At 43.6% G+C, this 1040096-nt stretch overlaps 7 protein-coding genes across 13 annotated transcripts; 6 read left to right on the top strand and 1 right to left on the bottom strand.

Moving 5' to 3' along the window:
* The first annotated feature begins 84784 nt into the window (after positions 1-84784).
* LOC129699847 (AT-rich interactive domain-containing protein 1B-like) lies at positions 84785-85813 on the top strand. The gene has a single exon (XM_055639981.1). The coding sequence runs from the start codon at positions 85130-85132 to the stop codon at positions 85811-85813; it is 684 nt and encodes a 227-aa protein (XP_055495956.1). The 5' UTR covers positions 84785-85129.
* LOC129699889 (AT-rich interactive domain-containing protein 1B-like) lies at positions 85622-86283 on the top strand (the record flags this gene model as incomplete). The annotated part of the gene is made up of 1 exon (XM_055640027.1): positions 85622-86283. A coding segment is annotated over exon 1 (417 nt), but the record flags the coding sequence as incomplete, so codon positions are not given.
* Positions 86096-543840, top strand: arid1b (AT rich interactive domain 1B (SWI1-like)). The gene is given in 21 exon segments (XM_055639980.1): positions 86096-86621; positions 121668-121868; positions 196688-196825; positions 217842-217952; positions 349268-349508; positions 367945-368034; positions 378933-379112; positions 403637-403976; positions 458182-458327; positions 488917-489029; positions 493316-493522; positions 494601-494717; positions 494719-494806; positions 502556-502688; positions 506547-506719; positions 510273-510423; positions 513186-513305; positions 513954-514050; positions 517209-517998; positions 534912-535042; positions 539241-543840. Coding segments are annotated over 21 exon segments (5517 nt in total). The 5' UTR covers positions 86096-86408; the 3' UTR covers positions 540978-543840.
* Positions 543841-602894: 59054 nt separating this feature from the next.
* tmem242 (transmembrane protein 242) lies at positions 602895-620741 on the bottom strand. Of its 4 annotated transcripts, none has more exons than XM_055639979.1 (5): positions 620597-620741; positions 619265-619375; positions 617120-617220; positions 611025-611162; positions 602895-603168 (listed from the first exon to the last, which is right to left on the bottom strand). In XM_055639979.1, exons 1-5 carry the CDS (start codon positions 620724-620726, stop codon positions 603058-603060), a joined length of 591 nt encoding a protein of 196 aa, XP_055495954.1. In that variant the 5' UTR covers positions 620727-620741; the 3' UTR covers positions 602895-603057. The 4 variants fall into 4 exon arrangements, with proteins under 4 accessions (XP_055495954.1, XP_055495952.1, XP_055495953.1 ...); XM_055639977.1 differs by having other exon boundaries at positions 619265-619397; positions 620597-620740; XM_055639978.1 differs by lacking the exon at positions 620597-620741 and adding an exon at positions 620366-620585.
* Positions 620742-621055: 314 nt separating this feature from the next.
* Positions 621056-726384, top strand: LOC129699844 (palmitoyltransferase ZDHHC14-like). 3 transcript variants are annotated; one of them, XM_055639975.1, is made up of 9 exons: positions 621056-622372; positions 659666-659826; positions 674334-674495; positions 688642-688779; positions 694837-694885; positions 699717-699819; positions 700851-700960; positions 701843-701945; positions 710053-710109. In XM_055639975.1, exons 1-9 carry the CDS (start codon positions 622146-622148, stop codon positions 710092-710094), a joined length of 1095 nt encoding a protein of 364 aa, XP_055495950.1. In that variant the 5' UTR covers positions 621056-622145; the 3' UTR covers positions 710095-710109. The 3 variants fall into 3 exon arrangements, with proteins under 3 accessions (XP_055495950.1, XP_055495949.1, XP_055495948.1); XM_055639973.1 differs by lacking the exon at positions 710053-710109 and adding an exon at positions 725225-726384 and having other exon boundaries at positions 621058-622372; XM_055639974.1 differs by lacking the exons at positions 674334-674495; positions 710053-710109 and adding an exon at positions 725225-726384 and having other exon boundaries at positions 621057-622372.
* A 15055-nt stretch (positions 726385-741439) lies between these two features.
* Positions 741440-840088, top strand: snx9b (sorting nexin 9b). Of its 2 annotated transcripts, XM_055639970.1 has the most exons (18): positions 741440-741644; positions 765857-765943; positions 776908-776982; positions 778753-778911; positions 782055-782259; positions 790838-790982; positions 791312-791396; positions 803353-803478; positions 809083-809200; positions 810484-810614; positions 818217-818320; positions 818555-818658; positions 819630-819707; positions 822942-823018; positions 824415-824504; positions 832000-832114; positions 834404-834495; positions 838253-840088. In XM_055639970.1, the coding sequence occupies exons 1-18, from the start codon at positions 741633-741635 to the stop codon at positions 838301-838303; spliced, it is 1854 nt and encodes a 617-aa protein (XP_055495945.1). In that variant the 5' UTR covers positions 741440-741632; the 3' UTR covers positions 838304-840088. The 2 variants fall into 2 exon arrangements, with proteins under 2 accessions (XP_055495945.1, XP_055495946.1); XM_055639971.1 differs by lacking the exon at positions 741440-741644 and having other exon boundaries at positions 776915-776982.
* A 24122-nt stretch (positions 840089-864210) lies between these two features.
* Positions 864211-992393, top strand: LOC129699841 (synaptojanin-2-like). The gene is made up of 27 exons (XM_055639968.1): positions 864211-864653; positions 870550-870633; positions 888752-889019; positions 894312-894537; positions 896766-896849; positions 900084-900145; positions 911330-911426; positions 913295-913467; positions 922393-922474; positions 924912-925064; positions 930230-930386; positions 930484-930666; positions 940027-940111; positions 942189-942329; positions 946389-946581; positions 950458-950616; positions 951461-951620; positions 961322-961433; positions 967591-967809; positions 968649-968727; positions 971600-971768; positions 976434-976565; positions 976657-976779; positions 977790-977905; positions 984082-984190; positions 984287-984450; positions 986957-992393. Exons 1-27 carry the CDS (start codon positions 864530-864532, stop codon positions 987497-987499), a joined length of 4197 nt encoding a protein of 1398 aa, XP_055495943.1. The 5' UTR covers positions 864211-864529; the 3' UTR covers positions 987500-992393.
* The last annotated feature ends 47703 nt before the right edge of the window (positions 992394-1040096 follow it).

Here is a 1040096-nt window from a genome sequence, read left to right as displayed (position 1 = left end):
CATTCACTTACCTGCCATGTGCGCTTTGTCTTGGTCATAGTCATACAACGTGGAAACAGGCCCTTCGGCCCAACTTGTCCATGCTGACCAAGATACCCAATCTTAGTTAGTCCCATTAGCCTGCGTTAATCTTGACAAAGATCTTCTCCAGCCTCAGGCGTGGTTCCTGAAGACTGGAGAGTAGCCAATGTCTGAAGAAGGGTCTCGACCCGAAACATCGCATGACAAAGCTGGCCCTATCTAATTAGCCAATTCCCTTCCAAATGAGAGTAAATTTAATCCCAAAGGATCCTCTCCAATAGTTTCCCAATTGCTGATGTGGGGATCACCATCCTATCATTTCCTGGACCGTCTCTGCTTCCATTCTTAAACAAAGGAACAACATTGGTTATAGACACAAAATGCTGGAGTAACTCAGCAAGACAAGCGGCATCTCTGCAAAGAGGATTCTTTGCGATTAAATTTACTCTCATTTGGAAGGAGATTGGCTAATTAGACAGGGTCAGCGTTGTCATGGCGTGGTCATGTCTTAAGAACTTAATTTTTTAGTTCTTGAGGATGCAATGCAGGTGATCGATGAGAGTGGGTATACCCTGTAGTTAAGGCAGAGATAAATAGATTTGTGATTAGTACGGTGCCAGAGGTTATGGGGAATGGGGTAAGGAGAGAGAGATAGATCAGCCATGATTCAATGGCAGAGTAGACGATGGGCCGAATGGCCTAATTGTACTCCAGTCACTTATGATCTTATGTAGAAGGTACAAAATGCTGGAGTAAATCAGCGGGTGAGGCAGCATCTCTGGAGAGGTCGAATGGGCAACGTTTTGAGTCGAGACCCTTCTTCAGACTGATGTCAGGGGAGTGGGCGGGACAGAGATAGAATGTAGTCGGAGACAGTAAGACTAGTGGGAGAACTGGTATGGGGAAGGGATGGCGAGAGAGGGAAAGCAAGGGCTATCTGAAGTTAGAAAAGTCAATGTTCATACCGCTGGGGTGTAAACTACCCAAGCAAAATATGAGGTGCTGTTCCTCCAATTTGAGCTGGGCCTCACTCTGACAATGGAGGAGGCCCAGGACAGAAATGTCAGATTGTGAATGGGAGGGGGAGTTAAAGTGCCGAGCTACCGGGAGATCAGGCCGGTTAAGGCGGACTGAGCGGAGGTGTTCGGCGAATCGATCGCCAAGCCTGCGCTTGGTCTCACCGATGTAGAGATGTCTAGGCATGAGTATAAAGAGTCATACAGTTACGTTGCAGCTTTATACAAGTTTGGCTGGGCTGCATATGGAATATTGTGTGTAGTGGTTGACCTATTACAAGAAAGGCTTGCAGGCTTTGGAGAGGCTGCAAAAGAGATTTACCAGACTCTGCTGGGATTAGACGTATAAGGAGAGATTGGAGAATGAAATTGTTTTCCATGGAGCTTCAGAGATCTGATAGATGTATATAAAATGCTGGGACCATTGTGTCTGAAGAAGGGTCCCGACCCGAAACGTCACCCATTCCTTCTCTCCAGAGATACTGCCTGTCCCGCTGAGTTACTCCAACATTTTGTGTCTAACTTTGGTTTAAACCAGCATCTGCAGTTCCTTCCTACACCGTGTATAAAATGATGACAGGTGGTGCATAGGGTCTGACCTTTTTCTACGGTTAAAATGCCAAAGGCTATAGGTGACGCAGAGCTGGAGTTGATGCCTCACAGCGCCGGAGACCTGGGTTCGATTCCGACTACGGGTGCTGTCTGTATGGAGTTTGCACGTTCTCCCCGTGACCTGCGTGGGTTTTCTCTGAGATCTTCGGTTTCCTCCCACACTCCAAAGACGAACAGGTTTGTAGGTTGATTGGCTTGGTATAAATGTAAATGGTCCCTAGTGGGTGTAGGATAGTGTCAGTGTGCGGGGATCGCTGGTCGGTGTGGACTCGGTGGGCCGAAGGGCCTGTTTCCGTGCTGCATCTCTAAATTAAACAAAACTTAAAAAAAACTAAAGGGCATAGAAAGTGGTGGGTGCCTGGAATTCACTGCCAGGGATGGTGGTGAAGGCATATACAATAGTGGTATTTAAGAGGCTTTTAGATAGGTACATGGATATCAATAGAGGGATATGGATCACGTGCAGGCAGATAAGATTAGCTTAATTTAGCCTGATGTTCAGCATGTACATTTTGGGCCTAAGGACCTGTTCCCGTGCTGTACTGTTCTATGTTCTATCTGTGTCCATGTCGAAATGTCTTTTAAATATTGTTATTGTACTTGCCTCAACTACTTCCTGGGCAGCTTGCTCCATATACCCACCACCCAGGCTCATGTTCCGCCCAACCTCCCTTCCGTTGACTCCATTTATACCTCCAATCAAGGACGTGTCGCACCCTGGTCACTGTAGATTAACCCTTATTAATTCATGCCAGTTATAACCTTCACCACACATATGTGCATGCCACCCTTTACATGATATTACAGTACTACACAAAGACTCTCTCTGTCTCTCTCTCGCTCGGGCACACTAGTCAGTAAAGCCAGACGCAAGCAGCTGGCTGTTGAAATGTTCCTGTGTATTTAATGGAATTAAGTTGGATTGCACCATGAGTGTGTTTTTCTTATTGGGCCACGAATGAACATGGTGTCAGAAGTGGGATTTGAACCCACGCCTCCAAAGGGGGGGGAATTGAAACCAGTTGGTATGGTTACACTGCAATACATCTAGCGTCTCAAGTTTACAACTTGGAAATTTTTTATCGTAAAAGGGGAAGTGCCGCTCCTTCTGGGCAATGATGCCGTAATATGAACCTAGTTTTCTTCGGCAAAACTGTGTATCGTGTGTCGACCTCTCAAAGTCCTACCCAACAACTACTCGAACAATACAAAGACCTTTTTGACAATCAGCCGGGCAAGCTTCCCACAGAATTCACCAGTGTAACCGACAAGGAAGTTATACCTGTTGTTTGTTCTCCTCACCGAATCCCGCACGCAATGAAGGACCATGTCAAAGCTGAGTTAGACAGAATGGAATCACTGGGTGTGATAGCCCCTGTCAACGACCCCTCCTCCTGGGTCTCCACCATGGTTGCAGCAGTCAAGAAGAACAAAGACGAAATAAGGATCTGCATCAACCCTAAGGATTTAAAGACTGCCATCAAACGACCACACCATCCGATTTTTATCAGCGGAAGGTGGAAGAAGCCGCTGCCAACCTGGGTAAAGTCACAGTTTTTTCTGTCCTAGATGCAAAGAACTCATTTTGGCAAAAGCCACTAGACCATGCATCCTCCATGTTAACCACATTCGCGATGCCCTTCGGACGCTACCGATTTTTACGAATGCCATTTGGCATCAATTCAGCCAGTGAGGTTTTCCAGCGTACTGTGGAACAACTCTTCGATAGCTATCCATGTTACATAATTGTAGACGACATCCTGGTCACAGGGCACAATGCACAAGAACATGAATCAAACCTGAAGCTGCTCCTGGATCATGCCAGGGAGGTAAATCTCAAACTCAACCCTCTCAAATGCAGGTTTCAGGTTGACAAAGTGACTTATGTGGGCCACGTGTTCACCAACAATGGACTTAAGCCGGACTCGTTTAAAACCATTGCCATCAACGAAATGCCAGCACCTACGGATGTGACTGCTCTACGATTCTTAGGCAAGGCAAACTACCTTGGAAAATTCATCCCAAACTTCAGCGACCCATCAGCCCCGCTGCAACAACTGACTCACAAGGATACACACTGGTCCTGGCACCAACACCAGCAGAGGGCATTTGAAACCCTCAAACAACTAATGTCTTGCGGTTCACCCCACGCATACTTTGATGCCAAATTACCCATCACCCTTACCTGTGATGCCTCCCAGTATGGACTGGGCGCTGCTTGCCTACAAGACGACGGAAAGGGTCACAGACCAGTTGCCTATGCCTCCCGTACCATGACAGACACTGAACAGCGCTACGCTCAAATCGAAAAGGAGCTACTCGCAGTAACCTTTGTCTGCAAGAAATTCAACGACTTTATCTTTGGCAACCCGGTCACAGTCGAAAGCGATCACCAGCCCCTGGTCAGTATCCTCAGTAAACTGATCCACATGGCACTAGCTCATTTACAATGCATGATTATGGAACTACAGAGATATGGCATCAGACTAAAGGGCCGGTCCCACCAGCATGCGACTCCAAGCGGCAAGCGCGACCTAACGTGGTCGCTTGAGCTGTATGGCCTCGCGGGGCCGGTCCCACTTCGATCGCCGGAGCCGTATGGAGTTGTGCGGAGCTGGTCCCGACATCGCACGGGGCTCCAAAAAACTGCCCGTGTTCAACAATTCTGCGTGCAAACGCCTGCCGGCCTGCAGCCGCCTCGACGCCGTACGCACCGCCTCGACGGGCATACGCAGCGTCTCGATGCCATACGTCACGCACGAACTCCCCGCGGACTTCGCTCGAACTTCACGTCACTCACTCGACCTCCGCGCGGCCACCGCTTCCGGTTTGGTCGCGCTCGCCGCATGCAGGTCGCATGCTCATGTGACAGGCCCTTAACGTGGTGAGGGCATGCATTTAGCTGACACTCTCTCACGGGCACCTCGCCCAACCTGCGAAAAACACCTGTCTGCTGATGAGCATGAGGGGAACACGGTTCTGATGGTCTCCTGCCTCCCATCCGCGGGCTTAGACATCCTAGTGTCACAAACAGCTGCAGACGAAACACTACAATCGCTGGCCGCTGTCATCCGCCACGGCTGGCCAGACAAACAGGACCACCTGCCACAAGCTGTCCGCCCATTTTTCCTGTCCGTAACGAACTGGTCATTCAGGACGGCATGATAATGAAAGGACACAAGGCGGTCATCCCGACATCTCTTCACAGCAAGTACTTCCACATCGTCCATGGGGGCCATCCTGCTGCAGAAATAACCCTTCAACATGCGAAAGGAATGCTGTTCTGGCCAGACATGGCTAACTACATTCTAGAGAAGGTTGCTGCCTGCCCGATCTGTAACAGCTTGACCCCGCACCAACAGAAACAACCACTCCTCCCGCACCCCACTCCGGACTTACCCTGGTCCACAATAGCAGCCGACATCTTTGAGTGGCACGGCCAACAATTCCTGGTTTTAGTTGATTCCTACTCAGGATGGTTTGAAATCGACCTGCGCAGTAGCCCGACCTCAGCCATGGTCATTCAAAAACGGACTCGCCACTTCTCTCTCCACGGAGCCCCCCAAAGGCTATTCTCAGACAAAGGGCCTCAGTTCTCCAGTCAGCGCTTCAGGCATTTCGCGAACAACTGGGACTTTCACCACATTACCAGTAGCCCCGAGTACCCGCAGTCCAACGGCCTGGCTGAACGTGCGGTAAAAAGCGCAAAAGAACTAATGGAACGCTCACACAGGGCCGGCTCTGATGTTTATCTCGACTTACTCAACCTTCGGTACATCGTCCGCAACCCTCTTCTGGTATCTGCAGCCGAACGGCTCATGTCACGGCGAACCCGCTCCACTCTGCCTATGGCCAAGCAACTACTAGAGCCACAAGTTCGTGCGCCGTCAGTTATCCAATCCCAGCTCCAACGACGGCGCAACATACAAAGAAAATATTACAATAAAACCAGCTCTCCGCTTCAACCGCTCAACAAGGGACAGGTCGTCCGTTTCCAGTCACTCTGAGGTTACGACCGCCTCGGAGTCATTCTGGGGTCCACGGCGGAACCACGCTCGTACTTGGGTCAGTATTGACAACGGCATTTATCGTCAAACCCACCAACACCTCATTCCGGTTAATGAACCAGCACCTCCACGTCCTTACCCAGACCAGCCTACCGGTCTTCCCTCACGCTCTGCGAATGCTGCTCCAGCGATTCCTCTGCCGGTGCCAGTGCCATCCCTGCCTTTCCCGGTGCCCCAATCTCCACCGATGTCTTCTCCTCCGCATTCACCCGATAAGGGACTTGCTTCCCCAGCGAAGGATGAGGTGTCTGCTGGAGATTATTATCGTACACGTGCAGGTCGTGTCTGCAATTTACTGGCTATACCTGAACCGTGCATGACCCATTTAGTTGTATGTGCTCTCATATGCAGTAAAATAATAAATGCCGCACCTTATACTGGTGTTTGATATTTGCTCCACTAACCACTATGGTTTGTAGCTAATTACAAAATTAAATTACTAGATTAAACATCTATCCATTTCTTAAGAATAGATTAACATTTTTAAATGGCCTAAGTGTCCAAATAACATTCACACAAGAATTCAGAATATAACATAATTTTTAAATCTCATTGTCATGGGTTTATAGGCCAAATGGAAGGAATTTAATGTTTAATACCTGTAAATTAATGGCCATTTAAATCAACTTGCCTGTGGGATTTTCTGGAACAGGACCATTTGGAACGTTTAGGGTGCAGTGAATTTAGTCCCCCATATCGGCAGCAAATACACTGCCGGTTCTTCGGGAGTGAAATCACAGTTTCGCAACTTAAAATGTGAATTAAATACATCTTATGAAACACTTTTATACATAAAAATAAACGACTTTCTTTTACCTGGTCCTCCATAAAATCCGTCCCCGTTGTCGGCATTGACGGCTTCAGAAGTTGATTTTAAAATCATTCCAGCGATTAACTTGTCGGGTGAATTTTTTTTTAAAACACACAGAACGGCCGTAGGAACGATTCTTTAGCAGCATCTTGCACTCCAACAAATATAATTCAGGACCAGGTCGGGAAAAAAACCCGTTTTAACTCCGCTCCCCCCCCCCCCCCCCCCCCCCCCCCTCAAACGCGCCAAAATCGCGCACACGGCCAGTGGCAGAATTGCAGCGCCACTGAAGGTAAGTTTTGTAACATACCTACTGTAACAATCGAAGGTAGACAAAATTGCTGGAGAAACGCAGCGGGTGAGGCAGCATCAATGGAGTGAAGGAATGGGTGGCGTTTGGGGTCGAGACACGTCACCGAAACAGCTTTTATTTCACCATTTTTTGCCTATTTCCTTTTAAGTCTGTGCAAATGTCTGAAGGGCCTGTCCCACTTATGCATCCTTGGCTCGCAAATTACGCAACCTCGTGGTCGCTTGAGGCATACGGGCACCGTATGGCCGTGCGGGGCCGGTCCCACTTAGAAGCGCGGAGGGGTATGGAGTTGTGCGGGGCCAGTCCAGACATCGCGTGGGGCTCCGAAATTCTTGCAGTGAACAAAATCTTCGCGCGCCAACGGCCTGTTGCGGAACTGACGGCCAAAGTGGGACAGGCCCAAGACCCTGGCGCGACGCAAAATCTCACCTCCAACAGCAGCAGAAGCAGGCAAACGATCGCCGAACTCAGCCTGGGGCTCACGGCCGTTGCAGTCCGGATCCGCCCCCACTACTTCTCCCAGAGCGGGGCCAAGAAAATTGAAGATAGACACAAAATGCAAGAGTAACTCAGCGGGACCGGCAGAATCTCTGGAGAGAAGCAATTAGTGACGTTTCGGGTCAAGACCCTTCTTTTCAGACTGAAGAAGAGTCTCGACACGAAACGTCACCCATTGCTTCTCTCCAGAGATGCTGCCGGCCCCGCTGAGTTACTCCAGCTTTGTGTCCATCTTCAAATGACGTCACGCGCTCCAGACGGCTGTGCGTACGCATGTAATCGCGCCCGACCTTCGCTCGACCGTCTCGGCTCAACGCGATTACGAGGTCGCGTAATTTGCGTACCAAGGACACGTAAGTGAGACAGGCCCTTTAGTAAACCCTTTCTATTTTTTTTTTGTTTTATGTGAAAGTGGTATCTAATTTTAAATCTTTATACAAATAACACTTTGTATGTACACATTTAGCTGTGACTTTACTGTGAGATTCCTGTGAGGATTTTGGCGCTTATTTCAACCGGCGAAATTGGTCCTGAATCTCACTGCAGTTCCTCCAGTTCTCAGGCATAAGTTCACATGCTCTGTGATACACTGCCAGCATTTGTCTCCAGACCTTTCTTCTGATCTGGCTGCCTGACTGAAAACATGTTCCTTCCACAGCGTGACTCAGGCCACATGAGCAGTTATGATATGGTCACGTAAATAGTACTCTCAAACTTGACACCGAGCCAATAGTTCAGTTTAGTTTAGAGATACAGCACGGAAGCCGACCCTTCAGCCCACCGAGTCCATGCTGACCAGCAACCCCCCTACACTAACACTATCCTAAACACTAAGGACAATTTACAATTATACCAAGCCAATTAACCTATTAAGGTTCATTAATCATTAACAATGAAGGGGGAGCTCATTTAAACATACAGAATAGTGAAAGGCTCGGATAGAGTGGATGTGGAGAGGATGTTTCCACCAGTGGAAGAGTCTGGAACTAGAGGTCATAGCCTCAGAATTAAAGGACGTTCTTTTAGGAAGGAGATGAAAAGGAATTTCTTTAGTCAGAGGGTGGTGAATCTGTGGAATTCTTTGCCACTGAAGACTCTAGAGGCCGTGCCAGTGGATATTGTTGAGGCAGAGATAGATAGATTCTTGATTAGTGCGGGTGTCAGGGATGATGGGGAGAAGGCAGGAGAATGGGGTTGGGAAAGAGAGATAAATCAGCCATGATTGGATGGTAGAGTAGACTTGATGGGCCGAATGGCTTAATTCTACTCCTATTCCTGAGGAATATAACCTACAAAACATGTACGTCTTTGGAGTGTATGGGAGGAAACCGGAGATCCCAGAGAAAACCCACGCAGGTCATGGGGAGAATTATGAACTCCGTACAGACAATACCCGTAGTCAGGATTGAACCCAGGTGTCTGGCACTGTAAGCGCTGTAAGGCAGCAACTCTGCCACTGCGCCACTGCGCTTCCGCTGACTTCTACGCTGAAATTTTGTGAAATCATCCTACCACAACCAGAGAGCAGCGCTGAACTACTATCTACCATATTGATGACCCTCGGATTATCCTTGATCGGACTTTGCTGACTTTACCTGGCGCTAAACGTTATTCCCTTATCATGTATCTATACACTGTGAATGGCTCAATTGTAATCGTGTATTGTCTTTCTGCTGACTGGATAGCACGCAACAAAAGCTTCTCACTAAACTAAACTGAAACTGAAACAAGAGATGGAATGATGAAGCTTTTATCATTTATTTGGGTATTTCAATTAGCTGTGTTGTAATATTGGAGGTTTATTTTGGGTTTATAATAATCGGTTAAAAAAAAGAAAAAAAAAAGATTTATCAAAATGTATAAAAAATAATATCCTTTTAAATGCAGTGCATTCGAAGTGCCTGTGTTTGTTTTCTTCAAAATAAATGTAAAGAGTCAGACTTTAAAAAAAATAATAAATAAATAAAAATAATGATCAGATTGCTTAGCTTCTTAGATGTAAGGTTGCAAAGCATTAAGATGTAGGCACTAGGAACTACAAATACTGGTTTACAAGGAAAGACACAGTCTATTAAAATATGTAATAGACAAGGGGCAAGTTTTTATCACGGAAGATGAGACGAGCTGCCAGAGGAGGTAATCGAGGCAGGTAGTATAACAACAATTAAAAGACAGAATGGGTAGAAAGCAACTGCAGATGCTGGTTTAAATTGAAGATAGACACAGAATGCTGGAGTAACTCAGCTGGACAGGCAGCATCTCTGGAAAGTATTCCTTCTCTCCAGAGATACTGCCTGTCCCGCTGGGTTACTCCAGCATTTTTCGTCTATCTAACATTTACAAGACATTTGGAGTGATACATGGATATGAGAGAAGGTTTCAAGAGATACGTGGCAGATGGGACTAGCATTGATGGGTCATCTTGGTTAGCATGGGCATGTTGGGTCAAAGGTCAAGTTTCTCCGCTGTGTGAATCTATGATTCTATAACTGGCAAGCACTCAAAAAATTAAGGAAATATTAGCTTTCATCCAAAAGGTTTGCCATGCAAAGGATCAATGCAGACAGATGTGAAGTCAAGGTACAGATTAAGCACCTACAGCTCCAGAGACCCGGGTTCGATCCTGACTATGGGTGCTGTCTGCACAGAGTTTGCACGTTCTCCCCCTGACCTGTGTAGGTTTTCTCTGAGATATTCGGTGTCCTTCCACACTTAATGATTTGGACGAGGGAATTGAATGCAATATATCCAAGTTTGTGGATGACACGAAGCTGGGGGGCAGTGTTAGCTGTGAGGAGGATGCTAGGAGGCTGCAAGGTGACTTGGATAGGCTGGGTGAGTGGGCACATGCATGGCAGATGCAGTATAATGTGGATAAATGTGAGGTTATCCACTTTGGTGGCAAGAACAGGAAAGTAGATTATTATCTGAATGGTGGCCGATTAGGAAAAGGGGAGATGCAACGAGACCTGGGTGTCATGGTACACCAGTCACTGAAAGTAGGCATGCAGGTGCAGCAGGCAGTAAAGAAAGCGAATGGTATGTTAGTATTCATAGCAAAAGGATTTGAGTATAGGAGCAGGGAGGTTCTACTGCAGTTGTACAGGGCCTTGGTGAGACCACACCTGGAGTATTGCGTACAGTTTTGGTCTCCTAATAGAAACATAGAAACATAGAAAATAGGTGCAGGAGTAGGCCATTCAGCCCTTCGAGCCTGCACTGCCATTCGAGATGATCATGGCTGATCATCCAACTAAGTATCCCATCCCTGCCTTCTCTCCATAACCCCTGATCCCTTTAGCCACAAGGGCCACATCTAACTCCCTCTTAAATATAGCCAATAAACTGGCCTCAACTACCTTCTGTGGCAGATAATTCCACAGATTCACCACTCACTGTGTAAAAAATGATTTTCTCATCTCAGTCCTAAAAGACTTCCCTTTTATCCTTAAACTGTGACCCCTAGTTCTGGACTTCCCCAAAATTGGGAATAATCTTCCTGCATCTAGCCTGTCCAACCCCTTAAGAATTTTGTAAGTTTCTATAAGACCCCCCCTCAATCTTCTAAATTCTAGCGTGTACAAGCCGAGTCTATCCAGTCTTTCTTCATATGAAAGTTCTGCCATCCCAGGAATCAGTCTGGTGAACCTTCTCTGTACTCCGTCTATGGCAAGAATATCTTTCCTCAGATTAGGAGACCAAAACTGTACACAATACTCCAGGTGTGGTCTCACCAATACCCTGTACAACTGCAGTAGAACCTCCCTGCTCTTATACTCAAATGTCTAATCTTAGATGTGGCATCTTGTGGCTAAAGTGTTCAGGGGGTATGGAGAGAAGGCAGGTACAGGATACTGAGTTGGATGATCAGCCATTATCATATTGAATGGCGGTGCAGGCTCGAAGGGCTGAATGGCCTACTCCTGCACCTATTTTCTATGTTTCTAATTTCTATGTTAATTGGCTTGGTATAAGTGTAAATTGTCCCTAGTGTGTGTAGGATAGTGTTAATATGCGGGGATTGCTGGTCGGTGCGGACTCAGTGTGCCGAAGGTCCTGTTTCTGCGCTGTATCTCTAAACTAAACTAAATCAACTATGATTGTATTCAATCTTTCCCCTCTCACCTTGAACCTACAGTATGTCCTCTGGTTCTCGATTCCCCTGATCTCGGTAAAGACTCTCTTCTTTCATCCTAGCTATCGAACTCATGGTTTTATACACCTCTTTAAGATCAACCCTCATCCAACTGTGCTCCAAGGAATAGAGTCCTATGGTCCAATCTGTGGTTGATGCAAGCTAATTCTGTCAACATGCAAGATGCCCAGATAGATGTACCTTCAGCGTGTCCATCCATTGCTGTGTAACCAGGCCTTGCTCTTTGAGGTGGCTTGTTCATTAAACTGCTAACCTGCCAGAGCTGAACACACTATGCTTTCTATCACAGAGCTTTCCCTATAGAGTCATAGAGTGATACAGTATGGAAACAGCCCCTTCGACCCAACTTGTCCACACCAGCCAACATGTCCCAACTACACTAGTCCCACCTGCCAGCATTTGGCCCATATCCCTTCAAACATGTCTATCCATCCAGTTCTCCTATCCCTGTACCTATCTAACTGTTTCTCAACCGTTGGGCTACTCGCTGCCTCAACTACCCCCTATGGCAGCTCGTTCCATACACCCACCACCCTTTGTGTCAAAACGTTGTCCCTCAGATTCCTATTAAATCTTCTCCTCGGATCCATGATTCACCCACTCTGGGCAAGAGACCCAGTCTATTCCTCTCATGGTTTTATAGTCCTCTATAAGATCACCCCTCATCCTCCTGTGCTCCAAGGAAGAGTCCTTGGCGTGTCCATGTGATCTTCATTCTCCAGGGCTCACCAGACCTCAACGTTCCCAAGTTGGTTGTAACTCTATGTGATGATGTGAGAGGGAAATATAAGCAATCCCACCTCCACTCAGACCTTAATAAATAGAAATCACTTCAGAAAGGCATTTTCCAGAACGATGGCCAGAACAATGCTCCACTTCCAATGACAATTATTATCTTTTCCCCTTGGACCTGAAAGGTGAAACAAAAGAACATAGAAAAATACTTTGAGACAGCCCTGGATGGTAAACAACGCTATAACATTGTCTTGAGGTGCCATTATTGAACTGAAGGCAGTCCAGCCATACATTCAGTGACCTAGGTTCAACCCTGACCTCCTGTCTTGTCTACGATCATGTGAGTGTCCTGTTACCGTGCTGTATCTGGAAGCTAAACAAACTAAACTAATATGCAAGACTTTCAGGACAGTACATGTGCAGTACTGTGCAGCTTAGCCTTGGAATCAGTTCAACATTGCACTGACATACAGATAGATTTCTGTGTTTGGTTGACTGCAGATATTTGGAATTCTCTACCTCTGAGTCCTGTGGATGTTTCTTCGATCTGTATATTTAATGGCATAACAAGTTTGAAAGACTCTTTCAGGTGCTCCAGTTTCCTTGCACAATTCAGATTCAGATTCAGATTCAGATTCAAACTTTTATTGTCATTGTGCAGTGTACAGCACAGAGACAACAAAATTCCTCACAAACAGCTGAACACAATCAAACCTATGCGATATGGTTCAATGAAAGGTAAATCCTTGCACATTTCAAAGAAGGATGCCAGGTCGGTTGTCTGCTTTATTTGCCACCAGTGCATTTGAGTAGAAGGAGAATCAAGGGTCCGTTAATGGGCATGTGAGAGGCAGCAGGTTTGCAGGGAAATAAATGGAAGATGAGGACTGATAGGAATGGTCTGAAAACTGACAAGGTGTAGGAGTAGATTTAGGCCATTCAGACCATCAAGTCTACTCCGCTGTTTAAGAGGGAACTGCAGATGCTGGAGAATCGAAGGGTACACAAAAAAGCTGGAGAAACTCAGCGGGTGCAGCAGCATCTATGGAGCGAAGGAAATAGGGAACGTTTCGGGCCGAAACCCAAAGGGTTTCGGCCCGAAACGTTGCCTATTTCCTTCACTCCATAGATGCTGCTGCACCCGCTGAGTTTCTCCAGCTTTTTTGTGTAAGTCTACTCCGCTATTCAATTAAGGCTTATCTATCTCTCCCTCCTAACCCCATTCGCCTGCCTTCTCCCCATAACCTCTGACACCCATACTAATCAAGAATCTATCTATCTATCTCTGCCTTAACAAAATCTATTCATCTCTGCCTTAAAAATATCCACTGACAGCCTCTACAGCCTTCTTTGGCAGAATTCCACAGATTCAGCACCCTCTGGCTAAAGAATGTTCTCCTCATCTCCTTCCTAAAAGAACATCCTTTAATTCTGAGGCTATGACCTCAAGTCCTAGACTCTCCACATCCACTCTATCCAAGCTTTTCACTATTCGGTCCGTTTCAATGAGGCCCCCCCCCTCATTCTTCTAAACTCCAGCGAGTACAGGCCCAGTGCCCTCAAACGCTCATCAAAAGTTAGCCCACTCATTCCTGGGACCCTCTCCAGAGGCAGCACATCCTTCCTCAGATATGGTGCCCAAAATTGCTAGCAATATTCCAAACGGGGCATGACCAATGCCTTATAGAGCCTTTGATGAGCCAAATGGCCTCTTCCGTGTTGTGAGGAACTGGGACAAATGAGGAGCCCTGCAGTCTTTAAAACATGTTATGCCATTACATATATAGATCAAACAAACATCTACAGGACTCAGAGGTAGAGTCTTCCAAATATCTGCAGTCAACTAAATACTGAAATCTATCTTTTTGTCAGTGCAATGTTGAACTGATTCTAAGACTAAACTGCACAGTACTCCACATGTGTTGTATTGAAAGTCATGCATAATAGTTTAGTTTGTTTAGTTTTGATACAGTGCGGGAACAGGCCCTTCAGCCCACTGAGTCCGCGCAAACCAGGATCCCCACACACCAATAATACCCTACGGACTACGGACACTAGGGACACTTGACACTTATACCAAGCCAATTTACCTACAAACCTGTACGTCTTTGCAGTGTGGGAGGAAACCGCAGATCTCAGAGAAAAACCACACGGTCACGGGGAGAACGTACAGACTCCGTGCAGACAGCACCCGTAGTCTGGAACGAACCCGGGTCTCCGGTGCTGCAAGCTCTGTAAGGCAGCAACTCTACTGCTGCGCCTCCGTGACTGCCCTTATCTGACACAATGTCCTGATTTTTGTTGTACAAACCACTTGTGATTAAAGCCAGTAAATAATTTGTCTTTCTAATCCAGGTAAAATAAATCAACGACATTCCCCTTATTGACAGTGTCTGTTGCATCCTAAGAAAATTCCGATCAGGTTTGTCAAATCAATTTAGTATTCATGAATCCAAACTGCCTCAACCTATTTATGTGCAAGCCTTCCCCCAATTAGTGAACATTACTTAATGAATCTTCAGTACAATGAAAGGTTTTATTTAATTTAATTTGTCACTTAATAAAGGTTTTATATGCTTCAGGGTAGGGAATACAATTGCTAACTATCTATCAAAGTCAAACCCATGAAAACCAATAATGTTTAAAAGGCTTTGATCAAGGTAATGGAACTGAATATGTGAAACAAACAAGATATTTAAAATTGGGGTGGGGGTGGGGTGATTACTCTTCCATTTGGCAGGCATCGCCATTGGATGGATGATTTGTAAGTAGCACTTGGGTGTTTCAGTTGATCAAAATATGTATGGTTTGTGTTTAGGAAGGAACTGCAGATGCTGGTGTAAACCAAAGATATGCCCCTGTCCCACTTAGGAAACCCGAATGGAAACCTCTGGAGACTTTGTGCCCCACCCAAGGTTTCCGTGCGGTTCCCGGAGGTTTTTGTCAGTCTCCCTACGTGCTTCCACTACCTGCAACCTCCGGCAACCACCTGCAACCTCCGGGAACTGCACGGAAACCTTGGGCAAAGTCTCCAGAGGTTTCCGTTCAGGTTTCCTAAGAGGGACAGGGGCATAACTCAGCGGGACAGGTAGCATCTCTGGAGAAAAGGAATAGGTGAGGTTTCGGGCTGAGACCCTTCTTCAGACTGAGAGTCAGGGGAAAGGGAAACGAGAGATACAGACGGTGATGTAGAGAGATGGAGATGAAATGAATAAAAGATATGTTTGTGTTTGATTTATTATATCCTTACTGGAAGGAGATTGATGAGCTTATTACTTCTCTTTTCACCATACATTGCAACTGATAACCTTGTCAAATATTAAGAGTTTACTGGACCTCCCACTATATAAGTTAATTTTCTTAATGTCTTGTTATATCTTGAGCAAACTTGTCAAACACGATTTACCTTTCATTGAACCACACTGACCAGGTTTGATTGTGTTCCGCTATTCCCTTATGTCATCATCTTTATTCCGTTATCATTAATAATGGATTCCAGTGTTGGCGGAATGGATGTCAGAATTGTCTCCAACTGATCTTTTCTTATATCCCCAGTATGTTTTTTTGAACAGTAGTTTCAAATTCAGTTAGTTAGTTGGTTTAATTTATTGTCACGCGTACCGAGGTACAGTGAAAAGCTTTTGTTGTGTGCTATCCAGTCAGTGGAGAGGCAATACATGATTACAATTGAGCCATTCACAGTGCATAGACACACGATAAGGGAATAACGTTTAGTGCAAGGTAAAGCAAGCAAAGTCCGATCAAGGATAGTCCGATGGTCGCCGATGCGGTGCTCTTGCGTATGCTGCAGCGTACATGAAGACCAACTGCTACCAACTGCGGGTGAAGAAAAATGTCGCCATGCTGATCAATACAATGAACTCTTGAATCCCTTGAGAGAACTGAAAGACGGGTGGCTTGGAGAATAGAAAGGACTAAACTGCTGGCCTCCCACATCCATCGTCGAGCTGTCAAATCCTCTTGGCAGTTATGATGAGGCTAACTAGCCAGCTAACTGAAGTCTTACCTGCTTAGCAACTCCAATGATGGCAAGGCCTATAGCTATGTGGATACCAGATGGTTGAAAGAAGTCTTCTTTCATCCCAACTCTGATGAATCGGCAATGTGTTTTTTCGTACTGATTTTTTTCTTCCCTTCCCAATATCGCATTTCCATTGCTTTATGCTTCACATACTCGCACAGGTTGTCTAAGTCTTCCTTCGAAAGAAAGCCCTGTCAATCTTCTCACATTTCGGTCGGTCTTGATATTGCTGCTAAAACGCTTTTTAGCTGCAGCATTCTTCAGTTTTAGTTTCAATTCTTCTTCCTTGCCTTCCAACATTTCAACTTTGTCGGTCAGTTTGTTTAGGTCCTGTTTTATTGGTTGCATCCTGTGCAATTACAGTTCTCATGGCAGCTTCATTTGTACACATAAGCATGCGCTACAGCAATAGCTCGTGAACACTTGTTGTCTGGTCCATCATCAGCATGTTGGTCAACATTGGTTTGCGTTGCTGTCGCTGACTTTCTCTTTTTATTTGAAGGTTTTCCATCTCTGCGAGGGAGTGCCCGTGGGGGCATTGGGAGGTTGATACCAAATAAGATTCAGGACCGGGTCTGGATTGAGCCTGCCTTCCACAAAGGAGCAGTGCTCCTTAAATTATGTCAGTGTCATTCACCCTTGTGTCTTTATCACAAAATGTAATTCACCCTCAACTCCATTTTCTTATGTTTTTCAGTAATTTTTGTCTAACTCTCCCTTGTGCATTGTGTACAGTTTTGGTCTCCTAATTTGAGGAAGGACATCTTTGAGATTGAAGCAGTGCAGCGTAGGTTCACCAGATTGATCCCTGGGATGGCGGGACTGTCATATGAGGAAAGATTGAAAAGACTAGGCTTGTATTCACTGGAGTTTTGAAGGATGAGGGGAGATCTTATAGAAACATATAAAGTTATAAAAGGACTGGACAAGCTAGATGCAGGAAAAATGGTCCCAATGTTGGGCGAGTCCAGAACCAGGGGCCACAGTCTTAGAATAAAGGGGAGGCCATTTAAGCATTTAAGAGGTGAGAAAAAACGTTTTCATCCAGAGAGTTGTGAATTTATGGAATTCCCTGCCACAGAGGGTAGTGGAGGCCAAATTACTGGGTGGATTTAAGAGAGAGTTAGATAGAGTGGAATAAAGGGATATGGGGAGAAGGCAGGCACGGGTTATTGATAGTGGATGAACAGCCATGATCACAATGAATGGCGGTGCTGGCTCAAAGGGCCGAATGGCCTCCTTCTGCACCTATTGTCTATGTTTCCATGTATATATGATTTATGTTGACATATGAGCAAAAAACGTAAATTAACTGATTTCTTAAGTGTTTATTTTATTCAACTTTTCGAACATCCTAAAAATATGTAAAGAAAACTGGGAGTGAAACAAAAGAATTACCACTGGAATTGGAAATCATTCTATTAGAATGATAAAAAACCATTCCAACGTCTAAACACTGGGCTTCAGCCCCATCCTACCCTTTCGGGCTATGATTACTGTTGGTTTTTTTCTTGGAAAACTACCTCAAAAACCCCTGGTCTTCCCTAAAAGGCTATATTACAGTAAATTTGGGAACTATCCTGCTACTTTGAAATTAGAAAACCATAGAGAGAAAAAAACATGTCAAATGTCGCTCCACTGCCATTAAAACCGATAACTTACTAACCATTTTAATGGCAATGCCTTTTTTAAGTATAGAACAAAATATATAAATAAAGTCATTCACCCATCATTCACCCCAAAATAATCTAATTCGCCCGTGGGTGAACCATTCACCAGTTTAAGAAGCACCGGCTTGGAACGCACCCGGCTGTTGCCTTTAGGGTCAGGCTGCCAAATCTTGCCTTTCTCGTCCTTTTGGTTGGCCAGGTTGGACCAACGCAAACGGGCTGCTTCATCCCTCTTCTCTGTCGGAAATGGATAGAGTTTGAACTTCCCATTGCAAATGTACAGCTGTGGCTGTCACACACATTCTGCATCCGCTTATTCAGGTAATATGTGGTGTTCCCACGGCCCATTGATAAAAATACATCTCTTGATGCTCCTGAACACATCATCAGTGATGTAACCTGGGGTCATTGGGTGTTTCGGGTCTTTCAACATCAGACACCCTCACCCAGGCGACCCAGCCGTGGTTGATCAGACCACGACTTGTGTTCAGGTGGCATTCGCTCCTCCCCATGGACCTTCTCTCCTGATCCAGAGCCATCTCGAGGCCTTCTCCGCTGCCTCTGTGGTGTTCTTGATGGCCCTTCTCCTCGCCACTCCGTTGATGCCCAGTGCACTCAAGGCTTTGTAGAGCGATTGCCCTGCAAAACCTCTGCAGCCAACCTCGATGGGCATACACCTTGCCTTCCAGCCCTGCTTGCGGCAGTCTATGACCAGCTCTTCATACTTGGCCATCTTCCTCTCGTGGGCCTCCTCCAGACGGTCCTCCCACGGCACTGTCAGTTCCAACAAGACAATGTTTTTGGTCGCCTCTGAGACCAGGAGGGTGTCTGGCCTCAGGGTGGTTGTGGCAATGTGCTGTGGGAACAAAATTGCACGGTGGCGCAGCGGTAGTCCCGGGTTCGATCCCGACTACGGGTGCTGTCTGTACGGAGTTTATATTATACGTTCTCCAAGATCTTTAGTTTCCTCCCACACTCCAAAGACGTACATGTTTGTAGGTTAATTGGCTTGGTGTAAATGTAAATTGTCTCCAGTGTGTGTAGGATAGTGTTAATGTGAGCGGATCTCTGGTCAGGGTGGACTCGGTGGGCCGAAGGGCCTGTTTCCATGCTGTACCTCTAAAACTAAAACAAAACTAATACTAAATCACAACATGTTAGCATGCAGGTCCAATACAGAATCCAACAGCATTTGGCCTTCATTAAAAAGCGGTTGTGAGATTAAGAATTAGACACTAAAAGCTGGAGTAACTCAACGGGTCAGACAGCATCTCTGGAGAAAAGGAATAGGTGATTTTTTGTATTCTTCAGGCCTTCGTCCGCAGTTCCTTCCTACAGGTTTTGCTATTGTTGTATAGGGCGCTGGTGAGGCCACATTTGGAATATAGTGCACGGTTTTGGCCCCTTTACCTAAAAAAGAATATAATAGCATTGGCGACATTCCAAAGGAGATCCACCATGTTAATTCTTGGGATGAGAAGTTTGTTCTATCAAGAGAGGCTGAGAAACTTGGGTCAGTATTCCTTGTATTTGAGAAATAGCCTTAGTTTAGTTTAGTTTAGATTGGTTTATTGTCAAGTATACCGTGGTACAGTGAAAAGCTTTTGTTGCATGCTATCCAGTCAGCGGAAAGGCAATACATGATTACTCGACATATAAGATCACACTGGGGTTTGACAGGGCAGAGATGTTTCATGAACAGGGGAACATAATGGCAAAATAAGTGGTCCGTCATTTAGAAACGAGATGCGTAGAAATTTCTCCTGGAGTGGCATAAATCTCCTGAATTCTCTGCGGCTGAGGGGGATTGGACAGGAGATTGTTAGATATATTTAAGTGGAGATAATTATACCTTTAGAAGATGGAGGAATTGATGGTGCTCTGGGATATGGCATGTAATAAGAGTGGAGCCTACCATAGATCAGACATAGCAACATAAAAACATAGAAAATATGTGCCGGAGTAGGCCATTCGGCCCCTCGAGCAAGGTGATCAATATGATCATGGCTGATCATCCAGAATCAGTACCCCGTTCCTGCTTTCTCCCCATATCCCTTGATTTCGTTAGCCACTTTAAGGACCTGCAGATGCTGGTTTACAAAAAAACATACAATGTGCTGGAGTAACTTAGGCAGCATCTCTGGAGAATATAAATGGGTGACGTTTCGGGTTTGAACCCTTCTTCAAACTAATTGTGGTGGGGGGGGGGAGAGGAAGAAAGAAACTGTAGGGGAGGAGGTGTAACACAAAGCCTGGGTGATGGAGGGGTTAGAGGTAGTTGTTTAGACAAAGGGCAAAGATGAAAAGACAAAAGGCGTGAGACAAAAGACTTGAAGAGTTGCGAATTGTGAAGCTAGAGGAGTGTGGGTGGCAACCGAAGATCTTGGAGAAGACCCACGCGATCACGGGGAGAACGTGCAAACTCCGTCCAGACAGCACCCATTGTCGGGATCGAACCCGGGTCTCCAGCACTGTACAGCAACAACTCTACCACTGCGCCACCGTGCCGCTCGTTATGTAACAAAGGCTCATGAAGTATTTGCAAAGGATATAGTGCTTAAACTTTCTAAATCATTAATTAAACCTCAGTTGCAGTACTCTGGACCATTTCTCAGCACCAACTTCCAGGAAAAATGTAAAAGCTTGAAACAGAAGATAGTTAACCCAAGTATGAGGAGGGGATAAAAGGCCTGAACTGTTCTATTTGCAACAGTGAAGGTTGAGGTGACCTTGTAGAGATTTGCAAAATGATGAGAGCTTTTGATGGAGTATGTAAAAGGACAAATCCTTCCCTTTGGTAAGCGAGCCAAGAAATCTGCAGCCAATGGCCACAGATATATATATTTTTTGGCATTTGTTGTCGGGAGAGATGCGAAGAATTTATTTCATGCTGAAAGTTCTTTGGGATCTCGGCCATTTAAACTGAGAACAGTTGTGGAAGGCCGTTGGGATTGTAAGATTAGGGCGGGCAAGAGATAAAGCAGGTAGATGTGAGTTCAGAGAAAGGGCCAAGAGGATTCATGGCTGGAGTTTGGTTAGCTGAACCAATATGTTGGAGGGTAAACAATAGTGAGGGCTACTAATTAGTAAATAGGGATGTGACAGGGACGCTGGTCAGTGGGGTATGGCTGCCCTGCCTGCAGCTGGCTGGCCTTTCACTTTTTTTAATTTTTAGTACGTTAAAAAAGTTTGGAGGTCTATTCTTGTGGGGGGGGTGTGGGGGGGGGGGGGGGGGGGGGGGGGGGAAAGGGGGAAACTGTATTTCTCAGTCCCTACCTGGTCGGAGAGGCAGCTTTCCTCCGAGCAGCATCTTCGCCCCTGTCCTCCCGGTCTACCATCGGGTCTGGAGTGGCGTTTCCTGAGGGGACCGGCCAGAACCACGGCTTCGGCGGCGGCACAGCGCTAGAGCGCTATCGCGGAGCGGGCGATGCCTTGTCCGGGTCGCCGCGCTGGAACTCCGGTGTGCTGAGTCCGCCGATTGAACATCGCGGAGCTGCGGGTCTGTGGAGCGCCCAGCCGCGGCGCTGACTTTAACATCGCGAGCCTGGGATCTTTCGCTGAGATCACCAGTGGTGGAGCTCCGTCCAGCGCGGCCTGTCGGCTTCGGAAGCCGCGGTCTCCAGTAAGGAAGCGGCCGTTCCAGGCATCCCAAGCCGCTGAGAGGGTTCTCCCGACGCCGGAGCACCATCGCCCGGCGAGAAGGGCCTGAAACATAGAAACATAGAAACATAGAAATTCGGTGCAGTAGTAGGCCATTCGGCCCTTCGAGCCTGCACCGCCATTCAATTTGATCATGGCTGATCATCCAACTCAGTATCCCGTACCTGCCTTCTATCCATGCCCTCTGATCCCCTTAGCCACAAGGGCCACATCTAACTCCCTCTTAAATATAGCCAATGAACTGGCCTCAACTACTCTCTGTGGCAGAGAGTTCCAGAGATTCACCACTCTCTGTGTGAAAATAGTTCTTCTCATCTCGGTTTTAAAGGATTTCTCCCTTATCCTTAAGCTGTGACCCCTTGTCCTGGACTTCCCCAACATCGGGAACAATCTTCCTGCATCTAGCCTGTCCAACCCCTTAAGAATTTTGTAAGTTTCTATAAGATCCCCTCTCAATCTCCTAAATTCTAGAGAGTATAAACCAAGTCTATCCAGTCTTTCTTCATAAGACAGTCCTGACATCCCAGAAATCAGTCTGGTGAACCTTCTCTGCACTCCCTCTATGGCAATAATGTCCTTCCTCAGATTTGGAGACCAAACCTGTACACAATACTCCAGGTGTGGTCTCACCAAGACCCTGTATAACTGCAGTAGAACCTCCCTGCTCCTATACTCAAATCCTTTTGCTATGAAAGCTAACATACCATTCACTTTCTTCACTGCCTGCTGCACCTGCATGCCTACTTTCAATGACTGGTGTACCATGACACCCAGGTCTCGCTGCATCTCCCCTTTTCCTAATCGAAACATCGGGCCCCACCCATAGTCGGGCGATTGCGGAGGCCTCAATAGGCCCGACTATGGGTGGACAAGGGGATGGGGGCTGGACTTTGTGCCTTCCCTCACAGTGGGAACCATTGTGGGGGGATGTTTTTATGTTTTATGTTGAATTCTTCTTTAATGTTGTGTTGTATTCTTATTAATGTGCTGCAATGGCAACTTGAATTTCACTACACCAATTGGTGTATGTGACAATAAATGAACCTTTGAACCTTTGAATTGTGCTAATGTAGGGACAGAAAACCACAGGCAAAGCCTGATAGGAATTTCATTGATTATAATGGTGTGTATCCATCATTGTAACAGAAATTTGGATCTACTGTTAATGAATTTAGACGTGGTTAATCATTTTATTCTGTTTGTCAACTAATTAAGTCTTTCAGAGTTATAGTCTGTAATTAAGATCTTGTTTTATTGGTTGTCAAGACTGTGCAAAACCTCGTTTTACCGTTAGTCAAGTTTCTGTAATTAAGACCTTGATTTACTGTTAATCAGGTTTTGTCATTTTGGCATCTGAGAATATAGAAAATGTACCAAAGTCCCACTTGATGGATCAGCTTTGGCTGGTCTCCCGGTGGGCACCAGTTTCAATAAAATTACCCATTATTTCAAACACCAACTCCGTGTGGCCTTTCCATTTAGCTCCTCCACGATGGAATGACGGTATGTTGCAAAAGTAACCAATTGATAGTCTAAGTAGTGCAAGCAAACTCTTGAACTCTTTGTGTTTTTCTGCTGCAGGTGAAGGCAGATGGAAAGTCAGATGTCGGAGACCAATGTCTAATTGCTGTTCATTTAATGAGGGAATCCAGGCTCCAGGAAGACTGGCAATATGATGAGATGTTGAAGGCAATAAGAGCAAAGCTACATGAGCTGAAAACCAGGATTGGAAAGCATCTTTGGGAAAGTGGGTGGAGAAGAGGTTCAGGGAGAAGGAATGTGTAGGAAGGAACTACAGATGCTGGTTAAAACCTTAAACCCCTGTCCCACGGTACGAGTTCATTCCAAGAGCTCTCCCGAGTTTGCCCTGATTCGAACTCGGAGATTTACAGTAATGGCCGCTCGTTGGTACTCGGGGCTCTCGTGGACATTTTTCAACATGTTGAAAAATCTTCACGAGTCTTCCCGTGCTTACCTGCGGGTTTGAGTCGAGATCCCGAGTACCTGCCGTTAGCGTACGAGCTGCTAAGAGACGTGATATAAATCCGATTGTCCCCAGTGTATGTTCAGTCTCTGTGATTACAATGAGTTTGATTGTTTTTAAACTCGGGAGAGCTCTTGAAATGAACTTGTACTGTGGGACAGGGCTATAAGATAGACACAAGAAGCTGTAGTAACACAGCGGGCCAGGCAGCATCTCTCTAGAGAAGGAATGGGTGGCGTTTCGAGTCTAGACCCTTCTTCAGAGTCAGATCCCTGTTTCAGTTCTGGCAGCAACCTACTTTTAGATTTGACTGCTGTCTTCCCCGGTCAGATGAGCAAGACTCCTAATGTGATGCAGTTTTGTGCTTCATTAATAAGCTGAAAAAATTATCTTCAACAAGAGTTGCTGCCTTACACCGGTGGAGACCCAGGTTCGATCCTGACTACGGGTGCTGTCTGTACGGAGTTGGTACGTTCTCCCCTTGACCGGGTGGGCTTTCTCCGAGATCTTCGGTTTCCTCCCACACTCCAAAGACGTACAGGTTTGTAGGTTAATTGGCTTGATATAAATGTAAATTGTCCCTAGTGTGTATTGGGTAGTGTTAATGTATGGGGATTGTTGGTCGGTATGGATTTGGTGGGCCGAAGGGCCTGTTTCCGCATTATATCTCCAAACTACACTAAACTAAACTAAACATCTCAAACTATACAGTGGGAAATATGTAGAGAAGCCTGTTCTTCAGCTTGATCATATTTATTGTCCTTCCATGATGAAAGACAGCAGGACTTGTCTGTAATATTGTGACCTACCAGGCCATCTGCCTTTAGTTTAGTTTAGTTTAGTTTAGTTTAGTTTAGTTTAGTTTAGTTTAGTTTAGTTTAGTTTAGTTCAGAGATACAGCCCGGAAACAAGCTCTTCTTCGGAGAAACCCCACGCGGTCACGGGGAGAACGTACAAACTCCGTACAGACAGCACCCGTAGTCAGGATCGAACCCGGATCTCTGGTGCTGTAATGCAGCAACTCTACACTCTGTGTGCATACAAATTAAATTGGTATCATGGTTGTCACGGACATCATATGGTGAAGGGTCTGTTCCTGTGCCTTATGCCCCTGTCCCACTTAGGAAACCTGAACAGAAACCTCTGGAGACTTTGTGCCCCACCCAAGGTTTCCGTCTGGTTCCCGGAGGTTGCAGGTGGCTGCTGGAGGTTGCAGGTAGTGGAAGCAGGTAGGGAGACTGACAAAAACCTCCTGGGCGCAAAGTCTCCAGAGGTTTCCGTTCAGGTTTCCTAAGTGGGACAGGGGCATTACTTTCCATGTTTTATAATATCATATCTAATATACTTTAGATATTTTGACACTGGTCATTCTGCTCTGTTGAAGACCATTACAAACTTGACCAAACTTAGCTGTGATGTCTAAGAGTCGGAAGAGGAGTCTCGATCTGAAACGTCACCCATTCCTTCTCTCCAGAGATGCTGCCTGACCCGCAGACTTACTCCAGCTTTTTGTGTCTATGTTGGGTGTGACGTCACCTAAGATTGATCAGCCAGTCTGACATGTGAAGAGAAAGGCATGAGGTGTTTTTTCCACTGACAATGGAACTGTACTTAAGAGCGATTAGTTCATGTCTAAGAAGAGGAGAGCATGTTTTCAAGTCAGAGCGGCACGGTGGCACAGCAGAGCAGCTACTGCCTTACAGTGCCAGAGACCCGGGTTTGATCCCGACTCTGGCGCTGAAAGCACTGTGAGGCAGCAACTCTACCACTGTGCCATCTGTGCTGTTTTGATACTTATTAAACCTGGCAACAATCCTTTTGTATTCTGGGAAAATCCTTTTAATTCACTCTCCAATTCTGAAGGGAAATCCTAATAGTTCACTGGTTGATTTAACACATAATGTTTGTCAAGCTCCCTTTAAATTTGTGACCTCTTTCCCACACCAAACACACCTGGACTGTATTTCCTGCACTCCCTCATGCACCCTGCTTGCCAAGTTTGAACTCACTGGGATCCCCTTTCCCATATGCGTATTGGGTTCGCTGGAACATGTATTACATTCCCACACTGTGCCATGTTTGAAATGTGAATTTAAAGTGTTTTTGTTGCTTTCATTAGAATAAGATTGAATAACCTGGATGATCTTCCAGCCCAGCAAAGTTCTGAGCATGTGGGATTTTCAGTGATTTGCTGCACGTTGATGATATACTGCACTAGTACAACTTTCCTGATCAAAAACAGAACTGCCGTCAACTCGCCCAGGATAAAACACTCACACACACTCACCAGCTAGAGTCTGATCACCTCTACCTCCTTGGAGACTTTTGGTTTATTTTAGTTTTATGCCCCCAGTCCCACTTAGGCGATTTTTTCGGCGGCTAGGCCATCGCCACATGGTCGTGGGGTGACGCCCATATGGTCGTGAGTAGTCTCCTCAAGTTGCGGAAGGAGTCGTAACGTTTTTCTGGTCGCCGCTGGATTTTGAAATGTTCAAAACTTTTTGGCGACTGTGGGCTTGACGTAGCTTATCTTCTCCTGTCGTAGGTGCTGTCGCCGGTTGTCACCAGGATGACGTGGGTTGTCGCCAGGTGACGTTGGTTGTCGCTGGGTGCTGACCAGTGAATTTCATTGGCGACTACCTACATCAGCCCACGTGAACCGGCGACAGGTACCGGCGACTGAATTGTCTTCAGTTGTCTTCAATTGCCACTGTATGCCATTGTCACTTGCGGGCGGAGCACCAAGGCAAATTCCTTGTATGTGAATACTTGGCCAATAAATATTCATTCATTCATTCATTCATTCAGTTGTCGCTGACAGGGTCGTTGCTTGTCGTTGCTCGTCACTGGGGTGGACGTAGGTTGACTTCGGTTGTCGTAGGTTGTCATGTGTGGTCGTAGGTTGTCATAGGTGTGGTCGTAGGTGGACGTCCTAAGTCGCGATGATTAGGTCGCCGGTTGTCGGTGGTAGCTTGACGTTGACGAGGTGGTAGGTCATCATAGACATTGTTGTAGGGGGGATCTAGTCGCCGCCAGTCGCAGAAAAAATCGCCTAAGTGGGATAGGCCGATAGGTTTGGAGGTACAGCGCTGAAACAGCCCCTTCGACCCACCGAGTCCACGCCGACCAGCGATCCCCACACATTAACACCACCCTATACACACTGGAGACAACTTACAATTATACCAAGCCAATTAACCTACAAACCCATACATCTTTGGTATGTGGGAGGAAACCGAATATGTCGGAGAAAACCTACACGGGTCACAGGGAGAACGTACAAACTCCACGCAGACAGCACCTATAGTCGGGATCGAACCCGGGTCTCTGGCACTGTGAGGCAGCATCTCTAGCGCTACGCCACCGTGCCACTCTTTTGAACTATCTTTAATTGTACTTTACCTGACTTTATCTTGCACTAATTGATATACCCTTAATCTTTTATCTGTACTCCGTGGATGGCCCCATAGCAGAAGCGCCCACATCGCGGGGCTGGAGACTGGAAGTATCCCGAGCTAATTCTGCTACCACCATCATCTACCGTGACAAGTGATGGCTTCCACTGATTGTCGCCGGAACCCTGCGTCTTTTCATTTTTTTTTTTTGTTTTGTTTATTTTATTAGAAGTTAATACCACACAAAACAGTACAGTGGAACCTAATTTTAGGTGCCAACTATGTAATACCGTAATCCATTCTATGTACAACCTCTAGTTTTATGTTATGAGAAGGAAGTAAGCAAGACAAGAAAAAGAAAACAATAGAAAGAGGAAAAAGTGGAAAAATAGATGGTAGAGAACAGAAAAACGTGAAGTGTGTATATAAAAAATAAAAAAGGAAGAGAGAAAGTGGAAAGTAGAAATAGAAGAGAAGGCCCCTTAAAAGAGAAATTTTCAAATCTGTATTCGGAGATGTAGATCTATCCGCGTCATGAACTGAAATCAGCAATCTTTACTGTACCGCTGCATCACATGATTCCAAAAAGTCGATGAAAGGAGACCAACTCCTTAAGAATTGGTCATATTTATCTATTAGTCGGAGTCTCATTTCTTCAAGGCGTGCTATGTCCATCATATTCCTAATCCACATTTTAACAGTTGGTGTGGTTGTATTTTTCCAAAATTTAAGTATCAATTTCTTTCCAATTATTAACCCATAATTAAAAAAAACATTTTGATCTTTATTTAAATTGGTATCTTCTCCTATTATTCCAAATATAATCCATTCCGTTTTGGGTTCTATTCTTGACTTGAAAAGCTTTGTAAATATATCAAATATATCACTCCAAAATTTATTCATGTTGACATCGCTTATGAATGTTGACATCGCTGTCATCGTCCATCCTTTTCAGGACGGACGATGACAGCGATGTCAACATTTGAAACATGGAGATGGACAGGAAAGAAGACTCTGCTTCATTGTATTCACATATAATCTTTTCTTCGACTGGATAGCACACAATAAACGCTTTGAACCGTACCTCGGTACACGGGACTTAAACTAAATGAAACTAAACTTGGCTGGTGCAGAGTTACAGGATAATAGTAAAGGCGACCAAACAGAAGAAAGTCACGTGGCCTGATTTTATTGAAGGGCATATTTTGCTTTTAAGTATTCATCCAATTCACATTTGAAGGTCATGATTAAAACTACAGTATTTCTATAAAATTATCCAGCAGTGCATTCCAGAGCCAACCAGCCTGTGTGTTAAAAGGATTTACCTCTTGGAGCATTTGGTTATTCACCTTCATTCTAGTTTTTGTGCCTTTGCCAATGAGAACAGTTTCTTTCTTTCTACCCTATCTCAACCCTTTATCATTCTTAAGTTTATGATGTTGCATCTGTCAAGAACAATCCCAGTTTGTGCTGTCTATCCACAGAACTAAAGTTCACCAGCCTCCCTTCCATTGACTCCATTTCTACCTCACGCTGCCTCGGCAAGGCCAGCAGCATAATCAAGGACGAGTCGCACCCTGGCCACTCCCCTCTCCCATCGGGCAAAAGGTATAGAAGTGTGAAACCACACACCTCCAGATTCAGGGACAGTTTCTTCCCAGCTGTTATCAGGCAACTGAATCATCCGACCACAACCAGAGAGCAGTGCTGAGCTACTATCTACCTCATTGGTGACCCTCGAACTATCCTTGATCAGACTTTGCTGGCTTTACCTTGCACTAAACGTTATTCCCTTATAATGTTTCTACAGTATATGCTGTAAATGGCTCAATTGTAATCATGTATTGTCTTTCTGCTGACTGGATAGCACGCAACAAAAGCTTTTCACTGTACCTCGGTACATGTGACATTGAACTTAACTGAACTCATCCACGGCATTATATCACTGTACAAATAATTGATAATCCACTCTCTTGTTTAAAAATCCAGTTTGTTCGCTAGCTAGTTAATCGCATAATGTTCCCCGCCCTTCCTTTAAACTCACAGCGATCCTGTTGTCACACCCGCAACATATTTGGTCCGCAGTTCCTGCACTCTATCATGTATTTACCGGGACCCTGGTTGCCTTGCTCCCTGTGAACTCACTGGGGAGTTATTTTACACACTCCTTCAATGGGTTCGCTGATCACTGTATTAATACATTGTTGATTAACCATATAACCATATAACCATATAACAATTACAGCACGGAAACAGGCCATCTCGACCCTTCTAGTCCATGCCGAATACATATTCTCCCATAGTCCCATACACCTGCGTTCAGACCATAACCCTCCATTCCTTTCTTGTCCATATAACTATCCAATTTATTTTTAAATGATAAAAATAAACCTGCCTCCACCACTTCCACTGGAAGCTCATTCCACACAGCCACCACTCTCTGAGTAAAGAAGATCCCCCTCATGTTACCCCTAAACTTCTGTCCCTTAATTCTCAAGTCATGTCCCCTTGTTTGCATCTTCCCTCCTCTCAGTGGGAAAAGCTTATCCACGTCAACTCTGTCTATCCCTCTCATCATTTTAAAGACCTCTATCAAGTCCCCCCTTAACCTTCTGCGCTCCAAAGAATAAAGCCCTAACTTGTTCAACCTTTCTCTGTAACTTAGTTGCTGAAACCCAGGCAACATTCTAGTAAATCTCTGTACTCTCTCTATTTTGTTGACATCCTTCCTATAATTAGGCGACCAAAATTGTACCCCATACTCCAGAATTGGCCTCACCAATGCCTTGTACAATTTTAACATTACATCCCAACTTCTATACTCAATGCTCTGATTTATAAAGGCCAGCACACCAAAAGCTTTCTTTACCACCCTATCTACATGAGATTCCACTTTCAGGGAACTGTGCACAGTTATTCCCATATCCCTCTGTTCACCTGCATTCTTCAATTCTCTACCATTTACCATGTAGGTCCTATTTTGATTTGTCCTGCCAAGGTGTAGCACCTCACACTTATCAGCATTAAACTCCATCTGCCATCTTTCAGTCCACTCTTCCAACTGGCATAAATCTCTCTGTAGACTTTGAAAATCTACTTCATTATCCACAACCCCACCTATCTTAGTATCATCTGCATACTTACTAATCCAATTTACCACACCATCATCCAGATCAGTGATGTACATGACAAACCACAGTGGACCCAACACAGATCCCTGTGGCACCCCACTCATCACTGGCCTCCAACCTGACAAACAACCATCCACCATTACTCTCTGGCATCTCCCATTCAGCCACTGTTGAATCCATCTTGCTACTCCACCATTAATACCCAACCATTGAACTTTCTTAACCAACCTTCCATGAGGAACCTTGTCAAAGGCCTTACTGAAGTCCATATATACAACATCCACTGCTTTACCCTCATCAATTTCCCGAGTAACCTCTTCAAAAAATTCAAGAAGATTAGTCAAACATGACCTTCCAGGAACAAATCCATGTTGACTGTTCCTAATCAGACCCTGTTTATCCAGATGCTTATATATATTATCTCTAAGTATCCTTTCCATTAATTTGCCCACCACTGACGTCAAACTAACTCACTCTGAGAGCTGCATGTGAACAAGGACTTGCATTTCACTTTGCTGTATGTGGCAATAGATTCACCTGTATTTGTAATAAATATCTTCTGTACCTTTTCTAAATCTTTCTCAACTTTCCGGGGATATGGTGCCCAGAATTGGAGACATTACTGGAGTTATACTTGAACCTGTGTTTTATAAAAGCTTATCATGAAACCTTGTGCTCATCCTTTTCGTTTTTAATTTATAAAGTCCCAAGATCTTGTGAGTTTTTCTTTTACTCCCTCCTCAACCTGTCATGAAGTCATAGAATCATACAGTGTGGAAACAAGGCCTTCGGCCCAACTTGCCCACACCGACATGTCCCAGTGCACTAGTCCCACCTGCCGGCGTTTGCCCCATATCTCTCCATACCTGTCCTATCCATGTACCTGACTGTTTCTTAAATGTTGGGATAGTTCCTGCCTCTACTACCTCCTCTGGCAGCATGTTCCATACACCCACCACCCTTTGTGTGAAAAAGTTACCCTTCAGGTTCCCATTAAATCTTTTCCCCTTCAGCTTGAACCAATGTCCTCTGGTCCTCGATTCCCCTACTCTGTGCATCTACCTGTTCTATTCCACCCATGATTTTATACACCTTTATAAGATCACCCCTCATCCTCCTGCGCTCCAAGGAATAGAGTCCCAGCCTTCCTAACCTTTCCCTATAGCTCAGACCCTCTAATCCTGGCAACATCCTTGCAAATCTTCTCTGTACCCTTTCCAGCTTGACAACATCTTTTCTATAACATGGTGCCCAGAACTGAACATAATGCTCTAAATGCGGCCTCACCAACATCTTATACAACTGCAACATGACCTCGCAACTTCTAAACTCAATACTCTGACTGATGAAGGCCAGTGTGGCCTGCCACATTCAGCAATTTGTCCACATGTTCCCCCAAATCTCCCTTAAGAAATGTGCCATCTAGTTAGTATAGTCTGTCTCTGGTCAGTAGAAATACAATGCTTCACATTTTTCTGCACTAACTGTGATCTAGCTATTTCACTAGCCTATAAGTCTCCATGAATTTTAGCACCGAGCACCTCACATGTGCCGATGCTTCTAAGTTTTGTGACATTTCCAGTTTTCAAAATTGTGCCTGGTGCAAGTTAGTTATATATACATTAAGAAATGTAAGGGTGAACACCATTTTCCTTTTCAGGTCTAAAATAAACAACTGTTTACCACCATGGCCCGAGGAGCTCGTGCAGACGGGCATTCTAACAACATATAGGTAGATGAGGAACCGGTGATGCGTTGGGCAGTTTTCACCGCCCTCTGCAGTGCTTTCCGGTCGGAGGCAGAGCAGTTGCATACCATACTGTGATACATGGTGTGGTTGTCTAACCTAACAGACTGGGGTCTGTTGGTTAGAAAGTCCAGTATCCAGTTGCAGAGGGAGGGGTCGATGCCCAGGTCGATGAGTTTGGTGAACATTTTGAGGGGATGCAGTTCAACGCTTCCAAATGTGAAACCATGCGTGTCACCAGAAAGAGGAATCCAGGCGTCACATCCTACAACATACTTGGTGCCACCCTTGAAGAATCCAAACAAACCAAGTATCTTGGCATCAAATTGCAGAATGATCTGCGTTGGAATGGTCAGACTCATCATGCAACGGTGAAAGTAACAGGTGTCCTAAACTTCCTGAGGCGCAACTTTCATCATTGTTCAGCTTCTGTCAAGGAGAAACTATACTTCACCCTCGATAGACCTCATTTGGACTACGCAGTTGCAGCATGGGACCCATACACAAATAAAAACATTTCTTCCATCGAACGTGTCCAAAGACAGGCAGCTCGATTTGTTACTAACACCTATGAGAGAGAAGCGAGGGTAACCAAACTTCTGATTTCTCTGGGGTGGAACCCTCTCCAAGACAGACAGACGTGAAGCTCACCGTTTGACCCGTTTTTACAAAATGTTAAATGGTCAGCTCGACATAGACTACAAGACCTACACCAACCCCAAACCAATTAGGAGCAGACGAGGGCATTCGATCCAATTTGTGATCCCAGCTACAAAGACAGATGTGTACAGCAATTTGTTCTTCCCCGCACAATTAAAGCATGGAATAATCTCCACCCAACTGTAGTTACCCAACCAGATGCAACTAAATTTAAAGTAGCACTTTCTTCCCAATAACCCTTTCTGGCTTAAGCCCTCCCTTCACCACCTCCAGTTTAAATTCCATTTGGAATATTTTGGAGGACCAAGAAACCAAGAACCAAGAGGACTGACACACCAAGGCAGTGTAAGGAATGGAAAATGAAATTTATTAAGGCGCTGGTAAGGCCGCATTTGGAGTATTGTGAGCAGTTTTGGGCACCATATCTGGGGAAGAATGGGCTGGTGTTAGAGAGGGTCCGGGGGAGGTTTACGAGAAAGATCCCGGGAATGAGTGGGTTAGCATATGAGGTGCGTTTGACAGCACTGGACCTCTACTCCCTGGAGTTTCAAAGGATGAAAGTGCGACTTCATTGAAACTTACCAAATAGTGAAAGGCCTGGATAGAGTGGATGTGGAATAGTCTAGGGCCAGAGGTTACAGTCTCAGAATTACAGGAAGGAGGTGAGGAGGAATTGTTTTGGTCAGAGGGTGGTGAATCTGTGGAATTAATTGCCAGAGAATTCTGTTGAGGGCAAGTCAATGGATATTTTTAAGGCAGAGATAGACAAAGTAGATCTTTAATTAGTATGGGTGTCAGGGGTCATGGTGAGAAGGCAGGAGAATGGGGTTAGGAGAGAAAGATAGATGAGAAGGCAGCTATGATTGAATGGCGGAGTAGACTTGATGGGCCGAATGGCCTAATTCTGCTCCTATCATATGAATTTATGAACTTATGAACTTATTTTGATAATAACTGAAAGCTGGCATGGTCATCGTGAGCCGAGAGCTTGTTTCTATGCTGTATCACACCATGACTATTCATTTCTTTCTCCCATCACTAAGCTAATTATCCTTCAGTGCTTCTCCTGCCTGTTTTATTCCATGTGCTTCATTCATGAGGATGCCTATTATTCAGCAGCTTATCAAGTCTGTATATACATCATCCCCGTTTGTCTTGTTGACCCACTGTGTTATGTTACTTACTCTCTCTCCTCCTCCCCCCCCCCCCTTTCCCCTTCCCCCCCCCCCCCCTCCCTCCCCCCCCCCCCCTCCCCCCCCCCCCCTCCCCCCCCCCCCCCCCCCCACCCCCCCCCCCCCCCCCCCCCCCCCCCCCCCCCCCCCCCCCCCTCACCCCCTCCCTCCCCCCCCCCCCCCCCCCCCCCCCCCCCCCCCCCCCCCCCCCTCCCCTCCCCCCCCCCCCCCTCCCCCCCCCCCCCCCCCCCCCCCTCCCCCCACAACCACGCGTTGAGGGGACGGGACCCAACGGGTCCCCTTTGGTCTAGTGTTACTTAAATACAGTTTGGCTTCAACCTATCCATGCTAGCTTTCCATAACCATTCACACTTCTCCAGATGATTGCTAATACTCTCCACGGCTGTTCCTCAAAATTCACTAATCACAGTTGCTGCGTTTAGGCCTTTTGAACATGAGCACAACCATTGCAATTCTCCAGTACTCTCAGATGTTTGGAACAACATGGCCAATACCTCCCAAACCTTCCGCTCTTACATCCCTCGATATGCTCTTACATCGACTCTTTAGCCTGTCTGGGCCAGGTAATTTATCTATAACCAGTGCTTGTATCCTTTCTAGTAGGTAGGCAAATATGCTGGAGAAACTCAGTGGGTGAGGCAGCGTCTATGGAGCGAAGGAATAGGCGACGTTTCGGGTTGAGACCGTTCTCGGGTCTCGATTTGAAACGTCACCTATTTCTTCGCTCCATAGATGCTGTCTCACCCGCTGAGTTTTTCCAGCATTTTTGTCTACCTTCGATTTTTCCAGCATCTGCTGTTCTTTCTTAAACGTATCCTTTCTATTACCTCAGCTATTCATTTTTAGCCCATCCAGAATCACTTTGATCTTCCCTTGGTAAATACTGATGTAAATACCAAGTGTTATACAGAGTACTATGTTTACATATTCTGTTGTGCTGTTGTAAGTAAGAATTCCATTGATCTGTTTTGGGACTCTTAACTCCTGAATAAATTACACTTCAGGTGTATTTGAAGCATTAACTGGCTGTTGTGCATCTTGTTAACACCAAATTGGAAGTCACAAAATAATTCATCAAATTGGACTATCCTTTCTCGAAGAAATGGTCATCACGGTGTTGCTCTCCTCTAATGGTTACAAAGCTCAACCTAGCTGCTTGCTGGGCTCGGAAAGGACCAAAAGGAAGTGAGTTTGTGTCTGTTACACATTAAGCTGGAGTAACTCAGAGGGACAGGCAGCAGCATCTCTGGAGATGAGGAATGGGTGACGTTTCAGGTCGAGGCCCTTCTTCAGAGCATTTATGCTTGCACAGGTCTGGAAACAGCAGAGTGACAAATGGGTTGGGAGGGAGAAAATGGGGACAATGTGGAGTCTTTTAAGTTCCAGGGAACCATCATCTCCAAAGACCTTAAATGGTGGGCCACCATCGATTCTACCGTCAAAAAGGCACAACAGAGGATGTACTTGCTACGGCAACTGAGGAAGCACAATCTGCCACAGGCAATGATGGTCCAATTCTACATAGCCATCGTAGAGTCTGTCCTCACCTTCTCCATCATGGTCTGGTTTGGCTCTTTAATGCAACAGTGCTCACTATTTTCACTGTGATTTTTATTGTTGGTTAAATATGTACGTTTACAACCTTATTTATCGTGGGGTAATCATGTAAGATGCAACCTTTTTGTCCAGATACTGTAACTAATATTGAAGTGAACTAATAACTGAGGAAGGGTCTCGCCCCGAAACGTCACCTATTTCTTTTCTCCACGGATGCTGCTTGGCCCACTGAGTTTAAACCAGCATCTGCAGTTCCTTGTAACTAATACAACCTATATGTATTGATGATATCATCATGTGCAGTGAAATGCAAAATAGTACACTTGCATTCAAATTAATTGCCCAATTGCCGCACTCACACACACTGACTCACACATCATATATATGACAGTAAACTTTCTTGAATCTATTCACACGGCTGAGCACGGCCTCTCCACTGTGGGGCTTCCGCAGTCAGCGGCACTTCCGCAACCTCTTCACTTACCGGAAATTATGCAATCAGCGCGACCTCGTACCTAATAAAGCATTTTATTCGTTCCAAACACAGTTGGACCTAATAAAGCATGTATTCCTTCCAAACACAGTCGGATCTAATAAAGCATTTATTCCTTCCAAACACAGTCGGACCTAATAAATCATTTATTCCTTCCAAATACAATCGGACCTAATAAAGCATTGCAGTTTCAAGCACAGGTAGGGCAGCAGGCCAAACAACTCATGGCATTGTCGTTAAGGGCTAACAAGTCATTTATTGCAAGTACATTGCAAACTCACAGTTCAGTTGATTCACAGCTTAGAATGACAGTCGTGGCCTCACCCTCACGATCTTGCAGAGTGACTGACTCACATCCAGGCATCCGGGGTTTTATAGTCTTGCCTCCCCGGAAGGGCAGTTATCTTCATCGCGGTGATTGACAGGCGAAAGGACCAATCAGCTGATCTCAAGGTTTTTTAAACACTCATAACTTTTTTATTTTTAATCGATGGGAAAAATCCTCGGGGCTGGCTCAGCGGAGCAGGACTGTGAGTAAGATGGACAAAAAACACAGTGATACAGGGTAGCGGTTTTTCTAAAATCAATATACAGCACAGACAGGAAGCGGTCAAGATGAGACTTTTAATTATATAGATACCAGGTCTTCGCATAACCTCTGACATTCCAGAGAAAACAATCCAAGTCCGTCCAACCTCTCCCTGTAGCTAATATCCCACAGTGAAGGCATCATTCTGGTAAACCTTCTCTGCACCATTTCTAAAGCCCCCACATCCCGTAAAGGGACAACCAGAACAGCACACAATATTACAACTGCGGCCTAACCAAAGTCCTATAAAGCTGCATCATGACTTCCTGACTCTTATACACAATGCCCCGACCTTTGAAAGCAAGCATACCATATGCCTTTCTCTACTTGTGTTGCCACCTTCAAGTAGTTATGGACTTGGACCCCACAATCCGTCTGTACGTCCCTTACATTTGACCTCCCAAGGTACAGCACCTCACACTTGCTCAGATTTAACATCAATCTGTCATTTCTCTGCCCATTTCTATAGCTGATCGATACCCTGCTGTACACTTTGGCAACTTTCCTCACAGCCCACGACTCCAGCAATCTTGGTGTCATCTGCAGATTTACTAACCAACCCATCTACGTTAACGTCCAAGTCAAAAGAATGGGGCAAAGGGGGCGAGAAATAGATCAGCCATGATTGTATCAAGTAGACTTGATCGACCGAATGGCCTAACTGCTCCTATCACCTAAGACGTTATGAACTCATTTATATATATATATATATATATCACAAACAACGGTGGTCCCAGCACAGATACCAGCGGAATCATCAAGTCATCCATCCTTGCTACATTTCATTAAGCATTCAAGTTCAGTAGATTTTGTACACCAAAATGCAAGTCATTGATATCCGTTTTGTTTTTTTAATTGCCCTTAGTCCTGACTTATTGGAACTCCACTATAACTTCCCTTCAGCCTGAAAAACTCACCGCTTTTCCCCACTGTTACTCAGTCAATTTTCCATCCTAAAGATATGTGACCAGGCGCCATATGAAATGCTGGCGCATTGTCCTGAATATTGTCCTTCCACCACAACCCTCTGTCTTCTATCTGTAATCCTGATCCCAATCCATACAACCAAGTCACTATTAATTCCATGCACCTCAATCTTTTGGGTCAGCCTATCATGGGAGACATATCAAATGCCTTGCTAAAATCCACGTAGACAACATCCACCGCCCTACCCTCATCAATCACCTTCGTCAACTGCTCAAAAAACTCAACCAAGTTAGTAAGACACAAAGGTAGACACAAGATGTTGGAGTAACTCAGCGGGACAGGCAGCATCTCTGGAGAGAAGGAATGGGTGACGTTTCAGGTTGAGACCCTTCTTCAGACTTTAGTAAGTTAGTAAGACACAAACTGTTTTGCATCTCGACTACATCCCCCGACCCAACATAAATTCCGTCCTTTGTCTTTCAGCAGTCCTACCTTCTCTCCCTGGTTATCCTCTTGTTTTTAATCTAGGTATAAAATACTTTGGGATTAATTTGACTCGCAAAAGCCATTTCATGGCCCCTTTTGGTCTTTCGAATCGCCTGCTTGAGTAATTCCCCCCTTTCTTTATATTCCTCAAAAGCCCTATCTCTTTCCAGCCACTTAAACCTTGCCCGCACTTCCTTTTCCTTTTTGACCAAATTTGCAGCCTCTTTCGTCATCCCTTAACTCGCCATTCTTATCCTTCCTCCTTACCTCCATGCCAGTTCTGAACATAAATCATTTGGCCTTTAAACAACTCCCACATGTCAGATGTGGACTAACCCAATTAAGGGCGGCACGGTGAGGCAGCGGTAGAGGTGCTGCCTTACAGCACTTGCAACGCCGGAGACCCGGGTTTGATCCCGACTACGGGTGCTGTCTGTATGGTGTTTGTACCTTCTCCCCGTGACCATGTGGGTTTTCTCTGAGATCTTCGGTTTCCTCCCACATTCCAAAGACGTACAGGTTTGTAGGTTAATTGGCTTGGTATAAGTGTAAATTGTCCCTAGTGTGTGTAGGATAGTGTTAATGTGCGGGGACCGCTAGTCGGTGTGGACTCGATGGGCCGAAGGGCATGTTTCCGCGCTGTATCTGTAACTAAACTAAGCTAAATAATTCCACCGGCTTACTCTCCCAAACCCCTACCTAATAACACTGCAATTTGCCTTAACTCCAATTTAGCGTCTTTCTGTAGGGCCTAGTGTTCTCCCGATACAAAGCAATCTTAAAACATATAGATAGCCACAAAAGGGTCTATCCTTTTAGAAAGGTCTCAACCCGAAACGTCACCCATTCCTTCTCTCCAGTGATGCTGCCTTTCTCACGGAGTTGCTCAGCATTTTGTGTCTATCTTTGGTTTAAACCAGCATCTGCAGTTCCTTCGTACACATTAAAACTTATAGATATGTGAATAGATATTTAATTTGGTCCCGGACTATATCCACCTCTCCAATTATTACTTATGAACTATTTTTAAGCCCTAAGATCATAAGAGTGACTAATGACCTTTTCGAACAATAAGTCAGTACACTCCCAGAAGGAGTACAGGAAGGTGAGAACATTATCAGGAAATAATAGCTAGAAAATTATGTTTTGTAATACCACCACCAGAGGGACAGGATTACTGCACCTTTCTCGTTGATCTGTTGCATTCTGAAAGTAACCACAACATTTTTCACATCAATTTATTCAATAAGTTTAAAAAAAAGTGATTCTAGTTATTTTCAGAGACAGATTTTAATTTTCATTTTGCTATATTCTGAACACATATTGTCCAATTAAAAAATATTCCAAAATAAAGAAACCATTTGATCCCTGATTTGAAAATAATGCAGCGTCACAAAGTGGATTTGTACCACAACATGAAGTACACGGCTCAAAAGACTTGACAGAAGATTTTGTGCATGAAAAAATGTTGTCTGAAGATGCAGCATAAATCAGCAAATGCTTATTTTAATGCAATTTCTCTCAGATGACAAAAGGCCTGGAGAGGAAAGAGTTCATGTGAGAGGAACGATACGATACAATAAAATGTTATTCATCCCCGGAGGGTAACTGGTCCACCGACAGTCACGACACACAAGGTACACGAAAACTTGAAATTAAAAGTGAAAACAAAAAGAAAAGGACAAGCGAGCGTTGTCTGGCTGCCGTGTGCACAGCGCCTTCACTGGAACGAATAAACAAAACAAACAAACACAGACTTATCACCTGGACAGAGGATTTTACGACTAGAGAGCCCTCCCGCCCCCACCAGGTCCCCCTTTGTTCCCCCCCTGTTCTTTAAGGCTGGTCCCCCCCCTCCACCCTGAGCCCCATTGTCTTCCCCTCCTCCCTCACGCTCATCAATCGCGAGGCCCCACCGCCACCGAGGCTCCCTTTGCCGCTGAGGCCCACGTTGTTGCCACGGCACCCGCTGCCACGCCAAGGCTCCCACTGCCATCACCGCTGAGGCTCCTTCGGCCCAGACACGTCTCGCCGCCCGGCTTCATCACGGTCCCCTGGGAGGCCTGTGGGGATAGTCGGGCCTACTGGGGCACATTCTGGTCTTCGGCCGTTGTTCTGGTCGGCGGTGCGGTTGTTCGGCTGGTGGATCGAGCACGCACTGCTCCCCTGGACACTCCCGCCGCGCTCGCGGCTCACCGAGACAATCCCGCCGTGCTCGCGGCTCCTTGGGACACACTAAGAGAACTGCAGATGCTGGTTTAAACCAAAGATAAACACAAAAAGCTGAAGTAACTCAGCGGGTCAGGCAGCATCTCTGGAGAGAAGAAGTAAGTAATGTCTCGGGTCGAGACCCATCTCCGGGTTGAGTTCAGTTCCGTTTATTGCCACGTGTACAGAGGTACAATGAAAAGCTTTTGTTGCGTGCTATCCAGCCAGCAGTGTGACAATCGAGCCATTTACAGAGTATAGATACAAGGGTTCAAGGTCAGTTTATTGTCACACGTGCCAATTAAGGTACAGTGAAATTTGAGTTACCATACAGCCATACTAAGTGAACAGCAACAAGAAACACAACCACATAAAAGTTAACATAAACATCCACCGCAGTGGATTCCACATTCCTCACTGTGATGGAAGGCAATAAAGTTCAACCTTCTTCCTCTTTGTTCTCCCACAATCGGGGCAGTCAAACCCCCGCCAGCCGACGATCGAAGCCCCCGTCTGGGTGATCGACACTCCCGCGTCGGGGCGGTTGAAACTCTCTCTGCGGCATGGTGCTGCTGAGTGGGCCTCTTCTAACCAGAGACCGCGGGCTTCATGATGTTAAAGGCCCCGCGGTTGAAGCCTCGGTCCCCGGCAAAGGGATCGCAAGCTCCGCGATGTTAAAATTCCGCAGACTCCTGCAGCTTGTAGCGCCAGGAGTGTGTGTGTGTGCGTGTGCGTGTGTGTGTGTGTGTGTGTGTGTGTGTGTGTGTGTGTGTGTGTGTGTGTGTGTGTGTGTGTGTGTGTGTGTGTGTGTGTGTGTGTGTGTGTGTGTGTGCGTGCGCGTGTGTGTGTGTGTGTGTGTGTGCGTGCGTGCGTGCGTGCGTGCGTGTGTGTGTGTGTGTGTGTGTGTGTGTGTGTGTGTGTGTGTGTGTGTGTGTGTGTGTGTGTGTGTGTGTGTGTGTGTGTGTGTGCGTGCGTGCGTGCGTGTGTGCGTGTGTGTGTGTGTGTGTCAAACGTGTGGACAGACGGACGAAAGCAAAGATCCTAGAGTGGCATAGGTGATATTTCGGGTTGACTGGTCTTCTTCAGACTGACAGTCAAGGGAAAGGGAAATGGGATATATAGGCATATCTTCCATTATTTGTCCTTGGGACCATCTATATCTCCTGTTCCTCTTCCCGTGACTCAGTCTGAAGAAGGGTCTCGACCCGAAATGTCACACACACACACGGTCTCCAGGAAAGGCCGCCAACTCCACGATGTTAGGCCGTGTGGGGGCAGAGATTTGATACGGAAAATAAGGGAATAATGTTTAGCGCGAGGCAAAGCCAGTAAAGTCAAATAAAAGAGGACCATCAGTGAGGTAGGTGACAGTGCAGCACTGCTCTCCGGTTGTGGTAGGATGATTCTGTTGCCCGATAACAGTGGGATAAAACGTGCGTCAAGAGTCAAGAGTGTGTAATGTGTCATTGTGACCGTGTGAGGTGTGTGTGAAATGCCGTGTGTGTGCCTGTTACACACAAATAGACCCCAGTGTAGCTGTGATGGAAGGCCAAAAAAACTTATGTCCACTGCACTCTGTGTGTCAGAGTGTCAAAGTGTGGTGATGGCGTGTCCCACGGTGTGCCACGCCGGGGTGGTGTGTGTCGCAACCGGGCTTGGTGTTGGACCCCCGGTGTGCGGACGAAAAGTCCCAAAGCCATTCCTAGAGTGGCAATGGTGTCAGGTCCCGCTCCAGGACTGGTCTTCTTCAGACTGACAGTCAAGGGAAAGGGAAATGGGATATATAGGCATATCTTCCATTCATTTGTCCTTGGGACCATCTATATCTCCTGTTCCTCTTCCCGTGACTCAGTCTGAAGAAGGGTCTCGACCCGAAATGTCACACACACACACACACGGTCTCCAGGAAAGGCCGCCAACTCCACGATGTTAGGCCGTGTGGGGGCAGAGATATGATACGGAAAATAAAGGAATAATGTTTAGCGCGAGGCAAAGCCAGTAAAGTCAAATAAAAGAGGATCATCAGTGAGGTAGGTGACAGTGCAGCACTGCTCTCCGGTTGTGGTAGGATGATTCTGTTGCCCGATAACAGCTGGGATAAAACTGTCCCTGAATCTGGGAAGATAGCACAGACCTTTGCTACTTTTCTCACACTCAGTCTTGAGCAGTGAGTTCTGCATGGAACCAATCCCTTCTAACATGCATGAGAGTCTGATACTGACATTGGTCCAACTGTATGTGCACTCCAGTGGGCTTGTGAAGGATAATCAGAGATAAAGATCAATGAAATGTAGAGGATAAAATGGCAGGAACCAGGAAAAGAAGAGAAACATGGTGAGACCTGAACACCAGAACACCTCTGAACACCTCCGTTCTGCCCGCCTAAACCTACCTGATCTTCCGGTTGCAAACGACTCTTCCCCTCCCGTTCCCACACTGACCTTTCTGTCCTGGGCCTCCTCCGCTGTCAGAGTGAGGCCCAGTACAAATTGGAGGAGCAGCACCTCATATTTTGCTTGGGTAGCTCACATCCCAGCAGTATGAACATTGATTTCTTCAAGTAAAACTTGCACCCCCTCTCTCTCCGTCCCTCCCCCACCCAAGTCATTGTTCTAGCTTCAAAGTCGTCTTGTTGAGTCTCATTGCCTGTAACTCATTTTCACCCAGCACACAGTTAACAATGGTTTGTTTCCTTTATCATCGTTACTTTTTTGCATAGCTTTCATTCATTGTTCTATTATTTAGGACTGAGATAAGGAAAAACGTTTTCACCCAAAGAGTTGTGAATCTGTGGAATTCTCTGCCACAGAAGGCAGTGCAGGCCAATTCACTGGATGTTTTCAAGAGAGAGTTAGATCTAGCTCTTAGGGTTAAGGGAATCAAGGGATATCGGGGTAAAAGCAGGAATGGGTTACTGAAATTTGGATGATCAGACATGATCATATTAAATGGAGGTGCTGGCTCAAAGGGCCGAATGGCCTATTTTCTATTTTTCTATGTTTGTAATGAAATAGCCATGAGAAATTAGAGATCACAGGTTTTCCCACTGATTCCTGGGACAGCAAGACAAAACAAAACCCAGAAGAGAGTACAGCACATTGAACTTGAAGATGATCCACTTGAAGAGAAACATGCAGCTTGGACTAGAAGAGGAGCTAAATTGCTAGAAGTAAGATCTCCCTGAATGAAAAGAAGGCAGTTGTCTTACAAATGCATGCAAAGGTTGCAGACTAAAGGGCCAGTCCCACTTTCACCACCTAGTTCACGACCTTTTCTACTCGTGGACATTTTTCATCAGGCTAGAAAAACGCCCCGACCTACTTGATGCCACGAGTACCTACGACAAGCATCACGGCCTGCTACGACCTACCTACGACCTCCTACGACCTCGTGACGGCCATGCTGCGAGTATGAGTCAAGGGCAAACTTGGCAGAGGTCGTGAATTAGATCGTGAAAGTGGGACAGGCCCTTAAGCAGATGCAGAAAATATTTAGCTATATATATCTGAAGGATGTACTGAAACCATGTTACAATGAATGGAAATAAGATAGCCACAAAAGTGGGTTTGTAATATGAGTTGCCAATATTAACCGGGAACATACCTTCGATTAAAATCACGAGATTATCGAGAATGTTCTTCAACAATTATGAAGTTCCAGTGTTAATTATTCTGGTGTCCAGTGACAAGTATTGATCATATGCCCGTTTCACTGCTGGTTAGCAAATGAAGCAAATATTAGATTCCGATAGCAGTGCGATACTAGGGCAGAAGGTATCGATTGCGGAGATGTTAGCACAAGGTCGTGAAACAAACCTGTAAAGTGAGGCAAGAGGCTGGTCTGAAAATTAGACCAGGGTGGTCTGTCCCAGAATAGAGGACAGTCTGTGATGAACAGTCCAAGTGCAAGACAGAAGTTTGTGTCCCAGCCAGCAAATTAGAAGATGTTGTGATCTCTTTAGATGGTGTGTGGGAAGTGGTTCACCAGGATTTCAAGATGTGCCTGCGCCAATATGAGAATCCACAGGTGACGGCGCGGTGGCGCAGAGATAGAGTTGCTGCCTTACAGCACCAGAGACCCGGGTTCGATCCTGACTACGGGTGCTTGTCTGTACAGAGTTTGTACGTTCTCCCCGTCACCTGCGTGGGTTTTCTCCAAGATCTTCGGTTTCCTCTCACTGTCCAAAGACGGACAGGTTTGTAGGTTAATTGGCTTGGTATCATTGCAAATTGTCCCTAGTGTGTAGGATAGAAACATAGAAACATAGAAACATAGAAAATAGGTGCAGGAGGAGGCCATTCGGCCCTTCGAGCCAGCATCCGCCATTCATTGTGATCATGGCTGATCGTCCCCTATCAATAACCTGTGCCTGCCTTCTCCCCGTATCCCTTGATTCCACTAGCCCCTAGAGCTCTATCTAACTCTCTCTTAAATCCCTCCAGTGATTTTCCCTCCACTGCCCTCTGTGGCAGGGAATTCCATAAATTCACAACCCTCTGGGTGAAATTTTTTTTTCTCACCTCAGTCTTAAATGACCTCCCCTTTATTCTAAGACTGTGGCCCCTGGTTCTGGACTCGCCCAACATTGGGAACATTTTTCCTGCATCTAGCTTGTCCAGTCCTTTTATAATTTTATATGTTTCTATAAGACCCCCCTCATCCTTCTAAACTCCAGTGAATACAAGCCTAGGATACTATGATAGTGTTAGTGTGGACTTGGTGTGTCGAAGGGCCTGTTTCTCTGAACTAAACTAAACTACAGGTGAAGTAAAATACTTGGGTGACGTTTCAGGACGAGACCCTTCTTCAGACCCGACCCGAAACGTCACTCATTCCTTCTCTCCACAGATGCTGCCTGTCCCGCTGAGTTACTCCAGCTTTTTGTGTCTATCTTCGGATTAAACCAGCATCTGCAGTTCCTTCTTACACAAGAATATACAAGGTATTTGTTGTCATGGTCATCGAGACAACAAACTACCCTTCAACCCATTGTGTCATAGAGTCGTAGAGCGATAGAAACATAGAAACATAGAAATTAGGTGCAGGAGTAGGCCATTCGGCCCTTCGAGCCTGCACCGCCATTCAATATGATCATGGCTGATCATCCAACTCAGTATCCCGTACCTGCCTTCTCTCCATACCCCCTGATCCCCTTAGCCACAAGGGCCACATCTAACTCCCTCTTAAATATAGCCAATGAACTGGCCTCAACTACCCTCTGTGGCAGAGAGTTCCAGAGATTCACCACTCTCTGTGTGAAAAAAGTTCTCCTCATCTCAGTTTTAAAGGATTTCCCCCTTATCCTTAAGCTGTGACCCCTTGTCCTGGACTTCCCCAACATCGGGAACAATCTTCCTGCATCTAGCCTGTCCAACCCCTTAAGAATTTTGTAAGTTTCTATAAGATCCCCTCTCAATCTCCTAAATTCTAGAGAGTATAAACCAAGTCTATCCAGTTTTTCTTCATAAGACAGTCCTGACATCCCAGGAATCAGTCTGGTGAACCTCTCTGCACTCCCTCTATGGCAATAATGTCCTTCCTCAGATTTGGAGACCAAAACTGCACGCAATACTCCAGGTGTGGTCTCACCAAGACCCTGTACAACTGCAGTAGAACCTCCCTGCTCCTATACTCAAATCCTCTTGCTATGAAAGCCAACATACCATTCGCTTTCTTTACTGCCTGCTGCACCTACAGTGATACAGTGTGGAAACAGGCCCAACTTGCCCACACCAACCAACATGTCCCATCTACACTAGTCCCACATGCCTGTGTTTGGCTCATATCCCTCTAAACTTGTCCTATCCATGTACCTGTCTAAATGTTTCTTAAACATTGCAATACGACCACCTCCTCTGGCAGCTCGTTCCGTACACCCAACACCCTCAGGTTCCTATTAAATCTTTCCCACCTCCCTTTCAACCTATGTCCTCTGGTTTTCGATTCCCCTACTCTTGGCAAAATACTTTTTGCGTCTTCCTAATATATTCCACTCATGATTGCGTACACCTCTTTGTGTACAAATCTTTGCCAACTATCAAACCACCCATTTAATTTAATCCTTGACGAGAATTGATGGTTTTGTGGGAACTGATGGCTTTGTGGCCAAGTTTGCGGATGATACGAAGATAGGTAGCGTTGAGAAGGCAGGGAGGCTGAGAAGTGGCAAATGGAATACAGCGCAGCAAAATGTACTGTCATGCTGTCTTGGTAGAAGGAATACAGGTGAGGTTTCAGAAATCGTGGGCGCAAAGGCACTTGGCAGTGCTAGCGCAGGATTCCCAAAAGGTTAATTTGCAGGTTGAGTGTTAGGTGGTAAGGGAGGCAAATGCAATGTTGGCATTGGTTTCAAGGCGATCAGAATATAAATGCAAAGATGTAATGACAAGGCATTATCATAACATTATATCATAAGTGATAGGAACAGAATTAGGCCATTCCTCCCATTGAGTCGACTCTGCCATTCAATCAGTCCTGATCTATCTCTCCCTCCTAACCCTATTCTCCTGTCTTCTCCCCATAACCCCTGACACCCGTACTAATCAAGATTCTATACTGTATATCTCTGCCTTAAATATATCCACTGACTTGGCCCCCACAGCCTTCTGTGGCAAATAATTCCACACATTCACCACCCTCTGGCTAAAGAAATTCTTCCTCATCTCCTTCGTAAAAGAACATCCTTTAATTCTGAGGCTGTGACCTCGATTCCGAGGCTCTCCCACTAGTGGAAACATCCTCTCCACATCCACTCTATCCAAGCCTTTCACTATTCTGTGAGGTTCCAATCAGATACTGGTGAGGCCACATTTGGAAAACTGTGAACTTAATCTCCGTGGATTGTCACCTTGTCGTGGTTGAGAAGCTTGTGTGGACCTGAGATCCTGAGAGCGATGCCGTCTGGAGCTATGCTCCTGGTAGGGCCACCCATGGCGATAAGGTCGAGGGGGGGGGTCTCTGATAAAAGAGCAATCCAACCAAGACCTCAACGGTGGAACAGGCGGAGGACGATGGCTGACCTTAGTGGAGCATCACCACGGCTGGGAAGGCGGATGAAGACTGCAGCAGAAAAGGGTCTCCGTTCGTCTTGGACTTCATGCCACTGGACCCCGACCCAGATCTGTCAAGGACTGTGTGGTGGCTGTCTGTGCACCAGTCTCCCCGCGTTAAACAAAGTCACGCACAGGCGTCCTCCATATAGGGAATAGCACCCTGGAATCACCCATGGTCAGCCTTATAAGAAGACTTATAAAATCTCAAGAGATTTTCCTTTATATTATCTCCCAAGTTCTCATCAGATTCTACTATTCACCCACATAGTGTTCAATTAAACTACCAACACACACACACACATCCACAGCTTTTTTGATCTGAAACCAGAGCAGGAAGAAATTCATGCCGTCACGGGGAGAAAATGAAAACTCCACCAAAATTGAACCTTGGTCTCTGATGTTGTGATACAGAGGCTTTATTCACAGCACCATTCCAGTTTCAGTTCCAGTTTAGTTTTATGTCATTGCACCAAGGTACGGTGAACAGCTTTTGTTGCATGCTGTTCAGTCAGCAGAAAGACAAGACATGATTACAATCGGGCCATTTGCAGTGTATAGATAAGGGCCGGTCCCACTTTCACGAGGGAATGCTCTAATTTTCCCCTTGATTCAAACTTGCAGAATGTTCGTAACGAGTCCGTAGGAGTCCGTAGATATATCGTAGCGGCTCGTTATGCCAGCCATAGGTACTCGTGGCAACAGGCAAGTCGGGACGTTTTTTCCAGCACGATAAAAAATGCCCACGAGTAAAAAAATGGTCGGGATGAAAGAAATTGCAACTTTTTACTCGTAAGGGGGGGCATCGAAATTGTCGTGGGAACTCGTAGACATAATCGTAGGAGTTTGTGAACATCGTCGTGGAAGGTCACAGGAGTTCGTAGATTACCACAAACTTGATTTTTTTTTTTTAAGGTCCTTTAAACTCGGCAGAGGTTTTGAATTAAGTCGTGGAAGTGTGACAGGCCCTGTATACGATAACGCATTGTGTATGAAGGAACTGCAGATGCTGGTTTAAACCAAAGATAGACACAAAATGCTGGAGTAACTCAGCGGGACAGGCAGCATCTCTGGAGAGAAGGAATGGGTGACGTTTCTGGTCGAGACCCTTCTTGTTGTTAAATGGATGAATTCAACTAAGATTTAGTTGGATGTTTTAAGACAGACCTACTTGGCAATGCACAGACAAGTCGGAAAACTTTGAAGACCCAGTTGGGGAAGTCAATTCCTGCTCGTGAATTTACTGCTCGTGTATCTGCCCAATACAGCAATGTCAGGATATGACAAGAGAATCTGAAAATAATCTTGGCAAAATTAAAGCCTGAGAGACAATCTGGATAGAGTCAGAGTGGATGATTGAGTAGTTTCAAAAGGAACAGCAGGAACAGCAGGGAAGGTAAAAGCCCAGTGTCTACATAAGTCATAGTGGGAAGACAGGCTTCCAAGATGGCCCCCAACCCAGGTGACTAATTGCGTGCTAGCCACAGAAGCCAGAGATCTACAAACTCATATTACAATCGCTCCACACTCTTAAATCTCTATTCTGACAGGAACATTTCTTACTTTATTTATACACTGTAAATGGCTCGATTGTAATCATGTATTGTCTTTCTGCTGACTGGATAGCACGCAACAAAAACTTTTCACTGTAACTAATAAACTAATACTGAACTGATACCAGATGGTGTAAATGGAGAATTTAAAGAAGCTACAAAGTAGAAATCAGAGTGAGTGAAGTAATGCGGTGTCCATCAAAATGCTAAGAATAATGCATAGCTGTAACTTTTAGTTTAGTTTTAGTTTTGTTTGGAGATACAGTGCAGAAACAGGCCCTCGGCCCACCGAGTCCACACCGACCATTGGCCCTCGCACACTAACACTATCTACGGCAATTTTTTATATTTATACCAAGCCAATTAACCTACAAACCTGCACGTCTTTGGAGTGTGGGAGAAAGCCGAAGATCTAAGGGAAAACCCACGCAGGTCACGGGGAGAACGTACAAACTCCAAATAGACAAGCACCCGTAGTCAGGATCGAACCCGGGTCTCTGGCGCTGTAAGGAACTACTATCTATTCATTTGGGTTATCTGCGTCTTAGTTTTAGAGTTACAGCATGGAAACAGGCCCTTCGGCCCACCGAGACCACCCGTTGACACTAGTTTGCTGTTATTCCTCTTTTGAATCCACTCTCTGCATGCTAGGGACCATTTAACGTACAAACCGGCACATCTTTAAGTAGCAATGTTACAAAATGTTGAGATTTAAAAAATCAAGTCTGCAATTTATCCCATCAGATAAAGCATAAAAATAAGTTTAATTTGACACCTAATTCACTTTCATATCTCAAGTAATAAAAAGGTTATGGCCATTTTCATACTCGGAAATTAGCATCTTGTTCCCTATTGATTTTCTATGGACATAACAAAAATGCTGTGATCATGGACAGTCAAAAGCCCATAACCTTCTTAAAAATTAAGAGAACTGAATGAAATTTTCAGTTATCATAGATTGAACCATTCTGAAACAAATATAAAATAATCTTACTTGGATGGCCTGAAATTAAAGCATATAATTAGTTAGTTACCCAATTGTAGCTAATTTCAAACTTCAATTACTAGGTCTAAACATCCATCCATTTCTTAATAAATGATTAACATTTTTAAATAGCCTAAGTGTCCAAATAATATTCACAAATAATTCACAATAAAACATGATTTTTAAATCTCATTTACATTAATTTATAGGCCAAATGGAAGGAATTTAGTGTTCAATTGCTGTAAATTAAAGTCCATTTTAAATCGGCTTTCTAGTGGGTTCCTGTGAACGCGCTGGTTTAGAACGTTCACATTGCGCTGGATTTGTGCCTCAAATGCCCAGAAATATACTGCGGGATATAAAGAGCCCAAAATGAGCTACTCGCTATAGAAAACTTTGTATAAAGGTGTCTTAAGAAGCCCCTTTTAATGTAAAAATAAGGTACATACCTTTAATTGTTTGCTTTATAAAACCCTGGGGCTGCGAGAGGTTGCGGGTTGAGAGAGTGATTTTTAAACTACTATAACTATTATACAAGGCCATAAAAACTAATAATACCTTTTGCGACAGGGTCGTTCAGCGATTTTTCGTTAATGATTTACTAGGCTGAACATTTTCGATTGCAACCGCTTAGTAAAAATCGCGTTTTAAACCCGCCCCCTCTAAACAGCACAAAATCACACACAAGGGCTGGGGCAGATTCTCAATGACGATTCAGGTAGGTTTTGTAACATACCTACTTTAAGATGTGGAAGGAAACCCACGTGGTTGCACACACAGTACCCGAGGTCAAATCGAATACAGATCTCTGGAGCTAGGAGGCAGCAGCTCTGCCGCTGTGCCACTGTACAGTCCCGCTCCTGTTAGGTTTAATGTGAATACTTTATGTTGAGTATGTAATACAAGCATCTATAATTATGCATTGTTATAGAGACAATAATGTGAAGGTAACAAGCACAAAACAGGATGAGAGATCAGGTGTGTATGAAGATCTCCTGGAGAAATTATCACTGGAGTCTTCTTCTTCTTGCATATGGCATGCACAGCCTAAAGTTGTTGGACAACTTGTTCTATTTGATCTTATTTGATTGTGCACACCAGGTTGATTGCATTCGTCTAAACAGGGCGGACCACGTGAAGGTTGCAATCTCCCACCCCATCACTGGAGTTATTAGATATCTGAGGGAAATCAAGAACAGAGCACAAGCAAAGTTTTGTAGCTGAGAAGACTCAGAACTGAGTGAGTTTATGTGACATTAAATTCATAATTGTGTAAATATGGCTCCATTTAGTTTTATTGCAATAAAAGGTCATTGATGTTAACTCATAGATAGACACAAAAAGCTGGAGTAACAGCGGGACAGGCAGCCTCAGAGAAGGAATGGGTGATGTCTCGGGTCGAGACCTTTCTTCAGACTCATGATATCAAGTAAGTAAGTAAGTAAGTTTATTGGCCAAGTATTCACATACAAGGAATTTGCCTTGGTGCTCCGCCCACAAGTAACAACATGACATACAGTGACAGTTACGAATGACTCAGAAAACACTAAACATTCATAATAATAAAACATTAATGATAAAACACCATTGATCAAGCATGTGAACCAACAAAATACCAGATCAAAGGGAGGCTACAGATTTTTGGCTGTTGAGTAGAGCAACTACTCGTGGATAAAAACTGTTTTTATGTCTGGCTGTGGCAGCTTTGACAGTCCGGGGTCGCCTTCCAGAGGGAAGTGATTCAAAGAGTTTGTGGCCAGGGTGAGAGGGGTCAGAGATGATCTTGCCCGCCCGCTTCCTGGCCCTTGCAGTGTACAGTTCATCAACGGAGGGAAGGTTGCAGCCAATAACCTTCTCAGCTGATCGGACGATTCGCTGCAGCCTCCAGATGTCGTGCTTGGTGGCTGAGCCAAACCAGACCATGATGGAGAAGGTGAGAACAGACTCTACAATGGCCGTGTAGAATTGGACCATCATTGCCTGTGGCAAATTGTGCTTCCTCAGCTGCCCTAGTCACGTCATGGTTGATCATTTGTGTGGGCTTGCCACACTTTTTAAGGAGAGGCAATTTAGTGTTATTCAATGTGATTCTATTTGTTTAACAGAAAATATACAACGTGGTGTCACTTTTGAAGCACTGTTGTACCAGCAACAGCAGTTGGTCAGGAGTTGACTGTGTAAAGAAGGTTTCAATAGTGGCTCTAGTTCTGTTATTTGTTTACGAATGCAGGAATTCCTGCATCGTTTCGTTTAGTTGAGAGATACAGTGCAGAAACAGGCTTTCGGCCCACCGAGTCCACACTGACCAGCAATCCCCGCACATTAACACTATCCGACACTAGGGACAATTTTTACATGTATATACCTAGCCAATTAACCTACAAACCTGTACGTCTTTGAAGTGTGGGAGGAAGCTGGTCTCAGAGAAAACCCACACGGTTACGGAGAGAACGTACAAACTCTATGCAAACAGTACCCGTAGTCAGGATCGAACCAAGGTCTCTGCCGCATTAAGCACTGTAAGGCAGCAACTCTCCCGCTGCGCATCCTGTGGGTTCACAGAAATCGTTTTTAGTCTTCAAATCCCTTAAAATCTTATAATTCTTTTGAAAACAAAATATTCTGTCTTGATTATACATTTTTCTAAATATTGTAAAGTGTAAAATGTATCATTTGGGATAGTGATGGGCTGAGCATTTCTGGAAATCATGACAGATCCTAACTTGTTTTATTTGATGAAATGAGTGCTGCCAAAGACTATGATCTCAGAAGACAAAAGACACAAAGCGCTGGAGTAACTCAGCGGGACAGGCGGCATCTCTGGATAGAAGGAATATGTGACATTTCGGATCGAGTCCCTTCTTCAGACCCGAAACGTCACCCATTCCTTCTTTCCAGAGGTGCTGCCTGAGTTTCTCCAGCATTTTGTGCCTATCTTTGGTGTAAACCAACATCTGCAGTTCCTTTCTACACATCTCAAAAGACAAAACTGACTCCACATTTCTCTAAAAGACTGAGGCTGTAGCTTTCATGATCCTCACAGATAAGAGGTTAGAGAAAATGGGAGTCTTTTGGCATGTTTAAAATATTCATATTTTGGGGATATTTCACATTTAAGTGCATCATGCACTTTTTGTTACCTAAGGCAGGTTGGCTAGTGCTACTCAGGTGGGCTTAAACTAGATTGGCAAGGGGATGGGATCCATTGCAGGCCTCAGGCAGGTGAGAGGCTGGAAGGTGATGAAAGAAAGTGCAGTGGACAGGACAGGACAGGCAGGAGCACGGTCGGGAGCTGGTGGGTTGAAATGTATTTATTTTAATTCGAGAGACCTGATGGACAAAGCAGATGAACTGAGGGTGTGGCTACATACGTGTGATTGGGACGTTGAGTTTATTTTAGTTTAGAGATACAGCACGGACACAGGCCCTTCGGCCCACCGAGTCCGCAACTTCCAGCGATCCCCGCACATTAATCCCACACTAGGGACAATTTTTTAAGTTTATACCAAGCCAATTAACCTACAAACCTGGATGTCTTTGGAGTGTGGGAGGAAAGTGAGTTGCAATAGTCCAGTCGGGAGGAGATGAAGATCTCGGAGAAACCCCACGCAGTCACGGGGAGAACGTACAAACTCCGCACAGATAAGCACACGTGGTCAGGATCGAACGCGGGTTTCTGGCGCTGAAAACATAGAAACACAGAAATAGGTGCAGGAGTAGGCCATTCGGCCCTTCAAGCCTGCACCGCCATTCAATATGATCATAGCTGATCATCCAACTCAGTATCCCGTACCTGCCTTCGCTCCATACCCCCTGATCCCTTTAGCCACAAGGGCCACATCTAACTCCCTCTTAAATATAGCCAGTGAACTGGCCTCAACTACCTTCTGTGGCAGAGAATTCCAGAGATTCACCACTCTCTGTGTGAAAAATGTTTTCCTCATCTCGGTCCTAAAAGATTTCCCCTTAATCCTTAAACTGTGACCCCTTGTTCTGGACTTCCCCAACATCGGGAACAATCTTCCTGCATCTAGCCTGTCCAACCGCTTAAGAACGATGTAAGGCAGTAACTTTACCGCTGCCCCAGCGTGGCACCCTGAGGAAAAAGAAAAGGACAGGACTGGCAGCTTAATCTTCCAGGCTACAAGTGCTACAGGCGAGTAGAGATGGGGGTAAAAGAGGAGCAGGTGTTGCTTTATTGATTACGAAAAATGTTACGGCAGTAGTCGGAGTAGTCGGAGATGATATTACTGTTCACCCAGTGTGACTATATGGATGGAGATGAGAAAAGAGGGATGATGGTCTTTTTGGAAATTTGCTGCAGGCTCCCAAACAGTAAACAGGAATTAGAAGAACAAATATGCCAGGAGATTGCAGGCAGCTGCAAGGCAAATAGGATTTTCAGAGCAGAGGATTTTAATTGTTCCAATTTAGACTGAGACTGTCATAGTGCCCAGAGATTAGATGGGGTGGAATTTGTCAAATGCGTCTAATTCCCTAACTTGAGGAAGGACATTCTTGCTATTGGGGGAGTGCAGCGTAGGTTTACAAGGTTAATTCCCGGGATGGCGGGACTGTCATATGCTGAGAGAATGGAGCGGTTGGGCTCATACACTCTGGAGTTTAGAAGGATGAGAGGGAATCTTATTGAAACATATAAGATTATCAAGGGTTTGGACACGCTAGAGGCAGGAAACTGATGATGGGGGAGTCTAGAACTAGGGGGCCACAGTTTAAGAATAAGAGGTAAGCCATTTAGAACGGAGATGAGGAAACACTTTTTCACACAGAGAGTTGTGAGTCTGTGGAGTGGAGACCGGTTCTCTGGATACTTTCAAGACAGAGATAGGTAGAGCTCTTATGGATAGCGGAGTCAGGGGATAAGGGGAGAAGGCAGGAACGGGGTACTGATTGGGGATGATCAGCCATGATCACAGTGAATGGCGGTGCTGGCTCAAAGGGCCGAATGGCCTCCTCCTGCACCTATTGTCTATTAATAGTCTATTGTCTTCTGGGAGGTTTCGTATGGCAATATGTTTCTTCAGCCCCAATAAGGGAGAGGGCAAAACTTGATCTACTTTTAAAAAATAGGGTGCATATGACCAAAGTGACTGTGGGTAAACCTTTGGGGACCAGTGACTACAGTTCTAATAACTGTACAATGGTTATGGATGAAGACAGGCCAGTCCCACAAGTTACCTTTCTGAATTGGGGCAAGGCCAACTTTGATGGAATTAGACAGGGACTTGCTATTCCATTCATGATCGCGTACACCTCTTTGAGTACGAATCTTTGCCAAATATCAAACCACCCATTTAATTTAATCCTTGACGAGAATTGATGGTTTTGTGGGAACTGATGGCTATGTGGCCAGGTTTGCGGATGATACGAAGATAGGTAGCGCTGAGAAGGCAGGGAGGCTGAGAAGGACTTGGGCAGGTTGGGGGAATGAGCAAAGAAGTGGCAAATGGAATACAGTGCAGCAAAATGTACTGTCATGCTGTCTTGGTAGAAGGAATACAGGTGAGGTTTCAGAAATCGTAGGCACAAAGCACTTGGCAGTGCTAGTGCAGGATTCCCAAAAGGTTAATTTGCAGGTTGAGTGTTAAGTGGTAAGGAAGACAAATGCAATGTTGGCATTGATTTCAAGGAGATCAGAATATAAACGCAAAAATGTAATGACAAGGCATTATCATAAGATTATAAGATCATAAGTGATAGGAACAGAATTAGGCCATTCGGCCCATTGAGTCTACCCCGCCATTAAACATGGCTGATCTATCTCTCCCCCCTAACCCCATTCTCCTGCCTTCTCCCCTGACACCCGTACTAATCAAGAATCTATCTATCTCTGCCTTAAATATATCCACTGACTTATCCACGGCCTTCTGTGGCAAATAATTCTACAGATTCACCACCCTCTAGCTAAAGAAATTCTTCCTCATCGCCTTCGTAAAAGAACATCCTTTAATTCTGAGGCTATGTCCTCTAGCCCTAGACTCTCCCACTAGTGGAAACATCCTCAACACATCCACTCTATCCAAGACAGGGACTTGCTAAAGTAGATTGGAGCAGGTTGGCTGCAGGCAAAGGAACATCTAGCAAGTTGGGTGCTTTCAAAAATATGATGACGTGTTCAGGACATCCATATTCTGGTTAGGGTGATGGGTAAGGCAGGCTGGTGTAAGGCAGCTGGGATGAGAAGAGAAATTGAGTCTCTGGTCAGTAAAAAGAAGGAGGCATGGGACAGGTGTAGGCAGCTAGGTTCAAGTGTTTCCTTGGAAGAGTTTTGGGAACTGAGGGTGCAAAAAGAAGACAGGTGATAGCTCTAGTGGATAATATTAAGGAAAGCCCTAAGAGACTTTATTAGTACATTAAGTAAAAGAGGGTAACTAGATAGAGAATAGGGCCCCTCAGAAACCTAAGAGGTCACGTCAATTACTATTTCTCCTCTGTTTTTACCATGGTGAAGGACATGAAGACAGGGGAACTTGAGACAGTTAATGGAGATGTCTTGAGGACAGTCGGTATATTGGTCAAGGTGGTGTTGGACAGCCTAAAACCCCTGTCCCACGGTATGAGTTCATTCCAAGAGCTCTCCCGAGTTTGCCCTGATTCGAACTCGGAGATTTACGGTAATGGCCACTCGTCGGTACTCGGGACTCTCGTGGACATTTTTCAACATGTTGAAAAATCGTCACGAGTCTTCCCGTGCTTACCTGCCGTTAGCGAGTCTTCCCGAGTACCTGCCGTTAGCGCTAAGAGACGTCCCCGAGGTCCGACGTACCCGCTACGTTCATTCTCCGTGCTTTCCACGCATTTGATTTTTTTTAAACTCGGGAGAGCTCTTGGAATGAACTCGTACTGTGGGACAGGGCTATAAAGCATACAAAGAGAGATAAATCTCCTGGCCCTGGTCAGATATATCCCAGGCCACTGAGGGAGGTTGCAAAGGAAATTGCAAGAGCCCTGGCTGAGATCAACATTTGACATACTGTAGGTGAAGTGTCAGAAAAATGAAAGATGGCTAATGTTGTGCCTCTATTTAAAAAAGGGCTACAGGGAAAGGCCAGTGAGCCTAACACCCATGGTCGGCAAATTACTGAAGAGGATTCTGTGGAATGAGATATTTTTGCATTGGGGTGGGCAGGGGCTGCTTTGTATGTGGGAGATTGTGTCCTATGAATCTTATAGAAGTGTAGAAGATGATGAGGGGATAGATTGGGGTGAATGAACAGGGTTTTTTGCCCAGAGTTGGGGAATCATGAAGACATCGATCTAAGGAGAGAGGAGAAAGATTTGATGGGAATCTGAGGGACACGTTTTTCACACAAGGGGTAGTGGGTATACGGAATGAGCTGCCAGAGGTGATAGTTGATAGCAGGTACTTTAATGACTTTTAACCATATAACCATATAACCATATACAATTACAGCACGGAAACAGGCCATCTCGACCCTTCTAGTCCATGCCGAACACATATTCTCCCCTAGTCCCATACACCTGCGTTCAGACCATAACCCTCCATTCCTTTCCCGTCCATATAACTATCCAATTTATTTTTAAATGATAAAAACGAACCTGCCTCCACCACCTTCACTGGAAGCTCATTCCACACAGCCACCACTCTCTGAGTAAAGAAGTTCCCCCTCATGTTACCCCTAAACTTCTGTCCCTTAATTCTCAAGTCATATCCCCTTGTTTGAATCTTCCCTACTCTCAGTGGGAAAAGCTTATCCACGTCAACTCTGTCTATCCCTCTCATCATTTTAAAGACCTCTATCAAGTCCCCCCTTAACCTTCTGCGCTCCAAAGAATAAAGCCCTAACTTGTTCAACCTTTCTCTGTAACTTAGTTGCTGAAACCCAGGCAATATTCTAGTAAATCTCCTCTGTACTCTCTCTATTTTGTTGACATCCTTCCTATAATTAGGCGACCAAAATTGTACACCATACTCCAAAATTGGCCTCACCAATGCCTTGTACAATTTTAACATTACATCCCAACTTCTATACTCAATGCTCTGAATTATAAAGGCCAGCACACCAAAAGCTTTCTTTACCACCCTATCTACATGAGATTCCACTTTCAGGGAACTGTGCACAGTTATTCCCAGATCCCTCTGTTCACCTGCATTCTTCAATTCCCTACCATTTACCATGTACGTCCTATTTTGATTTGTCCTGCCAAGATGTAGCACCTCACACTTATCAGCATTAAACTCCATCTGCCATCTTGCAGCCCACTCTTCCAACTGGCATAAATCTCTCTGTAGACTTTGAAAATCTACTTCATTATCCACAACCCCACCTGTCTTAGTATCATCTGCATACTTACTAATCCAATTTACCACACCATCATCCAGATCATTGATGTACATGACAAACAACAGTGGACCCAACACAGATCCCTGTGGCACTAGTCACTGGCCTCCAACCTGACAAACAACCATCCACCATTACTCTCTGGCATCTCCCATTCAGCCACTGTTGAATCCATCTTGCTACTACACCATTAATACCCAACCATTGAACCTTCTTAACCAACCTTCCGTGAGGAGCCTTGTCAAAGGCCTTACTCAAGTCCATATATACAACATCCACTGCTTTACCCCCATCAATTTCCCGAGTAACCTCTTCAAAAAATTCAAGAAGATTAGTCAAACATGACCTTCCAGGAAAAATCCATGTTGACTGTTCCTAATGAGACCCTGTTTATCCAGATGCTTATATATATTATCTCTAAGTATCCTTTCCATTAATTTGCGAGGGAGGGGGTTGTGGGGATGAGGGGGGCTGTGGTGGAGGGATAGGGGGTGGGGGAGGGGGAACCTTCAAAATCTTCATACCTTTTGTACAATTTCACCGATCGGAACAAAGCATATTTGATTTGCAGCAGAGGAGAATGCTGAGTAAGGTGGCGAAAAATTGTAGCGCTATGGGAGATCGTTTTTGCGCAAATGTAATTACAATGCAGACAGGAAGTGGTCAAGATGAGAGTTTTAGTAATATAGACTAGACTAAGTGGGACCCGTTGGGTCCCAGCATCACACGGGCGGACTGGTCACCAACGCTATATTCCACCTCTCCACCAATTCCAATATTGCTCGCCAGTGGGGGGGGGGGGGGGGGGGGGCTGTCTGTTGTGCTAGTATGGGTGTTGCGGGCCGAAGGTACTGGTTTCCACAGGGCTAGTATAGACATTGTGGGCCGAATGGATTCTTGGGCTGGCATCCAACTGTTGCAACGATTTTAAAAGCCAAGCCAAGGCGAACATTTGGGCTGTGGCCACCTGACAACCAAAATTCATTTTGTGAACACAAACGTATTAAAAAGGCGAGGCAAATAATTGGGCTGCAGCCACTTTAGAGCCACATCAAGGGGACTCACCGTGGAGTAGACGTGCGTTCAGTGTTATTCACAGCTCAGAGAGCCGTGACCCTCTCGCTTCCTGGGTCTGGCAGTGACTGAGTGAGGCACTACACTTCCGGGTTTTATAGTCCCTCCCCTTGCCGCCAGCGGGGGCAGCAGAGAGAATGGGGAATTTAAAAAAAACATTAATATCTCTCTGATTTTTCATCGATGGGAAAAATCCTCTGGTCCCGGAAGGCGCAGGGGAGCTCTGAGCGAGGTGGCCAAAAATTACAGCCGTTGGTGGCGGCGTTCTCTTGGAAATCGCAGCACAGTGGCCCAAAAGCGGTCAAGATGTGACTTTTACTAATATAGATAGATAGATGGATAGATTGGCCAAATGTGGGAAGGTGGTATTAGCAACTAAGAATATCCATCTGGGGCTTCGTAGTTGACATAGAACAGTTGAGCTGAAGGACCTGTTTCTGTGCATTTTTTCATTTTTTAGCTTTAGAGATACAGCACGGAAAAAGTCCCTTCTGGGTCCGCACCGACCAGCGATCCCCGCACATTAACACTACCCTACACCCACTAGGGACAATGTTTGCATTTACGAAGTCAATTAACCTACAAACCTGTACGTCTTTGGAATTTGGGAGGAAACCAAAGATCTCAGAGAAAACCCACGCAGGTCACGGGGAGAAGATACAAACTCCGTACAGACAGCACCCGTAATCGGGATCGAACCCGGGTGTCCGGCACTGCATTCGCTGTAAGGCAGCAACTCTACCGCTGCGCCACCATAACCGCCCCAAGACTCTATGGCGTCCATGAATGCTCAACGGATACGGATGGGATCATATATCGAGTGGAGTAGGAAATTCTCAAGTTTGATCCCTGATGATGACATGGTTGAACTCAAAAAGAAAAATGGTTAGGGTCTTGTGCCTGTAAAAAACACGCTCTTTCTCCTTCCACCATTGTATTGAAATCTGTCAGAAAAATTAACGTTTACTTTTGATGGTGGAAAACAGGATAAGATTTATTTGCAATACCAAGGTAGAAGCAGGAGAAACAGTCATATGTTTCCATGCATAACTGCAATCTTGTAATAAATTCCAACTTCCAAAGTGTAAAGATGAAAAGATGCTCATCAAAGAACATGGTATCTGAAATCTAATATTAAAAAGATTTAACAGGAATCTGAGGGGTAACTTGTTCACACAAAGGGTGGTGGATGTTAGTAACAAGCTTCTTCTTCATATCGAGTCCACATACAAGGTTAGTTGCTCAGCCAGAGCTGAACACTCTTCTCAGCATCTGCTCAACGCTGTCTGCCTTGCGCTTCTCGTGCTTCTTGTGCGTGGTGGTGGAACGATTTGTGGAAACAGGGCCGCGATGTGAACACTCTTTCCTTGACCCCAGGAACAAGCTGCCAGATGAGGTAGTTGAGGCAGGGACTATCCCAATGTTTAAGGAACAGTTAGACAGGTACATGGATAGGACAGGTCTGGAGTGTTACGGGCCAAATGTGGGCAGGTGGGACTAGTATAGCTGGGACATTGTTGGCTGGTGTGGGCAAGTTGGGCCGAGGGGCCTGTTTCCATGCTGTATCACTCTATGACTCTAAAAATATTTTCACAAAAGGCTACAATCTTTTATACTTCTATTTTGTTTTTCAAACCGGAGTTACTAAGAACACATATGGTTATCGATTAAATTAAATTATGAAAGGGGTCAGATTTTACAAGAATCACGTGGGCTCTTTGAATTTAAAGGTAACATTTCTTCCTAAAGTCATCATTCTTCATTCTATTGATTGCAAGCTAATCTTCTCAACCATGTGGAGTTGTGAAGTGTAATTGAAATGAGAAAAATAGGAGGATTCCATGGCTTACTTCTTTGGTCTTCCTCCTGTGTAAAACTTACAGACTTTATTATAAAATTTTGGTGAATGTACAGAAAAGATTTGGACTCTTGTAAGTAGGTTTAATTCAATGTGTTTCTATTATTAAAGTGACACGTATTTCAAGTTTGATAAAATCTTATTGATTTTGCTCAGATTATCTGATTTCATAATATGCATTTTCTCTACAATACCATTCATGGACTAAAACATTTTATATTTGCAGGATCATGTAATAATTTTCTGCCTGAAGGTTACATTACCTTTTTTCAATATGCCCAAATATTTCTATCCAAAATCTCCAGTAAAACGGTAAGATACATTTAATTTAAAAATAGTAATACGAAAATAATATATTTTGTGTCAGGGGTTATGGGGAGAAAGCAGGAGAATGGGGTGAAGAGGGAAAGATAGATCAGATACTCAAAATGCTTGAGTAACTCAGCGGGACAGGCAGCGTCTCTGGATAGAAGGAATGGGTGACGTTTCGGGTTGAGACCCTTCTTTAGATCAGCCATGATTGAATGGAGCAGTAGGCTTGATGGGCTGATGGAAGAATAGCCTAATTCTTCACCTATCAATTAAGAATGTATGAGCTTATATTTTCACCCAGTAGTAAAAATGATATCCCTTCACTTGCTCTCATATGATTCATCATGAATAATAATTTTCTATTAAATAATTGGAGTCGTCTTAATGTTCCAAACCCTCCCATTTATAAAGGCATTGATGAAGTGACATGTCTGTCACTCAAAAACAACACCGATTTATAATTAATTGTTGATTTTCTTTCATGTGATGTCAAAATGTTCATAGTATTTTGTTTGGAAAAGAAGAATGTTACAAGAGCAACTGCTGTTATACAAGATCCTAAAGGGTACGGTAGCATTGTGGTTTAAGTTACTGGACCTTTCGTCCAGAAGCATCAGTATTGCATTCCACCATGGCAAATGGGGAAATTACAATTTCAAATTGAATAAACTTGAAGTCAAAAAAGCTAATCTCTAAAAGGTAACCATTAAACCGCTGAATTGTTGTAAAAAGGCATCTTAAGTTCTCCATGTTCTTCAGGAAATGAAATCAAAAAGAGTTGGTTTGTCAAGGAAGACTCTCTCTAACTTCCACAGTAGAGAGCATGCTGAGCGGTTGCATCGTGGCTTGGTTCGGCAACTTGAGCGCCCTGGAGAGGAAAAGGCTACAAAAAGTAGTAAACACTGCCCAGTCCATCATCAGCTCTGACCTCCCTACCATCGAGGGGATCTATCGCAGTCACTGCCTCAAAAAGGCTGGCAGCATCATCTAGGACCCACACCAAACTGGCCACACACTCATCTCCCCGCTACCTTCAGGTAGAAAGTACAGGAGCCTGAAGACTGCAACATCCAGGTTCAGGAATAGCTACTTCCCCACAGCCATCAGGCTATTGAACTCAACTCAAACAAAACTCTGAACATTAACAGCCCATTATCTGTTTATTTGTACTTTATCTGTTTTATTTATTAATGTGTATATATTTATATAATGGTATATGGACACACTGATCTGTTCTGCATTCATGCCTACTATATTCTGTTGTGCTGAAGCAAAGCAAGAATTTCATTGTCCTATCTGGGACACATGACAATAAACTATCTTGAATCTCGAATCTCTCCTCATCTGGTCTGATCTATATGTGACTCCAGGCTCATCTTAACTGCTTGAGTTGAGTGCTCAGTTCAGAGATAAATAGGCTGTTATCAGGCAACTGAATCATCCTCCCACAACCAGAGAGCAGTGCTGAACTACTATGTACCTCTTTCGTAACTTTCGGACTATCCTTGATCGGACTTTGCTGGCTTTACCTTGCACTAAACATTATTCCCTTATTATGTATCTATACACTGTAAATGGCTCGATTGTAATCATGTATTGTCTTTCTGCTGACTGGATAGCATATGACGGAAACTTTTCACTGTACCTCAGTACATGTGACAATAAACTAAACTAAAGGGAAGGACAATTAATGCTGATATTGTCGATGACATCCACATCTTACTAACCAATTTTTTTAATTTACGAGAAGAGAGGTAATAGAATAATTAAAACAGAAATCGGTGAGGAAAGGTTTACTTCAAATGATTATGAACAAGACATTAATATAAAGAACAGACACATTAGTTATCTTGTGTCTGACCAATAGTTCCATGTAAATTGTGTACGTATGCACCAGGTAGTCTATGGCATCTTAACTGAACTGACTAATTTCTTCCACCTCTTAAGTATTAACTAGCTACTAGACCAAGTGGGACCCGTTGGGTCCCTGTAACAGGGAGAACTGGTGCCCCAACGCAACTCGTTCCCCATCGCAATATTCCACCACTCACCCATTCCCCCAACGCAACTCGTTCCCCCATCGTAATATTCCACCACTCACCCAAAGCTCCCACAGGAGGCATGGTCCCCCAACGCAACCCTTTCCCCCAATGCAATATTCCACCACTCACCCATTCCCCCAATGCAACCCATTCCCCCAACACAATATTCCAGTGGGGTGACAGCATAAGCATGCACACGATGACCCAGAGAAAATGGCGGACTGCGGGGGTGATGCGCCGTTGTGTATGGCCGCTCCTCCTGCAGTCCGTCCTTTCACCCTTATTTATTTTTATTTTTAGTCCTGTTGGAGGTCTTCTTTTATGTGGTGGGTGGGGGAGGGGAAGGGGGAAACTATTTTAACCCCAGTTCTACCTGGTCGGAGATGCGGTTTTTCTCCGAACCGCATCTTCGTCCTCTCTGTGCGGCCTAGTCGAACTGGAGCAGCGCTGAGCGGCGTTTCCTGCGGGGACTGCAGCTTCGACGGCGGTGTAGATGCTGGGACACCTACAAGGAGCGGGCGATGCCTTGCCGGGTCGCCTTGCGGTAAGCTCCGGGGCACTGTTACCGCCGACAGCACCGCAGAGCCTGGGATCCGAGATCGCCATTGTCGGGGGTTCGGCCGGCGCGGCCTGTGAACTTTGGTCGTTGCAGTCTTCGCGTCGGGAAGCGGCCGCTTCAGTCCGAGCCGCTGATGGATGTTCACCGACGCCGATGGTCCAGCTTCGCGGCAAGAGGGCCTGAAGACACCGGGCTGGCTGAGGAGGCCAGATGTAGGCCCCGACCTCGGGTGGACTATGAGGGGGAGAACTGGTTATTTTTGGTGCCTTCCCTCTCAGTGAATTCTGCTGTGGGGGGACGTTTCATGTTGATTTCTATAGTGTACTGTTTCTGTGTCTTTTTTCTTATTCTCTTTTTTCTCTTTTTTTGATTTGTATGGATTTATTGCATTGATCTGTTCAATTAATTTAATCAATCTCTGTAAAGCACTTTGGTTCAAATACTGGTTTTGTTGAAAAGTGCTATATAAATAAATATTATTATTATTATTATTATTATTATAAAATAACATGTTCCATGCTCAGAGAGACATAATATGCTGTGCCAATGTCAATAGAGGTCAAAGACAGACACAAAATGCTGGAGTAACTCAGCGGGTCAGGCAGCATCTCTGGAGAGAAGGAATGGGTGACGTTTCAGGTCGAGACCTTTCTTCAGACTTAGAGTCAGGGGAGAGGGAAACAAGAGATATAGAAGGTGACGTAGAGAGATATAAAACAATTGAATGAAAGATATGCAAAAAAGTTACGATGATAAAGGAAACAGGACATTGTCAGCTGCGTGTTAGGTGAGAATGAGTTAAAGACAATGAGTTACAGACACCGCGCATCAATACGTCCTCACGCCGCTTACCTGCCGCATCACGCCGCAACATTTTCGGCGACCTGATACGCCAGTCAATTATGCCAGCAGTCGCCGAAAGAATCGCCAAGTGGGACAGGCCCTTGAGTGTTCCTGGTCTTGATGTACCGAGGGATAACTCCATAGTCCCCTGAGAGTGGCAACACAAGAAGTTAGACTGGTGAAGAAGGCATTTGATACGTGTAGGAAGAAACTGCAGATGCTGGTTAACACCGAAGATAGACACAAAAAGCTAGAGTAACTCAGCGGGTCAGACAGCATCTCTGGAGAAAAGGAAAAGGTGATGTTTAGGGTCGAGACCCTTCTTCAGATATGTTCGCCTTTATTGGTCGGAGCATTGAGTATAAGTCGGGAAGTCATGTTGCGATTTATAGGACTTTGGTTAAGCTGCACTGAAGTATTGTCCACTCCAGTACAAGAAGGATATGGAGGCATTGATTGGAGAGGTTGCAGAAGAGGTTTACCAAGAATGCTTCCTGGATTAGACATCAATAGCTATAAGGAGACGTTGGACAAGCTTGGATTGCTTTCTCCGATGAGTCGGAGGCTGAGGGGATAGCTGATAGAAGAAGGAAAATTATGAGAGACATTGATAACCTTTCATAATGTTTTTCTCAAATATCAAAGAGGCCATAGCCTTTAAGGTAAAAGTGGCAAAATTTAAATGAGACTAGATCACACGGGAGGCCTGGTCCCCCAATGCAAGCCGTTCGCCTTATTCCAGCACTCACCCATAGCCGACAGCTGCGCAGGGGCTGATCATTTTGCCTTATTCAGGTTCCCTCATTTTTAAACTTAAAAAACAAATACATTTGCACTTGCTAGGGCGAGCAGAACTCAGTGTACTTGGTTAACAACAATGCTGTGAGCAGGGCTAAGTACAGGGATAAAGCAATTATTTTTTTCCAAGTTTCAGCACAGTTGTGAACATTTTCATAAATAACTCGGGAAATAATGCATCAAATTTTCAGATGAGGCAATTTCTGACCACGGCATAAAGGGCCTATCCAACTTTCCCAAGTTACTCATGAACTTTCCCGAGTTTTCCCCTTAATTCAAACTCGGAGAATGTCTGTAGCGAGTCCGTAGCGAGTCCGTAGGAGGCCGTAGGAGTCCGTAGATATATCGTAGCGGCTCGTTATGCCAGCTGTAGGTGCTCGGGGCATCAGGTAAGTCGCGACGATATTTCCAGCATGTTAAAAAAGTCCACGAGTTAAAAGATAGTCGGGAGGCGGAGTTCGCAGATCACAAAAATCTTGATTTTTTTTAAGGTCCTTTCAACTCGGCAGAGGACTCAGGAAAGTGGGACAGGCCCTTCAATCTCTATCGGAATATGTAAAAATTTCACAGATAGCGCGTCATGTTTTTGAGGAGATGTGAATCACAGACAAACAAGACACACACACACAAATAAATACATCCACATCCAAGATCAGAGTTTTATAAGTATATAGGTAGATGTGCAGGGCATGTTTTTTTCACATAGAGGCAGTGGGTGCCTGGAATGGGCTGCCAAGGATTGTGGTGGAGGCAGATACGATATTGGCATTAATGAGGCTTTTAGGTAGGCACATGCATGTGCAGAGAGTAGAGGGATAAGGATCACATACAGGCAGAGGAGATTAGTTCAACTAGGCATTATGTTCAGCATGAACATTGTAGGTTAAAGGACATGTTCCCGCACTGTACAGGAATGATATGGAGGCATAGGAGAAGGTCCATCAGTGTCATCTGTGTATGCATCAGGAAATGCAAGGTGAAAAAAAGTACACTTTGCATTTATTAATGAACATAGAAACATAGAAAATAGGCGCAGGAGTAGGTCATTCAGCCCTTCAAGCCAGCACCGCCATTCAATATGATCATGGCAGATCCCCCAGAATCAGTACCCTGTTCCTGCTTTCTCCCATATCCCTTGATTCTGTTAGCCCTAAGAGCTAAATCTCTCTCTTGAATTCACATCCAGTGAATTGCCCACCTCCCCCACACACATACCCCCTCCCCCACACACATCCCCCCCCCCCCCCCCACCCCCCCCACACACACCCCTCCCCACACTCTCCGCCCCCACCAGCCACCGACAGGCCCCACCTGAAGTCGTCCCCCTCCCCTGGCTGTAGGAAGGTTCCCGCCTGAAGCCGTCCCCGAACTCTGGTTACAGAACGCTCCCGCCGTTGCTTTAGGGGAACAGGTGAGTGGTGGAATATTGCATTGGGGAAGGGGTTGCGTTGGGGGACCAGGCCTCCCGTGTGACTGGGACCCAACGGGTCCCACTTAGTCTAGTACAAATCTATAAACCTGGGTATAAAGCAGACAGATGGGTCCAATTTAGTCTGTTCTTAGCATTGCTACAACCATCATTTACCACTGTCTAGTCTTCTTCTTATCGAGTCCACACACAAGATTAGAAGTTGTCTCGGTAACAGCATACAATGGTGTCTGTCTTGCCCTTCTTGTGCATGGTGGTGGAAACAGGGCCGCAACGTGAACGCTCTTTGCTTGACCCCAGTCTTGTTAGTTAAGAACAGCCAAGTTTATTTGCCAAAAGATCCAAGGCTAAGTAAATATCAAAATATATTTCAGTGGCAATTCATATCTACAAAACGGAGAACTTTACAATTTGGTAGCTTCTTTAGATAGTAAGCAATTAGATTAGTACAGATTGCATGCCACACGCAGCAGTATCTGCAAACAGAGAGCCTTTCAAGTAAAGGTATTGACCAGTAACCAGCGCATTCACATATGAATTGCTTGTTCAATGATAAGTGAAGACACTTATTGACTCATCTTTGACGCTTCACACAAAAAATATTCACCATTGATGCTTCAGACATCACAAAAATGCACAACAGAGGATGTACTTCCTACGGCAGCTGAGGAAGCACAATCTGCCACAGGCAATGATGGTCCAATTCTATACGGCCATCGTAGAGTCTGTCCTCACCTTCTCCATCATGTCTGGTTTGGCTCAGCCACCAAGCACGACATCTGGAGGCTGCAGCGAAGCGGCCGATCAGCTGAGAAGGTTATTGGCTGCAACCTTCCCTCCATTGATGAACTGTACACTGCAAGGGCCAGGAAGCGAGCGGGCAAGATCATCTCTGACCCCTCTCACCCTGGCCACAAACTATTTGAATCACTTCCCTATGGAAGGCGACTCCGGACTGTCAAAGCTGCCACAGCCAGACATTAAAACAACTTTCTTTCACGAGTAGTAGCTCTAGTCAATAACCAAAATTATGCAGGGGTAGTGTGGTGGGGGGTGGGGGTGGTGTAGGGGGGGAGGGGTGGAGTGGGGGGAAGGGGTAGTGTGTGGGGGTGGGGGGGGGGTGCTATGGGGGGTGTGGGGGTAGGGGTGGTATGGGAGGATGGTGTGGGAGTAGGCATGGTGTGTGGGGGGGGGAGGGGGTGGTAGGGGGGTGGGGTGTGGGGGAGGGGTGGTGTGGGTGGGGGGGGGGGGGGGGGGGGGGGGTGGGGGGGGGGGGGGGTGGTGTGTGGGGGGGAGGGGGTGGGTGTGGGGCGAGGGGTGGTGTGGGGGGGGAGGGCTGGTATAGGGGGGGGTGGGGGTGGTGTGGAGGGAAGGGGGTGGTGTGGGGGGGATGGGATAGGGTGGGGTGGGGGGAAGAGGCGAGTAATGGGGGAGGGGTAAAGGGGATCTGTGGGTGTGTGGGGGAGGGGTGTGTGTGGGGAGGAAGGGGAGGGGCTAACGAGGAAGCGGCTTCCCCCGACTCCACACAGCAGCTTTCCTAACTCCGCTCTTCAAAATCAGAATCAGAATCACACTTTATTCGCCAAGTATGTTGTCCAACATACGAGGCATTTCATTGGCCAGGTCAGTCATACAATTAAAAGTAACAGATCACTTCAAAAACACATTTTAACATGAACATGCACGACATGACTCCTCCACATTCCTCACTGTGGAAGGCGAAATAAAGTTCAAGTCCTTCAAGTTCTTCCTCGGTCGTGGGCCTCGAGCCCCCGTTGACGGGATGAACTCCCGTAGCCGATGGCGTTCAGGCCCTCTGCGTTGAGGCGATCTGCTCCTGCATCCGGGGGGGGGGGAATGTCAGCTCCCCCGCGCTGGACGATTGAACCTCGCGCCGGAGCTGGTCGAACCTTCCGCGACATTGAGCTCCCGACTCGGCCTCACCCGAGACTGCGAGCCCTTGATGTTGATCCCGCAGGGGCCACGATGAAAGCGATCCCAGGCAAGGGATCAGCTCCGATGTTAAGTCCGCGCCCCGCGAAAGGGTTCAAGGTCAGTCCGAGGAGGCTTGCAGCTCCATCCATGGAAGGCTGCAGAGCCCGGACAATGTGATCCGAAAATTGATCACATCTTCGGGAAGGTAAGAACCTGAAAAAAAGTTACCTATCCCCCCCCCCTCCAATCCCCCTCCCCCCCCCCTCCCCGGCCCCCCAACCCCCCTCAGCCCCGCCTCCGGGGTTTTATTCTCCAGCGGGTGCAGGAAGGAGTGTTACCTTCATGGTGACTGACAGACGAGAAGACCAATCTGCAACTGGATATTGGACTTTCTAACCAACAGACCCCAGTCTGTTAGGTTAGACAAGCACACCTCTTCAACCCTCACCCTGAACACCGGCGTTCCACAGGGCTGTGTGCTGAGCCCCCTCCTCTACTCCCTCTTCACCTACGACTGCACACCTGTACATGGTACTAACACCATCATCAAGTATGCAGATGATACAACGGTGATTGGCCTCATCAGCAACAACGATGAGTCGGCCTATAGGGAGGAGGTCCAGCTCCTAGCAGCATGGTGCACTGACAACAACCTGGCCCTTAACTCAAAGAAGACCAAGGAGCTCATTGTGGACTACAGATGGTCTAGGGGTGGCACGCACACCCCCATCCATATTTACGAGACCGAGGTGGAACATGTCTCCAGCTTCAGGTTTCTGGGGGTCAACATCTCTGATGATCTCTCTTGGACCCACAATACCTCAACTCTGGTCAAGAAGGCTCACCAGCGTCTCTTCTTCCTGAGGAGACTAAAGAAGGTCCATCTGTCTCCTCAGATCCTGGTGAACTTCTACCGCTGCACCATCGAGAGCATCCTTACCAACTGTATCACAGTATGGTATGGCAACTGCTCTGTCTCCAACCGGAAAGCACTACAGAGGGTGGTGAAAATTGCCCAACGCATCACCGGTTCCTCACTCCCCTCCATTGAGTCTGTCCAAAGCAAGCGTTGTCTGCAAAGGGTGCTCAGCATTGTCAAGGACTGCTCTCACCCCAACCATGGACTGTTTACCCTCCTACCAGCAGGGTGGCGCTACAGGTCTCTCCGTTGCCGGACCAGGAGGTCCAGGACCAGCTTCTTCCCTGCGGTTGTTACATTACTTAACTCTGCACCTCGGTGATTGCCAGTCGCACCCCCCCCCCCCCCCCCCCCCCGCCCCCCCCGGACACTCCTTCCCCCAGATAAATAGCACTACTACGACTGTATGTATGTATATATATTTATTGCTCATTATTCTATGTTCGCTCTTCTGGGAGAGATGCTAACTGCATTTTGTTGTCTCTGTACTGTACACTGCACAATGACAATAAAGTTTGAATCCGAATCTGAATCTGAATCTGCTGATCTCACGTTTTTTTAAATCTTCATAACTTGTCTCATATTTCACCGATCGGAACAAAACCTGGTGTCTTGGATTAGAGGAGAATGGTGAGTAAGGTGGCAAAAAAAACTAGCAATATAGGGTAGCATTTTCGCGCAAATTTAATTACAATGCAGACCGGAAGTGGTCAAGAATGAATAGATAGATAGATAGATAGATAGATAGATAGATAGATAGATAGATAGATAGATAGATAGATAGATAGATAGATAGATAGATAGATAGATAAAAAGATAGATAGATAGATAGATAGATAGATAGATAGATAGATAGATAGATAGATAATATTATTTGCTATATTCTGGCTCAGTAAACTTCATCTTCTCTATCCGTATTGCCTTTTTAGTTACCTTCTGTTGGTTTTTAAAAGCTTCTTCCTTCTCTAGCTTCCCACTAATCTTTGCAACATTATATGCCTTCTCTTTTATTTTTATGTTGGCTTTCACTTCTCTTGTCAACCATGGCCACCGCATTCTCCCCTTAGAATCTTTCTTCCTCTTTGGGATGAAAAGATCCTGCATCTTCCAAATTATTCATAGAAACCTCTGCCATGAGTTTCCTGCTACGATCCTTTGCAACCAACTGTAACCAGCTCCCCCCTCATGCCTCTGTAGTCACCTTTGCTCTACAGTAATACCGACACATCCAATTACATCTTCTCCTTCTCAAACTGCAGGTTGGATTTTATCATATTATGCTCACCACCTCCTTGGAGCTCATTTACCTTAAGCTTTCCAATCAAATCTGTGTCGTTACATAGTACCAAATCCAGAATTTCCATTTTGCTCATCTACAATCTGCTCAAAGAAGCTATCGCATAGGCACTCTATAAGTCCTTTCTCTTGGGATTTAGCACCAACCAGATTTTCCAAGTCAACCTGTATATGGTAATCCTGTATAATTGCCTTTCGTACATGCCAATAGTATCTCCTGATGTAATTTGAACCTTACTTCTTGGCTACTGTTCGGAGGCCTATACATATCCCCCATCAGAGTATTTTTACCCTTGCAGTTTCTTAGCTGTACCCACAAGGATTTTGCATCTTCTAATCCTATGTCACCCCTTGTTAAGGGCTGAACTTCATTCCTTGCCATCAGAGCTACCCCACCCCCTTTGCCCACCCGTCTGTGTTTTAAATAGGGCGTGTAACCTTGGATACTCAGCTCCCAGCACTGATCCTCTTTCAGCTACATCTCTGTGGTGGCCACAACATTGTATTTACCAATTTCTAAGTGCGCTATTTTAGAAGGATGAGGGGATATCTTATAGAAACACATAAAATTATAAAAGGACTGGACAAGCTAGATGCAGGAAAAATGTTCCCAATGTTGGGCGAGTCCAGAACCAGGGGTCATGGTCTTAAAATAAAGGGGAGGTCATTTAAGACGGAGGTGAGAAAAAACTTTTTCACCCAGAGTTGTGAATTTATGGAATTCCCTGCCACAGAGGGCAGTGGAGACCAAGTCACGATGGATTCAAGAGGGAGTTAGATAGAGCTCTAGGGGCTAGTGGAGTCAAGGGATATGGGGAGAAGGCAGGCACGGGTTATTGATAGGGGACGATCAGCCATGATCACAATGAATGACGGTGCTGGTCAAAGGGCCGAATGGCCTCCTCCTGCACCTATTTTCTATGTTTCTATGCTCTTAGCCCATCCACTTTGTTCCGTATACTGCGTGCATTCAAATAAACTGTAACACCTTTACGTTCAGTATTCACCACCCCTCTTTACACATTGGTCTCAATTTTGCCTGATGTAGACTCTTATACTTTCTAAAACTTCCTGTCCTATTACCTCTGGAGATTCTTCCATGCAACTGTAGAGACCATGTTATTGTACGGGCATGCGGTATGGACACTCACTCGGGCGCTGTCCAAGTCTCTTGATGGTACCTATACCCGAATGCTCAGAAAAGTTCAAAATGTCAGTAGGAGGGACCGCATCACCAACGCCCAGCTCTACGGGGAGATTCCACCTCTGACCGAGAAGATCAGGTGGAGAAGGATGAGGGTCACTGGTCACTGGCACCGCCACCCAGAAATGCCCGCAAACAAGGTTGTGCTGTGGGAACACACCCATGGAAGACGTCACCTGGGACGGCCAATCAAGACAAAGCTGAAGGCGTTGATGGAAGACGTAGAAACATAGAAAATAGGAGCAGGAGGCCATTCGGCCCTTCGAGCCAGCACTGCCATTCATTGTGATCATGGCTGATTGTCCCCAATCAATAACCCGTGCCTGCCTTCTCCCCATATCCCTTGATTCCACTAACCCCTAGAGCTCTAACTCTCTCTTAAATCCATCCAGTGACTTGGCCTCCACTGCCCTCTGTGGCAGGGATTCCACAAATTCACAACTCTCTGGGTGAAAAAGTATTTTCTCACCTCAGTCTTAAATGGCCTCCCCTTTATTCTAAGACTGTGGCCCCTGGTTCTGGACTCGCCCAACATTGGGAACATTTTTCCTGCATCTAGCTTGTCCAGTCCTTTTATAATTTTTTATGTTTCTATAAGATATCCCTCTCATCCTTCTAAACTCCAGTGAATGAAGACGCACGTGTAGAGACAAAAGAGGAGCTTGCCAGCTGCATGGAGGACAGCGATGTGTGATGCGTCCGTCAGCGTGCCCTTCGGAAAACAGCAACACTGCGTTGCTAATTTTTTCAACAATTTAATTTAAAAAAATAACAATAAACTTTTGGAGACTTCAGTATCTTCTCAGATTCAGATTCAGATTCAGATTCAATTTTAATTGTCATTGTCAGTGTACAGTACAGAGACAACGAAATGTATTTAGCATCTCCCTGGAAGAGCGACATAGCAAACGATTTGAATAAATAATAATAAGTGTCCGATTTGAATGGGGGGGGGGGGGGGGGGGGGGGGTGGTGTGATGGCAGTCACCGAGGTACGTTGTTGAGTAGAGTGACAGCCGCCGGAAAGAAGCTGTTCCTCGACCTGCTGGTTCGGCAACGGAGAGACCTGTAGCGCCTCCCGGATGGTAGGAGGGTAAACAGTCCATGGTCGGTGTGAGAGCAGTCCTTGGCGATGCTGAGCGCAGATGCAGACTCAATGGAGGGGAGCGAGGAACCGGTGATGCGTTGGGCAATTTTCACCACCCTCTGCAATGCCTTCCGGTCGGAGACAGAGCAGTTGCCATACCATGCTGTGATGCAGTTGGTAAGGATACTCTCGATGGTGCAGCGGTAGAAGTTCACCAGGATCTGAGGAGACAGATGGACCTTCTTCAGTCTCCTCAGGAAGAAGAGACGCTGATGAGCCTTCTTTCTCCTGCAACTTCCCTTCAACTTGATTCATACATTTCCAATTTGTTGACCACACCCACCCAATATTTGGTTATTTAAAGCCCTGGTTATGTGGTTTGCCAGGACCCTGGTCCCAGCTGGGTTCAAGTGGAGTCTGTTCCTTCTGAACAGCTCCTCCTTCGCCAAATTCACATCCACTTCCACACATTCAACTCTTTAATCTTCTCAATCCTCTGCCAATTTGTTCATGGCTAAGTTTAACAATCCAGAGATTAGTACCTTTTTGGTTCTGCTTATCAATTTTGTCCCTCGTTGCTTAAATTCCCTAAACACAACCACTTTCCTTGTTCCACCTACGTCACTGGTACCCACGTGGACAGTGACCGGATCTTTCCCTCCCACTCCAAATTCCTCTGCAGCTCAGCCGAGATGTCCCGAGCCAAGTTAATCTTACTCAAGTGGGTAGGAACGATAGTAGACAATAACGGGACAAAGACTGAATCTGGTGACCAAATTTGAAGTGTTTGTGTGGACCGAATCTAAGCGAGTGTGACAAAGAAATAGAACCTTCTTTGAGTTTGAATCCAAAACCAAACACTCAAAAGGTTGAATCAGCACCAAATCTTGGAAGATCTGACTCAGAAAAAGTTAGTAAATGAAGTTGGTCATTCTTCCTTAGATATGTATATTTCACTCAAAAGAAAGGGAGAGCAGTTTGCAAGGAAATCCTACTTTCTCTGTATCTGTGTTTATACCCTGATCCTACTGGATTACAGAACCATGTGGTGCTCCTGCTGCTCAATAGTGTAAGAGTTCACAGATATTCACTTTGCCTCAAGAGCTTAGAGATCTAACTTGCACATGGTGTTTTATTGTTAAGATTGCACACAAACTATATTTTGTGTATATTTGCTGCATCTCAATGTATTTATGAAGTCATAACACAATAATGCCAAAAGGATTAAAATTATCAGTAGGTTCATATCCTTCCAGAATCAGATTAGTTTATTTTCATATATGCCAGGGTACAATGAAAATCTTTGTTCACATGCAGCACAATGACACAGCGGTAGTGTTGCTGCCTTGCAGCGCCAAAGACCCGCTTACGATACTGTCTACGGGTGCTGTCTGTATGAAGTTTGCACGTACTCTCTGTCACTGTGTGGGTTATCTAATGAGATCTTCGGTTTCCTCCCACACTCCAAAGACGTACAGGTTTGTAGGCTAATAGGCTTGGTATAAATGTAAATTGTCCCTAGTGTGTGCATAGGATAGTATTAATGTGTGGGGGTGGCTGGTCGGAACGGACATGGTAGGCCGAAGGGCCTGTTTCAATGCTGTGTCATTAAACATGAAGCTCACATGGTGAATAATATTCATACAGTAGTGATAAATACAATAGTAAATACACCAACAAGAGCTGAACGGTTCTTTGGTGTAGTATTAAAGTATAATAATGGAATAACCAAACTAAGTAGAGCGTGTGGCATTATCACCAGGAATGGTATCAGGAGTGGAATAGCAGAGGGGAAGAGGCTGTTCTTAAGTCTGGACATTCGAGCTTTCAAACTCCTGTATCCTCTCCCAGAAGTTAGAAGAAAGAGAAGGGAATGGTCAGAGTGAAAGGCATCCTTGACAGTACCCGGTGGGGGAGCTGCAAGCCGGTCACCCTGCCAGCAGCGTGTCAGTTCTTTCTACTTTTTTTGTTTTTTTAGTATGTCCTAATGTGGGTTTTTAGTGTTTCTCTGTGTGTTTTGTGTGGGGGGAGGTGTGGGGGGGGGGGGGGGGGGGTAAGGGGGAAACCATTTCAGTCGCCTCCTCCATGGAGAGGCGACTTTTATCATGTTGCCTCCCCCGTGGCCTAACAGCAAGGATTGGGCGGTCTTTCCTGGAGACGTGCCCGGGGCTTCAGCGGCGGGCACAGCACGGACGCTCGGCGTGGAGCGGGAGGGGAGCGTTCCGTTCACTGACCCGCGGCAGCCTGAAGCCGCGGTCTGCAGAGCTCCAGCTGGCTGGGATCCCTCGTGGGTGACCCGGGGGAATAAGAGCTCCAATTGCCAGCCCGCGGTCTACTTCTACCGTGGGCGCGGCGGGGACTTACCATCAGGAGCGGGGTCCCTCGCCGGGGACCCCCAGAGGGGAGTTTCGACCATCCTGCAGTCTGCGGTGCTTCTGGATGCGGGGCAAACTTTAAATCTCCGACCGCTGGCCTGCGCCCTACACCGACCTGAAGCCGCGGTCTCCGGTGGGGAAGAACCGATTCTGGCATTACCTGGACTTTTACCTTGTCCTTTTACCATCTGGACGCCCGCAGCGACGACTGCGGAGGGTTGAGGTCCCGACCACGGGGGAAAATGGAGGAGGACTGGCCAAATTTTGTGCCTTCCACCACAGTGGTGGATGTTTGTGTTAAATCTTTAGTATATTGTGTGTTCTTTATCATTGTACCGCTGCTGGCAAATTCATTTCACTTGCACTTTATGTGCAATGTGACAAATAAAACCGTATTGTATTGTATTGTATTATACTGCCAGACTTTCTTATGCAACACACTGTGAAGATGGACTGGATGTAAGGAAGTGACAAGCCCATGATGGACTGCACTCTCAGCAGATTCAGACATTCAAGAGCAGAGCAGTTGCCATAGCAGGCTGAGATGAATTCTTTCAGAAAACATCCTGTACAGCTTCTGAAGAGAATTGGAATTGATATTAGTTTATTATTGGCACATGTTCCAAGAGACAATGACAAGCTTAGTTTGCATGCTATCAGGTCAAATCACACTGTACATGAGTACAGTCAAACCATACACACATTCAAAAGGGGGGTGCAAGGAGAAAAATCCCAGACGCAGAATATAAAGTTACAGTATAGCAGGACAGTGACAGGAAAAAGTCCACGGTCTGCCATGAGGTGGGTTGGAAGATCGGGAAAACACCCGAGAATATGGGGCAGTCTGTTCAGTAGTCTGGAAGAAGCATTTCCTGAATCCGGTGGTACATTTTTTCAAGCTTCTCTATTATTTTTATTTTTTTTTTATTATTATGAAACTACTTTTATTCAAAAAATAAAAATAAACATAGAGTATTAACACAATCAAAGACTGCCTATGTTGACAGTCTACAAACAAACGACCATCAAATTAATATAACGTCAACTTTATCAACAAAACACTCGACCTCCAACGGCGACCAGCATTCACGGAGGCCTCCAAAGTCCCCACGGACACCGCGTGTTCCCTCTCCAGGGACAGGCGGGCACGGACGTAGACCCGGAAAAAGCTCAAGCAATTTAAACAAAATTATCAAATTAAAATATTAACATTTTTATCTATAATATATTCACCCTCCTGTGGTGACCAGCGTTTACAGAAGGCCTCCCCAGTCCCCATGGACACCTCGTGTTCCCTTTCTAGGGACACGCGAGCTCGGACGTAACCCCGGAAAAGGGGCAGGCAGGCGATCGCTGTGCGGCCATCGACTGCCCGCTGCCTGGACCCGCGAATGGCCATCTTGGCCAGGCCCAGGAGCAGACCGACAGGGAGATCCCCTCCTCCCTCCCATCCATCCCCCCTCTGTACTGGGTGCCCATAAATTAAAGCTTCTCTATGGGAATGGGAAAAAGATACTTATCTGGCAGGGCAGGGGAGAGACCATGATCAAAAACGCGATTCTCCCAGGACGAGGTTTATCTCATTGCTCTCGGGTTTAGTTTAGTTTAGTTTAGTTTAGTTTAGTTTAGTTTAGTTTAGTTTAGTTTAGAGAAACAGTGCGGAAACAGGCCCTTCAGCCCACCAAGTTCGCGTTGACCAGCGATCCACGCACGCTAACACTATCCTACACACACTAGGGACAATTTACACTTACACCAAGCCAATTAACCTCCAAACCTGTACGTCTTTGGAGTGTGGGAGAGGAACCCGGAGCACCCGGAGAAAACCCACAAACTCCACACAGACAGCACCCGTGGTTAGGATCGAACCCGGGTCTATGGCGCTGTGAGGCAGCAACTTTACCGCAAAGTCCCCAAATGTGGAATACTTGACTGCAATATTTGTGGCAGTGGCACAGCGGTGGAGCTGCTGCCTTACAGCGCCAGAGACCCGGGTTTGATCATGACTACGGGTGCTGTCTGTACGCAGTTTGTACGTTCTCCCCGTAACTACGGGTGCTGTATGTAAGGAATGTGTACATTCTCCACCTGACTACGGGTGCTGTATGTATGGAATTTGTACTCCTCCAGTAACCGCATGGGTTTTCTCCAGCAGCTTCGGTTTCCTCCCACATTCCAAAGACATGCAGGTTTGCAGGTTAATTGGCTTCTGTAAATTGTCCCTAGCGTGTGCGATAGAGCTAGTGCACCGGCGATCGTTGGTCGGTACGGATTCGGTGGACCGAAGGGCCTGTTTCAACACTCTATCTCTAAAACTAAAACAAAAAAGCCAATGACCAGAGATCCTCATGGATATTCTGAATCTTCTCAAGAAATTAAATATGCTCATGCGCTTTCTTGATCACTGCATCAGAAACATAGAAATTAGGTGCAGGAGTAGGCTATTCGGCTCTTCGAGCCTGCACCGCCATTCGATATGATCATGGCTGATCATCCAACTCAGTATCCCATCCCTTCTCTCCATACCTCCTGATCCCTTTAGCCACAAGGGCCACATCTAACTCCCTCTTAAATATAGCCGATGGACTGGCCTCAACTACCTTCTGTGTGAAGTGTGAAGGGACCAGGTTAAGTTGCTGGTGATAGACACAGTGCTGCGGTCATTCAGCGGGTCAGGCAGCATCTCTGGAGAAAAAGGAAGGGTGGAGTTTCGGGTCGGGACCCTTCTTCAGACTGAAATGGAGAAGTAACATATGGATGCTGTTGCAAATAAAAATATCACATTTACTCTTGTCTTGACTCTAGAAGCTGTTGACTATCTCTACAGCAGCTCTGATGACGACGTGCTTGGGTTCACTCCCTCACTTCCTTAGGTGAACAACCAACTCTTTTGGCTTTTCAATAATAAGGGGTAGGTTATTATCCTGACACCATGAAGCTAGGTTCCCCATCTCTTTCCTCTTTTGTCTGATCATTGATGTAGATCTGGCCAATAAACAGTGGTATCCTTGGCAAACCTAAAGATGGAGTTGATGTTGTATTTGGCCTCAGGCATGAGCATATGAGGAGTAGAACAAGGGGCTAAGCACACTACCCTGAAGAACACCAGTGTCGAGGATGAAGGTGGAGAAACTTCAATGCAAACCAACGGATGTTTGCTGCTCAAGATGTCCATAAGCCAATTGCAGCTGGAGGCGACAAATCCCAGATCAAAAAGTGTAGGAATGAGCTTACTTGGTACTATGGTGTTGAATGTTGAACCATCAAAAGCAGACTATTATCTAAATGGTGGCCGACTAGGAAAAGGGGAGATGCAGCGAGACCTGGGTGTCATGGTACACCAGTCATTTAAAGTAGGCATGCAGGTGCAGCAGGCAGTGAAGAAAGCGAATGGTATGTTAGCTTTCATAGCAAAAGGATTTGAGTATAGGAGCAGGGAGGTTCTACTGCAGTTGTACAGGGTCTTGGTGAGACCACACCTGGAGTATTGCGTACAGTTTTGGTCTTCAAATCTGAGGAAGGACATTATTGCCATAGAGGGAGTGCAGAGAAGGTTCACCAGACTGATTCCTGGGATGTCAGGACTGTCTTATGAAGAAAGACTGGATACTTGGTTTATACTCTCTAGAATTTAGGAGATTGAGAGAGGATCTTATAGAAACTTACAAAATTCTTAAGGGGTTGGACAGGCTAGATGCAGGAAGATTGCTCCCGATGTTGGGGAAGTCCAGGACAAGGGGTCACAGCTTAAGGATAAGGGGGAAATCCTTTAAAACCGAGATGAGAAGAACTTTTTTCACACAGAGAGTGGTGAATCTCTGGAACTCTCTGCCACAGAGGGTAGTCAAGGCCAGTTCATTGGCTATATTTAAGTGGGAGTTAGATGTGGCCCTTGTGGCTAAGGGGATCAGAGGGTATGGAGAGAAGGCTAGTACGGGATACTGAGTTGGATGATCAGCCATGATCATATTGAATGGCGGTGCAGGCTCGAAGGGCCGAATGGCCTACTCCTGCACCTAATTTCTATGTTTCTATGTTTCTATCGTCAATGTGTAACAGTGACCACTGTTACTGTTACTAGTGAGACCACACTTGGGGTATTGTGTGCAGTTTTGGTCACCAAATTTGAGGAAGGACATTCTTGCTATTGAGGGAGTGCAGCGTAGGTTCACCAGGTTAATTCCCGGGATGGCGGGAGTCATATGCTGAGAGAATGGAGTGGCTGGGCTTGTATACTCTGGAATTTAGAAGCATGAGAAGGGATCTTATTGAAACATTTAAGATTATTAAGTGATTGGACATGCTAGAGGCACAAAACATATTCCCTATGTTGTTGGAGTCCTGAACCAGGGCCACAGTTTAAGAATAAGGGATAGGCCATTTAGAACGGAGATGAGGAGAAACCTTTTTACCCAGAGAGTTGTGAATCTGTGGGATTCTCTGCCTCAGACGGCAGTGGAGGCCAATTGACTGGATGCTTTCAAGAAAGAGTTAGATAAAGATAGCGGAGTAACGGGATATGGTGAGAAGGCAGGAATGGGGTATTGAATGTGGATGATCAGCCATGATCATAGTGAATGGTGGTGTTGGCTCGAAGGGCCAAATGGCCTACTCCTGTAGCTCTTGTCTATTGATGTATTGTGAAGGAGAGGGACTGAATGTAGTGCAAAAGATATTATGTCCTCTGTTGGCATATTCTTCCTATATGCAAGTTGTAAGGACTCTAGATACTCCAGAAAACTGGGACAGATGTGGGCCATAACCAGTTTTTAAAAGCACTTCATCATAATTTATCTTGGGAGATACTGTGCGGTAGTCATTGAGGCAGGCCTTTTTTTGGCAGAGGGAGGAGAGGGGGACGAGAATGATGAAGGTTTGCTTGAAGCAGAGGGGGAATAGAAGACCGTTGAAGTGAGATATCGGGACAGTTGATTGGAGTATGATTTTAAAAAACATGAGTCCCCCTCCCGATTTCTGTAACCTCTTTGAAGACTTTAAGTTGTCGAAAAGTTCTGTGGTCGTCCAAAATACTTTGCCATGTAACACTGCCCCGCAAGTGTTGCTTATGGTCCACTATCAACACAGGAGCACCACAAGGCTGTGTGCTGAGCCCCCTGCTCTACTCATTCCATAACCATGATGGTGTAGTCATATACAGTTCCAATGTCATTTTCAATTTGCCAACTATACTATCATTGTTGGAAAAATAATGCGAATGACAAGTCAGTGTTGGAGGGAGAGTGAAAATCTGACGCTAGTTCCACTTAGGTAGACAAAAATGCTGGAGAAAGTCAGCTGGTGAGGCAGCATCAATGGAGCGGAAATAGGCGACGTTTTGGGTCGAGACCCTTCTTCAGACTGATGTGAGGGTGGGGAGGGGGGGGCGGGAAGAGGAAAAGAAGAGGTGGAGCCAGTGGGCTGAGGGAGAGCTGAGAAGGGGAGGAGAACCTACTTAGGGACTACCTGAAATTAGAGGTCAATGTTCATACCGCTGGGGTGCAAACTGCCCAAGCGAAATATGAGGTGCTGCTCCTCCAATTTACGATGGGCCTCACTCTGGCCATGGAGGAGGCCCAGGACAAAAAGGGTGGATTCGGAATGGGAGGGGGAGTTGAAGTGCTGAGCCACCGGGAGATCAGGTTGGTTATTGTGAACCGAGCGGAGGTGTTGGGCCAAGCGATTGCCAAGCCTTCACTTGGTGTCACCGATGTAGATCAGCTGACATCTAGAGCTGCGATAGATGAGGTTGGAGGAGGTGCAGGTGAACCTCTGCCGCACCTGTAAAGACTGCTTGGGTCCTTGAATGGAGTCAAGGGGGGAGGTAAAGCGACAAGTGTAGCATTTCTTGCGGTTGCAAGGGAAAGTGCCCGGAGAGGGGGTGGTATGGGTGGGAAGGGATGAATTGACCAGGAAGCTCCGGAGGGAGCGGTCTCTGCGGAAAGCAGACAGGGAAGGAGACGGGAAGATGTGGCGTGGTGGGAACATGTTGGAGGTGGTGAAAATGTTGGAGGAATATTTGTTGTATGTGACGGCTGGTAGGGTGGAAGGAGAGGACATGGGGGACTTGGCCCTTGTTGCAAGTGGGGGGATGGGGAGTGAGAGCTGAGTCACGGGGTATAGAAGAGACCCTGGTGAGTGCCTCATCAATAGTAGGAGGGGAACCTCCCGTTCCCTGAAGAATGTGGACATCTCCGAAACCCTGGTGTGGAACAGCTGATCCTGGGTTGACTTCTAAGAGCTAGTTCCACTTACCCATGTGTGGACTATGTCCCACTAAACCTCGCCGACACTGACCACACCAATAAAGGGATTTATAGGAGGCATTGCCTCAAAAACACAACCAATATCAAAGACCCACACCATCCTAACCTGCTCTCATTTCACTACTATCATTGGTCTCCAAACTGTGACCACAGGGTTCAAGTATAGCTTTGTCTTAACAACTATCAGGCTCTTGAACACTACACAACACTAAACTCAAAGACTATGGGTTTTTTTTAGACTGGTATTGTAGCTATTAGTTTATTATTATATTTTATTATGTATAATCTGTGTGTATTGCCTTTACAGGCCTGATATGCTATAGTAAGTAAGAATTGCATTGTTCTGTTGTCGGTACTTATGATAATTAAGCACTCTTGAGTATTGACTATTTATGTTTCTAAGTTTTAGAATTCCATCTGTAAATATTGATCTTCTACCCATCTGTAAATCTTTAAAACCTATTTATTTGACCAAATTTGCTGCCCGCTATCCCCTTTATCAAATTCTGGTGGCAACACTGTGTGAAACCCCTTAGGATATTTCACCATGTTAAAGATAGTGCAGAAATGTTGTAAACAACAGGTTTCAGATATGTGATACAAATTTATGAATGTGATATCTAGTTATATCGAGTTTTGTTTTCTATAAAATATGCATTGCTTTATTTTTCTTTTGCACGGTTTTTGCAGTATGGTGCAAATAATGTGTTGTAAAAATTATTATTTTCCAAATTTACATCAATTTATAAAATCTGCGAATACATTTGAGTATTTGGAAAGTCAACAAATTGAATTTCTCGTATGTAGCACATGACTCATTGCACTTCGTTTTAGCATATGCTTAACAAAAGGCATTTTTGTATACATAATTTAATAACAATTCGACTTCCAAGACCTTCATCAACAGACTTCCTTTAAGTACAGACGTTTTCTCAAACTGTATCTCTTTAATTGTCTGTCGGAGAGGGGCTGTAGATGTTGATGCCAGGTTACTATTGTAAATAATGTATGATTAAAAATGGTAGAAGCTTCAAATTGCATTGAAATTGCTGCTTTTTAAAACATGCTATTTAAGAAAAATACATTCTTTTAAGCATGTCTTTTAAGCTCTCTTTAAAAGAACGTACTGCCATAGCAATCAGTTTTACTTCCGCGCTACAACATGAAGTCCACAACAAACCATAATGTGGATGTTTGAAGGAATTAGTTTCCTCCCTCCGAAAAAATACAGCTCGTCTAGTTATTTATTCATTTCAGTTGAAATTAGGTTTCAAAATTGCATAGCCTATCGTCTTATTTTAAATGTTGTAATATAAAAGTGTTCTGGGCGTCACGAGCACATTGATTAGCAATGAAATGTCTTTCCTTTGCTCCCTTGCCTCTTTTGATCGAATATCAGATCAACCAGGATTTGCAACTAACCTTCCGGCACAACTGAACCGAACTGACGCTGGGAGACATAAAGATCAAGAAGACTTTATTTCACACAAAATGTCGCTGAATCACTACTATAAACTTCAAATTTATTTCCAATGAGGGTTTATTTTGCAAACGTCGAAATTATTTGATTGCAAATTGAGCAAGGGAGAACAAAAGGGACATATCTTTTACCCCAGGCTGACGTCAGTTTGATTTTACTGACAACTATTGATGCGTCTGAAGCAATTGCAAGCAACTCCCTTTCATTAGGTAAATGAAAAAGACTATTAGGATCTGACTGAAAACTTCTGAAATTGCTTACAGTGTCAGCGTCAACTAATTGGAAATAAACAGCGTAAAACATTTTTGGATTAAAAAGAACGATTTTTCAAATTTGTTTTCAATGTAAAAAGACCTCCAGAGGGAGTGTAGAGGAACAGCAAATAGGCACTGAGCAGAGCAGAGAATGCTTCAACCTAGGAATGTTGTTCATTACACTGAAGGAAAGGACACATTAGAGAAAATAGTCCCTGCTATTTTTGCAGGATTTTTCTTAATCCTCTTTCTCAGTCCTGAGTTGCCACATCAGTCTGGGATGGGTGGTTTTAGGATGAATATTTTTTTGCTTGCAGAGTTTTGATTTGGACGTTGGCTGATGTGTAAAAGTTAATAGCGTAAGGATCTTGTGATCCTGTGATTATGTCTACCTCTGAGGCTAGAGAGAAATAGATTGAACCCGGGGCAGGGAGAGAGCAAAGAACTGGAGTGGAGCGTTCTGGCACACGCAATGTAAAAGGAAAGGTTGAAAACAAAATAACGAAAGAAATACACACAAATTTAGTGTTTCTAAACAAGATTTTAATAACAACGTGTGCAACAAGTATTGGAATTAATAGAAATGTATCTGATATTAAATACTGATAAGGGGTAAGCAGATAATTCAATTTTACTATAGAATAATGTACGTTAATCATTAAACTGATGTTTTTGAATTTGGAAACCAAGTTTAAAGTTAAGGTTAATCATGCACGTTTGACTTGATTGTTGGCCGAAGCTATTGACTTGGACGCATTCGGTGTTGAAATTTTTTTTCACAAACAATAAATTGAAAAAATATATAAATATATATAATGGGAGGAATTAGAAACAAAATTGAACGAAAAATAATTGATATGGTTATTCCAGACAATGGAACAAATATTTTTCAAAAATATGAAAAATGCAATCTGTAATTGAGAATTATATATAAAGACGGTCTGTACTAATTTAACAGTAGAATTTTAATGTTGCATGATTTAGTTGAAATAGGAATTAACATTCTGGTGAGTTAATGAAAGTTGGAATGATGTTTTTAAAGGTTAATAAGTTTAAATTGCACATTGTATGGTGAACGAGGGAAGTGCGCTCCAGCCCGTGTTTTCGAGTTGATGTGCAATAATAAGACGAATGGATAATAGTTGTTGGGAGTCCTCATGCCATGCTGGGCCAGAGGCTCAGCTAGACATGTATTTACCCATATCCGGGTTAGAGAGGAAAGGAAAGTTTGATTTTTAAAACAGATTTGGAGAAAGTTTGCTATCTGTTTAACCAAAAAGAGGAAGAGGAAAACAGAATGTAATATATTATAATAATCACCCATGCAACAAAAGAGAGCTTGAGCCTCCCCCTCCCTCCTCCCCTCCTTAACTCTTGTTTTCAATCTGGAGGAGGACGAGTTTTTCCCCCCTTTTTAATAATATTTAATGATCGGGTGTAAAAGGAAGGGAAGAAGCAGACGTGTCTGTGTGTGTCTCTCCTTCCTCTCTCCGCCTAATTTTCTCTCTCTCACACAGAGATGATCATGGCCGCTCAAGTAGCAGCAGCTCCGGCCAACAGTAACGGCGGCGGCGGTAGCAGCAGCAGCAACAACAGCAGCCCAGGCAGCCGCGACCCCGACACCATCAACAACAGCAAGCCGGCGGCTCCCACTCCTACTCCGGCTACGGGAGGAGATCCCAGCGGCGGCGGCGGTGGCTTGAACCTCAACAGCGTTGATCATCATCACCATCCCCGTCACCATCACCACCACCACCACCACCACCTTCACCATCTTCACCACCACCCCCTCCAGCAGCAGCAGCAGCAGCAGCACCACGGCGAGCTCAACATGGCCAACTCCTCGGGCCCGGCGAGCAGCAACAACGGTGGTGGTGGTGGTGGTGGCGCAGCTGGGGGCTCGGGGTCCAACCCCAACCCCAACGCGAACCCCGTCCCCGTCCCCGTCCCCGAGCCGGCGCACAAAGAGCCCGCCTCGGCCTCGCCTTCCTCGGCATCCACCGCCTCCTCCTCCTCCTCCTCCTCCTCCTCCTCCTCGGCCGCCAGCGAGGCGGGGATAATCCCCAATCACAAAGTGAAGGCGAGCGGCGCCGAGTTGCTGCTCGCCCCCCATCACCAAGGAGAAGCGGCGGCGGCGGCGGCGGCGCGGACACTCAACATGGAGGCGGCGGCGGCGGCGGCGGCAAAGACAACAGCCTCTTAGCTGCCGACAGTCAGGGCAACGGCGGCAGCAAGGCCGACGACCAGCTGCTTAAAATGGGCGACCAGAGGTACGAGCACCCGGCGGCGGCAGCGGCGGCGGCGGGACCCAACAACCAGGCGGGCGTCGCCGATTACAATTACTACCGAGCGGGGCCGGCGACGGCGGCAGGAGCAGGCCCCGGGCCCGGCCCTTACTTCGATCAACATGGCGGACAACAAAGCCCCGGGCTCGGCGTTCACCCTTCCACTAACCTGGAGCTGAGCGCCAGCCCGCTGCACAACTCACACGACGGCTATTCCAACAACTACAATCACTACTCGGGCTACAGGCCACCCTACGGCAGCCCCGGCTACGGCATGATCAGCTCGCCCAGGGCGAACAGTATGGGCGGCGGTGGTGGCGGGCACCACCATCATCATCACTCCGGCAAACAGCAGCCGCCGCCGCAGCACAGCAGCAGCAGCAGCAACAACAGCCGCAGCAGCAGCAGCAGCAACAGCCGCCCTTGGCCGGGGCCTTCCAGCGCTACTCGGGCCAGAGCCAGCACTCCGGAGCCACGCCAACCCTCAACCAGCTCCTCACCTCCCCCAGCCCCATGAGGGGATACGGCTTCTCGGACTACAGCAACCCCGGCGCCTCGCAGGCCTCTCTCAAAGGGAGCGACATGGGCTCTCAGTACGGAGTAGGCAGCAGCCAAGCCTGGGGTGGTGGTGGTGGTGGTGGTGGTGGCGGAGCGACAACTGGACAAGCCCGCAGCCATCCGGCTATGAGCCCCGGTAGCACGGCTCAGGCTCTGGGCAGGACGCAGGTAAACGTGGCCCTGGTGTGAGTGTGAATGTCGGTGTTGATAGAGGACATGGGAAGAGCTGCTAGTTAGGGACAAGGGCCTCCCGCTCTCCGCCGGGGAGTTATATCCACCCTGCCCCACGTTTTAATGCAACCGTATCGGTGCATCCTCCTTATTCTCGCCCCTCATTCCCCATCCAATGCTAATTGTGAGCTGGCGGAGTGCATTCCCGTCGTTACATCTACTTAAAATAAACCATTTAATTTTTCTCTTATTATTTCAAACAGCTGTCTTTTTTTTGTTGTTGACCCCACCCTTTTCTCTGTGTGTCTGTGTGCGGTATTTTTGCCCTCCAGACTGCTCAGGTTGATTCTGGTTCGTGCTGTGTGAAAACTGGCAGCTTCATTCAGTTTTCGCACTCGAGTCTCTTCACAACTTATTTTGCAAGGTTTGCAATTTGAATTGTGGAGGTAAAAGGCCTGGAATCGAGTCTCCAGACAGCTGCCTCTGAGTTGACATCTAATCTGATTGGCTCTCACACTCACCACTGGGCATTTATCAGTGCTGATGTAAATACAAGTTGTTCAGTGCTACAATCACAAATCCACAGCAAGCACCTTCCCCCATTGCAAATTCACCAGCGATCCACACACCACTTGGATATTTGAAGACACGATTAAAAAAAAACCCTCCTACATTTCTGATGTATATTTTAAAGAAATGGTACTATGTTTCAGTGATAACAGTAAACCTTGTTCTTAAATTTAAATAGCTGTGATCAGAAATTGTAATTACCAGAACAAAAAATAATTTGTTTAAAATAAAGCTGTTGAAAAAATATTTATAACTTCCCGCAATAAACAACAGCTTGTGCAAATTTAGTAAAATCAAGTGTTAATTATAAACATTAGTAATTTTATGTAACAGCCATAGATTGTTCCGTATGTTTCAAAGCCTGTTCTTCATAATCGGATATTAGTGGTTATTAGGCTTATTTTACCTAGATTTGAGTAAATTAGAACAGTATGAACATATACATGGATTTGTTTATTTAATACAAATACAGATATTTTGTACCAGTTCCATCCAAATATAATATAAATATTGCCAAATGTGGGTTGCATGTTGACATTTATCTATTGCAGGTATGTTTATAAATTTAGTTTTTTTAATTACAAATCTATCACAGCAGTGTCGAGTGCAATTAGTTTTCATTTGTTTTGTATTTTCTTCGATATTTTCGAACTACCCGTTCTCTCAATTGTGCTGATTGAAACCAAACAGACATGAGTGTCAAAATTAATTCCTGCTGCATATTGTTCAGAATAGTTTGTAACGTGTGTGCCATATGTGAGTTCAAGCTACAATGAAAAGAAGCTGAAGAACATTGAGCATTCAGTAGTTTGTGATGACTTCCTCAATAATTGATAGACTTGCAAACATCTGTGAATTTTAGGGTTTTTTTAAGTATAATGTTTGAGGCAGGTATTAAAGAATTCTATTGCCTGTAGTACCATTCCCAACATGGGTCCTTCTTCCTAGGTGAGAGGAGACAAATGGATTAAAAAACATTTTTAAGTTCATATTTGCTCTCCAAAAATGTTTTACCAGTGTTCAACATTAGGCATTCAATCAAGTAGTTTTGTGGTTGGCAGAATTCTTGTAGTGGAGTGATGTACCTGTATGTGAAAGATGAGTTTTAAAACTTCAAACATTTTTCTCCAAATGTTAATCATTTATCCACATGCTCCTGGGATCTTGCTAAAATGTAATTCCAATTTATTTATTTTTGCATGGGAGAGGGGATTTTATTCACAAATCAAATAGGTGATGCTAAATCGTGCTTTCTGCTGTGAATCACTTAATCAAGTATGGCAAGAGAACATTTAAAAGTACAGCACCTTAATGGTGATTTTTTTTAAATCTAGCGAACTAGGTAGCAAGGGAGAATCTATTTACAGCATGTGTTGGGAGTTGGGTATTTCTAATCAATTACATAACAAAGGTTGCAAGTTTGTTGCTTTTCAGTTTGTTTAGAGACAACTGGAATAACATGTCCCTAGTTCAGGGGCTCTGTAATTTCAGACAAAAAATGTGTCATTATCACAAACCCAATTGAAACTGACATTTCAAAGTATTGAAAGAAATTGTTGTCATAACTGGAATCTGAAATAACATTACATTTTGGTGTGCATTTAAGGGGGAATATTTTAACAATATTGGCTTGCCTCATGAATTAATATTAGGTATAATATCTGGGAAATTGATATCAATTGTAAATTTCTCACCTGAATTGGATAAGATATCAAATTTAGTTTCTGGAATATAACAATTAGATGCAATTCTTGTCATATTCTGCTGTCTCTTGTGACAACACACAAACATTTTTGAAGGCCTGTCTTTTTTCTTCTTTTTGTTCTATCAATTTTTATATCCTGAAACAGATTTGGGGAAAACTGGATATCTTTGTAGTCTTCTTCCATAGCTGGCCACTAGGAGGTGTATGAGAAAGGCATAGGATGACTGACCTTTTGGATATGCTGTTAAGATTCTAGTCTTTATGCCCATGTAGGTATAATTAAGATTGTGTGTGTGCGTGGCGAGGATTTTTGGGGGACAAGAAGCATCATTCGTGGTACATAATTTTATGATGTTCTTGGATTTCCAATAGGCTGAGCCGTTGTGGCCTACAACACGATATCTACATTTAAGAGGTGCAAGAGGACGTCTGTTTTTTCCCCGCACATTTTATAAGAGCAGGAAATATTCAGCAGGTCAGTTAGCAATTATGGGGTAAGAAACGGTCAATGTTTCAGGGCGACTGATGATTAAATGCGTTTTAAGCTACTGAGAAAGGGGGAAGGTCAGAAAGCTGAAGGTGGTAAAAAGTAGAGCTCTCACTGAGACACAAGGAACTGCAGTTGGCGGAATCTTCTAAAATTCTTCATACCCAACTTGGGTAGCATACTATCCAACAGTATGAATAATGAATTCTTGAATTTTAAGTAATTTCCCCCAACCCTTTTCACATTCCTGTGTGCTCCCCTCCCCCTCCCCCTCCCTCGAGTGCTCTGACTTCTCCCACGTGTCCCCTTTCACCTATATCCATTGCTCTGGCTTTCCATTTCACTCCTCTTCCCTCTATCTGATACACTTTTGTTCCCTTTTCCCCACTAAGCTTTGTCACTTACTACACCCATCTGCCATTCAAGTCCTCTGTCCACCTATCACTCTAGGCTTTGTGCCACCGCTACCCCGTCGTTTCCGGCTTTCTCCCCCACACTACAATCAATCTGAAGAAGAGTCCCGACTCTCGGTCAATGCTGCCTGACTCGCAGGGTTCTTCCACCACTCTGTGAAGAGTTGTTATGTTGCTGTTAACATACATGTGACAATAAACTGACCTTGAAGCCTTGAACTCAGTAGCTGGGCGAGGATGAGGATGAGGCTGTTGCATCTGAAACCTCATTCAGGATCAGAAGGGATAAGACAAGGAAGCGATAGGGCCTGATGTAAACTAAGGAGAAGGAAGATTGAGATCGGTTTTAAGATTTAAGAATTATGTTTGTGATCATTGACACCTGAAATAAAGAGAAAAAATATTTTGGAAAATTTCCATTGGTGATGTGCAGCTTTGGTTGGGGCACTCTTGAAGGCATTTCGGGCTTTTGCAGATGGTGTGGTCAAATCTACTCAAGTGACATTATCGTTGCAAGTCCTGTGTTTCAAGATCGAACTTCACACCCAGGCTCTGTCACTAAAGAATGGAGAATATAGAACCTAGATTACTTTATCATAAGAGCAGCCCTATCGGATCAATGTGCCCTTGTTCTTTCTATTGCTTAATGAGCTGTCTGAGATGGTGATCAGAGAGAAAATGTCCCTTTAGTTTAGCAAGGAAAATGGTTAGGTTTCAAATGATCATTATCTGCTAAACTTTAAGCATTTGGAAGTAATCAAAAGATTACATCCCAGCTGGTCATGAGACAATAATTTTTGGGTGCTGTCACTGCCCTAAGCTCATTTTATCATACTAGCTGTCAATTTAATGGTGGAGGGGAAAAAAGAATCTTGCACTAATTCTTGTCACAAGACAAGGTTCTGGAATATCTTTCAATTTACTGAGGTGGCACTGTGATATAAACGGGTTCTTGGTAGGTTGTCTAGCTGGTGGAGGTGGGTTGATTAGCTCATGGAGGTGGGTTGGTTAGCTCGTGTTCATTGAGACAAAACAAAACTGCACCTGTTTCCTTGTATGCAGAGCAAGGGTTAAAAGGTAGCTTTAAATATAGAACACTGTATCATTCATTTTATCCTTCTGGAATTCTTGTTTAAAAAAAATGATCTTGTGCAAGTTTGGGAAGGCTTAAAGAACACCAATAAGTTGTGAGAACAGTAAGCATGAACTGATCGACATGCGTTTTAATTTAATGATCTGGTTCGAAGCGATGTTACTGTTTTCCTATTCCCCAAAAGATCTGTTGGAGGAAAACGCCAATGTTTTAATATTTTATTCCTTTTTAATAGGTCTGGTTGCTTTTGCTATGTGGATGTTGTAACACAGGGCAACTGCTTTCTGAAAGCTAGTGGGTATTTCTGCCCCTTGTTTCTCCTTGACCAAAGTAAAATACTTTTAAGAGAGTATTCCATTCTCATATTAACATGTCTTAACTTCTCACGGCTGTATAGATTATTTTTGGTGTGGGAAATAATCCTCACCTGATGGCCCATTTGACAATATAATTCCACTTTGGGATTTTATTTGTTTTGATCAAGATTATCGACACAAGATTCTGTGGCCTGTTGATTTTTGCAAAATTGAGCTTTGTCAGATTTGGTCAGTACTGTCGACACCATTTGCTTCAACTGGTGGTGTGCTAATGGACATGTCTGAATTGTATTCGGATATCTCTTCTAGGTGAGGTAATAATAGATATAAATTAGGGCGATTATGAAGCTATGGTGAACTGAATGTATTAAATTAAATGATGAACTTGAATATATTAAATGTGAGGACAGTTATTTGTATGAGAATAGTTGTTTGTAAGGGAATGTAACTTGTCTTTTAAAACCATGGAAACAAACTAAAATGTTCTTGGTCAGATACCTCATTAATGAAATCATTAACTTATAAATGGTTGGCTTTTATGGCGAAAGCAGTGTTTGTATTACTGTGCCAATACGATTATTTAATTCCCAAAAATATTTCTGGTCGGTAGATGGTTATGAAATAGGACATTGCCACCAGCCTCTAAAGTGACTTTGATTTCATAAAGATGAAAAATGTGAGAAGTGTTGCTGATTCTGATTGGTTCGACTCATTTGTTTTCCTCACCCACTGTGTGGAAATAAAACACAGCTAAAATAAATAAGGATAAAACATTTGCCTGGGAAGAATATTTCACCGAACATTTGCTGTTCATATTGACCTTTTAGTCTATTGGAAGAAAAGGGCATTTTTAACATGTGTATCCATCCCTAAATGATGAGCCAGTGTCTTAAATCACTGTAGTCAGTGATTTAAGGATACTCCTGTGCTATGTTTAGGTAATACTATGGGTAAGGGATTCCAGAATTTTGATTGAGTGATATGAGGAACACTAATCCATTTTTAAGTCATTATGGTAGATAATTTGGTTGGGCATTGGGTTAGCTCTTTCATGCACCTGCTACCTGTTCATTCTAGCCTCTTAAGTGATTGCAGATTTGGGTAAAACCATCATAAAAACCTTGACGTGCTGCTGCAATATATATTGTTGATGGTACATTATATTAACTATAATTGCAGCTGCTGGATGCAATTTGTTTTATGGTGATGGATGAGGTGGTGTTCAAGAGGGTACTTTGTCCTGAGTTGCCTTGAGTTTATTAAGCAAATGGAATTGCATTTAATTGGGCGAGTGGAGAGAATTGTGACCTTCTTGGTAGAAAGCTTTGGGGGAGGCTTTGCTGGCCGTTATACTCTGACAAGAACTTGTTCCTGCAAAACAGTGAACCCTCATTTTAACGGACCCCTTTCTAACTGATTTCAATTATAGTGGACGGACCTGCCGACCCACCCCCGCTCGCACCACCAAACCAGCCCGGGTGCTGAAGCTACCACCAGCTTGCAAGGGGCACCAGCGAGTCCTTTATGGTCTGGTTGATGTGGCTGTTACTGCAGATCACCTTGTAGCCTCTGGTGGCAGCACTTTCTTCAGGGCAACGACAGGATGTGCTCAGTCGCCGTTTCTTGGTGTTGGCCATCGCTTTGTGCACTCGGCCTCTCCAGCTGCCCCCCACCCCTCCTCCACTGCCTCCTTCTTCCCTGCAGTTGCCAACGTACTCCACCTTGGAAGCGGGGAGTGGACAAAGCAGGAAGAAGGGGTAGCTGGTGAGAGGTGAGGCAGCTTCTATGACCAAGTGCGTCCTGAAGAAAGCACTGACGGCTAGGATTACAGTGTGAGCTGCAACAACAGCCATGACAACTGGTGAAGAAGGGCTTGTTGGTGCAGACCTGCGACATTGGCGCCTAGCTTTAAGGTGAAAACAACTTAGATTGGTTAGTGTTGCAGTCTCTCACTTAGGTTTTTCCAGAACAACTATGCCTCATAACACCAGGGCCAGGATGGTATCTGTGTCCATAACCTTTTGCTTCATCCGGTATGCTCAGCACCATCTTCGTAACATGGAAAAGGTTGGCTGAAGACTGGCCAAGCAACTTCCATTATTCGTGCATGTGTTAGAGCTTCAACAGCTTCTCATTTCCTTTTCGGATACTCTTATGAATTGATCACCGACATACTGTCACGGGCAGGTGCAAATTAGCCTCTTGCTGCTCTCTTAAATGCTGTGATGAAAATGAAGGATATGGTGCTGATTTTTTTCCCCTTTGTGTTGATTCCTACATCAACTGCCTTGGGTTAAATCTGGATACTATTGTAAATTTGGCCGATTTAGTCAGTGCTATGGTTTCATTCTTAACGATTGACAGAGAAGTCCCCCACTCAGTATATTATGTGCCTTTATTGGTCTTTCTTCTTCTGTTTGTTCTTCAGCATGAGGGAATACTAACTCGTCATTTAGGGGCACAGCAAGAGGTTAATCTGCATGTTTAATCTACTGCCATAAGGCTTCATTGTACAAACTGAGGATTCCTATATCTTCCTTGTCATATTTGTCGCAATGCTGTACTCCTGAGCGTGGGATACAAGATGAAAATGCTTTGATTGGCTTGACCAGGTGCTTAATTAGCCTTATTTAATTAGCCTTAATTTGCCTTAATTAAAGGCAAATCTTAATTTGGGCAGGTATATGCGTGTAGGAAAAGTTTAGAGGGATATGGTCAATCACAGGCAGGTGAGACAGACTGGTGTAGATGGGGTATCAGATTTCCTTCTGCAATGGATATAGGTGAACAGACATGTTTTGGTTTTAAATCCATCTGATAGTTTTACGATCACTCTTTTATTCCGCTAATGAAATAGTGATCGTAAAATATCATCTATATCAACAATTTGGATGGGGATATTTATCATCTACATAAATGATTTGGATGGGAAAGTAAAAGGCATGTTTAGTAAGTTTGCAGATGACACTAAAATAGGTGACAGTCAAGATTGTTATTGACAATGACAGCGGAATCTTGATCAGCCAGGCAAGTGGGTCGAGCAATGGTGAATGGAGTTTAATTTGGGGAAGTGGGAGTGTTGCATTTTGTGAAGTCGAACTAGGGCAGGATATGCAAAGCAGTGACTCTGGGAGTCTTATAAACCAGAGGGATCTAGGAGTATATAGTTTCCTAAAAGTGAGTTTGCAGGTACATGGGGTGTTGAAGACGGCATTTGGCATGTTGCCATTCATCAGTCAGAGAAGGTGGGATGTTATGTTACAGTTGTACATGAGAAAGGTGAGGCCACACTTGGTCACCCTGATATTGGAAAGATGCCATTACACTGGAAAGGTTGCAAAGAAGATTTACGAGGATGTTGCCAGGACTCGAGGGTCTGAGTTAGATGGGTCCTTGCAGTTCAGGAGGCTGAGGGGTGATTTTATAATGGTGTATAAAAACCCTGAGGGGAATTGAAAGGGTGAAATCAGTCATTTTCCCAGTGTAGGGTAATCAAGAACTAGAGGGCATAGGTTGAAGGTGATAGGGGGAAGACTTAATATGTACCGGATGGACAACGTTTTCCATACAGAATATGTGGGTTTATAGAGCAATCTGTCTGATAAAGTAGTTGAGTAACTCAGTGGGTCAGACAGCATATCTGGAGAACATGGACTGGTGATGTCTTGGGTCAGAACCCACCAGAGTTCAACGATGCTGTTGTTTAACCCGCTGAGTTACTCAGAACTTTGTGTCTTTGTCTTTAAATCCGTATCTGCAGTTCCTTGTATGTCCTAAAATTTGGAAACACATTTTGCCAGGTACATGGATAGGAAACGTTTAGTGGGGAAGGGGCTAAATGCGGGCAAATGGGACCAGTTGAGATGTGCCATCTTGGTTGGCATGGTCGTGGTTTTCTGTGACTTGCTGTTGAGCATGGTTAGGAGTGTGTAGTTTTAGAGTCGAAGAGTGATCGAATGGAAATAGGCCCTTCAGCCCAACTTGTCCACACCGGCCAACGTGTTCCAGCTGCACTAGTCCCACCTGCCCACATTTGGTCCATAATTTCCAAATTATTTCCAAGTATTTCCAAATCAATGGTTCAAGTCACTAGAATACATACGCTGAAAATAATTCTGTTCATGGACGTAGATATAACGTAAGTGGTCGAGGTCTAGGAACTCAAGCAGTATTCCTTTTCACCATTCTTTATAGCAGCCATCTATGTTTGTTCTGCTTATATTACTTTGCTTTGCTGATTGATTTTAATTGAGATTAATTCTTGTTTATGACTTTGCACATAAAATGTAGTGAGTAAATCAATAGGGATCTTTAATCCATTTCACATTTTTTTTGCCTGCAAAAAATTCAAATACCTTGCTTATTTGTGAATTGTTGACTGTGCTAAATTGGTCAATTATTAGACTGGATTTTTCAGGCGGAACTGGCAATTTCTCACTTTTGTTGCCTGCCACTAAGCTCAGGGTCCACTTGAACATACTCAAAATCCTGACCTACTGAGACCACTTTTTACTGCCTTTTCCAGATAGTGCACTGATATTGGACAATTTCCTTAACTTTGCTTTTTGCCAGTGTGTGTGTATATATATACAGGGCCATGACGTGACGCTCTTTCCTTGGCCCCCATTTGCAGCTGTACTCCACATTCTAGTAAGAGATCTAAGTGTTGGGCAAGATTTTGAGTTAATTTAAATGTTCAAGATTTGTTTTGTTTTTTCTAAGTGTGCCATCTTGGTTGCCACCTTCTGAAGCAACTTGTTTTTATATGGTTTGACACAGTTGACAAAGCCAGAATATCTTGGTCTACTATCAGTATATTTTCTTGTGGGAAAGAATCTCTTTATCCCTTCTTCACTTGCCCTGCCACCACCTTGCAGAGCCATGTTACACAAGAACTGGGTTGCTATTTTTGCAGGAAGTTAATGGTGATTCTGCAAAGGTAAAATCCTTTTGGCCACACAGATGAGCAGTAAATGCTGACAGAGTTATGAGCCACCATGTTTTGAGGGTGTGCCATTGTGATTAATGCCAATGGAATAATATTTTAATGGCATGTTTCGAAAGGGAATTATATTGATGCTGTTTAATTTTCACTTTATACATTTAGAATGTGCAGATTGGAGCTTAAAATATAAATGTATCAGATGCAGGTTGAAAATATTTTGTCTTGTTTTCAGGGACCTAAATTTCTGGCATTTCCTTTCTTCTTATTTTAGCTCTCTAATTGCCATTTTTACTTTATAAATTTAGAATGTGCAGATTGTGGCTTAAAAATACAATTGTATCAGATACAGATGAAAAATATTTTTATCTTGTGTTTACTGGGACCTAAATTTTTGGCATCTCCTTGTCTTTAATATTAGCTCTCTCTAATTGAAGATACTAAATCTTCCTTTGGTGCCAGCAGGTGATGTTGCCTATTTATTATGTGACCTTAGTGGGCACTAATGGGCTATTCTGTCACAAAAACAGCATTATAGACGGAATTAATTAATGATGATCAAGTACGATTGGATCCCATTTGATCTTTTTTTTTAAAGTTTGGGAGGGGGGTGTAGATTGGGCAAAATCTTCCCGTTAAGTTAATAGAATGGAGATTTTCAACTTAAGTTGCAAATACTTGATACTTCAGATCAGTCTGAAGAAGGGTCTCAACCTGCTACGTCACCTATTCCTTCTCTTCAGCGATGCTGCCTGTCCTGCTGGTTTACTCCAGCATTTTGTGTCTATCTTTAATACTTGAGCTAAGTTTTATTTCATAGCAATTGACTGCATTGACAACTGTTTTAGTGAGTGCCAATTAGATCTGACTGACATTATTGACATGAACTGGATTTAATATTAATTGAATTATGATTTTTTTTTTTGGTATGTTGGTAACAGCTTGGATCCACTTGTTATGGATAATTGCAGTTAATACAAAGGATATGTTTTTTGAAATTGTTATTTAAAGTACTGTAATTTTTCATATACCATGTAGAGATGTAGAAAACCTCAATATATTTATTGCACACAGTATTATGGCTATTACACCTTTCTATGCATATATAAAAGGTGTAGTGGAGCAGGCTGTTCTATATGGATTTCAAAACATTGTGTAGGTGGCAACAAGCAAGGTGGCAGAAAAGTAAAAAGACTTACACATGAATATTTCATTCATCCAATTGTCCAAAGAGCTTTGTATCCATTAAGTGTTGTTTGTGTTTTAATATTTGTGATGTGGGAACTTTTCGATTTTTTTTGTGTGATGTTCATCTGAAAAAATGGTATGTTTGACAAAGGAGCAATGGACAAAGGGGACCTTAATGGTCCTGTGTAATTTTTATGGTCAGTTCTCAAGAATGGGGCTTGAAACCAAGATTACTTAAACCCTTGTCCCACGGTACGAGTTCATTCCAAGAGTTCTCCCGAGTTTGCCCTGATTCGAACTCGGAGATTTACGTTAATGGCCACTCGTCGGTACTCGGGGCTCTCGTGGACATTTTTAATCATGTTGAAAAATCTTCACGAGTCTTCTCGTGTTTACCTGCCGTTAGCGAGTCTTCCCAAGTACCTGTCGTTAGCGCTAGGAGAGGTCCCCGAGCTCCGACGTACCCGCTACGTTCATTCTCCGTGCTTACCACGAGTTTGATTTTTTTTTTTAACTCGGGAGAGCTCTTGGAATGAACTTGTACCATGGGACAGGGCTTTAAGGGAGTCATGACCAACACCATAGTGTTTCTGGTGATATTTCCATGGTTCTCTCTCTCTCCACTCTCACTCCCACCACTGCTATCAAGCCACATTGCAGTCAACAAAATTGATGTTAATGATTATTATTATGGAGGTAGCTTATTTTAATATCTCATTTTCCAGTGTGGTACATTAAAGTGGTGCAGTTGGCTTTGTGAATGCAAGTAATTTTCATGTTCTGTTGTCAGTTAACTGGAGGTGTGTTTGGAATAACTGAGTAAGTTGATGTTTATTTTTAGTTGTGTTAAAATAGAATATATCAAGGAACTTTATTTGATAATTAATGCAGAGAGCATGTGAGGTTCATTTGTCTTTTGGATTCAAACCATTCACTTGATATTCTGCACTTTGGTGTTGATTTCTGGGTCGCAAATTGAGTATTGGCTCGTTTTTAAACTTGGAGATGTTTGAAATGTGTCAAATGCTACGGATGCAAGTCATATCTTGAGTTATTAATCATCAGTGCTTGTAATGATAATATGGTAATGATAGATGTTAAAAATAATATTTTAAAGAAAAAGGGGCATGGAATCTGATGTTTTATTTTAAAGTGGATGATTACATCATGTTTTGCCAGGAATTAACTTTCTTATTACATTTTGCACTGGTTGGGGCAAGGTGTGTGTGTGTGTGTGCGTGACTGATTTCAAAAAAATGAAATTTGCAGATGATTAAAGTATTGTGATTAATATTTTCCTTTGTGGAATTATCAAAAAGCTTAAGGCCCATTTATTAACTCAAGATATGTAAATTTGACTGGGAAATTTTTTATTCCTTCTGAATTATATTGCTTTATGTATGAAGTTATTGTCCAAAATAATGTCTTAAATATAACTACATTTGGTGTGTTTGCAAACAGATAAATCCCAAGCAAACTTCTCATAATGTGGTCTGTGTCGTTGATTATCTGGCTCCAGTTTTTGTAATTGAGACTTTTGGTGTGTTCCTGTTTCATTTGATTCTATTCAAAGTGATTAAATCAAAGAAACTCTCATTTAACAGAAGACACATCTGTATATTTAGCTTAAATGAATATAGTTCAAAAAGTTGATTATTTTATTTTTTGAAGTTCTGTCATCTTTTACTAGAAATAGAGGCATTTAGTAGCTTACTATTATATCCCAATGTAGTGCAATCAAAGGAGGGAGAAGTGACAGCAATGGCATTTCTGTACTTTGGAGATCTCTGATATGACAGACTTTTTCTCAAATTTTAAATTTGCGTTGGGTAAGATGTCCCAAATATTTTGTGCAGCTTTCTCACTTATTCAAGTTTCAATGTTGTGTACATATCATCACCTGTTTAGAACTTGTCAGAGTTCCGCTAGGAGATGGTACAAAAAACACATTTTAATAAGATGCAGGAGTTAATTTTTATTTACTGTGTGAAGCAGAAATAGTTTGTCTTGTGTTTCAGCGAGCATGCAGGATCAGTTTTGTTTTTGTTTATTATATTATTTAAATTGCCAGAATGTAATTTGGATGAAGGAAGATGAGAAGTGCTCCTGAAGTTTGAATTGTAACCCTGTTCTCGGCTTTTAATTTTCCAAAATGGGTGTTTGTGTTTGGTTAAAATATTCTGGTTGCATCAACCGTTGTTTTAAACTTTGCGTAAAACAAATTGAAAATGCATTTAGATCAATAGACCAAATATCTTGAGGTAAATATAGCTGAAGTTTTAAGTGTTTTGAAAGTTGTTGCTATGTGGATTTTGAGATGCATCTCAAACGTGGATTAATAGCCCAGCATGTCTCTGTATTGGTACAGGAACAGTTGAAAATGCAATAACTCCTGATATAATTTTTAATCTTTACCTTATTAATGGATGCTGTTTTAAAAAAAAAAGGTTTGTAATATATTCATGCCTTTTTTAGATTCTCTAATGTGTACCATTGTAATGTAATATTTGTATGATGCATCGGTGATTAATTTTGTAGAATTGAGGTGTGCATTGTAAATTTAATTTGTTGCTAAGGTGTTTCAGAATCAATATAAATGGCAGAATTTACGTATAGTGTGATGGGAATGAATCTGGTACCACTGTGTGGTGTCTGGAAGCCATAACATTTAATGCCGGATTTTTTAACAATGATTTCAGATGGTATGTGATCATTGGCAGAATATTGCACCTTGTGTGTAAACAGCAATGTGAACTGCCTCACGTAGTGTTTTTTTCTCTCTCTACTTTATAAAGTAGAACAGAATTATTAAACTGACATAGCTGTATTAACTTTCATTTCCAAGGTGATAATTTAGAAAGTGTATGATGACATCTGTGAAGCAGTCCCGTTCTGATCAATGAACCCCACCTTCTGTATTGTCTTTATAAAGTGCAAGGTGATTTAGCAATATTTAAACCAAAATATTTATTATCATTGTGATGTATGATGTATTCGCATTTGAACTTGTATCCATGTTGCCATTTTTAATGTAAGTGATGACCAGAATCTAAAACAAATAATATTTGTATTCTTGCAAAAGTGCCCATTTTGGGGATAGTCTAGGTCTTAAATTATATTAACAGAACCACACTGGGGTGGATTTTTGCATTAAATGAACAGGCAATGAATACTATGTTCAACCAATTGTCAATCAGATCTCACTAGATTTAGAATTTTTTTTTCCAAGATAACGTCTTTTTGTATTTGCAGGATTTGTCAGTTTAATGAAAACTTGTATCTGTCAATAATTGTCTCTATAATTGTTAGTAATTTGGTCTGTGCATTTGCTCAGAAAGGGCACAGTTGTGTACTAGGTGAACAATAAGAAACATGGGTTGTGAGATTATTCCTGATTTGAATCTCGTGGTCAGCTGTGTTGCTGCATTTTTTTTTGTTGTTGCCAGAAGCTATCTATTGCTTTTCAGCAGTCTCTCATTGGGCACTAATCCAAGATGTTTAAGACAACCCCCTATGTGAGCTGTTCCAAATTTAACCTCTTTCACTGAAGTGCCATGACCTTCACATATGTAGATTAGCCATGTGCTCTTTGAATTGAAACTTGCCTCGGGAAGAAAAGGCTTTTTACTTGTGAGAATTGACAGGCATTCATCTCTGACCTGGGAGAAAGTGAAGAAAAGGAGATTAGGACTGACTGGAAAGTGGAATTGAGTGAGCAGATTCACTGGCACCACCTTATTTTAACCCTAGACGTTCCTTAGTTTGCATTAAAAAACCATCCTAGTTTATTTTTGAATCCTTCGGGTAAAGCAGGGGTAAATTAATTAAATGCCATTTCTGGTTGCATAAAGCATAATGTTTCCTCCACTCCAAAACATTGTTAATATGCTGGTACTGTGCCATGAATCTGGTACCTTATGGCAGTGCTTGGTCATTATTCTTGAGTTAGTGAGTCTTTTGACTACCAAACAAAGTGTACCCGCTGGGATACCAGTTCATGCTTTTTACTACATGCATGTGATTTGATACTGATTAGGAACTTGGCTCACTTTGCACTTGGAACCCCCTGGTTGAGACACTATAAGTGTGGTGTTCAAATTGGTTGATTTTGCAAAGTAAGGAAATCCTGTTGGCATTCCCCGAATTATATGACGTTGTTAGATATGTTACAGTGTTATGTGATTTTCGTATTAGGAAAAAAAATTTAGAAAGATATATTGAAATGTCTTTTCATTGTCCATTTGTAACATTTGCTGGACAGCCTCTTTCAAGTTCATTGGACATCCTATTTAAAAATCATTGATCTATAAGTTATGATTTATTAAATCATTTCAACCATCCTTTATGCTAAAATTTTAAATTGGGATTTTTTTTTGGTGCAAATTTTCTAAATGCACAATCAGGGTACGGGAGATGAGAATCACAGGGCATCAGCTTAAGGTGAGGGGGAAAAGATTTAACAGGAACCTGAGAGGCAACCTTTTTACACCAAAGGTGGTAGGTATAAGGTGGTACGTAGACGTTTGGTTTGATTTTGGCTTTTGAATGCTAAGGTAGAAGTAAATTAAGGAAATTAAAATACATATTCTGAGTGCTGCAGTAAAATAATGTTGGGATACTCATTAATGGCTCAAGTTTTGTTTTTTTTGTTGAACAATTGTGTCACAGGAAGGCTCAAAGTTCTGAGACTAATTTATTTGAATTAATAGACTTTTTTGTGGCATCTACAAATTTGGAAATATTTTCAGTTTAGTAACAGAGTTTTTAAGGATATTCAATATTAGTTCATGTTATGTGTAGTTCTGCAACACCAGTCCAAGTTGGAAATCTATATTAAGTAAACCAGTAGCCCATGAACAGCCTCCTGGGGACCTCTGCTGAACACATCATTCTGAGAAACAATCTTTTACTATTACGTGTTACACAGCCAACTTCCTATCCATGCGGCTGCAGCCATCATTCATTTCATGGAGTTCAATTGTGATGACAGGTTATTTGTATGCTACCTCATCTATTGCCTTTTGGAAGTCTATTTATACAACAGTTTCCTTATTAACCCCGACTGATTCTACTGCATCGAGACTGATTAGTTGGGTAAGACCTGTAAGAAATTCATATACTTCAACGAGATAGATTCTCATTTTAAACTCGGACTGTCTAATCTTTCGTGACATACCCTCCATGCCAGGAATCAATCTGGTGAACCTTTGCACATCCTCTATCGTGTTTAAATCTTTCCACAGGTGGGTAAAATGGATCTTCATGTTTGATCTTCATAATATTTGGAGCATTAAATCTGTACTCTTGCATTCATGCTTTTGCAAAAAGAGGCCATCAGATCAGTCTGCAGAATGGTCCCAATCTGAAGCGTTGACAATCCATTCCCTCCACAGATGCTGACCGACCCGCTGAGTTCCTCCCGCACTTTATTTTTTGCTCAAGATTCCAGAATGTGCATAACACTGCTAGTTGCTATTATACCTGCCTATTGAGTTACAGTGATTGGAGTACAAGGATAACTAGATTCTTCAAGAAACTGATATATTTCCATATAACCATATAACAATTACAGCATGGAAACAGGCCATCTCGACCTTTCTAGTCCGTGCCGAACACATAATCTCCCCTAGTCCCATATACCTGTGCTCAGACCATAACCCTCCATTCCCTTCCCATCCATATAACTATCCAATTTATTTTTAAATGATAAAAACGAACCTGCCTCCACCACCTTCACTGGAAGCTCATTCCACACAGCTACCACTCTCTGAGTAAAGAAGTTCCCCCTCATGTTACCCCTAAACGTCTGTCCCTTAATTCTCAAGTCATGTCCCCTTGTTTGAATCTTCCCTACTCTCAGTGGGAAAAGCTTATCCACGTCAACTCTGTCTATCCCTCTCATCATTTTAAACACCTCTATCAAGTCCCCCCTTAACCTTCTGCGCTCCAAAGAATAAAACCCTAACTTGTTCAACCTTTCTCTGTAACTTAGTTGCTGAAACCCAGGCAACATTCTAGTAAATTTCCTCTGTACTCTCTCTATTTTGTTGACATCCTTCCTATAATTAGGCGACCAAAATTGTACACCATACTCCAAAATTGGCCTCACCAATGCCTTGTACAATTTTAACATTACATTCCAACTTCTATACTCATTTCAATCTTATTATTTGGAGAAAACAATATTCCACCTCTTCATTTTTCTATCAAGATGATGACCTTGGATTTTCCCCACAGACACACGAAACTGCACAAGAAACTTGATGGCAGAATCTTGAGTAAACAAAACACGCTGCTGGTGCAACTCGGCAGATCAGCCGGCATTGGTGGAGGGGATGGATAGACAGTGCTTCAAGTCTGGATCCTTCTTCAGACTAGAACTGAAATGTCGTATATCCATTTCCACCACGGATGCTGCCTGACCCACTTATTCTTCCATTACTTTTTTGGGAACATTTCTCCCTTCAGCAAGACCCATCCCATCTGAACCAGATATTCAAACATTTTGCGTGCAAATGTATTTTCCAATGTCACCTTTATTCATTTCTTACCCAAACCGCAATCAAATAACGTTATTCTTTTCCTCGAAGAAGAATGCACTATGGAACACAAGCACTATATTAATTGTCTCATCCAAGATAGAAACAAAATGCTGGACTGAAAGTTTATAGAAGGGTCTCAACCCGAAATGTCACCCATTCCTTCTCTCCAGAGATGCTGCCTGTCCTGCTGTGTTCCTCCAGCATTTCATGCCTTTCTTTGGTGTAAGCCAGCATCTGCAGTTCCTTCCTACACATATTGTCTCATCCATATCATTGTCCTCCATGAGTAAATTTTCTTTTTATCTTTCATCCCACTTCTCTCTTCTATTTATACGCACACAGAATATTAAAAAATGTATACATTTGCCCCTCTTATTTTTGTGTCTCTAATCAGCCCAATTCTTGCATGCATTAATAAAGTGCTGCGCATCTGGCACTCTTTATTTTTTTTATGTTACTCTCCAGTATGTTTGCTCATCCATAAAAGTCTGACTTTAATTTCCCAACCATTCTCCTCTACATGAATGAATGGCCATCCATTTAACATGGGTGGAGCTGAGAAATAAAAAGGGGATGATCACCTTATAGTGCATGCACAAGAGCACACATAGTCAATGTGAATTAGAAGAACAAATGTGTTGTGAGATTCCAGGTAACTGCAGGACTAATAGAGTTGTCATTGTAGGGGATTTTAACTTTCCCAATATAGACTAGGACTGCCAAAAGTGTCAAGGGCTTTTAATGGGTGGAATTTGTGAAAATGTATTCAAGAACATCTCCTGAGGCAATATGTAGTGTGCCCTCCAAGGGAGAGGGCACCCTTGAGAAATTGGGGCGGACAAGTGATTGTGCTGTCGGGTGAGATTTTTGGGACTAGTGACCACATTCTATTCGCTTTAAAATAGTTATGGATAAGGACAGGGTGGGCCCACAAGTTAAAGTTCTAATTTGGGGCACTGCCAATTTTGATGACATGAGACAGTTAATGGGAGATCTCTTGAGGACAGTCCATATTATGGTTGAGGAGGGACTGAATGTCCCAGGGCATGCTGGAGGTTGATAAATTGACTTGGCCAGATTGGATATATTTGAAAACGCTGTGGAAAGCTGGAGAATAAATTGTGGATAGGAAGTGAACTGCAGATGCTGGTTTAAACCGAAGATAGACACAAAATGCTGGAGTAACTCAGTGGGACAGGCAGCATCTCTGGAGAGAAGGAATGGGTGATGTTTTGGATTGAGACCCTTCTTCAAATTGTGGGAGGCTGGCAGAGATATATGAATTATAGTTAGACACGGGCGAGGTGCCGGATAATTGGAGGGTGGCTAACGTGCCTCTATTTAAGAGGGACTGCAAGGACAGGCCTGGAAACCCTTGCTTGCGAATTTGATTGGAATTCTTTGAAGTAGTAACCAAAAGGTTGACGAGGGCGAAGCCATAAACAGTGTCTATGCAGTCTTCAGCAAAGCCTTCAAGGTTCCATATGGTAGGCTGCTCTGGAACGTTACAATGCATGGGATGCAGGGAGATCCAGCTAACTGGATACAGAATTGACATCCTGGAAGAAAGCAGGGGGTGGTCGTGGATGGTTGCCCTTCGGTCTGATGGCATGTGACTAGTGATGTGCCTCGGGGGTCGGTGATGGGTCCATTGTTGTTAGTAGTTTACACCAACGGTGATTTGGATGAGAATGTACGAGACCTGATTAGTAATTTTGCAGATGACACTAAAGTAGGTGGTATTGATATCGAAGATGGCTGTCAATAATTACAGCAGAATCTAGATCGGGTGGGCAAGAGGAATGGTTAATGGAGTTTAATGCAAATATGTGCGAAGTGTTACATTTAGGGAAGTCAAACCAGGACCTTCACAGGGACATAGTTTCCTGAAAGTGGTGTCACAAATAGATAGGGTGGTAATAAAGGCTTTTGGTAACTTGGCTGTCATCATATAGGGCATTGAATATAGAAGTTATATTACAGTTGTACAAGACGTTGATAGGGCCATATTTGGAGTACTGTGTTCAGTTTTGGTTATCATACTAATGGAAGAATGTAATTAATCGAGAAAGAGTGCAGTGAAGATTTGCAAGGATGTTGCCAGGATAAGAGGGGCTGAGCTATAGGGTGAGCTTGGACTTTATTCCTTGGATTGCTGGAGGCTGAGGGATGCTCTTATGGAGGTGTATAAAATTATGAGGGGAACAGATTGGTTGTATGCCCAGTCTTTTACTTGGGGTAAGGGAATCAAAAACCAGAGCATATAGGTTTAAAGTGAAGGAGTAAGATTTAATGGGAATCTGAGCAGCAACTTTTTCCAATTCAGGTGGTGTGTAGAAGGAACAAGCTGCCGGAGGAAGTAATTGAGGCAGGTACTATAGCATTTAAAATACATTTGGACAGGTATACGGATAGGGAAGATGGAGAGGAATATACGCCATACGTGGGCAACTGTGACTAACTTTGGGGCATCTTGGCATAGATGAGGGGCAGAAGGGCTTGTTTCCATGCTTTATAACTAACTTTTAAAGACTTCCCATTGTTACATTATATTTTTGCCACAAGCTTTGATTTTGAATTATTTGTGCCAGAACACTTCATAAAGTGAGTTTATTCTTCTCCAATTAGCTCTCTTTAATTTGGAGTTGTCTCTATACTTTCTCACAGCTGTTGTGATCTTTGTGATATAACTGTTTCCTGTATGTTTTTCCACTGATATAAAACAACCTAGCTAATTTTCAGTTTTATGGCAGTGATTCCATCTGTATGAGCACTTCAACAGCTATGGAGCAAAGGAAATAGGCAACGTTTCGGGTCCAAATCCTTCTTTAGGCTAATGTGAGGGTGGGGTGGACTGGAAGAAGAAAGGATTTACATTGGCCCTCACTCTGGCCCGGTGGCTCAACACTTCAACTCCCCCTCCCATTCCGAATCCGACCTTTCTCTCCTGGGCCTCCTCCATGACTAGAGTGAGGACCACCGTAAATTGGAGGAGCAGCACGTCATATTTTGCTTGGGCAGTTTGCACCCTAGCGGTATGAACATTGACTTCTCTAATTTCAGGTAGTCCCTACTTCTCCTCCCCTTCCCAGCTCTCCCTCAGCCCACATGTAAAACTTGAGACTGAGCATGGTATTGATTGATACGCAACAAGTCTCATTTAATATTTGACCATGTGCTATTTTTAACCATTAAAAACAAGGCTAGGCCTTGTTTCAGTTCAGTGTAAAACCGTATGTTTCAGAAAGTATTTAGCCAGTGACCCGTCTGTCTCCATCTCCCCTCCCCCGCCCACTAATTACAGTGTGGCATTTAAGAATTATAGAATAGAATAGTTTCATTTGTCATTTACCGGTTGCAAGCATGGAGGTATGGCTTGAATTCCTATTCTGCTTCGATAAGATAACATCCAGCTTTAGAAATAAACTTATTTATAGTAGAATACTAAGGCACAAACATGGCCATTTGATTCATTCTGCTATAACATTTCACAAAGGCGTCAAATTAGTTGTTCTCTGTTCTTTTTAACTACCCTGAATTTGTTTTCCAGCTCAATTTTGGTATATCCAATCCCCTGTCATCATCTTTTCAGGCCATGCTTTCCAGGATACAATTTACTTGTAATTTTAAACTTTCTCTCATATGTCCTCTTTTAACAAATGCTGATAATTACATAATGGACTTGACGAACCCTTTTACCTAATTTTCGCCAGGGTTCATTAGTTGCTGACTTTAGAATTAAAAGTCCAGCCCACTTTACCTTTTTTCTTGTGGACATCCCTGTGTTTAGATCACTTAACCTACACCAGAAGAAAGACAAAACTTAGTACTGTATCTTTAATAATGCATGGCTTTGCAAAGCCGTTGGGGGAGATGTTTTTTCCGTGTGGAATCTCTGTGTGATTTATACATAAAAGAGGACCATTTGTCCTTGGTTTGCACTGGCTCTGTGTTAGAGTATGCAGCTGGGCTATTCCCTTTTGCTTCCCCCCCCATAACACTGCAAATTTCCATCTCTCTTCACTCATTCCACCACTAGTTGTATCTCCTTGTAATCCTTTTGAAGCATAGCTGACTGCTTTGACATTTGTTATCTGCAAATTTCATTTGCATTATTTGCTATTGATAATTCATCCAACTGTTTACAGAACAGGTGAAAGCAAAGTAATTTAGTACAAGATAATTTTTACAAACGTTACTGTGCCTTTTCATTAGTCATGCTATGAAATGGCCTACAGAATTTTCAGAATCTTTTCATGAAATGAAATAATAAAATTAGAAAGGCTATTTTTCACCAATTTTTATATTGGTGAAAAAAGATCAAGGTCAAGCAAAGAATATTTTTCTTGAAATATAATATATGCCACGATCTAGTCTACACAAGGCCAGACATTGCGCATTGGCCTACAATATCTGTGCTGATCATGATGCCAAATTAAACTAATCCCTTCTGCCTTTTTGTGATCCGTACCACTTCATTCCTTGTGTATGCACCAATCTGAAAGCCTCAATTTATCAATACTACTTCCACCATTATCTGTGGCAGCAAGTTCTGAGCACTACCACTCTCTGTGTATATAAACAAAACAATCCCTGGACATCTCCCTTTAAACTTACCCCCTCACCTTAAAACTATGTTCCCTAGTATTTGATTCAGATGCCTTGGGATATTAGTACGCATTGCACAAATTTCACTATCCTTCATGCCCTTCCTAAATACTGATTCAAAATATTTGTTTAGTACCATGATACATTCTCTGACACCAAGCATAAATTTCCTTCTTCCTTTTAATGTATGCATAAAATGCAATGCAAATCCCTTTAATCCTACATGCCATGTTTATTTCATGGGCCCCTTTGACCTTCCTAAGTCCCTGTTTGAATTCTTGACCTGCTTTCTTTATATTCATCAAAAGCCCTGCCTGATTTCATTTTCCTAAACCTGACATATGCTTCCTTTTCCTTTTGACCAAATTGACGGCTCTCTTTGTCTCTTCCTGGAACATGCCAGTCCTGAACGCTGATCAGCTGGTCTTTAAACACCTCCCATATATTAGATGCCCAATAACTGCTGCTCCCAATTTACTCTCCCTAGCTCCTACCTAATAATGTTACAATTTGCCCTCCCCAATTTTGTACTTTCCCTCGAGGTCCAGATTTATTCTTATTCATAACTATCTTTAAACAAGTGGTCCTATTCCCAAAATGTTCAATCACTGAAATGCCAGTGACCTGGCCCATGTGTCCCTCCTCTCATTGGACTCTCCACATACTATTTCAAGAAACCTTTTTGGATATACCTAACAAATTCTACCTCATCTAAGCCTCTTATACTAAGGAAGTTCCAATCAATATTGGGGAAGTTAAAGCCACCCAATACGATAACTCTGATGCATTAACATTTTTCCATACTCTGTCTACATATCTGTTCATCTATCTTCCGCTGGCTATTCATAAGCTTAGTGTATAATCCTATCAGAATAATTGCACCGTATTTCTGAACACTACCCATATTACCGCTGTGGATAAAATCTCCAATGTTCCTCTCTGAATGTAGCTGTAGCATTCTCCCAGGTTAGTGATGCCCACTGTACCTCTTACTCTCTCGATCGCATCTGAAACGTCAAAACCCTGGAACATTGAGCCACCAGTCATGTTCCCTCTCACAACCAGGTCTCTGTCATGATCACACAATCATAGTGCCATGCACTGATCCTGGTTCTAAAGTTATTTGCTTTGCCCATAATACTCCTTGTATTGAAATAAACTCATTTCAGCCCATCAGTCTCAACATTTTCATTAACCTGTCGCAGCTCGTCCTTCCTTTTGAGTGTTACTTACTTATAACTTCTATCTTTCAGTTCAGTCCTTCCACTTGTGATAATGTTGCTCTGGTTTCTGTGATTCTTGACACTGGTTTAAACCCTCATGAGCAGCACTAGTGAAGCTCCCTGTGAGGATATTGTTTTTTCCCTCCAGTTCGGGTGCAACTTGTCTTTCTTGTGCCGGTCCAACATGCCATGGAAGAGAGCCCAATGATTTGTATATCAAAAATTCTTCCTCCTGCACCAGTTCCTTAGCCACATATTGAAAAACATTATTTTTATATTTCTTGCCTCAGTAGTTTGTGGCGCAGGTAGTAATTGTTGTACAGGTATTACAATTCCGGAGGTCCTGTTTTTTTTACCCGACTTCCTAAATTTGCGTTGTAGGGCCTCCTTTCCCTCCGAAATGAAATACTTGGAGTTAAATTAAGTTGGTGCTAAAGAATTGCAGCCACTGGTTGTTGGTCACTTTTCTGCATACAGGATTTAATTTTCTAATGCTGAAATACTTTTAATATAGTTTAGTATTTCTATTTTTTTTTGTCTAAAGAAGGATTCTGATCCGGGATGTTACCTATCCATATTCTCCAGAATGCTACCTGACCCGTTGAGTTACTCCAGCACTCTTTTTTTTTTTGTAAACCAGCTTCTGCAGTTGCTTGTTGCTATATTTCCTAAGAATATTTGTACTTAATTCAATAAAATACACAATATAATGAGTAGACATTTGTTCCTTCTGTCATTCAACAAGATCATGGCAAATTTTAGAGTCTTACAGTACAGAAACGGGCCTTTGGCCTAACTTGCCCATGCTGACCAAGATGCCCCATCTATACTAGTTCCACTTGCCTACGTTTGTTTTATATCCCACCAAACCTTTCCTATTCATGTATCTGTCCAAATGTCTTTTAAATATTATGGTACTTCCTCAACTACCTCCTCTTGTAGCTCGCTCCACATGCTACCCACCCGCCTTGTCGATAAAGCTGCCCTCTGGTTTCTACTAAATCTTCCCCCATTCGACTTAAATCTATGTCCTCTGGTTCATGATTCTCATCCTCTTGGTAAAATACTATGTTCACCCTATCTATTTCCTTCATGAACTCGTATATCTCTCTACGGTTTCCCTCCGCCTCTTGCACTCCAAGGAATACAATCCTAGTCTGCCCAACCTCTCCCTATATCGCGCCTCCCTCAACTTTATTTTGCACCCATTCTCCATATCCTTTGATTTCAGTAATAACCAGGTCTATGAGTTTTGTTTATGAATGCAATCAATGATTTCTCTGGAGTCCTTTTTTAAATTCTCTGCATTACTCATAAATGGTCTACCCGTTGTTTTTTGACTTTGAACCCCATTTCCTGATGCAATGGATACAGTGTGCTCTGTCTACCCTGTTGAGCCTTCTAAGAACTTGTGCATTCAATGTTTCATATTGCTAGAGAATAGAGGTCTGACCTGCATTGCCTCTCCTGATACAACACATCTTCCATCAGAAGAACCTGTCTGTGCATGAGGATCTTTGTGTACTCTCTCGGTAGCAAGTATATCCTCTTTTAGTCAATATTGTACGTGATGCTCCAGGTCAGGCCCTATTTAGTTATACTATAATATCTTTCTTCTTGTGCTCTGATTTTCTCCACGAAAGCCTCTTTGCAGAGAGGTGCAAGGAGCTGGAAATGCTGGTTTACAAAAAAGGACTGGAAGTGTTGGAGTAATTCGATGGGTCAGGTAGCATTTCTGGAGACTGTGGATAGGTGACATTTCTGGTTGGGACCCTTCTTCTGAGTAGACTGTCTCTTTACATCTTCACCACTAATTCTTCAATTGTTTCATGGCGATAACAAACGTGAAAACGTTCTCATTGGAATCCTCGGCCAGATAGTTTAACAAATCTGCTAGAGTGAGTTTGGTCAACAGACTGACTCCTCCCAAAGAGAATCAGTGAACAAAGATGAGTTTTTACGGCAGGCTGACACCACTTTGGTTGTCATTATTAATGCTTTTTAAAAAAAAAATTATTAAACTTCATGGGTGCTAAGATTAGGAAAATAGTTGTTGGCCCCTTTGACCATAATGCTTAGCATTGATTTCTGGAGGTACGTCAGTAAAGATAAATGCTTGAAATTTATTGTGGTATAAATCTGAGAGCAAGTATGTCTGCGCGTGATCTGTTAAATGAGGAAGTTCAGCCATTCCTGTAAGTAATACTCTTCATCTCCACAGGGTGTGCTGTTAGAGGTTTTGCAAATAAAATTCATATTTTTCTCACTATAAAAAGCAAACTCTTGAATAGGCTGTGTTGCATTTTGATGGATTTTTAAATCACAATCAGCTGCTGAGCAATTTGTCTCTGAGGGGAATAAATCATGGAAAATAATTTATTTCCTTCCATGACTGAATTCCACCGATTTTTGAATTGATTTCTCCGAGTCCACCTTTACCCCATACAGTCACTTCATCTTTTTGTGTGATGGTTTAGAGATTCCCTGTGATGTATTATTTCCTTTTTTGTCTGATGTCTAGGAATTCAGTCCGTTTTCCTGTATGTGGTTTGTGTACTGCTTGTGGGTTTTATTACTCCTAAATATCACCATCCTTGAACGTTAATTTTAAATTAGATCGTCAAATAGGCGCAGTAGTTAAGTCCAGCTTCTTTCATTTAAGGCAGCTGGCAAAGGTGAAGCCCATTCTTGAACGACAGCATTTTGAAACAGTAATCCATGGCTTCATTACGTCTCGGCTGGATTACTGTAACGCACTTTATTTTGGAGTTAGCCAATCTTCCCTTGCACGTCTCCAGTTGGTTCAGAATGCTGCTGCTCGCCTTTTAACTGGAACACGTAAGAGGGAGCACATAACGCCTATTCTGGCCTCCCTCCACTGGCTGCCTGTGTACTTTAGAGTTCATTTTAAGATTCTTTTATTTATTTTTAAATCTTTAAATGGTCTCGCCCCACCTTTAAATGGTCTCGCCCCATCTCTGAGCTGCTTCATCCCTACGCTCCAGCTCGGTGCCTCAGACCAGCTGATCAGCTGCTCCTGGAGGTACCGAGGTCTAAGCGGAAGCTCAGAGAGGATAGAGCTGTGGTTCCCAACGTGGGGCATACGCCCCACAGGGGGGCAATTTGATTTTTAAGGGGGGCAATTGAGCGCGACTGAGGAGGTCTGGGGCCAAATTTTCGATTTTTATTTTTTGGGATTTTCCATCAGGTAAACATATGTAGTTTATGTTTCAGATGTTATTTTGAGTATATAATTTTTTTGGGGTAAAAAAGGTCTTTATTGTGTAGTTATTTTTTGAAGCTTGTTTAAACCAAGGTATTGGCGTTTTAAGCTTCTTCAGCTGAAACGGAGTTCACTTTTTAAATGATAATTATATATCACCACATGTGGGGGGGCATCAGGATTTTAGAGGTGATTAGGTGGGGCATGGCCAAAAAAAGGTTGGGGACCACTGGGATAGAGCCTTCTCTGTTGCTGCTCCGACATTATGGAACACTCTACCTTTGCACATTAGACAGGCCCCCTCACTGTCCATTTTCAAAACTAGTCTTAAAACCCTTTTCTATTCCTTGGCTTTCGCCCCTGCATGAGACTTTGCTCTTGTTTTAGTATTTCTATTATTGTTTTTTATTTTTTTCCTGTCTTTTAATGTTTTTATTGTTTTGTTTTATGTTTATGATTAGTCATGTACAACACTTTGTTGCAACAGTGGTTGTTTTTAAAGTGCTCTATAAATAAAGTTCAGTTCAGTTAAATTGAGCTTTTGAATTTTTGTGAAAAATTCAATTACCTTAAATGTCCATCACACACACACACACACACACACACACACACACACACACACACACACACACACACACACACACACACACACACACACACACACACACACACACACACACACACACACACACACACACACACACACACACACACACACAACAAAGCAATGTTTTAACTTTTAATTGTTTAACCGTTTTTGCTTCCAGCAGCTCCCAGGTGTTAGTGAATGTTTGTACATGTAGAATATATTCCCACACATTTACAAAAAACAATTACTCCCGTAACAGCTGGTTGAAATGAGGGCTGTACCTCTTTCAGTATCTAAGATGTTTTGAGTGCATCTGGCTGTGCTTGCTGAAATAGCTACTTTGTCGAGTTGGAGGTTTTAGTGAAATGCTGCACTTGGGATCTTATTGCGAGATAGAACATTGCCAAGAGGAGAGCAGCTATTGATTTTAGAGCAGTGGAAGATCTGTCTGAATATTTGTGTGTGAAGCTGTCTGCTGCAAAAACAAACAGCTTAATGATAAATGAAGTTTATTTTTGTATTTTTAAGATGAGACATTTGAAACAGGGTTGTATGTGCTTCAGATGCAATTGAAATTGTTCCCTAAATTGTCAATTATTTATGTTTTTCAAATATGATGCACAGGCCAATTACCCATGTTAAGTTGCAAATCTTTTGCATTCTGCAAAATCCAACAATTAATGCAAAACAAAATTTACTTGTGTTTTGCTTATAGCCTGATCACATTCAGGTTTTAAGTAAGGAAAGACTGGCTGCTTTTGAATGATTACATTTCACATGTATCTAGAAATGTTTGTGACAGATTGGTATTTGCGAACCCTTTTTAATTGGGACATCTTTATACTGAGTAATTGATTAGAACTGGTTTCCTTTTTAGAGATACTTTTTGTTTGATGACGAGGCACTCAAGACAGTGAATTTGTCTCTGGAATTTTGTTTGATTTCAGTAATTGAACTCATGACTGCTGTAAGAATGCATTTTCCTTTTATTGTAAATTAACGATCCTCTGAAAAGTTCTGACTGGACAGAAGTTTAATTCTATGTTTGTTGGCAACCTTCAGATCTTGCAACCAAATAGCTACATTGTGTGTGTGTGTAGGAAGCAACTGCAGATGTGGGTTTACACTAAAGATAGACACAAAATGCTGGGAGTAACTCAGTTGGACAGGCTGCATCTCTGGAGAGAAGGGGTGATTGAGTTGTGATGGTGGATTTTTAATCCAGGCAATTCACAGATTATGCTGGAGTAACTCAGCGGGACAGGCAGCATCTCTGGAGAGAAGGAATGGGTGACGTTTCGGATCGAGACCCTTCTTCAGTCTGAAGAAAGGTCTCCAGAGATGCTGCCTGTCCGCCTGAGTTACTCCAGCATTTTGTGTTTAACTTTGAGGTCAATTTGGACCCATATATTCTGATATGTAGTCTGAAGAAGAGTCTCGACCCGAAACATCACCCATTCCTTCTCTCCAGAGATGCCTACATCCTTTACTTGAATTACTCCAGCATTTAATGTCTATCTTTGATTTAAACCAGCATCTGCAGTTCCTTTCCACTCGTATATTCTGCTGCAGGCTGAGCAAGAAATGCTTGTTGCAGTGTGTTCATGGTTTGGAAGAGGGTGGGCAGTGTTATTATTAATTAATACATTCTGTTTTGGTGTGATGCTTGGGTGGGGCACTAGGGCTTTTTAAATTATTTCTTTATTACGGGCCAGAGGGCATTGGTAATGCTCAGCTGATTTGGCAAAGCTGATTAGACCTGTGTCTATCCATTCAAATGAAACTTTATTTTCTGCTTTGCCTTAATTTAAAACCTAGTGTGTAAGAATTGTGATCTATTACGATATTAGCGAGCACATGAATGAATGATGACTTTTATGGAATTAAGTTGAAAGTTTCAGTCAACTAATATAATTTGACTTGGTTTGAGAACAAAATTGCATTTGTTAATGGTGGAAAAGTAGATGCATTGTTTATGCCTAAAAAGACTTGCAGAATTGATAGTCGTCCTGTAAAGGAATCTTGTTAAAGCTGATAACGGCTTGGTTGTACTGACTCTGTCCATCAGTGCCAGATAATTTTCTGCTAAATAGACCCACAGGGTTGGTTTTAACATTATCTAATAGCTTTTCCAACAGAAAGTCTGGTTGTTGAGACAAGATAATCAATATAGTGCTGTTTGTTAAAACTTGTACATTAAAGGTAATCAATGATCAATAATCATTTAAATAAGAACATTGCTTTACACAATTGGGACAGTTCTGGGTGGTGGAACGTTGGCTTATAACTGAATTTTCTGAGAGAATAATTGATTTGTAAGGTGAATTCAAAGGCTTGAGGATGAACCTACTGCTGAAATATGCCGATGCTGAAATCTTGAGCAAAACACCAAGTGCTGGAGGAACTCTGGGTCAGTATCTGTCAAGGGAAATGGACATTACATGTCAAGGTTCCTAAAGACTGAAGAAGAGTGCTGGCCTGAAAAGTAACCTGCTCATTTCCCTCCACGGGTGTTGCTTGACCCGCTGAGTTTCTCCAGCACTTTCCACAAATTAACATTAATTCAGCACTGCACCAAGTGCAAGTAAAGTGCAAGGCTGTGCCTTACCTATTTAACTACAAACCTTTCCTATCCCATTCCTGCTCAAAGCTTTTAAATGTCTTTATTATGCCCCCTTCAATCACTTCCTATAGCAGTTTTTTCCACATATGCATCACCCTCTGTGAAATAGTTGCTCCTCAGATCCCTTAAATTTTCCACTCCACCATAAACTTTTGCCTTCATGTTTAAAACTCCCTTTCCTTGGTAAAAAGGCCGTGGCTATTCTCCCTATCCATGATTTAATAAACCTCTAAGATCACCCCTCTGACTCCTGTGCTCTAAGAAAGAAAGTCCTAGCCTATCCATCCTCTCCTTATAAGGCAAATCCTCCAGTCTCGATAAAATCCTCGTCAATCCTTTTGGCAGCCTTTCCAGTTTAATGACATCCTTTCTATAGCAGGATGACCAGTAATGTAACACGACTCCAAAAGTGGCCTAGTACAACATTTTGGTGAAATATCCTATTCCAGAAAGTTTTGTTTAAGTACTTTGCAAGCAAAATTGTTCACGATATGAATGAGGTTGCACAACTGACTTTTTCTCGCATTGATTTTGCATATATTCCTTTATTTCCACAGTATTCTGTGAGCAGAGATTTCCCCCTGGGGTGAAATTAGACTTTTAGTGACATTGGTGTTTAATCTGCAATGAGCTTCAGCCAGAAGTCGAAGGCATCAGGGAGACCATCCATCTTGTACAATATCCTACCCTGCCCTTGCCGCCATTCCTCTGAGCTTTTTAACTGGAATGTTTATTATCGTGCCTGGCCTCTCATTTTCTGTCCTTGGTAGACTTGGGCATTCAAAGCTTTGATGATCTCGTGTCTGAACTTGCGTCAGTCACCACCCTGATCTTGTTATCAAAATCTTCTGTAGATTTGTCTAATTTTTATTTTTATAATTCCCCCCCCATCCTTCACTTCTGCACATATCACCAATTCTGGCCTCCCTACACTGGCTCCCGGTGCACTTTCGAGTTCATTTTAAGATACTGTTATTTGTTTTTAAATCTCTGAATGGGCTCGCCCCGCCTTACCTCTCTGAGCTGCTCCACCTATACGCTCCTGCCCGGTCCCTCAGGTCAGCTGGTCAGCTGCTCCTGGAGGTACCGAGGTCTAATCGGAAGCTCAGAGGGGATAGAGCCTTCTCTGTTGCTGCTCCGGCACTCTGGAACACCCTGCCGTTGCACATCAGACAGGCCCCCTCACTGTCCATCTTCAAATCCAGTGTTAAATCACATTTGTACTCCCTGGCTTTTGACCATGCCTGAGACTTTGCTTCTGTTTTTATTGTTTTTGATGTTTCTTTATTTTACATATCTTTTCCTACTTTTTCTTTTGATTGTTATTATTGGTGTGTATTAACTTTTTTGTCAATGATTAGTGATGTACAGCACTTTGTTGCAACTATGATTGTTTTTAAAGTGCTCTATAAATAAAATTATTATTATTATTATTATCCTTTAAAACTTCCCAAATATTTATTTTTTTACTGTTTCTAGACTTTTGAGCATTTGCTTTGTTAATCCATCCAGCATTACAGGTACTCCGTTCTGAAATAACGATATCTACTTTCCTAAAGTAACCATTCCCTCTTAGATATTCCTGAAACCTTTGGATTTTTCTTATCAACTGTAATGTCTCCTTGTGGCCACATGTCAGTGTTGGTTTGTCCAAGCTCCTGTCAATGACCTTCGGCTGTTCCAAGAAGTTAAAAGCCCCACAGAAACATTGCAAATTTTGCTTTATAATTGAAACCATTTTTTTGTTTTCTTGAGCATTGGCGTACTTTTTCCCCTTTTCTGGTGCATTTTCTGGTCCCTTTAACTTCAGGCGCATCTTAATATGAAGTAGGTGACGTGCCGAATTTAGGGATGCTGATTACTGGACTTGCCATTGGAGTCACCAGCTACAAAGATTAGAAATAGAACACCGAGGAGCTAATGGGCCATTCTTTGGAAAGTGAACCAAAATGTCACACACGTTACCAAATGGCATCACAAACTATAATACATTAAAAAAATGATTCATAAGAGATTCATCTTATTCATTGCTATTTTCCTACCTACAGAACTATAATGCATGTCTGCTAAAGATATGAACATTCTAGCTTCTTGAAAGATTTTAAGATAAAACTGAGTTATGAACAAAATGCTCCTGTGTGAGGCCACACACGTGACCAGTCATATTTGACCTCTGACCCCAAACAAACATTGTCAGTGTAACATAAATATTTCACTTGATAAACTTCAGAAAAAAAATATGGATCATATATATAGTGCAAAACAATATACAGGTAATGCTTTCAGAATTAGAAGAGATATATTCCACAATATTTCATATTTTTGGCCGCACACGTGGCCAAGAATGGGCCTAATGATGGTGAAGCTGATAATTGCAAGATTTGAATATTTTAAATAATCCTGAGATACACACTTAAGGCCTTGCCTTAACAAAAGGCATTGTCTTAATCTCTCTCCACCAACACCGCCTTTGCTTCAAAACTGGCTAAGTTCGCAGTTCCATTTGACCTTTTCCAAGAGTATTTACAATAGTTTAACTGGATATATTTTGCTGCTGTAATGCTGTTCTAAATAATCTAAGGTTTAACATTGAAGAATTAGGTGATAGCATATGCTAGGAACAATCGGTGAAGACGAGGATGCATCTGAGTGATCTTGGAAACCCAATATGCCAAATAGATGATATTGTGTAGGAAAGAACAGCAGATGCTGGATTAAATCGAAGATAGACACAAAACGCTGGAGTAACTCAGCGGGACCAGCAGCATCTCTGGAGAGAAGGAATGGGTGACACAAATTGCAGGCAGCACCTCTGGAGAGAAGGAGTGGGCACACAAATAATACAATAAATAATAGATAATATTGCTTAGTGTTTGCATTTTTGGTTTATGTTAAATTGCAAAGTATTGCCGGAAAGTTAGGATTGTAATTACGCAGCAGAAATGTTCAAGGTGGGTTTTGATCCTTAGTTTTAGTTTTCTTTAGCTTAGAGATACAGCATGGAAACAGACCCACTGAATCCATGCCGACTATTGGTTCCATTCTATCCCACTTTGGCACCCTACACACACTAGGGGCAATTTACAGAACCTAATTAACCCACTCGTCTTTGGGATGTGGGAGGAAACCGGAGCACCCGGAGAAAACTCACACGGTCACAGGGAGAACGTGCAAACTCTGTGCGGACAGTATGCGAGGCTAGGATTGTATCCGGGTCTCTGGTGCTGTGAGGCACCACCAGTACTGCTGCACCACAGAGCCGCCCATAGTCCCAACTACTGCAGATATGTGAGCACTACCACTGCTCAAGGGACTAAAAGATTATTTTATGTATTTATTCTAAAGCTGTTTTTTTTGCATGATGGATCAGGTTGATAATCTAGTGGCCTTTGCTTGGTTAGATCTGGTGCAGTTTCAGCATTTGCATTCATTTTGGGTAGATTATCATTTAAAAATGTCTTTAATAGAAATATAAAATTGTAAAAAATTTACAGCGTTTGAAGGTAGCCTGGTACATTTCATGGCAGCCATAAATGAAACTGCAATTGTGGGCTGTATCAGTGAGGGGAGGGAAGCTGAATATAGAGGTGTAGTCAATGACTTTGTTGAGTGATGTGGGCTGAATCACCTGCAGCTCAACAATGACAAGACTAAGTAGCTAGTGGTGGACTTTAGGAGGAGAGGAACACCCCTTTCCCCTGTCTCCATCAAGGTGTGGATGTACAGTTACCAAGGAGTACAAGTACCTTGTAGTTTACCTGGACAGTAAACTGGACTGGTCCAGGAACGCTGAGGCCCTGTATAAGAAAGGACAAGAGCCGGCTGTACTTTTTGAGTAGGCTCCGCTCCGTCAACATCTACAGTAAGATGTTGCAGATGTTCTATCAATCAGTGGAGGCCAGTGCCATCTTCTTCACTGTCGTGTACTGGGGCAGCAGGGCAAAGGCCGCGGACGGCAACAGGATCAACAAACTCATCAGGAAGGCTGGCTCCATCCTGGGGGCGGAGTTGGAGTTGGATTCATGGCAGATGGTCTTGGAGGGGAGGATGCTCCTCATACTGTGAAGCATCCTGGCCAATACAGCTCACCCCCTCCATGACACACTGGTCAACCTGAGGGGCACCTTCAGCAACAGACTGGTTCCACCAAGATGCAGCACAGAACGCCACAGGAGATCTTTTTTCCCCTGTGGCTATCAAACTGTACAACTCCTCCCCCTTCTGTCATGGGGTAGACAGACTCCTCTTCTGAACCACCCCCCCCACAAACATCTTTGCACATCCCCAATCCTGAACTTTCCACATCACTTTAATTTCAGGTTTCAGATACCTTCTTGTGTTTTATGACTGTTGACAGACCAATTTCCCTCCTGGGATAAATAAAGTTCTATCGTATTGCATCCTGTGCAGTTGGAATTTTCCTCTTCATGATAATCCTCAACACCCTCTGAAAACTGCATCCGCTTACTGACATCAATTCCTAGCATCTTATTTCAATGAACATCAAAGACTAACCTAGCTCTGCAGATGAATTTAGCTTGACCTTCTGTATCGTGTGTTTTGAAATGACCTTCTGTATCATTTAACACCATGCTACACAACGTATGGTCCATTTGGCTACACTTGGCCTACTGGCTGGCTGTGTCTGACTCTCTCTTGCAGCATTAACTGGCAGAGATTTTCTTCTGTCTGGTTCACTGACGCTCATCATTCTGGATGGTGATAGTGCCCATGCGAATGGTATGTTAACTTTCATTAACTGGCAGAGATTTTCTTCTGTCTGGTTCACTGACGCTCATCATTCTGGGTGGTGATAATATGCCCATTAGTTGAATCTTTTGATGGATGTTCTTGGGAGAGTACATTTTCAACTGTAAGGTCCCGTCAGGAGGAGGCTTCTCAAGCTTGGGGCAATAGTTTCAAGTGCACGGCCACCTTAAGTTCCACAGAGTTGATTTGTATGATCCAAAGCTGAGCTTTGCATCATACAAATATGAACACTTGCACCTGATGAGAGTGGGTGCTTTTGAAATGAGCACAATATCTAAACCAAATAGATTTCCTGCCTGTTGCCTTGTGTTTTGGCCTATATTCTAGCACAATATCTAAACCAAATAGATTTCCTGCCTGTTGCCTTGTGTTTTGGCCTATATTCTAGTATGGTTAAAAAATATTTGTTTACTATCATAAAACTGCCTTATTTATACCTCCTTGGTGTTTATGTTGCCTGACCTGCGAGTTGAAAATGAAGCATGATTGCCATTTATTGGTTAAATTCATTTTTTTTGTGGGAAGTGAGATAAAGTAAGATAAAGTACTCCAGACATGTGCACATACTGTTGCCTTTGAGATGAGGGGATTGAAATGTATTCTCAGTAGATGACACAAGATTTTTTGTTAATTAACATATTCTGAGGGGTTTCCTGAGGGGGTTTTAGTTTTGACCATATTGGAAGGATAGTAATTACCTATTTATGTTGAAGCTTAATATTGATCAGTTTTCCGTTCTTCTTCATCTAGGGGAATCCAGTTGATCAGATGGGCATGAAGAGACCCCAGCTGTATGGGATGAATAACAATCCTTATTCACAGCAGCAACAGCAGCAGAGTGGCTCTTATCCTGCCCAACCATATGGACCACCCACTCCGCAGCGCTATCCAATGACCATGCAGAGCAGGAATCAAAGTAACATGGGAGGAATGCAATATCCACAGCAACAGGTAAACATTGTTAAAGATGAAACTATTTATAACTAACCTAAAGCCCAGTAACTCTTGTATTTTGTTTTTGGACAGTTTGAAATTAATTTTCTTTTGATCAATGACTTTGTGGGTGCAACATTGCTCAGTTATAAACTGAACTGATGGAATTGAAATTCCCTACACTGTGCAGAATAATCAATGTTTGATGACGATGTTTGCATATAGACTATGGACCAGGAGAGTAACCACTGCCTTGAAACTGTGATCCTACTTCTGCAATGACTTTGTATCAGGAGAAATAATTAAATTCTTGCACTTTTGAGTTTCCGACACTGCAAAACTTCCCAATCATCAAAGTATTTTGAAGTGCAGCTATTGAAGGAATGATGGCATCCAAATCAAGTACAACTAGCTCCCATAAATAGCAGCTATTTCCTTTCACCAGAGAGGTGGCATGGGAGCGCAGCAGTAGAGTTGCTGCCTTAGTGCGTCAGAAACCCGGGTTCGATCCTGGCTATGGGCGCTGACAGTACAGAGTTTGTACTTTCTCCACATGACCTGCATGGGCTTTCTCTGAGACCTTTGGTTTCCTCCCACACTCTAAAGACGAACAGGTTTGTAGGTTAATTAGCTTGGTATGAATATAAAAATTGTCCTTGGTGTAGGATAGTATTAATGAGCGGGGGTCGATGCGGACTCGGTGGGTCGAAGGTCCTGTTTCCGCGCGGTATCTATCTGTATCTGTAAACTAAATGAAACTAAAACTGAAGAAGCGTCTCGATCTGAAACGTCACCCATTCCCCTTCTCTCCAGAGATGCTGCCTGTCCCGCTGAGTTACTACAGCATTTTGTGTCTAAAATTGAATGAGTCTCTCTTTAACATTTCAGCAGAGTCTTGTGCTTCTGTAGTTGTGTTAAGCTCCTCAAATGTTTGTCTCTGGCATGAGACTTGAACGTGGCACTTTTTTTTAACTTGGACAAGTGTGCAACCAGCTGAACCACAGCTGACAATCGGACTCAAAGCATGTCTCTTACTGACTGACGCAAGTCTGACTCTTAAATAGGGAACTCTGCAGTTGTAAGTACCTAGTCTGGAAATAATTCAAAACTGAAAGGGAATCGAAGCATGCTATTTAATAATACATATGGAGAAATGCATGCGACTGCTACATTACTGACAGTTGGGTAATGGGAGTTTGCCCTTCACAACTCACTACCCAAAACTTGACGATGGGGAATTAATATTTTCTCTTGGAATTTGTTGATGGGGTGGGGAAGCGTGAATAAATACATAATTAATTAATTTTTCAACTTTTCTTGGTGCATGTGCAAATGGTAAATGGTGTAGCGTTGCATTATAGAAAATCGGGACGAGGATTATTTGAAGAAACAATCTCTCCCCGCCCCCTCTCCCCTCCCAATCCTATAACTCGAGTGTGCCTGTATAAATAATCAGAATGAAATGCCTCTTTGCATGAACGTGAAGTTAAAATCAGAGTATATTGTCTTCTTTATCATCTTGCTTTAATCAAGCGGTTAAATATTTGAAACCTCTTTAATTGGGCTATCAAACTGTAACAGAATCCAAATTAAGTAATTAGTTGACAGTCCAACATTGCACATTTGGTGGCACAATTCAACCTGTATCTAATCTATGAATAATTTAAATAAAGTGCATGAGGGATGGAGCTGCATTCTTATCCGTGGTTGTGTTGAGTTCCCTGATGACAATTGGAACAGTGGAGGTTATGGTACAGTTTCCCTCGGCCTTTAAGTTAACTGAACAGAGAAGGAAGTACTCCCGGGTATCCCTCTATTCTATTCTCCGCACTTCCATGTAACTATCTGAAAGCTACTTAAAAGCCACTATCTTATCTGCAACCACCACCATCCCTGGCTATGTGGTCCAGGCCCTCACTACTCTGCCCCTCTCGAATTAGTGTTCTAATGTTGGATATTTCCACCCTGGGGAGAAAAGGTTCTGGTGGTCTACTTTATCTATGTCTCTCATCATTTTATATACTTGTATCAAGTTTCCCACCAACCTCGATTCCAGAGAAAACAATCCAAGTCTATCCAACTTCTCACTGTAGCTGAAACCCTCTAATCCATGTAGCATTCTGGTGAACCTCCTCTGCACCCTCTCTAAAGCCTCCACATCTTTCCTGGAATGGGCCGACCAGAACTGCATGCAATACTCCACATGCAGTCTAACTAAAGTCCTATGCAGCTCCATCATGACTTCCTGACTCTTATATCAATGCCCCAGCAATGAAGGCAAGTATACAATACGCCTTCTTTACCATCCCATCTATTTGTGCTGCCACTAAGCTATGAACTTGGACTCCAAGATCCTGCTGCACATCAATGCTGTTAAGGGTCTTCTCATTAACTGTATACTCTCCCCTTACATTCAACCTCCCAAAGTGCAATATCACACACTTGCTTGCGTTAAACTCCATCTGCCATTTCCCTCCCTGTATCTGCAGCTGATCTATATCCTGTTATCACTTCTGACAGCCTCCTCCGCTGTGTACAACTCCAATTTTGGTCTCGTCAGCAAACTTACTTGCCAACCCATCTTCATTTACATCTAGGTCATTTATATATTTCACAAACAGCAGAGGCCCCAGCACAGATCCCTGCAGATCTCCACTGGTGCCAAACATCCAGCCAGAATATCTACCTTCCATCGCAACCCTCTGTCTTTGAATAAGCCAGTTCTGAATCCATACGACCAAGTCAGCATGAATCCTGTCTAGCTTGATTTAGTCTAGTGATACAGCGCAGAAACAGGCCCTTCGACCCACCGAGTCCGCACCGACCAGCAATCCCGCACATTAACACTATCGCGCACACACGCACTAGGAACAATTTGCATTTATACCAAGCCAACTAACCTACAAACCTGTGTTTAAGAAGGAACTGCAGATGCTGGAGAATCGAAGGTACACAAAAAAGCTGGAGAAACTCAGTGGGTGCAGCAGCATCTATGGAGCGAAGGAAATAGGCAACGTTTCGGGCCGAAACGTTGCCTATTTCCTTCGCTCCATAGATGCTGCTGCACCCGCTGAGTTTCTCCAGCTTTTTTGTTAACCTACAAACCTCTTTGGAGTGTGGGAGGAAACTGGAGCACCCAGAGAAAACCCACGCAGGTCACGGGGAGAAGGTACAAACTCTGTGCAGATAACACCCGTAGTCGGGATCGACCCCGGATCTCCGGCGCTGGAAGCGCTCTAAGGCAGTGACTCTACCGCTGCGCCACCGTGCCGCCCTGATGATCTTCTGGACCAGCCTACCATGATGGACCTCGTCAAAAGCCTTACTAAAATCCATGTATACACCATCCACCACCCTACCTTCATCATTCTCCTTCTTCACCTCAGAAAAAAACTCAATCAAGTTAGTGAGACATGACTTGCCGTGTACAAGGCTATGCTGTCCATCTCTAATTAGCCCATTCTCTTCCAAATGCGTGTAAATCATATTTCATAGAATTCTCCTCAATAGTTTCTCTACCCTGAGGTTAAATGGCATATAGTTCCGTGGATTCTCTCGACTTCCCTCCTTAAACAAAGGAACAACATTGACCACACTCCAGTCCTCTTTGAGCAACCACTCATCATTTTTATCTGATACCATTGTGTCTCCTACAGTCACCTTATAAAATGACACAACATATTAACTAGAACATTCCTGTTTAAATTCAGCTACGTGTTTCTTTCGCCTACATATCCATAATGAAGCCTCAACAGAGAACAGTTGATGGTTATTAAATAATCAAAGGGCAATATAATATGCTGCCAGATATTGCCCTGTGATGTGCTACAAGTTGCAACTAAATCTCAATGTTTGCATTGCTACTGTATCAAATATATTGATTGCAAAGATGATCAGGAATATTTTTATGGGTGTTATTTATGAATCAAATGTCAAATTATGATATTCACTTTTATAGCACGTTGTATTCTTCGATTGCTTTAACTATCTATTTTGTTGTTATGAGGTTGACTGATTTCAAGGTTTTTCCATTATAATTCAGAATTAGGAGAATTATAGCTACTTTGTTAAATTAATTGAATTTGTTTGACTGCTGCACAAGTGTATTGTGGGACATCTTTCCGTGTCTCTAATAAATGTTACTATATATTATACAATTTTTAAATGCTATCTCAACTAAAAGGGATGGCAGATTGACTTGTCGAAATAAAAACCCAAGTGTGTTGAACATGTTATGATTAGTTGGAATGAAACAAAGTACAGTAGCTGACAACACTGATTCCCTAGTAAAGTATGATATTTATTCTGGAGGAATTTTACTGTGTTGATTTTGCATTTTAAGAAGGTGTTACTTGTTTCAGATTTTTAAAATTCCTTTGTCAATTTAAAGTATTGATTTTATACTTACATGTTTACTGTTTAGGAATGTGAGATTTAAATCTTCATCAATCTTGGTTAACTTGGCTAATTTTCTCAATCTATTTGGCAATTTATTATATTAAGATGTTGGCAAATGAACTTGATAAGTTGGTCAGTGGTGGTATTTTGTTGGCATTTTGATTTTCAGAATGATTTTGAGTTCTTAAGTTGGCACAGTAATGGTAGGACAAATAATTGCAGGACTAATACAACTCTTTCTACAATGCCATGATGATTGGATATGTCAACTAAAGGAATCATTGTTATTAAAATATGATGGTGTTGTTGGTCTGCTAATTATTTTAAAAATGCTGTGCAAAAGACTGTCTCAGTTGCTGTGTCCCACAAGTAAGTATTCTGTTCATGTATTGCCTGTGTGTGAGAAATAGCAACATTCAGTAAATGTAATCTGCTTCAAGGGTTAAACTTCAAATCAATAGTATAATTATCACGTATTAGTCATAAGTAACAAATTTATGAATGGAATAGAAAATACATGTATATATTTTTCAAATATTGAATACTGTAATGGGTATTGGTTTTCCGATTTGGGCCCAGTAATTTACTAGATATTTGTTTATTTGAGGCACAAATTGAGTTGCATAGAAACCTAGCAAAATAGGTGCGGGAGTAGGCCATTCGGCCCTTCAAGCCAGCACCGCCATTCAATATGACTAGGGCTGATTATCCAAAATCAGTTCTCTGTTCCTGCTTTTTCCCCTTATCCCTTGATTCCTTTAACCCTAAGAGCTAAATCTAACTGTCAATTGAAAGCATCCAGTGAATTGGCCTCCACTGCCGTCTGTGGCAGATTAACATACATGGATGAAATGGTAATTCTATTTCAACTTCTAGAGGTTAAAAAAACGATGTTCATGCCAGTGATTTTACTGATGAATGAAGGCGAGTTAGCTTGATATATAACATAGCTTCAGCTTGATACGGGGTGTGAGATGAAATGACTGTTCCAAATAAATTGTGCCAACTGTACAAATCAGATAGTGACATTTAAGAGATTTTTGGATAGGCACATGGAAATGCAGGGAATGGACGGATATGGATCATGTGCAAACTAATAAGTATTGTCTTTGTATCATGTTCGGCACAGTCATTGAGGGCCAAAGAGCCTGTTCTTGTGCTGTACTGTTCTGTTCTATGATGTCAATAGATTGGAAAGAGGAAGGAAACCCATTCTTTCTCGAAATGCAATAGGCCATTCTGCCCATGGAGTCGATGTTGGCTCCAAGCAAAACCGTCCCATTCCCCTTCCCATAAACAATCTTTCTCTTATGCCCATGGTCCCCTTTGGCTCTTTTGCCATATTAACTATATTACAGGGTAACTTGCACTAACTAGTTACCAGCGCATGTTTGAGATGTAGAAAGAAAGTGGTGCACGGCTCACAACCCCACACTGGTCTGGGGAGAATGTGGTTAGGATGTGTGCCACTAAGGAAGTTCACTAACATAAAGTTCATAAATGTTGTGGCAAACTAAATTAATGTTCTTCCATTAACATTATTAATTATATTAAGTTAAACTGTTCTGTGAATCCATCAGATTGAAAATTCACCAAATGCATTCCTTTTTAATTTTCAACCGCACACTGCTTCTGCCCCAGGTTTTCTTTGTCTTGTTTAGTTTCATTCTTTTGTACATGCAAGTCTGAAAGACGGTATAGCTAATTCAACACTTCACGTCCAAATTTAATTTAATTGCAGCTGTCATCTGCCATTGTTTTTATTTTATGTACCATGTTCATGACTACCAGTCAGATATATTTTTTTCTTGAAATGAATGGTATCGCTTCCATGTTGAAGAATAATCTTCTTGCATATAACGTGCACAGCCTAACGTTGTAGGTCAACTTGTTCTATTTGATCTTGTTTGTGCACGTCGGGCTGATTGCATTAGTCGAAACAGGGTGGACCACATGAAGGTTGCAATCCCCCACCCCTGAGGAATAATATTCTGTGCTGAATAAAGTAAAAGATATGTTACAGCACAGGAAGTGCTCAGCTCCTAAAGTCTGAACTTGCGATGGAGTTGTGAATAGGAAAATGGTAGGGTTAGATGGTGACAAAGGAGATGGCTTCTAGTCAGACTCCAAGTTCAAATAATGACCAATTTATTTAAACTTTTTTTGTTTTGAACCAATTGGTCCAAATCTTATTAGCCCAAGTATTTGCGCATGCAGGCAATGATGAGATTTCCTTTTTAAAGCAAGCTATAAACTTTAATTCAACAAACGCCAGTCACATTCAGTAGCTATTATCTGAATATGAAATACTCATTTACTTGACCGTACTGGCTATGAAGGAAGTTCCTTGGTTTTAGATATTCAGTCCTAAGTTTTGCCCTGCTTGATCTTTTTTAGGTTGGTTAGAAATACTCAATCACATAATCAACAGGGAAAATGGGGTGGGGGCAGGATATGCAAGGAGCAGTCAGAATTTCCTGGAACTGGTATGAAAAGGCACTTAGACCCAAAGGGGGCAATTATGGCAAGATATGCAAGGAGCTGTCTTCAGAATTTCCTGGAAACTGGTATCGAAGGTTAAAGAAAACTTAGAAACCCAGCGGGTGGGAGCAATTATGGGCAAGCACGTTTGAGAAACCCTTTCCAGTCAGTGGTTTGTAACGTTGCCTATGCTCCATAGAGCTGCTGACCCGCTGGAGCTTTTCTGTGTAACCTATTGGTTTTCTGTTGTTGGGTACAACCAGTGTTTCAATACTGCCTTGAGGATGCTGATTCAGGGCCCAAGCTACCATGCTCTGCCGATATTTATCCAATGGTGAGAGGAAATACTGCGGTGTGTAACCAGAAGCAAATCATTGAGTATTTGATAAGGATTCTGATATTGATATTCTTTTATAGACATAAAATTCTGGAGTAACTCAGTGGGACAGGCTGCATCTCTGGAGGGAAGGAACGGGTGACGTTTCGGGTCGAGATCCTTCTTCCGACTGATGCCTGAAACGTCACCCGTTCCTTCTCTCCAGAGATGTTGCCTGTCCCGATGAGTTACTCTGGCATGTTGTGTCTATCTTTGATTTAAACCAGCATCTGCAGTTCCTTCCTACACATTGATATTCTTTTGTTTTGTATGTTCCATAATGTACTACCTGGTAGTTGGAATGTTAGAATCATCGAGTCATTGTCATACAGCACAGATATGGGTCCTTTGGCCCACCATATCTATGCTAAACATTCTTATCCAACTGCACTAATACCATTTACCTGTAGTAGGTAGTTATATGGATGGGATGGGAATGGAGGGTTATGGTCTGAGCGCAGGTGTATGGGACTAGGGGAGATTATGTGTTCGGCACGGACTAGAAGGGTCGAGATGGCCTGTTTCCGTGCTGTAATTGTTATATGTTATATGGTTATATAGGTCCGTCTCCTTTTAGTTTACTTTACATTTAGTTTAGAGATACAGCGTGGAAACAGGCCCTTCGGCCCACCGAGTCCGCACCGACCAGCGATCCCCGCATATTAACACTATCCTACACACACTAGGGACAATTTGTATTTGTGCAAAGCCAATCAACCTACAAACCTGTACGTCTTTGGAGGAAACCGAATATGTAGGAGAAAACCCACGCGGTCAAGGGGAGAACGTACAAACTACATACAGACAGCACCCGTAGTTGGGATCGAACCCAGGTCTCTGGCGCTGAAAGCGTTGTAAGGCAGCAACTCTACCTCTGCGCCACCTTACTGCTTATTTAAAAAAAAAACAAACAAAAAAACACCAGAAGAACTCAGCTGGTCAAACAGTGTCTGTGGAGGCAAAAAGTGTAAATCAACATTTTTCCTGTTGAGATCCTGCATCGGCTCTGAGAGGGACCAGAAAAGATTGCCAGTATACAGCAGTATGTGGAGGGGGTGAGTGTGTGTGGGATATAGCGAGGTAGGTGATGTGTTGTACCAGTGTGGGCAGATAGGGAATGATGTATTCACGTGAGGGTGTAGCGCAGTACTCACGTGAGGGTGGCTGGGACGGTGTTCTGGCGGTGGTGGCCTGAGTCCGGGGTTCGGCCGTGGGCCAGCGGCTGCGTCTGCAGGACTGGTGGGCGGCAGCTTCAACCACCCTGGGCCGCGGTGTTTGAGCCGCGGGACTGTTCTTAACATCGCCCGGGGGGGGGATCGCCCCAGCGCAGAGGGAGAAGAGGAGGGAAGAGACTGCAGACCTAAGACTTTTGCCTCCATCACAGTGAGGAGATGCTGGGTGGACTCACTGTGGTGGATGTTAATGTGTGTTTATTGTTGTTTTATTGTATGGTATTATATGTATGACTGCTGCAATTTCGTTCAGACTTCGGTCTGAATGACAATAAAAGGCTATCTATCTATCTATCTATCTATCTATCTATCTATCTATCTGGGGAAGGTAGGATGATATAGAACATGCCATCTCTTTTTGCCTCTTATCCTTATAATGCCTTCCTTATTAAGTGTCTGTCTGAATGTTTCTTAAGTGCGGAAATTGTACCCAACTCCTCCACCTCTTCTGGCAACCGGTTTGATATCAGCTACTTGATACATATTTTGGTTTGTTATTGACACGTACCGAGGTACAATGTAAGGCCTTTGTTTGTGTGCCGGCCTATTAAATCACATCCTATTATATATGTGTACAATCAAGCCGCACACAAGTGCAACAGGTTGTGCAATAAGAAAACTACCAGAGGGCAGAATATAGTCTTGCAACGTTCGAGCATTGTAGTAATAGGAAAAAGTCCAATGCCTGCACTGAGATAGGATGGAAGATCAGAAATACATCTATGGGTAGTCTGAAAATACCAGGGAAGAAGCTGTCACTGAATCTGGTGGTACATGCTTTTGAGCTTGTGTATCTTCTGCCCGATGAGAGATAGAAGACGAGGGGATGTACCAAGTGGCTGCTTTCTTGATGCAGCATGAAGTCAAATCAAGAGTGTTTTATTGTCATATGTCCCGGACGGGACAATGAAATTCTTACTTGCTGCAGCACAACAGAATATGTGAATATGTTAATATGTAAACATTGTAAAAAACAGGGGGGAAAAAAGAAAAAGTTCAATAAACAACAAATATAGTGCAAATAGTAATATAGTATTTTGCAGTTCAGAGCTTATTCGATGTTGTGTTTAATAGCCTGATGGCTGTGGGAGAGAAGCTGTTCCTGAACCTGGATGTTACAATTTTCAGGCTTCTGCACCTTCTTCCTGATGCCAATGGTGAAATGAGTGTGTGACCAGGGTGGTGTGGGTCCTTGATGATTTTGGCTGCCTTTTTGAGGCAGCGACTACGATAGATCCCTTCGATGGTGGGGAGGTCAAAGCCGGTGATGGACTGGGCAGTGGCCACAAATTTTTGTAGTCTTTTTTTTGCTCCTGGATGTTCAAGTTGCCGAACCAGGCCACGATGCAACCGGTCAGAATGCTCTCTACCGTGCACCTGTAGAAGTTTAAGAGAATCCTCTTCGACATGCCGAATCTCCGTAATCTTCTCAGGAAGTAGAGTCACTGATGTGCCTTCTTTACAATTGCTTTGGTGTGCTGAGTCTAGGAAAGATCTTCTGATATATGCACGCCCAGGAATTTTAAGTTATTGACCCTTTCCAACATCGTCCCGTTGACATAAACAGAATTGTGTGTCCTCATCCTTCCCCTAACAAAGTCCACAATCAGTTCCTTGGTCTTATTGATGTTAAGAGCCAGGTTGTTGAAGTTAATGATGGGGTGTCTGGTCTGTGTGATAGGTTGGGCTCTATTGACAATTCGCTACAATTTCTTGTGGTATTAAGCGGAACTGTTCCCAAAACAAGTTGTGAAGCAATCCAATGGTATGCTTTGTATGGCGTATCTACAGAGGTTGGTGAGAGTCGTTGGAGACCTGCCAAACCTTTTTAGTTTCCAGAGGAGGCAGAGCTGTTGGTCTGGTTTTTTGGGCGTAGCTCTGATTTAGTTAGTCCGTGACAGGTTGGTGATATTTAAACCCAGGAACTTGAAGCTCTTGATGATTTACACTGTGGCACTGTTGATGCTGAGTGGGGCATTTTGGGAATTATGATGTACCATGCTTTGTGAAGTTGATAATTAGCTCCTTCATCTTGCTGACATTGATGGTGAGCTTGTGGTTGTGATGCCATGTTACTAAGCCCTCTATCTTCCTCCTGTACTACATCTTATCATTGTTCATGATCCAGTCCACTTCAGGGGTGTCACCTGCAAACCTGTGGATGGAATTCGAGTAGTATTTGGCCGTGCAGTCGTGAGTGTACAGTGACTACATTGAGGGGCTGAGAATGCAATCTTGTGGGGCATTGATGTTGAGAATCATTGTGGAGGAGGAATTGCTGCCTATCTTTGCTGATTGTGTCTGAGTATGAAGTCTAGGATTCAGTTGCAAAGAGGTGTGGTGACACCCAGGTCCAGGAGTTTGGAGGGAATGTTGGATGGGATTATGGTGTTGAAGATGGAGCTACAGTCAATAAATAGGTGAGTGCAGGACCAGGGAGATGGTGTCTACCATGGACCTGTTGTTCAAGGCTATCAGGGAGGCTAGAGTTAATGAGCGCCATGACTAGTCTCAAGTCCATTCATGATGGTGGGTGTCAGTGCCACTGGGTGGGCATCATTAAAACTACTGGTGTCATGGTGGCACAGCGGTAGAGCAAATGCAGCACTGGAGTCCTGGGTTCGATCCCTACTACGTATGCTCTCTGTACGGAATTTGTACGTTCTCCCCATGAACTGCGTGGGTTTTCTCCGAGATCTTCAGTTTCCTCCCGCACTCCAAAGACAAACGGTTTTGTAGGTTAATTGGCTTGGTAATTTTTTTTAAAGTGTAGGATAGTGTTAATGAGCGGGGATCGCTGCTCGGCGCGGACTCGTTTGGCCGAAGGGCTTGTTTCCGTGCTGTATTTCGAAACTAAACTACTTCTACTTTTATTTAACCTATGCCCTCTTGTTGCTGAAGCCCCTGTCATCAAAACACTACTCAGATTGCATAGCGTATCTATGCCACTTATAATTTTATACATCATCCGAAGTCACCATTCAGCTTCCTTTTTTCCAGAGGTAACAAACTCGGACAGTCCAAGCTCTCCCCGTAACCAAATGTGTGTAATTCCGATGAAATTGGGACATTAGAGACTGCAAATGCTGTAATCTGGAGCAAAAACTGCTGGAGGATGTCGGTGGGCCTGGCAACATGTGTGGAGGCAATGGGGTAGGGATGAGAGCCTGCTTCGGGGTCTTGACCCAAAACATTGCCTCTCCGTTTGCCTCCGCAGATGCTGTCTGACCCGTGCAATTTTTCTCGCAATTTGTTTTTAATATTCTGGTTCTTAATAATCTCCTCGGCACTCTCTCCAACGTGACCACACCCGTCCTCTAGTTTGTAAATTGACAGCAAATGTACCCCTTTGACTTCTCTGCAGTTGCTGTGTTGTGCTTGTACTGGATAATGCATTTTCGATTGCGGAAACAGACAATTACTTAAAAGGCAAAAAAAAAGCTGTCTTGCAAAAAAAATGTCCAGGTGAAAGAGAAACTATTTCTATGTAACTCCTCACATTAATCAGACACCATTGTCTCTGAAGGATACAGTCTGTTTTGCCACAGGTAGCCAGTGAAATATGTAAGTACTGCAGTATCATTACTTGTGAAATGATACTCTACTAAACAATGTAACATACACTTTTGATTTTTGCTTGTGTATCAATAAAAATATACTTAAGGCTATTTAAAAAAAGCTAAAATAAGAAAATCCTGCAGGGAAAAATAAGTTATTGCGTGTCTGAGACTCTTGTCCTTAACCCCCCTTTTCCCCATATATAATGCAGTTTTCTACAACACAAGGTTTCGTAGGAACACAATTCCGCGTTTATAGCTGAGCTACCTATATTGGGAAGAATATGGTTAGAATATTCTCCGAAGAAAGGCCTGGAGCCGAAACGACGCACCTCCTCTCTAGAGATGCTGCCTGTCCCGCTGAGTTACTCCAGTATTTTGTGTCTATCTTTGGTTTAAACCAGCATCTGCAGTTCATACCTGTTTTGGGAATTGTGATCTGGTATATGCTTTTGGGTACGAGAGTATTGATGTTGTGGAGGTCTGTTTAGTGCTGGAATCCTTTTGCCTTGGGGTTAATGGGTCATCATCAAACACACAGAGCTTGCACATCTCTCCAATTAGAGTGATTTAAAAGGGGAAAATTAGGAAAAAGATATTCCGACCCTAAATGTGGAATTGAAAAACACCGGCTAAGTTTAAATCTGGTGTCTAATAGACTGTACTGCTTTCAGTCCTGTCCGTATCTGCTGAAACTCGTTCTGTGAAATGTAGCTTGCGGCAAGACACAATTCTATGATCACAAAACTATTCGAGTAGTTGTGGATAAGAAAAAGCAAAAATTAATTTCAATAAGGACAGTTAGTTTCAGGTAGGTGGAAGGGCAGATAAACAGGTAAGAACCAATGGGAAAGTATTTCCAGGGAATTGTCGAGGTGAAAACATTTCAGTTGATCCTGACTACAGGTGCTGTCTGTATGGAGTTTGTATGTGACCACATGGATTTTCTGCGGGTACTCCGGTTTCCTCCCACACTCCAAAGACGTACAAGGTTTGTAAGTTAATTGGCTTTGGTAAAATTGTAAATTGTCTCCAGTGTGTAGGATAGTGCTGGTGTACGGGGTGATCGCTGGTTGGCGTGAAATCGGTGGGACGAAGGGCGTATTTCCGCTGCTGTAAGTCTAAAGGGTAAAGAACGAAGGGTAGCCTAAACGATTACTTCCAACATCTGGATGTCATTGTGTACTACTAGATTCTGCAGCATTTTGGTTTTGTAATTCAAACTAAATAGTTGCCTCAAGTGCTAAATATAGGAAGGTACCTGGGAAAATTGCAAAAAATATTTCCAGGGAATAAGGTTGTGGGCAAAGTGATGTTCAGCACTTTTTTGAAAGGAAGTTGTAAGGAATAGTATGAGTTAAAAAAAAAAAAAAAAATGAATACAACATGAAACACCCAAAATCAGAAGATGGACAAAAGAGAACAGCATGAACCCCAAAGATGATGAGACAAAAATGTGAAATTTAGCGTGAATTCTGGCACAGAGATAAGAAGAAAAGTAGAAGTTGGTAAGACTGACAAAGGATTGCAAAAATAATGTATATATGTATCCATGGTCAGCAGTTGTTTAACATTTGGATGGTCAACAGCAGTATGAGTTGTTTTAGTTTAGTTCAGACATACAGTGGGGAAACAGGCCCTTCGGCCCATCGAGTACACTAGTTCTATCCTACACGCGAGGGACAATTTGCAGAAGTCAATTAATCAACAAACCTGCATATCTGTAATGTGGCAGGAAACTGGAGCACCTGGAGAAAACACACGTCACACTCCATACAGACATACAGACAGCCTCTGTGGTCAGGATGACCTGGGATTCTAAAAGGCAGCAACTCGATCACTGCGCCACTGTGAACTTGAATACGTAAATGAATACAAGAAAATAGCAGACGTATTGAATAAATTATTTGTGTCAGTCGTTTACTGTAGAGCAAAAATCTTGGATGGAATTTACCAAAATTAACGCGGTAATAATAATGAAACAAATAATGGTGGCAATAAGTGACAAATTCACAAGACTAATTGTTTGCTTGCTAAGATTTTGAAATAGATGAGAATGAAGAATCGGTATTCCAAAGTTCCAATTCTGGCAGTGGTGTTTTCGACTTGTCAATTATACTTTATTCTTTTTATGTTATGAAAGGACAAGCCGGGAATTATTGGCAGGTCATTTCCTAACTACAGATAGTAAACCACCAGAATCTGTAAATGATTGATTTGACTGCCCATCTTTAATTTTCAGTCGATTGGAAATGGTCAGTCTACCCATTTTAAAATTGGTCAAAGGTAAGAAACTGAAAGAATAAAAAAACAACGCTATTTATTTATTTATTTAATTCTTTATTTCAAACAGAATAGAAGAATAAAAAGCAAGTGTGAAACGGCATACAAAAAACAAAACAAGAATATTTATAAAGTGTCATAAACAATATCTGTAAATAAATGAAATCTTATGTCCGAAAAGGAGCAGGACGAAGCCAAAGCTTGTAATTCCCACCCCTTATTCAACAGCTCATATTTCTCTTATACAAATTTTGCAGCTATATGTACACCATATGTACACCATATGTACACCAGCAGTACACCAGCAGCTATATGTACACCATATGTCAGCTATATGTACATCAAATTATTTACATTTATACAAATATTTACAAAGCCATACAAAAAAAGAGAGAAAAAAAAAAAATGAAAAACCCCTCATATACTATATATGTCATATATACAACCCATCACCTTATAATCACCCTTCCCAATACAATCAGTATTACAAATATCCCACTCAAAATCACCTATCCTCATCCCAATATCCTTTTAAAAAAGTGTTTTTGTACATCTTTTTAAACTGAATTATGTTTGTGCTAAGTTTATCTCCTGTTCCAGACCATTCCACAAATTCACCCCACAGATTGCTATACACATACTTTTAAGAATTGTTCTGACATTGAGTTTTTTTTTAAATTATGTTCCCCTCTCAAATTATACCCACCCTGTCTTTCCATGTTTAGTTAAGGTTGGAAAAAATTTGTGAAGACCATTCTTTTTGGGGGCATTGCTGCTTATTATAAATGCACATCACTAAGTTAACAGAATAACTTGTTTCTGTATTGTTACTTGCATATGTCTCACTACTATTAATTAGCAAGTCTTGAAAAATGGATATTTAAGTGAGAGCTTTGGAAAATGCCAGTGAAACGCTTTTCAAAGAAACAAAAGGGTAAGTTTTATTTTGTTTAGGAAAAATATAAAATCAAATGAAGTACAATGAAATTAGACTTGCACGACCATGCTTATTGTGGGTTTAGTTTCTTGGTCTGTGAATGGATTATTGGTAAACTTTGGCAGCAGTAGGCTTGGACTCTAGATAATATCCCGCCTTCCACAGATTCTGAGCTCCTGGGTTTTGTGGGTGGCCAGCTACAGGTGACTCCATGTCTCGTGGCCAGTCAGCTTGAGGATGTTGATGGTTAGATGCTCATGTTTAAAGCCAGTACAGCATGTGTGCATGGGTGACAAAGCATAGCCAACAGGGAACAGGTGTGGGTGTAACCAAGTCTAAATATTACCAGAAACTGTTCATCTGTTAACTTGACAGCACTTTTTTTTAATCGAGCATTCCATTTGGTGTTACGGTGCTAGAATTACCTTCATATTTAAATATCTTAAAGATGTAGTGAAGAGTTGATTGGAACATGAATTTTTTATGAGATTATTCCGTGTAAATAGCATTTCCCGCGGAGAGGCCCAGTCTCTGATGTTTAACAGGATCGGAGGAGCAGCTTTGTTAGGTTGCTGCCTCTTTCTTATCCACTTTATTGTAGTGTTGACTCCTTTCCTTTTCAGAATCCGTAACTCTCTGTGGCAGTGGCACAATAGTAGGTGATGGAAGATAGACACAATGCTGGAATAACAGCGGGATGGGCAGCATCTCTGGAGAGAAGGAATGGGTGACTTCTCGGGTTGAGACACTTCATCAGACCCAAAGTCGTGACCTGAAACGTCACCCATTCCTTCTCTCCAAAGATACTGCCAGTCCCACTGAGTTACTCCAGCATTTTGTGTCTCTCTTCGGTTTAAACCAGCATCTGCAGTTCCTCCGTACACAGTAGGTATTTGAAGTCTAGGCAAGATAGCATCACGATTACAAATGAAATCACTATCCGCACCTAATATCTGTAAAGAGATAGTTGAATTTATTTTTTATTATGGATTATATTGGTAATTCGCTCACTGGAAAATTAAAAACTTGCGTGTAGACTGCTATGGATTAAAAACTGAGTCAGCATAGGTTTCTTAAGCATATTATTTTTCATGAATTTGAGGTGTTTGTGGTATAACTGAGTCCGGAATGAAAATGGTGCAGTTGATATTCGTATAGGGCCATGGTAAGGAAATATGTTCCTTAGTTACTCTATATCGGTGCACTGAAGTGCTTGCAGTACTGTTTGACTGTAATTACCAATTGGTTAACTGAAATAATAAATTGCATGGTTTAAATGGAAATGTTAGTAATATTTTTGTACTCCATTCAGTTTTAGTTTGTCATGTGTACTGAGGTACAGTGAAAAGCTTTTGTTGCGTGCTATCCAGTCAGCAGAACGACAATGCATGATTACAATCGAGCCATTCACAGTGTATAGATGCATGATAAGGGAATAACGTTTAGTGCAAGATACAGCCAGTAAAGTCTGATCAAAGATAGTCTGAGGATCACCCACAAATATGGTTTTCACATCATTAAATGTATGTCCTTGCATTTTGCTAGCCAGTTCGTATTGTCAAAATGGACTCTGTCTCATGCCAATCATATCTTCTTGCTAATTTCTTAAAACCTGTCTGGGTGTGTGGTTTCTTAAAGAAAGCACCCATCTTAGTATTTATGGTTTACTTGAACATTATTTGCTCTCTGTAAAGGACCTGTCCCACTATACGAGTTTACCCCCAAAAAAATCAAACTCGTGGTAAGTACGTGGAATTTACGCCGAAGCTTGGGACGTCTCTTAGCGGCTCGTAACGCTAACGGCAGGTACTCGGGAAACGAGTACGGTAAGTACGAGTACGAGACGGTAAGCTCGTGAAGATTTTTCAACATGTTGAAAATGTCCACGATAGCCCCGAGTACCTAAGAGCGGCTATTACCGTAATTCTCCGAGTTCGAATCAGGGGCAACTCGGGAGAACTCTTGAATTACCTCGTACAGTGGGACAGGCCCTTTACTTGGTTCAGAGCAGTAAGGATTTTTAAGCACAAGTTTTGTAGATATGAAGGAAGCTCTAGTTGGACGACATAGAAGTATCAACAATGAAACATTTTTTAAATGTTGCTGAACTGGGTGCCAACAGCCACAGGAATGGTGGTGAATTGAGCAGAACGATTTAGTGGTCAATCAAAGAAGGAAAACCTATGGCAAGCAAGTGTGCTTTGGAATTGTTGACTTTAGAGCTAATAGTTGTGGATTAATGTTTCACCACCAGATAGTTCAAAAGCTCTTTGATTTTTTTTTTTTAAGTTTGCTTTGTATGTTAATGCCTGCCGTGGTCTGTATCATGAATTTAAAGTACACTAAGGGAAGTAATGTTTAAAGTTGGCCCATAGTCGACCTAAGCACTTAGACTTTAAACGATTTTTACCTTTGGCAAATTTAATTTTTAAACAAAACAGTGCTGTAAAAACACTTCAGAGATTAAACAACATTGAATAAACATTTGAGATCAAAATCTTTCATTCACTGAAAGTTTTAAACTTTGCTTATGCTCATGGTACAATACTGTGGTAAACCGTGAGGATGATACAGAAAGAGGAGGTAACAATGAATACCAAAATTAATTTCAGCAAAAGGGGTGAGAAACAAGGGGAAAAATAAAAACTGAGCTAAACTTTAGGCAGCATCTCAGGAGGACGTGGATAGATGTGACGTTTCCTGTTGGGACTCTCTTGACCTCAAACATCACCTAACAATATGCAACCATTTGATCATGGTTGATCTATTTTCCCCTCTCAAACGCATTCTCCTGCCATCTCCCTGTATCCTTTGACCACCCAAGAACCTATCAATCTCCACTTTAAGAACACCCAAGGTCTTGTCCACCACAGTGGCAACGGAAAGTCCCATCTTGGGAGCAGATACGGTGGAGACAGAGGATCTGAGAGTCGGGGATAGCATCTGGGTGGGTGCGAGGAAGTGTAGTGCAGATAACTCTGGGAGTCAGAGGGTTTGTAGTAAATGTCAGTGATTGAGACTGCGAGATCAAGAAAAGGGAGAGAAGTGTCAGTTGATCCAGGTGTATTCATCGAAACATAGAAAAATAGGTGCAGGAGTAGGCCCTTTGAGCCAGCACCGACATGGCTGATCATCCAAAATCAGTACCCTGTTCCTGCTTTTTCCCCCATATCTCTTGATTCCTTTAGCCCTAAGAGCTGAATCTAATGCCCCTGTCCCACTTAGGAAACCTGAACGGAAACCTCTGGAGACTTTGCGCCCCACCCAAGGTTTCCATGCGGGGCTGGGGAATGCTAAGTTCGGAGGCTGTGGAGGGCAGATTGACAGTGACTATGAAATTGGAGAAATTCTGGAGGATGATGGCTTGGTGTTTGTCGGTGAGGGCTATGGTCAAGGGGTGGTTTATGAGGTGTCCAAGAGCTGGCGCCTGGCCTCGGCATGGTAGAAGTTAACCCGCCAGGCTACAATAACACCTCCCTTTCTCAGCAGATTTCATGACAATGTTGCAAAGTGAAAGGAGGGCTCGGTGTCTAGAGGTGGGTGAGATTGTAGTGGGTATGGGGAGTAGAGTAGTCCAGACCGCAGTTCGTTGTTATTATATTTCTCCTGCTTCTCGTATTCTGTTATAACAGAGAAAGAGGCCACCAATCCATGAAGTCTCTGCCTGTACTCACTGCAGTCCCACGAATCACATTTCCCCACACTCCCTGCAACCTATTCTCTCTCACATGCCCTTCAACTCCATCTGGATTCTCCTGTCACCCACCTAAATCTAGGGGTGGTTTAGACCAGCCAATTAAGTTATCAAACCATGCAGTCACAGAGAGTGTACAAGCTCCACACACAGCATTGGAGGTCGGTATTGAACATGGGTTACGCGTTGTGAAACATCCTGGTTTTGGGGGGACTGCACCGCTCCTATGTGGCCGCATTTCAGTTATGACCACTGCATCCAGATCCTCTTTTTAAATGTGTGTTTAGTTTACTTCTGTATTTTGAAAGCTCTAGATCTCTGTTACAGTAGCTCCAATTATTTTTTTGCTTAACTCTGTGATTCTCGTTTTCAGCATGCGACCAATAACTTTGAAGAAAGAACATAACTGACTTATACTTAATTTTTATTTAATGTGATATTACCGAGACGGTGATGTAGCAGTAGAGTTGCAGCCTTACAGCTCCAGAGACCTGGGTTCGATCCTGACCACGGCCGCTTGTCTGTACTGAGATTGTATGTCCTCCCGGTGACCTGTGTCTGTTTTTCTCCAGTTTCATCCCACACTCCAAAGACGTACAGGTTTGTAGGATAGTGGAAGCGTGCGGGGATCGCTGGTGGGCGCAGACTCGGTGGGACAACGGACTTATTTCCGTGCTGTATCTCCAAACTACTGAATACATTACATCAAACTAGGGCATCCATCTCGTGCTCCCTTTTTAAAAAAAAATTGTACATTTCTTATCTTATTTTCAAATTGATTATCCTATGCTAAATGGAAGGAAGAGATCCAGCTCTGCATGTATTACAACCACTTAAACAATTGCTTGGGCACTCAATTTGAATCGTGTTATCAGGTCGCTATCCTTGATTGGACTTAGCTGGCTTTACCTTGCACTAAACGTTATTATGTATCTTGTATCTACACACTAAATGGATCGATTGTAATCATGTATTGTCTTTGCTGTTTGGTTAGCACGCAACAAAAGCATTACACGTGACGATAAACTAAACTGAAGTACTGTAAGGAAGAAAATTAAGATGGACACAAAAAGCTGGTGCAACTCGGTGGATCAGGCAGGATCTCTGGAGAGAAGGAATGTGTGACGTTTCGGGTCGAGACCCTTCTTCAGTCCATAGAAGGGTCTCGACACGAAACATCACCCATTCCGTCTCTCCAGAGATGCTGCCTGTCCCGCTGAGATTCCAGCTTTTTGTGTCTATTTTTGGTTTAAACCAGCATCTGCAGTGCCTTCCAACACAACTAAGAAAATGAGATGTGCTTGGGCATCAGTTGATCAACGGGAGTAGGTTACCACCTCGTTTTCAGAACGGCTTACACTGAAAATTATTGCCTTTTATGTTATGTCACAAACATGTGCGATGTACTTCGTGTGTGTATGTACGTAGCTGCTCATGTTTTTAACAGGGGTAAACCTATTAAAATGAATCCATCCGAGCCAAGAATATGTTACATGTGCGTGAACACCGAGGACCTTTTGGTGTGTCGTGAAGTAAAAGTGAAGTAAATCTATTCTCATTTAGATTTAATGTATGGCCAGCCCAGGAAGAAAAATTGTGGAAAGCCTATTTGCTATATATGTGCAGTTCCTTCCGACATATTCTTGAACATAATTTAATGTTCTATATGCATTGTGGAAAAGGTGTTTTTTGTTCTGATATATGGCAAGAAACTTGCGATCCAAATAAAACAAGAAAGCATCTTGCTGTGACTGAGTCGGTACATTTCAAAGAGAAATAGAATAAGTAATGTGTTCATTGCGGTGAACCAGAACAACTTCAGATTAGCAGCAGACCTTGGGAATGGTGATCACAACCTTGTGGAAAGAATAAACTGAAGATGTGGCGCAGTTGGTAGAGCCACTGCCTCACAGCGCCAGGAACCCAAGTTGAATGCTGACCTCGGGTGCTGTCCGTGTGGATTTCGCATGTTCTCTGTGTGTGACTTCGTGAGTTTCCTCCAGTTTCCTTCCGTATCCCAAAAATTTGTAGGTTAATTATCGTGGTATAATATAGTTCTAGTGTGAACGGGTTATTGCCGTTGATTTGGTGTTCATTCTGTATCTTTAAACTAACTAAAACATAAGGGAGTAGCTAGGAACTATTGCTATATTGCAACTGTTTAAGAAAATGGAACATTAACCAAGGTAAAACATTTGAACACAAAGAAATCCTAGTTTGAGAAATCACCTCATGACTCTAAGGAGAGAGGGGTACAAACTTGGAAAGCTGCCCAACTGATTAGTCAGACAACACACTCCAGTGATATAGTAAAGATGATACCGCTCACGAAAATTGTCAGATGCCTCCATCACAGTTTGAGTACATCATGTTCCATTGGCAATGAAAACCCACCAGAGGTGGCAGTATATGGGAATGCAAGCATAAGGCTGTGTCTCAGTGTCTTCAACGTTGATGTCATCCTATCTTGATTCCGTTGATATGAGCCATGCATGTGAAGGGAGTTCTTCCCATTAGCATCCACATTTGCCAGCAATGGTAATTATATTGTTCCCCAAATCATACAAACTGTAGTGACCCTTGCAGCACTCCCTGGTCCTTTGCCTCTATTCAAAGAACAACCCCACCCTTTAACTCCTCCGTCAAGCCAAATGTTAATCCAATTGGCTCGCTCCCCTTGGATTCCATGTGGTCTTCCAGCCTAGTCTACCATCCAGGACCTTGTCAAAGTCCATATAGATAATGTCCCCTGCCTTGCCCTCATCAACCCACTTGGTGACCTTTTTGGGGAAAAAAACCCTGTCAAAAATGAGACATTTCCTTTGCTCAGCCGTGCTAACAATCCTTAATTAGTCTGTGCCTATCTAAATGCTGGTAGATCCTGTTCCTACAAATCTTTCCAAAAACCTTCCCACCACTGATGTTGGGCTCACTGGCCTGTAGTTCCCTGGCTTGTACGTGTTGCTCTTCTTAAATAATACAATATTGGCCACATTCCAGTCTGGTGGAAATTTAGTGCAGCTAAAGAACATGCAAATATCTGCAGGGACTGCCACAATTTCCTTCCTAGCTTCCTACTAGATCCGAGGATGTACTTGATCAGACCCTGTGGATTTATCTGCATTAATGCGCTTTAAAACCACTAATATCTCTGCTTTGGTCATTCTTATCTAAAACATCATAATTTCTATAACTCAATTCCTTAGCTTCCATGATCTCAGTAAAATCCAGCTGAGAAGGAATCATTTATTATCGCCCCTATCTCCTGTGGTTCTACACATGCATGGGGAGGCAGATTTACTCTGGAAAATTAACCTACAAACCTGGATGTCTTTGAGATGTGGGAGGAAACCAAAGCCGTTAGAGAAAGCCAACACTGTCACAGAGAGAATGTGAAACTCCACGAAACTGCACCACTGGGGACCTCTTTCCCCAGATATTTTGTTTTGTTTTTATGGCACCTGGAGAATCTCTGGAGATTTCCCTTTAGCAACTCCATGTCATGTTCTCTTTTTCCTTTCCTGATTGCCTCCTGAAGCGTACTCGTACACTTATACTCGTGGGTGGATTCCATTGATCCCGACTGCCTAAATATGACATATTCCTCCTTTTTACTGATCAGAGCCTCAACATCTATCGTTTTCTAGGCTTCCCTACACTTGCCAGCCTTGCCCTTCACCCGTCAGCCATGCTGCCCCTGCAATCCTGCCTAATAACTCCAAATTGGGCTTGAACGTGTGAGCCAGTCCTATCCTTCTCACTAACTACTACTTTAAAACAAATAGAATTATGGTCACTAGTTCCAATGTGCTCCCATATTGACTTTTCAGTCACTTGCCCTACCTTGTTCTCTATGAGGAGGTCTTGGGTTGCGCCCCGTACAGTGGGATCCTGTATGTATTGATTAAGGAAGCTTACTTGGACATATTTAACAAATTCCATCCTGTCCAAGTCCTTTACGCAATGTGTGATCCGGTCAATAAGTTTAACGTTTAAAATCTCCCACTAATACTACACTAGAGAACAATAGGGAAAATAAAGAAAATGCAAAGAAAGAAATAACTGAGCAGAGAAAATTTGCAAGAAATGTCAGAAAACAAAATTGTGATTTTTTAAAAATAAGAATAAAAAATATACACCATGAGAGAATGAACTTAAAAACAATAATGATGAACTTGCTACCCACATTAGAATAATATAATCGAGATCTAAATACCATAGATGCAGGCATATTCAAGAAAACTGAACAGATGTCCAAGCACGAATTTGTGTATTTGGAAGTTCACAGATCTGCCGGGAGTGCCATTAAAAAGTTAATATTGGCCTAATGTTACAAAGGATGGGAGAAAATCTAAGAACAGTAGAACAAACAGTCAAACCCTAATTATAGTAAAGATATGGGAATCTATATCAATGAAAGTAACACAATATAAAGAAAGCATGGAGTTTGAGAAACTAGATTATACTTCACAAGTATACTTAACATCAGCCTGAAGAAGGGTTTCGGCCTGAAACGTTGCCTATTTCCTTCGCTCCATAGATGCTGCCTCACCCGCTGAGTTTCTCCAGCATTTTTGTCTACCTTATACTTAACAAGGCTTTCTTTGACAGAATATAGAAAGAGGGAATGGATGAGAACAGAGGTGCAGGAAGTAGACGAATTTTGGTCAAGAGCCATGTCCAGTACAGTAAAGAGTGTAGATCCAAAATGCTTGAGTATCTCAGCAGGGCAGGCAGCATCTCTGGATAGAAGGAATGTCTTGACCGGAAACATCACCCATTCCTTCCATCCAGACATGCTGTCTGTTCCGCTGAGTTACTCCTGCATTTTGTGTGTATCTTCGGTGTAAACCAGCATCTGCAGTTCTTTCCTACACATTTTCAGAGGTATTTCGCAAACTAAGCAAATGTGACAGAGGTGGAGGAATTGGGAGATTGTAATGCGGTCCTTACAGGAGGCAGGGTGGGAGCAAGTATTGTCAAGATGATTGTGGAATTTGGGTTCTTAATGGAGGTTTATGGCTGGCCTGTCCCCTATAGGGCCACGTGGAGTCTAACAAATGACTGAACGGTAACAAAATTGTTGAAAAAGCAAAACTAGAGAGTTGTGATAGGTAATTAGATAGGTGTTAGGTTGAGAACAACATTTCACAATGTTCAGTGATAGGTTATTCACAGTCTGCTTACTTTTAACTTGGGAACATTTGACTTGTTCTCAATTATACCAATACACGTATTCAGACTTCTGCTGAAAAGAAAAAAAGCTAAAAGAAATCAACTGTAGAGAACTGAACAGTAACATGCTGAAGAAAATTGTGCTAATTGTAATGCCCCTGTCCCACTTAGGAAACCTCTGGAGACCTTGCGTCCCACCCAAGGTTTCCGTGAGGTTCCCGGAGGTTTTTGTCACTCACCCTAATGGTCGAAAGTGGTTTCCGCGGAGTCGAGCTTCTTCTATGCTCCGGCGATTATTTCAAAAAATTCAAAACCGGCCTCGACTAAAAATAGTTTGCCGTTTTTAAAAATCGGTAATTTTTTTAGTCGAAGCAGGTTGAGATGCTAGTTGAAGGTGGTTGCCGGAGGTTGCAGGTAGTGGAAGGTAAGACTTTTTTTCACCCAGTTTTATTCCACCAGGGAGGTCTTACCTTCCACTACCTGCAACCTCCGGTAACCACCTTCAACTAACATCGCAACCGGCTTCGACTAAAAAATTACCGATTTTTTAAAACGGCAACCTATTTTTAGTCGAGGCCTGTTTTTTGAAATAATCGCCGGAACATTGAAGAAGCGGAAACCACTTTCGACCATTAGGGAGAGTGACAAAAACCTCTGGGACCCTCACGGAAACCTTGGGTGGGGCGCAAGTTCTCCAGAGGTTTCCGTTCAGGTTTCCAAAGGGGGACGGGCATAATTGATGCACTTTGGTAGAACCGAGGAAAACATCTACATTTTGTTTTAAAAATGTCATGGGTTAGAGATACCTGAAGAAATCAGTATAGTGGGCTAGTAGAGAAATTAAAAATGCCAATAGAATGTTGAGATATCAAATTTGAACTGTTTGAGCCAGATTACAACAGGGTTTAGTTCCTGAGAATTGTTCGCAGGCTGAAAATGAACAAAAAGAGTGGGAGATGGTCACGGAAACAACTGTGATGGGAGGGTAAAAGTTGAGGGAAGAGTACCTGCCATCCAGCCTCAATGACTCTGAGTGAATAAATAAACCCACTCGGCATTCACAGCTCTGCTTGGCTGCACACAGCTGGCAATGGTTGCAGTGGGTGGGGTCGGGACAGGGCAGTGAGTAGGCAGAGGGGTTTTGGGAGAGACGTATATAGAATTGCTATGTTCCCACCAGGCGGGAGGTGCCTGCATCTCTGCAACAGGCAGCAAATGCGCTCCTATCCATCCTGCCAGCCTCCCATACACATGTTATGGGGTGTCCACAGGTTGGGTGTTTGCATCCTGGGAAGCACCTATTTAAAGTGAAAAGATCCTGCGCAAGGGGCATTGAACATATTAATACTAGTGCTAATATCCATAGTTAAAAGGACATAAAAGCATCAGGACATTATCATATAGATACCAAGGCCTTAAAGGGTAGCACTAGAGGCCCTGCTGGTCTTCCAGCCTCTTAAAATGAATTAAATTAAGTGGTCGAATTATTCTGAGCCACCAGGGAAACTATGGTTGGAATTTAATTATAAAATCTTTAATAGCAATAACTCGGGTGTCAAATTGTAAAATACAATAAGTTCCAGATTCTTTTTACCCTCCGTGTGGAAAGATTTGACTTCATATATCCTCTGTCAAGGCAAATGTTCTATCCCTTATTCTATGTTCTATCCCTATCCTTGTAAATAGACACAAAATGCTGGAGTAACTCGGGATAGTGTAGGAGGGAACTGCAGATGCTGGTTTATACTGTATTTATCCTTGTAAAATTGTTCTGCATTTCTGTACCCTCTCCAGTGCAAATGCAGACTATAAGTTCTCAGCATTCTAGTGCACTAAGTTCAGGTCAAAGTCCAATGCCATCAGTGGGGTAGAGGTGAATCCGATAGTACCTTCGTTTATGAAAGGACCATTCAGAAGCCTGATAGCAGAGGGGAAGAAGATGTTCCTGACTTTCCCTGCAGGCTAATCGGCAGGAAGAATCATCCACTTCTCTTCATTCTGGCTGGGTCACTAGGCTTTCATGTTTAGTTTATTATTGCCACGCGTACCAAACTGTACGCAGTGCACAGGCTTGCTTGTCTTTGCTTGTTTGAAGGCGGACAGAGCGACTGTTAAAGGAGGTACACAAAAAAGCTGGAGAAACTCAGCGGGTGCAGCAGCATCTATGGAGCGAAGGAAATGGGCAACGTTTCGGGCCGAAACCCTTGGTTTCGGGCCAAAACGTTGCCTATTTCCTTCGCTCCATAGATGCTGCTGCACCCGCTGAGTTTCTCCAGCTTTTTTGTGTACCTTCGATTCTCCAGCATCTGCAGTTCCTTCTTAAAGACTGTTAAAGGAGACTTGATAGTTTGGGCGACAGACAAGGGATTCTGTGGCTGCAAACAAGACTGCAGGATCGTGTGTTGCCTGCGCCCATGATGTTTCAGAACGATTCTAGAACTTTTTCAAGGGGGAGGGTGATCAGCTAGGTGTCATTGTGCACTTTGGCAATCATGACTGTGAGGAAGGATGTCGAAGTATACAACGGGATATAGATCAACTATGGACATGGGTGTTGAAATGGAAGATGAGTTTAATCTGAGCAAATGGGGTTCAGCGAGTTTTGTGATAGAACATGGAAACAGGCCCCTCATCGTACCGAGCCATGCCAACCAGCGATCACCTGTTCACACTAGTTCTATGTTATCCCACTTTCTCATCTACTTCCACACATATTAGGAGCCTTTATTTTTCAGAGGGCTACAAGAGGGTTTTAACCTACAAACCTGCATGCCTTTGGGATATGGGAGGAAACCAAAGCACTTGTAGGAAACCCACACGAACACAGGGCTAACATGCAAACTCCACACAGACAGCACCCGAGGTCAGGATTGAACGTAGTTCCCTGGTGCTGTACAGCAGCCGCTCCACCAGTTGTGCGTCTGTGCTTGCACTTTGGGAGGTTGAATGTAAAGGGAAAGTATAGAGTTAACAGCACTGATGTATAGACGGATGTTGGGATCCAAGTCCATAGCTGGCTGAAAGTGAGAAAACAAGTAGATAGAATTATAAAGAAGGTATGGTATGCTTACCTTCATTGGTTGTGTCGTGACGAGTCAGGAGGTCATGTTGCACCATAATAAAGCTTTGTTTCGTTCGCATTTGGATTATTGTGTGTAACTCTGGTCGTCCCTTTACAGGAACAATGTAGAGGCTTTGGAGAGGGTACAGAAGAGGTTTACCAGAATGCTGCCTGGATTAGAAGGCATCAGCTATAAGTAGAGGTTGGACAAACTTAGATTGTTTTCTCTGTAATGTCAGAGGTTGAGGGGAGACCTGATAGAAGTATTTAAAATGATGAGAGGCATAGATAGGGTTGACAGTCAGAACATATTTTGCAGGGTGGAAATGTCAAAGACTGAGTGCATAGCTTTACAGTGAGACAAAGTTTAATGGAAGTGTACAGGGTATGTTTTTTACAGAGAGGAAGATGTGGGTGCCTCTCTAACACCACTTCTGTAGCCAGGGAGGATTGACAAATGCAGATCAGAGCTTTTGCAGTTTCAACCTTTGGTGATGTTATAGGCTGGGGGCCGAGGAGATTTTTCGTTCAAGTTCGTGATCCAACTCACTGAATTACCTGAATTTTTAACATATTGTGTAAACATATTATATAAATCATACCTGAAACTCAAAAACTAAACCTGCATGTTTTTTAAAAATATGAGAAAAATCTCAAATTTTCCGAGTAGTAATTGCCCGATCAATGCACGTTTGACATTGGTCAATTTGCGTTTGACCTCAATCCCGCGCTTTGTTTTATGGTCGTTAGGCAGCGAGGACCCTGGGATCATAGCTGCCTCCTAATTACATCAAAACAATAACAAGGTTTCGAAGGAATAAAGGTAATGCTCTCCTTGCTGATCGTTTTGTTTTTCAATCGATTAATCTTTATAAAGTTATGTGAACTGTCAAATTAAAATGATAACTAACAAATGTAGAGGCAAGGTTTGGATTAGGGTCAGTAAGTCTGTCGGTCAGTCTGTGAATCGGGCAGTCAGCCATTCAGTGGGTCAGTCGGGCTTGTCGGTAGGCCGTTGGATGCTGTGGAGGATCGGTCGGCGTGTTGGGTCGTCGGGCCTCTTGTGGGTGGTGAGAGTTGGGCTGGGCCTCCGGTGGGGTGGTGAGAGCAGTAGTTCGTGCCGGGCTTCCGGTGGGTGGTGAGAGTTGGGCTGGGCCTCCGGTGGGTGGTGAGAGTGTTCGGACGGCCGGTGGGTGCTGCGAGTGGTCGGCCGGGCTGTCAGTAGTCTGGTGTTGCAGCGAGTGGGCGGACTGACGCAGCCGGCCCTATCGGGGTGCTGAAGGCGGCCCGGGCGGCTTGCAGGGCAGTGCTGCTCCCCACCATCATCACCATGATGATCCAGAAGGGCGTACTGACCGAGGTGGACACGCTGCGGGACCATACGTATGGAGCCCGCAGCCAGTCCCAAAGCGGCTCCAGCTGTGGGCAGCTCTCGAAGAGGGGCAAGTTAGGGTTAGTGATTTTCCTGTCAGTGGAAGATGCCTTAGCCTTCCCCCAGACTGGCACTGCCCCAGTCCCACTATGGCCGTGACCCCCACTACACACTGGCAGTCAGTGAGGTTCAGCAAACGGGGGAACCCACAGGAAAAGCCCTTGTACATTAATTAGGCTGGTTCAGGAGCTGGACCTCTGTGGCAGTCTCATTCAAAAAATACACTCACAATTATATCTATATAATTAAAAGTGTCATCTTGACCACTTCCTGTTTGCACTGTGCTTTGATTTTAGAAAAAACGCTACCACATGGCTGTAATTTTTTTTGGCCATCTTACTCAGAGTCCTCTTCCGCTGCGCAGGATTTTTCCCACGATGAAAAATAAAAGACATTAGTGTTTAAAAAATCTTTCACTCTCCTGTCAATCACCGCCATGAAGGCCACGCCCCTTCCTGTGGGAGGGGGAGGGACTATAAAACCCAGAAGTGTGGGCGTGGCTCAGTCTGTCTGCCAGATGGCGAGGGAGAGGTCACGACACTCTGTCTGAGCTGGAAAACTACAGAACACTGTGGGTATGCAATGTACTTGAATAAATGATTTGTTAGCCCTTAATGAAAATGAAATTAGTTGTTTCGCCTGCCCTGTGCTTGAAACTGCAATGGAAATGGAAATGAAGTGAAAATGCAATTAGCTGTTTGGCTTGAGCCTGCCCTGTGCTTGAAAGTGCAATGCATTTGGAAATGGAATGAAATGAGTTGTTTGGCCTGCCTGAAACCACTAATTTCGGCCCACAAGGCCCCTTTTTAGCATAAAATGCCCGTATTAGCCCAGGAGGAGCATTTTGGCCCAAAAGGCCCGTGCCAGGCCAGGAAAAGTCTAGAAAAAGTGCCTTTCACTGAGATTTCACATTTATTTTTTATTTTAAGAGCCCCTTCGGCCCATCAGGCCTGTACTAGCCCATGAGTCCCTTCGGCCCATCAGTAAGTATTCCCCCTGCAAGTATTAAACCTCACCCCAATATTTTTCTCCCTTCCTTCATTTGCTCCCAACGGGTCCCACTTAGTCTAGTTCATTGTTATTTTTATATAATATAATTATACATAATTATATATGATTACAATCATATTCACAAGATAGATATAGGCTCACCATGGTGTAATATGGGCATTGGACACAAGACGGCGCTTACTTTTTCGATCTCATTTTCTAATTAGTTAATTAATTAATGTACAACCTTTGGCACTGACGAGTTATGACTTCCTTCTCAATACTATTTTATCTAAATCTGTGCGAAATTTCATGTAGTTCCGAGACATGGGTCACGAAAGTTGATTTCTAGACGCATTTTTGATGCTTGGCCCACAGCCTATTAACAGCGCAGGACAGTTTTGTTCCAGATTTGGTCATTTACCTACTTAAAAATAATGCCTGTGATTGGATGTTGTTGTAGTGAAAGCCTTCAGGTAATCTTCTAGTACAGAATTTGCTATTGAAAAGCACTTACAAGCAATATTTTGGATTTTTCCAGCCATAGATGCTGCCTCACCCGTTTCTCCAGCATTTTTGTCTGTCAGCAATATTTTGGAAAGCAGTTGTCCCAGTGAATGCTGCATAAGTTTAGAGAGACTTTTCAGTCGCAATCTAGCTTGGTATTGATTTGTTGGTTATTAAAATTGTTTGTGTTCAGGGTAATATAATTACTGATAATTCATGCATATTCCATATGTAACAGCCTCAAGTACTTATTAATGTTACTGAAATTAATCCATTTTATAATGAAGTGGCTAGAGGTGAAATTAATAAGCTTTTTAATTATAAACACTGCAATGTGTTGGTTAACTCTTCAAAATTGCAGATTAAACTTTTCAGTAATGATACCAATTAAATTAAAAATAATGTGAGGACCCAAATGGAATGGAAATTATGTCTGCTAATTAAATTTCCTGGAGGATGACTAGTTCCATAAGATTTCTTTTGTTGCTTGCTCCTTTCTCGTGTGTTTGTCAGACTTGGGTGAAAGGCTTTCTTATGCACCAGTATAATTTAAAAAAGAATTGAGTGACTTGTGCCTGACCGGAAAACCCTGTGCCAGTCAGTAGCTGCTAATTCCTTCACCAATGAGAGAAAACTCAAGGTAGAATTTTTGTTCCAATAATGAGTTGTATTGTAGTTATCGAATTTGGTTGTAACCTTGCAGTAGTGGGGTTTTTTTGGAAGGCATTGCTAAAAGTACTGTGATTATTTATGCATGTCCAATTGCTTTAAATTATGTTTTGTTAAATAATGCTATGTACTTTGTCCTGGATAAGTTTCTAACCCTGTCAAAATGATTATTGCTGATATAAAACCATTGACTTTAAGATCTCCCAGTATTGATATGTTGAATCAGATGTTAATGGATGTTAGTGTTAACTTTCAATGGTTTTCTGAAAGAATTGTGATTTTTATTTTATCCTGAGTAGATCTGATGTGCTTCAATTCCATGTACATCAATATGTTCAAGTCCCGCCGTGCAATGCTACATTTTTATATGGGGTAAGACAGATTACAATATGATTAGGCAGGATCTAGGGTGAGTAAATTGGGAGCAATTGTTATTGGTAAGCCCACTCAGGCGCTGTGCCCGAGCTAGGCTGCGGCCGACGTGGACCCTTTAACCTGTTCAAAGTCAAATTTATTCTTCACATGCACCATCCAACACAAACATCCACTACAGCATTCTTCGCTGTGGTGGAAGGCAACACAGTTCAGTCAGTCCTCCTCCCTTGTTCATCCGTGGTCGGGGCCATGAACCCTCCGTATTCGCCGCTAAGGATGGCCGGATGTACAGGCCCTCTCATCGGAATGATTGAAACTCCGACGTCGGGGCGGTCGAACACACTCCGCAGCTTGGAGTGCCACTTTCCTACCCGAGACCGCAGCTTCAGGATGTTATAGGCCGCAGACTGGCGGTCGGAGCTCTTCGCCGGCGATCCCTGGCAACTGATCCCAGACTCTGGATGGCAAGTCCATGTCCCGCCCACGGCTAGAAGCTCCGCAGACCACAGCCCAATGAAGGCAAAGTCACCAGGCCAGCAATCGGAGCACTCCTCTCTGGCGACCCCCGGCAATGGTTTGCCCCTGCTCCGCGATGGAAAAGTCCACACTGCACCCACTGCTGAAGCTCTGGACCCGACTCCGGGAAAGGCCGCTCCAAGCCTAGGCTGCGGGAGGGGAAGCGGAGAAGCGACATGGAAAAAGTTGCCTCCCTGTCGAGGAAGTGACTGAAAAAATGTTTCACCCCCCACCTCCACCAGCCCCCACACAAGACATACCCAGAGCCAAAAACACAAATACTCAGACATACCAAAAAAAAGTCAAAATAATGAACACCCATCCCCGAGTATACTCGACTCGGTGAAAAACAAACGGCAGTGAACAGGTTAGTATTTCCCTTATCTTGTGTTGTCTAGAACGAAGGTCTCAGTCTCATTCTACGTGATTGATTATTTCGGACATAGATGAGGAGAAACCTCTTCACTTTCAGCGATTCTTTGAATATTTTTCAGGCAGTAGTTAGCACATTCATGATAAACAAGGGGTGAAATGATAGACCAAGCTAGATAGTAAAGTATAATTAGATTCACACTAACCATGCTTTTATCAAACAGCAAAGCAAGCTACAGTGGTCTTCCCCTAATTAATATGTGCGCATGTAGCAAGCCTTAAGAATTCTTAACCAATGGCAGATTTTTGGAACTTGAAGGAGTCCATGGAGCTGGTGCAATAGAGTTACATTGAAGTAAAATATCAGCTATCATCATGTCAAAGAGCAGGGAGCAGCAAACGTCATTCCACCTTGCTTTTGTTTTATCTCACCAAAGTTTTTGACACAGTATGACAGATCTAGCCGAAATGTTGGAGAAGATTGGCTCACCCCCTCCTCAAAACTGCTTGTTCCTTTCATCACAACTGATGCATCTTGACTGTGCATGATATGGTCTTGTTATCCCATGGAACTAGTAGTTCTCACGCAGACTCATCCATTCAGAAGCTAAGATGCCACATGCCTAAGCTTTCATTGAGCAAAGAGGGCTTCAGGATCACATCCTCCCCAGGGACATAATGTATGATAAGGTGGCCTCAGCTAAAAGATTAAGTGGGTGCACAGCATTCCACTTCTGTGTTGTAAGTGCAGAGAATATGAAAGCTTTCGACAGCTATTCAGAGTAGTGGGGAACTGGCTGCTTCATGGAAACAGAACGTGACATTGACTGTGTATTTGGACATGTCACCGCAATGTTTAGTGGTTTATTCTCCACAGTGAGGAACAGTTCCTTAAGCTTGCACCTCATTTACAGTGCATTCAGAAAGTATTCAGACCCCTTCACCTTTTCCACATTTTGTTACGTTACAGCCTTATTTGAAAATGGATTACATTCATTTTTTTTTTATCATCAATCTACACACAATACCCTGGAATGAAGAAGCGAAAACAGGTGTTTAGAAATTTTAGTAAAGTAATTAAACCCGATCGAACATCTGTAGAGAGACCTGAAAATGGCTGTGCATCGACGCTCCCCATCCAACCTGTGATCAGAGCTTGTGAGGATCTGCAGAGAAGAATAGGGGAAATTACCCAAATACAGGTATGCCAAGCTTGTAGCGTCATACCCAAGAAGACTCGAGGCTGTAATCGCTGCCAAAGGTGCCTCAACAAAGTACTGAGTAAAGGGTCTGAATACTTGTGTAAATATGATATTTCAGTTATTTATTTATTTTTTTAATTTCTAAACATCTGTTTTTAGCTTTTTTTATTATGTGTAGACTGATGATTAAAAAAAATGAATTTAATCCATTTTAGAATAAGGCTGTAACAATGTGGAAAAAGTGAAGGGGTCTGAATGCACTTTCTGAATGCACTGTATATGATTAGTGAATTAAATTTTTGGTTGTGACATATATGCAAGCTGTCTTTATAGAATAGACTCTTTAGACATCAATGGAAAAACAGTACCTGTGAAATCTCGTCTAATTCCAAATGCGTACGCAGATGAAAGATGCCAAAAACATAAATATATATAAACAGTTCTTAATAGTTTGAAACTTACATGTACACCCCTTTCTATGGCTTAGGAGTAACATTTAAGGCTAATTTTCAAAATCACGTGAAAGCAACTAAAGAGGTGGTCTGGTAGGTACTTCAATAAATTTTAGGAAACCAACTGGAATTTAATTTTTACGACTGGAAATGTGTCTTTAAAGGCTTAAATATTTGTGACCATTGAGTTAATCATACAGAGACATACACAGTAAGAAGCCCTGTCCCACGGTACGAGTTCATTCCAAGAGCTCTCCCGAGTTTGCCCTGATTCGAACTCGGAGATTTACGGTAATGGCCACTCGTTGGTACTCGGGGCTCTCGTGGACATTTTTCAACATGTTGAAAAATCTTCACGAGTCTTCCCGTGCTTACCTGCCATTAGCGAGTCTTTCCGAGTACCTGCCGTTAGCGTTACGAGCCGCTAAGAGACGTCCCCGAGCTCCGACGTACCCGCTACGTTCATTCCAATGATAGACATGCCACCACTCTGTTTGTGTGTGTGTGTGTGCATATCTATCCATGCACTGTATACTTGTATTTATATTTATGTATTTTAAATATGTATGTTATATTTTATACTTTGGCAATATAACGATGTATTTCATTATGCCGATAAAGTTTTTTAAATTGAAAATTGAATAGAGAGAGAGAGAGAGAAAGAGAGGTTATGTCAGGCATTGATAATGTAAAGAGCAGGAAAACTGTAAAGTCCACTTCAGGAGCAGCATCTCCTCCCAACAACTATCAGGCTATTAAACAACTAAGCTCCGAAAAACACACTTGTGGGCAGTTTTTGTCTTTACACTATTATTGTTTGATTTTTTTTTTGCAATTTATGATGTTTCGGGACATATGGCTATAAAACACTCTTGATTCTCTCTTGACTCTTAGGATAAGATTTACTCCCATTTGGAAGAGAATGCGCTAATTAAGGACAGTCAGCATGGCTTTGTACACGGCAGGTTGTGCCCTGCTAACTTGATTAAGTTTTTTTGAGGTGACGACGCACGTGATTGATGAGGGTAGGGCAGTGGATGTTGTCAATGTGGATATTAGTAAGGCACTTAATGAAGGTTTCCATGGTAGGCTGATCCGGAAAATTAAGATGCATGGGATTAACAGTGACTTGGTCATATAAATTCAGAACTGGCATACTGACAGAAGACAGGTAGAAGGACATTATTCAAGCTATAGGTCAATGACGCAGGGATCTCTGCTGGGACTTCTATTCTTTGTGAGATATATAAATGACTTGGACGTAAAGGTGCAGATAGGTCAGTAAGTAGTTTTGCACATGACACCAAGTTTGCTGGGGTCGTGGACTTTGGGGAAGGCTGCTAAAGTATACAGCGGGATCTAGATCAGCTACAGAAATGGGCAGAGAAATAGCAGATGGGGTTTAATCCAAGCAAGTGTGAGGTTTTGCACTTTAAGAGGTCACATGCAAAGGGAAAATATATAATTAACTAGACCAAAGGGGGTCCCGTCACCTCAACACGGGGTTTGGGGGGGGGGGGGGGCCTTCGGCGATGCGCGCGCACACACACACACACACACACACACACACACACACACCCCCCCACACGTGACACACACACACACACACACACACACACACACACACACACACACACTAACCACTCCACACACACACTAACCCCCCCCCCCCCCCCGTGATATATATTTATATTATTCATTTCGCTCCTTTTAACCCATCCCCCGCCCTATCCACTCATAACCCCCAACTGCGCAGGGATGGAGAGGGAGGGGATAGAGAGGGAGAGGTGTAGAGATTGAGGGGTGGGGGCATCACAGGGGAGGGCTGGTTCCCGAAAGCAATACTCCATCACTCACCCATGGGGCCACATAACTCGCAGCGCGGGGCTGCGCGTTTAAAATTCTGTGCAGCTAGCAGCGAAGAGCAAAGGCATTGTGACATCATCCAGCTCACTTCAGCACATTAGATTTTAACAAGTCAGATTGGAGAACAATTTTAGTAAAAAAAAAACGGGAAATAATTAATCAAATTTACAGTCGAGGGGCTTTTTCAAATCATGAGGTAAATCTCTACCGGAATATGTAAAGATTTCACCGTTACCGCGTCGGGTTTTCGAGGAGATGTGAATCAAAGAAAAAGTTCAAAAAAAGCAAACATCCCCACAAGTAAACATCCAAGATCAGAGTTCCATATTATACTAGACCAAGTGGGACCCATGGGAGGGCGGGTCCCCCAACGCAATATTCCATCTCTCCACCAATTCCAATATTGATGGCCAGTGGGAGGGGGGGGGGGGGGGGGGGGGGGGGGGGGGGGGGGGGGTGGCACTCGTATGGGTGTTGTAGGCTGAAGGGACTGGTTTCCAGAGGGCTTGTATGGACATTGTGGGCCGAATGGATTCTTGGGCTGGCAGCTCACTCACTCAAGCCTGGTGTGCTGGCAGCTCACTCACTCACGGCTGGCAGTTACTTCGGCTATTCCTTGAAATTCCATTTCAAGCAGAGTGCAGGCCACCAAATTCAAATGAAGTTTCCTACCATTTCAAGCAGGAAGCAAGGCCACCAAATTCAAATGCAGTTTCCTACCATTTCAAGCAGGAAGCAAGGCCACCAAATTCAAAAGCAGTTTAATTCCATTTGAAGCAGGGAGCAAGGCCACCAAATTCAAAAGCAGTTTCCTACCATTTCAAGCAGGGTGCAAGGCCACCAAGGTGACCTCTCCCTCCCCCATCTTGCAGAGACTGAGCCACGCCCACACTTCTGGGTTTTATAGTCCCTCCCCCCTCCCACTGGAAGGAGCGTGGCCTTAATGGCGGTGATTGACAGGAGAGAGAACCTCAACATTTTTAAACACTAACTAGACTGTTGGGTCTGTTCCCGCAACGGCCTATGCATACGCCTTCGAGACGCTGCGTACCCCCTAAATGCGCCCGCGGGCCGACAGGCCGTTGACGCGGGGAGGGGGGGTGGGGTGGTCGGGAGGGAAGTCGGTCTACCCCACGACAGAAGAGGAGGAACCAGTCCGTTGCTGAAGGTGCTCCTCAGGTTGACCAGTGTGTCATGGAGGGGGTGAGCTGTATTGTCCAGGATGCTCCGCAGTTTGTAGAGCATCCTCCCCTCCAAGACCAGCTCCCATGAATCCAACTCCGGCCCCAGGACGGAGCATGCTTCCTGATGAGTTTGTTGATCCTATTAGCATCCGCAACCTTCGCCCTGCTGCCCTAGCACACGGCAGCGAAGAAGATGGCACTGGCCACCACTGATTGGTAGAACATCTGCAGCATCTTACTGCAGACGTTGAAGGAGCGGAGCCTTCTCAAAAGGTACAGGCGGCTCTGCCCCTTCTTGTACGGGGCCTCAGCGTTCCTGGACCAGTCCAGTTTACTGTCCATGTAAACTCCAAGGTATTTGTACTCCACACCATTGATGGAGACGGGTGTTCCTCTCCTCCTAAAGTCCACCACTAACTCCTTAGTCTTGCCAGTGTTCATGCTCGTGAAAGGTGGATTGTCTTCCTGATGTGGGGAAAGATGTCTTAGTGTGGCCTCATGTTTCTTTGAAATAAATATAAATGATTTGATTTTCAGTGGCTAGAGCAATAGGGGGCTTAAATACGGACTTGCCTCTTTGAACAAATGCAAGTATTATGTACAACCTTTCTTAATGGGTTTAACAGTCCATATGATGTTTAGATGTTAGGTGCTGTTTCTTTTCAACGGTTTTGCTCGGTGAGGGCATGTGGATGGTCACCAAGAACCTTCTCCATTGCCTTCTCACCCACCCCCACCCCCATTTGATACTAGTTGCAGTTCCATTCCATTATTTTGTGGGTTTTACGTGGTGAATACATGAGCATTGGGAATTCATTGGAATGAGAATATTATCAGTTGGGAATTCGTATTGATGTTTTTATTTTTGTCTGTAAATTTCATTTCTGTGACTAGGTTTACGATATGAGAAAATTGATGTTTAATACAAACCTAAATGAGAGGATTTTCAACTGTGCGATAGATGTACAAATTTCACATTTGTGATAACATGGTTATTGATGTTATGATTTTGGTTGACTGGTTATATTCTGCTCTACTCTATCATGGCTCCCATTTTCATGCTGATTGCTTTTACCCTGATTCCATTGTCCGTGCGTTACAAAAATCGGATGAACATTCTTGCAGTTTGTGAATAGACTTTAGGATGTTGCAGGCAGATGGGACCATACTGTTCAGCTGTTAAAATAAAGCTACTTGTTGCAAAAAAAATTGATTGTGTGTTTTGCACTTTTAACTTGTTGTAATTGGATCCTGTGTATGAAAATTGCTCTTTTCAAACTGCAAGGATGAATTTGTTCCTGTAGTGAATTTTACTGAAGATTTGCTGTATCTTGGTGTTTTTGATGTTTACAGTTCTACATATTATTGAGACAATTGGACAGGTATTTTTGATGTTTATTGTAACTCAAATTTAATACATTTCTGAGTTCACACTGAAGGCTACAACCATGATGAAGAATTCCATGATTAAGAATGTCTGAAGAAGGGTCTCAACCCGAAACGTTGCCTATTTCCTTCGCTCCATAGATGCTGCCTCACCCGCTGAGTTTCTCCAGCATTTTTGTCTACCTAAAGAATTCCAAAGTTCTCTTGCCTGCCCGGCACCAGCCTTAAGGACATGCCCTTCCTAGATTGAATAAGCCAATGATAATCGTGAGCTAGTTTGAAACCAATGACAAAAGTAGAATTAGAAACCATGTTGTCATTATGATAGCTGAATGGCAATGATGAAATAAAATTGAGGAAGAAGTAGGTAGACACAAAATGTTGGAGCAACTCAGCGGGCGAGGCAGTATCTATGGAGAGAAGGAATTGGCGACGTTTCGGGTCGAGAAGTAGGCCATCTCTGGATAATGGCAGTGGATGGGTAAAATCCATGGGTGTGAATGACCTGTGAGCTCATCCTCCCATACCCTCAGAAAGCACCCTAAAGTTGCATGGACAGCTCAGGAAGGGGGACATGGCAACTTCGGCGCACAGAAGCAGAGGCACGGCTGTAAGAGGCGACGGACAACATGGTTACAGTACGTGGTGGTGGTGGAGGGGCTCGTGTATGCCTTTCATCAGTCGGGTGAGCAGGCAAATCGGCACAGCCTGCAGTAGCTGCATGAAGCGGCAGTAAAGGGTGCTGACAGCAGTGTGCCGGGCCAGGTTGACCCTACTTTATTGATCCAGTGCCACCAGGACATTGGGCCATAAAGTGAGAGAAAACAAAATTGCATAGAGAACCAGAGGACATGGGTTTAAGATGAGGGGGGAAAGATGTAATAGGAACCTGAGCGGTAATTATTTTTGCGCAAAGGGTGGTAGGTGTATGGAACGAGCTGCCGGAGGAGGTCGTTGAGGCAGGTACATGTTTGGAACAGATTTAGAGTGATATGGGCCAAATGCTGGCAGGTGGGACTAGTGTAGGTGGGACATGTTGGCCGGTGTGGGAAAGTCGGTCCAAAGAGTGTCTCCACACTGTGAGACTATATCCTTATGGGCCTGTCCCACTTAGACTGTCAAGTTGCCGGCAGTCGCCTGAAAAACGGGCAACTGGAAAGGCGACTGTCAGAGTGGAACACGCACACGCATACGCACACACAAACACATCGCTTTCTTCACCAGCCCATTATGCAGGCGGGGCCCAGGGCAAGCCGGGGGAGCGCTGTCTAAAAAATTCACACGGTGCAAAGCCAAGGTGAAACAGACACACACTGCGATGAACAGGAAGGCTGACGCTGTAAAAAGGCAGCTAATGCACAGTGTACGGTAAGTCCTTTAAAAGAGGGGGGGAGAAGGAGTGGAGACAACTTTTAAGAAGTCGGAGATACACGGCTGTGAAGCTCGGCGGACATTTAACATTACTGGTTGGTTATCCTTAGTTCTGAAAACTACTGATTAAGTTATTTTTCCCAATGAGCCAATGAAATTCACCGGTCAGCACCGGCTCCAACCTACGAGAACCTCCGAGAACCTTCGACCTCCTGGCGACCCACCTACGGCACGAGAATTCTCGCTACTCTCCATGGCGGCTTCATTCTAGTCGCCGCTAATTTTCGAACGTGTTGAAAAATTCACGGCGACCATAATGAGGCCGCGACTAGTTCCCAGAATGCGGGGACTCCTCACGACCATGAAGGCGATTCCCCGGCAACCACCCGCGAACATGTGGCGACCGCATAGTCTTCTGCAGTCGCCTAAACGTTGCCTATGTGGGACAGGCCCATTAGGCAAAGATCAGACTTCTTGAAGACTTGAACTTTGAAAGTTCCAAGATGGCGCTGGAAAATGGTGTCTCTTTGCTTGTTGTCCCAGAAGAGGATCCACTTGCAATCGTTTCACCCTTTTACTTGTGTAGGATTGCACTCATCAATAGTATGTTTTGACTGGATAGCCTGCAGAACAAGCTTTTCACTGTATCTCAATACATGTGACCATAATAAACTAAACTAAACGTTTGGAAGGAATAGTGGGATACGGGCTAAATGCGGGCAGGTGGGACTCGTGTAGATGGGGCGTCTTGGTCGGCATGCATAAGTAAGTCATTTCTAATTTGTATGACTATAAACTGATAAAGAGTAATATAAAGGAAGTAGCAAAGAATGATAGTTGCTCTGAACATCAGAAAGCAAAGTTACTAAGGATGAAAACGAGAGATAATGCCAAGAAAGCTCTAGTGGGAGCAGTTTATAGTCTCTGAACTGTACTCTTCAAGTATTTGAGAAATTAAAGGAGCTTGTATTAAAGGTATTGCTATAATTATGAGGTGCTTTAATCATCTTATAGGTAGGACAAATCAAATTAACAAAAATAATTTGAAGAATGAGTTCACAGAATACATTCGAGACAATTTCCTGGAACAGTACACGAGGGAAACAGCGAGGGGCCAGACTATTTTAGTCATAATGGTATGAAGATTGAAATCTTCAATTTTAGGTAACTAACCTATACCCCCCATTTCTCCTCTCCTCTCTTCCCTCTGCTAGACCTGGATTTGCATACTTTTACCCCCCTCTACTTACGTCCATTATTCACTTGCTAGGCAATATCTTCCAGCTTTCTCCACCTTTCAGTTAAAGGCGGCATGGTGGCGCAGCAGTAGCGTTGCTGCCGTACAGCGCTTGCAGCGCCGGAGATCCAGGTTCGATCCCGACTACGGGTGCTGTCTGTTCGGAGTTTTTACGTTCTCCTCGTGACCGCGTGGGTTTTCGCCGTGACCTTTGGTTTTCTCCCACACTCCAAAGACGTCTAGGTTTGTAGGTTAATTGGCTTTGGTTTGTATACTTGGTATAAGTGTAAACTGTCCCTAGTGTGTGTAGGCTTATGTTACGAAACTAAACTATACTAAATGGCTTGGCGATTGCTTCGCCGAACACCTCCGCTCAGTTCGCAATAACCAACCTGATCTCCCGGTGGCTCAGCACCTCAACTCCCCCTCCCATTCCGAATCCAACCTCTCTGTCCTGGGCCTCCTCCATGGCCAGATTGAGGACCACCGTAAATTGGAGAAGCAGCACCTCATATTTCGCTTGGGCAGTTTGAACATTAACTTCTCTAATTTCAGGTAGTCCTTACTTTCTCCTCCCCTTCTCAGCTCTCCCCCAGCCCACTGGCTCCATCTCTTCCTTTCTTCCTTTCTTCTTAATAAATAATAAATTATCTCATAACAAGAGATACCCTTGAACTATGTTTTGACTGTAGTTTTATTATTTTTAGCTGTGTATATGTGAGGTGGGGGGGGGGACCGTTAATCTTTTCCCTGTTCGGGGACCCGACTTTTTCCCTGTCGGATCTCCGATGTCGTTGGGCCTAACATCGTGGAGCCGGCGGCGGCCTCCGGCCGGGACCAACCTGAAAGCTCCAGTCACGGAACCTGCGGATTCGCCATCGCGGAGCTGGCTGACTCGGAGCGTGGAGAGATGTGGTGGCGTGCGACTGCCACCCCGACTTCGGAGCTTCGGAGGCTCCGGCCGCAGGTCCCTGGTGGGAGACCGCTTTTCGGAGCTCCCACAACAGCAACTTCTCCCGCCGGAATCATGGGGTTAAATGACTTGGAATGGAACCTAACATCGCCCAGCGCGCTTTTAACGGCCGCGGGACTTACCCTCGCCTGCCGGGGGCTTTAACCGTGAGCCCCAGCCGCCTCGACGCTGCTGTTGGACTGCTGGACTGCGGGAGAAGAACAAAGGGAAGAGTTAAAACTTTTGCCTTCCATCACTGTGAGGAGGTGTTGGAGATTCACTGTGATGGATGTTTTGTGTAAACTGTGTTAAGTGTGGGTCTTGGTTTTCTTTGTAATGTTAGACTGTAGAAAATGCAATTTCGTTCAAACCAAGCTGTTTGATTAACAATAAAAGGCATTCTATTCTATTCATTCTATTCTTCTTCTATGTCCATTATATAGAATTTTGGATCGAACTGGGTGAGAGACTGAAATTTTAACATGAACCTAGTTACCTAAGGATGACTAGCAAGTTGGCTCAGGTAAATCTGGAAATTACATGGCAGACAAACCGTTCCAAAAGAGATTTTTAATAGGTAAAGAGTAAACATTTCATTGATCGTCAAAATGTACACAAGAACTGATGATTCATCAAAGGATGGATTAAAAGAAGGGCTGTACAAAATTACCAAGAGGAGTAGTGTGACTTACAGTTGGAATTTTTACAAATCAATAATAGATTATTTTTAATAATGTCAGAGAATGAGAATAGAATGAGAAAACCACAAAGAATTTTTATGTTTATAAAAGGAAAGATCGTTTAAGTAAAAACAGGCCCCAAGGAAGCAGATGGAAGAAATTGTAATGGGATTGAGAAAATGGGGGAGACTTTAATCAAATGTTGTATCTGTCATTACTGTAAAAAAAACATATGACGTATTGGAAACATTAGGTCAACATGACCGAACATTAGGTTAACTTGAGGTATTATCCATGAAGCAAAGGTACTGGGACTGAAAGCAGACACCATCATTCTGCTAGAAGGGTTTCGGCCCGAAACGTTGCCTATTTCCAGACTAGACTGAAGAAGGGTCTCAACCCGAAACGTCACCCATTCCTTCTCTCCAGAAATGCTGCCTGCCCTGCTGAGTTATTCCAGCATTTTGTGTCTACCTTCGATTTAAACCAGCACCTGCAATTCTCTCCTAAGCAGTTTAACATAGCAGTGGAGAATAGATGAATACAGATATCTATCTATATGTAGAATCGCATCGTGTCTGCAGATACGAGTGTAGATGCAATGAATTTTGAAAAGTGTGGCAAGATTGGATTTTTGGGAAATGGTGGAGGTAGTGATACAGGAATGGGAATGGGAATTGTTGCAGAGAAAGCTCTGCCTGTAATTGGAACTATATTGATAGAACCAAGTGAATGTAGTTCCAGTGAGCTGGATAATAGAAGTGTTGGCGGTGGATGGCATGATCAATTTAGATGAAGGTTGAGATCTTCCAGGGCCATCTTCTTCGCTGTCGCGTGCTGGGGCAGCAGGGCGATGACTGCGGACGCCAACAGAATCAACAAGCTCATCAGGAAGGCTGGCTCCGTCCTGGGGGCAGAGTTGGATTCACTGGAGATGGTCTTGGATGGGAGGATGCTCCTCAAACTGCGGAGCACCTTGGACAATACAGCTCACCCCCTCCATGACACACTGGTCAACCTGAGGAGTACCTTCAGCAACAGACTGGTTCTACCAAGTTGCAGCACAGAACGCCACAGGAGATCCTTTTTCCCTGTGGCTATCAAACTGTACAACTCCTCCCCCTTCTGTCATGGGGTAGACTGACTCCCCCCCCTCCCCAATAATTGCACATCCCTAATCCTGGGCTTTCCGCTCGTCACTTCATGTCTTGTTGTGTTTTATGACTGTTGGCAGACATTGAAGGTATGAGAAGGGAATTGGCTAGGATAGACTGGCAAATTATACTTAAAGGCTTGACGATGGAGATGCAATGGTAAAGGTTTAAAGACCGCATTGATGAGCTCCAAAAATTGTTCATCCCTGTCTGGAGAAAAAATGAAACGGGGAAGGCAGCTCAACCGTAGTTAATGAGGGAAATCAAGGATAGTGTTAAATCCAAGGTCAAGGCATATAAATTGGCCAGAGGAAGCAGCAAACCGGAGGACTGGGAGAAATTTAGAACTCAGCAAAGGGATTAATTAAGAGGGGGGAAAGAGCATGAAAGAAAGCTTGCGGGGAATATAAAAACTGACTTTAAAAGCCTCTTTAGATATGTAAAAAGGTAAAGATTAGTGCAAACATAGGTAGCTCTCTTACAATCAGAGACCGGTGAATTTATAGTGGGAAACAACGAAATGGCAGAACAGTTAAACAAGTACTTTGGTTCTGTCTTCACTAAGGAAGACACAAACAATCTCCCAGAAATACTAGGGGACCGAGGATCTAGTGGGAGGGAGTAACTGAAGGGAATCCACATCAGTCCACATCAGTCAGGAAATGGTAGGTGGGCAAAAATGCTGGAGAAACTCAGCGGGTGAGGCAGCATCTATGGAGCGAAGGAAATGGGCAACGTTTCGGGCCGAAACCCTTCTTCAGACACCCTTCTTCAGACCCCTTTCTTCAGGAAATGGTGTTAGGTAATGTTATTGGGGGTAGGGTATTGACATGGATAGAGAACTGGCAGGCAAACTGGAAGCAAAGAGTAGGAATTAACTGGTCCTTTTCAAAATGGCAGGCAGTGACTAGTGGGGTGCCGCAAGGCTTGATGTAGGGACCCCAGTTATTTACTGTATATATTAACGATTTAGACAAGGGAATTAAATGTAACATCTCCAAGTTTGCGGATGACACAAAGCAGGATGGCATTGTGAGCTGCAATGAGGATGCTATGAGGCTGCAAGGTAACTTGGATAAGTTGGGTGAGTGGACAGATGCAGTATAATGTGGATAAATGTGAGGCTATCCACTTTGGTAGCAAGAACAGGAAGGCAGATTATTATCTGAATAGTGTTAGATTAGGAAATGAGGAGGTGCAATGAGACCTTGGTGTGTTTGTACACCAGTCACTGAAAGTAAGCATGCAGGTACAGCAGGCAGTGAAGAAAGTTATTGGCATGTTGGCATTCATTGCGAGAAGATTTGAGCTTAAGAGCAAGAAGGTCCTACTGCAGTTGTACAGGGCACTGGTGAGACCGCACCTGGAGCATTGTGTGCCGTTTTGGTCTCCTAATTTGAGGAAGGACATTCGTGCTATTGAGGGAGTGCAGCGCAGAGTAGGTTCACCAGGTTAATTCCTGGGATGGCAGGACTGACATGTGATGAAAGAATGAGTTGACTGGGCTTGTATTCACTGGAATTTAGAAGGATGAGAGGGGATCTTAGAGAAACATATCAAATTCTTAAAAGATTGGACAGGGTGGATGCAGGGAAAATGTTCAAGATGTTGGGGGAGTCCAGAACCACGGGTAACAGTTTAAGAATAAGGAGTAGGCCATTTAATAAAGAGATGAGAAAAAACTTCTTCACCCAGAGAATTGTGAATCTGGAATTCTCTGCCACAGAAGGCAGTTGAGGCCAATTCACTGGATGTTTTCAAGAGTTAGATTTAGCTCTTGGGACTAAAGGAATTGATATGGGGAAAAAGCAGGAACAGGGTACTGATTTTGGATGATCAACCATGATCATATTGAATGGTGCTGGCTCGAAGGGCCAAATGGCCTACTCCTGCATCTATTTTTCTATGTTTCTAGGCCAATTTCCCTCCTACGATGAATAAAGTTGTATTGTATTGTTTCGTAGATAATGCTTCTGTTGCAATGGAGTGGTTTGAAAAAATATATTTTGCAGCTAACAACTTATTAAAGGACTTGCAGAGGAAGGCAGAGTGACAGACAGGCGAGGATTATTAGGAGAATAGAGATGAAAAGAAGGAAAGATTTTAAAAAATCTGCTTGAATGTAAAAAAAGATGCCCTAAATGTAAGCAGTTAAGGAATAGAAGAGGAAATGGCAAAACTGTCAACCGTTTATCATGAAAATGTCCTGTTACTTCTAAAGTCATCAAAGAGACCAGTTCATACTTTCCATATCTTTACTTCCATGGTAAAGAAAGGTTTGGCACAGAATGATGGCGGTCACAGCGGCGCGGCGGTAGAGTTACTGCCTTACAGCGAATGCAGCGCTGGGCTCGATCCCGACTATGGGTGCTGTCTGTACGGAGTTTGTACGTTCTCCCCGTGACTTGCGTAGGTTTTCTCCAAGATCTTTGGTTTCCTCCCACACTGCAAAGGCGTGTAGGTTTGTAGTTTAATTGGCTTGGTAAATGTAAAAATTGTCCCTAGTGGGTGTAGGATTGTGTCAGTGTGCGGGGATTGCTGGTCGGCGAGGACCTGGTGGGCTGAAGGGCCTGTTTACATGCTGTATCTCTAAACAAAGAACGGTAATGATACAAGTAGGTTTTGAGGATTCAGATAAACAATAAAGAAAGACCAGATCAAAGTTGCAAAGAAACAAAGTTTATTAAAGCATAGTGAAATACAGTGTAGATTGGTAGATTAAATAAATCACATCCCATGCTCTTCTGCTTGTCGTGTCTTTACTAATAGGAGCGGCGGCTGGTAGTATTGAGTCTCACGCCTTTCTTCTCATGTTCATGCGCAGCCTAAAGTTGTAGGACAACTTGGTCTATTTGATCTTATTTGATTGTGCACGCCGGGTTGATTGCATTCGTCGAAACAGGGCGGACCACGTGAAGGTTGCAATCTTCCGCCCCCTCATGTTCATAAGTGATAGGAGCAGAATTAGGCCATTCCGCTCCCTCCTAACCCCATTCTCCTGCCTTCTCCCCATAACCCCGTACAAATTGAGAGTCTATCTATCTCTGCCTTAAACATATCCATTGACTTGCCCTCCACAGCTTTTCTCCACCTCAGTCTCCTTAACAGCTCATTAGAGAACTCGAGTGTCCTGACACTATTCTGGATGAAGTTGAAGTGAAGTCCAGTGAGCTCACAGCGTGCACCCATATATTTAATAGGATGGAGCTTCTTCCCTAATCTGACAATTGTCAAGTATGTTTTAAAATTTGGTACACTTTTGGTGATGGGAACAGGGATTAGTTATATCAGGATTGAGCTCATGTCAGATGTCTCTGGGAAGGATAGTTTGTCTTGCCTTACTACTACATGTCCTTGAGTCTACATGGCTTGATGCCCCGTGATTTACTCGTTCTTTCAGTTGGAACCCAACTATTTGCTGATGCACCTAATTGTGTTTAAGAGTGAGTCTGCTCACTTGACAAAGAGACTGTTAGCATACACTTCCATTTTTGCTGAAAAGCCATATTTAACCCTTGAGACCAGGATCCCGAAGCAAATTAAGTTCTATGTTGTTTTCCAGTTGGAATTGAAATTAATCAATATTGTAAATAGTGAGTCATAGTAGAATTGCAGGTGTATGTATTTCAGCTCATTTTTAAGCACTCTTTGTGAAGAGAGTATTTTAAAAATCAAACACGTAATTAACATTTTGTATTATATTGTGTAAACCCACATCAATGGAATGCTCTGATTTGATTCCAAAGACTAAATATCACAATGTTAGAAACCTAAAATTAAAAAAGTGAAAATGCTCATCAGGTTAGAATAGGGGGAGAAATCGAGCTTGTGCTTCATTTTCCTGAAATATTAGCTCACCTTCTCCCTTTACAATTGCTGTCAGACTTGTGGAAACTTTGAAGTGTTTTCTATTTAACATCCTTGCTTTTATTTACTGTGTTTTCTGCAGACATTTCATTTTTCATTCTTCTGTGTCACCCAGTCATTTATCGGACAAAGCTAATATAGTATCAAACCAGTCAAAAATTTAGGAACTAAGTAATAGGCATCTGTGTAAAGACCATTTTTGTTATGTCAATTTGACGCTATAACTTGAGTAGTTTATTAAATTTTCATTTGTTGCTGAAATCTATACTGTTAAACTAAATTCACTAAATTGGGACAGCTAGGTGCTGAAGTATCTGTGGCTGAGCCTTTTGGAACCAGCGACTACTGTTCTATTAGCTTTAACATAGCTATAGATAATAACAATACGGGCCCACGAGTTAAAATTCTGAGTTAGGGCGAGGCCACGTTTGATGGTATTAGACAAGAACTTGCTCAAGATGATTGAAGTAGGTTTGCGGACAAAGGAACATCTGGAAAGTGGGATGCTTTCAAAAGGGTGATGGCAAGAGTTCAGGGCATGCCTGGTCCTGTTAGAGTGAAGTGGCAGTAAGGAATTGAGGCTGTGGTCAGTAAAAGGAGGGAGGCATGGGACAAGTATAGGCAACTGGAATAAAGTGTATTCCTGGAGGAGTTTTCGGAACGGAGGAGCATACTTAAGGAATACTGGAGGGCAAAAATGGGGCAGGAGATAGCTCTGGCAGATAATATTAGGAACAATCCAAAGAGATTTTATGTCGATTAAGGGGAAGAGGGTAACGAGAGGGAGAGAATGGGGCTCTCCAGAAACCAAACCAAAACTAAATCTACAGTGCCGGGTCAGATATAGAATAGATACTTTGAGAGGCTGGTGAAGAAACACATCTGCACCTTCCTCCCTCGGAACATGGACCCGTTGCAGTTCGCATACCGCCCGAACAGGTCCACGGACGATGCGGTCTCCCAGGTCTTGCACACCGCTCTCTCCCATCTGGACAGCCAGAAGGGGGGCTACGTGAGGATGCTGTTCATAGACTACAGTTCAGCCTTCAACACGATAGTCCCCACCAGACTGGATGGGAAGCTAATGGAATTAGGGCTCAACACCTCCCTGTGTGCCTGGGTCCTGGACTTTCTCACCGCCAGGCCCCAGGTAGTCAAGATGGGAGGAAATACATCGAAGTCCCTCACCCTGTGCACAGGATCGCCCCAGGGTTGCGTCCTCAGGCCCCTATTGTACTCCCTGTACACACATGACTGTGTGGCTAGGTTCAGCTCCAACTCAATAATTAAGTTTGCTGATGACACTGTGGTGGTGGGCCTGATCTCAGACAACGACGAGAAGGCCTACCGGGAGGAGGTGGCTGATCTAGCACTCTGGCGCCAGGATAACAGCCTCCTCTTGAACATCAAAAAAACGAAGGAGCTGATCATGGACTTTAGGAGGGTACATCATCCGAGGACGTACACTCCATTGAGGATAAATGGGGATCCTGTGGATAGGGTGAACTGTTTTAAATATCTGGGAGTCCACATCTCCGAGGGTATGACATGGGCATCACACGCCTCAGCACTCGTGAGTAAGGCAAGGCAGCGCCTTTACCACCTCAGGCAATTGAGGAAATTCAGAGTGTCTCTGAGGATCCTCCAGTGCTTCTACGCAGTGACGGTGGAAAGCTCTTGTCCGGGAATATTACCATCTGGTTTGGGAATTGCTCTGCCAAGGACAAGAAGGCTCTGCAGAGAGTAGTGCGTTCGGCCGAACGTACTATGGGAACTTCACTCACCCCCCTGCAGGAACTATACATCAGGAGGTGCAACTCCAGAGCCAACAATATCATGAGAGACCCCTGCAACGGACTGTTCCAGCTGCTACGGTCAGGCAAACGCCTCCGTTGCCATGCGGTGAGAATGGAGAGGTTGAGAAGGAGTTTCTTCCCAGAGGCCATTCGGACTGAAAACGCCTTTCTCACCAGGGACTAACTCTACTGAACGTTTTTCCTTCCATTAAATATTATGTAAAAGAATATGTGTGTTCTGATTGTGTTTATAGTTTGTTTGGTTGTTTGTCTTTTTGCACAAAAGTCAGCGAGCATTGCCACTTTCATTTCACTGCACATCTCGTATGTGTATGTGACAAATACACTTGACTTGATAGGATGAATGCAATTTTACCCAGAGTAGCGGAACCAAAAACAAGGGGACATAGGTTTAAGGTGAGAGGGGAAAGATTTAATAGGAACCCAAGGGGCAGCTTGTTCACATAAAGGGTGGTGGATGTATGGAACAAGCTGCCAGAGGAGGTAGATGAGGCAAGTACTGTAACCACATTTAAAAGACACTTGGAAAGGTACATGGATCAGAAGGTTTAGGGTGATATGAGCCAAACCTAGGCAGGTGGGGCATGGGCAAGTTGGGCTAAAGGGCCTGTTCCATTCTGTTTGCCTCTAAATTATGAAGTCCAGTTAAATATAGTTACAGTGAGTTCAGAAAGTATTCAGGCGCCTTCACTGTTTCCACATTTTGTTACGTTACACCCTTATTCTAAAATGGATTAAATTCTTGTTTTTTTTTATCATCAATCTACACACAATACCCCATAATCAATCGAAAACAGGTGTTTAGAAATTTTTGCAAAGGAATTCAAAAGAAATAACTGAAATATCACATTTACATAAGTAGTCAGACCCTTTACTCAGTACTTTGTTGAGGCACCTTTGGCAGTGATTACAGCCTCAAGTCTTCTTGGGTATGACGCTACAAGCTTGGCACACCTGTATTTGGGTAATTTCCCCCATTCTTCTCTGCAGATCCTCTCAAGCTCTGTCAGGTTGGATGGGGAGCGTCGATGCACAGCTATTTTCAGGTCCCTCCAGGATTCAAGTCCGGGTTTTGCTGGACCAATGAAGGACATTCACAGACTTGTCACGAAGCCACTCCTGCGTTGTCTTGGCTGTGTGCTTAGGATAATTGTACAGTTGGAAGGTGAACCTCCGCCCCAGTCTGAGATCCTGAACGCTCTGGAGTAGGTTTTCATCAAGAATCTCTCTGTACTTTGCTCCGTTCATCTTTCCCTCGATCCTGACTAGTCTCCCAGTTCCTGCCGCTGAAAAACATCCCCACAGCATGATGCTGCCACCACCATGCTTCACCGTAGGTATGGTATTGGCCAGGTGATGAGCGGTGCCTGGTTTCCTCCAGATGTGACGCTTGGCATTCAGGCCAAAGAGTTCAATCTTGGTTTCATCAGACCAGAGAATCTTGTTTATCATGCCTTTTGGCAAACTCCAAGCGGGCTGTCATGTGCCTTTTACTGAGTAGTGGCTTCCGGCTAGTCACTCAACCATAAAGACCTGATTGGTGGAGTGCTGCAGATATAGTTGTCCTCTGGGAAGGTTCTCCCATCTCCACAGAGAAGCTCAGGAGCTCTGTCAGAGTGATCATCGGGTTCTTGGTCACCTCCCTTACCAAGGCACTTCTCCCCCGATTGCTCAGTTTGGCCAGGCGGCCAGCTCTATGAAGAGTCCTGGTGGTTCCAAAGTTCTTCCATTTAAGAATGACGGAGGCCACTGTGCTCTTCGGGACCTGCAATGCTGCAGAAATTGTTTTATACCCTTCCCCAGATCTGTGTCTCGACACAATCCTGTCTCGGAGATCTACGGACAATTCCTTCGTCTTCATGGCTTGGTTTTTCCTCTGACATGCACTGTCAACTGTAGGACCTTATATAGACAAGTGTGTGCCTTTCCAAATCATGTCCAATCGATTTAATTTACCACTGGTGGACTCCAATCAAGTTGAAGAAACATCTCAAGGATAATCCATGGAAACTGGATGAACCGAAGTTCAATTTTGAGTGTCATAGTAAAGGGTCTGAATACTTATGAAAATGTGATATTTAATTTTAATTACTTTACATAAATTTCTATACACCTGTTTTTGCTTCTTCGTTCTGGGGTATTGTGTGTAGTTTGATGATTAAAAATATAAATTTAATCAATTTTAAAATAAGGCTGTAAGGTAACAAAATGTGGAAAAGGTGAAGGAAGGGGTCTGAATACTTTCTGAATGTACTGTATGTATTATCTTGCACCCCTATTTTTTTTTTTTGACAAAAACAAGTAAATAAAATGCTACAGCCTCCGGTGGAGCCTAGATGAGCTTTTTGAGTGAAGTGTCAGAGATTATGGAAATAGAACACTGGTATGAGAACATATTCCTCTAAATGTACAACAAAGTGGTGCACAGCTGTGTTTGCAGTTCCATGGAGCTGCTTGGCTGAGCTGTGCCATCGTAGTCAAATCTGTTTGTGCCAATCAGTGGACTGTAAAAAAGGAACATTCTCTTTTGTAAATGGATGTGCAACCATTGTAGACATTCATTTTCCCCTCTGCACCCTGTAAAACAACTTTTTGACTTTTGGAATTAAACCTACACAACACTTTATAGTTTGTCAATCCGAGAATGAATTTGATCTTCTCTAATGTTTTGAATTTGTTTATTTCCGTACTTTCAAAGTGAACGTAAGATACATTTAATAATAATAATAATGATAAATTTTATTTATGGGCGCCTTTCAAGAGTCTCAAGGACACCTTACAAAAATTTAGCAAGTAGAGGAAAAACATGTAAGGGGAATGAAATAAATAGTAGAGACATGACTAGTGCACAAATTAAAGACAGAATTCAATTCAAAACACAATATGAGGTAATTTTGCACAGATGAAAAGGGAGGGGGACGTGGGGCTAAGGATAGGCAGAGGTGAAGAGATGGGTCTTGAGGCGGGACTGGAAGATGGTGAGAGACACGGAATTGCGGATCAGTTGGAGGAGGGACTTCCAGAGCCTGGGAGCTGCCCTGGAGAAGGCTCTGTCCCCAAAACTGCGGAGGTTGGACTTGTGGATGGAGAGGAGGTCGGCAAATAAAAGTGCTGGAGCAATCAAAAGGGTCAGACAGCATCTCCGGAAACCGTGGACAGGTGGCGTCTCGGGTCGGGAACCTTCTCTGAGGAAGGGTCCCAAACCCGAGACATCACCGTGGGCAGTCACGGTGGCGCAGCGGTAGAGTTGCTGCCTTACAGCGCCGGAGACCCGGGTTCGATCCCGATTACGGATGCTGGCTGTACGGAGTTTGTACGTTCTCCCCGTGACCTGTATGGGTTTTTTCCGAGATCTTCTGTTTCCTCCCGCATTCCAAAGATGTACAGGTTTGTGGGTTAATTGGTTTAGTAAATGTAAAAATTGTCCCTAGTAGGTGCAGGATAGTGTTAATGCGCGGGAATCGCTGGTTCGGCGTGGGCCGAAGGGCCTGTTTCCATGCTTTATCTCTAAACTAAGCTAAACTAACCCTGTCCATGTTCTTCAGAGATGTTTCCTAACGTACTGAATCACTCCAGCACTTTGTCATATGATACATTTAATGGATTTGCTTTAAGGTGCTTGATTATGATGTTTGGGAACCATTTTTTCAAATGAATATCTTCTTCTTGCGTATGGTGTGCACAGCCTAAATATCTTCTTCTTGCGTATGGCGTGCACAGCCTAAAGTAGTGTGACAACTTGTTCTATTTGAACTTATTTGATTGTGCACGCCTGGTTGATTGCATTCGTTGAAACAGGGCGGACCATGTGAAGGTTGCAATATCCCACCCCAAATGAATATCTGAAGGCGCAAGACGCCTTTCCCCTCTGTTTTTCAAGCTACGAGAATTGTTTTGCTCCAGTACTATACTTGGCAAGCATGAAACCTGAATTTGGAACAAGATGAGTTTTGTTATTTAATCCAATTATAAAGATATTTCTCACAGGAAAGAAGCACCCCTCAATTTTTCCGAGTAACAATATGACAGATCACCTTACCACTGATCCATTTGGTGATTTGATCAAAATCTACTTAAGAGCTTTGTCTTTGAATGGAGAAAACTTGAGGTCTCCATGCGACTTTTAGTTCTTTCATTTTCAAATGCAGGAGAATTCCTTTGGAAATTATAACATTAAACCTTGGCGTGTACTTCGAGAACCGCTTGCACTACAAGCATTTTTATTATGTACACCGACCAATGTTTGATGCCAAATGCAACCAGTTTATTTTACTGAACAACACCTGGGTTTCCACAATGACTGCAATTTTAATCAAGCTGCTAGAAATGGATTCTTCTCCCTTTTGTTGAGAAAAATCTTTTATTCGAGAAGATGGAAACATTTACTGAACAATGGCACACTATTTGCTAAACCAGGTGTGCAAGAATTCCTTGAAAAACTGCAATATATCCATTGAAACATAGACTGGCCCATGAACTCTCAGAATGCAGTATGAGCATTTGGGGTGGCATTGAGATCATTGTGTCTATACTGAGCCAAGTGTAAATTGATCTTAATTGGAGGAGATGGATAAATATTCTGGCAGAAAAGAGAGTGGGGGAAAATGGTATTGAGATAGGATCAACCATGACTGTGGTGGCTCACTTCTGCCTCTATTTTCTAAGAGCCCGAGGAATTGCCTAAAGGGCCTGTCCTACTTTGGCGATGTTTTTAGGCGACTGCCAGCGACTAGGTGGCCGCCGCGGTGATGCCTGTACGGTAGTGAGTAGTCTCCTCAGTCGTAGTATGTTTCTGATCGCCACTAGATTTTGAAATGTTGACGATCGTGGGGTTGTTGTAGCTTGTCTTCTCCTGACATCGGTGCTGTTGTAGGTTGTCGTCAAGAGAAGACAAGTAGCGACTTTGGAAAAACACGTGATCAGGTAAAAATAAAGTGCGTGGACTTCCTGAAATTTTTGTTAAGAGACATTGAGCATTGTAAAATGTCTCCAAGGTGAGGAAGAGACAGCCCAGTGTCAAGGCCACCCACCAGGCAGGTGGAGACTGAGGAGACCTCCTCTTGGGCTTCTTCACTATTCTTCTTGTCCTTCTGTCTTGCAGATCTTTAAGCAAGCAGCATAGCTTCTTCTTATAATAAGAGCAATGCCCTCTGATGTTGCTCCATGGTAGATATGATGCAGAATGATTCAAAAACACCGCACACTAATAGAAAAACCGGCTTAATAGAAAAACTAGGGTAATGACGTCACGTGTCTTCAGTTGTCCTCAGTTGTCGCCGACAGGGTCGTAGCTTGTTGCGAGTGGACGTCGGTTATCATAGGTGTTGTTGTAGATGGACGTCCTAATCTTGAAGATTGGGTCGCCGGTTGTCAGTAGCTTGCCGTAGCTTGATGTCGATTATGCGGTAGGTTGTTGTAGCTTGTCGTAGACATTGTCATAGGGGGGGTCCAGTCGCCTGTTTTTCCGTGACCTGCTACGACTATGACAGTCGCCAGAAAAATTGCGAAGTGGGACAGGCCCTTAAGTGTAACAGAGGAGTCATAAAGGGCCTGTCCCACTTGGGTGACCTAATTGGCGAGTTTGCCCTTGACTCGTACTCGCAGCATGGTCATCATGAGGTCGTTGGAGGTCTTCGTAACTCTCCTTCATGCTCATGAGTGGTCTCCGCGCACTCGAGGCCACAGCTGGGTCGCGACGTTTTTTTCGATATAAAAAATGCCTGCGAGTAAAAAAAGGTCGCCATGGGAAAAATCGCTACTTTTTTTACTCGTAGGCTTAGTCGTAGTAGGTCGGCATGTTAGTCGTAGATAGTCTTCATCATAGTCGAAAGGAGGTCGTCTTCACTCCCCACTATTCGGTGTCCAACTTCCCCGAAGTTAGTCGAAGCTAGTCTTCAATATAGTCGAAGGAGGTCTTTAACATGACATTTTTTTAAACTCTTCTCTACCTCTTCGCCAAAGTGGGACAGGCCCTTAATGACATCAACTCTGATTTCAGTTCTCTTGTTCCTTGTCTCAGCAACTACCTACCTACTCAGTGTATCGGTGTTCAAACCGAATGGCTTTTAAGGAGGGAAGAAATAATCTAATTTCTGAGCTTTGTATCAAATCTGGCAGTTTGTTCCTTCTAGAATGCAGTGTGTACAGGGAAAAAAAATCATGGAAGTCCACTTGATTGAGAAAAGTCAGGGGCTATGATTACAGTCTCATCTGAAGAGACTCAAGAGTCTTTTACAAAACGGAACAATGACATTTTAACTTCCGGCAGCACAACAGATATGTAAACGCAGTACTCTAAACGTAACTATAAACAACAACAAAAGTTCAGTTTACGCGCGCACACACGCACACACACGCAATAATAGTGCAACACCCCTAAGACTATGCAGTTTGGAGTTTGTAGTGTTTAATAACCTGATGGTTGTAGGGAAGAAGCTGTTCCTGAACCTGGACGTTACAGTTTTCGGGCTCCTACACTTTCTTCCCGATTGCAGGGGTAAAAATGAGAGTGTAGACAGGGTGGTGTGGGTCTCTAGTGATGCTGGCTGCCATTTTGAGGCAGCGACTCCTGTAGATCCCTTCGATGGTGGGAAGGTCAGTACCTGTGATGGACTGGGCAGTGTTTTGTCAAATTTTGCAATCTCTACGTCCCTGAGTTTGAGCTGCCGAACCAGGCCGTGATGCAACGGGTCAATATGTTCTCTACTGTACACCTGTAGATGAAGATGCAGAGGAATGCGGGGAGACCCAGTTCCCTGAGCTTGGTAACCAGTTTGGAGGGGACAATTGTGTTGAACACTGAGCCGCCTGAAGTATGTGTTTTCAGTGTCCCAAGTGGTCCAATGGGTAGCCGGTGAGATTGTATCCTCTGTATACCTGTTGTTGTGGTGGGAACATTGCAGTGGGCCTAGGTTCTTGTTGAGGAAGGAGTTGATATTTGCCATAACCAACCTCTAAAAACATTTCATCTACATAGACGTCAGTGCCACCGCTTGGTAGTCATTGAGGCACGTCACCTTCTTAGGCACTGGCATTGTTGATGCCTTCTTAAAGCAGGTGGGAACCTCAGACCTCAGTAATGAGAGGTTGAAGATGAACGCAAAAACCCTAATCAGTCGGTCTGCACATGTTTTAAGAATATGGCTGGGTACACCATCAGGTCCAGATGTTTTCCAAAGGATGAGGCTCCTGTTGGATCTTCTGACGTAATCCTCTGGGACTGAAATTGTATTAACATAGAGGGGCTGTGGGAGCATGATAAGGCACATCAGTGTTCTCTCCATCAAAGAGTGCGTAAGATGCTAGGAATGATGCTTTGCTTGAGCTTGAGCTGCTCCCTGGTTTCGTCTTGTAGGAAGTGATGGCGTGCAAGCCCAGCCACAGCCGACGAACATCTGCTTCATCCTCCAGTTCAGAACAATAGTCTCTTTTAACCATTTTGATGGCTGTATCAAGGTCATATCGTGACTTGTCACGGCTGTGTCGGCAGACTTGAATGCCCAAGATCTGGTCCTCAGAACAATGCAGACTTCCTGGTTAATCCAAGGCTTCTGGTTGGGGAACACTCAGATGGTTTTCAAGAGAGAGTTTAGTTCGTAGGGCTAAAGGAATCATGGGATATGGGGAAAAATTAGGGACGGGGAACTGATTTTAGATGATCAGCAATGATCATATTGAATGGCGGTGCTGGCTCGAAGGGCCAAATGGCCTATTCCTGCACCTATTTTTCTATGTTTCTATGTTTTCGTGGGAACGTACTCCTCCACACGTTTCTTTGTGGCAAGTAACAACTGTGGGGCATTAATTCTGGTGTGTTGCTGAGTCCTTGAACATTGCCCAGTCTGCAGCCACCAAGCAATCCCAGAGTTGCTCCTCTTTGACCAGCTTTGTGCAGCACTCACTGCTGGAGTTTCGATCTTCAGTTGCAGCCTATACGCTGGAAGAAGGAGCACAGTTGAGTACTCGGACTTCCCAAAGAGAGGGCGAGGGATGGATCGATAGGCAGCTCTGATTCTAGTATCGCAGAGGTCGTCGGTGTTTAATTCTCTGGTGCTGCAGGAAATGTACTAGTTGTAGTTAGGGAGTAATTTCTTCAGGCTGGCTTTGTCGAAGTCTCCGGCTATGATGGGAAAGGTGTCAGGGTATTCCATCCGGTGTTTGTTGATCACGGCGTGCAACGTCTCCAATGCCACATGAATGTCTGCCTGGGGTGGGATGTAGACTGCGGTCCTGATGAAAGAGGTGAATTGCCTCGGTAGGTAAAAGGGATGACATTTCACTACCAGCAGTGGAGAGCAGGAGGTGGACAGCAGTACTACATCTCGCTCATTTTCCGATGCCTCAGTTCTGTCCATGCGATGGATGGAGAAAACTTTGGGCTAGATGGTTGCATCTGGGGAGCTGCGGCCAAGCCATGTCTCTCCCCTTGATAAAGCAGCTCCACTTTATATTCTGTTCAAGAAGGAACTGCAGATGCTGGAAGATCGAAGGTACACAAAAATGCTGGAGAAACTCAGCGGGTGCAGCAGCATCTATGGAGCGAAGGAAATAGGCAACGTTTCGGGCCGAAACCCTTCTTCAGATTTTCTAGTGACCAAAACGTTGGCCAGTAGATTGGTAAGGGGGGGGGAGGGAGGGAAGGGGGGGGGGGGGGGGGGGGGGGGGGGGGGGGGGGGGGGAAGGAGGGGAAGGTAAGCCCTCTATGCTCCAGTCTTACTCGCCGTCCTACCATTTATAATTGTGTTTAAATATTAATAACCCAAGCTGTTTGTGATATTTGGTGGTGAATGAGAAAATAGAATGAAACACTGAAAAATAATGTAAGGGATAATGAATGTAGTTTAAATAGAAGGCAAAGTATCTGTAATAGACCACTGAACATATTAACTGTATGTGAACACTTTGCAAAGTAGATTTAGTAAAAAATAATAGTTATTCATCTGACGCCTTTCCTTCAGCCAGTCAATGTCAAGAAGCCTTAAGTTTAAAGAATAAGTAGTCTTTAATGTTTTAATGCGACCAATCAATTTTGTTTGTTGTAATAAACGCTTTCTTGGTTCCTCTTGGTTTGTTAGAGAGTGATCCTATTTTAGATATCCAAAACATTGTGGCATTTATAAAAAGAATGAGTAAAACCAGAGGTGTCTTGCCCATTTTGAATTATACCTGTTCAATATTTTATGAATGACATCCTTTCAAATCATGATGGATTAGAAATCTTTTGCTGAATTGTTTTCTTTCACAATGAAATATGAACAGATTATTCACATTGATTATGCAAACCTTGGAGGGTTAATAATTTGGCATTGTTTTGTGTCGTGTCCTACGATTACTTTTGTATCGAGGAGTATGAAAATATGTCAAAATACAATTTATGGAGAATTTTTCAAGCACTGAAAAATGTAGAAAATAAATTTAGTAACAGTGAGGTTAAGAAATAACGGAGAATATGCCTTGAATGGCACTAAATGCTCACTCTTCACGGAAATGGATATTTAAAAATTACTAAATATCCTGAAGGTACATAGAATGTTAAATATAAATGCATGATTTAATATAATCGATGTATATAAATACACTGGTTCATGAATAAGTAGGGAATTCCAATTTACCTTGCCATCATACCTTTTGATACAAACCTTGTTTGAATCTTAAGCTTTTGCTGCTTGTACATAATTCAGTTATAGGCAAACAAACACTTTCCCCAAATAAATGCAGAAAAAACCCTGCATAACCTCTACTTCTTTGGTATATATTTCCAGGGCCCTTCTCCATGACAACTCTTTGAAACTGAAGTGTCCTCTTTCATCCTCGGTTGAGCTGTGGAACTTTTCCACAGCTGGCCAGAATACTGGCTTCCATTGCCATAACACATCCAAATTGGAGCTTTCATTTATCTTGTACTTTGAGATTTTGCTATCTACCAAGAGTCGACTATTTTGCTAGAATATTTATTTATTTATTTATTTATTTTTTAAAATATTTTATTTTATTAGAAGTAAGTACAGTCATATGGCACCAAAGTGCCTAATATATATTTTCATAATACTTTTATGTACAACTTTTTTTTTTTTGTTACATTGAAAAAAGATGAGAATAAGAAAAAGAAGTTAGATAGTAAAGGATAGAAAGATGTGAAATATATAGTGTGTGAAGAAAGAGAACGAGTAAATGAAGAAAGTTGAGAGAGAAAATAGTGAAAAGAAAAGATCATTATTTATAATCTTGACCAGTCCTGAAACAGTTATTTTTTACAATTGTGTTGCACCATATGATTCCAAAAAAACGACGAATGGAGACCAACTCGTTATGAATTGGTCTGATTTATCCATTAGGAGGAATCGCATTTCCTCAAGATGAGCGGTGTCCAACATACTTGCAATCCAAAATATTTAATTTTTCTGACTGGCATTGCCACATTTAATTATTTATCACTATTCCTTTATGGCCTGTCCCACTTAGGCGACTGCAGGAGACTATGAGGTCGCCACATGGTTGCCACACGTTCGCGGGTGGTTGCCGGGTAGTCGCCTTCATGGTCGTGAGGAGTCCCCGCATTCTGGGAACTAGTCGCGGCCTCATTCTGGTTGCCGCAAATTTTTCAACATGTTGAAAAATTAGCAGGGACCAGAATGAAGCCGCCATGGAGAGTAGCGAGAATTCTCCTGCCGTAGGTGCAATGGTAGTGGGTTGCCAGGAGGTCGAAGGTTGTCATAGGTTCTCGTAGGTTGTAGCCGGTGCTGACCGGTGAATTTCATTAGCTCATTGGGAAAAAAAAGTAAGCAGTAGTTTTCAGAACCAAGGATAACTGTTGTGTATCTCTGGCTTCTACAAAGTTGTCTCCACTCCTTCTCTTCCCCCCCTCCCCCCACCACTTCTCCCCATTCTCCCCTCCTCTTTTAAAGGACGTACATGACCCTTCCCGTACACTGTGCTTTCACCGTCTTAATTACAATGCCAACCTTCCTGTTCATCGCGGTGTGTGTCTGTATCACATTGGCTTTGCAGTGTGTGTGTGTGTGTGTGTGTGCGCGCGCGCGCGTGTGTGTGCGCCGTTGCAGTTGGCGTTTCTTTAGGGGACTGCCGTCGACTTGACAGTCGCCTGAAGAATCGCCCATTACTCCTTCCTGTGTTCTGTTTTGGAAGTGTTTGCATTGTTTTCTACACTGAGTACATCCACCTGCATCTACGTTTCAAACAGTTATTTGTCTCACTACAACCCAAACTGCCCCTATAATATTGTTGCTTCTTTTTATGGTGCTTGGTGTCAGCTATGCCTCAACAGTCATCTACACATATTAATATTGTTTTACTTGTAAGTCCATATCATTAATGTAAGTTGTGAACACCAATTGCAGCAGTGAGACTTACGGAACTTCGCATCCTACCGTGTTGTACTCTTTATAACGTCCTCTACACTTCCCTTGGAAACTGGACCAATGTTCTTTCCATAAACCTGCATAGTGTCACATCAAAGTCTTTAAAAACTGAAGATATCTGCTCTGTTAACCGTGTCTACTTTGAAATGGTAAAACTTATGGGCCTGTCCCACTGTACGAGTTCATTCAAGAGCTCTCCCGAGTTTAAAACAAAATCAAACTCGTGGAAGCACGTAGAATGTACGTCGGAGCTCGGGGACGTCTCTTAGCGGCTCGTAACGCTAACGGCAGGTACTCGGGAAATGCGGTAAGCTCAGGAAGACTCGTGAAGATTTTTCAACATGTTGAAAGATCTCCGAGTACCTCCGAGTACCTCCGCGTGGCCATTACCGTAAATCTCCGAGTTCAAATCAGGGCAAACTCAGGAGAACTCTTGAATGAACTTGTACAGTGGGACAGGGCCATTACAACCCAGCAGTATGAATGAAAGATCCTATAGTTATGTAGTTATAGGATCTTTGGTATGAATATTGATTTCTCTAACTTCAAGTAACTTAACTTAAGTGATTTATCTAACTTCAAGTAACCCTTGCATCCCCTCTCTCTCCATTCTTCCCCCACCCAAGTCATTGTACCAGCTACAGTCAACTTGTTGCGTCTCATTGTCTGTAACTTGTTTTCACCCAGCCCACAGCTAACAATGGCCTGTTTCCTTTATCTTCACCACTTTTTTACATATCCTTCATTCATTTGTTCTATATCTCTCATTTCCCTTTCCCCTAACACTCAGTCTGAAGAAGGGTTTGACCCGAAAGTTAACCTATTCCTTTTTCTCCAGAGATGCTGTCCGACCCGCTGAGTTACTCCAGCTTTTTGTGTCTATAAAAATACCTGTCTGTTTAAGAAGCACCAGTTGAGCCAGAAACATAATTAACTTTTTTTAATCCCCTGTATCAAGTCGGTGAATTCTTACTTAATCTCACAGAATTTTTTTTTTTTTAAGTTTCAATCTCTGGAGTGGTGATTTAGTAGATTTAACATTATATTTTCTATCACTGATAAGGTGATCTAACTATAATTCCCATATTTTGTTCCAACTTCCTCTTTTGTGTTTGCGAATAGCGTTATCTGAGCACCTGTGGCACAGATCTCGTTATGGTAGTGTTTCTCTTATTTCTCTTCCCTGCTTGGCATCTGAACATAGGAAACTTTGGCAGTTTGTCAATTATCTTTCTCTTGCCCGTTTGTGTTAGGTTTAGGGTTATGTTTTAATCTTTTTTTTTAAAATATGTTTATTATTTAATGTTTTTATAATTTCCCTGTCGTTACTAATCAACTCTATATATTTCTTGACAATTTGGTTTTGTCTTTTTTCTTTGCCTTGTAGCAGCAGCAAACGTGGTGAATAAACAGTTGCTTTATTCAGGTGTTATATGTAAGTTTGGTCCACTAACATAATTGTCATTGCTGCTGTAGCTGAGTGAGGGTGTTGTCTCGAGCTCAGCTACCTGTTGACTGGGGTGATCTCAAGGTGAGATATGCCTATGTAGCAGGACACTCCCCTCAGCCCCTGACATCACGTGACGGCCTTCGTGGCTACTGACGAGGGTTCGACCATAAGTGGTCTGACGCCACAGCATTCCTTATATTTTTATATCTTCTTTCATGCTGTCTTTTTGGTTTAGCTTTTCATTTTGAATTTTTTTATTTAAATGCAACCACAATCCTTCCAGTAATAGTTTGCAGCTTTTTTTGCTTATAACGGAATATATTTTATTGAATTCCATTCCTCATCCATTAAAAGAAATCCCATGATTCAGTTTACATTCTGTAGTTCATCCCTAATTTTTTTTCTTAATTTGCTCTTCACTTCAATCATTATTTTCTGTAAATCAGTCTGGATCTTAACCATGTTTTTTGTTGTGCTCATAACGTCTAAACTGACTACTTAAACTGTCATATTTATTTATAAGTTCGCTGCATCCCATGTTTTGTGTGTAAATTGTAGCCAAACTCACTGGAAACCAAACAAAGAAGAATTACCATGACCCAGCATAATCAGATGGCTTAGTAATGTAAGTTTCTAAAAATTGTTTTCAAACCTATTCCTTGCTGTATTCAAGAAGTCAGGTCAAGTTTATTCATCATATACACATATGAGATGTGCAGTGAAATGAAAGTGGCAATGCTCGCTGACTTTGTGCAAAAAGACAAACAAACAAACAGCCAAACAAACTATAAACACAATCATAAACACACACATATTCTTTTACATTTTAAATATTGGTAGGAAAAACGTTCAGTAAAGTTAGTTCCTGGTGAGATAGGAGTTTACAGTCCGAATGGCCTCTGGGAAGAAACTCCTTCTCAACCTCTCCGTTCTCACAGCATGGCAACGAAGGCGTTTGCCTGACCGTAGCAGCTGGAACAGTCCGCTGCATGGGTGGAAGGGGTCTCCCATGATTTTATTGGTCTGGAGTTGCACCTCCTGATGTATAGTTCCTGCAGGGGGGCGAGTGAAGTTCCCGTAGTGCGTTCGGCCGAACGCACTACTCTCTGCAGAGCCTTCTTGTCCTGGGCAGAGCAATTCCCAAACCAGATGGTAATATTTCCGGACAAGATGCTTTCCACAGCCGCTGAGTAGAAGAATGGTAACTTGCTCCACTTTCATCAGGACATTTACAAATAGGATAGTTGAAAATTAAAAAACATATTTGAAACATTTGTTTCTCACCAATGTCCACTGTGATTTTAAATGACAGAAAATCAATTTAAACGTTATACTTTTATTTTCCCTGTTTGTATTTGGATAAAGTAATCGGTAAATTGAAATTTCAAAAGTTTTTGTACAAGTGTTGCCATCTGGTCTGGGCTTCCTCAAAGGCATTTAAATACAGTGCATTCGGAAAGTATTCAGACCCCTTCACTTTTTCCACATTTTGTTACATTACAGCCTTATTCTAAAATGGATTAAAAAAAATTATATCATCAATCTACACATAATACCCCATAATGAAGAAGCGAAAACAGATGTTTAGAAATTTTTATAAAATAATTAAAAAGAAATAACTGAAATATCACATTTCCATAAGTATTCAGACCCTTTACTATGACACTCAAAATTGAGCTTAGGTTCATCCTGTTTCCATTGATTATCCTTGATGTTTCTACAACGATTGGAGTCCACCAGTGGTAAATTAAATTGATTGGACATGATTTGGAAATGCACACACCTGTCTATATAAGGTCCCACAGTTGAAAGTGCTTGTCAGTGCAAAAACCAAGCCATTGCAGGTCCCGAAGAGCATAGTGGCCTCTGCATTCTTAAATGAAAGAACATTGGAACCACCAGGACTCTTCATAGAGCTGGCCGCCTGGCCAAACTGAGCAATTGGGGAAGAACCCGATGGTCACTCTGACAGAGCTCCAGAGTTCCTCTGTGGAGATGGGAGAAGCTTCCAGAAGGACAACTATATCTGCAGCAATCCACCAATCAGGCCTTTATGGTAGAGTGGCCAAACGGAAGGCACTCCTCAGTAAAAGGCACATGGCAGCCCCCTTGGAGTTTGCCAAAAGGCATGAGAAACAAGATTCTCTGGTCTGGTGAAACCAAGATTGAACTCTTTGGCCTGGATGCCAAGTGTTACGTCTGGAGGAAACCAGGCACCGCTCATCACCTGGCCAATACCATACCTACGGTGAAGCATGGTGGTGGCAGCATCATGCTGTGGGTATGTTTTTAAGCAGCAGCAGGAACTGGGAGACTAGTCAGGATCGAGGGAACGATGAACAGAGCAAAGTACAGAGGGATCCTTGATGAAACCCTGCTCTAGAGCTTTCTGGACCTCAGACTGGGGCGGTGGTTCACCTTCCAACAGGACAACGACCCTAAGCACACAGCCAAGACAACGCAGGAGTGGCTTTGTGACAAGCCTGTGAATGTCCTTGAGTGGCCAAGCCAGAGTCCGGACTTGAATCCGAACAAACATCTCTGGAGGGATCTGAAAATAGCTTCACTTTGACGCTCCCCATCAAACCTGACAGAGCTTGAGAGGATCTGCAGAGAATAGAGAATGGGAGAAATTACCCAAATACAGATGTGCCAAGCTTGTAGCGTCATACCCAAGAAGACTTGAGACTGTAATCACTGCCAAAGGTGCCTCAACAAAATACTTAGTAAAGGCTCTGAATACTTATGTAAATGTGATATTTCAGTTATTTCTTTTTTATTACTTTGCAAAAATTTCTAAACACCTGTTGTCGCTTTTTTAATTATGGGGTATTGTGTGTAGATAGATGATTTAAAAAGAATGAATTTAATCCATTTTAGAATAAGGCTGTAACGTAACAAGATGTGGAAAAAGTGAAGGGTCTGAATACTTTCTGAATGCACTATCAAAGCTTGAATCACCTAAATTCTCAGTTGTGATTCATTCAGTCAGGGTACAATGTGAAAAGACATTCTTTGGTCTGCCTGAAACTGGTTGACATCCCTGCAGAGTGAGATGTCCGTCAGGGAATGTTGCCGACTAGCCCATCCCAGACTGCAGGAGCACGTGCTGAGGGACGCACTGAAACTTGGTGCAACCAACGCCAAGGCTCTGTGGGTGAGGACCACAGTCGAGGGTCCTTCTGCTGTTGGACATTTGGGGGGGGAGGTTGTGGTGGAGAAGCCCCTCAAACGAGGGAAGGGATAACATCCCAGGGGACCATATGAGGCGCAAGGGTGCAAGGTATACTGGTGTTTCTGTGAGCACTACCAAATACAACGCTAATGAATGGACATAGCCACCGAGAATGGCAGAAGAATTTTTGCACAGTTCTTGTTTGTATAGATTTTTTATTTTGAATAAAGTTTCATTTTTAAAAAAACAAAACATCTTTGTGTTCTTTAAACCCAAAAAAGATCACGAGTGCAAAAGATCATACTGTCTCTTGGTATTGCATTTACATTGTGTTTAAAATTTGGTGCTGGTTCCACTGTTTTTTGGAATTAGACTCTACTAACAGAAATGACCACCACAAAGTGAAATCTCCAGGCATGGCTGAAGGATGTTTGGTGACTGAAACGCTTTGTGTTTCAATTTCCCACTGCAAAACTAATTGACATGTGATAAGAGATTGCATGAAATGCAGTATAAAACTTCCCAAGGGGAGAGAAAACTGAATTTGTTTTCCAGTAAATTGAAACGCATTGTAGTGTTTAACCATTCTGTATAAGTAAAAACCTGGCAGAAACAATGTGCTTCCATTGTAGAGGGATGTTTGAGACATTGCAGTTGTGCTGACAGCTTTTCCACCTGGTGCATGGGACAGGCGTGGTTCAATACCATTAACCAAGTTGCAATAATGAATCTATGTCCAACAGCAGTAACCATACTAATACATCCCATACCTTTTAATGTTTCAGGAACTATTACAGGTAATGGAAATAATTTATTTTTGCCGAATTTGTTTGTTCCTTATAGGTCCTGCTTATTTTGACTTTTCTGTGGAGACTGCTTTTAATTACTTCCTCTTTGTAAATTTAAGGTTTATGAAATTTAGTTTTAAGTGGAAATGCTAAAAATTGGATTTTTTTTTTTGCCTCTCGATCATGGTTTCATGTGTTAGTGAAGTCCTGATTACAATTCAGTGCCTATTAAAATACCACTGAAATTAATGTTGAATTGAGATCACGTGAACTTGCTGGACTATCTTACTAGTTAGTAACCTCCTCGATAGTTAGACTATCTAGTGTGTTCCAACCTTCCATTTATATATATTTTTTAAATCCTCCCAAAAATGTTAACAGAATTGCCTTTATTTTGTGTTGTTAATTATCTTACGCCTGTTGAACCTACATATGAGAGTGGATTCAGTAAAGATGAATCAGTTCCAATGTGTACTAATAAAACATAAATGGAAATTAGCTTGATTTATTCATTCATCCGTCAGGGGCCATGAGGAAAGGAAAGATGGCCAGGTTTGTGCACCATTAGCTCAGATATGGTAGCTGCCAATCCCTATTATCATTTATAGATGACATCTCGCAGCTGTGCTCTCTGGAGGTCGCACCAGGAATGCCGTACTGTAATTTGTGAAGATGTTGTGAAATCACTGAAGCGTAGCATACATGTTGAAAATGTTTGGATCTTCATGAATTCCTTATAATTGCATGTACACACGCATGCCATTTGAGTCGGGAGTTTGAATCCTGAAGGCTTGCGCGCAAATATGTCAGATATTCTCAATGCATTACCTGAGGGAGTGCAGTACTGTTATGATGCTAAACCAAGTCATAAATTATCTGCCATATCTCTCAAGAACTGCATTTAATTGGCTCCAACACTTCACAATGTGTTGAGAGTTGTTAAAGATATTAGACAAATGCAAGATCTGCCTTTTAATAAATCAATCTGCTGAATTCCTCTTGAGGTGCAATACTTTAGTGCATTAAAAGGAAACTGGTATGAGTGATCGTATGTACATAGTCACGTTGCGTGCAGTTTATATAGTTGTATTCAATCATAGTATAATATTTTGTTCTGATTAGCATTGCTTCGCCAGGGAAGGATCTTTGCAAGGTTGTAAAGATATTCCCTCCATGTGGTTAAAATATAAAGGTTTTGTTAATAAATGCTGGAGACTCTGTACTTATTCTGACGTTCAAAGACTGAGGTATTTTTTTCCTACATTAATCTTCAAGTGATCACACAGAGAATACAAAATGTGTAGCAAGGAACTGCAGATGCTGCTTTACACTGAAAATAGACACTAAATGCTGGAGTAACTCAGCAGGACAGACAGCATCTCTGGAGAGAAGGAATGGGTGATATTTGGGTCGAGGCCCTTCTTCGGACCGATCTGAAGAAGGGTCTCGACACGAAATGTCACCCATTCCTTCTATCCAGAGATGCTGTCTGTCCCGCTGAGTTACTCCAGCATTTTGTGTCTGTCCACACCGATAATACAGTTGTTTATGTTGTTAGTTTATTTTTGTACATTACTGTTGTAAATTGTTATCATATTTTTGCCAAGATTTTTTTTAAATTGTGCATTCTGTCCACTTTGCTTATATGCCTGGGTTGGAGAGTATTAGGATAAGGAGAAGTTGGACAAATGTGGATTGTTTTCTCAGGAGTGTCGGTCGCTGACGGGGAGGCCTGAATGAATATATCAAAGTTGATAAGCACTAATAGGGTAGATAGTCAGAACCTTTTTCCCCCGGGCGAAAATGTCAAAGACCAGAGGGTATAAACTATAAGATGAGAGGGACAAAGTTTAAATGAGATGTGAGGGACACATCTTTTACACAGCGAGTGGTGGATACCTGGAACGCGCAGCTAGGGGTGATGACACAATAGAGGCATTAGGAGACTTTTAGATAGGCACACAGACCTGCAGGGAATGGAGCGATACGGATCACGTTCAGGCAGAGATTGGTTTAACTCGTGTTTAGCATGGACATTGTGGGCCGAAAGGCCTGTTCCTGTGCTGTACCACCCTATGTTCTATGATTTTCGGCTTGCATTAAGAAATATTAATTCTGACATGAAGTGTTAAATACTTATGGCGGCACGGTGACGTAGCGGTGGAGCTATTGCTTTACAATGCCAGAGATCGGGTTTGATCCAGATTACAGGTGCTGTCTGTATGGAGTTTGTACATTCTCCCCGTGACCTGCGTGGGTTTTCTCTGGGTGCCCTGTCCGGTTTCCCCCCACGCTCCAAAGACGTACAGGTTTGTAGGTAAATTGGCTTGGTAAATGTAAAATTGTCCCTACTGTGTAGTAGTATAAACTATAAGATAGGATAGTGTTAGTGCTGGTAGCTGGTCGTTGAGGACTGTGGGCCGAAGGGCCTGTTTCCATGCCGTATCTCTAAACTAAGCTAAACTTGGGATGATGCAACGAGTATTGCCAGCAGACTGGCTGCGGGGTGTGTTCTATTATATTTTTCAACAGCAATGTGTTTTATGACTTTCACACCTGACTGGTGACATTCTGAAAGAGAGGGCTGGCTGCTTTAGTTTTCTTTTACTCTTCTGGTCAGCTCCATTGTGCTTGCGTTAAGACAGGCACTTAAGCATTTATGGAGTTCTTCACGGTGTAGAAATGCCAGCATTGTACAAGGACCCTCGTTAATGTGTGCAGGTTGACCTTCATCTTTTGTGCTTGTGTTCAACAACTGGTTGTCAAAAGTAAACACGATAAGACAAACTAGAGCACTTTGCAAGACTGAAAGAAGAGTGGCTCGGCAGGCATCTGGGTTAATGAGATTTGACTATAAATGATGTGTTTCAAAGCTACCATAGCAGCCAGTAAAGGATGCTTCTATTTTGGGTGCTGCTCATTACTCATTCACATAACATTCACTATGTAAACCCTGTGGCAACAAAGCCTTTTTAACAAAATAATTCAACAGCTTGAAGTTTCAAATGTCTTTTGGCTGCATATTGTTTACAACCAGAATAACAAGAATATAAAAGCACAAAATAGGCATGGAGTGATTTGATGGCAACAAAGCATTGCAAGTTAAATAATGATCAGATAGACACAAAATGATGGCGGAACTCAGCGGGACTGATCCATTCCTTCTCTCTAGAGATGCTGCCTGTCCCACTGAGTTACTCCTGCATTTTGTCTCTATCTTCGGTTTAAACTAGCATCTGCAGTTCCTTCCTACACAAATAATGATCAGCTTATTCACCTAAATTACGTACCATTTTGGTGACTGCCTCATTTATAAAGATGATTTACTTTATGATAATGCTACTTTAGAATGCTTTGGTCCATGAGTTGCTTCTATTAGTGCAAGTTGTTTAAATTAAATCTTAAGTGTGCTGCACTATAAATGAAAAGCTGGTGTATGGATATTTTTTGGAATGGTTTTTAAAGTAAGAGGGATGGTGACAAGCACAGCTGTGTTTAATAAGATTAGTTGTGAAGGAAGGAACTGCAGATACTGGTTGAAACTGAAGATCGCCACAAAAAGCTGCAGGAATTCAGTGGGTCAGACAGCATCTCTGGAGAAAAGAAATGGGTGATGTTTTGGGTCGAGACCCGATTATTATGTTTGGTAGTATTTGATGTTAATTTTTCAAAACACTGCTTGTGATTTCTCCAGCTTCAGGTTTGTTCACTCTTTAAATAATACTGCAGCCATGAAATTGTAAAAGGTAATACAGCACATCATTAGGTTCCAAAGCTAGAGTTTTTTAAATTGTAGAATGCATATGCAGTAAATGTTACATGTGTGTAATGCCCAGGAAGGACACTTTGAAATTAAAACTCCCAGAAAAGATGTGACTGATACACTGGTGTAACATAAACTTCATAATCTGGTATACGCTTGAAGGTTGGAATTTGGGATAACATAATTGATTGGCCTTTTGCTATATTGAATAGAAATAGGATCCAGAAAAAAATGTTTAACCCTTCTGTGAATCCTCAAGAATACTTGATTTAGATAATTTTGCAGGGATAGGTTTTTGGAGTTAAATATAACAGATTTTGTTCCTCTGGTTTTGGTGTTGCATTGTTTAAATTTTTTTTTCTGTGTCTTCTATAAATAACATGCTCACTGGTATGCTCCTGTAGTGATGAATTTAAACATCGTGAGGAAAAGTAATGTTTACATTAGAAAATATTTTCATTTACAAAGAGTTCAATATTTTTTGTAATTTGCTCTTCAATATTTGATGTAGGCAACATGGTTGAACTTTTGCAACCGAGGAATATTGTTAACTGTCTTGGAAACTTGCTAGCATCTAGCTCTCTCGATTAGAAAATGGCGTGTAGTTGAAGAAAACAATTTGCACCAAATATTGGGTTAATATCATGGGATGGTTACATTTTTTAAAATTTGTTGTAGGGCTTTAATCACATTTGTTGTTCTCGTGCTTCTAAAACATGAACTGAAAGTTCTTTCAAGAATTGGACTGAAGTGTAGTATTAATTTTATTTCTGTAGATAATAGCATATTTTAATCGTATTAACACAGAAATACACACCTGCAGATACTTAATGCCATCAAGAATTAATTAAAGACAAAGTCGAGACAAAGCACAGGCACAGTAATTGTTTTGTTGACAACCTACACTCAGCCCACCTCAAACTACATTACCTCCTGTTTGCTAAACATTTTAACTTCCCCTGCCATTCCCACACTGACCTTTCTGTCCTGGGCCTCCTCCACTGTCAAGAGTGAGGCCCATCTCAAATTGGACGAACAACTCCTTATATTTCGTTTGGGCAACTCACAACCCTGCGGTATGAATTTTGATTTCTCTAACTTCAAGTAGCCCTTGCTTTCCCTCTCTCTCCATCTCTTCCCCCCCCACCCTAGTTGTCCGACCAGTCTGACTGTCGTCCTAATTACATTTTATCTTTGTATGCTTTGTTGTCACCTTCCCCAAACTAACAATGGTCTTTTCTAAATTTTCCTTAACTTTGTCCCCTTTGATGTCTTGTTTTCACAACTTACCCTTACATATCTCTTTGTCTCCCTCTCCCCCGACTCAGTCTGAAGAAGGATCGCGACCCGAAATGTCACCCATTCCTTTTCTCCAGAGATGCTGCCTGTACCGATGAGTTACTCCAGCATTTTGTGTCTATCTTCCTAAAATGTCATGATGTGTTTATTGCAGGACACAAGAGGAAAAAATGTTGTATCTACTTGTTGATATAACTGCATGCTTACAATTTAGTCCAAGAACAAGGTATTTTCAGTTAAATGTGTGCATGAGTAAAATTTCTAAAGAGGGGCAAAACATTGTGTATGTGGGGAGGGATGGAACTTAAAAAAAAAGTTCAGAAGTATATTTTAACTGGCATAATTGCAAGTCATACGAAATGAATTCACACATTTCCAATTTGTCCTTTCATGATATCAGCATCATGTCCCTGTAATCCTTATAGTGTTACTAAAATAAGAAGGAAAGTGGATCACAATGTTGATCATTAAAATAAATATTAACTCTACTGTGGCACGGTGACGCAGTGGTAGAGTTGCGCTTTACAGCGCCAAAGATCCGGGTTTGATCCTGACTATGGGTGCTGTCTGTACGGAGTTTGTACAGACTCCTCGTGACCGCGTGGCTTTTCTCTGGGTGCTCGGGTTTCCTCCCACACCCCAAAAACATACAGTGAGGACTCGGTGGGATGAAGGGCCTGTTTCCGTGCTGTACCTCTAAACTAAACTAAATTCAATATTATTTTATCTAACATACTTTTGTATAAAGTTGCGCTCTGGATCTAACTGAGAATACTGGAAGTCAAATTCCAGGCAACAGGAAAGTTACCAGCAATCGACAATTTTGAAATATTTGAAATAAAACAAACAATTCTAGAAGTACTCAACAATCACCTGCAATATTAAAGCGAAAACCAAAATTGGTCGTTCAAATTATTGGTCAATGTTTGTAACATTTTCTGTTTATATGTGGAAAATCTACCTCATCAAATAATTTGAATAAGTCCTCATTTTTTATATTTTGTGGCTTGCAATATTTTTCTATTTTGAAGGTGCTACATAAATAGATTTGCTGTTTTCTCATTGAATATATTTCAGAACACAGAATTTTTCACTTTGTAAGCAACTTGTATTTTAGGTAACGGGGTTCATACAATATAAACTCCCCAATTTGAGCTGGAACAAACTATTATTTACTAAAAAGTTGCTCTAAAGCAGTTCGGGTATTAATAAAATGGTACAGCAATCAAGTAAGCATAATGATTCTAAATTTCTGAAAACCTGTTAACCTTCTTAACTCGGTTTTGTATTGAGCTTCTCAAATGGTGTGAATATCCTTATGGAAGCCAGCTGTGATTTAATTGATGAGGCCTCAAGCAAAGCAAGGCCTCACTGACAGTCAATCTCACCAAAATGCTTTGATAGATAGTGAAGCTGTACCCTTGGCTGAACTGAAGGGAAATGAATGCAGTCGCAGAATAGAGGTGCGGGTTTAGCAGGCAGATTTCCAGTATAAACTCCAGGGAAACTGCAAGAATTTGAATCACCCCTTGGCTCTGTGAGATGCAGGCAAATGTCATTAACAATTAGCTTAAATCTTTCAGTAAAATTAAATGAAAAATATTTATTTTGGTTCAGGCAATAAATGACAAAACTAGAGTTTTAAACTGAAATCTACATAGACAAACCAGTCTAAAACACTAGTTTAATTGTACAATGGCACATATATGAGGAAATATTCTCAAACGTTACATTCCAGTGGAAAAAACCAAAAGCTCCATAGTAGAAGGGATCCATCTTTGGCTGTCCAAAGAGGTTACGTATAACATGAAAAGAAGAGGCTTATAATGTTGTGATACTGTTCATTAAGCCGTAGTATTTCAGGAATTTTGATATTGGGAAAATAATGGACGACTTGAGTACATTGGCAGAGTTTTTAAAATATGTAAAAAGTGCACATTGTCAGATTTTATTAAAGGCCATTTTTAAACATTTTGGTTTCACCATGTAGAAATTACAGCTGTGTTTATACATAGTCCCCCCCCCCCCCCCCCCCATTTCAGGGCACCATAACGTTTGGGACACATGGCTTCACAGGTGTTTGTAATTGCTCAGGTGTGTTTAATTGCCTCCTTAATGCAGGTATAAGAGAGCTCTCAGCACCTAGTCTTTCCTCCAGTCTTTCCATCACCTTTGGAAACTTATTGCTGTTTATCAACATGAAGACCAAAGTTGGGCCAATGAAAGTCAAAGAAGCCATTATGAGACTGAGAGACAAGAATAAAACTGTTGGACATCAGCCAAACCTTAGGCTTACCAAAATCAACTGTTTGGAACATCATCAAGAAGAAAGGGAACACTGGTGAGCTTACTAATTGCAAAGGGACTGGCAGGCCAAGGAAGATCTCCACAGCTGATGACAGAAGAATTCTCTCTATAATAAAGAATAATCCCCAAATACCTGTCTGACAAATCAGAAACACTCTTCTGGAGTTGGGTGTAGATTTGTCAATGACCACTGTCCACAGAAGACTTCATGAACAGAAATACAGAGGCTACACTGCAAGATGCAAACCACTGGTTAGCTGCAAAAATAGGATGGCCAGGTTACAGTTTACCAAGAAGTACTTAAAAGAACAACTACAGTTCTGGAAAAAGGTCTTGTGGACAGATAAGACGAAGATTGACGTATCAGAGTGATGGCAAGAGCAAAGTATGGAGGCGAGGAGGAACTGCCCAAGATCCAAAGCATACCACCTCATCTGTGAAACACGGTGGTGGGGATGTTATGGCCTGGGCATGTATGGCTGCTGAAGGTACTGGCTCACTTATCTTCATTGTTGATACAACTGCTGATGGTAGTAGCATAATGAATTCTGAAGTATGTAGACACATCCTATCTGCTCAAGTTCAAACAAATGCCTCAAACCTCATTGGCCGGCAGTTCATTCTACAACAAGACAATGATCCCAAACATACTGCTAAAGCAACAAAGGAGTTTTTCAAAGCTAAAAAAGTTAAATTCTTGAGTGGCCAAGTTAATGACCTGATCTGAACCCAATTGAGCATGCCTTTTATATGCATTGGCTAAAGATGACTGCAATCCAGGCCTGGCAGAGCATCACCAGAGAAGACACCCAGCAACTGGTGATGTCCATGAATCGCAGACTTCAAGCAGTCGTTGTATGCAAAGGATATGCAACAAAATACTAAACATGACTACTTTCATTTACATGACATTGCTGTGTCCCAAACATTATGATGCCCTGAATGGGGGTGGGGGGCGACCATTTCAGCGACTGCCGGACCAGTCCAAGGTCGCCAAAAATTTCCAACATGTTGAAAATTTAGTGGCGACCAGAAAGATGCAACAACTCTTTGGGTGACTAGGAGACCTCACGATCATACAGGCGACTCCCTGTCGACATGCCCCCTGGTGACACCCCGCGACTTGTAGCCTGTCTGGTCGTGAGAGGTCTCCCAGTCACCCAAAGAGTCGTAGCAACTTTCTGGTCGCCACTGAATTTTCAACATGTTGAAAATTTTTGGCGACCTTGGACGGGTCCGGCAGTCGCTGAAATGGTCGCGAAAGTGGGACAGGCCCTTTAGAGTACAAGAAAAAGTATGATTTATAGAAATAGGTAAAACAAATGAATTTGCAGTTTGATGATAATAACAACAGTATGTTATGATGAAAGTGCTTTATATGAAGCTCATACATGAGATCTGTCTGGGTAATTTCATCTCTCTCATGAAACTCTATTTTGGCTTTCCTTTGGTAGATGCCCCCACATTATAGTCAGCAGAGCATGAGTGGTTACTGTCAGCAGGGCCAGCAACCGTACTACAATCAACAACAGCAACAACAGCAACAGTCATCATACATGCAGCAGGCACAACAGAGGTACCAAGCCCAGCAGGTAGGTATATCTATTTAATTGATGCAATTAGATTCCAGATAATCCAACAGCTTGGACGACACATTTTAACAGAAATAAAAAAGATGCATTGTTTACTTTTGACCTAATGCTGGCAGCATTGATATCTAGACTGAATCTCAGACTAATTTGTCTAATTGAAAATGGTGTTTAGATGCGTGACGGGTTATTTTTATAACAAGTCTGTCGTTCTTGGTTTTCTACTCTTAATATATTTCAAACCAGTTACATCTGATTCCCAGTTGTTTAATGGTGATCAAGTGGTTGGATAAATGCATGCTATGTGATCATAAACATTGAAGTACATCAGCAAATGCAGCTACTCCATCTGTCCCCTTGTTTGGCTGTTTACTTACTTGTAAAGATGAAACAAAACTAAGCTTTAGACTTAACAATTAGATGATTTTGGCAAAATCATATTTGACGCTCACGTTTCATTTGTGTCTGTCTTACTTTTCATTAGGTCAAGTAATAATATTTGAGAATTGTAAGGCTGAATTTAAAAGCTGATGTCCATTGCTTTATTATTCTCTTGAAAAAAAAGTTATTTCTGATTTTGAGAGAAGGTAGTTTGACATTTTTGTTTTTGTTTTATATGCTTCATTTTTTCGAGAATGGTTACTCCAACAGTTTTTTTTCTTTCTTTCTTTGTTACTTTTTATTATAATATAATGTATAGTAGAATTGGAATTAAAAAGAACCTCATCATGAAAAGTGAATCCTTTAGCCGTATATTGAAAGTCTGTTGGTGATGCTTCCCGAGAATTGAAATTTAAAATTGATGAATTTTATGAGGGAGTGATTGTTCTGAATGTAGAAACAAGGAATTGCATGATTTACAAAGTAAAGACACAAAGTGCTAGAGTAACTCAGCAAGCCAGGCAGCATCCCTGGAGAACGTGGATAGGTGACGTTTCGGGTCGGAACCCTTCTTTAGACAGATCTGGTGGGGAGAGGGAAGAAAACTGGAAGGGCAGGACAGGCATGACCTACTGAATTACTCCAGCACTTTGTGTAAGTGATTATGCTGACTTGTTAGTCTTAAGTTGGATTGGTACGTGAGCAAATATGTACAAAATAATAATTTTACAAATATCTTGACTCAAAGAAAGCTAGTTGGTATTTCATTCCATTCATCGACACTTCCAGTATAATAGGAAAAGATGAAAAGGAGAAAAATACTCATGATCTTTATGAGTTAGATTCACTTCTGTGCAGTCTTTTGGAATTTATGTTGTGAGTTTCACTGGACATAAAAGGGTGAGGCAACATCTCAGCTGCTGGAGTGTATCTTCAGGAACAATATACCCAGAATATTGTTGTCTGCAGCCACTTATGGCAAGTATATTTGGAGAAAATGACCACAGAAATATGCTCAAAGCCAAATGGTAGGTGGACAGAGGAAACCATTTAAATTTGTTATCAATTGAATAATTGTAAAGTTGTAACTGAATCTTGGGAATCCCTGTCTCACGGCCACATAAAAGTAAAGAAAGAGCATTTGGAATGAAGCAAAAAGTGTGGAAGGAGGAAGGATTCTCTTTCAAGCTACTCACCTCCCCGCACATCAGGCATCTCGTGCCCTATCTGGAGAAGAGCATACTCTTCCTACATTTGTCTCATGAGAACCCAGAGAACTGTAGTGGAAGTGAATCATCGATCTTTTGAGCTATCTAGAAAGAAAGTGACAACCCATTTTGGTATTGAGCCCAAAACATTCTGTTCGAAGGTTAGAAAGATTGGATGCCGACGGTTGTATTATTTTTTTCAATTGTGGTTATTTTACAATAACTTTGTCTATAAATCTCCAATGATTTAAATCAGCCCTCTGCTACATATGATTACCTCCTAAACCTGGGGTGGAAGAGCAACATACTGGCTTTACATTGATACTCTGGATCTTTTGCAGCTTTTTTTTCGTAGAAGGCTTGGGTTTACTCAGATAGAAAAAGGTCATGATTTCAGAGTCTCCTTTTTCAGAATGTCTCATTGGTAAACAACATTCAGTGAGAAGGAAATAATTTTTAGCAAATTGTATTTTGATTATTTTGTGAAATACGATTGAAGCATCCAGTTTGAAAATAAATTTCCAGTGACTTTATTAAATAATTGCATTGTCAATGTCACCATTAAGAAGGTACTAGGAGGGACTTCCTCATGTGGAGGTGAAGAAGTGTGTACTATTCCAGGAAGCTCCAATGAAAGATTAGTGATGTCTCAAATAATTACCTAGTATTTGACTTAGTGGTGGTGATTTTCATGTGTTGCTTAGACAGTGCATTCCAGATGATGGAGATTGTTTTTGGGAAATGTGGTCCAAGAAGCAGCTTGAATAGTAAGTCGAAAACCAAGACTAGGAGTTAAAGGCAGTTACACGTGCTAGTTAAAGTTAGCAAGTGGAATAACATCTGGGATTAATGTTTGGAACTTGCTGTTCATCATGATGGACTCCGGATTGGAAGCATTAAGGGGCATTAAAATTTACAGGTGATGCCATATGTTTAATTATGATGAACGTGATGTGTGAAGTGGAGAATATTGCTGAAAAGTCCATGAGCTCTCCAGAAAATAAAATTTTAAGTGGAGACGAGGAGGAATACAAGATTACACAAATTATCAAAAGTGGGGACACAGTTTCATGGGTCATGAGAAAGCCGAATTTGAGTTTTTTTTTAAATGGCAATAGAATTTTGATTGGATTATTTTAAAGTAACAGACAAAATCCTGAGGTCTATATTTTAGAAGGGATGTAGAGATCTTTGTTGCAGTGCAAGCAAAATAAGAAGTGGATGGTTATTATTAGATTAACAAGGGCATGGATTTAAAGGGGACCTGAAGGGCAACTTTTTCACTCAGTAGGTGCTGGGTATATGGAGCGAGCTGCGATAGAAAGCGGTTGAGGCGGGTACAATTACAACATTTAAAAGCCATTTAATAATAATGGTTTAGAGGGATATGGACCAAATGGGTCTAGCTCAGGGAGATAGCTGGTCAGCTCGGCAAATTGGGCCCAAGGATTTGTATATCTATGATTTTAAGAAAATATTTTCTTAAGAGAATCAAACATTCCGTAGGAAAAGACACAAAATGCTGGATTAACTCAGCGGGTCAGGAAGCATTTCTGGAGAATATTAATAGGTGACATTTTGGGTCGAGGGTCTCTCAATAGGCAGAGATAGATAGATTTGGGTGTCAGAGGTTATCGGGAGAAGGCAGGGGAATGGGATTAGGAAGGAGTGATAGGTCAGCCATGATTGAATGGTGGAGTAGACTCGATGGGCCAAATGGCCTAATTCTACTATTACTTAGGATCATATCATCTTACAATCCATGTTCTGAGATGCTGTCTGAGCCGCTGAGTTACTCCAGCACTTTTTGCCGATTTTTCTAAACCAGCGTCTGCAGTTCCTTGTTTCAAAAATTTCACAGGCTTTGGTAGTCTCAACTTGTTGGTAGTCATTCTTCACGATTGGCCTGTGATAGTGTCAACAGACTATTTGACTGCATTTCAGCTGAGAATTCTGACATAAGCAGGGCAATTTCTGCCAGCTTCATCCTGACTCCGATTAATGTGATAACAGCTTCCTTTCACTTTGCAAATACCAACCAATGCTGTATGGATAGTAGATTAATCCAAGGATATTTCTTGTGTGTTTAACTCTGTGCCACATCGGACAGTGCAATATTTTTACATCTGTTGTCTGAGTGTCGGCTTGTACTCGCTAGAATTTAGAAGATTGAGGGGGGATCTTAATAATAATAATAACTTTATTTATAAAGCGCTTTTAGACAACATCAGTTACCACAAAGTGCTGTACATAGGAAGTCAACAAAAAGTTATTACAAACTACTAAAACCATTAAGACGACAGGACTATAAAAACAGTAAAAATTAAAAGACATTAAAAGCACTAAAACACGTACAATGTCTCAGCCAGTGTCGAAAGCCAGTGAATAAAAGTGAGTTTTTAGGGAGGATTTAAAGATGGACAGTGAAGGGGCCTGTCTGATCTGCAGCGGCAAGGTGTTCCAGAGTGCCGGGGCAGCAACAGAAAAGGCTCTATCCCCTCTGAGCTTCCGCTTAGACCTTGGTACCTCAAGGAGCAGCTGATCCGCTGACCTGAGGCACCGGGTAGGAGCATATAGGTGGAGCAGCTCAGAGAGGTAAGGCGGGGCGAGGCCATTCAGTGATTTAAAAACAAATAAAATAATTTTAAAATGAACTCGAAAGTGCACTGGGAGCCAGTGAAGGGAGGCCAAAATTGGCGTAATGTGCTCCCTCTTTTGAGTTCCGGTTAAAAGGCGAGCGACAGCATTTTGGACCAACTGGAGACGAGCCAACAAAGCTCGTGAGACTCCAGAGTAGAGCGCGTTACAGTAATCCAGCCGAGATGAAATAAAGGCATGGATTACTGTTTCAAAATGCTGCCGTTCGAGAATGGGCTTCACCTTTGCCAGCTTCCTTAGGTGAAAGAAGCTGGACTTATCCACTGCGCCTATTTGTTTATCTAATTTAAAATCACCGTCCATCAAAAAACCCAGGTTTAAAACTGTTGGCTTTACGAACACTGCAAGTGGACCCAAGTCAACAGTGGTAGGTTCACGGCAGCCATTAGGGCCGAACAAAATCACTTCTGTCTTTTTTTCGTTAAGTCCCAGAAAGTTTAAGGCCATCCAGGAGTTAATGTCCTCAAGACAAGACAGAAGTGATTTTAGGGAATAATTATCTTCTTTCCTGAGTGGCATCTTATAGAAACTTACAAAATTCTTAGGGGGTTGGACAGGCTAGATGCAGGAAGATTGTTCCTGATGTTGGGGAAGTCCAGGACAAGGGGTCACAGTTTAAGGATAAAGGGGAAATCCTTTAGGACCGAGATGAGAAAAACATTTTTCACGCAGAGTGGTGATTTCTCTGCCACAGAAGGTAGTTGAGGCCAGTTCATTGGCTATATTTAAGAGGGAGTTAGATGTGACCCTTGTGGCAAAAGTGATCAGGAGGTATGGAGAGAAGGCAGGTACAGGATACGGAGTTGGATGATCAGCCATGATCATATTGAATGGCGTTGCAGTCTCGAAGGGCCGATTGGCCTATTCCTGCACCTATTTTCTATGTCCTATTCTATGCTACTTTCTCTGTTTTTTGGAATGCTTCAACTATTTTATGCATTCGTAATCAAAAAAAATGTTAAAAAATGTAAAAACCGTTTTCAGGAGGTTACTAATTGAAGGGTTGATATCACTCGTTGCTTTAATCGTTGTTAATTGGTATCTTTTACGTTGGGCGTAGGGAAAGGATCCTCCCCCAGTGATTGTCATTCTCTGCACCTTTCCCTTTATTTGGTCTGTAATTGAAGATCTCTTTACTTTGAGCTGGTCAGGAGCAGTTTTGTGAATAGAACACTTCCAGTTTTATTTTGTACATTTGTACTATCAGGGCTCGAAATTAACGGTTGCCCGGGTGCCAATGACCACTCAAACTGCCGCCGGGCAACCTAAATGCGAGTCATTTTGCCCGGCTTGGCAACTTGGTTTATACCGAAGATAGACACAAAAAACTGGAGTAACTCCGCGGGTCCGGCAGCATCTCTGGAGAAAAGGAACGTGCCGTTTTGTGTCGGTGACGGTTGTGGGAAAGATGCTAAGTGTGGCGTGACAGAGGGTCGGAGCGAATGTCGGGTGGCGGCGGCGACAACTCCATCTCCTCCTCCCGCACCCCGCCCCGCCCGGCCTGTTAGCGGTAGCTGCTGCCACTCCGCCAACGGTGCTTTCAAAACAGACCCTTGGAGGAGGGAGGTGTCGGTCAGAAGCGGAACTAGAGTAGGGAATAGGGGGGGGTGGGATGGGGGGGGGGGGTGGGGTGTATTTGGAGGAGGGAGACGAGCCAAAGCACTCTCGACAGATCTGCACCGCAGCCAGGACCGATCCCTGGTCTCCGGCGCTGCAATCGGTGCCGAACCGCGACTGGACCATCCCCGTTCGCACCCGAGAGCTTCCACACGCCCGGGGATGGCCAGAGGCGCCGGGAGTCAGACGGGCGCGGTGCCCCCAGCCAGCGCAGAGAAGCAGCGTTAAACCCAGCTCTGCCTGTCCCGCCAGGTTAACCAGCAGCCATGTCTGGATTGAGACGGGGCTGTAGGCGAGACAGGCAGTTGGACTGCATTTAGCACTGGATTGAGCTGAAATTACCGTTCACAGAAGCCTCCGAAGCCTCGAGCGTGTGTGTGAGTGTGTGCATGCGCACGCGGCCGCTAAGATAATCTGTCCGCGGTCCCCTCTATATTTTGGTTGCGATTTATGTGCCTGACAGGTGTTGTCCGAGGAGCGCTGGCCTTCGTTCCCACCTCCTCTGCCCCTTCCTCGCTCTCTCGCTCTCTCCTCCACTCCCCTTATCCTGAGACCCCTCCTCCTCTCCATCCCGCACTGATCCCCATTTCTGTCTCTATTCAGTCCTCACTGACATCCCCACTCCCCCCACCCACCCCCCCCCCCAATCTATTCATCCTGCACTGATCCCCTAGCCACCTCGCATTGATTCTCCTGCCACTCCCCATCAATCCTACACTGGTCCCCCAATTCATCCTGTACTGCCCCCTGCCCATCCATCCTGCACTGCTCACCCTTCATCCTGCACTGCTCCCCCCATCCATCCTGCACAGACCCCCCCCCCCCCCCCATTCAACCTCACTGGCATCCCCCTCATAATTTTACCTACTCCAACCAACACTCACTAATTCCCCTGCCTCAATCCATCCAATCCACACCGATTCATACATCCCTCCCCCCCTCCCCACCCCATTGTTCTGGAAATGTCTTCAGAGCTAACATCGACCATTTTTGATAACGGAATGCAATCAAATATGTTTTAATTCCCAATGTTATTATTTGTTTTAATCCATAAAGATGGATTAATTACATTTTGAACACGTGAAACATTAAAACCGCAGTGTTCAATTGTCACTGACACGTTATTACAGAATTCATTTTAATGGCAAATCAATGCTGTTAATATGGAGTATCAGTACTGTAGTTATTTAATGAGCAACATTCACAACTATACGTTGGATTTATCCAGGTTTTACTTCTACAGTCAGTCGTATACATCACAAATTTGGTCAGGAGATATTTCAGTTGAAATTTTAACGTTAATTCTGAAGTGGGAATGATGGAAAAAGTGTTTATCAACAATTTTTTTATTTAAATGGTGCTTACAAACTGGGTATCTTCATTGCCACATACATCTAATCTGAATGTCTAGTAATGTGGCGTCTTGACACCTTTAAATATATTACCAAACATTTGCTGCATTTATGTCCTTTGGCCTTCTCTTGTTAGTTAGTGTAATGTTTAACCTGTCAGATGGGTATAGTCAGTTTTGGCAACTATTATCATAAAATGCCTTTAGAAAATTCCTTGCAACCTGTATATTTTGTTGTGGATAAATTATGTGGGAAGCGAGAGTGTTTCTGTACCAATAGCAATAACGACCCATGCTATGGCCATGTCATGATAATGTTCGGTCCTTCACAGAAAACATGCTTGTAGTGTGCATGGTTAAGCATATATGTTATCAAGGTCCAGGATTTATTGACACAGGTTGATCATACGCTGAATAATCCAACCACATTTTTGTTTGGAAGTGGAAACAAATAATAAAAGGTGCATTGATTGCAATGTGTAAAAAGAGTTGTGATACCGTATTATAATGTTGCTGCATGTCATTGTGGTATATATCATGTCTTGATTGGTGAATATGTTAGTTTGTGACTTTATTTGAAGCAGAAATAATTTGTGAATGCATAATTCCGACTGGTAACTACGCACTTCGTCCGAGCACGCATCATGCAAGCCATCTTAAATTACCACCTAAAATGTCATTTGGCAACCTAAAAAGCTGCCAGGGTTGCCCGGCTGGCAACAGGAAAGTTAAGCGAAAGCCCTGACTATCCGTGTGAAAACTCATAACCATGTTATATCCTCACTGTGACCACTATTTTCCTCATTTTTGTAATGATTACATGACTGTTTCCAATGTATTAGCACTTTCCCAGTTATCTTTTCCTACGTTCACCATAGTGTCCAGCAAAAGCTTCAGAAGATGCAGGAGCTGTGGCTCGGTAATAAGGCAGATCAAACCGAGAACAATGCTGTTAGCAAAAAGAAGCAGATCTTGGAGATACTCTTAAGAATGTCAATGCTACTGTAAAATCCGTATGTGGTCCTCAGCCATCTGGTGGTTCACCTCAATGAAGTGCGCATAGACTGCCACTCATCACCAAACAAAATCAGATCTTCGAGTGATGTGCTGAGCATTTTTTCTTTGTCCTAAATCGGCAATCTACAATTGGTGATTAAGCCGTACATCACATGTCACAACTTCCACTTGCTTTTGCTGAACTCCCAGCCTGGCGGAAGTTCAAAAGACATTGCTACAATTATTACGTGGAAAAGCTTCAGTAGCAGATGTTATACCAGCAGAATTCTTCAAAGAAGGGGGCCCATTGTTTATTGTGAAACTGATAGAGCACCTTCAGGTGTTTTGGACAAAGACAAAATATCCCAGTATGCGTCGAACACCCATCTATCTGTATAAGCACAAAGGGGATCATCAAGTCTATAATCATCACAGAGTGATCTCTTTCCTCTTCAATGCTTGCAAAATTGTCATTAGAGTCCTGTTCAACAAACTGGGCCGCAGGATGGCGCAGCTGTAGAGTTGCTGCCTTACAGCGCTTGACGTGCCGGAGACCCGGGTTTGATCCTGACCACGGGTGCTGTCTGTACGGAGTTTGTACGTTCTCCCCGCGACCGCGTGGGTTTTCGCAGAGATCTTCGGTTTCCTCCCACACTCCAAAGACGTACAGTATGTCAGTAAATTGGCTTGGTAAATGTAAAAGTTGTCCCCAGTGCGCGTAGGATAGTGTTAATGTGCGGGGATCGCTGGTCGGCGCGGACACGGTAGGCCGAAAGGCCTGTTTCCACGCTGTATCTCTAAAACGTAAACTAAACTAAAACTGATCACTTGCCGAGAGCAAGAAAGTCAATGTGTTTTTGTGAAGGACATAGAACAACAGAAGTGATCTTCCCCAGCAGAACAACTTTAAGCGAGAGTGACAAGAACAAAACTGCTGCTTGTTCACATCTCTGTTTATCTCACTGAAGCTTTTAACACAGTCAAGAGGTGATATGGAAGATCACGTCAAAGTACGTTGCCTCAAAAGGTTTATCACAATTGTCTGACAATTCTAAAATGATTTGATGGCCAGAATATTGGACGACAGAGTTATTTAGATCAATTCCTACGCACCAATGGTGTGAAACAAGGCTGTGTGCTTGCCCCGCACTGTTTAGTACAGTATTCTCTGCAATGCTAACTGATGCCTATCCTGATAAAGAATATGGAATTAACCTTAGATAGAGGGCTGATAGTGCTCCATTTAACCAAGGGGAATTTTCAGCCTAAGCATGAGAAGTCACCTTAAGAGATTTTATTTTTGCTAATGACGGGGCATTCAATGCAATCTCAGAATCTAATTAATATACAGGAAGGTGTAGAAATGTTTTTGTCGGTGATACGATAACTTTGTCCTCAGAATTAGCACAAGGAAATTATGCACCAATCTCCACCAAACATACTACATACGGGAGGGTTTCGGCCGAAACGTTGCCTATTTCCTGCATTCCATGGATGCTGCCGCACCCGCTGAGTTTCTCCAGCACTTTTGTCTACCTTCGCTTTTCCAGCATCTGCAGTTCCTTCTTGAACAAATATCCTTGTGAATGGTCGGAGGCTTTTACAGTGAGCAGTTTTACTGGCCCTGGAGGCACTCTCTCAAGATCAGTCAACATTGATGACAAATCAACAACAGAAGTTAGATTTGATTTTGGAAAACTGAGAAGTAAAGTGCGGAATTGGACGAAACATCAATCAAAAGATCAAGGTGTAGGAAGGAACTGCTGATGCTAGTTTAAACCAAAGATAGACACAAAATGCTGGAGTAACTCAGCAGGTCAGGCAGCATCTCTGGAGAGAAGGAATGGGTGACGTTTCAGGTTGAGACCCTTCTGACTAGTCAGGGGAAAGGGAAACAAGAGATATATCGACCCGAAACGTCACCCATTCCTTCTCTCTAAGGGGAAACTGTATCATGCTGTTGTCATACCCACCCAACTCTGCTTGCAAGCCATGCCAGACAGCTTAGACACGTCTACATAACCTTCCTGTGCAGCATGCTTCACATCAAGTAGCAAGGGGAAAAAAAAAACAGATTCACAAATTTTGTCCTTGGCAATCCTCCCCAGCAGCTACACATTGTTGAAAGAATCACACACCAGGTGGGCAGGACATGTCAGAAGAATGCTGATAACAGAATATCATAACAGCTACTTACAGGAGAACGTCCCCGAAGAATTTCAACATTGCCATATGCCAACAATTGGCAACAACAAGCATTGGATCATCCTGTTTGGCATACCTGCATAAAATGTGATGCCTGTTCATATGAAGAATGGAAGAAAAAAAAGAGGAAACAAAGTAGCAATGTTACAAAATTATGAGATTTTAAAAATCAAGTCTGTAATTTATCCCATCAGATAAAGCATAAAAAGAAGTTTAATTTGACACCTAATTCACTTTCATATCTTCAGTATTAAAAAAAGTTATGGCCATTTTCATACTCGGAAATTAGCATCTTGCTTTTCCATTGACTTAACACAAAAGCTGCGAGTCAAAACTTTCTTAAAAATTAAGAGAACTGAAAGAAATTTTCAGTTATTATAGATCGAAGCATTCTGAAACAAATATGAAACAATCTGACTTGGATGACTTGAAATTAAAGCATATCATTAGTTTTCAAGAAGGAACTGCAGATGCTGGAAGATCGAAGGTACACAAAAATGCTGGAGAAACTCAGCGGGTGCAGCAGCATCTATGGAGCGAGGACTTCTTCAAAGTAGGCATACCTTGAGGAGATATTGCAGTGGAGTAGACAAAGTGTTCAAGAAGGAACTGCAGATTCTGGAAGATCGAAGGCACACAAAAATGCTGGAGAAACTCAGCGGGTGCAGCAGCATCTATGGAGCGATAACGTCTTCAAAGTAGGCATACCTTGAGGAGATATCGCAGTATCTAAAATTCAATTACTAGATCTAAACATCTATCAATTTCTTAAGAAAAGATTAACATTTTTAAATAGCCTAAGTGTCCAAATAACATTCACACAAGAATTCACAATATAACATAATTTTTAAATCTCATTGTCATGGATTTATAGAGAACTGCAGGTGAGCTTGGATCACCTGATTCCTGTGACTGCCCACAGCATTGTGGAAGAATGAAACCTGCTGAAGGTCAGATGCTGGCATTGATTCAGGGCCCATTCCATAACTCACTGAGCGCTGAACGATTGTGTATACTTTGTATCTGGCTCCTCCATTTTCTTCCAGCCATAACTGGTCTATTGAGCATGAGTTTTTAGTTTTAGTTTAGTGGTACAGTGTCGAAACGGGCCCTTCAGTCCACCGTGTCCGCGCCTACCAGCAATCCACGCACATTAACACTATCCTACACACGCTACGGACAATTTACATTTATACCAAGCCAATTAACCTGCAAACCTGCGCGTCTTTGGAATGTGGGAGGAAACCAAAGAGCTTGGAGAAAACCCACGCAGGTCACGGGGAGAACGTACAAACTCCGTACAGACGGCACCCGTAGTCAGGATCGAACCTGGGTCTCTGGCGCTGCAAGGCAGCAACTCTACCGCTGTGCTGCCCTTTGAATAAGATTGATAACCTCCATCGGAAAGGTTCTTTTTCCCTTTATTTTAATTTGCAGTCTATTTATGTTCTAATTAATTAATTCACATTAGTTAGATATTTTATTAGATTTATTACTTCAGATTTTTATTTTTCAATCATTCAAATTGATTTTGGCAACTTTTAAACTAGCCTAGATGGTGAAAGTCATGAAGCTGGTCCAATATATAGTTCTGTCTGAAGAAGGGTCTCGACTTGAAACGTCACCCATTCCTTTTCTCCAGAGATGCTGCCTCACCCGCTGAGTTTCTCCAGCATTTTGTGTCTACCTTCGATTTAAACCAGCATCTGTAGTACTTTCTTACCAATAAATAGTTGTTTGGTCTCAGTATTTATCAGGAAAATAAAAATTGCAGAGTATCAGACTCAGAAATGGAAGAAAATGCACGTTTGAGATTGGTGAGCGAAATATTTGGTTAACTAATCAATTGATGGCCTAAACGGAGAGAATAATAACCCACTAGTCTGGATCATTTGTATCAGTGCAGTTAAAAGCTTCTAGTTCTTCAGAGTAAATATCACCAGCAACTTGTCGTGGTTCAGCCACATCGAAGCAGTGGCCAAGAAAGTACACCAATGCCTCTACTTCCTTAGAAGGCTGAGGAAGTTTGACATGACCCCAACAACGCTCACCAACTTCTACAGGTGTGCCGTAGAAAGCATTTTATCGAGATGCATCACGGCATGTTTTGGGAACTGCTCCATCCAAAACCGCAAGAAATTGCAGAGAGTTGTGGACGTAGCCCAGACCATCATGCAAACCACCCTACCTTCAATTAAACGCATCTATACTTTCCACTGTGTTGGCAAGGCTACCGGCATAGCCAAGGACCAGTCTCCCCCGGGTCACTCCATTTCCCCCCCTCTCCTATCAGCAAAGGGGTACAGAAGTTTGAAAATGCATAATTCAAGATTCTTCAGTTTCTTCCCAGATGTTATTTGGCAACTAAACCATCCTCTCACCATCTGGAGAATGGTCCTGACCATCTATCTCATTGGAGACCTTCAAACTATCTTTAATAATACTTTATTGGACCTTATCTTGCACTAAATGTTATACCCTTTATCCTGTATCTATACAGTGTAAGACGGCTTAATTGTAGATCTGTATAGTCTATTTGCCGACTGGAAACCATGCAACAAAAACCTTTCACTGTACCTCAGACCCGTGACAATAATATACTAAACCAAGCAAAAAATGAAGTTAGGCAAGAGATAGTTAATGTTACTGTTACATATAATCGCAGGAAGCCGAGCGTGTGGGTAGCAAACATGATTTCTCTTTGGCCCTTGAATTAAAAGAAGAGGTGAAAAAACTTCAGGGCACTTGTCAACCAGTGGTAAAAAAGATTATAAAATCTTTCTCAGAGATGTTATCGGAAACGTTCTGGCCTGAAAATACACCAAATTGTTTCAAAAGGCGCATGATGTCAAACGAGGCAGTAATGCTATTCATTCATGTTTAAAAGCCCATGAAATTGATGAGGATAATTAAAACAACAGACATAGTTTTGATTTTCAGAAGGTGCCAATGTAGACTTGACCAGGGTCAGATTTAGGGTTCAGGGGACTAACAGTAGAATGGATCACAAGCTGGCTACAAAACAGAAGATAATAAGGGTACACTGGTTTCTCATTTAGTGGTCAGAATGCATTCTCAGAAATCAAGAGCACCAACGGAGACATGACTCAAATTCATCATTATTATCATTAGATATATGTGACCACAACTGTATAAGATTGTTTTGAATAGGGAGAAGACGGGACCTTGCAGGAAGGTGCTAAATTGGAGTAATGCAAACTACATAGTTATTCAGCAGGAGCTCGGGAGGGTGGGCGTTAGTCCACATCTGACGTGTGGGAGTTGTTTAAAGGCCGGTTGATCTATGTTCAGAACCAACATGTTCCTGTAAGGAGGAGGGATAATGATGGCAAATAAGGGAAAATTAGATAACCAATTGTCAAAAATGTTGTCAAATTGGTTAAAAAGAAAAAAAGATGCACATGCAAGGTTTAAGAGGCTGGAATTAGACTTTGTGACCTTTTGAGAAATATAAAGAAAGGGGGAAAGAACTCAAGCGGGCGATTAGGAGGGCCCAAAGGGGCCATGATATGGCTTTGGTGAGTAGGATTAAAGAAAATCCCAATGCTTTTTATATCTAGATTAAAAACAAAAGAATAACAGGGCAGAAGCTGGGACTGCTTGAGGATAAAGGAGGGAATTTGTACTTGGAGGTCTGGTGATGGAGGCAAGGTACTAAATGAGTACTTTGCATCTGTTTTCCCCAAGGCGATGGATATGTGTGGAAGGGTCTTGATCCGAAACATCACTCATTCCTTCTCTCGAGAAATGCTGCCTGTCCCGCTGAGTTACTCCGGCTTTTTGTGTCTATTTTCAGTTTAAACCAGCATCTGCAGTTCTTTCTTACACACTAATATCCAAAGGCAGTTTGAGATTAAGAAGGAGGAGGTGTTGAGGCTCTTGATGTGCATTAAGGTGAATACATTTCTAGCAGCACGATTGCGCTGCGGTAGAGTTACTGCCTTACTGTGCCAGGGACCCGGGTTCGATCCTGACTATTGCTACTATCTGTATGGAGTTTGTACATTTTTCTTGTGACTGTGTGAGTTCCTCTGGGTGCTCTGGTTTCCTCCCACATTCCAAAGACATGCAGGTTTGTAGGTTAATTGGCTTCTGTAAAATATGTCCCTCGTGTGTAGGATAGAACTAGTGTACGGGTGATTGCTGGTCGGCACAGATCTGGTGGGCCGAAGGGCCTGTTTCCACACTGTATCCTCTGAAACTAAAACCAAATCCCCAGCTTCTGATGATATCCCAGGTTATTGAGAGAGGTGATAGAGGAGACTGCAGGGCCTTGACCCGGATCTTTGTGACTGAAGATTAGCTTATGTTGTCCTTTTATTTATGAAGGGAAGAAGAGTGAATCCAGGGTATTATAGGCATGTAAACCTCATGTCAGTGGCAGGCAAACTATTGGAGAGGATTCTTTGGGATAAGATTTACTCCCATTGGAAGGGAATGGGATAGTGAAGGAGAGTCAGCATGGTTTTGTACATGGCAGGTTGTGTCTTACTAATTTGATCGAGTTATTTGAGGAGGTGATGAAGGTGATCATTGAGGTTCAGCATTGGATATTGGCTGCATAGATTTTAGTAGATTAAGATGCTGCAGATTAATAGCCAGGAAACTGTCATACTGATGGAAGACAGGATTGTAGTGAAATTACATTATTCAGGCTGAAGGTCTGTGACCAGTGGAATTCCACAGGGATCTGTGCTGGGACCACTGCTGTTTGTGATGCATATAAATAACTTGCAAGTCAATATAGACACATTGGTTAGTAAATTGGCAGATGACTCCAAGATTGCTGGAGTCACAGACTGTGAGAAAAGCAGTCAAAGTATACGGCAGGATATAGATCAGCTGCAGAAATGGGCGGGGAAATGGCAGATGTTTAATCCAAGCAAGGGAGGTAAAATGTAACGGAAAAGTATACAATCAAAGGCATAGAAAATAGGTGCAGGAGTAGGCCATTCGGCCCTTCGAGCCTGCACCGTCATTCAATATGATCATGGCTGATCATCCAACTCGGTATCCTGTACCTGCCTTCTCTCCATACCCCCTGATCCCTTTAGCCACAAGGGCCACATCTAACTCCTTCTTAAATATAGCCAATGAACTGGCCTCAACTACCTTCTGTGGCAGAGAATTCCAGAGATTCACCACTCTCCGTGTGAAAAAAGGTTTTCTCATCTCGGTCCTAAAAGATTTCCCCCTTATCCCTAAACTGTGACCCCTTGTTCTGGACAATGACCCGTAACAGCATTGATGTTTGGAGGGTTCTTGGTATCCAAGACTATATCTCACTGAAAGTGGCAACACTAGTAGAGAGAGTGGCATGCTTGCTTTCATAGGTTGAGGCATTGAGTAAAAGAGTTGGACTTTGGATAGGCTGCCTTTGGAGTGTTGTGTGCAGTTCTGGTTGTCCCATTGCAGCAAGGATGTGAAGACTTTGGAAAGGCTGCAGCGGAGGTTTACCAGAATGATGCCTGGATTAGGGGGTCTTGCCTACAGGGAAAGTTTGGGCAGACTTGGATTACTTTCTCTGGACTGCCAGAGATTTGGCGTGACCTGATAGAAGTATATATAGTTATGCCAGGCATAATAGGGTAGACAGTCAGAATCATTTTCCCAGGATGAGTGAAAAAAAACTAAGCGCATAGCTTCAAGGTGATATGGTCAACGTGTAAAGGAGATGGGCAGGACCAGTTTTTACACAGGGTGGCGAGTGACTGGAACCAGATATGTCAAGAGTCAAACGTGTCTTATTGTCACCTATCCTGAAAATGACCAATGGAATTTATATTGATATAAAACAATAGAAAGGAACTGCAGATGCAGGTTTACACTGAAGATAAAGACACAAAATGCTGGTGTAACTCAGCGGGACAGACAGTATCTCTGGAGGGAAGGAATGGGGAATGGGAATATATTCCTTTTATTCAGAGATACTGCCTGTCCCGCTGAGTTCAGCATTTTGTGTCTAGTGAATATATGTGTGTGTATACATGTAGGTCTATGTATGGATGTATGTGTCTATATATGCATATTTGTGTGTATGTACATATACATACGCGCGCACACGCATACATATATATATATTTATATGTACAGGGCGCACACACACACACACACACACACACACGCACACACACACACATATTTATATGTACAGGCGCAGGCACACACACACACTGGAGAAGTTGCCTGTAAGTGCCATCATTGGTGCTGGCCAGGGTGAGCGGTGCAGCTGATCAGCGTTGGGCACAGGACTCGGGACTGCATCTTGGTTGCATGATAAGTGGGCACCATTGCTGTGGACTGGCAGCACCTGCTCCATGTGTTCACAGTCTACTTGAATCGAAGTTACTATCTCATCACCGCCTGTCGGATCTATTGCAGCTTGCTGCTTTCTTCTCTCTTTGTTTGGTTGCAAAACCTGCCCCAGCTTGGGAGAAAAGCTCAATAATCAATGATCGACATTGGCCTGAGGAGAATTGTGCAGTCAAACAAAAACGAGAGGGAAACAACATCTGCCATCCCATCCAACAGGTGGTTGTGAGAGAAACCAGAGGATCCAGCAGTTTGTTAACACATGGAGTTGGTGCTCAAGAACCCAGCAATGGCCTGCATTCACCATGATGACCACACACTGAGCAGAACATTGCATTGCTGAACTACAACTTTGCTCTCTGCAAACTTTCCCTGCTGTTTCTCAAGGGCCGCAGGGCAGTTCAGTGCCAGGCGAATGTCAGTGGGTGGCAGTGGTTTGTACCAAATACCCAGCATGCGGTCTGAGCTCTGTCGTTTTTGAAATCTCATGTGGGCCTGAGGTTTGTACCTGTGAATGTTCGGACTGGAGGACAAAAAGAACTATAATGAGTGCGTTGTTGGAATATGTGGCAAAAAGGTTCTTTTTCAGCCTCCACAAAACTTGGCTTTAGTACGGGAAGTACAATATCAATATTTATCGAATCAAATCGCAATATGTGGTTAGTACTTAAGATATCAAGCAAAACGTATTCATGAAGTCTCAGACTGAGCATTATTAAAAAATTAAGTTGACTGGATAAATATGTGGCGGTGCATAAAAAGAATAACAGATTAAAGTGTGAAATGAATGAATCATATTGGGGCTACTTCCCATCTGGATGATGTCCATTCTATCAAAGCATTAAGTAAAACAGAGAATGCTGGAAAAATGTACTAAGAACAGCATTTTATCATAATTGACGCAAAATATTTACTGTTTCACTGTCCACAGATGCTGCCTGATCATCTGAGTGTTTACATTGTTTACTGATTTTATTTCAGCATTCGTTTGTATTAGAATCAAAAGTAGAATTTTTAGATGAATGGATCAGTTCAGTTTAGTTTATTTTCACGTGTACCTTACTGTGAAAAGGTTTTGTTGCGTGCTATCTAGTCAGCAGAAAGACAATACATGATTACAATCGAGCCTTTTACAGTGTATACAGTGCCCTCCATAATGTTTGGGACAAAGACCCATCATTTATTTATTTGCCTCTGTACTCCATAATTTGCACATTGTCAGATTTTATTTAAGGCCATTTTTATACATTTTGGTTTCACCATGTAGAAATTACAGCTGTGTTTATACATAACCCCCCCATTTCAGGGCACCATAATGTTTGGGACACATGGCTTCACAGGCATTTGTAATTGCTCAGGTTTGTTTAATTGCTTCCTTAATGCAGGAAAAGAGAGCTCTCAGCACCTAGTCTTTCCACTAGTCTTTCCATTAGCTTTGGACACTTTTATTGCTATTTATCAACATGAGTACGACATTATGCCAATGAAAGTCAAAGAATCCATTACGAGAATAAAGAATATTATTCATTATGCCATGATGAGAAACAAGAATAAAACTGTTAGACATCAGCCAAACTTTAGGCTTACCAAAATCAACTGTTTGGAACATCATTAAGAAGAATTGGTGAGCTTACTAATCGCAAAGGGACTGGCAGGCCAAGGAAGATCTCCACAGCTGATGATAGAAGAATTCTCTCTATAAAAAAGAAAAAGCCCCCAACCCCTGTCCAACAGATCAGAAACACTCTTCAGGAGTCAGGTGTGGATTTGTCAATGACCACTGTCGGCAGAAGACTTCATGAACAGAAATACAGAGGCTACACTGCAAAATGCAAATCACCGGTTAGCCGCAAAAATAGGATGGCCAGGTTACAGTTTGCCAATAAGTACATAAAACAGCAACCACAGTTCTGGAAAAAGGTCTTGTGGACAGATGAGACGAAGATTAACTTATATCAGAGTGATGGCAAGAGCAAAGTATGGAGGAGAGAAGGAACTGCCCACGATCCAAAGCATACCACCTCATCTGTGAAACACGGTGGTGGGGGTGTTATGGCCTGGGCATGTATGGCTGCTGAAAGTACTGGCTCACTTATCTTCATTGATGATACAACTGCTGATGGTAGTAGCATAATGAATTCTGAAGTGTATCGACATATCCTATCTGCTCAAGTTCAAACAAATGCCTCAAAATTCATTGCCAGGCGGTTCGTTCTACAACGACAATGAATCCAAACATACTGCAAAAGCAACAAAGGTGTTTTCCAAAGCTAAAAAATGGTCAATTCCTGAGTGGCCAAGTCAATCACCCGATCTGAATCCAATTGAGCATGCCTTTTATATGCCGAAGGGAAAACTGAAGGGGACTGGCCCCCAAAACAAGCATAAGCTAAAGATGGCTGCAATACAGGTCTGGCAGAGCATCACCAGAGAAGACACCCAGCAACTGGTGATGTCCATGAATCGCAGGCTTCAAGCAGTCATTGCATGCAAAGGATATGCAACAAAATACTAAACATGACTACTTTCATTTACATGATATTGCTTTGCCCCAAACATGGTGCCCTGAAATGGGGGGACTATGTATAAACACAGCTGTAGTTTCTACATGGTGAAACCAAAATGTATAAAAATGGCCTTTATTAAAATCTGACAATGTGCACTTTAACCACATGTGATTTTTTTTCTATTACAAATCTCAAATTGTGTACAGAGGCAAATAAATAAATGATGGGTCTTTGTCCCAAACATTATGGAGAGCACTGTAAATACATGATATGGGAATAACATTTAGTGCAAGGTAAAGCCAGCAAAGTCTAATCAAGGATAGTCCGAGGGTCGCCAAAAAGGTAGATCGAAGTTCAGCACTGCTGAATGGTTAATGTGTGATATTAGCAATGTGGCTGTACTTTAAATGACATTTAGCAGGCTCTGTATTCAAAAGTTCCAGTGCAGTCCACCTGCTTTTAGCCAGAGCTTTGTACAAGGTCAATAGCATAAATCATGATCTGGGTGGGAAATTAATAGTGTTGAACGCTCAAACTGAAGTGAGAAAAAAAGGAATTCATGCATTGCAGTTGCATATCACTGCTGGATGAAATACTTAAAAATGGGGCCATGCCTTGCTTTTTCATTACGTCTAACTCTTTTACCATGCATCTGGGTTGACACTAAGCCAGGCACTGGATCTCTGCTGCATGAGGTTTAAAAAAATAACTATTTGAATTTCAATCTCAGTACATGAAGTTGGAGGTGGTATCAGGCTTCTAATAATGAGATTCACATTTCTACATTTCGAATCAATCAGACAGAGTACATTTAAAACTCAGATGTCTTATTGATACACATAATATATTCTTGAATGTTAATATTTTTCTATTTCTATTTTTTGTACATTCTCCCCCTACTCTATTTTTTCTTCAATTTCATTGTTTACCATTATTTTCTGTCTTCTCATCGTTTCTTTCTTTGATGGGCTAAAGAGGTAAATGCATCTGCTTTTTCATTCTGAAGATATTCAGAATGGGTGAGGGTGGGGGGGGGGGGGGGGGGGGGGGGGGGGGGGGGGGGAAAGGAAAGAAAGTCCCATTTGCAGGATCCAGGGTGACATCCAGTAAGTTTGAATGAAATGTTAATTTTTTTGTGACGAAGAAAATACCATTCGATTTTACCATAAGTGGGAAAATGCGATTGTAATACAGAAGGTTTGCAAATTGGACAATTTTCCATTCAATTTTGTTTGTGTCCACATGTATTTGTAAAGCGTAATGACTTATTTTGGAATATATTTATGAGGACCTTCCAATATACTTTCCAACTGGGAACACGAGGAGGAAAAAGTTGTGAATGATTTACTTTGTTACTGTTATGTGTGTACATTGTTCTTTTGTCCCATGTCACATGTGTAAATGTCAGTCCCAACAGAGTAAAACACAAATGAGATGCAAAGTCAATGCTTGCTCATTTTGTTTGCCCATTGTAAAGCTGTCTAACTTTGGTTCCCAATCTAGTGGAGTGAGGAACTTTCAAAAGAAACGTCAGACATTTGTTGGTTTAAACATCACTGTTAATCCCTTGCAACCTGCTGGGCTGTGCAGCGGGAGGTTATTGTGTTGCGGAAACTGTGTCTCGCAGTGGAAGATAATCACTTTTGTGACCTTCGAGTTGGATTGTTTCCCTCTGCTGGTTATCTCATCACACTGCTAGTCCAATAACTTCTCATGACTGGTGTTTATGGACAGTGCTTAATAAATTAGTTTTATTTTCACAGGATATAACTCAGGAAGGCTACGGAACCCGGACTGCGCCACCATTGACATCTAGCAAGCCAAACCATGAAGATTTGAACTTGTTACAGCAAGAGAGACCATCAAGTTTACCTGTAAGTGACTCATAATAATGCTTTTAAATTAGTTGAGCTCGCTGTTTAAAGAATACGTGATATTCTTTATTACACAGAATATAAAAGAAGCCATGGTATTATTTCATGGAGTGTGCAGGCAGCCTCTGCATTACATCCATACGGGTTATGGAATTTCTCCCGTGGAGAATTAGAAATCACAACTTTTTTTAATTTGAGATATAGAGTAAAATTTGCTCTCAAGGAATTTGTGTGGAAAAAGATAAATAAATCAACATTTTTTATGTTTTTTGATGCATGGGTGGATGATACCACTTCTCGTTAAGGAAACTTGTGAGTTGTTGTTGTTGTCTAGGCCCCTGCAGAGAAGCTCATCTTAATTCTGAGAACAATAATGCATGAGCAGATTATTTTGCAACACCTACCTTCCAGCTCTTTTCTCGCAGGGCGACAATTTTTTTTGCCTCCGTCAGTTTTATAGCCCATGTGTCCAAATGAATCCGGATGTTAAACTTTGTTGCGTGTAAATAAAATAAAATTCTGCTCTGTCAACTTTTGGCCTGGTACCATAAATCATTTTCTTCTGTTTACAACCCTTCGTGCCACAGGAAAGTATTTTTTCGTATCTGCCCTAACAAAACCCCCAATGATGTTGAACGTATTTGCAAACCTGTTAAATGGATCTGTTTAAGAACTATGTAGCCTTTGTGTGAATAAGTGGAAAAGATCAAAATGATGATGAGAAAGTTACTTAGTCATTGAGCGCTGTGTGTAATTGAGATAATTATTCTTCAATTGTGGTGTCTTTATATTACATTTCTGCTTCCATTAATTTTGCAAATGGATGTCAAGTGTACCATTATGGTTACATACTATCATGTGGGTGAGCCTTTTGCCCCAGAAGCTACAATACCTATTCAAATATTGGACTCGTCACACAATTTCAGGGGAGTGACCTTAATATGATCCTCTTGATTGAAGTAAACCTTTTTCCATTTAGGTATGTTTCATTTTGAAATTGGTTTCGAGATTTTATTTCCACACACGAATGAAGGCAGGTGGACATTGAATACACCGGATTCTTACATATGGTTTAAATAAAGACATAAATATATAGATTTTTTTATAGTCTGGTTCAGACATCACCCAAAGTTAAGAGTTGTTATACCTGGACAGAGAGCAGTATGCTGGGCTTTTCAAGGAGGCATCGAGAATTGCTTCCTACGTTCATCTGGTAGACCTTGCCATGACAGTATAGAGCTTGTTTCAAAAATCAAGCGTGGAGCATATAATTAATGTGGTCTGCCTATCGGAGGTGACTGAGTGAAGTAGAAGCTTGATGTTAACCTTGATTTTAAAGTTGTTGGCCTCGGAGAAAGCACTGGTGTTGATTTTCTTATCCTGCTGGTAGTTTTTGAGGAATTTGTGGAGGCATTGTTTGTGGTGGTTCGTCAGTGATTTGAGGTGCCTGTTGTAGCTACTCCAAGTCTTAAGTCTATAAATAGGCAATCAAGAATTACTGCTTTCTGCACCATGCTTTTATCTTTGGACATTTTTTTTTCTTGGATGGCCATAGGTTGTGTGGGCATGTTGGAGTTGGGACTACCGCTAAAGTGATAGCTCCATCGGGGATCATGACATTAGGGGCACCCTGTAAATATTTTGAGGTAAAAAGGGCACAATATTTATGCAAGAATAAATTTAGCATTAAAAAACACTAGTAACTTACATTTTATTCTGAGTTCACTCGTGTGTCAAATGACGTGTAGCTCGCTGTTGGCTTCTGCCGTCGTCCAACATGTTGACAGAATTGGTCGCCTGACGCGTCACAGAGTGCATCGTGTTGTCGTTTCCGGGGATCGCCATGAGGAGACTTCTGACGTGATCCCCTTATTCTGAGTGATAGCCAGAAATTGAAATGACTTGAATAACTGCGAAGATGGACACAAAATGCTGGAGAAACTCAACGGGACAGGCAGCGTCTCTGGATAGGAACGGGTGCCGTTTTGGGTCGAGACCCTTCTTCAGACCGAGTCAGGAGAGAGGGAGATACAGAGAATCTTAACCTCCTTTCAGAGATTTCTATCTGTACAATAGTTAACAAGGATATATTTGCCTATTTAGCGGAACTCATTCTACTTTATCTGCAAAATGAAGGGGAATGAACTCAAAACTAATAGTGAGTGAGTTTTAAATCCCTAGAATTGATAGGACCAGATATTAGACAGATTAAACAGATTTCTCTCAGATATATTGGGGTACCTTATGTGAGGAATGTGAGGTTTAATTTTTAGTTTAGAGATACAGCCGGAAACAGGCCCTTCGGCCCACCGAGTCCGCATCAACCTGCGATCCCCGCACATTAACACTACCCTACACACACTAGGGACAAGACATTTATACCAAGCCAATTAACTTACAAACCTGTACATCTTTGGAGTGTGGGAGACAAACGAAGATCTCGGAGAAAACCCCTGCGGTCATGGGGCGAACGTATAAATTCTGTACAGGCAGCCCCCTTAGTTGCGATTGAATCCCGGTCTCTGGCATTGTAGGCGCTGTAAGGCAGCAACTCTACCGCTGTGCCTCCGAGCTGCCCTTGATGAATTGAATTTTGGGTTGGAAGCCCGCTGTTTTACATCGGTGAATTGGGGGTAAAACACTTTTGTTTCAAATTGCTGAACGATAGGCCAATATATGATCAATGCAGAAAAGATTGAACGTTAATAATAATGGTGTACTCAAAATTAGGTGACAATGAGACATAGATAGAACAGTATATGGATACAAAGTGCGCTATAGTTAGCAACGGAGGAGGGAAATGCAGAAAATCCGAGGGCAGGTTTTGTAACTCCAGTGTATAGGCAGGGATGTTGATGTTGAAGGGAGAGAGAATAAAGGAAGAGCTCTAGAAACCTCTGGAGGAAGAGTAGGCCATCAGCCCATTTGAAATTGCTCTAACATCCATCAGGATTCTGGCTGTTTTTTCACTTTGCGTCTATGTTCCTCCATTATTGCCCTGACCTGCCATTTTCTTGGTATCCAGAAAACTGGTGACTCTGTTTTGAATGCAAACAAAACTGAACCTCATCAGCCTCTGGGTGGAGAATTCCAAGATTGTCACCCTCTGTGATCAAATTTCCACTTTATTTTCATTTTATGCTTTCTGTTCATAAATAGTAATCAAATTACCCTCAATTCCATGTGATAAAAACCAACCTCCTACCTGTAACCTTATTTAAAGCCTTCCAAGGCTTAGGAAGTTCGGTATGTCTCCTACTACTCTCACCAACTTCTACAGACGCACCATAGAAAGCATTTTATCGGGATGCATCACAGCTTGTTTGGGAAAAGCTCCATCCAAGACCGCAAGAAATTGCAGCGAATTGTGGACGCAGCCCAGATCGTCACACAAACCAACCTCCCTTCCATTGACTCCATTTATACCTCACGCTGCCTCGGCAAGGCCAGCAGCATAATCAAGGACGAGTCGCACCCTGGCCACTCCCTCTTCTCTCCTCCCCTCTCCCATCCATCAGGCAAGAGTTATAGAAGTGTGAAAACGCACACCTCCAGATTCAGGGACAGTTTCTTCCCAGCTGTTATCAGGCAACTGAAATTTTCTACCACAACCAGAGAGCAATGCTGAACTACTATCTACTTCACTAGCTTTACCTTGCATTACACGTTATTCCCTTATCATGTGTCCATACACTGTAAATGGCTCGATTGTAATGTATTGTCTTTCTGCTGACACGCAACAAAAGCTTTTCACTGTACCTCAGTACACGTGACAATAAACTAAACAAAACTAATCTAAATCACATTCTCAAAGAATTCCATTTGATTGGTCAAGCATGATTTCCATTTCATAAATCCTTGTTAATTGTACTCTGTTCATTGTGCTGTAGCATTTAGTAGAACTGCCTCACAATCCCAGCAAACTAGGTTTGATCTTGACATTGCGTGCTATCTGTGTGCAGTTTTCACATTCTCCTTTTGACCGTGTGGTTTTTCCCAGGTGCTTCAGTTTCCCGCAAATCCTAAATAGTCGTTAGTAGGTTAATTAGCTGCCGTAAATTCCCCAAATGTGGGCAGATGACTGGAGAATCTGGAACATGGGAGCTGGGTTGAAGTGCACGGAGATAACATGGAGAATGGGACGAATGGCATTGCTCTAATGGGAGCTAGCATAGACTGAACATTGGCTGAACAGCCTCTTTTTGTGTTGTCATTTAATAATATCAGGGTGTTTGATATTACAAGGGGAGTCAGCTATTTTTGTGGTTGCGTTGAGCTGCCTTTGCTCGAGATGTATTATGATTGAAAGGATAGCCTCTCATGTTACTGTTTATTACTGCCCATCCTCCATAATCACTATCCCCATAAATGGTGAAAAGCTAGTAACAGTGCAGACCAAAATGGATCGATGAATACAAAGTTGTTGGTGATATTGACTTCTAGGAATTTGAAGTTTTCAACCACCTCTACTTCACCACCGATATATATATATAGAAAAGGTGAAGCCAGTGGAACGGAAGGCTTTAAATAAGGTTACAGACAGGAGGTTGGACTATTTAATGTTCTCTTTTTAAATGTTTTGATATACAGTGTCAAGGAATTCTAGCTGCAAATTGGCTTGTATCAGGTATCACAAAAGAGATTTCAGGTGCAGGATAAAAGACCAGCAAACGTTTGTTAATTGTCCCCATGATGCCTTCATGTATCAAATGGTTTTGGTGGCATTTTTGCTTTTGTCACTGGGAAAATGTTTTAATTTGGTGATTCTTTCATGAGATAGATATTTCTGATTTTTTTTTTTTCAGCAATTAACTTTTTGGAAGAGGAGGAAACATTTCTAAGCAAGTATTCTAAAACATTAATATGAAAATAATACCCTACAGTAGTTAGATATTAGTAGCTTATGGCTGGTATGTAGACATTTTGAAAAGGGGCGTTTTAGTGGATTAAGCTCAGTTATTATAACCGTCTGGAAAAGCTACAAGTAAGTTTAGTGAATATTTTGAAAATGAATGTCCCCAAGTTTAATTGGCTCAATTTGTCAGGAAAGAGAAAATATTAACCCGTTTTAAGCCAATAGCCTTGTCTGATAGTGGTGTGGATTACAAAATGGAGCCCACAGAGGAGCAATTTGCACTCTTTGCCAAAGATCTTCACTATTTAGTCACACTGATAAATGAAATATGAGAGTGTTGCTGTATCTAGCCGAATGACATAACACTTCAAGGAGCAGGGAGAAATTTAGGATGAGAAAAATAGGTGGAATGGGAGGTTTTTATCAAAACCAACTTTCTCATGTATAGAGCATTTTTTAAGAACAAAAAAAAAACCATACTAAGTGAAAAGATGTGAATAATATATTGTTGACAATTCAGTACGCCATTTACAGCTTGTAACATTAGATACTGTTTTATAGCGTCATTAAGTCCAATTGCTCCTTTTCTGGCAGTAATTCCTACATTTACTCTCAGTTGAGCTTTCAAATTAACCACTGTGTATGCGTGTGGTACACCAGCTGCACAGTGGCTCAGAGGAAAGCGCTCCAGAGGGCCATTGACAACGCCCAGAGGATTGTCGGCTGCCCTCTCCTTACCTTGGAGGACCTACACAGTTCCCGCTGCACCAAAAAAACCCAGAATATAATAAAGGACATCTCCCACCCCGGATACTCCCTGTTTGAACTGTTGCCGTCAGGCAGACGGTACAGATCCACAAGGACAAGGACAAATAGACTACAAAACAGTTTTTACCCCACTGCTATAAAAGCACTAAATGTGGCCGCCAAGGAACGCAGGGGCGATACAGACTAAGGGACTGTGGTAACGGTGAAATCGACAGAAGGATGGAGGGTTGGGTGTGTATGCGTGCTTTGTCTGTGATTTTTATTTATTTGCTTATCTTTATTATTTTACCGTGGATGTTTCGTTAGCTTTAGAAATGTTTGAATGCTGCACTGACTGGCTGACATTTTAAATTTCGTTGTACATGGCCCATGTTACAATGACAATAAAGAAAGTATTCTATTCTAATTCTATTCTAATGGGTATCTCGTAATGGATGGCTCAGACAGCACATCTACACGGCATGAGGGCGGCATGGTGGTGTAGCGGCAGGGTTATTTGCCTTACAGTGCTTACAGCAGCACCAGAGACCTGGATTAGATCCCAACTACAGGTGGTATCCGTACGGAGTTTGTACATTCTCCCCGTGACCGCATGGGTTTCCTCCCACACTCCAGGTTTAAAGGCGAATCGGCTTGGTATAAGTGTAAATTGTCCCTAGTGTGTGTAGGGTAGTGTTAATGTGTGGGGATCGCTGGTCGGTGTGGACCCGGTGGGCCAAAGGGCCTGTTTCCGTGCTGTCTCTCGAAACTAAACTACACAAATGGCAGTCAGTGTTGCTGACTATGCTACAGTTGATTCCTGATGACTTGCAATGTTAGAACCTTAAACTAGAAATATTACTTGGGCAATAAAGATACATCTATAAAGCTGCAAGTTTGCATCAAAACTCATTGAATTTATTCAAGACTATTTAATGGAATAAAGATTAAATGTTATGGATGATAATGCATGATTTGTATTGAATGTTATTTTTTTTAAAACCCTCACAAATATTAAATAATACATTTAGATAAAAATGTAGTCGGGTGTTTAGGGTCTCACAACATCAGACACCCTCGCCCCGGCGACCCAGCCGGGGTTGATCAGGCCCCGACTTGCGTCCCAGCAGCAAACGCCCACGGATCAGCCATCTTAATCCAAAGCCACCTAGTGGCTTTCCCTGCGGGTTCACTTGTGGATTGAATGTCCCTCTTCTTTGCCAGCCCCGTAATGCCCAACTGGTTGAGGACTTTGCAGAGTGAGCGCCCTGCAAAGCCTCTACAGCCCACCTCCATGGGCTCATAGTATGTCTGCCAGTCGCTGTCCTGGCACATCTCCACCAGTTCCTGGTACTTTGCGCGTTTTCTCTCGTTAGCCTCTTCAATACGCTCTTCCCAGAATGATTAGCTGTTTTGTCACTTCGGAAATGATGATCATGTCTGGCTGGAGTGATGTTGCTGTGATGTGCTGTGGAAATTTCAGCTGTTTACCCAGATCGACGTGCAGCTGCCAGCCAGTGACTGTGTAGAGGAGGCCCGTCCTTGTTTTAGGCTGTGGTCGAGGCTTTTCTCCAGCTTTGACAAAAGTGTTTGATTTCTTTGGTGCGTGGTGGTGTTTGCTGTTACCGATGGCAGTGGCTATGCTCTCAGCAACCACCTTGAGCACCTGGTCATGGCGCCACCAATAGCGACCTTCCCCAAGGGGCTTTGGGCAGCTGCTGAGGAGATGTTCTAATGATCCTCTTCCAGAGCAAAGTGGGCAGGAAGGTGTCACGCTCTTGCCCCAGACGTGGAGGTTTGCTGGGCTTGGTAGGGCATCGTAGTCTGCTTGGACAAGGAAGGAACCGGACACGCTGGAAGTCTGCCTGCATGATGTTTGACCAGGTAATCCTGCGCTGTCGTATGCTCTCCCACCTTGTCCACGCTCCCTGCTGCCTGAGCCCCACTGTCCTGCTCACACGCTCTTCCTCCATACCTGCTTGGACCTCTTCCTGGATTAGATGGTGTCTCTCCTTGCCCTGGGCCTTAGGGAAGTATCCCAAACCCGCTCTGCCAGTTGCCATGACTCCCACCAATGCCTTTTGCCTTAGGCGTGACTCTGCCACCTCCACTGCTTTCTCTGCCCTCCATTTCCTCCCTGTGCTCACCTCGATTTGCTCAAAAACCCCATCATAAATCTCACATTGAATTGCTAAAAAAAAAAATCATAAATTTACAGATTTCATCTGGTCTTGACAAAATTAGATATTTTGAAGTTGCAAATATTACAAGGTGAGAGATGCTTTTTCCACACCTGATTAGTCGTCCTTTTGTAGAGAACTGACTTATGAAGAAAGGTAAGGGGAAAAATAACTTGTCAGTTTAGAAAAGTGACAATGAATTGGCTGGGAGAAAAATGATAGGGAAAAGAAAGATCTGGAAATAAACCAGCAGATTAGGACAAGGAGTCGTCTATTCCAACCAGTAAATCTGATCCAAATTGTCGCACTAATTAAATAAATAAAATTAATTATAGGTTAGACTAGTGTAAGTGAAAACCCCAGAAACATCTGAAAATCTATCGGGTGCCTGAGAGGGAAGGGATTGTGCGGTGTTCTGAGCTGGATAAATTAATGTCAAATAAAGTTCCGTCTATTTCTTTCTGTGTTCAATGGGATAAATAAGACCATAACAACAATGGGATGTTCATGCACATGCATAATGCTAATTAATGCACATTTAAACACAAAGCCAGTTATAACACAAAATGCAGCTTCTATTAATTTTCCCCCGAGTTTGGTCTTAAACCTGATTTCAGAACGTGGTACGACATCAAAATTAATTTATTTTGCATTCCTCAGTCAAACATGGAAGAGATTTGAAAGAATAATGGCAATCCATATTAAACTAGTATTTTACTGAGGATGTAGTTGTGTTTTTAATTTGGTGTAACTGGGTGATTTCTTTTGATCCTAGCTGGTACCTCGCTAGATTTATGTTGAATGGAAGGCTTTAATGTATATGACTACACGCCTACAACTCTTTATTCAGGTTAACTGTCTTTAACTGTCAATATTCCTGCAGCTTAGCAATATTACAGGGACCTGTTGCTGAATAGACATTTTCCCAATTTCCCATGAAGACGACTGTCACTTTGTCAACAGATTGTCTTCCCACTTTGTCTTCCCACTTGTCTTTTTCTGTGAGAGAGTTTAGGACCTGAGGACACAACCTCAGAATAAAATGACGCCTTTAGAATGGAGATGAGGAGGGATTTCTTTAGCCAGAAGGTGGCTAATTTGTGGAATTCTTAAGGTCATAAGTGATAGGAGCAGAATTAAGTCATTAGGCCAATCAAGTCTACTCCGTCATTCAATGATGGCTGATCTATCTCTCCATCCTAACCCCATTCTCCTGCCTTCTCCCCATTACCCCTGACACCCCTGTCAATTCATTGCCACAGATGGCCAAGTTATTGGGCATTTTTAGAGCATGGATTGATAGGTTCTAGTATGGGTGTCAAAGGTTATTGGGAGAAGGCAGGAGAATGGGGTTGAGAGTGAAAAATAGATCAGGCATGGCGGAGCAGACTCGATGGCTGAATGACCTAATTCTGCTCCTATGTCTTATGGATATTTGGTCTTCATTCTCTCAGACCTTCTGCCTCGGTGCTATACACCAGTGGTTGCAAGAGTTGGGAGAAGTACAATATAAACCAGATTACAAAAAAGGGCTATGGAGGACCAAGATAGATAATAAATGCTGCAGTCTGCATTGGCACTTTAAGATGATAGTTCAATAATCTTGGAGCCTCATATCAAGTTTAATCTATGAATAGTATGAGATATTTATGTATCAATTTTGTTCATATTCTGAAAAATAAATTGGTTTTTAAATGCACGCTGCAGTAATCTATGTCCAATATGTTTATATGGATTATCTACCAAACTTTTGTATGTATTTTAAATTTATAAATACAAGTTTGTTAATTAGTTTTTGATTCTATTTTTAAATTCCTAGTGACAAATCATTTGGAAGAAAAAAGAATGTCAAAATACCTCAATATATTGAAATAAATGTAGAGTTTATAGGTGTACCAATGGTACTAATACTTTATTGATGAAGAGTTCAACAGGCTTAAATAGTTAGGATATAACAAAACTAATATATGCTTGAATTGAGTAGTAGTTCATTTTGAGTCTTTTTTAAATGTTATTGATCAAGGTTACACTCCTGTCTATGTGATATGTTGTTATGATACTAACAAAAGTACTAACAGGAGATGTAGAACCATTTATGTCACTGCTTGCCTTTGAAATGGTTTGGAAAACCGGTTTTAATTGTTTGGTGTTCCAGTATTTATTCATTTTCCAACTTTTAATTTCATGTCACTATTGAGTTTGGGCTGGTCTGAACTATTGGGTGTTGTGGGTACTTCACGTCTACATCTCAGCTCTACACAAGCTATGGTTTGCATTATGTAAAATGACCACACTCATTGGAATGGTGTTGCTGATACATGTTTAGTTCAGAGATACAGCGCGGGTACAGGCCTTTCAGTCTGCGCCAATCAGCGATCCCCGCACATTAACACTATCCTACACCCACTGGGGACAATGTTACATTTACCAAGCCAATTAACCTACAAACCTGTACGTCTTTGGAGTGTGGGAGGAAACCGAAGATCTCAGAGAAAACCCACAAGCAGGTCACAGGGAGTACGTACCAACTCCGTATAGACAAGCACCCTTAGTCAGGATCGAATCCAGGTGTCCGGCGCTGCATTCGCTGTAAGGCAGCAACTCTACCGCTGCGCCACCGTGAAAGATAATTGCAGACGAGTGGTTCACTTAATTTAACTTTATCTTTATTTTTCATTAACTTCGAGCTCTTTAAGTTTTTTTTTTACAAGTATTATTTTTAATAGAGGTTTTTATTTGAGTTAACTTGAACTGTTGTTGAATGTCTCTGATTATCAAAAATATGACTACATATTTTATAGGCCTTTGAGCTTTGAAAAGGCCATCGGGGCATTATGGGGGGGAACGCTTCAAGGTGTGCTGCCTGAAGGGTGACACTCGCAAGCTCCTCTAATGTCACCGAGGGCTGCAGCACAAGGCCTTCAGCTTTAATCACAAAAGCAAGACTACAAAAAGTAAGTGCCAATGCCGGTTTGTGCATGGATGAAAGTGTGGACCAGAGCAATGACTTAAGTGTGTTTCTCTGTAATTGCAATGAAATCAGATGGACAAAGTAGAATTAGAAGAATTAAAATTAGAATTTCCTTTATTGTCATGGCAGATGGAAGATAGACACAAAGCACAGTATCTCTGGAGAGAAGGAATGGGTGATGTTTGGGTCGAGGCCCTTCTGAAGAAGGGACTCAACCCGAAATGTCACCCATTCCTTCTCTCCAGCGATGCTGCCTGTCTTGCAAAGTTACTCCAGCATTTTGTTTCTATCTTCGGTTTAAACCAGTATATGCAGTTCCTTCCCACGCATAATGGCAGGTGGCACTTAATCCTGTTAAGTGCAGGGTGATATAGTTTGGGAAAACTAATAAAGGCAGGGCATGCCCAATGGAAGGGTGTATAGAGTGTGCAATGAGGTCCCTTGGGCGTATTAAGGAACAGAGGAATCAAGGTGTACAAATCCAAGGTATTGGGAGACACAAAAAGCTGGAGTAACTCAACGGGACAGGCAGCATCTCTGGAGAGAAGGAATGGGTGACGTTTTGAGTCGAGACCATTTTTCAGACCAAAATATTGGTATTGTTTTAGCATTGTTGTGTGTACTGAAATACAATAAAAAGCGTTTTTTGCATGCTATCCATTCAAATCAAATCAAACTGTACATAAGTAAAATGAAGCAATGCCAAGAGAAAAATACTAGAGTGCTAAAATATCAGAGTGCAGAATATAGTCTTACAGCATTGGGGCATTAAAGTTCCAAGTGACTGGTTACCCCATCAGCGCCTACCCACCCCCGCACATAAAACATTCTTCTCCCCTCTGTGATAATTCCTTTCTGTGAAGAGCCTTCAATCATTTGAAAAATGCAAGTTGTTTTTCTGTTTCTTAACAAATTTGTGACTTCATCATTTTCAAAATGTAACTGCACCCGCTATTTGTGTCTATCTTCGGTTTAAACCAGCATCTGCAGTTACATCCTGCCTATTTACATAACTTATTTTAGAGTTGTACTCGATTTAGTTTTAGTGTAGTTTAGAGATACAGCGCGGAAACAGGCCCTTTGGCTCACCGAGCAGCAATACCAACACATTAACACAAGCCTACACACACTAAGGACAATTTACACTTATACCAGGTATACAAACCCAAGCCAATTAACCTACAAACCTGCGCCACCCGTGCTACTGGGAAATCATTCCATTTAGCACCCATTTGTCATTTAGATGAAGAGAGAAAATGATGCTTTATGGCAGGTCAATGTTTTGCTGATTGTTTCAAAGTGATGCAGGTCAATGTTTTGCTGATTGTTTCTATTTCACTCGTGCTTTAGTGAAGAAACTAAGTTAGAAGTGGAGATGTTTTCTGTATTTCTCAACCATGCTGTTCACTGGAGTTGCACCATCTAGTGGATCTGTCAGAAACTGGTGAAATGTATTCACAGTTGTGACATGCATATCCAAGTGATGCTACTCTGGGCAATATTTAAATATTAATCCAAAGTTGTTTGAAATGCTTCCAAGTAAATTGTTTGCCAAAATAACACATCAAATGCGATTTTTTTTAAATGATTAAATATGCAGTATAGTTTCTCAATCATTTCTATTAATTCAGTATTTTAAAACACTGAAAGTAGCTTACACAGTCCAACAAGTATTAACCTTTTCCTTCACATCTAGATCTTCTAAAGCATGTTGTTGTAGCAAATACAACTGAATGGAGCATTCAATAATGCTTACAGTATGTTTATGTACCCAAAGGCTAAGCACAGTTTTGTGGCTATGTACAAAGGTTACCATCAGGATGAGAGTCACATTGAGTATACTTTTCCCTCTTTCCCTAGAGATTTGTACATTGCATTTACAAACCATTTTCATTCTCCATTTAAAATAGAAGGTTGCTTTGGTGTCTGTAGCCGAGCAGGATTGCCTCATCAGCCACACCATACCGTGCCATTCTGCACCAATAGCACCTCAGACCAAATTATTCCTGCAATTGAGAGGAAGCACTTTCATCATGTTTCTATTTTTTTGCTCCCCAATTAACGTGCCACTTCAGTTTCCATATTTCTCCTGCAGATAATGCAAGTCTACCAATATTTTCCTAATCTCTGTTTGGAACTAGCCTTAAAACTGGTTTGGGTCCTGCTCCTGATCTCAAAGAATATTATCTTCACTCCACCTCATTTGATGCCTATTTTCTGTCTGTGTCTGTCCTTTTACTGGTAACCAGCTGTGCAGTTCAGGACCATACTTCCTCCTAACAGGCTATTTGATTAAGTTGCATTTCCACAGACCACTGCTGTTGAGGAAGGGAAGATGACATACTAGTAAGCGCTGCTAACATAGCCATCACTCGAGTCTTTTTATGTAATCCTAATTAAATCTGCGTAGCATCCCTATTCAATGATGTCTGGTTGTTGTGGTTTCCAGAATCAGGAATTGGAATTTTATTGATATTAGTTAAACACTTTACTTCTCAGCTCCTTTCAGCTCCAATGGGGAGATTTGCAGCGGTTTCTTTGATTAAAAAATTGCAATTTGTACTCTTCTCGGTCCTGGACTCTACATTTTGTTTTGTCCCCTCTCTTGAAAATACTGACTCTAGAGGTTTAGATTCATTTTGGTACCTGACCAAAATGGATCATCAAATCTTAGTAGTCCAAGAAATTGAACCTATATCCTTTTGAATAACTTAGTTAAATGACAACACAAAAATGCCATCTGTGGTTCTATATCTATCTGCTAGCTAGTTTTGCAACTAGTTTTAATCGAAAATATAAATTTTAAAAATGATTTCCAAGAGTTTACAGATTCTCCATACAGATTATTGGCTGAGTGTACCATTTGTTCATGGAGTCATAGACTGATACCGCATGGAAATGGGCCTTTCGACCCAACTTGCCCACACCAGCAACATGTCCCAGCTGCACTATTCCCACCTGCCTGCATTTGGTCCAAGACCCTCCAAACCTGTCCTGTGTGTCTAACTGTTTCTTAAACGATTGGTGCGATTCAAAGCAATATAAAAGTTCCAATATTAGTGAGATAGCCACTCATTTGGACAGCTAATGTAGGGATCAAGGCCAGTAACCAAACTGGATTGACATATTTTGTGGATCGTGTAGCCTTAAACCGTGGTCATATGAATAGAGCAACAATTGCATATCAACTGAACCAGAGCTTATTTATGAGACTCTGACCATTTATTTTTGTGACAATGCACCACTTCAGAGGAATTAGTTAATGTCTGTATGCTTAAAAATGATTAAATAGTCCATAGTTGCTTCTGTTAGAAAATCTGTGGTAAGCGTTAAAGGATATGTCTCAATTGGGCGTCACGCAGATGGGGCACAAAGATTTTGTACATCCCAAAATCCTGGTGACCGCACATCATTGCCTACGTCACCACCAACCATACGCGGGTAGTGCGCACCACGTGCGTGGCACGACTCGTGCGTTGTGACGCCTAAATGATGTCACGTAAATTACACGCAAGTGACGCCCAAGTGGGACAGGCTCTTAAGACTATAAATGATTATGTTTATAAGACTGCTCTGCTTTTTAAGAGAACACTTAAGGGCCTGTCCCACTCGGTGATTGTTTTGGCGACCGCTGGCATCATTGACTGACATATCAGGTCACCGAAAAATTTGTGGCGTGATGACGTATTGACGCACGGTGTTTTTTCAAGTGCCGCTACATTTTTTTTGTCGTCACCGCTGGATTTTGAAATGTTCAAAATCTTTTGGCGACCCTGATATGACGCCGGCAATCGCCGAAAAAATTGCCAAGTGGGACAGGCCCTTTACCTTTTGATTACATGGATATTTTTAGTTCAGATTAGAAAATAATAATTTATCGTTTAGTTTAGAGATACTGCGCGGAACCAGGCCCTTCGACCAACCGAGTCCGCACCAGAAATCCCGCACGCTAACACTATCCTACGCACACCAGGGACAATTTACAATTATACCAAGCCAAGTAACCTACAAACCTCTATGTTTTTTGAAGTGTGGGAGGAAACCGAAGATCTTAGAGAAAACCCATGCGGTCAAGGGAAGAATGTACAAACTCAGTACAGAGTGTACCCGTTGTCAGGATCGAACCCCGGTCTTTGGCGGTGTACGCTGTAAGGCAGCAACTGTACTGCTGCACAACGGTGCTGCCCCATTCATAGTTTCTGAATAGTCTTGCGTTACAAGTGAGCAAATGAGAATGTACTTGATTTTCTTCCTTAGAGTGTGACTATCAATGTGCTATATGGTTAAAGCTTTATTTGCTATGTAGGAAATTGCACAGAGTTGTAATGCAAATATTTAAAAAATATTTTAACCTTTGAATTCTGCTTACTGTAGCATTGAATAGAAAATTACCCCAATTCTTTGTGCGATGTTATTCATGCTGTGAGTAAATTCAATTTTAGCTTCAAATTGTTATACTTTTGGTGGTTTTCACATTTAAACAGATTGCATTGTGTTTGAACTTTGCTATAGAGTGTATAAATGTAATAACAGTAACTATATTGATGCATGCTTCTTTCTATAGAGTTGTTTCTTCAGGCAGTCATTTGAAGCACAAGCTGCAGTTGAAATTCCAATATAAGCATTGCCCAATGTTTTTTTGTTATGAGGTGCTTTTTTGAATTGTATTTACTGAACTGGAGGGCAGCCACATCCTAGCAGGGAAGATTGCTAGTGCTACTCATGAGGGTTTAAATATGAATGGCTGGGAGGTGGAGGCCAGAGCAGCAGGTCATGGATGGACTGATGAGAAAGTGGAGGTTGTGTTAAGTAAGTCTCAATGGAGGCAGGGTCATGAAAATGGGGCTAATGAAGAGCGGAAGTATGTTTGCTTCAATGCATGAAATATTGTGGGTAATAATCTTATAATCTTATTTATATAGCACATTTTCAGTCAACTTGCATTGACCCCAAAGTGCTTCACATAATTACATTACATTACTCACAGGCAAAGGTGGGTGAAGTGTCTTGCCCCAAGGACACAACGACAGTATGCACTCCAAGCGGGATTTGAACCGGCTACCTTCCGGTCGCCTGCCGAACTCTTAGCCCATTGTGCTATCTGTCGTAAAGCTGATGAACTTAGAGCCTGGATCAGTGCTTGAAATGATGACAAGGTGACCATTGCGGAAACTTGGCTGCAAGAGGGGCACGACTGGCAGCTCAACGTGCCTGGGTTTTGATGTATCGGACGAGACAGAGAGGTGGTTAACAGAGAAGGAGTAGCAGCTTTGTTGACCAGGATGAATGTCATGGCAGTACTCAGAGAGGACATACTGGAGGGTACATAGAGTCATATCGAGCAAAATCCCAAGGTTTTCGATAAGTACATTAAAAATAAGACAGTGACTAGGGAGAAGGTAGGACTGTTCAAAAATAATCATGGAATCTATGCTTGGAGTGTGAGGATGTAGGTGAGGTACTAAATGAGTAATTTGCATTTACAAGAAGGACTTGGAGGACAGCAAGGTCCGTATGGAGAACACTAATATGCTAGGGCAGTTTGAGATCGAGGAGGAGGTGGTGCTGAGGCTCTTGAAGAGCATTAAGGTGGATAAATCCCCAGGGCTGATGGGATCTATCCCCGGTTACTGAGGATTGGTAAGAGAGGAGATTGCAGGGACCTTGATGAGGATCTTTGTTTCTTCTCTAGACAAGAAAGGAAATTGAGTGAATCCAGGGAACTATAGGCCAGTGAGCCTCACGTCAATGTTAAGGAACCTGTTTGAGAGAACCCTTCAAGATAGGATTTATTCCCATTTGAAAGCGAATGGGCTAGTTTGGGATAGCCAGGACGGCTTTGTATGCTCAAACAAATCGAGCAGGTTTTGTCTCACTGACGTGATTGAATTTTTAACAAAGGCGATTCATGAAAATAGGGCATTGGATGTCGTATGCATGGATTTTAGTGAGGCTTTTGATAAAGTCCCTGATGGTCGGCTGGTCCAGAAGATTAGGATGTACAGAACGCACAGTGATTTGGTCTTATGGATTTGAAACTGCTTTATTCATAGAACACGGAGGTTGTGGTGGAAGGTAAATATTCTTGCTGGAGGTTTGTGACCAGTGGAGTTCCGCGGGCATCTGTGCTGGGACCTCTGCTGTTTGCGATACATATATATATATATATAGATAATCTTGGCGTAAATATAGATGGGTTGGTGAGTAAGTTTGCTGATGACACCAAGATTGGAGGAGTTGCAGACAGTGAGGAAGGCTGTCAGAAGATACAGCTGGATATGTATCACATGCAGAAATGGGTGGAGAAATGGCAGATGGAGTTTAACCTGAGCTAGTGTGAGGTTGCACTTTGGGAGGTTGAATGTAAGGAGAGAGTACACAGTTAATGGCAGGACCCTTAACAGCATTGATGTGCAGAGGGATCTTGGAGTCCAAGTTCATAGCTCACTAAGGGTGGCAGCATAGATATGATGGTACAGAAGGCATATGGTATGCCTGCTTTCATTGCTAGGAGCATTGAATACATGAGTTAGAAAGCCATGATGCAGCTCCATAAGATTTTGGCTTGGCCGGATTTTAAGTATTGTGTGCGCTTCTGGACACCCCATTACAGGAAAGATGTGGAGGCTTTGGAGAGGCTGCAGAGGGGGTTTACCATGATGCTGCCTGGATTACAGAGTTTCAGTTACAGGGAGAGGTTGGATAGACATAGATTGTTTTCTCTGGAACGTTGGAGGTTGAGAGGAGACTTGATGGGAAACAATAGGGCATAAATATATAACATTATGAGAGGCACAGATCGGGGAGACAGTCAGAACTTTTTTTCCCAGGGTGGAAATGTTCGACACCAGAGGGCATTGCTGTAAATTGAAAAGGGGGGATGTTTAATGGAGATGGTCGGGGCAAATCTCTTACACGGATGGCATTTTGAGCGTGGAACACATTGTCAGGGATAATGGTGGAGGCAGAAACATACGATAGTGGCATTTAAGATGCTGGAGGCTCAGGGAATAGTGGGATATGGATCATATGCAGGCAGATGAGATCAGTTCATCTAGGCATCATGTTCAGTACAAACATTGTAGGCCAAAGGGTCTTTGCCGGTGCTGTACTGTTCTAAGTTCCGTGTCCTACGTACTCCAATGCATTGTGATTACCCTGTAAATACTGGGTGTCTGTGACAATAGTAGAAAGTGAAGTTTAACAGGTCCTTTGGCCCACCGAGTCCTCGCTGACCAGCGAATACCGTACACTAGCACTATCCTACATACTAGGGACAATTTACACTTTTTACTAAAACCTATTAACCTACAAAACTGTATGTCTTTGGAAAGTGGGATGAAACTGGAGCACCTCAGATAAAACCCACGCAGTCACAGGGAGAACGCACAAACTCCGTACAGACAGCACCCGTAGTCAGAATCCGGGTCTCTGATGATGAAAGGCAGCAACTCTACCACTGCTTTTGATGGATCTTTTATCAGAGGTATTAAAAACATAGAAGCATAGAAAATGGGTGCAGGAGGAGGCCATTTGGCCCTTCGAGCCAGCACCGTCATTCATTGTGATCGTGGCTGATCATCCACAATCAGTAACCTGTGCCTGCCTTCTCCCCATATCGCTTGATTCTGCTAGCCCCTAGAGCTCTCTCTTTCAAATTCATCCAATGAATTGGCCTCTACTGCCTTCTGTGGCAGAGAATTCCACAAATTTACAACTCTCTGGGTAAAAAATATTTTTCTCGTCTCTGTTTAAAAATAGCCTCCCCTTTATTCTTAGACTGTAGCCCCTGGTTCTGGACCCCCCCCCCCCCCAACATTGGGAACATTTTTCCTGCATCTAGCTTGTCCTGTTCTTTTATAATTTTATACGTTTCTATAAGATTGCCTCTCATCCTAAATTCCAGTGAATTTCCAGCCCATTCTTTCCAATCTTTCCGCATGTGACAGTCCCGCCATCCAGGGGATTAACTTGGTGAACCTACTCAATAGCAAGGGTGTCCTTCCTCAAATTAGGAGACCAAAACTGCACACAATACTCCAGATGTGGTCTCACCAGTGCCCTGTAACTACAGTTTTATTAACACAGTGTCATTTCCCACGGATGCTATTTGACCTGGTGAGCGTTTGCAGCAATTTGTGTTTTTATTTCAGACCTCCAGCTGACAAGATTTGGGAAACCTTAGAAGTGTGGCCTCTTAAGCTAGAGAAAAGAGGCATCTGTAAGAGGCATCTAACCAGATGGTTCTGATCTTACTCAGAACATATGTCACCTGCACTTGATGTAGGTGAGGGTAGCTAAACAAGCTAAAGTCTTCACAGTCACGATTTACATCTTTACGCCCTTGAAACATTTGGATTCTCATATGCGACTGATGCTTCCCACTCCCTTGAAGTTACCAGAATGTAGATGCAGAAGGCGTTTTGTGTTTCTTAGACTCCAGAGTCCATCCATAAACAGAAGACATCAAGTGGGATTTGAGAGCTAAGTCCCACCAATGGAAAGTAACAAAACACCAGGATGCATCTTAGTTTAGTTTAGAGACACAGCATAGAATTAGGACCTTGAGCTCACTGAGTACGCTCCGACCAGTCATCGCCCATACACTAGTTCTATCCAACACACTAGGGACAATTCACAGAAGCCATTTAACCTACAAACCTGCACATCTTGGGAATGTGGAAGGAACGCGTAGCACCTGGAAAAAACTCACGATCACAGGGAGAACGTACAAACTCTGGACTGATAGCATCTGTAGTCAGGATTAAACCCGGGTCTTTGGCGCTGTAAGGCAGCAAATCTATTTGTGGAAATACCCTGCCATTTGTGGAATTCCCTGCCACAGAGGGCAGTGGAGGCCAAGTCACGGGATGGATTTAAGAGAGAGTTAGCTAGAGCTCTAGGGGCTAGTGGAATCCAGGGATATGGGGAGAAGGTGGGCACTGGTTATTGATTGGGGATGATCACAATGAATGGCGGTGCTGGCTCGAAGGGCCAAATGGCCTCTTCCTGCACCTATTTTTTATGTTTCTATGTCTATCCCTGAGAGAGCCCAGAATCAGAGGGCACAACCTCAGAATAAAAGGACGTACCTTTAGGATGGAGATGAGGAAGGATTTGATTAGCCAGGCGGTGGTGAATCTGGAATTCAGATGGCTGTGGAGGCATAGGCACTGGGTATATTTAAAGCGGAGATTAATAGATTCTTGATCAGAAAGGGCGTCAAAGGTTACAGGGAGAAGGCAGAAGAGAGGGGAAAATAGATCAGCCATGATCGAATGGCGAAATTGACGCGATGGGCCAAATAACCTAATTCTGCTCCTATGTCGTATGGTCTTATGGAAACTAAGATGGAATCAGGAATGGGTTTTGACTATAAATATTTTAAGCAAATTAACAGGAATGAAGAAAATTACAACTGCTACTGCAGCCCAATCAATTTGTTCAATGGCGTGCTTTTTGACTCCACAAGTGGTGGGGATGATGATGTGTTTCCAAGACTAAGTGTCTCCTGTTAAGGGGCTGTCTCACTGCGGTGACCTAATTGGTGAAATTAGAAGAGTTTAGGAGAGTTTGAAAAAAATGGCATGTTGAAGACCTCCTTCGACTGTGTTGAAGACTAGCTTCGGGAAAATTGGACACCGAATAGTGGAGAGTGAAGACAATCTCCTTCGATCTCCTTTCGACTATATTGAAGACTATCTACGACAACCTTCGACTACCCTCGATTACCTACGAATAACATGCCGACCTACTTCGACTAAACCTACGAGTGAAAATGTATCTATTTTTTCCATGGCGACCTTTCTTAACTCGTGGGCATTTTTTAACATGTTGGAAAAAAAATTCAACGTGTTGTAAAATACGCCGCGACCTAGCTGAGGATTACTCTCGAGCATGAAGGAGAGTTACAAAGACCTCTTAGGACCTCATGTCGACCATGCTGCAAGTATGAGTCGAGGGCAAACTCGTCTGAACTCGAGGATTAGGTTGCCGCAGAATTTACAGTTCGTTCATAATATGTCCAAAATCTAGTTTGTGGTAATCGGCATTGTGGAAGGCACAGGTTAATCTTGAACAATAAGCATGGATTTGTGAAGGGGAGGTTATGTCTGATTGGCATATGATGAAGAATGTACACATTTTAACCAGGTGTTTCTTATATTCTGGATAGAGTGGACGTGGAGAGGATATTTCCACTAGTGGGAGAGTTAGGAACCAGAAGTCATAGCCTCAGAATTAAAGGACGTTCCTTGAGCAAGGAGATGAGGTGGAATTTCTTTAATCAGAGGGTGGTGAATCTGTGGAATTCATAGTCACAGACGGCTGTGGAGACCGGGTCAATGGATATTTTTAAGGCACTGATAGATTCTGGATTAGTACGGGTGTCAGAGGTCATGGGAAGAAGGCAGGAAAATGGGGTTAAGAGGGAAAGATAGATCAGCCATGATTTAAATGATTTAATGGTGGAGTAGACTTGATGGGCCAAATGATTTAATTCTGCTCCTATTAATTATGAATTTATGAATTTACACGTGGTAAATTAATCAAGGATGTCAAAGTCCACAAGATCCTATATTGCCCAGTGGCAGAAAGCCCAATATAGTTGTCAATGCATATTTGGTTTATTGAGGGCTGAATGCAATGGGGCTAAATATTTATTTTTTGTGGTAGGGCACAATTGAGAAAATTGATTCCAAAATTGTTGGTCTTGTAAACTATAATAAAGTTCTAAAGATCAGGACGATATCAATAGAACAGATAAATGGTGCATAAACAACAAGTGGTGTTCAATTCAGAGAAAAATGCGATATTGCTTCTGAAACGGGCAAAACAAAACAGGAAAATACGCAATACATGGTGGGGTGTTGTAAAGAGTGGAAGGCCACTGGAAGCACAAGATTGCCTCTATGGACTGAATGCTGGTGTTTATAAAGTGACCACCTAATCTGTGTTTGGTGACTCCAATGTCGAAGAGACCACGTTGTGAAAAGTTAGATAGAACTCTTAAAGACAGCGGTCAGGGGATATGGTGAACAGGGTACTGAATGTGGATAATCAGCCATGATCACAGTGAATGGTGGTGCTGGCTCGAAGGGACAAATGGCCTACTCCTGCACCTAATGTCTATTGTCTAGTGTTTAAATGCAATATACTGAATTGGAAGTGTACAGGTCAATTGTTGTTTTACTGGGAAAGACCGTTTAAATCCCTGCATGGTGGGAAGGTAAGACGTGAAAGGCCAAATGTTGCATTACCTGCGTCAACCTGCAAAAGTGATATCAATTGATGGGAGATAAAAAGTAGGCCAGGGAATTAAAAGGAACTTGTGTGAGAAGGAACTGCAGGTGCTGGTTTAAACTGAAGAAAGACACAAAAAGCTGGAGTAACTTGAATTAAATTAGTTTCATTGGTGAGAGTTAAATGATTAATGAAATATTTGACAACAAAAGAGCACCTGGGCTCTAGTATTGGCTCAAGATTCCTTAATTTGGATTCTGATTGTTTATAATGTGGAGAATTTCTTCAAAAGAACGCTGGAATATCACGTTCAGTTAAAAATGCATGATGTCAATTTACCATGTGTCGAAGAGTCTGTCTGCTGAGCAGTGGAAATCCTGCTTACACCAATAATATGCACAGATATTGGCATTATCTTTAACTATGGGTGAAGTTCCAGAAGCCTGTAGGATGGCTGTAGTTGTACTATTATTTAAGAAGGGTAGTAATGACTAGGCAGGGATCTACAGGCTGTTTAAGAAGGAACTGCAGATGCTGGAAAATCGAAGGTACACAAAAATGCTGGAGAAACACAGCGGGTGCAACAGCATCTATGGAGCGAAGGAAATAGGCAACGTTTCGGGCCGAAACCCTTCTTCAGACTGAAGAAGGGTTTCAGCCCGAAACGGTACATATTGTGTCTCGCAAATCTATTGGATTTTTTTGATGAGGCTACTAAGGATTGATGAGGGCAGGGCAATGGACATTGACTATATGGACTTTAAGCAAGGCTTTTGACAAGGTGCCGCACAGTAGTTGATGCATACCACTTGATGAGATTCCACAATGTAGGCTGCTCTGGAAGGTTAGATCACATGGGATCCAGAGAGAGCTAGCCAAGCTGTAGGGAGTGTTGTAGAGCAGAGGGATCCAGGAGTGCAGGTGTATAGTTCCTTGAAAGCGGCATCACAGGTAAGTAGGATGATCAAATAGTCTTTCGGCACATTCGACTTCATCAGTCAGAGTATTGAGTATAGAAGTTAGGAGGTATATTACAGTTGCATTGGTGAGGCCACATTTGGAATATTGCGTTCAGATCTGATTACCCTGTTAAGTTGAAAAGAGTGCAGAGAAGATTTAAGAGGGTGGTGTCAGGACTCGAGGGCCTGAGGTCAAGAGAGAAGTTGAGCAGGCTAGGACTTTATTCCTTGGAGTGCAGGAGGATGAAGGGTGATTTTACATAGGTATATAAGATCATGAAAGTAATAGATAGGATAAATGCACAGTCTTTTACCATTGGTGGGGGAATTAAGAACCAGAGGACATAGGTTTAAAGTGGCGGGAAAGATTTAATGGGAAGTTGAGGGACAACTTGTTTACGCAAAGGATGGTGGAAATATGGAAAGAACTGCTCGAGGAAGTAGTTTAAGCAGGTACTATCGCAACATTTAAAAGACATTTGGAAGGAACATGGATAAGATAGGTTTAGAACAATATGGGCTAAACACAGGTAGGGGGAACTAGTGTAGATGGGGCTTGTTGGTCATTGTGGGCAAGTTGTGCCTTTATTCCATGCAGTGTGATTCTCTGACTCTTATGTTTACAATAGAATCTAAATCAGTTGGTAAGGTGGGCCAAAGATTAGCAAATGGAATTTAACTCTGACAAGTTTGAGGTGTTGCATAGTGGTATGTCAAACCAGAGCAGGACCTACACAGCAATTTGCAGAACCCTGTTGTGGAACAGGGAGATCTGGAGGTACAGGTACATGACTCCAGGTATCCAGAACAAGGGGTCACAGTTTAAGGATAATGGGGAAATCTTTTAGGACCGAGATGAGAAAACCATTTTTCACACAGAGAGTGGTGAATCTCTGGAATTCTCTGCTACAGAAGGTAGTTGAGGCCAGTTCATTGGCTATATTTAAGAGGGAGTTAGATGTGGCCCTTGTGGCTAAAGGGATCAGGGGGTATGGAGAGATGGCAGGTACAGGATACTGAGTTAGATGATCATATTGAATGGCGGTGCAGGCCCGAAGGGCTAAATGGCCTACTCCTGCACCTATTTTCTATGTTTCTATGATTCCCTAAAGGTTCATGGGCTCCATGTGACGGCGTGGGGTTTCGGTATCCTCCCACATTCCAAAGATGAGCAGGCTTGTACATTAATTGGCTTCTGTACATTAATCCTGGTGTGTAGGATAGAACTAGTCCTAGTAATCGCTGGTGGGCGAGAACCCGATGGGCCAATTGGGGCAGTGTCTCTAATCCAAACTAATTGTGATGAAGCTGTACACAGCTTAATGAGACTACACGGAGTACTGGTTCTGGTCTTCTAGAAAGGATGTCATTAAATGGGATCACATCACAGAGAACCGCTTCTTTAGTGTTTATGATACATGACATTCCACTGAAGGTTTTTCGTAAAGAACAAAAATGATCTGGATTATTTATTCTGTTTGGCATAGTCCCCCTGTGACTGATCATGTAGCAGAGAGAAAGGTGTATACAAACTCCTGTGCGAACCCACCCAAATTGCATCAAAATAAGACCAGGACAAAAAATACCTCTTAGTGAAAATCTAATTTTGAAGTACTTTGCAGAGGTGAATTATCACAGACGCCTCCCATCCTCTGGAATTGGTCAGATAATCAAGCCTCCAAATATTTATTTTGCATGGATGGTACTACAGAAACTACAGAACCCTAAGCACACTGAAATTAATTAGTTGAATTTCAATTTTCATAATATGATTGATTTATCTCAAATAATGAGAGGTTTTTATTAATAGGTTGCTCACACAATTAAGACTTTACATGCAGCTTTGTCTAACATGCACTCTGGTGCGAAACAGGTAGCATCTTGGTGTTATGAGCATTCCATTGCGATTCAATTCTTTTTAAGGGCATGGATACGCACTGTAGCAAAAATGAAAGGTCTGACTACTGTGATTTTGTAATATGTTATTTTTGGCAGAGGCCTATAATCACATTTGATCCAATCCTGTTCCGTATTACATCAAAATCAAGGTATCAGCAAGCATGTACCATGGAAAGCTGCCTTCAATTGATCTCATAAGTACTCCTTTAGAAAGACTGTTATTCAACCCTTGAATCATAATGAAAAAAATTGGTGTCGTGAAGTTTCCATCACCTGCTGGACACAGCATGAGAAATCTATCAAGCAGTTTAGTAAAGTGTGAAATATGTGTGTTTATGGTTTGAAAGACTGCTTAAACACATTTTGCATGTCTCCTGTCCACTCTACATTATCCTATCCAATCCTACCTTGGTGCATTCCATCCTGTGACAAAAATAGAGAGGTTGGGGGGAAATGGTCAGTGCAATTGTTACTGCAAAATCAGGTTTTAGTTTTGAACACAGTCAGCGATTTGTGCTTCAGTCACCTTATTTAATTTTAAACACCGTAATATAGAAGCACGTATGACATATTCCGTGGAGTATTGCTTGTTTGATCTTCTTTACAATAATGTGTCGTCTACACTTGCTTAAGTGTGCAGTTTTTCTCACTTATCCATATGCAACAAAAGAATATATCTATTGCTCAAGTTTATTTAATTCTGCAGCCCCAAATTATTTCCATTGAGGAAAAATTGGCCTAAATTCTGCTGACTGTTAAGCAGTGGTTCCTTTGGAAGGGCTTAAAAGCTTCTGCTTTACTTCCTGAATTATCATATTTTCAGTGCTTCAGTTATGAATGTGTAAGTACTAAATAGAGCCATTCGACTCAATTATTATAGGTTAATTCCAATCAAAATGGCATTTGCTCTCAGAATGTGGGCAATTTACTAATTATGCTTCTGCCATCAAGAGGCAGGATATTTTGAATAACAGTGAATGTGATTTGAAGATGGACATAAATATATGATTCCCAAAAATTAACTAATCTATTTTACTGCTGTGGTAAAATGCCTGCTTTTGTTTCAGTCACCAATAGGACTCCAAAACTCAGTTTCCATACTTCTAAACATGAATGAATCAAAATGATATCTGTGCAAGTAGAATCTGTCCGATCAGTATACAGACAACACGATCCACTAAATTAGTGTGAAAAGTAACCTGTGGTTCAGTAATAGAAGAAAGAGAAGAAAGTGCAACACTTATGTCGTAGAGTAGAGACTGATGCCAATCCCATTCCTTCCTCATACGTACATTTCTTGAATTCTGAGAGATGATTTTTATGGTAAAGGTATGAACTTCCATTCGAGAAGCAGGTAAAAATGTATGCCCTTGCATCTGACCTAATCTTAATTTCTAATCCTTTCATTGTTAATTTGGATGCTCAACTTTCCTTTCACGGAACAAAATTTATTGGAGACCTGTTTGAATTTTGTATTGAACATACTCTATGTATGAGCAATGTCACAAGAAATTTAAGTGCAATGTTAAGTAATTTTACAATGCATATTATGCCGTTTCTCTAGAACAAAGCCTATTTCAGCTTTCTGGTTCTTTTACTATCCTCAAGCTTTTTCCCTTGTTCATTCGACAAAATGATGACATGTTTGTTTTTTGTTGCTTCCCTGTCTAAATATCTTTATCAATCTATCAGTTTACCTTTAACTTCCTATTTTCATGATGGACCCAATCTAAAGTCCCCATCTTGACTCTTCACATCTTCAAAAGATCCTAGTGACATCGGCCATGCCTTTTCAAATCGATTGCCCCAAGTAGTTGACTATGGTAGCATTGGTATGCCATAGTGTTAGTGGTGCCATGTCTTTTAGAAGAGACAATAAACTAGGGTTCAATCTGTTTGTTCAATTGCACATTTTTTTTAAATCCATGATACAATTATAAAGAAGAAAATAACCAAGTTGCTGTCTGTGGAGGCTTAATGTGTAGAAATTGACTTCATTTCCTACATTGGAACACTTCAAACGTCCATCCTTGGCAATATAAGGTTTTGGGGCATCTTGAAAGGGATGAGAAAAATGATGTATGAATAACAGTAGGCAGACAAATATATAGGTAGGTAGACAAATAGTAGGTAGACAAATGAATAACAGTAATTTATTTTATTTTGCCAAACATCCTATCACATCTGAAGTCTTCAAAAGTGTATTCTTCAAGAGTCAAGAGTGTTTTATTGTCATATGTCCCGGACGGGACAATGAAATTCTTACTTGATGCGGCACAACAGAATATGTGAATATGTAAACAATGTGTATAACGGGGGGGTAAAAAAGTTAAATAAATAACAAATATAGTGCAAATAATAATCATAGCTTATTTGTTGTGTTTAATAGCCTGATGGCTGTGGGGAAGAAGCTGTTCCTGAACCTAGACGTTACAGTCTTCAGGCTCCTGTACCTTCTACCTGATGGCAATGGTGAGATAAGTGTGTGACCAGTATGGTGTGGGTCCTTGATGATTTTGGCTGCATTTTTGAGGCAGCGACTACGATAGATCCCTTCGACAGTGGGGAGGTCAAAGCCAGTGATGGACTGGGCAGTGGTCACAACTTTCTGTAGTCTATTTCACTCCTGGACATACAAGTTGCCGAACCAGGCCACGATGCAACCGGTCAGAATGTTCTCTACCGTGCACCTGTAGAAGTTTAGGAGAATCCTCTTCGACATGCCGAATCTCCATAATCTTCTCAGGAAATAGAGTCACTGATGTGCCTTCTTTACAATTGCATCGGTGTGCTGGGTCCAGGAAAGATCTTCTGATATATGCACGCCCAGGAATTTGAAGTTATTGACCCTTTCCAACATCGTCCCGTTGATATAAACAGGATTGTGGGTCCTCATCCTTCTCCTACCCAAGTTCACAATCAGTTCCTTGGTCTTACTGATGTTGAGAGCCAGGTTGTTGTGCTGGCACCATTTGGTCAGTCGGTCGATCTCACTTCTATATTCTGACTCGGCCCCATCTATGATTCGTCCAACCACAGTGGTGGAATCGGCAAACTTGATGATGGAGTTTGCACTATGACTGCCTATGCAGTCATGGGTATAGAGTGAGTAATGCAGGGGGCTGAGCACGTAGCCTTGAGGTGCTCCTGTACTAATTGTTATTGAGGATCTTCCTATCCCTTTCACCACTGGCCTTACAGACTCAGCAATGAATGGTGTGAGAATGGTTACTCTGATCCATGGTTCTGTGCATTTAGAAGTAATGAGCCTGTCCCACAGGCAATTTATTGGGGCGACTACAGGCGACTGCCGCAGAATTTTTAACATGTTGAAAATTTTTCAGCGACAGTGGCGATAGTTATTGGAATTTAATGGAATTCACCTACAACACCTTGGTGTTGTCATAGGTTGTCACCAGGTGTTGTAGGTGAATTCCATTAAAACTAGTCCCTGGCAGTCGCCTGAATGGGACGGGTCCTTTAGGAGTTTGTCATTCTTAGCCATCGTGATAACGATTGCCATCATTGATTTAACAGAAACTTGAGTTATTAGCGTGATGACTAACACTTGCTAACACCACGCTGCTGGGCTAAACCAACCCCTTATCTGAAATGTAGTGGCCATGCTGTTGTCTACCTCATCACCAAATCTTACCTCAACTTATTGGTATCAGTATTGATTTATTAATGTCCCATGTGCAAGATGCCTTGAAAAACTTTGCGTGCCGTTCAATCAAACCATTCTGTATATGAGCACATCCGAGCCATACACAAGTACAACAGGTTGTACAACAAGATAAGTATCAGGGTGGTGAATATATTGTTACAGTGTTATAGCATTATAGCTGCAGAGAAGGTGCAGATGAAAAAGTGCAAGGGCCGCAGTACGGTAGGGAGATTGGGACTACCCCCTTAGTTTAAGAGAGGGCACTCAGTGAGTGGTCTGATAACAGTTCAGTAGTCTAACAACAATCTATTAGTTGAAGAAATGTAGATATACCTACAATTTAATTGAATGAAGCATAATGACATTCTCTATTCCCATGTTATGTTACTCTTGTGCTTTCTCCGAGAATGGTTATGTGTTCTATCGCATTACCTTAAAATTACCATTCTCCAGTTCTCACCAGGTCCTTAACCCAAGCATTTTGCCAAGATGCCTTCACTTAATTCCCAACTATTATTTCTGAACAGACTGCTTTCTCAACCAGGTTGATTGCATCCTCCATTTCAGCTGATCTTTACCAATCAGCTGATGCCACAAAGGTATAAAACTTGGTGATTAGTTGCTGGCTGGATTAATGAGTGCATTCCTGGTGCCCGCACTGCAGGAAGGATATGATTGTTGAGAGGATGCAGAGGAGATTTACCAGGATGTTGCCTGGGATGCAGTTGAATTTATGAGTGTGAGGCGAGAGACAGGATAGACTGTTAGATTTCCCTGGAGGAGATGAATTTGGGAAGGACTTGATAGGGGTAGTCAAAATTATGAGAGGCATTGATAAGCTGGATAATGAAAACGTTTCTCCAGAGCGTGCACTCGACTAAATGTTGGAGCTTCATAATGAAATCTAAAACTGAATCGACCAGTCATGCAGAACTTAGTGGGGAAACCCAGTCTTGTTCTTATACAACATTCATCTGGAGGATCATAGAATAACATTTCTCCAGACTGATTTTTAATTCCGATACCTTTTTAGACCAGACATCAGATACTTTAAAGTTTAAATTCAAGATTATATCCAAAATTATGGAATTTTGCATTTGTTATTTATTTTGCCTTTTAGTCTTAAAATGTTAAATTCTACCTGCAAGCTCATAAGACAAAAACTGATAAGATTTCACTGTCGTACTTAAAAAATCATGCAGCAAAACTTGTAGCAGGTTGAAGTTTTCAGAGTGAGCTTGATTTACTTCAACGTTCGAAATCAATGAATAAAATCTGGAACCACTGCTGAAAAGAAAATGTAATAAGTTGGTGGCTTTTAAATTTGGGTCATAAAGGTGAACAAAATGCGAAAACTCAACATATACCTTCAACAACTGAAAAGTTTGATTAATTTTATAGCTGCAGCTGTTTGCAGGTTTAAAAATAAAGTTTAGTGGATGTTGACGGTAAATTTTTATCCAGCTCTGATTTTTCTCGACCCGAAACGTCACCCATTTCTTCTCTCCAATGATGCTGTCTGTCCTGCTGAGTTACTCCAGCATTTTGTGTCTATCTTCAGATTTTTACCTGCTAGGTTTGCTCAGAGTTTTTAGATGGAAGTTTACTCTGACCTTGTGGAAGAAACAGCTAACAAAATAATCAGCCTTCCAAAATGTATTTTAATTTTCTTCTTATGTTTTACTGCTTATGTTGGCACTATGGTCTGTAGTCCATAATACACATATACAATAAACTGCTTGCCAGATTCCATTATGCTATTGAAGTTTGTAGGAAGGAACTGCAGATGCTGGTTTAAACCGAAGAAAGACAACATGCTGGAGTAACTCAGCGGAACAGGCAGCATCTCTGGAGAGAAGGAATGCGTGACGTTTTGGGTCGAGAAAAATCACAGATGGATATGAAATACCCATGGATATTGGAAATCAACGTAATGCTTTAGACTGAAGAAGTGGCTCGACCCAAAACGTCACCCATTCCTTCTCTCCAGAGATACTGCCTGTCCCGCTGAGTAACTCCAGCATTTTGTGTGTATCTTTGCTATTGAAGGCTCACACACAAGTCTCTTTTCTAGACTCCCATCTTCAACTCTAGGCCACTCCAAAAAGATGTTTGTGTCCACTCTTTGCGCACTGTAAATATTCTCCAATGAAGTAAGTTTTGGGTCAATTTTAATATCAGTTCTGATACCATTGATCAATAGATCCTCAGTATAATTTGACCAGATTTAATTCAACTTATGACAACATTGAAAATATCTTGTCAAGCGGTTGTCACCATCCGTAACCATTTTTTAAATTCTTCATTCAATTTCATGGAACTCGATATACTGCTCTAATTCTCCAGCATCGTTTTAATAGTGCGATTTTTCACGCCCACCTCTGCACTTATACACATAAACAAACTGCCTCACTTTCAGTGCTGCCAAAACTATAGCCCCTTTCTTTTTACCACTGTGAACCTCTGACACACACTTCTATACGTTAAGACTTAGGAATTAAATAACCCGTGCTTGTATTTGCATAAACTTCATACTTCTCTAATCCATTAGTTCCATTGTTTCAGCGACTAATAAATTGATCCATATTTCTGCAATTTGCTCCGGACTGTAATCCTGAGAATATTTTTCACCCCACTGAAAATGATACTAATTTCTCCCGGGTCTACCATAGATTGGGATCTTTGAGCATTTAAAATATTTTCTCCAATGATTTTCCTATCGCCAACGTTAAGTTAGAATGTGGAACATAGAACAGGCCCTTGGGCCCACAATACCAGGTACCTCTACATTGTGTGATTTTTCTGATTCATTCTGCAATTGTCAAAGTGTATAACCTGTTGCTTGCCCTGTACTCAGCTTTGGTATTTACTGTCATGGCATCAATAAGCGGAGTAACTACAAATAGCTAATGGTTTTCCTTTATTTAAGTAGGGAAGTAAAGAGAATCCAGAGAATTATAGGCCGGGAGCATCTCATCAGTGGTAGGGAAGCTATTGGAGAGGATTCGTCAGTATAGGATTAACTCCTACAGCTGCTCCTCGACCTACGATGGGGTTCCGTTCCAATAAACCCATCGTAAATCGAAAATATCGTAAACCGGAAACACAGTTCATACAATTTGATCATGTGACCGGCCGTGACGTGTGGCTCGCTGCCATTACCGAGCGTTTGCACCATTGTAAAGTCGAGATATCGTAAGTCGAAGCATCGTAAATCGGGGAGCAACTGTATTTGGAAGAGAATGGGTTAGTTAAGGACAGTCAGCATGGCTTTGAATATAGCAGGGGGTGTCTTACTAACTTGTTTGAGTTTCTTGAGCTGGTGACGAAGGTGATCGATGAAGGTCTGGCAGTGTAGGTTGTCTACAAGGAATTTAGTAAGGCTTTTGATAAAGATTCCCCATGGTAGGCAAATCCAGATGACTGAGATGCATGGGATTAACAGTGACTTGTTCCATATGGATTCAGAACTGGCTTATTGATAGAAGCCAGTGGGGTTGGGTAGAATACAATATTCCGTATAAAGGTCTGTGACCACTGGAACCTCTGTTGTTTGTGATGTATATAAATGAACATAAACATAGACAGGTTGGTTAGTAAATTTGCAGATGACACCGAGATTGCTGGGGTCTGGATTGAGGAAGGCTGTCAATGTATTCAGCAGGACAAAGTTCAGCTGCAGAAATGGCGGAGTAATGGCAGGTGGAATTTAATTCGAGCAAGTGTGATGTATGCACTTTGGGAGGTCAAATGTAAAGGGAAAATATACAATAAATGGCATGACCCTTAACAGCATTGATGTACACAGGGACCTCAGTGTCCAAGTCCATAACTCCCTTAAAAATGGCAACACAAGTGGATAGAGTGGTAAAGAAGGCATATTGTATGTTTGCTTTCATACAGTAGGTCACAGCAATGAGTATACGAGTCAGGAAGTCATGATGCAGCTGTACAGGACTGTGGTTAGACCACATTTGGGGTATTGCATGCAGTTCTGGTTGTCCCATTATAGAAGAACTAGACTAAGTGGGACCCGTTGGGTCCCAGGTTCACACGGGAGGGCTGGTCCCCCAACGCAATATTCCACCTCTCCACCAATTCCAATATTGATGGCCAGTGGGGGGGGGGGGGGGTCATCTCGGTGTAAACAGCTTCTGTAGTTCTTCACTAAACTAAATGTTTAGGCATCATTCTGGTAAAGCTCCTTTGCACCCTTTCCAAAGCTTCCACATCTATATAACTAAAAGTCTCATCTTGACCACTTCCTGTCTGTGTCATCTGCAAATTTACTAACCAACCTGTCTATGTTTATGTTCATGCCTTCAATAGCAATCATTTCAGGTGAGCTCAAGCAAAGCAAAGGCAAAGCAAAAGCAAACGTACAGGGCAGGTGGGGCCAGCCAACCATACAATCCATTTGCTTTCATTTCAGGTGAGCTCAAGCAAAGCGAAAGCACAGGGCAGGCGAGGCCAACCAACAATACAATCCATTTGCTTTAATTTCAGGTGAGGTCAAGCAAAGCAAAGGCAAAGCAAAAGCACAGGGCAGGCCAAACAACTCATTTAATTTCATTTCCATTTCAATTTCAAGCACAGGGCAGGCCAAACAACACATTTCATTTCATTAAGGGCTAATCATCATTCATTGCAAGCACATTGCTGGCTAACAAATCATTTATTGCAAAAACATTAAGGGTTAACAAATCATCATTCATTGCAAGCACATTGCTGGCTAACAAATCATTTATTGCAAGCACATTAAGGGTTAATCACATAAAGCACATAACCACATAAAGCACATAACCACATGAAATGAAATGATTGAAATGAAATGATTCAATTAATTGTCATTGTCAGTGTACAGTACAGAGACAACGAAATGCATTTTTAGCATCTCCCTTGAAAGGGAGACACAGGGCGTCGCGGTGTGCCCGCGCCTGCCGCCGTAATTACCACATAAAGGGTAGACTCGCAGTTCAGTAGACGCAGAATCACAGTTGTGGCCTCTCACTCGCGATCTTCCAGAGTGACTGACTCGCGTCCCGGCATCTGAGGTTTTATAGTCCTGCCCCCCCCCTCGCCAGAAGGGGCGTAACCTTCATAATGGTGATTGACATGCGAGAGGACCAATCAGGTGATCACAAGATTTTTTAAACATTCATAACTTTTTTATTTTTCATCGATCGGGAAAAATCCTTGGAGCTGCCTCAGCGAAGGATAACTGAGTAAGATGGACAAAAATCATAGTGATGTATGGTAGCGTTTTTTCTAAAATCAATATACAGCGCAGACAGGAAGTGGTCAAGATGAGACTTTTAGTTATATAGATGTGGAAGCTTTGGAAAGGGTGCAAAGGAGCTTTACCAGAATGATGCCTAGATACATTTAGTTTAGTGAAGAACTACAGAAGCTGTTTACACCGAAGACAGACACAAAATGGCTGCAGTATCTCAGCAGGGCAAGCAACATTTCTGGAGAGAAGGAATGGGTGATGTTACGGGTTGAGAGTCTTCAGAAGAAGAAGGGTTTCGCCCTGAAACATCACCCTTTCCTTCTCTCCAGAGATGCTGCCTGTCCCGCTGAGTTACTCCAGCATTTTGTGTATCTTTAGTTTAGTTTATTATTGTCACGTGCACTGCAGTACAGTAAAACGCTTTTGTTGTTTGTCATCCAGTCAAGCTGTCCACAGTGCATAGATACAGGATAAAGGGAATAATGTTCAGTGCAAGATAATGTCCACTAAAGTCTGATTAAAGATAGTCCAAATGTCTCTAATGAGATAGATGATAGGTCAGGACTGCTCTGCAGTTGGTGACAGGATGGTTTAGTTACCTTAGAACAGCTGGGGGAAAATGTCCTTGAATCTGGAGGTATGCATTTTCACATTTCTGTGCCTCTTTCCCGGTACAGAGAGGAGAAGAGGGAGTGACCCGGTTGAGACTCAACTTTGATTATGCTGCTGGCCTTGCCAGGGCAGCGTGAAGTGTAGATGGCGTCAGTGGAAGGGAGGTTGGTATGTGTGATGGTCTGGGCTACAGCCACAACTTCCTGCAATTTCTTGGATGGAGCTGTTCTCAAATCATGCTATGATGCATCCCGAAAATATGCTTTCAATGGCGTAGCTATAGAAGGTGGTGAGAATTGCCGGGGACATGCCGAACTTCCTAAGCCTTCTGAGGAAGTAGAGGAGTTGGTGTGCTTTCTTGACCATTGCTTCGGTATGACTGATCCAAGACAAGTTGCTGGTGATATGTATTTGATAAAGAACTTGAAGCTTTCAACCCATCTCTACTTTGGTGCCATTAATGTACCGCTGTCTGTGTGTGACTTCCTCTAGTTGATCACAATCTCCTTTGTCTTGCTGACATTGCAGGAAAGATTGTCTTGGCACCTGGTTGATACCCAGCCCACTACGGTGGTATTGTCTGCAAACTTGTAAATTGCTACAAATTCTGGATGCTCACTCTCCCCCTTGGGAATGTTGAGCAAACGCTCGGAGACATCGTGAATATGTGCTACAGGATCTGAAGAAGGGTCTTTACCCTGAAACGTCACCAATTCCTTCTCTCCAGAGATGTTGTTGCCCGTCCCGCTGAGTAAAGGCCCCTGTCCCACTTTCCCGAGTTACTCACAAACTCTCCCAAGTTTTCCCCTTGATTGGAACTCGGTGAATTATGGTAATAGCCGTTTGTAAGTATTTGGGGCTATTTTTTTTAAACTCATGGACATTTTTCAACATGTTGAAAAAACATCCCGACTTACCTGATGCCCCGAGTTCCTACGGCTGGCATTACGAGCCGCTGCGAAACATCCAGGGATTCCTACGAGCTCGCTACCGACATTACCCGACATTCGATATTTAAGAGGGAGTTAGATGTGGCCCTTGTGGCTAAAGGGATCAGGGGGTATGGAAAGAAGGCAGGTACAGGATACTGAGTTGGACGATCAGCCATGATCATATTGAATGGCGGTGCAGGCTCGAAGGGCCGAATGGCCTACTCCTGCACCTATTTTCTATTTCTATGTATCTATTCCCCGAGTTTGAATCAAGGGGAAAACTCGGAAGAGTTCGTGAGTAACTCGGGAAAGTGGGACAGGGCCTTTACTCCAGCATTTTGTGTCTATCTTTGACTTAAAAGTATTCCACAGGTTTAGAAGGACACTCCATCCAGATTTTCATCACATACAGTATTCTGCCAACTAAGCCTGGAGTTTCACAGACTTTAATAGTATTGGAAATGTTTTTGCTGTTTCAGCTGAAGGGGGAAATTGAAATTTATTAACACTTAAGAAGTGAGTGCAAGGTTGCAGGAAAAGCAAATGTAAGGCTATCGTTTACATAAGGGATGCAATGTTTGGTGGTTATGCTGGTGCAACTGTTGGCATTCAGCGTCATTACCTTGTAGCCAAAAACGTTGGGATTTTTTTGCATTTGTAGTTTTAACAGTTTGCAATGATTAAGTGCTGCCTCACATGTTGCTGTATTTATAGTTTTCCCAACTGCAATCGAAACAAATTGCTTGAAAAACATGAATTTAAACTGTTTACAAACAAATCCCTCTTGTGCCATAGTAAGTCAATTAAAAAAAAAACTGAAAACCTTGTGGTTTATCGCAAAGGTTTGAGAGAGATTTTAATGGCATATTAAGCCATTTTATCTGATAAAAGATTTTAAAATATTTTGTACAATTACACAAACAATATTTCTGCTCAATCTTATGTAAGGGACTTCATGTCCAGAGTGGCTTCATTCATGTGACTTCATTCCCCCAAAGCTAAATGTCTGGGCACTCTAACTTGAAGAGAGTTTGTACATCTACCCTCATCCTCATGCAACTCATCCTTTGTTCTACTCAAACTGCTTCTCAATCTGATCAACTTAAAGTATCGGTCGGTGGGGGTGCTGCGACACAGCTGCCCCGCCAGCAGCGTGTTAGTCATTTCTACTTTTTTTTGTTTTTATTAGTATGTCTAAATGTGTGTGTTTTAATGTCTCTTGGTGTGTCTTGTGTGGTGTGTGATGTGTGGGGGGGGGGGGGTAAGGGGGAAACCACTTTCAGTCGCCTCCTCCACGGAGAGGCGACTTTTTCCATGTTGCCTCCCTCGCGGCCTAACACCAAGGCCTTTCCCGGAGACGGGCTCGGAACTTTAGCAGCGGGCGCAGCGTGGACATTTTTCCGATCACTGGCCCGCAGACTGTTCAATCTGAAGCCGCGAACTGCAGTGCTTCTAGCTGCAGTCGCGACTTCCGGAGTCTGGGATCCCTCGTTGGGGACCCCCGGAAAAGAAGAGCTCCGGCCCGCGGCCTACAACACTTTGAAGCTGCGGACTGAGCGCTTCTAGCCGCGGGCGCGGCGGGGACTGACTTACTTACCATCTGGAGCGGGATCCCTCGCCGGGAATCCCTGGAGAAGAGCTCCGACCGCTGGCCTGCGGCCTATGTCCTGAAGCCGCGGTCTCTGGTAACGAAGCATCGATTCGGGACTTACCTTGGCCGCCCGCAGACTGCGGAGTTTATGGCCCCGACCACAGGGGAAAATGGAGGAGAACTGACTTTACTTTGTGCCTTCCACCACAGTGAAGAATGCTGTTGTGAATGGTTTGTGTTCAATTTTTATTGTGTATTGTGTGTTCTTTTTAATTGTACCGCTGCTGGTTCATTTCACTGCACTTTATTGTGTATATGATGAATAAATCTGATTGATTGATTGATAAAAACGACTTTATTTCTCCTCATCTTTTCACTCATTCACATTCATCAAAACTTTTCGGACATTTTGCACTGCCTTCTGTGAAAGCTCCGTGCATAGACTAGCTGGTACATCTTTACTTTCAAAAGTGACCTCTCTTCAAAATAACTTTATTTGTTTTTACTTTTTGATCAATTGCAGTCATGAATTTGTGGTAGTGGCTAAGCAATTGGTCACAGACGACCTTAACCGCGACCTTGGCCTTTAACTGTGACCCTTTTCCCAGAGGGTATTAGCAGTGTGTCCACAGCACCAAACCCTGCAACTTGGGATGATTTGCTCTGGAGGACTAAAGGGCCTGTCCCACTTTGCGATTTTTTTTTTCGGCGACAATAAATCAAAGGACCAATAAATGTTTAAGAAATAAATTGTTTATTTAACTGGGCATCCATCTCAGGACAGCATACGTCAACGTGTGACAGGGCGCATAAGACACCCAGATGTCGCCTGAAGATGTTGAACATTCCAAAATCCAGGGGCGGCAGGGAGACGCCACGCGTCACTACATGTGTCACCCCACGTCACGCCCCGACCACGCCGCAACAACCTCTCTTCAGGCTGTCGCCGAAAATGTCGACCAAGTGGGACCGGCCCTTAACATGTTTGGGGAGACCAAAATGCATCTTTCACTCAGTAAGTAATCTTCCAGCAACAGTTGGGTCCTAAGAAATAGCTCATGGAACACAGGGTCCCACATTACACAAAGAAAAACTCTTATGAGGACAACAGAATCATAGAGCATGAAATGGGTCTTTCGCCTCAGCTCGTTATGTGCTGCCCAAGATGCCCCATCTGAGCCATTTGCTTGTATTTGGCCCATATCCCTCTCAACATTTCCCAACCAAGTACCTGTCCAAATGTCTTTAAAATGCAATCTTACAAGATCAACTTGTCATAAACACACTCCAGATGCAGATGGATAATAGCTTCATTTCCACAGCAGTTCCCTCATTATAAGGTGAGATCTTCTCGCCAGCAATCAAGCAAAGTACCTGGCTGAATATTTATATCAAGCGATATTCTGCCAAATGATTTTGAAAGTCTGCTCAAGGAACCATCCAAAAGGATACACTAACTCCTTTTCATGTAGGACCTGTTTTTTAGGAGAGTTTGAGGATCTACACTATAACTCGCCGTATGTTTTTATGCACAGACGTTCTGCAAAGAACAGGTAGTAAGGCTGAAAGGAAGATGCCAGGGCTAGATCCATTCCTTGAACACTGAAAACAGAGGGAGCTTCAGCATTTGTACATTCCTGCGCAGTGTGAACATTGATGGAGCCAGGCTTAGAAGTACAGGCCCTGCCCGGGTTAGAAATACCTGACCTATGGACACCAGTGAGCCACAACAAGCGATGAGCAGACTCACCCACTCACTGGAGCTCGTCTTCCTGTGCTTCCTACTTTACTGCCACAGCCATCTACTTGCTCTACTGCCACAGCCGTCACTGTGAACCTCTTCCACACACTTTTTGATCATTTCTGACATGAAAAATTCAGGTCACAAACATTTCCCAGGACAAACCGTTTCATAACCTAGGGCTTACCTGTAGCCACCAGAATGAGGGGCCTTGTTGTTGCAAATGTTCCCTCCTGAAGATTTGTGTATCATCTTTCTGCAAATAGGATTTATTTTTGATCTGCAAATGAAATAGGAGAAGACTTGATTGATTTCTGCAGTACAAGAGTAGGCCTATGGGGCCCCAGCTGCATTAGTTTCAGCAATGCTTAGAGCACCTCCTTCCTGCCTGTAGGTTTGCTTCCCAAATTAGAAGTGAGTGCCACTTCCATCTGACCAGTTTCTGATTCATTTTGGCGATGCATTCCACCCAATGCTTGGTACATGTCCACAGCCCCTCTGTACCTTGGATCCAGTCCATTCAGCTAACCAGACCGCTTGGTGAATGAAACAGAATTGGTCAGATTAATTACCAACGAACATGACCTCAACTTTGAGTTGCTCAGCCTGATGTCTGGCTAGTTGCATCTGGCCATATTAGGACAGATGCTCATCGATCTGCAAGCTGATCCCAGGCAGAACATAGAAGAAGGGTCTCGACCCAGTACGTCACCTATTCCTTTTCTCCAGCCATGCTGTCTGACCCACTGAGTTACTTCAGCTTTTGTGTCTTATCTTTGGTTTAAACCAACATCTGCAGTTCCTTCCAACACAGAACATTTCACTGTTGTCCATGTACAGGGAGGCTTTGACATGAGTGCTTCAGCTACTTGGGATTGTGGCTTTCCCTTTCACTCGCATCCTTCCCAAACGATTCTTCAAAAGTCCCTGATAATGCACAGAATCTGAGACAGAGAGGAATGGGTAAACTTGCCTAACTCCAGATTCAATCATGGTGCTTTCTGTTTCCAACTGATGAATTTGGGTTGCACTACAGGCTTCAATATAGAGCTTTTGTATCCAAGTGTAGATTCTATCCGAAGAGTCACAAAAAGCTGGAGTAACTCAGCAGGTCAGGCAGCATCTCTGGAGAAAACGAATAGGTGATGTTTCGGGCCGAGACCCTTCTTCAGACTGGATTCTTGATTCTATCCCCCGTGCCACATTCTGGAGAGCATATCCATCAAGAAAGTGCAATAGTTTGTAGAAGGCCTTCACTTGATCAAAGCTGATTAAACAAGTGTGCACTTCCCCCACCTACACTGCCTGTGGATGGTTTAGATTAGTTTAGAGATACAGCGTGGAAACAGGCCTTATGGCCTACCGTGTCCACGCCGACCAGCGATCCCGGCACACTTACACTATCCTACACACACTAGAGGCAATTTACAATTTTACCAAGCTAATGAGTGTATAAACCTGTACATTTTTTGAGCGTGGGAGGAAACCGGAGCACCCGGAGAAACCCCACGCAGGTCCCAGGGTGAACGTACAAAGTCCATACAGACAGCACGCATATAGTCAGGATCGAACCCGGGTCTCTGGCGCTGTAAGGCAGCAACTCTACCGCTGCACCACTGTGCCGCCCCGGTAATAATATCTGTGAGTATCGTAAGGCTGTTTGTTTTTCTTCCTGCGGGAGATGGCCCAGATCTGATCCCTCCAGCAGGTTTGACACAATTGGCAATACTCATAGACATGATCTTACAATTCACATTAAGCAAAGAAACGCATGATCAATTACTGATCTTCTGCTTTTGCAGGTACATAGATACATAGTCAATAGGTACACAAAAAAGCTGGAGAAACTCAGCGGGTGCAGCAGCATCTATGGAGCGAAGGAAATAGGCAACGTTTCGGGCCGAAACCCTTCTTCAGACTGAAGAAGGGTTTCGGCCTGAAACGTTGCCTATTTCCTTCGCTCCATAGATGCTGCTGCACCCGCTGAGTTTCTCCAGCATTTTTGTGTATCCCCGGAGTAACTCACTGCCCCTAACCCCTATTCCAGCCATCGGCAGCTCTCAGCCGGATGGTGAAATCTTGCTCCCGGACAGGTGCAGTTTGCTAAGTCATTTGTGGTTTGAATCAAGTGGGTTTTGAAGAGCTGAAGGAGGGAAAAGACCCTTTTGGACACTGACCACAAAGCGGGCTGGAAAGACATGGACTGTGGACTTTTGTCCGTTGGCAAATTGCATTGCTTTATGAGACTTGTAAAGTGTTGATGCTTCTAAAATGCTGTTTGAGTTGCAAGTGAAGCTGGAGAGCGAGTGTTCCTGCCGTTAAATGAGGGCAGGGTTCTGTTAACGTGCTTTGTACGCCTGCATTTAACTCTGCTCTTGGCCAGGTGCAGTGAGTTAGCTGGGAGAGAGTTCCTGGTTCCTGGAGAGTTCCTTGGCAGGACAAATCAAAATAGGACGTACATGGTAAATGGTAGCAAATTGAGGAATGCAGTTGAACACAGGGATCTAGGAATAACTGTGCATAGTTCCCTGAAGGTGGAATCTCATGTAGATAGGGTGGTAAAGAAAGCTTTTGGTGTGCTGGCCTTTATAAATCAGAGCATTGAGTATAGAAGTTGGGATGTAATGTTAAAATTGTACAAGGCATTGGTGAGGCCAAATCTGGAGTATGGTGTACAATTCTGGTCGCCAAATTATAGGAAAGATGTCAACAAAATAGAGAGAGTACAGAGGAGATTTACTAGAATGTTGCCTAGGTTTCAGCACCTAAGTTACAGAGAAAGGTTGAACAAGATAGGTCTTTAATCTTTGGAGCGCAGAAGGTTAAGGGGGGGACTTGATAGAGGTCTTTAAAATGATGAGAGGGATAGACAGAGTTGATGTGTATAATCTTTTCCCACTGAGAGGAGGGAAGATTCAAACAAGGGGACAAGATTTCAGAATTAAGGGACAAAAGTTTAGGGGCATGAGGGGGAACTTCTTTACTCAGAGAGTGGTAGCTGTGTGGAATGAGCTTCCAGTGGAAGTGGTGAAGGCAGGTTCGTTTTTATCATTTAAAAATAAATTGGATAGGTATATGGACGGGAAAGGAATGGAGGGTTATGGTCTGAGTGCAGGTAGATGGGACTAGGTGAGAGTAAGTGTTCGGCACGGACTAGAAGGGCCGAGATGGCCTGTTTCAGTGCTGTAATTGTTATATGGTTATTATATGGTTATATCTTCAGCTCCCAAGCTCAAATATTTTTAACCCAAAAGAGTTTTTAAAAGTTTTGTCTTTAAAATCTTATTCAAAAGATCAGAAGTGATAGGAGCAGAATTAGGCCATTCGGCCCATCAAGTCTACTTTGCCATTCAATCCTGGCTGATCTATCTCTCTCTACTCACCCCATTCTCCCGCCTTCTCCCCATAACCCCTGACACTATTTCCATTTCCACTATTATTGAATATGACTCCAACTATGTGTGGTGGTGCTATGCAACGTATACCAGTTCTGTTTGCTTCACGACCTTCAGAATATTTATTTCCCTTTCCCGTAACTCTCAGTCTGAAGAAGGGTCTCGACCCGAAACATCACCTATTCCTTTTCTCCAGAGATGCTGTCGGACCCGCTGAGTTCCAACTTTCCGTGTCTATCTTCAGAATACACACACGTGTATTGTGGGGCAGGTGGGAAAGCACAATCCAACTGAAAGGTGCCTTTCATGCCACGTGGCCAGAGCCATCATTTTCAACACTGCCGATGGATTGAACCCCAGTACAAATTTGCGCTTAGTGATTGTATTGCAAAGGTCTATCCACAGCTCGATGCTGAATTGTTTTTAACACATTGTAATCGTAAAATCTATTGTACAGATAAAATAATGGTTTATTAGTAGTGGCAGAGTTGGTGCTTTACAGCGCTTATACAGCACCAGAGACCCGGCAGCCATTCTGACTGTCTGTACGGAGTTTGTACGTTCTCCCCATGACTGTGTGCATTTTCTACGAGATCTTTGGTTTCCTTCCACGCTCCAAAGACGTACAGGTTTGTAGGTTAATTGGCTTGGTATAAATGTAAATTGCCCCTAGTGTGTGTAGGATAGTGTTAATGTGCGCGGATCGCTGGTTGGTGCGGACTCGGTGGGCCGAAGGGCCTGTTTCCGCACTGTATCACTAAACTAAGACAGAGATTCATTGAAGGGCTGGAAATGGAGTAGGAATAAACAATTTATGAAATAGGTGGCAGGCTTCCAGAGGGATCAACGATGAGCCCTCAACTAATAATGATCAACTTATTAATGATCAACTATTAATGATTATGCTAATGATTTCAAGGGAGTAAACCTAATGTAGCATAAATATGTCTGTGGATAATGGAAAGTGAGGTGGGAACATAATCTGTGAGGATGGAGCAAGGAGATGCAGAGAGATGAAATAAAAATGACATTGGGTGACGACATCAGGGTGAAGAATATGAATTGAGAAATGATGAAAGGTTCTCATGTTAAGCTTCAATAATTCTGACCTTAAAGATACTTGCGCAAGGATAAATAAAGATTATTTTAGTAGTGTTAGAAATAATCTTGGGGAAGAGATTTTCTTTAACTTTTAGATGATGTGAAGAAATTGACATTAATTTTTGTAAAGTTTTAGGAAGACAGGAAGTTTATTATTGTAATAAAAATGGAAAGCGCTGGAAACACTCAGCAGTTTAGGCAAAGTATATAGATCGAGGTAGCCTGCGAAAGGTTCCGAGCATTGTCAGTTTTGATTACAGTTTTCCAGCATTTGCATTTTTTTATTTTTCTATGAGAGCAGATTTTCATTTCTAACTATTCAAGTTATTCAAGAAGATACTTGGTAAATGAATGTTTCCAATGTCCAATCGGCATTGTTGGATCAAGGATTACAGAGGACAATTGTGATACATGGTATTTCATTCCTGCCACAACCAAAAAGTGAGTAAGAAGGAACTGCAGATGCTGGTTTAAACCGAAGGTAGACGCAAAAAGCTGGAGTAACTCAGCGGAACAGGCAGCATCTCTGGAGAGAAGGAATGGGTGACGTTTCGGGTCGACCCGAAACGTCACCCATTCCTTCTGTCCGGAGATGCTGCCTGTCCCGCTGAGTTACAACTAAAAGTGAGTTTAGTTCAGTTTAGAGATACAGGGTAGAAACAGGCCCGTTAGCCCACAGGGTCCGCACCAACCAGCGATCCCCCGCACATTAACACTATCCTCCATACACTAGGGACAATTTACATTTATACCAACTCAATTAACCTACAAATTTGTACGTCTTTGGAATGTGGGAAGAAACTGACGATCTTGGAGAAACCCCATGGGGAGCACGTACAAACTCCGTACAGACAGCACCTGTAGTCAGGATGAAAACCCCGTTCCTGGCGCGGTAAGGCAGCAACTCTACCGCTGCGACACCGTGCATACTTCTGTCTATTCATCTGTCATCTTCGGCTGTTGTCCAGTGCTAGACAACCTATATAAAATAGTGGAACCTGGAATATAAATTCAGCTGCAATTAGGCTGCTAATTTGGAATTATAATAGTGTTGTGTCCACCTTTAACCCAAATCTCAATTACTTTCCCTGAGAGCAGAAACTTGTGTGAAATAGAATGATCTCTCTGCACTGCTATGAATATTTGATTAATAATGTTCGCATTCCATCAAAATTAAATGTTCATTGGAAATTATACGAATCAGTAATGGTTCCCTTGAAAGTTCCGTGGCCAATTGCACTGCCCAGCAGCATCCCATGTCTTGTGGACCAATTTATGTTGGGTGATGTTGATCGTTGCAAACAAGAATGCTGTTGTCCCAGGGACAGAAGAAAAATCATTAATGATTTTGCAATCTGTTGATATCTAGTGAACATCTTAGTCATTTTGGAAGCTATGCATTTACCCAGGGTTTATCATCACCATATTTACGTTGATGTGAATTGTCCACATTTGATGTGAACTGTCCATTAGATGTGAATACAATTTATAAAAGTAACAGCAAAGCTGCTTACACTTTTTTTCAGCACAGTACACTTTAGTGGAGATCGGGAGACCTTGCTGACGTACCTTCATTTCTTAGGCCAATTGCAAGTAATGGTATGCGTAATTAAAATGAGCAACATATTAAAAAAATGTTTAAAAAAATAACTAATTAAATGGATAATTGAGTAAGTTTAACAGAAAATTTAGGAGCGCTTTTTGGAACAAGATAATTTAATGTAAATTGACGTGTTCTTCTCCCATAATACGAGGTCTCAATGGTAGTAATGCATGTGGTCCAGTGCATTGGTGCCAATGTTTCAACTCAAAATGCAAATAAATGTAAAAAAATTAAGAAGTTTGGGTAGTCTCCTTTGACTACAGAGTAACACAAATGTTTTGTTCAATGTTTAATTGAAACATAATTCCCTCCACTAGATTTGCTGAACTGAATTGAGTGTGTCTCATGTAGTTGCCTCATGTGAACTTCTGTTTACTGAGAACAGTTATTCACTTAGATTACTCCTGAATAGTTTATTGTTCATCTCTGATGGAAAGTAAGCAGTCTAGTAATGTGGTGTATATCAGCTGGTTACATATTCTCATGGGGGTTGAGAGTCAAAAATAGCACAGTATGTTTACATAAAAACTCCAATTATAGCCAGCAGGTATGAGAAATCAGATCTAACCTAGTGGAGGTTCACCACTGATTTACCAGAACGCTTTAGTTTAGTTTAGTATATTGTCACGCATTCTGAAGTGAAAAGCTTTTGTTGCGTGCTAACCAGTCAGCGGAAAGACAATACATATTTAGAATCAAACCATTTAGAGAGTATTGTATTGTATTGTATTTTAATGACCACACAGCCAGGCTGGTGGAATTTTGGGTTGTCAGCAGCGATACAATAATAAAGAACACACAACCACAATAAAAAATGTAACACAAACATCCACCACAGCATTCATCACTGTGGTGGAAGGCACAGAAATTTGGCCAGTCCTCCTCCATTTCCCCCCCGTGGACAGGACCAGAGTCCAGAGTCAGTCCAGGATCGGCTCTTCCTCACCGGAGACCGCGGCTTTAAGTTGTTGTAGGCCGCAGGCCGGCGGTCGAGATTTAAAGTCTCCGCCGCAGCCAGAAGCACCGTAGACTGCAGGGCCGGCGGTCGAAGCTCCCCTCCAGGGGTGATGGTAAGTCCACGCCGGCCCCGCGGTAGAAGTTGGCCGCGGGCCGGCAGTGATGGCTTCTTCTTCCCCCGGGTCCCCCACGAGGGGGACGCCGCACCAGCTGGAACTCTGCAGACCGCAACTTCAGGCTGCGACTTCAGGCTGCCGGCTGCCCCGGGCCAGCGAAACGGAACGCTCCTCTTCAGTGAGGGCTCACCCGCTCCACGCCGAGAGTCCACGCTGCGCCTGCCGCTGAAGCCCCGGGCGCGTCTCCGGGAGAGGCCGCGCTGATCCTTGATGTTAGGCCACGGGGGAGGCGACCTGGAAAAAAGTCACCTCTCCATGGAGGAGGCGACCAAAACGGTTTCCCCCTTACCCCCCCCCCACACAAAACACACAAAGAAACACAAAATACATACTTTAAAACATACTACAAAATAAGAAAAAGTTGGAAAAAAAACTGACGCGCTGCTGACATGGCTGCTGCCAGAGCAGCGCCCTCCCGTCACAGATACATAATAAAGGAATAACGTTCAGTGCAAGGTAAAGCTATCAAAGTCCGATCAAGGATGGTCCAAGGATCACCAGTGAGGTAGATAGTAGTTCAGCACTGCTCTCTGGTTGTGGTTGGATGATTCAGTTGCCTGTTAACAGCTGGGAAGAAACTGTCCCCGAATCTGGAGGTGTGCGTTTTCACACTTCTATACCTTTTGCCTGATGGGAGAGGGGAGAAGAGGGAGTGGCCAGGGTGAGACTCGTCCTTGATTATGCTGCTGGCCTTGCCGAGGCAGCGTGAGGTGTAAGTTGGGTCAAAGGAAGGGAGGTTGGTTTGTGTGATGGTCTGGGCTGCCTCCACAACTCGCTACAATGTCTTGCAGTCGTGGATTCCACCGCCTTGCCAGATTACCTGTTTGCTGGACCAACAGAGCTTATGTAATAACAATCCAACAATATACCTCTGACCCAATAATTATACCCTTCCTGTGTCTCCAAAGCAGGACTGCCAGAAACTTAAATAATACAAATATCAAACGTAAATTAAATTTACAGCGAAGATTGTATTTCTCACATGGGCAACGAGTTGTCCTCAGATGTTCCAATGAGGGTTGAATCGGTGACTGCCCACGGGATTGAGGCACCATTTTACCGGCAGGACTATGGGGCAGACTCTCACTGACCCACGTTTTGCCAGAATCTGCAAAAAATGCGGTAGGGTGGATGTCATCGCTGTCTAACGTGGCCCTTCAAGAGTATTCGAACGGTACTGTGATGGTCCCCTAGGCCACCATCTTCCCAATTACTATCTCGTGAGCTCTGCCAGAGATATTGTTTATGGACTCGAAGTTGGGAGCCACTTTAGTTTTTGTCCATCCACGGATGCATAACTTGCTGTCAGCAAACAGAAACAGCAATATCAACAAATTGCATTTACGTAAATGACACCTACTTGTGGTGTCGGGCAAACAGTGAATGATATCATTCGGCAAGGGGAGAAAGTAGCTAAGAAAAATAATGTTCCCGATGTTGGGGGAGTGCAGAACCAGGGGCCACAGGGCAGGCCATTTAGAACGGAGATGAGGGAAAACTTTTTCTCACAGAGAGTTGTGAGTCTGTGGAATTCTCTGCCTCAGAAGGCAATGGAGGCTGATTCTCTGGATACTTTCAAGAGAGAGTTAGATAGGGTTCTTAAGGATAGCAGAGTCAAGGGATATAGGGAGGAGGCAGGAACGGGGTACTGATTGTGGATGATCAGCCATGATCACAGTGAATATCGGTGCTGGTTCGAAGGGCCAAATGGCCTACGCCTATTGTCTATTGTCTATTGACTGCCCAAAGCCAGTATTAACAAATGGTTCTGTGCTGAGTCAACTATGTAGTGACAGATTTTTATATCGTTCAAGGAATCTTTCCTCTAGCCACTATGATTGAAGACAGGGGTTAGGAGATTATTGAAACCATTTCACGAGCTCTCCACGAGACATTCACTGCCCTCGAAAGATAAATCTTCAAAATACAGTCTCTTAATTAATAGTTTCTTTATTGTCGTAGTAAAAAACAGTGAGATATTCATCCAAACTTCTTCTTGTTTAAGTACATTTTGATCCGACTCGTGGTCAAGCTTGTGCATGATCAAAAGCTGTGACCTCTCCCCCATGCTTCTTCAAACTAAACTAAAAATACTCGGGAGTCTGCGCCAGAATCCCAACCGCAAACACGCCTCCGACTACGTAATAAATCCCACCCACATAATTACAGGCAGATAACATTTAAAGGTAACTGGTTATAGTTATAACATACTGAGTTAAGCTAAATAGCTACTACAAACTATGAAATACTATAATGGCCTTGAAGGTGAAAAATCAGTTGGTTAATGTATGTCTTGATCTAGTATGTAAGAGTGAAGAAGGGTCTTGACCCGAAATGTCTCCTATTCCTTCTCTCCAGAGCCGCTGCCTGTCCTGCTAAGTTACTCCAGCATTTTGTGTCCACCTTCAGTTTAGAACTAATAACAGCTTTGAAGCTATCAGTGATGCTAAAGCTAACCTGGGAAGATTGAATTATGAAGGTAAAGATTCTGGGTGTATGTTGTCTCTTTCATTCCACCTTTAGTGTTAATTTGAGACTAGTGGTGAAGAACATCCAATGTTTGTGGAACAGCATGACAGCTAGAAGTTTATCTTGAAGGAAGGAGTCGGTGAATTAAAGATCCAGCATGTTCAGAATCTTTTTAATGCATTGCTATGCAGTCTTTGTCCTGAAAGTCATACCTACGATGCAAGTAGATTTCAGGTATGGTACATTAAATCACAAGTGTATGTTGTGCAGATTTGAGATTTGTTTTCCCTAACAGATATATATTTCCAAATTTAACAATTTGCTTAGGGAGATTTCTTTGTGGAGAAATGGGAAAATGAGTTAAATACTACTCATGCCTGACTGTTGTTGGCTGCTGTTATGAATAAGGCATGAAAGCCTTGGAAAAAACAGATTGAGGGGGCGGTACAGGTCTCTGCTACTGATAACAGCGGCATGAGAAGTTAAGGGCCTGTCCCACTTGCCGATTTTTTTCAGCGACTGCCGGCATCATTGACTGATGTATCAGGTCACCGAAAAAGTCGTGGCGTGGCGTGACGTGACGTGATGACGTAAGACATGGCGTGATGACGTATTGACGCACGGTGTTTCCTCAAGTGTCGCAACATTTTTTTTGTCGCCGCTGGATTTTGAAATGTTCAAAATCTTTTGGTGACCCTGATATGACGCCGGCAGTCGCCGAATAAAATCGCCAGTGGGACAGGCCCTTTATGGTCTTTTCACTGCTAATACCACCAATTCCTAATCAGCGTTTAATTTTACATTGACCACTGAATATTTAGCATGTTCTTTCATTTTTACCAGCAGTTCGGTTTTTACAATATGTTGCCAATGATGAAACCTCTATTGGAACTAGCCAATGCTATCCGTCACGCAGTATCACTAAAATAAATTATTATGTGTTTCTCTCATTCTTCTTTGTGAGATTTTGATGTATTCCGTTTGCCTACATTGGTCATCAGGTTGGGGGGAGTTCCCCCCCGCCACGGGTACCATGTAATCGCGTGCTACCTGCTCCATGGTCGGATAGTCGGCAACTCAACCGTCTCCCCCACCTGGTTTGCTAGGAGAGGAGGGGGCTGTGGACCCCGAGCAGGACCAAAAACAAGACCTGTCAAAGGGCAGGTGAGCTCCTACCGAGCCAACGGCCATCCACACCTCAGTAGAAGTTGCGATCTCTGTCGTACATAGCATTGTAAGGCATAAGGTACATTAGAACAGTGAATGTACCACAAATACTTAATTGGCTGTAAAGCACTTAAGGATGATGTCTATTCTTTTTTATTTTCCATTTCGTTTTGCTTCGTAAATGAAGCAATGAAGCCTTAAACTTGTAGATAAGGTATCCTGGCCATATTCAGCATTTGTACTTCTGGTTTGCCAGCAATGGAGTGGTTGTGAGCTGCCTCCTTAAACCACTGCAGTCCTTTTCCTGCAGAAGATCTCTCCGTGCTATTAGTTCAGAAGTTCCAAAATTGAGATTGTCATAGAGTGGGACATTGTGTTGATGAATTTCCAAGTGCACATGGCATCAATTGGAGAGAAGCCTACAGCTAATAACATTCCCAATCAGTCTGAGGAAGGGTCTCGACCCGAAATGTCACCCATTCCTTCTCTCCAGAGATGCTGCTTGAGTTACTCCAACATTTTATGTCAGCAGCTGAATTGATAATAAGGGGAGAAAACATTTACTTGCCCAAGACAATATTAAATATCAACTGGTCTTTGGGAATGCAGAACCATCATTTTAAAGCTCACAAATGTTTAACTGCATGAAATGAACTCAAGTTCAGTTGTCTGCTTTTGCTGGTGTGTTATCTTTTATTTATTTATGTTGTCTGCGCACCTCTTTTGTCACTTTATGGTGTAAAGAGCAGCAATTAGTACCAAAGCTTTGCCTATTCGGTTGGCACATTTGAGCTGAGGTTCTCCATCTGTCAGGCATGTGTCTTGTAAAAGGTTGTAACAGCTGGCCATGTTTCTCTACTAATCCATTCATATCATCTATGTTTCAGAAATGTAGTACTTCTTGGTCTGTAGGTGATTGGGAAAAAGAAGTATCCTGCCAGTGGTGAAAGATGTTTTGTGAAAACATAAAGAATGACTACTTGTGTGTTTTGTTTGTCTTTGAAAACCGGTATTTGGAAATTTTACAATTCTATCTTATTGCAATATGGTCCTTTCTGTTTCAATCTATCCCACGAGAAGTCACATGGGACTGCAGAATATAGGAGAGAGCTGACCGTCTGTTGTAAACAAATCTGCTACAGGGCTGTCAGTCCAGTCAAAGTGGAGAGTTTCAAAGGAGGGACTAATGCAATATTTCTAGTACAATTGAATTGGAATGCAGTGCCCTCCATAATGTTTGGGACAAAGACCCATCATTTATTTATTTGCCTCTGTACTCCACAATTTGAGATTTGTAATAGAAAAAAAAATCACATGTGGTTAAAGTGCACATTGTCAGATGTTAATAAAGGCCATTTTTATACATTTTAGTTTCGAAATACAGAGCAGAAACAGGCCCTTCTGTCCACGCCGACCAGCGATCCCTGCACATTAACACTATCCTACACCCACTAGGGACAATTGTTTTTACATTTACCAAGCCGATTAACCTACAAACCTGTACGTTTCACCATGAAGAAATGTTTATACTGTGTTTATACATAGTCTGTGTTTATACATAGTCCCCCCATTTCAGGGCACCATAATGTTTGGGACACATGGCTTCACAGGTGTTTGTAATTGCTCAGGTGTGTTTAATTGCCTCCTTAATGCCGGTATAAGAGAGCTCTCAGCACCTAGTCTTTCCTCCAGTCTTTCCATCACCTTTGGGAATTTGTATTGCTGTTTAGCAACATGAGGACCAAAGTTGTGCCAATGAAAGTCAAAGAAGCCATTATGAGACTGAGAAACAAGAATAAAACTGTTAGAGACATCAGCCAAACCTTAGGCTTACCAAAATCAACTGTTTGGAACATCATTAAGAAGAAAGAGAGCACTGGTGAGCTTACTAATCGCAAAGGGACTGGCAGGCCAAGGAAGATCTCCACAGCTGATGACAGAAGAATTCTCTCTATAATAAAGAAAAATCCCCAAACACCTGTCTGACAGATCAGAAACACTCTTCAGGAGTCAGGTGTGGATTTGTCAATGACCACTGTCCGCAGAAGACTTCATGAACAGAAATACAGAGGCTACACTGCAAGATGCAAACCACTGGTTAGCTGCAAAAATAGGATGGCCAGGTTACAGTTTGCCAAGAAGTACTTAAAAGAGCAACCACAGTTCTGGAAAAAGGTCTTGTGGACAGATGAGACGAAGATTAACTTATATCAGAGTGATGGCAAGAGCAAAGTATGGAGGAGAGAAGGAACTGCCCAAGATCCAAAGCATACCACGTCATCTGTGAAACACGGTGGTGGGGGTGTTATGGCCTGGGCATGTATGGCTGCTGAAGGTACTGGCTCACTTATCTTCATTGATGATACAACTGCTGATGGTAGTAGCATAATGAATTCTGAAGTGTATAGACACATCCTATCTGCTCAAGTTCAAACAAATGCCTAAAAACTTATTGGCCGGCAGTTCGTTCTACAGCAAGATAATGATCCCAAACATACTGCCAAAGCAACAAAGGATTTTTTCAACGTTAAAAAAGTGGTCAATTCTTGAGTGGCCAAGTCAATCACCCGATCTGAACCCAATTGAGCATGCCTTTTATATGCTGAAGAGAAAACTGAAGAGGACTAGCCCCCAAAACAAGCATAAGCTAAAGATGGCTGCAATACAGACCTGGCAGAGCATCACCAGAGAAGACACCCAGCAACTGGTGATGTCCATGAATCGCAGGCTTCAAGCAGTCATTGCATGCAATGGATATGCAACAATATACTAATATACGGAGTTTGTATGTTCTCCCTGTGACATGCGTGGGTTTTCACCCAGATCTTCGGTTACCTCCCACTCTCCAAAGACGTACAGGTTTTTAGGTTAATTGGCTTGGTAAATGCAAAAAAAATTGTCCCTAGTGTGTTAGGATAGTGTTAATGTGCAGGGATTGCTGGCCGGCGTGGACAGAAGGGCCTGTTTCCGCTCTGTATCTCAAAACTAAAATGTATAAAAATGGCCTTTATTAAAATCTGACAATGTGCACTTTAACCACATGTGATTTTTATCTATTACAAATCTCAAATTGTGGAATGCAGAGGCAAATAAATCAATGATAGGTCTTTGTCCCAAACATTATGGAGGGCACACAAAAATGCTGGAGAAACTCAGCGGGTTCTTCCCCCCCCGCCCCCCCTCCCCCCATCAGTCTGAAGAAGGGTTTCGCCCGAAACGTCACCTATTTCCTTCACTCCATAAATGCCGCTGCACCCGCTGAGTTTCTCCAGCATTTTTGTGTACCTTCGATTTTACAGCATCTGCAGTTCCTTCTTGAACATTATGGAGGGCACTGTAGATTATGCTTATACTATGTCACCTTCAGCTGCCTTCCACGTTTTTGTTTGTGATTATCTACAGTAAAATACCCAATTGAAAGGTGAATGAAGGACATAGCACATACAAGCTTGGAAATGTCTGGTTGTAATAGTCACAGAAAGGTAACTCTAGTTGGTGTAACCTGCTGACTTTTTTAAGGAGAAAAAGTAATAAGTATCAATATACACCCTCCCAGTTTTGTTTTTACAGTGTTTACTCTGCACTACTAAAAGGAATGAATGAGAAGCTTGCCCTTTCAAATCTGGAGCTTGCATTGAATGGGAGAGAACAGTGATGTGGCATTTCCACAAGGGATGCAGTCAATAGAATGGATTGGGTGTGGTATAGGTTTTTATTGAGGTGAAACTATGCTCGGGTTTCCACACAAACTACCTGAGCATGAAGCTTCATGCACAACCGCCCGTGAATCATTGCGACCACGCTGCGTTATCGATGGTAATCGATCGGTGACAGGAACAGGGCACTCTCCAGCATCACTTAGATGTGGGACTGCTCGGAAATCAGCCTTCCTTCAATCGACTGATTTCATTCTCTTTGTCTTGCTTCTTAATTGTCTCCAATTGATTGCTTTGATCTGCCCTTGATGCACAAGATCTTTACGCAACAGTCAATTGAAACTATATAGGTGTGTCCTAATGGACTGGATTTAGTCTCATTTATACTGAAGTTAAGGTTATTGCAGCAGAAGCAGAGTACATCATGGAACGCATATTTGCCAGCCTCTGCAAGCACTCATGATTAACACCAAATTTACGTTACCATGGGTGCCTGTGCATCTGAGATTCAGCTAAGAACACTACTGCATGAATACATTTTGTGGAGCTTGACTTTCCAAGCTGGGGTCCTGAACACATTTGTGGGTGCAGTTTAATTTGGCTGGACGCACTTTTCAAATTATCTAAATTATTGGGGTATCTTGGTTAAAAAACACAAAGATTTATGGTCTGTGGGATTATTTTCTTCAAATGTTTTCTACTGCTTTATTAACTGTAATTGTCCTAATACCCAGCCATATTGTTTCTTAACAGCCAAATAATTTTACACAAGTGAAGGATCACAAATAACTCCTTTTGTCTGCTCCAGCCAAATTGGGTTTTGACAATTCTTCAGTATTTTGTGTAAAGTGCATATTTAGTCATGAAGTACTACATAGGACTAGCATGCATAGTTCCATTCTTCACTATAGTTATGACGATCACTTTGCAAGTTATGACAATCCCATATGCACTGCCCCTACAAAGTATGTAATGCATGACACTATTAGTATAGTCCTAATGCAATTCATGTAGACACAAAGAAAGGTAATACCAGTCTAAAGGAGAAGGTACATGTCAAGCCAAACGGTAGGTCATAGGGTGGCACAGTGGCACAACGGTAGAGTTGCTGCCTTACAGCACCAGAGACCCGCATTCGATCCAGGCTACAGGTGCAGTCTGTACAGAGTTTGTACATTTTCCCTGTGACCGCTTGCGGTTTTTCCGGATGCTCCGGTATCCTCCCACACTCCTAAGATGTGCGGGTTTGTAAGTTGATTGGCTTCTGTAAATGATCTCTGGTGTGTAAGATAGTGCGAGTACACAGGTGATCGATCGCTGGTCGGCGTGGACTCGCTGGGCCAAAGAGCCTGTTACCACGCTGTATCTCTAAACTGAACTAAACTGTACTTTAAGGTGTGTAGGAAAGAACTGCAGATGCCGGTTTAAATCGAAGACAGACACAAAATGCTGGAGTAACTCAGCAGGACGGGCAGCATCTCTGGAGAGAAGGAATGGGTTATGTATCGGTCTGGACCCGAAACATCACCCATTCCTTCTCCAGAAATGCTGCCTGTCTCGCTGAGTTACTCCAGCGTTTTGTGTCTGTGCTTTAAGGTGTATCTTCAAAAAGAAGGAAAAGTAGGGAAGTTAGAGTTAAGCAGTTTTAAGATCTAGCGACTGCCGATAAATAGAGTTAAGGAGAGAAGGACAATATGCCTAGATCAGTGGAAGGATTATAAATGTAGAGTAATTTAAATTACATGTTTAAAATATTAGGTATTCATCTAACAAGAGACATTTATGTCAATAAGACGTAAAGTGGTGGAGAAATGGGACATTGTCGAATGGAATATTGACATGATTGTCCTGGAGAAATGTATTGAAGATGGAAAACTACCAGCTAGGAAGGCAGCAAATGGAATTTGAAGACCTCAAAAGCATGAATATTCGTGTTTTCTGCAGAGGTAGTGTTAAAGGTGGAGGGGTTAGAACTCAAAAATATTTCCCTTTTTGTCATGACAAAGGAGGCCATTCAGCAGGCTGTCAGCATTCACATTGATCACATTTCTCTGTAATTTTTTATTCTCATGCTCATTAGCTCCACCCTGACTTCCCACTCACCCTGTTTACAGCCCAACTGAGCACCTGGAGATAACCCACGTGAGATGATGCAGACTCTACATAAACAATACCCGAGATTATGGTTGGAGAAAAATGTTGGATGTAATGTATTTGGAAAAGGCTCTGATGGTGCATTGGAGTCAGTGATATATTGTAGCATTGTTGTTGACCTCTGCAGGGTGGAAGCGCACAACGGTATGGAGAGTGATTCATATTGTCTAGAATCACACGATGAGTTTTGATTGTGAGGATATGATGATTGTTAGAGGGTCCTGGTATTCCAGATATTTGGTGTTAAGGCTCATCCTTTTGTTGATGCCAGTGAATAAGTCACAGAAGACTTGGATCTCCAGACTGGCAAATCTCATCTGCTTAAGTGAATTGATAACTGAGGTTGTGGTAATCCCGCTATAGAGTGGGAATGCTGAAGGTTGAACCCTTTCCAGTCTGAACTGTAGAATAACTTTTCTTCAGGAAACTGGTTGGAGCTAAGGCGCTGTGTTGAAGCAGGAACGATTGACCAGACGTTTGGTGAGATGAAACAGCCCTGTTTGACCCGAGTGTGCACAGGGATCGGTACCAATTAGGAATTTTTGGAAGTGATTATGGGTATTCATAAACACAATTTCTTAATGCCAAAAGAGCGAAAATCAAAATAATAATAATAATAAATACTTTATTGATCCTCTCAGGGAAATTCAGATGTCCAGAAGCCCCCAACCAACAAACCCACACATTCAGAACGAAATAAGACATAAAATACATAAAATACAATGTGGACAATACCAGAGAGCAATAAATACTTAAAAAGACCAATAATCAACAATTTTTTTAAAAAATTTAAAAATGCAAAAAGCATCCACCTACAGCCTAGTGGTCCATATTATAAAATCTAATGGCTAAAGGGGTGAAGGATCTCCTGAACCGCTCCGTTCTACAGCGCGGGGAGAGGAGCCGGTGGTTGTTCCGAGTGCTCTTTTGACTCTCCAGATATTGAGGAGGGCTACTGCAAATAACAAGAGGACACTAATAAAGTTACAGAATGGACAAATAATTGGCAGATGATTCAATGGTACTTGATTGTATCATGATCTATACCTCATGTACAATACCTCATGTATTGAACAGATGAGTTTCAATGCAAACAATTGCAAGATAGTTAAAAAGATTTAGTATAGGAAGGAACTGCAGATGCTGGTTTAAACCGAAGATAGACACAAAAAGCTGGAGTAACTCAGCGGGTCAGACAGCATCTCTGGAGAAAAGTGATAGGTGACGTTTCAGGTCGAGACCTTTCTTCAGACTGAAGTGAGCCAGTCTGAAGAAGGGTCTCGACCCCAAACGTCGCCTATTCCTTTTCTCCAGAGATGCTGTCCGACCCGCTGAGTTACTCCAGCTTATTGTGTCTATAAAGAATTTGCAACGCCTTTCACTGGCAGGAAGTATTGATATCCCTCTATTTGCTGCAGTCAGACGTGTCTCTCTTGAGGAAAGTTATGCTTACCATGCCTGTGACATCCCCAAGCTTGTTCTATTAATGGATTGAAGAAGATGAGCTTGTGAACCAGAGTCACACATTCTTCTTGGTCATGTTTTGCAATTCAGGTAGATTACGTGTGCCAGAGGCTTAAGGGCCTGTCCCACTTACGCAACCTTACAGGCGACTGTCGGCACCCGTCATAGGTTGCCGAAATTTTCAACATGTTTCAAATTCAGCAGCGACCAGAAAGACGCTACGACTCCGTGGAGACCTCTCACGACCATAGGAGACCTTTCACGACCATACAGGCGACCCCTGGCGACATGTTGTGGATGACCTCTCACAACCATACAGGCAGTATGGTCGTTAGAGGTCTCCAAAGAGTCATAGCGTCTTTCTGGTCGGCGCTGAATTTTCAACATGTTGAAAATAGCGGCGACCTGTGACATGTGCCGGCAGTCGCCTGTAAAGGTCGCGTCAGTGTGACAGGCCCTTTAGCAGATTTGTTTATTTGTACAAACTATTTGCCATGCTGCATCTGCTATATAGGACTACATAGTATGTAACAGACCATTTAGTTCAATCATCCCATGCTGAGATGCTCAGAACCCTTTAAGCTTTCCTACCCTACATCCATCAGTGTAGTTCTCTCCAGTACTCTTGCACCGTGCCACTTTTAAATCCATCTACACTATTTGCTTCAACCATTCCCTATACTAGCCAACTATTGGATTTCCTTTTCAATCAGCTGCTGCTGAGCTTGTGTAGATGTGGAAGACACCAAAATTGGAGGTGCTATGGACAGTGCAGATGGTTATGTACAATTACATGGGATCCTGATCAACTGTGCCAATTGGCCGAGTGCCACTCATTAAACATCAAGCAGATTCGTCACCAATGGCCTATCATCACGGCCACCCTTGGCTCACTCCTTCAGAGATATTCCATCTTCTCCCGATAACCCCCCTCCCCCCCTAACACACTATCTACCCTCTCACAGGTCAGAGTTCATTCCCCACCTTGGTCACATCTCACATTCATACTTGCCAGAAGGACTCTCTAGACTTTAGCTTTAGCCTGTATAGATACAGAGCAGAAACTGGCCTCTCGGGCCCACTGAGTCCGCATCAACCAGCGATCATTCCGGACACTAGCACTATCCTACACACTAGGGACAATTTTACAATTTATACCTAAGCCAATTGACCTACAAACCTGTAGAGAAAACCCATGCCGTCGCAGTAAGAACGTACAAACTCCATATAGGCAGCATCCGTAGTCAGGATTGAACCCGGGTCTCTGGTGCCCTAAACTCTACCAGTGCGCCACCGTGTGACTGTTACATTTAGATTTCTGTACTGCTTCCTTACCAATCATACCTTTCCAGAGGTTTGTGGCCTTTCCGAATCTGGCACTGAAATTGTAAATGAGGATCAGTTTGTCTCCCACTAGACCAGAGATTGCTCAAGGTGAGGTTGAGAGGTTCCTTCCATAATTGTGTGTCTAAGTGTGTAAGATCTTTGCTGATTGCAATTTTGTTATCTATTTTTGATGGCGAAAACCAATGGTCTTGTGTAAGAAGGAACTGCAGATGCTGGCTTACATTGAAGATAGACACAAAATGCTGGAGTAACTCAGAGGGGTGGGCAGCATCTCTGGATAGAAGGAATGGGTGACGTTTCGGGTCGAGACCCTTCTTCAGACCATTGGTCTTGTTCTCATCGTTGACCTGCTTTCATTTGGTGTATCTCACTCACGGAGGTGAAATTAATATTGAAGCATTTGCTTTGGTGTACTGTGATAATAATCTTCATGCTGGTATTGTCCAAGAGAATTCTGGTGTCCAGGTCCCAAGCTTCAGCTGCCAGCAAGTATCACCCCCAACATTTATTACCACAATCTACACACTCATGTCTATCCAGTTTATTTATTTTCTGTTTTCGTTTTAAAAAGCATTAAATATTTAATTATAGAATATTGGTGTAACAGGGGAAGGGAGGTTAATTATCAGTTTATGAATTCATAACAAATGCTTTTTATATAAAGGAAACATATGCTAACTATTGCCAAATCTTTGTTTCAGAGAGAAAACAAATGATATATCTATTTCTGCATCGTAAGGTAGTAAATGGACACCTATTGTTAACTCTACAGCCAGATTTGTTTCTTGGGTAAGGGTAGGTTGGTCACAAACTCCATAATACTTGTTTTATGATTTTAAATTACCCATGTAATATTTCTGTTGATTCAATCATTTTGGTGCACAACAATAAAAAAACAAACAGATTTTAGTTTAGTAACTTCTGCAAAGTCTTTGTCGGGCTTTACATTTACACTTCCTCAAAACCTGCAGAGCTGAACGTTATATTGTGTGTATGTTTTCTTTGGTTGTATGAGGCAAGAATAATCCATTATAAAATGAAATGTAGCATAGATTGCAGCGGGGTATGAGTTACACAATTTCTCAAAAGGGAATCGGATTTATATTTGAAAAATAATTTGTAGAACCATGCGGAAACTGGGTTAAATGGGTTGTTCTTTCAAAGAGCTGAGTGGCCTCTGATACATGATTCTGTGATGTAGAGATATATATTGTTTCTATCAACCATAGTAATTTTGCTAACTGCACATTTGCTCAGCAAATGAATGACTTTCAACTTCATTTCTGCATAGGATAAATCTTTGAATTGGTCTGCACAGTAAATAATGATCATTTTGTTGCTGACCAACTAGTGCTTTAACCAGTGGAAGCAATACGATCAATGCTGATCTTTGTAAACCATAGTGAACCATGGAAACAGCCCAAAGGGCGGCACGGTGGCACAGCGGTAGAATTGCTCTTACAGCGCTATCAGCGCCAGAGATGCGGGTTTAATCCGACTAAGGAAGCTTTTTGTACCTTCTCCCCGTGACTGCGTGGGTTTTCTCTGAGATCTTCGGTTTCCTCCCACACTCCAAAGAGATACAGGTTTGTAGGTTAATTGGCTTGGTATAAATGTAAATTGTCCTTAGTGTATGTAGGATAGTGTTAATGTGCAGGGATCGCTGGTCGATGTGGACTCGGTGGGCCGAAGGGCCTGTTTCCTCGCTGTATCTCTAAACTAAGATGCTAAACTGATCTAAACCATGTTTTACAAAGTCGTGCAAGTGGGATCTTGTTACAGAAAACATTTGTAAGTGTACATTGTGACCTTTTCATCATCAATAAAATGAAATGTATGTTTCAAAACGTAATTGTATTTCAGTGAGCTAAAGCTTTAAACTTCCACAATCCTATGAACAATATCTTAAAATATACTTTAAAAAAAATAAGTATTGCAGTACATGAAAAGATGAATAAATTTGTGTTCAGATTTTTGCTTTGTTTCATAAACGATTTGACCATTGAACTACAAAATCTAATGAAACACCTAACATTTAAAATATTACGCATCAAACTTCATTGTAAAATCTCTGGGTTGAAAAGTTATGAATTTAAAATGCAACCTGCATTCATTCATTCATTTAACACTGCAAGTTTATTCCCTGCACAGTGGGCCATGTAAACCTAGGAAGAATTGTTCTGTCTGTTCTCAATTATCTTATTTCAGTTAAAGTCACAAGTGTTACAATTTGACTCAGAACCCTGGAGTTAGGAAGAGGAAAATCAGTTCTAGCATCCAAGTTGTGATTAGTATCCAGCAGTCAGTGGAGTTGTACACATGTGGATGCTGATTTAAGAATATGATTAGATTTGGGTGTACGGCTGAACTCACTCAGTACATTCAATAGCCACTTGAGTAGGGTATTTCCTGATCAAATTCAAAGCATGGAGTCTTTTTTCAGGAAAGGAAGAAAACGAAAGTGAAACGTTGACATTTTATTTTAGTTTAAACCTTTTTTTTTAAATATGAAAACATCTTATTTTTAAAGGAAATATTTACACTATGAAATATCATTCCTGTTTGCACAGCTCTGGGGCTTTGTTAACAAAATCCTCATTGTTTCTGAAGGAGCAGCTCCCAAACTGGTTGGCCCTGAATGGTGTTTTCTGCCTTGTTCTGTTTAGCAACGTCTAAATAGTTTGAGATAAATGAATAGAATCTCTCGTACAGGCTAATTATTGGAGAATCATCTCTTTGTCCTATCTCCATCTTCTCACCACTCTCTATCCGTATCACCTTCCCCTCCCCACCCTTTTAAAATGTTTCTGGTAAACTGAAAAAAAAAAGTGATTTTTTTTGCCCTTCAAGATAATTGAGTACCAAGTTATAACTGCTATTGTCACCCTCAAAAGGACAGCTGACAAAACCACTGAGACATCTACAGGTACAATTTGTTTAAACAGGCGAAAGCAAATCCAAAATTGCTACTGTTAGTACCAGTGTTTAGATACCAGTGGGAAGCTCTGTGGGAAACAGTTGCAGAGTATCTGGGTGAAAATGAAGTCTGTTCTGAATTATCTCATTTTGGTTGAAGTAGACGCTTTGACGAATAGTTTTCAAATATCACTATACAGGGCTTCCACAAGTTGCAACAAGGGTTCAGTGCCTGAGAACTGTTTGTAACCTAAACAGATTGTATGGCAACAGTGTGACCTCTGAGCAATATATTTATATGAAAACATGGGCCAACGTAGTTAAACCAGGACGTTTAACTCAACCATTCAAATCTTGCTGTGATCCGAGTTGCCCCGTGGCAGAAACTGTCTTGCCACCTGCGGCAAATCCATCGCACCGGTTTCCTGAACGCTTTTAGTTTTTTCTTTTTTTAGCAATACTGCGTAGAAACAGGCCCGTCCGCCCACCGTGTCCGCACCGACCAACCACCCCCGCACATTAACACTATCCTACACACACATTTATACCAAGCCAATTAACCTGCAAACCCGTAGGTCTTTAGAGTGTGGGAGGAAACGGAAGATCTCGGAGAAAACCCACGCGGGTCATGGGGAGAACAAACAAACTCCGCACAGATAGAACCCTTAGTCATGATCGAACCTGGGTCTCTGGCGCTGTAAAGCAGCAACTTTACCACTGCGCCACCATGTTCTCCTTGTTAACCATATAACCATATAACAATTACAGCACGGAAACAGGCCATCTCGGCCCTACAAGTCCGTGCCGAACACCTTTTTTCCCTTAGTCCCACCTGCCTGCACTCATACCATAACCCTCCATTCCCTTCTCATCCATATGCCTACCCAATTTATTTTTAAATGATACCATCGAACCTGCCTCCACCACTTCCACTGGAAGCCCATTCCACACCGCTACCACTCTCTGAGTAAAGAAGTTCCCCCTCATGTTACCCCTAAACTTCTGTCCCTTAATTCTGAAGTCATGTCCTCTTGTTTGAATCTTCCCTATTCTCAAAGGGAAAAACTGATCCACATCAACTCTGTCTATCCCTCTCATCATTTTAAAGACCTCTATCAAGTCACCCCTTGTTCATATAAGTCGGGCGTTTGTAACCTGGGAAGGATCTGAATCCTTTTATCTTTGTTATTTATATTCATTATCTAGAACATGTGATGTTGGCAACCTTGAATCTATTATCTGAGAATACTTTGGTGCAGCCTGCATAAAAAATGTAAAAACTCACCTTTTTGCATTTTGTGTTTACTGAGGAAAGCCTAAATTATAGAACATCTACAAAATATTAACACATGAGACAGAGTTTAGCAGTATTTGCTAAACCTGATAAAGTCATCATGGATGTGGACACTCAACTAAGTGTAAGGGAAGTGTGTTGTGGTGTGGACTGAGTGTACACGTTAGCTGCTATCATGGGAATATAGGTTAGTCTGGTGAAGGAGAGGAGGAAACCCAATGTAAATTTGAGGTATACCTTCCGGCTCAGTTCTAATTCCCAGTAACTCTGTAAACAGAAGTGCTGCTTGGTTTAATGCTTAACAGGCTCTAGTAATAACAATGGAATTGGACTGCAATTTTAAAGCATACCAATGCTCCTTCATGTGAGAATCCTGCTCTTAGGTGCAAGTTAATATTTCATGGGAATTGGAAAGGGTAATTGACTTGCCGTTTTGCAAATGCACCCCTTTCATCAACCTTCAAGCCCTGACCTAATCTGAGGGAGGCCATTAAAATGGCGGTGCTATAGTTGGTTCCAGCATTTCTAGATTAGGACGGGGGTCATTTGTAGGGTTTTACTAACAGTGTTTCCCTACAGCCCTGACATATGCATGACATTGAGATCCATTTAAGGCAGGGGTCGGCAACCTACGGCCCCCGGGCCTGTAACCCAAAATCATTTGGCCCGCACCTTCTGTGAACACGTTTAAGAAAGAACTGCAGATGCTGGAAAAATCGAAGGTAGACAAAAATGCTGGAGAAACTCAGCGGGCGAAACATGCAAGGATTGCATGAGGCTGCCTCACCCGCTGAGTTTCTCCAGCATTTTTGTTCACCTTCTGTGAACACGTGATTTGATGCCTGCCATCCGGAGTGGGATCCATGTGTACACGTGATAGATGTGGCCCGCCATCCGCTCACAGACATGCACCCCGGCCCCTATGCAGAACAAGGTTTCCCACCCCTGATTTAAGGGATGAACCTGGGTCTAGCTACGATGTCCTCAAGGCAAATAGTTAGCTAGGCTATTTGGAGAGAAAATAGTCCTGAGGTTATGGTAAAGGAGGATATTTGATGTTCGGGTAGACACAATATGCTGGAGTAATTCAGTGGGACAGGCAGCATCTCTGGAGAGAAGGAATGGGCGACGTTTCGGGTCGAGACCCTTCTTCAGACTGATGTCAGGGGAGTGGGTGGGAGATAGAATGTAGTCAGAGACAACAAAGCTAATGGGAGAACTGGGAAGGGGGATGGGATGGGATGGAGAGAGAGGGAAAGCGAAGGTTATTTAAAGTTAGAGAAGTCAATGTTCATACCGCTGGGGTGTAAGCTACCCAAGCAAAATATGAAGTTCTGTTCTTCCAATTTGCGCTTGGCCTCACTCTGACAACGGAGTAGGCCCAGGACAGAAAGGTTGGTATGAGAATGGGAGTGGGAGTTAAAGTGTTAAGCAACCGGGAGATCGCGTAGGCCTAGGCAGCAAACATCCGAACACCTCTGCTCAGTCCAACTAGGCCGACGTGATCTCCCTGTTGCTAAACACTTCTCTCCAGAGATGCTGCCTGTCCTGCCGAGTTACTCCAGCAATTTGTGTCTATCTTTGGTGTAAACCAGCATCTGCAGTTCCTTCTTATACCAAATAAAACTGCTCAAATTAAAGAAATCAATGTACCTTAGGAGTATTTAATCTGGAGGGAGCATATGGCAACAAAGGATTGTATTCTCAGATGGTGTCACTTACATTCACTACAGATAATTGATCTAACATAAAAGGAGAATTTGCTTGAAGTACCGTCCATTAAATGGATAAACTGCCAAAAATGTCTTTGCACTGAGTGTGTTGTTTTGAAGAGAGTTATTGAAAGCATACTGGTTTTTCATCATGTCTCTTTAGGGCGGTGCAGCAGTAGAGTTGTTGCCTTGCAGCGCCAGAGAACAGGGTTCAATACTTACTATGTGTGCTGCCTGCACGGAGTTTGTGCGTTCTCCCTGTGACCGCATGGGTTTTCTCCGGGTGCTCCGGGAACCCCCCCCATATTCCAAAGACGTGCAGGTTAATTGGCTTCTGTAAAAATTGTATCAAGGAAAGAATTAGTGTACGGGCAATCATTGGTTGGCACGGACTCGGTAGGCTGAAGGACCTGTTTCCACGCTGTATCTCTAAAACTAAGATTAAAAACTTATGATGAAGTAGCTGAATAGAGTGCTCATCCATTTTTTTTCCTTCTCGATCAGCTCAAATCATTTACTAATACAATTGCCTTTGCACAGATTCTGTTTCAAACAGGGAAGAAATCCAGGGTACTTTCCCCTATTTTTATGATGTCCCATAGTTTCGACTTATCATGATTCTCAACAAACACAATTATAAATACCAACTGATAAATATTACCTTTCTATTGAATGAGAAACCAGACATTTTTTTCTGAATAATTACAACCACGAACCATAAGGAGAAAAGGATTTTTTAAAGTCATTCTAGTAGAATTCTGTTTCAAACTATTAATCTTCATTAAAATGTTTAATAAATTAACTGGCTGAGTTTTACAAAGCTAGGAAAGAATTGCTATTGTCAAGGTTCTGATGTTTTGGAATAATTTAAAGATTCAATGAAAATAACGTATCTGAAGATGGGTTCCGATCCGAAACATCACCTATGCGTTTTCTCCAGAGATGCTGTCTGACCCACTTCGTTACTCCAGCACTTTTGTGTCTATCTTTAAATTCATACGGCATCTTTACTACATTAACGACATTTCATGGCAGTAGTCAGATAAAGAGTACCTTTGCTTTCCCTCTCTCTCCATCCCCTCCCCCTTCCCAGTTCTCCCACCAGTTTTACTGTCTCCATTCTATCTCTGTACTCCACAAAGATTATATTAAAGGAGAAGGTACTTTTTTATGGTATGAGGCAAACATTTATTGTCCATTTCTAATTGCATGAGAAAGCAATGGTGAGCCAGCCTTTTCGATCCACTGCATTTCGTCCATCACTTTAAAGAGGTGGTCGCAGTAGTTCTGGGTTGGGAATTCCTGAAATTAGACCCAGAAAACAATGATGAAGATAGTTCCCAGTTAGGATCATGTGTTCTTTGAGAAGAAGCTGTGGATGGAGGTCTTCCTGTACACATGCTGCCCTTGACCTCCTCCAATGCAAGTTGAGGATTTGTGAGTTGATGTTTGAGGCAGAATAATGCCAAAGGTACTCTAAAGCTAGGATGCAAGCGGACAATAGAGATAGGGGTTGGATTGTAAAGGAGGGAATTACAGGATATCGTGGGAGTGAGAAGGGAGGGGGGGCAGCCCTGAATAGTAGGCCAAAGCACTGGACTTAGAGCTTCAGATGCTGGTTATATTTGTAAGCTCCATTTGTAACTTTGCAAGCGCCCTTTATGGGCAACTATTTGCATACCTTGGGCATGCAAGCAAAGAGTTCCACTGTGACTTTGTCACATGTGAAAATAAAATATTTGTTCATTCAAACACAGAAGGACACAAAATACTGGAGTAACTCAGCAGTTCAGGCAGCATCTCTGGAGACCATGGATAAGTGACTGGACTGGACGAGATGGATGAATGGAGCATTTGGGGGTTGGAGCTGGTGAATATTAGAGATGTATAAAACTGCAGGGGAATTTGAATGGAAAACATATAATTGAAGATGCAATGAGGAGTGCAATGCAGTGCAGGACATCAAGGGCAAGCCTGACAAACGAAGAAGATTAGTATATAGGCAAAAAAGTTGTTGCAAGGTAGAAGTTTACAGAAGAATGTGGAAGACATGAATGATCAGCAGAGTTTAGGAATTAACAAACCCGGAGATGACACCAGGAGAGAAGTAGTTACAACATCTGAGATAGACAATATTTCAAAAGTGAAATTTAAAGGATGTGAATTTCAAATTTCTATTTAGTATTAAAAATGGCATTGAGCTGCAAACAATCCACTTTAGCATGTGACTATAGCAGGAAAGAAGACAAAGTCAATTTAAAATTATCCTCAGCAGATATTTGGTGAGCATATTTGTAAAATCCGTGAACTAACAGTTGACTTGGCAGAATAGAAATAATGTTGTAATTTTAATTTTTAGTGCCCATCTTTTCCAGAAGACAAAACAATTGAAGTATAATAGTAAGATTAAACGAGAACTTACCAGTTTGAAGTTTGATCTGTATTTTATGAGGAGTTACGATGAGGGATTACGTGAAGAGCCCGCATACGTGAAGAGCTCAGCACGCATGCGCGGCATACTTCAAAGCAGCGGTGTGGAATCACAGATAGACACAGTTATTGAACTAAACATAGTAAAGAAAAGGAGACATCAGTTTATCAGTTTGACCCACATTGTTGAGGGTGGGAGCGGAGGGCACGTAATCCCTCATCGTAACTTCTCATAAAATACAGATCAAACTTCAAATTGGTAAATTCTCGTTTAATCTTACTATTTTACTTTGGAGTCACGTGAGTGACTACGTGAAGACTTCAAAGCTCTGTGATTTCAAACCGTGTAACAGGTCTTACTTCACGCACTGCCGAAGTCCTTGAGGGAGGAAGTGTGTTATCGTAATCAACCAATGAATCTGTTTGTAGAAAAACACAATGGTATTTTTTTAGCAATAACAACAAATAAATTAAATTGCTCCCCTGGGCTTAAATTAAATATTTGCAGTCTGTAAAATCTTTTCTGCAAATATAACAGGTTTTGCCAACGGCTTATTATAACATTTCTGAACGGTTCTTTCCCCCGACCATCCTGCTGTAGCCAGGATGTGGTCTATAGGCACGTCCATTCTTTTAGCCGTCGACGTGGATGCTGCCCTGGTGGAATGAGATTTGTACATGTTAGTGTTTATCCCAGCAGCTTTTAGCACCTGCTTGAGCCATCTCGCAATGGTTTGGCTCGTCACCCGACCATAAGGTTTTTTATGACTGACGCACAAGGCTTTTCATCTCCCTCGAATATTTTGGTTGTGTCTATGTAGGATAGTAGGTGGGTCATGGCACATAACCGTGTTTCTGGCGGGTAAGCCCGGAATTCCATGATTGGATTAGGTGTTCCTGGTCTGCTCTGTTTGATCAGTCCCTGAATAACGACAGAGATCTGGTCTGGAGCTGTGAGGATGCTGTCCAGTCGCAATAGGTGTAGTGACTGGACCCTCTGTGCAGATACTAGTGCCATCAACATGAGTGTTTTGAGCATAGATTGTTCCAGGTTGAGGGATCTGGCTGGTGGCCATCCACTGAGGTATGTCAGGACCACACTGACATCCCATATATGGGTGTACCTGGGTCTAGGGGGTTAGAGTTGTAAATACCCTTCATTAGTTTGACCACCAGCGGGTGGGACCCCATGGCCTGTTGTCCTGGAGCTGGTTTTAAATAGACAGGCAGGGCACTTCTAGCTGTGTTGATGGCTCTGTAGCTGAGTCCTTCATCGTGGTGAAGGTTCGCCAGGAATTCCAGTACGTTGGTAACTGTAGCGGTTGAGTAGGTGGTCCCTGTATCCAAGCAGTATTTCTCCCATTTTTTGATGCTGGACAAGTGCTGTTTTCTTGTGGATGTTCGGAGGGATGATGACATGGTGTCGACGGTTTGTTATGATAATCCCAGTCCCAGAAGTGGTTTGTGCAGAATCTGCAACCCAGGAGTTTGATTTTTTCATGGCACAGGTGGCTTGTGCCCGACACTGGGTGTTAATAACTCTGGGTCACTGGGGAATACCATCGGAGTTTCAACAACCATGTCATGGAGTATTGGGAACCATGGCCAGTCGGGTACTATCAAAATACCTGAAGCAGAGTCCATTTGTATTGTGTGTAGTACCCGACTGATGAGGCAGAAGGGAGGAAATGCATAGAAGAAGAATTTCCCCAATCCAGCACAAACGCATCTACCGCTGCTGCCTCAGGGTCTGGTTCCCAAGCGACATACATAGGTACCTGGTGATTTAGCCGTGATGCAAATAAATCGATATCTGGCGTGCCATATTGCTTGATAACTTTTGCAAATTTTTGGGGGTTTAACATCCATTCGATGTTGTCATTAAATTTACGTGACCTGGTGTCTGCCACTGTATTTAGCTTACCTGGCAGGTAAGTTGCTGATAGCCAAATATGTCTTTCAACACACCATTGCCAAATTGTGTTGACCAACTTGTCGCATGGTACCGATTTTATGCCGCCCATATGGTTAATGTAGGCCACCACCGTAGTATTATCTATTTGTAACCGTTCATGCAAGTGATGCACATTTGTGCATATGCTTTTAAACCATAAAAGTCACCCAACATCGCTAGATAATTAATGCCCAGTGTAAGTGGTAACGATGACTCTGGGTTAGTCCATCTACTACTTGTGCTGGATATAGAGTTAGTTGCTCCCCAGCCTTGAGCACTGGCATCTGTTTGGATAACTAACGTAGGGTTAGTGATGATAATAGGGCTGAAACTATGCCTAACGTTTTTTGCCCACCACTGTAGTTCTGATATTGCTTCAGTGGGTAACTTTATGACACGATCATAATGGCCTGTATGTCGTTTTGGTGCCTGTACATAGAAACATAGAAACATAGAAATTAGGTGCAGGAGTAGGCCATTCGGCCCTTCGAGCCTGCACCGCCATTCAATATGATCATGGCTGATCATCCAACTCAGTATCCCGTACCTGCCTTCTCTCCTTCCCCCATGATCCCCTTAGCCACAAGGGCCACATCTAACTCCCTCTTAAATATAGCCAATGAACTGGCCTTGACTACCCTCTGTGGCAGAGAGTTCCAGAGATTCACCACTCTCTGTGTGAAAAAAGTTCTTCTCATCTCGGTTTTAAAGGATTTCCCCCTTATCCTTAAGCTGTGACCCCTTGTCCTGGACTTCCCCAACATCGGGAGCAATCTTCCTGCATCTAGCCTGTCCAACCCCTTAAGAATTTTGTAAGTTTCTATAAGATCCCCTCTCAATCTCCTAACTTCTAGAGAGTATAAACCAAGTCTATCCAGTCTTTCTTCATAAGACAGTCCTGACATCCTAGGAATCAGTACCTTTGCTCTTTGTAAGTTTTGACAGTGCAAAGGTCCGAATTGTGTAGCCGGAAATGCTGCTACCATTTTCCCAATTACTCTGTTACTTGTCGAATAGTTGGTAGTTCGTTGACCATTAAATTGTTGCATGATTGTGCTAATTCAACTGTTTTGTCTTTTGGCAATGTTACAGTCACGTAGACTGAATTAATTGTGAAGCCCAAGTAGTCCATGATTGTGGATGGCTTCAACTTAGATTTATCTGGATGTAAGACAATCCCAGGGTTTCGAATAACTGTTTGGTAGCTGATACAGCTAATATAGTCAATTCCATGGTCTTGCCTATTATTTAAGATATCATCAAGATATGCCATGACAATATGTTTTTGTCTTCTGAATATTGCCAGAGCTGGTTTTAGTATCTTGGTGAATAATCTTGGGCTGATGTGAATCCATTGGGTAATGCTTTAAACTGCCATAGCTGCCCCATCCAGGTAAATTTCAGGTATCTGCGATGATCCTTGTGAATGGGTACCGAACAGTAAGCATCTTTAAGATCAATGCTTGCCATGAAGTATCCTTTGGAAATTAGTTGTTTGGCAGTAACAACCGTTTCCATTTTGAAATGTATATACTTAACAAACATATTTAGTGAAGTTAAGCCAATGATGATGCGACATCCACCATCTTTTTTGGGTTTAGTGACGAATATTTGATATGAATTCCAAGGGTTCATGTTTTCCCATGATACCATTTGTAATTAGTCTCACCAGTTCAGCTTGTCCCTCTCATTTCTTTAACGGAGAGGGAAAATACCCTCTGAGGTGAATGTTGAACTGGTGGCAATTTTTCTAGTATGAATTATATTTTGTATCTACTAATGCCATTGAGTATATACTGATCACTTGTGATAGACTCCCGTGCTTCTTAAAACAGGTGTAATCTCCCCCCTGTTAGTATTAAGCCCCTATTTTCTATATGCTGGTAGGAACCAGACCCACCTACCTCCATGGTTATGGGTATTGTTCTGTTTCCTGCCGGCCCAACGAGTCTTGCACGTTGTCTGACGTGGCGGTGATGTTGGGGGGTGGCGCATTTTCCATGGGGTCCGCTCTGGGCCCTGGTCTAAAGAAGACTTCCGGGGGTAGAATGCGGACCCCGAGCTTTACACCAGTCCCATATGGTAGACGTCGACTGGTGGACGCGATGGGGTGCTGACGCTTAAGAATTATTGTTTTTGGTTTGCTCGTCCCGGGGCCTGCCCTCATGAGACCGAAAGTTTTTTAAAGCCTCTTCCATATCCTTCATATGCTTTGTGAGGTTTTTGCCAAAGAACAGTGGGTCTGGCTCAGTGGCTGGGGTTTTGCACAACCCCGCAAATTTAGGATTTTATGGCAGGTTTTATGATTTGTTTACGAAGGTTGTGGTCATTTCTGTATTTGTCCACGGAACGAGCAAACGATGTGATGGCTGACGTCAGGAGCCTGAGGATCCGCTGCAGTTTTCTAAAGCCTTATTGACCACCTCTCCTGTAGGGGCCTGCTGGAGAGGTGGTTAATGCTGGCCGCTGGTTTGGCCTTTAACGGCCTCCTGCACGTGGGGCTGCCACGTAGCGGTCCACCACACCCAGCAGCTCTTCCTGTTCCTGCACCCCTTGCATACTCCCGAGATCTTCAGCCAGCGTCCCCTCTTCTTGACCAGCCCAGTCCTGGTCACCAAAGCTACCCTCGGGTAAGGAGGAAGCAATGGGCAGTGCACAAGGCACTGTGGAGGGAGTGCCTGAACTCCCCCTGCGAGAGCGCCCCTCACGATGCGCGTCTCGCTGGAGCACCTGCTCCAGGAGCCGCTCCATGCGGCTCAGGCGGCTGTCTCTCCCCCCATGCGGGTGGAGAGACGTCCCCGTCCGACAAGTCGGAAGCCACCGGCCGGACGCCTCTTCAGTGGCTTTACTTCCAGCCCGCTGCTCAGGCGCTAGCGGGCTGGGCTCGGCACGGTGTCGGGGATGGCGGAGCGCCCGGTAAGCGGTCTTACCGCCTTGTTGCTGCCCCCCCCCCCCCCCCCCCCCCCAGATGGAACGCTCCTCCGTGGAGTCGAGCGGGGGACAGGTTTGTCCAAGAGCCTTGAAAGCAGAAGGCTCCCTGTGAAAGAAAACCGACCTCAGAGAAAACCTTACCTGACGGTCCGTTCTTTCACCTGTAGCAGGAGCCCCTGACTCCCGATGCGGCCGCTGTTGCACTGCTGAACGCAATGCCGCGCATGCGTGCTGAGCGGGCTCTTCGCGTAGTCACACACGTGACTCTGAAGTAAAATATATTTGATCTGGTGAATTAGTAGTCCCACTCGTCCACCTAAACTGCAGCGAGGACAGGCTCTGTGATGTCAAACGCTCATTATTTGTTAACCCAATCACCCGGGATCATTCTCATCTGGACCATCTCCAAGGCCAGCACACCCCTCCTCAGATATTGGGCCTAAAACTGCTCACAATACCAAGTGATGCCTGACCAATGTCTTATAAAGCCTAAGCATTACATGCCTGCTTTTATATTCTTGTCCTCCCAAAATGAATGATAACATTGCATTTGCTTATCTTATTAGGGATTTAACCTGCAAATTAACCTCTTAACCTGCATTCCCTCGTACCTTTGCACTTCTGAATTCTCTCCCCATTTAAAAATAGTCTATGCCTTTATTCTTACTATCAAAGTGCATGAGGGCACACTTTGCTACGCTGTATTCCATCTGCTTCTTCTATACTACCTGCAACTCCACCTATCTTCAAATCATCTGCAAACTTGGTCCCAAAGGCATCAATTCCTGCAGCCCACTCGTTAATGTACAAAATGAAAAATAGCGGTCCCAACGCCAACCCTTGTGGAACACTAGTCACCTGCAGCCAACCTGAAAGAGCCCCGTTTATTCCCACTCTATGCCTTCCGCCATCCAGCTAATCTTCTATCCATGCTAGTATCTTCCCTCTCATACCACGGCCTCTCATCTTGGTTAGCAGCCTCATGTGTGGCACTCTTATCAACGGCCTTCTGAAAATCCATGTACACAACATCCTCTTACTCTCCATGTCTATCCCGCTATTTACTTCCTCAAAGAATTCCAACAGATTTGTCAGGCAAGATCTCTCCTTCACAAAATCGGGCTGACTTTGTCTATTTTCTAAGTACTTGGAAACCTCATCCTTAATAATGGACTCTAAGATCTTATCAACCACTGATGTCAAGCTAACCAGCCTGTAGTTTGACCTCTTTTGCCTTGCTCTCTTCTTGTGGAACCACCCCCCGACTCCAGTGATTCTTGAAAGATCACTACTGATGCTGCCTCAATCTCTAAAGTTGCCTCTTTCAGAACCCTGGGGTGCGGTCCAGGTGACCTATCCACCTTCAGCCCTTTCAGTTTCCCAAGCACCTTCTCCTTAGTAATAGCCACTCCACTAACTTCCACCCCCTGACTCTCTTGAATTTCAGGCACGTTGCTGGTGTCTTCCACTGTGTAGACTGATGCAAAAAATGTATTCAATTCATTCGTCATGTCTTTTATTCCACATTATTACTCCAGCGACATTTTCCAGCAGTCCAATGTCCACTCTTTGCCTTTTCCCTCTTTTACTCTTTACATTTCTGAATAATTTTTTGGTTTCCTTTTTTTAATTGGCTTTTTTTTTTTTAAATTACCTTCATATTTTATCTTTTCTCCCCTATTCCCTTTTTAGTTGCCTTCTGGTGGCTTTGAAAAGCTTCCCATTTCTCTAGCTTCCTGCTAATCTTTGCAATATTATAGGTCTTCTCCAGCACCATCACCAACTTCATCCACTCCAATGCCCTACCCGACCGAGCCTCCAACCTCATCGTTCCCCAGCCCCGCACAGCCCGATTTTACCTTCTCCCTAAAATCCACAAACCAGATTGTCCCGGAAGACCCATTGTCTCCGCCTGTTCGTGCCCCACCGAACTCATTTCCAAATACCTTGACTCCATCCTATCACCCTTGGTTAAATCCCTCCCTACCTATGTCCAAGACACCTCAGACACTCTCCGTCGTCTCCGCGCATTCAATTCTCTAGGCCCTCACCCCCTCATCTTCACCATGGACGTCCAATCACTATACACCTCCATCCCCCACCACGATGGTCTCACAGCCCTCCGGTTCTTCCTCGACCAGAGAAGCAACCCATACCCAGCCACTGACACTCTCCTCCGCCTAGCGGAGCTGGTCCTTACCCTCAATAACTTCGAGTTCGACTCCTCCCACTTCCTCCAAATACAAGGCGTAGCTATGGGCACACGCATGGGCCCCAGCTATGCCTGCCTATTTGTAGGTTACGTCGAACAATCCTTGTTCAATACATACCAGGGCCCCATCCCCAACCTCTACCTCCGCTACATCGACGACTGCTTTGGTGCCACCTCCTGCACCCGCACACAACTGACTGACTTCATCCACTTCACCACTAATTTCCACCCGGCACTGAAATACACCTGGACCATCTCCGACACTTCCCTACCATTCCTTGACCTCACTATCTCCATTGCAGGTGATAGACTTCTAACCGACATACACTATAAACCCACTGACTCCCATGGCTATCTGGACTACACTTCTTCCCACCCTGCTTCCTGTAAGGACTCCATCCCCTACTCCCAATTCCTCCGTCTACGCCGTATCTGCTCCACGGATGAGGCGTTCCACACCAGGACATCTGAAATGTCCTCACTATTCAGGGAACGGGGGTTCCCCTCCTCCACCATAAATGAGGCTCGCACCAGGGTCTCTTCCATACCCCGCAACACTGCTCTCTCTCCCCATCCCCGCACTCGCAACAAGGGCCGAGTCCCCCTAGTCCTCACCTTTCACCCCACCAGCCATCACATACAAAAAATAATCCTCCGTCAGTTTCGCCACCTCCAACGTGACCCCACTACTGGCCACATCTTCCCATCTCCCCCCATATCTGCCTTCCGCAAAGACCGCCCCCTCCATAACTCCCTTGTCAATTCTTCCCTTCCCTCTCGGTCCACCCCCTCCCCGGGCACTTTCCCTTGCGGCCGCAGCAGATGCAACACTTGTCCCTTTACCTCCCCCCTCAACTCCTTTCAGGGACCCAAGCAATCGTTCCAGGTGCGACAGAGGTTTACCTGCATCTCTTCCAAACCTCATCTATTGCGTCCGCTGCTCTAGATGTCAGCAGATCTATATCGGTGAGACCAAGCGGAGGTTGGGCGATCGTTTCGCCGAACACCTCCGCTCGGTCCGCAATAACCAAGCTGACCTCCCGGTGGCTCAGCACTTCAACTCCCCCTCCCACTCCATCTCCGACCTCTCTGTCCTGGGTCTCCTCCATGGCCACAGCGAGCAGCACCGGAAATTGGAGGAACAGCACCTCATATTCCGTTTGGGGAGTCTGCATCCCGGGGGCATGAACATCGACTTCTCCCAATTCTGTTAGTCCTTGCTGTCTCCTCCCCTTCCTCAGCTCCCCTGCTGTCTCCTCCCACCCTCCAGCCTTCGGGCTACTCCTCCTTTTCCCTTTCTTGTCCCCACCCACCCCCACCCCTGATCAGTCTGAAGAAGGGTTTTCGGCCCGAAACGTTGCCTATTTCCTTCGCTCCATAGATGCTGCTGCTGCACCCGCTGAGTTTCTCCAGCTTTTTCTGTGTAACCTTATAGGTCTTCTCGTTTACTCTATGCTGTCTTTTGCAGCCATGATCGTCTCTTTATCCCTTTAGAATCTTTCTTGATGAAAAGATGTTACATCTTTCGAATTACTCCCAGAAACTCCCGCCATTGCTTCCGCACAGTCTTTCCTGACAGGGCCCCTTTCCAATCAACTTTAGCCAGCTACTCCCTCATGCCTCTGTAGTTACCTTTACTCAATAGTAATACTGATCCATCTCATTTAATCTTCTCCCTTTTAAACTGTAGGCCGAATTTTATCATATTATGGTCACTACCTTCTTGAGGTTCCTTCAGCTCCCTAATCAAATCCGGTTTGTTACGAAACGCCAAATCCAGAGTTGCCTTTTCCCTCTTAGGCCTGACCACAATCTGCTCTAAGAACACATCTTGTAGGCACTCTACACATTCCTCCTCTTGTGATCCAGTACCAACTTGATTTTCCCAGCCTAGCTGCATATTGAAATCCCCCATGACCACTGCAATGTTGCCTTTCTAACATGCCGATGGTAACCTGATGCAATTGGTATGCCACATATTGGCTACTGATCAGAGGGTTGTATCTAACTCAGGGTCATTTTGGAAGAGATCTCTTTCTGTGGATTGCAGTATATGCCAAGTCATAAAATACTACAGCAGGGAAACAGGCCATTTGGCCCAACCTGCACACAACAACTAATGAGTACACTTCTGGATTAACCCCATCGTCCAACACTTGCCCATAACCTCTACGCCAAAGCAATTCAATGTTTATGCTGGACAGTTCTAAAATACTGTCGGCAAACTAGTTTAACTACTCTCTCAGGCACTGCATTCCAGGTGGTCACCTCTCTCTGGGTGAAAAAGATCTACATATCACATCTGAAACTCTTCCCCTTGACCCTAAACCAATGTGGGGAAGTGTTTCCTGCAGTCTACCCCTCATAATTGTATAAGCCACAATCATGTTCCCCAGCCTCTCCTCATAAAGGAAAATATCCATCCATCCCAGGCAACATCCTGGTGAATCTTCTCTGCCATCTCTCACACCCTTCCTGCACCTTGGTGATGGGAACTGCACACAGCACTCCAACAGAGGTCTGACCAAGGTGCATTATTGCTTTTGTGAAAGATGAAATTCAGTTATATTGATATGCAGCTCTTGCAGTCAATATTTCTCTATTTCTGAAAGCTTTCGTTTCTGTAGAAATTCCAGGTGTTAATTTTTAGTGAGACATTATCAGTGTAACGATGACCTGTGATTTTGTTTTTCCTTTATGGAAATAGCTTGACATGAATCTTAGATTTGTTTTTGAAAGCTGTTTATTGTGCCAGAGTTTGAATTTTCACATTTTTAAATGAAAACTTCAATTCTGATTTATAGAACTCTAATATAATATATAATTCACTTCTTTTGCAGACTTGATTTTGTTGCACATGTCTACTTTTTAAATGTGAATCGACAAGGATAAGGATAAAACATGTTTGCATGCATTCTATTTTACAGCTTTGATTAGTTATGCAATTTCAGCCACTCATTTTTTTTCTCTCTCTCTCTCCTTCTCCCCCCCCCCCCCCCCCCCCCCCCAAAAAAAAAAAAACTTCTCCCACGAACTGGATGTCTGTTCATACTTAATCATTCATTGAGATGACAGGCTGTTTATTAAAATCCTACTCACTTATAATGCCCGAAAAAAGGAATGAAGACAGCACTAACTAATTGCATACTTTATTACTAGACTGTGTTTTCCTAGGGTTAAAAAATTAAAAACATTTAAGTTACCCAGGAGTGAATCTGCCAAAGGTAAAATGAGCAAAGCGCGTGGATATAAAGAAGAGAAACTCAATTGAGAATTCAAAGCATGAGATGATTAAAAGGTCTTGTGAGGCATACATGGCCGGCACTATTTTCAAACCCAGGACTGCCTGTAATAAATAATCCTTTCCGTCATTACCTTATTTTAAAAGGAAAGCAGTAACAGAGGTACAAATTGAGGAAAATGTAAGAAATTATGCCCTCGAACATTAATTTTATCTTCCCTGTTGATTGATTATATTTTGACGATTTTTCTTATAGATATTCCCTCCCCCGCACATAACACTGACACGGAGAAATTCTCCCAGCCCGAATTGAAAATCTGCCTTGTTTCCTCAGAAACCGCAGCTGCTGCTGGTGGAAAACACGTCAGACTGGCCCTCTAACACGCACAGATGTGCCTTTGTAAATCCAGAGAAATGCGGAGATGGATTGCGTGCTGAGGGCAAATATCCTCCCTCAGAGGAAGGAGTCAATGCTAATGGCAGGGTTGCCTTTTTTTCCCCTCTCTCAAACACATTTGTTTTTCTGTTCCTAATTCTCAGCACATATTATGCCAAAGTTTTCAGCAAATGAATATGGAGAAAGGCACAGCCATTTATAGTGACTTTTAGTTTTAGCTGAGGTCTGAATCATTATTTATCAGGTTCAGCAGCCATTGTTCCCTTGAATGTCCTTGTGTTTATATTTTAAAAAAATGATTCCCAGACTGCCCCTCCAGACTATTTTGTAAAAAAAGCAATCTGCCCTTTTTCTTTGGTTGCTGCTCTAGTGTTGAGTTCCTCATTCTTGCTCTGTGCCCTCTTACCCCTCCTTGACATTCTGCTGGAGGTAGATTTATTAGTATCTGCTGACGTGCTGTACTTTGAATAATATCTCATTTAATTTACTTTTAGGAGAGGAGTGTTGTTTTATCAAGCCATCTCCTGCCAGATCACTTTTTTTTTCTCTCTCTCTCTCTCTCCCTTCCAAGCCAGAGGAGTTGCTGCTAGTTCTATGTAATTAAAATGAGTACATGATGGTGTTTGAGAGGAAGAGGAAAAAAACACAAAGCTAAGAGGGTTGAAGCTCTGCTGAACCAGACAAAAACAGGGCTGGTTGTGCAAGTGTGGAGGAGGGGTGAGTGTGCTTTCATTGGCGGAGCTCTGGGCTCGGAGCAGCTGTGGGAGCAGTGGTATACAGCAGTTACTGCTAAAGCACTTTAGTTCCATTTGTTTAATAGTTGCGAGTTGGAGCCAAATGCATGTTCATCAGCCATGACTGGCGGGAAAACTGAGTCAGGGCATATTTTTTTTAAAGGTGGGGGGAGGAAGCAAGGGCAGGCTGAGCCTGTGGACATTTCAATCTTAAAAGAACAGTACTGACCTTGAAGTCACTGTGTTCCCTTTTGTTCCTACATGCAGAGGCGATTTAGAAACTTAAAAAAACACCCAGCACAGCAACTTCTTAACCCTTTGCTGGCTATTTTTTCTTGTTTTTTTTAAACCGCTCTTAAAACGTACAAGGCAATGCAGAAAAAATTTAAATAGGGTGTGCGCGAATATTATGCTGAATGTCATATTATATTTGACATTTATAAATAAACGCGAGGATCATTCATAAAATGTTATTATTTCTTGATTTGTAGGGGGTGTTAATGGTTATGGGGAGATGGCAGGAAAATGGGATTGAGTGGGAAAGATAGTTCAGCCATGATTGAATGGCGGACTACACTTGATGGGCTGAATGGCCTGATTCAGCACTTGTGACATTCTCAACTATTTGTTGAGATTTTTAAACATCTGTATGGATAAAGTGAGCGTTGCTTCTGCCCTTTCCTAATAATAATACTCTGTTTAGTTAAGATTATTGTCATGTGCACCGAGGTACAGTGAAAAGCTTTTTTGTTGCGTGTTATCCAGTCAGCAGAAAGACAACACATGATTACAATCGAGCCATTTACAGTATCAATACATGATAAGGGAATAACTTTTAGTGCAAGCGAATAAAAATACTACTGTAGATGCTGGAATATGGAGCATAAAGCAAATTGCTGAGGAACGCAGTGGATCGAGCAACATCAGTGTGGAGAAAGGAATTGTCAATGTTTTAGTTTGGAACTCTGCGTGATATAGAAAAAGATGCTAAAATATAATTATTGGGATAGAGGGACTTCTGTACCATGGTTAACAATTCTGAGTTGACCTCCCAGAGACAGATTTCAAGCACAAGTGGGTGTATAATCCATGAGAACAAGCAATTGGTCTCAGGATAAGAGTCCAATAACCAGGACAGGAAATGGCCTGGCTTGACTCCAACTTGTTTACAATGCATTATTGACATTAACAAAGCTAATTAAACTTTGAGGGATTGACTTTTTGAAATCCTGCTCGTGCTATGGAGAGTCCTTTGTTTTACACATTAGCAAAAGAAAGCATTTTCACCGGATCGCTCTCTGCCTCTATAATTCCTCTAATCTCTGCCCAATTAATAATTCATGCAGCAGACCATTCTTTAAGTATGAATTTAAGTATGGAGATCATGGGATCTGTGCCTTGACCTCATTGTAGAGAGGTTCCTGGCCAAATCTCCTCTCTAAATACTGAGGCCAACTGCATTGTTTTGACTGTTGCCATTTTCAGTTTACTCACCAGAGGTAGGACATTGAACTGGTTTTTGCAGTTTGCATTAAATGAGGAGCAGATAAACATCTTTAAACATTGCCCAATGAGGCCTACATTTTGTGTACAGTGGAAATAGTTGATATCTACCCTGTATGTTCTCCTTAATCTCTTGAAAATGTAAATCTTTGCTGTCGATAGTCAACATTCCTGGGAATATAATAACAAATGTATAATAGTTCCTTGTAATTTGGCCCTAGGAGTCTGGTATAAATCTATGTTGGATTCCTTCCTCAGGTGCGGTGCCCAGAACCTCTTGTAATACGTCAGGTGTGGTGAATAGCTGCAGCACGATATTTAACTGTGTGTTCTCCAGTCCTTGGGATATAAATGCTTGCTTTCCATTACTGTTCAGGGTTGTTTTCTCTGCAATTATATGTTTGTGATTTTGCATTTCCATCTACAATGACACTTTAAGGCCTGTCCCACTTGGGCTATTTTTAGGTGACTGTCATAGTCGTAGCAGGTCGCCGAAAAACCGGCAACTGGACCCCCCCTTTGACATAAAATTTGAAATAGAATCATTACTTTAACAAGAAAAAAACCCCAAAGTCAGCACCGGCGACAACCTACGTCACCTGGCGACAACTACGACAGTACCTAAGTCAGGAGAAGTCATGCTACGCTCATTGGCGTCAGCCCACTGTCGCCGACTGTCTCCAAAAATCTTACAACATGTTTAAAATCCAGCGGCGATCAGAAAGACGCTACGACTCTTTGGGTGACTGAGGAGACGACTCACGACCAGACAGGCGACACCCCGGCGACTATGTGGTGACAGCCTAGTCATCTGTAGTCAACTAAAAAAATCACCTAAGTGGGACAGGGGTACATTTCTTTCATTGATACATTTCGATGAAATCCGCTCCCACTTTGCAAACAGTTCGCAGGCAGGATGAATAAATCCTGACTAAGATCTATACAATTTACAACTAATCATATTCTGTCTGTCTACATATTTCCATCATCACTGTGCTGCATTTCCAACTGCTTGGCCAAATTTGGAAGCAAGTCAGTAATTTCCCTTCATTACTATGAGTTTCCTCTTTAGTAACATCCTCTTATGAGAGAGTGCCTTTCACACCACTATAACCAATACACTCTGTTATCCTTCTCTTCAAAACAATTTTGTCCATCCGTACCTGTCACAGTCTACTCGTTTTTTAAATCAAAGCAGGATTCATCTGTTCAACCGCATTCTCTGGTACGGACTTGGATAATAATGAACTCAAACTAGATATTAAAGCTAACTGGTCTATATTTCCCTGGTCTGCATCTCCTTTCTTCAAGTAAAATGTGGCACCCACATTTGCCAATTAAAAAGAGTGGTTCCCAATTCAAAAAATCATTGGGCATCTACAATAATTTCACCTGCTTCCTTTAAAACTCTGTAATGAAATCCATCAGGAAGTAGGGTCCTGTCATCCTTTAATGCATTATTTTATTCACAAGTGTTATTCTGGTAAATTGGAAATTTTAATCTGTAATTTTCGCTGATATTTTGTTCATTTCCTTGGGATGCCGCATTCTATCCTTTCCACCATTACATATGTTGGTGCACATTTTCATTTAATATTCCCTTATTATTAATGGAATCATTATTAATTATTTTTAATAAGCTCACATGGCTCTCTTTTACTCAATCTTTTTATTTGTTTTTATTTTAATATCCGACCTAAATTTATGTAACGTGTTATTTTCTATAGGCTTTACTTTTCTGTCACCTTTTTATTCTTTGTCACTTTGTCATCACCACTTGTTTCTGCCTTTATTATATGTTTTTCTTTTAGTTTAAATTTCTTCCAAGGAATGGTCACCATGCATGGCTCTAACACGGCATTAAGGACATATTTACTCAAATCTAGGATCTTTGCAGCAGGTTCATAATTTTCCCCATTGGCCACTTCATTGAATTTCATTGTATTATCTATATTACTAAAACTCTGATCTTGACCGCTTTTGGCCCACTGTGCTGTGATTTCCGACAGAACGCTGCCACGTACGGCCGTCATTTTTGGCCACCTCGCTCAGAGCCCCCCTCCACCTTACGGGGGATTTTTCCCATCGATGCCAAATCAGAGAGATATTAATGTTTTAAAAATATTCACCATTCTCTCTGCTGCCCCTGCTGGAGGGAGGGGGAGGAACTATAAAACCAGGAAGTGGTGTGCCTCATTCAGTCTCTGCAAGATGGATGAAGCCAAGGGTCACGTCTCTCTGAGCTCTGAATAACACTGAACAAATGTCTACACAACTGTGAGTCCCCTTAATGTGGTTTGAAAATGAAAATATGGTTTGTTTGAAGTAAAAAGGCACTGCCTGCAAATGGTTGTTTGGGTGCTTTGGCTTGAAGTTGGCACTACTTACTGCAAATGTGGCTTGGGTGCTTTGGCTTTAATTTGAAAGGCGCTACTTACTGCAAATGGTGGCTTGGGTGCTTTGGCTTGAAGCTGAAAGGCACTACTTACTGCAAATGGTGGTTTGGGTGCTTTGGCTTGAAGCTGAAAGGCACTACTTACTGCAAATTGTGGTTTGGGTGCTTTGGCTTGAAGTTGAAAGGCACTACTTACTGCAAATGGTGGCATGGGTGCTTTGGCTTGATTGAAAGGCACTACTCACTGCAAATGGTGGCTTGGGTGCTTTGGCTTTAAGTTGAAAGGCAGTACTTACTGCAAATGGCGGCTTGGGTGGTTTGGCTTGAAGTTGAAAGGCACTACTTACTGCAAATGGCGGCTTGGGTGCTTTGGCTTGAAGTTAAAAGGCACTACTGCAAATGCACTTCCTGTTTGCACTGTATATTGATTTAAGATAAAATGCTACCACTTACGGCTGTGATTTTTGGACATCTTACTCAGTCCCCCCTCCGCTGAGCAGGTGCAGAGAATTCTTTCCATCAATGAAAAATAAAAGTGTTATTAGTGTTTAAAAAATGATGAGAATCTCTCTCCTGTCAATCACACCCTGAAAACCACACCTTTTCCGGTGGGAGGGGGAGGAGTTATAAAACCCGGAAGTGTGGGTGTGGCTCAGTCTCTGCATGATGGGGGAGGGAGAGGTCACGACTGTTTGAGCTGTGAATCAACTGAACACACTGAATGTCTACTGAACTGTGAGTTTGATGTTTTGTGTGGTTTTGTGGTGGTTTCACCCTGCCTGAAATGGTATGAAGGTGCATTTGAATTTGGTGGTCTTGCACCCTGCTTGAAGTGGAATGAAACTGCACTTAAATTTGGTGGCCTTGCACCCTGCTGAAAGTGGTATGAAACTGCACTTGAATTTGGTGGCCTTGCACCCTGCTTGAAGTGGTAGGAATCTGCACTTGAATTTGGTGGCCTTGCACCCTGCTGAAAGTGGTAAGAAACTGCACTTGAATTTGGTGGCCTTACACCCTGCTTGAAAAGGAATTTCAAGGAATAGTCATGAGTCAACTGCCAGCCCACCAGCCGTGAGTGAGCTGCCAGCAGATCAGGCTTGAGGGACTGAGCTGCCACCCCAAGAACCCATACCAGCACTCCAGATAGCCCCCCCACTGGCCACCAATATTGGAATTGGTGGAGAGGTGGAATATTGCGTCGGGGGACCAGCCCTGCCGTGTGAACATGGGACCCAACGGGTCCCACTTAGTCTAGTGACTACATATAAATATTCAAACACTATTAAGCTGTAAGCTCAGTCTGGTTGAATGGTAAATTAAAAGTGGCCTATCCAGTTGTTTTTTTTGACATATTGTTAAGGGCAGCATGCACTCCAGAAATATACAGTGCCCTCCATAATGTTTGGGACAAAGACCCTTCATTTATTTATTTATTTGCCTCTGTACTTCACAATTTGAGTTTTGTAATATAAAAACACAGCTGTAATTTCTACATGGTGAAATCAAAATGTTTAAAAATGGCCTTTAATAAAATCTAACAATGTGCACTTTAACCACATGTGATTTTTTTCTATTTCAAATCTCAAATTGTGGAGTACAGAGGCAAATAAATAAATGATTGGTCTTTGACCCAAACATTATGGAGGGCACTGTACTTGTTTATCCAAACCTATATGTGATTTTAAAAATCCATCAGCATATCATTCCAACTATGCCATAGTATTGTGCAATTTCTGCTGTTAAGCATTTTTCTATTTCACTGCTTTCATCATGGGATTCATCATCTTAATTGTTTTAATTATTCCTACCAAGATGCCTCCATTTATCTCCTGTTATTAGCCTCTTGCCATTGAAGTGACTGTATTCTTAATTATTAAGGCTGCTGCTCCTTCTCTACTGTTTTTCAATTGACCTGACCAACGCTGAATTTGTACATCCAATTTGTTGAAGGGTCTCGACCTGAAACGTCACTTATTCCTTTTCTCCAGAGATGCAGTCTGACCCGCTCGGTTACTTAAGCTTTTTGTGTCTATTTTCGTAGTCCAAATGGAATTCAGGCCAGTAATTGGTAATGGGGCATTGTTGCCATGTATCTATACTAGAGAGATCAGGCTGGAAAAATATCTAGGGATTTCATTAAGAATTGCTGAAAAGTTGGCTGCTCAATAGTGATTGTCCGTTGTTCCAGATTAGTACATGCTCCTAATCTCGTAAATGTTCACAGTTGAGGCTTTTGTCATGAATGATAATTTAGGTGGGAAAATTAAGGGTAACCACAACTCAAGAAATCATTCACAAACATACGTTGTGAGGAAAGTTAGAAAAAAAGTTCGGCAGCATTTGAAAAGTCAATGTTCTATGTCTGTTTCTGGGAAATAACAGCATAATTGACCCTGTACTCATTCCTGCTACGATCATTGACTATGTTCTGTTCTCGCAAATGCAAAAGAACCTGAATGTACAAACTGCCAATCCAGTCTGAAGTCATTGTAAGTTGGTGCATTCTTATTAATTTACAGATAAGTGTGCAAAGTGAGAAATTCATTTTCAGAGTGAGTGCAGATGCTGGAATCTGGAGCACAAAGAAACTGCTGGAGGTTTAGAGTCTTCTTTGAATAACATTTATTTAGGCTCAGAATTGTCCGGTGGGAGAGGATTTCAAGGTCTAGGGTGGGCGGTGAGATGAAGGAGCAATGCTTTTTAACAGCAATGTGTATTGGCATCAGCCTTGACCTGCAAAAGAAACCATCTCACCACACACTCTTTGGCACCGATCACTTAGTTTCTGCTCTGCCTGATTTTTGGGTGGTAAGAGAACATGAACGTGTGATTAAAGACGGCAAAGACTGTTCTTTGATATTAACGGCCCTTTACCATGTGTTAGACACAAGAGGAGGTTATCCAGACTGATTCCTGGCATGTCAGGACTTTCATATGAAGACTGGATAGACTTGGCTTGTACTCGCTAGAATTTAGAAGATTGAGGGGGGATCTTATAGAAACTTACAAAATTCTTAAGGGGTTGGACAGGTTAGATGCAGGAAGATTGTTCCCGATGTTGGAGAAATCCAGAACAAGGGGGTCACAGTTTAAGGATAAGGGGGAAATCTTTTAGGACCGAGATGAGAAAAACATTTTTCACGCAGAGAGTGGTGAATCTCTGGAATTCTCTGCCACAGAAGGTAGTTGAGGCCAGTTCATTAGCTATATTTAAGATGGAGTTAGAAAAACAGGGGGTTTTTCACGCAGATGGCGGTGAGGCTCGAAGGGCCGAATGGCCTACTCCTGCAATTTTCTCTGCCACAGTAAAGTGGGAGTATCTTTGAGGCCAGTTGATTAGCTAGACCCTTTTAAGACTGGAGTTAGATGTGGCCCTTGTGGAGACAGGGAGATCAGGGTGAGGACATCAAAGGGGGTGGAGATCAAGGCATGTAGAACAGATCATTGAGCTTGGATGATCAGCCATAAAATGATCATATTGAATGGCGGTGAGAAAGTCTCGAGAGAGAGCCGCAAGGGTTAAGTTAGAGAAGTCCTACTAGCCTGGGACGTAAACCTAATTTCTATGCTGTTCTCCAACTTGCACTGGGCCTACTCTGACAGTAGAGGAAAGAAACGCTGTTTTTATGGGAGAGGAAGTTAAAAGTTTTTGAATGGCTGTGGCAGCTATTGACAGAATTTCCTTGGAGTCACGTGACAACATTCAGTAGAGGATGAAGTGATTAATCAAAAGATTAATAATAAAACATTATTAATTAAACATGTGAATTAAATAAAAATACCAAAGCAAAAGAAGGAGGGGTTAATGAGTAGATGATCTTACCCGCTCATTTCCTGGCCCTTGCAGTGTACAGTTCGTCAATGGAGGGAAGGTTGCTACCAATAACCTCCTCAGCTGATCGGGCGATTCGCTGCAGCCTCCGGATGTTAAAGTGTTTGGCAACCAGGAGATCAGGTAGGTTTAGGAAGACACAGTTCTTTACTATGTGTGTATGTTTTGCTAATATATTTTGAAGGCCCTTCCATAAGTTTATTTGTTTGGTTTTGATGTTTTATTTCTGCTCCCATGTCTCTGCCACTTGAGGTCCTCAGTGAGCTATGTAAATTGGAGTTCTCTTACACACTGGAAACTATCAAATCATACTTTGGACAAGGAGACTCCATTCAAAGGTGCATTTCCGTGCAGTACAGTTCTAAACCTAGCAAAAGGGCACTGGAAAAGCTGAGAAAATACTGAGTGTAAACTGGCAATAATAGCTTATAATTTCCATTGTGGCATGTTTAGTTTAGTTCTGAGATACTGCGCGGAAACAGGCCCTTCGGCCCACCGAGTCCGCGCCGACCAGCGATCCCCGTACATTAACACTATTCCACATTCACTAGGGACAATTTACACTTATCCCAAGCCAATTAACCTACAAACCTGTACGTCTTTGTAGTGTGGGAGCAAACCAAAGATCTCGGAGAAAACCCACGCAGGTCAAGGGGAGAACGTACAAACTCCGTACAGACAGCACCCGTAGTCAGGATCGAACCAGGGTCTCGGGCTCTCCAAGCGTTGTAAGGCAGCAACTCTACCGCTGCGCCACCTGGCCGTCCACATAAAACATAAAGTGCTGGAATAACTCAGCAGTCAGGCAGCATCTGTGGAGGTGATGGGTGCCATGTGACATGTTGACGATGCTAATTTAAAATTTCCAAAGTCTCCAGAGGTTTCCGATCAGGTTTCCTAATTGGGACAGGGGCATTAGAATAAAGGGGAAGCCATTTAAGACTGAGGTGAGAAAAAACTTTTTCACCCAGAGAGTTGGGAATTTGTGGAATTCCCTGCCACACAGGGCAGTGGAGGCCAAATCACTGGATGGATTTAAGAGAGAGTTAAAGCTCTCGGGGCTAGTGGAATCAAGGAATAAGGGGAGAAGGCAAGCACAGGTTATTGATTAGGGACAATCAGCCATGATTGCAATGAATGGCGGTGCTGGCTCGAAGGGCCGAATGGCCTCCTCCTGCACCTATTTTCTACGTTTCTATGTTTCTAAGTCAAATGAGATAATTTCGATATGGTTGTTCTAGTTTATTAAGCTCAAAATGTTCCAAATCACTAATATGAATTGAATTTGACGTACGCTGGTCTTTAGTTTCTCTCATGGTTTGATTTCTGGATATTGATGATGTTGCAAGAATTGTAGGTGGAGGCTGCCTGCTGCTTCATGGGGCTGAAGGAAAGCCAGACGGCTAGTTATTCTTTGTTGCCGTTGCATATTTCGCAATGGAGCAACAGCAGCAGTCTATTTTCCAGCTTCTCATGACCTGGAAGGAGCATGAGAAGGAAAAGCATAAGAATCGAAAATGGGAACAACATGTTGAATGGAGAGGTATTTGATACGAAATAGGCCTTGTGGAATAAATGGAAAATTTCAATTAAATGTTTTTTAATTTATTCATGTACATGTAGTTACGGGATGGTTGTTCTTCACTGGTTGTGTGAGGTGAGGTTACTCCAAGGGTTTCTGCTTTAAATATTTGTTCACACAAATATTTGAATGTAATCATTTCATAAAGAAAGGGCAAAAAAAAAAAAAAATGAAAGCTGGAATGATATTTGGATACAGATGCTGGAATCTGGGACAATAAAAAATCTGCTGGAGGAACTCTGTAGGTCACGCAGAGTCTCAACCCAAAACATCCGTTTCCCTCCACAGATGCTGCCTGACCACTGAGTTCCTCCCGCACTTTGCTGTTGACAAAGGTACTAGGATGATTAGTTGGAATGCAGCAAAAATAAGAGAGATGACACTTCACATCGGGAACCTTCTTAAGACTAATCCAGTTGGGGCGAGAAAGCTGGAAAAGAGTGGTGGGGGTTGGAAAAGAGTGGCAAGTGAATACATTAGTTTCCCTTTCCCCTGACTCTCAGTCTGATGAAGTGTCTCGATCCGAAACGTCTCACCCATTCCTTCTCTCCAGAGATGCTGCCCGTCCCGCTGAGTTACTCCAGCATTTTGTATCTGTCTTTGGCGTAAACCAGCATCTGCGGATCCTTCCCACACAAGTGACAAGTAGAGACAGGTGGGGGAGGCGTTTTTTTGGCAGCTCTCTGGCGTAAGTAACAAAGGCTGGGGATGAAAAGGGGACACAAGGATGGCGGTCAGATGATGAAAGAAGAGGAAGAGTGACATTTAAAGCCAGAAGGAGGGTTATGGGTGGAAAGGAGGGGGAATAAAATGGAAACATGGCACTCGGGAATGGGAGATGAGATTACAGAGGTGAAGAAAGGAGTAGGGTGACTGGTTGGGAGAAATGGGCATGCAGGGGGGGGGGGGGGGGGGGGGGGGTAGGGGTGGGGTGTAGGTGGGTATTACTTGACATTGGAAAATTTAATGTTCATGCTAATAGGTTATAATAAGCTACACAAGCGGAATATAATGTGCTGTTCTTCCAGTTTGTGTGTGTGGCTTCAGTCTGGCAATGGTGGAGACCAAGTGTACAAAGGTTGGCATGGTAATGAGAAGGGTAGTTAAAATAGTTAGCAACCTGGAGCTCCGGCAGGCTTTGGTGAACAGAGCACAAGAGTTTGGCAAAACAGTTGCCTCGTCTAGACGTGGTCTCACCCTTGTAAAGAGGGCCACGTTGGGAACACTGAATGCACCAGACTGGAAGGTTTGCTAGAGTCCCTGGATGGAAATGAGAGAAGAGGTGAAGGGGACAGGTGCTCCATCTCCTGCAGTTGATGGGGAGACTGTGTGGGGAGGAGGTGGGATAAGAGCGTGCGGGCCGAGGAGCTGTGGAGAAAGTGGTCTCGGAAAAAGTGGGAAGGGAAATGTGATTGGAGGTGAAATCATGTTGAATGTGGCAGCAATGTTGGAGAATGGGGGGGGGGGGGGGGGGGGGGAGAGCAGAACTGCGGGAAACAGGAAACGTGTGTGAGGACTGCACAACAGCATGGGCAAAATCACGTTCACTGAAGAAGGAACAAAGAACAGAACAACACATAAACAGGCCATAAACAATGTCCGAGCAGAACATGGTCCATGGCCCACAATGTGTGTGCTGAACATTTAACATGGTTCCGCATGAGAAGGTCAGATCGCATGGGATCTAAGGAGAGAAAGCTGAGTGGATAGAAAATTGGCTTCATTGAAGGAAGCAGAGGGTGAGGGTGGAATTGTGTTTTTCAGACTGGAGGCCTGTGCCTAGTGGTGTGCATCAGGGTTCGGTGCTGGGCCCATTGCTGTTTGTCATCTGTAACAAGTTTAGCAAATTTGCAGATGACACTAAAGTAGGTGGTTTGTGGATAATGAAGATAGTTGCCAAAAATTGCAGCAGGCTTTTGATTGTTTGGGCAGGTGGGCTGAGGAATGGCTGATGGAGTTTAATACATAGAAATGTGAGGTGTTGTATTTTGGGAAGTCCAATAAGGGCAGGACCTACACTATGAATGGTAGGGCTCTGGGGAGTGTTGTACAGCTAAGGGATCTCGGAGTACAGGTACATAATCCATTGAAAGTGGCATCACAGGTAGATAGAGTGGTCAAATAGACTTTTGGTACATTAGCCTTCATCAGTCAGAGTCTTGAGCTTAGACGTTTGGAGGTCAAGTTACTGTTGTATAAGACATTAGGTGAGGCAACATTTAGAGTTTTGTTTCATTTTGTCACCATGTTATAAGAAAGCTATTCTCAATCTAGAAACGGGGCAGAGAAGATTTGCGAGGATTTTGCCAGGACTCAAGGGTCTAAAGGGAGCGGTTGAGCAGGCCAGGGCCCTATTCCATGGAGCGCAAGAGGATGAGGGGTGATCTTATAGAAGTGTACAAAATGATGACGAATAGATCGGTTAAACGCGCAGGGTCTTTTTCCCGGAGTAGGGGAATCGAGAACCAGAGGGCATAGGTTTGAGGTGAGGGAAAGAGTTAATAGAAACCTGAGGGGGTGGGTAGATGGAATGAGCTCAGTGGAGGTAGTTGAGGCAGGTATTATCATAACATTTAAGCAACATTTAGACAGGTACATGGATAGGATAGGCTTAGAGGATTAAGGGCCAAGTGCAGGACTAGTGTAGATGGGGCATGTTAGTCAGCATGGGCAAGTTGGGCCAAAGTGCCTGTTTCCATGCTGTATGACTCTATCTATGGCTCTATGATGCCAAGACTAACTCTTAGTGAATCAACTGGGCCTGTGATGAATTGACTGGGCTTATATTCACTGGAATTTTGAAAGATGAGAGGGGATCTTAGAGAAACATATAAAATTCTTAGGGGATTGACAGGCTAGATGCAGGAAAAATGCTCCCGATATTGGGGGAGTCCAGAGCCAGGGGTCACAGTTTAAGAATATAGGGCTAGGCCATTTAGGACTGAGATGAGGAAAAGGTTTTTCACGCAGAGACTTGTGAATCTGTGGAATTCTCTGCTGCAAAAGGCAGTGCTGGCTCGAAGGGTCGAATGGCCTATTCCTGCACCTATTTTCTATGTTTCCATTTGCCTGCACATAATCCCTCTCCCTCAATTGCCTGTATATCCACGTGCCTGGGGAAGGGAAATTACTTTTAGCACAACTGATAATCTTTCATAAATGTGTTCTTAATTTATCAGTTATCATGCAAGGTCTAGATTAGATATAACTGCTTATATTTCTTATATTGCATTGAAAAATAATTGATCATCACAAATTAAATAAACTTTGGTGATCTCCAGAAACATGCAGTTTTGGAAAAAACATGTTCAGAAATTCAGATCAATGGAAGTTGTGATGTGGTTGCTTTTGAAGAGAAAGGCCTGGTGAGCTCTGCAGTGTCCTCGTATGGTGTTGGTGGAGTATTGCACCATCTAGTGACTACAACAGTCTAACAGGCTTGTGTTTTCTAAACCTATGAACCAAAGATCTTATAGCAGAGCTCTGCTATAGGATCTTTGCTATGAACCATCAGCTTCCTTCCTTTCCTATCACTCCGAACCAGGCACCAATATTACAAATGTCATTGAACAAAGTTATACAAGTATAATGTTACTTCTTTACCTTTTAATTTCTGTGCTCTGGACATAAACACCTTTTTTGTAAAGCTGTTAATCTGTCCCATTAATTTCTGTGAGTTTTGTGTTTCAATACCCAAATTTCTTTGCTGGACACGGACCATCCTATTGCCTAAAGTGAGCAGGGAACTTTTTTTTTTGGTAAAATCCCACCCTACTTTATGGTTCATGCCTGAACAGAGATTCTCCTTAAAATCTACCCTTCACAACTTGAGACAAGTCTTGAAAATGTTCTTCAAATTTGACATTGCATTGAGAGGATTCCTATAAAGCATCATATAGCAAGGAAGCACGCCCTTAGGCCCAATTCGTCTATGTCGACAAGATGCCCCATCACTCAATATTGCCTAAATTTAACCAATATCCCTCTAAACCTTTCCTATCCATGTACCTGTCCAAGTGTCTTTTCAATTATGTTATAGCACCTGCCTCAACTACCTCCTCTGGCTGCTCGTGCCACATACCCACCACATTCTGAGTAAAATGTTTGCCCTCAGGTTAAGGTCGCCAACTTTCTCACTTCAAAATAAGGGACAAAGGGTCAAAATACGGGACAAATTGCCGACGGCTATTCGTTGACCGACTGGGCCGTGGCTGGGTGAATGATGAGTTGGCCGGGTGCTGGACTGCACACAAAGCCCAGCCGGCGGGCCAGCTGAGGTGTTTTGTCCCGCCCGATGTCACGCACAAAGTCCCGCACCCCATCCAACTCATGAACCGATGATCGGCCATGAGAAGGAGGGGTGATGATGTTGGCAGTGAGCGAAGGTCCGAAGGTCGGACATCTGGCCTGGCTGCCGACCGACGAGGCCAGAGGTGAGGCGTTGCTGCTGCTGCTGCACTCCATGGGCTGCACCACGTCGGGACGGGTGAGGCGGGGCCGGACGTGACGCTCCGACCCGACAGTCCCCTCGACCCGAGTAGTAGCAGTCAAGTACAGGACAAGGGCGGTCCCGTACGGGACAAACCAATTTAGCCCAATATACAGGATGTCCTGGCAAATATAGGACAGTTGGCAACCCTACCTCAGGTACATGTTAAATCTTGCACCTCTCACCTGAAACCTATGTTCTCTGGTTTTTGTATCTCCTACCCTGAGTAAAATCATGCATTCACCTCATGATTTTATACTCCTCTAAAGGATCTCCGCTGAGGTTCTTGTACTCCAAGGAAGAAAGTTGTCCTAGCCTGCCCATCATTTTACTATAACACAACCCCACAAGTCCTGGCAACATTCTCATGAATCTTCTCTGCCCCCTTTCAGCTTAATTACATTCTTAAGGGGTTGGACAGGCTAGATGCTGGAAGATTGTTCCCGATGTTGGGGAAGTCCAGGACAAGGGGTCACAGCTTAAGGATAAGGGGTAAATCCTTTAAAACCGAGGTGAGAAAAACTTTTTTCACACAGAGAGTGGTGAATCTGTGGAACTCTCTGCCACAGAGGGTAGTTGAGGCCAGTTCATTGGCTATATTTAAGAGGGAGTTAGATGTGGCCCTTGTGGCTAAAGGGATCTGAAGGTATGGAGAGAAGGCAGGTACGGGATACTGAGTTGGATGATCAGCCATGATCATATTGAATGGCGGTGCAGGCTCGAAGTGCTGAATGGCCTACTCCTGCACCTAATTTCTATGTTTCTATGTTTACATCCTTCCTATATCAGGGTGGCCAAAACTAAATGCAGTTGTCCAAGTGTCGCCTCACCAGCATCTTGCACAGCTATAGCATAATGTCCCGACTTCCATACTCAAAACCCTGATTGATGAAGGACAATGTACCAAAAGCCTTTCTTGACCACCCCTATCTACCTGTGATGCCACTTTCAGTGGACTATGTACCTCTACTCCTGGACACCTCAGCTCGAGGACCCTCCTTGGGGACCTACCATTCACCGTGAAGGTCCCGCTCTGGTTGAACTTCACAAAATGCAAACACTTCACACTTATCTGCATTAAACTCCATCAACCATTCCTCAGCCCACTTGCCCGATCCCGCTGTGTTTTTTGACAACCATCTTCAGTCTTTTAGTATAATCTGCAAACTTACCAACCATACCTTGTACATTCTTTTCCAAATTGTTGATATAAACCACAAACAGTATGGGGCACCAATCCCTGGGGCATACCACTCACCACAGGCCTCTGTCCTTCCGCTCCACCTCCCCCTTCCCAGCTCTCCCACATAGCCTACTATCTCCGCCTCTTACTCATCAGTCTGAAGAAGGGTCTCGACCCGAAACGTTGCCTACTCCTTTTCCCCATAGAAGCTGCCTCACCCGTTGAGTTTCTCCAGCATTTTTTGTCTACTTTCAATTTTCCCAGCATCTGCAGTTCCTTCTTAAAAATTCCACCACCATCATTTGTTTCCTTCCATGAAGCCAATTCTGTCCCCAGTTACCTAGCCCTCCCTGGATCCCATCCGATCTAACCGTCCGGAGCAGCCTACCATGCGGAACCTTATCAAAGGCCTTGTTAAAGTCCTTCTAGATAATGTCCGCAGCCTTGCCTTTGTCAATCCTTTTGGCTACTTCTTCAAAAGAACTCACATTTGTAAGACATGATCCTCCACATAAAACCAAGCTGACTATCCCTAATCAGGCCCTGTTTATCCAGATGTGTGTATATCTTATCCCTCAGACTCCTCTCCAGTACCTTACCTGTCACAGATGTTAAAGGCCTTGCCACTTACGCGACCGTTACAGGCGATTGCCGGCACCCGTCATAGGTCACCAAAATTTTCAACATGCTGAAAATTCAGTGGCAAGCAGAAAGACACTACGACTCTTTGGAGACCTCTCAGATTCAGATTCAGATTCAGATTCAATTTTAATTGTCATTGTCAGTGTACAGTACAGAGACAACGAAATGCATTTAGCATCTCCTTTGAAGAGCGACATAGCAAACGATTTTGAATTAAAAAAATAAATAATAAGTGTCCGTGGGGGGGGTGATTGGCAGTCACCGAGGTACGTTGTTTAGTAGATTGACAGCGGCCGGAAAGAAGCTGTTCCTCGACCTGCTGGTTCGGCAACGGAGAGACCTGTAGCGCCTCCCGGATGGTAGGAGCGTAAACAGTCCATGACGTTGGGGTGAGAGCAGTCCTTGGCGATGCTGAGCGCCCTCCGCAGACAGCACGACCATTGGAGACCGCTCACGACCATACAGGCTGTAATGGTCGTGAGAAGTGTTCAAGAAGGAACTCTGAAGAAGGGTTTTGGCCAGAAACGTTGCCTATTTCCATCGCTCCATATATGCTGCCGCACCCAGCTGAGTTTCTCCAGCAATTTTGTCCACCTATGGTCATGAGAAGTCTCCTATGCACATGTCGCCAGGGGTCGCCTGTATGGTCGTGAGAGGTGTCCAAAGAGTCGTCGCATCTTTCTGGTCACCGTTGAATTTTCAACATGTTGAACATTTCGGCGACCTATTACGGGTGCCGGCAGTCGCCTGTAAAGGTCACATAAGTGGGACAGGCCCTTTAGACTCACTGTGTTCATCCTCAGGTGCAGACATTGGACTGACAACTGCCTGCCTGCCCTTCTTTTGAGGTTATGTTTGTGCCAAAGCATCCCTGGAGTGGCAGATTTGGACCAGCGGCACCTCAGGGAATGGATTGCAGTCCGATCAAACAGAACAGTGTTGTAGTGTGAATATTTTTGTCGGTGATGTTTAAATTAAAGTAAACATTTTGTACTTTGCCTGCATTATTTTATCATTGCAATACTTGAGAATTGTAATGTTAGAAATGCTTTCACATAGTGCATGCTGCAGTACCAGTTGAATGTAAATGAAACATCAAAGTTAATTCTGTTAGACTTTTGTCCTTGTTACATTTGTCTCAGTCTGTGCCATATTGCAGTGAAATCAGTCACAAAAAGGTCTCTGTAAATGGCTTTCTTTTTGTAAATGCTGAACTTCAGGATAGTGGAACCATTCTTGTGGAAGAAATGCTTTTCCCTGATGAGGTGTTAATTGCCCTTATAACAGCCCTGTCCTTGAGCTGTGTTAGCTCCTTTGCATGAGAAAAACAGCTTGGTTTTGCCACAATCAGAATGTAATGAATGAGCATGGTGAGGGGGGAGGACTGCAGTTGTGTTAGTGTTTCAAGTGCTGATTCTTACAAAGCTTTTTTTCATTTCAGCTTTTGAAGGTGTGTTTGCAAGCTTGGCTTGATAAGTGTTTGAAAACGCTGCGTTTCCCTCTTAATGTTACATTATCTCAGAATAGCTAATGATGGTAGGGGGTCATAGCTAGCAAATTATTTTGCATAATCTTTATATTGTGTTGGCAGTGAAGCTGGAAGCCATGCAGAATAGGGTAGACTGATGAATATTTGCATATTGCAGTGGAGTGCAGTGGGATGCAGCAGTCAGTCTCTCTTTTACATGTGCTTTGTTCCTCCCTGATGCATATTCACTAGTAATTTGCATTGGGAACATAAGGGTTAAAATTAAAGTGTAGAATTTGTGTCCGACTTCAAAAAAAAAAACTCCAGATTCCAGGAGTCTTTAAAGAAAAGCAGAAAACATTGAATATATACAGGTCGGGCAACAATTGTTAGGGAGAAAAAGAGTTAATGTTTCAGGTTGGTTACATTTGAATTGCGGTTGATTAGTCTGCTTCCACAGGTGCTGCCTGGCTAACTTTAGTTTAGTTTAGCGATACAGTGCGGAAACAGGCCTTTCGGCCCACAGAATCCGCACGACCAGCGATCCCCGCACATTAACACTGCCTTACACACGTTAGGGACAATTTTACATTCATACCAAACTTGCAAACGTGTACGTCTTTGGAGTGTGGGAGAAAACCAAAGATCTCAGAGAAAACCCACACAGGATATGGGGGGGAACGTACAAACTCCGTACAGACAGCACCTGTAATCAGGATTGAACCCGGTTCTCTGGCGCTGTAAGGCAGTAGCTCTACCGCCTTTATGCCGTGACTTTATTCATTTGAGCCTGTAACATAGTAATTACAGTTCACTTAGGTTGCCAGAAATTTCATGCACAAGCAGCACCCATCATTTGATTGATCCATCCATTTATGAAAACAGGATAAAGTCATGATTAGATATGAACTACACCTCCATTATCATCCCAAATTTGTGTGCATTTTTTTCTCTCACTGTGCAGTGATCATCAAAGGCTCCCTTGTAGACCTCTATCCCTTTTTTGTAGTCTTTGGGATTTGTGCAAAAATGGCGAAATGTGAAATACAATGAATCTTCCAGTTAAAACCTGAGCAACTGAGCCTTGCATCGTGGACTGTTCTGTCAATGCACAACGTTAGCATGTAGTTAATTACTGATAAATAGTAAACATCATTGGAGCAAGGTCAAAGTGGAGAGGCTATTTGACATTTTGAAACGTGACTGCTTGTGGGCATTCAACGTGTTTTCTCAAGTGCAGCATACATTCAAACACTCAAACTCTTTAGAATGGCTCCATACACCAAAAAGTCTCCAACATGTATCGTAAATGTTCACTAAATTAACTTGATTTTTGGCAGACTTTGGTGTACGTCCAAAGATCTTTGAAACTGACAGCAGAGGTGGAGATATAATCTGGTGGGGAAGGCATCTAGCCAAGGCAGGCTTAATGCCCCATCTTCATGTTGTATGACTCTCGAAAACAGCCGTGGATGTATGATGAACCTTTCACGAACAAAAGATGTTCTAAAGCATTTTCCAAACAATGCATGAAGATAGACACAAAAAGCTCGAGTAACTCAGTGGGTTAGACAGCATCTCTGGAGAAAAGGTGACGTTTCGGGTCGAGACAATAGATAATAGGTGCAGCAGTAGGCCATTCGGCCCTTCGAGCCAGCACCGCCATTCAATGTGATCACGGCTGATCATCCCCAATCAGTACCCCGTTCCTGCCTTCACCCCATATCCCCTGACTCCGCTATCTTTAAGAGCCCTTTCTAGCTCTCTCGTAAAAGCATCCAGAGAACCGGCCTCCACCGTCCTCTGAAGCAGAGAATTCCACAGACCTTTCACAATGCATTTTGTGTGCTTTGCCCATAATGTCATGTAGTCAATAGAAGTCAACAGCCCATCCATTGAAGTTCAATACTATATTTTTGTCTGAAAGCACATTTACTCAGTCTTCTAATTTTTATTTAACATTAAGATATGTATAAATATATATATATTACTCCCATAATGGAGAATCTTTCTTGTAGAAATGCTCTAACAAATGGAAGCTGTCCGGCATGAATGCAGGAAGTGGAATTTAACATACATATTCTGTTGTGCTGCCGCAAGCAAGAATTTTATTGTAAGTAGCTAAAAATGCTGTTGAAACTCAGCGGGTGAGGCAGCATCTATGGAGCGAATGAAATAGGCAATGTTTTGGGTCGAAACCCTTCTTTAGACCAAAGATCCTATAGCAAGCAAGATCCTGCTAAAACCAATGGGCTGATGTGTAGTATGCTACGGAACTGAACATCAGCCTTTTCTTCAGCTATTTCAGTAAACCTGACCCGATTGTAAATCCCTCTTGCAGTATAATCAGCGTTGTGGGGGAACAATTTGTGTGTGTGTGTGTGATATAGTGTTAGACCCATTATTCATCATTCTGTTCATTCATAATTCTGCTATTTTTTGTTAATGATTAATATGTCAATAAATTATAATTCTGTTAATTTTCTTTTTAAATTTTTTTTTTTAATTTTCTATTTTTAAAGTTAAAAAAAATATATATATTTTTAAATGGCTCGTGTGCTGTGTTTGAGGATGTTTGTATTAAACTTGCACTGTAATTCATTTGATCACACTGTTCACAATTGCGGTATTTGGCAAAATAATAACAACATGGAGATTCCAGTTGCTATAGGATCTTTGGATGGGAGCGCGGAGACGGAAGCCGGTTACAGAAATGGGGCCGAAGTACGTCTTTTTCGTCGAGTGGGCTATCTTGCTCACTATAGGATCTTTGCTTCAGACTGATGTGAGGGTGGGGGGGTGGGGGGCGGGAGGAAGAAAGGAAGAGGTGGAGCCAGTGGGCTGAGGGAGAGCTGAGTAGAGGAGGAGAAAGGAGGGACTCGCTGAGAAAGGAGGGACTCGCTGAGAAAGGAGGGACTAGCTGAGAATTTCATTGTCCTATCTGGGACATATATCAATAAAACAATCTTGACTCTTGAATGGATGAACGCCATTTTGGGTGGGCACCTTTAATTGTTAGCAGTTTTTCTTCTTCTGTTACTTACTGTACTGAACAGCCTGAGAATTACAATACAAACCTCCCCATGCCTGTTTTCCAGTTTAATTCATGCACAGCCAATTTAAGAAAAGGAAATAATAGTAATTTATTTTTTGGTTATCAAGGTCAAAGCTTGTGGCATGTGCATTATTTTAATTTTCTTTCTATGAATTATGATCTTCCTACCAAATTAAAAGCATTCTTCTTGTGCTAATGCAGCATCTTTAAAATTTGAACATACTATAAGATCCTGTATTATTTTAACTTACAAAAAACCTTCTTGTTACTCAGTCTATAGCTCACCATGTGTTGGGCTAAATGGCCTGTATCCATGTGTAGGAAAGAACTGCAGATGCTGGCTTAAATCGAAGGTGGACACAAAATGCAGGAGTAACTCAGCGGGTCAGGCAACATCTCTGGAGAGAAGAAATTGGTGATGTTTCGGGTCGAGACCCTCTTCAGATTGATGTCAGCGGAGGGGGCGGGACAGAGATAGATTGTAGTCGGAGACTGTAAGACTAGTGGGAGAACTGGGAAGGGGGAGGGGATAGCAAAGGAAAGCAAGGGCTATTTGAAGTTAGAGAAGTCAATGTTCATACCTCCGGGGTGCAAACTACCCAAGCTAAATATGAGGTGCTGTTCCTCCAATTTGTGCTGGGCCTCACTCTGAAAATTGGAGGAGGCCCAGGACAGAAAGGTCAGATTGGGAATGAGAGGGGGAATTGAAGTGCTGTGCAACCGGGAGATCAGGTAGGGTAAGGCAGACTGAGCGGAGGTGTTCAGCGAAACAATCGCCGAGACTGCGCTTGGTCTCACCGATGTAGAGAAGTTGACACCTGGAACAGCGGATACAGTAGATGAGGTTGGAGGAGGTGCAGGTGAACCTCTGCCTCACCTGGAAAGACTGCTTGGGTCCTTAGATGGAGTCGAGGGGGGGAGGTAAAGGGACAGGTGTTGCATCTCCTGCGCTTGCAGGAAAAAGTACCTGGGGAGGGGGTGGTTTGGGTGGGAAGGGATGAGTTGACCAGGGAGTTGCGGAGGGAACGGTATCTGTGGAAAGCAGAAAGGGGTGGAGATGGGAAGATGTGGCCAGTAGTGAGATCCCGTTGGAGGTGGCGAAAATGTTGGAGGATTATATGCTGTATGCGACGGCTGATGGGGTGGAAGGTGAGGACAAGGGGCCTCCGTCCTTGTTACGAATGGGAGGAGGGGGGGTAAGAGCAGATCTGCGGGATACGAGAGACCCTAGTGAGAGCCTCATCTATAATGGAAGAGGGGAACCCCCGTTTCCTAAAGAATGAGGACATCTCTGATGCCCAGGTATGGAACGCCTCATCCTGGGTACAGATGCGGCATAGACGGAGGAATTGGGAGTAGGGGATAGAGTCTTTTAGGGGATATCCGCTGTTCCAGGTGTCAACTTCTCTACATTGGCGAGACCAAGCGCATGTTCGGCGATCGTTTCACTGAACACCTCCGCTCATTCGGTCTTAACCTACTTGATCTCCCGGTGGCTCAGCACTTTAACTCCCCCTCCCATTCCTAATCTGACCTTTCACTCCTCCATTGTCAGCGTGAGGCCCAGCCCAAATTGGAGGAACAGCACCTCATATTTCGTAGTTTACACCCCAGCGGTATGAACATTGACTTCTATAACCAGATAGCCCTTGCTTTCCCTCTCTCTCTATCTATCCCCTCCCCCTTCCCAGTTCTCCCACCAGTCTTACTGTCTCCGACTACATTCTATCTTTGTTCCGTCCCCTCCCCTGACATTGAATGGCGGTGCTGGCTCGAAGGGCCGAATGGCCTACTCCTGCATCTATTGTTTATTGACATCAGTCTGAAGAAGGATCTCAACCCGAAACGTCACCAATTCCTTCTCTCCAGAGATGTTGCCTGACCCGCTGAGTTACTCCAGCATTTTGTGTCTACCTGGCCTGTATCCACGATGTATGGCTTTAGAAAACAGACTTGGAGTTATCATGCATCTTTCACAAACTACGGGTGTTCTAAAGCGCTTTCCAAACATTGCCTTTTGTGTGCATTGTCCACAAAGTAATGTAGTTGAAGAAACCATCCATTGAAATCCAATACTATTTTTTAATCTGAGGGCATATTTATTAGGTCTTTTATTTTTATGCAGAAGTATGAAATTGCACAGAAATCAGGTGGTTTTAGTTAAATGATATCCTTTTAACCAAATCAAATACTGGAATTAATTTCAGTTATCCAAGAGAATGAAGGCTAATTTATTTTGAACACGTGAATATAGAGCTGTGGAAAATTAGAAGTTGTTGGAGGTCTGCTTTTTTCTCTTTTTCTTTCCCCATGTGAGTAGACTATCACTTTGTGTCAGCAGTTTGTGTGCTGCATCTTTAATGAAGGCAGTCGTTCAGCTTGGCACAATCTTATTACGTTAACAGAATTTCGATTACATGAGATTTTCCTCGGGAGAAGGAACAGAAGCACAATATTAACCTCGAGCTTTTTCGGCTTGATCGAAGTACTGTCTTCTCTCGTCTCTTTGCTCCTCACTTTAAAACAAAATCAACGCGCACATTTTTTAAAATATCACCAAAATAAACACACTAAAGTCGGGTGCTGGCTGCTCACTCCAAATCATGGGCTTGTCTGCTCTGCTACTCAGCTTTTATTGTACAAGAAGGTTTGTGATTAGTGCAGCTTTTGTCCAATTATGCTGTGATTATTCCACTGCACTGTAATTGATTGGGGAGATATGCTAATGCCTTTCATTTGGAGTGATAAACCACGAGTGGAGGATGCAATGCATTATTTAGCTAGCTGTGTGATAGATGAGAGATGCTCAGAGTGCTTTAATTGCTGAGAAGAGGTTAAGTCGAGGGAAGGGATGAATTAAAACTGATCTTTTTAACAGACCTACAAACAAAAAACTTTCCATAATCTGCTTAAAAAAAAAGAATTGTAAATGAAAGCACCCTAAGTGAATGCACCCCAAAGATAGACACAAAAAGCTGGTGTAACTCAACGGGTCAGGCAGCATCTCTGGAGAAATGGAAAAGGTGGCGTTTCAGGTCGAGACCCTTCTTTAGACAGTCAGGGGAAAGGAAAACGAGAGATATAGACAGTGATGTAGAGAGAGATATAGAACAAATTAATGAAAGATGTGCAAAAAAGTAACGAAGATAAAGGAAGCAGGCCGTTGATAGCTGTTTGTTAGGTAAGAACGAGTATAGACCTCAAAATGGTTGGTCAAATATGAAACTGTAGTGTTAACCTCTATGTTTTCCGCATAGAATCAGAGAGCTATCCAACACAGAAACAGGCTCTTCGGACCATTTTGTCCCCTCTTCCAAAGTTGGCTGCATTTGCCATCATTGCCCTCTGAAACCTTCCTACGCATTTATCTGTCCAAATGTCATTTAAAGGTCATGATTGTGGCTTCTTCTGTAACTTTCAATGTCAGCTCATTCCAGATATGGACTAGTCCCTGAATGAAAAAAAGTTGCTCCCGAGATCCCTCTGAAATCTCCCCCCTTTCACCTTAAGCCTAAGCCCTCTTGTTGTAGAATCCTCTATCCTGGCAAAAAAAGACAGCATTTACTTTCTCCATGCCCCTCATGATAATGTATTTTGATATGTGGGATCTGGTGATAATGCTGGATTTAATTAGCCAAGCCTCATTGTGTGGAAGGTGATGATAATGTCCTTTCGCTGGGACTTCCACTGTGTCGTGGGGTCGAACAATCCATTATTTAGACCAAGGGACAATGAGGAATGATGAGATCATTCTATATATATGTTCACGGTCAGAAGTGTTACTTGAACACCAACTCTGAAGTTGCAGTGTATTTGTACACCTGCTGTTGTGGGTTTGAGGGTGCTGACTTAGAAACCAATACAATCTGCTGAAGTGCATTTCATCAATGCTGCCAACTGAAGAGATGTGCCAGTGTTTCAGCATTGCACTCAGGCCCCCTTTCAACCCAGCGTATAGTGTTCATATTGTGGTCAACTCTACCTTGGAACAAACAACAGATTGGGTAACACGTTACAGAGCAACCCTCTTCCATCTGCAAAGGTAACCCTGACATTGCCATCACATTCATTCTCAATTCGTCTATCATTCTGACCTAGTGTGTGACTTATACCCCTGTCCCACTTAGGCGATTTTTTAGGCGACTACAGGCGACTAGGCTGTCTCTACATGGTCGCCGGGGTGTCGCCTGTATGATCGTGAGTAGTCTCCTTAGTCGCCCAAGGAATCACAGCGTTTTTCTGGTTGACCCTAGACTTTGAAATATTCAAAACTTTTCAGCGACTGTTGGCTTGACGCCAATGAGCGTAGCTTGACTTCTCCTGATGTAGGTGCTGTTGTAGGTTGTCGCCAGGTGCTGACTTCGGTGAATCCCATTGGCGACTACCTACATCAACCGGCGACAGGTACCGGCGACTGAATTGTCTTACCTTGCCATAGCTTGTCGCGGGTGGACGTAGGCAGTCGTAGGTGTGGTCGTAGGTGGACGTCCTAATGGGCTGTCGGTAGCTTGCCGTAGCTTGACGTCGACTAGGTGGTAGGTTGTTGTAGACATTGTCGTACGGGAGTCCAGTCGCCAGTTTTTCGACGACCTGCTACGATTATGACAGTGGCTGAAAAAATCGCCTAAGTGGGACAGGGGCATTACTGAACTTGTTCCATGGACCCCCAACGTAAATTTGAGGACCACCACGTCATCTGCCATCTACATGAAACATAGAACACTGGAACAAGAAACAGGCCCTTCGGCCCAAGTGCCGAACATGTTGTAATGGTAGACATTTTTTTTGCTCAAACAGGTTGCATTTTACCATCTTATATTTTCATATCTATAATTGCTGAATCTAAATTACCCCAGCTGGCTGGAGGAATTCAAACTTATGTCTCTGGCTCCGTGTTCAAACATCTAATTTCTAGACCAATAACGTAACCACTGCTGTACCACACCTTTGTGTGAACTTGAAGACATCAAACATTGTGTTATATCACCCTCTTGCCTGTTAACCTTCCTGAGTCAAAAATACCATTACTTTGAAATTCTAATTTCCTTTTCAAATCCCTTCTTGTTTCTCCTTAGTTCTCTGATCTCCAACACCCCCCCCCCCCAAATTTAATCTGCATTTCTTCACTTTTAGCCTTTTGCTCAGCTCTAATTTTGATCTCTGTGCAAGGGCGGATCTGCTTTAAAATGTCATAGAAATGTCCAATCTGAACCTTTCTGAATTAATAAATGATGGAATAACAAGCAGGTCAAGCAGCATATCTGGAGAACATCGTTGAGGACGGAGTTTGTACGTTCTCCCCGTGACCTGCGTGGGTTTTAGCCGGGATCTCCGGCTTCCTCCCACACTCCAAAGGCGTACAGGTTTGTAGGCTAATTGGCTTGGTATAATTGTAAATTGTCTCTAGTGTGTAGGATAGCGTTAGTATGCTGGGATCGCTGGTCGGCACAGACTTGGTGGGCCAAAGGGCCTGTTTCCACATTGTATCCCTAAACTAAAAAGGTGACGTATCGGGTCTAGACCATTCTTCTATTTGGATGATTATTGTTAGGCATTTGCAACATTCTCAGTTAATTCTTTTAAAGCTTGTGATGCAATCTAATGGATCCTGTAAATTTGTTTCCTGTTAAGTTTTTTCAACATTGTAATTTTGCTCAAGTTAATGTTTTCTGGCATCTGTTCGTAATCCTGTATTTGTTTCTACTATGGTCCAGATTGCTTTCTTCCTTTATAAAAATAGGTGATCCAATGTTCAAGGCTTTCTTATTTTAAAATGTGATTGGTAGTCGTATTGAAGGCCCAGACAGCTCCTGGCCACCCAAATATAATTGTAAGCATTTCTGTCTTGATTTTCGTCTCCCTTGCAGACATGTAGTGAGAATATATATACTTTCTGTAGAAGACATAATATCCAGCTGAATAAATAGGTGGTACATGGAAATTATAATGCATTCTTTTATGTTAGTCTTCGAAGAAGAAATGAACATGATACATACAAGCTCCTTTCTCAACATTTTCAAATAGCTTTTCACTGTTTTAACCACACACTAACTGCAAAGTTGCTATGCCAGGCTCGTGATGTTAATTGTGGATGATAGAAATGTGTGAAGAGAGTTTGTGAAATCAAAATACTTCAGATGTTGGAAAAATCCAAACTGAAAACAGAAAATATTGGAAAGTTTGGGCAGCCTCTGTGGAAAGCGAAAAAATTGTTCATTCAGGGGTTTCGAGCTTTTTTGATATCAATTCAAGTTCTTTGGTGTACCCCAGACGTCTTTAATGGCCACATGCATTTAGAAACCGTTTTTAAAACATGTTAGAAATCTTTTGCTTCCTTTGTCATGCAATGTCAGTTGTATAAAATATTAAAGAATTGTTCACTTGTGTGTAGCTTTTGTAGTTCATACACAGTGCACTTTTGAACAGCAGATTAATTGTCCGACCTTCATTTCCTTGCAAATGGTAATCAATTAATTGTTCTCATAAATAAGCAGTTGTAACACCTCATTATTCACCAACTTCAAGAGACTAGTCGATGAAAGGGTTTTAAAATGTATTTTCAGTCCTGAACAACATTAGAAGTTTCTTCCAGATCTGCACAATGCACAATGTCTGTCTTAATGCTTCTTGTGCGTGGTGGTGGAAAGATTGGTGGAAACAGGACGTGAACGCTCTTTCCTTGACCCCAGTTTAGAGATACAGCGTGGAAACAGGCCCTTCGGCCCACCGAGTCTGTGCCGACCAGCGATCACCTCCTACATTAAAGGTAGACAAAATTGCTGGAGAAACTCAGCGGGTGAGGCAGCATCTATTCGGAGGGAGGAGGAGAACTTCTTCAAAGTAGGCATACCTTGAGGAGATTTCACAGTGGAGTAGACAAAATGTTTAATTGTATAGATGCGGCCTCACTTGCTGAGTTTCTCCAGCATTTTTATCTAGCTTCGACTTTTGCAGCATCTGCAGCAACACCCCATACATTAACACTGTCCTACACACTAAGGACAATTTGCAATCTTTACCAAAGCCAATTACAAACCTGTACGTCTCTGGAGAGTGGGAGGAAACCAGAGCATCCAGAGAAAGCCCACGCAGTCACAGGGAGAACATACACACTCCGTACGGTGTTGCACTCCGGGAAATCGAATGTAACGGGAAAGTATACAATTAAAAGCAAGACTCTTTTAACAGCATCGATGTACAGAGGTGGTCGTGGGGTCCATGTCCTTAACTCGCTGAAAGTGGCAATACAAGTAGATAGAGTGGTAACCAAGGTATATGGTATGTTTGCCTTCATTGCTCGGGCATTGAGTGTAAAGGGCCTGTCCCACTTGCATGAGATTGCATGCGTCTGGCGCGACCAAACATGGTCGCTTGAGGCGTATGGGCTGCGCGGGGCCGGTCCCACTTCGAAGAGCGGAGGCGTATGGAGTTGTGCGGGGCTGGTCCCGACATCGCGTGGGGCTCCGAAAATCCTGCATTGGCCAAATATTTTGCGCTCCAACGGCCTGTCGGCCCGCAGGCACATTGAGGGCCTACGCAGTGTCTTGATGGCGTACGCAGCGTCTTGACGTCGTACGCAACGCCTTGATGGCGTACGCCTAGCGCATGGCGTTGCACGATGACGTCACCGCCCGATGCCGTGCGACGCCCAAATTCAGTCGGCCCGCCTCCTGCCCAGCTGATTGGTAAGTATGACGCAAATTACATCATGCGCAAACTTAGCGTGTATTTAGCACGTACTTAGCATGAACTTAGCGCAAATTCCGCTTCCGATTGGTCGTGCCAAACGCATGCAATCGCATGCAAGTGGGACAGGCCCTTAAGAATCAGGAAGACAATGCGCACTCAGGCCACATTTTGAGTATTGTGTGTAGTTCTGTTGGCGCCAATACAGAACGGCGTGGAGGCTTTGGAAAGGGTGCAGATGAGATTTATCAGAATACTGCCTGGATTCAGGGGTATTAGCTATAAGGAGAGGTTGGACGAACTTGGATTGTTTTTCTCAGCAACGACAAGCATTGAGGGGAGATCTGATAGACAGATTTATAAGCCCATGAAAGGCAGAGATAGGATAGACAGTCTGAACTTTTTACCCAGGATAGAAATATCAATTATTAGAGGACATAGCTTTAAGGTGAGAGGGGCAAAGTTTAAAGGAGATGTGCAGAGCATATTTTTTATACAGAGGGTGCTGGGCGCCAGGAATGCAGTGTTTATGTTTTCATAAACATAAAGACATTGTGCCAGTTGGTGATGGTGTAGGTAGATACAATAGTGGCATCTAATAGACTTTTGGATAGGTACATGGACAAGCAGGGAATAGAGGGATATGGATTATGTGCACGCAGCTCAGAGTTGATCTTGGCACCATGTTTAGCACAGTCAATGTGGGCCGAAGGGCCTGTGCTTATAATGTTCAATGTTGGTTTGAGCGTTGAGGCAGTAGCTCTACCTGCTGCACTACTGTGGCATCTGACATATTAGATGCTTTCTAAGTGATGAGTTCCTTCATTTAAACTTTTAATGACAATTGAGCAAAACACAAAGTGATGGAGTAACTCAGCAGGTTTGGCAGCATTTGTGGAGGGAATGGAAGTGTATAGTGGGACAGGCCCTTTATTTTACCTTTACCTTTACTTTTTGTTACTTTTTACTTTCATGTAAGTCCTTTTCTGATTTGGATAATGTTTAGTTTAGAGATACAGCGCAGAAACAAACCCCTAAGCCCACCCAGTCCGGATCGACCAGCGATCCCCGCACATTAACCCTGTGCTACACACACTGGGGACAATTTACATTTACACCAAGCCAATTAACCTATAAACTTCTTTGGCGTGTGGGAGGAAAGCGAAGATCTCGGAGAAAACCCAGGCAGGTCATGGGGAGAACGTACAAACTCTGTACAGACAGCACCATAGTCAGGATCGAACCCGGGTCTATGCCGTTGTATCGGTTTCGATATCTGTATCGATCCCGTGCCAAGGATATTAATTTAATTTGGCATCATGTTTGCACAGGCATTGTAGGCCAAATAACCTGTTCCAGTGCTGATACTGTTCTACGTTCCTCCAATGTTTCCAGCTGTTTCCAGCTGGTACAATAATTTAAAAGAATAATTTAAATATTTTTTTTTAAATTGACTTTTAAGCATAACTTTTTAATCAATAGGAAAATCTTAATATGATACAGTTCCTCTCCCCACCCTGACTCATTGAAGATTTCTATTTTCAATTAAATAACATATTGAGGATTTTGGTGCTTTAGCACCTGTCTAGATTAGTAGAACTTTTATGATTTATTTTTGCAATGAGATCTGTATATACTGCATGAACTTCCACACTTTCATCAATTTGGTATTATAGAGAGCTGGAGATTAACATATATTATACCATGAAATGCACCAGTGTGATCCAGAGGAAACTCTGAAGAAAGGTCTCGACCCGAAACTTCACCGATGCTGCCACCAGCATTTTGTGTCCCTTTGATCCAGAGTAATGTCCAGAACTTTGAAGCAGAGTAAATTAAAAATTGCATTTCTGTCAGTGATCAAACAAGGCACGAAGACATCGGAAACAGTATTGATTCATTTGGGTGAAAGTTGCTCTCATTTCTATAAGAAAATAATGTTTTGGGATATAAACTATTTGAGAAATTATGTATGCAGGTCTTGGCAATTTGGGTGGAACCTTTGACTAAGGGAAAGACACAAACTACCGGAGTAACTCAGCGGGTCGCGCTGTTTCGGTTCACTACTTAATAAACAGACAACTCACAAAAACGTTAGGTAGACCAACTCAATCTTTACTGATCATCTGCCGGCAAGTGACGGGGATGCACCAGTCAAGTAAGCAACACAGACACTTGACTTGCATGATGTTTTATACTATGTGTTTGTCACTTAGTCACATTCCAAAGATGTTAGTGTTTAAGAGGGAACTGCAGATGCTGGAGAATCGAAGGTTACACAGAAAAGCTGGAGAAACTCAGCGGGTGCAGCAGCATCTATGGAGTGAAGGAAATAGGCAACGTTTCGGGCCGAAACCCTTCTTCAGACTGATCAGGGGTGGGGGGGTGGGTGGGGACAAGAAAGGGAAAAGGAGGAGTAGCCGGAAGGCTGGAGGGTGGGAGGAGACAGCAGGGGAGCTGAGGAAGGGGAGGAGACAGCAAGGACTAACAGAATTGGGAGAAGTCGATGTTCATGCCCCCGGGGTGCAGACTCCCCAAACGGAATATGAGGTGCTGTTCCTCCAATTTCCGGTGCTGCTTGCTGTGGCCATGGAGGAGACCCAGGACAGAGAGGTCGGAGGCGGAGTGGGAGGGGGAGTTGAAGTGCTGAGCCACCGGGAGGTCAGCTAGGTTATTTCGGACCGAGCGGAGGTGTTCGGCGAAACGATCGCCCAACCTCCGCTTGGTCTCACCGATATAGATCTGCTGACATCTAGAGCAGCGGACGCAATAGATGAGGTTGGAAGAGATGCAGGTAAACCTCTGTCGCACCTGGAACGATTGCTTGGGTCCCTGAACGGAGTTGAGGGGGGAGGTAAAGGGACAAGTGTTGCATCTCCTGCGGCCGCAAGGGAAAGTGCCCGGGGAGGGGGTGGACCGAGAGGGAAGGGAAGAATTGACAAGGGAGTTATGGAGGGAGCGGTCTTTGCGGAAGGCAGATATGGGGGGAGATGGGAAGATGTGGTAGTAGTGGGACAGGCCACGTTGGAGGTTTACGAAACTGACGGAGGATTATTTTTGTATGTGACGGCTGGTGGGGTGAAAGGTGAGGACTAGGGGGACTCAGCCCTTGTTGCGAGTGCGGGGATGGGGAGAGAGAGCAGTGTTGCGGGGTATGGAAGAGACCCTGGTGCGAGCCTCATTTATGGTGGAGGAGGGGAACCCCCGTTCCCTGAATAGTGAGGACATTTCAGATGTCCTGGTGTGGAACGCCTCATCCGTGGAGCAGATGCGGCGTAGACGGAGGAATTGGGAGTAGGGGATGGAGTCCTTACAGGAAGCAGGGTGGGAAGAAGTGTAGTCCAGATAGCCATGGGAGTCAGTGGGTTTATAGTGTATGTCGGTTAGAAGTCTATCACCTGCAATGGAGATAGTGAGGTCAAGGAATGGTAGGGAAGTGTCGGAAATGGTCCAGGTGTATTTCAGTGCCGGGTGGAAATTAGTGGTGAAGTGGATGAAGTCAGTCAGTTGTGTGCGGGTGCAGGAGGTGGCACCAAAGCAGTCGTCGATGTAGCGGAGGTAGAGGTCGGGGATGGGGCCCTGGTATGTATTGACTTTTGCTCGACGTAACCTACAAATAGGCAGGCAAGCTGGGGCCCATTCGTGTGCCCATAGCTACGCCTTGTATTTGGAGGAAGTGGGAGGAGTTAAACATAAAGTTGTTGAGGGTGAGGATGAACTCCGCTAGGCGGAGGAGGGTGACAGTGGCTGGGTATAGGTTGCTCCTCTGGTCGAGGAAGAACCGGAGAGCTTTGAAGCCATCCTGGTGGGGGATGGAGGTGTATAGTGACTGGACATCCATGGTGAAGATGAGGGGGTGAGGGCCTAGAGAATTGAATGCGTCTCGACCCGAAACGGAGAGTGTCTGAGGTGCATTTTGGACATAGGTAGGGAGGGATTTAACCAACTTTGATAGGATGGAGTCAAGGTATTTGGAAATGAGTTCGGTGGGGCACGAACAGGCGGAGACAATGGGTCTCCCGGGACAATCAGGTTTGTGGATTTTAGGGAGAAGGTAAAATCGGGCTGTGCGGGGCTGGGGAACGATGAGGTTGGAGGCTCGGTCGGGCAGGGCATTGGAGTGGATGAAGTTGGTGATGGTGCTGGAGATGGTGGCCATCTACTTCTCCCAATTCTGTTAGTCCTTGCTGTCTCCTCCCCTTCCTCAGCTCCCCTGCTGTCTCCTCCCACCCTCCAGCCTTCCGGCTACTCCTCCTTTTCCCTTTCTTGTCCCCACCCACCCCTGATCAGTCTGAAGAAGGGTTTCGGCCCGAAACGTGTGCCACTTCAATGAACAAAGAATTGCATGATATTTTATACTGTGTGTTTGTCACTTAGTCACATAACCAAAGATGTTAGTCATGGTCAGAGATACAGTCAATACACATCACCACAGGATGTGTCTGAGCTGGTCTCTTGTCAATTAGCAGTCACATTTCAAAGGCATCTTATCAGTTGGTACTTTCAAGACAAGGCATCGGTCATTGTCTCATTATACATATAAACACAGAAAATAGGTGCAGGAGGAGGCCATTCGGCCCTTTGAGCCAGCACCGCCATTCATTGTGATCATGGCTGATCGTCCCAAATCAATAACCCGTGCCTGCCTTCTCCCCATATCCCTTGATTCCACTAGCCCCTCGAGCTCTATCTAACTCTCTCTTAGACATCTGCACTTCTCTCTCTCATCAATTGGTAGACCCATTTCAAAGGCATCGGTCATTGTCTCAATTCACAGCAACCTGAGGCAAACCCGGGGGCTTATCAATCCACTGAAAAAGGCCTGCTTGAGACAAAATATAGGCTACAACCTAGTCCAGAATTTCATTACATATCTTTTGTATATTTACAAGCATTCAATCTTTTCAACCCAACATCCCTGGAGAGCGTGGATGAACCTGAGACAGAATCCTTCCTCCGAGTGTTAGTCAATGGTTTCAATAGTTCACATCATACGTGGATCAGATGTAGGCAGATTGATTTTCAGTGATGAGTTAAATATCTCCATTGTTCTTGTAATTTATGGCAATTAAGATGGTACAATGTGAGGTGTTTAATTTTGTCCCATCAGTTCCCATTTCAGACAATTATCAATCAAAAAGATTTGTGTCATGCCAGTACCTGAATTATTCTTACAAAGTTACCCAATATTATTTTGACTTATGTATACATGTTCTTGTTATTTTGAAACAGCTTTGTTGCACTTTCTCTGTTTGTCGTTCGTGTCTAACATTTAAAATACATTTGAATGAATTGCTGTTCCTTTCCCACCAATTGCCTATCCCTCTAGTCCTTGTGTTGGTTTAAAGCACATAAAAGATAAACATTTGTAGAGTAGAGAACTCCTCTCCAATTGCAAGATTCATTCATATCACAGTTGAACATTTACATCAGTCCTACATAGATGAACCGAAAGAACTCCAAATGAACTCCACAAGCAAGGAAATATGTGATGAAGTAAAGGTGTTTTTGCCTTTATACAGACAAAAGTGTAGATCGATTTGCAGCACTCAAAGCAGTACAAACTGTAATTAGATTAATGACAAATTAGATAATGATGACTGGTGATGTTATAGCAAGTAGGGTATATGTAAAACTCACTGCTGCTCTTATAATCATGGGATGGTTTAATTTCACCTGAGAGCGGGCAGCACGGTGGCGCAGCAGTAGAGTTGCTGCCTTACAGCGCCAGAGACCCGGGTTCAATCGTGACTATGGGTGCTTGTCTGTATGGAGTTTGTACGTTCTCCCCGTGACCTGCGTGGGTTTTCTTCGAGATCTTTGGTTTTCTCCCACACTCCAAAGACGTACAGGTTTGTAGGTTAATTGGCTTGGTACAAATGTAAATTGTCCCTAGTGTGTGTAGGGTAGTGTTAATATGTGGGGATCGCTGGTCCGTGTGGACTCGGTGGGCCGAAGGGCCTGTTTCCACCCTGTATCTCTAAACTAAAGCTAAAAATCAAAAGGTAAATCCTTGTGTGAAATCCAAAAGGCAATAATCATTCAATACTGCACAAAAATGTCAGCTTGGATTATACGATCAGATTAAACTTTCCAGTTTGAACATTCACCCCTTCACCATCAGTATAGGGGGCCCCAGTATGCCCAATCCACAAATGTCAATGTATTCAGGTGTCAGTGATAGCAACTCCCAAACCCATCACCTCTGCCATCTAGTAAGGCAACGGCAGCTCTTCTTGGTGTCTCCCTGTCCTCTTTCAGAAGTGGATCACAACTCTGGAACTTCCTAATCAATTGCACCTCAGGTTTCAGTGTTTCAGAGTGGCAGTTTATCACCATTTTCTCAAGGGCATTTATGGTTGTTTTTAACAGTGACATTAAAGTCGAATGATTTAACTAAAACAAAACAAGTCACCAATTGACAAATACCGGGTGCTATCGTTGCTCTGGGTGTAGCTGCAGCTTCAGCACAGTTGTGTGTGCAGTGCACGCAGTTATTTGACTTCTTGTCTCTTGGATTCCCCTCATTATACTTCACACTTGAAACATGAACAAGGACGAGTTGCACCCTGGCCACTCCCTCTTCTCCCCTCACCCATCAGGCAAAAGGTGAAAACGCACACTTCCAGATTCAGGGACAGTTTCTTCCCAGCTGTTATGAGGCAACTGAACCATCCTACCACAACCAGAGAGCTGTCATGAACTACCATCTAACTCATTGGTGACCCTGGGACCAGACGTTGCTGGCTTTACCTTGCATTAAATGTTATTCCCTTATCATGTATCTATACATTGTAAATGGCTCAATTGTAATCTTGTATTGCAAGGGTTCCCAACCTGGGGTACATTTCGTCTACACACACTTGGCAATAAACTAAACTAAACTGAACAACCTATAAATTCTTGTGTGGCCTCACTATTCATCCTTTTATGAGGATCATTAAGATCAACCTTTTAGTCCTAAGATTAATACAGGGTTGTGCTGTCCAGAGTTCCCACACAACAGAAGATGCTTGCAGAGTTTGGTAGTTCTTTAGGAATAGACAGTCTGGCAAACCATATTAAATCTTGTTTTGCCATTTTTATATTAGCAAATTTAGTCCAAACCTATCTCCGGTTAATAATGTAGGAAGGAACTGCAGATGCTGGTTTAAACTGAAGATAGACACAAACAGCTGTGAGTCAGACAGCAAGCATATCTGGAGAAAAGGAATAGGGTCTCGACCCGAAACGTTATCTATTCCTTATCTTCAGAGATGCTGTCTGATCTGCTGAGTTGCTCCAGCTTTTGTGTCTATCATCAGGTTAATAATATTTGTTTTAAATGTTTTACTGTAGACAGAGTTTTAAATGCTATTTCCAGTTTTTTTAAAAAGGACAATGCTACTGGTGTGGACGGCAGGTCTCTAAATTGGATTTGCAAAAAGGACATCAACACATTAACTGCAATGTATTGTTCATGGGTTTGATGTGACAGAATTCCAGCTTGTGTCACGAACTATCGCCTCCAGCCCCACAGCAGTCGAAAAAGCCACCCGGCCGGTGTTTAAACATTTGCTTGTATGTCTGGACCGTACATAGGCCGGGCATTCATAAGCTGGGGACGATCTGTATTCTTTCCTATGTTACTTTTCTGTAGTTTAGTTTATAGATACAACACGGAAATAGGACCTTCGGCCACCCGAGTCCGCATCGACCAGCGATCCCCGCACGCTAACACTATCCTACACACTCTAGGGACAATTTATATTATATCAAGCCAATTAACTTACAAACCTTTACGTCTTTGGAGTACGGGAGGAAACCGAAGGTCTTGGAGAAAAGCCACGCAGGTCACGGGGAGAATGTACATACTGCATACAGACAGCACCCGTAGCCAGGATCGAACCGGCATCTCTGGCGCAGGAAGGCAGCAACTCTACCGCTACGCCACCATGCCACCCTAACTATTAAGGTTTTTTTCTTTTAAAGGCAATATTTATGTAAGTAGCAACAGCCACAGAAGGGGAATCATTTCCAGCATTTGTGTTTTTGTGATTACAGCCTTTGGGACATTGCCAGCCTGAACGGACATTACCTATTGTCATGGTTTGGTCTACGTACATTAGTAATACTAATCTGGCACTTCTATCTTCAAATCCAGTTAACATTTTCATGTCTTCTGTTGTTCATTGTTTATTTTCATGCTGTCAGATCATAGTTGTTGGAAAGTTTGAAATGTATGACATTTTATTATTCATGTTTCCGGCTCTGCTTATGGTTTTATCAATACATAAGAAAGCAATAGGGCTGCAAATCACTTGAAATTCAAAAAGTAGGATATTTATTCTTGCCGAATACTAAGGAAATCATGTCACTACTAGTTTGCTTTGTAATTCAATCACCACTGTACATGAACCAGGTGCAGAAACCTGTACACCAGAGGAACAAAGTCCATGAAGAATGAAATAAGCTTTCATGTCACTTTGTTAAGAGAAATGTGCTTTACATTTTGCAGTTTTTGAAGCATAAACATTCAGACGTTAGTGGTTATCAGCACATCACTGGACAAAGGGGTGAAATATAAGGTGGATCTTGTACTCCTTATTTCATTAAATGATTTGCATGTTCTATATTTTTATCATTTTGCTTTTCAAAGGAGGCTAATAGATAGATATGCCATTTATTGTCATTATACATGTACAGTGTGATTTTTTAGTCGACTGCCGGCGAACACAACTTTGAAATTCACCGAAGTCAGCACCAGCGACAACCTACGTCACCTGGCGACACCCTACGACAGGTCAGCAACCTACGGCCCCCGGAATCATCCGGCCCGCAGGCAGATTTTTCCCCCCTAATCATCCGGCCCGCAGGCAGATTTCCCCCCACCCCCCGTAATCATCCGGCCCGCCGAACGCGGCCAAGCTCTGGCTGTACCGTATCCTGCGCAAAGCTGCCGGCACGGCCACGCACCTTCTGCGAACACGTTTAAGAAATAACTGCAGATGCTGGAAAAATCGACGGTAGACAAAAATGCTGGAGAAACTCAGCGGGCGAAACATGCAAGGATTGCATGAGGCTGCCTCACCCGCTGAGTTTCTCCAGCATTTTTGTCTACCTTCTGTGAACACGTGATTTGATGCCTGCCATCCGGGGTGGGATGGGGGTGGGATCCATGTGTACACGTGATAGATGTGGCCCGCCATCCGCTCACAGACATGCGTCCCGGCCCCTATGCAGAACAAGGTTGCCCACCCCTGCCCTAGGACATCCTGGCGACAACCAACGACAGCTCATTTGGCATCAAACCCAAGGTCGCCACTGTTGACGAAAAATTTGCAACATGTTGAAAACCAGAAAGATGCTACGACTCTTTGGGCGACTGAGGAGGCTACTCACGACCATACAGACGACACCCCAGCGACCACCAGTGTCGCCTAAAAAGCCGCCTCAGTGGGACAGGCCCATTACTGTCATTTCAGTTGTGATCTACTTTGCTAGATTATACAATGCAATAATGGTAAGAATTTATCCCAATTTTACATTTGTTCTTTCAATAGAGTATAACTACGTGTGACTAGTTAATGCTTTGGAATTTGAATCAAACCTAGTGAACAAACAATGGCATCATTTAATTTGCTGGATCTGAAGGAAACCCGCAGTATATAGGGAGAGGATAACATTGAACTAATGTATTGGATGAGTGCTTGATCATCAACCTGGGCCCACTGGGTCAAAGGGCCTCTTTCCAGGCTGTATCTTTCAATCAATTAATTTGACTTTTGGCTGACACTGAGTCTTTGCCTCTTCAGTTCAGTTTAGTTTATTGTCACGTGTACCGAGGTGCAGTTAGAAAGCTTTTGTTGCGTGCTCTCCAGTCAGCAGAAAGACAATACATGATTATAATCGAGCCATTTACAGTGTACAGATACATGATAAGGGAATAACGTTTAGTGCAAGGTGAAGCCAGCAAAGTCTGATCAGGGATAGTCCGAGGGTCACCAATGAGGTAGATAGTAGTTCAACACTGCTCTCTGGTTGTGGTAGGATGGTTCAGTTGCCTGATAACAGCTGGGAAGATACTGTCCCTAATTCTGGAGGTGTGCGTTTTCACACTTCTATACCTTTTGCCAGTTGGGAGAGGGGAGAAGAGGGAGTGTCCCGGGTGCGACTCGTCCTTGATTATGCTTCCATCCTTGCCGAGGTATAAATGGAGTCAATTGCCTGCCTACGTATAACACTATATTAAATACTTTATTTTCTACAAAGGTCTGGGGATGTAACGATCAAATTGGAGGTTCACTTCGGGTATTCTCTTCAAGGTCCACCTTTGAGAACCTTTGAGAACAAATACAGCAATAGCTTTGTCTGAGAAGTCTCAAAGGTTGAGAATTGTCAAATCTGCTTGAGATAGTTAAAGTGGAGCTTTTTCACAAGCACTATAGCAAACACGACATCTTTAGTTCTATGTGAATAGAATTGAATGGACATGTCTTGTTTCCTTTCCAGCATGTTCATGGCTGGATAGAGGTAATTTATATGCAATGTAACAGAACTCGGGTTCTGAGTTGAATTGAGATCTAAATGGGAGACCAGATGTTGATGTCATGTTACCCTGTGGCAATGTATTTATCCTGAAGGCGAGTGGCACAGGGAAACTCTACTCTATCTTTGTACACGTTGGTAGTTACAGACCAGTGTCCAGCTGCAGAGACAAGCTGTTCTTGCACTGAGACACAGTGCTGAATGCTAAACTGTAAATAAAAGTATGCTGGCAGATTAAACAATTAAGCCCAGGAACGACTTATTTTCATATCAGCAAAGCACTCTTTGGATGGTTCTTCATTTTTTAATTTATTTTTAGTTTAAAATAATTTATATTATTTTTCTGTTATTGTATGGCTGACCCCTGCATTATTGGAGGGTAGGGGAGTTAAGTATCATAGAAAATGTTTCATGATTTCATGTAACACAAAGCCATGTTATCTGTGCAAGTGTCAAGAAATGTGTGTTGAAAATCTTGTGCTGATTTACTTTATTCATCTTTATCTATCTACCTATTTATCAAAGTGATTTTTTTTTTCATATCTAAAATTGATGGGTAGTTGTTTGTGAATATTGTACAGGTGAATTTCCATAACTCGAACTGCCATAATGAGGTGGTTGACTTGTACATGTGGTTACTGAGTACACAACCTCGATTTGGCTAATTAAGTCGGCACTTGAAACCGCTATTCGATTTTCATTCATCATTGGTAATCTTGTGGACATGTATTAGATTACTGAAGAAATGATGTGGTGCATAAGTAGGAGAGGAAGTGGAAGTAAAATTGAATTGGCATTGTTATCCTATTATTGTCACGTGTACTGAGATACGCTGAACAACTCTGTTTGCTCTGCTATCCAGTCAGATTATACGATACACAAGTACAATCAAGTCATTGCACATGTACATCAGGTAGTGCAAAGAGAAAAGTACTAGTGTGCAGAATACAGTGTTATAGCATTACAGTTAAAATATACAGAGAAAAAAGTGCAAGGGTTACTATGAGGTAGGTGGGGAGGTCGGAACTACACCATAGCTTATGGGAGGACCATTCAGTCGTCTAATAACAGTGCGTAAAGGCTGTTCCAGAATCTTGTTGTCGTTTCAAGCTTTTGGTTCTTCTCTGGGGAGAAGAATGGATGTAAATGGGGGTGCAAAGAACGGTGTAAAAGGTCCTTGATTATGTTGGCTTCTTTTCCGAGGCATTGGGAGTTGTAGATGGAGTTGATTGGGGGAGGATGGTGAGGGGGGGGGGGGGGAGGAGGGGCTAGATTATGTGATGGGCTGGGCTTCATCCACAATTGAGCCTTTTTTTTCCATCGAGGGCTGAGTTCTCACCAAACCAAGTAATGATGCATCTCATTAGGATGCTCTCTACGATGCATCTGTAAAAATTGGTAAATGTCTTTGGGGACATGCCAAACTGTTATGATTGGAGTTGAGCAGGTTAGTTCAAGAACCTGATAGTTGTAGGAAAGTGGCTGTTTATTTACTACGGATTTTTTTTTTCTTTGTTTGTTAATTATATAATCTATTGAGAACTGTATTTACAAACCTGTGGTGCTGCTGGAAGTAAGAATTTCATTGCTCTGTTTCAGTACATATGACAATAAAACACTCTTGACTCTGTCCCTGAACCTTGTGTTGTGCTGCCTCGGGCTTCTTTACCCTTGTGCCTGATGGTAGCAGCAAGAAGAGGACATGGCCCCGATTACACCATTTTGAGGCAGTACTTCATGTCGATGCTTTAGATGGAGGTGCGGGCTAAGCTTAAGTTGGACCAGGCTCAGTCCACTATTCTCTGCCACTTCTTGCATTCCTTTGCATTGGAATTACTGAAAAAAAAGGCTCAATTGTGGATGTAGCCTCGACATAACCAGTCAGGATAGGTGGTAGACAAAAATGCTGGAGAAACTCAGCGGGTGAGGCAGCATCTATTGAGCGAAGGAATAGGTGACGTCGGCAATCGGTTATGTGAAGAAGGGTCTCGACCCGAAACGTCATCCATTCTTTCTCTCCAGAGATGCTGCCTGTTCCACTGAGTTACTCCAGCATTTTGTGCCTATAATAGGTTACGTGTCCTGCCAGAGAAGCATTGTCTAGAACTGAATACAGTTCTGCAGATGGATAATAACCAGAGCGTTTTGCATAGTCATCACCCCTAGCAGGAACATGTAAGAAAATTCCCTGGATGAAGATTAAAAAGCAGTTATAGTAAAGTGTAGATATTAGAATAACACAAAATGAAAAACATATCCCACGTGTATCACTGTGTTTAAAATTCAAACAACTATAATGGCATTTAAAAATGCGATCCACAATTGTTGACTTTATGTATGTAATCAAATTGTGGAGATAGTCGATACTGAAACGGAGGCTCAATTAAAAAAATTGCAGCATGAACATCTAATAATGTGAATTTCATTATGTCTGTGTGTGAGGGTTAACAATGGCTAATGAAAATTAAGAAGCATTAAACTATTAAGTCTACAATTTTATAGTTTATCTCTTTCACCCGTCTTAAATAATTGAGTAGCATTGGGCATTTACTTATCCAAAGGAAGATCAAATGTGCTTTTGAATTCATAACAGTACAATTTATTTCCTGTATGAGGTACTGGTATTCGACTGATTTAAATCCCATGCTCTTCATGTTAAAAATCAGTAAGTTCCTGCACTAGATGTGCTTTATATTTTGCATATATTTCTGATAATTTAACCTATAACCAAACTGATAAAAATATCTGTAGAAAGCAACTGCTGCTGGTTGACACAAAAAGCTGGAGTAACTCAGTGGGTTAGACCGCATCTCTGGAGAGAAGGTGGCGTTTCGGGTCGAGACCTTTCACAATGCATTTTGTGTCCATTGCCCATAATGCCATGTAGTCGATAGAAGTCAACAGCCCATCCATTGAAGTTCAATTAGCAATGTTACAACATTTTGAGATTTAAAAAATCAAGTCTGCAATTTATCCCATCAGATAAAGCACAAAAATAAGTTTAATTTGACACCTAATTCACTTTCATATCTTCAGTATTAAAAAAGTTATGGCCATTTTCATACTCGGAAATTAGCATCTTGTTCCCTATTGATTTTCCATTGACTTAACACAAAAGCTGTGATCGAGGACAGTGAAATGGCCATAACTTTCTTAAAAATTAAGAGAACTGAAAGAAATTTTCAGTTATTGTAGTTTGAAGCATTCTGAAACAAATATGAAACAATCTTATTTGGATGACCTGAAATTAAAGCATAAAGCATATAATTAGTTAGTTACCCAATTGTAGCTAATTTCAAACTTCAATTACTAGATCTAAATATCTATCCATTTCTTAAGAAAAGATTAACATTTTTAAATAGCCTGTGTCCAAATAACATTCACAAAGAATTCACAATTAAACATGATTTTTAAATCTCATTTACATTAATTTATAGGCCAAATGGAAGGAATTTAGTGTTCAATTGTTGTAAATTAATGGCCATTTAAATCAGCTTTTGAGTAGGATCCTGTGGAACTCTGTGGAACGCGCTGGTTGAAAACGTTTCCATTGCGGTGAATTTGTACCCCAAATGCCCAGAAAAATACTGCGGGATTTTAATGGGGCTACTCGCAACATAAAACTTTGTATAAAGGGATCTTAAGAAGCCCTTTTTAATGTAAAAATAAACAACCTACCTTCCGTTGTCCCCTGTATGAGATCCGACCCGTTGTCGGCGGTTGCGGGTTTAGAGGATAATTTTTAACCTACTATAACAATTAAATTAACCAATTAAATTTAAAAATAGCTCCAGCGAAAGAATCTCCCAACGATTTTTCGTCAGCAACTAAGTAGGCTGAACAAGCTCGATTTGAATAGCCTAGGGAAAATCGCGTTTTAAACCCGCCCCCCTCTCAACGGCGCCAAAATCACGCACACGGGCTTGGACAAATCTGCAGCGACGCTTAAGGTAGGTTTTGCAACATACCTAGTTCAATACTATCTTTTTGTCTGAAAGCACATTTACTCGGTCTTCTAATTTTTATTTAACATTAAATAGGTATATATTTATTACACCTATAATGGAGAATCTTTCTTGTAGAAACGCTCTAATAAATGGAAGCTGTCCGGCATGAGTGCAGGAAGTGGAATTTAAAATGTTCTGATTGAAGTTTTTGTTCTTTAAATTATAATAATGTGAAGCCTGTTAGTTAATGAATTGTTGGGCAAAACACAAAACACTGGAGGATTTCAGCGGGTCAGGCAGCTTCTATAGAGAGAATGAATGGACAGCACTTTGGGTGGGGACCTTTAATTGTTAGCGTTTTTTCTTCTTCTGTCATTTACTGGACACCCTTTGAATTACAATACAAACCTCCCCATGCCTGTTTTCCAGTCGGACAGCATCTCTGGAGAAAAGGAATAGTTGAAGTTTCGGGTTGAGACCCTTCTTCAGACTGAGAGACAGGGGAAAGGGAAATGAGAGACATAGACGATGATGTAGAGAGATATGGAACAAATGAATGAAAAGAAAGTAACGATGATAAAGGAAACAGGCCATTGGTAGCTGTGTGCTGGGTGAGAACGAGTTACAGACAATGAGACTCAACAAGATGACTTTGAAGCTGATACGACTTGGATGGGAGAGGGATGGAGAGAGATGGGATGCAAGGGTTAATTAAAGTTAGAGAAATCAATAATTATACCACTGGGTTGTAATCTGGCCAAGCGAAATATGAGATGCTGTTCCTAATAAATATGTTTTAATGAAGCATACAATTTCCTAACTTATCTTTGTGTTACCTCACGTACCTTTTCTGTCTGGTTTACTTTTTATAATGTTAGAGACATTGAATCAGCAAAGGTGATTCAATATTGGAATGAAACCATCAGAATATACAATCCATATTGTAACTCATATTGGCATTATATCAATGCAGTAATTGTGTTAACAAATAATGACTGAGATTGCATAATGGATGTGCAATATTTGAAAAAGTTTGTTGGATGTGTTCATATTTTATATGTGTTCACTAGTACCTTAAGGTCACCACAAAAATCAAGAACTTTTATTTATTCATAAGGTGTTTCATTATTTTATCAGAATGTCACAAAACCACACTTTAGACCTTAGAGATGCAGGGTTGAAACAGGCCCTTCAGCCCATCAAGTCCACGCTATTCAACATTCACCCCACACAGTAACACTATCCTACACACTAGGGACAATTTACAGTTTTACCAAAGCCAATTAACCTACTAACCCGCACGGCTTTGGAGTGTGGGAGGAAACTGGGGAGTACCCGGTGAAAAACCACGTGGTCACAGGGAGAACGTACAAACTCTGTACAGACAGCAGTCTGTCAGGATCGAAAAGCCAGGTCTCTGGCGCTGTAAGGCAGCAACTCTACCACTGCGCCAATGTCCACACACTGCACAACAACTCTCGAATAAGCTCTCTCGATTTTAATATAAATTCAGATAGATAACGCACTAATCATAGGAGAATGGAAAATGTTTACAGATGTCTTATCAACAGTAGCATCTAATTTTGGTCAGATAATCATAACGAATGGAACACTGGGATGTGGCGCATGTTTGAGTGGGATATCTGAGCTGTTAGTTGTTGTAGAACTTGGGATTATCTTTCTCTGAACTCCAGAAAGCTTTTTGACGGTAAAGGTAAAATGCATGATAGTTTGTGTATGCCTTCAAAGATAAACCAGGAACATGAGCTCCACCTGAATACTTAGATTTAAATACTGTTCAAAGGATGGTGCTTGGGTGGAAAAGCATAAGATGTGAATGATTTAAGGGCTATCCATTTATTCAGGTCAGGGTGGCACTGTGGCGCAGCGGTAGAATTGCTGCCTTACAGCGTCGGAGACCCGGGTTCGATCCCAACTACAGGTGCTTGTCTGTAGAGAATTTGTATTTTCTACCTGTGACCACGTTGCTTTTCTCCCACACTCCAAAGACGTACAGATTTGTAGGTTAATTGACATGGTATAAATGTAAATTGTCCCGCGTGTGTGTGGGATTGTGTTAATCGTAGTATGTTTTGCAACATACAAAGAATTTGATTTGCCGTACAGTCATACCAATAATGCAACAAGGCACACAACTACGTAAACATTTAACATAAACATCCATCACAGCGGCTCCTCCACATTCCTCACTGTGATGGAAGGCAATAAAGTCTTGTCTTCTTTCCTCCTCTTCTCCCGCAGTCAGGGGAGTTGAACCATCCGCAGTCAGGACGATTGAAGCTCCCGCAGCCGACGAGAAGCCCCCACGTCGGGGCGATCGAAGCTCCCTGTGCTTGGAGCTTCCGAAGTCAGTTGCTAACCAGGGACTGCCAGCTCCACGGTGTTAAGTCCGCAAGCTCCCACAGTTGGAGCTCCCAAGGTCCCAGCTCCACGATGTTAGGCCGCAGTGGGGACGGAGATCCGACACGTAAAACGTAGCATCTCCGTCGAGGAAAGAGATTAAAAAAAGTTTCCCCACCCCCCCACAAAAAAAAACGAAAGATAAACTAAAACATATATTTTACAACAAACTAAAAACACAAAGAAGGAAAAAGATGAGACCAGGGACCGCGAGTTCCACGTTGTACGCCGCCCACTGATAATGTGCGGGGGCTGCTGTTCAGTGTGGATTCAGTGGACCGAGGGACCTATTTCTCTAAACTAAAAAAACAAAAAAAAATGCCTCCAGCTCAATTACTTTCTGAGGCATTGTCAAAGAATTTGCACATTAGGTTCCCACCAAGATTGGATGATGCATATTCACTGTTGCTTGAAGACAAATATTGGCTGGGGTACTGCAAATGCAACCTACTGTGTTTTAATGGTTTTTGTTCTATCGATTTGAAAAAGGAGGCATCCTTTACAATCCTGGCTAATCTTACTGTTGGAAAATCTGACGTTTGATGATCATTGTTTAAAAAAAATACTCTCAATCAAATCCAGAATTTCACAGATATGTGAGTTTTTTGCAATCATTAAGCTGTAGTAATGAATGATTATTCCGAACCCCTTTGCGAGTAAATTTCTCTTTCTGTAAAGATCTGCTTCCTCAACTTACAAGTGATCTACTTATACATTCAACCTTAATATTTGTTTGATATATGTGGCTAATCTCAAACCACTTAATGTTCCTGCTGAAGAGTAGTAAATGTATTTATTTTTTATATTTTTATTTTATTTTTTTTAATTTATTTTATTAGAAGTAGACATAAATGTAGTCATATTTAGGGAAATCAACATTACTAAACATAAGATAGACACAAAATGCTGGAGTTACTCAGCGGGACAGGCAGCATCTCTGGAGAGAAGGAATGGGTGACGTTTCGGGTCGAAACCCTTCTTCAGACCAACTAAACATAAATCTTGACTGCCAGCTGCTGATTCCATGTAGAATCTATTCCATGCTGCACAGCACGACGGAGAGATTCTAGATCTCCATAAGGTCTCTATGTTGGCCGTTCAACTCATTGCGCATTTGTTTAAGTCAAATTTTTCCCTGTCATGAGGAGATGCAACTGCTCGACACACCCACATCAATTCCTGGTAAAAAGCGACATTGTGATGGACATTGAAATCCTCACTGAAGGTGCTTTCTGGGGCTTCTCTACCCTATAAGCTCATTTATTCATCAAGTAGGAATTACTCATACATCAGTTGAAGAAGCCAATGGCTGATAATCACTTGTGACCTGATGCCAGGACGTATAGCATCTCATGTCAATGTTGCAGAGTCTTTGGATCACTCCATCCTGTTGGACCTGTTCTGCCCATTGAATGAATTGTTCCCGGGATACTGACTAAGGAGCGTGAGTTATGAGCTGGAAGCTGTGATTGAAAATGATGATGTCAGATTGATGCTTGGCTAGCCCATGGGTCAGTGCTCCCAGTTTTGGCATATTCCTTACATTGATGTCATTAAGGACGATTCATGGGATGACAGAGCTGCATTTGTCTTTGTCATATTCATTGCTAAGGTTGGTGCTGGGTGATTCCCTGGTTTTGTTATTATTGCTTTTTACAGTGACGTTGAAGCAAAACATAGGTCCGACCAGATTACCTTTCCTAAAGGAGATTGATGAACCAGCTCAGAGTTCCAATCGATTAGGGAGTCACCATCACCAAAACAGAATTCATTTATTTAATTGAGTGAATGTATTTAATTTACTGATTTTAAATTCCCCAGCCGCCATTGTGGGATTTGTACTTGTCTTTATGGATTATTGGTCCAACCACCTACATTTTGAATGCATAATTCTCCTGTACTTTTAAAGATTAGGGTGGCACAGTAGAGCTACTGCCTTACAGAGCCAGAGATCCGGGTTTGATCCCGACTACAGATGCTTGTCTGTATGGAGTTTTTACGTTCCCTCCGTGACCTGCGTGGGTTTTCTCCGAGATCTTTTGTTACCTCCCACGCTGCAAAGACGTACAGGTTTTGTAGGTTAATTGGCTTGGAATAAATGTAAAACTATTCCTGGTGTGTGTAGGATAGTGTTAGTGTGTGGGATCATTGGTCGGTGCGGACTCGGTGGGCTGAAGAACCTGTTTCTGCTCGGTATCTCTAAATAGAAACATAAACATTCTATAAAGAATAATATGAATACCATACTTTGGATGCGCTTATTCTTGATATGGTGGTAAATATGCCATCTTATTTGTACATCACAAATGAATGAAAAGCAGATAAGGGACCATCTAAATTCTTTACTTGCGAACAAAGAAAAAAATGCATTGCCATTTTTCAAATGGTGCTACGTAATCTTTTAGATCCAGCAGTTCAATGTCTTGTCCAAAATGAAATAACTCCAACATCGTTTGTTGTTCTCTTGAACTGAAGTGTTCGCCTAGTATGTACTACAGGTAATTCTGTAATAGCATGTGTTTCCGTAACATGAATTGGTTATAATATGAGTGATGAATTATTTGCATTCGATTTGTTCCAGGCCGGTTTGTTTACAGTGCGATTTTGATCAGAAACTAGAGAACCAATTAGAGTTACTTTGAGATCGAAAAGCACAAAAAAAAGCTCTTGTATTTAGACAGTATGGGTAGAAAAACCTGTTTCCATGTAACCTCCCTGCAGTAATCAGACATCTTAAGAACACAGCTGCAACTTTAACTGCAGATTTGTCATTGAAATTGACAAGCAGTCATGTCATAAACAGGCCCTTCGGCCCAACCTGCCCACACTGACCAACAATGTCCCAGCTACACTAGTCCCACTTGCCTGCACTTGGCCCATATCCCTTTAAACCTGTCCTATCCATGTACCTGTCTAACTGTTTCTTAAACGATGGGATAGTCCCAGACTCAACTACCTCCTTTAGCAGCTTGTTCCATACACCCACCACCATTTGTGTGAAAAAGTTACCCCTCAGATTCCTATTAAATATTTCCCCCTTCACCTCTGGTCCTTGATTCCCCTACTCTGGGTAAAAGATTCTATTCATCTACCCGATCTATTCTTCTCATGATTTTGATTATAAGATTGCCCCTCCTCCTCCTGCGCTCCAAGGAATAGAGACCCAGCCTACTCAACCTCTCCCTGTCGCTCACACCCTCTAGTCCTGGCAACATCTTCATAAATCTTTTCTGAACCCTTTCAAGCTTGACAGTGTCTTTCCTATAATATGATGCCCAGAACTAAACACAATACTCTAAATGCGGCCTCACCAACTTCTTATACAACTGCAACATGGCCTCCCAACTTCTAAACTCAATACTCTGACTGATGAAGGCCAGTGTGCCAAAAGCCGTTATCACCACCTTATCTACCTGCGACTCGACCTTCAAAGAACACTTGTACTCCTAGATCCCTCTGATCTACAACACTCCCCAGAGGCCTACCATTCCTACCCATGTTAGACTTCCCAAAATGCAACACCTCACACTTCTCTGTATTAAACTCCATCAACCATTCCTCAGCCCACCTGGCCAATCGATCCAGATCCTGCTGCAATCTTTCATAACCATCTTCATTACCTGCAAAACTACTCACTTTTGTATCATCAGCAAACTTGCTAATCTTGCCCTGTATGTTCTCATCCAAATCATTGATGTAGATGACAAACAGTAACGGGCCCAGCACCGAATCCTGAGGCACACCACTAGTCACAGACCTCCAGTACGAGAAGCAACCTTCCACCATCACCCTCTGCTTCCTTCCATGAAGCCAATGTGCTGTCCATTCAGCTATCTCTCCTTGGATCCCATGCGATCTAACCTTCCAGAGCAGCCTACCATGTGGCACCTTATCGAATGCCTTACTGAAATCCATGTACACAACTTGTCTATTGACATTTGTGCAACAATACCTTATTAAATAATGTAACATGCAGCCTTTTTTAGTATTTTTAGATTGCAGGAACATAAATAAACTTATTGCTATTGAAAAAAACGTTTTTTTTTAATCATGCATAAAAATAATCTTGTAATTGCGATTCTGAAACACTGAGCCCGAACCCCCTTTCCCCATTGACATATTTATAACATGATTTTTTTACAACACACGGTTTCTTAGGAACATAACTATTGTGTTATAGAGGCATTTAAGAGGTTTTTAGATAGGCACATAAATATGTCGGAAATTGTGGAGGTTGGGGTGGGGATATGGATCATGTACAGGCACAGAAGATTAGTTTTACTTGGCAACATGTTGGGCAGGGACATTGTGGGCCAAAGGGCCTGTTACTATAATGTGTTGCTGTTTGTTCTGTCTGTGTTAACCTTTACAATTAATTTATTCTTTGTCACGATTGACATTTGGAGCTTTGCAAACATGACTTGTTTTATACACTCTGCTGTAAAATTCACTTTATTTGTAGTCCAAAGATCGGTGTGGATTTGGTGGATACAGAAAGTGATAAACTGGAAGTGTTATATTTTGTCGGTAGCTTTTTCAATTCAACTATTCTGCCAGTATTCTGGTGATAAATATTTCAATCCACCTTGCTGTTGACAGGAATTTAGCTTGGATCTAAAAATCTTGGAGGTAGTTCAAGGAATTTGGAGAAATAAAAGTAGTTAGGCAATGAATCTCAATAGAAAGCTTTTTCACGATTTAAGAGCCTTGTACATCCCACTAATGATGTTTACAATGTGCCAAGTCAGAGGTGACAAGGAACAAGTAAAGCTTTCTGCAGTTGAACCTGTCCGTGCTTACTTAGTTTAATGTGGTTCAGAACATGCTTGGAGGAAGAACAAGGGACAGGTTCTATGAGAACCTTACTTGTGTTTGAAATACATGACATTTGAGGAAATCCCAGAAAAGCAAGCACTAAGGAAATTCCGATGACCTGTAATTCTTCCCTTCCCACATGAAGTATTATTTACTAGCCTGACTTGATCAAAAATGACTTGAATCCGAACAGAATCACCAAATTTATGAGTATTTTGCAAGCTACATGAGTGGTAGTAATGTTTGCTTAACATTAGTAGGATTAGGTAGATCCTGTTCCATTTCCAGAAGAACCACAAATATATTCATTACAACTAGTGCAACTCAGCGGCACGGTGGTGTAGCAGTAGAGCTACTGCCTTACAGCGCCAAAGACCCAGGTTCGATCCTGACTACGGGTGTTTGTCTGTATAGAGTGTGTACCTTCTCCACGTGACCTGCGTGGGTTTTCTCAGAGGTCTTTGGTTACACCTAAACTCCAAAGACGTACAGGTTTGTAGGCTGATTGGCTTGGTATAAAGGTATCTTGGTAGAAATAGAAACATGAGAGCTTGTAAAGGCCTTTTTTTTAAATACTTACCTTGCAAGTGAATTATTGCAACAAGGAAACTGCTGGAAACCCACAGTGGGGCATTTGTGGAGTACAATGCTACATAATCCACGAGCAGACCATTAGGTAACCTTCTCCATGACCTGACCCATTGAGTTTTTCTACCATTTTCTGCTTTTCAGATTTTCAGCACCAGGAATACTTTTAATATGTCCTACATGTTTGATACAATTCAGAAGGCTGGGAGATATCTAATGCGGCAATTGTTGATCTTCCTTTTAAAAACTCTTTTTACAAGGCATGTTGAAACATAAGACTTTTCCCTGGTGCTCATTGCTTTCAAGTGCAGAGTACAACATATCAATGCATTCTCTATTCTCTACACATCAGGAGCTGGTGTAAAATGTAAAAATTGTTCTTAGTGTGTAGGGATAGTGTTAATGTGCGGGGATTGTTGGTTGGTGTGGACTTGATGGGCTGAAGGGCCTGTTTCTGTGCTGAATCTCTAATCTAAACCAAACTAAACAATCCTCTTCCAGTGTATTTGCCTAATGTCTTGATTTCAGGTCCATAGTTCACTCTTTTCTGAACTAGTGAGGTTACATTTACGATCTTGCAATCTGTAGGTGCCATTCTTTATTTAATCTATTGGAAGATGAGAACTGGTGCATCCGCTGTCTCGACAAGCCCTGTGTTTAAGTCATCAAGTCCTGGGGCTTTAATGGCTTTAAATCCCATTAAATTCTCCAATACTGATTTTGTACAAATGCTCCCTTATTTTGAGCTCTTCATTCAATTTAGACCGGTAGTTCTCTAAATTTGTGTGGTTTCCTGCATTGACTGTGAAGACTAACAAAATATTGGTTTAATTTTTCTACCATTTCCTTATTCCCCAAATTACAATTAAAACACAAAGTGCTTTTGGCCATAACTCCAGGATAAGCGCTCAACTAAGAAAAACCAAGCCCAAAGCCAAAGTATTATCGAACTAAATTCACCAACTTACAATGAATGTGCAATTCATATGAAATGAATCCATATGCAAAAAAACCTCAGCTACCTACATATTAATTCTCTTTAAAAAAAAAGACAACTCCTGTAGATGCAAGTATATCATTGGTATTTTGTTGCATTAGGCACACGACACCTCAGGGAGGCTCAACAGTTGGTTCTGGCATCCCAGAACAACTTGCCCTCAATACCTGCTCTCACCACCTATGCTACCAGTATCTACTCAATAAAGGAAGCTGCAGCCACTTAGCTCACTCTAACATATGCTAAACACCTGCATCCTATTTTCCACTAATCCTAGCCCATTATTAAGCTTGTAACACCACAAATATCCCTTGCATAAGACCGGGCAACACTTGCACAGACTACAATTACAAAGAAATACACATACTCTTTGCCCCCCAACGGACAGCATTTCTTTTCTCCACCAAATCCACCTACTGCCTTGCTCTGCTGCTCTGCTGCTTACAGCCAATAAAATTCTTTCTATTTTGCTTTGCAACCTCTTCATCTTCTTGCATATAACGTGCACAGCCTAAAGTTGTAGATCAACTTGTTCTATTTGATCTTGTTTGTGCACATCGGTTTGATTGCATTAGTCGAAACAGGGGGGACCTTGTGAAGGTTGCAATCTCCCTCCCTGCTCTACAACTGAAGTGATTTGTCCCTGAATGATTCTGTGAAATGCCTTCTGCCCTCAAAAGTCCTGGAGAGATATAGTACGGGATCAGGCCTTTCAGCAAACAGGGTCCATGCTGATCATCAATTTTCCATTTTTATTCTCCCCGTTCTTCATCAACACTCCCCGATTCTACTCTTCGTCTAAATGTGAAGTGTAACTAACAATAGCCAATCAGTCTCCCAGCCTACACAGCTTTGGGATGAGGGAGAAAAATTGAGTTGCAGGAGATACAGAGAGAACACACAGACTCTGCAACAGGGTCAGAATTGAACCCAGGACTCTGGCGTTGCAGCTGGAGTGGAGTATTGTGGAGTAGATTTACCAGTTTAGTTCATGAGTTCTTTGCTTCTGTACTCAATGCTTGATTTATATGCCTCTCCGTTTCCTTCTCCTATTGCCTCTTCTTGGCCTCTCTCCAAAATGCAACACCTTGCATTTTTCTGCATTGTTTTATTTGCCAAATGCCCAGCATATCCTCTTGATTTGTTATTATTCTGTTCACAATACTTATAATTATAATACTTTATAATTATGCCATATACAGCCAAGTCATTACTATTTTGTGAAGAAAAGTAGTCCTGTAACTGATCCGAGGGAAATCACCACTCTGCTTAAGTCCCCTTCGTTCTGTAGAACAATGATTCACAGATATTGTTTCCTGTCATTTAGCTAATTTTCCATTCCGAACTGCCTTTAATTCCATGTGTTTCGGTTTTGATGGCAATCTTACGACCAAATGTTAGAAAAGCATTTACGTACAGCACAGTGGCGGAGCGCCAGAGCTGCTGCCTCACAGCGCCAGAGACGTGGGTTTGATCCTGACCACGGGTGCTGCCTGTACGGAGTTTGTATTTTCTCCCTGTGACCGCATGGGTTTCCACCGGGCACACCCACCTCCTCCCACATTCCAAAGCCGTACAGGTTTGTAGGTTCATTGACTTCTGTAAATTGCCCGTAGTATGTAGGATGCGAGAGGGGGGGATAGCATTGAACTAGTGTACGGAAGATCAATGGTCAGCGTGTTCAATATGGTTTCACCCCAGCATCGCTATTGTTTGACCTGGAAAGTAATTCTTGGAGAAGCCAGCAACAAGTATTATAATCATATTTAAGAAGGAACTGCAGATGCTGGAAAATCACAGGGATACAAAAATGCTGGAGAAACTCAGCGGGTGAGGCAGCATCTATGGAGCGAAGGAAATAGGCAACGTTTCGGCACGAAACGTTGCCTATTTCCTTTGCTCCATAGATGCTGCCTCACCCACTGAGTTTCTCCAGCATTTTTGTCTACCTAGTATTCTAATCATTATTGTTACTGAGAAACAGTCAATACAGTGATCAGTAATTCAATGAAAAATCTTAAAAGGTTGTTTCTATAGGACCTATTATTGGATAATTGAAGCATGGTTTTATTATAATATGGATAAACACCAATTTGGTGTTATGATTGTGTTTATAATTTGTTTGGTGTTTTGTTGTTTTGCGAGCATTGCCACTTTCATTTCACTGCACATCTCGTATGTGTATGTGACAAATAAACTTGACTTGACTTGACTTGACTTGTGACTTTATTTTTTCTTTTTTGCTAGGATTTGTCTGGATCCATTGATGACCTACCAACGGGGACGGAAGGAACTTTAAGTTCTGGCGTGAGTGCTTCAGGATCCTCCAGTGGCCAAGGAGAACAGAGTAATCCTGCTCAGTCTCCCTTCTCGCCCCATGCCTCCCCTCACCTCTCTGGCATACGGGGGCCCTCTCCCTCTCCCGTTGGCTCCCCTGTTGGAAGTAACCAGTCCAGGTCTGGGACCTTGTCCCCAGCAGGTGTACCAGGTAAACTAACCTTTGCTCTATTCTAGTATTGTAGAATGTTATGATATGATACGGTACAACTTTATTCATCCCAGGAGGGAAATTGGTCCGCCAACAGTCATTCAGATTCAGATTCAGATTCAATTTAATTGTCATTGTCAGTGTACAGTACAGAGACAACGAAATGCATTTAGCATCTCCCTTGAAGAGCGACATAGCAAACGATTTGAATTAAAAAAAATAATAAAACACAAGGTACATAAAAAATAATAAAACACAAGGTACATGAAACATGAAATTAAAGTGACGAGTGGAAAGGATTGTGAGATGTGCAAATATTGTGGGGGGGGGAGATAGTCTGTCGGTATAAAAGCAAACGTTCCATCGATTACCATCTCATCCTCTCATGCTGCGATATTTAACCGTGTGTGTTTTAGGATGTCCTTTCTCTGCAAAGTATTACTATTCACAGTTGATGTTATTTCTAAAATGTATTCATTCAAACTTTAATGCCTTTCTGCTGCTCTTTATTGTGAGTATCTGGCTCTGAGAAGAGCATCATTCATTTAATACCCAAACAAAAAAACAAAAACGTGGGTTTTAGAGGTAGGTAGGAGTCGTGAAGAGAATTTTAATAAAATCAAAAAAAAGCTGCATGTGTTGCCAATGCAACATTATATCTATTTCATTTGTAAAATATTACAGACTTTATTTGATATTTATTATAATATTCCGTGGCGTCAGGTACAAAGCTGGGTGGGCATTGACCACACCGACACTCGCAGTCGGGTGAACTCATGTGATTTATTCAATTTTCTGGCATCACGGGAATTATTCAGCTCTGCCATCACAGGTGGTAGAGGTGGTGGCTGTCTAGGGCTTCTATACCATCAGGCCAGTCTTAACCACACAGTGGTTCTGGTGGTCTCAGGTTTGTCCCAGTGGCTCAGTCTTCCTCAAACCCGCAACAAGGGAACACAACTAGCAGGGAGGTGCTGCACTTTAATCTCCCTTTCTTCTTCCTCTCCCCTCTGGCTAGACCAGGGGTGGGGAACCTTTCCATGGTGGAAGGCCGCATTAAGTTAGCTGTAATCTAACAAGGCCGCATCCAAGAAACTTCAATTAGATACACTTCAAAATGTACATTATTTTGTTAAAATAGCCCTCATGACTTACTAATGTTTTAATCGTGGCCGTTAGTCGGGGAGGATTATTTTGTTGACTCTTCTTTTGCTCTTTGGTATTTTAAATACGTTCATTTTAAGATTAAAATAAAATAATAAAAGATGAACAAAAACATATTAATAATAATAAAAAGATTTGTTCGACAAGTCTGAAGAAGGGTTTTTCGGCCCGAAAACGTTGTCTCTGGAACTCTCTGCCACAGAGGGTAGTTGAGGCCAGTTCATTGGCTATATTTAAGAGGGAGTTAGATGTGGCCCTTGTGGCTAAGGGGATCAGGGGGTATGGAGAGAAGGCAGGTACGGGATACTGAGTTGGATGATCAGCCATGATCATATTGAATGGCGGTGCAGGCTCGAAGGGCCGAATGGCCTACTCCTGCACCTAATTTCTATGTTTCTATGTTGTCAATTTCCTTCGCTCCATAGATGCTGCTGCACCCACTGAGTTTCTCCAGCACTTTTGTCTACCTTTGTTCTACAAAATTTGGATTAATTCAAAAGGCCGCACTAAATGGCTTAGACGGGTGCAGGTTCCCCACCCCTGGGCTAGACTGTCTGGGTTTTATAGGGAATAGACTGACAGTGGTGAAGTGGCCAACCAATCTCAACCATGGACTCGGGTATTTGCAATGCTGCTGCGGATTGCACTCTTCTGATCACAGCAACATCCCAAGGAAATTCTCACAGATTTTCTCTATCCCTCAGTGAGCTTTTAATTTTAGATGAAACAAATAATTTATAACCCTTATGTATAATGCTTTACCTGATGTTCCAGCAAGTCCTGAAATAGAAATGAGATCCATTTGTTAAACTCCACAATCAAATCAAAGACTTTATTATAGGAACATGTATGCAGTTGTGTTATGTTTCTCTATGAGAAATGTGGAACATTCAGTTTTGGTGATAACCCGGCCTACTCCCTCATCTTTTTGTCTGGTACATTCTGGCTGTTATCTCCTGCTCTCGCACAGAACTTGAAAGTTAGTTCACCTTGGTTGCCAATGTTTACCCGGCTTTTTCTTTCATCTAGTTTATCTCTGATTCTTTCCTTCTCGTTTGTGACTTCTCCACTATGTTTTATGTAAGTGGCGAGTATAGAGTCTTCACCACCATCCCACGGACTCCCTCAACTATCGTGGTCCAACACAGACTCAGTAGTTTTAGTTTTTAGCTAGGCAGTGTGGAAACAGGCCCTTCAGCCCACCGAGTCCACGATGACTGACAATCTACCGAACCACATCCTACACACACGGGGCAATTTGCAGAAGTTAATTAACCTACATACCTGCACGTCTTTGGAATGCGTGAGGAAACCAGAGCACCTGGAGAAAACCACAAAGTTACAGGAGGAACGTACAAACTCCATGCAGACAGCACCTGTGATCAAGATTGAACCTGGGTCTCCAAGGCAGCAGCAACTCTCCTGCTGCATCAAACATTGTTTTTTTTTTAAACACTTACTTAAAATCTGAACAAACTAGAACGAATAAAATTGCTATAACATACAATTAATATAATGAAGTGACCTAAAATATACAATATAGTTCTACTCCATTATGGCCTTCCTATTCTGTACAGTTGAGGTCCTAACTACACACACTCAGACACCTCTCTCTGACTCTATACAGTCAATGCATTCTGTCCTCATTTCCCAAAGTTTGTCCTAGTTTCCTTATTTTATGATCCAAGAAATCCACAAGTGACAGTTTGATTGACCAAATTTCTCTTTTTTTTCTATTTTTCTTTCATGTTAAACACTTTAAAACAGCACATCAGAGCCGTTTTGTATTTCTGTCATGGCCTAGAACTTTGTTAACATGACCTCATAGCAGAAGAAGAGCGCTAGTGTTTATAAAAACTATACTTGAAGATTTCCTTTCAACTTACAGTTTGCCTTCTTTCTTGGCACTTTACAACCTCAGAACTTCTCAGAAATTATTAACTTCTACATAAATACATTCCTTTAACTGACCATCTCGTGTCTGCTATTTATGTTCTATTTGAGACTTACCCATTGGCGGAAACATCTTAATACATCTTAATGTCAAGTCTTTTTAGGACTGTTTATGTTTGAGTAAGATCACCCTTGTTCTTCTAAACTCCAAAGAGTACAGATCAAACTTTTATTTAAGGGCCTGTCCCACTTTCATGACCTAATTCACGACTCTGCTGAGTTTGCCCATTTCTCATACTTACAGCATGGACATCACAAGGTCATAGGTGGTCGTAGGTAGGTTGTGATGCTAGTCGTAGGTACTCGTGGCATCAAGTAGGTCGGGGCGATTTTTCAACATGATGAAAAATGTCCACGAGTAAGAAAGGTTGTGAAAGTGGGACAGGCACTTTAGCCTTTCTTGATAGGAAAGTCCTTGCATATTTGGAATGAATTCATTCCTCAATTGGCCCCAATGGTAGCATATCAGCCCTTAAATAAGAAAATCAAAATTGTATGTGGTATTCCAGATGAGGCCTAATAAACACCACCATATATAATTGTAGACATACATTGTGGTGTAAGGTAGGTGTTCTGGCTGGTGGTCTTTGATCAGTGGAGTTCCACAGGGATCTGTGCTTGGACCTGCTGTTTGTGATATGTCTAATTGTCCCGGATGTAAATGTAGATGCATTGATGAGTGAAGGGCCTGTCCCACTTGGGCGTAATTTGCGCGTCACGACGCACAACGCGCGCATCGTGACACGTGCGTAGTGACACGCCATCTCATGACGCGCAAATGACGCCCAAGTGGGCCAGGCCCTTAAGTTTTCTGACAACACCAACATTGGAGGAGTTGCAGACAGTGTGGAAGGCTGTCAGAAGATACAGTGGGATATAGATCGGCTGCAGAGATGGGTGGAGAGATGGCAGATGGAGTTTAACTCGAGCAAGCGTGAGGTGTTGCACGTTGGGAGGTTGAATGTCAGGGGAAAGTATACAGTTAATGGCAAGACCCTTAACGGTATGTGATGTGCCGGGGATCTTCATAGCTTACTGAAGGCAGTAGCACGTAGATAGTGGTAAAGAAGAGGTATGACATGCTTGTTTTCATTGCTAGGGGCATTGAATATAAGAGTCAGGAAGTCATGATGTAGATCCATAGGACTTTGGTTAGGCCACATTTGGAGTATTGTGTGCTGTTCTGGTCACCTCATTACAGGAAAGATATGGAAGCTTTGGAGAGGGTGCAGAGGAGGTTTACCAGAATGCTGCCTGAATACAGGGTTTCCACTACAATAATAAGTTGGATAGACTTTGATTGTTTTCTGTGAACCATCCGAGGTTGAAGGGTGACTTGATTTCAGTATACCAAATGATGAGAGGCATAGATACGGTAGACAGCATGAACATGTCCAACACTAGAAGGCACAGGTATTAGGTGAGAGGGGGGAAAATGTTTAATACAGTGAGTAGTGGGGACCTGGAATGCATTGCCATGGGTGATGGTGGAGGCAGATATGATAGTACTGTTTAAGAGGCTTTTAGATAGTCACATGGACATGGAATAGACGGATATGGACCATCTGCAGGTAGATGAGATCAGATTAGCTTGGAATCATGTTCGGCACAACATTTTACCTGTGCTGATTTGTTCTATGTTCTCTATTTCTAAGTTCTACCTAAAGAAACATCTGAGGACCAGAGGCATAACTTAGCCCATGCTCAGATAAAGAGCTTTAAATTTGGACTTTTTACAACTTTGAATGATCTTGGCTTTACTTTCTATCGCACAATTTAGTTTATATCTTCTACCCTATTCTCTGCCATCATTTGCAACTGCTGCCTCATTTAATGTTTTTTATTAAACTTCTTTTCAATAGAAGCCTTCTCTTCTCCCCTGTCCTGTTATATAAATGATGAGGATGGTCTCATTTGAAGCCCGTATCAATACAACAATTCTCTTTACCAATAACTAATTCTAAAATATATTTTTTCATGGATATGTTGTCACATATAGCTCTTGTACATACCATTTGATGAGCCAATCTTTAAGCAGTTTTAAAAACCATTTATCCTCTGACAGTTTGAAAACTACTTTGATATTCAGAGATTATCAGTATCTTGTGGTTCTGTTTTTCACTTTTGCCTCAAGCTGTTCTGCAAAACCCTCATCCTACTCCTACTCACATCATTAGTGTTCACAGGGAGAATGACAAGTAGATCTTTCCTTACTTGTCCCTTGTAGAAATTTGCTAACAAATTAGATTGGACAGTTATATCTCAACACCAATCTCTTGGCCCAGTTCCATTCCTCTGCTCTTCCTGAATAACCCATTCCAACCTAAACCCATCTCAGATATCCATTTTATTTAATTGTGTAATATCATCGCTAATCAATGCAATGAATCTCCTCTTTATACTTCTCCATTATTCTTTGATGCTTCCTAACCAGGTATATTAACAACCTGTGCTTGTCTGAACCATGTTTTTGTCAATACGTTGCATCCCGCATGGCAATTTGTTGGCAGTTTTATGTGGCACGTACCAACATGCATTCATTTAATGTTTAAGAAGGAACTGCAGATACTGGAAAATCGAAGGTAGACAAAAATGCTGGAGAAACTCAGCGGGTGCAGCAGCAGCTATGGAGCGAAGGAAATAGGCAACGTTTCGGTACGAAACGTTGCCTATTTCCTTCGCTCCATAGATGCTGCTGCACCCGCTGAGTTTCTCCAGCATTTTTGTCTATCTTGCATTCATTTAATGTCTTCTGCAAAGATTATTTTATCAAATTTACGCTGATTTTAACATATTTATTTGAATTCTCTCATTGCTGCTCCATTCAGATGTTTTCTAGTTTCCCTTTCATTACTATAAAAATTTAATCCCTACTTACTAACCTCGCAGCAAGATCATTCAGAGTCACAGTTGTGTTTGGGTGCAGTGTGTTCATCCTGTGCAGTGCCCTTTTCCCCAGAACAGTCTGTAACCCTTCTACACAAAAATGCTGGAGAAACTCAGCGGGTGCAGCAGCATCTATGGAGCGAAGGAAATAGGCAACGTTTCGGGCCAAAACCCTTCTTCAGACCATCAGTCTGAACCCGCTGAGTTTCTCCAGCATTTTTGTGTACCTTCAATCTTCCAACATCTGCAGTTCCTTCTTGAACACTGTAACCCTTCTACACCTGACTAGCAAGTGGCAAAGGAAATGGTTGAGTTTATTACCACTTTTAATGTTTGGCTTAACGCTTGAAGTTAAGCAGGTGGAACTCCATGCTTTTACCTTCTATGGCATTGTTTCTATTGAATTGAATATGTTATTGTCACATGGGACAAGTCACAGTGAAATTTGTTGCTTGCATGATCAAGGTATGCAATAATCGCCATATTAAGGGCGCTGACATTGTTACAAAGTACACCCGCGCAAGGTCCACCCATGTTCTTTCTCCGTCCCCCCCCCACCCCCATCACGGTGGTTCCCCAACGCCAGGCCTTCCTTTGTTCCCCTCACCGCGATCCCCCCCCATGCCTGGTCCTCCTTTGTTCCCAGTGGCGCGTTCTCCAACTCCAACGTGGCCCGGCCTCGACCACCGGCGCCCTCATCAACAGCCGCACTGACCTCCATCATGGGCGCAGGGTACCCTTCTGACACCTCTGCAGCAGAATCCCCTACATCTGAACCAGGCTTGTGGCAGAATATTCAGGAGACTAGTTGCAGTTACAGAAGTATACATCCTTGTCAATAGTTATGTGGTCACCTTTGTTGCAGTCATTCAGCTTGTTGTCTGAGTGTGGAGTTTGATTCCTCCTGGACTCACCCATGTGGTTGAGAGCCTACCCTGTTTTCAAAATTGAATATATCTAGGTCTTCCTTATGATTTGTCTGGTATTCACTTATATGATCACCAGTTGTTTTTTCTATTGCAGTGGGTGACTGTCCCTGACGATATACTTTAGAAAACTTTAACCCCAGAGGGCGATTCAGTCTATTTCTCCAATCCTGAAATTTGTTGCTTAAGCTCGAGCATTTAGCAACATTCCCACACATGCCCAGGCTATTTAGGACAGGTGAACTTTTCTGGAGTTCCCACTTAAAGTAGGAGACTCTTGAAACAGCTGTGATATTCAGTCCATTGACTTTCATATGGCTGAAATGCTGACTATTAAAAAGAATTGAGGCAGAATCCTAAAAATGTTTATCCCAAACAATTGAAAAAAATAGGGTGGCGCAGTGGTGGTGGTGGTGTTGCCTTACAGCACCAGACATCCAGGTTGGATCCTGACTACAGCTGGTGTCTGCAGGGAGTTTGTATGTTCTCCCTGTACTGCATGTGTTTTCTCCGGGTGCTCCAGTTCCCTCACACACTCCAAAGATGTACAGGTTTGTAGGTTCATTGGCTTGGTTAAAAAAAAAGTGAATTGTCCCTAGAGTGGAGGATAACGCTAGTGTGTACGGGGATCGCTGGTCGACACGGACTCGGTGGGCTGAATGGCCCGTTTCCACGTCGTATCTCTAAACTGTCTCTAAATTAAGTTGTTAAACTCTTCAGAGCCTGTTCGCTGAAACTGAATACTTGCTAACTAAAATTATAAAATTGTAAAAATGTTAACTATCAGAGCACTAGAAGTCTGTCCATTAATCTAAAGCTGTGAAGACTGTCAGTGGTGAATGAGCTGCAAGGGGGAAGAGATTTGATTTTCATCCTGTTTAATCTCAACTGCATCTTTAAAGGTCGAGGAATCCTCATAATCATAGCGTGTGGTTTACAACCTGCAGCTTATTTAGTCTGGAAGCTGCGGAAATGTACATTCCTTTGACGGGCTTTGTTACAAACACTAAATAGACAACATTGAAATGTTGTATTTAAGTTTGCACAAACTTAATATTTTAGTGAAGCTTCTGACTGCACATGGTAGTGAGAGCATCAGATTTGCCTTTTGCAGACGATGGGTTGGGTTGCGGCAATGTAGGGGTTGGGCTGTTTGTTCCATTACCATAATTGTCCAATTATCACAGTGGATTGATTAGGTTTTGAGCTTCTCCCAGTGCTGTTGAACCTAGGTTAGTCTGACTTGACGAAACAGGCAGATACAGTATGTTCTGAATTGATGCCATATTGCACAGTGGTAGAGCCACATAGTATGGGGGCGAGTCACATCCATCAGATTCTACTCTGACAATGGTAGAGATTAGTCGACAGACTGGGGAAAAAGGTTTGAAGATGTGGTGAAAGCTTCCTTGAAGAAGAGCAACTACCCCTGTGACTCCTGGAACCCTTGGCCCATGAACATGCAAAGATATTCGGAACAGTACTGAGAATCTTGAGGGCCTCGGGAGCATCCAGTGTAAGCTGTAAAATACACGTGTGCCTGTCCCGTCAGCTACCTTTGGCCCCTTCTGGGGAAGAGTCTGTGGTTCCACATGCAGTGCCCTCCATAATGTTTGGGACAAAGACTCATCATTTATTTATTTGCCTCTGTACTCCACAATTTGAGATTTGTAATAGAAAAAAATCACATGTGGTTAAAGTGCACATGGTCAGAATTTAATAAAGGCCATTTTTATACATTTTGGTTTCACCATGTAGAAATTACAGCAGTGTTTATACATAGTCCAGACACACAAAGATTCCATCAGCCAGTCGCCATGAAGTTGGGATAATATCCGACCAGTTGCTGGTTGGCGGACAAAGATAGGAATGATCCTTGGGCTGAGTAATGAACAACGAGCCTAAAGTTCCTAAAGTTGTTGAATTCAATATTAAGTCCAGAAGGCTGCAATGCGCCCAGACAGAATATGAGGTGCTGCTTCTCAAACATGCGCAGGGCTTCACCGCAGGAGTGTGCAGGAGAACAAAGACTAATACAATATCTTCAAGGCCAGCAGCATAATCAAGGACGAGTCGCACCCTGGCCACTTCCTCTTCCCCCTCCCTCATCAGGCAAAAGGTATAAAAGTGTGAAAACGCACACCTCCAGATTCAGGGACAGTTTCTTCCAAGCTGTTATCAGGCATCTGAATCATCCTACCACAACCAGAGAGCAGTGCTGAACCTCATTGGTGACCCTTGGATTATCCTTGATCGGACTTTGCTGGCTTTACCTTGCACTAAACGTTATTCCCTTATCATGCACTGTAAATGGGTCGATTGTAATCATGTTTTAGTCTTGCTGCTGACTGGATAGCACACAACAGCAGCTTTTCACTGTACCTCGGTACACGTGGCAATAAGCTAACCTGTAACACTAATTGAAAGATCTCAGCGGGTGTGGGATGATGAGTGGTAGGGAACGGGAAAGTCAGGCTCATTCCCGTGGACTGAACCAGGAAGTGTCACCCACTCTGCGTTTTATTTCCTACATTGTAGCAGAGATTCGCGGTGCTGGGTTTCTCTCTCTCTGTGTGTATCGGCTCTCCCACTGAGATAGACATTCAGTGTGTACATGAGTGGAGACCTGGCCCGTGCACAAAGGGCATGTGTTATAAATGTTTAACATGGCTTTATTTTGCAACTTTATTTTAACGGACCCCTTTTTAATGTATGTCTGATACAGCAGACGGACCAGCCGACGCCGCCCCGGCCCACATAGCCTCCCCAGTCCCGGCTTGCGACACCACCCCTGGCTCGCAAGGTGCACCAGCGAGCCCTTCTTCACCCACCGCACGGTCCAGTTGACGTGGCTGTTGTTGCGGCTCACGTCGTAGCCCCTGGGGACGGCGCTTTCTTCAGGCCTCCCTCCGCCACACTTGGTGGCAATGTGGATCCCTCCCCTCCCACCAGCTCCTGCCACCGCAAACCTCCTCCTCCTCCTTTTGCTGTCGCTTTGACCACTCCGATCCTCCCTCCACCTCTGCCTCCTCCTCCCCACGCTATGTCCACTCCGCGCCTCTTCCTCTCCTCCACCACCACTTTGTTTCAATTACATACTGCGATAATACCTTATTCGGTTATAGCTGTAATGCAGCAATAATGGACACCATCCCTCCCCCCCACACCCCCCCAAGGTCCGTTATAACGAGGGTTTACTGTACCTCTAATTATAAAGCCGTCCATCCATAAGCCTTTTATATAACGTACTCTTGAATTTTCACCATCAAAGAGTTGTGAATGTTCTTTCCTCCTCCATCTCTTGAAATTTTTACCATAAATATATTTATATCATTTCCTTCCTACTTTCCTTCAAAATTAATTAAGTTTCAATCATTAAATTTGATATAACATGAGCCTGCTTCATTAGTTCGCATGGTACAACCCTCCCTGCTGTTTGCTCTGTTCCTGAGTTTCATGCCTGTTTGGGTCAATTGCCAACAATGAAGTTAATAGTGCAGATTTACAATCGATCATTCAAATGTGAAAATGTCTGCTTCTTTTAGAAATATTGTTGGAGGTGTTGGATTTTTACAGCTTTTTTATATTGGATTTACAGCATTCACTGCAGTTTGCTTCAGGATGAGTAAACTAATAGTCATATAGTAAGAATACAGGCCCATCTCGGCCTGTCCAATTTGCCTGCGTTTGGCCCATATTATTCTAAACCTTTCGTATCCATGTTCCTGCTCAAATATATTTTAAAACTTTAATACAGTGTCCTCCACAATGTTTGGGACAAAGACCCATCATTTATTTATTTGCCTCTGACCTCCACAATTTGAGATTTGTAAGAGAGAAAAATCACATGTAGTTAAAGTGATTTTAATAAAGGCTATCTTTATACATTTTGGTTTCACCTTGTAGAAATTACAGCTGTGTTTATACATAGTCCCCCCCATTTCAGGGCACCATAATGTTTGGGACACAGGGCTTCACAGGGGTTTGTAATTGCTCAGGTGTGTTTAATTGCCTCCTTAATGCAGGTATAAGAGAACTCTCAGCACCTAGTCTTTCCTCCAGGCTTTCAATCACCTTTGGAAACTTTTATTGCTGTTTATCAACATGAGGACCAAAGTTGTGCCAATGAAAGTCAAAGAAGCCATTATGAGACTGAGAAACAAGAATAAAACTGTTAGAGACATCAGCCAAACCTTCAGTTTAACAAAATCAACTGTTTGGAACATCATTAAGAAGAAAGAGAGCACTGGTGAGCTTACTAATCGCAAAGGGACTGGCAGGCCAAGGAAGATCTCCACAGCTGATGACAGAAGAATTCTCTCTATAATAAAGAACGGAATGGATTATATTTGGAATAATAGGAGAAGATACCAATTTAAATAAAGATCAAAATGTTTTTTTTAATTATGGGTTAATAATTGGAAAGAAATTGATACTTAAATTTTGGAAAAATGCAACCACACCAACTGTTAAAATGTGGATTAGGAATATGATGGACATAGCACGCCTTGAAGAAATGAGACTCCGACTAATAGATAAATATGACCAATTCTTAAGGAGTTGGTCTCCTTTCATCGACTTTTTGGAATCATGTGATGCAGCGGTACCGTAAGGATTGCTGATTTCAGTTCATGACGCGGATAGAGCTACATCTCCGAATACAGATTTGAAAAATTCTCTTTTAAGGGGCCTTCTCTTCTATTTCTACTTTCCACTTTCTCTCTTCCTTTTTTTATTTTTTATATACACACTTCACGTTTTTCTACTCTCTACCATCTAGTTTTCCACTTTTTCCCCTTTCTATTGTTTTCTTTTTCTTGTCCTGCTTACTTACTTCTTATAACATAAAACTAGAGGTTGTACATAGAATGGATTACGGTATTACATAGTTGGCACCTAAAATTAGGTACCACTGTACTGTTTTGTGCTGTATTAACTTCTAATAAAATAAACAAAAAAAAAATAATAATAAATAAATAAATAAAGAACAATCCCCAAACACCTGTCCGACAGATCAGAAACACTCTTCTGGACTCAGGTGTGGATTTGTCAATGACCACTGTCCACAGAAGACTTCATGAACAGAAATACAAAGGCTACACTGCAAGATGCAAACCACTGGTTAGCTGCAAAAATAGGTTGGCCAGGTTACAGTTTACCAAGAAGCACTTTAAAGAGCAACCACAATTCTGGAAAAATGTCTTGTGGACAGATGAGACGAAGATTGACTTGTATCAGAGTGATGGCAAGAGCAAAGTATAGAGGAGAGAAGGAACTGCCCAAGATCCAAAGCATACCACCTCATCTGTGAAACACGGTGGTGGGGGTGTTATGGCCTGGGCATGTACGGCTGCTGAAGGTACTGGCGCACTTATCTTCATTGATGATACAACTGCTGATGGTACTAGCATAATGAATTCTGAACTGTATAGACACATCCTATCTGCTCAAGTTCAAACAAATGTTTCAAAACTCATTGGCCGGCAGTTCATTCTACAGCAAGACAATGATCCCAAACATGATGCTGCTGCACCCGCTGAGTTTCTCCAGCTTTTTTGTGTACCAATGATCCCAAACATACTGCTAAAACAATGGTTCTGAACTTAAAGAAAGGTAACTTTGAGGGTATGAGACGTGAATTGGCCAAGATTGACTGGCAATTAATTCTAAAAGGGTTGACGGTGGATATGCAATGGAAGACATTTAAAGACTGCATGGATGAACTACAAAAATTGTTCATCCCAGTTTGGCAAAAGAATAAATCGGGGAAGGTAGTACATCCATGGATAACAAGGGAAATCAGGGATAGTATCAAATCGAAGGATGATGCGTACAAATTAGCCAGAAAAAGCAGCATACCGGAGGACTGGGAGAAATTCAAAGACCAGCAGAGGAGGACAAAGGGCTTAATTAGGAAAGGAAAAATAGATTATGAAAGAAAACTGGCAGGGAACATAAAAACTGACTGCAAAAGTTTTTATAGATATGTGAAAAGAAAGAGATTAGTTAAAACAAATGTAGGTCCCTTGCAGTCAGAAACAGGTGAGTTGATCATGGGGAACAAGGATATGGCGGACCAATTGAATAACTACTTTGGTTCCGTCTTCACTAAGGAAGACATAAATAATTTGCCGGAAATAGCAGGGGACCGCGGGTCAAAGGAGTTGGAGGAATTGAGTGAAATCCAGGTTAGCCGGGAAGTGGTGTTGGGTAAATTGAATGGATTAAAGGCCGATAAATCCCCAGGGCCAGATAGGCTGCATCCCAGAGTACTTAAGGAAGTAGCTCCAGAAATAGTGGATGCATTAGTAATAATCTTTCGAAACTCTTTAGATTCTGGAGTAGTTCCTGAAGATTGGCGGGTAGCAAACGTAACCCCACTTTTTAAGAAGGGAGGGAGAGAGAAAATGGGGAATTACAGACCAGTTAGTCTAACATCGGTAGTGGGGAAACTGCTAGAGTCAGTTATTAAAGATGGGATAGCAGCACATTTGGAAAGTGGTGAAATCATTGGACAAAGTCAGCATGGATTTACGAAAGGTAAATCATGTCTGACGAATCTTATAGAATTTTTCGAGGATGTAACTAGTAGCGTGGATAGGGGAGAACCAGTGGATGTGGTGTATCTGGACTTCCAGAAGGCTTTCGACAAGGTCCCACATAAGAGATTAGTATACAAACTTAAAGCACAAGGCATTGGGGGTTCAGTATTGATGTGGATAGAGAACTGGCTGGCAAACAATGGCAGGCAGTGACTAGTGGGGTACCCCAAGGCTCAGTACTGGGACCCCAGCTATTTACAATATATATTAATGATCTGGATGAGGGAATTGAAGGCAATATCTCCAAGTTTGCGGATGACACTAAGCTGGGGGGCAGTGTTAGCTGTGAGGAGGATACTAGGAGACTGCAGGGTGACTTGGATAGGCTGGGTGAGTGGGCAAATGTTTGGCAGATGCAGTATAATGTGTATAAATGTGAGGTTATCCATTTTGGTGGCAAAAACAGGAAAGCAGACTATTATCTAAATGGTGGCCGATTGGGAAAGGGGGAGATGCAGCGAGACCTGGGTGTCATGGTACACCAGTCATTGAAGGTAGGCATGCAGGTGCAGCAGGCAGTAAAGAAAGCGAATGGTATGTTAGCTTTCATTGCAAAAGGATTTGAGTATAGGAGCAGAGAGGTTCTACTGCAGTTGTACAGGGTCTTGGTGAGACCACACCTGGAGTATTGCGTACAGTTTTGGTCTCCAAATCTGAGGAAGGACATTATTGCCATAGAGGGAGTGCAGAGACGGTTCACCAGACTGATTCCTGGGATGTCAGGACTGTCTTATGAAGAAAGACTGGATAGACTTGGTTTATACTCTCTAGAATTTAGAAGATTGAGAGGGGATCTTATAGAAACTTACAAAATTCTTAAGGGGTTGGACAGGCTAGATGCAGGAAGATTGTTCCCGATGTTAGGGAAGTCCAGGACAAGGGGTCACAGCTTAAGGATAAAGGGGAAATCCTTTAAAAACCGAGATGAGAAGAACTTTTTTCACGCAGAGAGCGGTGAATCTCTGGAACTCTCTGCCACAGAGGGTAGTTGAGGCCAGTTCATTGGCTATATTTAAGAGGGAGTTAGATGTGGCCCTTGTGGCTAAGGGGATCAGGGGGTATGGAGAGAAGGCAGGTACGGGATACTGAGTTGGATGATCAGCCATGATCATGTTGAATGGCGGTGCAGGCTCGAAGGGCCGAATGGCCTACTCCTGCACCTAATTTCTATGTTTCTATGTTTCTAAAGCAACAAAGGAGTTTTTCAAACTTTACAAAGTGATCAATTCTTGAGTGGCCAAGCCAATCACCTGATCAGAGCGATTGAGCATGCCTTTTGTATGCTGAAGGGAAAGCTGAAGGGGACTAGCCCCCAAAACAAGCAAAAGCTAAAGATGGCTGCAATACAGGCCTGGCAGAGCATCACCAGAGAAGACACCCAGCAACTGGTGATGTCCATGAATCGCAGACTTCAAGCAGTCTTTGCATGCAAAGGATATGCAACAAAATACTAAACACAACTACTTTCATTTACATGACATTGCTGTGTGCCAAACATTATGGTGCCCTGAAATGGGGGGCTATGTATAAACACTGCTGTAATTTCTACATGGTGTAACCAAAATGTATAATATTTTATTATTAAAATCTGACAATGTGCACTTTACCCACATGTGATTTTTTTTTTCTATTACAAATCTCAAATTGTGGAGTACAGAAGCAAATAAATAAATGACGGGTCTTTGTCCCAAACATTATGGAGGGCAGTGCGATTGGGCAATATCTGAACTGTTGAACTGAATACCAGTGCTAAATGTCACAGTATGTTTCATGAGTATTGAGAATAGTGAGATCATGAAGAAATGTATCCTGGTAGTTGTCTGTACCTTGGCCACATCACTTGGATGTACCTTTTGTGGCTGACTTTATTAATGTTTAACAACAATGTAACAACTTTGTCATGCAGGAATGTAGATTATTTTTAATAATTTAGGGCAGGGGTCGGCAACCTACAGCGGCCCGTAACCCAAAATCATCCAACCCGCAGGTGGATTTTTTCCCCGTAATCATCCAGCCCGCCGAGCGCCGAGCTCTGGCTGTACCACATCCTCCACAAAGCTTCCGGCACGGCCACGCACCTTCTGTGAACACGTTTAAGAAAGAACTGCAGATGCTGGAAAAATCGAAGGTAGACAAGAATGCTGGAGAAACTCAGCGGGTGAGACATGCAAGGATTGCATGAGGCTGCCTCACCCGCTGAGTTTCTCCAGCATTTTTGTCTACCTTCTGTGAACATGTGATTTGATGCCTGCCATCCGGGGCGGGATCCATGTGTACACGTGATAGATGTGGCCCACCATCCGCTCACAGACATGCGTCCCGGTCCCTATGCAGAACAAGGTTGCCCACCCCTGATTTAGGGACTACTGCATCACATATCCATTGAAGTCTGTAGCATGTGGACTGTTAGTCTTGTTGGAAACCAGGAGGCAAAAGACCTCTACGAGGCAATTATGGGAACCACAAGAGACGGTTGTTCTCCTGAACCCATTTCCCTCATCCTCCCTTCAGCAATGTGGCATCATGAAGGGGCAATGTTAGACCACTTGAGATGTTTTCAGTCTTTTTCAGTGGACGAATTTGATAAATTCACTGCTTTAACTTGTTGAGTTTCAGGTGTTTCGAGAGGTGGGAATTAATTCATTACAAGTGGCATGATTTTGCAGGCAGTCATTTATTTTAAGCATGCGCGAAGAATGATATCATTCTGTGGCTCATCTCACAAACCAGACGACATCAGGGATTAACTAAAATGCCAGGTTGATGGTAATCACTCCCATAAAAAGTTTTCATTTCAACTTTTCACTAATTCTTTATTACCCAGTTGTCGCTGTGTGAGGGAGCAGAGCAAAGAAGGGTAGCTTATTATTTTGTTTAAGAAGGAACTGCAGATGCTGGAAAATCGAAGGTAGACAAAATTGCTGCAGAAACTCAGCGGGTGCAGCAGCATCTATGGAGCGAAGGAAATAGGCAAAGTTTCAGGCCGAAACCCTTCTTCAGACTGATGTGTGGGGGGGGGGGGGGGGGGGGGGGGGAGAGAAGTAAGGAAGAGGAGGAGCTAGAGGGCTGAGGGAGAGCTGAGAAGGGGAGGAGATAATAAGGGCTACCGGAAATTGGAGAAGTCAATGTTCATGCTACTGGGGTATAAACTGCCCAAGTGAAATATGAGTTGCTGCTCCTCCAATTTCCAGTGGTGCTCACTTTGGCCATGGAGGAGGCCCAGGACAGAAAGGTCAGATTCGGAAAGGGAGGGGGAGTTGAAGTGCTGAGCCACCGGGAGATCAGGTAGGTTATTGCGGACCGAGCGGAGGTGTTCGGCGAAACGATCGCCAAGCCTACGCTTGGTCTCACCGATGTAGATCAGCTGACACCTAGAGCAGCGGATGCAATAGATGAGGTTGGAGGAGATACAGGTGAACCTCTGTCGCACCTGGAACGACTGCTTGGGTCCTTGAATGGAGTCGAGGGGGGAGGTAAAGCGACAAGTGTAGCATTTCTTGCGGCTGCAAGGGAATGTGCCCGGGGAGGGGGTGGTATGGGTGGGAAGGGAAGAATTTACCAGGGAGTTACGGAGGGAGCGGTCTTTGCAGAAAGCAGACAGGCAGATGGGAAGATGTGACGAGTGGTGGGGTCACGTTGGAGGTGGAGAAAATGACGGAGGACTATTGTTCTATGTGACGGCTAGTGGGGTGAAAGGTGAGGACTAGGACTAATTGTTTAACATTTAATCCGTGCTAAGTAAAAATGAACATGGTAGTACCCTCAACCGCTATATGGCATGCTGCTGTTTTGTACCTGGATTTGAATATAAGAATGGTGATTTTCCAGAGAATATAGTAAATATTTATGACAAAAATGTTTTCACATCATATGTCTACCACTTTCATCTGTTTCACCTTCCACCCATCTTAAATTGCAGTTAACATGTAAAGTACCTTCTCTACAATACCATGTAGTTGTTTGGTCCTCATTTTGTGTTGAGTTGTTTGATTTCTGATGCTAACACCTAAATAACGGTGGATCTGTTTTTAATCACACAAATTTTCAAAAAAATGGTGATGTCTGTTCAAATTGTCTGTTCCAGTGTGGTTTGGGAGCAAAAAAAATATTTCTTCCATCACGGAAATCAAAGAAAGAGAACTGCAGTAGGCTGCTCTATAATGAGGCATTATCTTGAGGAATCTTGAACCAGTAGCTTGTAGATTTACTTAAGTCTTTCTGTTAATATAAATATCTGGGAGTGCACCTTGATAACAAACTGGACTGGTCAGTCAATACCGATGCCCTCTACAAAAAAGGACAGAGCAGTCTCTTTTTCCTCAGAAGGCTCAGATCCTTCAATGTGTGTAATGAAATGCTGTACTTGTTTTACCATACAGTTGTTGCAAGTGTCATCTTCTACGCTGTTGTCTGCTGGGGTAACAACATCACTGCTAAAAACAGCAAGAAGCCTGACAAGCTGGTGAAAAGGGCTAGCTCAGTGCTGGGGGAGGGGGAGAGTGGAGTCTGTGGTGGCTGTGCTTGAGACGTGTATGAGGAGCAAGGTACAGGTCATCCTCAACAACTCCGGGCATCCCCTCCATGAAATTCTGGAGGGTCAGAGGAGCAGACGGAACAACAACCGGCTCCTCTCCCTGTGCTGTAGAACAGAACTGTCAGGAGATCCTTCACCCATTAGATTTTATAATCCTCACCGCTAGGATGTATGTGGATGCTTTGCACTTAATAGTTATTTATTGGGTTCTTTTTAAGTATTTATTGCTTTTATGTATTGTCCGTATTTTATGTATTGTCTGCTTTACGTTCTGACTGTGTTGGCTACTGGACATCTGAATTTCCCTGAGGGGATTAATAAAGTATTTATCTATCTATCTTCCTAAACTGAAATGCTGCTCCACAACGTAGGAAATCAGATGCCTGCTCAACCTTCCAATAGTCAACCCGACGCAAGCTCACATCCGGCCATGAACCAGTCTCCAATGTTGCAGGATAGAGGTTTGTTACTTCAATTACTTTCATTCTGAATGAGAGTTTCTCTTTTTGAACCAAAGTTGATAAATTAAGCAACATTAATGCATGTGCTTTAATTTAGTGTTGGGCATAACTTGATTTATAACTTGGAAACTTATAACAAGAAACTGAAGATGCTGGAATCTGGAGCAAAACACACAAGTGCTGGAGGAACTCAGTGGGTCGGGCAGCATCTGGGGAAGGAATAGACAGACAACATTTTGGCTTGGATTTGTATGGGGTTGTGTTGATTCCAACATATCATTCTCTTGACATTTCCTGGTGATCACACTTGCAGTCACATCTTCCTGTCCCCACCCCTTTCTGGTTTCCATAGAGACCACTCCCTCCACAGATTCTTAGGTCATCATCCCTACCCACCCAACCTGCCCCCCTCCCCAGGTACCTTCTCCTGCAGCCGCAGGAGATGGAACAATTGGCGTGCACCTCTTCCAGCCTCTTGACAGCATTTGGGTAGCGTACAACTCAACAGGATGAACTGTGAGATCTCCAAATTCAAGTCATTCCTTCCACTACCCCTCTTCCCCTATTTCTCCCCCCCCCCCCCTCCCACTCCATGTTCCCATTTCTCACTCCCAGCTACCCTGCTCCTTTCCCCTCCTTCGTACACCCTTATCCCAGTCTGAGTCCCCCATGTCCCTTTTATTCTCCTTGTTCCCCTATCCTCTTCCACACACCCGCTCCCTCTGGCCTTACATTTGACTCCTCTCCTTCTCTGACATCCTATATCTCCTTCATCACTTCCTCAACTTGTCTGCCGATCAATCCTGTATCCACCTATCACTTACCACGGATTATCCTGCTCCCACGTCTTTTTCCTAGCTTCCTTACTCCTCCTCCAGTCAGTCTGAAGAAGGGTTCAGGTCCGAAACGCCATTATTCCCTCCCCAGATGCTGCCTGGCTGGCTGACTTCCTCCAGCACAGGTGATTTGATTTGCAACCTATTTTCTGAAACACAATCATTTGACAAATGAGCACTTTGCAAAAATTGTATTTGTCAACAAGTTTCACTAAATTCCAAATAAATTGGAGAAACTGACTTGTCTTTGTTGATTGCACCTAATATGAAATGATGATGTAAAATAGAAATTTGATTTGGAGTCTGAAATTGAAATTCTTGGAACAAAGTAATCATCATTTTATCTGTGCGGGCACTGCTACTACACAGTAATAATTTCCTGTGAGAAGTAGTGAAATGTAATATTGCCAAGATGAGAAGATTTGCTTTCCAAATCCTCTTCCTAAATCACATTATTTTTCTATCATGCTGGTGTATATGTCTGAATATTTGTGAGGTTGAATGTAACATTTTACATCTAATGAAAAGTTATACATTGTTCAGACCATGTGCTATTGATGATTCAAATACTTTACATCTGTTTTGCTATCTGTAATTTAAACTTGGGCCTGGTTGCACTATTGACAACTTTATTCAGCAGTTGTGCCTGAAGTAAAATTCAGAGGCTTGTCACCCTGTCATGTTCTATTTTTAGACCTCAGAATTGTAAGCATAATTAGTCTGGCCAAAATGTATAAATTTGTAGAATGTTATATCAGAGAGGCCAATGAGCTTATCACCCCATTTTAGATTTAGTTTTACAGAAACAGGTCCTTCGGCCCACCGAGTCTGCGTTGACCAGCGATCCTCACACATTAACATTATCCTACACACATTAGGGGCAATTTACATTTATACCAAGTCAATTAACCTTCAAACCTGTACATCTTTGGAATGTGGGAGGAGACCAAAGATCTCAGGGAAAACCCACGCAGGTCACGGGAGAACGTACAAACTCTGTACAGACAGCACCCGTAGTTGGGATGGAACCCGGGTGCTGCAAGTGCTGTAAGGCAGCAGCTCGACCGCTGCGCCACAGACAACGAGAGTCTATGCTCACACACACATGCACGCACACACGCGCCAGGATAATGCTAGATCATCAGCGTCCCCATCTCAAACCCTGTATAGATAGATTAGATAGATAGATAAATTTTTACTTTATTAATCCCCTTATTCAGGGGAAATTCAGATGTCCTTGCAGCACACTGTGAGATTCTGCATCCAGAACTTCCAAACAGCCATTTTACAGAATAGAAAGTTGAGGTTGGAGATTCACCTCCTGAAGTTTTTTTATTTTTTATAGTGTTTATATGTATTTAGAATTAGAAATAAAACAACCAAAGGTGGTGCAAATCTTAAAACAAATGTATCAACACACTTAGGTATGAATAAGAGTATTCAAGTTTTTTTTTTTAAATCACTCAATATTTTAACAAATGCCCAATATTCATCCCAAGACTCACCATTTAAATGAATGGGGTCTCCAGTTGTACACCAGGTGTGATCTGGCAGAGGATCAGAGAGGCAGATTCCAAAGTGTAACACTGGGCGATCTTGGCCTCAATGCTCCCACAGGGAGTCTGGTGATGAGGCAGAGTGACTTTCACAGCACAGCATTGACTTTAAGCTCAAGTTTGGATTTAAGTTTGGATTTAATTACGATGGAATGGCTGAATGGCAACATTTTATTTTTGAACTATTGGCCACAGCCAATGTGATTTCCATCCATGAACATTTGGCATAATTCAATTTATTGTCGTTATGTATACAAGTACCGTGAAGTACAAGTACATTGAAAATCTTGCCTGCTACCTCATAGGCACATAGACTCACGACAACGCACAATATATCAATTATACATAAAATTACACAAGTCTATGCAAAAACAAGATATTAGTATAAAACACAAATAAAAAACAACACGGGCGCCCACGGTGGCGCAGCGGCAGAGTTGCTGCCTTGCAGCGCCAGAAACCCATGTACTATCCTGACTGCGGGTGCTGTCTGTATGGAGTTTGTACGTTCTCCCCATGATCTGCATGGGTTTTCTGTGAGAACTTCGGTTTCCTCCCACTCTCCAACCAAGTACAGGTTTGATGGTTAATTGGCTTGGTATAAAAAAAAGTTTAAATTGTCCCGAGTGTGGTATAGTGTTAATGCGCGGGGATCGCTGGTTGGTGCAGACTCGGTAGGCCGAAGGGCCTGTTTCCATGCTGTATCTCTAAACTAAACTCATTTAATCTTTCAAAAGTTTTGACACTTTCTGTGCAATATATGGTAATATTATTTATTCGCACTAAGGAAGTGCTGTCATTGAGGGACTAGAAAAGGCTTTCAGAAATGTTAAACAAAATGTGAGGATAATGTGTTTAAAAAAGTTTTACTGACTACCTTAATTGGGGGTTTGGGTGGTAACATCAACTTTGTATTGATATTTTAAATTTCCTTTCTGTGAACGTTATAGCATTGTAGTATTCAAGAGTTATCAAAAAGGGAGTAAATATTCTGCTCCTAACAACTAGATTGTGAGGAGATGCAATGATGCAGCTGGCATGTGTGTGACAGGAGGAACTATGTAGATCCAATGATTGAAGGTTAATAATACCAAGTAACAGCATCTCCCACGCGTCAGGACTGTCTTATGAAGAAAGACTGGATAGACTTGGTTTATACTCTCTAGAATTTAGAAGATTGAGAGGGGATCTTATAGAAACTTACAAAATTCTTAAGGGGTTGGACAGGCTAGATGCTGAGGAAGATTGTTCCCGATGTTAGGGAAGTCCAGGACAAGGGGTCACAGCTTAAGGATAAATGGGGAAATCCTTTAAAACCGAGATGAGAAGAACTTTTTTCACACAGAGAGTGGTGAATCTCTGGAACTCTCTGCCACAGAGGGTAGTTGAGGCCAGTTCATTGGCGGCTATATTTAAGAGGGGAGTTAGATGTGGTCCTTGTGGCTAAGGGGATCAGGGGGTATGGAGAGAAGGCAGGTACGGGATACTGAGTTGGATGATCAGCCATGATCATATTGAATGGCGGTGCAGGCTCGAAGGGCCGAATGGCCTACTCCTGCACCTAATTTCTATGTTTCTATGTTTCTATCTCAACAAAATTTACCTCCTGCAGAAAAGATGAAAATTATGTTTGAACTTCTAGCATTTCTAAATTTTATTTCTTGGAGAGCTACCGTATTTTATGACATTCCGATATCATTTATCACTTTTGGTTAAAAGAAGCAGATAATGGTGAGAATGCACCATTTATTGCTATTGTTTGTTTTTCTTATCGGAGTTTTATTTGTCTCCTCTTAATTTATTTCTTTTCCGGACACATTTGCTTGAGCAGTACTATCAATATGACTGAGGTGCCATCTTCCAGCTCTCATTGGCTCACATTTTCTTCTCCTTAGACTTTTGCCCTTCCTGAAACCTAGAAGCACAGATTAATTTTTCTCTTAAATTGGATCAAATAGTACAGCATTGATTGGAGATTATATCCCCGACCTTGCTAATTTCACATCTTAGGAGACAACGTCACCAAGTATTAGGAGAGTTTACTGTATTTTATCTAAGAAAGATGTGTTTCTTGTTAGATTTTTATGGCTATACTGATTGGTACAAATGGTCTTCTTATTTGAAACAACAAAAGCATGCAGATTTTTTAATGTGACTGCCCTAATGTTTACTTCCTTCATTAACAAATCCCTATTTTTAGTTTAGTTTAGTTTAGTTTTGTTTCGAGATACAGCGCAGAAACAGGCCCTTCAGCGAGTCCACACCGACCAGCGATCCCTGCACACTAGCACTATCCTACACACGTGAGGGACAATTTACAATTTCACCTAAGCCAATTAACCAACAAACCTGTACATCTTTGGAGTGTGAGAGAAAACCAGATATCTCAAAGAAAACGCACGGGAGAACGTATAAACTCCATAGTCAGGATCGAACCCGGGTCGCTGGCGCTGCACCACAGCAACTCTACCGCTGTGCCACCGTGCCACATATTCTCTCATATGGCTTGGTTTTGTTGCTCTCACTAGTAGACCCAAAAGTAAACGTTGCCTGTTCCTTTTTCAGTTATTAACCTGCATATAGAATAAAATTATAGCTTGCTCCTTTAAACATCTTTTTGAGTGAGGAAAAACATGTAGGAAATGCAAATCCCATTACAGGAGGATATGTTGATTTATGTTTATTCACAGTGCTTTTGATTTCAGCCTTTTCCAATCCCATTTTTACATACATAGATACATAGATAATAGGTGCAGGAGTAGGCCATTCGAGCAAGCACTGCCATTCAATGTGATCATTGCTGATCATTCACAATCAGTACCCTGTTCCTGCCTACTTCCCATACCCCTTGATTCCATTAGCCCTAAGAGCTCTATCCAACTCTCTTATGAATGCATCCAGTGAATCTACCTCCTGCGGCAGAGAATTCCACAAATTCACAACACTCTGTGTGAAATAGTTTTTCCTCATCTCAGTTCTAAATGGCCTACCCCTTATTCTTAAAATGTGGCCCCTGGTTCTGGACGCCCCCAACATCGGGAACATGTTTCCTGCATCTAGCGTGTCCAATCCCTTAATAATTTTATATGGTTCTATAAGATCCCTCTCATCCTAAATTCGAGTGAATACAAGCCCAGTTGCTCCATTCTTTCATCATATGACAGTCCTGCCATCCCGGGAATTAACCTCGTGAACCTACGCTGCACTCCCTCATTAGCAAGAATGTCCTTCCTCAAATTAGGAGACCAAAACTGCACACAATACTCTAAGTGTGGTCTCACTAGGGCCCTGCACAACTGCAGAAGGACCTCTTTTCTCCTATACTCGACTCATTTTGTTATGAAGGCCAACATGCCATTAGCTTTCTTCACTGCCTGCTGTACTTGCATGCTTACTTTCAATGACTGATGTGCTAGGACACCCAGGTCTCGTTGTACTTCCCCTTTCGGAGAACATTTGCCAATGTTACTTTTAATTCCATCATCTAAATCATTAATATATATTGTAAATAGCTGCGGTCCCAGCACTGAGGTACCCCACTAGTCACTGCCTGCCATTCTGAAAAGGACCCTTTAATCCCTACTCTTTGTTTACTGTCTGCCAACTTATTTTCTATCCATGTCAATACCCTACCTCCAATACATGAGCTCTAATTTTGCCCACTATTCTCCTATGTGGGACCTTATCAAAGGCTTTCTGAAAGTCCAGGTACACTAGATCCACTGGCTCTCCCTTGTCCATTTTACTTGTTACAGCCTCAAAAAATTCCAGAAGGTTAATCAAGCAAGATGTTCCCTTCTTTAATCCATGCTGACTTGGGCTGATCCTGTTACTGCTATCCAACCAAATGCACTGCTATGACAACTTTAATAATCAACTCCAGCATTTCCCCCAGCTCTGATGCCAAGCCAACCGGTCTATAATTCCCTGCTTTCTCTCTCCCTTTTTTCTTGAAAAGTGGGATGACATTAGCTACCCTCCAATCCACAGGAATTGATCCAGAATCTATAGACATTGGAAAATAATCACCAATGCGTCCATGATTTTTAGAGCCACCTCCTTGTGTACCCTGGGATGCAGACCATCAGGCTCTGGGGATTTATCAGCCTTCAGTCCCATCAGTCTACCCAACACCATTTCCTGACTATTGTGATTTCCTTCAGTTCCTCCGTCACCCTAGGTCCTCTGTCCCTAGTACATCTGGGAGATGGTTTGTGTCTTCCTTAGTGAAGACAGAACCAAAATACCTGTTCAACTCGTCTGCCATTTCCTTGTTCCCCATAATAAATTCACCTGTTTCTGTCTTCAGACGACCCACATTTGTCTTAACTATTTTTTCCTCTTCACATACCTAAAGAAGATTTTACTATCCTCCTTTATTTTCTTGGCTTGCTTACCTTCATACTTCATCTTTTCTCCCCGTATTGCCTTTTTAGTTACCTTCTGGTGATCTTTAAAAGTTTCCCAAATCCTCTGGCTTCCCGCTCATCTTTGCTATGTTATAAGTCTTCTCTTTCATTTCTATACTGTCCTTGACTTCCCTTGTCAGCCACGGTTGCCTCTTACTCCCCTTAGAATCTTCCTTCCTTCCTTCCTTCCTTCCTAAGTACTGCCTAACTAGGTGTAAATCGCTGTTCTGTCGATGAAGGCTCTGGCGACGCACTAGTGTGCTGTTCACACTGCTTACCAGTTGTATAATTATCCTTTCGAAACCTTTATCAAGTAAAAGCCAACATCTGTCCCCAAGCAGCAGACCAAGCGTAGACTAGGCGATCGCTTTGCTGAAAACTTTCGCTCAGTCCGACTTGGCCGACACGATCTCCCGGTTGCCAAACACTTTAACTCCCCTTCCCATTCCTATACTCACATTTTTGTCCTGGACCTCCTTCACTGTGAAAGTGAGGCCAAAAGCACCTCATATTTCGCTTGGGCAGCTTACAACCCAGCGGTATGAATTTAGATTTCTCTAATTTAAAGTAACCTTGCATCTCCTCTCTCTTATTCTCTCTCCCACCCTAGTCATGCACTAGTTTCACTGTCCTGTTGAATTGCATTATCTGTATAACTTGCTATCACCTAGCCCACAGCCAACAATGAACCATTGTGGGCACCACCTTTCCTTGATAATTGTTACTTTTTACATATCTTTTTCATTTGTTCTATATCCATCTATATTATCACCATTTATATCTCTCGTTTCCCTGTCCCCTCACTTTCAGTCTGAAGAAGGGCCTCGACCCGAAACGTCACCTATTCATTTCCTCCAGAGATGCTGCCTGACCCGCTGAGTTACTCCAGTTTTTTTTGTGTCTCTCTTTGATTTATAACTGTGTGTGTGTGTGTGTGTGTGTGTGTGTGTGTGTGTGTGTGTTTTTCTGTTGGAAACTTGCTTGTTGTCTTTTTAGATTGGATCAAATTAGTTTATAATCATTTACACCAGGGAGCAAAGAAATTCTGTGACGCTCATATACAGAATACGTGCTAATGATAGATACAGCTATAAATACAACAAAAAATGAAATAACAGAATTATGCAAACATTGGAGTGTAGACGGAGGTAGTGCAAACAAACCAAAATGCAATAAAGAAATATACAGATTAGGTGGAGTTAATCGTGAGAGTATTTGAAAGGTCCCCAAGAATGGAGTGTGAAAGAGTTGAACACTCAAAGCTGGAGTAACTCAGCGGGTCACACAGTATCTCTGGAGAAAAGGAATAGGTGACATTTCAGGGTTGAGACCCTTCTTCAGACTGGTTCAGGAATATGATCATAAGATCATACGTAATAGGAGTAGAATTAGGCCTTCTCCCCATAACGTCCGACACCCGTACTAATCAAGAATCTATCAATCTCTGCCTTGAATATACCCACTGACTATGATAGCCATGGGGTGAAGCTGTTCTTCAGTCTGTTTGTCTAGGGTTTGGAGTTGTGGCATCTTCTCCCAGAAGGTAGAAGAGGGAAAGGAAAATGGTCTGGATGGCAAGCATCTTTGACCATATATCCAGCCTCGCTGGTGCCACACACCTTGAAGGCAGATTGGATGGAAGTGACAAGCCTGTGATGGACTTGGCTGTGTCCGCCATTCTCTGCAGGTGCAGGTAGCCATGAGCAGAGCAATTTCTAAACCAGGCTGAGATACATCCTTTCGTTGATCTGTAGAAGAGTGAGAGAATCCTCTGGAAATGTTGAATCTACTCGGACACCGAAGGAAGCCAATACGCTGATGCACTTTCTTGATCACCGCAGCAGTCTGAAGAGATTAGGTTAGGTTGCTAGTAACATGGCGAGCAAGGAACCTGCAGAGCTCGACCATCTCCACTGCTACTATGTTAATGAAGGCATGGTTATGGTCACATCACCTCCTCCACCCTTCCCTCTTCCTAGGGTCAACAACCAACTCTCTTGTCTAGCTGATGTTAAGGGCTAGTTTATTATCCTGACACCATGATACAACAATTCTCGATCTCCTTCCTGTCCTTAGCCTCATCAGGCCCTTCCTTTGAAGAAGGGTCCCTACCGAAGCATCTTAGGGGACAGGGAAAGTGATGGACAGTGGTCTGTAGAAAGGAGAGGTTGAAGATGTTGGTGAAAGGCGTTGCCAGTGATTAACACATCATCTCAGAGCCCATCCAGAGACTCCAAGTGCATTCTGAGAGTCCATTCTTATGAAAGCAGATCTAACTTCTGCCAAAACGAGATATGGGGTAGAGCCAGCGATGGATGGGTGGACACGCCTAGGTGGAACTTAGTGAGCCTGTTCAAAACAGCCTTCGAGCTCATTTGACAGAGATGTGTCATTTCCAGAGATGGTCCCTGATTTTGGCGGGCAGCCCGCGATGGTATTCAGGCACTGTCAATGTTGCCTGGACCCACTTGATTGAAGTGAGTCTCTAGCCTGTTTTGGAATTTGCTCTTGACATGCCTGAGAGCCAGGTGGCGATCATACTTGGCCACCCTTCAGAGTACTGGATCATCCTGCTTGACAGAATCAGATCTGGATTTTAACAGAGAGTGAATCGGCTTGTTCAAGGTTTCTGTTTAGGATCGAGCCTCATTGGCTTTGTCGGCACACAGTTGTAAGTGCATTTGTGGATGAAACACTGGCAACTGAAGTATAACCTTTTAGGCTGGATGAAGAGATCTTCAATATGTTCCAGTCCATCAACGCAAAGCAGTCCTTGAATTTTAACAAGGCCAACCTCAGCCGAGAGCATCCAAAATACAGTCATCATGTTACCTCCCCCACCAGAGGGGAGAGAACACTCGATCATTGTTATACTACAATTAAGAACACATATTGCTCTGTTCCCCCTGCAACTCTGGGACTCTCAGATCATTGTTTGGTTCATCTAATTCCGACCTGCAGGCAGAAACTAAAATCTGCTAAGCCTGTGGTCAGAACAACAGGCAGTGGCTCTAATCAACAGCCAAAAGTCTGTAGCCTCCTTTTGCTCTGGTATTTTATTTTATTCGTCACATGTTTAAATTATTATGTTTTATTTTGAATTGTCTACTGTATATCGTGTTGTTATCCTTTGGAGCAAATCACCGGCAAATTCCTTGTATGTGTACATACTTGGCTAATAAAATGTATTCAATTCAATTCAATTCAATTAAACTGGCCGAAACAGGTTCGAGATGGTTGTAAGAGGTGCACTTGATGGTGGTTTTGCAGTGGTCTGGAGTGGTAACACTCAGTACGGGGCAGGAGACTTGCTGAATGAAAAAATCTTTACATTACCATCCTCAAAGTGTATTTGCACCATTTAAATCCTATTTAGCCACGATAAGGCATCCTACATTGCTTCAAACAAATATTTGATGGAGAAAGGCGAAGTGGACAAATCTAAATTATAAGTTTGCTCTATTGCTGTTGTGCAGATAAATTATTAAAGGACTTAAGAGTTAAAATCAATAGAAGCATTGTGGCTTCAGAAGATATATGTCAGCGTGAATGATGCTTGGACTCAAACATGAAAGGAACTACTCCTCGCCTCTGTTATCATTCACTTATGCATTATCTGAGTTTTCTCAAGAACTGTTTTCACATTTCAAAAAATACATTCATAAGGCATGACCTACTGCACATATAAATACTTTCATTTTGTTATTGTGCAAGTCTAGCAGCTGTGGACCTTGTCCACTCTAAATCATTTCGCTTCAGAGCACAATGACAATACAGGTTCATCATGATTTTCATTCACAAATCTCGTTTGTAGTATTATCGTCATTGCTCCATGCCTATAAATCAATGAAGCTTCACCAATATGATTATAAGTTGAAATGATAAAAAAGGAGAAGGAATAGCACTAAATGAAATTTAGCTGCTCAGAATTTGGTGCGTTAATTTTCAAGAAGAGCAAAATATCGCTTGGTTTTGTTAGCTTGTGAGCCCTGTAATTTAGGTTTATAATTATGTTAGAATTAGGTTCACTTCTTTTCACCTCTGTGTTTCTTATGCATGCATGCCTACATCGCTTAATTTTCTCTTTCTCTCTGTAGGTTTCATGCCAAGTGTCCAGAGAAATGCACAAGTCTCTCAATACGGATCCCAGCAAACAGGTGCTCCCATGTCACCACATCCATCACCTGTTGGACAGATGCACAGTGCCATGGGGCCTTATCAGCAGCCCAATTCCAGCAGCCCTTATGGTCCCCAAAGCGCCCAATTTGGGCCTCAAGGTAAGAAAACGTATACTAAGATCGGTTAAGTTCAGCAGAGGCTGTTTTAAAATGCCTAGTTATTATTGAAGACAAGAATAGAATATTTAGATGAGAAGCAATCTTGAAAATCAGCAATGAAGCACTTCCTTTCAAAAGAAATGAACAAGGGCACTTTGCTTTCATTGCAAATACAAAAACAGGGATGTAATGCTGAGGCCGCATTTGGAGTATTGTGAGCAATTGTGGGCACCACATCTGAGGAAGGATGTGCTGGCTCCAGACGGTCCAGAGGAGGTTTGCAAGGATGATCCCTGGAATGATTAGGTTAACATTTGATAAGCATTTGACGGCAATGGCCCTGTACTCACTGGAGTTTAGAAAGATGAGGGGGGGGCCTCATTGAAACTTACCGAATAGTGAAAGGCTTGGATAGAGTGGATGTGGAGAGGATGTTTCAACGAGTGGGAGAATCTAGGACTAGAGGTCATAGCCTCAGAAGGAGCCTAGGAAGGAGATGAGGAGGAATTTCTTTAGTCAGATGGTGGTGAATCTATGGAATTCATTGCCACAGAAGGCTGTGGAGGCCAAGTCAATTGACATTTTTTAAGGCAGAGATAGATAGATAGATTTTTGATTAGTACGGCTATCAAGGGTTATGGGGAGAAGGCAGAATAATGGGATTAGGAGGGATAGATAGATCAGCCATGATTGAATGGTGGAGTGAACTTAATGGGCCGAATGGCCTAATTATGCTCCTATCACTTATGACCTTATGACCTTTTACTGTAAAGTATTTCACACAGACCTTTTGGTGATTATAATTGGGAATGCCAACAGTTTTTGTTTGGAATTGTTTGTCTCAGCAAGCAATATGAAATTCGCTTGTGCCTTAACTGAATATAATTTGTCTGCCCATTTGGACAAAACAAGCAAGCATGGCACATCCTTGTTTCTACTTGTATCAAGCATGATCTGCTTTGTAGATTACCAGCTTGATTCCATAACTCCTGAACATTTCACTTTGATAGGCAACCCAATTTTAAATAAATTTATCATTGACTTCATCTAGAATTATCACAAAGAACTATTACCTTGAGTACTGTGGAGCCCTTATGCACATGTTGTCTATTTACAGGTTCCAGTGATTTTAAATGCAAATAAGCGTTTTTGGTTCAACATTTGGAAGCCTAATATCCAAGTATTGACATCTTTCCTATATAACATTAAATCTTTAGTAGGCATGCACTTGGTTAAAACATGCTAGGATTTCTCTCTCATTCAGTTCTTAGAATCTCTTAAATTATTTATATACAGGTAGCGTAATATAATGGAGCAGCACTTTCAGCTCTGTGCCCTTTTTATGGAACCGCTTCTGAATAGTGGTTGGAACTATTGTATCCCTCACATCAACAGATCAGCACAGTTACAAGGTAGACGCAACAAGTTGGAGTAACTCAGCGGGACAGGCAGCATCTCTGGAGAGAAGGAATGGGTGGCGTTTCAGGTCAAGACCCTTCTTCAGACAGGTACCAGAGGATCTTGACCCGAAACGTCACCCATTCCTTCTCTCCAAAATCTATAGCCTCCTTTTGCTCTGGTATTTCATTTAATTCACATGCTTAATCAATAATGTTTTATTATTCATGTTTAATGTATCATTCTTAACTGCCACTGTACGTCATGTTGTCACTTGCGGGCGGAGCACCAAGGCAAATTCCTTGTATGTGAATAAACTTATTCATTCATTCAGAGATGCTGCCTGTCCCACTGAGTTTCTCCAGCTTTTTGTGTCTATCTTTGGTTTAAACCAGCATCTGCAGTTCCTTCTTACACAGCACAGCTAGAAGTTACACGAGGTGTACACAGAGAGGGGAGCTTATTCAGGCATTTCCCAGCAGGAGATGGCAGTATAGTAAATGTAAACATGTATGGGCCGATTGCCTGTTTGTCTTTATTGGAAACAGTACATTGTTATGCTTTGGGAGGCACAATGACATGTTGGAAACAGAATCAATAATAACATTGAACAGTAGTGGAACAAATTGAATAGTTCATGAATAGTTATTTCAAAGAGCTGGCATACGCACACCCGGCCAAATGACCACATTGCGTGCAGCATGATTCTATGAAAGATAGATTCAAATAAGCCACAGGTGAAAACTGGTAAAAACTGAGCAGCAATTTTTCAGAAGATAACAATTGCAACAATGTTGAATGTTGTTATTTGATATATATATATATATATATATATATATATATATATATATATATATATATGAATTGTGATAGTATAGTGCAACCTGAACTCCCATAACTAAATCGAGCCACAGATATTGTTGAAAATTGATTTATTATAGAGAATTTCTGGGTATATATTAAATCAGAAGGTTTTATTTATGCTTGTCATAGTGACATGGAGATTCTTCTTCTTTTCAACTTCTCCTCTGCCCCGCTGGCAATCCTGTTGATATTGGCACCATCCTCCCATTGAAGATTCAAGATTTTCTCAACCAGAATTTTTTTTTTTTTTTTTTTTTGCAGAAAATTATAGATTTCTTTGAAGCAAAATGAAGCTGCCATTTAATTTGAGTTTTGCCTTTGGTGGTTTTTGATTGAAAATAACACATCAAAAGTCCTTATAATATGCACAGGCGGCATGAACCAATATAAATATAAAGGTCAATTGAGGCAAGTTAGTGTGCAACCTAGAACTCCAAATGGACAAAGTTCTCCCAGGAACTTCTTCTTTTCATCCAGGAGCTCAAAAAGTCTGTGGTGTCGCCATTGGTTTCGCATGAAAACCAAAATATAGCCTTCGAGGAACTTTTAGACACGATGATATACCAGCTGATCACACCAGAGGAGGTCTTTCCACCTCCCTGGGAGACAAAGCTGGATTATATTGAGAGTTTTGATTGAGAGTATTGCTTTAAGAAGACCTCTTGTTGTCACTCTACTTTGTTTCAATGGTTTTGTATTTACTGGGCCAGCATGATAACCTTTCTACCTTGTTTGCAGGATTTACCTGTAATGCTACGTATACTAAAACCACTTTGTTTCAAAGGCTACCCTTCCGAATCTTTTTACATTGCACAGGTCAGGACCCTTGGTCGTGTGATTCCATGTTGATCAGCAGTGCGTTCTAATACATGCCATGCCTGCTCTTTCCCGATAATATGTTCTAAATTCTGTTACATTCAACATTACTGTACTTTGACTACAGAGACCTCTCATTTATAGCTTCCCTGAACAATATCCATTTCAAAGTTGGAGTTTGCCATTTTTCTCCCTAATCTTTGCAGGTCTTAACATCCAATATGTAATTAACTGATTATTCCTTAAACAAATAGTTTGTCAACCATTGGGATGGATTTAGGAATTAATCAAGCAATTTGTGGTAGCGGACATTATAGGGGATCTTTCAGAATGCACACAATTAGATACATTCGAACAAAAAAGAAAGACTCTGGGGGGGGGAGGCTCCCCGCCATGGTTAATGAAATAGCAACAGATATTGAAGATAAAGACATGTCATTCTGCAAGTATAAAGTGGCTGGTCTGAAGATGAACAAAATATACAATAATAAAAAGTGACTAACAGAATAGTGAAAAAATACAAGAGAAAGCTAGGCAGCAATGTACCAAAGGATAGAGTGAATTTGATTGCAAGATATTTTAGAAGGGAGTTAACAGAAATTGGGGAAATTAATGGTGGAAAAGTGGGGGTGGCTTGGATTTTGTATCTGTCTTCACGAGAGAAGATTCAAATAATGTCCCAGAAATATCTGTAAACCAACAATTAGAAGTGAGGAAGGAAGTCAGGAAACTCACAATATGTCGGAAGGTGGTACTACACAGGATGATGGAGCTGTGAGCTGGCAAAACTTCAGGTCCTGATGGACTTCATCCTTTGCCTTTGCCTAGTGACATACTTGTATTTTTTACATTTTTGTGAAGTCCCTCGATTCGAGAAGGATTCCATTCATTTTGAAAATAGCAAATATAGCTCACCATAAAGAAAGGGGGTCAAAAAAGCAGGAAATTAAAGGCTCGTTGATAGAGCGGGACAGTTGTGGAAAAATCAAGGTGTTAAGGCAAATTTAACATGGTTTTATGCTTGACCAATTTATTGGAGTTTGATAAAGTAAAGTGCTAATTTGCTACTTGGGAACCGGAGAATGTAATTGAATTTCTTAGATGAGATGAAAGGTTATTATAACAAACGAAAGCTAATGGCATAGGTGGCAACATACTGGTGGTGATTGAAGATGAGTTGACTGCAGGGAGCAAAGAGTCAGCAATAATAGATCTGTTTTCAGGCTGGAAAGGTGGAATTACTGTGCTGCAGAAATTGGGGCTGCAGCACTACCTTCACACATATCTTGGATGAAGGCGCCAGATGCATGGTTGCTGAATTTGTTGATGAGACAAAGATAGCTGAGAAGACATGTTGTGCAAAAGACACAAAGGGACATTAAATGGGCAAACATGTGGTAAATGGAAATTTACGGGGGGAACTGTGAAACTGATGAGGAAAATAAAAAACCATATTATCCAAATTTTGATAGATTGGAAAGGTTTAAGATGCAGAAGATCCTGGCATACCGTTCACGAGAGTCTAGTTATTATGCAGTACAACAGGGCGGTACAATAAGTCAGGGCGGCACAGTGCCACAGCTGGTAGTACCGCTGCCTCACGATCCTGACCTCTGGTGCTGTCTGTGTGGAGTTTGCACCTTCTCCCTGTGACCACATGGGTATCCTCAGGGTGCTCCAGTCCTCTCCTACATCCCAAAGACGTGCAGGCTTGAAGGTTAAATGGCCTCTGTAAAATTACTCCACGTGTGATGGGAATTGATCTGAAAGTGGGATAACGTAGAACAGATGATCGATGGTCACCGTGGATGCGGTGGGCCGAAAGGTTGTTTCTCTAAAACTAAAAAACTAAAACAAGCAAATTCAGACTGATAGCCAAATGTCATAAACTCACTGCTGGAGGGATTGAATACAAAGGTGGGAACAGACTTCAGTGATGTCAGACTTTGGTGAGATCATCAGGAGTACTGTTTAGCATTGGTCTTTGATTTAAGGAAGGAAGTTAAAACATTGTAAGCTGCTCAGAGAAGGTTTACAAGACTAGTAGAAGGAACTAGCAGGTTGTGTTATGAGAACATCTGGGCAGACCAGGCTTGTCTCTGCTGGAAGGTAGACAAAATGCTGGAGAAACTCAGCGGGTGCGGCAGCATCTATGGAGGGAAGGAAATAGGCAACATTTCGGGCCAAAACCCTTCTTCAGACTGATCAGTTTAAATGTGTTTCTATCCCACGTATTGTGCTTGTTCATCTCAGCTGTGCGTGGCCTTTTGCTCATGTTATTCTGAGAAAAGTCTTTCACTTGTGGACAACCACCCCAGGCCCCTGCCAGATACAGTAAACGGAAAGCTCCTTCCGTCAACAGACGCATCAGGGAACAGAAATGTTCATAATAATGAAAATCCCTCTGTTGCTAAGAAATGTTGCAGGGAAAAAAGGATGACAAGCAAACAGCAAGAGGTTAGATAGGAAAGAAAAGAAAAGGGATTTGTCAAAACACATGAGGCAAGTACAACAGGGGGGAAATTACTGAGTCCAAGTTTCCCAATTCTTAGACAACAGACAATAGGTGCAGGACTAGGCCATTCGGCCCTTCAAGCCAGCACCACCATTCACTGTGATTATGGCTGATCATCCACAATCAGTGCCCCGTTCCTGCCTTCTCCCCATATCCCTTGATCCCTTGACTCTGCTATCTTTAAGAACTCTATCTAACTCTCTCTTGAAAGCATCCAGAGAATTGGCCTCCACTGCCCTCTGAGGCAGTGAATTCCACAGATTCACAACTCTCTGGGTGAAAAAGTTTTTCCTCATCTCCGTTCTAAATGGCCTCTCCCATATTCTTAAACTGAGGCCCCTGGTTCTGGACTCACCCAACATCGGGAACATGTTTCCTGCCTCTAGCATGTCCAAACCCTTAATAATTTGATACGTTTTCCTCCCATCCTTCTAAATTCCAGTGTATACAAGCCCAGTCGCTCCATTCTTTCAACATATGACAGTCCCGCCATCCCGGGAATTAACCTCGTGAACCTACGCTGCACTCCCTCAATAGCAAGAATTGGCCTCCTGCTACTTCTTACCCATTGAACATGGCATGAGGAGAGTGGGAGGAACTTATTAACAGACATGGCAGCTGAGTTGTGAAGGAGACAATGGCATGGTTCCTGTGTTTACTGTGGATTCTCCTGGAGCAGGTTGTGCCATGACAGTTAAAAGAAATGGCAGCATCCATGGAGCGGAAGGAAAGGAAAGGGGCACTGTCGGTCTGGAAGTAACAAAGATCGTCGACGAGACTGTTGGAGGTAAGAATCTGGAAGAGAAAGTACAAAATAGGAGAGTTTGATAGTTGGTAAGTCTAATACACAGCAAAACAAGAATATAAAGAACAAAAGGGAAAATGCAGTAATAATTGACATTAAATAATTAACTGGGCAGTCACGATGGCGCAGCGGTAGAGTTGCTGCCTTACAGCGAATGCAGCGCCGGAGACCCGGGTTCAATCCCGATTACGGGTGCTGTCTGTACGGAGTTTGTACGTTCTCCCCGTGACCTGTGTGGGTTTTCTCCGAGATCTTCGGTTTCCTCCACATTCCAAAGACGTACAGTTAACGTAGGTTAATTGGCTTGGTAAACTTTTTTTTTTTTAATTGTCCCTAATGGGTGTCAGGATAGTGTTAATGTGTGGAGATCGCTGGTCGGCATGGGCCGAAGGGCCTGTTTCCGTGCTGAAACTCTAAATTAAATCTAATAAACTAAAACAGCACATTATAGCCACATGGAAAAGGGGCCAAATTAAAAGATGTTAAACATCTGAGCATAACTAAGTTACAGCAATGCAGCCAGTGTATATTTTTGCTGATAGTAGATTACCATGGCACACAATTCACCATTTTCAGTTAGATTCCCAGCAGTCGGGTCTGTGACCAATTATGAAAAATGTCTGCCTACTGCTGACAAATGCATAAAATAATCCATGAATTGGTTTGAGGAACATTGTTCCAGATTATTTTTTTTTCGATTAAAAATAATAATGGTGGAATATGCGAGCAGGTGAACTTTTATTGCTTGGGTCCAACCAAAAAAATGTTCAAAGGACTCTTCAGATGATTTAATAATTCAGTTTGTTGCACTAAATTTGAATTTTGTTTTGTTATCCCTGTTGCTGCAAACAAGTTATTATGTGATTCCATTTACAAACACAAAACCTTTCATTAAATGCAAGTGGATTATAATTAGATAGCAAAATTAAATTCTCTGGCAATGTATCTAAATGTTGGCAAGAGCTTCATAATTGTAGATTTTACAGCTTGCAGCTGTGTTTGATTGACTGCTGTTATATTGCATCCAAGTTAATGCAGATTCTTGCCACCAAATTTGTTCCCAGTTCATTTAGTGTGTTAAATGGCTAAGGACAAGGTAGAGATTGCCCACTCAATTTATACATCTGTTTTAAGCAGAATGGAGTCCCACTGTAAGCTGTCCCAAGAGTTTATCATATTTAGTTTAGTTTGGAGATACAGCACGGAAACAGGCTCGGTGAAGATCTCGGAGAAATCCACGCAGGTCACAGAGAGAACGTACAAATTCCGTATAAACTAGTACCCATAGTCAGGATTGAATCCGGGTCCCTGGCGCTGTAATGCTCCTGTCTCACTTTGGAAACCTGAACGGAAACCTCTGGAGACTTTGCAACCCATCCAAGGTTTCCGTGCGGTTCCCGGAGGTTTTTGTCAGTCTCCCTACCTGCTTCCACTACCTGCAACCTCCAGCAACCACCTGCAACCTCCGGGAACCGCATGGAAACCTTGGGTGGGGCGCAAAGTCTCCAGAGGTTTCCTAAGTGGGACAGGGCATAAGGCAGCAGCTTCACCACTACGCCACCGTGACGTCCAAATTTATGGAGGCCCAAATATGCAAGAACTTTCATAGAAACATAGAAAACAGGTGCAGGAGGAGGCCCTTCGAGCCAGCACCGCCATTCATTGTAACCATGGCTGATCGTCCCCAATCAATAACCCGTGCCTGCCTTCTCCCCATATCCCTTGATTCCACTAGCCCCTAGAGCTCTGTCTAACTCTCTTTTAAAACCATCCAGTGATTTGGCCTCCACTGCCCTCTGTGGCAGGGAATTCCACAAAATCACAATTCTCTGGGTGAAGAAGATTTTTCTCACCTCAGTCTTAAATGACCTTCCCTTTATTCTAAAACTGTGCCCCCTGGTTCTAGACTCGCCCAACATTGGGAACATTTTTCCTGCATCTACCTTATCCAGCCCTTTTATAAGTTTCTATAAGATCTCCCCCTCATCCTTCTAAACTCCAGTGAGTACAAGCCTAGTCTTTTCAACCTTTCCTCATATGACAGTCCCGCCATCCCAGGGATCAAATCTCAAATTGAGGGCATCAGATCTTGGTAAAGAACTCAGATTTACCCTGTCCTGTCTAGCTTTAAAGTCTATTCATAAAGTGAGGCAAGTAAGTTCATCACACAATGCAAGTATTACTAGTTTGCCTGTAGTTCCCAAATTATTCATAAGGTTGTGTTAAAACTTGAGCGTATTGCAATATGGGGATTGCTGATCGGCGCGGACTTGGTGGGTCCAAGTACCTGTATCTGCGCTATAGAACAAAGCTAATCTAAGATAAACGTATTGTAATCATGTGCAACAACATGAAAGGATAACACACTTATTTTGTTTGGTTTAAATATTACATTTCTGATTTCCACTTTTTGAGCACAATAAAGGATTCCATGACAGATTTTTAATGAAAAAGCCTATAACTGCTTCTGAAACTAACTTTCATATTTACAACCCAGTTCCAAACAACCTCTCTGAACTGCATGGAGGCAGGAACTTTCCAATGCAAATTATTTATCGATTGCCAAGACAAATTGATGCATCTGTTCATTTGCAATATTTAAGTAAATAACATAAAAATTGATATTTACATTTTCACGACTTTCCATAGCCTACCTCAATAAAAATGAGTATTGTGGGAAAAAAAGCTGTTCAGCATTAGATTTTTGTTAAATCTTTACTAATAATCTAAAAAGTCTCACGTATCGCTTGGACTGTGGGAGGATTGATTATCCGTATGCAGTGAGTCTGATGTTTATTAGCCTTAGTTAGAAGGGACTTAGTATACTTTCAGCAGCTTGCAGCCATCCCATTAACAAAGCATTGGAATTTGCAAATAGAATGCAAATACCGCCATCCCTGGGATTTGGGATATAGCGTATCCATTCTTTTACACATCCACAGAGTATGCTCCACTACACACTCGCCGTTTAGTGGCTCACGTAATGGCTTGTGGGAAAAACCATTTGGTAGCACAAATTTAATTTAGTTTAGTTAACTTTAGAGATGCAGCACGGAAACAGGCCCTTCGCCCACTGAGTCCGCATCGACCAGCGATCCCCGTGCATCAACACTACCCCACACACACGAGGGACAATTTACATTTATACCAAGCCAATTAACCTACAAACCTGTACGCCTTTGGAGTGCGGAAGGAAACCGAAGATCCCTAAGAAAACCCACGCAGGTCACGGGGAGAACATACAAACTCTGAACAGCCAAGCACCTGTAGCCAGGATCAAACCCTTGTCTCTGCCACTGAAAGGCAGTAGCTCTACCGCTATGCCATCGTGCTGCCCTGGAATTCACACTAAAACAGTGCAAAGCAAAGGTATAGGGTAGAAAAAGATTAATTCTAATCCCTTCAGCCTTAGTTTGGCAGAAGACCGAATGCCAATTTAAGGGCCTGTCCCACTGTACGAGGTAATTCAAGAGTTCTCCCGGGTTTTCCCCTGATTTGAACTTGGAGAATGTCCGTAGCGGATCCGTAGGAGTTCGTGGTGTCCCGTAGCGGCTTGTAATGCTAACGGTAGGTACTCGGGACATCCGGTAAACTCGTGACGTTTGTTCAACACTGAAAAATGTCCACAAGTAAAAAAAATACTTGTGATGAAAAAAATTGTTACTTTTTACTCGTACGAGCCGCTACGAGACATCCATGAACTCCTACAGGCCCGCTACGGACATTCTCCGAGTTCAAATCAGGGGAAAACTCGGGAGAACTCGTGAATTACCTCGTACAGTGGGACAGGCCCTGAACAAAGCCACAGCATGTCTGGAACCATTTTTAAAAACTACACACGGGTGCTAAAAGTGGAGAACACGTTGCTGCAGTCTGAGTTAAGATGCTGAGAATCTGAATCGGATACTATCTGTATCCCTTAAATATGACAGAACATAAACATGTGTGTGTAAAAAAAACCCAGCCGCCTGTAATCGTACAGCTGGAATCACTCCCCTGCCTTAACATTGCCAAGTAATCTTGTTTATGATGAGTCATGTTCAATTGCAGGTAGATTCTTCCAAATTTATTTTTGTGTAAGATCATCTTCACTAAAGAAGTGTGACCAGTCCGTCAGGAAGAAAGTGATTATTGGCTGAGTCCATCCAAACTGGGATGGTCAGGCATCTAGTTAGTTGATTCAATGTAATCACTTAACCATCTGTGGCCCATCAGGATGAATGCCAACAAATTACAAAGGGATTAAAGCAACATGCAAGTACCATTAGATGCTTTCTGTGAGGACTTGCATTTGCCTAGTTTTGAGTGTTATCAACAGTAATGCAATTATATAGACAATAAGTGCAGGAGTAGGCCGTTCGGCCCTTCGAGCCAGCACCGCCATTCAATGTGATCATGGCTGATCATCCACAAAAACATCTGCTTTTTCCCCATATCCACTGATTCCACTATACAATACAATTAAGAGCCCTATCCAGCTCTCTCTTGAGATTACTTTATACTATTTCCAGTTTAAATGATGTGCATGCTTTTGAGTTATAAAAGTTCAAGGAACTACTAACACTTAGCTACTTATCAGTTTCAGGCCGAAAGGGACTTTGCCATCAAAAAACGTTCTAATCTGTCAGCAACTGAAAAATAATGCATATTCTCTATCACAAGAAGAATCATGAGAGAAAGAGATCGGGTAGATGCACAGAGTCCCTTGCCCAGAGTAGGGGAATCGAGGACCAGAGGACATAGGTTCTGGGTGAAGGGGAAAAGATTTAATAGGAATCTGAGGGGTAACTTCTTCACATAAAGGGTGGTGGGTGGATGGAACAAGCTGCCAGAGGAGGTAGTTGAGGCTGGGACTATCCCAACGTTTAAGAAACAGTTAGACAGGTACATGGATAGGACAGGTTTCGAGCTATATGGATCAAGCGCAGGCAGGTGGGAATAGTATAACTGGGACATCTTGGCCGGTGTGGGCAAGTAGGGCCGAAGGGCCTGTTTCCACACTGTATAATGCTATGATTCTTATGACTCACCTGCAGAAGTGGGTCTTAATTCTGAGGGTGGATGGATAAAATTCAATCAAGAAATTTGTACAATCACAGATTCTTTAACCGTGTGTTTTTAACATGTTATTTCTTACTTTTATTATAAATTCTGTGACTTCATTTGTAAATATCAATAGCTACAGTTTTTAATACTCGTTAGGGCAGGCAGCATCTGTGGGGAGAAATGATCTTTGATTAGGTTTTAGAACTGGGAAAACATGTTTGAAGTTACTAAACAGGGGGGAAAAATAGAGAGAATAAATAGGGCAGAGAGCAGTTGACACATTTGCTTATCGTGGTGTTAATCATTGCAGATCGGTCTGGGTGGGTGTAAAAGATGAATGAGGACAACGGGAGAAAAGAGAAAATCGCATGCTGGAATAAAGATGTAGAATACAGCAGTGACTAGAAATCTGAACCATGTTGGAAATACTGAGCAGATCAAGCAGCCTTTATGTAGGAAGAAAACCAGATAAGGTCTTTAAGGTAACCATAAATTCAAACTAGCCAGAAGTGACACAGACAGGGGAAGCTAGTTATGTGGAATTGTTGTGTAGGAACGAACTGCAGATGCTGGTTTAAACCGAAAATATACACAATAAGCTGGAGTAACTCAGCGGGTCAGACAGCATCTCTGGAGAAAATGAACAGGTGACGTTTCGGGTTGAAACGTCACCTATTCCTTTTCTCCAGAGATGCTGTCTGACTCGCTGAGTTACTCCAGCATTTTGTGTGTATCTTCATGTGAAATTGTTGATTGGATTATCATTGTCCCCAGGCAGAATATTAGGTGCTGTACCGCAAGGCTCGGCGCTGCGACCACAGCTAGTTACAATATACATTCATGATCTAGATGAAGGGATTAAAAGTAACATTAGCAAATTGGCAGATGACACAAAGCTGAGTGGCAGTGTGAACTGTGACGAGGATGCTATGAAGATGCAGGGTGACTTGGACAGGTTGGGTGAGTGGTCAGATGCATGGCAGATACAGTTTAATGTGGATAAATGTGAGGTTATCCACTTTGGTGGCAAAAACAGGAAGGCAGATTATTATCTAAATGGTGTCAAGTTGGGAAAAGGGGAAGTACAATGGGATCTGGGGGTCCTTGTTCATCAGTCACTGAAGGTAAGCAGTTTAAGCAGGAACTGCAGATGCTGGAAAATCGAAGGTAGATAAAAGTGCTGGAGAAACTCAGTGTGTGCAGCAGCATCTATGGAGCGAAGGAAATAGGCAACGTTTCGGGCCGAAACCCTTCTTCAGACTGAAGGTCTTCACACTGAAGGTGAGCATGCAGGTACCGCAGGCAGTGAAGAAAGCGAATGGCATGTTGGCCTTCATAACAAGAGCAGTTGACTACAGGAGCAAGGAGGTCCTTCTGCAGTTGTACAGGGCCCTAGTGAGACCACACATGGAGTATTGTGTGCAGTTTTGGTCTCCAAATTTGAGGAAAGACATTCTTGCTATAGAGGGAGTGCAGCGTAGGTTCACAAGGTTAATTCCCAGGATGGTGGGACTGTCATATGCTGGGAGAATGGAGCGGATGGGCTTGTACACTCTGGAATTTAGAACGCTGAGAGGGGATCTTATTGAAACGCAAGATTATTAAGGGTTTGGACACGCTAGAGGCAGAAAACATGTTCCCGATGTTGGGGGAGTCCAGAACCAGGGGCCACTGTTTAAGAATAAAGGGTAAGTGGAGAATGGAGCTGAGGAAAAACTTTTTCACACAGAGAGTTGTGAGTCTGTAGAATTCTCTGCCTCAGAAGGCGGTGGAGGCCAGTTCTCTAGATGCTTTCAAGAGAGAGTTAGATAGAGCTCTTTAAAGATAGCGGAGTCAGTGGATATGGGGAGAAGGCAGGAACGGGGTACTGATTGGGGATGATCACCCATGATCACATTGAATGGCGGTGCTGGCTTGAAGGGCCGAATGGCCTACTCCTGCACCTATTGTCTATTGACTGTATCTGGGGAAGTGAAGCAGACCAAACATAGGTCAGAGTGGATGGAGAATTAAAGTGACATCAGCTGGAGGCTCAAAGTAGCCATTGCGATCTGCAATGCGTAATCTTCAAAGTGGATGTCCACTACATTTCCACGTATGCAACGATCTACCTTCATCAATCTCCTTCGTCACCTCCGTCAAAAAATACAAGCTCGACGTCTTCCAATATATCCTTAATACTCTTCCAAATGGGAGTAAATCCTATCTCGAATTATTCTCACCGCCAATTCCCTAACACTGACGTGAGGCTCACCGGCCTTAGTTCCCTGGATTCTCACTACTTTGTTTTGTTAAACAAAGGAACAACATTGGCCAGTCGTCCAGGACTGAAAATCATTTTGTTTTAGTTTAGAGGCACAGTGCAGAAACAGGCCCACCGAGTCCACACCGACCAGCGATTCCTGTACAATAACACTATCCTACACACTAGGGACAATTTATAATTTTTATCAAAGCCAATTAACCTGCAAACGTGTACGTCTTTGGAGTGTGGGAGGAAACCGGAGCATCCAGGGAAACCCACACGGAGACAGGGAGAACATACAAACTACGCACAGACAGCACCTGTAGTAAGAATCGAACGCGGGTCTCTGAGGTACGGCAGTAGCTCTACCGCTGTGCCGACCTGGGATAGATCCTATCAGGCCTTGAAGACTTATCTATCTTAAATGTTCTTCAGGAGCCTCAGCACCACCTTCTTCTCGATCTCAAACTGCCCTAGCATATTTATATGCTCCATAATGATCTTGCTGTCCTCCAAGTCCTTCTCGTCAGTGAATACAAATGTAAAGTACTTGCTTATTACCTCACCTACATCCTCCCGACTCCAAGCATAGATTCACTCCTTCATCTTTGAGTGGCCCTCCCTTCTCCCTGGTCACTCTTTATTTTTAAAATACATATAAAAAGCCTTGGGATTTTCCTTAATCCGACTCACCAGTGACATTTCATGACCCATTTTGTTCCTTTATTTGCCCGCTTGAGTTCTTTCCTACTCGCTTTATATTCCTCATAATGCCACCTTCTGATGCCACCTTCTTAAACCTGACATGCAGTGCCCTCCATAATGTTTGGGACAAAGAACCATCATTTATTTATTTGTCTCTTGTACTCCACAATTTGAGATTTGTAATCGAAAACAAATCACATGTGGTTAAAGTGCACATTGTCAGATTTTATTAAAGGCCATTTTTATACATTTTGCTTTCACCATGTAGAAATTACAGCTGTGTTTATACATAGTCCCCCCCATTTCAGGGCACCATAATGTTTGGGACACATGGCTTCACAAGTGTTTGTAATTGCTCAGGTGTATTTAATTACCTCCTTAATGCAGGTATAAGAGAGCTCTCAGCACCTAGTCTTTCCTCCAGTCTTTCCATCACCTTTGGAAACTTTTATTGCTGTTTATCAACATGAGGACCAAAGTTGCGCCAATGAAAGTCAAAGAAGCCATTATGAGACTGAGAAACAAGAATAAAACTGTTAGAGACATCAGCCAAGCCTTCACCTTAACAAAATCAACTGTTTGAGCTTAATAATCTGGAAGAAAGGATTAGGTGACGTTTCAGGTTGAGAGTCACAGGAGAGGGAAAGGAGATATCTGAAAAGGTACAAAGAACAGATGAATGAAAGATATGCAAAAAGCAATGATGATCAAGGAAAGGTGGCCCACAATGGTTCATTGTTGGCTGTGGGGACGGTGATAACGAGTGATATAAACATGGGCATGAACATGGAACACTATTCAGTCTTGGTCACTCAACTATAGGATGGATGTCATTGAACTTGAAAGAGTGCAGAGTGGATTTACAAGGATGCTGCCAAGACTTGAGCGGCTGAGCTATGGGGAGAGGTTGGGCAGGCTCGAACTTTATTCCTTGGAGCGCAAGAGGCTGAGGGGTAATCTCATGGAGGTCTATAAAATAATGAGGGGAATGTACAACGTACATGCACAGATTTCTTCTACCCAGGGAAGGGGGGGTCAAAAACAAGAGGACATATCTTTAATATGAACGGGACTAGATTCAAGCGTATTTTATTGCCATGTGTCCCAGATAGAACAATGACATTCTTACTTGGAACAGCACAAAGAATATGTAAACATAGTACTTTGTAAACAGTAAATAAGTAAAAAAGGTTCAGTGTGTGTGTGTATATATATGTACACACACACAGTGGCGGATTGGGTCTAAAAATATTGGTTGCCAGGAGACAAAGGGGGCCCACTTCATCAGGGGCCCACTTCATCAGGGGCCCATTTGCCATCGGGCAAGCTGACACCCTGGCCAGTCCGCCACTGTACACACACATACAAACACACATACATGCACATAAACAAACAATAATAGAGCAAAACGACAAAACCAATGCCCCCAATGCCATCAGTCTGAAGAAGGGTTTCGGCCTGAAACGTCGCCTATTTCCTTCGCTCCATAGATGCTGCTGCACCCGCTGAGTTTCTCCAGCATTTTTGTGTACCCCCAAGTCTATGTAGTTCAGAGCTTATTTGGAGGTTGTAGTGTTTAATAGCCCAATGGCTGTAGGGTAGAAGCTATTCCTGAACCTGGACATTACAGTTTTTAGGCTGATACCTTCAGGCAGGGGTGAAATTGTGTGGCCAGGGTGGTGTGGGTCTCTGATGATGCTGGCTGCTATTTTGAGGCAGCGACTCCGGTAAATTCCTTCGATGGTGGGGAGATCGGAACCCGTGATGGACTGGGCAGTGTTCACCACGTTTTGCAGTCTTCATCGTTCCTGGGCGTTCATGTTGCCGAACCAGGCCGTGATGTAACCAGTCAATATGCTCTCTACTGAACACCTGTAGAAGTTCAAGAGAATCCTCTCTGACATACCCAAACTCCGCAATCTTCTCAGGAAGTAGAGGCATTGATGGGCTTTCTTTATAATAATGTGCTGGGTCCAGGAAAGATCTCCAGAGATATGCACGCCCATGAATTTGAGGCTTTTGACTCTCCATCGTTGTCCCAAAGATATAAGCAGATTTATGGGTCCTCATCCTTCCAAAGCCCACAATCAGTTCCCACCAGATTTTTAACACCAAAACACAATTGAACAGGAACATGGATAGGAAAGGTTTAGAGCAGGGGTGGGGAACCTTTTCATGTTGGAATGCCGCATTAAGTTAGCTGTAATATTATAAGGCCGCATAGAAAAAACTTCAATTAGATATACTTCAAAATGTCCATTGCTTTGTACAAATCTAACTACTATGTATTAACTTCAAGAAAATGAAAAAAAATAGTTAATTCTAAAGTTAACTAACTTTTCAATGACTTTGTTGTGACTGCTTTCTAGAGTCTAGAGTCGCATTAGAACTAAATCATGAGTTTAGCAGGTGTTAAAATAGCCCTCATGACTTACTAACGTTTTAATTGTGGCCGTCAATCAGTGAGGATTATTTTGTTGAATCTTCTTTTACTCTTTGATATTTAAAATATCTTCATTTTAAGATTAAAATAAAAAATAGTAAAAGTCGAATAGAAAATTAATAAAAGTAAAAGGATTTGTTCTACAACATTTGGATTCATTCAAAAGGCCGCACTTAATGGCATAGAGGGCCGCAGGTTCCCCACCCCTGGTTTAGAGGGATATGGGTTAAATACAGACATATTAATTTAGCTTGAAGTGGGCATCTTGGTTGTAAAATGTCAATACCAACACAATTCACCTTTGCCATCCTTGCCACACTCACAATTGTATCTGGAAAAAAGGTGAGGGAGAGGACTAAAACAAGGACCCTTCAACATATCAAATACAATGGGCCCCTGCCAAAAATAACTTACTTACATCCTTTACTAAACACTATACCAAAAAGTTGCAAGGATGTAACATGAAACTAAATTTAAAATAAAATTAGAAGAACCTCCCATTCTGAGTATTGGTACACAATTCATTGTGTAAAGAAAGACATTCATGTACTGGCAACAGTTCAGTGAAGGTTTTCTGGCCAAATTCCTGGAATGGATGGATTCTTTTTCTAAGATAAGGCTGTGTCTGCAGAATAAATCATAATAATAATAATCATAGGTAGACAAAAATGCTGGAGAAACTCAGCGGGTGAGGCGGCATCTATTGTGCGAAAAAATGGGTGATGTTTCGGGTCGAGGCGCTTCTTCAGACCCGAAACGTCACCTATTCCTTCGCTCCATAGATGCTGCCTCACCCGCTGAGTTTCTCCAGCATTTTTGTCTACCTTCGATTTTTCCAGCATCTGCAGTTCCTTCTTAAACGTTATAATAATAAACATAATAATAATCATAATCATAACTTTATTAGCCAAGTATGTTTTGCAACATACGAGGAATTAGTAAAATGGGACATTTAAAAAATAGTGAAATGGGACTTGATTCAAAGTTCAGATTCTGAGGGTCGTGACAACATGGACGTGAAGAGGTTACTTCTTCTTATGGGAGAATCTGAATCTGGTACTGCTAACTTCTTTCATTTCCTTCAGTTCTCACCAAGGCTGCTCATTCATGCTGGGATGTTTTTCCTTAGATGACACAAGGCATTCATGCTGATCTTTTTATTACCATCTAAATCCACGGAAACCATCAACTCGGAAGCCATATGTTGTCCACCAATATTCATGTATACATTTCCTTACTAATTCCTGACCTTTGACCCAGCTAAGCTCACATAGTCAAAACGTGCCCTTGTGGTCCATGTAACTTAGCATCATAGATGGAAGAAATCTCACTTTAAAGACAAGATGATGTCAAACTCATCAAACGTCACAACAAGGGCCACCACAAGATAGACTGGAAGGTCAAAATACTTCATTTTGGTAGATGTCAGAGCCACTGGCAGTTGTCACTGAGAAATGTTGCCTTGTTTTTCTTTGGCACAGGGACCACGGTGGGCCTTTCAAAGCCGGCAGAAACCTCAAATACTCCCACCTGCTGGTCTGCGCAGGTACTGAGGACACAGCCGCGTCTCTACCCAGGGCAGGTTGTGGGTTCACTCTTAGGAAGGCCAATCACTGTGGGTACGGGTGCACCCGAGGCTGTCCGGGCGGATAACATTATTCCACCAATCTTCTATTCAAAATGACCATTAAGCTCATCAGGGAGGGTTGTATTGTTGCAGCAAATCTGCCCAACTTTGTTTTAGTTAGTTTTTACTCAATTTTAGTTTATTGTTTATGGTCACGTGTACCGAGGTACAGTGAAAAGCTTTTGTTGAGCAGAAAGACAATACATGATTACCATCAAACTACAGTGTATAGATACACGATAAGGGAATACCGTTCAGTGCAAGGTAAAGCCAGCAAAGTCCGATCAAGGACCGTCCGAAGGTCACCAATGAGGTAGATAGTAGTTCAGCACTGCTCTCTGGTCGTAGTAGGATGATTCAGTTGCCTGATAACAGCTGGGAAGAAGCTGTCCCCGAATCTGGTGCTGTGCGTTTTCACACTTCTATACATTTTGCCTGATGGGAGAGGGGAGAAGAGGGAGTGGCCAGGGTGCGACTCGTCCCAGATTACGCTGCTGGCCTTGTCGAGGCAGCGTGAGGTTTAAAGGGAGTCAATGGGAGGGAGATTGGTTTGTGTGATGGTCTGGACTATGTCCACAATTCACTGCAATTTCCTGCATTGCAGTACGTTGCAATTTTGTAGCCTGCTGCAGCATGCAAGTTTTGCCACTACCTGAGTGGTTGGTTTGGGATTGTAGTGTGGTCTGGTTTTGTCTCTTGGCCTCTGATAGCTTTGTGATGGTTGTATCCAGGTTTCTTGCACAGGTTGGAATTATCCAACTTGACTGCCTCAGACTTGGTCTTCACTGGAGTAAGAACCTTACCATTCATTCACGGTTTCCGGGTTGGGGAACACCTAGATTCACTTCTTGGGCAGATGTTGAAGAAGAGCAAAGAAAAAGTTATCTATAACATTTCAGTGGATTAATGCTGTGCGATGCAGCACCAAATACATGTTGGGAAGTTCTAACCAAATTGTGCTTTGCCTGATCTTGCAGTGGTGTAAGTGTGCTATAGTTACTCTCAATGCTTCAACACTGAATCAGGAAAAAATGGGATTAATATTGTTTTGAATGGCACTGTTAATCACTGAATGCTCAACTAATATTCGATCCTATGTAGCTGATATTTGACATATTTTCTGTGTCTAACCCTGTGCATCTATACCAACCATCTCACTTTGGTAGAAAAGAAGGGAACAGTTCCAGTTGGGACATACAACATAGAAGAGTACACCGAAATGCACAAGAATGAGCTCTCCAGCCCGAACACAATGCCAAGTTAAACTAATCCCCTCTGTCTGCGCTTGATCCATATCCCTCCTTTCCCTGCATATCCAAGAACGGAACTCACTATCAAAACATGGAGGGGACGGGGGGACACAATTTTTTGGCGGCCGCGCGCGCATGCTCACACACACACACACACACACACACACACACGCGCGCGCGGCTTCGGAGGCTCAATCCAGCGCTAAATGCAGCTCAACTGCCTGTCTCACCAGATTAACTACAGCCCTGTCTGGACTGACGGGACCCCAGCGCTGCTTCTCCGCGCTGGCCATATTTCCCGCAAGCTCAGGCAGCTTAACCTGGCGGGGATGTCGCCCACCTCTCAAAACATGGGGGGGGGGGGGGAACATGTCCCCCCGGGTTTTCCGTCCCTGCGCATATCCATGTGCCTACCTCAAAGCCTCTATAATGGTACTGTTCTATCTGCCACCACCACCACCAACTCACCAGCTCATTCCAGGCATCCACTACTCTCTGTGTACAAAACTTGCCCGAGCATCTCATTTAAGTAAGTAACTAAGTAAGTTTATTGGCCAAGTATTCACATACAAGGAATTTGCCTTGGTGCTCCGCCCACAAATAACAACATGACATACAGTGACAGTTACGAATCTCAGAAAACACTAAACATTAATAATAATAAAACATTAATGATAAAACACCATTGATCAAGCATGTGAACCAACAAAATACCAGATCAAAGGGAGGCTACAGATTTTTGGCTGTTGAGTAGAGCAACTACTCGTGAATAAAAACTGTTTTTATGTCTGGCTGTGTCAGCTTTGACAGTCCGGAGTCGCCTTCCAGAGGGAAGTGATTCAAAGAGTTTGTGGCCGGGGTGAGAAGGGTCATAGATGATCTTGCCAGCTCGCTTCCTGGCCCTTGTAGTGTACAGTTCATCAATGGAGGGAAGGTTACAGCTGATCGGACGATTCGCTGCAGCCTCCAGGTGTCGTGCTTGGTGGCTGAGCCAAACCAGACCATGATGGAGAAGGTGGGAACAGACTCTACGATGGCCGTGTAGAATTGGACCATCATTGCCTGTGGCAGATTGTGCTTCCTCAGCTGCCGTAGGAAGTACATCCTCTGTTGGGCCTTTTTGACTGTGGAGTCGATGGTGGCCCCCCACTTAAGGTCCTTGGAGATGATGGTTCACCTTTTCCCCTCTCATGTAAAGGCTCCTGTACTCTTTGGCATTTCCACTTTGTGGGGAGGGGGAGGGTCTGACTATCCACTCTATCTGTGCATCTCATAATTTTAATATGTATCTATCAGGTCTCAGCCTCTGATATTCCAGAGAAAAAAATCCAAACCTGTATAACTTCTCCCTGTAGCCAATACTCCCTAATCCAGGCATCATTCGGGTAAACCTCCTCTGTCCCCTTCTAAAGCCTCCACACCCTTCCTGTAACGGACAACCAGAGCTGTACACAATACTCCTAATTCAGCCTAATCGAAATCCTATAAACCTGGAAGAATGGTCAGGATAAGGATCCATGCAAGATAGGAACATAATTGGTTTATATAGCTCTTGAAGTCTGCGCCACAATCATTACAATCATGGCTGAATGTCTCTTCTATATTCTCCCCGTACTCTTTCATGCTTTTAGTGTTCACAAATCTATTTACCAACTCTAAAGGAAATACAATTTAGAACTTTATATGGATTTTTGTAATTCTGACGGAAGGGATAAATATGATGACGTGTACATAAGCCTGTAGTTGTAATAACTAAAATGAGACCAGTGATTTAATACCACAATTTTAATTACTCCCTTTAAAAACGGGCAATGATGAGATTAATTATTTCCTGTAGTTTCTTGAACATTTTTTATGTTGAGCTACATCTGCCACATATTTGCTCAATATTTGTACTGAATATCCTACAGTTTTGCATATTCAGCCAACATTCTCAACTTAGAATCAATATTACAATTCTGGATATATATTTAATAAATAATAAAAGCACTCCAAGATGAAAGATGTGACTATACAACCATGCGTCCACAACCTTGTTATAATTGCGCACACAGACCCCCTTCTGGATTTTTTCTAAAACTACAAGTGAACTAAGTCATATTTCATTTATCCACCCTGTATCTCCTACAAATAATTTGCTACTGTTGGTCAGTAGAATAAACTTATGAAAGCTAGAATACACTGCACCGAGTAATTAATGTTTCTCTAATGCTGAATGAAGATTTTTAAATAAAGATTTTTTAAGATGGTCAACATTGGGAGACGTTACCCAGAGCGCAAGAAATATTTTATGTTAGCTTCAGAACCAAATCCACAATGCCTCAGTGGAGGTTTGAGATCCTATTTGATCTTGGGATGCGTAGGATGCATTTGTACACTGCCCCCTGCACCTTTCTCTTTGACATAATGGCCATTTCCTTCCACTTTCACATCTTTCACCGTCTCCAAATCTATGTCATCTCTGGATAGCTTTTCTTCTATCCAGTCTTTTTTTCATTGCTATTTTGCACAATTTGCATTTTGCCTAAAAGCAGTCAAACCCTCCCTTCAGATCTCCTCATCCCATATTTAAATTCCTTGCCTTAATTATCCTGCCTCTGTAAAGGGCCTGTCCCACTTGGCTATTTTTTTCGGCGACTGCCGGCATCATTGACTGACGTATCAGGTCACTGTAAAATTTGCGGCGAGACTTGGCGTGATGGCGCACGGTGTTTTTTCAAGTGTCGCAACTTTTTTTTGCCGCCGCTGGATTTTGAAACGTTCAAATTCTTTTGGCGACCCTGATGTGACGCCGGCAGTCGCAGAAAAAATCGCCAAGTGGGACAGGCCCTTAAACATTTGAACCCGAAAAGTTTATACAAGAAACTTCGGTTTTTCTGATTTTGGCCTGTTGTACTTTGTGCCACCAACCATTGGCAGCCATGTGAGAGTTGCAGACTCTGGAAAATTTCCCCTCAATTAATTTACTTCTGCAAATTATTTTACTTGTAAACTCTTCTTCAAACCCATTTCTATACTCAATTTCTTGTCGCTCTTCCTTTTGAACAAATGTCTTTTTATTTTATCCATTTACACCTTTACAAAATAGTTTACAAGGTTTTGCTACCTTAAAATTTTGTGATGGAAATTATCATCTTGGTTGAAAAGAAATACCTATGGCAATAATATACTTCAGTATCCCACTGATTTGTTATCTCAAATTATTTCATTTATTTTTTTATAGAATGGGGCTTAAACCGGCAACCATATGATTTGGCCAAGAGTGCTTCCTACTGCATTTTTAAAGTTATTTCTTTGTCTTGTATATTCATTTTCAGACATATGTGTAGATCCATGGTAATTTTTATTTGTGCATAGCATTGAATTGATTATGTGGCATTGGTGGGGAATGGTGATATTGTTCTCTGAATGTTCCCTTTTATATCCTAAAATATTGTACTGGCAATTACCAAAACTTGACAGAACTTGTAAATATTCATGATTTAATCCACATTTCACTTGAGATGTTGAATGGTTTGTCTCAATTGTATCGTCAAGGCAATCTTATGCTGAAAGATTTAAGGGAAAGAAGCAATTAATGGAAATGGTCTCTGACGTGTAATAGAAAATAACAGAATCAATTTGAAATGTTCCACCAGGCATAATTAATATTTTTATTTATTATTAACAGAGATAAATTCAGTGGTGAACCAATGCTAGAGGCAGGAGGCATTTTGTGTATACGTTCATCATTTTGAAGATGAATATGCAGCTATTTTGATAAACTTGCTCACTGCCTTTGCAAGATAAGCTATCTTGCGCCTAACCAGAGTCGATTGATTAAATCATTAAAGAATTTAGCAACATACCTGCTAATTCTCCATCACAGCTTCCCCTTTTCCTTAGCTTTTCAAATGAACCACAATGATGAAGCTGGGTGCATGTTTGAGCTCATATAGGTTAATGGTTTAGTTCATGTCTTAACAACTATTTAGGTTTAATTTCAATGATTTTTCCATCAATTAAACAGGTATAATTGCATCCAATAATATCCATAACACGCCAAATGAGCAAATATTTCTATAAAGTGTTTTCATTGAATATTGTTTAAAACAGATTGTTTGTTGCCTGATGTTGCACAAATTTTGACACCAATTCAATCCACAATGTTTTTGATTTTCAGATTGGATATTAACATTAAGGAAGAGATAGTTTATGCCACACTTGATTATGGAACAAAATAAAGACGTTTTCTAGTATCTGCATTGTACCATAGAACATAAAAATACTTCCATAGTCATGACAGGATTTGATGATCCAAATAGATGTTTTTTTGGTTGTGTGATTAGATACACAGATTTAAATTAACAAATTAGATGATAAGACTTGTGCAAACTTGGCACATTGTGCATGGGTAACTTGCTATTTTGGTTCAATTTACAGATATTAAATTGACATCAGCACAAGAAGGATTTTGGAGATTTGTAATTTAATGTTATAAATGTTTTCCTGAAGTAATCTAATTAATTAATAGCTAAAATATTCACTTGAAACCTTTAAGCTGTTACATAGACTGCAACTTTAAAACTATAATCTTCTTTGTATTATTTCACGACAAAGTTTAACTATTAAAGGGTTCATGTAACTTCCCTGTTGCGATTGCACATCATATAATAGTTGTTAGTTAAATTTTAACTTCATTTGGAAGATTATACAGGATTCATAACTATTTCAAATCGTGAGAAATGGCCACATCTCATTTTTTGACCACAGACATTTCATAGCAGGCTGGCACGAGACCAACTTCTTCCAATTTTTTGTTTTGCTTTAGGTAATTATCCCAGACCGCCTAATTATGGTGGAGTACCGAACACCAACTACAGTGGTCCAGGTCCAGGCTTGACTAACAACATGAGTATGAATATGAACAACCAGATGCATGGTCAGGGCCCAGCTCCACCTTGCAGTAACATGACAGTGGGCAGGATGTCATCATCGGGGATGTCGAACTGGCCTTACTCTGGCAACACGAGTAATATGACCCCAAACTCTCCAGGCATGTCACAGCAGGTTGGCGTGGGGATGGGACCTCCAATGGCAGCTGTAAATCGCAAGGCACAGGAGGCTGCTGCTGCTGTGATGCAGGCTGCAGCAAACTCTGCTCAAAACAGGTATGCAAAAAAACAAAAACAGATCTCAAAAGGCTGGATGCAGTATCTGTAAACTTTTATATGACATTTCCAATGTAGAATACTTTAATTGAGGCCTTCAAGTGAATTTTGTCTCTGATTGGCAGACATCAATGGTATTCTTCTTAAGTAATAAATATCTGGCTGATTTCAATTGGGCATAATTAAATTTGGATATTTCCAACTGGTATTGTGCACAACTGGTATTGTTCACAGGCGTTAATCAGCTTTAATTGAGAATGAATGACAATATATTTGTTGGATATTAAATGTGGTTCATAAGGCATTTGGATGACAATCTCCTATTCTAATATATATAGGTTGGCTAGGTGTGCACTTAGTAAGTTATTCCCCCTTTTGAGTGACCCCACAACTGCATTCCTATCACAAAAAAAGGAGGTGAGGAAGATGATTGATGAAGGTCGGGCAGAGGATGGTGTCGACACGGATTTCAGTAAGGCATTTGATAAAGGCCCTCATGGTGGGCTGCTCGTGAAGATTAAGATGCGTGGAATCCATGGTGACTTGGCAGTTTGGATTCAGAACTACAGCGAGATAAGTTACAGATAAGGGGGGAGAAATGGCAGATGGAGCTTAATTAAGTGTGAGGTGATGCGTTTTGGGAGCTTGAATGTACGGGGAAAGTATACAGTTAATGAGAATATCCTTAAATGCATTAGAACATAGAAACATAGAAAATTGGTGCAGGAGTAGGCCATTCGGCCCTTCGAGCCTGCACTGCCATTCAATATGATCATAGCTGATCATCCAACTCTGTATCCTGTACCTGCCTTCTCTCCACACCCCCTGATCCCTTTAGCCATAAGGGCCACATCTAACTCCCTCTTAAATATAGCCAATGAACTGGCCTCAACTACCTTCTGTGGCAGAGAATTCCAGAGATTCACCACTCTATGTGTAAAACATGATTTTCCCCATCTCAGTCCTAAAAGACTTCCCCCTTATCCTTAAACTGTGACCCCTAGTTCTGGACTTCCCCAACATTGGGAATAATCTTCGTGCATCTAGCCTGTCCAACCCCTTAAGGATTTTGTAAGTTTCTATAAGATCCCCCCTCAATCTTGTACATTGATGTACAAAACAATGTTGAGTCCAAGTCCATTGCTTCCTGAAAGTAACAAGGCAAGTGGATGGAGTAATAATAAAAGGCATATGGTATGCTTGCCTTCATTAGTCAAGGCATTGATATAAGAGTAAGGAGCTGTAAAAACACTTTGGTTTGGTCACATTTGGAGTATTGTGTGCAGTTGTGATCACACAGGAAGGATGAGGTTGCTTTGGCAAGTAAGGTGAAAGTAAATCCAAAGGGTTTCTACAGCTATATTAATAACAAAAGGATAACGAGGGATATAATTGGTCCATTGGAGAGACAATGGACAGCCATCTGCAGAGCCAAAAGAGATGGGGGAGATATTGAACAATTTCTTTTCTTCGGTATTCACCAAGGAGCAGGATATTGAATTATGTGAGGTAAGGGAAACTAGTAGAGTAGCTATGGATACTATGAGTTTCAAAGTAAAAGAAGTACTGACACTTTTGAAAAATATAAAAGTGGCTAAGTCTCCAGGTCCTGACAGGATATTCCCTAGGACATTGAGGGAAGTTAGTGTAGAAATAGTCGGGGCTATGACAGAAATATTTCAAATGTCATTAGAAACGGGAATAGTCCCCGAGGATTGGCGTACTGCGCATGTTGTTCCATTGTTTAAAAAGGGTTCTAAGAGTAAACCTAGCAATTATAGGCCTGTTAGTTTGACTTCAGTGGTGGGCAAATTAATGGAAAAGATACTTAGAGATAATATATATAAGCATCTGGATAAACAGGGTCTGATTAGGAACAGTCAGCATGGATTTGTGCCTGGAAGGTCATGTTTGACTAATCTTCTTGAATTTTTTGAAGAGGTTACTAGGGAAATTGATGAGGGTAAAGCAGTGGATGTTGTCTATATGGACTTTAGTAAGGCCTTTGACAAGGTTCCTCATGGAAGGTTGGTTAAGAAGGTTCAACTGTTGGGTATAAATGCAGGAGTAGCAAGATGGATTCAACAGTGGCTGAATGGGAGAAGCCAGAGGGTAATGGTGGATGGTTGTTTGTCGGGTTGGAGGCAGGTGACTAGTGGGGTGCCTCAGGGATCGGTGTTGGGTCCTTTGTTGTTTGTCATGTACATCAATGATCTGGATGAAGGTGTGGTAAATTGGATTTGTAAGTATGCAGATGATACCAAGATAGGGGGTGTTGTGGATAATGAAGAGGATTTCCAAAGTCTACAGAGTGATTTAGACCATTTGGAAGAATGGGCTGACAGATGGCAGATGGAGTTTAATGCTGATAGATGTGAGGTGCTACACCTTGGCAGGACAAATCAAAATAGGACGTACATGGTAAATGGTAGGGAATTGAAGAATACAGTTGAACAGAGGGATCTGGGAATAACCGTGCATAGTTCCTTGAAGGTGGAATCTCATATAGATAGGGTGGTAAAGAAAGCTTTTGGTATGCCAGCCTTTATAAATCAGAGCATTGAGTATAGAAGCTGGGATGTAATGTTAAAATTGTACAAGGCATTGGTGAGGCCAAATCTGGAGTATGGTGTACAATTTTGGTCGCCCAATTATAGGAAGGATGTCAACAAAATAGAGAGAGTACAGAGGAGATTTACTAGAATGTTGCCTGGGTTTAAACAACTAAGTTACAGAGAAAGGTTGAATAAGTTAGGTCTTTATTCTCTGGAGCGCAGAAGGTTAAGGGGGGGCTTGATAGAGGTCTTTAAAATGATGAGAGGGATAGACAGAGTTGATGTGGATCAGCTTTTCCCTTTGAGAATAGGGAAGATTCAAACAAGAGGACATGTCTTCAGAATTAAGGGACAGAAGTTTAGGGGTAACATGAGGGGGAACTTCTTTACTCAGAGAGTGGTAGCGGTGTGGAATGAGCTTCCAGTGGAAGTGGTGGAGGCAGGTCCGTTGGTATAATTGAAAAATAAATTGGATTGGCATATGGATGAGAAGGGAATGGAGGGTTATGGTATGAGTGCAGGCAGGTGGGACTAAGGGGAAAAAAGTTGTTCGGCACGGACTTGTAGGGCCGAGATGGCCTGTTTCCGTGCTGTAATGGTTATATGGTTATATGATGTGGAGGCTTTGGAGAGGGTTTACCAGAATGCTACCTGGATTAGAGGGTATTAGCTATAAGAAGGCGTTGGGCACACTTTCACTGTCTTCTCTGGAGCATCGGAGGCTTACTGGAGATCTGTTCAATGTATATAAAATTACGAAAGGCTTGGATATGTTAGGCAGCCAGAATTATTTTCCCAGGGTGGAAAATGTCAAAGGCTAGAGGGCACAGCTTTCAGAAGGTTTAAAGCAGATGTGTGGGGCAAGTTTTTGACATCATAGAGAATGGTGGTGCTTGGAATGCCCATTGCAGAGTGGTGATGGGGGCAGATGCAATGTTGGAGTTCACAAAGCTTTTAGATAGTCACATGGATATGCAGGGAATGAAGGAATATGGATCACATGTGGCAGTGGGGATTAACCTGGCATCATGGTTTGACACAGACATTGTGGGCCAAAAGGCTGCATCCTTTTAAGAACATAGATTTCTTTTGACAGGCAACTAAAAAGTGAAGATTAGCGTAGACTAAAAATATAAAACCAAGGACACAATTTCCCCCTTCCTCTGTGTGCCTTAAACTACTGAGGTTGATAGACATTTGAAAGAAAGTTGCAATGACCTGAAGATTTAGAATATGCCCATCAACAATAACTACAATAGTGAATCTTTGATTTACGTTGGATTCCCCCAAAACTGTGTGTCAGATTCTGTTGTCCTGTTCCACACAAATGGTCAGGCATCTTTCCAACATTATTTTTGGAGCAAATACAAAAATACATTTTTGAATCTGTACCATTGTAAATCATTCCTCTGATCTTAAAATATACTGACCATAGTCACAACATTTAATTATCTTCAGTATAATGAAACGGTCCAGCTCTTGAAGAGATATTGTCATTTACTGAGCAGATATTACACATGTGCATAAATATGTTTGTCTGTGTCGCTATGTTTGCAGGCAGCTGCATGACAGAATAACCTCAGCATTTCTCAGCATTTATTGTTGACCGCTGATGTTCCCAGCCTGGTAACTAAAATGAATAAATTTGTACAGGACATTTCTGATCAGCACTTTTTTGCAAGAAGCTGTTGATGGTATAAGTAAGTAACAAACATTAGATTTGCAGTGCACTGTGTCTGATGAGAAGCATTGCTGTAACCACAAAACTCCAGGAAATTCATATTTTCATATCACTGTTCTTTCCAAAAAAATTCACTTCACTTTCACCTATTGTTAACAAAGAAAATACAACATTGCCAGGAGAATTTACATTTAATTAATATATTTTAAATGGTTCCAGCTATCTATTTCTAGACAGTACTTTTTTTTTTAATGTACTTTTTAAAAAAATAACTTAAATGTGATAATTTATGAATAAAATCCAATTCTGAGGACTTTAGAATATACTTAGTTGCAAGAATGCGCTGTGTTCAGTTCGCGTTCTTTTCAAAGAAATGAATGGCTTCATATCAGATGAGATTAGCGAACAAACTGCCATTCATATGTGCTGGATTACATTCTCCATTCATCAGTTTTTCTTCCTGCTGTGGGATGAACGTGAGTTCGAAGCAAAGCATTCTCTTGTACATCTAGGAGCCAACATTTGGGCTGCAGATCTCAAAATGTGCTCCCCGTCGCAACAAGCAAGGAGTATCTTCGGAGTAAGTTATGGAGAACCTTTATTTAACTTGCGTTGGAATGCATGAGATCAGGTCATCTGTACGAGAATGGGAAAGCTAGCTGAAGCACAGGATCTTAAATTACAGGTAAATTGCCAAGAATTCCTTCTTGCCCACAAAATCTTTGGGAACTCACCAATCTCAGATACACATTTTGGTACATATGCTGTTGTATCGGTATTCTGTTGATTTAGCATCATTTTTGCCAGCTTTCTAGCTTCTAGACAATCCTTTGTTGAATGATTAAGTTAGAGGCTTAACAGATATACATGACGTTAGCTCACATTGGCTGTTTCTTGACAGGGCAGCATGAGTATCTGGTTTTACCTTTCACAGTTAGTGTTCTGCCACTATGTATGTGGCCAAATCTAAGCTTTGAATATTTGAATTGATACATTAATGATGTAATTGGAGTTACTTTGTGGTTATGGTATTGTGTTATATAGAATTCGTTTCTCTTGTTTTATTTATATTTCCTTTCCTTCCAGAGCAATCATTTTATGTCAATCTTCACTCAATGGTTCTATACCAATGGAATGAAAAGTGGATATTTGCTGTTTGAAACAAATGTTTTGTTTTAAAGTTTGGTGGTGATTGTTCAATAGCGAGATTTAAGATCATTTTACTTGGCAATATTCAAGTGTTGTTACCAGTCAAGCATTTAAATTTTAATGTATTTGGGGCTATACAGCTCTTGAATGCAGCTCCAATTCTGCCAGAATATGTTGCTATATATTACAGTTACATTCAATGATTACAATTTTGTGTGAAAAGTAAAATGTACAACTTGTGCAACATTTTGCAACATTGGCAATGTTGGCAGTCAGCAAATCAAACATTTAACCAATGTACACAACATAAGTAACGCACATTTAATAGAAATGGTATGTCCTAACATTCATTTAGGAACTATCCTGTTGGTTTGCCCAGAGTGTGTTTTCTTTGAACATCTGTTGCATCTATATCACTAATTCACACGCAACACAAAGATTGTATTTCAAACAATTAACAGTGCAATTTATATTGGCGAGGAGCTGAGTGCTAAGAATACAGGATACGGGGTAAATTGCCAAGAATTCCTTCTTGCCCACAAAATCTTTGGGAACTCAACAATCTCAGATACAAATTTTGGTACATTTGCCATTGTATCGGTATTCTGTTGATTTTGCATCATTTTCACCAGCTAAATGTGTTTCAGCCTCATTTGTAACTTGCGTATAGCCAAGTTCTCATTCGCTATTGTCTTTGCTGTTTTGCGGATGCGGAATGTGTCATTTTGAAACCCTGTGTTATTGTCTAGTCCCATTGTCTTTTTGGATCATCTTTTGTGTGTAACGGTGTTATGATTCCCTTTCAGCTGCACAAGCACATACATTCCCAGTTGGAGTTAACATTTACATTCACAGACACATGTAAACATTATACCATTGCAGGGTGGCAACAACCCTGGTGCCACACTACACCGCTGCAAGCCTTTAAAGATTTATTTTAGCTCTTCATTATTCACATTTTCTTTGCTTATTTATCTTCAAATATTCAATCTGTCTGTTCTTTTCTATCTGAAATAATTGCAGAGTTGCAGTGTCCCTCAGAAATGTTAAGCATTTTGTGTAATCTTTCAATTGGAATATAGAATATGGTTACATTACAGTTTGAGTGGATTGTTAAAAGGTGCACATGAAAGTCTTGTTATCTATCGGAAGAAATTCTTGGCTATTACAGTTTAGTGAGAAAAGCTGTTTAAATTAATTCTGTGTTTCTGCTTTGGTTACTGGCAAGTTAAAGCTGTTATTTACCACTGTTTAAAATGGCATCTAGACAAACCAATACCCATTGCTATACATGTCTCGGATTTACTTTTATTGTGGGCTATATTCTAAATGGTTTTGTGAATCTATTTTAAAGTTTGAGTATTGGATTATTTTGGATTATATAGACATGTGATACATTATTGACAGTATCTTTTTACTAGAAATTGTAATCCATAAATTTAATTATTTTAAAGTTTGGCACATTTTAAATTGACTGTTTGATATTATAATATACCCGAAAACTCGCATCCGTTTTGTAAATTAAATTTACCCCAGAACACAGTAAGCAGCCTATTACTTAGTTTAGTTTAGAGATATAGCGCAGAAACAGGCCCTTCAGCCCACCGAGTCTGCACCGACCAGCGATCTCCATATAGTAACTCTATCCTACACACACTAGGGATAATTTACATTTATACCAAGCCATTTAACCCTCAAACCTGCACGTCTTTTGAGTGTGTGAGGAAACTGACGATCTCAAAGAAAACCCACGCAGGTCACGGGGAGAACGTACAAACTCCATACAGACAAGTACCCATAGTCAGGCTCGAACCCGGGTCTCTGGCGCTGTAAGGCAGTAGTTCTACCGCTATGCCACCGTGTCGCCCGTACTCGTATCAGGCAGTGTACCATGACTGCCATAGTCCTTGGAGTATATGGTTAGTGAAAGGGATCGTACTTAGTTTGTTTGTTCATGTATGAGTGTGTTCTTTATTTTACTGCTATTCACTCCTTCCCTGGCTGTCCTGATTTTTTCTTGTCTACATTGTTCAATTTAGCATTTTTCCTAAATAGGATCTAACCTGGGGGGAATGATGAGACAATAGAGAGATATTCACCAAACCCCAGACTATCATTTTTCAATGGAGACATGGCACCCCAGATGGTGGAATCTGGAATTACAAACAAATTCTTGGAGGAACTCAGTGGTTTATTGAATCATTTGCTGAAAGAATAATATGGCAGGAAGCAGACCCTTTGTCCTCTCTTAACCATGCTGACTAAGTTGTCCATCTGAGATAGTCCCATTTGCCTGTAACAGGCCCATATCCCTTTACATCTTACCTGCCCAAATGTATTTTAAATCTTATGTTTATTCCTGCCCTAACTACTTTCTCTGGCAGCTCATTCCATTTACGCACTGCCCTTGGTGTGAAGAAATTCTCCTTGTGTCCCTTTTAATTCTTTCCCCTTTCACCTTAAACTTCGGCCCTCTAGTTTTTGTTTCCACTTGCCTGGAAAAAAAGAGTATGTGCACTCACAGCTATGCCCCTTGTCGTTTTTTATACTACTCTAAAGGTCACGCCTCAGTCCCCTACTCTCCAAGGAATAACGCCCAAGCAAGCCGAACCTCTCCCTATCACCCAGGCACGCGATTCCTGGCGACATTCTTCTCAACCTTCTCTGGACTCTTTCAGTCTTAATGATATTTTTCCCAAAGCAGGGTAACCTAATCTGTTCATAATACTCCCGTGTGGCATCATCAATGTCTCGAACAACTGTAACAAAATGTCCCACCTCCTGTACTCATTACCTTGATGAAGACCAGAATGCCAAAAGCCTTCTTCACCACACAACCTTCCTGCAACCCCACTTTCAAGGAACTATGTACGTACGCCCAGATACTTCTATTCTACACCCCCCCCCAGTGCCTTACTGTTCACCCTGACGTTCCTACGCTGGCTTGATACCCAAATTGCAACACCTCACATTTAACTAAATTGAATGCCATTAGCCATTCCTTACCTAGCTGCTCATGATCCCGCTGCAATGTGTGACAACCTTCTTCACCGTCCACAATACCTCCGATTTTAGTATCATGTGCAAACTATTTTAGTATCATCTGCAGGCCATGCTTTGCAATTTATCATCCAAACCATCCAACTAAATGAACAACAAGGGAGCCAGCACAGATCCCTGTGGCCACACCCCGCAATAAACTACTGACATTTCAAGTCCAAACCCTGCACCAGGACTGAGAATAGAGAGGGAAGATCGGCAGTATAAAGAGGAGAGGTGGGGTGGTGAGACCCGGGCCAATGGGTGATTGGTGGATCAAGAAAGGTTGAAGGACCACAGACAGGTGGAGCCAGGTTGGGGAGGGGGGAATGGTTGAAGTTGGGATCTTTTCTCAATGTTTGCTCATGCATTTCACAACTGGAGTTACCGAGCAGCCATAGTAGGAATACCGAGTAGTAGCTGAGTAGGAATAGGCCAAGCCGGTCAATTTTCATTCATACTATTCCAACCTGTTGCCATCACTAATAAGAGATCTGGTCAGGGCATTATGTGAGCTGGGCAGTTCAGCACCGCACTACATTGTCCATTATGTTAGGAGAAATGTTTTTTGATGAAAGTAGAATATTGCATGGTTGTGACTGTACCAGCAATATGATTGAATATGATGCATCATGTGCTTATCCCGCAAAGTAAAATACACAAGACTAATGCGTTTTATATTTCAAATAAAACAACCTTGAGCTTGTATAACACCTAAATGAAACGTGTATAACCATCAGATGTTTGGAATCAACTATCACGCACACTGTAAAGGGAAGTTTGTAGCAGTGTATGTTCATAACTTTCAATGGTCCATTCTTTCAGATTAAAATTACTTGAAAAACATTTGAAATCTGAAATGTATAGTAACCCAATAAAGACAGGGTCCTACTGTGATATTTAAGCCATTCAAGACATAATATCACAGAATTGCTTCCTAATCTGTATTAAATTAGCTGGCCTTAACTAGACCTATAGGCATGACAATGTAATGGATTTCTGTTTCCAATAGCTAAATGTTCAGTGATTCCTGGTGTGACCTGCTTGTGTCGGCATCTGGTGAAGACAGAAAAAGGCTCTGCTATGACTCCATCTTTGATCGCATAGTCTATCGCAAACTAATCTCTGCATTGAATTCTTATTGAATAGTCAACAGGTCAAGTTATGAGCCAGTTTAACCAGTCCAGGGACCTGAACTCAACAACAGTTAAGTAAGTAAGTAAGTAAGTAAGTTTAATGGCCAAGTATTCACATACAAGGAATTTGCCTTGGTGCTCCGCCCACAAGTAACAACATGACATACAGTGACAGTTATGAGTGACTCAGAAAACAATAAACATTAATAATAATAAAATATTAATGATAAAACACCATTGATCAAGCATGTGAACCAACAAATACCAGATCAAAGGGAGGCTATAGATTAACTCAACAAACAGCTTGTTGAAAATAGGGATAAAAGAACCTGTTTTAATTTAAACATACGCTTTTTTAGGTCTGACCTGTTTTCAGTATTAGTTTTGCAATGAATTGAAAGATTTGAGAATCCAATACTTCAACCTTAAAAACTTGTTATTTAAAATTAAGATAAGATCATTGGATATAACAAAAACTGATCTAAATTGAAAAGCCCAACTTGCTTTAACTGATCATTAAATATTCAAATTGCAGTTTAATTCTTCAGGATCGATGGGTGATAAGTAGATATTACATGCATTTTAACAACTAAATGCAGAACTGACACAGAATGAAAACAAAGGAGCTATTTCTTTCCCAATTTAGGCCACCGTACATTAGGTCGCCTGGTTATCCCAGTCAGACTGGGCCTGGTGGACGTCCTGTGTTTCCACCACAACATCCCAACTATGGCAACACTCAGGCTCCCTTGATGTACCAGCCTGACCAGTACGGGTAGGTGGCCGTTATATGAATGGATTTGCTGTGGGACTATAGTGTTTCCCAGCAGGACTTTTAACCCGACTGCAACAAAAGAGCATTGTTCTTTGTGGTTTCCTATTTTGATTCTGTTTGGTTATGTTTTGTACTAACCAGAGCTATGAGAGAATGACAGACAAAAATGCATGCCTCACACCTGCATGACATTTGGCATGGCTGAACTCTTCCTGCCTAATGGGGAAGTTGTAAACCGCAGTGCAGAGCTATTACATGACAAAGATTGGGGACTACAGTGCATTGAGAAATGTTCAAGGCCTTCTCACTGCACAGTTATTTCAAAGGCCCATTTGAAGAGCAGAACATTCAAAAGGTAGAAAAAAAATTCTATTTGACTCTCAAACTTCTCTTAACTTTCTGATACCTTGGAAATTGGGGTGAACTTTAGCTGAACAGCTGTAGTCTTTACTGTGTGCAATATTACATAGGCAGGAATCCTCAGGTACATTATTGGAAGATCTTTGCATCACGTTGTGACAAACTTCATTTTAAAGAGTAATCCTCCATATCATTGCTTTCGTTACTGAAAGAAGTTGGGAGAATGTTGTTGCTTGTTTTTCCTCTTTTAAACAGTTTTGTGGGCTGCTTAGCTCCTGTACTAGAGTACAGACATATTAGCATCCAGCTTCAGCCAGTATCACTCTGAACTGGTTGCTGAATAGGCTGAAGGTGCATCACAAAACGTCTTATTCTTCCTGAGCTTTATTCAGGACTTCCCCCAAAATAGACAGAGACATGACTGGGCGGTGTATGTCACCTGGTATCCCCTGAATTTGGCCAGAGAGTGAAATGCTTCAACGGTTTTTTTTTCTTTGCATTTAAAAAAAAGATAAATTTTGTTTAAAATAGCAGGTGCTGACACAATAACAGGAAGTGACACTTTGGTCCGAGAGAGCTGTTAGTTAACTCAGCGTATCTTAATAACTGTTGCATCTATTTGTATATACTGTAATCTCCCCATCAGTCTCCCACAACCACTCTCCTCTGTTACATTGCCAATAGGGACATTGACACGCATTATTAAAATGTAAACAGAATCTTAGTTTATGAAATCCATCCTCATATTCTTTGCATTTTTTCAACAATCAAGAAAACTTCATAAGATGCCCTTTGGAAAAAATGTTGAATATTTTGCAGCATTATAATATTCTTCTACGATTTGTTAACCATATAAAAATACCCATGGAGTGGATTTGCTTGTTTAGAGTCTTGCGAGTGCTGAGACCAAGACTAAAATCAAAGCTATGTGTAATATGTGTTTAAGAACCTCATTATTAAATACCTTATATTGATGCACTAAAACAGCTGAAATCTCTAAGGCTTATTGTGTTGTAAAGGCTGAGTACTGCTACTTATTTTGTGGGTTTATAGTAAGTAAATATCTGTCGGAGGGCACACCTTTATGTTGGTTTGTTTCACCTGTGATCCCAGACACCAGTCCCATGCACTATTTATGGTTTAAAAAATAATAGTCAGGTTCATAAAAAAGCAAAAATTATTCTGCAATCTCCCTGCTACTTCCATTAAATGTATGCAATACACAGAAGAGTTACCATTGAAATCTCCTCTTGATGTATGTTTTGGCAAGAGATAACGGTTTCTGTGATAAATATTTAGATTCTTTGAAGGTGTACCCATTAACTCTGACAGTTGTTGAATGAAAAATTGAAATGAATTGAAGTATTACAATATCATGCGGAAAGAAACGACTCCTATACCTGGATAGAGTGGATGTGGAGAGGATCTTTCCACTAGTGGGTGAGTCTAGGACCAGAGGCCATGGTCTCAGAATAAAAGGACGTTCCTTTAGGATGGAGATGAGGAGGAATTTCTTTAGGTTGAGGGTGGTGAATCTGTGGAGGCCAAGTCAATAGATATTTTGAAGGCAGAGATAGATGGATTCTTGACTAGTGAGGGTGTCGGGGGTTTAAGGGGAGAAGACAGGAGAATGGGGTTAGGAGAGAGAGATTGATCAGCCATGGCTGAATGGAGCAGTAGATGTGATGGGCCGAAAGGCCTAATTCTGCTCCTATCACTTATGAACATTATGTGTTGTATTATGTATAAAATAGCAACCACAGAGCCTGGAAAATATATGTTAGTTTGTTTTTGAAAAAAGACTAGTTACTATTGAGGGTGAACCATTCATCAAAATATGCTACAGCTGCTGTGTTATCTCCTCAAATAAAATGCTGTTGAATATATATTTAGATTTACAAATTTGCCACAAACTGAGAGCCATATTTTAAATTGTAAACACTAATAGCAGAGCTATCTATAACAAGATTGTATGGTTGACCCAGGCTGGGATTGAGCCTCTGGCCGTAGAACAATACAGCGCAGGAACAAGCCCTTTGACTCACAATATCTGTGCCAAACACGATGCCAAAACCACCTGTTATCTGCCTGCACATAATCCAGATCCCTCCATTCCCTGCATATCCATGTGCCGATCAAAAAGTATTTTTCATGCCACTATCATATCTGGCTTCATCCCCTCCCCGCTCCACCCCAGCAATACATTCCAGGCACTCATCACCTTCTGTGTATAAAGAAAAACTTGCCCGCACATGTCCTTTAAACTTTACCACTTGCACCTTAAAGCTGTGCCCTTTAGTATTTGATATTTTCATCCTGGGAAAAACATCATGACTGTCCATCCTCTGTGCCTTCCCATCATTTTATGTACTTCTATCAAGCCTTCCTGCAACCTCCGGCATCTCAGAGAAAACAATCCAAGTCTGTCCAAGCTCTCGCATTTAGCTAATACCACCTAATCCAGGCACCATTCTGGTAAAACCACTACACCCCTTCCCAAAGCTTCCACATCCTGTAATGAGGTGACCAGAGTTGCATGCAATACTCCAAATGCATCCTAACCGATGTCCGATACAGCTGCATCATGACTTCCTGACTCTTATACTCCCAACCAGTTAATGCAAACATGCCATATGCCTTCTCCACCACTCTAATCTACTTGAGTTGCCACTTTTAGAGCGTTATGGACTTGGATCCCAAAATCCCTCTGTACATCAATGGTGTTAGGAGTTTGGCTATAGGGAGAGATTGAGTAGACTGGGACTCTATTCCTTGGAGCGCAGGAGGATGAGGGGTGGTCTTATAGAGGTGTATAAAATCATGAGAGGAATAGATCGGGTAAATGCACAGAGCCTCTTGCTCAGAGTAGGTGAATCGGGGACCAGAGGACAGGTTTAAGGTGAAAGGGAAAAGATTTAATGGGAATCTGAGTGGTATCTTTTTCACACAAAAAGTGGTGGGTGTATGGAACAAGCTGCCAGAGGAGGTAGTTGAGGCTGGGACTATCCCAACGTTTAAGAAACAGTTAGACAGGTACATGGATAGGACAGGTTTGGAGGAATATGGGCCAAATGCGGGAAGGTGGGACGAGCGTAGCTGGAACATGTTGGTGTGTGCAAGTTGAGCCGAAGGGCCTGTTTCCACGCTGTATTACTCTACGACTCTAAGTTCATCCTGGCGTCCTGTCCAATATATTTCCCTAATTCTAAAAATATATTATCTGGTCATCGTAATTTCATTTTGGACGTGGAGGTCAGCATCTAAAGCACTTTATTGGCTCTAAAGCACCTTGGGATGGTGAAAGTCCAGATATAACTGCAAGTTTCATTCTAAGTATAATCTACATTTGGAATACCATCTGGTGGTAAAACATGCGAGTATTTAAGAAATAGTTGTGTGCTGTTCTGCACAAAAGTTCTGTACTTTTGTTTGCTTCATCAAGATACTTATCTTGCAGTTTAGTGATCTTAATCTTAAATCTACTGTTAACCCCCCATATAACCATATAACGATATAACAATTACAGCACAGAAACAGGCCATCTCGACCCTTCTAGTCCGTGCCGAACACATATTCTCCCCTAGTCTCATATACCTGCGCTCAGACCATAACCTTCCATTCCCTTCCCGTCCATATAACTATCCAATTTATTTTTAAATGATAAAAACGAACCTGCCTCCACCACCTTCACTGGAAGCTGATTCCACACAGCCACCACTCTCTGAGTAAAGAAGTTCCCCCTCATGTTACCCCTAAACTTCAGTCCCTTAATTCTCAAGACATGTCCCCTTGTTTGAATCTTCCCTACTCTCAGTGGGAAAAGCTTTTCCACGTCAACTCTGTCTATCCCTCTCATCATTTTAAAAACCTCTATCAAGTCCCCCCTTAACCTTCTGCGCTCCAAAGAATAAAGCCCTAACTTGTTCAACCTTTCTCTGTAACTTAGTTGCTGAAACCCAGGCAACATTCTAGTAAATCTCTTCTGTACTCTCTCTATTTTGTTGACATCATTCCTATAATTAGGTGACCAAAATTGTACACCATACTCCAAAATTGGCCTCACCAATGCCTTGTACAATTTTAACATTACATCCCAACTTCTATACTCTATGCTCTGATTTATAAAGGCCAGCACGCCAAAAGCTTTCTTTACCACCCTATCTACATGAGATTCCACTTTCAGGGAACTGTGCACAGTTATTCCCAGATCCCTCTGTTCATCTACATTCTTCAATTCCCTACCATTTACCATGTACGTCCTATTTTGATTTGTCCTGCCAAGATGTAGCACCTCACACTTATCAGCATTAAACTCCATCTGCCATCTTTCAGCCCACTCTTCCAACTGGCATAAATCTCTCTGTAGACTTTGAAACTACTTCATTACCCACAACCCCACCTATCTTAGTATCATCTGCATATTTACTAATCCAATTTACCACACCTTCATCCAGATCATTGATGTACATGACAAACAACAGTGGACCCAACACAGATCCCTGTGGCACCCCACTCGTCACTGGCCTCCAACCTGACAAACAACCATCCACCATTACTCTCTGGCATCTCCCATTCAGCCACTGTTGAATCCATCTTGCTACTCCACCATTAATACCCAACCATTGAACCTTCTTAACCAACCTTCCATGAGGAACCTTGTCAAAGGCCTTGCTGAAGTCCATATACACAACATCCACTGCTTTACCCTCATCAATTTCCCGAGTAACATCTTCAAAAAATTCAAGAAGATTAGTCAAACATGACCTTCCAGGCACAAATCCATGTTGACTGTTCCTAATCAGACCCTGTTTATCCAGATGCTTATATATATTATCTCTAAGTATTCTTTCCATTAATTTGCCCACCACTGACGTCAAACTAACAGGTCTATAATTGCTAGGTTTACTCTTAGACCCCTTTTTAAACAATGGAACAACATGCGCAGTACGCCAATCCCCCAGCACTATTCCCGTTTCTAATGACACTTGAAATATTTCTGCCATAGCCCCTGCTATTTCTACACTAACTTCCATCAATGTCCTAGGGAATATCCTGTCCGGACCTGGAGACTTATCCACTTTTATATTTCTCAAAAGTGTCAGTACTTCCTCTTCTTTGAATCTCATAGTTTCCATAGCTACTCTACTTGTTTCCCTTACCTCACATAATTCAATATCCTTCTCCTTGGTGAATACCGAAGAAAAGAAACTGTTCGACATTGTTCAACCGTTTGACATTGCTGAATATTTTTGTAATGCTTTGTACTGGACAAGGCCAGTTTATTTGATGACAAGACTCTAATGTCAGGAAAGGAAGTACATGTCATGGCTGAGACGGTAGTAGTCTCACCACTTGAGTGAGGTTATGGGTTTGAGTAGCATTTTCAAAGTTTAAAATGTAAGCTGGGTGGGATGTATGGGAAGCACAGTGGTGCAGTCGGTGGAGCCGCAGCTTCACAGCGCTCGCCTTTGGGATATTGAAGAAAACCCAGATGAAACCCACACGGTCCACATGGAGTTCGCACGTTTTCCCTGCGGATGGATCCCCATGGATTTTCTCAGGGTGCTCCGGTTTCCTCCCAAGTCTCAAAGACGTGCGGGCTTGTAGGTTAAATTGGCCTCTGTAAATAGCCCCCAAGTGTGAAGGGAATGGCTGGTGAGGTAGTGGGATAACATAAATCTGGTGTTAAAAGGAGATCGCTGGTCAGTGTGGACCCAGTGGGCTGGAGGGTCTGTTTCCATGTTGTATCTCTAAACAAAACTAAACTATGCCCAGACTTTGCTGCAGTACTGAAGAAGTGCCATCTTCTGGATATATTAATTCAAAGCCCCTTCTGCTTTCTGGGTGAACATTAAGATTGCATTTGAAAGAGCTGTTGAATACCTATCTAGTCATTATCATTTGATTATCATTTTTTTTCTTTTTGGGAGCTTAAATATGTATAAAATGGCTGTTCTATTCCCAGTACTCCAACAACGGCTACACTTGAAAACTACATCATTGTTTTTTTAATCTTTTGACATGTCTGGGAGGAAATGTGAAGGCCACAAATAAGATTCCGATTCCGATTCAAATTTATTGTCCTTGTGCCGTGTACAAGTACAGAGACAATGAAATGCATTTAGCATCGCACCCAGAAGTGTGAACACAGTATAATGGAACAGTAATATATATATGTATATACAGTAGCAGTTGTGGTTGGAGTGAGAGCAGTCCTTGACGATGCTTCACAGACCTTGCTTGCTCTGGACAGACTCAATGGAGGGGAGCGAGGAACCGGTGATGCGTTGGGCAGTTTTCATCACCCTCTGCAGTGCTTTCCGATCGGAGACAGAGTAGTTGCCATACCATACTGTGATACAGTTGGTAAGGATGCTCTCGATGGCGCAGCGGTAAAAGTTCACCAGAATCTGAGGAGACAGATGGACCCTGCTTTAGTCTCCTCAGGAAGAAGAGACGTTGGTGAGCCTTCTTGATCAGCGTTGAGGTATTGTGGGTCCAAGAGAGGTCATCAGAGATGTTGACCCCCAGAAACCTGAAACTGGAAACACGTTCCACCTCCGTCCCGTTGATATGGATGGGGGTGTGCGTGCCACACCTCGACCTTCTGTAGTCCACAATGAGCTCCATGGTCTTCTTGGAGTTAAGGGCCAGGTTGTTGTCAGCACACCATGCTGCTAGGAGCTGGACCTCTTCCTTATAGGCCTTTGTTGCTGATGAGGCCAATCACCGTTGTACCATCTACATACTTGATGATGGTGTTAGTACCATGTACAGGTGTGTAGTCGTAGGTGAAGAGGGAGTAGAGGAGGGGGCTCAGCACACAGCCCTGTGGAACGCCGGTGTTCAGGGTGAGGGTTGAAGAGGTGTGCTTGCCTAACCTAACAGACTGGGGTCTGTTGGTTAGAAAGTCCAGTATCCAGTTGCAGAGGGAGGGGTCGATGCCCAGGTCAATGAGTTTGGTGATCAGTTTGGAGGGGATAATGGTGTTAAATGCTGAGCTAAAGTCGATGAACAGCATACTCACATAGGTGGCTCTGTTGTTGAGGTGGGAGAGGGCGGAGTGAAGTGACGTTGAGATGGCATCCTCCGTACTCCTGTTCTGGCGGTAGGCGAACTGATGGGGGTCCAGTGTGGGGGGTAGGCAGCTTTTGAGGTGTGCCAGGACCAGCCTCTCGAATCACTTAGTGATGATGGGGGTAAGTGTAACTGGGCGGAAGTCATTAAGGCTCACCGCAGTGGAGTGTTTTGGCACCGGCACGATGGAGGTGGTTTTAAGGCACTGGGGACAGCTGCTTGGGCAAGTGACAGGTTGAAGATGTCTTCCTTTCAAACTATTTCAGAGATATAGGGCTGAATTGTAATCTTTCTCTAGGGGGGCACAGTCTTTGAATAAAGGGGAGGCCATTTAAGACTGAGGTGAGAAAAAACTTTTTCACCCAGAGAATTGTGAATTTGTGGAATTCCCTGCCACAGAGGGCAGTGGAGGCCAAATCATAGGATGGATTTAAGAGATAGTTAGATAGAGCTCTAGGGGCTAGTGGAGTAAAGGGATATGGGGAGAAGGCAGACATGGGTTCAATCAATAACGATCAGCCATGATCACACTGAATGGCGGTGCTGGCTCGAAGGGCCGAATGGCCTCCTCCTGCACCTATTTTCTATAATTCTATGTTTCTATGACCCAATTGTTGCATTTATCTGTTGTTTCTGGATTTCCTGACCATTTAGCTAGAGTGTGTACACTGGTGACATGTGAGATTAATTTGAGCTCCAATATTCATTGTGGCATACATTTGCACAATTGTTTAATTCTGGCGAAGTATTAACACCAGCCATGAGGCAAGGTTCTCATGTATTTAGAGCTCACTTGTCTTATACAGGATCATAATAATACCGAAGATAGTCACAAAAAACTGGAGTAACTCAGCAGGTCAGACAACGTCTCTGGAGAAAAGGAATAGGCGATGTTTCGGGTCGAGACCCTTCTTCAGACCGAACCAGGGTCTCAACCCGAAACGTCACCTATTCCTTTTCTCCAGAGACGCTCTGGCCCGCTGAATTACTCCAGTTTTTTGCGTCCTTCTTCGGTTTATATGAGTATAGAAGCTGGGATGTAATGTTAAAATTGTACAAGGCATTGGTGAGACCAAATCTGGAGTATGGTGTACAATTTTGGTCGCCCAATTATAGGAAGGATGTCAACAAAATAGAGAGAGTACAGAGGAGATTTACTAGAATGTTGCCTGGGTTTCAACAACTAAGTTACAGAGATAGGTTGAATAAGTTAGGTCTTTATTCTCTGGAGCGCAGAAGGTTAAGGGGGGACTTGATAGAGGTCTTTAAAATGATGAGAGGGATAGACAGAGTTGATGTGGACAAGCTTTTCCCTTTGAGAATAGGGAAGATTCAAACAAGAGGACATGACTTCAGAATTAAGGGACAGAAGTTTAGGGGTAACATGAGGGGGAACTTCTTTACTCAGAGAGTGGTAGCGGTGTGGAATGAGCTTCCAGTGGAAGTGGTGGCGGCAGGTTCGTTGGTATCATTTAAAAATAAATTGGATAGGCATATGGATGAGAAGGGAATGGAGGGTTATGGTACGAGTGCAGGCAGGTGGGACTAAGGGAAAAAAGTTGTTCGGCACGGACTTGTAGGGCCGAGATGGCCTGTTTCCGTGCTGCAATTGTTATATGGTTATATGGTTAAACCTGCATATGAAGTTCCTTCCTCCACAACAGAATAACACCAGTGAGAGGAAGAAGAAGCCTTGTTGGAGGGGGCCAGAGTAATGAGTGGCAGAAATAGGAGTCGCTGCTTCTGAATTCACTGCCTCAAGTAAATTAATGACCTCAGTGCATTAGGAATGAGGAAGAAAATGTCGTATTTGCCAATGCCCAACCCCTTGAAGGTACTATTTTGATCCTACTCCAGCAAACGGTTCTATGCACCAATTAACATTCTGATAACCAGATCTGTCGCTCTATCTAAACAGCTCCTCACATCCCCGTCTCTCCAGCCATTACTAATATTTGGTCTCATATTCATGGAAGTGCATTGTATTCTACCATCAATAAATGCCCAGCATCCATTTGTTCAGTATGTGCCATTATTCTCACTCATAGGCGTCCTCTTTCCTTCCTGACAGAAGGGAGCTCAGATCGCCAAGGTAAAACAAACATCCAGAAGTAGCTGGGTAGACAGAAATGCTGGAGAAACTCAGCGGGTGCAGCAGCATCTATGGAACGAAGGAAATAGGCAACGTTTCGGGACGAAACATTGCCTATTTCCTTCGCTCCATAGATGCTGCTGCACCCGCTGAGTTTCTCCAGCATTTTTGTCTTCCTTCGATTTTCCAGCATCTGCAGTTCCTTCTTAAACATCCAGACGTAGCCTTTCACTCACCTAGCAATTAACAGTTGAAGCCCAGAGAACAATTGGTTTGCATGGCTACCTGGTGACAGAATTCATCAGTCACAATTCACCCAACACTTAGTAAACTGGAAATGGTTAGCAGCAAAGTGATAATGTGAATAATGATAGCTTTAAGTAATCTCGCCGTGGCACCTTAATCTCCCACAGAGCCTTCACAGATTAAGTGTAAGAATTGAACTGCCACCTATCTTCCTACCGCAAGGGAAGTGGTTACTTATTCTGAGAGGGCACATTTGCAAGACTCGTGTCTACCGCGTATTCGCCTCTGAAACTGATACTTCACTCATTCTAGGAAGAAAGGCAGTTGAGTTTTCAGCAGGTGCTTCGCGCATCACAAGTAAGTGGAGAAAGCAGGAGATTGGAAGCACATGATAAAATAGGGTGATGTCAGCATGGTTTTGTGAAGGGGAGTTCTTGCCTGACAAAGCTGTTGCCGTTTTTTTGAGGAGGTAACAAGCAGGACAGACTAAAAGGAAAGTCAGTGGATGTTGTTTACTTTGAATTTTCGGAATGCATTTGATAAGGTGCCACACGTGAAGCTGCTGAACAAAATAAGTGTTAGAGATGAGGTACAAGTATGGGTAGAAGATTGACTGATGAGCAAAGACTGGCAATAAAGGGAATATTTTCTGGTTGGCTGCCGGTGACTAGTGGTGTTCTGCAGGGGTTGATGTTGGGAAAGCTACTTTTCAAGTTGTATGTTAAGGGCCTGCCCCACTTGGGCGTCATTTGTGTGTCATGCTGATGGCGCGCGAAGATTTTGTACATCTCAAAATCCTGCCTACATCACCACGCACCATGCGTGTGTTGTGCGCATCATGTGCACGTTACGACTCGTGCATCGTGATGCGTAAATGATATTGCGTAAATGACGTGCAAATGACGCCCAAGTGGGACAGGCCCTTCAATAAATTGGATGAGGTAATCAATGCCAAAGAGGAGAAATCTTTTGAGTCAGATGGTGGTGAATTTGTGGAATTCATTGCCATAGACGGCTACAGAGGCCAAGTCATTTGGGTATTTTTTAAGGCAGAGATTGATGGATTATTGATTAGTAATAGTGTCAAAGGTTGCAGAGAGAAGGCAGGAGAACAGGGTTGAGAAGGAAATATTGATCGGCCATGATTGAATGGCGGAGTGGACTTGATGGGCTGAATGGTCTGATTCTGCTCCTGTGTCTTATGGTCTTATATGGATATCAGTCCATTGGACACGTGGAAGCTCTACATACCAGATACATATTGTGCAAATTGAGCTATTGATGAATTAAATCCAAATTTTGGACATGTTCGTACCACAAAGTACATTAGGGTTTTTTTATTCAAATTAAGAGCAGTTCGAGGCCAGGGATATTTGATAGGATGTTTTCAGGACAGGGGTTTCTAAGTGTGGCTTAGAGGCTTCCTTACACATGAAGGGAGTTGTGTGGTTGCAGTATTTACTTCCAGATTTGCCTATCACATCTCCATTCCCTTGTAAAGCCGCTGATCTAAACACGCTAGCAAGTTTGAAAAGCAAGGGAAACCTGAATTAATGTTTAAAACTTGAGGGGTGGCCCAGTTGGTAGAGCTGCTGCCTCATCGTGTGAGAGACCTGGGTTCAATCCCGATCTCGGTGCTGTCGACACAACCTCTCCCGATAGCTCAGGCCCTTGAGACCCGGCAACATCCTCGTAAATCTTCTCTGCACCATATCCAGTTTAGCAACATCTTTCCTATAACAGGGTGACCAAAACTGATCACAATACTCCCAAGAATTCTGATGAGGGGTCTCGACCCAAAACTCCACCCATTGCTTCTCTGACTGTCCAGCTGAGTTGCTCCAGCTTTTGGTGTCTATCGTTGGTTTAAACCAGCATTTGCACTTGCTTCCTGCACAATACTCCAAATGTGGCCTCATCAGCGTCCTGTACAATTGTGACATAACATCCCCAACTTCTATACTCAATAACCCAACTGATGAAGGCCAATGTGCCAAAAGCCTTCATGAACACCCTACCTACCTGTGACGCCTCTTTCAAGGAACTTACACTGCCCTCCATAATGTTTGGGACAAAGACCCATCATTTATTTATTTGCCTCTGTACTCCACAATTTGAGATTTGTAATATAAAAAAATCACATGTGGTTAAAGTGCACATTGTCAGATTTTAATAAAGGCCATTTTTATACATTTTGGTTTCACCATGTAGCAATTACAGCAGTGTTTATACATAGTCCCCCCATTTCAGGGCACCATAATGTTTGGGGGACAGCAATGTCATGTAAATGAAAGTAGTCATGTTTACTATTTTGTTGCATATCCTTTGTATGCAATGACTGCTTGAAGTCTGAGATTCATGGACATCACCAGTTGCTGGGTGTCTTCTCTGGTGATGCTCTGCCAGGCCTGTATTGCAGCCATCTTTAGCTTATGCTTGTTTTGGGGGCTAGTCCTCTTCAGTTTTCTCTTCAGTATATAAAAGGCATGCTCAATTGGGTTCAGATCGGGTGATTGACTTGGCCACTCAAGAATTGACCATTTTTTTAGCTTTGAAAAACTCCTTTGTTGCTTTAACAGTATGTTTGGGATCATTGTCTTGCTGTAGAATGAACCGCCTGCCAATGTGTTTTGAGGCATTTATTTGAACTTGAGCTGAACTTGTCTATATACTATGTACTTCAGAATTCATTATGCTGCTACCATCAGCAGTGAAGATAAGTGCGCCAGTACCTTCAGCAACCATACTTGCCCAGGCCATAACACCCCCACCACCGTGTTTCACAGATGAGGTGGTATGCTTTGGATCTTGGGCAGTTCCTCCTCTCCTCCATACTTTGCTCTTCCCACCACTCTGATATAAGTTAATCTTCGTCTCATCTGTCCACAAGACCTTTTTCCAGAACTATGGTTGATATTTTAAGCACTTCGTGGCAAACTGTAACCTGGCCAACCTATTTTTGCAGCTAACCAGTGATTTGCATCTTGCAGTGTAGCCTCTGTATTTCTGTTCATGAAGTCTTCTGCGGACAGTGGTCATTGACAAATCCACACCTGACTCCTGAAGAGTGTTTCTGATTTGTCGGACAGGTGTTTGGGGATTTTTCTTTATTATAGAGAGAATTCTTCTGTCATCAGCTGTGGAGATCTTCCTTGGCCTGCCAGTCCCTTTGCGATTAGTAAGCTCACCAGTGCTCTCTTTCCTCTTAATGATGTTCCAAACAGTTGATTTTGGTAAGCCTAAGGTTTGGCTGATGTCTCTAACAGTTGTATTCTTGTTTCTCAGTCTCATAATGGCTTCTTTGACTTTCATTGGCACAACTTTGGACCTTATGTTGATAAACAGCAATAAAAGTTTCAAAGGTGATGGAAAGACTGGAGGAAAGACTAGGTGCTGAGAGTTCTCTTATACCTGCATTAAGGAGGCATTTAAACACACCTGAGCAATTACAAACACCTGTGAAGCCATGTGTCCCAAACATTATGGTGCCCTGAAATGGGGGGGGGATCTGTGTATAAACACAGCTGTAATTTCTACATGGTGAAACCAAAATGTATAAAAATGGCCTTTAATAAAATCTGACATTATGCACTTTAACCACATGTGATATTTTTTAATACAAATCTCAAATTGTGGAGTAGAGAGGCAAATAAATAAATAAATGATGGGTCTTTGTCCCAAACATTATGGAGGGCACTGTATGCACCTGTGCTCCTAGATCCCTCTGTTACACAACACTCCCCACAGCCCTGCCATTTACTATGAAGATCCAGCCCAACACTTGACTTGACTTCCCAAGATGCAACCCCTTGGATTTATTTGCTTCAAAATCTATTAACCATTCCTCAGCCCACTTGCCCAGCTGATCAAGATCCTGCCGTAACCCTTGACAGCCATCTTCACTTAACACAATACCACCCATTTTAGTGTCATCTACAAACTAACCAATCCTGCCTTGTACACTCCCATCCAAATCGTTAACATATATCACAAGCAGTAATTGGCCCAGCATTGATCATTGAGGCACAACACTAGTCACAGGCCTCCAGTCTGATAAACAACCTTCCGCCATCATCCTCTGCTTCCTTCCGTGAATCCAATTTTCCATCCAGTTGGCTTGCTCTCCCTTGAACCCGTGCATCGTAACTTGACTGCGCGGAACCTCATCAGATGCCATATAGACAACGTCTACGGCTCTGTCCTCATCAACCTTTTTGGTTTCTTCTTCAAAAACCCAATGAGATTCGTGAGACGCAGTCTCCCACGTTGACTCTCCCTAATCAGCCCCTGTCTATCTAAATGCAGATATATGGTATGGTATCCCTCAGAATACTCTCCAGTAACTTACTAACTACAGATGTTAAGCTCACTGGTCTATTCACCAAGCTTTTCCTTGCAGCCCTTCTTAAATGGATGCACAACATTAGCCACCCACCAGTCTTCTGGCACCTCACCCATATTTAATGATGCTTCATATATCTCAGCCAGAGTGCCTGCAGTCTCGTCTCTAGCTTCCCACAGTGTCCTTGGATAGATCAGGCACCGGAGATTTGTCTACTTTTATACACCTGAGGACGTTCAGCACCTCCTCATCAGTTGTACTGACTGCCCTGAAGACACTTCCATTGACAGTCCCAAGTTCCCCAGTCTTCGTGCCTTATAAAAACAACGGGGAAATACCTGTTGAGGACTTTGGTTGTTTGTCTCTTGTATTTTCACACAGAGGTGGCGACCGCTTTGGTTTCTGAGGGGCCCTATTCTCCCCGTTACCCTCTAGTTGCCAAGGCTATCTCATGCCCCCTTTTCGTCCTCTTGATGTCCTTCGTAAGTAAGCTCCTCAGTTCCTGAAACTCTTCTAGGGAAACACTTGATCCCAGCTGCCTATACCTATCGCATTCCTCCTTTTTCCTGACCACCGCTTCAATTTCCCTCATCATCCTACTTTCCTCGCACTGACCTACCTTGCCCTTCACTCTGGGGCAGTACAACAGGAACATGCATGTCCTGAATTCTAGTCATCACATTTTTAAAAACATCCCATTTCCCTACGTTCCTTTGCCTGCAAACAACCCACTCCAATCAACCTGAGTGAGTTCCTGTCTAATACGGCGACCATCGATCATTCTATTAACATGGATCTATGTTACCCCTCTTTCGCATCCCACACACTAGGGACAATTTACAGAAGCCAATTAGCCTACAGTGCAGAGGAGATTTACTAGAATGTTGCCTGGGTTTCAAAACTAAGTTACAGAGATAGGTTGAATAAGTTAGGTCTTTATTCTCTGGAGCGCAGAAGGTTAAGGGGGGACTTGATAGAGGTCTTTAAAATGATGAGAGGGATAGACAGAGTGGATGTGGACAAGCTTTTCCCTTTGAGAATAGGGAAGATTCAAACAAGAGGACATGACTTCAGAATTAAGGGACAGAAGTTTAGGGGTAATATGAGGGGGAACTTCTTTACTCAGAGAGTGGTAGCGGTGTGGAATGAGCTTCCAGTGGAAGTGGTGGAGGCAGGTTCATTGGTATCATTTAAAAATAAATTGGATAGGCAGGATTTGAGTGGGTAGGAAGGGTTATGGTACGATGCAGGGTTTACTAAGGGGAAAAAAGATAGACGGCAAATGCCGAGAGTTGTTTCCGTGCTGTAATTGGCAGCATAGGTTATGGGTGAAGTTTCAGGTCCGAAACTTCACGAGTTCCTTCTCTTCAGAGATGCTGCCTGTCCCGCTGAGTTACTCCAGCAATTTGTATCTATATCAGGATTTGAATGTGCCGTCTTGTGATCATTGAATGTGCCCTAAATGCCCCATCCAGGGGATACATACGGTATTATTCACAATCTATTCTGATGCACAATCTTTAAGTGACACTGCGGGTTAAGGGCTCCTCTCTGACATCGTGATTAGTTATTGCACAGACTCTGTCATTGTGAAGATCTCTAGTATGTTAATTTATCATACTTCTCCGAATGGGTTTGGAAACATGTTCCTTTCATTCATAATTTTGAAGTTGTTTCAAAGTAAACAAGAGTGAGATGGTGGGAATGCAGCTGCTGGTTGGGTAATTGCTCATAAAAATGCAAGATAACATTATCAGCCAAATTGCTTTCTTTAATGATATACAAATCTGTAATTCAATTCTGTTTAGTAATTTTATTGTGATTTACATATTATCACAATTTACATGCAAATCATTATCCCATTGAAATGTCTGTTGTTTAATATTTGGGCCATGCCAGGTTTCAAGGTCTATTGGATAAATAATAGTATAATTCAGTTTTGAAGGACAACTGCAGTAAATATGGCACACTGAGCATAAGCTTGATAGCAAAGAGTCAATTAGGTGGACAATGCAAAGGGAATTTATGTTGCATTGTTACTCTGTTGATTTGTTTTTCCTTGTGAAGGTAAAGTGCCTGTCCCACTTTCAAGACTTAATTCAAAACCTCTGCTGAGTTTAAAGGACCTAAAAAAAATTTCAAGATTGTGGTAATCTACAAACTCCTACAACCTTCCACGACGATGTTCACAAACTCCTACGAGTACGTCTGCGAATTCCCACGACTGTTTCGATGCCCTCTTTACGAGTAAAAAGTTGCAATTTCTTTCATCCCGACTATTTTTTTTACTCGTGACATTTTTTTTTCGGGCTGGAAAAAAACGTCCCGACTTGCCTGATGCCACGAGAACCTACGGCTGGCATAACGAGCATCTACGATATATCTACGGGCATCTACGGACTCATTACGAACATTCTGCGAGTTTAAATCAAGGGGAAAACGCGGGAGAATTCGTGAATAACACGTGGAAGTGGGACAGGCCCTTAAAGCATTTTTTTAGTGAGGAATTTCACATTTTGTCAAGGAACTGTGGACCTGCACACCCAGATCACATATTGCTAATGACCAGGCTTTTCCCTGTTGCCTTTCTTGAAAAGGGTGACTTGTATCCAGCAAAGATGTAACAATCTCAGCCAACCCTGGTCATCTCTTCCTTTAACTCCTGCAGCCGCCCAGGATAAATTGTCTCCAACCCTTTAAGCCTGCCAAGACATCAAGTACCATCTCTTTATTTATGGAGACCTGCTGAGACGTTTACTTACCCGTTCACTGAATTTTCCAACTGTAAAGTGCGATTCCTATGTGAATATCAAAAAAAAAGTATTCAATTAGGACCTCAGCCACAGCTTCAGCAATTGTTCCTGGTGTCCTAACGGTCCCCACTTTTTCTCCGGTTATTCATTTTTTGCCCTTAGTATACTCAGAGAAGGACTTCAGATTTATCCTGTTTGCCAGTGATTTTGCATAATGCTCTAGACTTGCCTAATTTTCTTTTGAAGCACTCCATATACCTTCAACAGGTCTCCCTGCCATAAGTTCTCTCTGCCTGCCATAAGCTTCCATTTTTCACTTTTTCCAACCTCAATATTTTGCTTGGGCAGCTTACACCCCAGCGGTACCAATATTGAATTCTCTAACTTCAAATAACCCTTGTTTTCCCTCTCTCTCCATCCATCCCTCATCCTAGTTCTCTGACCAGTCTAACTGTCCTCCTGATTAAATTTTATCTCTCTATACTTCGTTGTCACCTTCCCCTAGCTAACAATGATCTGTTCTACATTTACCTTGAACCCCATCCCCTTTGATGTCTCGTTTTCACACCTTACCCTTCCATATCTCCGTGTTTCCCTCTCCCCTGACTCTCAGTCTGAGGAAGGGTCTCGACCTGAAATGTCACCCATTCCTTCTATCCAGAGATGCTGCCTGAGTTACTCCAGCTTTTTGTGTCTACCCTCAATATCCAGAGTTCTCTAAATTGTTTCCCCTGCTCTCTATCCTTACTTGATGTTGACCTTGAGCTCTTGTTATTTCTCCTCCGGATGCTTTCCACTATGCTGACGTTGATTTATCTGCACATGGGTGCTCCCAATTTGCTACCTTTCTTGTGTTAATGTTATTGGCATTGCACAATTCAAGACTGTAATTACTGGCCTATTCCTATCTTTTTCCATAATCACCTTAAATAAGTGGAATTTCTGGTCACCGTCACCCAAATGTTTCCCAATTGATTCTCCCTCCACTTGACCAGGTACATTCCCCAAGACAAGGTCAAGTCATGCTGCTTCCTCTTGCGGTCTAACAACATATTGTGTCAACAACATATTTTGTCAACAACATATTTTTCACACAGAGAGTGGTGAATCTCTGGAACTCTCTGCCACAGAGGGTAGTTGAGGCCAGTTCATTGGCTATATTTAAGAGGGAGTTAGATGTGGCCCTTGTGGCTAAGGGGATCAGGGGGTATGGAGAGAAGGCAGGTACGGGATACTGAGTTGGATGATCAGCATGATCATATTGAATCATGCAGGCTCGAAGGGCCTAATGCCTACTCCTGCACTATTTTCTTGTTTCTATGTCAAAATGTTCCTCTGGATACTCCTCAAAAAGTTGTTTCCTGCTAAGCCTTTAACGTTAAGGCGATCCAGTTAGCATTTGGGGAAATTGAATTCCCCCGGTTGGGGCCTATCTTTATTAGTGCATCGCCTCATATGTGTCTGAATTAGACGTCATCTGCCATTTTCACCTCATTTCATCTCTCGTCAGTCTAAAACTCTTTGCACATTCAAAACAACCGCCCTTCCACATTCTCACCAATCGCGAGAAAGTCAACAGTTTAAATTGTCATGGGTACCAACAGTGGAATAATGAAATGTTTACTTGCAGCAGAATAACAGGCCTGTCAGCATAATATACACATTATATATAATAAACAAAACGTTAAAGGGGCTGTCCCACTTGGGCAACCTAATCCACGAGTTCTGGCGAGTTTGCCCTCGACACAAACTCACAGCATGGTCGACATGGTCGTAGGAGGGCTTCGTAATTCTCCTTCATGCTCGAGAGTGGTCTCCGCGTACTTGAGGCCTCGGCTAGATCGTGCCGTTTTTTTCAATATGTTAAAAAATGCCCGTAAAAAAAGGTCGCCATGGAAAAAATCAATACTTTTTTTACTCGTAGGCTTAGTCGTAGTAGGTCATAGTAGGTTGGCATGTTAGTCGTGGGTAGTCGAAGATAGTCTTCATCATAGTCAAAGGGAGGTCGACGGAGATCGAAGTAGGTCGTCTTCACTCTCCACTATAAAGTGTCCAATTTTCCCGAAGTTAGTCGAAGCTAGTCTTCAACATGGTCGAAGGAGGTCTTCAACATGTCATTTTTTCAAACTCTTCCAAACTCGGCAATTAAGTCGCCCAAGTGGAACAGGTACTTAAGGCAATCCAGTTATTGGGGAAATTGGAATCCCTCAGTAGGGTCACCCCATTTTTACTGTAGCTCCGAGATAACTTCCCACTTATCCGTTCCTCTATCTCCTGATGACAGTTGGGAGGTCTATAATATATCACCTGCAAAGTGATGACACCTTCTTTTACTAGTCTCAATCCATATGGTCTCATTTGTGGACTCTTCCAAGGTACCCTAAATGTTCAGTCTGAAGAAGGGTTTTGGCCCGAAATGTTGCCTATTTCCTTCGCTCCATAGATGCTGCTGCACCTGCTGAGTTTCTCCAGCATTTTTGTTTACCTACCCTAAATGCAATCTTTGACTACGGTTAATGTAATCTTTGACCTTAATGGTTCCTATTCTTTTACTCTCCCCTCAGTTTCACCTGAAATGTCTTTATCCTAGTTCATCAAATTGCCCATCTTGCCCATCCTTGATCCGTGCCTTAGTGATAGCAATAATATAGAACTCCGTAATAATATATGCTTCGAGTGAATCTATTTTACTAGTTATATTCCTCATATTAAAATGGATCCCTTGATGTTTAGTTACTGTTCTGCCATCACGAATTGCTAAAGGGCCTGTCCCACTTTCACAACCTAATTCACGACCTCTGCCGAGTTTGCCCTTGGCTCATGCTCGCAGCATGGTCGTCACGAGGTCGTAGGTAGGTCATAGCAGGTTGTGATGCTAGTCGTATGTACTCGTGGCATCAAGTAGGTCGGGGCGTTTTTTCAACATGATGAAAAATGCCCATGAGTAAAAAAGGTCATGAAAGTGGGACAGGCCCTTAACCTTTTCTCCTCTCAGTGCTTGTTCCTTCCATCTGATCTTTGTACCCTGAAGCACTTTCAGTACCTTTCTAACACCCTCAATCTGCCCATTATTCATGGATTTTGTAGTAGTGATAAATCATTTGATAATAGAGGACTTTGCTCAGGCCTCATCCAAAGCTTCTTCGGTCATTTCATCCTCTTACTTTAGAGGCGTAATATGAATATTAGGGCCTCTGCACTGTAAGAGCTCCAGTGACAAAGTACTCTGATAACAGATCAATTATTGCATTTCCTGCGCCCGTGAGATTCCGCTACTTGTGAATTAATAAATTGACTCGGACATTGGCAGAGTAACAAAATTAATTTGACATTCATGCCACTTGTTCTCTTTTTCCAATATAATTTGGGATACATCTATCTTGTTCTCATGAAGCGACCTCAGCAGTCAGAGGTTAATGAAGAAAATAAAGTGGTTTTATTTATGTCCTTTTAGGGGAATTTTCAGTGGAATTCTCGTAGTCTTTTGAAGTTGTCCAAGATCACAGATTGTGTTCAGTGGATGAAAGTGTTGTATTAAAGCTGCATACTTATATATAATTCATACTCCAGTGGGATAATGCGAGCCAAGCACTTTTCTGCCCTCTTATAAAGATGTAATGATGGGCTGAAGACTGCTAAGAATGTTAAAACAAATGCATGCATTTCCTTTAAATGTCAAAGGAGAAAAGAATCAGTTTATGATTACAACTATATCTGGCTCTAAACACAATGAAGTTCTATTTTAACATATTGAACTTCAGCTAAATATTGAAAAAATAATGTTTTGTAACAAATAATATTTGAATTCAAAGTTTATTGTTATTGCATTCTCATCAAACAACATCTAAGTTATTTTATGACAGTCATTTAAAATCATGATAGTCATTTGACAAAATATATTGTGGAGTTTAACTGTATATTTACCTCAGAGACCAGTCTTCACCTTAAGGGCCTGTCCCACTGTACGAGGTAATTCAAGAGTTCTCCCGAGTTTTCCACTGATTCGAACTCGGAGAATGTCCGTAGCGGGTCCGTAGGAGTTCGTGGATGTCCCATAGCGGCTCGTAATGCTAAAACGGTAGGTGCTCGGGACATCCCGTAAACTCGTGACGTTTTTTCAACACTGAAAAATGTCCACGAGTAAAAAAATACTCGTGATGAAATAAATTGTTACTTTTTACTCGTACAAGCCGCCACGGACATTCTCCGTGTTCAGTTTGGGAACAGCTCCGTCCAAGATCACAAGAAATTGCAAAGAGTTGTGGACACAGCCCAGTCCATCACACAAAATCACCCTCCCTTCCATCAACTCCATCTACACTTCATATTCAAGGACCAGTCTCACCCCAGTCCCTCCCTCTTCTCCCCTCTCCTATCAGGCAAGAGGTAAAGAAGTTTGAAAAAGCACACCTCCACATTCAGGTACAATGTCTTTCCAGCTGTTATCCGGCAACTGAAGCGTCCTCTCACCAACTAGAGAGCGATCCTGATCTCCCATCTACCTCATTGTAGACCTCTGAATTATATCTATAATTGGACCTTACTGGACTTATCTTGCACTAAACGTTAGACCCTTAATCCTGTATCTGTACACTGTGGACGGCTTGATTATAATCATGTAAAGTCTTTTTGCTGAGCAGATAGCATACAACAAAAAAGCTTTTCACTGTACCTCAGTACATGTGACAATCATGAACTAAACTAAACTGCACACAGTACTCCAAATGCAGCCTAACCAAAGTTTTATAAAGCTGCAACATGACTCCATGACTCTTATACTCAATGCTCCGACTGATGAAGGCAGGCGTACCTTAGACCTTCTTTACCACTCTACTTGTGATGCCACTTTCAGGGAGCTATGGGCTTGGACCCCACGACCCCTCTTTATATCAATGCTGTTAAAGGTCTTGCCAATAAATAATGTATACTTTTCCCTCAGATCCAACCTCCCAAAGTGTAACGCATCACACTTGTTCAGATTAAAGTAAAGGGCCTGTCCCACCAGCATGCAATTGCATGCGTCTAGCGCGACCAAACGTGGTCGCTTGAGGCGTACGGCCGCACGGGGCCGGTCCCACTTCGAACCGCGGAGGCGTATGGAGTTGTGCGGGGCTGGTCCCGATATCGCGCGGGCTCCAAAAATCCCGCACTGTCCGAAAATTCCCCGCGCCAAAGGCCCGCACGCGCATTGAGGGCATACGCAGCGTCTTGATGTTGTAGGCAGCGTCTGACGGCGTACGCCTAACGCGTGGCGTTGCGCGATGATGTCGCCGCCCGGCGTGCCGTTATGTGATGACGTCACCACCCGATGCCGTGCGACGCCCAAATTCAGTAGTCCCGCCTCCTGCCCAGCTGATTGGTAATTACGTCACATGCGAACTTAGCCCATACTTTGCGCGTGTTTAGCGCGTACTTACCGCGAACGTAGCGCAAACTCCTCTTCCGTTTGGTCGTGCCAAACGCAAGCAGTCGCATGCTGGTGGGACAGGCCCTTAAATCTGCCATATCTATAACGGATCTAGGTCCCACTGTACCTTCTAACAGCTTTTCCACCGGTCTGCAACTCCACCAATTTTAAATAACAAAGTTGTAGGAAAGAACTGCTGATGCTGATCAAAGATAGACACAACATGCTGGAGTAACTCAGCGGGACAGGCAGCATCTCTGGCAAGAAGGAATGGGTGACATTTCGGGTTGAGACCCTTCTTCAGACTGATGTCAGGGGAGTTAGATAACAGAGGTTCCAGCACAGATGCTTGCGAAACACCACTCGTCACATATCTCCTGCCAGAATATAACATTTTAAGGTCAAGGTTTCAAAGTCAGTTTATTGTCACATGAATACAATGAAATTCGATTTTCAAAAACTACCTCTGTTTTCAATGGGGCAAGCCAGTTCTGAATGTAAACATCCAAATCACCGCAGGTCCCATGCATCTTAATCTTCAGGATCAGCCTACAATGAGGGATTTTATCAAATGCCTTACTAAAATTCACTGTTCTATCTTCATCAATCACCTTTGCCACCTAACTAATGAGAGGAATATAGACCAAATGTGGGCAAGTGTGACTGGACTAGATGGGACATCTTGGTCAGCATTGGCTAGTTGGACCAAACAGCCTGGTTCCAGGCTCTTTCGTACTTTCCCTCCAAAGTCCAGACTTAACCATATTCATAACTATCTTAAAACTTATGGAGTTCTGACCATTGATCCCAAAATGGCCTTCCACACCCAGATATGTCAGGCATCTTGGAAAAGTTCACCACATCCGATCCTTCCATTGTCTTTACGTTGGCTCTTGCTCCTTGGAGATCCACAAATGAATAAACAGAAATGTTCGTCAATTAGATATTTGGCAGTCGTGAGACATGGTCTTCAGTCTCCACCACAAACTCTGTTTCATAGAACATCGAACATTACAATGCAGGAACAGGGCCGTTTGGCCCACAATGTTTGCGTTGAACATGATGTCAGGTTAAATTGATCGCATCTGCCTGCACATGATCCATATTCCACTATTCACCGCATTTCCATGTGCCTATCGTAAAACGCCTCCTAAACACCACTATCGTATCTTCCTGGCAATTTGTTCTAAGCTCCTATTACTTTCTGTGTACAAAAACCTGCCCCGTACATCTCCATTAAACTTCCCCCTCCTCACCTTTGTAGCTATTCCCTCTGTAGTGATAGACATTTGGGGGAAAGGTTCTGACTATCCACCTTATCTAGGCCTTGCAAAATTTTATAGACTTCTGTCAATGGTTCCCAAAACTTCCGACATTCCAGAGAACGCAATCCAAGTATATTCAGCCTCTCCCTGTACCTGAAGCCCTCTAATCCAGGCAACATTCTGGTAAACCTCCTCTGTGCCATATCTTTGCTGTAATGAGGAGACCAGAAGTTCATGCAGTACTCCAAATGCGGCCTAACCAAAGGCCTTCATCAGGACTTCCTGACTCTGAAACTCAATGCTCTAAGCAATGAATGCAAGCATACCTTACCCATTCTTTACCACCCTATCTACTTGTGCTGCAACCTTCAAAGAGCTAAAAATGTGGACTCCAAAATCCATCTGCACATCAATGCAGTTAATGGTCTAGCCATTAACTGTATCTTTCCCCTTACGTTCAATGTCCCACAGTGAACACCTCATACTTGCTTGGATTAAACTCCATCTGTCATTTCTCTGCCCATTTCTGCAGCTGATGTATATCCCACTGCACCCTCTGAATTTCCTTTTCTCAGATTCCATTCCTCTCCCGTGTATTTGACCAACCATTTAGACACAAAATACATGGTTTGGTTTTCGGATTTTGTTTGATAATAGACACAAAATGCTGGAGTAACTCAGTGGGCCAGGCAGCATCTCTGGATAGAAGGAATGGGTGATGTTTCGGATTGAGACCTTTCAGACTGTGAAGGATCTTGGATCATTACAATATATTAGAGGTGTTGTATCAATGCAGGTTCTGTGGTCACATCATCCATTTAGCATATATTTAGCATGAATGAATGGGTGAATAAGTTTATTGACCAAGTATTCACATACAAGGAATTTGCCTTGGTGCTTCGCCCGCAAGTGACAACATGACATACAGTGACAGTTAGGAATGACACATAAAACATTAATAATAAAACATTATCGATTACACATGTGAATTACATAAAATACCAGAGCAAATATCGCACTGGGATCGCATGGCCAGCTTTGCTTGTAACATGTCTGAAGAAGGGTTTCGGCCCGAAACGTTACCTATTTCCTTCGCTACATAGATGCTGCTGCACCCGCTGAGTTTCTCCAGCTTTTTTGTGTACCTTTGCTTGTAACATGCTGACCTTGAAATGTTGATTTCTCACCGCATTAACAATGACCGCCCTATAGATGCATTTTGTTTTGGAGGATGTTCCGTTACTATTGAATATGTATGAATTTGTCTGCCAGTGTTTGAATGCAAAGTCCTTGGAACTATTTTTGCCTAAACTTGATGTTTGAAGTCCCTGTCCCTGAGGCCGCTCGTGTGGTGGGATTCCTCCAAACCCTTGCCGTTGTGCCAGTGAGAAACACACACAAGCACCAGAAAAACAGAGGCCAGTTCATCTATAACTGGAAGTTTCCTGACCAGTGGTGCAAGTACCAACCAAGTAATAATTAAGAGAACATATAACATATAACATAGAACAGCACAGGAACAGGCCATTTGGCTCACAGTGCCAGTGTGAATTATGATGCTAAGATTAACTAATCTCATGGTGGTAGCTCCACACACTAGTAGGTGTGCGAGAATGCTATATGCCTTGCAAGTGGCTTGGACCATTGAAGGATATCCCCCCCCCCCCCCCCCCCCCCCCCCTACAGATTAGTCTCCTTTCTCTGGCTAAAGGCTGAGTAAAGGACCCTGGCCAGAGGAGAGTGGTGTTGGAGCTGTGCCTGAATTAGTTCAGTTTAGTTTATTATTGTCACGTGTACCGAGGTACAGTGAAAAGCTTTTGTTGCGTGCTATCCAGTCAAAGGAAGGACAATACGTGGTTACAATCAAGCAGTCCGCAGTGCACAGATAAAGAGTACAGCATTTAGTGCAAGATAAAGTCCAATTAAAGATTGTTCACAGATCACGAATGAAGTAGATGGGTGTCCAGGACTGGAGCCAAGCTGGTGAGAGGATGGCTGTTGCCCTCTAACAGCAGGAAAAACTGTGTCCGAATCTGTTTGAAACGGCCACTACTGCTTTTCGGAGTAATACAGAAAACTTCTGAATAGCCCAATTTTTACAATTATAATAAAGAATTTGAAGTTTGCAGGCAGTAATTTCTCAATCTTACCTGAGTTGCATTGTTCTGAGATTAATCCTCACTAAAATAACTTTGCAGTAACGTTGAGGTATAATTATGTTTGCAAATACAATAGACAATAGGCTCAACAATCCCATGATGTCTATTTTGTGGTTTGTAAAATGGTTGAACAACTTATTTCATTACTTAGTTTTCTGTCCCTAATGGGCCTGTCCCACTTAGGCGACTTTTCCGGCGACTGTCATAGTCGTAGCAGGCCGTGAAAAACCTACGACAATGTCTACAACAACCTTTCGGGTCCAGACCCTACTTCAGACAGCTCTTGACCTGAAACGTCACCCATTCCTTCTCTCCAGAGATGCTGCTTGTCCTGCTGAGTTACTCCAGCATTTTGTGTCTATCTTAAGTGTAAACCAGCATCTGCAGTTCCTTCCTACAACATATTAAAGTACATTGATGGAATAATGGAAGGAGGTAGAGTGGCAGCATCTCTGGGAATGGGGTGTGATTGGTTCAGCAGTCATTTAGCAGCGGGGAAGAAACTGTTCTTAAGTCTGGACGTCAACGCTTTCAAGCTCCTGCACTTTCTCACAGAAAGTAGAAGAAAGGAAAGGGAATGCCCAGGTTTGCAGGCATCTCGGACGATACTTCCAGCCTTCCTGATGCAACACGTCATGAAGATGGACACAAAACCTACCACCTAGTCGACATGAAGCTACGGCAAGCTACCGACAACCGGCGACCCATTCGGCCATCCACCTACGACAACCTACGTCCACTCGCGAAAAAGCTATGACTAGGTAACACAATTCAGTCGCCGGTACCTGTCGCCAGTTGACGTAGGTAGTTGCCAATGGAATTCACCGCTCAGCACCCGTCATCCTGGCGACAACCTATTACAGCGCCTAGGTCAGGAGAGAACAAGCTACGATCATTGGCGTCACGTTTTGAACATTTCTAGACGACTAGAAAAACATTACGACTCTTTGGGCGACTTGAGCAGACTACTCACGACCATACAGGCGTCACCCCGCGACCACGTGGCGACAGCCTAGTCGCCTGTAGTCACCAAATAAATCGCCTAAGTGGGACAGGGGCATAAGAATTTTTCATTTGATTGTCTGTTCATTTTCCACAAAGACATCATGTTACACAATGCCAAGACTTCCCTCATGGTGAAACCTTGTAGCAGCTGCCTTTGGAAGAGAAGAAATCCACGTCCCTGAGATCATACCGTCTTGTTCGCTACTGCTGCACTGTTACTATTCTGCCCACATACCTTGGCCCTTGTAGTTTATAATTGATCAATGTTCTGTGTTGCTGCTAGAAGTGGAACTTGGAGCTGAGTTGCAGTCAGCCCACATTTCTCTCCTTATCTCATTGTTACAATTCTGAACTGGATTGGTAGGAGGAGAGAACATGATGTAATAAAACATTCATTTAATATTTAACATTACTGGCTCATTTTTTTAATCCTGTTTTAAACGTTGTTGTCAGCAATTACTGACCTTGCAGTCATTGTCACCATTGTAATTCATGGAATCGTAGAACGTTGTGGCACACAAGGACACTGTTCAGTCCTTTATATTCATGCCATGCTGGAATGCACTGGAGATGAGTACTAATTTTCAGCATTTAGTCCATAAATTTGAAGGCTACGTTTCTACTTCCACCAATCTTTCAGGCAATGAGTTTTCCAGACACACAGCATTCCTGATTGAAACAGTTTTCTTCTCGAGTCATCCCTTACCATTCTGGAGACACGAGGAACTGCAGATGCTGGAAAACGGAAAGTGCTGGAGTAACATTGAGGATAGAATTCTTTCCATAGTGGATTTTTGGAAGTTCAGTTTAGAGATACAGCATGGAAACGGGCCCTTCAGCCCACCGATTCTACACCAACTATCAATCACTCATTCACACTAGTTTTATGTTATCCGACTCTCTCATCCACTCCCTACACATTAGCGACATCTTTTTCAGAGGCCGATTAACCTATCAACCCTCATGTTGGCTGAAACCAGAGCACCTGGAGGAAACCCATGTGGACATCTGGATTACATAAACTTCTCACAGACAGCACCGGAGATCAGGATCAAACCCAGGTCTCTGGTGCTGTGATGCAGCAGGTCTACCAGCTGTGCCACCGTGCTGTTCGAGTGAATTCTTATGGACATGCCAAATCTTCTCAGGTCCTTAAGAGAGTAAATACGATGATGTATTTTGTTAATCACCATGTGAAGGTGTAAAGGGAGCAGGTCAAGTTGCTGGTATATGAACACCTGAGGACTTCCAGCTGTGTCAATGAGAGCAGAGTCATTCTGGCAAAAAACAGGAAAGCAGACTATTATCTAAATGGTGGCCGATTGGGAAAGGGGGAGATGCAGCGAGACCTGGGTGTCATGGTACACCAGTCATTGAAGGTAGGCATGCAGGTGCAGCAGGCAGTAAAGAAAGCGAATGGTATGTTAGCTTTCATTGCAAAAGGATTTTGAGTATAGGAGCAGAGAGGTTCTACTGCAGTTGTACAGGGTCTTGGTGAGACCACACCTGGAGTATTGCGTACAGTTTTGGTCTCCAAATCTGAGGAAGGACATTATTGCCATAGAGGGAGTGCAGAGACGGTTCACCAGACTGATTCCTGGGATGTCAGGACTGGTTTATGAAGAAAGACTGGATAGACTTGGTTTATACTCTCTAGAATTTAGAAGATTGTGAGGGGATCTTATAGAAACTTACAAAATTCTTAAGGGGTTGGACAGGCTAGATGCAGGAAGATTGTTCCCGATGTTAGGGAAGTCCAGGACAAGGGGTCACAGCTTCAGGATAAGGGGGAAATCCTTTAAAACCGAGATGAGAAGAACTTTTTTCACGCAGAGAGTGGTGAATCTCTGGAACTCTCTGCCACAGAGGGTAGTTGAGGCCACTTCATTGGCTATATTTAAGAGGGAGTTAGATGTGGCCCTTGTGGCTAAGGGGATCAGGGGGTATGGAGAGAAGGCAGGTACGGGATACTGAGTTGGATGTTCAGCCATGATCATATTGAATGGCGGTGCAGGCTCGAAGGGCCGAATGGCCTACTCCTGCACCTAATTTCTATGTTTCTATTCCCCCTCTCCTTTAGGACAACAACCAACTCGTGTTTCGCTGGTGTGAAGGACTAGATTATTAACACTAGATTCTCAATCTCCTTCCTGTACTTGATGTTATTGCTGTTGTAGATCTGGCAGACACCGTGGTTTCTGAAGCCAGTTGCAGATGGAGACCCCAAGACCAATATCCAACACATATAGGGATGATTTTATTCAGTGTTACAGTGTTAAGGCTGAGCTGTAGTCGATGAATAGCATCCTGACATATGTATTCGTATTGTCGAGGCGATCCAGAACTGAATGTATGCAAGAGAGATGACATCCTCTGTAGATCTCTTTTTCCAGTCTGCAAACTGCAGGGGGTCCCGCTGTCTGGAAGACCGTCATAAATCTGGTTGGTTACCAGTCTTTCAAAGCACTTGATTATGGTTGATGTTAGAGCTACTGGGACAGGTCACTGTATTTTCAGTGGGGACTGGAATGATGGTGTTTTTCTTGAAGCAGATGAGGACAACAGATAGTTGAAGTGAGACGTTGATAGGGTAAGTGAGGACTGGCCAGTTTAATGGTGTACAATTGCAGAACCCGACTTAATCTGAGCTGGTCACTTTCCAAGAGTTTACACACTCGTAAAACAGATCTGACATCTGCCACCGAGATGCATGTATAAGTCATTGGGGAGTCGCCTAGATGAATCTACAAATTAAACACTATTTACCACCTTTGTGCCCAACTGATATAGTTTTGTAGCCGTGAATTTTTTTTCTGCACACACTGGATTTATGGCTAGTCAATTAGTCATCTAATGATAAGATAATGTGTGGGAAGGAACTGCAGATGCTGGTTTACACCGAGGATAGACACAAAATGCTGGAGTAATTCAGCAGGACAGGCAGCATCTCTGGAATGGTGACGTTTTTCGGGACAAGACAGTTCTGAAGAAGGGTCTCGACCTGAAACGTCACCGTTCCTTCAATTCAAATGCTGCATGTCCTGCTAAGTTACTCCAGCATTTTGTGTCTATCTTTGACGATGAGATAAACTGCATTTGATAGGTGTTTCATGGATAATCAGAACCTTTCCACTGGTATTGTTGAATCACCTGATGGTAAGTGGAGATGTTCCCACTCTCAACAGACCAGAGTCATCTATGTGTATTTAAGTGTGTATGCAAAGAAATATCCAAATGCTCCATTTTCCAGAAGCTTCAAAGATACAAGGAGTTGTCAATTTATAATAATAGGCCTTTTACAAATGCTTCTTATTGAACGTACATAGGAAAACCTGAGCGATTCCATTTGTTCCTCATTCCATATTTCATGTAGCAATTTGCTTTTGTTAAATCAAGAAAGCATTTATTGTTAATGATTTTTTGGAAACATAGAACATAGAAACAGAGGTGCAGGAGTTGGCCATTCGGCCCTTCGAGCCTGCACCGCCATTCTATATGATCATGGCTGATCATCCAACTAAGTATCCTGTACCTGCCTTCTCTCCATACCTTTTTAATACCTTGATGCACACATTTAACAAGACTAGGTGCAAAATGCCTAACACGGGCCTTTCGGCAGATAAAATGTGTGGGTAGGAATCTGATTTACACCAAAGTTCGACACAAAATGACCATCAACATTAGTGACCTCAATTATGCTTGCCCTGTAAGATGATGAGCATTGATTAGCAGGGGGTGCTAGGGGGATAAGGCAGGAGAATGCGATTAAGAAGAGATAGACAAAAATGCTGGAGAAACTCAGCGGGTGAGACAGCATCTATGGAGCGAAGGAATAGGTGACGTTTCGGGTCGAGACCCGAAACGTCACCTATTCCTTCGCTCCATAGATGCTGCCTCACCTGCTGAGATTCTCCAGCATTTTTGTCTACCTTCGATTTTTTCAGCATCTGCAGTTCTTTCTTGAACAAGAAGAAGAGATACATCAGCCATGATTCCAAGGTGGAGTAGACTTGATGGGCTGAATGGCCTAATTTTGCTTCTATAACGTATGAGCTCATGAAAATTCTGGAGTAACGCAGCGAGTCAGGCAGCATCACTGGGCAAAAGGTATAGGTAACATTTTGGATCGAGACCTTTCTTCCGACTGAAGTCTTCAGAAAGGTCTTGACCCGAAACGTTACCTATTCCTTTTTACAGAGATGCTGCCTGACCCGCTTGGTTACTCCAGCATTTTGTGTCTATTCTCGGCAGATACAGAGCATAAGGGGCTTAAGACTTAAGTCTTAAGACTTGTGAGGTATCATTGAGTTGAATGTTGAACAATGTCAGAGTTGGAAAGTTTGCTTTTCAGCATTGAAAATAGTTTGTTTTAAAGAGTGATAAGTAAAAATAATATACTTTGGGGGGGGGTGAGAATTGCAAAAGGCACGCATTTGACACAGATTTGTAAAATTACTACAGAACAGATAGAGACCATTTGGCCCTTCAGTCCAAACCTGCTCCAATCCAGCCAGTGTCAGTTGTTGTACCTTGGAGTTCTTTCCTGCAAAATGTGTTTTCTTGTGCCTATTCAATGTCCTTTTGAAATCTCTGATTCACTATTCATACAAGTATAAAAATCCAGATAATACCAGTCCTTTGCAAAATAAGTCTCCCTGTAATCCCTCTCCCCCCCCCCCACCCATATCTTTTGCCGATCACATAAAACCTTTTACATTTACAGAAACTGTAGATGCTGGAATCTTGAGCAAAATAAAAGCCAAACTGCTAGAGGAACTCAGTTGGTCAGGCAGCATCAATGGAGAGAAATTGACAGACGATGTTTTGGGTCGGGACCCTTCTTCAGACTGAATCTTTGCTCTCTCTCATAATTGAAATCTCTGTTCATGGCAACTTGGGTAACTTATCTAAACTCACCATAGTCTTGTACATCTCTAGTAAATGACAACACAATAATATTGAGTGCTGTTTTCTTTCAAGTATATGATGATTAGCTTTATCTAAACATTTCCAATCAAGTACATGATTAGGGTGTGTTTTCATCTTTAGTCTTTTTCAGAGATAAATCATTGAACTTTAAGTTTCTTATTTTCTGATTGTAACCTGCCAAACCAAGACATAGACTTACATTCAAAAATACATCTTGATTTAAGGTGTAGCATAAAGGTGACAATTATTTTTGGTAGTTCAGTTTTGTAATCTTGTTCATCTTATCCTAAAAGTGCAGCATTTGTCGACAAGTCCTGTTGAGACAAAACCCAAATTATTGTAGAAATGTGGTTTTGTTTGCAAATGATAATTGAACACAGTAGTCACCCTGATATTTGGGTGTATTGATATCATAGAAGCAGATATGAAAAATGGATAACATTTTTCATAACATTTTTCTGAAAAATTGTTGTATAAGCTTAGCTCTATGAATCAAAAACATGTTGCTTCCTCAAGATTCAATGGTTTCTCTTGAGACTCACTAAACAAATAAAGGAGTGACCTACGCATCAATCTGTTAGTGAGGAAGTAAACCAAAGCTCACCAGGTTAATCGCTGGAATGGCGAGACTGAAGTGAATAGAGAGATTAGGTTGACTGGATTTGTGTTCATTGAAGTTTCGGAGAATGAGATGGAATCAGATTGAAACTCATGAAATTCTGACAGTGCTAGCCTGACTGGATACATGAGGGATGTTTCTCATGGCTGGGTTGTCTAGAATGAGGAGTCACAGTCTCAGGAAATTAAGTATTTAGATCTGAGATGAGAACAACATTCCTTCACTCTGATGGTGATGAACCTATGTAATTTACCACCGCAGGTGGCTGGAAGCCAAGTTACTGAGTATTTTTAAGCAGATTGATCCATTTCTAGATTCAAAGGCATAAAGGGGTCTGGAACAATAGCAATTATATCCTTTTGAGGTGGATGAGCGGCAAGATTATATAAAATGGTGGAGCAAGCATGAAGGACTGAATGGTTTGCTCCATGTTTTTCCATGTTTCTTTGAGCTGAGTTATACAATCAAAAAAGTGAAGCAACTGTTATTGCCATCTTGTGTTTCTTACTGCCTCTCATATCACAAAAACATATTAACAATGTGCGTTGTGAAAAATCTCAGAAATATTCGCTGATGGACTTTTCGAATGACAAATGACCATTACTGCAAATCACCTTTTGAAAAATGGACTGCCATAGAATGCTTCCTCCCGATTTGTGGGGATCATCGGAAGTTTTTATTCACAGTATTAGCAAGTGGTGAAATCAATTGGTTATGAATTAAGTAAGTAAGCCAATGAAAACAGAATTATAGGTTTAAAAAATTAAATGTACTATCTTGTCACAAATGGTTGTGAAGTATCTAACCCTCTCCCATCGCCATTACTAGTGAAATGCAGCCAGAATGATAATGCATTAAATGATGTTCTTCACAGTTTTTAACTGTATCATTTATGTATGATCTAAAATAAAATTCATACCTTCTGTAGACTGTTGGGATACGAACTCACGAAAAAATGTTAACCGAGTTAATAATAGACTTGTTTTCCTTCTTTTAAGTATCCTTAAGACGGCATCTGTGATGATGCATTTGTCTGCAAAAGAAATAGATTTATAAATGACCTAATGATATATAGATAGAGTGTAAGGTACAGAAGTAGGAATAGGCCATTGGGACAACACCATTGCTCTGCAAATATGTGATATTTTACCTTAATGTAACTTTCCTCTATTAATTCCACGTCCCTTAAGTCCCTTAAGAGCCAAAAATCTCTCAATTCCTGTCATTTAGTAACTGAGTTGCCTTGCATGGAAATTTTTAAAGTTTCAGTGCCCACTGGTTGAAGGAATTTCTTCTCTTCTCGGCTTTGAACCTTGCTTTTGAGACTCCGACTGCTCTTCTCGAAATCCCAGCTCATTGTAACATTATCCCTGACCTTATGAGCCAGCATTTTTCCTTATTATATACCATCTACCATGTCCTTGCTCATTCACTTGGCCTGTTTATATCTTCTCAAAGTCCCTCTGAATCCTCCTCACAAACCACACTGCTACACACTATTTTACTACCAGCAAACTTTGACATGTCACACTTTGTCCCCTCATCCAAATCATCCACACAGATTGTGAACAGATGGGGCCCGCCACCAATATCACCAGCACCATTCACAACTGAAAATAACTTGTTTATTCCTGCTCTATATTCTGCCCTTGAACCAATCCTTAATCCATGCCATTATAGAAACATAGAAAATAGGTGCAGGAGGAGGCCATTCGGCCCTTCGAGCCAGCACCGCCATTCATTGTGATCATGGCTGATCGTCCCCAATCATTTAACCCGTGCCTGCCTTCTCCCCATATCCCTTGAGTCCACTAGCCCCTAGAGCTCTATCTAACTCTCTCTTAAATCCATCCAGTGACTTGGCCTACACTGCCCTCTGTGGCAGGGAATTCCACAAATTCAAAACTCTCTGGGTTAAAATGTTTTTCCTCCCGAGAAATGTCTTAAATGGCCTCCCCTTTATTATTCCCCTTTATTATATAAAGCCAGTATGTGGGTTTTACCTTTATTTAATAATCTCGTGTGATAATCAAAGGCTTAAAAGGTCAATAACTTTCATTCCACTGTTTCCCTCCTATGTACCCTTCTGATTAACACCTTAGTTAGAGTGAAAAACAAGGCAGGTGGGCATAAGGAAGCTTGAATAACGAGAGAAATTGATGCTCTGGCCAATAATAAGCAGAGAAGGTTATTGGCTACAACCTTCCCTCCATTGATGAACTGTACACTGCAAGGGCCAGGGAGCGAGCGGGCAAGATCATCTCTGACCCCTCTCACCCTGGCCACAAACTCTTCTAATCACTTCCCTCTGGAAGGCGACTCCGGACTGTCAAAGCTGCCACAGCCAGACATAAAAACAGTTTTTATCCACCAGTAGTTGCTCTACTCAACAGCCAAAAATCTGTAGCCTCCCTTTGATCTGGTATTTTGTTGGTTCACATGCTTGATCAATAGTGTTTTATCATTAATGTTTTATTATTATTAATGTTTAGTGTTTTCTGAGTCGTTCGTAACTGTCACTGCATGTCATGTTGTTACTAGTGGGTGGAGCACCAAGGCAAATTCCTTGTATGTGAATACTTGGCCAATAAACTTACTTACTTACTTACTTACTGATAAGAAGGAGACATGGAGCTTGTATTGGCAACTGTAATCAAGTGTATCCCCAGAGGAGCAGGCTAAAAACGGGAAATCAGGAGGAGAAAAAGGGAGCAGGGGATAGATCAGGCATACAGCATTAAGGATAATCCCAAGAAATGTTGTAATGTACTCAGGGTAAAAGGGTAACCAGAGAGAGAATAGGTCACCTCAGGACTCAAAGCGGTCAACTCTGTGTGAAGCCACAGGAGATGGGCGAAGTCCTCAATAAGTATTTCTCCTCTGTTTTTACCATGGGGAAAGACACAAGGATCAGGGAACTTGGGGCAGTCAATAGAAGTGTCTTGATGGTCTCAATGTACGGTCGAGGATGTGCTGAAGGTCCTGACGTGTATGAAGGTAGTCAAATCTCCCGGGCCTGATCAGATATATCCGAGGACACTGGGAAGCTAGAGATGAAAATGCAGATGCTCTGGCTGAGATTTACGAGTCGCCATTAAATACAGGTGAGATGCCGGAAGACTGGAGGGCAGCAAATATTGTGCCTCTATTTAACAAAGGCTGCAGGGAAAAGTCTGGGAACTACAGGCCAACGAGCCCAATATCTGTGGTTGGAAAGTTATTGGTATTCTGAGGGATATGATATACTGGCATTTAGATGGACAAGGGCTGATTCGGGATAGTCAATATGGCTATGTATGTGGATGATCGGGTCTCATGAATCTGATTGAGTTTTTTGAAGATGCGACCAAAAAGGTTGATGAGGGCAGAGCTGTAGACATTGTCTACATGGATTTCAGCAAGGCATTTGACAGGGTTCTGCATGGTATGCTGCTCTGAAAGGTTAAATCGCAAGGGATGCATGGAGAGCTATCAGAATGGATAAACAATTGGCTTCATGGAAGAAAGCAGAGGGTGATGGTGGAAAGTTGTTTTTCGGACTGGAGGCTGTGACTAGTGGTGTGCCTCGGGGTTCGGTGCTGGGCCCATTGCTGTTTGTCATCTACATCAATGATTTGGATGAGAACGTACATGGCATGATTAGTAAGTTTGCATATGACCTTCAAGTGGTTGGTATTGTTGATAGTGAAGATGGTTGTCAGTAGGATCTTGATCAGTTGGGCAGGTAGCCTGAGGAATGGTTGATGGAGTTTAATACAGAGAAGTGTGATGTGTTTGGGAAGTCTAACCGGGGCAGGACCTACTGTTGCATCCATGGAAGACTGACCTTACAGTCTCCACAAGAGGGCTCTGCCCCTATAAGTATGTTTTCTCGGAATCAGTCATGCAGCCATCCTGGCTTGAACAAACCCACTTACTGACACGGTATAACATGAGTCGATATTGAGTTATTAGCCATCAAACACAACATCTGGCGACGAGCCGTCAAACACATCTTTAACTCTCGCTGCCCCATCGCCCGTTCTTGGAAAGTCCAGGAGAGCCTCCTGTACCATGGACACGATGGATCGAAAGTTTCACCATATACGTGATCGCAAGTGGCCTGGACGGCGAGGCAATATCGGACTCTCACCGCCGAGCGATCCTGCTGCATTGCCTCGGAACGGAGGGACAACGGATCTTCATGCAGTTTGACAGTGCTGCAACAAGTCAGTACAGTGATGCTGTTACTGCACTTGGCAAATATTTGGCAGGTTTTCGTCAATGTTCACGGGGACATGGCGAACCAGTGAAGCACTTTGTTTCTTCATTGATAGAACTAACTGCAAAGTGCACTTTTGGAGCACTGACTCATGTGTTGGTGAGAGGCCAGCTGATAGAAAAGTCATGTATCCCACGTATCAGAGAGCGCCTTCTAATGGAGGATGATGATCGGACGTCGCGATACAACCACCAATCAAACGGCGGGGTTGAACGATTCAATCGCGTGATCAAAGAAAGCGTAAAAGCGAGCATGTCGGAGCGGAAAACATTTGAACAGTCAATCCATGTCCTCCTCCGTTCCTACAGATCCACACCACACACGCTGACTGGGAAAACGGCAGCAGAGCTGATGGTAGGGCGAAACCTGCAAACAAAACTGAATGGTTTTCAACCACCATCGCACCCAAATCCAGACACAAAAGCGAGAGTGGTAATGATAGCACCCAGACAAGTGAAAGGGAAAGCGTACTGTGATGCCAAACGCAGAGTACGAGCGCGCGGTTCAAGGTCGATGAGTGGGTACGAATCAGCCATCCAAACAGACAGCATAAGCTTGCAGGCACACTCTCAAAGCCGATACAGATCAAACGGAGACTCGGCAAGAACGCGTACCTCCTCCAAGATGACACCAGATGGAACGCGAGGCGTCTCATCGCAAGCAGACAGGGACAGGGGGAAGACGAACCGGATGCTTTTCCTTTCCCAATATTCAGTCAAGACCGATCGCGGTTAGCATGCAGCAGAGCAGCCCAATCCCGCTCAGCACTCTCAGCGACAGAAGTGGAGACCTCAGTGCCTGCAAGATTTTCAGCTGTGAAACCATAAACCGTTTTGAGCAGGTAGACAAAAGTGCCTGGAGAAACAACAGCATCTATGGAGCGAAGGAAATAGGCAATGTTTCGAGCCTATTTCCTTCGCTCCATAGATGCTGCTGCAGTCGCTGAGTTTCTCCAGCACTTTTGTCTACCTCCGATTTTCCTTCTTGAACGGTATATTCACTGAGCAGTTATTTTTTGGACTTCCGTTTATTAATAGAGGACAGGAAATTTGAAAGGGCTTTGGGCTGATTTCATATGGACTTATATTTAATTTGATAACTGGACTTAAATGAACGCCTTCATTTACAAAGAGAGGAAAATATGTTGTGTCTATGTAAGACTGTCCTTACAGTCACCACAAGAGGGCTCCACCCCTATATGTATGTTTTCCCGGAATCAGTCACGCAGCCATCTTGACTTGAACAAACCCACTTACTGACACGGTACAACATGAGTCGATATTGAGTTATTAGCCATCAAACACAACATCTACACAATGAATAGCAGGGCTCTGGTTGTCGAGCAGAGAGATCTAGGAGTGTCGGTACATAGTTCCTTGAAAGCGGCTTCACTGGTCGATTGGGTAGTCAAGATCCTATAGCAAGCAAGATAGTGCACTCCTGCGAAAACCAATGGGCAACGCAACGGAGTGGAACGTCAGCCATTTCGACGGCCATTTCAGTAGACCCGACTTTGTATATCCGTCTCTCAGTGTAATCAGCATTGCGGGGGGAAAGTTTGTGTATGTGATATAGTGTTAGATTCATGATTCATATTTCTGTTACTTTTTGTGATTAATATGTTAATGAATTATAATTCTGTTAATTTTCTTTTTTAATGTTTTGAATTCAAAGCTCCGGGATTGGGATCGGACTGTGCAAGGGTGGAGGGGGCACTGAAGGCAAAGAGGCTGTGCCCGCACAACAGTGTAAAAGGGGAGACCTTTCCAATCCATGCTTCCTTCTTTCTGTCTCCGCTGTGCCTTTTCAAAATTAGTTGTTTATTTTTTCCGCAAAAAGAGCAGACCGGAGTTTGGGAGCCGGGCAGCGAGCTTGATGGGGGAAGAAACCGAAGGGCCGCCTGTTCTCAGCTTCGGATCCCATGCCCCACCCTCTTTCCCCCCGTCAGTGAGTCTCTTTAACGGGGCAGAGAGAAAATGAGGGGAAGATTTTTACCAAAGATCTTTGATTTTTACGAGGATGTTTCCGTAAACGCCTTCCGTCTCCGCACTAGTACCTTTGCTCCGCTATGGCGGACAAAGATGGTGGAGACGGAAGCCGGTTACGGAAATTACCCATGACCGTACTACGTCTTTTTCGTCGAGTGCACTATCTTCCTTGCTATAGGATCTTTGGTCAAGAAGGCTTTCAGCATATTGTTCTTCATCAGTCAGTGTATTGAATACAGATGAAGTGCGGTCATGTTACAGTTGTATAAGACATTGATGAGGCCACATTCGGAGTGTTCAGTTTTGGTCACCCTGTTATAAGAAAGATGTTGTTAAGCTGAAAAGGGTGCAGGGAAGATTTAGGAGGATCTTGCCTGTACTCGAGGGCCTGAATTATAGAGAGAGGTTGGGCAGGCTAGGACATTATTCCTTGGAGTGCAGGAGGTCGAGGAGTGATCTTATAGAGGTGTATAAGATCATAATAGAAAGGGTAAATGCATAGTATTTAACCCAGAGTACCTAAAAAACCAGAAGACACAAGTTTAAGTTTGGTTTTGTTTATTGTCACGTGTACTGAGGTACCGTGAAAAGATTTAAGGTTTAAGGTGAGGGGGAAAGTTTAAATCGGAACCTGAGGGGCAACTTTTTTACACATAGGGTGGTGGGTATATGGAGCGAGCTGCTGGAGGAGGTAATTGAAGCAGGTACTATCACAATGTTTAAAAAACATTTGGACAGGTATATGGATAGGATTGGTTTAGAGGGGTATGGGCCAAACGCAGGCAGGTGGGATTAGGGTATATGGGCCACATTGGTCGGCATGGGCAAGTTTGGCCGAAGGGCCTGTTTCTTCACAGTATAACAGTACGACTCAAGATAACTCTTAATCGATTTATCAAACTTGATTTCTTATTCATCAATCCACATGGACTTTGTTCTAAGTGGCCTGTAGCAGTTTCTTAATAATACATTTGAGCACTTTCCCTATTACTGATGTCAGACTAAAGTGCCTGTCCCACTTGGCTGTCATTTGCACGCCGTTTATACGACCTGGTAGCGTGTGGGTAGCGTGGGACGGGCACATGGAGTGGCGTGGAGGAGTGTGGATTTGCGCACGGTATCGCTCAGCGCACCAGGATTTCGTGCTGCACAAAATCTTCACGCTCCACCGGCCTGTCGCGAAAATGATGGTTAAGTGGGACAAGGTGACGTATCAGGTCGAGACCCTTCTTCAGACTGAAACATCATCCATTCCTCTCTAGAGATGTTGCCTGTCCCGCTGAGTTACTCCTGCATTTTGTGTCTATCTTCAATTTGAACCAGCATCTGCAGTTCCTTCCCACAGATTAGTTTGGTCTGCAGCTTGCTACTTTTCATTCACCTCTTTTTTTGAATAGGCGCTTTACATCTGCAGTTTTTCCAATTGCTAGCACCACTCAAGAAACTGGAACATCTTAGAAAATCACCATAAATATCATGAACCGGGTATTCAAATGACGTCACGCGCTCCAGACGGCTATGCGGACACATGATGACGCACGCAACACTCGCGCGACAGTCACTACCGGCCTGTCACGTAAATGACGGCCAAGTGGGACAGGCCCTTATCAAGTCTTGTTCCTGGTTTCCTCTCCCTATTGTCTTAAATACTGGTATTCACCGCCTTACCTCTCATCTGTCAGAACAGGTCTGGTACATTCAACATTTTGCAAGATGATAACTGGTGCATCCTTGCCAACTCTTTCAAGATTCTAAAGATGTATCAGCTCTCAGTTGCCGTCTTCAAATGGACACATCTTCTGGCATTTCTGTGCAGCGTCTGAAGTGTGTCACATGTATTCCATTGTTGCATTTGCTAGGATGTGAGTTTCCATATTCTGATTCCCCAAACAGAAAGCTCCTTGTCTCAGGCTGGACATTTTTCTCCCCAGAAAAAAAAGGCATAAAGGATCTGAGAAGGTGTCAAAAGTCTGCAAATTTCATGTGGATTATTAGATGAAGCTTTGAGTTGCATTCACGTCATTTTTCTGGTCCCTATGCCAGCTTGTGTCAATTTGTATCAAGCTAATTTAATGTTTTCAGTCAAAATCCACGTACTTCTTCAGAATATCTTCCACTTTTGACAGAACCTGACCCAGATGATGTAAATGACATATTTTGTAGGGATTACCTAAATGTGATGAAGAGTTTTGTGTCACAGGCCAAAAATAACATTTGGGAATGATGAATGATAATTTACTTTGTCAAGGGGGAATGTCTTGGAATTATTTCTTTATGTTCACCTCTTTGAAAATATTTCACCCGGGGAATACAATTTTGGACAAACAATATTTTAAAATTATTGAACCGACCTACCTATATTTAGCAATTTTCGTTTGAAAGTGAAATATTATCAATGGTAAACTTTCATATTGTGATTCCCCCGGGTTAAAGAACTGGAAGTGAGTGAAGATACGTACTATGTGATTTACTGCATCTTAGGAATATTGAGTGGTTCACAATTCCCAATATGAAAGAAAGAAAAAATTGATTGTGTAGCAACCCCAGATGTCTCACACCAGTGGAAAGCCTTGTAAACAGCTAGTATAACTTGCCTGTTGATTCTCGTTACTTTTTTTTAACAACCGTTCAGTTTCTTTGATGGAAATAAGAAAAAAGTACTGAAATGATATTGAAAGAAAGCTCCGATGTTGGAGCAGAAATTAGTGATGATAATTTTACTACTTTCATTCATGAACTGTCATTCCAAAAAGACAGAGATCTTAATGTGTTTTAGGTGAGTTGGAAGAGGACACACTCGAATAATGTGGACAATCACCATCTTCCTGGTGTTTCTTCTGTTCCATGCTGAATGGCTGGTGAAATGCACTCTGATCTCTCCGCATCTGCCTTCACCCCAGGCTCCAGTCTGTATGGAGCACTGCTTCACTGTTTACCATTTCCCAAATGTTTTAGTTTAGCACACAAGAAAATAAGTTTTATCCCATGAGACGGACTCAAATTTGTAGATAGAAATAGCTGATTAATCTCAGTAATTCTTATGACACACAGCTTCCAGTGATAGAAGAAGAACTATCTTGGCCTCTTTCCGTTTGATGATTCTGACTGCTCTGTAGGAAGATAGATACAAAAAGCAGGAGTAACTCAGCGGGCTCTGGAGAAAAGGAATAGGTGACATTCCGGGTCGAGACCCCTCTTCAGACATGCTGTCTGACCCGCTGAGTTACTGCAGCTTTTTGCGCCTATCTTTAGTTTAAACCAGCACCTGCAGTTCCTTCCTATACATTATGTCTGCTATGTAGGAAGAATCGGTAAAAGTTAATTCATTGATTTAAAATCTGTGCCAAGAGCAGAATGTCTCAACTGTAATTGGCAGTTTATCTCTCCAATTGCTATTCTTTATTTGTGGCTTGAACAGATTTCAGGTTGTTTTTGCAAGGAATTGGTGCTAAACTTGATCCTGGTCTTGGGACCGTTTTTCATTTGCGACCCTTTGCACACAGTTTTCAGGGGGGTCTTTGAGTGGGGGGGGGGGTCCCTGCTGATTCTGCTTCTTTCAGAATTCAGGTATATTGAGGTCAATTGCAGAGTTCCATCTGTTGTACTAATGGAATACTGTACATGCGTAATTTCATCACGATTCGCTTAGTTTAGAGATACAGTATGGAAACGGGCCCTCCGGCCCACCGAGTCCACACTGACTAACAGTCACCCGCACGCTCGTTCCATCATTCACACTAGAGGCAATTTACAGAACCTGCAGGTCTTTGGAATGTGGGAGTAAACCGGAACACCCGGAAAAAAATCCACCTGGTCACAGGGAGAACTTACAAACTCTGTAAAGACAGCACCCGTGGTCAGGATCGCACCCGGGTCTCTGGCACAGTAATGCAGCAACTCTACTGTTGCGCCACTGTGCCGCTGATACTAATAAAGATGAGGTCTCTCTGGGATCTGTGACATCGGACATTGCCAGTTGGCCCACTTTAGCAAGGTATATAATTGAACAACATTTGCAACATTTACACAAAGAGTGGTGAATCTGTGGAATTCTCTGCCACAGAAGGTAGTTGAGGCCAGTTCATTGGCTATATTTAAGAGGGAGTTAGATGTGGCCCTTGTGGCTAAGGGGATCAGGGGGTATGGAGAGCAGGCAGGGACGGGATACTGAGTTGGGTAATCAGCCATGATCATATCGAATGGTGGTGCAGGCTCGAAGGGCCGAATGGCCTACTCCTGCACCTATTTTCTATGTTTCTATGTAATATTTAAGAAATGTCGTGTTGGAACAGCAGCATTCACAGTGCTTGAGAATTGTTATATCTTCAGTATAGGGTTGGAATGGACATGTTAAATGTTACTTGAAATTTATGATGTAGTCGCTTTTGCTGCTCCGTCTGCAGAAATGTGCAGAACATGAAAGTGACAGCACTTATACATTAGTAACAGCATGAGCGTTAGGCAGCAACAACCAGTGACTTACAAGAAACAGAAATTAGAATAACTCTGCTATCTTGAAATTTCAGCAGGACAGGGTTAAATACACCTCTGTTTCTTCTGACGATTTAGCAACAAACTCCTCTTGATTCTGACCATTAAAGTGGAGAGGTTTCTTCATATCCTTTAGGGATTCCAGCAAAATGTGTTGATTATAATTTTCTAAAGGGTTATTGTATATTTTAAAATCACAAATAAAGCTTGTAGAAACATAGAAAATAGGTGCAGGAGTAGGCCATTCGGCCCTTCGTGCCTGCACCGCCATTCAATATGATCATGGCTGATCATCCAACTCAGTATCCTGTACCTGCCTTCTCTCCATACCCCCATGCCATCCATATTAGCCAATGCTATTTTATTGATTTCAATAAAATCACTAGAATTGGTGACATTTAGGTTATCAGTTTTCTATGTTCCTGAAAGTATTTTCACATGAATAACTATGATATATAAACAAACATTAAAATTCAATATATTAGGACAACGATAGAAAATCAAACACATTGAGTTTGCAATGGTTCTGGTAATTCTGTGGTATAAATGTTCCTGAAAATTGGCAGTGGTGTGTGACAGCTTAATGGGCATCAGTTTGTTTTAACTAATGCCGTTCCAGCGTTGTGCTTGCTGTTGCTTAACATTTGACATGTTTTCATCCTCTCTCCTTTTCCTTGCCCTTTTGTTTGGTGCCCCACACTGTTGCTTTCAATCCAGCATCTGTCTCCAGACCTGGAGTCTTCTCCCCTCCGTTACTGATCACAGAGCATGCTGCTGCTGTCAGACTCCACTCTTTGTCTCTTGTTTTACACTTGTGGTACATCTGTGTCAGGTTTATGCAAACAGCCATGTATACTGTCTTTTGTTTTTCTTCAGGCAAACGGGATACACTGGCATGAACCAAAGCGGAATGATGGGCTCTAGCTCTCCCTACAGCCAGCCGATGAACAACACCTCTTTAATAATGAATTCGCAGACCACTACTTACAACATGGCATCTAATATGGTGAACAGCTCCTCAGGTAAACCACTTTTAAAATCGAAAAAGCCCTTTTGAGAAGTTGGGGGAGAGATTTGGTCTCTGCTATATTTGTTTGTAAAAGTTCTAAAAACTGTTTGTACTGACGAAATCCAATTACCATCAAGTAAGTAAGTCATTTTTTTGGCCAAGTATTCACATACAAGGAATTTGTCTTGGTGCTCCGTCCACAATTAACAAGATCAATCCAGTGAGAATTACGAATGACTCAGAATGACTCAGTAACTAAATCAGAATGACTCAGTAACTGGTGACTGCCAATCACCCCCCCCCCCCCCCCGGACACTTATTATTTTTTTTATTCAAATCGTTTGCTATGTCGCTCTTCGAGGGAGATGCTAAATGCATTTCGTTGTCTCTGTACTGTACACTGACAATGACAATTAAAATTGAATCTGAATCTGAAATCGAGCATCCAATATATGCAACAGAAGAAAAAAAATCTCCCGTTATTTAATTGAAGTGTAACTAATTAGATGATTGAGTGACTTTGGAGAAGACTGGCAAATCAACTGCAAATTCAAGTTTTTCCTGCAAATTAAAGATAAATATAAAATGATATGCAGAATCTGGTCATTGGTAAATTTGCCATCTTATACAAACTATGTTGACATATCATGAAAATGATAAATTGCCTCAGTTTTTGTCTGCAGCTTTATAAACCACTTTCTTTAATTTTGTGCGTGGAGTATAAATATGTAGATAGCGGGCCTCTGGCACCTTGCCCAAAGGTCAGATTTCATGTAAATGATGGCTGTAAATGTTGGCGTACCATTTTACTGCAGCTAAGGCCGTCTCAAGCACCAGCAGTCTTTATTACGTTGTCGTATGGGCATAAAACCTGGTGAACTATATTTTTCACCATCTCTAGCTTGGGGCGTACAGATCAATCGTGGGATTTTTGCAACTCCATATGTTTCAGCAGAATTAGGTATCCTTGCATTGGTCCCTCAAACTTCTGAACCTGCCTTTTTTAAAATAAAATACTGCAGTTGAGACCTCAGCTACACGAATTTCCAATAGTTCTGCACCTCAAAAACGTCATAGAAGGAGCTCAGGATATGTGCTTCATTTCTTAAGCCAACGGGGTGGCACGATGGCGCAGCGGTAGAGTTGCTGTCTTACAGCGCCAGAGACCAGGGTTCGATCCTGACTACGGGTGCTGTCTGTACGTTCTCCCTGTGACTGCGTGGGTTTTCTCTGAGAACTTCGATTTCCTCCCACACTTCAAAGACGTACAGGTTTGTAGGTTAATTGGTTTGGTATGAATGTAAAAATTGTCTCTAGTGTAAGATAGTGTTAATGTGCGGGAATCGCTGGTGGGTGCGGACTCGATGGGCTGAAGGGCCTGTTCCGTGCCGTATCTATGTTTCTATATAGGGTTCTATGTTTCTATATAGGGGACGATCAGCCATGATCACAATGAATGGCGGTACTGGCTCGAAGGGCTGAATGGCCTCCTCCTGCACCTATTTTCTATCTCTAAACTAAACTAAACTATAACTTTTAATACGTGCGTTGGTTCTTTGGTTAATGATGAGATAGGCCTGATAATAACAACATCTTCTATCTAGGTTTGCTTGTTTATTTGACCAGGCAACAGATTTTATTAAATCACAGTGGAGTGCTACAGACATATCTGGTTTAAAACATCTAGAATAGTATTGATGTTGCCTTCTGAACCAAGAACCAGTATCTTGGGGCATCTTGATCAGCATGGATGAGCTGGATTGAAGGGCCTGTTTATGTGCTCTATGACTCTATGACCAGTTAAACTGTACCGAGGCAATATGACATTTGTCATTATCAATATGCGAAGCATCACCACACCAGTAAGGTAGCCCCCCCCCCCCCCCAAATAAATTCTGAAGTTGATATCATATCATTCTCTCAATAATGTCAGAGTTCTGAATATTCTCATGCCAAACACGATATGAATTGTTTTAAGCAATGGCAGATTATCTACTGGTCCCAACTAAAAACATCAAGCCTTTGGACAATGACATTCCTGCTGAGACTCCAAAGATTAGCTGTGAAGAGCTTTGATCGTGAACCCATACCCTCCTCATCCCCATGTGGGAATGGAAAGCCACTCTGTAATCATAACAGTGTTCAAGAAAGGAGACGCCAATAAATATAAAGGAGCCTCCCTGGATCCTGCTACAAGGAATATAATTACTGCCAGAGTTCTCCTCAACCACCACCTCCCAGCCGCTCCCTCAATCACTGTATGAATGCTACAGCATGGAAACAGGTCCAGCAGCCCAACTCAGCCCTGTCGACCGAGGTGCCTTCCTGAGCAAAACTTGTTTGCCTGAATTTGGACCGTTTTTCCAATCCAGAAATCTATCTAAAGGTCTTTTAAACATCCTCTGTAAGTTTGTTCTACACACCCACCACCCTCTGTTTAAAATAATACTTGCCCCTTTAAATCTTTTCCCTCTCTCTTTTAATCTTTGCTCTCTAATTTTAGATTCCCTTAGCCTGGGGAAAACACTGATCATCCTTCTTATCTATGCTCTTCATGATTTGATAAACTTCTCTAATGTAATTTCTCAACCTCGTTCATTCCAGGGGAAAAAACAGGCCTATCTATTCTCTCCTTGTAACCCATGTCCCTCAGTCCCCAGCAACATCCTAATGAATGTTTTCTGCACCTTCTCTAGCTTAATTACATCCTTCTTATAGTCCCGTGACCAGAACTCATAATCATAATTTATTAGCCAAGTGTGTTTTGCAACATACAAGGAATTTGAATTGCCACACAGTCATACTAATAAAAAGCAACAGAACACACAAAATACATTTTAACATAAACATCCACCACCGTGACTCCTCCACATTCCCCACAGCGATGGAAGTCGAAAAAAAGTTCAACCACACACAATATTCCAAGTGCCGTCTCACTAATATCTCGTACAGCTGTATTAGGACGTCCCAACTCTTGTACTAAATGCCGTGTCTGATTAAGGCAATTGTGCCATTCATCACCTTGTCACCACTTTTGTCGAACTAGATACAGTTAGGAAAGATGGCACTCAACCCAGGCGACTCTGTTTGTGTGTTAGTCACAGAGGTGGATCTGCAATCACTCATTACAATCGCTCCACAATTTTAAATTTCTACACTGTAAATGGCTCAATTGTAATCATGTATTGTGTTCCCGCCGACTAGTTAGCACGCAACAAAAGCTTTTCACTGTACCTCGGTACATATGACAATAAACAAAACTAAACTCCACTTATACGCCAAAGACTCTCTATTCTGCAGTACCTCCCCTGGGCTCCCACATTACCGGTGTGTTTAGTTTAGTTTAGAGATAAAGCGCGGAAACGAGTCCGCGCCGACCAGCGATCCCCGCACATTCACGGTGATGGTGGCGCAGCGGTAGAATTGCTGCCTGACAGCGAATGTAGCGCCGGAGACCCGGGATCGATTTGGTTGCTGACTGTATGTACGTTCTCCCCGTGACCTGCGTGGGTTTTCTCCGAGACCTTCGGTTTCCTCCCACACTCCAAAGACGTACAGGTTTGTAGGTTCATTTGCTTGGTATAAATGTAAAAATTGTCTCTAGTGGGTGTAGGATAGTGTTAATGTGCGGGGATCCTGGTCGGCGCGGACCCACTGGGCTGATCGGCCTGTTTCCGCGCTGTATCGCTAAACTAACCTAAAATTAACACTGTCTTACACTTATGCCAAGCCAACTAACCTACAAACCTGTACGTCTTTGGAGTGTGGAAGGAAACCAAGGATCTTGGAGAAAACTCACGCAGGTCACGGGGAGAACGTACAAACTCCGTACAAACAGCACCCGTAGTCGGGTTTGGACCCGGGTCTCTGGGGCTGTGAGCGCTGTAAGGCAGCAACTCTACTGCTGTGCCACCGTGCTGCCCTAATAAAAGAAGAACAGCCTGTGTGTGTTCTCCTTGGTTTAACTTCCCGAGATGCATCATTTTGCACTTACATTCCTTCTGGCATTCCTTTGCCCATTTTCCCAGTTGATCTAGATCATTCAACCTGCTTCACTGTCCACACTACCATTGGGAGGCACTGAGTCCAACCACCAAGTGGACATAAAAGCCCAGTGTGAATGGCAGAAGGTATGCATCACATCACATCACACCCACTGGCCCATGCCACAGTAACTGGAGATTACAAGTAACAAGCTTGTGTTAGCAGAGATGGGGACCATACTGTAAAGTAGAAGTCCTGAGGATAGTCTAACATATGCCAATGCACTCCTCAGGGACATTAATGTGAGACACATCCACAATCAAGCAACGTGTTATAAAACAAAATGCCCTTTCAGGGAGGAGGTATGAGAACTGTGTAGGAAGGAACTGCAGATGCTGGTTTACTCAGGGGGTCAGGCAGCATCTCAGTGGATCAAGAAATAGGTGACGTTTCGGGTCGAAACCCATCTTCAGACTGGAGAAGGGTCACGACCCAAAACGTCACCATAGTTTAGTTTAGTTTAGAGATACAGTGCGGAAACGGGCCCTTCGGTCCACCGAGTCCGCACCGACCACGAACACTACGATATACACACTAGGGACGATTTTGCATTGATACCAAGCCATAAGAAAGTGTTACAATCTTTAAATGCCCACGTTTATTCCAAGGTGTAGTTGTGTACCAAAGTATACTGCATAATTCAGTCGACTCAGCTTTGGACTTCTCACACATGTAAATTTAAAATAGTTGCATTTTAAATTTATAACTTACTTTCACTTTTGATATCAAGATGAAAATAGAGTTCGAGGTCTATTTTTATGCCTCCTTAATTATGTAATAAAGAAACAAAATTTTACATGGAATGAAAATCTATTGAGATGAGGACTGTTGTGTTATTATTTTGTGTAATTGCGATTCACAAAGTATTTAAATAATAAATAAATGAAGGATAGCACATTTCAAAGCCTTGCTGAACGCACTTAGCCAGTGTTAACGTGTTCAGATATTGCTTATCACAGTAGTCCCTTCACGTATGAACTTGAGGGATTCAGTTTCCAAGGAGAATCATTAGCTTCCTCAGAGTGCATCATCAATCCATTGCTACAGCTTGTCATGTATCAAAGTGCTCTGCCTGGATTTAACTTTCTGCATTGTCTATAAATGATTATTAACCATGTTAGGATCATATCTACAAGGTATTTTATGAGGAACACTTAGTATGTGGTGACGCAGCAGTAGAGTTGCTGCCTTACAGCGCAAGAAGCCCGGGCTCGATCCAGACTACGGGTGCTGTCTGTATGGAGATTGTCCATTCTCCCTGTGACTTGTGGGTTTTATCTGGGTGTTCCGGTTTCCTCACACACTCCAAAGACGTGCAGGTTCGTAGGTTAATTGGTTTTAGTAAAATTGTAAATAGTCCCATGCGTGTGTAGGATAGTGTTAGTGTGCGGGGATTGTTGGTCGATTCAGACTCGGTAGGCCTAAGGGCCTGTTTCCGCGCTGTATTTCTAAACTAAACTCAACTAAATGTAAGAATACCAAACATCATCTTTGGACATCTTCTTAACCCAGGCAAGAACTGAGGTACAGAACAAATTCATAATGGATGAGATTCTAATGACTGGTCACGTTACTGATGCTTGATCACAAAGTTATTTTTTGGCTTAGAATAGATGCAAATTTTCAATAAATGATTCACCCTGTTATTTCCCAGGCATAAAGGCAATATGGGAAATTCAAATGTTCAACCGTGGGTAAATGTGAGGCTATCCAACAGAGGGGAAAAGAGGTGTTGTATTATAGGAAGCCTTTATGTATAAAGATATTTAGATGTTTGTGTTTATTAGCCACAAGACGCAAACTCACAAGTGCTGCAGATCAGAGAGCAAATGGTATTTTGGATTTCACCCCAAGACAATGTGCGGATGAGAAAGTTTGCCACTGTACGATTATACAATGTCTTGCAGAGACTATATCTGGAGTACCGTGTGCCTATTCACTTCAGGGACTAAACAGGTAGTAAACAAATGGCAACATTGCCAATAATGTGTACATCTCATCAATAAAAAACTTAAAATGCTGCCCTAATGAGCTCGTGCAGCAGTGCCCTGGGGCTAAAATGATTGATGATTTAATTGATTGATTGATTAATTAATTAATTGATGAATAAAGCCCATGTCCCACTGTACGAGGTAATTCACGAGTTCTCCCGAGTTTCCCCTGATTCGAACTCAGAGAATTATGGTAATAGCCGCTCGTAGGTATTCAGAGCTCTCATGGACATTTTTCAACATGTTGATAAATCTTCACGAGTCTTCACAAGCTTACCGCGTTTCCCGAGTACCTGCCGTTAGCGTTACGAGCCGCTAAGAGACGTCCCGAGCTCCGACGTACCCACTACGTACATTCTACGTGCTTACCACGAGTTTGATTTTTTTTTTTACTCGGGAGAGCTCTTGAATTACCTCGTACAGTGGGACAGGCCCAAGTATGTACACATACAAGGAATTTGCCTTGGTGCTCCGTTCGGAGGTAACAATATGACATACAGTAATAATTAAGAATGACACATAAAACATTAAACATTAAGAATAAAACATTACAGTTTAAACATGTAAATGATTTAAAATACTAGAGCAAAAGGAGGCTACAGAATTTTGGTTATTGAGTAGAGCTGCTACTCGTGGATAAAAGCTGTTTTTATGTCTGGCTGTGGCGGCTTTGACAGTCCGGAGTCGCCTTCCAGAGGGAAGTGATTCAAAGAGTTTGTGGCCAGGGTGAGAGGGGTCAGAGATGATCTTACCCGCTCGCTTCCTGGCCCTTGCAGTGTACAGTTCATCAATGGAGGGAAGGTTGCAGCCAATAACCTTCTCAGCTGATCGAATGATGCGCTGCAGCCTCCAGATTTCGTGCTTGGAGCCAAACCAGACCATGATGGAGAACAAGATACAAGATAGATTTATTCATCACATGTGCCAGATAGCACAGTGAAATGAAATTCCCATACAGCCATACAATAAAAAAAGGGGCACAACATACTATAGAGTTTGACATAAAACATCCCCACACAGCAGAATCAAAGTTTCCCACTGTGTGGGAAGGCACCAAAGTCAGTCTCTTCCTCCACTGTTCCCCGTGGTCAGGGCCTCCCCGTGCCCTCCGCAGTTGCAGCTACGGGCGGCCCGATGTTCAGGACCGCTCACCAGGGTGTTGTAAGTCCGACGTCGGGGCTGTGGGACGTCCTCAGCGGCGTGGACACCAGAGTCGGCCCCAGAGAAGGTGAGGACAGTATAGAATTGGACCATCATTGCCTGTGGCAGATTGTGTCCAATAACCACAATGATTCAAGCCAATGTGGAAGTTTACGCTTTGATTTTATTTATCAGATCTCATTCACGGCACCACAATTAAATGCATTTTTACTGTTATAAGTAAGAGAGTCATTCAGCACAATAAAAGGCCCTTCAGGCCACTGAGTCTGCACTGGCCATGAAGTTACCATCCACATTAATCCTGCAGAGGTATAATTTTATTCTCCCACATTCCCATTAATGACCCCAGACTCTGCCACTCAACCACACACCAGGGACCATGTCAGTGTCAGGGTGGAGATTATGGGAAATTGGGAGACTAAAATGGGATCGGTCATAGCAGGATTGGTCTTTGGGGTGTGGGAGGAAACCAGTGCACCCAGAGGATAACCACATGGTCACAGAGAGAATACAATAACTGAGAGAAACTCAATACAGGCATTGTTGGAGGTCAGAATTAAATCCTGCTTGCTGGAGCTGTGAAGTAGCAGCTCTACTAGCTGCCTTACTGCGCTGTCTTCAGTCACTCAGAGGCAGTAACTGATCCTCACCCTTGATATTCAGCACCTCTGTCCAGACTTAAGGGCCTGTCCCACTTTCACGAGGTAATTCACAAATTCTCCCGAGTTTCCCCCTTGATTCAAACTCGCAGAATGTTCGTAACGAGTTCGCAGGAGGTTGTAGGAGTCCGTAGATATATCGTAGCGGCTCGTAATGCCAGCTGTAGGTATTCGTGGTATCAGGCAAGTCGGGACGTTTTTTCCAGCCCGATAAAAAATGTCAACGTAAAAAAATGGTCAGGATGAAAGAAATTGCAACTTTTTACTCGTAAGGAGGGCATCAAAATAGTCGTGGGAATTCGTAGACATACTGGTAGGAGTTTGTAGATTACCACAATCTTGATATGTTTTAGGTCCTTTAAACTCGGCAGAGGTTTTGAATTAAGTCATGAAAGTGGGACAGGCCCTTAAGCCAAAGGCTGCATGAGGTCTTTTAAGATAATTTCAGACTATACTTTATTTGAGAAATAAATATATCCAATACATGATCCGTATAAGACTCCATCCAACATTCTCGGAGGCTATACATATAATGACAGATTTTCATATTGTTTCAAGGATTCCTCCTTTTAGTCACTATGATTGAAGACAGGGGTTGAGGAGATTAATTGAAACGCACTCACGAGCTCTGCACGAGACATTCAATACCTGCAAAGATAAATCTTCCAAACACAGTCTCTTGATTAATAGTTTCTTTATTTTGTAGTAGTAAAAACAGTAAGATATTCTACCAAACTTCTTCTTGTTTAAGTACATTTTGATCTTACTTGTGGTCACACTCTTGTATGGTTGAAAGCTGTGACCTCTCCCCCCATGCTTCTTCAAACTAAACTAAAACTACTAGCGAGTCCGCGTGAGAATCCTAGCCGCAAACACGCCTCAGACTACGTGTAAATCCCACTCACATAATTACAGGCAGATAAAATTTAACGGTAACTGGGTATAGTTATAACATACTGAGTTCAACTAAATGGCTACTACAATGCATACATCCAATACTGTGTACAACAATTACACAAATGTATCCCTCAATCTTGCCACTCATGTGGCCCACTGGCATGGAATCCCTTCCCTTATTTTTGAGGGGGGGGGTCTCTACCACACCCTGCTCCCCCCCATGTCCAGCAGCGGAAGGACCCGAGACTGTGGTCCTCCCCCACCGAGCCTTGGCGTTGGCTGCACCGAGCTTCAGTGCGTCCGCCAGCACGTACTCCTGCAGTCTGCAGCGGGCCAGTCGGCAACATTCCCCGACGGTCATCTCGCTCCGCTGGGTGGTCAACAAAGCTCAGGAAGACCAAGGAGCGTCTTTCACCCAGTTGACGACCTTCCACCAGCACTCGATGTCAGTCTCTGAATGTGTCCCTGGGAACAGTCCGTAAATCACAGAGTCCTCTGTGACGGAGCTGTTCGGAAAACACCGTGATAGGGACCCTTGCAGACCTCACCAGACTGAAACATTGTGGCGGTATGGAATCCGAGTTTCAGTGTTACATGACAACACCTTCTGTGACAACGTCACCACTTCTCCGTTGAAGTCTGAGGGCGATTTTAATTGGGAATTTAAACTTCAGTGTGACAAGCCTATCTGAAAGGTTGTAAATTGTTTGGATATGTTCGAGAAACTTCACGGACGGCACATCCTAGAACCAACAAAGGGGTCAGCTTGTTCTAGATTTAGTGATGAGAATTGAGGCGTGTATTTTTAACATCCCATTGGTGTGTACACGCTTATCTAATAGCTGTTTTATTATGAGCAACGCAAAATGGGGAAATGCCAACTGAGATTCGACCTCTAGGTTAGGCTGACTCCACTTAAAACACTAGCAAATCGACTAATCAACTGGAATTTAGGATCACTGGACTGTTTTGTGTCCTGCCCAGTTATAAGTAAGGAATGACAGGGGAGGTAAAGAATCACATAAAATCAAAAGACAAAACTTGCATCAGTCCAAGTGACTTACAGATCAAATACAAACTACAACAAACTATGACTTAAAGGATGATAAGAGCTCCAGACAGGGAATATGGAAATAAACATTTTTTTATGATGGTATACGGCCAAAGGAATATGATCAAGAGCAGTATCGTATATTATTTAATAAACTGAATAGCCTGCTAAATTACTTCAGAGGGCTTTAGAGAGTCAACTGCAAAGTTGTAGAACTGGAATTATTTCCAGTCATTTGGTTTGTTGACACCGAGCATTCATCACGTACCAGCGGGTGAATAATCTGCTTTTAGAAATCAGTCTAGTTTTGAGATATATACGCGGAAACAGGCCACCGAGTCCGCACCGACCAGCGATCCCCGCACACTAAAGGGCCTGTCCCACTTACCCGAGTTACTCACGAACTCTCCCGAGTTTTCCCCTTGATTCGAAAATACGGTAATAGCCGTTCGTAGGTACTCGGGGCTATTTTTTTAACTCGTGTACAGTTTTCAATGTGTTGAAAAAGCGGCTGGTATTACGAGCCGCTACGAAACATCTACGGACTCCTTACGGCCACCTACCGACATTAACCGACATTCCCCTAGTTCAAATCCAGGGGGAAACTCGGGACAGTTGGTGAGTAACTCGGGTTAGTGGGACAGGGCCTTAACACTATCCTACACACACTAGGGACAATTTACATTTATACCAAGCCAATTTACCTACATAACTGGACGTCTTTGGAATGTGCGAGGAAACTGAATATCTCAAAGAAAACCCACGCAGGTTACGGGGAGAACATACAACCTCCGTACATGCAGCACCTGTAGTTGTGATCAAACCTGTGTCTCCGGCACTACAAGCGTGGCAGGCAGCAACTGCCACTGCTCCACTGTGCCGCCCAAACTCCCAGTTGAGTTGGGAATATTGGCCTGGATGCCAAGACTTTCCTGTTCCTCTTAGATGATTTCTGCACGTCACACAGTATCTTAGTAATTAAGTGGTAAAGATGCTGTGACATTCGTTTGAAATCAGAAACAGCATTCATTGTAATGCAGTACAGGTGCACAACCTTTTATCCGAAAGCCTTGGGACCAGACACTTGTCGGATTTCGGACATTTTCGGATTTCAGAATGGAAGATTTTTAGCGTAGATTAGGTAGGTAGCGCGGGCTACTTGAAAAGTCTGGAGCAGCTGCCTCCTCCCCGGAGACCGGGAGAATCATTGCATAAATGTTAGTCAGTTAGTTTGGAGGGATTTTATGTGGTGGTGGTGGAGTCGGGGTGAAGGGGGAAACTTTAATTCTTAGTCCCCTACCTACCTGGTCGGCGACTCCCAACCTCGCGGAGCTGGGGGCTCTGTCCGACCGCGGGCGGCGCCGGTTGTAGCTCCGACCCCGGCAACTCTACCCCTGGCTGCGAGGCGCTCCAAATCCAGCGCCGCCCGCGGTCGGACGCCCCAGCTCCGCGAATGTCGGGAGTCGGCGGCGTCGCAGCGCTGTGGCCGCCGACACACAACATCGCGGAGCGTCGCTGGATTTGGAGCCGCGGAGCTGGGGGCTCCGTCCGGCCGCGGGCGGCGCCGGTTGGAGCTCCAACCCCGGCAACTCTACCCCTGGCTGCGCGGCTCCAAATCCAGCGACGCTCCGCGAACGTTGTGTGTCGGCGGCCACAGCGCTCCGGAGCTTGCCGCACGGCGACCCGGTAAGGCATTGACCGCACCCAGCGCTGCGCTCTGCCGACTCCCAACATTCGCGGAGCTGGGGCGTCCGGCCGCGGGCCGCGCTGGATTTGGAGCGCCTCGCAGCCAGGGGTAGAGTTGCCGGGGTCGGAGCTACAACTGGCGCCGCCCGCAGCCCCACCGGCCTCAGCGCTGCGGAGCTTACTGCACGACGACCCGGTAAGGCATTGACCGCTCCCCGCCTCTCCAACCAGGTAGGGGACTAAGAATTAAAGTTTACCCCTTCACCCCCCTTCACATAAAAGCCCTCCAAACTAACTGACTAACATTTAAGCAATGATTTACAGATGTTTAAGCGTCTCCCGGTCTCCAGGGAGGAGACAGCCGCTACAGTAGTACAGACCTGGGTTGACCGTGGGTCGTTTTGGGTCAAGTTTGGCGCCAAACTCGAGCTTTGGTGCGCAGACGACATCTGGAAAAAATGGCCGGTTTTCGGAGTTTTTCGGTTTCTGGAACTCCGGATAAAAGGTTGTGCACCTGTAGTTCCTTGCTGATTCACCGCAGCATCAGTCTAACGTACACACCAATTCCATATTTTGCTCCTCAAACTTCTAGTTTGTTGATTCACTGATCAACAAGTGAGCTGAGTCAACATTAAATAATTTAGTATGTGGGAAGGAACTGCAGATGCTGGCGCCAACTGAAGATAGACACAAAAAGCTTGAGTAACTCAGCGGGACAGACAGCTTCTCTGGAGAGAAAGACTAGCCGACGTTTCGGGTCAAGACCCTTCTTCGGACCCATGTAGATAAAAGATAATTTAGAATCACATTTATTTTAATTTTCTAGTTTCATTACATTGAAAGCGAGATCAGATTTCTGGTTAGTGTACGGTTTCTAATTTGATCCCATGCCACCTCAGTCAGCTATGGCAAAGCTAAAACAATTCCAGACTGTTTCTTCCTGGTCACACTGTGACTTTTTAAAAGATTAGCACAAGCTTCTCCAGCGGCTGCTGCTGTACGTTGAGATTTGTACGAGAGTTCCTTGGTGTCATGTGCGGCTGAGTTGCACTGTTGGTGGTGAGGGGATGAGTTTTGTTGCTTCAAATATGACACGAATGTAGTGAATCAACGGTCCTGACAAGGGTATTGTTGCAGTTGATTATCTCGCCCAGCAGTCGTTACAGTTGAACCCAACATGTGAGGTAAGCTAACGGCCGGGCAGATTGTGGGGAGAGTAGGAAGCTTGTCGAGGTGACAAAATTACCACTCACTTGTATCGTACAGGAAATGCTATGCAGCAGGCTGCCGATCACTCAGCCCTTGGTTGGTAGTTCCGTTAAAGTCAACTGAAAATAGCCCTCCCTGACAACCGTCCAGAGTTTGGCAGGGACTTTCAATTTATGAGTTTGGCGCTTAAACAGTAACATGCCCGTGACTTTTTCTCCAAGACAGTTGAGAGCATCTTCCAAATCTAATGGACTCAGGCTACACTAGAAATGTATGATGGTACACTAGAAACCTACTCATTGAATATTCTTCTCAACTTATTTTCATTGTAAGGTTCAATGCATTTCACAAAATCTTCCAAAGATTTTTGGACTGGATCTGTTTGTTGGTAATTACAGGTTTTTAAATAGTGACAAAGCTTATGTTTCAGTACTTGTGCCAGAAAAAAGGATGGTATTCTGGTTCATTGAGGGAAAAAGGTAACCGTACGGAAAAAAAGTGGACATTTATGCAGTGACACTTGTATATAGGCTGATCTTGTTTGAATTATTTTATGAATTATTGCATTGGAATAAACAAACAGTTTACCTCTGAAGAAGGGTCCATGTTCCCCAGAGATGCTGCCTGACCCACCGAGTTACTACAGCACATTGTGTCTGTTTTTTAATGAACAGTTAATAATGTTATTTCACAGTAGACTTGATCAAGCCTGAGGGCAAACCTGAGTGATGGATTTCCTGACAGTTGTCAGAAAATTGAAAGCTTAAATCTTAAAAAGTTGAATAATGTGCCACTCTATCTGAAGAAGGGTCTCGACCCGAAACGTCACCCATTCCTTCTCTCCAGAGATGCTGCCTGTCCCGCTGAGTTACTCATCATCCCAATAGCTTCAAAAAACTTGTTTAGTACCAAGTTATCAAATTTTAAATGTACCATTTGCAATTAGTCTTTTCATTGGGGGAAAATAAGTGTTCGGCACGGACTTGAAGGGCCAAGATGGCCTGTTCTCCGTGCTGTAATTGTTATATGGTTATATATGGTTATATGGTTATTGAGAAACTCTGAAACAAGTATGAAATTAGTTCAGGATTCAGCTATATGTCATGTTCATCATTTATTTGTGAAATGGATATAATTTGTTTCCAATAACCTATTTGCAGATGGCTATGCTTCATCATTAACGGTCGATAGACCATGAGTGATAGATTTTGTGCATGTGAAAAGGGATTGTTAATTGAGGAGAAGGTAACACTTTGATATATTCTCTTTCTGTAGCAAAGGTGAGGTAAGTTGCTGGTAGCTATTAAAGTCAGCATTTTTTGGCTGAGAGTTTCAGATCATTGGGAATTAAGGGAGGATTTTGACTTTGAGTAACAGCATTTAGTCCCCCCTCATTCACCCACTCCCTATTCACTCTCTTCCAGGTGTGGAATTCCTGGTTTCCAATTCATGTACCCAAGTGAACTACTAAAGCTTATCCAATCAAAGAGAGCAAGAACTGAACAGTTGTCAATTCTGACATTTAAATTGATGTGCCTGTTGAGAATCAAAGTCATTGAATCTATGTTTTCTCCCAGTTGACCAGCATGATTTAGCTGCACAAAATGTGTAAGAAGGAACTGCAGACGCTGGTTTAAACCGAAGATAAACACAAAAAGCTGGAGTAACTCAGCAGGTCAGACAGCATCTCCGGAGAAAAGGAATATTAGAATTAGAATTAGAATTACCTTTATTGTCATTACGGTCTGAACGAAATTTCGTGCCTGCAGTCATACATACAATAATACAATAATAAACAACAATAAACACAAATTAACATCCACCACAGTGAGTCCTCCAAGCACCTCCTCACTGTGGTGGAGGCAAAAATCTTAGGGCTGCAGTCTCTTCCCTCCTCTTCTCCCTCTGCGCTGAGGCGATTCCCCACCGGGCGATGGTACAAACAGTCCCGCGGCTCACCGAACCCCGCGAACGGGCCGGCTCAAACACCGCGGCCCGGGGTGGTCGAAGCTGCCGCCCTCCAGTCCAGCGGACGCAGCCGCCGGCCCGCGGCTCAACCCCGGACTCAGGTCACCGCCGCCAGAACGCCGTCCCAGCCACCGGAGCACCGTTCCAGCCCCGAGCCGGATCGCCCTCACGTGAGTGCCGTTCCTCCCTCGAGCTGGGCCGCTCCGACGGGAGCGCCGTTCCTCCCTCGAGCTGGGCCGCTCCGACGGGAGCGCCACAGCCCCTCACGGGAGAGTCTCAGCCCCGCGCCAGGCCGCCCTCACGGGAGCGTCACAGCCCCTCACGGGAGTGCCGTTCCAGCCCCGAGCTGGGCCGCCCTCACAGGAGCGAGCCCAGGGTGAGTCCTGACTGGCAGCCTCCGGAGTCTCGAGGTCGCCAGCTCCGCCATTAGGCCTCAGCGCAGACGGAGGCAGAGAAGGGGGATACGACAAAAAAGTCGCATTCCCCCGAAGGGAGAGACAGCAAGCCCTGTTTCACCCCCCCCCCCCCCACATAAACACAACCTAAAAACCAAAAACTTAACTAGACAAAACGAAAAAGAACCACAAAAAAGTAAAAACAAACGGACTGCCGGCGATCCACTGCTGCCAGGACAGCGCCACCACTTCCAGCTTTCATATGTGACGTTTCGGGTCGAGGCCCTTCTTCAGATCTGAAGAAGGGCCTCGACCCAAAATGTCACCTATTCCTTTTCTCCAGAGTTGCGGTCTGATCCACTGAGTTACTCCTGCTTTTTGTGTTTATCTCTGGTCTAGCTTCACGTTTAGAAGAACTGTTTGTCCTTTTACTGATTCTTTATTAATTTGCAAATTCTTCCATCCCGGAGAATATTCCATCCCTGAAGGGTATTTGAGCTTCACAGTTTCCTCTTGAGAGCAGTATATAATACTGTCAGAGTCGCTTTCATTTGTGCAAACAAAATTGGCAGTCAGTGAGAATACACACTCATGCGTACACTGGCTCAAACCCACCTGTCTTTGTAGAGGAATGTGTAAAACGTCACAATATTTTTCTAAGATAATTTTTCATTTATATCCTTGATTTTACCAATGCACGTGGAGATGTGTTTTTAATAGTGGATTTCATAGGCTGCGTTTAAATTAGCATAGTTTTTAAAGGGAGAAGGCATTAAGAAACGGCAGCAGCATTTTGTCAGCATAACATATGGAAGAGAAGATGGTTACCCAATACCATGTGCAAGTCTTTAATAGTGATCTAGTTTTGAGTTGGATGACTTCAAAATCGTGCATATTGATTAAGAGGTTTAAGTTGAACCATTGTCCTCAACAGATGTGCATGGATGTGATCTGGCCCATCAGAAAGATTAACATAAATGTGTGTTGTGTTTTTTGTCTCATTGCTGTTTCTGCTTTATTGTTCCTGTGGGAGGCCTTGCTAGTGGCAATACGGAGGCCACATTCTAATTTCCTGCACGGATACAGAATACTTTAGGGAATACTGGATATCGTGTCAGAATTCTGAGCTGAATTTTCATTTGCTTCAAACATAAACAGCCGCTCTTGCTGCATTTATTATTAATTAAGCATGTTTTATTGTCATATGTCCCAAAAAGGAACAATGAAATCCTTAAGGGCCTGTCCCACTTACCTGTCCTTGGCACTCAAATTACGCGACCTCGTGGTTGCGTTGAGGCGCACGGGCATCGTGTGGCCGCGCGGGGCCGGTCCCACTGAGAAGCGCGGAGGGGTATGTTGTTGTGCGCGACATCGCGTGGGGCTCCGAAATTTTTGTAGTGAACAAAATCTTCGCGCGCCAACGGCCTGTCGCGTAACTGACGGCCAAAGTGGGACAGGCCCAAGACCCTGGCGCGACGCAACGTCTCACCTCCAACAGCAGCAGAAGCAGGCAAACGATCGCCGAACTCGGCCTGGGGCTCACGGCCGTTGCGGTCCGGATCCGCCCCCACTTCTACTCCCAGAGCGGGGCCAATAAAATTGAAGATAGACACAATATGCAGGAGTAACTCAGCGGGACCGGCAGCATCACTGGAGAGAAGCAATGGGTGACTTTTCCGGTCAAACCCCTTCTTTTCAGACTGAAGAAGAGTCTTGACCCGAAACATCACCCATTCCTTCTCTCCAAAGATGCTGCCGGTCCCGCTGAGTTACTCCTGCATTTTGTGTCCATCTTCAAATGACGTCACGTGCTCCAGACGGCTGTGCGTACGCATGTAATCGCGCCCGACCTTCGCAGGACCATCGCGGCTCAAAGCGACCACGAGGTCGAGTAATTTGCGTGCCAAGGACACGTAAATGGGACAGGCCCTTGCAGCGGCACAACAGAATATGGAAACATAGTACCCTGTAAAACCTATACTAAACAACAACAAGAATATTCAGTGTGTGTGTGTGTGTATATATATATATATATATATATGTATATATAGATATAGATATTGTGGTATTTATATATATCGATATATATATATTCCAAAGATAGACACAAAAAGCTGGAGTCGCTCAATATGCTTGACTATTAATAAGGGCAGCAAGAGACCCTTCCTTCAAGATTTCAGATAGTTTATTGTCATGTGTCCCAGATAGGACCATGAAATTCTTGCTTTGGTTCAGCACAACAGAATATAGTAGGCATGAATGCAGAACTGATCAGTGTGTCCATATACCATTATATAAATATACACACACATGAATAAATAAACAGATAAAGTGCAAATAAACAGATAATGGTCTATTAATGTTCAGAGTTTTGTTTGAGTTGAGTTCAATAGCCTGATGGCTGTGGGGAAGCGGCTATTTCTGAACCTGGACGTTGCAGTCTTCAGGCTCCTGTACCTTCTACCTGAAGGTAGCGGGGAGATGAGTGTGTGGCCAGGATGGTGTGGGTCCTTGATGATGCTGCCAGCCTTTTTGAGGTAGTGACTGCGATAGATCCCCTCGATGGTAGGGACATCAGAGCCGATGATGGACTGGGCAGTGTTTACTACTTTTTGGAGTCTTTTCCGCTCCTGGGCGCTCAAGCTGCCGAACCAAGCCACGATACAACCGGTCAGCATGCTCTCTACTGTGCACCTGTAGAAGTTCGAGAGAGTCCTCCTTGACATACCGACACTCCGTAAACTTCTCAGGAAGTAGAGGCGCTGATGTGCTTTCTTTATAATTGCATCAGTGTTCTCGGACCAGGAGAGATCTTCAGAGATGTGCACCCCCCCGGAATTTGAAGCTCTTGTCCCTTTCCACCAACTTCAGACGCGACCCAGACTCGTCCGACTCGACCCACCAGCGATGCTGTCTGACCCACGGAGTTACTCCAGCTTTTTGTGTTTATCTTTGGTTTAAACCAGCATCTGCAGTTCCTTCCTAAACATATATATTTACATATATGTGTGTGTGTGTGTGTATCTGAATATGTGTCAAACAAACAAACAAACAATGATGCAGTAAAGTCTAAAGTAATGTCCCCAAATCGGTGTAGTTCGAAGCCTATTTTGGAGGCTGTGGTGTTTCATAACCTGAAGATTGTCGGGAAGTAGCTGCTCCTGAACCTGGATATTACAGTTTTCAGGCTCCTATATCTTCTTCCCAATAACAGGAGTGAAATGAAAGGGTAATGTGGAATTACAATATTTAAAGTAATCTTGGAACGGGAAATCAAACTTCCCACCGCTTGGTTTGCTTGGATTACGAATTTGCAGCGGATGCCAATCATCTGGGCCCTCAGTCGAGCAGTTTGTTTTAAATGCACATTTAGTATTGTGTGTTCCTTGAATTAATCATGCATTGGACTAGGTAGGCGCAAAATGCTGGAGTAACTCAGCGGGACAGGCATTCCTTCTCTGGAGAGAAGGAATGGGCGATGTTTCGGGTCGAGAACGTCACTCATTCCTTCTCTCCAAAGATGCTGCCCGTCCCGCTGAGTTACTCCAGCATTTTGTATCTACCTTCGATTTAAACCAGCATCTGCAGTTCTTTCGTACAGTTGAATTGGACTATATGTTGTCAGAGTTCAATGAATGAAAGCAGTTATGAACTAGGTTGGCATAGCCACAATGTACAAGCACATGAATTCCTGGCAGAGATACTAGATTAACATGGAGTATCTACACCATTTTGGATATCTGAAACATAAGAGTGGAATGATGCATTGATTGTACTTAAGTATTTATTTGATCAAGGAGTTGTGCAGCATCTGCAAATTATTTAATTGGGGTTAGGGTTAATTATCAAACAATTTACCAAGAAGTGACCTGACCTGAGAGGCTCTGAATCTAGGATCACGTATCAGTACTGTTACAACTTGATGTATCTGATCATTTGCTGAAATTGAACCATGTACATTTAAACGAGACACCAGGAAAGTGCCTACTGAAATCTCATATTATAGCCTTTCTTGAAAATTAGCAGTTAAATCACCTTTCTAACGTTGTTTGCCATGCCATTGCATCAGTTGCAACATAATGTTTTTCATAAGATCTGCAATAGAAATGGATAGATTATATGCACTAAAATGGATAAAATCTTGAATAAATTGAATTGAATTGAATAAATGTTATTAGCCAAGTCTGTATACATACAAGGAATTTGCCTTGGTGCTCTGCCCGCAAGTAACAACACAATATACAGTGGACAATTACAAATAAAACACTATAATTTAAACGTGAACTACTCTCATCAAACGTTGGCCTAAAGAAATATTCTGGCACAGGTGATGTTATGGCTAGACTTCCACTTAGATCTTTGTATGATTGTTTAAATTTCAACTGTGCATATATCCCAATGTTAATCTTATCATAATTCTTAAAAGAAAGTGAATAAAGCACTGCGTGCTGTCAGAATTCACATCCTTCATCAAAACGAACAATGTGTCTTGTCTGAAGAAGGGTTTCGGCCCGAAACGTTGCCTATTTCCTTCGCTCCATAGATGCTGCTGCACCCGCTGAGTTTCTCCAGCTTTTTTGTGTACCTTCGATTCTCCAGCATCTGCAGTTCCTTCTTAAACAATGTGCCTTGTCATCTGTTGAGTCTCATTGTCTATACTCGTTCTCACCTGGGCCTCAGATAACACAGCCGGTTTCCTTTATCATCATTAATTTTTTGCATATCTTTCAATCATTTGTTCTATATCTCTCGACATCACCGTCTATATCTCTCGTTTCCCTTTCCCCTGACTCTCAGTCTGAAGAAGGGTCTCGACCAGAAATGTCACCTGTTCCTTTTCTCCAGAGATGCTGTTGAGCTAATTCAGCTTTTTGTATCTTTACTAGCATCTGCATTTTCTTCCTGCACAATGCTTCTTTAAAATCTTGTTTTATCTGGCATCAGCCTGAAATAACAATATATGTTTTATACCCATTTAAAACTGAATGGTGTTTCCAGTGCAAGAATATTTCAGTTCAGTTTGAATTGATTAGCACAGACCTAGTTTAATTTGCAGAGCAGGATCTCACTGTATCTTGGGAATTCATGTTAAAGGCTTGGACACGCTAGAGGCAGGAAACATGTTGGGGGAGTCCAGAACCAGGGGCCACAGTTTAAGAATAAGGAGTATGCCATTTAGAACGGAGACGAGGAAACACTTTTTCTCACAGAGAGTTATGAGTCTGTGGAATTCTCTGCCTCAGAGGGCAGTGGAGGCAGGTTCTCTGGATGCTTTCAAGAGAGCTAGATAGGACTCTTAAAGATAGCGGAGTCAGGGGATATGGGGAGAAAGCAGGAACGGGGTACTGATTGGGGATGATCAGCCATGATCACATTGAATGGCGGTGCTGGCTCGAAGGGCCGAATGGCCTCCTCCTGCACCTATTGTCTATTGTCTATATATTTGAATCCCTGTATTTATTTCTAGAGGTAACATTTATTTATTGTAATGCAGCTGAGGAAATTGGTGAATCCTGGCATTTATGCACTCGGGTTAGGTGATGAGCAAGCATTGCTTGCTGCCAGAATCCATAAGGAAGAGAAATTAAAAGGAATGCACAATCCATTCACAGATTAGCTGCCATGAAATGGCTCCTACATATTTTATGTAATAATTAATTGTGATTGCAGCAGCCAGCGAGCAACGTTCTGGGAAATGTGTTGGCAAACTAAGTGGTATTAATTTGCCAAAACTGTGAATACCCCTACTGGTAAGGGAGATTGTGCCAACAAGCATTCACGCTTGCTGTCGTAGTTTACATCAGGCATTGTGTGTACAGCACACAGGTTGCTTTCAACTGGAAGTGAAATACTTTGTGTACTTTCTCTTTATCAAAACACTTCATTAAACCTATCAATTTGCCTTTATTCAAGGCACTTAAAAGCACAAACCTTTGAACATTCTTGGTTAGTGCAGGTGTCAGGGGTTATGGGGAGAAGGCAGGAGAAAGGGGTTAGGAGGGAGAGATTGACCACCCATGATTGAATGGTGGAGTAGACTTGATGGGCCGAATGGCCTAATTCTTCTCCTATCACTTGTGATCTTACCAAGCTTAACAGTTTGTCGAAATAACGATTGCGTTTTTTCAAGTATTATTTCCCAAATACTTTATTCTCCCATTTACCTGTCATGATTGCTAAGTCTCAGTCCGTAAGGGGATCCTTGCTGATGTAAATCATTCGGTTGTGAATGAGTTTTTTTACATGATATGTTACTGTGCCCAAGATTAAATGGTTCTACTTCCTGCCAGTTACACAATGCACTGAACCACAGTGCCACCTCTAGACAAGCTTATACATGGGCACTTTTAAAATCCTCCTTTTAGAAGACCACCAGGAGATGGCTGCCCTGCCAGCAGTCAGTTCGTTTTTTCTTTCTTTTTGTTATTTTTTAGTGCGTTAAAATGCTTGTTTTAATGTACTTCGGTATGTTTTATGTGGGGGAGGGGGCAGGGGATCGGGGGAAACTTTTTTTCAAGTTCCTACCTTCCCGGAGATATGATCAATTTTCGGATCACATTCCCCGGTCTCTGCGGCCTACCATCGATGGAGTTGGAGGCCTCCTCAAACTGCCTTGAGCCCCACCGCGGGGCGCGGACTTAACATCGGAGCGGATCCCTTGCCTGGGATCGCTCCCACCGTGATCACCGTGGACTTACCATCAAGGGCTCGCAGTCTCGGGAGAGGCTAGTCGGGAGCTCCAACACCCGCGGAAGGTTCGTCCAGCCCCGACGAGAGGTTCGATTGCCCAGCATGGGGGAGCTGACATCCCCCTGGTGCAGGAGCTCAACGCCTCGACGTGGAGGGCCCGAACGCCACCGGCTATGGGAGTCAAGACCGTCCCGTCAACGGAGGGCTCGAGGCCCCCGACCGAGGAAGAACAAAAGGAAGGACTTGAACTTTATTCCGCCTTCCATCACAGTGAGGAATGTGTAGGAGTATGACTGACCTGGCCAGTGAAATTCCTCGTATGTTGCAAAACATACTTGGCGAATAAATTCTGATTCTGATTTTAAACAAATGTTTAAACCTTATTCCGTACACCAAGGTTTATCCTGTCCAACAATATAATGTTGTGCAAAACTCCTAAAGGAGAAGCTTAGTTCGAAGCAAATTTGAAATGTCCTCCACAGTCGAATGGACTTTCATTTAATAGGTTTCCTATGAATTGCACTCTGATTGCTTCAAGCTTTCTTGTTTTTTATGTCGCTGTTCTGTACAGAAGCTTATTGTCTTTCATCCAAGAACATGATTTGACTTGGATGGGCTGCCATGTTTACTACTGGTGTCAGCTATTCAAGAATTAATCAAGCACAATAGCAAAAAACTGAACATGGGAGTTAACCTCATAGATGCTCTAAACAGCAACCATGTGTAGTGCTTATACCCAATCTCATCACCATCAAAACGTCAGGAAATTTACACAACTTTTTAAATAAATGGAATGAGCGGTTTAACATATGATGAGCGTTTGTCGGCACTGGGCCTGTACTCGCTGGAGTTTAGAAGGATGAGGGGGGACCTCATTGAAACATACAGCATAATGAAAGGCTTGGATAGAGTGGATATGGAAAAGGTGTTTCCACTGGTGAAAGAGTCTAGGATTAGAGGTCATAACCTCAGAATTAAAGGACGTTCCTTTGGGAAGGAGATGAGGAGAAATTGCTTCAGTCTGAAGGTGGTGAATCTGTGGAATTCATTGCTACAGGAGGCTGTGGAGGCCAAGTCAGTGGATATTTTTAAGGCAGAGATAGATAGATGATTGATTAGTACGGGTCTCGGGGGTTATGGGGGGAAGGCAGGAGAATTGGTTTGAGAGGGAAGATAGATCAGCCATTATTGAATGGCGGAGTAGACTTGATGGGCCAAATGGCCTAATTCTGCTCCTGTCACTTTTGAACTATCTATCTTCTATCTATCATTATATCGTCCGTCCGGCTGCCTTTCTGCCTTTTGATTCGTTGACGGCTGCTCCTTCCTATCAGCCTCCAACACACTTCGAAACAAAGTTGCAAGACAGGAACACTCTGAACTTTTCACTGCTGCAGCAGGCAGGGTAGGTGCAATTGGAATTTTTTTTTAATCCACTGCTGAGGGAGGCAGGGGAGTGCTGGAATCTTACATTTGGGACGGCTTCAGTTCCGTTGGAGGAGACGGGTGCATGGTGGAATATTGGGTTGGGGGATCACATCATTGGGGGAGTCTGCACTTGGTCTAGTAGTTAATATATAAAGTCTCTCGTGCCCATCCGACCCGCTGCCGTCCGGCTGCCTTTCTTCGTTTTGATTCGTTGACGGCTGTTCCATCCTATCAGCTGTCACACACTTCAAAACATAGTTGCAAGATAGGAACACTCTGAACCTTTCACTGCTGCAGCAGGCAGGGAAGGTGCAATTGGATTTTTTTTTAATCCACTGCTGAGGGAGGCAGGGGAGTGCTGGAATCTTACATTTGGGAACGGCTTCAGTTCCATTGGAGGAGACGGGTGCATGGTGGAATATTGGGTTGGGGGATCACATCATTGGGGGAGCAGACCCAACGGGTCTGCACTTGGTCTAGTTGTATAAAAGTCTGTGGCTGCCGCCTGCCGTCCGGCTGCCTTTCTTCCTTTTGATTCGTTTCCATCGTGTGATGTCACAATGCCCAATACTCGCAGATATCCAATCACAATGCCCAATGCTCGCAGATGTCCAATTGGAATGGATCCATTTACATGGACGGCTGCCGGCAGCCTTTCTTCCTTTGATTCCCTGCAACTCCAAAACCAGACGCAGAATCACCGACATCTTTTCCATAAACTGGCTTCTCACCCATAGAATCAGCACCAGCCCCGGCCCCTGGTGAACGTTCCATCGTGTGATGTCACAATGCCCAATGCTCAAAGACATTGTTGCCATAGAGGGAGTACAGAGAAGGTTCACCAGACTGATTCCTGGGATGTCAGGACTTTCATATGAAGAAAGACTGGATGGACTCGGCTTGTACTCGCTAGAATTTAGAAGATTGAGCGGGGATCTTATAGAAACTTACAAAATTCTTAAAGGGTTGGGCAGGCTAGATGTAGGAAGATTGTTCCAGATGTTGGGGAAGTCCAGGACAAGGGGTCACAGCTTAAGGATAAGGGGGAAATCCTTTAAAACCGAGATGAGAAGAACTTTTTTCACACAGAGAGTGGTGAATCTCTGGAATTCTCTGGCACAGAGGGTAGTTGAGGCCAGTTCATTGGCTATATTTAAGAGGGAGTTAGATGTGGCCCTTGTGGCTAAAGGGATAAGAGGGTATGGAGAGAAGGCAGGTACGGGATACTGAGTTGGATGATCAGCCATGATCATATTGAATGGTGGTGCAGGCTCAAAGGGCCGAATGGCCTACTCCTGCACTTAATTTCTATGTTTCTATATGTTTCCCTCTCCTCACCCCCCTCCCCTCTCCCACCCATCCCCTCTCTCCCCCACCCCCCCTTCCCTCTCTCCCCCCACCCCCTTCCCTCTCTCCCCCCAGCCCCCCCCCTTCCCCTCTGTCCCACTTCCACCACCCCCCCCTACCCCTCCCTCCCCACTCTTCCACTTCTCTCCCCTTACCCCACCCCTCTCCTCCCCCACCCCTCTCTCTTCCCCTCCCTTCCCCTCTCTCCCCCACCCCTTCCTCCTACCCCTCTGTTCCTCTTCCACCACTCCCCCGTCCTTCTTCCACCACTTCTGCTACCCGTCCCTCCCTCCCCACTCTTCCACTTCTCTCCCCCTTCTCTCCTCCCCCTCTCCCCCTCTCCTCACCCCTCTCCCATCCCCTCTCTCCCCCCCCCCCTTCCCCCTCTACCCTACCCACTTCCCTCTCTCCCCCCGCCCCTTCCCCCTATCCCTCTGTCCCTCTTTCCATCACTCCCCCTACCCCTCCTCCTCCTCCCCTCCCCCCTACCCCTCCCTCCTCCTCCCCCACTCTTCCCACTCTCTCCTCCCTTCTCCCCTCCCCTCTCCTCCCCACCTTTCCCCTCTCCCTCCCCCCCCCCTCCCCCCCCCCCCCCCCCACATCTCTCTCCCCATCCCCCTCTCTCACCCCCTACCCCGCTCTCCTTTCTCTCCAAAATCGGTCCCGTTTCCTCCTTCTCCTCTCCCTTCCCTCCCCTCTTCTCTCCCCCCCCCCTCCCCCCACCTGTGTGTTTGGGGGGCAGTTAAGGTTAGTGTGAAGCCGCAGCCCCCCCCCCCGCCAACGCCGTTGGGGAAACAGACCCAACGGGTCTGCACTTGGTCTAGTGAACTTATAAAAGTAATTAAGGTGGTTTTCATTTTGAATCATGCACTAAAAATCTTGGTTTGTGAAACAGCTGTCGACAGAGTTTGCAGCTATTGAATAAAATAATGGTTGTCAGAGCAAAGCAGAAACAATCTCCATAGTAATTATGTAGCGGCAACACAAATGGCTGCCATGAGGTGAGAGACAATCTGGGTGAGGGGGAACACCTGTCTGCTGGTGCCTAAGCATTCCCCACAAGTGTGTGAACAGATTGAGTTCTGTTTCATGAGTGCCCCATGAAATTACGAAGCATGGATCATCTTGGCAAATATCAGCATGTATTCATGCATTAAGTTGAGTAACAGGCTTTTAATATAATGTTTTTAATAAATGCGAAAAGCGATGTTGCACATTGGATGATATTATTAGCCCCGAAAATGTGAAAATCAACTCAAGAATGATCTCCCAAGCATTCACAAAGAAAGCTCACCAAGAAGTTTGAGGAGATTTAGCATGTTGCCAAACACTTCTACAAGTCTGCAGTAAACAGCTGTGTAAGAAGGAACTGCAGATGCTGGTTTACACCGAGGATAGACACAAAATGCTGGAGTAACTCAGAGGGGCAGACAGCATCTCTGGAGAGAAGGAATGGGTGACGTTTCGGGTCGAGACCTTTCTTCAGTCTGAGAAGGGTCTCAACCCGAAACGTCACCCATTCCTTCTCTCCAGAGATGCTGCCCGTCCCGCTGAGTTACTCCAGCATTTTGTGTCTGTCCACAGTAGAGAGCTTATTGACTGGTTGCATTATGGCCTGGTTCAGAAATTTGAAGGAGATGGCAGAAAGTGGTGTACATTGCACAGTCCATCACGGTTACTGACTTCCCAACTATCTAAGTGATCTACAGCAGCGCTGCCACGAAAAGGGAAGCTATTATCATCAAAATTCTAAACCACATTCCCGCTGCTATCAAGGTGGTGGTACAGGAGACTGAGAACTGTAACCTGCAAGTTCAACCATCAGGCTCCTAAACTACCCTGCAGATCCTAATCATAACCCTACCTCAGCATCCAGTCTTTGCACAAATGTAGTTCTTCCATGTACTTTGTTTTTTTTTTGTGCATTGTCGTGGTCCGCGCACAAGATTAGAAGTTGTTCAGCCAGAGCAGAACACACTTCTCGGCATCTCAGTAGTGAGTAGTAGTCAGATTTATTCGTCACGTTCACAATAAAGTGCAGTGAAATGAATTTGCCAGCAGGGGTACAATAGAAAAGAACACACAATACAAATTTAACACAAACATCCGCCACAGCATTCATCTGTGGTGGAAGGCACAAAGTTTAGTCAGTGCATACAATGGTGTCTGTCTCTGTCGCTTCTTGTGCGTGGAGGTGAAAGATTGGTGGAAACAGGGCCGCGACGTGAACGCTCTTTCCTTGACCACATTAAAATAACTGATAATTGTACATTTTTTTTGTTCTTGCGTCTAAAGTGGAACTAAGAATTGAATTCTTCCAGAGGATATCCAGGGCATATGACAAATAAACTCAATTGAATCTAACGTGGGGAAAAAAATAATTTTATGACTAACTTACCCATAAAAATATGTGCTAAGTGGACTCAATTTAATTAACGTTTGTTTTAAACCAACTGCTGAGACACCATACCTGAAGAGCTGGTGAAGAATAATTCCACAAATAATCTTAAAGTGGATATGCATGCAGGTAGCTTTTCTATTACGTGTGTGTCTATGACACAAATTGGATACAACGCGAGTGATAAATTGGGGAACTCTCGGGCTGAATTTGTTACAATGCAATTTCATTTGGGAATTATAGAACCACTTAAAAGTTACTATGGAAATTGACAACCAGAAAACAGAGCCATCTTCGACTTCAGCTACATAGAAGATAAGAACCAGTTCCATCTAATTTCCCTGTAGTAGACACCATTGTCTCTGCTGCTTCATTGACACAGATGCTGCTACCTGTACAGCAAAGTGGCCAATGAAATTAACAAGCAATCGCTTCCAGTCTGAAGAGGGGTTCGACCCGAAACGTCACCCATTCCTTCTTTCCAGAGATGCTGCCTGAGTTATTCCAGCATTTTGCGTCTATCTTCGGTGTAAACCAGCATCTGCCGTTCCTTCCTACCCAAGCACTCGCTTCTATTAGCTCATGGAACTATACTATATTATACAATATAACATAATGTCCTTATAGCCCTGTCCCACGGTCCGAGTTCATTCCAAGAGCACTCCCGAGTTTAAAAAAAAATCAAACTCGTGGTAAGCACGGAGAATGAACATAGCGGGTACGTCTCTTAGCGCTAACGGCAGGTACTCGAGAAGACTCGCTAACGGCAGGTAAGCACGGGAAGACTCGTGAAGATTTTTCAACATGTTGAAAAATGTCCACGAGAGCCCCGAGTACCGACTAGTGGCCATTACCGTAAATCTCCGAGTTCGAATCAGGGCAAACTCGGGAGAGGTCTTGGAATGAACTCGTACCGTGGGACAGGGCTTTTAGTAATTTGAGCTTGCAGTAACTAAACTAAACTTATTGCCATCGAAAATACTTTTAATTTGGAATATCCTGCAAGAAAAAAAACGTTGTCATTGCAAGACTGCAATTCTCTCGGCCCTAACCTTTTTTCCTCCCTTGACACAAGATGATTTTTTATAACACAGGCACAACTATCACATTATAATAAAACCACTTGCATGTATTTAGTAATGATGAACCTGCAGTATTATGGGCATGATGCTGGAGTGTGGGACTAAACAAGTTGTCAACATAACACAAAAGGCCTGTTGACTGGCTACATGCTGTAAGATTTTGCGTTTCAGTAATTCTGTACACAAGATGTGTAATTAATCCTTCCCAAATGTGGACTTGGCTGAATGATCTTCTGAACTCTGAAAGAGCTGGGTGCCTTGCTGAATTTTGATTGGAAGCACTTAGTCAAAGCATAGTCATGAGACTCTGTATAGTTAAATAACATGTTATCATCTTCTGGTCTCTTTGAATTTACACAGTGGAATATTTGAGTAATGAAAGCTGATTTGTCAGAGTTAATTTGTTGTATATCCTGCCATGTGTATTGAAGAAGTTAAATGTTTTTGTAAGTTAAATGAAAATTAAGCTATTAACCAGATTTATATGTATTGGTCTGGATTAATACCCACCGGCATAAAAAATGTTTTTTAAAACACATAGTCCATGGGACATGTGAAAATAAACTAGACTGTAAACTCTATTTATGCACCATCGTAATAACTGCTGGATCAGGATTGCAGTTTGTCATACAATAGTATGAGAACAATAGACAATAGGTGCAGGAGTAGGCCATTCGGCCCTTCGAGCCAGCACCACCATTCACTGTGATCATGGCTGATCATCCATAATCAGTACCCGTTCCTGCCTTCTCCCCATATCCCTTGACTACGCGATCTTTAAGAGCTCTATCCACCTCTCTCTTGAAATCATCCAGAGAATTTACCTCCACTGCCTTCTGAGGAGAGAATTCCACAGATTCACAATTCTCTGGGTGAAAAAGTTTTTCCTCACCTCCGTTCTAAATGGCCAACCCCTTATTCTTAAACTGTGGCCCGTGGTTCTGGACTCCCCCAACATCGGGAACATGTTTCCTGCCTGTAGCGTGTCCAATCCCTTAATAATCATATGTTTCAATAAGATGCCTCTCATCCTAAATTCCAGTGTATACAAGCCTAGTCACTCCATTCTTTCAGCATATGACAGTCCCTCCATCCCGGGAATTAATCTCGTGAACCTACGCTGCACTCCCTCAATAGCAAAAATGTCCTTCTTCAAATTTGGAGACCAAAACTGCACACAATACTTCAGGTGTGGTCTCACCAGGGACCTGTACAACTTCAGAATGACCTATTTGCTCCAATACTTAACTCCTCTTGTTATGAAGGCCAACATGCCATTAGCTTTCTTCACTGCCAGCATGCTTACTTTCAGTGACTAATGAACAAGGACCCCCCAGATCTCGTTGTACTTCCCTTTTTCCTATCTTGACACCATTTAGATAATTATCTGCCTTCCTGTTCTTGCCACCACCTGTCCACTCGCCCAACCTGTCCAAGTCACCCTGCATCCTTGTAGCATCCTCCTCACAGTTCACACTGCCACCCAGCTTTGTGTCATCTGCAAAAATGCTAATGTTACATTTAATCCCTTCATCCAAATCATTAATATATATTGTAAATAGGTGCGGTCCCACCACTGAGCCTTGCGGTACGCCACTAGTCACTGCCTGCCATTCTGAAAGGGACCCGTTAATCCCAACTCTTCTTTCCTGTCTGCCAACCAATTTTCTACCCCCAATACCATGTGCTCTAATTTTGCCCAATAATCTCCTATGTGGGACCTTATCAAACCTTTCTGAAAGTCCAGGTACACTACATCCACTGGCTCTCCCTTGTCCATTTTCCTAGTTACATCCTCAAAATATTCCAGAAGATTAGTCAAGCATGCTCTGCCCTTCGTAAATCCATGCTGACTCAGACCGATCCTGTTACTGCTATCCAAATGTGGCACTATTTCACCTTTTATAATTGACTCCAGCATCTTCCCCACCACTGATGTCAGGCTAACTGGTCTATAATTCCCTGTTTTCTCTCTCCCTCCTTTCTTAAAAAGTGGGATAACATTAGCCGCCCTCCAATCCACGGGAACTGATCCTGAATAGTCTGAAAATATGAATCATAGTTTGTTTACTTTATATAACTACCAGAAGGAAGTTCAATTTTTATTTAAGTCCAACAACCAGCATGGGGGTGCTAGTGGAAAGATTACATCAGTATGTTTAGACTGTTTGTAAGAAAATGGCAAATATCTAGAATTTCAGTAACAATATTTTTAATATATTGGCATTTTTAAAATAAATTTAAATCAACCTCTCAATAATTTTATTTTGGTTGTTTTGGTCCTATTAAATTGTGAGGGAAGACTAAACATGAAAAAACTAATTGTTTAGGAAAACAGCTATAATGTACATATGGATTTTCAAAATGAGTGACTCGTCTTAAATAGGATTTCAAGATGAGAAGTTTGATCACAAAACAATAAGACCTCTCTGCCACCTTTGTTACTTTCCCATGTATATTTCCATGCTTTACTACACTCTAAAAGGCTTATGTTGATATATGTGAAATGGAACTATGGTTTATTAGTTCCCAGCATTAAGGCTGAATGAAAGTTAGATATTAATTTAAATTGCCCAAATTCTGTTTTTGCCAATAGTTTCAATGAATCTCGGAGCAGACATGATGACTCAGGGCGATTCCAAACTGCAGGTACTTCAGAAAATGGATATCAAAGAAGAAGGCTTCCCTATAACCGAGACCAAGTCTAAGGTATTTCTTTAGCGCGGCTGGTGATGGTTTAGCCGGACAAGTCTACTACATTCCAATATTTGGTTTTCAGCCGGTCTTTTCTATTTTCTGCATATCCTCTTGTGTGTGTTCTCCCCTCATCCTGTGAAGGTGAGAAAGTTACTAGTTCTAAAGTCACTAAAGGTAGTGGCAAATCTGGCATAGGGGGGTAAAGCGAATCTTACCTGTTTTTATGAACTCCAGCTGTTTCTCCTCCAGTTATGGCTTTCTGTGCAGGCGCAGCAGCAGCAGAGACACACTTAATAGTTTGCTTTCCCGCCTTTTTTTAAATAAAAGTGGGTAAACATCTGCCTTGGTGAGGATATCTCTTGTGCTAAGCATCTCATATCAGCTACTCTCTGAATGTGCAACATCTACCACCTCTGGAGAAAAAGGGTGGGTGATGTTTTGGGTTGGCTCCTTTCTTCAGAAGAAGGGTCCCGACTCAAAATGTCACCCATCCTTTTTCTCCAGGGATGCTGCTTGACCCGCTGAGTTACCCCAGCACTTTTTTTGTCTTTCTTTGTTATAAACCAGCAGCTGCAGTTCCTTGTTTCCACATCCATCTCTTCCTTTCTCTGTGTTTATTGCACTTCCACGTTTTGCAACATTCGCAATGATATTTTACTGTGGGAAATGGTATCACAGTCAGTAATTTTATCAAAACTAACCAAAGTCCCGATAACACCAGTGTCATCCTCCCTTTATCAAGGATAATCGTTTACCACGACCCAAATAATTGTTAGCCCATTTTCATAATTTAAAGCCCCTGTCCCACTTATGTGTCCTTGGCACGCTAATTACACGACCTCTTCGCCGCCTTGAGGTGCGACGGTCCAGCGAGAGTTGCGCGTGCCATCATGCGCCCGCACAAACATCTGCAGCGCATGATGTCATTTGAAGATGGACCTAAAATGCAGGAGTAACTCAGCGGTCCAGAGATGCTGGTGGTCCCGCGAAGTTACTCCAGCATTTTGTGTCTATCCCCAATTGTCTTGGCCCCGCTCTGGGAGTAGGAGCGGGGGCGGATCCGGATCTGAAATGGCCGTGAGCCCCAGGCCGAGCTCGGCGATCGTTTGCCTGCTTCTGCTGCTGATGGAGGTGAGACATTGCACCACGCCAGGGTCTTGGGCCTGTCCCACTTTGGCCGTCAGTTACGTGACAGGCCGGTGGCACGCGACGATTTTGTGCAGGACGAAGTCCGCACTCCTCCACGTCACTCCACACTCCTCCACACCACTCCATGCGCCCGTCCCCGCGCTACCCACACGCTAGCAGATCGCGCAAGTGGCGCACGAAAGACAGCCAAGTGGGACAGGCCGTTAAAACAAAGTGCTGAGGAAGTCAATGGGTCAGGCAGGTTCAACATGACTTTACTGATGAATTATGTAAGGCCTCTCTCAAGGCCTGTAAATTCTCCCTGTTACAGTAGCCAGAACTGACAGCTGAGGCCACGCAGCCCAAGAATTCTGCAGAGCCCTGAACAGTTATAATATTCCTTTCACCTCTTTTATCTGTCAGCCTGCTGAAGGCAAAGGCCAACATTCCTTTCGACCCTAAAGTAATTTTCTACCAACCCAGCAAGGTTTTATGGTGTCAGTACTTGGGGCACCTAAATCTCTCTGTTCAATCATGTCTATTGCTCTTACAGTTTAGGAACAAATCTGATCCATCTTTCTTCAGTCCCAAAGTTAAATGGTACAGATTTGCCCACCTATTCAACATCTCCCATCTGTTACAATTGTCTGCTCCCTTCTGAATTATCGATTTCACTTGGCCTTCATTAGAAATACTGGATACATGGTTCTTCCTTTCTTCACTCAGATCATTAATGAAATACAGTAACCCCTCATTATAATGGACCGGGGGAGAATGGTGTCCGTCAATGCTGATTGTCCGCTATAACCGAGTAAGGCATTTGCTTCAACCACCAGTGTTCACTCTGTGAAACGACGAGTTGATTTCAAATACCAAGTTCTTTTTAACAGCTAAAAATGTATTTCTATTACTGCAACCTAAAATACTAAAAGCTGTTTAATAGAGTTAAGTGTCGATCAAAGCGATTGTTAGTTTCAATGCCTTGGTAATTTCAATGCCTTGGTAATTTCAATGCCTTGGTAATTTCAATGCCTTGCCAATTTCAATGCCTTGCCAATTTTAATGCCTTGCCAATTTCAGTAGCCTCCACAGTGTAAATAGCAGTCTGTGTTTTAAAGAGACAATCCACTATAACTAAAATCCATAATAAAGAGGTTTGTAATAACGAGTTTACTGTATAATGAAAGGTGAAATCCCAAGAGAGGTACCTGGAAGATGTCATTCTTTATATTCTTTCTTTATATTCTAACATGTTGAATGTGTACATTTTGTTCTGTCTCCTGTTTCTCAATTGTTGCCCCCATTCCACTTTTGTTAACAGCCTCATTTGTGGAATCTTATTGAATGCCTTTGGCTGTCCCTAGCGTATTATTTTTTCCTTAGAGGTCCAGTGGGCCATTAGGTACAGCTACTTTTCAGTCTGATACTAAATTATACCAATCTTCGGCAGTATTTTGTGTACCACAATTGGACAAGGCCATTTCACAAGTTGGTGCTGCACACAATGTTACCCTCTGAAAAATGTGTGGTGACGTGATTTAATCTTCCCCACAGGGTCTTCTACAAACCTGATTGTTCCTCTCATTTCGGCTCACCTAGAGAGCCTCATTTATAGAACAACTCCCTGATGAGGTACAACCAGTAAAGTTGAATTTGTGGAGGAGTTGGTGGTTCCAGGAATGAAAGATTTAGTTCAGCTTCAAAGACCTCAGTATTACATTATCACAGTTTGAAAACATTTAAAATGGATCACAACAGTTATTATATACATCTTTAAAGTGCAGAGATTGTGCTGATTAATAAGTTATTCATGATATGTTTATGATTAATATAATATGATTATGTTATTATATTGTGTTTTCATAACAATGGTTTTAATTTTAGGTATTTAAAATGTGTGATATATTCTGTGGACAATAATAGTGATATCCCAAAAATACACAACTGCCATTAATCTATAGTTTGATTCTTGGATAGTTATAAAATTAATGTTTTTAGTGGTGCAGCTCACCGCAAAACAGTAAAAATGGTTTAAACATCATTATTATGTCACACTTCAATATATATCCTGAGCAGGTAACAGTAACATGAATCATAAATGTAAACCATTCATTCTTTGTGCAGCTTTAATTTGTTCTACAGTTAAAGAAGCTATTGTGGTATCTCTCTTCATCCACTAGTTACCAATTGAGAACCAACATCGGAGATTAACACAGTAATGTTTCATTATTTTAAAAAATAAAAAAAATGTCGTCACTTTTTGTTTATCGACATCCATTTTTTAATTTTTTTTAATATTTTTTAATTTTTTATTATTTTATTAGAAGTTAATACAATACAAAACAATACAGTGGTACCTAATTTTAGGTGCCAACTATATCATAACGTAATACATTCTATGTACAACCTCTAGTTTTATGTTTTTGAAAAGGAAGTAAGAAAGACAGGAAAAAAAAAAGAAAAATAGAGAGAAGAAAAAGAGGAAAAATAGATAATAGAAAATAGAAAAAGGTGAAGTGTGTATATAAGAAAAGAAAGAGTAGAAAGTAGAAATAGGAGAGAAAGTCCCTTAAAAAAGAAATTTTCAAATCTTTATTCGGAGATGTAAATCTATCTACGACCTGACCTGAAATCAGTAATCTTTACGGTACCGCTGCATCACATGATTTTTGTCTGAATTCATTGCGATACCTTGTTTTTTTTAACCAAGTGGCCTTTGTGCATGCCTACCATAAAAACCAGTGCATTCACCTTAATAATGCCAGCAGCTCAGTTCTCCAAAAAAGTAATAATAAAATAACGTGGCAGATTTTCTGTTTGATCTGAAGTTGGAGAAGTGATTATACTTGTAACTAAATTAACTGTGACTGTTTGTTACAGGATGATGAATGGCGATAGATTGAAGTCGATGGTAAAACATTAATCTTTGCAAGGGCCAAATAGTGCAAGTTTTTTTGTTCAACCTCCGACATTGATCGAATCCAGGTTATATTGATGAAATCTATAAGCACAAAGCATTAGATTGGAAAAATATCAATGAACTGTTTGCTAAGTGACTGCCGGAACTAGTAGCCTTCATACCTTTATTCTTGTCAAGGATTAAACTTCTTTTGCAATAAGAACAAAAAAGATACTTGATATTTCTGCTTTGTTGTGCCTGCTCGTTCCAGAAATCAAACTCTTCTACAACCGGTGAGAAAATAACCAAGCTGTACGAACTTGGTAGCGAACAGGAGCGTAAAATGTGGATAGACCGTTATTTATCCTTCATGGAGGAGAGAGGGACTCCAGTGGCCAGTTTACCTGCCGTGGGCAAGAAGCCTTTAGATCTTTATCGACTTTACATTTGTGTTAAAGAAATTGGCGGTCTGGCACAGGTGGGTGCTGAGAAATACGTTTGCTCTGAGTTATTTATTGGGCAGGGTTTAGTTGATGTTTGGACATTGTTGTGACTAAAAATGAACTCTGCATTGCATATTGGTAAAAGTTAACCTAGTAGAGACAGGAAAGAACTCGATGAAGTAGCTGAAAATGTTTGGGGCCTGGACACTCTGCTGAAAAACTTCCCCGGTGTTTATATATGGGCTTGGTGTCACTGTATCCGTAGAAGGGTTATCTGTAGTTTATTGCCATGACGTCATGAGCAAGCATTCTTTAGTTTAGTTTAGAGATACAGCGCGGAAACAGGCCCTTCAGCCCGCGCCGACCAGCGATCCCCACATATTAACACTATCCTACACCCATAATGGACAATTTTTCCATTTACCAAGCCAATTAACCTACATACCTGTACGTCTTTGGAGTGTGGGGGGAAACCGAAGATCTCGGAGAAAACCCACGCAGGTCACGGGGAGAACGTGCAAACTCCGTACAGACAGCACCCGTAGTCGGGATCGAACCCGGTTCTCCGGGCGCTGCATTCACTGTAAGGCATCGACTCTACCGCTGTACCACCGTGCCACCCAACTCACCTTGACATCGATTTTGTGAATGTGTGGACAAACTTTAATAGGATCTAAAGCAATGTGATTTAGAGAGCATTTTTAGTAGATTTAAAGTTACCGCTGCACCACTGTTTCTCCCTACACCTTGCGTTTTTTACACCACCCTAACACACCACCAAAGTTTATGCAGAATCCCTTGTTCAACCTAATTTCACGAGATTATTCAAACAGGATCAACCCCTTTCATGCGTCAACATTTTGGCAGCTGCAATTTGCACATTTTCAGGTCTGGACTTTTAAGCTTGATGTTCTCTCTTTTTTCCTTTTCCCCAATTCCTCTCAGCCCCACCCCAACCTAGTTTATTGTCACAATGTTTCTTTGGATCCTCAAAAGTTCAAAATAGCTGGTCAAAAGTTCAAAAACACAAAACCCATCAGTTGAATATTGCAATTTCAAACTTATCTTCAATGTATTATTTGACAGGTTTGCATTTTTATATTATCTCTCCAGGTTAACAAAAACAAAAAATGGCGTGAACTGGCAACAGCCCTGAGCGTGGGTACATCAAGCAGTGCAGCAAGCTCCCTTAAAAAGCAGTACATTCAATACCTGTTTGCCTTTGAATGTAAAGATTGAACGTGGAGAGGAGCCCCCTCCTGAAATATTTAGTTCTGCTGAATCTAAAAAGCAGCCTAAAATACAACCCCCTTCTCCTGGTAAGTACAAAACTCGGATCGGGCTCTGCTTAAGCTGAACTATTTCTATTTTGTCATCTTAGAAATATTCTAACCAAGGGGATAAAAGTCTTTTAAGTAACTGTTACTTATCCGATTAATGACACCACTTTATGGGAAAATGTGTACACCTTCCTGAGCTCCAAACAGGTAATATTTTAAAAATACAGTCCCTTAAACATTTGCATCATCACGCACTAGGGTGTTATTTTTGATGGTGTGTTTTGTGGCTTTAATAGAAACAGCATGTCAGAAGACTATGATGAAATGATGGTTAACGTACAAAAGTGATTGGAATCAAGTTGCTGTTTCATGTGCTGAATTACAGGTGCAGGGGCCAGGCTGTTTTGGCTCCATGTAAAGGTTATCTGAGTGGAAACTGGGTGGAATGATGAATATGGAACTTGTCTCTCTGTAATATGAATACAAAGCTGACAACTTGTTGCATTTGGCCACGTTTGAGAACACATGGAATTTGTGTTCATTGTGAGGAATGCAAAGAAAACAAATTGCTGACATTTTATGCATTTTCAAGTGGTTCTTCATTCAGTGATATGTTTTTCTAATACTTAAGAGACAGAAAACGAATAACACACAAGCGACAAGTCGTGAATTCTTCCCGTGTTATGAATCTCAAGGTGTTGGAGCATCTTTTCAACAAAAACGCACTTTGCAGTTGGAAAATATTGGATTGAATAAGCATTAATATTTGACCCCCTTTAATGATGTGCAATTTTTCTTACATATCTTTCAATATATAAAACATTGAACAGCACAGCACAGGAATAGGCCCTTTGGCCCACAGTGTCCATGCCAAGCATGTTGCCAAGTTAAATTAATCTCCTCTGCCTGCAGGTGATCCATATCCCTATCCAAATGCCTCTTAAATGCCACTATCATGTCTGCTTCCACCACCGCCCCTGGTAACAGGTTCCAGTCCATCACTCTCTGTGTGTAAAAAACTTTCTCCACATGTCTCCTTTAAATGTTACCTCTCTCACCTTAAAGCTATGCCTTCTATGCAAAAAAGGTTCTGACTGTCTCCCCTACCTATGCCTCCTATAATTGTATACACTTCTATCGAGTTTGCCCTCAGCCTCTGATGCCACAGCAAAAACAATCCATGTCTATTCAACCTCTCCCTATAGCTAAGACCCTCTGATCCAGGCAGTATTCTGGTAAACCTCTTCCGCACCCTCTCCAAAGCTTCCACATCCTGCAATAGGGCAACTTGAACTGTACAAAATACTCCAGATTGGCACAACCAAAGGCCTAGAAGTCCAAAATGGTTCAAAATACCTGTAAGTTATATCAATACTTTGTGTGAGCAAGTGTTGCAATTTATGGCAGTCCAATATAAGGAGAAAATATAGAGTTTATGACAACACCATGAAATGGATTGATATACAGAGGGATCTTGGAGTCTATCGCAAACACGTCGATAGAATGCCAAAGAGGGCATATGGTATGCTTGCCTTCATTGGTCAGAGCATTGAGTATAAGAGTCATGTTGCAGCTTTAGAGGACCTTGGTTAGGCTACATTTGGAGTATTGCATGCAGTTGTGATTGCCCCATTGCAGGAGAGATGGCGGATACGATCATAGCATTTTAAGTTGCTTATACATTGGCACATGGACATACATATACCTGTTCCTGTGCTGTACTATTCTATGTTCTTGTTGTTTAACTTTGTCATAGAGTGATTCAGTGAGGAAACAGGCCCTTCGGCCCAACCTGTCCACACCGGCCCACATATCCCAGCTACATTAGTCCCACCTGCCCCAATTTGGCCCATATCCCTCCAAACCTGTCCAATCCATGTACCTGTCTAACTGTTTCTTAAACCTCCATCAATTACCTCCTCTGGCAACTCGTTCCATACACCCACCACCCTTCGTGTGAAAAAGTGAAAGACAAGTTTGGAGCTAGTTCTCCCTGGTTCTCATGCGATCTAACATTGCAGAGCAGTTGACCATGCAGAACTTTTTCATCGTCCTTACTGAAGTCCATGTAGGCCACGACTACAGCCTTGCCCTCCTCAACCTTTCTCCGTTACTTGTACAATGGACATTCAAATTTGTGAGTAATGGTCTCCCACAAACAGCACCATCAGCAAAACCATTGTGTATCTGCATACACAGCTTGGAGTCCCAAATCAAAGTGCCATAACTAAGTTTTGAGATTGCTGGATGTTGCAATTAACACCCAGCAGTATTGCAATAGAATAAGAACTTACGGAATGGATGCTTGAGTAACAATCAGGCTCAGCTGCTTTTCTCTGAAAAAGGAAACACTGGGAAGTGACTGGAAAATTGTAGAATTTTCCAGGGATTTGAATGCGGAAACTGGCTACTCCACAGCCATTGATTGCAGGAGAACAGTAAGTGTAGACTATATAGGGGCGGCACGGTGGTGCAGCAGTAGAGTTGCTGCCTTACAGAACCAGGGGCCAGGGTTCGATCCTAACTTTGGGTGCTGTCTGTACGCAGTTTGTTCGTTCTCCCCGTGACCCACGTGGGTTTTCTCCGAGATTCACGGTTTCCTCCCTCACTCCAAAGACGTACAGGTTTGTAGGTTAATTGGCTTGGTAAATGTAATTTGTCCCTAGTGTGTCTCCTAATTAGTGTTAGTGTGCAGGGATCGCTGGTCAGCTCGGACTCGGCGGGCCAAAGGTCCTTTTTCCGCGCTGGTATCTCTAAACTAAACTATTTTGTGAAGGCAGGAAGTAGTGGCACCACTACAGAAATGCTCCTTCCTGTTTGTCAGGTGGTTTGCAGGGCTCAGTGATGGTGAAGGTAGCAATATTTACAAGAATTGTAATCCAAAACAAGTCAATGGATGGAAATGACTACAGAGGCACAGCAGCACAGATAGCAGAGTTGATGCCTCAAGGCTCCTTAAGCCTCACAAAGTCTAAAATCAGAACCATGACTTTCAAGAATGCCTTACACATACATGGCACGTTTTGGAATTTGCTTCTGTTGACACCAGTTTCTGCTACGTGTGACAGTGCCCTTCTTGGATGTTGCTCAGATCTCTTTAGCTAACGAACAGGCCTGGAGTCCAATTAGCTGCTATTGGTTGGCCATTTGAATCTTGTCAGCGTACTCCCTATAAAACCTAGGCATTCCAGCCAGAGGGAGAGGCTGGGAGAGGATGACAGAAGACGCAGGGGAGAAAGAAGATGAAAGAAGAAGGAAGAAAGAAGAGAGTGACGAAAGGAGACAACGTGGGATGCCTCCTTCTTGGGTGTGTCCCCCTGTCGCAGGTTTGAGGAAGGCTGAGCGACTGGGACAGACCTGAGACCACAAGCACAAGACTCGACTGCTGGAAACCACGGCTATGACTGAGTAGCTGGAACCTCTTCCTGCCCACAAACAACGAGGGACTGTGACACACACACACACACATATACACACACACACGCACACGCGCACACGCACACACGCACACACACACACACACACACACACACACACGCAAGGGTCAACTGCAGGAAGAGGCCTGAGATCGCCACGCCTCCTACCTTCGAAGACTAGGAGTAAGCTGCTGGGACAAGCCCGTCTTCACCCATCATTGAATGATGGGCTGAATGGTCTAAAACTGCTGGGTGGTTGCTGACAGGTGGTCATGTGTTGAGATTGGGAAATCTTCAGGCAGGAACAATTGAATGCGGGGGCCGACAACCTTGTTCTGCATAGGGGCAGGACGCATGTCTGAGCGGATGGCGGTCCCACATCTACCACTGTGAGCGGGATGGCGGTGGCTCATATACTCACACTCACTCATCCCCGGCTTATTGACAACCCCGATCCCGACAGTGAAGCCCAGACACAGAAGGTGCGGTCCGTGCCGGTGGCTCTGCGCAGTATGCGGTACAGACAGAGCTCGCTGCTGCTCGGCAGCTCTGCAATTTAAAATGGCAAATTATTTGCATTCTGAGACAAGGTGCCCCTCGTGGAGTTAATGACCTAGCAATGTGATGCAGGTCAAAAATGAGCTGAATGGCTGGTTTAACGTTTTCATGCTGACAATGGCACACAGTTTCCCACATGCTGCTAGTCGGCAGCTCGGCGCTACTTGGCAGCTCGGCGAGGCTCCGCCATTGTGGCCGCCAGCGCAGTCCTTGTGTCACCGTGCCTGGGCACCGCGCTCTCGGGCCTGGAGATGACGGGATAAGAACGGGAAAAATAATACACCTGCGGGCCGGATGATTTTGGGTTACGGGCCGCATTCGGTTTAATGGAACATCCTTGAATATAAACAGAACGCCTCCAGATGACCTCTGATCAGTGCAGATTAACCATGACATTCTGCTCCTAATAGAAGGGACTGGGTTCATGCTGAGTAAAATATCTTCCCAGCATGATATCTGGCAGTTATAGACTTAAGTATGTGTGCATGCTTAACCTCCAGTAAACTTTGATTGTTTACTTTGGAGAATACTTTGCAACTTCTGGCAAAAGGTAGTGAAATCCATGCGTTTTGTCAGCACTTTACAAGGAATGGCTTCATGGTCTGATTTCACATGTTCAGAAGAAAAAAATATTGGCATGCAATACGGAATTTCTTTGAGTGAACAGAACTCCTAGTAAATTACTGCAGCCCAAACTAACAAGGGAGATGATTTACATTTTTTTTACTATAGCAAATTAACACTTGCTGATTGATCAATCCAGATCAGTATTTTATGGATTATTTGTTAGAATTTTCTTATCATTCCCCAACAATCAGATGGATGACATTTAACTTGTTTATTTCTCTTGGCTTTTCCCCTTTGTTAAGTTTAGTTTATTGTCACGTGTACCGAGGTACAGTGCGTGCAATAGTCACGTGTGCCGAGGTACAGTGCAAAGCCATTGTTGCGTGCTATCCAGTCAGCAGAAAGACAACGCATGATTACAATCAAGCCCTTCACAATGTAAAACTGTCCCTGAATCTGGAGGTGTGCGTTTTCACACTTCTATACCGATAGGAGAGAGGGGAGAAGTGGTAGTGGTCAGGGTGCGACTGGTTCTCGATTTGACTGCTGGCCTTGCTGGGGTATAAATGGAAAGGAGATTGGTTTGCGTGATGGTCTGGGCTGCGTTCACAATTCTCTGCAATTTCTTGTGGTCTTGGATGGAGCTGTTCCCAAACCATGCTGTGATGCATTCCAATCAAATGCTTTCTACAGCACATCTGTACAAGTTGGTGAGAGTTGTTGGGGACATGCCAAACTTCCTAAGCCTTGTAAAGGGACTGTCCCACTTGGGCGTCATTTGCGTGTCACGGAGATGGCATGAGTAGATTTTGTATATCCCAAAATCCTGGGACGCCGCGCGTGACCGTGCGTCACTGCCTACGTCACCACGCACCATGCGCGTGTAATGCGCACCATGAGCCCAAGTGGGACAGGCCCTTTAGGAAGTGGTGGTGTTGGTGTGTTTTCTTGGCCACTGCTTCAATAAGGCTGGTCCAGAAGAAGTTGTTGGTGATATTCACTCTTAGGAGTTTGAAGCTTTCAACCATCTTTACTTCAGCACCGTCAATGCAAGCCGTGGTGAGTGTACAGGGTAGGTGTATGCTTCACTTCCTGACGTCGATCCTTTGTCTTGCTGACATTGAGAGAAAGGTTGTTGTCTCGACACAAGGTTTTCAATCACCTTCCTGTACTCCGTCTCTTCATTATTTGATATCCGGCCCAGAACGGTGGTGTCCTCTGCAAATTTATAAATTAAATTTGATTTGCACAAGGCTGCACAGTGGTGGATGCACAAGGAGCAAAGAAGGAGGCTGAGAACGCATATTTTCTTCCATATTTAAATGTTGAATGTGAGCCACACATCATAATACACAGAGGTCATGATGTAAATGATGATACTAGTGCCCTGCATCCATTGTGCTTCCTCATATATCTACTATATCATATATCTACTATATAACAATCTCTGCAGGAATTTCCATAGACATTATCTCTCCATACCTTTGTTTCAGAATGCTTTACATGTTTTTTTAAGTTTTACTTTATTGTGGTGTATACTGGTCATAATTCTGAGTTATTGAACAACAGCGTGTGTTTGTGCTGTTGATGTTGCTTCTTGCAGTGTTAGATAGTAAATAATTTGTTGATGGCTTTAAGGGCCTGTTCCACTTAGCTGTCCTTCGCACGCCATTTACGCGACCTGCTAGCGCGTGGGTAGCGGGGGGACGGGCGCATGGAGTGGTGTGGAGAAGTGTGGAGTGGCGTGGAGGAGTGTGGACTTCGTCCTGTACAAAATCTTCGCGCGCCACCGGCCTGTCGCGTAACTGACGGCCAAAGTGGGACAGGCCCAAGAACCTGCCGCGGCGGAACGCCTCACTTTCAACAGCAGCAGAAGCAGGCAAACGATCGCCGAGCTCGGCCTGGGACTCACGGCCATTAGCGGTCCAGATCCGCCCCCACTCCTACTCCCAGAGCGGGGCCAAGGCGAGTGGAGATAGACACAAAATGCTGGAGTAACTGAGCGGGACCGGCAGCATCTCTGGAGAGAAGCAATGGGTGACGTTTCAGGTCGAGACCCTTCTTCTGACTGAGATGCTGCCGGTCCCGCTGAGTTACTCCTGCATTTTGTGCCCATCTTCAAATGACGTCACGCGCTCCAAACAGCCCAAGTGGGACAGGCCCTTTATTCTGTACTTTTGAGACAGTAAATATCCCAATATTTGCTCACAGCTTCCTCCTATCTCCCTATAAAGAATCAAACTCTTGATCAAAATATGAGGCAGTCACTTAAATGCAGCAGTTCCCTTCAAATGAATTAGAAGCATGGAAAATAGGTGCAGGAGGAGGCCATTCGGCCTTTCGAGCCAACACCGCCATTCATTGTGATCATGGCTGATCGTCCCCAATCGATAACCCATAGAAATTTATACACATCTATCCTGAAAAGGACACGTGTTCCATAATAATCTTTTTTTTGTACGTCTCGATGTTGTCCTGCCAAAGAGGCCAATTGATTTCACAAAGACCAAACTGTCAGGGTTCACTGTTAACATGCTGTGAAGCTGACAGCTTTGGAATACACTTGTACAGTGGTAAATTCAGACATCTGGAAGTTCCTGTCAGTAGCACACTGCTTCTCCCGAGGTGCAACTATTTCTCAGCTTTGTTCAATGTATCCTCAGCAATGAATGATCTAATTTAGTTTAGTTTAGTTCAGAGATGCAGTGTGGGTATCGTCTCTTCGGGCCACCGAGTTCACGCCGACAATTTGCAGAAGCCTTTAACCTATAAACCTGCACGTCTTTGGAATGTGAGAGAAAACCAGAGAACCTAGAGAAAATTCACGCAGTCACGGGGAGAACGTACAAACTCCATACAGACGGCACCCGTGGTCAAGATCGAGCCCGGGTCTCTGGCGCTGTAAAGCAGCAACTCTACCGCTGCACCACAGTGCCGCCCTGTGATGAATTTGAATGTGACGGGGAATTTGTTTTTTTTTAATTTATTATGGCATCTGTAATATCAACATTTTCAATCGTGAGGCAGCAGAGTTATTTGACAGAGCTTCACATGCATTGAAGGACACAAAGTGCTGGAGTAACTCAGCAGGTCGGACAGCATCTCTGGAGAACATGGATAGGTGATGTCTCGTGACAAGACCCTCCTTCAGACATGCAGTGTTTGGGTGAAATAAATCACCCCACGAAACAGTTAATAAAATAATATGCAATACATAATAAAAGATAACCAATCTTTCATTTTATAGCAGGTTCAGGTTCCTTACAAGGACCACAGACACCTCAGTCCACAAACAGCCCGATGGGCGAAAGTGGGGATTTGAAACCACCAACACCTGTATCAACGCCTCATGGACACATGACGCCCATGCAAGGGAACAGGTATTATAAAACAAACCGTGAACATGTTTCTGAATTGTCATTGCTTGTTGAGAAATTGATTACTCTTGTCAAGATAGAAAGGTTGGTATAAGCGCTGTGCGGATCTTTCGAATGTCGCAGATAGGCTGCACCACCAATTTACAGTGTTAATGTCATATTATTTCTTGCAGTAAGGTTTACTTGGAAGTGGGCAAACAATTAAAAGTTGTTGTTAGAATGGCGAAAGTACAAAGGAGATTCACTGGGGTGGCATCAGGGTTGGCAATAATAGTTAGGCTTGTAGTACAAAGGATTCTCTTCATTGGAGTATAAAGGGCTGAAAAGAGCCTTAGTGCAAAATCTAAGACTTAGATTCTGGAGTGAGTCAATAATGAAAATGTATAGCTTCACAGGTTGTTGCGATCAACCTTGCTCAGCCTGAAAGGGTTCTGGAACCCGTCAGAAAATCTTTTTCAAAAGAACTGGAATTGAGAGGATAGAGCAGGAGAGTGAAATTAGCTGTACCAACTAAATTGGCCAAATGCTCTTTTCTGTGCTTTAAGGATTCATAATCCCAATTGCAATAATCCCAATGCATTTCGTTGTCTCTGTACTGTACAATGACAATTAAAATTGAATCTGAATCTGAATTACAAATGCACTAACATGGACTTTGTCACTTCAAGTTGTCACTTAAAAAAGGGAAGGTAGACAAAAGTGCTGGAGAAACTCAGCGGGTGCGGCAGCATCTGTGGAGCGAAGGAAATAGGCAACGTTTCGTCCCGAAACGTTGCCTATTTCCTTCGCTCCACAGATGCTGCCGCACCCGCTGAGATTCTCCACCTTCGATTTTTCCAGCATCTGCAGTTCCTTCTTGAACTTAGAAAAGGGATATCATGAAGACTTATTGTTGCACACATCCAGTTTTGTTGCTGTGTCATCATGTCAGTTTGAAAAAAGAGGGATATAAAGAGAGAGAAGAGAATAAAGAACGGTAATTATATTTTAAAATGAAATATTGCTTACATGGCAAAATATGAAAGCTTGAGTGCCCTGAATCTGGAGATGTTTAAAGATTAATCCTACATGATTTATTCCATAAACAATCTATATATTACAAATGATCTGACTGCTAGTGCCGCTTGTTAATTTTTCATTACAGATTGTTGTGTGGATATTTATTATTTAAATTGACAATGTCAATTTATCATACTGTAATTAATATTGCATAGCACATAGAGGCATACAGCACAGGACCATGCCCTTTGGCACACAATTATGGTGCCGAACATGATGCCAAAATAAAGTGATTTCATCTGCCTGCCCATGATCCATAACCCTCCATTTCCTGCACATCCATGTGCCCATCTAAAAGCCTCTTCAACGCCAATATCGTATCTACCTCCACCACCACCCCTGGCAACACGTTGTACGTACACACCACTCTCTGTGTAAAATAAATTCCCCTCACATCTCTAAACTTTGCCCCTTTTAACTTTCCATCCTGGGAAAAAGGTTCTGAATGTCTACCATATAAAAGTATAGTATAGATAAAAGATTTTATATACTTCCATCAGGTGTGTGTGTATCCTGCCCCTCAGCCTCCGACACACCGGAGAAAACAATCCAAATTAGTCCAACCTGATCTTATAATTAATACCCCGAATCCAGGGAGATTTCTGGTAAACCTCCTCTGCATCCATTTCGAAGCCTCCACTACATTCCACGATTGGTGCGACCAAAACTGCCCACAATATTCCAAATCCGGCCTAACCGAAGTCCAGTAAAGCTGCATCATGACTTCCTAACTCTTATACTTATTACCCCGACCCATGAAGGCAGAGCATTCACCTTCATTACCACTATATACAAGAATTGAGCAATATATGAAGAAAACCTGGCATGCCAAAGATTACGTGTAATGCATTCATTTCTGGAATTATCTAAGCCTAAATATTGGACTACAGAAAATAAAATTATGAAGGTTATTTAAAAAAAAAGTTACACACCTGTCTATAAAATGTGTAAAGGTTATTCAGCACGTTGAGGATTAAGATGGCTGCTTCACTAATGGCTGCAAGACAGCTTGGCAAATATAACACACACATTAAATCAAAGCAAGTTTTAACATACATGCATCTTATTTGGGAAATAGTTCCTTAATATAATGATGAGTAGTGGTCCAAGACAAACGTGAGCATGTCATGACCAATTAACATCCACAGCCAGCTCCCTTTAAAATGCTACCATTACGTTCTGTAACGTGTTGCTCTCATGGTACTAATTTGAACATTATTGTTGGTTCAGTTATTTTTTACCCTCTTATTGTTTGGGATCACCGGATCCCTTTATACATGGAAGTAAATTAAGCTCACAGCAGTCTCTCTTCATTTAGAAGTAAGACTGTCATAATTATTTAATTGCTCATGGCATTATTAACTGATGCTAACAAGCTTCAAGTGGCAATAGGCCTAATATTAGGTCAGGTCAGTTCAAGACATTACCCAGTACAACAATGATGGCAATGTTCAGTGAATCACTGGCAAAGATGCAACATGTTGCAATTTTTTTCCTTTTATTATGATGCTACTTGTATGGATTGAGTCAACTGAATGGCTCAAGTATCCAGAGTGCTGTACTCCCTCTCATTCAGGGGTGTTGAGTAATGGACAACACAAAACATTAGCAGGAAAACTAGAGTTCAGCAGTTTTACACATTGCCATCTCTGTTTCGTGCCAATCAAGCTAGGAGAGACATTAACCATGTGACTCTCCCACTGGTGATTTAATATAAATTGCCAAAAGCGATATAAATTAACAAATTAAACTTGAGCAGCAGGTACCATCAGCTAATATTTGAGAGCCTACTGAAGATATGAGGAGTTCAACATCCTGAAGCGAAGGACTGATTTTTCATTCACTGTTAGAACATTGGAAAAATAGGTACAGCAGTTTGTCATCCAGCCCTTTGAGCTTATTTCACAATTTAATTAGATTTTGGCTGATTTGTATCTTAACCATGTTTATCTGTGTGTGAATTCCATAATACTCTTGCCTAACACAACCCTAACTGTTTAGAAGTGTTCAATTAACCTCAGTGAATTCTGCGTACATAATTCCAGACTTCCACTACTAATCTTGGTGCAAAGATGCACAAACTGAAATTGTTATTGAACAAACTACCTGCAATTTTAAAGTCATAATCATTTGCTCTGGAACTGAAATAGTTTCTTTATCTCCGGTAGCATATAAATTCTTTTGACCAGCTTTTAGCACAAAGTACACTGTCTTTCAATCTTCTACCCAGAAGAAAATATGAAATGCCTCCTAATAGCCCTGTCCCACGGTACGAGTTCATTCCAAGAGCTCTCCCGAGTTTAAAAAAAATCAAACTCGTGGTAAGCACGGAGAATGAACGTAGCGGGTACGTCGAAGCTCGGGGACGTCTCTTAGCAGCTCGTAACGCTAACGGCAGGTATTCGGGAAGACTCGCTAACGGCAGGTAAGCTCGGGAAGACTCGTGAAGATTTTTCAACATGTTGAAAAATGTCCACGAGAGCCCCGAGTACCGACGAGCGGCCATTACCGTAAATCTGCGAGTTCGACTCCGGAGAGCTCTTGGAATGAACTCGTACCGTGGGACAGGGCCATTATAACATAACCCCACTGGTCGCCATCTCAGTCTGGTAAATCTCTGGTCCACCTCATCAACGATCATTGCATCCTTCATGCGGTGGGCTGCAAAATAAAGTACAGTCGTAGCTTTATGTGATAATATTGACCATAGAAACAGTTTCTATTCTAATTTAATTTGTTTTTTGAATTTATTGCTCTCTATCAGTTTCTGAGCATCAGTGTCTCTATTTTTAACCTGAACAGGAATAATGCAATCAGCGTGCAGGATCCCTTCTCGGATGTTAGTGACCCAGCATTTCAGAAATGGGGCTCCATGACACCGAATACACCATACCAACCAGGCATGAATATGCCTGAAATGATGAATCGAATGTCATATGAACCCAATAAGGATCCCTTTGGTGGTATGAGGAAAGGTAGAAAATACTTCTTTTAATTCTCCAACTTTAAAACTCCAGTCAAGACGGGAAATAGCACTATGGCAGCTATTACATAAGAAGATAGACATTGAAAGCTGGAGTAACTCAGCGGGTGGAGAAAAGGAATAGGTGACGTTTCAGGTCGAGGCCCTTCTCCAGACTGTTTTCCTGCATCCCTTCTCTCTGCATCCCTCCCCCACCACAGTCGTCGAACCAGTCGTCTTGTTGAGTCTCATTGTCGGTAACTTGTTTTCACCCAGCCCACAACTAACAATGGCCCGTTTCCGTTAACATTGTTGCCTTTTTGCATATCTTTCATTCATTAGTCTACATCTCTCTATATCATAGTCTATATCTCTCGTTACCCTTTCCCCTGACTCTCAGTCTGAAGAAGGGTTTCGACCCGAAACGTCACCTATTCCTTTTCTCCAGAGATGCTGCTTGCCCGCTGAGTTACTCCAGCTTTTTGTATCTATCTTTGGTTTAAACCAGCATCTACAGTTCCTTCCTACATATTACATAAAAATATGCAGAAAGGATTGAATGAACAACCTAAATATATCGAAATGAATATATTTCAATTGAATACATTATGATTAGGGAAATCTTGCGGCACACCAGAAATATATTTATCTTACTCTGACCAGCTGAAAACTAGGAATGTACATATATATTTATAAAACATGAACATAGAATCTATTTAAGAAACTGCAGTTAAATCCCATCAGAATTGAACATCAAAATCTAAGATAGACACAAAAAGCTGGAGTAACTCAGCAGGTCAGACAGCATCTCTGGCGAAAAGAAATCAGTGACGTTTCAAGTCGAGACCCTTCTTCAGACTGAAGTCCGAAACGTCGCTTATTCCTTTTCTCCAGATATGTTGTCTGACCCGCTGAGTTACTCCAGCTTTTTGTTTCCATCTTCGGTTTAAACCAGCATCTGCAGTTCCTTCCTACACATCAAAATCTAAGATATGTTACCTTATTTGGAAATTCCTTTAAGCATTTAAACTCTGTTACTTAATTTTGAAAGATGTTGCCTGGCTTTGTGAAACAATCATACGATACCAGCATGGGATTGTCGTGAAAGAGCTGTCCTTACCATCCACATCTCTCAATTTTGTGATATGAGGAGGTGCCTTCTGATATTTTTTCTATCGTGCGTGCTGACAGAAGGTGAAATGAGCACTAAAACCTTATGGTAATGTGACCAACCATTACAGATATTCCACATTGCGCATTCACTTCAAGCAGATAGTGACATATATTGCATGTTTATGCTTTATGCATGTGTGGGACATCACAAATAAATCCTGTCATGTACTTAGTCATTCCAGCACATTATAAATCAACTCAGAGCTGATTTCTTCCCTTTATCCTAGCTCATCGTATCATTTTCTATTGCCTCATTTCATGGCACTTATCGGCCATCAACCCAGGTTAAGAATCAATTGTGGGATCTCCTATTCTGTATGGCAGGGTGTGCAGCCATCTTATCAATAAAGCCAGTTTCACCAACTTAGAAAGTTTGTCCTTTTTGTACATTCAGTCAAATGTCCACGAGGTGAATAATGCCTTGTGTTTGATTCAGTTTGATAAGTGCTTACATTGAATGGTTGGCCACATTTAAATTGCTTCTGCTTTTGTTAGTGCAAAGTAATCCTGATTACGCTGGAGTATATGCATGCAAAGTCTACAGTGATTGGTGAACAATTGATGATGCATTTATTCAACGTCTTGATCTTATTGTTTAAATGTGCGAGAGATTCGAAGAAGAATCCAGGGTGAATACTTTGTGAAGTTGATAATATTCTTCTTCTTGGAGACAACTATTCACCTCTTCGTTACCAGCCAAATATAATCTGCTGGCTGCATGCTTGTTTCTTGTTCCATTGTACATTCAAAGCGTGAGCTTAATTAAAACCAAAAAGTCATTAATTACATTCAGATTTCCTTTCTCCGCCATTGGTTATTCTCCAACTTAATTACATGCCAGTTTCATTTGACATCGTCTTCTGGTTTTGCATAATACTGCTCTGACTTTAAGAGTTCCAGAGACCAAGCCATCTGAATCGCGATCCACCTTGCATTTATTATTTGAATTTCTTGATAAAAATGGTTTACGGGGGGAAGGTATAATTTAACTGAGATTTGCCCAGTCTCCGGACTTGTGAATAATTAATCTAACGTTTTTTAAATCTCCAACTGTGCACCATTTCCTTGAATCAGTCTTTAACACAGTCTTCACACTATTTCATGTAGTCTACTTATGTAACGTTGGACATTTGGTGCTGTAGGGATATAGGAACATGCCTTGTAGCATGTGTTGGGATGTGGATGGTTGTTTTTTTTAAAATATATCTATACCATTCATCTGAAGTATGATCAGAATAGTCCAATATTATCATAAACTAGCTAAAGAAATCTAACAAATCCACCATCTTCTTCAACCTAAATGAACGGTATCCTGATTAGCAATTTAAATGCACATGACGGGCATAGTGATTTATTAATTAAACTATGGTGGCGCAGCAGAAGAGCCACTAACTTACAGCGCCAGAGACTCGGGTTCAATCCTGACTGGGGGTGCTTGTCTGCACGGAGTTTGGATGTTCTCCCCGTGACCTGCGTGGGTTTTCTCCGAGATCTTCAGTTTCCTCCCACACTCCAAAGACGTACAGGTTTTGGAGGTTAATTGGCTTGGTATAAACGTAAATTGTCCTTAGTGTGTGTAGGCTAGTGTCAGGGTGCGGACCCGGTGGGCTGAAGGGCCTGTTTCCGTGCTGTGTCTCTAAACTAAACTAAATATATCTGGAACAATTTAAATTGTCTTGCTATGATCAGGATCGGTGTTGAACTAATGGCTCTGGGCCATAAGTCCAGGCACTGGATTTCTAGTTCAATAACATAAATGCCATGCTTCCATAACGTAGACACAATTATATATCAGTTCCACAAAATATATCTGATTGCAAATCCCTAGATTTCTCATACACATGAGTTTAATGTAATTACGTTTCTGAAATAGTTTTAAAACATTACATTGCATTGTCATTTAATAAAATTCTAAATTCCAGCTTCAGGAAGGGCATAGATGACAATGATGTGCGTAAGTCCATTATATAGGTGAGCTGTTTGTTTTTGCAGTGGCTCTTTGATCGGAGGCATTTTCATGAGTACATCTGTTACTCTGTCCTTGGACTTCCATTGAAGGCACTGTACTGTACCTCATCTTACTGCATCAGTGCTTGCATAATTTGCAATTTTGCACAAATTAAATGCATCATTACTTTTACCTGGGCTATCTGATGAAGTAGTATGTGAGTTGATGTCAAGATCACAATGACGTATATTAAAGTTGTTTTAGTAATCCCATCATTATAGGATTTACGAGGTAACTTCTCTGTCTGTCTCAAATCTAAAACCTGAGTTGTACAGAGAGAAATATGAAGAAAGATTTCATTACTGTCATTGGTAGTGCTGTATTCAATTTTGTATTTTCCCACATGAACTCTATTTTTAAAATAACGTGACTTATTTCACCATAGTGCCTGGATGTAATGACCCTTTTATGCCTCCTGGAGTAATGCCTAACAGTGGGATGCAGGATCTGTACAACCGTTCACCATCAGGAGCAATGGGCAACATGAGTATGGGCCAGCGACAACAGTATGCTTATGGATCTGGCTACGACAGGAGGTAAATAAGACGTTGCAATGGATTTTTTAACATTAAAAATCACAATGTTTTCATTTATTGAGTTGAGTGTGGAACAGGTCACTTTTATTTTTGTTCCTCGAGGTAGCATTCTGTTAACACATCATTTTAATTCCATCTCAGGATGCAGATGTCCTGACAATGGACAAATGGAACTTGAATGGCTGCATTTCTTGTGCTCCTACCACCAATGCCACCAGTTGGTCAGATGTTAGTACTGTAAACCCTCATTACAATGGACCCTCATTATTGCTGATTGTCTGTTATAATCGAGTATGCTTTTATCATTGTATATAGTCATACGGTCATATGTGATAGGAGCAGAATTAGGCCATTCAGCCCATCAAGTTTACTCTATTCAATCATGGCTGATCTATCTCTAAAGGTGATTGTCAGGGTGCAGTCCTGGAGTTGTGATGTGATCATTACTGAATGATGTGTATAAAGGGCCAGATGATCAACTCCTTTCGTGTTTCTAACATCAAAATGTTGGGGAGGGGTTTTAAGTTTCAGAAAGTATTCAGACCCCTTCACTTTTTCCACATTTTGTTACGTTACAGCCTTATTTTAAAATGGATTAAATTCTTTTTTTTCTATCATCAATCTACACACAATACCCTGGAATGAAGAAGCAAAAACAGGTGTCTACAATTTTTTGCAAAGTAATTAAAAAGAAATAACTGAAATATCACATTTACATAAGTATTCAGACCCTTTGCTACAACATTCAAAATTGAGCTTCGGTTCATCCGGTTTCCATGGATTATCCTTGAGATGTTTCTACAACTTGATTGGAGTCCACCAGTGGTAAATTAAATTGATTGGACATGATTTGGAAAGGCACACACCTGTCTATATAAGGTCCCACAGTTGACAGTGCATGTCAGAGCAAAAACCAACCCATGAAGACGAAGGAATTGTCCGTAGATCTACGAGACAGGATTGTGTCGAGACACAGATCTGGGGAAGGGTGTAAAAAAATTTCTGCAGCATTGCAGGTCCCGAAGAGCACAGTGGCCTCAGTCATTCATAAATGGAAGAACTTTGGAACCACCAGGACTCTTCATAGAGATGGCTGCCCGGCCAAACTGAGTAATCGGGGGAGAAGGGCCTTGGTCAGGGAGGTGACCAAGAACCCGATGGTCACTCTAACAGAGCTCCAGAGTTCCTCTGTGGCGATGGGAGAACCTTCCAGACGGACAACTACATCTGCAGCACTTCACCAATCAGGCCTTTATGGTAGAGTGGCCAGACGGAAGCCACTCCTCAGTAAAAGGCACATGATGGCCCACTTGGAGTTTGTCAGAAGGCACCTAAAGGACTCTCAGACCATGAGAAACAAGATTCTCGGGTCTGATGAAGCCAAGATTGAACTCATTAGCCTGAATGCCAAGCGTCACATCTGGAGGAAACCAGGTACCGCTAATCACCTGGCCAATACCATACCTACGGTGAAGCATGGTGGTGGCAGCATCATGCTGTGGGGATGTTTTTCAGCGGCAGGAACTGGGAGACTAATCAGGATCGAGGGAAAGATGAACGGAGCAAAGTGCAGAGAGATCCTTGATGAAAACCTGCTCCAGAGCGTTCAGGACCTCAGACTGGGGCAGAGGTTCACCTTCCAACAGGACAACGACCCTAAGCACACAGCCAAGACAACGCAGGAGTGGCTTCGTGACAAGTCTGTGAATGTCCTTGAGTGGCCCAGCCAGAGCCCGGACTTGAACCCGATCGAACATCTCTGGAGGGACCTGAAAATAGCTGTGCATCGATGCTCCCCCATCCAACCTGACAGAGCTTGAGAGGATCTGCAGAGAAGAATGGGAGAAATTACCCAAATACAGGTGTGCCAAGCTTGTAGCATCATACCCATGAAGACTCGAGGCTGTAATCTTTGCCTCGACAAAGTACTAAGTAAAGGGTCTGAATACATATGTAAATGTGATAATTCAGTTATTTATTTTGAATTACTTTGCACAAATTTCTAAACACCTGTTATCGTTTTTTTAATTATGGGGTATTGTGTGTAGATTGATGATTTAAAAAGAATGAATTTAATCCATTTTAGAATAAGGCTGTAACGTAACAAAATGTGGAAAAAGTGAAGGGTCTGAATACTTTCTGAATGCACTGTACATACATGAAAAATGTATAGTCTTCTGTGATTTGATAGGATTGCGGCCCAAATTTAACTATAGGTATTGATGAGTAAGAAAAAAGTATTTAGACTTGTTTGTGTCTGTCTAATGGGGCTGTCCCACTGTATGAACTCATTCAAGAGCTCGGGACGTCTCTTAGCGGCGCGTAACGCTAACGGCAGGTACTCGGGAAACGCGGTAAGCTTGTGAAGACTCGTGAAGATTTTTCAACATGTTGAAAAATGTCCACGAGAGCCCCGAGTACCGACGAGTGGCCAATACCGTTAATCTCCGAGTTCGAATCAGGGCAAACTCGGGAGAACTCTTGAATGAACCCGTACCGTGGGACAGGGCCATAATGGGGAATGTGGACAAGATCTCCAGAGAGGGAAGGAATGGGGTTAAATATGAAAAGGAAAATTACTTATTTAATATTGAAAAGTTGCTATTACATCTACAACATGACTTTGGTATTATAGGAAAATAAATATGCAATCACATAGAATGTTTTCTGTATCTTTGCACTTTGTAGTTGGGTCAGTAATTTTCACTGCATGATACCCCACGGATATTTTGGAAAAAACGAAATCTGTGTTCTTATTCTAGGTCTGAACATGGAATGGGTCCTGAAGGCAGTATGGGACCTCCAGGTGGTCAGTCTAACATGATCCCTTCCAACAGTGACCCAAGTATGTACTCGCCAAACCGCTACCCTGCACAACAAAGGTAATTTTTAACAAGTTATGTTGCAGTGTTGTTAGTATATCATTAAACACCTGAGATCTTTTTCCTTGCTTCTGACTTTTCTCGCCAGAATTTAATACGTAGGAACATTCAAATCAGTGATATTTTCTAAAGCAAGCAAGAGCCCAGATTGACTATGATGTTAATTTTTAGTTTAGATAGCACAGAAGCAGCCACTGAGTCCGCACCGACCAGCAATCCCTGCACATTAACACTACCCTACACACACTTGGGACAATTTTAATTTTTATTTTATACCAAGCCAATTAATCTACAAACCTTGTCTTTGGAGTGTGGGAGGAAACCGAAGATCTCGGAGAAAGCCCACACTGGTCACGGGGAGAACGTACAAACTCCGAACAGACAGCACCCGTAGTCAGGATCGAATCTGGGTCACCGGTGCTGTAAGGCAGCAACTCTACCGCTGCTCCACCTGTGTTGCCCACAACTCTGGACACACACTTGGGACAATTTACATTCATGCCACTTTGTACGTCTTTGGAGTGTGGGAGGAAACGGAAGAACTCGGAGAACTTGGTTTGCATTCAATTTATTTGTTTGGATCAGCAACGAACAGTATTTTCTATTCACCTTGAGAGATACACAATAGTGTAAACATTTTTCCTGCAGGCATGATCTTTATGGGCAACAATACCCAGGCCAAGGACCCCCTTCAGGACAAACACCATATGGAGCACATCAAACTGGAATGTACCCTCAGCAGCAGGTAAGGCAATCTGTAGAGTTAGCACTGATGAACATTATACAAATATTCCAATGATATCCAATGGAATATTGATAATTTTCTTTTTTAATATTGACAAGTGGCGTCATTTATTGAGCAGTGTTTTTCTGATAAATCTATCCATTATCATTGGAATGTCAAACTTTTTCATATTCCTTTGCAAAGAGATGTCACTTCACACACATACTCCTGACTAAAGCCCCGTCCCACTTTCCCGAGTTACTCACAAATTCTCCCGAGTTTGCCCCTTGATTCAAACTCGGAGAATTACGGTAATAGCCAGCCGTAGGCACTCGGGGCTATATTTCTCAACATGCTGAAAAAACGTCCCGACTTACCTGATGCCCCCAGTACCTACAGCGGGCATTACGAGTCACTACGAGATATCTACGGACGCCTACGGCCTCCTAAGGACTCGCTACAGACATTCTCTGAGTTTGAATCAAGGGGAAAACTCGGGATAATTCGTGAGTAACTCAGGAAAGTGGGACAGGGGCTCGTCAAGTGTTCTTGGACAACACAATTGTTTTTCCTTAATGATGTCAAAAAAACACCTTGTCTATAAAATGACCATTTTTTGCATTCACCAAATCTATTATTTTCCTTTTAAAGAACATGGGAATGTAATTTGGCCCTTAGAACCATTTCTATCTCTCTCTTAGTTCTGTATTAAACTGTGACCCAACTCCATCTACTTGCCTTTCCCTACATTGACTTAGTAGCTTTGACTATCGATATCAGATATATTTTAAAAAACACTGACTTAGCATCAGTTCTTATGTTACAGTGATTCCAAACTTCTATATTTTTAATACAATTTCTGCCTTCCATTATAAAGCCACTGAAATGCTGTACCAGGGTAGGTCCATTGCAGACAGAATGACTGTGATCTTCTTGGGAATTTAACTCCAAGAAAATCAAGCATGTTTTTTTTAAATGCTGCACTGTTCTGGAGTCTAAATTAGCCCATATTCAGTGAATGAACAGCCAAAACCCTGTTCAACCTTTACACAAATGACCTACCCACCACCAAATCCCGCAAATTCATCTATGCAGATGACATCTGTTTGGCCTTCCAAGCACCAGATTTTGGTACATTGGAACAGGTGCTCAATGAAGACCTTGCTAAACTGGACAAGTACTGCAAAACCTGGCGCCTAAAACCAAGCCCAGAAAAAGAAACGGTCTCCAGTGTGTTCCACCTCCATAATGCAGAAGCCACAAGAGAACCAAACATCTATCTGAGCAGGACCAAACTGAAGTATGCCCCCACTCCAACCTACCTCGGAGTGACCTTTGACAGGACCCTATCCTTCAAGGAACATCTCAAAAGAACAGCAGCTAAGGTGAAGTCCAGAAACAATCTCCTCAGTAAGCTTGCTGGCTCAAAGTGGAGGGCAGCAGCCCCCACACTGCGCATTTCAGCACTAGCCCTTGCATTTTCTTCAGCCGAATATTGTGCCCCTGTTTGGTCCAGGTTATCCCACACACACCATGTGGACACTCAACTGAACTCAACAATGAGGATCATCACAGGAACAATCCACTCAACACCAGTCCCCTGGCTCCCTGTCCTATCCAACATAGCCCCTCCACACATCCGGCGAGTAGTCCTCACTCAAAGGATGCTCCAAAAGACCAAAAACTCCCCTCACCTGCCAATTCATATGGACATCTTCAACCCACCCACTGCTCGACTTCCATCTAGACGACCAATTTGGAAGAACCCACCACCAGCTGATTTCACCATCCAATCAGCTTGGAAAAAGGTACACAAAAAAGCTGGAGAAACTCAGCGGGTGCAGCAGCATCTATGGAGCGAAGGAAATAGGCGACGTTTCGGGCCGAAACCCTTCTTCAGACTGATCGGGGGCGGGGGTGGGCGGGGACAAGAAAGGAAAAAGGAGGAGGAGCCCGAAGGCTGGGGGATGGGAGGAGACAGCAGGGGGACTGAGGAAGGGGAGGAGACAGCAAGGACTAACAAAATTGGAAAAAGCTTGGAAAAAGGAATGGGATTCCAAGGACGTCCCAAATAAACATCTGGTGTCAGACCCCACCCTACCGGTCCCTGGCACCAATCTCCCAAGGAAGAAGTGGACGACGCTGAGTAGATTCAGGACTGGACATGGCCCCTGCCTGGGCAGCCTTCACAAATGGGGTAGCAGTCCAACCCCATGGTGTGCTTGTGGAGAGCAGCAAACAATGCAACACATCATTGAAGCGTGCCCTCAACAAAGACTCAAAGGAGGACTTGTCACCCTTCATACAGCAAATCAAGAGGCAACTGCTTGGCTAAAGGACTTTGCATTCGCTAAATAAAATAAATAAGTGAATGAATTCAACAGGAAAATTTCCGCCAGTTAGATCATCAGACCAAGGTTACAGCAATCAGTTTCAAAGTTAGATGACTTGATCTCGCTTCCTCTATATAATGATAGTTTTGAATTGAAACTTTGCCTTTCGTTCTCATTCATTCTTGCTTTGAGCATTAATTTGGAAGTCACACAGTCATTCACAAAACATCCCCGTTTAGTACATGTTGTGATTATCCAGTTTTGATGGCAGGCGGGGATAGAGTGTCAAACAGCCTGGTCTGGAAATTGAGATATATTGATGTCATGTTGATCAGTAAATTTAAACATGACAATGTCTTAGTCACAACATTTGATGCCACAGCTCCCTGTGAAGTAGGTGAATTCTCTTCAAGCTGCATGATTATCATTTCCATCTGTACTCAACCAACCATGCTTGTGTACAGCCCGATTATAATGTAGATCTTACTTCCAGTATCATTTTAACATTGAAATTAATAATGGTTCTTTGTACTTGTTCTTTACCTGCCTTCCTGTGCTTTGCTCTATTATACCAAGCCTTCTTACCTTCCACTCTCATCCCATTCTATCACTAAAATCTTCCTCCTCTGCTCCGTTCACCTTTCATTCTTTACCACTCCCCTCTGGTGCTCTCTCTACTTTTGAAACCCTTGTATAACAGGCCAACGGGATGGCACGTTAACCCTGTTTCACTGTCCGCAGATGTGGATGCCTTGCTGTTTCCAGCGTTGCTTTTATTTCTTTATTTCTTGATGTTTCGCCTCTAAAGAGTACGTTGTATTGTTATTATTTTGTCTTTGTTTCAAGGTGCAGAGTTACAAACGGCCCATGGAGGGCATGTATGGTCCCCCACCAAAGCGCCATGAAAGTGACATGTACAATGTACAATATGGTAGCCAGCAGCAGGAAATGTACAATCAATATGGCAATGCTTATACGGGACCTGACAGGAGATCCATGCAAAGTCAGTACCCATTGACGTATAATAGAGACAGAATGCAGGGTCCAGGTCCGATGCAACAGCATGGGATGCCACCACAAATGATGGGCGGACCGATGCAAGTGTCGTCCACTGAAGGGCCACAGCAGGGGATGTGGCAATCAAGGAACGATATGCCTTATCAATATCCAAACCGGCAAGGCCCTGGAGGGCCTCCACAGGCATCGCCATACGCAGGGATGAACCGCACTGAAGAAATGATGTTACCTGATCAGAGAATGAATCACGAAGGTCAATGGCCTTCGCATATGAACCAACGGCAGCCTTCATACTTGCCTTCTGCTTCCATGGTTCCTATCACACGGCCGGCTCAGTCCTCCTACCAGACTCCTCCTTCAATGCCAAACCACATTTCCAGGGCCCCCAGCCCAGCCCCATTTCAACGGTCTCTAGAAAACAGAATGTCCCCCAATAAATCTCCTTACATGTCGTCCATGAAGATGCAGAAAGTTGGGCCTCCGGTTCAAGCCTCTCAGGTTGCTGTTCCACACCATCATCCTCCCTCTGTAAGGCACGAGATTACCTTTCCTCCTGGTTCAGTGGAAGCATCACAACCGCTCTTAAAAGCAAGGCGAAAACTTACCTCAAAGGATACTGGTAAAAACCTTTTGCATTTGAATCGAGTTTGAGTTCATGATGTAGTGTTTGATAATAACTTAACAAGTGTTAAATTCGAAACTTTGAAAAATTCACATGTGAGAAAATATGCAACAGTTTCTTTTAAGAAAGGTCATGGGATGTTTCAAATGCTGAACATCGAACAGTGGAGCACAAGAACAGGCCCTTCAACCCACAATATCTGTGCTGAATATAATGCCAAGACCATCTCTTATCTACCTGAGTATAATCCATCTCCCTCCATATGCCAATCCAAAAGCCTCTTAAATGCCACTATCATATCTGCCTCCACCACCGATCCTGCAGTCCATTCCACACACCCACCATCCTCTGAGTAAAAAAACTTGCCCCGCACATCTCCTTTAAACTTGTCCATTCTCGCCCTCTAGTATTTGCTTTTTTGTAATCTGTGAGAAATGGAATCCTACCATGCTTTTCATCATTTTATATACCTCAATCACGTCTCCCCCACAACCTCCGGCATTCCAGGGATAACAATACAAGTCTTTCCAATTTCTCCCTGCAGCTAATACCCCCGAATCCAGGCAACATTCTGGTAAACATCCTCTGCAACCTTTCCAAAGTCTCCATATCCTTCTTGTAATGGGGCGACCGAACGCAGGATTGCAAATGTGACATAACTAAACCCCAATATAGCTGCATCATGTCATTCTGATTCTCATACTCAATGTATAGCATATGCCTTCTTTCCCATTCTATCGACTTTTGTTGCCACATTCAGGAAGCTATGAACTTGGACCCCACATCAAAGGTGTCCAGGGTCATGCCATTAATTGTATATTTGCCCTTTACCTTTGACCTCCCAAACTGCAACAGCTTGCACATGCTCAGATTAAACTCCACCTGCCATTTCTCCGCCCATTTCTGTTGCTGGTCTATATCCTGTGGTATATCTTGAAAGCCTTTCTCACAGTCCGCCACCCCAGCAATCTTGGTCTCATTTTTAAACTTACTAACCAACCCGTCTATGTTTACATCCAAGTAATTTATCTATATCACAAACAGCAGCGGTTGTAGCACAGACTCCTACAGAACTCTGCTGGTCATAGACCTCCAGCCACTACCCTTTGTCGTCCTCATCAGTAAGCCAGTTCTGAATCTATAAGACCAAGTCACTGTTAATTATGTGCATCGTCATCTTCTAGATCGGCAGACCATGAGAGACTTGATTAAATTACTGAAATGCATGTAGGCAACATCCATCATCCAACTCTCATTCATTACTTGCACAAAAAAAATCAAAACAAGTTAGTAAACAACGACGTGCCATGTAGAAAGCCATGCTCACTCTCCCTAATGTATCCATTATCCTCCAAATAGGAGTAAATCCTATCCCACACCAATAGCTTCCCAAGTATTGACTTTGGCTCACCGGCCTATCATTCTCTGGATTCTCTCTCCTTCACTTCTTAAATAAAGGTACAACATTAAATACTCTCCACTCCTCCAGGATTTTGCCTGGAGCGAAAACGCAAAGATCTTCGTCATCTTTGAGTATAGAAGTTGGGATGTAATATTAAAATTGTACAAGGCATTGGTGAGGCCAAATTTGGAGTATGGTGTACAATTTTGGTCGCCTAATTATAGGAAGGATGTCAACAAAATAGAGAGAGTACAGAGGAGATTTACTAGAATGTTGCCTGGGTTTCAGCAACTAAGTTACAGAGAAAGGTTGAACAAGTTAGGGCTTTATTCTTTGGAGTGCAGAAGGTTAAGGGGGGACTTGATAGAGGTCTTTAAAATGATGAGAGGGATAGACAGAGTTGACGTGGATAAGCTTTTCCCACTGAGAGTAGGGAAGATTCAAACAAGGGGACATGACTTGCGAATTAAGGGACAGAAGTTTAGGGGTAACATGAGGGGGAACTTCTTTACTCAGAGAGTGGTGGCTGTGTGGAATGAGCTTCCAGTGAAGGTGGTGGAGGCAGGTTCGTTTTTATCATTTAAAAATAAATTGGATAGTTATATGGACGGGAAAGGTATGGAGGGTTATGGTCTGAACGCAGGTGTATGGGACTAGGGGAGAATACGTGTTCGGCATGGACTAGAAGGGTCGAGATGGCCTGTTTCCGTGCTGTAATTGTTATATGGTTATATAGTTATAAGGCTCTTGCAATGTCCTCTCTTGCCTCTCTCATTATCCCATTAGATTCTGGAGATTTTGCAACATTAATGCTCAAGAGCCCAAACACCTCCTCCTTCTTAATCTCAAACCGCTCTGCACATTAGTGTTCTCCACACTTATCTCAATGTCCTCCACACTTATCTCACAGTCCTTCATTTCCTTCTCCATGATGAAAACAGATACAGTGCCCATTTAATACTCCTACAACCCCAGACTCCAAGCACAAATTCCTATCTTGATCCATGAGCAGTCCCACTTTCTCCCTGCTTACCCCCTTGTTTATAAAATAGGTATTAAAAACTTTGGATTCTCTTTAATCCAATTCATCAAAGCCATTTTGTGGCCCTTTATGCCCCCTCTAATAGCCCAAATGAGTTATTTTCATTCTTTACATTTCTCAAAGGCCCTCATAGGTCATATGGATTAGGAGAAGAATTAGGCCATTCAGCCCATCAAGTCTACTCTACCATACAATCATGGCTGATCTATATCTCCTTCCTAACCCCATTCTCCTGCCTTCCCCCCGTAACCTCTGACACTTGCACTAATCAAGAAATGTGTGACTGTTTCCATCCTCTTAAATTCTGCATCTTCCAAATGTGGGCAACTGGGATGAGCTGAATCCTGTACTCTGTCAGCCAAAGCCTGCTGGATCTCCTGGTTGATAACCATTTGAACTACCCTTCCCATTGGATCCGTCTTCACTATGGAGGACACAAACAATCTTCCTGATGTACTAGTGGCCAGAGAATCTGGGGTGACGGAGGAACTGAAGGAAATCCACATTAGGCAGGAAATGGTATTGGGTAGACTGATGGGACTGAAGGCTGATAAATTCCCTGGGCCTGATGTTCTTAAGGAATCATGATGGTCTTAAGGTCTCCAGGGTACTTAAGGAAGTGGATCTAGAAATCGTGGACTCATTGGTGATCATTTTCCAATGTTCTATAGATTCACGATCAGTTCCTGTGGATTGGAGAATAGCTAATGTTATCCCACTTTTTAAGAAATGCAGAAGGGAGAAAACAAAGTCCAGTTAGCCTGGGATCGGTGGTGGGGAAGATGCTGGAGTCAATCATAAAAGATGAAATAGTGGCACATTTGGATAGCAGTAACAGGATCTGTCCGAGTCAGCATGGATTTACGAATCTTGCTTGATTAATCTTCTGGAATTTGACTAATCATGCCTGACTAATCTTCTGGATTTTTTTGAGGATGTAACTAGGAAAATGGACATGGGAGAGCCAGTGGATGTAGTGTACCTGGACTTTCAGAAAGCATTTGATAAGGTCCCATATAGGAGATTAGTGGGCAACATGAGGGCACATGGTATTGGGGGTAGAGTGCTGACATGGATAGAAAATTGGTTGGCAGACAGGAAACAAAGAGTAGGGATTAACGGGTCCCTTTCAGAATGGCAGGCAGTGACTAGTGGGTGAAAGCTCGGAGTGAGCATCAATGATTTGCGAGAGACCAAGCCGAGGGAGCATCGCGACCTGGGGGGGGGGGGAGCTATGAGAACGGAACATTTGGGCATAACAGTTTTTTAAAGCTTGAAATTGTGCAATATGGTGCATGCTGTAGCGAGTCTTATAACTTACACTTGGGAAAATGGAATATATATGGCTTTCAATTTGGATTGGAGCGGTTTTTGAAAGTGGGGGCGGCTGTGCGATCACTGTTGCCTTAGGGGGTACTTCCGTTGTACAGGGAGTGGAGCACCGAGTGGGGAGAGGGTGTGGAAGATGGGTAGGAACATTTTTGAAATTTGAAGTATTAAAATCATGACTGTCATATTTGAGAGTGCAGCTGTAGTAAGTATGATTTCAATGTTTTTTGTATGATTAGTATTTTTTAAGAGGTAAACTTTTTAAGGGGTAACTTTATCCACACAAAGGGTGATGGTGTATGGAACACAGTTTTAGGAATAAATGGTAAGCCATTTAGAACGGAGCCGAGGAAACACTTTGCCACAGGAGGTAGTTGAGGCTGGGACCATCCCAACATTTAAGAAAAAGTTTACACTGATACATGGATAATACAGGTTTGGAGGTATGGACCAAAAGCATGGTGGCGTAGCTGGGACATGTTGGCGGGTGTGGGCAAGTTGCGCTCGAAGGGCCTGTTTTCACACTCCTGTATCACTCTATGACTACATTATACCTCCACCATACATGAATGCTTCAAAATCAGTGATCGAGCCTTTTATTGCCTTTATACTCAAGCATGGAAACATCCAGGTGCACTCCCACAATAGGCCATTCCCCGGCCCTTCGAGCCAGCACTGGCCATTCAATATGATCATGGCTATTCATCTAAAATCATTTTTTTCCCCCATATCCCTCTGACGGTCCAATGGTTAGTCCCAAAAACTAAAAAATGTCAACTCCCTCACTCTTGAAACTTCAGTGAAACTGGCCTGCACTGCCTTCTGTGGCAGAGAGGGTTCCACAGCATTTTCAGCAACTCTCTACGCGAAGAAAGTTTGTCCTCATTCTCACTTACACTTGGATGCAATATATATGCTTTAATTTGGATTGGAGCGTTTTTGAAATGGGGGGCGGCTACCGATCACTGGCCCCCCCCCCCCCCCGAGTGGGGAAAGGGTGTTATTCTTGAAACTGTGACCCATGTTTGGTTCTGTAGAAACGCCCCAAACATCGGGAACATTTTTCCTGCAGTTACAGTAAGTGAAAATCTAGCAGGCAAGCAGGATGCTGCCAGAGGAGGTAGTTCCAACCATCCCCCATTTGAAGTCCACTACCTTCCACCGTTTTTATACCAAAAGCAGTGCTTGGGACATGTTACTTCCAGTTGTGCCACTGTTTTTGTATCCTCCAGGATGCACCGAGCCGCAGAATGCCTGATCCATGCCGGTGCCACCTGGGCAAATTCGACACAGAGACTCTCTCTCTTCGAGCCAGCACCCCTCTCTTCCGCTCATGGCTATTCCTCTCAGTACCTCCCTCTCTTTTTCCCCCATATCTATCTGCCGTTCCCCCAAGAACTAAATTTACCCTCTCTAAGTCTTGGCCTCTCTGCCCTCTCTGGCTCTCCTCTCACCCCCCCTCTCTCTCCCCGTCTCACCCTCTCACTCTCCCCCTTCCCTATCTTCTCTCTCCTCCCCCCCTCTCTCTCCCCCCTCTCTCCCCTCTCTTGAAGTCCCCCCTGCCTCTCCCCCCCACCTTTTACTTACTTCCCCCTCTCTCTTGTCCCCCACCCTGGAAGCCCTCTCTCTCTCCTGTCTCCCCTCACCCTCTCCTCTCTCTCTCTCCTCTCTTCCCCCAACCACTCTCTCTCTCCCCCCTCTCTCCTCTCTCTCTCCCTCTCTTGGTCTTTCCCCCAACCTCGTTCCTCCTCCCCCTCTCTCTCTCCCCCCCCTCTCGCCCCTCTCTACACACTCCCTCTCTCCCTCTCTCTCTTTCCCCTCTCTCTCTTCCCCCCCACTCTCCTCCTCTCTTCCCCATTTCTCCTCCTCCTCCCTCTTCTCTCCCTTTGCCCTCTCTCCTCTCTCTTTCTCCTTCTCTCTCTGTCTCTATCTCTTTTTCTTTTCCCCCCTATCTCTCTTTCCCCGTCTCCCTTTTCACCTCTCTTTTACCACCCCCCCCCCTTCCCCTTTCCTCTCCCCTCCTCCCTCCCTTTCTCCCCTACCCTCTCCACCCTCCCTCCCACTTCCCTCTTCTCCCTCTCTCTCCCCCTCTCTCCCCTCCCCCCCCCCTTCTCTCTCTCTCAATTCACTCCCCCTCTGTCTCTCCCCTCTCTCTCCTCTCACCCCCCTCTCTCTCTCTCCCACTGTCTCCCTGTCTCCTTCCCCTCTCTCTCTCCACCTCCCTTTGAGAGTCTGTCCCTTCGGCACAGAGACTCTCGCAGCAGCGGCAGTGGCAGCGGCGCTTCTGACGCCTCCGACGCCCGGGACATGCACTGTCCGGAGCGCTCCATGGCCAGAGCTGCAGCGAGCGGCACGCCGGCCCCGGGAAACACTCGCCAGTCCCGGCTCCCCGCATCTGTTCCGGCCGCTGGTTCTGCTCCCATCCCTCCCGCAGCCCATTGCTCTCCAACACCCGCGGACCATGCAGTTTATCCGAGGTGAAATTTTCATTGATCACAACATTTCTCACCACTGAGCGTGAGAAATTTCTGATGAGCGTGAGGGCTTGAGGGCGTGAGTCTCACGCTCAAAGCGTGAGAGTTGGCAGCCCTGATATCACATGGCAGTGGGAGTAATCCGGAGATCTCTACCAAGAGGTCGTGCTGTTTAACATTTTGCCTGACTCCTATATTCATTCTGCAGCACCGCGTCCCTTTTCCTACCCATGTCATGTTTGCCAACATGTGCAACTTATTCTGGCTACTCACCCTCCCCTGAGATGCTCAGAGACATCACAAATATACGCCACAGCGTCTGAAGAAGGCTCTCGAACCGAAACGTCACCCATTCCTTCTCTCCAGCATGTTGTGTCGATATAAAATAATTCATGTTGCAATAACTTCTGGAATTATTGCAGTAAAAATGAGATGCAGACCCTCAAGGATTTGAAAACTACAGCACCTGCCGACAAAGCTCTCTGGATTTTGTTTTGTCTCTAGACATCAGAAGAAAATATTAATAAGATTTGAATGGAGACATGCAGATAAGAGCAGAAGGGAATGTTATTTTGTGGTCTATGAAACCAAACTTTCGATTAGCCAAGCTTGTGCATCTATGAGCCAGCCTCCAGTTCAGGTATTCAATTTAGTGTTGTGATATGAATTGGTATTAGAAAGGACATGAAAACTTTAATTCTTGTGAAAAGTTTGGCGGGGTTTCTCTGTTAAGATCTGTAAAGAATTTAGATTTCTCTCTGTGTTAGATCTCCCTTTTTTATATTACAATATAGTTAATACCTTAATTCTGTGAATATTTTTCCTGCCCTTTCCCATCGTTTGTGACAGTAGCAAACTTGACCCTTGAGTCTGTAGGTAATAGATTCAAGCCACACGCCAAAGACTTAGCATGGGTTCCAAGTCAGCACCTCAGAGAGTGCAAAAACACATAGGAGGTGATGTTAAAAACACGGTGTGCCTACTTGTGCGAAGGAACGTCTTGGTCTTGTTGCATTTTAAGCTGAAATTTGAGGACAAATGGAACTGAACTCTCTGTGATAGTTGGTGAGCATCCTCACTGCTGATCTTCATGATTAAGGGACATTTATTGAAGCCGCTGAACGTGGTTGGGCCTAAGATTCAGAAAAACTCCGCAAGTCGTGTCCTTGGCTGTGGTGATTGGCAGCAATAGTTATAACCTACACTGCCCTCCATAATGTTTGTGTCAAAGACCCATCATTTATTTATTTGCCTCTGTACTCCACAATTTGAGATTTGTAATAGAAAAAAAAATCACATGTGGTTAAAGTGCACATTGTCAGATTTTAATAACGGCCATTTTTATACATTTTGGTTTCACCATGTAGAAACTACAGCTGTGTTTATACATAGTTCCCCGATTGCTGCAGCATCACACACACACTAACCCCCCCCCCCCCCCCCCCCCCCCCCCCCCCCGCTTGATATTATATTTATATTATAATTAATATTTAATTAAGAGAGAGACAGAAGAAACTGCAGATGCTTTACCAAAAAAAGACACAAGGTGTTGCAACTGAGTGGGTCAGACAGCATCTCTGGAAGACGCGGATAAGTGACATTTCGGATCAAAACCCTTCTTCAGATTTATTTAGTTAGTTAGATTTAATCCCCACAGATGCCTTTGAGGGATTTGAACACCTTCTCCAGTTCCCTGCACTATCAAGCACATAGTTCACTGATCAGGAACATTGACCAGTGGAGTCAATCTGACAATTCCAATTTGGGAAGTATCCAATGTTGAAATGTTGTAGTAAACGAGTGGCTTTGGCACAAAGTGACCCTGGGCATTTGGAACCCTCAGCGTCAAAGGTGGATGGTGCTGCAAGGTTCGCTGTATAAAGGGCCTGTCCCACTTGGGCGTCATTTGCGCGTCACGTAGGTGGTGTGCAAAGATTTTGTGAATCTCAAAATCCTTGGGCGCTGAGCGCGACCGCGCGTCACTGCCTATGTCACCACGCACCATGCGCGCGTAATGCACACCTTGCGTGCATCGTGACGCGTAAATTATGTCAATTACGCAAACGACGCCCTTTAGAGATTAGTTCCCCATCTGATTGCTTCCATTCACATTATGGAACCTGGTCTATGGTTCTCTTCAAACTGATTGTCCATTGTTTGTTTTATAATCATGGCACAAATCTAAATTGAAGTCTGCAGACTGTTCATCTCAATATATTAAACCTGGGAGCTTTGTCTAACAGCAGTCAGGTTCTCGGACCTGTAAAAATGTAGTGTGTTGATGTCAAATGTATTATAATGGAGCAGGTCAATTAATTAACTCCCCTTCCCATTCCAAAATGGACATTTTTGTCTCAGGCCTGCTCCACTGTCAGTGTGAGGCCAAAAGGCAAATTGGAGGAACAGCACCTTTTATTTCTCTTGGGCAGCTTACAACCCAGGATTTGAACGTTGATTTCATTCACTCCTTTTCCCCCATCCCCCGCCCTATCCACTCATAAATTTTAGCTTATCCACTAATCTTGTCCCTCTAGATATCACGTAGAATTAATTAAATCTCATGATTTCTGTGATGTTGGTAATTTCAGGACGAAACAGACCCAGATCTTCAACGTCACCTGGGAATAACGAATGATGCTAAGTGCTTCTTTGCAGCCAAGTGCTGCCCCACCGTTTGTTTCTTGCCCATCACCATTCACCCAACAGATCTAATCAAAGCTCTGCCATTTTGTCACACTTCCCTCTTCTCATAAGACCTGATGCGGCATTGTAAATAGAAAGTTGTAGCGGCACCTAGTGGTGGTTTGGGGAAGTTCAAACCCTGGTCATTGGTTGGCTCGATCATGTGACCGAGGGGGTTCGTTTGCGGGCTTTCCAGTCAGTCGACAGCGCTCCTCCCAGCAACAGGAGCTTTTCTCGTGTTAGCTAGTCAGGCACGCGTGTTACCGAGTTTCATTTCCGTTTTTATTTGACAATAAAATTATATAACTCAACCTGCCTGGTCTCGCTATAGTGGTGACCCCGACATGATCCACTAAAGCCCGCGACCGAACCCCCGCGGTCATGTGATCGAACCAACCAATGACGAGGGTTCGAACTTCCCCAAACCACCACTAGGTGCCGCTACAAAGTATTCAAAAGCGTGAAATGCTGCATGGAGAGAAAACTGGGAAAGGGGCAGGAAATGCAGATTGAAAAGTATAGATTACAATCGGCAGACAAGCCCATACTTCTATCACTGTTATGTAGAAACAAGGAATTGCAGGTGCTGGTTTACAAAAGAGTGACGGATAGCTCAGCGGGTCAGGCAGCATTTTAGGAGATAGACACAAAATGCTGGGGTAATTCAGTGGGACAGGTAGCATCTCTGGATAGAAGGGATGTGTGACGTTTCGGGTCGACACCCTTCTTCAGTCTGAGACTCAGGGGAGAGGAAGATACAGAGACATGGAAGGGTAAGGTGTGAAAACAAGGGAACGAAGATCAAGGGAAATGTGGAATGGATCATGGTTAGCCGGGGGAAGGTGACAACGAGGCATACAAAGATAAAATTTCAGGAGCACATGGATGGGCGACGATTCTGGGTTTGGGACCCTTCTTCAGATTGATTATATTACTCATATTAGTCACATTGTGATATCTATCTACGACAAACTGTTGGTCCATCATCGTCTAATGAAAGTAAATAAATTATAGTTGGTATTTTAATATTCTTTTGAGGAAGGCCTACTCGTGATGTTGTTTTTTAACTTTCTTGTAAATATAACATATAAAGTCTGCTCTACAATGCACTATTAAACCTTTCAGCGTAGTGTAAAAATACTCTTATTCTGCCAGTTTCTCAGTCTCTTGCCCAGAGAAGGTGAATCGAGAACTGAAGGATATAGGTTTAAGGTGAACGGGATAAGATTTCATAGGAATCTGAGGGGTAACCTTTTCACACAGAGGATGGTGGGTGTATGGAGCAAGCTGCCAGAGGAGATAGTTGAGGCTGGGGACCATCCCAATGTTTGACAAGTACATGGATAGGACAGGTTTGGAGGGATATGAACCAAACGAGGGCAGGTGTAGTTGGGACATGTTGGCCAGTGTGGGCAACTTGGGCCAAAGGGCCTGTTTTCACACTGTATCACTCCATGAGGCACATGCCTTCAGACTGAAAGATGAGATGGCTACCTTCTTCCCAGTACCAGACAGCAGAAAATCCCAAATCTGCACGAGAAATGTTTTGAGATATAATTGTGGTTCATATGCTGTCTCAAATAATTTCAGCAGATCAGAAAGGCAATAAATCCCCAGAACCTGATGGGGTGCATTGAAGATTTTTTTGAAGAGGGTACTGTGGCAATAGTGGATGCGCTGTGCGTCATTTTCCAACGTTTTTTGTTGGAATGGAAGATAGCAACTGTAACCACAGTATTTAAGGAAGGTGAGAGTATAAACAGTGAACTTAAGGTCAATTAGTCTGTCTTTGTAAGTAGTAAAATCATATTGTGTAGAAACGGGCCCTTCGACCCAAATTATTCATGCCAACTAAGGTGCCCCATCTAAGCTCGTCCCATTTATCAGCATTAGGTCCATATCCCTCCAGATTTTTCCTTTCCAAATGTTTCCATTGTACCAGCCAAAACCATATGTGCAGAAGGATGTGCTGGCTCTGGAGAAGGTCCAGAGGAGGTTTACGACAATGATCCCAGGAATGAATGGGTTAACTCATCCCAGTGACGAGCGTTTGACAGGATTGGGCATGTATTCGCTGGAGTTTAGAAGAATGAGGGGGGACCTCATTGAAACTTTCCAAATAGTGAAAGGCTTGGATAGAGTGGATGTGGAGAGGATGTTTCCACTAGTGGGAGAGTCTAGGAGCAGAGGTCACAGCCTCAGAATTAAAGGACGTTCCTTTAGGAAGGAGATGAGGTGGAATTTCTTTAGTCAGGGGGTGGTGAATCTGTGGAATTCATTGATACAAAAGGCTGTGGAGGCCAAGTTAATAGATATTTTTACAGCAGAGATAGATAGATTCTTGATTAGTATAAGTGTTGGGGGTTATGGGGATAGGGCAGGAGAATGGGATTAAGGGGGAAAGAGAGATCATCCATGATTGAATGGCGGAGTCGACTAATTCACATCACTTATGAACTTATCCGAAAAGTTGGATCCCCTTTAAATCTTTTCCCTCGTACTTTAAACCTGTGCCCTCTATTTGTTGATTCCCCGAACCTGACAATATGCTCCATCCATTCACCCTATATATTCCCCTCATTTCTTTCATGCACGGTGGCGCAGCGATAAAGTTGCTGCCTCACAGCAAATGCAGCGCCGGAGACCCGGGTTCCATCCTGACTACGGGTGCTGTCTGTACGGAGTTTGTACGTTCTCCCCGTGACCTGCGTGGGTTTTCTCCGAGATCTTCGGTTTCCTCCCACACTCCAAAGACGTACAGATTTGTAGGTTAATTGGCTTGATAAATGTAAAAATTGTCCCTAGTGGGTGTCGGATAATGTTAATATGCGGCAAATGCTGGTCGACGCGGACCCGGAGGGCTGAAGGGCCTGTTTCCGCGCTGTATCTCTAAACTAAACTAAACTCTAAAAGATCACCATTCAGCCTCCTGCGCTCCAAGTCCGAGCCTTCCCAACCTCTCCCTATAGCTCAGGCCATCAAGTCCTGACAACATCCTCATAAATCGCCTCTATACTCTTTACAGCATAATATCATCTTTCCTGGAGCAGTGTTAGCCTTTATTAGCGTTAGAGAAGTCTTGCTTCAATCAAATGTTCTTGGAATAAAGGCCAACAAACTAGTTCCTTTTTTCGACCACAAGTACCTGCATGTAATTCAGTAATTGGTGTACAGGGCAGACAGGTCCTTCTGCACACAAATACTTTCTGCACACAATCTCTCACTGCATAAAAACATTCTGCCATTCCATTGATTCTACCCAACTGAATGGCCTTGTATTTGCCTGGTGAGTTAACATGTTCAATGTCCTCCCCACTGTCGCCTAGCTTTACAACATCAGCAAACTTTAGCAGATTGCAATAGATCTTATCATCCAAATATTTGATATAGATTTGTGAACGGTTATTCCCATAGAAATACTGCCACCCAATTAAAACATGGGGTATTTATTCATGTTCTTCCTGTTGGAACTAATCCTCAATCCATACCAGTACCCTATCCCCATTACTATGCACTTAATCCAAGGGCCTGTCCCACTTTCATGACCTAATTCACGACCTTTTTTACTCGTGGACATTTTTCATCATGTTGAAAAAACGCCCCGACCTACTTGATGCCACGAGTACCTACGACTAGCATCACGATATCCTACGCCCTTGTGACGACATGGCTGCGTGTATAAGTCAAGGGCAAACTCGGCTGAGGTCGTGAAAGTGGGACAGGCCCTTATCTCTTACATTGCACCTTCTCCACGTCCAGGAGGGCAACTGGTTTGCCTTATTTATGCTGCCAGTTACAGACAAAATATTACCAGCAGATTTGTCAAACACTATTTCAGTTTCATAACTCCATGTTGAGTCTGCCCAATCTATTTTATTATTTTCAAAGTATCCTGTATCAACATCCTCAATAATAAATTCTAGCATTCTCCCTCCTCCACATAAATGTGTAGGTAGCAGACGACACTAAATTACGTCATGTTGTTGACGGTGAAGTTGGTCATCGAAAATTGCAGGGCAAGTGGCTGAGGTATTTGTGAGGTGTTTCATTTTAGCAAGTCAAACCAGGTCCTTCACAGTGAATGGTAGGACCCTGGGGAGTGTTGTTGAGTGTTAGGGCATAGCGATAGTGCTACTGCCTTGCAGTGCCAGAGACCCGGGTTCGATCCTGACTACGGGTGCTGACTGTACGGAGTTTGTACAGCTCTGCATGGGTTTTCTTCCATTTCTTCAAACACTACAAAGACATACAGGGTTGTAGGTTAATTGGCTTGGTATAAATGTAAAATCGTCCCTAGTGTGTGTAGGGCAGTGTTAATGTGCGGGGATCACTGGTCAGCATGGACTCGGTGGGCCGAAGGGCCTATTTCCGCGCTGTATCTCTAACCTAAACTAGACTAAAGCAGAGGGATCTAAGAGTATTTTGCTGAAAATGGCATCACAGGTATATAGGGTGGAGAAGGCTTGCAGGCTTACATCACTCAGGGTATTGAGAATAAAGTTGGGACATTATGTCACAGTTGTACAAGATGTTGGTGAGGCCGCATTTGGAGTATAGTGTTCAGTTTGGGTCAAGGATACCATTAAGGCAGGAACGGGGTACTGATTGGGGATGATCAGCCATGATCACATTGAATGGCGGTGCTGGCTCGATAGGTCAAATGTCCTACTCCTGCACCTATTGTCTAAGCTGGAATGAGTGCAGAGAAGATTTATGAGAATATTGTCAGGACTTGAGGGCCCAAACTTTATTCAATGGCGTTTAGGAGGCTGAGGGGTGATCTTACAGAGATATATTAAAATCATGAGAGGAATAGATAAGGAGAATGCACAGAGTATTTTTCTATGTCAGCAGAATCAACAAGACATATGTTTAGGACGAGAGGGAAAGATTTGACAGGAACCTGAGGGGCAACATTTGAAATACCTACCTAGTCTCCCTTCCCAAAAATGCATATCCTCACAAAAGAAGGAGTGCAGCGAAGGTTCACTAGGTTGTTGTATGAGGAAAGATTGAGTAGACTGGTACTATATACTCTCTTTTGGAGGAAGGAACTGCAGATGCTAATTCACGCTGAAGATAGACACAAAATGTGGAGTAACTTAGCAGGACAGGAGGCAGGATTGGATGACGTTTTCAGTCTGAAGAAGGGTCTCGACCCAAAACCACACATTCCTTCTCTCCAGAGATGCTGCCTGTCCCGCTGAGTTACTCCAGCACTTAACCTACAAACCTGCATGTCTGGAGTGTGGGGCAGGTGAGCCGACCTGGGCACTACAGCCAGTCCCGAGGCAGGCAAGCTGACCTGGACACTACAGCCAGACCTGGGGCAAGCAAGCCAAATGATTAGCAATTATCTTGCTGAATTGCAAAGCAGATACTGGGCTGAATGGGAAGCCCCTTCTACTACTTGTGTTCTTATGACATCTCTAAGTCCCACCTTAGTTGGTGCTTTTAGAGCAACTTCCTTGTGTCTTAGCTTAGCTTACTTTCTAAATCGATTCAGCACAATGCCATTGCAGTCTAACATCCTTGAGTATAAGTGATGTTTCAATCCAACTGGAAAAAAACCTAATTAAAATTGTATGAATGTATGTGTGCTCTCAAAAGAAAATTAAATATTTAACAGCTGATTAAACTTAGAGTAACTTCAGCGTCTGATTTGAATACCATTGCCCAAATGAATCCCACGAATAAAGGCTTCATGCTGTTCCTGGTTAACTGACACTATTGTTAATGACATTGAAAACGGTTCACACAACTGTTTGATTACCAGGTTTCAGAAGGACAGGGACGTGTATTTTAATGGCCATGAACAGGCAAGGAAATTGCTTGCTTAAACACAAGCAAAGGTTTACAAATATTACTTGAAGAGCTTTTGGTTACACACATTAAAATGTGTCTCTTAATCAGGACAGGGTGGGCTTCAGTCCGGATTGCTCAAGGAGACTGCTCATGGACTATCCCACCGCACAAAATGGCAGTGAGGTTTCAAGAGCAGTGGAATTACAGAGAAATACAGCAGCAGAGATGAGAACAGGCCGCCATCAGGTCATGTGATGGGAGCAGATTTAGGCCATTCGGCCCATCAAGTCTACTCCGCCATTCAATCATGGCTGATACATCTCTCCCTCCGAACCCCATGCTCCTGCCTTCTCCGCTTAACCCCTGGCACCCGTAGAAATCTAGAATCTATCTATCTCTGCCTTAAAAATATCCATTGACGGCCTCCACAGTCTTCTGTGGCAAAGGATTCCACTGATTCACTGTCCTTTGACTAAAGAAATTCCTCCTGATCTCCCTGGTGGGACACATCCCGTGGGAGATGATTCAAGAATTCTCCGATCCAATTCTTGCTCTCATGTTAAAGCACTTTGGACATCTTATTATCTAATTTCACCCATCTATTAGCACAATGTCTTCCACCTCGCCATTTATTGCATTATCAGAATTCCATTATCATCCGAGCATATTGATTCTCTCACTTCAGGTAGTCCCGGCATTCCCTCTGTCTCTATCCTTCCCCTTGCACTAGCTTCTCATTTTCAACCTACAGACAGCTTACAAACAGCCTGTTTCCTTTAACATCGTAGCTTTTGTGCATATCTTTCATTCATTGTTCTTTATCTCTCCATATCACCGCCTATATCTCTCGTTTCCCTTATCCCCAACCAGTCTGAAGAAGGGTCTCGTCCCAAAACTTCACCCACTCCCTCTCTCCAGAGATGCTACCTGTCCCGCTGAGTTACTCCAGCTTTTTGTGTCTATCTTTGGTTTAAACCAGCATATACAGTTCCTCCTTAGCCATTATCATCTGAGTTATGCGCTGAGTTAGGTGTTTTATTTTAATTCATTCACAGGCTATTTGAGAAAGCAGTTGAGAATGAACTATAGTGGTGTGGTAGGGAAATACACAGGGATCGGATATGTAGATAAATCAACTGGACCCTATATGACAATCTAGCAATTTCACTGTCGCCATTACCGACACAAACCTTTTAACATAAGATCGATTCAGTTGAATTTCACATCCTGAGGTGGATTCAAGCTTTTGAGTTGTGTGTGCAATAACATTCATCATTTTGTTACCATGCAGTCCATACTGAATTATCAGAATCCAGGATGTAACTATAGCAACAATGCTTGCATAGCAAACTCTGATCAGCATCGTTGAAAACATTAGCGACGCAGTGGTGTTGGTTTCCGACGGGAACGGTGACGGACGCACCACACATCTCTGTCCTCCAGTTCCTGCGGACCTCCGCCGCTGGAAGTACAGGATTTTGGTGTGTGTGTGCTTTATCATCATTCCTTACAATGCTATGTACGACAGTGATCGCAACTTCTACTGAAGTGTGGATGGCCGTTGGCTCGCCAGAAGCTCATCCACCCTTTGACAGGTCTTGTTTTTGGTCCTGCTGGGGGTCCACAGCCCCCTCCTCAAACTCTGCCCTGGCATAAATAGCTATGTATCAGTTCTTTCATTATTTCGTGTTAATTTGATCACCTGACTTTTTGGAATCATGTGATGCAGCGGTACCGTAAGGATTGCTGATTTCAGTTCATGACGCGGATAGATCTACATCTCCGAATACAGATTTGAAAAATTCTCTTTTAAGGGGCCTTCTCTTCTATTTCTACTTTCCACTTTCTCTCTTCCTTTTTTTTATTTTTTATATACACACTTCACGTTTTTCTACTCTCTACCATCTATTTTTCCACTTTTTCCCCTTTCTATTGTTTTCTTTTTCTTGTCCTGCTTACTTCCTTCTTATAACATAAAACTAGAGGTTGTACATAGAATGGATTACGGTATTACATAGTTGGCACCTAAAATTAGGTGCCACTGTACTGTTTTGTGCTGTATTAACTTCTAATAAAATAAAAAAAAAACAAAAAAAAAAAAAAAAAAAAAAAAAATTTGATCACCTGAGGTATTACAAGTACAGGTTTGACTAACAATGTTTGAATGATCTTTCAGGAGCACCAGAGGCATGGCGGGTTATGATGTCCCTCAAGTCCGGCCTTCTGGCTGAAAGCACTTGGGCACTGGATACCATCAACATCTTACTGTACGATGATAGCACTGTAGCGACATTCAACCTCTCGCAGGTCGGTATACATACCTGAAATTAAGACGTTGTATTTTTGAATTTTGTGATCCTATTACCTGAGCTGTTTTTAGCCCAAGATTGCTAATTACTGATGGTGGATGTAGAAGTGATTTCCTCTTCAACCTGGTCTTCATCTTTTCCTGCAGATTTGTATTTTTGTACTTTTTATTTTTGAATAATTGAAAGATACAGCATAGAAACGAGCCCATTAGCCACCGAGTCCATGCCAACCATTGATTACCCTTTCACAGTAGTTCTATGTTATCGCAATTTTGCCTCCACATCCTGCATACAGCAGCCAATTAACGTACAAACCCACATGTCTTTCGGATGTGGGAGTATACCAGAGCACCCCAAGGAAAACCACACAGTCACAGGGAGAATGTGCAAACTACACGCAGACAGCACCCAAGGTCTGTATCGAACCCGGGCCTCTGGCGCTGTGAGGAAGCTGCTCTGCTAGCAGCGCTGTAGAGCCACTGCTGTACAACGTCTCCTGTGGCTATCATCATTGAAAAGCCATCAGAGACATTGCACTAACGTGATGGGATGTGCAGTGATAATTCATGCCATTTTATTTTTCTGACTGCTGGAGTCAGTCCCTCAAGATTATGTTCCCCAAGGGACTACATCACACCAACCGGAAAGCAGGATGACTCTGTAATACAATCACATCCTCTATTAAACTACAGCATGGATTTTGAAATCTTCGTGGGTTCTGTAACACTTTGGTTATAGTGATTGATTTATTAGGAAATGAGTGGCTGTAAATTTAGACTGATCAAGTTGTCAAGCTATTTTGCTATGTATTAAATATCCTTGGGATATTTAACAAGAAATCTTGAAAGGGATTTTGTACTTCCAGTTTATTAACTAGGCAATGGATATAAAAACTGAAGAGCGAATGCAATCTTTAATCATAGAATCAAATAGAATAATAAGTTCCTTCATCTCATTGTCTTTCATATGTAAGAGCAGTCTAAACTGTACTTAATCATTCACAGCTCTGCACTTTTTTTCCTCGCAAGGATATCAAGGCAATGGGTAAGGTTCAGAAGTTGCAGGGCACCAAAAGGATACATTTACCAGAAAACACAGAACTGGCTTTCATCAAAACTGTTCTGATGAAAGATCGATACCCTAAAATGTTTTTTTTTTCTCCACGTAGATATCTCCAGAAATTTCTACTGTTAGTTTTGGATTTACACCAGATTTCATCAGTCTTGTTTTCAAATCCTCAACCTCGTGTTACCCATTAATTTTTAGTGGTTCATTGAGCATGATGGTGGTATTGCTCCGATTGTTGCTTATGGAGCAATATGCTAGATTTTAATGAGTTAATGTCAGAATTCATAATCAATCACAGGTAAGCAAATGTCGAATTGTATTGAATTTCTTCAGAACAAACTCAATATATGTCTGAAGAAGAATCTCGACCCGAAACAGCTAGCGATCTCTGCACATTAACACTACTCTACACATACTCGGGACAATTTTACATTTACACTCAGCCAATTAACCTATAAACCTGTACGTCTTTGGTGTGTGTGAAGAAACCGAAGATCTTGGAGAAAACCCAAGCAGGTCACGGGGAGAACGTACACACTCCGTACAGACAGCACCCAAAGTCCAGATCAAACCCAGGTCTCTGGCGCTGTGAGGCAGTAGCTCTACCGCTATGCCACTTCGACACCCAAGACCCTTTGTCGGAAGTTCTGATGAAGGGTGTTTGACCTGAAATGCTCACTCAGATTAACATTTGATCTATGCTGCCTGGCACAGAGCGTGGTCCAACATTTTCTCGAGTTATTTCAGATTTCCAACAGCGCAGTGTTTCTGAGCAAGTGCCTGTTTAGGGTGTCCTCCAAAAACAGTCAAATTTGTACAAATCTGAGGAGGGACCTCATTGAAACTTATCCGAATATTGAAACGCTTGGATAGAGTGGATGTGCAGAGGATGTTTCCACTAGTGGAAAAGTCTAGGACTTGAGGTCATAGACTCAGAATTAAAGGACGTTCCTTTTGGAAGGAGATGAGGAGGAATTTCTTTAGTCAGAGTGTGGTGAATCTGTGGAATTGTGCTGTGGAGATCAAGTCAATGGATATTTTTAAGGAGATAGATAGATAGATTCTTGATTAGCAAGAGTGTCAGGGGTTATGGGGAGAAGGCAGGAGAATGGGGTTAGGAGGGAGAGATAGATCAGCCATGATTGAATGTCGGAGCAGACTTGATGGGCTGAATGGTCTAATTCTGCTCCTATCAATTATGATTTTATGACCTTAAATTTAAATGCGCCTGAGCAGCAAAGGAACTGCTTTAAAGCAATGATAAGGGGGGGGGGGGGGGAAATGTATTAATTGAAGACTTTGACACTGTTATGCAGCAAATCAAGATTATTTAAAATCTGAATCTTATGCAGCCAATCTCACAGGTAACCAATCTAATCCATAGTTGCAGTTCTTTGTTCATTGACAATTACAATGGGAGACATTGTAGTTACTGTAGTCATTCATAGACATGTGAACACAGGTGCAAACATTTGTATTTCTTAGCCATTCGCGTGCTGAATAATTCAGCTGGTCTGTGTGGGTTGCAGATACAGTTTTGCAGCTTTTACATTTTGTATTAAGTCATTGGGAAGTGGTGCACATTGCAAATGTTGGCTGAAAATAATACTCTTGTCTACTGACTGCTGTGAAATATGTGCAGTGCAAACACATTGGCCAGCTTTGCAGCAGTTTTAAGTTTGCTCAACAGTTTCTCAAACCCTTCAGTTCTCTGATGATGGTCTGACAGAAAGTGACAGTGTGTCCATTTTCCAACAGAGGATTCATAACCTGGTCATTTCTGGTGATTAGTCAAATGTTCTGACATTAAATCATTAAAATCTAACTTGTTGCCCCCAAACGCATCAAGAGAACAGCTTCTGTCATGCTCAATTATAATATCAACTATTCCATCTATATATCAACTTTAATATGTCATTATAGTTACTATAGGGCAGGAAGATGAGACTGATGAAACATAGAAACATAGAAATTAGGTGCAGGAGTAGGCCATTCGGCCCTTCGAGCCTGCACCGCCATTCAATATGATCATGGCTGATCATCCAACTCAGTTCCCGTACCTGCCTTCTCTCCATACCCCCTGATCCCCTTAGCCACAAGGGCCACATCTAAAACTCCCTCTTAAATATAGCCAATGAACTGGCCTCAACTACCCTCTGTGGCAGAGAGTTCCAGAGATTCACCACTCTCTGCGTGAAAAAAGTTCTTCTCATCTCGGTTTTAAAGGATTTCCCCTTTATCCTTAAGCTGTGACCCCTTGTCCTGGACTTCCCCAACATCGGGAACAATCTTCCTGCATCCAGCCTGTCCAACCCCTTAAGAATTTTGTAAGTTTCTATAAGATCCCCTCTCAATCTCCTAAATTCTAGAGAGTATAAACCAAGTCTATCCAGTCTTTCTTCATAAGACAGTCCTGACATCCCAGGAATCAGTCTGGTGAACCTTCTCTGCACTCCCCTATGGCAATAATGTCCTTCCTCAGATTTGAGACCAAAACTGTACGCAATACTCCAGGTGTGGTCTCACCAAGACCCTGTACAACTGCAGTAGAACCTCTCTGCCTTGAAATGCAAAGTGTATGCAAAGTGTTCCTGTCCTGTAATCTTCAAAAATCCCAATACTTGATTCCTTTCCATTTCAGGTCAGTTCATCACTACTTATTCTTCAAAAGAACACCCAGCAAAGTTTCATGAAGTTTTTTAAGGGAAAAGCTACTTTATTTTGATTTTTGAAAGATATGCTGCTGACAGGTTATCACTAAAATTAGTATGCTTTTGTGTTATTCTTCCAGAGTGGTTTTCAAGATATTTTGTAGATTTTAATGAAACATCTCCCTTAGTTTTTGAATGTCTATTTGGGTTACCTAAAAAATGATCATAATTGCAAAACTCTTTGTAGTATTGCTATAAATGCTGCATTAAAATGATACAGCTTAAATCAGATAAAGAAAGAATGGAAAAGAAACACAGACATGTGGCCCACTTTGTCCAGGTAGTGTGAACAGAAATCTAATTGCCCTGTGTACAAATTAGGATCCCAATACTATTTATTTGGATGCCAAGATTTGAAACAAATGTAGCAAAAATGTGCTTCAAGATAAGACCTTTCATTTCTGTTTTTCGTTGCAGTTGTCTGGTTTCCTGGAACTCCTGGTGGAATATTTCAGAAGATGCTTGATAGAAATATTTGGCATTTTGAAAGAATACGAGGTTGGAGATCCCGGTCAGAAGGCTCTGCTTGATCCCGATATATTTAAGAAAGATGATGCTAAAGATATTAAAGATGATATTATGGAGGAGGGAGAGGGCGAAGAAATGGACGAAGCCTGTGGCGATGGCGACAACGTTCGAGAAGAAAATGATCTATCGGAAAGTGAAGACGGTGAGGTCAGCCGTGCAGCGAGCGATTTGCAACTTGGTGGGGAGAAACCAAAGCAAGCCAGTAAGTTTGACAGGCTACCATTGAAGATTGTGAAGAAGGACCTTTGTGTCGTGGACCGTACAAGTAAACTTGGTCGCGTTCAGGAGTTTGACAGTGGTTTGCTTCATTGGAAGATTGGTGGAGGCGACACGACAGAGCACATTCAGACCCACTTTGAGAGCAAAATGGAAATACTAGCACGCAAGAGGGTGTCGGGATGTTTAAGTAGCCCGGCTATAGAGAAGAAGACAAAAGAGCACGAGAACAAAGAAAACACAAGTACAGAAGAACAGCCAGGAAAGAGTATCGCAGCAACGATAGATGATGTGTTGTCAGCTCGGCGTGGCGTCTTGCCAGAAGACCATTCCAATGGTTCGGCTTCTGAGTCAGAAAACAATAAATTTCTCTTTGGCATCCACGAGGCGAAAAAACTCAGAAACATAAAGTTGTTGGAGGATGAGCCTTGCAGCCATGACAATGCGCCATTGTGCACAGTCTCTGACTGGCGGGACTCTTTGGCAAAGCGTTGTATTTGTGTGTCAAACATAGTTCGTAGTTTGTCTTTTGTGCCTGGGAATGACATTGAAATGTCAAAGCACTCGGGCCTAATACTCATTTTGGGGAAACTGATTTTGCTGCACCACGAGCACCCGGAACGGAAGCGGACGCCGCGGACATACGAGAAGGAGGAAGAGGAGGACGAAGGGGTGACCTGCAGCAAAGACGAATGGTGGTGGGATTGCCTGGAGGTTTTACGGGAAAACACCTTAGTTACATTAGCCAACATTTCTGGGCAGCTGGACCTGTCTATTTACCCAGAAAGCATTTGTTTGCCAATTTTGGATGGCTTGCTACACTGGATGGTATGTCCTTCTGCAGAGGCCCAGGATCCTTTCCCAACAGTGGGACTGAATTCAGTCCTGTCACCGCAGCGACTTGTGTTGGAAACTTTATGTAAACTCAGCATTCAGGACAACAACGTGGATCTCATCCTTGCGACTCCTCCGTTCAATCGTCAGGAGAAACTATACGCCACTTTGGTTAGGTACGTGGGGGACCGGAGGATTTCAGTCTGCCGAGAAATGTCGGTTGCCCTGTTGTCAAACTTTGCCCGGGGAGACACGTTGGTCGCAAGAGCGATTGCGGTGCAAAAAGGAAGCATCAGCAACCTAATCAGCTTTCTGGAGGATGGCATCACTGTGGCCCAACTTCAGCACAGTCAACCGAACCTGATGCACATGCAGCCTCCACCAGTTGAGCCAACAAGCGCACACATGATGTGCCGGGCAGCCAAGGCTTTACTTGCCATGGCTAGAGTAGAAGAGAACCGCTCTGAGTTTGTTTTACAAGAGGGTCGCTTGCTAGATATTTCTATCTCATCAGTTCTGAACACTATGGTTGCATCTGTCATTTGTGACACACTGTTCATAATCGGTCAGTTATGACAGAAGTGGGAACCCAAGCATGTGTGAGTGGAGACAAAGAAGTTGCATTAGATTGGCTGTCTCTATTATTTATCCAACAGAAAAGTAACCTTTGCTCCTCTGCCCCATTTGTTAATGAAATTGGGCTTTAAACAAAGTCATCAATTTGGTCAAATATAAGATGGAAATAAATATTTGCTGTATGTGTATAAGTACTTTTTAAAACATTTTTTTAACCAAAGTCGCTGTCTAGTACAGTCGGGGGGGTCATCTCTATCCCTAGATTCCCTTTGGGTGTTACTTTCATGTTTGTATGATATTTTTGGAAGCAAAACAGGTGAATTTTGAAATGTGGCAAACATTGTACAATTAACTATTCTTTACCAATTTAAAAAAAATGGAAAAAAAAATGGGAAAACAGATTAATTTTGAAATATACACACCACAGAAATGCTGTGCAATAGAACTTAGTGATCTAGGTATAGGGGATCAAATAAAAAAAAGGTGTGCATAGTCAACTGTAAAACACAAAATATAAAACTGCATTAGCCTAGCAGCAAACAAACTGTTGCCCTGGGTTGGGGGGGCTGGGAGAGAAAGTGATGAGAAATAGAAATTGCTTCCTCATGATACTGTCATATTCATACCTTTCTTGACCTTCCACGGAATGACAGTCCTCAACGGTCTCTTAATTCAGTTTATCTTTTGATATTTTCTTTCCAACAGCCAAAGTGCTGTAATGTATATAGAAGTTGTACATTGCGCATACCCTCAAACTATTTCTGTTGTGTTTGGTTTTTTTTTCTGTTTCTTTTAGAATGAGGTTTACAGTTTTCCCTTCTCCATGATGTGGTAAGGTTTAAAAAAAGTGGTAGATTTTAATTATTTTTTTTATTATATATTTTTGGCCATATCTCCGATGAGGGTGATGTACAAGTTTCTGTATGTATAAAGTTGTGCTCTATTTCAAGGAGAGCAGCTGATCACATTTTGCTTCGTAATCAAGGTGTAGAAAAGGTTAAGTACAGGTAATGATCAGAAATTTAAAAAAAAAATGAAGAAACACAATTTCAGAAATTTTTCAGTGATGCGAATATTTGTATTTCAGATAATGTAGTTAAAACATTGATGTAAATTCCTCCTTTTCCTCTGGCTTAATGAATATCATTTATTCAGTATAAAATCTTTATACTATATGTTCCACATGTTAAGAATAAATGTACATTAAATCTTGTTAAGTGCTGTGATGATCGTTCTTGAATACTTTCTTATGGAAACTACTGCTTGGAAAGGGTTTGCCTGTACTGCTCAGAGTCTAATTTTATGGTGGAAAAATGTACTTGTACTGCAGGCAAAATGCAGTTGCCTTGGCCATCAATGTCTCTTCTGTTCTAAACATGGACAGGCCTTGATGCAACAGAGGTCCCAGAAGTAGCAGGATACCCTGATCAACGACACTGTAAAATACTGATGTTAAACATAGTCTTGGATGGCCTGAAAGAAGTGGATGTAGCACATGGGTCTTCTGAACTGAAACAGCAATGCAACCTTTGACACATTCATTTAATTTTGTTTTTAACCGGTTGTACTGTTATGTTATTTATGGGAGTTTTTCATTTGCAATTACTTGTATCAAGTTTAACATTCGGAGAAGTCTCACCTTTGCTGTGATGCATCTGACGCAATGTACATGACAAAACGTCGCTTTGATCATTCGGCTGGTTGAAAAATATTGCCAGACAGAGTGTCATCTGTCATTCGGCAACTTGCATTTCTGACTGCCCATCATTGGGAATTTCAGTATTCAGTTTCTACTTTTACTCTCTGTCGCCTGAATGACCTCTCCAAACATGTCTTTCAATACTTACCGTCTGTTGTCCAGCTGATAAGGACTGTACTCAAAATGGAAGGATATTCTCCATTCATTGCCAGAGAATCACCTCTAAACTAAACTAACGGAAACAATGGTGTCTCCTTCCCTTCCTGCACCGTAACCCCATGCTGTCACCTAAGGATCTATCCCAGGCCTTTTTAACCTTTCATCTGCATGCACCCTCTCAACAGCAACATCCAAAAACCCATCATCAGTTTCCATGTCAATGCTGAGGAAACACAGATCGATCTCAGTATCACTTATTGTTAGTACCACCATGTTTCTAAGTAGTCAAACAGCTTGTCTAACATCCCATAGTGGATGAGGAGCCAGTGTCTGCCACAAATGTGATTCCCAGCTTGTGAGCCCATTTGCATTTCCATGACATCTGCCTGAAACTGTAATTAACAGTCAGATGTTGGCTGATGTGATCCTTGGACCACTTACCCATGTTGGCACAACCTATTTTTACCTCCAGGGCATTGCCCGACACCTACTTGCTTACCTGTCGCTGAAACTCACCCCTGCCATTGTTACCTGTGAACCGATGAATTCCACTGTATTTCATATTTGGTCCCTATACTTTTTAAACCTCAGGTACTCCACTGTCCATGACTCAAAACGCACTTAGCCCTGGTCACCCTCTGTTTGCTGGCCTCCATTGGCTTCTGGTTAGGTAAACCTCTATTTAAAACAATCCCATTTGTGATTTCATCCCACCGTTGCTCTGCCTCTCATTATTTTCTCCGCCCAGACAATCCACCATCATCTATTTTTGTCCCTTTGAGCATCTCTGCATTTACAGCTTTATTTAGAGCTGTGCACTCAGCTCCTAGAAATATTGATTCTGGAATTCTCTTCCTTTCATCCTTTAAGATGCTTTTTTAAAACCTACCTCTTTGACAGAGTCACCTGCTGTGATATTTCCTTGTGTGACTCGTCAAATGTTGTTTGTTGGCATTCCTGTGAAACGCCTTGGGACATTTTGTTACATTAAAGGTGTAAAAATAACGACAAGTTGCTTTTGTTATATTTGCCAAACCTAGCGATAATCATATCTTAAACGTTGAGCTTTGTGTTAAGCATGCATTGATGCTGCAGTTTAAACTTCGCATTTTAATGGGCAGCTGCTGTGTTTTTTTCTCCCACTCATTGAAGAAGGTGGTTATGAGCCAATAAAGTCGTGGCTCTTGTCCTTGACAATCGTTATCACCATTGAAGCACCAGGAGGGGCTTGAAAGCCGCAAAAATATCAACAGAAATAAACCACAAAATAAATGCTTAGAAATGTGCTTCTCCTGTAGAAATGTTATTTTTATCTTCAATACCATTAAACTCCTGTTTGACAAAAAAAAACTACAAATCAGAAATCGTAGTCAGCGTTTGCCAGGAATGTGAAGGCCATTTCTGGTAGTGTCACTTACTTGATTTAATCAGTGAGTGATTTTGAGCTTCTGATAGTGTGTCCTATGTTAGAGTAAAATTGCTGCGTAGTTTGTTTTTTTCTCTGGTTAATATTGTTTGCTTGATACAATGCCGGAGACTTGTTCGAATGATAGCTAAGAATCAGTGCAAAAGTCTTGCTTCATTATGGTGCTGTATATTAATGTCCTGATTTGTTGCTTGTATGACATGGTCCTATGTTGCACTGGAATAAGAAAGTCTTATTTTTTATACATAATTAATATTTAGCAGTGCCTTTCGTGCTGTCAGCATTGAGGGCCGTGTATGAAATGATCCCAGGACTTATATAAAATGTTATCGATATATTGGAGAAGATGAATCCTGCTTGATCTGAATAGATTATGGGCCCTGTAACAATGAAAGTGCTTTAGTAGCTTGGTTGATGCATTATTAAATTGTTTCATAGTGAAACAATTCTTTCATCCAATAAAAAAAATGCTACTCATGTTCCATTCAAATTAGCTTTTCTTCGTGTGAACCTTGTAATGAGATGCATTTAGTGCTGAGACTGCTCTCCATTATCTCCCATTCTTGCATGCTGTGTTTTAGCTCCAGTGCACAGAACAGTGAGAATTCTCCGAAGATGGACGCAAAATGCTGGAGTAACTCAGCGGGACAGGCAACATCTCTGGAGAGAAGGAATGGGTGACGTTTCGGGTCGAGGCCCTTCTTCAGACTGGGCAGGGAAAAGAAACGAGAGATGTAGACGATGATGTAGAGAGATATTGAACAATGAATGAAAGATGTGCAGAAAAGTAATGATGATATAGGAAACAGGCCATTGGTAGCTGTGTTTAAGAGGGAACTGCAGATGCTGGAGAATCGAAGGTTACACAAAAAAGCTGGAGAAACTCAGCGGGTGCAGCAGCATCTATGGAGCGAAGGAAATAGGCAACGTTTCGTGCCGAAACGTTGCCTATTTCCTTCGCTCCATAGATGCTGCTGTACCCGCTGAGTTTCTCCAGCTTTTTTGTGTAACCATTGGTAGCTGTTTGTTGGGTGAAAACGAGAAGCTGATGCGACTTGGGTGGGGGAGGGATAGAGAGAGAGGGAATGCCGGGGTTACTTGAAGTTAGAGAAATCAATATTCATACCACTGTAAGCTACCCAAGTGAAATATGAGGTGCTGTTCCTCCAATTTGCGTTTAGCCTCACTCTGGCAATGGAGGAGGCCCAGGACAGAAAGGTCAGTGTGGGATTGGGAAGGAGAATTAAAGTGTTTAGCAACCGGGAGATCTGGTCGGATCAGGCGGACTGAGCGAAGGTGTTCAGCGAAACGATCGGCCAGTCTACGTTTGGTCTCGCCGATGTATAAGAGGCCACACCTTGATTCCTCCTAGTCAGAATTCTCCTGTATTCTTTCTCCACGGCTCTTGATGAGATCTAACTGGAAGCACGAGCAGCTATTAGAGCAGAAAGGACGAAAAGAGTGAGAGGGTGATTAATAGTAGGGAAAAGCAAGGATTGGGATTCAGTGGGTGGGTTAGGAGAACCAGATTAGATTAATCTATTGTCATGCACACCAGAATGCAAAGGAGTTCCAAGTTCCCATAAATGCATAGAGTAATGACAAATACAACAGTGAGTGCAAAAGGAAGGGTTTAGAGGGATATGGACCAAATGTAGTTAATGGAACCAGGATAATAATGCCAACTTGGTTGGTGTGGATAGGGTGAGCCAAAGGGCCTGTTTCCGTGCTGTAGAACAATGAGTGCAAAACAGCAGAATGGTGCAAGATTACAATGTAAAATACGAGTAGTGCAAATGAAGATCAAAGCACAATAAAGGAATAACCAAACGAGCTAGAGTGAAGAGTTAAAATACGCCATACTCAGCTGCTCTTCAGTCTGGATGTCCAAGCTTTCAAGCGCCTATATCTTCTCCCAGATGGTAGAAGAGAGGAAAAGGAAAGATTAGGGTGACAAGCATCTGAGCCAATCAGCCTTCCTGATGCAAGGCCCCATGAAGATGGGCTAAATAGAAGGAAGTGAATGCTGTGATGGACTGGGCTGTGTTCACCACTCTCTGAAGGTTCAGGTGGTCAGGAGCAGAACAGTTTCCATACCAGGTGGAGACGCCTCCTATCAGAGAAGATTTACAAGGATGTTGCCAGGACTCAAGGGTCTGAGCTATTGGGAGAGGTTGAGTAGGCTGGGACTCTATTCCTTGGAGTGCAGGAGGATGAGGGGTGATCTTATAGAAGTGTATAAAATCATGACAGGAATAGATCGGGTAGATGCACAGAATCTCTTGCCCAGAGTAGGTGAATCGAGGACCAGAGGACATAGGTTTAAGGTGAAGAGAAAAAGATTTAATAAGAATCTGAAGGGTAATTTTTTCATGTAAAAGGTGGAGAGTGTATGGAACAAGCTGCCAGAGGAGGAAATTGAAGCTGGGACTATCCCAATGTTTAAGAAACAGTTAGACAGGTACATGGATAGGACAGGTTTGGAGGGATATGGACCAAATGCGGGTAGCTGGGACATGTTGACCGGTGTGGGCAAGTTGGGCTGATGGGTCTGTTTCCACGCTGTATCACTATGACTGTGAGAATATTTTCTCTAGCACATCGAGTTTGTGAGAATCCTTGTGGGCTTGCCAAATCTTCTCAAAACACCCAAGAAAACAAATGTACTGAAGCACTTTTACTGATCACCACATTAGTGTTAAGAGACCAGGTTAGATTGGTGGTGATGAAGATGCCCAGAATCTTGAAGCTGTTGACTAACTCTACAGCAGATCCGTTGATGAGGATAAGATTGTGTACACCCCTTCATTTTTTAAGATCAACAATCAAATCTTTAATTGTGCTGATGTTAAGGGCTGGATTATTTGCCTGACTATGACAAAAAGTTCTAAATTTCTTTCCTGTTCTTCATCTTATCGTTGTTGTAGATCCGACGGACATCAGTGAGCTAGAAGATTGAGTTGCTATTGTATTTGGCCACACAAGCATGGGTGAAAAGGTACAGAGCAGGAGACGAGGCTCACATCCCTGAGGGTCAGGGTGGAGGACATATTGTGACTAATTCTAACCAACTGACTTCTCTCAGTCGGGAAGTCCAGCACCCAGTTGCAAATCAAGACCTCATGCCAAGGTCCAGAAGGGATGGGCTTATTCGGTATAATGGTGTTGAAGGCTGAGCTGGAGCCAATGATTAATAGAAGATAGACACAAAGAGCTGGAGTAACTCAGCGGGACGGGCAGCATCTCTGGTGAGAAGAAATGGGTGGTGTTCCAAGTCGAGATTCTTCCTCAGACATGATTATTATCCTGACATAAGTCTTCTTATTATCAAGGTGATCCAGGGACAAATGCAATGCAAGGGAGATGGTATCCTCCATAGACCTGTTTTTTTTCTGAACGCAAATCGCAGAAGGCGTAGATTGTCTGAATTTCAGGCACGTATGTAGGCTGTTACCAGTCTTTCAAAGCATTATCATGGTTATTGTTAGGCAGTATGAGCCTGTCCCACTTTGGCCGTCAGTTACGCGCCAGGCCGGTGGCGCGGGAAGATTTCGTCCGTGACAAAATTTCGGAGCGCTGCGCGATACCGCGCACAACTCCATACCCCTCCGCGTTTCTCAGTGGGATCGGCCCCGCGCGGCCACACGATGCCCGTATGCCACAACGAGGTCGCGTAGTTTGCATGCCAAGGACACGTAAGTGGGACAGGGCCTGTAGTCATTGAGACAGGTCACTATTTTACCCGGGTACAGGAATGCTCGAGGTTGCCTTACAGATGGGGGACAGAAGATTGTCAGAGTGAGGGGTTGAAAAAGTTTGGTGAAGTCTGTGGCCAGTTGATTCTGCACAGGCCAGCCAGATTCAGAAGTTTGGAGAAAACTGGCTTCACAGGTGCAATTAGATCATGAACTTCAAGGCCCTGACCTGGGTAAAGTGGAGCTGGTGGGGGACTGTGGACCAAGGCAGAGGAAAGTTAGGGAATAGGGAGGGGTTTGGTGCGAGGGGAGAAATGATGAGAGAGGTAAATTGGGCTAAAATTGACAGGAGAGAGGAGGAAAGAAAAAAATGGTTAATATATAAGCACTGAGAAAGCGGAGTAGCTACAACAGCTGTGAAGAAGGCCAGACAGGGCCGGCCTTAAGCCGATTGGGCCCCGCAACTAAGGGGGCCCCCGCGCCAGAGTAATCGACTCTCAGCTCGGGTAGATCTACCCCGGGTGGAGGGGGGGAGAGAGGGGTGGAGGGGGAAGAAAGTGGTAGACGGTGAGGGGAGAGGGGCAGGTGGGTCGTTCGCTCACGGTCCCGGGGCAGCGCTCCTGCCCCTCCAGTCGCCGTGCTTCACGCGCACAGCCCTGACTCCACCCCTCTCTCTCCCCGGGAAGACGCGGTGAACACCAAAGATTATCCGCTCTATGATCTTTGGTGAACACTACAGGGAGAGCCGGGCCGGGGTTGGAGCAGCGTTTACAAACAATGGCCTCAGCTCGCACCCGGACCCCGGCAACTGCTACCCGCTACCGGCCCTCTCCCTCCCTTCGCTCCTTCCCTACACACGTACACACACACACACACACACAATGGGACACACACACACACACACAATGGGACACACACACACATACACACACAAGTCCAAAGGGCACGATGGTGCTGAAGCACAAAATTTAATGCCTGGACTGGTTTTTCACCAATGGTTATTGGTTTTCCAAGATCTATTTAATTAAATTACTTTTTTTTCCATTTCACAGTCACTAAAACAACTGGAATTGTAACTATGTACTTTTCAGAGGTGATCTACACATTTAGTTCGTTACCTGTAGGCTTACATGTATGCAATTTTATATTAAAATGTAGCTTAGATCCGTTTGGTCCATTAACTTGCAGGCACTTTTTAACCGCACATTTTGATTTCTTTCCATTCTACCATAGAGATATAAATATAATAAACTTTATATATATATTTCTATGATTCTACAGACCTTGGCTGGGAACCTGGGGCTCACCAAAATTGTTCCCAATTGGGCCCCGCACCTCCTAAGGCCGGCCCTGCGGCCAGAGCAGGGTGAGTGAAATCTCCCGGGATTTATTTGGGAATGATCGTTTTCACTTGTGGGTGAGTGGGGAAGGAGACTGTGAAATCCGTGACGTGCAGCACATCCTGATTTCTCACGATCCAATTGCTGCCAGTCTCCGTGAGCTGAGCGGGAGCGGTTTCTATTGTCTTCCCTCGGTTCTTCGGCCAAAATAAAACACAGAATAATTACCAGGCAACAAAGGGAAGGATTGAGTCTTCAATAGCAGATAGAACCATACAGTGTGGAAACAACAGCCCAACTTGCCCTTACCGATCAAGATGCCCAATCTACACTGGCCCCATCTGTCTGCATTTGGCCCATATCCTTCTAAACCTATCCTATCCATGCATCTGTCCAAATATCTTCTAAATATTGCGATAGTACCTGCCTCAAATATCTCCACTGGCAGCTTGTTTCACCCTTTGTGTGAAAAAGTTACCCCTCAGGCTCCTATTAAATCTTTTCCCTCTCACCTTAAAGCGATGTCCCCTGGTTCTTGATTCTCCTACTCTAGGTAAAAGACTGCAGTCACCCTACCTATTCTCCTTGTGACCTTATACACCCCTATAAGATCACCCATCACCCTCTAGTGCTCCAAAGAATAAAGTCCTTGCCTGCTCAACCTCTCCCGACAGCTCAGTCCCTTGAATCTTGGCAACATCCTTGTAAGTCTCTGCACTCTTTCCAGTTTAACAACATATTTCTTGTAACAGGGTGACCAAAACTGAACACAGTACTCCAAATGTGGCCTCACCGATTTCTTGTACGACTGTAACATAATCTCCCAACGTCTATACTCAATACTCTGACTAATGAAGGCCAAATAACCAAAAGCCTTCTTGACCACCCTATCCACCTGTAACGCCACATACAATGAACAATGTACCTGTACTCCAAGATCCCTCTGCTCTGCAACGCTCCCCAGAGCCCGCCCATTCACTGTGAAGGTCCTACCCTGGTTTCACTTCCTAAAATGCAACACTTCACACTAATCTATGAAACTGAATTAACCATTCCTCAGCCCTTCTGCCCAACTGATCAAGGTCCTGCTGCAATTTTTGACAACCACGTACGATGCCATCCACCACTCTGTCATTTGTAAACTTACTTATCGTGCCTTGTACATTGTCATATCAAATCGTTGATATAAACCAAGTTAGGCACCGAGCAAGGAGTTGACTTGTGGGAGTCATGTCGATATTTGTGTGTAACAAAACTCGGCTGACCTCGCTTATTCTGAGCTGCTTCAATTTGAGCTGATCCAAAATTACGCTGCTCGTTTCCTAATTTGTATAAGTCCTGTAATGGCAATTTCAAACGCTTCCAATGTCCAACTTTCCGTTGCCATGACTACACAGGCAGGAAGGAGTGATCGCACGCAGACGATAAAAAGAAACGGATCCTCCAGTTGTTATTCAGTTTCATTGATTCTTTATTGAAGTAGTTGTACAAACAAAGATGTGAACATGCCAGATCCTCTTTATTCTTATACAAATTGTAGCTTTCTGTTCTTACTATCTGATCCGGTCCGAACTGTATTCTCTCTCCCGTGCCCGCTCCAGTCGGATCTGGCCACTCCCTCTCCTGGTATGATATATGTAACGTTCATTTACGTATCAAAAGCCCACCCCCAAGCATACAAAATAATACTGCAAGAAATGTCTAGACAAAATAATAATAATAATATGATAACAGTAACTAGCTTAAGCATGAATGGCTCCTACAAGTCCCATATATCCATTCTATATAGGTTTGCTGATGTACATTGATTCCTGGTTAAGCAATACCTCGGTTTTTAATGTAATCCTTCTTCGTAACCCCCTCCACAGTTTCTATCCTTTACACCTCTCAGTCATTACCTTCTACGAGATCACTGGTCTCCTATAATTCTGATCAGGAATAGGTAACGTTTCGGGTCGAGACCATTCTCCGGACCATCTGATGAAGGGTCTCGACCCAAACCTTTCCCTATTCCTTTTCTCCAGAGATGCTGTCCAGCCCACTGAGTTACTCCAGCTTTTTGTGTCTATCTTTGGTTGAAACCAGCATCTGCAGTTCCTTCCTACATATAATTCTGATCATCTCTGATGTTAATTGCCATTGATAGCTGTGCTTCTAACTTTTAAGAGTTTGGGTATGAGATTCTCATTTCCATTAGCTGTCAGCACTTTATGACCAAGCTTTTGTTGCAGGTGTCATTTTATGATTTTGTGGCTTGGTTACAAATGCAACTTGACGGCACTTGAGAAGCAGGTGGAATTGTAAATGCAACATGATCGAAGGTAGCATTGCCAACAATGGGGCAGAGAAAGTCAGCAGAGGGAGGTAGAGGCATCAAAGACCAGGACAGAACAATAATGTTGAGTTAGTGTCTCAGCAACAGAGCGCTGGTGGGGGCACGGTGGTGCAGCGGTGGTCTTCAACATTGACTAGGGGTGTTGTCTGTATGGAGTTTGTGTGTTCTCCTCTGTGACCACGTGGGTTTTCTCCGAGATCTTCCGTTTCCTCCCCCACTTCAAAGACGTACAGGTTTGTACGTTAATTGGCTTGGTCTCCTTATCGAGTCCACATCACAAGATTAGAAATGTTTTCAGCAAGAGCTGAATGCATTTCTCGGCATCTGCATACAATTGCGTTTTGCGCTTCTTGTGCGTAGTGATGGAAACAGGGCCGCGACGTGAACGCTCTTCCCTTGGCTTGGTACAAATGTAAATTGTCCCTAGTGTGTGTAGGATAATGTTAATGTGCATGGATCGCTGGTCGGCGTGGACTCGGTGGGCCGAAGGTCCTGTTTCCACGCTGTATATCTAAACTAAACTGTACTAAACCTGGGTCCAGCCGTGACCTGGGTGAACTTTCACATTCCTTGTGGCCACATGAGTTTCTTCCCATACCCCAATGATGTGGGGTAGGCAAATGAAATTAAGTTGCCCTGATTGTGTAGATGTTTGGTTGAATCCTCTGTGGGACCTTGAAAATGTGTGGAGAATAAGAAGTGGTGTAATATCTCCATCCCTCCCCCATCTTAGTTCCCCGACCGGTCTGACTGTCCTCCTGAATAAATGTTATCTCTGTAGGCTTTGTCAGCTTCCCCTAGCTAACAATGATCCATTCTACATGTTCCTTTGATGTCTCGTTTTCACACCTTATCCTTCCGTATCTCTGTGTCTCCCTCAACCCTAACTTCAATCTGAAGAAGGGTCTCAAGCTGAAATGTCACCCATTCCTTCTCTCCAGAGATGCTGCCTGACCCGCTGAGTTACTCCAACATTGTGTGTCTATCTATGGCGTCATGTGAGATGAGTGCTAATGTGTGGTTGGTGATCAGCGTGGTCTCAGTGGGTCCCTGTTTCCATGCTGTATCACTGAATGATACAATGGGTGAGATACGGACATTACAATAAATGACCACGGACAAACTTGTCTTGGTGTGAGTCGATAAATGGAGAGCAGACTTTTTCATGAGCACAGAACAGGACAAAGGTAAGTGTAGGTGATCATGGCATTTAGCATATCACGTGTGGAGAAAGCTTGAACCATGAAGAGGGAACAGGCTGTTCACATGGTCATTGTGTTGTTCCTTGATGAAGTATTCAAACTTGTCTGTTTTTTTTAATCATTCATTATAACGTGCTTTAAAGTGCTTTCTTCTGCCATTATGAAAGGGAAGTCGGCAGCACCATAACATCCAAGAGATTAGATAGGAGAAAACAGATAATCCCTAAAGGCCCTGTCCCACCATGCGAGTTTATCCAAGAGCTCTCCCGAGTTTAAAAAAAAAATCAAACTCGTAAGTATGTGGAATGTACATAGCGGGTACGTCGGAGCTCATGGATGTCTCGTAGCGGCTCGTAATGCAAACGGCAGGAACTCAGGAAACGCGGAAACTCGTGAAGTTTTTTCAACAGCGTGAAAAATTTCCAAGAGTAAAAAAATACTTGTGATGAAGGACCACGAATGTGATTTTTTTTTACAAACTCCGGAGAGCTCTTGGGCAAACTCGCATCGTGGGACAGGGGTTTAACTGAAAATCCCTAACTTTACAATCAATGCTTGAATGAGCATAAATTCATTAGCGATAGGAGCAGAATTAGGCCATTCGGCCCATCAAGCCTACTCCACCATTCAATCATGGCTGATCTATCCCTCCAAACCTCTTTCTCCTGCCTTCTCCCCATGACCCCTGACACCCGTCAAGAATCAAGAATCTATCTATCTCTGCCTTAAAGATATTAATTGACTTGGCCTCCACAGCCTTCTGTGGCAAAGAATTCCACAGATTCACCACCCTCCTTTATTTCTCTTGATTTATGTTGGTTCTTATATTTTATTTTGGGATTAAATTAACCGGCAGTTCTGAATTTGTACCCTGCAGTGCTCATCAACAATGTTAGAGATTTGTTAAGGAGATTTGCGGTATTTCTGTTTGTGTTTTGTTCAGGCAAGTCCTAAATGCTGTCTGAAGGCAAAGTGGCCCTCTGAATGCAACGGCTTCTGAACTGAATATCTCAGTAAGATGGTGAACAGTTGACTCAGTTCATCCGCTGGTGATGCCAAAATCCAACCTAAAATGGCAGCTGAGTTGACATGGTCCATTACATGAGTGTGCACTCTTCAGATTGGGGGCTAGAAGAAAGTATACAGCAGTCCTTCAAATTTGTGGTTGCCATGAGGTAAAGATATTGGCTTCTTAGACAACATATAGGTTGAGTCATAGAGTGATACAGTGTGGAAACAGGCCCTTCTGCCCAACTTGCCCCCATGTCCCGGGCCCGTTTGGTCCATATCCCTCAAAACCTGTCCTCTCCATGTACCTGTCTAACTGTTTCTAAACATGTTGGGATAGTCTCAGCCTCAACTAACTCCTCTGGAGGCTTGTTCCATACACCCACCACCCTTTGTGTGAAAATGTTACCCCTCAGATTCCTTTTAAATCTTTTCACCTTAACTGTATGTCCTCTGGTCCTCGATTCCTCTACTCTGGGCAAGAGACTCTGTGCATCTACCCGATCTATCCCTCCCATGATTTTATCCACCTCTATAAGATCACCCCTCATCCTCCTGCGCTCCAAGGATTAGAGTCCCAGCCTGCTCAACCTCTCCCTGTAGCTCAGACCCTCTAGTCCTGGCAACATCCGAAAGCATAGATCCATTTGTACATTTATTTTCCACAGAATCATCAAAAAAAATGTCTGAACTTTTCAGAAGTGAATTTGATCGCCTCTCGGTCACCTCAGAAGCCTTTGTTCTCCAATATTCAAATGGTCCACAATGCCAGCTATCTGATCTTGTTCTTCAAAGGCACGATCTTTTATCTCAGAGGATCAAATGGGGTCTTAACTCAGCAGATTTTTTTGACAGCAAATTTTATTGAAGGGAAAGAGCTGAATAACAAAGTAACCTCAACTGACAGCAGTGAATGCCTTTCCCTTGATACATGTTGTAGTGCAAGCTGCCAGAAATGTGTCACCCCTTCCTTGTGTGTAGCTTGGCATGTAAATGTTTTATCCTTTGAGATCAGAGTTTTGCAGTTCCTGCAAGTTGAAAAGAAACTCCTGTGAGGAATCATTCCAAATATGATTTTACATAAACGATTGGATCATAGTTTAGAAAATCGCAACTCACAATTTTACACTTGAAGGTCATTTGCCCACCTGGTTCAAACAGCCAGACCTCTCCAATAGTGTTTTTGTGATCAAGTTGTGTGGACTGCAACATTTGAAGAACTCTTCCTTGCACTGATTTTGAGTTTGAAGTCAAAGAAAATGTTACGAAAAATAGTAACTTTCCGATACGTCACGTTAAGGCGTGATATTGCTTTAATGGCTCTAATGCTCCGTATTCTAAAAGCATTATCAAGACGTTGAGACCACTTGTAGTAGCTGAGTCTTAAACCAACTAGCTTGTTTATTTTGTACAAGAATAGGGCTGCGACATTTAAATGTTTCTAAGTTAACATTAACTTTTTTTCAATGCAGCATAGCATAAAGATGAAGCTTGTTACAGGACAAAGGACGGGGCAAGATAAGCCATGGTAAGCGAGATGCAGAAACACAAATGTGTAGGAAGGAACTGCAGATGCTGGTTTAAACCGAAGATAGACACAAAAAAACTGGAGTAACCCAGCGGGTCAGACAGCATCTCTAGGGAGAAGGAATGGGTGACGTTTCAGGTCGAGAGTCTTGAGAGCAGGAGAAATCACGGGGAGCAGCCTACAGATTTTGTCTGCACCACTGCAAAACCTCCTCAGGGTATGTCTACTTTGAAGATGTTCTCTGACGAGAGTTCTGCAATATCCTCTCTCGCTGCACCCCCTCTGATTCCTCCTACGCTCTGACTACTTTTTTTTGCATATCTTTCATTCATTTGTTCTATATCTCTCTACATCACCATCTATATCTCTCGATTCCCTTTCCCCTGACTCTCAGTATTCCTTTTCTCCAGAGATGCTGTCTGACCCGCTGAATTACCGCAGCATTTTGTGTCTGTATCTGCAGAAACACAAAGCTGGGTGTGTACTTAAACAAACCATTTGAAGGAGGCACGGAACACAATGTTGGAATATCTCAGCGGGTTGGGCAATATCTCGATATTCCACGTTCAATCTGAAGAACTGTGCTGACCTGAAACATCGCCTATCCATGTCCTCCAGAAATGCTGAGTAACTCCAGAATATGATTCCACAATATGCAATTCTTTGTGCCTCTATTTTGAGGAAGGCAAGTTGATAAAGTCTGTTTTCAGGAGAGAAAAAAGATTGGATAACAATTAATAGAAAAAGGGTACAAAACCAAACAAGATTCACTGAAGTACAAATCATTGATTAGACCCTATGGAATATTGTGTCCTGTTCTGATCTGATTACTTGCATATTATATTGCATGTCAGACCTGGGAGAATTTGCAGTATGGATTTACTGGAATAATATGAGTGATGGAAATGTGAGTTATCAGGGCTGTTTCTAATAACTGAGATTGCTAGGCAGAAATGTATGAGTTCATTTTCAAGATTATATTTGATAGATCAAGATATCTGCCCTATCACTCCTAACATATTGTGAGTACCCAGGTTGGAGCTTGGTACGATCGTGCAGCAGAACGATACGGGCTCTCGAAGGATTTACTTGTGGCCTCCACCAGCTTCTGTGCAAGTGAAAGCCTGGCTAGAGTGAGAGATTTATTAGGACCAGAGGACATAGGTTTAACGTGAAGAGGAAAAGATTTAATAGGAATCCGAGGGGAAACCTTTTCACACAAAAGGTGGTGGTGTATGGAACAAGCTGCCAGAGGAGGTAGTTGAGGCTGGGACTACCCCAACGTTTAAGAAACACTGGTACATGGATAGGACAGGTTTGGAGGGATATGGACCAAATGCGGGCAGGTGGGATGAATGTAGCTGGGACATGTTGGCTGGTGTGGGCAAGTTGGGCAGAAGGGCCTGTTTCCATGCTTTATCACTCTATGACTCTATAACTGGCAAGGTAAGAATATGAAAGCATTATTAATATGATGTTGTAGCCACTCATGTCGCCATTGGCAATGTTTGGTCGTGTATGCTGTGTGACGTTCTGATGTTTATGTGCCTCCCACCGGGGAGAGGAACACCATGGTCACTATCCAGGATGCCAGTGATCTTTGCCACTTGTTTTACAGGTGTAGGTTCCAACATGGATGGTGGCCATTCTCTGGTCCCTCCCCTGACACTCTTTGTGCTCCACTAAAGGATGATAAGGGTTGAGAGCACCCAGGTGATAAGTAGGGATGAGGAATAATCTGATGGAGTATGTGCACTGGGGAAAAGTGACAGGGTTGTGCATGATAGAACGTACCTCAATGTAAATCTGTACTAGCCTGGTTAGGTCAATACATAATGCAGGAGGAGGCCATTCGGTCCTTCGAGCCAGCACCACCATTCATTGTGATCATGGCTGATCGTCCCCAATCAAAAACCCGTGCCTGCCTTCTCCCCATATCCCTTGATTCCACTAGCCCCTAGAGCTCTATCCAACTCTCTCTTAAATCCATCCAGTGATTTGGCCTCCACTGCCCTCTGTGGCAGGGAATTCCACAAATTCACAACTCTCTGGGTGAAAACGTTTTTTCTCACATCAGTCTTAAATGGCTTCCCCTTTATTCTAAGACTGTGGCCCCTGGTTCTGGACTCACCCAACATTGGGAACATTTTTCCTGCATCTAGCTTGTCCAGTCCTTTTATAATTTTATATGTTTCAATAAGATATCTCCTCATCCTTCTAAACTCCAGTAAATACAAGCCTAGTCTTTTCAATCTTTCCTCATATGACAGTCCCGCCATCCCAGGGATCAATCTCGTGAACCTACACTGGCTGCACTGCCTCAATCACAAGGATGTCCTTCCTCAAATTAGGAGACCAAAACTGTACACAATACTCCAGATGTGGTCTTACGAGAGCCCTATACAGCTGCAGAAGAACCTATTTACTCCGATACTGAAATCATCTTGCCTGCCTCCACGGTGATATCACACTGGCCAACGAACTGAACACCTTCTTTGCCCGCTTCAAAACTGGCAACACCACCAGGAGTGGAATAACCCCGGCCATGGCGGAGGGACAGGCCTTAACACTGAGCACTCAGGAGGTACAGTGCGCTCTGCGTAGGATCAATCCACGCTAGGCTGCAGGCCCGGATGGAGTCCAGGGGAGGGTACTAAAGGTCTGTGCTGTACAGCTGGCGGAGGTATTCACGAGAATCTTTAATCTGTCTCTATCTCTGGCAATGGTCCCCAAGTGCCTGAAAACAGCCACCATAGTGCCGGTGCCGAAAAAGTCCAAAGTCACCACCCTAAACGACTACCGCCCGGTTGCCCTAACTCCAATCCCAATGAAGTGCTTCGAAAGGCTGGTCCTCTCCCATATCAAATCCAGCATCCCTGCCTCACTGGACTCTCATCAATTTGCATACAGGGCAAATAGATCGACAGAGGATGCCATCTCTCTGGCTCTTCACACTGTCCTGACTCACCTGGACAGACAGGGCACGTACGTGAGGATGCTCTTCATTGACTATAGCTCTGCATTCAATACGGTCATCCCCACCAAGCTCACCACCAAACTCCACCAGCTAGGCCTCAGCTCGCTGATATGCGATTGGATCCTGAACTTTCTGACGGAGCGACCGCAGGCAGTGAGACTGGGCCCGCACCTGTCCTCCACTATCACCCTGAGCACCGGCACACCACAGGGCTGTGTACTAAGCCCCATGCTCTACTCCCTCTTCACTCACGACTGTGTTCCTGCATTCGACACCAACACCATCGTGAAGTTTGCAGACGACACAACAGTGATTGGGCTGATCACCAACGGTGATGAAACAAAATACAGAGCGGAGGTGCAGAACCTGGCGGACTGGTGCACACGTAACAACTTGTCACTAAACACCTCCAAGACCAAGGAGCTGATTATTGACTTCAGGAGGTCCCATAATGGAGAATATGCCCCAATCTCCATTTACGGGGAAAGTGTGGAGAGAGTGTCCAGCTTTAAGTTTCTGGGCACTCACATTTCAGAGGACCTCACATGGTCCACCAACACCGCTGCGCTGGTCAAGAAGGCACAGCAACGACTGTTCTTCCTGAGGACATTAAAAAAGACTGGTCTGCCCCAACAGCTGCTGACAACCTTCTACCGCTGCACCACAGAGAGCATATTAACGTATGGCATCTCTGTGTGGTATCTCAGCTGCACGGAGGCGGAGAGGAGAGCTCTTCAGCGTGTCGTCCACAGAGCGCAGAGGATCATTGGGACAGAGCTACCAGCCTTGGAGGGCATCTACCACACACGGTGCCTCAGGAAGGCCGTCAGCATCCATAAAGACTCATCACACCCCTGTAACGGACTGTTCGAACTACTTCCCTCCGGCAGACGTTACAAGGCCTTCTACGCCCGAACCTCCAGACTCAGAAACAGCTTCATTCCCAGAGCTATAGCGGCTCTGAACCGGCCAGTTTAATTTATTGTCAGTTTTGGATCTGCACTCAGCCAGGCAATTGGACAGTATTCCTTAACACTTTATTTTATTTAGTTCATTGTCAGGTGGATCGAGGTACAGTGAAAACCCTTTGTTGCCTGCTATCCAGCCAGCGGAAAGACAATCGAGCCATTCACAGTGTACAGATACATGATAAGGGAATAACGTTTAGTGCAAGGTAAAGTCGATCAAAGCTAGTCCGAGGGTCACCAATGAGGACACTAGTTACTCATGTCTTTGGCAACATCAACCAGGCCTTTGGGATCTACACCCCTTGATGAAGAACACTGTCCTTTCTACTCATCACAGCCCACAGTAACACGCCTGTAAGGACCATAGGAATGGATTCCAGCCACTATGGGCTGTAAAGAGTAGAAAGGGCTGTGTTCTTCATCAAGGGGTGTAGATCCAAAAGGCCTGCTTTCACTTTGTACCTCTGCATTATCTCCAGAACTCCCAAAGCCTCCAAGTTCCACGTTTACTTTGTCCTTGTAAATCCCAGACTAGGAATCGAGGAGACAAAAGGGACTGCAGATAATGGAATAGTTGTCAAAAAAAACATAGTGCTGTGAGAACTCTTGGTTAGCATCTGCGGGCAATGGACTGACCAGTAGTATGCTAACATGGAAGACAGAAGTGAGTTAAATAGATACCAGCACAGTGGAAATGAAGGTAGAATGAAAGACTTATTCATGTGAGCAGAATTAGACCATTCGGCCCATCAAGTCTCCTCTGCCATTCAATCATGGCTGATCTATCTTTCCCTCTTAACCCCATTCTCCTACCTTCTCCCCATATCCCCTGCCACCTGTACTAATCTATCTCTGCCATAAAAATCCATTGACTTGGCCTCCACAGGTTTCTGTGGCAATGAATTCCACAGGTTCACCACCCTCTGGCTAATGAATGTTGCACTTCAAAGTGCTGGCAGCGGATTCTCAACTCATGCATTAAATGAGATGCCGACTCAAGTGACTACAGGTGCTGGAAGTTTGAGCAAAACGCAGAGTATTAGAAGAACACAGCCAGTCAGGCAGTATCTGTGGAGGGAATGGAAGGTGACGTTTCGGGTTGGGAACCTTCTTCAGACTGATTGTAGCAGGGGGGGAGAAAGCTGGTAAAGAGAGGGGCAGAGCAATCTGACAGTAACATTCACTTGCTACGTGAGGGGCACAGATAGGGAAGACAGAATCCTTTTCTCAGGGTGGAAAAAAAATCAAACATTAGAGGGCATGGCTTTAAGGTCAGAGGGGTAAAGGTTAAAGGAGATGTTGGGGTCAAGTAATTTTACACAGAGGGTTGTGACATGTACAGTTCATGTTGAATGGCAGAAGTGATCTAACGTTGATGGCTAAGTATGAAAAGCTGGCAAAGGGGAACAAGAGCCTTTAAGGTCACCAAGATCTATGTATTATTCCATGGTAGGTGGATGAAGGTAGACAAATCTCCAGGGCCTGATCAGATATATCCAAGGACTTGTGGGAAACTAGAGAGGAAATTGCCGGAGCCCTGGTTGAAATTTACGAGTTGTCTTTAAATACAGGAGAGGTGCCGGAATACTGGAGGGTGGCAAATGTTGTGCCTCTATTCGAGAAAGGCTGCAGGGAAAATGCTGGGAACTATAGGCCAGTGAGCTTAACATCTGCAGTTGGTAAGTTACTCAAGGGTATTCTGAGGGATAGGGTATAAGGCATTTGTATGGTCAAGGGCTGATTAGGGATAGTCAGCATGGTTTTGTTCATGGGAGGTCGTGACTCGCAAACCTGATCAGGTTTTTTGAAGATGTGACCAAAAAGGTCGATGAGGGCAGAGCTGTAGATGTTGCGTACATGGATTTCAGCAAAGCTTTTGACAAGGTTCCGCTTGGTAGGCTGCTCTGGAAGGTTAGATCGCATGGGATCCAAGGAGAGATAGCTGAATGGATAGCACATTGGCTTCATGGAACAAGGCAGAGTGTGATGGTGGAAGGTTGCTTCTCGTACTGGAGGCCTGTGACTAATGGTGTGCCTCAGGGTTCGGTGCTGGGCCCGTTACTGTTTGTCATCTACATCAATGATTTGGATGAGAACATACAAGGCAAGATTAGCAAGTTTGCTGATGATACAAACGTTAGTTGTTTTGCAGATAGTGAAGATGGTTGTGAATGATTGCAGCAGGATCTGGATCGATTGGCCAGGTATGTGGAGGAATGGTTGATGGAATTTAATACAGAGAAATATGAGATGTTGCATTTTGGGAAGTCTAACATGGGCAGGACCCACACAGTGAATGTTAGGGTTCTGGGTAGTGTTGTAGAGCAGAGGGATCTAGGAGTACAGATGTATGGTTCCTTGAAGGTGGAGTCGCAGGTAGATAAGGTTTTTGACACATTGGCCTTCATCTGTCAGAGTATTGAGTATAGAAGTTGGGAGGTCATGTTGCAGTTGTATAAGATGTTGGTGAGACGGCATTTAGAGTATTGTGTTCAGTTCTGGACACCATGTTATAGGAAATATGTTGTCAAGCTGGAAAGGGTACAGAGAAGATTTATGAGGATGTTGCCTTGACTATAGGGTGTGAACTACAGGGAGAGGTTGAGTAGGCTGGAACTCTATTACCTGGAGCGCAGGAGGATGAGGGGTGATCTTATAGAGGTGTATAAAATCATGAGAGGAATAGATCCGGTAGATGCACAGTCTCTGGCCCTTGAGCATTTGCTAAACCATGATACAATGGTAGCCTATCCTGAACGGAATTGTGCTGCTGCCCCAGTTGTTCACAGTCGGTGTCAGGGATGGAGTCGTGATAATAAATGCAAGGTTGTATGCATTGCTGGTGGCAGCGTGTGTTGCAAAGGGATTTCAGGGGGGTTTCAATGCGATGCAGTCAGGGTAAGTGAATGGGGGAGGACTTGACAAATGGGATTAATATGGTCAGAATCGAGTCAACCACCTTGGTAAATAGAAGTGCAGGGTATTATTTTATGAGCTTGGTGTGCTCAGTTAATGAGCAGGTGCAGCAAGCAATTACAGAGACAGACAGCATGCTGGCCTTTATTGCAAGAGCCTTTCCTTTGAGTATAAAACTAAGACTGTCTCACTGGAAATATATACGACCCTGCTGCGATTGCCTCCAGAAACAGAGCACAGGTTTAATCTCCCTCCCCAAGGAAGGAACTGCTTACGGTAGAGAGAAAACAACATTGATTGCTGCCAAGGAGGATTCTACTTCTAAGAAACTGAGAGGACCTGTATTATTTATTGTGGAAGAGAATAAAATGTGATCTAATTGAAACGTGCAACAATAGGACCTCAAAATTAAAAGCATTCACTAAAATCAAAGCTGATATTTTACCCGACTTCATCTTTCCAGCACACGTTCTTTGATTCCATTAATATCCAATATTAAAACTGTATATTCAGTGTTTTGTTTAGTTAAATCTAGAGATACAGCGTGGAAACAGGCCCTTCGGCCCACCAACTGCGATCACCCATTCTATCCTACACATTAGCAATAACTTACAGAAGCCAATTAACCTACAAACCTCCTCCAACCTCATCTACTGCAACCGCTGCTCTAGATGTCAGCTGATCTACATCGGGGAGACTAAGCGGAGGCTGGGCGATCGTTTCGCCGAACACCTCCGCTCAGTCCGCAATAACCTACCTGAACTCCCGATGGCTCAGCACTTCAACTCCCCCTCCCATTCCCAATCCGACCTCTCTGTCCTGGGTCTCCTCCATTGCCAGAGTAAGCAACACCGGAAATTGGAGGAACAGCACCTCATATTCCGCCTGGGCAGCTTGCATCCTGATGGCATGAACGTTGAATTCTCCCAATTTTGCTAGCCCTTGCTGTCTCCTCCCCTTCCTTAACCCTCGAGCTGTCTCCTCCCATCCCCCCGCCCTCGGGCTCCTCCTCCTCCTCTTTTTCCTTCCTTCCCCCCCCCCCACCCCCCATCAGTCTGAAGAAGGGTTTCGGCCCGAAACGTTGCCTATTTTCTTCGCTCCATAGATGCTCCTCCACCCGCTGAGTTTCTCCAGCAATTTTGTGTACCTTCGATCTTCCAGCATCTGCAGTTCCTTCTTGAACACGACAACCTACAAACCTGTACGTCTTTGGATGTGGGAGGAAACCGGAGCACCCAAAGAAATCCATGCAGGGCACAGGGAGAACGTACAAACTCCGCGCAGACAGCACCCGTAGTCAGGATTGAACCCGGGTCTCTGGCATGGTAAGGCAGCAACTCTACCGCTGCGCCACCCCAAGACATGACTGGGCATGTGGAGTTCTCTTGAGTAAAGAATTCAAAAGATTCATTCCACTTTGGACGAAGGAATTCCTTCTTAATTCTCAGTTCAATTACAGACTCTGCACTGAGACTGATCCGTAATTCAGGCTACCCCAGCCAGCAGAAATACCAACTCCATATTTACCCCCATCAGGCCCTGCCTGATATTTTCAGTGTTGCACCTTATCAAAGGTCTTCAGAAATGTCCAAACATACAACTGCTAGTTTCCCCTTACCTATTCAACTGGTAACAACTTCAAAAAATTCAGTTCCATAAAGCCCCTCTCGCACTTTCCCGAGTTACTCACGAATTCTCCTGAGTTTCCCTCTTGATTCAAACTCCGAGAATGTTTGTAGCGAGTCCGTAGATATTTCGTAGCGGCTCGTAATGCCAGCCGCAGGTACTCGGAGCATCAGGTAAGTCGGGACGTTTTTTCAGCATGTTGAAAAATGTCCACAAGTAAACAATATAGCCCCGAGTACCTACGGCTGGCATCTCCGAGTGTGAATCAAGGGGAAAACTCGGGAGAATTTGTGAGTAACTCGGGAAAGTGGGACAGGGCCTTTAACTAATCTTTTAAACTCGGCCTAACCCTGTGCCACTACATTAAGAATAAATTCCAGCATTTTCACACTGCTTATGTTTGGCTAGCTAGTCTACAGTCAACCATATTTTCTCATCTACGTAAGTAGCAGAATTATGTTTTGCTATCTTACAATCTGTGACAACCATTCTAGAAATCAATGAAATGTGAAAGATGCTCACCCCGTGCATCCATTCTCAAGGTATTTTGACTAGATCAGAACCTTGAATGTCTACAACTTGGGTGGTAGTCGAAATCTAATGGATCTACTATTCAAGATGGAGATGAGAAGAGATTTCTTCATCCAGATGTCACTGAATCTTCAGAATTCTTTGTGGAGGGCCGTGCAGGTCAAGACGCACAGAATATTCAAGATAAACACGGAGCTTCCTGGAATATTGGGAGTGCCAGAGAATACGAGATGTCAGTGCAGGAAAATGGCCATGAACTCATTACAGCGCCTCTACTTCCTGAGAAGATTACGGAGAGTCGGTTTGTCAAGGAGGACTCTCTATAACTTCTACAGGTGCACAGTAGCGAGCATGCTGACTGGTTGCATCATGGCTTGGTTCGGCAACTTGAGCGCCCTGGAGAGGAAAAGACTACAAAAAGTAGTAAACACCGCCCAGTCCATCATCGGCTCTGAACTTCCTTCCATCGAGGGGATCTATCGCAGTCGCTGCCTCAAAAAGGCTGGCAGTATCATCAAGGACCCACACCATCCTGGCCACACACTCATCTCCCTGCTACCTTCAGGTAGAAGGTACAGGAGCCTGTAGACTGCAACAACCAGGTTCAGGAATAGCTACTTCCCCACAGCCATCAGGCTATTAAACTTGGCTCGGACAAAACTCTGAACATTAATAACCCATTATCTGTTATTTGCACTTTATCCGTTTATTTATTCATGTGTGTGTGTATATTTATATAATGGTATATGGACACACTGATCTGTTTTGCAGTCAATGCCTACTATGTTCTGTTGTGCTAAAGCAAAGCAAAAATTTCATTGTCCGATCAGGGACACATGATAATATACTCACTTGAACTTGAACATGACAGAACAGTCGCAAGGGACTGAATGGCCTGGGACTGCTATTTCTTAGATTCTTAAGAAAGATGGTTACGAGATGATGTTGGCAATAGGTTGTAAGCCATCTGTTGAGTGTGAAGACTAGACTATTGGAAGTAAGGTAAAGATAAAGGACATCTTGGTTCTGCAATTGGTCTGTGCCAAAGCAAATAACATGGATGTGGTTGAGTGTTGTATCTGCAGATCAAGGTATTCCTTACCCATGTGAAAGTAAGACATTTTGGAAGATCCAGTTTTACCGTAAGGAAATGCAAACCCAGAATCTATCTGTTGGGAGCAGTCTGAGAAGATGCAGCAGAGATACTGTAAATTAGGGTAAGTAATGAGTTATTTTCTAGAAATGGGATCATCCTCCGTTATTTCCGTCACCTCCAATGTAATCCCACTGCAAGTCACATCTTCCCATCCCCGCCCCATTCTGCCTTCTACACTTTATCTGCAAATCCTGCCAAACCATCTCTCCCAAGGTACTTTCCCCAGCAACCGCAGGAGATGTAACACACCCCTCCCTCACCTGCAGCCAGGGACCCCAGCAGTCCTTCAAGGCACGACTGAGGTTCACAAGCACCTCCTCTAACTACATCTACTGCATCTGGTGTTCCCAATGTGGCCTCATGTACATCTCCGAGACCAAGCGTAGACCCGGCGAACATTTCGCCGAACACAAGCGCTCAGACAGGGACTACTGGATCTCCTGGTTGCTGTAGATTATCCCTTATTAATCCATGCCATTTATAATCTCCACTACACATATATGCATGTCACCCTTTACATGGTATTACGGTACTACACAGCTTTACACTAGCAAGGTCAGTCGGCTCTCACACAAGCCACGCCGAGCTGGATGAGAATGGCTGGCTGTTTAAATGTTCCTGATTGCTTATGGAATAAAGACTGATCTTTCACTATGTGTGTTATTGTGGATCAATCATAAACATGGTGTCAGAAGTGGGACTCAAACCCATGCCTCCAAAACATTTAACTCCTTTTTCCATTCTGTATTGGGCCTCCTCCATTGCGCGAGTGAGGCCACATGCAAACTGGAGGAACAGCACCATAACCATATAACAATTACAGCACGGAAACAGGCCATCTCGACCCTCCTAGTCCATGCCAAACACATATTCTCCCCTAGTCCCATACACCTGCGCTCAGACCATAACCCTCCATTCCTTTCCCGTCCATATAACTCCAATTTATTTTTAAATGATAAAAACAAACCTGCCGCCACCACCTTCACTGGAAGCTCATTCCACACAGCCACCACTCTCTGAGTAAAGAAGTTCCCCCTCATGTTACCCTTAAACTTCTGTCCCTTAATTCTCAAGTCATGTCCCCTTGTTTGAATCTTCCCTACTCTCAATGGGAAAAGCTTATCCACGTCAACTCTGTCTATCCCTCTCATCATTTTAAAGACCTCTATCAAGTCCCCCCTTAACCTTCTGCGCTCCAAAGAGTAAAGCCCTAACTTGTTCAACCTATCTCTGTAACTTAGTTGCTGAAACCCAGGCAACATTCTAGTAAATCTCCTCTGTCCTCTCTCTATTTTGTTGACATCCTTCCGATAATTAGGCGACCAAAATTGTACCCCATACTCCAGAATTGGTGCAAAGCACCTCATATTCCGCTTGGGTAGCTTACAATCTAATGGTGTGAACATTGAATTCTCCAATTTGAGATAACAACAAAACCACCCCCCCCCCCCCCCCCACCCTTACACCCACCCCTTCTTTATCCCCCCCCCCCCCCCCCCTTCTCTCCCCTGTGCCTCACCTGCACTCGCACCTATTTTTCCCTTCCCTTTCCACCTATATTCCTTCCCCTATCTCCACAATTCACAACTCTTCAATCCCATTGTCTTGTACTTTCTGCCTTTCGATCTCCAGTCTTTGTCCACCCATCTTCCTATCAAAAGAAGCCCTCACCAGTATCAAGTCAAGAGTCAAGAGAGTTTATTGTCATGTGTCCCTGATAGGACAATCTAATTCTTGCTTTGCTTCAGCACAACAGAACATAGTAGGCATTGACTACAAAACAGATCAGTGGGTCCATATACCATTATTTACGTAAATACACACATGAATAAATAAACCGATGAAGTGCAAATAACAGATAATGGGCTATTAATGTTCAGTGTTTTGTCCGAGCCGAGTTTAATAGCTTGATGGTTGTGGGGAAGTAGCTATTCCTGAACCTGGTCGTTGCAGTTTTACTACTACCTGTCAGGGTTTGTCCTGCCCCTCCTCTCTTCCTGCTTTCTCCCACCCCCTTACAATCAGTCTGAAGAAGGGTCCTGACCCGAAACATCATTTATCCATGTTCCTCGGGGGATGCTGACTGACCCGCTGAGTTCCTCCAGCACTTTGTGTCCTTTTTTTTTTGTAAACCAGCATCTGCAGTTCCTTGTTTCTGCAAGTTTCCAATGACCAGTGTAAGCGGATGGCAGTCAGGAGTCTGTGCATTCACATGGTGCATAGGATTCACAAAGTGCTGGGGTAAGTCAGCGACTCAGTTACTCCAGCACCTTGTGCCTATCTTTGATATAACCTGGCATCTGCAGTTCCTTGTTTCTACACTGCGTAAAGGTTGTGATTACCTTCTTGGAATTGGAGTGCCAGAGGATACAGATGTAACTGGTTCTGAGAAAGGGGGAAAAGAGATTAGATTAAAGAAAATATATCTAATGGGAAATGAGCATAAAACATTTGTCCTTGCAGAACGGTGCTGCTGGATGGGAAGTGAAGGTAAAATGCATTCGGTTGATGGATTATGAGCAGGGAAACTGGTAATGAATTTCCTTTGGGTAACGCCTGTAACAAAGGTTTGCAAGTCCCGTGACAGTAAATGCATTCAGATACTTAATGATAGTTTTTATTTACGTTGCATAATAACAGTGCTCGGGTTTATTTGATAGTTTTACAGTGTTATTAAATGTCAAAGTGACGTGCAAATAAGAAGTCCTGGAGTGATGATGGTTTGCGTTCTATGGTGCCAGCATTGCTGTGGACTTCCAACTGATCCTGAGAATGCTCTGGCTCTGAAGACAATAGTATAGCCCAGGAACTTTCAAAAGGGAATTGAGTCAGTGCTTGAATGGGAAAGTGCAGGGAGTGCATGTCATTGAGGACATCTATCAGAAAGGCAGCGTAAGAATAATGGGCTGTACAGCTCCTGGGATTTTGTTGTGATTCTCCAAGTGAATCCTGAACTTTGCACTTTGGCGTTGTGAATGGTGTTATTTCAGTGAAGACTTGATTACTTTTGTTGCTGCTGTGTCTTACAAATTTCTGTTTTACAGTCTTTGGTATTTATATTCCAGCATGGACAGAACCAATGCTCCCCAAGTCAATACTGCAGCTTTTACGATGGTCAGGATCAAGGCAAAGTGTGATCCGGTGACAATGGAAGCAGATTATTCTGCAGCATGTCCCATTTTTATTGCTGTTCCTTAAGGGGTGTCCCACTTGGGTGACCTAATTGGCGAGTTTAGAAGAGTTTGAAAAAATGACATGTTGAAGACCTTCGACTATGTTGAAGACTAGCTACGACTAGCTACAAGTAACTTCGGGTAAATTGGACACCGAATAGTGGAGAGTGAAGACGGCCTTCTTTGATCTCCCTTCGACTATGATGAAGACTATTTATGAATACCTTCCACTACCCTCGATTACCAACGACTAACATGGTGCCTCCTACGACTAAACCTACGAGTAAAAAAAGTATCGATTTTTTCCACGGCCACCTTTTTTTACTCGCGGGCATTTTTTAACATTGAAAAAAGTGCCCGCGACCTAGCTGAGGCCTCGACTACGCGGAGACCACTCTCGAGCATTGACGAGTTTAGAAGAGTTTCTCAAAATCTAATCAAATTACATATATTATATATATATATATACACACACACACTGCACTACACACACACACACATATATATACACACACACATACACATATATATAAAATGTAAAACTCAAAATAAATTATTTTCTCAAAAGCTAATCAAATGACAAATATATATATACATATATATACACACAACGCACTACATACACATATATATATGTGTGTGTTGTGTGTGTATATATATGTATATATATTTGTCATTTGATTAGCTTTTGAGAAAATATATATATGTATATGTGTGTGTATATATGTGTGTGCGTGTGTGTATATATATATATATATTTGTCATTTGATTAGCTTTTGAGAAAATAATTTATTTTGAGTTTTACATTTTTACTTCAGTAACAGAAACATAGACAATAGGTGCGGGAGTAGGCCATTCGGCCCTTCGAGCCAGCACCGCCATTCACTGTGATCATGGCTGATCATCCCCAATCAGTACCCTGTTCCTGCCTTCACCCCATATCCCCTGACTCAGCTATTTTTAAGAGCCCTATATAGCTCTCTCTTGAAAGCATCCAGAGAACCGGCCTCCACCGCCCTCTGAGGTAGAGAATTCCACAGACTCACAACTCTGTGAGAAAAAGTGTTTCCTCGTCTCCGTTCTAAATGGCTTACCCCTTATTCTTAAACTGTGGCCCCTGGTTCTGGACTCCCCCAACATCGGAACATGTTTCCTGCCTCTAGCATGTCCAAACCCTTAACAATCTTATTTGTTTCAATAAGATTGCCTCTCATTTTTCTAAACTCCAGAGTGTACAAGCCCAGCTGCTCCATTCTCTTAGCATATTTGTCTCTCTCAGTCATTTGGTCCTTTGAGCCAGCACCACCATTCATTGTGATCATGGCTGATCATCCACAATCAGTAACCCGTGCCTGCCTTCTCCCCATACCCCTTGGTTCTTGATTTCTTGGTCCTCCAAAATATTCCAACTGGAATTTAAACTGGAGGTGGTAAAGGGAGGGATTAAGCCAGAAAGGGTTATTGGGAAGAAAGTGCTACTTTAAATTTAGTTGCATCTGGTTGGGTAACTATAGTTGGGTGGAGATTGTTCCATGCTTTAATTGTGCGGGGGAAGAACGAATTGCTGTATACATCTTTCTTTGTAGCTGGGATCACAAATTGGATCGAATGCCCTCGTCTGCTCCTAATTGGTTTGGGTTTGGTGTAGGTCTTGTAGTCTATGTCGAGCTGACCATTTAACATTTTGTAAAAACAGGTCAAACGGCGAGCTTCACGTCTGTCTTGGAGAGGGTTCCACCCCAGAGAATTCAGAAGTTTGGTGACACTCGCTTCTCTCTCATAGGTGTTAGTAACAAATCGAGCTGCCTGTCTTTCGACACGTTCGATGGAAGAAATGTTTTTATTTGTGTATGGGTCCCATGCTGCAACTGCGTAGTCCAGATGAGGTCTAACGAGGGTGAAGTATAGCTTCTCCTTGACAGAAGCTGAACAATGATGAAAGTTGCGCCTCAGGAAGTTTAGGACACCTGTTGGTTTCACAGTTGCATGATGAGTCTGACCATTCCAACGCAGATCATTCTGCAATTTGATGCCAAGATACTTGGTTTGTTTGGATTCTTCAAGGGTGACACCAAGTATATTGTAAGATGTTTCACCTGGATTCCTGTTTCTGGTGACACGCATGGTTTCACATTTGGAAGGGTTGAACTGCATACCCCATTGTTGTGACCACTCGACCATAGTATTGAGATACTTTTGGAGAGCATCTTCATCATCAGTTGACTTAATTGGACGGTACAGCAAACAATCATCAGCGAATAGTCTGGTCGTACTTGCGACTTTTTCATGGATGTCATTTATGTAAAGCAAAAACAGATGTGGGCCAAGTACTGTGCCCTGTGGTGTACCACTCAACACTGGATGCCAATTGGAGCTCTTACTGTTCACACACACACACACGCTGAAGGCGTTTTGTCAGGAAACTGGAAATCCATCGTTTCGTGTTGGAACGAATACCATAGAAGTCAAGCTTCCGAAGCAGTCTCTGGTGTGGGATGACATCAAATGCTTTAGAAAAGTCCAGCACAACTAAATCCGTGATGACGTTACTGTCAAGGTGCTTGGCCAGGTCATTTGTCGTCAGGATAAGTTGTGACTCGCATGATCTATGCCTCCTAAATGCATGTTGGTTGTCAGCAAGAATGTTATGTTTGCTCACGTGTCGCATCAGATTACTATCAATGATATGCTCCAGCAATTTGCAGCAAGTACTTGTTAATGAAACAGGACGATAATTCGCTGGGTTGGTGGTTGAACCCTTCTTAAAGAGAGGAGTGATGTTGGCCTTCCTCCAATCCAGCGGAACATCACCCGAGTCAAGCAATTGTTGGAAAATGAACTGCAAAACTGGAGCCAGTTCTTCGGCTGCGATCTTGAGGGCTTGATTCTGTATCTGATCTGGTCCAAATTGCTTTTGTGGTATTAAGGTTGAGCAATAACTTCTTGACACCTTCAACCTCAATTTTAATAGCAGGCATATCAGCATACGGGTTGGGCGGTAGGACTGGAAATGATGAAGGCTCCACATCTTGCCGGGTGAAAACGTGTTGAAATTGGTTTGCAAACGCTTCTGCTTTCGCCTGGTCCTCAGTGATCAGACAGTTGTTCACTTTAGGCATCTGGACACCAGTGTTGTCTGGCCGTCTGGATTTCACATATCTCCAAAAAGCCTTGGGTTGCTCTCCCCCAAGAATAGAAGAAGCATGTTGTCTATGAGCGCTCCTAATTGCACGATCGACTTGCTTTCGCACGCTAGTAAAATTGTCCCAGTCCAGTTTTGTACCCCTTTTTTGGCACAGATATAAAACTTCTCTTTCTTACTGCAGAGACGTTTCAGTTTTGCCGAAAACCAAGGACCGAGGACGCATACGGCCCTTAATTAGTTTTTGAGGAACATGATTTGTGACAATATTATTTAAAGAGTTTTTCAGCCACACCCAGTTGTCTTCTACGGATCTTTTACCTGGTTGCAGGTTGAAGAAATCTTTTGCCAGTTTTTTTGCTAGGCCTTTAAATTCCTCGCTGTTCACTTTTTTTCAGAGGGAAATTTTACGCGGTGGTTTTGAAGGAACTTTAAGCTTTAAGTGCAGTTTTGCTTGGATAATATAATGATTGCTAATTCCTGCACACGATGAAACTTCCGAGATTAAATCTGGGTGTGAAGTGAACAATAAATCTAAAGTCTTTTCGGTGCCAGTTGTCTCATCACGCCTGGTAGGGAAAGTGACTTTTTGGGACAGGTGATTTTCCAGAGTAAGGTCAGCTAGTGCTTCCTGGAGAGCCCCTTTTGGTTCGCTTTGTATGCCGTCAGACCAATCTACACCTGGGACATTGAAATCGCCCCCCAGGATGATAAGTGGAGAGCGTGACGAGGCGTTAATTTTGGAGATGTTTGATCCAAGATCTAAAAGAGGCTCCGTTTTCATGTCAGGTGGTCGGTAAAAGCTTCCGATCTGTAACGACTGACCCTCGAGTGTAGCTTGACACCAGATTTGCTCAGAGTCGCTGTCTAAATCTGTTCTTTCAAAACAAGGAATGGCATTGTTAACTCCGGTGAAGAACCGCCTCCATGCGTGATTCTGTCCTTTCTAAAAATTTGGAGGTGAGGAGGGAAAATCTCATTGATTCCGCTAGCCTATCTAACTCTCTTTGAAATTCATCCAGTGAATTGGCCTCTACTGCCCTCTGTGGCAGAGAATTCCGCAAATTCACAACTACGGATGAAAACGTTTTTTTCTCATCTCAGTTTTAAATGGCCTCCCCTTTATTCTAAGACTGTGGTCCCTGGTTCTGGACTCACCCAACATTGGGAACATATTTCCTGCTTGTCCAGTCCTTTTATAATTTTATACGTTTCCATAAGATCCCCCTCATCCTTCTAAATTCCAGTGGATACAAGCCCAGTCCTTTCCTTTACCTCAGGAATCAAGGGCATGAATGCAGCCATGATTAACGTGATATAAAATGATTGTTTTAATTGTTCACTTCGTCGGGACATCACTGGCAAAGTTCATCCCTAACTTCCTCAATGTGGATCAACCGCCATGAATCAATACAATACAATTTATTTGTGTCATTTGAACCTCATTGAGGATCAAACGAAATTTGGTTTCTGCTGTCATATACACAAGAAAAAGAACCAAGACACAACACAATTTACACAAACATCCATCATAGTGAATCTCCTCCGCACTGTGATGGAGGCAAAGTCTTATCTCTCCCCTGCACTCCTCATTCTCCACCCGGTGTCAGAGTCAAAGCCCCGGCGGACGATGGTAAGTGTCCCAGATGATGCAAGGCCGCGCTCCGGGTCTTGGTGTTGGAGCCCCGGCGTGCGCTAACAGTCCCGCGGCCATTCAAAGCCGCGGCGGGTGATGATGTAAGGCCTGCTACAGGTACTATTCAACCCCGCAACTCGGGCGGGAGAAGTCGCCGTTGCGGAAACCCCGAAAAGCGGTCTCCCACCAGGGACCCGCGGGCTCCCGGTGTCACTATCCACCAGACCTGCGGTAAGCCTCCGAATCTCCGGGGTCGGGTCGCAGCAGCTCGCCACCACAGCTCCTCCCGCTCCGGACTCGGCCAGCTCCACGATGGTAAGTAGGTCCGCAGCTCCGCGACTGGAGCCCCAGGCCGTTCCGGTTGGAGGCCGCTCCACGGTGCTCGGCCCCAACGACAACGGAGACCCGACCCGGAGACCCGGACACAGAGGAGGAAGGCAACCTTCATCCCCAGGGCTGTCCAGCTTTTTAATGCTGATCACTGACTCATGAACATATGAAATGAAATAACCTTCTATATGCACTTTTTAATTGAAGCACTTAGGAAGCAATTTAAAAACTATTACTATGTGTTGAATGTTGATGTGCAGTGTGTGTTGTGTGATTGTGCAGTGTGTCTGTGAAATGCGTGTGCAGGTTGATTGTGCAGTATGCGTGCTGCTTATGTTTGTTGATTGTGTCCCTTTTTAAAAAGCTACTGTAATTTGCCCTTTTAAATTGCCCCTCGGGGACGAATAAAGTGCTTTGAATTTGAATTTGAATTTAACTCCAAGGAGTTTGAAGTTTTCAACCATCTCTACTTTGGCACCGTCAATGCAAACCGACCGGGGTGTGTGCACCGCTTCACTTCCTGAAGCTGATCACTGGCTCCTTTGTCTTGCCGACATTGAGAGAAAGGTTGTTGTCTCCACACCAGAACACGAGGTTCTCAATCTCCCTCCTGTACTCCGTCTCGTCATTATTTGACATCCGGCCCACAACGGTGGTGTCGTGTGGTGAGTGACAATGGTTGTCTCAGGCTACACCAGGTTATAAATCAGAATGAAAGTTGAGCAGATCATTGGCAGGTTGAATGTAATCCCAACAGATGTCAGGTGATTTGAGTATAGAAGCTGGGATGTAATGTTAAAATTGTACAAGGCATTGGTGAGACCAAATCTGGAGTATGGTGTACAATTTTGGTCGCCCAATTATAGGAAGGATGTCAACAAAATAGAGAGAGTACAGAGGAGATTTACTAGAATGTTGCTTGGGTTTCAACAACTAAGTTACAGAGATAAGTTGAATAAGTTAGGTCTTTATTCTCTTGAGCGCAGAAGGTAAGAGAAGGGGGGACTTGATAGAGGTCTTTAAAATGATGAGAGGGATAGACAGAGTTGATGTGGACAAGCTTTTCCCTTTTGAGAATAGGGAAGATTCTGCAAACAAGAGGACATGACTTCAGAATTAAGGGACAGAAGTTTAGGGGTAACATGAGGGGGAACTTCTTTACTCAGAGAGTGGTAGCGGTGTGGAATGAGCTTCCAGTGGAAGTGGTGGAGGCAGGTTCGTTGGTATCATTTAAAAATAAATTGGATAGTTATATGGATGGGAAGGGAATGGAGGGTTATGGTCTGAGCGCAGGTATATGGGACTAAGGGGAAAAAAGTTGTTCGGCACGGACTTGTAGGGCCGAAATGGTCTGTTTCCGTGCTGTAATTGTTATATGGTTATATGGTTATTCATTTGGGAAGTCATCCTTGGAGTAGGATTTGTGCAGTAAATGGTAGGGCAAGAAGGAACCTTGCTGAACAGAGAAACCTTGATATTCAAGACTATTGTTCCTTGAAAGTGGAAACGCAGATAGATAAGGTAGTGGAGAAATTGTACAGCATGCATGCCTTCACCAGCCATGACATACAATTTAAAGCAGGGATAGCATGTAACATGGTAGACCACATGAAGTATTGTGTGCAATTTTGGTCACACCCAAAGCAGGAAGGATGTAGTTGTGTTGGGTTAATGTAAAAGAGATTCTGCAGGATGTTGTCTGGATTGGAGCATCAAGCTGGTGGGTATTCATGTTTTTTTTCTCCCCCATGGTTGGAGTATCAGGAACAACAAACCATTGGTTTAAAGTACGAGAAAATATTTTAAAGAGAATTTGAGGGGTACGTTTTTTTTTTACACAGACAATCTGGAACTTACCACAAGGTGGAGCCAAATACAATTGCCATGTTAGACAGACACTTCAATAGGTAGGGCACAGAAGCATAAGGTCCAAATGTGGGCAAATGGGATGAGAATAGATGGGCAAAACATGTCAATGTGGATGCTCTGGGCAGAAGGGCCTGTACACTATGATTCTATTATTCAGAACATTATCATTCAGTTTGGTTTGGCACCTGATCTGTAGAACAGTAATTGTGAAAAGCACCATTTCAATAGATCTCTTCTGTGACAAGGAAAATTAGGTACATTAGATTTGGGGACGTTTTTTCAAGGTCCATGTAATTTTTCTTTGCTGCCAGTGAATTTATTACGTTTGTTTAAAAGGTACTGTTATTAAGTAAACAAAGTTTAAAACCCACAGGTAATTTGAGAATGCATGAGTTTCATTCTAACATCCATTAGTCTCGGCAAGGGGTGATTTGCTTGCAATATAATATTCAGTATTACAATTCTTGTTTTAACAACCTGTGCTTATCTATCACACATGCCTTTTAGTTCAGAAAAGATCATGTTTCCTCTCAGTTTTCAAAGGCAGATGAATATGATTCTGTCAGACTTAAACTTCTAAATCAATGCCCTTCATTACAGGGTCTTTGAATCTTTAATAGAAAAATAGAAAATGAGTGAAGGAGTAGGCCATTCAGCCCTTCGAGCCAGCACCGCCATTCAATATGATCATGGCTGATCATCCTGCTTTTTCCCCATATCCTTTCATTCCCTTTAGCCCCAAGAGCTATATCTACTGTAACTCTCCCTTGAAAACATCCAGTGAAATAGATGGAATGCAAATGTTCTGATGCAGTTTTTATGCCGGTGATAATGCATTGCAGTGCAGTATTTGATTAGTTCAATTGATAATAAACTTTGCTTTCTTTAATAATGATCCAAATCATTTGGTTCGCCTTCACTTTTGCCACTTTCCCCGTAATGGTTTAAGGGGCTGTCCCACTGCGGCGACCTAATTTGCGAGTTCACATGAGTTTCCCCTCGACTCATACTCGCAGCAGGGTCGACACAAGGTCCTGTAATGCCCCTGTCCCACTTAGAAAACCTGAACGGAAACCTCTGGAGACTTTGTGCCCCACCCAAGGTTTCCGTGAGGTTCCCGGAGGTTTTTGTCCTTCTCCCTACCTGCTTCCACTACCTGCAACCTCCGTCAACCACCTGCAACCTCCGGGAACCGTACGGAAACCTTGGGTGGGGCGCAAAGTCTCCAGAGGTTTCCGTTCAGGTTTCCTAAGTGGGACTTCTAAGGAAGTAGCGGCGATGGTCTGCTTTCTTGGTTGTTGCATCAATGTGGGTGGTCCAGGAGAAGTTGTTGGTGATATTGTAGGTTTGTTGCAAAACTTACCTTCAGCGGCGCTGCAGTTCTGTCACTGTCCGTGTGCGCGACTTAGGCGCCTTTGAGAGGGGGGGCGGGTTTAAAATGCCGTTTCCTCCAGGCTGTTTAAATCGATGTTCATCAGCCTGTTTAATTGCTCAAGAAAAATCGCTCCGACTGCCGTTCTCTGCACTTATTTTTAAGCTAAGTTGGATAATTTAATTGTTATAGTAAATTAAAAATCATCTTCTAAAGCCGTGAACGCCGACAACGGGACGGATCTCACATAGGGGACAAGGCAAGGTAGGCTGTTTATTTTTACATTAAAAAGAACTTCTTAAGCTCCCTTTAATCAAAAATTTAAGTTACGAGAAGGTGACGGAGCCCCTCCGAAACGGCAGTATTTTTCCTGCCGATATGGGGCTCAAATTCACTGCAACTGCAACGTTCCAAATGATCGCGTTCCAGAAAGAAACAATTTGCAAGATGATTTAAATGGCCATTAATTTGCAGGTATTAAACACTAAATTCCTTCCATTTGGCCTATAAATCCATGCCAATGAGATTTAAAAATCATGTTATATTGTGAATTCTTGTGTGTATGTTATTTGGACACCGGCTATTTAAAAATGTTGATCTATTCTTAAGAAATGGATAGATATTTAGATCTAGTAATTGAATTATGTAATTAGCTACAATTGGGTAACTAACTATTTATATGCTTTAATTTCAGGTCATCCAAGTAAGATTGTTTCATATTTGTTTCAGAATGCTTCAATCTATAATAACTGAAAAATTCTTTCAGTTTTCTTAATTTTTAATAAAGTTGTGGCCATTTGACTGTCCTCGATCACAGCTTTTGTGTTAAGTCAATGGAAAAGCAATAGGGAACAAGATGCTAATTTCTGAGTATGAAAATGGCCATAACTTTTTTAATACTGAAGATATGAAAGTGAATTAGGTGTCAAATTAAATTTCTTTTTATGCTTTAGCTGATGGGATAAATTGCAGACTTGATTTTTAAAATCTCAAAATATTTATATTGACTCCTGGGAATTTGAAGTTTGCAACATGCATAGATTGAAGTCTCACTGTTGTACTTTTAAAACCTTCCCACTTTCCAGATGTCTATTTGCCTGCAAACATCCTACTCCAATTAACTAATTTCAGTTATGTTATGTTGCATGTGAAGAAGATGTTGGTGAAGCCAGATTTGCAGTGTTATGTTCAGCCTGCTATTGGAACATTGCTATTAAGATGGAAAGAGAGCAGCAAAGATTTACAAGGATGTTGCCAGGACCTGAGGGACTCTGTGATAAGGAGAAGTTTGGCATGCTAGGACTTTATTCCTTGGAGCGCAGGATCTTTAAGAGATGTATAAAGTGGAATAGATAAGTTGAAGGCACAGAGTTTACTTCTCAGGGTAGGGAAATCAAGGTATACAAAGCATAAGTTTCAGGTGAAAGGGGAAACATTTAATAGGAACCTGAGGTGCAATGTTTTCACATATGGCTAGTATATGGAACCAACTGCTGGATGAAGTGGTTGAAGCAGTTCCTATTTACGACTTTTAACAGTCATTTGGACAGGATTAGAGGGATATATGGGTCAAACATGAACAAATGGGACTAGCTTAGATGGGGCATCTTGGTCTACATGGACAAGTTGGGCGGAGAGCTGTTTCCATGCTGCATAACTAAATATTTTCAAATTAAGTCACAATTTATTGCTTATTTAAGCCACACAGGAAATTATTGTTTCAGGGATTCATTTAGGTGGCACATCTCTCTTTATACATCAAAGGAGAAAGGTTGGGTGTGAATCATGATGGGTAGAATCATGGAGTTACGCAGCAGCAAGGAAACAGGCCCTTCTGCCCAACTCGTCCTAGATGCCCCATCTAGGCTTGTTCCATTACCCACATTTGGCCTACATCCCTCTAAACCTTTCCTATTCATGTACCTGACCAAGTGTCTTTTAAATGCTATTACTGTACAGTGCCTCCCTCGACTACCAACTTTAAGTGTAGTTTAGAGATACAGCGCGGAAACAGGCCCTTTGGCCCACCGAGTACGCACCGAACAGCGATCCACGCACATTAACACTTTACGGACAATTCTACATTATTTTTATACCAAGTCAAATAAACTACAAACCTTGTCTTTGGAGTGTGGGAGGAAACCAAAGATCTTGGAGAAAGCCCACACTGGTCACGGGGAGAACGTGCAAACTCCGTGCAGACAGCACCTGTAGTCGGGATCGAATCCGGGTCTCTGGTGCTGTAAGGCAGTAGCTCTACCGCCACGCCGCAGTGCTGCCCACAACTCTGGAAGCTCGTTCCATTTATCCACCACCTTCTGGGTGAAAAGGTTGCTCCTCAGGTTCTTATTCTCTTCTTGTCGAGTCCACACACAAGATTAGACGTTGTTTAGCCAGAGCTGAACACGCTTCTCAGCATCTGCGCAATGATGCCCCATCTTGTCGCTTCTTGTGCGTGGTGGTGGAATGATTGGTGGAAACAGGGTCGCGACGTGAACCCCTCTTTCCTTGACCCCAGGTTCTTATTAAATTTGCCCTTCTCACCTTAAACATATGTCCTCTCACACAAGTAAGTGCCGGGTTGAAATTCCAAAGTTGCGTAAACATGGCGTCACTGTATGTCATGGTGGAAAAATATAAATTAGATATAATACTGATAGAAACATTAACCATTGAATTTTTAGGCAAATATCTTTCTCTGTGGGCTGAAGAGTGGTCTCGACCCGAAACATCACCCATTCCCCCTTTCCAGAGGTGCTGCCTGTCCCACTGAGTTACTCCAGCATTTTGTGTCTACCTTTCTCTGTTGATAGTCTTGGCAGTATCTCACTATCAGCACTTTACCTTTACATTTCAAAGGTTTCAAAGGTCTTCTACTGTCACATGTACCAATTAAGGGACAGTGATATGCGGATTACCATACAGCCATACAGAAAACAAAGCAACAAGACAAAAGTTAACATAAACATCCACCACAGTGGATTCCCCACGTTAAAATGGAAGGTACAAAAATACAATTTTCTTCCTCTTTATTCTCCGTCGGGGCGATCAAAATCAAAACTCCTGCGTCGGGTCGATCGAAACTCCTGCGTCGCGGCGGTCGAAACTCCTGAGGCTTGGAGTTCCCGAAGCCGGTCTGTGACCAGAGACCGCGATCTCCGTGATGTTAAAGTCCGCAAGCACCCACCGCTGGTGCTCCGAGGTCGATCTCTGGCGAAGGGATCGCGGGGAGTACCGCGATGTTTAAGTCCCGTAGGCTCCCCGCGGTGGAGCTTTCAAAAGTCGGTCTCCAGCAGAGGCCGCCAACTCCTTGATGTTAGGCCGCAGTGCGGATAGAGATACGATACGGAAATAAATCGCATCTCCGTCGAGGTAAGAGATTTCCCCCTCACCCCCACCTAAAACAAGCTAAAGAACATCAAAATCATACAATTAACACATACTATTAAACACAAGAGGGAAGGGACGGACAGACTGTTGGCGAGGCATAGGTCCTGGAACTGGGATATTACTGCAGAAGACATGAATCCTATGTGACATTTAAACTGCCCAAGATAGAAACCTGTGCTTGAAATTCCGAAATGTAATGTTTGTTGGATTTAATTCATGCTGTGATGTTAGGTAATCTCCACAGCGTAACGTCGCCGAAACTGATGGTTCTATATTTGCTGGCATGGTTAGGTTGTGTTGTAGGATTTCAATGGGTAGCAGCGCCACCTAATGTTTATTCCTGGTAACTGACCTTCAACAGAGGAATAGGATGTGCACAAAAATGCTGGAGAAACTCAGCGGGTGCAGCAGCATCTATGGAGCGAAGGAAATAGACAACGTTTCAGGCTGAAACCCTTCTTCAGACTGTGTCATCTATTGGAAGTGAGTGAAACTCCCCTGCAAATTGCAATGAATGCCATAGATTTTAACATACGACTCAGGAGACCAAAGGCATCCTCCCTCTTGTATTCATCATTTAACCATTATAACTGGAAACAAATGATCTTGCTATTCATTTCATTGCTAGTTGTTGCACTCTAGCAAATTCTGACAAATTTGCTTTAGTTTCTTCATTAAAGTAACAACTGCACCTGAAGTAGTGCATTGGCATTTAAACGCAAAAGGACAGGCTTACTGTTTGTCTGTGCACTCTCTCCTTTACCTCTCTAGGACTTGCTAACCACCAATGTCGAAGAGGATTCTCCTAAACTTCTACAGGTGCACGGTGGAGAGCATTCTGACCGGTTGCATCATGACCTGGTTCAGCAACTTGAACGTCCAGGAGCAAAAAAGACCACAAAAATTTGTGACCACTGCCCAGTCCATCACCGGCTTTGACCTCCCCACCGTCAAAGAGATCTATCGCAGTCACTGCCTCAAAAAGGCAGCCAAAATCATCAAGGACCCACACCACCCTGGCCACACACTCATCGCACCATTGGCATCAGGAAGAAGGTACAGGAGCCTGAAAACTGTAACGTCCAGGTTCAGGAACAGCTTCTTCCTCACAGCCATCAGGCTATTAAACACAACAAATAAGCTCAGGGCTCTGAACTGAAGTCCAGAACCAGAGGTCACTGTTTAAGAATAAGGGGACGTCCATTTAGGACTGACATGAGGAAAAACGTTTTCACCCAGAGAGTTGTGGATCTGTGGAATTCTCTGCCACAAAAGGCAGTGGAAGCCAATTCACTGGATGTTTTCAAGAGAAAGTTAGATATAGCTTGAAGATAGACACCAAAAACTGGAGTAACTCAGCGGGACAGGCAGCATCTCTGGAGAGCAGAAATGGGTGATGTTTCGGGTCGAGACCCTTCTTCAGATATAGCTCTTAGGTTGAACGGAATCAAGGGAAATGGGGAGAAAGCAGGAACAGGGTGCTGATTTTGGATGATCAGCCATGATCATATTGAACGGCAGTGCTGGCTCGAAGTGCTGCATGTCCTCCTCCGCGACCTATTTACTATGTTTCTATCTATTGTCTTTTCTCTGACTGGTTAGCACGCAACCAAAGCTTTTAACGGTACCTCGATACATGTGACAATAAACTAAACTGAAATATACTGAATTAATTTTCTAAAGCCAACTGTTTGTAGCATTGAAATACAGCCCTTCCCCTTAAGCTTATTGTCTTCCAGTCATTAGGGAAACGTGTATCTGGTGGTTGCTACAGTCAGCCGGGGAGGTTTAGCTATTTGATTAAACAAATACAGTCCATTGGTTATCTATAGTTCAAGCCCAGCAGCTTTGAATATACAGAATGATTACATTTATTTAGGGAAATGTCAGTTGTTGCACTTCAATACTTAGAGCTTTAATTTATGTTTAGTGCAGTCAGAACTGTGCCTCAGAGTAAGAAGAGATATTTCTGAGGCAGAGGTAGAAATTGAATTAACATGTTAATGCCAAAGGAGTACATTTTCATTTATCACTTAAACACAAATGAGCAGCAATTTTTTATCTGCAGTTGCAAAGCTTTATGAGTAATCGCATGGGTAACTTATAAAGTCACCATTCTGCTCTTGTTAGGTCAGCCTAGCGTAGCAAATGAATCTGTTCCTGTGTTTAAAATAATGGCGCCGTTACTTTTTCTGTATTAAGATGTAACTTGTTTTTCATCCATCATTATGAGAGGAACACATTGCAGGTAAGTGGACTCCTGAGAGACACAATGTGAGTGATAATCCGGCCAGCAGTGTAATTCAAAGCATTAGAGCACAACAAGGGGCAACAGTCTCTTTTACGAGCTCTGCTTCACGTGATACCATTTCAGTTTAATCTTGACTAGTGAGTGATGGTCCTATCCTGATGCAAGCTTGCGCATTAAAGATGCCCTTAAACCCCTGTCCCACTTAGGAGACCTAAACAGCAACCTCTGGTGACCTTGCCCATCACCCAAAAAAAAAATCAAAGTCGAGGTGACCTGCAAACTCCTACCACCTCCCACGCATATGTTGAAAACCTTCCTGGACTATGAAGAAATCAGCGACTAAAAAATTATCGATTTTTAAAACGGCAACCTATTTTTAGTCGAGGCCGGTTTTAATCATGATGAAAAAATAGCAGCAACCTAGATGAAGCCTCGACCACGCAGAAACCACTTTCGACCATTAGGGAGAGTGACCAAAACCTCCGGTGACCTCATGGAAACCTTGGGTGGTGGGCAAGGTCACCAGAGGTTGCTGTTTAGGTCTCCTAAGTGGGACAGGGGCTTAAATTGACAAATATTTAATTCCTCTTTAATTATACGCACACTCAAGTTTAGCTACAAATGAAATCAAGTTTAATTTAATATAAAATAAAATAACTACATTGGATTGTTGTGGGCTTTTTTGTAAGAAGCAGTGTCTTACACCTACAGCCCTTTGGTCTATGTGTAGGAATTGTCAATATAACCACTTCAGTTTAGCGATACAGCACGGAAACAGGCCCTTCGATCCACCGAGTCTCCGATCCCTGCACAATTAACACAATCCTACACACTAGGGACAATTTTACATTTGTAAAATTAACCTACAAACCTGTACGTCTTTGGAGTGTGGGAGGAAACCAGTAACCCAGTATAGAATCTCCGGTATAGAATAACTATCGAAGTTGGGAGGTCATGTTGCAGTTGTATAAGATGTTGGTGAGGCCGCATTTACAGTATTGTGTTCAGTTCTGGGCACCGTGTTATACGAAAGATGTTGCCAAGCTGGAAAGGGTACAGAGGAAATTTACAAGGATGTTGCCAGGACTAGAGGGTGTGAGCTATAGGGAGAGGTTGAGTAGGCTGGGACTCTATTCCTTAGAGCGCTGGAGGATGAGGGATGATCTTATAGAGGTGTATAAAATCATGAGAGGAATAGATCAGGTAGATGCACAGAGTCCCTTGCCCAGAGTAGGGGAATCGAGGACTAGGGGACATAGGTTTAAGGTGAAGGGGAAAAGATTTAGGAATCTGAGCGGCACCTTTTTCACAAAAGGGTGGTGGGTGTGTAGATCAAGCTGCCAGATGAGGTAGTTGAGGCAGGGACTATCCAATGTTTAAGAAACAGTTAGACAGGTACATGGATAGGACTGGTTTGGAGGGATATGGACGGAATGCGGGCTGGTGGGACTAGTGTAGCTGGGACATTATTAACCGGTGTGGGCAAGTTGGGCAGAAGGGCCTGTTTCCACGCTGTACCAGTCTATGACTCTATCTCAGAGAAAACCCACACAGGTCATGGGGAGAAGGTACAAACTCTGTACAGATAGCAGCCGTAGTCAGAATCGAACCTGGGTCCCTGGCGCTGTAAGGCAGCAACTCTACCGCTGCGCCAGTGTATCGACTTGGTGTCAATCTAACAATATATCAAGTGAAGGAACATTAAATCTTCCTGCACAGAGTCCGTACATTTTGTGAATAATCTCCTAATAGTTTTCCAACTGATGTCAGCTTACTATTTGATTGCGCATATAGAAATATCACATGCCTAAAGTTACATACCTGAACAGCCACCATCTGAGGATCTAATTTGTGGTCTGCTATCAGTAACTAGCATATCTGATATTCCAAACCTTATGAATATTATTTGAAGTTCTTCCAAAGACTACCAGCTGAGGTGTTTAAGAAGGAACTGCAGATGCTGGAAAATCGAAGGTACATAAAAATGCTGGAGAAACTCAGCGGGTGCAGCAGCATCTATGGAGCGAAGGAAATAGGCAACGTTTCGGGCCAAAACCCTTCTTCAGACTCTTCTTCTGAAGAAGGGTTTCAGCCTGAAACGTTGCGTATTTCCTTCGCTGCATAGATGCTGCTGCACCCGCTGAGTTTCTCCAGCATTTTTGTGTACTAGCTGATGTGCTGTCTATTGGTCTATTGTAGTCGTAGCTAACAGTGGACGCGACTACAATGCCGTGACATGCAGCCAGTGCACGACTACCACAGCAGTGTCTAACCAGGCATCCCTCACCTAACTAAACCATGAGAGTGCCTTCGTTTACAACCAGGTCCAAGGCTTCATGTTCGACATTTGGAAGTGCTTCATCAATTGGCTATGGCGAGGGCAAAAGCAGAAGCAGCGAGGGCCTGCCTGTCCTTTGCCAAAAGAGAAATACAATTGAAGGCAGAAAAAACAAAACTAGAAACATCTTTGCAATTATTGAGTTGTGAAAAAGAGACAGATGCAGCTATTGCTGAAGCAAAGGCCCTGGAAGCTGCTGTTGAAGCCCAGAGTGAGCGGCACAACTGTGAGCGCAATTGGGATCCCATTCCTTCAGAAAGTACACAACGCACTGAGCAACTGTCCTCGACCAGGCCATGTCAGGAGAGGGGGATGACAAAGCCTCATCCTTCACCGGGTCAGAGGTTTGCAGTGACACTCCCGCTTCAGCCCCCGGACCTGGACAACGCAAACACTACAGACTTGGCTCGCAACAGGCTTGCTTCAGTTCACCACAAGTCACAGAGCTTGGAAGCGCTCCTTTCGAAATGCAACTAGAGGATTGGATTCTAAAACCAAGTGAAGAAATGGACTTGCAGTTCAAATGGCTTGGTAAGAAGTCAGCAGAACACATTGAACAGATCAGAGCCATGCATATAAATCATCTAGAAGCAGGGTTAGAAATGATATGGGACAGACTCGAGCAAGGCTATGGCCCAGCTGAAGTTATCGAAGATGCTCTCTTCAAACAAATTGACAGCTTTCCAAATATAATAAACAAAGATTATTCGAAGCCAAGAAAGTTAAGTTAATGGACCTTCAGTCAGCCAAGGCTTCCCGGCCTTTCCTACCGCGACATGACAAGAGAAACTTCCTTTCAACCTACAAGAAACATTGGCATCAGTAGGCTCATCCTACAAGTGCTCACACCATATTCCATATCCTCCCTTTAACTTCTTTGTCGACTTTATAACTCAGGAAGCTAATACCAAAAACGACCCAAGTTTCGACTTCACTCTCGCACAGACACGGCTTTCCAGACAGAGAGACCCCCTGGGAAACCAAACAGACAGAGAGAGGTCCCAGTACATTAAACAGAGGTATTCCCCCAAACGCTCTCCAATCAAGAAGTTCTCACAAAGAAAGACGATTGCGAGAGACTGTGCCTAATACATAAGAAACTTCACCCCCTTCGCAAGTTCCGCGCCATTCGGGAAAGGCCTATTGAAGAACGTAAAACAATCTTAAAAGAGACCTACACTTGCTTTAAATGGTGCTTCTTCATCGCATAATGCACAGTTGTCAGAAGGCACAGTGCTCTGAATGTGGCAGTGAAAAGCATCACACAGCTCTTTCTACCCTAGACCAACTCCCTGGATCCAGAGCACAGCAGGGAGGAAGACGTCTCATCACCATCACATGTCACCACAAATGTACACAAGTCTGTGGCGGAGATCTATCAGATGGGTCCTGCTCAAGGATCTGTCTGGTGAAGTATATCCGGCAGCCCATGGAGACGAGGCAAGGATGCTTTATGCAATTCTAGATGAGCAGAGCAACATCTCTCATCCGCTCAGAGGTCTTTGAAATATTCAATGACCAAGGCCCTAGCGCTCCTTACATCCTAAAAACATGTGCCGGAGTAAAGGAGACAACGGGAAGAAGAGCCAGTGGATGCAAAGTGGAATCCCAGCATGGAACGGCCAGCCTCGCATTGTCCAGACTCATTGAATGCAACGAGATACCAGATAACAGATCTGGGATTCCAATTCCCAAGGTTGCTCTTCATCACGCTCATTTGAAGTCAATAGCGCACCTCATCCCAGATCTTCACCCGGAGGCTCCCATCATGTCCCTGCTAGGACGGGACATCCTCAGAGTTCACAAAGTAGGTCAACGGCCCCCACGACACACCTTACATGCAGAAGCTGGACCTGGGATGGGTTGTTGTAGGCAATGTGTGTCTAGGCAATCTCCACAAACCACTAACAGTAGAGACCTTCTGCACTAACAGGGAGCGCGTCCAAGCCTTTTAGAACCATGTCCTCATGTGTTTCATGTCAAGGAGAAATACGATGGAATCCAGATACTTCAATATTCCACAATACAATTCAGGGAGAACCTTGCCTGCGAAACTGATCACGTACTGTAGGGGGCAACACGTTCAGCAAAACCAAAGAAGACAAGCAGATTGCTCCTTCTACCCAAGGTGCCTCTTTCATGAAAATAATGAAAGAAGGTCTAAAGAAAGGCGCAAGCAACAGGTGGGTGACACCACTACCATTTAAAACATCCACGCTGACGGCTCGCCAACAACAGGCCTCAGGCACTGAACCGTCTCAAGTCTCTCATACGCAACTTTGGGAGAAAACCTGAAATGAGAGACCACTTCCTTATCTTCATGGAGAAGATATGTTGGAATGGGCATGCAGAATTAGCTCCATCGCTCACAGAGGGAGAAGAATGGTGGTATTTACCGATGTTTGGTGTGACCAGATCAGGTCGAGGGGAGTTCCCCCCTGCCACGGGTACCATGTAATCCCGTGCAACTTGCTCCATGGTTGGATAGTCGGCGACTAAACCGTCTCCCCCACCTGGTTTGCCAGGTGAGGAGGGGGCTGTGGGCCCCCAGCAGGACCAAAAACAAGACCTGTCAAAGGGCGGATGTACCCCTAGCGAGCCAACGGCCATCCACACTTCAGTAGAAGTTGTGATCACTGTCGTCGCATTGTAAGGCTTTCAACCATTGATGATGAGGCACAAAAAGCTGGAGAAACTCCCGTTGCAGCAGCATCTATTCAATGAAATGATGACGTTTCGGGCCGACCCCCAAAGAAGCCAAAGCCTAATCAGAGCACCCGCTGAGTCCAGCTTTTTTTGTACCTTCGATTCTCCAGCCAGTTCCTTCTTAAAAACATGATGCAATGACGATACAGTGTTACTTAACAATGTCCTGTTATATGGGCCTGACCTAAATAACACAATACCTTCGGGCGAGGACTCGCAAACCGATGAAACTTCCGGGCAAGCACCTCAGGATAAAGTTTCATATTTAATAGGAAACCTGTTCCAAACAAATTTCACACCTTGAGATGTGTCGCTTTCACTCTGATATCATCCCAACTGATATAACAATCCAAAACTCAACAAGTGCTCCTTTCTGTGCCAAGATGTGTTGGTTGATTGAGTAACTGACAGTAGCTCTCTGCATAACATAGCTAGCACTTCAAGTTGGTCCTCTGAACATTTGATTTCCTTGCACAATCAGCGTATCCTGAGAATCAAAGTAAAGGGCCTGTCCCACTGTACGAGGTAATTCAAGAGTTCTCCCGAGTTTCCCCTGATTTGAACTCGGAGAATTACGGTGCTAGCCGCTCGTAGGTGCTCGCGGCTCTCGTGGACATTTTTCAACATGTTGAAAAAACTTCACGAGCTTACCGCGTTTCCTGAGTACCTGCCATTAGCGTTACGAGCGACTAAGAGACGTCCCGAGCTCCAATGTCCTCGCTACGTACTTACCATGAGTTTGATTTTTTTTTTAAACTCGGGAGAGCTCTTGGGTAAACTCATATAGTAGGACAGGGCTTTAAGGTTCCTGGACCACTCTTGCCAACAACTAATAACTTGAACAACTCCCATTTTCTTTTCAATGGGATCTTCTTCTTCTTCTTCTTGCGTATGGCGTGCACAGCCTAAATTTGTAGGACAACATGTTCTATTTGATCTTATTTGATTGTGCACACCAGGTTGATTGCATTCGTTGAAACAGGGTGGACCACGTGAAGGTTGAAATCTCCCACCCCTTCAATGGGATCATCTGCTGTCACCCTTTGAAGCACTTCCAAACATAATTAATTTCTTCACATTTAAAACTCCAGACACTAACATCTGTACTAAATATACTTGCTCATACCATTTCCCCCCCCTTTTTTATATAATGGACATTGAAAGAAAATATTTGTCATCTCGGTAGCATTTTCTAAATTCTGTTGTGTGAGACCTTTTAGTACATTGACAGTCATTCTTTCAATGGACAAAGATCTTTTCCAGTATTCATGGTGTTCCATTTATAATGGCAAGTCAAAATAGAGTCAAATACGTACAACCACCTGGAGATCCTTTTGGATATGTGCAAATTTCATTGCTGCTTTCAGTTAATGCCCTGGATTGATATGTGATTGGTTATTCAATTGGTATCATTGTAGCTCCAAGATCGTATTGAAACACATCAAATTGTAAAATCACTAGTTCTTCAGGTCCAAATTCCCATGAACTGAATCGACAGGAACCATCTTTAGTTTTACAACAACACTTCCTCCCTGAACACTATGTTTTTTTCCCCTTAAATACCTGAGTCGAATACATGAGAAGGAACTTGGTTAGGTATTAGAAACATAGAGAATAGGTGCAGGAGGAGGCCATTCGGCCCTTTGAGCCAGCACCGCCATTCATTGTGATCACGGCTAATTGTCCCCAATCAATAACCTGTGCTGGCCTTCTCCCCATATCCCTTGAACAACATAGACACAAAAAATGTTGGAGTAACTCTGTGGGACAGGTAGCATTTCTGGAGAGAAAGAATGGGTGGTGTTTCGGGTCGAGAGCCTTCTTCAGACTGGTGTAGAACTAGCCTGGTTGGTGCTGGCATCTCCAAAACTGCTTTAACTTCAGCTGAATCTACATCCAGTCCTTGGCCAAGGAAGCTATGTCCATAAACGGCCAAGTCCTTGCCACTGAAATGTGACTTTACTATTCACCACCACCCAATAGCTGCAGCCTTGAGGAGATGTATCAGAAGATTTCTTGTGGTCTTGAACAATTTTTTCCAACACCGTCAGCCACAAAATTGTTGGCGGGAAGTCCTGTCCCCTGAAGTCTTCCACCAATATGTGCACGTCCATTTGGAAAATTGCTAATGTAGTATTAATCCCGTGGCCAAAACTCACAGGGATACCTTTTTGAAAAACGTGCAACGGGAGATAAATATTACATGTGACCATCTCAACTTTCATTTCAAATCCATTCTGAATGTTTAGAATGCAATGGGCAATGCCCAATGTCGTTAGCAATGGCCAATGCCCAGTTTAGTAACTTTATTCAATTCATTATAATCTGTATATATAAATGGTGATCCATCCCCATCAGGTCATGTTAGCATTAAGCTGATCTGTCGGTTTTGCTACCAGATCTACAATCCAGTATCTGACCAGACTATCCAGTCAGTATAGGAAGGAACTGCAGATGCTGGTTTAAATCAAAGATAGATACAAAAAGCTGGAATTAAACTTAGCGGGGCAGACAGCATCTCTGAAGAGAAGGAATGGGTGATGTTTTGGGTCGAAACCCTTCTTCACACCGTTAGCCAGTCATTGCTTCAGCTTATCCCTTAAGCCACGGGTACTGACGAGGTTCATGTTGTATTAGATCAACAAGGCGGCACGGTGACGCAGTGGTAGAGTTGCTGCCTTATAGAGACCCAGGTTCGATCCCAGCCAAGGATGCTGTCTGTACGGAGTCAAGAGTCAATAGTAAATAGTCAATAGACTATTGACTATTGAGTTCGTACGTTCTCCCTCTGATCATAGGTTTTCTCCGTGATCTTCGGTTTCCTCCCACACTCCAAAGACGTACAGGTTTATAGGTTAATTGGCTTGATATAAGTATAAATTGTCCCTACTGTGTGGAGCACTGTGTTAATGTGCCGGGATCGCTGGTTGGTGCAGACTCGGTGGGCCGAAGGGCCTGTTTCTGCGCTATATCTCTAATCTATGCTAAAAAAACTAAATTGTGACGCCATTTTCAAGGAACTATGTGCCTGCAGTCCTAGGATCCTTCTGCTCTACAACACTCCACAGATCCCTGCCATTTACTGTGAAGATCATGCCCTGGTCAGACTTCCCAAAATGCAACAGCTCACACTTATCTGCATTAAACCCCTTTAAGCATCCGTTTGCCCACTTGCCCAACTGATCAAGATCATGCTGTAAACTTTGATAATCACCTTTCCTATCTTCAATCCCATCCACTTTGGTGTCATTTGCAAATTTGCTAATCATGCTTTGTACGTCCTCATCCAAATCATTGATATAGATGACAAACAGCAATGGGCCCAGCATCGAACCCTGAGGCACACCACACCACTAGTCACAGACCTCCAGACTGAAAAAACAACCTTCCACCATCACTTTCCGCTTCCTTCCATGAAGCCAAGGCCATTTCTTCATGGATCCCATGCGACCAAACAGACATCCAGACTACCAAAACAACCTTCCACCATCCACTTTGGTGTCATTTAAGCAAATTTGCTAATCATGACAAAGCCAATCCAAATCATTGATATAGATGACAAACAGCAATGGGCCCAGCATCGAACCCTGAGGCACACCACTAGTCACAGACCTCCAGACTGAAAAACAACCTTCCACCATCACTTTCCGCTTCCTTCTATGAAGCCAAGGCCATTTCGTCATGGATCCCATGCGATCAAACGTTCCAGAACATCCTACCATGCGGAACCCTGTCAAATGCAGCAAAGTTAAGACTAACACACTTCTCATCATCGAAGCAATAAGCATTAAATCAAAGAAGGACAATCGTTCCTGGGTCCTCATCAATTAAGGGCCTGTCCCACTTTCCCGAGCTACGAATTCTCCCGAGTTTTTCCCTTGATTATAACTCGGAGAATTACGGTAATAGCCAGCCATAGGTACTCGAGGCTATTTTTTTTACTCGTGGCCATTTTGCAACATGTTGAATAAACGTCCCGACTTACCTGATGCCCCGAGTACCCACGGCTGGCATTACGAACCGCTACGAAATATCTACAGACACCTACAGACTCGCTACGCACTTGCTACGGACAGTCTCCGAGTTTGAAGCAAGGGGAAATGTCGGGAGAATTCATGAATAACTCGGGAAAGTGGGACAGGGGCTTTATTCTGGCTGTCAATTTATTTGGAGATAACTCCTAAGTTCTAAATTTATTTTTGAAATGATTGCTATTTCTGCACATTACATGTTTTGCTATTAAAAGCTAAGGGAATCTTTGAGGGATTCATGGTTCTTCCCACAATTACAATACACTTGTAATACTCAGAAAATATTTAACCTTGGACTTTTCTTGTTCCGGTTTCTGGTGGAAATTCCCTCAGATGTACGTACAGCACTCACAAACTGTCCTGTGGAGTAGCTAACTATTTGAAGTTTAATCTACAACATAACAAATCTTCTGAAAGGTCCACATAGCTTCTTGAAGTACGTGTCCTTGCTCTCTTGAAACTGCATGTGTCGGAAGGAACTGCAGACGCTGGTTTAAACTGAAGATAGATACAAAATGCTGGAGTATTTATGGGAATTAAACACTAAATTCCTTCCATCTGGCATATAAATTCATGACAGTGAGATTTAAAAATCATGTTATATTGTGAATTTTTGTGCGAATGGGATTAGTTTGTTTTTTGGATACTTAGGCTATTTTTTTTTTTAAATCCTTTTCTTAAGAAATGGAATCTACAGGACATTGTTAATGGGAAAGTAGTGGGCAGAAAAGCATGTCATGCGTGGTTTGAAGAGCAAAATCATGTAGTTTACAATGCCAACATTGAAACGTTGAGGAAAAACAAGGTGTACAGAGTTGCTTATTGGTTACAATCTGAGGAGTATGATGATGCTACTGATTATGATATGCCAATGTACCAGCTAGCAACTGATCTTCCCCATAAAGACTTGGTCTATTGCTAGAAATTGTAATTTATTTACCTATCTGTTATGGACTTACAGCATATAATACAATAATATTATAGTTCTGATCTTGAGAATATCACATTTTTGCATTTTCAAGGCAGTCTGAGTGTTTAGTACTATTTCCGTCATAACGGTCAATTTTGTAATTAGCGACAATTAGGTAATTAACTAATTATATGCTTTAATTTCAGGTCATCCAAGTAAGATGTATTATATTTGTTTCAGAATGGTTCAATCTATAATAACTGAACATTTCATTCAGTTCTCTTAATTTTTAAGAAAGTTATGGGCTTTTGACTGTCCTCGATCACAGCTTTTGTGTTAAGTCAATGGAAAAGCAATAGGGAACAAGATGCTAATTTCCGAGTATGAAAATAGCCATAACTTGTTTAATACTGAAGATATGAAAGTGAATTAGGTGTCAAATTAAACTTCTTTTTTATGCTTTATCTGATGGGATAAATTGCAGACTTGCAGCAAATCTCAAATTTTTGTAACATTGCTACCATATGGCCCATCAAGTCTACATCGCCATTCAATCGTGGCTGATCTATCTCTTCCCCCCTAACCCCATTCTCCTGCCTTCACCCCATAACCTCTGACACCTGCACTCCGAAGGCGTACAGGTTTGTACGTTAAATGTAAAAGTTGTCCCGAGTAGGATGGCGTTTATATGTGGGGATCGCCGGTCGGCATGGACCCGGTGGGCTGAAGGGCCTGTTTCCACTCTGAATCTCTAAACTAAACTAAAACTAATCAAGAATCTATCTATCTTTGCTTTACAAATATCCACTGACTTGGTCTCCACAGCCTTCTGTGGCAAAGAATTCCACAGATTCACCACCCTCTGACTAAAGGAATGTCTCCTCATTCAACTTCCTAAAAGAACGTCCTTTAGTTCTGAGGTTGTGATCACTAGTCCTGGACTCTCCCACTGGTTGAAACATCCTCTCCACATCCACTCCAAGCCTTTCACTATTCTGCACAGCTCTCCCCTCATTCTTCTAAACTCAAGCAAATAAAGACCCAGTGCCATCAAATATGGTAACCTACTCATTCCTGGGATCATTTTTGTAAACCTCCTCTGGATCCTCTCCGGAGACAGCACATCCTTCCTCAGATATGGTGCCCAAAATCACAGATGGAACCTTTAAAAGCTTGTTGTTCAGTGAGACCATCTACACAAAGAGAATAGAGTCCTGAGTATTGATGTCCACTACAGCTGAAAGTGGAGACACAAGTAACCGCAGATGCTGGTGTACAAAAGAAGACACACATTGTTGGAGTAACTCAACGGGTCAGGCAGCATCTCTGGAGAACAGGTGAAAGTAACATGCTTTTATTCTAATCCCGCTGGGTTACATTTATTTTTGCACATTAAAATATAATTAAAGTCATAGGGTCATATAGTGTGGAAACAGGCACTTGCCCACACCAGCCAACATGTCCCAGCCACACTCGTCCCACCTGCTTGTGTTTGGCCCATATCCCTCCAGACCTGTCCTATCCATGTACCTGTTGGACTGTTTCTTAAACATTGGGATAGTCCCTGCCTCAGCTATCTTCTCAGGCAGCTTGTTCCATACACCCACCACCCTTTGTGTGAAAATGTTACCCCTCAGATTCCTATTAAATCTTTTCCCCTTCACATTAAACCTATGCCCTCTGATTCTTGATTCCCCTACACTGGGCAAGAGACTCTGTGCCTCTACCCGATCTATTCCTCTCATGATTTTGTACACGTCTATAAGATCATCCCTCATCCTCCTGCACTCCAAGGAATAGAGTCCCAGCCTACTCAACCTCTCCCTATAGCTCAGACCCTCGAGTCCTGGCAACATCCTTGTAAATCTTCTCTGACAGGAGGCGTCTCCACCTGGTATGGAAACTGTTCTGCTCTTGACTACCTGAACCTTCAGAGAGTGGTGAACACAGCCCAGTCCATCACAGCATTCACTTCCTTCTATTTAGCCCATCTTCATGGGGCCTTGCATCAGGAAGGCTGATTGGCTCAGATGCTTGTCACCCTAATCTTTCCTTTTCCTCTCTTCTACCATCTGGGAGAAGATATAGGCGCTTGAAAGCTTGGACATCCAGACTGAAGAGCAGCTGTGAGTCATAGCCATAGAATTCTACAGCATGGAAACAGGCCCTTTGGCTCAACCTATCCACCCCCAACCAAGTTGGCATTATTATCCTGGCTCCATTTACCTGCATTTGGTCCATATCCCTCTAAACCCTTCCTATCCCTATATCAGTCCAAAGCTCTACACCTCTATAAGATCACCCTTCATCCTCCTGTGCTCTCAGGAATAGTCCCAGCCTACTCAACCCCCTCACCCCCCCCCCCCCCCCCCCCCCCCCCCCCCCATATAGCTCAGACCCTCTAGCCCTGGCAACATCCTTGTAAATCTTCTCTGTACCATTTCCAGCTTGACAACGTCTTTCCCATAACATGGTGCCCAGAACTGAACACAATACTCTAAATGTGGCCTCACCAACGTCTTATACAACTGCAACGTGACCTCCCAACATCTATACTCAGAAGTGTAGATTTTTATTGTTCTTATAAGAAAGTAGTTGTACGGGTCAGATCACATTGAGATTTTTCTCTCTGTGTTCAGGTGGTTTTATAAAAAACACTGTGTTTCTTCCTCTGTGAAGTGCACTTCTCTTTAAGATTGCTTACTGGCCTTTCCCTCTGTAACAACATGAGCCTCGCAGCTGAAATCTAAACACGACTTCATTACTTAGCTCTAGTCTTACCTACAAGTTCATCCAACCTCTGTTAGGAACCATGGCCATCTGTGGAGAAGGAGATGCAGAACTCCTTTAAATGTCGCTAGTTCAAACAGCAGTGGGAAACTATTGTTGAGGTTTGACAGAATCAAGTATCAAACTAAGAACTATTTCTATATGTTATCTTAACCAATCTGTTAGTAACATGAAATCCTCAATTGAAGCACACAATGAAAGGTAGCTTTCTCTGTTCAAAGATTAGCAAAAGATGCAGGGAAGATAAATTTAACTTCAAATACAAAAGCAAAGCGCTAATTTAATTATGGAATTGCATTTCTGTTTTAACAGGATTTCCAGGCTGATAGAAAAATTAGTTCTTTGAATAGCTGTGTGTTGATCAAAGTCCTTTGGATAAACCTGATATGAGATTAAACCAAGGGACAAATGTAAACACTTCAGGTCAATGATTAAAAACTGGCTGGCAGGTCTGCTTTATACATTTTAATAAGTGCCCAATGGATAGAAAATATTTTGCAATGAAAACTTTTATACAACTCCCAGTCTCCTTATTTTGTGTTGTAGTGCAAAGGTGATGTCTTTTTTAAAAATTATTCTTTGATTACTAATTGAATATGTAATTTGGTATAAGTGGCTCCATTTTTGTTACAGCAGTGGGTTGTGCCTTTAACCCCCACAGAGGAAACTTAAATCCATAACAGGACACAAATTGCTGGTGTAATTCAGCGGCTCAAGCTGGCTCTCTGGAGAACATGTGGAGGACAGACTGAAGTAGGGAGTAGAACCAGTCTGAACAAGAGTCTCGACCTAAAACATCACATATCCATGTTCTGCAGAGATGCTGTCTGATCTGCTGAGTTACTCCAATTAAATCTAATTTGTTTGCAGGGTTTAATATCAGCCAGAAGGTGGGGAGTTTTGCGCACATTATTCTGAAATAGGCAGCAATTTTAAATTAGTTAGATTTTACATGTTCATACTGATCATGAAGGCAATTTTCTAGATTTTGTGATTGTTTAATGCAATATACGTTTTCATCTGAAACGACCAAAATAAAAGGCAAATAGTGGGTGGCACAGTGGCACAGCTGTTGCTCTACAGCGGCAGAGCCCCGGGTTCGATCCTGACCTCAGGCATTGTCTATGTGGAGTCAGCACGTTCTACCTGTGATTTCGGTAGATTTCTTCCGAGTGCTTTGAGTTCAGGAATAAATAACTTTTTCTTAAATTGTCCCTTGCGATCTAGGATGGTTTTAGTTGACTCTGGTTTTGTGGATTCTGAAGTGACCAGTGTGGTCAGTACAGCAATTGCAAACTCAGGCGAGGCAACAGGTGCCTGATGGGGAGGGGATGGGCATTCTTGCACCATTTATGTTGGTGGTTTTTGTGCTTCCCATGCAAGGATTCGAGGTTCTCTGTACCTGTCAGATGCTCCTTCTTCACTTTGATGGTCATGGGTCAAAGAATACCATCTATCCATCTCTACCAATACTAAAACTCCCATCTTGTCCTCTTCCGGTTTGCGTTTTTAAAAAATTTGCGCAAAAACGGTACCCTATATCGCTAGGTTTTTTGGCCATCTTACTTACCGTTCTCTTCTGCTCCAAGCGCACCAAGTCTTGTTCCGATCGGTGGAATATTACAAAAGGTGTGAAGGTTTAAACAATTGTGAGCTCAGCAGATTGGTCTTCTCGCCTGTCTGTCACCATGAAGGTAACGCCCCTTCCGGCCCCACTGTCAATCACCGGGGCGAGGAGAAAAAAATCCCGGAGGTGGGGCTGAGTCCGTTCGTCCAAAAGCCGTCCGCCCGGAGGCGGCGCTGAGTCAGGAAGACCGTAGTGCGGAGCGGCCCGGAGCCTGGCCGACTGCTGCAACCTCGAGATCCTGGGGAAGTGACGAGTGAGTGTGGATTACTGATTACTGTTACTGGACTCTGGGTGTGCACAGGAGCTGACTATGTGTGATTATTGCCTCAATACTCTGATGTTGACATGGTAGATAACACGGACATTAATGTGCTTATCTTGCCTGTGAATCTGGAGAATTGAATGCTTTATTGTCACATGGGACAAGCCACAGTGAAATTCTTTCTCAATGCAACAGCATGAGTGCTATTTTTTCAATTGCCTTGAGTTTTCTTTTCTATGGAGTCTTTGTTTCAGAAGCATATAGGAGAACAGTGATCACTACTGCTTGGTAGACCATGAGTTTTGCACCAAGTCTGAGGTCTGATCTTCAAATACCTTATCCTCATTTGACCAAAGGCTGAACTGGTGCTTTGAAGCCACAGGTGAATTTCATCTATGTCTGCCTTTGCCATGAGGTGGCTTCAGTGGTAACAGGCACAGTCTGTGTTTTACTGAGTGACGGTGTAACTCTATGCTTGGAAGGTGGTGGTGCACAATTAAGCAGTTTGGTAGCGGACCTTGGTATGGCAGCTGGTGCGTAAAACTTCCATCCTCTCGTGCACCAATCAATGATGGAGCTCAGCCTCAGAATCAGTGCAAATGCTACTTTTGATTGCATTGTTCCACTGTGGTGGATGTTTATGTTAAATTTTATTTTATGTGGCTGTGTGTCTTGTTGCTTTTCACTTAGTATGGGCTGTATGGTAACTCTAATTTCACTGTACCTTAATTAGGTATGTTACAAAACCTACCTGAATCGTGTCTGAATATCTGCCCTACCCCGTGTGCGCGATTTTGGCGCTGTTTAGAGGGGGCGGGTTTAAAACGCGATTTTTACTAGGCTGTTCCAATCGAAAATGTTCAGCCTAGTAAATCATTAACGGAAAATCGCTGAAAGACCCCGTCGCAAAAGGTATTATTAGTTTTTATGGCCTTGTATAATATTTATAGTAGTTTAAAAATCACTCTCTCACTCCGCAACCACTCGCAGCCCCAGGGTTTTATAAAGCAAACAATTAAAGGTATGTACCTTATTTTTACATTAAATGGGGCTTGTATATAACCCTGTATATAAAGTTTTCTATAGCGAGTAGTTCATTTTGGGCTCTTTATATCCCGCAGTATTTTTCTGGGCATTTGAGGGCACAAATCCAGCGCAATGTGAACGTTCTAAACCAGCGCGTTCACAGGAACCCACTAGAAAGCCGATTTAAATTGACTTTAATTTACAGCAATTGAACACTAAATTCCTTCCATTTGGCCTATAAATTGATGTAAATGAGATTTAAAAATCATGTTTTATTGTGAATTATTTGTGAATATTATTTGGACACTTGGGCTATTTAAAAATGTTAATCATTTATTAAGAAATGGATAGATGTTTAGATCTAGTAATTGAAGTTTGAAATTAGCTACAATTGGGTAACTAACTAATTATTTATGCTTTAATTTCAGGTCATCCAAGTAAGATTATTTTATATTTGTTTCAGAATGCTTCAATCTATGATAACTGAAAATTTCATTCAGTTCTCTTAATTTTTAAGAAGGTTATGGGCTTTTGACTGTCCACGATCACAGCTTTTTTGTTATGTCCATAGAAAATCAATTGGGAACAAGATGCTAATTTCCGAGTATGAAAATGGCCATAACTTTTTTATTACTTGAGATATGAAAGTGAACTAGGTGTCAAATTAAACTTATTGTTATGCTTTATCTGATGTGATAAATTGCAGACTTGATTTTTTAAATCTCAAAATTTTGTAACATTGCTACCTTAATTGGTTGGATTGCAACCTTGTCGTGGTCGGGGAGCTTGTGTGTCTCAGTGACCCCTAGAGATATGCCAGCGGGAGATTCGTCTCCTGTTAGGGTCTCCCATGCTAGACAGGTCGAAGGGTAGAGGCGAGATGGAGAGCGATCCACTGGTCCTCCAGGTTGGGGGTTGAGCACAGGGCTAACAACCCTGTCTCGTAAAACAAATGTTACGGAAACAGCAACTGCAGGAATCAACACTACTGGGTGTGATGGACTCCCAGGGTTATCGACAGATGCTAGGATGAATGTCAATGGTGAAAGCCGACAGGAAGCCACTGGCAGGAAGGTGGAAGTTCTAAATGCTCACTGCCAACAAGAGAGCATGGACACCATCATCATGAGAAGGCGCTGGAACTGGATTGGCCATATACTGAGAAGAGAACCTGACAGCATCCCAAGAATAACCCTGCACTGGACACCGGAAGGGAAAAGGAAAAGAGGGAGACCCAAAACCCACCTGGCGTCGAACTGTAGAGGAGGAAATGAAAAGAATGAACCTGACCTGTTGTAGTGTCCAGAAGCTAGCCCAGAACACACAGGAGTGGAGGACCTTCGTTGCTGCCCTACATGTACTGGGGCGCTGTCCTGTGCACGGCTGCCCTGCCAGCAGTTGTCTGTCTTTTCACCGTTTTATTTTTATTTTTAGTTAGTTAAAGTGTTTTGTTTGGAGGTCTAGACTTTTTTGTGTGTGGGGGGTGGGGGAAACTGCCTTTCAGGGTCACTACCTGGTCGGAGAGGCAGCTTTTCTCCGGGCTGCAGCTTCGACCCGTCCTCGCGGCCTTCCAGCGGGCCTGGAGCGGCGTTTCCTGTCGCGGACCGCCCAGAACCTCGGCTTCGGCGGCAGCACAGCGCTGGAGCGCTATGGTGGAGCGGGCGATGCCTTGCCTGGGTCGCCGTGCTGGAGCTCCGGTGAGCTGAGACCGCCGGGTAAAACATCGCGGAGCTGCGGGACTGTGGAGCGACCAGCTGCGGGCGGCGGCGCCGAACTTTACACCGGGAGCCTGGGATCTCGCGACGAGATCGCCAGTTGTGGAGCTCCAACCGGCGCGGCCTTGTCGGCTCCGGAAGCCGCGGCCTCCAGTACGGAGGCGGCCGTTCCAGGGTTCCCATGCCACTGTGAGGACTCTCCCGACGCCGGAGCACCACCACCCGGCGAGAACGGCCAGGAACATCGGGCCGCCGTAGAGGCAACTGTGGAGGCCTCAATAGGCCCGACTATGGGTGAACTGGGGTTGGGGACTGGACTTTGTGCCTTCCCTCATGGTGGGAGCCATTGTGGGGGGATGTTCTTTGTGTTTAAGACTCTCATTGGTGTTATATCTGTATTCTTTTTTTGTGTGCTGCAAAATGGTGAAAAGCATTTCACTTCATTACACCTCGGTGTATGTGAATGTGACCAATAAAATACCTTTGATACCTTTGATACATGCCAGGAGGCATAATAGGCAGTAAGTAATTGGTTAAGTGACAATAAACGCAAACTTGAACTTGAAAAAAACATCGCAATTTACATTGTGGGGGGGGGGGGGGGGGGGGGAGGGGGGAGGAGGGAGAGGTGGTGGGTAGGGAGGGTTTATAGAGGAGGGGAGGGAGTAACTGAGGGTAAGGAGAGGGAGAGGTGAGAGAGAGTGGGGGAGGAGGAGGAGGGGAAGAAGAAGAACGGAGGGAGGGGGTGAGGGGAGGAAGCAGAGGAGGGTTGGGAGAGGGAGGATAATGGAGGAGGGGAATAGGGGACTGAAGAGGGAGAGTGAGATGCGTTCACATTGATCTTATATTTTACAAGTTATTGCCATTTTGAATTTTAAAAACATCGCAGTCGCACTCTCACTTGCCGGCCTGCACAATTGGGGGAGGGTTGCCATGATCCGCGTCAAAACGGGGATCTCTGGCCTCCGTCAGCCGCGGGAAATGTGCCTACGTAATGAAACGAGCCTGATGGCTGCATTCCCTCCTTGTTCACCCTTCATCTATCTCACGTTGGCTGAATTGCCCAAATCATGCTGGAAATGAGGCAGTGTTTGGTTCAGCTCCAACAGAGCTTGTAACAGCTCCATAACCAAGAGCACATTAATCAATAGCATCACAGGAGGATCCAACCAGCATATCTTTATCTGAGACATGGCACTTGGAAAAAGAGTGGTAAAGATTTATAGTTACACATCTGGATAAATTAGTTCCATATATCCATGTCATTCTTTGCACCATTTACCTGTGGCAAGTTTTTGTTTCCTGGTTTGTAAATGGCTTTTTCAGTTGAGTGATAATAAATGAAATGACAGTGAACTGGTTTGATCCTTGATAGTTTAGAGTTGATTTGGGCCAGAGACATTGGAGGAGAGGTGTAAAAATGTATTTGTAATGTCTGGTTACGTGGTTGCATTGGTGTAACTTTAAGAGCCTGACTCACTTGGGCGTCATTTACACAACATCATTTACGCGTTATGACGCCTGCGTGATGCGCAAATGACACCCAAGTGGGACAGGCCCTTTAGGGATTATTGTAATACTGAGAATATCCCAGGCATCAATGCATACTACCACAGAGTCTGGCTCTGAACCATCTGAAGAGATTCTAATCTACCCTTTGTTTAAGAAGGAACTGCAGATGCTGGAAAAATCAAACGTAGACAAAAATGCTGGGGAAACTCAGCGGGTGAGGCAGCATCTCTGGAGCGAAGGAATAGGTGACGTTTCGGGTCGAGACCCTTCTTCAGGGGGGGGGGGGGGGGGGGGGGGGGGGGGGGGGGGGGGGGGAGCTTTACCCTTTACCCTTTGTGAGCCAGAAACTGATATTCTCCAAACTAATAATCTAGAATACATTGTGAATGATTTTAGCTTGCAGATTTGACCCCATTCTCTTGTCATCCATGAAGTACCAATTGCTTTTCGTCTCAATAATGAATGGTGACTGATGTGCTGCCCACTCCAATGACAACGTTTATATTTGCTGAGGAGTCTGACGACGCACACTGACCTCATGGAATTGGTAAGATGTCAGTTTTGTGACAAAACTGTAAAGTTTTGTAATGTACAGTATAATAATTTGTCTCTTGTTAATGGCATTTTTCAAAAATGTATTTCATGCAGTGAACATTTGGACTTCAATGAACAGAATATGAAGCGAAGTGAGCACAAACTTTGGCTGATGTTATTGCACTTGCCCAGCTCTATGGACTAGAATCATTTAATCTTCAATTTCTTGTCAATAAGAGTTTCCATAGCAAACAGAATTTATCGTGAGTGAATGCAAAGAGCAAACTGGGAAGGAAGGTGAAATCAGTTTCATGTGTATTTAACAGAAATCAGTGAATCCCGAATTTACAAACTGTGAAAATACCAGAGAACTCTTCGGATTTGCACTGATGCATTGCAGTGTCACATGTACAAGTTGTTTAGAAACATGTTATTGCCACAGTTTAAGTTTGTGACTTCTGAGGGCAATTCCTGACGTTTACATTCATTTATTTAATTTCTATTTACTCAGAGGGATGGTGTGGCTCAAAGGCATTTTGAATATGAGGAAACAAAGAAATGCAACAATAAATATGCCGGAAACCCCTGTTGAAAAGTATGCATGTGGAAATCAACAATTAATCAACAGTTCCCGCCTGTGCCATGTGTTGGAATGTGTGGAGATTTTGGAGTGTGTGGAGATAACGTTTTCAATTGAATCAGCTGTTGCCTGCAGAACAGGTGAGAACCAGGAAACGCATAATTTAAAGGATTTTATTCTCGTTCACAGCTTATTTTGAACATTTTTTTTAAGTCAGCAGAATAATGTTCCAGAATTCATAAAAGATGCAAAATGACATTTCTTTAGCTGGCCAGCTAGTGGGATCACAGTTCTGACTGTTCAGTTTAATCAGCATCCGATTACTTTGACTTGAACAGGCTTTCCCAATTGAAGTGCTCAGCAACCTCCACATCTGTGCTTTTTGGAATTTCAGGGAATATTGTTTGCATCTTTTCTCTGAATTCCGCCAACTGCAAAAGAGGAGTTGGGAGAAGAGAGATTTGTGGGAACAAAAAAAAAATATTTGCAACAGTAATAATCAGTTTTTACTAAAGGTATTTATATTTTCTATTAAAAGGGACTCTTCAGTTTTTGCAAATGTGTGAAATCCATTTGGTTCAGAAATATTCTGAGTCAATAACTGTGTAGTTACATTTCAGAATGGCTTACATTGTTCTCGGAATAGCTCCAGAAATCTATAAAATTGTTTCTTCATGTTACATGTGATGCTAAAATTATCAATAATAATCGTGGACGTCCATTTACAGAGTTATATAAATACCATAAATAAGTGCTCAAAAATCTGTGCATTACTAGTCAACACAAAGTCAACTGAGGAAATCTCTCACGATAAACGACAATCTATTTGAAGATGATTCATTGGATTAGAATCAGATTTGCTCTGTTAAGAAAAACAGTAATGTTGTTATTAATTCTGCAACGATAATCTGCCAATATTTAAAACCAGAAGTTAAGAATATCGATTTACAATAATTTACAAATTAGGTATTGTATTAAAATTCTAAACTTAACGACATTATGTCAAATCTTGTCCCAGTGCTGTTCTGGAAATAGGCACATTGTGGAATAAGACGCTGCAAAGGGAATTGTTTTTATCTCTCAATTCCTTACTTCAAGGGTCTCGAAACCAATTCAATTGGTTCATCTGAAACTTTGCCAAATCCTGTTAACATTTGGCAAGTGTCCAATTTTGAGTCTTATCTTTTGATTACATGCCGAGTGAAACAGTGAGGAGGAACTTGTCATTAAGAAGATTAATTGGTTCCCAAGAAGATGGACAGCCATTTTGCTGAAAATATTCCTTCCATAATATAAACAAGCTATGAGATTGTTTAGATCACACACCATACATAGTGCATTTACACATGCACTTGAATTAATAAAATACAAAAAATGACATCTAATTAGTAATAACTATCTGGTTATATGTATCTTTGTTCCAATTTTGATTGGGATATTGAACATTAAAACCTTTATCCTTCTCACAAAAGTATTTGCACAAAGTAATTGAGGCTAGAGAAGGCTGAGCAGAAGTTTTGAATGCAACATCTGATGGATATTTTCATTGTTAGTTATAACATTTTATTGGCTGTAACAAATGTATTTGAATGTGCAATAATGCCTGAACCAGATGTTTGATGAGAAAACAAATTCTTAGATGAACCATGGCCTGGTACAGCCTTTTAGTTCAGAGAGATACCCGGCAGATCACAGCTCATTGAGGTCACACCTACCAATGATCACTCGTACACTAGTTCCATGTTATTTCAGATTTGCATCCTAAACAACAGGGGCAATATACAGAAGCCAATAAACCTACAAATCAGGTCTTTGGAATGTGGGAAGAAACCTGAGCACCCAGAGAAAACCCACGCGGTCACAGGGAAAATGTACAAACTCCATACAGACAGCACCCATAGTCAGGATGGAACTCTGGTCTCTGGCGCTGAATGGCAGCAACTCTACTGCTGCGCCTCTATGCCACCTTTTGATGCAATCCTACAAATGTCATCATAACATGGAGCATGTCTCTACATCAGTTGGACATCACAGTTTAAAAAGCATTACATGTGATCAGATAAATATTTCATTTTCCCCCAACAACTTCGTGATATAATTTACAATTCCTTTCCTATTGTAGGAAGCTAGGTATTCCTTTACTGAATTTTTATGTTTGCAATTATGTACCTTGAAATAATGAATGGTTGGAAAGATCAAAGATGCCACTTGATTTATTTTCTTCCTTAAATTTGTGTCACAATACCAATAGTGAGGCTGATTATTCATTTTGACAAAAAAGTGGGTTATATTTCAGTTGAGACAGATTGAGAACAGAACAGAAATGAATTAATTGGAAATTCATTTTAGTTAAAAATGTTGATGTTATTAAAAATACAAATTATCATCAATTGAAACAATTGTCAATGATAAATCTTGTCTCCTACTCCACACCTCCCTCTCTCCTGTAGCAACACGTTCTGGCAATACCATGCCCCTAGCCTGATGAACATTTGACGGATGCTCCAGCAGCATTGCTGTGGGAAAGGCCAGTTGCTCTCGACAGAGCTTGAACCCAGAGTTCCCAGCTATTCTTGACAGGAGAATCAGTGCAAGGTGAGTTTTTGATTATTTTACAATCAAAGAGTTGGCAGTGTTCACAAAATCCATACAGTTGCCTCTTTCTTAGCTTGGGATTAAACTTTTGTAGATGGAGTGCCCCAGGTCTGGCAAATCATTCCATTACTGATTTCAGTCACCTAATCCTTAACCATAATGGCCTATGAGATTGTTCAATCTAATGTAACTGTAATGACACATTCCACAACTAATGCTACTGTCTTACACTTTTGATGCATTGCATCTTAAAAAAGTATCTGACATTTCTCTGGAAAGATGCGGTAATATACATTTAATTATGCCCAAACAAATGTATATAAAGGTCAATTTTCTAAACTCTATCCTCACAACTCTAATAACAAATTGAAATAAAAAATTCCTATTAACTGACTCAAAACAGAAAGAGGTGTTTAGGTAGCACATCTGAAATGCACCCGGAGAAAACCCACGCAGGTCACAGGGAGAACATACAAACTCCATATGCACAGTACCCATAGACAGGATTGAACACAGATCTCAAGCGCTGTAAAGGTAGCAACTCTACCAATGCACCACCTTAGTAATGGCAATGCAATACTAGCAATGGAAGTCTTTTCTGATATCCTTTCATATATAAATGGGTTCTTACAGGTAACCACCATGGCCCTGAAATCCAGGAGTGATATTATTTTTGCCTTTAAACTTTGCACAATCGGCTATCAATTATTGGAATTAAGGATGCCATGTGGGAATAAAAGGGATACCCGTAGATTGTGTTGAGGCTTGTCCGCTATAACTGACTATAAACCGAAGGTGGGCAGTATCTCTGGCAACAACGGGTCCCTTCCAGATGAACTCAATGCATTCTACACCCGCTTTGAGCCCACCTCGCCCGTCTCGGGTCCGCCTGTATTAACGGTTACTGTGGCAGATGCAACTTGTCCAGGTGGAGACCATAGCCGCGTCCTCAGGACCCGAGCGGATCAGCTGGCAGAGGTATTCACAGACATTTCAAACCTCTCACGGATTCGTTCTAAAGTCCCCACTACCTTCAGGGAGACTACTACTCTGGTACCAAAGAAAGGTAAAACCCCCTTTTCACGGTGCGACTTGACGCAAGAGGTAACCAGAGTTTGACATCGTGGGAATCTCGTGCGGTAACAATACGGCATTCGTGGACCACCGTGGCGCTAACGGCAGGTAATCGTGTACCTTGGGTACTCGGGAGAAAATTCAAACATGTTTGAATTTGTCCAAGAGTGTCTTGTGCACTTGTGGTTGAGCATTGCAACATTTTATGAACGAAGTGTCCCGTGCGATATCCGTAGTAACTCTTGCGGTCACCGTGGGAACTCCTGCGAACGGTGAACCCAGAAGTTGGATAGAGTGAATCCAGCCAGTTTGCTATTTACATACAAATCTAATAAAACTAGCTAAGCATTTCATTAATGTCAGTGTGTCTCTTTTTGTCTGAAAGATGGGGGTGTCTTCATTTACTGGCGGGTGGGTGTCTGTCACTGAAACAGGCAGGTAAGATTTCGCATCCACCTTGTGTGTGCGTCTCTCTCTCTCTCTCTCTCCCTCCCTCTCACACAGGCGTGAATGGATGAACTACGCGGGCCAGACAGCATTTACGGAGGGAAATGGACAGACGACCCATTCTTCAGGCTGCCTTATGTCTCCCCCCCCCCCCCCCCCCCCCCCCCCAACTCCCACCCACACACGCGAATGCAGGAGAAACTCCGCGGGTGCAGCAGCATCTATGGAACGAAGGAAATAGACAACGTTTCGGCCCCGCTGCACCCGCTGAGTTTCTCCAGCATTCGTGTGTGTAGGTGGGAGTTGGGGTGAGGGGGGGGAGACATAAGGCAGCCTGAAGAATGGGTCGCTGTCCATTTCTCTCCGTAGATGCTGCCTGGCCCGCGGAGTTCATCCATTCATGCCTGTGTGAGAGAGAGGGAGAGGGAGAGAGAGAGAGAGAGAGAGAGAGAGAGCGAGATGGGCAGAGAGTTGCAGATGCGGGAAAAATCTAAGGAAGACATAAACGCTTGAATAAACTCAGCGGGACAGGCAGCATCTCTAGAGAGAAGGAACGTAAATGCTGCCTGGCCCGCGGAGTTCCTCCATTCATGCCTGTGTGAGAGTGAGGGAGGGAGAGTGTGAAGAAGGCTCTCGACCCGAAACGCCACCCGTTTCTTCTCTCCAGAGATGCTGCCTGTCCCGCTGAGTTGCTCCAAGCAACTGGTGTCTATCTTCAAAGGACTGACCAGGACTGCCTCTCTCTCTCTCTCTCTTTCTCCCTCCCTCCCTCTCACACAGGCATGACTGGAGGAACTCCGCGGGCCAGGCAGCATCTACGGAGAGAAATGTTCAGCGACCCATTCTTCAGGCTGCCTTATGTCTCTCTCCCCCCTCCCCCCCCTCACCCCCCCAACTCCCACCCACACACGCGAATGCTGGAGAAACTCAGCGGGTGCAGCAGCATCTATGGAACGAAGGAAATGGGTAACTTTTCGTGAATAGATGCTGCTGAACCCGCTGAGTTTCTCCAGCATTCGTGTGTGTAGGTGGGAGTTGGGGTGAGGGGGGGGGGGGGGAGAGACATAGGGCAGCCTGAAGAATGGGTCGTCTGTCCATTTCTCTCCGTAGATGCTGCCTGGCCCGCGGAGTTCATCCATTCATGCCTGTGTGAGAGAGAGGGAGGGAGGGGGAGAGAGAGAGAGAGAGAGAGAGAGGCAGTCCTGGTCACTCCACTATGGCTACATCTTGCGTCAAGTCGCCCCGTGAAAACGAGCCATAAGGTAGCTTGCCTCAATGACTGTTGCCCAGAGGCTCTAGCATCAACCATCATGATGTGCTTTGAGAGAATGGTGATGGCGTACCTTAAATTTAGCCTCCCATCCAGCCTTGATCCACTGCCATTGCTTACTGTCTCAACAGGTCCACAAAGCCAACTCTCTGGCCCTTAACTCATCACTGGAACACAGAGACAACATGACTACTATATTAGATTCATATTTATCAACTCTAGCTCTGCCTTCAACACCATAATCTCATCCAAACTCATCTCCAAACTCCTGGACTTGGGAATCAGCTCCACCCTCAGTCTTTCGATCCACGACTTTGACCCGCTGGCCACATTCAGTGAGGTTAGGTGACGACATCTGCTCCACAATAATTCCCAACACTGGTGCTCTACAAGGATGCATTCTCAGTCCTCTACTATACTCCCTATAGTCGCAACTGCACAGCCAAATTCGCTACAACTCCATCTACAGGTTTGTTGTGCTGAATCACAAACAATGACGAGACGGATTACATTAGGAAGCGAGAGAGAACCTAGTAACATAGTGTCAGGGCAATAACCTCTCCCTTAGCAAGATCGACCTCAGAAAGCGTGTTGGAGTACGTGCCCCAATCAGCATCAGAGCTTCAAGTTCCTTGATGTTAATGCCATTGATCTGTTGTGGACCAGACACACTGATGTGACAGCTAAGGCAGCAGACCAACATCTCTATTTCTTGAGGAGACCGAGGAAATGTAACTTATCTCCAATGACTCTTATAAACTTCTGCAGATGCATCATAGAAAGCATACTGTCAGGTTGCACCACAGATTGGTTTTCGAATAGCTCTATTCGGACTGCAAGAAATTGTAGATATAGCCCAGTCCATCACACAGACCTGACTTCTCAACATTGACTCCATCTACACTGCATGCTGCCTCAGAAAAGCAGCAAACATAATCAAAGACAGTCAATCACCTCCTGCCCTACCAGCAGAAGAGTTATGGGGATGTCCCACTGTACGAGGTAATTCAAGAGTTCTCCCGAGTTTGCCCTGTTTCCAACTCGGAGAATTACGGTAATGGCCGCTCGTAGGTACTCGGGGCTCTCGTGGACATTTTTTCAACATGTTGAAAAAGCTTCACGAGTCTTCCCAAGCTTACCACGTTTCCCCGAGTACCTGCCGTTAGCGTTACGAACTGCTAAGAGACGTCCCGAGCTCTGACATACCCGCAACGTACATTCTACGTGCTTACCACGAGTTTGATTTTTTTTTAAACTCAGAAGAGCTCTTGAATTAGCTCGTACAGTGGGTCAGCCCCTTTAGCAGTTTACACAATGGCCTTATTAGCCAACTCAGAATCCATAAAACCAGTACAAGTCATCCTTGATTGTGAGAGGCTTAACCAAATACAATTCCGAATTTTATGCTCCTCACTTTCAAATCCATTTTAATCTTTATAGCTTTTAGCTAGTTCATACCTTCATTTTTTTTAACTATTCATTTTTGGGAGTTGGATATTTCAGATTTATTGATGTATTGCCTGTCCTTGGTTATCCCTAATATGTTGGTGATCCATCTTCCAGAGCCACTGCAACATTGTGTGGTGATTTTGATAAAATGGTAATGGCTTGACAGATCACTTAAGATGAATATTGAGAATCTATTAGGTTGTTGTGGGTTTAGAGTCGGATGTAGCCAAAGACGGGCAAAGGGGGCTGGTTTACTACCCAAATGCACCAAATGAAGAAAGACTGGATAGACTCGGCTTTTACTTGCTAGAATTTAGAAGATTGAGGAGGGATCTTATAGAAACGTACAAAATTCTTAAGGAGTTGGACAGGCTAGATGCAGGAAGATTGTTCCCGATGTTGGGGAAGTCCAAAACAAGAGGTCACAGTTTAAGGATAAGGGGGAAGTCTTTTAGGACCGAGATGAGAAAAAAAAAATTCACAGAGAGTGGTGAATCTGTGGAATTCTCTGCCACAGAAAGTAGTTGAGGCTGGTTCATTGGCGATATTTAAGAGGGAGTTAGATGTGGCCCTTGTGGCTAAAGGGATCAGGGGGTATGGAGAGAATGCAGGTACGGGATACTGAGTTGGATGATCAGCCATGATCATATTGAATGGCGGTGAAGGCTCGAAGAGCCGAATGGCCTACTCCTACATCTATTTTCTATGTTTCTATGAGATTTACAATAATCCACTTCATTGCTGACAATTGATTTATTACTCCAGATTTAATTATCTGAATTCAATTTTCCTAGCTACCAATCCCCGATTTGAACTCAAGGCTCCTGAACGTTCACTCAGGCAAATAAATCAAGCAAATTGGTGGTCACTTCCACCAAGATGACCACAAGAGACTACAGATATTGGAATCTGAAACAAAAAAACAACTGCTGGAGGAACTCAGATGGTTGGACAGCATGAAGTTCCGATGGAGTGTCGCAACCCAAAATATGGACAATTTCTCTCTTCCCCTCCTCTGCTTGCATATGCTTCTTAACCCGAGGAGTTCCTCCAGCATTTGATTTGGTTTTATTTTGTCAGTTCTGTCATTGCTATTGACTGCCAGTGGTTCCCCAATGCTGCTGCCAATGCTTTCTCCATACACTAACCTAATACAAATTTGTACAATTAAATCCTTTGCTGGACTTTTCACCTAAAAGATTTTTTTTTTAAATCAAGATCTGTCTTTGCTCAGATAAATGTATTGAAACTAGCTCGAGGCAGCTTCCATTCCCTCGTCACCCGGCACCTCAACTGCCCTGTCGTTTTAATCACAGAGGAGTCTTGAGACTGGAAATCGCTGTTCCAATTATAAGTAAAAACCTGATATCCTGAAAACAGCTGACGAATTGCATAACAGTACAGTTTCAGTGACTGGTGATTCTGGCAAGCAGTATGAGATTAAATACTTACACTGTGGGCTCCTACAGTTTTCCAGATCGTTAGGCTAAGCAAACCAACCCCGCACCAAGCATAGAGAGAGCCCCAGCCCAGGGCCTTCAGTGCAAGTGATGCGCCATTCTCGGGAACTGCAATGGATGCTGCCATCCCCTGGAATAGAAGGAAAAACACGAATGGTTTTCACTTGCATCACACCTCAGACCAATTCAAAACATTTCACTTACAATGAAATACTTGTGTTTGACCATTGTGCACATTAAATCAGTTAATGCAAGTCAGATTTGGAAGGTTTCATCTGAAACAAAAACAAAACTTATTTTCAATTATATATATCAAACCCTTCAACTTGTAACATCGGCTGTGGAGAGCCAGTAGCTTCAAGTCCCTGGGCATACAAGCAAGGACAATGAGGCTGGTGTCAGAAATCAGAGTCACAAGGCAAGATTGGAAAAGGTTGGGCTTTTCAAATTTTGAAAGGCACCAGCTGACACATCTTCACCAATTGCATAAGATTATTAATAATGGAGCAGATAAATCTGGAAAGTTACAGCGGCAAGACAGAGAGAGAACGGGTTTACATCAATAAATGGCAAATTTAATGGTGCTTCAAAGTTCCTTGCATGAAGAGTAGGAAGAAAAATAAGAGTCCACTAACGAATATAGGAATACATTTTGATTCCTATATTCCTTAAAATCTTGATTCCCTTAGCCTAAAGAGCTAAATCTAATTCTCTCTTGAAAACATCCAGTGAATTGGCCTCCACTGCCTTCTGTGGTACAGAATTCCAGATTCACAACTCTCTGAGTGAAAAGGTTTTCCCTCATCTCAGTCCTAAACAGCATACCCCTTATTCTTAAACTGTGACCCCTGGTTCTGGACTCCACCAACTTCGGGAAAATGTTTCCTGTATCTACCCTGTCCAGTCAATAGACAATAGACACCCGCTACCTTCAGGTAGAAGGTACAGGAGCCTGAAGACTGCAACGACCAGGTTCAGGCATGGCTGCTTCCCCACAGCCATCAGGCTATTAAACTTGGCTCGGACAAAACTCTGAACATTAATAGCTCATTATCTGTTATTTGCACTTTATCAGTTTATTTATTCATGTGTGTATATATTTATATAATGGTATATGGACACACTGATCTGTTTTGTAGTCAATGCCTACTATGTTCTGTTGTGCTGAAGCAAAGCAAGAATTTCATTGTCCTATCAGGGACACAGGACAATAAACACACTTGACTTGACAATAAACAATAGGTGCAGGAGTAGGCCATTTGGCCCTTCGAGCCAGCATCACCATTCAATGTGATCATGGCTGATCATCCCCAATCAGTACCCCGTTCCTGCCTTCTCCCCATATCCCCTGACTCTGCTATTTTTGAGAGCCTATCTAGTTCTCTCTTGAAAGCATCCAGAGAACCTGCCACCACCTGAGGCAGAGAATTCCACAGACTCACCGCTCTCTGTGAGAAAAAGTGTTTCCTGGTCTCCGTTCTAAATGGCTTATTCCTTATTCTTCAGCTGTGGCCCCTGGTTCTGGACTCCCCCAACATTGGGAACATGCTTCCTGCCTCTAGCGTGTCCAAGCCCTTAACAATCTTATATGTTTCAATGAGATCTCCTCTCATCCTTCTAAACTCCAGAGTGTACAAGCCCAGCTGCTCCATTCTCTCAGCATATGACAGTCCCGCCATCCCGGGAATTAACCTTGTAAACCTACGCTGCACTCCCTCAATAGCAAGAATGTCCTTCCTCAAATAGAGGACCAAACCTGCACACAATACTCCAGGTGTGGTCTCACTAAGGCTCTGTACAACTACAGAAGGACCTCATTGCTCCAATATTCAATTCTTCTTGTTATAAAGGCCAACATGCCATTCGCTTTCTTCACTGCCTGCTGTACCTGCATGCTTACTTTCATAGACTGATGTACAAGGTCCCCCAGATCCCGTTGTACTTCCCCTTTTCCCAACTTGACACCATTTAGATAGTAATCTGCCTTCCTGTTTTTGCTACCAAAGTGGATAATAAGTTTATCCGTATTAAACTTCATCTGCCATGCATCTGCCCACTCCCCCAACCTGTCCAAGTCACCCTGCATTCTCATAGCATCCTCCTCACAGTTTCCACTGCCACCCAGCTTTGTGTCATCTGCAAATTTGCAAATGTTACTTTGAATCCCTTCAACCAAATCATTGATGTATATTGTAAATATCTGCAGTCCCAGCAGCGAGCCTTGTGGTACCCCACTAGTCGCTGCCTGCCATTCTGAAAGGGACCCGTTAATCCCTACTCTTTGTTTCCTGTCTGTCAACCACTTCTCTATCCATGTCAGTCCTCTAAGAATTTTATATGTTTCTATAAGATCCCCTCTAATCTTTATAAATTCCAGCGAACATAACCCCAATCGACCCATTCTTTCATCATATGCCAGTTCCACCATTTTGGGAATTAACATGGTGAACCTATGCTGCACTCCCTCAATAGCGATAATGTCCTTCCTCAAATTAGGAGACCAAAATTGCACAAAATACTCCAGGTGCGGTCTCACCAGGGCCCTGTAAAACTGCTGTAGGACCTCCTTGCGCCTAAACTCAAATCCTCTCGCAATGAAGGCCAACATGCCACTGGCTTTCTTCACTGCCTGCTGTACCTGCTTGCTTACTTTCAGTAAGCACATCCAGGTCTCATTGCACCTCCCCTTTTCCTAATCTGACACCATTCAGACAATAATCTACTTTCCTGTTCTTGTCAGCAAAATGAATAACCTCCCATTTATCCACATTATACTGCATCTGCCATGCATCTGCCCATCACCCAACCTATCTAAGTCATCCAGCAGTCTCATAGCATCTTCCTCTTAGCTCACACTGCCACCCAGCTTTGTGTCATCCGCAAACTTAGAGATGTTACATTTAATTCCCTCATCTAAATCGTTAATATATACTGTAAACAACTGGGGTCCCAGCACCGAGCCTTGCGGCACCCCACCAGTCACTGCCTATTTTTTCTGAAAAGGACCCGCTAATTCCTACTCTTTGCTTCCTGTCTGCCAACCAGTTCTCTATCTATGTCAATACCCTACCCCCAATATCATGTGCTCACTAATCTCTAATTAAATTTAGAGATTAATTTTGCACACTAATCTCTTGTGTGGGACCTTGTCAAAGGCTTTTTGAAAGTCCAGATACACATCCACTGGCTCTCCCTTATCCATTTTACTTGTTACATCCTCAAAAAATTCCAAAATATTAGTCAAGCATGATTTCCCCATCATAAATCCATGCTTTCCAAATGCGCTGCTATAAACATCTTTAATAGCATGCTCCTGTAATCTGCACTTGTTATAATCAATGTAACTCAAAAAAAGTGGACCAAAATATTCCAGTCACCACTGATCCCATCATAAATCCACAATTTCTAGAGCCCGATCCAGTCCATGCTTTCCAATGCAGCTCAAAATAACATCTTTACATTGACTCCTGCATCTTCCCCACTACCAATGTAAGGCTAACTGGTCCATAATCCAATGTAACTCCACAAAAAGTGGAGTTACATTGGCTACCCTCCAGTCCACAGGAACTGATCCAGAGTCATCCACAATTTCTAGAGCCACCTCCTTGAGTACTCTGGGATGCAGACCATCAGGCCCTGAGGATTTATCTGCCTTCGGTCCCAACAGTTTACCTAACACCATTTTCTGACTAATGTAGATTCCCTTCAGTTCCTCCCTCCCACTAGATCCTCGGTCCCCACGTATTTCTGGGAGATTGTTTGTGTCTTCCTTAGTGAATACAGAACCAGGGTACTCATTTAACTGTTCTGCCATTTCCTCGTTTCCCAATATAAATTCACCTGTCTCTGACTGTAAGGGACCTACATTCGTCATCACTAATCTTTACCTTTTTTCATACCTAAAGAAACTTTTACAGTCTGTTTTTATATTTCCCGCAAGCTTTCTTTGTTGTCCTCTGTTGAGTTCTAAATTTCTCCCAGTCCTCTGGTTTGCCGCTTCTTCTGGCCAATTTATATGCCTCTTCCTTGGCTTTAATACTATCCTTGACTTCCCTCGTCAGCCTCCCAGTTTTATTTTTTTGCCAGACAGAGATGAACAATTTCTGGAGTTCATCCATGCGGTCATTAAATCTTCATCATTGCATCTCCACTGTCAACCCTTTTAGTATAATTTGCCAGTCTCTCCTAGCCAATTCCCGTCATACCTTCAAAGTCTCCTGTCTTTAAGCTCAGGACCTAAGTCTCTGAATTAACCGTGTCATTCTCCATCCTATTGCAGAATTCCACCATATTATGGTCACTGTTGCCCAAGGGACCTTGCACAACAAGATTGCTAACTAATCCTTCCTCATTAAACATCCTCATTAATCCTTCCTCATAAAACTCAACAGCATAGTGTTTGTTATTAGATGTGAATTCCAGAAGTTTGGACAAATGTTCAGAAAGGAAGGTCCAAATTCCAGCAAAGTAATTGGGGAATTTCAAATTTAATCAAGAAATAAAAATTATTTTTGGAATTGTAAGGTAAAAATCATTTGATAATAAAACAAAAACGAAAATATTAGAGATTCTGAAAATCTAAAATAAAAATAGAAAGTGCTGGAGTAACTCAGCAGGTCAGGAAGCATCTATGGAAAACATGGATAGGTGACATTTCTGGGTTGGAAGCCATATTCAGACTATCTCACTACTTACATATTACTTTTGGAGCTGCACAGTATCCAGTATTGGACTATCCATTCATCATCATTGAGTTTAAATCCAAGAACTCTTTTTGTTTTTCAAACCAGCATATGCATTTCCTTATATCTACTGTTTAAGAAAGAACTGCAGTTGCTGGAGAAATCAAAGGTAGACAAAAAATGCTGGAGAAATTCAGCGGGTGAGGCAGCATCTATGGAGAGAAGGAATTGGCAACGTTTCGTGTCTGAAGAAGGGTCTCGACCCGAAACGTCACCAATTCCTTCTCTCCATTTGTTGTCTACCTTCCTTATATCTACTGCCTGGCACACAAGTGGGTGGTATTGCGGATAGTGAAGATGGTTGTCAAAAATTGCAGCAGGATCTTGATCGGTTGGCCATGTGGGCTGAGGAATGTTTTGGAATTTAATACAGAGAAATGTGACGGGTTACATTTTGGAAAGCCTAACATGGCAGGACCTACAGTACCAGTAGGGCTCTGGGAAGTGTTGTAGAAGAAAGGGATCTAGGAGTGCAGTTACATTGTTCCTTGAAGGTGACGCACAGGCAGATGTGGTGGTCAAAAAGGCTTTTGGCACATTAGCCTTCATTAAGTCCGAGTATTAAGTATAGAAGTTGGGAGGTCATGTTGCAGTTATATAAGATGTTGGTGAGACCACATTTAGAGTAATTGTGTTCAGTTCTGGACACCATGTTATAGGAATGATGTTAAGTTGGAGAGGGCACAGAGAAGATTTACAAGGATGTTGCCAGGATTCGAGGGTCAGAGCTATAGGGGGAGGTTGGGCAGGATGGGACTCTATTCCCTGGTGTGCAGGAGGACAAGGGATGATCTTCATCTTTTCAAATCATGAGAGGAATAGATTGGGTAGACGCGAAGAATCTCTTGCCCAAAATCTGGGTAATCGAGAACCAGAGGTCATAGGTGTTAGTTTTTTCACACAAAAGATGGTGGGTATGTGGAATGAACTGACAGAAGAAGCAGCTGAGGCAGGGACTATCACAAGTTTTAGGAAGCAATTAGACAGGTACATGGATAGGACAGGTTTAGAGGGAGAGTGTCCAATCGCAGGAGAGTGGGACTAATGTAGAAAGAATATGTTGGCTGGTTTGGGCAAGTTGGACCGAAGGGCCCGTTTCCACACTGTATGACTAAGTGGCTCTAGACAAGTCAAAGGCAATTTGACGTACGTAATAAATTCTGTCAGTAATGCCAACACCCCAGGACGAAGTTCAAAACTCCTACAAATGTAGACAAATCGATTTACTCAATTAAGCCTAGTGAAAACTCAATGGACTGAGTCACCGCCAGGTTAGTCATTGATCCTACAGTAACTATGTTAAAATTTGTAGAATGTTAACATAGGTACTTGCTGCTCCACCTACCTTATGAAACCATCCAGGACTTTTCTTTTTAGCCATCGCAAGCGTTGTGCCAAAACCTGCTAGCATTCCCACTGCAGCTACAGTACCAAGGAAAAGACCACCTGACAAAATAGAGTCAAGAGAGTCAAAAGTGTTTTATTGTCATAAGTGGGACCCGTTGGGTCCCTGTCACATGGGAGCCCTGGTCCCCCAATGCAATCCGTTCCCCAATGCAATATTCCACCCCTCACTCTTAGCCCCAAACTGCGTAGGCGCGACTCATTCCTCCTCATCCTCCAGCACTCCCTCCCCCTCCTCTTCACCCTCCCTCAATCCCTGCCTCACCTCTCCATCCCTCCCCTTTCCCCTACCCACACTCCCTCCCTCCCTCCATAACTCCTCTCCCCTCCCTAGCCCCCTCCTAATCTCCCCCTATCCCTCCTCCTGACCTCCCCTACTGCCCTCCTCTCCCTCTATTTCCCCCCCCACCTCTCCTATTCCCCCTCCTCCCCCACTCTCTTCACCCCCCCCCCCACTTTACCCCCTCTTCTTCCCTACCCCTTCCTCTCCCTCAATCCCCCCACTCTCAACCTCCTCACCTCCCCAGGATCTTTCCCCTCGCTTCTTCCTCCCCTCCCCCCTCTCCCCCCTCACCTCTCCCTCCCTCTCCCCTACCCGCAATCACTCCCTCCCTCCATAAAAAGCAGCATTTGCAATTCCTTCCTCCACAGGTCATTCATTGTTAGCTGTGGTTCAGATCCTGTTGACCTAACGATTGGACCAATTTTGGAATGGGGTTGGGGGGGGGGGGGGGGGGTGTGTGTGTGTGTGTGTGTGTGTGTGTGTGCTGTGTGTGTGGATACCCTGCAACCCGACTCTGTGTGTGTCCGTGTGTGTCCGGTGCACAGCCTGCTCGGATGGCCCAACCCTGTCCCTCCGCCCACTCCGGCACACCGCCGCCGCTCGGCCCGTCCCTGTCCCACCGCCTGCCGCCTGCCCGTCCCTGCCCGCTTCGTCCGTCCCCCGCCCTGCCCACCCGCCTACCTACCTGTTCACTGCCACTTTAGAGATATGAGAGAAATGTGAAGCACAAAAAAAATGAGTAGATTTGTGTTAATGCGTGGATCACAGTAAATAAGGTTAATAAGCTGGAGACTGGGGGCATATACTGTCTCATTGATATAATAAGACTTGGCTGAAACAAGACTTCTTACCGAGTTGTCCAGAGTACAAAAAAAAGGGAAACATTTGGCAAAGCTATTTTTGAATTATAAAACAGATTACATACTCTTAGGTTCAAAGAGTATTTCAAAACAACTTAGAGTGTTCTTCTGTGTTCTAAAATGTGAAGAAGTGAGCAAAATAACTCAAATTAATGTACTGTAAACACTTGAACAGTGATAATGAGGCACTTCAATCATCATAATTATGTACAGGAGAATACAAGTATAAAAGAGGAAAGGGGTGTGATGGGTTGAAGGAAGTGGGAATCAAAATTCTAAGATTTTATGTGTGTACTTTCTTGATCAGTGAGGACATAAACAGAAATGCATCAAGTTCTGACAAGAGGGTTATATTTAAGTTGGTAAGCATTTTGTGATGGTATCCACAATTTATAGTGTGTGAAAAAAGGGGAAGCAAAAAGAAAATGTATGAAAAAAGTACTCAAAGGATGAGGACCCAATTTGTTAAATTGAATCATAGACAGGTAATTTGAATGTAATCTTGGGTAGGAAGGAACTGCAGATGCTGGTTTACACCATAGACACAAAAAACTGTAGTAACTCTATCTTCCTTCTATCCAGAAATGCTGCCCATTCCCCTGAGTTGCTCCAGCATTTTGTGACTATCTTAAAATGTAATCCTTGTGGGTAAATAAGAAAGATGCCATACGATCCTGCTGAGAAGTACTGGTGAGAAATTAGAACAGCAGGAGCCGAACAAAGTCTGGAACCGAACTGAATTTTAGAACCGAACAGCAGTATGAATTTTAGAAACTGAACAGCAGGTAAACAACAGCCATAAGCAAAAGTGGAACAGATTTTAAATGTTATTGGGGTGGCAACATGGGTACTTTGGACTATTCAGTATATGTGAGGATAATAAGTAATTTAGGATAAAATAAACTAATTAAGGTTGGTCACTTAAATAATAAGCTATAAATACCTTTAATCATTTGTACTTTGTTTTCATCACTGGACTTGAGTGACTTGTTGCAGGCCTCCAGCTCGGGATCTCTGGCAACACGTTCAGTTTTCATCTCTCCAGAACAACAAGCTGTATTTTTGTGAGTTTCCATCTATGTCAGTATCAAATAAAAACAGCCTTGACTATTTATGCAGGAGATAGACACAAAATGCTGGAGGAACTCAGCTGGACAGGCAGCATTTCAGGACAGAAGGAATGAGTGACGTTTCGGGTTGAGGCCCTTCTTCAGACTCGGTGACGTTTCGGGTCGAGACTAGAGATGCCTGTCCAGCTGAGTTACTCCAGCATTTTGTGTCTATTTTTGGTGTAAACCAGCATCTGCAGTTTCTTCCCACACGTTTTGACTATTTATGCAGTCGGTTTGTAATAAACATAATCTAACAATTCCCAGTTCGATCTTCCCTGGAGAAGCGCTGACAAATCAAACCTCATCCTCAGTATTCATCATTGCTGTCAAGATGATGTGAAGCAGAATGTATAGGAAAGGACTGCATTTCAGACTTCTCGCTGTGAATGTCGAAAGTATGTAGTCTGAGTGTTGATGGAAATCATGTCTGATTCTCTTAAAGGACTATGTAGAAAGGAACTGCAAATGCTGGTTTACACCGAAGATAGACACAAAAAGCTGGAGTAACTCAGCGGGTCAGGCAGCATCTCTGGAGAGAAAGAATGTGTGAAGTTTTGGCTTGAGAGTTTTGGCTTGAGACCCTCTTTCAGACTGTGAGTCAGGGGAGAGGAAGACTCGAGATATGGAAGGGGACGGTGTGAAAACAACAGAAAAAAGTCGAAGTTAGACACAAACAATGATCAAGGAAATGTAGATTGGTTCATTGTTAGCTGAGAGGGGAGTGGAAGATTGCAACCTTCACGTGGTCCGCCCTGTTTCGACGAATGCAATCAACCCGGCATGCACAAACAAATAAGATCAAATAGAACAAGTTGTCCTACAACTTTAGGCTGTGCCCGCCATATGCAAGAAGAAGAAGCTGAGAGGGAGCTGACAACGAAGCATACAAGCAGCAAAATTAATCAGGACAGTGAAACATTTTCACATCTTACCCTTCCATATCTCTCGAATCCCTCTCGCCTGACTGAAGAAGGGTCTCGACCCGAAACATCACCCATTCCTTCTCTCCAGAGATGCTGCCTGTCCCGCTGAGTTACTCCAGCATTTTGTTGTGAATCTGTGACCAATGCAACTAGTTGGGGAACGGGATGGAGAGAGAGGGAAGGGGAGGGGGTGGGGGGATGCAAGGGGTTATTTGGAGTTAGAGAGGTCAATGTTCATACCGCTGGGTTGTGAGCTGCCCAAGCGAAATATGAGGTGCTGCTCCACCAATTTCCGTTGGGCCTTCACTCTGACAGTGGAGGACAAAGATCTTAGAGCTCTAAGATCTCTGGTGGAGGAGGCCCAGGACATGGGAGGGGGGGGGGGGGGTGTGGGCGGGAGGTTGTCAGGGATACGGGGGGGGGAGGAGGGGAAACGTGACGCAAGGCGGAAACAAGTCTGACGTCCCGACCCTTTGTGAGTCGGCGCGTTGCATTGTGGAACACGTAGTTTCCCCGGGCGTCCGGGTCCAGGCGGCGACGGGTGAGTGAGACTACAGCTCCCAGAATGCAGCGCGCGGCCGTGTTGTGGTGAGGCGGCGGCGGCGGCGGCGGCGGCTTTGCCTCCCTCCCTCATTGCGGCCGTGTCGGAGCAGCCGAGTGGGCGCCCTCCCTCCCTCCCCGCCACCTCCTCCTATCTCTATCTCTCTCCCTCCCTCACCCGTGTGTGCATCGATATTTTCTGACAGGGAGAAAGAGAGGACCCCTCCATATCTTATAACTGTTGTTTTTGGGTGGTGGGAGGGGGGTGGCTGAGGCGTTATTTGGAGGTTCCCGTTGTGTGGGTCAGTCAGGTGGAGTGAGGGCTTCCCGGGCTGGGCCGGGCCGCACCGTGGCTCCCTCTATGAAGACATCCCCACTCAGTCGGCAGCAGTGGGTCTTCAGGGGCCATTTTTCGTTTCGCATAATATTTACGCCTGGGGAAATGTGGCGGCTGCCCGGCGACATTATATCCCCCCTCCCTCCCAGCTGAGCGTCGCCCGATCCGCCTTTCTTTTCCGTTTCAGCGATGATTTGCTTCATTAACTGCGAGAGAATTGGGTGTGAAGAAGGCGGAAGGTGTACCGGCCAAGGCCGCCCTGTGGGTGGGTGAGAGGAGGAACCGAGGAGTAACGATCTTCTCTCTCGTCTGGGCACCAACCACATGGGTGCAGAATTGCGAAAGAAAGGTCCGTGTTGAAACAGCGAAATCATTTGTAAACATCGAAGATTCAGTCCCCGGAGACTCGGGATTTCGAGGGTTTCCTCACTGTTCTTCTATTCCACGTGGAACTTGTTTTCTTTTAATAAAAAGGAAGTCTTTAGTGAATCCGAATATTTGCGTGACAGATCACTTTCGGGAAATATTCAAGCAATGGGCGTTATCTTTTAGGGTGAAAATTGGCGACTTGAACTCGGACGGCGCAGGTGCGTCTCTCAATGCAATGTTTACCATCGTGTAAGTGTCGACTGGACTGGCAGGAAAAGGAAACGTGGCTGTGTTTAAAATAATTTGTACAGCGGGAACGTGTTTGCGAGAAACTGCAAGAGTTGTGACCGAAGATCAACAAAATACGACCACATAATAACGCTGGATGTTTAAAAGCATGAATGTCCGTATCGATCAACAATGTGAAGCACGCCCCATACATACGATATTGGGATGTTATTGTGCTTTTTCAACAACTGTCCCGACATCTGCATGATTTTAGTCATTGTCCTTTTGGGGTGAGATACAACACTCCACACATTGATGCCGTCCCCGATGAAACAGTGCGAATACAGTCAGATTGCCGCTCAGAGTTCATCTCCTATGGAGTCTCCTAAAAAGAAGAATATTCCGCACAGGAAATGGGAAGTTTTCCCAGGAAGAAATAAATTTTACTGCGATGGCAGAATCATGATGGCCAGTCAAACAGGGGTCTTCTACCTAACCCTTGCCTTGATCGTGGTCACCAGTGGATTCTTTTTTGCGTTCGAGTAAGTAATTTTGATTCATAATGTTTTTAATTTATGTTATACAACGTCTGAATTTCATAATAAGAAATGGAGATGTTCAGATTTCACTTGATTTTTGTTGTAAATGTTTCAATTTGACAAATATCGCGAAACCAGGATTTGGGGGAATTGTGGTTAATTTAATGCTGGGGTTGCGCATTAAATGCAGCAAGGTGAGAAGAGCGTGAATCATTTTCTGGCATCGCCGCATAGTTTCTCCCAGTGTATCTAATTTCTAGTCTTGTATCGAGCAAGAATAAGAATTTCCCAATTTTCTTCTTCGTATTTTAAAAGAGGGGTCTCATAATTTTTTAACTGTTCCAAAATCCCCCATTTATTTGTATTTCAACAGTTTCTCACGAAAATAAGTTTATTTCAAAAAGAATCATAACAGTCTCAGGATGGGACATTAGAAATAGAAGCAGGAGTGCCAACTCTGCCGTGCACTAGGTACGTGGCCGATTTCTTGTCCCAAGCTCGAATTGATTTCCTTGATATCGGGGAAAAAACGTCTTGGAGATATGCATCGCAACTGAGCGTCTGCAGTTCTCGAGGGGAGAAATAAAACCCGGAAGATGCGCTAACCTCGTGTGAAGAAATTCATCTGGTTTCAATCATAGAGTTAAGCAGCACAGAAACGGGCCCTTCGGCCCCACTCTTGTAGGAAGAAACTAGATACTGGCTTAAACCAGAGATAGACACAGGTCTGAAGAAGTGTCTCCACCCGAAACGTCACATATTCCTTTTCTTCAGAGATGCTGTCTGACCCGCTGAGTTACTCCAGCTTTTTATGTCTATCTTCCGCCCCACTTTCCCCTACAAACCATGACTACCCATCTACACTAGCCCTACGTGTCCATGTCCCTCTAAACCGTTCCTATCCATGTATCCGTCCAAATGTCTTTTAAATGTAGTATCTAACTCGACTAACTCCTCTGGCAGCTCATTCAATATACCCAACACACTCTCAGTGATAACGTTGCCCCTCTTTCCGGTCAATTCCCCCCTTGACATTATATACCAGTAAGATCACCCTTCATCCTCCAGTGCTCCAAGTTACAATGTCCTAGTCTGCCAAACCTCCATATAGCTCAGGCCCTCAAGTCCTGGCAACATCCTCATAAATCTTCCTTGCACTCTTTCCAGCTTTAACGCCCTCTTTCCTGAATCACCTTGGCAGCATTCTTGTATCTATTTAGCAACATAAGAATGTTGCATATTTAACTGAGAGGTGTATATGTGATTAATAGTGTCTGGGGAATTATTAGGAATATGGGGACAATTAAATTGGTTTAGTTTAGTGTAAATGGGTGGATTGTGGTTAGCAAGGACTCAGTGGGTTGAAGAGCCTCTTTCTGTGCTGTGACTTTTTATCACTATGTGAGTGCTTCTAATTCATCCCGTTTCAGCAATCTCCCAGTTCTAGACACTGGTCTGATGAATCTTCATTGTAGTTTCTTAATTGTAAATATATATATTTAGGTAGGAAGATTGGGTCCAGGCACATGATTCCAAGGCTCTTTTTTATCGCCTACAACTACTTTACCCGTGCATTCAAATCCTCTTCCATTCTAACCAAACATACTGTTTGCCTTCCTAGCCTGATTAGCATACAACGTTTGCCTTGGGACACCAAAACTTTGCATTCTTCAGTATACAAAAAAAATGCTTCTTTTCTCTCAAAGTTCTGGAAGCCCAACGATCCAATTGGCACCTTTATCTTGTTGAAACCTTAGAAATCTCAGAGATTTGTCAAGTGTGATTTTCCTTTCTATTGTTGCAGCTGGTAGACCTGCTTTCTCTTGACACCAGTGATCTGAGTTCCATCCAAGCTTGGAAGTTGTCTATATAGAGCTTGCATTTTCTCCTTGTGACAGCGTGCCTATCTATCTTCCTGCATTCCAAATATATGCAGGTTTGTCAGTAAAATGTTCCGAGTGTGTGGATGTGGTAGAATGCAGAACAGTTAATGGAATGTAGGCAGAATAAAATTGAATGTGTGTAGGTGGATGCTCTGTGGGCTGTGCGGCCTGTTTTAGTATTGTTTGGCTCTAATCCAGGTTGGCTGCAATCCGATTATTATTTTGTATGCCTCTTTAGCTTGTCCTTATTGACAAATTCTAGCATATTCCTCCCTCCTGATGTTAGGATAACTTGTTCTTCATTTACTCTTTGTGCCTTAGTAGGTGGATTACATTTTTGCTTACCAATTTTGGGAACGGTTCCAAATTGTATTGGATTTTAAAAGACCATACTCAGTACCTCCATTAACTCAAAAGCTATCTCTTCTAAACCATTGAGATGTGGATCATGGAAATTTGTTTTTAATACTCCCATTTCCTTCTCTGCTATTGTTTATGAAGGCTATTTCTGAGAATTATTTTATCTCATTCCTTGATAAAATTACATATTGATTTTTATTGCCATTTCCTCATTCCTCTGTATAATTTCTGCTGTCTCATTCTGAAACTGAGCCAACATTAACTTTTGGTGATCTTTTTCTTTCAACATCTCGATGGAAGCATTTGCAGTTTGCTGTTATATCTCTCACAAGGTTATTTTCTTATGCTACACTACCTTGCCCCTTGAATAACAGGTTGCTTCTTTACCAGATTCTGAATATTCCCAATGGTCTGTCTTATTGGACTTTGGCGACACCTTAAGCATTTTCCATTGATCTGTACCACTAATCTCTCTTGCGAGACCACTTTTCCTGTTGGATTGTTATGCCTTTAAAGAGAAATACATGCACTGTAAGTTCTGTTCATGGTCAAACATTTTGAATGATGTTTTCCAGCTTGGCAGCCAACACATGCCTCATACCTTGATGCTTTGTTCCGCTTAGATTTTGGATCTTGTTTCAGATTGAATTAAATCACTCTCGATCTTAATATAAAAAGTGATTATCTTATCACCTATATCTAACTTTTTATTCTAGGAGATTATTTTATCTCCTTTCCTGTCGCCCATATATAGCCTGTGCCTGGTTTGCTCTTCAACCTACTGATCCAGAAAATCAACTGATTCTCATTCAATTCATCCTGCATACAATATTCGTGCTTTTACTTGCAAGCAGCATAATAGCAAAGAATCAAATATAGCAGTGCTGAACCTATTTGAATAAAAGAAACCACACAGATCAGTGCAGTAACTGTCGTTGTTGGTCTGTTTAAATGGATTAGCGCCATTCCACTGCGATCTCCCAATGGCAGTGGAGCTACCGATTGTATGGGAATCTCCCACAGCAGGGAAATCCAAGAGATCGTGGAGAATCACAGGTACAACAAGTACAGTGCCAGGAGTAACTGAGGAGGTTTCCATTGTGTCTGAAATGAATACATGGTTTGATGTTTTGACAGTCTCAGTCACAGAGGCCAACGTCAGAAGAGCCTTCAGTAGGGTGAAACCTCTGAAAGCATCTGGACCTGATGGTATACCTGGTCACGTTCTCAAAACCTGTGTGGACCAACTGGCTGGACTTTTTGCGGACATCTTCAACCACTCATTAATCATTCTGAGGTTGTCACCTGCTTTAAAAGCTCAAAAATAATACTGGTGCTGAAGAAGACTGAGGTGTCTCAATGACTATCGACCGGTAGCACTAATGTCTGTGGTGAAGAAGAGCTTTGAGAGGTTGGTTATGGCGCATATCAATTCCTACCTCAACAAGAACTTGGCGCACCGCAATTTCCTCCTGCCACAACAGGTCAACCGAGGACGTGATCTTGCTGACTCCCTTCTCTGCGCTGGACCACTTGGACAATAAAGACACTTATGTTGGGTTATTGTTCATATACTACAGCACAGCGTTCAATACTTATCCCCTCAACTTGTTACCAAGCTTACAGAACTGTGTCTCTGCGCATCGCTCTGCAACTGCATCCTCGACTTCTTCATCGACAGAACACAATCAATACGACTTGGCAGCAACACTTCCTGCCTAATAACCATCAGCACGGGGGAACCTCAAGGCTGTGGCTCAGTCCCCCTGCTCTATATACACAACTATGTCGCCAGATGCAGTTCAGACATCATCTAAAAATTTGCTGATGACACCACGGTTGTTGGTCGAGTTATGGATATTGACCAGTTAGTATATGGGGGGGGGGGGGGTGGGGGGGATCGATTGACTGATCATACTGTGCCAGAACAGCAACCTTGCTCTACATCAGTAAGACCAAGAAACTGACTGTGGACTTTACTGTCTTCTTCAATGGGACGGTGGTGGAGAGAGTTAGGGGCTGTCCCACTTAATTTTTTTTTCGCCGTCTTGCTGGCACCCATCATAGTCGCAGCAGATCGCCGAAAATTTTAAAAATGATGAAAATCCAGCGGCAACCAGAAAAAGGTATGTCTCTTTGGGCTACTACCTACCATCATACACTACTTTTTGGACCACTACTCACGACGTGTCGCTGTGGGATGACGCCTGCATGGTCGTGAGTAGTGGCCCAAGGTGTCGTACCTTTTTCTGGTCGCCGCAGGATTTTCAACATTTCGACCTGCTGTGCAACTATGACAGGTGCCGGCAAGTCGTGGAAAAAAGGCAGGCACTGTTTTTAACTTTACACAGCTAATGTTTGTTTAATTTATATTTACTGATTTTTTTTTTTTTCGTTATGCATTATGGTGTTTACAGAGTACTATGTTTACATATCTGCTGCAGGTAAGAATTTAATTGTTCTGTTTCGGAACGTATGACAGTAAAACACTCTTACACTATTGACTCCTTACTTGGGTTGCTCAGTCTAAGTGTAGATTAAAATCCTCCCTGAATACTCTTGCTGCATTGGGTCTCCTAATCGGTTTTCCTGATTTATATATTACCACTACTTGGGAACTAAAATATAGTTCTCACATTTGTTTTCTGCATCTTACTATTTCTGCTCCACCCAAACAGATTCTACTTACTAATTTTCCAGAGCTGACACTCTTTCTTTGCATTACCTTTCACCCAAGCTTTATTGTCAGTGTTGCCCTGCCTCCTTTTGCATTTTATCTATCTCTTCTGAAAGTTAAGAATCCTGTAACTTAAATCTCAATCTTGGTTACTTTTCAATCATGTTATTCTCATATCTTTTCAATTGTGTCTATTTTTGAGCACTCTATTCTATGGGGGGGGGGGGGGGGGGGGGGGGGGGGGGGCAATCTTGGGGGGGGGGGGGGGGGGGGGGGGGGGGGGGGGGGGGGGGCAACAGGGGGGGGGGGGGGGGGGGGGGGGGGGGGGGGGGGAGAGAGGAGGAGGCAGGAAGGCAATCTTGTCTTTTTTGTACTTCCAAACGATTATTATCTGACTTTCTAACAGTAGTTCTCACCGATTTCTTTATCCTGCACTATAGACTTGGCCACTCTCTTCAACTTTCAAAATTTCTGCTTGGCTGGAATGAAACATAATATAGCCCCCCCCCCCCCCCCCCCCCCCCCCCCCCCTTTTAAAAAAAAAACTAATTTACTATCATAGCAACAGTATTGTTCGATCTGGCACAATTATGTAGAAATGTTACTGCCGCATCAAGTGATATGAAGCTGGAGATAAGGTGTGGGTGTGTAATGCAAAGTTGAATTTGTAAAATGACAGGTTTCTATCCCATGTGTACTACTCTGATGTTAATTGAACAGACTACCTTTTTTGTTACTTTTTCAGTTAGTGTCTCTGGTTGCTTTGATTCTTTCAATCTGATTATCGAAGGAATATATTAGAATTTTAAAACTAATAATACAGCACAGAAACAGGCCCTTCAGCCAAGCTTGCCTATGCTGCCTGTGTTTGCCCATATCCCTCTAATCCTTTCCTATCCATGTACATGTCCATATGCCTTTTTAAATGGTGTTATAAAAGTGCAATGAAAACCACAACCAGCAGCAAATGCAGTTTATTACATTTTATTACTGTGGAGTTTAGTTCCTTGTTAGAAGCTATGCATTGTGTTTTTGCTGCTAGAAGTCATAGTTATGCAGCATAGAAATTCCAACTGCCCCATCTATCGTAGTCGTACCTGCCTGTATTTGGCCCAGATCCTTCTAAACATTTCCTATCCATGTACATGTCCAAATGTATTTTAAATGTTGTTTTAGTACCTGTCTCACTCACCTCCTCTGGCAACTTGGCTAGCTACCCGATACCCTTTGTGTGAACAAGTTTCCCCTCTGGTTCCTGTTAAATCTTTCCCCTTGTACCTTTAAACCTATATACTCTGGTTCTTGATTCACCTACTCTTGGTAAAAGGCTCTGTGCATTTACCTTGCATATTCCCCTCATGATCTTATAAACCTCTTTAAGATCACCTCTCATCCTCCTGTGCTCCAAGGAATAAAGTCAAAACCTGCTGAACCTCTCCCTACAGCTCAGCCCCTCGAGTCCTCGCAGCATTCTTGTAACTCTTTGTACTCTTTCCAACTCAACATCTTTCCGATAATGGGACCAAAACTGCACATAATACTCCAAATGTGGTCTGACTATTCTTCAACCAAGGTGAGTGGTTGGTTTTAGTGGAATTTTAGAAGTTGTTGCATCCTTGCCATCCCCAACCTAGTCCTTTCCTTTCATCCCACCAGTCTCCACATCTAACACTTCATTCTCTCACATTTCAGCCATGATCTTCAGTCACATCTTCCCATCTCCACCCCTTTCTGCAGAGAATGCTCTCAACGCAACTCCTTGGTTCACTCATCCCATCCCACCTAAACAACATCCTCCCCGGGTACTTTTCCCTGCAACTGCTGGAAATGTAAGACCTCTCAGATCCATCCAAGGCCACCAGCAGCCCTTCCAAATGAGTCACAGGTTCACATGCACTTCCTCTAACCTCTCCTACTGCATTTGGTGCTCCCAATGTGGTTTCTTTGTGTATCGGCGAGATCATGCATAGACGGGGCGATCATTTTGCAGTATCCAAGCCCCTATGGATCTCACAGTTGCTTTATATTTTAACTACTCTTCCAGTTCCTTGTGCTGACATTTCTGTCTTGGGCCTCCTTCATTGACAAAGTGAATTTGTATGCAAACTGGAGGGACAGCACCACATGTTCTGATGGGGTAGCATACATCGCAATGGTATAAACAAAATACTCAAATTTGGGGTAACCCCCCCCCCCCCCCCTTCCCTATGTTCCACCTGCATATGCATCCTTTATCCTAACCACTGCCCCCTACCACCTATATCCCTTTCCTCTGGCATCATGTTTCAGTCCTTCTCTCCTTATCCCACAGCCTTTTATCTTTTCATCTCTGGCCTTTGCCTAATCACCTGACAACCAAACTATCCTCACCTGTATTCACTGTCCCGCTGCCACCACTCTTCCAGCTTTCTCCCCCCTACTACAATCAGTCAGATGAAGGGTCCCATCCCAAAACATCACCTGGTCATTTCTTCCAGATATGCTGCCTAACCATGCTGCTAGACCAGCATGTCTATTATTTCTATTGAAGTTTGCAGATGACACAGATAGTGAATATGGTTATCAACAATTACAGCAGGGACTTGATCAGCTGCGCAAGTGGATTGAGGAATGGCTAATGGAGTTTAATGCAGATACGTGTGAGGTGTTGCATTTTGGGAAGTCAAACCAGAACAGGCACAGTGAAAGGCAACGTTTTTAGAAGTCTTGTTGAACAGTGAAAGTGGCGTCACTGGTAATTCTGGTCAAGAAGGCTTTGTGTACATTAGCCTTCATCAGTCAGGGTACTGAGTATAGTTGGGATGATGTGCCACAATTGCATAAGACGTTGGTGAAGCCGCATTTGGAGGTAATTTTGATCACCCTGCTACAGGAAGGATGTTATTAACTTGGAAAGAGTGCAGAGAAGATTTACAAGGATGTTTGCCAGGAGTCGAGGGCCTGATCAATAGGGAGAGGTTGAGCAGGCTAGGACTTTATTTTTTGTACTGCAGGAGACTGAGGGATGATGTTATAGAGAGGAATAGATAGGGTGAATGCCGTCCTTCAAAGAGTAGGGAAATCAAGTTCCAAAGGACATAGGTGAGAGGGGACGGGTTTATTTGGATTGAGAGGCAATGTTTTAACACAGAGGGTGTTGGGTATACGGAGCGAGCTGCCTGAGTAGGTACTTGAGGCAGGTAAGTGAGGCAGTTTCAAATAACATTTAAAATCAATTTGGACAGGTACATGGATAGGAAAGGTTTAGAGGGATATTAACCAAATGTGTGAAGATGGGACTAGCGTGGATGGACATGCTTAGTTGGCATGGACAAGTTAGGTCAAAGGGCTTGTCTCTGTGCTGTGTGACTAGATGAAGATTATGCCTATTGTATCACTTGATGGATGAATGTCGTAGTGATTCGAGGAACAGCTCTTAGACAACTGAGGATGATCTTGATGATGGCAGTATCCACAGCAGACATCTGCGAGACCTCTCGGTAGAAACTACAGTTGTATTTTTCTCTTGAAGATTGCTGTTCCCTGGAGTGTTCTTCCCAGATGTGGACGTTGTTATGAATTTATGACTCGGGTTCTTTTCTGTCAGCCTGTCGGTTAGTGGTGATGGTAAGGCTAAAATCAATTGTTTGACGCAAAAGAAAATGGACATGTTTGTCAAGGACCGAGTCATGGTTCAAAGTTATTTGAAAGTTTATATTCCTGGTCTCAAGGACCTCAGAAATGTGTTCATTTCAGCAGGTACTGACAATTTCTTGTTAAGTTCATCGCTACTGGGCTTCTTGCTTGGTCCTTTGTGTCTTTTGACCATAAATAGTTTTAGTGGAGATGTTATGTCATTTTCAGGGAATAAAATAGCTGTACTCCTTAATCCCTCTGCTCTACAACACACTCCAGGACGGACCATTTATTGTGAAGGTCCTACCCTGGTTTGACTTCCTAAAATCCAAAACCTCGTACCTATTTGCATTAAAACTCCATTCGCCATTCCTTATCCCGCTTGCCCAGTTGATCAAAATTCTGCTGCAATTTTTTTGTTGTAACTTGTCTTATCTTTTATGTGCGGTGTGATTGCATTGGAAGTTCTGGCAGATTGGTGCCAAGCAAAACTGCATTATCATTCCAGCACTGCCCAATCTTGTTGCAATGCTTCTGTCTGCCTCCAATATTTCTGCTGGTTTAGGTTTGTTACTGTCATATGTACCCAGTTAAAGTAAAAAGCTTTATTTTGCATGCTATCCAATCAGATCAGACATTACTATGCATAAATACCATCACATCAAACTCAAGTAGAATAGGTGGAGCATTGGTGAAGATAGAGTGCAGAATATAGTTCTCAGAGTTAGAGTGCATCCGGTCCATAGAAACATAGAAAATAGGTGCAGGAGGAGACCATTCGGCCTTTCGAGCCAGCACCGCCATTCATTGCGATCATGGCTGATCATCCCCAATCAATAAGCCTGCCTTCTCCCCATATCCCTTGATTCCACTAGCCCCTAGAGCTCTATCTAACTCTCTCTTAAACCCATCCAGTGACTTGGCCTCCACTGCCTTCTGTGGCAGAGAATTCCACAAATTCACAACTCTCTGGGTGAAAAGTGTTTTTTTTCTCACCTCAGTCTTAAATGGCCTCCCCTTTATTCTAAAACAAAATCATGGACAAAATCAAAAATCGGCATGGGGTAGAAGTTAATCGGACAGTAGCTGAAGCATTTGGGAACTGTTTCAATATATGTCGTCTCCTCTGCATAGCCAAGATGAAATCAATTTTCGAACCTCAGTATGTAGGCAAGGTTTGCCTATGTACATTTGGAGGCCGAGCTCCAATTCATCAGCACAGCACAAAGCCCGTCTAAAAATCTTCCTCCCAGCCCTCTGATACATTTCACAGCAAGGCCATGAAAAATGTGGACTGCTTTCCATTATGTTGGCGTTACTGTTCAATGAAAGCAGATATCAAAGATAAACTGCGCTATTGCTTCCAGTACACCAGCAGAAACCTTTGGCTGTCTGAGAAAGAGAATTTATGATGGTGAAGACCTCCAACTAAGTACAACTTTCAGGGCTAACTGGGAAGCAGTGATCCCTGTCCTTTATTCGCTTCACCATGGACTACCAACATCAAACACTAAAGTGATATCACCAAGAATATTTCTACAAATTTCTTCCATTCTGCTTGCAGGGTAAGCAAACCAACATCAGTGTCCCCAGCGTTTAGCCTTTAATCAATCAGACTATTAAAAATTTGGTCCATTTCAAGCTCCGTCATAGAAGGAAATTATTAAATGCCTAAAATGCGATGCGGTGGTGGAGCCAAATACAATAGTGGCATTTCAGAGGCTTTTAGATATGCACCTGGGATGGAGGGATACAGATCATGTGCAGGCACAGGAGATTAGTGTAGTTTATGTTCGCCACAAACATTGTGGGCTCTAGGTTCTGTTCCTGCTCTGTACTGTTTTGTGACCTATGTTCATTGTTCTTGGCTCAACCTGCTGTGGGCTTCCTATTCCTGGCCCCACACATTGATGAACATGCTTTTCTATCCTGGCTGCCATATGTAACAGATAATGATTGTCAAGAGAAACTTTTGGGTAGTGCCACGGAATATGAACACGAAACTCAAATTTATAGATTCAGCTTAATCTAAAATTAATACATCAAAATGAGCTACGTCAATATATGTCGGGAGGGCTTCATGCTTTAAAAGTTTAAATGTTCTGTAATTCTTCCTTCCAGATGTTTGAATTTTATAATATGTGGGTCTGATTTGTGCAAGCTTTGTTTAGATATCATGACCTGTAACGTCTTAGTTTTCATGTAGTTATGATAGCTAATGAACTACTGTAGTTAAGTAAAGAAGCAATGACACTTTAAGCACAAAATAGATAATTAGGGTTCATGATTCAAATGTTTTTTTTCATGTACAGCTGTATCGTGTCTCTCTCAAATATCAACTGAATTTTTTTTTTCTCTACATTGGATGTGATTTTGACCACTATTTATAAGCACATTTGAATCTTTCATTTTGCCTGTATGATCGTCCCCATCTCCTCCATCGTCATTTTCTTTCGAGACCTTGCACTCTACCAATTCACGCAGCTTGAGCACCCTTACATTTTATTTCTTTAACATTCATTCATTGTTCAGTAGCTGTCATATTTTATTCTTCACTGAAGAAATAAATCCGCTCGGACCCTGAAGCGTATTTGGCCATTTAATGCGATCATGCTGTTTTTATTATGACCTTGATTACCAATCATTGCTTGGATTCTTCAGCTTAGAGAAGATTACATTTATAAGCACCAAAATCGGTATATGGAATTAGAAGCTGCAAACTGCTGCTTCTGGAAAGTCCTTGGACTGTGGGAGTGGAGGATGTAAAGGAGCAGGTGTAGTATTTTGTGTGGTTTACAGAGGAAGGTGGTATGAGAAGCGGTGGGCAATCAGATATGGTGGTGTGATGCAGGTTAAATAGGACTTTCTCAAGGGCAATTGGCATCGGCAATAAATGCTGATCTTGCCAGTGACACTCAAAGAGTAAAAAATAAGTAGAGGTCATCCCTCGGAGGAAGTGGTCTCAGGAATTTTGCAAGGAGAGCAGAGGGAAAGATTTGGTGATATCAGATTGGAGTTGGAATTTATAGAGTGATCCATTGAAAGTGGAGACTGGTGGGAAGGAGGGAGTGAACAAGCACCTAACCTTGTTTTTTGTGCGAAAACAATGCAATTGAGAACAGATGCACAGAAAATGGCACATCTCTGCAGATTTGAGTCAAATAGTTATACAACACAGAAACAGATTATTTGGTCCACCAAGTTCATGCTGGCCTTTTTGCCTATCTACACTAATCCCATATGTCCACATTAGATTTGTAACACTCTATGCCTTGCCTATTGAAGTATATGCCTCTGAAGCATGGTGATTGCATCTGTTTTCATCATCTCCTCTGGCAGAATGTTCCAGATGCCAACCTGTCTATGCAACGAAGAAACTTGCCTGTTTTAAAAGTGGCATTTTGCTCAGTTTTAAAATCTTCCTCTCACCTTAAACATCTTATTATTGGGCCATAACTTGGTGGCTGAGGCGAAAAAGTATGCGGGGATAATTAGATCTATTACTTATTGAGAAATAACAATAAATTGATGTTTTTTGGTGAGGCCAGAGCAAGATATGTAAAGAGGTCCGAGAACTGGCCCAAGTCTTTGTAAGCAAGAGGTCAGTGTGCCAAACAAAAGCAGTTACCATCCTTGCCAACGGACTTGATGACAAGTCCCTTGACAGGTTGGTGTTTAAAAAGCAAATTGCTGCAAGCTCAGAGTAAGTGGAATGGAAAAATGAGAGTCAATGTCATCCAGCAGTTTGTGATGACATGTTCCAGGGAAAGGAAGAAGCCAGGATGATGGTTCCTGGTGAATTGCAAATTCTGGAGACAGAAGAAAGTTAAGTGTCAAAGATGAAAACTCCTGGTCAAATAATTGGGAATAAAGGTGAAGACTACAGAAGAGTAACTCGGTAACATGATCACCGCTGAATAGATTAGGATGGGCATGGAAGGATCTAAGGTCTCCACTTCGAGTGAAGACCTGAAGGAATAACAAAAATATGTTGAGCGCAAGAATGAATGTAAATATGGATTTGAGAAGGATCCTTGGAAGGTTTGAATTCAACTAGCATTGAAGTTTGCTATTATTTTGTTAAAGCAAAGGATGTGATGCGGAAACATCGTTCAGTTGGGCAAGGAGAAGAGATAAATCTAGGAACTTTTAAGGTAAATAATTAGATGTGGCAAATGAGGGATAGGTACTAAAGATTTTCTTTCTGGATGGGTTTAATATGACAATGTTCCTTGTCTATAATACCTTGTGTTGTTGTATGGTCACACCCACAACACACTTGGATGACACTGTCCAAATGCATCTGTCACATTTATTTATGTAGCACATTTAAAAAAACAAATCTCGTTGGCCAAAGTGCTTTAACATTTGTTATAAGAATAGTATAAACAAACAAACGACATACATATATATACATATAGCCCTCGCTCAGAAAAGGCTTGGGAGTATAGATACGATTTTAGTCTTGACTTCAAGGAGTCGATGGAGGGGGCAGTTCTGATGGGATCTAAGGTTGGGAGTTTGAAGCAAATGTCTAGTGTGGAGAAGAACTTCAGTGCCCAAATCTTTTCCAATTACTGGGTGTTTTTGCAGCAATTGAATCATTACCATTTAAAGAATATATTTCCATACAAATGTTGAGCTAGAGTTTTGCGAATGGCTGAGTGTAAATACATTTTGGCATTTATGTAAACATTTTCATTTTGTGTAATATTTGGAGCTGTTTACCAACATGTGTTAAACAAAAAAAATAACATTCAGGTTATATTCACATCTATTGTTTGAGATCCTGACGCTGTTAGTTCTCAAAAGGACATAAAGTGCTGGAATAACTCAGCAGGTCAGGCAGCATTCATGGAGAACATGGATAGGTAGCGAGGAAGTCTGAAGAAGAGTCTCGACCTGAAACGTCACCTATCCATGTTCTCTAGAGATGCTGCCTGACTTGCTGAGTTATGCCAGCACCTTGCATCCTTTTGTATATTAACCAGCATCTGGAGTTCTTTGTTTCTATATGCTGTTAGTTCTTTTGCTTTTTGTTAAATGTTTATTTTTAAATCGCTAAGTGCAGGAACGTATGACAGGCATTTGTGCATTTTCTTTGTTCTTGACTTAATGAAAATAGAGGGTCTCAATAGGATATTTCAGCATTTTGCATAACAAAAATATCATAAGGGTGTCTAAATTGAATATTTGAATATATTTTTTAAAATATTATTTTGTAAATCTAAATTTAAATTATTGTTAATCCAAATGATTTTTTAGATTGTGTTTTAATCCTAGTTTCAGTCAACAATTGATGACAATTGTATTCCTCGAGATATTTATGTGGAATTTTTGAATATTTTTTAATGGCTTGTAATATTCCAATTTTAGTTCCAGAAGTTGTCCTAGACTAGATTTATCAGTTCCCAAAAAGCCTGTGCATTGGGTAGAGGGAAAGGTTTGTGTTTTGTAATTATTGTGTTGAAAACAGAGTAAAAACTGGTGGTTTTGTTGCATTTAAATATCTAAATGACATGTTCTTCTGAAAACTAAACATTCTCCTTACTTTAATGTTTTGCTTGATTTCCCCGAGGTTGGTTGGTACCATAGAGGTCAGGTAGTTGTGCAACTTATGATTTATTGAAAATGTAATTCAGGAAGACCATTGTCTCGTGACCTTTTCCGGACTTTGTGGTTCTAGCAGGACGAGGAGAGCTTGTTCGCCAATATATCCATGGGAAAGGTGCATTCTTCAGGAACGCTGTTTCCTGGCTTTGTCTTCTCCTGCCTCATACATGCTTCCTGGATTTATGCATTGTTTTTTGACTATAGGTACAGTTTGTCCAACATGTTGTTAGTGCACTTGGATCAGGCAGATGCAACTGCGAATGTTGCTCAGTTGTTTATAGAAGCCATGTATATATTAAAAGAAATTTAAGGAATGCTGAAGTACTTGAGTCTAGTAATTCTTAATATATAATTCAGTCTAATTTTATGGTTTTCATTTAAATATACATCACTATTATACTGTTCCTCAAATCTTTCTTTTGGTATGGGATGGGACTGGACTTGGCTTTTAAAGAAAAATAATTAAAAAAAAATTTAATATGCTAAAGACCACCATCCCTGATAGCAACAGGAGCATCATTGGCACCAATGCAAAAATATCAGGGCAGGTTTGACGGCAATGGCCACCACGACTGAAACACGAATTGCTGCTAAACCAAAAGCTTTTTTTGTTGTCAGGCTTTTCTCGGAGGACGAACTGCAATGCATCCTTTATGCACTTGCAAATGCATACAAGCTCCTTGGTGTGGCCCTGAACATGAAATATGACCCAAATCCTCCATCAGCCACAACCTGGCACCTTTCCTTCATCTCTAAAAATATATACCAACAATAACCATCTGGAATATATGGACCTCTTTCCACTTGTTGGTGGCCATCTCTCCTTCAATGCAGACTTCGACAATGAAATGCCAAAATTAATATTCTGTGCGAGTGAGGCTTTTTGCCAGGCTTCAGAGTAGAGCATTGAAGTGAGGACTATGATATTGATCTATAGACAATAGATGCAGGAATAAGCTATTCGGCCGTTCGAGCCAGCACTGCTATTCAATGTCATCATGGCTCATCATCCACAATCAGTACCCTGTTCCTGCCTTCTCCCCATAGCCCTTGACTCCGGTATCTTTATGAGCTCTATCTAACTCTCTTGAAAACATCCAGAGAACCAGCCTCCATCGCCCTCTGAGGCAGAGCATTCCACAGACTCACAACTCACTGTGTGAAAAAGTATTTTCTCATCTCCATTCTAAATGGTTTACCCGTTATTCTTAAACTGTGGCCCCTGGTTCATGTAAAAAACATGTTCCCTATGTTGGCGGAGACCCAGGAACATGTTTCCTGCCTCTAGCGTGTCCAAGCCCCTAATAATCTTTTATGTTTCAATAAGATCCCCTCTCATCTTAAATTCCAGAGTATACAAGCCCAGCCGCTCCATTCTATCAACATATGACAGTCCCGCCATCCTGGGAATTAACCTTGTGAACCTATGCTGCACTCCCTCAGGCCCTGGGGATTTATCAGCCTTCAGTCCCATCAGTCTATCCAACACCTTTCCTGCCTAATGTGGATTTCCTTCAGTTCCTCTGTCACCCTAGATCCTCTGGCAACTAGTACATCTTCTTGTGTGTGTTTGAGGCAGCAAACGTCTGCAGCAAGGTGATGCCATCTGGTTCGACATCTGTAGGTGCCCGCCCTAAAAAGGGGAGCATGCTCCGGGTTGGCGCCAAGCTGCGGCCATCAGGGAGATTGTTTGTGTCATCCTTAGTGAAGACGGATCCAAAGTACCTGTTCAACCCGTCTGCCATTTGCTTGTTCCCTATAATAAATTCAAGGGTCCAATTTATTAGTCCAAAGTCATCATTCTCCCCACACTGCTTTGTGGAGCTGAGGCTTGAACGAGCTACAGCAGATGTTTCATACCCCTGGAATTCCACTACCAGAGGTGCCTTTGGAAGATTCTGCAAATCAACTAGAAAGATAGGCGCACTAACAATAGTGTGCTAAAAGAGGCTTCATCACCACCATCATCATGCTCAGATGGACCGGTCATGTTGTCAGGATGCCCAACTTCTGTCTTCCTGAACAAATCTTCTACTCCCAACTATTGGCAGAACAGTGAGCCCCCGGCGGTCAGTAGAAGCTCTGCAAGGATTAACATGGAAAGGTGCCACATCAAGGGTGGCTTAGCACAGAGCAACATGGAGCTATACACCATGAAGATGATCTACGATAGGCTGCAAACACGTGCCAACAACAAAAGGAGAGACTCAGAGACTCACCACCAAGTCGAGTGTGTGGCTCCAGGATCAGTCTTCAGCCATCTCAAGACCTACAGAAGGAACTGCCATACTCGACTTGGGCAATGTGTCATTGTACCAATTAAAAAAAATTAAAATAGTGCTTGACATTAATTACATCAGGACACTATTTCAGTCTCTCGTGTAACTTAATGTATTATTCCTATTCTGATACAGAAGTTCATTGAAATCTTGAAAGTGGACTTGAACCAGTGTACTTTAATGGACATTCACGTGCAGATGTGAAAGCTATTTCTGAGCTGTTTTAGATGTGTTAGTGCACTCAGGCTTCATCACCACACTTGGATGAGTATAAAACATCTCGTTGTACTATCTGATGGAACCATGCTGGCACAGTGATGCATGTGGAAGAGCATTCAAAATTACAATTTTCATTTGATCATTGCAGTCTTTAAACTCATTTTGTCACAACCCATTGTAAAAATTGATTTTACACTAATTACAGTAATACCTCAATTAGAGCTCTAAATACGTTCCTAGAAAATGGAGGGCTAAATGAAACGGTGCTAGACGGAGTCTTTGTAACATAACATAAATAAATGGAGATGCAATCCTGATGTTATTTTTAACTTGCAAGATCGATTGATTGAAAGATACAGCATGGAAACGAGTCCACGCCAACCATCGACCACCCACCTGTTCACACTAGGTCTGTGTTAACCCATTTCTCAACCACTCCCTGCACACTAGGGACAACTTACAGAGACCATTTAAACTGCAAACTTGCACGAATTTGGGATATGGAAGGAAACTGGAGCACCTGGAGAAAACCCATCGTAGGGAAAGCATGCAAACTACACAGCTCCTGAGGAGGATATAGCCACAGGAGACTTGTGCATTACCAGCCTACATCTCCTGGCAGTCTCCCATCTACCTCACTGAATCTGTGGGTGACTATCTCCCTGAAACTACCATCCATGACATTCTCTGCCTCTCGCATGCTCCTTAGTGAGTCCAACTCGTGCTGGAAATGATCCAAGCGCTCTGAGAGGAATTAGACACACATCCTGTAAATGTAGTCCTCGGGGACAATAGACTGCTCCCTGATCTTCCACATCTGACTGGAAGACCATACCATTCCTCTGAATTATATTATTGCTCCTGTTATTGCTTTTGGTTCTCAAACTTCTGCCACGGCTTCAATCTTGCCCTCAGCTGGATTCATGCCATTACTAGTCAACCTGTGGCCCATAAACACCAATTCTGAGACGCCAAACAAACATTTGTCCACATTCACTGTCAATCCAGCAGCCTTCAACCGAGCTAATGTCTACCCGAGTGTCTCATCGTGTTCCTTGCATGTGGTACGGTGAATGATGATATCATCTGAGATGTTTGAAGTTCCAGGAATCCATTGAATTACCGTGTGAATTTCATATTGGTAAATCCCTGGTGTTGCATTGACTCCGAACAACAACCTCTTGCATTGATAGAGTCCACAATGTGTGACAAAAGTAGTTATTTTCCTTGACTTTGGGTCTAATGATTGATGATAACCCCACTTTAGATCTAGCTTTGAAAATACTTTGCTTGTAGATAGCTCTGGTAGGACCTCATTGACAGTAGGTAATGGGTGTCTCTCTTGTGTTATTGCCTCATTTACTCGTCTCATGACCACGCAAAGCCTTATCTCTACGTTTGGTTTTGGTACTACTACAACTGGACTGACCCATGGCGTAGATTCTTCAACAAGTTCAATGATGTTGTGTTCAATGAGCTCTTAGATCTTAGCCTCAACCTTCTTTCTTAATCCAAATGTAGTTCTTCTCATTGGTTGTGCTACAGGCTTAACATCTGGGTCTATCTTGAGTTTGACTTGACGATCATGCAATTTTTCAATGTCTTCATATACTGGCTTGAACTTCTCTTTAAATTCTGCATATGACTTAATTGAGTTCACATTTATCTCAATGTGTAGCGCACCTAATGCTTGGAAGCCTTTCTACTCATGAGTGGCTCTCCTTTCTCCTTGATGATTACAAATTCAGCCAGTGTATGCTTATCACCTCTTACACCTCTGCCTTGAAACATCCAACTGTCTGGAGTAGTTTTGATGATGTACAAGTATACAATTTCTTCTCACGCTTGCTTGAAGTGCATTTTATCTTATTCTGTTTTAACTCTTTCCACAGTGCTCTATCAATAACATTGCTATCACTTCCAGAGCCTACTATAATGCTTTTCTCCGCACCTCCAATCCTCACCGGCATCTTTGTGTACTTTTGGTTGATAATCAAAAGCATATTCAGTATCCATCCCTGTTTCATCAAAGTAGTAGCGTGGTAGATGATAGGTGTAATGCAGATATAAATGATAAAGTAATTGATCCGATTATACATTCAACAACACTGAATACAAATGTGCTGTTTTATTCCTCCATCCGTTATATCCTGCCAACATGTGTCCTCTCACCTTTCTGACTCAAAGTAACACGTGATACAATGTCATTTTCCCTGATACATGGCTCTTTTGTTTGGAAAATGATGCAATACGGAATGTCCAGCCTGTAGTTTTAAGGTTATGTACTCTACTAGACTTTCCCACCTGAGTAAAACAGACGAGAGGTTCCTGCAGGTGGGTGAGTCACGGTTAATTTGTTGAACAAAACTGCTCTAACCTTCAGTGGCAGTGCCGGGGGCTTGCATGTGAAAATGCTATTCAGTGGGAGAGACATAAGTCTCCTTTATGAAAAGCTGAAAAACTCTTAAAAGCTAAATTGCCTGGCTCAGATGGCTATGAAATTTGTCAAGAACTATTAAAATTCAATTTGCAATAAAATAATTTAACATTTAAAAAAAAAAACATACAAGATTGAATTAATTCAAAAATTTTTGTATAAATGATCTGTAGCTTGATCCGGTGCAGCTGTTTTCTTTTTAAATTACTAAAGAGATTCCCCACTGCATGTACAAGAAAAAGAGTCACAGAAGAGCTAGCAAGTTTGGCACTTCGGCTTTCATCCATGCAGGAGTTATGAACTTGGTCGCAAGGCAAGTGTATTTGTATAGCACCATTGGTGCAAACAGCAATTCAAGGTGCTTTACAGGAAAGAAAAAATAAAATAGTCAATAATTAAAAATTGCAAAACAAGCAATACGACAAATGTATGAATAATAAAACAACGTCAATGAAACAATAAAGCGATTTTAAAAAGCACATAAAAGGGTTAAAATTAGATGGTTAAGATTACCTGCATGTTGGGTTATGGACAAGCTATAATAAACAACAGTGTTTTTAGGCCTGATTTAAATGCGCTTACAGTCTGTGCACACCTCGGGTGTTCAGGGTGCTTGTTCCACAGGTGTGGAGCATAAAAACCGAATGCTGCTTCAGCCTTTTTAGTTCTGACCCTGGGAACACAGAGCAAACCTGTCCCTGAAGACTTGAGGAGTCTAGGCGCCTCATATACAACAAGTAGGTCAGAGATGTATTTTGGACCTAGACCATTCAGTGCCTTGTAGGTCAGCAACAGAATTTTAAAATCTATCCTCTTACACACAGGGAGCCAGTGCAAAGATTTAAGGACAGGTGTAATGTGGTCCATTTTCTTGGTATTGGTCAAGACTAGCTCAGTGAGTGTAGGGGACTATGGTCATGTGGTGACACTGCGATATATAGTTGTGTGTCATCGGCATAAGTGTGGTAGGATATGTTAAAATGCTCTATGATCTGAGTTAGTGGGAGCATATAAATGTTGAACAAAATGGGTCCAAGAATGGAGCCCTGAGGAACCCCGCATGTGAGTTTTGTACGTTCTGATTCAAAATTACCAAGGGAAACAAAATAATCCCGATCTTTCAAGTAAGATTTGAACCAGTCCAGCACAGAACCAGAGAGTCCCACACACTTCTCCAGTCTGTTAAGCAGTATGTTCTGGTCCACAAACATGTCAGCAATTTCATGTGGAAAGGCTATCAACTCTCTATAGTGCTTGGGTCATTCCTTGTGTCCCTATGACTTGTCCTTCTCTTTGAAATCACTGTTCATCTTTTAGCGTAGGGTCACTCTTGTGTTTATCTCCAGCGCTCACTTCCTTAGAATATAAACAGTACAGCACAGGATCAGGCACTTTAGCCCACAATGTTTGTGTCAGACATGATGCTGAGATCAACCCTTATCTACCTGCACAAAATCCATATCCCTTATTCTATGCCTATCCATGTGTTTATTCAAAAGTCTCTATAATGCCACTATTGTATATGCCTTCACCACTGTCCCCGGCAGTGCATTCTGGATCCTCACCACCTTTGTGAAACAACTTGCCCCACACATCTCTTTTAAACCACACTCCTCTCACCTTGAGGCTACATGCTATAGTATTTGATATTTCTCTCCTGGGAATTAGGTTCTGATTGTCTAGCCTGTCTATGCTTCTCATAATTTGATATACTTCTATCAGGTCACACTGCAACTTCCCACTTTCCAGAGAAAACAATGCAAGTCTGTCTGACCTCTCCCTGTCTCGGTTGGTCCTGGCGTACTGAACCACTGTCTCTAGCTTCGTAACCCATTCACACTGCACTGCGTGCAAATAAATCGGTAGATTCCAATCCATTGGAATTCTGAAGCAATTTGATGGTAGATTATCAGAGTTTTGGTGGTCATGATTTTGCCTTGTAAACTGGTAACTTCCTTGGCAATAAGTCTTAATGTTGAATTTCTGCTAGATGAGCCACAAGTACAATTTTTACTTGATACACAAAATGTCAAGTACCAGCTGCTATTGATTCTTTTCTCAGCTCTGGGGCTTGTCGATATTCCAATCCATAGTATTTCTGACGGACCAAGCTCAACGTAAAGTAACTTCAGGCATTTATAAAGCTTCACATCAAATATATGTTCATAAAATTCAACAAATGTGACACTAAATTGACCATGTTATGCAAACTGCTAAAAATATTCCACTTTAGTGAATGGAGATGGTGTAGTGGGAAAGTATGTGTCTGTTGAAATTAGGCCAAGAAATACATACATTTTGTGGGTATGTTACCTACATGATGAATGGCAAAAGTGAGTAGAAAAGATATTGTTTGTGAAATTGATCAAGTCTTTATATCAAAATGATATCAAAGAAAGCGGAGAATCTTTATGAGTAGTGCACTTGGTGCAAGAAGCATGTATGCCATGACAATTTAAATGAAGTAGTGTTGTGTTGATGAATTTTCCATTGTTTCTACAATCTACACCTGTAGCTTCAAATATAAAGCACACTAGACCAAGTGCAGACCCGTTGGGTCTGGTCCCCGAACGTGCTTTGGGGGGGGGGAGAATGGAGGAGAGCTGGGCGGCAGCAGCGAAAATCGCCAGCGAAATAAGAAAATGTCGGTGTTTTTGTAGGAGAGCCGGGCGGTAGCCATTATAGTGGCTGGCCAGCAGGAGGCGACAAACTGAGAGTTAGGGGGGGGGGGAGGGTAGGAATTAAAACAACAACATTTAATGGGGATTTGATTTGCGAATGTAAAAGTGAAAATGTCTAGCGAAATGGAAAAAATCTCTGAGTTTTTGCATGTGGTTTCGGCGGACCAAGGAATCAAAGGCCAAATCTGACAACCACAAACAAATAAAGACACACACACACACACACACACAGTTTTAAACGTATATAGATGCTTGCGTTTTAAAATAATTGGTTACAACCTGTCCCTCAATGTCAGCAAGATGAAGGTGTTAATGATCAACTTCAGGATGAGGATTTGAGTACATGCACCAGCATCAAATGTGCTGAAGTGGAGATGACCGAGAGGTTCAAATTCCTACTCGTAAATAACCCAAACAACTTGACCTGGTCCAACAATGTTGAGGATAAGCATGCTATCAACTCTACTTCAATATCAGGCTAAGAGAATATGGCATGTCTCCTGTGACGGAGCTTAACAATTTCTACAGACACACTATAGAAAGCATCCTATGGGGATGCATCAGACCACAATACCACACTAAAGTACAGTGAGTTACGGCATCGGTGCTACCTCCTGTACCAATTGCAGAACTCACTGATTTCATTAACATTACTACTAATTTCTATCCTGCACTTATAGCCATATAACCATATAACAATTACAGCATGGAAACAGGCCATCTCGGCCCTACAAGTCCATGCCGAACAATTAGTTTCCCTTAGTCCCACCTGCCTGCAGTCATACCATAACCCTCCATTCCCTTCTTATCCATATGCCTATCCAATTTATTTTAAAATGATACCAATGAACCTGCCTCTACCACTTCCACTGGAAGCTCATTCCACACCGCTACCACTCTCTGAGTAAAGAAGTTCCCCCTCATGTTACCCCAAACTTCTGTCCCTTAATTCTGAAGTCATGTCCTCCTGTTTGAATCTTCCCTATTCTCAAAGGGAAAAGCTTGTACACATCAACTCTGTCTATCCCTCTCATCATTTTAAAGACCTCTATCAAGTCCCCCCTTAACCTTCTGCGCTCCAGAGAATAAAGACCTAACTTTATTCAACCTTTCTCTGTAACTTAATTGTTGAAACCCAGGCAACATTCTAGTACTCTCTCTATTTTGTTGACATCCTTCCTATAATTGGGCGACCAAAATTGTACACCATACTCCAGATTTGGTCTCACCAATGCCTTGTACAATTTTAACATTACATCCCAGCTTCTATACTCAATGCTCTGATTTATAAAGGCTAATATACCAAAAGCTTTCTTTACCACCCTATCTATATGAGATTCCACCTTCAAGGAACTATGCACGGTTATTCCCAGATCCCTCTGTTCAACTGCATTCTTCAATTCCCTGCCATTTACCATGTATGTCCTATTTTGATTTGTCCTGCCAAGGTGTAGCACCTTAAATTCACTTGGACCATCTCCGACATCTCCTACCGTTTCTTGTTCTCACCATCTCTATCACAGGAGGCAGACTATCGACTGACATCTATTATAAACCCACTGACCCACTGTAAAGACTATCCCCTACTCCTAATTCCTCCCTCTACGCCTCTTCTGCGCTCAAGATGAGGTGTTCCATACTCATTCATTTGGGATTGGGTGTTCCCCTCTTCCATCATAGATGAGGCCCTCACTAGGGTCTCCTCGATATCTCGCAGCTCTGCTCTTGGTCACCATCCCCTCAGTCACAACAGGCACAGAGTCCCCCTAGTTCTCACCTTCCACCCAATCAGCCGTCGCATACAGCACTTAATCCTCAGACATTTTCGCCACCTCCAATGGGATCCCACCAAGAGCCACATCTTCCCATCTCCACCCCTTTCTGCTTTGCGCATTGACCGTTTTCACCGCAACTCCCTGGTCAACGAATCCCTTCCCACTCAAACCACCCCCTCCCCAAGTACTTTTCCCTTTAACCACAGGAGATGCAACACCTGTCCCTATACCTCCCCCCTCAACTCTGTCCAAGGACCCCAACAATCTTCAGGTGAGGCAGAGGTGCACTTGCACCTCCTCCAACTTCATCTACTGTATCTGCCGGTCCAAATGTTAAACTGAGTTCTTTTGTCAATCTAAAGTCAAGAAAACTTGACTCAAACGCTTGTAGCTGTTGGAATTGATTCTTTATTCAGTACTGAGACTTTTCTTTGAACCTTCCAACACAGAGCTAGAAGCTCCGGGGCAGCTCCAAAGTATTTGTGCTTTTGATACAAACTCATTGCTTTATATAGGTATTTAGACATTTCAAATACAGAGGGTATGACAACTGGTAACCAATCATCTGAGTCCTTTTGGTGATTTACAACATCAGTCACATGATCTCCCATTTCCTTACTATCTTTGTTTGGCTATGGTATAACTCTATAACTTTGTTTTAGAATTATTTTATTTCAACACAGCAAAACCCCAATAGGCTCTTATCAAAGACCACTCCTCAAAATATAAGATGCATACAATGATCACACAAGTCATACACACTTTCTATACCAAGAGAAAATATATTTCTAAAAATCTAAACAATTTCTATAAGTCTAAAGTGTACCTTTCTACTAAGACAATACATTTCATAATTTGTTTTACTATAATTTTACACATTTTGAAATACCATTACCTATGTCTTTAAAACATTAATTATATAAGTTTGCTGAATTTCAGTTTCTAAGTTCGAAACACACATTTCCATCTCCCATCCAAGGATACATGGGTCGTAAATCTGTCAATTTAGTTAATAAGAGTTTGGTGCCTTTCCTGTTATGGGGAAGCAGGATTTGCAATCTCATGTACCAGACAGAACACAAGGTACAAGGTACAACTCAGACCATTACGCCAGAATTCCATCTGCTTCGACTTTCTATAAACAACTCCCTCAATCAATCTAATTATTTCTCAATTTAATTATTTCTCTCTAACTGCAGTCTATTATCTCTCAGCATGGAATTCTGTCTCAAACTTAGCATAACAAGCCATAACTCTTCACCTTTATGTCGCATTCAGAGCTCAAAAATGTGCCATAGAGACAGAGCTGATGGCCTAAGAAGAGGCCCCTTGTTCAGCTTCCCATTCTTCAACACAAAGCCATATCAAATACAATTTCCTCCAGTTCTATAATTGCCTCAAACAATAACCTAAGCTAAGCAGGTTCAGGCCTCCATGTTTTGATTCATCTTTGCCTGTGTGTATCTGTCTGTTTGCACTTTATTTTGGTTCAGGAAAACTTCAAGCTTTTCTTTTGCAATTTACCTAGCTTATATAAAAGTCACTATCCATGCTGTTCTATTTGTATAATATTTCCTCACAGCTGTGGACTATTATATATCGGTGAGACCAAGCGCAGACTTGGTGATCGTTTCGCTGAACACCTCTGCTCAGCTCGCCGAAACCTACCTGATCTCCCGGTTGTTAAACACTTTAACTCCCTTTCCCACACTGTCCTTTCTGGCCTGGGACTCCTCCATTGTCATACTGAAAGAACAGCACCTCATATTTTGCTTGGGCAGCTTACACCCCAGCGGTACGTACATTGACTTCTCTAACTTCAAGTAGCCCTTGCTTTCCCCCTCTCTCCAATCCTCCCTCTTCCCAGTTCTCGACAAATCTCTCTGAGTACATTTTATCTCTGTTTGCTTTGTTGTCACCTTCTCCCATCTAACAATGATCTATTCTCCATTTTCCTTGATTATCAATCCCCTTTGTCCTGCTTTCACACCTTACACTTCCCTATCTATGTATTTCCCACTCCCCTGACATCAGTCTGAAGAAGGGTTTTGACCCAAATGCCACTCATTCCTTCTCTCCAGAAATGCTGCCTGTCCCGTTGAGTTACTTCAGCATTTTGTGTCTATTTTCAAGTTGTAAACATAGCCTAGTCTATTATGCAAACCACTCCCGCAATCAATTCCATCTAAACTTCACGCCGCCTTGGGAAAACAGACATCTTAATCAAGGACCACTTACATGCTGTTGTTGTCTCTTTTCCCGTCTCCTATCAGGCAGAAGATAAAAATGTTTGAAAGCAAGTGCCACCATATTTAAAATGCCTAATTAATTCTTACTAATGAAAAATCTATCAATCTCCACTTTAAACATACCCAATGACTTGGTCTCCTTCGCTGTCTGTGGCAATGAATTTCACAGATTCACCATCCTCTGGCTAAATAAATCCCTCCTTGTTTCCTCTTGAAAGCTACGTCTTGTTTGTCTGACTGTGCCCGCTGGTCTTAGACTCTCCCACTACTTGAAACATCCTCACCACATTCATTCAACTTAGGCCTTTTATTATTCGGTAGGTTTCAATGAGACCCCCCCCCTTATCCTTCCAGTGAGATGGCCATCCAGGGCCATCAAACAATCCTCATACGTTAACCCAATTATCCCTGGGATCATTCTCGTAAACCTCCTCTGGGCCCTCAACAATGCTAGCACATCCTGCCTCGGATATGGGTGCACAAGACTGCTCTCAATACTCCAATTAACAGTCTGACCGGAGCCTTATAAAGTCCACTAATTTATCTGGCTGTCAATAAAAGAAGTGATTGACATTCGAAGTGCCAGGTTGATTTCTGTTCAGTTTTAATATTTCTCTTTTCCACCTTAGAGATTTTAATGCACAACATCTTCTTTGGCTGTGAGGTTAGACAAACTATTCTCGAGATTATATTAATGCATTTCTTGTCGGCTGTGCCAATGTGAATATTCACCCAATCTGTTATTTTTTTTCTCCTGCTTCCATTAGGGGGTGAGTGACGTGCTTAATACTTATTGCACTGCACTCTGGAACCGAATTGAATGCCAAACCCGTGGGAGCAATCCATAACTCCAACAAACTGGATTGGCATGTTCATGCAGTGTGCTGATGAGAGTAGAAAATAGCAAATTTGTCAACCCACAATGGTCTTATAACAAAGCTTTTTTTTTCTCTTTTCGTCAAACCCACCACATTGTTACAGTTGGGAATTATGTAAAGTTTGACAAATGAATTCAAAAGCAGAGATGCATTCTGAGTAGGTATGAATCAGTGAGATTGATGAATTACAATCCATCTGTATATAACTGTAGGGAAATGAGCGAAGTGTTAAAACATAAATGTTTCACTTCTAGGGCCAAGACAGCACGGACGCCTGCCATTCGTATGGTTCAATTTCCTGCTTCTGATACCCTTGTATATACTTTTTTTAGTTTGGGTTATCTGGAGCAGGGTGCTTGAGCAACTTTTCTTTTCTTTCCCAGACCAAATTCATGAAAAAAAACATTTTATTACAAGCTTATAGTATATACCGGGGTTGAGATTTCATAGGTCATTCCTTGGATCAGTATTATCTATGGCAATCCCACCTGCCAGTTTTAGCAGTTAAATAAATAAAATATTTGGGAACTGGTGTGCCATGGGCAGACTGACCTCTCCCTACATTGTATTGTACTCAATTAAAAAGAAGTCATATGAAAATTACATGTGATTTGTTTACCAAAAATATATATCTAATGTGCAACGCATTGTGGTGGCTGTGACAGTTACAGCATTATCGGTATCACATGGGTCTGAAGCAAAGGACACTTGACTGTTATAGCTGGAGGCTCAGTGTTTCACCCGCACCACTGCTATGCGCAAGCAGTTGCTCTAACAAGCAGCATTCCAAAAATAGGATGATAGAGCACAGAAAGGGGTAATTTAGTCCATTATGCCTGGGCCAGCTCTCTGAAACAATTATTTTCACAATTTCTTCTCTGTTAACACAAGGAGCTGCTGATGCTGGAATCTTGCATGTGTAACGAGTAATTTGGTGGATCAGGCAGCATCTCTGGAGCACATGGATATGCAACATTTTGGGTCGGACCCTTCGTCAGACTGCAGAAAGGCCCCGACCCAAAATGTCGCCTATCCATGTCCTCCAGAGATGCTGCCTGACGACTGAGTTAGCCCAGCACGTTGTGTTCTTCTCTGTATATGATTTTCTTTTTCAAGATTTCATTCAATTCTCAAAGATTTGAGCATTGGAGATTAAAAGGAGAAATTCCATTGGCATTGGGTATTTTTAAACAGATTATTGATTCGTAAGGGTGTCGAGTCATGGGGAAAAGGCAGCAGAATGGAGTTTTGAGGGAAAGATAGATCAGGCATGATTGAATGGCGGAGCAGACCAGATGGGCCAAATGGCGTAATTCTGCTCCTATGATTTATGAATTTATGAACTTTTAACCTGTCGATCTCCTCCTCAAAAATACCCAATGACTAGGCCTACACTGCCGTCTATGGCAATGAATTCTACAGATTCACCACACATTCTGACTAAAGACATTCCTCCTCATCTCCTTTCTAAAGGTACATCCTTTTATTCTCAGGCTGTGCTCTCTGGTCCTATACTCTCCCACTAGTGGAAACATCCTCTGCACATCCACTATCCAGGCCTTTCACTATTCGCTAAGTTTCAATGAGGTAAGCCTTCATCCTTCTAAACGCCAGAGAGTACATGCTCAATGCCATCAAACGCTCGCATGTTAACCCAATCTTCTCTGGGATCATTCCTGGAAACTTCTTCTGGAACTCCTCCAATGCCAGCACATCCTTCTCAGATGTGGGGTTCAAAACTGCTCACAATACTCGTGAGGTGGTCTGACCAATGCCTTATTTAAAAACTGATTTCTGAATCCTCTCCCCATTTAGAAAATAGTCCTTGCCTTTATTCCTACTACCAAAGTGCATGACTCCACACTTTACTATGCTGTATTATATCTGTCATTGTTTGCCCACTCTCCCAACCTGTCAATGTCCTTCTGCAGAGTCCCTGCTTTCTCTACACTACCTCCCCCTCCACCTCGCCGCATCATCCGCAAAATTGGCCACAAAGCCTTCGATACAATCATCAAATTCAATAATACACAACGTGAAGAGTAGTAGCCCCAGCACTGACCTATGCAGAACACCACTGGTCACTGGCAGCCAACCAGAGAAAGCCCCCTTTAATCCCACTCTTTGCCTTCTGCCATTTGGCCAACCATCTATCCATCCCTCTAATACCATGGGCTCTCATCTTCTTTAGCAGCCTCACACGTGGCACCTTATCAAAGGCCTTCTGAAAACATAGGTAAACAACATCCACTGACTCTCCTTGGTGTATCCTGCTATTTACTTCCTCAAAGAATTCCAAAAGATTCGCCAGGCATGATCTCTCCATCACAAAACCATGCTGACTTTGGCCTATGTACTTCTAAGTACTGGGAAACCTCATACTTTATAATGGACTCTTTATAATAAAGTCTTTTATGAGACTTTAGTCTTATCAGCTGCTGAAGCTAACTGTCTTTTAGTTTCCCCGCTTATTCTTCATTCCCTTCTTGAACAGCGGAGTAACATTAGCAATTTCCAGTTCTGCGGGATCAGTCCTGACTCTAGTAATCCTTGAAAGATAATCTCTAATGCCTCCACATCTCTAAAGCTGCCTCCCTCAGAAGCCCGATTCAGATTCAATTTTAATTGTCATTGTCAGTGTACAGTACAGAGACAACGAAATGCATTAAGTGTGTAGTCTATCTGGTCCAGTTGACTTGTTCACTTTCAGATCTTTCAGCTTCCCAAGCAACTTCTCCGTAATAGCAACTCCACTAACTTCTGCCCCCTGACTCTCTTGAATTTCAGCCACGTTGCTGGTGTCTTCCACTGTGAAGACTGATGCAAAAAACGTATTCAATTAATCTGTTATTTCTTTATCCCCCATTATTACTTCTCCAGCAGCATTTTCACTCTTGCCTCAGCCTTACTGTTTACATATCTGAAGAAACTTTTGCTATCTTCTTTTATATTATTGGCCGACTTACCTTCATATTTCATCTTTTCTCCCCGTATTGCCTTTTTAATTTCTGTTAGATTTTAAAAGCTTTCCAATCCTCTAGCTTCCCACTAATCTTTGCAATATGATATGCTTTCTCTTTTGGTTTTATGTTGTCTTTGACTTCCTCTGTCAGCCACGGTCACTTCATTCTCTCCTTAGAATCTTTCTCTTTCGGAATTACTCCCAGAAACTCCTGCCTTTGCTGCTCCACCGTCATTCCTGCCAAGATCCCTTTCCAATTAACTTTAGCCAACTCCTCCTTCATACCTCTCCTCCCTCATATCCTTTACTCAACAGTAATACCGACATATCTGATTTCATCTTCTCCCCCTCAAACCTCAAGTTGAATTTTATCATATTATTATGGTCACTACCTCCAAGGGGTTCCTTTACCGTAAGCTCCCTAATCAAATCTGGTTCAATACACAATACCAAATCCAGAATCGCCTTTGTCCTAGTAGGCTTGACTACAAGCTGCTGTAAGAAGACATCTTGTAGGTATTCTGCCAGTTCCTTCTCTTGGGATCCAGAACCTGTTGTGCTGCAGCAATGCAAGAATTTCATTGTCCTATCTGGGACACATGACAATAAACTCACTTGACTTGACCTGATTTTCCCAGTCTACCTGCATATTGAAATCCCCCATGACCACTAACATTTCCTTTCTTTCATGCAGTTTGTTTCCCCTGATGTAATTTGTATGCTCCATCCTGTTCAGAGGCCTGTATATAACTCCCATCAGGGTCTTTTTACCCTTTCCATTTCTTACCTCTACCCACAAGGACTCTACATCTTCTGTCATCCCTTGCTGGGGACTGAATTCCATTCCTTACCAGTAGAGCTATTGCACCTCCTCTGCCCACCTGTCTGTCTTTTTGATAGGATGTGTAACCTTGGATATTCAGCTCCCCCCACCGATCCACTCAGCCATGCCTCCGTGATGTCCACATCATCGTACCTACGTTAATTCTTAACTGCGCTATAAACTCATCCACTCTGTTCCATTACATTATTCCTCACATCGTGTTTGTTTTGATCATTTGGTCAGTGGTAGCTAACAGGCTTAATGATTCATGAGCTGTAATATCTCTGCATGTTATTTGAAAATATTGACCGACAGACCAGTGATTTTGAAACTTGTCCAGTCAAACAAAAGGAATGTTATTTAATGTAGTTTGGGTACCAGGTTGATGGCTACATTGGATTTGAAGGAGGTGGTAGAGTAAAGAAGGAGTGCATCGTTGAACTCTGATACATTTTGTGTGCCTGTCCCAGCAGCTGAGTCTTTAAATGTAAACACATCCACGTTGAAGAAAGGATATTTGCCATCCATGCATATTCAGGAAGACTTAAGGGCCTGTCCCACTGCGGCGACCTAATTTGCGAGTGTAGAAGAGTTTAGGAGTATGAAAAAGAGAAGACTATCTACGACTACCTTTGACTACCCTTGATTACCTTTGATTGCCTTCGATTACCTACGAATAACATGACGACCTACTACGACCTACCTCGACTAAACCTACGAGTAAAAAAATATATAGTTTTTGTTTTTCCATGGTGACTTTTTCTACCAGGGCATTTTTCAGCATGCTAAAAAAACCGCCTTGATCGAGCTGAGGCCCCGAGTACGTGGGGACTACTCTCAAGCATGAAGGAGAGTTACAAAGACCTCCTAGGACCTTGTGTCGACCATGCTGCGAGTATGAGTCGAGGGCAAACTCTTCTAAACTCACAAATTAGGTCCCTGCAGTGGGACAGCCCCTTTCATTGATTTACATTGTGATTTGAATCCTGACTTCAGGCCAGTTTTTCCACTGTGGGCTCTGGTCTGTGGTTGTATAGAACTTGACTCAGTAAATATTTAGATGACAGAATACTTCCAAGCCACTTTATTGCAGTTTGTCATAACTTTAAAAGTAAATACCTCCAGATGGTTCAAGGAAATGGTCCCCGAGACAAAGTTTAGAAAGACCATCTGGAGATCTTTGATGCGAGGTAATTTAATCCCATTGGGTTAAAGAGATAAATGCAAAATAATCTGTGTAATGCAAATGTAGGGGGAAATAAATGCACAGGAGGTCAGATACAAAATGGGGATTCACGGGTGATGTTTTAAGGAAGCCATGAGGATTTAAGCAATCACTTTTGAATTTGAACTACTACTAAAAAACACTAAATCTAGGTCATCCAAGAACAGAACTGAAAAATAAATCCTGGTATAGCATATATATCATTTTCCTTATGGAAGTAACATAATAGATGAAAGGAGATCTTTTTCATAAATCTGTGCCCTACTTGATTCCAGCAATAACCCAGTGCATTCATGTCAATAGAAAAGGATTCCATCCAATAACAGGAAGTTGGTGTAAGATGACATGAATGACAGAGTGTATATTCTCTACCCTGGCAGTAGTTACATGCTTGTTTTGTGATATTTACTATGATTTAGTGTCTTGACGTATTGCAGGGTTCTTGGTTTCCTGGTCCTCCAAAATATTCCAAATGGAATTTAAACTGGAGGTGTTGCTCTTCAGTAGTTCCAAAATCATCTACTGCAGGATATTAGGCTGTGGGCCGAGCATCAAAAATGTGTCTAGAAATCAGTTTTCGTGACCCAAGTCACCAAACTACATGAAATGTTCCACAGATTTAGATGAAATATAATTGAGAAGGATGTCATAACTCGTCATTGCCGAATATTGCACATTAATTAATTAAACTACAGGTGCACAACCTTTTATCCGGTGTTCCGGAAACCGAAAAACTCCGAAAACCGGCCATTTTTTCCAGATGTCGTCTGCGCACCCAAAGCTCGCGTTTGGCGCAAAACTTGACCCAAAAACGACCCACGGTCAACCCAGGTCTGCACTACTGTAGCGGCTGCCTCCTCCCCGGAGACCGGGGAGACGCTTAAACATCTGTAAATCATTGCTTAAATGTTAGTCAGTTAGTTTGGAGGGCTTTTATGTGAAGGGGGGGTGAAGGGGTAAACTTTAATTCTTAGTCCCCTACCTGGTCGGAGAGGCGGGGAGCGGTCAATGCCTTACCGGGTCGCCGTGCAGTAAGCTCCGCAGCGCTGTGGCCGCTGGGGCTGCGGGCGGCGCCGGTTGTAGCTCCGACCCCGGCAACTCTACCCCTGGCTGCGAGGCGCTCCAAATCCAGCGCGGCCCGCGGCCCCAGCTCCGCGAATGTCGGGAGTCGGCGGCGTCGCAGCGCTGTGATACCAGTGGGGAGCGGGCAATGCCTTACCGGGTCGCCGTGCGGCAAGCTCCGGAACGCTGTGGCCGCCGACCCAACGTTCGCGGAGCGTCGCTGGATTTGGAGCCGCGCAGCCAGGGGTCGAGTTGCCGGGGTTGGAGCTACAACCGGCGCCGCGCGCGGCCGGACGGAGCCCCCAGCTCCGCGAGGTTGGGAGTCGCCGACCAGGTAGGGGACTAAGAATTAAAGTTTCCCCCTTCACCCCTACCACCACCACCACATAAAATCCCTCCAAACTAACTGACTAACATTTATGCAATGATTCTCCCGGTCTCCAGGGAGGAGGCAGCTGCTCCAGACTTTTCAAGCCGCCCGCGCTACCTACCTAATCTACGCTAAAAATCTTCCATTCGGAAATCCGAAAATGTCCGAAATCCGACAAGTGTCTGGTCCCAAGGCTTTCGGATAAAAGGTTGTGCACCTGTAATTAGAAAATGAGATCGGGAAAGTAAGCACCATCTAGTGGCCAATGTCCATATTACACGATGGGCAGCCTATTTCCGTGTTGCAGTCCATTTAAACTATATTATTATAACCTATATATATATATATATATATTAATGGCAGGGGAGACCATCCCCTGTGAAGGGTCAGGCAGAGGCTACAAAAAAACCCATCTCATAGTCATTAAGTCTGCATGGACTTCAATTCATAACATTTCAACCTCTTCTTAATGTTAATGAGAATAACACTTACTACCATAGATAAATTAGTTCAAGTTCTATGTTTCACATACACCAATTCATTTCTACATAAACACCAGCCATTTCTTACCATTTCTCACTCCAATGGCAGCCTATAAAGTGCAATGAATATTCCTCCGTTTTTCTCCCGTGGTCGGGGCCTGGAAACGGCCGCTACGGACGGCACCATGTACGCCCGTGGAGATGATCTGCGGCTCCGCGTTCGCGGATAGGCCGCTTTTTAATTGAGACCGCGGCTTCGCTATGTTAAATACATAGGCCCCGCGATCGGAGCGCTTTTTCCCGGTAAGTTATCGCAGGCAGCTCCGAGATTAGATGGTTAAGTCTTATTACTCTACAACAAGCTGGCATTAGTGAAAATGTTTAATTTACCTTGTTATTGATACATATAGTTTAGGCCCTCAACTTCGTCAGTGTGTGAGTGAATGAAGAAATGAAGGAATGAATGAGTGAGTGAATGAATGAATGAATGAGTGAATATACAGCCTCCAAATCTCATTTTTTCACATTATAAAGGATGCAATTAAATTAATTAAAATCCATACAGATTAATTTTCATAAATTCAGACTTTAGATTTTACCTTTCAGTTTGAGTTGATTCACAAAGTTTCACAAAGCAGCACCTTAGCAGCGACTTTGCTTTCAAGGCTTTCTTCCACTTCTATCCACTTAGCTGTACATTCTTCAGACTTCTTAATGCTTTTCTCACTAAATTCAATTACCCTGCTGCAAGTTTCCACAACATGTATTCCACAGAACTTTCATCGGAATCTCCCGTAAAACATGGATCAGTGAAGCCCTCTCAGCCATGTTGTGTGCTAGCCTGAAGCAAAGCGCGTGATTGGCCAACTGGCATACAACTCAATGTTAAACGTGCTTTGATTGGACTACAAATACCCGAAATGTTTCCGTTTTTTATCTAATTTAATAAAAAAATGTGCAAGTCTTGTTCATGACGAGTTTCAGGGGTGATTTATATATATTTTTTACACAATATGTGAAAATTTCATGTAGGTTGGTGACTTGGGTCATAAAACACTGGAATAAAGCTCCTTGGCCCACAGCCTATATATAATTTTATTATTTAAAAAAAAAAAAGATTTTAAGCATAAAGGCCAGCCTGAAACTTTAGATAGAAGAACTGAAAACATTTTAATTGCAGATAAAGGAGGGATGAAGAAAACAGTGGAACAAGAGCAAGGAAGAGCCTGGGATCTTGCAAGGAAAAGCTAGTGAGCCAAGCATATGCGGTCAATTAGTTACTAGAGGGATCCCTTACTGGAGGGATAAGATATACATGCATTTAGATAGACAAGGGCTGATTGGGATAGTCAGCATGGTTTTCTACATGGGAGACCATGTCCCACAAATCTGATTGAGTTTATTGAAGAAGTAACCAAAAAGGTTGATGAGGGGCAGAGCTGCAGGCATATGTATGGATTTCATCAAGGCACGTGACAAGGTTCGTCATGGCAGGCTGCTCTGGTAGGTTAGATCGCAGGGGTTCCAGTGATTTGGAAAATAATGTACAAGGCATAATAAGTCATAGGGGTCATAGTTTAAGGATAAGGGGGAAATCTTTTAGGACCGAGATTAGGAAAACTTTTTTCACACAGTGAGTGGTGAATCTCTGGAATTCTCTGCCGCAGAAGGTAGTTGAGGCCAGTTCATTGGCTATATTTAAGAGGGAGTTAGATGTGGCCCTTGTGGTTAAAGGGATCAGGGGGTATGGAGAGAAGGCAGGAACAGGATACTGAGTTGGATGATCAGCCATGATCATATTGAATGGCGGTGCAGGCTCGAAGGGCCGAATGGCCTACTCCTGCACCTAATTTCAATGTTTCTATGTTAAGTAGGTTTGCAGATGGCAACAAAGCGAGTGGTATTGTAGATAACGAAGATGGTTTTCAAAATTGCAGCAGCATGTTGACTGGTTGGGCTGTGGTGGGCTGAGAAATGGTGTAATACAGATAAGAGCGAGGAGTTACACTTTGGGAAGTTTAACCAGGGCAAGACCTTCACAATGAATGGCAGGTGGTGTTGTGTACAGCAGAGGAATCTAGGAGTGCAGGTACATAAAAAGTGGCATCGCAGGTTGATAGGATGGTCACATTGGTTTTTGGCACATTGGCCTTCATCAGTCAGAGGATATAAGTTGGGAGGTTATTTTACAGTTGAACAGAACATTGGTTAGGTGGCATTTGGAGTATTGTGTTCAGTTGTGGTCACTCTGTTGTGGGAAATATGTTGTTCAGGTGGAAAGGGTGCAGAGAAGATTTACGAGGATGTTGCTAGGATTCGAGGGCCTGAGTTATAGGGAGGAGAATGAGCAGGCTAGGACTTTATTCCTTGGAGTGCTGGAGGATAAAGTGTGATCTGATAGAGGAATAGTTAGGGTAAATGCAGTCAATGAATCAAGAGGATATAGCTCATCCCTTCCCACCCAAACCGCCCCCTCCCCAGGTACTTTCCCGTGCAACCGGAGGAGATGCAACACCTGTCCAGTGAACCCGACAGTCCTTTCAGGTTCGGCAGAGGTTCACTTGCACCCCCTCCAACCTCATCTACTGTATCCGTTATTCAAGATGTGGTCTCTTATACATCGATGAGACCAAACGTAAATTGGTCTATCGTTTTGCTGAATACCTTTGCTCAGTCCGCCTGGACCTACCTGATCTCCCGGTTGCGAAACACTTTTAATTCCCCTTCCCATTCCTACACTGACCTTTCTGTCCTGGGCCTCCTCCATTGTCAGAGCAAGGCTAAATACAAATTGGTGGAACGGTATCTCATTTTTCGCTTGATCAGCGTACAACCCAGTGGTATGAATAGTGATTTCTCTAACTTCAAGTAACCTCAGTATTCCCTCTGCACCAGCTTCTCGTTCTCACCCAACAAACTGCTAACAATGGCATTTTTCCATTATCATCGTTACTTTCTTGCATCTTTTATTCATTGGTTTATATCTCTCTACATCATCGTCTATATCTCTCATTTCTCTTTCCCGTGACTTTCAGTCTGAAGAAGGGTCTCGACAGGGTGACGCCAGCAATGGCTTCCTCGCCAACAGCCTGTCTGTCCTTTCCTTCTTTGTGTCTGTTTTGTATGTGTTAAATTTTTTTTAGTGTTTAGCTTGTTTTATGTGGGGGGGGCAATATTGACAATCTGACCCGTGGCATTATTCAACGGCAAAGCAGTCAAATGATTGAGGTTATAAACAGTGTGTGTCAAATTTGAAAGTTTTATCGTTGTTTAAAACTTCTAGAGTAGATTAATTCTTTAAATTTTAGGATGATAGATGTTATCCCACGAAACATGTATTATAGCAAATTTTGGTTGTAATTTTTATTGTTGTTACCATATTAACTATGCCATCTGACTTGGATAACATAAGATGTGTAGGTGTATAATTTCTAGAAAATGAATGGTATACCTTTGTCATTATTGTGTGCGCTCAATTATCTGAAAACAATTGGATAGGAATGATTTGATTTCATTGTTATCTTTTGGTGGCATTTGAAGTTTATGTCACAAGGTTTGGCTTTCCATTGGTTAATCCTATCTTTTAATTGTTGGAGTATATAGTTCTTCAAGATAGGGAGATCTGTCACTGCCCCTAAATGTACACGATGATGTGTGCCACTTTAGACACTAGTTTTTAATTTTTTTTTATTTATATTTTTGACAGCTGTCCATACCTAGCAGTAAACATCACACCCGTGATACCAGCGATAGCAGCAGTTTTGTTCTTTTTTGTGATGGGAACGTTGCTTCGTACAAGCTTCAGTGATCCAGGAGTTCTACCTCGTGCCACGCAGGATGAAGCAGCAGACCTGGAAAGACAGATAGGTAACAGTGAAGGACTGTCTTTCTGTCTCTCCTCTCCTCCTCCGCTTGTCTTTTTGATTTTCTAAAAGAAAAAAAGTTAATTCTTTCAAATCTTGAAGTTACTTCAGCCAGTTGGCCAAAAACCAGTAGCGTTTTGGTTTTTAGTAGTTAATGTTTAAATGTCACTGAAGTGTATATCAGAATTATCATGTGTGTATATTTAGAGCCTGTATATGTGAAGAGACAGTATGTTCGGCTGTGCGAGGGTATCCACACAAAACAGTATATTCAAAAATAGACAAGTGCTGGAGAAACTCGGCGGGTGCGGCAGCATCTATGGAGCGAAGGAAATAGGCAACTTTTCGGGCCCCGAAACGTCGCCTATTTCTTTCGCTCCATAGATGCTGCCGTACCCGCCGAGTTTCTCCAACACTTTTGTCTACCTTCGATTTTCCAGCATCTGCAGTTCCTTCTTGAACAGTATATTAAAATGCAAACTCCCATAAAAAAAATCAAGTGTAAACTTAGACTGCATTTTGGATGCAGCTGTGAAAGTTTACGAGTTGGCAATACATACAAGTTACTTCAGCCAGTTGAGATTATCGTGTTGTCATTTAGCAATGTTACAGTTGTGGTTATGTGCATCTTATTAGAAATGATTGCTTTGCATCTTCCATTTTATTAAATACAGTGCATATTTTTGGAATCTGTCAACTTGTCAGAACTTTTTGAAGATAATTTTTAAAAGACTTCATTTTTTTTGGGCAGGGGTAATGGAAAAAGTTGATCATCATATATAAGTGCTTTTATATATTTGCACACGTGGCAACTGTTGTTTTTAAGAGGCACATATTAAATAGTGGCTGACATATGCACGAGGTTAAACATTCCAAAACTTTTAAATTGAGCAGTAAACTTTGTTTGGTATCTATCAATGGAAATGTCTCTATTTTGCTATTCTCTACTCTAGTTGGTAGTTTAATATCAGAAATCGATAATGTGGATCCAAAGCACTTCAATATAGCAGAAGGCGATTGTGAGCATGGCTATTTTTCTTTATTTTAAACATATTGCTGAAGAGACCATAACATGGGTGAGAAGTGATTGGTCTACTTCCCAGACTACCCAGAAGTCTACAATCATCTCTTTCATCTTGGTGACGTTTAGAGGCAGATTGTTGTCTTTGCACCAGTTCACAAGCTGCGCCACTTCCTCTCTGTAGGCAGTTTCATTGTTGTCTCTGATGAGGCCCACCACTGTAGTATCATCTGCCAATTTGATTATTTGGTTGGTGTGTTTGGCAGCACAGTCGTGGGTAAGTAGGGGGGCTCCGTTGTTCAGGATGATAGTGTTTGAGGCGTTGTTGCCAACACGGACTGTGGTTGATGTGTTAAGAAGTCCCCGAGAAGTACCTTTTGTTACTCGCTTGTCTTCATGACCCACTATTTGCTGGCACCACTACCATGTACCATTCAATCTCTCCTGCCCAACAGCATATCATAAAGCTTAGACACAAGGAACTGCAGATGCTGGAATCTTACGTGGAACACAAAATGCTGAGGTACCTCGATGGGTCAGTCAGCATCTGTGGAAAGTAGCAGAGTACTGGAGTAGCTCAGCGGCCCTGCAGTATCTCAGAAGAACATGGCTAGGCGCTGTTTCGGGTTGGGACCCCTCTTCTGAAGAAGGGTCACGATCCGAAACATCGCCTATCCATATTCTCCTGTGATGTTGCCTGACCCACTGAATTACTCCAGCACTCTTCCTTTGTAAACCAGCAACTGAAGTTGGATCTGTCGAGGGAATTGGATAAGCAACATTTCGGGTGGAATTCCTTTGTCTGATTGATTGTAGCAGGCAGGGCGAAAGCTAAATAAGAGCGGTGGGGAGGAGCAAAACTTGGCAAGTGATTGGTGGATAGAGGCATGGGGGTGTTGATTGGTAGATAGGTGGAGTAAATAGGGGAAACATAAAATTATAAAAGGACTGGACAAGCTAGATGCAGGAAAAATGTTCCCAATGTTGGGCGAATCCAGAACCAGGGGCCACAGTCTTAGAATAAAGGGGAAGCCATTTTAGACTGAGGTGAGTAAAAACCTTTTCATCCAGAGTTGTGAATTTGTGGAATTCCCTGCCACAGAGGGTAGTGGAGGCCAAATCACTGGATGGATTTAAGAGAGAGTTAGATAGAGCTCAAGGGGCTAGTGGAATCAAAGAATATGGGAAGAAGGCAGGCAGGGGTTATTGATTGGGGACGATCAGCCATGATCACAATGAATGGCGGTGCTCGAAGGGCCGAATGGCCTCCTCCTGCACCTATTTTCTATGTTTCTATGTAAATGACAAAGGCTGGAGATGAAAAGGAGTCAAAAGGGTGTCGGATAAAAAGAGAGGAGGTCAAATGTAAAACTGGAGGGAGGGATATAGGTGGAAGGGGACAGGGAAGTATAGTGGGAGAAATGGAAATGCACCGGGACGGGCAGCAAGGGAGAGGGGAATGGGGGCTGTTATTTACCATTACAATTAGAAAATTCAATGTTCATACCACTGGGTTGTATATCCCACCCAAGTGGAATATGAGATGCTGTTCCTCTAGTTTGCATGTGGCTTCACTCTGACAATGGATGAGGCCAAGGACAGAAAACTTGGTGTGGGAATGAGAAGGGGAATTAAAATAGTTAGCATCCGGGAGATCCTACAGGCCTTGGCACAAGCTTCTGTTCAATGAGTTGGTGTTAGGGGCTGAATGGTATCATGCTGGAAACTCGAGGTCGATCCGTTGAATGTGCAGCTTGTGGTATGAAAGCTGAGGACAGGAGATGCCCTATCTTTGTTCTGGATTGGAGAAGAGGAGGTGATAATAGAGCTGTGGGAATTGGAGCAGATGGGATTAAGATCAGTGCTAATTATAGTTGATGGAAAATGACTGTTCAGGAGAAAGAATGATATATCCGAAGCTGTACTGTCGAAGAAAACATTATCCGAATAGATACGACAAATATAGAAAATCTGTGAGAATGCAATTGGGAGCAGACTATTGTCAAAGCAGCTTTTGGGTTATATGAGCTTCTTGTTGTTATTCGTGGCTAAGTAGAGAAGGAAAGAAAGATGAACGAAGGGTTGGTGGTAGATTATATAATGGGCTATTTCTCATGCTTTTTTGGTAACATAAAACATGTTTTATCTATAATTATCCCAGTGCTCATGATAAGCATTGGTGTGAAGTGCTAACTATTTCTTTCTCCACTGATGTTGCCTGACATGCTGAATAAATCCAGCATGTTCAGGTTCCCAGCATCTTTAGTATTTTCCTCTTGAATCAGAGGCCTAAAATCAAATTACAATCAATGGGGCTTATAATCAAGGAGGGTAAAGGCATGGATTGATTGTGAGCAAGGATTGACATTTTATTATTGTCAGGCCATGAGCCAGTAGCTGAGCACAGGGTGATGGGTGAATGTGATTTGATGGAACAGGGCCAGCAGAATTTTAGATGAGTTCAGATTGCAGTTTGAAAGGTGACCAAGTAAACCTTGGAATATTCCAATTTTAAGGCACATGTGAAATGAGCAGAAATTGAAGTAGTCAATGAGATGAAATTAGGTTCTTTTGATGTTAACGGAGCAGGTAATCTACCTCAGGGGGTGAGGCAGCGTCTATGGAGCAAAGGAATAGGCGATGTTTCAGGTCTTGGCCCGAAACGTCGCCTATTCCTTTGCTCCATAGATGCTGCCTCACCCGCTGAGTTTTTCCAGCTTTTTTGTCTACCTTTGATTTTTCCAGCATCTGCAGTTCTTTCTTAAACAGGTAATATACCTCAGTCATTGCAACCAAAAAGGCAAAGGGATGACATCTAACTAGTGTGAATAGGTGATCGATGGTTGGCATGGACTTGATGGGACGAAGGGCCTGTTTCTATGCTCTTTTTTTACACACTCAAAATTGTAGTTTTACCCCAGATAGAGGCCAAGAAATGTGATGTAGTCAGTGAAGAAAGACATTTTGACTACTTCTGAAAGCAATTGGTTCCTACAATTAATTTGAGGAAACAAATGCGTAGGAAGCAGCAGCGTTACATAAATCAGAGTTGAGAAAAATGCTGGTAAATTAGAGCTGGAAACTGGTGAGAGAGAAATTCTTTCCACTAGCACATTGGCCACTATTCAGAAAACATAGATTTAGAGTCATTAGCAATCAAAGCTGAAGATGTTTGTTTTCTGGTTGTTGACAAGTTGAGCGATAAGACCTGTTTCTGTCGTCTATGACTCTTTGTTGAGGGCAGATTGTTCAAGAGATGAGTAAACTGCGGCAGGGATAGAAGTGTGAGAAGAGATGAAGTCAGAGGAAAATTAAGGGGAAGGAAGATCTGAGGGAATATTTTAATTCAAAACCTGTTAAAATTGGTGATAGCATAGTTTTGAGATGGAGTAAGTTGGTGTTGTTTCAGAGATAAGTCAAGAACATACGACCAATTCAGCAAGAACATACGAAGGATTCAGCAAGGATCTTGAAATGCAATCGGTACAATGCACCAAGAAAATCTGGGTTGTAAATTTAAGGGGTGGAATCTGGATTAGAATCCACATGGTGTGAGTTGGAGCCAGAGACATTTGTTAAAGAAAGAAATATGATTGGGAAGCAGGTTCTGGGGACAAGAAAGGAAACTAGTGAGGGTGAACAAGACAAAAGAGGTAGTCAGAAAACCTGTCGGCGAGAGGAGCAGCGAACATCAAGCTCTTCATTCTTGCAAGCTATGTGGCCGTGCACTTGATAGTAGTTGAACAGGAAAAAGGTGCTGTCGTCTGATTCCGGATGTACGGTGGCAATAAAATCAACAGGCATGGAATTAATTTAAGATGATGGAGTATCTCAGTGGGACAGGAGGCAACTATGAAGAAAATGGATGGGTGACGTTTCGGGTCGGGACCCTTCTTCAGATTAATTGTTGCAGCGGAAGCGGGGGGAAAAACTGGAGTGAAGAGGCAGGACAAATCATGGTCAGCGACCGATGAACTCGGGCAAGGGAGTTCCCTGATAGACAGATTGTTGGACAAAGGTTAGAGGTGCGGCCTGACCTGCTGAGTTACTCCAGCTTTTTGTGTCTATCTTTGGTTTAAACCAACATCGGCAGTTCCTTGTTATCACATGGAATTAATTACTTGATTAAGCAGAACTAGATTTGCGATTTGGTGAAGACCTTGATCTATGTTAGCTGTTCTCCCATTCCTGTATATTATGTTAACCCATTGCTTTTGCTTCCGTTGTGCCAAAATACTGTTTTCATCAATCATTTTTTATTTGCCAAACAGCTTTTCAGAATTAAACTACAATATATTGAATAAATAAATAAATGAGTAAAATATTTTGATCTCCAAATATTGTCAGCAAATTCTGGGTGGAAAGGGTATTTTTTTTCCCCCCACCACATTGCAGGTGAATTTGATCACGTGCCTGAAGAAAGCATTACTGCACAAATCCTGCTAACGTCCATACATTATATGCCATACAGCGTATGGGTACTTCAGATTTGTTAATTGAAGTAAAACTATGTTGGGTACTTCTCATATTTGTTATGCAAAAGAAGATGGGTGAGAATTACCCTGGTGTAGTTGCAGTTGTGTACAGCGAGCAACGATGAGATACTTGGGTGGCCTTTTCAAAGTAAAAGTCAAAGTATCTTTTATTGTCATTCAGACCTTTTGGTCTGAACGAAATTTCGTGCCTGCAGTCATACATATAATAAAAATAACAAAAACACAAATTTAACATCCACCACAGTGAGTTCACCAGGCACCTCCTCACTGTGATGGAAGGCAAAAATCTTAAAGTCTTTGTCTCTTCCCTCCTTGTTCACCCTCTGCGCTGAGGCGATCCAGGCCTCCAATGTTGTGACCCCGCCGGGTGATGGTAAGTAAGTCAGTCCCGTGGCTGATCCAGCTCCGCAAACGGGCCGGTTCAAATTCAGCGCCCCGGGGTGGTCGAAGCTGCCGCCCTCCAGCCCAACGGACGAAGCTGTTGTTGCGGGAGCTCCGGAAAAACAGGTCACCAACCTGTGACCTGCGAGCTCCCGACGATGTCGTCCACTGGGCCCGCAGGTCACAGCCCCGATGCCGCGGCGCTGGAATGCCGCCACAGCTGCTGCCGCTGGAACGCCGGAACGCCGGAACACCGCCACAGCTCCAAGTTGGGCCGCCGGCCGCCGCCGCCGGAACGCCGTCACAGCTCCAAGTCGAGCCGCCGCCAGAACGCGGAACAGCCACAGCTCCAAGTCGGGTCCACCACAGGAACGCCGGAACGCCACCACAGCCCCGAGGCCGCCAGCTCCGCCATTAGGCCTCAGCGCAGACGGAGACGGGGGACACGACAAGAAAAAGTCGCACCCCCCCTGAAGGAAGAGACTAAAACCATGTTTCCCCCCCCCCCACACACTTACACAACCTAATAAACTAAACTAAAACAGACAAAAGAAAACAACCAAAAAAAAGGAAAAACACAGACTGCAGGCGAGCCGCAGCTGCCAGGCAGCGCCGCCACTCCCCACTCCCCCTTTTCTTTTGCTTTTCAGTCAAGTTTCAGTCCAGTTCGCCTTGACCCATCTAATTATTAACTAAAGCTGCCTGAACTGCTGTGTTTCCTGTATCTTTGCTTCAGATTAAAAACATCTGTGCAGCTTTTACATTTAAAAATTCTTCTTTCACTGTCATTTTCTGATCAAAATAAAGAAATCAGTAAATAAAAAGTGCTGATTTTATTTGCAAACCGTTTTCTGTCCATTTGTGGTCAACATTGTTATCAACCAGTCTCTGACAATTCAGTTTAGTTTCATTTTTGGGCATGAAGAGGAGAATGTCGAGAGTTCCAAGTTCCTAGGTGTAAATATCACCAACAATTTCTCCCAACCCCGTTGAAGCTATGGCCATGAAGGCACACCTCTATTTCCGCAGCAGACAAAGGAAAGTTGCATGTCTCTAGTGATTTATTTTTTTGTCACTCTCTATGAATGCACCACAGGAGGCATCCTAATCAGAAGCAGCAAGTGCTTGGTATGGTGGCTGGTGTACCCAAGACCACAAGAATTGCAAGTTGTCACTGCAAACCCGCCTCTCTGTTGATACCATCTATACTGCACATTGCCTCGGGATAGCAGCCAACATAATCAAGGACCACTCACACCTGTCTTTCCCCCTTCTCCCCTCGCCCTTCAGGGAGAAGATACCACCAGATTCAATAACACCTTCTTCCCTACTATTATCAGAGTCTTGAACGAACCTCTAATTGACTAAGGATGAATTCCTGACCTAATCTACCACCTTGCAGCCCTTGCACTTTTTAAAAATAATCTCTTCTGTGTAGCTGTAACACTATATTCTCTACTTTGTTTAACTTTCTCTTTTGTATTGGTGTATGCTATGATTCCCTGGATAGCAGTTAAAACAAAGTTTTTATTGGTGACAATAATGAACCAATACAAATGGCAATAGGCTGGCGAGCTGCTGCCTTAATGCTACCGTCCACTAGAAGTGAAGCAGGGCAGATCAAAGCCTGGCTAGATACAGATGAGGGATGGTTTTGGCCAGAGTTGAGAAGGCAAAATGTATGAGATAAGGATAGAAAAGTTGCAACTTGTAAAAGTAGTAAGTGGTAGGGGAGAACTAGGTTTGAATCCAGGTGGGGCACTGGGAAGAGTGGTGGGGTGGAGTTACAGTTAATTTAGTCAATGTTCCCACTGTTTGCTTGTAAGCTACCCAAGCGGAATATGAGGTGCTTTTCCTCACATTTGCATATGGCCTCATTCTGGCAATGGAGGGGGCCCAGGACAGCGAGGTCACTGTGGGAAAGGGACGATAAGTTAAAGTGGTTACCAACCGGGAGATCCAGTAGGTCTTGGCGGGCCCAGCGCAGGTGTTCTGCGAAACAGTCACCATGTCAATGCTTGGTCTCGCCGATGTGAAGGAGGCCACATCAGCAACACTGGATGCAGTAGTTGAAGTTGATGGAGGTGTGCATGAACCTGTCTTACCAGGAAGGACTGCTTGGGACCCTGGATGGATGGGTTGGAGGGGGTATAAGAACTGGTGTTACATCTCCTGGGGTTTAAGGGGAGAGAAAGATTTAATCAGAACCTTAGGGGCAAGGTTTACACTCGGAGTGGGTGGGTATATGGCATGAACTAGTTAAGGCGGGTCCAATAATAATATTTAATATATACTTGGACAGGTGCATGAATAGGAAAGGTTGAGAGGGATATGGACCAAATGCAGACAAATGGAAAAACCTGGAGCATCTTAATCAGCACAGGCGAGTTGGGTCGAAGTGCCTGTGTCTGTGTTGTATGACTATGACTTGCGGTGAAATACCTTATTAAAGAGAAACTGGAGATATTGTGAATATTGGGTATAGCACAGAAGGCCATTCAGTTCAATATAAAGCTGGCTCCATCAACAGCAAATCAGCCAGGCCAAATCCCTTGCTATCTCATAACCTGCAGACTTTCAGGTTTTTTTTGCCAATCGTGACTGAATCTGTGACAACTACTTGCTATTCCACTGTATTCTTGATGCACTGCCAAAAAAAAAATCCCTTCTGCTACTTTTGTCTCTTATGCCTAGCTGTTTATTTCCGTGCCCTCTGCTTTAAGATCCTTCTGCCAATGGGAACAGTTTCCATCTATCTGCTCTGTGTAAACCATTCATGTCAGATGCAATGCAAATTCCAGTTTTTCTGTAGAGCCTCGGCTTCTATGTGATTAAAATTCCTGATCCCAGGAATCCTTCTGGCAAATATTGTCTGTACTTGGGATCTTCACGTCTTTTCCTAAGTATTGTCCCAAGAACGGGGTGGCAGATTGCAACCTTCACGTGGTCCGCCCTGTTTCGATGAATGCAATCAACCTGGTGTGCACAATCAAATAAGATCAAATAGAACAAGTTGTCCTACAACTTTAGGCTGTGCCCGCCATATGCAAGAAGAAGAAGTCCTAAGAACCAAAGTACTCTAGATGTAGGCCAAACCAATTATTTATAATAGATCACAGTGATGTTCTTCATGCCCATGGGGGGGGCTCTTCAATATAATGGCAGACAGAGGAAAACAGCAGAGCTGGTGAGTGGGCTGGGGTCTTATCATGGGTTTACAGGCCCGTTGTGGAATTGACAGTGGATCGCTGTTGCAGGGGTCGCGCTGGTGATGCTCCTTGGTGCCACTGCATGCCATATCAGATCTGTGTGCTTGGCTTCTATGGGGCTTCCAGTGGCGCCTAATCACGCAATCCCCAGGCTGCTGCAGGGCCTCCAGCAGCCACTTCAGGGACACATTGATCCGTGAGCACGCTGTTGCCGTCGCCTCCTGCTCAGCTACCATGCCCCAGACCACCTAAACATCTGATTTTGGAGCCCCCAGAGCGCCGCTGAGAACACAGGAGGCAAGCCCACCGCCTGCTTACCGGCACCAATCCTCTCCTCCGTCCGCTGCCACTACCATTGCCATCTTGAAGGTATATGTGAGGTTTGTTTATATCCTCGCAAAGACAATTATGATGCTCTCAATTCACTATACTTCCAAGTGCTGTCTCATCAGAAGTGAAAATTGCTGCACACCTAAGTCCAAATTATTAATATAGAAACATAGAAAATAGGTGCAGCAGGAGGCCAGCCCTTCGAGCCAGCACCGACATTCATTGTGATCATGGCTGATCGTCCCCAATCAATAACCCGTGCCTGCCTTCTCCCCATATCCCTTGACCCCACTAGCCCCTAGAGCTCGATCTAACTCTCTCTTAAATCCATCCAGTGCTTGGCTTCCACTGCCCTCTGTGGCAGGGAATTCCACAAATTCACAATTCTCTGGGTGAAAAAGTTTTTTCTCACCTCAGTCTTAAATGACCTCTACTTTATTCTAAGACTATGGCCCCTGGTTCTGGAATATACATCAAGAAAAGCTGTAGCCCAAGTACTGACCCCTGGGCAACACTAATGTTAACAGCGCACCACTGTGGTAAAAGCACTACCATTTTGTGTTACTTAGTCAATTTTCTGTCCACGCTTTGACTGCCCTTTTTGTTTCATGGGCTTTTACCTTAATGAGAAAATATTATGTGGTACTTCTTCAAAGGGGTTTTGAAAGTTCATAAACACAACAAATCTAAATTTACATTTTATCAGAAATATAAACAGATAGTGGTCACTGCCTGGAAAGAGGCATTATATTTAAATGCATGCTCGATCTATAATAAGATCAATGAATTTGTGACTATCAGGTATGATCTAGTTGCCATTACAGAAATGTTGCAGTGTGACAAGAACTGGGAACAAAAAATTGCAGGGTATTCAACATTTATTTAAGACGGATAGAATGAGAAAGGAGTCATCGATAATAAGACATGACATTTCAGTGGATAAAAAAAGTCTTGGCTCAGCGGGATGTTGAATCATTAAATCATTTTGTGTGGTGCTGAGAAGCAGCGGTGGAGGAGGAGAAAATACTGGGAATTATGTATAGGTGAATGGTGGTTATGACAAAGAGCGTGATATAAATAAGGAAGCAAGATGCATATTGAGTCGTGCTGTATGAGACGGGCCCTTCAGTCCCGGGTTCCATCCTGACCATGGGTGTTGTCTGCATGGAGTTTGTACGTTCTCCCCATGACCTGCATTGGTTTTCTCTGGGTGCTCCGGTTTCCTCCTACACAAAGACATACAGGTTTGTAGGTTAATTGGCTAGGTAAAATTGTAAATTGTCCCTAGTGTGTAGGATAGTGCTAGCATATGAGGATCGTGGGTCGTCGGGGACTTGGTGGGTCGAAGGGCCTGTTTCCACACTGTATTTCTAAATGAAGCTAAACTAAACAGTGGAGAGGATACTGACTGGTTGCATCACTGCCTGGTTCAGGAGTTCTAAGCCTTAAGAACAAAGGAAACTGCAGAACACATTAGACATTGCAGGTCCATCACAGCTGGTCATGACCTCCGCACCATCAGAGGGATCAACAGTACGCGCTGACTCAAGAAGGCAACTAATATCTTGATGCTACCATTGGGAAGAAGGTACAGGAGCCTTGGGTTCCTGTCAACCTTTGGGTCCATAAAGCACTCTGCATATCTGACTACAAACCTACCTCAACCCTATCAAACCACTATGGATTTACACACCTTTGGTTGCTCCACATACTTTAGTTTTTGCACTCTCATGGTCTGGTTTTCTTGGAATTACTGATAATTTATTGTATGTTTATTATTGTTTTGTCTAACGTGCTGGATTAATAGGAAAATACAGAATGGGTACTTTGCATTTGTACAAGTTCATAAGTGATAGGAGTAGAATTAGGCCATTTGGCCCATCAAGTCAACGCCATTCTATCATGGCTGATCTATCTCTCCCTCCTAACCCCATTCACCTGCCTTCTCCCCATAATTCCTGACACCCGGACTAATCAAGAATCTATCTCTCTGCCGTATAAATATCCATTGACCTGGCCTCCACAGCCTTCTGTGGCAATGCATTCCACAATTTCACCACAGAAATACCTCCTCATCTCCTTAATCACCAAAGAGAAATACATGAGGATAATGAGATTAGAGAGGAGCATGCTGCTCTTCTCAGGCATGTTGGAGGAGATGATGTTTGGTCTTTGGAAGAACATTAAGATGGATAAAGAGGGGCTGATGGAGTAATCTCACGTTATTTAGGGAGGCAAGAGGGAATTGATAGGCAGAGATCTTTATATTTCTTTTAGCCACAGGCAAGATCCCAAATAGCACGAGATTAGTCAGTTGGTCTAATTTTTAAGAAGACCATAGGGACAAATCAGGAGCCCTGCATTATTGGGAAGGAAATTATTGGATAAGGACATACTTGCATCTGGAATAGCGTAGGCTTACCTGGGGGTAGTCAGCATGGCTTGGTGTGGAGGAGGTCATGTCTTACAAACTTGATTGAGATTTTTGAGGAGATGATGGATGAGGGTAGGGCCGCAGATGTTATCTACGTGGAATTTAATAAAGTGTTTGACTAGGTGCTTCATGGCAGGTTCATCCAGAAGATTAAGGCTCTTCTGTTGTTTGTGATGTGTATCAATGATTTGGACAGAAACGTAGGAGTCTGATTTGTAAGTTTGCGAACACGGCAGGATGTAGATCAATTGGTAATATGAACAGGAAAATGGCAGATGGTGTTTAATCTATACAAATGAGAGTTGTGGCACTTTGAGAGCCAGGTATTGGCAGGGGAGGGTGAAGGTGCGGAAGGGTGAAGGGCAGGGACACAAAAGCTGCCAGTCCTTGAATCTGATAAATAAGAACAGTGACAATAGGAACCATTATTGCAGCAGCCATGTCAGCAGCGCGTCAGTTTTTTTCAACTTTTTCTTATTTTTTAGTATGTTTTAAAGTATGTATTTTGTGTTTCTTTGTGTGTTTTGTGTGGGGGGGTAAGGGGGAAACCGTTTTGGTCGCCTCCTCCATGGAGAGGCGACTTTTTCTAGGTCGCCTCCCCCGTGGCCTAACATCAAGGATCGGAGCGGCCTTTCCCGGAGACGTGCCCGGGGCTTCAGCGGCGGGCGCAGCGTGGACTCTCGGCGTGGAGTGGGTGAGCCCTAGCTGGAGGGGAGCGCTCCGTTTCGCTGGCCCGGGGCAGCCGGCAGCCTGAAGTCGCAGCCTGAAGTCGCGGTCTGCAGAGCTCCAGCTGGTGCGGCGTCTACAGCCCGGGATCCCTCGTGGGGGACCCGGGGGAAGAAGAAGCCATCACTGCCGGCCCGCGGCCAACTTCTACCGCGGGGCCGGCATGGACTTACCAACACCCCTGGAGGGGAGCTTCGACCGCCGGCCCTGCAGTCTACGGTGCTTCTGGCTGCGGCGGAGACTTTAAATCTCGACCGCCGGCCTGCGGCCTACAACAACTTAAAGCCGCGGTCTCCGGTGAGGAAGAGCCGATCCTGGACTGACTCTGGACTCTGGTCCTGTCCACGGGGGGGAAATGGAGGAGGACTGGCCAAATGTTTGTGCCTTCCACCACAGTGATGAATGCTGTGGTGGATGTTTGTGTTACATTTTTATTGTGGTTGTGTGTTCTTTATTATTGTATCGCTGCTGACAACCCAAATTCCACCAGCCTGGCTGTGTGGTCATTAAAATACAATACAATACAATTAGGTGAGACGAGATAGGCAGATAAACCAGTTAGGGGAGGAAATCCTGCGAGTGAAACGTAATAGGTGAATGGAACCAGGAGGCGAAACTGGATGAAATGGTGTGCTGAAGGCTGGTGGGGGACATGGGAAAGGGGAAACATTGGAAGACCTGAGATGGATTGCAAGGAGAGTTTGAGGGGAACAGCAGGTTAGGGTGAGCTGAAGTTGGAAAATTCAATGATCTTACTAATGGATTGCAGTCTAACCAGGTAGTATATGAGATGTTGTTCATCAAATTTGTATTTGTCAAGACCCTTGTTCAGACTAATTGTAAGTTCGGGGGGGGGGGGAGGGGGGGGGGGGGGGGGGGGAGAGAAAGCCGGAAGAGGCAGGACAAAGCACGGTACGTAAAAGGTCGACAGAGGTGAAGGTTTTTTTTTCACAGACTGATAGTTGGAATAAAGGCCAGAGAAAATAGAGTTGCAGATTGTGACGCCAGGGGAAGGAAGTAGCAAGAGAGAAAGGTGGTATGGTATGGAGGGGAGAAATAGATAGAGATAGGAGTCGAGGTGTGGCACAGGGGAGGGAATGGGGGTGGGAAAAGTGTGGGGGAGAAAGGGAGGGGGGTTAGTTAGAGGTCACCTAAAATTGGAGATTTCAATGTTCATACGTCGGGTAGTAAGCTACCCAAGCGGAATATAAGGTGCTCCAGTTGGCGTGTGGCCTAGTCTAGGGATGGAGGAGGCCCAGGTCAGAAAAACCAGCGTGGTAATGGGAAGGGGAGTTAAAACGATTAGTAACCGCTAGATCCAGTAGACCTTGGCGGACCGAGAGCAAGTGTTCAGCGAAACGGTCGCCAAGTTTCCGCTTGGCCTCACGTTGGTCTCAGGAGGCCACCGGGAACACGAGACGCAGCAGATGAGGTTAGAGGAGGTGCGAGTGAACCTTTGTCTCACATGGTATGACTGCTAGGTTCTATGGATGGAGGCGAGCAAGGAGATATAGGGACAGGTGTTGCATCTACTGCGTTTGCGAGGGAAAGTACCTGGGGATGGGGTGAACCAAGGAGTTGGGAAGGGACCTGAAGTACCAAATACTGAGCAATACCAATTTCATCCCCTACATCGTTTTACAGAAAGCCATTGCTACATTGTAAACTATTGGAAGGTTAAAACATTCTGAACACGGGAAAGCATTTTCTGATTTTGGAATCGATTTACTCAGAATTCTAGTTTTGGTACATAAAACAAATCAAGGCTGAACCAGCTTGCCCCAATTTGACCAGTTTTTCAATAAATATAAATTCCTTCAATTGAATTTCATGTGCAGTATTTTAAAATAAACAACAATTAAAAAAATACTGTAATAATTTTGTTTTAAGGCTTTGCTTTCATTCCCCTCCTAGATGTTGCCAATGGTTCAAACTCTGGAAGTGGCTATCGACCTCCCCCCAGAACAAAAGAGGTGATAATTAATGGGCAGACAGTCAAGTTAAAGTACTGCTTCACCTGTAAAATCTTCCGGCCACCACGTGCCTCTCACTGTAGCCTTTGTGATAATTGTGTAGGTAAGTGATTTCCTTGGAATTTATTTTTTAATTTTCATATCAAAGAAAAATATTTAATTGTAATTTAATTGAGAAGCAGCTATTAAAAGAGAACCAACATTGACATTTTCAAATTTGGAAAAACATAGAATGTACCAACTACAGTTTCAGGTTGTCAAACTGGCGGTGCGAGAATGTTGTTGTATTACTAAACTCTGCTTCCTTTGAAGAAAAGCACACATTTTGGCAGAACAGGATTCTGACCACCAATACTTGAACATAAAAATGAACTGTTGGAGGAACTCAGCGGATCAGACAGCATCTGTGGAGAGAAATGTGCAGACAATGTTTCGGATCGGGACCCTTCCTAAATAGTTGTCCGTCCACTTCCCTGCACAGATGTAACGTGACCTGCTGAGGTTTTACAGCAGATTGTTTTTTGCACAAGATTCCAGCATCTACAGTCTCTTGTGTCTCAACTCTGATTCTTGAGGTGCATAACATCATCGGTATTGAACTGATATTTAGCTTATGTGTAGGAAGGAACTGCAGATGCTGGTTTAAACCGAAGATAGACACAAAAAGCTGGAGTAACTCAGCGGGCCAGGCAGCATCTCTGGAGAGAAGGAACGGGTGACATGTCGGGTCGAGACCCTTCTTCAGGCTTAGCTTAGCGTAGCTCTGCAAGACTGCTCACATTGAGTGAGCGTAGTATTTGTTCATTCCAATGCTTCTACAATTGCAACTGCAACAAGTATGGCGCAGAGAAACAAGCGCAAATAATCTACCTGAAGCCTTGGGACATTGATGAAAGGACATGGCGTAGAGCCACGATCGGCATAATGACATGGCACGTTTCCCCGGAAATGCAGTTTATAATTTCAAATGTCACTGAGAACAAGGGTGACAATTTAAGGTGAAGCTAAAGGACTGTTGTAACTGTGAAATCTTCCAGCAGCCAAATGTATTCAGGAAAGTTTCCTCCGGCAATCTGTAGAGAGCCCTACATGGGAGAGAGTGACGCTTGATATAGTCTTGGGAAATTGGGAAGGGCAAGTGGATGAAGTGTTCATTGATGAGCCTTTTGGGACCAGTGACCACTGTTCTATTAGATTTAAGATAATTATGGATAGGGACAAAGTGGGCCCATGAGTTGGCCTTGTCCCAATGCTAAATTAGGGCAAGGCCAACTTTGAGAGTATGAGACAGGAACTCGGTGGAGTTGATTGAAGTAGGTTGTTTGATGGAAAATGAAGGTCAGGAAAGTGGGATGTGTTTAAAAGGGTGCTGACCAGAGTTCTGGACATGCATGTCCCTGTTAGAGTGAAAGGCAAGGCAGGTGAACATAAGGAAGCCTGGATGATGAAGCAAATTGAGACTTTGGTCATGAGTAAGAAGGAGGCATGCGACAGGTATAGGCAGCTGGGATCAAGTGTATATCTGGACGAATTTCAGGAACCAAGGAGTAGTATACGATGGAATTCAGAAGGGCAAAAAGGGGACGGGAGATAGCTTTGGCAAGTAGCATTAAGGATAATCTCAAGAGATTTTATCAGCTTATAAAGGGAAAAAGGCAACCAGAGAGAGAGTGAGACAGAAATCAAAGCGCTGAACTCTGCGTCGAGCCACAGGAGATGGGCAATGTCCTCAACGAGTGAGGACGGGGGATCTTGAGGTAGTCCCAGGAAGTGTCTTGAGAGCAGTTAGTATTACGGTTGCAGAGGTGCTGAAGGTCCTGACTGGTATGAAGATAGACAAACCTCCAGGGCCGGATCAGATATATCCCAGGACACTGTGGGACGTTAGAGAGGAAATTGCAGGAGCTCTTGCAAAGATTTATTTCATTGTTAAATACAGGTGAGGTGCCGGAAGTCTGTAGGGAGGCAAATGTGTGTCTCAAGGAAAGCGGCAGGGAAAAGGCTGGGAACTGCAGGCCGGTGAGCTTAACATCTGTGGTCGGAAAGTTACTAGAGGGTATTCTGAGGGATAGGATATACATTTAGATGGAAAAGGGCTGATTAGAGATAGTCAACGTGGTTTTGTACGTGGGAGGTTGTGTCTCACAAATCAGATTGAGTTTTTTGAGGATGTGACCAAAAAGGTTGAGCTGTAGATGTTGTATGCATGGATTTCATGCATACAACATCTCATGCATACAATTTCAAAAATTGCAGCAGGACCTTGATCGGTCGGTCAGATGGGCTGAGAAATGGTTGATGGAATTTAATACAGAGAAATGTGACGTGCTGCATTTTAGGAGCACTAACATGGGCAGAACCTACACAGTGAACGATAGGGCTCTGGAATGTTACAAAGCTGGAAATGGTGCAGAAAAGATTTACGGGGATGTTGCCAGGACTAGAGGGTCTGAGCTATAGGGAGAGGGTTGAGTAGGCTTGGACTATTCGTTAGGATGAGGGGTGATCTTATAGAGGTGTATAAATTCATGAGAGGAATAGATCGGGTAGATGCACAGAGCCTCTTGCCCAGAGTAGGTGAATCGAGGACCAAAGGACTTGGGTTTAAGGTGAAGGGGAAAAGATTTAATAGGAATCTGAGGGGTAACATTTTCACTCACAGGGTGGTAGATGTATGGAACAAGCTGCCACAAAAAGGTAGGTGAGGTTGGGACTATCCCAACATTTAAGAAACATTTAGACAGGTATATGGATCGGACAGGTTTAGAGGGATATGGGCCAAATGCAGGCATTTGGGAGAAGTGTAGCTGGAACATGTTGCGCAAGTTGGGCCAAAGTGCCTGTTTTCATGTTATAAGGCTCTATGACTCGATTATCTCTCAATGTGGCCTTTGTTTTAATTGCTTGATTAAGTAACTTCCTTGGAAATCAATTAAAACTTTTCAGAACAAGGAAAAATAAATATTTTTCGATGAACTTTGGATACAGAATTGGCTTCATGGACGGAACCAGAGGACGGTGGTGGAAATTATTTTTCCTTGTAGTTCAGGAGTCTGAAAGGTGATCTTATAGAGGAGTATCAAATCATGATGGGACTAGATAGAGTGAATGCACCCCGGGTAAGTGGAAGTGGAGGAGGCAGGTTCGATTTTATCATTTAAAAATAAATGATAATATCATCAAAATATCATCAAAGCCACCACCCACCCAGCACACAAACTGTTCACCCTCCTACCTTCCGGTAAGCGCTACCGCAGCACGCGGAGCAAAACCACCAGATTCAAAAACAGCTATTCCCTCAGGCCATCAGACTACTCAACACACTTAAGAAAATTCCATGAACAGTACCCAAACAAAGACAAACAAACTGTGAAAATAACTTTGGCTCAATGTCTCCAGTACGAAATTTGCACTTTTTCTATATTGCACCTTTCATTGTTGCACCCTTTTTAAAACACCTCAAAGTGTTTGCTACATTTTGGCACACTGTGAATATTTTAATATTTTAACTAATGTAATGTCTATTGTCTATTTTTATTGGTATGTTGTCTGTCTGGGTTTTTAATATTACTTGCACATTTGGAGTATGGGGAAACGTAATTTCAATCCTCTGTGTAACTACTGTTGCATAATTGAATTGACAATAAAGTTTACTTTGAACTAATTGGATAGGTATATGGATGGGAAAGGAATGGAGGGTTATGGTCTGAGTGCAGGTAGATGGGACTAAGGGAAAATGAGTGTTCGTCACGGACTTGTAGGGCCGAGGGCCTGTTTCCGTGCTGTAATTGTTATATGGTTATATGGGTAATGGTAGGGGAAATCAAGAACCAGGGGACATAGGTTAAGGTGAGAGGCGCAAGATCTGAGGGGCAACATTGTCACTTATTGAATTTATTGATTTATTGAATGAGCTGCAAGACACAGGTAGTTCCCCCTCCCACTCTTCCCCCTCCCTCCACACTCTTCCCCCCTCTACCCCCTACCCCATCTCCCTCCTCGCCTCCCTCCCCCCTCCCCCACACCACCTCTCCCTTCCCCTCTCTCCTCCCCCCTCTCCATCTCCTTCTCTCCTCACCCCTCTTCCTCTCCCCCCTCCTGCTCCCACCCCATCTCTCTTCCACCCACCCCCCCCCCCTCCCCCCCTCCCTCCCCACTCTTCCACTTCTCTCCCCCTTACCCCACCACCTCTCTCCCTCCCCTATCCCCCTCCCCCCCCCTACCCCTCTGTCCCTCTTCCACCACTCCCCATACCCCTCCTCCCCCTCCTTCCCCACTCTTCCACTTCTCTCCCTCCATCCCCCCACCCTCTCTCTCCCATCCCTCCCTCTCCCCCCCCCCCTCCTGTACCCTCTCTCTCCCTCTTCCACCACTCCCCCCTACCCCCTCCCCTTCCCTCCCCCACTTCCACCACTCCTGCTACAACACCTCTCCCTCCCCTCCCTCCCCATTCTTCCACTTATCTCCCCCCCATTTTCCACCTCTCTCCCCCCCATCTCCCTCCCCACACCACTCCCTCTCCTACTCTTCACCCCTCCCTCTCTCCGCTCTCTCCTCCCCCCCCCCTCCACACTCTCCCCCCTCTCTACCCCCCCCCTCCCTCTCCCCCTCCCCCTCTCTCCCCACTCTTACCCCTATCCCTCCCCTCCATCCTCCCCTCCCCCTCTCTCCTCTCTCCCCCTCCCCCATCCTATCCCCCCTCTCTCTCCCCCCCTCCCCCCACCTCACCCATCCCCCCCCCTCTCCTCCTCCCTTTTCCCCCCTCTCTCCCCTCCCTCTCCTCCCCCCTCCTCACCCCCCCCTCTCCCTCCCTTCTCCCCCTCTCCCCCCCCGCTCTTTCTCCCACTCCCCCCCTCCCCTCCCCCTCTCCATCCCCCTCTCTCTCCCCCTACCCCATCTCCCCTCCTCTCCCTCCCCAATCTCTCCCCTTTCCTCCTCCCCTTCTCCCCTCCATCCCCTCTTCTCACCCTCCCCTCTCCCACCCCGTCTCCCTCTACCCCCCTCCCCCCCACCTGTGTGTTTTGGGGGTGGTTAGTGTGAGTGTGATGCCACCCGCAAACGCGCGTTGGGGAAACAGACCCAATGGGTCTGCACTTGGTCTAGTATATATATATATATATATATATATATATATATATATATATATGTGTGTGTGTGTGTGTGTCTTTATATTTATATTTATAGTGATATATATATATATATATATATTTATGGTATGATACATCGATTAAATGGACTGCTACGGAAATGGTGTAATATGGGCAGTGGACACTAGATGGAGCTTACTTTTTCGATCTCATTTTCTAATTAGTTTAATTAATGTGTGACTTTTGGCACTGACGAGTTATGACTTCTCAATTATATTTTATATAAATCTGTGCAAAATTTCATGTAGTTTGAGACTTGGGTCACGAAAGTTGATTTCTAGACACATGTTTTGATGCTTGGCCCACAGCCTATCCGCAAGATTGGACTAAGTAATTTATGAGTATCCAGTCATTTATGCACACAGATACAAAAATTATCTTGAGTAAAAGAAAGTTTTAAATCTGGTCTTTCACCTTTTAAATTAAAGTTAAAAATATTGCTTATGTCAGATCAAAATGTTGTAGGTTTTAACATTAAAAAAAAATACTGCTGAAAGTATGGAAAAAAACAAGAATTTTACCTACTCGGTAGGTAAGGCAATATCTGCAGAAAGAGAAACAGATAACACTTCAGATTCTTGGAACTAGAAAAGAGTGAATAAAAGATTGTTTTATGTTGAAGAGGAGATGGCGAGAGGGATAGAAAGGATAAAGGGAATATCCATCCGAGGTAAATGGGGACTAGGAGGTCTGGTTTGTCGGGTCAGGCTCATTTTTTAGGGAACGGGGGTTCCCCTCTCCCATCGTAGATGAGGCCCTCGCACGTGTCTCTTCGGTACCCCGCAGTGCCGCCTTTGTTCCCCCTCCCCCTAGTCGCAACATGGATAGAGTCCTCCTAGTCCTTACCTTTCACCCCATCAGCCGTCGCACACAACACAGAATCCTCTGACATTTTCGCCACCTCCAACGGGATCACACCATCTTCCCATCTTCCCATCTCACTTGGCAAGACTGATCCCTGGGTGCTGGAAAAGGGAAGTGGTGAAAGAACAGGTGTTGCATCTTTTCCAGTTGCATGGGAAAGTACATAAGATAGGGTTTAGCTGGTAAATGGAAGAAGCAGACCAGGGAGTCATGAAGGGAATGGTCCCTTGGAAATACTGAGACTGGAGAGGAATGGGAAGATGTGCCTGGTGGTGACATCATGTTGGAGCTGGCAGAAATTGCAAAATATCGTCTGTTGAATGTGTATTGGGGGCATGATTGGTGAGGAACGGGAATTCTGCCCTTGCTCTGACCAGGAGGGGATGTGAAAACAAAAGGTGTGGCGACTTAAATGAGATGCAGCCGAGGGCTCTGCCTGCTTTGGTCCTTGGTACACAAGAAAAATGGATGGGAAAGTGACAGATTAGAGTGAATATGAAGAGTGAAAAAATCAAGACATCCAATGTCTTGTCAGCAGTTAGCAAGGAAGAGTTTGAGAGAGGCTAAGTGGCCAGAGGAAGGGGTCTGGGTGGAATGGGAATTTTGGAGATGGAAGAACAATGTCTGTTGAAGACTTGGGCAAAGAAAGTGACGTGGACAAGGGAGAAGAACTGTTCAACATGAGGAAGTAGGGGACTAAATTTTGTCCATTTGCTTAGGACACGTTGTTCAGGATCGGTGAGGGGAAGATTAGAAGGGATGGTGAAAACATGGCATGGAATGTAACTGGATATAGAGATGGGGTTGAGTGAAAGTGGAAGAAATGTTACGAGGGGGAATAAAATAAAAGAGCTCTTGGAGTTTGATCCTTGATGTCTGAAAAGATTGCAGACATAGCAGCTTTGAGGTAGAATAAATAGGGCACGCTTCTTAGGGGTGGAAGATTGCAACCTTCACATGGTCCGCCCTGTTTCGACTAATGCAATCAACTCGACGTGCACAACCGGAAGATCAAATAGAACAAGTTGTCCAAAAACTTTGTGTTGTGCAGGCCACACGAAAGAAGAAGAAGGGCACGCTTCAAAGAGGGCATAATCTTACATGAGCCCACCCGTGATATAATGCTTGGATTTCAAGATTTAATCAAACTGTACCTCAGGAAAAGATAAGCAACAAACTTTGAGAGAGTAAAATGCTTATGGATAATGAGTTTTCATCAGAATTGGAAGGAAATTGTTTTCTTCTGCAGAGGAAAGGGAGAGGAGGAAAAAAAACAAATAATGTTTGTGGTAAGGTGGATGACAGATGGACTTCAGTAATTGAGCTTACTGAGTTTAGAAGGCTGTCATAGAGTTGATCAAAACGTGGTGACTAGTAATAATATATTAATCAGTATTTGAATAATAAACATTAGTAGGGTTTAAATGTGTTATACTGTATACAGTACAGTATAAATTACAGGCTGGAATCTGAAGAAGAGTCCTGACCCAAAATGATGCCTATCCATGTCCTCCAGAGAAATTGCCTGACCTGTTTTGCTTCACCACTCGATTCTATTCTGGAAAAATATAGTGTTAGGCAATAGATGTTGCATAATTTTTGTCATTTGAAAGCAAATCATTCTTGTTTAACAAAAACACCATGACAAAACAAAATGATCTAATTCAATGGAAAATACTTTATTGCAAGAATGTGAGCTTTATACAGTGGCAACAGTTAGATAGTTGTATAGCCACCAGCCTACAGCGATTTTGAACATGCTTGGGAAGAATGCTAGACAGCAATCAGTTGTACATATTCAGATTTTAGAGGACATATTATCTTTTTACCAATGAAAAGCTAGTTAATTAAAAAGCGAAATTCTGAATGTTGCTGGAGCTTTGAGGTTTAATTTGCATACTGTTTTGCTGTACACTGGACAAATATGTTGCTTAAAAATCAAATTATGTCATTATGTTCCCAAATACTTATGTATCTGAAATGTTCTGGCAGTTGCAAGATTCCTGCACTCAATGTTCACCCACTCATTCAGTCAGTGAGACCTTGTGCAGATTTCATTGGGAATAATCCCAAACAAAAAGTTGCCTCAAAACTCATTGTGTACCATTGCCTTCTTGTGTGGCATCCCATAATTTGATAAGGTCCCACATAAGAGATTAGTGGGCAAAGTTAGGGCAGGGAACATGTTCACGATGTTGTGGGAGTCCAGAACCAGGTGCCACAGTTTAGGAATAAGGGGCAAGCCATTTAGAACGGAGACAAGGAAACACTTTTTCTCACAGAGAGTTGTGAGTGTGGAATTCTCTGCCTCAGAGGGCGGTGGAGGCCGGTTCTCCGGATGCTTTTAAGAGAGCTAGATAGGGCTCTTAAAGATAGTGGAGTCAGGGGATATGGGGAGAAGGCAGGAACGGGGTACTGATTGGGGATGATCAGCCATGATCACATTGAATGGCGGTGCTGGCACGAAGGGCCGAATGGCCTACTCCTACACCTATGTCTATTGTCATTATGGTGTGGCCAGAAAAAAAAACACAGTCCAAAGACATGCTTGAATGAAATAATCAGTTCGGTGGCAGTTCAAGTTTATTTCTGACATTTGGAAGTTCTTGAAAAATTAACCTAAATAGTCAAAAATACAAAATCACAAGATAATTTAAGTAAACCAAATTAATTCAAAATGTGTATAATATTCAAAAAAGGAATCGAGGTTAACAAGAGAAAGAATTGGGTTCCCTCAGAAACTAAAGTGGTCATCTTTGTGTGGAGATACAGCAGATAGGCAAGGTCCTCATTGAGTGTTTCTCCTGCTCATACCATGGAGAGACATGAAAGCTGGTGAACTCAGGACAGTAAATGGAGATGTCTTCAGGAATGTGTGTAATACGGACAAGAATGTGCTGGACGCCGTAAAGCATTTGAAGGTAGAATCTCCCGAGTCTGATCAGATATATCCGAGGACAGCGGGAGATGCTGCAGAAGATATTGCAGGAGCCCAGGCTGAGATATATGAATCATCATTAGGCACGGGTGAGATCTAGTGGGTCGAGTCTAGTTGTCTAGTACCGAGTGCAATCGCTTGGACACCTTACAAGGCTTGAAAGCAATAAATGGCTGCAAAGTCAGGCAGCATAGCTGGTGGTAGTGCAGCCCTCCCTAATGAACTTGATGCATTCTATGCTCGCAGAAGATCAACAGGGCGATTACATGTGTCCCGTCAGTTTTCAGTGTGCCTTTTGCCATAGTCACTGTTGCAGAAGTTCAATCGGCCTTCCTGAGGGTGAACCCACGGAAAGGAACTGGCCCGGATGGAGTCTCTAGCCGCGTCCTTAGGAACTGCAAGGACCAACCTGTAATAGTGTTCATGGACATTTTAATCTGTCTCTGCTGCGTTCTGAGATACCCACCAATATCATCCTGCTGCCAACCTCAATGACTACCATTCAATGGGCTTGTCATCCACCATTATGATGTGTGTTGAAATGCTTGTTATGGTGCACATTAAGTCCAACTTATCAACCAGCCTTGATTAGTTAGTTTAGAGATACAGCATGGAAACAGGCCCTTCGGCTCACCGAGTCCGCACCAACCAGCGATCCCCGCGCATTAACACTATCCTACACACACTAGGGACTATTTACACTTATAGCAAGCCAATTAACCTTCAAACCAGAACATCTTTGGGGTGTGGGAGGAAACCGAAGATCTCGGCGAAAACCTACGCAGTCACGGGGATAACGTACAAACTCCAAACAGACAGCACCCATAGTCGGGATTGAACCTGAGTCTCCGGTGCTGCAAGCACTGTAAGGCAGCATCTCTACCGCTGCGCCACCGTGCTGCCCTTGATCCACTGCAGTTCACCTACCTCCACAAAAGGACCACAGCTGATGCTATCTCCCTGGCCCTACACTCATCCCTGGAACACGTGGATAAGGAGGACACCTACATCAGACTCATTTTCATAGAGGTTGAGAACGTAACCTGGTGCCAAGACAACAACCTCTCCTTCAATGAAAGCAAGACAAAGGAGATTGTGATTGACATCAGGAATCCGAAGCGGAACACACACCCTGGTATATGTTGATGGCGCCGAAGCAAAGATGTTCGAAAGCTTCAAGTTCCACCAGTAATGTGTATTAGATCAGCCACAACGATCATCATCATCGTTGAAAGCATCAACGGGCACAGTGCCTTACAATGCTATGTATGACAGTGATCACAACTTCTACGGAAGTGTGAATGGCCGTTGGCTCGCTAGGAGCTCATCCGCCCTTTGACAGGTCTTGTTTTTGGTCCTGCTGGGGGTCCACAGCCCCCTCCTCACCTGGCAAACCAGGTGGGGGAGACGGTTTTAATCGATGACTACCCGACCATGGAGCAGGTAGCACGCGATTACATGGTACCCCTGGCGGGGGGAACTCCCCCCAGACCTGACCTGGCCAAGAAAGCACACCAACACCTCAACTTCCTTTGAAGGCTTAGGAAATTTGGCATGTCCCCAACAACCCTCATCGACTTCTACAGATGTGCCGTAGAAAGCATTTTATCAGGATGCATCACAGCATCGTTTGGGAATAGCTTCATCCAAGACAAGCAGAGAGTTGTGAACGTAGCCCAGACCATCACACAAACCAACCTCCTTTCCATTGGCTCCATCTACACTTCATGCTGCCTCGGCAAGGCCACCAGCATAATCAAGGATTTAGCAGTCCTTCCAGAGGTTCACATGCACTTCCTCTAACCTCATCTACTACATTTGATGCTCCCGATGTGGCTTCCTTTATCAATTGCAGTACATAACCATGTACTCCCCTTCCCATTCCCATACTAACCTTTCTGTCCAGGACCTCCTCCATTGCCAGAGTGAGGCCACACGCAAACTGGAGGCGCAGCACCGCAGATTCTGTTTGGGTAGCTTATAACTCAATGGTAGGAATATTGACCAAATTCAAACCATCCCTCCCCTCCTGTTCCTCCCCCCTGACTTTCCCCCTCTCTCAGCCCTGTTGGATGCCCCACTTGGATGCGCACCTTTTCCCCCTTCTCCCCGCCCCATTTCACATATTCCTTCCTCCAGCTTCTCATTTCATGCCTCTTCTCCACTTGGCTCCATATGCAAAATATTTTTGCTCTTGTTCAGTTTTAAATTAGGAGGTATAGGCTGTGGGCCGAGCATCAAAAATGTGTCTAGAAATCAGTTTTCGTGACCCAAGTCACCAAACTACGGGGGGGGGGGGGGGGGCTGCGGCATCGCACTCACACTAACCACCCCTCAAACACACAGGTGGGGGGGGAGAGGGAGACGGGGTGGGGAGAGGGGATGGTGAGAAGAAGGGAGGAGGAGGGAAACGGGAGATTTGGGAGGGAAAGGAGAGCGGGGTAGGGGGTGAGAGAGGGGGATGGGGAGAGAGGTGTGTGGCGGGGGAGGAGAGAGGGGAAAGAGTGGAGGGGGGGGGGGGGAGAGAGAAGGGGGGGGAGGGGGAGAAAGGGAGGAGGGGGGGGGGAGATAAGGGGAGAGGAAAAGAAAGGGGGGGGAAGAGGGAAGGGGGGGGGGTGGGGGGGAGAGTGGAGGAGGTAGAGAGGTGGAAGAGGAGGGGGAGGAGGAGGAGGGGGAGAGAGGGAAGAGTGATGGGGGGAGGGGGAAATGGAGAGGGGAGGGGGGAGAGGTATGGGGGGTAGGGGGGAGGAGAGGAGGAAGAGTGTGGGAGGGAGGGGGAAGGGGGCGGGAGAGAGGGAAGGGGGTGGGGGTGGGGGAAGAAAGGGGGTGGGGGGTGGGAGGAGAAGGAGAGGGAGAGAGGGAGGAGGGGAGCGGGAGAGAGAGGGTGGGGGGAGGGGGAGAGAGAGGTGTGGGGCAGGGCGGCGGAGGTGATGGGGGGGGGAGGGAAAGGTGAGTGGGAGAGGGGAGGGATGAGGGGGACGGAGTGGGTGGAGAGGGGTGAAAGAGAGGGGATGGGGAGAGGAGAGGGTGGGGGGAGGGAGGGGAGGAGGGAGATGGGGGGGTAGGGGAGTGGAGGGGGAGAGGGGTGGGGGGAGAGAGGGGGGAAAGAGTGGGTAGGGAGAGTGGGAGGAGGGGGGGGGGGGAGAAGTTGTCAGTGAGTTGGAGGGTGGGGAGGGGAGGGGGAGACTGGTAGGAGGTTGAGGTGGTGGGAAGAGGGTCAGAGGGGTGGGGGGGAGAGGGGTGGGGGAGGGGAGAGAAGTGGAAGAGTGGGGAGGGAAGAGTAGGGGGAGTTGTGGAAGAGGGACAGTGAAGGGGGGTGGGGGAGAGAGGGATGGGTGGGAGAGAGGGGTAAGGAGAGGGAAACATAGAAACATAGAAATTAGGTGCAGGAGTAGGCCATTCGGCCCTTCGAGCCTGCACCACCATTCAATATGATCATGGCTGATCATCCAACTCGGTATCCTGTACCTGCCTTCTCTCCGTACCCACTGATCCTTTTAGCCACAAGGGCCACATCTAACTCCCTCTTAAATATAGCCAATGAACTGGCCTCAACTACCTTCTGTGGCAGAGAATTCCAGAGATTCACCACTCTGGCTGCTTTCAGGAGGCAGAATGAACTGTGAATGGAGTCAATGGGAGGCTGTTTTGCAAGATGTACTTGCCAAAGCAAACTGGTGCATCCTGATGGAGATTGTAAGTCATTTGAGACCTGACCACGGGAGAACAAAGAGGAAGAAGATTGAACTTTATTGCCTTCCATCATAGTGAGGAATGTGGAATCCACTGTGATGGATGTTTATGTTAACTTTTATGTAGTTGTGTTTCTTGTTGCTCTTCACTTAGTATGGCTGTATGGTAACTCAAACTTCACTGTACCTTAAGTGGCACGTGTGACAATAAACTGACCTCGTAACTTTGATGTGCCAAATTTCCTTAGTCTTCTGAGGAAGTAGAGGGTGTTTGAATCCTTTCTTGGCCAATATTGTTGGACTAGGACACATTGATGATGATATTTACAACTAGGAACACTTGACCATCTCCACTTCAGCTCCATTGATGTGGACCAGTGGTTCCCAACCTTTTTTAGCTCATGGCCCCCTTGGGATCTTTTAATTTTTCTGTGGGCCTCCCTGACATTATTAGCGGAAAAAAAGTACTTCAATATTATAATACCTTCCATAAAAATATCAGTGTCTATTAATTGCACATATATTCTCTTTTATTCTATTCCACAAACATCAAAAATATTTCAACTACATAGATTTAAATTTATTAGAACTGAAATTTAGGAGGCAACAAGGTGGTTGCTCTGTGGCCCCCTTCATTGAACCTGTGGCCCCCTAAATCCCAAAATGTTTCTGTGGCCCCCCCTGAAATTTGCCATGGCCCCTCTGGGAATTTGCCATATGGCCCCAGGTTGGGAATCACTGATGTAGACTACAGTGTGTTCTTTACTCTGCATTTTGAAGTCGATGACTAATTTCTTTGCCTTGCTGACTAGGGTACAAGTAGAATCTATATCTGCTCCCTCTGCACACAGGCCAAAACTGTTTCTCACATCACTTTCAGATGCTCCATGAAGCCTGCACAGGAAATTAGTTGCCCTTGTGCAAATCGTGATATTCAAAGACTTAATCTGTCACACTTGACAAAACTCTGGAAGATCCCCCCCCAAAAATGTTTCCTTTAGCCTCCAGCCTTCAACTATCAGGGGAACAGCACTGTGGATCATCCTTCTCAGATTTGGAACCTCCACTGCAGATCCAACGTCACCCCAACTTCAGAAACCAAGCTATAGTTGGCAGATAATGCATGTTCCACTTGTACTTGATCTCCGTGAAATAAACGTTCTCACCAACACGTCCTTGACTTTAATTTATCATTAAAGTCTTCCCTGTTGAGTTGAATTGGGTACTTAAAACCTAATCTTACATTTAGTGCCTTTTGGCATTTATATTGCGTGTGTTTTGATCTTAAAGCAGGTTTATTTGAGAAAAATTGTGATTTCTACTTGCAAGTCTATTTTTCTTGTCCTTCATTTCAACATTGCAAAGCACATGAAGCTAATAAGGTGAAGCTGATACATCTGATCCATTAGATTAATTGTGTCTGTTTCTGTTGCTAAAATAGTATGTACAATATAATGCATTATATTTGGATGAGGAGCCGATGTGGGATTCAACATATTTTCCTAATGTTGGTACGGAATAAATTGGGTTAAAATATCCTCTCACGCAAACTTCAGTTTGTAACCCGATTCTTAAATTTGTCTTCCAATATTGTTCTTCCTCCTGTAGAACGATTTGATCACCATTGCCCTTGGGTGGGCAACTGCGTGGGAAAAAGGAACTACAGATTTTTTTACATGTTTATTTTGTCGCTGTCACTTTTGACGGTATTCATCTTCGCTTTCGTCATCACTCATGTCATTCTCCGTAAGTATTGCATTCATTTAGTCTATTGCACAGTGGCTTCACTAACTCAATTTCCATGATTTAACATGAAGCAAATTGGAGTTTCTGATTGGGTGAAAATGGGTTTGTCAGAGCTTGAATCGCTAAATACTAAGTAGAATTTTTCTAATGGAACAATTTTCAATCCAATCCACAAAATGCTTAGTGTGTAGGGAAGAAATACAGATATTGGTTCAAACCAAACCGAAGATGCTGGAGTAACTCAGCCGGTCAGACAGCATCTCTGGAGAAGAGGAACTTCAGGCCGAGTCCCTTCTTCAGACTGGATGAAACATAGGCAAAAAAGTAACGATGATAAAGGAAACAGGTCATTGTTAGGTACGGGTTAGGTGAAAACGAGTTACAGACAATGAAACTCACCAGGACGACAGTGAAACTAGTACAATGACTCGGGTGGAGGAGGGACGGAGAGAGAGGGGATGCATGAGTTACTTGAGGTTAGAAAAATCAATATTCATAACACTGTGTTGTAAGCTTCCCAAGCAAAATATTTTGACCCAAAACATCACCTATTCTTTTTCTCCAGAGTTGCTGTCTGCCCCACTGTGTTACTTCAGCTTTTTGTCTATCCACAAAATACCCTAGGGAAATGGGCAAATTTTGACACACAACAATGTAAATTAAGAACGTTGAGTGTTTTTATTTGAATAAAAATATGTTTAGCTCTTTGTCACAGGATCTATCAACTGAATATTGGAAACTGCATACTTTGTGAATTTTGTTTGTAAGTGATTTTGCTCATCAGGGAAAAGGTATAAGGTATCAGGTATCCCATATTCATCGGAGGTTGTTTTTGTTTCCCATGTCAACCCATCCTGTGGCGTTCTGAGTGAGGTCGGCTGATTGCTGGCAAATACATGTGGAAACTATAGAGACTGGATTAACTGTCTAAAATCAATTTATCAAGGAAACAGCAAGTTTACAGAAGCAATTATTGCACATTGATAATTAACAGAAAATTATTTTTTTGTTTCCCTAAAGTCCTGTGGTATTTTAATTTAAAACAGTTTAAAAGGTAGTGTTTAAAATAACCAGTCCAAATTACTGCTTGAATTACCTGAAAATTAATGGCACTGTTTTATCACCAGAAGTTTCATTGTGTAGGAAGAAACTGATTTAATATTACTGATTTATTTTATGTTTAATATGTTATTTCAAATCCAGTTTTGCAATTTGATTTTATGAACTTTTGAGTCCAATAAATCCTTAAGGTTAGAGGTGAACCCTGAACTGTGGCAACTGAAAGCTTAGACAACTTGTTCCATATGTGTCTCATTTTATCGTGGCCCTTTTCGGGAAGATCAGAACATAGAACAGTAGAGCTTCCGTAGTCAAGATCAAACTTGGGTCTCTGGCGCTGTAAAGGCTGCTGCGCCACTGTGCTGCCCTAGAAAAAATATTCAGAGTGAATCCCCTATCTATGCCACTCATAATTTTATACACTTTATCATGTCCCCCCTCAGCCACTGACACTACAGAGGAAGCAATCCAAGTTTGTTCAACTCTTGTTTTTTCAGACCTTATCGGAGGATCAATCTTGTGTCACACTGAACTCTTCCCATTTATTTTATTACATTGATTACAGAATACAGGTACACAACCTTTTATCCGAAAGCCTTGGGACCAGACACTTCTCGGATTTCGGAATTTTTCGGATTTCGGAATGGAAGATTTTTAGCGTAGATTTTAACTTTTTTTAGATAAAACATTACAGGGGACTGGGTGGCTCAGTGGTAGAGTGCTCAGTAGAGGTCGCGAGTTTGCGCCTCGATCCCGGCAGCTATTCGGCGAGGGAGGTAGCGCGGACGGCTGCCTCCTCCCCGGAGACCGGAGCACTCGTAGCCCTCAGGCCGTGCCGGTTGTGGCTCCGACCCCGGCGAACTAAATCCCAGGCTCCGCGGCGCTCCGAATCCAGCGCTGCCTGTGGCCGGACGCCCGCAGCCCCAGCTCCGCGATGTTGGGAGTCGGCGGCGACGCAGCGCTGGGATACCAGCGGGGAGCGGGCATTGCCTTACCGGGTCGCCGTGCGGTAAGCTCCGGAACGCTGTGGCCGCCGACTCCCAACATCGCGGAGCTGGGGCTGCGGGCGTCCGGCCGCGGGTGGCGCTGGATTTGGAGCGCCGCGGAGCCAGGGATCGAGTTCGCCGGGGTCGGAGCTTCAACCGGCCGCGGCCGGACGCCCGCAGCCCCAGCTCCACGATGCTGGGAGTCGGCGGCCACAGCGCTCCGGAGCTCACCGCACGGTGACCCAGTAAGGCATCGCCCGTTCCCCGCCTCTCCGACCAGGTAGGGGACTAAGAATTAAAGTTTTCCCCCTTACCCCCCACCCATCACATAAAAGACCTCCAAACTAACTGACTAACATTTAAGCAATGATTTACAGATGTTTAAGTAGCTACAGTAGTACAGACCTGGGTTGACCGCGGGTCATTTCGGGTCAAGTTTGGCACCAAACGCGAGCTTTGTTGTACAGACGACATCATGGAAAAAATGTCCGGTTTTCAGAGCTTTTCGGTTTCCGGAATTTTGGATAAAAGGTTGTGTACCTGTACTATGTTTACATATTCTGTTGCGCTACTGCAAGTAAGATGTTCATTGTTCTATCTGACAATTAAACACTCTTGACTAAAAACAAGATAGATTTATACCAGAACATCGAGATATATGCAGCTTTATGAGAGTTTTGCAATAAGTTATGGTTTGAAAGAAAAACATTTTGTACAGTTGAGTAACGTTTAACCTTTCTGATTACAAGCAGAGTCCAGGTAACGAATGCTCAACTTATGGTCACCCCGACATATGATCGCGACCACATTATGTTATTAAATTTTAAAATCTGACTTGCACAATCATTTGCCCCTATGAACAATAGAACTTGTTATCTCTCTCCATTTTTAATAATTGTTTCTTCTTGTCGGTCTTACTTGCTTTTGATGCCATTCATTACAATATTAAGGTGGTATGTTGTACAAGATATTGGTGAGGCCAGACTTGGACTACCATGTTCAGTTTTGGTCACCCTGCTAGTGGAAGGATGTCATTAAGCTGGGAATAGCACAGAGAAGATTTACGAGGATGTTAGAGTCATCGATAGAGTCATGGAGTCTTACAGCATGGAAACAGGCCCTGCGGCCCAACTTGCCCACACTCACCAATATGTCCCATCGATATTAGTCCCATCTGCCTGCATTTAGCCCATATCCCTCTAAATCCTATCCATGTAGCTGTCGCAGTGTAAACTAAACGGTGCAAATTTACCTGCATCAATTACCTCCTCCGGAGCTTGTTCCATATACCTGCCACCATTTGTGTGAAAAGGTTACCCCTCGGGTTCCTAATAAATATTTTCCCCCTCACCTTAAACCTATGTCCTCTGGTTTTCAATTCACCTACTCTGGGCAAGAGACTCTGTGCATCTACCCGATCAATTCCTCTCATGATTTTGTACACCTCTATAAATCGCCCCACATCCTCCTGTGCTCCAGGGTATTGAGTCCTTGCCTGGTCTACGTCTCACTACAGCCCAGGCCCTCGAGTCCTGGCAATATCCTTGTAAATCTTATCTGCACCATTTCCAGCTTGAAAACATCTTTCCTCTAACATGGTGCCCAAAATTGAACACAATACTCTAAATGTGGTGTCACCAACATCTTATACACCTGCAGCATGCTCCCAACTTCTACATTCAAAGCTATGACTGATGAAGAGCAATGTGCCAAAATACTTTTTGATCACCCTATCTACCTGTGATGCCACTTTCAATGAACTATGTACCTGTACTCCTAGATCCCTTTACTGTACAACACTCCCCAGAGCCCTACCGTTCCTTGTGTACACCACTAGTCACAGGCCTCCAGTCCGAAAAGCAATCTTTCACCATCACTCTCTGCTTCCTTCCATGAAGCCAATTTTCTGTCCATTCAGCTCTCTCTCCTTGAATCCCATGGGATCTAACCTCCCAGAGCAGTCTACCATGTACCTTGTAAAATGCCTTACTGAAATAATCTTGTCAATCCATGAGGGGCTGAACTATAGGGCAGGCTATTACTTTATTCTTGGGGCACAGCAGGCTGTGGGATGATCTTTTAGAGGTGTATAAAATCATGAAGGGAAGAGGTAGGGTGAATGAATGCACAGTCTTTTACCAAGGGTGGGAGAATCAAAAACAAGAGGGCATAGGCTTAAGGTGAGAGGGACAAGATTTAATACGAACCCGAGGAGCAACCTTTTCACCCAGAGGGTAATAGGTATATGGAGCGAGCTACCGGAGGAGATAATTGAGGCAGATACTATCACAACATTTAAAAGAGACTTGGACAAGTAAAGGATGAGAATAGTTGAGAGGAATATTGGACAAATGCAGGCAAATGGGACTCGCTTAGATGAGGCATCTTGGTCGACATGGATGATTTGAACCGAAGGGCCTGTTTCTTTGTTGGTGATAAGATTTTAGAGTCCATTATAAGGGATGAGGTTACAGAGTACTTAGAAATTCACGCTAAAATAGGCCAGTCAGCATGGCTTTGTGAAGGGGAGGTCTTGCTTGACAAATTTGCTGGAATTCTGTGAAGAAGTAAATAGCAGAACAGACGGAGGAATATCAGTCGATGTTGTTTACTTAGATTTTCAGGAAGCCTTTGATAAGGTGCCACACGTTTGGCTGCTAACAGGGTGAGAGCACATGGTATCAATGCGCAGATACTAGCATGGATAGCAGGTTGGATGGCAGAAGTCAGTGGCAATAAAGGGGGCTTTTTCTGGTTGGCTGCCAGTAACTAGCGGAGTTCCGCAGGGGTCGGTGCTGGGGCCGCTACTCTTCACGTTGTATATTAATGATTTGGACGAGGGGATTGAAGGCTTTGTGGCCAAGTTTGCGGATGATACGAAAATGGGTGGAAGGGCAGGTAGTGTAGCGAAAGCAGTGACTGCCGAAGGACTTGGACAGGTTGGGAGAGTGGGCAGAGAAGTGGCAGATGGAATATAGTGTAGCAAAGTGTGGAGTCATGCATTTTGGTAGTAGGAATAAAGGCCTAGATTATTTTCTAAATGTGGTGAGAATCCAGGGACTTGGGAGTGCTGGTGCAGGATTCCCAAAAAGTTAATCTGCAAGTTGAATTGGTAGTCAAGAAAGCAAACTCAATGCTAGCATTTATTTCAAGAGGGCTTGTATACAAAAACAGTGATGTAATGTTGAGGCTCTATAAGGCGCTGGTCAGGCCGCATTTGGAATATTGTGAGCAATTTTGGGCACTATCTGGGGAAGGATGTGCTGGCTCTGGAGAGGGTCCAGAGGAGGTTTACAAGAATGATCTTGGGAATGAGTAGGTTAACTTATAATGATTGGTTGTGGGCACTGGGCCTGTACTCGCTGGAGTTTAGAAGAATGAGGGGGGGCCTCATTAAAACATACAGACTACTGAAAGGCTTGGATAGAGTGGATGTGGAGAGGATGTTTCCACTAGTGGGAGAGTCTAGGACTTGAGGTCATAGCCTCAGAATTAAAATACGTTCTTTTAGGAAGGAGATGAGAAGAAAATTCTTTAGTCAGAGGGTGATGAATCTGTAGAATTCTTTGCCACAGAAGGCTGCGGAGGCCAAGTCTGGATATTTTTAAGGCAGAGATAGATAGATTCTTGATTAGTTCAGGTATCAGACATTATGGGGAGAAGGCAGGAGAATGGGGTTCGGAGGGAGGGATAGAACAGCATGATTGAATGGCGGAGTAAATTTGATGGGCCAAATGGCCTAATTCTACTCCTATTCCTTATGACCTTATGAACCATGACTACAATGCTGGGTTTACCAAATCGAATGATTTTTGTGTATTTTCTGACTGATGTACAAAATGGATTTAAAGATGTCTAAAAAAAACGAATTGTTACCTGCGATAGTTTGTAATAGTATTTGATTGCGATCCTTCTGCTTTGGAATAAGTAAATCATAAACTATTGCATTTAACTGTTTTTTTAATTGATCCTTGATATTTTCTTAACCTAACATTTGATTCATTTTATATAGGATCTCAGAAGACAGGATTTCTAAATGCACTAAAAGACAGTCCTGTAAGATATCCTTTACTGTTACATTTGGGGAATAAAGTCCAGAACAAGATTCACTATTCTTTCAGCATGGGTAGTGATGCCTAATGCCAGGTTGCATTTTCTTAGCATCATAGTATCCAATTCTTCAAAGGATTTTTTTCCATTTTTGTTGAGTATCCTGATAATAACGATTTTATTAATCCATGATATACGGGAATCATCGTTATGTTTTGGCTGTAAAGGAGAATTATATCTCTTCAATGGATTCCTATTATCAGTACTATTGAATAAATAAACAAGCATTTTTGGAGTGGGGCATTTTATAGTGTACACTGTGACTACTTCCCTTGACTGTTCAGTTCATTTTTTTTTTTATTGTGGCATGACTAGCTAGAAGTGACAACTAATATGTTAAAAGTAACTAGCCGTGTTGCAAGTCAAACATTTCTTAACTAATTAAACTGAAAGAGAAAAAACTTTCTCTTCCCTGGATTTGCGGCCAATTTGCACGTTAAAGTGGTTGCATCATTATTCCCTTTTACTTTCTGAACAGCATTCATCTAATTGATACATAAGACGCATCCTTATGTGTATTCTCTTTTCCAGTCAATGACATTTTAGTTGGAAGTAATATAGATGTTATCAACACGAATGAAAAGCCGCCAGTTGAATTATCCAGGTGAATGATTTCAGGAAAAAATGAGATGACTAATGAATTTGCATTGCATTCACTGTTTTCAAAGTGGATCTGGACCTGATCTTATTGAGAAATACAAAAACTGTTTGCAATATTTCCATGCTAATAACTTTGAACAGTTTTTTTGGGAATAATAATATGATTGAGTAGCATCAACCTAGATTTATGAAACTCTAGTTATGTTCGATTAATTGCAATTCTTTGAGTAGATTGGGTAAATCGTAGATAATGACACATTGATTGATGGAAGGCTTGCAATAAAATCCCACACAAATTGGATGAACAAAATTAGAGCTCAAGGAATTAAGTGTAATATACTTATGTGGATTGTGATCTGGCTAGCAGATAAAAGATAACATTTAGAAATAATGGATCCTTCTCAGTTTAGTTGGTTGTGACGTGTATTATCACAGGGATCTGTGCTTGAGCTCTACTGTTCACATCATGGTTGGGGGGGGGGATCAAATGTGACATATCCAAATTGTTGATTATGCTAAGAATATTAGGGAGAGGAATAGTAATGAGGATGCAAAGCAGCTTCAAGGAGATGTAGAGCGACTGAAGAAGTGGCAACAAAATGGCACCCTGAGTGCAGTGTGGAAAAATATGGGGTTTACGCTTTGATAGATAAATAAAAATGCTCAGTAATCTTTTTTAAATGGTGATTGACCAGGGTATCCTTGTACTCTCTTTGAAACATAGGTGCAGGTGAAACATGCAATTGAGATGTTATTCTATACTGCAAGACTATTTTAATGTAAAAGTAAAGATGTATTACTTTAATTATATACAGTCTTGGTGTGATCAAACCTGGATTAATTTTGATCTCCTTATCTTAAAAACAGTATCGTTTTTATAGAGAAAGTGCAGCAGAGATTCATGAGGTTGTTACTTGGGATAGCAGATCTCTCATTTGGTCTGTATGAAGGACACTAATCCTCTTCATTAGAGATTTATAGCATGTCATTGAAGCTTGAACAATTCTTTGGGAGCTGGATAGGGTAGATGTGGGATGTTGTTTCCTTTGGCTGAGGAGTGCAAAATTAGCAGGTACAGTTTAACAATAAGGGATAGGCCATTTTGGATTGAAATGAGAGGATATTTCTTCATAGAGGATGGTGAATGTTTGTAATTCTCTACCCCAGAAGCTCAGGCGTTGATTTTCTTTCAAACATTATATTGGATATTTGGAGGACAGGACACTGGTAATAGGGCCAGAAAATGGTGTTGCAGGAAAAGATTCATTTTGAATGGCAGAACTCACCAAAATGCTGATTCCACTCCTACTATGGTTACTTATGTTCCTTTGTTCTTTCTGCACAAACACGAAGCCTTGAACATACAGGTATTTCTCATCTGTGCAACTATCTTGGTCTCTTCATCAAATTCAATATGTAGCAATTCCTAAAGTTATTCTTCCACCTCCCCTTTGATTCTTTTGCTACTTACCAGAACCAAGGAGTATTCAATAAACCGACCAACATGTTTTTTGGAATATGGAAGGAAAGGAGAGCACCCAAAGTAAAACAACTGGTGATTGGACAAACTTATGAATTCCACGTCAAAAGCTCAGGGTCAAAGTAGCTGCAACATTTTGAAGATTATCAAGACTATGGCACGTTTGACCTATCATATTTATGCCAGCCAAGAAGAAAGCTATTTATATGTATTTTACTTCCCAGCTCTCAATCCATAGCTTTGTAGTTTATAGCTCTTTGTGCTATTTGAAAAGCCAGGGACTTTATATAGGTACCTCCAGGTAATTTCACGCTTTCAAGTAATTTGGCTAAATTAATTCATTCTAGTCAATAGTCAATAGTCTATTTAATTGTCATTTGGACCCCTGGAGGTCCAAATGAAATGCCGTTTCTGCAGCCATACATTACACACAAATAGACCCCAGACACAACATAATTACATTTTACATAAACATCCATCACATAGCTGTGATGGAAGGCCAAAAAAACTTATCAACTAACCCCTCTATCAGTTAATATAAATCTAGGCATTCTGATTTTTGACATAACTAAATAGACCTTGTTTTATCTATGCCACTCAGAATCTTATGCATCTCGATTAGATCTGCATTCAATTTATTTTGTTCCAAAGAAAGCAATTACAACCTGGTCAGTTTCTCATCAGATTATAATTCTCCTGCCTTGACAATCTAAGTTTCTTTTGTACGCTCTTCGTCGATGCAATCACAACCTGTATTATGGTGAATTGTTCACAGTACACTAGCTGTAACTGGCATTTTATACAGGTCTAACATGACCTTTATGCTTCTACATCCAGTTTCTCTCCTAAACTTTGTTGCTATTCTGTCAAATTCAGGGATCATGGGGTGTGCATTTTGTGTTTCTTAGCATCCTGCTATTTATTTCCCTTTCCTTGCTTGTTTCCCTGTGTATGCATTACTTTATAATTATCCCGCTGGACTTCCATTTGACTCTTTATTCACCACATGACCAGTCTGTTGATAGTACAGGCCTTTTGGATTTTTGAATGGTGAAGAAAGCTTTTGGCATGCTGCTTTCACAGAGGGAATTGAGTGCAGACAATTGAGGGCAGCACAGCGGCGCAGCAATAGAGTTGCTACCTTATAGTGCCAGTCTCCGGCGTTCTCCCCGTGACCTGCGTGGGTTTTCTCCCAAGATCTTTGGTTTCCTCCCACACTCTAAAGTACAGGTTTGTAGGTTAATTGGTTTGGTGTAAATGTAAAATTTCTCCTGGTGTGTGGAGGATAGTGTTAATGTGTGGGGATCGCTGGTTGGTGCGGACTCGGTGGGCTGAAGGGCCTGTTTCAGCTATGTATGTCAAAACTAAACTAAACATTGAGATGTTACAGTTGTACAAGATGTGGTGAGGCCGTACTTGGGGTATAGTGTCATTGGGATCACCCTGCCATAGGAAAGATGCCATTAAGCTAGAAAGAGTGCAGAGATTTACAAGGATGTTGCTAGGGCCTAAGCTGTCAGGAGTGGTAAATGGCTGAGGGGTGACCATATTGAGATGTATACAGTTATAAGGGGAATAGATGGGCTGAATGTACAAAATCTTTTTCCCAGTGAATGGAAATCAATAGCCTAGGTTTAAAGTGCGAGGGAAAATATTTAATGGGAACATGAGAGGCAATGTTTTCCACACAGAGGGTGGTGGGTAATTGGAATGAGCTGTAAGATGAAGTAGTTGAGGCAGGAACTATAACAACATTTAAAAGTCATTTGGACAGGTACATGAACAGGAAAGGTTTAGAGAGATATGGGCAAAAAAGAGCTTAGATGGGACACTTTGGTCAGCATGAGCAAGTTGGACCATAGAATTGTTTCCATGCTGTATGATTCTATAACTCTGTCACATTACCTATCTATGTTTTTCTCATTGACCAGCACTTAGCCCGTAGCCTTCTATGCTTTGGCAATTTCAACATTGTGAGAGTACCTGCCTCCATCACCCCCTTGGACAGTGCATTCAGATTCCAATTACTTTCTGAGTGAAAAAGTTCTTCATCAGATTCCCTATAGAGCTCCCACAGCTGAGCTAAATAGAAACTGTCCAGTATCAGACACTAAATCTGGTTATACAGTTTTAATAGATTGTGACACAAAAAAATTGATAGCTTCCAACATTGAAATTATTCTTCCTCACTATCAGCTAATGTTGTCACCTCTTCATTCTTTTAGCCCCTAGTAATTTCTGATTTCAAACAGAACATTTAAATTGGAAGGGGAAAAAAAAATCGCAGAGATTGAATCAAATTGGAAGAAATTGAGTTTTCCCCCATCCTTTGCATTGCTTATGAATGCTCATACGTAAGTTTCCTTGTGTGCAAAGCTACTCTTTTTTTTGTGGTTCGGTTTGAAAGTGTACTCAGTAGTTATCTGTGCAACATATCTTGGGGAAAGTGGTTTGCAATTCACAAAATAACATCATAGATGGAAGTTATTGTTAAATGACACAATGGTCAAGGGTGTAGCACTTATTCAAAATCTCCTCTTAACAACATCAGATTTTACATATGTATTCTATTTGGTAATTTCTACCATGGTTTTTCAGAATACCACAATCTGCAAATGTAGGTGTGAATTCCAGAATGTGCTTTCTTTATTGTCTTCTTTTCTCAGTCTTATTTCATAGTTACTCCTTGACTCCATCATTACTGTACTGGAAGCCGTTGTTTGTTTCTTCTCTGTGTGGTCAATCCTTGGACTTTCAGGATTTCATACATATCTGATTAGCTCAAACCAGACCACAAATGAAGATGTAAGTATTTTGAATTATTTCATAAGTGAGATGTATTCAGTTTGATTGTCATTCTTTGTGCTGGATAATAATTATCAGCTTCTATTGCCATCTGGTGAGCAAAATAGCAGAGTAGTTTGGAAGTGCTGATACCAATTGTATTTAACTTCACCATCTCTTGCAAATTACTCAAATAATTTAGCAATCAAGCTCATTTACCTTATATCATGGTGATCATAACAAAACAATGGATATTTTGTAAGGCAGAGATAGATAGATTATTGATTAGTGCAGGTGTCAATAAACCATATAACCATATAACAATTACAGCACGGAAACAGGCCATCTCGGCCCTACAAGTTCATGCCGAACAAATTTTTTTCCCCTTAGTCCCACCTGCCTGCACTCGTACCATAACCCTCCATTCCCTTCTCATCCATATGCCTATCCAATTTATTTTTAAATTATACCAATGAACCTGCCTCCTACCACTTCCACTGGGAGCTCATTCCACACCGCCACCACTCTCTGCGTAAAGAAGTTCCCCCTCATATTACCCCTAAACTTCTGTCCCTTAATTCTGAAGTCATGTCCTCTTGTTTGAATCTTCCCTATTCTCAAAGGGAAAAGCTTGTCCACATCAACTCTGTCTATCCCTCTCATCATTTTAAAGACCTCTATCAGGTCCCCCCTTAACCTTCTGCGCTCCAGAGAATAAAGACCTAACTTATTCAACCTATCGCTGTAACTTAGTTGTTGAAACCCAGGCAACATTCTAGTAAATCTCCTCTGTACTCTCTCTCTATTTTGTTGACATCCTTCCTATAATTTGGCGACCAAAATTGTACACCATACTCCAGATTTGGTCTCACCAATGCCTTGTACAATTTTAACATTACATCCCAGCTTCTATACTCAAACAATAGACAGTGGACAGTTGGTGCAGGAGTAGGCCGTTTAGCCCTTGCAGCAGTTTTCAGATGAAGACACCATCATGCACTGCTGTTGTCACATCAATTTTGAGAAATATTCACAATATGTTGTTCTTGCAGATTAAAGGATCCTGGTCAAACAAGAGAAGCAAAGATAATTATAATCCATATAGCCATGGGAACATCTTCACAAATTGTTGTGCAGCTCTGTGTGGACCATTGCCGCCAAGGTAGGAAATTATTGCAATGGGGAATTGGACATTATTCAGCCTTTTCTTTCACTTCAGCCTTTCCATTCTACATACAAAGAGAAGCTGGTTTGTTAACCTTGTACTTGCATTTGGATAGTAATTGTTTCAACAACAAAAAATCACCAAGAATCAAAATCTGTTATGAAATAATTATGCTTTTAAGGCTCCATGGAACATGTCTTATAAGAGTTATTTATTTAGTTACTGTTCAAGACTTTTATCACCCTTTATTACAAACCAAACTGTCACAAAATGTTTTTGTAAGTCTTATTTTTTCATCATTCCTCATGGGATGTTGACCTCTTCCTGTCAATATTTGTTCTGCTCTGATAGACAACTGTAAATCATGGTTACTGCAAATAGGAAGTATGAATCAAAAATCTCACCATGACAATTGCCCTAGGATTCCTTTCACTTTAAAAGGAGTACTTTTAAAAAATCATCTATCATAGTTCATTGGCTTTAATGATTTCCATTTAAGGATATCCCTTGTACTGACTCTTGAAGATATTTATCGTTCTTAGCATTGGTGGAGATTTTTTGGTCTGCAAAATCAGACAATTAAAGCAATACTAAAATTAAATTAAGTCGAAAGTGATTTAACATAAATTACCAATAGCTTTCATGCTTGATAATTTGTGGAAGAGCTTTGATAGTGGCATCAGCACTCATTTGCATTTGCAAAAGTAGCAGACTGACCAAGGAAGCAAAAGGAAGTTATATTCAACTATAATTATTTGTTGCTTTCATATATTTAAAAAAAGCTAATTGCGTTATTTCTGATTCCCGTAACCATTAAGAAATTTGCATTAATTCTAAATGTAGATCGTTACTAACGATACTTTTATAATTTTTTAACAGCTTAATTGATCGAAGAGGAACGATCCAGTCAGATACACCACAGGCCGTTGTGCCACCAAATGGAATCACCACTTATGGGGCCACACAAACTCAGAGCAACATGGTAGGATCCATACCATAGTGTTGCTCACCAAGCCCCTTTCATTGTTTATGTCCATCATCTTCCATCTCTTTCGGTAGTCCATTTTCAAATACTCCCGGAAAACCAAGTCTCATAAAAACAGCTGATCCAAGCTACTGTGACTAAAAAGCTGTCCTGCACGGCTTGATCGACAATTGCTGCATAGGAATATGTGTGAGGTCAGCTTTCAGCTGTATGAAAACAGAATGTTTCCCTATTTATAAGGACGAATATTTACATCTGAGGCTTAATACAATCTTTAAGGACGAAAATATATGAGGTACTTTTAAAAACATAAAATGCACAACTACACAAGCTGAATTCCTAAATTTGAAAAATAGATAGAATAAATAAATCTTTCCACTGTTCAAATTACCTTTAGGATATTGATGTAGAAATCTTGGCTTTAAATTACATCAAATTTACAGCACAGAAACAGGCAAATTGGCTCACTGGTCAGTGCTGAAGTCATTGCTTCACGTGAGTCTCCTCCCACTCAAATTCATCTAATTGTGTCTGTAAATTATTCTTTCTTCTATTTGTACTTATCTGGATTCCCTTAAAGATAAGCCTCAAGCATCCCCGTTTGCCTTATCTATCCCTGTTGTAGCTGACTCCATATTCTAACAATTCTCTAAGGAAGTTTCTCCTGAATGTATCTGATTCTATCATTAATGTCTTTCTCCTCATCTGGGACAATTCAATGGATAGAAATAATTTATCTGTGTCTACCAAATTCCATCATATGGTTAAATATTTTTATAATATTACCCCAAGGCATTGTTTTCTAGAAAAAACACAACCCACCCATAGGTTATATTTCATTTCTGATATTATTCCTACATTTTTCTTTGCACTTTCTGCTGTCTTCTATCCTTTATAGGTGTTTTTTTGCCAATCCTGGATAAGATGTTTCCAGTGCTAAGAAAAGCATGGGATATAAATAACCTGTGGGATTCAAAGGGATGCAGTAAATTGGATTAGAAAGTAACTTGGTGGAAGAAATGAAATGTAATAGTGAAGACTTAAGTACCGTTGGATGACTGTGTGAAGATGCGTTCCCGAGAGTTCAATAGACAAAAACAATAGGTGCAGGAATAGGCCCTTCGAGCCAGCACCGCCATTCAATATGATCATAGCTGATCATCCACAATCAGTACCCCATTCCTGCATTCTCGCCATATCCCTTGACTCTGCTTTCTTTAAGAGCTCTATCTAACTCTCTCTTGAAAGCATCCAGAGAATTGCCCCCCACTGAGGCAGAGAATTCCACAGATTCACAACTCTCTGGGTGAAAACGTTTTCCCCCATCTTCGTTCTAAATGGCCTACCTCTGGTTCTGGACTCCCCGAACATCGGGAACATGTTTCCTGCCTCTAGCGTGTCCATCCCTTAATAATCTTATGTTTCAATAAGATGCCCTCTCATCCTTCTAAATTCCAGAGTATACAAGCCCAGCCGCCCCATTCTGTCAACATATGACAGTCCCGCCATCCTGGCAATTAACCTTGTGAGCCTACATCACTCCGTCAATAGCAAGAATGTCCTTCCTCAAATTTGGAGACCAAAACTGCACACAATACTCCAGGTGTGGTCTCACTAGGGCCCTGCAGAACTGCAGAAGGACCTCTTTGCTCCTATACCCAACTCCTCTTGTTATGAAGGCCAACATGCAATTTGCTTTCTTCACTGCCTGCATACCTGCATGCTTGCTTTCAGTGACTGATGTACAAGGACCCCCAGATCTCATTGTACTTTCCCTTTTCCCATCTTGACACCATTCAGATAATAATCAGCCTTCCTGTTTTTGCCACCAAAGTGGATACCCTCACATTTATCCACAGCGTTCTCTTTTGCTCTGTGATATTTATCAATGATTTGGATTTAAATATTGAGTCATACAGGCATCCAACATGGAAACAGGCCCTTTGGCCCAACTTGTTCCTGCCCAGCAAGATGCCTCGTCTACACTAGTCCCACCTGTCCGCATTTGGCCCATGCTCTCCAAACTTTTCCAATCCATGTACCTGTTCAAACGTCTATTAAATGTTGTTTTAGTACCTGCCTCAACTACCTCCTCTGTCAGTTCATTCCATGTACCCAGTTACCTGTCGGGTTCCAATGAAATATTTCCCCTCTGACCTTAAACCTATGTCCTCTGGTTCTAGGTTCAAAGTATAGGATGTATATTTTTGAAGTTGGAATGTAACCAGAATTGGTATGATGATTGATTGAGTGGAAGAAACGAGTGAGGAACTAGTTAATGATAATATAGGTGATAAAAGTCATTCAATCCGGAGGAGAGAGGGGAAGAACAGGGCAAGGAAATGGGTAAAGAATATCCAGATTCCGAGAAGTGTAGAGGGAAAAAAAGGAAGGACCTTGAAATGCATATCCAGAATTTCTTGAAACAGGTCAGATGTGTCAAGTGGTTAAGAAGGCACATAGGATATTTGTCTTTTATGTCTAAGGCATGAAATACAAGGGCAAATATCGTAGAACAGGCCACAGCTGGAGCATGGTAGAGAATTTTGATTACTGGGAAGTGTGCAATCGTGTAGAAAGCATGCAGAAGAACTTTGCGAGTATGTTGGCAGGGCAGCAGAATTTTAGTTGAGAGTAGCGATTTTAAAATCTGGAGTTGTCTTTAGAACAAAAGAAACAAAATAATTAAGATATTTAATTATGATGCATAAAAACCATGAGGAATCGAGGCAAAGTGAGCAGGAAGGCCCTATTGCTTCAAAGGTTCATTCATTGTCACATACGCCAATTGGTGTAGTGAAATTCAAGTTGCCATTGCAGCACATTAATAAGAATACAACACAACATTATAAAGGAGTTTAACATTAAACATAAGAAAACATCCCCCCACAATGGTTCCCACTGTGAGGAAGGCACAAAGTCCAGTCCCCATCCCCTTGTCCACCCATAGTCGGGCCTATTGAGGCCTCCACAGTCGCCGCTAGGGTGGCCAGATGTTTCAGGCCTTTCTCGCCGGGTGATGGTGCCCCGGCGTCGGGAGAACCCTCTCAGCAACTTGGGATAGCTGGAACGGCTGCATCCTTACTGGAGCAACTAGGTTAATATAGGTGGGATATAGAATTAAGTTCAGTGGTAAGAGAATCACTGTGCATATGCGCAAGAACACAAGATACAAAAAGAAAACACAAGAAAACTGCACAGGAAAATCTGAGGGTAATAGATTCAGTAGATGCACAGAGTCGTTTACTCAGAAGAGTGGAATCAAAAACCAGAGGACATAGGTTTACGGTGACAGAGGAAAGATTTAATAGGACTCCGAGGGACAACCTTTTCACTAAGATGGTGGGTATATGGACCGTGCTGCCATATGGGCGAAATACAGGCAGGTGGGACTAATGTAAGTTTGTCTGAAAGGCCCTTTTCCATGCTGTATGACTTTATGAGTAGGTTACTTGGCCACTCAAGCCTGCCCCAACATTCAATTCGCCTGGTGAATCTTCTGTGGCCTTAATCCAATACCATGTATCCTTTCTTAGGCAAAGGAACAAAGCTGCGTGTGGCCTCATCCACACACTGTACAATTGCAATATAACATCTATTTTTAAACTCCAACCCCTGTGCAATAAAAGTCAGTATTGCATTTGCCCTCTCAACTATTTATTACATTTGCCGGCCAGATTAGGGTTGCCCATCTGGTTCACTTATGTGGTAAATGGGGTTTGGAACTGCCTGAGATCATATTGGAGTGATTAACCCACATCACCTTAAAAAGCACTTGAAGAGCTCTAATCCATGAGACCATAGGCTGAGCTAAGAAATGGGCTGTTATAATTCTCTTGTGTACTGTAAATTTCTATGATTCTTGGATACTGAAACTGCATACAATAATAAACGTGGTCAATGAAGTTATCATTGGCAAACCTTTATAATAAAAACTGAAAATGCTGCAGGCCAGGTATGCTGAGTGTTATCAGCAGTTTCTCTTTCTGTTTCAGATTTCCAGAGGTTCCATCTTAATATTCGTTATGTTCTTTTCTTTTCTACTCTCATTAAATTTACATTATTACATTATTCTTGTCCAATATATATCTGTAATATTCAGTCTGAAGAAGGGTCTCGACCCGAAACGTTACCTATTCCTTAGCTCCGTAGATGCTGCCTCACCCGCTGAGTTTCTCCAGATTTTTTGTCTACCTTTGTAATATTCAGCAATTACTAGTTCTATACAACCATGTTTCGTTTATCCCTGTCACATAGAAACATAGAAAATAGGTGCTCAGTAGGCCATTCGACCCTTCGAGCCTGCACTGCCATTCGATATGATCATGGCTGATCATCCAACTCAGTATCCCATCCCTGCCTTCTCCCCACAAGGTCCACATCTAACTCCCTCTTAAATATAGCCAATGAACTGGCCTCAACTACCTTCTGTGGCAGAGAATTCCGCAGATTCACCACTCTCTGTGTAAAAAATGATTTTCTCATCTCAGTCCTAAAAGACTTCCCTCTTATCCTTAAACTGTAACCCCTAGTTCTGGACTTCCCCAACATCGGGAATAATCTTCCTGCATCTAGCACATTGGGAATAATCTTCCTCCATCGAGCACATCTGGATTAAGAACGCGGAACAGTACAGCACAGAATCGGGCCCTTCCCCCCACAATGTTTGTGCCGAACATGTTGCCAAGTTATGCCCTGTACATCCGCCTATACATGATCCATACCCCTACATTCCCTGCACTTCCATGTGCCTATCTATCGAATCTGCCCCCACCACCACCTCTGGGATTGTTACTTCAAATTATTTTTTTGCATTCTCTCCATGTTGTTTTGAATGCTGTACAGGCATTTAACTTTGTTTATCTATATTACTAAAACTCTGTTCTTGACCGGTTTTGGCTTTCACTGCTGCGGTTTCTGAGAGTACGCCGCCACCTACGGCCGTCATTTTTGGCCACCTCACTCAGAGCCCCCCTCCGCCACATGTGTGCTGAGGATTTTTCCCGTCGATTAAAATTGACAGAGATATTAATGTTTTTACAACTAAATTGGATAGTTATATGGATGGGAAGGGAATGGGGGGTTATGGTCTGAGCGCAGGTATATGGGACTAGGGGAGAATATGTGTTCGGCACGGACTAGAAGGGTCGAGATGGCCTGTTTCCGTGCTGTAATTGTTATATGGTTATATGGTTATTCCCCATTCACTCTGCTGCCCCCGCTGGAGGGAGGGGGAGGGACTATAAAACCAGGAAGTGGTGTGCCTCAATCAGTCTCTGCAAGTGGTGTGCCTCAATCAGTCTCTGCAAGTGGTGTGCCTCAATCAGTCTCTGCAAGTGGTGTGCCTCAATCAGAGCTTTGAATGACACTGACAAATGTCTACAGCACTGTGAGTACCCTTAATTTGGTTTTGAAAATGAAAATATGGTTAGAGGTAAAAAAAAAGCACTGCCTGCAAATGGTGGTTTGGGTTGAAGTAAAAAGGCACTCTCTCCCCCCCCCCCCCCCCCTCCCCTCCCCCCTCCCCCCCCCCCCCTCCCCCTCCCCCCCCCCTCCCCCTCCTCCCCCTCCCCCCCCCTCCCTCTCCTCTCCCCCCCCCCCTCCTCTCCTCTTCCCCCTCTGTCCCTCTCTCTCCCTCCCTCCCTCCTCCCCCTCTCCTCCCCTACCTCCCTCCCCCCTCCCTCCCTCCCTCCTCCCTCTTCCCTCCTCCTCTCTCTCCCTCTCTCCCTCCCTCCCCCCTCTCCCCCCTCCCTCTTCCCCTTTTCCCCTTCCCCCTCCCCCTCCCTCTCCTCCTCCCTCCTCTCCCCTCCCTCCCCCCCTCCCCCCCTCCCTCTCCCCCTCTCCCTCCCCCTTCCCTCTCCTCCTCTCCCCTCCCCCCCCTCCACTCCCCCCCCCCCTCCTCCCCCCTCCTCCTCCTCTCCTCTCTCTCTCCCCCCTCTCCTCCTCCCCCCCCCCTCTCCTCCCCCACCCTCTCCTCTCCCCCCTCCTCTCCCCCCCCTCTACTCCCCCCCCTCCCCCCCTCCCTCCCCCCCCCTCTTCCCCCCCCACCCCCCCCCCCCCCCCCCCCCCCCCCCCCCCCTCCCCCACCCCCCCCCCCCCCCCCCCCCCCCCCCCCCCCCCCCCCCCCCCCCCCCCCCCCCCTCCCCCCCCCCCCCCCCCCCTCCTTCCCCCCCCCCCTCCTCCCCCCCCCGTCTCCTCCAATTCCCCCCTCTCCTCCAATTGCCCCCCGCTCTCCTCCAATCCCCCCTCTCCGGGAGGGGGGGTAGTTAGTGTGTGATGCTGCATGCCGCCTCCCCCCCCCCCCCCCACAAACGCACGTTGAGGGAACAGACCCAACGGGTCGGCACTTGGTCTAGTATGAACTATTCTTCTCCGATCATTCTTAACCATTTAATATTCATGCCACGTGTATTTTTAGTTTTTTTTATCATCATTATCTTTAGTTTGGCATGACCTTTACTCTCATCTATTTTATCTTAGATTAGCTTTGTGGGATGACTTTAAAGTTCTTTATTCCTTAACACTTTAGGGATTCCACATTGTGAGACACATTTTGGGTAATGGTTTTATCATGTTATAAAATAATATACATGATGGACTAGGGTCATAAGCAAGAATTTTAATCTATAATAAATGTATTAAAATTAATATTAAAAAAAATATTTAGTTAATAATTACAATTATTTAAAAGAGTCTCAAGGATTAAATTGATAGTAAAATCTAAGCTTTGAGTTGGTAGAGCATTTGTTATTGTTGTTATTAGACTCCTAGCAGACCTCTTTCTGCAAAGAGACAAATGTTGAGAATTCAGGAATAATTATTTTGGCTAATACATTGTACGACAATGAGCCCAAATTTCAACTGAAACAAAACATGGTCTAAACATTAGGTGATGTTTTAGGGTCGGGATCCTTCATCAAGAAGCCGCAAGGGACCCTTCAAGGACCCTTTTTCCACCTGAAGGAGGGTCCCAACCTGAAATGTCACCAATCCATGTTCTCCAGAGATGCTGTCTGACCCATTGAGTTACTCCAGCACTTTTTTTGTAATGCAACATCTGCAGTTTCTTATTTCTACTTCTGTTGTCTAAACATTGCTCTTCATCATGACATAAAAGCTTTATAATCAACCTGAAAACACTTATTTGCTCTCCAAGGGTTAACAGAGGGATGAAAATTGAATCTTCAAAGGAAATTAATACAATTCTTTCTTCGCACTTTCTGTGTGCTCCTCAAAAATGTTTTTTTTTATATGCCAAAACACATTTTTCGCCCATAAGTGTTTTGAAATGTATTGCTCTTCAATAAAAAATGTAGAGCCTTGTTTAGAATAGCTGTAAATTGTTTTGGTGGAATTTTGATTTGCAATGTACTATTCAAAATTATTCCTGAAATCTCAAATTTTGTAGGATCTGTGAATACCTACCATGCATTCATTGCCCATTTCTAATTGCCTTTGAGAAGAGGACGGGAGCTACTATATTGAATGGTGACTATCCCTCTGGTGAAGGTAATTCCACAGTTGTATTGGAGATGGATTTAAATCTCATGATGATGAAGAAGCAACAAATAGTTTCCATTAGGACCATGTATGACTTGAAGGGGAATCTGCAGGTGCAGAATATCTTGTCTACCTGCCAACCTTGGTTGGAGGTTAGGAATTTGTAGAATCCTTTTGGTGTAGCCTGTACGAGGAGCTGCAATGCATTCTGCAGTTGATTCACAACCCAGCCAGTGTTTGCCATGGATGCAGTGAATGAATATTTAGGGTGGTGGGTGGGGTACCAGTGAACCAGGCAGCTCTGCCATCTACGTTGTTGAGCTGCTTAAAAGTTGTCGGAGGTAAATATTCCTTTACACTCCTGGATTGTGTCTTATGTATGGTGGAGGGGCTTTGGGATGTGAGCAGGAGAGCCACACGTGTAGGATTTCCAACCTGCTCCTGCAGCTATGTTATAAATGTTTGGTGCAGTGAAGTTCCTGGTCACTGGTGACTCCCAGGGTGTTGATGGTGGAGCACTCGGCCAGTGCCACTTTTGCAGCATAAATACGATCTGCCACTTACTAACCGTGCCTGAATGTTGTCTTGGTCTTGCTCTCTGCAGGAACAGACAGGTGAACAAATGTCCCCACTTCTGACCATATGAAGGTAGGAAGGTCATTTGATGAAGCAGCCAGCACAAGGTGTGGAGATTAGATTATTGTGTTTAAGAAGGAACTGCAGATGCTGGAAAATTGAAGGTACACAAAAATGCTGGAGAAACTCAGCGGGTGCAGCAGCATCTATGGAATGAAGGAAATAGGCAACGTTTCGACCCGAAACGTTGCCTATTTCCTTCGCTCCGTAGATGCTGCTGTACCCGCTGAGTTTCTCCAACATTTTTGTGTACCTGAGATTAGATTATTGTTTTGAGGAATTTACATGTTGATGTCCAGGGTTGGGATGATTGGCCTCCCAACAAGTACCATCAGTTTTTGCCAGGTCTGAGTTCAACTATTGGGAGTACTTTCTCTTCATATTCATTGAGGTCAGTTGTGTGTGGACTCCTTGATCCCGCAAAGTATATTCTACACTTTAGACAGCAGTTAATGAGAGATATTATTTCACATCCAATAATTGTACAGTGCTTTGATCTCCTTTTGATTTGTATGTGTTTACAATTGAAGACAGGAGCCCACAATGAATGTTGAAATCAGTTGTTTATATATTTTTCTAGGATTATACTTATCTCAGTCATTGATACCTTGAATTTTAGGCAATGTTCAATCATCAAGCAAACTCTGATGAACAGTTATTTTCTCGTTCATAAATTATTGGAGTAGAATTAAACCCGTACAGTCTACTCCGCCATTCAATCATGGCTGATCTCTGCTTCCTAATCCTGTTTTCCTATGTTATTCCCATAACATGTAAACATGGAAAGTAGGTGCAGGAGTAGGCCATTCGGCCCTTCGAATATGATCATGGCTGATCATCCGGAATCAGTACCCTGTTCCTGCTTTTCCCCCATATCCCTTGATTCCGTTAGATCTAAGAACTATATCTAACCCTCTCTTGCATACATCCAGTGAATTGGCCTCCACTGCCTTCAGTGGCAGAGAATTCCACTAGCGCATCCATAAGTCCTGACACCTGTTCTAATCAAGAATTATCTCTGCCTTAAAAATATCCGCTGATCAGCCCTCTGGTTTACACCAAAGATAGACACAAAATCCCTCCTGCAGATAACACTTCACATATGTATGATTGGATGTATCACATTGTAATTTCATGTCCACTGTTGCAAGTTGTTTTAGTACGTGTTCACGATAGGAGACAAAAAGTTAAAACATGGATATCCAAAATAAAAATAGATCATGCTGGAAATACTCAGTAGGTCCAGCACCATTAGAGGAGAGAAAAATACGATTATATTGCCTCAACCAAAATAGAACCCTTGAAATATATTAAAATCTTTAGTCAGAGGGTAGTTATCTGTTGAACTCATATATTTCACGTATAAAGATATTATATTTGTGCTCGCTAGTCTCGTCATAAAACTGCAATGAAAAAGCCCCAGGGGAGGCAGCGGTCACATCTGCCTCACTGAGGGGGCGTGTCTTGAGCCCAGTGGAGGGAGAGCGAGCGTCAATTACATAGGCTCAGCCCATGTAATTGACGCTGCCTCACTCTCCCTCCACGTTAGCTAACTTCAGCAGCGGTGGCACAGCACTGGATTTCACCACTGGCGGCGCTGACTGGTAGGTTGATTCGTTGATTTGTAGCTGCCGATTCGGAGGCTCTGGGCCGCTGAGAGCTCCCAATTGGGCCCCGTGCCTGAGGGGGCCCCATGCTGGAGTAATGTACTCTCAGCTCGGGTAGATCTACCCCGGTTGGAGGGGGGAGAGAGGGGTGTAGGGGGAAGCAAGGGGTAGACAGGGAGGGGGGTGTGAGGGGGAATGGAGAAGGGGAGGTGGGTTGTTCCCTCACGGTCCCGGGGCAACGCTCACGCCCCTCCAGTCGCCGTGCTTCACACACACAGCCCCAGGTCCATCCCTCTCTCTCCCCGGGGAGACGCGGTGATCAATACAGGGAGGGCCGGGCCACTGATACTAGCCAGTGCCTCCCCAGCCATTGACCACACCGCACATCACTGGTGTAATCCTGCTTTAAGTCTACCATAACGATGGACTCCTATATATCGGCGAGTCCAAGGGCAGGCTCGTCGATCGTTTCGCTGAACATCTCCGCTCAGTCCACCAACACCTACATGATCTTCTGGTTGCTAAACACTTTAGCGGTTGTTCCCGCTCCCATTCCCACGCTGACCTTACTGTACTGGGGCTCCTCCACTGTCACAACAGTGAAGCCCAATGCAAATTAGAGGAACACCTCATATTTCGCTTGGGCAGCTTACAACCCAGCAGTATTAATTTTGATTTCTCTAACTTCAAGTAACCCTTGCTTTCCCTCTTTTCTCCGTCTCTCCCCATCCTAGTTCTCCGACCGTTCTAACTGTCATCCTAATTAAATTTTATCTTTATATGCTTGTTTGTCAACTTCCCCAGCTACCAATGATCCATTCTACATTTTCCTTGATCTTTGTCCCCTTTGACCTCTCAGCACCTTACCCTTCCTTATCTCCGTGTCTCCCTCTCCCCTGACTCTCAATCTGAAGAAGAGTCTCGACTCGAAATGTCACCCATTCCTTCTCTCCACAGATGCTGCCTGTCCCACTGAGTTACTCCAGCTTTTTGTGTCTGAGGGGAAGATGACAACGAGACATACAATCAGTAAAATTACCCAGCTGCCCTAATTTGCTTTCCCGTTTCATTTGATCCTGTCTCTAGTCTCATTTGTTGATTGTGAATGTTTAAAAAGCAAAGGGTACCTTTTAGAGCCTGTTCTTGCACCAAATCATACTTGAGCACCTTTCACTGTCTTTTCCTTTTTAACTGTTCTGCCTTGTTAATGCAGTCAATTTAATCTCTCATCCATTCAAACTTTGATTTTGATTTTAAAATTAAATACATTTGTGAATCGTATTCCTTCATTGGAGGCGTATTTAAACACACAATATTCTTCATTGGGTTTCTGCAAATGAATAAAAACCAATAACATTTTCAAGCAATGCTAACACCAAATGAAGTGGACCTTTTTTTAACTATTGCTAATTTAAGCTTGAAGACATTTATCACCCTGGAAACCAATTCAGTAATTCATTTACAAACAAAGCAGAAAAATGGTTTTCATTTGAAGTGATTTTCATTTGACGAGTGGCAGACAAAACAGCTTTGAATAATAACTATACTGAGTTAAAAAAGTTCCCACGGTATATAACTACAAAATGAGGGAGCACTTCAGTGATATAAGTTTCCTTTCCCAGAAAATATACGAATTATTCATTTGACGAGTTTACAATGGAAAAATAATCATCTGACATTTTAATCACTGAAAATGTTATTTTGTATTAATCCCTTTTTTACAGGGTTTGTGGTACATATACTTTGGAATTTCTGTGTATTAAAACAAAAATCCCTAGTAAGTTCAATACAAGCACCAGTTTTATTGTATAAGATGCTATACTCCAAAAGATAAAAATCATCATCTACCTTTTATCTTGTAATATAATGCCTGAAACCACTGCTATTCCCTTGCAGTGTACTATCGTTCGCTATGGTATGTCTTCACGACGGCGATGGCTGCAGGTCAGTGCAGTCAGCGGAGACGTCAGGACCAATTGGACGTCGACCACCAGGCCCACCGCAAGCACAGAGATCCCGAGACCCTTCACAGCCAGAGCCCAGCCCCGCAACTTCTTCTGCCGGGGTCAAGGCGCAAACTCGCGACCTTTGGCATTGCGGATAAAATTGTGGCACCTGTCCCACATCCAAATAGGTTCCAATGCCGGGGTCAGGACTCGTTCCCAGAACTAAACTATTTCTAAACTAAACTGAACTAAACTAAACACACATTTGATATGGCAAGTATGAGAGTAATTAGGTTTATGGGACAATATGCATATATATAGGATATAAGAGCAGAGATGCCTAACATTCTTTCTTTCTGAAATCACATCATTTGCAATATAATGATTCTCTTTATTAGCCCTCCCACTTGTTCTCATTGAGTACCATCTGCCACCCCATTCCCCTGGAATCTATGACTATTTTCATTATTCTACTTTGCCAAGTTATGAGTTATCTGCAAATAGCAGTATCCAATATGTCATGTACTGATATGCACATTTTTTGCCATTTCTAGGTGTTTACAATCCTATTTCAAGTCTTATTAAGATATACATAATGTAACATTGCAATTTTAAATTGAGCAAGGACCTTAGTAGTTGTATCTGATAATGGCAATATTTTGGAGGATTGATGTTAAAAAGTTACCCTCCAAATTTATCCATTCAGTAGCTAAATGCGGGAGACCAAGAAGGCAGCAAATGCAATCCAAAATAGGTTTGATTTGCTGATCTTAGCCAGGGCATTAAGACTCACTTCACGACCCTATTTTAAAGTTATTCAATAAATAACTGAACCATTGTGGCCACACGGCCTGTCAAAGTTAATTGAGCAAAACCCAAAATGCTGGAGAAGCTCAGCAAGCCAGGCAGCAAGCCAGGGGAATGGACTATGGTAACATTGAACATTCCTTGTTTCAAATATACCCTGGATCCACTCCCCAACGCTTTCTCTACCATAATCGACGATTGCTATGTAGCTGGCACCTGCACATGTGCAAATCTGGTTGATTTCATCAGTTTTACTACTAACTCCCACCATGCCCTCAAATAATTTCTGATACCTCTATCGAAATTTCTTGATATCTGTCGCCATCACAAGACAGACTGTCAACTGACATCTACTGCAAAGCCACTGAGTTCCACAGCTTTCGAAACTATACATCCTTGCACTGCCTTTTGCAAGAACGCTTACCCCCTTACTCTCACTTTCTCTGCCACGTTTGCTCCCAAGATGAGGCATTCCAGTCTAGGACATTCGAGATGTCCTATTTCTTCAGCAAAGGTGGTTTCTCTACTGCTGCATCCTCCCCCATTTCTTCTTCGTCCAGTCTAGGATATTCGAGCTGCCCTCTTTTTTCAGTAAATGTGGTTTCCCTGCAGCAGCACCCGCACCCATGTCTTCTTTGTGCCCTGGAGTTCTGTTCTCATGCCCTGTCCAATTCTCCAATTTAATGTAAACCCCTTCTCTTTTCCCTGCTCCCCCCCGTCAACACCGCGTTCACATATTTATCCTTCCATCTCCCACCACACGTTATCATGCTCCGTTGCTCATCGTCCCAGATTTCCATTTTATCACCCCATTTCTGACCTGGACCCCTCTTCCCCTCACCTCTAGACTTTGACAATTGGATGGAATAAGTGACAATCACCCTCTCTCACCTGTATCCACCTATCACTTGTCACATTGCTGCCTTTCTTTTCCAGTTGGAATGATGGTTTCGACCTGAAACATGATCTGTCAATTTCTCTCCAGGGTGCTACCTGACCCGCTGAGTTCCTTCAGCACTTTTCTTTTTTGCTCAAGATTTCAGCATCTGCAGTTCCTCGTGTCTACCACTGTTCACTGCTGAGGCTGCATTTCAATCATTGAAACTTAGGGAGAGCACCGGCTATTTGTGAAAACCAAACTCTGGGTAGGGAGTAATACTCCCAAGTGATGAAAATGAATGGAAAAAAATGTTAACATTCTTTATAAAAAAAATAGTTGAAGAGAAAACCACACCCTTCGTTTTTTTCAACTGCTACTTTTGAGCCTGTGGATAATGTTGTACTGTTCCTGAGCATTTTCTAAAACTATCAATATCATTAGCAAATAATTTGGCTATGTATGCAGTGTTTAACAAGCTGTAAACGTTTGCATGAAAGTTGCATGTATTTTCTAGCCTGAGCATCTGCATCTAAAATTCAAATGATTAGCAAATATTATTTGCATGGCTATGTATGCATATTTCTAACAGCGTAAAGCTTTGCATGAAAAATGCATGTATTTGGATAGCAATAAATCGCATGGGATAAAGGGAATGGAGGGTTATGGTCTGAGCGCAGGTATATGGCACTAGGGGAGATTATGTTTCGGCACGGATTTAGAAGGGTCGAGAGCTGTTACCTGTAATTGTTATATGTATATGTACAAATTCAGGGCAAAGCGACATGGGTTTTTTAAATGTTTAAGAAGGAACTGCAGATGCTGGAAAATCAAAGATATAGAAAAATGCTGGAGAAATTCAGCGGGTAAGGCAGCATCTATGGAGCGAAGGAAATAGGCAACGTTTTGGGTCAAACCCCTTCTTCAGATTGATGTGAGGGTGGGGGGGGCGGGAAGAAGAGGAGCCAGTGGGTTGAGGGAGCTTTCTGTTCTGGGCCTCCTCCATGGCCAGAGTGAGGACCACTGTAAATTGCAGGAGCAGCACCTCATATTTCGCTTAGGAAGTTTGCACCCCAGAGGTATGAACATTGACCTCTAATTTCAGATAGTCTCTACTTTATCCTCCCCTTCTCGGCTCTCCCTCAGCCCACTGGGTCCTCCTCTTCCTTTCTTCTTCCCACCCCTCCCTCACATCAGTCTGAAGAAGGGTTTTGACCCGAAACATCGCCTATTTCCTTTGCTCCGTAGATGCTGCCTCACCCGCTGAGCTACTCCAGCATTTTTGTACATATTTTTCAATATTTAGTCAGTTAATCATAAAATTGTTAAAGCACAGAAGATGGCCATTTGACCCATTGTGTGTGTGTATTTTGGCTCGCAGTAGATCAAGATTATTTTCAGTTACTTCAGTGCTTTAAGGGCCTGTCCGACTTACGTGTTCTTGGCACGCAAATTGCGCAACTTCGTGGTCGCGTTGAGGCATACGGGCATCGTATGGCTTCGCGGGGCCGGTCTCACTTAGATGCGTGGAGGGTTATGTAGTTTTGCGCGACATTACATGGGGCTCCGAAATTTTTGTAGTGAACGATGCAGGCAAACGATCACCGAACTCAGCCTGGGGCTCACGGCCGTTGCGGTCCGGATCCGCCCCCACTTCTACTCCCAGAGCGGGGCCAAGAAAAGTGAAGATAGACACAAAATGCTGGAGTAACTCAGCGGGACCGGCAGCATATCTGGAGAGAACGAATGGGTGACGTTTTGGGTCAAGACCCTTCTTTTCAGACTGAAGAAGAATCTCGACACGAAACGTCACCCATTCCTTCTCTCCAGATATGCTGCCGGTCCCGCTGAGTTACTCCAGCTTTGTGTCCATCTTCAAATGACGTTACGCGCTCCAGACGGCTGTGCGTACGCATGTAATCGCGCCCTGACCTTCGCTCGACCGTCTCGGCTCAACGCGACCATAAGGTCGCGTAAATTGCCTGCCAAGGACACGTAAGTGGAACAGGCCCTTGAAGGAAACTTTTACTGTGATCAGGAACAGTGCCATTTTGCTTTTGTGCTTTAAGAGCATTCCTCACATTTTATATTAACAATGTATATTTAATAATGATTGTTCCAAGTTTACTATACCGTAAATTTTGAAAGATAACCTAACAAAGTGACTTTGTCTCGACCCAAAACGTCACCCATTCCTTCTCTCCAGAGACGCTGCCTGTCCCGCTGAGTTACTCCAGCTTTTTGTGTCTATCTTCGGTTTAAACCAGCATCTTCAGTTCCTTCTTACACAAAGTGACTTTTGACATGTGTTGAACCAAGTATTTAATTGCCCAACTATCTGGATTATTCTCTTGTAAGTCCACAGTCCCCACCCTCTGTCCCCAAAATTCTTTGTTACTCACTTGCTCTTACTCCCTTCATTTTTATCTGAGTTCACTATCTGCCTCTCATGGCCCTGTCCCACTGTACGAGTTCATTCAAGTGCTCTCCCGAGTTTAAAACAAATCACGATAAGCACGTAGAATGAACGTAGCGGGTATGTCGGAGCTCGGGGACGTCCCTTAACGGCTCGTAACGCTAACGGCAGGCACTTGGGAAGACTCGCTAACGGCAGGTAAGCTCGGGAAGACTCGTGAAGATTTTTCAACATGTTGAAAAATGTCCACGAGAGCCCCGAGTACTTACGCGCGGCCATTACCGTAAATCTCCGAGTTCGAATCGGGGCAAACTCGGGGAGAACTCTTGAATGAACTCGAACCGTGGGACAGGGCTTTCATTCTCTGAGTCCTATCTCCAATGCATTTGTTTTCTCTCATATTTTCCTTTCTCTCGATCACACAAATCTCTTTTGTTCTGTTTATGTATACAGGTAGGTCTGATATAATGTGATAATTGCATTCTTAAGGAGCTCTATGTTATGGGAAATTGCTTTATAAAGGCAATGGGGAAAAGGGGTTTAGTGGCTAAAAGTTTCAGACTCAAACAACAAAACTATTTTGACCACTGGATTTTCAAAATAAAGGTCTTTTCAATAGCAAAAAGTTTTTTTCTGTTACTGTAGACTAAAAATACTAAAGGCCATGTGTTACATTGTTTAATAAATGTACAAACATCAATGGAGATGTAAGCTTCAATGGCCACACGTGTTTGAAGTAACAGCAGCGTTCTTAAAATACATTGGTGCCTAATTACTGTGGGGAGGTTACAGGGAAACGGACCTCACCACATATTGTTTAAATCCAAGGCAGCTTTTTTTCTGCTTGTCAATTTCCAAAGTATCTTTAGATGGAAGATAGACACAAAAAGCTGGAGTAATTCAGCATCTCTGGAGAGAAGGAATGGGTGACGTTACGGGTAGAGACCCTTCTTCAGATAGTTCTCTAGCATTCGATTGAAATTGAATTATAACTAATTAGGACCATAAAATGTAAATAATATTCCCTCATTACTTGCGTTATATCCAATCTGTGTTATGGAAACTCGCATTACAGCAGAACTACTTGTACTTGCTTCCTTATTTTTAATTTTCGGTGTTTTTAAACTATTGCTGGTGTCTATTCTCCTGTACCCATCCTTTCTCACTTCCTCAGTTCTTCTCCTGAATCTCTATTCTCAATACCTCCATCTCTGCCTCTTGCTTCCAACCCCCTCCTATTTCTCAAACCCTCTTCTTTTCTTGAATAAACCTTCACACTGTCTAAAAACTTAAACGTTTAACGAGAAACAAAAATATTGTCAAGGGAATGGAAGTTTGAATAGACTTCTGTGTTTTATTTTTTAATTGCCCTACAATATAACGTTTTACTCTTTACTAAGTGTTAAAAGATAATATGTTTCTGTGAATATTGTGCCTAGTTCCAGTCAACCTCTAAATAGGCCAACTCTAAACATGAGGGGCTACAACAGTTTGGTGCCAAATATGTTTTCCTTCAACTTCATTGGAAAAGCGACCTAATTTGCTTAGATCCATTCCCTTTTCTTTCCAACAGCAACCATATTGTCAGCAAACTGAAAACAAATCATCTTATTTCTGTCTCCATCAAGAATCGGAGCAAACCAGTTATGTACATAGATACAAAATGCTGGTGTAACTCGAGCATCTCTGGAGAGAAGGAATGGGTGACGTTTTATGTCGAGACCCTTCTTCTACCTTTGATTTAAACCAGCATCTGCAGTTCTTTCCTACCAGTTATGTTCTTTGTGTACAGTGCAGATAATGGATCAAGAAATGGATTGAAACTTGACCAAGAGACCATAAAATTTCTTCAAAGACTTGCATTTGATGCACTTTGTGCAAATGGGGTGTGTGTGCATGTACACTTTAGGATATCTTTTAAAAAATGCAGGGCATTGGTGGAAGTCATGCTGAAAGTTTTCCGGAGAAGTTAAGGAACCTTAGAATTAGATGAACTCCTCTTTAGAAAATAGATTTTTCTGCTAGCAAAGGTAACACCCAGGCTTAGGAGACTTCGAATCTGACAAAGGATAATAGCTAAGACTTTGCTTGTATTTTTTGCAGTTCTATGATCTACTGATTTGAGATCAAAGGACTGATTTCAAATCAGGATTGTGTCCAGTATTTCAATAATGATGTGCAACCATGATCTATTTAAATTAGATCAGACTTTGCCTAAAATATGTTGGAATGTTATACTGGAATCAAAAATTGTGTGTACTGAGTATGTATTTACTAAAGAACATTGTTTTTCAAATTAGAAGTGTTGTTTTCTGAGGCCGGAGTTAAAGATTTGTCTACATTAAAGAAGCACAGAAATTAAACCTTTCATTGCCTGGGAGGCATTCAACACCTTCAAGGGATGACAAGTTAATTTAATGCGCACCTTTACGCAGGGGATTTGGACATTAATCGTGACTGATACATACAAAACCAGTCTGACTCCTATTTTCTATGTTTCTATATTGGAGACGTTCAGCCATGAACACAATGAATGGCGGTGCTGGCTCGAAGGGCTGAATGGCCTCCTCCTATACCTTTTTTCTAAATGATCTCTGGACAGGAAGTAAATCTCTCTCCTTCTCTTTTGTTATCTGGGACAGTGATACACAGTGAAAAATAATTTGTCAGAGATTGGTTAGTCAGAATACTGGTAATTAATAACTGGCTTATATTTCATTTCCTGCCAAATTAGTTTAATGGATGTTTCGACGAGCTAATGGTACGCCTTCTAATTGTAACAGCGCCCCCTGGTCTCGGTTACCACCCTGATCCCCGTCACCGGCAGACTGGCCAGGAGCGACCGAACCTTAGCACCATGGAGCGGAGGTCACAGCCAAATAAGTAACATCTGTGTCCAATAAACTGATTTTGGATTGGCCTATCTGAAGATAAACCCGGGCTGGAATGGAAAAGTGAGGGAAAGAGAGAGAAGGGGGGGGAAAGTGTGACACCTCCCTGCTAGCTATGTTCCCCTATTGCAGGTTTGGAGGAAAACTGAGCCATTGCGACAGACCCAAGACCATCGGTACCACTTAATGGTCAAGACTGGGCTGCCGGGATGAGTCCTAGATACCCAGCGCCCCATCTGAGGCCAAGACTGAGCGGCCGGGGCAAGCCCTCTACTGCTAGTGCCTCTATCTTATCTGCCCGCAGACAACGAGGGACTGCGCCTGCACAGAGGCAAGTACTAAGCCGCCAAGAATAAGCCTGAGACCGACACCTCATCTCGAGGCAAGGATGAACTGCAGGGACAAGCATGAGGACACCAGTGCCTCTTACCTACCCACAGACAATGAGGGAATGTACCCATGCACAGAGGCAAAGACTTCTTCCTGCGTATGGCGTGCACAGTCTAAAGTTGTAGGACAACTTGTTCTATTTGATCTTATTTGATTGTGCACACCAGGTTGATTGCATTCGTCAAAACAGGGCGGACCACGTGAAGGTTGCAATCTCCCACCCCAGGCAAAGACTGAGTGTCCAGGATAAGCCTGAGACCGCTAGTGCCTCCTCGTCAAGCCCAATCTGAGTAGCTAAGACAAGCCTGAGACTGCCAGCATCTTCTCTCCAGGCAAGGGTGAACTGCAGGTACAAGCCTGAGATCGTCGCACCTCCTTCGAGGCCAGGACTGAGCTGCCAGGATTGGCCTGAGATCGGCAGAACCTCCTCACATGTGCACTGACAATGAAGGACAGTGCCCCCACCTGGACCTTCTTGTCACCATAAATAGACCATATTAAGTGAGTTCACTCTACTGTGAGTGTTGGAGTAACCCCGGCGTCATCCCTGACACCACATAATCCACAGTAACCTTGACGGTAACTTATTTGTGGTAATATCCTCTGATTACTAAACCATTTGCCTGTGGAAAGTTGCTTTTTTAATCGTTAAAACTATAAATTTCAAAATCTCTATCAGATCTTTGGTTAAATTACTTTGCTGCACAGAGTGCAATTTTTTTTCCCTTCATTTTATCTTGGCAACTATATTTCCTCGTCTCTGGTATCATCGTAGTAAATCGTAGGCCATTCTCTCAAGCCTTGACATCCTTTTTAAAGTGTGATGCCGGAATTACTACATATAGCATATTGTCACCTGGTGACACAGGGAAAGCAATAAATGTGTTTCTACACATTGGCGCTGCCTTACAGCGCCAGAGTCCTGGATTCGATCCTGACTACGGGTGCTATCTGTCTGGAATTTGTCGTGATCTTGTGGGTTTTCTCCGGGTGCTCTGGTTTCCCCCCCACACTCCAAGGATGCTGTAAATTGCGCCTAGTATATAGGATAGAACTAGAGTACAGATGATCACTGGTCGGTGCAGTTGGTGGGCCGAAGGGCCTGTATCCACGCTGTATCTCAAAGCTAAACTAAATCAGTGTATGTCGCCCTCTTCTGATACTTACTAATGTTATGCAATACTTGTGTTCACATCAGCGCGTCTCACAAATTCATAAAACATTTAAGACTCACGCTGATAAGACTGACTTATTGATGCAAAACAAGTGGTTACCGAAGCAGATTTGACTGAGTGAAGATTAATCTGATTTGACTGAGTGAAGATTAATCTGTCAGCTTGGGTTTTGTTGAATAAAACGGGAGACTGAACCAAACTTGCACTGAACCACAATAGATGGAGTAGGAAGAGTATTGGAGCAGCGGGATCTCTGTTTACTTTTTTATTTTATTCTTATTTAATACACCGATCTTCAACCAGCAAACAAATTAGATATACCTTATACATCTGTGAGTTCTTTCATTAGAAACTACAGCTTTGACTGGCCAATGTTTGTATATTAACTACTGTAGTTAGGAATAATCTAGAGGCAATCAGTTTATGCCTTGTGACTCTAAAGTTCTCAGGTGATGCAGAGGCACATTTCAGGTGGGTAAAACAGACACGGCAGGACAGGGATAAGCTTACTGCTGAATGAAAGTCTCCTGACAGCGATAATATTTTGATGGGAAAGAACTGCAGATGCTGGTTTAAATTGAAGGTAGACTCAAAATGTTGGAGTAACTCAGCAGGACGGGCAGCATCCCTGGAGAAAAGGAATGGGTGACGTTTAGGGTCGAGACCCTTCTTCAGTCTGAAATGCTGCCTGCCCCGCTGAGTTACTCCAGCATTTTGTGTCTACCTTCAATTATATTTTGATAATAGTTTAAGTTCACTGGAAATGCACACATACCAAAGTGGCTAGGGTTTACAGGCTTTGATGTTTATTTACAGGCTTCCAAGCTGAAATACTTCCATTCTATCAGTCTGCCTCCCAAGGCAGGATCTACAGTGAAAATTCAAAGTAATCTGAGAAGCATTGCCCTTCATGGTTTCCTGGTGTCAACAGGACCTTGGCACACAATTTACCTGGGATGAAATCTGGATCTTAATTTTAATCTTGCATCTAGTTAGTCCTGCACAAACTAGATAGTATTACATAGAACACAGAACCTGCAGTCCAATGGGTGATGTTTCTGGTCGAGACCCTTCTTCAGACTCTGAAGTCTAAAGAAGGGTTTCGGCACGGAAAAGCTCCCATTCCATAGAGATGCAGCCTATCCCGCTGAGTAATGCCCCTGTCCCATTTAGGCGATTACAGGCGACTAGGCTGTCGCCATATGGTCGCCGGGGTGTTGCCTGTATGGTCGTATTGTCTCCTCAGTCGCCCAAAGAATCGTAGTGTTTTTCTGATCGCCGTTGGATTTTGAAATGTTCAAAACTTTTAGGCGACAGTGGGCTTGATGCCAATGAGCGTAGCTTGACTTCTCCTGACGTAGGTGTTGTCGCAGGTGCTGACTTCGATGAATTCCATTGCCGACCACCTGCATCAACCGGTGACAGGTACCGGCCACTGAATTGTCTTCAGTTGTCATCAGTTGTCGCCAACAGGGTCGTACCTTGTCATAGCTTGTCGCGGGTGGACGTAGGTGTGGTCGCAGGTGGACGTCCTAATGGGTCGCCGGTTGTCGGTAGTTTGCCGTAGCTGGACTTCGACTAGGTGGTAGGTTGTAGATATTGTCGTAGGGGGGTCCAGTCACCGTTTTTTTCAGCGACTTGCTACGACTATGACAGTCGCCGAAAAAAATCGCCTGAGTGGGACAGGCCCATTATTCCAGCATTTTGTGTCTATCTTTGGTATAAACCAGCATCTGCAGTTCCCAAGCTATTCACTGCATGTACACTTGGTGATATTATGTTTTATATTTTAACCAATTTTGTTAGTTTTCCTGAAATGGTTGTTTTATGTGAATGGCCTTTAGCTTGGTCTTTCTCCAAGTGGAAATGTCTCCACATCTACCCAACCAAATTCGTTTATAATATGTATAACATTAAAGGCCTTGAATCACCTCCCAGCTTGGTATTCCAGAAAAAAAAACCCTCAGCCTGTCCAGTCTTTGCTTCAAATCATATGCTCCACATATTCTGTACCTTCTCCAGTGCCCCAATATAATAAAAAATACATTGTTTTTCCTTCTAGCCATAAGCCCTGATGCTTAATTTGCTTTTTCTAGGTTCATGAACCATCATTCATTTCTATTGCTCTGTGCCTTATTCCTCTGGATCTCTTCACCACAAAATGATCATTATCCAGAATGTGTCTCTTCTTCTTCTCATCAAATTAAACCAGTTCAGATTGAAATTCTTAGGTTTATATAGCATTGCAATCTCTGCTTCCATTGTGAAAAATGCATGCAGTTGTAACAGCTTCAAAAAAACTATTAATAGTTAAGCAAAGCAAAGAATGCTGGGGGAAAAAAAACAGGTCCTATTAAAGTAAAGCATGAGAACCCTTTAAATATCTGTTGTTCAGATTCTTGGGCAAGACATGGAGTTAGTTGTTGACTGTTTTGCAGTGTCCCATTAAAATAACAACAGTAGTTAACACAGGGAATCTGGATTTCTGACGACTGATATGGAAATGCAACTTAATTTATTTCCCCATACTTTTTAAAAACATTTTCACGCTTGCAATAGGCATAACATGTTTCATGGTATTTATTAATGACTGTATAATGAAATATTCCATTAGTTGAATTATGGGTGGTTTCATTATGAGGATTTATTATTCAATAAAATTAAAGAATTATAGCAAGTGTATGTACAATGATATGATCTGGGTTACTATAGAACATGGACATCAGCGTAAAAACAGTTCTCAGGAATAGAACCCTTACGGAACCGAAAGACTGCCTGTACAAATACTTTAGTGGTTGCTGTCAAGATTTTCAGAATAAAGGGAAGTTGTTACATAAGGTTTAGGAATGTTTTGTAAGTTAGTCGTGCCATGCATGCAATACCCAGCAGATTTGCTCATTTTCCTCTCATTTCCTTCCCAACCCACCTGTCACAATATGTCACATATATGCTTCTTCTATATTTGTTATATCCATTTGTACCTTAGTGCAGCCAGGCTGAATGCATTAAGAGAACTACATTTGTTTTTCAGGCAGCAGCTGTAACACTTTTACAGAATGAGTCAAGTCCAACCTGTGAAGAGCCTCCTCTACCTGGGAAGATGACAATTTCTCCTCCATGTGCCACCTTGGGACTCGGGCATCCAACACCTCCCCCATCGAATTCAAATCTTGCAACAGCAACCATATTAACAGATACAATGCCACTGACGGAACAATCTGAAGGTCACTACTTTCTTACGCCAGAGGAGGCTCCATCACCTCCAGGAATGCTTAACCTCGGTACTCCTCTCACTCAGAGCCACACCATGCTCGTCCTGAACGCAGTCATCCAGGATTCGATGCACGAGGATTCAGTTCGGGGCCTTGTCAAGCTAAGTTCGGTTTGACCCATTCTAACTGTCCAAATTCCAATTGTTGTTGTAAGCACCATACCAGGAAATGGTATTGTATTTCCAGCACAGACTCGAAATAAAAGATGATCACTATATTGATTACAGACAATATGTGGCAGAAGAAGAAACGCCACCCTGTGTTACTCAGACAAAGAAGCAACACAATGGATCGTCTTATCAATGGGGCCATAGCAGAAGACAATACAACTGCACTCAGATACTGAATAAGTGTTACACAGCATTAAGTGTGCTCTACTTTAAAGATGTTGCACAGTTGCGATCATTCGGAAAGATCAATGAAGTATCAGGCTGCTGAAACAGAACACTGAGTAAATCAATTACTAAATCTTGGAAACTTTATTGTCATTCAGACCTTTCGGTCTGAACGAAATTAACACCGTATGTATGAATCATCTTTATCATCAAAATATGAGTATTTCATCTCTTGTGTGGGCGATTCAGAATAAGTAATTATAAAGGTGTTCCAACAAAGCCAGTTTGAACTGTAATCTTAAATCACTAAAGTCACACTGTAAACAAGTGTTAAAGAACCTGTGTAAAATATTTTGCTTTCCAAAGAATACAAACAAGGGCAAAGGAAAGCAGACAAGTTAAATACAATATTCTTCAATTAATCATTTTTTGGGATTGAAAGACCACGAATATTAAGAGCCACTATTGACTTATCATTTATCTCTTTTTTATGTACAGTGTTTTAAAAGAAGCTTTGTTGTGCCATGTCACCATTTAAAATTGGTGATATTTATTAATAAATTGATGACACTTTTATTCTTTAAGTTGATGTACCTGCAAATGTGTGTAATGAAATTCCTGTTTTCAGCTGGAATCCAGATTCCTATCTAATTTTGTCTCACAAATTTCTCCTACATTTAAAAAATATATAAATCTGCATTGTTTGTTAGAGCCATATAATCATGCAGCACTTTATTTGACCAATAGTGATTCGCCTGGAAGCTGCTGTCAAATTTACCCTACTTCCCTGTTCTTTCTCCTTTGCCTGGCAAATCCCATTGAATCTGCTCCTACTACCTGTTCAAGGAGTACAGAGATAATAATTTGGCCTGTGAAAGGAAATGCTTGTAATCTATCCTGAATATTTTTAGCAAGCAAGTCAAAATCCAATTACTGTCCCTCTGAAATAAAAACATTTTCGCCATGTTTACTCCAAACCATTTATAATGTTAAGTTCCTTTGTTCCTTATCTCCTTAGTTGTATGCTCCAAAAATATCTCCTTAGTTCTATGCTCCAAAAAGAATAATGACAGCTCTTCTGGACGACACGGTTATTCTATGTGCCATTTTGGTGCATTTCCCTTTTTACAAGGCCTTAACATGTTTTCTAAACAACAGTATTCACAATATGACACATTAATCCATGTAGGGCAGCAGGAATAATTTATATAGGTTTGCTATAACTTTGAAAAGCAATCAGCTGCAAATGTGAACTAAAGACAATGTTGGAAATAGAAGATCAGGTTATTGACTTGAAACATGAACTCTGGTTCTTTCTGCAGATATTGCTTGTCTACTTCCAGCAATTTATGTTTCTATTTTTAATATAACGTCTTTTCTCCTGTACTCTGTGGTTCTATTTATAAAATGCAGAATCCCTTGGATTTGCTTTAAGGTTTCTTAACTCGCCCAGCCGTATTTGACTCATCCAATCCAAACAAAATCATTCACACCTCACTGCGTTGGTTTTTCTTCCGACATTTATGCATATTTTATGTGTCTGATCTTTCCTCATTGTTTATTATTACTCTAGATTTCAAGTCACCTGCAGGATAAAAGCTATACCTTGTTACCCAAAAAATGTCCAACTGAAACATGCTCCCATATCAATAGCCAGAATTAGATCCTTGCATCGTGCTTACTCACTGAGTTGGAAACAACTACTGAGTGAGAAAAATGTTAATTGCATTTCTGGGATTTTTCTTCTTCTTGCCCTTATTGTTTCCCTTTATCAAGGTGATCTGAAATCTTTACTGAAATTACTGTCAAGTCGTTCACACATCAACCATCATCGCTAGAATTGAAAGTATATTGGGAAAACAAATACAGGTAGTACAAAGAAAGTACTTTTTTTCATCTTGCAGGTTTTCACTTCAAATTTAAAGATGAACGTGTTACTAGCGAGTATGCGGAAGAATCTAGAGTTGACACTTTACACTGCATTTGTTTTATAAAAAAAATAAAGTTTTATGATTGTGTCAACGCAGGCCAAAGGGATATTTTATAGGAAGTGATGGATAGTGGAGGAAATAAAATGACAGAATATAGAACAGTACAGCACAAGAACAGGCCCCTTAGTCCACATACTCTGCGCCAAACATGATGCCAATACCATCTCTTAGCTACCTGCACATAATCCTTTTATCTACATTCCATGCATGTTTATATTACATTTCGCAAGTTATAGGAGTAGAATTATGCCATTTTGCCCATCGAGTCTACTCCGCCATTCAATCATGGCTGATCTCTGCCTCCTAATCCCATTTTCCTGCCTTCTCCCCATAACCCTTGACACTCGTTCTAATACAAGTTCAGTTATACGAGTAAAATTTCGCCTATATTCGACCCCAACAAAACCATTTGGCCATTTGACCCAAACCACGGCAAACCAATTGTGGCCTTGGAATATACTTAGCAACTGTCAACCCACAGCTCGCCCAGGATTCCATAGATTTGGGAAAAAAGCTCCAGCTGCTGGAAATGATAAATTAAAAATGCAAATAATGTTAATGCAGAGCAAGTTAGGCAGCAACTGTGGAAAAAGAAATAGCCATAACAGTTTGAAATCATCTGTTTATTCTTCTGTAATGCTGCCTGACCCGCTTAGTATTCTCAATGCTCTCCACATCCAAAGATTTACAAACCTGCATAAAACAGTTTCCGCTTGACTCAAGCCTACATCTGCTTCCCAGAATGTCTGTGCTCTGAACAGCTAATCATTATTTTCCATATTTCAAATATTAGATGAAAATTCTTCTTCTCTATTAGGGTAGGTTTAGAGGGATATGGGCCAAATGCAAGCAGGTGGGACTAGTGTAGATGGGGCATGTTGGTCAGTGTGGGGAAGTACAGTCCAATATACCCGGTTCTCATGCTGTATGACACTGCTCTTGTGTACTTAGAACATTGACTAGCACAGCTCATGAATAGGCCCTTCAACCCATAATGTCTGAGCTGAACATGATGCCAAGACCACCTGTTATCCGACGCTGGGCTGCTGCTTGGGGCGGGGCTACTTGGGGCTGGGCTGCTTCAGGACCCTATGAAAGTCCGGATGGAAACTCCGCTGGTCATCCTCAGCTCCACTAAAGACGCGATGGCGTAGGAAGGGGCGGAACGCCCCGGGGAGTGACAGGGGAAGAGACCAATCTGGAGAAGGCAGGAGAAGAGATCGATCTGCACATGCGTGGTTTTCAAGATTTTTAAACCTAACTAACTTTTACGACATTCAACCGATCAGAACGAAACCTGGTGCAATCGCAGCATAGGAGAACGGTGAGTGAACTGGCGAAAAATCATAGCGCTATCGCAAACCGTTTTTGTGCAAATAGAATGACCACCAAACCGGAAGAATACAAGATCAGAGTTTTAGTTATGTATAGATGCCCTGACCAATGAACGCATGTATGCCATATACCTTGTTTACTATTCTATCTACTTGTGTCGCTGGTATCGGAGAGTTAGGGACTGAGACATCAAGATCCTCAGTACATTAATGCTGTTCTGCCTTGCCATTAATTGTATACATTTGAGCTTTCAAAATGTAACACCTCACATTTGCTCAGTTTAAACTCCATCTGCCATTTCTCCACTCACTTCTGTAGCTGATCTATATCCCGCTGCATATTTTGACAGCCTTCCTCACATTCCACGATCCCAGCCATCTTGGTGTCAACTGCAAACTTACTAACAAATCTGTCAGATCTACTGAATCCCACGGCAGAAAGCAAAGAACAAATGACATTTAGCTGAGCCAGTCACCTTGTGTCACGTTTATTCCAGAAGCCCCTTTTACCTACATTCTCACCAACCATCAACTGCATGCAGATGAGGCCATTTAGTGCGTCCGACATTGAAGTTGTTATTTGGCTCTTGTGGCTGGACCTTCTAGTGAGGCCTGATCTTGTTTGGTACTGCAGTGTGGGAGGTCAGTGTGAGAATAAAGCCCTAACTTGTTCAACCTTTCTAAGTTACAGAGAAAGGTTGAACAAGTTAGGGCTTTATTCTTTGGAGCGCAGAAGGTTAAGGGGGGACTTGATAGAGGTTTTTAAAATGATGAGAGGGATAGACAGAGTTGACGTGGAAAAGCTTTTCCCACTGAGAGTAGGGAAGATTCAAACAAGGGGACATGACATGAGAATTAAGGGACTGAAGTTTAGGGGTAACATGAGGGGGAACTTCTTTACTCAGAGAGTGGTAGCTGTGTGGAATGAGCTTCCAGTGAAGGTGGTGGAGGCAGGTTCGTTTTTATCATTTAAAAATAAATTGGATAGTTATATGGATGGGAAGGGAATGGAGAGTTATGGTCTGAGCGCAGGTATATGGGACTAGGGGAGATTATGTGTTCGGCACGGACTAGAAGGGTCGAGATGGCCTGTTTCTGTGCTGTAATTGTTATATGGTTATATGGTCTTTGACAGGAAGTGTTGGGGTCTTGTCACTTCGGTGGGTGAGGTGGTCGGTTGGTTCTCGAAGTATGCTGGCTTTAACCGCTCGACGGATACGGTGTCAGTTTCTCCGTCCCGATAGCTTACAAAACTTTTGGGTGGGCGCTGGATGACTTGGTAAGGGCCATCGTATGCTTGCTGAAGAGGTCGGCGGACGGCATTGTGTCGGACCAAAACATGTGTGCAGCGTTGGAGGCCAATTAGCGCGTCTGACATTGAAGTTGTTATTGAGCTCTTGCTTCTCGTGAGGCTGCTGGCGAGTTGCCAACGGTGACGGGCTGTATGCAAAACCAACGTGGGCGTGAAGGCGCCACAAACCCACCTACATTTACATCCAAGTCATTTATATATGTCACAAACAGCAGAGCCCCAGCACCTGTGGAACTCCCCTGGTCACAGACCTCCAGCCTGAATATTGTCCTTGCATCAAACCCTGTTTCCTATCAGTAAGCCAGCTCTGAATCCATTCTACTAAGTCACCGTGAATCCTGTGCATCTTAATATTCAAGATCAGCCTGCTTTATCAAATGCCTTCTTAAAATCCACGTGGACAACTTCCACCACCCTACCCTCATCAATCACCTTTGTCATCTACTCTAGTAGAGCACTGGAGAACTAGAAATAAGAAGAGAACAGTAGCACATTGAGTCATGGTGTCATTCAGTCTTAACTCTTGTTGGTATCTGCTTAGAAACTGATACACGTGTGCTTTACCAAAACCAGTTACAGCTTAGGTCACTAGTCTATCGTTGACTAACATAACTTTTTCCCTGGATGATTAAAATGCTGTATACTCTATTTAATTCAGGTATGGCTTAAATTATCATGAGTCTCTGGTGGGAATTCACACTGTAAGTACTATTTTATGGAATTATAACTGGTATCCCTTTTCCATCCTTATTTTTCCAGAATGCACCTCTGGAAATATTGAGCATCAAATCTTCCGCTTATTAAACCAAGTCTCTGCTGTTGCAACAACATAACATTCGCACATGAGTAATAGTGCTTGATATTTACCAGTTGTGATGCAACAAGCAGCACGTACTCTTGGTGTTTTGCCTGTGAATATTTGGTTTCAGAATCAGAGACCACACAAGCAAAATATTATTCAATGTAAGTTTTATTGTGGACGTAGTATCTACATGAGGTGGAATTTATTTAATCAGAGGGTGGTGAATCTGTGGAATTAATTGCCTCAGAAGGCTGTGGAGGACAGGTCAACGGATATATTTTTAAGGCAGTGATCGATAGATTCTTGATTAGAACGGGTGTCAGGAGTTATGGGGAGAAGGCAGAAGAATGGGGTTAGGAGGGAGAGATGGATCAGCCATGGTTGAATGGCAGAGCAGACAACATCAGCCGAATGACCTAATTCTTCATCCAATCACTTATGAACATGCACAATAACTTGGTGGGTCCCCCCAGTCAATGCAGGCGGATCTGTCCAAAGCACGGCTTGCAGTTTTCCTTTGGCCTTGGTCGCGACCCAGTCCGAAGGCAAAGTCCCATCAGCTCACGTCTCATATACATACAGCTCATGTCTCACATACATACAGCTCATGTCTCACATTTCTATACATAAAAGCAGAAGGTTTGACCTTAATCTAAGGTGGTGTAGCAGTAGAGCTGCTGCCTTACAGCAACAGGGACCTGGGTTCGATCCTGACTATGGGTGCTGTCTGTTCAGAGTTCGTACGTTCTCTCTGTGACCGCATGGGTTTTCTGTAGGTGCTCCGGTTTCCTCCCACACTCCAAAGACGTACGGGTTTTGTAGGTTAATTGGCTTGGTATCATTGTAAATTGTCCCGAGTGTGTGGGATAGGGTTAGTGTAGAGGGTGATCGCTGGTCGGTGCGGACTCGGTGGGCCGAAGGGCCTATTTCCATGCTCTATCTCTAAACTAAACAACAGTTGAAATTCTGCTTTCAAACTAGCAATCCTCCTTAGTGTTGAAAACAAGTTACTTGCTGCAACAGGCACCAACCTAGTCTCTGATGTCTCTGGGAAGACAAGAGATTATCTTAATGACCTCACATATGGCCTCATGATTTGTTTAAGAAGGAACTGCAGATGCTGGAAAATCGAAGGTAGGCAAAAGTGCTGGAGAAACTCAGCGGGTGCGGCAGAGTCTATGGAGCGAAGGAAATAGGCGACGTTTCGGCCCAAAACCCTTCTTCAGACTGATGTAGGGTGGGGGGGGGGAGATGAAAGGAAGAGGAGGACCTCTCCAACTCCTCTTCCTTTCTCCTTTCTTCTCCCCGCACCCTCACCCTATCAGTCTGAAGAAGAGTTTCGGCCCGAAACGTCGCCTATTTCCTTCGCACCATATACTCTGCCGCACCCGCTGAGTTTCTCCAGCATCTTTGCCTACCTGGCCTCATGATTTACTGGTTTCTTCTAAGTTAGCCCTATCATTCACCCAAACTTCAAATTGTTTTCCAACGGGAGCTGCTTGCTTGCATGTAGTGCTGTTAATTTAATAGAAAAGCATGCATATGGCTGTTTGTAAAAACAGCTCTGTTTTAGCTGACAGAGTCTGTTTAACCCGTCGCGCCCATAGATTCACTACTCAACATGTCGCAATGTAACATAGACACAAAAAGCTGGAGTAACTCAGCGGGTCAGACAGCTTCTCTGGAGAAATGGAATGGGTGATGTTTTGGGTCGAGACCCTTCTTCAGACCCGAGATGTCACCTATTCTTTTTCTCTGGTGATGCTGTCTGACCCGTTGAGTTACTCCAGCTTTTTGTGTCTGTCTTCAGTATCTGCAGGTCCTACAAATAACTGTAGGAGGTCCTAATTTACCTGATCTCCTGTTTGCCAAACATTTTAATTCCCCTTCCCATTCCCTGACCTTTCTGTCCTAGGCCCCCTCCATTGTCAGAGTGAGGCTAAGCGCAATTTGGAGGAACAGCATCTCATATTTCGCTTGGGCACCTTACACCCCAGTGCTAACAATTTTGATGTCTCTAACTTCACAAGATTGATCCCTGGGATGGCAGGACTGTCATATGAGGAAAGATTGAAAAGATTGTACTCACTGGAGTTTAGAAGGATGAGGGGGTATCTTATAGAAACACATACAATTATAAAAACACTGGACAAGCTAGTTGCAGGAAAAATGTTCCCAATGTTGGGCGAGTCCAGAACCAGGGGCCACAGTCTTAGAATAAAGGGAAGGCCATTTAAGACTGAGGTGAGAAAAAAAGTTTTCCCCCAGAGTTGTGAATTGTGGAATTCCCTGCCACAGAAGGCAGTGGAGGCCAAATCACTGGGTGGATTTAAGAGAGAGTTAGATAGAGCTCCAGGGGCTAGTGGAATATGGTGAGAAGGGATATGGTGAGAAGGCAAGCACGGGTGATTGGTTGGGGACGATTAGCCATGATTACAATGAATGGCGGTCCTGGCTCGAAGGGCCGAATGGCCTCCTCCTGCACCTATTTTCTATATTCCTGTTTTAAGTAACCACTGCATTAACTCTCCATCCCCCGCCCACCCAAGTCACAGCAACTCCAGCTGTAGGAGTTCCTTGTGCTTGTGGTTGCTGATTTTCCATCTGCACATGATTCATCAACAATTTTAATTCCATCGAGCATAATAAGGAAGAAGATTGCAAAACTGACAAACAATGACAATCTCTGAAAGACAGAATCTCAGCACCTATCCTTGCCATGTAACAGTGTTTAATTATATCATGCAAACAACAAAATCCTAAGGATTATGTGTAGGAAGGAATTGCAGATGCTGTTTTAAACTGAAGATGGACACAAAAAGCTGGAGTAACTCAGCGGGTCAGGCAGCATCTCTGGAAAAAAGGAATAGGTGACGTTTCCCAAAGAAGGCATATGTTATGCTTGGTATAATAGGTTGGGGCATTGAGTACAAACCAGAAAGTCATGAAGCAGCTTTATGGGACTATGGTTAGGCCGCATTTGGAGTAGTGCATGAAGTTCTCGTCACCCTATCGCAGGAAGGATGTGGAGGGTTTGGAAAGAGTGCAGAGAAGGGTTAAGAGCCTGTCCCCACTTTCACAACCTTTTTTACTCGTGGACATTTTTCATCAGGCTAGAAAAACGCCCCGACCTTCTTGATGCTACGAGTACCTACGACCAGCATCACGACCTACCTACGACCTCGTGACGACAACGCTGCGAGTATGAGTCAAGGGCAAACTCGGCAGAGTTCGTGAATTAGGTCATGAAAGTGGGGCAGGCCCTTTAGCAGAATGATGCCAGGATTAGAGGGCATTAACTACATGGAGCGGTTGAAGACTCGGATTGTTTTCTTTGGAATGCCAGAGGTTGTGGAGAAATGTGATGAAAGTGTGATAAAAATAATCTTATTCCCAGGATGGAGAAATCAAATACTGGAGGGCATCGCTCTAAGGCAAGTAGAGCAAAGTTTTAAAGTTTACTTGGTTTATACTCTCTACTTGGTTTATACTCTCTAGAATTTAGGAAATTGAGAGGGGATCTTATAGAAACTTACAAAATTCTTAAGGGTTGGACAGGCTAGATGCAGGAAGATTGTTCCCGATGTTGGGGAAGTCCAGGACAAGGGGTCACAGCTTAAGGATAAGGGGGGAATCCTTTAAAACCGAGATGAGAAGAACTTTTTTCACACAGAGAGTGGTGAATCTCTGGAACTCTCTGCCACAGAGGGTAGTTGAGGCCAGTTCATTGGCTATATTTAAGAGGGAGTTAGAGGTGGCCCTTGTGGCTAAGGGGATTAGGGGGTATGGAGAGAAGGCAGGTACGGGATACTGAGTTGGATGATCAGCCATGATCATATTGAATGGCGGTGCAGGCTCAAAGGGCCGAATGGCCTACTCCTGCACCTAATTTCTATGTTTCTAAAGGAGATGTGTGAGTTTTTGCACAGAGGGTGGTGAGTGCCTGTAACACACTGCTGCTGGTGGTGGTAGTGGTGGAGGCAGTTATGATAGTGGTGTTTAAACGATTGGTAGATAGGCATATGGATATGCAAGGAGTGCAGGCAAAAAAGAGCTGGTCTTGGCATCATTTTCAACACAGACATCGTGGGTCGAAGGACATCTTCTTGTGCTACACTCGTCCATTTCACATCTTCACCAAACTGACTGCAGCAATTCAAAGTTGCAGCTCACCACCACATTATAAAGGAAATGAATACTAATGGATGGCACAGTGGTAGAGACCTGGGTTCGGTCCTGACCTCTGGTGCTGTCTGTGTAGTTTGCATATACTACCTGTGACTGCGTGGGTTTCCTCCGGTTTTCCTCCCACATTCCAAAGATGTGTGGTTTATCAAGTTAATTGGCTTCTATAAATTGTTGCTAAAGTAGGAAGCAAAAGTGAGATAAAATAGAACTAGTGTGAATGGGTGATCAATGGTTGGCATGGACTTGGTGGAACCAAAGGCCTGTTTACACTCTCTATCTCATCTCCAACCACCACATCCTGTGAATTTTAAAATGTCCCTTCCCTAGAATCTGCGTGTATCTGGGTATCGCGTTGCACTCGCGCTGTTGGCCATTAAACCATCCTCACAGTGAATATAGACACAAAAGTAACTCATCAGTGGGACAGACAGCATTTCTTGATAGAAGGAATGGGTGACGGTTCAGGTCAAGACCCTTCTTCAGACTAGGAGTCGGGAGACACAGAGGTAAGGAAGGGTAAAGTGTGAAAGACAAGACGTCAAAGGGGATGAGAGATCAAGGAAAATGTAGAATAGATTATTGTTAGCTTGGAGAAGGTGGCAACGAAGCATACAGAGATAAAATGTAATCGGGAGGCCAGTCAGACTGGTCGGAGAACTAAGGAGGGGGATGGTGGAGATAGAGGGAAAGCACAGGTTATCTGAAGTTAGGTAAGTCAATATTCATACCGCTGGGAGATATGAGGTGCTGTTCCTCCAATTTACGCTGGGCCTCAGTCTGACAGTGGAGGAGGCCCAGGACAGAAAGGTCAGTATGGGAATGGGAGGGGGAGTCCCTGGTTTGGGACTTCAATGCTTCAGAATATTGTCATCCCCAGTGGTATTAAATACTCAATGTCATTTGAGTAGCATATACCCCCGAGGCATTTCTCCATTGGTAGCTTCTTCCTGCCTTTGGAGCAATCACACATTTAACATTTCTGGAGGCCCTGATTGTGGCATGATGTCTTCCTAGTATCTGAAATGCAGGAAACACAGACATGGAAGATAGACACAAAAACTCTTTAGCGAATGCAGCCAAAGTTCAAAACCCTACTGGATAAGTCAAACACCTTAACATTTTAAGAATAAGGAGTAAGCCATTTAGAACGGAGACGATGAAACACTTTTTCTCACAGAGCGTGGTGATTGTGGAATTCTCTGCCTCTGCTTTCAAGAGAGAGCTGGATAGGACTCTTAAAAATAGCAGAGTCAGGGGATATGGGGAGAAGGCAAGAACGGGGTACTGATTGGGGATGATCAGCTATGATCACATTGAATGGTGTTGCTGGCTCGAAGGGCCAAATGGCCTACTACTGCATCTATTATCTATCTGAAAACCCTTCCAGCACATAAGGACCTCCAGGCAAGAGGTAATCGGACGTTCCCACGTGAATGAGAAATTGCAGGCTCTGGATTACAGCTGTGTCATCATTCTAATATTAAATATATTATTTACACAGCAACTGTTTAATGCACCTAAACAAATTTAACATTCTACATTTTTCAATTCTCTCCTCAAGGCTATTCACGTATCTTTTTCTACTTGAGAATTAAGGGACAGAAGTTTAGGGGTAACATGAGGGGGGACATCTTTACTCAGAGAGTGGTAGCGGTGTGGAATGAGCTTCCAGTGGAAGTGGTGGATTTTGGATTTAAAAAATAAATTGGATAGTTATATGGATGGGAAAGGAATGGAGGGTTATGGTCTGAGTGCAGGTAGATGGGACTAGGGGAAAATAAATGTTCGGCACGGACTAGAAGGGCCGAGATGGCTTGTTTCCGTGCTGTAATTGTTATATGGTTGTATGGTTACTTGATTTGCCATTGACTTACCCACTCTTCACTTCCTTAGACTGTTAATTTCTCAAATATTTATCTCTCGTTACTCAACCTGTCATTTCCCTTATTCACTTATGTCCGAAATAGCTGTGTTCCCATGCTGCTGTATTATTAGTAAGGACTTTTTTTTTTTTTAAATCTCACCAAAAAGCTATGGACATAATATCTGGGCCATTATTTCAGAAAACTGTCTCAAATCAATAAAAAAATTGCTTCCCAAAATTCATTAGTGTTATGCACAAAGGTACACAAAAATGCTGGAGAAACTCAGCGGGTGCAGCAACATCTATGGAGCGAAGGAAATAGGCAAGGTTTCGGGCCGAAACCTTTCTTCAGATTGTGTTATGCACAATTTGTTTTGACACCATCCTTCTGCTGGTTCCCATATTGGTGTAGCTGTTAAGGGCCTGTACCATTTGGCCGTCATTTGCGCGTCATTTACACGACCTCTAAAAATGTGGTCGTTGTGTTGTGACGCACAGGTAGCGTGGGACGGATGCCTGGAGAGGCGTGGAGTTACGCGCGGTATCGCGCGGCGCTCCAGGATTTCGTGCTGCACGAAATCCTCGCACGCCACCCTGCGTGGTGTATAGCGTATGCACGCTGACGCATTGGGTACGCACGCTGACGCATTGGTGTCACGCTGGCGTCCCGATGTCTCACGTGTATCGCGTGGTGATGCGTGGTTACATCACCGTGCATAACCATGTGTCGCTGCGCTTCGCAGGGTAGTCTAATGACATCACGTGCATCAGACGGCATTAATGACGCATGATTTGCATGCGTAACGACGCGTCGACCTATTTTGGCATATGATGCGAAAATGAGGCACAAATGACGGCCCAGTGGGACAGGCCCTTTAGTTTGTGCAACCCAATGCCAATTGTGTTCCTTAATGTACCTTCAGCAATTGGAACACTCATGTTACTGAAGGGATGCCTCACTCAGCAAGCCTACTCTCCCCTTGTAGAGTATTATCAGCTCTGGACTTAGCGTGCCTGCGTTAACCCTAGACCACTCCTCCCACTGACTCTCAAATTCCAGATGCCCTTCATTCCCGGGTTTCAGCTTTCTGCATTTCCCACCACTCAGATGATTCCAATCTTCAACAATCTGCCCACTCATTTCCAATCGCCCCACGATGCTGAAGAGCCTCAGTCTTTTTCAGCATGGTCCATCATGGGCACAGCATTTCCCCCCCCATCAAAACATCGAAGTGAAGAAAGTTGAATTCATCATCAAATTGACAAAGATCTTGACCTGAAACGTCATCTATCCACTTCCCCCCACAGATGCTGCCTGACCTGCTGAGTTCTTCCAGTACTTTGTGTAGACAGTCGTGTCTTTTGCTCAGGCTTAGGAAGAGTTCATCAGGTGGTGCCAACACGGTGGCCGCCTCGCCAACAGTCTGCCTGTCCCCTCTCTGTTTTTATTATTCTAAGTATGTTTTAAAAGTATGATTTAGTGTATCTTGGTTTGTTTTATGTGAGGGAATCAGGGGAAACCTTTTTCAGTCACTTACCTCGACGGAGATGCGATTTTTCTCCCTGTCGCATCTCCGTCCCTCTCCCCCCCCCCCCCCCCCAACCACAACCGTGGATGGTGTGGCCTTTCCTGGAGACCGGCCCGGAGCTTCAAGCCGCGGGCGCGGCACGGACTTTATCATCGGATTGCGATCCCTTGCCGAGGATCGCCAGTGGAGCACTGACCGCTGGGCCTGTAGACTTTGACACCGTGAAGCCGCGGTCACCGGTAAGAAGAAGCCGACTCGGGAGCTCCACGCTCCACGAGTGTTCCGATTCATCCCGACGCCAGAGTTTCGATCATCCCGACGAGAGGGCTTGAAGATCGGACCATCGATAGCGGCAAGTGCGGAGGGTTCAAGGGCCCCGACCACGGGTGAACAAAGGAGGAAGATAACTGAACTTTATTGCCTTCCATCACAGTGAGGAATGTGGGTTCCACTGTGGTGGATGTTTATGTTACATTTTATTTTATGTGGCTGTGTTTATTGCTTTTCACTTAGTGTGGCTGTATGGTAACTCAAATGTCACTACCTTCGTTGGTTAAGTGACACTAAACGCAAAATTGAACTTGAGTTTCAATTGTACAACTCGGGTTCTTGAAGATAGACACAAAATGCAGAAGTAACTCAGAGGGGCAGGCAGTATCTCTGGAGAGAAGGAATGGGTGAGTTTTCGTGTCGAGACCCTTCTTCAGTCTCTGAAGTCACCCATTCCTTCTCTCCTGAGCTTGCTGTCTGTCCCGCTGAGTTACTCCAGCATTTTATGTGTCTATCTTCGGTGTATACCAGCATCTGCAGTTGAGTCCTACGCATTATCTGGTTCTTGGTCCTCCAAAATATTATAAATGGAATTTAAACTGGAGGTGGTTCTTGAAAGAGTCCGCAAAACCCTAATCTAAACTCAGCAACATCCACATATCAGGTTCTTGAATCAACCCGCATAACCCTAATCTAATCTCGGCTACATCTCTTGCATTACCATGGACTTTTGCATTTTTTCTTGTCTTTTTTTTTTCCTCTTTTTACAGCCTCGAAGACGTGATGAATAATTTTATGTTTTCAGTGTTGTCGAGTCTCTGTGCCTGTGATACTGGTTGATTACTGCGCAAACACCTCATCAGTGGTTATCTCACGCAGGTCGGAGTGAGCAAAGTAGCGATTACAATCCCCTTTTTAAATGACTTGGGGTCCTGTCCCACTGTACGAGGGAATTCAAGTTCTCCCGAGTTTTCCCCTGAATCGAACTCGGAGAATGTCCGTAGCGGGTCCGTAGGAGTTCGTGGAAGTCTCTTAGCGTGCGAGTAAAAAGTAACAATTTTTTTTCATCACAAGTATTTTTTTACTCATGGACATTTTTCAGTGTTGAAAAAACGTAACGAGTTTACCGGATTTCCTGAAACTAGCATTACGAGCCGCTACGAGACATCCACGAACTCCTCCGGACATTCTCCAAGTTCGAATCGGGGGAAAACTTGGGAAAACTCTTGAATTACCTCGTACAGTGGGACAGGCCCTTTAACATCGGGAGCAGCGCGTGTGTTGAGTGGTAACACATTCCAGTCCTTGGGTAAAGAGAATATTGGTTGCAAAGTTTATTGAAATTTAGCGAATTGATGATGTAGGGAACCGTTATTTTGTCTTGTTTCATGGCAGTTGGTGCTCTGGGATGACGGGAGATTTGATGGCGCGATTTTGTGAATCTCCTTGTAAATTGCAATAAGACTTAGCCTGATTCTGTGGAGCTCTAGGGTATCCCATCCGAGAGAAGCCCGCATATTATTCATGCTTGATTTGTGCTTGTCTTCTTCTTGCATATGGCGTGCACAGCCTAAAGTTGTAAGACAACTTGTTCTGTTTGATCTTCTGTTTGTGCGCGTCAGGTTGGGGAAGTCCAGAACAAGGGGGTCACAGTTTAAGGATAAGGGGGAAATCCTTTTAGGACCGAGATGAGAAAAACATTTTTCACACAGAGAGTGGTGAATCTGTGGAATTCTCTGCCACAGAGGGTAGTTGAGGCCAGTTCATTGGCTATATTTAAGAGGGAGTTAGATGTGGCCCTTGTGGCTAAAGGGATCAGGGGGTATGGAGAGAAGGCAGGTACGGGATACTGAGTTGGATCAGCCATGATCATATTGATTGGTGGTGCAGGCTCGAAGGGCCGAATTGCCTACTCCTGCACCTATTTTCTGCTTCTATTATTACATTTGTTGAAACAGGGTGGACCACGTGAAGGTTGCAATCTCCCACCCCATTTGTGCTTGCAGTCATTACATACAAAGCGGGATGCTCGGCTTGAATCTTCTGAATTTGTAGTTGGCAGGGCAGTACTTTTCCAGCATCTGCAGTTCTTTCTTAAGTACTTTTTCCAGGGTGATCTTGTTGTTGTTGTTGTTGCTGCTGCAAGGCAGCAAGCAAGATTTTTTAATGAACCTGAACCTCACTGTACTCTTTGCAAATGTGACAATAAAGTGGGCTTGATTCGTCCTCTGTCGATCCCAGTGCTCTGAGCCTTCCCACGTCCCACACACACACCCACCAGGAGCGGCGGCGGCAGCGGCGGCGCGTCCATCCTCCGGGGCGGGGGCTGGCGGGCGGGAGGGAGGGGGAGCGGGGCCCAGACACGCCCAGCCCCGCAGCTGAAAGTTGGGCCGCCCGTGTAGGAAGTTGTGTAAATCGGAGGTTGGCTCGGGTCAAAGGCCACCGGTGTCTGGTGATGTGTTAAACTTTGTCCGGCTGGTCCGGGAGGAGTCGGGGTTGGAGCCGGAGCCGGAGCGGGAGAGGGAGAGAAGATCACGGCGGGATGGCGGCCAAGGTGAGGAGGTTGGGCCCCGGGCGTTGTCAAGCGGGGCCCTCTCACTCCCCCCCGTAAACACCGACCCTATATATATATATATTATTATTATTCCTTCTCTCCGGAGATGCCGCCTGTTCCCAGCCGGGTTACTCCGGCGTTGTTTGCGTCCATTTCTTCGGTGTGAACCGGCATCTGCAGCCCCCTCTCGTCCCTCCTCCCCCTCTCGCCCTCTCTCCCCCTCTCCCCCTCTCCTCTCCTCTCTCCCCTCTCTCCCTCCTCTCTCCCCTCTCCTCTCTCCCCTCTCCCTCCTCTCTCTCCCACTCTCTCCCCCTCTCCCCCTCTCCCTCTCTCCCCCTCTCCCCCTCTCCCCCTCTCTCTCCCTCCCCGCTCTCCCTCTCCCTCCCTCCCGCTCTCTCCGCTCTCTCCCCATCTCTCCCTCTCTCCTACCCTCTGCTCTCCCCCTCCCTCCCTCTCCCTCTCTCCCCCTCCCTCCTCTCCCCCTCCCCTCTCCCCCCCTTCCCCCCCCCCCCCCCCTCTCTCCCCCTCTCCCCCCCTTCCCTCTCCCCCTTCCCTCTCCCCCTTCCCTCTTCCCTCTCCCCCTTCCCTCTCCCCCCTTCCCTCTCTCCCCCCTTTTCCCTCTCCCCCTTTTCCCACTCTCTCCAACGACGACTCCCCTCTCCTCTCTCCCCCCCCTCCCCCCTTTCCTCTCCCCCCCCTCTCCCCCCCTCCCCCTTCCTCTCTCCCCCCCTTCCCTCTCTCCCCCTTCCCCTCTCTCCCCCCTCTCCCCCTCTCTCCCCCCCTTCCCTCTCCCCCTTCCCTCTCCCCCCCCCTTTTCCTCTCCCCCTTTTCCCCTCTCTCTCCCCTCCCTCTCTCCCCCCCTTCCCTCTCTCCCCCTCTCTCCCCCTCTCCCCCCCTTCCCTCTCTTCCCCCCCCCCCTCTCTCCCCCCCCCTTCCCTCTCTCTCCCCCTCCTCTCTCCCCTTCTCCCCGCCGTGACCGTGGAGTCAGTGGGAGTTCACTCGGGCCCTGTGTCCCTGTTTTATGATGTATTTATTGTTGTAAATACGACGGAATTCAGCCGTGAAGCCGATGGCGGCGAATAATTAATTGCTTGAAGTGTGTCATTACAATCTGGGCTGGGTCACTGGCTTCTTGTGAGCCCACTCCTTTCTATTTAATTTCTGCAGCAAGATCTGTGCTACTCGTGTACTTTAGGCCAGATATGGTGGTCTTGGTTTAAACTTGCACTGATGGAAAATTGTGGCGGTGTTTTCACCTGAATTGTGCGAACTGCTGCTTAAAGAGGAAAAAAAACCCACAATGACTCATCTTGTGCTCCGCGGCTGACAGGAAAATTGGATCATGACTTTGTTTTGTTGTAAGTTTGATGGGACAGTATTTCAGGGTGGTGTCCAGTACCCAGCATTGGTGCAGGTATTCATGTCATTATACTCTTAAGCTGCTTCGAAGTCTGAAGCCTGTATTTAGCCACATGGATAAATAAGATAAACCAGATTTACCTTATCTGGCTCGGGCTGAGATTTAATGGCGAATAGTAAAGAGAGGAAGCTTTTTATCTGAATGAAAGCTGGGACCACAAAGTCCAATTTCTATTTATTTCTATAAGTTTTAAATATCACTCGTTCAGGGGCAGTGATGTTCATTAAGAGAACTGAATTAATCAAGGAAGTAAAAAGCTAGGGTGGGTAATGAATTTTCCAATACTTTATAGAAACCACATTGCTGGGTAAGTTGTTTGTCTGTTGCTTTTGTTGGTAGATGTTGGCAAAGCCAACACGGAGAGCTCTCTTGTTTCTATTTAATTTCTGCAGGATGATCTGTGCTACTCGTTTATAATAGGTCAGATATGGAGTTGCTTTAAACTAATTCGGATTGACATGTTGTAAGAGGGAACTGCAAATGCGAGTTTAAACCAAAGATGGACACAAAATGCTGGAGTAACTCAGTAACTAGTCTGAAGAAGGGTCTCGACTCGAAACGTCACCCATCCTTTCTATCCAGAGATGCTGCCTGTCCCGCTGAGTTACTCCAACATTTTGTATCTATCGTTAATTCAGAAGACAGTTCCTTTGACAATGCAGCATGGAGAGGCAGCCTCGATTGTCTTTATGACTGTAGTCAGACTTGTACTAATTGTGGAAAAATAAGTGAGTGACCAGGGAGAAGGCAGTTCTGCTCAAGGATAAAGATGGGAATTTGTGCTTGATGTCTTGGGATGTAGGCGAGGTATGAAACAAGTACTTTTGCATCTGTTTTTTACCAAGGAGAAGGACGAGGCCAGTAAGATTAGTATGGGGAATACTAATATGCTAGGGCAATGTGAGATTAAGGAGGAGTTTTGGGGATGTTGAAGAGCATTAAAATGGATAAATCCCCAAGACCTGATGGGATTTATCCCAGATTATTAAGAGAGGCCAAAGAGCAGATTACGGGAGATGTGATGATATCTTTGCGTCTTCTCTGGCCACAAACAACGCCCCAGAGGATTAGAAAGTAGCTAATGTTGTTCCTTTATTTAAGGGAAGTAGAGAGAATCCAGGGAATTATAGGCCAGTGAGCCTCACATCAGTGGGCTATTGGAAGAGGATTCTTCCGGATAGGATTTACTCCCATTTTTAAGAGAATGGGTTAATTAGGGACAGTCAGCATGGCTTTGCACATGACAGGTCGGGTCTTACTAACTTGATCAAGTTTTGTTTTGAGGTGACAAAGGTGATTGTGATGATGCTAGGGATGGATGTTGTCTACGTGGTAGGCTAATCCAGAAGATTAACATGCACAAGATTAACAGTGACTTGGTCATTTGAATACAGAACTGGTTTGCTGATAAAAGACAAAGGGTGTGGTGCTAGAACTAAATTGAGTCTGGAGATCTGTAACCAGTGGAGTTCACAGACCAGAAGGGATCTTTGCTAGGACCTCTGCTCATTGTGATATATATATAAATTACTAGGACATAAACATAGATGGGTTGGTTAGTAAGTTTGAAGATGAGACCTAGATTGCTCGGATCGTGGACTGTGAGGAAGACTGTCAAGGCATCCAGTGGGATCAGCTACAGAAATGGGTGGAGAAAAATGGCAGGTGGAATTTAATGAGAGCAAGTGTGACGTGTTGTGAGGTTAATATATATATATATGTATACAATTGATGGCATGCCCCTTAACTGCATTGATGTCCAGACGAATTTTAGAGTTCGAATCCATAATTCCCTGAAAGTGACAACATAAATAAATAAGCATATGATATGCTTGCTTCCTTAAGTATGGGTGTAGAAACAAAGAACTGCAGGTGCTGGTTAATACACAAAAGGATACAATGTGCTGGAGTAACTCAGCGGGTCAGGCAGCATCTTTGGAGAACATGGAGAGGTGATGTAATGGGTTAAGATTCTTCTTCCGAAACATCACCTATCCGTGTTCTCCATGGATACTGCCTGACCCACTGATTTACTCCAGCGCTTTGTGTTCTTTCATAAGTCTGGCGTTGAGTATAAGGGTCAGGAAGTCGTGATGCAGCTCCAAAAGAGTTTGGTTTGGCTGAATTTGGAGTATTGCATGCAGTTCTTGTTGCTTCTCACAGGAAGGATATGGAGGCTTTGGCAGGGTGCAGAAGAGAGGCTGACCCAAGACAAATTTAGTGAGGTTATCAGAAGATTTGGGTAAATAAATACAAGGCAGCACAGATTTGTAAAATAATACATATGTGACTAATGTGACCAATTTCTTTTTGACGTAACGGAATGTTGCTCGTGTGTTATATATAGTTTTCAAACCCCATTTGAGGAAGTACCTTGATTTAACCTTTTCATCAAAATTGTATCCCCTGGTGTTAAATGGGGTTTGTGAATGCATGAATATGAAGCTGGTGAAAGGACAAAGCAGTGAGCAGTGGCTAGTTTTCACACTGGATAGGAAGGGATTCAGAAGAGGTAGAAAAGAGGCCTTTTTCCCCTATGGACAGAGCTACTATAAAGTTCCTTCCATGCTATTTTGTGCAAGTTGTGTGAACGTCAATGAGATTCCATGACCAAGTAGATCTTCCTCTTTTAGCTTTCTCCTGTGGTCTGCTCTTTTGTCTTTACCAACGATTCCACTTCCAGTAATTTCCCATGCAATTGTAGGAGACGCAACATGTCTCCTTTTACCGCTTTCCGCCATCCAGAATCTAGTAGTCCTTCTAGGTAAAGCAATAATTTGCTTGCGATTCTTCCATTGTAGTGTACTTCATAATGTGGTCCCTTCTTCCTTGGTGAAACAAAAGACGGATTGGGCAATCACTTTGTACCTCACTTGTATTTAATTTGCAGGGTCAACCTTGAGCTTTTTGTTGTCTGCTGTTTAAATTCTCAATCCGATCTATCTGTCTGTGGCCTACTGCACAGTTATTAGCAAACCTCAAGGTAAGGTTGAGGAACTGCACGTCATGTTCCTACTGGCCACTTTGCAGCCTTCTGAAGAGCATTACAATGGATAAATCTCCAATTTTGGGTTACTGTCTTTCTGTGTCTGTATCAGAGTAGGTCACGTCATCCATCTGTGATATTGCTTTGTTTTTTTTTGTCCATTTGCATTGTTTCGTTTTAGTATAGTTTAGAGATACAGCGCGGAAACAGGCCCTTTCGGCCCACCGGGTCTGCACCGACCAGCGATCCCCGCACATTAACACTATCCTACACCCTCTATGGACAATTTTTCATTTACCAAGCCAATGATCCGACAAACCTGTATGACTGTGGAGTGTGGGAGGAAATCCCTGGCACTGCATTCGTAGTAAGGCAACAACTCTACCGCTGTGCTACTGTGTATGGCTGACCATATCTTACAGCCCTGCTTTTCACATGTTTTCATTCCTTTCTCAACCTTCTCACCCTCTGTTGGCTTAATTTCATTGATTTTATCAATAAAGACCCCGTTGCCCCTCTTAACACTCAACAACGTGGCTTTATTTACAGCTTATCCTCAGAGACCACCTAGGTCTTACCCCATCAGAGAGATTCTCCCTGGCCTATCCATCCCTTCCTAACTTACTTTTTGCCTTCCAGGTTTTGACAGTGGTTTTCAACCTGAAATGCTAACTCTGTTTTTCCTTCCATAATTGCTTGCTGATCTGCGGAGTGTTTGCAGCAATGTCTGTTTTTAGTTGAGTGCAGTGACCTCCATCAAGGTTAGGGTGGCACACTGGCAGTTAACTGCCTCGCAGCTCCAAGGACCAAATTTCAACCAGAGCAGCAACAGCAGCAGGAGTTGGCTAGCATTGTCGGGCCTGTCACTGAGGCATGGCGGGGAATGAAAAATTCAGACAAGGCCATAGTGATAGGAGACTCGTTAGCGGCACAGCCAGTGGATTCTGTGACAGCATAGGAGACTCCAGGGTGGTGTTTTTCCTCCCTGATACCAGGGCCCAGGAAATTTTGTGCTGTAGCAGAGCATTCTCAAGGGGCAGGGCAAGTAGTCGGAGGATGTTGTGCACATTGGCACAAAAGGCATGGGAAGGAAAAGGGATGAAGTCCTGCAAAGTGTATATAGGTAGTTTACAGATACAGCATGGAAACAGGCCGTTTGGCCCAGCAAGTCCACATTGACCTGTGATTCCTATATATACTTGGGACAATTTACAATTTTACTAAGCCAATTACCCTGCATACCTGCACATCTTTGGAGCATCCGGAGAAAACCCTGCAGGTCACGTGCAAAACGTACATACAGACAGCACCGATAGTTAGGATCAAACCTCGGTTGGTCTCTGGCACTGTAAGACAGCAACTCTACTGCTGGGTCACCATGCTGCCATGTGGTAGTTAGGCAAAAGATTAAACAGTAGGACTCTGAAGGTAGTAATCTCTCGATTGCTCTCTGTAAGGGTAGAAATAGGAAAATGTATGCATGGTTCAGGAATTAGTGCAGGGGGGCAGGATTCAGATTGTTAGACCATTGGGATCTCCTCTGGGGCAGAGGTGACCAGTTCAAGAGGGACGGGTCGCATCTGAACTGGAGGGGGAACTAGTATCCTTGCTGATAGGTTCTCCATCGTTATTCAGGAGGGTTTAATCAAGAAAGGCAGGGAGGTGAGAACCAGCAGAGCAGGTCAGAAATTGGAATGAGAAGGTAAAGGTTAGGACCCATAAGTCTCCAAGGAGAAAGAGGCAAGGAGAGGTAAAGGAGTATTGTGATGCTGATGGGTTGAAGTGTATTATTGATTAGTAGGACTGGATGTTCCAATCCCTAAGGTTCTTCGCCACAACTGACACCCGGTATTCTTGGGAGTGACCACTAGATGATTTTGCTACCAATCAGACACATCTTCAGTTGTGTACCTCAACGTCACTGGGTATTTCGGCCTTTCATCACAAGACACCCTCAGTCGAGGCAGGCCCACCGCAGGGTGATCAGCCCTGGTGTGTGTCTTATGGTTAGCCTCTGGATGGTCACTTGAGACCCTTCTCTGATGTTATATTTTCCCAGCCACAGATGCAGCTTCGTAGCTTATGTCCTGCCGGGGCTGCTGCTCTGTCAATTGCTGTGCTAGTTGTCTTATTCATAGTCGATTCCTTCCATAGCAATATAAGGGTGGGTCCAAAATGCTGATTAGCGATGGATCCTGCTGGCATGAAGAGCTAGCCATATACCATATAACAATATACCATATACCATATAACAATTACAGCACGGAAACAGGCCATCTCGACCCTTCTAGTCCGTGCCGTACACATATTCTCCCCTAGTCCCATACACCTGCTTTCAGACCATAACCTTCCATTCCCTTCCCGTCCATATAACTATCCAGAGTAAGAAAGTCATGATGCAGCTTCATCTATGGTTTGTGTGCAGTTTTGAATGCCTCATTACAGGAAGGATGTGGAGGCTTTGCAAAGGATGCAGAGCAGGTTTACAAAAATGATTAGGAAGGAACTGCAGATGCTGGAAAATTAAAGGTAGACAAAAATGCTGGAGAAACTCAGGGGGTGCGGCAGCATCTGTGCAACAAAGGAAATAGGCAAAGTTTCGGGCCGAAACCCTTCTTCAGACAATGATGATGCCTGGATTACGGGTATTACCTGCGGAGAGAGGTTGGACGCACTTGGATTGCTTTCTCTGGAATGCCAGAGGTTGTGGGGAGATCTGATGGAAGTACAGCAAACCCTCACAATAACGGACCACGGGGGGAGGGTGGGGGGGGGGGGGGGAAGGAGAGGTGTGTGTTATTGCTGATCGGCTCCTGTAACTGAGTGAGGAGGGTAACATTTAGCCCAAGGCCGGGGAGGAAGATGCGTGCCCTTGGGAGGGGGGGTTTTAAACCAAGACCACAAGATATTGCAGCGAATTGTGGACACAGCCCCGACCGTCACACAAACCAACCTCCCTTCCATTGACTCCATTTATACCTCACGCTGCCTCGCAAAGCCAGCAGCGTAATCAAGGACGAGAAAACGCACATTTCCAGATTCATGGACTGTTTCATCCCAGCTGTTATCAGGCAACTGAACCATCCTACCACAACTAGAGAGCTGTCCTGAACTACTATCTACCCCCCTCGGACTATCTTTGTTCGGACTTTACTGGCTTTATCTTGCACTGAGCATTATTCATGTTATTCCCTTATCATGTATGTAAACTGTGAATGGTTCGATTGAACCGTGTATTGACTTTCTGCTGACTGGTTAGCACGCAACAAAAACCTTTCACTGTATCTCGATTTACATGCGACAATAAACAAAACTAAAAGCGGAAATTCACAGGTCGGGGAGCCACACAGCCCCTGGCCCCACACACAGAGCGCCGGGAACGGGTCCGGTGTTCGCCCCACCTTCTTGCTGCCCGATCTCTCTATTCCTGCAAGCGGTAGCACGGCGTTGTACCAACTCATTGGGTATCTGGCAGAAGAGGGGAGAGCGGTGCAACGGGAGCCTCGGTCCGCTATAACCAAAATCCGCGACATTGAGGTCCGTTATTGCGAGGGTTTACAGTATATAAAAATTATGTTGGGCATAGACAGGGTGGACGGACAGAATCTTTCTCCCAGGATGGAGAAATCAAATTCTAGAAGGCATAAGAGGAGCAACGTTTAGAGGAGATGTACGAGGCAGGTTTCTACCGCAGAGGATGGTGAGTGCCTGGAATTTATAAAGGAAGCAGTCTTACATCAAAGAACATCAAGAGGAGGACTGAACTTTGGGCCTTTCCTGACAGTAGGAAAGTTTGCTTCCGCTGTGCAGGGGATGTTTATGTTAAAATACTATCGTGTTTTGTTCTTTTTTTATTTGTATTGCTGTATGGTGACCCCAAATTTCACTGTTCCGATTGGTGCATGTGACAATAAATGTCTCTTGATCTTGATCGTGATACAGCTGGTGATTGAAGCAGATACATTAGTGACATTTAAACGGCTTTCGGAAAGGCATGTGGAATGGAAGGATATGGGTTATGTGCAGGTAGATAAGTGATAGTCTTGGCATCATATTCAGCACAGTCATTGTGGGCCAAAGTGCCTGTTTTTGTGTTGTACTGTTCTGTGAAGCTATTCACGGTTTACAGATACATGATATGCGAATGACATGAATAATGCTGAGTGCAAGATAAATCCAGTAAAATTTGATCAAAGATAGTCCGAGGGTCTCCAGTGAGGTAGATAGTAGTTCAGGACAGCATCTAGATGTGGTAGGGTGGTTCAGTTGCCTGACAACAGTTGAGAGTCAGTACATGCATCAGGAGCTGTATGCCTGCCTCCTGTGAAGTAATACAATTAGGTTGGTTTCCTAAGGGGATATGGAAATGGAGCTGTAACCATGTAAGAGATGAGGTTAAGGTTGTTCTTTGCGCAGAACAGACTAAAAGGAGTATAACATGCAAAGTAAGTTCATTGGAAAAGAACCAGAGGGGAGATTTAGTTTTTTATTTGAATAGTGAACTGTGACCTGGAATGTACAGCCAAAAACTATGGTAGATACGCATTCAATTCCTTTATGAAATATATTATTGTATAAGGAAAAAATTGCATTGGGGAAGAGCAGAGAAGTGAAACTGTGTGCATACCTTTTTCACAGCGTTCACAATGGCACGGTGGGACAAATGACTCCCTCAGTGATTTCTCATTCCATGAATAGTTGTGGTCTTAATCGGGTCCAAAAGGTCTGTTGACACTGTGCTAAAGGAAGTGGGCTTTTTTTTGCTGTGATATTTCCGCACCAAAATAGTTGAGTATTATTTGGAGAGGGACGGTAGTCCTGGCCTTGACACCATCTGTTTACATAAAAAAAAAAAAAAAAAATCCTGTGTGCTGTGATGAGGAAATGGTCCAAACTTTGCAAAGTGTTTAGTTGCCTCTGTTTTCTACTTGTAAGCTTTATATTTTCTGTGTAGCATAGTAGAAATGTGATCTGTTGTTTTTTAGAATAGATAATCCTCACAATGTGTTTTAGCACAGTATAAGCATTGGCTAAACACGCTAATATCCGATTGGCAGTATTATTCTACTTAGCAAGAGAAGATAAATATTGCATCCTCTGCTTTTACATTCTTTTTTTTTTAATGACAGATATTCTTCTGACATGCTTTATTTTGTTTGCTAACAATACAGAGATACTTAAAGGACTGACCCACTTACGCGACCTTACAGGCGACTGTCGACACCTGGCGACCAGAAAGACGTTACGACTCTTTGGAGAACTCTCACGACCATACAGGCTGTGCGGTCGTGAGAGGTCTCCTATGGTTGTGAGAGGTCTCCAAAGAGTCGTAGCGTCTTTCTGGTCGCCGCTGAATTTTTAACATGTTGAAAATTTTGGCAGCCTATCATGGGTGCCGGCAATCGCCTGTAAAGGTCGCGTAAGTGGGACAGGCCCTTTAGGAAAGTGATATATGGCAGTGGTATAAAGACAAATGGACAGGAAAATACATACGAGTCACAGTATGTGTGAAAATGTAAAGGTTTTATGGGGAAGAGGAGAAGAACGGTGTACATTTTAAATGGTGACAAGCCTTTAGGTTGGTAGAGAAGGCAATCAGTAAAATATCTGATGCGTTGTCTGGTAATATGAATATCACTGTACCTTAATTAGTACACGTGACAATAAAAGACCTTTGATTTCAATTGAGTTGCAAAACCAAAGTTTTGAAGCGTTGCCAAAACCAGGCCGGCCTTTTGGTGCAACTGACAACTGAGTACTGTGTTGTGAACAATGTTGCCTCTATAATCAGGAGCGTTGACAATGACCTCTCATTCTGTGCAATATAAATTTACAAAATTGGAGTGAATGAGTTGTCTAATGAGCGATTGGGGTGAAGAGAGAGAAATCCCGTTAAAATGTGCAGGATTCTGAGTGTTTTCTCTGCTTGGAGGACAGTATCAGCATAATAGTTTGGCCATTTAGGTCTAAAATTATCTGAATTTCCTTTGCACGACATTTAAAATTTTTGAATTCTTTGTGGAAGTCTGTGGCTGCTCTGACATTGAAGTAAATTTAAGGTTAATGCGGCAAATAACTTTTGGCTTAGGAAATTGAATATATAATTGAATAGCAGCGCGGTCTAGAGTGAGTTGTGACTCCATGTAGTCCATGTGGCTGTGTGGCTTATTGGGAATAAGGCAAATTTCAGAAAATGAATAAGAAAATAATAGATCCTAATGGGCCTGTCCCACTGTACGAGCTAATTCAAGAGCTCTCACGAGTTTAAAAAAAAATCTAACTCGTGGTAAGCACGTAGAATGTACGTTGCGGGTACGTCGGAGCTCAGGATGCCTCCTAGCTGCTCGTAATGCTAACGGCAGGTACTCGGGGAAACGCGGTAAGCTCGTGAAGATTTTTCGTGAAGATGTTGAAAAATGTCCACGAGAGCCCCAAGTACCTACGAGCGGCTTTACCGTAATTTTCCGAGTTCGAATCGGGAAACTCAGGAGAACTCTTGAATTAGCTCGTACGGTGGGACAGTCCCATTAAGCAGTTTGCGGAGAAGAAATGATTGGGACAGAGCAAATAGATGATCTCGAGCAGAATTGGTGATGGGAAGGAAAGGGGGGGGGGGGGGGGGGGGAAGAGATTTTGTTGAAGTTTCTGAGATTCTGCTTCAGGTATAAGAGCGTAGAGGGAAGATAACTGGTATGATGAATTCTGCAAGAATTCCTTCCTCCGGACAATGCTCTCGACTTAACCATCTTCAAAGAATCTAGAATGGTTGTAGTGTTGAACTCTTTTCATGACTCCATGGAAAATTAAGCATCACAAGCCTGCCTTGAACAAGTCGTAAACAACATTCAGGCACAGACTATTAAATACCAAGTAACAATTTAAAATATATATTTGTATAGATATATAGATATAAAGGACTTGGAGGGTATGGGCTAAATGTAGGCCCAGTATGCCAATTTGATCGACATGGCACACCTGCGCCATCAGCTTCAGGGCATCTGTACAGACCTGCAGACTTAGATGGATCTTTGCTGAAGGGGAACCTGCAGAAAGTGACTGGGCTGGATGGTGGCTCTGGCTGAGTTATCAGAACTTGCATGGATCAGCTCGAAAGGGTATTCATAGATACCCTTAACCTCTCCCTCCTCCAATCTAAAGTCCCACCTGTTTTAAGAGTACCACCATCATCCTTGTGCCAAAGAAATATAGGGTGGCATGTCACAATAACTTTGTTCATGTGGCTCTGACATCCACCATCAGGATTAGGTTTATTATAGTCACGTTTGCCCAGGTACAGTGAAATGCTTTGTTTTGCTTGCTGTCAAATTCAATCAGATACTATACATGTAGACAAGCCAAACTCTAGTATGTTCAAGAAGGAACTGCAGATGCTGGAAAATCGAAGGTAGACAAAAATGCTGGAGAAACTCAGAGGGTGCAGCAGCATCTATCGAGCGAAGGAAATAGGCAATGTTTCGTGCCGAAACGTTGCCTATTTCCTTCGCTCCATAGATGCTACCGCACCCGCTGAGTTTCTCCAGCATTTTTGTCTATCTTCCAAACTTTAGCATAACAGGTACTGCAAAGGGGAGGATACAGAGTGCAGAATATAGTTTTCAGCATTGTAGTGTACCAGTTCCAGAAACAAAGTCCAATGTCTAAAATTAAGTAAAAGGGAATCGGATTGTACCTAAGCTTATGGAAGCCTAATAAGAGAAGGGAAGAAGTTGTTCCTGAGTCTGATGGTGCGTGCTTTCAAGCTTCTGTGTTTTCTGCCCAGTCCAGTGGCAGCAGGGAGAAGAAGGAATGACAAGGATGGGTAAGATCTTTGACAATGCCGGCTGTGTTCCCGTGAAGTGTAGATGGAGTCGGTGGTAAGGAGTGTGGTCCGTGTGATGGACTGTGCTTCATCATGAAGTGCTTCGAGATGCTGATCACAGAGCATATCAACTCCAGCTTCCCAAACAGCCTGGGTCCACTGCAATTTGTTTGCCATCACGACAGATCCATGGCAGTTGCTATTTCCCTGGCTCTACACTCATCTCTGGAACATATGGATAACAAGGAGACCCATGTTAGTCTTCTATTTATTAATTGCAACTCAGATTCAACACCATTATTCCAACCAAACTAATTTCTGAATGCCAGTACCTTTGGCTTTGCACCCCTCTCGGCAACTGGATCCATCCTGAGCCATAGACCTGCAATCAATAAGGATAGGAGCTAAACCATCCTTCACAATCATTCTCAACACTGATACCTCAAAAGGTTGGGTTCTCGCCCCTTACTATATGACACGACTATTCTACTTACTATACTTTGGGGTGGCCCAGCAATAGAGTTGCTGCCTTACATCACCAGAGACCCAGATTCGATCCCGAATATGCTGCTGTCTGTATGGAGTTTGTACATTTTCCCTGTGACTACATGGGTTTTCTCTGGGTGCTCCGGTTTCCTCACGCATTCCAAAGACGTGCAGGTTTGTAGGTTAATTGGCTTCTGTAAATTGTCCCCAGTGTGTAGGATAGCACTAGTGTTCAGGTGTTCGTTGGTCAGCAACAGACTCAGTGGACCAAAGGGCACGTTTCCACACTGTTTCTCCCAAACTAAGCTCACTAATACAACTGTGTGGCCAAATTTTGCACTAACTTCATTTACAAGTTTGCAGGTGACACACCACAGTAGCGGGCCAGATCTCAAACAATGATGAGACTGAGAACAGGAAGGAGATCTAGATCTTCGTAACATGGTGTCAACACGTCAACCTCTCCCTCAATGTCAGCAAGACAAAAGAAGCCTGCCATTGACTTCTGGAAGTGGGATGGCGCACACGCCCAATCTGCAGTAATAGTGCTAAAGTGATGATTGCGAGCTTCAACTACTTGGCTTAAATATCACTAACTATGTGGCCTAGCAAGCACATCAACGCCTCCACTCTCTCGGAAAGTAAAGGAAATTTGGCATGTTTCCTGTGACTTTTACCAATTTCTATAGATGCATCTATCGAGATGGCAACTGTTCTGCCCAAAGCCGCAAAAAATTGCAGAGAGTAGTGAATGGAGCACAGTCGGGTCCCTTCCCTTCTCCCCAATGCTGTCACCCCCATCGATCATTATGTACTTCAAGCTGCCTCACGAAAACAGCCAACATAAGCAAGGACATACTTGGAACTGGTGGCCAGGGGTGGCAGCAAGTACAGCCAGGGTTGGCGCTGGAAACAAACGATAAGGGCATTGAAGAGGCTTTTATCTAGGCACACAAATAGGCAGGGAATGGAGACCTATGGATCATGTTCAGGCAGTGGGTATTGGGCCAAAGGGCCTGTTTCTGCACTGCACTGCTCAGTTCTGTGCTCAATGTTCATTCACTCCACAATTATTTTCTGATCTCCCCTCTCTGGTCAGGCAGATTATATAAAAGCTTGAAAGCAGATTCAAGAATAGCTTCTTCTTTGCGATTGTTATCAGACTCTTGAACGCACGTCTCCTATCAAAGGACCAATTTCCAATCTTCCAATTTGCCTCATTGCAACCATGTATTTTTTTTATCTGCACTTTTTCTGTCACTGTAACACCCATATTCTGTGTTCTTTGTTTTTTCTTTAGCATGTACTCCAATATGGTACAACTTGTCTGACCAGCATGCAAACACTAGTTTCTAATTGTATCTTGGTACACATGACAATAATTAACCAATACCCAGCTATCGGCATGTGCACCATTTTATTGCACAGCTTATTTCTTCATTGCTTATTATGAGAGTGGTCTGTGGGCTATTCTCAATGGTTCATTGGTACTTTATTGTCACATGTACCAAGGTGTAGTGAAATTAATTTTTTGCATACAGTTCAGTATCACTATTACTATAAATGAGCACAATCTTTGTTAAATACCAGTGCATAAGAATAGTACACTAGGACAGTATACATGAGTTGCCATGTTTTGGTATTTTTCACGATTCAAGCCAGAAATTTATTACAAATGCAGCATTCTTGACTTGGCCACAAAGGCCCACTGTCCTGGCAGCGTTGCAGCGTTGGCCTGGCCAAGTGACGTTGTTGGTGTCCTCCACCATTTCATGCCACTGCAGGCCGTGTACGATTCCCGTGCTCGGCCCCTTGGAGTGGCCTCCGATCCAATCGAGTCCCAGGCTGCTGCAGGGCCTCCAGCGGTCCACTCCACCGACTCCCCGATCCGGACACATCGACCCGCGAACCGTCGTCCCTCGCCCCACCTGGCCACCGCTCAGTCCTCGTGCCCCTGTGGTGCATCCTGCAGCCAACCCAGTAGGGAAGACCCCACTCCGTTCACCTTGGTTTACCTGAGTCTGCTGCTGCCATCTTGAATCCAACATTCGTGGTTGGCCATCTCCGGAGGCTCGCTGCTCTCTTCGTGTTCCTGTGGACACAAAATGTTGGCAATTATCAACATTGCCAAATTGTACGTGTAAAGTAGCTTTACTGAAGAGGAGCTGTAATTACATAGGATTAGATCTTCAGCATTACTGGACATGTTGAATGGTTGGGTGATTGTGACTGGACATTGGAATGAAAGTTGTTCAAGTATAAGGGGAAAGAGAAGGGAATGTCCGTGAAAGGATAGCTATTCTGGGAACTGGTAAGTCCCCACTAGGTTGAATAACTTTATTCTGACAATAATAAGGAAGTGTGATTTTTGTGGACTGAGTAATACTCGATCTTAAGTTTGCACCTTGTTGGAATTCAGTTCTACCTATGATGAAAGTAAACTGTAAACTACAAGTTCTCTTAATTAATTACTTAATGTTGTCCTTGTGATATGATGCAATGTAAGGCATCCTTAATGTGCAAGTAAGACCTGGTCTCTGGAATGATTGTGTGGGGTTTACTAATGCATGGTTTACTGATACTATTTGTTTACCTACTAATGATGTCGGGGGCAGATATCTTCACCAATCCACCGGTCAGAAAGTTAAGGGCCTGTCCCACTTAGGAGATTTTTTAATCGACAACAGGAGACTATGTGGTCGCCACAAGTGCGCCGGTGATGTCGCCTGCATGGTTGTGAGTAATTTCCTCAGCGCCGCGACAAGTCGTAACGTCATTCTGGTCGCCGTTAATTTTTCAACATGTTGAAAAATTAGCGGCGACTTTTTATTTGACCCCATGGGTCATAGCTAGTTTTCTCGTCACGTAGGCGCGGTGGTAGTAGGTGCTAGTAGGTCGTCAGGAAGATGTAGGTTAATTGGCTTGGTATAAGTGTAAATTGTCCCTCGTGTGTGTATGGTAGTGTTAATGTGCGGGGTCGCTGGTCGGTGCAGACACTTATACCAAGCCAATTAACCAACACACCTTTGGAGTGTGGGAGGAAACCGGAGATCTCGGTCATGGGGAGAACGTACAAACTTCGTACAGACAGCTCCCGTAGTCAGGATTGAACCCGGCTGTAAGGCAGCAACTCTACCACTGCGCCACCGTGACCACCCAGTAGTGCAGTGCACATAAGTGCAAACACAATTTGAAAACTAGTTCATGATAGTGCAAGAGGTGGTCTGGTCGGGTTCCATTGCTGAGATCGGATTAGAGCTGTGTAGGTTAGTTCGAGAGCCTGATGAAAGTAGCTGTTACCGGGCAATGAGTCGAGATACTTCAGCATTGCATCATTAGACACTTCAGGTATTTGGTGACATGCTGAAGTTCTGTAAACCTTTAAGAATATCAAGGCACTGGTGTGTCTTCATGAAAATACATGCTGCGCTCAGGACAAGTCACCAGAAATGGTAACGCTCAGTAATTTGAAGTTGCTAACTCTCTTCACCACCAGCCTCCTATGAAAATACCATGTGATCTCCTGATTTGCCCTTTCTGAAATCAATGATTAGGTCATTGGCTTGGTTGACTGAACGCAAGGTTGTTGTTGCAACACCGGTTGTTCGTTCTCTCGTTCTTCGTCATGACATCCAGGCCAGGACAGCATCAGTTACTGGGTGGATGGCTTTGATGCCACCAGGGAAAAGAATCCATGAGCAGTCATTCATGATGCGTGGGATGATCTAGTCTGGATGTCTGCAATCACAAGCAGGGCTGTCTGTCGTCCCCACTTATGCAGGTGATGGGCTGCTCATGGAGGGTGCCGATTCTGTTCCGGGTTAGATATTGCTTGCGATGGAGGTCAAATCCCGGTAGTTTCACTGTGGGGTCTGTGATGACCTCTCCGTTGTTGGTGTAAGCATCTTTCCAGGCTCTGCGTCACTCCGTCTTGGAGTCAAAGTCTTCCATAAATCCGTAAATTTGCCCCAAGTGTGTAGGGTAGTAGTGGAATCTCAAGGAAGTTGATGATAAAGTGCAATTAGTTTAATGGAAGACCCGAAGGGTTTGTGAGACTTCAGGCGCATGTTGGGCATACTGTTCAAGTCAGCATGGATGGGAAGGTCAGGGTTAGCCTCGATGGTGCACAATCTTTCAATACTTTTCTCACTTTTACACAAAGCCCTTGGCAATGTTACCTCAAGGGTTGTTTACCTTGTAAAAGATAATTCACTGACATTTTTTAAATCTAAGGTAAGTTCACTGGTGTAAGAATTGCAGAAACACAAAATCTAGGTTATTTTATGATTTGTGCTGACAACACTGCAGGATTGAGAAAGGGAACTGAAATTGTACTCGTGCTTACTGGTAACATTTCCAGGGAAAGTAGACTTGCAGGTTCAGCGCAATGGTATGTTAGGAAACTGCTACCTCTGCTCCAGTTACAGGGTTCAATCCTCCAATGCTTTCTGCTTGGATTTTATATACTCTCCCAATGACTGCTTGGGTAAGCTTTCCCTCTCCCATCAGGCACCGGTTGCACACATTCAGATTGAGGGAAAGTTTCTTCTCAGATGTTATCAGGCAACTGAATCATCCTACCACAACTAGCGAGCTGTCCTGAACCACTATCTACCTCATTGGTGACCTTCGGACTATCAGACCCTCAGTCTGAAGGAGGGTCTCGACCTGAAACGTCACCTATTCCTTCGCTCTGTAGATGCTGCCTCACCCGCTGAGTTTCTCCAGCATTTCTGTCTACCTTGGACTATCCTTGTTCAGACTTTGCTGGCTTTACCTTGCATTAAACGTTATTCCCTTATCATGTATTTATACATTGTAAATTGCTCCGTAGTAATCAGGTATTGTCTTTCTGCTGACTGGATAGCACGCAACAAAAGCTTTTCACTGTACCTCGGTGCACCTGATGATAACATAAATTGAAACTGGATGTCATGGTTTCCTCTCATTTTCTGACGACATGAAATTGGTAATTCAATTGACCTCTGTAAATTTCCTCCTTATGTCAGAAAATGGTGGAACCTGTGCAAGTTGATGGGAAATGTGTACAGAATGAAATGCCATTCATCGGGTGTATGATGGTTGGTATGGACTCTGGTAAAGGGCCGTTACTGTGCTGTGTGATTGTCTTCAGTAAGTATGGCAGGAATGAGAAGACTCTGAGAATGAAGTTTGGCTCGGAGTTTGCCAGATGTTACCTGTGGAAGAGCTTGGGGCTCGTGCACTTGTTAGAATGTAACCTGGAGAAATTGAGGCAGGAATGGAGAAATATTAAGGAGGATAATGCAATTGAGTTGCACTGAAAGCTCACCAGCAACAAAGGCATTGTAATTCCAGTGTGGACAATGTCCTTCTACTTCCCACAGTTGATTGGTTAATTAACCTCCGTAAATTTGCCCCAAGTGTGTAGGGTAGTAGTGGAATCTCAAGGAAGTTGATGATAAAGTGCAATTAGTTTAAATTAATATTTGAAAATTGTCATGGCCTTCGGAGATTTCATGAAAGGAAGTAGGTTGTCGTTGTGCTCTCTATTTAAAGACGTCAGTCAATAGTAAGGAAAAGGGGAATGTTAGTGGAAAGAGATTCCAACCTTTGTTGTATTACTCTGTAATTGTTTGGCTTGCAAAGATTGATTGGAAATATTCATTTGGGAAGGATCAGCTACTGAATCTGTCATTAGAACATTTTGTGTCCCTCCGAAAATAAACTTATGGGAGATCAAGTGCAGACAGAATGTGTAGGAGGGAACTACAGATGCTGGAGTAACTCAGGGGGACTGTCGGCATCTCGGGACAGAAGGAATGAGCACCGCAAAATCCTGCTTTAGAGTCAAGCACCTGCAAACAACAGATTTGGAATGGGAGGAAGTATCCTCCACCACATGGGACAAGCAAAATAGAGGAAGTTGGTGTAGGAAGTCCTGGTTAAAAATTCAGATTATTTCAGGACTCCAGTTTATGCTAATATCTGAATAAGGAACTGGTTCAGTCTGATGAAGGGTTCTGACCCAAAACGTCACCTGTCCATGTTCTCCAGAAGTGCTGCCTGACCCGCTGAGTTACTCCAGCACTGTGTCTTTTTGTGTAACCATTATCTGCAGTTTCTAATATAATATATTCCAGTCTGTTTGACAATAGGTGCAGGAGTAGGCCATTCGGCCCTTCGAGCCAGCACCGCCATTCAATGTGATCATGGCTGATCATCCCCAATCAGTACCCCGTTCCTGCCTTCTCCCCATATCCCCTGACTCCGGTATCTTTAAGAGCCCTATCTAGCTCTCTCTTGAAAGTATCCAGAGAACCGGCCACCACCGCCGGTTGTAGTACTTGGACAACAGTTAGTACTTGTTTTATTTTAAGTGCGCCATTGTGCATTTTGTACAAATTGATGGAGTTATTGAACCATGGATAAGAGGTTAAGCCAAAGAAATGAAAACTTAGTTAAAAGTATAACTTTCATGGGTTGGCTAAAATGTGAGAACGGGATGAAGAATGAATTGCCTGTCAGTATGTTGGAATCTGCATGATAACTTGGTCCCTTCATTCCTGGAAAAAGTAATATTCTTGGTAGATATGCAATAATCGAGACTGTGAAGAGGATGGGTAGGGGAAAGTCAGATGCATGTTATAATTTAAATGAAAGTAGCTCCCTGAAAGTCTCAACGAAGGTTGATAAAGTGGCAAAGGCGCACAGTATGCCCGCCTGCAATGGATGGCCAATAACTACAAGAAACTGGAGGTTGTGCTGCAAGTTTATAGAACTTTGGTTAGGCTGCATTTAGAGTACTGTGTGCAATTTCAGTTGCTCCAATACAGGAAGCATTTGGAGGTTTTGCAAACTGCGCAGAAATAGTTTACCAGGATACTGCCTGGATTGAAGCTATAAGCCGAGTTTGGACAACTTGAAATGTTTTCTCAAGAGCTTCGGAAGCCGAGGGGAGTCCTGTTAGGGGATATGGGAAGAAGGCAGGCACGGGTTATTGATTGGGGACGATCAGCCATGATCACAATGAATGGCGGTGCTGGCTTGAAGGGCTGAATGGCATCCTCCTGCACCTATTTTCTATTTTTCTAAGTTTATAAAATCATGAGAGGAGTAGATAGGGTAGACAGTCGGAACCTTTTTTCCTTGGGCTAAATTGTTAAAGACTAGAGAATACAGCTTTAAGAGGGAGAGAGTTTAAAGGAGATATATGAGGCAAATGTGCCTGGAACTCGCTTAACGGTGTGCTGGTGAAAGCAGATACGCTAGTAATGTTTAAGAGGCTTTTAAGGGATGGAGCACCAATTAAGGATTAGTTTACACATGCATTATATTCGGCACAGTTTTATCCAGGGCTGAAGGGCCTGGTACTGCCCTGTACTGTTGTATGCTTATTTCAAGTAGTTGGAACATTATGGAAGAGAGGGAGGCTAATGGGATGGACATTGTAATAATGAAGTGTTTTAATAGGAGGTAGAAGTGTGTGGTGATAAAGAGAATGTCTCATTTGAATCATATCCAGGATCTTAAGGTGGGATTTAAAAATAAAATGTGTGAAAAGTATTTTAATTCAAAACAGATTTTTGTTTTTTGCCTAGTTGAAAGCGAGTCGGCATGTAGTTCCTGTGCTTGGTAGATTCACCATGTTGTACACATCAGTAGCAAATCATGTGCCTTGTATCCCAAGATAGTTGAATTATCTGTTTATCTTAATTGTACTGATTCCTCTCTCCTACTTTTAAGGGGCTGACCATCTGCGGCGACCTAATTGGCGAGTTTACCAGAGTTTAAAAACGTGTCATGTTAAAGACCTCCTGCGACTATGTTGAAGACTACCTTTGACTACCCTCGATTACCTACGAATAACATGCCGACCTACTTCGATTAAACCTACGAATAAAAAAAATATTGATTTTGTTTTTTCCCCCATGGCGACCTTCTTTTACTAGCAGGCATTTTTCGGCATGTTGAAAAATACGCCGCGATCTAGCAGAGGTTTCGAGTACGCAGGGACTCCTCTCGAGCATGAAGGAGAGTTACAAAAACCTCCTCGGACCTTGTGTCGACCATGCTGCAAGTATGAATTCAGGACAAACTCTTCTAAACTCGCCAATTAGGTCGCCACAGTGGGACAGGCCCTTTATTGTCCAATCTGCTATTGGCACAGAATGTCCTTGTTGATACTCTAGCTGTTGCTTCTCAATCTTGTAACAAGTTTAAAGTGGTCACACCACCCTTCCTCTAATGTGGGTGATTTATGAAGGATAAGACTACCACATTTTATATTGGTACTGTTCACTGAAGATTGAGCTATGTATTGAAATGCATTGCTCCTGTCAAGTGATTATGAAGTCCTACGGATGAAAGAAACTCTTGTAAATGCACATGGTTTAAGTTTAGTCCAATTTGATCATCAAAGTAGAAATAAAATTGGCATAAAACATTGTTTGGAGCTGCAAAATATGTTACCACTTTGTTTTATCAATTTTAATTTTTACATCCGAGATTTTGAAGTTGGCATATCATTTTATTCTGGAGAAACTCAGCGGGTGCAGCAGCATCTATGGAGCGAAGGAAATATTTCCTTTGCTCCATAGATGCTGCTGCACCCGCTGAGTTTCTCCAGCATTTTTGTCTACCTTCGATTTTCCAGCATCTGCAGTTCCTTCTTAAACAAATATCATTTTATTCGGTGAATTTTACAATACGATAGAACTTTATTGACCGCAGGGGGGAAATTGATTTGCCAACAGTCGTAAAACACAAAATGCATGAAACATTAAATTTAAGTTAAGAATGGAAAGGATTGGGGATGTGCAAAGTTTCGGGGGGTGGGGGGGTGTCAGTCTACCCCACGAAAGAAGGGGGAGGAGCTATCAGTTTGATAGCCGCAAGGAAGAAGGATCTCCTGTGGCGTTCTGTCCTGCATCTTGGTGGAACCAGTCTGTTGCTGAAGGTGCTCCTCAGGTTGACCAGAATCCTCTGCAGTTTGAGGAGCATCCTCCCCTCCAAGACCACCTCACCTCCCATGAATCCAACTCCAACTCCGCCCCCAGGACGGAGCCAGCCTTCCTGATGAGTTTGTTGATCCTATTGGTGTCCGCAACCTTCGCCCTGCTGCCCTGGCACACAGCAGCGAAGAAGATGGTACTGGCCACCATTGATTGGTAGAACATCTGCAGTATCTTACTATAGATGTTGAAGGAGCGGAACTTTGTCAGAAAGTACAGCCGGCTCTGTCCCTTCTTGTACTAGACCTCAGCGTTCCTGGATCAATCCAGTTTACTGTCCATGTCAGGAAGGTATTTGTACTCCCTGGTAAACTGCACATCCACACCATTGATGGGGATAGGGGACAGGGGTGTTCCTCTCCTCCTAAAGTCCACCACTAACTACTTAGTCTTGTCGGTGTTGAGCTGCAGGTGATTCAGCCCACACCACTCAACAAAGTGGTTGACTACGCTCCCCGCACTGATCCTGTCCACAATTGAAAACGTCTACAGGTGGCAGAAGGCCGAGTTACAGTGCATTCAGAAAATATTCAGACCCCTTCACTTTTTCCACATTTTGTTATGTTATAGCTTTATTCTAAAAAGGATAAAATTAATTTATTTATCTTCAATCTACACACAGTACCCCATAATAAAAAAGCAAAAACAGGTGTTTAGTAATTAAAAATAAATAACTGAAATATGACATTTACATAAGTATTCAGACCCTTTACTCAATACTTTGTTGAGGCACCTTTGGCAGCGATTACAGCCTCAAGTCTTCTTGGCTCACCTGTTTGGGTAATTTCTCCCATTCTTCTCTACAGATCCTCTCGAGCTCTGTCAGGTTTGATGGGGGAGTGTCGATGCACAGCGATTTTCAGGTCCCTCCAGAGATATTCGATCGGTTCCAGTTCAGGGCTCTGGCTGGGCCACTCGAGGACATTCACAGACTTGTCACAAAGCCACTTCTGCGTTGTCTTGGCTGTGTGCTTAGGGTCGTTGTCCTGTTGGAAGGTGAACATCTGCCCCAGTCTGAGGTCCAGAACGCACTAGAGCAGGGTTTCATCAAGGATCACTCTGTACTTTGCTCCGTTCATCTTTCCCTCGATCCTGACTAGTCCCAGTTCCTGCCGCTGAGAAATATCTCCACAGCACAATGCCGCTGCCATCATGCTTCACCGTAGGTATGGTATTGGCCAGGTGATGAGCGGTGCTTTGTTTCCTCCAGATGTGACGCTTGGCATTCAGGCCCAAGAGTTCAATCTTGGTTTCACCAGACCAGAGAATCTTGTTTAGGTGCGTTTTGCCAAACTCCAAGCGGGCTGTCATGTGCCTTTTACTGAAGAGTGGCTTCCATCTGGCCACTCTACCATAATGGCCTAATTGGTGGAGTGCTGCAGATATAGTTGTCCTTCTGGACGTTTCTCCCATCTCCACAGACAAACTCTGTCAGAGTGACCATTGGGTTCTTGGTCACCTCCCTGACCAAGGCCTTTCTCCCCGATTGCTCAGTTTGGCCGGGTGGCCAGCTCTATGAAGACGCCTGGTGGTTTCAAAGTTCATCCATTTATGAATGACTGAGGCCACTGTGCTCTTCGGGACCTGCAATGCTGCAGAAATTGTTTTATACCCTTCCCCAGATCTGTGACTCGACACAATCCTGTCTCAGAGGTCTACGGACAATTCCTTCGTCTTTATGGCTTGGTTTTTGCAATGACATGCACTGTCAACTGTGGGACCTTATATAGACAGGTGTGTGCCTTTCCAAATCATGTCCAATCAATTTAATTTACCACTGGTGGACTCCAATCAAGTTGTAGAAACATTTCAAGGATAATCAATGGAAACAGGATGAACCGAAGCTTAATTTTGAGTGTTGTAGCAAAGGGTCTGAATACTTATGTAAATGTGATATTTCAGTTATTTCTTTTTAATTACTTTGCAAAAACACCTGTTTTCGCTTTATTATTATTATGAGGTATTGTGTGTAGATTGATGATTTAAAAAAAAAAAAAGAATTTCATCCATTTTAGAATAAAGCTGTAACGTAGCAAAATGTGGAAAAGTGAAAGGGTCTGAATACTTTCTGAATGCACTGTAGATCTGAAGTCCGAGGTGTAGATGGTGAACAGGAAGGGAGAGAGGACCGTCCCCTGTGGAGCCCCTGTGTTGCTCACTAACATGCCCGAGACACACTTCTGTAACCTGACATATTGTAGTCGTCCAGTCAGGTAGTTGGTGATCCAGGACACCAATGGAGCATCCACCTGCATCTTGGCAATTGTAATGTTTTGTTTTATTTATCAAAGGCACAAATATTCTACAGAGTAATGTGTAATTTTATTCAAACCACTGCAAACTTTGCCTTTATGGCTTAACTTTAACTGTGATAAAAAAGAAGTCTTGCTTACAACCACTGCCACAACAGGCTTGATTAAACGAAAGATGTGGTGAATTTTACTGCTATTTTTTATCAAGAAAAATGAGACACCATTCAACTAACATTATTTATTTGTCATTGAATAGGCCCGTGTTTTGTACGGCTTCACAGCTGAACCTGGAAACAATGAGTTGACAGTCCAGGAAGGAGAAATCATCACTATTGGCAATCGGGTAATTCTATTTCTAATATTTTTCTTTATTTTCCTTGGTTTCTTTCAAAAACATATTTTAACAACTGAGGCAACCAAAACATAACTTTCTTTGACACATTTCCGCTAAAGAAGTAGTTATTCTCATCTCTCTTGGCATGAAATTGAGTTTTGATTTTGTATTAACGTTGTTTTTACGTCGACCCTTTTTGGATTACAGAGGCTGTACGTTAAGCCTGGTAACTAGTTAAACAGGCTCTGTCTGAAGAAGGGCCTCGACCCAAAACGTCACCCATTCCTTCTCTCCAGAGATGCTGCCTTCCTGCTGAGTTACTCCAGCATTTTGTGTCTAACTTTTGATTTTACTGCCTGCGAAAAGTCATAGTTTGCTGACGACTGCTTCCCTGTGTTGGACCTTGCTTGTTATAAATATTTTTCAGCATCAGGAAATGGGAAGCATTGATATGCATCTAGCAAGTACAAAATTAGGAACAAAGCAAGACTTTGTCCAAGATAGGGTGTGAATACATTTTGCTGCTGGAAGAGAGAGGCTGGCAAGGAGGACTTTGACATTATCAAGAGTTTGTGGCAAAATATAGATTTGGCATTAATTCCTTTCTATTTGGAAAGATAGTCAGAACTGAAATGATTTTTGTTTTAAATAAAAAAACCTTTGCTGTTAAACCAAAGATTTTTGCCATGTGGATGCACGTTACTGCAGCATTTACTCGATGGAACAGATTCTACAGAGAAAGTTGTGTGACCTGTCATTAAGCTGGAGAGGATGGAGAAGAGATTCACCAGGATGTTTTCTGGACTTTTTCTTTGGAGCGTGGGGACTGAGAGGTGACTGTATTGAGTGCACAAGATGATGAGGAGCATGGGAAGGTGAACACACACTCTTTATACTAAAACAAGGCGGCAAAGATCTCAAGTGAGATGGAAGAGATTAGAAGGGACCTTGGGGTCAATTTCTTCACTCGTGTCTGGAAGGAGTTTCTAAAGGAAGCTATAGAAGTGGATTAAATTGTGCCTTTTCAAAGTTGTTTGGACAGATCTAGATAGGAAGGGTTTAGAGGTCCTTGGCAAATGCAGGCAAATGGGACCATCCTAATATGCCAACTTGATTGGCATGTATAAGGTAGGGTCGAAGAGCCTGTTTCCGTGCTGTACAGCTCTATGATCCTATTTGTCTCGGAGAAAGTTGCACCCTAATTAGCAATTGGTTTTGTCATTGCTAGAGCCAAGGAAGAGAGCTGGCTTTTCAGAATTTCTGACATGTGTATCTATCCTGTTAGATGAGGAAATGGTGTTTAAGTTGAGTTGTTCAGTCCACAATGCTGACCCTGAGCTTTCAATTGCCTCTCATTCCAATTCAGCATTCATTTTCCATGGAACTAAGTTTTGGCTTTGCATTGTTACAAAAAAGCCGTATAAACTGTACACCTTTCATTTAAGCATATTACAACCCTCTGGATTTGCTGTGTAGGAAGGAACTGCAGATGCTGGTTTAAACCAAAGATAGACACAAAAAGCTGGAGTACCTCAGTGGGTCAGGCAGCATCACTGGAGAAAAGGAAAGTGTGATGTTTCGGGTCGAGACCTTCAGACTGAGAGTCAGGGGAAACGGAAACGAGAGGTAGTTATAGAGAGGTGTAAAACAAATGAATGAAAGATATGCAAAAAAGTAACGATGATCAAGGAAATTGTGGAGTTCACAAGGGTCCATTGTTGGCTGTGGGCTAGGTGATAAAGAGTTATACAGACAATGAAATGTAACAGGATGACAGTGATACTAGTACGACAACTAGGTTGGGGAAGGACAGAGAGAGAGAGAGGGGATGCTCGGGTTACTTGAAGTTAGAGAGATGGATATTCATACTGCTGGATTGTAAACTGCCCAAATGAAATATGAGGTGCTGTTGCTCCAATTTGCAATTTGGACTTGCTGCTGAATTCAAGAATTTTAGCGAGCCAGCCTCTTCGGTACATCAGAACCAGCTATGCAGCTCAACCTGCTGAGTATTTCCAGGTTTATTTTATGTTTCGCATTATTTTTTGTGTTCCAATCTCAATAGAAAATAGTTTCTGCCCACCGTTGCCAATCCGTCATTCATTTTATAGATTTGAATGAATTTCTGTTACTTCAAAGAAATACGCCCCTTGTTTAATTGAATTTTAATTTGACTGGAATTCCTTTGAAAAAATGTAGTTTAGCCCTGTAATTCTAATAAATGCTGAAGAACCAATGTCTCGTTCATGTGATTCATTGTTTAGAATTTGCATTGCTGTATGAAACAAATTGACTGCAAATACAACTGCAGCAAAAGTTCCATGCCTTCTTTATTCCAGCCTCTTATGAGTAATATTATAAACATAAGCATTTATTTTGTCTTTGTCAACCAGTTTCTTGATTTAGGACTTGCATCCCTGAATTTCATTAATCGTGTGCCTATTATATCTTTGTCTTCTATAAAATAGTCTGAGGTATGAAAATAACTCTCATCAAAATCTTGCATATTTTCATTTCCATCTAAGATTGCTGTACAATCTATGATGACTGCACCTTTCATTTTTTAAATTGCATTTTTAATCTTAGCTTGCTTATTTTATTCATGCATTTATTGTATGAAATACTAATTTGCCCCTATGCCTTTTGCATTAATTCTGCCTTATTCCACTTAACTTCACACTTCCTGCTTTTTCAACACGACCCTTGTATTTCCTGCATTTTGTTTGAACCTGCTATATTCAGGAAATGTTTAATAGACAGATAAACACATCATTCGGCAATAGCATTGAGTTTCTTTCAGCTGAAAATAACGATTTAACGAATTGAAGGATGTTATTAGAAAATAATAGAAAAACAGTTGGTAAGATATCATCCTAGAAGGGTTCATCGATAGCTTTTATTTTACAATAGATAGCAATTCCCCCTACTCCTTACCTTTCACCTCATTAGTCGGGGTGGGAGATTGCAACCTTCCCGTGGTCCACCCTGTTTCGACTAATGCAATCAACCCGATGAATAGATCAAACAAACAATACATCAAATAGAACGTTGACCTACAACTTTAAGCTGTGCAGGCCATACGCAAGAAGAAGAAGACCCCATTAACCATCACATACAGCACATAATCCTCTAACATTTTTGCCACCTCCAATGGGATCCTACCAATTCCCATCTCCACCCCTTTCTGCCTTTTGCAGAGACCGTTCCTACTGCAATTCCCTGGTTAACTCATCCCTTACCACCCAAACTACCCATTCCCCAGGTGCCGTCCACTGAAACGGCAGGAGTTGCAACACCTGGCCCTATCAGAGCTGCCAAGTAGTACGGATTTTCCATATTTTGTACGGAAATGTGATAAGAATACCGATTTGCTTTGTAGAACACGGATTTTTTATAAATCGGCCCGACTTCCTGTTTCATCTTACTGCTTCAAAAATGCAAGGATATAAAAAGCCATACTGTAACTCTAAATATTATAGCAGATTAAATCTATTAGTATTTTAAATTTCAAGATCTGGATGATTATTTTTGTAAGCTTTGATCTGCCTGTCCCTCTACAGGTTTAAACAGCGCTGTCAGTTTAGCGTGTGGGAACTTAAACGAACAGCGCTATGGGTTCTAATTATAACGCTACCAGCTGGAGGGCTATTGCCTTCACACAAGGCGTTATGAGGTTTACACATAGAGCAATGGCCACAGTGCTATGGGTCACAGACTGTTCAGGGAGGGAGAGGGAGGGAGGGAAAGAAAAGGCAGGAGGGAGGGAGGTTTCGAAAATGGCTTCTACATCATCTGGTGCTAAAAGCAGGAATAGTTCTTGTACTCTTACATGAGTATGACCGCACATAAAAACATTTTCAGTAAAATGGCACCGCGTAAAAATACTGATTTCCTCAGCAAAATACTGATTTTCAGGTACTAGAATACTGAAATGCTCGGACAAAACTTGGCAACTCTGCCCTATACCTCCTCTCTCAACTCTGTCCAAGGACCCAACAGTCTTTTCAGGATAGGCATGAATATTGATTTATTTAACTTCGTCATTTTTGCATCCCCTCTCTCTCCCCCTCAAAAGCTTCAAAATTGTCTTGTTGAGTCTCATTGTCTGTAACTCAATTTCACCTGGCCCACAACTAACAATGGTCTGTTTCCTTTGTCATTGTTACTTTTTTGCATATCTTTCATTCATTTATTCTATATCTCTCTATATTACCGTTTATATCTCTTGTTTCCCTCAGTTTGAAGCAGGGTTTTGACCCGAAACGTCACCTATTCCATTTCTCCAGAGTTGCTGTCTGACCCGCTGAGTTACTCCAGTTTTTTGGGTCTTTTTTGAGGATTTGAGTTTAGGAGCAAGGAAGTCCTACTATAGTTGTACAGGGGCCTGGTGAGACCGCACCTGGAGTATTGTGTGCAATTTTGGTCTCCTAATTTGAGGAAGGACATTATTGCTATTGAGGGAGTGCAGCGTAGGTTCACCAGGTTAATTCCCGGGATGGCGGGACTGACGTATGCTGAAAGAATGTGTCGACTGGGCTTGTATTCACTGGAATTTAGAAGGATGAGAGGGTATCTCATAGAAGCATATAAAATTCTTAAAAGATTGGACAGGCTAGATGCAGGAAACATGTTCCCGATGTTGGGGGAGTCCAGAACCAGTGGTCACAGTTTACGAATAATGGGTAGGCCATTTAGGACTGAGATGAGGAAACCCTTTTTCTTCCAGAGAGTTGTGTATCTGTGGAATTCTCTGCCAATTCACTGGATGTTTTCAAGAGAGAGTTAGACTTGGCTATTAGGGCGAAAGGAATCAAGGAAGACAAAAGTGCTGGAGAAACTCTGCGGGTGCAGCAGCATCTATGGAGAGAAGGAAATAGGCAACGTTTCGGGCCGAAACCCTTCTTCAGACTTCGATGTTCCAGCATCTGCAGTTCCTTCTTAAACAGGAATCAAGGGATATGGGGAGAAGGCAGGAACGGGGTACCGATTGTGGATGATCAGCCATGATCACATTGAATGGCGGTGTTGGTTCGAGGGGCTGAATGGCCTCCCCCCGGCACCTATTTTCTACTGTCTATCAGGTCACTTTGGATCCACTCTACTATTTTTTCACCAGTTAAAGTCATGAAAGTCTTCTTTGTTTCAATAGGAACAATCACACCACAAAATTTAATTTGCCACAAATTGTTCCTGAATTAATTTAATTATTATCACGTGTTTCCAACTTGTTTTTCTGACCCATTTGGAAATAGATATATGAAAATAAGCTCCTTGAGTGGGTCGAGGATTTTCTACCCTTTACAAAACTGCATCTCACTGTAGACACAAAATGCTGGAGTAACTCAGCAGAACAGGCAGCATCTCTGGAGAGAAGGAATGGGTGACGTTTCGGGTCCCGTAACATCACCTCTCCCTTCTCTCCAGAGATGCTGCCTGTTCCACTGAGTTACTCCAGCATTCTGTGTCTATCTTTGATTTTAAACCAACATCTGCAGTTCCTTCCTACACATGTTCTGTATTTGTGCAATGCAGCTCTTCCTTGCAGTTTCTCACTCTGTGCTTTTTAAATGCCCACTATTCTATGCTGCACTATTTCAACCAGCTTCTTGAATATTGCATAAAAACCTTCCCTGTGGCAACTTTCTAAATTTGTTTTGCAAATTTGTATAATATACTCTCTGGCTCTCTTGTTACCACAGTTATGTTCTCGCAAAGCTAATATTAAATTTGGTAAATATAATCTCTCTTTAAAATATTGTTAACTTAGTCATTTGATTTTCCACTTTTGTAATGGCTTCCAGTATTTGCTTCACAGTTGAACTTAAACATTTTGTTTTCTCTCCTCCTGTTATGAATAGCTGTAGTACATTTGCTTTGTCCCAATCCACTGGGACTGAAAATCTAGGGCATTTTTAGAAACTCAATATTGATATATCCACTATCTCTTCAAACGTCATCTTTACAAATTCAAGATGAAGGCCATCAGTGCGGGGATTTGTTAGCTTTAGTTGGATTCATTTCTGTCCATCTTTACTTACGTTAATGATTGCATTCAGTCTCTGATTTCCCCTTAGACTTGTTTTTGTGTCTTTTGATGCTAAAATGGGTGCAAAAATATCAGTTTCGTCCCTAACCCATCTAATTATTCTGCAATATAATTTATCCTAGTCTACCTTATAAATAGTCTATTCCCTGGTTTAGGAAAACCCTCAATGAATTCTCTATACGTCTTCCAGGCTGCATTCGCAGATTGTTCAATTTTATATATGAATTAAAATCTTCCCAAAAATTATTGCGTGACCTTATTTTCAAATTCCTTTCTCTTGATCAAAAAATATTGAATTGTACTAAATGAGAGGTTTCCCACATTAGAGATAAGGAACCAGAATGTCTTTATCGTTTTATTATTTTCACCTATTTTAATTCTGCCTTCTCAATGTCAACATTTAGAGTTGCAGTACATTTGTGTTGTTCTGCCTTTCAACCACCCAATGTAAACGTAATTGTATTAGGAATGCTTTGTTTTAAACTATTACCATTCCCGTTGATACGGTTCACTTCTTAATAAACAGACAACTCACAAAAACGTTAGGTAAACCAACTCGAGCTTTACTGATCATGAACTGGTGGACATGACGGGGGTACACCAGTCAAGTAAGCAAAAGACACTTGACTTCCCCGTGCTACCACTTCAATTAACAAAGATTTGCATGGTGTTTTATACTGTGTTGTCACTTAGTCACATTCCAAAGATGTTAGTCATGGTCAAAGATGCAGCCAATACACATCACCACAGGGTGAGTCTGAACTTGTCTCTTATCAATTAGTAGCCACATTTCAAAGGCATCTTATCAGTTGGTACTTCCAGGGCAAGACATTTCAAAGGCATCGGTCTTTTATCGGATGGTACCTTCAAGACAAGACAAAATTTTACTTATCAAGGGGTAATAGGCAAGGGTGTGCCTTATCAAGTCAAGTCAAGTTTATTTGTCACATACACATACGAGATGTGCAGTGAAATGAAAGTGGCAATGCTCGCGGAACAACAAAACAACCAAACAAATTATAAACACAATCATAACACACATATTATTTTACGTAATAAATAATAGAAGGAAAAACGTTCTGTACAGTTAGTCCCTGGTGAGAAAGGCGTTTACAGTCCGAATTGCCTCTGGGAAGAAACTCCTTCTCAACCTCTCCGTTCTCACTGCATGGCAATGGAGGCGTTTGCCTGACCGCAGCGGCTGGAACAGTCTGTTGCAGGGGTGGAAGAGGTCTCTCATGATTTTGTTTGCTCTGGAGTTGCACCTCTTGTTGTATAGATCCTGCAGGGGGGTGAGTGAAGTTCCCATAGTGCGTTCGGCCGAACGCACTACTCTCTGCAGAGCCTTCTTGTCCTTGGCAGAGCAATTCCCGAACCAGATGGTAATGTTCCCGGACAAGGTGCTTTCCACCGCTGCTGCGTAGAAGCACTGGAGGATCCTCAGAGACACTCTGAATTTCCGCAATTGCCTGAGGTGGTAAAGGCGCTGCCTTGCCTTACTCACCAGTGCTGAGGCGTGTGATGCCCATGTCATATCCTCAGAGATGTGGACTCCCAGATATTTAAAACAGTTCACCCTATCCACAGGATCCCCATTTATACTCAATGGAGTGTACGTCCTCGGATGATGTGCCCTCCTAAAGTCCATGATCAGCTCCTTCGTTTTTTTGATGTTCAAGAGGAGGCTGTTCTCCTGGCACCAGAGTGCTAGACCAGCCACCTCCTCCCGGTAGGCCTTCTCATCATTGTCTGAGATCAGGCCCACCACCACAGTGTCATCAGCAAACTTAATTATTGAATTGGAGCTGAACCTAGCCACACAGTCATGTGTGTACAGGGAGTACAATAGGGGGCTGAGGACGCAACCCTGGGGTGATCCTGTGCTCAGGGTGAGGGACTTCGATGTATTCCCTCCCATCTTGACTACCTGGGGCCTGGCGGTGAGAAAGTCCAGGACCCAGGCACACAGGGAGGTGTTGAGCCCCAATTCCAGTAGCTTCCCGGCCAGTCTGGTGGGGACTATCGTGTTGAAGGCTGAACTGTAGTCTATGAACAGCATCCTCACGTAGCCCCCCTTCTGGCTGTCCAGATGGGAGAGAGCGGTGTGCAAGACCTGGGAGACCGCATCGTCCGTGGACCTGTTCGGACGGTATGCAAACTGCAACGGGTCCATGTTCCGAGGGAGGAAGGCGCAGATGTGATTCTTCACCAGCCTCTCAAAGCATTTCATGACTACCGAGGTAAGGGCCACCGGACGGTAGTCATTCAGGCAGGATGGAGAGGCATTTTTTGGTACCGGTACGATGATGGATTTTTTGAAGCAGGCAGGGACCACGGACTTGTCCAGGGAGAGGTTGCTATTGCTATTTGCCCTTATGATAGAACCGCTGGCCAAAAGGATTAGAAATCACCCGAATATTCACGGATATACCAGCAAGGACTCAAAGAATAAAATTTCATTATACGCTGATGATATCCTTTTATATATTACTAATACACAAACGAGTATACGCACCTTATTAACACTAATTGAGGAATTCGGCTCTTTTTCAGGATACAGAATAAAATGGAATAAAAGCGAAATTATGTCTTTAAAACCACAGGATTCGAGACACTTACTAAAATTCCCCTTCAAAATTGCAACAGAAAAATTCAAGTACCTGGGTATTCAAATTACGAGAAGACACAAATCATTATTTAGTGCCAATTTTATACCACTATTAAATAAACTGAATGATACGATTAAATTTTGGAAAATGCTTCCACTCTCATTGATAGGTAGAATTAACGCTATAAAAATGTTCTCAACTCTTTCATGGTGGGCTCCAGTGTGGTGTCTGAAAACCTGAGTGTCCATTCTTTAACCTCTTAAGAGCGTCTTGATTTCCCCAGTTTAGCAGTCGATTGGCTTTCAATACCTAGAGACCTGGGGGCGGGGGGGGGGGTTGTGGGGAGGCTGAGTTGCGAGTTGGGTTCTGTTCTCAACTCCCTGCAATTTATTGTCGGCTTGGGCAGAACAATAGCCAACCAAGCTGTGATGTATCCAGATTGGATGTTTGCTATGGTGCACCTATCGAAATTTGTAAGAATCATTGGAGACCTGCCGAATATCGTGCACCTTTTGGAGAAGTACAGTAAATCCTCCTTATAAAGGACTGAGGAGGGTGGGCAATGTTCTTTTTAAAAGCTAAAAAAATATTTTTTCTACTGCAAGCTAAAATACTAAAGGCTGTGTGTTACATTCTTTAGTGGAGTTAATTGTCGATTTCAATGCCTTGTCGATTTCAATGCCGTGTCAATTTCAGTGCCTTGTCGATTTCAGTGCTTTGTCGATTTCAGTGCCTTGTCAATTTCAGTGCCTTGTCAATTTCCATGGCCTCTGCAGTGCTGCTCGCAGCCTGTGTTCTTCAAGAGGAAGTCTGCTATAACCAAAATCCATTTCAAAGAAGTGTGTAATAATGAGGGTTTACCATTTAGGCATTGGTGTGCTTTCTTGGCTGCAGTATCAATGTGATTAGACCAGGACGTATTGTTGGTGTTATTTACTCCTAGGACTTCAACCTCTCGACCATCTCCATTTTAGCACCATTGATTGATACAGACTGGGGTGTCTACTCCACCCCGCTTCCTGAAGTCGATCACTAGCTCCTTTATTTTGTTGACATTGATGGAGAGATTGTTGTCTTCCACCGTGTTACCAAACGTTCTATTTTCTTCCCTGTACTCTGTCCCATCATTGTTTGCAGCCTGGTCCACCACAGTGGTGGCGTCTGCAAATTTGTAAATGGAGTTAGAGGAGAATTTGGGCACACAGTCGTGGGTGTATAGGAATTCTAGTGGCCTTGCAGCGCACCTGTGTTGAGAATAGTCGTAGAGGACTTTTCCTGACAAATTGAGGGGAGGGAGGGGGTCTGTTTTCTCGAATTATATCTAGTTCAGAGGGTATTGACTACGAGGAGAGATTGGACAGACTTGTTTTCTCTGGAACAATGGGAGTTGTGAGGAGATCTGATCCAAGTATGGAAAATTATACGAGGCATCGTTAGGGCAGGAAGCCTTTCAGTGTTTGATGGACGGTATAGATCTTTAATGGACGCCAATTAATACTTTTCCAGCAAATGTAGGGTTACATATAAGAAGTAATGTGATATTTTATAGGAACTTTAAAATTAGTTTTGATACCATATTTTCTAGTCGAGCACAGACCGAGGAGAAATCTAGAATTGCTCTATGGTGGATTGGTAAAGACTTTAAAGGGAAGATAGACACAAAATGCTGGAGTAACGCAGTGGGTCAGACAGCATCTCTGGAGAAAAGGAATGGCTGATGTTTCAGGTCGAGACCCTTCGTCAGACTGAGAGTCAGGGAGGGGGGACACTGGAGGTATGGGATGGTACAGAACCGTAAAGTCTTGTCAATGATTTAATCTTCTGGGCCAGCTATTATCTTGCACAATTACAAAACACACACTTTTGCCCAAATTATCTGCAATGCTTTTTTGATCTTTCAGCTTGGATGCAATTAAAGATTTATTATAAGGTAATAGTTCGTACCAATTGCTCAACAATTGTCTAAATGTGACATTGCTCTAAGGTGGATTACCACAATATAATTTTATTTATTTTTTGATGTTTACAATTTATATTAATGTTTACAATATTTATATATTGCCACGTAACAGGTAAAATGACAAATTTGACATGATAAATTGGATGATTCCTCCAAGTTTAGTCTGTTTTTGGAACTGTTAGAAATTCTAAAGGCTGAGGCTAATGGTATTAGGTTGTCATTGAGCTGCCTATTGGCTGCCAAGGCTTAGAACAGTTTTCTTTTTGGCACTAAAAATCGGACATTACCATCTTATCTGTACACAATTAAAAGCATTCAAGTCATTAAATTGTTATGTATAGCTTATGCTTATTTTCAGAATGTAGGTGGTGGATGGTGTGAAGCAACAAATGCTCAGGGAATGACAGGACTTGTTCCCACAGACTATGTGGAAGTGAGTATTATCCTCGTAACACTTGGGTGTTGGCTTGTCTGCATGTTTAGAAAAAATAATTACGTATAACCTCTTTATGAGAAATAGTTGAAAGGATCTTTTTAATGACATGGGATGTTTCATGGTTCTTTAGTATTTCATCCTCACTAAATGGACGAGCAAATGGGGTATTGCAATATTGTGTGGATTGGTTCTCTGAGTCGATAATATTTGGAGATCGGCTGAAAAGATGGCAAAAACACAATTTGCTAAAGTTGCAGACAATGATACTGAACGTGATAGTCTGTTCCGTTACCTTTGACATTTAATTACATTGCCTTTGCTGGTGCTGATGGTGCATATTACCCAGACTTGAAAATATGTCTCTGGGCATAAATTCTGGAATTCTGACCCAGAAAATTTACTTCAAGTTTAGCCGAGTGTCATCTGCACACAAGCAAAGTGAAGTACAGGTACTGCGAACATCTTGTATCTTTCATAAAAGTATGTACTAAGTATATTTCATGGAACTCTAGGGCTATTGAGTAAAGTTTAAGAGAGCAAGGCAAATTGGTTAGTTTCAAAAGTAATGATTAACTTTGACTGACTAGCTTGCTGTTCTGTATGATATTGATCGTGGTAAGATGATAGCAGAGTCAATAAAATGGTGAAATGCAAAAAAACTCCAAATTCCGGAAATTCAGAATAAAACCAAATCTCAGCAGATAAGGCAGCATGTGTAGAAAGATAAATTGTGTTAATATGTGTAAGAAATATAACTTTTGTTTAGTTTAGAAATGCAGCGTGGAAACAGGCCATTCGGCCCACAGAGTCTGGGCCAACCAATGATCCCTGCACATTCTACACACACTAGGGATCATTTTACATTTATACCAAGCCAATTAACCTACAATCCTGTACGTCTTTGGAGTGTGGGAGGAAACCGAAGATCTCGGAGAAAACCCACGCAAGTCATGGGGCGAACATACAAACTCCGTACAGACAGCACCCATAGTCAGGATCGAACCCGGGTCTCTGGCACTATGGCAGGCAGTAGCTCTACTGTTACGCCACCATATTGCCTAATGTTAATGTGTTGTGGCAAGGTACACGAGAATATAGATTGAAGCAGAAAGGAAAAAAAGGCTTGCATTTATATATTATGTCATTTTTGGGGATATTCCATGCACTTAACAGCAGTGAAATACCTTTAATTATAGACTTTGTTGTAAGAATATGATCATCAATTTGAGAGCATAAAACCCGCAGAAACATGAGTGTAATGATGCTCAATTTCTGTTTCTTTTGGTTGACTGAGGGATAAAAACTTGACTAGGATGGAAGAGGTAATTCCCCAGCTCTTCAAAGCCATTTTATATCCACGATGCTGCCGTTGGGACCCAAAACACACCACTTATATTGCAACTCTCACTCAGTATGGATAGAAGTGTCAGGTCTAGTTTTTTTTGTGCACAAGAAGGTGGTCACCCATTTGCTGTTAGCTGAGATAGTAAGGCTGGGGACACAGTCAAAGGAAACGGGTGGAATATTTATTGAATTCTCAATCTCTTCGATTAAAAGTAAAATTACATACTTATTAGATCCATCCTTGCTGTAAAAATTTGCATGATATTGTTTGCATGAATATAGATTGCTTTGCTAAAGTGTTATAATGAATGTTAAATTGTAAGAGGTTTGACAAAATGGCCATTTAAAGCAATTTACTTTGGGTTTGAAGAATCTAATAATCCATGATTCTGGAGCAATAAAATATTGTGCATTTAATTTCAGATGATTTCAGGTTCAGGGAGTGGAGCTAATGAATCGCTGAGACCCAGTGGGACTACACAGGGTGTAGTGAATAACATTGCCGCGTTTGACCCGCTCTCAACAACTCAAACTGGCTTTAGCGGTAATGCATCATTCGGAGGTTCACACAACAGCAGTCAGGTACTGTGTATTAAACTTGCAAAGGCCAAAGCGCTTTGACTTATTCTGCAAAAAATTAAGGAATTAACTGCTGCAGAGACTTGATAAATGTTGAATATTATTGTTGATAAAGACAAAGGGTGGTGGGTGTATGGAACAAGCTGCCAGAGAAGGTAGTTGAGGCAGGGACTCCCAACTATTTAAGAAGCAGTTAGACAGGTACATGGATAGGACGGGTTTGGAAGGATATGAACCAAATGCTGGCAGGTGGGACTAGTGTAGTTGGGACATGTTGGCCAGTGTGGGCAAGTTGGGCCAAAGGGCCTGTTTCCACACTGTATCACTCTGACTCTATGACTAGGACATGCTTTGCTAATAAATTGAAAATTATACTTCATGTGTCTTGAAATAAACTTTTTTGACCTTCTCTTGTAAAAGAACTCGAGTCTGAATGAGCATGGTATCAGAATTTCAGCATTGGCTACTTGTAGGAACAAACTGGAAATATTTGTTGTTTGTTTTAACTATATCTACCAGCAAGAAAGCAAGAAAGGTTACTAGTGACAGGCTACTAAAACTGTCTTGATACATTTTGCTGTAGCTGGAACAGTTCGAACAAACAAAAAGGAGTGTTTTTCTGGTAACTGGATGTTGAAATCATTCATCTGGTCTATATTTGTATATTCAAATAATGATAGTTGGACTAGTTTAGAGGTGCAGCATGGAAACGGGACCTTTGGCCCATCAATTGGCCATTCTCACTGTTGTTCTGTTAACTCGCTTTCTTATCCACTCCCTACACATTGAGGGCAATTTTACAGAGGCCATTTAACCTACAAACGCGCACGTCTTTGGGATGTGTGGGGGGGGAACGGGGGAACATGCTGTGCCAGGGAGACGGTGCAAAGTCGACACAGGCATCGCCCGAGGTGAGGATAGTCCGAGTCCCTGTCACCGTGAGGCAGCAGCTGCGCATCTGTGCTGCCCACGATATCAATGTTAATAAAGTTTGTAAATTGGAGCAAAATTTCTGACACAAGTTTTGAAGTGAGCATCCAAAGCTGCGGTCATTGAGAATTAAAATATGAACATTTACTGTTTTCTTTATTTTAAACCAAAAAGCTGAACAAAATTGTTTTAATATTGACAGCAATCCAAAGAGATTTGCAGATCAGCCAATGCCTCGGTTTAATTTTGCGTGGCGTCTTAAAACATTGTACCAATTCTTTAAATGAGATTTCATACAAGTTCAGAGCGATTATTGTAACGGGATATAGACAATATTTCACTGCTTGTTGATAATCTCAATTTTGGATCTTAATGATATATTTGTAGCAATTATTTTCCCCAATTTTAAGGTTGAAGTGCTTTGGTAGCAAAGAACTAGTGCCAGATGTTCATGCTTCATAAGGAATAGGGGTAGAATTCGGCTCATCAAATCTACTCCATCATTCAATCATAGCTGATCTAGCTCTCTCTCCTAACCCCATTCCGCCTTGTCCCCATAACATCTGCAACCTGTGCTAATGAAAGATTTTAGAGTTTAGAGATGCAGCGTGGAAACAGGCCCTTCGGCCCACCGAGTCCACGCTGCCCATTGATCACCCTTGCATTAGTTCTGTTATCTCATTTTTCCAATCTGGTAGCACTTGCTGTCTCATCCCCTTCTCAGCCCTCTGGTTCCTCCTCTTCCTTTCTCCTTTCTTCTCCTCGCCCGCCACCCACCGCCACCCTACATCAGTCTGAAGAAGGGTTTTGGCCCGAAACGTTCCCTATTTCTTCGCTCCATAGATGCTGCTGCACCCGCTGAGTTTCTCCAATACTTTTGTCTACCTTCGATTGTCCAGCATCTGCAGTTCCTTCTTAAACCTTTTACACTAGAGACCATTTATAGAAGTCAACTAATCTGCAAACCTGTATGTCTCCGGAATGTGAAAGGAGACCGGAGCACACAGAGAAAACCCACGTGGTCACAGTGAAATCGTACAAACTCCTCACAGGCGGCATCCATGGTCAGGATCGGCCCCTGGTGCTGTGAGACAGTTTTGTTACTTAGTTCTAGTACTTGCTGTATGTTGGAGAGCCAAAGCATCACAAAGACATTTCAAGTGGCTCTGGGACCTGTGTTAAAAGAGCAAGCATATCTCAATCCACAATTGGAATGAAGAAATGATTGCAGTTGTACAGGGTCTTGCTGCAGTTGTACAGGGTCTTGCTGCAGTTGTACAGTCTTGGTGAGACCACATCTGAGGAAGGACATTATTGCCACAGAGGGAGTGCAGACAAGGTTCACCAGACTGATTCCTGGGATGTCAGGACTTTCATATGAAGAAAGACTGGATAGACTTGGCTTGTACTCACTAGAATTTAGAAGATTGAGGGGGGATCTTATAGAAACGTACAAGATTCTTAAGGGGTTGGACAGGCTAGATGCAGGAAGATTGTTCCTGATGTTGGGGAAGTCCAGAACAAGGGGTCACAGCTTAAGGATAAGGGGGAAATCTTTTAGGATCGGGATGAGAAAAACATTTTTCACACAGAGAGTGGTGAATCTGTGGAATTCTCTGCCACAAAAGATAGTTGAGGCCAGTTCATTGGCTATATTTAAGAGAGTTAGATGTGGCCCTTGTGGCTAAAGGTATCGGGGGGTATGGAGAGAAGGCAGGGATGGGATACTGAGTTTGATGATCAGCCATGATCATATTGAATGGTGGTGCAGGCTCGAAGGGCCGAATGGCCTACTCGTGCACCTATTTTCTATGTTTCTAAAAAAAAACTATTCCAGTCGATATCAAGAACTTTTATTTTTATTTTACAACTAATTCAATTATCGAATTATCGAAGAAACAAAATAAAGGGAAGAAGACTTGGAAGAGAAAAAAAAACATCCGATTTTTTTATTTGTTCTTAAATCTCCAAATATTAAAATATGAAGCAATTAGATTGAAGACATTTATAGGTTAGTTTTCAGTGTTTAGAATGACTTGTGAATTAAGCTTTGTGCACACGTACTGATGCCAGAAAGTGCTGTCCAATTTGCATGCTAATGATGGTAAGCACTGACGCCCACATTTGGTGTTACAGCAAAATACGGACCACTATGCTTGACAAATCATTTTTCTTTTAAGGCATTAATTTTTTAATGATATGCATTAATTTGACAGTCGCAAAACGTTGCTGATCCCTGGTCCAATTGGAACGCCGGCTCAGCTGGAAACTGGTCCGCGAATAATGAAGATAACAGCAAAAATGCCTGGAATGCAGTGACCTGGCCGAGTAACACGGATGGTTCAAATGCACAGAAAAGTAGCGCTGCAGATGATGGGAGTACAACTGCCTATGGACATCCACAGGCTTACCAAGGTCCAGGTCAGTGTCATTTCTGCAGACTGTTGCTATGTTGTTCGGTATGTGCCCATACTTGTGTGTGGCTGTGGATGAAAGTGCATTATTGCTTTATTCCTGCTTGAAACTAAGGATAGCTTCAATAGCTTATACATGTTATCTACATGTCCAAGGTGGTGCCCATCCCAGGCGACTATTTGTGTGCTAGCCACAGAGGCAGATCTCCAAACTTGTATTACATTTGCTCCACACTCTTAAATCTTTATCTGTCTGTACACTGTGAATAGCTCGATTGTAATCATGCATTGTCTGGTTAGCACGCAGCAAAAACGTTTTCACTGTACCTCGGTATGCATGACAATAAACTAAACTGAAACTGATGCTGTGGTGTGGAAATTAATATGTGAGAATAAGTGGTGAAGGATGTGTTACGTTTGGATGTTTTGCCCAAATGGTGAAGGCAGATGCACTTGTGACAATATATTATTTTCTGTTAATCATAGAAATTTATTGCGTGGGAAATTGCTGTTTGATTCATTGTGCCTATACGTACTGGAAAAACACTGTCCAGTCTATTCTCACATTCCGCTTCTTCGTCTGTAACCTTATAAGTTGAGATGGATTCATACAGTATGAAAACAGGCCCTTTAGCCCAACTCATTGATGCCATCCATACCATCAAGATTCCCCATCTAAGCTAGTCCCATTTGCTGGTGGATGTTAGGACCATATCCCTCTAAACCATTCCTATCAATGTATCTGACCAAATGTATTTTAAATGCTGTTATAGTTTCTGCCTCAAATACCTCCTCTGGCAACTCATTCCATATATCAACCACCATCTGAGTGGAAATAAATCATGCTCATGTGATAGGAGAAGAATGAGGTCATTTGGCCCATCAATTCTATTTCACCATTCAATTATGGCTGTACTATCTCTCCCTCCTAACTCCATTCTCCTGCCTCCCCACCCCCTATAACCTCTGACACCCATACTAATTAAGAGTATATCTATCTCTGTCTTAAAAATATCCATTGACTGCCTCCACAGTGTTCTGTGGCAATGAATTCCACAGATTCACCACCCTCTGACTAAAGAAACTCCACCTCATCTCCTTCGTAAATTAATGTCCTTTAATTCTGAGGCTATGACCCCTGGTTCTGGACACTCCCATTGGTGGAAACATCCTCTCCACATCCACTTTCTCTAGGCCTTTCACTATTCGGTAAGTTTCAATGAAGTTCCCCTAATCCTTCTAAACTCTAGCGGGTAGAGGCCCAGTGCCGTCAAACGCTCATCATCTGTTAACCCACAAATTCCTGGGTTCATTCGTGCAAACATCACCTGGACCCTCTCCAGTTGCCCCTCACGTATGTACTGAATCGTATCCCTGTCACCTTAAACATACTTCCTCTTGTTTTTCATTCCCCTATCTGGGGTAAAAGACTGCATTCGCCTTATCTATTCCCCTCTTGATTTTATAGTCACCTACAAGATCATCCCTTAAGGAGGAAGAGATCCCCCTCATGATCTTATACACCTCTATAAGATCGCCCTTCTTCCTGTGCTACAAGGAATAAAGACCTAGCCTACCCAACCTCTCCATATCAATCAGGCCCTCTAGTCCTGGCAACATCCTCTTAAATCTTCTCTGCACCCTTTCCAGCTGATCAACAGCAGGGTGACCAAACCTGAACACAATACTTCAAATGTAGCCTCACCAATGTTTTGTACAACAATAACATGTCATCCCAATTTCTAGACACATTAGTCCTAAAGGCCAATGTGCTGAAAGCCATCTTGACCATCCTATCTACGTCTCAAGGAACTATGTATCTGCACTCCTTGATCCATAGGGCGGCTCTACAACATTGCCCAGGGCCCTACCATTCAATATAGAAGTCCTGCCTGGTGAGGCTTCCCAAAATGCAATCGTTGAGTCATACAGTGTGGAAATAGGCCCTTTGGCCTAACTTGCCCACACCGACCAACATGTCCCATCTACACCAGTCTCACTTGCCTGCCTTTGGCCCATATCCCTCTAAAACTGTCCTATCCATGTACCTGTCGAATTGTTTCTTAAATGTTGTGATAACCCGTGCCTCGGTTAACTCCTCCGGCAGCTCGTTCCATACACCTACCATCCTTTGTGTAAAAATGTTACCCCTCAAATTGCTATGAAATCTTTCCCCCTTCATCTTAAACTTATGCCCTCTGGTTCTCGATACCCCTACTCTGGGCAAGAGACTGTGTGTCTACCCGATCTATTCCTCTCATGATTTTATACATCTTTATAAGATCTCTTCCTCCTGTGCTCCATGGAATAGAGTCCCAGCCTGCTCAACCTCTGTAGCTCAGAACCTCGAGTTTTGGCAGCATCCTTGTAAATCTTCTCTGCAACGTAACAACATCTTCCCTATAACACGAGGAGAAGGCAGGGAAATGGTGTTAGGAGGGAGAGATAGATCAATCATGATTGAATGGCGGAGTAGACATGATGGGCCTAATGGCCTAATTCTACTCATCACATGGCTTACTTACTTACTTAACATGGTATCCCAATTAGAACACAATGCTCTAAATGTCTAAATGCAACCTCATCAACGTCTTATATAACTCAACATGACCTCCCAACTTCTATGCTAAAGGGCCTGTCCCACTTGGCCGTCATTTACGCGACAGGCTGGTAGTGACTGACGCACGACAGTCGTGCGTGTCATCATGTGTCCGCACAGCCGTCTGGAGCGTGTGACGTCATTTGAAGATAGACACAAAATGCAGAGGTAACTTAGCGGGACCGGCAGCATCTCTGGAGAGAAGGAATGGATGATGTTTCGGGTCGAGACTTCAGTCTGGAGATGCTGCCGGTCCCGCTGAGTTACAATCGTCTTGGTTCCGCTCTGGGAGTAGGAGTGGGGGTGGATCCGGATCCCCAACGGCCGTGAGCCCCAGGCCGAGTTCGGCGATCGTTTGCCTGCTTCTGCTGCTGTTGGAGGTGAGACGTTGCGTCGCGCCAGGGTCTTGGGCCTGTCCCACTTTGGCCGTCAGTTACGCGACAGGCCTGTGGCGCGCGAAGATTTCGTAGAGGACGAAGTCCGCACTCCTCCACGCCATCCATGTGCCCGTCCCGCGCTACCCACGCGCTACCCACATGCTAGCAGGTTGCGTAAATGGCGTGCAAATGACTGGCAAGTGGGACAGGCCCTTAAATCTGCACCTCTATGCTTAGTTGCATGAAACACCATTCACCAATCGTCAGCCCATTTGCCCAACTGATCAAGATTCTGCTATGTTTTGATAAGCATCTTCTCTATATACAATACCACCCACTCTGGTGTCATTTGCAAATTTAGTAATCGTGCCTTGTGCATTCTCATCCAAATTGTTGATATAAACCACAAACAGCAATGGGCCCAGCACCAGTCCCTGAGACACACCACTAGTCACAGGCCTCCAGACCAAAAACCAACCAGTCCAAAATATCACCCTCTGCTTCCTTCCATGAAGCCAATTCTTTATCCAGTCGGTTAGCTCTCCCTAATCCCATGAGATGTACCTTTCCGGAGCAGCCAACCATAATGAATGCCTGCTGAAATCCTTATAGATAACTTCTACTGCTCTGCCTTCATCAATCATTCTGGTTACATCTTCAAAAACTCAATCAGTTTTGTGAGACACTATCTCCCATGTATATAACCATACTGAATACTCCTAAACAGCCCCTGTCTGTCCAAATGCGTGTATATCTTCTCCCTCAGAATACTCGCCAGTAACTTGCCTATCACAGATGTTGGGCTCATTGGTTTACAGTTCCCAAACTTTTCCTTTACTTTTTACTTTACTTTAAACTTTAGAGACACAGCATGGAAACAGGCCCTTCGGCATACTGAGTCCGCACCACCCAGCGACCACTCAATATACCACCACTATCCTACACACTAGAGACAATTTATAATTTACAGAAGCCAATTAACCCACAAACCTGGATAGACACAGAATGCTGTAACTCAGTGGGGCAGGCAGCATTTCCGGAGAGAAGGAATGGGTGATATTTTGGGTCGAGACCCTTTGGTGTAAACCAGCATCTGCAGTTCCTTCTTACACAACCCACAAGCATGTAGGTCTTTCGAGTGTGGGAGAAAACCGGAGCACTCTGAGAATACCCACAAAGTTACAGGGAGAACGTATAAACTCCGTACAGAGAGCACTTGTAATCAGGATTGAACTGGCGTCTGTGGCGCTGTAAGGCAGCGACTACCACTACCGCCCTTGCCACTGACAGCCCTTCTTAATGGGAGGCACATCATTAGCCACCCTCCAGTCTTCTGGCACCTCAGCCGTGTCTAATGATGATTCTTATCTCAACAGGGTACCTGCAATTTCTTCCCAAGCTTCCTACAGTGTCCTTGGATATATCAGACCAGACCCAGGAGATTTGTCCACCTTCATAAGCATTAGGACATTCAGCACCTCCTTGACTGTAATACTGAGTGTACTCAATGCACTTCCATTGGCTGCCCCAGTGTTCATGTCTTTCTCTACGGTCAAAATAGAGGAGAAATACTCATTGAGGACTTTAACAATCTCCTGCCGCTCTACCCAGAGATGACCACTTGACGGGACAGGAACTTGAGGGGCCTGCCTCTAACTCTAATGCTAGCTTAAGCAATCTTTCTTTGCAGAGACATTCTCAAGTCCAGGCACCAACCCTGTAAATCTCTGTCTTGCTTTCTCCAGTGCAATCATATCCTTCCTGCTGTGAGGTGGTCATAATGCAAAATGTTTGGTAGGCCTTAACCACCTATTGCACCTGAACAAGAAGATAGACACAAAAAGCTGGAGTATACTCAGTGGGACAGGCAGCATCTCTGGAGAGAAGGACTGGGTGACATTTCGGGTCAAAACTCTTCAGACTGGTTATCTGAACTATCACTTTCAGCGATTGTGTCTTTGTACCTCTAGTTCATTCCTCTTCCTTTTACACTTCTCAATCCCTTACCAATGAGTATTTCCTTCTCTTGCTTGGCCAGCTCCAAACATATGTCTTCACACTCCTGTAGATTGAATTCCTCTCCCAACCTTGCTGTTTAACTAACAATTCATATTTTGCTTGGAAATCTGTGTCACTACTACGACACAGAGAATAATAAACAATCTGCTTGAGATTGAGAATAGCTTCAATGGCGTACACATTTTTTCCCCTCAAATTATCTACAAAGCATTGGGGAGGAGTAATGCTGTTCAAAGGTTTCAAACATTTCTTTATTAGTCACCTACACCAATTAGTGTAGTGAAATGCTTATTGCCAATGCAGCACATAAAAAAAGAATACAAACATGACAATAATAAAGAAATTGAACATAAAAACCATCCCCCCACAATGGTTTCCATTATGAGGGAAGGCACTGTCCAGTCCCATCCCCATGACCACCCATAATCGGGCCTATTGAGGCCTCCGCAGTCGCCGCTACGGAGACCCTATGTTCCAGGCCCTTCTCGCCGGGCGATGGTGCTCCGGCGTCGGGAGAATCCTCTCAGCGGCTTGAGACACCTGGAACGGCCGCTTCCCTTACTGGAGACCGCGATTTCCGAAGCCGACAAGGCTGCGCCGGAAGGAGCTCCACTACTGGTGATCTCAGCGAGAGATCCCAGGCTCCCGATGTTAAAGTCAGCGCCTCCGCCCGCGGCTGGCCGATCCACAGTCCCTCAGCTCCGTGATGTTCATCGGTGGTCTTAAGCTCACCAGAGCTCCAGCGCGGTGACCCAGGCAAGGCTCCAGCGCTGTGCCGTTGCCGAAGCCGAGGTTCTGGGCGGTCCCCCCAGGAAACACCGCTCCAGGCCCGCTGGTAGACCTTGAGTACGGGTCGAAATTGCAGCCCGGAGAAAAGCTGCCTCTCCGACCAGGTAGGGACCCTGAAAAGTAGTTTCCGCCTCCCCCCCCCGCCCCCCCACATAAAAAAGACTAGAACTCCAGAACAAAAACACTTTAACTAACTAAAAATTAAAAAAAGTGATGAAAAAACAGACAGCTGCAGGCTGGGCAGCGTATTGAACCGAGGCCTGGGTTTCTGGCGCTGTGAGGCCTGGGTCTCTGGTGCTGTGAGGCCTGGGTCTCTGGCGCTGTGAGGCCTGGGTTTCTGGCTCTGTGAGGCCTGGGTTTCTGGCTCTGTGAGGCCTGGGTTTCTGGCTCTGTGAGGCCTGGGTTTCTGGCGCTGTGAGGCCTGGGTTTCTGGCGCTGTGAGGCCTGGGTTTCTGGTGCTGTGGTGCTGTGAGGCCTGGGTTTCTGGCGCTGTGAGGCCTGGGTTTCTGGCGCTGTGAGGCCTGGGTTTCTGGCGCTGTGAGGCCTGGGTTTCTGGCTCTGTGAGGCCTGGGTTTCTGGTGCTGTGAGGCCTGGGTTTCTGGCTCTGTGAGGCCTGGGTTTCTGGCGCTGTGAGGCCTGGGTTTCTGGCGCTGTTTGAGGCCTGGGTTTCTGGCGTTGTGAGGCCTGGGTTTCTGGCGCTGTGAGGCCTGGGTTTCTGGCGCTGTGAGGCCTGGGTTTCTGGGGCTGTGCGGCATGGGTTTCTGGCGCTGTGAGGCCTGGGTTTCTGGCGCTGTGAGGCCTGGGTTTCTGGTGCTGTGAGGCCTGGGTTTCTGGTGCTGTGAGGCCTGGGTTTCTGGTGCTGTGAGGCCTGGGTTTCTGGCGCTGTGAGGCCTGGGTTTCTGGTGCTGTGAGGCCTGGGTTTCTGGCGCTGTGAGGCCTGGGTTTGAGGCCTGGGTTTCTGGCGCTGTGAGGCCTGGGTTTCTGGCTGCTGTGAGGCCTGGGTTTCTGGCTCTGTGAGGCCTGGGTTTCTGGCGCTGTGAGGTAATTTCTCTTAAGATAAATTACCGCTGTGCCACTGTGCCTCCTAAATAATTGAAATGATTTTTGTTTAGATTTGAAATATGTTATCCATTTACATTTACACAAAATAAATCTTTACAGTCATTATGAAAGTGTTGGTGAAATAGTCTCTGGGATGAATATTTTGGATCGGGATTAGTATCTGCCATAAATTGCATCATTTTTAGTGAGTAGCAGATAAGATCAATTAGTGATAAAGACATTTTTTTAAATGTTAGATCGTTCTCTAATGTATATGCTCCTCTTTGATTTGTTTTTAACTTTTAGAGTGAATGCTCCGAGTCTTTTACCCAGGGAAGGGTGATTATAAATAAGGAACTGCAGATGCTGGTTTAAACCGAAGATAGACACAAAAAGTTGGAGTAACTCACATGTGTCAAAGGTCTTTTATTGTCACGTGTACCAATTAAGGGACAGTGATATGCGAATTATCATAAACCCATACTTAAAAAAAAAAAGCAACAAAACACACAGCTACATAAGAGTTAACATAAACATCTACCACAGCAGATTCCCCACATTCCTCACTGTGTTGGAAGGCAATAAAGTCTAATATTCTTCCCTCATTTTTCTCCCGCGGTCAGGGCAGTCGAACCATCCGTCGGGGCGATCGAAGCTCCCGCAGCCAGCAGTCGATGCCCCCCGCGTCGGGGTGATCGAAGCTCCCGCGTCGGGGCGGTCGAAGCTCCTGCGGCTTGGAGTTCCCGATGTCGGTCTCTGACCAGAGACCACGAGCTCCGTGATGTTAAGTCCGCAGGCACCCGCGGTGGAGCTCAGAGGTCGATCCGTGGCAAAGAGATCGCGAGCTCTGCGATGTCAAAGTCCCGCAGCTCCCGCGGTGGAGCTCTCGAAATCGGTCTCCAGCAAAGGCTGCCAACTCCTCGATGTTAGGCCGCAGTGCGGACGGAGATACGATACGGAAAAAATTTGCATCTCCGTCGAGGTAAGAGATTAGAAAAAGTTCCCCTTCCCCTCCCACCCCCTCCCCACCCAACATAAAACAAGCTAAAGGACATTAAAATCATACATTTAACACGTACTACAAAAACAACGAAAAAGAAAGGGACAGATAGACTGTTGGCGAGACAGCCATTGCTGGCGCCACCCGGTGGAACAAGCAGCACCTCTGGAGAGAAGGAATCAGTGACATTTCGGGTACTTCTTCTGAAGAAGTGTTACCCCAGCTTTTTGTGTCTATTATAAATAAGTGGACAGATGTTAAGGAAGAGAGGCAAGATTTAATAGGGGCAACCTTTTCACTCCGAGAGTGGTGGGCATACGGAGCAAGCTGTCAGATGACGTAGTTCAGGCAGATACTATCACAGAATTTAAAAAACACTTAAACAGGTACATGGATAGGAATGGTTCAGAGGAATATGGGCCAAATGTGCGGAAATGGGATGTTTAGATGGGGCATCTTGGTCGGCATGGACGAGTTGGGCTGAAGGGCCTGTTTCCATGCAGTACGGCTCCATGACTGAAAGATGAATGTAAAATTCTAATAGTTTTTCGCAGGAATAAAATCTCTCAGTCACCAAAGTGTAAACATTTGCAACCAGGCTGCCACACAGAATGATCAAGTGCCACTTTGCTGCTCTTAAGATAAATTATACTAATGTCTGTCTCCTTTAGATGATTGTTTTGCGTGTGAGTGCTTCTGTGGAGAGTCTCTGCGTGCAAAATTCTTCTTCCTATTCATGTTTGTTTTTTCCATTCTGTAGGTGCTACAGATGATGAGTGGGATGATGATTGGGATGAGGCCAAGGTATCTCCGAATATTCTTCCACGGACGGAAACGGAGTCGCCGGAGACTGCTTTGGCTCGTGGAGGTCCTCGTAACGCTTCAGTAAAGATGTCACTCAATCGGTAATGCAAATAGGAGCAGATGCATGTTAATGTTCTAGTTACTGAGAACATTTCTCTCATGAGATGAATAGTTACTTAAATAAAATGTGGCAAAATAAGTAATATGAAAAAGCTGCATAAACATTTGGCTTAGTTGATAATGTGCCTGTGTGTGTTTTTTTTAGTTTTTCTGATAAACAGAATGTGGTGTTAGTCTCATTATTCATTTTTACCATATAGATTCCAACATTTTTTTAAAGCAATAATATGAAAATATATAAAATAGCATGTTATAAGTGTGACTAAATGAGGGAATTATAGCTGCATCATCCAGATTTTTGTTTTTGTAGATTTCCAACCTTTTCCAAACATGGTCCTGAAGTCTACCTACTTTCAAAGCAGACGTTAAAAACTGATGAGAAGATCCCCATCTATGTAAGTTACACAATGAATGGGATAGGGAAGATTATCCTTTAAAGCACCGTACATAGGCTAATAATGCAGCAATAGTAATGGCAGCAATGTTTCTGGATATTGAATTTAAACAATGACAAATGGATGCTTGTCTTGCTGGTATTTAGCCAGAAATGAAAGAATCAGTGGTTATGAATATTCTTCAACCATTTTTTTTTTGTGTTTGATTTGCTTTAATTTATTGTCATTGTCTTCAATTAAGAGACAACAAAATTATTTTTCCCTTACCGTCATACAAAAAAATAAAATAAAAAACCCCACAAAAACACAGAACACAGTATTCCACAACACAAACATCCCCACAGCGACACCAAAGTTCCCCACTGTAAGAGAAGGAACCAAAGTCCAGTCAGCCTCCTCGCTGATGTTCCCCAATGTTCACCCGTGATCGGGGCCTCCCGAGCACCACATAGTCGCCGCTACGGGCGGCCCGATGTTCAGGCCCTCTCACCGGGAATGATGGAACCCTGACGTCGAACGGGGGAACATCCTTAGCGGCCTGGATCTCTGAATTGGCCACCTTCCACCGGAGTCCACGGTTCCCGATGCCCACAGCCCACGGTGGGCTGAGATTCGCACTGGCGACCCCCGGCAAAGGGTCCCAGGACTCCACGATGTTGAGGTCAGCGCCGCCACCATTGGGAGCTCCGCACCCACAGCTCCGCGATGTTGGAGCAGTGGCCCAACACTCCGAAGCTCCAAGCGGCGATCCCAGGTAAGGACTCGCCCGCTCCGTGATGTTTCCAGCGCCTCGCCACTGCTGCTGAGGCTCAGGTCCAGTCCGGCAGGAATGGCTGCGCCAATCCAGTTAGTAGGCCGCGGAAGGGGGAGGGGGGGGGGTGGGGGGGGGGGGGGGGCGATGACGCGATTCGGATAATAGCCGCATCCTCGCCAGGAAGCGACTAAAGGACGGTTTCCCCCTTACCCTACCCGCTTCCCCCCACATAAAATACTGAAAAAAAAACTAAAAGACACACTAAAAGACAAACATAACAAAATAAAAAAAGTCAGCCAGACCGTGGGCGGAGGCAGCTAACAACAGCGCCACCGGATGTCCAAGACCTTGTTGGGTTGGGTCCAAGACCTTGCAATATCCTAAAAAAATGAAGTTGTTTTCTTTGTAGTTATGTTCCACAAGCACCTACATAAAGTGCGCATCATTAAAATCCGTTACATGGGCAGAAAGGTAGTTTTAAAAAATGCCACGGAATGAATTCCGGGGGAATTTTAACCTCTGACTGGGTAGGAGGGAAGGGACAAATGTATGCAGATCTGAAAATAATGCAAACTGTTGACGGCCGGATTTAACTAAATCTTCTCTGGTAATGATCGAAAATTCTCCTCGGGCCCAAGTGGGTTTGGAATATAAATATGATAGACACTCGTTAAGAATTTGTCTTATCAGCACTTATCAGCAGTTGTAAATGAATTCAAGGCAAATGGGTTTCCTTGCTTTCTGAAACAAGCCAGGTACATGAGTCAGCACTCCATTGTGTGGCCACTTTACTCTCAACTGGCACTTCACTTCAGAAAGCAGGTCAAAGAGCAGTGAGTGCTGCCACTTACCAGAGCTTGTAGTTCCCCAGGAACACTTGACAATGATTGCTGCTCGCCCTTCATTGATGCTAATTAATTTCCCTCCTGGGATAGATAAAGTTCTATTGTATCGTAATTCAGAACAAGAGCTGGTTGCCCAATTATGGGATATTCGGCAACAGCAACAGACCGCCCTTGACCTGCTGTCAGCTATATATGAGAGAACTGAAGGGACAGGATGTAATGCCAGAGAGCAGTGCTGAACTACTATCTACCACTTTGGTGAACCTCAGACTATCCTGGATCAGACTTTGCTGGCTTTACCTTGCACTAAACGTTATTCACATGTATCAATACACTGTAAATGGCTTGATTGTAATCATGTATTGTCTTTCTGCTCTGGATAGCACGCAACAAAAGTTTTTTGCCATTCCTCGGTACACGTGACATGGCCTTCACTAGTCCCACCTGCCTGCGTTTGACCCATATCCCTCCAAACCTGTCCTATCCATGTACCTGTCTAACTGTTTCTTGAACGTTGGGATAGTCCCAGTCTCAACTACCTCCTCTGGCAGCTTGTTCCATACACCCACCGCTTTTTACGAGGAAAAAGTTACCCCTCGGATTCCTATTAAATCTTTTCCCCTTCACCTTAACCCTATGTCCTCCAGCCCCTGACTCACCTACTCTGGGCAAGAGACTCTGTGCATCTACCCGATCTATTCCTTTCATGATTTTATATACCAACTGGACTGTTGGGGAAGTCCAGGACAAGGGGTCACAGCTTAAGGATAAGGGGGAAATCCTTTAAAACCGAGATCAGAAGAACTTTTTTCACACAGAGAGTGGTGAATCTCTGGAACTCTCTGCCGCAGAGGGTAGTCGAGGCCAGTTCATTGGCTATATTTTAGAGGAAGTTAGATGTGGCCCTTGTGGCTAAGGGGATCAGAGGGTATGGAGAGAAGGCAGGTACGGGATACTGAGTTGGATGATCAGCCATGATCATATTGAATGGCGGTGCAGGCTCGAAGGGCCGAATGGCCTACTCCTGCGCCTAATTTCTATGTTTCTATAAGGTCACTCCTCATCCTCCTGCGCCCCAATGAACAGAGACCCAGCTTACTCAACCTCTCCCTATAGCACAGACCCTCTGGTCCTTGCAACATCCTCATAAATCTTCTCTGCACCTTTTCCAGCTTGACAACATCTATAGGCCCATTCTTAGTCACGTGTGTAACCAAAAATATGGAAAAAATTGTGGAATACTTCTAATTCTGAAATCAATACAGGTATATTATTTTGTACTGTAGATATGATTCATATTTTTTTCAAAGCTTATCAAGTGAAATTTTTAATGTTACGCAGACAATGTTTATTTAGGGACGGGTCAAATATGACTGGTGGCGTGTGTGATCTCTCACGGAAGCATTTTTTTCACAACTCAGTTTTATCTTACAAACTGTGTGAATTTTAAGAAGCTAGAATGTTCATATCTTTAGCAGATGCATTATAGTTCTGTAGGTAGGAAAATAGCAATTAATAAGATTAATCTCTTACAATAATTTTCTAAATGTATTACTTTATGTGATGTCATCTGGCCACGTGTGTGACATTTTGGTTCACTTTCCAAAGAATGGCCCAATAACATGGTGCCCAGAACTGAACACTGTGTGTTGGAATAGCACTCATGGAGGAGGCTCGGGTTATGGAGGCAAGCAGATCATTACAGCATCTGAGAAGATGACTTCATGCCTGTTTGATTATGATGTACAATCTGTAAGGATGACGGTGAAAGTGACCACCTTCTCTGCTTTAGTTTCCTTCCAAGGCTTTGATAGGGCATACACAAAAGCTACAGTTGGCTGCTGAAGTGCATTGCTTGCAGGGGCTGGGAGTTAAGTCAATTTTACCATTATTAAAAGAAGGAACAGTTTCTAAGGTTTGTGTGCCTGGCTGCCATCCCACATATGCCAAGAATCTTGTATGTCTGTCAACTCAAATGTACTGCATGCAGTAGTTGAAAATGATTTCATTCCAATAACTCAATCATAAAATTGCTTTCTTTGTGTGCAAGATCCATGGGAGGCTTCTGTGATCATTCCCCTGGTGGGTTTCTACACTCTCCGATATATTCACACCTTCACGTGAATGGCTGCTGGGGATCAAAAACACAAATGGAAAATATGGCGGATAACTCCAGTGTGAAGTCCAAGAGAAGTGTAATTGAGGAACGGAAATACTGAAAACATGTGTTTTAGATTCCTTGACTGCTTCAGGGTGGCCAGAATTGTTCAGCGGCACACACCACCCACGTCCAAGTGACCTGCATCCTGCTGTTCTGACTATTACTTGCAGATCCTGTTTCAATAATTTTTGCCGTCTCCAAATCACAAATGTCTGTCTTACTATGTACCCTACCAGAGAAAGTAGCCTTCAGGAAAAGGATGATGAATTCCATAGGAGTTGACGTTTTCTATGCACTGTGGCAAGATGAGGGGGAGATCTGTCATAGGGAGCTCTAATGAGACATTTCCATCTTCCTGCCCCAGTTACGTCTTGGGCGACGTTGATGTTGATGGGTGATTAGTTCGCTGCCTCTCTCTGCTGGTTTGTGTTCAACAGGGAGGTAAAGAAGAACAGTGAGTGAAAGTAATTACATGCAATGATATAAGTGGGTGGAGAACATTTGTTGACATTCGATGTTATGAGAAGGACTGATTAACGATAAGGTTTAAGGTGTTCTGGTGATGACACATTCAGCACTAGTACTACCAAAATGTCTTCACTTTTCCCGACTTATTAGAGTCATAGACTCTTACAGCGTGGAAATACCCTTCGGCCCAACTTACCCACACTGGCCGACATGTCCCGTTTGCACTCGTCCCACCGACTTGCGTTTTGGCCCATATCCAACCAAATCTGTCCTTTCCATGTACAGTTTTGGCCTCCTAATTTGAGGAAGGACATCCTTGTGATTGAGGCAGTGCAGCCAGCGTTGGTTCACAAGATTTATCCCTAAGATGGCGGGACTGTCATATGAGGAAAGATTGAAAAGACTAGGCTTGTATTCACTGGAGTTTAGAAGGATGAGGAGGATCTTATAGAAACATATAAAATTATTAAAGGACTGGACAAGCTAGATGCAGGAAAAATGTTCCCAATGCTGGGCGAGTCCAGAACCAGGGGCCACAGTCTTAGAATAAAGGGGAGGACATTTAAGACTGAGGTGAGAAAAAACAGTTTCACCCAGAGAGTTGTGAATTTGTGGAATTCCCTGCCACAGAGGGCAGTGGAGGCCAAATCACTGGATGGATTTAAGAGAGAGTTAGATAGAGCTCGAGGGGCTAGTGGAATCGAGGGATATGGGGAGAAGGCAGGCACGGGTTATTGATTGGGGACGATCAGCCATGATCACAATGAACGGCGGTGCTGGCTCGAAGGGCGAAATGGCCTCCTCCTTCACCTATTTTCTATGTTTCTATGTTACCTGTCTGAATGTTTCTTAAACGTTGTGATAGTACCTTCCTCAACTACCTCCTCTGGCAGCTCATTCATACACCCACCACCCTTTGCGTGAAAATGTTCCCCTCAGCTTCTTATTAAATCTCCCCCTCCTCCTTCACCTGAAACCTATGTCATCTGGTTCTTGATTCCCCTATTCTGGGCAAGAGACTCCGCATCGACCCGATTCGTACACCTGCTGTAATGGCGAGCGGTGAGCATCCCTACGAAGGAAAACATAAGCACAATCCCGTAACATAGTAGGCACATGCACCGCTGACGACTGGTGTCTGGAAGTGGGAACCGGGACCAAAGCGCGTGCTCGCTTGCGAAGGTCAGCTAGCACCGCCAAAGCCGGGACCCCTTGATCACGGGTGACGGGCAGGAATTCCCCAGGTACCCGCAAAACATAGAAACATAGAAATTAGGTACAGGAGTAGGCCATTCGGCCCTTCGAGCCTGCACCGCCATTCAATATGATCATGGCTGATCATCCAACTCAGTATCCCGTACCTGCCTTCTCTCCATACCCTCTGATCCCCTTAGCCACAAGGGCCACATCTAACTCCCTCTTAAATATAGCCAATGAACTGGCCTCGACTACCCTCTGCGGCAGAGAGTTCCAGAGACTCACCACTCTCTGTGTGAAAAAAGTTCTTCTCGTCACGGTTTTAAAGGATTTTCCCCCTTATCCTTAAGATGTGACCCCTTGTCCTGTGAAATAATTATCCAGTGTCCTATTAGTGGCAATATTGGTAATTAGTATCCTATTCTTTGCCCACAGGCCTGTATTTTTTTTAAAGATGTATCCAATGCATTTTTGTTAGTTATCTTAAACCTGTCTTGCTTTTTGACTGATCTTGGAGAAAGATCTTTATTAGAGCTTCACAATTTGTCAAATCTCCCTTTCATCTTTACGGCACTTTTTTCAGTCCTTCACCCCAACTTCCATTCTCATGAATCTTTTCTATATCCCATCTGAGGCCTAGAGATTCTTTCCAAGGTATGGTGCCCATAAATGGCCACAATTCTATACACCAGACTAGTGATTTGTAAAGTTTTAGTATCATGCCATTTTAATCTCTTAAATAACATTGTTATTTGGGCAGATTTCTTTCAAAAGCACTCTAAATCTTATGACATTTTCACTTTTTCAATATCCTCGCAACCTTTATACCCTGGATCAAAATCCTACACTGCTTCAACCTTTTTCAATTTGAAACATGCTAAGGAACATTGGTCTTGTGTCCACATTTTGCCTTTCACCCTCGTCAGTTGCACTGTTATTTTCTTGGTTTGTATTACATTACTTGAAGTCTTTATTATCACTACACCAAAGTTATTTTTTTCATGCTCATGTAATTTGCCATTTCTTGCATTATTTTGGTGGCTTACATCAGGTTGTTAGAAACATAGAAACTTGGAAAATAGGTGCAGGAGGAGGCCATTCGGCCCTTCAAGCCAGCACCGCCATTCATTGTGATCATGGTTGATCGTCCCTAATCAATAACCCGTGCCTGCCTTCTTCCCATATCCCTTGATTCCACTAGCCCCTAGAGCTCTATCTAACTCTCTCTTAAATCCATCCAGTCATTTGGCCTCCACTGCCCTCTAGCAGGGAATTCCACAAATTCACAACTCTCTGGGTGAAAAAGTTTTTTCTCACCTCGGTCTTAAATGGCCTCTCCTTTATTCTAAGACTGTGGCCCCTGGTTCTGGACTCGCCCAACATTGGAAACATTTTTCCTGCATCTAGCGTGTCCAGTCCTTTTAGAATTTTATATGTTTCTATAAGAACCCCCCCCCCCCCCCCACTCCAGTGAATACAAGCCAAGTCTTTTCAATCTTTCCTCATATGACAGTCCCGCCATCCCAGGGATCAATCTCATGAACCTACGCTGCACTGCCTCAATCACAAGGATGTCCTTCCTCAAATTAGGAGACCAAAACTGTACACAATACTCCAGCTATACAACTTCAGAAGAACCTATTTATTCCTATATTGAAATCCTCTTCTGTTGCAACATAACAGTACATTGTTTGTTCCTTCAATTGTTACCAATTAAGATACAAGTTTCTATCCTGGTGTTGCACTAGTACAGTTGGTGATTGATTTGTTCTTACCACCGTTATATCTGTAGGTTATCAAGGCTCTTTGTCATATTTACATTTCATTAGTATCCCTCTTATTCGTCGTTTTCGTCCACTTAAAACATTTTGAATCTCCTCTCTCCTTGGTGCCCTCATCCTGTCAGCGAACCACATTACAACTTTGTTCCCCCGCAAGTATTATAGCCAACTTATTAATAAAGTAGATAAAAGGGATTATTGGTGAAGGTACAGGAAGTTCAATACATACATGGATGTGCTGGCAAAAGGTGAGAATGAAATGGGATCCTCAAACGATCAATACAAGCACCATTACGTTTCATCATGTACTGTAAGAATGATCAGGACACTGGTAGAGTTGGTGAAGACTAAAGACTTAAAATGGGCAGAAGACCAACTTTAAGAGGGAATAATCTCACTACATTATTATTTTGAACGGTGTGAAATTGCAAAGGGCTTTTAAGATGCCTATTTTCAAATCGGAGGTTGCAGGTAATGTTGATGTTGATCAGGGATTTGAAATATATGGCTTGTAAATTAGAAATTGAATGCAAATTACTGATTATTTCAGACCCCCCTTTTTTTTTTGCACTGCTGATTAGTTCTTCCACAGAACATTTCAGCTTAGCATGTGAACATCACTTCTCATCAAGTTCCGCTGGTCATAGATTTCCAATTTGTAATCTGTTTTTTTTCTTAATGCTTTAACTGTAATTAAATGGTTCCTATAAAGCATTCTGCATGTTAAGGGTTACAACCGAGAACACTGCAGCACAAGAACAGGCCATTTGGCACGTACTCCACACCCCTCTATTCCCTGCATATCCGGATGTCTACACAAAAGTTTCTTAAATGCCACTGTTGTTTCTGCGTCAACCACCAACTTCAGTGGTTAAAAAATAACTTTCCCCGCGCATCTCCTTTAAACTCTACCCCTCTCATCTTAAAGCCTGGCCGCTAGTATTTGATATTTCCATCCAGGGAAAAAGGTTCTGCATTTTATTTTAATTTGGTTAACTTTAAATGTATTAAAAATTTGAAAGAGTCAGAGTCTGGAAGTCATGTGTATTGAAAACTGAATAATGAAATTACCCAAGTGCAATTCATATTGGGCCAGATGTCACGCTGGACTACCAATAGTTACACTGCATTTTCAACTCAAAACATTTTGCTCCCTCAAGCTGTCAAAGATGCACGCTGATCATAGTGAGAATAAGAGAAATGTCATCCAGGGCTACGTTCCAGAGATCCAAATAGAGTATTTTAGGTCAATACAGATAAAAAAAGTCACGGTGTTATCTTCCAAATGCACGAAGAACAGTGAAAAATGCTGTCTCTCTCTATGCTTTGGGGTTTTAATAGTAAGATTAAATGAGAACTTACCAGTTTGAAGTTTGATCTGTATTTTATGAAGAGTTACGATGAGGGATTACGTGAAGAGCCCGCTCAGCACGCATGCGCGGCATACTTCAAAGCAGCGGTGTGGAATCACAGATAGACACAGTTATTGAAGTAAACATAGTAAAGATAAGGAGACATCAGTTTATGAATTTGACCCATATTATTGAGGGTGGGAGCGGAGGGCACGTAATCCCTCATCGTAACTCTTCATAAAATACAGATCAAACTTCAAACTGGTAAGTTCTCGTTTAATCTTACTATTTTACTTCGGAGTCACGTGAGTGATTCCGTGAAGATTTCAAAGCTCTGTGATTTCAAACCGTGTAACAGTTATTACTACATCACAGTCTTTGAGGGAGGAAGTGTGTTATCGTAACCAACCAATGAATCTGTTTGTAGAAAAACACAATGGTATTTTTTAACAATAACAACAAAGAAATTAAATTGCTCCCCTGGGCGTAAATTAAATATTTGCAGTCTGTAAAATCTTTCCTGCAAATAAAACCGGTTTTGCCAACGGCTTAACATAACATTTCTGAACGGTCTTTCCCCTCCACCATCCTGCTGTAGCCAGGATGTGGTTTATAGGCACGTCCATTCTTTTAGCCGTCGACGACGTCCCTGGTGGAATGAAATTTGTACATGTTAGTTTTTATCCCAGCAGCTTTTAGCACCTGCTTGAGTCATCTCGAAATGGCTCGTCACCCGACCATAAGGTTTTTTATGACTGACCCACAAGGCTTTTCATCTCCCTCGAATATTTTGGTTGTGTCTATGTAGGATAGTAGGGTCATGGCACATAACCGTGTTTCTGGCGGGTAAGCCCGGAATTCCACGACTAGATTAGGTGTTCCTGGTCTGCTCTGTTCGATCATTCCCTGGATAACGACAGAGATCTGGTCTGGAGCTGTGAGGATGCTGTCCAGTCGCAATAGGTGTAGTGACTGGACCCTCTGTGCAGCTACAAGTGCCATCAACATGAGTGTTTTGAGCATAGATGGTTCCAGGTTGAGGGATCTGGCTGGTGGCCATCCCCTGAGGTATGTCAGGACCACACTGACATCCCATATATGGGTGTACCTTGGTCTAGGGGGTTAGAGTTGTAAATACCCTTCATTAGTTTGACCACCAGCTGGTGGGACCCCATGGCCTGTTGTCCTGGAGCTGGTTTTAAATAGACAGGCAGGGCAATTCTAGCTGTGTTGATGGCTCTGTAGCTGAAGTCCTTCATGTACAAATTTCATGCTGGACAAGTGCTGTTTTTTAGTGGATGTTCGGAGGGATGCTGACATGGTGTCGACGGTTTGTTATGATAATCCCAGTCCCAGAAGTGGTTTGTGCAGAATCTGCAACCCAGGAGTTTGATTTTTTTCATGGCACGGGTGGCTTGTGCCCGACACTGGGTGTTAATAACTCTGGGTCACTGGGGAATACCATCGGAGTTTCAACAACCATGTCATGGAGTATTGGGAACCATGGCTGTGTAGGCCAGTCGGGTACTATCAAAATACCTGAAGCAGAGTCCATTTGTACTGTGCGTAGTCCCCAACTGATGAGGCAGAAGGGAGGAAATGCATAGAAGAAGAATTTCAGTGCACAAGGCACTGTGGAGGGGGTGCCTGACCCCCCTCTGCGAGAACGCCCCTCCTGGGGTGCACCTCGCTGGAGCTCCTGCTCCAAGAGCCGCTCCATGCGACTCATGCGGCTGTCTCTCCCCCGCCTGGGTGGAGAGACGTCCCCGTTCGACAAGTCGGAGCCACCGGCCGGATGCCTTTTCCATGGCTTTACATCCAGCCCGCTGCTCAGGCGCTAGTGGGCTGGGCTCGGCGCGATGTCGGGTTATAGCGGACCGCCCGGTAAGCGGTCTTACCGCCTTGTTGCTGCCCCCGCGAGATGGAACGCTCTTCCGTGGGGTCGAGCGGGGGGCAGGTCTGTTCAGGCGGCTGTCTTTCCCCCCCGGTGCGGGAGGAAAGACGTCCCGTCCGATGTTGAAGCCACCGGCCGGGCGCCTCTTCCGTGGCGATACTTCCAGCCCGCTGCTCAGGCGCTAGCGGGCTGGACTCGGCACGGTGTCATGATAGCGGAGCGCCGGGTAAGCGGTCCTACCGCCTTGATGCTGCCCCCCCTTAGATGGAACGCTCCTCCGTGGAGTTGAGCAGGGACAGGGTTTGTTCTGTTGCTCCCCCCCCCCCCCCCCCCCAGATGGAACGCTCCTCTGTGGAATCGAGCGGGGGACAGGTTTGTTGTAGAGCCTTTCTTCTCTGCCTGAAAGCAGAAGGCTCCCTGTGAAAGAAAAACCCGACGTCAGCTTACCTGACGCTCCGTTCTTTCACCTCCATAGCGGGAGCGCCTGACTCCCGCTGTGCCGCTGTTGTTCTGCTGGACGTAATTCCGCGCATGCGTGCCGACGTGACTCCGAAGTAAAATTGTATAACGTCTCTTTGACAACATCCCCACCCACAGTCAACCTAATGGTAGCCTTAGATTCCAATTAGTTGTGGAGCTCTCAAGATCATTTTGCAGAATAGGAACCTTGCAATTGCTTCCAGGTGCATGTATGCGAGTTTAGTTTATTGTCACATGTACCGAGGTACAGTGAAAAGTTTTTTGTCTCGTGCTCTCCAGTCAGTGGTAAGACAAAATATGATTACAATCGAAGATGGACACAACCCATGACCCTCCTTCAGAAGGGTCTCGACCCGAAACGGCACCTATTCCTTTTCTCCAGAGATGCTGTCAGACCCGCTGAGTTACTCCAGCTTTTTGTGTGTATCTTTGGTTTAAACCAGCATCTGCAGTTCCTTCCTACACATGATTACAATTGAGCCATTTACAGTGTACATGATAAGGGAATAATATTTAGTGCCGGGTGAAGTCCAATTAAATATAGTCCGAGGGTCACCAATGAGGTAGATCAGGACTGCTCTCTAGTTGTGGTGGAATGATTCAGTTGTCTGATAACACCTGGGAAGAAACTGTCACTGAATCTGGAGGTGTGCCTTTTCACACTTCTATACCTTTTGCCTGATGGGAGAGGGAAAGCTAAAACAAAATTTAAGAAGGCAGGGTTGAAGTATTTGTGCTTGGCTTGATCTACAAACACGTCCCTTGCAGAGCTACATTAAGGTTTCTCTGTGCCTCACAAAATCTGGGTGTTACCTGGGCTTGAATAAAATCCTGGTGAGTGGGTGGTTGCCCTTCTAGGTCCTGAGGTAGGTTATCTGGGGTTACAGTTGTAAATTAGGAATAAAAATTGGCATCACATCTGATCGCAAATGATTTTTAATTTTGGTCGACGGTTAAAATTAATTTTGCCCGTATCGCTTTTTTGCTTCAATGTACATTTGACATCATGTTTTTTTTCTTCCAGAAAGGCGAAGTTGGCCCTGTTTGGGAATATCCCTCATCCTCGCTGAGCTGTGTAGTAGCTGACCCAAGGAAAGGATCCAAGCTGTATGGACTAAAAAGTTACATTGAGTATCAAGTGACCCCTAATGTAAGTCTTCAAAAATATATACTTTTTGCAAAAAGGTAGGTCTTGAGGATATACAAATTGATTAAAAAAAACAAAATGAATGTGTAATACGTAGGTGTATGTGTAATAAATACTTACCCAGGAGCCAGGCAGCATCTGTGGCCCTTGCATTCCCTCTCTCCATCCCTCCCTCACCTGTCATACCAGCTTCAAAGTCGGCTGGTTGAGTGTCATTGACTAACTCGTTTCCACCTAGCGCACAGCTAACAATGGCCTGTTTCCTTTATCATTGTTACTTTTTTACATATCTTCCATTCATTTGTCCTATACATCTCTACATCACTGTCTATATCTCTCGTTTCCCTTTCCCCAACTCTCAGTCTGAAAAAGGGCCTCGACCCGAAACGTTACCTATTCCTTTTCTCCTTACTCCAGCTTTGTATGTCTATCTCTGGCTCAAGAAACTGTTTAACATTTCAAATTAATAATGATGTTTGTACCACTTGTTACTTGATCACTACATAAATCTTTACTTCAAATCTATTGAGAAAATGGCCTAGACCCTGGTGGTGCTGACGCCTCATAGCGCCAGAGATCCAAGTTCCATCCTTACCAACACGTGTGCTGCTGTGTTTGGAGAATATGCACTTTCTCCCTGTGACCTTGAGGGTTTTCTCCTGTTTCCGCATCCCAAAGATATGTGAGTTATGGGTTAATTTGCCCCAAAACATTTGTGTTGGGAGCGGATGCAAAATGGTATTAGATAGAAGCAGTGTATTGATGGCCAGAATGGACTCGATGAACGAAGGGTCTGTTTCCATACTGTAATTTTCAGTCAGTTGATATTATCACAAAGCTAGATTTCTTCAGCAATTGCATTCTCATACCTTTGTGTTTAAGAAAGAACTGCAGATGCTGGAAAAATCGAAGGTAGACAAAAATGCTGGAGGAACTCAGCGATTGAGGCAGCATCTATGGAGAGAAGGAATAGGCGACGTTTTGGGTCGAGACCCTTCTCCTTCTAATGTCGGGGAGACTACTGTCTCCGCCTCTTCCTTTCTTTTTCCTGCACACCAGCTGGAGGAACAGCACCTCGTATTCCACTTGCATAGCTTGCAACCCAATGGTTTGAATATTGAATTTTATATAACCTCCAGCAACCACCCTCCCTTTGTTCCCCACTTTCTCTCCCCCCCTCCTTCCCTGTGCCCTACGTAGACTGACACCGCTTTCTCCCCTCCCCTCCACCTATATTCCTTCCTCTGGCTTTATAATTTGCAACTCTTAAATCAGTCTTTAATATCTGGCTTATGTTCCAAACATCCCGCTCACCTGTATCCACTTATATATTCCATCCCTCCCATATTTATACATGCGGGCGCAGCCACGTTTTGGCACCATTTCCAAAGTTGGGTCCACCAGCAGTTCCCCATCCAGGCAAGCCTCGGACTCCTGCAGGACCTTCCTCTGTCACACTTGGCCTGCAAACCAACGTCCCACTCCTCGACCGGCCATCTTTGTTTCCCGGGGGGGGTGCCTCCTGCAGCTGACCTTGAAGGCACTGGAGGCATTACCCCAGTTTGCCCTCCTACCAGCACTTGCTCCTTGCGTACGACATCTCCAGCAGCCTCCTGCAGGTTCTCCAGGCGGCTTCCTGGATCCACAGCCAGCAGGCCTTCCAGGCCGTCAGGCAGGTTCCCAGTTTCACGGCAGCGGCAGGTTGGGAAGGCCTCCGCTGGCTGACTCCACAAGCTCTGCTGCAGACTGCTTCTGCCATGCTTTGTCCTGCCTCTCCCAGCTTTCTTTCCTCCCTAATTCCCCCACACCCCAAACAATCAGTCTGAAGAGAGCTTCTGACAAAACATCACCCATCCACATTCTCCAGAGATGCCGCTGAGTTAATGCAGCACTCTTGTGTACACTGGCATCTGCAGTTTCTTTTGTCACATTGATTTGGTCACAACAGCTTTCTAAATATTTGAACAGTTGCATTAGACTGAGACATTTTTGACCTTTTTATTATGTCCTCTGGTGCAGTATTTGCATGTTGTTACAATCACTGGGGTGACTGCACCCAACCAACAATTCAATTGAAGATGCTACTAGTAAGTGCAGAGCAGCTTTCCAAATATGCTATCATGTAGGGAACTGTGCTGTGCAAACTCACAATCTTCTTGCGTATGGTGTGCACAGCCTAAAGTTGTAGATCAAGGGTAGACATCCAGGCCAGGACAGCATCAGTTACTGGGTGGGTGGCTTTGATGCCACCAGGGAAAAGCCTCAGTGGGCTGTCATTCACGATGTGTGGGATGGACTAGTCTGGTGCCCCCAGTCACAAGCAAGGCTGTCTGTTCTCCCCAACTTATGCAGGTGATGGGCTGTTCTTGCATGGAGGGTGCCGATTCTGTTCAAGGTTAGACATTGCTTGCGATGGAGGTCAAAACCCTGTGATGACCCGCATCGCAGAGTTAAGGACAGTGTCAACTCATTTGGTTTGGCAGATATTAGCCCAAGCTGTTGAGGAAAAACTCGGCTGTTGAGTAGACCAGGACTAAGCTTGCAGTACAGAGGGTGTGTGCATTGGATCCCCAGCTGTTACCAGCAAGTTTCCTGATGATGTTGACCCTTGCTTTCAGTTTATCAGCCGTTGATAATATCAGCCAGTTTATCAAACTGTTCATCAATGAGGCAAGTGTTCTTTATTTTCAAACTAGGCAACTTTTGAAATTCCTTCCAGTATACTTGAATTGCACAGGCAGCACGTTGCTATTCTATAATTTAAAAAAATAGCTTTAGTATGTTAGTTTGGAGTCAAACACTTGTAGGGCTATTATAAAGTTGAGTAAAAATACAACGGGAAATTTTTAGTCTCGTGATACAGTGCGGAAGAAAGCCCTTCGGCCCACCGAGTCCGCATCGACAAGCTATCCTCATACATTAACACCACCTTATACACAATATGGACTATTTTACATTTACACCAAGTCAATTAACCTACAAACCTGTACGTCTTGAGTGTGGGAGGAAACCGAAGATCTCGGAGAAAATCCACACAGGTCACGGGGAGAACGTACAGGCAAGCACCTGTAGTCATGATCGTACCTGGGTCTCTGGCACTAAGGCAGCAGCTCTACCGCTATGCCACCGTGCCGCCCATATTTTCTTTAAATGTCCTTTCAACAATGCTGTCTTTTCATGAGTGAATCTTGGATACCTTTCATTGCAAGCAGCATCTTAGACATAATATCCAGTTACACTTTAAACTAGCATGCAACTAAATGAAGGGCATTTTGCACACAAACAAGAAAACTAGTTTTCTTGTTCTTTCATCAATATCCATCGGTGGGTTTACTGTCGTTGCACCTCTTTACATAATGGCTGACTTATTTGCGTGCATCGTGAGTTGTTCTGCATGAAATATCACTGTCTTTGTCGGGAAATCGTTGGTATTTTCTACAAACGACGGAAAAATATAATGTGATTTATTTGAAATCAATTATTTTGTAATGAATTTGAAAATACTAGGCACACATTCTTTTGTAATGACAAAGCTGCATAAATGTTCAGCAAATAATATACAGAAGCAATTTGCGAGGTGTTTATTATTGATAATTCCACAATCCAGTGGCACTGGAATGGTAAAATGCTGGATCCAATCCTTAGCCTCGACTAAGTTAGCTACTTTAAATATTTACGAGATTGAGATATGTACAGGCACTTGGGGTGGGTTCCAAAATTAGGTTATTCCGAGCAGAGAATTGGGCCCCTCTATTAGTCTGAAATAATATCTGAAGATGGGTCCAAACCCGAAAAGTCAATTATCCATATTTCCCAGAGATGCTGCCTAACCTGATTTACTCCAACGCTTTGTCGATTTTGAAAACTGGCATCTGCAGTTCCTTGTATTCCCTCTATTAGAATGCGATCTTGAATCTCACCTATGTTTCCTATTTAAGTCAAAGATGAGGAGGGCTTTCAATCTGATTCTGACATGACTCCGCTTTCCTGACTCTTCCCCGGAAGACTATGGCCTTCAATATATTAAAATCATGCAGTCTCCATAGTTCCCTGGGATAGATAATTCCTGAGAGAAAAAAGGCTTCCTCATTTTTACCTTAAATAGGAAGACATTTTGGTAGGAAGACTGTGGCAAAGCGATATAACCCAAAAGTGCATTGTCTTTAAGCATTCAAGGATGGAGATAACTAGATTACATGTGCATGGTTTGTTCAGAATGACGGTACGTGGTTATAAAATGCAAAATGAACCTAGTCATTATTGAGGGGGAAGCAGTAACTGACAGGGTGGATGAGGGAGAGCCAGTGAATGTGGTATATTTGGATTTTCAGAGGGTCGGTGTTATGTAAAATTAAAGAACCTAAGATTGGTGGTAATTACTGGCATGTATTAAAAAAATGGTCACAGACAGGAAACAGAATACAAATAAATGGGTATTGTTCAGGGCGGCAAGGGCAGTATTCTTTTGGCAGGTGATTTCATCAGCAGGAATAACTAATAATGGGTTGGCCCTGTATAGCACTCTTCCTTGGCATGCCTTGCAGGATGTGGCAAGAGAATCACCCACAGAGTTAAGAGTTAGAATTTCGGCACTCCATGTTCACACCAAACATTAAACACCCCTTCCAGAGCTGCCAAGTAGTACGGATTTTCCGTATTTTGTACGGAAATGCGATAAGAATACGGATGTATGATTTTGCTTTGTTAAATACAGATTTTTTTTTAATCGGCCCGACTTCCTGTTTCATCTTGCTGCTTAAAAAATGCAAGGATATAAAAAGTCATACTGTAACTCTAAAAATTCTAGCTGATTAAATCTATTAGTATTTTAAAGTTCAAGATCTGGGTGATTATTTTTGTAAGCTTTGATCTGCCTGTCCCGCTCCAGGTTTAAACAGCGCCATCAGTTTAGCACGTGGGAATTTAAATGAAGAGTTGTTGGCTACAACTCTATGGGTTCTAAATATAGCGCTACCAGTAGGAGCACTATGGACTTTAAACAGCGCTATGGGCTTTTCACATAGCGCTATGGCCACAGCAATATGGGTCACAGAGTTCGGAGAGGGAATAAGAGAGGGAGGGGGAAAAAAAGGAGTGAGTGAGAGGGAGGGAGGGAAAGAGAGGAAGGAGGGAGAGAGAGAGGGAAGGAGAGGGAGGCTTCCAAAATGGCTTCTACATCATCATCTGGTGCTAAAAGCAGGAAGCAGCCGTTCAAACAGAAGTATACAAAGAGATGGCAAAAAATGCTCTGTCAAGTCAGGTGCGTAGAAGACATGTCAATTGGTAGTAAAGTTATGCATTCTTGTACTCTTACATGGGTATGATGCACATTAAAAAAAAAACACTTTTTCAGCAAAATGGCTCCGCATAAAAATACTGATTTCCTCAGCAAAATACTGATTTTCAGATACTGGAATACTGAAATGCTCTGACAAAACTTGGCAGCTCTACCCTTTACATTCATTTGTTAATTATCCCCTCATTCCCTTCAGCTCCCTCTTGATTGTGGAGACAAAGGAAATATCTGACTTTTTTCATTTGGTATTTTTTTTATAATGCATGCAGAATTGTGTTGACCTTTCCTGATTTTGTGTCTTTAATGTACAGCATACTAACCGATCAGTCAACCACAGATATAAGCATTTTGATTGGTTATACGAGCGTCTACTGAACAAGTTTGGTTCTGCTATTCCCATTCCTTCACTTCCAGATAAACAAGTTACAGGTAATTGGAAACATTTTGTCATACAAATAACTATAGTTGGTTGTTCTGCAGGAATTAATGATGCCCCTCCGGCGAGAATAGAATTTATGCTTAATGTAGGGACACATTTTGGGGAACATTGTTACAAACAAGTTTCAGAACTCTACAATGCCATCTTTGGACAACAAAAATATGATTCAGATTTCTGTAATTTCCAATTGTTGATGGATGTGTTATTTCAAGCAAGGTGTCTTTGATCCCATGATGTGCAAAAGGTGGAAATATTCCTGGTGAAAAAGAAATGATGCATCGAAGCAAGAAAAAGCCATCCACCACTGGTTTGTCGATTGAAGCAGAGCTATTTGAGATTTTTTTACTGTTATGCAAGTAATCAGCAAACTTTGTAGAGGAGAAGCTCTTTTTACAGCATGTATTGACTGCCACAATGAAGGTGGTAATTGCTTTCACAGATAGTAATGCTGACTTGGAGTTAGCATCAATATGGTTGTCGTCACATAAATTGATCACATGTTCCCTGTTAAAGTAGAATAAAATACATGGAGAGTTACCTAAAATGTAAAGAAACTGCAGGCTTGGCATTTGGTGTTGTTACATGTCTTGTTTATATATATATATATGTTTAATAGCTGCATTAATTATATTCTGCACTGTATCTTTGCCTTTGTTCTATTTATTATACATGCGTACGACTCGATTGCATTAATGGATTTTCTGATAGCATGCAAAACAAAGCTTTTCACTGTACCTTGGTACATGTGACAATAATAGACCTAAACACATCACAATTATTCTTCTTGTGTGGAGGGTGGAGAATCTGGAATCCCACCAAGGCGGTTTGTGGAGGTTGGATCTTTGGAAGTATTTAAAAAGGAGGTAGATTATTTTTTTCATCAGAGAAAGCATACAGTCGGGTAGCAGCAAAGCTCGGTTTGGGAACAGCTCTGCCCAAGACACAAGAAAGGACATTAAAAACTCCTCTCTTCTCTCTGACCCTGTTAGAACATTAAAAAGTAGGATTAACGTTTACATCTAGGGAAAAAACAAAGTTTTGTGGTTCAATGGATTTTTTTTTTTTAAGTTATGATTGAGTACATAAGTTCTGCTGAAATAAAAATACATTGAAATAGCATTGTTGAACCAGGAGTAATGCAAAGCAGGCTGTTGGGGAAAGTTTAAATTGTCTGTTGTTTGTCTGTCCTTTATTTCCTGGGACTTTGGGATGTGAAATGGGCTTTGATATTGGACATCACTGAGACCTATCCATCTGTTTTAATGTGATAAAGGCCGATTTGAAGAGGAATTCATTAAGATGCGAATGGAGAGATTGCAAGGTTGGATGAATAGAATGTGCCACCATCCTATCGTTTCAAACAGTGAGGTCTTCCAGCTCTTCATTACTTACCGAGATGAAAAGGTAAGAATGTGGTGAGTGAACACTTACCACCAAGTGGGAGGAATCTTATACAACCAAAGATATCTCTTGTGGAAAAAAATGTTGATTAAGGGAATATTCCAGCATGATCTATATTTTCTCCTTTGTTCATTTGTAGTTCTAATATCTAAATCATCATGTTTGATTTTTTTTTTAACTGGCGTCATGCTAAAGTGTAGAACAAGATGGTTGCTCCCAATATCTTACTTCCATGCTCACTTGATGGGATACGGCAAAAAAACTAAAAAGGGTTTATTTGTGCTCACTTCTCAGGCGAGGGTGTGTTGGTCCTCTTTCTCACATTACTGTTCCTTGTACTATACTCTAAAATTGGGTACTAGAAAGGTACTGCTCCCTTAAAATGGGAACATAAATAGATCAAGTGGGCTTATGGTATGCTCACCTGCATTGGTCAGGGCATTGGGTACAAGAGTCAGACAGTCATGATGCAGTTTCAAGTTTGGATCGGCCTCATTGGAGTAGTGCATGCAGTCCGTGTCGCTCCATTACAGGAAGTACTTGGAGGCTTTGGAGAAGGGGCAGCAGAGGTTTATTAGACTACTGCCTGGATCAGGAGGTTTTAGTTACAAGGCGAGGTTTGACAATCGTGCATTGTTTCCTCTCGAACACCAGAGGTTGAGGAGAGACCTCGTATAGAAGTCTATAAAACTACGAGAGGCATAGATAAGGTAATCAGAACCATTTTCCCAGGATGTACATGTCAAAGACTAGAGAGCGTGGCTTTAAAATGGGAGGGGCAAAGTTTAATGGAGATGTGTGTGGCAAGTTTTTTTTAAAACACAGAATGGGGCTGCCTGGAATGTACTGCCGGGGAGGTGGTGGAGGCAGATACGGTGGTAACATTAAGAAGCTTTTAGATAGGCACACGGTTATGCTGGGAATGGGATTAGGAATGGGCGGAGGGAAATGGTATGGATCACATGCAAGCAAATTAGATTAGTCTTGGCATTAGGATGGCACGATGGCGTAGCAGTAGAGTTGCTGCCTTACAGCGCTGGAGACCCAGGTTCGATCCTGATTACAGGTGCTTGACTGTACGGAGTTTGTACATTCTCCCCGTGACCAAAGATCTTTGGTTTCCTACCACACTCCAAAGAAGTATAGGTTTGTAGGTTAATTGACTTGGTAAATTGTCCCTTGTGTATGTAGAATAGTGCAATTGTGCGGGGATCGCTGGGCCGAAGGGCCTGTTTCCGCGCTGTATCTCTAAGCTAAACTAAATTATGTTTGCCATTGTTGCCTAAAGGGCTTGTTCCTGTGCCTAACTTTGCGTTGTTCATTCAGCCATAACTTTTTTTGATGATTGTGTAAACATAGAATATTAGAAACAATGTGATGTTGAGAATATACGATAGTTGAATTCTATCTACCAGTTTCAATGTAAGAATAGATTTAGAATAAAAAGTTAAATAGATTCAATTTAACGTGCTATTGTTTAGATATTTTAACGTATCTGTATGTTTTCATTGTCCCATTTCCGGAAAATATTGCAAACCCTTTGCTCAGGTTTGGCTTGATAATCACAGGCACTCATTTGGTGTCCAAAAATGGCCATTCTTTGTAAACGTCGACGGGCAGTTAAGCTCTGCATATCATCTGTTCGATCTTGTTCAGACGTGTACCTTTGGCAGGGCAAAGGATAGTTTAGTGTAGAGATACAGGGTGGAAACAAGCCTTTAGCCCACCGAGTCTGCGCCATTGAATGATTATGATTGTGATGAGAAATTCTAGCCGATAAACCCCACTTCACTACTTGCATTCTGTAATCTGAGCAGCAGTCTCTCTGCTAAACTTTATAGATAGTTCAATGGGACTTTATTTGACGTGTACCGAGGTACTGTGAAATTTATATTTGTATCCAGTCAGTATAAGTATTAGTATACATAAGCTATTTGGATACATCTTAGATAAGCATCACAGATACAGAACAAGTGGATAATAGTAGTACAATGAGACACTTAAACAGAGTCGCCAGATTTGGTGCCATTTTTAAGTCCCTGTTGTAATTGGGGTAGTGTTCTTAACCTGACCATGAAGGCCCGCTGTCCTGGCGATGTTGCAGGATCGGCCTGGCCAAGCATGGCCATCGGTGTCCTCCAACACTGCAGGCCGCATCCGGTCCGCGTGCTAGGCCTCTTGGTGCGACTCCCGGCCCAGCCGAGTCCCAGGCTGCTGCAGGGCCTCCTGCGGCCCAATCCACTATCAATGCAGCGCACTGCCAGACTTCTTCTCTGGTCCACGGTACTGCGGCGGGCCAGCCAGGCCTAATGTCGGGCAGGGCGTGAAATACGGCATAAACGCAAGGAAGTAGGTTTTGTTATTAATGGTTAGACCTTTGCTGAGGTACCTTGTCCATTTTTGGGCACCATGGTTCATGAAGAATGTAAACAAGTTAGAAAAGTGTAGTGGACATTTACTAGATTGATATTAGAGTTAAGAATGGAGAGCATGAAAGGGAGTTTCATTGAAGGTTTTCTTGACCGAGTTTCTCAGAAACTAAATACGTCATGCATGGGCTTATCTTTACAACGAATGGTGTAGACTCTGGAATGATCGTTTCTTCTGAACCTACTACATAACTGTTACTTAGTAATTCAGTTTCTTCCTCAAAGATGCGTTCTTGTTGGCCAATCCAGGCTTCCATTTTATAATCCGGACTAACACTGTTTATTATAATTTGATGAAAATAGTCATCCCAATGGAATGATGAGAATCAGAGCTGTTTTGTTAAGATAGTTGCCCCATTGGAACGCAGTAATTAGTGCTAATTAGATTATAACTATTGCCCTGGGTGTGTACATTATGATACCATGAAATTGTTTAGTTATGCTGGAGTAACTCAGCAGGACAGACACCATCTCTGGAGAGAAGGAATAGGTGATGTTTTAGGTCAAGATCCTTCAGAAGGGTCTCGACCCTGAAGTGTGCCCCATTTCTTTCCAGAGATGCTGCCTGTTCTGCTGAGTTACTCCGGTATTTTGTGTCTATTTTTGGTATAAACCAGCATCTGCTGTTCCTTCCTACACATTAGTTATTTTCAATAAGAGAGTTTGAAATAAAAGGCAAATTATCAATTTATTTGAACATTGTTGCTGATCATGAGAGGATCTGAAAGTGGAGTTTGGGAAAAATCATCCATTAAAAATCTCCGCTTTCTGCGAGACAGTGGGGGTGGGACTGATGATCGAGGGCGCCGATTTGACGAGAGAGACGTCAGTCAGCAGGCAGTTGGGGGGGGGGGGGGGGGGGGGGGGGTTAATGATTCAGGGCGATGATTGATGGGGGGGGGGGTCAGTCAGGTGGAAGTAGGGGGGGTGGTACTGAGGGTAGAGCGCAGTGATTGAAGGAGGGAGACGTCCTGGTGGAGCAAAGATCCTAGAGCGGAGCTTGAATCTGCCCGTTTGCAGGGTCTTTCATCGCCCAGCGCAGCTTAAAATCGGCTGCGGGATCTTCCATTGCCTCACGATCAAATTGCTGCATCGAGGCGATCGAGGCTCCCGATGTTGAAGCCCCCGCCGGGCAATGGAAGGCCCCGCAGCCGATTTTAAGCCGCGCCGGGTGATGAAAGGCCCCGCGATTGAAGCCCCACGATTTGGGGCGTACGAAGCTGCTGTTGCTGGAGTTCAGAGTCGGTCACCAACCAGGTCAGCTCCTGATGTTGTGGTCCACAGGGCCCACGGCCGAAGCCTCGCGCATGTGTGTGAGCGCATGTGTTTCCCCCCCTCCCCATGTTTTGAGATAGCGATTTCCGCCCCCTGATTACAGCCTCGAGTCTTCTTGGGTATGATGCTACAAGCTTGGCACACCTGTATTTGGGTAATTTCTCCCATTCTTCTCTGCAGATCCTCTCAAGCTCTGTCAGGTTGGATGGGAAGCGTCGATGCGCAGCTATTTTCAGGTCCCTGCAGAGATTCGATCGAGTTGAACTCTGGGCTCTGGCTGGGACACTCAAGGACATTCACAGACTTGTCATAAAGCCACTCCTGCGTTGTCTTGGCTGTGTGCTTAGGGTCGTTGTCCTGTTGGAAGGTGAACCTCTGCCCCAGTCTGAGATCCTGAACGCTCTGGAGCAGGTTTTCATCAAGGATCTCTCTGCACTTTGCTCCGTTCATCTTTCCCTCGATCCTGATTTGTCTCCCAGTTCCTGCCGCTGAAAAACATCCCCACCGCATGATGCTGTCACCACCATGCTTCACCGTAGGTATGGTATTGGCCAGGTGATTAGCGGTGCCTGGTTTCCTCCAGACGTGACGCTTGGCATTCAGGCCAAAGAGTTCAATCTTGGTTTCATCAGAACAGAGAATCTTGTTTCTCATGGTCTGAGAGTCCTTTAGGTGCCTTCTGGCAAACTCCAAGGGGCCTGTCATGTGCCTTTTACTGAGGAGTGGCTTCCGTCTGGCCACTCTACCATAAAGGCCTGATTGGTGAAGTGCTGCAGGTGTAGTTGTCCTTCTGGAAGGTTCTACCATCTCCACAGAGGAACACAGGAGCTCTGTTAGAGTGACCATCGGGTTCTTGGTCACCTCCCTTACCAAGGCCCTTCTTCCCCGATTGCTCAGTTTGGCCTGGCCTCCAGCTCTATGAAGACACCTGGTGGTTCAAAAGTTCTTCCATTTAAGAATGACGGAGTCCACAGTGCTCTTCGGGACCAGCAATGCTGCAGAAATTGTTTTATACCCTTCCCCAGATCTGTGTCTTGACATGCATTGTCAACTGTGGGACCTTTTATAGACTGTGTGTGCCTTTCCAAATCATGTCCAATCAATTTAATTTATCACTGAAGGACTCCAATGAAGTTGTAGAAACATCTCAAGGATAATCAATGGAAACCGGATGAACCTAAGCTCAATTGTGTGTGTCATAGCAAAGGGTCTGAATACTGATATAAATGTGAAATTTCAGTTATTTTTGATTACTTTGCAAAAAATTTCTAAACGCCTGTTTTTGCTTCTTCCTTCTGGGGCATTGTGTGTAGATTGATGATAAAAATATATATAATTTAATTCATTTAAAAATAAGGCTGTAACGTATGAAAATGTGGAAAAGTGAAGGGGTCTGAATACTTTCTGAATACACTGTAGATCAACTGGACTCCTAGATATCGGCAAGACCAAGCACAGGCTTGCCGACTGTTTCGCTGAACACCTCTGCTCAATCTGCCTAAACCTACCTGATCTCTCGGTTGCTGAACACATTTCCACGCTGACCTTTCTGTCCTGGGCCTCCTCCATTGTCAGAATGAGGCCCAGCGCAAATTGGAGTAACAGCTCTTACTTTGCTTGGGCAGCTTACACTCTAGCGGTATGAATATTGACATCTCTTAACTTCAAGTGACCCTTGCTTTCCCTCTCTCTCTCCTTCCCTCCCCTTCCTAGTTCTCCGACCAGTCTGACTGTCTCCCTGATTACATTTTATCTGTATAGTTCGTTCTTCTTCTAGCTTACAATGATCTATTCTACATATTGCTTGATCTCCTTTGATGTCTCATTTTCACACCTTACACTTCCTTCCTTAATTATCATTAAATTTAAACCAAAATTGCTGTTTGGAAATCGCAAAATAAATACACAAGTAAAAGTAATGATAAATAATGTTGAAATAGAAAGAGTGTATGAAAATAAATTTCTGGGTGTGATTCTTGATCACAAAATCTGCTGGAAACCCCATATAAAACATGTGAGAGCAAAAGTAGCACGGAGTATTGGAGTGATGGGGAAAGCAAGGCATGTTTTGAATGAGAGAGCACTGTATATTCTGTACAGCTCGCTTGTGTTACCGTATTTAAATTACTGTATGGGGCAACACCTACAAAACCACCTTACAATCACTAAGCACACTACAAAAAAGAGCTATTCGTATAGTAAACCATGTAGGATATCATGAACACACCAATATACTGTATTTAAAATTACACACCTTAAAGATTAAGGATCTGGTAGAATTCAAGACTACACAAATAATTTATAAAGCAAAAAATAAACTGCTACCTGTAAACATACAAAAACTGTTCAAAGACAGAGAGGGGGGTTATAACTTTAGAGGGAAACTAAACTTGAAACAGCATTATGCTCGGACCAATTTAAAAAGTATTTGTATTTCCATTTGTGGGGTGGTTTTGTGGAATGGTCTTGACGAAACGATTAAACAAAGTATGAATATAATGCAATTTAAAAAAAATGTACAAAAGATATATCTTTGAAAAGTACAGTAATGAGGAAGGAGAATGTAAATCTCACAGATGTTAATGGTGCTTGTTCTTTTTGTTCTTTTCTTTTTTTGTTCTTTTTTTCTTAATAGCTTGATTGGAGTAGTTTTATTTGAATTGGCTGTTTTGTTTATTTTATTGAATTTTGCATTTGTTAATGGTGAAGAATGGGGGTAGGACAAGACAAGCATAGGCTGCTTCCTATCCCTTTTCAAACGAGTCTAATGTGTATTATGTTGAAATTGGCTTTTGATTTTTTAATTTATGTATGTACATACATGTTATGTATATGTGTGTATGTATGTATATATGTATATGTATGTATGAGTATGTATTTATGTGCATATATATAATTTTCCTTTTATTTATTCATTTTCATCATTTCTTTTATTTTTTTTAAAGATATCATTCATTCATAAAGATATCATTCATTCATTCATTCCTTACACTCTGATTTTCACACACATAGTGGTGAATCACTGGAAAATCTCTGCCATAGAAGGTAGTTGAGGCCAGTTCATTGGATATATTTAAGAGGGAGTTAGATGTTGAATGGCGGTGCAGGCTCGAAAGGCTGAATGGCCTACTCCTGCATCTATTTTCTATGTTATCTATGTGTCTCCCTCTCACTGAAGAAGAGTCTCGACCCAAAACGTCACCCATTCCTTCTCTCCAGAGATGCCTGTCTCACTGTACGAAGTAATTCAAGAGTTCTCCCGAGTTTTCCCCTGATTCGAACTAGGAGAATGTCCGTAGCGGGTCCGTAGGAGTTAGTGGATTTTTTCTAAGTGGCTCGTACGAGTAAAAAGTAACAATTTATTTCATCACTGATATTATTTTTATTCGTGGACATTTTTTACAGTGTTGAAAAAATGTCACGAGTTTATCGGATTTCCAGAGTACCTACCGTTACTCGTACGAGCCACTGCGAGACATCCACGAACTCGTACGGACCCAGCTACAGACATTCTCCGAGTTCAAATCGGGTGAAAACTCGGGAGAATTACTCTTGAATTACTTCGTACAGTGGGACAGGTCCTTTACTCCAGCATTTTGTGTCTATCTGACTGGCATTGTGCCGAACGAGTACTGTATGTTTTTTTTAGCAATTGTGAACCTGCTACATTATTTCTAGTTGTCATATTTTAATGGAGCCTATATTTCGCTCCTTCACTACAAGTTACAATAGTTGTGCCACTTATTATAATCTTAGCAGTGGTAACCAAACATTAGCATGAAGAATGCCAAATTGTCCTTTGTTGTGACTGTGCTGCTGTTCAACACAGAAAGGAGAATTAATTGGAAGAGATTTTAATTTTTCTACATTTACTGTTTCTTTTCTCCTTTATTCATTGAAGGAATGGAAATTAGGCAAGAGAAAAACCGAAAAGGATGATGTTGTTGGTGTCATGATCTTTTCAACAGTGGAGTCCCCAGCAGAGGACGTTGGCCTATTCGATGCGTATGCATTAATTTTACAAACCGCAAGCACAGCATTGCCAAGCTGAAAAATGAGTAATTTAAAACAAATGTCAGAATCATTTTATGTATGAAGTATGCATTTGTCAAATCCATTGCTTTTTATCATTTTGATTTTGGGTTGAAGCTTTAGTTTGCATGCTTGGCTTTTCCTTCACGGAGCTTTAATTGATCTTTGTAAAGGATCATGTCAATTGATAGACCTTTTACCCTGCAGGGAACAAAAGGTTGAATCATTTAGTAAGTTCACAAAGGCCATGGATGATGGAGTCAAAGAGCTTCTCAATGTGGGACAGGAACATTGGAAAAGGTGTACAGGAGGTATGTATGAAAAGCTGCTTTGGCAAGCAAGCAAGTTTATTTATATAGCACGTTTCAGCAACAAGGCAATTCAAAGTGCTTTACACAAAGCATTAAAGAGCAATCAAAAGCAATTAAGCAGTCATTAAAAAGAATAGAAAGTAAAAACAAGCTAAAATAGAATAAGACAAGTATAAAATGCAAGAATAAAAGTTACAGCGCAGTGTCAGAAATGAATAATTATTTAATTTAATTAAAGGCAGAGTCAAACAGAAAAGTATTTTGCTCCGATTGAAAAGAACTGGGAATTGGAGCGGACCTGCATTTTTCTGGAAGTATGTCCCATATATGTGGTGGATAAAAACTAAATGCTGCTTCTCCATGTTTAGTTCTGACTCTGGGGACAGAAAGCAGACCCGTCCCAGACAACCTCAGAGGTCTGGATGGTTCACAATGTAGCAGATGATCAGAAATGTATTTTAGCCAAAGACCATTCAGTGCTTTATAAACCAACAGTAATAATTTGAAATCAACTCTTTGACAGACTGGAAGCCAGTGTAAAGACCTCAAAACTGGAGTGATGTGATCCACTCTCTTGGTCTTAGAGAGGACTCGAGCAGCAGCGTTCTGAATCGCTGTCAGCTTTAATAACTGAGATAAAAGAGGAAATGCTGGAAGTACAAAGCACTTCAGACAGCATTTTGAGAAAGAAACTGAGTAATCCAGGCCAATGATGTTTCATCATTCCTCTATCTACTGGTGCTGCTGGACATGTCAAGTATTTTCAGCATTCTCTGTTTTAATTCTTGTTTTCCAGCTTCTTTGTGAGTTGCTTTATTGCCGAACCTTTGTTCACTGCACTCTTTCCAGCTTAAGAAACTTATTAGACTAACATTGGAAAATGTATGAGTTTTAGCGAACTGGGCAGAAGTAGTATGATAGGCCATTTTTGTTTGAAGTCTGTGCTGATTGTGTTCTCTGTTCTCTTGAAGCACTACCTAAGGAGTATCAGAAGATAGGAAAAGCTCTGCAAAACCTTTCACAGGTCTTCGCAACCAGTGGTTATGAAGGTACTAAGCTGTGATAAATGTTTCTACACTTTTTGCATATACATTTGATAAACTGAAGCCCTAATTCTCTATCCCTGGCAATATCTATATTTCTGGCAGAATCTCAAATATCAAACGCGTGGTAAGCACGTAGAATGTACGTAGCGCGTACGTCGGAGCTCGGGACGTCTCTTAGCGGCTCGTAACGCTAACGGCAGGTACTCGGGAAACGTGTTGAAAACATGTTGAAAAATGTCCACGAGAGCCCCAAGTACCTACGAGCGGCAATTACCGTAATTCTCCGAATCGGGGGAAACTCGGGAGAACTCTTGAATTAGCTCGTACAGTGGGACAGCCCCTTTACTTAATATAATATGAAGTAAAAGGATTAACTTTGAAAATCATTAAAATACCATGAGATCAATTTTGCCCTGCCTTCATAAAAGTTTTTAATCATCTACCTGAACCCCCTTGTGGCCTGATTAGGTTCATACCTATTAATAGTGGCTGAAATGGTGAGCATGGAGCCTGTTGCCACATTCTCAACAGTTCTTCCCTATAACAGGTAAATTAATATAATTAGACTCATGGTAAACTACAATTGAACATTAAGAATATGGACAAATGTTTCTGTGCTGATCAAAAGAAGTCTTACGGTTATCTTTAAAAGCTATCAATCAAAATATTCAGATTATGCCGTTTCAATTTTTCAAGAACAAATTGGGGGCGGCACAGTAGCGCAGCAGTAGAGTTACTGCCTTACAGATCCAGACACCCACGTTCAAACCTGATTACGGGTGCTGTCTGTACGGAGTTTATACCTTCTCTCTGTGTCTGCTTAGGTTTTCTCCGGGTGCTTCCTCCCACATTCCAAAGACGTGCAGGTTTATAGGTCGATTGGCTTCTGAAAATTGTTTCTAGTGTGTAGGACAAAACTAGTGTACTGGCTGGCGAGGACTCGGTGGGCCGAAGGGCCTGTTTCCACGTTGTATCTCTAAACCTGTTCCTTCAGCCTTGTATCTAAATAGGTTTTTTCTAACTTTCATTTAACTGACATGTAACTATCCTAGTCCGAAGAAGGGTTTCGACCCGATACGTTGCCTATTTCCTTCGCTCCATAGATGCTGCCTCACCTGCTGAGTTTCTCCAGCATTTTTGTCTACCTGTAACTATCATAGATTGTTTTTTTTGTCTTCCACTTATGCATAAGTTTGCTTTTTGGTCGTTTGCAAGCATATTCATTTTAACTGCCATGCACATTCTAGCAGATATCCATTGTGACATCTTTAATATGCACATAGATTCCTGCAAATCTCTTGGTTGATTCTTAAAACTGAAAAGTAAGATTTTAAAAAGAAATGTCCTTCAAACTATTCACAATCTAATCATTGTGTGGATACCGTGAAGAATAATAGGTATTATCTTATAGAGATTGTATGAATTTTTAGAAGCAAGTTTAAACAGTTGCCAACCATTGCTTTAGCCCTGCTGCAGGAAGTGTAACTGTATTGTAATTAAAGTGTTGTAGTTAATAGCTTGTCTAGGTTTTAACCCTGAAATTCTCAATCTCAATCTTGTAAGTGGTGCCAAGGCTAATAAATGTTCGTACATGATGTTTGTGCACTAATGTTATCCGATTGCAATTTTTAGTAAATGATTATCCATAGAATGCCTGGATTGTAAAGCCTCATACTTTGCAGTATATTTCCTTCCTATTCACCTGACATTGGTGGCAATGTGAATGTGTTTTGTCAAGGTGAAAGGTGAGATTACATTCTTGGCTAGAATAGCACTTTGGTAGCATTAAACATTTAGCAATGGAGTTTCCTCGATGGATGCAGCCTTGAGAAATGTCTCTTCCATCTCCCCACCCCCAATTCCCGTAGGTCATTGCTCAACTTCATTGACATACCCTCAAATCTATGTTGAATCAACATAATCAAATTACATTTTCAAACTATGCAGGTTTTATTTTAAAGATTCCTTGATGGTTTGAAGAATGGTTACTTAGTGATTTGATCAATATGATTTTTTTTTTAATTGTTAAAAAAATCAATCTGTCTATAACATGAACGACCTGATGATAAATCGTGAACTTTGTTACAAATATAATGGGAATCAGTAAACAGGTCCTATGGTTTTGAATGCTTTTTTTTTAATTACTTTGAAACTAGACATTTTAGCAGTTTTGTTTCCAAAACATCCTGAGTAATTTTTGGGGATAACTTGGGTCTTGCAGGGTTTAAGTGAATGCTCACAGTCATTTACCTGCAGTTGAGGATTCTAAAACTAGAGGCCATAGGCTTAGGGAGAGAGATGTTTTTCAATTCTCGGCCTGTGTGCAATTTGGCATAGTTATTTTTAAAATAGAAAAGTACAGCACAGGAATAGGCACTTTGGCCCACAATGTCTGTGTTGAACATGATGCCAACACCGAGTCTTATCTGCCTGCATATAATCCATTCCCTGCATACCTACTTTAGTTTAGAGATACTGCATGGAAACCAGCCTTTCAGCCCACCTTGACACGAGTGTTCTATTTTCCCACTTTCTTATCCACTCCCTATAAATTAGGGGGCAATTAACCCACAAACCCACACGTCTTTGGGATGTGGGAGGTAACCGGAGCACCCGGAGGAAATGAATGCGGTCACCATGCAAACTCCAAACGGACTGCCCTCGAGGTCAGGATCGAATTTGGGTCTCTGAGGCAGCAGCTGTGCCATTGTGCCTGTCTAAAAGCCTCTTAAATGCCACCATCATATCTCTCTCCACCACCACCCCTAGCAGCACATTCCAAGCATTTAACGCTCTGTAAAAAAAAAAAACCTGCTCAGCCCATCTCCTTTAAACTTTCCCCCTCTCACCTTAAAGCTATGCCCTCTAGTCTTTAACATTTCCAACCTGGGACAAAGGTTCTGACTGTCTACTCTATCTATGCCACCCATAATTTTATATACTTCCTTCAGGTCTCCCCTCATCCTGAGAAAACAACCCACGCCTTTCCGACCTCTCCTAATATCCTCTAAACCAGGCAACATTCTTATAAACATCACTGTGCCTTCTCATAAGTCCTGTACTGGCACAATTGTGTAACTCTTCAAATGAAATTGTATGAAATACTTCAAATGAGGCCTAACAATGGTCCTTTAAAGCTACTTTGTTGAATAAACTCTCATCCATAGTAAAGAGTATCGGGCGTAACAATTGCAGTACAATTAGCCAACACCTTCTCCTTATTTATTTGTATTTCAGGTGAATCTACTTTGACAGATCCTTTAACTGAAGCAGGAAAAACTTATGAAGAAATTGCCAACCTCTTTGCAGAACAGGTGCCAAGATTTTTTATTTGGATAACTGCATGGAAGTGTAAAATAGACCTAAAATGTTTCTAATTACATTGCACATTATACAGTGCCATTGGAACTAACAGAGCTTTTCAAGTCTGCATCATGACTTTAAATCAGCAGTTTGGTGATAAATTCACATGTTGTAGAAGCAGAATTAGGCCATGTGGTCTATCAAGTCTACTCTGCCATTCAATCATGGCTGATCTATCTTTCCCTCTCACCCCATTCTCCTGCCTTCTCCCCATAACCCTTCACACCTTTACTAATCAAAAACCTATTAATCTCCACCTTTAAAAAAAAAAATCCATTGACTTGGCCTTCTGTGGCAATGAATTCCACAGATTCACCATCCTGTGACTGAAGAAATTCCTCGTCATCTCCTTTCTAAAGGCATATCCTTTTATTCTGAGGCTATGGCCTCTGGTCCTAGACTCTCCACCACTAGTGGAAACACCCTCTCCACATCCATTCTACCCAGGCATTTCTATAATCGGTAAGTTTCAATGAGGTTCCCCCTCATCTTGCTAAACTCTGGGGAGTAGAGGCCCAGTGCTGACAAACACTCATCAAATGTTAACCCAAGCATCCCTGCGATCATTCTCGTAAACCTCCTCTGGACCTCTCCAATGCCAGCACATTCGTCCTCGGATATGGGTCCCAAAACTGCTCACAATATTCATACTCGCAATAGTGGTCTGGCCAGTGCCTTATAAAGCCTCAGCATTACATCCCCATTTTGTATACTAGCCCTCTCGAAATAAATGCATGACTCCACACATCTGGCCCCCTCTCAGCTCACTCTCCCAAACTGTTCAGGTCCTTCTGCAGAGTCCCTGCTTTCTCTACACTACCTGCCCCTACACCCAAGAACGGAACTCACTGTCAAAACATGGAGGGGACAGGGGACATAATTTTTATGTCCCCTGTCCCCTCTATGGAGCGAAGGAAATAGGCAACGTTTCGGGTCTGAAGAAAGGTTTCGACCCAAAACGTTGCCTATTTCCTTCGCTCCATAGATGCTGCCTCACCCGCTGAGTTTCTCCAGCATTTTTGCCTACCTAAGACATTCTGTTAATAGTGTTTACATTCTGGTTCACATTTATAATTTTTGACCATGTAACATTACTAATAAAGTGGCAATGTCTTGTGTGGGTGTGGCTCAGTATCAATCGTGTATGTGCCATGGGAAATTAAGGATATAAAGAAAATGCCTGAAAAGTATTTGCTTTTGATTTATCGAGTAAAAGTGTACTTAAAATATATTCTTTATTGCATGGGAGATACCAGAACTTGAAATGATAAAATCCAAGTAAACATGTTACTTTTGCAACGCTTGCCAATGTGTAGAAATGTCAAATGAACCTGTGTCTTTTAACAGCCCAAAAAAGACCTGGAATATTTGATGGAAACCAACCAGGAATATAAAGGATTGTTAGGATGTTTCCCTGATATCATTGGAGTACATAAGGTAAAAAAAAAAACTTGTGTGAAATGAAAATGTTCCATTGAGGTTTTGTTTATATTTGTCCCTTGTCGGACAGCAATAAAAAGTGAAACATAAAGTTTTGAAGCCAAAATGAACGTAAAGAAAAACTTCAACTTAAAAGATTGCTGAGCTGATGCCAAGTTTTGCAAAACTGGAGATGTAGATAGATATGAGGAAGCCAGCCAATATAATAAACCTTCCAGATGTTAGTCTGGCTCAAATGTGGAACAGTAATGAGCCTGGAAAAAATACACATGGCATTGTACTTGGCACTACACACAGAAACAAAAAAGGATAATTTCTAGAGTGGAATGCAATTGTGATGATTTCTGGGTTACATTGATAGGGTATTCCTGGTTGTGAGGCTTACTTGGATTGACTATGTGATTTCTGGAACCATGTCGTGCCTCATGCAGTTCCCATTGGAACATTGCCCAGGAAATAAGATTACACTGGAATCATGAGTAACTGCAGATGCTGCAATCTTGCGTCAAGGACAATGTTCTGGAGAAATTCAACAGGTCAGGCAGCATCTCTGGAGGACATGCAGGGTGGTGTTGTCAATAGTGAGGATGGTTGTCAAACATTGCAGCAGGCTCTTTATCGGTTGGGCAGGTGGGCTGAGGAATGGTGATGGAATGACACAGAGAAATGTGAGGTGTTGCATTTTAGGAGCACTAACGTGGGCAGAACCTACAGAGTGAATGGTAGGGCTCTGGGGAGTGTTGCAGAGCAGGAGGATCTGGGTGTACAGGTACATAGTGCATTGAAAGTGGCATCTCGGGTAGATAGGGTGGTCCAAAAGGCTTATGGGTCATTGGCCTTCATCAATCAGAGCATTGAGTATAGAAGTTGGGCGGTCACCTTGCAGTTGTATGCGACATTGGTGAGGCCGCATTTAGAGCATTGTGTTCAGTTTAGTGCACCATGTTGTACGAAAGATGTTGTCAAGCAGGAAAGGGTGCAGAGAAAATTTACGAGGATGTTGCCAGGACTCGAGGGCCTGAGCTATAGAGAGAGGTTGACCAGTCTAAGACTGCTCCTTGGACCACAGGAAGGTGAGAGGTGATCTTATAGAGGTATACAAAATCATGAGTGGAATAGATCGGGTAAACACACAGAATCTCTTGCCCAGAGTAAGGGAATCGAGAAACAGAGGACATAAGTTTAAGGTGAGGGGAGAAAGATTTAATAGGAACCTGAGGGGTAACTTTTTCATGCAAAGGGTGGTAGGTGTATGGGACGAGATGCCTAAGGCAGGTACATTCACAATGCTTGAGAAACATTCAGACAGGTACATGGATAGGACATGTTTAAAGGTATGTGGGCCAAATGCAGGCAGGTGGGAGTAGTGTAGATGGGACATGTTTGGCCAGTGTGGGTGAGTTGGGCTGAAGGGCCTTTTTCCACGCTTTAAGAATCTATGACATGGTTTGGTGATGTTTCAGGTCAGGACCCTTCTTCAGGCTGATTGTAGAAAGGGGGCAGCAAACTGGAAAAGAGCAGCTTTCTCCACCATGTAACAATCAGTCTAAAGAAGATGTGATGGTGCCACTTCATCAGATGCCACTCTGATTCCTATCACTGGCTGGCAGTCCAGGAGAGGCCACGCTTTAACCTCAGCATCATTGGTGTTTTGGGTCCAATAAGCTGATGTTGGTTTGCACCAAACTGGAAAACCTCATCAGCCTCCCTATAAAATCCCAAGCATTCCACTTCCAGAGAGATCCCTATCACTGGGGAGAGTCCAGGAGAGGCCAGAAGGAGAGAGGACAGGGACAATTGGGTCCAAGAGCTGATAAGGAGAGAGGGCATCAGCCTCCTCCCTATAAGAGAGATTCCAGCCAGAGAGAGAGGGAGAGGGAGCGAGATGAAAGAAATGGAGGATGAAAGAAGGAAGGAAGGAAGAAAGAAAGAAGATAGAGAGGAATGGAGAGAAAATGGGGTGCCTCCCTGCTAGGCGTGTTGCCCTGTTGCAGATTCGAGGAAGACTGAGCCACTGGGACAAACCAATACAATACAATACAATGAACTTTATTTATCCGTTAGGAACTTTGGTTTCTGCAGCCATACAACAAACAGAAACAATTTTACAAGATACACAACCAACTCAATTCACACAGACATCCATCACAGTGAATCTCCTCCTCACTGTGAAGGAAGGCAAAGTCTTGTCTCTCCCCTGCTCTCCATCCTCTCCCGATGTTAAAGCCCCCGCGGGCGATGGTAAGTCCCGCGGCCATCAAGGCTGTGCCGGGCGTTGTAAGGCCCTGCTCCGGGTCTTAACGTTGGAGCCCCCAGCGGCCGTTAAACCCCGCGGCCGTTAAACCCGCGCCGGGGGATGTCAGCCCCCGCTCGGGTCGCCCTCAGCCCCTCAACTCGGGCAGGAGAAGCTGCCGCCGCGGGAGCTCCGAAAAGCGATCTCTCACCAGGGACCCGCGAGCTCCCTATGTCACCGTCCACAGGCCCGCAGCTGGAGCCTCCGAAGTCCGGCTGCAGCCGCGCGCCACCACGGCTCCCCACGCTCCGAGGTCGGCCACCAACAACAGACGACCAACATCACTATGTAGTCAAGACTAAGCTTCCGGGCAGAAGCCCCAGCCAACCAGTGTCCCTACTGAGGCTGAGTGAGTGGTCGAAGCAAACCTGAGACACCAATGCCTCTTCCTGCCCACGGGTAACAAGGACCTACGGCCACACACGGAGCAAAGACTGAGCTGCCAGGATAAATCCGAGACCACCAGAACCTCCTCTCGAGGCAAGAGTGAATTGCAGGGAGAATTGAGACTCCCTCCTGAGTTGCCGGGGCAAGCCTGAGACTTATGTAGATGGCCAGCACTACTGCACATTCGCCCTGATGACGAGAGACAGCGGTCCCGTGTGGTCCTGGACTTTCTTTTCACTGTAAATAAAATATATCATGTGTATTCACCCGACTGCTAGTCCTGGTGTAGTCACTGCTGAACCCGGCTTCAATGTCAACGCCACAAGGTGTTCAGACCCGAAATGCCGTTTGTCGAAGTACTCCACAGATGTTGCCTGACCCACTGAGTTACTCCAGCATCTTGTGTTCTAAATAGGATTACACTATTCTATTGTCTGCCTACCTGAGCAAACCCTGGTGAATTGATTCTCCTGGCTCTTCAACGTAAGGGCTATCCACCAACTCTGTGGTACCAACATGCAAAATCCTCAGTCTGACTGCCAACAGCCAACTAAGCCATATACTTCAAATATACAAGAGCCACATTAATGTCTACTGCATTTGAACTGTGGTGCTATATTTTACCTTAATTACTCCACAAAATGATTGCCATGCAATAATTTATTCATCTTTCTGCCGCAAGCTAGCTTCTGAACAGTTGATGGATTTATTCATCTACACTATAAATGGATGACACGTGACTATATGCATACTCCATGTTCATAAGTGATAGGAGCAGAATTAGGTTATTCGGCCCATCAAGTCTACTCCGCCGTTCAATCATGGCTGATCTATATTTTCCTCTTAACCCCATTCTCCTGCCTTCTCCCCATAACCCCTGATACCTGTACTAATCAAGAATCTATCGATCGCTGCCTTTCTAATATCCATTGACAGCCTTCTGTGGCAATGAATTCCACCCTCTGACTAATGAAATTCCTCCTAATTTGCTTCCTAGCATACTTTTATTCTGATCCCAAACACAACCACTAGTGGAAACATCCTATCCACATTAACTTTATTCCAGTGAAATAACCTAGACATTTATATTTTCAGATTAATTAATCTTGATAATTGTCTTGATAAAGCATACAACTGTATGGCTATGTAATGGTAAAAGGAAATACAAGTTTGTTTGTTTTTTTAATTCCATCGACCAGAATCAAGACAATTGAGGAACTTAAAAAAAATAAAGTGTTAAAAGTTGAGTGAAGGACAAAGTATCTTGGATGGAGGGCTTTGTGATCAATAAGTTGATAAACAAATGATCTGGTGCGGCAGAATGTTGTGCTGCACCACAGCCTATAACCTTGTGTCAGGGAAAGTGCTTACTTCATCCCACCAAGTTGGGAAGGGATCCAGCATCACCCACTGCAGCGTGATGTAGGCAACCCGCACATCTCCTTTCAACGTTGTCTCTTTCATCTTCAAGGTACACCTTCTTCCCAGCTGTTATGAGACGTTGGGAAGGGATCCAGGTTGAAGAGGAGTGTCGATCAGAGGCAGCATTGGGCATACCCAAATTATGAGATCCTAGCCTAGCTAAGCTATTATACAGAATTATGTGTTGAAAGGTAGTTTGTGTATTTTTTTTTTTTAGATGAGCTCACAATCAAGGAATCAGATTAAAATTCGACAACATCTTGCTGCATCCAGTCATCTATAGAAGAATCTAAGGAGGCATAAGTTATTTGTTTTTTAGAGCCATCTGCACCATTCATTACAATATGGCTGATCTTCTCACTGAATATCATATTGCTGCACTCTTTGCAAACCCCATCATGTGCAAATATCGATGAACAGTAGGAATAACAGTAAGGGGAGGAGCAGCTCTGATAATTCCAGACCTCAACAATGGTGGAGCCAGAACTCAAGACCAAAAGAACATTCTGATCTCTTTGAAGCAGTCTTCAATCAGAAGTGTGGAGGAGATGAAGACTTCTTCCTGAAGTCCCGACCAATATAGAAGCCAAAGGTAGACTCAAAATGCTGGAGTAACTCAGCTGGACATGCAGCAACTCTGGAGAGAAGGAATGGGTGACGTTTTGAGTCAAGACCCTTCTTCAGATAGAAGCCAGTCTTCAATTTAGTTCACTCCATTATATCAAAAAAAATGTATGAATAAAGAGTATATAGCAGTGGCTATATGCCTGAATAGACTAGGCTGCTGTGCAAGGATATACTTTGAAATTAGCTATAGGACCATCAAGTATTTTTGTTGAAATTAAGTCTAGATTGTAATCGCCAAGGAAAATTGTCCTATTCACAGAAATAGGACAAATCTAATTTGCCATTCATCAATTCACAAGCTATGCCCTCTTTGATATTTGATATTTCTTTGACATTTCCACTTTGGAAATGTCTACCCTATCTATGTCTCTCGTAATTTTATACACCTCTATCAGGTCTCCCGTCAATCTCTGGTGTTCTAGAGAAAACAATCCAAGTTTGTCCAACCACCCCTTATAGCAAAAATATTTAAGAAGGAACTGTAGATGTTGGAAAATCGAAGGTAGACCAAAATTCTGGAGAAACTCAGCGGGTGCGGCAGCATCTATGGAGCGACGTTTCAGGCCGAGACCCTTCTTCAGACTGAAGAAGGGTCTCGACCCGAAACATCGCCTATTTCCTTCGCTCCATAGATGCTGCCTCATCCTCTGAGTTTCTCCAGCATTTTGTTCTACGCCTTCTAGCTAAGACCCTTTAATCGAGGCAGCATTCTGGTATGCCTCTTCTGCACCCACTGCAAAGGCTCCACATACTTTCTGTGGCAGGGCGACATGAACCACACACGATACTCCAAATGTGGCTCAATTGAAGTTGTATGAAGCTGCATAATGACTGCCTAACTCTAATGCTCCACGCCCTGACAAGCAACCATATGCTACATTACCGTTCTCTACTTGTGTTACCACTTTCATGGAGCGAAGGACTTCGACCCCAAGATCCCTCTATACATTCATGTTGGTAAGGGTCTTGCCATTTACTGTATACTTTACCCTTGCATTCAACCTCCCAAAGTGCAAGGGAATGCACTTGCTTGGATGAAATCCCATTTGCCAATTCTCCGCCTATTTCTGTTGCTAATCTATATCCTGCTGTACACTTTGACAGCTTTTCTCACAGTCCACAACTCCAGCAATCTTGGTATCGTCAGCAAACATACTCACCAATCCATCTACATTTAAGTTCAAATAATTTATATGTATATATATATCACAAATGGCAGAGGTTGCAGCACAGATCCCTGCTGAATTCCACTGGTCACAGACATCCAGTCTGAATAACGCTTTCCACCACAACCCTCTGTCTCCTATTTGTTAGCACATTCTGAATCTATACCAGCAAGTCTCTGTGAATTCCGTGCATCTTAATCTCTGATCATGAGTAACCTTAACTTGTAAAAGTCCATGCAGACAACATTCAGCCATTATGTGACATTTGTCAGCAATCTGCTCACAATCACAATAATACTTTATTAGCCAAGTATGTTTTGCAACGTACGAGGAATTTCATTTGCCAAGTCAGTCATACAAATAAAAAACAACGGAACCACACAAATCACATTTTAACATAAACATCCACCACAGTGACTCCTCCACATTCCTCTGATGGAAGGCAAAAAAAAGTTCAATCTCTTCCCTTTGCTGTTGGGGGCCTCGACAGGATGATCTTGGCTCCCATAGCCAGCCATCGGGCCCTCCGCCTCGAGGCGATCCGCTCCTGCATCGGGGGGGATGTCAGCTCCCCTGCGCCGGGCGATCGAACCCCACGTCGAGGCTGGTCAAACCTTCTGCGACGTTGGAGCTCCCGACATCCATGTCCTCTCCCGAGACTGCGAGCTGCCAATGTAAAGTCCGCAGGCCGCAGTTGGAGTGATCCCAGGCAAGGGATCGACTCCGACGTAAGTCCACGCCCGCGGTGGGGCCCAAGGCCCGTCCGAGGAGGCCTCCATCTCCATCGATGGTAGGCCGCAGAGCGACCGGAGAATGCGATCCAAAAATTAATCGCATTTCCGGCAAGGTAAGAAACCAAAAAAAAAGTTTCCCCCGACCCCGCCTCCTCCCCCCATATAAAACAAACCGGAGAACATTTACACAGACTTTTAACACACACTAAAAAATGTTTTAAAAAAGACAAAAAAAACAGACTGTTGGCGGGGCTGCCAATCGTACGGCGCCCCTGGTGGTCACAATGCCAAGATTATTTTTGTTCCAGGAGCACACTGCTCTAGACTTTAATACAACTTCGGTCAAAATGGATCTAAGAGCTGAAATCCACAAGTGAGGCTGGAGTGACCCTCATGCCTACTTTCCCTTGTGCTGAGTTGCTTGCTAAACTCTTTAAACATATTCAAAAATGTGATGAAGATTCCGCCGTAAATAAATGTTGGTGGAGTAACTTTCTTCTTGCACTCTAAATTGCAAGACATGTAAATATGTGACCATTATAATTCATCTTTTTTTCCTTGACTATGCTTCAATATTCAGTTTTGTGTCATCTCTCTGTTGATAGATCCAGAATGAAACCCAATCTTCTATAACATGTTTCCACATAATTATTTCCTGTTGGAAAATAGACAGTTTAAAATATAGGTTTCTGTTTTAATGGAATTTGTGGAGTAAAACCGTTATAGATGGAAGAGTTGCTCTAGAATTTTTATCTGTGATGTTCTTTGAAAAGATTCTTTGATGGATGGATTATATCTTTTAAGGTTTTAATGGTTTATTATATATTTTTATATATATATTATATGATGTTTTATTTAAATAGGGTGCTATAGAAAAAGCCAAAGAAGGTGACAAGTTGGTTGCCTTAAATAAAATAACAGGACAGGAAAAGAACACCATGGTGAATCGTATTAGCACTATGTCTTACACGTTACAAGGTAGGTTCAGAAACAAAATGGAAAAAGAGGATAACATGACATGCTTTTAACTTGTATATTTATATGTTTTACTTGAGGCAAAGGAAGATTGCTCAAAAGGGTAATTATTCCAGCAATGCTTTCATAGTTCACAATGATGATAGAAATCTGCTCCTTGCCTATTGTTAGTTTTTTCCAACCTGGAGAAATGGCCTCATGACAACACCTCATATTTCGCTTGGGCAGCTTACAACCAAGCAGTATGAATATTGAAGATAGACACAAAAAGCTGGAGTAACTCAGCGGATCAGACAGCATTTCTGGAGAAAAGGAATAGGTGACGTTTCAGGCCGAGACCCTTCCCCTGATTGAGAGTCAGGGGAAAGGAAAACGAGAGATGTAGATGGTGATGTAGAGGGATATAGAACAAATGAATGAAAGATATGCAAAAAGATAACGATGATAAAGGAAACAGGCCATTGTTAGCTGTGAGCTCGTTGCAAATGAGACAATGCGACAAGTTCAAGTTCAAGTTCACATTTATTGTCACATGCACCAATTAAGGTACAGTGAAATTTGAGTTACCATGCAGCCATACAATCAAAAAGAGCACAATACACAATAGAATTTAACACAAACATCCACCACAGTGGAATCAACATTCTTCACTGTGATAGAAGGCAATAACGTTCCTCCTTTGTTCACCCGTGGTCGGGGCCATGAACCCTCCGCAGCCACCGCTACGGACGGCCCTTTCGTCGGGATGATTGAAACTCCGACGTCAGGACGGATCGGAACATACACTCCGCGACTTGGAGTTCCCGAATCGGCCACTTTCCTACTGGAGACCGCGGCTTCACGATGTTATAGGCCGCAGGCCGGCGGTCGGAACACTCCTGGCGATCCCCGGCAAGGGGATCCCCGGCTCAGCAATAGAAAGTCCGTGGCTAGAAGCTCTGCAGTCCGCGGCTTCACGATGTTATAGTCCGCAGGCTGGCTGCTTCTCCATCTTCCAGTATCCCTTGCATCTCTTCTATCTCCGCCCCTCCCTCACCCTAGTTTCACTGTCTATAACTAGCCCACAGCCAACAATAGACCATTGTGGGTTCTACCTTTCCTTGAACATAGTTGCTTTTTGCATATATTTCCATGTGTATTGGTTCTATGTGCTGTCTAGAATTCCCGTTTCCCTTTCTCCCGACTCTCAGTCTGAAGAAGGGTCTCGACCCGAAACGTCACTTATTCCTTTTCTCCAGAGATGCTGCCCTGACCCACTGAGTTACTCCAGCTATTTGTGTCTGGCCCCATGACAATCTGACCATGTGACAAGTGAACAGATTTTAACAAATATTCCATGTCCTAATCTTATTTAAACTGTATTTGGGCAATTTTGACACAAGGTGACAAGGGACCCTTGTCCAGACTCTTCATTCTGAAGACGACTCCTGAACTGAAACATCTCCTACTGATGTTCTCCAGAGATGCTGCCTGACTTGCTGAGTTACTCCAGCACTTTGTGTCTTGATTGTAAACCAGCATCTTCCTTGTGTCTCCATTGGAGTTACGGTTCCTTCGCAGCTATCATGTAAAAAACCTTAGAGTTACCTGTGAAGATGAAAGAGAAACTAAAAAAGGAGAGGGCTGATAAGGGCTTTGGTAACTGGATGAAAATGCACGGTCTAGCTAAATGAAAGCACTCAGCTTTCACCCATCATCAACAATGAGAATAACATACAATATTTTCAATCACTGGCAATAGATTTTTTTACAATAATTACCTACGTCACGTAGTAATTCTATAAGCTGCTCACATGCACCCTGGTGTACCCCAAATCCTCTGAACTGCATACACTACATGTGAACTCCCATTTTGGTCACTTCTTATAGGGATTAAACTCTTAACATATTACCTTTGACCCTAATTTAAACTTGTATTGAAGATCAAAATAGTGCACTCTGAACTCAAGTTATTATCGACATACATTGTTCAATATTGAACCGAGGAGGCTCTTTCTTTAGCCATTGCCCTGACCATTGCTCTCTTGGCCCAGCCCTTTCATTCTTTCCTGGTCATCGATGGGCAACTGACAAAGTAATGCAGGCCACACGGCCTGATGAGTCTTAAATCCCTTTACCCACTCGATTCCACAATCCTTTCACAACACATGTGAATCCGGTCCTCCTGGAATAGTGGAATGTGGGGAAGGGAAGAGTGAGCATAAACGGAATTGATTATAAGTGTATTTTCTGAGGTGCATTTGCTTTGGTAATGAAGATGACTAAATTTAGGTTCCATAATTTCCATTACAGCTGAGATGAATCACTTCCACAGTAATCGAATTTATGATTACAATTCTGTAATGCAACACTACCTACAGCAACAAGTCCAGTTTTATGAGACGGTAAGTTGCTTAATAGATCTATTTTCCTTTGAACCCCATCAGGGTAAAATGACTGAAGTAACTTTATTTATTTAATAGGGGTATTGTCTATTTATGTCAGCATCCTTTTGTTACATTTTCTCAGTGTTTAAAAGTATGGAGGTTTAATTAAAAAACTGAAGATCCATTTTTTTCCTGATAACTTCCATTAACCCATTGACAAGATTACCTCTACAATTATCCCCACTGTAACTCACGCTTTACCTTATTGGGGATTTGTTTTGTCCCTATGTCTTGGTCCTCTTTGTCTAATCCCTATCTCCTCCAGCTCTCAGCAACTCTCAGTCTGAAGAAGGGTCTCAACCCGAAATGTCACCCATTCCTTCTCTCCAGAGATGTTGCCTAACACGCTGAGTTAAGGATGGATCTTGCAACTAAAACATGAACTGTTTCCCTTTCCACTGATGCTACCTGAATTACCGAGTGCTTCCATCACTGTCTGTTTAAATTTGAAATATTAAATAGTTTATAACTGGAGAAGAAACATTACAAGAAATAAACAAAACTGGCATTTGTTTGTTCCACCATGACATAAGCCATTAATTCATAAGGGATAGGAGCAGAATTAGGCCATTCGTTCCACCAAGTCTGCCATTCAATCATGGCTAATCTATCTCTCCCTCCTAACCTCATTCTCCTGCCTTCTCCCCATAACCCCTGACACCCGTACTAATCAAGAATCTATCTCTGCCTTAAAAATATCCATTGACTTGTCCTCCACAGCCTCCTGTGGCAAAGAATTCCACAGATTCACCACCCTCTGACTAAAGAAATTCCTCCTCATCTCCTTCCTAAAAGAAAGTCCTTTCATTCTGAGTCTATGACCCCTAATCCTAGACTCTCCCACTAGTGGAAACATCCTCTCCACATCCACACGACCCAAGCCTTTTACTATTCTCTTTTCAACGAGGTTCCCTCTCATTCTTCTAAACTCCAGTGAGTACATGCCCATTGCCGTCAAACGCTCATCATATGTCAACCCACTCATTCCTGGGATCATTGTAAACCTCTGGACCCTCCCCAGAGCCAGCACATCCTTTCTCAGATATGGACGATATGGTTTCTTCTCATTATGAGAGCCAGTCCCATGGCTATGATAAAGACCTGTTTTACCTTCATTTCAAGAGCCAGCACTTCATAGCTGTTGTGCATGAAATCTCACCTACCTTGCTTCACCTTCTCTGTCCCTTCTTAAAACATAGCAACTTTCACGAGGTTTATTTAGATCAGAGGAAAGTAAGGCTGTATTTGATGGAGGTGTTTTAAATTATTAAGCGATGAGAATATATATTGATTGAGAAGTTAGAACAAGGTGACACTGGGAGATGATTTTTAAAGATAGTGAGTGGACAGCAAGATAAATGTTCTTTTTTGTGGGCTCACAAACACTGAAGTGAGCCGTCAGTATTTGTGAACAAAGCGGAATTTATAACTTGCATATAAAAACACAGGAATATTACACAACTTGAAATTAGGATTTGGATTATGAGGGTGATAGATAGAAACTTAAGTATAAACTTAAACGTAACTTCAAGGATAACGGATAAAGTGCAATGGGCTATTTAACGATCAGTTTTGTTTGAGTTGAGTTTAATAGCCTGATGGCTGTGGGGAAGTAGCTATTCCTGAACCTGGATGTTGCAGATTTCAGGCTCCTGTACCTTCTACCTGAAGGCAGCGGGGAGATGAGTGAGTGGCCAGGATGCTGTGGGTCCTTGATGATGCTGGCAGCCTTTTTGAGGCAGCGACTGATAGATCCCCTCGATGGTAGTGAGGTCAGAGCTGATGATGGACAGAGCAGTGTTTACAACTTTTTGCAGTCTTTTACGCTCCTGGACGTTCAAGTTGCCGAACCAAGCCATGATGCAACCGGTCAGCATGCTCTCTACTGTGCACTTGTAGAGGTTCGAGGGAGTCCTCCTTGACATCCCGACTCTTGTAATATTCTCAGGAAGTAGAGGCGCTGATGTGCTTGCTTCATAATTGCATCCGTGTTCTCGGACCAGGAAAGATCTTCAGAGATATGCACGCCCAGGAACTCCAAAGACGTACGGGTTTGTAGGTTAATTGGCTTGGTATATGTACCACAAATTGTCCCTAGTGGGTATAGGGTAGTGTTAATGTGCGGAGATCGCTGGTCACCCAGTGGTTCCTGTGCTGTATCTCTAAAGTAAACTACACTAAACTACAGTTGGTTGAGGCATCAGGTTCAACAAAGACATAGTGGGCCCAAGGGACTGTTCCTGTGCTGTACTGTTCCATGCATACTGTTGGTAGTAGAATATTAGGTGTTGTTCCACCAATTGACTTGTGACCTCGCTCGGGCAGTGGAGGAGGACCATGACAAAAAAGGTCGATATGGGAAGGGGAGTTAATTCATTCATCATCGTTGAAAACATTAGCGACGCAGTGGTGCTGGTTTCCGACGGGAACAGTGATGGACGCACCACACATCTCTGTCCTCCAGTTCCTGTGCACTTCTGCCGCTGGACGTATAGGATTTTGGTGTGTGTGCTTTATCATCGTTCCTTGCAATGCTGTGTACGACAGTGATCGCAATATCTACTAGAGTGTGGATGGCCATTGCCTCACTAGGAGCTCATCTGCCCTTTGACAGGTCTTGTTTTTGGACCACAGCCCCCTCCTCACCTGGCAAACCAGGTGGGGGAGACAGTTAATCGCCGACTATCCGACCATGGAGCAGGTAGCATCGGATTACATGGTACCCGTGGCGGGGGAAGCTGACCTAAAATGGTCAGCAACGGGGATATGCAACAGGTCTGACCAGATGTAATACAAGTACTCAGTGAAACAGTTACCTAGCTGATGTTTGGTTTTGCCCATGTTATAGAGCCCACATTGGAAGCACTGAATGCAGTAGGTGAGGTTAGAGAAGGTGCATGTGAACCCCTGTCTCACTGGAAGGGCTGCTGTGGTCCTGAATGGATGTGCGGGAGGAGGTGTAGTGACAGGCTTACTTCTCATCCAGTTGCAACTGAAAGTACCTGGGGAGGGGGTGGTTTGGATGGGAAGGAATGAGTGAATCAAGGAGTTGCAGAGGAAGTGGTCACTAAAGAAAGTGGGAGGGGTGGGGTGGGAAGATGGGTCTGTTGGTGGGATCATGTTGAAGGTAATGGGAAAGGTGGAGAATGATGTGTTGGATGCGGAGGCTGGTGGGGTTCATGTTGAGGACCAGGGGAACTCTTGTCTTTTTTTGGTCTGGGGGGGGGGGGGGGGGGGGGAGTGGAGAACTGCGGGACACGGGGGAGAAGCAACGAGGAATCCATCCACAACAGCAGCAGGGGAATCCATATTTATTAAAGAAAGAGGACATGAGATGTCCTAGTGTGGAAAGCCTCATCTTGAGAGCAAAGTCGCTGAGGCGGAGATATTGGGTGCAGAGGATGTCATTCTTGCAAGACGAAGGGTGATGGAGAAATCGAGGAAGGAGAGAGAGGTGTCAGAGTTACGACAGGTGGAATAGATAGATTATAAATAGGCCATACATTAGACAATTCTGCCCATGACTATAAAGAGGGGAACATTCTTTATAGGGGAAAATCAAAAATTCAATGGGGAAAAAAAAGCAAACGTACGGAGTGCTTTTTGTTTACGAATGGGAGGGAATGCCATTGGAAAAAATGAATTGTTCTCATGTTGTGTTGGAAAAGCCTATGAAGAAAAGTGTGTTAACATTTATTTTATTGCTTCATACTAGATTGCAGCAAAGCTGAAGCAAGCATTGGGCCATTTTACAGCACAACAGTAAACCCTGCAACACATTCAACCTTAATTGACTATTTGGTGGAGGAAACCTATACTTCAGTGTGTATATGAAGGAAATGCACAAGAAAAACCCCTTCAAATCCAGGGTTTGTTTGAGATAATATTACGCATGTAAAACAGCTCATTTGGACCATATCAGTTATTCTTCTGTTGGTGCAAAATTGTTTTATGACTCTTGTGCAAGCATAAACTTTGTGAACTTTTTTTGTTATTTTCTCTTTCTCATTTTCTTGTTTGCTCCTTTTCATGGCATAATCTGCGCGGCTGCATTTTTGACCCGCAGTGGCATCTCATCAGCTTGGTAATTATTGCTGATATCATGGTGCCGTGGTGGTTAATACTGCCTGTGAACACTCATCCTTGCAGCTTACTTTGGTTACAAAATGGGCCATGGGAATAAGAAAATGCAACACACTAGGGGGGTTTTTATGACATTGGCAGCAATAACAATGGAGCTAAAGAATTAATTTTGTGCTCCAAGCAAATACTTTTCAGAAGCCATTGTTGTAATTACATTTGCTTTTCTAGCTTGTATTTTGGGCGATTAATAACATTTCATGCCAGTCATGCATTCTATGAATAAAGTGCACAAGACCAAGATTCGCCTTGATTCAAACTAAGTTGAACAGACAACAAAGAAAAAAGCCATTTCAGAAACAATTCCAAATAGCAGTCAATGGTGTGAGCAGTCCAGCACAGAAATGCAGACATTTTGGGGGGTAGAGGTAGGGTGGAGGGGGTGGTTGGCGAGAACGGGGAGAACCTTGAGAAATGAAACATTCCCAGCTGTGAACTGTGCCATTTATTCTTGACCAAATTTTACTTGGTACGTGACTATTTGACCGTCCTTTTTTTGGTAATAGCTTTCGTAGAGCAGTGTCAATGGTTACAGCCTGAGATGCCATTCTGAAACGTTTTAATAGATATGGCTGGTTTGCAATTTGGTTTTAGTAATGAATTGTACGTCAGATTTATGATTTGCCACAATCAACTTCTCTGACTATAATATTATTATTATTACATAAGCTACCGAACTACCGAATGAAATTGCTTTTTCAAGAAGTACACATTAACAAAGCTTTGTATGCAAATTGTTTGCTGTTCTCAACTGGTTACCGATTCTTGGAATCCACTTCCAAAGTTAAGGGCTGACATGAACTCCGTACAGTAGCGAAAAATTTGAAAGCTATTCTGAATAGTTATTGCATTACTAATAGCCCTGCTTAAATTTAAAATGACTGTACAAAGACACCTAATTATATGGACATATACATTCATGAATCTAAGAGGACTATAAGAGCATGTTTGCACCAAAGATAACTATTTAATTTTGTATTGACATTATTTTTGGATGATAAAACTAATAAATGTTCTATGCTTATACTTTTTTGATACTCGCGTTTGTCTTGTTCAGATGCTTAAGTGGAAGGAAAGTAAATTTTAAATGTGATGTAGTGTGGGATGAAAGATCTTTATAATGTTAGAGAGTAAGACAATTTTATGCATAAGATAATTAACCAAGGATTTTTTTTTTAGAAATGGAACTGTTTGCATTCGGTTGTTTCGATTCTGTCCTCAGTTTAGTGGATAAAAATTGCACTAAAATATAAATCCTAAATTATTGAGATGTATTAAATATATTTGTTGAGATTTGTTACATAATGCATTTTTCTGGTGTTTACTGTACACAAAATTTAGAAAAGTAAATTATTTATTTCTGTTAAATGCCATGTAAAAAAAGTCTTGTTGAAATTAAATATCAGATTTATCCTCTCGTTCCTATTTCAGTACAGGTCCTCTGCTGTACTCATACTTAAGTTCATACTTTATCCGTGAGTCCATCCATTTCAGAGAACAGCAAATCTTATCAAGCTTTACTTCTGAATACTCAAATTCTTTGCTTAAGGGACTGAGGACAGCAACTGAGGGAATTCCAAGAGGCCAAATTAAATGCAGATGGGAACACACTGTTTCACTTAGTCATAGTCATAAGGCATGGAAACAGGCCCTTCGACCCAACTTGCCCACTCCAACCAAGATGTCCCATCCATAATAGGCAAAAGTGCTGGAGAAACTCAGCGGGTGCGGCAGCATCTATGGAGCGAATATCTTCAGACTGAAGAAGGGTTTTGGCCTGAAACGTTGCCTTTTCTTCGCTCCATAGATGCTGCCGCACCCACTGAGTTTCTCCAGCACTTTTGCCTACCTTCGATTTAACAGCATCTGCAGTTCCTTCTTGAACATGTCCTATACTATACATCATCTATACTAGTCCCACCTGCCTGCATTTGGCCCATGTCCTTCTAAACCTTTTCTATCCATGCACCTGTTAAAATGTCTTTTAAAATGATGAATGATAATTTGATAAATAATTGAGCACAAGGAAACTGTTGTTAAGGCTAAACTATCCAAGTTCTATTAAGTTTTTTGTTGTATTTTGCATTAATACATTACAGTTCTCAGAATGAACTTGAGCGTAAAATCAGTTTGTATGAAATGATGTAAAACGACATTTCTGTAAAAGCATTGTTTTGACATTTACACAATAATAATCACTGTGGCACGGTGGCGCAGCGATACAGCCACTGCCTTACAGCGCCAGAGACCCATGTTCGATACTGACCACGGGTGCTGTCTCTACGGAGTTTGTACGTTCTCCCCTTGACCTACATGGCTTTTCTGCGGGTGCTCCCGTTTCCTCCCACACTCCAAAGACGTACAGGCTTGTAGATTAATTGGCTTTGGTAAAAAATTGTAAATTCTCCCTGGTGTGGGTAGGATCGTAATAGTTTGCAAGAATCGCTGGTCAGCGCGAACTCGGTGGGCCGAAGGGCCTGTTCGCACGCTACATCTAAACTAAACAAATCTAAGTTGCAGTACTTGTGCCTGTGTTATCTTATCATCTTACAAGGATTTTGCCAGGACTTAAGGACTGAGCTAAAGGGATAGATTGGGCAGGGTAGGGCTCTATTCCTTAGAGTGCAGGTGGATGAGGAGTGATCTTATAGAAATGTATAAGATCATGAAGAGAATGGATGGGGGGTAGATACAGTATTTTACTCTGAGGAGGAGAATCAAGAACCAGAGGACATAGGTTTAGTTAAAATTCCAAAGTAAACTTTATTGTCATATCAATTATGCAACAGTAGTTACACAGAGGATTGAAATTACGTTTCCCCATACTCCAAATGTGCAAGTAATATTAAAAACACAGACAGACAACATACCAATAAAAATAGACAATAGACGTTACATTAGTTAACATATTAAAATATTCACAGTGTGCCAAAATGTAGCAAAAACTTTGAGGTGTTTTAAAAAGGGTGCAACAATGAAAGGTGCAATAGAGAAAAAGTGCCAATTCCGTACTGGAGACATTGAGCCAAAGTTATTTTCACAGTTTGTTTGTCTTTGTTTGGGTACTGTTCATGGAATTTTCTTAAGTGTGTTGAGTAGTCTGATGGCCTGAGGGAAAAAGCTGTTTTTGAATCTGATGGTTTTGCTCCGCATGCTGCGGTAGCGCTTACCGGAAGGTAGGAGGGTGAACAGTTTGTGTGCTGGGTGGGTAGTGTCTTTGATGATATTGCTTGCTCTCTTGCGACAGCGAGATGGGTATAGGTCCTGGATTGCTGGTTGGGGTGATCTGGTGATCTTCTCCGCTGTCCTCACCACTCTCTGTAGGGCCTTCTGGTCAGCAGCAGAGCAACTGCCATACCAGACTGCGAGACTGCTGGTAAGAATGCTCTCAATGACACCCCTGTAAAAAGTCGTGAGGGCAGAAGGGGGGAGGTCAGCTCTCCTCATCCGTCAAAGGAAGTGGAGGTGTTGCTGTGCCTTCTTGACTAGGGAGATGGTGTTGGTGGACCATGTCTGACCATCTGTGATGTGCACTCCCAGGAACTTGGTGCTTTTCACAGACTCCACTGCACTGCAATTGATGGTAAGTGGGGTGTGTGTTGTCTGTTTCTTCCTGAAGTCCACAGTTATTTCTTTTGTTTTGTTGACATTGAGTTGAAGGTTGTTGATATCACACCAGTTGATGAGTTGTTGAACCTCCTCTCTGTAGGCAGAGTCGTCATCGTGGCTGATGAGGCCCACCACTGTAGTGTCATCTGCGAACTTGATGATGTGGTTCGAATTGTGTTGGGCACAACAGTCATGTGTCATCAGCGTGAACAACAGAGGGCTCAGCACACATCCCTGTGGGACCCCGGTGTTCATGATGGTAGTCTCTGATGAGTTCTTGCCAACTCTTACTGTCTGTGGTCTGCCAGTGAGGAAGTCCAGTAACCAGTTGCATAGTGGGGTGCTGATGCCTATTTCGCCGAGTTTATTCACCAGATGTTGGGGGATGACTGTATTGAAGGCGGAGCTGAAGTCGATAAACAGCATCCGCACGTAACTGTTTTTGGTTTCCAGATGAGCCAGGCTTAGGTGGAGTGCTGTTGCTATGGCATCATCAGTGGAACGGTTGGGACGGTAAGCAAACTGGTATGGGTCAAGTGTCGAGGGGAGACTGGATGATATATGGGCCTTGACCAACCTTTCAAAGCACTTCATCACGATGGACATGAGTGCTATGGGCCGGTAGTCGTTCAGTGTTGAGGCTGGGGATTTCTTGGGTAGCGGTATGATGGTGGTGGCTTTGAAGCATGCTGGTATGATGGCTTGGCTCAGAGAGGTGTTGTAAATGTCCGTGAGAACCTCTGTGAGTTGGTCAGCACAGTCTCTGAGCACACGTCAGGACCTGCAGCTTTTCTGGGGTTCACCTTGAGTAAGGTCCTCCGCACATCAGCTGGGTCCAGGTGAAGTGTTTCATGGTCTGGGCAGGGAGGGGCTTTTGTTGGTGTGGTGGTGTTGTCCTCCTCAAACCGGTTGAAGAAGGTGTTAAGTGTGTTGAGGAAGTCTGTGTTGTCCTCGCACGGTGGGGATGTTTAAGATGAGAAGGAAAGATTTCAAGGAACTGGAAGGGCAACATTTTTCATACTGAGTGTGATGGGTATACGGAACAAGCTGCCAGAGGAGGTAGGTGAGGCAAGTACTACCAACATTTAAAAGACAATTGGACAGGTACGTGGATAGAAAAGGTTTAGGATAGAGGGGACTAATGTAGGTCATCTTGGTCAACTTTAGCATGTTGGGCCGTTGGGGCTGTTTCCATGCTGTATGACTATCATGATAATAGGATTTGATGGTTATGCAGTTAGTAATAAATCCATCTAGGTAAAAATAAATTGGAATTTGTGTTTGAAATGAAAAACAAATCTACTGGAATCGATAGATTTGTTTATAAAATAAACATCTAGTACAATTGGGCCCATGGTCTCCACTTGGTCAGACATGTTTGTAGCTCTAGAACCACCTATATTGGTAGACATCTAATTGCCCTCTGAAATGCAGTTTTTCAGGTGCAGCATAGCTGGTGATAAAAAAAAAACTTGACACATGTGGCATTGACCTAGGCACAAACTTCCTATTGGGAAAGTTGCTGAAATCTCATTAAACCTTGCTAAGTCCTTGTCATGAGCATTTTGATACTGGTGTCTAAACTGGGAGGGCTATCCCACAGGTGAGTTGAGCAACGGAAAACAAGCATGCCACAATTTTCCCAGTTCCAATTTCCTCTCAGTACAAAAATATATGGAATGGTAAATTAATTTGATGCTGGTAAATGAGTGACATAATCTGAAGTAGAGTTAAGTGGTGTAGAGCAGATTGTCAGCGTGGACTCTATGACTAAGTTCCCTGTTGCTATACTGTAGTGCACGACCCATGCTCAGCCCAGCATGTGAGGTCTGTTCAGGCGGATTAGGCAGATGAAATCTACTGGAGGGTTCAATGGCCAGGAAGGCGGCTCAACAGCGCACTGTGGAGAGCAAAGGGCATGTTAAAGCACGACAGAAAACTTGTCCATCCAGTGCAGCCAAGGAGGTTTCCAGCTGTAACATTTAACCGTGCCACAGGAATCCAGATCCTGTGGCCCAGAGGGTGGGGATGCTTGTGTGCAACAGCCTCCCCACCTTCATCTCTCCCACGCACAGGTTTTTGTGCAAGTCTATCTGTCCACAACACACGAGTCCGCCCAAATTGCCTGTGCTGGCGAGGATGCCTCATCTACCTTTGTCCCACGTGCCCACGTTTGGCTCGTATTCCTCCAAACCATTCCCATCATTGTAACTATCCAAATGTCTTTTGAATATTGATATAGTACCTGCCTCGACTACCCCCTCTGGCAGCTCATTCCATCTACCCACCACCCTGTGTGGAAAATGTAGCCTCTCGGGTTTCTATTAAATCTTTCCCTTCTTAACTTAAACCTATGTCCTCTTGTTCTTGATTTCCCCAACACTGTACATTCACCATTGCTACTCCCCTTGTTATTTTGTTTATACACCTCTATAAGAGGACTCCTCAGCACCTTTTGCTCCAAGGAATAAAGTCCAACCCTGCCCAATCTCTCGTGCCCTCAAGTCCTTGAAACATCCCCATAAAGTATCTGAAGTCTGATGAAGGGTTTCGACCCGAAACGTTGCCCATTTCCTTCGCTCCATAGATGCTGCCTCACCTGCTGAGTTTCTCCAGCATTTTTGTCTACCTCTGCATCCTGATGGCACCTGTCCTATAGAACAGTGACCAAAATTGAACACAATACTCCAGGTAAGTCCTCGCCAATCTCTTGTACAATTGTAACATAACATTCCAACTTCTACACTCAGTTCCCAGCCCGATGAAGGCTGCCTATCTTCCTGCAATGCCACTTCCAGGGACCTATATACGTATTCCTATATCCCTTTGCTCTACCACACTCCCCAGGGCCCTAGTCAACCCAGCCTCTCCCTATAGCTCGTCCTTTTAAATCTTCTTTGCACTCTTTCCAGCTTTATAACAACCTTCCTATAACAATAACTAACATAACATCCCAACTTCCATACTCCCTATACTACAGTATAACACCCTGATTGATGAAGGCAAACACAACCTTGTCCTCATCAACAGAGTTGCTGCAGAGATGTTTAACGATTTCTACTTCCTGGGAATCCATATCACCAGCAACTTAAATCTTGGTCACTTCACACTTCACATCAAGAAAATATTTACTTTCCTTGATATCTCAGAAGATTCAACATGTCCATGAGGATTCTCTCGAGCTTTTAAATATGTGCTGCAGATGCATCTCAGCCTGGCATGGTAGGTTCTCTGCCCTGCTCTTGACCACCTGAACTGGCAGAGAGTGTGAACACAGCCCAGTCTATCACAGGCTCATCATCTCCATACAGTCCATCTTCACAGTGTGTTGCATCAAGGATATCTGCTACCTTGGCCATTCCTTTTGCTCTCTTCTACCTACTTGGAAAGGTACAGGAGCTTGAAAGCATGTGTCCGAACTTGAGAACAGTTTCTTCCCCACTGCCATCAGACTCTCAAACCAATCATCTCTTACACATCCACTTCCTGGAGGTACTGCCACATATTCCTTCTCTTAGCTCTACTTCATTCAGTTTTCCATTGGTATATTTAGATGTTTTTGTTTGCACTACTTCAGATTAGAGTCACAAAGCCATATGGCTTGGATGCAGACCTTCGGCCCAACTTGCCCACGCCAACCAACATGCCACATTTGCCTGCATTTGACCCATAGCACTCCCAACCTATCCATATAAATGTTTCTTAAATGTTGCGATAGTTCCTGCCTCAACTACCTCCTCCGGCAGCTTGTTCCATACACCTACCACCCTCTGTGTTAAAAAAAAAAGTTACCCATCAATTTCCTATTAAATCTTTCGCCCACACCTTAGAAAACTCTGCATTTACCAGCTGTATTGATTTCATGACGTTGTACTCTTCTATAAGATCACCCTCGAGTCCTGGCAATAACCTTGTAAATCTTCTGTGCACTCTCTTCAACTTGATAACATCTTTCCTACAATATACTGACCAAGACGGAACACAATACTGTAAATGTGGCCTCATCAATGTCTTACGGTATATAACTGTAACATGACCTCCCAACTATACTCAATACTCTGATTGATGAAGGCCAATGAAAGCCTTTTTGACCACCCTATCTACATGTGATGCTACTTTCATGGAACCATGCACCTGCATTCCTAGATCCCTCTGCTCTACAACACTCCCCAGAGTCCTGTGTAGGTCCTGCCCATGTTAGACGTCTCAAAATGCAACACCTCACATGTCTCTGCATTAAATTCCATCAAACGCTCCTCAGCCCACCTGGCCAATCGATCCAGATCCTGTTGTAATTTTTGACGGCTATCTTCACTATCAGGGCCGGCCTTAGGAGGTGCGGGGCCCAATTGGGAACAATTTTGGTGAGCTCCAGGTTCCCAGCCAAGGTCTGTAGAATCATAGAAATACAAATAAAGTCTATTATAGACTTTATATCTCTATGGTAGAATGGAAAGTAATCAAAATGTGCGCTTAAAAAGTGCCTGCGAGTTACGGACCAAACAGATCTAAGCTACATTTTAATATAAAATTGATTACATGTAAGCCTACAAGTATCTCCAAGATCACTTCTGAAAAGTACATAGTTACAATACCACTTGCTTAGTGACTGTGAAATGAAAAATAAATGTAATTAACTAGATCCTGAAAAACCAATAACTATTGGCGAAAAACCAGTCCAGGCATTAAATTTTGGGCTTCAGCCCCATCCTACCCTTTAGGCTTCTACCCCATCCTAACTTAGGGTGGGGCGGGTGTGTGTGTGTGTCAGTTGTCTGTGCGTGATATGTGTGTGTGTGTGGGAGGGAAGGAGAGAAGGGATTGAAGGACAGAAGGGAGTAAGGAGGGAAGGAGAGAACGGAGTGAGGGAAGTAGAGAAAAAAGGGAGGGAGGGAAGGAGAGAAAGAAGGAAGGGAAGAGAGGAAGGGGAGAAAGAAGGGAGGGAAGGTGAGAAGGGAAAAGAGAGAGGAAGGAGGGAAGGGAAAGAGAAAGGAGGGAGAGGGCCAGCAACAGGAGCGGATGCAAGGGTCCGGGCGGACGGGAGTGAGCTGAGGCCGAGGTTTGTAAACATTGCTCCAACCCCGGCCCGGCGCTCTGTGTATTGTTCACCGCGTCTCCCCGGGGAGAGAGAGGGGTGAAGCACAGCGACTGGAGGGGCAGGAACGCTCCCCGACACACCTCCCCCTTCTCCATTCCCCCTCACACACCCTCCCTGTCTATCCCTTTCTTCCCCCTCTACTCTCTCTCCACCCCTCTCTCCACCCGGGATAGATCTACCCGAGCCGAGAGTACATTACTCTGGCGCGGGGCCCAATTGGGAGCAATTGGTCCAATCAGCGTACAAACCACCCACTTTTAGTCTCATCTGCAAACATACTAATTGCACTGCAATCTTTGCACCATTCTGATGTTACGTACTTGTCAACATGTTTGGAGTTGGTTCTATCATTGTCGTGTATACTGTGAACTCTGAGTTTCATCTGAACAAGGAATGTAATCACACATGACAACAAACTAATCTGAATCTCAATCTGAGACACTGGTGAAGCTGGAAGCTAGGCGCGTAGAATAGATTAAGAGGTGGTTACCCTGCAGCTGAAGGAAAAGCAATGAAAGAATAAATGGGAGACCCAGATAAATGAAGGCAGGAAGTCAGTTTGTTGGGGAAACCTCTTGAGTACAACTCACTGCAAATTAACTTCTTCATGTTGGAAATGATGGGCGAATATATAGGTAGACACAAAATGCTGGAGTAACTCAGCAGGACAGGCAGCATCTCTGGATAGGAATGGGTGACGTTTTGGGTCAAGACACTTTTTCAGACTGAGCTCCAGTGTCTTATCTGTTTCTAACTTCTAGTAACCCTTGTTTTCCCTCTCTACATCCCTCCTTCCTAGTTCTCTGACCAGTCTGACTGTCCCCCTGATTAGATTTTATCTCTGTATGCTTCGTTGTCACCCCCTAGCTAACAATGATCTACTCTATATTTTACTTTAGCCTCATCTCTTTTGATGTCTCGTTTTCACACCTTATCCTTCCTTATGTCTCCCTCTCCACTGAGTCTCAATCTGAAGAAGGGTCTCGACCAGAAATATCACACATTCCTTCTCCACAGAGATGCTGCCTGTCCCGCTGAGTTACTCCAGCAGTTTGTGTCTATCTTCGGTGTAAACCAGCATCTGCAGTTCCTTCCCACACATGAGCAAATATCTCTCTGAGAAGGTTTCAGAGCCAAGATCACATCACTATGGGTGGTTCAAATGTAGATGGGGAGGATGAAGATTCCATGGGCAATAATGTTAGGAGATTCAACAGTGAATAGGCAGGTGATTCTAGGCCAGAGATGATATAGTATCTCCCTGGTGGCAGGGTCAAGGATGTCACTGAAGGGTACAGGAGATCTAAAGGAGAAGGAGAATTATGGTTCAAATTAATGCTAATGACGTAGGTAGGACGGATGACTTCTGCAGCGTAAATTCATGAAGCTAGAATAGGGAGCAAGATCCTTGCGGGGATATTTTCTTGTGTGTTGGGCGGGGTTTAAGCTATTGTGATAGGGGTATGGGACACATGAGGTAGAGTTGAGTGGGGGTGTGATGATGTACAATCAGATGTAGAAGGACAGTGAAGTCAGTCCTGGCACTATCGACACATGGAATGATTGCAAGGGTAAATTGCATCTATTTTAGTGCAAAGAGTCTGATTAATAAGGTGGAAGATAATGTTACGTTCACAGGATATGGTTGATCAAAGGGCAGGACCAGCAATATTTCAGGGTATAGAATCATCAGGAGTAAACGGGTCCTTTTCACAATGGCAGGCAGTGACTAGTGGGGTACCGCAAGGCTCAGTGCTGGGACCCCAGCTATTTACAATATATATTAATGATCTGGATGAGGGAATTGAAGGCAATATCTCCAAGTTTGCGGATGACACTAAGCTGGGGGGCAGTGTTAGCTGTGAGGAGGATGCTAGGAGACTGCAAGGTGACTTGGATAGGCTGGGTGAGTGGGCAAATGTTTGGCAGGTGCAGTATAATATGGATAAATGTGAGGTTATCCATTTTGGTGGCAAAAACAGGAAAGCAGACTATTATCTAAATGGTGGCCGACTAGGAAAAGGGGAGATACAGCGAGACCTGGGTGTCATGGTACACCAGTCATTGAAAGTAGGCATGCAGGTGCAGCAGGCAGTGAAGAAAGCGAATGGTATGTTAGCTTTCATAGCAAAAGGATTTGAGTATAGGAGCAGGGAGGTTCTACTGCAGTTGTACAGGGTCTTGGTGAGACCCCACCTGGAGTATTGCGTACAGTTTTGGTCTCCAAATCTGAGGAAGGACATTATTGCCATAGAGGGAGTGCAGAGAAGGGTTCACCAGACTGATTCCTGGGATGTCAGTACTGTCTTATGAAGAAAGACTGGATAGACTTGGTTTATACTCTCTAGAATTTAGGAGATTGAGAGGGGATCTTATAGAAACGTACAAAATTCTTAAGGGGTTGGACAGGCTAGATGCAGGAAGATTGCTCCTGATGTTGGGGAAGTCCAGGACAAGGGGTCACAGCTTAAGGATAAGGGGGAAATCTTTTAAAACCGAGATGAGAAGAACTTTTTTCACCCAGAGAGTGGTGAATCTCTGGAACTCTCTGCCACAGAGGGTAGTTGAGGACAGTTCATTGGCTATATTTAAGAGGGAGTTAGATGTGGCCCTTGTGGCTAAGGGAATCAGGGGGTATGGAGAGAAGACAGGTACGGGATACTGAGTTGGATGATCAGCCATGATCATATTGAATGGCGGTGCAGGCTCGAAGGGCCGAATGGCCTACTCCTGCACCTAATTTCTATGTTTCTATGTTAAAACTGGAGGTCACTTAGCAAGATTGATTAAGGGCTCATCACTGTAGTAATTAGGGAGGATATCCTTGAATGCTCTTCAAATTAGGCCATTTGGGCCGAGCTGAGGAGTGCAAGGACGCAAACTCTTTGATGGTGGAACATCACTGGCCAGCTAATAGTCAGCAGGGGAGATAGAAGTAGATATGAAGACAGTTACTGAGAGGTGTATACACAATAGGGTTATAGGAGTAAGGAATGTCAATCTCCCCAATAATGGATTGGGCGTGGTCCAAAAGACCAAAGCCCCTGTCCCACTTTCCCGAGTTGCTCATGAATTCCCCCGAGAATTCCCCTTGATTCAAACTCGGAGAATCCGTAGATATTTCGTAGCAGCTCCTTATGCCAGCCGCAGGTACTCGGGGCATCAGGTAAGTCGGGACGTTTTTTTCAGCATGTTGAAAAATGTCCACGAGTAAAAAAAAAAATAGCCCCGAGTACCTACGGCTGGCATATCCGAGTGTGAATCAAGGGGGAAACTCTGGAGAATTCGTGAGTAACTTGGGAAAGAGGGAAATTGTGTGCAGGGAAGCTTTTAGAATGGTAATAGCAAGTCTTGCTAGAAAATAGCAGGTGAGCAAGTTGGGCAAGGTGCGAGCGGGAAACCTTTTAGGAGATGGTGGACGTATGATCTTATGATTTCTGCACATTTCAAAATAGATATGAAAATATAAGGATGATCTGCCAATAAATGTCTTGGATTAGGAGGAAAGCTAATTTCACTATCAGTAGACTAGGAGCAGTTATTTGTAGGTAGGTCTATGTCCAACGTACAATACAATACAATACAATACAATTTATTTGTCACTTGAACCTCATAGAGACTCAAGTGAAATGTTGTTTCTGCAGTCATACATACAAGAAAAAAAAAGACCCAAGACACAACACAATTTACACAGACATCCATCACAGCGCATCTCCTCCTCGCTGTGATGGAAGGCAAAAAAGCTTATCTCTCCCCTGCACTTCCCTCTCCCCCCGATGTCAGAGTCAAAGTCACAACCGGTGGGCGGCGCGACTCACGTCGCAGCGGCCTCTGCAGTCCGTCTGTCTTTTTGTTATTTTTTGTCCCGTTTTAATGTAGTTTTTATTTTTTTGATGGGGTATGTGTGTGTGTTGGACGTGGGAGTGGGAGTACTTCAAAGATAAATAGGGTACGGCCAACCTAATCTTAAAGATGAAAGGTAAGGAAAGAAAATATTTACCTTTGGGTGCCATGGGACATCGAGAAATAAGGAAAAAATCAGATATAAGACAGACATAGAAGAGTGAAAACAGGAGTGTATAGAAAGGAACTGCAGATGCTGGTTTAAAGCAAAGATAGACACACAAAGCTGGAGTAACTCAACGGGACAGGCAGCATCTCTGGAGAGAAGGAATGGGTGATGTTTCGGGTTGAGACCTGAAAGAATGCGTGACGTTTCAGGTCAAGGCCGTTCTGAGGGGTCTCGAACCGAAACGTCACCCATTCCTTCGCTCCAGAGATGCTGCCTGTCGTGCTGCGTCACTACAGCTTTTTGTGTCTGTCTTCAGTTGAAACAGGATTTCTCTTCAAGATACAGGAAGTACAGGGAAGGGGGTGGCATTTATTAAAATGAATTAGGAGGACAAAGAGGCGACACAAAAGATCAGTAATGGACAAGATTAAGTATTGTGTTTAAGAAGGAACTACAGATGCTGGAAAATCGAAGGTACACAAAAATGCTGGAGAAACTCAGCGGGTGCAGCAGCATCTATGGAGCGAAGGAAGTAGGCAACGTTTCGGCCCGTAACGTTGCCTATTTCCTTCGCTCCATAGATGCTACTGCACCCGCTGAGATTCTCCAGCATTTTTGTGTACCTAAGATTAAGGATTGTTACTTGTGGGTGGAGCACCAAGGCAAATTCTTGTTTGAATGCTTTAGTATGCTATGCGGTGGTTAAATCCGGATGGTCTGGTTTGGCAGCTTACACCCCAGCGGTATGATCATTGACTTCTCTAACTTCAAGTAACCCTTGCTTTCCCTCTCTCACCCCGTCCCTCCCCCATCCTTGTTCTCTGACCAGTCTCACTGTCCTGATTAATTTTACTGATCGTATGCCCTCGTTGTCACCTTCCCCTCGGCTAACAATGATCCATTCTACATTTCCTTCAGCATCGTCTGCTTTGATCTGTCAATTTCACACCTTACTCTTCCATATCTCTAGTCTACCTCTCCCGTGACTCTCAGTCCTCCTGGCAGGCCACTAGGGCCTCCTGGCACCCACCTACGGCACGAGAATTCTCGCTACTCTCCTTGGCGGCTTCATTCTAGTCACAGCTAATATTTCAACATGTTGAAAAATTTGCGGTGACCATAATGAGGCCCCCAATAGTTCCCAGAATGCGGGAACTCCTCACGACCATGAAGTCGACTTCCCGGCAACCACCCGCGAACATGTGGTGACCGCATAGTATCCTGCAGTCGCCTAAGTGGGACAGGCCCATTAGACTCTAGGATAAACTGAAGAAGGGTCTCAACCCAAAACGTCACCCATTCCTTCTCTCCAAAGATGCCTCCTGATCCGCTAAGTTACTCCAGCTATATGTGTCTATCTTAAGTGTATCTCAGGCTGCTGAGGAGGAGATTGTTTGGGCCACGAGTGGAGGTTATTAAATCTTTGCTTACAGAGAACTGGAGGACACTAATTGTGGTATTTTTAGAGCATCTCAACGAAGATAAGCCAAGTAGTTACGGGCCTATTTAACGTGAGTGGCAGAGATGTTATTGGCACAAGAATCTGAAGGACAGAATGAATCTACATTTGTAAAGCCAACGATATATTGAATAGAGTCAGCAAACATTTGTTAGTGGCAGATCCAACCTGCACCAAAAAACAAACTACTGGAGGAACTGATAGGGGCTGGCATCATCTGTGGAGGGAAATAAATATACAGATGATCTGTAGGAAGGAACTGCAGATGCTGGTTTACACTCAAGATAGACACTAAATGCTCAGCGGAACAGGCAGCATTGCTGGAGAGAAGGAATGGGTGACGTTTCGGATCGAGGCCCTTCTTCAGATTCAGGGGAGAGGGAGACACAGAGATAAGGAAGTGTGTGAAAACGAGACATCAAAGGGGTTGCAGCTCAAGGAAAATGTAGAATAGATCGTTGTTAGCCAGAGGCAACGAGGCAAACAGAGATAAAATGGAATTAGGAAGACAGTCAGACTGGTCAGAGAACTAGGGTGGGGGAGGGATGGAGGGAGAGGGAATGCAAGGGTTACTTGGAGTTAGAGAAGTCAATATTCATACCGCTGCGGTGTAAGCTGCCCAAGCAAAATATGAGGTGCTGCTCCTCCAATTTGCGCTGGGCCTCACTCTGACAGTGGAGGAGGCCCAGGACAGAAAGGTCAGTGTGGGAATGGTCAAAAGTGATAGGACCAGAATTAGGCTATTCGGCCCATCAAGTCTACTCCGCCATTCAATCAAGGCTGATCTTTCTCTCCCCTCTAACCCCATTCTCCTGCCTTCTCCCCATTTTCCTGCCTTCTCTCCCCACTTGGAAAATAGTCTATGCCTTTATTCCTACTACCAAAATACTTTACTACACTGTATTCCATCCACCACTTCTCTGCCCAACCTATCCAAGTTCTTCTGCAGAGTCCCTGCTTTCTCTACACTAAACTTGGCCACAAAGCCTTCAATCCCCTCGTCCAAATCATTAATATACAACGTGAAGAGTAGCGGCCCCAGCACCGAGTCCTGCGGAACTCCGCTAGTCACTGGCAGCCAACAAGAAAAAGCCCCCTTTATTGCCACTCTTTGTCTTCTGCCATCCAGCCAACCCGCTATCCCTGCTAGTATCTGCCCTTTGATACCGTGGGCTCTCATCTTCCTCAGCAGCCTCACGTGTGGCACCTTATCAAAGGCTTTCTGAAAATCTAGGTAAATTACATCTACTGGCTCTCCTTTGTCTGCCCTACTGTTTAGTTTAGTTTTAGTTTAGTTTAGAGATACAGCGCAGAAACAGGCCCTTTGGCCCACCGAGTCCGCACCACCAGCGTTCCCCACACATTAACACAAGCCTACACACACTAGGGACAATTTACACTTATTCCAATTATACAAACCCGAGCCAATTAACCTTCATACCTGTACGTCTTTGGAGTGTGGGAAGAAACCGAAGATCTTGTTGAAAACCCACGTGGTCACAGGGAGAACGTAAGAAATCCGTACAGACAGCACCCGTAGTGGGGATGGAACCCGGGTCTCTGGCGCTGCAAGTGCTGTAAGGCAGCAACTCTACCGCTGTACCACCATGTTTACTTCAAACAATTTGTCAGGCAAGGCCTCCCCTTCACAAAGCCATGCTGACATCGGCCTATTTTAACGCAAACTTCTCCCTCTCAAATTTCAGGTTAAATCTTATCACATTGTTGTCACTTCCTCCTAGTGGTTCCTTTACCCTGAGTTTCCTTATCAAGTCCAGTTCATTGCACAACACTAACTCCAGAATTGCCTTTCCCTGGTAGGTTCCACTACAAGCTGCTCTAAGAATCCATCACGGAGGCACTCTTCAAATTCCCTTTCTTGGGGTCCAGTACCAACCTGATTTTCCCAGTCTACCTGCATATTGAAATCTCCCATGATCACCGAGCATTGCCTTTTTTAAATGCCGATTGTATCTCCTGATATAACTTGAATCCTATCTCCAGGCTACTGTTTGGGGGCCCTGGAAATAACTCCCAATAGAGTATTTTACCCGTACAATTTCTCAGCTCTACCCACAATGACTCTACGTCTTCTGATCGTATATCACCCCTTGCTAAGGACCAAATTTCATTCCTAACCAACAGAGCCCACCACATATAACTTTGAAGATTCAGCTCCCAGCTCTGATCTTCTTGCAGCCATGTTACAATTCCCACAACATCATAGCTACCAATTTCTAACTGTGCTACAAGCTCATCCACTTTGTTTCTTACACGGCGTGCATTCAAGGGGAGGGGGAGTTAAAGTGTTGAGCAACCAGGAGATCAGGTAGGTTTAGGCAGTCTGAGTGGAGGTGTTGTGAAGAAAGAAGAGATGGGCAAGAGCTGGCAAGGTGGATCAAATTTGGTGGGCAAGAAGAAAGGAACTTTGTGATGGAGGTGGAAGGAGTGGCAAGAAAGATATTCATGGGGAAGGGTGGGGGGAGTTGGGTTGATAAGGGTGGGATGGTTTACCTGCAATTGGAGAATTCAATGTTCATCCCTCCTAACCCCATTCTCCTGCCTTCTCCCCATAACCTTGGACACCCGTACTAATCAATAATCTCCACGTTTGAGGGTGTGGAATCTTCACATGTGATAAGGAGGCGTGAGTATGTGAACGTGGAGGTAACATTGCAATGTTAATTAAGGAACTCTTCCCCTGACAGCATTGTGGGTATACCCACACCTCAAGGACGGCAGCTCACCACCGCCTTCTAGTGGGCAGTTTGGGATCAGCTGCTGATGCTGAAACCCTTGTATGTACATTAATGATTTGGATATGAGAAGTATGATTCAAACATTTGTAAATGGCACAAACCCTGATGGTGTTGTTGATCGTGACAATTCTCAGATCAACTTTCTCACGATCATTTTTCATTGTGTTTTTCTTTACGTCTACGATGACTTAGCATTTACATTGAGCTCCTCATGTCTTTGAGACTATCCAATTGAGAATAACCCATTGCCTGAATTCAACTTAAATATTTTCACTTTGACAGAAAACATATTAATTCTAGTCCAATGTAAATTGCAGGTTTGATTGCCAATTAATGTGAGAATGTGATACATGTAAAACACATAAAATCATACTTTAAATTGCATATCTCAATTAATTCTGAAAAAGCATTATATGATTGACCGAGTTTTCCTTCCTGAAGGTGCCGGCTGCATCTTTCTGCATCACAACACCCTTCAGTGTTAGATATTACTCATCTGTTATAATTGATTAGTAAACATGTCGTACGCTCTGCCCCAGTTTACTCCCACACTCCAAAGACGTACAGGCGTATAGCTTACTTGGCTTGGTATAATTGTAAATTGTCCCCTATGTGTGTAGACCCTGTCCCACTTTCCCCTTGATTCAAACTGGGAGATGCCAGCCGTAGATACTCGGGGCTATTTTCTTTACTTGTGGACGTTTTTCACCTTGCTGAAAAAACGTCCCGACTTACCTGATGCCCTGAGTACCTGCGGCTGGCATTACGAGCCGCTACGAAATATCTACGGACTCCTACGGATTCACTACGGCCTCGCTATGGACATTCCCCATGTTTGAATCAAGGGGAAAACTCGGGAGAATTCGTGAGTAACTCGGGAAAGTGGGACAGGGGCTTAAGTGTGCGGGGATCGCTGGTCGGCGCAGACTGGGCGGGCCTGTTTCCAAGCTGTATCTCTAGAATAAGTCTCTAGGATTTAACCAGTCAGTGTCCGTAGGCATTTGAAGAATATATTATTGCTGACCATAATAATATTGGGTCTTCTATCCCGAGATGCTGCCTGTCCTGCTGAGTTACTCCTGCATTTTGTGTCTATCTTCAGTGTAAACCAGCATCTGCAGTTCCTTCCTACACATAATAATATACTTAAGGTATATGTGGAGACAATGTGGAGTATTTTTACAATGCAGTCGTGTAGATGTGGGGAGCGGGGCTGAAGACAAAGGCCAAATTGTTAAAAGAGGGGAACTGAAACAAAGTTTTATGATTATACCTATTTCCAGAGCCCGAGTCAATAATTATGTTAATTGGATCAATAATTGAGCTGAGTCAACAATTATTTGTCTTGCTAGGTTTCTGCTTCTGAGCAATCATGCGGCACGTTTAAAGTCCACTTCATACTTGTCATAATAACAATGTGGTTGAAAATACATGGCAGCATCTCAATGTGCTGATATTTATGCTTCTGTGAGGGATGTTCTTATCAGAGTTGGTGCTGCTACTAAACTAGTTGTGTTTTTCATTCAGATGGTACATTGTATATCTTTATTGTCATTTCCTGAGTATTCACATACCCAGAGGAAACAAAAAAACGTTGCTCAACCAGTGTCCATTCAGTGTGCATTAAAAATAAATAGAAATAAAAATACATGTATCATGAACAAATTTAACACTCTACTAAACATTCAACAGGCGTTCCGATCGGCAGCGGCACAACAGTGGCTCTGCTGCAGTGTGTCCAGGTTGGTGGTTGGTGCGCGATACTTGGCAGGGGGCAAAGTCCATTTAGCAGTCTTATAGCCTGTGGGAAGAAGCTGAGGAGCATCCTGCTGGTTTTGCAGCTAATGCTCCTGTACCTCTTCCCAGATGGCAGGATGGAGAAAATGTCATGCGATGGGTGGTAGGGGTCTTTGATGATGGAGATGGCTCTGCTGATACATCTCTTCCTGTATATGTCCAGCAGGAAAGTGGAGCACCAATAATCCTGCTGGCGGTCTTCACAATCCTGTCTAGTTGGTGCCGTTCGTACGCCTTGCAGCTCCCGAACCAGGAAGTGATGCCGTAGATCAATGTGCTCTCGATTGTCCCCCTATAAAAAGTCCGTAGGTGTGTAGTGGGGCGACCTGCTTTACGTAGTCTTCGGAGAGGGTGTAGTCGCTGCTGGGCTCTCTTGACCAGTGCTGTGGTGTTGGCCGTGGACGTCAGGTCATCAGACAGATGTAGTCCTAGAAACTTCACGCTGCTGACCCTTTCCACACCAGCTCCATCGATGTGCAGAGGTGTATGGTGTTGTTTCCCCGCCCTCCTGAAGTCAACCACCATCTCCTTAGTTTTTCCCACGTTAAGAATGAGGTTGTGGGATTTGCACCAACCTGTGAGCAGCTCCACCTCCATCCTGTACGCCGACTCATCATTGTCACTGATGAGACCCACCACTGTTGTGTCATCAGCGAACTTGTTGATGAAGTTGTTGTTGAGTCTAGCAGTACAGTCGTGTGTCAGCAGACTAAACAGCAGGGGGCTTAGGACACAGCCTTGGGGTGAGCCAGTGCTCACGGCTATGGTTTTTGATGTCCTACTGCCCACCCTGACTGTCTGCTGCCGTTGCGACAGAAAGTTCAGGACCCAGTTGCATGTGCCAGCATCAACCCCCAATAGCTCCAACTCCTTTAAAACCGAGATGAGAAGAACTTTTTTCACACAGAGAGTGGTGAATCTCTGGAACTCTCTGCCACAGAGGGTAGTTGAGGCCAGTTCATTGGCTATATTTAAGAGGGTGTTAGATGTGGCCCTTGTGGCTAAGGGGATCAAGGGGTATGGAGAAAAGGCAGGTACGGGATACTGAGTTGGATGATCAGCCATGATCATATTGAATGGCGGTGCGGGCTCGAAGGGCCGAATGGCCTACTCCTGCACCTAATTTCTATGTTTCTATGTTTCTCCACCAGCTGCTGCGGAATGATTGTATTAAAAGCAGAGCTGAAGTCTATGAAGAGGATCCTGGCATAAGTATTTTTCCGATCGAGGTGTGACAGTACGAGGTTCAGTGTTGTTGAGACTGCGTCCTCTGTGGATCGGTTGGCTCTGTAGGCGAACTGCAGTGGGTCTAGGTCGGCAGGTAGACTATTTTTGATGTGCTGCATAACCAGTCACTCAAAACACTTCATTACAATGGGTGTTAGAGCCACTGGTCGAAAGTCATTATGGCAGTGGTTTTTGTAACATTTTATAACATTTTATAACATTTGGTGTGGTTATTATAGTGGATGAAAAGATGTCCAAAGAGAAAAGTGAATTTACTTACATTGTACAATGAATATACTGTAAATGTAGTACTGCCAATGCATGGAAGTCTTCCATTAATGTAAACCGCCATATGAGCTGAGTCAATTAAATACAAAATATATTGTGACACTATCTTAAACAGAATTGGCATCATTTATGTTTTAATTGATGTTAGTCCTCTATTTGGAATACATATTCATTTTGAATAGTCACTGGCCAGGGATTTCTAAATCAATAAGGTTGTGTTACATTTGCAAGAATGTTTCAGAATATCCTTGATTCACTTTAGGGCCTGTCCCTCTTTCACGACCTAATTCACGACCTCTGCCGAGTTTGCCCTTGACTCCTACTCGCAGCATGGTCGTCACAAGGTCGTAGGAGGTCATAGGTAGGTCATAGCAGGTCGTGATGCTAGTCGTAGGTATTCGTGGCATCAAGTAGGTCGGGGTGTTTTTTCTAGCCTGATGAAAAATGTCCACGAGTAAAAAAGGACGTGAATTAGGTCGTGAAAGTGGGACAGGCTCTCTCATTCTGGTACTTTCTTCCAATGGTGGTGTTCACCTTTCCTATCCCCCCCATCCACCTAGTTCCATCTGCTTAAAGGCCTTGTGTCGGAAGGAACAGCAGATGCTGGTTGAAACTGAATATAGAGACAAAATGCGAATATAGAGACAAAATGCTGGAGTAACTCAACGAGAGATACTGAGTCTATATGCTGCCTGTCCCGCTGAGTAACTCCAGCATTTTGTGTCTATTATGCTGCCTGTCCCACTGAGTTGCTTAAAGTCCACCTCGACTCTGGTCCCACCTATCACCAGCTTCACTCTCTGTGTGAAAAAAGTTCTTCTCTCTCACCCTACTACCCCCCCCCCCTCTCCCCCCCCCCCCCCCCCCCCCCTTTTTCTTCCTTAGCTCATCTGCCCATCATGATCTATTTCCCTCCACCCTCTCACTTCAATACACTGACTGTTTACACACTCTGCACACATCTGATGCTCCTCAACATCAGGCTTTTCTTTGCCTCAGATACAGGTGACCTACTCTCTTCCAGCAGTTTATTCTGTTGCTCTGGATTCCAGTATTTGCAATCTCTTGCGTCTCCACGTCATCCCTCTTAATTTAATAAATGATTAAACTATCTTTGCACATGTGGTAACTGTGGGATGTTTCCATTTGTCTAATTGCACGCTGTTCTCATTTTACAAGTCAACCACAGCAGGGAATACTGTAGTAATAGACTTAAACTTCAACAATGTCTGATGTGGTTCAGCATCAAAGATATATCTTTACCTATTCCTAAGGGTGGATAATGTCAAAATGACAAGGGACTCATGCCATTCGCAAACATCAGGGGCATTTCTAGCTAATTATATGTACAGCATCTTTATGACTTCCCGTGAGATGGAGGTTCTGCTGTATGTTGTATGAAGTACCTTTCATAGAAACATAGAAAGTAAGTGCAGAAGTAGGCCATTCGGCCCTTCGAGCCAATAGACAATAGGTGTAGGAGTAGGCCATTCAGCCCTTCGAGCCAGCACCGCCATTCAATGTGATCATGGCTGATCACCCCCAATCAGTACCCCGTTCCTGCCTGCTCCCCATGTCCCCTGACTGTGCTATTTTTAGGAGCCCTATCTAGCTCTCTCTTGAAAGCATCCAGAGAACCTGCCTCCATCGCCCTCTGAGGCAGAGAATTCCACAGACTCACCACTCTTTGTGAGAAAAAGTGTTTCCTCGTCTCCGTTCTAAATTAGCCAGCACTGCCATTCAATGTGATCATGGCTGATCATCCAGAATCAGTACCTTGTTCCCCCCCCCCCCCCCCCCCCCCCCCCCCCCCATATCCCTTGATTCCGTTAGCCCTTAGAGCTATTTCTAACTCTCCCTTGAAAACATCCAGTGAATTGGCTTCCACTGCCTTCTGTGGCAGAGAATTCCACAGATACACATAACTCTCTGGTGAAAAGGTTTTTCCTCATCTCAGTCCTAAACGACCTACTCCTTATTCTTAAACTGTGACCCCTGGTTCTGAACTGCCCCAACATTGGGAAATTTGTTCCTGTATCTAGCCTTTCCATCCCATAATAATTCTATATATTTCTATAAGGTCACCTCTCATCCTTCTAAATTCCAGTGAATGTAATTTCATTGGTAAATTGAAGATTTTTCCTCAAACTTTACAATTGGTGGTGGAGGTAACGACAGGCTGGTCACGGTTAAATGGTGCTGAGTGGGCGTTTGGGAAACAGGACAATTTCTGGCAGAGTTGCTTCCACCGAGTGACCAGACCAACACTGCAGCAGCCGGAGAACTCTCAAAAAAGGTCTCTAGTTTGGGCCGAGTTGGGAGAGAGAGATGATTGTATTGTATTTTAATGACCACACAGCCAGGCTGGTGGAATTTGTTATCAGTACAGCTCGGTACAGGTTCCAACATTTCATCAAACATTAAACATATAGCATAGATATACATACAAACAGACGCATTACATAATACATAAGGGCCATGCTTATTCTTATTCCTCACCGTACAGAGTTTAAAATGTTAATTGCAGTGGGAATGAAACTGTTTTTAAAGCGGTTTGTTTTTGAGGCAATTGTCCTGTAGTGCCTCCCAGAGGGCAGTAGCTGAAAGGCATAGTGTGCAGGGTGAGTAGGATCAGAGATGATCTTGCGGGCTCTGTGTAATGTCCGTTTGTGGTAAAGTGATTCAAGGGATGGTAGGGGTAAGCCAATAATTTTAGATGCTCTGTTGATGATGCGCTGTAATTTCTTCCGGGAGAGTGAGTCGAGACTGCCGAACCAGACTGTGATGGATGAAGTGAGGATGCTTTCGATGATGGCTGTATAGAAGCGGAGCATGAGATGAGACCTTGCTCTGAACTTCCTGAGCTGTCGGAGATGGAAAAGTCTTTGCTGGGCTTTCCCATAGATGTGGCCTGCGTTTGTCCTCCATTTGAGGTTGTTGCTGATGTGGGTTCCAAGGAATTTGAATGTGTCAGTGATGGAGATGGATTCACCTTTAATGAGCACAGGAGTTTTGGGGGATGGCTGGCATCTTGGGTCGATGATTAGTTCTTTTGTTTTTGATGAGTTGAGTAAGAGATCATGGTCTGTGCACCAGGTCACTGCTTGATTGACCGGTGCACGGTATTCAGTTTCTTGGTTGTTGGTGATGAATCCTATGATGGTTGAGTATTCCGCGTACTTGTACAGGTTGACAGAGCTGTGGTGGGTTGTGAGCTGCTTTGTGTAAAGGGAGAATAGCCAGGGTGAGAGAACACAGCCTTGGGGTGTGCCTGTACTGAGGAACAGAGGGGAGGATGTGTTATTGTTGATCCTCACCCTCTGTTGCCTGTTCCAGAGAAAGCTGTGAATCCAGTGACAGATGCATGGGTCAATGTTCATGTCCAGTAATTTATTGATCAGTTTGGCCAGGTTTATTGTATTGAATGCGGAGCTGAAATCCATGAACAGGATGCGGGCATATGTGTTTGTGGACTCCAGGTGGTTCAGAATGTGATGAGTTGCTAAGTTGACGGTGTTCTCGACTAACCTGTTGGCCCTGTATGCAAATTGGTATGGGTCCATGAGTGGGGCGGTGACAGTTTTCAGGTGATTTAGTATGATGCGCTCAAATGATTTCATGACTGCCGATGTCGAGGCAATGGGTCTATAGTCATTGAGGCAGGAGATGGTCTTGGTCTTGGGAACCGGGATGATAATGGATTCTTTGAAGCAATTGGGTACTGAGCTTTGACAGAGGGAGGGATGGATTTGGTCCTTACTATACCCGCACCTGTTGACTTCCATGCCATCCAGAATCTTCAGCAGCCTATTCCTCACTCTACCTCCCACCCCCATACTGTGGTGCAGTCACACAATCATTCTCTAAAAGTATTATTAAGTATTAATTAACTTAATACTTGGTTAACGTGTAAAAGGTGTAGCACAGTGGTAGAGTTGCCGACTTACAGTGCAGAAACAGGCCCTTCAGCCCATCACATCTGAGCCGACCAGTGATCCCTGCACACTAACACCGATCTACTGAGTCACTCCAGTACTTTGTTTCCATTGGTGTACGGTGTGTAGTTTTGCTAAAGGAAGGATGTCATTAAGCTAGAAAGAGTGTAGGGAAGATTTATGAGCATGCTGTCAGGACTCGAGGGCTTGAGCTACAGGGAAAGGTTGGGCAAGCTAGGACTTTATGCCTTGGAGTGCAGGAGTCTGAGGGGTGATCTCAGAGAGGCGTATAAAATCACGAGGGGAATACATAGGATGAATTCGCAAAGTTTGTTTTATCCACGGTACATATACCAAGAACCAGAGGAAATACGTTTACAGTGAGAGGGGCAATCTTTATACTCAGAATGTGGTGGGTATATGGATCCAGCTGCCAGAGGAGGTAGTTGAGGCAGGAACTATAACAACACTAAAAAGACACTTGGACAGGTACAGGAATAGGGTAGGTTAGCAAAGGCCTCGGCAAGGTCAGCAGCATAATCAAGGACGAGTCGCACTCCTGCCACTCCTTCTTCTCCCCTCTCCCCTCAGTCAACCGCACACCTCAGGATTCAGGAACAGTTTCTTCCCAGCTGTTATGGGGCAACTGAATCATCCTACCACAACCAGAGAGCAGCCCTGAACTACTATCTACCTCATTGGTGACCCTCGGACTATTCTTGATCGGACTTTACTGACTTTACCTTACACTAAACGTTATTCCCTTATCATGCATCTCTACACTGTAAATTGCTCAATTGTAACCATGTATTGTCTTACCGCTGACTGGATAAGCACTGGAAAGCTTTTCACTGTACCTCGTAACAATCATAAATTAAACTAAAAACTAAAGGGATTTGCATGAAGGAACTGCAGAAGCTGGTTTAAACCGAAGATGGACACAAAAAACTGGTCTTTCTGACTCAGCGGGGAAGACAGCATCTCTGGAGCAAAGGGATATGAGCCAAAGGGGACTTTATTCCCTGGAGTGTGCAGTAGTCTGAGGGGTGATCAAGTCAAGTATCCTTTATTGTCATTCAGACCTTTCAGTCTGAACGAAATTTCGTGCCTTGCAGTCACAATATAGAATAAAATAACAAAAAAAAACACAATAAACACAGATTTAACAAGAGCTACAAAATCATGATGTGTATCTCGATGTACAATCACCATCACTGAGGGGAGCACATAGGGTGAATTCACCTGGGACATGTTGGTGGGTGGGTGTGCACGGACGGGTTGGGCCGAAGGGCCTGTTTCCCTCCCTCCTTGACTTTAGTTTCCTTGTCTCCGCCCCTGACACTGACCCGCCCAGGAGCCGGCACCGGTCACCGCAGCCACAACTAACTAACTCTCTGTTCCCTGTGCAGGGCCAGTAAAGTGAAAGTTGACCGAGTTTCTGCTCCCTCTGCGCGGGTGGTCGACCTTGTCCGGGGCTGATTGCTACATCCACCTGGGACAGTGGAGGTGGAGGTGGAGGCAGCGGCTGGGCAGAGGCAGGAGGCAGAGGCAGCAGGGCGGGCGTGGCCGGCCGGCAGGCAGGCGGTGCGGCAAAGTTTCCGGGCAAAAGCCTCCCCTGCAGATGGAAGAGGGAGCCGGCAAACGCTGACCGCTGACCGCAGCCCGGCCATGGCTCTGACCAAAGGCTTTCGCGTGTTGGCGAAGCGGGAGGCGGGTTTGTGCAGCGTCTTGCTGGGATCCAGGAGCCGCCAGGACTGCCTGCTGCTGAGGGCTGGCGCCGTGGCCGTGCTGTGTGAGTACCGCTCCCCCGCTCCCTGCCTCCCCCGCTCCCTGCCTCCCCCACCTGTCCCACTAACCCCACAACCCCAACCCCCTCAACCCACCTGTCCCACCCACCCCCCCCCCCCCCCCCCCCCCCCCATCCACCTGTCCCACTCACCCCCCCCCCCCCCACCCCCTCAACCCACCTGTCCTACTCACCTCCCCACACCTGACCCACTCCCCCCCCCCCCCCCCCAACCAACCCACCTGTCCCTCTCCCCCCCCCCCCCCCCAACCTGTCCCTCAAGGGCCTTTGGCCCAACTCGCCCACACCGCCCAACATGTCCCAGCTACACTAGTCCCACCTGCCCGCGTTTGGCCCATATCCCTCCAAACCTGTCCTATCCATGTACCTGCTTAACTGTTTCTAACTTCAAGTAACCCTTGCTTTCCCTCTCTCTCCATCCCTCCCCCTTCCCAGTTCTCTGACCAGCCTGTCTCCCCCGATTAAATTTTATCTCAACGGCAGTGAGTTGGCAAGTGTGATCTTTCACCCTCTACTGTTTCTGGGAGTCCAGTCAGTCTGGATGGAAGGGAAATTTGCTTGCAGTCTAACGCAGGCTGAACGCTCGCTTGGTGATGTGATTATATGTTTCAGTTTAGTTTATTGTCACGTGTACTGAAGTACAGTGAATAGCTTTTGTTGCGTGCTATCCAGTCAGCAGAAAGGTCTGAAGAAGGGTCTCGACCGGAAATGCCACCCATTCCTTCTCTCCAGCGATGCTGTCTGACCTGTTGAGTTACTCCAGATTTTTTGTCTCTCAGCAGAAAGACAATATTTTACTCAAACAAAATACCGGCATTAATAGTTGTAATTAGCTCTTCGAACAGAATAGGATATGCCAGAAAATTAAGCAAAGTACATTTGTCAGTTTGTTGGGTGATGTTGCATTCAATTCCCTCGTCCAAATCATTAATATATATCGTAAATAGCTGGGGTCCCAGCACTGAGCCTTGCGGTACCCCACTAGTCACTGCCTGCCATTGTTTTGGGGACAGAGCCTTCTCCAGGGCAGCTCCCAGGCTCTGGAACTCCCTCCCCCAACTGATCCCCAATTCCGTGTCCCTCACCATCTTCCAGTCCCGCCTCAAGACCCATCTCTTCACCTCTGCCTATCCTTAGCCCCACGCCCCCCTCCCTTTTCATCTGTGCATGAATTGCCTCATATTGTGTTTTGAATCGAATTCTGTCTTTAATTTGTGTACTAGTCATGTCTCTACTATTTATTTCATTCCCCTTGCATGTTTTTGCTCTACCTGCTAAATTTTTGTAAGGTGTCCTTGAGACTCTTGAAAGGCGCCCGTAAATAAAATGTATTATTATTATTATTAGTGTGAAAAGGACCCGTTTACCCCTACTCTTTGCTTCTTGTCTGCCAGCCAGTTCTCTGTCCACATCAATACTGAACCCCCAATACCGTGTGCTTTAAGTTTGTATACCAAGCCTTTCTGTTTCAGTTTTGATAGGTTTCAGTTGTCCATGGCAGGTGGAAGAGAGATTAAGAGGTGGGGCCAGAGGAGCATTTACTGAAACTGGGAGCTAAATAGGAATACAATAAACTGAGGATTATTGTTTGACACTTTTGGAGATTTTTGGCTTGCCAGTGCATTGGTATGGGAAGGATGCAGTGAAATTTCACATCACTTCACACCAACCAAAGGGCAGAATGGACTTTGCTCTTGGGTTTAGATGCCGTTTAACTTCACTGGAAACTAATGTAGCCAAACAGCATCTAAACACTGGTAATATCATCTCGGACCCCTCTCACCCTGGCCACAAACTCTTTGAATCACTTCCCTCTGGAAGGCAACTCAGGGCTGTCAAAACTGCCACAGCCAGACATAAAAACAGCTTTTTTTCCACGAACAGTAGCTCTACTCAATGACCAAAAATCTGAAACCTCCTTTTGCTGTTTTTTTTTTATTTCATTCACATGTTTAAACTACAATGATTTATTCTTAATGTTTTGATGTTTTATGTTTTATTCTTAATTGTTTACTGTATGTCGTTTTGATACTTGCGAGCGGAGCACCAAGGCAAATTCCTTGTATGTGTACATACTTGGACAATAAACTGATTCATTATTCAAGATATTGGTGGAAAGAATAAATACATTTGTCATAGATACAGCACGGAAACAGGCCCAACTTGTCTATGGCAACCAACATGCACCATCTATATTAGTCCAACCTACCTGCGTTTGACCCATTCCCTTTTCAACCTATCCTGTCCATGTACCTGTCCAAATGTCTTGTAAATGTTGTAATACCTCAACTACCTCCATCTAGCCACCACTCTCTGTGTGAAAATTAAATCATGCCCCTCTCACCTTAAACCTATGACCCATAGGAAATAGGCAACGTTTCGGTCGAAACCCTTCTTCAGTCTGAAGAAAGGTTTCAACCCAAAACGTTGCCTATTCTTTTGCTCCATAGATGCTGGCTCACCCGCTGAGTTTCTCCAGCATTTTTGTCTACCTTCGATTTTCCAGCATCTGCGGTTCCTCCTTAAACATTAAACCTATGCCCACTGGTTCTTGATTCTGCAACACTGGTTAAAAGACTCTTAACTTTCACACTATTTATTCCCCTCGTGATTTTACGCACCTCGATAAGATCACCCTCGTCCTCCTGTGCTCCAGGGAACATAGTCCTGGCCTGACCAACCTCTCCCTACAGCTCAACCCTTCAGGTCCCAGCAACATCCTCGTAAATCTACACTCTATCCAGCTTAACATTGTCCTACCGACAGCAGGGTGACCAAAACTGACCCAATCCTCCAAATAATGATGTCAAGAATACTTTATACAGTTAGAGGAAGTGAACAGTAAATTACACAACAGCAAATAATTAACTAAGCAATGTTAGCTTTTGTAAAAAAAGTAGAGGGACATCTTGCAGATACTGTATGGTTTTAGTCTCCATATCCATTTTTCTCTAAAAGGGGCACAAAGATAGATACAAAACTCTGGAGTAACTCAGCAGGTCAGACAGCATCTCTGGATAAAAGGAATAGGTGATGTTTCGGGTTGAGACCCTTCAGACTGAGAGTCGGGAAAGGGAAACGAGATATAGACAGGGGTGAGGGGGCTCGCAAAGCGGGTCATTAAAGAGACAAAGGATGTGTGAGGTATCTTGGACATAGGTCGGGAGAGATTGGACCGCGGGGGATAGAATGGAGTCGAGGTATGTGGAAATCATTTCAGTAGGACAGGAGCAGGCAGAAACAATGGGTCTGTAAGGGCAGTTGTGATTTGGAATTTGGGGCAAAGGTAAAACCGGGCCCTGCGGGGCTAGGGAACGATAAGGTTGGAGACTGTAGAGGGTAGACAGCCAGAAGTGATGAAATCAGAAATGGTCGGTGAGGTTAGGGCCTGGTACTCTGTGGGGGTCATGGTCCAAGGATAAGGATAAGTGAAAGAGTGGCATTCTGCATCAAATTCCATGGGGGGAAATCAAGCTGACAAAAGTGTACTGGGAATATAAAGCTTGCGAGAAAGCGGGCTGTGTGAGGCCATGACAAAGAACACACATAGGTTGGACAATGGCGATGGATAAAGTCTGGGCAAGTGGGAAATAATGATGAAATACAGAATTATGCAGGTTCTAGACATCATTTAATTAATTAATTAATTAATTAATCAATAATCCCTAAAATTCTTTGCATTACATGAAGAGCTTTTAACATTCTGATTTTTCACCAAAGCACAAGGACAAAGGACATTTATTGTCACATACACCAATTGGTGCAGTGAAATTTGAGTTGCCATTGCAGCACACGTATAAAATAAACACAACATTATAGAATTTAACATTAAACATAAAAAAACATCCCCCCCCACAGCAGGATCAACGTTTCCCACTGTGAGGGAAGGCAGCAAAGTTCAGCCCACTTCCTCCATGTTCACCCGTGGTTGGGATAAAATCATATCAAGTGCAATTGGTATAAATGTATTTCTGCTTGATTTACGGAATGGTGTTGGGTTTCTTGTGGTAATACTTGCAAGAAATTACACATGTATATATCTCAATATTAGATAATACGTTGTGGACATGATTTAGATTAACTACCAATTGTGTAGGTTGCCAGGCAATGGAATGCAGTTTAGTTAGATGAGAATTGAATTAATATTTTATGTCTTCCAAGAGACATTACAGAGAACTATTGATTTAAAAAAAAATTTATAATCTTGGTTCTGAAAAATGCAGGAAATGAGAGTCATTGTGCAAACCAAGATCGCATATCGGCAGTGATTGATGGTGACTAGATTAATTTAGCTGAGATTTGGTGAGCTAAATGTTTGTGTGCTGGTGTTTGATAATCAGCCATGTATGCAGTGATAGATACTGTAAACGAGTCCAGTCTGACACACTGTGACCTTTACTAAGTCTTTTATTAAAGCACATGTCACACACGTCCCAGCACTGACTGCATCTAGCCTTCAGGCGTACTGGAACCAAAAAGGGAGGAACAAGGGGAGAATATCACAGTTATACTGGTATGGCTGGGCGTGGTTAGTGGTGTTGAGGTAGCTACATTATAGGTTACATGCATAAACCATCTACAGATACAAAATGCTGGAGTAATTCAGCAAGACAGAAGGAATCCTTCTCTCCAGAGATGCTGCCCGTCCCGCTGAGTTACTCCAGCGTTTTGTGTCTATCTTCGGCGTAAACCAGCATCTGCGGTTCTTTCCTACACATGTATGCAGTGATGCAGATTATGCATTTTGTGGCAGGTGCAGATTAACATTGGACATGATCTCTGTGTTAGTAATGCAAAATTTTAATGCAGAAGTATAAAACTGATTTAATCAAGCGTTTTTATTGTAACAATGCAAATTCATGCTGCCTAGGATGTGGCAATGAAGAACCCCAACCCCCACCCAACTCAACCAGGCTGGCTGAGGTTCACCTTGTGATGACGATTTCATTGATTAAATTTCAGAGATCAGTTCAAGGTTAATGAAATATCTTATTGCTGAACTTCACATAGGGACCTGAGCTGTGGATTAGATGTTGCTTTTCTAAATCGTAGGTTTGGTATTGAATGAAAGTCAGGAAATTGTGGACGCAGCCCAGGCCTACACAAATCAACCTCCCTTCCATTGACGACATTTGGCCTCCATTTTGCCTCCCTTAGGCCAGCAGCACAATCAAGGATTAGTAGCACCCTGGTAACTCCCTCTTCTCCACTCTCCCATCGGGCAAAAGGTATAGAAGCACACCTCCGGATTCGGGGACAGTTTCTTCCCAGCTGATACCAGGCAACTAAATCATCTTACCACAACCAGAGAGCAGTGCTGAACTATTATCTACCTCATTGGTGACCCTCAGACTATCCTTGTTCGGACTGGCTTTACCTTGCACTAAACGTTATTCCCGTATCATGTATCTATACTCTGTAAAAGGCTCAGTTGTAATGATGTATTGTGTTTCCTCCCACTGGATAGCACGCAACAAAAGCTTTTCACTGTATCTTGGTACACGTGACAATAAATTAAACTGAACTGAAGCAAGAATCACAAAGTGGCCTCAAGGCTGCATGTAAATTTGATTGTAACCATGGCAAATACACTGTGCCAGACATCAATGATGTCATACACCCTGTGACTGGCAGAGAGAATAACGCCGTCTTCAGAGAGACTGAAGAATAAGGAATTTCAACAATTTAAAAGTTCAAAGGATAAGTTATGAAGTTAAAAAAATAGCAGATAGACACAAAATGCTGGAGTACTTGAGCTCAGTCTGAAGAAGGGTTTTGACTCAAAAAGTCACCCATTCCGGGCGGAGCACCAGGGCAAATTCCTTGTATGTGATTACTTGTCCAATAAACTTATTAATTAATTCATTCAAATTTGTTTCAGCATCTGAAGAGGACATTGCAAAAGAGCGTTATGAAAAAATAATGGATGCGTATGGCTGTTTGGGTGTCCTTCGAATTAAAAATGGTACGTGAGGAGAAATTCTTTTTTTTAAATATTTTTTAATTTTTATTTATTAGAAGTAAGTACAATACAGTGGTACCTTTTTTCAGGTGCCAAATATATGTTGACATGATACACTCTATGTACAACTTCATTGGTTTTTTTTTAAAGAAATGAGAGAAAGAAAGATAATAGTAGAAAAACGTGTAGTGTGTGTAGAAAGGGAAAGAGAGAGTGAGGAAGAAAAGTAAGAAAGAAAAAAGAGCAAGAGAGAGATTAGCAAATAGGAGATAGGAGATGAGTTTTTATATTGTTGACTATCTTTCACCCAGATCTGAAACAGTTGGTTTTTACGATTCTGTTGCACCATCGTGAGTAGAAATTCGTGTGATTTCTGAATTTAATACGATTAAGCAAAATAGAGATCACATCAGAGTCACAGGTTTTAAATAACACATTTCTATGCGGCTGCATTCTATAATTCTGGTTTTCTTACAACGAATATTGTAGACAGTCTATATACATTTTCAATGCTTCTGTTTTAATTGCCTTCAAGACATTTTGAAAATACTACCGTATTACGTACGCTAACGTATGCTTTCAAGTATATAGTCAGGGTGGAAGTGAGGAACCCTTCAGCTCAACTCGTCCATGTCGACCATGTAACCATATAACAATTACAGCACGGAAACAGGCCATCTCGACCCTTCTAGTCCGTGTCGAACACTTACTCTCACCTAGTCCCATCTACCTGCACTCAGACCATAACCCTCCATTCCTTTCCCGTCCATATACCTATCCAATTTATTTTTAAATGATAAAATTGAACCTGCCTCCACCACTTCCACTGGAAGCTCATTCCACACAGCTACCACTCTCTGAGTAAAGAAGTTCCCCCTCATGTTACCCCTAAACTTTTGTCCCTTAATTCTCAAATCATGTCCTCTTGTTTGAATCTTCCCTACTCTCAATGGAAAAAGCTTATCCACGTGAACTCTGTCTCATAATTTTAAAGACCTCTTTCAAGTCCTCCCTTAACCTTCTGCGCTCCAAAGAATAAAGACCAAGTGGGCATACTTTGCTAGTCCCATTTGACCCATAGCCCTCTAACCGTTCCTATTCACATGTCCGTCAGATGTCTTGTGAAAGTGGTAATTGCATCCGCTTGTATAGCGTCCGCTGGCGGCTTATTCCAGGTATGGATTACAGTTTGAGTGGGAAGAAAATGCCCCTGCGATCCATCTTAAATCTCCCCTCTAAACTTAAGTCTAGTTTTAGAATCCGCTGCCCTTGAAAAAAGACAGAGACATTAATCTTATCCATGCCCCTCATGATCTGGTACACCTCCATAAAATCACCCCTCAGCCTTCTTCGCTCCAAAGAAGAAAGTTTCAGTCTATGCAGTCTCCCCCATAACTCAAGCCTGTAAGCCCAGGTAACGTCCTAGTGAATCTCTGCTAAACCCTTTTCATCTTGTTGACATCCTTACTGTAACTCAGTGACCAAAACTGCACCCAGTACTCCTCTCGCTGCTTGTTCCATGCACCTACCACCCTTTGTGTGAAACATAGAAACATAGAAATTAGGTGCAGGAGGAGGTGAGCTGTGCAAGAGGTTTAGGTTGCATCTGAACTGGAGGGGCACCAATATCCTGGTTGGAAAGTTTGCCAGTGCTATTCAGGAGGATTTGAACCAGATTGGTAGTTGGCCAGGATTCAGTACAGGTCAATGACCGCACGTTCAGTAGATTGGACAGACAGGAGGACGGCATGGAGCGAGGAAAGACTGTAGGTTTAAATTGCATTTATATCAATGCTAGAGAGGCAGGTAAACTCAGCATGGATGGGTGTGCACTACTGGGAAGTTATAACCATTAATCTTATATGTTTCAATAAGATACCCTCTCATCCTACTAAATTCCTCCTCATCTTCTTCCCTAAACATAGAAAATAGGTGCAGGAGGAAGCCATTCGGCCCTTCGAGCCTGCACCGCCATTCATTGTGATCATGTCTGATCGTCCCCAATCAATAACCCATGCCTGCCTTCTCCCCATATCCCTTGACTCCACTAATCCCTAGAGTATCTAACTCTCTCTTAAATCCATCCAGTGATTTGGCCTCCACTGCCCTCTGTGGCAGGGAATTCCACAAATTCACAACCCTCTGGGTGAAAATGTTTTTTTCTCACCCCAGTCTTAAATGGCCTCCCCTTTATTCTAAGAATGTGGCCCCTGGTTCTGGACTCGCCCAACATTGGGAAAATATTTCCTGCATCTAGCTTGTCCAGTCCTTTTATAATTTTATATGATTCAATAAGATCCCCCCACCCCCTCATCCTTCTAAACTCCAATGAATACAAGATTAGTCTTTTCTATCTTTCCTCATGTGACAGTCCCGCCATCCCAGAGATCAATCTCGTGAACCTACGCTGCACTATATGGGTGGAGCTGAGAAAGAAAGTGAGGTACTTTTTGTTTAGTTTCGAGGTACAGCATGAATATGTTCTTGTTCAGTTCTCCCACTGAAGGTTTTGATTTTTGCTTCCCCGCTCTCCAGCCATGTGGGCTGCTAAGCCACGAGACAACAGTGATAGCTGCCATTTCATTATGCACTCTCTTGTGAAATGGAGCCCGTGGATTTACACCGAATGGCAATGGTTGGTTGAAAGAGGGCAGAACTTAAAAGCAGCACACAATCTATCCCGCACTGCCTTTTGGTGGGATGTGTCGGTCAGTTTGCAAAACTTGTACCAGAAATATTTCAGCTGTCTTTGTGTAGAATCGTGAATTTGAAGAGTATTGAACAAGTCACTTACTGTGACTATAGTGTGAGGTGCAATGTTTTGGGCCATCAAACCAGGGCAGGCCTTCCTCAGTGAATGGCAGGGCTGTGGTGAGTGTTGTAGAACGCAGTATAGAGAAGTACAGAAATTGGCATCACAGGTAGATCGGGTAGGTAGAAGGCTTTTGGCATGTCGACCTTTATCAGCCAGGGAATTGGGTATTGAAGTTGTGTCATTATGTAAAAGTTGTACCAATATGTACCACACTTGGGGTATTTTGCTCAGTTCTGATAACCCTGCCATATGAAAGATGCCACTGAGTTGGAAAGAGTTTAGTGAAGATGTACAAAGATGTTGCCATACCTCGAGGGCCTGAATTATAGGGAGGTTGGGCAGACTAGGATTTTATACCTCGGAGTGCGGGAGGTTGAGGAGTAATCTTATAAAGGTGTATAAATCCATGTGAATATATACAGTGTATACTGTAAATGCAATACACATAATACTTTAACATCAAGGAGCTCGCAGTCATGGAAGAGACCGAGTCGGGAAGCTCCAAAACCGCCTAATCAATCAATCAATCAATCAATATTTAGAATATTAGAAATGCGTGCGACAAAGGCAAAACAGTTATAATGGGTGACTTCAATCTACATATAGATTGGGTGAATCAAATTGGCAGGGTTGTTGAGGAAGTGGATTTCTTGGAATGTATGCGGGATAGTTATCTAAATCAACATGTAGAGGAACCAACGAGAGAGCAGGCTATTTTAGACTGGGTATTGAGTAATGAGGAAGGGTTAGTTAGCAGTCTTGTTGTACGTGCCCCCTTGGGCAAGAGTGACCATAATATGGTTGAGTTCTTCATTAGGATGGAGAGTGACATTGTTAATTCAGAAACAATGGTTCTGAACTTAAAGAAAGGTAACTTTGAGGGTATGAGACGTGAATTGGCCAAGATTGACTGGCAATTAATTCTAAAAGGGTTGACAGTGGATATGCAATGGAAGACATTTAAAGACTGCATGGATGAACTACAAAAATTGTTCATCCCAGTTTGGCAAAAGAATAAATCGGGGAAGGTAGTACATCCGTAGATAACAAGGGAAATCAGGGATAGTATCAAAGCGAAGGATGATGCGTACAAATTAGCCAGAAAAAGCAGCATACCGGAGGACTGGGAGAAATCCAGAGACCAGCAGAGGAGGACAAAGGGCTTAATTAGGAAAGGAAAAATAGATTATGAAAGAAAACTGGCAGGGAACATAAAAACTGACTGCAAATGTTTTTATAGATATGTGAAAAGAAAGAGATTAGTTAAAACAAATGTAGGTCCCTTGCAGTCAGAAACAGGTGAGTTGATCATGGGGAACAAGGATATGGCGGACCAATTGAATAACTACTTTGGTTCCGTCTTCACTAAGGAAGACATAAATAATCTGCCGGAAATAGCAGGGGACCGCGGGTCAAAGGAGTTGGAGGAATTGAGTGAAATCCAGGTTAGCCGGGAAGTGGTGTTGGGTAAATTGAATCGATTAAAGGCCGATAAATCCCCAGGGCCAGATGGGCTGCATCCCAGAGTACTTAAGGAAGTAGCTCCAGAAATAGTGGATGCATTAGTAATAATCTTTCAAAACTCTTTAGATTCTGGAGTAGTTCCTGAGGATTGGCGGGTAGCAAACGTAACCCCACTTTTTAAGAAGGGAGGGAGAGAGAAAACGGGGAATTACAGACCAGTTGGTCTAACATCGGTAGTGGGGAAACTGCTAGAGTCAGTTATTAAAGATGGGATAGCAGCACATTTGGAAAGTGGTGAAATCATTGGACAAAGTCAGCATGGATTATTAAAGGTAAATCATGTCTGACGAATCTTATAGAATTTTTCGAGGATGTAACTAGTAGCATGGATAGGGGAGAACCAGTGGACGTGGTGTATCTGGACTTCCAGAAGGCTTTCGACAAAGTCCCACATAAGAGATTAGTATACAAACTTAAAGCACATGGCATTGGGGGTTCAGTATTGATGTGGATAGAGAACTGGCTGGCAAACAGGAAGCAAAGAGTAGGAGTAAACGGGTCCTTTTCACAATGGCAGGCAGTGACTAGTGGGGTACCGCAAGGCTCAGTGCTGGGACCCCAGCTATTTACAATATATATTAATGATCTGGATGAGGAAATTGAAGGCAATATCTCCAAGTTTGCGGATGACACTAAGTTGGGGGGCAGTGTTAGCTGTGAGGAGGATGCTAGGAGACTGCAAGGTGACTTGGATAGACTGGGTGAGTGGGCAAATGTTTGGCAGATGCAGTATAATGTGGATAAATGTGAGGTTATCCATTTTGGTGGCAAAAACAGGAAAGCAGACTATTATCTCAATGGTGGCCGACTAGGAAAAGGGGAGATGCAGCGAGACCTGGGTGTCATGGTACACCAGTCATTGAAAGTAGGCATGCAGGTGCAGCAGGCAGTGAAGAAAGCGAATGGTATGTTAGCTTTCATAGCAAAAGGATTTGAGTATAGGAGCAGGGAGGTTCTACTGCAGTTGTACAGGGTCTTGGTGAGACTACACCTGGAGTATTGCGTGCAGTTTTGGTCTCCAAATCTGAGGAAGGACATTATTGCCATAGAGGGAGTGCAGAGAAGGTTCACCAGACTGATTCCTGGGATGTCAGGACTGTCTTATGAAGAAAGACTGGATAGACTTGGTTTATACTCTCTAGAATTTAGGAGATTGAGAGGGGATCTTATAGAAACTTACAAAATTCTTAATTCCGGGGAAGAGAAGTTGACGACAAAATGCTGCTGGTCCCAGGAGAGATCATCAGGGAAACGTGTGCCCAGGAACTTCAAGCTGTTGACTCTCTTCACCATTGTCCTGTTGATAAATGGATTGGTTTGAATGGATTGTTCAGTTTGAGAAATAGATTTGGTAGATGCACAGAGTCTTTTGCCCAGAGTAGGTGAATCGAGGAGCAGAGGACATAGGTTTAAAGTGAATGGGAAAAGATTTAATAGGAATCTGAGCTGTAACCTTTTTACACAAAGGGTGGTGGTGGTTTCCCTTTTCCTGATGACACTGTTCTCTGAGTTCCAGCACTCAGCATGTTGTCATCCTTTGATAAAGCAATCTTGCTCTTTGGTCCTCAATCTTATTTTTGAGGGGCTGTACATTGACTAACAGAATGTTGTGGGGGGGGAGTGCAAAAGGAGGTTGTAATCCCTGGAGCTTCATTCTTTTTGTGTTGGTCGCCCCGATGATGATGTTTCTAGAGTCAAGACCTCCCTGGCATTTCTGTTTACTGTGCTCGCTGCTAGTGTCGGCAGTGTGCTCTCTAATCACCCTGTTGCCTCTACGTCCTCACTAGATCACAATAGTGCTACAGGTGCACAACCTTTTATCCGAAAGCCTTAGGACCAGACACTTGTCGGATTTCGGACATTTTCGGATTTCCGAATGGAAGATTTTTAGCGGAGATTAGGAAGGTAGCGCAGGCAGCTTGAAAAGTCTGGAGCGGCTGCCTCCTCCCCGGAGACCGGGGAATCATTGTAAATCATTGCATAAATGTTAGTTTGGAGGGATTTTATGTGGTGGTGGTGGGTAGGGGTAAAGGGGGAAACTTTGATTCTTAGTCCCCTACCTGGTCGGCGACTCCCAACATCGCGGAGCTGGGGGCTCCGTCCGGCCGCGGGCGGCACCGGTTGGAGCTCCGACCCCGGCAACTCTACCCCTGGCTGCGAGATGTTCCAAATCCAGCGCCGCCCGTGGCCCCAGCTGGGAGTTGGCGGCCACAGCGCTGCGGAGCTTACTGCACAGCGACCCGGTAAGGCATTGACCGCTCCCCACCTCTCCGACCAGGTAGGGGACTAAGAATTAAAGTTTACCCCTTCACCCCCCTCCTTCACATAAAAGCCCTCCAAACTAACTGACTAACATTTAAGCAATGATTTACAGATGTTTAAGTGTCTCCCCGGTCTCCGGGGAGGGGGCAGCCGCTACAGTAGTACAGACCTGGGTTGACCGTGGGTCGTTTCGGGTCAAGTTTGGCGCCTAAAGGGGAACTTTGGTGTGCAGATGACATCCTGGAAAAATGGCCGGTTTTCGGAGTTTTTCGGTTTCCGGAACACCGGATAAAAGGTTGTGCACCTGTACTGCATTGACTGGCAGCCTGTTTGTTACAGCTCTGAATTGTGACGGTTCTTTTAACTTAACTAGTTCAAAACGACTATAGTTGATCTTGGGTAGACACAAAATGTTGGAGTAACTCAGCGGGTGAGGCTGCATCTCTGGAGAGAAGGAATGGGCGACGTTTCAATCTGAAGAATGGTCTCGACCTGAAACGTCGCTCTTTCCTTCAGTCTGAAGAAGGGACTCGACCCGAAACATCGCCCATTCCTTCTCTCCAGAAATGCTGCCTCACCCGCTGAGTTACTCCAGCATTTTTTGTGTCAACCTTCGATTTTAAACCAGCATCTGCAGTTCTTTCTTACACGTAATTGATATTGACCTGTTCTGCTGATTGCAAAATGTTGCTCCAGTCCAGCTCTATTTCCATCCTTTGATGGGTCTAATTACACTGAACAAGAGCAGATTGTTGGTGTTGTATAATGTTACTACTGCATGATTCAAAATGGAGCAAAATAGGGGCGTAACGGTGGCGCGTACAGCGGTAGAGTTGCTGCCATACAGCACTTACAACGCCAGAGACCCGGGCTCCATCCCGACTATAGGTGCTGTCTGTACGGAGTTTGTACGTTCTCCCCCTGACCCCGTGAGTTTTCTCTTAAGATCGTCGGTTTCCTCCCACGTTCCAAAGACGTACAGGTGTGTAGGTTAATTGGCTTAGGTTTGTAGACTTGATAAACGTGTAAATTGTCCCCAGTGTGTGGAGGATAGTGTTAATTTGCGGGGATCGCTGGTTAGTGCGGACTCGGTGGGCCGAGTAGACAGAATGAGTTCATAAATGCATTTCCCAGAGAAAGCTGTCAGCAGAACCCGCCCAGGACAAACCCAAGTTATTTGAACATGCTTATCTTTCGTCTTTCTATAAATAACTCTGTTAACTACCTGGAACTCCCATTGCACAGCCCGTTTGACTTGAAAACCAGCTTTTCTGCTCTTGAAGCTTTGAATGTGTTGAGGTGAATAATTGCCAGGCAAATTTACGGGTGGAGGGCTGATCAGTTTCATGGTTCTGTGTTTCAAACGGATTTGAAATGTGAATGGAAGGAAATGTGCTAACTCTATCTCCCGGTTGCTAAACACTTTAACTCCCCCTCCCATTCCCACTCTGACCTTTCTGTCCTGGGCCTCCTCCACTGTCAGAGTGAGGCCCAGCGCAAGTTGGAGGAACAGCACCTCATATTTCACTTGGGCAGCTTACACCCCAGCGGTATGAACATTGACTTCTCTAACTTCAAGTAACCCTTGCTTTCCTCTCTCCCTCACTCCCCCACCCTAGTTCTCCGACAAGTTTCACTTTCCTCCTGATTAATTTTACTGTTTCTATTCCTCGTTGTCACCTTCCCCTCAGCCAACAATGAACCATTCTACATTTCCTTGACCATCGTCTGCTTTGATCTGTCATTTTCTCACCTTACCCTTCCATATCTCTAGTTTCCCTCTCCCCTGACTCTCTGCCTGAAGGAGGGTCTCAACCCGAATCGTCACCCATTCCTTCTCTCCCGAGATGGCGCCTGCCCTGCTGAGTTACTCCCACATTTAGTGTCTATCTTTGGTGCTAACTCCATTCTTGGGCTAACCATCAAAACTAAGTTTGTGTTTTGAAGAAGGGTCTCGACCCGAAACGTCGCCAATTTCCTTCGCTCCATAGATGCTGCCTCGGCCGCTGAGTTTCTCCAGCATTTTTTGTCTACCTTTGTGTTTTGAATCATCAGTTTACAGCCGAAGAAATAACTAAACTCATCACCAAGTCCAAGAACTCCTCCTGCTTGCTTGATCCCATCCCTACTGTCCTGGTTAAATCCTGTCTGCCCTCTATCTCACCCATCATAACGTCCATAATTAACTCCTCCCTATCAACTGCTACTGTCCCTACATCTCTCAAAACCGCTTCTGTCACCCCGATTCTAAAAAAAACAGGTTCTGATCCAAACAATCCAAATAACTACTGCCCCATCTCCAACCTCCCATTCATCACTAAACGTCTGGAAAGGACAGTAGCAACACAACTTCAAGTCCACCTTCAAAACAATAACCTCTGTGAACCATTTCAGTCTGGTTTTCGCCACAATCACAGCACTGAAACAGCCTTGGTAAAAATGACAAATGATCTCCTTCTCGCAGCTGACACCGGCCACTTATCCATCCTGATCCTCCTTGACCTCACAGCAGCCTTTGACACCATCTCCCACCCAATTCTTCTGGAACGTCTATCTGCCACCGGCATCAACAACAATGCACTACTTTGGTTCAGGTCCTATCTACACGACAGAAAACAGTTCATCCAGGGAAATAAAGTCACATCCACAACTGCCACAGTCACCTATGGTGTTCCTCAGGGATCGGTGCTGGGGCCACTGCTTTTTATCATCTATATTCAACCTCACCCATACCCACCTCCTCCCGTGTCAAAAGTCTCGGCGTCATTCTGGACAGTACACTTTCCTTTGGCCCCCACATCAGCAATATCACACGCTCTGCATACTTTCATCTCCGCAACATCTGCAGACTCCGCCCCTCCCTCTCCAAAGACAATACAAAAGTCCTCATCCACGCTCTGGTCACATCCCGCATCGATTACTGCAACACCCTCCTCACTTGCACCTCCAATAAACTTCTTCATCGCCTCCAATGCATTCACAACTCTGCAGCCCGGATCATCACCCGCACCAGATCATCGGACCACATCACACCCATCCTCACTCAGCTCCACTGGCTCCCTGTGCACCACCGGATTAACTACAAGATTTTACTGCTGACCTTCAAAGCCCTACACCACCTTGCTCCCCAATACCTCTCTGACCTGCTGCTACCATACACTCCTTCCTCCTCACTTCGTTCCTCCTCAGCTGCAATTTTAACTGTCCCCACATTTAGACTCAGCACCATGGGTGCCAGAGCCTTCAGCTGCTCTGCCCCACGTCTCTGGAACACTCTCCCACCTCCCATCCGTCACCTGGACACTATCGATCATTTCAAATCACAACTCAAAACACACCTGTTTAGATTAGCATACCCGACATAACTTCCACCATCTTCACCCTGATTTTAATGACTTAAAATGTTTTGTGTATTTTTTTTTTGTTTTTTTTGTTTTTTGTTTTTAATCAATTTGATTTTAATATTGATAAATGTATTGTGATTTTATGTCCTGTAAGGTGTCCTTGGGTGTCCAGAAAGGCGCCAGCAAATAAAATGCATTATTATTATTATTATTAAGGCGATTTAATGCTTGCTTGGAATTTTGTATTCCACTGGGTACAGATGTTCACTGATACTATCTTGATTTCTAAAATTGCAGCTCAGTTATGCAGCAAATCCATCACTTGGTTACTCTCTCCTGCATATTAAGCTCAAACTCAGAGTTCAAACACCATGCATTTGCCAGAAAATACCGTTCCGCTGAATGACCATCAGACATAGGAACAGAATTAAGTGTACTCCGCCATTTAATCATGGCTGATCTACTTTTCCACTCTTGCCTTCATTCTCCTGCCTTCTCCTCTGTAACCAATAGACTTGGTTTATACTCTTTAGAATTTAGGAGATTGAGAGGGGATCTTATAGAAACTTACAAAATTCTTAAGGGGTTGGACAGGCTAGATGCAGGAAGATTGTTCCCGATGTTAGGGAAGTCCAGGACAAGGGGTCACAGCTTAAGGATAAGGGGGAAATCCTTTAAAACCGAGATGAGAAGAACTTTTTTTCACACAGAGAGTGGTGAATCTCTGGAACTCTCTGCCACAGAGGGTAGTCGAGGCCAGTTGATTGGCTATATTTAAGAGGGAGTTAGATGTGGCCCTTGTGGCTAAGAGGGTATGGAGAGAAGGCAGGTACGGGATACTGAGTTGGATGATCAGCCATGATCATATTGAATGGCGGTGCAGGCTCGAAGGGCCGAATGGCCTACTCCTGCACCTAATTTCTATGTTTCTAACCTTTGATACTCTTCCTAATCGAGAACCTATCAATCTCTGCCTTAACAATACCCAGTGTCTTGGGCACCACCTCTGTGTATGGCCATGAATTCCATGGATTCACCACTGGTATGACTAGGACTTGACAGCATTTGTGGATACCTGGCTAAGGGAGGGACAGGACTGGCAGCTTAACGTTCCAGGATACAATAAAGATGGAGGAACAATAAGAAGGGGGAGTTGCTGTATTGATTAAAGGGAAGGTCATAGCAGTAATCTAAGATGGCATTACTGATGGTACGTCCAGTGAGGTTATATGGGGTGGGGGGAGGGGTGGCAGAAAAATAAAAACGGGATCATCCCCTTGTTGGGAGTGCACTAATGGGAACCATTGTGGGGGGGATGTTTTTTTATGTTTAAATCTCTTTATTATTGTTATGTCTGTATCCTTTTTTTAAATGTGCTGCATTGGCAATAAGCATTTCACTACACCTATGGTGTATGTGACTATGAAATAACCTTTGAACCTTTGCGATTGCAACCTTCACGTGGTCCGCCTTGTTTTGACAATTGCAATCGACCCGGCGTGCGCAATCAAATAAGATCAATTAGAACAAGTTGCCCTACAACTTTAGGCTGTGCACGCCATTCGCAAGAAGAAGAAAAAGGGCTTAGTTGGGGTAAATTTGTCAAATATGTTCAGGAAAGTTTCTTTAGACAGCACGTGGAAGCCTGACAAGAGAGAAGGCAAAGCTTGATCTACTCTTTAGGCAATTTGGAGGGGCAAGTGACTGAGGAGTAAGTGGGAGAGCCTTTTAGGGCCAGTGACCACATAAACAAAGGACAGATTTGTAAATCAGGTTACTAAGCAACAGTTAAATTAATAGCATTGATCTGTCCTTTTAACACGGATGTAAGATTGCATAGTTGTAATGTAATTATGGGCACTCCCTGACTTGCATAATAAGGCCTTGCGTAAACTTGCACTTACATGAGCAATTCCTTCAGCCCACTGATGCTCCTGTCGTGATTGTGCAGAAGCTTTCCCCTGTGGCCATCCAACTGTACTCCTCTCCCTTCTGTCGTAGGGTAGACTGATGCCCCTCCCCCCCCCCCCCCATCCCCACCCCCTCCCCAAACTTTGCACATCCTAAATCCTTTCCACTCGTCCCTTTAATTTCATGTTTCATGTATCTTTGACTGTTGGCAGATCAATTCCCCCCCCCCAGGATAAATAAAGTTCTATCGCATCGTGTTATAAGTGCTTTCATTGCTTTAGTTGAGAGATACAGTGCGGAAACATGCCTTAGACTGGCTTCAAAACAACAGATTGAGGCATTTGATATAGGGCAATGGAAACCACACAAGGATTATTTTCTTGGCTTTTTACCTGTTCTCTTTCAAAACTGCAATTATCATTTGCTCCTCACTAATTAAATGTACCAAAGACATTTGTTTTGCACTGTCCCCAAATTCTATTTCTTCTCTCAAGGCATTGAATATGAATACTGATTAGGAAGACAACTTCAAAGACGTACAGGTTTGTAGGTTAATTGGCTTGATAAAATTGTAAACTGTCTCTAGTCTGTGTAGGATAGTGTTAATGTGTGGGGGTGGTCGGCATGGCTCAGTGGGAAGATAGAAACATAGAAAATAGGTGCAGGAGTAGGCCATTTGGCCCTTCGAGCCAGCATCACTATACAATATGATCATGGCTGTTCATCCCAAATCAGTACCCCGTTCCTGCCTTCTCCCCCTATCCCGTGATTCTGTTAGCCCCAAGAGCTATATCTAGCTCTCTCTTGAATGCGTCCAGTGAATTGGCCTCCACTGCCTTCTGTGGCAGGAAATTTCACAGATTCACAACTTGCCGGGTGAAAATGTAAGGTGTGCAAATGACAGGTCAAAGCAGACCACGATCAAGGAAATGTAGAATGGATCATTGTTGGCGGAGGGGAAGGTGACAACGAAGCACATTCTCTTTGCACCCTTCCAGATCTCTGGTTTCCCCCTCCCCTGACTCTGAAGAAGGGACTCAACCCGAAACATCACCCATTCCTTCTCTCCAGAGATGCTGCCTGTCCCGCTGAGTTAGTCCAGCATTTTGTGTCCATCTTCGGTGTCAACCAGCATCTGCAGTTTCTTCCTCTTTGTTGTGATCTGTTCTGTAGGACTTCCTTGGCTTCATCTTGCCACTCCAGTAATGATATCTCATTCTATCTTCATCTCTCGCTCATTGGAGACATATCCTAGAGAAATATGGTCAATATGGAAATTATTCACCTATGTGTTAGATTCATCCAGCTTTCTCTCCCTCGATCTGTGTCAGAGATCTTGTTCAACCATTGGAAGACCTGCAGTCTGTTTCCATATCGGTTAAGGTTTGTTATTGTCATGGAAACCGAGGCACAGTGAAAAGCTTTGATTTGCATGCTATCCAATCAGTTAAGTATACTACGCATACCACAAGAAAGAGCAAAGGGAAAGATACAGAGTGCAAAATATAGTTCTCAGCATTGTAACGCAACAGTTCCACAGGCAAAGTCCAATTTGCATTGGGTTGGTGGTCAATTGAACATTACCCAACCTCTCAGAAGATCTGTTTCGAAGCCTGATAACAGGGCAAATAGCTGTTCCAGTGTCTGGTGGTGCGTGCTGTCGTACAGGTTAACCACTCATCTTTAGTTTAGAGATACAGCATGGAAAGAGGCCATTCGGTCCTGCGAGTCCACGCCGACCAGCGATCCCCGCACATTTCACACTATCCTGTATGCACTGAGGACAATTTACACTTACACCAAGCCAATTAACCTACAAACCTGTACCTTTTTGGAGTGTGGGAGGAAACCGAAGATGTCGGAGAAAACCCACACAGGTCACGGGGAGAACGTACAGACAGCACCCGTAAGTCGGGATCGAACCCGGGTCTCCAGCACTGCAAGCGCTGTCAGGCAGCAACTCTACCGCTGCGCCACCGTGGCTGTCCTCTCTATTTGAGAAATTGATTCTGCATTACATCTTTGCCATATTAATAGCCAAAACATCTATTTGTGATTCACTTCCTGTTGCACGATCAAATGCAGAGGACAACTCATAACGTATACCAAATGAGTATAATTTGAAGATTAGAAATCCCTTCTCACACCACAAATTGATTTGTCGTTTTTACCATTTTTATTTGGACACAATTTATTAAATATCAATTTAAAAAAAACTACAGGAAGAAAAGTGTCCCAACTACTGCCTGTGCAATTGTGTAGTTGGCTTCTGCTCAGAGGTACGTTGGATACAGAAGCTTAAAACCGCACACCACCAGAATCAGGAACAGCTTCTTCTTCCCCTCTGTTACCAGATTTCTGAATGGTCCTTGGGTGCTGTCTGATTCACCTCTACCCCATTGCGGACATTCAACGTTGTTCTTGGAACTGATGCTGTTCTCAATGCTGAGAACTATATTCTGCACTCTTGATTGTCATAGAGTCATACTGCATGGAAACAGGCCCTTTGCCCCATCTTGCCCACGCCGTCCAAGATGCCCTATCTACACTAGTCCCACCTGCCTGCCTTTGGCCCATATCCTTCTAAACCTTTCCTATCCATGTACCGCAAAGTCCAAATGTCTTTTAAATGTTGTGATAGTACCAGCCTCAACCACCTCTCATTCGATATACCCGCCGTCCTTTGTGTGAAAAAGATTCCTCTCAGGTTCTTATTGATCTTTTTCCTTTTCACCTTCTCATGTCCTTTGGTTCTTGATCTCCCCACTCTGGGTAAAAAGCTCTCTACATTTACCTGACCTATTTCCCCCCCCCCCTTGATCTTAGATACATAGACAATAGGTGCAGGAGTAGGCCATTTGCCCCATTCGAATCAGCACCGCCATTCAATGTGATCATGGCAGATTATCCCTTTATCCTGCTAGCACTTAGAGCTCCATCTAACTCTCTTTTGAAAGCATCCAGTGAATCAGCCTCAACTGCCTTCTGAGGCAGAAAATCCCACAGATTCACAAATTTCTGTGTGAATTGTTTTTTCCTCATCTCAGTTCTAAATGGCCTACTCCTTATTCTTAAACTGTGACCCCTGGTTCTGGACTCCCACAACATCGGGAACATGTTTTCTGCATCTAGCGTGTCCAATCCCTTAATAAATTTATATATCTCCAAAAGATCCCCTCTCATCCTTCTTCATTCCAGCAAATACAAGCTCAGTTGCTCATTTCTTTCATCATATGACAGTCCCGCCATCCCGGGAATTAACCTGGTGAACCTTATATACCTCTATAAGATTATCCCTGATCTTCTTACGCTCCAAGGAATAAAGTCCAATCCAGCTCAACCTCTCCCTGTAGCTTTGGCCCTCGAGTCCTGGCAGCATCTTTGTGAATCTTCTCTGTACCCTTTCTAGCTCCGGTGGGCGGCGCGGCTCTGGCCAGCAGCGGCCTCTGCAGTCTGTCCGCGTTTTATTATTTTTCTGTCTGTGTTTTAATGTAGTTTTTGTTATTTTTTGTTGGGGTGTGTGTGTGGGGGGGTGGGGGTGGGGTGGGAGGGGGGTGGGAGGGGGGGAAACTTTTTAAATCTCTCCCTGCACTGGAGACCCGACCTTTTCTTTGTCGGGTTCCCGTTGTCGTTGGGGCCGCAACGAGGAGCGGCCTACAACAGGAAGAAGCCGGGGACTCTGGTGCTACAACTCACCGTCGCCATCGCGGGGCTGGCCGAGTCCGGAGCGGGTGGAGCGGTGGAGGAGCGCTGCTGCTGCTGCTGCTGCTGCTGCGGCCCGACCGGAGATTCGGAAGCTCCAACGACAGGTCTGTGGACGGCGGCACCGGGAGCCCGTGGCTCCCTGGAGGGAGACCGCTTTTCAGGGCTCTCGAAACGGCGACTTCCCCCGCCCGAGTTGCGGGGTTGAAGAGCTCCTGGAGCGGGGCCTACATCACCGCCCCGCGCGGCTTGGAATGGCCGCGGGACTCTGCGAGCGCACGCCGGGGGCTCTAACACCAAGACCCGGTGTGCGATCTTGCATCACCCGGCGTGGCTTTAATGGCCGCGGGACAATCGCCATCGCCAGCCGGGGGCTTTGACTTTGACTCTGAGATCGGGGGGGGGGGGGGGAGAATGCAGTGGAGAAATACGTTTATTTGGCCTTCCATCACAGCAATGTGATGGATGTTTATGTAAATTATGTTGTGTCTTGGGTCTATGTGTTTGTATGTATGGCTGCAGAAACGGCATTTCGTTTGGACCTCAAGGGGTCCAAATGACAATAAATGTATCTTATCTTATCTTATCTTATCTCAACAACATCTTTCCCATAATAGGATGACCAAAACTGAATGCAATACGCCAAATGTAGCCTTACCAATGTCTTGTACAACTGAAACATAACATTTCAACTTCTATACAGTACTCTGACTAATGAAGGCCAATTTTCCGAGAGTTTTCTTGACCACCCTATTTACCTGTGATGCCACCTTCAAGGGACTATGTACCTGCCACCCTAGGTCCCTCTGCTCTACAACACTCCCCAGAGCTATGCCATTCATTGGGAAGGCCCCGCCCTGGTTTGACGTCACAAATTGCAACTCCTCGCACTGATCTGTGTTAAACCATTAACCATTCCTCAGCCCACCTGCCCAGCTGATCAAGATCCTCTGTCATTTTTGACAACCATCTCCATCGTCTATAATGCCACCCACTGCAGTGTCATCTCCAGGGCACTTCCATGGAACTCAAACCTTTTGTGTGAAATTCTTTAACACCCACACAGTTTGTGGCCCTTCTCCAGGTTTGTTCAGTGAAGCAATTCAAAAGGGATTCAATTCCAAATTTCGCCCAAGCGATGATAATACTGGGCTACAGAGCTGATCTATTTGGCAGTACACGGGGAGAAGAGCAAGGAATGGTGACCAATGACATATGATTGTCAAATGGTGACACGTGAATGGCACATGATTGTCAAGCTGATTTCCCTCGTGGACTTTAAGGTGTATACTGGACTTCACAAAGGAGTAAAAACAGCGGAGGGAAAAAATAACAACTGAAACAGTATTTATTATTTTATTGCGTTCACAGGCTGCAAATAAGAATTTTACTGTTCCATTCTTGCTACACAAGACAATTAAACATTCATAAACACTCTTTTGATGAAGCAGTTAATGGAGAAAATAATTTGTTTAATATTTGGACAGTTATACAGGACATCTCAAGACAAGTAAATTGAGATATGTTTAGAGATAAAGCATGGAAACAGGACCTTTTGGCCCACCGAGTGGCTGCTGGGCCGTCAACAGCTCGGCTCTGCCTGTCCCGCCTGCCCTCCACCTCCACCCCCCTCCCCTCAGTCCGACACCGAGAACCTGCTGAAGATGGGCAGCTGCCGAAACTGCTCGAAGACGGGCGACTCGGAGCCGCTGCTGCTGGAGTTGCCCGCGGCAGCCCTCCACTCCCCACCCAGGTCTTCCACTGAAAAATCAGACCCAAACTATACTCACGGAATCTACAGCTGCGCTTCGTTCGATTTTTATTTATAGCGTTCGACCTTCGATTCCTAGCGTTTTTAGGAATACTGAACTCACTTATTGAATATAATTAACAAAACGTTAGAAGGAGATGAGACTATTTTTTCAGCAACTTATAATCTTAACTGCACCACCTGCAGTTTGCATAAATAGATTTAAAAGTAGTTTGAAGATACGGATGCAAATTTAAAAAAAAACGTCAGCATTTTGTAATCAGGAGCATAGACACTGGGGGGGGGGGAATGGCACTTAGAAGGGGCAGCACAGGGGCGCAGGGTTAGAGTTGCAACCTTACAGTGCCAGAGTCCCGGGTTCAATTCTGACTGCGGGTGCTGTCTGTTTGGGGTTTGTACGTTCTCCATGTGACCGTGTGGGTTTTCTCCGAGTTCTCTAGTTTCCTCCCACACTCCAAAATTGCGCAGGTTGTAGTAAAAATATAAATTGTCCATATTGTGTGTAGGATTGTGCTTGTATGTGGGGGTTGCTGGTCGGCATTAACTCGATGGGCCGAAGGGCCTGCTTCTGCACTGTATCCTGAAACAAAAGTACGTGAAACAGCTAGTAAAGTTTCAATGTTCATCTCTAAAACTTAAAAACCCATTTTGATGTGTCATTGTCGCCTTACATTTTGAATGTTTCTCTTGGCCCTTGTTAAGGGACCTGATGTTTGCAGATTGCTATGATTCTTTTTTCATTCCTTCCAGCTGAATGACGAGAGTTCTAAAACTATACTTTTTCATTTCCAGGCAACTCAAGACTCTGCTTTCTGGTCATGGTAACGGCATGTACATCAGTTGGGAGAATCCGTGACACGGACATTTGTAAGATTACCGCCACAGATTTTGTTCCTCTTCAAGACGAGACGGCGGAGGAAGAGCAAATAGCTTCTTTGAGGAAATTGCTAAACTCTGGCATGTTTTATTTTTCATCCACTACTGGTTCGACCTTTGATCTGGATCTGTGTGCACAGAAGCAATTTGAAAAAGATCAAGAAGCAGGAAATCGCTTTTTCTGGTTAGCTGCTTAACTGTTTGATTTGATTGAGATGTACAGGCACTCGAGGAGCTGAGGACACAGGTTTAAGGTGACGGGGAATAGATTTAATAGGAATTTGACGGGTAACTTTTTCACACAAAGGGTGGTGGGTGTATGGAACAAGCTGCCAGAGTCGGGGATTATCCCAATGTTTAAGAAACAGTTGGATGGGTACATGGATGAGACAAGTTTGGAGGGATATGGGTCAAATGCGGGTAGGTGGGACTAGTGTAGCTGGGACATTGTTGGCCGATGTGGGCAAGTTGGGCAGAAGGGCCTGTTTCCACATTATCACTCTATGACAGATGCTGCATAGAATGTGACATAATTAGGAAGGTTAAGGCAAGGAGAAATGTTTGCATTGCACACTCTGTCATCCACAGAATGCATAAGGCCCAGGGGGTGAATGATCTCGTCCCTTGAGTGTGCTCAATAGCTATTTTTCCTTGGAGTTTAAACACAGATTTCTATATTAAATACACATACAGATTTCTGTATAAAATACTATGAGATCTTTCACATTGAGCAACTTTCGGCCCCATATCTGAGGAAGGATGTGCTGGCGCTGGAGAGAGTCCAGAGGAGGTTTACGAGAATGATCCCAGGAATGAGGGGGTCAACATATGGTGAGCGTTTGACGGCACTGGGCCTGTACTCGCTGGAGTTTAGAACTATGAGGGGGGGACCTCATTGAAACATGCAGAATAGTGAAAGGCTTGGATAGAGTGGATGTGGAGAAGATGTTTCCACTACTGTGAGAGTCTAGAACCAGAGGTCATTGCCTCAGAATTAAAGGATGTTCTTTTAGGAAGGAGGTGAGGAGGAATTTCTTTAGTCAAAGGGTGGTGAATCTGTGGAATTCTTTGCCACAGAAGGCTGGAGAGGCCGTCAATGGATATTTATTTAAGGCAGAGATAGATAGATTCTTGATTAGTGCAGGTGCCAGGGTTAAGGGGAAAAGGCAGGAGAATGGGGTTGATAGGGAGAGATAGGGACGACAGATGGCGCAATGGGCTAAATGTTCGGCTGGCGACCGGAAGGTAGCCGGTTCGAATCCCGCCTGGAGTGCATACTGTTGTTGTGTCCTTGGGGCAAGACACTTCACCCACCTTTGCCTGTGTGTAAAATGTAATGTAATTATGTGAAGCACTTTGGGGTCAATGCAAGTTGGCTAAAAATGTGCTATATAAATAAGATTATTATTATTATTATTATTATTTTTATAGATCAGCCATGATTGAATGGCGGAGTAGACTTGATGGGTCAAATGGCCTAATTCTGCTCCTGTCACTTATGAAGGAGGAGGCTAGAGGTGGAGCAAGGTTCTGGAGGAGAAGGTTGAGACAAAGTTCTAAGGGTCGAGGTTGCAGTGGGAGAGACATTGCAAGAGGCAGCTGCAGTGGGTGTAAGGTTGTAGGAGGCATGGAAAAGAAGAACGTTTCATTCATTTGTTTCATTTGTTTAAAATGACTGCAGATGAAGTATGTCCTGATATATATCTAGTACCAGATGACTGGTGATAATATCCTTCAATATGTCGGAGTGATTTTAGTTGGGAAGCTTTTCAAACCATGTTCTAGCTGTTGTTATTTCTGGCTCCTTTGAAAATGCAGATACATAGAAACATAGAAAATAGGTGCAGAAGTAGGCCATTCGGCCCTTCGAGCCTGCACCGCCATTCAATATGCTCATGGCTGATAATCCATACTTAAAACATCCACGTGGCATAGGTCAAGGACTGATGATGTGAATAATAGTGGACCATGAAGAAGACGAAATTTACAAAACGATCTAGATCAACTCTGTTTCTTGATTCCCCTAAAAGCCCTGTCCCACGGTACGAGTTCATTCCAAGAGCTCTCCCGAGTTTGCCCTGATTCGAACTCGGAGATTTACAGTAATGGCCACTCGTCGGTACTCGGGGCTCTCGTGGACATTTTTCATCATGTTGAAAAATCTTCACGAGTCTTCCCGTGCTTACCTGCCATTAGCGAGTCTTCCCGAGTACCTGCCTATAGCGTTAAGAGACGCCCCAGAGCTCCGACGTACCCGCTACGTTCATTCTCCGTGCTTACCACGAGTTTGATTTTTTTTAAACTCGGGAGAGCTCTTGGAATGAACTCGTACCGTGTGACAGGGCTATAATTAGTTTAGTTTATTGTCAGGTGTACCGAAGTACAGTGAGAAGCTTTTGTTGCGTGCTTTCCAGTCACCAGAAAGACAATACCTGATCCCAATCGAGCCATTTACAGTGTATAGATACATGACAAGGGAATAACGTTTCATGACAGATCTGAGAGGTGTTTTAAGAAGATCATAGTTAAAGTAAGAAATGTTGCTGCAGCAATAGAGATTTAAGAGTGTGGAGTGATTGTAATATGTGTTTGTGGATCTGCTTCTGTGGTTAGCAAGCAAATAGTCGCCTTGGTTGGACGCCATCTTGGAAAGACTGTATTTACATTATCTCGGGTACAGGTGCACAATTCTCTAATAGTGGCAACACCGGGAGATAGGGTGGTCAAGAAGGAATTTGGCACATTTACTTTAATCAACAAGGGCACTGAGTACAGGAATTGGGATGTCATGCTACATCTCTACAAGATGTTGGTTAGACCACATTGAGTATCATGTGTAGATCTCGTCGCCCTGCTATGTGAAGCAAGCCAAAAGGTTAATGAAGATATGGGCTAAATGTAGACAGATGGGCCAAACCCAGTTATAAAACCTTGTTGGTGTGGATGGGCACAGGGTGGTGCAGCGGTAGAGTTGCTGCCTTACAGCGCCACAGGCCCTGGTTCGGTCCTAACTATGGCTGCTGTCTGTAGGGAGTTTGCATGTTGTCCCCGTGACCTGAGTGGGCTTTCACCAAGATCTTCGGTTTCCTCCCACACTCCAAAGACGTTTGTAGGTTAATTGACTTGGTATAAAGATGAATTGTCCCTAGTATGTGTCGGATAGTGTTAGTGTGCAGGGACCGCTGGTCTGTGTGGACTTGGTGGGCTAAAGGGCCTGTTTTCACGCTGTGTCTCTAAACCAAACTAAACAGAATTGGGCCAAAGACTAATTTCCAAGCCGTAGGATTCTATAACTATGATTTCTGAAATGCCCTTTCTTGGAGCAGAACAATAATGTTCATCATTCCCCAGTGGCGGTATTGTGCTTCCGAACTGGTATGGGAATTCTTTGAGAGTTGATAATTGGCGATTATTTAACTTTGCGTTTGCAACATCTTATGCTGTTAAATTGCACAACTTTTGGAGTATTTTAAGTTCCTGGGAACTCCAAGGATCTTAAGTGGGGGGCTACCATCGACTCCACAGTCAAAAAGGCACAACAGAGGATGTACTTCCTACGGCACCTGAGGAAGCACAATCTGCCACAGGCAATGGTGGTCCAATTCTACACAGCCATCGTAGAGTCTGTTCTCACCTTCTCCATCATGGTCTGGTTTGGCTTAGACACCAAGCACGACACCTGGAGGCTGCAGCGAATCGTCCGATCAGCTGCAACCTTCCCTACATTGATGAACTGTACACTGCAAGGGCCAGGAAGCAAGCGGGCAAGATCATCTCTGACCCCTCTCACCCTGGCCACAAACTCTTTGAATCACTTCCCTCTGGAAGGTGACTCCAGACTGTCAAAGCTGCCACAGCCAGACATAAAAACAGTTTTTATCCACGAGTAGCAGCTCTACTCATCAGTCAAAAATCTGTAGCCTCCCTTTGATCTGGTATTTTGTTGGTTCACATGCTTGATCAATGGTGTTTTATCATTAATGTTTTATTATTATGAATGTTTAGTGTTTTCTGAGTCATTCGTAACTGTCACTGTATGTCATGTTGTTACTTGTGGGTGGAGCACCAAGGCAAATTCCTTGTATGTGAATACTTGGCCAATAAACTTACTTACTTAAAGCACTTCAACATAAAATACCAGAGGCTTAATTGTTATTAATTTATTAGCCACGTCTGTAAACATACAAGGAATATCATTTTCCATGGTCGCTCTGCTGTTTTTCGTAACCGGCAGAAGGAGTAGTTTGGTTTATTGTGCCTGTTCTTCCAAAGAGCTCTCCATGAAATTACATACCCCTATTTTTAATACTTTTTATTACGTGTAACTAGATTTCAAATTACATCGGGGACAGTTGCTTCTCAGCTGTTATCAGGCAACTGAACCATCCTACCACAACCAGAGAGCAGTCCTGAACTACTATCTACCTCCTTGGTGACCCTTGGACTATCCTTGATCGGACTTTGCTGACTTTACCTTGCACCAAACGTTATTCCCTTATCAACGTTATTCCCTTATCAGGGGACTATGAAGGCATGAAGGGGACTATGAAGGCTTGAGAGAGGAGCTGGCCGAGGTAGACTGGAAAGGGATCCTAGCAGGAATGACGGTGGAACAGCAATGGCAGGAATTTCTGAGCACAATCCGGAAGACTGTTCATTTCATTTCATGTCATTTCATCTCAGGATCATTTGATTCCAAAAAGGAAGAAAGATTCTAAGGGGAGTATGAGGCAACAATAAAGGGGAGGCCATTGAAGGTTGAGGTGAGAAAAAAAGTTTTTACCCAGAGAGTTGTGAATTTGTGGAATTCCCTGCCACAGAGGGCAGTGGAGGCCAAATAACTGGATGGATTTAAGAGAGAGTTAGATAGAACTCTAGGGGCTAGTGGAATCAAGGGATATGGGGAGAAGGCAGGCATGGGTTATTGATTCGGGACGATCAGCCATGATCACAATGAATGGCGGTGCTGGCTCGAAGGGCCGAATGGCCTCCTCCTGCACCTATTTTCTATGTTTCTAGGTTTCTATCATGTATCTGTGCATTGTAACTGGCTCGATTGTAATCATGTATTGTCTGGATAGCACGCAACAAAAGCTTTTCACTGTACATCGGTGGACGTGACAATAAACTATGAGCAAATGCCCCATTAAGCCACTAATAGATGAAACAACGTGTGAGGTTTTGCAATTTTAATGAACGTGTGCTGATACTGTTTGGTCTCTGCAGTGAACAGTTAAGCTGTTAAGCCTGCAAATCTCTTCCACAAGTTCTTATTTGGTGGGGGTTAGATTTAATGTCTTTAATCCTGAGAGCCAATGTTAAAAATATGAGCAAAGGCATTGCCTGTGTCCACAAGCTAGCCACAATGTGAATTTCCCACCAAAGTTGAGAGGCAAAATAAGCTGCATGATCACGTATGCTTGAAGAGTGCCTAACAATTTCCACTTGCTGTTTGCCTGTGTGTGACTTGCTGCAGGAATCGAAGCTTACACCTACATCTCAAGCAGTACCATGTGAACTGCTCCGACTGGCTGCTCAAGGTGATCTGTGGTGTGGTGGAGATCCGCACGGCCTATGCTACGGAAAAGAAGGCCAAGGCTTGCCTGATATCACGGCTCAGCTGTGAGCGAACTGGGACCAGGTTTTGCGTTCAAGGAACCGACGACGATGGGCATGTGTCTAACTTCGTAGAGACAGAACAGGTATTTTAGATGTAAAGAACGTTAAACCTTGTATTTATGTGATTGCCATTCAGGCCAAAATGTTCATGATGCCCCTTTACCAGAGTTACGTCCTCACCTGGGTGGTGTTAGAGATGGACATCGTTGTATAGTAGTTATTTACTATATTTGTAATATAGTTGTTTGGAAATATAGTGTCTGAATAATTTGGTGGTTTTGTAAGATGCTGGTGGGTATGTCACCGCAGTTTTGGTTTATTCTTGGTTTTTGTATCGTGATCGTAAATAAATAAATTATTTTTGATATTTAAACCAAAACATGTTCATGATGAAACATAGAAAATAGGTGCATGAGGAGGCCATTCGGCCTTTCGAGCCAGCACCGCCATTCATTGTGATCATGGCTGATCGTCCCCAATCAATAACCCATGCCTGCCTTCTCCCCATATCCCTTGATTCCACTAGCCCCTGGAGCTCCATCTAACCCTATAGAAACTATATAGAAACTTAGAAGATAGACACAAAAGGTTGGCAGCGTCTCTGGAGGAAAGGAATAGGTGACCCTTCTTCAGACTCGACCCGAAACGTCACCTATTCCTTTCCTCCAGAGATGCTGCCTGATCCGCTGAGTTACTACAGCTTTTTGTGTCTGTCTTCAGTTTAAACCAGCAGCTGCAGTTCCTTCCTGCACAACAAGTTCATGATATTGTTGAGGCGTGAGTGGAACTTTACACCATAATTTTTCCTATCGGACTGAATGCATGTTTCTTTGCCGTTGGTACTATCTGACGAAGCCAGGTTGTGATTTGAATTGTGCATTGTGCAGAACTCAAATTTGACCTAATTTTTAACAGAGGCAAACTGACCAGTAATTATGCTTTCCTCAGCAGTATGAATGAGCCAGACCATTCATTACATTACAGTAACAGTGCATAAAGATGGAATTGCGCTCATAATGTGTTACACTGAGCAGCGTTACACATATGTGCTTATTGAATTACCACTTACTGACCTGAGCACCACAAGGTGATTGATTGGCGATTTCTGTTGCAGTTTATATTTGGTTAAATCTGTACCTTTTTACTGAACTGAGTCTTGATGCACTTTAGTTTAGTTTAGAGATACAGCGTGGAAACAGGCCGTTCGCGGAACTGAGTCCGCACCGACCAGCGATCCCCTCACATTAACACTACCTTACACGTACTAGGGATGATTTTTTTAAAATACAAGCCAATTAACCTACAAACCTGTACGTCATTGGAGTGTGGGAGGAAACTGGAGATCTCGGTGAAACCCACGCCGCTCACAGGGAGAATGTCCAAACTCCGTACAGGGAAGCACCCATAGTCAGGATCGAACCTGGGTCTCTGGCGCTGTAAGGCAGTAACTCTACCGCAGCACCACGGTGCCGCCCTTTAATACACTGCAAGCATTGGATGGGGAGAAAATGCTGGCACACTATGCAAGTGGCATGAGAGGAGTCTGCTATCACATCTTTTCTGCCTTCCAGAATTAGACTAGTGTTCCCTTTGTCATCTTCTTCCATCAGCTTTCACATTCAATTAATTATCTTCATTATAATTTAAGTGCTTTCAAATTATTCTTTAATTGCTCAGGGTTGTCACTGATGGTGGCTGCTTTAATTGCTCATCCCAATTAGCAAGGAACTGAGAAGGTAGCTGATGGCATTCCACCCCAGGACATCCGAGATATCCTCATTCTTCAGGGAATGTGGGTTCCCCCCTCCTGTCACAGATGGGGCCCTCACATGTGTCTCCTCTGTGCCCCGCAGTTCTGCTCTCACTCCCCCTCCCCCCAGACGCAGCAAGAACATAGTTCCCCAGGTTCCCACCAGCCGCTGCATCGGTTACATTTATCCACCGGCATTACCGTCACCGCCGGACGGATCCCACCACCGATCACATCCGCCCGTCTCCACCCCTCTTCACCTTCCGCAGAGACCGCTCCCTCCACAATGCCTTGGTCAGAGTCAGAGTCAGAGTCAATTTAATTGTCATTTGGACCCCTAGAGGTCCAAACGAAATGCCGTTCACTCCCCCCTCCCCATCCGAACCACCGCCTCCCCAGGTACCTTCCCCTGCAACCGCAGGAGATACAGCACCTGTCCCTAAACCCCTTCCCTCGTGGGTGAAAGATGAGGATGGTCTCTCTAGATACTACACCTATATCCCCATGAGGCTCAGGATTTGTCATTTCTATCCTGATGTGATGTTCTTTTTTGCTTGTCAGGTAATATACTTGGACGATGCAGTGTCTTCCTTTGTTCAGATACGAGGGTCAGTACCGTTATTTTGGGAGCAAACTGGAGGACAGGTAACGTGGAGCTTATTAACTGTTTCAAACGTGCAATTCTCTACATTGTATAATTGGGTAATTAGACATAGCTGGGAGGGTTTGGGAGACTGCAATTCAATGTGTGGCTTCAGATAATTACAAAACCGACTTGAGCTTTGCTTGGTGGTTTTGTGTTCATTAGAATCAGCTAATTTTGATCGTAGTCCTTTAGAAATCCCTGGATGCTGTTTAAGAGAGCCTGCACCTAGTTTGCTCAGCTAATCTATATATCTAAAAACAGAAACTCATTTTGGATTGTCACTATTTCCTCTGTAAGCACACTCTGATAGAGCTGAAGGATTCGGTTTAGGTGAAATCTAGATTTGTTATTGTCACACGTACAGTGAAAAGCTTTGTTTTTCATGATATTCAATCGGATCAGATACTATGCATAAATACAATCAAGTCAAACACATTCAGTAGGTAGAACAAAGGGATACAGATGAAGAATATAATTCTCAGCAATGTAGCATACCTTGTTGTCGAGTTGAAGTCAAATGTTCGCAACTGGGTGGAGGTGAATCGGACAGTACCCAAGCTTATGGTAGGGTGGTTCAGAAGCATGACGACAGAGGGGGAGAAGCTCTTCCTGAGTGCTGGTGCGCACTTTCAAATATATTTTGGTTAGGAACGTGTATATTGTGGGATATGGATTACACCTTAGCACCATGTTTGGCACCGACATTGAGGGCCGATGGGTCTCTTCCTATACTGCACTGTTTTAGATTCTATGTTAGTCCTTTAAATAAGACTAGTATTCATGTTTTCATCGTGTAAAGGGCCTGTCCCACTTTCACAACCTAATTCACAACCTTTTTTACTCGTGGACATTTTTCATCAGGCTAGAAAAATGCCCCGACCTACTTGATGCCACGAGTACCTACGACTAGCATCACTGCCTGGTACGACCTCCTACAACCTCCCACGACCTCGTGACGACCATGCTGCGAGTACGAGTCAAGGGCAAACTCGGCAGAGGTCGTAGTAAACCAACTGCCCGTCCTTGCTGGCATTGCCCCAGCCAATATCAGACGAGAAGCGGCCACGCCTGCCCTCTCTCGAAAGGCGCAGACCAGTGAATCCCACCTCCTCCATCAGATCGTCACAGAGACACCACGACGAGTGCGCCTCAAGTCACGACACCCCTTTGCCACGCAAGCCCAAGAGCTGCTCTGCACAACACCGGCTGATGCTTCTAAGGCCGCCTGGTTCACGACGAGATGGAGAGACCAGTGGAAGTCAGCGGAACCATCTAGGCTACACCATTACATCAATGACCCCATGGACGTCCCTGGCCAGGACCTGCCCCAAAGGCAGTGGACAACCCACAACCGCTTGAGGACAGGCATCGGACGCTATGGAGTAGCGATGAAGAGGTGGGGCCTCGTGGACAGCGAGCGCCTCCTGCGAGTGTGGGGACCCAACACAGACAGTGGAGCACATAGTCACCAGTTGCCCCAAACACCGGCCACCGAATGGTGAACGAGGTCTGATTGAAATTGGACGATGACACATTGGCCTGGCTCGCCTCAACGGAGCTGCAGGTCTAAAAGACATACGACAGAAGAAGAAGGCAGAGGTCGTGAATTAGGTCATGAAAGTGGGACAAGAGCTCTAAGACGCACATTACCCTAATTCTGCCTGTATTTGACATCCAATTCACCCGGGATCTTTCAAAGTGACTGTAGCAGCAATTGATTGAGTTAACCATTACATTTTATAGCATAGATGGACACCAGCAACATCACAAGTTCAAGCCAGTTAGAGGCGGAAGTTAATGGAGTTGCTATTGCTAAGGAGAAGGTGCTTGGGAAACTGAAAGGTCTGAAAGTGGATTAGTCACCTGGACTAGATGGCCTGCACTCTAAACAAGGTGGCTTTAGAGATTGTAGTGATCTTTCAAGAATCATTCGAGAAAGGAGTGGTCCTAGAGGACTGGAAAATTGCAAATGTGACACTGCTGTTCAAGAGCAGAGCGAGGCAAACAAGGGGAATCGACAGAACAGTTAGCCTGACTTCAGTGGGTTGGCAAGATTTTATAGTCCATTTTAAGGATGAGGTTTCCGGGTACTTTGAAGCCTATGATGAGATAGGCTGTAGTCAGCATTGTTTTGTACGCAGAGATCTTGCCTGACAAAGAAACATATAATATAAAATTATAAAAGGACTGGACAAGTTAGATGCAGGAAAAATGTTCCCAAAATGATGGGGGAGTTCAGAACCAGGGGCCACAGTCTAAGAATAAAGGGGAGGCCATTTATAACCGAGATGAGAAAAAAAGTTTTCACCCGGAGAGTTGTGAATTTATGGAATTCTCTGCCTCAGAGGGCAGTGGAGGCCAATTCACTGGATGGATTTAAGAGAGAGTTAGATAGAGTTCTAGGGGCTGGTGGAATCAAGGGATATGGGGAGAAGACAGGCACAGGTTACTGATTGTGGATGATCAGCCATGATCACAATGAATGGGAGTGCTGGCTCAAAGGGTTATATGGCCTCCTCCTGCACCTGTTTTCCATGTCTCTATGTAAATTGGTTGGAATTCTTTGAAGAAGTAAATAGCAGGATAGACAAAGGAGAGTCATTGGATGGTATTCCGCAGGATGGGTCTACTCCTTTTCATGTTATATACCAATCATTTGGATGATGAAATTGTTGGCTTTGTGGCCAAGTTTGCGAATGAAACAAAGATAGGTGGGAGGGTTACAGGAAGTGTTACAGGAAGCAGGGACTCTGGGGAGCAGGTTGGGGAAGTGGGCAAAGAAGTGGCAGATGGAATACAGTGTAGCTAAGTTTGCAGTCATGCATTTTGGTGGTTGGAATAAAAGAGCAGACTATTTTCTAAATGGAGAGAAGCCTCAGAAACTGGTCAGACCTTATTTGGAGTATTGTGAGCAGTTTTTGGAGGGGATTCCCTCCACAGATTCACAACTCTCTGGGTGGAAAACGTTTTTCCTCATCTCAGTACAAAATGGCCAACTCCTTATTCTTAAACAGTGGCCCCTGGTTCTGGACTCCCCCAACATTGGGGAAAAATGTCCTGCGTCTAACCTGTCCAATCCTTTATCCAATATTGCAAAGACTTGCCAACTCCGTTGGAATCATATCGTAGTAGGAGGGAGAAAGGATTTATTGAGAAATAAATGAAGAATGGATGTTGTTCCCTTAAAATGGAAAAGTACGTTAAACCCATTTATTTACTAATTAATTTTTCAGGTCGGGTCTCACCACATGCGTTTAACTCGAGGTCTTGAAGCAAATGCTCCTGCTTTTGACAGGTAATGTACTTTACTGAGCGTCAATGTAATGATTGTGGGACATTGAATAATTTTCTTAGTAACTCTGCACAAAGCTTTGCTGAGTTCATGGTCATTTTATGATTTATTTCTACTTTTTATAAATTATTAAAGTAATTTTGATTCAAACAGTATGAAATATTGATCAGCTCAAAAATTGCAATGCGTCTTGAAGTTAGAAAGTGAATTTTTTGTAATTCCTCATGCAAATATTAATGCAAACTGAATTATATATTCATTCGGAAGGAGGAAAACAACTTGTGTGCATTGTACCAGGAGGTATAAAAATGGAGTGTATGATCTGGTCAGGCATCAGGAATAAGGCCTTGTCACTGCAAGTGAGACAGATGTAGTTGACTTTCTTCAGAAGGTTCAGGGCGGTCATGGTGGCGCAGCGGTAGAGTTTCTGCCTTACAGCGAAAGCAGCGGCGGAGACCCAGGTTCGATCCCGACTACGAGTGCTTGTCTGTACGGAGTTTGTACGTTCTCCCCGTGACCTGCGTGAGTTTTCACCGAGATCTTCGGTTTCCTCCCACATTCCAAAGATGTACAGGTTTGTAGGTTAATTGGCTTGGTAAATGTAAAAAAATGTCCCTAGTGGGTGTAGGATAGTGTTAATGTTGGGGATGGCTGGTCATTGTGGACCTGGTGGGCCGAAGGGCCGGTTTCTGCGCTGTATCTCTAAACTAAACTAAACCGGTGATAGCGAGGGGCAATATAGTGAGTTGACTCCGTTCCTTGCAACAAACACCAAGAATCAAGAAGATTGTGCCTTTCGGCCCACCAACTCCGCGTGGACCAGCGACCACCCGTACACGAGTTCTATCCCACACACTAGGGACAATTTACAGAAGCCAATTAAGTTAGAAACCCACACTTCTTTGGAACCTGGGAGAAAACACAGAGAAAACCCACGCAGTCACAGGGCAAACATACAAACTCCGTACAGACAGTACCCATAGTCAGGATCGAATCTGGGCTTCAGGTGCTGTAAGGCAGAAACTCCACCGCTGTGCCACCGTGCTGCCTATTTTTTACACTTCCAAAGAGAAATGTCAATGTTAATTCCAGGCTCTGTCAGTTTATCAAATACCCAGGTCATATTTGTCCATCTCAGCGGCTTCCTTCTGCATTCATTGTAATCCTGTCTCGTCTTTTCTTTAACTGGATAGCAAGCAAACAAAATATTTTCACCGACCAAACGCGGGCAGGTGGGACTAGTGTAGCTGGGACATGTTGGCCGGTGTGGGCAAGATTGGCCGAATGGCCTGTTTCCACGCTGAACCACTCTATGACTCTTAAATGCAAACGCCCTTGGAGATAACAATGTAACTGTCTGATAAGCAGCCATTCACCACTGCACTTTGCTTAGTTCAATCTGCAGTCCCTGAGGAGTCGGTAGGTGTGGCAATTGAAAAGTCACAGGGATTTCTCCCCAAGTTGTTTTATATCTACCTGCATTTTTGCTTCTCACAAGCGAGTGTTTGGTTTTGAGCGAGGTGGAGAATGTACACAAGCATTGCTATTATATTGGATTGGCTCCGTGGAGCAAAGGTCTCTTCCTGTTTGTTATTATTTGTATGTATTACCAATTCTAAGAAACAAATGTAATGTCAGATTAAGCAGTCTTGGCGTCACCACTGTCTTTGTGTCCTTGTGTCTGGAGCAACTACCATTCACCCTGGGGATAGACAGAAAATGCTGGAGTAACTCAGTGGGACAGGAATGGGTGATGTTTCAGGTCATGTTCCTTGTTCAGTTGCTTTCTGGCCCTGAGCCAGTTCATGTCGATATTATCTCTGCCTTGTCATTCCTAGAATCAGTTTTAGTTGCGTTTATCGAGTGACACTTCTCAAAGTCATGAAAGAACTTCTCCAAACCCCATCGAATGCGTTACTTTGGCCGTCTCACTCATGGTTCATTCTTTGTTTACTGGATGACACATTGGCAACCGTCCAGTCACCCAGCACCACACCCCTCCTCTGCCCACGCAAACATAATCCCAATGAATTGAAGATGCAAAGATTGTGGTTAGTCTCAGCACTCTCCACCCTTCCCTCCGCTGGCAATCGTCGATGCAACCCACCTGGAATGGGCAACATTTTTAATAGGGAACACCGCCAGTCTCCCAATTGTCATCAGCTTATCTTTGTTCTCTACAGTTTTTTCCTTAAGTGCAGCTAATAGCAAGTCGTGACGTAATGCCTTTGCCTCTAGATGATGATTTTCCATTTGTTTTCCAAATTTAATATGCTACCCATGACTTTTATAGGTATAACTAGACCATATGGGGTCCATTGGGCCTTGTCCAACGCGGGGGGGGGGGCACAGTGATCACCCCAGAGACTTGCGTCCCCTCGAGTCAATCACCCCCCACAAAGAGAATTGTGGAGGCAATCAATCATCCCTACGTTGGGGGGGGGGGGGGGGGGGGGGTGGGTGGTCAGGTGTGAGCGAGGGGGGGGGGTATAACAATCAGTGTCTAGTCCTCCACATTCAGCATTTTCTTTACTTGTATCTGTACACTGCACACATTGGTTTCCTTAATGGCCAGAAATCCATTGATCCCAATATGGAATGAACACAGTGCTATGATTTAAACTGTGCCCCTGATCTTGGACTACACCATTGTTGCATCTTGCATGCTGGAACACCTCAAGAATTGTGTATCTTTCGATGAGATCATATTGTAATTCCTTTAAGCTCTAGAGAATTCAGTTCTAGATTACTCATTCTTCCTTTATACAACAAACCTACCATTTATGGAACCAGTTTTGTGAGCCTTCACTTCACTTCAGTTCAAGTTCAATTAGTTTAATGTCACCTGTACCGAAGTACAGTGAAAAGCTTTTGTTGCGTGCTATCCAGTCAGTGGAAAGACAATACACTGCCCTCCATATTGTTTGTGACAAAGACCAATCATTTATTTATTTGCCTCTGTACTATATAATTTGAGATTTGTAATATAAAAAAATCGCATGTCAGATTTTATTAAAGGCCATTTTGGTTTCACCATGTAGAAATTACAGCTGTGTTAATACACAGTCCCCGTATTTCAGGGCACAATAATGTTTGGGACACAGCAAGTCATGTAAATGAAAGTAGTCATTTTTAGTATTTTAAACAAAAAATGCTGGAGAAACTAAGCGGGTGAGGCAGCATCTATGGAGAGAAGGAATGGGCGACGTTTCGGGTCGAGACCCTTCTTCAGACTGATCAGTTGCCTGATAACAGCTGGGAAGAAACTGCCCCTGAATCTGAAGGTGTGCATTTTCACACTTCCATACCTTTTGCCTGATAGGGGAAGAGGGAGTGGCTAGGGTGCGACTCGTCCTTGACCAGCCTTGCCGAGGCAGTGTGATGTATAAATGGAGTCAATGGAAGGGAGGTTGGTTTGTGTGATGGTCTGGGGTGCATCCAGTATTCTCTGCAATTTCTTGCGGTCTTGGATGGAGCTGTTCCAAAACCATGCTGTGATACATGCTGATAAAATGCTTTCTCTGGCGTATCTGTAGAAGTTGGTGAGAGTTGCAGGGGGCATGTCAAACTTCCTAAGCCTTGTAAGGAAGTAGAGGCGTTGGTGTGCTTTGTTGGTCGTTGCTTCAATATGGGTGGCCCAGGAGAAGTTGACTCCTCGGAATGTGAAGTTTTCAACCATCTCTACTTCGGCACCGTCAATGCAAACCGGGGTGTGTGTACCTCTTCACTTCCTGAAGTCGATCACTTTCTCCTTTGTCTTGCTGACTTTGAGAGAAAGGTTGTTGTCTCGACATCAGGACATGATGACATCAGGACACAGGAGGTTCTCGATCTCCTTCTGGAAATTAAGGATATCAATGTGTGCATATACAACACTGTGCATGGCAAGGGCATCTATTCTTAGGTAAGGAGACCAGACATTAGAAAAGTACCGCAGCTATGGAGTTACCAGTGTCCTATACAATTGTAATAAGAGATGCTTACAAGCAAATGTCCCCACTTCTCACTTCATAATGGAATGAATATCATTGATGAAGTGATTGGAGGGTTGTGCCCAGGACACTGCCCGTGGATCTTTATTTTATTTGACTTTACCTCAGGCTTTAGAAATACAGCACGGAAACAGGCCCCTTCACCCACTGAGTCCATGCCGACCAGCGGTCACCCCGCACACTAACACCATCCTATACAATAGAGACAATTTACAATTTTACCAAAGCCAGTTAACCTACAAACCTGTACGCCTTTGGAGTGTGAGAGGAAACCGAAGCTCCCGGAGAAAACCCACGCGGTCACGGGGAGAACGTACAAACTTCGTACAGACAGCGCCCATTGCCAGGATTGATCCCGAGTCTCTGGCGCTGTAAGGCAGCAACTCTACCGTTGTGCCACCGTGCCGTCTTCCTGCAGTGATGACTGGGGAATGGTCTATTTGACCCCAGTAAGCACAGGCAATACATGAGCAATACATGATTACAACGATTGTAGTGTTTTTTATTCAGCTTTCAGTTTTGTGATGCTTTCAGTTTTGCTATGGCTCTTGGATGCTGCACTTGGTGAAATGTAACATTGATGATAAGGGCAGTGTTCATGTTTGGAATAATGCTGTGATTAGGTCTGGAGTCGTGTGGTCCTTACGCAACCCAAATTGGCATCATTGAACATGTTGATAGAAAGCAATGTGAATGATATCTTTGGTAGACAAAAATCCTGGAGAAACTCAGCGGGTGAGGCAGCATCTGTGGAGCGAAGGAATAGGGGACGTTTCGGGTCGAGAGCCTTCTTCAGACTGATGTGGGGGGGGGGGGGGGGGGGGGGGGGGGGAAGAAGAAAGAAGAGGCGGAGACGGGGGGGGGCGGGAGGGCTGGGAAGGGGAGGGGAAGGAGGGAGAAAGAAAGGACTACCTGAAATTAGAGAAGTCAATGTTCGTACCGCTGAGATGTAAACTACCCAAGCAAAATATGAGGTGCTGCTCCTCCAATTTGCGGTGGGACACACTCTGGCCATGGATGAGGCCCAGGTCAGAAAGGTCCGATTCGGAATGGGAGGTGGAGTTGAAGTGCTGAGCCACCGGGAGATCAGGTTGGTTATTGTGAACCGAGCGGAGGTGTTGGGCGAAGCGATCGCCAAGCCTACACTTGGTCTCACCGATGTAGAGCAGCTGACACCTAGAGCAGTGGATGCAATAGATGAGGTTGGAGGAGGTGCAGGTGAACCTCTGCCGCACCTGGAACGACTGCTTGGGTCCTTGGATGGAGTCAAGGGGGGAGGTTCATTTCATTTGCACTTCATGTGCAAGTGACGAATAAAACTGATATTGATATTGAAGTAAAGCGACATGGTTAGCATTTCCTGCGGTTGCAAGGGAAAGTACCAGGGGAGGGGGTGGTTTGGGTGGGAAGGGGCAAATTGACCAGGGAGTTACGGAGGGAGCGGTCTCTGCGGAAAGCCGAAAGGGGAGGAGATGGGAAGATGTGGCAAGTGGTGGGATCCCGTTGGATGTGGAGAAAATGTCGGAGGATTATCTGTTGTATGTGACGGCTGGTAGGGTGGAAGGTGAGGACAAGGGGGACTCTGCCCTTGTTAAGAGTGGGGGGATGGGGAGTGAGAGCAGAGCTACGGGATATATGCGTGTGCGTGTGCCCATAGCTACGCCTTGGATTTGGAGCTAAATGGGAGCCTCATCTATAGTAGAAGAGGGGAACCCCTGTTCCCTGAAGAATGAGGACATCTCTGATGCCCCGGTGTGGAACACCTCATCCTGGGTGAAGATGCGGCATAGACGGAGGAATTGGGAGTTGGGGTTGGAGTCCTTACAGGAAGCAGGGTGGGAAGGAGTGTAGTCCAGATAGCCTAGGAGTCAGTGGGTTTGTAGTAGATGTCAGTCAGTAGTCTGTCACCTGCGATGGAGATAGTGAGGTCTAGAAACGGTAGGGAGATGTGGGAAATGGTCCAGGTGTATTTGAGTACCGGATGGAAGTTAGTGGCGAAATGGATGAAGTCAGTGAGTTCTGCATGGGTGCAGGAGGTAGCACCAATGCAGTTGTCAATGTAGCGGAGGTAGAGGTCGGGGATAGGGCCACGGTATGCCTCGAACAAGGATTGTTCGACGTACCCTACAAAGAGGCAGGCATAGCTGGGGCCCATGTGTGTGCCCATAGCTACGCCTTGGATTTGGAGCTAAATGGGAGGAGTCAAAAGAAAAGTTGTTGGTGATATCTTCCATCACTTTGTTAATAATTGATTGAGAATGGGTGGTAATTAGCCTAAGTAGTTAACTCTGCTCTTTGAACTCAGAATGCATGCACACTGCCATTTTTTCTTGGTGATATGTATATTGTACTGCACTGAAACAGTTTAATTGGAGGCTGAGCAAGTCTTTAGTACTACAGCCAGGATGTTGTAATTGGCAGAGAGACACAAACAGCTGGAGTAACTCAGCGGGTTAGATAGCATCTCTGGAGAAAAGGGATCGGTCTCAAGTACAGAGAATGAGACTGAACAAGAAGTATTTGAAGTCTCATTGTCTGTACTTGGTCTCTCCTAGCTCACAGCTAACAATGGCCTGTTTCCTTTATCATCGTTACTTTTTTGCATATCTTTCATTCTTTAGTTCTGTATCTCTCTACATCACCATCTATATCTACCATTTCCCTTTTGCCTGACTCTCAGTCTGGAGAAGGGTGTCGACCCAAAACCTCACCTATTCCTTTTCCTCCAGAACTGCTGCCTGACCCTCTGAGTTACTCCTGCTTTTTGTGTCTATCTTCGGTTCCAACCAGCATCTGCAGTTCCTTCCTACACATGATGTAATTGTCTGTGTTAATATTAGCTTTCTTTGTTAATATTAGTTACTAGTCTAAGTGGGACCCGTTGGGTCCCATGCTCACACAGGAGGACTGGTCCCCCAACGCAATATTCCACCTCTCCACCAATTCCAATATTGGTGGCCAGTGGGGGGGGGGGGGGGGGTCATTCTGGAGCGCTAGTATGGGCATTGCAGGCCAGACTGGTTTCCAGAGGGCTAGTATGGACATTCTGGGTTGAATGGATTCTTGGGCTGGCAGCTCAGTCACTCAGGGCTGGTGGGCTGGCAGTTCAGTCACTCAGGGCTGGTGGGCTGGCAGCTCAGTCACTCAGGGCTGGTGGGCTGGCAGATCAGTCACTCGGGACTGGTGGGCTGGCAGCTCAGTTACTCGGGACTGGTGGGCTGGCAGATCAGTCGCTCAGGGCTGGTGGGCTGGCAGTTCACTCACGGCTATTCCTTGAAATTCCAATTCAAGCAGAATGCATGCCACCAAATTCAATTTCATAGCATTTCAAACAGAGTGCAGGCCACCAAATTCAATTTCATAACATTTCAAGCAGAGTGCAGGCTACCAATTTTATAGCATCTTCCAGAGTGACTGAATCATGTCCAGGCATCCGGTGTTTTATAGTCCTACAAACATTATTAATAACAAAACATTAATGATAAAACACCATTGATCAAGCATGTGAACCAACAAAATATCAGATCAAAGGGAGGCTACAGATTTTTGGCTGTTGAGTAGAGCAACTACTCGTGGATAAAAACTGTTTTTATGTCTGGCTGTGGCAGCTTTGAGTCCGGAGTCGCTTACCAGAGGGAAGTGATTCAAAGAGTTTGTGGCCAGGGTGAGAGGGGTTAGAGATGATCTTGCCCGCTCGCTTCCTGGCCCTTGCAGTGTACAGTTCATCAATGGAGGGAAGGTTGCAGCCAACAACCTTCTCAGCTGATTGGACGATTCGCTGCAGCCTCCAGGTGTCGTGCTTGGTGGCTGAGCCAAACCAGACCATGATGGAGAAGGTGAGAACAGACTCTACGATGGCCGTGTAGAATTGGACCATCATTGCCTGTGGCAGATTGTGCTTCCTCAGCTGCCGTAGGAAGTACATCCTCTGTTGTGCCTTTTTAACTGTGGAGTCGATGGTATTCGATTATTCATCCAAGATATCCGTCCGTACCTCATCATGAGCATGTGTCCAGTCTTATAACAAATGTAAAGCACTTTTGGCCAACGAGAGTTGTTTTTTTAAATGTGCTATATAAATAAATGTGACCTGACTTGACTATACAAATTATGTCATCCTTGAAGGCCTGTTCTTTGTCATTTAGCTTTAGTTTTAAGCGTGATCAAAAAATAGATGTTGATGTCAAGGGCAACTTTTGTTATTCATTATAAGTGCCTCGACAATGAGGAAAGACTGGAAAGACTGGGTTTGTATTCACTGGAGTTTAGAAGGACGAGAGAGGATCTTATAGAAACGTATTAAATTATAAAAGGACTGGGCAAGCTAGATGCAGGAAAAATGCTCCCTCTGATGAGGGAGTCCGGAATCAGGGGCCATAGTCTCAGAATAAAGGGGAAGCCATTTAAAACTGAGATGAGAAAACTGAGTTGTGAATTTGTGGAATTCTCTGCTACAGAAGATCTTCACTAGAGGCCAATTCACTGGATGAATTTAAAAGAGAGGTAGATAGAGCTCTAGGGAAGGGGTTCCCAAACTTTTTTGTCCTGTTTACCCCTGGCAACTTTAATAGCACATACCAATGTTATTTCACTTACTTATGAACGACTAATGATGACCAGATACCGATATACCAGAACCAAACAGTCAGTCAATGAGAAAAAATATGTACAAATCCAGAATCAACCAATTTGCCCCCTGGGTAGGCGAAATTTACCCCCTGGGAACCCTTGCTCTGGGGGCTAGTGGAATCAAGGGATATGGGGAGAAGGTAGGCATGGGTTACTGATTGTAGATGATCAGCCAAAAAGGTCAAAATCAATGAATGGAGGTGCTGGCTTGAAGGGCCAAATGGCTTCCTCGTGCATCTATTTTTTTCTTTCTATATTTCTATGACAAGGTGTTGAACATTTTTCTTGAATTGTTGGTGTCCTTCTGATGACACTGAGGCACACTTCATGCTAAGGTGTTATGGGATTTGGACTTCACACGTTTTAGTAAGCTTCAGCCATTTCATCTAGAAACCTCTCTTCTTAGTAGGCGTAGGAAATTTGGCATGTAACCAATCATTTTTAGCATCCTCCGCAGATGTATCGGAGAACATTTCCTTTCAGGATGCATGACAGCTTGGAATGCCATCTGACTGCCCGAGACTGCAAGAATCTAAATGATAGACTAAATGCTGTAGTTACTCAGCGGGACAGGCAGCATCTCTGGAGAGAAGGAATGGATGATGTTTCGGGTTGAGACCCTTCTTCAGTTTATTCTAGAGTTTAATGGGTATGTCCCACTTAGGCGAATGCAGGAGACTATGCAGTCGCCAAATAATCGCCACATGCCCTAAAAACCGCACTAGCGCAGATCGATCTCTTCTGGAAGTCGGCGCCGCATGGATTAGTCTTTTCCCCTGTCACTCCCCAGGATGGTCCTCCCCTTGCTGCACCATCGCGTCTTTACTGGAGCTGAGGTTGGCAGACGGAGGTTTCCAACCGGACGTTCGGAGGGGCCCGAAGCAGCCCAGCCCCAAGCAGCGGCCCTGCCCCAAGCAGCAGGCCTGCCACCAGCAGCAGCCCCACCCCCAGCAGCAGCCCCCCCCCAAGTAGCAACCCCGCCCCAAGCAGCCCAGCCCCAAGCAGCAACCCCGCCCCAAGCAGCAACCCCGCCCCAAGCAGCAGGCCCCGCCACCAGCAGCAGCCCCACCCCAGCAGCAGCCCCACCCCCAGCAGCAGCCCCACCCCCAGCAGCAGCCCCACCCCAAGCAGCAACCCCGCCCCAAGCAGCAACCCCGCCCCAAGCAGCCTAGCGTCGAAGACCCGACAATTAACAGAAGAAGGGACAATTTACAGAAGCCAATTAACCTAAAAAACCTGTACGTCTTTAGAGTGTGGGAGGAAACCGGAGAACACGGAGAAAACTCACGCGGCCACTGGGAGAATGTAGGAACTCCGTACAGACAGCACCTGACGTCAGGATTGAACCTGGGTCTCCGGCGCTGTGAGGCAGTGGCTCTGCCCACTGTGCCATTATGTCACCCCTTGTGCCTGCCTCGGTACGCTTGGCAATAAAGTATCATTGAATCATCGGGCAACATCTGTCTGCTTTCTATCTATTTGCATTTTCATAAGTTTTCCTCTTTTTTTGAAATGTCTTGCTGTGGTTCCCCTGCATTCGCTTATGAATTACAACTATACCGAGAACTCTCTTCTGAATGGAATCACCAGCACCAAGTGGAAGAGGCACATGGCACCACAGTGTATTATTCCACACCCAAGCTGGCATGCTTGAAAGTCCAGTCCTCCTCCAATCCCCCTGCCCCACTATAGATTGTGTTCTCATTCTGCAGTGCAAATTCAAGCCACAATATCTTCTGGTGGACATAGGAGCAGAATTTGGCCAATCGGCCCATCTAGATTGCTGGTACAATGAAGCAGAGGCTGCCAGTCACATGTACTGAATACATTTAGCTCTACAATGTAGAGATAAACTAGCCGTTGTTCAAGGTGTGGACTCTTGTCCATCGGCGACGGGGCAATCGTTTTGCTGAAGTGTAGCTGGAGTCAAATACTCTAATTCTCCTTCCCATTCCCACATTGACCTTTCTGTCCTGGGCCTCCTCCATTGTCAGAGTGAGGCCAAACGCAAATTGGAGGAACAGCACCTCATATTTTGTTTGAGCAGTTTACAACCCAGTGGAATGAATATGATTTCTCCAACTTCAAGTAACCCTTGCATCCCCTCTCTTTCAGTCCCTCCCTCACCCAAGTCATTGCACTAGTTTCAAAGTTGGCGAATCTCATTGTCTGTAACTCGTTTTCACCGAGCCCACAGCTAACAATGGCCTGTTTCCTTTATCATCGTTACTTTTTTGCCTATCTTTCATTCATTTGTTCTATATTTCTCTCGATATCGCCATCTATGTCTCTCATTTCTCTTTCCCCTGACTCCCAGTCTGAAGAAGGGTCTCGACCCGAAACATCACCCATTCCTTTTCTCCAGAGATGCTGCCTTGTCGCTGAGTTACTCCAGCATTTTGTGTCTATCTGGAATGTAAGGTTGATTAGATATCAGGACCATATTTTCCTAAACTAGACATTAATCATCGAACAAAGAATGTATTTTATATGGTTTGATAGATATCAAGACAAAGTTATTAACTCCCATGTTGTCAGTAAAAGTGTTCCAATTGTTTTTTTTTAGGCATTTGATGCTGCTTCGAGAACACTATGGAAATCAAGTCATCGTCAACTTGTTAAGAATTAAAGGAGGAGAGGAAGTCCTTAGCAGGGCTTATAAGGTATGGTTGCTCTCATTGGAAACTTCACATTTCGTGCATATGATGGAGTTGCGGGTGATCGGAAGGTGATCATCTATCAGACGACTGAATTTTTGCGCTGCCATCTCCTTCTCACACTCGAGCCGCCATCACGTGTCCATAATTTCCCTCCACTAGTTTTCTAACACTGCAATAGTGTAGTAACCACGGGAGCAACCTGTGCCTGCATCTCGCCAAGCGCCCGTCACCACCTGTATTTTTGCACAAAAACATTCCAAACGTGTCCTAATTTGTTCCATAGTATGAGCTGAATCTTTAAACCGAATTACGCCTTTAGGGAGGGGGAACGGCTCAGCATCAGGGCCACAGTGAGCGGCGACTCAGCAGTTAGGGGGACAGGCAGGAGATACTGTGGCAGCAAGCAAGACTGTATGACGGTGGGCCTTACAGTATCCCTGGTGGCAGGGTCTGGGAGCGGCTGCATAACATCCTCACAGGGGAGGGTCAGCAGCCGGACGTTGTTGTACATTTTGGCACAAATGACGTAGAAGGAAATGGGATGAGATCCTGCAAAGTGAATATAGGAATTTAGGCAGAAGATTAAAAAGCAGAATTCCGATGGGGGGGGGGGGGGGGGCAAATCCCCTGGAGCCACCAGCCTTTGAGAGTAGAAATAGGAGGACAGGACAGATGAATACATGGCTCAGAAATTGGTGCAGAGGGCAGGGATTCAGATGTTGAAGGGTCTCGACCTGCAACGTCGCCTCAGCCACTGAGTTTCTCCAACATTTTATGTCTACCTATGATTTTTCCAGCATCTGCAGTTCTTTCTTAAACACTTAAACCATTGGGGATCTGTTCTGGGCGACCTGTACAAGAAGGACAGGTTGCACCAAAATGGAGGGGGACCAGTATCCTTGCAGGGAGGTTTACTCGTGTTACTCAGGAGAGTTTAAACAAGAGAGGCAGGGGTGAGAGGGTGGGTGGGAACCAGAGTGCAGAATTTGTGAGGTCTATCCTGGAGGGTTTATTGTAGTAGTATGTGGATAGTCCAACCTGAGAAATTAATGTAATGGACCTTGTGTTGGGAAATGAGCCTGGCCAGGTGTCTGATATCTCAATGGAAGAGCATTTTGGAAATGGTAAAAACAACTCCTTAAGTTTTAATGTTTAAGAAGGAACTGCAGATGCTGGACAATCGAAGGTAGACAAAAATGCTGGAGAAACTCAGCGGGTGAGGCAGCATCTATGGAGCGAAGGAAATAGGCAACGTTTCGGGTCGAAATCCTTCTTCAGACTTCAGACCCTTCTCGACCCGAAACTGAAAGAAAGCGCATGCAATGTTTAAGAGGTTGGAATGAGACAGGGATTTTAAGGAATATAAAGAGATGAGGAAAGAACTCGAACGAGGGCCAAAAGGGGGTCATGAAATGGCTTTGGTGAGTTGGATGAAAGAAAATACAAAAGTTTTTTACACCAACATAAAAACAAAAGAATAACCAGGGAGTAGGTAGGGCCGCTCAAGGATGAGGAAGGAATTTGTGCTTGGACTCTGGAGATGTCGGTGAGGTACTAAACAAGTACTTTGCATCTTCTTTCACCAAAGAGAATATTAGTGATGTCAAAAACAAGAAGGCATCAGTTTAAGGCAAAAAGGCATTTAAAGGAAGATTTGAGGGGACAATATTTTTCACAGAGTTGGTATCTGGAGTTTCCTGTCCATGGTAGCGGTGGAATCAAATACAATCACCATTTAAGAGACACTTAGATATTTTAGTGGACAGTGAATAGAAGGCTAGGGACTGAATGTGGGCAAATGTGACTGTGGGTGGAGTGGGTTAGTTCCTCTGTTATACAATTCTTGACTCTGTGACTCTCTTCCTGGTTAGAAGCTGATGTGGGCCTCTCTTCATGGGTCCGGCACACCGATGATAAACTTTGACTACTATCACTGTGCAAAGAGTGGCAAGGTCGAGAAACTGCATTCTCTTCTAAAACCTCAGCTACAGGAGCACATGGAGCAGTTTGGCTTCTTCACCAGTGGAGAGCGGGTCCATTTACGGTGAGTCTTTCAGTCTCCTTTCCCTCTCACCACCACTCAAGGTTCGTAGGTTAATTGGCCTCTGTAAAATTGCCCCTAGTGTGTAGGGAGTGGATGAGAAAATGGGATAATATAGAACAAAGTAGGTATGTTACAAAACCTACCTGAATCGTGGCTGAGAATCTGTCCCAGCCCCGTGTGTGTGATTTTGGCGCCGTTTAGAGGGGGCAGATTTAAAACGCGATTTTTACTAGGCTGTTGCAATCGAAAATGTTCAGCCTAGTAAATCATTAACGGAAAATCGCTGAAAGACCCCGTCGCAAAAGGTATTATTAGTTTCTATGGCCTTGTATAATAGTTATAGTAGTTTAAAAATCACTCTCTAAACCCGCGACCTCTCGCAGCCCCAGGGTTTTATAAAGCAAACAATTAAAGGTATGTACCTTATTTTTACATTAAAAGGGGCTTCTTAAGAACCCTGTATATAATGTTTTCTATAGCGAATAGTTCATTTTGGGCTCTTTATATCCCGCAGTATTTTTCTGGGCATTTGGGGGCACAAATCCACTGCAATGTGAACGTTCTAAACCAGCGCGTTCACTGGAACCCACTAGAAAGCCGATTTAAACTGAAAATTTCATTCAGTTCTCTTAATTTTTAAGAAGGTTATGGGCTTTTGACTGTCCTCGATCACAGCTTCCTGGTTTTTTTTGTTATGTCCATAGAAAATCAATAGGGAATAAGATGCTAATTTCCGAGTATGAAAATGGCCATAACTTTTTTATTACTTGAGATATGAAAGTGAATTAGGTGTCAAATTAAACTTATTCTTATGCTTTATCTGATGGGATAAATTGCAGACTTGATTTTTTAAATCTCAAAATTTTGTAACATTGCTAAACAAAGGTCCCCAACCTGGGGTAAATTTAATTACCCAGGGGAGTAAACTTGTTGATTCTAGATTTGTACATATTTTTTCTCATTGACTGACTGTGTTTGGTTCAGTATCTGTTCATCATTAGTTGTTCATAAATAAGTGAAATAACATTGTTATGTGCTACTAAAGTTGCCAGGGGTAAACGGGACGACAAAAGTTGGGAACCCCTGACGTAGAACTAATGTGAATGGGTGATCAATGGTTGGCATGGACTCGGTGGGCCGAAGGGCCAGATTCCACGCTGTATCTCTAAACAAACTAAACTAACCTGCAAATGAAATTTCAAAGCGCCATCATTCATATGAAATAACATTGTCTTCTACGGTCTCCACTGGCCACAAAGTCAAGCCAACACAAATAATTCATCACCTACTCTACTCTCAGAAGACACACTAGTGCTCTAATAGGCAACAGAAATGAACAAATATTATTATAAATAGCTTACTTTAATTGAATAAGCAGAAATGTTGCCAGTGAAGGGCCTGTCCCACTTGGGTGTCATTTGCGCCTCACACAGATGGCGCGCAAAGATTTTGTGAATCCCAATATCCTGGGGCGCCGAGCGCAACACGCGTCACTGCCTACATCACCACGCACTATGCACGCGTCACGACGCGCAAATGATGTCGCGTAAATGACGGGCAAATGACGCCCAAGTGGGACAGGTCCTTAAGGTGAAGTGACTACCTTAAAATATTTTGAATGTGGAGACGAGATAATCTATTTGGCACCTAACTTACTTTTTCATAAGGGGTCTGCAATAAAACTTGGCACTCTCTGATGGCTGTAAGTTTCTCAAATGAGAGGATTCTTGGCAGCCTTAATCCCATTTTCAGAGAGGGTGCATTTCAGTACTAATACTTGAACTATCATTCAGAGAGCCCAAAAGAAAGATAAACTCGTAAATGTGTCATTTCGCCCAGGCAACCAAGAACTGTTGTCACCAAGCACAGCGGCGCAGCGGTAAAGTTGCTGCCTTACATGGCCAGAGACCCGGGTTCAATCCTGACGACGGGTGCTGTTTGTTTGGAGTTTGCACGTTCTCACCGTGACGCCGTGGGTGTTCTCCGATATTTTCGGTTCCCTCCCACACTCCAAAGATTATGAAAGAAAACTGGCAGGGAACATAAAAACTGACTGCACAAGTTTTTATAGATATGTGAAGAGAAAAAGATTAGTTAAAACAAATGTAGGTCCCTTGCAGTCAGAAACAGATGAATTGATCATGTGGAACAAGGACATGGCAGACCAATTGAATAACTACTTTGGTTCTGTCTTCACTAAGGAAGACATAAATAATCTGCCGGAAATAGTAGGGGACCGGGGGTCAAATGAGATGGAGGAACTGAATGAAATCCAGGTTAGCCGGGAAGTGGTGTTGGGTAAATTGAATGGATTAAAGGCCGATAAATCCCCAGGGCCAGATAGGCTGCATCCCAGAGTACTTAAGGAAGTAGCCCCAGAAATAGTGGATGCATTAGTGATAATTTTTCAAAACTCTTTAGATTCTGGAGTAGTTCCTGAGGATTGGAGGGTAGCTAATGTAACCCCACTTTTTAAAAAGGGAGGGAGAGAGAAAACGGGGAATTACAGACCAGTTAGTCTAACGTCGGTAGAGGGGAAAATGCTAATGGGAAAATGTCAGTTATTAAAGATGGGATAGCAGCACATTTGGAAAGAAGTGAAATCATTGGACAAAGTCAGCATGGATTTATGAAAGGTAAATCATGTCTGATGAATCTTATAGAATTTTTCGAGGATGTAACTAGTAGAGTGGATAAGGGAGAACCAGTGGATGTGTTATATCTGGACTTTCAGAAGGCTTTCGACAAGGTCCCACATAAGAGATTAATATACAAACTTAAAGCACACGGTATTGGGGGTTCAGTATTGATGTGGATAGAGAATTGGCTGGCAGACAGGAAGCAAAGAGTAGGAGTAAACGGGTCCTTTTCACAATGGCAGGCAGTGACTAGTGGGGGTACCAAAAGGCTCAGTGCTAGGACCCCAGCTATTTACAATATATATTAATGATTTGGACGAGGGAATTGAATGCAACATCTCCAAGTTTGCGGATAACACGAAGCTGAGGGGCAGCGTTAGCTGTGAGGAGGATGCTAAGAGGCTGCAAGGTGACTTGGATAGACTGGGTGAGTGGGCAAATGCATGGCAGATGCAGTATAATGTGGATAAATGTGAGGTTATCCACTTTGGTGGCAAAAACAGGAAAGTAGACTTATCTGAATGGTGGCCGATTAGGAAAAGGGGAGATGCAACGAGACCTGGGTGTCATGGTACACCAGTCATTGAAAGTAGGCATGCAGGTGCAGCAGGCAGTGAAGAAAGCAAATGGGATGTTAGTATTCATAGCAAAAGGATTTGAGTATAGGAGCAGGGAGGTTCTACTGCAGTTGTACAGGGTCTTGGTGAGACCACACCTGGAGTATTGCATACAGTTTTGGTCTCCTAATCTGAGGAAAGACATTCTTGCCATAGAGGGAGTACAGAGAAGGTTCACCAGACTGATTCCTGGGATGTCAGGTCTTTCATATGAAGAAAGACTGGATAGACTTGGCTTGTACTCGCTAGAATTTAGAAAATTGAGGGGGGATCTTATAGAAACGTACAAAATACTTAAAGGGTTGGACAGGCTAGATGCAGGAAGATTGTTCCCGATGTTGTGGAAGTCCAGAACAAAGGGTCACAGTTTAAGGATAAGGGGGAAATCTTTTAGGACCGAGATGAGGAAAACATTTTTCACACAGAGAGTGGTGAATCTGTGGAATTCTCTGCCACAGAAGGTAGTTGAGGCCAGTTCATTGGCTGTATTTAAGAGGGAGTTAGATGTGGCCCTTGTGGCTAAAGGGATCAGGGGGTATGGAGAGAAGGCAGGTACAGGATACTGAGTTGGATGATCAGCCGTGATCATATTGAATGGCGGTGCAGGCTCGAAGGGCCGAATGGCCTACTCCTGCACCAAATTTCTATGTTTCTATGTACAGGTTTGTAGGTTAATTCACTGGTTACAAGTGTAAATTGCCCCTATTGTGTGTAGGGTAGTGTTAGTGTGTGGGGATCGCTGGTCGGTGCGGACTCGGTGGGCCGAAGGCCTGTTTCTGCGCTGTATCTCTAAACTAAACTAAAAAAGAAAAAACGAAACTTCTTGTTGAAGCGCAATAACTTACAGCTAAAAGATAATTGTTCGCAGTTAAAGATTTTTCCTGGAATGTAGGCATCTCTAAACCTGCAATTTGTTGCAGAGTTACTTTATGCCGTAATAATGCCCTGCAGACTATTCCTGTGTCCATGTCGTTCCTTGCGACTGATTCCTACAATGAAGTTTCAGTGTGTCTTGCCCAAATGTTGACCTCGTTAAACCTGGTCTATTACATGCAGCGCTCCCTAATGTTGACCTCGTTAAACCTGGTCTATTACATGCAGCGCACCCTATGTGACATCACCACCATTTCATCTACCACTTGTACTCTTTTTGCTGCGGGCTCTGGGTCTGCCAGTTGCTAACCATTTTAATGACCTTTCCCATTCCAATACCAATCTTTCGGTCCTTGTCGCCATCCATTGCAAGGGTGAGGCCACACTCAAACTGGAGGGCCAGCACCTCGTATCAGGGCCAGGGCGATGGTGTCTGCTGTGGACCTGCTGTGGTAGTAAACAAACTGCAGTAGATCAAGGCTGGCTGAGAGGCTGGAATAATGTGCATCATCGTCAGTCTATTGAAGCCCTTCATGATGGGGAACGTCAGAGGTGCTGGGCAGTAGTCATTGAGCAGTAGCCCCATCTCAGTTGCTGCCGGCAAACAGATTTCATGAAGCATGTGTGGACCTCCGAAAGGGGCAGTGAGAGATAAAGGAAGGCTGTGAATACCTCTGCTGGCTGATGTGCATATGATAACGCTATGATACGATACTTTCACCTGCCACACAGGCAGTGGAGTCCAACGTACAATAGAGGAGGGAGGAGTTCTTCAGTTTGATAGCCATGGGTCCTGAGGTTATGGCTAGGGACTCCATCCAGGCCAGTTATTTCCAGGAAGTCACTCTTGGGAAAGATAATTGTTGGTGCAAACACGCCCCACATTGGCAGGGCAGATGATGTTCCTCCACTGACCTTCTGTTCAAAGTGGGCACAGAGTGCGTTGAGCTCTTCGGGGAGGGGCCCATTGTTGCCATTGATACTACCCGCCATGGTTTTGTGCAACCCTGCCATAGTCTACAGATGTCTGTGATGTTTTTTTAGTTTAGTTTAGAGATACAGCGCGAAAACAGGCCCTTCGGCCCACCGGGTCTGCACCGACCAGCGATCCCCGCACACTAACACTACCCTACACACACTAGGGGCAATTTTTACATTAACCAATTTACAAGCCAATTAATCTACAAACCTGTACGTCTTTGGAATGTAGGAGGAAACCAAAGATCTCAGAGAAAACCCACGCAGGTCACGGGGAGAACGTACAAACTCCGTACACATAGCACCCGTAGTCGGGATCGAACCCGGGTCTCCGGTGCCTCATTCGCTGTAAAGCAGCAACTCTACCGCTGCGCCACCGTGACCACCATGAGACTCCAGCATAGATTGGTTTCCCCTCTTGACGTCCTTCATAGCCGAGGGACACAGATATATTTCTGTACTGCTCAGCATCGTTTGAATTGGGCGCTGCAGATTTGGACTTGACCTGGGACTGGACATTGTGGTTCAACCAGTTGGTGAAGGCACGTATCGTTGTCTTTGGTGCACAGCCCTCTGCACACTTGCTGGTGTAGTCTGTGACAGCAGTGGCATATCCCTCTGGGTTAGCTGCAGAGTCCTTGATATTGACCAGTTCACTGACTCAAAGCAGCCACAATGGGTCTCATCCGTTTCCTCAAACAAGCACAGCACCTCCAGTCAGAGAAATTTAAATCAAGGGCAATGCAGGAGCGACTACACAAGGTGTTGTGTACTGTTAAGCCCCTGTCCCACTTACGTGACATTGGCATGCTAATTACGCGACTTCGTGGTCGTGTTGAGGCCGACGGTCCCGCGAAGGTCGCGCACGACTTCATGCGCCCACACAGCCGTCTGGAGCACGTGACGTCATTTGAAGATGGACACAAAATGCCGGAGTAACTCAGCGGGACCGGCAGCCTCTCTGGAGAGAAGCAATGGGAGATGTTTCGGGTCGAGACCCTTCTTCAGTCTGAAAGAAGGGTCTTGACCCGAAACGTCATCCATTCCTTATCTCCAGAGATGCTGCCCGTCCCGCTGAGTTACTCCAGCATTTTGTGTCTATCCTCAATTTTCTTGGCCCCGCTCTGGGAGTAGAAGTGGGGGCGGATCCGGACCGCAACGGCCGTGAGCCCCAGGCTGAGTTCGGCGATCGTTTGCCTGCTTCTACTGCTGTTGGAGGTGAGACGTTGCGTCGTGCCAGGCTCTTGGGCTTGTCCCACTTTGGCCGTCAGTTACGTGACAGGCCGGTGGCATGCAAAGATTTTGTTTGCTACAAAATTTCGGAGCCCCGCGCGATGTCGCGCACAACTCCATACCCCTCCGCACTTCTCAGTGGGACCGGCCCCGCGCGGCCACACGATGCCTGTGCATCTCAACGCGACGACGAGATCGCGTAATTTGCGTGCCAAGGACACGTAAGTGGGACAGGGCCATTAGCGTCATTAAATTGTTTCATATAAGAAATGATTACAAATACGTTTCTTCCTGCAGTTTTGGGTAAAGTAAATAACTGAGAGCAAAACATACTGCTCCAGGCAGCAAACCTAAAAACTGTTACATTTCCACTTCCCAGGCAGTGTGCGAGTGTCCAGCTTACAAATTGGTCGTTAGGAAGCATTATTCATTTCTAAGTGATTAACAAATGTGTAGATGCTGAGGATGATTTTTTTTTTAAAGCGGTAAAGAAAGACTGCCGGGGGGCGTCATGGTGGCCCAGCTGCAGAGTTGCTGCCTTAAGGCCCTGTCCCACTTACGTGTCCTTGGCACGCAAATTTCGCAACCTCGTCATCGCGTTGAGGCGCACGGGCATTGTATAGCCGCGCGGGGCCGGTCCCACTGAGAAGCGCGGAGGGGTATGGAGTTGTGCGTGGCGCTCCAGGATTTTGTAGCGAACGAAATCTTCGCGCGCCAACGGCCTGTCGCGTAAATGACGGCCAAAGTGGGACAGGCCCAAGACCCTGGAGCGACGCAACGTCTCACCTCCAACAGCAGCAGAAGCAGGCAAATGATCGCCGAACTCGGCCTGGGGCTCACAGCCGTTGTGGATCCGGATCCCCCCCCACTTCTACTCCCAGAGCGGGGCCAAGAAAATTGAAGATAGACACAAAATGCTGGAGTAACTCAGCGGGACCAGTAGCATCTCTGGAGAGAAGCAATGGGTGACGTTTCGGGTCAAGACCCTTCTTTCAGACTGAATAAGAGTCTCGACCCGAAACATCATCCATTGTTTCTCTCCAGAGATGCTGCTGGTCCCGCTGAGTTACTCCAGCATTTTGTGTCTGTCTTCGGTTTATATCAGCGTCTGCAGTTCCTTCCTACACAGTGGAATATTGGAAGTTGGTATTACTCAGGGAGCTTGGAGCATTGCATGCATGGAAGAGAAATATAGCCCATTTGAAAGCTGTTATGAGAATTACAGTATTGTTGCATTAAAAATTAATGTCCATAAAGACGTAAGCAATATTAGTGCACTTTTGTCATGGGCAGTAGTGTTTTAGATGTACTCGGGTCTATGAAGTATAGAAGTGAAGGGAAGCCAGCCAGGATTGCATTGCAATACTAAATTCGACAGTGCCAGAGATGGTTGAAAACTTCAAACTCCTAAGAATCAATATCACCAATAACCTCACCTGGACCACCCATATTGAAGCAACGACCAACAAAGCACACCAACGCCTCTACTTCCTGAGAAGGCTTAGGAAGTTTGACATGCCCCCTACATCTCTCACCAACATCTACAGATGCAACATAGAAAGCATTTTATCAGGATACATCACAGCTTGGTTTGGGAACAGCTCCATCCAAGACCGCAAGGAATTGCAGCGAATTGCGGACACAGCCCAGACTATCACACAAACCAACCTCCCTTCCATTGACTCCAGATATACCTCACGCTGCCTCGGCAAGGCCAGCAGCGTAATCACGGACGTGTCGCTCCCTGGCCACTCGCTCCCCTCTCCCATCAGGCAAAAGGTATAGAAGTGTGAAAATGCACACTTCCAGATTTAGGGACATTTTCTTCCCAGCTGTTATCAGGCAACTGAACCATCCTATCACAACCAGAGAGCGGTGCTGAACTACTATCTACCTCATTTGGGACCCTCTGACTACCCGTCTGAAGAAGGGTCTCGACCCGAAACGTTGCTTATTTCCTTCGCTCCATAGATGCTGCTGAGTTTCTTCAGCATTTTTGTCTACCTTCGATTTTCCAGCATCTGCAGTTCCTCCTTAAACACTCTGACTATCCTTGATCAGGCTTTGCTGGCCTTACCTTGCACTAAACATTATTCCCTTATCATTTACCCATACATTATAAATGACTAGATTGTAATCATGTATTGTCTTTCCATTGACTGGATACCAAGCAACAAAGCTTCGATACACGTGACAGTAAACTGAAACTGAATAGCCCTTCCTAATCCTTTGAGTATAAAAGGCATGAATGAGAGTTTCAGCGGCAAGTAAACAGGGTTGGAGTTTGATAACGACATCATTGTGGTGGTAGAAATGGCCGAGTGATGGTTGGGGTCATTTTGGGTTTGGATTTTTGTGATAGTTGAGTACACCCATGGATATCCAGGCAAGAAGCAGATTGTATTTGGAGCCTGCAAACAAATGCTCGAGGTGAGTACTGAACATCTTTCTACGAGTGGTCCTTACCGCTGATTCCATCTCTGGTTTTAGTGGGTTATTGAAGTTGGCAATGTCAAGACTAAACTTTACCCTTCTAGGGTGTGGGATGTAAAACACGGGATTCTCATGTCTACTATGTTTCAAAGTTTACAGACTGGAGTCTTCAGAACAAATTGCCTTAACTGCCTGGATCGAACAAACAGCGTCCAGTCCTATGTGGCTTTGGAGGTAATTGGTTTAGTTATTAGAATCATAGTCATAGAGTGATACACCATGGAAACAAGCCCTTCGGCCCAACTTGCCTGTCCCAGCTACGCTAGTCCCACCTGTCTGCGTTTGATCCATACCCCTCCAAAACCTGTCCCATCCATGTACAGGTGTCAGAGGTTATGGGGGAAGGCGGAAGAATGGAGTTAGGAGGGAGAGATAGGTCAGCTATGATTGAATGGCAGAGTAGACTTGATGGGCCGAATGGCCTAATTCTACTATCACATGACCTGTCTAACTGTTTCTTAAATGTTGGGATAGTCCCTGCCTCAACTATCTCCTCTAGCACCACCCTCTGTGTGAAAAAGTTACCCCTTAGATTCCCATTAAATCTTTTCCTCTTCACCTTAAACCTATGTCCTCTGGTTCTCTATTCACCTACTCTGGGCAAGAGACTGTACATCTGCCCAATCTATTCCTCTCGTGATTTTGTACACCTCAATAAGATCACCCTTCATCCTCCAGCGCTCCATGGAATAGAATCCCAGTCTACTTAACCTCTCCCTCTAGCTCAGACTCTCTATTCCTGGCAACATCATTGCAAATCTTCTCTGTACCCTTTCCAGCTTGACAATATCTTTCCTATAACATGGTGCCCAGAACTGAACACAATATTCTAAATGCGGCCTCACCAACGTCTTATACAACTGCAGCATGACCTCCCAACTTCTATACTCAATACTCTGACTGATGAAGGCCAATGTGCCTAATGTCTTTTTGACCATCTTATCTACCTGTGACTCCACCTTCAAGGAACCATGCACCTGCACTCCTGGATCCCTCTGCTCTATAACACTTCCCAGAGGCCTACCATTCACTGTGTAGATCCTACCCATGTTATACTTTCCACAATGCAACACCTCACATTTCTCTGCATTCAATTCCATCAACCATTCCTTAGCCCACCTGGCCAACCCTGGTTCTGGAAGCCTGCAACACCGGGAACATATTTCCTGCCTCTAGCATGTCAAAACCCTTAACAATCTTATATGTTTAAATGAGATATCCTCTCATCCTTCTAAAATCCAGAGTGTACAAGCCCAGCTGCTCCATTCTCTCAGCATATGACAGTCCCGCCATCCCGGGAATTAACCTTGTAAACCTACGCTGCACTCCCTCAATAGCAAGAATGTCCTTCCTCAAATTAGGGGACCAAAACTGCACACAATACTCCAGGTGTGGTCTCACTAAGGCTCTGTACAACTACAGAAGGACCTCTTTGCTCCTATATACGATTCCTTTTGTTATAAAGGCCAACATGCCATTCGCTTTCTTCACTGCCTGCTGTACCAACATGCTTACTTTCATAGACTGATGTACAAGGACCCCCAGATCCCATTGTACTTCCCTTTTTCCCAACTTGACGCCATTTAGATAGTAATCTGCCTCCCTGTTTTTGCTACCAAAGTGGATAATGTCACATTTATCCGCATTAAACTTCATCTGCCATGCAACTGCCCACTCCCCCAACCTGTCCAAGTAACCCTGCATTCTCATAGCATCCACCTCACAGTTCACACTGCCACCCAGCTTTGTGTCTTCTGCAAATTTGCTAATGTTACTTTGAATCCCTTCATCCAAATCATTGATGTATATTGTAAATAGCTGCGGTCCCAGCACCGAGCCTTGCGGTGCCCCACTAGTCACTGCCTGCCATTCTGAAAGGGACCCGTTAATCCCTACTCTTTGTTTCCTGTCTGCCAACCACTTCTATATCCATGTCAGCCCTCTACCCCCAATACCATGTGCCCTAATTTTGCCCACTAATCTCCTATGTGGGACCTTATCAAATGCTTTCTGAAAGTCCAGGCACACTACATCCACTGGCTCTCCCTTGTCCATTTTCCTAGTTACATCTTCAAAAAATTCCAGTTATTTCAAAAAATGACTGTCTTCTCCTCTTGGGAGGATGCCCTTGCGTGACTTTGTTTAACGTGGGGAGACTGGTGCACAGGCAGCCACCCCACGGTCCTTGACAGATCTGGGTCAAGATCCAGTGGCATGGAGTCCAAGACGCCCAGAGACCCTTTTCTGCTGCAGCCTTCATCCGCCTTCCCAGCCGTTGTGACACTCCACTAAAGTCAGCCATCGTCCTCCGCCTGTTCCACCGTTGAGGTCTTGGTTGGATTGCTCTTTGTCAGAGACCTCCCCCCTCGACCTTATCGCTATGGGTGGCCCTACCGGGAGCATAACTCCAGGCGGCATCGCTCTCAGGATTTCAGGATATATACACATGCTGAAGTTTTTTTTCTCTTGTTCATTATATTGTTTACAGTGTGCTATGTTTACATATTCTGTTGTGCTGCTGCAAGTAAGAATGTCATTGTTCTATCTGGGACACATGACAATAAAACACTCTTGGCTCTTGACTACGATATTACGTTCTTGCCATTCCTAGGTTTTGTACCACCAACTGGAGAGTTTGGGAATGGCCGGCAAGAAGTCGGTGGTGGAACGCTTTGTGGAATTCTACAGGACAATGTGGTCAGTGACTGGCCACAATTTCAGTAAGATGTTCACTGGCAGTCGATCACGAGAAGGAAAAACAAAGGTAATATATACCGGGTGCATTTAGGGGAAAACACGGGAATGAATAGACTCAGTGAATAATGGGCAGACCAGACTGTCATGGTCAGAACAAAACTCTATGGAGTAGGGTCACTGCTCTATCCAGTTTGGCCATCAATAAAATGTTGATTTCATAAGACACTGCAGGGTGGTACGCTGGCACAGCGGTAGAGTTGCTGCCCTACAGTGCCAGACATCCCAGTTCTATCCTGACTACGGGTGCTGTCTGTACAATCTTGCATAGACTTTCTTCGATATCTTCGGTTTCCTCCCACACTCCAAAGTTGTACAGGTTTGTCGGTTAATTGGCTTGGTAAAAGTGTTAATTGTTCCTATTCTGTGTTGGGTAGTATTAATGCGCGGGGATCTCTGGTCGGCGCAGACTCGGTGGGCCAAAGGACCTGTTTCCGCACTGTATCTCTAAACTAAATCCTGGTCTAGGAAGAGAAAGCAAAGTTTCTCACAGTCCATTATTCAGGGAGTCTATGTTGAAGGTTTGATTTTGGGGATGGAGAGGGGGAGGAATTGGCTTTTCTTTGTGTGGAGTAAATAATTAACATTTCTTTGCTTCTATCTGGAAAAATATGCAATTCCAAGAGGGATGTGTATCCTAGTGTGTGTCGGATAGTGTTAATGTACAGGGATCGCTGGTCGGTGCGGACTCAGTGGGCCGAAGGGCCTGTTTCTGTGCTGTATCTCTAAACTAAACTAAAACAAAGGTACAGAATGGCTTTAAATCTAAAGGCAGCTCCCTGTGAAATGAATGACAGTCACCTAATCTTAGTGAACAAAATAGGGATGGTCACTTCACTTAATTTGGAACCCATTATGATCATCCCTGAATGTGGAGTCACAAGTAGATAGGATAGTGAAAAAAAAAGCTTCTACCATGCTGTCCTTCTACCAAGCAGTAGTTTTCAGAACCAAGGATAACTGACTGGTAATGTTAATGTCCGCTGAGCTTCACAGCCGTGTATCTCTGGCTTCTTAAAAGTTGTCTCCACTCCTTCTCCCCCCCCTCTTTTAAAGGACTTACCGTACATTGTGGTTTAGTAGTCTTTTTGCAAACCTTCCTGTTCATCGCGGTGTGTGTCTGTATCACCTTGGCTTTGCACCGTGTGAATTTTTTAGACAGGGTGCTGTCTAAAGAAATTCACACGAGCTGGTGAATGAAGCGATGTACGTGCGTGTGTGTGTGTGCGTGTGTGTGTGTGTGTTCGTGTTCCACTCTGACAGTCGCCGTTCCAGTTCCCGGTTTTTCAGGCGACTGCCGACAAATTTGACAGTCACCAGCAGTCTGCTGAAACATCACCTAAGTGAGGACAGGCCCATGAGGGACATAGCTTTAATGTGAGAGGGGCAAAGTTTAACTTGTTCACTGCCAAGATTTTTTTTCACTTGTGTATTCTGACCCGAGTATACTCGGGGGTGACACTGAACAGGTTAAAGGAGATGTACGGGTCACGTTTTATTACACAGAGGGTACCTGGAAGCACTTCCCCGGTTGGAAGTGGATGTAGATACAAAAGTGGGGGTTTAAGAAGCTTTTAGAAAGGCAAATGGATATACAGGATAGACAAAAATGCTGGAGAAACTCAGCGGGTGAGGCAGCATCTATGGAGCGAAGGAAATAGGCAACGTTTCGGGTAGAAACCCTTCTTTCACACAGGGATATACAGGGATTGCTTCTTACTAAAATCCACGTAGACAACATCCACTGCCCTACCCTCATCAATCTCGTTTGTTGTCACCTCAAAGAAGCTCAAGTAAGTATGTCATCGCAATTGGACCAGAGAAAGGTAGTCAATTTTGTTATATCAGTTGTACAAAACATTGCTTGCCTCTCTGACAAGTTGGACTAGAAAGAAAAGCCACAATTGCTTGGGTGAGTCATACTGAAAGATTGGATTGCTGGTTTTCCCTGGAGTGAAGGACACTGCCGGGTATATATATTTGGGAACCATAGATAAGGTCGATGGCCAAGGTCCATGCTACTAGTGTCTAAACCGCAATATTTTAAGGTGAGCGGGAAGGGTATAAAGGGGATCTGGGGTGATATTTTTCCACACAGGGTTGTTGGTGTGTGGAATGAGCTTTCAGGGGAGGTGGTGGAGGCAGGAGCAATTACAGGTGCACAACCTTTTATCCCGAGTTCCGGAAACCGAAAAGCTCCGAAAACCGGACATTTTTCCAGGATGTCGTCTGCGCACCAAAACTCGTGTTTGGCGCCAAACGTGACCCGAAACGACCCACGGTCAACCCAGGTCTGTACTACTGTAGCGGCTGCCTCCTCCCTGGAGACCGGGGAGACACTTAAACATCTGTAAATCATTGGTTAGATTGTAGTCAGTTAGTTGGGAGATCTTTTATGTGAAGGGGGGGGGGGGTGGTGAAGGGGGAAACTTTAATTCTTAGTCCCCTACCTGGTCGGAGAGGCGGGGAGCGGGCAATGCCTTACCGGGTCGCCATGCAGTAAGCTCCGGAGCGCTGTGGCCGCTGACTCTCAACATCGCGGAGCTGGGGCTGCAGGCGGGCGACGCTGGTTGTAGCTCCGACCCCGGAAACTCTACCCCTGGCTGCGCGGCGCTCCAAATCCAGCGCAGCCCGCGGCCGGACGCCCGCAGCCCCAGCTCCGCGATGTTGGGAGTCGGCGGCCACAGCGCTCCGGAGCTTACCGCACGGCGACCCGGTAAGGCATTGCCCGCTCCCCGCTGGTATCCCAGCGCTGTGGCCGCCGACTCCCAACATCGCGGAGCTGGGGCTGCGGGCGTCCGGCCGCGGGCGGCGCTGGATTTGGAGCGCCGCGCAGCCAGGGGTAGAGTTGCCGGGGTCGGAGCTCCAACCGGCGCCGCCCGCGGCCGGACGCCCGCAGCCCCAGCTCCGCGATGTTGGGAGTCGGCGGCCACAGCGCTCCGGAGCTTACTGCACGGCGACCTGGTAAGGCATTGCCCGCTCCCCGCCTCTCCGACCAGGTAGGGGACTAAGAATTAAAGTTTCCCCCTTCACCCCCCCCCCACCACATAAAATCCCTCCAAACTAACTGACTAACATTTAAGCAATGATTTACAATGATTCCCCGGTCTCCGGGGAGGAGGCAGCCGCTCCAGACTTTTCAAGCCGCCTGCGCTACCTACCTAATCTACGCTAAAAATCTTCCATTCCGAAATCCGAAAAAATCCGAAATCCGAGAAGTGTCTGGTCCCAAGGCTTTTGGATAAAAGGTTGTGTACCTGTACAACATTTAAAAGGCATCTGGACAGATACTTGGATCAAACGAATATGTAGTAATGTAGGCAGTGTGATTAGTACAGTCAGACATGAATTGCACCTTGGAGGAATGGCACCTCATATTTCGCTTGTGCAGCTTACACCCCAGAAGTATGAATATCTATCTTCTATCTTCTATTCTATACATAACTAAAACTCTGATCTTGTGCTCTTCCGGTTTGAACAGTTTTTATTTGCGCAAAAACGGCACGCGATAGCGCTAAGATTTTTCGTCAGCTCACTCACCATTCTCCTGTGCTGCGAGTGCACCGATTTTCGTCCCGATCGGTAGTATATTGTAAAATCGTAAAAATTGCGCATGCGCAGATCGATCTCCTCTCCTGCCAGTCAGCGCCGCGCGGATTGGTCTCCTCTCCTGTCACTCCCCGGGACGGTCCGCCCCTTCCTGCGCCATCGCGTCTTTACTGGAGTTGAGAGAGGCCGGTGGAGGTCTCCAACCAGACACAATTTTCGGAGGGGCCCTGAAGTGGCCCGGCCCGGAGTCGGAGATGTCGCCGATCTTGCCAAATGGAAAGCGGAGAGTCTGATCCCGACGGAGGAGAGCGTCCAGCGCCCGCTGTGAGTCCCATTCGCTCTGCCATCTCAACGTCCCGCAGCTCCAGCCCCTTCCCCTCTGGTCCCTCTCGCTGGCTCCTGCCCCCCTCCCCCATGATACCCCCCTCTCCCCATGGCTCTTCCCCCATCTTTTCTCTGAGCTCTCCCCCCCCCCCCCCCACAACCCATCCGCCCACATCCCCCCTGCCCACACACAACCCCCCCCGCCCACACACCCCCCTCCCTCCCCACCCGCCCCCACAACCCTTCCCCCCCATCAACCCCCCTCCCACATCCCTCCTCCTCCCCCACATTCCTCCCGCCCACTTACACACCTCCCACCCCACACCCCCACTGCCACACACCTCCCCCTCCTCCACACCTCCCCCCCCCCCCCCCACACCACCCTCTCCCCCCTCCCCCTCACCCCCTGCCCACACACCCCCCCCCCAATGCCCCACCCCCCCCTTGCCCCCCCCCCCTTCCCTCTCCCCTCCCACACATGAAGAGGAGGGGGAGAGAGTGCTGGGGGATGAGGGGAAATGAGCCGCGCCTGTGCAGTTAGGGGCTATGGGTGAGTGGTGGAATATTGCGTTGGGGAATGGGTTGCGTTGGGGGACCAGGCCTCCCGTGTGAATGGGAGCTAACGGGTCCCATTTATTCTAGTTGACTTCTAACTTCAAGTAACCCTTGCTTTCCCTCACTCTCCATCCCTCCCCCTTCCTAGTTCTCCGACCAGTCTGACTAACACACTGATTACATTTTATCTTTGAATGCTTCGTTGTCCCCTTCTCCTAGCTAACAATGATTTATTCTACATTTTCCTTGATCTCCATCCCCTTTGATGTCTGGTTTTCACACCTTACCCGTCCATATCTCTGTGTCTCCCTCTCCCCTGACTCTCAGTTTGAAGAAGGGTCTCGACCCGAAACGCCACCCAATCCTTCTCTCCAGAGATGCTGCCTGTCCTGCCGAGTTACTCCAGCATTTTGTGTCCTATCTTTGGTGTAAACCAGCATCTGCAGTTCCTTCCTACACACTGCTCATCATTGATGCAGTGGGTCAATACTGCATCTGTGCTGTATAACTTAAACTCTGAAGGGCAATTGTGAACCAGGTGGGTTCTTGCAGCAAGGAGGCTGTCACACAGATTAGTATGCAAACCAGCTTCCTTGTTCTGCAAGATTATTGGAAGAACTGACGTTAAATAAATCCACGTCAATAGTGAGAATTGAAGACTTGCCTTCAAAGTGATACTCCACATGTCTGTTAATGTAAGTGTCAATGCCCCATGTGTTTATTGATAAGCTCTCTGTGTTTGTCAAGGTAAAGGATGGGGCACGTTCTGTGTCCAGGACAATCCAGGCTAATTTATTTGATGCAGCTAAGCAGGAAGCGATCGATTTGCTTCTCATGGGGGACTTCAACAGTGAGGATTATGCAGACAAGGCCCGGATTTTGATGGAGAGCAGTGCGCTTGTCAGTAAGTAACCAACCACGTGCATCCTCTACCTCTTTACGCCCAAGATGGTGCGTTGCGGGTGATGAGCAATAACGATGTGTGTGTCATTGCCCGCCAGCACCTCCTGCCATTTTGCAAGCGATGTGTGAACGCCACATGGAATACACCAACTTACAACGAGCGCGCATCAGCGTGGGGTCCTGGAACGTAAATGGTGGCAAGCAGTTCAGGAGCAACATGCTCAGCATCGCGGATCTCAGTAGCTGGTTACTCGATGGCATCCAAGAAACAAAGTTCCAAGGTCAGCTGCTGAATTTTGCCTTTCAAGTTTTTAGTTTAGTTTGTTATTAAAGAGAATAGACAGTAGACAATATGTGCAGGAGTAGGCCATTCAGCCCTTCGAGCCAGCACCGCCATTCAATGTGATCATGGCTGATCATCCCCAATCAGTACCCTGTTCCTGCCTTCTCCCCATATCCCCTGACTCTGCTATTTTTAAGAGCCCTATCTAGCTCTCTCTGGAAAGCATCCAGAGAACCTGCCTCCACCGCCATCTGCGGCAGAGAATTCCACAGACTCGCCATTCTCTGTGAGAAAAAGTGCTTCCTCATCTCCGTTCTAAATGGCTTACTCCTTATTCTTAAATTGTGGCCCCTGGTTCTGGACTCTCCCAACATCGGGAACATGTTTCCTGCCTCTAGCGTGTCCAAACCCTTAACAATCTTATATATTTCAATGAGATTCCCTCTCATCCTTCTAAACTCCAGGGTGTACAGCCCAGCTGCTCCATTCTCTCAGCATATGACAATCCCCCCATCCCGGGAATTAACCTTGTAAACCTACGCTGCACTCCCTCAATAGCAAGAATGTCCTTCCACAAATTAGGGGACCAAAACTGCACACAATACTCCAGGTGTGTACTGTCACGGGTATTGCAATCTTCACGGGTACTGAGGTACAGCAAGAAGCTCTTGATGGTCAGCTTTCCATTCAGCAAAAAAGACTATGCATGAATACAATTAAGCTGGCCACAGTGCACAGACAAAGGATAAAGGGCAGAACCATCAATGCAAGATTTAACGTTGAAGTCTGATTAGTAAACCCTCATTATAACGGACCATGGGTAGGAGGAATGGCTACCGTTATTGCCGATTGTCCACTATAACAGTGTAGTGGATTCTGAGATATAGGGTATAATTGTATAAGTTGTAGAAACAAAGTACTGTTGACGCTGGTTAATAGGCAAAAAGGTACAAAGTACTGGAATAACTCAGCATTTAAGAAAGAACTGCAGATGCTGGAAAAATCGAAGGTAGACAAAAATGCTGGGGAGACTCAGCGGGTGAGGCAGCATCTATGGAGCGAAGGAATAGGTGATGTTTCGGGTCGAGACCCTTCTTCAGGAAGGAGAAAGGAAGAGGCGGTGACAGTGGGCTGTGGGAGAGCTGGGGAGGGGAAGGAAGGAGAAAGCAAGGACCATCTGAAATTGGAGAAGTCAATGAATAACTCAGCGGGTCAGGCAACATCTCTGGAGAACATGGCTAGTTGATGTTTCGGGTCGGGGTCCTTCTTCAGACTCTCAATTTGGAACTGGGCCTGGAAACCAGGTGAGTTGACTGCATCCTGCTGGAAGCCGGGGGAGAGGCGAGGATCGGCAGAGTCCACGGACGCGGCCCACGGGCGGGCGGAGTGCGGGTAAGCGGTGGCAGTGGCGGCCTGAAAGCGTCAGAGGAAGATGTGAGGCCCAGCGGTGGTGGCAGTAGGTCTGGCCTGGAAGTGGCCGGTGAGACGGTGCGAGCTGGCGTCGGCAGCCCAGCCTGGTGGTGAAGGTTGGTAGGTCCGGTCTGGAAGTAGTGTGGCGGCAGAGCGGACTGCGGGTGGCACCGGCTGCAGCTTTTGGCGTTCCAGCCACAGAGAGACTAGGGAGGCAAGTCAAGTCATGTCAAGTCAAGGGAGGTGACAAATGTTGGCGCTGCTTCTCCCAGCGCTGCTGCGGATCTCAGCCTTTTGGCAATCTGGTGCGTGATAATCCATTGGTGGGTCTCGACTCAAAGCATCACCTACCCTGCTCTCGAGAGATGCTGCCTGACCTGCTGCTATACTCCAGCACTTTGTGTCCATCATCATTGCTCAAATGTTGTCCATTTCTATGACTAGTCAATTTCACTGCCTTGCCAATTTCACTGCGTTGCCAATTTCACTGGCTTGTCAATTTCCATGCCTTGCCAATTTCAATGCCTTGCCAATTTCACTGCCTTGCCAAATGCCTTGCCAATGGCTTGTCAATTTCAATGCCTTGCCAATTTCAATGACTTGTCAATTTCACTGCCTTGCCAATTTCAATGGCTTGTCAATTTCAATGCCTTGTCAATTTCAATGCCTTGCCAAATCCCATGACGTCAATTTCAATGGCTGACCTCTGCAGTGTAACTCACAGTCTGCGTTCTTAAAGAGACAGTGGTGTCCGACAATCAGTCTGAAGAATGGTCTCGACCTGAAAAGTCTTTATCCATGTTGTCTAGGGATGCTGCCTGGCCCACTGAGTTCTTCCAGTACTTTGTGACTTTTTGAGTATTAACCAGCATCTGCAGTTCTTTGTTTCTATAATGCGATTATATTATAAGGTACCCCATAGCCAGCTGGAGATATAGAGGATCAGATATGGAGACAGATTATGGAAAGATACAAGAACCACAGGGTTGTAGGCATGGGTGACGTTGACTGGGACTTACTCTGGGCAAGAGGACTAGACAGGGTTTGTTAGGTGCATCCAAGGAGCTATCCTTGAACAGTATGTGGATAGTCAGACTCGAGGAGGGACCATATTGAACCTTATACTGGGAAATGAGCCTGACCAGGTGACTGGTAATTCAGTGGGAGATGTGATAGTGATAGTGATTGTCACCATGTCGTGGTGGAGAAGCATGTGTGGTCCAGAGATCTTGAGAACGATGCCATCTGGAGCTACGCTCCTGGTAGGGCCACCCATGGAGGACTCTGACAAAGAGCAATCCAACCAAGGCCTCAACGGTGGAACAGGAGGCGGACGATGGCTGACTTTAGTGGAGCATCACAATGGCTGGGAAGGCGGATGAAGGCTGCAGCAGAAAATGGTCTCCGGTCGTCTTGAACTCCATGCCACTGGATCCTGACCCAGATCCATCACGGACCGTGTGGTGGCTCTCTGTGCACCAGTCTCCCCACGTTAAACAAAAGCACGCACAGGCGTCCTCCATAGAGAGGACAGTCATACTCGTTTCAAGTGACCACCGATGATGATGATCACAGCTCCATAAGTTTTAAGATTGGTTTGAACAGGGACAGGTCCGGATGTTGGGGCAAGGTACTTAATTGTGGCAATGCAGATTAAAATTTCATTAGGAAGGAGCTAAGGAGGGTAGATTGGGAGCAGTTATTATTGGGCAAATCTACTGATACCATGTGTTTAAATAATGTGCCATCATTTAAAAGCCAGCTGATCAAATACTAATATGTTAGGGCAGTTTATGATCGAGGAGGAGGTGGTGCTGAAGTTCTTGAAGAGCATTAAGGTGGATAAATCCCCAGGGCCTGATGGATCTATCCCAGGTTGTTTGGGGGGCAAGAGAGGAGATTGTGGGGGTGTTTAAGAGGGAACTGCAGATGCTGGAGAATCGAAGGTTACACAGAAAAGCTGGAGAAACTCAGCGGGTGCAGCAGCATCTATGGAGCGAAGGAAATAGGCAACGTTTCGGGCCGAAACACAGATTGTGGGGGCTTTGGCGAGGATCTTTGCTTCTTCCCTAGCCACAGGTCCCAGAGCACTGCAACGTGGCCAATGTTACTCCATTGTTCAAGGGGAGTAGGGATGTCCAGGGAACTATAGGCCAGTGAACCTCACGTCAGTGGTAGGGAAACTATTGGAGAGAATTCTTTGACATAGGACGTTCAAGATTCAAGAGAGTTTATTGTCATGTGTCACAGATAGGACAATGAAATTCTTGCTTTGCTTCAGCACAACACAATAATACAGAACATGAATAATACAGAACAGATCAGTGTGTCCATATACCATTGAATATCTATGTACACACATAAATTAGCATATAAAGTGCAGTAGGCTAATTAAAGTTCAGATTTTGTTTGAGTTGTGTTTAATAGTCTGATGGCAATGGGGAAGAAGATGTACTCCTATTTGGAAGAGAGCCAGCTAGTTACGGACAGCCAGCATGGCTTTGTACGTGGCAGATCGTGTGTGACTAACAATTGAGTTTTGTTGTGGAGGTGACAAATGAGATTGTCACCTCCATGTCGTAGACATGGATTGTAGTAAGGCTTTTGAAAAGGTCACCCCTAGTAAGCTAGGCCAGAAGATTAAGATGTACGGGATTCATGATGACCTGTTCATAAGGATTCAGAACTGGCCTATTCATAGAACTGGGTTGTAGTGGAAGTTATTCTGTCCAGAGGTATGTGACCAGTGGAGTTCCGCAGAGATTGGTGCTAAGACCTCTGCTGTTTGTGTGATATATATATATATATATATATATATATATATGACCTGGATGTCAATGTGGATGAATGAATGAATAAATGAAACTTTATTATCACATGTGACATGTCACAGGGAATTTCTTTGCTTTACATACACAAGGTATGCAAAGAGTTGCCACATTTAAAACATATACAATTATAAAAAGACTGGACAAGCTAGATGCAGGAAAAATGTTCCCAATGTTGGGCGATTCCAGAACCAGGGGCCACAGTCTTAGAATAAAGGGGAGGCCATTTAAGACAGAGGTGAGAAAAAACGTTTTCACCCACAGAGTTGTGAATTTATGGAATTCCCTGCCACAGAGGGCCGTGGAGGCCAAATCACTGGATGGATTTAAGAGAGAGTTAGATAGAGCTCTAGGGGCTGGTGGAATCAAGGGATATGGGGAGAAGGCAGGCACGGGTTATTGATAGGGGACGATCAGCCATGATCACAATGAATGGCGGTGCTGGCTAGAAGGGCCGAATGGCCTCCTCCTGCACCTGTTTTCTATGTTTCTATATAGGGCTGTGACAAAATGACAAAGTATTACATTTAGTCCCCATTGATCCGTCCATGTTCTCGGCTCCCCCCCCCCCCCCCCCCAATGTCGCGTCCCCCTTTGTTTCTCACTGCATCACGTCCGGCACCCACGCGGCCCGTGTGCGACCTCCGGCGCGTTCTCCTCGACTTTGTCGCAGATTAACAGCTGGACAGAAACTATATATGAATCTTGAGGTGTGCATTTTCCAACTTCTGTACCTCTTGCCTGATGGGAGAGGGGAGAAGAGGGAGTGGCCGGGGTGAGACTGGACCATGAGTATGCTGGTGGTCTTGCCGAGGCAGCGTGAAGTGTATATGGAATGATGGTCTGGGCTGCGTCCACAACTCTCTGCAATTTCATGTGGTCTTGGATGGAGTTGTTCCCAAAACATGCTGTCATGCATTAGTTAAAAATGCTTTCTACAGCACATCTGTAGAAGTTGGTGAGAGTTGTCGGGGACATGCCAAACCTCAAGCCTTCTTAGGAAGTGGAGACGTCAGTGTGCTTTCTTGGCCATTGCTTGATGTGGCGGGTCTAAGTAAATAAGTACGTTTATTGGACAAGTATTCACATACAAGAAATTTGCCTTGGTGCTCCGCTTGTGGGTGATATTTATTCTTAAGAACTTGAGGCTTTCAACCATCTCCTCTTTGGTGCCTTCAACATGGCGTGTGTCCTCCACCGCGTCCTGAAGTTGATCACAATCTCCTTCGCCTTGCTGACTTTAAGGTGAGATTTAAGAAAGACCTGCAGATGCTGGAAAAATCAAAGGTAGACAAAAATGCTGCAGAAACTCAGCGGACGAGGCAGCATCTATGGAGCGATGGAATATTCCTTCTCTCCATAGATGCTGCCTCGTCTGCTATGTTTCTCCAGCATTTGTGTCTACCTTTGAGGGAGAGGTTGGTGTGTTGGCACCAGGTCATGGGGTTCTCGGTCTCCACTTTGTACTCCTTGTCTCGTCATTATTTGATATCCGGCCCATTACAGCAGTGTCATCTGTGAATTTGTAAATTGAGTTAGATTGGTGTTTGGCTACACAGTCAGAAGTGTACAAGGAGCATAGAAGGGGCTGAGAATGTATCCTTGAGGATGATTTTGTCATTTATCCTTGCTGATTAAGGGCAGGTAGACATGAGAATGGTGTAGTTCTTGTATATTGTGGATGTTGATGGAAATAGAAGAGTGGACCATAGGAATACTTTTCATCAGCAGGTCAGAGATATTCCTGATTTTTTTTTTTGAATGTGGGGCTACACTCCAGAATGATTTGAACATTGGCACATGACATTAAACTTGGAAATACAGTTAAAGATCCACAGCAGACGACCAGGCTGGTGAAATAGAGCAAGAGGCAGTTAAAATTTAACCCAGAGTATATCATAAGGTCATAAGGAATAGGAGTGGAATTAGGCCATTCGTCCCATCAAGTCTACTCCACCATTCAATCATGGCTGATCTAACCTCCTAACCCCATTCTCCTGCCTTCTCCCCATAACCTCTGACACCCGTACTGAACAAGAGTATATGAGGTGAATTATTTTGCGAAAATAAGTAGCGAGTCATCTTACAATTTGGAAGGCTTTTGTTTTAAAATCAATGTGATGTTCATAAATGGTAGGAGCAGAATTAAGCCATTCGGCCCCATCGTCTACACCAGTCAATCATAGCTGATCTACCTCTCAGTCCCATTCCTCTGCCTTCTCCCCATAATCCCTGATACCCATACTAATCAAGAATCTATCTATCTCTGCCTTGAAATTATCCATTGACTTGGCCTCCACAGCCTTCTGTGGCGATGAATTCCACAGATTCACCCCCCCCTCTGAAGAAATTCCTCAACATCTCCTTCCCAAAGGAACGTCCTTTAATTCTGAGGCTGTGATCTCTGGTCCTCGACTCTCTAGTGGAAACATCGTCTCCGCATCCACTCTATCCAAGCCTTTCCCCTCATACTTCTGAACTCTAGCGAGTACCGGTCCAGTGCCATCAAACGCTCATCGCATGTTAACCAGCTCATCCTTCACTGGCTGGACTAGCAATCATTGCCCATCGCTAATTACTTGCTGAACCAGTTAGTCATGTTAACCATATTGACCTGTCACATATAGGCCAGACCAGGTACGGTGGCAGATTTCCTTCCGTGCAGGACATCAGTAAACCAGGTGAACTTCAACGGCAATCTGGTAGTTCCCTTCACTTGAATTAAGTGAGGATTGTCATTCTAAATGCTCTTAATTACATGTGCAAATCTCAGGCATGTCGTGGTAGGATTTCAATATCTTCCTCTGTGCTCTGAAGCCTACATAAAGCACAGATTAATTCTATGAGCTAACTAAAACAAAACTGCAGCTGTGAGAAGGGAGTGTTGCCAATACAACAGCTGACGGGGTTTTGAATGGTGCAGCTGTACTAAGATATAGAAACAGGTATATGCGAAAACACCCTTCAAACCTGCTCTGCATGAAATCATTTGTTTCAGAAAAAACTGCAGATGCTGGTAAAATCGAAGGTAGACACAAAATGCTGGAGAAACTCAGCAGGTGAGGCAGCATCAATGGAGACAAGGAATGGGCGATGTTTCGGGTCTCCACCCGAAAAGTCACCAATTCCTTCTCTCCATAGATGCTGCCTCACCCTCTGAGTTTCTCCAGCATTTTGTGTCTACGTGCAGGATATCATGACTGATCCGCTACCTCACGTGTACTTTCCCACTCACTAGCAATTCTTGGCAAACGCAATGCTAGCATTTATTTCGAGACGGCTAGAATGCAAAAACCGGGATGTAATGCTGAGGCTCGAAAAGGCGCTGGTCAGCTCACATTTGGAGTATTGTGAGCTGTTTTGGGCACCATATCTGAAGAAGGATGTGCTGGCTCTGGAGAGGGTCCAGAGGAGGTTTACAAGAATGATGCTAGGAATGAGTGGGTGAACATATGATGAGTGTTTGACGGCACTGGGCCTGTACTCGCTGGAGTTTAGAAGGATGAGGGGGGATCATTGAGATTTACCGAATAATTAAAGGCTTGGATAGAGTGGATGTGGAGAGGATGTTTCCACTATTGAGAGAGTCTAAGACTGGAGGTCATAGCCTCAGAATTAAAGGACGTTATCTTTAGGACATTTTATTTAGTCAGAGGGTGGTGAATCTGTGGAATTCTTTGCCACAGAAGGCTGTGGAGGCTGTCAATGGATACTTTTAAGGTGAAGGTGGATAGATTCTTGATTAGTACGGGTGTTAGGGATTATGGGGAAGAGGTAGGAGAATGGGGTTAGGAGGGAGAAATAGATCAGCCATGATTGATTGAATGGCAGTGTTGACTTGATGGGCCGATTGGCCTGATTCTGCTCCGATCAATTATGATCTTATGACCTTATGACTCTCCAAAGGCTGTAATCCTCTTTGTGTCTCAAAGTTTCTTGGCCTGTGATAGATTGAGAGGATGCGTTTGGAAGATCATTGAACCACTTCAAGCACTGTTGTCCATGTGCCAGGAACCTTAGTCCTTGCATTGGAAGTGACCTCCCCGCATCTGCACGAGGTTCCTGTGCCTCCAACCAACCGTTTCACTGTGTGACTCCAGTGTCGATGGGGCATGCCTGAAAATCTTGAACGTGTTCTCTCTGTCTTCCACCAATTTACCTCACTGTATTCTGCTGAAACCTCGCCCCCCCCTCTTCCAGGTGCCTCTGGTGATCAGTATTGAATGCTGGCGGTCACCGTGGCGCAGCGGTAGAGTTGCTACCTTATAGCGAATGCAGCGCTGGAGACCTGGGTTCAATCCTGACTGCGGGTACTGTCTGTACAGAGTTTGTACGTTCTCCCGGTGACCTGCGTGGGTTTTCTCTGAGATCTTCAGTTTCCTCCCACACTCCAAAGATCTACAGGTTTGTAGGTTAATTGGTAAATGTAAAAATTGTCCCTATTGGGTGTAGGATAGTGTTAATGTGCGGGGATCGCTGGTCGGCGCGGACCCGGTGGGCCGAAGGGCCTGTTTCTGTGCTATTCTCTGAACTAAACTGAAAACCTAAAAGTTACAATACTTGCGGTTCAATCAACAATCACAGTGTGAATTGCTGAGAATCACTTCTGAGGGCAATAAATTCAACCCTAGTTTTTTCAAGCAAGACCTGAACTTGAAATAGCTAAAGATTTGTTCAGTTATAGGTTGACAAAATAAAAAGGAAAACTCAGTAATTTGTGCCACCATCTGTCAGATTGATGTCTGCGGTTTTTCTTTACGTAACTCAGCGGGCCAGGCAGAATCTATCCAGAGATAGATGTACATTGCCAGAAATCTATGATATTCATTCTGAGACTGACAGAGAGAGCTGAAGTATAAGAAATATCAACAATATAAAAGTTTAAAGGAGGTTATGAAGTTAAAAAAGCAGATAGGCAAAATGCTGGAGTAACTGAGCTACTGTCTGCAGAAGGATGTCGACCCGAAACATCACCCATTCCTTCTCTCCAGAGATGCTGCCCGTCCTGCAGAGTTACTCCAGCTCTTTGTGTCTATCTCCAGTGTAAACCAGCATCTGCAGTTGCTTAAAAACCCGTGATTGTTTAAGTCTTTGTTTTCTTCTTTGTGTTCCGTACATAGACAAAGTGAACTACCCACCAGATATCTTTGCCGTTGGCTTTCAGGAAATGGTGGAGCTCAATGCTGGAAACATTGTGAGTGCTAGGTGAGCATTTCTGATCTGATATTTTTTGTCACAGCGGCCAAAGTTTCAAATTGTTTCTAACCTCATATTTATTCCTTACCTTGATATATGCTTAATGGTTACTATAATTGCTTGTGTTGATACCGATTGTTATTGCCACTGTAATCTTTTAGAATTAGGTTTCACAGACATATACAATATCTCTATTACTAAAAGTCTGATCTTGACCACTTCCTGTTGTTCTGTATATTTATTTTAGAAAAAACGCTGCCACTTACGGCTGTGATTTTTGGCCATTTACTCAGAGTCCCCCTCCGCTGCACAGGACAAGAGGATTTTTCCCATTGATGGAAAATAAAAGAGTTATTATTGTTTAAAAATGTTGAGATTCTCTCTGCTGAAGGCCATGCCCTTTCCTGAGTGACTATAAAACCCAGAGGTGTTGAGTGCCTCAGTCAGTCTCTGCAAGATGGGGGAGCGAGAGGGTCACGTTTCTCAGTCTGACCTGTGAATAACACTGAACGCATGTCTACTAAACTGTGAGTGTGGTTTTGCTGACCTGGAGTGCCCTTAATGTGTTTGAAAATGAAAATGTGGTTGGTTTGAAATAAAGCACAGCAAATGAAACCCTTCTTCAGACTTGGTGGTGGTTGGTTTAAAATAAAGCACATGATTAAAAGTCTAAACTTGACAACTTCCTGTTTACACTGTATATTGATTTTAGATAAAACGCTACCACTTACGGCTGTGATTGTTGGCCATCTTACTCAGTCCCCTTCGGTTCATGAGGTGCAGAGGATTCTTCCCATCATTGAAAAATAAAAGTGTTATTAGTGTTTAAAAATTGTTGAGAATCTCTCTCGTCAATCACGCCATGAAGGCCATGCCCCTACGTGGAGGGGGGAGGGATTATAAAACCCGGAAGTGTGGGTGTGGCTCAGTTTCTGCAAGATGGGGGAGGGAGAGGTCACGACTGTCTGAGCTGTGAATCAACTGAACACACTGAATGTCTACTGAACTGTGAGTGTGGTGTTTTGTGTGGTTTTATGGTGGTTTTATGGTGGTTTCACCCTGCTTGAAATGGTATGAGACTGCATTTGAATTTGGTGGACGGACCTTGCTTGAAGTGGTATGAAACTGCACTTGAGTTTAGTGGACTTAGACCTTGCTTCAAGTAGTATGAAACTGCACTTGAGTCTGGTGAACTTGCACCCTGCTTGAAGTGGTATGAAACTGCACTTGAATTCCGTGGCCTTGCACCCTGCTTGAAGTGGTAAGAAACTGCACTTGAATTTGGTGACCTTGCACCCTGCTTGAATTTTGCACCCTGCTTGAAATGGTAGGAAACTGCATTTGAATTTGGTGGCCTTGCACCCCGCTAGAAATAGAATTTCAAGGAATAGCCGTGAGTCAACTGCCAGCCCACCAACCGTGTGTGAGCGAGCTGCCAGCCCATCAGGCTTGAGTGACTGAGCTGCCACACCAAGAATCCAATTGGCCCACAATATCCATACTAGCCCTCTGGAAACCAGTCCCTTCAGCCCACAACACCCATACTAGCACTCCAGAAAGCCCCCCACTCCCACCCCATTTGCCACCAATATTGGAATTGGTGGAGAGGTGGAATATTGCTTTGGGGGACTAGTCCTCCCGTGTGAACATGGGACCCAACAGGTCCCACTTAGTCTAGTAAATTACTATAAGTATACATATACTTATTCACATGCAATATAAGTATACGGTGTGCTCGTTGGGCCGAAGGGCCTGTTTCCACACTGTATCTCTAAACTAAACTAAGTCGTTTATGCTGGATGCTGTCAATTGTTCAATCCATGTACTCTGCACATATTTTTGATATCTGAAAAGAAAGTCTGTTCTCTAATCTAATTATAATTCAGTATACACTCTGTAATGACAACTTGTGAAGGTGGAACTTCGAAATTAAGGCACCTGATTGGAATTTAACAACAAATATTTGACTAGATTTATTTTGACTTTTATCATTTTGGGTATTGATTGATTGAGCAAAATTGCCTGCTGTGCAAAATCTTAGAAAATGACCACAACGTTTTCTTAAGCTTTGACTTTTCTTTTGCAGCACAACGAACAAGAAAATGTGGTCAGAACAGCTTCAGAAAGCAATCTCCAGAACACACAAGTACATCATGCTGTCTTCGGGACAACTTGTGGGTGTCTGTCTATTTATTTTTGTACGACTCCATCATGTGCCCTATATTAGGTTAGCAGTTGCTAATTCAATTTTGTTAAGTTGCTTTGAACTAAAGATATGATCTTTCTTAAATTTCCTTTTTGTGATGTTAAGGGTCTGTCCCACTCTGGTGTAATTTGCGCGTAATTTACACAACATCATTTACGTGTCACGATGCACATGATGCGCGCATGGTGCGCATTACACACGCATGGTGACGTAGGCTGTGACGCGCGCGGCGCCCCAGGATTTTGGGATGTGCAAAATCTTTGCACGCCATCTGCATGACGCGCAAATGACGGCCAAGTGGGACAGGCCCTTTAGTCTCCACTTCAGCCTCCACCTGCAATTTTCCCTGAATCTCTATATGTGTCACTTCTGCCTGACCTGTTGGGGATAAAACGAGACATGTGGATGGGGGGATGGGGGTTGAGTGTACAGGGGCGGAAGGAGTGGGGTGACTGTGGCAGTGGGAGGTTGTGGGACCCCTCACCCATACCCTCCCTCCTGCTTTACATCTCACTCCTTTTCTCCTCAGCTGACTTATGTTTGTCTCCTCTAGCTTTTGTCACTTATTACACCCATTTGCCACCCCTCATCTATTACTTGCCAGGCTTTTCCTCATGTTGGACATTTCCACCTTGGGGGGAAAAGGTTCTGACTGTCTATATTTATGTCTCTCATAAATTTTATACACTTCTATCCAAGTCCTCAACCTGCAATGCTACAGAGAAAACAATCCAAGTCTATCCAACCTCTCCCGATAGCTGAGCCCCTCAAATCCATGCATCATTCTGGTAAACTTCCTCTGCACCCTCTCCAAAGCCTCCACGTCTTTCCTGTAACGGGGCGGCCAGAACTGTACATGTTACTAAAAAATGCGACCTAACCTAAGTCCTACAGAATGTGAAGAAGGGTCTTGACCCGAAACGTCGCCCATTCCTTCTATCCAGAGATGCTGCCGCACCCGCTGAGTTACTCCAGCTTTTTGTGTCTACCTAAAGCCCTTGTCCCAATATCACGACATAATTCACGACCTTTTTTACTCGTGGACATTTTACATCAGGCTAGAAAAAACGGGCTGACCTACTTGATGCCACGAGTACCTACGACCTACCTACAACTTCATACGACCTCGTGGCGACCATGCTGTGAATATGAGACAAGGGCAAACTCAGCAGAGGTTGTGAATTAGGGCGTGAAAGTGGGACAGGGGCTTAAGTCCTACAGAGCTGCATCATGACTTCTATTAAATGCCTCTAGCAATGAAGGCAAGCAGACGGTGTGCCTTCTTTACCAGCCTTTCTACATGTGTTGCCATCTTTAGTGAGCTATGAAATTGGTCTCCAAGATCCCTCTTGGTATCGATGCTGTTAGGTGTCTTACCACAACAGTATTCTCTCCTTACATTTAACCTCCCAAAGTGCAACACCTTGTACTTGCTCGGGTTAAACTCAGTCTGCCATTTCTCCGCCCATTTCTGCACCCGATCTACATCCCACTGTATCTTCTGACTGCCATCGTCATCGTCTGCAACTCGTCCAATTTTGGTGTCATCCGCACAGTTACTCACCATCCCATCTACATTGATGTCTTATGTCATTTATATACATCGCAAACAGCATAAGTCTTAGTGCAGATCTCTGCGGAACTCCACTGGTCACAAACCTCCAGCCTGATGATCAACCTTGCATCACAACCGTATCTCTTGAATCTGCTTAAACCAGTTCTGAATCCATTCGACCAAGTTATTCTGAATCCCATACATCGTAATCTTCTGAATCAGACTGTCATGAATGACCTTATCTGAAGCTTTACTAAAATCTATGTGTACACATATGCTGCTTACACCTGGATACCGACAGTCCCAAGTGCAACCAAGAGGGTTGGTAGTTCAATTTAGTTGGTGGTTGTAGTGTTCATTAGCCTGATGGTTGTTGGGAAGAAACAGTTTCTGAACGTGGAGGGTAAATTTTGCCCAGTAGGATATTTATCCCTGTTGGCAGTCCATTATATACATTGATTCTCATCCTCACTCTTCTCTCCATGACATTGATCAGCAATTCCACTTCTATGTGGAAACCAATAAGATGTAGAAATTGAGGCTATGGTCAGAAAAAGGGAGGCATGGGACAGGTGTAGGCAGCTGGGATCAAGTGTATCCCTGGAGGAGTTTTGGGAACTGAGGAGCTTACCTAAGAGGAAATTGGGACCAAAAGGAGGTGGCCCTGGCAGCTAACATCAAAGGAAAATCTAAAGAGGTGTTATGTACCTTAAGGAAAAGAGGGTAACCAGGAGAGAATAGGGCCCCTCAAACCAACTCCGACATCTCTCTGTGGAGCCACTAGATTGTTTCCCCTCTAGTCTCCACCTTATTTTTACCATGCAGAAAGACATAAAGTCTAGGGATCTGGGGACAGTTAATGGAGATGTCTTGAGCACAGTCCACACTACATTTGCGGAGGTGCTGGACATCCTAGGGTGGATGAATCTGAAAATTCCTTTGGCCCCTGAACAATCTGTTCCTAAACTTTAATTACCCCAGTACATCCTCCTGTTCCTACCATCCATGTACAATACAATACAATACAATACCATTTATTTGTCATTTGAACCTCACATGAAATTCAAACGAAATTTGGTTTCTGCAGAACCAAGACACACACCAACACAAGAAAAGAACCAAGACACACACCAACACAATTTACACAAACATCCATCACAGTGAATCTCCTCCTCACTGTGATGCTGTGCCCTTAGCAAATGACACCTCCGAATCTGTATTTACGTTCCTGAACTTATCTATCAACCCACCTGTTTACCTTCTTGATATCTACTTTCCAAGTCAATATTGGAGTGACCAACAGATTGGGCTTTCTGTAGCTTGGCGTTCTCCTATTTTTCTTCCATTTTGGTGAGTGCGTTGTCTGCAATGTGTATATTGTAAACATGTTTTAAATAACATATAGAGTACATTTGGCCATGTTTATAAATCTCCATTTACAAAAGATATTTGAGTTTAAAATATCAATCCATTAAGCCTCAATTTGCAAAAGCTACAAGGACATGATTTGAATTAGATTTTAAATCTTTAACTTTCAGAGAAGCTCCAATCTTGTGAATTGTAGACATGGGTATTGTATGAGAAATGGTTTCACGTTCAAGATCCTAAAGGGCCTGTCCCACTTTCACAACCTAATTCACGACCTTTTTTACTCGTGGACATTTTTCATCAGGCTAGAAAAACGCCCCGACCTACTTGATGCCACGAGTACCTATGACTAGCATCACGGCCTGCTACGACCTACCTACGACCTCCTACGACCTCGTGACGACCATGCTGCGAGTATGATTCAAGGGCTAACTCGGCAGAGGTCGTGAATTAGGTCGGGAAAGTGGGACAAGCTCTTAAGGGACACGTTTCATTTTGGATTGTGCACGCCAGGGCAATGATTAGTCTGGGTTTTGATATCGTTTTTGAAAGTTTTTGCAAGAATCCATAGATAGATTGCCTGCACGAGAACCTAATCAGGAAGGGAATCAGCTTAAACATAACTCTTTCATCACACCCTACCCAAAATTGATGATCCATGGATGTAGCTAACCTATGAGGATGTAAGACCGAGAACAAAAAGTCTTCATCACTAAGAAAACGAAGGGTACGACAGTCTGAAGAGGGTCTCGACCCGAAATGTCACCCATTCCTTCTCTCCCGAGGAAGGTGAAACAGTTTAGTTTAGTTTGGTTTCGAAATACAGCGTGGAAACAGGCCCTTCGGCCCACCGAGTCCGCACAAACCAGCCATCCCCACACATTAACACTATCCTACTCACACTAGGGACAATTTATATTTATTCTAAGCCAATTAACCTACAAACCTGTACGTCTTTGGAGTATGGGAGGAAACCGAAGATCTCGGAGAAAAGCCCCCCCTCCCCCCCGCGATCACGGGGAGAATGTACAAACTCCGTGTAGATAGCACCCGTAGTCGGGATCGAACCTGGGTCTCTGGCGCTGCAAGGCAGCAACTCTACCGCAACTCCACCGTGGCCGCTCAAATACAGTAAACAAATGTTTTTTTCCTTTCAGAGAAATTGCTGTGGATAGGGTGAAGACTGGGATGGGAGGAAAAACTGGAAATAAAGGAGCAGTAGCTATCCGTCTACAGTTCCACAGCACCAGACTCTGCTTTGTATGTGCTCATCTGACGGCAGGACAGTCACAAGTAAAAGAAAGGAATGAAGATTATCGAGAAATCACGCAGAAACTCAGCTTCCCAATGGTATTGTTAACTTCCTTCTCTACCCCCCCCCCTCTCTCTACCCCCTCCCCACCCCCTCTACCCCCCCCTCCCCCTCCCTCTATACCCCCTCCCCTCCCTCTATACCCCTCCCCTCCCCCCACCCCCTCCACCCACCCCCTCTAAACACCCCTCCCCTCCCTCTATACCCCTTCCCCTCCCTCCCTCTATCCCCTCCCTCTCTCTGCCTCTCTAACACTCTCTCTCCTCAACCCTCTCTCTCTACCCCCTCCCCACCCCCCTCTACCTACCCTCTCCTACCCTTCCCCCTCCCTCTCTACCCCCTCCCCCTCCCTCTCTACCCCTACCCCCTCCCCTTCCCCCCTATACCCCCCTCACCCTCCCCTCTACCCCCTCACCTCCCCCTCCCTCTCTACCCTCTCCCCTTCCCTCTCCCTCCCCTCTCTCACCCCCCCCTCTCCCTCTCCCTCTACCCCCCCCTCTCCCTCACTCTCTACCCCCCTCTCCCTCACTCTCTCCCCCCCCTCTCCCTCACTCTCTACCTCCCTCCCCTCCCTCTATCCTCCCTCTCTACCCCCTCCCTCTCTGGCTCCCTACCCTCCCCCCCTCTCCCTCCCATTCTGCCCTTCTCCCTCCCGCTCTACCCCCCCCCTCCCTCACTCTCTACCCCCTCTCCCTCATTCTCTACCTCCCTCCCCTCCCTCTACCCTGCCTCTCTACCCCCCTCACCCTCTCCATCTCTACCCCCTCCCCCTCCCTCTCTAGCTGTGCCTGCACAGTTGGGGGCAATGCATGAGTAGATAGGTTGGGGGATGGGGGAAAAGGAGCAAATGAAAGCGTTACATGAAATTAACGAAATCAATGTTCAAATCCTGGGTTGAAACATCACCTATTCCTTCGCTCGATAGAGGCTGCCTCACCCGCTGAGTTTCCCCAGAATTTTTGTCTACCTTCGATTTTTCCAGCACCTGCAATTCTTTCTTAAACATAGAAGGAAAGTTAGATTTAGCTCTTAGGGCTAACGTAATCAAGGGATATAAGGGAAAATGCAGGAACGGGGTGCTGATTTTAGATGATCAGCCATGATCATTTTGAATGGCGGAGCTGGATCGAAGGGGGCCTACTCCTGCACCTATTTTCTATGCTTTCTAACGTTTCTATAAAACTATAGGCAAATAGTCCTGGTTACCAGGTTGGACATAGCAATAATTCAGCAACTCGTCACTAAGAGGGAGAAAGTCATAGCGTACATTTTTTACATTCAGTTTTAAGTTTAGATAGGTTTAGACTTCCTATTATCATGTGTACCAAGATACAGTGAAAAGCCGTGTTTTGCATGCTATCAACTCAAATGAGATTTCAATAAGTAATATGAAATAGATGTTAAATTAATTGAGCTAATCAAAATAGATATAAAAATAAGGAGATTTTTTTAAAGGTTTGAATTTAAGGTGTTTCAATAGAACAGCGCAATGTTCTGTTGGCTCAGAACTGCATAAATCTTGCTGTGTCCTAGTATTTGATGCTGTCTGTGTGGAGTCTGCAGGTTCTCTCTGCTACTGGTTGCTCCATTTATGACCCACCTGCCAAAGGTGCTGGTTGTCGGGTTAACAGCTGCCGAAATTCATCTCCAGTGTGAGTGGCTGGTCATGTGATAGGAGCAGTATTAGGCCATTCAGCCCATCAAATTTACTCTGCCATTCGATCATGGCTGATCTATCTCTCCCTCCTAATCCCATTCTCCTGCCTTCTCCCCATCACCCCTGACTCTGGTGCTAATCAAGAATCTATCTATCTCTGCCTTAAAAACATCCTATTGACGGCCTCCACAGCCTTCTATGGCAAAGAATTCCACAGATTCACCACCCTCTGACTCTAGAAATTCAATAGACAATAGGTTTAGGAGGAGGCCATTCGGCCCTTCGAGCCAGCACCGCCATTCACTGTGATCATGGCTGATCATCCACAATCAGTACCCCGTTTCTGCCTTCTCCCCATATCCCTTGACTCCGCTATCTTTAAGAGCTCTATCTACCTCTCTCTTGAAAGCATCCAGAGAATTGGCCTCCACTGCCTTCTCAGGCAGAGAATTTCACAGATTCACAACTCTCTGGGTGAAACAGTTTTTCCTCATCTCCGTTCTAAATTGCCCCTGGTCCTGGACTCTCCCAACATCGGGAACATGTTTCCTGCCTCGAGCGTGTCCAATCCCTTAATAATCTTATATGTTTCAATAAGATATCCTCTCATCCTTCTAAATTCCTCCTCATCTTCTTCCTAAAGGAATGTCCTTTAATTCTGAGGCTATGATCTCTTGTTCTAGACTCTCGCACTAGTGGAAACATCCCCTCCACATCCACTCTATCCAAGCCTTTCACTATTCAATATGTTTCAACGAGGAAGTAAAGGGAGAGAGATGGGGGAATGGGAGTGAGAGGATTGATTTTAGTGTTGCCATCGCCTTAAGAAGTCATAAGAAATTCTGAGATAATAGTATTTTCAATAATGTTTAAATTTTTTTCAATGTTTGAATGTATTGTAGACATTGATATGTGTTGGAACCCTTTAGTTGAGAGATATGCGCGGAAACAGGTCCTTAAGCCCACCGTGTTTGCACTGATCAGCCATCCCTGCACATTAACACTATCCTTTGCACACTAGGGACAATTTACACTTGTACCAAGCCCAATGAACCTACAAACCTGTACGCCTTTAGAGTGTGGGAGGAAACCGAAGATCTCGGAGAAAACCCGCGTGGTGATGGGGAGAACGTGCAAACTCTGCACAGACAGCACCCGTAGTCAGGATCGAACCCAGGTCTCTGGTGCTGTAAGACAGCAACTCTACCGCTGCATCACCGTGCCGCAACAGCAACGGTAAACAGAACATGTGATGGCGATCACGGTGGCGCAGCGGTAGAGTGGCTGCCTTGCAGCGCCAGAGACCTGGGTTCGATCCCTGACTACAGGTGCTGTCTGACTACAGGTGCTGTCTGTACGTTCTCCCCGTGACCTGCGTGGGTTTTCTATGAGATCTTCAGTTTCCTCCCACACTCCAAAGACATACAGGTTTGTAGGTTAATTGGCTTGGTGTATGTGTAAATTGTCCCTAGTGTGCGGGGGTCATAGGTCGGCGCGGACTCGGTGGGCCAACGGGCCTGTTTCCACTGTGTCTCGAAACTAAAATAAACATGCTGGGAACAATCAACAGGTCAGGCAGACTTGTGGATAGAGAAACCATTATTGCTTCCAATTTTCAGCCTCTGCTGTAGATTCGATGAACAAGATTAATTTTGCCGGATAAATTATGCCTCTGCAGGGTCTCTCGTTTCAATGTCGCTGTCAGCTCTATAAACTGCTCTTTTATGTTACGAATTCATATTCAAGATTCACCTGAAGAAAGCTAATTAATCAATGAAAAATATTTTTCTGGTAAAACTATTAAAAAAAAAAAACATTATCTAATTTCTTTGATAAATATCTGCAGTTTTCCCACAGCTGTGTTTACTATCCATAAGAATATTTTATTTTCTTTTGGGTATAAGCAGCAGGTGTATTCCTGAATATAGGTGATGAATTCTATTCAAACTTAATGCGTAGGAAGAAACTGCAGATGCTGGTTTAAACCGAAGAGAGACACAAAAAGCTGGAGTAACTCAGCTGGTCAGGCAGCATCTCTGGAGGAAATTGAATAGGCGACATTTCGGGTCGAGACCTGTCTTCAGACTGAGATTCAGGGGAAAGGGAAACGAGAGATCTTTTATTTTCAAAGGTAGCTTCTCCATCTTGGCCTTTGTTCACAATACACCTATTAGAGTGATACCAGCTTGATACTTGTTCTGTCACTAACTTGCTCTTTCATTGTTTGAAGGGATTACTTTTGCTCTTCTTCCGGCAGGGGAGGAATGTTTTTTCGCATGATTACGTATTCTGGTGTGGGGATTCCAACTTCCGCATTGATCTTCCATACGATGAAGTCATGCAGCATGTTAAGAGAAGGGATTGGAAACTTCTTCAGGCTCATGACCAGTTGCAACAACAGATGGTGGACAGCAAGGTGAGTGCAACGAATGGGAAGAAGGAAGCAAAAGGGCGGCAGGGTAGCGCTGCGGTGGAGCTACTGCCTTACAGCGCCAGAGACCCGGGTTCCATCCTCTGTTTGTTTACTTTAGAGATAAAGCACGGAAACAGGCACTTCGGCCTACCGGGCCCAGCGATCCCCGCACACTAACACTAGCCTACACACACTAGGGACAATTTTTATATTTTACCAAGCCAATTAACCTACACACCTGTACATCTTTGGAGTGTGGGAAGAAACCGAAGATCTCGGAGAAAACCCACGCAAGTCACGGGGAGAACGTACAAACTCCGCACAGACAGCACCCGTAGTTGGGATGGAACCCGGGTCTCTGGCGCTGTAAGGCAGCAACTACCGCTGCGCCACCTGCGTTGTCTTTTGTGATGAATTTCTGCATTTTCCCAATGACTGGCATGATGGTAACTGAGGCATAATTTCTTGCTTTAGGCCTCAGGCTTTTGGTTTCTTTGCAGGGCCTCCATGGAGGCCCTGCAGTGGAAACCACAACAGAGGAGAGATGTTCTTCATCCACAGGGCGCGGGACACTCTCCAGACCTGCCTGCACTGTGAAGGCATGGCAGATGTCACCTGGGAAGGTCACCTGCACAATCCAACACATTTGGGGCCATTGACTTCACTTGAATAGTTTTACCTCAAGTGCCCCATCCTACTCCAGCAACAGACTGCTCACAGCAGTATTAATTCATAAATTTAGCTCAATTAATTTTCTCTGTTATATCTTATAAAAAGAATCAGTTTGTAATGACTAATCATTTGCGATTGTAAATATTCTTAAATAAAACATTATTCTTTGACGTAGGTTTTTAAAGACTTTTTTGAAGGCCCCATCAACTTTGCCCCGACGTACAAATATGACGTGGGAACGGACGTTTATGACACCAGTGACAAAGGACGAACCCCTGCCTGGACTGATAGGGTGCTGTGGTGGAGGAAACATAAAACACCCTTTGATGTGCCAGGTACGTACGTTACTAAACTGAACCCTTATGTTATGGAAGCAAAGTAGTGTAAGCACATACAGTAATATGTAATATAATAAGCCTTTATTGTCATTGTACTTAGAAATACAATGAAATTAGGAGAGCTACTCCTGATCAGTGCAACCAAGACAAGTCCAAACAAGCCAAGTCACATCCAATACATTCAATATGTTATTCTGCACTGGGAGAATATTACACTTTAAATTTAGTAAATACTTTAATGGATTTTTAAAAAGAGGAAATAACTGAGTGGTCTGAAAAGAAAGGCTTAAAGGGCTTTCTCACGGTGCAACCTGAAGCAAGACTTAACAAGAGTTTAACATCGTGGGAACCTTCTGCGATAGCAGTACGGCATTCGTGGACCACCGAGGACCTCCGTGGCGCTAACGGCAGGTAGTCGTGTAACTTTGTAAGGTCGGGAGAAAATTCAAACATTTTTGAATTTCTCCAAGAGTGACTTGAGCAGCGTTGCAACATTGTATGAACGCAGATGCCAGTGCGTGCGATATCCGTAATGACTCTTGCGGGTACCGTGGGAACTCCTGCGAACGGTAAACCCGGAAGCTTGACAGAAGGGACATAAGGTGAGTAAAAAAGGTGGTCTCAATATCGCCAATGGACCATGTGTCCATCGAGGACGTCCCACCTAATTGTCATTGTTTGAGAATCTTTTTCACAGTAAAAAGACTTGCAGAGATGCCTCTCAGAAAAGCGCAAAGAAAGGGGTCAAAGAAAGTCAGAAAGTTTTTAGCCATGCAGGTAAATGAAGAGGAGACTCAGCAAGAGAGACAAGTGGAGAGGCAAGAGGAGATGCCAGAGATACCACTGCCTGTGGGCTCCTTGGAGCAGGGAGAGGGTGATCAAGGTGGATTTGAGATTGCCTCCCCAGTAGCTGTTGCCTCCCCAATATCCTCAGCAGACGATAACATAAAGGGAAAATGGCAGAAGGTAAGGCCATATAAATTCAACAGGGAACAAGAGGGGAAACTGGTGGAGTGGTACCAATGCAATGAGATTCTCTATGACAAATCCAGAGAGGATTATAGAAATAGGGAGAGAAAGCGCAACCTGCTGGAGACGAAGGCTGCGGAGTATCCCTGGTGCTCATGTGAGTAACTATAACAATATATTAGTTTATGTACAGGAGAACAATTTAATGTTATCCATGATTTAAAAACATACAATGCTACAGATGTAAAAGTGCTGTTTTTGCAGTTATCTTTAATTTATCTTATAAGTCTGTCTGTTCCCTGCAGCTGCAATGTAAAAGTAGTGGCAGACAGACAGACAATGAAAATAACAACCAGCCTGTACTCGAACCAACTTTGTATAGGCATGTCTGCAAATGAGGCAATTCTACGAACGGAGGGTATTTATATAGTGTGTAAAAAAAAGTGACATCATTTGTGCCACGTGATTAACTACACTACAGTCCACGATGGTCATTCCCAATTAACGGGAAAGATCGGGAGACGGACAAGTCACTCGCACAAATGACAGAATTGCCGAGTACCGTGGGAACTCTTTATCTACCCCCCCTTATATCGTGCGGAACTCGTGCTGGACCACGACCACTTCACTCTGGTGACATCTTGCGTCGGGTCGCACCGTGAAAACCGGCCATAAGTAACCCAACACCTTCACTCTCTGTCCCTGAAAACTTCAAACAAAGCCAGAAATCTTGGGGTTATTATGGATTCAGATTTACATTTCGACAGTCACATCAAATCAGTAACAAAATCGGCCTACTATCACCTCAAAAACGTAGCAAGATTAAGAGGACTCATGCCAGCTCAAGACTTAGAAAAACTTGTACATGCATTTATTACTAGTAGGCTAGATTATTGTAACGGTCTCCTTGCAGGTCTTCTGAAAAAAACTGTCAGGCAGCTACAGCTTGTTCAGAACGCTGTTGCTAGAGTTCTAACAAAGACCAAAAAATTTGAACACATTACACCAATTCTTAAATCCTTACATTGGCTCCCTGTATGTCAGAGAATTGATTTCAAAATCCTTCTACTCACCTATAAATCACTACATGGTTTAGGACCAAAGTATATCACTGACATGCTTCCACTATATAAGCCTTCTAGACCGCTAAGATCTTCTGAAACCAATCTGTTAGTGATTCCCAGAGTAAATACAATACATGGGGAAGCAGGATTTACTTACAAATAGCTGGAATAAACTTCCTGAAGATTTAAGACTTGCCTCAACTTTGACCACTTTTAAAACACTGAAAACTTTTATGTTTACTTTAGCTTTCAGCTAAATCTTAACTACATTGCACTTTTAACTTTTGCATTTTTTATAATGCATTTTTAATTTTGCTTTCTTTTCTTTTAATTCTTCTATTTTATTTCATTTTATTATTTAATTTTATTGTATGACATGTTTTTATGTGAAGCACTTTGAGTCTGCCTCGTGTATGAAATGTGCTATATAAATAAAGTTGCCTTGCCTTGCCTTGCCTTTAGAGTGGATTTGATGACAGCATTCCCATGTCGTGTGGATATTTGAGGAATTTAGAGTGCTGATGGCCCAGGGAAAGAAACTGTTCTTGAGTCTGTTTGTCCGGCCTTTGACGCACCTGTACCGCCTACCAGAGGGCAGGAGGTTGAACAGGAACTGTCCAGGATGGAAGGGGTCTTTGATTATTTTCCTGGCTCTACGGAGGCACAGAGAGCTGGAGATGTCTTCCAGGGAAGGCAGAGGGCAGCCGATGATTTTCTGGGCAGTTTTGATCACTCTCTGCAGTGCTCTCCCTTCTGCTGCTGAGCAGCCCGGCATTCCACACCGTGATGCAATATAATATAATAATGACCTCTTGTCAAAATGTTTAGGACAGAGAGCTGTTGTGCCCTTTAGAATATGGAGACAAACTATCTATGCAAAGTATTGTGAAAAATGTGTTAACTTATAAATGTGTTAATTATTGGTGCAAAAGGTGTTCAACCAAACATGGATCTATAATTGTCACTCGTAAACTATTTACATTTCACATCTTTCTTTAACCATCACCCGATTTATTTGTGAAGAGTGTTACTCTTTCCCTATTGTGCAGAACATTTTTACAGCGCAGCATAGGAACACACCCACGGTATCGAAGGGCAGATACTAGCATGGATAGCAGGTTGGCTACATGGCAGAAGACAAAGAGTGGCAATAAAGGGGGCTTTTTCTGGTTGGCTGCCAGTGACTAGCGGAGTTCCCTCAGGGGTCGGTGCTGGGGCCACTACTCTTCCCGTTGTATATCAGTGATTTGGATGAGAGGATCTGGAGAGGATCCAGAGGAGGTTTACGAGAATGATCCCAGGAATGAATGGGTTAACATTTGATGAGCGTTTGACGGCACTGGGCCTGTACTCGCTGGTGTTTAGAAGGGTGAGCCGTGACCTCATTGAAACTTACCAAAGGCTTGGATAGTGGATGTGGAGAAGATGTTTCCACTGGTGGGAGAGTCTAGGACTAGAGGTCGCAGCCTCAGAATTAAAGGACTTTTGCGAGTCATGATGGTGGGTAAGTGAAATGGTTTTATTTGGAATAATGGAAACAACGATAAACCCAAGTCGCTGGAGACTGCCAAGTACACGATTTTAACTCCACAAGTGTGGCGCTAGAATGGCAATTACAGCAAAAACAAAAAACGCGAATAGAACACCCGCGCGCTCATGTGACTCCTCCAGCCAATCACGAGGGTTCGATTACCCAGAGCCACCACCAGGTGTCACTACAGGACGTTCTTTTAGGAAGGAGATGAGGGGGAATTTCTTTAGTCTGAGGATGGTGAATCTGTGGAATTCTTTGCCACAGAAGGCTGTGGAGGCCACCTTGATATTTTTAAGGCAAAGATAGATAGATTCTCAATTAGTACGGGTGTCAGGGGTAATGGGGAGAAGGCAGGAGAATGGGGAGAGATAGATCAGCCATGATTAAATGGCGGAATAGGCTTGGTGGGCCGAATGGCCTAATTCTGCTCCTATCCAATGACCTTGTGACTTTTTGACGCCCTTCAGCCATGATAAACATGATGCCAAATCAATCTAATACCTTCTACCTGAATATAAACCATGTCCTTACCTATTCTGCATATCCATGTGCCTATCTAAAAACCTCTTAAAAGCTACTGATGTATCTGCTTCCACCATCACCCCTGGCAGTACATTCCCCCAGTCACCCATAGATACATAGACAATAGGTGCAGGAGTAGGCCATTCAGCCCTGTGAGCTAGCATCGCCATTCAATGTGAGCATGGCTGATCATCCACAATCAGTACACTGTTCCTGCCTTCTCCCCATACCCCTTGATTCCATTAGCCCCAAGAGCTCCATCTAACTCTCTTTTGAATGCATCCAGTGAATCGGCCTCCTGCCTTCTGAGGCAGAGAATTCCACAAATTCACAACACTCTGGGTGAATACGTTTTTCTTCATCTCAATTTTAAATGGCTTACCCCTTATCCTTAAACATGTTTCCTGCATCTAGCGTGTCCAATCCCTTAATCATTTTATATGTTTCTATAAGATCTCCTCTCCTTCTAAATTACAGTGAATACAAGCCCAGTCGCTCCATTCTTTCATCATATGACAGTCCCACCATCCTGGGAATTAACCTGGTGAACCTACGCTGCATTCCCTCAATAGCAAGAATATCCTTCCTCAAATTAGGAGACCAAAACGGCATACAATACCCCAGGTGTGGTCTCACCAGGTGCCCTGTACAACTGAAGAAGGACCTCTTTGCTCCTATATTTAACTCCTCTCTTTATAAAGGCCAACATGCCACCAGCTTTCCTCACTGTACCTGTATGCTTACTTTCAGTGACCGATGTACTAGGACACCCAGGTCTCGTTGTACTTCCCCTTTTCCTAATTTGACACCATTCAGATAATAATCTGCCTTCCCGATCTTGCCTCTAAAGTGGATAACCTCACATTTATCCACATTATACTGCATCTGCCCACTCACCCAACCAGTCCAAGTCACCCTGCAACCTCGTAGCATCCTCTTCACAGTTCACACAGCCACCCAGCTTTGCGTCAACTGCAAATTTGCGAATGTTACTTTTAATTCCTTCATCTAAATCATTAATGTATACAGATGCTCCCTGATTTACGATGCATCGACTTGCGATATTTCGACTTTACGCTCGGCAATGCCAGCGAGCCGCAGCTCACTCCGGCCACGTGAATGCGTTTTTGACTTGTGATATTTTCGATTTACGATGGATTTATCGGAACGTAACCCCACCGTAGGTCAAGGAGCAGATGTATTGTAAATATCTGCGGTCCAAGCAACGAGCCTTGCGGTACCCCACTAGTCACTGCCTGCCATTCTGAAAGGGACCCATTAATCCCTACTCTTTGTTTCCTGTCTGCCAACCAATTTTCTATCCATGTCAACACCCTATCCCCAATACCATGTGCTCTAATTTTAGCCCACTAATCTCCTGTGTGGAACCTTATCAAATGCTTTCAGAAAGTCAGGGACACTAGAGCCACTGGCTCTCCCTTGCCTATTTTGCTTGTTACATCCTAAAAAAATTCCAGAAGATTTGTCAAGCATGATTTCCACTTCGTAAATCCATGCTGACTTGGACCGATCCTGTTACTGCTATCTAAATGTGCCGCTATTACATCTTTGATAATTGACTCCAGCATCTTCGCCATTACCGATGTCAGGCTAACGTCTATAATTCCCTGTTTTCTCTCTCCCTCCTGTCTTGAAAAGTGGGATAACATTAGCTACCCCCCAATCCACAGGAACTGATACAGAATCTATAGAACATTGAAAAATGATCACCAATGCATCCACAATTTCTAGAGCCAACTCCTTGAGTACCCTGGGATGCAGACCATCAGGCCCTGGGGATTTATCAGCCTTCAGTCCCATCAGTCTACCATTTCCTGACTAATGTGATTTCCTTCAGTCCCTCCGTCACCCTAGGTCCTCTGTCCCCAGTACATCTGGGAGATTGATTGTGTCTTCCTTCGTGAAGACAGAACCAAAGGACCTGTTCAACTTGTCTGCCATTTCCTTGTTCCCCATAATAAATTCACCTGTTTCTGTCTTCAAGAGACCCACATTTGTCAACTATTTTTTTTTCTCTTCACATACCTAAAGAAGCTTTTACTATCCTCCTTTATATTATTGGCTAGCTTACCTTTGTACCTCATCTTTTCTCCCATTATTGCCTTTTTAGTTACCTTCTGTTTATTTTTAAAAGTTTCCCAAATCCTCTGGCTTCCCACTCATCTTTGCTGTGTTATACGTCGTTTCTTTTTTTTTTAATGCTGTCCTTGACTTCCATTGTCAGCCACGGTCGCCTCTTACTCCCCTTAGGTCTTTCTTCCTCTTTGGAATGAAATGACCCTGCGTCTTCTGGATTATTCCCAGAAACACCCGCCTTTGTTGTTCCACCGTCATCCCTGCTGGGGTATCTTTCCAGTCGACCTTGCCAGCTCCTCCCTCATACCAACATAGTCCCCTTTGTTCAACTGCAATACTGACACCTCCGATTTTACCTTCTCCCTCTCAAATTGCAGATTAAAACATCATGGTATTGTCACTACCTCCTAATGGTTCCTTTTCCTTGAGTTCCCTTATCAAATTTGGTTCATTATACAACACTAAACGCAGAATTGCCTTCTCCCTGGTAGGCTCCAGTTCAAACAGTTCTAAGAATCCATCCTGGAGGCACGCCACAAACTCCCTTTCTTGGAGTCCAGTACCAACCTGATTTTCCCAGTCTACCTGCATGTTGAAATCTCCTATAACCACCATAGCATTACCTTTGCTACATGCTAATTTTAACTCCTGATGCAACTTGCACCCTATATCCAGGCTACTGTTTGGAGGCCTGTAGATAAGTCCCATTAGGGTCTTTTTAACATTACTCTACATCTTCGGATTCTATGTCCCCTCTCGCAAGGGACTGAATTTCATTCCTTACCAACAGAATTACCCCACCCCCTCTGCCCACCTGTCTGTCTTTTCAATGGGATGTATACCCTTGAATATTCAGTTCCTAGCTCCGATCCTCTTGCAGCCATGTCTCTGTAATTCCCACAACATTATACTTACCAATTTCTAACTGAGCCTCAAGCTCAGTTTATTTTTTATACTTTGCGCATTCATATATAACACTTTTAATTCGGTATTCACCTCCCCTTGCACACCAGTTCCTTTCATCTGACTTTCTCTCTTATCCTTTCTTGAACTTTCCGTCCCATTAATTTAGGTGTCCTTCGTAACTTTTCCTGCACTCTCTTCCCACTGCCCCTTGTTTAAAAAAAAAACTCACTCGGCACATCTCCTTTAAACTTTGCCCATTTCACCTTAAAGTTATGTGCTCTAGTCTTTGATGTTTTCATCTTGGAGAAAAAGCTTCGGACTGTTTACCCTCTCTTTGCTTCTGATAATTTGATATACTTCTATCACGCCTACCCTCAACCTCCAGTGTTCAAGAAAAACAACCCAAGTGAGTCCCAGCTTATACCTCATGCCCTCTAACCCAGCCATCTCCTCTAAACTTCCCCCATTAATCCTTAAAGGGCCTGTCCCACTTATGTGACTTTTTCGGCGACTGCCCATCATAGATCGCTGAAAATTTTCAACATGTTGAAAATTCAGCGGCAACCAGAAAGATGCTACGACTCTTTGGGTGACTGAGAGACTACGCACAACCATACAGGCGACATGTGTGAGTAGTCTCCCAGGTCATGAGTAGTCTCCCAAGCAGTCGTACCTTTTTCTGGTCGCCACTGGATTTTCAACGTTGAAAATTTTCGGAGACCTGCTGCGACTATGACAGGTGCCGGCAAGTCGCCGAAAAAAATTGCGTAATTGGGACAGGCCCATAAAGCTATGACCTTTAGTTCCTGCCTCTCCTCAACACATTTGTGCATCTTTAAGATAGATCGGTATGTTTGCCTGAGTTTTATGTGCTGTCCTTTTTCCCCAACTGAGGTAATTTTTTAGTTTTAGTATTAGAGATACAGCGCGGAAACAGTCCCTTCGGCCAACCGAGTCTGCACCGAACAGCATTCCTCGCACATTAATACTACCCGACACACTCACTGATTTTCACTTACACCAAGCCAATTAACCTACTAATCTGCACGTCTTTGGAGTGTGGGAAGAAACCGAAAATCTCGGCGAAAACACACGGTGAGAAGGTACAAGCTCCGTACAGACAGCACCCGTAGTCAGGATTGAACCCGGGTCTTTGATGCTGCAAGCGCTGTAAGGCAGCAATTCTACTGCTGTGCCCCTGTGGTGTTTTGTTTTGGTTTTTATCAATTTGTCCACTATTGAAATAATTCAGTTTCCAGAATTGGTCCTTTAACTTCCTGTCTATTCAACAATATTCTGTGTAAAGTTTAACGAAGATGTGCAGGGCAAGTTTTCTTTGTACAGAGAGCGGTGGGTGCCTAGAATGCACTGCCAAGGGTGGTGGTGGAGGCAGATATGAACACATGGATATACATAGAATGGAGGAATACGGATCATGTCTAGGTAAAGGAGACTAGTTCATCTTGGCATCATGTTCGGCACAAACATTATGGGATGAAGGGCCTGTTCTGTTCTTGATGCCCTTGATGTTCAGAATCTCAGGCAACTTGTAATTCTTACTTGCATGCTGAATGTTGCCTCAGCCAGAACTTCACAGGTGGGAAATTGATTCAACAAACTTAACCGCGTGAAATGAAGTATGTCATGGCAGTTTCTATACCTTCTCAAAGTCCAAAGTGCTTCCGTTCCACTGTTGAATCAGTTTTTTACTTAATGGAATGGCAGTTTCTACACCTTCTCAAAGGCCAACTTCGATAGCCATTACTTCTTGGGAATGTGGTAGAGACATGGTTTATGCACTGGCCGCATTCACAGAATGCAGGCAGTAAAAAACTAATCCTCCAGTCATTGTCACTTGATTAATTACTTTATTGAAGTAGTACAAAACAAAGAAGTAATTCATAACTTTGCCCTCTTATTAACTGTTTCTTCATCAGACAGTACGGTCGTGACTGTGTGGTTGTCACCGTGGTAAAAAACTGTTGTACTCACCATCCCTCGAGGTAAAACTAAAGGGCCTATCCCACTTACGCGACCTTTTCAGCGACTGCCTGCACCCATCATAGGTCGCCGAAAATTTCAACATGTTGAAAATTCAGCAGCGACCGGAAAGACGCTACGACTCTTTGGGTGACTAGGAGACCTCTCATGACCATACAGGTGACCCTCTGGTGTTATGCTCCCTGGTAACACCCCGCGAAATGTCGACAGGGGTCGCCTGTAGGATCGTGGGAGGTCTCCTAGTCACCCAAAGAACCATATCGTCTTTCTGGTCACCGCTGAATTTTCAACATGTTGGAAATTTTCAACGACCTATGTCGGGTGCCGGCAGTCGCCGAAAAGGTTGCGTAAGTGGGACAGGCCCTTAACTGACAATCTATGCGTCTGCGCAAGTCTCTCCCGAAGTAGACACACCCCTCTATGTTTCAAATCCCACCTACAAGCGTACATATAGATAAGAACTAGAAATATCAGACATGACTATAATATACTGAGTTAAGCTTCAATGGCTCCCACAAAGTATGTTATAAACAAATGCACTCGTGAATGGAGTAAATGATTCAATGTAAAGACCACTTAGAATGTTGTGTATTTATGTATTTCAGATATAAATTTAAGAGGATTGGGTAGTGAATCAGAAAGAATGTTCAGGAGCGTGGGGACTGGAGGTGACCTGCTGCATTATGGGAGGGCCGAACTGACTGCATCCGATCACAGGTGAGTGGCAGAAACTAGCTGCACACATTTCTTGGGAGACTCTACAGTCGGGACATTCGCCCTTGTTGCCTTGTCAAGGTCCAGTGGTCAAGGTCGTAGAGTAACGGTTTGCCGAATCAAATTGAAGATACAGAATAATGAAAGGGCTTGGAAAGAGTGGATGTGGAGAGGATGTTTCCACTGGTGGGAGAGTCTCGGACTAGAGGTCACAGCCTCAGAATTAAAGGACGTTATTTTAGGCAGGAGATGAGGTGGATTTTCTTTAGTCAGAGGGTGGTGAATCTGTGGAACTCTTTGCCACAGAAGGCTGTGGAGGCCAAGTCAGTGGATATTTTTAAGGCAGAGATAGATAGATTCTTGATTAGTACGAATGTCAGAGGTGATAGGGAGAAGGCAGGAGAATGGGGTTAGGAGGGAGAGATAGATCAGCCATGATTGAATGGTGGAGTAGACTTGATGGGCTGAGTGGCCTAATTCTGCCCCCTTTCACTTATGACCTTATAGCCATGCCCTCTAATGTTCCACAGTTTCACCCTGAGACAAAGGTTCTGACTGTCTACTCTATCTAGACTTCATAATTTTATATACAATATATCCTCTGGTTTTTGATTCCCTTAAAGACTCTGGATAAAAGACTCATTACCCCAGCTATTCCCTTCACAGTCTTATGCACCTCTGTAAGATTACCCCTCATCCACCTGCACTTCAGGTCCAAGCCTGCTCACCTCACCCTATAGCTCAGGCCTTAAAATCCTGGCAACATCCTCGTAAATATTCTCAGAACCCTTTTAACTTAACAACATCTTTCCAGTTTTGGTCTCCTAATTTGAGGAAGGACATCCTTGTGATTGAGGCAGTGCAACGGAGGTTCACGAGATTGATCCCTGGGATGGCGGGACTGTCATATGAGGAAAGATTGAAAAGACTGGGCTTGTATTCACTGGAGTTTAGAAGGATGAGGGGGATCTTATAGAAACTTATAAAAGGACAGGACAAGCTATATGCAGGAAAAATTTTCCCAATGTTGGGCGAGTCCATAAACAGGGGCCACATCTTAGAATAAAGGGGAGTCATTTAAGACTGAAGTGAGAAAAAACGTTTTCACCCAGAGAGTTGAGAATTTGTGGAATTCCCTGCCACAGAGGGCAGTGGAGGCCAAGTCACGGGATGGATTGAAGAGAGAGTTAGATAGGGCTCTAGGGGCTAGTGGCATCAAGGGATATGGGGAGAAGGCAGGCACGGGTTATTGATAGGGGATGATCAGCCATGATCACAATGAATGGTGATGCTGGCTCGAAGGGAAGGGATGAAAGGCCTCCTCCTGCACTTAGTTTCTATGTTTCTTTGCAACAGGGTGACTAAAGATGAAAACAATACTTCAAATTTGGCCTCGCCAATGTCTTGTATAAGAACAGTCAGGACAGTCACGGAGAGGCTGTATATGAGGTTTAACAAATTGGGTGGAATATTAAAGAAAACATGCCAGCGTTACAGATAATGTTGTGGAACCATTGTCCACCACAAGATGTCACTAGTCTGTCATTGATAACATTTCCATTAGGGACTGGACACACCACAAATACAGTTGTGGAAACTTTCTCTGTGTCTTTCCTCCGTGTAAGGCAAGGCACAGTGGCAGACTCCTCCACGGAAACACTGGGCTGGAGTTTGAAACCCACACTGCAGTTATCACTCACTTGACCCCAACCTGATTATCGTTACAACCTGAAGAAGGGTCTCGACCCGAAACATCACCCATTCCTTCTCTCCAGAGATTGCCTCCTGTCCCGCTGAGTTACTCCAGCATTTTGAGTCTATCTTCGGTGCATTTCTAAACCAGCATCTGCAGTTCCTTCCTACACACGTCATTCCATCTCGAATTGATTCTAGCTGAACTCCCTCTTCAAGTCGTCCTCCTCATAAGTCTCAGCTGAACTAAGAGGTTCCACAATGACTTTTGTGAAAAAAGAGTACAGCCTCTGTTCAATCATATGTGATGCCTTAAACTTTGTCTGCAATCAACCATTGTTGTGCTTGAGAAAAGTACCCCTTAACAGCCCTGTACAATTTCTAAAAATGCATGTTGCATTTTATTCTACCTTGAAAAGCATGTACATCGCCTTATATTCTGTTCTGACATAATTATGTCAGTAGGGTGGCATGGTGGTGCAGCGGTAGAGCTGCTGCCTTACAGCACCAGAGACCCGGGTTCAATCCTGACTGCGGAGTTTGTCTTTACAGAGTTTGTACGTTTCCCCCGTGACCTTCATGGGTTTTCTCCGAGATCTTAGGATTCCTCCCACACTCCAAAGACGTACAGGTCTGTAGGTTAATTGGCTTGGTATAAATGGAAATTGTCCTTAGCGTGTGTAGAATAGTGTTGGTGTGCGGGGATCGCTGGTAGGTGCACATTCAGTGGGCTGAAGGGCCTGTTTCCGTGATGTACCTCTAAACTAAACTAAACAACGAAGGGTCTCGACCTGAAACGTCACCTATTCCATCTCTCCAGATGCTGACTGACCTGCTGTTACTCCAGCTTTTTGTGCCTATCATCAATAATTATGATCATTATCAAATTTATTGATTTCAATTGCTATTTATATTTGTATTGTGAAAAATGTCAAGTGATGCTATTGATGCAGTCTCAAGGTGGTGCTGCAGCTCCACTACATGCAATCAGCACTGCCTCAACTTTCAATAGTTCTACAAAGTCCTGCTGCTTATGATACCAGTCTGACATTAAGCACCCCTGTCCCACTTAGGAGACTTAAACAGCAACCTCTGGTGACCTTGCCCGCCACCCAAGGTTTCCATGAGGTCACCGGAGGTTTTGGTCACTCTCCCTAATGGTCGAAAGTGGTTTCCGCGTGGTTGAGGCTTCATCTAGGTTGCTGCTATTTTTTCATCATGATTAAAACCGGCCTCGACTAAAAATAGGTTGCCGTTTTAAACATCAATAATTTTTTTGTCACAGTTCTAGTCAAAGGCGGTTTTCTTCATAGTCGAGGAAGGTTTTCAACATATGCGTGGGAGGTGGTAGCAGGTTGCAGGTCACCTCGACCTTGATTTATTTTTCGGTGGCGGGCAAGGTCACCAGAGGTTGCTGTTTAGGTCTCCTAAGTGGGACAGGGGCTTCATCAGTCTTGTATGAGGATGTTGCCTGGGCAAGAGGGTCTGAGCTGCATATAGGGAGAGGTTGAGCTGGCTGGGACTCTTTTTCCATGGAGTGCAGGAGGATGAGGGGTGATCTTGTAGAGGTGTATAAAATCATGAGAGGAATAGATCGGTTAAACCCACAGAGTCTCTTGCCCAGAGTTAGGGAATCGAGGACCAGAGGATGCAGGTTTAAGGTGAAGGGGAAAACATTTAATAGGAATCTGAAGGGTACCCTTTTCACACAAAGAGTGGTGGGTGTATGGAACAAGGCTGGGACTATCCCAACAATTAAGAAACAGTTAAGCAGGTACATGGAAAGGACAAGTTTGGAAGGATATGGATAAAAGCAGGCAGATGGGACTGGTGTAGCTGGGACATGTTGGCAGGTGTCGGAAAGTTGGGCCGAAGGGCCTGTTTCCACGCTGTATCACTGTGACTATAATATTTTGATTTGCAGTTTATTTTAGTCAAATCCTGCATTCAAACTGTTAGATCTGTAAATTGATTGAAGTATATGGCAGTCAATGGGATATAATGGGTTGGAATTCTTTGAGGAAGTAAATAGCAGGATAGACAAAGGGGTGTCGGTGGACGGTGTTTACCTGGATTTTCAGAAGGCTTTTGAAGAGGTGCCGCAAGTGGGGCTGCAAATGATTTTGTCCACGTCAATTGCTAGAGAAGGTACAGAGTTCTGTCAGTTTCCTCTTGATAACTGTAATTTTCACCAAGAGCCCCAACACCATCTCTTCCTTGACCTCAAACTGCCCTTGCATATTAGTAACAAAGCATGGCGATGGAGCAACTCAGTGGGTCGGGCAGCATCTGTGAAAGATATGGATGGGCAGCGTTTCAGCTCTGCGACCTTCTTCAGACTGAAGAAGCTCGAAGAAGGATCCTGACCCGAAACCTTGAAACCGATGTCCTCCAGAGATGCTGCCAGACCTCTCTGAGTTACTGTTACTCCAGCACTTTGTGGGCTTTTTGCACATTAGTGCTCTCCACACTGATCTCACTGTCCTCAGTCTGAAGAAGGGTCTCGACCCGAAATTTGGCTTAGTCTGAAGAAGGGTCTCGACTCAAAATGTAGCTCAGTCAGAAAAGGGTCTTGATCCGAAATGTCACCTTTCTCTTTTCTCTGGAAATGCTGTCTGGCCTGCTGAGTTACTCTGTGTTTATGTGTCTATCTTCAGTTTAAACCAGTATCTGCAGGTCCATCCTACACTCACTGTCCACCATGTCCTTCTCCTTGATCAATGCAGATGCAAAGTACTGGTTTAGTGCCTCACCTTAATCCCCTGACACCAAGCACATATTTCCTACTTTATCTGTGGAATTCTCTGCCTCAGAGGGAGGTTCTCTGGATGCTTTCAAGAGAGAGCTAGATAGGACTCTTAAAAATAGCGGAGTCAGGGGATATGGAGAGAAGGCAGTTACGGGGGACTGATTGGAGATGATCAGCCATGATCACATTGAATGGCGGTGCTGGCTCGAAGGGCTGAATGGCCTACTCCTGCACCTATTGTCTATTGTCTATTATCTGCAGGGGTCATTGCAGTGAATTTCTTTTTAACCATTTATGAATTGAATCAGAAGGTTGTGCAAGTGTTGGTGAATAGAGGTGTGAATTCTATAATGTCCATGGGCAAAAATGTCCACTTCTGACCTTTTGATACAACAAAGGCCACTGATAAATCAGAAGATGAAGGGCTTGTCCCAAGGAATTACTGCAGTAATACTCTGCGAATGGAATGATTGAGTTCCTGCAATCTTAACCTTCATTTGTGTGAGGTATGGCTTCAACCATTGGAGAATCTTCCCCTTGAAACCTCTTGATTTCAGTGGTTCATTGATACCACACTTTGCCAAATACTTGTATAGGATGGAAGGGCAGATGCCGGTTTACACCGAAGATAGATACAAAGTGCTGGAGGAAAATTCTGTTAAGCTGAGTTACTCCAGCGATTTGAGTCTATCTTCTGTTTCAAATACTTTGTTGATTTCAAGGAAAGTCATCCTGAACGCATCTCTGGAATTCTGGAATTATAGCGCGGAAACAGGCCTATCAGTCCACCAAGTCCCACCGACCAGCGATCCCCACACTCTAACACTATCCTACAATAGGGACAATTTACATTTATATTATCCTACAAACCTGTGCGTCACCCATTCTTTCTCTCCGGAGATACTGTCTCACCCGTGCTACATACAGTGGTACATAGATCAACAATACATACATAAATACATACATACTCCCCTCCCTCAGAGGACCTCAAGAAAGGCTTGAGAGTAGAAATAATTTTAAGTCTAGACTTAAGAGAGTCGATGGAGGGGGCAGCTCTGATGGGAAGAGGGATGCTGTTCCATCGTCTCGGAGCTGCAACCGCAAAGGCGCGGTCGCCCTTGAGTTTATGCCTAGACTGCGGGATGTTCAGCAACCCCAAGTCGGCCGATCTGAGAGACCTGGAGGTGGTGTGGTGGGTAAGCAGATTTTTGATGTAGATGGGGGCAAGCCCGTTAAGGGCTTTGTTTACATAAAGGAGGAGCTTTAAATTGATTCGGAACCACACTGGGAGCCAGTGGAGAGAGGACAGAATCAGGGTGATGCGGTCTCTTTTTCGGGTGCCCGTCAGGAATCTCGCTGCGGCGTTTTGGACCAATTGTAGGTGGGACGGGGTGATTGGCTGATGTCAGTGTAAAGGGAGTTGCAGTAATCGAGGCCGGAGGAGATAAATGAGTGGATGATTTTTTAGAGGTCGTCAAATTGGAGGAATTGTTTTATTTTAGCTATTGGAAGAAGCTAGCTTTTACCATGGCATTGACCTGTTTGTGAAGAGGTGATGCATGGAGTTATTCTTGTACAAAAAGGTGCACATAATATTTTGAACAATACTTGTACACCAGGCAGATTTCGGAGGTTTACTGCAATGTTGATATATCCATGTTGCTTTTATATTGTTTCTTTTTGCACATTTTTAAAACCCTCTTCACGTTTCAAACATAGGCCTGTGTTAGGTGTCTTTGAGGTGAAAATTCAGGAGGTGGATATTCTTGCACGTGATCAAATATTCCAAGAAATTACATCTTCACAGGGTCCATCAGACGCAACCGTAGTGGTGTCTGTAAAGGCACCAACCAGTGACTCAAGGGATGAATTTCCAGATGACCTAAGCAGTGAAATCATTTATTGCTTTCAGAATTACGGCATTATTTTATTGGTCAGGTAAGTGTTCGCCATCAGTCATAACTGTGCATGAAAATAATATTTATGACCTCATTCCCTCACTGGCATCCATTGAAATATAGCTACTGGGGCAAAACTGAAAATCATTGATTGCAAAGTTATTGCAAATAGAAAATGCCATCTCTCTCACTGAAATGTAAACAATGTCTATAATGTTGAATCATCCAGATCATTTTGGGAGTACTGCATTGTAAAGCCTTGTTAATAAATTACCCTGGAGCAAGTTTAGTTTAGAGGTACAGAGCGGAAGCAGGCCCTTAGGCCTGCTGAGTCCGCACCGACTAGTGATCCCCGCATGTTACCCACAAACACACACCAGGGACATTTTGACATTTACACCACGCCAATCAACCTACTGACCTGTACCTGTACACCTTTGGAGTCCCACGGGGAGAACGTAAAAACAAGCACCCGCAGTCAGAATTGAACCAGGGTCAAAGGGCCACTGTGTTGCCACCTATTGCTGCTGGGCCCTATCAGAGGGAGGGGGCAACAAGTGCCATTTGGCATGGGCCTCATGCCTGTCTGCTTCAAAGGGATCTTGATTTGGGGGCCTCTCAAATTAAGGAGCCTCTGCTTGATCTTGGTTTGGGGGCCTCTAAAATTGTAATGGCCTGGGGCTCAATTCATCGATGAGAGAGGCTGATTGCTGCTACATGTTATGGCTTCTGCTTGCACTTAGTGTGTCAGGGTTAATCTAAACCTAGCTCAGGGTAATTGAAATAAATTGCTGCATTAGATTAATGTCAGCCTCTTTTCTGACTTTGCCATTGCATAAGACGGGAAGGTTTTTAACCGTGTCATGTTATTTGCACCAGGTTTGATCGTGGACAGATGCTGGTGACTTTTCAGGACAGTCGCACGGCTTTGAAAGTGTTGGAGCTGGATGGAAAACAGGTAAAACATAGCCTTGTAGCGAGGTTCCCATTCTGGTGACTTACAGTGATGGAGCATGTACACATGTTGTATCATAGAAACATAGAAAATAGGTGCAGGAGGAGGCCATTCGGCCCTTTGAGGCAGCACCGCCATTCATTGTGATCATGGCTGATCGTCCCCTATCAATAACCTGTGCCTGCCTTCTCCCCATATCCTTTGATTCCACAAGCCCCTAGAGCTCTATCTATCTCTCTCTTAAATCCATCCAGTGATTTGGCCTCCACTGCCCTCTGTGGCTGGGAATTCCACAAATTCACAACTCTCTGGTTGAAAAAGTTTTTTCTCACCTCAGTCTTAAATGGCCTCCCCTTTATTCCAAGACTGTGGCCCCTGGTTCTGGACTCGCCCAACTGGGAACATTTTTCCTGCATCTAGCTTGTCCAGTCCTTTTTATAATTTTATATGTTTCTATAAGAACCCCCCTCATCCTTCTAAACTCCAGTGAATACAAGCCCAGTCTTTTCAATCTTTCCTCATAGGACAGTCCCGCCATCCCAGGGATCAATCTCGTGAACCTACGCTGCACTGCCTCAATCACTTCCTCAAATTAGGGAATGTCTGAGTCTGTGTGAGCACAGAGTTAATGCAAGAGTGTCTGATGGAATGTGTGGGAAGGACCTGCAGATGCTAGTTTAAACCGAAGAGACACAAAAAGCTGGGGTAACTCAGCAGGTCAGACAGCATTCCCGGAGAAAAGGAATTGGTGGCGTTTTGGGTCGAGACCATCCTTCAGACCGAGAGTCAGCGGAAAGGGAAAGGAGAGATATAGACGGTGATAACCATATAACCATATAACAATTACAGCACAGAAACAGGCCATCTCGACCGTTCTAGTCCGTGCCGAACACGTATTCTCCCCTAGTTCCATACACCTGCGTTCAGACCATAACCCTCCATACCTTTCCCGTCCATATAACTATCCAATTTATTTTTAAATGATAAAAACGAACCTGCCTCCACCACCTTCACTGGAAGCTCATTCCACACAGCCACAAATCTCTGAGTAAAGAAGTTCCCCCTCGTGTTACCCCTAAACTTCTGTCCCTTAATTCTCAAGTCATGTCCCCTTGTTTGAATCTTCCCTACTCTCAGTGGGAAAAGCTGATCCACGTCAACTCTGTCTATCCCTCTCATCATTTTAAAGACCTTTATCAGATCTGCCATGATCAGATATGATTGAGAACAAACGAATTAAAGATATGCAAAAAAATAACAATGATAAAGGAAATGCTCCGTGTGGACGAGGTGAAAACGAGTGATACAGAAAACAAAACTATAACCTCTTTAAACTTTTTATTTCTAATGGGCCTGTCCCACAGGCGACTGCAGGAGACTCTGCGATCGCCACATGGTCGCCACATGTTCACGGGTGGCTTGCTGGGGAGTCCCTTCGTGGTCGTGAGGAGTTCCCACCTTCTGGGAACTGGTCGTGATCTCATTATGGTCGCCACGAATATTTCAACATGGAGAGTGTTGGAGAATAGCGAGACTGGCACACAAACCATGCACGTTTTAACGGGCAGAAGGATTTTTGTCCCATCTTATTTGCCCCAAAGCATAAACAAGGAAAATCGAATCTTAAACAACATCACACCTCGATAGGCCCGCGATGGGATTGAATTGAGAGGGAGTGGCAGGGTATCAGAAGAGGCAAATTGAGATATGTGGAGGGATGAGACTGTTCTTCTCTGAACAACGAGGATTGATTACACACCTTTAAAATTACGAGGCTGTATAGGTTATAGATCCTGGAACAGCTTCTCCTAAGAGGAAGAGTGAATTACGAGAGGCTGGATGTGTCAACTGATCTGTCCAAGTGACCTCCTGTTATGTGGTTGTCTGGGCTGCTGCAGAATGAGCAGAGGGCTGGACATTCAGAGGGGGCGAGGTTAGAGTGGGTAAGGGGAGACGGTTGATGCCACGCCGGCAATTAGAAATAAAAAGGTCCAAAGAGGGTAGAAGGTCTCCCGGGTGGGGGGGGGGGGGGGGTCCAAGAGGAGGGGGACCAGTGGAGACGGGAGAAGGGGTCATCACAGGGTGGTGAGAATTTCCCATGAAGAAAGGCCCGGAGGCAAAGGCAACGGAAAGAAAGCTCTAGGTTGTGGCGGACATGGAACCCATTAAGGTGGGGACGGAGGGGAACTAAACCCGAAATGTCACCTGTTCCTTTTCTCCAGAGATGCTGTTTGACCAGCTGAGTCACTCCAGCTTTTTGTTGCTATCTTCAGTTTTAACCAGCATCTGCAGTTCCTTCCTACACACCTCCTGTTCTCTGCTTGACTCTGTTGTGTGCAGAGAAGGATGAATTCCAGACTTTTTTTTCTCTAATAATTGAATTCAAATCCAAGAAATTGTTTGCTAATTGGAAGCAGAGTTTTATGTTGTGGTCTTGAGTGGGTGATATTAAGTAGTTGTCATGCTGAGCAATGCTACTGGTAACCTAAAAGTGCCTAAGGGTGACGGAGTTTAGTTGAGTTGAGAGATACAGCGCGGAAACAGGCCCTTTGGCCCACCGGTTCCGCGCCGACCAGCAATCCCCGCACATTAACACTATCCTACACCCACTAGGGACAATTTACAATTATATCAAGCCAATTAACTTACAAACCTGTACGTCTTTGGAGTGTGGGAGGAAACGGAAGATCTGGGAGAAAACCCATGCAGGTCACGGGGAGAACGTCCAAACTCCGTACAAACACCTGTAGTCGGGATCGAATCCGGGTCTACGGCGCTGCATTCGCTGCAAGGCAGCTACTCTACCGCTGCGCCACTGTGACTGCCGGAGCTGTTCCAGCAATCGGAAAAATAAATGTGTTTTAATATCTTACAGGTTAATGGCAGAGTGGTGAGTGTAAGACCTTGGACCAGGAACTGGCTGAACGAACTTCATGAAGAAATTAACATAAACAGGAACAGTATTGCCCCAATGTCTCCAACAGCAAATTCTTGCCTGCTTGAAGAAAGTTTTGATTTCAGCAGCCTGGATTATGACACTGAAGGTAGTTTAGCCGTGATAACGGCATACTGTAAAAACGCTAACTAAAATGCAAATGTTTGTTTGTGCAAGAAGTGGTGTTGCCCAAAGATCCTATAGCAAGCAAGATAGATCACTCGACGAAAAAGACGTAGTACGGTCATGGGCAGAGTCATGGGTAATTTTAGGCCCCATTTCCATAACCGGCGTCCGTCTCCGCACCAAAGATCCCGTAGCGGAGCAAAGATACTAGTGCGGAGATGGAAGCCAGCCACGGAAACATCCTCATAAAAATAAAAGTTATTTGGTAAAAATCTTCTCCTCATTTTCAGAATTTAAATTTATTAACACAAAATGTTCCCCCGCAACGTTGATTACACTTCGGGTCGGGTCAGGTTACGGAAATGGACGATAAAAAGGCCCATGTTCCGCTCCGTTGCGTACTATACGTCAACCCATTGCATTTAGCAGAAGTGGTCTATCTTGCTTGCTATAGGATCTTTGGTGTTACCAACTTCCTCACTCCCAAATAAGGGACAAAATGACAAAATACGGGACAAATTCCCGACGGCAATTTGTTGACCGACTCGGCCGTGTCTGGGTGAATGATGAGTTGGCCCGGGTGCTGGACTGCACACAAAGCCCAGCCGGCGGGCCAGCTGAGGAGTTTTGGCCTGGGCCGCGCGACGTCGCGCGTAAAGTCCGGCGCCCCATCCAACTCATGAACTGATGATTGGCCATGAGAAGGAGGGGTAGTGGTGTCGGCAGTAAGCGAAGGTCTGAAGGTTGGACAGCTGGCTGGGCTGCCGACCGACGGGGCCACGGGCGAGGTGCTGCTGCTGCACTCCATGGGCTGCACTACGTCGGGACGGGTGAGGCGGGGCCGGACGCGGCGCTCCGACCCAACAGTCCCCTCGACCCAAGTAGTAGCAGTCAAATATGGGACAAGGGCGCTTCCGTATGGGACAAACCAATTTAGCCCAATATACGGGGTGTTCCGGCTAATACAGGACAGTCGGCAACCATTAGGAAGGAACTGCAGATGCTGGTTTACACCGAAGATAGACACAAAATGCTGGAGTAACTCAGCGGGACAGGCAGCATCTCTGGAGAGAAGGAATGGGTGATGTTTCGGGTTGAGACCCTTCTTCAGGATGAGAGTCAGGGGAGTGGGAATCTAGAGATATGAAAGGGTAAGGTGTGAAAGTAGCAGATCAAAGCAGGCGATGATATGGTAATGAAAATTGGTTCATTATTAGCTGAGGGGAAGGTGACAAGGAGGCATAAATCAGTAACATTAATCAGAAGGACAGTGAAAATAGTCATAGGGAGGGGGAGGGACAGAGAGAGGGGAAAAGCAAGGGTTATTTGAAGTTAGAGACATCAATATTCATACCACTTTCCAAGCGAAATATGAGGTGCAGTTCCTCCAATTTGCGTTGGGCCTCACTCTGACAATGGAGGAGGCCCAGAACAGAAAGGTCAGTGTGGAAACATAGAACATGGAAACATAGGTGCAGGAGTAGGCCATTTGGCCCTTCGAGCCAGCACCACCATTCAATATGATCATGGATGATCATCTAAAATAAGTACCCTCTTCCTGCTTTTTCCCCATATCCCTTTAGCCCTAAGAGCTAGATCTAAATCTCTATTAAAAACATCCAGTGATTTGGCCTCCACTGCCTTCAGTGGCAGAGAATTCCACAGATTTGCACATCTCTGGGTGAAGAAGTTTTTCCTCATCTGTCTTAAATGGCCTACCGCTTATTCTTAAACTGTGACCCCTGGCTCTGGACTCCCCCAACATGGGGAACATTTTTCCTACATCTAGCCTGTCCAATTCTTTAAGAATGTTATATGTTTATTATATGTGGGATTGAGAGGGGGAGGTAGAGTGGGTGTGAAACATCCACCTTATGTACACAGTGATTCACCATCAGCAGCTGTGGTTTGGTAGTGGGTGCAGCCCATACCTGTTCGACAAGCATTGATGTATGGATCACAACAACATTACCTATTAGAGCTGAAGGTACACAAAAAAAAGCTGGAGAAACTCAGCGGGTGCAGCAGCATCTATGGAGCGAAGGAAATAGGCAACGTTTCGGGCCGAAACCCTTCTTCAGACTGAGTTTCTCCAGCTTTTTTTTGTGTACCTTCGATTCTCCAGCATCTGCAGTTCCTTCTTAAACACTTACCTATTAGAGCCATTGTTGTGAGTTCCTCAAACTGTGATATCACTGAAACTGTTTCAAGTTGAGAGGGGTTTTTCTTTGTTTAGTTAGTTTAGAGATACAGAAACAGGCCCTTCGGCCCATCTAGTCTGCACCGACCAGCGATCCTCGCACATAAACACTACCCACCAGACACTAGGGACAATGTTACACTTATACCTAGCCAATTAACCCAGTCACGGTGGCGCAGCGGTCGAGTTGCAGCCTTATAGCGTTTGCAGCGCTGGTTCGATCCCGACTACGGGTGCTGTCTATATGGAGTTGGTACGTTCGCCCCGTGACCTGTGTGGGTTTTCACCGAGACCTTCAGTTTCCTCCCACACTCCAAAGACGTACAGGTTTGTAGGTTAATTGACTTGGTAAATGTAAAAAAAAATTGTTCCTAGTGGGTGTAGGATAGTGGTAATGTGCGGGGATCGCTGGTTGGTGTGGACCCGCTGGGCCGAAGAGCCTGTTTCCGTGCTGTATCTCTAAACTAAACAATAAACTACAAACCTGTATGACTTTGGAGTGTGGGAGAAAACCTGTTGTTCCCTATTGTTCCCTATTGATTTTCTATGGACATAACAAAAAAGCTGTGATCGAGGACAGTCAAAAGCCCATCACTTTCTTAAAAATTAAGAGAACTGAATGAAATTTTCAGTTATCATAGATTGAAGCATTCTGAAACAAATATAAAATAATCTTACTTGGATGACCTGAAATTAAAGCATATAATTAGTTAGTTACCCAATTGTAGCTAATTTCAAACTCCAATTACTAGATCTAAACATCTATCCATTTCTTAATAAATGATTAACATTTTTAAATAGCCTAAGTGTCCAAATAATATTCACAAATAATTCACAATAAAACATGATTTTTAAATCTCATTTACATTAATTTATAGGCCAAATGGAAGGAATTTAGTGTTCAATTGCTGTAAATTAATGGCATTTAAATCTGCTTTCTAGTGGGATCCAGTGAACGCGCTGGTTTAGAACGTTCACATTGCGGTAGATTTGTGCCCTCAAATGCCCAGAAAAATACTGCGGGATTTAATGGGCCCCAAATTTGCTACTCGCAACATTAAACTTTGTATAAAGGGATCTTAAGAAGCCCCTTTTTAACGTAAAAATAAACAGCCTACCTTCCGTTTTCCCCTGTATGAGATCCGGCCCGTTGTCGGCGGTCGCGGGTTTAGAGGTTAATTTTTAACCTACTATAACAAGTAAATAAAGCCCTTAAAACTAAAAATAGCTCCAGCTACGGAATCTTCCAGCGATTTTTCGTTAATAATTAACTAGGCTGAAAAACCTCGATTTGAACAGCCTAGGGAAAACTGCGTTTTAAACCCGCCCCCCTCTAAACGGCGCCAAAATCGCGCACACGGGCTGGGACAGATTTTCAGCAATCTTCAGGTAGGCTTTGCAACATACCTATTCTGTGGCAAAGAATTCCACAGATTCACCACCCTCTGACTGAAGACATTCCTCCTCATCTCCTTCCTAAAGGAACGTCCGTTAATTTTGAAGCAATGACCTCTAGTCCTAGACTCTCTCACTAGTGGAAACATCAGAGTGAAATAATTACTATTGAACTGTATCCATTGATGTATTTGAAGATCTCATGGAAAACCCACGTGGTCACGGGGAGAACGTACAAACTCCATAAAGACAGCGTCCGTAGTCGGGATTGAATCTGGGTCTCTGGCTATAAGGCAGTAACATGAAATGAAATGAAATGAAATGAAATGAAACTGCAAGCATTGTCAGTGTACAGTACAGAGTACAAGGCAGTAACACTACCTCTGCGCCACCGTGACCGCCCTGATGCTGACTATGTTTGTCTTTCAACAGTTTCTGTGTGTTCTCCTGAGTGTTCTCCAGATTTTTGTGCCTTGATTTTAGCTGGGATTAGTTAAGTTGGGACTGGTACAGCATGTCAGAGGAGTGAAGTCAGCTCAACTTTCAACTCTCTGAAGTAAATTGAAAAGAAAATTAAGCATCTTAATTCATTTTAATCCCATGGCCTTCCTTTAAGAGATGCAGGAAAAATGTTCCCAATGTTGGGCTAGTCCAGAACCAAGGGCCACAGACTTAGAAAAAAAGAGGAAGCCATTTAAGACAGAGGTGAGAAAAAACGTTTTCACCCAGAGAGTTGTGAATTTGTGGAATTCCCTGCCACGGAGGGCAGTGGAGGCCAAATCACAGGATGGATTTAAGAGAGTTACATAGAGCTCTAGGGGCTAATGGAATCAAGGGATATGGGGAGAAGGGTTATTGATTGGGGACGATCAGCCATGATCACAATGAATGGTGGTGCTGGCTCAAAGGGCCGAATGGCCTCCTCCTGTACCTATTTCCTATGATTCTAAATGTTACGGTTATATTGTGGCTGTTGAAATAGATCACTATTGTTGAAAGAACCACTGTGCTATGTTGAAACACACCAAAGATAAGTCCTATTCTGTTCCGCAGGAGATATAGATGAAGATTTGGATGAAACTGTTCCTCAACACTTGGTGACAGGACACCCTAAAACTGCACCAGAAGTGGTTCCAGAACCTGTTGATGTTTTGTCCAACAGACCTCCTCACCCAACAATGGCTGGTATGTAACGACTTCAAGATGATCAATGTGACTCCCTTGGTCGTTTTCCTCCCAGAAAGCTGACTAGCTTTGTTATTTTATGACATCCTAGATGACGTGGAAAGCATCAGAAAGCACCAGGAGTCGGTCCCAGGTGAATTCCGTCCACGAACAGCCAGCAGATCGATGTCCGTGCCTGACCGACCTCAGCCTCCTCAGCGGCCACCTCCTCCAAGTAAGACACAAAATGTTGGAGTAACTCAGCCGGTCGGGCAGCATTTCTGGAGAGAAGGAATGGATGACGTTTTGGGTCGAGGCCCTTCTTCGGACTGAGAGTCAGAGGAGAGGGAGATACAGATATGAGGAAGTGTAAGGCATCAAAGGGGATGCGGTTCAAGGAAAATGTAGAATAGATCATTGTTAGCTAGGGGAAGGTGACAACGAAGCAAACAGAGATAAAATTTAATCAGGGGGATAGTCAGACTGGTCCGAGAACTAGGGAGGGGGAGGGATGGAGAGAGAGAGGGAAAGCAAAGGTTACTTGAAGTTGGAGAAGTCAATGTTCATACCGCTGGGGTGTAAGCTGCCCATGCAAAATATGAGGTGCTGTTCCTCCAATTTGTGTTGGGCCTCACTCTGACAATGGAGGAGGCCCAGGACAGAGAGGTCAGAGTGGGAATGGGAGGGGGAGTTAAAGGTTTTAGCAACCGGGAGATCAGGTAGGTTTAGGTGGACTGAGCGGAGGTGTTCAGCGCAATGATTGCCAAGCCTGTGCTTGGTCTCGCCAATATATTGTAGTAAGAGCTATCTCAGTGTGGAAACGAAGAACTGCAGATGCTCCTTTATGCCAAAGACAGACTCAAAGTGATGCAGTAACTCAGCGGGTCAGGCAACATCTCTGGAGAAGAGGATGGGTGACATTTCGGGTCAGGACCTGTTTCTCCAGAGATGCTGCCTGACCGCTGCATCACTCCAGCACGTGAAGTCCACCTAAGAGCAATCTCAGTCAAGGAAAGAGCGTTCACATCGCGGCCCTGCTTCCACCAATCTTTCCACCACCACACACAAGAAGCGCAAGGCGCCATTGTATGCAGATGCCGAGAAGTGTGTTCAGCTCTGGCTGATCAATTTCTAATCTCGTGATGTGGACTCGACAAGAAGAAGTCCTAAACCAACCACTAATGTCCATGTAACCCACTAATTGTCTTGTGTTGACCTTGTATTAATTCTCTCCTTATTTTCCAGCAATGCAAAAAATGAAGAAATCTGCGTCTGATATTTTGCTCCATCCTGAGGACGGTGGTTTTCAGGCCTGTACCTTCAGTGCAGCGCTGAATCTCCCAACGGCAGTGCAGCTGTCTGTAAGTAATCCAATTGGAATTCATCAGTGAACCATCTCTGGGAGGTTATTTGACCCATGGAGCATATGAGGCTTCTGCGGAGGAGTTGGTTAGTTCACTCATACTCCTGCTCTTGCAGTACATAAGATATGCTTTCTGTTTTCCAGTGGGGAGGGATAGAGAGAGAGTGAAAGCAAGGATTACTTGAAGTTTGAGAAAACAAATTCATACTGCTGGATTGTAAATTGCCCAAGCAAAAAAATGAGATTTACTTTCGAGATACAGCACGGAAACAGGCCCTTCGGCCAACCGGGTCCGCGCCGACCAGCGATCCCCGCATATTAATCCTATCCTACCCACACGAGGGACAAATTTTCTTTACATTTAGCAAGCCAGTTAACCTACAAAGCTGTACGTCTTTGGAGTGTGGGAGGAAGCCGAAGATCTCGGAGTAAACCCATGCAGGTCACGGGGGGATCGTACAAACTCCGTACAGACAGCCCCCGTAGTCGGGATCGAACCCGGGTCTCTGGCGCTGCATTTGCTGTAAAGCCAGAACTCTACCGCTGCGCCTCCATGATGCTGTCCCTCAATTTGCTTTTGGCCGCTCTGATAGTGGAGGAGGCCCAGGACAGAAAAGTCAGGATGGGAATGAGTGATCACTTTAGCAACCGGGAGATCACTTAGGCCTAGGCGGACTGAGCGGAGGTGTTCAGCGAAGCGATCGGCCAGTCTACGCATAGTCTCGCCGATATATAGAAGTCCACACCTGGAACAACGGATACAGTAGAGGAGGTGCAAGTGAACCTCTGCCTCACCTGAAAGGCCTGTCGGGGTCCTTAGACGGAGTTGAGGGAGGAGGTATAAAAATAGCGGTGTTGTGAAAAGCTGAGAAAGAAAATTCCAAGGAAGTGACTTGGACCTGAAATGTAGACTCTATTTTCCTTTGTGCAGATTCGGCTTGAGTTGCTGAATATTTCCAGTATATTTGATAACTTGCGATGCCAAACCTCTGTCAGCCTTCATGAAAAATGATCAAGTTGAGATGTTAGTTCCGTTCCATTTTGTATGAATGGCATGATTTCATTATTCTCAGTCGTTTGTTATTCCAGCGTTCAAAGCAGTGCAGTTTATATTTTGTGATTCATTTTCCTTGTTTGAATATCCAATTTAGTTAGATTGACTTTGTTTAATTACTGAAGAAGGAAATATTTGCACATGCAGTTATTTCCTCTTGGCAAAATCCCTCAGAACTGTGAGCACCTCCATCTCCTTAAATTTCCATAGTCGCTCCAATTATAGGTGGACAGCTAAATAGTAGTGTAATAAATACAGGGTCTAGGTAGAAGAATTCCTGTTGCCAGGACTAGAGGGTCTGAGCTATAGGGAGTGGTTGAGCAGGCTGGGACTCTATTCCTTGGAACGCAGGAGGATGAGGGGTGATCTTATAGAGGTGTATAAAATCATGAGGAATCGATCGGGTAGATGCACAGAGTTTCTTGCCCAGAGTAGGGGAATCGAGAACCAGAGGACATAGGTTCAAGATGAAGGGGGTAAGATTTAATAGGAATCTGAGGGGTAACTTTTTTACACAAAAGGTGGTGGGTGTATGGAACAAGCTGCCAGAGGAGGTAGATGAGGCAGGGACTATCCTAACATTTAAGAAACAGTTAGACAGGTACATGGATAGGGCAAGTTTGGATGGATATGAACCAAACGCAGGCAAGTGGGACTAGTGTAGTTGGGACATGTTGGCAAGTTGGGCCGAAGGACACGTTTCCGTGCTGTATCACGCGAAGAATGACATTTTGTGACATTAATTGCAGGCATTAATGCAGTGTATGAAAACAAAGTCAGGCCCTTCGAAGATGCTTGACCATAAATCCTATGGCTGACATACTTCAGTCCCTGGTTGGTGTGGAGGGGCTGAGGTGGACTGTATGGTGCACTAATGGAGAGGTGGGCACAGCTAAGCCACCTCCATTCTCGAAGGGCCAGTTGCACACCCCTACCGGTGGAGGGAATTATGATGAGCTAATGCTCACTCATATTAACTTGATGAGTTTGAAAGTCTACATTAAGTGAATGTGGGTGCTTTTAAAAAAAAGTTCAAAATCCCAATCTCTTGTATTTAAACAGCTGACAGAATTTGAGGGCGGCATGGTGATGCAGGTGTAGAGATGTTGCCTTACATCACCAGAGACCAAGTTTCAATCCTGACTAGGGGAACTCCCTGTGCGGAGTTTGTACGCTCTCCCCGTGACCGCCTGGGTTTTCTCCGGGTGCTCCAGTTTCAACCCACATTCCAAAGATGTATAGATTTGTAATTGTCTTGGTAAAATTGTAAATAGTCCCCAGTGTGTAGGATAGTACTAGTGCACAGGGTGATCGCTGGTCGGCACAGACTTGTGGCCTGAAGGGCCTGTTTCCACTCTGTACTGCTAAATTCTAACCAACCGAGCTACCTTCACTGGTCTTGACATGAACGGAAGTGGCGGCGCTGTTAACAGCTGCGGCTCGCCTGCAGTCCGTCTGTCTTTACATTTTTTCTGTTTTTTTTTTGTCTTGTTTTGGTTAAGTTTTAGTTTGTTGGGTTGTGTTAGAGGGGGGAGGGGGTGAAACATGTTCTCTGTCTCTTCCTTTGGGGGAATGCGACTTTTTCGTGTCGTATCCCCCTTCTCTGCCTCCGTCTGCGCTGAGGCCTAATGGCGGAGCTGGCGGCCTCCAGCCTGCGACTGACCCTGAGGCTCCGGAGGCAGAGCCAGCCAGGACTCACCAACGCGAGGCTGGCCGTCTTCGGGGCTAAGGCAGGGGTGGCCCGACTTGCTGGTGCGGCGTTCTGGCTTTCGGCGGCGGCCTGGAGCTGATGCAGCGGGACTCGGAGCTGAGACTGCGGGACCCGGAGCTGGGGCAGCGGCCCGGAGCTGGGGCGGGTGCCCGGAGCTGAGACAGCAGCCTGGAGCGGAGACTGCGGGACCCGGAGCTGGGGCGGGTGCCCGGAACTGGGGCGGCGGCCCGGAGCGGAGACTGCGGGACCTGGAGCTGGGACGGCGGCCCGGAGTGGAGACTGCCGGAGCTGGGGCAGCAGCCTGGAGCTGGGGCGGCGGCCTGGAGCGGAGACTGCGGGACCCGGAGCTGGGGCGGCGGCCTGGAGCTGGGGCGGCTGCCCGGAGCTGATGCTGTGGCGGGCCGTCTCGGAGCGGAGACGGCGTTCCGGCTTTCGGTGGCGGCGACATCACCACGGAGGTCCGCTGGACTGGAGAGCGGCATCTCCGGCCTGGATCGATCGCCTCAGCGCAGAGGGAGAACAAGGAGGGAAGAGACGGAGACTAAAGACTTTGCCTCCATCACAGTGAGGATGTGCTTGGTGAACTCACTGTGGTGGATGTTTAATTTGTGTTTATTGTATGTTTTGTTTTTATTGGTTCTGTGTATGACTGCAGGCAACATAATTTCGTTCAGACCGAAAGGTCTGAATGACAATAAAGGAATCTAATCTAATCTAATCTAATCTAATCTAACCCTCTCAGGCCTTGATGTAACTGTTCTTGTATTAACTTGTTCAGATTAGTGATCACGTCTTCTTGACGGCACTAAATCAGCTATCCATTTTTTTGTGTGCGCTCAATGAGAAATGTCAGGAGTCAGTGGGCAGCACGGTGGCGCAGCGGTAGAGTTGCTGCCTTACACAGCTAACAGCACCAGAGACGCGGGTTTGATCCCGACTACAGGTGCTGCCTGTACGGAGTTTGTACGTTCTCCCCGTGACCGGTGGGTTTTCTCAGAGATCTTCGGTTTCCTTCAACACTACAAAGAAATAACATAGAAAATTGGTGCAGGAGTAGGCCATTCAATATGATCATGGCTGATCATCCAAAATCAGTACCCCGTTCTGGCTTTTCCCCCCCATGTCCCTTGATTCCCTTGGCCCTAAAAGCTAAATCTAATTCTCTCTTGAACACATCCAGTGAATTGGCCTCCACTGCCTTCTGTGAGGAAGGACATTATTCACATAGAGGGAGTGCAGAAAAGTTTATCACCAGACTGATTCCTGGGATATCCTACTGTCTTATCTAAAGAAAGCCTCTGGGGATAGCTCCCCCAAATCGGTTCTTTACTCTCTACCCTTTAGGATCCTCTGAGATTTTGGGATCTTATAGAAACTTACAAAATTCTTAAGGGGTTGGACAGGCTAGATGCAGGAAGATTGTTCCCGATGTTGGGAAGTCCAGAACAAGTGGTCACAGTTTAAGGATAAGGGGGAAATCTTTTAGGACCGAGATGAGGAAAACATTTTTCACACAGAGAGTGGTGAATCTGTGGAATTCTCTGCCATAGAAGGTAGTTGAGGCCAGTTCATTGGCTATATTTAAGAGAGAGTTAGATGTGGCCCTTGTGGCTAAAGGGATCAGGGGTATGGAGAGAAGGCAGGTACAGGATACTGAGTTGGATGATCAGCCATGATCATATTGAATGGCGGTGCAGGCTCGAAGGGCCGAATGGCCTACTCCTGCACCTATTTTCTATGTTTCTATATGTTTCTATAAGAACCCTCTCATCCTTCTAAATTCCAGTGAATACAAGCCCAGTCGACCCATTCTTTCATCATATGACAGTCCTGCCATCCTGGGAATTAACTTGGTGAACCTATGTTGCACTCCCACAATAGCAAGAATATCCTTCCTCAAATTAGGAGACCAAAACTGCGCACAATACTCCAGGTGTGGTCTCACTAGGGCCCTGTACAACTGCAGTAGGACCTCCTTGCTCCTAAACTCAAATTCTCTCGCAATGAAGGCCAACATGCCATTGACTTTCTTCACTACCTGCTGTAGCTGCTTGGTTACTTTCAGTGACTGATGTACAAGCACACCCATGTCTCGTTGCACCTCCCCTTCTCCTAATCTGACACCATTCAGATAATAATCTCCATCCTGTTCTTGCCACCAAAGTGGATAACCTCACATTTAACCACATTATTCTGCATCTGCCATGCTTCTGCCCACTCATTCAACCTATCCGTCAGCTTGCAGCCTCATAGCATCCTCACGGCAGCTCACACTGCCACCCAGCTTTGTGTCATCCACAAACTTAGAGATGATACATTTAATCCCCTCGTCTAAATCGTTAATATATACTGTAAACAACTGGGGTCCCAGCACCGAGCCTTGCGGCACCCCACTAGTCACTGCCTGCCATTGTAAAAAAGGACTCTTTGCTTCCTGTCTGCCAACCTGTTCTCTATCCATGTCAATACCCTACACGTACAGGTTTGTAGGTTAATTGGCATGGCATAACTACAAATTGTCCCTAGTGTGTAGGATAGTGTAAGTGTGCGGGGATCGCTGGTTGGTGCAGACTGTTTCCACACTGTATCTCTAAACTAACTGTAAAAACTAAAGTCAGATGTGTGAGGTTTGCTTAAGAACAGAACGAGAAAGGCATGAATTTTCTGAGGATTGATCTGATGGTTTGTTGATCGGAGTGATGTAAAGTGAAGTCCTGGTGCCATTAGTATTATGATGAATCTGTATCACTTGTTTGTGCAAAAATTGAAGGCAGGTTCATGTCAGAAATACTGGAAAAAGAAATGCCAATGCTGATGGTATTGTGAATGTAAGCAATGATAGCAGTTTCCAGGGAGTTGGGGTTCTTTGTTCAAAAGCAGAAAAAAGGCAGGAGAGGTTGATGTTGAGCAGATGGGAGAGATGGTGAAAATAAGGTGGCGCAGCGGTAGAGTTGCTGCCTTACAGCGCTTGCAGCGTTGGAGGCTCAGGTTCCATCCCGACTACGGGTGCTGTCTGTAGGGAGTTTGTGCGTTCTCCCCGTGACCGCGTGGGGTTTCTCCGAGATCTTTGGTTTCCTCCCACACTCCAAAGACATGCAGGTTTGTAGGTTAATTGGCTTGGTGTATGTGTAAAATTGTCCCTAGTGTGTGTAGGATAGTGTTAATGTGCGGAGATCGCTGGTAGGTGCGGACACGGTGGGCCTGAAGGGCCTGTTTCCGTGCTGTATCTCTAAACTAAACTAAAGACAAATGAAGCCAAAATATTAAAAGACATTTATGAATAATTACTCATAATTAGTGTGAAGGAAATTACACTTTATTTGTGACCATGCTGTCTGCAAAATTTGTTTCTTATTGTGCTGTTGAGAACGTATTAGTTTCATGCGAAAATATAATCTTGTTTCCACAGACATCTCCAAGAACGGGTATAAGCAAACCTTATAACGTGAAGCAAATCAAAACAACAAGTGCAGAAGAAGCAGAACAGGCAATAAAACATTTAATGGAGAATAAATCAGGTAAGCAAATGTGAATGTATTGTACACTTTCAGGCACGAATATGCTGACACACGCGCACACACACCATTCGGTATGAATCTTGCTTTGTTTTCCAGGGGCTGAATCTCAGGAAGGCACATCAATCCCTTTCCCACCACGTCAAGTTCCAGCGCACCTTACAACCTCTTCGCTTCCTCGAACCCTGCAGGATCACTCGTCCATTTCTTCAAAACCACCCATTCTTTTGCCTGAACTAGTAATACAACTGAAAGATCATATGGTGAGTTGGCTTCCACTGCAACTTCCTTTGTATACCTTTGAAATGAATGTTTTTCATGGAAATAAATTACTTTTCACATAAATGATCACATCTGCCTCATACTAAAGACCTGTCCACAGTAAGGTTCAGGACATTGTACACTAGTCCCTCCATTTACTTGCCCTCCCCCCCCCCCCCCCCCCCCCCCCCCCTTTCACAAAATATTAAATGCAGCCAACTATTTGTGTCCAGCTGAAAACCATTAATCGAAAAATCAGTCTGAAGAAGGGTACCGACCTGAAACGTCACCTTTTCCTTTTCTCCCGAGATGCTGTCTGGCCCGCTGAGTTATTCCAGCTTTTTGTGTTTAAGAAGGAACTGCAGATGCTGGAAAAATCGAAGGTAGACAAAAATGCTGGAGAAATTCAGCGGGCGAGGCAGCATCTATGGAGCGAAGGAATAGGTGACGTTTCGGGTCGAGACCCTTCTTCAGACTGACGTCAGGGTGGGGCAGGAAGAGGCGGAGACAGTGGGCTGTGGGGGAGCTGGGAAGGGGAGGGGAAGGAGGGAGAAAGCAGGAACTACCTGAAATTGGAGAAGTCAATGTTCATGCCGCTGGGGTGTAAACTACCCAAGTGAAATATGAGGTGCTGCTCCTCCAATTTGCGGTGAGACTCACTCTGGCCATGGAGGAGGCCCAGGGCAGAAAGGTCGGATTCGGAATGGGAGGGGGAGTTGAAGTGCTGAGCCACCGGGAGATCAGGTTGGTTAATGCGAACTGTGCGGAGGTGTTGGGCGAAACGATCGCCAAGCCTGCGCTTGGTCTCACTGATGTAGAGCAGTTGACACCTAGAGCAGCAGATGTAATGGATGAGGTTGGAGGAGATGCAGGTGAACCTCTGCCGCACCTGGAAAGTGCTTGGGTCCTTGGATGGAGTCGAGGGGGGAGGTAAAGCGACAAGTGTAGCATTTCCTGCCATTGCAAGGGAAAGTGCCAAGGGAGGGAGTGGTTTGGGTGGGAAGGGATGAATTGACAAGGAGTTACAGAGGGAGAGGTCTATCTTTGGTTTAAACCAGCATCTGCAGTTCCATCCAGCATAACCAGAGTGTCTGTTTCCACCTGAACGATCCAAAGAATTTGTCATTCTCAAAACATGTAAATATGCATGATGCAAAACGTTATGATTCAACTCCAAATTCACAGACTGCATCCATTAACCTTGCATGTTTAATACGGGAGTAACAATCTTTCAAGTCAATTGGAAGTACCAACAGTTAATCTATAACCATTCAATACGACTGAGTAGCAGATTCTACACCACTTAGAACTTGAAGATAAACAAATGGGCAATTTGGCTACTAACGGTTTGTTCCAGACCACCAATGGAAACATTCAGTGAGATCAGGGTGGTGCATATAACTTAGAAACATCAAAGAACATCAATTCAGTAATAACTTTCACACTAGATACATCCCACCTCTCAACAGCACTATCCCATTTGGATAGACACAAAGTGCTGGAGTAACTCAGCAGGACAGGCAGCATCCCCAGAGAGAAGGTATGGGTGACGTTTCGGGTCGAGACCCTTCATCAGACTGAGAGGTCAGTTCCCTCCTACACATTGTGTCTGCCCCACTGTCAAATCTCCTCAAGGTATGCCTGATTCAAAGAAGTTCTCCACTCTCCAACTCTCTCTCAGTCTGAAGAAGGGTCTCGACCTGAAACGCTACCTATTCCTTCTCTCCAGAGATGCTGCCTGTCCCATTGAGTTATGTCTGCTGGAGTGCTGAAGCTGACATCCAATTGAGTTGTGTAGGAAGGAACTGCAGATGCTGGTTTACACTGAAGACAGACACAAAATGCTGGAGTAACTCAGCGGGAATTCACTGGAATTTATGCTGTAATTACTTTCATCCCATTAACCTCTCACCTATCATGGCATCCAATGCCATCAAAATCAATCTGATAAATAAACAGACTATGGACATTACAGAAAGTATCAGAATTACCACTAAAGTTAGTTTAACTGGAAGAAACCAGTTAATTACTCATTGGTGTTAATCTGTCTGTGACATTTATGATTACAGCTTCAAGGGCCTGTCCCACTTGGCTGTCATTTGCGCTTCACGGAGATGCCGCGCAAAGATTTTGTACATCACAAAATACTGGGACGCCGCACGTGACTGCGCATCACTGCCTATGTCATCACGCCCCATGCTCACATCACGTGTGTGTCACGACGCGTGTGTCGAGACGCATAAATGATGCCACGTAAATTATGCGCAAGTGATGGCCAAGTGGGACAGGCCCTTAAGGCGAGTGTGTAGAGATGAGTGAGTGTGGAGAGAGAGAAAGAGAATGTGTGGACACCGTGACTGAAGAAAAAAATATATTGCACATTGGTCAAAGCAGAGTTGGCACTGCACATAGTCCAATATCACACATGCAAAGGCACAACGCTTTATTCACTATTATATATATTTACAATGTATTCAAATTCTAAAAAACCTGCTCCTTCTTCCCTAGCACTGTACTTCAGAAGCTGCAAGCAATAATGCATCAGACTTGTGTACAATGGCCACATCACATTCTGACCATCTTGAAAAACCACCTTGCTTGAGTATTTCAGAAAGGATCAAACAGTTATCCCCTCTGATGAAACGCAAGACCAGACACGACAAACTGTGTACCAGCACCAGAGCTTCACATGAACTTGGTAATAATCAAGGCACAAATGCAGAGGACACACCCGGTGGACCAATTGCACCTCCACGAAGAAGAAAGACCACACCAACCTATCCTCAGGACAACCACGGTACTCTCATAAAATCAATGAACAATAATACGACATCCAACCTTACAGATGGGTCTGACTGTACTAAAGAGCATTCTAAACCGAGGAATGTCCATGTTTCATTGAGCAATCGCTGTAAGCTTCTGCAAGATACTGACCCTTCCGATTCCAGCTGCTTCCCACAAGACTCTCATCTTCCAACCAAAGCTAGGAATAAAAGCGATCCTTACGTAGACCAAACCTACTTCAACCAATTTAGAAGTGATCGAAAATAGATAGCATCACACCTGGCGACAGCGTTGCGATTAAGACAAGATCAAGTAGACTCTAATGTTAGCTCAGACACGCGTTACTTCAAAGGATTTGTAGCGAACCATGGCACAAGCGCCTCCAAATTAACCACAGTTCACTCACTTACCTTACCATAGTTTTGTTTAGTTTAGTTTAAAGATACAGCACGGAAACAGGCCCTTCGGCCCACCGAGTCCGCACCTCCCTGCGATCCCCGCACACTAACAATATCGTACACACACTGGGGACAATTTTACATTTATACCAAGCCAATTAACCTACAAACCTGTACGTCTTTGGAGTGTGGGAGGAGACCAGAGATCTCAGAGAAAACCCACGCAGGTCACGGGGAGAATGTGCAAACTCCGTACAGTCAGCACCTTTGGTCAGGATCGAACCTGGGTCTCTGGCGCTGCATGGCAGTAGCTCTACCACTGCCACACCGTGCCACCCTGACACAGAATATTTACTGTAGATAATCATTTTCTGATTAGCTGTAAGCAACCAGAAAACATATTCAGAAGATCCAAAGATTTACAGAACCAACTAAAAGAACAGTTCTCCACAATTCTCAACACATTTTCAGTTACATTCTAACTCAACCTTATATCAAAGTACAGGGCACTATTGCACTCACCAACAAGCACCTTTAAGGCACCACTGCACACTAACAAACTTGAAATATTGTAACGTAAACATAACAAGAGTTTTTTTTAAATTGCAAGATATTTTCATGAATTTGATATTGCACTAACCTAAATATATTAGCGGAAAAAAAGCTGAGAGAGACTCAGCAGATCGGGGAAATGGACAGACAAGGTGTTAGGTTACAACCAGAGAGGAGAGGAGAGGTGACGTAGCTGGAGAAAGGGGGAAGGGGAACATGCAGAGCAAGAACTGTAACTGTTGGGTGGACCTACACCACTGGGCCGTCCTCAATGAAAACATTGCAATGTGAAGGGGGATTGCAGTGACTTGCAAACAGGAGTTCCGGCAGGCCCTGGTGGATAGAGTGCTAGCTGATGGCAAAGCAGTTGCCCAGTTTATACGGCCTCCTCTAGGTTGCTGAGACCATATCAAGAGCCATAGACTCACACAGCCTACACTGTTGTACAAATTACTCTTTTCCTAAGTCTGATATAATTTAATGATCAATCCTCCACAAACCTTCTATTGATTCATAATCTTTTCACATGGGAACATTGCATGACCTCTCCATCTACAATGTCACATATCTTCAGAAACTAGTATTCCACAACATTCTTCACAACTCACTTCTTTAATCCCTTCTTAATCTTGAGGAGACTTCCCAACCTTCCAATCAGGAATGATTATCAAGCCAGCCTGCTTTTTCCCCTCGTAACAACCTCAGTGTGAAGAAGGGTCTCAACCCGAAACATCAACCATTCCTTCTATCTGTTCTCTGCCACAGAAGGCGGTGGAGGCCAATTCACTGGATATTTTCAAGGGAGAGTTAGATTCAGCTCTCTGGGCTAACAGAATCAAGGGATATGGGGTAAAAGCAGGAACGGCATACTGATTTTGGATGATCAGCCGTGCTCATATTGAATGGATGCCAGCTCGAAGGGTCGAATGGCCTACTCCTGCACCTATTTTCTATGTTTATCTAGAGATGCTGCCTGTAGCATATTTTGTGTCTAACATCTTTATCAAATGACTCAGCCACCTAAACATTGCCTGAACTCATTTCAAAGGCTGCTTACCTTAAAGACGACAAGAGCTGAAAACAATACATCAAGTGCATTCCCACCACTTTCCCATGCTATTAAATAATATTTTACCTTCTTTTAAACTCCGTCCTCTAAACAATACACTCCTACAATTGCTCCTTTTTGTTTCAATTGCACACTCATTTTTTTTTTCCCCATTACCTGCAAATTTAAACAGCAGTACAATTATTCACAAAGCATTCGATTTTGTTCTCTGCCAAATTCAAAAATCTCACTTTTTCCCATATTCTTCTGCACTTTCACTATTCAACTTATCGGCGCCTTCACGCACCCATTTTATTCGATACGATAGAACTTTATTTATCCCAGGAGGGAAATTGGTCTGCCAACAGTCATAAAAAACACAACAAGATGCATGAAACGTGAAATTCAGATTCAGAAAACTTTATTGTCTGTCGTAACAGAAAATCTTCTTTGACGTGGCTCAACATACAGACAGGACAATGTACTGATAAGCAGTCATACAACACAGATTTTTGCGAGCACACACAGTGTGTATCGATCTTAAAAGCAAATATAAAGATTAAAAACTGTAAAAAATAGACAAGATAAAAGTTGTGGATACGTGTAAAGTGACAATGCGTCAGGGTTAATTTGTTCATTGTTCATTTTTTATTTAAGCTGTTTATGGCAATGGGTATGAATGAGTTTTTGTGGATGTTTTTCTTGGATAGGGGGACTTTGTATCGGCGGCCTGATGGCAGAAGTTGGAAAGACTTGTGCAGGGGGTGGGTGGGATCCTGTGTAATGAGATTGGCTTTCCTTTTGACTGCCTGGGTGTGGAGTACTGATAATTGATTTTGAGTTTTGCCAGTTATTTTGCTTGCCTGATTGATGATCCGGGAAAGCTTTGATTTGTCTTTGACAGAGGTGAGGGTGAACCAGGATGTGATGTTAAAGGTGAGTACAGATTCTATAAGTGATTTATAGACAGCTGTTTAAAATGTCCTGTCTGACATCAAAGCTCCTGAGTTTCCTCAGCAGGAACAGGCGTTGCTGTGCCTTCTTGTACACAGAGTCTGTGTGCTGGGAGAAGGACAGGCGGGTGTCAATCTCTGTGCCCAGGTATCTAAAGGCCTCTACCTGCTCAACTGTCTGCCCATTCAGCCTCAGAGGTTCAAAGAGAGGTTGGGGGGAAGATGTTTGCCTCCCCCCACAACACAGCTCCTTGGTCTTGGAGATGTTAAGCTCCAGAGAGCTCTCTTTGATCCACAGCATCAGGGTGTTGACCTGCTGATAGTAGGCAGCCAGAGAAGTGTGATCCTTGATGTGGGCCACCAGGGCCATATCGTCTGCATACTTAAAAAGGGAAATGTCACTGTTATTGTTTGTTATGTTGTTTGTGTAGATGGAAAATAAAATTGGTGATAAGACACAACCCTGGGGGACACCAGTGTTTAAAATCATGTTCTTGGATTTAAAACCATTTACCACCACATGCTGAGGCCGGTCCTGCAGAAAGTCTTTTATCCACGGGATAAGTGATGGGTTGACTTGTAGATCCAGAAGGCGGTTGCAGAGGGTGACCGTGTTAACTGTGTTAAAAGCTGAAGAAAAGTCCATAAATAAAATCCGTGTGTGGGGGTGTGGGGAGTCCAGCTGTCTGCTAACTGTGTCCAGGAGAGTCAAACAGGCATCCTCCACCCCGCGCCTTGCCTTTATAGTAATTAACATGGATATTCAAACCTCGTACGACAAATGCAAACAGCAGCAGCCCAATTAACCCTGTCTGTCTCTTCTACCCTTCAATAAGATCATTTCTACCCCCTGACCTCAACACTAGTTTCATAGAAACATAGACAATAGGCGCAGGAGTAGGCCATCAGGCCCTTCAAGCCAGCACCGCCATTCAATGTGATCATGGCTGATCATCCACAATCAATACCCCGTTCCTGCTTTCTCCCCATTAATATCTATCAATCTCAGCCTTCAACGTACATAGCAACCAGGTGTTCACATCTTGTGTGCACTGATTTCCAATGATTCACCACCTTTCAGCTTGAGCATATTTTATTCATTGCTTGCCTTGTTCCTTTTATTGAGACCCTTACACCTGATGTCCCAGGAATAGTCGATCTCATCGTTCCATCTACCATGCCAGCCACTTACCAATTTTCAACATTACAAGTACAGCACTTGACATTTTGCAAAATCTTGTAATTTTGAAATCTCTAAACTATGGGCAATAGATGCAGAAATAGGCCATTCGGCCCTTTCACGCCAGCACCGCCATTGACTGTGATCATTGCAGATCATCCACAATCAGTATCCTGTTCCTGCCTTCTTCCCATATCCCTTGACTCCGCTCTCTTTAAGAGCTCTATCTTAAGTATATTTAAATATCTTTAGTATCTCTAAACTAATCTAAAAACTCCAGGCAATATCAACCATCTCTGATTTCATCTCTCTTCACGTACCAAATGTACCTGTCACCAATAAATAAGATCAATTTTCATTGCAAGCCATCAATCTCGTGTACTGAAGATAGACACAAAATACTGGAGTAACTCAACGGGACAGGCAGACTGAAGAAGGGTCTCAACCTGAAACGTCACCCATTCCTTCTCTCCAGAGGTACTGCCTGTCCCGCTGAGTTACTCCAGCAATGTGTGTCAATCCAAATGAGATAGTGCTATTTGGGAGTTGGGATGCTTCTAGTGTGAACGTTATTGCTGAATTGAGTTGGTGAATTGGTGGCCAGAGATGCTGCCTGCCCTGCTGAGTTGCTCCAGCTTTTTGTGTCTATCTTCGGTGTAAACCAGCATCTGCAGTTCCTTCCTACAAATAACAATGTCGTCATCGTTGTTATGGTGACCATCATCTTCGGGCTTCCCATCGTTCCCATCGTTCTCGGGCTTAATGACTTCCTCCAGTGTCATCTGTTTCATTAACAGAGGTTTCTGTCTAAGCAGTATCTCTTTGATTGAATAAACTGCCATAATCTCATGGGCACTGATAAATGTACGTTGTTCCATGTCACCAATTAACTGATCAGATAGATAGATATAGATATGCCATTTATTGTCACTATACATGTACAATGAGATTAAAAGCAGCTCGTACTCAGTGCATACATATAATTTAGTACAAAAAACAAGAAACAGAAAACAAAAACAAAAGGGAGGGGGGGGGGGGGGGGGGGATAGGTGCACAATTCTGCGGCGCTATATACATATCTATAAAGGCAAAATGGTGAAGGATGAATAGGTAGTATTCTTAGGCAGTTTAAAGATTATATTAAATATTAAAAATGTTTTTTAAAAATATTAAAAATTACAGTTACAATACACATTACAGTTCCAAATTTCAGTACGTGGATAGAATAGATGGAAGTCCGGGTGTTGGGCTGTGAAGTCAGTGCATGTGTGAATTAAGAGTAGTTATGACTTTCGGAAAACAACTATTCCTGAGTCTATTTGTCCTAGATTTGATGCACCTATAGCGCCTTCCAGAGGGTAGCAGGTCGAACAGTCCAAACGCAGGATGGGAGCTGTCCTTGATGATATTCTTTGCCCTGCTAAGGCAGCGGGAGGTGTAAATATCCATCAGGGAGGGGAGAGGGCAACCAATGATCTTCTGTGCTGTCCTAGTTACCCTCTGAAGCCTCTCCCTGTCTGCCATGGTGCAGCTGCCGTACCATGCTGTAATGCAGTATGTCAGCAGGCTCTCGATGGATGAGCGGTAGAAGGTCAGCAGCAGGTTAGAGTCCAGGTTGTGCTTCCTGAGGACCCTCAGGAAGTGCAGCCGCTGCTGAGCCTTCTTGATGACCGCTGTCGTGTTGTCTGTCCAGGAGATATCAGCAGAGATAAGGACGCCGAGAAACCGGAAGGTGTTGACCCTCTCCACACACTCACCGTTGATATGTAGGGGGACTAAGTCGGTGCCCTCACACAGTTTTACCATATCATCTATGGGCATTTTTTCACCTGTGTTCACAATGTCATCATCCTCATCACTATCTGTACTATCCTCATGCTTATTGTTATTTAACACCATTTCAGCAATTACTCCATCACTCAAGGAATGCACAACAGGTGCGTCATTGTCAACATTCAGCACTTCTTCGATATCAGCTGACGACTAACGTATTTACATTTTCTGTTGCAACGTTTTTGGCATAAGCAATGAGGTTTGATATCATCTTCTTCTCGTTAGTGACACAGAATCCTTCAAAGTCTTCATCTGCAGGCTCATTTTCATCGAACATTGTTGTAGGCCAAAGTTTTTGCCATGCATTCTTTAAGAGCATTAACAAGTGCATAAATGGCATCCTTAAGAGTTAACTCTGTCAGGAAGTCTTTGATATCTACGCCTCTGTTGACTGCAGCAAGCATGCAGTTCAGAAAAAAGTCTTTATACTTTGTCTTCATTGAGCGCAAAATTCCTTGGTCACAAGGCTGTATTAAAGATGTCACATTGGGGGGAAGATAAATGCCAAAAACATTATTTTTCACAACAACTTCAGCAGGGGGGATGTGCGGAACAGTTGTCTAGGAGCAATAAAATTTTGCAGTTTTCTTCCAGTCCAGCTTTCTTACAATGAGCTCGTGCAGCTGGTACGAAATGGTTATTGAACCAATTGGTAAACATTTCTCTGGTTACCCATGCATTCTTGTTTGCATAATAATGCACAGGTAGATTTGTTACACCTTTAAAACATCTTGGACGTTGGCTTTTTCCAAGCACTGCCAACTTTAACATGTGTGTGCTTGCAGCATTTACACACCCAAGAACAGTCACCCTGTCCTTAGCATCCTTGAAACCTGATGGTGCTCTTTCATCAGCCGTTGTTAATGTTTTTCTAGGGACGTAGCGCCAGTAGAGAGCTGTTTCATCAGCATTGTATATTTGCTCCTTACTAAGGTTTTCATCAGATACCATCTTGGCAAATTCATCAATGTAACGTTCAGCTGCATCATAATCAGCAGAAGCTTTTTCACCACAGATTTTCAGGTATTTTATACCATGACCTTCTTAAATGTCTGCAGCCAACCTTCTGAATATTCACACTCGCCTTCAATGTTCAGTTCTTCATGGTATTTTCTAGCTTGTTTCATTACCATCAAACCAGTCAGTGGCATACGTTCATTTCTTCGTTGTCGAATCCACTCCATCAGCACACGGTCAAGATCTTCATTTTTTGCCCTATGCAGCGTTTTCCTATTTTTCATTAATTTCTGGTCATCACTGTCACTGTAAAACTTCAACAACTTAAGTTTCTGTTTCTTTAGGTCTTATATGGTGGTAGTTCCCACACCATAATCTTCAGTAAGACGCCGCACAGATACACCACGATCAAGCTTCTGCAATAAACTCTATTTTCTGTGCTATCGATAATGACAGATGCTTCCTTTTCTGCTTCTCACTGTTGTCCATAGGGGAATCTGCAGCTCTTTCTGACATTTTCACAGTCTTCAAAGTAAAAAAAATCAGCAAAAAACAAACGAAATATCCGTGAGCAGCAGAGGCGACGTGCGTTTGGCGCTAAACGCGAGCTTTGGCGTGTCAAGTTTGGTGCCAAACGCGAGCTTTGGTGTGTAGACGACATCCTGGAAAAAATGTTCGGTTTTCGGAGCTTTTCGGTTTTCGGATAAAAGGTTGTGAACCTGTACTTTATTAAGCGATAAGGCTTTTGAAGAAATGACTTTATAAAAGTCGACTGACAGCTTACCGGACAGGAGAACAATCTGCGCATGTGTGGTTTTCAAGATTTTTTAAAAGCCAACTGACTGCCTACCCTGAGTAAGTACTCAAGGCAAGTGCTTGCTTGGGACATACTAGTCCAAATGCAGTCTAATCAGAGCCTTTGTGAACCAAGCAAAACATCTCAACTGTTCCATACTGGCATGTCACAAGAAAATGTTGCGTTTCTGCGTCCGTCAACCCTTAATAATGGTACCAGATTGCAACCATACGCAAGTGGCAAGACAATATTCTTACTATTCCGTTGAAATCTCTCTACCTCTTAAACATGTTTATTCCCTCTGCTTTTAGATATCTCACCTACAGTAAAAGATTTGCACTATCAATCATATCTGCACCCCTCATAATGTTAAGCAACTCATTCAGGTAACTCAAACCTAATTTCTTTATGCAAATATTACTAATGTGCGACGTTTCGGGTCTGAAGAAGGGTCTCGACCCGAAACGTCGGCCATTCCTTCTCTCCAGAGACGTTGCCTCACCCTCTGAGTTACTCCAGCATTTTGTGTCTACCTTAGATTTAAAGCAGCATCTGCAGTTCTTTCTTACACATTACTAATATGCCATATACATTTTGTCCAGATTCCTTTAATACATGATTAATTTTGTTCTTGAGGCAATCTAGTCTTGATAATAAAATATAATATATCTAGTCATATGATAATATTCCCAACAGAAATTTGTTATAAATGCACATTAATTGAAATGGTGAATGCAGAAAGATTAGAACATTGATCCATTTAAAATTAAATGTGCGCATCCATACATAATTGTTCAAACTCATTATTAATATTTTGGTCTGTACACAGCTTGCATACTATCAATGTTCCAGTCCTCAAAAATATATGTATATACGATTGCGGTAATGCATACTCTATATTTCATATTAATAAACCATGATCTATATTGCATTCATATGTATTTAGAAGGATCATTTACTCTAGTGTATTATATGTTCTTCATTTGAAATTATGTGGATTTATTACCTTATAAAAAAAGTTCATGCATTCCCATGCATATGCTGTTCAAGAATGTAAAATGTGTCATTAATGTTATAGATTGCATATTTCATTCATATTCCAGTCTACAGTTATACACATGAGCAATATTCTAGACAAATACTTTAACCAAATGTTGTTAATATTCCCGTTCAACTATTGCTCAGAGATGCTGTGACTAATTTAGCAATCAACTCCGATTGGGATATTGATATTCCATGTTAGACTCAATAGTCCATGACAGGTGCTGTCTGCAACGTTCACACACAACAGATCAACTTATTTTCCTGCTCACACAGCAAATACAAGTGTTGAAAGCTAAAGCCATGTACCAGTAAATAGGTGGATGGTGCTTTAGCATTAGAAGCTGAAACACCTATTTTCTATGTTTCTATTTATTGATAGGGAATGATCAGCCATGATCACAATGAATGGCGCTGCTGGCTCGAAGGGCCAAATGGCCTCCTCCTGCACCTATTTTCTATGTTTCTATCTACTTCTTACATGTGTCACAGACTTTCTAGGCCAAACATAATCTTCCTATATCATATTCTCTAAAGCAAATATGTACATTTTGGGATTAATATTGCACAACACAACCAGATGATTTTGTCATCATTAAAGCAGCACAGACATATTGTGCATGTGTCAGTTACATTACACACTGCAGACTACTTTTATTTAAGCTTCATCTCAGAAACGATTCGGTTATCCGAGGTCAGGCACGATATATCTTTATCACGTTCAGGGGTTTGACATTGTATTCATGTTACTAATACTCTCTGTAATGCAACTTCACAAGTTATACTCCAAGTCACAACTATAGACATGCCATTAACATTCCACTCCCACACTGCATATGCTGTAATTATGACCCAAAACACACCTTACACATATGTACATATGCTATTAATATGATAAACAGCGGCCGGCACACATATGCCATTAATTTACAAACAAATATCAACATTTCCATTTAGATTCTGCATGCACTTACAATTAATATTCAAGGTCACACACAGTAAGCCATGGTTTTAATATATTCCACATCAAATACTGCACAGGCATCACATTAACATTCAGGCTGACACTTTATCCATATTTCATTAATGTATTTAATATATCATTAACATTCTGCCTTCAGGCATTTTATTGATGCGGCATTAACATTGCAAGGGGGATGGGTTTTTGCATAGTTCATTAATAAAACATTTCATGGTACATAAACATGATACATCTTACAGCATTTGCTTGCCCCTGGAGGTGTTTATCCTTATCACACCTCCAGTTCAGCCCTTGAGGGACCCCTTGAAAGTTGTGAACAAAGCAGTCCGCACCCTTTGTGGTTCATGAGAAAGCAGACATCAGTGACATGAGCTTCCACCAATGTACCCAGAATGGCGGGACTGTCATATGCTGAGAGAATGGAGCACCTGGGCTTGTACACTCAGGAGTTTAGAAGGATGAGAGGATATCTCATTGAAACATATAAGATTGTTAAGGGCTTGGACACGCTAGAGGCAGGAAACATGTTCCCGATGTTGAGGGAGTCCAGAACCAGGGGCCACAGTTTAAGAATAAGGAGTAAGCCATTTAGAACGGAGCCGAGGAAACACTTTTTCCTCACAGACAGTGGTGAGTCTGTGGAATTCTTTGCCTCAGAGGGCGGTGGAGGCAGGTTCTCTGGATGCTTTCAAGAGAGAGCTAGATAGGGCTCCCTTCCATGGAGCGCAGGAGGCTGAGGTGATGATCTTACAGAGGTGTATAAAATCATGGGGGGAATAGATAGGATGAATGCACAGAGTCTTTTAGCCAGTGTAGGGGAAGTCAAGAACCCGAGGACATGGGGTTATTATGAGAGGGGCAAGATTTCATGGATACCTGAGGGTCAACCTTTTCACTCAGATGGTGGTGGGTATATAGAACGAGCTGCCAGAGGAGATAGTTGAGGCAGGTACTATGGCAGCATTTAAAAGTGACTGACTGGTACATGGATAACAAGGGTTTAGAGGGAAATGGACCAGTTGGGCTGAAGTGTTTGTTTCCATGCTGGTTGACTCCATGTCTCTACAAATGACCTGCAGGAGGGAATGAAAGGCAAAGTTCCCACCTTTGCCATTGATACAAAAATAATTGTGATGAGGACTTTCAAAAAGACCGACTGAGTGTGGGGACCCAACACAGACAGTGGGGCACATAGTCACCAGTTGCCCAAACACCGGCCACTGAATGGTAAACAAAGTCTGATTGACCTGCACGATGACACGTTGGCCTGGCTCGCCTCAACGGAGAAAAATATTGTTTTAATGAAGATAACTGGTGCAGGGAACCGTTAGTTGACCTCCAGCATAATTATTAACTAAATTGCTGTATACTGCCAAACAAGATGATTATTTCCCTGAATAACTCTGACATCAATTACAGCGTTTTGTAATGGACAAAAGGCTATTAATCAAACATGAATTAACTGCAGTTTCCAATTTGGCAAAAACAAATAGCTGAATTATTAAACTGTAGTCTCATTTATTATAAATCCCAATTCCTTCTTGGTCTCTGAAAAAATGTCACTCATAGAATCATACAGCAGAGCAGGAGTCATTCATGTCATCGGCCTTGCGACAAAATTATTGTTCAATTTTTGTCCATAACCATTCACTTTCTCTTATCTTTCTGAAGGTTGCTATGGGTGATTTTACGTTGTGCCTTTACGATATTATTAATCGTCTTTACATTTAATTAAAAGTAGCTTAAATGTTCTATTTTACGGTAAAGGAACCCCTTGGAGGTTGTGACCATAATAATATGATATAATTTGGTATGCAGATTAAGATGGAGAAGATGAAATTTGATGTGTCAGCATTACTGAGTATGTTGAGTAAAGGTAACTGCAGAGGCATGAGGGAGGAGTTGGCTAAAGTTGATTGGGATGAGACCCGAGCAGGAATGACGGTGGAACATCAGTGGCAGGAGTTCCTGGGAATAATTCAGAAGATGCAGGATCTTTTCATCCCAAAGAAGGAGAAACATACTAAGGGGAGAATGAGGTGATCGTCGCTGACAAAGGAAGTCAAAGACAACATAAAAGCAAACAAGATAGTATGCCAAAGATGAGTGAAATTGGGAAGTTTTTAAATGCCAACAGAAGGCAACTTATGAAGGAATAAGGAGAGAAAGGATGAAATAGGCAGGTAAGTTAGTCCGTAACATAAAAGATGATATGGAAAGTTTTTTCAGAGATATAAAGAGTAAAAGAGAGGAAAGTGGCCATTGGACCGCTGGTAAATGAGGCTGGAGTAGGAATGGCAAACAAAGAAATAACAGACAAACTGAATAGGTTTCTGGCAACGTGCCAGGAATTCAAGACAGTCAGGGGGCAGAGGCAAGTGCAGTCGCCATTACTGAGGAGAAGGTCCTTGGGAAGTTCAAGTTTGCGTTTATTGTCACCTAACTAACTAAGGTGCAGTGGAATTTGAGTTACCATACAGCCACACTAAGTGAAAAGCAACAATACACACAGCCACAAAAATAAAATTTAACATAAACATCCACCACAGCGGAATCCACATTCCTCACTGTGTTGGAAGGCAATAAAGTTCAGTCATCTTCCTCTTTGTTCACCCGTGGTAGGGGCCATTGAACCCTCCGCAGTCGCCGCTGCCGACGGTCTGGTGTCTGCAGTCCTCGCGTCAGGATGATCAAAACTCCGGCGTCGGGACGGATTGGAACACGCGTGGCGCTCCCGAGATGGCCTCTTCTTACCAGAGACCGCGGGCTTCACGGTGTTAAAGTCCACAGGCCCCGCGGTTGGAGCTCTTCCACAGGCGATCCTCGGCAAAGGATCGCAGGCTTCGTGATGTTGAAGTCCGCGCGCCCGTGGCCTGAAGCGCCGGGTGTAGAAAGGCCGCACCACTCCACGTTGTAATGGGCCTGTCCCAACTAACCGATTTTTTTGGGTGACTACAGACGATTGCCACAAAATTTTCAATGTTGAAAAATTGTCGGCGATAGTGGTGACAATTTTTGCTGTCGTAAGTTGTGCTGTCGTAAGTTCTCGCCAGGTGTCGTAGATTAAAACTAGTCTCCGGCAGTCACCTGAAGAGTTGCCTAAGTGGGACAGGCCCATTAGGCCGCGGGGGGACGGAGATACGATACGGAAAAAAAATCGGATCTCCGTCTAAGTAAGTAAGTAAGTTTATTGGCCAAGTATTCACATACAAGGAATTTGCCTTGGTGCTCCACCCACAAGTAACAACATGACATACAGTAACAGTTACAACCGACTCAGAAAACACAAAACATTAATAATAATAAAACATTAATGATAAACCACCATTGATCAAGCATGTGAACCAACAAAATACCAGATCAAAGGGAGGCTACAGATTTTTGGCTGTTGAGTAGAGCAACTACTCGTGGATAAAAACTGTTTTTATGTCTGGCTGTGGCAGCTGTGAATGTCTGCAGTCGCCTTCCACAGGGAAGTGATTCAAAGAGTTTGTGGCCAGGGTGAGAGGGGCCAGAGATGATCTTGCCCGCTCGCTTCCTGGCCCTTGCAGTGTACAGTTCATCAATGGAGGGACGGTTGCAGCCAATAATCTTCTCTGCTGATCGGACGATTCGCTGCAGCCTCCAGGTGTCGTGCTTGGTGGCTGAGCCAAACCAGACCATGATGGAGAAGGTGAGGACAGACTCTACGATGACCGTGTAGAATTGGACCACCATTGCCTGTGGCAGATTGTGCTTCCTCAGATGTGACTGTGGTGTTGTTGATGGTGAGTGGGGTGAGGGGAGGGGGAGCTCTCCTAAAGTCTACAATCAATTCCACTGTCTTAAGAGCATTGAGGTTGTTGCTATGGTTGTTGCTATGGCACCAGGACGCCAGCTGTGACACTTCCTGGCTGGAGGCAGATTCCTCCCCATCCTGGATCAGTCCAATCAGGGTTGTGTCGTCCGCAAACTTGAGAAGCTTGACAGAGGAGTCTGTGTAGTCCATAGCATCCGACGCCTGTCCTCAAGCGGTTGAGGGTTGTCCACTGCTTTCGGGGCAGGTCCTGGCAAGCTGTCGTTGGTGTAGAGAGAGTAGAGGAAAGAAGAGAGTACGCAGCCTTGCGGTGCTCCTATGCTGAGTGTTTGCGGGTCCAAGATGTGCTTTCCCAGCCTCACATGCTGCTTCCTGTCTGTCAGGAAGTTGGTGATCCACTGACAGAGGGGTTCAGGCACAGTCAACTCGGAAAGTTTGGAGTGTAGTAGCTCTGGCACAATGGTGTTGAATGCAGAGCTAAAATCAACAATCAGGATCCTCGCATACGTCCCCTGGTTGTCTAGGTGCTGTAGGATGAACTGCAGGCCCCGATTGACTGCGTCATCCACAGATCTATTGGCCCGATATGCAAACTTCACAGGGTCCAGCAGGGAGTTTGAATTATTTTTCAGTTTGGGCAGCACAAGCCTTTCGAGTGTCTTTATGACTACAGAGGTCAGTGCGACAGGCCTGTAGTCATTAACACAAGTAATCCTTGCCTTTTTGGGTACAGGGACATTAGTGACTTTGAAGCAGGCAGGGACAGTACATGTTTGCAGGGACTGGTTAAAAATATCCGTATAGACCGGTGCCAGCTGTTTGACACAGAGCTTAAGAGTAGAGGGGGAAATATTGTCAGGTCCTGGAGATTTCCGGCTCTTTTGTCCTCTGAAAAGCCTCTCCACCTCATCTATTTTTATTGTTGATGATGGAGAAGTGATGTTGTGCAGCTCGGAGGGTGTGGGTGATTGGGTGTGAAGTGGTGATTGGAGGGTGTGTGTGTAGAAGACACCCACCCCCGTCCAATCACCTACCTCCACTGCTTTTGGGGCAGGTCCTGGCCAGGGACGTCCAGAGGAAGGTGATTGAAAAAGGTTTCCCCCAATTCCCCCCCCCCCCCCCCCCCCCTCCAACTCCCACATAAAGCAGATCAAGAAAGGTGTGAACGTGGATCAGTCACCTGGAGCAGATGGATTACACCGCAGGGTTCAGAAATAGGGAGCAATATAGATTAGGGAGGCATTGTTAGTGATCTTTCAAGCATCACTGGAGTCAGGAATGGTTCCTGAGGTTTGGAAAATCATGCTGCTTCAGGAAGGCAGCATGGCAATAGAAAGGAAATTGTAGGCAGGTTAGTTTGACCAGTAAAACGTTAGACTCCATTATTAAGAATGAGGTTTCAGGGTACTTGAAAGCACCTGATAATATAGACCAAAGTCAGCATGGTTCTGCATAGATCCTCCATCAGATCGTCACAGAGACACCATGACGAGTGTGCCTCAAGTCACGACACCCCTTTGCCACGCAAGCCCAAGAGCTGCTCTGCACAACACCGGCTGATGCTTCCAAGGCCGCCTGGGTCAAGACGAGATGGAGAGACCAGTGGAAGTCAGCAGAACCATCTAGGCTACACCAGTACATCGATGACCCCATGAATGTCCCTGGCCAGGACCTGCCCCAAAAGAAGTGGACAACCCTCAACGGCTTGAGGACAGGCATCGAACGCTATGGAGTAGCGATGAAGATGTGGGGCCTCGTGGACAGCACCTCCTGCGAGTGTGGGGACCCAACACAGACAGTGGGGCACATAGTCACCAGTTGCCCCAAACACCGGCCACTGAATGGTAAACAAAGTCTGATTGACCTGCACGATGACACGTTGGCCTGGCTCGCCTCAACGGAGAAAGATATTGTTGTAATGAAGATAACTGGTGCAGGGAACCGTTAGTTGACCTCCAGCATAATTATTAACTAAATTGCTGTATACTGCCAAACAAGATGAATATTTCCCTGAACAACTCTGATATCCATTACAGCATTTTGTAATGGACAAAAGGCTATTAATCAAATATGAATTAACTGCAGTTTCCAATTTGGCAAAAATGAATAGCTGAATTATTAAACTGTAGTCTCATTTATTATAAATCCCAATTCCTTCTTGGTCTCTGAAAAAATGTCACTCATAGAATCGTACAGCAGAGCAGGAGTCATTCATGTCATCGGCCTTGCGACAAAATTATTGTTCAATTTTTGTCCATAACCATTCACTTTCTGTTATCTTTCTGAAGGTTGCTATGGATGATTGTACGTTGTGCCTTTACAATATTATTAATCGTCTTTACATTTAATTAAAAGTAGCTTAAATGTTCTATTTTATCCGCCAACCAAGTGGGTGAAAGGTGGATAGGAAATGGGGTTGGCAGTCATGAGTCACGGAGAGTCACAGTAGCAGGCCCTTTGGCCCATCTTGCCTATGCCGAGCAAGGTCCCCATCTACACTAACACTTCCCGTGTTTAGCCCATATCCCTCTTAACCTTTCCAATCTATGTACCTGTCCAAATGTTTCTTAAATGTTGTCATAGTTTCTGCTTCAACTAACTTCTCCGGCAGCTCGTTCCATATACGACAGGCCCTTTAGTCTGTTATCTCTATGCTTCCTAGTTGCCTCTGCAACCCAAAATGCATGTCTTCTTTGTGCTTAAGATAGACACAAAATGCTGGAGTAACTCAGCGGGACAGGCAGCATCTCAGGAGAGAAAGAATGTGTGGTGTTTCGGGTCGAGAAGGTCCGAAGAAGGGTCTCGACCCGAAACGTCACCCATTCCTTCTCAACCAGCGATGCTGCCTGTCCCGCTGAGTTACTCCAACATTTTATGCCTATCTTCGGTTTAAACCAGTGTTCCTTCCTACATGCCTCATTGTGCTTCACTACTGATAGACTTGCCATGGTGTGTGTGTGTGTGTGTGTCTCTGGTTCAAAGACCTCAGGCGCAAAGACTTCCCATTGAGGTCTTCTTGATTGTAACAATTGCCATAGAGGGAGTGCAGAGACGGTTCACCAGACTGATTCCTGGGATGTCAGGACTGTCTTATGAAGAAAGACTGGATAGACTTGGTTTATACTCTCTAGAATTTAGAAGATTGAGAGGGCATCTTATGCCTTGCAAAATTCATACAGTATGTCATATGATATATTGTGTTTACCGACTTAGAAAGGGGGCAATCCTTTCTGACGAGAGAAGTTTTTTTTTTGGCCTGAATCCTGGAACTCTATGCCACAGAGGGTATTGAGCCAGTTCATTGGCTATATTTAAGGGAGTTAGATGTGGCCCTTGGCTAAGGGGATCAGGGGGTATAGGCAACGGGAATTTTGATCAGCCATGATCATATTTAATCCTTCCTAATTTCTAGTACTATGTTTCTAACAATCTTTTTTGGAAAAAGAACAATCGCTCTTAACATTCATACAGTATGTAAAATCCATTGTGCTTCTGTTATCAATTAACAGCAAATTCTCTACCTCCTATGAGCATTTCTTGGCCATGACATGATTTTTTTGAACACTTGGAAAAAAATTTGCCCTTAAAAAACGTTATCAATTAGAAATACCTCCTGCTTTGACATCTTCTGAACTTTTCCAGACAAATGTGCTTTGCTTTTTCAAGACAAATGTAAAGAAATAATAATTTAGTCTCATCCTTTTTTCTTTAGTAGGTTCAAAGACAAATGATAGTGTTTTGAAATATAATCTTTCTAACATAATTGAATACTTGGAAGAGAAGTAGTTAAGTTCAGTTTAGTTTATTGTCACGTGTACCGAGGTACAGTGAAAAGCTTTTGTTGTGTGCTAAGCAGTCAGCGGAAAGACTATCCATGATTACAATCGAGCCATTTACAGTGCATAGGTACATGATAAGGGAATAACGTTTAGTGCAAGGTGAAGCCAGCAAAGTCCGATCAAGGACAGTCCAAGGGTCACCAATGAGGTAGATAGTAGTTCAGCACTGCTCTCTGGTTGTGGTAGGATGGCACCACATGACACTGCCATCCTCTCTTCACACTCCTACCATCTGGAAGAAGGTACAGGAGCCTGAAAAACAACACCTCCAGGCTCAGGAATAGTTTCCCGACATCAGCCACCATGTTCTTGAACATCCTACACTACCTTAAACCACAACCCTGCCTCAGTACTCACCATGATGGATGTTGCACTATTGAGGTTGCTCAATGTATTTTGATTTTCATGCACTGCCATGGTCTGGTTTATTTAAAATAACTGATCATTTTTATTATAACTTGATAGTTTTTATTGGTCTTCTGTTGCATCCAAAGCTGCAGCAAAGAAGAATGCATAATTCTAGTTCATATCCGGTGTATATGACAAATAAGTAACCTTGGCTCGACATTAAATATGGAAATATTATAAACAGTGAGGAACATAATATAAATAAGTGCAAAGCAGTATATTATAGGTGGAGGGACTTTGGAGAGAGCATATCTCAAGTATTAAAATGTTACCAGAAAACAGAGAATGGACATACACAAGGAATTTCACCCAGCAAGGCATGTTCTGAAAGTGATTAAAAACATATATATGGTTTTTATTCTTTTTATAAACAGAACCAAGGAAATAATGCCAAACTTTTATTAATTACTGCTGCAAACTAAACATGGATCAAAGTGGCATGGTCTCGATTTTTGTGCCTTACCTACCATACCTGTTCTGTGAGACTCTACCCCAAAATCTACCTCACTAACTAAGTTAGTGGTCAAGTGTTCGATCATCAACCCTTGTTTAGTTTAGTTTAGTTTGGTTTGGAGGTACAACGCGGGAAAAGGCCCTTCGGCCCACCGAGTCCGCACCGACCAGCGATCCTTGTACACTTACATTATCCTAAACACACTAGAGAACAATTGACATTTAACCTACAAGCCAATTAACCTACTCACCTGTACGTCTTTGGAGTGTGGGAGGAAACCGAAGATCCCATTGAAAACCCACGCAGGTCACGGGGAGAACGTACAAATTTCCGTACAGACAGCACCCGTAGTCGGGATTGAACCCGGGTCTCTGGCGCTGTAAGACAGCAACTCTACCGCTACGCCACCAAGCCGCCCATGTGTTTCAAACATTCATTTGCCATTTCTACAAACATCCGAAGATCTTTATCTACTACATTTCAGTTTACCATAGGACAAGAAGGTGCCCATGCAGATTTTCAACATTGTTGTTAGTACGACAGGCAGAGGCCATGTCCATGTAAGATGCATTGTAGTAAAGTGGCACAGTTACTTCAATAGCATTTCACAAAATCAACACTTTCACAGGTTCGAAGTATAAAGGTAATTGACAAAGATAAGAAACTCACCTTCAGCAAGATAAACACTAAAGGGCCTGTCCCACTAAGGCGACTCTTTAGGCAACTGTCAGAGACTAGTTTTAATGGAATTCACCTACGACAACAAAAATTGTTACCACTATCGCCGAATAATTTTCAACAATTTTCAACTGTTGGGTATAAATGCAGGAATAGCAAGATGGATTCAACAGTGGCTCAATGGGAGAAGCCAGAGGGTAATGGTGGATGGCTGTTTGTCGGGTTGGAGGCAGGTAACTAGTGGGGTGCCTCAGGGATCTGTGTTGGGTCCTTTGTTGTTTGTCATGTACATCAATGATCTGGATGAAGGGGTGGTAAATTGGATTAGTAAGTATGCAGATGATACCAAGATAGGGGGTGTTATGGATAATGAAGAGGATTTCCAAAGTCTACAGAGTGATTTAGGCCAGTTGGAAAAATGGGCTGAAAGATGGCAGATGGAGTTTAATGCTGATAAATGTGAGGTGCTACACCTTGGCAGGACAAATCAAAATAGGACGTACATGGTAAATGGTAGGGAATTGAAGAATACAGTTGAACAGAGGGATCTGGGAATAACCGTGCATAGTTCCTTGAAGGTGGAATCTCATATAGATAGGGTGGTAAAGAAAGCTTTTGGTATGCTAGCCTTTATAAATCAGAGCATTGAGTATAGAAGCTGGGATGTAATGTTAAAATTGTACAAGGCATTGGTGAGACCAAATCTGGAGTATGGTGTACAATTTTGGTCGCCCAATTATAGGAAGGATGTCAACAAAATAGAGAGAGTACAGAGGAGATTTACTAGAATGTTGCCTGGGTTTCAACAACTAAGTTACAGAGATAGGTTGAATAAGTTAGGTCTTTATTCTCTGGAGCGCAGAAGGTTTAGGGGGGATTTGATAGAGGTCTTTAAAATGATGAGAGGGATAGACAGAGTTGATGTGGACAAGCTTTTCCCTTTGAGAATAGGGAAGATTCAAAAAAGAGAACATGTCTTCAGAATTAAGGGACAGAAGTTTAGGGGTAACATGAGGGGGAACTTCTTTACGCAGAGAGTGGTAGCGGTGTGGAATGAGCTTCCAGTGGAAGTGGTGGCGGCAGGTTCGTTGGTATCATTTAAAAAAAAATTGGATAGGCATATGGATGAGAAGAGAATGGAGGGTTATGGTATGAGTGCAGGCAGGTGGGACTAAGGGAAAAAAGTTGTTCGGCACGGACTTGTAGGGCCGAGGAGACCTGTTTCCGTGCTGTAATTGTTATATGGTTATATGGTTAACATGTTGAAAATTTTTAGGCAGTCGCCCAGAAATATAGCCTAAGTGGGACAGGCCCTTAAGCCTCTATTTCTGACTATCTCCAATATTCTCATCACATAGAGCCATACAGCACGTAAACAGGCCTTCAGCCCAACCTGACTATGCTGACCAAGATGTACCATTTACACCCGTCCCATCTGCCTGCGTTTCGTCCACATTCATCTAAACCTTTCCTGTCCAAATGCTTTACAAATGTTGTTATAGTGCCTGCCTCAACTACCTCATCTGACACCACGTTCCATATACCCATCACGCTCTTTACGAAAAAGTTGCCCTTCAGTTGTCCCTCTCTCACGTTGAAGTTACGTCCGCTGATTCTTGATTCCACTACTCAGGTTAAAAGACTCTGTGAGTTCACCCCATCGATTCTGCTCATGATCATGCACACCTCTAAGATCACCACCCGGCCTCCTGCGATCCAAGGAATAAAGTCCTAGACTGCCCAACCTCTCCCTATAGCTCGGCACTCAAGTCCCGCAGCATATCTTCGCTGTATAAAAAATAACTGCAGATGCTGGTTTTAATCGAAGGTGGGCACAAAATGCTGGACGCAGACGCGGAGCAACGGAGCGACAGAACACCAGCGCGCACCAAGCCAGCTCGGCCGACCAGAAGCACCAACAGACGGCGACGCGTACGAAAGCACCGCCGGGGACGCAGAGGTGGGTTAAAGGCCAGGTTAGAGCTAGCCCCACACAGGGTAGCGATTCCTCGCCTTTTCCTCGCCAACGTGCGCTCACTGGCAAACAAAATGGACGAACTCCGGCTAAGGATCACCTCCCACAACTGGATCAAGGACTGCAAAATCCTGATCTTCACGGAAACTTGGCTCAACACCGACATTCCTGACAGCGCCATCCAGCTAACGGGGCGTCATTTACTCCGAGCGGACAGGACATCAGACTCCGGTAAGACCAGAGGTGGGGGTCTGTGCATTTATGTAAATAAAGCATGGTGCACGGACTCCACCATCATCGAGAGTCACTGCTCAGCTAACCTTGAGTTCCTCTTGGTTAGATGCAGACCGTTCTATCTGCGCAGAGAGTTCACCTCCACTGTTGTGACTGCAGCCTATATCCCTCCTGATACTAATGCCAAGCTTGCAATGAAAGAGCTGCATACTTCCATTAGCAATCATCAGACGCACAACCCCGAGGCAGCCTTCATTGTTTTGTTTTTTTTTAATTTTATTTTTATTAGCAGTACAGTAAATCACATTAATACATCGCATATATCTTATTACATTATGTTGTACCACTTCATTTTTTGAGCTTTAAAAAAGATAGAAATAAAAGAAGTAAGGAAAGTAAGCAAGAATCGTGAAGGTGCAGGAAAGTGTTGGGAGAAGAGAACCCCTTAGGGAAGGAATTAGAGAAGGAAGCAAAGAAAAGAAATAAGACCCTAGAAAGAAAAGAAAAAAAAGAAGAAAGGAAAATCAATCGCTCTATTGTAACACAAAACTCCGCAAAAAAGGATATACCAACCGTGTTTTTATTAAAAATTTATTTTATACCCCCCATTACCAGGTCCTGGTAGCCTTTATGTTTTAACTTATTATTGCACCTTATGCTTGTAATAGTTCCATAAATGCAGACCACATCTTTTGGAAGTGATCTGCTTTGCCTGCTAGGAGGAGTCTCATCTCTTCCAAGTGTAGTGTTTCGAACATGTTTGAAATCCACATTTTTGTTGTTGGTATTGGAGCATTTTTCCAAAATTTAAGTATAAGCTTTTTTCCCATTATTAGCCCATAATTAAGTAAGTTCTTTTGAAACATATTTAATTCAGGGTTACCTTCCGATATTCCAAAAATGATCCATTCTACTTTGGGTAGTAGTTTTGTTTTAAATAATTTTGTAAAGATTTCAAATATTTTGTTCCAGAATTTTTGAATTTTTATACAGAAAACAAAAGAGTGCGCTATGTTAGCTTCTTGTGACTGACATTTATCACAAATGGGTGGGAAATTGGGGAAAAGTTTATTTATTTTAGTTTTTGAATAATATAGTCTATGTAATGTTTTATATTGTATTAGAGTATGTCGTACGTTGATCGAGCATTTATGCACATATAATAAGTGTTTATCCCAGCTCTCTTTTGAAATTTTTATAGCTAGTTCTTGTTACCAGTGTCTTCTAATATTATCTGTTGTAGGTATTTCTATATTCAATATAATATTATATAAGTATGATATTAGATTTGCTGATTCAGCCTTTATCTTCATGGCTTCATCTAATAAGTCTGGGGGCATATTATAATAGTCTTTTGTATATTTTTTCAGATAATCACGGATTTGAAGATATTTAAAATATTGATTATTTATCAAGTTTTATTTCAGTTGTAATTGTTGAAATGGTAATAATTTCCCTAATTCATACAGGTCTCCGAGCGTTTTGATTCCCGTTCTTTCCCATTGTGTAAATGATTTATCTATAATTGAGGGTTTAAACGAAGGGTTATTGGCTATTGGCATTAGCAGAGATAGATTTCTTAATTTTAAGTTCTGTTTTATTTGTTTCCAAGTTCTAATTGTACTATGTATCATTGGATTTTTATTATAATGTTTGTTATTCAAATTCGTTGGTGAGAGGAGAGTCGCTCCTGTATTACCAGGAGCGCAGTCCTCTCTCTCCATTATAATCCAGTCCACCTGCTGGGCAGAGTTGCCCAGCAGGTGAATCATATTTTTAATATTTACCGCCCAATTATAGTACATAAAGTTAGGGAGCGCTAGACCACCGGTCCCTTTTGGTTTACTAAGGTGTGCTCTTTGTATTCTGTGGGATTTATAATCCCTTATAAAGTTTGTGATGTCTGAGTCTAATTTTTTGAAACATTTTTTTGGAAGATATATTGGAATTGATTGAAATAAATATAGGATTTGTGGTAAAAAGATCATTTTTATAGCATTTATTCGACTTATTAAAGACATCGGCAGCGTTTTCCAGAATTTAATTAAATTGTTTAATTTCTTAAGTAAGGGGCTATAATTAGCATTAAACATACCGTGATAATTTCTAGTGATTTCAATTCCTAAGTATTTAATTTTTTCTGTAGCTATTTTAAAGGGGAATTTCAAAAGATGTGTTGAGTCTTTCGGTTTTATCGACATAATTTCACTTTTGTTCCAGTTTATTCTCTATCCTGAGAAAGATCCGAAATCCTCGATTAGGTTTAATATGTTTGGTATACTGATTTGGGGTTTTGTGATATACAGTAGTACATCGTCTGCATATAAGGATATTTTGTTATTTGAATGTTTTGTATTATAACCATAGATGTCAGGATGTGTTCTAATTTTTTCAGCTAAAGGTTCAATTACCAGAACGAATAATAGCGGTGATAATGAACACCCTTGTCTATTGCCCCTTGTTAATTGGAATTTCGTAGATAGTATATTATTAGTTAATATTCTAGCCGTGGGTTTGTTATATAATAATTTTATCCATGCGATGAAGCTCTCTCCCATTTGAAATTTTTGCAATACTTTAAACATATAATCCCATTCCACTTGATCAAACGCTTTTTCTGCGTCCAATGAAATGATAGATAACTCTTGTTCTTGAGATTTGTGAGAGTGCATTATGTTAAGCAGGTAGCCTTCATTGTTGCGGATGACTTCAATCACTCTAACCTGAAGACTGTACTCCCCAAATTCCACCAACATGTCTCCTTCCCCACTAGAGTAGACAAGACACTGGACAAAGTCTACACCAACATGGCTGAAGCTTACAAAGCCACCCCCCTCCCCCACCTTGGTCAGTCTGATCACGTCTCATTGTTCCTGCTCCCTATGTACTCCCCACTCATCAGACGGGTTAAACCAACTGTGAGGACAGTTAAAGTCTGGTCAGAGGAAGCGGACTTCACACTTCAGCAGTGTTTTGGAAACACTGACTGGAAGGCGTTTGCAGCCCAGGCCACCCTTGACTCCCACACGGACATTGATTCCTATACATCCTCTGTTCTGGACTTTATAAACTCCACCATCAATAGTGTCACCTCCCTCAAACAGGTGACCATATTCCCGAATCAGAAGCCATGGATGAACAGCGAGGTCAGGCTACTGCTGAAAGCACGGGACACCGCTTTCAGGTCAGGCGATGCTCGAGCCTACAGCTCATCCAGGGCTAACCTGAAGAGGGGCATCAAGAAGGCCAAGCACTGCCATAAGCTCAGGATTGAGGAGCACGTCAATAACAACTCCGACCCCCGACGCATGTGGCAAGGCATCCAGGCCATCACGGACTATAGACCACGTGCCTTAAAACCACCTCCATCGTGCCAGTGCCAAAACATTCCACTGCGGCAAGCCTCAACGACTTCCGCCCAGTTGCACTTACCCCCATCATCACCAAGTGCTTCGAGAGGCTGGTCCTGGCACACCTCAAAAGCTGCCTACCCCCCACACTGGATCCCTATCAGTTTGCCTACTGCAAGAACAGAAGTACGGAGGATGCCATCTCAATGGCACTTCACTCCGCCCTCTCCCACCTCGACAACAGAGACACTTACGTAAGAATGCTGTTCATCGATTACAGCTCAGCATTCAACACCATTATACCATCTAAACTGATCACCAAACTCATCGACCTGGGCATCGACCCCTCCCTCTGCAACTGGATACTGGACTTTCTAACCAACAGACCACAGTCTGTTAGGTTAGACAAGCACACCTCTTCAACCCTCACCCTGAACACCGGCGTTCCACAGGGCTGTGTGCTGAGCCCCCTCCTCTACTCCCTCTTCACCTATGACTGCACACCTGTACATGGTACTAACACCATCATCAAGTATGCAGTTGATACAATGGTGATTGGCCTCATCAGCAACAATGATGAGTCGGCCTACAGGGAGGAGGTCCAGCACTTAGCAGCATGGTGCGCTGACAACAACCTAGCTTCAGGTTCCTGGGAGTCAACATCTCCGATGACCTCTCTTGGACCCACAATACCTCTACTCTGATCAAGAAGGCTCATCAGCGTCTCTTCTTCCTGAGGAGACTGAAGAAGGTCCATCTGTCTCCTCAGATCCTGGTGAACTTCTACCGCTGCACCATCGAGAGCATCCTTACCAACTGCATCACAGTATGGTATGGCAACTGCTCTGTCTCCGACCGGAAGGCACTGCAGAGGGTGGTGAAAATTGCCCAACGCATCACCGGTTCCACGCTCCCCTCCATTGAGTCTGTCCAAAGCAAGCGCTGTCTGCGGAGGGCGCTCAGCATCGCCAAGGACTGCTCTCACCCCAACCATGGACTGTTTACCCTCCTACCATCCGGGAGGCGCTACAGGTCTCTCCGTTGCCGAACCAGCAGGTCGAGGAACAGCTTCTTTCCGGCGGCTGTCACTCTACTAAACAACGTACCTCGGTGACTGCCAATCACCCCCCCCCCGGACACTTATTATTTATTTTTTATTCAAATCGTTTGCTATGTCGCTCTTCAAGGGAGATGCTAAATGCATTTCGTTGTCTCTGTACTGTACACTGACAATGACAATTAAAATTGAATCTGAATCTGAATCTGAATCTGGCCCTTAACTCCAAGAAGACCAAGGAGCTCATTGTAGACTTCAGGAAGTCCAGGGGCGGCACGCACACCCCCATCCACATTAACGGGACGGAGGTGGAACGTGTTTCTAGCTTCAGGTTCCTGGGTGTTAACATCTCCGATGACCTCTCTTGGACCCACAATACCTCAACTCTGATCAAGAAGGCTCACCAGCGTCTCTTCTTCCTGAGGAGACTGAAGAAGGTCCATCTCTCTCCTCAGATCCTGGTGAACTTCTACCGCTGCACCATCGAGAGCATCCTTACCAACTGTATCACAGTATGGTATGGCAACTGCTCTGTCTCCGACCGGAAGGCCTTGCAGAGGGTGGTGAAAATTGCCCAACGCATCACCGGTTCCTCGCTCCCCTCCATTGAGTCTGTCTCCAAAGCAAGCATTGTCTGCGGAGGGCGCTCAGCATCGCCAAGGACTGCTCTCACCCCAACATGGACTGTTTACCCTCCTACCATCCGGGAGGCGCTGCAGGTCTCTCCGTTGCCGGACCAGCAGGTCCAGGAACAGCTTCTTTCCGGCGGCTGTCACTCTACTCAACAACGTACCTCGGTGACTGCCAATCACCCCCCCCCACCGGACACTCCTCCCACAGGAAAAACACTATGTCTGTATATATGCTAATGTAAATATTTATTCAAATCATATGCTATGTCGCTCTTCCAGGGAGATGCTAACTGCATTTTGTTGTCTCTGTACTGTACACTGACAATGACAATTAAAGTTGAATCTGAATCTGAATCTGAGTAACTCAGCAGGTGAGGCAGTCTCTCTGGATGACTTCAGACTGAAGAATGGTGTCGACCCGAAACGTCGCCCATTCCTTCTCTCCAGAGATGCTGCCTCACCCGCTGATTTACTCCAATAATTTTGGTATATCTTTGCGGTACTTTTTCCAGTGAAACACCATCCTTCCTAGAAACATAGAAACCTAAAAACATCAAAAATAGGTGCAGGAGGAGGCCATTCGGCCCTTCGAGCCAGCACCACCATTCATTGTGATCATGGCTGCTTGTCCCTTATCAATAACCCGTGCCTTCTGCCTTCTCCCCATATCCCTTGATTCCACTAGCCCCTAGAGCTCTATCTAACTCTCTCTTAAATCCTTCCAGTGATTTGGCCTCCACTGCCCTCTGCATAGAAACATAGAAAATAGGTGCAGGAGGAGGCCTGTTACCATGAGTGTTTTTGTTTGAAATTAGCATCTTGATGAATTCCAATTTTATATTTGGGAAATAGCTGTAAATTAGATTTACAAATTTAGGTAGAAAAGTAATCGGATGCAAGAAGAATGAATGGATAAATTACTATTGACAAATTACATTAAAACATGGAGTCAGAGTCATAAAGCAAAGAAAAAGCCCTTATCATTGTAAAAGGACTTACTGCACACACACAAGTCTTTTACTATAACTATTTATTAGGTAACTGTTAATCACTATGCTGTAGCTGTCCGTGGTCATCACTGGAGCTAGAGAGCGAGCTAGAGGTGGGGACACTACAATTATACTGGAGACAATGGGGAGTGGTTAGTAATACGGGAGGTCACTATGGTTAAAGGAACATGCACTGATCTACATCCTTCCTCTTGGAAACAAAAGCGTGGCAGGTACTATACAGAGTGACCACGGCTCATACGCTACGAACACCAACCGCACCGGCAACAGTACAACACTATGCGAGTTCCCCGTAGCGGACAGGCGGCCTGACCAGCCGGCCAGAGCGGGTGCGTAAACCGCCCTCCTCCTCATCGTCGGGAACAGAAGGGACAGCAGCCGGGGGATGGGCAGGAGAGGCGGGCGGAGGAGAATGCGGGGCTGCGGGTGGAGAAACAGGCTTGGCAGGGGAGGGAGGTTTTGCGGGCGATGCTGGCTTGACAGGCGAGGCAGGGGAACGGGCGGACAGTTGTGAAGGGTAGGGTGCGTGGCATGCGAGGCGTAGACGGGGCCTGAGGGGCCACGGGAGGTCTGGAAGAGATGGGGGGGTGAGAAGGATCCGCGGGAGGCGGAGCGGGCTCATTCACAAGGAGTAAGTGCTGGCGGGAGCGACGGTAGATAGCCCCCTCGTAGTCGACGAAATAGGAGCGCGGAGAACCGGCGTCGGCGACTACGACTGCCAGGCGGTAGTGGCCAGTGGGGGATTGCATCCGGACAACCTGTCCCGGGAGCAGACGTGGAAGTAGCCGGGCAGATTTGTCAAAGGAGCGCTTCTGGGTGTCCTGTTTTTTGGCAATGCGCTCAGTGACAGTGGCAGGATTTTGTACTGAGGGCTTGAGGGACTGCTGGGAGACCGGCAGGGGAGGTCTGGTGGTGCGAGACATAAGGCGCTGGGCAGGGGAACCGAGCGCAGGGTCGCGGGAAACGTTGCGGAGGTTAAGCAGGGCAAGGTGGAAATCGGCACGGAACAGGCGCAGTGTTCCAGCAGCTCCTTGGCACTACGTACGGCCCGCTCAGCAAGTCCGTTGCTTTGAGGAAACTCGGGGCTGCTGGTGATGTGGTTAAAGTTCCAACGGGCAGCAAAGGTCTTGAACTCGTCGCTGGAGAACTGGCTGCCGTTGTCGGACCGGAGGGTCACCGGGGAGCCGAAGGTGGAAAAGTGGCGGCGAAGTTTCCCGATGACGGCGGCAGAGGTGATGGAGGTCAGCTGGTCGACCTCGAACCAGCTGGAATACGAGTCCACCAGGACCAGGAAGTGCTTTCCGCGCCACTCAAAGAGGTCGGTGGCAACGGCCATCCATGGGAGTTCTGGAGCCGGCGGCTGCAGGAGAGGCTGGCGCTGCTGATGGGGGTGCAGGGTGTTGCAGGCAGCGCAGGCGGAGACCCTGTCACGGATGTCCTGAGCCATGCCAGGCCAGTAGAATTGGCTTTGGGCATGGGATAGGGTAGCTTCCACCCCAGGGTGGCCGCTGTGAGCAGTCTGGAAATAATGATCCCGGAGTGCGGCAGGCACCACGACTTTGTGACCCTTTACCACCACGCCGGCGTGAAGCACCAGTTCGTCGCGAACGAGGAAATATGGTGCCGCGCCAGCAGGCAGTTCGGAGCGACGGTCAGGCCAACCACGGCGGATAACGTCCGCAAGTTGTTGCAGGGCAGGATCATCAGCAGTATGTTGGACCAGGGACTGCATTTGCTGTGAAGGAACAATGTTGACGTTTAGTACCAGAAGGTCGGAGGATTCGTACGGGTGACGGACAACGGAAGGCAGCGGAGCACGAGAAAGAGTGTCAGCTACAAACATGTCTTTGCCCTTACGGTAGACGATCTGGAACGTGAAACGCTGGAGCTGCAGCATCATGCGCTGCAACCGGGAAGAAGCAACATGGATAGGTTTATTCAGGATTGTCACCAACGGCTGGTGGTCAGTCTCGATGGTGAAAGAGTTGCCGAGGATGTAGTCTTTAAACTTGGAGCAAGCGAAGACCACGGCAAGCAGCTCTTTTTCAATCTGGGCATATCGCTGCTCGGCAGGGGTCATGGTGCGAGAAGCGTAGGAGACGGGCAGCTGAAGGCCGTCGTAGAGCTGCAGACAAGCGGCACCGAGACCGAACTTGGAGGCATCGCAAGTGAGGATAATGGGTCGGTGCAGGTCGAAAAATTTTAAAGTCGGGGTAGCGGCAAGCTTTAGCTTCAGAGTCACGAAAGCTGACTGGTGGTGCGGGAGCCAGACCCACGCGGAGTCCTTTTTGATTAGTTCCCGAAGGGGGGCACTCAGTTCACTGAGGTCGGGTATGAATTTACCCAGGTAATTGACCATGCCCAGGAAACGCTGCAGGCCAGGGACGTCGGTAGGAGCGGGCATGTCAGTGACCGCTGACGTTTTCTGGGGGTCGGGTTTGAGACCCCCAGCCGTGAAGACATGGCCAACGTAAGTGACTTCTGGAACCCGGAATCGGCATTTCTTCGGGTTCAGCTTGAGGTTTATCACCCGCGCCCTGTCCAGCGCCCTGTCCAGGACTTTGCTGCCTCTGGAAGAATTTGAAGCGTTCGATGATGTTGTTGGTAGGTATATCACAGAGGGCAGCGAACTTATTAAGGAGACATACTGGGTCGTTGCGGTCCTCTCCGGCGGCGAAATGGAACGATGCATACTGATCCATAGCTGCAGGTCCCGCGAGGTTAAGCAATAGGTGAGCCTGTACAGCAGGAGTGGCATCAGGTCATGCTCAGCAACGTCCCTCCCGTACACCAGAATGTCATCCACGATGATGGTGCACGGTAAGCCGGCAAACAGTTGCTCCATGGTGCGCTGGAAAACCTCGCTGGCAGAGTTGATTCCAAACGGCATGCGGAGGAAACGGAACCGGCCGAAGGGAGTGCTAAACGTGGTGAGGAATGAGGAGCGTTCGTCCAGAGGGATCTGCCAGAAAGAGCTCTTGGCGTCTAGGACTGAAAAGACAGTAGCAGGGCCGACCTGTGCAGCAACGTCCTCTACCGTCCGCATGGGGTAGTGGGGGCGCTTGATGGCAAGGTTCAGGTCCTTGGGGTTGATGCAGATCCGGATCTCGCTTTTGTCCTTTTTGGCTGCGACGACCATGGTGGAGACCCACCTGGTGGGAGCGCTCACCTCCTTGAGGATGCCCATGGTCACCATATCGCGCAGAGTAGACTCCACGCGGCCCTTCATGGCAAAGGAGACGCGGTGTGCCGGCCGAATCACCGGGTCGACGCTTGGGTCGACAACAATCTTGTAGTCGCAGGGCAGCTTGCCCAGAACGTCATCAAAACGGTCGGGATATTCAATAAGTGGGTCCATGGGAGCCTGCACTAGGTGAATGCTGTGGTGGAATGAGACTAGCCCCAAGTCCTGACACGCACGGGCGCCCAGCAGGGTGACGTTGTCAGAGTCCAGCAGGTGGAAAGTGAGGGGCCGAGAGGTCTCTAGAACTGTGCAGATAAGAGTTGCCTTACCCACGGGAACCAGGACGCCCCCCCCGTAGGCATGGAGGCAGGTGTCGCCAGGGAGTACTTTCTCACCAGATCTGATCTGCTTGAAAAGGCTTATTGACATAACATTGGCGAAAGCGCCAGTATCGACCTTGGCTGAAAAGGAATGGCCGTTCACAGTAACATGCACAGAGGGATCCGTAATCAGAGCAGGTGTACCCAAAAGTGAAAAAATAGTTGGATCTTCACGAGAGGGGAGTGCATCAGAGTCTTGGAGCTCCTCCAGCTCGTACTGAGGAAGCAGAGCGCTATCAGGGAGTGCAATGTTGTTTAGTTCGGCGAGGTTGTTTAGACTCCTTCTTGGAGCAGGGACTGGCTTCCCACGGGAACGGCAGGCGGCAGAAAAGTGCCCGAGTTTGCCACAGGAAAGACAGGTCTTGCCCTGTGCGGGGCAAATGTTAGAGGGATGAGCCGTAAAAAAACAGTTAGGGCAGCGTCGCGGGACAGTGGAGGTGGCGACTTTCATGGGGAGAGCCGCGGGGTTGCGTCGCGTAGTCAGGCGACCGGCTTGACCGGTGAAGTTAATGTCCTGGGGAGCCTGTCTGGACACGGAACCAACGGCTTCAGACATGCGTGCAGAATACATAGCATCCCGCAGTGTCAGATCAGGTTTAACTAAGAGTTGCTCACGCAGTCTATCGTTGCGGAGACCATTGACCAGGACGTCCCTAATTAATTCGTCAGGGGTGATTGTGTCAAGGCGGCAGCGCTGAGCCAGGTGATGCAAGGCGGCAATGTAAGTGCCGACAGGCTCGCCTGGCAGCTGCTGCCTCTGGAAGAATTTGAAGCGTTCGATGATGTTGTTGGTAGGTATATCACAGAGGGCAGCGAACTTATTAAGGAGACATACCGGGTCGTTGCGGTCCTCTCCGGCGGCGAAATGGAACGATGCATACTGATCCATAGCTGCAGGTCCCGCGAGGTTAAGCAATAGGTGAGCCTGTACAGCAGGAGTGGCATCAGGATGGGCGATAGCAATGTAATGCTCGTAATCGCGCTGGAACACGGTCCAGCGATGGACAATGTCCGTGTCGAACACCAACGTGTCTGGTCGACGACAGTGGTGGGACATGATAAAAGAAAGGAGGGAAGGACTGGGAGAAAGAAATAATAAAACAAAAACCGATGAACAGGAGACGCAAGTCTACCGCTATGACACCATGTAAAAGGACTTACTGCACACACACAAGTCTTTTACTATAACTATTTATTAGGTAACTGTTAATCACTATGCTGTAGCTGTCCGTGGTCATCACTGGAGCTAGAGAGCGAGCTAGAGGTGGGGACACTACAATTATACTGGAGACAATGGGGAGTGGTTAGTAATACGGGAGGTCACTATGGTTAAAGGAACATGCACTGATCTACAATCATCAATCCAGTTGTCATCTATACTTATCCCATTGCCAGTTTAGTGTTTAATTTAGAGGTTCGTTCAGTGATACAGCATGGAAACAGGACCTTAGGCCCCACCAAGTGCACAGATTCCTTCTAAACCTTTTACTCTTTGCCCTCAAGTAATCTTGATCTTTCTGAAGAAGAGTCCTAATGCAAAATGTCACCTGTTAATTACCTCCACAATGTTCTCTGACCGGCATCTCTGTATGCTTCCTTGTCACCTTCTCCTAGCTAACAATGATTTATTCTCCATTTTCCATGATCTCTCATCCCCTTTGATGTCTCGTTTTCACACCTCACAGTTCCTTATCTCTGTGTCTCCCTCTCCCCTAACCTTCAGTCTGAAGAAGGCTCTTGATCTGAAACGTCACCCATTCCTTCTACCCAGAGATGCTGCCTGTCCCGCATGTTGTGTCTGGTTCAGAAGAATAATTCAATCACTTTGTACTTTGCTCCAGATTCCAGTATTTGCACATTCAGCAGTCTGAAGAAGGGTTTCGGCCCGAAACGTCGCCTATTTCCTTCGCTCCATAGATGCTGCTGCACCCGCTGAGTTTCTCCAGCAATTTTGTGTACCTTTGCATTTACTTCTGTTGTCTTTCATTTTTAGACACCTCTGCCTGGAGGAATGTTTCGCACAAACGTTTTGATTTCTACCCCTCGTACTTTTGTATATCTTCATGAGATCTCCCCTCAGCATACTTCTCTTTAAGGAAATCAAATTCAATCAATCCAATGACTCCCCATAACTACAATGATCCATCCCAGGGAACTTCCTTGTGAAGTAGATACAAGGAACCACAGATGCTGGTTTATAAAACGACATGAACTGCTGGAGTAAATCAGCGGATCACGTAGCATCCCTGGCGAACATCGATCCGTGACATTTTGGGTTGGGACCCACCATCCTTGTGATCCTTTCAGCATCTTGTTGGGTACAATCACATTCTTGCTGTAGTGTAATGACTAGAAGTGTATAAAGCGGTCCATTTTGTAATTTTATATGACTGCAAATGCAATTGGAGAGGGCGAAGATCTAATCATGTTTTCACACATAATAGTGGGTTTATGGAACAGAAGAGGTTATTGATGCACCAGTTAAATGATGTTTGGACAGGTACATAGATAGGGAAGTTTGAGAGGAATATGGGCCAAATGTAGGCAGGCATCACTGGTGTAGATGAGGTATTTTGGTCAGCATTGGCAAGTTGGGCTGAAGGGCCTGTTTTGGTGCTATATGACTATAATGCCCCTGTCCCACTTAGGAAACCTGAACGGAAACCTCAGGATACTTTGCGCCCCACCCAAGGTTTCCGTGCGGTTCCCGGAGGTTGCAGGTGGTTGCCGGAGGTTGCAGGTAGTGGAAGCAGGTAGGGAGACTGACAAAAACCTCCGGGAACCTCCGGAAACCTTGGGTGGGGCGCAAAGTATCCTGAGGTTTCCGTTCAGGTTTCCTAAGTGGGACGGGGGCATAACTATGCATCTGTGGACATGACCTCTCTGTGGCGAGCAAGTGTTGCTGCCATTTCTTGCGGGATGCATCTTTGGAACTTGCACATTCTCCAATCCAGGAGTCGCCAATCAGTCTAAATATTGGCAGCTGATCCTTCCCTGTCCCAATTTGCAAACTGCAGCGTTGCCGTGCCACTTATTTGCTGCTCTACCCTCCCACCTTGGAGCAACACTGATTATAAGTGCGCATGCAACTCCCTATCACATGCTCCAAAAGAGGTATTGGGCAGCACATTCTGATGCCGAAATCATTTCATAACCAAGACTGAAGAAGGGTCTCAAACCCAAACATCACCCATTCCTTCTATCCAGAGATGCTGCCTGGACGACTGAGTTACTCCAGCTTTTTGTGTTTATCTTTGGTTTAAACCAGCATCTGCAGTTCATTCCTACACATTCCATAGACAAACAGGCATCAACAATTCTGAGCTTTGCAGCAGAAGAACAACTACTGCATCAAGTTCTGTGACTGTATGCTTTATAGGACATGAGGGCATATCTGCAAATGCTTGGAATTCACTTTTAGTGCAATATAACCTTCAAATCAAGATGAAGGTTTTCCTGCAGCATGCAATGAGTCCGCAATTTTATTCTCTAACTCTCCTTCGGCACACCGTGTCACAGTCTGCCCTCTCCTCATTCTCATCCACTTCACCTCCCAGTACTTTTCCACCGGTCCCTCCTTCTCCTCACCAGCCTGCCTGCCACTCCCCTCTCATCAGCCCAACTCTCCTCACCTGTTGCACTCAGTGGCCTCTGATCACCAATTAACCCGGTATATAGACTCTCCTCACCGTTCACATAGTGCCAGATTGTTCTCAGCATTCATGCAAGACTCTCCAGCGACTTCTCGACTTCCTGCCTGGCTTCGACTCTCCTTTCGTCTGTCCCTCGTTGGTTTGTTTGCATCGTGTGTTGGATCTCCTGGTTACCGGACTTTCCGCTACCCCGACTACGTCTCCTGCCTGCCCCTCTTCAGAACCCTCGCTCAATCCTGAGCCTCTGTGTGAGTACGGTGTACCCATTCCTGTGTTACTACTCTGTGTTACAGTTTTGTAATAAGGTTCATTACCAAATATACCTGCCTGATTCTGTGCTGCTATTGGGTCCAAGCTATATCCGTTACACACCGAGTCTGCACCGACCAGCGATCCCTGCACATTAAAGCCCCTGTCCCACTTAGAGACCTAAACAGCAACCTCTGGTGACCTTGTGTGCAACCATAAAAGCAACCCAATCAGAAAAGACATTGAGAATATCCGAAGATTTACAGTAAGGCAGCAACCCTACTGCTGCGCCATCGTGCCGACATCTCCACCTTAAAAATCTCCGTTGCCAGCCTGCAAAGCTTGCAGCACGTGGCAGTCTCCAGTCATTAAGGCAGATTATAATTGCAGGGTGTCTTTGTAAGAATTTATCTTTAGATGCTGAAGGTCAAGGTAATGGTCAAGGATGGATGATGAGGATGGTGCACTGTCGGTTCTGAATGTGCCAGGTATAGTGATGGCTGGTTTACAAGTATCATTCAGAGAAAACTGGAGTGATCACGGATTCTTTCCTGGCCTGCTGGATATCCTGAAGGCAGGAACTTCTGGCCCCCCGAAGTTAACATTAGAATCGCTATTAATGCCAAATCAGCCTTATCAAAACATTCACGCGACTCCTCCGTTGACATGAGAGCAGTTAGATTGACCATCACTCTCCTTCCTTTCATTTAGACAATAGACAATAGACAGTAGACAATAGGTGCAGGAGGAGGCCATTTGGCCCTTCGAGCCAGCACCGCCATTCAATGTGATCATGGCTGATCATCCCCAATCAGTAGCCCGTTCCTGCCTTCTCCCCATATCCCCTAACTCTGCAAATTTTAAGCCCTATCCAGCTCTCTCTTGAAAGTATCCAGAGAACCTGCCTCCACCGCCCTCTGAGGCAGAGAATTCCACAGATTCACAACTCTCTGTGTGGAAAAAGTGTTTCCACATAGAAACATAGAAAATAGGTGCAGATGGAGGCCATTCGGCCCTTCGAACCAGCACCGCCATTCATTGTGATCATGGCTGATCATCCACAGTCAATAACCCGTGCCTGCTTTAAAGATTAAAAAATAAATTCAGCAACAGTTCAGTTCTTAATTTAGAGTTTTAACGTTCCAGTTTCAGCACAAAATTCACCCATAAGGTCATAAGTGAAAGGGGGGTAGAATTAGGCCATTCAGCCCATCAAGTCTACTCCGCCATTCTATCACGACTGATCTATCTCTCCCTCCTAACCCCATTCTCCTGCCTTCTTCCCATAACCTCTGGCACCCGAACTAATCAAGAAACTATCTATCTCTGCCTTAAAAATATCCACTGACTTGGCCTCCACAGCCTTCTGTGGCAAATAATTCCACAGATTCACCACCCTCTGACTAAAGAAACTCATCCTCATCTCCTTCCTAAACGGACGTCCTTTAATTCTGAAGCAATTACCTCTAGTCCGAGACTCTCCCACTAGTGGAAACATCCTCTCCACATTCACTCTATCCAAGCCTTTCACTACTGTCTATGGGGTGGGAGATTGCAACTGTCACGTGGTCCACTCTGTTTCGACTAATGCAATCAACCCGACATGCACGATCAAATAGAACAAGTTGTCCTACAACTTTAGGCTGTGCGCACCATACGCAAGAAGAAGAAAATTATTCTCTATGTTACAATGAGGTCTCCTCTCATTCTTCTAAACTCCAGCGAGTACAGGCCCAGTGCCGACAAACGCTCATCGTAGGTTAACCCACTCTTCCTGGGATCATTCTTGTAAGCCTCCTCTGGACCCTCTCCAGAGTCAGCACATCCTTCCTCAGGTATGGTGCCCAAAATTGCTCACAATATTCCAAATGCGGCCTGACCAGCTCCTTATAGAGCCTGAACATTACCTCCCTGTTTTTCTCTTGAAATAGATCTACGTTGTGGAGTTTTTTTTTCCTACTCTAGGAATGAAAATCATTATAATAAAAATCAGGATGGTGTTGAGAATTATTGTATTGCTCTAGGTGTGGAGAGCCAGGGAGTTTGTAAAAATGTTCATTGGCTTGATATGTGTAAATTGTCCCTAGTGTGTGTAGGATAGTGTTAACATGTGGGGATCACTGGTCGGTGTGAACTCAGTGAGTCGAAGGTCCTGTTTCCGCGCTGCATCTCTAAATTAAAAAAATATAATTAATTTGCTTCTGATTGTGCAAGATATCTGCCAGCATTATCCCAGATTCAAAAAATTAATTTGAATTGTATCTTGACAACATGAAAGCCACATTACAAATGCAAAATCTTTCATCTTAACTTGTTTTGAACTTCATTGGGTTGAATCAGATGAAAAGTAAAAGGCTATGCTGCAAGCTGCCTAATTGTTTCTGATGATCACACATGTGAAATGTAGGACGTTTCACTCTGAGCTCCAAGTGTTTGATGACGGGATTTCTTTCATACTGTGCACGTCCTCAAATGAGGCATGTGTAAATAGACAGGAAGTTTCTGCTGCACACATTTTCTGCATTAGGACTGGCCAAGAGAAATTTTGAAGGATCATAAAACCTCTTGCAGGATAACTGAATTAAAGTCTCATTACCAAAAATTGCCAAGACTTTAATAGCAGAAAGCAAAATCCTTATCTGATCAGAAAATTGATCAGAGCAGATTTTCGTAATTAGATGTGTTGAACCTACATTGAACTGCTTTACCTTTATGGAATAGGAAAGAGTGAGATCTTGGCTTGCATTCGAATTTGGAACCAACCTGAGAAAGATCATAGGCTAAATATTGATTTTGCCTACTTCAAGTAACCCCTGTGTGAGAAGGAACTGCAGATGCTGGTTTAAACCGAAGGTAGACACAAAAAGCTGAAGTAACTCAGCGGGACTGGCAGCATCTATGGAGAGAAGGAATGGGTGCTGGTTTAAACAGAAGATAGACACAATAAGCTGGAGTAACTAGGGTCTCGACCTAAAATGTTGCCCATTCATACTCTCCAGAGATGCTGCCTGTCCCGCTGAGTCACTCCAGCTTTTTGTGTCTATCTTCAATTAACCTCTGCATTCCCTCTCTCTCCATACTTCCCCACCTAAGTCGCACCAGCTTCTCGTTCTCTCCTAGCACACAGCTAACAATGGCCTGTTTGCTTAGTTATCGTTACTTTTTTGCATATCTTTCATTAATTTGTTCTATATCTCTCTAGACTACCGTCTATAGCTCTCGTTTCTCTTTCCACTGACTCCAGTCTGAAGTAGGGTCTCGACCTGAAACGTTAGTCATTACTTCTCTCCAGAGATGCTGCCTGTCCCGCATTTTATGTCTATCTTTGGTTTAAACCAGCATCTGCAGTTCCTTCCTCCACATAGGCTAAATAGCGATATCTGTTTTCAATAGGGTTGCCTGATGATCTTTTTATTTGCAGCTCTGACATTCCCTTTGAACGTAAGAAGGCATGCAACAAAACCCATATGACATGATTTCATTGCAACTGTTTGAAAATCAACTACAGAAATGAAATGTAGCAGACAGTTTGGGGGAAAAAAACCCAACATCACTGTTTTAAAGAGGAAACGCATTGTTATTCTATTGAAGAGCAGAAGCAATATGAGTTATCATTACATTTACCCCAGAATTTCCCAAGAGGCCTGAGCAATTTCCCAGAAATGGGAAAAAGAAACCTACTGCCAACAATAAAAAAAAAGACAAGACACGTTAGCAGACTATTTTCCTTGGTCTTGTGCTTCACAGACGACAAAGTACTTTTCAAGATGTTTCTACTGCAATGCAAACTAATTTCTACCCAGCAAATTTCCACAAACACTTTTATGGTAAATCTAATTACGGGGTTCATGTTATGGATTAAATATGGGCTGGGGCGCCAGAATCTCTTCTATCCTAATTCAAAACAGCGTCCTGGAATCGTTAATGTCAAGGCAAACTGGGGCTCAGTTTCATATTTCATGTCTGGCTGTACAGCACCTCTTCAGCCAGCAGATCACAGGGGATTGTGTGCTGTTTCGGCCGAAGCATCACCCATTCCTTCTCTCCAGAGATGCCGCCTGTCCTGCTGAGTTTAGGGCCTGTCCCACTTGGGCGACCTAACTCGCGAGTTCTGGTGAGTTTGCCCTCGACTCGTACTCGCAGCATGGTCGACACGAGGTCGTAGGAGGTCTTCGTAACTCTCCTTCATGCTCGAGAGTAGTCCCCGCGTACACGTGGCCTCAGCTAGGTTGCGGCGTATTTTTTCAACATGTTGAAAAATGCCCGTGAGTAAAAAAAGTTGCCATGGAAAAAATCGATACTCTTTTTACTCGTAGGTTTAGTCGTAGTCGGTCGGCATGTTAGTCGTAGGTAATCGAGGGTAGTCAAAGGTAGTCATAGATAGTCTTCATCATAGTCGAAGGGAGGTCGAATGGAGGTCGAAGGAGATTGAAGGAAGTCGTCTTCCCTCTCCACTATTCGGTGACCAATTTTCCCGAAATTAGTCGTAGATAGTCGAAGCTGGTCTTCAACATAGTCGGAGGAGGTCGAAGGTCTTCAACATGTCATTTTTTCAAACTCTTCTAAACTCGCCAATTAGGTCGCCCATGTGGGACAGCCCCTTTACTTCAACTTCTTGTGTCTATCTTCGGTGTAAACCAGCATCGGGTAGTTCTTTCCTACACATTCTACAGACAAAGAGGCATCAGGCAATTCTGAACTTTGCAGCAGAAGAGCACCAACTGCAACGTTCTGTGAATGCAGGCTTTATAGGACATGAGTACATATCTGCATGTGCTTGGAATTAAGTTTAGTGCAACAAGGCCTTCAAAACAAGATGGAGGGGTTCCTGCAGCTTCCATTAAGTTCGCAATTCTCTTTTCTAGCTTACCCACACACAGGTGCAACAATGCACAGAGGCACCCAGGTATCGACAATGTCATGGACAGATACAAAGTGCTGACAAAACTCAGTGGGTCAAGCTGCACTCCTGGAGAACATGGAGAATGTTGATGGGTGATGCTTCATGTTGGGACCCTTCTTCAGACCACTCTCATAGCACAGGGAATAGAGTTACAGACATGCCATGAATCTCAAGACCACGAAGGAGGAAAGTCAGAATTTGATACATTCCCATTTTGTGGTGCAGCTCCAACACCCACACAACCTCTTTTTGCAAGTATTCTTCTTTACACACCACTTTCATCACAACATGGGCAGCACGGTGCCACCATAGAAAGAACATGAGCTCTCAGCTGACAAGTACATCGCAGAAAGTCTCCTTTCAGCCGCGGGCCAATTCAGCTATGTTGGCACCAGTGAGCACTTCACTGGGGTCCCTAGGACAGTTAGCTAGGATGTTACGGTGGCGCAGCGGTAGAGTTGCTGCCTTACAGTGAATACAGTGCCGGAGACCCGGGTTCAATCCAGACTACGGGCGCTGTCTGTACGAAGTTTGTACGTTCTCCCCGTGACCTGTGTGGGTTTTCTCCGAGATCTTCGGTTTCCTCCCACACTCCAAAGACGTACAGGTTTGTAGGTTAATTGGCTTGGTAAATGTAAAAATTGTCCCTAATGTGTGTAGGATAGTGTTAATGTACAATACAATACAATATTATTTGTCATTTGAACCTCGTTGAGGTCCAAATGAAATGTTGTTTCTGCAGTCATACATACAAAAAGAAAAAGTCCCAAGACACAACACAATTTACACAGACATCCATCACAGCGCATCTCCTCCTCGCTGTGATGGAAGGCAAAAAAGGTATCTCTCCCCTGCACTCCCCTCTCCCCCCCCAATGTCAGAGTCAAAGCCCCCGGCGGGCGATGGTAATTGTCCCGCGACCATTAAAGCCGCGCCGGGTGATGCAAGGCCACGCTCCGGGTCTTGTTGTTGGAGCCCCTGGCGGGCGCTAGCAAAGTCCCGCAGCCGTTCTGAGCCACGCTGGGTGATGTAAGGCCCTGCTCCAGGTAATCTTCAACCCCGCAACTCGGGAGGGAGAAGTCGCCGTTGCGGAAGCCCCGAAAAGCGGTCTCCCAGCAGGGACCCGCGGGCTCCCGGTGTTCCTGTCTGCCAGACCTGCGGTTGGAGCCTCCGAATCTCCGGGGGTCGGGTCACAGCAGTGCGCCACCACCGCTCCACCCGCTCCGGACACGGCCAGCTTCGTGATGGTGAGTAGGTCCGCAGCTCCACGACTGGAGCCCTAGGTCGTTACTGCTGGAGGCCGCACCACGTTGCAGCCCCAATGACAACGGAGACCCGACAAAGAAAAGGTCGGGTCTCCCGTGCAGGGGAAAGATTTTAAAGTTTCCCCCACCCCCGCCCCCCACACACATACCCCGTCAAAACAAATAAAATAAAAACTACATTGAAACGAGACAGAAAATAATAAAAAGACAGACAGACTGCAGAGTCCGCTGCAACGCGAGTCGCGCCACCCACCGGAAAGTGGGCGGCACGACTCGCGTGTGGGGATGTGCCGGGATCGCTGGTCGGCGCGATGTTGGAGGGTTACTTGAAGTTAGAGAAATCCATATTAATTGGGTTGTAAGCAGCCCAAGCGAAATATGAGGTGCTGGTTCTCCAATTTGCGTTGGGTTACTTGTTACTGTAAATAATCACACCATGCATTTCGGGATCATATTCATATAACGTTAACCTTTCAGTGATATGGTAGACACACTGAGTCTCACCATGTTTACACTCCACTGGGAAATCTCAAATTCTTACAGCAGCCAGTGCTGTTCAACAAATCAGACCTCACATTACAACAGAAACCTAGAGATGTGGAAATAATGACATGTGGGGATTGTAAAATTCTGAATTGGAAATTAGCATCTTAAGTTGGAGAATTTTGTTTCTGATCTTCTTATAAACTTGAAGATTCTTACAAGAGGCACTTCAAGTGCGAAGAGGAAATGGGAGGGATGGTGTACAGCATTTGGAATAAAAGGCTCATGATGCAATGTCTCATTTTATGGATTTCTCCAGGAGTGTAGTTCCCTTGAGAGGCAATGGAAGCCGATTTTAAATTAGATCAGTGCTATAACACATTTCGGAAATGAATGGGAAACTTTGTGAGAAATATGAATGTAGACCATAAATAATTTGTACTGCCATTGCAATATATTCAGACTTCATTTTGGACTTGAACTTCTCATATTCTCAGAAGGAACCAAGCCAGAATAATTTCGAATAGCCAATTTCTTGAATCAGTTCACACTTTCAATCAAAATGAATTCAGGAATTCTTCTCTCTCAAGCTGCATCTCCAGTTTCTTCCCAGCGGTTATCAGGCAACTGAATCATCATCCTACCACAACCAGAGAGCAGCCCTGAACTACTATCTACCTCATTGGGACTATCCTTGATCGGACTTTGCTGAGTTTATCTTGCAATAAATGTTATTCCCTTATCATTTTTTTTAATATAGTTTATTTTAGAGATACAGCGCGGAAACAGGCCCTTCGGTCCATCAATCCGCACCGGCCAGAGATCCCCGCACATTAACACTATCCTACACACACTAGGGACAGTTTTACACATACACCAAGCCAATTAACATACATCTTTGGAGTGTGGGTGGAAACCAAAGATCTTGGAGAAAACCCACGCAGGTCACGGTGTACAAACTCCGTACAGACAGCACCCGTAGTCGGCATCAAACCCAGGTCTCCGGCGCTGTAAGGCAGCAACTCTTACCAATGTGCCACCATGCCACCCATATAATGTATCTATACACTGTAAATGACTCAATTGTAATCATGTATTGTCTTTCCACTGACTGGTTAGCACACAACAAAAGCTTTTCACTGTACCTCTGTACAAGTGACAATAAACTAAAACTGAAAACTGTCCCTGTGGTGTAGGAGCAGTAAGTATTGGTCTGTGGTGCCAGTCAGGGGACTGACTGTATTGCCCAGGAAGCTCCTTGTCATTCTTTGCTCTGCATGATGTTTTGAATGTCTTCACCAGCAAGAGTAAACAGTGGTAAGGAGTCGGATTCAATACTTGATCATTGACTAAACAGAAAATTGTTAATATGTACGGCGTTTTAGTTAACAAGCATCTTTGCTTTGCTGCCTTACAGCGCATGCAGTGTTGGAGACCCGGGTTCGATCCCAACTACAGGTACTGTCTGTACGGAGTTTGTACGTTCTCCCCATGACCTGCGTGGATTTTCTTTGAGATCTTCGGTTTCCTCACGCACACCAAAGACGTACAGGTTTGTAGGTTAATTGGCTTGGTAAATATAAAAATTGTCCCTAGTGGGTGTAGGATGGTGTTAATGTGCGGGGATTGCTGGTCGGGGCGGACCCGGTGGGTCGAAGGACCTTTTTTCTCTGCTGTATCTCTAAACTAAACTCTAAACAATTACCACATGCTTGTCTTGGCGAGTCCTGAATGTGGAATGCACACTCATCATCCTGATTCTTGTCATTCTAGGGAGATATTCAGCAGCATTTGTCATGAAGATGGTCTTGGGGACTACAGGGGTGAGATGTGGTGGTAACATTTCAAGAGTCAATAATTTAAAGAAAATGTATTTGTTAATTGGAAAATTTAGGTTGATTAATGAATGAAGGAATGAATGAGTAAGTTTACTGGCCAAGTATGTACACATACAAGGAATTTGCCTTGGTGCTCCGCTCGCAAGTAACAACGTGACATACAGTAAACAATTAAGAATAAAAGATTAAACATTAAAACATTAAGAATAAAACATTATAGTTTAAACAAGTGAATGAAATAAAATACCAGAGCAAAAGGAGGCTCAGATTTTTGGTTGTTGAGTAGAGCTACTGCTCGCGGAAAAAAAGCTGTTTTTATGTCTGGCTGTGGCAGCTTTGACAATCTGGAGTTGCCTTCCAGAGGGAAGTGATTCAAAGTGTTTGTGGCCAGGGTGAGAGGGGTCAGAGATGATCTTGCCCACTCGCTTCCTGGCTCTTGCTGTGTACAGTTCGTCAATGGAGGGAAGGTTGCAGCCAACAACCTTCTCAGCTGATCGGACGATTCGCTGCAGCCTCCAGGTGTCGTGCTTGGTGGCTGAGCCAAACCAGACCATGATGGTGAAGGTGAGGACAGACTCTACGATGGCCGTGTAGAATTGGACCATCATTGCCTGTGGCAGATTGTTCTTCCTCAGCTGCCTCAGGAAGTGGATCAAGTAGTTGATTAAAATTCTTGATTGAGTTATTTTATGAATGACTTGAAAGAAATGATAAAGGAGTCAAGAGATAAGAGTGAAGATAGATACAAAATGCTGGAGTAACTCAGTGGGGCAGGCAGCATCTCTGGAGAGAAGGAATGGGTGATGTTTCAGGTCTGATGAAGGGTCTCAACCCAAAGTGTCACCCATTCCTTCTCTCCAGAGATGCTGCCTGTCTCACTGAGTTACTCCAGCTTTTTGTGTCTATCTTCGGTGTAAACCAGCATCTGCAGTTCCTTCCTACACAGGAGTTAAGAGTGTTGTATCGCATGTATACCAGGGAGTGACATGAGAAGAGACCAATCCACGCGGCGCTGACTGGCAGGAGAGGAGATCGATCTGGGCATGTGCGGTTTTTATGATTTTTAAACCTCGCTATCTTTTACAATATACTACCGATCAGAATGAAACGATGAACTCACAGCACAGGAGAGCGGTGAGTAAGCTGATGAAAAATCGTAGTGCTATCATGTACCGTTTTTGTGCAAATAGAAAAAACACGCAAACCGTAAGAGAACAAGATTAGAGCTTTAGTTATGTATAGAAGATAAATAAAACATCTATAAATGAATGAGGCCAATATTGTGAAAAAAGTCAGTAGACCTTAGACTGTCCATAGTTCATAGGTTAGTGTGTGTGCAGTGTACAATCGCTGATGTTTGTTGGGATGAAGCTATTCTTGAACCTGGTAGTCCTGGCTTTCAGATTCCTACAGCTGCTTCCCGATGGCAGGAGTGAAATGAGATTGTGGTCAGGGTGGTGTGGATCTTTAATGATGCTGGCTGCCTTTTTGAGGCAATGCCTCCTACAGATCCCTTTGATGGTGGGGAGGTCGGGACACGTGATGGACCAGTGATGTCCACCACTTTTTGTGGTCTTCTTTGTTCGTGGGATACAACCAGTCAATATGCTCTCTACCGTTCACCTGTAGAAATGTAAGCAAGCATTCGTTGACATATCAAATCCCCCCAATCTTCTAAGAGAATCAGAATCAGAATCTGAATCAGATTTTATTCACCAAGCATGTTTTGCAACATATGAGGAATTTCACTGGCCAGGCCAGTCTCAAGCAACAGGCTCAAAAACACATTTTAACATGAACATCCATCACAATGACTCCTACACATTCCTCACTGTGATGGAAGGCGAAAAAAAGTTCAAGTCCTTCCCTTGTGTTCTTCCTCGGTCGGGGGCCTTGAGCCCCCGTTAACAGGATGGTCTTGACTCCCGTAGCCGGCGGCGTTCGGGTCCTCCACGTTGAGGCGTTCAGCTCCCGCATCTGGTGGTTGTCAGCTCCCCGCGCCGGGCGATCAAACCTCGTGTCGGGGCTGGTTGAACCTTCTGCGGCATTGGAGCTCCCGACTCGGCCTCTTCCGAGACTGCGGGCCCTTGATGGTAAGTCCGCAGGCCATGGTGGGAGCGATCCCAGGCAAGGGATCAGCTTCGATGTTAAGTCCACGCCCCGCGGTGGGGCTCACGATAGTCCGAGGAGGCTTCTAGCTCCATCGATGGTAGGCCGCAGAGCAGGGAGAATGTGATCCGAAAAATGATCACATCTCCGGGTTTCCCCTGATCACCTCCCCCCACATAAAACAAACCAAAGTACATTAAATCAAACACTAAAATAACAAAAAGATGAAAATACGAACAAACTACTGGCAGGACCGCCGTCTCCCCGGCGCCCCTGGTGGTCTGGAAATAGAGGCATTGATGGACTTTCTTTATAATTGCATCATAAGTTGACCAAAATGCTGCCTGTATTAGAGGGTTTTAGCCGCCAGGAGATTAGCTAAACATGGATTGTTTTCTCTTGAAAGTCGGTGTTTGAGGGGAGAAATGATAGCAATGTATAAAAAATTATGAGATGCATAAAGGTGGTAGAAAGTCATAACTTATTTCCCTGGGTGGGGAAATGTCCAACATTAGAAGCCATAGCTGTACGGCAAGAGGGAGAAATTGAATGGAGATGTATGGGGCAGAGTGGTTGGGGCCTGGATCGCTTGCCAGGGGTGGTGGTGGAGGCAGATATGATAATGGTATTTAAGAGGGAACTGCAGATGCTGGAGAATCGAAGGTTACACAAAAAAGCTGGAGAAACTCAGCGGGTGCAGCAGCATCTATGGAGCGAAGGAAATAGGCAACGTTTCGGGCCGAAACCCTTCAGGGTTTCGGCCCGAAACGTTGCCTATTTCCTTCGCTCCATAGATGCTGCTGCACCCGCTGATAATGGTATTTATGTGTTTTTTACAGTTAGGGTTGCCAACTGCCCCGTATTAGCACAATTGATAAAAGACAAGTCAAATGTAAAAATAACACGGCCCTTCAATATTAGCCCAGAGTACAAAATTATTCAAGAATCTCACACAGAACAAGACCATGAGTAATCTGATTGAGCATGTGTTACGGAAAATATTTAGCCACTTTGTTTTGAATTAAAACCAATTATCTCAGTATTTCCATTTTTGTGCAAATGCACATATGTATTACTGCAGACGAAATTGGGCTGTTTCCGTAATTAACTGCACTTGGAACAGTTACATATACAAGTTCTGTTGCAAAATGTTAATTTAAACTGACACCTGATTTTTTTTTTTGTGTCAGGCAAATGTGGAGTGTTTCTTTTGGATGCCTCATCAAAGAGCTGTGCCATGAATTAAACATCATACGTCTTGGCAGGAACAGCAAATGCTGGTTTAAACCAAAGATAGACAGAAAATGCTGGAGTAACTCAGCGGATCAGGCAGCATCTCTGGAGTAGGAGTGGGTGACGTTTCGGGTCGAGACCCTTCTTCAGGCTGATGTCAGGGGAGGGGGAGATACATAGATAAGGAAGTGTAAGGTGTGAAAATAGGACAAAGGGTATGGAGATCAAGGACATTGTATAATAATAGATCACTGCTAGTTGGGAGAAGGCAACAACAAAGCAAACAGAGGTAAAATGTAGTTGGGGACATTCAGATGTCAGAGAACTGGGAAGAGGGAGGGATGGAGAGAGAGGGAAAGGAAGGGTTACTTGAAGTTAATATTCATACCGCTGGGGTGTAAGCTGCCCAAGTGAAATATGAGGTGCTGTTCCTCCAATTTGCGCTGGGCCTCACTCTGACAGTGGAGGAGGCCCAGGACAGAGAGGTCAGTGTGGGAATGGAAAGGGGAGTTTAAGTGTTTAGCAACCGGGAGATCAGGTAGGTTAAGGTGGACTGAGCGGAGTGAGGAATTTATCAGCAGCACACTACAGAAAATTGCTGTACTTCTGTCAGGGTTTCCATTCATTCCAAGATGTTGAGCAAGAGCTGACTTCGCAGCGAGCGAACAGTCTTGGTAACTCCCCATATCAGGAACGACATGTTCCCTGCCTATCCCTGCATTACTCAGGACATGATGTGCTTTTTTTACAAGGATAAATGTCACCAATTATTACAAGAATAATAGACACATTACAAAATAATACCAAACAAACCCAAGACCATAATACAAAATCACCCAATTATCTGGGGTCAAGGAAAGAGCATTCATGTCGCGACCCTGTTTCCACCAATCTTTCCACCACCATGCACAAGATGCACAAAAAGTGCAAGACGCCATTGTATGCAGATGCTGAGAAGTGTGGTCAGCTCTGGCTGAAAAATTTCTAATCCTGTGATGTGGACTCGATAAGAAGACACAAATATTCTTAAATAACTATTTTCCCCATCCTTATTAAGGATGCATTCCACACCACAGCATGTGCCAAGCGCTCCTAGAAATCACACAGGGCACCCATGAACAACGTAACGTAACCCTGGACGTAGGGGCAGGGCACGGACGTAATCCTGGAGAAGGGGCAGGCAGCCGGCTCGGGCAGAGCCATCTCCATCTGACGCCATGACTCGATGGTAGGTGTATTGAGGAGGGTTTCTTAAAGAGTGTGGATAGTTCAATTTGAGGAGGGACCATACTGGACCTTGTATCGGGAAGCAAGCCTGGCTTGTTTCAGTATTTTGGGAACAGTGATCACAACTCCACAGGTTTTAAAATAGATACAATAGATAAAATAGATAAAATATATACAAAAATAGTCTGGACCTTCAGCGAAAGTAGGTAATTTTGGAAGGCAGATTACAACATAAATAGGCAGGAGATGGGGTGGGGGGGGAGTAAATTGGAAGCAGCTATAATGGGGTGAGTCACACCTAACCCATGGGATTGACACAAAATGCTGGAATAACTCAGCGGATCAGGCAACACCTCTGGAGTAAATGAGTAGATGACCTTTTGGGTTGAGAACCTTCATCATCAGTGTGATGACTGCTTTATAACGGATGAGTTACAAAACAGTGAGCCTATTGTCTGTGGTCAGAAAGTTACTAGAGGGTATTCTGAGGTGTAAGGTATAAATGTATTTAGATAGAGAAGTACTGATTAGGGATAGTCAGCATGGTTTTGTACGTGGGTGATTGTGTCTCACAGATCTGATTGAGTTTTTTGAAGATGTGACCAAAAATATTAATGAGAGCAGAGCTGTAGTCAATGTCCAAATGGATTTCAGCACAGCATTTTACAAGATTCCACATGGTTGGCTGATCCGGAAGGATAGATCCCATGGGATCCAAGGTGTGATAGCTGAATGGATAGAAAGTAGACACAAAATTCTGGAGAAACTCAATGGGTGAGGCAGCATCTATGGAGAGAAGGAATGGCCGATGTTTCGGGTTGAGACCCTGTCTGAAGAAGGGTCTCGACCCGAAACGTATAATAACACTTTTATTTTTCATTGATGGGAAGAATCCTCTGCACCTGATGAGCGGACGGGGACTGAGTAAGATGGCCAAAAATCACAGCCGTAAGTGGTAGCGTTTTATCTAAAATCAATATACAGTGCAAGCAGGTTTAATATAAGTTGTCAAGTTACCACCACCAACAACCATTTGCAGTGCAGCATTTCAAAGCAGCAGTTGCAGCATTTCAACCACCACCAACATCTATTTGCAGTGCAGCATTTCAAAGCAGTTACCACCACCAACAACCATTTGCAGTGCAGCATTTCAAAACAATCCCATTTTCATTTTCAAACCACATTAAGGGCACTCACAGTCGTATACATGTGTTCAGTGTTATTCACAGCTCAGAGAGACGTGACCCTCCCTTCCAGAGACTGAGTGAGGCACAACACTTCCGGGATTTATAGTCCCTTCCCCCCTCCCACAGCAGGGGCAGCAAGAGAATGTCAACATTTTTAAAACATTAATAACTCTTTTATTTTTCATCGATGGGAAAAATCCTCTTGTCCTGCACAGCGGAGGACTGAGTAAGATGGCCAAAAATCACAGCCGTAAGTGGCAGCGTTTTTTCAAAAACCATGAAACAGAAAAACAGGAAGTGGTCAAGATCTTACTTTTAGTAATATAGATAATATTATCCTCATTTTGGTCTGGTGGAGATTTCCAATTTGTACAGTAAAATTGCACGGCAACCTAGAAGGCATCAAGGACATCAAAAACAAAATACTGAGCTGCTGGTAATTCTTAGCTGGTTAGTGTGTGGAGAGAGAAACAATCGAAAATCATAAAGGTCATTGACTTGAAACATTATATCTCTCCACAGATGCTGCCTGACCATTTGTGTACTTTTTGTTTATAAGCACAACGGACCTAATGTTCTTGCTAATCCATGTATCTGAGACCTTAAGATGAAGGCAGGCAGTGACACGCGACACGGTTTCCCAAGCAGGTTTAGTTTAGTTTAGTGATACCACGGGGAAAAATGCTCTTTGGCCCACCGAGCCCGCACTGACCAGCGATCCCTGCACATTAGCATTGTTAACGAACATAGAATAGTACAGCAGAGGAAACTAAGTCCAACTAGTCCTGAAAGGTGTAAAATAATTGTGGTTGCTTCTCACAACATGCGGCACAATGGTTAAAGATTCACTTGCGTTGGGAAGTCAGCGAGAGGGAGTCATAACGCTCCATGTGAGTGAGCTCATGATCTGGCAGATTTTACGGCCGGGATATTGAAAACTGAAGCTGTGTCGGGGAGAGGAATTACAATTGGAGGCGGCTTGCAGACAGCAGAGGTCAGTTGGCAAAGAGTCATATCGAGCGGTGGGAGTTGGAGTCTGGGTGGAGGGAGGGTGGGCTGGAGAGGAAACAATGACCACTACAACGTTGCTTACAGCTCAGTAACAGCGAGGGCCTGAGTCAATGGAGGCCCAAATTTTCCATGTTGCTCCCCGAGGACTAGCGTTGTTTGCACTCGCCAGATTATGGAAGATTAATTTTAAAATTTGCTGCACTAGATTTATTGGCTTCCTGAGAGATGAACCCATTTGGGTTCATGTGGCCGGCATCAATCACAAAGTGTTAAAATTTCCTTGAGTGTTATTTCATTCATGAGAGTGCTGCTAATTTCCGGTGAGCATCTCAAAGGCATTCAAAGCAGGAATTAGTGTTAATGGAAAAAAAAGATTTAAAAAAAAATTAAAGTGCAGGAAGGAACTGCAGATGCTGGTTTCAACTAAAGATAGACACAAAATGCTGGAGTAACTCAGCGGGCAGGCAGCATCTCTGGAGAAAAGGAATGGCTGATGTTTTGGGTCGAGACCAAAGGGGTCCAGCTTTTTGTGTCTATCTATCTTTTTAATTAATCTCATTTCCCATTGACCATGATCAGAGTCGGTTAATAACAGTAAATCTAATTTTTGCTAATACCTGGGAAATCCTACGATTTGACGCCAGAGCCAAGTAAAATTTGAAAATGATGGGCTCTCCAGCAATTTTGACCTTTAGTTTAGTTTAGAGATAAAGCATGATAACAGGCCCTTTGGCCCACTGAGTCCATGCTGACCAATGGTCACCCGCTCACACTAGTCCATCCTACACGCTACGGACAGCTTACCATATAACCATATAACCATATAACAATTACAGCACGGAAACAGGCCATCTCGGCCCTACAAGTCCATGCCGAACAACTTTTTTCCCTTAGTCCCACCTGCCTGCACTCATACCATAACCCTCCATTCCCTTCTCATCCATATGCCTATCCAATTTATTTTTAAATGATACCAACAAACCTGCCTCCACCACTTCCACTGGAAGCTCATTCCACACCGCTACCACTCTCTGAGTAAAGAAGTTCCCCCTCATGTTACCCCTAAACTTCTGTCCCTTAATTCTGAAGTCATGTCCTCTTGTTTGAATCTTCCCTATTTTCAAAGGGAAAAGCTGATCCACATCAACTCTGTCTATCCCTCTCATCATTTTAAAGACCTCTATCAAGTCCCCCCTTAACCTTCTGCGCTCCAGAGAATAAAGACCTAACTTATTCAACCTTTCTCTGTAACTTAGTTGTTGAAACCCAGGCGACATTCTAGTAAATCTCCTCTGTACTCTCTCTATTTTGTTGACATCCTTCCTATAATTGGGCGACCAAAATTGTACACCATACTCCAGATTTGGTCTCACCAATGCCTTGTACAATTTTAACATTACATCCCAGCTTCTATACTCAATGCTCTGATTTATAAAGGCTAGCATACCAAAAGCTTTCTTTACCACCGTATCTATATGAGATTCCACCTTCAAGGAACTATGCACGGTTATTCCCAGATCCCTCTGTTCAACTGTATTCTTCAATTCCCTACCATTTTTTTTTTCTTTTTTTGTTTTTTTTTTTTTGTTTATTTTATTAGAAGTTAATACAGCACAAAACAGTACAGTGGAACCTAATTTTAGGTGCCAACTATGTAATACCGTAATCCATTCTATGTACAACCTCTAGTTTTATGTTATGAGAAGGAAGTAAGCAAGGCAAGAAAAAGAAAACAATAGAAAGAGGAAAAAAGTGGAAAAATAGATGGTAGAGAGTAGAAAAACGTGAAGTGTGTATATAAAAAATAAAAAAGGAAGAGAGAAAGTGGAAAGTAGAAATAGAAGAGAAGGCCCCTTAAAAGAGAATTTTTCAAATCTGTATTCGGAGATGTAGATCTATCCGCGTCATGAACTGAAATCAGCAATCTTTACGGTACCGCTGCATCACATGATTCCAAAAAGTCGATGAAAGGAGACCAACTCCTTAAGAATTGGTCATATTTATCTATTAGTCGGAGTCTCATTTCTTCAAGGCGTGCTATGTCCATCATATTCCTAATCCACATTTTAACAGTTGGTATGGTTGTATTTTTCCAAAATTTAAGTATCAATTTCTTTCCAATTATTAACCCATAATTAAAAAAAACATTTTGATCTTTATTTAAATTGGTATCTTCTCCTATTATTCCAAATATAATCCATTCCGTTTTGGGTTCTATTCTTGACTTGAAAAGCTTTGTAAATATATCAAATATATCACTCCAAAATTTATTCAACTTTGTACATCCTACAAATGAATGTGTTATATTAGCGTTTTGAAACAAACATTTATCGCATCTGGGAGAGACGTTTGGATAAAATTTATTCAACCTCGTTTTTGAATAATATAGTCTATGTAATAATTTGAATTGAATTAAATTATGTCTTGCATTAATAGAACAGTTATGTGTATTCATCAAATACTTTTCCCATCTATCCTTCGAGATCTTTATCATTAGCTCATGTTCCCAATCTTCCCTTAATGCTTCTGTTGAGGGTGATTCTCTATTTAATATATTATTATAAAAGTATGATATTAATTTTTGTGAATCAGCCTTAATATTCATTGCTTCTTCTAAAGGATCTAAAAATATAGTTTGAAATCTATGTGTATATTTCTTCATAAAGTCACATACCTGTATATATATAAAATATTGATTATCCTTCAATTTAAATTTTAATTTTAATTGTTGAAATGATAACAGTTTGCCCACTTCATACATATCCCCTACTTTCCTAATCCCCAGTCTATCCCATTGTTGATATGTGTTGTCGATGAGAGAAGGTTTGAATGCGGGGTTGTTCAATAGTGGGGTTAGTACTGATAAATTATTTAATTTCAAGGATACTTTTATTTGTTTCTAAATTCTTATTATATTGTGAATAATTGGGTTCTTCTTATATATTATACTATTCAATTTTATCGGTTTA

This window comes from Leucoraja erinacea, chromosome 8, assembly GCF_028641065.1.
Source record: "Leucoraja erinacea ecotype New England chromosome 8, Leri_hhj_1, whole genome shotgun sequence".
Lineage (NCBI taxonomy): Eukaryota > Metazoa > Chordata > Chondrichthyes > Rajiformes > Rajidae > Leucoraja > Leucoraja erinaceus.
This window is presented reverse-complemented; position numbering and strand designations above follow the sequence as displayed.

What these genes read in the sequence shown, in the direction of transcription:
- tmem242 (XM_055639979.1), bottom strand. Translation starts at nt 620,726, where the DNA reads ATGTCCTGGGCCTCCTCCACCAGAGATCTTAGAGCTCTAAGATCTTTG. An exon ending in GGGCAGCTCACAACCCAGCG is followed by an intron (nt 619,376 to 620,596) that starts GTATGAACATTG and finishes ACAAAAATACAG; the next exon opens with CTTGTTGTTCTGGAGAGATG. An exon ending in GTCCTGGATGGTTTCATAAG is followed by an intron (nt 611,163 to 617,119) that starts GTAGGTGGAGCA and finishes CTTCTATTCCAG; the next exon opens with GGGATGGCAGCATCCATTGC.
- LOC129699847 (XM_055639981.1), top strand. Translation starts at nt 85,130, where the DNA reads ATGATCATGGCCGCTCAAGTAGCAGCAGCTCCGGCCAACAGTAACGGC.
- LOC129699841 (XM_055639968.1), top strand. Translation starts at nt 864,530, where the DNA reads ATGGCTCTGACCAAAGGCTTTCGCGTGTTGGCGAAGCGGGAGGCGGGT. An exon ending in TCCTTAGCAGGGCTTATAAG is followed by an intron (nt 911,427 to 913,294) that starts GTATGGTTGCTC and finishes CTTCCTGGTTAG; the next exon opens with AAGCTGATGTGGGCCTCTCT. An exon ending in GGAGAGCAGTGCGCTTGTCA is followed by an intron (nt 930,387 to 930,483) that starts GTAAGTAACCAA and finishes ATTGCCCGCCAG; the next exon opens with CACCTCCTGCCATTTTGCAA.
- snx9b (XM_055639970.1), top strand. An exon ending in TTACTTACCGAGATGAAAAG is followed by an intron (nt 810,615 to 818,216) that starts GTAAGAATGTGG and finishes TATTCATTGAAG; the next exon opens with GAATGGAAATTAGGCAAGAG. An exon ending in AAGTCCAGTTTTATGAGACG is followed by an intron (nt 834,496 to 838,252) that starts GTAAGTTGCTTA and finishes GCTTCATACTAG; the next exon opens with ATTGCAGCAAAGCTGAAGCA.
- LOC129699844 (XM_055639973.1), top strand. Translation starts at nt 622,146, where the DNA reads ATGCCGTCCCCGATGAAACAGTGCGAATACAGTCAGATTGCCGCTCAG. An exon ending in CCTTTGTGATAATTGTGTAG is followed by an intron (nt 674,496 to 688,641) that starts GTAAGTGATTTC and finishes TTCCTCCTGTAG; the next exon opens with AACGATTTGATCACCATTGC. An exon ending in CTAAAAGACAGTCCTGTAAG is followed by an intron (nt 694,886 to 699,716) that starts ATATCCTTTACT and finishes CTCCATCATTAC; the next exon opens with TGTACTGGAAGCCGTTGTTT.